Below are 1,117,862 nucleotides of genomic sequence, written 5' to 3'. Positions count from 1 at the left end.
AAATAGACATACAATCATTTATTTCAAACTTAATTGGTGTTAAAGAAAGGAAGGGACTCCTGCACTTAACTTTAGAAACGCCTTCATTTTTAAAGACATCTTGCAGCATAAGTGTAAAACTAAGACAGTCTCTTCAAAATTAATAAAAGTGTACTTAGTTAACATGCAGAACCATTTCACCTTAGTACAATTTATTTAATCAGTGCATTGAGATGTATTCATTTGAAAGTGATCGTTTTCAAACATAAATTTGGAAACATTAATTCTTCCCCTCACCCTGAGAACACCACTACTGGTAAATTAAAGAGGCAAGTCACTGGTATGTGCACTTTATGGGTGGCCTGGGTTACTATCATACATGAACAACATTATAGTTTATTAAATCAAACATAGAAGCAGGTTTTGTGCAACACACACCATGAATCATATATTTCGAGCTCCTCTTAAATGTGATAATGCAGAGAAAGGAGGGAAAGTGAGATTAAACAATTGCCTAGGATCACACAATTTGGAAAAGTGGGTACGCTAGGACTAATTCCAGGTTTTCTAGTTTCCGATTGTTTATTTCAGCCACTAGATATATATCCTTTGCTTCTTCTACACCTACCTTGCCACCATTCCCCCCAGCCACCCCACCCAATTGCCACTGCCCTGGCATCAATGCGGCCTACAGGCACATCACAGACCAAACTTTTTGGCCCCTGGGAAAATGTTTGCGAGTACCTATGGATTAGACATTCACGTGTTACAGTGCAAGTCAACAGGATTAATAGCGGAACAGAGATAGCATCCATCTATATTCAACAGGTGAACAAGATCAATTCTTTGTTAATAACATTTGTCAACACCTTGGACCTACTAACTAACCCTCCAATTAGAATAGCATGTTTGGGCTTCATGAAAAGGCAATTTAGTCAAAAGTTAATTTGGAAAACATCTAACTAGGATTTTATCAAAATAGCGGTTAGTACCTAAAAGAAAGAACAAAATCTACAACAAAATCAATTGCATTTCGTTATACCTCTCCTCAATGGATCAGCAAGCTGCAATTTCTTCGTCAAATGGTCATCCATCTGGTCAGCGTCAGCAATGAGACAGTAAAGGGAAAAGGCTCAGTCACTGTTGGGCTCTAAGTTAACTGAACCAACTTAGAAAACATTAAACTAAGGAATCAGCATCTACCATTAACAGACTAATCAATTAAGCTAAAGTTAGGAAAGAAAGACATCAAAAACTGCTCATCTCCTCGAACAGGACAACTAGAGAGTAGAGAATGGGCTAGAGCAACCGAACTGTCAGAAAAAGTACAGGGAATGGGCTCATGCAGGACTAGAATGAAAAAGCGACTGCCTCTCTTCTGTAAAGTGTATTCTGGATATTCTAAAATCCATGAAGCATTTTCTCACGCCATCATTGGTCAGAAAATCATACGTTCACAGTAGGACCAATAGTCTCTAAATTCTAAATCTAAAATATAACTAGACAGTCCTTCACACGTCGATTTTTGGTTACACTTCTCCCTTTCCCATCATCAGCTTCATCAGGTAACTTTTTAGTTGTGATCCTAGCTCCAGTCAGTGCGTCCATTGTTGGATCCTGGGAACATCATCTTATCACGCATCAAATCTACAAAGTATCAACTTCTAGTGCAGGACATTTCAACAAGCAGTTCACATGAGAAGAGTTTAAAACATTTACAAATCGCTTGGTCAGTGCCATGTGAACAATGGACAATATTAATTTTCTGCTCTCACAAAACATTTACGAACATTTATCAGGCCATGGGACTCAACATGAGGCTCTGTTGACTAGGCCCAAAACTCGTAATTAATTAAAGCTCAATATTATTTAAGCAAATGCATAACATTAATGTATTAGTATACCCATTAATACATTTTATTCTACATGTGCACTTTATTTAAACTATAAATTTAATTATTTATTAATTGTCACACTAGTGATGGTGGCCACTTTCTCCAAGATGCACCATTTTCTCTGTTATCCTAATTCATAATTTCTTAGCTATTAATCAATGCACATTTATTAGTAAATAATTCAGCTTTCACAACCTCTCCTCTGATGACCGTGTCATCACACCTTACATCATACAACACAATTTTTATTGACCTAGAATTTTGATTTGTTATAACCCTTGCCATTTCTTTTCTTTCTCCAATTTTCATCAAAGTATCTTTCTAATTTAATTTCTTCCCTCCTCTGATCATTTTTCAACTTCTGCATTTTAATCACATTATACAATTTATTAAATCCCCTATAATCCAATTATACAAATCACAATAATCAATATTACCTGTATTATTTTCACAATTATACATTTCCCTAGGTTGCCCAGCCAATTTCCCACAGAAGCAAAAACTTTGCCAACCCTTTCCCAAACTCCAGGTTCTTCCAAAACTTTCAAGTCAGATTGTTAATAAAGCTTTTAATCTCTCTACTACTGTTAGGAATAAGTGTGCAACAATGATGCAATTTCAGCATTTTACAAACTGCGCTCTACTTTGCTAAAAGGATGTCTAACGCTAGGAGGTTCTGAAGAGTCATAGATATTACCGCAGCCATTTCTGTGTCCATTAGGATCATGGCTCCTGAGAAACTAGTCAACTACAATGCAATTTCTGCTCAATATTTAAAGCTGAACATAGTATTCTAATTACTTCATTGTTGAAGTGACTTTCTCTGTCTGATTCTAAAGATCAGAAAACCAAAACAAGGTATCAGTTCCCTAAGCATTAGGTTTGCTACAGTAAGGCTATAATTTCTTCATGTGGGTTAAGCTTCAATCTAGTGACTAAAAATGCAAACAATCACCAGCACATATCTGAATCCTCCACACACAGGCATCTCAATAAAGTCCATCTGCTTTCTGCTAAATGGACCTCCTTCTCTTCCTATGTGGCTCATAATAACCACAGTCCTTTTACCCACATTCATTTGCTGGTAAATGATGCAACGGTAGCAACTTGCTTAAGTAATCTGTCGAAACTTTGAATTGAACCAAAATTGCTTAAGAGTGCGAATCTTAACATCCCTCTCAATATGTGCTTGACCATGATAATATCTAGCCATTTGAGCCAACAGGTTATTTGGCAGGACTATTTAGCCTTCCCCTGATACCCACACGTCATCTTTCCTTTGCACACATTTCATATTAACCCACATTTTTTTCATCATTGTCAACATTTTCTTGAAGAGCTTTCAGCTCTTCCCAAGTGTCAATCACAGTTAAAGCATAATTTGTACAAATCTCTTCTTCCGGTAACAGTTCCCATTTGTCTTTGAAGGATATACAATACAATGTGCAAAACCTTGAAACCTGATCCGCATATATATTTCCCATTGATACAAAATCTTGCAGTCTCTGGTGTGCACTGTATTTCACCACAGCAATTTTTTCAGGCATTTGTTAACCTTGTGATAAATCATTTATTCTATCACCGTTTCTAAATGGCGTACCAGAAGAGGTCAGAAACCTCTCTGCGACCATAGCTGACCGAAATCGTGGACTATTCCAAATCCATACTGGCTGCTGTATAAATAGTAACTTAAAGCTGTGCAGAGACATGGCATGTTCTAGTAAGAGCCACTAATTCAGCTACTTGTGCTGAATACATTCTTTGAAGCCAGGAAGCTTCGAGGATATACTAGAAATTGTGCACACAGCATACCCTGCTTTCAGGGTTCCCATGTTATCTCTTAAACAGGAACCATCAACAAAAATAATTTAGTCATTTTTTTCCAGTCGGGTACCTCGAATATCAGGTCTAGGTTTCATGCACAAATCAGTTAGTTCCAGATAGTCATATTCAACATCTTTCACTTTATCAATTTCAACATTTTCTTTTGGAAGCAACGTTGCTGGGTTGAGCACTGTACACCTTTTCAGAGTAATATTTGGAGACCTCAAATTAACAGTTTCATATCGGGCCAATCTCGCATTGGTAAGATATTGGGTCTTTGTTATGGTAAGCAAAACTTCAATAGAGTGCAGGACCAAAACAGTTAAAGGATGTCCCATCACAATGCACTCACTCTGAGTGAGGCTCAATCCAACTGCTGATAAAGTTTGCAAACAGCCAGGTAACCCTGCTGCAACTGGGTCCAAAGTAGCTGAAAAATATGCTACTGGGCGGTTTACACCACCATGAACCTGCGTCAGGACAGACAAAGAACATGCATCACGCTCATGACAAAACAACATAAATGGTTATGTGTAGTCAGGCATTCCCAAAGCCAGAGTTTTGCACAGATTTTCTCTCAACTCAGTAAAGGCTTTCATGCAAGCTTGGTCTAACACTAGGGGATCAGTAACCTCTTTGTGACTCAGCCTCTGCAATGGCTTTGAAATGATTGAAAAATTTGGAATCCACTGTCAACAATAGCTCAATAGTCTCAGAAACATCCTGACATCTCTCTGCATAATGGGGGGATTTAATTGCAATATAGCTGTGACTCTCTCGCTGGAAATATTTCTAGCTCTCTTTTCAATTTGGTTTCCCAAATATTTCTCTTCTTTCTGACAATACAGCAATTTTGCTAGGGACACTTTATGTCCATTCTTTCGCAAATGATTTAACAAGGCAATGATATCATGCCTGCATGCTTCTTTTGTCTTTTAAGCGACTAACAAATCATCAATGTACTCGACCTATGTCGATTGAAAAGGCATTTCCAATGACTCCAAATTCCTTATCAGTATCTGATTGAAAATGGGTGGTGACTCTGAAAATCCTTGAGGAATTCTGCACCAACAGTACACTTGATCACGGAATTTAGAACAGAAAAGAAACTGACTATCCCTGTGAAGAGGAATAGAAAAGAATGCTTGTGATAGGTCCACTACAGTGAACCATTCAGGTGGGATCCGAAACAATATCACTGCTGGATCTGGTACCACTGGACAACATTTTATCACAATATAATTGATCTTCCTCAAATCCTGAACAATCCGAAATTTCAAACAGGGTTTTCATAAGCCCATGATAGGTGAGTTACATGGGCTGCTCAATACTTCTTTTAGAATGCCTTGCCTTACAAATTTCACAATTATAGGTGCAATCCCTTCAATAGTATCCTGTGTCATGTGGTATTGGGGAATCTGGGGAAAAATTGCATTTGGCTTGACCAGGACTTTTACTGGCTCAACTCCTCTGATTAGACCGATGTCCTTTCCTGAAACGTCCCATACTTTCATCTTAACTGTTCCCTGTAAGTCAGAAGGAAGATCTCGTACTGTAAAAACAGGAAAGAAACTGGTCAAGGGGTACCCTTCATTCACTGGGTCACAATCTGTTCCCTCAGGCTGGTCATTTTCATCATCACTATTTGTCTGAATGGCAATCTCATCATGTGAACATGTAATTGAGAATCTCCTTTTGCATAGCAAATCTCTTCCTAGTAAGGAAACCAGACTTGAGTCACAAACTACAAATTAGTGTAAACCTTTGAAGTTTTTAATTTTAACTGAAACTGGTTCTGTAATTGGGGTTGTTAAATAATGGTTTGCGATTTCTACAATCTGTACTGTTTTCCCTGAAAGGGGCAAGTTGGGAACTTCTGCAGTTCTCGCTGTAGAGCGTGTAGCTCCTGTGTCGACTAGGAATGAGACTTTGCAGCCCATCACTTTTCCCTTCACATACGGACCCTTCTGGTCTACATCTAATGAAGCTGCTAACAAACATTCTTCTTCATCTGAACTCTCACTCACCCAGCCATCATTTGATTCATCCTCTCTGTGTAATGGGTATTGATGCAGTGGTTCCCAAACTTTTTTGACCCACGGCTCCGTTGACCAATTGGTTGTTGGCCGTGTCTCCCCAATACATTACATTTATTTGGTGGCTGGGGGGGGGAGGGGGGGGGGGGTGGGGGGGGAGGGGGGGCTACAGTGTGCACTGTAATTCTCATTCATCAGCCTTCTAGCAGAGACGTTGTATAACGATGGATAATGCAGCATCAGTTCACATTGAAGGAAAAGAGAATACATTAACATGCCAAATGCAATCCTGGCAGCTTGTTGTTTCTGTACACCACCAGACACTGAAAGAGGATATGTGTAAATTCCTACAACATACATTCTGGAATCAAAATTATATAAATTTGTTGCAGGGGTAAGCCGGAGAATCTAAAGGCCCAACTGACTGTTACTAACATAGGAATGTAGCAAAACATGTTAACACAAGCATGCTTCACTACTTCAAAAGAGAGTAAAATATCAGCAGTATTCCAGCAAAGCTGAGAGAATGCAGCAATGAAAACAAAACGGAGTCACCTTGAGTGTGTTAGGGCAGGGGTACCATACTTCTGAAAAACTGCACTTTTTGTCTAGATTAAGTGGCTTACAAAAGTGGAAACACGGATAAGTAGAACTAAAGCTGTCCTTCAGCAATAAAAATGATGTAACTAGAGCTGCTGTTCTGAAGTCTGGAAATCTGTGCTCATACTGGCATCTGGTGGCTATTACAGGAACTGCAGTTCATTGAAATGATCTGCAAATGTTCAATGCTGAACAATGCGTGTAGCATTGATAGTTTTGAAGAGACCGTGGCGCCCCTGGCTGAGATTGGCAGCGCCAGTGCTTAATTTGTAAATTAAGAGGTGCCGGTGCTCAAAGCCCTCCTCTTAAACACGAGGCTGCTGTAATTAAATCTGCTAGCACTGAAGACTGAGGCAGCGTAATCCTGAAGCCATTGCAAGCCTCTTCAATCCATTTACAGCCACCCCTGCCCCTTCAGCTCATCCTGCAACTTTCTACTTTCTCCCTTTATGACGCTCTTTAGTTCTTCCTTCTTCTGTCTTTCACATATGTGTCTTTTGTTCGCAGCAAATGCTTGAGGCATAAGAATAAGCCCCGGCCCTCACAAATAAGTGCTGGTGCTATTATTCATATTAAACCTTTGACCTGTACCCTGCTAAGGAAGCATCATCTGTTGCTGTTCCATTGGGGCTTCAGGTATCTGAATTTGTTCCTAGGTACCATTTGGACTTGGGGTTGCATTTGCTGTGACTGGGGCATCTGCAAACGTGCCATTTGCATCTGAGGCATAGGCTGAAGATCTTGAGCCTAGTTCACATTATTTTGGAAATTAAAATTTTGACCTCTCACTCTTAGTCCTCTCATGTTTAGAAAATAATTGATTTCATTTGTCTGTGGAACAACACCTTCCTGTCCTAGCATCGGATATTCCCACTTCCAATGTCCGAGGTCTCCACAAGCGTGACAAGGTAACATCCTTTTCATAGCCGGCATATAATTATGGGCAACTACTGTATTCGAATCAACACCACGATTCACATTTCCAATTGCACCACGACCTCTACCGTTCACCTGATTCGGAAACCATATGTTCCCCTGCTGCATAAACCTCCCTTGCATTCCTGATTGTGCCGCTTTAATCTGCATCACCATTGCCTTCTCTTTCAACTTTCTTTGCTTTAATTCAGTCTCATCACTACAGTACTAGGTGTATTGTAGCACTTCATCAATCAGTTTTGCTTGCCAACAAATCAAATGACTCATAATCATGTGGCTAATTTCAGGTCTCAATTCTTCAACAAACCTGAATACATAATGAATCATGTCTTTCGGCTCAATTGTTTCTGTACCACTGTAATGTTTGAATGCCTGCAATATGGACTTCTTTCCTTCTTGTGCTGTCCTGTCTATCCTCTGCCAATCTATGTTCTTGGGGGAAATTCTGTTTTCAAAAATTCAACCACTTTATAGTAATATTTCATTACATCAGGAGACAGTGCACCTGTAGCTGGATCTCGTGGAGGTTCTTTTGTCAGCCAATCTACACCCCTTTTGCATTCAACCCACAAGTCTGCTGGAACTACTATTTCTAATAGGGTATTCAAATCCTCCCACAGGCATTTTGCAAGTTTTCCGAACCTATCTGTTTGCTGGTGCCATTCCACTGGTTTCTCTCTCAACCTGGGGTAATCATTTGTGAATGAAAATATGTCACTTCTGCTCCAAGAGACATGGACAAGGTCCCTCCCGGAATTTCTCTCATTGGTAATATTTTCACTGGGTTATCGGTCTGCTGCACACTAGCAGTCAAATTAGCAGAATCCCATTTTTTCTTGTCTTGTTTCTTTACCCATCTTCCTTCCCATTTGTGTAATGCTCCCCATGTTTGTATGCTCTGAATTAATTCCCTAAAGTGAACTTTCATTCCCGTATTCTCATGTTCTCATTGTCTGTTGCATCAAATCTGTAACTTCTTTTCAAATGTTTTGTTCTCTCAATTTCTATGTCATATTTCTCTGCTAATTTCTGATGGACCAATCCTGCTTTGTTAGTAATTAGTTTGCACAAAAAACACAACTCCTCTTTACTGTATCTCCTGGTGTGCTATTCAGCCTTTCCAGCCATTCAGTTAATTGTTGGGTGTTAAACCTTGTAGCAAGATATTGTTATTACTCACACTAGGCACTTGTTGTAACATTAAACACTGAATTTCTGGTGTCGACATAATTGGGTTAGGAACTATGGGGGTTATTCCAACTTTGGAGGAAGTGGTAATCCGTCCCAAAAGTGACGGTAAAGTGACGGATATACCACCAGCCGTATTACGAGTCCATTATATCCTATGGAACTCGTAATACGGCTGGTGGTAAATCTGTCACATTTGGGACGGATTACCACCTCCTCCAAAGTTAGAATAACCCCCTATGTCTGATCCAGCCGGATTATTCGGTGAAGTCCTGGAATAACTCAAGTCAATCAACAGACCTGTCATATTAAATGTTGGTTTCACTGGAGTCATCATTCCTGTATATACATTGGACCGCTCCATTTCCACACTTGAATTCAGAACTTTCTGCTCACTGCTCTTATTGTTTCCCTGGGCAAACAATGGTGTAACGGGACCAATAATGACGGGTATTGACACAGCGTCCGGACTCAGTTGGACGTTTTGAACTCTAGGGTACATTACTCCTGTGTCTGTGCTTGCATCAGTGACATTAAATTAGGGGTAGATTCTATCTGGATTAGTGTTGGCTTCTGATAAACCTGTCTCATCTGTGAAACTTGTCCTGTTGGCACCATTAAACCCATTGCAGTATCTACAATAGGTACATCTGGGTGAATTCTTGGTACATCAACCTGCGGCATAGGTGTCTGAACTGTGGCAGTATTCGGGACAATATGGTTAACCTGTATCTGTCTCTGGGTAGTGTCAATAGGTATCGGAGCTATAGGGTCTGCACTAGTACTTTGACATGTTTTGTGTGCTGCATACGGTGGGGGACGACTTCTCAATAATTGCAAAATAAACTCATTATCACACGATTCTTCATCATAAGTCAAAGATTTTCTAGACTCCTTGAAATTCTGCTCTCTCTCCTCAGAAGAATACGAATCCCTCTTCTTGGTACTCTTTATGGTCATGCTCTCGGTCTCTTGTGTGATAGCAGGAAATTAATTCCCTGTAAAGTCTCAGTTCTCCAACATTTCTGCTCACCATCCCATCTGGCCTCAGCTAAAGGTTTCTCAGCTTTTCTCATTCTCCTCTCAAATTTCTGTTGCTTTTGCTGTCTGGCCCCAACTCCCAAATAGCTAATGCTTCAATCTTCTACGGGCAGGAAACGCTAAGCTTTCTTCTTTCTCTGTTACTTTGCACCATTGTTTTAGCCAAAGGCATGGCGCAGCACTTTGTTCTTCGAATACAACATATGTGGGTGTACCATCTGGAGCTGTAATTTCTCCTACTCTAATTGGAATTAACATATCTCCCTTTAGAGCACTCTTTAATGCTTTGAAACATTTCATTTCTGTATTTCACGCTACACTTAAATTGAATCAGGAAGTAAATTTCAATCCCCAAATCCCTTTTGTCTGCCTTCTCAACCCATTACATTTTATGGTTGTTTACCAATCTACTTGTGGCTTTTCTCGCCAACCAACCTATCTCAGTGCGGCTCTACTGACGTCACACTCACGTACAGCGGCTGACAGAGCCCTTCGGCTTGTATTCCTCAATTCAGATCTGCGCCAAACTAAATACAAATAGTGCGAGCACTAAATAAAAATCAACACACAACTTGTCTGTTTACTACAGGTAAGTAACACAATTGCTTCAGAAACCTTACTGAATTTTCAACTGCGTCTTTTAGCTCTAACAGATACTCCTTCTATCTCAGTTTCCCTGACTCGCAAGCAAAATTCGACCAGCAAATTTTACTCTCAATTGATCATTGGATTCTTCTGGTGCTCATAGGACTCACCAAATCGAAAACTATCACTCACTTTAACATGCACTCTGAGGTTGTCAACCATGCCCAATTGACCTATTAAACAGACAAATTACAACAGCAAACCAAATGTCACATACAGTTGTACAATTACCAATACTCTGGTGCCTTACACCACGTAGAGTCTGTATACCAACAACTACGTGGGCAATTTATGAGCACAAAGTGCCACACACATGTGAAGTTCGACAACTTCCCTACACACACTCTTTGGAGTACGCAAACTCCCTAGACAACTTAATTGAAGTACGCAAACTCCTTAAACAACTTAATTTGGAGTACGTAGACTTCCTATTCACTCACAAACATCACAGTTCACCTGCGATTTGCTTAAGCCATGCAAGCACAAAACCTGTTCCAGTCACACTCTCACTAGAAACACTGAGAACATCCTCAAACAAGCATTGGCTTTGGGAAAGTCATGGTAGGCTCTTAGGGGGACATACTCTTTCATTTCTTCTACCAGAATCTGGAATATTATGGCTGTTATATCTGTGAAATCATAGTGGTCTCTTAAGGAGATGCAACACTCTGTTACTGCTACCAAGATCTGAAAACCTTATAGTGGTCTCTTAAGGAGACTAACCCTCCTATTCATCTACCAATAACTGGAATACTGTGGTGGCCCCTTAAGAAGACGTAACCGTTTGAGTGTGCTACCAAAATCTGTGAGTGTCTCTCGCCTTATTTGGTCTTTGGTAATTTATATATAAGGGGACACGTTAGAGGTTCGATGGACCTTTTAACTACGTTTAGAGTGATTCCACCATATACACAAACTTCACTTATAATCTAACCAACAACAGCATAACTGATTCAACAGATTAAATATCATGAACTTTGAGTCAGTAATATTTACACACTATAACCCATGCGGCCATGAATAACCACGGCTTTTAGTAAAATTAGAACGTTTATTTTCCTATATTAACAATGATAATATCCCATAAATTAGTCTCAAAACCAAATGATAAGAATATACAAACAACACAGGCTGACCAAAGCGTCTAAAAATCTCAGTTTAACTAATACATTAATGCAGCGGTTCCCAATCTGTGCGCCATGGCACCCATGTGCGCCACCAAAACTAGCCAGGGGTACCGCGAACAGATGTGCACAATAATATTGCGCTTGTCTCCAATGTGCTGTTTGGTATGCTGTGGGCGCATCGCAGCAGCCTCCAACCTGCTGTTAAGAAATGGTAGCAGTTGGGGACCGTGATTCTGTGAGACTGCTTGATATGGATGGTGGTGAGTGAGGAAAAACGCTGACTGAAATTCAGCAAAGCAGCAGCGACCTTTTCACAACATGCTCAGTTGTGTACCAAGAAAAAGAACAGGTGCTAACCAACACATTTTAAGTGAACCATCTATTTTCTGGTCGCTTGAGCATGTAATGCCCTCTGCTTTCTGTCAAACATAAGAAGCTGTGCTTCTTTAAAGCGACATGCCTTTCTTCTGTATTTGCAAAACTGAATGTTAGATTAATTATTTACAATTTACGTGCTTGGGTTTGTGTGAGCCAGTAAAATGGGAAAAATGTAAATACCACAAAGAGACATCATTCACACTTGCTGTACAGCCACTGGTATATTTCCCCTCGTGAAAACCCAAAGGAAAAACATTAATTATTAACTTGGGACCGACCAGCATTAAATACAGATGATGAAATAGGCTGGCATTATGCTCAGACTGCATTGCAATCACGCTATACTATAAATGGGACAACTACTCACAAAATATCTGAAACAAGTCAGGTACAGACAGAAACAGTGTAAGGAATTAACAGCACCCACAAGTAAAATGCATTTTGCCTGCAGCCGTGCGCCCCCTCCCCCCCAAGCAAAATGGTCATATTTTGAACTACTAGCTGTAGTGAGGCACACGTTGCTGCCTTCTGTTCGTGGCACTATTAGTCATCTGTTTTTGCGTGTTTTCACATTTTCAGAAATAGGTGTTTCTCCATTTCCCAAACTTTTGACGTATGGAATCGACCTTCACTATGATGTGTGAAGACATTTTTTTTTATTGTATTCATTTTATTTGGTACATTTAGGATTACTTCTATGATTATAATACCTTCATCAGTTTCATCCTAATTATTCTCAGGGAGAAAAATTGAAGTATCCCGAGGTCAGGCTTACATCCCTTCTCCTGACAAAAAAATAACATAATGGGGAGCCTCGTCCAACGGCCAATATGTCAAGGGAGCCACCAGTCAAAAAGTTTGGGAACCACTGCATTAATGATTAGACCATGGATACTCAAAGTACGGCCTGCGGGCCTCATGCGGCCCCTCTGACCTTTACATGCGGCCCCTTGGGCAACAGGAGCACTGGGCAGCTGTTTGCTTGACCGCACTACCAATACAAATATTAAATAGACATACAATCATTTATTTCAAACTTAATTGGTGTTAAAGAAAGGAAGGGACTCCTGCACTTAACTTTAGAAACGCCTTCATTTTTAAAGACATCTTGCAGCATAAGTGTAAAACTAAGACAGTCTCTTCAAAATTAAAAAAGTGTACTTAGTTAACATGCAGAACCATTTCGCCTTAGTACAATTTATTTCCTCAGTGCATTGAGATGGATTAATTTGAAAAGGATCGTTTTCAAACATAAATTTGGAAACATTAATTCTTCCCCTTACCCTGAGAACACACTAATGGTAAATTAAAGAGGCAAGTCACTGGTATGTGCACTTTACGGGTGGCCTGGGTTCCTATCATACATGAAAAACATTATAGTTTATTAAATCAAACATAGAAGCAGGTTTTGTGCAACACACACCATGAATCATATATTTTGAGCTCCTCTTAAATGTGATAATGCAGAGAAAGGAGGGAAAGTGAGATTAAACAATTGCCTAGGATCACACAATTTGGAAAAGTGGGTAAGCTAGGACTAATTCTAAGTTTTCTAGTTTCCGATTGTTTATTTCAGCCACTAGATATATATCCTTTGCTTCTTCTACACCTACCTTGCCACCATTCCCCCTAGCCACCCCACCCAATCGCCACTGCCCTGGCATCACTGCGGTCTCCAGGCACATCACACACCAAACTTTTTGGCCCCTGCGAAAATGTTTGCGAGTACCTATGGATTAGACATTCAAGTGTTACAGTGCAAGTCAACAGGATTAATAGCGGAACAACAGAGATAGCATACATCTAGAATAAACAGGTGAACAGGATCAATTATTTGTTAATAACATTTGTCAACACCTTGGACCTACTAACTAACCCTCCAATTAGAATAGCTTGTTTGGGCTTCATGCAAAGGCAATTCAGTCAAAAGTTAATTTGGAAAACATCTAACTAGGATTCTATCAAAATAGCGGATTTTATCTAAAAGAAAGAACAAAATCTACAACAGAAACAATAGCATTTCATTACACCTCTCCTTAGTGGATCGGCAAGCTGCAACTTCTTTGTCAGTTGGACATCCGCCTGGTCAGCGTCAGCAACGAGACAGTAGAGGGAATAGGCTCAGCCATGGTTGGGCCATAAATTAACTAAACCAACTTAGAAAACATTAAACTACGGAATTAGCATCTACCATTAACAGACTAATCAATGAAGCTAAAGTTAGGAAAGAAAGAAATTGGGAACTGCTCAGCTCCTCGAACAGGACAACTAAGGGGTAGAGAATGGGATAGAGCAACCGAACTGTCAGGCAAAGTACAGGGAATGGGCTCATGCAGGACTAGAATGAAAACGCAACTGCCTCTCTTCTGCAAAGTGTAGTCTGGATATACTAAAATCCATAAAACATTTTCCCACGCCATCATTGGTCAGGAAATCGTACGTTCACAGTAGGACCAATAGTCTTTAAATTCTAAATCAAAAATATAACTAGATAGTCTTTCACACGTAGATGATTGGCTCCACTTCTCTCGTTCCCATCACCAGCTTACTCAGGTAACTTTTTAATTGCGATCCTAGCTCCAGTCAGTGCGTCCATTGTTGGATCCTGGGAACATCATCTTCTTACGCATCAAATCTACAAAGTATTAACTTCTAGTGCAAGACATTTCAACAATCAGTTCTCATGAGAAGAGTTTAAGACATTTACAAATTGCTTGGTCAGTGCCATATGAACAATGGACAATATTAATTTTCTGCTCTCACAAAACATTTATGAACATTTGTTAGGCTATGGAACTTAACATGAGGCTCCATCGATTAGGCCCAAACCTCGTAATTAATCAAAGCCCAATATTATTTAAGAACATACATAACATTAATATATTAGAATAACCCATTAATTCATTTTATTCTACATGTGCACCTTATTTAAACTATAAGTGTGAATTCTTAATTAATTGTCACACTCAACATGGCGGCCACTCAAATAGGCACATTCTCCAAGACGCACCATTTCCTCTATGTTATCCTAATTCATGTAATTTCTTAGCTATTTATCAATGCAAATTTATTAGTAATTAATTCAGCTTTCACAAGGGCACTGGGGTGGCACGTTCCTGAGAAGCTGTGGCCTTCCCCAACTTAACACCAGCGTGTCATAATAATGGTTTTGGCACAATATCTCATAGGTGTGCCCAACAAAGTTGCAGATTGGGGTTTCAGATTTCACCAGGCAAGAGTTATTGTCCAGTTTATGTCTCACTCACTTTGGGATCTTTCTAGTGGTTCCCTTTGGGTAACTGCTCAGTTGGAATCTTCTGAGGTTCTGTCACTTGGAGTCCAGAGTCACAGGTGGTAAATGCTGTCTCTATCTCTCTTCTGGGTGAAGTGTTTTACAATGATCCTCAGAACAGTTGTCCACATCAGGAGGTACAGAGTGATTTTAGTGTCGATAACTCTGTTTTGGACACCTCAGAGTTGGAACCCACACCTTTGTAACTCTCAATATATTATCTTACTCCATCCGATTCCCAGTCCAGTATTAACTCTGTCGGATTTGATGATCTTGAACCATCTTTGGTTGTCTGCTCACTGGTCTTTTGCTTGAGACTGTTGATCAGGAGAGACTTGGGATCTGTCTACTCAATCTAGATATAAACGTGCCTGATGATTCTAGCATAGCTGCAGGGGGACCACACGCTGATTCAATTTCTAGTTGTCAAATGTTGTTTCAGCAGACGGAACTATTAAGTCCTATAGATCTGCCACTTTTGCACAGCATATTCCGGCCATATGGTAGCCAGTTGTGAAAATTTCCTTATGGATAGGGTTCTACAGTCCATCCATATCAAGATTCCTCCGCAGCCAAAGCATTCTGCTCTTTGAGATGTCAAGGAGGCTCTGGATTTCCTTTTGGGTTGGCCAAATAATGAGATTATGGTCTTCAACAACTGCATATAAAACAAACTTACTGTGTTTAATTTATTTACAATGGGTTTCTGATTTTAGGGATTTGGATGTAGGCAACAGATCCATTTCTTGAAGGGAATTTGCACTTTATGCCATAACAATGTTATCTATGTCTATTCCCTATCTTAATTTCCCTGATTGTTTTAAAGTATGTGTTGTTACTTGCCTCAGATGTTACGTAACACAGACTTCTGTTTTCGGAATTCTTAAGCTTTACAACTTTTGATTTTTTTTGCTTTCTTTAGCATAATGGGTTCATAACAAGACTTTGAATAGTAAACTTAACGTGTATTTGTAAACGTTCACCCACAGGGGTATCTTGGCCCTGAATAACAGATGTTTATTGTTACCCAACTTAATGGCACTCATTGTATTGACCTCAGAAGGATGAGGCTGAGTGGACCCGCCAGGGTGACCATCAGGTTGAACACACACCCCTACAATGGATACCTTAGTCTACTAAGCCACCCAACCTGACAAACAACTTACGATCCTCTCCAAAGACTACATTATATTAATCAGGAGAAAAAGATCACATCAGTTGCTTGGACAAAGTGTGCAGATAACTGGGAACATAGGTAATCTGTAACAGGTAAGTGAAGAAAAGTATTGATCATTGGTGCTAACCTAAAATGTAATTGAGAGCTCAGTCTTCATAGCTAAGTAAATATATAATTTCTAAACGAGATAAAGAGAACAGTGTAAAAACCAAACTTTGCTGGAGAGTGGAGACAGTAGTGTTAGTGTCTGGAGATAATATCAATAGGCGGAGATAATATCAATAGGCAGGAATAGTGAACAATCCAATTGGGTTGGCCCAACACTAAAAAAAAAAAAAAAGGAGGGACAGAACAGGAGTGGGAACCACATGCTAAGAACTAGAGTGTCAGCGTGCAGGCGCCAAAAAGCATTAAAGTCACGTTGGTCAGGAGAAAACTGGGGGGTGAAAGGGCTCATGGAGGAATTGGATGGGAAAGGAGGGATGAGCCTCTGGAGAAATGGGCTCAGGGAAATTAATCGCTCTTGATGCGTGTTTCTTTCAGTGCTGACACTAGTAAGTCCCACTCTTTGGCTAACAGGCATCACCTTTGGAGGACCGCACTTTCAGGCTTTGCGGAAAATCCCAGAGGTTGGCACCATGTCGCACTGGACGGGGATGGGTACTTTTCCAATTCATGGTGATGGATCTCTTTGCTAGGACTAATGCTAAGTCCAGAAGGTCGGTGGATGTCTTTGTTTCCTTTGATTGTTTGTAAATGCCGAATGCACCAGTCTCCCAAGAGTCTACACTTGACAGTTTACTAATCATTTCTAGTCTTTGTGTCACCTTGGCCTATTACTGTCACAATAAGAGGCAGTCCCAAATCAAGTCAGCCACAAGGTTGTTACACCTGGCACAGGAGTCCGAAGCACCAGGGAAAATTCTCCTAATACACCCAAGAGAGGGGTAGTCTCTTTATACTATAAAGCATTGTATTAACTTCATTCTGGTGTTGCAGGAGATTTTCTGTGAATGTTCTAGAGCTCTAGTCTGCTATTTCTCATGTAAAGCCCTACCAAACTCAGCCTCCCCAATTTCTCACATAGATTTCAGTGAGAACTGTGCATGAGTGACAGAGCTTTGTTTGTTTAACTGATAAGCCTGCAGCTGTTACCCATTGTATGAAAATATTCATGAGCATATTCGTATCTGACTCACCATCCACTACCACCCATGTTACTCGGGGTGTCACAGGAAACCGTAGATTAGGAACTGGCCCTCATAGTGGCTGAATTGCTGTGTGAGGGCCAAGAATGATAGGATCCGGCTATCTAAGAACAAGTCACCTAGGGTAGTGATGCCCGCTTGGTCCCAGAATTGCCTCAGGCCGTAGGCAGGAATTGCCTAAGGACCACTATTCCTCTAGTGGTCCTTAGGAGGGGTATCATCAGGGCGTAGGGGAAGAGGCTTCTGGTGCTAAATGTATATGCTCCTAATAAAGAGATTCTTGTGGAGGTGAGCCTGGGGAACTGACAGTGCCAAGACGTCAGTGTGACCAAGAAGCAGTCTAGTGGTACTAACCTCGTCAAGGGATTGTGCCGATAACCAGGTGGTCAGCCACTTAAGCTGGCCCCCTAGGTATTAGTATTCTAAGTAGGGATGCCCAACCCACCCTGATCTAGGAGCTGCAGATTATACAGAACCACTCGACGGCAAGATTTATACCAGACAAATTCTCCAAGAAGATTGGCAAAGTCTGGCAGAGTGGTAAAAAAGACAGGGCAGCCTTACCATTTTGGAAACCGCAATAGGTCCCATGACTGACAGGGGTAGTTACCTTCAAAAAGTGACTTAGACTCGAAGGGACATCACTGCTGAACCCAGGTTTCCATCTCACAAGTTCTGTTCAGTATGAAAAATACATATATCTACGTATCAAGAAGAAATATCTTCCCATCGTACCAGGCCCTTCTCCAAGCAAAACTCAGTTGGGGCAGCTATAGGATAGAACAGAAAAAGACAGGATTTGTTCCAGCTGATACGAGGCCTGATGCTGCCCCAGACTCATCTAAGAATAGAGCAATGCTTGAGTGGTCCCTTATCAGCTCTTTCCGATAGAATAATATGCTGTCCTCCATAAGTGAAATTGCATGGCTCCTGTCTGGTAGGAGGATTCACCACCATCTCCCATATACTGACGTACAAATCACCAACGGGGCCGTTGCAAACGCAAAAAAGAGGAGGGAGAAGACAGTAACCAGGCCAGGTGCCCCTTCTCACCAAGCTATGGGTGGAAAGCAGTCCTTGAAGTTGGACCAAATGAACTGTATGGAACAGCTGCATTAGCTGAATAGTAGGGGCTCCAAAACCAAATCCACCCAAGATTTGGAAAAATCAACCCCAATCCAGGTTATCAACACCATCTCCAAGTCTAGCACTAAAGCAGCAGCTCGTGGCCATTTTGAGTTTGCAATTTTCATGATTTAGTAGTTGAATATTTAGAGAAGTGTTCCTACCCAGGACAAACACATTTTCGTCTGCATGTTTCAGTTGTAGGAGCACCCGTTATAAGGGGTCAGCTAGGATTTTGGTAAGGATTTTATAACCTACATAATGAATGGCTATAGGACGGTGGAAGGCCAGATCAGTGGAGTCCTGATTTTAATATATAGAAGCTGATGTGCTTTGTGCAGGGTGGAATCCGGTCTCTAATACAACTTCATACTTGCAAGCTGATTTAGACGGTAAGAAGCTCATAAAGGTTTTATAGAAATCCACCAGGAGGCCATCGGTACCCAGTGTCATCTTGACAGCCAATTTAGTAATCGCCCCTTTGATGTCTTGGACTGTGATAGGGGCGTATATTTCTTCACAGTGAAACGAAGACAGTCTAGGGAGAGGGATTGCATCGAGTAAAGTCAATACCGCCTCGTGAACGATCCCAGATGGGGGTTCATAGAAACTTGATAGAAACTTTTTAAAAAAAGTCTCTTGAATGGCCTGCTTGGAGTATTAAGTCCCCTTCTGTACTCCGTAGCACGATCATCGAAGTTTGTTTCAACTCATTGGTAATTAACCACACAGGAAGGTAGGCAGATTTATCCTCCTCTGAGTGTGTTTGGGCCGAACAAGCTGAGTAGTCCAGGCAGAGCTGGCGCTCCACAGGGACAGCCTCTGCCTTACACAGCTGGGATGGGGAATCCTGGACTGTCCAGCCTTCAAACATTTGTCTCGCCTTAGCAATGTATGGTTCCTCAACCCTGTCTAAGTTTCATACTATTACTTTAGGCCCTCCCATGGTAGTCTGTCTGGATACACACACCTTGTATCACTATTTTCAAAACCTCCATTCCACTGTTAGGGAGGAAGCTGTCCCCTCGTTGTGTTCAAAATATTAATAGATTCTATCAGCGAGTGTACCTCAAAATGTCAGATCTTCCAGGGTCATCGATTGTAGTTACCAAGTGGGAACAGAGAGGAAACCTTACCCCAAGTCAGGTACAGTAGCAGTGGGTTATGATGTGACAGTTTTCTGCAAACATAATCCAGGAAGGATATAGATGAATAGAGTGTAGTAGTGCAAACTATTCTGACTAGACGGACTTAGAGATCGTGCACGGGAGGATAGAATGAACAGAGTTTGACATGAGGGTTTTGATGGTGCCAAACATTCTGTATTGACCCCAGTTGCAACCAGAAGTAAGTGCTCACACATTGAAGGTGGTCAGGATTCTAGGGAGTGAGGGGTTCGACCTGTCCAACATGACATCTAAGATGCAATTAAAGTCTCCTCCTAACAGACAAAGGTTGTGTGCCCATGTAGCTAAATTGAGGCATTCAGGCTGGTCCATATTTGGAGCATAAATGCTGTCTACTATTATAGAGGAACCAGCTAGTCTAGTTTAGAGCAAGATGAATCTACTCTGCGAGTCTTTATCTTCAGACAGGATTGGAAGGGGAGGGTTTGTTCTCTGCACTGACCTAGATAAGGGTACTTCTAGCAAAGACTGAGTAGGTAGGAGCATATACCTGTCCTCTCCATTTCTTATGGAGCTTTGCTTGTTTGACCCAGGTGATGTGGGATTCCCAGATTAGCACAATATACACCCCATTTCGTTTGAGGAGGGAATGAGCGTTGTATCTTTTAGTTGGGGCATGCATCCCTCTAATATTCCAGGAAATTACATGATATATCAGCAGTCGTGTCATGATGTCAGCAGTGTGTTGTCTATGGGCTCCCATGTGGGAATACGATCCCACAGCTCGTAAAAGTTCCAAGGTGCACAGAATTATTAGGGCTCAGAAAGGGTCCATTTGTTTTTCATGCAGCCATGAAAAACAAATGATAATGCAAACTAAGATGACTACAAAGTACAGGGGACAAACTAGCTGACTGTCAAAACTGGGCAGCAAGGCTTCTTGTAGGTGTTAGGAGAGTGTGTGACAGCACAGCGAAAAGTGGGACAGTCTTGGCTGTAGCTCTCAAGCTTGAAGGATTTTTGTGAATTGGGGAGCTCAACATGAGCTGAATATATCGGGTAGCCTCTCACCCAGTGAAGGTGCAGCATGGGAAAGTCAAAGAGGCTTGATCAAGTGGGCTAGGGGAGCAGGGCCTCCAGAGCCCAGGTACATCAGTGGAAGACAAACCTCAGGTTAAGGGTAAGAGCCCTCAGAAGTGGGATTTAAGGGTGAAGAGTCAATGGGTAAAGCAGAGGATCTCCCTATCTGCCCTCTCCCACCCCCCCAAGAAGGTTGATTGCCATGCCCCTCTCAGGGGATCAGGGAGGATGGGAGTTACAAGAAGACTCTTAGCACAGAGATGGGTGACTGCATGTTACCGAAGTTCATCTGCAGTTTGTAGAGTGACTTGCAGCGGAGAATCTGTGTGCTGCAAGGGAAGTGAGGAGTCATCCTCTTCCTCCAAGGAGGCACTGGTGGGGCCCCACAGCTAATTCCGGAAGGTGATCTCTGAGTCCAGGGCCAATCATCTGCCACTTTGGACCTGCTCCTGGGATTGGGCCTTGAGAGATGTAGGCACATCTCCAGACTATCTCTGAGGGTGTCGTTTACAGTGTCAGGGTGGGTGGCATAACCCACCACTAATAACATCCACTAGGGAGGATGTGCCTTGACTTTCAATCCAGTTCTGGGCCTCTGTCAGATCCAAGAGGAAGTAGACTTTCTGGTCCAATTATGACATTGAGCTTGGCAGGGAAGAGCATAGCACATTTTACTCCAATCTCCCTCAGCTTTCTTTTGACACCTAAGAAGGAGACCATCTGGCTATGTATAGCCAGCATGTAGTCAGGGAAGATCAATATTCGTTGGTCGTTCTTGAGGAGGGGTCAGTTTGTCTCACCACTTTCAGAATTGCAACCGGATCGCTGTAGTGTAGTGTAGTATTTTGACCAGGAGTGGTCTCTATGGGTGCTCACACTGGGGCAGCGAGCTGGTACCCTATTGGCTCTCCTTGTGGAGAAGTAAGGTGTGAGTTCCTGGGGTGGGAGCATCAACTCTTTCAGCCATATCTCAAGGTATTTCACCATATTGCATCACTCAGAGGCCTTTGAAAGGCCTACCATTTGGATATTACTGAAGCGGGAACCTCCTTCTGTGTCCTTCACCCTGCCCTCGAGGAAGCAGGCTCTTTTCATCCAATCCAATAATTGTCGCTGGAGGTCTGTTAGAATCTTCTCTAAGTTCATGACATGCTCTGCTAAGTTTTTATGGTTGTCGCATAATAAGTTTACATCGATAGCCATTGCATCCATCTTCGCCTCGAGAAGTTCTAGATGTTTCTATAACTTTTAAGCTAGCATCTAATTTGTCAGGTTCTAGGTGCAGACGTGCTGGGCAAGACTGTGTCCTTTGACGATCGTAGGAGCCCACTCTGAGTGTGTTGGTTGGTGGTGTTGGTGGCAGCCTGTGCAAGGATTAACATATGTTAGTAATTATGGGTAGTTGTCACCCCACCAATATAGCTTGGTGGGAGTTCAAGTGATGAAAGCACCGTGGGACTAGGTGTCCAGTTCATAATCACGCTCCAGGCAGGCGATGACTACCTGGGGTATGCCTGCCGCTTGCACCCAAAGCCCAGTCAAGATAACTATGATGAATCGTAAAGGTCTGGTCCAGTGGGGCAGTGGGGGATAAGCAGGGCCCCGGGGTAACAAAGCCATCAGATGAATCCTAGCAGTATAGCGCCTCAGCAATGCCCCCAACACCATAATGAAACTTGAGGGGGGGCTCCCTTGCAAAGTAAATTGAGGGAGGCACCCGTCCCCAACCCTCAACTTTAGCTAAGGGGGCACACTGGAGCTCGGGGGGTCTGCAGGGGCTTATGTTACACCACTGGCCTCCAGGAGTCCAAATGTCTAGCACCCGAGAAGGCAGAGTTCCACAGCTGCCTCCTGGGAGATTCCTGGTGTAGTCTCCAGCTGCAAGGCTGGGGTTTAGGTGGGGAAACTGGGGGGGGGGGGAGTGGGCTTAACTTCGGGCAGCACAGCATGAATGGCATAACTTCCTGCAACATTCAGCTCTTCTCTGCTCAGTACCAGTGCACAAGCCCATGAGGTGGAGGGAACTTAGGTTCCATTGTTGGTCGGTCAAGACAGTCAGAAAAGCAAAAGTACCACCCCACATCCTGCCTCTGGGGAAAGTGCAGCACTGGAGGGGCCTGCTGGCCAAAGTCTAGGGCCCTTAAACTGCCTTAAACCGCCAGACACGGAGGTACCCCACATTTGTCAGGTAACTCCAAGAGGCGGAAGAGGAAGGGAACTCACCAGTGGCGGCCGGCAGCTTTAGGATGGAGGGGGGCGGGCGGAACACACACACACTCATTCTTTCACACACAGACACGCAGGCACATCCATTAACAACACTCATACCATTCAAACATGAACGCACGCACCAAACATTCATTTTAAAAGGTCGCACAGACTCATTCTTTCACACACACATGCACGCACACACACACGCACATCCATTTACAACACTCATAACACTCAAACATGCACGTGCGCACCAAACATTCAATTTAAAACATCACACACATACACACACACACACACACACTTACCTTCAGCCTCCAGGTCCCAGAGTGGGATGGGGTCAGTGAGACTGCTGACCCCACCCCACTCTGTGACGAAGTGTCACTGATTGACACTCGCCCTGGGCACTTCAGGGCTTAAACGGAATCGCCCAGGGAGAGTGTCAATTGGTGTCGCTTTCCTCGTCACCCAGGGGAGGGCCTCAAAGCATCTTTGCTGAGCCGAGGAGGTCACGCCCATAGGAGCTGTGACCTCCTCAGCCCAGCAAAGTTCAGCTCAGGCAGCCAGGAGTGAGCGCAAATCGCGCATGTCTGCTCCTGGCTGCCTGAGCTGAACATGGAGAGTGTCTGCCAGACTGACCTTCGTTCAGCCTGACAGACACTCTTCATGAGGTGCAAAAGGTGGGGGGGCGTGGCCCCTCCGCCCTAAAGGACGGGCCGGGTGGGATGGGTTCAACCCACAAGAAGATCTGGCCACGACCATCTGGCTCAGGTAAGCCTCCGTCAGTGTTGTATCCGCGGCTACTGCCGAGGCACGGCAGAAAGGCCCAACTAGGCCATGCCTCAGCCTCACAGCAGGCTTTTGTGGAGTCAGTGTGTTTCGGCCTCTGTTAAAATAGGCCCCCAGACGCTCAACAGGTGGTCCGTCGAGTCCAGACAACAATGGTAAATCTTTAGGGCAGCGCCCTTGATTCTATCACCTACCTGTACTGGTGCGCTCTCCGGGGGAAGCTGTCGCAGGTCATCAGGGATCCTGCAGCCCATCTCAGGAGAGAAAGCAGGCTACCACTTTCCGGAAGCCACGACACCCACGTGTCAAACAGACTCTGCACAGCAGGGCCTCAGAGCAGTGACAGTATCAGGAGGCCTTCGGCTCCCGAGGTCCAGGGGCCGCACCTGCAGCTCTGATGCAGACTCAGTGATCGCCGGAAGGGACCGTCAAAGGACTAATGCGGGCCAGGAGGACCACCTCGACTCCATGCCAATCATCGCTCCACATGGCTCGGCGGCCCACAGCCAGGCGCATTGCAGTTCAACTCGGACTGTACTGTGGACTGGGAAAGCACAGATTGGAGAGCTCTGAGCCAGAAGCACTCGAGCTACGTGTCTGCTATGTTTGCATTCCAGGTCATGCCCTTCTTATATAAAGCCTTTTAACACAGTTTCCCTTTCACTTTCCGCTAGGTGACTTACGACTGAAGCTGGCATTGATTTATCTCTGGTTGGAGCTCATTCTGCAAGGGAAGCTATAGCATCCAAGGTGTTTATTGTTTATGTTTATGAGAGCGGCATGGACGTCATTTCACTGAGATGGCAGGGGTAACGGCAGTGGCATGCACACGCCATTTGACCTCCACTTTCACTCACACACATACTTACATATACACACAAATTCACACTTGCACACACTCTCTCACACACTTTCACCCACAAGCACGCACACAATATACATTTAAAAACATGTTTTACTTACCTCAGTTGCCATGGAAGGGCAATATTCCAACTAACTGTTATCCATTTTATTACACTAACAGTGAATAATACATTATTATTGTCTATTAGTGTAATATCCAAAATTGACACAAAACAAAGAGAGTGGCATCCCAACTGACGTCCAACAGAACAAGGTGCCCCTGGCACCGAATTAGCCACATCTGAGTTCAGGGGTCGCAAAGGCAAGCCAGAGGTCGCAGCTGCGACCACTAAATGACGTCCATGGAAAGTGGCTGACTGATTCAATGAGTCTACCTTTAGGACCTATTGGGAAAAGCAGGTGGCTCATGTTTCATGTGAAATTAGTGACAGGCTTTACAGTGGGCATAATTCAGCCTTCATTCTTGTAGTAGAATGTAAAATTACCCCTCTAAAGTGACAGGAGGTTTGTTGTCTAAAGGTGCATGGGGTTGAACTCATACACCTTTAATTTCCTATTTGACTTATTTCTATAGTCTGAGTCTGTAAGGGTTCACAGTCTGGGTGGAGTTGTCAGGCTGCCGGTCTGTCTCTCCCCTCCACACCCGCACAACCCTGGAAGTCGGAAGATTTTTATTTGTTCGTCAAGTTTCTGAAATTTCAACCTGGCTACTATTTCTCTATGATATATCCATGGTCATTGTTGCTGTTTCAGTCCTGTAAAGAAGAGGATGCATGAAGCGCAACAAGGATGATTAAAGGGTGCGCTGCTCTTGGTGGGAGCTACAGGAGTTCATGAAGGCCCTGTTATTTAGTTGTTGAGTTATCTGGTTGTTTACGTCTCTAGGTTTAAAGAAGCATCCATGTTGAATTGTTTGTATAATGTAACTCTTTGATGCTAGAGTAAAACAATAACGATGATTAGCCATAATGTTCAGCTCTGTGTACTTTGTAGATCCCAAACCTCTTGTCACGTTAGTGAGGCAGATTACTACACTGGAAAACAGTCCTGCCTCCCACTGAAATGCATTGTAACACTTGTACATCACTTCATTCTAGTGAAGGCTGTAATGTAGATATAGTGCTGCTTGTTACATGCTATGACTTCCTGATGTCCTGTTTGGAACAATTTCTTCCTGTTTATAGGGCATGCCTATCTAAAGGAGCGTAGCAGGGTCAGGATGACAGGAACAGTCAGGTATTTAAAGCTCTTTCGAACGCTAGGTGCGCGTGAAGATTTTTTTTATTTTTTATTTTTTTTATTTTGCTGAGAGAGGGAAAGCTCCAAATTTTGGCCATCTGGACTGTAAAACAGTTCCAACAATCAGGAGCGTTCGGAACCTGGGAATGATCAGAAGCAGAAGAGTCCTCCTTTGGTGATAGGTGTTGTTTGGGTTGTAGGAGCATTGGTCAGCACCACAAATGGCCTGATAGGCAATGCAGACAATGACGAGCTTGAAGGATAAAGTCTTGCGATCATTGATGCCCAAATGTAAAAGTCACCTGACAGCTACATTCATGATTCGAAAGCCAATGGGTCTCGTTTATATAAGATTCATTGGTTTGGCAATTGTTTTTTTCGATGTTGTACACCAGTGTGGCTGCTGTTCAGAATGGCTAAAAGTTAGTGGCGTGGAGTGGGACAATGTAGAGTGAATTTGTTGGAGTAGGGTGGAGTAATGGGAGTAGTGTTGTAGAGTGGTTAAAGTGGAGCAAGGTGGAATAGGTTGGAGTGGATTGGGCTAGTCTGGTGGATTTGATTGGAGTAGTGAGGGGTGGATTGGATTTGGGTAGAGTGGGGTGGACTGGGTGGATTAGAGTGGGTGTATTAAAAAGGGGTGAGGTGGATTGGAGTGGGTTGGATTGGAGTGGGTGGACTGGAGTGATAGGACTGGAGTGGGGTGGATTGGGGTGTGGTGGACTGGATTGGGGTGAGATGGGGTGTATTGGAATAGGGTGGAGTGGATTAGACTGCAGTGGCATGGCTTGGATTGGAATGGGATGGATTGGATTCGAGGGGGTGGACTGGGCTACAATGGGGTGGATTAGAGTGTGGTCGATTGGATTAATTGGATTCAGTTGGAGTAGATTGGACTAGAGTGGGGTGGATTGGATTGAGTGGGGTTGGCTGGATGGATCGGAGTGGGGTGGATTGACGAAGATTACATTGGATTGGGGTGGGGTGGATTGGAGTGTGGTGGATTGCACTGAGGTGAGATGAGTTGCATTGGAGTGGGGTGAATTGGATTGGAGTGGGGTGGATTAGACGGGGAGTGGGTGGAATGGAGTGTTGTTGGGTGGGGTGGATTGGCATTGAATAGATTGGATTGCAGTGGGGAGGATTGGATTGGGGTGGCTTGGGGTGAGGTGGATTGGAGTTTGGAGGGCTGAATTGGATTGAGTGGGGTACATTAGATGGGGTAGACTGGGGTGGAATGGAGTGCGGTCGAGTGGATTGGCGAAGGGTGGATTAGCATCAAATGGATTTGACTGCAGTGGGGCGGTTTGAATAGGAGTGAGGTGCATTGGGCTGAGTGGTATAAATTTGGGTGAGTGGGGTGGACTTGAGTGGGTGAATGGACTGGGGTAGGATGAATTGGAGTGAGGTGGACTGGAGTAAGGTGGACTGGATTGGGGTGGACTGAATTGGGGTGGAGTGGACTGGATTTGAGTGGAGTGGATTTGAGTGGGGTGGGGTGGATTGAGTGGGGTGGATTGGGCTGGAGTGTGGTGTTTGGAGGGGGTGGGCTGGAGTGGGGTGAATTGGATTGGTGTGGGATGGATTGGACTGAAGTGGGGTGGATTGAAGTGGGGTGGATTAAGGTGGTCTGGAGTGGACTACAGTGGGGCGGATTAAGGGGAACTGAATTGGGGTGGGTGTATTGGAATTGGATGGATTCTGTTGCAGTGGATTGGATTGGAGTGGGGTTGATTGGAGTGGGGTTGATTGGAATGGGGTGGAATGGATTGGAGTGGAATGGATTTGAGTGGGTGGATGGGGCTGGACTGGTTTGGAGTGGGTTAAATTAAACCTGTGTGGGGTGGATTGGGCTGGAGTGGGGTGGACTGGGGTTTGGAGGGCTGAATTGGATTGAGGGGGATGGATTAGATCAGGTGGAGTGGACCTGAGTAGGGTGCACTTGAGTGAGGTGGAATGGAGTGTGGTCGATTGGATTGGCATGTGGTGGAATAGCATCACATGGATTTGATTGTAGTGGGGTGGACTAAATTGGAGTGAGGTGGATTGGGCTAAGTGGGGGGATTGGGCTGAGTGGGGGGATTGGGCTGAGTGGGGTGGATTGGGCTGAGTGGGGTGGACTGGAGTGGTTGGGGTGGATTGGGGTGGGATGAACTGGAATGTACAGGAGTGAGGTGGATTTGAATGGGATGGACTGGAGTGAGGTGGAGTGGATTTGAGTGGAGTGAACTGGAGTGTGGTGGATTGAAGTGGGGTGGATTGGAGTGGAGTGGATTTGGTTGGTGTGGGATGGATTGGACTGGAAAATGTGGATTGAACTGGAGTGGGGTGGACTGGAGTGAATTGGACTGGTGTGGGGTGGATTGGAGTGGGGTGGATTAAGGTGAATTGGATTGGGATGGGCGGATTGGGATGGGGTGGATTGGAGTGGGGTTGATTGGAATGGGGTAGAATGGATTTGAGTGGGTGGGTTGGGTTGGACTGGTTTGCAGTGGGTTGGATTGGAATGTTGTCAGTGGATTGGGCTGAAGTGTGGATTGGACTGAAATGGGGTGGATCATCGTGGACTGGATTAGACTGGGGTGGATTGAGGTGAGGTGGGATGTGGTGGATTGGAGTGGGGTAGATTGGATTGGGCTGTATTGGATTAGTGTGGGGTGGATTGGGGTGGGGTGGATTGGATTGGAGATTGGTGAAATAGGTTGGAGTGAGGTGGATTGGATTGGGGATGGTGGACTGGGTTGGAGTGGGGCAGTTTGCAGTGGAGCAGATTGTTTTGGGTTGAAGTGGGCAGATTGGAGTGGGGCAGATTGTTCTGGACTGGAGTGGGGCAGGTTGGAGGGGGTAGATTGTTTTGGATTGGAGTGGGCAGATATTTGTGGTTTGGAGTGGGGCAGATTGTTTTGGATTGGTGTGGGGCAGCATGGAGTAGGGTAGATTGTTTTGGATTGAAGTGAGGCAGATTGTTTTGGATTGGAGTGAGGCAGACTGTTTTGGATTGGAGTGGGCCAGATTGGAGTGGGACAGATTGTTTTGGAATGGAGTGGGGAAGATTGTTTTAGATTGGAGTGGGGCAGATTGGAGTGAGGCACATTGTTTAGGTTTGGAGTGGGGCAGACTGGTGTGGGGCACATTGTTTTGGATTGGAGCGAGGCAGATTGTTTTTGATTGGGGTAGGGCACATTGTTTGGGTTTGGAGTGGGCAGATTGTTTTAGACTGAAGTGGGGCAGATTAGTTTGGATTGGAGTGGGTCAACTTGTTTTGGATTGGAGTGGGACAGATTGTTTGGGATTGGAGTGGGGCAGCTTGTTTGGGATTGGAGTGGTGCAGATTGTTTTGAACTGGAGTGAAGCCGATTAATATAGACCGGAGAGGGGCAGATTGCTTTAGACTGGAGTGGGGCAGATTGTTTTGGATTGGGGCTGGGGCAGATTGGAGTGAGGCACACTGTTTTGGATTGGAGTGGGTCAGATTAGAGTGGGACAGATTGTTTTGGAATGGAGTGGGAAGATTGTTTTAGATTGGAGTGGGGAAGATTGGAGTGAGGCACATTGTTTAGGTTTGGAGTGGGGCAGACTGGTGTGGGGCGCATTGTTGTGGATTGGAGCGAGGCAGATTGATTTTGATTGGAGTAGGGCACATTGTTTGGGTTTGGAGTGGGCAGATTGTTTTAGACTGAAGTGGGGCAGATTGGTTTGGATTGGAGTGGGTTAACTTGTTTTGGATTGGAGTGGGGCAGATTGTTTGGTATTGGAGTGGGGCAGCTTGTTTGGGATTGGAGTGGTGCAGATTGTTTTGAACTGGAGTGAAGCCGATTATTATAGATCGGAGAGGGGCAGATTGCTTTAGACTGGAGTGGGGCAGATTGTTTTGTATCGTCATGGAGTAGATTTGAGTGGGGCAGATCGTTTTGGATTGGGGCTGGGGCAGATTGGAGTGAGGCAGACTGTTTTGGATCGGAGTGGTGCAGGTTGGAGTGGGGTGGGGTGGGTTGGGTTGGGAGGAATGGAGTGTTGTGAACTGAAGTGGATTGAGGTGATTGGTTTGGTTAGGAGTGGGGTGGATTGGAGTGGGGTGTACTGGATTGGTCTGGGGTCAAATTGATTGAGTGGGGTGGATTGGTGTGGGTGATGTGGGGTGGACTGGCATGGATTAGAGTGTGGTGGATTAGATTGCAGTGGGGTGGAATGGGGTGAACTGCACAATTATGTGTTAAAGCATAACTTTGGAAATTACACATAAGAAAGAAACAATGTCGCTTTGCAATACTTAGAACAAGATGATCATCATATTTAGAGAACAGCAGCACCCACAAGTAAAAACAAATCAAAACATGAGTGTAAAGTGAGAAATAAGGACTTGGCAAAAGAAAAGAGTTAACTATAGAAAATACAACCTAGCAATTTTGATTGTCCTGCTGGGCACGTTTTTGCCAGTAACACTCCTTCTGTTTCTGCAGGGCCGTAGAAGTTAAAAATAAGTACCTCAATAACGTTGGGAGCAGCGGACGGGCACTGATTAAGTTGAATCAATCAGTGCTATGTCTCTGTTCCACAGGCAGGAACAGAAATTATGCTAGGCCTGCGGTGACCAACTACAAGGCTGTTAAAAAGAGTGCCAGGCAAACAAACAAATGGTAAACAAGGGGTGGACTCCAAGCTCTTTTTGTTAACAGTCTTGCAAGCAAGATGCATGTCTAGCACATGCTCTTGCAGGCTTGACCTTAAAAATGACGTTGTTGATGATGTCTGGGAGAGAGCAGAGATAAGTGGTGACTAACAGGGGTGCAATAGTTGAGCCTTGTAGAAGCCCTACATTTTACAAACTATGTGAGTTTTCTTGGAGAGAAGATAAAATCAAATGCAAGCCAGTTTCTTGTATTCTGATCTCACTCAGCCTCTTCTAGGGTGGGGCACTGTACTGTTTACAAAAGAAGAGAAGAGGTCAAATAGTAGGAAGAGCTATTGCACTGTGATCCATGTAGGCCTGATGTTGTCCCAGATGGCAGTTTAGGAGGATTCTATGCTAGGGCCATGGCAGGATAGTCACAGGGTATGCCATTTCCTTGAAAAACGCATGTGTAAGCTGGCATTTTATTGTGTTTTGTCAAGAAGGGTTGATTGGACATTGTTCTGAAGCTGGAGCGTCTGCAGAGCAGGGTCTCCGTTTCTTGAGGATGGGTTGAATGTAGGACATCTGGAGGACACTGGGGACGTTTCCAGAAGTGATGGAGTGTGTGATGAGGGTGAAGAGAATATCCTTCAAGATATACAGAGGACAAAGATCCACCAGAGAACACCCACTGTCAATGGCGGCTTTGGTGAGCTGTGTGAGAACATCAGCTGTGGTCATACTGCAGGAAAGAAGTCTGGAGGGTGAGCTGTAGCAAGGAGTCTTGTATAGTAGAGGACATGACCAGGAGGCAGCTGTCTAGAAAAACAGCCTGGGACATTAGGTGGGTTGTCAGAGGGATTCTGAATGAATAATGGCAGGAGAGGAGCTTTCTGGGTTACGGAATCTGGCAATGGTGTTCTATAACTGGACAGGTTGTCGGCGAGATGCATGTGATGTAGTGGTGCCTTTCGTGGTGGCGGGTTTGCATTGGTGTTAGAAAGGAAAACATTTTCATGTTGAACTCTTTGATTTATGTTCATCTGAGGACGGTTTTCCAGTTTAATTTCTCGTTGAAGAAGTAGCTTGTCTTGCATTGGTTTTTAAATTGTGAACTTCTTTTGCCTGGGAATGAGAGCACAGGTTTTGAACTGCATTAAGATCTAGGGGCATATTTATATTCTGTTTGAGGTGAATTAGCGTCAATTTCTTTAATGCTAATTCATTGCAAACCCAGTGGCATATTTATATTTTGACGCAAGACCTGTCTGGCGTGAAAATATTGGTGTTAACGTCATTTTTCAGATGCGTGAAACCTCCTTGCATCAATTAGATGCAAGGTAGGCGTTTCCATCCAAAAAAAGACTCAAACACCTGTAGTATATTTCACAGTTTTAAGTAGAACTAATTAGTTATTTCACTAGGTTCTTCTTGTTTATTTTAAAGTTTATTTAATTGTTATAATGTTACAATGTTTCTTGGTATGCTCCACTCCCCCCATGCTGCTCCTGGCATGAGAGAATCTGGAATGGGGAGAGTAGGCAGTTGAGATCTTGCCGAGCAGCTTGGAGGTGTGGCTGGAGTTTCTTGGATTTCTAACTTGAAGAATAAATACATCACAAGGATTTATTTTTGTTTCCTGAATCTTTTCTTCTACATTTTAATGAGAAGTTACTTCATTTTTGGCGACGAGCTGAACCCCTTCTTATCCAGGAACTCCAACTCATCTTTATTCGTGTCACTATCAGAGGTAATTTCTTTTTCTTCCCCTTTGATTCTTGTGACATTTCATTTTTTTTTCTCAGCTGCTACTACGTTTCTTATTTTTCTATTATTGCTAATGTTTTTTTTGTTACGATCCGTGCCTTCTCCGGCACGGTTTCATTTGTCTCGAGCGCTTTGGTTGCCGTAGCAACACTTTCCTCGAGCAGCGTCAGAACAGAAGCTTTCCTTTCAGACACGCGCGCTATTGATTTATCGGCTCGCTGTCTAATTCAAGCTTCCTGCTGTGAAAGCTTTCGCTCCGGCACACACGCGCTGCGCTGTGCCAGAAAGCTTAAAGATTCTTGGAGTTCCGCTGCACTGTGCCAGAAAGTTTAAAGATTCTTGGAGTTCCAGCCTCATTAAACTCCAGTTCAACATCGTGTAACAGTACAAACTTTTTGTACTCGCCTCGAGTACATTTTGTTTAAAACAACACTTGATTATAACGAATGCATGAAGGTGACAGGAAACAATTTTAAACATTTTCCGATGCATTTATTTATTTATTTTGCTTTTTTGTCTCCAATTTGTTTTAGGGAATTTTAAGCTTTTTGATGTTTTGGACTTACAAATCCCTACAATACATTGTATTTTTTTTTATCTTGGTGACGTAAAGGTACTGGTGCTCAAATTTTTTTTTCTCATCAAAAATGCAGAACATTTCTCCTCCACCATTTTTTCTTTCAATACCTGGTGATCCACCTATTCCCTGGAACAAATGGAAAAAAGTTTTTCTGACTTACATACGAGTTTGTGGAAGTAATTTATCAGCTGAGAGAAAGACATCACTTCTACAACATTGTTTGGGTGCGGAAGGACAGGAAATTTTAGAGACTCTGCCACATATTACCCACCCTGGGGACTCCTCCTTAAATGAATTTGAACTAATGTTACTTAAATTGGACAGACATTACTTACCAAAGATTTCTGTAATCCTTCAACAATATTATTTTGGGAAGTGTAAACAAAATGATTCAGAGTCTATTGAAGACTTTGTTACCAATTTACGGAAATTAGCTGCACAGTGTAAATTCGGAGACAATTTGGATGAACTCATTCGGGATCAGTTCATGCTAGAATGTAAGAGTGACAAAGTAAGAGAAGCCCTGTGGTCTAAAGGAGATCCTACGATGGAAGAAGTCTTGATTGTAGCAAAACAGATTGAACATTCTGAGTCTTGTATCGAAGATCTGAGGAAATCTAAGAAAACAGATTCCACAGTGCATAGTTTGGATGCTAAATCTAAAGTGACGCAAAACACCACTGTGAAAGGAAAATTACTTTGTTTCAGGTGCAATTCACCATCCCATTTAGTAAACAACAAAATGTGTCCAGATCTTAATCCTGTTTGTAACAAGTGTGGGAAAAGGGGACACTTTTCTAAATGTTGTAGGGCCATGGGAAAGAAGAATGTTAAAGTTAATGAAATTGAATGCACCGACCGGGAGGAGGGAGAGCACAGTTTTGTTTTGCAAATAGTTAAAGACATCAATTGCATTTCTGATCATAAATGTGTGTACCCTTCAGATATTGTTTAGGTGGGTGGTGTCGACATATCGATGATGATGAATTCAGGAGCGAAATTGACTCTCGTTTCAGAATCTGATTATGTTAAGTATTTCTTGGGTAAAGTTACATTACATGATCCAGATGTTACACCTTTTGGTTATGGCGGTAAGCCCATTGAACTAAAGGGTTATTTCAATGCAAACATTAACTTCAAAGGAAATAGAATTGTAGGTAAAGTTTATGTTCCAGTTGTAGGTGACACGATTCTAAGCTGGCCACATCAGAAGTTATTGGGAATCATATTGAATCCTAATTCGGACCCTCAGGTACAAGTGCAGGAAATAACAAATGTAGGTGATGATTTGATGAGAGAATTTCCCTGTGTTTTCAACAATGAAGTGGATTGCATCAAAGGGTATAAACACCGTATTGTTTTGAGAGATAATGCCACTCCCAAAACATGTAAGGTTAGGAACATTCCTTTTAGCATTCGAGATAAGGTTAAGATGGAACTACAGAGGTTGTTATCTCAGGGCATAATTGAAAAGGTGGAGGCTACAGAATGGATTGCTCCCATAGTGGTTGCTACTAAGACTTCAGGGGAAATCAGATTGTGCGTGGACTTGAGAAACCTTAACTTGGCTGTAGTTGAAGACAGATTTCCCCTGCCAAATATATCAGAGATGGTTATCTCTCTAGGAAATGCTAAATTCTTCACCAATCTTGATCTCAGTTCGGCTTACCACCAGGTACAGTTGTGTGATGAATCCAAGCCCCTTACCTCCTTCATTACACCATTTGGTGTTTTCATGTTCAACAGAATGCCTTTTGGTCTGTGTTCTGCTGCTTCCGTTTTTTAAAGGCTAATGGATGATATTTTGGGGGGCATTGAGGGCATAACATTTTTCCAAGATGATGTTTTAATTTTTTCAGAAACGTTTGAATTGCATAAAGAATTAGTCAGAAAGGTTCTCAAAAATTTTCAGTCACGTGGTATTACATTGAAAGGTAATAAGTGCAGATTTTTCAAAACAGAAATTTCTTATTTAGGTCACATCATATCAAAGGATGGAGTTAAACATAAACAGGATTTAGGGGGTCATTCCGACCCCGGCGGCCGGCGGGCACAGCCCGCCGGGCGGAAACCGCCCAAACACCGCCCTGCGGTCAAATGACCGCGGGGACCATTCTAACTTTCCTGCTGGGCCGGCGGGCGATCTTCAAAAGATTGCCCGCCGGCCCAGCGGGAAAGCCCCAGCAAAGATCAAGCCGGCTCCGAATGGAGCCGGCGGATTTGCTGGGGTGCGACAGGTGCAGTTGCACCCGTCGCGATTTTCAGTGTCTGCCAAGCAGACACTGAAAATCTGAATGGGGCCCTGTTAGGGGGCTCCTGCACTGCCCATGCCAGTGGCATGGGCAGTGCAGGGGCCCCCAGGGGCCCCACGACACCCGTTCCCGCCAGCCTCTTCCTGGCAGTGTAAACCGCCAGGAACAGGCTGGCGGGAAGGGGGTCGGAATCCCCATGGCGGCGCTGCATGCAGCGCCGCCATGGAGGATTCCCCCAGCCGGGGGAAATCCGGCGGGAAACAGCCGGACCCGGCTGGGCGACCGCGGCTGTAGCACCGCCAGCCTATTGGGGGTGCTACCTCCGGCCTCCACCATGGCGGTCTATAACCGCCAGGGTCGTAATGAGGCCCTTAGTGATGACTATTGTGAATTTTGCTGCTCCGGAATGTAAAAATGAAGTTCAAGCCTTCTTGGGGATGTCAGAGTTTTATGCTAAATTCATTCCTGATTTTGCCAAAAGAAGCTCTTCCATAAGGAATTTGCTCAAGAAGGGTGTTGATTTTGTCTGGGATGCTGATTGTCAAACTGAGTTTGAAGTCTTAAAACAAGCTTTGTCTAGTGCTCAATCTCTCAGCAGTTTCCATCCTGGTTTACCTTGTTATCTTACCACAGACGCTTCCGAGAAAGGTTTAGGATGTGTTCTGAAACAGGTAGACAATGGTAAGGTCAACAATATAGCTTTTGCCTCACGCAGTCTGCGTGGGGTGGAGAGCAAGTATTTCACTATAGAGAAGGAAGCTTTGGCAGTATTCTGGGGCATCAAAAAATTCAGGCAATTTCTTTGGGGAAATCAATTTGAAGTGCATACAGACCATAAACCTTTACGTGAAGTGTTTGAGAAGAAAGGATTGGATAATATTTCTTCTCGAATATGTAGATGGATTGTGAGTCTCCAAGATTTCCATTTCACAGTCAAGTATGTACCTGGGTGTGATAACAGAACTGCTGATTGTTTATCTAGAATGAAGGTGAGGAATTTAGCTGAGGATGATTTTGAGGGGTCTTGGTGGGTAGAGGAGGAGGTGAAAGTTTGTAACATAACTGATGGGTGTGTTTCTGAAGAAGAGTGGAAATTAGAGCTAGACAATGATGAAGAATTGAAAAAAATAAAAATTATGCTGTCTGCTGATAGGACTCTGTGCAATAATGATAGGTTTGGTGAACAGTTTAAAAGAATTTGGCATGAGCTTTCAGTTTCCAATGATATAGTTGTGAGAGGTAGTAGATTGATACCTCCTAAAAATTTGCATGGACGTTTGATGGATCTTGCACACGAGGGTCATCAAGGGATTTGCAAAACAAAGGAAAGAATGAGATGTGTATATTGGTGGCCGGGAATGGATTTAGAGATTGAGAGAAGAGTTTGTGAGTGTGTAGAGTTGCAGATAAGAGTTTAAAACTTAGAACTCAACCAATGTTTTTGAAAGAAATACCAAAAGAAGTGTGGGAGGAAATCTCCATTGATATAATGGGTCCTATAGGTACTGGTACATCTTCAAAGTATGTTGTTGTTGTTATGGATGTATTGTCAAGGTGGCCGGAAGTCTTGATCACACATGAAGTTACCTCATCAATTGTTATCCGTTTTTTATCAGATGTGTTTGGAAGAGAAGGTAACCCAAAATGTATTGTGTCTGACAACGGGGTCCAATTCACGTCTAGGTTAATGTGTGATTTTTTTAATTCAAGAGTGATTGTACATAAGAGGTGTGCACTCTACCATCCAGAAACTAATGGTATGATAGAACGATTCAACAGGACTCTAAAATAAACTGTTTAATTAGCTAAACAATTGGGTGGAGATTGGGTGAGTATGGTTAAACGTAAAGTTGAAGATTATCGTTTCACTCCTCATTCCAGCACTAGACAATCTCCGTTTGTTTTGTTCAAGAAACTTATTCCTCATACTAGATTGGATCCTCCCTGGATAAAAAGATATACGCAAAAAGAACTTGATTATGAGTTGCAAAAGAAGATCGCTGTTGAGAAAGACTTGCACTGTCAAAAGGAGAGAAAACGCATTTATGACTTGCGAAAGTCTGTGAAGAAAGTTCTAGTCGATGTGGGGGATTTTGTTAAGATTAAACTGCCAGGGAAAACAGGAGGTGGACAGTCTCATTATAGTAGAATTTTTAAAGTTGTTAAAGTTTTCCATGGAGCGATTAAAGTTGATGATGGGCGTATTTGGAATTTAAATAGAGTGGTTAAGTTAAGATGAACTATTGTTATATTTTTTTTTGTTTTTGTTTCTCTTGTTGTGAAAAGGGAGGTAGTGTAGTATATTTCACAGTTTTAAGTAGAACTAATTAGTTTTTTCACTAGGTTCTTCTTGTTTATTTTAAAGTTTATTTAATTGTTATAACTTTACAATGTTTCTTGGTATGCTCCACTCCCCCCATGCTGCTACTGGCATGAGAGAATCTGGAATGTGGAGAGTAGGCAGTTGAGATCTTGCCGAGCAGCTTGGAGGTGTGGCTGGAGTTTCTTGGATTTCTAACTTGAAGAATAAATACATCACAAGGATTTATTTTTGTTTCCTGAATCTTTTCTTCTACATTTTAATGAGAAGTTACTTCAACACCCTAGTGCCAAATTTAACCACCAGGACAAAAAAGAAGGACGGGTGGGAGGCGGACCCAAAAATTTACGTTAACACCGATTTGCATAAAAATTTAACACCTGGGTCAGGGCAGGCGTTAAAATGAGACAAGCACACCACTACTTAAGTAAAACACACAGAAGCAACATTACAACCCACAGGAGAAGATGAAGGTGATACTGATACAGCTTGCTAGATGGTGCAGGGTACAGCAACCACATCAGCAATCACAGGCCCGACAACGCGGCCCACAAAGGCAATGCAGAAGGCAGTAGAGGGTCTTCAGAACCAGGACAACCCTCCTTGGCCTCAGGGATCTGGACATTATTAGGACTTATAGACTCAACTGGTAAGCCATAGTACACCTGCTACACCTCATTGAGCCACAAATTGCAGTCAGCCTGCAGACCCCACACAACATATCACCTATAACAAAGCTGCTCGCTGTCCTGCACATGCTGGCAAGTAGCTAATTCTAAACAATGGGTGCACTGGTTGCTGGTGTCTCACAGCCATCGTTCTCTGCATTCCTGCCAAAGGTGTTAGACACCATCATCTCCTTGACACCCCGCCAACACCCAGCAAAAGCAGCAGGAGAACAAACCGAGGTTCTGTCAAATCCATGGCTTCCTGCATGTGCTTAGTGCAATTGACTGCACCCTTGTCTGGCTCGTACCACCTGCAGCAACAGAGCACTCATACCGGAATCGCAAGCACACGCATTCCATTAATGTGCAGGGCATAGTGGACTACCTCTGATTATTCTTAAACATTTTGGCTAAGTATCCTGGGAATGTCCATGACACCTACATATTCCGGCACAGTACGATCAATGAACAATTCCAAGGTGGACAATTTGGAAATGGCCTACTTGTGGGTAAGTCAGATAATCTAGTGATGTACACATAACACCCCAACCCTGTCGGGCACACAAGACATACACCATTACAGTAACATATGGCCAGGGTTACACATATGTGCAGGTGATACATGCTGCAGTACAGCACAATAAGTGCACACAAATACATACACCCACATGTACATAACACACCCACAACTTGACAGGCACACTGCAAGAACAACCGGTTCAGCCATGTACCCTTTGAAAACAGCAGAACTACACAGACCACCACATGTGCCCTCAGGTTGCCCACTATGTACACATCACACACACTACACCAAATAAACAATATCACAGACACATCAAAGGCATACACCATGCCCCTGTTATGTAACTTCCAAATAGGCACAGATGTCTCAAGTCATGACGTGCAAATCACTGCCAGAACAAATATCAAACACCACACAACTTGCGCCTATATCAACTGCATCTCATCAACACAAACCTAACTTACCTCTAGTGTGCACAGACATCTGCCTGATGCATTGGCTCACACACACAGAAATACAAGATCAATCCCCATCACATACCATGTGCCAGATGTGTCAGAAGTGGAACCACAGTCACTGTAGTGCAACCGCACACTGACTCACAACACCATCATGTCTGTACCAGATACAATAAATGGCCTAACAAGGGGCAGAGACACAGTCAGACAGTGCACATCATGGGTGTCGCAGTGGGACCCATTAGGAGACCCAGTGGGACCCATTAGGAGACAACAGGACATTACTGACCTCACATGCACTGTGCCAAGGGACACATTTGCTAAGTAGCTGAGCTACATCCCATAGCCTGCACTGTGCATGTGTCAACAGTAGAAATGCACATTAATGTTTTGGAAGATAGGAGAGACACTGCTAGTTATGTTGATAATCCTGTGGCAATGGGATACACACCCTTGGACACCTAATAGCTGACACAAACATTAGCTGCAACTCAGGAACACAAAGGGAACAATGTAATAGCCCACAGTACCATAGTCATGGCCTGCACTGTATGTACATCTTGGCAAATGACCATTTCTTAATTACTTGAAGCCACATTCTAAATTGGCCACCCTCCCATGCTGTATATAACATGGAAGGGGTGTGCAATTTGTCTCACTGCAGGTCTATCACTACAAGATACATAGCATGAAGGTGCATATTCACATGTAGCTGTCCCCTAAAACCTGAGGTCGTGCCAACAACAAATACAACCCGAGGGGTGCAGTATGCAGGTTGCAAATAGCAAGTAGACTGTGCTATGAACACAGATGAATGTGGCACATATGCATGCTGCACACATAGAAAGAGCCAATTGGACACAAATCATATGTCCAGGTCCGTGTACCGTCCAGCAGAGATACATCCACCTCCACAAGGCAGATTGCCAAGTACCCTGGTGTAGGGTAAGTAGCGCTGCTGCACAGCTACACATGAGCAACTGGCGCAGGGGACAGCAAAGGGTTGCCAAGTAACATGTCACACATGGGGCATTCTTGCATAGTTGAAATGTTGCAGGACACAGCAGCCAATGTAGTAGACTTGTTGTGCATTCACACTAACCTATTTCATAGGCCGTAAGTGTCACACCTCATCTGCAATGACACATGTCAAAAGGGATGGGATTCCCAGGCACTGTAGTGCTACCATGTTGCCACCACATCTGACCCCATTGTGTTGTTAGGATGTATCATGTCCCCTCTAGTAATAGCACACTGATACAAAGGTGCACTACACAACGCATGGGAAATACATAATAACTATCAGTGTGGAATCCAAATCAAGTGTTCTAGGTCCTTGACACAAACACAAGACTGTCATGTCCAACAACCTGATGCTGAGGAAAGATCACACAAGGATAGGAACTGAAACCAAAACACAAATACATACGAGCCACAACCAGATCCTAATATCAACTCCCATGCTACATGACTTACCTGTCGCAAGCCCTTACAACAAATTACTACTGTAATCTTTTGCAGCGGATCTGGGTTAAGACATACAGCCATGGATAATGACCCCATTTCACAACCCAAGCACAGCAGCAGAGCGTGCATATAATGAGGGGCAACGGAGGACACCAACCATTGTGGAGAGGACATTTGTCATCCTGAAGTCCAGATTCTGGTGCCTGGACATCACAGGAGGCAGCCTCCTATATGCAAATGGTCTGCAAGATCATATTGACTTGTGCTACCCTGCACAACATATGTGTACGGATGAATGTACCATTATACGAACAGATTGATGACCTGCTTGAGGAGGGGGAGGAGGATGGTGGAGAAGAAAATGAGGGGGAAGACCACAGCCCAGCTGCTGGGATAGGCCGCAGACTGCACATTGTACAGAACTTCTTCACATAATTATCATGTAACTCATCTTGTTAATTTTGTCAATAAACATCTCACTTCTTCACACAATCTGAGTTTGGTGTCTTCAATCTCTAAAACATATACCTTAGGAGTATGAGTGTAACCTCAGGGAGCATGTCACAAATACAAATCTGAAGTGTACTGTAGTAACATCACATGTGAAGCATAAGAGTGACCTGCTACCATCACACACATCACAGTTAGCCTCTATCACTTGAATGTGACAACTGAAGGACACAGTTTATGGACCACAACATATTAATTACATCCACGTTGCCAACTTGTATAACAATAGATCATTACACACAACAACTACATGTCTAAAAATGACCTAAATAAGGGGCCCACACATGAGGCAGTGGATGTCAAAATATGGAGAGACTGTAATGTTTGAACAGACCACTACCACAACTCAGTGTGAGAGTTGCAATGGCTGCATGGAGCATGTGTAACAAGGTGGGGACATCATTGGTGACAATGCTCAACATGATTAGCCCAGGTATGAATAGCAATGGGAGAAATGGAGCATACACAGTATATCCAAGGAAATCACTCCTGCCACTGTCATGGGGTCCAATCCTATCACAGGGTACACATGACCACACACGTTGCACTGACATGTTTATGGAATGCACATCCGAATTGATGAGAACATCTACAGGTAGGGCATTAGGTCCCCCACAACGTAATTGTAATTACAAAGCAACATGTTATGATTTTCAGTTGTCCATTGTGTTCAATACATGATATGTTTTGAAAGTAGGCAGAGTGTGTCAATCACAGTATGTATCAAAGATGTACACGTCAGATATATGCGTAGTCCACACACGTCATCCATATACTCAAGACCAACATATGAAGACATTTGTTGGGTAACATTTGCCGAATAGCACTCATCAGCCATCATCTACAATCCCTGAGCTGTGAATATTGTATGAAATGTGATGCTCTGTAAGACAACTACACACAGCACATAAGTGAACACATATCACAATCACATTCAATGATGCTTGCATAGTACTGACTGGCATACATATGTGGATATCTGTTGTCACACATACAGACATATGCATGACCTGTATACATTTGCATGCAGCTGATTCTGTAACACACACATTGGTGCTACAGACCACTCACACACAAATCACATTGTATAATGGACTACCACATGTGGCCATACACAAAATGCCACACTGCAGCCCAGCACATACAATTTGTATGTTGATACAGGGTGCATATATTAACAAATGGCAAAATCATGCAATCAGGATTAGAGTAAAAAAAATGACGCAAATGCGTCGAAAATATCCGCAAACGCAAAGTACATGACCCATGGGCCCTTAGCATGTTTTCCACATTTGCACCCATTGCAATGCTTATTTACTGTTAAATTGTAGCATGAGGGTAATGCTTCAATGTAAATAGACACACGTAAGTAATGTGTCAGAAATACTCATGCAAATGTCAGATGCGTAAAAAAGGAAAACACCCATAACAGAAAACATGTCGCAAGGACACAGGAAGTGATATAATAGGATATCCTGTTTACAGGAATGGTACAGTGGATGTGCTTTCTCTTTCTCTTTACAGTCTGTGTCTCTTTTGACTGTGTGGTTGTCTTTTGGAGTTGGTGGTATCTTTTTGCTATTTAGGCCCGTATTTATACTTTTTTTCCGCCGCATTTGCGTCATTGTTTGACACAAAAGCGGCGCAAACGTAGAAAATATCATTGTATTTTGTAAGTTTGCGCCGTTTTTGCATCAAAAAGCGGCACAAACGCAGTGCTAAAAAAGTATAAATATGGGCCTTAGTGTATTTTGTGCCGTCCCTCCTGTTGTGTTTACTGTTGTTTTGGATTGTCATTTGTGCCAATGTCTGTGAATTTGTGCGTGTAGTGTATCTTACCTTGTACTTGTACGCTCATGATGAGTATGCAGGACGCTGTACCGAGGGTAGGTCCAGAATGCAGGACCATTAATCGAAAAAGATTAATTTAAGTCCACAGTACTTGTGTCCCAAGGAGCCTATTCCTACAATAAGGGATGGGCAATCTGACTAGGTGATTATTATGTAAGTGACTGTCTCACCTTTGAGCTCAGGAGTCTTAGATATAGATATTTTTGCTTATCATATTGTTTTTTGGAGAAGATAATTTGTATTTGGTCCTGATGAAGCGTCTATGGATCCGGTGGGACCGTAAGGACGCGAAACATGTTGGCCTTGATATGTAGAGGAGCTATGTAAATGATAGCTCCTCTCTATACTCATATATTTTGTTTGCTTTGGAGAGTCATTCGAGCATTGTACTCTTATTTGACCCTCACCTTTTTAACCTTGGTCTTCATCGATCCTGTACTGATTAAAGTTTTTGATGTTTAGGTATGATGAATAACCAATTTTAACTGTCACTTGCTCTCTCCATTATTCCACTCCTAGCGTAAACTACCTCGCTTACTCTAGTTGAGCAACACGGCATAAGAGCCCCCTTCGGGGAGCCCACCAAGGATTGCAGTGCCGGCTTGGTGAGGAGCACTTCCCGATGATGATGCTTGTCATCCATTGTGATGCATGAGGGCTCTTGCTCCTGATAGTTCAGGTCTCCTATTAAGCCAGTAAAGCCTTGGAACAGTGTACCTTTATTTATTGCTTGTACTAACACTCTGACTTGGGACATGTTGCACACATCACAAAACACTAAGCATAGGAGACGTGTCACAACACACATAAACATGCTGGTTGTGTAGGTGGTGTTTTTTTACAAGTGTGACAGTGCTATGTATATACAATGCCCATGTCTGTGACCCCATTCGTGGAATCCATCCAATTGGGACACAACACATGTCCAGGGTTGAGGGACATGTCATGGCACATGTTTTGGTAAGGTGTCTTTCAGTGCAGGAGAACTTAAATTGCCAAATGGAAAGTTAGGGACAATAGCAGCCCATAGCAGAAAGGTCAACAGTGTGTTGAGGAGGAGTGCATATCTGTCAGAGTGCCAACACAAGCATGATGTCAAGCACAGGACAAAGGAAAACACTGCCCATGTAGCATGGGCTGGTGCTACCGGCAACTCCTACAGGTGAAGATGATCTGTTCCACATCTTCATCCCCCGAAGTGTGTGGTGCCTCCTCTACCCTTGATGATGGTAGCAGGGAGGTAGAGGGGGCCACACACACCTCAGTGGTTGCAGATCTGGAGTCCCAATTCCCAGCAGCTGCCATCTGTGGCACTACATATGGCATCACTGCATCAAGGAGGAGCTGCTAGTTTTTAAGTATAGCTGCAACATCCCTGTGGTAAGCAGCCATGTCTGCCCTGAGGGAGACCAATTCCCTGTGCATGGAGTCTTTATTGTCCTCAGGCACACTGCTGCCAGTTTGGGAGGACAGTTGATATGGCATCTCCCTCATGGCAGCAGCTATGTCCCTCAGACACTCCTGGACTCCATGCATTGGGGAGTGTGTGCGTCAGTTGGTTACAGTCTGTTCTGCTGCAGTGACCATGCACATCCACATCCCCTCAAGGCTGGCTGCCATAGTTTGCATCCCCACCCTCACCTCCTTGGCCTGCTCCCGCTGGAGTCCTACCACTGTCCTCTCAAAGCTGATGCCTGTGTCCTCGGAGTCCTCTACTGTGTAGGTGCTGGCAGGTCGTACTCTTTGGGTGTTAAGTGATGTCTGCTAATTCTATCCTCCTCCTTGCGACTGGAGGTGGTGTCTGCATGTTCACAAGGACTTCTTGGAGGGTTTCTAGGCTGATAGTTGCCAGTTGGTCATACAGGTCAACAGTGTACTCCAGGTACAGGCAGATCCACAGGAGAGCCATCACCCTCTGCAATGAGATGGTGTAAAATTAGTCTATCTGTGGCAGTTGACAAGTCACTTCATTGACTTGATATTTGAGGATCATTGTCATAATAGGCCCATGTTGATGTAAGTGTGGTGCACCACGTGCTGTGCAATAATAATCAGCGCCGCAATACTTCACTTTGGTGACACAAGAATGCACCGTATGTAAGTGAATACTGGGCACACCTGTGTTGTCCCCATGCTGGTGGAAGATTCAGCTGCCAGCGGCATAGCAGGCATCCTTGCACCATTGTGCAAGGATGTATGCGTTGAGGGGTTTGACTGTTAATGTGCGTGAAAGTGTCCCTTCATGCACATAACAATCACAAATGGCGCTTTGGCAGTTCTGTGTGAGCTGTAGAATGCAGCACACTCGGAAGAGCCAAATCGTCATTTACATATTATTGTTTATGTGCATGAAGGAACACCTTCACGCTCATAAACAATAATTTCTGGCATTTTGCTCTTCCTACGCATGCTGTAGAATGCAGCACACCCCTGGTGCTGGTGTAATAGGTTTGGCCCTAACTCAAGTGTTTAATATTCCATATATCTAAGGCAGCATCAAAATTTATTGTGAATTGCTGTGGCACGCCCACAGCAACACCCATTGTACCACTGTCTATGCACAGTCATGATCAGGTGGCTACGTACTTACAAGGTGACATAATGCCAAAAAAGAGTGGCTTAATGCTACCTTGTCAATACAGCCCAGTGCTTAGCGCCACAGGAGCATCACTGAAAGTGACCCTCCAGTGGCGCTATGGGCCTAGGATGCACCCATTAGTTCCAATGGATTGTTCCAGTACATCATAGCTGCAGTCTACAGCACTATGCCCAACCTGCATGTCACATGAGTGGAAGCCCAGTTGCCACTATTGGCTGCGTAATATCTTCTAAGTGTGTTGTCCATCCTTATTGCGTCTTCATGGCCTCTTATCTTGCTCTGCCCTCCCTATGCATCCATTTGCATGGTGTGGCTTTGCAATGTGTATTGCTGTGCTCATACCACAACACCACACATGGCAATTTTCACATGTCCCAGTCTTACATGTTTCACATTTACCCATGCAGTGCTGAGACCTTGCACCACCCCAGGGATGGCATATTTGCAACACTGTGCTCTTGTTGCCATTGATGTCTCCTCATGTTGTCATTTGTGTTTGTGTGTGAGTTTGCATAGCACTCATGGACCTGGCAGAGTACTGTTTCAACTCCTGTTGGTATAGGTTGTTTACCTTACTAAACACCTATGTCCTCCCCCTCAATGCAGCCCTCCTTGCACTATGATACATGAGTTCAGCAAAGTGACAATACAGCTCATGTGACAAAAGCACAGGGTTGAACCTAGGGATGGTCAATATGGGCATGACATTTCTGCTGTGTACATCATTCTGTGTGTGGCAGTGCCTGATGGTAAATGTGTCAATGGACATTGGCAGTTCAGAGGAGTTGTACTTCAGGGCCTGAGGTAGGTTAATATTTCATGTGCATCAGTCCAAGGGGCACCTGACTGCCACTGTATAATTGTTCACCCCCTACAGCACAGGTGGTAGTGGCAACTGTTGTCAATGTGTAATGCCCCATGGGCCAAAGGCCTGGACATGGCAGGTTACCAGCAGCTGACAGACTGGCTATGGCATCTGTCCTGTGACACCAGACCAGTGATACCTTCAACACTACCCTCCATGTATATTACCAAACTTCCTCCAGTTTTCCCTGCCGGTGTAACCCCCATGACATGGTTGTTGGTGAAGTGGTGTGGTGTGGCCTCGGGTGCCCCTGCACAGCCCATGCACTTGGCATGGGCAGTGCATGGTGTCCCATACCTTGGCCCTTTGACCTTTCCCCTGCCTGATTTGCAAGGCTGAATGCAGCGTGTCCTATTACACCCAATGCATGCCACGACTGGCACTGACTCTATTTGAGCCATCTATATTGTCTAGTAAGTGCCCCACAGAGCTACCATGTGCAGACATATTACCAGGCGCCATCCCAACGTGTGACTGATACTGCCAAATGCAATGGGTACACTGCACTGGCAGTCTTACCAACACCGGGCTTGCCCATGCACCATTCCCGCCCGTCATTTTGGAATTAACCGCCATTATGTGACAGCCATACCCCACGTGTTGTATGTGTGTGTTTATTTCCCCATTCCCATGTATCTGACATGGTTGTGTCTAAATAGTTGTTGGCTTAGCCAGTGACTTTTGTGATCTACTGTTTGCTATCTATGGTACATATTTTCTGTAGTGGCACATTTCAGTTCTGCATCAATATGTGTGGTTGAACACAACTTCAGTTTATTTGGTCTGGGTAGTGGCATGTTACCAATGATACCAGTCCAGCCTGCTATTCCCCCAGCACCTGTTGAGTTAATTGTTCCATGCACCCAGGGGACACCCTGACTGCGTGATATAGGGATGGCTGCCTCATGTGGATGTGTTGTCTAAGTGTGGTGGTGCTACTGGCACATGCATGGGTACTGTTGGGACAGTTGCAATGACTGGTGTGCTGTGTGATGCAGCACACATGCGTTTGGGCAATGAGGCAAGGCTGTTGCAAAAGGTTACAGCAAGGGACACCACTACGTAGTTACCCCAGGAATTGTGTTGACTGACAACCTGGTCTCTGAGGTCTTGGCCGTGTTAGTGGTGTTGATGTGACTAAATGCAAGGGATATTGTGATGTCAAAACCAGTGGCACAGTTATTATTCATGCCATCCATCCCATGTGCTGCATTTGTACATGTGGGTATTTAGGCCTGGTGTTCTTGATATGTCCAGGTTGTGTACGTTTCAATGGTACATGGCACTCCCAAGGTGTAGGTACATGGATAAGCTTACGTTGGCATGGTGCAACTTGCTTAATGTGCATTGCATCCCTCTGTGCTCCTTTGACATACATCGTGTGAGTCCTATGTACCTCCCCCTTCTTGCACCTGCCATGTATGCATATATTTTCCCCATGCAACTTACCCTGCATTTGTGGTGTTTCCTGGTTTTCTGCGCTATCCTGTCCTTGTATCCCTGTAACTATTTCTTCCGGGATGACCGCTGCAACCATCTCCTCCATCTCATCTATGTCCTCTTGCGGTGCTGGACTCCCACCTCCTGTTTGCAGTGCTGCCTTCCTGTTCCGTGCCATTTTTTCCTTGGTCCTTCTCTTGCAGTCATGCCAGTGTTTCTCGCACTCAGTCACAGTTCTCCCAACCTCTGCCACACTGTTGATCTTATCCGCAATCTGCTGCCATATTGCCTCTCTCCTTCCAATTGCCAATTTGAAGGTGACAAAGGGTTGATTTTGATGCTCCGTCAGCTCTATCACCAATATTTCATGCTCCTCTGCGCTGAAATGACACTTCCTCTTTTTTTCTTCTCCCTCCCCTGGGTCTTGTTTGCGTCCTGCTGGCTAGTTCCTGGTTGAATGGGGTCTCCTTGGGGTCTCTCCTGGCTTCTGGGATCCATTTTGGGGCTCCTTTGCACTGTTTGCTCTGTTTGCATCTGTTTTTGATGCTATTGCGGGTAAAAATGGTGCATTTCTGTTTTGCGACATGTTTTCATATCGTAAACTGTTAGTGTCATTTTTCTTTACGACAAGGCACAATGGTTAACGTGGGGAAAAATGACTAAACATTTTTTAGCACCACCCAGCGTCAAAGTATAAATTTTACGCCCGAGTGGCGTTAAAAAATAGCGCTAGTCAGCACTAAACTTTTTGACGCAAAACTGCATTAGCGCAGTTTTGCATAAAAAAGTATAAATCAGGGCCCAAGTTTCTTCCAAGGTGTAATATGGATGTTGTTTTTAACTGCTGGTTGGAATTGGCAGGGAGGTGGTAAGATTCAGATGGAACCTGAAGGCCTTGTGGTCAATCCAAGTGAGGTGATGGTTACTTGCAATGGCCATGGATCCTCGAGAGGCTTAACTGATGTCCTGTGTTTCTGGGGACCATTTTTTATATATATATATATTTTTTACTTTTAGAAACAATTATGTGCTTTATCAATAGGACACAAATGTGCTTTCATATTTCAAGCCATTTAGGTTGGTGATCATCATGTTCAATTTCACACAAGAATCAATTAAGGAAACATATGAACATTCATAACTTTGTCGAGTCTACTCCCTAAAGTCATTTTGGGGAGTCTTGTTAAATTACATATATCATATTAGCAGCATCGCATTTGTGTCATAATGGTATTTTTAAGTCATCTTGCTGGGACCAGGTTACTATTATGTGTGTTGAAAGACAATATGAAACCATAAAACAAAATCATACGTTTCAAGCAATGTATCCATTCCCTTGCTATAACCAGTTTGGGAGGGTCTTGCTGGCACATCCTTTTGTTATCTTTCTGTTATTCCGCCCACGTAGTAAAATATGAAGGATTAAATTGACAGGTCATCCGAGTCACTGGTCAATTCTAACAGAATGCTTGCCCACCCTACATACCACTCTGTTCACTTAGATTTCTCCAGTTGTCCATTCTGTTAAGCCCTGTACCCAAGAAGATGAGACAGGGGCCTTGGAAGAGCGCCAATGCATCTTGATCTGTGTTTTCACAACAACGCTGCTAAATCAACGAATCTACAGAGATCTGTCCACTTTGGGCACTGTCATTAGTCCCAGTAAACAGGTCTCTGTCATACTTCGGTTATGCTTACTTATTAGTTTAGTAAGCCCTTATGTTACTTGGCTCCACAATGAATGGAAGACTTCATAGTTCCAGCCCAATTCACTGTTGCTTCCACACCACACCTAGAGCATTTGTGATATACATACCTAAACTGCAAAATTTTGATTTGGGCGTTTCCAGAGACTTTCGTTTTTTCTAAATCCTGTGCCCCATTTTCGATCCAAAAGTTCCCTGTCTATACCCATCTCCTTGCCTGCTTACAGTGGATTCAAATTCACAGTAAATAATCGAGGGCAGTCATTTCACCCTTTTTTTGCTGCTCCTACCCTTTTTCCCACCCTTTTTGCTGCTGCTCTCGCCCATTTCCTGCTTGTTTTTCTTACTTTCCACTTTGGTTTTTTCCCTATTGTTCTCACCGCATTCCTTCATTCTGTTTTTGTTTTGTTTTTGCTTTTTTCTGCCCTCTTTGGGCCCTTTTAGTCTGCGTTTTAACGGCTGCCCTTTTTTTGCCCTTTTCCTGCTCCGTTCTCCTGCTCCCACCTCCTCCTCTCCTTCCTGACTTTTCGCCAGCCCTGCTCATTGCAACCTAGTGCTCTTCCCACCTCCCAGGACCTACTTAATGGCGACCGCAGCGCATCCTACTGAGCAAGTGCCCAGGCCCAGCTCTCCACCTGCCTCTGTTGGCCCCTCAGCCAGCTCCAGGATCTGCGTTCTTCCAGCTCCTCTGCTGCATTCTCCCTCCTTTTCCTGCACCACTCTCTTCTCGAGACTCTTCCTGCTCTTTTTGCTGCTCCTACTCTCTTTCCCGCCCTTTTTGTTGCTGCTCCAGCCCATTTTCCTTACTCTTCACATCAGTCTTTCCCCTATTGTTTCGTTCTCTTTTATTCCTTCATTCTTTTTAGCTCACTTTTTGTCTTTTTTCTGCCCTCTCTTGGCCCTTTTAGTCTGCTTTTGCTGTTGCGTCTTTTTGCCAGCCCCACCCACCATCTTCTAGTGCCCTGCCCACCTCCCAGGGCTAAAATAAGGATGGCTGCAACAAAGACAAGCCTGTCTGCAGCACCAGTATCCCTGGTCCAGCCACCTCCCATAGACACACGTCTACCATCTACGTACCCTCAACCCTGGATGTCACCAGGAACACTGCCACCAAGCTGCACCACACTCTACAGTAGGACCTTTAATCTGCACCCTCTGCCACTTTATCTGCCACAGCATGCATGCCACCACCCCTCGCAGCAATACCCAGTCCACTCGCCGCGCCACACCAGCTACCCACCAACAGCTGGCATGCACCCTCCACAACACTCACTGACACAGCAAACATGCCACTGAGTTAGGGGACCTTATCAAAACTTGCGCCAGACATCATCATCCTCCTAACTGAGACCTGGCTCAACCCTGTGTCAGCCCCCACATCGCCACCACCATACCAGCAGGATGCAGAATCATCTCCAATGACTGCATCAACAAGTCATCCACAGAGACTCCATCAAATGCACCACAGCCACGGGCGACACCATCCCAGCAATAGAACACCTCAACTCCACTATCCAGACCAGTGAGAAACCCACCATCAGGGGATCCCCTGCATACCATCCACTGTAACCTTGAATAACCTTCTGCAACCTCATCACTGATTTCATCACCCCCTCACCACTGTCGTGAAGGACTACATGTTGCAGTGTGACCTCATCTTCCACATCAATGACATAACTGACCCTTAACTGCACCAACCTCCTCGACAGCCTTAACATCAGCCTCACCCAACTCATTGACAACCCCACGCACACTGCAGGACACACGCTTAACCCCATATTCACCTCCAGCGACTGCATCAAATACAGCCACACCACCGAACTCACCTGGACCAAACACTCAATTGTCCACTTCATCAGTATGACCCCCATGCCCTACCCGGCCCTCCAGAGCGCAACCCAACACCGCCCCTTGCAGCTGGAACAAAGCCTCAGATACGGAACGGACTAACACCCTTGCCCTCAACCTGCTGAAACACCGCAACAATGTGAACCAGGATGTCAGAAGCTTCAACACTTGCATCACTGACTGCACTGACATCGTAGCCCCCCATCAAGAATAAGAAACGCAGAAGATCCACCAAGCAAGCCAGCTGGTACATAGAGGACCTCAGGACAGTGCAAGCACCTCGAGAGAAGGTGGCACACCAACAGAGACCCAGCTGAGGGAACCGCCTACTCAATCTTTACCAGCCAACTACGTGAGATGAAAAAAAAGCAGTGGAATCATCCATCAAAGTTAACCCCAACAACAATAATTAGCTCTTCTGAGTAATCAAGGAATTCACCAACCTCGCAAAGGTGACAAGCAACACCTCTCCCTCTCAGGACCTATGTAACAGTCTTGCAGATTTCTTTCACAACAGAAAAAAAATCACCAAAATCTACAGAAACTTCAGCCTCCCCAACGCAAGCCTGAAGATGTTTTCAATGGCCATACCTTCACACACACAACCATCCTACGGCTAACAACCTGGAACCACCACTCCAGTCAGGACATCATCACCATCATAAAATCCATCCACTCGGACCCCATCCGACCCATACCCCAGGGGTGTGGAATTTAATAAAATATCTACTTGTCCATGGGACAGATTGCTTCATAAATCTACTTGTTCTGTAAAAGAATCTACTTGTCCCTTCGATGCCATGTAGTGCAGCAACAAATTATAGCACCAACCTCATTGTGTAAGAGCTCTGATATTAGCCTCTGTGATTATGCCAGGGCTAATACTATAGTAGAATTTGAATACCACCAATTTCAAGCCCTACTATAGAAATTTCCTTTGGGGCTGGAAGAAGCTGTAAGCAATAGTTCCAGGGCTGGAATGCCTTGGAGTCTGTGCAAACTTACTAACATGTATGTTTTAAGGATTTTCACCAGCTCTTCTCTGATCTTTTCCAATTCTGAGAAAGGTTGGAAATTTGGAGGGAAAGTGAACTGGTAAACACTCATAAGATTTTCAAATGAGCAAATCTACACAGGCATATTTGCTCGTGCTGAAATACAGTCCACAAATAATTTCTAGGATAACTTCTGTAAATTCTTGTGAATTCATGAAAGCCACAAATGCAAAAACATACTATGGGTGCACTTTTGTGACTTTCTTTAAGAAAGCAGTGGATGAGGGCTTCTTCCTTGTCCTGGCTACTGGAGTCAGATCCTTCCCTTTCATGGCTGGTGGAGTGGGATCTGTCCCTTTCGTGGCTGGTGAAGTGGGATCCTTTCCTTTCCTGGCTGGTGGAGTGGGATGCTTCCCTTTCCTGGCTAGTGGAGTGGGATCCTTCCCATTCCTGGCTGGTGGAGTGGGATCCTTCCTTTTCCTGGCTGGTGGAGTGGGATCCTTCCCTTTCCTGGCTGGTGGAGTGGGATCCTTCACCTTCTTGCTGCCACGACTAGGAGGTGCCTCCACTGTCCCCATGGACAGTTTGGCTGAGGTGCTGGGCTGGGTCATTGGGACCCTGCTCTTACGGGCAGGACGGGGGAGGGAAGAGGTCAAGCTGGGTAAGGAAAAGCTTCTTAGGGATGGTGGGGCGGGATGAGGGAGGAGGGATTGGAGTGGAGGTTAAGGGAGTGGTTGTTGGAGGAGTACGTCTGCTGGACTTGGGTGCAGGTGCATGGGTAGTGTATTGATGTGAGGTGGATGGCTGTCGGGTGTCTGAGTGCCTGCGTTTGTTTCGTTTGGGGGGACAGACAGGATGGGAGAGGACACAGGGAACGCATGGATGGATGTTGTGGAGGTGTCTGCTAGTGAGGTGGGTGTGCTGGTTGGTGTGGTGATGTGGTGGTGGCTGTTGAAGCAGTGCATGTAGGTGTGAGTATGGTCGTGACTGTGAAGGAGGTGGAGGAGGAGGAGGAGACAGTGGAGGCAGTGGATGTGGATGTGTGTGCAACTGTCTGTTGTTTCTGTGAGTGCTTGTGGACCGAAGTGTAATGCCTGTGGTTGACTGTGTCACTCTTGTGTGATGTCTTGTGTGCATGCTCGTCTGTATGTGTCCATGGGATGAGTTGGGTTTGAGGAGACTGGGACTGGGAAATGGTAGTTGGAGAGAGGACTGTAGGAACAGGGACAATGGCTGCCACCAGAGAGGAGGCCAGAGCCTGAATCAATCTCTGTTGGGTCACCAATCCACTGTGGATGCCCTCCAGGAATTCACTGCATTGCTACATCTGGGGTGCCAGCCCCTGGATGGCATTCACAATGGTTGACTCCCCTACAGAGATGGATCTCAGGAAGTCAATAGCCTCCTCACTCAGGGCTGCAGGGCTCACTGGGGCAGGGCCTGAGGTGCCTGGGGCGAAGGAGATGCCCACCCTCCTGGGTGAGCGGGCAAGGGCAACTCGCTGAGGAGCTACCGGGAGAGCAGTGCTGGTACGGGGGTGACGGCTGTACCTGAGGCTGGGGTGGTCCCAGAGGTGTCCGCTACCACCAGGGAGCTTCCATCGGAGGAGGAATCAGAGTCTGTGTTGTCACTTCCTGTCTCTGCCATGGTGCTCCCCTTGCCTTCCGTCCCACTGGTTCCCTCGCCGTCTGTGAACTCTGCCTCCTGGGTCCCGTGGGATACAGCTCCCTCTGTCGCCGGTGCCCCTGCTCCTCCGCCAGATGATGGTAATGCACACATGGACAGGATGACAGAAGGAGAAAGAGGGGCGGAGGGAGAAAAAGGGAGAACTGGGTCAATTACAGCACCAAGACCACAGTTGGCATACACAGTAATGTCACACACAGGGATTAGAATTGAGCACTATGCATTGTACTGGCATTCAATTGGCTATATGCCAGAGCAAGATGAGGGCCATTTACCACCAACTGCACCCCTCCTGAGACCCACAAAGCCCTGACTGAAATAGAATGCAACCGAGCTAGGTTACCTGCATTTGCCATACACCCATTACCCTTGAGCTGGATAACACTGCAATGTCTGTCCTGGCATTAAGGGGCACCCACTAACTCACACCCACCACCTGGATCCCATGCCACATACCAATTATTGTAGCAATGCCCACTGTACTCACCCCCTTGTGGCTGCTGTGACGCCAGTATGCAGGCCATCAGGGGGGTCAGGTTCCGACGGGCACCCTTCCTTGTTGGGAGGCCATCCCCAGTTGGGCCTCTGCAGTCTTCCGTGCCCAGCGTCTCAGGTCCCCCCACTGTTTCCTGCAGTGGGTGCTCTGCCTGCTGTAGACCCACCAGGGTCCACAAATCCTTGGCGATGGCACACCACAATTCCTTCTTTTGATGGCCGCTGACCTGCAGAGGTGATACAGACAGGAGTACAGCATTACACATACAATCCAGCCTGTCACACATATGGCCCACAAATCCCGTTTCTACATCCACTGGCACACACATCGTCCGGCGCACACTATGTACACTACCACCAGACATCCTCCCCCACAAATGAAGCAATGCCTGCTCACACATCTCCATGCAACCTTACCACATGCATTGTGCCCAAGGTATACTCACCTGTTGGTCTGGAGGCCCATACAGCTATCCGTACTGGGGTAGGACCCCATCCACCAGTCGTTCCAACTCCTCTGAAGTGAAGGCTGGGGCCCTTTCCCCGGTCACACGGGCCATGGTAGGTTCCAGGCACAGGTCACAGCATAACACACAGTATAGGTGTTGTCCTGTGGAAAGTCAGGAATTAAGTGGGGTTATAGACAGAAAATGTACACCGATACCACCCACGCTGATCCCCATTGGCCACTATACTCCGTAGAGCCCCATATTAGCCAATGAGGAGTTGCACGGCAGAGCAAGACCGCCCTCCGCCAAGACACCCAACGTCGGCGGAGTTACCTCACTTCCACCTGTCCCTAGATACAGGACAGGCGGTCCCAATTTCATGGTGGTGGACAACATTCAGATCTTCCATAACTGCGTCATTGCCAAAAATTGAACATACATTGCCATTTCCACTGTCCCATCACATTAATGCTGTATGCACACTGAGGTTGTGGTTCCATTGTTTAAATTGTGACAGCCTACTCACTCTTGTGTCCCTTAGATACCTACCACTGTGGATGAATAGGAGGAGGAGACAAGCCCCTGTGTACAGACCCCATGTGGACTTGGCTACACTGGAGGACAGGCACATAATACTCACCTATAGACTGGACAGGGCCACAATCACAGAGCTGTGCGCCCAAATGGAGCCTGACTTAATATCAGCTATCCGTCAACACACTGGGATTCCCCCCTTTTGTGCAGGTTCTATTACAGCTCCATTTCCTGGCATCTTTTTTTTTCCAAGTGACAGTGGGTGTTATCCCCATAGCATTGTGTAAGGCTAATGTTTGTCCCTCAATACTTGCAGGTGACTCAGGCTACCCAAACGTATTGTGGCTCCTGACCCCTGTGAGGAATGCCAGGTCAGGGACGGAGAACCGTTATAATGATGCACATGGGCGAACCAAGAGAATAATCGAAAGGACCTTTGGCCTCCTGAAGGCCAGGTTCAGATGCCTGCACCTGACAGGTGGATCCCTGTGCTACTCACCCGAGAAGGACTGCCAGATTGTGGTGGAATGCTGCATGTTGCACAACCTGGCCGTCACACGACATGTGCCTTTTCTGCAGGAGGAGGAGACTGGAGATGACCGTGTGGCAGCAGTAGAACCTGAGGACAGTGAGGATGAGGAGGCAGAGGATGAGGATGTGGACAACAGAACATTAGTTATACATCAATACTTCCAATGACACACAGGTGAGACAGTGGAACTGACCATTACTCTGACTATTGATTTATCTGTGTGGCTGTCGCATAAAGGCATTCACTTCCTTTGCATCTCAACTTACCGTCACCTATGGCTCGTCATTTTACAGATGTTGGTGATATGACAACAGTGTCCTGATGTGTTTACTTCAGACTGATACAGGGCATAATTTGTATGCTATCACACTGTCCTGATCATTTGCACTAGATGTGACTGTTCCCATAAATGCACATTTTCAACACATAACAGAGTGTCACTCAAGTTGTGTTCAAGGGTGTTTATTGTAGTGCAAATAATTGAGGGAAAGGTGCAGTGGAATGGGGTGATGGTAGAGGGAAGTCCAGGGTATTGTTCCAGTCTGTTTGTAGCACAGGTCCAGTGTCCAAGGGGCCATAGGAAAGGGAGCAAAGGCTGTTCAAAGTGGACAAGGTGACAGGGTGGGACACAAGTGGGACAATCAGGAGAGTCTCATTTCCTGGCAGTGGTATTGGCAAGTGTCTCTGGCTTCTGTCTGGGTCGCAGGGAATGTTTGCGAGGTGGTTCGTCTTCTGCAGGGGGAGGGGTGCTGGTGGCCTGTGGGTCCTGTGGCGGGGCCTCATGCTCACTAGCTGCAGCGGAAGTGAAGGGCTGGTCAACTTGTACAAGTCCTTTTTATACAGGATACTCTTTTGGAATTATGTACGAGGCAAATGAAAGATGACCTGTAGAACTTTCCAGATGACATGGGAGTCAACTGTTTGATACACTTATTGTGCATGTACTGGTGGCAAGTTGGAAGGTATTTTATTATTATATATATATTTTTCCTTGGAGTTTTTCTTGGGGTGACCATTGGATTACATAGGGGCAACGTATTGTCTGTTTATTTTGTGACAAATAAGGGTATGTTTATATAATGATGACTTTTCTTTCTTTGGTTCTTCAATTAACTTTTTTATACAGGGTTGCACACTGTTTCTTTTGTATTCTGGTGACACCATGATTGGGTATGCATGTTGAGGCAGTCACTCTTCTGTTTAAATTAAATTAACACCTAAATGAGTTGGGGTTTGATTTGGATATTGTTACTTATTCACTAGTCTGAATCACTCTTGGTTATCGGTTCTCACGCTGGTACTAGCAATTGATTCATCCATACATAAACTTATTCAAGTCAAATAGAGTTAAAATAATGTGTCTGTGATGACTCTTGGGTTCCAGATTATCATACTATGAGGAGCAACTATATCCCAGCCCTGAGGAAGTCAAGTGACGAAACACCTGTTGGCTGAGAGATCGTTTTAAGGAACTTGGACAATTTTGATTTCAATTTGGATTTTTATTTAAGTCGGAGGTGAAAATAAGTTTCACAGGAACATCAGTTTTGAATTAAATGGACTTTGGAAACTAATAAGGAATTATATGGACTGGTATAATTTGGACTTGTGAAATATCCTAAGGATTGATTGTTTAATTGGATGATGTAAATAATAGGAAATTTAAACTAAGAATTCACTAAGATGTAAATATTAAATACCTATAGATTCTAGCAAGTGGATGTGTTGATATATTCGAAGAGTCATGTATTTGTGATGTAATTTGATTTTTTATTCTAATTAATTTTACTTTAGAACAACGGGTGCCACAATTATTATTGTGGAGGGCTGGTCAATAGACTGGCTCTTGGTAGGGGCCCACTGGTGTGCAGTCAATTCCCTCATGATGTTGGCCATGTCTGCCAGCACCCCTGCTATGGAGATCATGGTGGTGTTGAGGACCTGCAAGTCCTCCCTGATCTCCTGATGGTGTACCTCCTGCAGCCGCTTGTTCTCCTGTATGTTGGGAAGGATCTGGCCCATCGTGTGCTTGGATTGTTGGTAGGCCCCAAGGATCTTGGTAAGTGCTTCCTGGAGAGTCGGTTTCCTGGGCCTGTCCTCCCCCTCGTGCACAGCGTTCCTCTCAGTGCCCCTGTTGCCCTGTGCCTGTGTCCCCTGAACAGTGTGCCCACTGCCACTGACCCCAAATAAGAGCTCGAACCAAGAGAAGTAAGTACTGCTTTGCTCTTGACATCTTATGGAGAACAAACATTTGCTCCCAGTTTTGTGCTTCGAGATCCATTACTTTTTTTAGGATGGTTTTTAAAAGTAGCATTGTATCGTTCCACCAAGCCATCAGTTTGGGCTTGATAGGCCACTGTACTAATTTGTTTTATCCTTAGTTGTACACAAATCTGCTTCATCAATTTTGAGGTAAATGGGGTCTCATCATCTGTGATTACCTCTCAGGGAAAGCCCACCCGGGAAAAAAAGCTCAATCATTGCTTTAGCAATGTAGGTGGTATAGGAAGCTAGCCTGGTGTGTGGTGGGTACCTGAGGTACTTACACCTTATACCAGGTACATATATCCCTTATTAGTGTAGTGTAGGCAGTGTCTAGAAGCCAGGATCTCTAGAGGTAGCTGTGGATAAGTAGCAAAGGCTTATCTAGGAGACATGCAAAGCTCATGCAGTACCTCTGTAGTCACACAGCACTAACACACATGAAAGAAAACACTCTGTGTTATAAAAATAAAGGTACTTTATTTTAGTGACACAATTACCAAAAAGTACTAGAGAGGCAACCCCCTAATAAGAGGTAAGTAACGCATTAGATATGTACACTAGTAATCAGCAAAAGGCATAGAAAGTGATAGAAAACAGTGTAATTGCAAATAGACAATAGTGACCCTAGGTGGAGCCCAAACCATGTACTAAAACAATGGAATGCGAAAACAGGATCCCCACCTTGGTAAGTGGAATGTGTAGAAGAGAGGTGGGGGTAACCCCAAAGGTAAGTACCACAGTGCCCCCTAGCGACCAGGAAGAAAGGAGTAAGTTACTGGATTTTCCCCAAACCACCCAAAAGGAAGGAAAAGAAGAAAATGCAAGAAACCAGCAGTGGATTCCTGAAGAGGAAGACCTGTGGAAGAAGGGGACCAGGTCTAGAAGTCACAGAAGAGTCCAGGGGGAGCAGGAGCTACGACCCACCCAGCTGTGGTTGCAGGAGTTAGTCGACATAAGGACGAAGACGGTCAGGAATGCAGCCCTGGAGCAGGTGATGAGTTCCTGGAGGATGCAGTCAATGCCCCATGGGGTGGCCTGGGAGTGGACCCTCAGCAAGGCAGAGAGTCCACAGAAGAAGAGGCAGCCCCCACAAGAGACCCACTGGACGAGGAACCAAGCGTCACAGAGGAGCCCATGCAGCACACCTGGAGAAGGATCCCACAGGAGAAGCACACAGAGGGCTGTGCAGCACAGGAAGGAGTGCTGGGGGCTGGGACTACACGGAGCCTGAAGATCACTTGGAGGAGATGCCAGCAAGTCTTGCTACCTGCAAGAGACGCGATGGGGGTACTGTCGTGCGTGGGAAGGCAAAGTCTTACCTCTGCCAAAGTTGGACAGCTGGCCGAGAGGACCAAGAGGACTACTCCGGACCACCAGCCATGATGCAGGATCCACGCAGCTCAGGATGAGAGGGGATCCATGCAGCCATTTGTCATTGCAGTTGGTGTCTGTGGATGCAGGGGAGTGACTCCTTCACTCCAAGGAAGATTCCTTCTTCCTTCACGTGTAGACTGAAGACTTGCCACCCCTCAGAAGATCGACAGCCGGGGAAATGTTGCAGAAGCTGGTAGGAGGCGTGGAAACAATGTTGCAGAGTCTTTGTCATGGATGCAGATTGTCGGTTCCTGCAGGGTCCAGTCGCGGTTCCAGTAGCCAGAAGTTGAAGTAGAGGTTGCAGAGGAGTCCTGTTGGAATCTTGCAAGCCGAATCTGAGGACCCATCCAAGAGAGAGACCCTAAATAGCCTTGAAAGGGGGACTGATCACCTAGCCAGGTGACCACCTATCAGGAGGGGGCTCTGACGTCACCTGTCTGACCTGGCTACTCAGATGCTCCCAAAGGTCCCTGCCAACCTCGGATTCAATATCGCAGAACCCAGGGACCCTCTGGAGAAGCTCAGGGTACCATCCCTGAGGTGGCGTTTGACAGGGGAGTGATCACTCCCCTTTCCATTTCCTGTTTTGTGCCAGAGCAGGAAAGAGGTCCCTGAACCTTTGTAGACTGGTTTATGCATGGAGGGTATCAAATGTGTGCTTCAAAGCATACCAGTGTCATGGGGAGGCTACCCCTCCCAAGCCATGTAATACCTATTTCCAAAGGGAAAGGGTGTTACCCACGCACCCCCAAGGAAATCCTTTGTTCTGCCTTCCTGGGCTTGAGCTGTACAAGCAGCAGGAAGGCAGAAACCTGTCTGAGGGGTGGCAGCAACTTGTGCTGCCCGGAAACCCCAGAAGGCTGGTAGGAGCAATGCTGAGGATCCTTTAAGGAGCCCCCAGAGTAAATGGAATCATACTTACAATACTGGCACAGTATTAGGGTATGATTCCGACATGTTTGATACCAAACATGCCTAGGTTGGGAGTTACCATTATGTAGCTGCACATAGATAGTGATCTATGTCCAGTACATGCATAAAATGGCGACCCCACCCTCACAAAGTCCGGGAAAATGGAACAGGAGTTCATGGGGGCACCTCTGCTAGTGCAGGAGTGCCCTCACACACAGTTACTAGCACCCTGCCCTCTGGGATATGAGGGCCTGCCATAGGGGTGATTTACAGCAACCTGGTGCAGTGACCGTTTCAAACAGGCTGCAATGGTAGGCCTGCAGATACACTTTGCATGGGCTCCCCATGTGTGGCATAATACATGCTGCAGCCCATGGGGATCCCCTGGTACCCAAATACCCTGGGTACCATATACTAGGGACTTACATGGTGGCACCAGTGTGCCAAATGTGGGGTATAGTTACCAAGTTAGAAGGGAGAGAGCATAAATACTGTGGTCCTGGTTAGCAGGATCCCAGTGAACACAGTCAAACACACTGACAACAGGTAGAAAATGGGGGTAACCATGCCAAGAAAAAGGGTACTTGCCTACTCAACCCCCATCCCAAACAAAGGACAATAAGGCTAACGTTGTCCAGTTGTATCTTCTTGTCTAAGTGGAAATATCTGTAAAGGGATATGGACCACCTCAACAGTTTGGGATTTTCACCTTTCATCTGTTTGAGCCAATGAAAGGGCTTGTGGACTGTCTGAACAAGGAAATGAGTGCCAAATAGGTATGGCCTCAGCGTGCCCTAACAAGGTGCCCGAATAGAAGTTTAAAGGCGCTATACCCCACTTCCTTCTGAGGGAACTCCCTGTAGACAAAAAGGAGGCATGGCAGTAGGACATCCCATCTCCTTCTGAGTCTTTCAGAGAGTCCGATGATCATGCATTTGAGAGTCTTATTAAATCTCTCCACCAAACCATTGGCTTGGGGATGGTAAGGGGTGAACTTGTAAGTAACACCACATTCCTTCCACATGGCCGTTAGGTATGCAGACATGAAGTTTGTATCTCTGTCAGATACTATCTCTTTAGGAAAGCCCACTCTACAGAAAATTCTCTGGAGGGCTTTTGCCACTGCAGGAGCTGTAGTGGTCCTTAGAGAAATATCTTCAGGGTACCTGGTGGCATGGTCCACCACCACCAGAATAAATCTGTTCCTAGAGGCTGTGGGTGGGTCTAGGGGGCCAACAATGTCCACCCCAACCCTCTCAAAGGGAACCCCAACCACTGGAAGTGGAATTAAGGGGGAATTGGGGGTGCCACCTGTCTTGCCACTGGCTTGACAGGTGACACAGGAGCAACAAACCTCCTTAGTGTACTCTGGCATGTCTGTCCCAAGTCCTACTTTGCCCCAAATGACCTATCAGGGGACCTGTCAGAGAAATGTCATGTGCCAGGGTCAACAAAAAATCTCCGTATTGAAGAGGTACTACCAATCTCCTGGTGGCACCAGGTTTGGGTTCCCTTGGCTCTGAATACAAGAGTTCGTCTTCCTAATGCACTTTTGTGTGCTACTGACATCCCCTGCTTCCTAAAGGACACCTTGCTGCCTCAAGCCCTCCAGTGTGGAACAAGTCTTTTGTGCAACACTGAATTCCTCCCTGGCAGGCCCACCTGCACCTAAGAGCTCAGTTGTATCTGCTTTCAGCTCCTCAGGTGTAGGTTCTACCAAGAGAGTTGATTTCTCCTCCTCAAAGGGGGAATCTTCACTAGAGAGTGGATTAGTGGGCACCTTTTTGTCCGTTCTACTCTTGGGTTTTGGAAACTCTTGGGCCATTATTCCAGGCTCCAGGTTTCCTTGATCTTTTTGCCTCTTGGCCTGTGCTCTGGTCAGGGCAAATATATGCCATGGGATACCCAGCATTGATTCATTGGGCCTTTAACTCCACTTCAGCCCAAGCTGAAGTCTCCAAGTCGTTCCCTAGTATACACTCTACAGGTAGGCCTGTGGACACAACAACTTTCTTTGGACCAGTAACCCCCTGACCCAACTGAAATCAACAACTGCCATTGGATTGCATACAGTGTTGATATGAGCATCAGCCACTTGGTACTGGTGACCAAGTAGGTGTTGCTCAGGGGACACCAGTTTTTCAGTCATCATAGTGATACTGGCACCTGTGTCCCTGTAGACCTCTGCCTGAACACCATTTATCAAGGGCTGCTGCCTGTACTTATCCATATTAAGGGTACAGGCAACAAGGGTGGCAAGATCCATGCCCTCATCAGAGACTTAAACAGCATCTGTTGTTGCTCTAACTAAACCAGCCCCCACTACACTACCTATTGTGAGCCCAGCTATAACCTTGGATTGGTTATTGCTAACAGCCCAACCACTACTGCTGTTAGTAGGGGCAGTAGGAGTAGAAGTGGGGTTTGTAGTGGTGTGTGGCTTGGTGCCTTTCTTAGGGCAGGAGCTGTCTCCTGGCCTATGGCCTTTGTTTTTACACATACAGCACCAAGGCTTTAAAACACAAGAGGAAGAGGAAGAGGTTTCAGACCCACACTAAGAAGGGTTTTGTGGGCCTGGTGAAGACTCCTTAATTTCTTCTTTGTCCTGAGACTTACCTTCTTCCTTTTTCTTGTCGTCACCCCCTGTATGAGTTTGTCTGTGCACCCTCGTTCTGACCCATTTGTCTGCCTTCTTTCCCAATTCTTGGTGAGAGGTTAGATCTGAGTCTACCAAGTATTGGTGCAACAAATCAAACACATAGTTGTTCAAAATATGCTCTCTCAAGATCAGATTATACAAGCCCTGATAGTCACTGATTTTATTGACATGTAACCAGCCTTCCAAAGCTTTAACAGAACAGTCCACAAAGTCTACCCAATCTTGGGAGGACTCTTTCCGGGTCTCCCTGAACTCGATCCTATACTGTTCAGTCAGGAGACCAAACCTGTCTAAGAGTGCAGATTTCAAAACAGCATAGTTGTCAGCATCTTCCTCCCTTGTCAGAAAAGGAGAGCCACAGGATAGCAGCCTACTGTCTCTGAGGGGCCCTTTGTACCTTACAGGCCTTCTCCAGAGCAGTGAACCATTTGTATATGTCATCCCCCACCTTGTAGGGGGAACAACTTTGTTTCGGCAGGTAGTCTTTGGATGTCTGGGGGCGGTTGCTTCCAGGTAACAGGTAGTGTAATCTACTATAACAAGAACATATCGATACCCACTCCTTGAAGGTACTAACAGGCTGATAATATCCATCCCACCAAGAAAACAGTTAATAGATTATAAGTAGAGGACATAAAGGAGTTCTCCAAGGTAGGGAATGGTTATTTAGTTGACAGACTGAGAATTTATTTTAAAAAAAACTTTATATGGCTGTAAATAACGGGCCAATAGAATCTCTCCACTATTGCTTTCTTTGTCTTTTCTGAACCAAAGTGACCACCCAACAGATGGATCCGTGCTAAAAACAAGACTTTGGCGGTCCTTACAACATTGGCGGTAAAAGCCGCTTACCGCTGTGCAGAAGACCGCCACGGCCTCGGAAATCCGCCACAGCCATTATAACCCACAACACGGAATCCGCCAATATTCAGACACCCACACAAGTCTGCCACACCAAAGGCCAGTGATAAACTGGCGATAACAAAACCTGCACCATCACGCCAACAGAAAGACGCCCACACTATCACGACCCATGAATCCACGCAGCGGTCTTTCAACCGTAGTATTCCATTGGCAGTACACACCGCCACGCTCAAAATACACACACATCTCCAAAACACAGCCACATTGGACAAATCGAAATACACACACCTGATACACATACACACACCACTCCCACACACCCAATACAATATAAAACACACCCCCACATCACCCACAAACCCCTACGACCACAATTACTGAGAGAAGGCCAGAGAGAGACACCACCATCAATAATACCAGCATCCACAGGCACACAACACCATCACCCACATAACTTCTACGCACCTCACACTACACACCACTACATATCAGCACACTTATCACCCCACACATCACCTACACCACCCCATGGCACGGCAAAGACACCCCAGGTTCTCGGAGGAGGAGCTCAGGGTCATGGTGGAGGAAATCGTCCGGGTAGAGCCACAGCTATTCGGAGCACAGGTGCAGCACACCTCCATTGCAAGGAAGACGGAGCTATGGCGAAGAATAGTGGACAGGGTCAACACAGTGGGACAGCACCCAAGAAATCGGGAGGACATCAGGAAGAGGTGGAACGACCTATGGGGGAAGGTGTGTTCTGTGGTCTCAAGACACCGCCTAGCGGTTCAGCGGACTGGCGACGGACCCCCACCTCCTCACCCACAACTAACAACATGGGAGGAGCAGGTCTTGGCGATTCTGCATCCTGAGGGCCTCGCAGGAGTAGGCGGAGGAATGGACTCTGGTAAGTCAAATCTTAACTATTACGTCCCCCACCCTACCTGCATGCCAGCACATACCCCCACCCTCACCCCCATCACTCTAACTCCTCACAAATGTCCCAACATCACAAACCACACATCCTAACACCAAGCCCTGCATGCAACAACAAAGCATGGACACCCATCACTAAAGCATGGCCACTGCACATACCCATACACCCCCCTAAACCATCATCACACAAGGTCCCACACAGGAATACAAGCACTGGGGTACACAGTTACCCACCCATTGCACACCATGGCACACACAGATGTAATAAACATCCTTTTATACCCCTGCATGACCCCTACCCAAAGTCACCGGACAGGAGGGTCCACACATGTCCATACCACCAACAGAAGAGGCCCACAGTGATGACAGCACCTCTGTCCAACTGGATCTAGATGAGCAGCCCGGCCCATCGGGGACCTTAGGACAGTCGGTTCCCCTCACACTGGCACAGTCCACCATAGAGCTTCCCCCCTCTGGAAACACCAGCACAGCACCCACCAGGCGGACCCATACCTCCTTCCCAGGACACGTCAATCAGCAGTGTGTCCCCCACTATAGGGAACCCAGGCTAACCCACCACCCCAACAACAACAGGGGCCTGGGGGCAGTGGTAGTGGGCACACAGTCCAGGGGACGGAGGCCCAGGAACACAGGGGAACTGGGAGGGCTGCTGTGCGACAGGGGGAGGACAGGCCAAGGGAACCCACTCTCCACGAGGCCCTCTCCAACATCATGGGAGCCTACCACCACTTCCAGGAGACGATGGCAACGGTACTGGCCAAGTTTCAGGAGACCCAGCGCCTGCAGGAGGAACAGTATATGGGCTTCAGGGAGGAACTCAGAGCCATCAATTACACCCTGGGCACCATCGTAGGGGTGCTGAGGGAAGTACTCAACCCCAGGAGGGACACTGTGGCACTACAAGGGGCCCCTGACACTAGCCTGGACGATAAACTGCCCACCACCTCCGCCGGTGCTAGTGGACAGGAGGCACCGCCACAGGACACAAGCACCCCACCCCCTGCAGAAGGAGAACCACCTCGCAAACGGTCCCTGAGATCCAGGACAGAGACAGAGACAGAGAACAATGCCAAGACCCCCCGCCAAGAAATGAGACCACCCTGAATGTCATCCTTCTGTCCCACTTTGTCACCCTGTCCATCCTTAAACTGCCCCAGCTCCACTTCCTATGCCCATTTGGGCAATGCACCTGTGAGACTAATAGACTGGACTCTGCCATGGACATTCCTCCGCCATCACCGCTCACCATTTTGCTACCCCCTCCAATATTGAGCACTAAAATAAACACCCTTAAAGCACAAAACAATCTGGAGTCTGTGTGTGATTTTGAAATAGTGTATTAGCAATTACAGTGACAAAATGCTCTTTCAATTGTAATGTCAACATACCTATGTCACACAGCTCTAGTCCATGAGGAAACAAAGCAGATGTCACACAGTGGGACCCACATCTGTGAAATCGTAAGGGAAAGTGACAACTCAGTGACCATACACTGGGTGAAAACGACAGACAGTAGAGAGGTAGTAGTGTTAAAGTACATGTAGTAGGCAGGTTTGTATTCTTACCTGTGTCTCACTGGAAGTATTGCAGGATAACCGAGTTCCTGTTGTCCATGTCTTCTTCTTCTGCTTCCTCGTCTTCACTGTCCATAGGCTCCACAGCTGCAACAACACCACCATCTGGACCATCCTCCTGCAGAAAAGGCACCTGTTGTCGCAAAGCCAAGTTGTGAAGCATACAGCAGGCCACGATGATCTGGCACACCTTCTTTGGTGAGTAGAATAGGGATCCACCTGTCATATGGAGGCACCTGAACCTGGCCTTCAGGAGGCCAAAGGTCCGTTCGATCACCATCCTAGTTCGCCCATGGGCCTCATTGTAGCATTCCTCTGCCCTTGTCCTGGGATTCCTCACTGGGGTCAGAAGCCATGACAGGTTGGGGTAACCAGAGTCACCTGCAAATGGCCATGGTGTCCTAGTTCCTCGTGGGGTGTGTAGAGGTGAGCATTTTCCCTTCGGAATCCTGTTTCCGCTGTGTTTTTATCCGCGGTGAATCCGCCCCGGAAAAGGTGGCGGATTGGCCTGTTGTGATACTATGGGTGGTACTTTGTCTTCCGCCTGTCTGTTGGCGGTGGCCGCCGCGCTGTTTGTTTGTACCACCATGGTAATGACCACCTTTGTCTCTAAAGGGAGTAGGTAAGGACAACTGCTTGGATTGTGATATCCCCCCTTTACTATACAACAGCCGTTTTGTGTGAAAAACTGGGGTCCTACCATATGTGGATCTTCTTCCTCTTTAGCCTTATTTCACGCTTCCTGGAACTGGGGTTCTTCTCTCTGTACCACTTAAATATTTCTATCAGATTCCCAAATAAATTCTTCCCTACAAATGGCCAGCCCTTTTGAGACCTTTTGCTTGTCAGCCCTTCTCTCTTTTCTATTTATTCTCTGTTTGGAGAGAGGCCATTTTGTATCTTCTACTTGGAAAAAGGGAGCATTCTTTCACCTCAATTCTCCTCTCCAGGTTTCCTGCACCAAGGACTCTAGGTTGATGAAGTCGGTACCCACAATGAGTTGTTCAGGGAGCTGTGGTATTAGCCCTACTTGTAAAGGTACCACTGGATCTTGCTCGTGTTATACATTGACGGTGGTGAGGGGATACTTCTTATCTTCATGCACACACTAGATATTGACCACACCCTTAGATCCAGGAACCCCTCCAGGAATGACTTGAGGCCTGATAATGGTGTGATGGCATTCAGGCCCATATTTATACTTTTTTACTGCCGCATTTGCGCCGCTTTTTGACGCAAAAGCGGCACAAACGTACAAAATACAATTGTATTTTGTACGTTTGCACTGCTTTTGCATCAAAAAATGACGCAAATGCGGCACTAAAAAATTATAAATATGGGCCTCAGTGTCTAGAAGGGCCGCAACGAAGTCCCCATTCACTTTCATGGTACCACAATAGATCAGCTTATTTCCTGTACTGATGTAATATGATGATCACACCAGGCCGATGTCCATGGGTTCTTCTTTCTGTGGGCATACTCGGGCTGGGTCCAATGACTATCGGTGTGATTTCTGGTTTTCAGGGACCAAGGGGTTTAATGGGCCTTGCAGGTCCTGATGTCTTATCCTTCCAATTGCTCTCTGTTTTTTTCTTTGGTAAGTTCCTGGGTGCTGTAGGAAAGTAGCACCTTTCTGACATAGTTACCCCCACTTTTTGCCTGGTGTCAGTATGTTTAGACTGTAGTACACTGGGATCCTGCTAACCAGAACCCCAGTGTCCGTGCTCTCGCCCCTAAATTGAGTTGGTAAGTAATTTTTACACCCCACAATTGGCATACTGGTGCACCCAAGTTAGTCCCTGGTAAAAGGTACCCAGGTCATTGGTACAACAGAGGCCTTCCATGGGCTGCAGCATGTACTGTGCCACCAATGGGGGCCCACGCAAACTGTGACTACAGGCCTGCCACTGCAGCCTGTGTGAAATGGTGCATGCTCCTTTTACCCTGATATAAGGTTTCCCTTATATCATGGTCACTGCACTTTGACCCTATAAGTCACCCCTAAGATAGGCCCTTAAGCCCAAGGGCAGGTTGCATGGTTCTCAGTGCGAGGGCACCCCTGCATGAGCAGAGGTGCCCCTACAAACCCCAAACTCAATTTTCTGGGCTTTGTATTTGTGGGGAAGCCATCTTAAGATATGTAGTCGACACTGGTCAACACGAGTTGTCCAACGACATAATTACTTCACCAAACCTAGGCATGTTTGGTAAGAAATATGTTGGAATCATGCAACAACACCATACCATGTACTCTGGGGGTTCCTTAGGGGATCCCAGATATCTCCCTATACAGCCTTGCAGGGACTGCATGCCAGCCCGTGCTGCTCACGAACCCAAACACAGTTCTGCCCTCCTGATGCTGAGCTTAACTCAAGCAGGGGAAGGCAGAACAAAGGATATCATGTACAGGGTGGGCCTCTAGATTCATCTGCAAGACTTCAGGAATCATCTGCAAGTCTCCTCTGCAAGACACTTCTGCAACCTGGACACCAGAACCACTGCTGTTCTTCTCTGGAACTAACAGCAATACTGTAACCAGTAGGAGGACTAATACTGTAATTTTGTTTCCAAGTTCTGCCAGACTTTTGGAACCCCCGTAGCTGTACATCCCCCAGAGTCACACGGACTCTGCCTGCAATTAGGAAAGCAAAAAGAAATCTCCCTTTAAGTGAAGGAGTCACTCCCCTGCATCCGTAGGCACCTTAACGACCAGTTTGTGGATCCTGCCGTCCCACAGACTCTTCTAGGCTCTACAACACAGGTGGTGGTTCTGTGGCTCTCCAGAGGTCTGACCTGTCTTCTATGAAACTGAAAAGTCTGTGGTCCCTCGCTGGAGCTGCTTGTCTTGAAACTCTGAGCACCATGTCTGTTTGTCGTTGCCAAGGCTTGTTGGCTTTTCAGTCTGAAGACCTCCTAGCTCCAAGAACAATGTCCTCTCTGCAACATGGGCATTCCTCTTTGCTGTGCTGCTGAGGCCTCCCTGTGCTTGCTGCCAGATGGTCCTGCTGGGGGCTCCATCGATTCCTGCTGGCTCTCCTGCTTGCTGAGGGCTGGCCCTGACCTACCTGCAAAGGTTGGATCACCTGGACCTTGCTGGTCCCCACAAATCCTGCAATCTTTGTGTAACACTTCCCTGCAATTGCCAAGGCTTCTGGGTGTCCCGCTGACCACTGACCCCTCAGCAATCCAACAACCGGTGTGGGACACCTTGTAGATGACTCCAGGGGTCTTCCTGCATCACCTGGACTCCACAGCTGCACTTCTTCGCTTCCCCGTCCAGAAGGCAAGCATCTCCAAGAAGGGTGGGCATTGTCTTCCCGCACTGCCTGGGCACTTCTGGGTGGTTTGGACTTGGTCCCCTCTTTTCCTGGGTCCGCTTCTTCAGGAATCCATGCCTGTGTTCCACCGACCTGGTCCACGGGTCACGACAGCAGCTAGACAACCGAGGTCCCCATTGACTTCAATGAAAGTTACGATACAACTTCACCCCTATGCAACTGTGTTAACTGGTGTAGGTACTCCACTGTTCTGGGTATCTACGGGTGGGGGCACTATCCAACCTCCCTTGTCGCAACGGGTTTCCTCAGGGTCCTCTTGGTAGGGTCCTAGAACTCGAAAACTCCAACTCCAACTTCCCCATGTTATCCTATAGACACTGACCCGGTGTTATAACTCTGCTTACCGGCGCCTGGGGAATCCTCTCTAGTTACCTTGGGTGTTCCTGTGCTTCCCGTGTCCTAAAGGTCCTTGGGTGGTAGATTGAGTTGGGAGTGATTCTCGCATTCCATTCACTTAGTATATGGTTTGCCCCCCAATAGTGGCACATATTATTATATGCTTGGTCATACATTTTTGTATGATCATATCTCCGGTTAAGAGATATACCAAAGTTAGTTCTAGTGTATGTTACAACAAATATAGAATATTTTTCTAACACTGGTGTTGTTCTTTCCTGTGTGCACATCACTGACTGACCTGTGTGGTATTTGCAGCTGCTTTACACCCTTCTGGATAAGCCTTAGCTGCTCTCCACAGCTACCCCTCTGAGAGCTCTGGTCATCTAGAACCTCCTACATTATCACTAAAGGTGCTTGGACTCAGTACAGTGTGCCTCACATATAGGTGTACACCATATACTGAGACAGCCAGTGCTTTAAATGGGCCGGTACTGTCCGGTACTCAGTACCGGCACTTTTTTGTTTTGAGAGGGAGAGTACCTGCACTTCTCAAGATAAACGTAATACTTTTAATTGGAGAGTACCGGAACTTCTCAGAAAGAAGCAGGTACTCTGATACAGAGTACCTACACTTCTATTTTTCCATTTCAAGCACTGGAGACAGCCTCCTACAGGTGCGACTATAAGCACTTGTGATGTCTACAGCTGTTTCCAGGGTAACATTACTGTGTTGTCTGACACACTTCTGTATGGGTGGAGGTAGGGATGCCAAAAACTGTTCCACATACATTTTCCCCATGATCTCCTTTTTGGTGGTAGCCTCTGGCTGGAGCCACCTGTCGGTCATGTCCCTAACCCTATAGTACAGTGTTCGGGGAGGCTCATGGAGTGCTTCCTTTATTTTGTGTAGACAAATTCGATATATTTCGCTACCCACCCCTATCGACTTCACAATACTATTCTTAATGTCCTTATAGGGCATCATTCATATAGGGTTGGCGGCTTGGTAGACGGTTTGTAGGTCTCTGGTGAGAACGGGATCTAAATACTGGCCATACTTGTCTGTAGGCTGGGCCGCCGCTTGAGCCAACCTCCCCTCCACATACTTTTGCAACACCACCAAAGGAAGGGCGGTATGCCCTCGCTGGTCTAATACATTAACCAGCCTCTCAATTGCTTCATCTTGCGAATGAGCCACCTTGACCATTTTCTCAGCCTGTCTTATCAGGGCTGTCTGGAAGGTCTTTCCTTGCTCTTCGGCAGCCAGCGAAAAGCGTTCCATGACCTTTTTCACCCACCTGTGACCTTCCTCCAATTTGGACATCCAAGCCTCCCTTTCTTCCAATCCCATTTCTGACAGCACTTGTGGGAGGGATGGGCAGAAATATGGGTAGTATGGCAAATTTTGCCTTTTTATTGAATGTTTATACAGTACAAAAAATACAAAGCAATACAAACATGTACATCAACTTACTATCCTGAGGCGGGGGGGTCTGCAAAGGTGCAGACGGACACAGATTTAATTTCTTTCTGTCTTTCCTTTACAGCTTTCTGAAGCGTGGGATTGCCACCAGAGCCCTAAAATAAATACGGATAGTACAGTGAGAATGACAAGATCCTTTCTCTCTCATTTGTCTCCATCGCCAGATCATCCGTGATGTGTGAGTTTTATATTCTCTGTGTTTCTTTTTTTCTAGGGACGTCAATATAAGGACAGAGGAGATGCCCAGCTCATATTTTGTGTATTCAGGTAAGTAAAACAAAAACTTATTGTGAAGAAAATAATAATAAAAATTAAAGAGAAAAAAAAGGAAAGGGAAAAGAAAAGTTACTTTTTCAACTTTGCCTCTCAAATTACCAAGAGGGACTTCCTCAGAATACTTCCTTTGTGGCGACCGACTTTCCTATTGCAGGTCTATCTAGGGTTTCCTCATTATCATTTTGGGCTTTCGGCATTCCTCGCCCAGCTCCTCGCACTCACCGCTCTAGCCACAGCTCTCCTGAGCTGTGGTGGGCTGCTGCAGCGTTTCTGGCAGTATCCCCCAAGCGGCATCAAACCAGTCCTCCTCTCCTTCGGTGTCCCCGTATCTTTCTCCCTCCTCCTCCTCAAGAATGTTCGCATCAGTGTCCCTTCTCTCTCTTTCTCTGACCTCCTCCTGTTGGTGTTGGCGTTCCTCTCTCCTCTTTCTTCATGCTCTGCCGCAGTTCCTGTCTCTTGTCCCGGTCCAATCAGTCGGCCTTTTAGATCTTTCCATTCCGCCCCTCCTTCCCTGTTGCGACAAGTCAGTTGCTAGCTTTGTTGTATTATTAGTTCCTGCCACCCTGCTTGTTTTCATGGTCCTTCTTTTAGTTCTAGGTCTTGCTGCCTTCCCTGCCGGCCATGACAAGGACGATGTTGCGCTTCCGAAACCAGTAAGGAGGATGGTTGGGGGGTTCTGTTACAGTATCCCAAATGAAGATGGTAACTGGGCTCGTCTGGTAGATGAGTCGACGATGTGAGGATCAGTCAGTTTTGATATAATATAAGCAAAAATACATGTGTCAGTTCCTGAGCAAGCTCACATAGGGCAATACAACATTGGCTTATTTTTCCCATACATAACATGCAAGGTAAACCGTGCAGTCATTCAGTACCTGCACGAGGGTCTTTTCTTGTAACACCTTAAAATCCCAATGTTGTTTCACATTATTCTTGGTGCCTGTACTTTTGGTGTGTAAAAGAAAGAAAGTCTTGTTCTTGTCACAATCTCAATGATTAAAACATGATTTCATGAAAGATCTCAAGTAGTTCTAGAAATGGTAAGTATTGTCTTTAAATAGCAAGCTGTCTTTAGAATTATCATGACTTTTACCATTAAATCTTGTGTTTTTTTCTGTTGCGATGATGTGGGCTGGAAACAGTTCTTCACCAGGTGAGTTCTGTAGTGTCCTATCGAAGCGCAGAAAGATAATGTTATTGTTTAGCCCCGTGTGTCATGTTTTTTCCCTTCCCTCTGTTTATCCTTGTGTGTCTGTGTGTGCGGCTTACGCTGTGCGCAGTCTTTAGAATGTTGGAATAAGGAAAAACGGTTGGGGAAGGCACTCGAGGGAAGAAGCAGAATAAAACAGATGTTTTCCTCATCCTTTATCTCCCTGTCATTACACAAGAGAAATATGGAGACAAAGGACGGGATTATAAACGATACATCCTTTTGACAAGGGGCCAGGCTGTGTCCACAGCTCTGGACTGGCTTACCGAGTGCATTCTTTTTGAAGAGTCGGAGGTGTGTCAGCTCAATTTCAGCACCTCCAGTTTCCTATCCACTCAGGCATCTGAAATCCTGCAGCAAGTTATGACCCCTTGACCCTGATTTCACTGGCTTCTGAGAGGACTTTGTGGGCTGAACTGTGAGTGATTAACCTTATACATGCCCTGAGTTAACAAATGTGCTATACTTTAAACCGACACAAGAGGGAGCTAGATTCTAAAAAGTGATATTTAAAGCTAACTAAAGGCACTGTACAATATAAATCTGTGAAGTTAAATAATTTCATAGATCATTATGTATAAATGAAAAGTATATCCCAGCAATTAACAATATCATGGTTGGCATGATGAATGCAGTGGCAATGCAAAGCACTTTTTAGATGTTCCAGGACCACCTGTAGAAAGCTGGACACAATGGATCTACTGTTTTGAAAAACACTTGAAGGCTATTGATGGAACCAAGTATGATCCAGCCAGAAAACAAGCCATGATGTATAACTGTCTGGGGGTAGCAGGAAGAAGGTTGTTTGATCACACAGCCCTGTTGTGAAAGAGGAGGAGGAAGATCAAGAATGCGATGTGTTCACTAAAGCCAAGGCAAGAATGAAAAACTACTTTGATACAACTATGAACTTCATTATGGAAAGATATAATTTATATTACTGTCATCAAGCTCCAGGAGAGTCAATTGAATCGTATGTTGCAACCTTGAGGATGTTAGCAACAACATGCTCATTCAGAGACATGGATGAAATGATCCGAGATCAGGTAGCAATGCGCACCACTTGCATTAAATTGCAAGAAAAACTGTTGTGCCATCGCAACCCTAGCTTGGAGAAGGTGGTATCAACCATTAAAAGTATGGAAACATCTGCAAAGGTAATAAAATTGCTGTGAAAACCTGATAACCGTTCTGCGGATGTCAATCTGATTTGCCAAGAAGGTGAAGCATCTACGAGTCAAATGAAAAAGAAGAATAGAAAAAGCAGTTCAAATTCGAACAGCAACAAGATGGCATGTTACCAATGTGAATCCAGTACCCATTTAGCATCTAGCAGGGGATGTCCTGCCATCGGCAAAACTTGCAAGGGATGTGGAAAGGTTGGACATTTCCTTAAAGTTTGCAAATCTTCTCATGTGAAGAAAGTCTTCAAGGTGGAAGATTCTAAAACAGACGAAGACTCAGATGACAGTAAAATGATGGGGAATTTAGAGTTACTTGTGGCCATCATCAATAAGGATGACTTACATAGTCAACCCAAATTAAACATTCATGTAAATGGGGAAAGTGTGGAAATGTTAGTTGAGACTGGATCCAGAATTACTATTTTGTCAAAGGACACTTACAAGACTTTAGAATGCAAAGCACTAGTACAGGCTAGCAAGATTATTCCAGGAGCCTATGGAGGTCACAAAATAAAGCTAGAAGGAGTATTTAACGCTGATCTGAACTTCAAGGACAAAAATACATCCTCAAAAGTATTTGTTGTAGACTATAATGTCGACATCCTTGGTTGGAGCAAAAGAGTCTGTGAATGTAGATCAACCTGTGCCAACCGCCTGTCAGGATACTTCAATTCGATTTCCTCAGAAGCAGAAGATAACTCCTCAGTCCAGACCCGAGCTACTCACAACGAATATTAATCCTTTGTGCTGAGTACCCCGGAGGGGGAAAGGGGAATGGGATGGTAGAGAGACTGCCACAGAGATGATGAACGCCAGTACTCAGTCTGCCTCTTCACATCTAAGATTGGATACAGCACCTGCAAGAGTCACAGTCGCAATTACTAGGGACATACAACATCAGTTTTTCACTTTCTACTCTCAACACTTAATTCTCTTTAATTCTATTATTTCTTCACTCACCCTGAGTTCTCTGTAGCCTTGCTTCTCTCTATAAATGATAGCTCTTCTTAAAAAAATGCTTATTACTGATTCTGGAAGAACTTCTCAACCTTTGTTAGAGATTGGTTTTATGTTGCTATATATATATATATAGTTGGTGATAATGCGTTCTTCAAATCAGCTGATGTTATTTAATTTCTCCTGTCTTATTGTGACTACTGTCAATACTTGTATTTGTAAATGCTTGTTTATTAAAGTTCGTTTCTCCTTTCTTACTTCGACATTTGTTGATAACTTGTATTTGTAAATGCTTGTTTATTACAGTTAGTTTCTCCTTCCTTACTTCGACATCTGTCGATAACTTGTAGTTGTAAATGCTTGTATATTTAAGGTCGTTTCTCTTTTAAACTCTATTTTGGTTTATTACCATTGAATTTGTAAATGCTTATTTGTTAACAGTTCGTTTCTCCTTTAAACTTGTCCTTTGTTTATAAGCTTGACATTTGTAGATACTTGCTCTTTTAAAGTTTGTTTTTTCTTTGACTTTAATATCTTAAACAAGAACCTTGTAAACATAAGGTTAATTCATACATTAACTCTGTAGCCTTGCCGACTTCCACGGGAACGGTCTACTATCAAACTCTTCGAATAAGCCTTGACAATATTTATCTGTTTTCTGTAATATAATCTTCAAATGTAATTTTACCTCACAGGAGTTTCTGTTCTGAAGCGCGCTCTCTCTCCACACAGCTGATTCCTGTCAGACCTCAGTTGAAGTGCAAGGCTTCCAGCTGGAGAGCTCGTAACCTAGCAACCAACCGATTGCAAGACTAGAACTGTAACTAACCTTCAGGACTCACAGCAGCCATCTTGAATCTTCTCTTCTTGATTCTTCCTTTGAAATAAGCGCAAGATTACTCTGCAAAGCTTCAAGTTTGGGCTTTGCTGTCTCCACTGAGGATATCTCGTTGCTTTTCTCATGCACTTCTTTGATTTGACTTGGCAAGTTTGTGTGGTCATGACACCGCCCTATGTGTTCAGCACCCAAGAAGACAGCTTGAAGTTATTCTTGAAGAATAAAAGGAAGTATTCAGTAGAAAACTTGGGTGCTTAAATATTTTCAAACATAAAATAATTTTGAAGAAAGACGTGCAACCTGTCAAACAATGTGTAAGAAACACATCTTTGTCTGCCCCCTCTGAGGTCAAGGCTATTTTAAAGAGTTGGTGCGACAGCCGAATAATAGAACCCATCAATGCATCCAAGTGGCTTTCGCCCGTGGTCATAGCTAAGAAAAGGAACAGCTCAATCTGTTTATACATTGATCTTCGCCAACTCAACAGCCTAGTAGTAGCTAATTGTCAACCATTGCCTCTAATAAATGATATGGTGATGACTTTGGACCAAGCAAAGTTTTTCACTACCTTGGACTTCAGTGCAGCTTACCATCAAGTTCAGTTGGAAGACGGTTCAAAGAGTTACACAGTGTTCATCACTCGTGAAGGAGCTTACCAGTTCTATAGATTACCTTTCGGGCTGTGTTCGGCATCGACGCTCTTCCAATGAATAATGAATCAACTTTTTTCAGATATGGAAGGTGTAAGGTAAATTCAGGATGACATACTGATTTAAAGCAAAACAGAGAAAGAACACCTGTCTATTTTGAGAAAAAATTACGGAAAATTCAAGACAGTGGTCTTACGCTACAAAAAGACAAATGTAAATTTTTCAAAGTAACAGTAGAGTACCTTGGACACCTGATTGATGAACATGGTGTTCGACCAAAGCCATCCCTGATATCTGCAATTTTGAACTCACCAACCCCAAGTAACAAGGAAGAACTGGCATCATTTTTAGGAATGTGTGAATTTCACTCCAAATTCATACAGAATTATGAAACAAAAGTGGAACCACTTCAAAAGTTAACAAAGAGGGATGCAGAGTTCATATGGGATGAAATATGTGAACAAAGCATGAAAAACATAAAAAAAGAAATTCAGCTAGCACTGTCTTTGCAGTCCTTTAGTGAAAGACTACAAAGCATAGTGACCACCGATGCTAGCCAGGTTGGGTTGGGGGCGGTGCTCAACCAGAGGGCGACTAATGAAGAGAAAAGTATTCATTTTTACTTCCCGAAAACTGAGAGGAGCACAGTCAAAGTATTCAGGGATTGAACGAGAGCTATTAGCCTGTGTTTGGGCTGTTACAAAGTTTAAAAGTTTTGTTTGGGTAAAAGAGTTCATTTTATGAACCGATCACAAGCCATTAGTCAGCATCCTAGAAGGGAAAGGTTCAAGTAAACCTACTCATAGAATAGCCAAGCTTGTATGTAATTTACAAGAGTACCAATTCAGAATAGAACATATTTCTGGCAAAGTGAATGTTACTGGCAACTACTTGTCAAGTGCACCGTGTGCTAGTGAAACTAACTGTGAAGAAGACGAATGTGATGATGATGTGCTGGTTGTATGTTGGTTTACTAGTGAAGAGCCCTATACTGCTATTATCAAACAAGAGTGGAAGGAGGCTACTAGAAAAGGCAACATATTTACAGAAATAACAAAGTACATAATTGAAGGGTGGTCGCGTGAAAATCGATTGAAGGAAACATTGCACCCATATTGGAAAATTAAAGATGATAATACCATTGTTGATGAGGTCCTCCTTCGAGGTGAAACCCTTATTGCACCAATGTCATTGAGTGGAAGGTTGGTGGCCCTAGCACATGAAGGCCACATAGGAATGACAGGAACCAACCAAAAGCTTAGGGAAAGGTACTGGTGGCCAGCCATGAATCGTGATGTTGATATATTTGTCAACCAATGTTCCGTATTTGCTAAAGCAGACAAAACCATGTCTGCTCACCAATGTCCCATGTCATCTGTTGAGTTGGCTGAAGGCCTGTGGTTAAAGATTCGAATCAACTTTATTTGACCGATGAATGTTCTATCCCTAAACATGCGCTATGCAATTGTAATTATTGACTACTTTAGTAAATGGATTGAGGTTAAGTTTGTATCACAGCCCACCACATCTGAGGTGACAACATTCCTGAAGGATGTGTTTTGTAGGGAGGGCTTTCCACATTAGCTGGTCTCAGAAAATGGAGTGCAATTTCTGTTACAAGAAATGACCATGTTCCTGAAAGTAAATAACATAGCGCACATACAGTCATCCTTACACCACCCCCAAAGCAATGGGAAAGTTGAGCTGGCCAATCGCATAGTTAAAGAAACCATTCAGATGGCAATAAGGTGTCACATTCCCATTGAGGCAGCTCATGAAATTAGACTATGGTCGTATCGCACCACTCCACACCATACCACAGGCAGAACACCCCTAGAGTTGCTCAGGGGTAGAGTGGCCATCATGCAATTGCAGCCATACTGGTCGGCAGTGTGGAAGAAATGGGGCAAAAAAGAACTTGGAGGAAAAGGAGATTGAAATGAGAAAGCTAGTTGACAAGCGTCAAAAACGCATGCGTAGCAACTATAATGCTAGAAAGGCAGTCCAGGAAATTAATGTGTGTGCTGGTGATTTGGTGAGAGTGAGATATCGAAAAAAGGGAGTTAATATGAGCAAATACAGTGAACCAAGGTGGGTGGTTAAGACTAATGGCACAGCTGTCTGGTTGGACAATGGTCAATGGTGGAATGGATCAAATGTAGTCAGCGTTAAATTACCAGAACCATGTAGGGTCCATGAAGTTGTTCATAATAGTTTGCCTGAACACAGCCAAATTGCAAACCACAGTGAGCAATGTAAAACAAGCCATGATAATGCCTAAAATGGTAACCCTTCTGTAGGAGGTGGGGTTCTAGCGTGGAGTGATGGTCCAGAGAAACAGATGCTCGGTGACAAAGATACGGTGCTCAGTTGTGATTGCTTTATCTTCCTTATGTGATGTAGCCTTTTCTCCCGTCACTGGGAGTGAGTCTCTGGGATTTCTATCTTTGGGATGCTCTTTGGGTTCTCTTAATTTCTGTACGTTGTTAATCTTCGTAACATCAGTTTAGTCTTCTCTCCTTTCTTCATATGTCTTCTATCTGGCGCTGTTTCATTCGCACTTCACCAGACTCAGCGGAAGCAGCGGTGCAGAACAGTGGAATTACCGGAAAGAAGGGAGAAGAGAAGGTAAGTGTGGGTTCTGGGCTTTATGGGTATAGTTAGTAACGGGTGTAGCGAGGTGGGTGAGGGTACCGGGTTTTCCCTTTCAACCACTCCCAAACAGGCACCCCTTCGTGGAAAGAAAGTTCTGAGGTTATACTTTAGTGAAGTCTACTGGCGTGCTTTGGAAGGCTGCTATTTTCACAGACCTTCGGGTGTTGTACGAATATATTCAGATATTTATAGGCAATGTGAAAATTTACAGCAAAAGAGGCAAAACAACACCAACAAATAAAAATAAAAAAACATATACAACGCCTCCCTCTCCCTTCCTCTCCCTTTCGGGCCTTCTTGATATTGCCCGTAAGGAAGGAGATGTGTGCCCGGGAGGGTCAGGCATCCCGTTCCCCTCCAGCCCCGCTCCCACGTCTCTTCCGAACAAAGCGGGGTAGCGGACACACCTGCGTCCAGGGACGTGGCGGGAAAGTGTGTTTGTCTGTTGTGGCACGGTCCGCAGTGCTGATGTTATGGCTCGGACGTCTTCGGTTCCTTCAGCTACTGCTTCGCGTCTCTCTCCTCTTCCTTCCTCGACTCCTTTGAATTCTCCCTCCTTGCGCGCCGCGCGTGTTAGCCACACCCCCTTTAAGGGCCTACCTTCCCGATTATCCTCTTCCGGGTCGCTGTCAGGTGGATCGCTGCATTCTCCAGTGCCCCAGGGGCACTGGCAGCTAGGGCTGGAGTCTGTCTCTGTAGCCGGGGAACTCCCAACCCGGTTACACACCCCTCCCCTAGACGAGGACAGTGCCAAGTCCTGACCGGTGGGGTGTCATGATAGATAATTAGCGTTACCCAGTAGTTCTCTAGGGAGGTGCAGTACCTGACAGGAAAAGGATTGCAATTCCATAAACCAACGGAGGATGCGAGGGTTGGTGTTTTATGCCTGGACAACCATGTAAGGGGAGCGTGATCGGTATATAGTTGAAACGAATGGACCAGAAGATAATACTGAAGGCTCTCAATAGCCCACTTGATCGCTAAACATCTCCCTTTCAGTTATGGGGTACCGTTGTTCGCGGGCAAGAGTTTGCGACTTATGAATACGATGGGGTGGTTGGTGCGAACCTCGTCTTTTTGGAATAACACAGCACCTCTGCCTACATCAGAAGCATCCATCTGGAGATGAAATGGTTTCTGGAAATCGGGACATTTAAATACTGGTTCAGTAGTGAGACTATTTTGTAAGATGGAATAACTGTTTTGTTGAGTTGGGGTCATGCTTGTTATACTCGTCGGTTGCCCTTTTCGTAAAAGATCGGTCAAAGAGGCGGCTACAGTAGAGTAATGAGGAATAAATCGACGATAGTAGCCCACTAACCCTAGGAAGGAGCATAATTCTTTTTTTGTAGATGGGAGGGTACTCGTAATATAGCTTCTACTTTACTCATCTGGGGTTTAATCCGACCTTCTCCTATTTAATAGCCCAGGTATGAGATTTCATTACATGCTAGGCGACATTTTGTGGGATTCGCGGTAAGCCCTACCTGTTGTATTAGGGTGAAAAAGTCGTCCAGATGAGTTAGGTGTTCAGACCATGTTTCACTGTAAATCACTATGTCATCAAGATACGCGGCAGCATAAGTGTTATGATGCCATAATAAGCCGAGCGCATGACATCTTAGTACTTTTCAGGGAAATCGTGGTCACTCAGGTCACAACTGGTTCTCTCGTACACAGTACGGTCTCATATATAAATGACAAAGGCAGTTTAAGTTTTGAAGATTGGTTTAATAAAACGACTGCATTTTAGATAGCAAAGCGTGAGCTGCAATAACCAGAACTACACAACACAGTAGGATCAAAACAGTAACGATGAGAGTGAAGCACAAGAATAAAGCTATCATAGTGCAACTAGATTAGGTTCTCTCTAAGTTATATTCTGAGCACAGCATGTGAAGCTCTAAGCCTGCCTTTCAGGTTCCCCCGGGAATACATCAACCCTCATACCTGAGCAAAGGCCTATAATCTGCATCAGCGTCTGCAATCGGGCAGTTAGCATCTAATTGTAGGCTCCTGGTCGGAATCTCCCTATAACGTGTACTAGGACTAGAAAGTGTTTTTATAACTAACAAGCAGATGTTCTAAGAAAATGTCCCTACGTAAGGATGCGTATTTTCTACGAACACTATAGACTAAACTTCCACCACGTTTACCGGCAATGTACCAGACTGTAGCCTTGACTGAAGCAGAGGGTGAGCAAGAATGCATTGTTTGAGAACACAGTGCTGAACTAAGCTAAACAGTGGGATAAAAGGAAATAAAAACAAGACCGTAAAACTGGTTATTGTAAAATAACAGTGCGAGGCTGAATAAAATTCATCTAGGACAAAGTGCACAGAGGCCTAATATGTTAACCTAACGTGCATGAAGCTATATTAAAAATGGCTACACTACATCCTCCCCTTGTCGGTAGAAAGTGGTTTAAGCCAAAGCTACAATGCCCTAAGCTAAAATCTGAGTAAAACCCTATTCAATTTCAACAAGTTAAGAGGACACACAAGCATAGTAATTTCCAATTTAAAAAATGAGCATGCTGCCAAATGCCGAATTTAAAGGATAATGTCAATTTAGAATAAGTCCAAATCAAGCATCGGTCATGGAAAGCAGGAGATTCTCCACTTCGGCAGATGACAAAACTGGAAAATCCACGCCAAAGACTATCAAGGAGCAGGTGTGTTCCAAAGCCCCAGTGTCAACCAAGGCGGCATCCCGTGCAGTGCCTATGAACAAGTTAATATCAACCTCCTCCAGGAGGGATATCTCGTAATCAGCTTCTCGAAGCAAACGCAGCCGCAGCGCGCATGTCTGGTAATGAGCCCTCATTGAGAACATCAACAGATCAGCATCAACCACTGGGGGGCGTTGCTGTGAGAGACAAACGTCCAGTGCATGTTCAAAAGAGCACCAACGGCACCGAAACACGGGCTGCACAGAATCCAAAATCGGTCTGAGTGACAGAGACCAGTTGCACTCCATATGTTCCAGGAGTGGTGCTCCAAAGTGCTGCATCATGCGTTCACGACACAGCTGCGCTGATGGGAGCGCCCACATTCGTGCTTGTTGCGGCGGGACAGCCATTGCGGAAAAACAACAGCAACAGCAAAATGCCGGCTAATAAAGCCAAAGTTATCGGAAATCCCCCAAAAATGCTTCCGAAAACTGAATGAATAGCCAAAGATATTAAACCGAATATGGAAGGGAAGGTGTGAACGAAACCAACACCAACGGCTTTGAAAAAATTTGCTAATCCAGCCGTGCTGGAAGCATTAAATATACGTCCCACGAGTTCACCAAAGTGGCTCGGAAAGTTTGTATTTAACAGGGACTGTATTTCCGCCGATGACCTTGCCACCTGAAGTGCGTAGGTCTCACGTGCTTCTGAAACAATAAAGCCTTCAGTCTGCTTAACTTGTCAAAATTCACCTTAGAATCTGCAATGTGAGGCCAAATATCTACTACCTCCCTAATTTTAGTGGGGGGAAACAACAAGTTCCCGCAGCAAGTAACGACCTTAGTGACCGAAACAACATAAACTATTCCGGCCGCATGCCACAACAGTCTTCACTATTGAGGAGGACGTAGCTGCTGTTTGAAAGCACCTGGAACGTGCGTTTAATCAAGGGGACTGGAACTCCCTTCAGATAGCAAGCCAAGTTCGCAACCAAGGCATTACACGCCCCATGCAAGGACAGCTTCTCACAAATCATCGAATGGCTGACTGAAGTCTCACATTCACTGCCGCTAAGAAAGACCTCTTTCATGCCATTGAGGCATTTGTACAAGAAGAGAAGCTCCCACATCTCATGGATGTAACTATCTCCCAACTTTTCAGATCTGCCAACCGGAACATGTTTCAAACAAGAAGTGAATTGTTATGGAGAAATAGGCAGATTAATAACCCTGTGTATCAACCACTCTGCTGAGGGAATCTCGGCCACGGTGAAAGGCAATCTTTCTAACTTTTCAATGTTAAGCATGACATAAGTCGCCTCCTTCTTAGCCATTAGTTGTTGTTGGCAAAGTAACAAGAGGCAGTTCGTGCAAAAGGCGTTGCCGTAGTCAATGTAGGAGTTGGTGTTTCCCGCAGAGGTATACTGTAGACAGCACCATCCGTCACGTTCGTAGTCATGGTGACTTGATCAAATGTTTCTAAGTTGGTTGTTGTTAGTGGAACTAATGCGAGATCATCATCCACCCTCCCCAAGCTCGGAGAGTCAACAGTGTTGGTATAGACAACTTGAAGCAGAACTTCTTCTCCAGTAGTGAGAGGGATTCGGGAAATACTGGACGTTCCTCTTGGTCGGCTGTGTAGAATCGGCCACATGTTGTAACTTGACATTGTCAATAGAAACAAAGTGATTGTGACAGATCGAACAGTATAAAGACAACGGAGAGGCGTTGTTATTATTTTGGTAAGTGGTTTATTCTAAGTTCTATGGTGAAAAGTGTTTTTAACAAAGGTACGATTGGATTTTCCCGTAATTCTGTCCTCGTTCCTTATCTTTTCCCGGATTGGTGATTTCTTATGTTGATCTTGTTGTCTCTTCCAGGTTGAAGTACGGCCTTGCCCACTCAGGTGAATCCAGGAAGATACCGGAAACAGAAGGAAAAAACGCTGAGGTAAGTATTGGGTCTATAACCGGGGTTTTTCTCTCTCGACTATCGCTGACTGGGAAAAAGGTAAACACAAAAAGGAGGGGGTTGGTGCCAGTGAGGAGTTGGGGGAATGACGTGACCACATCTAATTTTAGTGAGGAATAAGTGTCACAGACGTGCTGGTCGTGGTGCCCCTTTTTTAGTCCTCCCTTCCCACCCCTCCTCTATACCCCCTCCCCGGTCCCCTTTGTACTTATGCCTCTTTTCTGTGTCCACAAGGACCGTACCTTGCTTAGCCACGACCCACCAGGGTCGTGGCTGGCGTCGTAGTGATCCTCCTGTTTGTCTCCTTCCTCCAGGTTCTGGTGCTCCTCTCTCCTCCCGTCCTCCTTCTTCCACTCGCGCTCCTCTCTCCTCCCGACCTCCTTCTGCTCCTCGCGCTCCTTTCTCCTCCCGTCCTCCTTCTGCTCCTCGCGCTCCTCTCTCCTCCCGTCCTCTTTCTCCTTCTCCTTCTCCTTCTTCCCTCGTCGTGGCGCGTCTTCCCCTTTTCTTCCGCCGTCCCGGGAAACCGTCCTGGTTTCCCAGGCAAAGGCGTCCTGCCTGCCTCGCTCTCGCCACGTTTCCCCGGTAACTGGGAGACGCGGAAGTGACGTATCGGCACCGTCCGATACGTCACTTGTGGCTCTCTGTGCCGGGAACACCCGGTCACAGTGATTTTCTTTGGCACCTGGCAACGGGGGTAGAATAACAGTTCTGGTTCCGTGTATCCCCAACACAGGGACTGGTGCATGATAAGAAGGGCCAAATTCTTTTTTCACTGCAACCTTTTGACGCACAAGATCCCCAACCCTGGGAATCGAGCCGGTAGGTGTTACTGGCACATCCTTAATTCCAGTGGAGGCAGCACTGTTAGAAGAGTTATCTTCACGGAACTGCTGTAATTCCTGTAGAACATTGACACAATCATTTATGTCAAAAGGTGTCTCCGCCACCTCCACACCAGGACCATCAAGATCCGGAACAAACATTTGTGTTCCGAAGAGGCACTCATATGAAGTACGACCCCCAAGGGACCTTCTAGGCAGGTTATTTAGTGCTCTCTGAACTCCATACAGGTGGGATAGCCAACTACGACCCGTACCTAAGACTCTGGCTGTTAAGGGTTGCTTTAAATAACGGTTTAATCGCTCCACGACAGAATTTCCCTTGGGATGAAATGGAGACGAGTTCTGGAGCTGGACTCCCAACTAAGCCATGGTGTCCCTGAATGCCCTTGAGGCAAAAGCAGGGCCCTGGTCCAAATGGAATGCCGCAACTGCATATGTACCGACAAAGACTCGCAAATCTTTAATAACAGTTCGAGCCTCAGCCGAGCGTGGTGGCCACACCCACACAAATCTGGAGCAGGAATCAACAGCTACTAGTATATATTTGTATGTACTATCCGGTGTTAATGGACCGCAATGATCCAGGTACACACAATGTAAGGGTCTGTTCGATATTAAGAGGGGTGTTTGCGGCGGGTGCTTAGCTGTGGAAACTTCAATTTTTTGACAGATGTCACAACAAAGGACATACTGCTTAGTTTCTTTATAGAGACCAGGCCACCAATAACGGGCCTGTAAGAGTGAGACTGTAGCAGCCACGCCAGCATGTGCAGATGCCAATCCCTCCAGCACTGCTCTGATCGATTGTGGTCTTACATCTTTATTGGGGATGTCACGTACGCCTACGCCTGAAATTTTAACTTCACCGTTCAGCATACTTCCCATCAAATATTGGTATTTATTAGGAAATCCTTTAGGATAAGGCGTGCCATCAACTGTAGCTTTTATGGCAGCCATAATGTCTGTGTCTGGTTTGGAACTCAAACGAGTTACTGCAGCTACAGTGGCAACTGCCACTGCTGACTTTGCGGTTTCATCAGCCAAAGTATTTCCAGCAAAGTGTATTCCAACGCGCTGGTGTCCAAGTGTGTGCACAACATGGACTTTAGGTAGCGTCTCTTTCAGGTCTGCTACCTTCCCCCACAGTTTTATGGTGTTGCCTTTCGAATGTCTGAACCCATTCAAGCACCAGTAATGCAGGTATTCATTAAAAGACTGGACGCAATAATAAGAATCCCAAACAATCAGTGTGAACTGGGTCGGATCTGTGTGTTCTAGAGCCATTAGTAGAGCTTTTAGCTCAGCCAATTGCGCGGTACAATCCCCTAAGGTCTGTGTATAGGTATGTTGGGGACAGAATTTCTCCCCCTCCATATAGCCGCTCACAACCGCACATGCAGCAGAATATTGATGTTTTGTTCCAATCGCTGGTTGCGCAGAGCCATCGGTGTACATGACTACCTGATATTGATCAACAGGCAATGTGTCAGCGGGAACTGGATATTCAACTTCATATTGCAGAAATTCCGGAGTATGTAACTTTGGGTCAAAAATGTAGTCTACATCAGGGGCTGTCAAGGACGTAGCCCATTGTATCCATCTTGGGTGGAGTGCTTTTGCGTTCGGAACCCTAGCTTTTGTAACAGCCTCAAAGGCCGGAATAGGAGAAACAACAATAATGCATTTTCCCTGAGCAAGAGGTCTCTCTTTAATATCAGCCATTTGTACAGCAGTGAGAATTTTCTCTGTAGGTGCAAATCGTTGTTCGGCAGCGGAATACAAGTGTGACTTGTATGCTATTGGGACTGTCTCACCTTCATTAAATTTGACATAAGTAAACCCAATGGCCCCAGCTATCATCCTGATGACCAAATGTGTCTTATTGTCCAGTGTATGTAGATGTTTTGCTGAGAACATATCTGCTTGTAACTCTTGAAGAGTATGTGTATGTTCTATTGTCCAGAATTTGCTTGAAAAATCAGGATGTATTAATTCATATAAAGGTTTTATGTGTGTAGCATAATCATGAATGTATGTTCTACCAAAATTTTGAAAGCCCGACAATGATTGGAGTTTCTTAATCGTATTTGGTGGTTGCAATTGTGCACACTTTTCTAAGAATTGTGGCGCTAGGCTCTTCCCTTCATTCGACAGCTCATATCCCAGGAACAGGACGTTGAGGAAGGCAATTTTTAATTTTTTGAAGTTAAATTTGTAGGCGAGTTCGGCAAACCCTATACCAATGCGGGCTACCCGTCTTAAATGCTGTAGTAAGTCGTCATCTGTAAGATATATATCATCCACATATGACAATGCTTCAGGGTCTAACTCGTGCAAAATAGCAGTCACAAGAGCTGCAAAAAGTCCTGGGCTGTTCTTATACCCTTGAGGCAAACAACTGAATTTTTTCTGGGAGCCTAGCGCACTAAAGCTGGTTAAATCTCTGCTTTCAGGTGCTATATTCTGGCAGTAGAATCCATTCGAGATAGCCAAAGTCGTTTTATATTTTTTCCGTACAATGTTGCTCATTAGTGCAGTGCTATGCAAATTTTGTATAGCATATGTACGTGTATGTCCGTGTAAATGTCTGTGGTCTAAAACTATTCTGTATGAATGGTCCGGTTTAGCTACAGGAAACAAGGGATTATTCGTCGGTGAGACACAGGGTTCAATCACCCCCTGGTATTCTAATTGCGTAAGTATTTCTCCCACCGGTGCCCTCGCTTCATGTTTTATGGGATACTGCGGTTGTGGCTGAGGTTCACCTTTAATGGGAATTACATGATATGGAGAATCCCTGTCCCACCATACGTGATTTCTATATAACGCATGTACCTGTACGAGAGCCCATTTTATAGAATAGGACTCAGCGAGTTCCTCTGGAACAAGGGGCGAGAAGGAAGGTTTAATAACCTCCTCCCCAGCTGGGAAGGTGCGGACAAAATCAGGCGGCCAATCTTGGTTGGCCAGCAAAATGTCATATATCTTAACTACACGATCCCAGAAGATTGCATGTATGGTGCGTTCAATGTCTCCTGCACAGTATAAACAACCCTATAAACAACCCTTTATAAACAACCCTACCACGGGTAACCCCAATTTCCATAGGCTCTGGTTTCTCTTCCTTGTGGGGACACATACGGGCAATGTGCCCCCATTCTCCACAACTGTAGCATTGGGGTTGTTGGGTTGGGTATTTGTCTGTGGTCTGGGTTTTACCCCTTCCTCTGTGGTTTTCCTGGGGATAGGACGGAAGAGGGAGGGTTTGGGTCGACTGACCGAACTGGTCCCTTTGGTGGGTCCAGGTCTGAAATCTGCAGAGCGATGATAGGCACAGGCAAGATCAATTGCAGACGTGGGGCCTGATTCTAACTTTGGAGGACGGTGTTAAACCGTCCCAAAAGTGGCGGATATACCACCTACCGTATTATGAGTCCATTATATCCTATGGAACTCGTAATACGGTAGGTGGTATATCCGCCACTTTTGGGACGGTTTAACACCGTCCTCCAAAGTTAGAATCAGGCCCGTAGTGTCTACATTGGGGTGCTGTTTGATCCAGTTGCGCATAACTGCGGGTAATGCCTCCAAGTATTGATCGAGGAGAATGGTTTGTATAATGTCTTCCCTTTCGTTGCATATAGGGCCCAACCACTTCAGTCCTAAGTCCTTCACCCGGTAATATAACGCCTGAGGGTTTTCGGATGGACTCCACTTTGTTTTCCTAAATTTTAGCTGATAGTATTCGTATCTAAACCGACGCGTTCCAGTATACTCTTCTTGATTTCAGGGTAGGGGGTTGTTCCCCCAGAGTTAAACGCCTGATAGGCTGCTTGGAGGGTACCCGTTAGCAAGGGAGCCACATACTGTCCCCATCGGTCTTCCGGCCAAGTGGCGGATGTTGCCACCCTCTCAAAGTTGGTGAAGAATGCATCCGGATCTTCACCTTCTTGATACTTTTGGAGGACAAAACTCAGTATGTTAGGATGAACTCTTGTTGCGGCGATGGTGTCCGTCAGCTTCTTCAAGGCGGTTTCGTGGACCAATTGGTTATTCGCCATAATGGTTGCCTGGCTCTTTAGCGCGTTTTGGAGGTTCTCCCGGTCCGTCCTCACGTCCCTATGCTGTTCCTCCCATACTATTTGGAAGTGGCGTCCCTCCGCCAGTTGTTGTATCATGTCCTCAATTGTGGGCTTCACCTCCATTTTTGGGTCCGTCTGGTCTCCTGTGTCGCTATCCCACTTCTCCACCACTGTAGGAGGTGAGGTTCTAGCGTAGAGTGATGGTCGAGAGAATAAAATGCTTGGAGACAAAGATACGGTGCTCAGTTGTGATTGATTTATGTGATTTAGCCCTTTCTCCGGTCACTGGGAGTGAGTCTCTGGGTTTTCTATCTTTGGGATGCTCTTTGGGTTCTCTTAATTTCTGTACGTTGTTAATCTTCGTAACATCAGTTTAGTCTTCTCTCCTTTCTTTATAGGTCTTCTATCCGGCGCTGTTTCATTCGCACTTCGGCAGACTCAGCGGACGCAGCAGTTCGGAACGGTGGAATTACCGGAAAGAAGGGAGAAGAGAAGGTAAGTGTGGGTTCTGGGGTTTATGGGTATAGTTAGTAATCGGGTGTAGTGAGGTGGGTGAGGGTACCGGGTTTCCCCTTTCAACCACTCCCAAACAAGCACCCCTTCGTGGAAAGATAGTTCTGAGGTTATCCTTTAGTGAAGTCTACTGGTGTGCTCTGGAAGGCTGCTATTTTCACAGACCTTCCGCTGTTGTTAGTAATATATTCAGATATTTATAAGCGATGTGAAAATTTACTGCAAAAGAGGGAAAACAACACCAACAAATAAAAGAAAAACGTATACAACGCTTCCCTCTTTCTTCCTCTCCCTTTCAGGCCTTCTTGATATTGCCCGTTAGGAAGGAGGTGTGTCCCCGGGAGGGTCAGACGTCCCGTTCCCCTCCAACCCCGCTCCCACGTCTCTCCTGAACAAAGCGGTATAGCGGACATGAAGACAGGAACGTACCTGAGTCAGCCACGTCCATTCAGCGACGTGGCGGGAAAGTGTGTTTGTCTGTTGCGGCACGGTCTGCAGTGCCGGTGTTATTGCTCGGACGTCTTCGGTTCCTTCAGCTACTGCTTTGCGTCTCCCTCCTCTTCCTTCCTCAGCTCCTTCGAATTCTCCCTTCTTGCGCGCTGCGTGTGTTAGCCACACCCCCTTTAAGGGCTAACCTTCCCGATTATCCTCTTCCGGGTCGCTCTCTAGTGGATCGCTGCGTTCCCCAATGCCCCCGAGGCACTGGCAGCTAGGGCTGGAGTCTGTCTCTGTAGCCGGGGAAGTCCCAACCCGGTTACACCTTCTAACATGTCTTCAACTACAGTCATAACCAATCCAAAGGGTGCTGTAACGACCAAAATAACTATTGTACCCATCTGTCAGGTTCAAGGATAATGTATTGAACTAATTGTTGATAAAAGAGTTTCCCCTTCCCTCTGTTTATCCTCGTGTGTCTGTGCACGCGGCTTATGCTATGCGCAGTCTTTAGAATGTTGGAAATAAGGAAAAACAGTTGAGGGACAGTTGGGGGAGGCACTCGAGGGAAGAAGCAGAATAAAAGAGATGTTTTCCTCATCCTCCTTCTCTGCATCATTGCAGTTCCTTAGTAGCGCTAAGGTTGTTCTTCTCTCGGTTGTCTTTGAATAACAACAGGAATTCAGGAATACTGCTTGCTAGATTGCTGCAGGCAAGGAACTACTTGCTAAAGACGTGAACCACTCCTTGAGATGTCTTGAGGCAAACCAAGTATCATTAAGGGAGGCACGGTTTAAATAGGATACTGTGAACCACAGCCAGACTCGGAAAGCCACTTGAGTGTATCTTGTGGCTTGTACGTCACTGCACAGGTTTGACAATTGGCACATGACTTTATATGTCAAAATGCAATGCTGGATAGTATATACAAGTGAAACTAATACAGAATGATAAACTATTCATGACTAATACATTTACAAATGTAACAACACATATGGCACATACAATAGTGGTTAGGAAAAATCTTATACCTGAACCCTGTAACGAAAAACACGCAAGAGCCCAGGGTTGGGCACTGACTGTGCTAGTTTTATCTTCAAGTCTTTGGGCACTTGTCTTCGGCACTACATGTGTTTCATGCCTATGTTTATTGCCACGTGTTGGAGGCGTTAAGGACAGGACCCTGACAGTGTGCCCCACCAAAATGAGCACACACCCCTCAGCACTTGCCTCTGGCCACAACATGTTTCCTGGGCCATGGCGTAGGAACCTCTGGTATTAAGGCCACTCCTCTGGCCACCAGGCATGGTAGCGCTGTATGGCTCCCCTTTGGTCTCCGCCACCTTCTCACTGTTTCCTTCAGCATCGAAGCCAACTGCTTCTCCCTGGCTGCAAAGTCCTCGGATGTCCCTCATCTGCTCCTTGAGGGCAATTGCGCTGTTGGTCATAGACACCTTGGCTCCTCCTCATCCTGCAAAGGCTATTGCAGCTACCCTGCTCTGCATCACATTCTCCACCCCACCTTCGTCTTTTCCTCGAGTCTCCTCCAAGTCGTGCATGGCGCTCACTTCACTCCGGCCCACCAATGATCCACAGGCTTAGTTGTCTCTGATTTGAACATGCAGGGGGCGTGGCATCCTTCCGGCCTCCTCCCCTTTTGAGACTGGTGCACTGAATTCCTTTGTGTACTGTCCTACCTCATCTACCATGCTGTTGGTTGAAGTCATCCTGTGAACATTCTCCTACCTCGCAGCCGAAGCCTGGAACTACCTCCCCCTGCACCTCAGGACCTCCCATACTTTACAAGAGTTCGAAAGGATGCTAAAAACCTGACTGGTTGACTGAGACCCTGCCAGTTCCTGGATACCCTCACAGGTGATTAGTCGAACTCTGCAACTAAACTGATTGTTTGAGTTGCAATTTATGGAGGGAAACTCGGCTCCCGCCTTCTCTTCACAGTAAGTCATGCCATTGACCTCGCCTGTGAAAGGGCATGGGATTATTAGCAAAGAGATGTAATAATCTGAATAATAGTATCCATTTTATCACAGCAACCCTCCCAGTTATGGAGAGTGGTAGGCTTTTCCTAAATATACTAGAACTATGTATCCCACTTAGGGTCTTAATGAACAAGGTATTTACATCCGGTAACGCCTTATTTGGCAGAGACATACTGTAGTTGCAGATTCCTTACCTTAGAATTTGCCCCAGGCATCAGTCCCCCTGCATGCCATCAGGTGGTGCCAGTCAGCTCTGCATCCGTCATCAGCGTCGTGGTGCGCGGACATCAATATCTTTTCACAAGGCGCCAAGCCATTGAGAACACTGACCACTAATGCGTCAAAAGTAGGGCCCTAAACGGGAAGTCCCTGTCCATAGAAATCAGTTTGCAGAACATGGAGGATGGGTGGGTCGGTAAGGAATCTGCAACTAGAATGTCTCTACCACATAAAGCGTTACTGGAGGTTAGTAACTTGTTCATCTGATAAAGACTTCTAGTTGCAGATTCCTCACCTTAGAATAGATATCCAAACAATACCATCCCAGGAGGGGGGTCTGCAAACCAAGATAATACTAGGAAGTCCTTCAGGACTGAATGGGCAAAGTCCCTTTGGACCAGACTGTCCAGGTAGTAGTGTTTAGTGGACGTGTGCAAGGATGCCCACGTTGCTGCCTGACAGATGTCTAGTACTGGAACTCTGCATGCTAACGCAGTGGTTGCAGCTCTTGCTCTGATAGAGTGAGCACACAAAATTCTCCAGAGGTTGCTTTTTAGCCACAGCATAGCACATTTTAATGCAGGGAACTACCCATCAAGAGATGCTTCTCTTTTGCACTGCCTGACCTTTCTTTGCACCCACATATCAAACAAAGAGTTGATTACCCACCTGGAACACTTTAGTTAGATCAAGGTAGACCACCAACGTTCTTTTTGGGTCCAGGCAGTGGAGACTCTCCTCTTTCTTAGAAAGATGTGAGGGTGCATAAAAATTAAGGCAAGATGACGGATTGGCCCATATGAAAGGGTGTGACCACTTTTGACGAAATGGAATCCCTGGTGCAAAGCACCACTTTGTCAGGATAGAAGGAAAGGTATGGTGGCTTAGAAGACAATGCTTGCAGCTCAACCATCCTGCAGGCAGATGTAATGGCCACAAGGAAGACTTTTTTAACATTTTAGAAGCCTGAGAGGACAATTGTGAACAGGCTCAAAAAGAGCACACATGAGAACTGTCAGAGCCCAATTCAAATCCCATTAGGGCATGATGAATGGTGATGGAGGAAACATGTGGGTAAGACCCTTAAGGAACCTACTAACAACAGGAGACGTAAACAAAGAGGGTTGGTCAGGTAATGTCAGAAATGCAGATAGCAGACAAAAAACCTTTGAGGGTGCCTAAAGCAGAACCCTGCTGGACAAAGAAAGTATAAACAAGAGGACCTCAGAAAGAGGGGGTCGGCAGATTTGTCTGTGCACCATGCCACAAATGTATGCCAACAACAGCCATATACTGTTTTGATGGGGGCCCAGGTGCCAAGATAATGTTACAGACTTTGTGCGGAAGGTCAAAAGCGGTCAATTGTCACTGCTCAATTTCACTCAAGACGGTAGAGACTGGACAGGTTCGGGTGACGAACTCTCCCCTGCTGCTGCGACAGAAGATCTGCCCGAAGGGGCAGTCTGATCGGAGAATCAATGGCCATGCTCATTAGCTCGGAATGCCAGACTTATTTTGCCCAGTCTGGAGTCACAAGGATTGCTTGGGCCCAGTTGTTCTTGAACTTCTTGAGAACTCAGGGCAGAAGTGGTATGGACGGAAACGCCTACAGGAGGCCTGAGCTCCACTTGAGATGAAATGTATTGCAGAGCAAGTGCAGCCTTGGAACAAAGAGCAAAACTGTTGACATTGCACATTCTTCTGTGGAGGTGAACAGATCTAACCACAGCTGAAAGAGACCTTGCACCACTCTGATCAGCCAGGTATTGTCTGCTGAGTTTGTCCGCTCTGGCGTTCAGAGAGCCTGCCAAGTGATGAACCACCGGGGAAATGCCCTGATCTTTCAGCCAAGTCCAGAGGAGCAGAGCCTCCTGAACAGGGGATCATGACCCCACCCCTCCCTGATTGTTGCAGTACCACATGGTGGTGGTGTTGTCCGTAAACATCTGCATTACTTTCCCTTTGAGAGAGGGAAGGAATGCTTTCAATGCCAGTCTGCTCGCCCTAGCTCCAAAAGATTGCTGTAGAGCCCAGACTCTGCCGAAGACCGGACACCTTTCAACTCCACCTTTCCCATGTGGCTGCCCCATTCCAGGAGTGATGCATCTGTCACTACTGTCAGAACTGGCTGGGGAAGGGATCTGCATCTGACCAAATCGCAGTTCAAGAGCCACCACTGCAGATCTTGCACAGTTCCCTCCAAGATCTAGACATGTCAGAGAGATTCCCCTGATGCTGCACCCACTGGAACTTCAGGTCCCACTGCAGAGCCTGCATATGCCATCTGGCTTGTCACCAGCAGAATGCAGGCCCAACAGCCTCAGTGTCATTCTCACCAAAATCAAGGATAGAGGCTGAAACATCAGTATCATAGCATGAATATCCTGGACTCGCCACTTGGGAGGATAAGCCCGAAAATTCACCATGTCCAAATCAGCTTGGATGAAAGGAAGCGTCTAAGAGGGAGTCAGGTGTGACTTCGGCACTTATATAGTGAACTTCAGCGAATGCAGGAGGTCTGCCGTAGTCTGGAAGTCAGAGATGACAGCCTGGGGTGAGCCTCCTTCAACAGCCAGTCATTGAGGTAGAGGAAGACTGGAACCCCTGACCTACACGGATGAGCTGCAACCACCGCCATCACCTTGGTAAACACTCGACGGGCGCTGGTAAGGCCAGAGGGGAGCATGGTGAACTGAAAATACTCTTGGCCTACCGTGAACCGCTATTAACGTCTTTGGGCACGCAGGATGAGAATATGGAAATAGGTGTGCTTGCAAGTCCAACACTACCATCCAGTTTCCTGGGTCCAGTGCAGATAGGACCTGAGCCAGAGTGAGCATTTTGAACTTCTCCTCCGTGAGGAAGAGACTGAGGAACCGAAGCATGCACTGTACAGTTGCTTGAGGGGCAAGGACATGGTTAGGCGCCCCTTCCTTAGCCATGAAAGAAGCAAAAAGAAGATCTGGGGGGGCGAGCTGCAGCAGCAAGTCCCGAGGACCTGGCCGTAGCCCAGTAATCCATAAAGCGCTCATGCGCCGAGTCTGCTTAGTCTCTGAAGAGACGGTGCCATCAAATGGTATGTCCATAAGGGTGGATTGAAAATCCCCTGAAAAGCCAGACATCCTCAACCAAGTGTGGCACCTCAAGGCCACCACAGATGCAACCAACCTGCCTAATGAGTCGGTTGTATCCAACTCACATCATATTGTGAACTTCGCTGCATCTCTCTAATCAGCAACAGCTTGGGAGAGAATGGCCTGGGCCTCCTCCGAGACCTGTGGCAGCACCTGTGCAACCGTGTCCCATAAAGTATGGGTGTAATGGCCCAAAGGCATGCAGTGTTCACGGACCACAATACCAGGCTGGAGGAAAAAACATCTGCTTCCCAAGGTAGTCCAGCCTCTTGGATTCCCTATCCAGGGGTGTGGAAGGGAATACACCCAGTGGTATGGAGGCTTGGATAGCCAACCTCTCAGGGGTTGGGTGTTGCATCAGGAACACAGGGCCATTTGGAACAGGTCTATGGTGGTGGGCAATTGACTTGTTCACAGGAGCCCAGGTGCTGGGTTTGGACCAGTTCCCAAGCAGGACATTAGTAATGGCTTCATTAAAGGGCAAAATGGGTTCAGAAGAGGAAGCCCCAGACTGAAGCACCTCTGTCAGGAGGTTAGTTTTGACTGCCACCAAAGGCAGCCTGAGGCCCAGGACCTCGGCTGCTCTTCGCACCACCATTCAGGACACTCTCTCCTCCAAAGCCATGGTAGGGGGAGAAAGCATGCCAGTGTCAAGGGAAGTATCCAGACCACTGGCCTCACTCAGGTCCGTCCACAAATCCCTGGGATATTCGAACTGGTATTTTAAAGGGTCTAGCAACCCTTCCCAATCCTCATTGTACCCCAACCCAAGAGAATAAAGATCTGACCTAGGGAGCAAGGTCCCTGTTGGAATCAGCAACGTGTGATGCCGGTCCGGCTCAGTGTCAGAGTCGGCAATGAGGATGGGGTTGACGCCACCTGGGGGCACGGGTGGCATCAGGAGCGCTGACATTGGAATCTGCATCGGGTAAGGTTGAGGTGCTACGACCAATTCCAGTTTGGATTCAGGAATGGATCCACAGGTGCCACCCTGGAGCCGAGGCCGAAGCCATTGTTGCAGAACCCGAGGGGGCCCTTGCTGACCCCGTGGGGCCCAAGAGCACTCTAGTGGAGTCAGACTGCCCAAATATTAGGCAGATGGCCTCATAAAACTTTTGGAGTTGGGCAGGTGTCGCTCCTGCTCCCTCGTCTTGTCGGCCAACGGACAGGGTGAAGTAAAAAAACAGTTGTTCTTCTTCGGCTTCGTTTTGCGCCTCAACTTACCTGACTGTCCCGGGGACTTGGCGTGGGACGATAAAGAATGGGGGTTCGCGACCATTCTCGAGATCTTCCTCTCTACCGAGAGCAATATGGAGCTGAGCGGAGGGCTGCAATGAGCTTTAGGGACTGCTCCCTGAGAGTTTTTGGGTTCATGGCCTGGCACTCACAGCACGACTTCTGGTCGTGGTCATGCTCCAAGCACCATATGCACACAAGGTGCAGATGTGTCGCGGACATCATTCGATGACAGGATCTGCAGGGCTTGAATCTGGTCTTACGTGACAACATCTCGATCACACCAGGAGTGTAGACACTCAAAAATCTTTGACAAAAAGTCAAAAAAGACTTGTCAAAAAGTGATTGAGGATTAGCTCTTCTTTGGATCTGCACTGCCTGGCGCAGAAAGAAAAGAACTCACATCAGTGCGCCAGGGTGGTGCCTATATATGTCCTGTGACACCATATCCGTGTGACGCCACGCTTTACAGCATCGTCCCTTTTACAAACCGCCGTCAGGCCGCCACTCCGAGTATTGGAGCACTGGCATTACCGCAGCCCTCATTTTTGTGTTTCTTTGGCGGGGTGTTCCTATAAGCACATTTCGTGCTCCCGGTCGCGCCGCCAGAATAGCCTATTTTTCTGAAATTACTTCTTTCCTTACCTGGTGGGGGGGGGGGGAACTCCTCGTCTTTTCTTTTTTTTTCTCCTTTTTCTCTGTTCACCTCGTTTTTTCTTTCTTCTGAGCTCCATGTCGTCTTCTTAGTGTTCTTTTTCCCAGCATGCTCTTTTCTTTTATACTGCTACCTTTTTCCTATTCTTTTCTATTGGACTTTCCCAATCCAAGATGGCGTTGCTCTCTTTTCCTGTTTTGTCACTTCCTGTCTCCTGGTATGTAAATCATTTAGTCCTGGTCTTCTTTGCTTTGCAAACACTTACGCTTGGTGGTGATCCTTGCTCCTGTTTCGTCGTGCCTTTCTCCAGTTCCTGCTGCTTTTGATTGCGATTTTCCAGTTTTTCACCTTTTTTCATTCTTTGTTTTTTTCTCTTTTTTAGGAGTTCCGGTGTAGAGGTTTTTCCCACATCTTTTTTTTTTTTTCCCCTCTGGGACTCCTTCGGTTTAGGCGTTGCCTGTCAAGCAGCATCGTAGCTACTGGAAAGGGTCGCCCTTATCTTGGTCAGTCCAGAACCAGTAGAAGACCAGGTGCTCTTTCAGGTTCTTCAGCCAAAGGCGAGAAGCGTTGTGCAGAGCGTGACAGATTCCAACGCCAAAAGAATCTGCATTGTACAATAACCATGGAAGGACCATAGGAAGACATCGTAGAAAATGCACGAGCCATGCTGCAGACAGTCCAACAACAAGCTCAAGAATTACAGCAATTGCGGGCTGCGAATACCGCACTAAGACAGGTCTTGTCTTCCCGATCAATGGATGTATCACCTGTGTCCACCTTGACACATCAATATTCTGGGGATCCACATTAGATAAAAGAATTTCTGGATGCCTTGACAGTCTTCTTTGCCTTTCGCTCTATACAATTTTCATCTGATAAGGCCAAGGTGGGTTATCTGATCAGTGCTTTGTCTGGCCACGCACTAGCTGGGCGACTCCCTTGGTCTCTGCGGAAGATCCTGTTGTGAATAATTATCCTGCTTTTTTTAAACTCTTCAAGCAGATGTTCGAATGACCTGGGTTTGAGGCAGCTGTGGAGGAGGCATTATGTGATACACAGCAAGGCAATCAGGATGTCTTACAATATATAACCCACTTCAAACAATTGGCAGCCAAAACCACTTGGGTGGAATGCACTTTTGTAACCCTGTTCCACGAGGACTTTGAAAAGAAATTAAGGATGAATTGGTACACTCCACTCCAACTCAATTTTTGAAAGAACTGTTGGACCAAGCAATGAACATAGAATATAGACTACAAGAACGTTAGATGGAAAGACGAAGAACACGCTTACCGTACCAGTCCAGAGCACACCGTACCACAAGCCGACGATCTGACAAAGTCCATTCTGAAGCATCTCAATCTACAGAGGAAGAACCCATGCAGATTGATCTTGTCCGTGGTCTTCTGTCCGATTCTAAAAAGGAGGACAGGAGGCGAAAGGGTCTTTGCCTTTATTGCGGCAAGGCTGGTCATCTGATTCGTAGTTGTCCTGTCCGTCCCTCAGGCCTTCGGGAAACGCCAACTCCCGCCCCCAGTGAGGAGAAGGGGACGGGAGGAGCTGAAGTACCATCAATATGTTCCTCCAGAGAAAAGTTTTCTACCTTGTTTATATTATCTGTTACATTACAATGTTCACAAGGCCAAGAAGAGCAGCTCTTTGCTCTTGTGGACTGTGGAGCCAGTGGTATCTATTTGGACGAGACCTGGGCGAAGGACAGAGGTATTCCATGTGTTCCTAAGGAAACGCCAGAGCAAGTATACACTGTAGATGGCTCCCCCTTAACCTCAGGGCCTGTGGTGGAGTCTACTCCTATTCTCTGTCTGCATTTTGGGAGACACCAAGACCATATCGCTTTTGATCTCATATCCTCGTCTAACCACACAATGATTTTAGGAATACCTTGGTTGACTCGGCACAACCCATATATCAACTGGGAAATGAGAACCATATCCTTGACATCTCAGTTTTGTCAACAAAATTGCTATTCCACCAACTTGTATTGGTCTCCCAAAGGGATCTATCATTCTCCCAAGAATAATGATAACTCTATTAATACGATTCAGGGAGTACTTAGTTGTTATCAGGAATACTCTGACGTTTTCCACAAGCCTTGCAACCCTGTCTTACCTCCTCATCGTATCTATGACTGTGCTATTCTAGTGATTCCGGACGAAGTTTAATTTGGTTTCATTTGGTCGGATGTATTCTTTGACTGATCAAGAAAAGAAGGTACCCAAAGAATACCCAGATGATAATTTAAAGAATGGGTTAATTGCTCCTTCTTCATCTCCTGCTGGGGCTCCTCTTTTCTTCGTTCCTAAGAAGACGAAAGATCTGCGTCCCTGTGTCGACTTTCGCACACTTAATAAGCTAACAATCAAAGACCATTATTCCTCACCCTTAATTAGGGATATACTGGACACCATCCAAGGAGCCAAGATGTTCACTAAGTTATATCTAAGAAGTGCCTATCATCTTTTGCGTATCAAGGAAGGAGATGAAGGGAAAACAGCCTTCCGTACTCCATTTGGTCACTATGAATATTGAGTCATGACCTTTGGCTTAATCAATGCACCTTCTATTTTCCAAGGATTCATGTATTCCGTGTTTTCTGATTTATTGAATCAGAGTGTGGTGATCTATCCGGATGATATCCTAATATATTCCCGTAACCCTGAACAACATACTGACCATGTACTGCAGGTTCTGGAAAGACTCTAACAGAATCAATTATATTGTAAACCAGAGAAGTGTGAATTTCATAAGACTGAAGTACTGCATCTAGGGTTCTGCATCAATCAGACGGGAATAGCCATGGATCAAGACAAAGTAAGAGCCATCCTAGACTGGCCCTCTCCCTCTTCTGTAAAAGAAACTCAGTGTTTCCTTGGGCTTTCGAACTTCTATCGACAATTTATTCAGGACTTTGCCCATCAACAGAGTTATATCACCCAGACTATTAAAAAAGAAAATCTGAAGAAGGGATTTGTCTGGACCGATAGTGCAGAACGGGCCTCTCAAAATCTAAAAAGGTCCATCACTCAAGCACCTATTTTGCGACACCCTGATACTACAAAAAAAATTATAGTAGTAAGTGATGCTTCGGAAAGGGCCATCATAGGGGCAGTTCTACTTCAAAGACCAGATGACCATGGATTGAAACATCCTATCTTCTACCTCTCACACATACTGACAGAAGCAGAACACAATTACTCTGTATTAGAACAAGAGTTACTTGCTCTCAAGGTAGCATTTAAAGAATGGAGACACTTCTTAAAGGGCACTAGAGAACCTTTTGAAGCAAGGACTGACCATCGTAATTTACAATGTCTTCAAAGTATCCAATGCCGTAACAGTCGTCAAGCAAGATGGGCTTTCTTTTTTAGTCAAAATGATTTTTTGATAACCTACATACCCAGATCCCAGAACTTGGTGGCTGATCCATTATCCCGTCGGCATCCTGAATGTACCAATCCCTCCTCTCCACACATCATTGAATCCAGTCGGATTATCAGGGTCACTCAATCCTTTTTGGATCGTGTTAAACCGGAGTACCAGTTTCTTCCACTTGAAGAGTGGGATAAATTGACTCCTCACTTACAAAAGGAGCAAGATTACTTCTATTATCAAGGCACTCTTTTCCTACCTACTAAAAAGGTACAGCCCGAGGCATTACAGATGTGTCATGTTTCTCCTGTAGCAGGACATCGAGGAGTCAAGAAGACCCACGAGCTGCTTTTATGTTCTTTTTGGTGGCCTACTCTTAAGGACGATGCTGAAAGTTATGCATCAGCATGTCCTGTATGCGCTCAAACTAATATACCTCAAACTAAACCTGCAGGATTATTGATGCCCTTTCTTGTTCCTTCAGCACCATGGTGTACCCTGTCCACAGATTTTATATGTTCTCTACCGTCCTCTTCAGGTCATCATGTTATCATGGTAACTCTGGATTCCTTTACCAAGATGGCGCATTTCACAGCCTTAAAGAAACTACCCACAGCCCCTGAAATGAGTCGTATATTCATGCAAGATATTTTTCGCCTCCATGGCCTTCCACAAGAGGTTATTTCTGATAGATGATGTTTCTGTAATGCCACTCAAAGTAACTGGTCAGACTTTCTTTCTCTTGCTGAATTTTTCTACAACAATACAGTACATAGCGCAACTGGAGCAACACCTTTTTATTGCACCTATGGTTTTCATGCTAAGGCTTTTTCCACTATTCCTCGTAAATCTTCGTCTGTTCCTGCAGTCACTTCATTTGCACAACGAATCCGCCATATCCAGGGCCTAATCCATACCACCCTTTTGGCTTCCAAATAAGCAATGAAAAGGAAGGCAGATCGTCAACGTCAGGTGGCACCTTTGATTCAACCAGGACACAAAGTATGGCTTTCATCCAGATTTCTGCCCTCACGTTTCTCTCAAAACAAATTCAAACCTCGCTTTTATGGCCCCTTTCGGATACTACAAGTGTTGAACCCTGTTGCTGTCAGGCTAAAGTTGCCTCATACTTGGAGAGTTCATCCCGTTTTTCATGTGTCCCAGTTAAAGCCTTTCATTCCTGATCCGTACCACCGATGTTTTCAACGTCCTCCTCCCCTCTCTGTGGATGGCCATCCTGAATATGAGGTGCAAGAGATCTGTGATTCTCGATTTTTTCAGAACAGACTGCAGTTTTGATCCACTGGAAAGGTTATCCTCTCATTGACTGCTCTTGGGATGATGATTCATCAGTCCATGCACCCCGTTTGGTTCGTCTTTTTTATTCTCATTTTCCTGATAAACCTGGGGCCTTGTGGAGGGGGCCTACTGTGACGTTGCGCTTTACTGCGGCGTCCCTTTTACAAACCGCGGTCGGGCCGCCACTCCGAGTATCGGAGCGCCGGCATTACTGCGTCCCCCATTTTTGTGTTTCTTTTGCGGCGCGTTCCTATAAGCACATTTCGTGCTCCCAGGCGCACCACCAGTATAGCCTATTTTTCTGAAATTACTTCTTTCCTTACCTGGTGGGAGGGGCTCCTCTTCTTTTTTCTTCTTTTTCTCTGTTCACCTCACTTTTTCTTTTTTCTGGTCTCCATGTTGCCTTCTTAGTGTTATTTTTCCTAGCATGCTCTTTTCTTTTATACCGCTACCTTTTTCCTATTCTTTTCTTATGGACTTTCCCAAACCAAAAGGGTGTCGCTCTCTTTTCCTGTTTTGTCACTTCCTGTCTCCAGGTATACAAGTCATTCAGTCCTGGTCTTCTTTGCGTTACAAACACTTACGCTTGGTGGTGATCCTCGCTCCTGTTTCGTCGTGCCTTTCTCCAGTTCCTGCTGCTTTTGATAATGATTTTCAATTTTTTCCCCTTTTTTCATCCTTTGTTTTTTCCTCTTTTTTAGGAGTTCCTTTGTAGAGGTTTTTCCACGCATTTTTTGTTTTTTTTTATCTCTGGGACTCCTTCTGGAGGGTACGGTCTGCTTAGGCGTTCCCTGTCAAGCAGCATCGTGGCTACTGGAAAGAGTCGCTCTTATCTTGGTCAGTCCAGACCCAGCAGAAGACCGGGTGCTCTTTAAAGTTCTTAAGCCAAAGGTAAGAAGCATTGTGCAGATCGTGACAATCCGGCATGCAAGATGCCTGATGCGGATCGACTGACGCCACCTGACAGTGCGCAGGGATACTGCTCTTGAAAAATCTGCAGACCCAGACTGACTCCTGGGGGAAATTCTCAGGTAAGGAATCTGCAACTAGAATTCTCTATCAAATGATATTACTTTCTATGATGTTCGGCTCACTGCAACAGACATATGCCCCAAGATATATGAATATATTTTAATATCACATATTCCATTTGCAGTTGTTCAAAGATGTCTGAGGAGCACAAGGATTTATCTGTATTAATTCTCAGCCCTGAATTCTCTCCACAATATCCCACCTAACATTGAGACTATTTCAGTTCTCACATTATGTAAGGAGTCCTCTGCATATAGTTAGAATAATGTACACCGTACCATCCTTTTGCAACCCACATATTTTGCTATCCTAGCTCATGTAGGATGATAGTGGCTTCATTAAATTAGGTAACACACTGGTGACAGTCAAGTCTGTTGCATGCCCCTCTTTACTTGTCAGCAATGTGATTATAACCCTGCCTGTCCTAACTCTAATCTAATCTAATGCTGTTCTACAATAAACGAATAAAGGTAAGTATCTCCTTGACAGAACCCATATCCTATGATCCCTGAAAGAGGTAATCCCGTCCAAAGGTGTCAAAAACCATATCCATTTCAGTTGCAGCTGTGTTGGGTCGGGTTGCTTCAGTTGGCCTCCTATCTAGGTTGTAGAACAATCTATGGAGGTGCTTGCAGCAGGTACAAAACCATTTGGGTCTTGGTGGACAATGGTGGGTAGGACCTTCATTGTCTAACTTTGACCAGGATTTTATTGTTGATGTTGAGAATGGGTGAGATGATTTTACATCTATTGGAACATAACAGGGTTTAGGCAGCATTACAACAATGGCATTGCTAGTAGTATGGAGTAAAACCTCTGTTCTCAGTAGTCAAACATTTTGTGCAGCCAAATTATCCATGTTGGCACTGTTAAATTAATTTGGAAGATGTGGGGCCTTACCCAGGGGCAGCAGTTTCATTGCACCCCTTAATTCTTGATTTGAGCATGGTGCATCTAGCACTTCCCTCATATTCATGGGTATAGTATTGAATCTGCCCTTCCTATTAAAACCAAAAAGCAAGTCATGGTCTATGCTGTGTGGTTTTTGAAGACAACAAAGCAGTGTAAGATTCAAAGGAAGCACTGACCTCAAGCCGGTAGCTTTGAAGTGGAACATAGGGCCTTGTGTATATCAGTTTGTGGCAGTCTACCAAATTAATGGCCAGTCTTGTCACCCTCAGACTTTTTTCTGGTGGTATATATTCCCAACAATCGAGCACTTTAAGTCTGTTGAACAGCTGTGCATGTTGGTAATTGTTTGCACACAGTTCAGATCTCTATGCATGGTCTGTCAGTACTCATTTTTCACAGTGTCTCGTCTGTTTTAATGCTTTTAGGCCTCTGTTTAGCAATTATCGAACACTACAGGTGGAATACCATCATGAAGGGGTTATGATGAAAAACATTTTGCTAAAATATTTGATAAGTGAAATGCGTCCCTGTAGCTGTTTAGTGCACACAAACATATTTAATCTAGTGTGTAAATATCATAAGTGTACACATGAAGAGTATTCACTGTCTATAGGGCAATGCTCTAAATACTTTTCTGTGAGATCCCAACTGTCCAGCCAATTATGCAATCTGGTTACCCACATTAGTACCCTAACGTGGGGATCTAGACGTATCTAGGGACTGATCATGGGGAAGTGGATGACCACAGCTATACTTGGCGATTATCATTCTAGGTATTCAGCCTGTGAGTTTGTGTAAATGCAGACAACTGCTAGTGGGTCACCATGTGTTTTTTCTTTTATTAGTACAAACCTGCCATACTCATATATTTGGTTTTTCACAATCACAAAGTGGATATGAGGCCTGATTCAGGTAACAACTTTCCGTAGCAAATGCAGAATAAGTTTTGTGAAACATATTACTATTCCATCTGTTTCAAGTTTTCATCATTTAACTTAGTGAGATGTGTCTCCTGTAGTACAGCTATGAATGATCTTCAAATAGGCAAGTATTCTGTGCCTCTTGGACACATCAGACTCCAATTGATGGCATATGTCTGTCATCATTTTGGTGCCCTGCCATACAACATCGCTAAAGTCAGAATTTCCATTTCATCAGATCTTGACAACTGATGGACCTGGCCCTTTTTGCAGGGTCATCCCCAAACTTTTTGCCTACCTCCTCCTATTTTTTCTGACCTGTTTTTGTAGGCTTTAGGACTCTGGGCACTCTACCACTGCTAACCAGTGCTAAAGTACCTATGCTCTCTGTCTAAATTGAATTGGTGATTGGTTTATATATGATTGGCATATCTGATTTATTAGCAAGTCCCTTATCTAAGTGCACTAGAGGTGCCCAGGGCCTGTAAATCAAATGCTATTAGTGGGCCTGCAGCACTGATCGTGCCATCCACATGAGTAGACCTATAAACATGTCTCAGACCTGCCACTGCAGTGTCTGTGTGTGCAGTCTTGCACTGCCAATTCGACCTGGCAAGTGTACCCACTTACCAGGATAAATCTTCCCTTTTACTACATGTAAGTCACCCCTAAGGCAGACCCAAGGTAGCCCCATGGGCAGGGTGCAGTGTATTTAGGAGGTAGGACATGTACTGGTGTGTTTTTCATGTCCTGATGAACGAGTTACTTACCTTCGGTAACGCCTTTTCTGGTGGATACATTAGCTACCCGTGGATTCCTCACTCATTGAATTTTCCCCCTGCGCCAGCTTTAGATGGAAATCTTCTTCCTAGCTTCCGCACGTCGACGAGGACGTCACAATTGCCCACGCGACGCCATCTGACGTCATACAGGCAATAAGAGGTCCTCGCCGACGTGCCGACGCCAGTACCAACATTTTTTTACGTGCCTCTGAGATGAATAGGCCATCTAAAAATATTTATACAACAATATTTAATTACACCAATAGATAAAAACATCAGCCCAAAAATGTCAATAATATGTATAGCAATCTCACAAACTCTTTGTTTTTTTTTCTCTAATATGTACTTATAGACATAAATATATACATTATATATGGAAGCCATCAACTACCAAGAGGAGCACACCCAAGGATAGCTTGGTAAGACCAGGCAGGCAACGGGGAGGCGGGAGGGACCGTGAGGAATCCACAGGTAGCTAATGTATCCACCAGAAAAGGCGTTATCGAAGGTAAGTAACTCGTTCTTCTGATGGATACAACTACCTGTGGATTCCTCACTCATTGAATAGAGTCCCAAAGTAGTACCGCACTCGGTGGAGGGTGTCTGAATGGTCAAACCAAGAAATCCTGCAGCACCGACCGTGCAAAATGGCCATCCCTCCTAACCTCCGAATCCAAGCAGTAATGCTTTGCAAAAGTGTGGAGGGATGACCAAGTTGCGGCCTTGCAGATGTCAACCACAGGAACACCCCTAGCCAAGGCCGAAGAGGTCGACTTAGCTCTGGTGGAATGAGCTCTTATTCCATCAGGGGGTTCTTTCTTTGCCAGAGAATAACACAACTTAATGAAAAGAATGACCCACCTGGAGAGTGTTCTCTTGTGGACTGCCCTTCCTCTCCTCTTTCCCACGTACCCGATGAAGAATTGATCCTCCAATCTAAACTCCTTTGTTCTGTCTATGAAGAAGCTCAGCGCTCTTCTCGGGTCCAAACGATGTAGTCTTTCTTCCTCTTTAGAAGGATGAGGTGGAGGATAAAAAGAGGAGAGAGTAATAGTCTGACCCATATGGAAGGGTGAAACAACCTTCGGCAAGAAAGCAGCCTTGGTCCTAAGCACCACCTTATCTACATAGAAGGAGGTATAAGGGGGCTTAACAGAAAGAGCCTGCAGCTCACTCACTCTTCTAGCAGAAGTGATCGCAACAAGGAAAACAGTCTTTAACACCAATAACCTTATGGGGCAAGAATGCATGGGCTCAAAAGGTGAACACATAAGAAACGTTAAGACTAGGTTCAAATCCCACTGAGGCATAATGAAAGGAGTGGGAGGAAACTTATTAATGAGGCCTTTTAAAAATCTTAATACTAAAGGAGATTTAAATAAAGATGGTTGGTCTGGAAGACACAAAAAGGCTGACAGGGCCGACAAATAGCCCTTGACTGTAGCCACTGCACAACCCCTCTGTGCCAGGGACAATGCAAAAGACAAGACATCTGATAAGTGGGCACGTAAGGGATCAATTTGCCTTTCTCCACACCAACACACAAACTTAGCCCACCTGATAGCGTAGATAGATTTAGTGGAGTGTCGCCTGGCCGATAAAATAACATCCACTACCTCAGGTGGGAGAGAAAAGGAACTCAGGTTGCTCCGTTCAATCTCCAGGCATAAAGGTGCAGGCTCTGGAGTTGGGGGTGTAAAACCTGCCCCTGCGATTTTGAGATGAGGTCTGCCCTGAGAGGAAGACGGAGCAGGGGAACAGAGAGAGTTGTAGAAGATCCGAATACCATACCCTCCTTGGCCAATCTGGAGCTATTAAGATGACTTGGGCCCGGTCTTGGCGAATTTTCCTCAGAACCCGAGGAATCAAAGGTATGGGGGGAAATGCGTAAAGCAACTGGTCGCACCAGGACATCTGAAACGCGTCCCCCAACGTTCCTTGCACCAGATACTGGAGGCTGCAGAACAACGGGCAGTGCGAGTTCTCCCGAGTGGCAAAAAGATCTACCCGAGGGATTCCCCACATCTGGAAGATTTGCCGGACTAGATCTGGATAAAGACGCCACTCGTGATCGGTCGAGAAGTGCCGAGTGAGACTGTCCGCACGCACGTTCAAGACTCCGGCCAGATGGTTTGCTACCAAGCAAATCTGATGGTCCTTTGCCCAGGACCATAGTCGCAGAGCTTCTCTGCAGAGAAGGTACGACCCTACTCCTCCCTGTTTGTTTATATACCACATTGCGGTAGTGTTGTCCGTCAGGACCTGAACCGACTGACCGCGAAGGGAAGGGAGGAAGGCCTTGAGAGCCAGACGTATTGCCTGCAACTCCAACAGATTTATGTGAAACATCTGTTCCACTGGAGACCAATGACCTTTGACCTTTGACCTCCAGGTCCCCCAGATGAGCTCCCCACCCTAGAGTGGAAGCATCCGTTATTACTGTGGTCACTGGCGGAGGTTGCGAGAACTGCCTTCCTTGGGAAAGATTGCCGTCCGCAACCCACCATGTTAGATCCACTGCAGCGTCCCTGGAGATCTTTACCGATCCCTCGAGATCTCCTTTGTGTTGAGACCACTGCTTTCGGAGGCACCACTGAAGAGCCCTCACGTGCCAGCGAGCGTGAGTGACCAACAGAATGCAAGAAGCAAACAGACCGAGCAGACGTAGGACCTTGAGGACTGGAATGACCACTCCACTTTGAAACATTGGAACCAACGCCTGAATGTCCTGAATCCGCTGAGGCGAAGGAAAGGCGCGATTCAATGTTTTATCCAGTACTGCCCCTATGAACAGGAGGCGCTGAGAGGGCGCCAGGTGAGATTTGGGCACGTTCACAGAAAAACCCAGGTCGAACAACAACTGGGTTGTCGACTGCAGGTGACGCAGCACGAGCTCCGGAGACTTGGCTTTGATCAACCAATCATCCAGGTAAGGAAATACCGCTATCCCCTTCCTTCTGAGCTCTGCTGCAACCACCGCCATCACCTTTGTGAAGACTCAAGGTGCTGAAGTAAGACCAAACGGAAGGACCGCAAACTGATAGTGCTGCGATCCCACCACAAACCGGAGATACGTTCTGTACTACTTGAGTATCGGGATATGAAAGTAAGCATCCTGCAAGTCGACAGACACCATCCAATCTCCTTCGTTCAACGCCAAAAGCACCTGAGCCAGGGTCAGCATCTTGAACTTTTCCTGTTTGAGGAACCAATTCAAGATCCTCAGGTCCAGGATTGGCCTCAACCGACCATCCTTCTTGGGGATCAGGAAGTATCTTGAGTAACAACCCTGACCTCTCTCTGCTCTGGAACCAACTCCACTGCACCCTTTGAAAGGACTAGAACCTAGTAACAGGAGATGCTCTTCTGAACAGTAGGATGGGCGGACGGGGTGGTACAGGAGTGGTATGTGAAGGAATTGGTGGAAGACTAAGGCTGCTTCCCATGCTGCACCCCTCCAGAGGCGGCTCCCCTGGTTCGGACCCTTCCCCTCCCCTGTATGATTTATAGGAGAGAGCAGTGGCGGGCTGTTGTTGAAATCTGCCCCGAAAGGAGGAGGATGAGCCACCACCAAACCCCCTAAACCTTCTGAAGAGTCTTGAAGAAGCAGAAGAGGAGGCCTGCAAGCCTAAAGACTTCTCTGTGGCCCTACTCCCCTTAAATCTCTCAAGGGCAGAGTCCGCCTTGGATCCAATGTCTGAAGGCACTCCCGGAAAAGAACCTGGGGCAGTCCGAGATGAACATGAAGCCTGAACCACCAGGCTCTCTGGGGTCGGGTGCCTGGACAAAAAGCCTGGATCTGCAGGAGCCACGCGATACCTGCGTGCTACTGATCTATTAACTGCTGAAGATGACACCGGCTTCTTCCAGATCTCTAAAATTGGTTCTAACAGAGCCTCATTAAAAGGCAAAAGTGGCTCTGCAACTGTTGAAGCAGGATGTAAAACCTCCGTTAAAATATTGGGCTTAGATTCAGACACCGGCAAAGGGAAGGTCCAAAAAGTCAGCTGCTTTCCTTATTACAGAGTGGAATGAAGCAGCCTCCTCTGTATATTCTCCAGGAGATGTTAAGTCCCATTCTGGAGAGGTGTCCAAGCCACTCGCCGTATCTAAACCCTGGAGATCTCCCAGAGGTTCTTCAATCTCTCCTTCCTCCAAGGCCTGCTTGCGATACTCCTGCTCCTCAAGAAGGCGAAGAGCAAGCCTTCTTGAATGCAGCCTGGCTTCAATTCTTGGCGTTGACAGGGCGTCAGCCGACGTCGAAGCCTGTCGCCGATCCTCTGATCCATCTGACGCCGGATCCATCGGCGCCGTGGACTTCTTCAGCGCCGTATGAGGCAAAGGATGGACAGGAGAACTCTCCGGCGCCAGACCAGCAGATCTACTCGGCGTCACTGGCTGTGAAGTCGACGCCATAGGAACCAGCGCTGAGTCAATACCTCCGATCGGAAGGAGGGGCTTGAAAGGTGCCGGTCGTAAAGGAGCCGGAGCACCCATATTGAAGGCCAATGGACCCGAAGGACCAGCCGGTCCACCACCTGGAGCCATCTGTTGAAAGATAGCAAACATCGCATTTAAAAATGCGGAACTGTCGGCTCCTGGGGCCGGGAAAGCTGGATACTGTGGAGCCTGGGCTCGAGGTGACATCGGCGCCGGCCCCGGCGTCTGAGAAGCCAGTGAGAACTCCTGACGCTGAGGAACCTCAAACACAGATGGTGGATTCAAAGGCGACGTCGGCGAAGCTGGTGAAGCCGGTGATGCAAGAGGCGTCTGCGGAGTGATGGTGGGACTAACTTCCCATGTCTTTCGGCGTCAAGCTGAAGGTGACCTCGAGGGCGATCTCTCCCTACTCGACCGGCGCCGAGATTCGCGACGACGCTGGGAGTCACGATGACGCCGATGGGACTTAGGAGAAGATGTCTTGCGTCAATGCCGCTTCTCCCTCTTCTTGGATTTTGCCAAAAAGAGTTTCGCCTCTCGCTCCTTTAATGCCTTCGAGTTCATCCGTTGACAGGAGTCCCATTTCTCCACGTCGTGGTCGGAGCTGAGACACCACAAACAGTCCATATGTGGGTCCGTCACCGACATTTTGCCTCCGCACTCATCGCAGGGCTTAAAACCCGACTTTCGTTGAGACATGCTTTCTTCTCGAAGAAAGTAACAGTAACTGTAACTACGCAGAGTAGAAACAGTAGCTCCCTCAAAGAATAACCGTCGCTAGAAGGCACGGAAAAAAGGGAACTGACATCGGCACAGCGTCGCGTGGGCAATTGTGACATCCTCGTCGACGTGCAGAAGCTCAGAAGAAAATTTCCGTCGAAAGCTGGCGCAGGGGGAAAATTCAATGAGTGAGGAATCCACAGGTAGTTGTAACCATCAGAAAGTGAAATACTGCCAAGTTTGATTTTCACTATTGCAAGGCCTATCTCTTCCATAGGTTAACATAGGGACTGCCTTTAAATATCTTTTAAGTGCAGTTTCCCATTGGGAGCAGATGGAGATGTGGAGTTTGGGGTCTCTGAACTTACAATTTAAAGATACATCATTTGGTAGAGTTGGTTTTTAGATTGTCTGTATAAAAATGCTACTTTTTGAAAGTGACCATTTTCTTGCTTAACAGTTCTGTGCCTCTATCTGCCTGTGAAATCCATGTCTGGGTCATACTGACAGTTGGGCTGTTTGTGAATTCCCTCTAGACAGTGACACAAAGGGAGCTGAGGTGTGTCCTGCATATCCTGATGAGTCTTCCTGGGCTACAGTGGGGAGGGAGAAGCTGACACCTGCACCTGAAAGGGCTGTGTCTGTCCTCACACAATGGAGTCTCCTACCCCCTGGAGTGTGTCTGGGGCCAGGCCAGGGCAAGGCAGGATCGCGTGGACAACAGAGACTTTCCTTTGAAGTTTGCCTACTTCAAAGGCAGAAAACCGTATAAGTAGTGGACTTCTGGATCACGAGGAACCTCTGCCAGGGAGAAGAGCTTGATGCTTGAGGATGACCTGCCACTCTGCCAGTTGCTTTGCTGTGCTGGTCTGCTGCTTCTGTGTGAAGACAGAAAGAACTGGACATTGCTTTCTGAAAACCTGCTTGTGAAGTTTCTCTAAAGGCTTGGACTGAGCTTGCCCCCTGTTCTGAAGTCAGAGAGACATCAAGACTTCATCTGCCAGCACATGAGCTCTCTTGCTAAGACCTCTACCCTGCCAGGTGGTGCCACATCCAGTACCTGAGCCCTTGAAAGGAGAAGCTGGTGAACCCAAGGTGAAAATCCACGCACCCGAGCCGAGCAGCAGAAAACTGATGCAGCACCTGCACTGAAGCTGATGAATTGAAGCATTGCCAGTATAATTGAAGCATCAATTCATTGCTGCTGTATGTCCAGATTTTCCATGCATCGTCCCTCGACATCAAAACCTGCAACACCACCGCACTGACACAAGGCTGCTTGTCTGGAAATCAACACATCTCTTCCCTGCGAGGAAAGAATTGACACATCGCTTGCCCGGCGGAGAAAGAATTGACGCACGGCCTCACTTGTGAGAAAGGAATCAACGTATTGCTTGCTTTTCCGATGCACCCTCGCAGCTTTATTTTGCACGCATACCAAGTACTTTGTGCTAATACAACGCACCCATTGATTTCTATGGATTAAGACTCTCTTTACTTTAGAAATTCATATCTTTGCTTGTGTATGTTGGATTTTTGTTGTTTTGGTCTTGTCCTGTTAGATTTAGATAAATGTTGGTTATGTTTCTAAACTGGTGTGGAGTCCTTTTTGTGGCGGTTTCACATTGTTACTGTGTGTGTTTGTACAAATACTTTACACAGTGCCTCTGAGGTAAGCCTGACTGCTTGTGTCAAGCTACCAAGGGGGTGAGAGCAGAGGTCTGAGCTGCGTATCTCCCTTACCATGACTAGACTGCGGGTCCCTACTTAGACAGGGTGTAAACAAACTGCCAACTAGAGTCCCCATTTCTAAAAACAACTCATTTCCAGTTCGAATTACATTTTTGCTGGAGCCTCTTCCATGACCTCTAACACTGACACCCCACTATGTTATCTGTGGGCGAGACAAAGAGTTCCAACTAGTTAGAGTTTGAGTCTTTCATGTCTGTATCTGCCTCGGAAGCTATGACATATGAGCCTATCAATAAAGTGTCTAGTCTTTCCACAGCTTGTTTGCATACCTCAGAAACCTCAGCCAGAATGTCCATTTTCATGGTTGTGCCCGTCTTTGGTTGCAACTTTTGCTTAAGCACCCTAGCGCTATTTTTTTCTGAACCATCTTCAGTCGCTAGTGAGCAATCCTAAATCAATGGCTGCTGTATCAGTCACACTTTCTAGCACCTCTCTGGTGTCTGGACTGCCCTCAACATAGGATCCAGCAAGTCAGATGATACTTGACTAGCTTTTGTTTCTTAAGGCTCTGATTGCATATTCATGGCTTGCCTTTGCATGCTGCCGCGATGTAGTAATGGTGTTGACAGGAGGAACTGCACTTTATCTATTGCCATTTGCACAGATTTCTGGTGTATTCGAAGGTCTCAAATGAAGCCTTTGTGGCACAAGTCTGAACTAGTACAAATATTACAGTATCATTTTGATGCGATTTGTCTTCAGTGGAACCCACAACACAATTCTGTCAGAGATAGCACTGGATAACTGAGCCTTTCAGATCATCAGCGTCTCTGAACTCTTCTAAACTGTATACTGTTTACTTAGTAAACTGCCATACACATTTGAACCTGCGGATTTAGGTATTCACCATTTAATGGTGTGCCGAATCATTGCTATCTCCTTGTAGTACAGCTCCATAAATGCCTTTAACAACAGTATGGCCCTTAAGTATCAGACAGACTGGCCATTAGAACAGGTCACCACCCACCTTTTTATCTTGATTGTTGCAATGGCTCCAATTAAGGCCCATGGATGTTCCTTCTAATAAAGAGAATCACATTTTGGGGGTTATCAAATCCAGCAATTTGACATTTCCTCCCTTCTCCCTAGTATTGCAGCACATGAGCTGTACTGCCTGCCTCAAGAGCTCTGCAGTTCAATGTTGGCTCCCACAGCGAGCTAATAGCTGCGTCCTCTCAGCTGCGGCTTTGGTGCAAAAGGCCAGTGATGCTGGCCTCCTTTTCCTGCCGCTCTTCTCTTCCAGGCATGGCACATTCTCAATTCTGCTCAGCCAACTTGGTTGGTATGCCGCAGACCATACCCAGCCCAATTCCAGCCCTCTGGAGGTGCTGGTTCAAATACACCCTTAGGCCTGTGTCCACTTGCCAAGAGGTCAGCAGGTGACATGGTATTATTGACTGAAGGGGGTAGTGAAGGAGCTGAGTTGGAGCATGTTTTAGGCCATCGGCTGCTGGTCATGCCTCCCTGTGCGGTGACCAATTGTTTCAATGCTTCTAGATGTGATCAAAGTATGTAGGATGGACAGGTCAGGTTTGTAAAACAAGATAATGAGGTCACTCCAGATGCACAAGTTAGTGTGGTAGAGGTTGATGAGGCTGGGTTACATGGAGGTAGTATGTAGATGGTGGGAATGACAAGGAGGCTGTACTGGCTAGTGAGTACTGGATGAGTATGGAGTCACCCTTGGCAACAAAGATGTTCAGACAGCAGGTGGCAAGGAGAGGTTTCTTGAAGACTCATACCTTTCTACTGGTTTTCTGTGTTGTTTGGTTTCTGGTCAGGATTTTGTAACCGGGGGATGGCCTTTTGGATTGTTGGGTTTGTCTTTTCTCCTACCCTCAATTCCGTTATCCACAAGTAGTCCCTATTAGAACGTGAATGTTCAGAAGTTTTTGTTTATGATCTAGCATTGATCATTGAGGATGACTTGGGATAGGGCTCAAGGAAAGATTAGAATTAGAGGCAGCGGGGTGACAGCTCTATGTCTGGCTCGAGCCAGCTGAAGTAAGATGAGACAGGGCTTTTCATGTCATGACGGAAAAGGGCAAAAGACCTGTCAGAGGAATTTGAGAGCAGGCTTGAGGGTGGAGATGTAGAATGAGAGCAATGTGGAATGCAAGGTAAGAGGGAGGGAGTGAAGGAGAGGCTACAGGAAAAAGGGATTTGTTTTTTCTGAGAGGGGGAAAGATGGAGGAAGCCTTATCCTTCTGTGCCATGTAAAAGAGAAAGTTACGAGTTTGTGATTTTGGGTGAGGACAGCTTGAGAGGCAATTAGGAGTATAAGAAAAATATTAGGGGTCATGCCAGATGAAGTATTGAGTGGAAAATAATGAGGGGGAAGCGGACGGATACTCAAAGTCGATGTACAATACAAGGAAGTTTAAAGGATGTAAATTTGGGAAAGAAGCAGAAGGTGCACAAGTCGACGGACAGGTAAGGCAACCTAGAACAGGAAGGTTGTGGAGAATGAAGAGGCGAAGGAGGATAGTTGTGAACTCATCTAATATGAGATTCTTTTCTGACATACATTTATAGTGTATATCCACTAAAAACTTTTCTGGAATGCTGCTTTTCTCTTACCTTCCCTGAGCCTTTTGACAAGCTACATTTCAAATGGTACAATTTGTTTCTGCATAACAGTACAGAATAAATGTTTCATAAGAAAGACAATTGAGTAACATGACATATTAGGGTGCAAAGACTGAGGAACTGTGACACAAATTGCTATATAAAATTAAAAAGATTTTCCATTTTCTTTCTATTCTGTCGCAATTAAACAAATTTTATCAACTCTAAAGGAAAACGTGTGATTGTAAATGTAGGAGGCTGGATCAGTTTATAGTGTACACCTATGGTGTTGCACCCTATACTGAGTCCAGGCAATCCTTAGTGATAGTGTTTAGGTGTCCAGATAGCAAAAGCTCTGTAGGGGTAGCTGTGGTGAGCAGCTAAAGCTTATCCAGGAGGAGTGTAAAGCACTTGCAATACCACAGTAGTCAGTCAGTAACTGTTACATCAGAAAGAACCACACCAGGTGTTGCAAAAATAAAGGATTCATTATTACAACACTAAGACTATACTAACATTGAAATATCAACTCACAAAAATATACACTTAGCAACAAGCAGGAAAAGCATAAAAATACATGGGACCGTATGGGGGGTTAAACCATATCGTAAGAAAGTGGTATAAGAATGGAAGTGCCAAACCAAGGTAAGTGTGTTAGGATCCCAGGGGCTGGGGGAGTAGGAAATCACCAGAGGTAAGTACTAGAAATGTCACAGGTGCCCGGGTGAAGGGTTGTTACCGAGCTGGGTGTCCCATAGACTAACACAGGACCATCGCGGTTTGATTTTTATGGACCCAGAGGAAATCAGTTGTCACAAAGAAGGTTTGCGAGTGCCCTCACTCGTGGATACCCAGAAGACCAGAGTACCTACACCAGGGAGCCCAGGTGCACAGAGATGAAGTGGCATTGGAAACCCTCGCTGAAGTTAGTGGACGTCTCGGTTGTCCAGCTGCTATTGTGACCTGTGGACCAGGCCGGTGGGACCAAAAGGTGGCTTCCCGACTTGAAGAACCTAAAAAGAAGGGGACAGTGTCCAGACCACTCGGAGATGTCTAGGCGGTGCAATTAGGCAATGCCCACACTCTTTGAGGTGGAGTTCCTGCAAGACAGTGAAGGTAGGAGTCCGGCTGCGGAGTCCAGGGGGATTCAGGAAATCCTTGGAGTCACCCACAATCTGCCACATGTTGGTCACCGGATTGCAGGAGGGTCAGTGGCCAGCAGGAACACAAAACAAGCCTTGTGAAGTTCAAATAGTTGTTGCAAGGAAGATTGTAGGTTTTTGAGGACCAGCACAGTCCTAGTGACTCGACCTTTTGAAGAGACCCAGGGCTGAAGGAGGAAGGAAAGCCAGCCGGAGCTGGATGAGCCCCCACGACTAACCCACTGGCAGCAGGCACAGGGAGACACAGAGAGGCCTAAGCAGCACAACAAAACAGAAGTCCCATATCACAAGAGCTGCAGAGTAGAAGTTGAATCTGGAGTTGCAGAGCGCTGGAGGCTGGGGATTCTAGGAGTTCGAACATCCGTTGGAGAAAGAGCCAACAAACCTTGGCAAGAGCAACAGTTGCAGTGCACAGGGGTTCCGTTTCAGTGGCTGCAGGAAGGTGGTCAGAAGACAAGTTGGACTCGGAGAGGACCACAGAAGCACCCCTGTGAGAGAGCCTTTACATTGTCTGTGGAACAGCAGGATCCACAAGCTGGTCGTCGCCATTGTCTTGAGGTGCCTGCGGATGTAGGGGAGTGACTCCTTCACTCCAAGGGAGATTCCTTCTTGCATCTTGGATGCAGGCAGAGTCCTTGTGACCCTGGAGGATGCACAGCCACCGATGGTGCAGAAATCTTGCAGGAGCTGGAGAAACAATGTTGCACTGGGAGCCCTCAGAACTGGATACAGTCTTTTTCAGTCCCAAAAGCAGACCATCAGTGGTTCCAGAGGCCAGGAGCAGCAGACAGCTTGCAGAGAGCTCCTTGAAGAGTCTTGCTTGACGAATCTGAGGACCCACCCTCGGGCAGCTCTTAACCCTAAAAGGGGATTGGTCACTGTAGTGACCCATCTATCAGAGGGGGTCAAGGACGTCATCTACCTGGCCTAACCAGTCAAATATTCCATGGTAGAATCAACCGGCCACTTGGCAGAGCTCTGTGCACCTCCCTACAGGAGGAGCTGGGCAGGGGGGTGGTCACTCCCCTGTCCTTTGTGCCAGAGAGAGAACCCGGGGGTTCCTGAAGTGGTGCAAACCTGATTATGCAGGGAGGGCACCAAATGTACCCTTTAAAGCAGGCTGGGGGTGTTAAGAGGCCACTCTACCCCAGCCCAGAGACACCTATTTTAAAGGAAGAGGTGGTCAAACCTCTCCCTCCCTTGCAGGAAATCCTTTGTTCTGCCTTCCACTGCTTGGGTTAGGATCATCAGCAGGACAGAACAGTGTCTGGAGTCAGTAGCACCATGGGCTAGCAGCCAGACCCTGTAAGGCTGCACAAGCAGAACTGGGGGGTCCTCTAAGGAACCCCAAGAGTACTCTGGATCATGCAAATAGCACTTGAATTGGTGTAGTTCTATGACTCCAACATGCCAATATGTAGTTGGACCACTCATGTTGACCAGCCTACACCACATACCTTAAGATGGCTTCCCGCACTTACAAAGCCCAGGAATGGAGTCTGGGGTTTGTAGGGGTAACCTCACACTTAGGGTCATGCACCCTTGCCCTTGGGCTGAGGGGCCTACCAGAGGGGTGATTTACAGGGTCCAAGTGCAGTGACCATGATATTAGGCAAGCCTTATATCTGAAGTGAAAGGTGCATGCACCATTTCACACAGGCTGCACTGGGAGGCCTGCAGACACAGTTTGCATGGGCTCTCAGGGTGGCATAATACATGCTGCAGCCCATGGGAGACCCCTGGTGTACCAATGACCTTGGTATCCAAATACCATATATTAGGGACTTACATGGGTGCACCAGTATGCCAACTGTGGGTGTAAAAAGTTTACCAGCAACCACTTTTAGGGAGAGCACAGACATTGGGCGTCCTGCTTAGCAGAATCCCAGTGCATTACAGTCTAAATCCACTGTAGGAAGCAGGCTCTGCATAAGCTATATCAAAATGAAATATAGTGTGCAGAGTCCAGGGGGTCCCCAGAGGTTTAACAGAGGCTAAAGTAGATAATACTAATACTCTCTTTCGAGGTAGTGTGGTCAAGCAATTAGGCTTATCAGAGGGTAGTACAAAGCATTTGTTGTACACACACAGACAAGAGAAGAAGTACACACTCAATGACAACTCCAGACCAATGTTTTTTATGTGGTAAAATCTATTTTCTTAATTTATTTCTAGAACCACAAGATTCAAGTTGCAGGTAAGTACTTCAACAGATTCATAGTTCACACATATCAACAGTTCTTTGATAAGTTATACAGTTTTTGAAATCTTGGCAATAATCTGTTTTAAAACTTGACACTTTTCAGGAACAGTTCTTGGGGGGGGAGAAAAGTTAGATCGCCTTACAGGTACGTACAACACTTACAGTGCCAGTCAACAGGTCAGGGTTCAAGTTAACCTCAAACACCCACCACCGGGTGCAGAGATCAAAGTGTAGGCAAAAGTAACGTGGGCTGCTATGGAGACTGGGGGCAATGGGTTTCAGATCTGCAGGCAAATAAGTACCTGCGACTTCAGAGGGCAGACCTGGGGAGGTTTAGAGGAATACCGGAGAGGCCACAAGTAGGCACCAAACATACACCCTCAGCGGCACTGGGGCAGCCGGATGCAGGGTGCAAACAAGATGTTGGGTCTCTAATGATTCTCTATAAGGGGATCCCGGGAGTTAATCAGAGGCTGCAGGTGCAGTCCAGTGGATTGTCTCAGGCAAATCACAGGCTGGACAGGGAGGAAGGCCGCCTGCTGAACGTTGCTGCACCAGAAGTCAGGTTCTCCAAGGCCTGGGGGCTGCAAGTGCAGTGTGTCTTTAGGCATCGGATATCTTTGTCCGGAGCTTCGCAGTCAGGGGGGTCCTCGGGATTTCCTCAGCAGGTGTCGTCATGGAGGGGTAGAGAGGTCAACCCAGGGTGGGCACTTGCTCAGAATCACCTAGGGATCCTCTCTAGCTGGTTGGGCCACCTGGACACGGGCCGTGGGCATCGGGTGCAGGGTGGTTAGGACTCATGCTTTCAGAGTGAGGCTAGAGACCTTAGTTGTTGTTGCTTCTTGGACAGGGCCGCTGTCCACTGGACTCTTGGTCCTTTTGAGTGCAGGGCAGTCCTCTGGAGCTTGGCAGAGGTCACTGGTCCCGCTGGATGCGTTTCTGTTCTTTTGCAGTTCTTTGAAGCAAGATACATGTCGGTAGGGCTAGGGCCAAATCAGTTGTCGGCGTCCTTCTTCTCTGCTGGAGGTTTCAGCTATGCAGTCTTCCTTCTTCTTGTCAGGTCGCCAGGAATCTGGTGAGCCAGGTTCCCGGAGGCCCTTAAATCCTAGATTTAAGGGCGTTTTAGGGGTCAGAGGGCAGTAGCCAATGGCTACTGTCTCTGAGGGTGGCTACCCCCTCCTTGTGCCCACTCCCTTTGGGGAGGGAGCCACAATCCTAATCCTATTGGTCCCTGTCCTCCAAACCAAGATAGAGGATTCTGCAGGGAGGGGGTCACCTCAGCTCTGGATACCTTAGGGGTGGTCCTGGCTGGGGTGGTCACTCCTCCCTGTTTTCCCTAATTTTCCTGCTGGACTTGCCGCCAAAAGTGGGGCTTTGTCCTGGGGGGAAGGCAACTTCACTAGCTGGAGTGCCCTGGGGCACTGTAATCCTAGGCTTGAGTCTTTGAGGCTCACCACCTGGTGTTACAGTTCCTGTAGGGGGGAGGTGTGAAGCCCTCTTACCTCTCCCAGAGCAAGGGCTTTCCCCTGCAAATCGGAAGGAATTTTGTTTGCTGCTTACTATATGCTGATATCATAATTTTCGACTTAACCCCCAAAGGCTTAAATAACAGTCTTCAGTTTTTGTCACAGTATACTGACGCCCACTTTTTAAAAGGTTAATGCTTTAAAAAGCAAGGTTATATGCTTCCATGGAAATAAAATAATTAAGCTTCCTAATTTCCAGTGGTCTTTAGGCACTCAAAAGCTTGAAATTGTGAACTCTTATACCTTTGTGGGGAAAATTGTCTGTGGGAATTTCAGCAATAAAGCACACAAAGAAAATAATAAATCCAAAGCTGGCTGTCAAGGAAGAGGTTTAGGGGCCTTGTATATGCCACTAGAAGGAGGCACTTTTCACACCTTCTAGCGGTCTATCAAGCAAAAAATCCAGCATCCCCTCTTAATGGCTTGGAATTGATTGATTTCTCTAAATGGGGGTTTTTGAATCTGTTGGAAGGCAAAACCCTTAGAAAATGTGTCTGTTAATTCAGCTACTTCTGTGGCAGCCGTAAGCCTGGAACTGGGTCTAAGAAGTGTGTTTGTTCAGGGGTCATACACTGGGTCGCTTGCCTTGCAAAGAGTGAGGATAATACTTTAAGGTCCTTGCTGAGGAAAGAAATTCTGGCAAACAATTTCAGGTATGCTATCTGTAAGAATTTTTCCTACGCCTTAGAAAGGCTGGAGTTAGACTGCAATCAGGTCCTGGCTTTTACCCCCTCTCAATTGAAAATTGGCTTAAAAAAGGCTACATGGTCTTTAAGATTTCAATTGGACATAGAAAAATGTGCAAAAAAGTAATCCTTTCTGAACTTAGCAGGCTCCTTAACAGTAAAAAAAAAAAAAAAAAAAAAAAAGAAAGTACAACCTTATATCACATGGAATCTACCACATGGGGTTAGGCGTTTATGGATGCTGCTTCGCCAGGGATTGTTACCATTGAATGTTCTTCTGGCAAAATGGTGTGGCTCGGCTAAGGAGCGTTAATTCTGTTTAAATCAAGACTTAAATCATGTTTTATTCGCCTGCCCATCCCTTGTTTTGTTTCGGTGTAAATGGCGAAGACCCATTGGTCTACTGCTTTCTATATCATCTGTACCAGAGTTTCTTCGAGCCTTGTACAATCCTCCCAATGAATTGTTCTGTTTTAGAATGTTTTATTTTTTTTAATACTTTCATAGTTATATTAAGCATATGGATTTTAATGATTTATGCTGCACTGTCTTTTAAGGTAGTAGGGTGGGGTATGTTCTGGGATTGCTTTTAAAGTAAGGGGTAGGGATTTTTGGGTAAGTTATTTGATCGTTTATATATATATTTAATTCTTATCCCTTTTTTATGTGGACCTTGTTTAGAGTTCCTAATCATACATAAATAAAAATTTGAACTTGTAGAGCACCTCCTCCCAGGACAGGCTTTGTTTCTGACCACAGTGTGAACAAAGGCTCTCACCCCATGTGGCCAGAAAATTGTCTGAAAGTGGCAGGCTGGCACAGACCGGTCGGTCCTACACTAGCGGTTTGGCTAACATACAGGGGGCATCTCTAAGATGCCCTCAGTGTGCATTTTTCAATAAATCCCATACGGGCACCAGTGGGGGGTTTATTTTGCTGAGAAGTTTGATATCAAACTTCCCAGTATTCAGTGAAGCCATTATGGAGCTGTGGAGTTCATAGTGACAAACTCCCAGACCATATACTCAGTATGGCTACACTGTACTTACAATGTCCAAGAATGGACTTAGACACTGTAGGGGCATATTGCTCAAGCAGCTATGCCCTCACCTGTGGTATAGGGAACCCTGCCTTAGGGCTGTAAGGCCTGCTAGAGGGGTGTCTTACCTATGCCGCAGGCAGTGGTTTGTGGGCATGGTACTCTGAGAGGGGTGCCATGTCGACTTTGCCATTTTCTCCTCACCAGCGCACACACAAGCTGCAAAGGCAGTGTACATGTGCTTGGTGAGGGGTTCCCCAGGGTTGCATAATCCATGCTGCTGTCCTTGGGGCCCTTCCCTGGCCACAGGGCCCTTGGTACCATGGGTTCCTTTTACAAGGGACTTAACTGTGTGGTAAGAATGAGCCAATTGTGGAAACAAAGGTACAGATTTTGGGACAGAGCACTAGTGCTGGGGACTTGTTAGCAGGATCCCAGCACACTTTAAAGTTGTCATCAACACTAGGCAAAAAGTGTGGAGGGGAGGTGACCATGTCAACAGTGGCACTTTCCTAAACACACTGACACCAGGCAAAAAGTGGGGGTAACTATGTCAGAAAGATGCCACTTTCTAAACTAGGATTCAACATAGCTGAGTTTTCTTTTGCACATGGACTTCATTCTCAGACAGGTGACTTTGCAGAGTGACGTACCAGCATGAGGAGTGCTAAGTAGTGTTACGCACAGAACCACGTGCCATTCCTACACAAATTCTCACAAGCACTACTCTTTGTGGCCTGGTCCACAGTTTGTCCATGCTGGTCTCACAAAATCTTCTGGTCTGGTATTTGGGACATGAATTCCTGTTGATGAGCCAGCCTCTGCCAGCTCAGCATTTGGGAATTTGTGGACAAAATCCCGTAAGAGTCTTTGACACACCAAGGCACCTCGTGATCTGTTGCTGCCTGAGAGAGACCCTGTTGCATAGGCAGTTTTCACCTCTCCCTGTCCATTTCTTTTGATCAGGGTTGGGCAAATTCCCAAGCCGGATCTTTCTCAGGCTTACTGGAGAACCAACCATCTCTATTCCTATTTTAAATCCACCAAGCTGGTAAAAGTGGAAAGCAGCATAAGAACAAAACTCGCTCAACAACCTGGTTGGGGGATCCTCCAGAAGCAAACCAAATATTTCTTAGATATTCATGTCTAACCCTGAGAAAAGTGGGCAAATGTTGAAGATGGACTTGAAGAAAATGTTTGAGGAGGGGTGTTGAAAGATGCCACAATACAAACAATACTAAAGGTAAGAAATGTAAGGCAAGAATAAATAGAGAATCTACAGATTGAGTCTTAGTTTGGTGTTTTTGCTTCTTCTTTGGTGGAGTTCACATAGATTTTTATTTCATTAGCCATTTGGCAGGCTCATGCAGAAATAACTCCATATGTCCAGTTACACTTAGCTGGAGGTGCCAGTAGGTATTTTGTAGATTCAAAATGTTCCAGGAGGACAAGACTGACTGGGAAACATTGAGTAAGGTCTATGGCAGAACTTCACTCAGTTCTTCTGAAGGAAGTATAACTTTTATTTTTAATTTCTACAGCTGTAATGATCTGTTGTTTCACATGACCACATACAGTGCAAGGAAATATGCTGTTTGGTGGTTACTGATATGTAATATTGCTTGGCATCTACACACAGCTCAACAAGATCTTTATTGACAAATCTTCAGGTAAAGATTATTTTCCTAATGCACTGCCATGCTCAAGGTAGGCAGTGCCTATAGAATGTCCAGTTTCAGAAGTTCCCACTACAGTTTTTGCTCCTTTTTTGGTCTCAAAGATAAACAGTGACATCTGACTATTGGGACACCCAAGTGTCACAAAAGCAAGGCAGTGGTGCTGACAAAACTAAAACAATTGCTCTGACGGATAACCTGGAAAATGCTTGGTCAAAGTTAGGCAGAGAGTATCCATTTCCACAAGGATTTTAGTAAGAAATGCCTACTACTCTTTTGTGGGGTCAGGAAGTCTCTTCAGGTTCCAGTACTGCTTTAACCCTCTGTGGGCAGGAGATAGGGGAATATCAGGGTTCTACTGGTGTGGGTTCTAAGCATGATAAGCTGTCCCTAAACACATTTACATTTACTCCTGCTTTTTCAGCAAAGTGGTCTCAGTATAACCTAGTGAAAGTTGCACCCGGGCTACAGGTTCTATACTTGAGGAATGCTCAACTTGTCTCCTAAGTGTCCCTTCCTCTGCTTCTTTGTCGTAACGTTTCAGTGCTTCAAAGATATCTTGGAGAACACCACCTGTTTGATGTGAATCTAGATTATTGGGCTGCTCTCTGAAACCACAAACATATTCCCAACAGTCTTTCTGGATAAAATCCCAAAGTGTCAAGAATCCTAAGCTTTTCCAGGGAGTAACATTAGTATATTAATGTAACTCATAACTCTGAAGGAAGATTGAGACAGCCTGACCCAGCTGCTTGTTCAGTCATTGAAAGCCGAGTGGATTTTTAAGTTTTATTTTGGATACTTGATATGGCATAAACCTAGAGTAAAGGAGCAATGGAGCACTTTTAAGTAAATATTGTTTTTATCAGGAGCATCTCAAACATGAGGTGAAGGGTGTTTCAGGTACACTTGAGACAAAATTACAGCGACCAAGTTGGCGTTGGAAGAGGGATATGGAAACAATGTAATTATAAGAGTATAGTAGTAGTTTTACATATTTAACATTACACAAATTTACAATTTGATACACATGCAGGATATAGTAATTTTTCATGAGCTGGCCAACTTTACACAAAGTGAAAAAGCCAAAATTGGAATTTAGACCTTTGGGATACAAAGTCAGCCACTACCCCCATCCTATCCATAAATAGCTTTTTCAAACCACTTACAAGTTAAAAATTTAGAAACATCATACCGTGAAATAAACATAAAATTGAAATAGGGGATGTCACTGGAGCTGTATAGCTCCCACCCAAGTGACCTGACATCAGTTCTCATCTGTTTTTTACCAGGTCTTTTGAGGTGGAGACGAGAGAAAGATTCAGTAATGTACTGGGACAATGCAAAAAACTAAGGGCCCGATTTAGATCTTAGCAGCATTACCGATAAGCCGCGTTTACGGGGGGCCCAAAAAGACAATCATATCAGCGGTCTTCGACTGCCGTATTTAGCTGTATTGCGGCTAAGCCAAAGACTGCCAAGATGGAGTGTACTATGTCACGCCAGCTGCATCACACAGCTGACGTTGTGGACTCCAATGTCAATGTTTAGCACTACGTCACCATGTTGACAGCGGCATCCGACCAAGCCTATTTAGATCACACAGTTGTGCTGGTGGTGTGTCAGCGGTGGGTCCATGACAGCGGGAGCCCCTCATTGGACCCTGTCAGTATAGTACCATGGCTGTTGCCATTGGTTGGATGCTAATAGCCCACACCTGTTGTAAATTGGATAATTGTGAACACCTGCAAAACACACTCCAGTTCAGACCATGATCCTTTGCCATCACACTGCAGAAGACCATTTAGATGCAGGAATTGTGATAAAGGAAACAGGTTTTCTTCTGTTTTTTTAAACCATATTTATTGATTCTCCCTCATATTTTTGGACAATAGTTTAATTTTTCCCAATAATTCATTATGGCAGGGAGTAGAAAAACATATTTTTCAGAGGGAGAGTAGAGCCTCAATTGTTTGGCGCACAAGTCCAAAATACTACCATTTCCCAGAAAAGGCAAATGTGGGCCAGAATAGTTGACAGAGTGAATACTGTAGCTAACAACCTGTGCACACAGGAGAAGATAAGGAAAAGGTGGAGTGACCTGCTGGGGAAAGTTTGTTCACTGGTCTCCAAGAGTCACCTGGAGGCCCAGAGGACTGGTGGCGGTTCTCTCAGCCCCCATTAGAAGTCTTTCCTGTGAGGAGGTCTTGCAAATCCTCCTTCCTGAAGGCCTGACTGGAATCCCTGTTTGAGTGCAGACTGGTAAGTCAGACCTATGGATGTCTCCCTAATCAATAACGGAGTCGGCCCTTAAGTTAGACATTTACCAATGCTTCAACAACCTTAGCAAAACAGATGTAGCTAATTTTGACTAAACAAAATATGCTGTCATACAAATTAGTATAAGCATGGTTGTAGCTCTCCTTCTAACATAATGCAATATGTATAGTCCGATTGTGTGGAGTTCCCCATGGATCACCCCTTGCATAGACTCTGTCTATTAGTGTCTATCAATGTATGTTGCTGTGCTTTCAAAAACAGGTCCAAAACTAAATCCATTTTCACAGTAAAGTAGGGTGTTTCTAAGTGGAATTAGTTCCGAGTTACATCATAGCCATATGTGTCTACAAGTTGCAAATGTGTATTTATCTCCACTATAGTCATTGAAAGTGATATGTGTAACTTACTTTTCATGCAAGTATGGTATATAGTGTCAACAGATGACTACAACTACCATGATGCTCTGTTTTTGGATTTGAAAAACAATAGTGCAATGTAATGTTGTTTCACCATCCTTTACTTCCACACGTACACACATTTAAAAAACTACTGCACTTGACAGTCACCATGTCATGGTGTGGATTAAGATATCACTTCTTGTGAATGTCAACCCTGTTGACACCTGCTCATAGCTACATTGAATTGATGAAAATGCTTACATTAATCAATTTTGAATACAAGATATCCAAAAATGTGTTGTGGCATGCTGAATACAATTAGTACCCACATTCAAGTTAAATTTCATAATCCGTATGATCACCAATTACAGTTTCATGTGCATTATGAACCACTTTGTATCCAATATATTGCAGCCTGCTATGCCTTGGAACAGTCCAGTACTCCAATCTACTCACCACTGTGTTGGGTTCAATGTCTGTCACATGTAAGCTACAAATCTGAAATAACACTTTGGCATTTCAGGACATCTCTACAAGGTCAGCACTGGAGTTGTCATCTGTGTAAATCAGGCTGCATTTGTAAAATAATGAAAATAACACAAAGGCCCAATCAATCTATCACTCTCTTTCTAGTTTTTAGGTTGGCCCTTTTGTAAGTAATGACACATGAAATGCACAAACCATATTTTAATTACATATCCTCTGTAACCTTCACAGGTCCAAACACCCGGCCCAGTGCACCACCATCTGCCAGGCAAGACCAACTCTACTCCAGCCCAGGAGCAAGCCTTCAGTGAGGACTCCAATGCTGCACGTCAGGATGACCACAAGGCAGTTGGTCCATCTGGTCTTCTGGCCAGACAGCTCGAGTGAGTCAAACTCAGCCCACCACCTACACCTCCCACCACAGCTGCAACAATATCATAGCATGAGGACACCACCACTTTCTGTGCACAAAGGACATACACACCAATCCTGTATCTCTGTCCCCTTATCCCCAGAGGGGACGGTCATTCGGACCACGAGGAGAGGATGGCAAGACCAAAACCACCACCTCCAGGAGACGCAAAACCGAATTTCCTCCTTGTGTGTCTACCATTCACTCTGTGAACTATTTCATGGACACACTTGTCTTTTCTGAGGAAACGTGTATATTGGATATTGGACTTCAAACTGTTTTTGCCTCCACTACCATGTTTCCATCCACCATGACAGACTCTTTTTTATTTGTTTCATCTCGTTATAAAACTCTTCACTCTTGTTTTTGTGTTATGTTCATAAAAGTAATGGGCACAGAGTCCAAGACTCTTGTTGGATTATTTGTGGCATTTTCTTTGTAATTTCCATCTTCCACCATCATGTTGCCAAATCTTTAGAACATTCAGTTGAAAACAATGTTGCAATTACAAAGAGGTAAAGTGTTAACCAATGTATTCAAAGAAAACAAACTCAACTCAATGTATTTGGAACATACAAATGTTGGCAACAGGTACTTGTAGAAATGGAATCTGGGCTACAAACACCAGTCCTAACCCTAGTAGCCTGTGCCATTCAGGGTTATATGCTCCACGGCCTTGAAACCATGGAGGAAAGAGAATATGCAATGGGAACATATCGACTAGGCAAACTATCACTGATGCATGACCTCGGTTGGAGACATACACTCTATCCTCACAATACAAATCCTAAATCAATAACACCAATTGTCTACATCATGGCAGGGACAACATCTGAGGCCCTAGGGCCAGTACAGGACACCTTGGCAAACAAAATGTTCTAGCACCTATGATAAAACACTAACAGCTACCTCCACTGTCCACAAATTGAAGATTTTGCCAATGTGGAGGAATAACAGTATGCAAGGGCTTTACATACACATGCGGTTTGAGCAACTCAAGTGGCACATATTTGCTTGATGGCAGCATCACACAGAAAACTGGTCTAATACAATCTTCTGAACTTCCAATCTAACAGAGTGTAAGTTGTTTCTGGAAAAGACTTGACCATCTCAAGTGGGTGTCTGTTCCAGGATCAACACATGTTCACTATGTACTTCCAAACAGCAGCATATCACAGCAAATGTCATAACACTGAAATGTCCATATGAAGATGACACAATGAAGGGCCCTGAAACAGAATGACAAGGGAAAATTAATTTTAGCACATATTAATTTGAACTCAACTGACAAGTCATGAGGACACACATACGCAGCACAAGCACATATCCTCTATGTCAACGCCCACATTACCAAATGTAGGGAAACTCTGATCCACTAACATATTTGCCTTGAACTTTCCTGCACTGACCATTCATAAAAATTTACCATAGCAGACAGATATGTTCCCTAGGTCACAAGCTGTACTGACACTGGAGCTTAAGAGTTGTAAAGGTAAGTTTACCTCAAGTGAAGAAGTGGGCAATCACATCTTGACTTAAGTCAACTCCTTCACCACTGTCATCTTCATTGGGCATTTCAACATCCTCACCTGGGGGCTCATCACTGTCTCCCTCCTCTACAATCATAGGGATGTCACTCCTCAGGGCAATGTTATGGATAATGATTGCTTGATTGATTTAGAGATTTATAAATCGCGTGGCTACCGAACAAGTTTTCCTGGTGCTGCTCTCTTTACAGGACCTACCAGGTCTTTAGCACAGGTGAAAGTGTGCAAAAAGGGCAGGAAAGAGCCGGGTTTTAAGAGCTTTGCGGAAAGCTGTAAGGGAATAACAAGTTCATAGAGAATAGAGTAGGGTGTTCCATAGCTTAGGTGGTCCCAGAAAAGCAAATGGCCGACCTCCTTGGCGGGTTCTCTTGATTCTTGGGACCTTCGCTAGGGCCTGACAACTGGAGCGGACCAAACGACTGGCAATATACCATGAAACCACAGAGTGCACATACAAGGGACATGTGTTAAAAGGCCTTTATGAATAACGCAAAGGACTATGAATTGTATTTACTGCTCAACAGGCAGCCGGCAAAGAGTATGACACAAAGTGGCAGAAGTATATCTAGGGGGAAGGAGGAGCAATCTAGCTGCCACATTTTGAACAGTCTGGAGTTGTTTTAATAAATATTTTGAACCGCCCAAGTAAAAGGCATTGCTGTAGTCCAATCTAGAAACTACCAGTGATTGGACTACCATTCTTTGAGCTTGTGCTAGAAGATACATCAGAATCTTCTTTGGTTACTTCAAGATGCCAAAACAAATACTAGCAATTTTATTAATTTGATGGTCCATTTTCAGTTTGTTGTCGATCCACACCCCCAGTTTTTTTTTTGTTTTTTACAACATGTATCGGTGATGGGGTGCAACCCAGGATGTCTTGCCACAGATGAGGACCCCAAAGGGTGGGGATGGTTGGCCACAAGTAGAACCTCTGCCTTCTCTCCATTTAATTTTTAGGAGTTTGCATTCAACCAAGCTGCCTCTTGGCCAAGACAGATGTTTAGAGGTTCTATCTGATGACTGTCCTGAGAAGACAAGGATACCATAATTTGGGTGTCATCTGCATAGGGAAACAGGGTTAGACCACTAGATTCCACAATCTCTACTAGTGGACTCATATAAAGACTGAATAAGAGAAGGCTTACAATGGACCCCTGTGGCACCCCGAAAGGTAAATGGTGTGGTTTGGACCTCTGCTGTTATGAATGGACCAGGAAAGAATATCCGTATAGAAAAAAAGAGCTCAACCAAGCTAGGGCTGTTCCCTGTATAGCTACTTCACTCAATCTAGACCACAAGATAGCATGGTTCACAGTATCGAATGCAGCACTGAGGTCTAAAAGGACCAGTGCCGCTGGGCCTCCTTTGTCTAATTGACAGCGCAAAGATTCTGTTTCACCAAGGAAGGCAGACTCAGTACTTATGTTCTGCCCTAAAGCCTCATGGAGAGGGATGTAGTAGACTATTAAGATTCCACAAAATAATTAAATTGCTGATTCATGTGTTCCTTCAACACCTTATCTAATATAGGCAGGAGACAGATCGGCCTATAGTTGGACCGTATCAAAGTGTCCACATTGGCTTTTTTAACAAACGGGTAACAAAGGCCCGATTCCATCTTATAAGGACAGTACCCTAATTTAGCAAAAAGATAAGTTCTTGTAGGAATAGTTCCATGACTGTTGGTGTAAGCTTACCCATTACTGCAGGAGGACATGGATTGAGGGGTGAGCCTGAGTTAACTGCAGCCAGGAGAGCACTGAATGAAGTCATGTCTAAGGCATAAAAAGAGTCCAGGGTGCAAGAGGTAGCAGTAGAATCCATAACTAGACTAACCCCATTTGAGTCAGTGAGGGAGGACTGAATATCTGCCATAAAAAAAAAAAAGTCAGCTACTTCATTGCAATGAATGCAGCAGGCAATCATGATTTGGGCACACCTTATCGGGTGAGTAGAGGAAGGCTCCACCTGTCTTGTCCAGGCACCTAAACCTAGCCTTCAAGAGCCCAAAACCCCCTCCAATGGCCTCTGTGTTCTTCCATGGGTCTCACTGAAGCGGACTTCCCCTGGCGTTGCGTTGTTGGATTCCTCAGCAGTGCCAATAATCACTGTCGGTTAGAATATGATGTCTCTCCTACATGGAAGAAACACATCAACAGATTACTCACATATTAAGCCATTGTCCCTTCCTAAACTAGGATTCAGGTAAAAGATCAACAAGTTATATTGTACTTACCAACAAGCCAGCCCCTCTCTGGTTCAAGCTGCGACATCTGCATGGGTATATTGCTGTTTGGTAGTATGAATGAATCATGTATTGACCGAGGGAAGAGGGCATACACAATTGAGATGTATAATTCTGGTAAGCAGACAACAATTTGCACATTGATGGAATAGAAGTTCTGCCGATTGCTGTAGATCTGTTTTATGTTGTGTGGTGGCACCAAGGTAATGTGAATGCGATCTATTGCTCCAACCACATGTGGGAGTCCACCCAAAGCATAAAATTGGCCCTTCATGGTGGCCAAATCCTGTGGACGTGGGAATTGGATGTAGCCGTTGATGTTTTTTTTTATCAAGGAAGCAAGGACGTCTTGTTACACACCACTTAAAGTTGGCTGGGACGTGCCCCCAGATACTGCCACAGTGTACCGAAAGGTGCCAGTGGCTACAAAATGCAGCACTGCCATGAGTCTTACTATTGGTGTTATTGCTGTTGTATTCATATTTTGAGGCATGAGATCAGGGTCCAACTGCTGACCCTAATCCAGGACAGTTTGCTTATTTAGACAATATTGCTTGATGATGTTGTTTTCTTCCATGTGGCAAGGTCTCGAAAGGGCTGTTGCATTGTTAGCATTAGACAGGAATGTGTCCACATTGGTGAGAGTTGTGCGTCCCACAGGCAACATTTTGGTGTTCTTAGTCCTGCCCAGGGGAGAAACTGATGATGGAGAGCAATGTAATACTGAAAGGGGCATTTGGATATGGAAGGTAACATCACATAGATGTTATTTTGTCCCATTTTGAGCAGACAATTCTCGTCCAAAAATCTTATCCTTTGGGAGAAGTGAACCAATTTTAGCTGCATACTTGAGTCGTTCAGAAATGTATTTACTCATGCTGTTGAAACCCTTTGTTATAGAGTGCGCAGTGTAACTGACAAAGGCATAGATGATATGGGAGCTGAGATGGGGGAATTATTGGACTCGCTGCAAAAACTGTGTAATGTACATGGGTGTCCAATTGTATTTTCACAGATACACTAGAACTGTTGCATCTGTGCGTTCAGCATCAATTGGACAAGCAAAGGTGACTGTGGCCACATTGGTGGGGATGAAGCTGGCCACAGGAGATTGGGTGTGCACACCACAGACACTGAGGGACCCAGTGGCATGGAGGGTGAGGGGACTGGCATGGAGACCACCAGTAACTCTACATCTTCCTCGGGAGACTCCAAGGAAGACCAGTCCCTAGTGGAGGCAGACCCAGGGGAGACTGACACCTGCTTCTTTATCCATCTCCCCCCTCCCTTTTGCTCCCCCCCACCAGTTAGCGCTAGCTGCCCCCCTAAATGAGGTGGCATCACCTTTGCTGCAGGCACATCTGCCCCTGCCCTGTGTACCAGGCTGTGTCCACTGAGGAGGCTGTTGATCTTTTTAGAATGATCGCCGTTGGCCAGACCGCACTATTGAATGCCATCTAGTAGCTGTCTGGCCAGAACACCCAGATGCTGGCTTACCTGAATGGAATTCACGGTGCCCAGTCTGGCCTACAGCAGTCATTCCAGGGTCTGGGCTCCTAATTGGGTGCAGCCTCCCACCCACCCCAACCTCGTGCAGAGACTCACACCCCTTCCCCAGCACATATCCCTTAACCCAAAGCACACCCAAACATAAAGGCACACTGACAAGAACCACAAGCAGCACATACCATCACAGAAAAAACAGACACCACACACTCCACCACCGCAGTCACACCCCCAGTCAGTGCACCCACCACTAAACAACCACACCCAACAACCACCAGCACACCCAGACCCAACACCCATCACTACAGCAACATCCACACACACACCACAAGAACAGCCCCAGTAAGTGCACCCACCACAACACAACCACACCACACCCACAGACACAACACCCACCACTAACGCAACACTGACAGGCACACCCACAACCACACACACATGCACCAGTACACCCAGACTCCACACAAACCCATACCACATACACTACCCACACACCCAAACACACATACTTGACACAAACACCCACAATCACCCACCCACCCACCCAACAGAAACCCAGTAAGAAACACAAATCTAAAGATACAGTACATACACCAGACTCTCAAGCACCCACACCTTCAACACACGCGCAGAACAGACACAGCCACTCCCTCGACCTTCCAAACCCAACTCCCTCACATACATCCTACCTATTTTCCTAAGGAGAGCCTATTTTTTTTCCTGGCCCTCACCCTTCCACATCCAAACCCACCCCTACCAAACATAAATCCACCCCTTCCAAATCCCGAACCATTCCTACCAAACCTACCCATCCGATACTGTTTAAGTTGATACTTAAGATATTTTTGGGGGACATAATTGCACACACCTTTACAGAAACATTTCTATTTGTGATTGTTGACACTTTTTGTGTAGGTGTCCCATCGCCATGAAGGTAGTCCATCTCAGATAGGTAGGTGTTATTCATATGTCAAGGTCTCTTCTGATACATTTTCAGATGTCCAAATTAGACACTTCAGCATTGCGGAACATTATGGTGGTGTTTACACAAATTAATGAGCTATGCATGAGTCCAGTATTACTGTGAAGCTACAGCTCCAAGGGTAACAGGAATGCCAGTGACTTACCTTCTGTTCCGGCCGAAGATGGGGTTGATTTCCATCTTGGGCCTGGCCCAGGAGCAATGGGAGGACTGGTAGCATCGGGTTAATGGCGACAGGATACGGGGAAATCATTAAAAGGGTGACTTTTGGGTTTATATATCTCCCTAACTGCCAGCTCAGGTGTGGAGCTTTAGCTGCTGCAGTTTCGTCGGCGGGACTGCAAATCGTTGTTGGCTCATCAAAGGGGCTGTGGTACCGCTGCCAGCCGGTTTTGCCTATGGTGCCATCAATGTGGGTGAAGATTCTTGGTGGCGACGGCAGACCATCGGCAGTCTTTTACCTATGCTCCAGCTGCACTGACATCTGAATATGGAGGGCGGACCGTCACAGCGGCGGGCGGGTTTCACATTGAAAAGTCAACACTGGGACCATTACTGCCATCAATTTAATCCGGTCCTAAGTTGGTATCTTATTATCAGACCAGAACTACGGACTTCCTTGAGAACGGGGAGGCGGGTGGGATTGGTGAAGAATCTGCAAGTACAGTAACCAACAGAAAGATCAGTACCGAAGGTAAATTCATTTTTCTTCTGATGGGTTCCTCACCTCTGAATAGATTTTTAATCCATATTCCACAGGTGGCTGTCTGAAGGAATAGTCAAATGAGTAAAGCCCAAAGAACTGAGTGTGTTGAAATGGCCATTCATAACTGAGATCAAGTAATAGTGCTCTCCAAGGGTGTGGCGGAAAGCCATTGTTACCGTTCTATATATGTCAACCATTGGCATGCCCTTGGTCAAGGCTGCAGTGGAAGAATTTGCCCTTGGGGGGAATGGGCTGATTCTCTCATGTGCCTCTTGTTTGTAAGAGCATAGTAGACCTTTGATGCAGAGAAAATTCCAACATGATAGAGTTTTCTTTTGAACTACCTTGCCTATTTTGTTGCCAGTATAGCTTACCAAGAGCAGGTTGTCAGACCTGAACTCCTTTGTGCAGTCAATGATATAACTAACTACATGCCTGGGACCTAAACAATGGAAAAGTTCCCCCTGCTTAATTGTTTGGGCAAGGAATAAAAAGTGGGCAGTGATTGATTGACCTGGATGACAGGAGTTACGACCTTGAGGAGGGAAGCAGCTTTAGTTCAAAGGACAAGCTTGTCTGGGAAGAAGTAAGGGAACAGTGAATAGATGTTCAAAGCCTGGAGTTCACAAACATGACATGCCGAGGTCACAGGAACCTGAAGTACAATACAGAAAGCCAATATCAGTAACTGACCACTATGAAAGGGCTCAAACAAAATACCCATCAAAAAAGTTAAAACTAAATTCCCCAAGTCTGTTTACTGGTGAGGTGGATTAAACTAATTTATCAAATTCTTTAAAAACTGTACAGCCACTGGTGATTTGACAGCTGGTCTGGGAGTCATGTGAAGGCCAATAATGCTGCAATGTATTCCTTGTCTGTGTCCACTGCACAACTATGGCAGGCCACAGAGAGCGCAAACTGGAGGATGTTAGACAAGGGGGCCTTAAAGGGGTCCACTCGCTGTTTGTAAAGGCGTGAACATTTGTGTCTTTCCTACATTTGACTTGTTAGAGATCACATTGACCACCTCTGGTGGCTGCTAAAAAAGAACGCAGATGACAATGCTCAATCTCCACGCATGAAGATGTAATGTCTGGAGAATGGGGTGTTGAATCTGTTAGATTGGGAGAGAAGGTCTACCCTCCGAGGAAGAGGGAGCAGAGGACAAGGTGAAATAGTTCTGTGTACTACACCCTTCTTGGCCAGTCCAGGGCAGGGCCAATGGCTTGGTCCTGGAGAATCTTCCTCAGAACTCAAGGAATCAACTGTAGGGAAGGAAAAGTAGTGAAGCGTAACATCCACTAAAATGAAATGTGTTGATCAGGGATCCTTGTAAAGGATGATGAAGAGCACAGAACGTCGGCCAATGGGCTTTGGTGTGAATAGCAAAAAGGTCCACCTGAAGTGTGGCCTTCCAAATAAGTCCTGATCCACCTCTGGTTAGAGATGCCACTCGTGACTGGCAAGATGGCGCTGGCTGAGCCTGCCGATCCAGATGTTTAGCAAGCTGGCCAGGTGGGTGACAACCAGCCACAGCCAATGTTGGTGCACCCTTGCCCAGAGCCTGAATTTTAATTCACAAAAGGCAAAACCTCACTCCTGCCTACTTGTTGACATAGAGCACTGTGGTTTGAACAAACTGATTGCAAATGGATGTGAGGAAGGACTTGTGCACCAGCTGAATTGACCAGAGTTTGAGCAGATTGATATGCAATTTCTTCTCTTCTGGCAGCCAGAGGCTCTGATCTCCAGTCTCCCCATCCTACACACTCCCACCCCGATGCGCACCCCACCAAAAGGTGGACACGTCCATCACCAAAGTATTCAGTGCTGGAGGGGGACATAAGGACTTCCATTTGATACCGGTTCTTTTCTGTCATACACCAGCTTAGCTCAGCTGCAGCATCCCTGGAGATCACAATCGGATACACCAAATGTCCGTAGAGTTGGAACAACTATCTGCTGGACACCACTAAAGAGCTCTTGTGTTCCAGCATGCATGCATGACCAGAATGATGCAAAAAGCCATTAGACCAGGCACAGGACCATCAAGGCTAGAATTCGAGGATCCCACCCAAAACATCCGAATCATACCCTGAACATCCCAGATCTTCTGTGGAAGAGGGAAAGCTTGTAGCAATGTGGAATCCATTACTGCTCGTACAAACAGGAGTTGCTGAGGGGGCTCCAGGTTATAGTCGGATACGTTGATGGAAAATCCCAAGTCTGCAGAGATACTGTTACCTGTAGGTCATACAACACCATCTGCGACAAACTGGCTTTGAGTGGCCCATCGTCCAGTACGGAAATTCTGAGATTCCCCGACCTTTGGACATGAGAAGAGACCACTGCTATCAACCTTGTGAAGACTAAAAGTGCTGACGTTAAACTGGGTGGGAGGACTGTGAACTGGTAGTGCTAGTGGTTGAGCCAGCTTCCTCCACGTCCTCAACACCAGCTGCCACCACGCATCACCAAGAGACACCCAAGGGCTGCAAGTGCACCTTCTCCTGCCACCACACACCAGCCCCACCAACCACACAGCCCCCGAGAACCAGTCAAGACCACCTAAGCTGCATCCTGCTCATTATATGCTTCCTCAAGAAACACGCCGTGGAGATCTGGGACCTACTCGACCCCACCACCCCGACGTCGCATTCCTCATGGAGACTTGGCTAAAATCCACCATCAAGGTGGATCAAACAAGGTTTGATTGAGATAGAAAGGACGAGGACGCTGTCCTGTGATAAGGATCAGAGATTGGGAACCAATTCGATGGCATAGGGCTCTGCCTAATTATCTAGATGAATTAGAAAAACAAGTGGACTCTATGAAGTTATCAGTTGTTTGGACGATTGTGAAGCAAAAGACAATGTTTGGATAAGGACACGGATTTGTAATGATTGGTGAGCTGGTGTCTGTTTGACTTATGTGGGATGCAGATTAAAAACATATATGTTGGGAGTATATTCAATTGTCCTGAAGACGGTGGTGGAAGGAGTTTGAAAGACCACCAAAACACGGCGACGTAAATTGGACTGCTGGACCTATTGGAAAGGGCTTAAAAATGAATAGGGATTCTGTACTTAAATCAATTAGCCTATGCATACCAAAATCGGGACAGCCTAAATATAATAGACTAGGATGTCTTGTGTTTTTTCTCCTTCATGTTATATTCTGTCTTTTAAATGTATGGTATTTATCAACTTTTTTGTAGCAGTTTTGTGCTTGCCTTTTAAGGGTGGTTTTTATATTGTATTTTATGGGATTATTTTATTAAATAATATTCTAGTACATTCCTTTATTTCAGACTGATCATTGGAGTAAATCAGTGGTTGACATAGTGTGTTGAGTGTTAAGTAGCTTTTTGTTCCTGAAGGGAGGCGTCAGAAAATGGAGGGAGCCGAATGTATTTTTCAACAGGGTTTTATTGTTGGAATATAAGTCAATGGTAGATTGTTGGATAACACAAAACAAACCGTCTTTTATGGTCTTTTGTTTCTTCCTCGTCGCTGTCTGTCTGGATTTTCACCCTTGTATTCTTGTCTTTCTTTCTTTTCCCAGGCTCCACTCAGGAGGAGCATGTAAAGGAAAGAAGAACACAGGCTCTTTCTTTCTTTCTTTTCCCCTTTTCGCTTTCCCTTGACCTTATCTCTTTCTTTCCTTTCGCTATTGTCTCCTGGTTGGTTTTCTTCATACTGTCCCTCTGCCCTTCCTTTATTACTTCTTATTTTCCTTTTGTCTTTTCTCTTCCTTTTCCTAAGGGGTTTTCCGTTTTTTCTCTCTCTATCTCTCTCTCTCTCCCTCTCTTCCTTTATCTCTCTCTCTCTCTCTCTCTGTCTCTCTGTCTGCTTGAATGGCTTTGCTGTCTTCTTTATCTGGATAATCTTGTGTGTTGTAGTTAGCTTCTCTTGAGTTTTGTTTAGATAAAAATAAAGGCATCCTGAAATACTTCTTTAAGTCTTTGAGACCCTACACCATATGAAACATGTACATATACCACATAATAGAACAGGCTTCTACCAAGTCAGGGTATTTTACTAATTTGTATGTACTAAAAAAAAAAAAAAGAAAAAGAAAAAAAAAAACACTGTTGTATTCACAATAAGCAAGCACGGACTATGAGGTTGCTTGCTATGGTCAGGAAATGCTACCCCAGACTCTCGAGACCCCAGACGATTGCAATTCCCCCAACGCGCTACTAGCGCATCAAAAGAATAGGAGGGGGGGGGAAATAATGAAACAGAAAACCCACCCCGTCCCAAACCCTCCTCTTGTCTACCCACTTCCCGTACCTGGTGTGGCCACGCTCTCCAGAGCGTGGCCAGCTTCAGCACGGGCTCCTCCTGGTTCTTGGTATCCCAAGGCTTCTGCTGGCCACAATCCTCCTCTTTGGCGTCAGCAGGTCTCCAGGATACGTCTTCTTGGGGCGGTGGATCCCTCCTGGAATGACGGTGGGGGTTTTTAAGAAACCCCGATGGCGCGACCTCCGCCGCCCTGCCGGTGGTTCCCAGGAGTCCTTCCGGGTCCAGACAGCCGTCAGCAGCAGGCACCCTGGGGTCATCCGCACTCGGATGAGTGCCCCTAGGGGCACTGAGGGGTGGCTTCAGTAGAAGACACCCGTCACAGTACACTTTGGGGATTTTTTCTTTTCACTGTGTTATGTTGCCCTGTCCACTTGGGGTGATACGTTAAGTGGGGCCCTCTCTCCTATTTGTGGAATAAAATCCACATCTGCACCAGACCTCACCACAGCCATCCCTGACAGCTACAAGATCATCCACAAGGACTGTCCCAACCGTCCAGGAGGAGGCATTACTATCATACACAAGAACACCCTCAGCCTCACAACCAGTACCGATGACCATGCACCCGAAATTGAGCACCTCCACTTCCAGACCAACCCGAACACCAACCTATGCAGCAACCTCGTCTACAGACCCCCCCGGACCTGGCCTCCCCTTTAGCAAAACCATAGTTGACTTCATCACACAACATGCCCTCAACTCTACAGACTACTGTACATGCTCCTCTGCGACCTCAATTTCCACCAGAACAACCTCAGTGACCCCAACATCTCATTCCTACCAGAGAACATCGCTAGCATCAGACTCAAACAACTTGCTAGCTCCCCAACGCACTCAGCAGGACACACGCTCGGCCCCATCTTCTCCACCAGCCACAACATCACCGTCAGCCACACCTCTGAACTCCTGTGGCCCGACCACCACTGCATCCACTTCTCCTTCACCAAACCCACCCATCACCACTGCACCCCCAGCCACGCGTGCAGAAGCTGGAACAAGGTTACTGAAGGTTGACTTGCCACCACCCTCTGCAACACGCCACCACCGTCCTCCATGGACGCGACCACATGTGCACGCCTCCTCCACTAATGGTCCAGACCACCTGTAGACGACTGGAGAGAAGATGGAGATGCAGCATCACCCATGCAGTCCTCAAAACAGCCATCATATCACACCACCGCCTCATCAGAGCCACGCGCCAATGCTCACAACAGCAAAGAACTCTTCACAGTGAGCAAATAATTCACCAAACCTAGCATTGGCACCACGGACATCCCCCTGCGACAAACTTGCCACCTTCTTCCACCGCAAGATGTCTGACATCTACGAAAGCTTCGCAACACAGGACCCACCAGCCCCACTGCAACCAATGCACCCAAAGGTTCCGGATCCAAGCAACCCTGACCAACTGGACCACCCTCACCACCGACGAAACCTTTTGGATCATGAAGACCGCCCACTTCGGAGCCCCTTTGTACCCATGCCCCCACATCTTCAACCGAGCCAGTGACACAATCGCCCCGAGCTCAGCTGCACTATCACCACAGTATCAACAAGGGTACCCTCCACCAACAGTAAGAGTTTTCTACTGCATATATATCTACCACATATATACAAGAAACATGGAATCCTTAGAGCTCTGTTAATTTCCTAATGAATAAGAAGTTACTTACCTTCAGTAATGCATTATCTGGTAGAGACTTTAGCTGCAGATTCCTTACTTTTCAATTCCCCGGCGTCAGCTTCAAATCTGGAATTTTTTGCTGTGCAATACCCTGCATGAGCTGTCGGGCATCATAGTTCGGATAGGAGTGCGGCTCCGCATGGTGTTATCAGCGGCGTTGGAGCCATCTGTGACGTCACAGTAATCTATAAAGGCACCACCCCAGCGTGCAAACTTCCACGCCAGAAGCACAAAGTCATGGATTGACCCAACAGTTTGTCTGTGCAATAGTAGGGCCCTAAAAAGGACAAACACTAACCCTAATAGACTGATCCGCAGAGTCGGGAGGCATGGGTGGGTGTAAGGAATCTGAAGCGAGTCTCTCTAATGCGTTACCGAAGGTAACTAATTTGTTCATCTGACAGAGACTTCTAGCTGCAGAGTCCTTACCTTTAAAATAGATACCCAAGCCATAACCTCCTGGCAGTGGGCTGCGGATAAATCTCCCTTACACTAAAAAGTACTGTAGGGGTGAACGGGCAAAGTGTCAGTCCCTCCGGCCTGACTGTCCAGGCAGTAATGTTTTGCAAACATGTTGCTGCCTGACAGATATTTAGGGCTGGTACACCCCAAGCTAGCACAGTGGTAGCAGCTTTGTTCCTTGGAGAATGAACCCTCAAGCCCTCATGAGGCTGCTTCTTGGCCAATGCATAGCAGATCTTAATGCAGAGAACGCCGAAATGGCTCAGTTCTGCACTGCCCGACCCTTCTTTGCTCCCACGTACCCCACAAAGAGTTGGTCATCCACCCAGAACTCTTTTGTGCAGTCAAGGTAGAACGACAATGCTCTTTTTGGATCCAGCCGGTGTAGTCGCTCCTCTTCCTTAGAGGGATGCGGTGGAGCAAAGAAGGTGGGCAGGGTGATGTTCTGACCCAGATGAAAGGGTGTCACCACCTTGGAGGAAAGAGGCACGAGTTCTGAGAGCCACCTTATCTGAAAATATGGTGAGATACGGTGGCTTGGATGAAAGAGCCTGCATCTCACTCACCCTCCTGGCAGAGGTTATTGCCACTAATAAGGCTGTCTTGATGATGAGCAGCCGGAAGGGACAGCTGTGTAAGGGCTTGAAGGGAGCACACATAAGAAATGTGAGGACCAGATTTAAGTCCCACTGGGGCATAACAAAGGGCGTAGGGGGAAACATATGTACAAGCCCTTTGAAGAATCTATGTACAATGGGAGATTTGAAAAGTGAAGGCTGATCAGGCTGCAGAGGGAATGCCGATAAGGCAGAAAGCTAGCCCTTGAGAGTACCCAAGGCAGAACCCTGCTGGGCAAGAGATATATGAAGAGAAGGATATCAGAAAGAGAAGCAGAGAGAGGATCAATAGACCTTTCTGTACAATAATATACAAAGTGTTTCCAACGGCAGGCGTGTACCTGTTTTAGTGGAGGGACGCCTGACTGCCAAAATAACTTCAGGAGGAAGGTCAAAAGCCATCAACTGCTGCCGCTCAATCTCCATGCATGAAGGCACAGAGTTGACAGTTTTGGGTGGAGAACCCTACCCTGCTGCTGTGACAGAAGATCCTTCCGAAGGGACAGCCTGATCGGAGGATCAATGCTCATTTTCAGAAGTTCGGGACACCAGACTCTTCGTGCCTAATCCGGAGCCACTAAGATTACTTGGGCCCGATCGTTCTTGATTTTCTTGAGAACTCTGGGCAGAAGTGGTATGGGTGGAAAAGCATACAGGAGGCCTGAACTCCGCTTGCATCGAAAAGCGTCACCGAACGATTGCCGCCTTGGAAACTCCAACACGCAATACTGCTGACATTGCATGTTATCTGCGGAGGTGAACAGATCTAACCAAGGCTCTCCCCACTGCTAAAAGAGTCCTTGTGTCACCTCCCGATGGAGATACCATTTGTGATCTGCTAGGCATCGACGGCTGAGTTCGTCTGCTCTGGCGGAGAGGGATCCCGCCAGATGTTGAACCATCAGGGTAATGCCCTGATATTCCAGCCATGTCCAGAGACGTAGTTCCTCCTGACAAATGGTCAAGGACCCTACTTCACGCTCTTTGTTGGAGTACCACATGGTGGTTGTATTGTCTGTGAACACCTGCACTACTTTCCCTTTGAGAGAGGGAAGAAATGCTTTCAACGCAAGCCTGATCGCCTGGTGCTCCTGCAGATTTATATGGAGTCCGGGCTCCGCCGGATACCAGAGGCCTCTGATCTCCACCTCTCCCATGTGGCCGCCCCAACCGAGAAGTGACGCATCTGTCACTATAGAGAGATCTGGTTGGGGAAGGGAGCGGGATCTGCCGTGGACCCAATTTGGATTCGAAAGCCACCAATGTAGGTCTTTTGCAGTTTCCTCCAAAATCTGGACCAGGTCGGATAGATTCCCCTGAAGCTGCACCCACTGGAACTTCAGGTCCAACTACAGAGCCCGCATATGCCATCTAGCATGTGTGACTAGCAGGATGCAAGAGGCCCAGCAGCCTCAGAGTCAACTGCACTGAAACCCAAGACCAAGACTGAAAGATCAGAATCATAGAATGAATGTCTTGAACTTGTTTGTCAGGAGGATAAGCCCGATATTGCGCTGTGTCCAGAACTGCCCGATAAAAGGGAGCGACTGAGAGGGAGTCAGGTGTGACTTCGGCACGTTGATAGTGAACCCCAGCATGTGCAGAAGATTCGCCGTAGTCTGAAGGTGGGAGACGACTTTCTGGGGCGAGTCTGCCTTTAACAGCCAGTTGCCGAGGTAGGGGAAGACTGAGACCTCTAACCTGCGCAGATGAGCTGCAACCACCACCATCACTTTGGTGAACACCCAAGGGGCGCTGGTGAGGGGAGCACGGTAATCTGAAAGTGCTCGCTACCGACCATGAATCGTAGGTAACGTCTGTGGGAAGGCAGGATGAGAATATGGAAATAAGCGTCCTGCAAGTCCAACGCTACCATCCAGTCTCCTGGGTCTAAGGCAGACAGAACCTGAGCTAGGGTGAGCATTTTGAATTTCTCCTTCTTGAGAAAGTAGTTCAGGTCCCGAAGGTCTAGGATAGGACATAAGCCCTTGTCCTTCTTTGGTACCAGAAAGTAGCGGGAATAACAACCACAACCTACTTCTGGCACAGGGACCTTTTCTACAGCTCCCTTGGCCAAGAGAGCCGCGACTTCCTTGTGGAGAAGTGCCAAATGATGTAAGGATGGTGGCATGTGTGGTGGAGCAGATTCAAAAGGGAGGGAGTAGCCCTTCCGGATGATCTGCACAACCCACCTGTCTGTGGTGATATGTTCCCAGTGGGGCAGGTGATGGCGAATCCTGCCACCAACTGGGTGGGAGTGAGGGGACGGACTAGGAGGGTTTGGAGGCTGCAGCAGGGGCAGAGGTGGACTTGACAGACCTCTGATTACCTGTCCCACAGCCACGTGGGATTCCGCGTCCTCAGCCACGCATAGGCTGGCCAGCGTGCGTGGCATAGTGGCTGTGTGCAGGACGCGACAGGGCGACCCTTCCGTGTTCAAGAAAGGGGCGAAAAGCAGACTGTGGTAGCGAGAGGCCGGGGAAAGACCGAGGGACCGAGCTATAGTCCGGGAATCCCCGAATCTCTCCAAGGCCGAGTCCGCTTTGTCTCCGAAGAGACTTGTGCCATCAAAGGGCATGTCCATGAGTGACTGTTGGACATCCCAGAGAAACCAGAAGTGCGTAACCAGACGTGGTGCCGTAAGACCACTGTTGTTGCAACCGATCTGCCCAGAGAGTCAGTCGTATCCAGCCCACAACGGATTGTGAACTTTGCCGCGTCTCTCCCATCATTCACTGCTTGGGAGACAATAGCACGGGCCTCCTCCGGTATCTGCGTCAGGACTTGTGCAACCGTATCCCACAGGGAGTGGGTATAACGGCCCAAAAGGCATGCAGTGTTCACAGACCACAGCGCTAGACTGGAGAAGAAAACAACTTCTTGCCAAACTGTTCCAGCCTTTTGGATCCCTAACCGGGGGTGCGGAAGGGAACGCACCTGAAGAAGAGGAAGCCTGGATAACAAGACTCTCAGGCGTGGGGTGTTGGGACAAGAATTTAGGGTAGTTCGGAGTGGGCCAATGGTGGCGTGCGATAGTCCTATTCACAGGAGCCCCTGTGTTGGGTTTGGACCATGTACCCAAAAGGACATCGGTGAGGGCTTCATTGAATGGTAAAAGGGGTTCTGAAGTAGAAGCCCCAGGCTGAAGCACCTCCGTCAGGAGATTAGACCCGACCTCTACAGTAGGAAGCTCAAGGCTGAGGACCTCAGCTGCCCTACTGACCACCATACCATAAGTTGCTCCCTCCGCCGTAGCCACGGTAGGAGGAGACAACATGCCAGCATCAGGAGAAGTATCTAGATCACTGGCTTTGCCCAATTCCTGTGCCCAGTCCATAGCAGGGTCATCCTGGTATTCATAAGGATCCAGGGACCCCTCCAATTCCGTCACATATTTGTACCCATGGAAAAAGGGTCCGAATCCGACCGCTCAGACTCCGTGTTGTCGAGGATAAGAATCGGGTCGACGTCGATAGTGGGCACCACCGACGTCGAGATCGTCGTTAATCGACCTGGCGACGGGGAAGGTCTCGAGGGTGTGACCAGCACAGGTACGGATCTGGAGGTGACCTCAGTGGCTGGGGCCGAAACTGTGGTTTAACTATGCTCTGTATATTATTGATTTATTTTGATCTATCTTGAAGTTGGAGTGTTCAGGGCAGATTTGATGATTAGTTTGATACTCTGGAATTTTGATGTCTGGTCAGATGTAGGCTTGTTCAATCAGTGGCTTACCAGCAGAAGCCAGTGTGCCCTAATTCACTGATATTTGCCTGACACCACCACTGAGTGTTGTAAAGAGTTCATGTATTTAATGGGTTTTTATAAAGCAGCGCTTACACGTTGCCTTATGGCCACTTTAGAGCTCTGTGGAAGGAATATGACTAACAGAAATAGAAGCACAGAGAGAGGAAGTAGGCCCATAATGGAATGGGGTAAACATTTTGAGACGTTAAAGCAGAACCACTGGATGGTACTTCGAACGAACGATCGCACACGCATAATAACTAGGAATGCATCATTGAAATGTTTTAACTGTATTTTCTGAATGGCAGGTATTGTAATTGGTTTCTTAAATAAGGGTCAAAATCATTCCAGTACCCAGATTCCAAGAGCTTCTAGGATATTCCTCGATGATTCAGATGTATGAGCTTGTGATGATTGAGCGGTGGCTGATCTGAATTTTCTTGAGGATTAAGAGAAGGCCAGGTTTTGGAGGGATATGGGCCCTGTACTATGCTGTATTGTTACAAATAACACATATTACTTAGAATCTGATCCTATGTTGTACAGGGAGTTAGTCAAAGTACTTTAAAACAGACAAGGTTGGTTCTTTTTTCCAGAGACAAATTCCTGCTGCTTGACTATGTTCTCTGCAGTTTGTGGATCTGAGATTTTTGCAGGACTGTGTAGCTTAACCTTCAGAGAAAAAGAGAAAGCTTGAAGATGACTATAAAGTAGTCATACAAGAAACGCAGCAGTACAGTACTTTTCTGACAAAACATAGATGCCTTATAAATTCTACATAACTATTGTGCTTTTTGGATTCTTCATCTTCTTGAGGAACCAAAAAGATCTGCAACATATTTAGAGACTGTTAATACTTTGTAATATATACATTTGTGTCTAAGGAAGGGTATCTGCTTAAGGGAGTGATTCATTAGTGTGAAAGAAAACTAAACATTTCTGACAAATGTTTGTTAAAGATTGAGCAACAAACTGAATGCACAGAATAAATCTGGGATAATGTAATTCAAGAACAGAAGGTAGCTGTGTTACATAGAGTTTATTATTACAAACAAGCCATATCAAATTCACAGACTGAACTTGAGTTCAAGGACTAACCAGTGTTTACTGATGCCTAGAGAGCCAGAGGTTCAGAGATATTCTGGAGGTATGTTACATACACTAGGATGTTAGTAATAAATCTGCACATGCAGACTATTTTTTAAATGACCCCCACTACAATACGTGTGGACAAAAGTACCCAGCAGAGTGATATCTCATTTGTTTTTGTCCCATTCCTATTTTTTACTGCTAACCATGGTACTCCATAAATTGCTTTGGAAACAGTGAAGTGGAACTGTTCGTTGCTGCCACTAGATTTTAAATGCAATTTAGCGCACTGCAACAAGATCCTTTACTTATGGTCTGCAGAAGACAAATTCTTTTACAAAAACATGATTGACCTACAGCTTCATTTTTGCTGTCACGAAATGAAGTTTTCCCATATATTAGGAATGCTTCGATAATTGTATGACATTCTAATCTGATCATTTATTTTTGTACTGTATTATACTTTCCATAAACAAGTAGTGTAAATATTTTGCTGTGATATTGATAGTCACTTTCTTTGCAGGGGACTATAGGTGTGCTCTTTCTTGCTGCACATAAATTATCATGGCCGGTATATGAGTTCTGGCATAGTTTGTCTGATAGCCATAATTTCTCCACTATCATAAAGCATTCTCTGTTTTACATTTCACTGGTATGTGATGCGATACAAAAAGTATTCTCCGATAAATCCACTATGTATTCTACGAACAAAACGCTTCTATACATACACACAATTTTCTATTGCAGATTAATAAAGCTGCAGGGAGTTGTGTAGATTTTCAAGCATTAGATTATTTAAAGAAACCCACATTCAGAACTGTCTCTGATAGAGTGGATTTAGCCAAATAATCTTCAAATGTTAACTTTTATTTTCAAAACATTATTGAAACATTTCACAGTTTTTGAGAAGAGAAACACAGTGGTCGCCTTTTATGGGCGTAATTCACTTTTATACATTCTCCAATAATTTCTGGGGTGTACACACAATCGAAAAAGTACGCCTGACATATGCTACTGCGTACAGTACAATTACAGGCAGCACCTGCTAAAGCAATCCCACTCCAAGCAAGGACGTTAAACAGGTTCTTTTGAGCTACTGCTTCTCAGGTAAGTTCCTTCCAATTGCAGGCCCTTCTCATTACAAGACTTGATGATTTTATTTCTTTGAATATTTCTGCTGACATTATAGGATACTTTAGAATCTCGTGCTAAACCGTATTAAATCTTTCTCATTCGAGATCATGACGTAGATGCATCAACTAAGATTGGATGTACTGTATAGCTGGTTTGTTAGCTATTGACTAGGATCAGTACGTACATAGCAGGGCACATGGGAATGATGAGACAGAGCAACCCAACTTAATTAAGTCTGTTCAGTACTCCGGTATTGTGTCTCATAGTTACTTAAAGGAACATACCAAGCAGTCTTCTGTAGTGGCATGTAGCAATTCGCTGAAGTATGCAGACCCTCAATGACCGTATTTCTTACCAGTAAGCCCACAGTATAACCGGGCCTATGTTGAAAGGATCCGCCACAGATTTACATAACAAATAATAGTGCACTGGGTCAATCACTATTCGCTATATGCTATGGGACTGAGCTACTGACTAAACACCCTTGATACTTTTTTGGCATCTACAAGCAGGCATGCCACCACACATTCACTCCCAATTTACAGCGAGTCAAAATACAACCAATGAGTCACAAAAGACACTGACAAGTGCAAAGGAATGTCATACATGGCAAATAATGTTTTCAGGTGCAATATTTTAAAAATATAAGCTGATAATGCAGACTTCACATGGGTATGAGGAACTTGAAAGACTGCCCTAGGCTAAAATATGTTTATATAACAAATAAAAGAATGCACTGATCTCACAGTGATGATCCCGTCTTTTTATTCTAACAGGTATTCATACAAAATTATTGACCAGTGGTAGTGCTTTAATTTACAAGACATTTAACAAGATGTCCAATGCCAGTGAACATAACATGCGTTAGAAACAAGACTTCCCATTCTTCTGAACAATGTCATTCTTAACCCCGTGACACATGACCTGTAAAACAAGAATCCTTTTGAAAGAACAAATTGTTCAACTGGACAGTAAAACACGATTTTACATGTGGATACTCAAAAAGTACTAAACAAAATATGGTATTATTCCTACATATATGTTGTAGAGCACTTTCACATTCATTGTTGTCATGGGATCTGGCTGTCATAGGGAAGAGCTGGTCTAATTCATCTTTTACGGAACGGTATCTTCAGTTAAAAAAATGTAACAGTACAAAACAAGCAATGTGTTGAAATAATTACTGTGAATAAAAAGAATCCGTCCAATGTAGAAGAAAGTGAAAATAACAAACAACTGCGTCACTATGCCTTTGAAGACACTATTTGCCGGTTGAGTTAAAAGACTATCTTTAGATTTCATTTTGCTTCTGCCCCACAATCTGCAAGTTGTTGCTGCTGTGGTGTTAAACAAGAAATCCACTTTGTAGCAGTGATACTTTCTAACCGAACACAGAAAAAAAACACATCCCTCTATTCCAGAGGTCATCGTTGCTGATATGGCAGCTTATGCAAGGCTCTACTGGGCACCCCTCCAAAAAGCAAACCAGTTATAAAAAGGATAAATAAATAGCCAGCTCAATTAGTATTAAAGAACTTTTGAAACCTGGTGTAGAGAAGAATATATAAAAAATATACATTTCTTTGCACAGTCTGACAACTTAAAAATATTCTTCAAATGACAATGGTTGCACCTTATGGATGCAGCTCTACGCGTGACAATGTGTATATGGCACAAACACAAATATCATATTTTACACAGCTTCTAAACAGAGTGAATTCATCAAAAAGGCACAAACTCACAATATTCCAAAAATATAATCTGACAAATCATTTCTCAACAAAGGTCAAAGTGCAAGGGGATACTTCAACATACTGTTAATGGACAAGCTCCAGTGAGAGGTAATTTTAGTACTCTTGGTCCATTGATTCCCTTCCGTTGCCAACTATATTGACTCTTCCATTGCCTAGGAGTGGAATACAAAACGTTGCCATTACTCTTTCAATTGATTACTCACTTCTGTGAGATGAAAATCAATAAGAAAGGTGTTGTGGTGCAAGGCAAGCACACGCAAGACGACCAAGCCCACTTGCATGCTACATGGAAGACAGTGCTGAGGATGTTCCTCTCCTTGGTGCAATGAAGAAAAGAACTGCAGGCAGAAATATTTGCCTCCAGCTGCCATCATACATGATGTGGCTGAGAAGACCAACATGCTTTAATTCAGCGTCTGATTAAACAAAAGTTTCAAGATTAATTTGGCCTTCAGAACATGGCCTGCTTTGGTAAAAAAAAATTCAGCTAAGTTGAGATTAGTCTACAGGTAATGTACACACAAAAATGCATTTGCACCTCTGCTATCTTCTTAGCCGTCAAGGCAATTATGTTGTTAATTATAATCAACATTACAATGTGCTTATTTAATGCAAGCTCAATTTCTCCAGTGGTCTCACTGGTGCCTTTTGAACAGAATCAATTGGAGGATTACCCACCATTATTAACATAGCTTCATGCTAAACAAGAGTTTAGAATGCCTTCCAAGCTTAAATCAATTATGTGCTACTTCGATTGAGTGAATTTGGAATATGACACCCGTGGAAGAGAGAGTGCCAGACACAGTTAATTTTACAAACAGCCTAGTAACAGTTTTCTATTCCTCTGAACATGCTCCTCTCAAATTTGATGCAGGCTTATCTCCACCTATGTAGTAAATAGAAGGGTAATACAAGTTAGGCACTTTAATAAATTCTGTTGTGACAGCTAAATAGAACTCAAAATGTAAAAGGAAATCCTATGCAAAAAGTTGGTCGTAGTGAACAGCAACTATTGGCCATGCAAACCTCCACAGTAGCACCACAATAAAATTACCAGCTGTACGTTGTGATACACATGCGTTAGAAGCTTGGAGGTGGAGAATCCTGAGATGGGTCTGCCATTTTAGCCCAATAGGCATCACCATAGGATAAGGGGAGAAAATGTGAGGTTCCTTCGGCAGTGGCTCATCCTTCTCTACCTCCTATGATTTAATTTCTTCCAAGTGGAGTGGCTTTAGGACCTAACATATGCACAGGACTATTACCGTCACAAAACCCTGGGACCACCATGCTGAATATGGAGTTTGAGTGAGGAGCCATAAACAGGTCTCACTCTGATTTCCCAAAAGCATGAATGTATGTCTCAGCTCCTACACAAGAAAGGGCTATTTTTGCAGCACCAAATCTTAACCTTGTTGATGCTAGGAAAAGGTACAAGTGGATAACCTATGCGGATCTGTCAATTTTTAAGCTGACTGATGGTGGTGCACTAGGACATTTTGAAAGGGATTGTGCAGTAGTGTTACCAGCCTTTGTCAGCAAAGTAACTCAAGAGGATGGAGTTATCTTATGCTTCGCCAATCTCAGAACATGCAAGCACTTTTGAATTAGATGTGGGACATAACTCTGCTCAGTTCCAACAAGTGTTCCAGTACTTACATTGAAAAGCATTAGCAGTTCTTGGTGGATGGGTACCAAGTAATTGGTTGACCACCCAAGAAAAGCCTCTAGTAGCACTGTTGGAAGTTTCCCACTTCCTGGTTATTCCTGAAGCAATGCCCTTCAGCTTTCAAGAATGTCTTTGAATTCCACATGAAAAACTGGCAGGAGATTAAAAGGTGTCAACACTCCCAACAGAAGGCTGACCTTGTGAGGGTAAACTGAAGCTAGGCGTTTGTGACATACTCTTGGTCAAGTGGTATCTTCTGTGAAGAAAACCTGTAGCACAGGCTCCAGTTACCACTGGTTGGTTGGAAAGAAGAAGCAGATAAAGGATATTCTGTCTTGGAGAATGTCAACTTGTTTTTTTTTTACTGTTCTAGTGCAAAGTGGTGCAAGGTCTCACTTATTGGAAACGGAAGGGAATGGTAAGCAAGAGTACAACGTTCTTTTAAGTAGTGCTCATTTAATTTAAAAAAACTGCTTTGTGATGGAAATGTTTTTAAAAAAAAGGTGAAATATTATGTGAAATCATTTTTGATCCAGTTCAAAATGTCTTTTAGTACACTGTATGCAAGTGAATAACCCCACCATGTCAATACACAAACAGTATCTCAAGAAAGGAAGTCTTCAGGCACAAGGAGGTCTAATGTGTCCCAAATAAAAGAACCATAGACTAGAACAAGGTTTACATGAAATGTGGTTTACAATGAGAAAGACACTGCACCTTTACAAGTGCTTCATGATATGTTACAAAACTTGAACAAAGGGACGGACATGCTATACAAGACAAATTAATATATAGTTCATATTGCTTTAACTATTCCTTCTATATACATGACAAACACTTTTTCCCCTTAGTAATTTGTACCAATTGCACATGCTTTGCTAGTGGCAAATTAAATGCTTGGAGTGCAAAGAGCAATCCGCACGCATGGCAACTTTTGAAAAACTATTCCGCATGGATCAATTACTGCATATAAGATAAGACTACAAAGAACATGGCTATTTGTATCTACCTGTAAAAACTAGGAAGAGGCATCCACCTGCCCAACATACGCGATCTGTACAAATACATTTTTATAAGGACGTGCAGACAAAATAGGCGCACAAGATCAAACTGATTATGATTTTGAAAGATGGTTATGATTTGAGAAAAGCAACACAAACCAGCCTGAAGCTGATCTTTGCCTAAACGTGGATGAAATAAGTTTATTTGTTCTAGTAACATACGGCGTATTTACACAGGTAAAAGAAAATATCATCTGTATTATGTTTTAAATGCTTGCTTTTTAGTATATAAATAACAGAAACAGTCATGGCAAGACTTGACGACTCCTTTGAGTCACTGATACGTTCATGCAATAGATTCTTAGCTCACAAATATATGGCTTGGATCTGAATGTGCCTCTTTTAATTTACACTGTTGGTGGCTTAAGAAAGGACAAATCATCTTGAACAACAAACACACACTGAGCTTTACCAAAGGAATGCAGTGTTAGCATCATTGTATTGGTACATTGCTCTGAGGTTGCACATGATCAGAATGCACCCAAACTAGAATATGTCACAGATTGACAGATGTAAAACTGGCCCAAAAATGGAATTAATCTAGAATTATAAGCTTCTTGTAAAGATGCATCTGAGGTCATAACTACTCTGGCACAATTAGATTACTGTAATTAGCTGGTTTCTTTGCTTTGTTCACATGGGTGCAGGGGCCACCAATAATTGACAAGCCACCATACGCCTATTGAAAAACGTGCAAATAAAACACCTTAAAATACTTATTTTCAGCAGTTGAGGGGTAGGATAGCTTCAGGGGACACAATGTGTATGTTTAGCAGGAGAACCTTAAAATTCAGAGATAAGAACGTGTGTACATTTTCATGCGGTGAGTGATCTTTATATTGCAGGAGTTTCCTGTTTAAACTGAAGCTCTCCTTTCAGGTTCAAAGCTCTTGCTCAATATTAAACAGTGATCCCACTTTGACTGACTCATTCTACAGCCAAGAAGGATTGTATTAGCTGTGAACTCAAACACTAAAATTGTAACTATCGAGGACTGGGGGGCAAAACACGGTTACAAAGATTTTGAGAGGTGCCTGGAGCCCTGCATGTTTCGCCAGCATGAATCGGTTTGTACAAATAAATGCCTGGATTCACCAAGCTAGCCATGTTGTATAATAGTCCAATAAAAAACAAAAATTAAAGCCATTGTTAGTCAAGCATCCTGCTCATCAAATACATATCTAAAAAAGCTAAAGGCGTAGGAAAAATATCTCCTCCTTAGTATGTCATGTCAGTGGCCCATTTCAAAACTAATTTTATAAGATGTTTCGAGAAAAGGTAATTACATCAGATTGAAAAGCGCGATTTGACAGGCCTGCGCATCCACTTCCTCAGCAACAAAACTGCTTTTAATTGCACTGTATATGTAACAGATAAAACAGGGATACGTTGACCCCATGTGTGAAAGTGTCAACATGGACTTTGAAAGACTTGCTGCTCTATTTTGCAGGTGATACTAGTTTGAAGTATAGTCCAGCTGTGTAATATATTAAAGCAAACCATTACAACCACTTTGTTCATCATACATATAGTCTTTCATAGAGCAGACCGACTGCATGTTCAAAATCTGCTGAACATAACAAGAATATATATATTTTTTATAAATAAATATATAAATAAAATAAGAATTGAGTTTCAATACTCAGCGAGAGTAAGGACTACAATTTACAATGTGACGAGATAGTGGGTGAATGGCCTATACCGAGCCATGCCAAGGAGTACTGAGAACGGAGGTACATCTCGTATTTACTCACAATCTTGAATGTATGTTTAAAACATAATGTATCTCAAGAATTAAGATGCAATAAGTTTCCCAGGGACTTAACAAGATGTAATTATATGAAAACAGAAAGGTTACGTGGAGCAGAATTCCTCACTTCCTCAAGGGTTTTAGTGGCATGACCATCACGCAATATAAAAAATGTCCAAAAAGTCCCAAAAGCTATGCAAAACGGTGAGAAATGTGAAATTTAAGACACAAATCTTCAATAATATAAAGAAGTAAACATGGGTCATAATGTGGTACGAAATTATTACAGCACTGTGGGGAAACTACTAGATCTTCCACTTATAGTTTTCATGCTTAGGTTACAGCTGAACAACATATGTGAGTATCACATGTTCATTATGAATCCACTGACAAGGGGGTTTCAAAGTCGCACAAAAAGTATAGCCTAGCAGAGTGTGACTATCTAAAATATCTAAACTAAAAAACAAATAGCTTTGGGAATGTAGAAGCATAAGGACAGCCTGTTTCTAGCTCCTCTACTGTGCAGTGTCCATATGGCAGTGATAGTATACTCCCTTTGCTCCATGGGAAGGAGATGGCCTATCTACGCATGTCCTGTTGTCACTGAGATAGGCGCATGTGTTCTTCAAAATACTGAATGTTAAAAATATGATACAGAAATCTTTTTCATTTCATTTCAATCAACTATCTAGCCTCCGGTGAAAAGAGGAAAATAGGAGATGCACTCTTGTCCCTCACCTAATCTGATGGAATCATGCAAACCACACATGCAGAACAAGAGAAGACTGCCCGTGAAATCACCCTACTATTTCTTAATAAAAATGTTGCTGAAACCATGTCTGGAAACTACAATTCAGCCCAGACGCATTCACCATATGTCTTTTGTTCCGTATGACAGACTACCTTGGCTATCTAACGTTCAAGGACTTGGGTAATGGTTTCCTGAACTAACAAAATCTTTTCAGATGGTAACCCACTGCTATTCTTTGCTTACTGGTTTTAAGCAAGCCACGTTTGTGAAATGTTCTCCATAAAGAAAACGCAGGTAAACTTGGCACGATTGTAAACTAATTTCAATTTACCATTTCTTGAATAAGTTGCACAGAAGGAAGCCAAAAAAACGGAGAACAAGACAAAAAAGAGGACCATAATGGTGAAAAGTCTGTAAGAGGGTTTTGAAGATGGAGATATATACCAGAATCAAACAATTGGAAAGTGATGGTATGACAAACAAGAGATCATACCCAGTTTCTCCATAAAAGTCACATAGGTGCAAAGGCAGCATACACAACCAGTGTCTAAAGTTATACAAAAAGATGTGCATGGATTCGTAACAGTCAAAGAAGAGCAAAAGATGACAGACAGGAGCTTGCAGGACTTAGGAACCCTCACTGTGTTCCTGTCTAGTGTACATATTTATAAACAAATGTCATAAACGTGACTGAATTTTCTTAAGTGCATCTGACAGAAGCATGTGGCTGGGATCCATTTAACCTGCGGCACTCGTAAAGCAGGACATGCTTCCATATCCTGGAAACTTACGGTCTCTTCTTGTCCACAACAAAGTGGCCACCAGTAGTTTCAAGGTATGCCCAATTCAGACTGCAGATTTCACAAATGGATCAGGTTACTGGGCAATACGACTGGACCTAAGGTACCTATAAATGTTGCTGCTCTTATTCAATATTGTACATTTTCTGTATTTTTATGTTTTTCAGAGCTTTGTGTTGCTAAATGACTGCTACTTACTGCAAAATGTTGAATTCTACAAAAACTTACCATGCAGTATGGGATTATTTCCACTGAAGGTCATCAGAATAACACAAACAATAAGAGCCAATAGCATATTGTCCGCACAATTGCTCAAGATGTCAATGAAATACATACTTGTGCCATCTTCTTGTTATGAAGCCATCCCAAACGTAATATGTTATTTGGAGTCTAATTGGATCCGTGGCAACACAGATAATGTACTGAGGCTCCAAAGCCTTCCCCCATCTCCCATACCAGACGATCTTCATGTTTCTCAAACTGTGTTCAAGAATTACTATGGCTTCCACCGTCGTCTGTGCGGTTTCATCATCTTGGTAACTTTTATTTTCCTTGAGCTCTTCCTCACATTTTCTTCTTTCAAAATAATAATGGAGATACAAAGCAACTATCACACTGCAATATGTTCGCTTTTGTGTAGCTCACATACCCTTGTCTATAGACATTGCCAATAATGCTGGGTAAAGTGGGCCAACTTACTCTCCATCTGCCTCTGGAACGGTCAAGCCATGCAGGACACAGAGTCAGAATTAGAGCACTACTAATGCCTATGCAATCTCACGACTATTGTTATGCTCCTCTGAACGTCTGATGGTGATGAACAACTAAATTGGCCTGCAGGCCTCTGTGGCACAAAAATGGCAGATCCACCTGGAATTCAGGAGTAAACAGTTGAAGTTTTGCCTTCCTGTGCAGTGACCAATTAATGTTTTTATCCACAAGTTATTTAAATACCCTGAGAAACAAATTGTGTGTGGACACTATTCCCCTGCCACCATACAACTTGCTTAAAACACAAGTGGTTGTCATAGAAAGATTTGTACATGTCCTTTCTGGTATCAATCAGGATCTTCATTCCTTACTCTAGGCCTGTGCAAACCTCTGCTGCTTTACAAAGCTCTCCAACACTTAACATTTGGTCAGGTTCTGCATTCTTTGCAGCTGCAGCCTTTTGCGGCAGCATCTACAACAGGGTATGTTATATGTACAAACTATACATGTATGTTTCTGCAGAGATACATCAGATGTGTTTGTGCTAAAAAAAGGAAAGCTTTAACAGCATATTAAAATAACAGGTATAGGCGCAGAATCAAGGGCTTTTACTTTCCCATGTTAAGCAACAGATGTATCCAAACAGTCTTGAACGGAGTAAGCATTAAATATATCTTTTGAGGCAACAGCATCCCACTGCAGAAGTCTGTTTTGCTTTGAGATATATTGCAACATACGGGATCCAATCCAACTAAAAGTGGTCCAAATGTTCCGCTCATATAATCGAACTTTGTCCATCTATTTCGATAAACTTTCTACTTAAACAAGAAGTTTATGAATATCTGCAGAATAATGAGGAAGAAAATAATATAATAGTCCCTCTGCTGCAGGAAGTTGCTGTCTGTAGATGCTGCATTGACGACCACCCGATTGCGGAGAGCTATGATGTTTCTATTATAAAAGAAAACAATGTGTGAGTACCATATAAATTTACACCCTAGAACTGCATCTTTCCTCAAATTTAGCTATGCAAGTGCATTTCTTAAGGCTTACAAAAATAACATTAGGTCTGGGAATACAACAGAGGCATTGTATACTAACTAGCAATGATAGGTTGCAACCTTGCCTCACACTGCAACAACAAACAATTTGAATCATTGATTATGATTGTGCATACATATAATAGTGAAACAGCAGGTAAACCTATTAAACATTTGGAAAGCAATAAAAACAATGCCAAATCAAAATAACAATGGGAACCCACACTAAAGATGCACTTGGCAGGAACTGTCAAAAGAATGGTTTTGGAATTTATGCGTGCTTTTAAATTTTCGAGGAGGCAGCCAAGCAGCAGGTTCTTCAGATAAGACACATTTAAACCAAGCCATGAAAAAAAATATTTATTTCTTAGTTAGACCCGCGCTAGGTAAGAAATACTTTAATACTTAGATCAGCAAAACGGCAAAATACTCCTGGTCAAACTGAAAAGGGTCTTTTAGCCAAAGACCTAAACTCCTCAGAACTATTGAACTATGGGCCAGATGTAGCATTATTCCAAATTGCAAATCGCAATTTGGAATGCAGAAAGGTGTCTCAGACACCTTCTGCGAGACGCTATGGGGTCGCAAAGACCCACCTCATTAATACTAATTAGGTGGGTCGCAATTTGCGACCCCATAGCGAGTCAGGGCACTCACGGGGATGGTGGCCTGCTGGGAACAGCAGACCACCATATCCGTGACTGCTTTTAAATAAAGCAGTTTTTTTTTTTCCAAAGTGCAACCCGTTTTCCTTAAAGGAAAACGAGCTGCACTTTGAAAAATAAACCGAAACCTTTTGTTTCAGTATTTTTCAGGGCAGGTAGTGGTCCATTGGACCACTGCCTGCTCTGAAAAATTATTTTTAGTGCCAGACACAAAGGGGAAGGGGTCCCATGGGGACCCCTTCCCGTTTGAGCCTGGGTTACCATCCACTTCAAGTGGATGGTAACTGCGCTTTCATTTGCGACCGCAATTGCGGTCGCAAATGAAAATGCATACCATTGCGACTCGCAAATAGGAAGGGAACACCCCTTCCTATTTGAGACTCGGAAATGCCTTTTGCGAGTCGGTTCTGACTCGCAAAATGCATTTCAACATAGCAAAGTGGCTTTACCGACTCGCAAACAGCGTTTTTTGCCGTTTGCGAGTCGCTAAACCTTTGCTACATCTGGCCCTTTGTCGTATATTTGCTTATGAGACCTTGAATGATTAAGAGTACAAAATGTGGCCTTGAATAGGTTTTCAGATACGCTTGTACCATTATTTGGTTTCAGGTGAATCCATTTACTTTTTGATTATTGACCGCTCGATTATGGGGTTGTTCGTGAAACATGGTGACTTAAATAGTACATTTTTCTAGAGAGACTGCACAATAATCAACAGAAAGAAAAACAACCTCATTATGAAATATGACAACAATTAAGAATAAAATAAGTTTCCTGTAACTTCAGTTCTCCAGCACTGAAATCTTTCGTAGATGATTCTCAACTTCATAGACTTCAACTACCAGTATTTCAAGTTTGAGACAGTGTAGGGGCATTGTACAATTAACAACATTTGGGGGTGCTGCATGTGAATCTATGAAGGATACTAATGTTGCCTGAGAACCAAAGAAACAAGTAGGTAACTTGTTTTCTTCTCCGCCATTGGGTCTTTCATAGTTTCACTTGTCTGAATCAAGATTAACAAAGCAGAGGAAGATGGGAACGAGGCTCACCTTAGGAAAACAAGTTCTGGAGCACAGCTCGTCCCACTGACAATTCATTCTGTACCTTGAAATGAAAGTTGCTACCTCACAAATGTCTTTGAGAAACCTCTAGCAAAGAGTGCTGTTCTGGCAGCCACACTCCAAGTCAAGTGCACTATAACAGCACCAAGGACTGGTTTACTCATCGAACTGTGGGCTGAAGTTCGGAGCTTTGCTTTTTGGCTTGAGAACAGGAGTGACCCTAGTCATATCAGTTTTTTGCCAATGTCTGACCATGGAAAATACATCTTTTTGTTAATATTCTGGAACCACGAAATATATATTAGGATGAAGATAAATTTTGAAGATAAATCTTCTTGCTTTGATAGTGAGACCAAGGGTGGGCAGGGTATCAAATAAGATTGTCAGCATGCTTTTAGACTATAGCCCTCATCCAGTCTTTTCCAAAGACTGCTGAAGCCGCCGGTGCCGAAATACAGCCCTAATACGACTGATCTCCAAATTCCGCCAGAAATCGGTTCAAATTCCGAGACCAGTCGTACTGGTGGTCGGCGGTGAAGAGGTGGCACCACCACTAGTACCACCAGGCCAAAAAGAGATCACACACCATATTACAACCTGTAATATAATGTGGCGGAGTCCAGATGGTGAGGCGCTGCCAGCAGTGAAAGCACCAGGACCCATCCCCTCCCGGATGACCCCCTCAACGGGCGAGGTAAGTGGACGGTCCGACAGGGGGGCGGGATGTGTGTGAGTGCATGTATGAATGGGGGCTGAGGGGGTTGATTGAGGGGGGTGTTTGTGGGGTGTGTGTGAGTGATTGTGAATGGGGTGATGGGGCGAGTGAGTGTGGATGGGGTGGGGAGTATGTGAGTGTGAATGGGGTGAGTGCGTGTGTGCAGGTGTGAGCGATGGAGTGCGTGAGTGCGATTGAGCGGATGGAAGGGGTGAGTACGTGTATATGTGTATGTAAGTGAACAGCGAGAGGTGTACGTGTGTGAGTGAACGGGGAGAGCGGGTGCGAGTGTGTCAGTGGATGAGGAGAGCGAGTGAGTATGCGGTGCAGGAGGGTGTGAATGTATGTATGCACATGGCGAGGGGGAGTGAATGTGTGCGTATATGCGGTGCAGGGGTGTCTGTGTGAATGTATGTATGTGCATGAGGGGGGAGTGAATGTGTGCGTGTATACGGTGTTTGTCAGTGTGAATGGGTGTGTATGTTACATTTACGTGGGTGAGTGTTTGTGTGTGTATAGAAGTGTGTGAGTGCATGTGTGCTGGTATGTGGACGTGACTGAGTGTATCCTGGAGCCAGGAATGCTTATTCCTGTCGCCAGGGTGCAAGACTGCCAGCTTTTTCTGGCAGTGCGACCGGCAGAAAAATTCTGGTGGTCTCCCGCCTCATGATACCACTAGTGGTATCACGCCTTCCACCGTGCTGGAAGTTCTCACCTCCAGCCTGGCGGAACACGGTAATGTGGCAGGACGGGTGGTGGCTCAGCGGTTTGGCTTTGCCAAACTCCTAATTTGGCAGTATTCACCGCTGGCCTGTCTGCGGTGACACCGCTACAGCTGTTCTAATGATCTTTGGACTTTCTATTGGAAAAAAAATGATTACCGCTGTACAAACCACTACTATGAAGTACTGACTTTTGGCTCAGGGAAAACATATCATTATTGTTCCTCCTGTACCAGCCCTAGAAGCAGCCATCAAGGCAAGCAGTACCAGCCTTAGAAGATGCCATCAAGGCAAGCATTCCCAATGCCTGCATACTACACTTGGATTTAATGTTTCAGTATGAGTCCACTCTTTGTACGCAAGCTTTTCTCCAATATGAAGAACACGTTGATCCAAATCTAACTAGCTTGCCCACTAAGTCTTACGGATGGTTCAGCCAAACCGGCGGAAGTAACAAAATATAAGACTCCACAGCTTGTGCAGCAGTGTAGGGTTCAGTAATGGATGGTGAATTTATTTCACAGCGCAAACACTAAAATTGTAGGTGACAGCACTGCACAACATGCAGAATTACATGCCCTGTTACTTGCACTATAAAAGGCTGACTCCTCAGTTCCCACATTTACTCTGCCTGACTCTTCCTTTTTTGTGGCGGGTTACAATGTTGATTTGCAGTACTGGCATTTAAACGGATTCAAGGATTCAAAGGGAAAACCTAAAAAAAGAAATAGCTTTGGGCAAATGTAGCTGTCTTTCAAGATAGACTGCCACTGGTCCATATGAGACACCCTCAGGGCTATCAGCGTGATGGCATTAACGCCAAAGGGAACTGTGCGGCCAACCTAGCAGTAAAGCCTGCAATTCAGATTATTACAGTAGCAGTTCTGACCAGATTTTAAACAAAGATTGACACATCTTAACAGCTATAAATGCAACTAAGCAAGGTGGGAACCTCATATAGGCTTTCCTCCAAAATACTCTTACACCCTTAATTGAGACCACACTCCTGTAGTCACACTAACAGGAGCAGGAGACAGGATAATACCTACTAATCAAAGAAGCATCTGCACATGCAGGGGTCAACACAACCATTGCAATGCTACAGCAATACTACTGGTGGTCTGTGTTATATAAATAGAATTTGGATTATGTTAGGAAGTGTGCCATTTGTCAGCAGATTAAACCGTCCACTGTTAAAAGACCCTGTTTTGGGTGATTATTTGGATCACATTTGTCCCCTTCATCCAACCAACCAACGTAAGGACATATTGGTGGCAACCAATTTGTATTCTTGATTCCTATGGATGTGGCCACAGAGAAATTCAAATGCTTCCGCAGTAGTGAAGAAGGATTTACAGTTTCTGGTAGCGATTGGAGTATTTTATTCATTTCACTCAGATAACAGTCCTGCATTTGCCTCCAAGGCTTACTAGGATTCAAAGACTGCACTGGGAGTTTGTCTGCAATTAGACAACCTGTTTAGGACAGTGTAACAGTTTAGTTGAACGGGCATGATTAAACAAGCCTTGATTATTAAGTTGAGATCTCAGTTGGTAAAGTAATTTGTATGGAGTTCAGAGAGCATTGAATAACTTGCCTAGATGACTACTGGAAGGACGCACTCTCTACAAGGTTTTTTTCACTGTTCCGATGTACGTGCCTGGCTTAGATAATCCTGGGAAGGTGATGGAAGAAGAGAAATTGGAGTTGTAGAAACATCAGTGATAAGCTACCTAAGGTGAATCCCTCTGATGCTGCTACCTGTGAAGAGAAGGTTATCACTGCTGCTGACGGGTGGGTTCCCAGAGTTTGGGACCTAGTTTGTGAAAAATCCAAGACAAATAAGGTTTTGAACCATCCTGCAGACCACCCATCACTGTTCTTAGAGGTAAAATGTAAGTGAATTGTTAATTTGTTTCCCTTGCCTGACTCAAGGAGAAACAGACAGGTGTCCAATGATCACACAAAGAAGCACTATGTGACCAGTCCGCGACAGCAGGCCTTTGTAAACACCAAGAAGGATTCAGAGTAGTGCCTCTCAACCTCTCCCTATTCTGGAAATCATACCCCATGAACAAAGTAGTAACATTACTAGCTCACGTTCCCAGCCAGGGATAATTCTACAAACACACCTGATGATGTTAGTCTGACAGTGGCTACTGTCCAACACAATTACATGTTGTACTAAGAAATTCCACCTGATGTTACGTCATTTGGATTGACCCCCTTTGGAGAAGTGACAAACAATATTGAGAATAACTCTGGATATTTTACAGGGGACTTTTCAACCCCTGCTACAGTCACTCATTGCCAAAGACTTCTTCATGCTTATCAATGGCTTTGTGACAGGTACCCAGTTCCTCTGTTGTCCTACAGTGGGTTACTTTGGGAACTTTTCTTTTCATTATATGGTTCTCATTGACAATCGGTGTTCTCGCTGCTACTAAATGGGCATTTCATCCATGCAAGAACAATCACATTACCTGTGGTTCATTAACTACAGCCAGAGTCTTCATCCCACAGAGTCTGAAGAGGTCACTGCACTGCAAACATTGCAGCTTATCCAGTGCCTGAGGGTATAGCATAGGAAAAGGCTCCATATCAGATTAATGGGGCTAAAGCCATTGTACTTGCTTTATGTGATAACGGTTTCAATGAATGATGTTGTAGAGCCATCTTCTATTTCAGAGGATTGGGACATTAAAACTGTTATAAAAAAAAAAGGTGCCTGATTTATAGGCATATGCTACTTTGAATAATTAACCTTATTTAAAATCACCTAGTTACAAAGAAATTTATTATTATCACTATCCAAATTTTTACATACACAGGACTAGCTATCCTAGAGAAATCCACAATTGCACACAGTAGGAACACTGTGAGACGCTCCCTCCTAATATTCATCCTACTTTCTTATAGAAATTCCCTTAGTTCCAAAGTGCTGACAGATCATAACCCTTCATCTATTTCATACAGAAGTCACAACAGCTTCTGAAATATCTGGTGGAAGAAAACTTCTTCCCAAGATGGTTCAACCTCTTGGATTCCCAGCCGGGGGAGCGGAAGGGAATGCGCCATGGGAAGAGGGGTGTTGGCCGAGGAAACTAGTGATGGCGGTGGCGATTGTGGTATTTCCAGGAGCCCTTGTGCTTGGTTTGGACCAAGTTCCCAGTAGGTCGTCTGTAAGTGCTTAGCTGAAGGGCAAGAGGGGCTTGGAAGTAGAAGCTCCAGGCTGAAGCACTTCAGTCAAGATGTTCTCCTTGACAGCCACTGAGGGCAGTTCAAGGTCGAGGACCTCCGTTGCCCTACGCACCACCATTGCATAGGAAGCTCCCTCCTCCATGGCCACAGTGAAGGGAGAGCAAGCCAGTATCTAGAGAGGTTTCCAGTCCACTGGCCTCTCCTAGCTCCTCATACCAGTCCAAAGATCTCTCCAGCTAGTGTTCTAAAGGGTCCAGTGACCTCTCCCAATCTTCTTCAATGCCTATCTGTGAAAAATAAGGCTCAGTCAACGATCTGGCACCTGTGGGTTCCATTGTGGCTCAGGATAATCAGGAATCAGAATGGGGCTGGTGCCTCTGGTGGGCACCGGCAGGGCCGGGAGCATCAGCGTCAGGACCGGCACCAGAGAAAGTCGCCTGGGTACAACCAGTGCCAATCTGGATCCATAGTCGAATCCACGAGATTGCATCGGAGCCAAGGCCAAAGCCGCTGGTGTGGAACCTGATGGGGCCTCCTCCGGGCCTGAAGGAGCACAAAGGGGTCGGCCCACTCAAATACACTGTGCATGACCTTGTAAAATTCCTTTATTTGAACGGGTGTCGATCCGACTACCAGGAACCGGGGGAGATACAGAGTCAAACTGGGCAATGGCTCAGCAGAATTGTGCGGGTATGCTGATGTGTCCCACTTGTCTCATTGGCCGACAGACAAGGTGAAGTCGAAGTCCTCTTGGAATTCTTCTTTTGTCTCTCTTCCTCGACTGTCCTGAGGACCTTGAATGTGATGAAGAGGACTTCTAGAGCAGTCCCGCAACCTCCTTCTTGACCGGAACCAAGACCTCCAAAGAATTGCGTGTGCCTGTGTCTGAGCACAAATTGGAGTGGTGGTCGCGCTCAAGGCAAACAAGATGAGGGTTCGTAACCGACATGGTGTGGAACAGTTGCCACTCGGTTTGAACCCTGCCTTCTTATTTGACATCCTAGACACACGATCAAGAAAAAACGTCAACAAAACATCAAAAAAAGGTCTGTGAAAAATCGAGAGAGGGATAGATCGCCCCGGATCTCCGCAAACTGTTGCCGAAAGAAAATAACTGATTCCTGCATGCCTGGTTGGCACCTGTGTATGTGACCACAACATCACTTCCAGTGCAAATGCCGACGCTATGTGGAGAGCGGATGGAGCCACCTGACAGCGCGCTCAGGGGTATTGCTCGAGCAAAAGTTTCTGGATCCAATCTGACGCCTTGGGAAATTCAAAGGTAAGGCAGCTAGAAGTCTCTATCAGATGTCCCAGCCTACAGGGAAAGAAGTCACAACCTTCGGAATGAAAGAGGCATGTGTCGGAGTACCAGCTTGTTCGGATAAAAGATGGTGTGCCGAGATTGCCTGCAATTCCGATGTAATAGCCACTAGAAAAGAAGTCTTCATGGTCAATACTTCTGAGGGCAATTGTCCATAGGTTCAAAGGGTGCATGTGGGAAACTGGCTCTCTATATAGTGCACTAAAATGAAGTACACTGTGCAGAGAGCCCAGTGGATCCATAATTGGTACTGCAGAGGCCAAAATAGATGAGACTAATGCTCTATTTTGTGGGAGTGTGAGTGAGCAGTTAGGCCTATCAGAGGGTAGTGCTAAGCATTTGTTATACTCCGAGGCAATGAATGAGAGACAGACTCCAAGAATAAATCCGAAACAATTTAGAAAAATAAAAATTATTTTTTATATATGGTTCAAACCCAAGAACTTTGTAATCAGGTAAGTAGACTTTGAAGTATACATACTTTGCAGTTTCAGAAATCAACACTAAGCACAATTTTCAGAGTTCTTCTCAATGTTATCCTATGGAGGAAAACAATGTTCAGCAAAACCAGGAACGAAGCCAATCTCAGGGAGCAAAGATAAGTACTGGGCACTAATAAGAACCACACCAACAGGTCACATCTGGTTCTCTATGGTAATTGGACCTCATGACAAACAGGCTGCAGGTTCTGGCTAGGAAGCCAGTCAGGGATAACAAGCTGGTAAGTAGTAGTGGTCCTCTTCTCCTGTGCCCAGGGGTGACCGATGCAGGGGTGTCTTTAGGCGTCAGGTTTTCTCATCTAGGAGCACTTGCGGGCAGGTGGTCCAGTGTGTTGAGGCTGCAGGCGTCATCGGAGAGTCCGGCAGGGCTGGACCCGGGGTGGACTCGGGCTCTTAGGAGGCTAGGGATATCGTTGGCACCGGTGACCCACCTCAGCTGGGGTCAAGGATCACCTGTGCAGTGGTTGCTGGAGGTGTCGAATTTACTCTCTTCACAAGCCTGTGGGAGAGGGGGGCAGCGTGTAGAGGCTGCAAGCATCTCGAGAGAGTCCAAGATCGGTAAGACCACATTGGACTTAGTCTCCGAGTGGCTGGAGAACCACTTTGGCACCGCTCGCTGACTTCACCTAGGGTTGTGGACGTCAGGTGCAGTGGTTACTTCAGGTGTTGGGTTTATGTGGTTCCAGCAGCTTCATAGTCTTTTCCTTGGAGTTTCTTCTTGCAGGGCAAGTCCGGTGACCACAGGAGATCTGAGTCTTTATTGAAGGCCGGACGAGTTGGCTTCTTATGCAGGATCCTTTGAGTTTAGCAGTCAGTCTGGCGTGTTCAGCTGCTTCTTCTTCTTTTCCTCTTCATCGGGTGCAACTCTTCTTTGTCCGGGTCTTCCTAAATTGTCAAAATCTGAGTTGTAGGGTTCAGGGGTGCCACCTAGCTACTCAAATTAGGGGAGTTATGGGGAGTGCCAGGCGTTAGCAAATGGGCTGACCACCTTCAGGGAGACTACACCCTTATGACCACTTCCATTGAGAATTGGGCATAACCCTAACCCTAGTGGCATAATTCCTTCCAAGCAAGATGGAGGAATTTTAAAAGTAGTGTCCACTTCAGGTCGTCCACCAGGTGGGACTGGTATGAAGTGGGCACTTATCCTAATTTAACTAATTTTCCCACCTATATTGCCGCCTAAAGTGGGGTCAGGATGGGGGGGGGGGGGTTGGTAATCTCCACCAGCTGGAGAGACCTGTGTCGCATTACAAAGGTGGCAAGGCCTTGTAAGCTCCCCGTCCTGGAATGTCCATCCTGCTTGGGAGAGGAGGTCACACCTCCGCCCAGAGCAGGCCTTTTTCTCAGGCACTTGAGAGCTATCACCATGGGAGGGCCAGAAACAAGTCTGTGGTGGCTGAACTGGTCAGGACCTGCCAGTCAGCACACTAGTAGCGGGTAGGTTTTCAGGGGTTACCTCTACAGTGCCCTCTGAGTGAATTGTTTTAGCAAATTATTCACTGGGTCAGTGAGGGTTTGTTATTCTGAGATGTTTGATATCAAACATCCCTGGATTCAGAGAAGCCATCATGTAGCTGAGGAACTTGTAATGACCAATGTCCAGCACATCCATTTAAAATGGACTCCCTGTGCACTTACCATGTCAGAATTGACAGACATAGAAGGGGCACATCTGCTCATGTATGTATGCCCTCACATGTGTCTGGATGCACCCTGCCTTAGGGGTGACTTACATCTGACACATGCAGTGATAGGGGACCTGGCACACATGGGTGTGTGACAGATTGTGTTTTCAATTTAGCCTGCACCAACACACGCAGTCTGCAATGACAGCACTGAATGGGGTTGGTGATGGGTCTCTGGGGGTGGCACAACTGGTGCTGCAGCCATCAGAGACCTTCCTTAGTACCCCAGGCCCAGGGTACCAGGGTTACCATTAAGTAGGGACTTACAGTAGTGGCTAAAGAGTTTGCCAACTGTGCAAAACAACTGTCCAGTTTTGGGAAAGGATCTGGCACTGGGGACCTGGTTAGCGGGGATCCAGTGCACTAACAGCCAAAGCCACATCAGAAATCAGGCAGAAAGTGGGGGCTAAACATGTCAAAAAGGGTGCTTTCCTACAGCATGCACATTAAAAAAGTCAGGACAAGGTTCAAGTCCCACTGGGGCATGCTGAATGGCCTTCGGGGAAACATATATTGCAAACCTTTGAGGAACCTTGCCACAACAGGTGACCTGAACAAAGAAGGTTGGCCCGGCAACCACATAAATGCTGAATGGCTGTATCCAAAACAGTGCCCTGCTGGGCCAAGGAGAGCAAAAAAAGACAAAAGAACCTGAGAAAGGTGTATGGAGAGGGGACTGATGTCCCTAGATGCACACCATGCTGAAAATGTATCCCAGTAGCAGGTATATAACGACTTGGTGGAGGGCTGCCTGCCTGACAGAATAATATCACAGACTTCAAGAGGAAGGCTGAAAACTGTCACCCTTCGCTGTGCAATCGCCAAGCATGAAGGGGTAGGGTGTACAGGTTTGGGTGCTGTACCATTCCCTGGTGCTGTGATCGAAGATCCTCTCCAAGAGGCAGTATGACCTGGGGACTAATGCTCATACTCAACAGATCTGAATACCAGACTCTCCGTGCCCAATCCAGAGCCACAAGAATAACTTGGGCCTGGCTGTTCCTGATCTTGAGAACCTCTGGGCAGGAGCGGTATTGGCAGAAAGGCATACAGGAGGCAAGAGCTCCACTCAAGATGAAAAGTGTCTCTGAGCGAAAGCTGCCTTGGAAACTCCAGCATGCAAAATTGCGGACATTGCACTTTTTCTGATCTTGAGAACCTCTGGGTAGGAGTGGTATTGGTAGAAAGGCATACAGGAGGCAAGGGCTCCACTCAAAACGAAAAGTGTCTCTGAGTGAAAGCTGCCTTGGAAACTCCAGCATGCAAAATTGCAGACATTGCACTTTTTCTGCGGTGGCAATCACATCTAGCCAAGGCTCTACCCACACTTGAAAGAGACCCTGCACCACCTTCGGATGGAGGCACCACTGGTCATCTGCGAGACATTGTCCGTTGAGTTTGTCCACCCTGGCATTCAGAGAGTTTAACCACCAGGGAAATGCCTCCCATTCAAGCCATGTCCAGAGATGCAGAGCCTCCTGACAAAGTGTCCACAACCCTACCCCATCCTGTTTGTTTCAGAACCAAATGCCGGTGGTACTGTTAGTGAACACCTGCACCTGCCTCTCCAGAAGAAAGGCTATCAATGCCAAGTGGGCCTGCCCAAAGCACTAGCAGGTTGATGTGAAGCCTGGACTCTACCATAGACCAGAGTCCTCTGATATTCACCTCTCCCAGATGGCTACACAATCCCAGAAGTAAAGCATCTGTCACTACAGTTAGCTTTGGTTGGGGGAAGGGAGAGGGGTCTACCACTGACCCACTCACCGTTCATCAGCCACCACTGCATATCTTTTGCAGTTCCCACCAAGATCTAGAACATGTTGGAGAGATTCCCCATCTGCTGTGCTCACTGTGATTTCAGTTCCTACTGCAGTTCCCACATACACCAACGTGCATGTGTTACAAGCAGGATGCAGGAGGCCATGAGGCCCAACAGCTTCAGGATTATTCTCACTGAAATCCAGGATAGAGGTTGAAACATCAGTAACATGGCCTAAATATCCTGGCTTGCTTCTCATGAGGATAGGCTTGAAACTGCATTGTGCCTAGAAGAGCTTCCCATGAAAGGAAACATCTGAAAGCAAGTGAGATGTCACTGTGGCACATTCATAGTGAACCCCAGTGAGTGCAGGAGGTTCACCGTGGTCTGGTGGTGGGAGCCGACTGTCTGTGGTGAACCCGCCTTCAAAAAGAAGTTGTTAAGGTAGGTGAAGACTGGAATCCCTGACCTCGGCAGATGAGAAGCAACCCACCTCGATCACCTTGGTGAACGCTCGAGGGGTGCTGGTAAGGCTGAAGGGGTACACGGCAAACTGAAAGTGCTTTTAGCCCATCGTGAACCACAGGTAACACTGTGAGCAGGCAGGACAGGGATATTTAAGTCTAACATTACCATCCAGTCTCTCGTGCAGGTCCAGGGCAGACAGGACTTGGGCGAGCGGAGGATTTTGAATTTCTCATTTTTCAAGAAGAGACTCGGAAGTGTAGGTCTAGGATAGGACGAAGACCTCGGTCCTTTTTGAGCACCAGAAAGTAGCAAGAATAGCACCACAACCTACTTCTGATGCCGGCACCCTCTTGAAGGCTCTCTTGGCCAAGAGAGCCAGCACTTCATGATGGAGCAAGTTGAGGTGGTCCTCCATCAGCTGATTGTAAGCAGTGGCATGGGTAAAAGGGTGGTCAGAAAGGGGATGAAGTATTCAATCTGTAAAACCCAACGGTCTGATGTTACTGACCTCCAGTGGTGCAGGTGATGGGGTATCCTGCCCCCCCACTAAATGCCCATGATGGTCGTAGGGAAACTAAAGGGGTTTGGAGGCTGCGACTGCAAGGGAGGGGGGTGGTGTTGGACTGACCCAACCTTTGGCTACCAGTCCCACAAGGCCTATGGAACTCATGTCCTTGCCAATGAAAAGGCTGGTAAGCATGTTGGCCATGGAGGCGGGGAGGCCATGAACGTGGTTGTAAACCCCTTCTGCCATTCAGAGGCCCAATGACCTTGTCTTAGCTCTGTTATCTTGAAAGAGCTCCAACGCTGAGTCCCCCTTCTCTGACAGAGTCATCAAAGCGCATGTCCATAAGCGAGTCTTGGACATCCCCAGAAAAGCTAGTGATTCTCAGCTAGGTGTGGTGCCAATGTGGCACCGACAAATAAAATCGCTCTACCCAGCGAGTTGGTTGTGCGTTGTGCCTAATCCACATTGCATGGTGAACTTTGCAATGTCTCTCTAGTCAGCATTAGCTTAGGAGAATAGGGCTTGGGCCTCCTACAAGACCATAGGCGATGCATGCACACCCAAATCCCAGACTGTAGTAAAGTACCCTCTTTCTTGTCAGAGTTACCCCCATTTATCTGCCTGTTGTCAGAGTGTTTGACTGTGTTCAATGGAATCCCACTAACCAGGACCCCAGTGATTATGCGTTCTCCCTTCTAACTTGGTAACCTGTACCACTTTCATCCAACATTTGGCATACTGGTGCCCCATGAAAGTCCCTAGTATATGGTACCCAGGGCATTGGGATAGCAGGGGATCCCCATGGGCTGCAGCATGTATTATGCCACTCATGGGGAGCCCATGCAAAGTGTTCTGCAGGCCTGCCATTGCAGTCTGCGTGAAAGGGTACATGCACCCTTTTCACTACAGGTCACTGCACCAGGTTATTGTAAGTCACCCCTATGGCAGGCCCTCCTAGCAGAGAGGGCAGGGTGCAATTACCTGTGTGTGAGAGCACCCCTGCACTAGCAGAGGTGCCCCCACGAACTCCAGTTCCTTTTTCCTGGACATGAGTGCAGGGACGCCATTAATGCGTGTACTGGACATAGGCCACTACCTATGTCCAGCTACATAATGGTAACTCCGAACCTAGGCATGTTTGGTATCAAACATATCGGAATCATACCCCAATACTATTGCCAGTTTTGGAAGCAAGAGTCCATGCTCTCTGGGGGCTCCTTAGAGGAATCCCAGCATTGCTCCTACGAGCCATTTGGGGTTTTCCAGCCAGCCCAAGCTGCTGCTACCACTCAAACAGGTTTTTGCCCTCCTGCTGCTTGACCAGCTCAGGCAGAGGAAGGCAGAACAAAGGATTTCCTTCGGGAGAGGGAGGCAACACCCTCTCCCTTTGGAAATAGGTGTTACATAGCTTGGTCTCCCCAAGCCACTGGTATGCTTTGAAGGGCACATTTGGTGCCCTCTGTGTATAAACCAGACTACACCGGTGCAGGGACCTCCAGTCCCTGCTCTGGGACGAAACCTGACACTGAAGGGGAGTGACCACTCCCCTGTCCATCACCCCAGGGGTAGTGCCCAGAGCTCCTCCAGAGGGTCCCTTGCTTCTGCCATTTTGAATCCAAGGTTGGCAGGGACCTCTAGGAGCATCTGAGTGGCTAGGTCATGCAGGTGACGTCAGAGCCCCCTACTGATAGGTGGCCACCTGGCTAGGTGACCAATCCCCCTTTCAGGGCTATTTAGGGTCTCTCTCTTGGGTGGGTCCTCAGATTCGGCTTGCAAGATTCCAGAAGGACTCCTCTGCAACCTTACTTCAACTTCTAGCCACTGGAACCACAACTGGACCCTCCAGGAACCGAAAATCTGCATCCACGACGAAGACTCTGCATGCAACATTGTTTCCACGGCTTCTTCCAGCTTCTGCAACATATCCCCAGCTCTGTATCCTCTGAGGGTGGCAAGTCCTCAGTCTGCATGAGAAAGAAGAAGGAATCTCCCTTCGAGTGAAGGAGTCACTCCCCTGCATCCGCAGGCACCAAGTGCAACGATGACCGGCTCCGTGGATCTTCTCTCATCTTGATCTGCGTGGTTCCTGCATCACGCGTGGTAGTCCGGAGTAGTCCTCTTGGTCCCTTCTGCCAGCTGTCCCACTTTGGTGGATGTAAGCCCTTGCCTTCCCAAGCAGGACAGTACCCCCATGAACCACATCTCTTGCAGCTGCCAAGGTTTACTTGCATCTCCTCCAAGGGATCTTCAGGCTCTGTGTAGCTCCAGCCCCCAGCACTCCTTCCTGCGATTCACAGCCCTCTGTATGCTTCTCCTGCAGCGTGGGACCATTCTCCGGTGTTTCTGCATGGGCTCCTCTGACTCCTGGGTCTTCGTCCAGTCGGTCTCCTGTGGGGGCTGCCTCTTCTTCTGTGGACTCTCTGCCTTGCTAATTGTCCCCCTAGGGCTCCCTCTAAGGGGTTGAGTCCTCCTGGACCTTGCTGGTCCACGGGCAGCTCCACTTTTGCTTCACTGCGTCTTCCTTGTTAGTGACGTTTTCATACCACTGACTGACTGCAATTCTTCATCCGGCGTGGGACATTGACTGCATCCTCCAGGAACTCTTCACCTGCTCCAGGGATTCATTCCTGACCGTCTTAGTCTCACCGTCGACCAACCCCTGCATTTACTGCTGGGTGGGTAGTAGCTCCTACTCCTCCTGGACTCTTCTGTGACTTTTGGACTTGGTCCCCTTCTGTCACAGGTCTTCCTCTTCAGGAATCCACCGCTGGTTTCTTGCAGTCTTTTCTTGGTGTTGCGTTTTCTTCCTGTTGGGTGGTGTGGGGAAAATCCAGTAACCTCCTCCTTTCTTCCTGGTCGCTAGGAGGCACTGTGGTACTTACCATTGGGGTTTCCTAGTACCTCCAGCTCCCCTCTACACATTCTACTTACCTGGGGGGGGTCCTGTGTTCACATTCCATTTTTTTTTAGTATATGGTTTGGGCTCCCCCAAGAGTCACTATTGTCTAATTGCATTTGCGCTGTTTTATATAACTTCCCATGCCTAGTGCTGATAACTAGTGTATATATAATTGGTGTTACTTACGTCCTATTGGAGGGTTGCCTCTCTAGTACTTTTTGGTATTGTGTCACTAAAATAAAGTACCTTTATTTTTGTAACCATGAGTGTTTTCTTTCATGTGTGTGAGTACTGTGTGACTACAGTGGAATTGCATGAGCTTTGCATGTCTCCTAGATAAGCACTGGCTGCTCATCCACAGCTACCTCTAGAGTGCCTGGCTTCTAGACACTGACTACACTACACTAATAGGGGATACCTGGACCTGATACAAGGCATAAGTAACTCGGGTACCCACAACACACCATGCCTACTACCTACACAGACTGCATGGGACTATCAGCCCAAAAGGCAAGCGGTGTTCACAGACCGCAGTGTAAGGTTGATGGAAGACAATATCCTCTTCCCAAAGGTATCCAGCCTCTTGGATTCCCTATATAGTGGAGTGGTAGAGAATATACCAGGATTAACCCTACAGGTGGATGTCTAGACCATCAAACTCTCGGGGTGGGGTGCTGGGGAAGGGTATTAGGGTACTCAGTAGTGGGGCGACAGAGGCAGGCAACTGTCCAATACACAGGAGCCCCTCTGTGCAGAGCTTCGACCAGGCTTCGAGTGGGACATCTGTAAGGGCTTCATTAAAGGGGAGTGAGAATTCAGATAGGGTGACTCCTGGCTGAAGCGCCGCTGTCCGGCCCATCTCCCTGCTCCCCTTCCATGCAAAAGTCATAGAGAAAATTGTCAACAAACAACTGACCCGGTTCCTCGAGAAGAAAAGCACTCTGGACCCTTCCCAATCCGGATTCCGCAGCAACCACAGAACCATACTGGACAATGGCTAAACTGTGGCCCTCATCCTCTGGGACCTCTCAGCCGAGTTTGACGCCGTCTGCCACCACACCCTACGCACACGCCTCAGCAATGCAGGAATCCGTGACAGAGCCCTGGACTGGATCACCTCCTTTCTCACCGACAGAACTCAGAGAGTCAGCCTCCCTCCATTCCGCTCGGAAGCCACCAAAATCATATGTGGCGTACCCCAGGGTTCATCCCTCAGCCCGACCCTCTTCAACGTCTACATGGTTCCGCTCGCTAACATCGCCCAATCTCACAACCTCAACATCATATCATATCATATCATATCATACACTGACACCCAGCTGATCCTCTCCCTCCACAAGGACTCCACCAAGACCAACCTCCACGAAGGAATGAAGGCCATCGCCGAATGGATGAAGAACAGCTGCCTTAAACTGAATTCAGACAAGACAGAGGTCCTCATCTTCGGCTTCACCCCCTCCACATGGGATGACTCCTGGTGGCCTGCCACACTAGGAACCGCCCTCGTAAGCAGCAAACTGTACTACGGCAAAGCCCTCTGCACAGGAACCACGGCCAAACTCTAGAAAAGGCTGCAACGCATCCAGAACACCTCCGCATGCCTCATCCTAGACATCCCCCACCACTGCCATATCACAGGCCACCCGAGAGACCTGCATTGGCTCCCCGTCAACAAGAGAATCACCTTCAAACTCCTCACCCACGCTCACAAGGCACTGCACAACACCGGACCAGAATACCTCAACAGACGGCTCTCCTTCTACACCCGACAGCTCCACTCCGCCGACCTTGCCCTCGCCACCGTCTCACGCATCTGCAGAACAACCACAGACGGCAGATCATTCTCGCACTCTTCCCACCCACTTGCGTCAGACCAAGGACCTCCTTACCTTCAGGAGACTTCTCAAGACTTGGCTGTTCGAGCAGTAGCAGCCCCCCTCAGCGCCTTGAGACCCTCACGGGTGAGTAGTGTGCTTTACAAATTCCCTGGTTGATTGATTGATTATCAAGACATTCGTCTTGACTGCCATTGAGAGTAACTGAAGGAGCAAGACTTCATCTGCACTGAGCATCACCAAAGCGAACAAGGCACCCTCCTCCATAGCCACAGTAGGGGGAACCGGCGTCAGATGGTGCCCATCCAGCTTGATGTCAGAGTCAGGAATGATTATGGGAACGGTGCCGGAGGGCATTATAAGGGCTGGGGGTATCAACACTAGAGTAGGCACCGAATAAGGCCTCAATCTCCCAGGTGGGTCCGCTCCAGTTCCAACACTGGATCCATAGGGCCCATTTGGCGCCGAGGGCAAACCCGTTGGCAAGAATCCAGTGAGGAACCCTCCCGAGCCTGTGGGGCCTGAAGGCACTCCCGTGGGGCCTGGCTGCCTAAATGAGATGCATGACCTCATAAAATTATTTTACCTGGGGTCGCTCCAGGAAGGTCAGGGAAGCAAGGAGCAGATCCTGAATTAGGCTCTGCTGAAGGATGGGGCCTGGAGTGCAGATGCTCCCAGGCCTCTTGAGAAGAAGTGAAGTCAAAGACCTCTTCGAAGGGCACACTGAAGTAGAAGACCTCTTCGACTACTTGGATTTCTTTCTGCGGGGGACTTACCTGACGACTTCGAACGAGATGATGACTGCCAGTTACGACTCCACAGGTGGACTCGGGACCTTCTGTGCAATTTGCGCAACCTTGATCTTGAATGTCACGGGGTCGTCCATCATCAGGCTTAAGGGAATGCTCCCTCAGCACCTGTGCGTGCAATAGCGCTGCAGTCCTCACAAGTCTTGGAGCTGTGGCCATTTTCCATGCACAACAGACAAACCAAGTGTGGGTCTGTCCCAGACATCTGCCTATGAGAGGCACCACATGGTTTGAAATCAGCAGCTTTGTTTGAGGACATCCTGTCACACCAGGAGAGAATATGTCTCGAAAAAGGGTTGACAAAAAGTTGAGAAAAAGTGTCTAAAAATGACTAGGGGTAGCGGATCAGTGCTATGTGGTGCGGAAAGAAAAGAACCGATGTCAGCGTGCTGGCATAGCACCTATATAGGCACCATGCATGTAATTTCTGGTGTGGACAACACAGAAGATGCAGAGCTGAAGGCCACTATTTTTGCGCAGAGGTACTGCTCGAAAACCTCTGGATCCACACTGATGCCTGAGGAATATTCTCAGGTAAGGAATCTGCAGCTAGAAGTCTCAATCAGACACCTGGATTAAAGATCTGAATAACAATTAAAATTGCTTTTATTTTAACAAACATGGGAATAACTGGGTTTAAGAAATTAAACAGGAAATTACATATCATTTAGAATGGAGTTCATACCATATCCTTCATGGTTTGGAAGAGATGTGTAACATAACGCCACCATCATTTATATCAGCAGTTTTAGAGATTCTTTTCAATCATTTGTCTCAGCAAAGATGTTCACAAAATGTATCTTAATAAAAATTTTAATTGCTCCTATTTTAAAAAAGCATGGGAATAACTGGGTGCCAGAATTAAACAGGAAATGACACATCTACAGTGCACTGAACAGATGTAGCATCATTCAGAAAGGAGTTTGTACTATATCTGTGATGGTTTGTAAGAGATGTGCAACATAATGCCACCATAATTTTCATTTGTTGCCTGGTCGAAATCACATGCCTGGGAACATTCATTATCAGACAATGGATATTCATTTCAAGAAAAAAATGCATTCAGAAAATTATAGCTAGAGAACAGTGGCTGCTCAGAACAGACTTGATTTATTTATCTAAATCCTTTCGTATTAGCACAAAATCAGTCATTACCTGTTAATTTCTTCTTGTGTTTTTTTGATTGAGTCGATTGAGCTCTGTAGTTCCACCAAATCAATAGGTTTCTTTCTCGTTCTGGTGTTGTGCGTTAGTAAATGTGCTACAAATATAATGAGAAAAATACACACATTACAACAGTAATGCATTTCAAATGAATACCTGCAAACGTTTCCAAAGAAATGCTAGAACATGATAGGGGAAAGAAGTGTTTGTTCCGACACACAGCAATAAAATAAGGATATTTAACCTTGTATTTTCAGAAGCAACCTAGCAAAAACATTCAGATAACCAGGTATTTGTGGACAAAACTTAGAATCACGATTATGAATTGAAAACAATCTTTAGGCAGGGAGGTGTGTTTATGTACAAATTTGGTTTCTATCCATACAGGAAGGGTAACATTTAAACAAAGTCATTGGAAATGAGTCAGCTCTCTCTTAATTTCAGACATTCCAAAACACTTTTTGCAAACTCTGATGGCTTCAAAGATGTATTAGCCCCCAAATATGAAGCACAACCAAATAGCAGTAGATGGTGAACTGGCTCAGACAATAACTCGAATCAATGGAAACGGCATATTCAATTTGTAAGGTTTTTTAATTTATTTTTTATTTTAAGTCCCACAAAAATGGTCCAAATTTCCTAAGCAAAGTAATAAAATGCTAGCCGTCCAACTCTATAATGCATATCAAACTCTTCTGCATGTGATCAGTAAACTCAAACCTGGTCACCCCTTTGCAGTTTAAGTACAGTTGTGTAATACGTCCAACCAAAAACAGACTTCCCCAGAACATCTGCATTTAGGCAAATCATCTGATCATTAGAATACAACTGGAATCGCTTCTGTGAGCTGTGAAACTTGTAACCAAGAATGGCATTGAGACAATTCAGTTTCTTGTGCTAAACACAACCTCCTCATCTACTCAATCATCCAGGCAGTGGTCACTTCTACACTCCAATGTGTTTATTCCTGTTTCAATCAGATTCTCAATCTAATAGGTACTGGAAGCCTGAGATACCAGCTCTGGCACAGTTTTTTCACGGTTGAAGATGCAAAGCAACAGAGCTCCATTTTGACCCAGGGTAATAATGCAGCTTGAGCTCATCCAGACACTGCATTGCCTTTACACCTTAGTCAAGTTAAAATAAAATGTAGTCCATTTACCACATTATGTGACCCAAACTGTGGCCACTGTGGTGAAAGGTTTCAAAGCTGAAGGCTGAGCTTCTCAGATTTTCTTCTTCAGTCAAGTTGACAGCAAAGGAATCCTCAGAGCTCTGTTCTGATTTGCAACTTATTTCTTTGTTTTGTTGTTCAGCTCTGTTATTTGAGGTTAATCTCAACACCATTTACAGGAGGAAAGAAGATCTTTCAACCCCTTTTGGGATTAGGTTGGCTGAGCGTTTGAAATAGATCCAGATGACTGCCATTCCTCCCTAGGTTAGAACCTTATTCAAGCCTTGCCAATCCAGGAAGTTATATGATGATGATCACAATGAGAAATGCCTACTTTGCCTCCACTGATCTGAACATGTGGGTAAGGTGATGTGAAATCTGCCATACTTTGCCACAAAACCCTGAATGACGGATACAAGAACCTTGCACATCCAAAGTGATCTCTGACCAGGCGGTGTATAGTAAAAGTGCACCGACCGCTAAGGCCAAGAAGTGCAAGCAGGAACTGGTAAAAGTCTCCTCATATGTTTTCATGATCTGAGCCCCAAAACACTATGAGCCCACCTCCAAGACTTCTGGGATGGGTAGTAGTGTACCAGAAATGCTAAACAATAAATCCAAGGCTGTAGGCATGTGACAGGCATCTCCCTAGACCTCTTTGTCTACGGCTGCAGGCAAGATTTAATTATGAAGAAAAATATGACAATGTCTAATTGTAAGCACATGACCCTCTGACAATTCTCATTATCATCATCTCAAAAAGCTAGGGATCTCATTGTTGGCAATACAGATGATTACTTTTTGTCAATAACCATTGGTCTGTCAAATGACAAATGCTACAACTCCTTTGATGACCACTGCGCTTACAACCGATATCAACAGTTGTAGTAAAATTGGTAATCCAAGGCCATTTTGCCAAAAACAATAACACCAGTGTTGCCACAATAACAGGGGAGCCTCCATCTGATCTAGAAGGAGCAGATGTCAGTGGGTTTGAGACTGAACAGCAAGAATCCATTATGCAACTGATGATCAAGCAATGAATCCTCAATACCGGGACATTAACTTTATCCCTAGTGATTCCAAGGTGAAGCAAACGTATGCATGCCATTCAAATTGTGGTTAAACTGCCTATTTAAAGCCTCTCATGCTCCAGGTGCAGCCATTTTCGAGTCCTTAAAACACCTATTGGATAATTTTTGTGACTGGGTATCATCACCTGGCTATTATGTACAACCATCTGCGTCTCACCATTCACCATCTTGGTCAGTTCCACAGACAATTCCTGAATAGGCTGATGCTATGAGCCATCAAGACCTACATACAACCCAAATGACCCCCCTCCCCCACCCTCAATAAACGGAGCCAAAACAAGCAATTTAGGATTTACTGCCTCTGAGAGTCCAGTAAAACCACTCCATCTCACCCCAGAAAAAAGATGAACCACAACATCTTGAGGATTCTAAATTCAAGACCAATACAACCATGATGATCAAAGACTGCATCCCACCAAGTGAAACAGCTCCTCAATATGATATTTACAATAAACGTATGAACCAATCCCTGAGCCTAAACCTATAGACTATAGACATTCATAGTTTTCAATCTCAGTGAAAAAGAATCTCATAGAAAATCAATCTACCAACCTCTATTGTGAAAAAGACCTATTTGTTCTTTGACTTCAAGGACAAGTCGATAAAGTCCATCAGCGCCATCTCCTTACTCTGCCCGTTATGGGAGGAAGGATTGTCTTGCATTAAAACGTAGTTGATGCAACATTAATTACCAACAGCTTCAGCCTGCCTTCTAAATAGATTAGTTATTTTGGTTCAGCTCAAAGGAGATCCTGGAACTAATCTTCACCCTACGTGGTCCCTCCAAACAGAGAGGGCTGCTGTCTTGATACCATGAGCAATAGAGTTGGAGCTTTCTCTTCAGCAGAAGTCTAAATCTCAGATGCCAGCAATATTTGAGCGTTACAGCAGGCAGCTGTTGCACAATCTGTATGTATTTTTGGATATGTTACCTGCATAATGCAATGATCAACCAAACTGGTTTCTTCTGCCCGACATTTTACCCTGGATGCCTCAAACAATGGTCTGGGGGATTGCTACTGGGTGGTGTTATAATGGGTCTGTTGGTTAAAAAGAACAACTTACTTACCTTCAGTAACAATATTTGCAGTGGATACTCTATCTACTTGCAGATTCCTCACTTGTTGAATATCCCCAAGATGCCAGACTGGGTCCAGAAATATTTCATAGCTCATTGCTGGCTCATCTCCACTCCAGATACGACCTCCCACTGACATCACTGGAGCCATACAGCAACCACTACCAGTGCACCAATGCGTTCTATTATTTTTCTGCACCCTTTGACACAGATCCAGAGCTCTTCTGTGTGATTCTTTTAAAGTTTTCTGACTTTCAAATTCCAATTTACCCCAAGAATAAAAAGTTCCTCCAGTTCATTTTCAACAGCTTCAGTTCAAGGTTTTGCTGTTGAGCTTTCATTTGACACTTCGATTTTTATCAAATATCTTGCCCTGACAACAAGGATGTAATGGCAAGGAGTAAGGGTGTTTACCTAGACGACTGGCTCATCAAAGGCCTGTCATCGGAACGTAAAATCCAAGCAGTGGACTCCAAAACCCACCTCTTAAGTAAGCTGGATCTGACACTAAATAGAAAACCTCAATCCTGAGACTACCGCAACGGATAATTTTTTAAAAAAGATCTTGTATATTGATGGGCACACTCAAATCACAACAGCCAATGCCAAAAGCAGGCACATTTGAGTATGCCACTCATGGACGTTGGACATGAATCAAATGCAGATAATCTACAGTAAATGGGATGTGCCCCCTCTTGACCTTTCCACTACTCCAAACAATGTTAAATGCCCACTTTATGCACGCAGGTGGCGACACCCAAGGATTCAAGAGACAGCTCTTTCAATTTCATGGTCAGTGATTTATCCATATGCCTTCCCTATAGTCCTCCGGTTCTTTGAAAAACAAGGAGCTCTGCAAGCTGAACCCTAAAGTCCAAGCTTGGGGACGGCAGTTTTGGTGTTAGTGGATGTGTTGATTCAACTTTTACCTTCTGGTAAAAACCATAGTCAGGTTCTGCACTATAACCCAAAGTTGCACCACATGGCTGCTACAGATTTAGAATTTGAATCTCTCAAAAATCCACTTGACTGTACAAGCATCCTAATAGCAGCAAAGGTAGCTATGACATCTAAAACCCATTCGAATGGAAAGAAAATAATTGTTCCCATAAAAACAAAATCCAGGGGGTGACCCAGAAGACCTTAAGAATCTGCTCCCAATCACTCTTTTACACACACTAGCAAAAATTCTAGAGAAACACTTAAATCAAGAGCTTACTTCTTACTTGACAACCCATGACTGCCTTGATAGATCCCAAACACGGGTTCCGGAAACATACCGCCCTTGTGGCGACTACTGATTTAATCAGAAAACAGGTGGATGGAGGTGGGGGTGCAAACCTAATCCTGCTGGATCTGTCGGCTGCTTTTGATACCATCTCGCCCCTTAGATTACCTGATTGTCTCTCCCAGGTTAGACTGAGAGGACTAGCCTTAAATATACTCACATCTTTTTTTAGGATAGATCACTATTAATAAAATGTGGTGATTACAGCTCGGCTCCATTTCAGCTCCCCTGTGGAGTTCCACAGGGATCATCTCTAAGCCCGGCCTTGTTTAATTTTTATGTCGCACCTTTGGCAGACTTGGTGCACTCTTTTGGATTTCAGGTGTCCTCCTATGCAGACGGCACAAAAAATATTGTTTCCTTTCAAGACAAGACGCAGGACATAGCTAAACAATTTCAGTCATGTATGATAGAAGTAAAAAACTGGATGGACCAAAACTGGCTTAAGATGAATAGGGACAAAACGGAGGTTATTATCTTTGGGGCCAATTCACCTATTTGAGATGCAAACTGGTGGCCTGAGAGTCATGTGGGACATTACCAGTCTCCTCGACCGCAGTTAAAAATCTTGGAATTGTCTGTGACACTGCTTTAACCTTCGATACTCAGGTTAATAAAATCACCAATTAATGGATTTGGATTATTAAGATGCTTAAGAAAATATTCCCTTTCATACCTCGGGATCTTAGAGCAGCAGTAGTTTTAGCCCTGATTGGATCAAGGCTGGACTACTGTAATGCTCCTTATCTTAACATCAATCAAGTATCACTAAACAATGTACAACTTATTCAGAATGAAAGTGCGCTTCTGGTACTGGGTTCAGACAAGTTTGCATCTGCCAAAGAGAGTTTGAATGAACTTCATTGGCTACCGATTAGGAAGCGCATCACTTTCAAAACATTGTGCTTGGCTCATAAGGCCCTTTAGTTACATGGTCCTTACTCGCCTCTTCCTTCTATTAAGTGGTACATGGCGGGACAAACCCTTAGATCAGCCGATCTTAAGTTAGCCTACACTCCTAGGACTAAGAAAGTGAAATGGGGGGGGGGAGGGGAAACGGGACGATCTCAGCAGCAGCTGTCAAACTATGGAACTCCCTCCCCCTCAAAATTAGGAAGATTCCCTCTCTTTTACCTTTTCGCAAACAACTTAATACTTGGCTATTCCAGTCTTAATTAAGAGTGGCAGTAGAATCCTTGTTTTGCCTTCTTAGCGCTTTGATACCTCCGGTCAAAATGCGCTTTATCAAATACACTTTACATACATACATACATAAAACATACTCCTTGAAATGCAAACAGTTGTACATTTAAGAGGTGTGTCATACCATAGCTCCTTGGAACATACATACTCATTACATTTTTCCCTATGTACTACACCTACAGCTGGCTATACAACACCTACTGAAGACTGGAATAGTATATCTTCATCTGTGTTTATTTGCCCACTTTCTCCAGATATCTACAAACCCCAAACACTTTGTCCCTCTTCTCCATTAGGTGTGATGAGAGTTAAAGAGGGGCCAGTTCAAGCCTTTCCACCAATAATAAAGCCACTGCTTGCTTTGGAGTTGAATACGTTTCTAAGCACACTCATGAAGATCCCCTTTAAGCCCATTCACAGATCCACCCTGCAAAGGCTGGCACAGAAATCAACTATTTTATTAAACATTATTTTGGCCAGGAGTGTGAGTGAGGACCAAGCATTATTCAATCAACTGGTGGTATCCAACGCTTGAGAAATCATTATTTATACTCCCAACAGACAGATGTTTCATGCCAAAGTATTGGCACCTTTCTATCTGAACAAGCAAACTCACCTTCCACCGTTTCCTGCAGGCAACCAGTCCGGGTAGGAGGTTTCAACGTTTGTTGGACTTGAAATAATGTTGAAATTCTACATTGATAAAACAAAGACTTGCACTTCTAACAAAACGTCTGCCTTGTCCAAACAAGGCATAGCACCTTGGATTTCTGCATACACCAATTTCTGGCATAAGTAATCTGGCAGACATCCTGGAAGCAACATCCAAGCCCACTCCCACCGGATGGCCAGGACAGCAGTATTCTCTGGTGGACCCATTGCTGACATTTATAAGGCAGAGACTTAGGATTCAATGCACACCTTTACAAAGTATGACTGCCCGATACCCAGAAGACATCTGAGACAGTAGCGGGTCAAGTAGGAACATGCAACCTGTTTCATTAAGGTAATCCTAATTATCACTTTTTTATCCTGTACGTTATACTATTAATAATACAGTAATCACTATTCAAGCATGTGCACCTATGAATGAATGCTGAATAAATAGTCATGCACCTATACCTACAGTTCCAAATGTAATTTATTTACATCTGCCCTCATATAGTATCTCTTTCTACTCTGCAATATGTTAACTAACTGCAAAACTCTGAGCAGCTCTGTGGAGAGAAGGACCTTTTGAGTCATGGTGACTATTCAAGTCACTACAGAGAGTTCCCAGGCAAACCGTGGTGAATATTCATGAATGTGAATAAATGTATTACAAGTAAATAACTTTTTCTTCAACAAAAAGAAATCTGGTTTGGATACGCCCAAATTCCAGCTTAGGCAATAGTGCAGAAATGAGGCTGTGAAGTTGGCAGTTACATATGGGCTGCTGCCTATCCATGAACAGAATAGACTTATCAGCTGCCTTAGGCAACTCAATCACTTCTCCTTTTTAAAGTCACAAGTGGTACTAGGTTTTCTGCTCTCTTATTACTTCGGTGGTTTGTCTCCATTCTCTTTGACTGTTGTGTCTCTTGGAGTAAGTTGGGTGCTTCCTAGATTCAGCTGATTGTATCTTATAATAGGAACAGTGTGCCTGAGGCACAAAGACGTTTCCAGATGTGAATCTTATACATGAAAAAAGTTGTAACCCAAACAAGCTTGCATAACCGTTGTATATGTAAGTGTCACCTAGCTGGGCAGAACACGGGGTTCCCTGGAAAGCATCAGAAAACGCATTATAACTAGACATGCGCAGTCATACCCTTGACATAGTCATATCCTTTTGGGTATTTGCAAATACTTCTAAGGCATTTCCCAGATTTATCTGCACCTCCTAGTCTACTCCTACTTGATTGAGATGTACATCCTGTAAAAGAAGCCAGAAAGTACATTTATAGTCCGTATTTTCACTGAGTGATCATACGAATGATAAACAATTAACGGAAAAATATATAGCATGAACAAAAAAATGAATTCTGAAATGTCTATACTATCCTAAACATGCAGAATCCACACACACGCATCAGGTTAGGGAAAATCATTTTTACATAGTGTTCATAAAAATAAGCTTAGACCAGGAACTTGCCTAAGTGCTATGCACCTATGTACTTTACTTATTCAATTTAGACATATTCAGCAGGGAACTGATATTTGCGAATGCGCTATTCTTTACTAAAATAAAACCACAAGTAGACCATGCAAAACAACATTAAGTGTCATACTTGCCATGTTTTATTTTTCAGAATAGAGAGCAGCTTAGAACCTGGGTGAGTGAATACACCAAGATGATTTACAACCACACCTAGAGCTTGCTAGATTATTTTTCACGGGGGAATTAAGGAAGAAGTATATAATACATATCAGGTGATAGCCAATACATTCACAACATACCAAGAAGAATCTTATAGAGAGAGCCCACTAGAAGACACACCCCAATAGCGGAATACATAGAGGGAGTGACGGGCCCAACTTTAACACAGGAGGATCGAAGAAATAACTTTTTCTGAAATAATAACAGGAATCTTCAAATTAAAACCGGATAAGACTCCTGGCCCAAAAGGAATTCCTGTGGAATTCTTCAAAAAGAACGCTAGGATACTGGGTCCATACTTTCTCAAAATGTGCATAGAGACTAGAGATTCCTCTCCCTAGATGCCAAGAAGGCCTTAAATACACTTCCTTGACCCTTCCTGACAAAGGCCCTGTGGAGGAATGTGTTTGGTCCCAAGTTCCTGGCCTGGGTAGCCCTGCTAAATAAGAATCCAGTGGCAGCAGTCAAAGTTACTGGGAAGCTATTGCCTGAAGTTCCCATCAGAAGGGGAACGAGACAGGGATACCCACCCCCTCTCCTCCTGTTTGCTATAATGTTTGAGCCGTTGGCCTGCAGAGTCTGGGCACATCCAGACATCAGGGTCTTCCGTTTCAGAGAGGAGTCCGTAGAGGATCTTACTTTATGCAGATGGCATCCTACTCTATGTTACACGCCCACCTAGGACACTGCTGCCGGTAGTGTTTAGGACCTTTGAGTGGTACGGAGCCACGCGGGCTACACAATATATTTGGGACTAATCTAGACTTCACCCTGTGGGTGGGAGATGATCCAGAATTGCTGGACTTGCCAGGAAACCTGCAGGTTTATCGGGAGTGATTTAAATACGTTGGGATATATCTGTCCTCAAATAGAGCGCGCAGCCTCGATCGCAATCTCTGGAAAACTCTGACAGAGTTCCATGGAGATGAAGACTGCTGGAGAACACTGCCATTGACACCGTTAGGAAGGTCAGCTATGTTCAAAATGATAATCTTACCAAAACTCCTATCCTTCAGAACACATATTACAAAGTCCCAGAGGAGATCTTCACTAGAATAGATGGGGAGTTCCGGAAGCTCCTATGGAACAACGGGCATTCAAAAGTAGAACTTCGGACACTGCAGCGCAACCAATATAATGGAGACATAGCCTCCCGGATATAGGGGCATAGTACTAGGCGGCACACTTGATAGCAGTAAATTACTGGAGGTATGTATCCAGAGACCACCCCACGGACACACTGGAGAGAAGCCAATTTCACCCAAATGCCTATCTACACTGCCTGTATGAGGAAGGGGTGCAAAAGTTATTTCTGGCAACCCAGATGACAAATGATGCCTGGACAGTGGCAGGGAAACACATGGGATGGGAGGCGAAGGTCACCTGAGAAACCCCCTTATGGATAAGAACCCACCTAAAAGAAATTGGGAAACTTCAGGAATATAGGGCATGGGACACAATCGGAATCTCAAAGCTGGGAGATCTTCTAGAGGAAGGGGATCTGGCTCCCTCTAGCTAGATTACCAGCTTAATAACACACAATACTTTAAACACTTGCAACATAAACACACCTGGACTGCAGAGAGCCTTGATTTATATGCTATCCCTGAATATGCACCCCTATAGGGAAGACTCCTTCAAGGGGAATAAGGAGAAAAAGCAGTTTCCTATACATATAAGACAATTAATAACATACCTGGCTCATTAAAGAAATTGGGAGAATGCTGGGAAAGCCAAAAAGGAGAAACGGATGACACGGATTGTGTGGCAGCCTTGATGCATTCGAGGGAGGTGGCAATATAATCTAGACTCAGACTGTTCCAACTTAAGGTACTACATAGGGTCTACTACGATAGAGTCTGTCTGCAGAAATTTGGAAGAGCAGGGACCCCAGACTGCCTTAGTTGTGGGGCAGGAGAGGGGTCATATTTACACACACTGGGAATGTCCCAGCATACAAACATATTGGACTGAAATCTTGAGAGAGTTAAATACGATACTGGGGGCTCCTCTCACGCCAGACCCACAATATGTTATCCTGGGTGCACCCACAGACATTGATATCCGACGAGCCAAACTCCTTTACAGTAGCTTGGGCCAAACAATGGCCAAAGGAGATGTGGCCAAATACTGGGGAGCCCCGGAACCAACAACTCTCCAGGAATGGAAAAGAGGGATGGATTCATACATGGCAGCTGAAAGGGTCATGTACAAAGCTAGAGGGTGACGGAGGAAGTTACGGAAGGTATGGGGTCCCTGGAGAGCTCATTATGGCATGGATGCGGAGGAGAGTGAGGAAGGGCTCCGATTATCATGGAGTCAAGACATTATAATGGATAACAGACCTGTGTGTTGTCCGACCTCATAGTCAGACGAAGGCCATGATCAGACTGCATATGTTCTGTATCTTCAAAAGAACTGTAAGATTGTTTTTCCACTCTCATGTACTTGTTGGTGTAGATGCATTGTTACGCATTGTTGATTTGAAAATCAAATAAAACATTTTTTGTTTTGTTTTAGAGTATTTACTAGAGAGATTGGGTCTCATGTATATGCCTGGAATTAGCAGGGTAATTAGGCTTAAATTTGTGTTTTTTTGAGTAAAGGTGTGACCCCAGGCATGTTTGACCTTAATAACGGGGTTTGCCCTTAAAGATAATCAGGGACGCAACCGATCATGAATCAACTTAGATTTCATCAAATAACATTCATAATGATGTGATTCAAACAGCAGTATCAATTTATTTAATCACCAAAGATTAATCGAAGTATCCACATATGTGAACATAAAATGTAACAGAGTTTAAAAACAATTAGAGTAAAACCATACATACTTAACTTTGTATTAGATTTCCCAATACCACTGGGATACACATTATCATATGCATTTGAACCTTGACCACAATGCAATGTGATTAAATGAACTGATACTGCCACTGGAACCAGGCCTTTTATTTTTAATTTATAAAGCGCATGGCTACCCAACAGGCTTCCCAGCGCTGAAGACATGCCCTCCCGTTAGCTAGTAAGATAGGTAAATCACTCAAAGAGATGGGTTTTGAGAAGCTCCTGAATTTTATTTCTTCGATGGTCTGCCTTAAAGATGAAGGGAGAGAAAAACAAAGTTCAGCTGCTAAATAGGCAAAAGAATACCCACCACTTTTGCCTTTCTTAATACAAGGTACCAAAAAAGCTTCTGGTCTTTTGAGCGCCGTCAACTTTTGGGTATGCAATGTGTTAACAATCTCTGAATTAAAGGGGGGCTTTTATTATGCTTCAATTTGTGGGCCAAACAGAGGGACTTAAACTTAACTCTTTTACATATGGGCAGCCAATGGAGGCTAGCAAGGGAGGAAGAAATCAAGTGGTGCTTAGGAATTTTCAATAGAATGCGTGCTGCAGCGTTATGGACTATTTGTAAGCGCTTGATCACATGCTGAGGGCTTCCCAAGTAGACTGAGCTGCCAAAGGCGAGGCAGGATAGGATAAGGCCTTGAACCACGGTTCTTTGAGTGGCAGGGAGAGGGGATCCCACTCAAAATTTTCACTAGGGCCCACAGCAGGCCAAGGCAGGAGGCAGTGAGTTTTCTTACTTGGACATCCATAGTGAGTTGAATATCTACCCAAAAGCCCAAACCTTTAAATTCAGCTTTACGAGGTGGAGGTTCACCTGAACAGCTGGGCCACTGGAGTTCAGACGTAACAGTGGGGGTATTCTCAACTACCATAACCTCAGGTTTGTCTCCATTAAGTCTGAAGTTACTGAAAATCATCCAGTTGGTAATGTCGCTTAGGCAGACATTAAGTTTGGAAGAGAGTATTCCTGAATCAGGTGTTAAAGAGATGATGGTTTCAGTATCATCAGCATATGTGGAGAAACCATACTTCGTTATATTATCTGCCAAGGGCTGCACATAGTGGGGCTTAAAGTGGATCTTTAAGGTACCCCATATTCCAGAGATAATGTATCAGAACTCCAAAAAATCCTCGCTTAATTGGAAACTTTTCACCAGAAAAAAAGTTTGCCATTTAAGGGCTGTGCCATTAATTCCTACTTGCTCCATTCTTTTGATGAGGATTCGGTGAAAGATTATAGACTGCGGCACTTAGGCCTTAAAGGACGATTGCCACTGTTCCTTTGGGGGTCTAAGATTCCGTTAGGCTCTTCAGTCACAGATAGCACAGCTGTTTCCTTGCTGTTTCCTAATCAAAAGCCTGCTTAGGAAGTAAGAGTACCTGCTCCTCTAACAGGTACTGGCAAAGCCAATAGGTTTCGTGTCGTCTTTGTTTTTTTCCTATGTAACTGGCTTACAAACATTAGAGGAATGTTGTAGTAATGTTTGTTTTATTAAATTAAAAACAAACATTATTATAACATTTTTATAACATTTGTAATCCAGTTGCGCAGAAAAAAAGACAGATGATACGTATTGGCATGCGTGTAGGTAGAAAGAAGACAGCAGAAGATGAAAGGCGTGAGAAGACGAAGAAGAGAGAAGGCGTGAGAAGAGAGAATTCAGAAAAGGAGAGAAGACAGAAGAAGCGCGAAGAGGGAAGACGGAAGAAGAGAGAAGACTGCAGACATGAGAAGACAGAAGACGGCGTGCAGTAAAAACAGACAGCAAAGACAGAAAATTGTATGCAGAAAGAAAAAAGAAGACGGATGGCAATGAAGAAAGAAGACAGAGAAGAAGGCTTTGAAGAAAGAAGACGTCAGAGAAGTAAGAAGACATGCTGGAAGAAAAAAAGAAGACTGCAACGAAAAAAGTAGACATCAGAGAAGAAAGAAGACAGCATGCAAGAAGGAAAAAGAAGTACCTTCAGAGTTGCAGCCAGTGGCAAGGACACTGGCCAGTGTCTAATAGGAAGTGACAAGAAGGAGTACTATGTCCACAGGAAACTCAACAGCAAGATTTGAGAAGAAGACAACAACAGGAAGTGACGTGAAGACGATGTGCTGTCCAATCCAAAGCAGGTAAATCAGAGCGACGTTGGAGTGAGCCAATGGTAAATTCAGTTAAGTAAGGGGCTGCTTTCAAGCCCCTTTTAAGCTTTTTCTTTTTTTGACTAACAAAAGATTTCGCGCGCGAGTGCAGGCAAAACCTAAAAACATGGATAGCCTTTTTTATTCATAAAGTTTTCTACCACTTTACCAATACATGGAAGAGGAGAAATTGGCATATAGCTTTCGGGTAGGGAGGAATCCAAAGTAGGTTTTTTGTGAGGAATGGCTTCAACATGGCATGTTTCCCTGCTGGAGGCACTTCACCTCTCTCCAGGGAGTAATTGCGTATTTTAGCCATAATCGGGGAGATGGTATTTCTGCCCTTGAGTAGGATATTAGGTGGGGCTGCATCTAGCGGGGATCCCGATTTGATTGTAGTAAGATGACTTATAATGTCTTCTTATTTGATTTCATGGAAGGATGAACGATTTTCCTTCCTTTGTGACTGACAGGTTGGAGTGGCATTAGTGCTTAAGAGTAGAACCTTAGGCATAGAGGCACAGATATTAATGATCTTTTCCTGAAATTAGCTTGCAAGCATTTTACATCTGGCTTCAGAGGCTGTGTTTCCACTTTTGTTTTGGAGGGGGGAGGTGTTACTTGAGTACAAAAGCATTTCTGTGTTCTCTTACGAATTAACTGGTCTAGAGAATTCTCAATTCAGTTTTAGAATGTAGTATTAATATTAGCTAATTCACCTTTAATTGCAGGAAATTAGCTGGATAAGATAGATTCCTATTTTCAACATCCAATTTCGCCCAGCTTCTGCATAACCTAGTCTTCTGGGTGCAAGCAGAATCGTTTTCTTCCTTTTTAAGATATAAAAGTATCAAGCAGTGGTCAGACCAGCACACGAGGTGGGGTTCTGGTCTAACTTCAAGAATATTTCAGAAAATAGGGTTGAGTAGGTGCCCTTTTTATGAATGGGCAGCAATGCTCTTTAGGTAAGTTGGATGGCCTTGAGGTCCCAAGTTAGATTATTTACCAAAGTGCACTTTGAATTTTAAATGTCCAAGTACTAAAACATTTGCCTTTTGCATACTATATTAAGCCACTATATCAGGCAGTACCTGAAAAAATTGGGTAGATGGTCCAGGTCGACGGTAAATAAATATCCCAGACAGGGAGAATGTATGAGAGAGGTAAATAGTTAATGCAAGACTTTCACATCCCAAAACGGAAGTAGAGAAGAATTTGCCATTCAAATCTTGTTTAAAAATGATGGCGACCCCACCACCTACTGTATTTTATCGGTCACAATGAAATATTGTACAATTCTGTGGTAGGGTGGCCATTACGTAGAATCTTCTTTCAACCAGTTTCAGTCAAAAATAGAAGATCTGGCGGAGACTATCCATGGAAAGCAAAGAAGTTATATTTTATGTTTGGGGATTGACCTACAATTTATTAAGTAAAAGATCTAATTGGGGTTGGTTTCCCCTTCTAGTGTCTTTTTGCCTTTTATAATGTTTTCTCTAAGCTGCCCCAATGTTTGTTGCAAATTGTACAGGTATAGTTGCCAGTAGATGCAACTTCACTGGGGTCTATATTATGTTTGCAACTCGTACCAAGGGACCATTGTAAGCGATGTAGGTCTTCCACCGAACAGGGTATTTGGGTGCAGGGTGGACGGGCAGGGGTTCTGGCCCCCGGCTCCATCTGGGTGCAGAGGGGCTTGCCTTCAGTGCACCAGCAGCATGCCCGCTGTACATGTCCGGGTCATCCACCTCAAATAATCTAAATGCAGAAAAAACAACTAGAATGCTACCTGAACTGGTGTCTAGTCAGCTTCACCCTCACATTGGCGCTAGACATGGCCAGTGAATGTGGAGTGTGCAGAGTAAAACTTACAACAGCTATTTAATTAAACGGAACTTCATTCATGGTCGATTGGTTAAATCTTGTATAAGTTTGTTCAGGCATATTTCCTACACATGAGGACCTTTCTGTAAGTCAATTATGATATCTGCTGTAAACCTTGAGATTGACTGGCTAAGCTTGTTAAATGGGGAAGAGGGGTAAGGTTCATCAAGATTAGAAAGGGAGGAAACAAAATCATAGTAACAATAATTTTTTCAATCTAACTGGCAGAGAAAGTAGGAATCAAATATTCAAACCTATCAGGAACTCTGGATCTGAAGACTAGTCATGCATCACATTTCCACCAGATTCTTCAGCAATCCTCTCTCTACTTTATGCACAAAAACTCCTAGGTATTCTGAGCTCATACTGCACCACTAGCCACTTCAGAATATTAATTCTCAGATCTAAATGACATAATCTCTGTGAATAATAATGGAGCAGTTGCCAACCTGTAAGAACTGGGCACAATACAATTTCTTGGCAGTTTCATTATATTGCCTATAATGTTTTCCTCAGAAAAGTGACCACCTACTTATCTTCCTTAAGTGTGTTTTTCTGCTAGTTATTCATGGTGGCCCGGTATTGGCTGTTTGTCTATATCAATACATCTTTTTTTCCCAATTGTAAGAGGGTCTAGCCTTTTTTTTTGTTTTTAAACGCTTACCTCTTTTACAAGGGTCAGGAGATTGCACAACCCCAGCAAGGGAATTTTTATAAATCTAAACAACCCTCTACTTGTAACAAAGAATGTGGTGTTAGTTGTTCCATTAAATGTGGCTGGAACATTTCCAAGATCGGTTTCCTCTTAGCTCTTCCGAACATGCTGACTCCTCCAGTCGCCTAAGAAGTCCCACACCTCCAAGATAAGAGCATGTTGAACGTAGGTCTATAGTTAGGTGCGAATGTTCAAAGGATGGATATTATCAGCTGGTAAATTCCAATTCAGTGCATGGTGTTTCTTATGACTGGGTTCCCATCTCACTGTCTAGAATCAAGATCCTCAGAGAAGTTTAAAAAAATATTTCAGTCACAGATTATCTTCTTTATCAGCCAAGATATTAAAATCTTTCAGCATAATAATGGGTTGATTAAAAATAACTTAAGATCAACCATTAAGACTTTGGTAATCAAAGGTCTCTGCAAGCTACAGCCTCATATTAGACGTATTTACAAATAGGTAACTGACAGGTGTTCAATTTGTCAACTGCGAAGTCAAAACCACCACCCTATGCACCTGTGTGGCAGAAGGTGTCTGATGAAATGGTGGAAAACTCTACCCTTAAGTGATCTTTAAACCATGTCTTTGAGACTGTCAACAGTCCAAACATTTTCCTAGGATATGGGGAAAAAAGGCTGTAATGATGGTCAACTGCAGACCTTGAATTCATATGGGCTATTCTGTACAGATCATAATCAGTGGGGTAAAAACTATTCCTACCCAGTTTCAATGTGTTCAGGACAGAGCTCGACACTGCCTTCTACAAGCTTAACCTTGTCATGTGCATTTACCATCTCTACCACTACCCCACCAAGGCCCCATTGGCCAATCTGGAAAAGGGAGTCCAAATGCTCTGCTAGAGGTAACCAAAAGTCCTCATAACCTAAAGTCCAATATACACTGGTGATGTTTTGTCTCTTTTCTCCTCCAGGGGAATGTGGTACAAATTCAACCAATCTCTCTTTGGTAGAGTGTGACAAGTAAAAGGCGTTAGTCACTCCTCTATCTCCCACTCTTTGCCTATCTATCAAAGAATCACTGAGTGAAATGACAAACATATCTGCAAGCGAGACAGGTACATGATCAGCTAGACCGTAGTTACTGCTTCCTTCAAGAGTACCTTTGAGACCAAGACTATTCATAGATTGTACTAATCCAAGGGGAGCTAACTATGTTTACTGGAGGCTTTGCTGCATTCTGACAATCCATTAAATTATGTTCTCAAAGTTCACGATGTTTGTCCAGTACTATAATAGAACTGCTGAGCCATGACGTAATTTTTCCAATGTCATGTTGTTTGTATTACACCAAACCTCCGAAACATGATACTGCTTTGATGTCATGCACTACAAAACAAGAGAGAAACGGCAAAGAAATGTAATGGGCAGAGTAACAGGCATCTAAGAGGGTAAAGATGCATGTGGAGGAAGACAGCTATATTTATTTTCTTATGTTGTATTGAAGCTTTCAGGTGACCATGTTACAGATCATAATCATGTAAACTGGGTAGTTCTAGCGGCCAAACAGGGAAAAACAGAGGTAGAATCAGAAAGGTGAAAGTAAAAGATCGAGAGTCTAAATGTTTTAGCCGCTGGTCTTAAAAACACATACACATTCACCACTAAAGTCAAGGCTAGGCAATCAGAAATAGTCACACTGAATGACTTATTCTCCTAATTCTCCTTTACAGATCTACAGATCCGCCTTTGACTTTGATCCTTGTGATATCTCCACCAGAGTTGAAGGAGGAATGGGTGCATGCTCAGCGACAGGGAAGACAGTTATTGTATAGAACTGATGGCCAAGGAAATGAAGGATTAGACTCCACCTTCTGAGTAGAACACACTCTGCCATGTTGGGTTAAGAAACGGATTTCAACCTTTGAGAAATTATGTAGAGTGTGCTGCTAAGTGATGGATTCCTCTGTTTCCATTAATAATTATATTTGTCTTGGATAAATAGTAAGTTAATTATCTCACTACTTGGAAGATCAATACTTTCAGGTTGGAAATGGATTTTGGCATGCTTATGGCTAGATCTTAAGGCACTCTGGGTGGTTTAGGATCAACCCCGAAAACAAAATTCAGTGCTATATTTTCTTCATCACATAAAGGACACCAGAAATAGCCCACCTTCACTCCCAGATGAGTCTTGGTTATCCAGTTCTGGAGAAGAGCATCCACTTTCCCCTTTCTTCTGTTGACTGCTTGGCTTCCTCTTGATTTTCGGAACAGTCACCTGCAAGTGGAATAATGATCACAATTTTACCTGCTGGTGTCTAACCACGGGACACATTTTAAGGAAAATGAACAGTGAATGAGATTATTGACATTAATAATAGTAACACATTTTCTTAAAAGTTAAAATGTTATACCAGTTAATTGCATTTCAAGTTACTGAATGAAAGCAGATATGCTACTGCATTAAAGACATACAACACTAACAAACCATTAACTTATTCATTACTCATACACATGCATCTATGATGTACAAGCAAAATATATTCCAAGATCTATCTGAGATGCTGCAATCTTTACCAATATTTCTGAAAACAAACATTATAAGCATGAAGGTATCACGCCTGTAGCGGCCATCATAACACCAAGCACATTATAGGAAACAAATCTAACTCTCTATGCTCAAGGAATGAAGAGGACATGACCACTTCAAGGGACAAGATTATAGAGTCTGGACATTTGTGTGAGCCCTGCTGGGCATTCACTCTAGGACAAATGGGCTGGTTCTTAAAGTCTCAGAAGACCCTTGATGGAGCAACAGATCTTGCCAACGGAGTCAAGCAGTGGTGCATTCCAAAGACAGCATTAAGCTTATCTCTATCTTATTATAGTCATCACTTGCAAACGTTCTACACAGTTTTTGCCGTACAAACTAAAGAATAAAAAAAGAATCATATTCTAGAATTTCAGTTACTTCTTTTATGACATGAAGAAAATGGAAGCTTTCTATCAGTGGCTAGAACAACTAAACATGCTACAAAAAGTTGATTTAAGCTAAACAGAAAGACCTTTAGAATCACAGAAAGTTGTTAATCCATTATAGAAATATTTATTACACCTGATGTATTCTTCCATTTTTAAGCAGATTTATATTCGGTTATTTCAATTAGATCATACCTGATTTGAAATCAACAGCTAGACTATCTCCTCAACAAGCTTTAGGTGCCAGGCCACTGGATGACGAACATATTTTTTAAGCTTTGCACTGATAGTGAGATTCTGTTTGGATGGAGAGATCTCAGGACGTGCGCCTTCTAGTTCTACCCACCAAAGTTCAAATATTAAGGCACTTAGAAAGGTGTGAACCAAAAAATTTAAAACACTAATCTCATATTTTTCCTTCATAGGAGGGTGACAGTAAAATATTGCGAGTAGTTTTAACATAGATATTAGTAAAAAGGCAATAGTGATGAAGGTAATTTAGCAGCAATATTTATAACAGAAACGTGTATCAGCAAGAGAGCAGTGTGGGTAAGGTTGAGGACGTTTGGGGTCCATTTAGTTGTACATGCAGATTAAATTATTACCTTCAATTTTATCTATCTTAGTTTAGTGTGACTTTTGTCAAATGGATGTCTTTTGCTTAAACATTAATAAATTACCCCTCTTGATTGTTATATTTTGCTTATGTTGTTGTTGGCTGTTCCATAATCATTATTAGGTCTGCCGTTGGCAAAGAAATTTTGATTTTAGAAAACTTGTAAACATAATATAGATACTGTTAGAAATGGGGTCTCTAGTTGGCAGTCAGTTTACACCAGGTCCAAGTAGGGACCCTCACTCTAGTCAGGGTAAGGGAGATACCCAGCTTAGATAGCCCCTGCTCACCCCCTTGGTAGCTTGGCTCGAGCCGTCAGTCTTATCTCAAAAGCAATGTGTAAAGCATTTGCACATAACATAAGGTAATACAGTGAAATCACTACACCAGTTATAGAAAAATAGGCAATAATTATCTGTGTAAAACAAGACCAAAACGAGAAAGACCAACATACAGTGATAAAGATATACATTTTGGAAGAATTAACTTAAAAATACAGGTCCTTGAAGTTGATAGCTCTGCCTGGAGCTATCAGGGCGTCGTGAACAACATATTCAACAGTTCAGGCCGACCGCGGAGTCACGGGCCAACTATGGTGTCGGGAAGACCCGCAAACAGTACCTTTGAAATGTAGGGCGTAATAATCCTCCCAATGAGATCTGGAGTGCGGTGTCGCTGGTGTCAGCAGGAATCAGTCCTAGAGGCCAGTGCAGGGGTCATCGGGTTCTTCAGGTCACATGCGTTGCAACTCCAGGCTGATGACAAAGTCAGGAGCTCTGGCGCTGAAGGAGACTGGGCTGCGATGCGAAGTGGGACGATGCCCACAGGTCACGGTGCAGGCAGCGGCTCAGTGACGGCATCCTGCAGCATCAGTGAGACCTGGGCTGTGGTGTGAAGCGAGGCGGTGCAACCTGCAGGGTTTCCAGGTTGCAGTGGTGGCAGAGGCATTGTGGTTGCTGGGGCGCTGTCATCCGTAGGACTAAGGTGGCAGTATTATGCGGGGCAAACTCTGTGCAGGGCTCACGGAGCAGACAGGGGCATTTGTTGACGATGCAGGAGTCGAAAGTGCTGGCATCAGTGGACTGGGGCTGCGGTGCGGGATGGGAGTGTGCTTTGTGTACCTCATGAGTACACAGGCTACGGTGCAGGTGACGGCAGGGATACCAAGGCTGCGGTCGGAGTGCGGATCCCACAGGTCACGGTGGAAGCAGCAGCTCAGTGATGGCGTCAGGTAGTGGCGTTGGTGAGTCCAGATTTGCGCTGTGAAGAGTGGTGTGGCTCTGTGCTGCGGCGTAAGGTCACGGTGCAGGCAGCAGCGTCAATGACTGCGTTGTGGCGGTTTTATTTCTGTTGCAGCAGAAAACATACAGTTCCCAGTGCTGTAGGCAGATGAAACTGAAGTCTTTGCTATTCCTGAGACTTCCAACAGGAGGTAGCTGTACTTCAAGCCCTTGGACAAACTTCACAAGCAAGATGCACATCAAAGTCCAGTCTTTGTACTCTTTAAGGCAGAAGCAACAACTGCAGGCCAACCCAGCAAAAGCACACACAGCAAAGAGGCAGTACTCCTCCTCCAGCTCTTCCACTCTTCTCCTTGGCTGACGTTCCTCTTGATCCAGAAGTAATCCAAAAGTCTGGGCTTTTGGGTCCATTACTTATACTCATTTCTGCCTTTGAAGTAGGCAAACTTCAAAGGGAAGTCTATGTTGTTCACATGATCATGCCTGGTCCAGGTCTGGCCCCAGACATACTCCAGGGGGTTAGACTGCATTGTGTGACGGCAAGCACAGCCCTTTTAGATGCAGGTACCAGCTCCTTCCTCCCCACTATAGTCCAGGAAGACATCAGGATATGCAGGATACACCTCAGCTCCCTTTGTGTCACTGTCTAGAGGGAATTCACAAACAGCCCAATTGTGAGTCTGCCCAGACAGATTCAACAGGCAGGCAGAGGAACAGAATGGTTAAGCAAAAAAAATTACCACTTTCTAAAACAAAAAAAGCATTTTCAAACCGACAATATAAAAACCAACTATACAAAAATATGTATTTTTAAACTGTGATTTCAGAGACCCCAAACTCCATATCTCTATCTGCTGCCAATGGGAAACTGCACTTAAAAGATATTTAAAGGCAGTCCCCACGTTAACCTATGGGAGAGATAGGACTCGCAATAGTGAAAAACGAATTTGGCAGTATTTCAGGACATGTAAAATACACCAGCATATGTCCTACCTTTTACATACACTGTAACCTGCCCAAGGGGCTACCTAGGGCCCACCTTAGGGGTGCCTTACATGTAGTAAAAGGGAAGATTTGGACCTGGATAGTGGGTGCACTAGTCAGGTTGAACTGGCAGTTTTACACAGCCACTGCAGTGGCAGGTCTGAGACATGTTTACAGGGCTACTCATGTGGGTGGCACAATTAGTGCTGCAGGGCCACTAGTAGCATTTGATCTACAGGCCCTAGGGCACCTCTAGCGCACTTCACTAGGGATTTATTAGTAAATCAAATATGCCAATCATGGAGAAACCAATCACCAATACAATTTACACAGGGAGTACTTGCAACTTAGCACTGATCAGCAGTGGTAAAGTGCGCAGGAACAATAAACCAGCAAAAACAGGGTCCAGCATATCTTAAAAACAAGAGGTCAGAGGGCAAAAAGACAGGGAGAAACACGGCAAAAGATACCAGATCTAACAAATACTTACAAAGGGAGTCAGCCAGCCCTTTTCATCCACTGGTTAGTTGCTCTGTCATTCACATTTACCTCTGCCCACTACAGCATATAGAAAGTGGTAATGGGTCAGCCCACAGAAGCTATTGCCTAATTTCACTTTGAGTGACAGCTTTTTGTTCTAAGGAGGACATCTGCACTTAAAGCAGTTCCCTACAGTGCAGGGACCACTAGTGCCTGCTTCGTGCCCACATAAAATTATTGATTTTTGTTAATTTGCTTTTATTTTGATGAGGGCTGAGCAGCTCCACAAACCATAATGTTTTACAAAACAATATGGCAAAACAAAGATGTGGACCTTGTATGATGTATTCTTGAGCTGTTGGAAGAACAATATAAATAAAATGTACACAGGCTTGACATATACTCCTCCTACCAGCATGACCTAGTAAGTTGAGCGATATGGATTTTCATTATCTATATAATCACTGTTGGCAAGTAGTTATATGATCATTTGCAAAACAATTACAACAAAAATTCTTGCTGAAATCAATACATGTTCAATATTCAAGAGTGGACCAAGCACTTTACTTTGACCTTAATGGGCAGAACATATTTCCCAAGTTATTAAATAATGCAACAGAGAAAACTTCAGCTTGTCTGGCGCTTACAAAAACCTAATCAAGGTATTTCCTTATGTAGAAACATGGTGTTGTAAACCTCTTACAAAGCATTTTAAGTGTTGCGGTTATTAAAATGAAAATATACGGCTGAAAGAAAAAAGTGTGATCTTCAAAACCATGGTGCCCCTAAGGGCAGCACTGCTACACAAAAAATAATGGCAGTTGAAACATATGTATAGCAACATAATGAAAACACCCTGACAACATGAACAATCAAAGGCAGACATCATACCCACAAATTGTAGCAGGACCTTTAAGAGGATGATGTGCCTAGAGATCCTTGGGTGACATAATCCCAATGAAACTAAAAGTCAAAAGAACTAGCTAGTTATGGTTCTCAATAATGTAAGCATACTTCTTTAGTGGTGGTCTTCTGTTGTTGCCAAAGGCACTCGCAAAATACTTTTGAGAAGTGCACAGAGAACCTCCTTTTTGTGCAGAAAGATAATCTGCTAATGATCCAGTTAAAGCTTAAAGAATATGAACAACTCTAGCACTTGGTAAATCATATTTAGTATCATGTACAAAGCAATCAACTGACTGCATAATTTAAAAACGTTTAATTATTACATAACATCACATTATAAAATAAATACTGATAGAGTGTCTTCTGTGTACAAGCTGCTGGGGGCCCTGCCTCTCAAGGGCAGCTATCTTTTCCTTTCTTCATATGGCAGCCACCACATCGCCCTTTTGACTCAACCCCTTCATGATGCATGGTGGGCACAACCATTCAGACATCTCTGATCTGGCCTTGTCATAATAGCTGTTTTTGGATCAACATAAACGGGAAAGGAAAATGTTACTGAGTAAGCTTCTGCTTGTGGCATGCAGCAGTATAGAATCACACGCTTAGCATAATCCTGCCATCTAGTGTTGGGCTTCAATGTGTCCGAGTTGTTTTTTTTTTCCTCAAAGAAAGCCTTTCTAGTCATAAGGTAGTTTGGCTCCTCCTCTTGCTGGCAATGCGCATGGTCATCAACTCCACTGTTTGACTGTTTTCCAGGATGGCGGGTGTGGATGAAATGTGAAGCAGAGCGTAGTATCGTGAGCTGCCCATGCTAAAGGAGTTTGTGATAACCAGTGAAAGTAACTGTAACAAACGTGTTTGGGGAGGAGGGTGGTAGCACAGCACTACATGCCACGAACAGATGCTTACTGGGTATGTGACATTTTCCTTTTGAGGCATGTGTGGCTGTAGTTAGCATAGACTTTAAAGCAGTCCTCCCTCATAGGCAGTGGCTAGCCTGTGGGAGCTACAGTTGTTTGAAATAGTGTACGTATGACTGCTTGGGCCCACATTAGTTTGTTGACTAGTCAGAACATCTACCCAGTAATGTTTGTAAATGTATGCGGTGTGGACCATGTAGCTGCTTTACATATATCTGCTATAGGTATATTATCTAGAAAGGTAATTGAAGCCTTTTTTTTTTTAACAAGTGGACAGGAGGGACAGGTAAACTTCTTTTAGCTTTAGCATAGCATGTTTGGATGCAATACACTGTGCAAAGCCCGACTTAGAAATGGCTAATCGTTTGTGTGGTTTTGAGAAAGCAACAAATAGTTATTGTGTTTTCCTAAATGATTAAGTCCTGTCAATATAATACATGAGAGCCTGTTTTATGTCTAACGTACAGAGAGCCCTTTCTGCAACTGAATCAGGTTGGGGGAAAAAAAGACAGGCAGTTTAATAGATTAAGATGGAATTGTGAAATCACCTTTGGAAGAAATTTACGACTGATTTGAAGTACCACAGTATCTCTATATTATTGAAAGAAGGGTTCTTCTAACGTTAATACCTGAAGTTTACTGACACATCTAAATGAAGTGATAGCTACTATGAATATTACCTTCCGGGATAAAAACTGGAGGGGGCAGGAGTGGAGAGATTTACATGGAGAGCCCATCAATCTTGTTAATGCAATATTCAAATTTCACTTAGGTGCTGGTAGGACTCTAGGTGGAATGACTCTTAAGACCTTCCAAAAAGGCTTTGAGATCTGGAATCCTGAATGCATTGTTTGTTTTGTTGATATGCTGCTACCTCCACTAGGTGTAGCCTTACATATGTAAAGATATACCAGAGGTATACAAATGGAATAAACTGCAGACAATGTCTGGTCACTAATGGATCAAGGTGTTTGAAATGGCAATAGTGAACACATCTTTTCCATTTAGCAGCGTAACAGGCATGAGTAGTAAGCCTGTGTGCCTCTTTAACAATGTCCATGCACTGTTGTGGAAGATTCAGGTAACCAAATTCTAGGACTTGAGGAACCATATCGCAAGGTTGAGGGACCTGGGTGTCTGATTTCTCCATGGTTCTGCATGAGAAGGTCCTGCTTGTTTGGTAGTACTTTGTGGGGGAACTACACACAGTTCTAGGCATGTGGTGAATCACAGTTGCCACGCCAATGTGGGAGCAACTAGGATGAGGGTGAAACATGTCTGCTGAAGTTTACGAACCACAAAGAGAAGCAATGGAAGAGGTGGAAAAGTGTGAGCAAATATCCTGGACCAACTCATCTATAGTGTGTTGCCCTTAGACTGTGGGTGTGAAAACCTGGAGGCAAAGTTTGCACAGTTGGCGTTTTCAGGTGTGGCTAAGGGGTCTATTTGCCCCCAATGCTGTAAGTATTGGAGGAAGACTTGTGGGTGGAGTTCCCACTAGTGGACTTGTTGGTGCCACCTGCTGAGATCTTCAAAGTCCTTGTACGCTCCCGGCAGGTACTCAGGTAACAGGTGAATGTTGTATCAGAGGGCCCACCTCAAATGTTCTTGGCTAAATGAGAAAGCTGATGGGACCTGCTGCCCTCTTGCTTTTGGAGATAATACATGGCTATAATTTTGTCAGTTCAGATCAGGACTACCTTGCCAATCAGGTGAGGAGGGAAGGCTTTCAGCGCTATGTGAACAGCTAGCAATTCCAGGTGACTGAAGTGGAGATGTCTCTGGCTGGGTGTCCAGTGTCCCTGAACAATTAGATCTTGGAAATGTGCACCCCATCCCGTGAGGGAGTCGTCCATTGTTATGGTTCTCTGTGGAACCGGGTCTAGGAAATACCGTCCTTTTAACAAGTTTTTGGTGTTCCGCCGCTACAGAGTGTGTCAAGCTTGACCGCTGTCCAACACTAGATCTTCCCATGGACCCTCTGCATGAGTCCATTGGTGCCATAAGCACTCCTGCAAAGGACACATGTTGAGTCTGGCATGAGGTACTAAAGCTATACGTGAAGCCATCATACTGAGGAGATGCATGACTGTCCTCATCGTTACCTGCTGGCCTAACTGAAACTGAGGAATTATTGTCTGTAAGGATTGTATCCTGGCAATTTTGGGGTAAACTATTCCCAGTTCTGAGTTGATAATTGCTCCTAGGTAAGGTTGGATCTGAAGGAGTTAGAGATGGAATTTTACTGCACTGATTGTAATGCCTATTTGGTGAAGTAGGTTAATGGTGACCAGAGTGTGTCGGAAGCACTTTTGACAAGTTGCGCCTTTAATGAGCCAGTAGTCTAGGTATGAAAAATTTGTCTGTTTTGCCTGTGCAGGTGAGCAGCTACTACTGAGACATTTGATGAAGACCCTGGGACCGTTAGTGACCTTTAAAGAAGGGGGTGGGGTGTAAATTGGAAATGCTGACCGCTAATTACAAACCTGAGATATTGGAGATGCGCCGGGTGAATAGGAATGTGAAAATAAGCACCCTTGGGGTCAAGAGCAGCCATGAAGTCGCTTTGTTGTAATAAAAGAAGGAGATCTTGATGTGTGACCACATGGAAGTGCTCTGAAATAATTTACTCCTTTAGGAGTCTGAGGTCCAAGATTGGTCTCAGGGACCCGTCTTTTTTGGGAATAAGAAAGTAAAATGAATAGACTCCTGTGCCCTGCTGCTGAAGTGGAACAGGGTCTATAGCTCCTTTCTTGAGTAGTGCCTGTAACACATCTCTGAGCAAGTGCTGATGTCGCGAACGTTTGGGTTTGTAAGGTGGAATGTTTGGAGGTTTGGAAGTGAGCTCCAGGCAATAACCATGTTGGATATTATAAAATTCCCACTGGTCGGAGGTGATGTTCCACCATGCAGGAAAGGACCCTTATATTCAACCATGACAGTTGCTGTGTGATCGGGGAAAATAAATGGCAAGTCAGGGCTTGGAGGTTGTGGCAGACAGCTTTATGAATTCACATTTGCCTCTCCTTTTTGAATTGTTAACCCTGAAAGAGCCTCTATAGTATTCAGGAGGTGAGGTGTTTTGCACCTGGAGACATTAGAATGAATTGGAGGTCTCAGGTAAGGGGTCTTTGAGCCTCCACAGTAAGAGGAGCGGCTGAAGAAGCCGTGGTGTGATGGTGTCTGTAATGATCCCATATCCTTAACTGTTTCGTGATCTCTCTTAATCTTCTCAAGAAGGGTGTCAAAAATATGCTTTTAGTCAAAAAGCAAGGCCAACAGGTTCTGTTGGACTTTGGGTTTAAACCCAGAGACAAGCATGTTATCTAAAGAGGGCGCTGGAATTCATCCCTCTACCTGTAGAGTCAGTAGTGTCAAGGGCGCAGCAGATGGTGGTGTTAGAGATGAGCTTACCATCAGAGGTACTTTAGTAAGCTTTTTTATGTTCTTCTGGAAGATGATGGAGTATGTCCTCCACCTCGTCCCAGTGAGATCTCTTGTATCATAAAGGGAGGTCAACTGAATTAGCGATCCACTAGTGGCTGGCAAATTGGGCAGTGGCCCTCTTTTCTGCTGCATCAATTGTCTTGCTCTCTATCTTGCGTATTGTTGCTGCCACCAGGGAATCAGGTGGAAGCTGACCCTTGATGTAGATAGAGTCATTAGGGGACACCTTATAATTGTTTTTGGCCCGTGGTGAAATTACCCTGGACCTAGCTGGGTCACTTAATATGTCAGTGGTGTGTTTTAACATTGCTTTCAGCATAGGCAGGTATTGTGCCAGGTGTTGGGTTGAGGATAGGGTCTCAAACAAGAAGCCGTCTTCCAAAGGATCAGTGTGTAACTGTACCTTAAGAAAGGTGGCTGCTCTGCCTTTCAAGTTGTGTTAAGTTGTGCTTTCGTCGAGGAAAGAGGGTTTTAGGGGATACAGATCAGGATCTGTATCAGTGGTGATTCTGCATCATATGAATCTCATGAATCCTCTTGCTGTGTGAAAGAAATAAGATCCCCTTCATCTCCACCCCTGTGTAAGGATGCAATGAACCTTCTGGTGAATATGGTGCAGGGGCAGCAGATGAAGTCAGTGGTGAGTGGGTATGGGGCACAGTTGTTGTCAGTGGGGATGCTGATATATCACCGGGCATATGGCCTTGTCTGGTTTCTTTCTGTGCTTTGGTGTAGGTGGGACATCCAAAGCCTCTTCAAAGGAAAGCTGTCTCCTGAACGGGTGGGCACCAGTATATGGAAGTCTAGTAATAATGCATTCAGTATCAGAACGGATCATGGTATGTTATTGCCTGGAGTCTATTTCTTCCTAAAGTGATGAAGCACAGGTTCTACAGGCTTGGACCAATGTGCCGCTTTACTGAATGTAAATGATTTTGGCTCCAATGCCAATGGTTTTTGCGGATGGTTTCAGTTCCAAAGCAGATATTTTCTGTGCCAACAAACAGCGTTTCAATGCAGAGGATTTTGGCTCTGATGATCTGCTCGACTCAGAGGCTGGAAGGATCGACTCAGGAGCATGCGGTCTTTGTTGTTTCTTCAGCGCCGAGCCAAAGCTGGGCGTGCCTGAGACAGACGGTCGTTGTCAACCATGGCCTGCACCTCTCCTTGAAGGTCCTCAGTCCGATGTTCCCTCGCTACTGCGGCGGGACATTTTGAGGCGTCAAGCTCGAAAATCATGCAGTGTCTTCTACGAAAAGATCTGCAGGCTTTGCAGCTGGCCTCGTCGTGTTCTGGGGAGAGGCACAGATTACACACCTGGTGGAGGTCTGTGTGCAGTTACTTACCATGACACCGAGGACAGAATCAAAAAGACATCTGTTCCATCACCCAGTGGACATGATGCGGTGGGGAACACCAAGATGTAACGTGCACCCATTGTCAACACAAGTCACCCTGGCAAAGTCGACACTGAACGGGTGAAAGAGAAAAAGGGCTGGTGCTCTAACAATACATATGAAATAGGCGAGAGAAATATGCAACAACAGTGTCAAACCGGAGCACAGAAGCACACATCCGAACCCAATGGCGGAAGAAAACAATGTAACAATGGAATTGATGAACATGCGCATTTCCAACAAGAGGAGTCACACCACCTCATGACTCTAAAGACTTTCTTCAAAGATAAACAACTTGCACACATCAGAGCCCAACACTAGATGCCAGGATTATGCTAAGCATGTGTATCTACAGGCACACATGCCTCGAATACAAATTTTGGGCAATTTTGTTTCATAATCAGCTGTTTACGTTCTAAAAGGTTTTAGAAAAGAAGGTCAGGGTTAATGCAATTATAGAGTATGCTTACATTTGTGGTAACTTCAAAAGTCATTGGGCAAGTAGATATTGGAGATCATAGAGAAACTTATCAAACAATATCAAGGAAGGCAGATGATAATAAGTAAAACATCCACACACATTTATCCTGACATCGATGAGATTCCTCCAGCCATGCCTTTAATGCTGACATTACAATCATCTTGATCAGCTTTTGCAAAGTCTTAAAAGAGTCAGCTCCATTTAAGAATATGGTCTGCAAAAATACAGTCATTTAAAAAAACCTACACTGCTAAAATAAAAAACATTAAAATTTGCCTACAGAAATGTGAATCTTTTTATAAACCTGATGAAGTTAATTCCTACCTGTTGTAGGGCAGCAGTGGACAAATCCTTTTCACTTGGCTGAATAACATGCATGAGTAGTAGGCCTACATGCCTCATTCAGGAGGTGTATATATCCTAGCTAAGACGTATGGCGCCAGATCACTAGGTTGAACCACTTGGGGTCTGGGTGCCTGATTTTGCTGTGTTCCTGAGTGAGAATATCATACCTGACCAAACGTTTCTCGTGTGGAATGAGACATTTCCCGTAGCTTTGAATACTAGGGCTATAAGACCCACTCTGCTGCCACTAAGATGAGGGTCATGGAGGGCTGCCTCATTCTTCTCTCTATGTACGGAACGAGTGGGAGCAGTGGATAAGTGTAGGCAAATATCCCCAACGAGTTTATCCATACTGAATTTCACAGGAATTGTAGGTGTGCCTACTTAGCAGCAAAGCATGGCATTATGAGTTTTGTGGGGGTGGCAAAGAGGTCAATGGCTGGGTTTCCCCACCACTGGAAGTACCTGTGGAGGACAGCTGGGGGGAGTTGGTATCCAGTGGTTCGATATGTAGTACATCAGTCATGTCTATCCGTATAAGGACTATCCTGTCAAGGTCAAGAATGTAGAAGGCTTTTAGGGCTGGGCAAATGGACACCTGCTCTAGGTAGCTGATGTGCTTCACTTGGAATAGTAGCTTGGGTGACAAGGGTGTTGGAGGAAGTGTGTGTGTGTGTGTGTGTGGGGGGGGGGGGGGAGCTGGGGGTGTCCAGGTGCTTTGGACAGGCATGTCACCAAGATGTGCTCCCCATCCAATGTGAGACGCATCAGTGGTAATGGTCATCTATGGAAGAAGGTTCAAGAAAGGTCAACCAAGATAAAGGTTGTTGCTGTTCCACCATTGCAGAAAGCGCCGAGTATTGACCTTTATCAACACTAGATTTCACCATGTCCTTTTGCCTGTGACCACTGACTTGAGAGGCACAGTTGAAAAGTGCTCATATGTAATCTAGGATAGGGGACAATTGCTAAGTTGCTATGTAACAGGCCATCATACTCAAGAGATTCACTACCAGTTATTATAGTCAATGGGCGAGTAGGCTAGAAAAAGAGGTAGCAGCTGTTGAAACGTAATCACCCTCTGCTGGTTGGGTTATGCTTTCTCCAATATTGGGTTTAAGATTAAGCTAGGAAGGTTTGAATCTGATGAGGTGCAACTTCTTCGCATTTACAGTGAACCCTGAGCTGTGGAGCAGGGTTAGATCTGTCTGAGTGAGTGCAAGACATTGCTGTTGGCTGCTCTTGCTCAGCCAGCCAACTGTCACAATACAGGAAGATGTGGATGGCTGCTTTCTGTAGATAAGCGGCAGCCACTTCCAGACACATGGTAAAGACACTTGAGCCATAGTTTCTCAGAAGGGTAGTATTGTGAATTAGAAGTGCTGTCCACTTACCACAAACAGAAGGTACTGGTGATGGACGGAGTGGATGGGTATGTGGAAGGAGGCGTCCTTGATGTCCAACGCAGTCATGAAGAAAAAGTTATTTACCTTTTCTAATGTTCTTTCTGGTGGACACACTGTTTAACAGCGGTTTCACCTTTCAAATATTCCCCAGGCTTTAGACTGGATCTGGAAATTTTCAAGCAGTATCCCTGCCTATCAATAGATGGCATCATACAGCCCTTCGCTGTCGTACTTCCGCTCCGGAAATGACATGCTGAGATGCATTTGCATTGTGCCCATGCGCGTCAGACGTATGTAGATTTTGTGGAGGGACGCCTGGCTGCCAGAATGACATCAACGACTTTGGGAGGGAGGTCAAAAATAAGTCAGCTGTCACTGCTCAATCTCCAAGCAAGAAGATGAAGACTGCATAGGCCCGGATGTAGGACCCAGCCCTGCTACTGAAGATCCTCAATTATACTATGAACAGAATTGAAAACGTGTGCAGTCCACCTGTTAACATTCTGCAAGGTAAAATGGTTGGTGGTTGAGGAGCTCGAGCTGTACAAAGCCATATGCCATCCACCAGTGCATTGAGTTGATCGGTCATGTTTGAGGGAAGAAAAGCAGTGTACCATCTTGAGAAACGGGCCTAGTTATTATTCCCTATCTCGGAGTCAAATGTCTATAGCTGGACCTGAAGCTGCTTTGAGAAAAAGCATCAGTCTCTGAGCCGTAACCACCAAACTGGATGGTAAAAACAAATACAAATTAAAAAAAATATATGTAATGTGCAGTCGTGCCCATAAACATTGTGGACTAAGGGAGGAGTCACAAAATCAAATGGCTCAAAGCTTCTTCGAAGAAGAAACAACTTATAATATGTAAGCGACCCTTGGCTGATCATGTGCAGGCATAGTCAAAGCTGAAGGTGGTCAGTGGCAGCTACGCAGAGGCGTTTTGCAGACACCATGTTGTACTGCTGTTATTAGGTATAGGATTCCTCCAGAAATGTGGTTGTCATCAGTGAGTGCAAGGATTAAGGGCCAGATATACATAGCTTTTTTCTTGTTGCAAATGGCCCGTGATGGACCTACCTCATAAATATTAATGAGGTAGGTCATTTGCAACCCCATTGGGAATCACGAACAGTGTGAGGTACACTGTTGTACATATGGTTTTGTGACTTGCAAATGAGTTGCAAATGGCGAGTCGCAAAACTCTGGGTTGTACATATGGCCGTAAGTTACTTACCCTGTAAGCATCTGTTCGTGGCATATAGTGCTGAAGATTCACATGCTTTACATACTCCTGACATCTCCTGTTGAGTCTGGATGTGTGCAAGCTAGTTTTCTTCGAAGAAGCTCCTCAAGTCACGAGGTAAAGTGACTCCTCCTCTCGGTGATATTGCGCTTGCTAATCGACTCTATTGTTGATTGTTTTCCTGCATTCAGGTAAGAATGGAGTGTGAATAAGTGTTAGTAAAGAGATGTCCATGCATTTAAGATTATAAGAATACTACTGCCATGGCCACAGGTTTCTGGGTAGAGGGTGCATGTGAATCTACAGCACTGCCTGCCACTAACAGATGCTTACAGGGTAAGTATCCTAATCTGTTAGATGGCATGTGTGGTTGTAGATACACATGCTTTGCATTGACTAGAGCAGTTCCCTCCAGACACTGTAGCTAACCTGTGGGTGTTGCAGATGCTTGAAGAAGTTTACGTAGCACTGCCTGCCCTACATTTGCACGCCAGCATGCTAATACATCCACACAGCAATGTTTAGTAAAAAGTGTGTGGAGTTGACCATGCAGCTGTTTTACAAATTTCTGCTATTGGTATATTGCCCAGAAAAGCCATAGATACTCCTATCTTATGGGTTAAGTGTGCTCTAGGAGGTGTGGGTAAAATTATTTTTGCTTTAGCGTAACAAGTTTGAATGCATTTAATTATTCATCTTGAAATATCTGATTTAGAAATGGCTTTCCCTGTGTGAGGGGGCAAAAAATCAACAAAGAGTTGCTTGGTATTGCGAAATTCTTCAGTTCTGTCGATATAATACATTAAGGCTCCTTTTACATCTAGTGTGTGAAAGGCCGTTTCTGCAACTAAGGTGGGTTATGAAAAGAAAACCAGTAATTCAACTGACTGGTTTAGATGTAAAGCAGAAACTACCTTTGGAAGAAACTTTGGGTTAGTTCAAAGGACTACCTTATACATATGTATTTGAAAGAAGCGTTTTTCCAAGGTTAGTGCCTGGAGCTCACTACTCATTTTAGTGAAGTGATTGCTATTAAAAAGGATACTTTCCATGCGAGAAATTGAAAAGGGTAGTTATGCAAAGCCTCAAATGGTGGATCCATAAGTCTAGTAAGTACAATGTTGAGATTCCAAGCAGGTGCAGGGGTACTCTGGGTGGAGTCAGGCTTTTAAGGATTCCTTAAATGCTTTGATAACTAACTTTAATCAGGAATAAATGTTGTCTATTTTGGAGGTACGAAGCGATTGCAGCTAAATGCAGAAGTATTGATGTGTATGCTAAGCCACAAGTTTGTAAATGAAGTAAATAGCAAAAAATATTTTCAACAGTTACATTGAAGGGTTCAACGTGTTTGTCACAGCAGCAGAAAACCAATCTTTTCCATTTAGCAGTGTAACATGCTATGGTTGTGGGTTTACATGCCTCCCTGAGAATATTCACGCATTCTGGAGATTCGAGTGTCCGAATGCTATGACTTCAGGAGCCAAATTGCAAGATTGAGTTACTTCGGATTTGGGTGCCTGACTTCTCCATCGTTCTGAATGAGTAGATCCAGGCTGGGGGGAAGCTTCTTGTGAGGCACTACAGAAAGTTTGAGTAGTGTGGTGAATCATGGTTGTTGAGTCAAGTAGGAGCTACTAGAATGAGTGTGAGGGATGTCTGCCTGAGCCACATACAGAAAAAGAGCTAGAGGTGGAAAAGCACAGGCAAATATCCCTGACCAGTTCATTCATAGAGCATTGCCCTGGGATAGTGGGTGTGGTTGCCTGGAGGCGACGTTTGGGCATTTTGTGTTGTCTACGGTTGTGAATGGGACCCACCTGTGGAAGTATAGGAGGAGGACTTGTGGGTGGAGTTCCTATTCGGGGACTTGTTGCCACATCCTGCTGAGGAGGTTGATAAAGTTGTTGTCTGTCCCTGGTAGATGTTCCATTAACAGGTGAATGCTGTCACATATAGCCCAACGCCAGATCTCCTGAGAGAGGCATGTTAACTGTAGAGAGTGTCCCCCCACCCCTGTTTTTGTAAACAGAACATGGCAGTCATGTAGTCTGTCCAAACTAAGACAACTTTGCCTTTCAGATGTGTTAGAAAAGCTTTCAGTGTCAGGTTAACTGCTTGAAACTCCAAATAAGTGAGGTGGAAAGTCTGTTTGTTGTCCCAGAGACCCTGAGCTGTGAGATTCTGTAAACGTGCTCCCCATCCTATGAGAGATGCATCCACAGTGAGAGTGATCTGGCGAACAGGTTTTAGAAACGGCGGCCCTTTCAATAGGTTTTGTGTGTTCCCACACTGCAGAGAGTGATGTGTGTGGCTGTCTACCAACACTAGACCTAGTAGTAGACCCTGTGACTCTGTCCATTGACTTGCCAGACACTCTTGCAGCAGTCACATATGTAGTCTGGCATGTGGCACTATTGCAATACAAGACGCCATCATGCCTAAAAGCCTCTGAATTTTTCTGTTATGTGTTGGTTGGGATGAAATTGCTGAATCTGTATTGTGATTTGTATCCTGGCTGTATGTAGGCTTTTCCCAGCTGTGCATTGAGGATAGTTCGTAAGTACGGTTAAATTTCTGACAGCTGAAGGTGAAATTTTTGTATGGTGATTGTAAAACCCAGTTGGTGCAGAAGTTGCAGTCTGGATTGAGTATGTTGCAGACACAGCCGACTTGTTCTGGCTTTGATAAGCCAGCCATACAGATATGGGAAGACATGGATATTCTGGCTGCGTAGATGTGCTGCAACCACTGCTAGACATTTGGTGAACACACGGGGAACTGTAGTGACTCTGAATGGGAGCATTCTGAATATCCCTCAGTTAAAGCGTCTGGAAAGGATTTTTGAAGTTGTTCTTTATAGGAAGATGTAGAGGAATCTGATGTTGGTTTGGTGCCCTGTTTGTACGTGGGGGACTGAAAGAAGCCACAAGAAGTGGGAGTTTGAGGTGCCCCCATAGATCTGGTGACTTCATTATCTTTTTTAATTTTTCCTAAACATTGGTCTACCTGTGGCCCAAATAAGTGCTCCTGATCAAAGGGAGTATTCAAAAGTGTGTGTTGCACTACTGGTTTAAAACCAGATATGCGTAACCAGGCATGCCTATACAATAGAATACTAGTGTTAATACCCCTAGCCTCTGTGTTCACTGCCTCAAGGACACATCTAATGGAGTTATTAGAAAATAATTGTCCCTCCTGAATATTTTGCTGTCCTATCATTTTATACTCCTCAGGGAGATGCTGAAAGAGTGAACTCCATTTCATCCCAATGGACTATGTCATATCTTGCTAAGAGCCCTTGGGTGTTGGCTATGCGTCAGTGATTAGCTGCTTGGACCGCAACCCTTTTACCAGAAACGTCAATCAGCTTGCCCTTTTCTGTGCATTTGAAACTACCAAAGAATCTGGAAGGAGTTGATCCTTAATGGATATAGGGTTCAAAGGTGCAGCCTTATATTTTTTGTCTACGCTTGGTGTTATTATGCATGTACGTTCTGGATCTTTGAAGATTTCTTCTACATGACGTGTCATCCCTTTTAACATGGGAAAATACTGGCATGCCCTTGTGGTAGAAGGCAATGTTTCAAAAAGAAAGTTATCCTCAAAAGGATTGTAATGCAATGGGACTTGATGGAATGAAGCGGCCTTAGCTATTAGTTCCTGGAATGATGAAGCTTCATCCGGGGGGGAAAGCTTAGCTGGGTAGAGATATGGATCATTATCTCCAGTGGGGTCTATATCATAAGTGTCCTGTGGATCTGTAGGGGGCTGCTTTATATCATATCTATCCCCCTGATTTTCTATGTATGATCGTAAGGAGCCTAAAGGTGTATCCTCACCTATATCGTCAAGTGGTTGATGTTGTGAATGACCTGTTGGGGGTAGTGGAGGCTGCGGAGAAATAGGCAAAGGTGGGTCTAAAGGACTAGTGGTAATGTCTTTTTTTATTTACTTTTTAGGAGATACTTGCAGTTCAATGCCCTCCGCAGAAGTAAGCTGATGCTTTGATGTGGAAGGCACCTACTGCACAGCCTTTGCCATAATATGTCCAGTAGAAAGCTGGATGTGTATCTTCTTTTGTTTCTGGTCGATCCTCTCTGCCATAGTCTCTAGAATCTGAGGTTTTCAGTACTGAAGCTGGTTTGAGTTTCAGTGCCAAGATGGTCGGAGCCAAAGTGGCTTCTCATGGATTGTTTGGAGCAGAGGAGGAAGATGGTCGGACTGGCACCGGCAATGGACGGGTGGGTGTGGTCGTGTGTTTCGGCTTGGCTTTTGGAGCCGGGCCTGAGGACGGGGCATCCTTAGCTGATGTTCGGTGCCAACCATGGCCTGTTGGCAGTGGTGGCCTGTGAGTTGAAGTTTTGGTTGGAGCCAAACATTTCTTAGTAGGTTGGACAGGAGCATCTGCACCCACTGCGTGCTGTCCCAACGGAACATCTTGGATCTGCATATCAAACACCACTTTAGAGTCTGACTTGGAGTCCAGAATAGAAAGTGCCTCCTCTTCTGCCACTGAGGCCTCATGCAGTTCCTCTTCCTGTTCGGTGTGATGGAGACGGGAGATGTCAGGCGTCTCCTTGAGATCCTTAGGCTGCATCTCCTTTCACCGCTCTCTATGGTCTTGTAGCATCTTTTTCAATCGAACGATCGACAGGTCTTGCAGTTCTCTTCATCGAATGGTTGAATAGAGTCAGTTTCATTAGCAGCTCATTGTAGTTGGAGACCGAGGAGATGAGAAAAGGTGGCTTGGACGTGCAGGGCCCGAAGGCTGCGATTGAAGCACATCGAACCGATGACTGGCTGGTTTCTTTATTATTGATGTGCAGGATAGGAAAACGTGATGGAAAACAATACCAATGGGAATCGAGGTGTAGATGTACCGAATAGAATCTGAAGAAATGGTCTTGAACCAGAGCACCGAGGAACACGCCCGAAACCCTATGGCAGAAAGAAAACAACCTAACAATGGAGTTGATGCCCATGCACACTATCCCTAAGAGCAGGAGGAGTTACTTTACACCTCTTGCCTGGAGAAATTTATTCGAAGAAAAAACAACTTGCACACATCCAGTCCCAATACTAGATCGCAGGAGATTATAAATGTACCACTGACTGCAGATTTGCTATAATACAGTCTTATATCGCTATAACTATCTACCTACAGCTATCCTACTTGATTTACTTTTGTGGGACAAAGGGGTGGTGCCCACATATAGGTTATGACAGTTTGCACTACAGCTAGAGCCATTTAAGGGCAGCATAGCCCCTGGACTTTACTCCTTCCCTTCCACTTTGAGAATCAAGTAGCCAAGTAGCTACTAGTTCTTTTTACACTAACAAGTGTAAGAATACCTGCACAAAGGAGGTCATCAGCTTTCTGGCTTGCATAAGTGAAAATCTTACATCTACATGACATTTTAAATTTTTCAACACTGCCCTCTTTTTAAAGTGAGGTTAGTCACACTGATCGAGCATACCATTGGAGTCCGATGTCTGACTTTCGTCTGGATGGCACCATCATGTTCAAACTGTACTAAATCATTAAGTGGATCCCATGGTCTGGTACTAAGATAAAACAAAAAAGAAAAAGAGCATTAATATCTAATGTAGAACATGCAATATGTACAGTAGCAAGAGCTTACACAAGAGGGCTGAGCATCGGGTTACCTACCAAGCACGATCTCACTTCAGTGTGAATCGTGGCACGGCTGTCATCAGTCCCACACAACAACTTATGGGCCTTGTCACCACTGAAAAAAATTAACTGCAAAACTCATGCCTAAAAAGTCAAGTTCCATTTCTCAGTAGTACGTTGTGTGTGATACAGTCTCATCAATCTGGAAAAACAATGTAGATACCTTACATTTGAGGTGTGGAAGAAACTAGACATAATGAACTGGGTTTAACTGAGTTTTTCCATGGGCTAGTCCATAGAAGTAACTTTAAGGAGGCAGTATATCTTTGAATGGAAAACCTGATTTCTACAGAGAAGGCTTCATTTAGAAACCAAGAAATAATCCAACATTTTATGTATTACCTAAAAACAGATTCAGCGACCTACATATCACCATCAAAACGAGGCCTAGCAGGAAATACTCTGGTAACAATAAGGAAATAGAGCTTCATGTCTGAAGCCCAAAATTTACAAATTCAAAACAAAGAATCAGGGATTTATCTACTATGCTCATACAATCTGGAAGGCATTACTGAATCTTATGATCAACTATTTACTTCTTCGGGACTGGTTTAGGAATCTATGTTGAAACTAATACCCTTAAAATAGGTTTTAACTTCACATTCTTGTTTAATGCGTGCCGCTTCACAAGTTGGCAAAGAGATAAACTGAGATCTGAAAACCTTTTACTTTCTCAGGCTCAGAAAGTAAGTTACGTAGGTATGTGTGAGCTCATTTTGTGTGCAACTCAAGAGCAGGAGCCTTTCCATCGCAGTCTACTTGAAATGCATGCTGTTTGTAACCAACAGAGTCATCGCTTTAGATCCTGGCAAGCCAGGATCAGACCTCTATCCTTCTCAAGTGAGTAACAGTAAAGTATTTTATTTACCGGACTTAGAAATGGTAGATACTCACTAATATGCGCTATATAAAAACAAGTTAATTCACTTCAACATAAATGACCCTACTCCTCAACGTTACCCTTTCTTCCATCAGCCACTATATGTTTTGCACAGGTTCATTCTCTGATTTGTCGGTTCCAAGAGCAACTTTTATCAATTTCCAGCATTGTCCAACGCTCTAACATGGACATGGCATATTAAAGATCATGTGTAGACAGAGGACTAGAAGTATGACAGGGTTAGATTCTCCTCTTAAAGACAAATTCATATTTGTGGTGCTATATCAGCCATGGTTTGTTCTAGTGAATGCTAATGACAGCATGCAATCTTGCCAAATGCAGAAGATGGGAAAGTGGCGATTTCTGAAGGAGTTCCAAGGGTAGATGTGGAGCAGCAGGCCCAAAGTTAGACGTGGATCTAGAGGTTTGTACTGAAAAGCGCCTGACTCCCCTTCCAACAAATCTGGAGGGGTACTTGGAAATGATTAGCAGACTGAGGTGGCAGGCCTGGGAGGAGAACCGGGAAAGTTTATTTGCAGGCCAGGTCACAGGTAAAAGATGTGTATGACACACATGATTATGAATTGGAATCTGGCACACAAGGGAGATGTGCTCATAGGACAGAGTAGACAGGGTTCTTTTCAGATGCACCAGGAGGTGGTCAGATGCATTTTGGACTTTCTGAAGTCACTCTAGCGTTCGTCAATGACCAAAGACAAGGTATGGGTGCAATCCAATTTATAAGGGGATGACTAATGTTCCATTCAGCTCAGACACTTGAATTTCTCAAGAACCAGTATCCTCACCCAATGAGAAGAATTAACTGAAGGTGCCCCCCCCAAGCAGCACAGTGTTTAGAGCTGCACCAAAGTTGAGGACTTTGAACATGACTAATATACATTTTTACGTGTTTAAAGTACTTTGTGTTCCAGGATACTGTTTGGAGAAAGGAAAACATTGTAGAAGTTATAAATCTCAATATGATCCTATGCTGGATATGTAGAGTTTGTAACATCACCTGCATTAATTTTCTCTAAGTTTCCCTTCACTGCTGTATTGATGCACAGACAAAACCAAGGACTCCAAGCCAGAGCTAAAACAGACTTAAGCAAAATCAAGGTGTATGCTGGACCATTAGTGGCTCAATAAGTACCTGCCAACTTTGTTTCATGATCATCAATAAGTCCCTTTACCTATCCTTGGCAGATGAGACTGCCCAAAAACCTCAAGCCAGTTGAAGAGTTCATGCATTCGCTTCAGACCAGATTTTTTCACGTGCGACAAATGTAACTTAAAGGCTGCACCATGAATTCGAGTGAGCAGCCACCAACAAACGTTGCTGTCTTTGAAGTAAACTTTACACCGTAGGCTACTGCGAATGAGGATGTGCAAGGCAACAGCTAGGGAGATAAGTCTAGGAGCACCCAAAAAAAACTCAATTCCTTACAAACTAGAGAAAAAAAAAAGTGAAAAGAGTACAAAAAGAAGTGCGCCCGCAACTAGAACTCACAATTAAAAGATTCCGTTGCTGATCCCACCGCAAGATGGCAGTGTTCAACAAAATGGATATTTGAAGGCCGTAGGCAGTAAAATTTGTGACGAACGAAGTTGGAACATACATCCCATTCACATGCGAGAAAGTACAAATATTTTTGCAATTTCACTGTTTACAACAGATAAACGTTGTATTACTTACTCAGCAAATCTGTATTGCCATTCTCCCGTGATTGGGTCTTGTTCGAATAATTTGCACACCCACACCTCGCCGTTTGCTTTCCTCTCTTTGGCAGCTTTTCTTTGAGCCTCCTCCAGGACAAACTTCTCCTGAGTAGCATCGGTTTGGTCTTTGTTGTTTATGGCTCGAGTCACGTTTTGCCACAGTCTGGTGAAAGGAGGGATGTTGTTTTATTAGAAAGATAGACTGTTTAATACATGCAATGTACAGTTCAGTCGGGGAGGGGAAACACTTGCTTTGAACAGTTAAATGCTAGCAGTCTTAGTTCTACTTGAGAGAGCAGCACTATGGGATTTATAACACACGAGCAGGAACTTTGTTTTAAAAGTATATCATGCTTTAGGTCGGAGCCTAATTAGAATGGTATTCACAAAATTATCACTGCAACTGGAGGTACTACAGTCAAGTGTAATAACATTGAAAAATGTCACCATGGATCAAATCCTTTCATTTAAAATTGATGGACTATTTTTCCCTCCCTTGCTCGAAATGGCCACCTCCTTTAAAAGTTACCCAAGCCTCATCAAAGAAAAGACCGCAATCTCAGTGGTGCCTGCTAACCATTTGACTGTACCGGTTAAAATATTCAACACCTTAAAAACTTAACATTACACACAAGTCTAGCAGTTTGAAAATGGCCCCATATCTTTTTGCTGCATTTTGATAACTGAAAGGCCAAGATTCGTCTTGAAATCATCACTGCATTGATTTCAATGTACAGTCTTGCGAACGATTTACGGATTTGACGTTAACAGCAGGCCTCGACCAATGTTTCTTTATTGTGAATGGCAATTTACAAGCGTGCCAAATTATGATTCAGCGCCTGTCTTAGTGACAGTAGCAACTGAGCCATTCTTATATGGTGTGTTTAGAAAGTGCGTAGGAGAAACAGGAGATAGGAAAAAGAAGGATATGAAAGAGAGAAGGCTGGGATTGACGGAGGTTGAGGCCCCTGAGAGAGAAGAGAGGAATGAGGAAAAGGGTGTATGAGAAAGGTTTATGAGGGACAGTTGGATTTGACAGAAGAGAGGGGGTGTGTGCATGTGTGTGAGAGGGACGTTTTAGTTACAGGTAGGTGAGAGAAAGTAGATGTCAACGTGTGAGACAGGCAGCAGGTTGGTCAGAGGACTGTGCAGGAGACTGAAGAATCTGATAACGGTGTGCCAAAACTATGATAAAACATGGACCAAAGGAAGGGTGGAGAACAAAATATTAGAATAACAGCGAAGAAGAGATTGAGATGAGACAGGGGAAACAATTAAGTCAACATGAGTGAGAGAAAGGGCTAGAGGGAGAGGAAGGGAGTAAGAGAAAGATTCTGTCCTAAACTGGTCCTGCTGGGCACTGGTCTCTTCTCTAGTCTCTTTCACGCACTGAGTAGTGAAGGTTTCTGAAAACGTACAGCATCTACACCATCTTATCAAATGTTAATTTAAAATGTGAATGTGCGGGTATCTCTACCACCAAAGCATTTGAGGCTGATGCATGTCACTTTTGAGGTACTCTAACTTCGTAAATCTCCACATAGGTCCCCGTACTGTCGACTGATGGTGTCACCACAGTTTAAGGCTTAGGTATCTTAGCAAACTATATGGAAAATATGGTACTGACATCCCACACCCGGATCATACTTTAGTCAATATGCATCTATTCTAACCTGCAGAATGAACTGTTATCCATGCAGTGAGACATCCACAGACTTGACCTGCATCCTAGAAGTGTTGTGAGCCTCCTAGTCTAACAACATAGTGGGGGGTGCCACTGGGCCTCAAGGGCTGCTTAGCTGGATCACACTAAAACATCAATTAGTTCTTTATAGCCGTCTTCAGCTTGCATGCTTGGATAAAAGCTTATAAACAACACTGTTCTGTATTAGAGCTGACGGGGCGAAGGAAGAACTGCCATGTATCGTATCAGATAAATGATGACATTGAGTAAAAAAGTCAGAGGGAGAAAGGCGAATGTAAGGGTGGGAAGGAGAAAAAAATAAAACGTATGGAGGGGTGAAAAAAAGAAATGGGGGGAGGGAAAGAAGGAATTGAGGGTGAAAGAAAAAAGGATGGATGGAAGGAGGGAGGAGTGGGAAGAAAACCAAGGAATGAGAAGGGTGAATGGATGGAAGAGTGAAGGATAGATGGATAGAAGAGAGGATGTATTGGTGAAAGGAACTCTTCAAGGATGGATTGTGCTTCACTCACACACTGCCATAACAAGTATGGTTCGAAGTATGGACTGTTTTAATTTTCTGGCTTCTACCGTGATGTACTATGAACTAATATCCTGGTACAAGCACCGGGCTTTTATTTTTTACTGGGAACTTGCATCATATATGAAAAGCTAGCAGCTTATTTAACAAGTATTCTACTGGCATGTTCCTGGGTTTTTGTCAAGCAGGAGCCATTTAAATATACAGTTGTTACTTTGAGTGTCTATGGTGTGAGACATTGTGCAAATTAGAACAATAGCCAGGAGACCTGGGGACACGTGCGTGCACATAGAAACCTGTGAAGCTGGCCAAAGTACCCCCATCTATGGACTCTAACATCTCAGAGTGCATATCTCTTTCGCGTACAACCTGTGTGCATCTGTTACTCTGGTGTAGGAAGACGGAAGGTATTGAGAGAGCGTAGTTTAAATATTATATATACTAGAAGTGAAATGCTTATATCAATGCTTAATGATGCTGCATAGAAAACGACAATAGAGTAATGCTCAAACATGCATCTGAATTACGATTATAATGTGTGTGGTTACCAATATATATATACGTGAATTAATAATGATGATTAAAAAATTATTCATGTTATGATTTATATTAACATTTACGATATCGCATTGTATTAAAATCTCATAAGCCTTAAGTTAGCATAAGTTGTAGATTCAGCTGCCTAGCTTTCATATTAAAGCATTTTAATTTGTTTTTCAGTGTGCTGACTTGCAAAGGGCCATGACCCTGCCTTTGTTCTTTTCCTTCGCTTTACGTAACAAACTCTATTCCATTCTCATCTGCATGCTAGCTGCCTTAGTATGAGTTTTATACAAATTTTGAAACAAAAGTAGATGAAAGAATGTACTAGGACATTTGACCATGGACAAAGGAACTCATGACCCGAGAAACGTGCCAAGCGATGATGAAAAACCCTGTGCCACCTCCGAAGACGACAATTATGAAGACCAATCAAAGTGTTATAAGTTATCGTGGGGTGACAATTGGGATTACCTAATGTATATTTTGATAGGTTAAAGATAGTGGGGTATAGTGGATATACAATAGAATTTGGGGGAAGGTATTACGAAAAAGGGATAAAAACCCATGTCACAGAAGGGACGTTAGAACTAGGTAGGGAATGCTATTGATTTCATCCAGAAACTCTGTCACTCTGTTTGGTGACTTTGAGACTTAATAAACCATCCTTACCCTTATACTGCCCTTTTACGCTTCCCCTCCTTATGAGGGAAGTGTCCCCTGTCCTTAGACGAGGTTAGACTGATGGTGATTCGACTGATGTCCTGAAGACGAAGACTGATCCTGTGTGCTGACCTAATCCTTGGAGGGTAATTATGACAATGCGATTTGTAATTTGTCTGTTTGCTTTTCCTTTCTAGGTACCAACTGCTCATTTTTTTTAGAGGCCCTAGTTAGATGTTTTCTAAATTGGTGTTCTAAATTGTTTTGCATGAAGCCCAACATGCTGATGCTAATTAGTGGTTAGGATAGGAGTCCACTCTGACTGACGCAAAATAGACAAATGACTGACGTTACGCTATGCTGAACTGACACCTATATATTATTCACTGTATGCTGGTCTATGTTTATGCCGTGCTATGTTCTTAAGTTGGTGATTCTTGCATTAATGAAATCTCATCACAGCTGTCATATTGTGACTACGCTTTTATGCTTCCTGGTATTGAGATTATCTCTTCTGCTCGTAGATTGTAATCAATAGGGAATAAAATTCATAAAATTCTAACAAAAGGTGACAATTTGATTAATGTCTATAACCAAGGTAAAGTGTATTGTGGTGGTGAATATTGATGACATTATTGATATACTGTTTGACATACTGATCAGTTATCTCGTCCTACAGTGTCTCTCCACTGGGTCACAAGATTCATTGGCCTAAAACGAGTCCTAATGTGTAATAAATTGACATAGAAGGACGCGTTAACAGTTCCATCAACAATTTAGGTAATATACAGTGCCTTTTGCTGCTTAGACTGCCCATCATCGGAGACCCACCAACAGTCATGTTCTATTGATTGGCATATATATCAACCAAGGCTGCTAAATGAAATAACAGTTTCTGCCTCCTCGAGGCTATGTTGACCTCTTAAGCTTTATGTAGTGCGCTGCCATCCACATACTGGTGTTTGCCCACTCCAACCAAGCCCTTGAAGTAGGACTGACAGTGGAATGACTGCATTGAGTGGTGGAGGCAGAACACTGTAGGACTGGCAGGATTCACATAAAGTGACAGCCGATTTGAAGAGTGACAGCAGCAGTACTGGCTTAATATAATAAATCAAGTGTTACATTATGGGGCATCCCCAGGACCACTAGGATATGCCAAAAGCAGGAGTGACAGGCACTGACAGTAGGTTGGGAGCAACTTAAGTAAGACTTGCAGGATATAATCAAAGCCTCCTTGACAACAGAGTAGGTGAAACCAGAAGTGGAAGAGAATGACAATAAAGTACATTTTCTGTGAACAATGGAAGCTTGCACGCTAGAGTGACCACTGTAGGGAATGATACCGGAGTGAAAGTAGCTGCATCACTCGCACTCACCCATTCATCTACCAACATGTATCAGTGAACTTAAAACCTGCTGCACGCATTAGTGTAATCTAGATGACTGCTGCGTATGCTGTAGATTTTCTATAATCAATGGAAGCTTGTAGTAAAGCTGCTGTGCAAAATCCACTCTGCAGCAAAGTTAACCATGCAACGCGGATGCCTTCTGTGAGAAGGGAATCCTGATTTGCTGCTGGCATGCTGCATCTATTCTGTGAGAGAGCAAAGTTTGTACACCTGCTGCCCGATTTACTGCGGTCTGGTATGATGAAGGAGGGCACCTTGCACTATTGCTATCAAGCTAGAAGGCCCTCATTAAGGGTGGAGGAATTTCACCAAGAGTGATAACTGGTAAAATTCCACCATCCGCCATTCAAGTGCACCTGGAACCTCTTACTTCAGAAAACCGGATCTTTCTTTGATGCTGAGGGTAAAGAGGATCAGGACATCAGACAGTGCTCCTGGGGACACATATAAACATTTCCAGACTCCTGAACCAACCACTGGCACCCCACATAGGAAGTACCACACAAGAGAGGATGGGTGCTCTTCATACTGCAAGTGGGATGCTATAGCAGAGTAATGCTGATCTGAAGTAACACTGTAAAATGTAATGACCAGTCAGAAAGGGGAGAAAATGGTAGGACAAGTAAACTAGTCGAATCCAACAGCTCCGGTTTTTAAAGCACATTAACACTTCCCTGAAAAAAGGGAAATTCTTAAGAATGTAGATTTCTTGGACAAAGAGTGACTACATGGGTGTAAGTGGTGGACATAGCTCCATCTGCAAAGCAAACCACCCTGTGATAAGGCTTTTTAGCACAATTTCTGAAAAGGCATGCAACATGAAAACAAACGTGCGTGTATCAAAGCCACAACTAGTAACAACTTTCACAAATAAAGGTTTCCCTTTAATTCATCTGCAGCCTAAGAGTGGCAGCATCCCCTCTTTAAAATAAATGGGTGGATTCTATCCACCCAGAGTCCACCCCTGACTTGTGCCATGCAAAGGCTGGTGGAAAGGGGGTACCAGCACTGCCAATGCACTTGGCATGGGCATTGCAGGGCCCGTCATGGACAGCCCCGTCGCACATTTCACTGCCCGAATTAGGGCAGTAAAATGTGCGACAGAAATGTGCGACAGGTGCTGTCGCACCCGACGCACCACAAAATTGCTGCCGGCTCGATTCTAAGTCAGCTTCAATGTTGTGGTGAGTTTTCCGCTGGGCCAGCGGGCAGAAACGCTGTATTCGCCCGCTGGCCCATTGGAAAACTCCTAATAGGGCAGGCAAAAGACCTCCATTACTGGCGTTTTTTTGCCTGCAGCCGCTTTGGCGGTCCTTTCATAATAAGGCCCTCAGTCCTGACTGCCATTCAAACCATACATATTCCCGAATGAGAACGGTCAGGTGAGTCTCTGGATTACGGACGCAGAGCACCATATCGTCAGCATACAGGGTTACTGCCAACGGGCATAATCGAAACTTGAGGGACACTGTGGCATGGCGTTGCCTAATAAAACAGGACAGTGGTTCTTTAGCTAGGGCAAATAGACTTTGTGATAGGGGACACTCTTGGCAAGTACACCTACATACCGGAAAGGGGTCCAACATAACGCCGTTTACACCTATCCTGGCTACCGGTTCCGTGTACAGTAGCCGGATCCAATTGTTCAACCCTGTATGAATACCCATCCTCTGTAGGATGGTGAACATGTAGGGCCAAGCAATGGAATTAAATGCCTTAGCAGTGCCGAGAAGGATCGCTGCTGCATTCATAGACTGATCTAAGTGGTGCAGTAGGGCAAATAGTTTACTGAGATTTTGAGTGGTATACCAGGAGGGGATGAACCAGGCCTGATCCAGTGGGACCAAATTGGGCATCAATGGCAGTAAACGTGTAGCTATCAATTTGGCTAAGATTTTAGTATAGGGATAATGGACAATATGATTCACAGTGCTCTCTAAGGAAAGGAGGGAGGTGCAGTGCGTGTAGGTCTCCTTGAACATTCCCTGGAAGGACAGAGCCAGTAAGTCTGCGTACTTATAAAACTTACCCGGTATACCGTTCTGTCCTGGGGCCTTACGATTAGGCAAGCCACTGACAGCTTCTTTAATTTCAACAATGGTTAACTGCTAGCTGAGATAGTCTTTGTCCCAGTGACAGCCACGTCAATGCTATGTTGTCCAGGTAGCACGATATATCGGCAGCTGTCGTCATTACTCTGTGCTCATATAGTGTGGAGTAGAATGCCTAAAGCTGTTTAGAAAGGACCTAGTGTCATAGCACGTCTCACCGTCCAATTTGACTATACTTACTATATGTGTTTGAGCCTTGGTAATCCCGGTCCCCTGATACACATATAAAAAAAAAATTTGGTCCAGAGATTTTAATTTCTGATTTGTGTTTGTGTACGTAGGAGTAATTTTGCTTGGGTAGACCTTGCTGATCTGGGCCAAATTTTTCTGGACAACGTTTTTTTAAAATGGAGGATGTGTTGCAGTGATGATGTAATATTTCAGGAACCATGAGACCTATATACCTCATTTTGGTGTCAAAATATAGGTTTTGGGTAGTCAAGTAGTCTTAAAGAAACAGAAAATAACTCCTCAGAGCAACCCTTTAGCCATTTTCCATGTTTTTAAATTATTATATATTTATATACACCAAACAATGTTGTTGATCTGAATATGAAACAAATAATGTTTATCACTCCTGTTTTAGACACATCTTCACTGTTAACTTTATTTGTTTTTGCAATAGCTCGTGGCACATCTGCAGAATGTTGAACATTTGAGAAGAGCATACTGACAGGAACATGTTTTTGATGCACAGGTTTTGCAAGTACATGTATGTGTAAGTTCTGTGGGTACAGCCTTTAGAAATTTCGTAGGTTTTAGCACCCCATCACCATCTTCCCAACCAAATTCATATGGCTCTTTCTCTACACATGCATGATCCAAAACATTTACACATCTTCTGATCAAGTAGAACGCTCTTTTAATGTGCCCACGCACAGAATATGACATCCGTGGAAGGTCACTTAGCGGGACAGACCTCAAATTCACTGTACCGAAGATAGTCAAATTTGTGACAGTCGGAACTCGTTTTCCTCACATGCACAAGGTATTTTTCTGTGTCTTAAAGTCACATTCTTATTCTGCCTAGGCAAAACCTTTTTAGAAACTTCACAGGTTCAGCAGTTAAAGCTCCAGCTTTGTTCCAATTTTGCTCATTGTTAGAAATGGGGTCTTTGGTTGGCAGTCAGGTTACCTCCTGTCCAAACAAGGACCCTCACTCTAGTCAGGGTAAAGGAGAATAACCCTCAGCTAACCCTCGCTCACCCCCTTGGTAGCCGGGCAGGCTTAACTTCAGAGTTCTAGGTGTAAAGTATTTGTACCAACACACAGAGTAACGTAATGAAAACACTACAAAATGACAACACAGGTTTTGAAAAAACAGGAAATATTTATCTAAACAAAACAAGACCAAAAAGACAAAAATCCAACATACACAAGTCAAGTTATTAATTTTAAAAGCAAAAGAGTCTTAAATCCTTTTGTAAACAGGTAAAACACTGTTAGAGTTGAAAAGTACCTGGGTAGCGTCAAAATAACGCGCACGGGCAAGTGTGCGTAGAAAAAGGTAAGCAGTGTGTTGATTTCTCATCCGCAAGCAAGATCGTGCGCCATTTCTCCTTCTCCGTTCAGGTCGGCGTGCGTCAGTTTTCCTCTCCGCGGGAGAGTGATGCATCGATCCGGGCAGCACTCGGGTCCAGGCTGGCGTTGCGTCGTTTTTCTGCACCCAGCAAGGTAAGCATCGGAAATCCTGCCGCACGGTGATAGCAACACCGCGTTGTGTGGGTTGCGAAGTTATCAGCCTCCATTAGTGATGTGGTGCATCGTTTCTCCAGCTGCGAGCGTCGATCTTCCAGCTGTGCAGCAAGCTCTACATCATTTCTTCAGCCACGTCTCGGAGGTTGCGTCGGTAATTTCCCCGCACGGCGGTCGGTGCGTGGATTTTCAATCTTGCTCTGCCGGGCCCCGGGAACTGGATGGGGCACCACTTGGCAGGGCAGGAGTCTCAGCAGAGAGTCCAGGTGCTGGCAGGGAAAGTTTTTGATGGCCATGACACTTCAACAGAAGGCAAGCTCAGGACAAGCCCTTGGAGATTTCTTCACAAGCAGGAATGCGCAACAAAGTCCAGTCTTTGCCCTCTTTCACAAGGCAGAAGCAGCAACTGCAGGATAGCTCCACAAAGCACAGTCACAGGCAGGGCAGCACTTCTCCTCAGCTCTTCTTCAGGCGGAGGTTCCTCTTGATGTCCAGAAGTGATCTAAAGTCTGTGGTTTTGGGTGCCCTTCTTATACCCATTTTGGCCTTTGAAGTAAGCTTACTTCAAAGGAAAGTCTCTCTTGTTTGTGAAGTCCTGCCTTGCCCAGGCCAGGCCCCAGACACACACCGGGGGGTTGGAGACTGCATTGTGTGAGAGCAGGCACAGCCCTTTCAGGAGTGAGTGACCACTCCTCCCCTCCTAGCACAGATGGCTCATCAGGATTTGCAGGCTACACCCCAGCTCCCTTTGTGTCACTGTCTAGAGAGAGGTGCAAACAGCCCAACTGTCAAATTGACCCAGACAGGGAATCCACAAACAGGCAGAGTGACACAATGGTTTTAGCAAGAAAATGCTCACTTTCTAAAAGTGGCATTTTCAAACATACAATCTTAAAATCAACTTTACTAAAATATGTATTTTTAAATTGTGAGCTCAGAGACCCCAAACTCCACATGTCTATCCGCTCCCAAAGAGAATCTACACTTTAATCATATTTAAAGGCAGCCCCAATGTTAACCTATGAGAGGGATAGGCTTTGCAACAGTAAAAAACAAATTTAGCAGTTCTTCACTGTTAGCACAAATAAAACACATTAGTATATGTCCTACCTTTAACATACACTGCACCCTGCCCAGGGGGCTACCTAAGGCCTACCTTAGGGGCGTCTTACATGTAAGAAAAGGGAAGGTTTAGGCCTGGCAAGTGGGTACACTTGCCAAGTCGAATTGGCAGTTTAAAACTGCACACACAGACACTGCAGTGGCAGGTCTGAGCCATGTTTACAGAGCTACTATTGTGGGTGGCACAACTGGTGCTGCAGGCCCACTAGTAGCATTTGATTTACAGGCCCTGGGCACCTCTAGTGCACTAGGAACTTACCAGTAAATCAAATATGCCCGTCATGGATAAACCAATTACATACACATTTTGTATAGGAGCACTTGCACTTTAGCACTGGATAGCAGTGGTAAAGTGCCCAGAGTAACAAAACAGCAAAAACAGAGTTTAGCACACAACAACCTGGGAAACAGAGGCAAAAAGTTAGGAGAGACTACGCCAAGGATGCCAAGTCTTACACTCAGTGTCATCACCTGTAAAAAAAAATATGTGCCTTGATAAGAATACTAGGCATCTCTGGGTCAAGTTTCTTGTACAGAATATGAATCAGGATTACGTTTTTTTCCTTGCCTGTTCCATAACGTATCCATAACTCTGACAATCCTTTACTTATGAACATTGCAACAAAACTAAGTAGCACAATAATAATATCTGTGTCATTTGACAGTACAATGACTCGACTGGAACCATTTAGAACAGCTCACTCAACATGTGGCTCAACACCAAGTTCAGCTTACTCCAATTTGCTGTTAGGTTCTTGAACAATATGGATTATACCTTCTGAATATATCTGTACAGGCACAAACTCCTCATTGACAATCATTCCAGCTGCAATAATTGGTAATACAGTGTTCACTGAAGCATCAGCAATGTTGTGGCGCGTTAACTTCTCCAAGTTCATCTTGTTCGATGTTGATGACAGAATTTATCAAGTTGTACAGGTATAGGTTTTGAGTTTTTGATGCAGGCAAGGTCAATTGTTCTACTTGTAGACATTTGTCTGATTCTCTCACATTCTTTGACAGATAATTCAAGATAACTGTCAAAGACAATGTGCAGTTCTTGCAAGGTGCACACTGGCTTTGATATCTGTAAAACAGTTTGAACAACCTCTCCGAGGTTTTGCATGGATGGAATCTTGACCATTTGCAATTGTGACATTTAGTTTACAACCGCAGCAGTTTTCAATGAGGACACCTTTTCAAATTTAACTTCTTCAGGTGAAAGTTTATTTTTTAAGCTCATGTACGAGTTTGTGCTTCACTGGTTTGGTTACAGTATCTTCAGCAATGTGTTTGTTGGAAGAAGATCACGTGACAGAATGTCCTTGATAAATTCATCCCTTTCTTCTGCTACACCCGTCTCTCTATGTGCTTCTGAAAGTTTTTTTGTAACCTGTTAAGTAGTGGCTGGTTGGACAAAACTCTTTTTACGGCAATTAAAGTGTGGAAGTTTAGTTTTAGTGAGTATGTCAAACAGCTTTTTCTCTTTCAATACAAATCTCTCCTGCTTCAGTTTTGCGTATAGTTTCAATCCAATCCATGTTCACGGACATCTAGTAGATGTGTCTTTGTATTGTTATCTATATATTGTTTGGTCACAAATTGTGTAGTCACACAGGCTCAGTCGTTTCAAAGGGGTTTCCTTGCTGCTGCATGAAACAAAGTAATCTGTCAACATGTTTATCAAAAAGATCCCCTCTCTTTTCCCACAAGTTTGCAGTGATAAACAGTTGCACGAAGGTCCATTAATTTTTGATTTGTCATCGCTCTGAAAACATTGCAAATAGAAAGGACTTCATGGAAAACTAGCTGCCATTGAGCAACATATTCATTTTTATGTGTCTGACCAACACTTACCTTGGAGCTTTTCTGTGATCTCTGGATCATCTGTTCCAGTTTCAATCAGGAGCCATAGCAATGAACCTACCCTCTCCGTCTTTCTAGCTTCTTCACTCTTTCCAAATACCAGGACCCATATTTCAGGTAGTTTATGCAATTAAATTTGTGAAACACAGTAATTAATGACTCCACAGTCTTCACGTACAGATCCCAATCACCTTTCCGATCAGCATATAGCAAGTTTTTCACTAGAGCTATCATATGTAAACAATCTCCCCAGAACTTGCAAAGTACTGATTTTTCTTCACATTCTTGGACAAACTTTACGAACTTGGTTTTCAGGTTTTCTGATTTTGAACAGAGTATATTGAACATTGCCTGGCTTTGCATTATGTCTTTTGAGATAAGTACACCCTGTGCCTTGTTCACTTCTGAGGTAAGCTATGCAAAGCCTAATGTGCAATTCTTGTTCCAGAAAGCATTCTCATGCAATGTTTCTATAGTCTCGGATATGAAAAGCTTACTTTGTAACAAACTAACATAATGAGTTCCGCTCAATACTGACTGGACAGTTTTGTTTTCAAAGATTTCAGCCTTAATAAGTGCATCGTCTATGCCACATGCACTGAGATAACTTCCTGTACACCACAATGCAACTTTTGTCCTGTGGAAAATGCCCATCATTGGATAAAGATCATCAAATTCTACTTGATTGCTCATAACAATGTCAACTATAATACTGAAAACGCCTTCACCTTTATTGCAGACAATTGGCAGGATAGGCTGGTATTGAAGCGGAGTATGCACATTTTGGAAATTGTTTAGAGCTGTGCATATTGTTGCGTAGTTTGTGACTGCAGATGATAATACTGGTAAAAATCCCACCTTCTTCAGTGGGACGGTATTCTGGGAGATCAGAGCATGAATTCCAGCCAATGGAAGAACTGGCTTTTCTTCATCCTTCAGTCCGCACCGAATAAGTGATATGGTAAATTCAGTTAAATCAGCTTTGCTGACTGCAGCATCAGGAAGAAGATGATCCATGTCCCCAGTCACTATGAAACTTTCTGGTAGACTGGGGGGTGTTGATGGCTTGTAGCGACTTTGCACATGTTGGCAATGGCAGTTGGGTTATAAGTTTGCAGCTTTGTTTGCTTATCCCTACAGCTGAAATAGTTTGTTTTACTGCAGCTACTTCATTGGTACAGACTTGAAAAAGCACCATGGTAGTATTGTGTGCTGGATGTTACAGACAAAGAAGAGCTGTCTTCAAAATCAAAATAAATCATCAATAGCAGCGATTGTGAAGCCTTTCCTCGTAAAGTGGCTTTGAAGTGGTGTGCTGTCAGATTCACAAGATTTTACAGCATGAACTTCTAACAAGTTTCTGCTCAGTACTATGTCATTATAACTTGTGGATTCACCAATCCTAGTTTTTGAAGTGATTAGCTGTCTACTTTTGCACTTGTCATAGATTGCGTGGGCAGTCATCATGTGTAGTGGAGCTTTCTTTTCGCCGTCATATTAATAAAATATGATTTGGAAAAGACGGTACATTTGCACAGCATATGCCTGTCAGTTCATAGGTTTGTCATTCACTTCGCTTATATCTTCAAAGCCATCATCAATATTGTTCGTTCCATTCCAAACTCAAGAACTTTAGTTTGTAACAGTTTTGCTTTTCCGAAACTAAACAGTGATGTAAAACAAAAAACAAAAAAAACGTTAAGACATCATCATGCATTCTTGTTGACTCCCATAATTTGTGGAGCTCTGGGGCATCACAAAATTTGTCATCAAGTCCAAAGCCTACATCTTTCAGGACATTTCTGAAAATGGGTTCCTGTGATTGTACTGCATCATGTGATCTTATTTTGGCAGCAAGAATTTCAAATCAGCTGAGAGCACCACAAGTGCTCATTCTTTTTGTTAGACTGACAAAACGAATTCTGTCATACATTCTCACCAGCAAAATCAAATCTTAATTTAATTATTGTGCATCAATACAGTTTCATCAATGTTGACCATTATTCCTCTGATCTCACGGAGTGTGAACCAGTACCCAGCACTCAAGAATGGCTTTACAACTTCATTTGCATTTTCAAAGAGTGCAAACTTAACTGAAGGCTGGTGGTTACGTTGCTGCTGGGAGCTCATTGTACACTAATTTTCAAATGAATGCTTGCCTGCAGTTAGGGTGGGCATACAAATCAGCTGCAAATACATTCACCTCGCTGGTTAAATCAGCTACTCGGCTGACAATTTCATCTTGGAAGAAACTAGCTACAGATAAAAACATGTTTGCCCTTTGAGACTCACATACTCTGTACTTTGTTCTTTTGTCAATCCCCTTGGCTCCTGTTCTGGCTAAACCGCAGATAAGACATTAAAGATCCTCTGCTTTCTGATCAGTTGTTGGAGGTGATGGGTAGCCATCTATCTTCTAAATAGATGGGCACTGGCTTTAGTTGTCGTCACTTTCTCAGAAGACTCAGATTCTTGTTGTGATTCACCGGTTTCTGCTATTTTTTGACTAATTCTTCACAGTTTTTTTTCCATTGTATACAACTTGTAGCACTTGTTGTCACAATGATAAAATATCTGATCCTCTTCACCAATTAGTTGCAATCTTTTGTAAAATTTGTCTTGACGTATTTTGCAGAATCTCAAACTCTCTTCTGTCCAGCCACAATGTTAGCTTTTCTTTCAGATTAGTTTTGCATATGACACATTTGTCTTTGTTGAAGTAGTTAACAACACTCTGTCAGGAGCTAAAGATCCTCTGCTACCACCTGCTTCACTCATGTTTACAAATTTGGATCAAAGGAAAACCTGAAACAGAAACAATATTAAAATAAATTACCAATACGATGGCTGAAAACACATCATTATAGAGACGCTATTTTGAAAAAACGTGGAAGGGTTGCTCTGAGGAGTTATTTTCTGCCTCAATAAGAATACTTGACCCCCAAAACCTATGTTTGGACACCAAAATGAAGTATATAGGTGTAAGGGTTCCTTCTACCCAGTAATGGAAGACGACTACACTTAATGGTCACTATATAGCAGTTTTATTCTCTATGGATTATCAGGACAGTCAATTGTGCTCCATTTATGTGTGTTTTCTCTTTTCGTCCCCTTTTCTTCTCTTCTGGTTTTCTTCTTCCTTAGGGTCGAGTAATGATCTTCTTGTTTTCTCTATTTTCAGGGTTGTCCATCGAAGAAGGACCTCACCATCATGGGACATAAGGGAAAAATGGGAGAAACAGAAAAGAACGGTACGTGCACTTTTCTTTTCTCTCAATATCTCCTAAAGGGGTAGGGAGTGCGAGGATAAACCACCAAGCGAGTGAAAATAGAGCCCGGTGCCAAAAATAATAATAATGCAAGTGACATTTAAAAATAATTAAACGTTCCGGTGCAAAAGTTAGAGACACTAATAAATAGATTTGACCTTTTTTGCATCAGAACGTTCAACTGTCTTTTGTGGAGCCCAAGTGTCCGTACCGTACGCAAAGAGAAACCAGTCTTCCCCTCCTAGAGGTTGTTCTTCTAAATAGCCCCTCTACCAACAGTATCCCGAGGGATTTATAAAGCAGGCACGAACCTGCGTAAGCCACGTCCCCCCTGGGACGTGGCTGGCTCTGGAGTCCGTCAGGTCCCTCCGCGGTGGTGCTTCCAGAGGTATCGTCGTAGACGGCGATATCTCTGTTCTGTTCCTGTCTGGTGTCCCGCCGTTTACTTTCTTCCCCTCTGCTTCCTGGAACGCGCCATCTTCCTCGTGTTCAGTTCTTTTAACCCTGATATCCAGGTTGACGTCCTGTGACGACACTTCCGGATATTTGAAGGCACCCCCGGGGCACCATTCTACGTGTCCCGGGGTATCGTAGCGCTGACCCTGTTACAAAAGGTTTCATGGTTCTTGAAATTTTACATAATCACTGCAACACGTCTGTCGTTTTAAAAAATGTCTTCCAGAAATAAATCAAACTGGATTAGCAATGTTTACCCAAGCTAAATTACTTCTCTAATGACACAAAAACACAAAACAAAAATGAAAATCTCTGAGCAACAATTTTTTTTTACAGAGATATATCAAGGGAACAGGACTATAGGGTTCTTAAGTTTAATAGCCGGAGCACGCCCAGGCCTGCCCCTTCGCCATATGCACCGGCAACATGTCTCCTCAACAAATGTTGCACCTCATTTTCTGCAGTCTCACTGCATTCTATCACCGTGTCCCAAATATTCGCCAGTATGTCAGCCAAAAGGTGGGAGGCATAGTCCTTCTTCCAAATCCTGGAAAGTTTCTTCAATAATCTGTAACCGAGACCTGATGTCTTTCAATACGTCAGCTTGTGCCCCAATGCTAAGCCCTTAATAGTGGCTTTAAATGTCTCTGAGAAGATGCCTGCTCTCTCCACTAATTTTTGTTTAGAAGAAAGTACTCTACAATGGCCCCACGGACCGTCTCCCAGAACACTTGGTTGAGCAGGGCTGAATGAGGTAAGCGCCAGCACAATTGCAGAAGGCATACTTGGGACACACACTGTCATGTGTAACAGAGCATGATCTGATAGGGTGCGGTGAAGATAGCGTATGTCTCCCACCCAGTTCTGAATCTCCCCTGTGTTCGACTATTATTCAAAACGGGACTATGAGCCATGTACTGAGGAAATGTATGTACCCTAACGAAAGCCGTAGCCACAACACATCCATAACCCCAAACTCTGTCATGAATTCTCAACTTACTTTAGCGGCATGCTTATCCTGTCCACTTGAAGAGGCTGACCTATCCAGCCTGTGTTCCAGGCATAGGTTGAAATACCCTCCCCATAGCATGGATGGTAAATCATGCAAACAACCCCATATATGCAGAAAGAATTCCCGGCCATCAACATTTGGACCATAAGACTTAATCATAGTGACCATGGTACCACATAATTTACCTTGTGCTAAAACATACGACCTTGCGTATCTATCTCTGAATGCACCAGTTCAAACTGAACTCTTTTCTGAATTAGGATGATCACCCCTCCCCTTCTTTCCTTCCAGATGTAGGTGGAGTACAAGGAGACTAATCAAAAACCCGTCCATCTTGCACCCAGCACGTCCGCAGCATGCTTCGACAGATGCATTTCTTGCAGATAAGCAACATGTACATGATGTCGATCCAAGAGCTGTACTTTCCAGGACACGAAGATGAAAGGCCACGCTAGTATTGTCATTAAGGCTCATACTTCCAGAACATCACCAAGTGCATGTAATAATTACCCAGTGTACATCTGTTCGTGGCATGAGACGCTGCAGATTCACATGCTGTGCACATCCCGCCATCTAGTGTTGGGCTCGGAGTGTTACAAGTTGTTTTTCTTCGAAGAAGTCTTTTTCGAGTCACGAGATCGAGGGACTCCTCCCCTTTCGGCTCCACTGCGCATGGGCGTCGACTCCATCTTAGATTGTTTTCACCGCAGAGGGTGAGGTAGGAGTTGTGTATATAGTAATAGTGCCCATGCAATGGAGTAAATATGTATGTACATAATGTGGTTTAAAGTGATATATTTACAAATGTTCAAGATCAACTTAAAACGGCTACAGGCTCCCGGGGAGGTGGGAGGGAGCATGTGAATCTGCAGTGTCTCATGCCACGAACAGATGTACACTGGGTAAGTGGCATTTTCCGTTCGATGGCATGTGTAGCTGCAGATACACATGCTGTGCATAGACTAGTAAAAAGTTATCTCCCCAAAAAGCGGTGGTTCAGCCTGTAGGAGTTGAAGTTGTTTGAAATAAAGTTCGTAGTACTGCTTGTCCTACTGTGGCTTGTTGTGTTGTTAACACATCCACGCAGTAATGCTTGGTAAATGTATGAGACGTAGACCATGTGGTTGCCTTACATATTTCAGTCATTGGTATGTTTCCTAGAAAGGCCATGGTAGCACCTTTCTTTCTAGTTGAGTGTGCCTTTGGTGTTATAGGCAGTTCTCTTTTTGCTTTGATATAACAGATTTGAATGCATTTAACTATCCATCTGGCAATGCCTTGTTTGGATGTTGGATTTCCTGTATGAGGTTTTTGGAAAGCAACAAACAATTGTTTCGTTTTGCGAATCTGCTTTGTTCTATCAATGTAGTACATTAATGCCCTTTTGATGTCTAAAGTATGTAATGCTCTCTCAGCTACAGAATCTGGTTCTGGAAAGAACACTGGTAGTTCCACTGTTTGATTTAGGTGGAACGGTAATATGACTTTTGGTAAGAACTTAGGATTTGTTCGTAGAATTACCTTATGCTTGTGTATCTGAATAAAGGGTTCTTGTATGGTAAATGCTTGTATTTCACTTACTCTTCTTAGAGATGTGATGCCTATTAGAAATGCTACTTTCCATGTTAAGTAGTGTATTTCACATGAATGCATGGGTTCAAAAGGTGGATCCATGAGTCGTGTTAATACAATGTTGAGGTTCCACGAAGGAACTGGTGGTGTTCTTGGTGGGATAATTCTTTTCAAACCCTCCATAAATGCTTTTATGACTGAGATCCTGAATAATGAAGTTGAGTGCGTAATTTGCAGATAAGCTGAAATTGCAGTGAGATGTATTTTAATGGATGAAAAAGCTAACTTTGACTTTTGTAAGTGTAGTAGGTAGCTTACGATGTCTTTAGCAGATGCTTGTAATGGTTGAATTTGATTATTATGGCAGTAATAAACACATCTTTTCCACTTATTTGCATAGCAATGTCTTGTGGTTGGTTTTCTAGCTTGTCTTATGACCTCCATACATTCATGTGTAAGGTCTAGATATCCGAATTCTAAGACTTCAGGAGCCAAATTGCTAGATTCAGCGATGCTGGATTTGAGTGTCTGATCTGTTGTTTGTGTTGAGTTAACAGATCTGGTCTGTTTGGTAGTTTGATATGGGGCACTACTGAGAGGTGTAGTAGTGTTGTGTACCAAGGTTGTCGTGCCCAATTTGGTGCTATTAGTATGAGTTTGAGTTTGTTTTGACTCAATTTGTTTACTAGATATGGAAGGAGAGGGGGAAAAGCGTATGCAAATATCCCTGACCAACTCATCCATAACGCTTTGCCCTGAGAGTGAGCCTGTGGGTACCTGGATGCGAAGTTTTGGCATTTTGCGTTTTCTTTTGTTGTAAATAGGTCTATTTGCGGAGTTCCCCACATTTGGAAGTAAGTCTTTAGTATTTGGGGATGAATTTCCCATTTGTGGATCTGTTGGTGATCCCGAGAGAGATTGTCTGCTAACTGGTTTTGAATTCCAGGTATGAACTGCGCTATTAGGCAAATGTGGTTGTGAATCGCCCAATGCCATATTTTCTGTGCCAAGAGACACAACTGTGTCGAGTGTGTTCCTCCTTGTTTGTTCAGATAATACATTGTTGTCATGTTGTCTGTTTTTACAAGAATGTGTTTGTGGGTTATTATAGGTTGAAATGCTTTCAGCGCTAGAAATACTGCTAGTAGTTCTAAGTGATTTATGTGAAGCTGTCTCTGCTGAGTGTCCCATTGTCCTTGGATGCTGTGTTGGTTGAGGTGTGCTTCCCACCCTATCATGAAGGCATCCATTGTAATTATGTATTGAGGCACTGGTCTTGAAAAGGCCGCCCTCTGTTTAAATTTATAGTGTTCCACCATTGAAGCGAGGTGTATGTTTGGCAGTCTATCAACACTAGATCTTGAAGTTGACCCTGTGCTTGTGACCATTGTGATGCTAGGCACTGTTGTAAGGGCCGCATGTGCAATCTTGCGTTTGGGACAATGGCTATGCATGAGGACATCATGCCTAGTAGCTTCATCACTAATTTTACCTGTAACGTTTGTTTTGGGTGCATGGCTTGTATTACGTTTTGAAATGCCTGTACCCTTTGTGGACGTGGAGTGGCAATCCCTTTTGTTGTGTTGATTGTTGCTTCTAAGTATTGTTGTATTTGACACGGCTGTAGATGTGATTTGTTGTAGTTGATTGAGAAACCTAGCTTGTAAAGGGTTTCTATGACATACTTTGTGTGTTGTGAACACCGTTCTTGCGTATTGGTTTTGATTAACCAATCGTCTAGGTACGGGAACACATGTATTTGCTGCCTTCTGATATGAGCTGCCACTACTGCCAGGCATTTTGTAAAAACTGTTGGCGCTGTTGTTATCCGAAATGGCAACACTTTGAACTGGTAATGTACCCCTTGGATTACAAACCTTAAGTACTTTCTGTGGGAAGGATGTATAGGTATATGGAAATACGCATCCTTGAGGTCTAGTGTTGTCATGTAGTCTTGTTGTTTGAGCAATGGGATCACGTCTTGCAGTGTCACCATGTGAAAGTGATCTGATGTATATGTTTAATGTTCTGAGATCTAGTATAGGTCTTAGAGTTTTGTCTTTTTTGGGTATGAGAAAGTACAGGGAGTAAACTCCTGTTCCTTTCTGATGAATTGGTACTAGCTCTATTGCATCTTTTTGCAACAACGCTTGGACCTCCAGTTGTAAGAGATCCATGTGTTGTTTGGACATGTTGTGTGTTTTAGGTGGGACATTTGGAGGGAATTGTAGAAATTCTATGCAATAACCATGCTGGATAATGGCTAAGACCCACGTGTCTGGTGTTATTTCTTCCCAGTTGTTGTAGAAATTGGTTAGTCTCCCCACCACTGGTGTTATGTGTTGGGGATTTGTGACGTAGAAGTCACTGTTTATTTTGTGGAGTTTTGGGACTCTGGAACTTCCCTCTACTCTTTGGGAACTGTCCTCCTCTGTATTGTCCCCAAAAACTTCCCTGCTGATATTGACTTTGATAAGTGGGTCTTGTTTGTGAGGGTGAGGGTTCTGTGCTCTGTCCCCGAAACCCCCCTCGGAAATGTGATTTCCGAAATGTGCCTCTGCTCTGTGGGGAGTAGAGTGCGCCCATGGCTTTGGCCGTATCTGTGTCCTTTTTAAGTTTTTCGATAGCAGTGTCCACCTCCGGCCCAAACAACTGCTGTCCGTTAAAGGGCATATTCAGGACTGCTTGTTGTATTTCTGGCTTGAATCCTGAGGTGCGTAGCCATGCGTGCCTCCGTATGGTCACTGCTGTATTTACAGTCCTAGCAGCTGTGTCGGCTGCATCCATTGCTGAACGTATCTGATTGTTCGAGATACTCTGGCCTTCCTTCACCACTTGTTGTGCTCTTTTTTTGGAAAACTCTTTGGGTAGGTGTTCTATGAAATGTTGCATTTTGTCCCAATGAGCCCTATCATATCTCGCCAGCAATGCCTGTGAGTTGGCAATGCGCCATTGGTTGGTTACCTGTGCCGCAACCCTTTTCCCCGCAGCGTCGAACTTGCGACTTTCCTTGTCTGGAGGTGGGGCATCTCCTGAGGTGTGTGAGTTCGCCCTTTTGCGAGCTGCCCCAACTACCACGGAGTCTGGTGTTAATTGCTGCGTGATGTACACAGGGTCTGTTGGTGGCGGTTTGTACTTTTTCTCCACCCTTGGAGTAATGGCCCTGCCCTTCACAGGCTCCTGAAACACTTGTTTGGAGTGTTTGAGCATTCCTGGTAACATAGGGAGACACTGGTACTGGCTATGTGTGGACGACAGTGTATTAAAGAGAAAGTCATCCTCTATAGGTTCTGCGTGCAGGGTGACATTATGAAACGCAGCTGCTCTTGGCACCACCTGTGTGTAGGCAGTGCTGTCCTCAGGTGGTGACGGTCTCGCTGGATAAGTCGGGACTGTTATCTGATACAGGCGCATCATAAAGATCCCATGCGTCGGGATCATCCTGACTCATCCCTGTATGAGTTGGGGACTGCATCATTGGTGGAGTGGCTACCGGTGATGGTTGTAGTGAGCGTTGTAGAGATGGTGTCAGAGTTATTTGTCTTGCCACCTTTGCCTGTGGCTGCTTGTCTCTCGCTTGGAAGGCAAGTTTTCTTTTCATTCGGATTGGAGGGAGAGTACTGATCTTCCCTGTGTCTTTTTGAATGTGGAGCCTTCTTTGAGTGTAATCTGGCTCCCCTGCCTCTAGTTCCTGTCCGAATCTGTGTCATTGCATCTGTGAGGACAGGCCCTGTTCCTCGGTGTAGGAACTCGATTTCGGTTCCAAGGCCAGATGTTTCGGTATGGAAACTTTTTCGGCAGTCTTTTTTGTCTCCGAAGACACTTTTTTGATTTTCGGCGTACTGATATCTCGATGCCGACTCATTTCGGTGCCACCCTCTCGGTGTCAAGATTGCTTTGATCCGGTGTCTCGGGGTCGAGTCTGCTCTGTGCCGGTATCTCGACCGGAGTCGGATGACTTCGACACATGCATGCCCTTTTTCGGTGCCGATGGTCGGTCACGTATTTTTCGGGTTAAGCCATGGCCTGCTGGCGGTGGCGTCCCCTGGGCTTCAGTGGTTTTTCCGTGAGTTTGTGTTGTGACGTCTTACTCACGGTTTTCGGCATCTGTTCGGGATCGACCTCATCCGAGTCCGAATCCACGATGGAGAAGGTTTCTTCTTCCAAGTGTTGTTGTCCTGTCGGCGCCGACGCCATTTGTAGTCTTCTTGCTCTTCGGTCTCTTAACGTCTTCCTCGACCGAAACGCTCGACAGGCCTCACAGTTTGTTCTGGAGACAAACACAAATTACAGACCAGATGCTGATCTGTATAAGGATACTTGTTGTGACATTCGGGGCAGAAGCGGAATGGGGTCCGTTCCATTAGCCTTGAAGACGCACCCGGTCGGGCCGACCAGGCCCCGCCGGGGAATCGAAAACCCCAAAGGGCCACCGGAGCTCTTCAAAATTCGGTGTTGATCTGTTGTAACTAACCCGAAACCGAACAATACCGTAGAATTTTCTGAGATTTTAACTAACTTTCCGAACCGAAACGCGGAGCGAAAAGGAACACGTCCGAACCCGATGGCGGAAAGAAAACAATCTAAGATGGAGCCGACGCCCAGGCGCAATGGAGCCGAAAGGGGAGAAGTCCCTCGATCTCGTGACTCAAAAAAGACTTCTTTGAAGAAAAACAACCTGTAACACTCCGAGCCCAACACTAGATGGCAGGAACAGTGCACAGCATGTGTATCTGCAGCTACACATGCCATCGAACATATATCAATCCAAGGCAAGGTACCAAATAAACAGTTTGTATGGACAAAACATATCCCCACAAACATCCCACCTTCCTCCCATTTCAGAAAACCCAACCTGCTACAGGCACTTTTCCACCCACTCAAACACATTAGTGGCAACCACACATTACTCCACTGTTTACAACTCTTCCACACTACAAGTGCCACCAGGGGTACACAGGTCATTCCCTCTAGAGGGCAGGGAAAGAGTCAAGCCTCCAGGTGAGCAGAGGTGACCGAGCCACAGTGCAACTGTTGAACCCTGAGAATATGTATCAGAGCTAGAAAAGCAGTAACCATTATAAGGAAATCAAGGGAACCGCAGGCCCCTTAGGAAGCAGCATAAGTATCCCAACATTTATATTGTACTAATTCCCAACATCAGATGGATAGCCTTCTCTCAGGAGTGCCTGCGACCCAGCCCTACCTTCTTTATAAACTCTAGAATGGCTTGTGGGGTGCCAAAGATTTTCTGACCCTCAGGCAGGTCTACCTGAAGTCTAGCGGGTATAGCATGGCATATCCCAAACCAGTCTCCTGCAATTTCTTCTTCACAGGTGCAAACTCATTTCTTGCTGCCTGGAGAGCTGTGGTGAAATCTGGAAAGAAGGTGATTTAATTTCCCTGGTGCTGGATTGCCTTTCTGTCCCTGGAGAGCCAAAGCACCACATCCCGCTCTCAATAATTTAGCTACCTAGCAATTATGAGTCGCGGCGGCGAACCAGGAGGAGGCCTCACCCCCAGTAAACTATGGGCACGCTCAAAGATCATACTGGAGAAATGTTCAGTGCCAAACACATCTATAAGTAGCTGCTCAACATAGAGATCAATTTTCCTGGTATTGGTAGTCTCCAGGATACCAAGAATTTGCATGTTATTTCTGCGGGACCTGCCCTTAAGGTCTTCGTTCTTTGCTTGAATGAGGGCTATCACTTTCTCCATATTGAGACAAGTTTCCTGTGTGCTCTGCAGAGTATCTTCAGTCACAGATAAGCGCTGTTCCGTCTCTCTTATGCGTATCCCATGATGGTCTAATTTAGCTGCCATTTGATCCATGCGCAATTTTAGAGAGTCAATTTTGCAGCAGTGTGCTTTCCACTGTTAAGCCTCCTCTAGCTTGCTCGGCACCCACAGACTCATCTCGCAGGGGCTTCCAACCCGTTTCGCTTCAAATGTGAGGCCCAATTGCTGCTTATCAGTCTTCCCCATTGTATGCCATAGAAAGAACAAACCCTGCCGGTGAGCTGTATCACTAGTTAGTGACTCCTACTATTATCAGGTCTCAGCTCCCGGCCGTGTGTAGTGGTCAAGACAGCAAATATTTAAGTCGAGGGCACCCCAGCGTACGTGCCCTGTCACGCCAGTGGGAGCTCTCTGACCGCCTCATACCACCACTTCCAGACATTCTCAAAGTACAGTAAAATATTGAAAGGAGCTCACTGCAGCAAGCAGAAGTACCTCCCGTAACCGGTGGCACAAACCACCCGCCAGTTAGTCAGGGCTCAAGCATGCAGGGCAAAATCACTTGAAAGCCTCCTCGTTCCCCTGGCCGAGTCATGGGGCCCACTGCTCCGTATCCCGGTCCACCATGGAGCTCACCTGCTGAGTGTCAAGGGCTTCCCAAGGCCCCAGGTGATGTAGGCCTTCTCAGGGAGGAGGGCATCCGCAGCACTGAAGACGAGGGGAACGCTGTTACCTCTATTGATGTCTCCCTTATCACCGTCCGGGGCCCAACAGATCACATGGTGTTCGCACACCCTCCACAGACGCGCGGGGGAGACCCAGCAGCCTACATCGGGTTGCACCACTGTTACTGCTCCCCACACTGGTAAGCTGCAGCCGGGCCTGGCCGAGCCAGTCTGCAAGTTGAATGCTCCCGCTCAAAGGCCGCACAGTCCCCACAGCTCCAGGTAATTCAGCTATCATACCACGCCCAGTGGCCACTCGCAGACCGACAGCCTCTTGATCCCGTGGAAGCCGCCACTGCCCATCACTTCCCGAGCATGCACTCTAAGCAAACCACTGCCCCCATTTTGTCAAAGTGCCAGGGCCTTCTGGATATATTTTGGGTGTCGGTCTGCCCGAATATCCTGATCTGTCGTCTGTATATGGGCGCCCCAGGCAACACCTCACAGTGCATCACCTTCGTGGTTTGGATGGGCTGCAGGGTAAGGATTAATGCCGGATGACTGGCCACGGTCCGCAGAGCTGTGCTACTGTGCGTCCATCTTGCATCGGGCACTCTTGCTCACCCCCACACCCCGAGAGAAGACCGTCTTACAGGTTTTCAAGTAGGTGTGACCCGTGTCTCTGCCTGCGCACTCCTCGTTAACTCTATAGTGCAGCTGCCCTGGAACTACACTGCATGTGCGAGCCTGGTTGAATGGCTCCGGATGGTCACCAGATGCTCCTGTAGAGTTTCCTCCAGCAGGGATAGACAGACTCCTCCTTTCTCTCAAGCAGGCCAGTTTCTAGACACACAGGCAGACACTCAGATCCTTCAGCACAGGCACAAGACTTACAGTGATGTCTGCTCACCTCTGGGAGACTAACTGTCTAGCAGACACCAGCCCTGGTCACACAGCAGTCTTTCGAGTACTCTGCAGAGCACTCCCTTTCCCGGTCTTGAAGGACATGGAACGGAAAGAAAATGGATTGGTTTGGGTCCCGCCTTATAATGAAAATGTCACTTACCCAGTGTACATCTGTTCGTGGCATTAGTCGCTGCAGATTCACATGCTGTGCATAGTCCGCCGTCTGGTGTTGGGTCGGAGTGTTACAAGTTGTTATTCTTCGAAGAAGTCTTTTCGAGTCACGAGACCGAGGGACTCCTCCTCCTTTGTTTCCATTGCGCATGGGCGTCGACTCCATCTTAGATTGTTTTCCCCGCAGAGGGTGAGGTAGGAGTTGTGTATGTTAGTAATAGTGCCCATGCAATGGAATGAATAAGTATGTACAAAATAAAGTTTAAGCAATATATTTACAAATGTACAAATGTTGAAGATTACTTCCAAACGGCTACAGGCTCCCGGGGAGGCGGGTGGGTGCATGTGAATCTGCAGCGACTAATGCCACGAACAGATGTACACTGGGTAAGTGACATTTTCAGTTCGGTGGCATGTGTAGCTGCAGATACACATGCTGTGCATAGACTAGTAAGCAGTTATCTCCCCAAAAGCGGTGGCTCAGCCTGTAGGAGTGGAAGTAGTTTGAAATAAAGTTCTTAGTACGGCTTGACCTACTGTGGCTTGTTGTGCGGATAGCACGTCTACACAGTAGTGCTTAGTAAATGTGTGAGGCGTAGACCATGTGGCTGCCTTACATATTTCGTTCATTGGAATATTTCCTAGGAAGGCCATGGTAGCGCCTTTCTTTCTGGTTGAGTGTGCCTTTGGTGTAATGGGCAGCTCTCTCTTTGCTTTAAGGTAGCAGGTTTGGATACACTTAACTATCCATCTGGCTATACCCTGTTTTGATATTGGGTTTCCTGTATGAGGTTTTTGAAATGCAATAAACAGTTGTTTTGTTTTCCTAATTAGTTTTGTTCTGTCAATGTAGTATATTAGTGCTCTTCTGATGTCTAATGTATGTAGTGCCCTTTCAGCTACTGAGTCTGGCTGTGGAAAGAACACTGGTAGTTCTACTGTTTGATTTAAGTGGAACGGTGAAATAACTTTTGGTAAAAATTTAGGATTAGTTCTTAGAACTACCTTATTTTTGTGTATTTGAATAAAAGGTTCCTGTATAGTAAACGCTTGAATTTCGCTTACTCTTCTTAGAGATGTAATGGCAACGAGAAACGCAACGTTCCACGTTAAGAATTGCATTTCGCAAGAATGCATGGGTTCGAAAGGTGGACCCATGAGTCTTGTTAAGACGATGTTGAGGTTCCATGAAGGAACAGGTGGTGTTCTTGGTGGTATAATTCTTTTTAGGCCTTCCATAAACGCTTTAATGACAGGTATCCTAAATAGTGAAGTTGAATGGGTAATCTGCAGGTATGCAGAAATTGCCGCGAGGTGTATCTTTATGGAAGAGAAGGCCAGATTTGATTTCTGCAAATGTAGTAAGTATCCTACTACATCCTTTGGAGATGCATGTAATGGTTGAACTTGATTACTATGGCAGTAGCAAACAAACCTCTTCCATTTACTTGCATAGCAGTGTCTAGTGGATGGCCTTCTAGCCTGTTTTATGACCTCCATACGTTCTTGGGTGAGGTTTAAATGTCCGAATTCTAGGATTTCAGGAGCCAGATTGCTAGATTCAGCGATGCTGGGTTTGGATGCCTGATCTGTTGTTTGTGTTGTGTTAGCAGATCTGGCCTGTTGGGTAGCTTGACATGGGGTACTACTGACATGTCTAGTAGTGTTGTGTACCAGGGTTGTCTTGCCCATGTTGGTGCTATTAGTATGAGTTTGAGTTTGTTTTGACTCAATTTGTTTACTAGATATGGAAGGAGAGGGAGAGGGGGAAAAGCGTATGCAAATATCCCTGACCAATTCATCCATAGAGCATTGCCTTGAGACTGCCTGTGTGGGTACCTGGATGCGAAGTTTTGGCATTTTGCGTTCTCCTTTGTTGCAAATAGGTCTATTTGAGGTGTTCCCCAAATGTGGAAGTAAGTGTTTAGAATTTGGGGGTGAATCTCCCATTCGTGGACTTGTTGGTGATCTCGAGAGAGGTTGTCTGCTAGTTGATTCTGGATCCCTGGAATAAACTGTGCTATTAGGCGAATGTGGTTGTGAATTGCCCATTGCCATATCTTTTGTGCCAGGAGGCACAGCTGTGTCGAGTGTGTTCCCCCCTGTTTGTTTAGATAATACATTGTTGTCATGTTGTCTGTTTTGACAAGAATGTATTTGTGGGTTATGATGGGTTGAAATGCTTTCAACGCTAGGAATACTGCTAACAATTCGAGGTGATTTATATGCAGCTTCGTTTGATGTACGTCCCATTGTCCTTGGATGCTGTGTTGATTGAGGTGTGCTCCCCACCCTGTCATGGAAGCATCTGTTGTTATCACGTATTGTGGCACTGGGTCTTGGAAAGGCCGCCCTTTGTTTAAATTTATACTGTTCCACCATAGAAGCGAGATGTATGTTTGGCGGCTTATCAACACCAGATCTAGAAGGTGACCCTGTGCCTGTGACCATTGTGATGCTAGGCACTGTTGTAAGGGCCTCATGTGCAGTCTTGCGTTTGGGACAATGGCTATGCATGAAGACATCATGCCTAGGAGTTTTAATACCATCTTTGCATGTATTTTTTGTGTCGGATACATGGCTTGTATAACCTTGTAAAAATTTTGAACCCTTTGTGGACTTGGAGTGGCTATCCCCTTTGTTGTGTTGATTGTCGCTCCTAAGTATTGCTGTGTTTTGCACGGCAGAATGTGTGATTTTGCATAGTTGATGGAGAAACCGAGTTTGTAGAGGGTTTGTATGACATACTCTGTGTGGTGTGAACACTTTGTTAGGGAGTTGGTCTTGATTAGCCAATCGTCTACGTAGGGGAACACGTGTATTTGCTGCCTTCTGATATGTGCAGCTACTACTGCTAGGCATTTTGTAAATACTCTTGGTGCGATCGTTATACCGAACGGCAACACTTTGAATTGGTAATGTATTCCCTTGAATACGAACCTTAGGTATTTCCTGTGCGAGGGATGTATCGGTATGTGGAAATACGCGTCCTTTAGATCTAAGGTTGTCATATAGTCTTGTTGTTTTAGCAGTGGTAATACGTCTTGTAGCGTGACGATGTGAAAGTGTTCCGATTTGATGTAGATGTTTAGTGTTCTGAGATCTAAGATTGGTCTCAGTATTTTGTCTTTTTTTGGTATTAGAAAGTACAGTGAGTAAACTCTAAGTTCCTTTGTGTACGTGGTACAAGTTCTATTGCGTCCTTTTGCAGTAATGCCTGGACTTCTAATTCGAGAAGGTCTAAATGCTGTTTTGACATGTTTTGTGTTTTTGGTGGGACATTTGGAGGGTTTGGAGAAATTCTATGCAATAACCATGTTGGATAATTGCTAAGACCCAAGTGTCTGTTGTTATCTCCTCCCAAGCTTTGTAAAATTGGCTTAGTCTTCCCCCCCACTGGTGTTGTGTGAAGGGGTTGAGTGACATGTGAGTCACTGTTTGGTTGTAGGGGTTTTGGGACCTTGAAATTTTCCCCGGTTTCTAGGGAATTGTCCCCCTCTGTACTGGCCCCGAAAGCCTCCCCTTTGATACTGTCCCTGGTAGGTAGACGGGGTTGATTGTGAGGTGCTGGCTTGTGTGGCTTGACCCCGAAACCCCCCTCTGAAGGGTGCTCTGCGAAATGTGCCAAAAGTGCCTCTGCCCTGCGGGGAATAGAGTGCGCCCATGGCCTTGGCCGTGTCAGTGTCCTTTTTCAATTTCTCAATTGCCGTGTCCACATCGGGTCCAAACAATTGTTGTTCGTTGAACGGCATATTGAGCACTGCCTGTTGTATCTCGGGTTTAAACCCGGATGTGCGCAACCATGCGTGCCTTCTTATGGTTACCGCGGTATTTATTGTTCTTGCAGCTGTATCCGCTGCATCCATAGAGGAGCGTATTTGGTTATTAGAGATATTTTGTCCCTCCTCAACTACTTGTTTTGCCCGTTTCTGTAATTCTTTGGGTAGATGCTTGATGAGATGCTGCATCTCATCCCAATGGGCTCGGTCATATCGCGCTAGGAGCGCCTGAGAATTTGCGATGCGCCACTGGTTTGCAGCTTGTACAGCAACCCTTTTTCCAGCTGCGTCGAACTTGCGGCTCTCTTTGTCCGGAGGTGGGGCGTCGCCTGATGTGTGCAAGTTGGCTCTCTTGCGAGCTGCCCCTACTACAACTGAATCTGGTGGCAGTTGTGATGTGATAAAAGCAGGGTCCGTGGGCGGTGCTTTATATTTTTTCTCCACCCGTGGAATTATCGCTCTGCTTTTGACAGGTTCTTTAAAGATCTGTTTTGCGTGCCTTAGCATTCCCGGGAGCATAGGCAGGCTTTGATAGGTGCTATGGGTGGAGGAGAGGGTGTTGAATAGGAAGTCATCCTCGACAGGTTCTGAGTGTAACGACACGTTATGGAACTCTGCTGCCCTAGCTACCACCTGTGCATACGCTGTGCTGTCCTCAGGTGGTGAGGGCTTGGTAGGGTACGACTCAGGACTATTGTCTGATACTGGGGCGTCGTATAGGTCCCAAGCGTCCTGGTCATCTTGACTCATGGTGGTATGAGCTGGTGAATGTGACGGAGTTTGTGCCGGTGATGTATGAGTTACAGGTGGAGGAGAGGGTGGTGGAGTTACTTTCTTCACCACTTTTGCTTGTGGTGTTTGTTCTTGTGTTTGGAACTCGAGTCTCCTTTTCCTCCTGATTGGGGGAAGAGTGCTGATCTTCCCTGTCCCACTCTGTATGAAGATCCGCTTCTGGGTGTGGTCTACGTCAGTGGTTTGTAACTCTTCTTCAAATCTGTGTTTGCGCATTTGAGAGGACAGTGATTGTTCCTCTGAATACGAGCTGGCAGTCGGTTCGGTTGCTGGGCGTTTTGGCACCGAAACTGTGTCTTTGCTTGTTTTCGGCTCCGAGGAGAATTTTCTCTTTTTTGTAGTCGAGCCTTATCGGCGTCGATCATCCTCGGTGCCGCTGTCTCTGCGTCGAGCAGCTTCGGTTCCGCTGTCTCGGCGTCGACCCTTTTCGGCAGCACTTTCTCGGTCCCGAGATTGCTGCGTGCCTGTGTCTCGACCCGAGTCGGACGATCTCGGCACCGGTTCGCCCTTTTTCGGTGCCGATGGACGGTCACCTATTTTATGGGTTGAGCCATGTCCTGTTGGCAGTGGCGTACCCTGGACCTTGTCTGTTTTCCCGTGTGGTGCTTGTTTCGACGTCTTACTCACGGTTTCTTCGACGTCAAACTCCTCCGAGTCCGATTCATGGATGGAGAAGGCTTCCTCTTCTTCTCCTTGTTCCTCGAACCCTCGTTGTCCTGTCGGCGTGGACGCCATTTGCAACCTTCTGGCTCTTCGGTCACGGAGCGTCTTTCGGGACCGAAACGCACGACAGGCCTCACACGTTTCTTCCTTGTGCTCGGGCGACAGGCACAAGTTACAGACCAAATGTTGGTCTGTATATGGATATTTACTATGGCATTTAGGACAGAATCGGAACGGGGTCCGTTCCATCGGTGTCGATGTTACACGCGGTCGGGCCGACCAGGCCCCGACGGGGGTCGAAGTTACCCCGAAGGGCTACCGGAGCTCTTCACGATTCGGTGTCGATTCTATCTAACCCGATACCGAACGAAACAATACCGACGTAGTTTTCCGAAGTTCTGACTATCTTTCCGTCCCGAAACCCGGAGCGAAACGGAACACGTCCGAACCCGATGGCGGAAAAAAACAATCTAAGATGGAGTCGACGCCCATGTGCAATGGAAACAAAGGAGGAGGAGTCCCTCGGTCTCGTGACTCGAAAAGACTTCTTCGAAGAATAACAACTTGTAACACTCCGACCCAACACCAGACGGCGGACTATGCACAGCATGTGTATCTGCAGCTACACATGCCACCGAACACATATTTTCTAGACAGAGGATGGGGATCCAGTGTCTCAACCTTTAGAGCCAGCTGCAAATGTTCTTCTCAGTCTGCTCTTTAGACACAACTTTTGTGTGGAGCAATGCTTCACATAGAAAGAAGCACTGTGTCTGTCTCGGATGTGGAGTGCCCACAACACAGATACAATGAAGGGTGGGGTTCCTGCATCTCATTGTCGTCAGCCTCTCTGACGCAGTAATCAGGCATGAACAAAAAGGGAGGCCTGGCCAGAAACTGCACTCCGACCCTTCTTGCCCCTACCATCAACCAAATAACAGTACTCACTCAGAAAGAACTAGTCAGCAACTCCTTATTAACAAACATACTCATGGAATTTCTCAAAGCAGCCCTGTCTTTATTCTCTTTAGTGCCTGGATCTCTACCCTGGCCCCACAAGAACTCAGGCAAATCACTCCAACTGTCTGGAGAAGCTATCCTAATCCTGCATCTTGAGCAATGTGCAGCCAGGGGTCTACAAAATAAAATAAGCTTGCCTCAATACTGAGGCAGGCAGGCAGGTAACACACACACACGATACCAGCACGAGGTTCTGGAAACACACCGAACGGCGAAACTTCACACAAGACAGGCATTATTAACGGAGAAGAAGGAAACATATGTTTAAGACCCTTAAGAAATCTTCCAACAATAGGAGATTTAAACAGAGTGGGTTGGATAGGCAATCAGAGGAAAGCCGAGACAGCAGACAAATAACCCATGAGGGTGCCCAGAGCAGAGCCCCGCTGGGCCTGAGAAAGAACAAACAAATGAACCTCAGAAACCCACCTGTCTGACGTGATGGGTGAGCCAGCGGGGCAGGTGATGGCGAATCCTGCTGCTGACTGGTCCCTGGCAGGGAAGTGACAGACTAGGAAGGTTTGGAGGCTGTAGATGACTGAGGCGGTGGACTGGCTAGACCCTTGGTTCTCTGATCCACATGGGTGCTGGATCCCAGATCCCCAGCTACGCAGAGGTTGGGCGGCATGGTGCTGGGGGGAACGGACACAGCTGGGCGCATCTTTCGTAGCCACAAGAGGGGCGAAAAGCAGACTAAGGGGGGTGAGAGGCAGCTGCAAGGCCTTGGAACCAGGCCATAGCCTGAGACTCCTTAAAGCGCTTGAACGCCGAGTCTGCATTGTCTCTGAAAAGACCGGTGCCATAAAATGGCATGTCCATCAGTGTAGACCGTCCATCCCCTGCCAAGCCAGATGTCCTTAACCAGCCATGACGCCTCAAAGGCCACTGTCAAAGCAACCAATCTGGCTAGAGAGTCGGCCGTATCCAGCCCATATCTGATCGCGAACTGAGCTGCCTCTCTCCCATCAGCAACAGCTTAGGAAAGAACGGCCCAGGCCTCCTCAAGAACCTGTAGTATCACTTGTGCAATTGTGTCCCATAAAGTATGGGTGTAACGGCCCAAAAGACTTGCAGTGTTCACAGACTGCAATGCCAGGCTTAAAGAAGAAAATAGCTTCTTCCCCTCAGGTGATCCAGCCTCTTGGGTTCCCTATCTGGGGGAGCACCGGGGAACGTGTCATGGGATGTTGAGGCTTGGATGACTAAGCTCTTGGGGTAGGGTGTTGGGTCAGGAATGCCAGGTCGTTAGGCACAGGGCTATGGCTGCGGGCTATTGTCCTGTTCACAGGAGCCCCTGTGCTGGGTTTGGACCAGGTCCCCGGCAGGACATCAGTGAGGGCTTTTTTAAAGGGCAAAAGCGGTGCGGACATGGAAGCCCCAGGCTAAAGCACCTCAGTCAGGAGGTTAATCCTGGCAGCTACCGAAGGCAACTTAAGGGCCAAGAACTTAGCTCTCTCTGCATCACCATGGAATAAGATTCCCCCTCCTCTGTAGCCACAGTAGGGAGAGAAAGCCTGCCAGCGTCAGGGGAGGTGTCCAGACTGCTGGCTTCACCCAGTTCCTGAGCCCAGTCCATAGGGTCTTCAAGCTGGTATTTTAGAGGGTCCAGTGATCCCTCTATACTCTCACTGTACTTGTACCTAGGTCAGGATCTGACCTAGGGAGCAAGGTCCCTGCCAAAGCCAGAATTGGTGCTGAGCGATGCCAGACCGGCTCTCAGTTGGACTTGGCAATGAGTATGGGATCAATGCCTCCTTGACACCCGGATCCGTCATCAGGGAACACTGGTATGACCAATGCCAGTTTGGATCTGGAAATAGATCCCTGGGTGCCTCCCCAGAGCCAAGGACGCCTGCCGACCCTGCATGGCATGAAAGCACTCTGACAGGGGCAGACTACCCAAAGCTGAGGCGCATGGCCTCGTAAAATTCCTTCAATTGGGCAGGGTGGCTTCGTCTCCTGGAAACTCAGGGAGGTGCAGAGCCGACCCAGAAGTAGATGGAGCCCTAGTGCGAGGACGCTCCTTCTCCCATGTCGACCGACGGGGTGAAGTCACAGCGCGCTTGTGCTTCTTTGATTTCTTCTTATGCTTACTCGAATGCCCTGACAATTTTGAATTGGACGACGAGTGGTGAGGGCTCCGAGAGCGGTCTTGGGACCTTTCTCTTGCACGTGAACAGGAGTGATGAAGAGCTGGGTTCCTGGCCGCGAGTAGCATTTCAGGACCGCGCCCTCTAAGTCTTCAGGTTAATGGCCCAGCACTCAGAGCACTACTCGTGGTCGTGCTCCAAACACCACAGACAGATGACATGTGGATTCATCACGGACATCATCCTGGAACAGGAGTCGCAGGGCTTGAAGTCAGTCTTCCGCGACGACATCTTCGATGCACCAAAAAGTAAAAAAAACTGCAACAAAAGTTTGAAAGGCCAGTCAAAAAGCGACTGTAGGGGTAGCTCTCGTCGGATACACGCATATGCTGGAGAGGAAAGAAAAGAATGGACATCAGCGTGCCGGGGTAGCGCCTATATACGACCTGCGATGTCATATCCTGCGACCACAGCACCAACGACGGATGCAGAGTCGACTGTTGCCACCTAACGGCGCACAAGGGTACTGCTCAAAGAAAAATCTCTGGATCCAGACTGATGGCTGGGGGAAATTCTAAGGTAAGAAATCTGTAACTTGAAGTCTCTATGATATCTGTCTGTCTCTAGAATGAGAGTGTAGGATTCCAGTCTGACATTCTGCAGGGTCCTTGGGACCAATGAAATTGGTGGAAAGAGAGAGAGGCAAATATCTATTACCATGGCATTTAAAGAGCCTTCCCTTGGTTTCTAGAAACTACAACCTGCTAGCAAAGAGTGGGCATTTTGCATTCTTCAGGGCTGGAAAAAGGTTCAAATCTGGAGTTCCCCATTTTTGCAACACTAGCAGCAGCTGCATACAGTCTATCTCCCATCTATGGTAGTTGGTGTCTTTTCTGTTTAGCGCATATGCCCACACACTGGTATATGTGTTATAGATAACAAGACCCATGCAAAGATTTACACAATGCTATCGACAATGTGCATCATCCAACAATATGAGCTTTTGTTTCTCCTTGCTTGATGATGTAACGTAATCAGTCATCACCAACCCTTCTTGAACCTGGACAAGAGTCAGGAAGGCTCTTAACACCAGTATTGGTGGTCTCAAATGTAATACATTATGTGAAGAGACTGCACTTGTTTGTTTTATAGCGCACTTGTTGCCAGTTTCTGAAAACAAGCTCCCCAACCTTTTAGGTAAACAACCCATTGTCAAATGAAGCTGTGGGTTCTGACACTGTAAGCCCAGCTCTGCAAATATATAGTCTTCCAACACCCACTATGAGAGTGCTTTCTGTATAAGCAGAGTTCTCATTACCGGTTCATCCTAATGAATGTTGACTTGATGCCAGTGAAGGTCTAAATAATCCTGCCAAAGGCGCATTAGCAAATGGTACTGAGACACCCGGGAATGGATAACGATCAGCCCAACAGTACTTACTGTTTTGCAAGCTGTGATTTGGGTTCTTTAATGATTGGCTCATGCTCAAATTAGAAGTCTTTTTTCCCTACTCTCATGAAGGAAACACTTTCAGAGTATCAAAGCACATATATGCATCGAGGAGAACAACCCTACGCAGGCGAGATTGATGTTGTGACATTTAGTGTTAAACCTAACTGGTGGAAAAGGCTGTTCTTTTCCTTTTATATTTCCTGGATTATGGCAGCTTCAACCAGCGTATCCATTCAAGTACGTAAAAATCTCATACCTTGAGGACACGACTGGCGCATGGCATTTTTTAAAGTGGTGCAGTGCAGACTTGAGGCTGAATTGCAGGGCCTCAAGAACCATTGAGCATGAACCTAAAGTATTTACGAAGGAGAGTGCAGATTGGTGTGCACAAGTATGCATTGTCCAGTGTTATGGACATCATATAATCTCCTGCATTGATGGTCTGCAGTATATCTATTAATGTCACCATTCTTAAGTTTTATTTTTTATGAATTTATTGAGAGCTGTCAGGTCTAACAAAGTGAGCCACTCTCCGAACTTTTTATTGATAAATAAAAATCTTGAATAAAAACCCTTGATTTCTTTGGGCTTGTGGAATGCACTAGACAGCATTTTGACAGGAGGAGTTGCAGGATTTTTAGCAGCTCTTATAGATGAAGATACACGTAATGGAAAATGGGCAACTCAAAAAACCAAAGGCTCCTGCCTTGCTTAACATTATCTCAGACTAAAGGGCATTGGGTATAACGTGTTCTCGACATTCAACAGATTTAATTTCAATTCCACCATAACTGGCCTCCAAAGAAAAGGAGACATCTTTATCTGTAGTATGTGCCTGGCTATCTGTAGTATGTGAGGTAAAATTGCTAAAAAGGGGATTATTCCACAGAAAGATTTAGCCAAATGTACTTCAGAAGGACTCAATTCAAACAAAGTTATTCACAGCAACTAATTTAGAAAAAAGTAACAACAAACAAAAAACAGAAAAACAAGAAAAACAGGTGTTCACAGAGGCAAATGCATAAACCATATATTTGGACAGAACACAAACAAAAGATCAAGGTACAGAGAAACAAAGAAAACCCGACACACAATAATCTTCTCGCTCAATTTGTAATGGTTTTTATCCAAAGTAGATAGAATAATGTATGTGATCTTCATTCTCCTGATAGCTGAGGGAAAGTCCACAAGTTCTCTCCAAAAGTTTAAGGATCCATTATTTATCGCAAAATAAGAGTTGGAGCAGTGTTGATATTTCGGTCTCACAAGTCATATGTACACAAGACAGTCCTCTGGGCCAGACATGTTAATAGGGTTTTATTTAAAGACCCAATAAGATAGAAATGCTAATAAAATAATTATAAAAGGGGAAAGAAGAGAAATATACTTTGAAGATAAAAGTACACCTGTTCTAGTTATCGGTAGCCATGTATTTAGGTGAAATATGCACAAGCTATATAACAAACCAAAAATGTGAAGTGTGCCAATCTCAATATGAATTTTAAGAGAGGCTAAAAACATAGATGAACACAAATTGAGACAATGAACCAATGTTATCTCAGGTGAAATCTGGAACTTAAAAAAAAACCTCACAAGGGCAATTGTGTTAGTTAAGGGCCTTGTCTAGACTCACTGGAAGACTTAATAAAAGTGACACTAAAACATACAACAGTATGGAATAATGAAACTTGCATGTAGTGTCAATTACAAGGACTGAAAGAATAAATGCGAGCTTAAACAAAGACGCCTTACCACCACCGAAAGAAATTGGGTACAAGTACGTGTGCTATGCAATTCCAGCTATTCGAATAAGGTTGACTGTGTTTAGCTGTTAAAAGGGGGATGAGGGAAGGCATCAAAGCAGAGGCACACAAAGACTAGACTGCCTAACTCTGGTAGCCATATTGAGAAGGGCGCCCGGAGATGGCATGGAACACAGCCCTCAAGACCTAAATGGTGTTATTAACGAGGTGCTATGAGGAGAGGGAACAATTCACTAAATATGGAGACTGAGTGGAATGTGCAGATAAGTAAATCAATTACTACAGCCCCAGGGGCGCACAAAAACTAGACCGTCTAAAAATGGCAGCCATTTTGGGAGTAGCGTTAGGTGGATGAAGTCCAAATTAAATAATATAAGGCGATCTGCAACATAAGACTAGAAATCTATTAAAGCTTAAACAACATTCATGAAGATAATTATGATAATATCAACCTCCCTATGGGGAAACAAAGGTCAACGATGCTCAATTCAAGCCAGCTACCACAGAGAAAACCTGACATCTGTTTAAGGAGACATAAACAGATACATGAATTGGGGAAAAAAATGAATCACAGCAAGCAACATTGAGGAGCACCACAAACACGGTTAATGCTACAAGCCTGGCTAACAATTAGACAATGCATATCACAATGTTAAAAATAATAAGCCGGCATAAACAGTCTCAATATTACATTTTCTCAGCGGCAATTGGACCTGACACAGTTTTAGTAACCAGTAATTTTAAGGAGCCAGAATGGCAATCTATATGGCAATAGAGACTGAAATTGTTTTAAAATGATTGTTCTGTTGTAAACAACAATAGAAATAGTGTGCGGAAATAGTGTCAGGCATTACAAATCAAGGGTAAGATCTAGCAATGCTTTACCACAAGAGGAATATGTTCAAGCTGAACCAACATTTAAAGCAGTAATTTTTAGTAGTAATTACCTGAAAGGGTGGGGGGGGGTGGAAACACAGGCCAACACATACCTAAATTCCAGCCAGCTAATATGGAGTAAATTTAACAGCCATTAAAGAGACTTAAATGGTTAGTGGTACTAATAGGATTCTAGGCATACTCTCAAAAATGGAGATGAGCAGCATAACCATTGTTAATGTTAAATAACCTGGCTTGCAAGGAAATGTAACGCGAACAGTGATTACATTGCTCATCAATGTTTTTTGAGAGTATACTTATAAAGTGATCTAACCAGCCAGTATTTCACCTGAATACATGGTCACCTATAATTAGAGCAGACATACTTTTATTTTCAACATTTAATTCTCTTCTTTACCCATTTTTTGTTATAATTATTTTATAAGAATTTGTAGCTCATTCTCTCATATCTCATAAATGTACCCAATACTCAGCAGTCTGAGATAATGTTAAGCCAGGCAGGAAGAATGTCAGAATATTTCCTTAAATAGAATAGGTGAAGGGGATTAGGAGTCCAAAGAGGCAGCTTCAGCAAGACTATTCATGGCCCTACGGTCGAAGAGGCCCTTGTTACCTTCTTTTTTTTTCCCACAAGAGGACTGAGACTGTCTGCTGTACTAGAGGTACAACTGTCCTTGATGTTAACAACCTTGTCTGGTGATTGCCTTTTTTTCCACAATATTCCTTCCAGCACTGTCAAGGTTGGCAATGTCGCAGAAGACCCAAAGACCAGGCTGTGTCAGTGTTGGTTTTGATGATTTAGAAAGACTAATTTGTATACATGCCAAACAAGCTTTAAAGGGCTTCCCAAATCCTTACAGTATTAAATGAAACATTGCTGAAAGCACTTATTGTTTGCTAGACCATTTAAGGTGATGAGAAACTTGCTAAGTTTGCTAGATGGGACCTTTCTGAGATACAATTTCGTTGCCGCCAGGACTCACAAAATAAATACCCTTGTTAGCATCTTCGTAAATTTCTGATAAATGAGGCATTGGGGTGAAATGATGGATGGGGTTTGGTGCAGGATACAAGACATTTAGGGCCTCATTCCGAGTTTGGAGGTCTTTTGGGAAGACCGCCACGGTGGCGGCTGCCTAAAGACCTCCATGTTGGTGGTACTCCGACCGCCATATTAAGAGACACATTGTTAAGTCCGCCAAAAAACAGCCAAATTTCCAATACCGCCAGGACACTGGAGGACGGAAAAGAGGCAGGCCCTCCACCAGCCCAACACATTTCCACCCACCAAATTACGATCCACAAATCAGCACAGCAGTTCTTCCATGGTGGAAAACCACTGGTATTCCGAAATATGGCGGCCAAAACTCACTTCTGTTAGAATACACCACCACATTGGATAGTTTGAATACCCCACACCTGACACACATTCACACACAACACATCTACTCACAGCACTACATAACACACCCCTACACAACCCACCATCCTTTGCATCCAGAACACCGTACACAAACACAGAGACGCCAAAAAAAAAGAATAGAAGTCGTACTTGTACAATATAGGAACACACACACACACACTTCACTCAGCACACACCCCACATCAGCACAACTATCACAATACACACATCACTAGCACACACAATCTGCTAAGACCATTTTCAACTCACATTACAGCACACACCCCGCACTAATTACCCAACAATGCACCTTTACGCTCACAACTCTCCAACACACCGTCTACACAATCACAAACATGTCCTTACAAAAACACACGTTTCACTGATGACAGGTTGAGGGTCATGGTGGATGAAATTATAAGGGTAGAGCCGCACCTGTACGGAGCACAGGTCCAACAAACATCTATTGCCAGGAAAATGGAGTTGTGGCAAAGGATAGCTGACAGGGTAAATTGTGTAGGCCGTCATCCACGTACAAGGGAGGACATCAGGAAGAGGTGGAAGGACCTACGGGGGAAGGTACGTTTCATGGCATCCAGGCACCAGCTAGCCGTACAGAACACTGGCATTGGGCCTCCACCTCCTGCCCCTACCTTTACATTTGTGAGGAGAAGGTCTTGGACATACTGCATCCTGAGGGCCTCACGGGCATACCTGGGGAACTGGAGTCTGGTAATTACCCACAACGTTAATGTCACACAATTGTGTTGTCCTGCATGCTTCCTCACCATCCAAACCCACTCTCATATATATTTTAGCCACTACACCTCTCACCAAATAACCTAATACCCCCTCTGGTATGCCACCTCTCCACTGAGCCCAACTGCCCTCACAGCCTTTCGAAATGGCATGTTAACTACAGGATAACCATATCACTGTGACTCCCAGAATGCACAAACCCATCATTGTGAAAACCTGGAATGTGCACAACACATCCTATATAATGCATGTACAGCTCAATTACTAGCTACACCATCTATATTGCACTAATGAGGACCAATACATGGCAATGACAGCAATGCAAAAGCACACTCACAATATCAACCAAAGCAAAACACAGCTACAGCTGACTGACCATTCCTACAGGCCACAGATCAAATATCCCAAGCCAAAAATATACTGGCCTACGTTGGAAAGTAAGATGGATGATTTGATGCACATGCACAACATCTAGATACAGGACAATTACCCCTGCATACCTACATACTGTGTTCCAACTAGGACACCATTGTTCAGGTTTAATGTGTGACATCTAGCAAGCCTGACTATGCACTAGGTAACCGAGGTGAACAGTCATGTCAATAATCAGACAATATCAGATCCCATCTGCAGTGCAATCTGTACCAACCTAGTATAACAACTCTAAACATGAAGTATGGAAATCAAGTTACAGAGTTGTATATACAACAAAGGTATGCTGTGCAGCAGCTGTCAATGTAATTGCAGGGAATCATGTTAAGCCACTGTCTGCATCTCACATATATGCAATCAAACACCCATTTTAACCCGAACTCTGTATCTCACTCCCTCCACAGGTAACCTTGCCATTGCCACCATGGAGAGGATACCTGAGACTGTTAGTCCCCCTCAGGATGAAGACCCCAGTGAAGACAACAGCTTTGGATGTCTGAAAACGGACGAACAACGTGGCCCCATCTGGGACACCTGGTCAGTCAACTACTCTCAGCTTCACCCTACCCACATCAACTCCTACAAACCCTGTAGCATCGACATCTCAGACAACCATTCCCCCCTAAACCTGTGTCCCAAAGACTATCATCCACTGTGTGCCCCACAGTACAGGTACCTGAGTCTAACCTTAATACCCCTGACAGTGATGGACCTGCAACCACTGGAAGTGGAGACACTGTGCCAGGGGCACAGCACATGGGGGTAGGTGGTGTGGGGGGAATGGTGTGGGCAAGAGATTGGGCCCTGAAAGGGACATAACTGAAGAGGAAACTATCTCCCAAGTCTTGGGTGCATACTAAAGTTCCCAAGAAAGGATGAGCCAAATCATCACTATGTTGGGGGAAAATCAAGGGATGCAGAGGGACCACGACCAGGAAGTCATGCAGCAGTGATAGGCTCAAAATGCCCACATGGCTACCATTGCAGGGGTGCTAAAGGAAATAAATACCACCTTGATTACCTTTTCTACAAAACATCTGGCCCCTTCTACTAGCAATTTAACATCTGCCCCTTCAAAATCTGTGGCTGCTTGTGGAATTGAGGCCCTGCCAGGGGAAGGTCATGCCTCAGACACCCCTCCCTCTGTAGCTGAAGAACGCCCCCGCAAATGTGGACGTTCACCCAGACATCCGGCAGAAGCAGATGCCAAGACCAAACCCACTGCTAGAAAGTGACCCTCTTGGGTGCCACATATACATCCTCGACTGCTCTCAAAGATAACTCAATTTTCCCATGGTACAAGGATAATCGACTTGTGTTACCAACTGGTGTAGCAACTACCCTGATGAAATCATCTACAATGACTTCTTACATCGCTGTTATGTACATATATATTAGTATAATGGTTGCAGTTTTCGTTAAACACAGGTACTGTGTATGTGTCCTTTATAATCCATGTACAGTAGTTATGCGAGCCAAATGTGGTGTGGTAACCCCCCTGTGTCGAACAGCCATTGTAATGGATATCAAATGGAGACTCCATAGGCAGGTGACTCATTACAACAGAAATGTTACAGGGCAGATGTAAAAGAGGTTGAAATCCAGGTCTACACAGATTTATAGTCAGTACTGCAATCAGCACAAAGAGCATGACTGGGAGTACCATCTGGACGTATGCAATGATGTCATAGGATGCAAATGCAAAAAGAACAGTAGATGGACAGAATGCTGAACTATGCAAACATTCACCCCCAGTCACAAAGATCTGGGTTTTAATCCATAGTTTTTTTTTTTGCTCACCACGCCACCCCAGTTTGGACCCAACCATATGCAAATCAGTCTTGACCCTGTTCCCCATGGGAATAGTCCAGCCTGAACTGCCAAGACAGGTCCTCTCTGGACCAGAAACAAGCATCCTAGGACCGGTTTCAGGGTATCACCCTTCATCAGACAGGCTAGCTTGAATACAGTGATGCAGTGAGCACGGGACCCATGCCTGGGCATACCCTTCCCACTTAGGGTGACAAATGCAAAAGGAGCAGTTGATGGACGGAATGCTGAACAATGCTAACATTCACCCCCAGTCACAAAGATCTGGGTTTAATCCATCTTTTTTTTGTTCATCATGCCACTCCAGTTTGGATCCAACCCAACCATATGCAAATGAGTCTTGACCATGTTCCCCATGGGAAATGCAAAGACACAGGATAGAGATGTCAGGCTCCTGGTAACCTACCAACAAAGCAGAGGCACACGATAGGTCCTCTGTATCACCTGGTATAGGCCTTTCACATACAGATACCATTGCTTCTAAATCACATCTCCCATGGAACATGTATAAATTATAACAGAGGTACCCAGTACTGAAACCATGCAATAACATTCGTCCCATACCTGCAAGTTTATCACTCACCTATGTCATTCTACAGTGACATGCACCATGGACTGCAAAGCCAGAACAAAATGACAGCTAGGTCCAATGGTGATCACAATATACTCCACTTATTCTGAAGTGAGAGGCTATGATCCAACCTTTACACATGTGCCAGACACTTCTCCAGACACACAATAAACCATTTGATACCCTCCTCTACCCCACAGATGAAAGAAAAGGATAAACCATTTACCACCCCGTATTATGATGGTTAAACTATCAAGTTTACAGCCCACCTAAACTAAACTGATATTACCAGGTATCTGTCATGTACATCTCTTGTGTATGTCAGAAATTCCCATCTGCTTCTGACAGTATTCCTCAAGCTAAGATTGCAGAGCCAAACAGGATCTAGGCAAATCTGTGAGTGATAGGGAAAGAGGATAGGAGATTGCAAAAAACGTATTTCATATCTAAAAAGTCATTACCAAAAGTGTAAGTTAGCATCTGCTGTAACAATACAGGGGAATGCAGAACAATCTGTCCTGTACACAATACAAACTTTCAGTCTGCATTCACACCTCATGCATGGGCATTGGAGCTCATTACACCCCCCACAGATGAAGCTAGTAGGGAGGTGTGATGCCAGCCATCTACATCTGGTTGCGCACTTACATCAGAACAATAGGCTATTTCAAATAGCTGTGTGTCAGTGGAAGTACTGATTGATGAGATCTCCCCTAGAGTCACCTGCCTCATCATCCTCAGGCTCTTCATCACTTGGCACATCAGCATTTCTAGCCAAAGGTTCAGCTGCCTCCCCCTCATCTGCTATCAATGGTATTTGATGTCTCCGGGCTAGATTGTGGAGCATGCAGCAGGCGACTATTCTCTGACATACCTTGAGGGCCGAGTAGAGGAGGGCTCCTCCAGACAAGTCCAGGCACCTCAATCTTGCCTTCAGGAGCTCAAACATCCACTCAACTACACACCTTGTCCTCCTGTGGGCTCATTGTAGAGGATATCCCCTGGTGTGGTTGGTACCTCACTGGTGTCAACAGCCAAGGACAGTTAAAATAGCCACAGTCACCTGTGAACACATTGTGAAAACAACACAAACATGTATGTGTGACATGCTATAATGTGATGGCAGGAGACATAAATCGTGAACAAACAGTTCAATGGTAACTTACCAACCAGCCAAGCCCTCTCTGCATAGAGTTGTATCATTAGCAGTGGGACATAGCTGTTTCTTATGGTGAAGGACTCATGCCCAGATCCGGGATACTTGCCTATGACTTGTGAGATGTACTGGTCTGCCAGACACACCATCTGAAAGTTGATTGAGTGGTAGTTTTTCCTGTTACTATACACCTGATCACTGGCACTGGGAGGACCAAGGCTACATGTGTGCCGTCAATTACTCCTACCACATGTGGAATGTGTCTCATGGCATAAAATTCTGCCTTCACATAGGCCAAATTCGCTTGGTGGGGAAACCTAATGCAGCTGTCCACGTGTTTCAACAATGCACACAGCATAGCCTTCAAAACCAAACTGAGCACCCTGCTGTTAGAACCACTGTATTCTGTAAGGACCTTGTGGCCAGGAAGTGTAGCACTGACAATACTTGTACGATGGGAAGTATGCTACAGGGACTGTGAATGGCAGGCATCAGATCTGGCTCCAACTGATCACAAAGATCCACGATGGTATGACGATTCAGACGATATGTCTGAATGACACGCCTTTCCTCCATGGTTTGCAGGTCTACCAGTAGACGGTACCCTGGTGGTTGTTTTACTTTCCTCATGGCAGGATAACTATGTGAAAAAAGTAAACAAAGTATGAGAAAATGCACATATCAAGTACAGCTATTTACATTCCTCACACCTAAAAGCTGCAGACGACGGCTACAACTTCTGACATATAAAGTATAGCACATAGCCATGTATCCAATTACACCCTCCTTGGTGCACATTGTCAAACATAACAATGGGATATAACTTTTATAACTACTGTAACTGTTAATGTGTGTAGGACTTATCAGTTAAACATATATCTCACATATTGTTGGACTTAATTGAATATTTCCTACAAATAGGAAGCTATGATTAGCTGTACAGTGCTATCAACGCATGTCCTCACACAACACAGCTTGTACAGCACATATGCACAATATGTCACCCAAACATGAGGACAGTAGGTACAGATGTATAGCACAAAAGGGGGTTAAACATATGACGCAGATTAGGAAACACTTCTATGCATGAAATGTGCTCAAAATGGCAGACGTCTGACCTACTGTACTGGACAGGTGGAAGTGACCTAAGTCTGCCGGCGGAAGTCAGCATAGCGGTAAGCAGTCACAACTGCGGTGTAACAAGCCAATGGAAGACATTGCTGCCTTTGGCAGACTAGGGCCAATGGCGATGTCAGCCAGTGGTGACCGCCATCTTCTGCAGTACTGCTCACTTGACTCCTGACACTGCTGCCAGCAAGACCGCCACAACCTGAGCTGCGGTGTACTGCCTCTGGGAGCGATCATATCACGTCCTGCAAGTGATAGGGCCCCTGCCTTCACCCCTGATGAGCTGGAAAAGCTAGTGGAGGAGTTCCTATCCCTGTATAGACAGCTACATGGAGCACCAGAGGAGCAGGTGAGTCCAATGTCACAGCAGTGTGTGATAGGTGTTGTGTTTGATGGTGTACCATGGATGTAATCTTGTGAAGGAGTTGATGCATGCAGATGGTATATTGAAGGCGTGTGAGCAGAGAGGATGGATATGTGTGCCAACTTTCTGTGACTGATTTGTACTGTCCACTCCTATTGGTATGGTGCTTGTGGACGTGACTTTCTCCTTTTGCCTGTGTCATTCATGCAGGTTAACGCCCATTGGAAGAAGGGGATTTGACGTGCCATTGCCAAGCAGGTGCGGACCCAGAGGATCCACAGCCAGCGGAGCACCCATTGTAGAAAGCAATGGGAGGACCTGAGACGCTGGGCCCGGAAGACCGCTGAGGCCCAGCTGGGGATGTCCTCTCAACGAGGGAGGGGTGTCCGTCAGATCCTGACACCCCCCCCCCCCCAATGGTCCCCATTTCGGCAGTGGCCTACCATGAGGTGGATGGGCTTTAAAGGCAGCACAGCATCCACAAGGTGGTAAGTACTGACCGAATCCATGTACTTTCCTCTGATAGTTTGGTGTATGCTGTCTCAGTATAGCAGCTGTGACAATGTAGTAGGTGCTACAAGTATGTTGACAACTGGGAATACACTGTACTCCAGTTGTCATTATAACAACACCTGTATCCAGCAATATGTATGACTGCATGTGGAGATACACATGTGACCGAGCCACACGTGTTACTCTACCCAGCCATATATAGGTATGTAGGCTGCTGTATCTTCCTTCCCATCTAGTGCTCCCAGGTCCAATCATCCAATCAGTGTTTAGTGTAGCTCCAAGGTGTAATGCCACTCCCATTTCAATGGATCTGACCTATGTGCAACATTGGGCCTGACATATTAGTTACAGGGCCTAGTTATCCAGTGTTCAGAAACAGTTGTAGACTTCATGTGGACCTGCCATCCCCTAAAGGCAATTGGTATGACCAATATAGTACTGTCCATGTGAGGTTTGAGGAGGTGTCCCCATTGTAATCTAACAATCATACAATGAGATATGTTAAGTTTGTAACAGATGGACATCCAACAATGGGGGACTCGCGTTGTGTATTAGCCCTTAACATTTCTTGGCGTTACTTTGACATGTGGACAAATAAACTGTATCCCAATGCCTTTGTTGTAGAGGAGGTAAGTGGCTAGGCAGTTTTAGCCTTAGACAATGTGCTTTGGCCATGCTAGATATGCGAAGGCCATACCTATAAGAGTGCTACATATGGTATTACCTGCCTACATCATTTCTAAATGAACACTTGGTGACAGAGCATGTATAGAGGACTAGTCTTTGCTACACCTACTTTAGCTGATGTAGGCAGTATGGACAGGATTTGGTCTTGACTCACCTCATCATAGACAGTTTCATGGTTTAGCTGTACTTGCATTTCACATACACCTGTTGTTGTGGGATATGTTGTCAGTGAAATAGCAGTCACGTAGGAGCATGTATAAATCATGTGTATATTGGTTTTCAGGGGAGTAAGTGTTTTATCAGGACAGCTCGTGGGAATCACACGTCAGGACAGCTGTAAGTTAAGTAGGTGTACTTATGTTGTGGCTCTGAATCAGCATGTCAGGTGGAATGTTATGAGCCCTCCTAGAAAACTGCATCCTGTCCATGGTACTGTTGTAACTATGCGCTCTGTGATTGTTTGTGGATGTATCATGTGTGCTAGGTCACCCACAGTTGCAGTAGATGGAGTTATGGTATATCTGGCAATGTCTGTGAATAGTGACTGCAGATAATCCTGTCAGATTTGGTACATGTATTGATATAGCTGTTCTCCAGACACGGAATATCAAATTGTGATGGCCACTGTATGTAAGGAAGGATCAGCGAGGCATGTCATTGGAAGGCAAGGTGCTGTGTCGTATGTGATGAAAGAGGACTTTCCTTGCATGGAGCATTACTTTTGTTGATGGACTGGGTAGTTGTGTAGTCGGAGGAGCCATGATATGGTGCTATCTGTCAACTGCATTTCCTTAGACTGATAAGATGAAGGGCAGTGACGAGCTGTATGTGGAGGAAATATTAGCTTTAGGGAGGTCATGATGAGTATGTTGCCTAAGAGTTACCGGTGATTTGATGGGACAGTCAGGTAGTGTTCAAATACTTGGCTTATGTTGTCGGTTAGACATATGACAAATGGGGTAGTTTGAAGTATCATATTTTGACATGATGTAGGAGCTCAGGGTTTTAAACTGGGACTTCCCTGGCAGGAAAGGTGAACCTACAGTTGTGCATGTTGTAATGTGTGTATGTGAAGAATGTGATGACCCTCTCTCTCCCTCTTCTCTATGTTTGTGTGCATCAGCAGAAAAAGGAGACGGGGCACAGGCGAGTAGGGATGCTGCCGGCCACGGGACCCGGAGTGCTGTGTCCACCAACAGTGAGAGACCCAGTGGCCCAGAGGGCGAGGGGAGTGCCACAGGGGAGCCAGATTCTACATAGTCATCCTTGGAATCCTCCTTCAGTGGCCACTCCCTAGCGGTGGCAGACCCATCTGGCACAACCCCAGCGCCATCTGTGTCTGCCACCCCCCTTTCTACCACCACCCTCCCTGTAGCTCCCCACCCGGTTGCCCATGCCCAGTCACCCAAAAGGGTGGGCGTTTCCTTTGTCGCAGGCACTTCTACCCCTGCCCCTGTCAGCCCGGCTGCCCTCAGTGAGGAGGCTATTGACCTCCTGTGGTCGATCTCTGTAGGTCAGTCAACCATCGTGAATGCCATCCATGGACTTGCAACTCAAGTGCAACAGAGTAATGCGCTCCTGGAGGGCATTCACGGTGCACTGGCTGGCATACAGAGATCCTTTCAGGCTCTAGCCTGCACATTGATAGCAGCCAGTCACCCTTTGTCTATCACCCCCTTCCTCTTCTCAATCCCAATCCCCTCTTCCCCACCCCAGCCAAAGTACACAGACAGACAAGCATGCATCCATCCAAGGGTAGCTCTGACAAACACAAGCACCACAGGACACCTCACCGGCATGCACACAAGCAACATACACCTGCAGACACATCAACAGTCAAAAACTGCCCTGACACCCCACAACCCCCAGCATCACAGACACAACACCTGACACACCTACAGTCACCACGCCAACATTCACAGATTCAGCCACTACACTTATCTTACCCACAGACAGCACCACAGCACACCCGCAGACAACAGAACCAGACATGCATACATGCACAATATACACCATACATGCAGTAATCGCCCCCAACAAACAGTCACCCATCCACCACACCATCTCCCAGCACCTCCACCCCCTCCTCCCAAGCCACATAAACGCCCACACTCACCCATCCAACAGACACCCACCACCGACAAGCATACCTCACACACACATGCACCCACGACATCCACACCTACACCTCAGACAATCACTCCCTCCACACCCAAACCCTTCTGCCATGACGGTCCCTGAGTGTCAAAGAAAGCTCTCCTCTCAGAGTTATCCCTTTTCTCTACCCCTCTCCCACCCCATGATACCCCTAAATGTTCTGTGTCCCTCCCCAAGTCCAGCCCTTCCACCTCGAAGACCTCCCCTGCCCCCACTGCTAGTATCCAGCCCCTCCCCCGCCAAGAAGTCAACCCCTCCCAAAAGTACCCAACCCTCCCCAAAGCCTGGACCTAAGGCCCCCCCCCCCAAACCCAAAAGTTCCCCGTCCCAATCCAAAGCCCAAGCTCTCCCTACAGCACCCCCAAAACCCTGAGGTGCCTGCCTGCCCCCTTGATGCCTCTACCTGTGGAGGTTACATGGCAGTCAAGAGTCAAGTTGTGGGCACACACACGTGCTTTGTGTGCATGTTGCATTAACAAATGTTGGACTGACCTCTGGCCTTGGACATTGATAATGTTTATTTATATTTATTAGGACCAACCTTTTATTGGTTTTAACGTCAGATCTTCAACCTGCATGTCTTTAATTAGGGCAGTTTTGGTCTTGGCTGACATTATTTATGCGTGAGCATTTGTGTGTCAGTGGTAGTTGTGCTACCTGTTTTGTCTGGGCAGCATGTGTGGTTGTGTGCATAGCATTTGTCCACCAGTGATATCTGTGTTGTGTAATTGCCACGTGTATGTTGAGGACATGTTGTTGTGTTGGTATTGTGTGGTGTTTGTATTGACGTGTTAGTTGCAGTGCTGTGTGCCTTTTATGCTTGGACTGTGTGTGGGAGTGTGTGTGGAGAATGGTATGTCATATACGCTGTGGTGTGTGTTTGCGGGGTGTGTGGTGCGCTGCGTTTTTTGGAACTGTGATTCTGTGTGTTTGTTCCCTGGTATTGGTACGTTGTGTCATATGTATGATTTGTCAAGGGGGCAGTGCCTATTGTGGGTCCTTGACAATGCTTTGATAATGTTGCGATTGTGGTGTAGTTGTGTCGTTTGGTGGTGTTGTGTGTGACTGTGCTGGTACTGTGTATCTGTGGGGTTGGTGTGTGTTTTAGAAGTGTGTGTGAGAGAGAGAGATGGCTATAGTGGGTACTATGTGTGTGCAGGTGTGTATGAGGCTGTGTGTGAGTGTGCTTGTTGGTGTGGGGTTACGCATGTATGTCGCCCTCGCCACCTGCTTCCGATTTATTTGTTGTGTGTACTCACTGTTGCTGTCTTCGTCATCACTGGTTCCAAAGTCGTTGGGCGAGCAGAAGCAGCGGGAAGATGTGTAGTTTTGGTTCCATGGCGGCTCCGGACCAGTATGGCTTCCTGAATGTGAGTGTCTCCTTTTATACAGTTTGTTTCCGCCTGGGTTTCCGTGGTAGTGTGACAGCGGCAGAAACCTTGGTGGTGTGCAGCCTTGTAATATGTCCGACGGGAACAAGGTCTCTGCCGGCCTGCAGGGGGCTACTGTCGTCTTGTGCGGCCTGACTGCACTGGCAGTGCCGGCGATGGTTTGGTTGTATTCTGTTGGAAGTATCACCAAGGTCATAATTTGGCACTCTTCTCCGCCAGCCTGTTGGCGGTTCGACCGCCAACATGGCGGCCCTTAGACCGCCAAACTCGTAATTACCCCCTTAGTCATAAATAACATTTGAAAGTGTATTATTTTGTTTCAACTTAAAAATACCCTTTGCCTGTCAGGTGAGACTTTATAATCATTTTTCTGGAATTCAGAATTTTAAATTGCATACAGCGATTTCTGTGCGATGGATTAAAACTGATCTTTGCTTCTATAGAAACCATATCAACCTGTGAAGCTGAATGACGGCACAAGTTTGAATATTTTCCTGGCCTGATGTCATGTCCATAAGTTGCAATTCTGTGGCACTTCAGAGTAATCAAAGTTCCCTTAGATTGCTGAAGAGTTTACCAGTTTGCATTTTACCAGAGCACAATCCAAATGATGCCTACCCATTTTTACAAAAGGAGCAAACAAATAAGCCATGATAATTTTCCATTCACTGACTTGTAGCAAAGCCTTACAATTTAGAGTTATTTCAGTCAGACTGAAATGAAGGATATATTTTGCTACTTTTAGGCTCCTGAATGATTACATTGTTGGATAATCAATAGGCTTTGTCCCAGCCTGAGGGGATCCCCCTGCAGCCTTTGGGATGGTAGACACAAAGGGTCTTGATCTCTATTTCTTCAAGATGTGATTCCTGGCCAATTATTTCTTGCTTTCTTCTGTCTTCAGTAACATCCCAATTTGTAAAGACTGATCCCCTCAGACCTCCCAATCATTCCCTCTCCTTTGTGATGGCCCAGGATCCATCCTTTCATCTAGGCATTTTAACATTGACACAGAACCACTCGATATCTTATGATGAATCAGAAAAATACCAGAAAATCTGATGTCAGAGTGACATGGGATGAACCGCAGCTTTTATTTGTCAGATTGAAATAGTGAATGCAAGAAGGTGCACATATTCAAGGGAAAGTAGTGAGTGCTTCTTGCTACTGAAGAATTTAGACTACTCGAATCTACTAGTAAGATGCTAAAAGGAATAGGTAAGAACAATGTTTTTATTTCTTTTCTTTATTTTATAGATTTAGCAAAACTGGGATTAACAACATGAGCTAACTAATCCAGAATACATGTTTGGAGAGCTTTAAGAAAATGTGGTAAAGAAAAGATTAGATGCACCACATTTCCTATTTTTGTGGGTTGGACAAACACATATTTAGTGACGTGTATGAGGTAGGAGCACCAGAAAGGCACTTGTGGAGTTGAGAGTTCACAAAGAATTCACTATCAACATGTCATGGAATGTTTGTTAATGTTCTGTTAAAATTACTAGTTGTATCAGGAACAACTAAAAGCAAACGTCTTACCAAATGAATACACAATTCTGTCCTTCACAGATCTGAGATATAAAGAAAATGGCCCCAAAGAGAAACTTTGGCACCGTCTTCCTGTAAACACTGTCTTAACTGATACAGTTGATATTTCAAACCACAATACTACAGGTGCCTCACTACTTCAAGCCTTCACATTGGATTTGGATAGTACAATGAAGGACACATCCAGCTTCAAAATATTTAAACTATTAATAAATGATAATGTGCATCTTCTCTGAAAAAAACAAGAATGATTGGGAAAGAGAACTAGAGAGGACTATCACGGACACCAACTGGTCCAGATTAAAAAAGAATGTATCAATCTACAGACAGTTTTCGGGCAACAAGGAATCCCTGAAAGGTTTATTGAACACCAGTCATAATGTACTTGGTTGGCTTGTTAAGAGTCTTGGAGATCCAAGTGATGTCAAGAAACACAGTCTGACTACTACCGTCACATGTTCTTAAAGAGTGCAAGATCTTCAGACTGGTGGAAAGAATTTAAACTGTATTTAAATACAAATCAGACATTAACAAATGCATAAGATTACCTTTAATGATACAGAAATGTGTGCAGAAGTACGAAAATGATACTGTTCTAAGACACTGGAATTCCACTGAAGAGTCACACTGAGGGCAACTGGATTCGGGACATGGCTAATTTAACACAGTGGAAAAAGTTTAATTCAAACTCAAACGTTGGTTGGATTTATTCAAACTAATTTGAGAACAGTTATTCGACCTCTATGATTTTAAACAGTTAGCTTAATAGAATTAATAGCATTATTGTTGAATATGTTGTGCTTAAGGGTTAAATAGTCTGTAACTTTGCATTCACTTAAGCATAATCAGTTTATTTACTTTCAAGGAGTCATAAAATGTATATACTCCACTTTTCAACACTTAGTAATACCTATTTAACATTTTTATTTTAGGTATTTGTTATCACAAACTAGCAGGATGAAACAAGAAACTTTATAGATATGTCACTTTATTATTCTGTTTTCATTTTTAACGGATGCATTACATGTATTTGTTGCATTAAAATATAGTGTTTGAAAAAAACATTGATTTGGGAAGGACATCATGAGCAGTCAAAGGTAGCTGAGAACCGATGAAATGCGGTGTGAGTACAGAGCCAAAATGGAAGCGAGATAGGTTTGAAGTTAATACTGAAGAACTTTGACTTGAAGTTTAAATGTGCTAGTCAGTCGCTGCTTCATTTATGCACTAAACAGCATAGCAATTCAGGAAGACAAGTAGCTGAAATGCACGTCAATTTGAAGGATGTCAATGTAAACTAGGACAATGGACGGCAGGGCCCCACACTGCCTCATGACCACCGAGTCATTGTTATCTACTAATCTACCCTATCCAGATTAGTTTTCAGTGGACAAGCTGCCTGTCAAGGAAGTTGCGGTCAGAGGGTAATGAGCGTCTAAATTATCTCACTTTTCAGTGCATGAAGACACAACTGAAACCTCTGTTGTCAGATCATTTACCTTACTAAGTATACAACAACTATTACATCATAAAAAATACACTGCCAGGCTGGTGATATATTGTCCACAGTGTAATGTGAATGCCAACATTTAATGACAATAGTAGCTTCAATATGTGAACCAGTTTGAGTAGGAAGTGGATTGTGAAGAGTAACTGAAATGTATATCAGGCTCAGCAGTTGAAGAAGCTGCGACTTCTAAAACCTATAGGTCACTAAATCATAATTTCTACGGGACATCTGGGCAAACAATTATACCAATCCTTCCAGTAATATTCACTAAAAGGGTTTCAATCAAACTTAAAATGTAATACATAGCAATATAGACAGGAAGCTCACTATAGGTCAGTAAAATCATCAACTAAATTACTGTATACTCTTTGACCAACATTATTAGCCTTTCTTATGATTCCAATCCAAGTAACGGCTTTACCTTCTAATCTCAACATGTTTGCCTTCCAGCAAATTTATTCTAGAATTCCCAGCACTTTTTTCATTATTCCCATCCTTAATTCCAACCAAGGTGTTTAATGCTTTGCACCCAATCATTCCCATCTTTTAATCATACTGTAAATCTTCAGTTTCTGTCTGACTGCAAATGCTTTGTGGCAAGAAAAACAAGAACAAGTGAGGGATGCTGGAGACCAATTTTTCCCTTTCTTAACTATAACAACTACTGGCAAATTACAGTATCAAAAACGATTAGGGTTATTCAAAGAGTCAGAGAATGCTGACTTCGTACCATATTCCCCAAACTACAGACCCTTTAAGTACTTTGGTGTATACTTATATTGCCATAAAGACGTAACTTCATTGTTAGGCACCTACTTTTCCGATTCAAAGTCTCCTTGCTCATCAAAATGAACTGTACACCTGTTTAAACGACGTTGTCTTATGTCTGAAGTAGGATTCCAAAATGTCTCTGAAACATCAGTCTTTTTATCATGGATAACAACCTCACTGTCCTGCAAGTAAAGATAAAAATGGTCATGTATTTGATTGCATATATATCTTTTGCTATCTATAGACAGAACATACTTGCAACTTTGTAACCTCGCTAAAGATCCTCAATAGTTAACAAATTTAGAATACTGGTTTCCATATTGTCTGACCAGGTATTACTTTAATGTTACAGCAAGGTTTTCCAAACATAACCCATTCTACATAGATTAATTTTTCACTAACAAATTTTTAAAACATAAATTTATAAGCCCACTGGTGACTATAGAACTCGTAACAGGGTACTTTCTTGAACAAAGAGACAGCGGATCACTGAAAGGTTAAGGGCCTGTATATGTGTAAAATAATTTGTAGCAGAATATACTGCTAAGATATCTTAGCCTGGATAAAACTAAACTATACTTAAGGAGAAGGGATCTATTTGGTAACGAGGAAAGTCAGAAATACTCATTGATCAACGCTGGCACAAAACAGAAAATTACGCTAGCGATAGATGCAACTTCAAGCAATGTGAACCCATGCACACCAAGATACAGGGGGAAAATAACATGAAGCAGAACACTGGCTGCCAGTTGTGTGAGGCTCCCTTCCTCATATGCTTCAGAGCAGGTTCTACAGCTTTCCTCCTGTTTATTAAGGACCATCCTCCCAAGGTTCACTAAGTGCGCTTTACATTCTTCAGGATGCCGCCATGACCTTTAATCACTATATAAAGCTGTTTACAGAGCAAAAACATTATACCCTGTGTGCAAATCTTTAGATGTGTCATGCTTATTAAAAGCCCAACAACTTGCCAAAGTGCTGTAATTGTGCTCTGGCTTGCATTTTCACCTGTAGTTCGGTAAACAACAGACAAATGAAATGAAAACATATTTTTCAACTGTGTTTGTTTTACATTAATGAAGCTACTAATGGTATTTTCGCAAGACTGCTAGTAGGATGCAAATACAATTTGTACTCACCCAGTGGCCTTCCAACGTAGCCAACACTTCCTTGCCGAGTTTTATCTTCCCTGATATTTGATTAACACTATCATCGCTACCTAAAAATGGCTGTGAAAGAAAGCAGGGCCTAGTATGAGAAATGTCAAACATTTCGGACATATTGTAACGGCAGCTACGTTTAAGACATATGAAATAGACATCTACACAAAATTATATAAAAAAGATACCCATGCCTGATGCAAGTCATTTTGGTTAATTTGCACATAAATATAACAAGGACATATTTTTAAGTGACTTCACCTGCTCTTTCATGATGCAACAATCAAAACCCAGGGTACCTATGGATAAGTACATCGGAAGAAAATGTCTGCAGAAATAAGAAACAGGACTTAAGTCTTATCACAGACAGCATTAGCTGTCTAAAGGCACATTACTTTTCTCATTAATCCAATCTTCAATAATGAAATGGAGGGAAAGAGCTAATAGCCATACTGAATACTCTTGCCAGGCAATGGGAACTTGCTTTAATAGGCAGAAACAATTATGGAAAAAAGGACGGGAAGCTGCCTACAATGCCTTAGTAAAATTTTTTACAAAAAGGCAAAAATAAAGCTGTCTTGTAATTTGTGTAAAAAAGCAGAACATAAAATTAACCTGGTATTAATACTTGCAAATTGTGGCTATTTCTAGGCTGCAAACTGGCAGTGAACATTCATCCTTCGTTGCAGGCCTCTTTTTCCCATCAAGCCAAAAATAAGGTCTGAATCTCGAAAAAATAAAACAATAAGACTCAGACTTGAAGTATGTTTCCAAACTATATTATTGCCATAATGTCAATGTGCTATGGCAGAATAATTAAGTGCTGGGCTCAAAAAACTGTTATTAACCAACTCCTCCCCCCCATAATAACAATGGGAGGGTAATTTAAAGGATTTATTACCGTTCAAGTAAGGGCAACAAGGGATGAGGGAGAACTGATCCTCTTGATACTATCAACATAAGCTCTCTCCTGAAACCTGGTGATTACTTTGTGACAACCTCTCCCCTATGTCATGGGTGAGTCTTGCCAGTGGGTGGGGAAGGTGTAGGCGCATAGGGTGCTGCCCACCAGTATCAGCCACACTGGAGTAGCAGGGAAGTAGCAGCCACAGAATGTTCCCTTTGCTGGCCTGTAACTTTACCTGTGGCCAGTAAAGAGTGTGATTTATTGGCTGGTCAATTTTCTTCCTTCCCATAAAGAATGCTATTTTATTTTTGTTCCTGTTCCAAAAGAAGTTTGGTTGCTATAATCTAAGAGAGATGTGGGTAAGAGAGATAAATGCAGTAGTAAGGGAAGCGACCAGAGGCAGTCAGATGAAAGATCACAGCACAGTTTGAAGGTGTGGTTGAGGTCAGGGGGTTGACTGGGGTATGGTATTAATAGAGGCAAGAAGAGGGGAATCAGAGTTTTACAGTCAATGAATGAGGCTTGCAAGCTGAGACACTGACTGTGGGCAGGTTGGTAGTGATAAATGAGATCAAGGGTTACTATTGGGGCAGTTTTCAATTTTCTTAGGGGATGACCAAAAAATGGGGGAAAAGCAGGGATTTCCTAGTGGTCACGTCATATTTATTTAGGAAGCATATGGGGGCTTCCATTTTGCAGTACATCTTTTTAAATAGGTTTTGGTATAGCCTTAAAGACAACTGGGTTACACTTTAATAGAGAGGAAGACCTTAAACAGATTATTTTAAGGCCCTTCTGAAACTGTGGAATGACATGGTCAGTTTTAAATTCTCTGGCAGCACCTTCAAAGCTAAGGGGCATTCAATGTTGGAAAAAAGTTTTTTGATATATTTCGGGTTTTTCACTTTTTAGGGGTTCTAAAATGTCAGAGATGTGACCCTTGAGTTTTGCATGACTTGTTAAAGAGGGCTGCATGCCGACATATCAGTGTGGCAGCAATGTAGATATAGAGCTTCTTATATGACGCATAATGAACTGAATGTGACATTTTTACCCAATAGATGGCAGTGAAGCTTCATCAGCACAGATGTGGTGAAACTTTTTTGGGGGGTTCTGAGAATGTCATTTCTACTTTCTAGATAAGAGAATATCAGAGCCTAAAGCACTTATTTGATGCATTTGTAAGAAGTCAAAGCTTAATTTACTTTATACTGTGAAGTTGTGGTTGTGTCAACTTGACAGACCCCAAACAAATGGGGGAGACAGGAGGTTGTGGGGCTGAGTCTGTCCTCCTTATAGCCTATATAATATTACAAAAAAGGCCCAGCCCAAAGAAATACCACAGGATGGACAAGGAAAAGAAGATTTTCCTGTTAGAAAAACCCTAACCCACCAGGGTTACCCCTTAGTGACATGCTTCATCACTGGGTTTCTTCCCGTTCCGCTACAGAGCGAGGCATGCTACAACCAATGAAATACGTGGGAGCACTGTTGTAGTCTCATCAATGTGAATCATGAGAGGGATAGGAGTTATGGGGTCTTGGCTGAGTTACAAATACCTGCCTCCTAGTGATTCCAATGATTTAATAGATCTCACGGAGACGGTATGATTAAAAAGGGGGCTTCGGAAGCAGGGTATGTTATGTACCCTACTTCCTATTCTACATGTATTGGAACCTTACCTCTGGACTTCTCTTCAGGTCCAAGGTTGACTCCTTGATGTCACTCCTTGTTTGACTACCACTAATGAAAGCATTAACATTACATGCTATGTGGTATGGTGTAATACACCTAACTAAAGTGGTGTCTTAAGATGATACCTAATGTTTACGATGTCCGACTGTAATAGCTGTGGAAATAAAAGAACAATAGTTATCATAGCTCTCATACATGTTGGGCTGCTTTATATATTGCTTGCGGTGCCACCTATTAACAAACTGCACCCCACTCGTGGGAAAATGCGCCTGTGAATATCAATGTACTCTCACATTAGACAAGACATTCCACATTAAAAAAAATATTAAACATGTGAAGCACACCAAAAACGAACACGTGGTGCATGTGTAACCTACTCAATAGTATTTGGACTCTCGTATCATAGATCCTCCGGGAGGCGTGTGTGCATGTAGTCACACTCTAAAGATTAGGCAGAGTTTTAGACTCGTCTTAGTTGTCAGTATCCATGATGTGATATAAAAAAAGGTAAATGGCACTTACTTCCTCAAAGCGAAACTCCTGCTTTGTACCCAATGCTCACCTCCCTGGGGTCTGAAACACTCAGGCTCACACCAGAGACGAGTTTAAGTGAACTGCAGCCTTTGCGTCCTGGCGTGCTGCAGGGTGCAGCACTAGACTAACTCTCGAAGATGGCGGCCTCCCGTGGATCGAAGGAGGCATGCAATGGCCCTTAAAATAGGCGTCCCTTATCAATGCCTGTAATGGCACTGAAGATGAGGGGGCAATAAATGGCTTACAATGGCAAAAAAGGGGGATTCCTTTAAGCTGTAAACATAATTTAAAAGAAGCAGATACTGCTTATCTTTTGTATAATGAAATATTAGTCATTTCAGTGATACTTTTAATTATATTTCTTTTGCAGGCGCTATGGTATAGGAAAGAAAAATGGACAAAAACCTTCAGTGAGTCACCTTTGGTCCTGGAGAGGAGTCTAGGGGTAAGGCTCTGAAACATGTAGACTAGGACGTAGGGTACATAACATACCCCACTTCCGAAGCCCCCTTTTTAATCATACCGTCTCCGTGAGATCTATTAAATCATTGGAATCACCAGGAGGCAGGAATTTTTAACTCACCCAAGACACCATCACTACTACCCTATCCCTCTTATGATTCACATTGATTAGACTACAACAGTACTCCCACGTATTTTGTCGGTAATAGCACGCCCCGCTCCATGGCGGAATGGGAAGAAACTCGATGATGAAACTTGCCACAAAGGTTCAACCCTGGTGGGTGAGGGTTTTTCTAATAGGAAAATCTCCTTTTCCCGGTCAATCCTGTGGTATTTCTTTGGGCTGGACCTTTTTTGTAATGTTAACCTGACAGACCCTCCAAAAAACTAACAAACCAAAACCAAACCAAATATAGCTCTGACCCACCAGGTCCTGGCCCACCCACAGAACTTTTTAAAAGAGTGGAAGTCAACCCTTTTTTTCCTTCTCATCAGCACTGCAGATTCACGGTAGAGATTAAAAAAAAAAAAAAAAAAAAAAAGGTTTTCGGCCCCACTTGGGAATTCATAGTCTGCCCCTTTTAAGAGTTAAAAAAAAATGTTTTCAGGACAGGTGAACCAAGCCCCTGAGTCCTAAAATTCCTGCAGCCACATCTTTGTTGATCTGGTGGCAGCCAATCAGATCATACCTTTAGATCTGTCAGTTCCGTGGATCCTCTGTGGCGTGATATATACATATATTTGTAATCTTTTTCTCAAAAACTACCTAACAGATTTACACCTAATCACAAAAAGCCTGCTTTCTGGACCAAGATCTTGCTTTCTGCTTAACTTGGTGTTATTCCGTTCAGTCATTTTTGTGGAATTGCTGTTCACTGACTTCCCCCCACTTCCTTCTTGGGCAGCATTCGGAGGATCACCCCGAAATTCTCTAGGAAGAAGCAGAAGTGGAAACCTTTTTTTCGCAAAAGTTTTGTGAAGACACACAACATTCCACAAGTACCACCCATCAGCCTTAATGGCATATAAAAGGGGGCATGTAGATACAACTTTCATCAACACACTAGTCATTACAACATTCACAGATGGAGCAAGGTGGTTGCAACTTCCAGATCATCACCCACACCCATGTGGATGCTAAACCTGCTGCTAACACAATAAATGAACGAACCCTTTGAGCCAACACAAAGCATGATTGAAATGTTTAATGCTAAAAACAGTGTTCTTAATACCCATCAGATCTCTATGTAGTCAGTGAGGTACAAGTGCTTAGGATGCTGGAAACCTACTTGCAAACATGCTACAGGGCAAAGTAGATACTACGATTCATTGTGACTCTGACACATACATTCTACATGCTTTGGCCTCTCTACTGTGGGACACAGTGCTCTTTAAGTGGATGCAGGGAACAGCATCTTCTGAACCAATGGGTCAGATAAACATGCTGTGAATTTACTACAGATTCCTGCAACTAGTTTATCAACTGCTTTGTTATATATTAAGTTGTTGGGGGTGTTTACATAACCCATGAATACATTTAGTTTATGCATGCTATACAATGAATTGCATAAATGTTAATTTACAGTACTGAATATATTGCTGTAGTAGGCACACATAGGGGTAACAAGGTGGGCTTTTAAGAATGGATTTCATTGCATTCAGTGGACAGGCAGTGTGCACAGAAGCTAAAAACAAAAATCACATGCCTCAACAATTGTAGACTCTAACTTTCTCAATTATTGGTACTGAGATATGCTTTAATGTCGCTCTGCCTAACCGTCACTCATAAAGGGGCCCAAAACAAGCACTCAGGTCACTTTTTGCAGGGAGGAAGTATCTCCCACATCTTTGAAAGTAAAAGTGTCTCTAGAAAGACTTCTAACAGCGACATTCCTTTAGAGGTGAATTAAAATTGGATACTTTCTACAGGTTTATATACACAGATTGTATGCTATAGCAAAAAAATCTCCACCTGCTATATTCCATAAAGCCCTGCATAAAAAAATGACCCCAACTTAACACTTTTAATTTTTCTCTCCCTTATTTAATTTGAATGCACCTTTCCGTTCATTTACCTTCTACATGCTGCCTGTGTATATAGACTAGTCCAATCTTGTCTTCCTTAATCTCTTTCTTGGAAACCATATCTCTGCAATCAAACAATAAAAAACAAGTTACTTACCTGTAATTGCTGTTCTCCAGTGTTGGTTATCTTTCATAGATTAACATGTGTGAATCATTCCCTGTTGATGTTTGAGTCCCAGTTTAACTTTGAAAGTGCCTTAAACTCCACTTACAGGTGAAAAGGCCATGGGCAGTACCCCTTTTGTTAGCGCAATTTCATTCTTTTTTTTTTTTTTTTTTTAAGAACGTTTTATTGATTTTACAACACAGAAGCACGAAATGCGCGGAATAATATTAGTGATACAACCTTATAGTCACACATCAACCGTCCCTTAGTCAATTGTCATTTCATAACACACCGGCCTCGGCCTCCCCAGTCCTGTGTAACAGTATAGTAATACATTATTCCTTTGTTCATGCTGCCGCGTGTGTGATATCCCTTTCCCACCTATTCAATCTCCCACTGTGTGCCCATGGCTCATCAGTGTAGGACTCCAACTGTATCCTCCTATAGTATGCCCATTCCTTCCAGATCATGAGATGTTTCTGGGGGCAGCCCCTGGATAAGTACACTGGACATTCCAGTCCAAAACAGTGGTCCATACATGCGGCCCAAGCCTTCGCCGACAGGACCTCAGTTGCCTTCCAGGTTCAAGCTTGGCCACCACCAGAATGAAAGCCTTCTGGTATTGTGTGCACTCCAGGTAGTCAGTAATGTGAAGAAGTATGAGTCTGGGGTTGCGGCGAATGGCCCAACCCAGCAACCTCTCAAGTCGACCCAGGATTCCCTCCCAGAAGCGGGCCAGCCCCGGGGAGAGTTAAAATGTGCTAGATCTCCCTTTGGGTCATTACACCTCAGGCAGTTCCCCTCTGTGATCAGCCCCATGCGTAGCAGTTGGGCCCTAGTGAGGTAGGTCCTATAGAGTATCTTTAGCTGTATCAATTAAGGTTGTGAGGCTATAACCGCCTCTCGTGGTGCATCCACTGCCGCCCTCCAATCTTTATCCTCGTGGGTACCCATCTCCACCTCCAATTGAGTACAGTGCAGGTCATACTCCCCTTGCAAGTCCTGGAAGGACTTTATCGTTCCAGTGTAAAGGACATTGCCGAGGTTAGAAATGCCTATGACATCCAAGCAGAAAATCCTCGAAGGGATGCAAACTGTGGGAGGCGACCCTCCTGCCATAGCGGGGTCTCCAGAGTGATACAATCTTTCCAGCCTATTCTCTTCAAGGTCATGTTCCATATCAAGAGCACCACCTGCATAGCCAGCGGAAGCAACACAGGAACCTTCCTGCCACATGGCAAGTGAGGGAGACCCCATATCTCCCAGCATCCCGCCCTCAGTCGCATACGCTGTGTTGCAGAAGCTGCTATACCACCACTCGTTTACGACAAGTAGGTGAGCTGCCCAGTATTAGAAGAGTATGTCTGGTGTGGCAATGCCCCCCATCAATCGCTAGTTTACAACACTTCCCTAACAGAATGCAGGGCTCACCCCCTCTTCCAGAGCAACGATCGAAGCAGTGTATTAACCCTAGTAAAGAAGATTTTGGGAATCAGGTAGGGTGGCAGACAGTGGGAGGGAACACCAGAACTTAATAGCTCGTCCAAGACTTATTAAAAGAGGTGCCAGATTGCAATCAAAAGAACAGGGCACGTCACCCGTAGTGTACACCCCTAGGTACTTAAAGCCAAGCGGAAGTATTGGGATCCCCTCCGCCCATGGCAAGTCAAACAGGCACGGGGGAGTTGGATATACTGCCAATTGGTGAGTGTTTGCCCAAATAGATTCCGAAAATGTCCAAGATCTGGAGCGGTATGGGGCATGAGGTCGCCAGATTGTCCAGGAACAATAGAACATCGTTGGCATATAGTGCAATTCTATCATCAATCTCCTCCGACCATTTGAAGCCCCGGTACAGCGGATCCACCCTTACCCATGCCACCAGCGGTTCAATCACTAAAGCAAAAAAAGCAACGGTGACAACGAACAACCTTGGTGGGTGCCTCCCCTCACTGGAAACCACTCTGACACCTCACACCCGACGCGGACCTTGCCCGTCAGACCTGTATAGAGAAGACGTACATAGCTCAGAAATTTCAGGTCAGATCCCATCCAGGAAAGAAGGGCAAACTTGAACGTCCAATTTACCGAGTGTATTGTCTTTCGAAAATAAATGGACAAACATAGCCCTGTGTCCCTCAAAGGCTCTACTGAGGGCAATCGTGTTGTGGACGGGTTGATCCGGTGGGGCATTAACGCTGACTGATCAGTATGAACTAGATGGGGCATGACTCCCAAGAAATGAGTGGCCAGCTTTTTGGCCCATATTTTGGCCTCCACATTGAGAAGCAATATTTGTATAACGTCTTCGTAATGTGTACCGTTCGTGGCTGGTTTTTGCAAAACTACAATTTTGGCCGTCCAAATGCCGAGAGGCATTTCACCAGTCTTCACAGCCTCACGGAAGGTCTCCAGGATAAGGAGGCCTGCCTGAGGCCATACCAGGTGCCAAAATTCAGCTGGAAAGCCATTTGGGGCTGGTGCTTTGCCTGCATGAACCTGGGCTAGGGCTGTGTGCAGTTCCTCCCGTGACATCAGCCTCCAGGGCCTCACTGTACCCTGGGGTCAGTAGCATCACTGGTAAATCTGCTACATTTTGGGTTAGGTCCTCATGGGGACTCACTAGGTCCACGCTATTTAGTGCCCAGTATAATCTGCAAATACTTCTGCCATGGGGCTGCTCCCTGTCACCCAGGAGCCGTCATCTGCCAACAAATAGGTCACTGGGGCTCCCACCACCCTTGGGGCGTGCAGCTAATGCAAGGTTTTTGCTGGCCTTGTGGCACCATTGATAAATTCTGCTGCGAGTGGCGAGCCATACGTCTCTTGCCTCTTGCATGAGCTCTTTTCGGAGCACTGCTTGGGTATGTAATGAATCTCCTAGGAAGGGTTCCTGTTGTGTGAGCAAGCATTGAGTTTCTAGCATCCAGATCTGGTCTTCTAGGTTCAAAATCTTCTGCCAGGCCCTGTCTCTTTGGCCTATGGCATAGCAAATAAGACGCCCTCTCACTGTGGATTTCTGTTCCTCCCACAAGGTACTGCTCGAGGTTATCGATCCCTCATTGTCTTCTCGGAACTGCTGACAGGCCTGTTGGCACAAATCACGGAGTTCTTCCTCTTTAAGGTGCCAGCAGTCTAGGCATCATCTCCTCCCTCCCCTCTGGACACCCCATGACAATTCCATAGCCACTGGTGAATGGTACAATAGGCCCCTGGCCATCTGATGCACATTAGTGACTCACCTAGTCGGGTATAAAGAAATAATTCAATTGAGAAAAGGCCGATGTGCTCCTGAGTAAAAGGTGTATCCCCTCTCCCTGGGGTGGTAAGCTCTCCACATGTCAGTCAAGTACCAGTTTTGTGCAAAACCTGATAACAATGTCTTCCCCCGATCCATTCCCAGCGATACAGAGGATCGATCCAGGACCATGTTGCAGACCCCATTAAAATCTCCTCCCATCACCCATGGTGTCGTATGCAATTCTCTGCTAAGTTCCCAAAGCTTGGTTAGGAAGTCTGAACTAAGAGAAGGCGGGGCATTTACACTAAACAAAGAGAGAGGGTTGCCCCAAAGGGTGCCTGTTATCGCCACATATGAGCCTCAGTTGCCGTGCCACACCCTAAAGACCACCAAGGAGATCCGGCTCCAAACCAGGATCACCATGCCCATCGAAGCCCCTATGGAAGCCGGAGTGGTATACTTGACCAAATGCCTTACGAGGCAAAAATGGACATTTACTGCAAAGGAGATAAGTCTCCTGAAGCATTACTATATCTGAAGCTGTTTGCAGGGCTGCCTTAATTACCGCTCCCCTCTTACGTTTATCCAGCATCTCATTGACAATCCAAGTGAGGATCTCTTAAGCGTATTCATGGGTGTGTGTTTCAGCTCTGGGTTTAACAAGCTAGCGGTGTGAGCACATAATCCCATTCTTAATAGACCAAACCTCGTCCAATGAAGCGAGAGTGCTCTCGGCCTCACCCTCCCAGGGAGCGTCATACCTCAGATTTCTTAGCACAAGAGTGGAAATATAAAACTTTATTTGCAATGTCTGAGGCGAGCCTTCATTCGGGGAAGAGAGTGGACAGCATGTGAATCTATGAAATATACCAATGCTGGAGAACCACAATTAAAGGTAAGTTTCTTTTTTCTCCAGCATTAGATCTTTCATAGATTCACATGCTTGAATCAGAACAGTAAGCAGTGTTAACATTACAATTTATTATGTACATCAGGTGAGGATGGTGGGATAGAACAGAAAGGCTCACATGATTTGAACTGCCCGCCCCACCACCACCACATCTCTGTATGCAGCTGCTCCCTGGCAATAGTGTCTCATGAAGATGTGTCTACTCCTCCACATAGTTGCTGGTCAAATGTCTATCAGCAGCACAGAGTGTTTACGAAGCAGCCAAGCTCATCGTGGAATGGGCTTTAACGGTGTGTGTTAGATGTCTTTCTGCTCTTATGTGACATCTGGATTTTCCCTATTTTAAAACTGGCAAGCCCTTACATGGTGTAGAGAAGGACACTAGAAGCCAGCTGGATTTTCTAAGTTGCTTAGTTCTCTCTTGATAGAGTCTGAGATATCTTTCAACATTCAATGAGTGCAGAGCTCTTTCAGTTAGACACGCCAGGGTTTGAAAGAATGTTATTAGTATTATCACTTCATTGGGGTGAAATTCAGTTGGTAATTTAGGTACAAACTTGTTGTTAGCCCTTAGTCTTATATTGTCTTTCGAAAATTGTTGGAATGGCTTTGTGATGGTAAAGTCCTAGATCTAACTAATCTTTCTTGCCAAGGTTATGGTTAGAAAGACTTCAGTTTTCCAGGTTACGTACTTTAAGGCTGACTTGTGAATTTGGTCGAATAGGTTTGACATAAAGTCTGAAAGCACTATATTCAATTTGCAGGCTGCTGGTGGTGTTCTAAGAAGGTAGGAACACTGAATAGACCTTTCCGAATCTCCTTCACGCTTCTGTGTGACCAAAGAGATGTTTCACCAGATGTCCTTTTGGAATGTGAGATGGCTGCCAGGGGAACTTTGCTTGAGTCCCAGCTTTGCGTTGCGTGACTATTTGATGGGCCTGTAAATGAAGAGAAAGCACTCCTGTAGTCTGATACTACACAATTTTTTTTTTATATTTTGCAGAGTATGTTTTGCCAGTTGACAGATCGCTGGCTTGTGCCAAGAAATCTTAACAGTCCAGCAGAATATCTATATTTCCAAAAATCATGGCACTCAGGAGCCAGGCTGCTAATTTGAGAGACTGCAGGTTGGGGTGAAGAATCTAACCCTGGCATTTCTTAGAAGATCCGATTTCAACTCAAGCAGAATGGGTGGCTTCTGGGCTAATTGTAGCAAATTTGAGAACCACCACTGTCTCGGCCAACGAGAGGGCTTTGAGAGTCAGCCTGCAATGGTTCTCTTTTTATTTTGGCAATTAGTTTGGGCAAAAGAGGAATTAGAAGAAAGGCAAAGGCAAATATCATGCTCCATCCGATCGAAAGAGCATTTCTCCAGCAATGTAGTTGTTTGTGTCTACTTGCATAAGAATGGCATTTCCTGTTTTTCTTCGCAGTGATCATGCATATCCATGATTTTGCACAGGACTGGAATAATTGATTTAGGGCACTCCTTTAACGACCACTCGTGCTAATCCTGCAGCCTTCTGCTGAGTTAATTTGTCTGATTTTTGCTAGTACTTGGGAGATGCTCTGCTGTAAGGGTTACCCGTCTGTAAAACACAAAATGCCATAGCCTAGGTACTTCTGTGTTCCAACCTTGTTAGTTTTAGAACACTGTGGTGCTGCTGCCCTTTCGAATCAGCACCTTTGAGTTGTAAATGTGTGGGAGAAAGGACTGTAATGCTCTTCAGACCACTCTGAGCTTGAGCATGTTTACGTACAGACATTATCCTGTGGTGCCCACAGTACTCTTGTCGATAGTTTCTGGATGTGAGCATGCCATCCTTCCATTGAGGCATTTGTGGTGACTACGAGGTGACATTGTGGTTGAAGGAATGTAAGTCCTGCATTTATATTGTTTGGTGATATACACAAGGGGAGTGCTTGTTTAATCTTAGCGGTTACTATTTCCTTGTCCTGAAAGGAGCCAGATATTTAGTTCCTCTGTATGCCTAGTTCCTCTTGTATAGGTCTCGTGCAGTCTGCAGATTGGTATTAGCAATATGCAGGAGGATAACATGCCTAGCAGTATTTTAAGGAGACATACTTTTATCTCTTTTCTCAATATCTGTTTTGCTAGTGCTGATAAACCAATTTGTCTCTCTATTGATGGAAATGCCCTTGCTTGTGTACTGTCTATTATTGCCACTACAAAATGAATCTTTGAGGGGATTAGAGATGATTGTTTTTGTTCAACTGAATGGCTGAAAGCTTGAAGAGTCCGATACATGCGTCAATCAAGTAGTTGTTGGTAGACTTTAATGACGAGCCTTTGAGCATCCAGTCATCTAGGTAAGGGTAGACATGATAGCCTAGATGTCGACAGTGAACTGCAACTGGAGCAATACATTTTGTAAAGATTCTCAGTGCAGAACCAAAGACTTCATGAACGTGCCAGCGGCAATGGCTACTTTGAATCTTAGGAGTCTGCAATGTTTCCTATGAATGGGAATATGGAAGTATGCGTCTGAGATACATGATTTTGCTATTCACTATTAGTAGTAATACTTCCTGGGGTATAACCATCCAAAATTACTGTTTTGTCAGATACAGACTGAGCTGCTACAGATCTAGAATGGGTCTCTACCCTTATGCAATTTTCTTTTATCTGTGGAACCCTTTGGAATAGAGTCCTATATTTTGATAATGCTTTGGGGCAGGTTTATACCTTCCTTCCATAGTATGGTTTGAATTTTTGCCTTCAACAAATGCAGGTGTTTGTGTTTTATCCGAGGCAGCTGAGAAGTTGGTGGGCGTTGTGTAAACTCCAAAGTATGACCATACTCATACCGAGGACCCATTTGTCTGTATTAATTGTAAATGTTGAAGAAGCTAGAGATTCTGCCCCCTACAGGGCCACATAGCTGTATTTTGGTATCCGTTGCCTGGAAAGTGTCAGTGACGTCTGGCGTCCACTATTTTGCTGGGTTTTACACATATGTGCTTTTCCTCAAGTAGAGTTGCTGCCCCTTCTATATCAATATGTTTGTTGCTGCTGGGGCGCATCATTTTGACGGCTCATTTTGGGCTGTTAGGCTGGTTGTTATGGTGTGTTTCTAGAGCTTTTTTATAGACCTCTGTATGACTACATTCTCCCTCTTTTTCGAAAGCTTCAAAGCTTTCCTTGTTGTAGGGCACCCAAAGATCTGGCTATCTAAGAGTCAGCTTTGATACTTTGCAGTACACCATTCTCATGGTTATCAAATTGCCTTTCTACGTTGAATGGCATGTCCATGATTTTATTTTGAACCTCTTGGCTGAATGAGGTAGCTCTCAACTATCCTTACCTGTTCAATACATCTGCTCCAACGAGTTGTCTGAGTTCTATAATTGGTACGTCCATTGCTGAGTCTCACAGTGCAGCCAGTGCTCGGTCTCTCATGAAGGATAGGTTTCACTTCCTGTTTTTTACCTTCCAGCAGCAAGTCATCTGTTAGTCATATATGCCTACAATTGTCACGTCATTAACAACTTCTACTGACGTGGCAGCCATAGAGGAAAACCTTTCCCCCTCCATGTTCTTTCAGTGGTCTTCACGATCAGGCAGTGCTGTTCAAGGTACCATTGGGTTCCTGGACCACTGCTGTGCCAATTGCATGTTAAGTGAGTCTGCCTGAGGGTGACCCAGGAATCAAAGAGGTGTGTTCTCAGAGACTTTATATTTCTTATCTATTCACAATCCTACCACAGCACTGCAGCTGGTGTTTGCATCAGTTTTATTCTTTCTTGCCATGCTAGATGTGATCCATTGGTTGAACTGCATTGACTGACTTCTTTGCTTAAACATACAAGAAGGAGTCAGTTTCATTGACCATTAAAGGTATGCTAACCCTTCTTACAGCCCTATCCAGAGAATAAAAACAATATTATCTGGTGACAAATCCACATGTTGAGAAGTTGTACCAGATAAAATAAAATTATCCCATTTGTCTCCTCTAGGTGGGTTTATTAGGCATGTTTTGTCCTCTTCTATATCTTTATATTGATCATCATCAGATGTTTCCAACTCGACTTGTGGCTGAGGTACGTCTAAAAGTTGTGGCACTGGCTGACATGGGGTTTGAGAAGGATGCTTTTTGGCTTCCTGTGATCTTTGCGATACAGGAAATGTGGAGGCTGCTGTGGACCAATTTGGCAAGGTGTGCAACAGTCTGCCTTTACATGGCGTAGATCTTTAACAAGGTCCATCGGCACTCTCATCATAGGCCTCAGTTCACAGTCCTCATACACTGATTCATAAGAATCATAGTGGTGGTCATAGTATTTCCTTTCTCCCCAGTGCTGAGGAGGGTAGTGTAAGTGAAAAGTTTCAGGCTGTTTTTCTGGGGAACATACCTGCTCTTCCTCAGGATCCTGGTATTTGAAGTTCACTTGTCCTGGAGTATAAGCTAAACTGAAAAGATCATCAGTACTGGATTCTTCTTGCATGTATAAATCTTGGCTGGAGGATGATGTGGAAATTTGTTTGGAGAGGTATGTTCCGGGCATAGGGGAGTCATGTGTAGTGGTGGCAGCGGTAAATGTTATGACTGTGTCGTTGACTGAAGTATTGTTGATGGTGTTTGTACCTTTGATGGTTTAGTTGTTGGCAAGTGAGTCTCTGAAAGGTATGCCATCCGCAGATGCTGTCGGCAGGTATCTAAGGCTGGTCTTTTTGTCAACAGTGGCGTTGATGCTGACTTTACTCCATGTGGACTAGCATGCTGTTTCCTCACCTTCAGAGATGTAGATGAACGATTGTCAACAGAGGTCATTGACTACATAGTCAACAGGCTCACAGTTAACACTTTTACACAAATGTTACTAGGTTAAGCTTTAAAAACCTTGTGGCTATCCAATTATGTAGTGTGCTATGAGCACCAACCTGGGAGGTTTGAGTTTTAGGTGGGCTCGACAGAAAGATATGCATTGTTTGAATATAATAGTTTTGTGGTGCTTTACTGTGTTTTGAGAGTCACTGTGGTGATTTAATTCTATTTTGTGGTAGTGGAGTTAGCTTCAGAGGTAAGGCTTATTTAATCCCTTTGTTATGTGTCTATTTAGAATGTGTCTCCATCATCGAACATTTAAGATGTGCGATGATTTGGAGGCAACTTTTGCAAGGATCTAGAACCCTGTGAGAGAACCTAGTGCACTTCAATGGCCGTGGCACTGTGCTCTCAAAAATGCATTATAGAAAGAACAACATTAAGACAAATCTCTTACTCAACCAGGATCTCTACCACCTACTCAAAAAGAGGCTTTGATATGCCTGCCAAGAAAATCTGACTTAGAACCTTTGGCCATAAGGTATATCTCAAATCTATCCCACATTGCAGACCAATTTTACCCAGCAGAATCAGGACAGACCCAATCCCACAATGATAGTAACTCCATCCACAATCTCTTTCAATCAGTTTTGTGCCCGGAAAAATAACTCAATGGGTGCCATGGGTGCCATGGATGACCTGTAGGTGTCGAAAGTGTTAGTGACCTGATCATTCTTTAATTCTAAGCTGCACCAGCCATCACAAGCCACCAGATCCCACAAAATCTTGCCCAGGGTATGTTTTAGAGGTCACAGCACTAACCTGGCTCATTACGTTTGAAAGACGAAAAACAGACCAAGTAGGATTAACCAAATAAATAGGATTAACCAATTCCGCTTCCCTGATCCCACTGGTCTTCATTATTTGCAGCACCCTGAAGGACTTTGTTTAGACCCTGGTGCCCTGTAATCTTCACTAAGTAAATCTTTCCAGATATCATTCAGTTTGCTTAAATATTTTTACATGCACGTCACACCCCACTTTAGAATGGACCTCACTTTCTACTTGGTCATATTCTTAGAATATCTATGCAGGGTGATTCCTTCAGAGCGGAGATCTTAGTATGGGGCTATTACTCCTGCAGCAGAAAACTAAGGCCCTCCTCTAAGGAAATCTGCCCAAGTCCAAGCAAAACAGTAAATAATATGGGCTTCACTATCATTCACAGTCTTTTACATGTCTCTCCGGTAGGAGTGGTGGTAACTGCCTGTTTCTTCCAACTCAAATTGCGTTGAGAATTTTTAACATTCCTGCTTTTTCCAATCCCATGTATAAGATTGCCACTTAATACCAGATTGGCAAGTTCAAACTTTACATCCCATGAAGACTTGTATGAATTACAGGTGTTAACTACTACTCTGTAGAAAACTAGGGTAGGTCTGAAGATTAGGAGACATCTCTGTGCTTGGAGTCACATTTGGAAGTCATTGTGATCAGCAGAACACAACCGCTCAACTGCTATCCATTTATAAAAGGTCTCAGCGGTTTGCTACTTTAAACTAGAAAAGCATCATCTCCCGACGTCCACTGCAGTGTCCCATATCACGTTTTCAGTTATCTGAACGTTTAGGTCATTCACACTGCACAGCATAGGCTATGACATTAAACAAATGGATTAAGTAAACACATATGAGAGAATAGAAGTGGAAAATGGAAGACTCAAAACACAAAGACGAACAAACAAGTGGTTATGGACATACTAACCTTAAGTCTGAATTCAATAACTGCACTGTAACCAGTTTTTTCACAGGTAATGCTCACAGCTCCTCCAAGCTCTAAAGTCATAGTGCCATACAAAATCCCTGCAAAACAATGTGGACTATTTGAAAGCAGACCTTTAAAAGAGTACATTCCCTTGAATTTGTATCAACCCACAGCATGTTGGAAGAAACTCTTGCTTTTTACTAGCTAACTGTTTACACCGGATACAAAATTATGACTTATTTGCAAATGTAACAGGAATACAAAATTTGTCTGTCAATTACACTAACTTATGAACTACCCTAAGTAGGGTTTCTTTATAAGGAACAGAGTTAAAAAGTAGTATCAATGGCCCTGCAATTACTCAAACCCACAAAAAGGTCATACCCCAGCCTTTAAAATTAAGATTTGCCATAGATTTACAACAATTTCTCAATAAAACACAATTAGCAAAACTGCAAAAACACCTATCATCTAAGAGTTCTGAAAAGTAGGCTGGGTGGAACAATCGCTGGCATTGTGTCGTCATCTGTGTTGTGTTTGCAGGATTTTGATAGCATCCGCTCCCAAAACGTCACACTTACTGAAGGTGGGGTAACATGGCAGCTAGCTAAGAAGCCGGGCGCGGGCTCCTGACCCAGTAGCTACGAGCAAGCATGGTGGGAAAGCTGAATGAGGAATAATTTTAACCCGATTTTTTTTTCGCTTACCTGATCAGAACCTCGAGGATCTCTGAATAATACGGCAGCAGGGAGGTTAAGGTGACAGGAGCAATACATGGAGAGGCACCTCTGGTGGGATAGAGCCCTGGGGATGTGAGGCCCAGGGGATTGGCAGAGAGCGGCGTGCTGCAGCGTGGCTGTGCTCCCGGGGCATTACAGGCAGGAGAAGCACAGAGAGAAGAGGTTAGTGGACATGTGAGGAGCACATCGAGCAGGAGTGCTCCGGGCATAATTCTATGTCCCCCAGGAGGCAGACTGGGGAGGGACTTGCGCAGACTGGCCACCCCTCACCTGGGTCATCACATTCTCCAAATAAACTTTAAAAGAATAAGGTAACACAAGCCGTTTTCAGCAATAATGAGGTTAAGCGGAGTGAGAGTGGAAAGGGAACTGGCTATGTTTTGAGGAATAGAAGGGAAAGGAAAGGAGCCCTGATAGACGAGAGGGATTATAAGGAGGGGGGACAGAACACTTCACCTCTGAAAGATTCGACAAACATGTCAGCCACCCCTGACACACCGGTTGCAGGTAGTTCAGTGCTCACACTCATGAATAAATTTTAAGCCTTGAGTCAGGTTTTTCCTGAGCAAGAGAATGAGGGGGTGCCCCGGAGTTTCAAGAGTCCCAAGAGCAGTCACTACTGGATACATGTAATCAGAAGCCAGATACAGGGAATTGTTCCCACAGATTCATTATTAGCGGTACTTACAACAGAAATAAAGCAGAGGTTCGCAATTTCAGAGAAGTACCAGAAAACAAATACAGGGGGCTTGTGAGAATTTGGAGGCTAAAATAGGCAAATCTTCGGAAAGGATGTGTAAGATGGAGGCATATATTAAAGGTTTAAGTAAAGAGACTGACCTCAACCGGAGGGAGATTCAAGCATTAAAATCCAGTGAAAAAGAATTACACCTTAAAATAGAGATACTGGAAAACAAAGCATAGAGGAATAATATTACAATATTGAATGTCCCAGAAGGTATGGAAAGAGGAGATCTAAAAGGATTTGTGGTTGATCTGATAAAGGAATACATCCCTTCAACAGCATCAGTGGACACAGCAGCTGACATTCAGAGGGCTCACCATACCCTTTCGAGAGAAATCTGAACAGGGAAAAAACGAGGAAGATACTGATTGATTTTAAGACTTAGTCTATAAAAGAGCTCTCTGAAGCTTTAAGAGTTAATTATTTTAAGAAGGATGAAATATCCTTTCGGATTAGATCAGACATTTCCAAAGCGACACAGGATCATCAATGGGAATTTTGGTAAATTTATAGAGGAGCTCAGATCACTCGGGCTGCTGTCAGCTTGAAATTTCCAACGATCCTAAGATTATGTGGAATAACAAAATGTACAATATAAGGGAGCAAATGAAAGGAAGCAGAGGGTAGCTACTGTGGAGATGGAGCCCAAGGGTATCGGAGATATCCAATAAAGCAAGTGTGAGGGTTCCCCAGGTAGGGTAAGAGGGAGTTCAGGAGGGGTGCAGGATGGATCATAATTGGTTCAGGGGAAGGTTTGCTGCATGAGGTGGAGAGCATGTGGGATAAAAAGAAAAAAACATTTCCTCATAGGCTATAAAGGCAGGGGATATAGGGTTAACGTGATAAATAAACTGAGGTTAAGGGTCCTGTCCTGGAATGTAAACAGGCTTAGGGGGCCGGGTGAGAAAAATACTAGAATATTTAAAACACTTTGATGACAATGTTATAATACTGCAGGAAACGCACTTACTTTAGGAAGTGTGGAGCGAGATTTTAAAACATCAGATATGGATTAGTCAGTTTGCATGCACAAACCAACGATGCAATGTAAAAGGCATCGCCATTCTTTTTAAGACATCAGAATTAGTTAGGGTAGAGAATTATGCTGCAGATCCAGGGGGAAGGTGGCTTGTGTCAAATACTAAACCGCACAGGGTAGGATATATCCTTGTGGCCCAACCCCTCTTCAGTAATTGAATGGACAACTAATGAAGGCAGAGGTGCGGCAACACCTATTGACTGGTGAGGAACTGGATCCTGTTCGAGATGAATCTATGTCCATAAGACCAGTAGTTGGTTCCCCTAAGATGAGGGAGGGTGTCCACTGTCTGATAAGGGATGTGAGTTTAATAGATATTCGGTCCTAATAATGTGGTCTGAGACACTTACAGAGCTTTTATCAGGGGGAGCATAATCAGCTGTGCAGCCTTTGGTAGGAAAACTCATAAGTCTAAAGTAAAGACATTAGAGGACAGGATAGAAGCATGTCAAAGGGAACTGGAATGTTGTCATTATCAGGCGTGGGTTAACTGTACAAATAATCTTAGAGGGATAAGAGAGGAATTGGCCAATTACTTGGAGGTTTGTGTGAAAAAAAGAGATAATAGGCGAGCAAGTTGGCTCATTATGAGTATGGGGAGGGATGTGGAAGGTCGCTGGCTTAGAAAACGAGGGCAGAAAAGATAAAGAATGTGAGTACAGAGATACTTATAAAGGAGAAGGGGGAGCGCTGCTCAGATGATCAAAGTATAGAACAGGCTTTTGTGAATTTTTTCCAGTCTTTGTTTTCAGATGAGAATTCAATCTCAGGAGCGCAGACAGCTAGTTGGCTGCGAGAACTAAACCTCCCCTCTTTACAGCTAGATCAATAGCAGGGTCTAAATCAAGAGATAAGCCAAGAGGAAGTAAATAAAGTAATTAAGTAGTTCAAAAAGGGGAAGGCTTCAGGACCAGACTCCCTACTGAGTGAACTGTACATGAAACTAAGGGAGGAGTTAGCTCCGGGCATGACTAGGCTGCTGGACACTATAAGAGTAGTTGTGCTCAACCAATTTCATGGGACGGCGCGGTAATTAATATACTTTTAAAGTCCGGGAAAGATCGAGTCATATAGGCCAATCTCTTTGTTAAACAACGAGTATAATATTTACACACAGGTCTTGGCTAGAAGATTGGATAAAGTGTTGGGGGGTTTGATACATGTGGATCACAAAGGGTTCATGAAGGGGAGACAACAGCACAGTTGATGCACAACCTAATATCAGCTATAGATATGGCAACAGAAGGAAACTTACCTTTGACTATAATGGCTTTTGATTCTACGAAAGGTTTTGACAGGGTAAGGTGGCCCTTCCTATGTACAGTAATCAATCATTGCAGGCTGGGTGATCGCTTTCTTAATGCGATCAAGGCAATATATAGACAGCCGGGGGCAAGGTTTTTGATTAATGGTAACCTTACTGATAAAATTCAAATACAGAGAGGGAAGCGGCAGGGTTGCCCTTTATCACCAATACTTTTTAATCTATATAGTGAACCCTTAGCAGTTAGGTTGAGGGAGAAACAACAGATTGTCCCATTTAAGTACTGGGATTGGGTGAAGAAGGTGGCATTATATGCAGATGACCTGATGATCTACACACACAACTGCAGAGGCTAAAAGGGATTATGACGGAGTTTGGAAAGTTATCTGGGTACCAAATAGATCAGCAGAAAATTTAATTAATGTTCTGGAACACCGAATCTTTCAGCACACTGGAGAAAAATGAATTCAGCTATCTAGGTGTGCAAGTGGTTAAGGATCTAAATCAGATGGCACAAGTCAATTTTAGTAAGCTTCTTGTAGAAATAAAGAGGACTTTGAATTCCTGGGCCTGTCTTCCATTGTCATTTGCTAGAGGTGATACACAGTTCAAATGATAACTATCTAAGTTTACATTTATCTTTACAGTTATCCCACTTGAGTTAAAACACAGTGGTTTAATAAGCTTCAAGCAGCACTAAACAGTTTTATATGGGCCCATAAAGGGGTCCACATTGCTTGGAAAAAGCTATGCAAGAAGAAGGTTGATGGGGCGTTACCAGACTTTCAAGTTTACAACTGGGGCTTTCAATTAAAAAATGCAAGGTTATTGTTACAAGATGATTTCCAGCAAATTTCCCCCTTATACCGAGCGTTAACTGAAAGTCACAAGGAAGGCGGTGCATATTTTTTATTTAAATTCGGCCACCCCAAATATTTCAAGAAGTTCAGGCTAAAAATAGAGAGCGGTTTGTAGAATATGGATGCATGCTAGGAGGATCTAAAAAAATCCATATTACAGCCAGTTTGCCCCAGTATGGAACTTCCCTGGCTACATCAGAGTGTTTACAGGATGCTTTAGCACTTCCCTTCAAGGATGTTGGGATTACAACGTGGGGACAGCTACAAAAGAGGCGGTGCTGATAACCTGGGATGACCTTGATCAGCTTATGGGAAAGAGGATGTCGAAGTTCAAATATTACCAACTAGTTAGCTGGGCAGGAGCACAAAGAGACTTCGGAGCTAGGGAAGTTGAAGGAGTAAAGACGCTATTGGGGGAAGAAGGAAGTGTCTAAGTGGTACTGGATGTTGGCGCAAGGGGAGGATGGGACGTTAACAATGCCAGAGGAGAAGTGGAAATCCAACCTGCCAGAGCTAACAAATTTCTGGCAAGTATCCATGTCTACACTTTGGCACGTGGTCAAATCTGCCTGTTAAGGAAAAAACACTTGTTTATAGTCCACAGGGCATACTGGTCTCCAAAGAGACTGATGAAGCTAGGAGGACCAAGGAGAAGGTGCTGTCTTAAGTGTGGGCTAGAAAAGGCTGATGACGTTCAACTATTCTGGCAGTGTCCGAAGGTCCAACTCTTCTGGCAAGAAGTGGGTAAGATCTTATACTTAATATTTGAGAGGGAGATTAAGGTAAGCCTGGCTTTGGTCATATTTGCTGTTCTGAATGGTGAAGGGCCCAGCACTAAATTGGGGAAGTACCAGTCAAGTTTAATTTTTATCTTGGAGTTGGTTGCACGCAGGGAGATTTGCAGGAAATGATTATCCCTTGAGGCACCAAATGCGTTAACGTGGATTTGATCGGCAAGAAGTATTTATAGATTGGACTGTGCAGATGGGACACAGAACAGAATGAGGTTGTGGGACTGTTTTTAAAAATTCTTCCCAGCATAGAGGTCCGAGGATTAAAGATAAAGCAACATGGAGAGGAGTACGGAGTGGAACTCTGGAAACCCTAATATGTTGAAAGAGGTCTGATGGCAGGGTGGGAACCTGTACGGAAAAACAACCCGGTTGTACCATTAATGCTTAGGTGCCTCTTGTCTCTTTTGAGGACTAAAAAAAAAAAAAAGAAAAAAGAAAATTGGAAAAGTAATAAACAGTTACATATTGAATACAATTAAAAGAGGATATGTGGCCTGGTGAGTACAAATTTCCCCTCAACTTGCAGCCCTTAGTGCAGCTATCTGAATTAGTATTCATATAAAGGTAAAACAAGACCAGGAAGTACCAGAAGGCTGCTTTTCATGTATGCAATACACACAGAAGTGAGCACAGAAATGCACCATCATTCTATACATGTAAAATAGACAATTAGTAGAGGAACTAGCGGCAGTGTGTAACAATTAGCAATATGGGATGTCATTGTATTGATGACATTGACCCTCACAGTGGACAGCTATAGCAGTCTGTTACATTAAGTTAAAAAAAAAATCTGCCAACTTCTGCAGCAAGTGCTGGTCTTAAGGGGAGCACTGTAGGTCACAATCAATTTACTGTGATGGAACCACTTTAGTTTCAGCACTTAATGAAGACCACACTTTCTTATGCATTTATCTTGATAATTTGAAAAAGGGCAGACTACAATACATTGAATAAAATGAAATATGCCTCCAAACGTTTGTTGTAAGTTTGGAGCAAACGTCATACCAAAAGGTGTGTCTTTTTACATCAGTCCTCCAACTATTGTCAAAGGACTCCTTCAGACAAAAGGGAGCTGTCATTGGTAGTCTGAGTCAATGGGACAAGCACAACTTGTTTGTTATTTAGCCCCAGCTATCTAGAAGCAACATGTTATGTTGCTATAGAAGGAAAGCTTGCTTGAAGACTGGCAAATATAACAAAATACATATAAATACATTTTGGGTCCAGACTGTGCATGCACTTGACAGAGAATATTTTCAAAATTACTTGTTTGCACTTCGGATGGCTAGAGCAACCATCTTGCCTGGTACCCGCACCCCAGAATAAATGCAAGTAGAAGCCATTTTAAGGTTTAACAAAAACTGATACCACAAAAGATTATAATAGTGAGAATAAGAACATAGAGGAAAACCATGAAATACCGGCTCAAGATGCAGAAAAGTAATGTTTGGCAGGTTACTCAAAGGCTTACTCAGAATTTTTATTTTGCATGTGTAATGACTTTAAAAGCACTTTCTCCAAAGGATAAAAACAATACAAACGAGTGCCTGTCGGAAAGGAGGGAACGGCAATATAATGAACGAAATGTTACATTGAGAGTAAGGAAGTATACCTTAAGCAAGATGCAGAAAGAAGAAGAAAAATAGAGCAAGATGTAAAGCGATAGTGCTTTTATTTGATTGTTTGTGGCAAAAATGGGGAAAAAGCATGGAAAAGGATTACGCAGTGAGGTATGAGGAACATCGAGTGAGAATAGGAAAGTAGTATGAGGAACATTTAGTAATAATAGGAAAGTATAAAATAACTTTATGTAGAGGACAAAAAAGCGTACGAGGGATGAGATGCACTGAAGGAAGTGCAAGAGTCAGCTAACAGGAGAAAAGATTACATACATTTAATCCAAGTGTACTAAGAGACGAGTGGGGGAATCCAAAGCAAATGGACAGGAGTATTAGTAGGAGGAGGCAGAGGAGGAAATAATATAAGCTTGAGAGAACGTTGAAATAGAGAGCACAAGAGAAGAACAGAAGTTAGACCGGAGCAAAATATTGTGTAGGTGTGATAAGATGAGAGGAAAGCAAAATGAGGGCCAGTGCGTAAAACACCACAAGAAAGCAGCAAAGAGATCAAGAAGGATGAAAACCAGCAAAACTTTGACGTGTAGAGATCAGGGGTGGGGGAAGAACTCTGCTCCGCTGGCGGAGTTTGCAGAGTTTTCCCACTCCGCGCGGAGTGCGTGGTATTGAAAAACTCAGCAAAAGTGACGCGGAGCAGAGTTTTTCCTCTCGCTCTCCAGCGTTAAGTTGGTGAGCACAAGGCACAGTAATCTCTAAGTTGCAGAGCGAGATTTCTGAATGTGAGACTTCATGGTAGGCCGCGACCGCCTGCAATGAGAAAGTTGCTGCTTGCGTTGAGGAAGCTACCGCTTGAGTAGAAAATCTAATTGAGCAGCAAAAAATAAGTTAGCGCCCTCTGACGCCTGCTGTGATGCTGTTTGCACTGATTTTACAGCATGGAAGACACTCCAATGGTGAAAATCAGTGCGAATAGAACACCTTACCCAAACTCCACCACTCGCGGAACTCCGCATAGCGCTGTAGAGTTTTTTTGGCACCACATGGAGTTCCGCTTAGCAGAACTCTGCTAACTGCACACAGGCCTAGTAGAGATAAGGTTCACCCCTGTCTACAACAGCTGAAGGCCAATAAATGGTCTGCCTGATGTACTGAGAGTTAAGTAGAACACCAAATCTTGATCTCAATGTAGCTTGAATGGCACTGCCATATAAGGCTATAGTAACTTGGAAACAAAAAGTACCATAACCTGATGTACATGTCCCTTACACAATTTTATTAGTGCGTTTGTAAATCAAACACCATGCTTAGCAAATGAGACTGGACCTCAACAGTACTAACAATACAAAATAAACATACATTATGTCTAACACACTGTTATGAAATGTACCCCATAACGTATAATCCTAATAAAAGTGTTTGAAAATCTTAAATTGTCTTTTTCAGGCAACAGACATGCTTGAATGAGTATATTGAAAGACTAAGGCTGACTAGTTCACCAAAGAAATACAGAAATCATCAGCCCTGTGTTTAAACCATTTCATATGATGCATTGTAATCAGTTCAGTATTAAAGGATTATTCATCTGATCAGATCAGGTTTTGCCTAGATGCCAGATATGTTACTATGCGTTGATTTTGCTTTTTTTAAAGCTCCTGAATAACGAAAACACAGACTGCATCATCAGATAAAAGTAATACTGTATTGTGTATTAGGACTATACTGCTGGCCGCTCTGCAACTCAATTAGCCAACCTTTTGATGAGAGAGCTTAAGAAGGCGCCCACTGCTAAGGCAACAATGACATTGTATTTGAAGGAAATCTGAGTGAGAACTATTACTAAACAGAGTTCTCCATCGACAAAATTATACTATTATTTTTTAATGAAGTTGAAGCAGAATCAGAAAATAAACAAAATACCACACTAAGGGGGTCATTCTGACCCTGGCGGCCGGTGACCGCCAGGGTCACCGACCACGGGAGCACCGCCAACAGGCTGGCGGTGCTCCCAAGGGCATTCTGACCGCGGCGGTTCAGCCGCGGTCAGAAAGGGTAAACCGGCGGTCTCCCGCCGGTTTACCGCTGCCCCATTGAATCCTCCATGGCGGCGGAGCGCCCCTACCGCCATCCTGTTCATGGCGGGAAACCCGCCATGAACAGGATGGTGGTAGGGGGTGCCGCGGGGCCCCTGGGGGCCCCTGCAGTGCCCATGCCAATGGCATGGGCACTGCAGGGGCCCCCGTAAGAGGGCCCCACAAAGTATTTCAGTGTCTGCTTTGCAGACACTGAAATACGCGACGGGTGCAACTGCACCCGTCGCACCCCTGCAACTACGCCGGCTCAATTCTGAGCCGGCGTCCTCGTTGCAGGGGCATTTCCGCTGGGCCGGCGGGCGCTCTTTTGGAGAGCGCCCGCCGGCCCAGCGGAAATGTTTGAATGGCCACCGCGGTCTTTTGACCGCGGTGCGGTCATTTGTCGGCGGTACCTTGGCGGACGGCCTCTGCCGTCCGCCAAGGTCTGAATGACCCCCTAAATAACATCACATTACGTTGACATTGTTTGCAACAGCTGTGGCAGGCACAAGTGTTTGTTGGTGGAAGTCATGTTTGTGTGCCCAGTAAAAAAATAAATGAGAATGGTGTTTACCTACGAGAGTCTGAGAGGTATGCTGCAAAGATTTCTTTCCATGAAACAGAATGAAGCTCAAACATACACACTGATATTTGCTTACCTTTGCAGTGAGCATATGGCATAGTCATGACATAATCTTCTCCTCGATTTAGGAATGTAAGGCGGCCCTCACCTTCCAGAATGGCAGAGAGTGAGTTACCTGAAACAAAGAGGTGCATATAATTATAATTTCACCATTAATTAATGGAAAATCCAGATGGGACCTCTGTGCTGGTAAGTATTCCCATTTGCACTACCAGTAGTCTTGTCATAGCTTGGAGAAGCAGCACAGAAATTAGGTTTAGGGAAGAAACATCCTAATTGGTAGGTAACCATGCCTTAAGTACACATTTGAGAATTTCTACATTTAGAATGTTCCTCATTAAATTATTTGGGCTCTCTGCTTCCATGAAGATGTGCTTCGGACGGCAGGAGTATCCCTCATGGCCTGTCGTTAGTGCTCCACCCGTTGTGACTCCTCCTCCCTTATGTCACACGAAGGTGTTATGGAAGACTACTGTTACTGCCGCAGCTCTGACTCTGGCTCTGGCTTAGCGGACAACCCAAGGCAACTGGCTGTGGCCCCCGCAGTGAAGCTGGAAAGCCTGTTATGCCAGTAGATCCCAGGCTCCACTTTGCTATGGCAACCTGGTGGTTTGGACAAGACACACAGAAGCAAGGATAACAGCGCACCGGGGGAAACGCGCAGAGGCTCATAGGACTCATGAGTTGGTGGAGTAAGCGGCCCAAGGGGAGGCAGAGTTAGGTAATTCTAGCTGCGAGGAGTCGCGGTGGGGGGAGTCTGCTCAAGGGAGCTGGAGTGTCTCTCATTTAGCAGCAGCACGCACCAGCATTGTGCAAAACTTACAGTACCAACCACTCCCAGCGTGAAAGCAAGGAGAAAAATTTGCCAAGCCCGCCCGGCCCCTTGGAGGCGAAGTAACGGCAGCATACAAAATTCGACCAGCCAGCCACACCCCAGTATTCCCACCCAGCCCTGGAGCCCATTAAGGAGGGAGACCCTGTCAGTGCTTATTAATGCTGCCAAAACGCAGCCCCACTTGGTTAACTCGGAGTCCTCGCTATTACATCAGGGTGAGTGTGAACCAGTTAAGTCGACGCTAAACCGTACATCGATGATCACGAGACCAAAGGACTACCGCCAATTTCAAAAGACTCTACCCAAAGGGGGTCTAGTACCGAATTCCAACATGCATACCATCGAGGGCTCTAAGAGCAGGGGTTAAGCAATGGGCATCCACTATTTCTGGGAGAACTCCAGGGGTCAGACAGTGCCAATTCCACATCGCCAGTTGTAAGTGCTATAAGGCAAGTCCTGCAAGCTCTTGCTGCTGTTAAATTCTGAGTGAAGATTAGGGGAACAAGCAAACGGCTGGGAGACCCAGTGATCAGATATCTGTGACATCGGGGTATCTCCAAATGTCTAATAACATTAACACTACAATCCAGTCTTCTACACAGCAACCAGAGGCCTTAAAATTGTTACTGGAAGCTATTTTGGCTGAGTTTAGACACTTAAAAGCACAACCAACTGAAATTGTGATGCTGCTTTAAAGACTGGCCTAAATCAAGGAGAGCTTCAATCTCTTGCCTAAGCAGCTGCAGGAAGAATATCTGATTTAGAGGATAATATGTTGCTATACTACAAGGACATATCATTGGAGCAGAAAAGGATTCGCAAACTGACTAAAAAAGTGGAGGAAATGGAGAACCATTACAGATGCTCTAATCTCCGCTTTATTGGCATTCCAGAGAGTAGTGAGTATCGAGTAGCAAGGCGACATCCAGAGTGTCTCGCAATTAATAGATTAATTATTCAAGAAGCGCATCCTACCAGGTGCACCCCTCGATCTGACAATTATGTGGGCCCATGGAGTCCCAGCACATCGGTCTTATAAAGCAAAATACTCACAGATGATTTTGGCCAACTTCTATGACTTTTGCATCAAGGAACAGATCTTAGCTGCTGCAATTCAGCAGAAATCTTTTGCTATTGTAGATAATGTTCGTATGAGAGTGTTTTCTGATCTATCTGTTGCAACATCACATCGACAAAGGGCTTTTCAAGGGTAAATAAGAGTTGAAAATCCTTTGGGGGCATTCCTCCTTGATACAGCAATCCAAGCTGAAGCTGCTTGTGGATGGCCAATTTCAATTTTTGTCAGCAGCAGAAGTGACACAGGCATTGCTGGCATGGATGTTGAAAGCTTAAGGAAGAGGGCCCGGGGGCTCCACAATGGGGTCATGATGAGAAAAGGGTTCTATTATGATTTCTATGTCTCAGTTTTCTTTATTTTTGATCTAAGCTCTCAGGTATCTGTGTCAGCAGGGGGAGGGTGACACGTGGGGCACCAGATGCTGAACCACAGCACCCGTAGGTTTGGCCATGTGCTAGGGGGTACAGGGGTAGAGGGGCGTTAGTGGGAAATCACCCTCCTCAGGGTTGGGGTGGGGATGGGAAGTGGGAAGGCAGCTGCAGTTAAAATGGGCAAGATGGAAGAAAGTTTGAGGTTTAAAATAAAAAAATAAAAATAAAAAGATTGCTGTTCAAGGGAGTATAAGTGTATTGAATGCCAGGGGCTCAGAGTCAGCTTTTTCCGGTGGAGGCAAAAAGTTACAGCAAGGAGTACGGGGTAGAATTTTGCTCTAATTGGTAGATAATGATGCAACACGTAAAATGTATTATCTGTAATGGAAACAGACTGGGGGATAAGCAAAAGTGTGGTGTCTTGCTAAAATTATTATTTTCATTTGATTTAGAGGTAATCTTCCTTTAGGAGACTCATCTCAAGGACAATATGCCAAAAATTACCATCCTGTTCAATCAATCTGGAGGTTCTTGTAGAATGCGAGCTCGTCACCCTGGGGGGTCTCCAGGCGCCAGTGTGATGCTGCGGGTCTCACCAGGATGGCGGTGGTGGTAGAAGAGACAGGTCTTGAGTTTTTTTCTGAAGTCCTTCAGGGAGGGGGATGTGCAAAGGTGGAGGTGGTTCCTGGATTTGGCGGCGAGGTGGGAGAAGGAGCACCCTCCGAGGCGTTCGTGGTGGATGCGGGGGACATGAGTCTGGGCGAGGGTTGCTGAACGGAGTTCTTTGGTCGGTTAGTGGAATGTAAGGTGGTTGCTGATGTAGGTGGGTCCATCATTGTGGAGGGCTTTGTAGGCATGCATGAAGAGTTTGAAGCAGCATCTTTGCTGTATGGGCAGCCACTGGAGAGCCCTGAGGTGGGGAGTGATGCTGGTTCCTCTGGGGAGGTCAAGGATGAGCCTTGCTGCGGTGTTCTGGATGATATGGAGGTAGTTCAAGAGATGATTTGTGGTTACAGCATAGAGTGTGTTGCAGTAGTTGAGGCGGCTGGAGATGAGGGCCTGGGTAACTGTCTTCCTGGTGGAGATGGGTATTCAATGGAAAATCTTGCAGAGGATGTTGAAGCAGGCGGAGGGGACAATGCTGATCTGCTGCTTCATGTTTATTTGAGTGTACAGGATGCTTCCAAGGTTGCGTACGTGGCTGGAGGGGGCAGGTGGAGGACCGAGGGTGATGGACCACCATGAGTCGTCCCAGGGAATGGCTTGTCTCAGAAGATGAGGAATTCTGTCTTGACTGAGTTTAGTTTGAGGCAGCTGGACCTCATCCAGGCGGCAATGTCGGTCATGGTGTTTTTAAAGTTGGTGCATGTGGTGGTGGCATTGTTAGCGCAGGAGAGGATAAGCTGAGTGTCGTTGCCGTAGGAAACAATGTCGGGTCTGTGGGTGCGTGCGACATTGACTAGAAGAGTCATGTAGGCGTTGAAGACGGTAGGGCTGAGGGAGGAGCCCTGGAGAACGCCACAGAAGATGTGTTTGGGGGCGGAGATGAAGGGTGGGAGGAGGAGCCTCTGCGTTCGGCCAGAGAGGAAGGAGGAGATCCAGCTGAGTGTGTTGCCTTGGATGCCGATGCTGTGGAGTCTGATGACAAGAGTGTGGTGGGAGACGGTGTTGAAAGCTGCTGATAGGTTGAGGAATCATCTGATTCATCGGTTGCTGCGATCAGGGGGTCCCGGTGCTGTTATCTGTCCGGAAGCCGGATTGGGATGGATCAAGCAACTTGTTGTGTTCAAGGTAGTCCGTGAGCTGCCGGTTGATGACCTTTTCCAGGACTTTAAAGGGAAACGGGAGAAGCGAGACATGGGCGATAGTTTTTTAGCACGCTGGGGTCAGGTGAGGGTTTCTTCAGAAGTGGCTCGACCTCCGCATGTTTCCAGGTATTGGGGACAGTGGCTGTGGTGATGGAAGTGTTGGGGATTTCTGTGAGGAATACTATGATCACTTCTTCTCCTAGGTTGTAGAAGTGGTGCGGGCACAGGTCCGCGGGGGACCTGGAGCGGATGGATGTCATGATGGTGATGGTGTCCTCAGTGGAGAGCTACTTACATTCGGTGATCTGGTGGGGGGAGAGTGGTGTGGGTTGGGGTATGGAGGGGTATCTGGGTCGGTGGGCTGGGCCTCGAAGTTGCTGTGGATGTCTGAGATCTTGTGGTGGAAGTAGTCAGATAGCTTGTCATAGAGGGCTTTGGATATGTGAATTTTGTTCTCTCTGGTGGAGGGGCAGGAGAACTCGCTGACAATACTGGAGAGTTCTCCGGCATGGTTGGTGCTGGCTGCGATATGGGTAGTGAGTGCTTTTTTCTTGGTCTCCTTGAGATGGTGGTGATATGTGCTGAGGACGGACTTGAACGAGTAGAAGTTGGTGGGGTGTTGCAGGAGCACCAGTGTCTACTGCATTGGCGTTTGGGAGTTCACAGTTCTGGGGTGAAACATGTGGCTTGCCTGGGGGGTTTGTTGCTGGCGGTGCTTTTTTTTGGGGGGGGGGGGGGGGGGGGAGGGATGAATATGGTGTCAGCAACAGATGAGCCAGCTGGAGAGATTTTGGATGCGGAGTTCAAGGGTGTCTGTGCAGCTGGGTCTAGTGTCCTTGAGGGTGGCGAGCCACGGGGTTTCCGTGACATTGCCCCAGTTGCGGCAGGGAGGGTGGGGGTCCCGTTGGGGCATCATGCAGTTGATCAATGATGAAGTGTACGATGCTTGGTCAGTCCATGTTATCTTAGTGGTGTGAGAGGATTTGCATCTGTTGGTAGTGGAGAAGATGGGGTCCCAGTGTGTGTCCTGTGGGGACCAGCTGACAGAGGCCAATGGTGCTCGTTTTCAAGGAGTGAGGTGGCGTTGGTGTTGTTCGGGTCTTCTAGGTGGGAATTCAGGTCCCCCAGGAAGATGTAGTGATTGGAGTTGATTGCCAGAGGTGCAATGAAGTCTGAGATGGTGTTGCAGATTTGGAGGTGGGGCTCCTCGGGTCTGTAGCAAGGGCTCCTCTTATGGCAGAGTTGGTGTCAGGTTTGATCTAGAAGTTGAAGTCTTCCATGATCGGTGTTTATTTATCACCCAAGGCAGAGCAGTGGAGGGAATCCTTGTGTGGGGAGGGGGACATGGTAGGGGGGGTTATAGGGGTGGTCTAAAGTTTCGGATTAAGGTGCTCACAGGCATACTTTGCCTCTGCTGGAGCAGCTTTGCAGGATGGGGGGATATCTTATTTTTTAACAGGCTGGATTGGGAGATAAAAGAGGTACTGCGGGACAATAAGGGTAGATGGATCTGGATAAAGGCCAAAGAGGCCGGCAATCACATACGTCCCCTGAATTACAATGGGCCCATTCCTCATGAAGTTGAGGCACTGGATTAAATTTGGAACAGAGCAATTCGGATGGAGGGTTCCTTAGCAATGGTGGATGATTTTAATTTTATACAAAACATTGTGCTTGATACATCGAATCAGGCCAAGAGGCAGCAGAAGCCTCAAACTGCTAAAGTCAAATCTGCTTAAAGAGGATCGTGCCTTAGTTGATCCATTGTGCCATAAGTATCCTACTTTTTCACAATTTACTTGCTATTTCCCTATGTTTGGGTCGGCCTCACAGCTAGGTTTATTCTGGTAAGTAAACTCTTGAAGATAGCGAGGTAGAGATGTTGGCCAATCGCTTCTCAGATCACTCAATTGTTCTCTTGGAGATAATTATTAACACCGCACAGAGTAAGATGCCAAGATGGCAATTTGATAAAGCATTGCTCGTAGATCAAAAGTGGTTAAGTGATTTGTAAGGTTTCATTCAGGATTTTTTGTAGCTAAATCTTAATACTGCCTCCATTTTTTCTGGGAAGCATTTAATGTCTCATTCAGGGGACAAGTGATATCTTATAAAGCATGCCTGCCTAGGAACAGCTCAGTTCAAATGCAGCCTCTCCAAATGGTGCTCGATACGGTCCTGTTTGAACTCATGAGATTACCATGAGGCCCTTCTTCAGTCCGGTCACAATTACAAGAGCAGGTTGAGAAGGCAAAAAAAACGAGTTAAGGTACTTTTTCCTACTAGAACAAACTGCAGGCAGTAACGCATTTCAGAAGAAGCTCTCTGAGGAGAGCCAACACTTGTGGAAATATCTGGCATAGTCAACAAATATCCACACGAGTAGACAGTTAATTACTCAAGTGCAGGATCCCGCTACTGGGGTGGTTAAAGATGACGGCGAGAGGGTAGCCGAGGTGTTTTTTCACCACTATTGGCAGATTTATGAGAAGACCCAGATGGTATCGGCATTGGAACTGGAACAGTACTTGCTCCAGTTCAGTTACCCCATCCCTCAAATAGCCAAAAACGTGCTCTGACTTAAAAGATTGAGCTCTCAGAAGTGGCCGGAGCCGTAAAGAGTAAGGCCGGTGTCAAAACCAGTGGGAGGGATGGCATCCATGCTTAAGTCTTGGATTTGGAGGCAGAATTGCTCCTCTTTTTAACAAGTCTGTTTAATCAGATTAGGATGGGGTTCCTGTTGCATATATTTTAGAGAATGGGTATTGGTCAGCTTTCTCAAAAAAGACAAGGACCCTGCAGACCCAAACTTGTAACGCCCTCTAAGCCCTATAAGCTTATTAAATGTTGATTACAAGTTATTGGGCGGATTGGATTGCACCATGTGCTCAAAAGATGATCCATCAAGATCAGAATGGCTTCTTTTCGAAGAGATATATGGCTGCTAACACCTATTTTTTGTTTGAAGCCATTAACTTCTTTACAGTTAATAAAGAAAAGGCTGCAGTACTAATAATGGATGCTGAGAAGGCGTTCAACCTTGTCAACTGTAACACAATGTTTTTTATTCTAGTGAAATTTGTAGTTCCATCCTCAATAATAAACATGCTCATGGTGCTCTAAAGTGGGGCAGAGACCAAAATCATTGTATACACCAAGAAGGAAGGGGTAGTAAAGGCAAAGCGTGGCACTCAACAGGGCTGTCCATTGCCCCAACTTCTGTTCACTTTTTTTATTGAACCCTTAGCGGCCAGGATGCGCTCTAATCCCTTGAATAGCCTACCTATGGAAGGGATGGCGAAAGTTAAATTGTTTGCAGATGATGTGATTCAATATTTAAAGGCTGGGAGATTAAATATTGAGAACACTATTGATAAAATTGCTGGTTTCACAGGTGTTGGGGGCTACAAAGTTAACCATACCAAAAACTAGCTCATCTTTTTAAACACTGGTTGTGCTAAACGTCTTGACTGTGTACAGAATGTCCTACAACGCCTAGCAGATATATTGGAATCTATGTCACAAACAACTTTTCCCAACTATTCCAGCTCAATTATGAGGCCTTGCTTATTAAGGTAAAAAAGTTGCTAGAGTGCTTGTCAGCCGTGTTGCCTTAATTAAAATGTCTACCCATCTACTGTATTTTTTTCTCTTTGTGAATCTCCCCCTGAAAATTCCTAATGCGTATTTCAAGAAGCCAGATACGATTATTAGAGGCTTCGTTTAAGCCAAGAAACAGCCCAGAGTGAACATGTCCACCTTGCAGCTTGAGGTAGCGGTTTACATTTTTTTTAACTTGTTTTTTATCATTACATTGTTTTTTTTCACTCATGCTTGTTATACAATGCCCAGGAAGTGCAGTGGCAGCAGTTTTGATGCAGTCACATACATCAAGAACCTATGAGGATATGTTGGAGCATTTTTGACCTGTTTGACGTTCTTGTTCTCTTGTTGCCATTATTGCAGATATTAGGGTTGCCCATTTTTGAAGAATCGGTGGTTTCCACATGGCATGAATTATCCAGGAGATGACAATCCCCGTTTGATGACAGCCCAATTTGCAGGTACTTCAATATACTGTACTGGGGTTACCCACTCGGGTTGCGGTGCTGGTCCCACATTGTAGTGAATCCTACCTTGTTTTAACGGGAAACAGGGGTTATCTTAGCCTTTGGCTTGCAGACTTGTGCCCCCGTCACCTAGTGACTTTTACCCTACTTAGTGTGCTCTGTTTTAGCACATTTATTTAATAATATCTTTTAAGATGGTTGCCTTGTTTCTAGTTAGGCCAAAGTTTTAGTTTCACGTTATCAGTGCCACTGTGCTAAGGCGTCAATATCAAGCGACAAAGATAAACTGTAGGTGTTCACATTAGGTACTTTCTCTCTTTATGCCTTAGAGGGAATTTTTTACATAAATTGACGTCCCAAGCATGTGTTGTTATCTATGGTTTGGGAACAGACCTACGTCAGGGGTCCGAGCACATCTGTATAAATGCACCTCATTTAGACAGCTAGACAGAGGGATTCCGACCAGATGCCATCACTGCTATCGATGCTGCACGTCGCCTTGACGCTGACCCAGGCTTTGTGTCCCTATAGAGTCTGAGCTAGAGGCCTCATTCCAAGGTAACAAGAGTTGGGGGTGGGGGCTCTTCTCATGGACAAGGCATTGGCAGATTAGGTTTGAATTCTTTTAGGTTAGAGATTAGGTTTACATTATTAGGACATATTTCACATATGTCATTTTATGTTATTGCAAGATGGTGGGGGTCTTTGTATTAATGACTCTTGTCTTTACCATTCTGTTTCTTGCATTATTATTTATTATCCTAATCATTGCAGCCCATGCAACGTATCGTAGATTGCAGTTTTGTTAAATAAAACCTATTGAAAACTTTACTGCATCTCCTTCATTGCCTGTGTTTGATTGAGACATGTTGTTCATGGAAGAAAGAGGTACTCTCAGTTTAACTACAACACTCCCCGAAATGTCCTACTTTTCAGTCCATGCGTAAAGGCTGCCACAAATCACCTTTTACTGTTTGGGTTTTTGGTGAGGTGCTGCTTGTGAGCCGGGAGGGTTGGGACGACAGTTGCGATTTGTTGTAGGACAGGCATAGTAACCTACAAACATAAGTGCTGTCATCCTTAAATCAGCAGTCTTGCCTAGAACAAGAGTCAAACTACGACAACATGAGCCCACATTATATTGGTATGATCCCTATAGATGACAAGCTCCTTTTGATTACAGCCCAACCTGTATTTAATGTGGTTTACTCAAATTACACTGGGCACCACACTTGTGACTAGCAGGGCAATTGGATCATGCAGACTAGCAGGGCAATTGGATCAGACCATTACATTAATTAAGCGGACCATGGGTATTCACTTGTCAACTTTGATTATGTAAACATTACACTATTTACCTTTTTTTTTTTTTTTTACATGTATGTGTAAAGTAACAGCAGTATGCGCTAGTGTTTAACTTTAGATTGGCACAAAACAATTGTACAAAATGGCAGGGACAGTTGTAGCCCGAGCAAGAGGCATTCTATGCATATGCCTTTCTTTTATGTTGGGGTTGTCCTATTTCCCTATGGGCTATGTTTCACTCGCAGGTCCCATGAGAAAGGCTCAACACGGAAACGTGTCAAGCTGTGCGACAAATTTCGCCTTTGAGCATTGTAGGAGTGTTTTGGGGTATCTTTCCTGTAATTTGAGAAGATACTGTGTTGAATATGGAAAATGTTACTTACCAAGTAGAGATTTGTTCGCGGCACGTAGTGCTGTAGATTCACATGCTTTGCGTAAGTTCACCATCTAGTGTGGGGCTCAGAGTGTTACAATTTGTTTTTCTTCAAAGAAGGTTTTCGAGTCACAAGATCAAGTGACTCCTCCTCCTCTCTGTGATAGTGCGCATGGGAAGGAGTATGTTGCAGAAATACAAATTTATGTTGAGAGTACAAATATGTTCACACAGCATATTCCACAACAAAATGTGCAGTGGTTTCATCAATGTCTTTATTAAAAGAAAAACAAAAACCTACAAAGAACCCAAAACCGAATGGCAAGATGCCACATGAATCTGAGAAGAAATCAGCCACCTAGCATTCACCTAAAAACTATAAAAAGTTTCCCAGTGAATAAGATTGAAGTTGAAAACCTTTTGCAACTTACATACAATGTACACCCGGGGAATCTGCCTGTTGTATAACAGTAGAAATTCACACAGCACTTTACCAGCTCCGCCATAAGATCAGATTAAAACAAAGGCCAATCGGCCAGGCCAAGGTCAGGAACAACACAAATCGATCTAAGTCCATTCATGTAGAAAGCTCTAGTCCATGGGCTTCATCTGAACATCACGTCAGGGCCTAGTTACAGCTGACCTGCATTCAGGAACAGGTCTACCCCATTTAGTTAACTTAACTGAGGCCTTCTTACTTTAACATCTTTCAAGTGGGGCCTAAACCCAACTTTCAAATGAGCATTCCCAGTTACCAAAGTTGTCAAAGACTGTCATAGATGAGACCACTGAACTGGGCACTAAGATTTCTTCTGATGAAACTGATGGTGCCAGGAGAGGATGTTTTTCTTTTTGCACTCAGGAGAAAGCACTGGAATTGGAATACTCCTGAATGTGTTCTTGTGGGATTAAATGACTTTTAAGGAAGAGGAGACACCAGAGACTGCACTTTGATGAATAACTTGTTAATAATTATGTTTGCAAAAAGGATCCCAAACTTAACCTTTATCAAAGATTTTAGTGAGATTACACAGTTCTAAACAATTTGGTTTATGGCCTCCATTGTTTGGTGCCACAAACCCTGAAAAATGATTCTGTGTAAATTACAATTCTCTTAATTTGGGTATACACCTACAATCATTTTCACACTAGGTAATAAGAGGGATGGAAAAGTTAAGTTTTTAACACAAAGTGGAGGCTCAGTTTTTTTTTTTTAAGAGACACCACAATCTATCTTCACTGCTGCTAAAGAAATGGCACTGACTTAAGGCCCTCATTTTAGTCAAAGTAATGGGCTGGCTCAATCTGCAGCAACATATGTTGAGCCATGTTTCTTCTTTAGAGTTAATCAATGCTATGAGGACTTTCTAACCTTTGCAACAAAGCATATCAGTTTCTATTCAACTACCACACTGTTAATATTGATAAAACCTATGTCAGTATACAAATAACAACAGACTCGCATCACTGTTGTCGAATCCACCCAATGTGACCTTCTCATCAAACCTGAATCAGAAATACGTGGTCAGGTAAGACCTGGGACCTAGGCCTGAAGCAAATGATTGACAGATCACTGGTGGGGTGACACATAGCCTGCAGGTAAATGTACAAACAGGGAAAACTCAGATTGATTCCTCAGATAGCCAGTAACACCATATTGGCCGTAGGAGATTGGCCCCAATAAAACACATTTGGCCGGAGCGGTACACGTTCCCAAAACACCATAAAAGTTGGATGCCACATGAAGTTGGGAACTCTCAGCCAATCAGAAAACAGCGCACATACACAACACACAGTGATCACACTCTCCTCATACCAGACAACTGGACATGTTACCTTCTGGCCCGCCTTATGTCCACACAAGGTCCAGACCCACCTGCGCACTTTTAACAGATTGTCAGATTTATGACTATGTGATTAGGCCTGGATTCCTTTCTCCAAAGAATGCATAGGATTGTTTTAGGACACTCTGAGAAATGTATATAATGGCACTCAGAACTAACGCACCTTGAGGTAGTCATCAGACCCCCAACTTTGTACTGCTCTCCCAGCTGCTGTGTTTAATTAAACCAACTGTTTCCGTTTCCCAAAACACCGCGTCTCATTTTTTTAAAAGACAAATCGACATTCGAACAACAACACTTTCCAATCCACTTTAAAAGTAAATGATGAGTTTATTGCCTTCTTTAGAGCCTATGTTTTAATAGAAATGTGACAAATAGTCTTTTCTGCAGAGAAAACTCAGTGTGAAAGAGCTTTCAATAAAAGTCTTTCGGAAATATAAAAAGAAATTAAACTGAAAGTTACACAGTACTAGTTATTTAAATCAAAACAGATTTGCAAAAGTGTTCGTCATAGTAAAATTAATCATAAAGGGTGACACATTGATAAAGCTGAAAGCAATGTAACACAAATACAATATTCACCAAGTTAACAAAAAAAGACAAACATATTCCCTTTCATAAGCGATCAGTGATTTAAATTAAAATCAAATCTCGATATGCTGGCTTTGCGTGGTGGTGACTGGGAAAGTCCACAATGTTGTATTTGTTTTCACCTACCATAGAACTTGGATTTGGCGAGGATACTTCCACTAAGGCAAAACCCGTCCTTTCGGTTACTAACAAAAAAGGCAGACACTGGTGGATGGTGGGATACCTGACAAGTGCAAAACCAAACATTAACATTGGCTAAAAAGATACAAAAAATCTTATGTTTTAAAATAATTGCTAATTAAGAAGGTTGGTATCCATTTCATTGCCTTATTAATGGCACCTGAACTGAAGCTGCTACAAAACTCAGTCAAAATAAATGTATTTCCAGTACAGCTCATAAAACTATACAAAACAATAAAACAAGGAGAGATTAATACATATATAAAATAATAATGTCTAAAAACTCTGCATTATACGGAAGCAGCCATAAATGTAAAAAGCTAAAATTATGAAATACAGATGAATATTGCACAGTGAAAAGAGCAATTGTAATTCTTTTTGTTGGCATCTGATCAACCAAGTGGCTAGCAGGTAATGTGTAATGTCAAATCGAAATTTCTCTAGTTATCTGTTTTTCATGTTACCACTGACCTCTCAGCTTCACTTCTGCCTATATCCTTTATGAGACTGCCAAACCACTTGTTACTTGCCTTAGGTTTTAGAGGACTCTGAACTCAAAGGGGACAGTCTGCCTCGAAATGATCTATACAAATATTGAAGTTGTAAGAGGCACTCCTTTCTACATCAAAGTGTTCAAGAGTAAGGTTGTTCAATTTCATTTAAATAATCTTCAAATATAGATTTAGTTATACTTAACAGAAATGCATGGTATAAAGTTCCTTCTGTGTGTGTGTTTTTTTTTCTTGTGGAGTTAGAACAAGGGATGGACCATGAGAATCCTTGCCCTCATATAATCATTATTTGCTTCTTCCATTTTAGGTCTCATAAAAATTTGATCCCCAAGTATCCAGAATCCTAAACTCTCTCAAGGTGTGACCAATTCAACCTGAAAGTATTCTTAAATCCTTTGTGGGGACTTGGAATTCATTATCTTAGTTTTGAAACGTTCATGACAATGCTTTTTAACCATTAGAATTCCTCCAATTCAATTTGGGAGACCTCTGAGCTTCTCAGAGACCAGGAAGGCACCATTCAGAGTATGGAGATTTTTGTGCTACCCAAAGCCAATCCATCATGGACTCCCTCGCTCAGAAACTGCAACACCTGCTCAAGGTATAACAAGAAGAGTAATGGTCCAAGTGAGTAGCGCTGGCTAACCCATTTCATTACAGGGGACGACTTTGGAATTTCACCATGAGCCCCCATCACACAGTGGCATAATTCTCATATGCAGTTTTATGAGATTATTCAGTAAACCTGATGGTATGACTTCTTCTCATACAATTTTCCAAAGAAAATGTCTAGCAATATTATCAAAGATGCACAGAATATCAACAAATGCCACTTATAATGGTGTGCCCCTAGGTGTTAAGTATTTCTCTAGCAAGATGTAGAACCTAAAACGCCTAGTCCACAGAGCTATTTTTCTCAATTCAGAATGAGAATGAGAAATGACATTCATTTGCTTAACCCAAAATTCCAATCAGGAGAGAATGACACCTCCAAATATGTTTTGCATATTATCAAGCAAACTATTTGGGTGGAATTCGCTGTGCTATTCTTGCATTCTTGTTAATGCAGTGACACTATTTCCACAGGTAGTCATTATTTAGACTTGATTTAGATACTGGAGTTCCTTTTTTAGGATAACTTTACTAACAAGTGTTATTTATCATCCAAATAAAATAGTTTCGGATTTATACAAGTCCACCAGGATCTTATCTGGACCTGATGCCTTCCCACTTTTATTTAGCAATTGCTACAAGAAGGTCTTGAAGAGAAAAGACTCCAGGTTTGTATTTCCAAAATGTCATTCTTCTAAGAGTGAAGAAAGAGCGCTCCATTAGGTCTATGACAAACAAGTTATCAGAAGCAAATATGTATTGAGTTAAATACACCTTTTGCAAAAGGGTTCATCTAGAAATGACAGTATTTAATTTAGCTATTTTCATTTGAGAAAAGAAAACATACTAAAGATTTTTTAAATTGTTCTGCTGGAAAAATAGGAGTGAGGTACAGTTTACTAGAATACAGGATGCTTCAAAACAGAACTGCAAAGATCTAAAGCAAAAAGGACATTGATCGTGTAGAATGGAGCACTTTGTAGCAAACCCTACATATGATGTATGAAAGGATGGTGATTCCACACATGACACATTTTCAAATATTTGCTGAAATTTCTGCACACATACTGATTCAACACCAATATTTAAAGTAATCAAATATGAATCAAATTTGACTTCTCTTATGGTGGTCTCTAATTGTTTAAAAGACATACTGCTTGATAAAGAAATAGATTAAAGTGACCACTGTTATAAGTAATTCCCAAGCTAGATGATATTCGAGAAGACTCTATTTGAAGGATGCTGTGCTATTCTATAGAGACCAACAAATAACTGCCAATTTTCTGTACTGCTTACTCATCAGAAATACATTAAAAAATGATTACAAAGTAAAACTGGTTCATCCACCAGGTGAAGAGATCAGAGAAAATTGCTGTGTCAGCTTAGTAACTAGTTATAGGACAGACATCTCCATGGAAAATTTTATCAGAGTTGAAAATGTATTAGATAAAATTTGTGACCAGCTACAGGCACTTCCACCGAAAATCAGAATGAAGACTACAATGCAATGTCAGCATCTCTCTTTGGCAATCACGGAAGGAAAACAAGTCCTCTGCATTCATCACATGACAATACGTTTTAGGTATGCTACTAAGCCTGCTCTTAATGGAATAGGTCTAAAACCATCACCAATAATTACAAAAAATATTAACAATGGAGTCAATGTACTCATATTATGTTATAGTTTTAAACTGTGTGCAACACACTTTGAGAATGTAAGTTATCTAAAAGTAATATAAGATCAACCTCTCTTCTAAATGTATGCATTAAACATGCTTTGCTTGCCGACATTCAGTGCTCGTCCTAACTAATGATGGCTTTGCACAGCAAATTGTCACTGCTCTCCAACTTTCATATTCAGTGATGCCTCTGATACCTGCTCTGCAATGTAGTAGGTCTTGCTGTTTGTCCTTGGGTGAATCCACAAGCAGCGGAAAGTCTCACCAAGTATAGGATTGTATGGTTTCTTCAGTCCCTGTTTTGAAAAAGAGCATATATAAATCAATAAAATAAATATTAAGCCATAAAACAATAGGAGCATCAATTAATTTATTATAAATAGGAAAATGAAGGAAATAAATAATCATCTCATCCTGGGAAAGATAAGTTTTACCCAGGCTCAAATTTAAATAGGGACAGAACAGCAAATTACCTTCTGTGTAAATATAGATTCCTGCCACAAGTACATCCAGCTATGGAAACATGCTATTAAAAGTAGGTGTCATTTAAGAGGAACTGGAAGCCATTTTCAATAACTGACAGAAAGTGAGAAAAATACTGAGCATGTACCAAACTGAAGAATACCGATCCTATGCACAATCTGTGATCCAGTTAAAAAAGAAGGCCCATTCACAATATTCCCCATGACTGAAAACTATCCTTGGGATGCAAACATATTTTTGTTTTTCACTGTAAGGTGCACACCTCTTAATACTGAAACACAGGCCTGAAGAGATAACCCTGACGAGCAAGAGACTGACAATAAGTAACTGAGGTGAGAGGTCACACCAAATGTACACCCCTCCTTTTGAAAGGAACTGCTGTCCTTTTATAGGGCTGCAACAGAATAGCAGTCGTGCCAGCATGTGCTCATAATAATGGGACTGGTCCTTTTTCCTGTAATTTGGAAGACAGAGTAGGCTACAGGCTACTTCTCTTAAAAGATCTGGCAAGCCTTTCTATACTAGATTATTTGCTCCTTCCATGTGGGATAGGAATGATAAACACATGCTTGTTCTAGATAAGTGCAATGTGGGGATGTGTGGTATCAGGGATCATTCTGAACTCAGAACGGCTGACTTATAAAATTAAGAATGGAGGTGAGTAGTTACTGGTCCTCTGAGAATAGAAGGTAGATCCAGTAGTTTACATAGCCTCTATGCGACATGAGTCAGGCCAGAGGAGCTGGAAGGTTTAGGGTGACTGCCCTTAGAATTGCAAACAATTAACTATAGATACCAGGAGCCCCCCCGGAGACCTCCAGTGGAATACAGGGATTTTCATGTATATAAACACAATGACCACAAGAGGTAAAACGCCATAAAAATATAATCAATAAATAACCAATTTATAAAAACAAAAGAATAATTGCCATTTAACCATGTGTGAATTTCAACAAGGGGGCATAGACAGATAACATGAATCAAATGTCACAAAAGGTATTCAGAGTGAAATTTGAGAAAATATGTGTAGTCCAAAACGTGATAAGGGAGAAACAGCAACAGAGTACATCAAAACAGAACAGGAGCATTGCAGAGTATTCAATTCCTTAAATTCACATATTTCACATTCTGCACTATGCATTTATCAACATTCAAAACAGCTTTACTGCCCTATATGCCCATGGTGTATCGAGACAGACATAGTTTAAGGAGTTATCATTAGGACAAGGTCGGGTAAACTCAGCTCTTTGTAGTATGTGCTCTAGTGAGGACAATGGATACGTATAAAAATACCAATAAAGGGAAGGTAAACTAAGAATCCAAAATCTGACCACCATTCTCAGTTCTAGTATGAAAACTAAGCGTACTACTAAAAGAAACCATCAGCCAAAAGAAGGTAGGAGTTAAGGATCCTAAAATATACACCCTACAAAGGACCAACCTAGAGCATAAGAACAGAGGTGGACAGCAAAGTGAGTGCAGGAGGAATTCCCCTCTGTGAAGAAAGAAAAAAAAAGTATCAAGAAAAAAACGTTTTAGAGAGGCGAGGCTTAATCACCCATGGTGCACACTTGTTAGCTAGTCCAGCGCTGTACAGACAATAGTAAAATGCAAAACCAGGCCTCTGGTATCTTCCTGCTTCCACTTACCTAAGAGTGTCACTCAAGACAGAAATGTGTAGTACCTGGCTGAGGTTGCCACTCCTGTTGTGCTGTTGGTCTCAAACCCTGCAAGGGCAAAAATCAACTCCACCCGTTCTTCGTGCTGATTCTGCACACCATAGGCAATGGCTCAGATCTCCTACTGCCAAATACCTTAACGAATAAGGAAGAGACTTGGGAATCTAGAAACTTTGCTAGTAGTGCTGATTAATGCTATCATCAACAGAGGAAACCGGCTGCTGTGAAAAGAAGCACTGAATGCATCCTGCAGGTAGAGAAAGTTGTCCAGATTGATAGGCAGTAGTTCAGAAATCTGCAAACTGATGAAGCTGTTTGGAGCTATTCAAGAAACCAATGTACAATATGTCTCTGCGGCCCAGGGAGAACTTTTAAGAACTGTAGTAAGGAACCCTGCATCCCTGTCAAACTCAGCAAATGGCCCTAGTGCTCCTACTGGACGTTGAGTTTGCTCAGTTTGCCTCCCAGCCTCAGAGCGATCTAGAGGTGCTATTACAACCTAACCATTAATACCTCACAAACCATGTTCACATCCTTGAACCAGCTGCAAAGATAGGCAGACTTTAAGAAATGCGTTGTACAATCCAGACATTAACTGAAGCCTTTGCAAATGCGTGTTCCCTGGATGTGTGAGAAAAATTGGGCATTGTTTGTACTGGCAGAGAGGTGGGCAGACTGAACAACTACGCAAGACTGTGAACCTGGCTTGACATTTGCCCGTGTTGTTCAGCAGCTTTGAGACATTATGCACTGATTGACTGTGGCCCAGTTACAACACTGGGCCTCATTATCTTGTTGAGGGGCAATGGTGACCATCTACATTCCCTCCCTGGGGACTCCTGCCTTCACACTGCCCCTCCTGCTTCCCTTGTGAACAGCAAATGGTATGCTAAAGTAGGCTCGGGCCCAGAATTCAGCAAATGGCACAGGAATCAATCACAGGGGACAAAGAGTGATGGAAGACCTACAGGGAAGACTGTAGCAGGAATGTATTTGCCCTCTTTCACCAGCGAGAATACTGACAGCTCTCAGCTCTCCCAGCTTACTGATCTCTAAGTGTGCATGCCATCAAGTGAAGGCAGTGGGAGAGGGACTTTTACTATATTGACTTTTATTGACACTTTATGTGATTTTCTCCTATGTGTGTATTCTTTTCATGTGTAGTAAGTAGTTGTTTGTTAGAATTAAAGTATTGTCTTTAATTATAATAGACAGGAAGGACATTAAAATGATTGTCTACTACTGTATTGTAGCAAGTTCAGAGTCTGGAACTGGGAATTCCCAGAGTAAGCTTTGGAACACTCTCCCTACCTACCCTGAGCATTATGTGCCCTTTTTACAGGGTCACCCCCAAACTTTTTGCCTTCCTCCTCCTATTTATTTCGGACCCTTTTTGTTGACTTTAGAACTCTGGGCACTTTACCACTGCTGATCAGTGCTAAAGTGCATGTGCTCTCCCTTCTAAACTTGGTATGACTGTCACATTTAATTTACCTGTAAACCCCTTGTCCAGTGGTATCCCAATACCCAGGGCCTGTAAATTAAATGCTACTAGTGGGCCTGCAGCACAGCTTCCGCTACCCATGGACGTAGCCTCTCAAACCTGTCTCAGGCCAGCGACCATAGAGCCTGCATGCGCAGTTTACTGGCACAAGGACCTGGCATTTAAATGTACTTGCCAGGCCTGGAACTCCCCTGTTACTACACATAAGTCACCCCTAAGGTAGGCCCTACCTAGCCCTATGGGCATGGTGCTGTGTATGTAAAAGGTAGGACATATGTGTTTATATACTATATGTCCTGGTACTGACACACAGCCCATCTAGTTTCTAACGACTGAGTGCTGCCTCGCTCATGGGATTGCATTGGAAATGCCGTAACATATGTAAGTGGTATTATCTAATCTAAGAGGGGTAGCGTAAGCATGTTTGGTATGGTTGTAACGGTATGGGAGAAATGATGCCTACTGGTGTAGGTGGGTTTTTTATTACCATTATAGAAATGCCACTTTTAGAAAGTGGGCACTTCTCTGTGCTTATGACTCTAGTGTTTTGCAGCTTGACTCCAATCCACATCTGGGGTACAGTGGCAGCTATGCTTTGTGCTTACTTTTCAGTGGAGGTGGAGGTGTCATAAGAATGCATCTGCATATTGAATGGCCTTCCGGAGCTGGGAGAAGGAGAGGCGGGCACACCTGTATTTGTAAAGGCTGTGCCCTGGCCTCACACAAAGTACTTGTTTATCCCTCACTGATTTCTGGAGCCAGGCTGGAGGAGAGAGGGGACACTCCTGGAAACGGTTAGTAGTGGTAGGAGCCCCTTCTCCCCCTTTTGTGAAGGCTGCACAAAATTAGTATAAGTACAGGGGGTTTCCCCCCACACCTTTAGAGCACTTTTGGAACTGGGACCGAACCTCTGTCAGCAGCTACTGGACTGCACAAAAGACTCATCTGGACTGCCCTTCTGTTTGTTGCCCTGCTGCCTGGCTTCTGCTAGGTGGCACAAAGGACACATCAAGATCGCTTTTCTGTTTGTTGCCCTGCTGACCAGCTGCCCCCCTAGGCTTGGGCTGGACTGGCATTGCTGGAGTTTGAAGACATCATCACTACCTGCCTGTTGGGTGCAGGCCTCCTTGTCCGCTGCTGCCTATCTTTGTGTCCCCTGAGTGTCTCCATGGAGCCCAGCACATGAAGAGTGCTGCTTTTGTGCGCCTTGGTATCCCCTGGGACCAGTGCGTGAGAAGCGCTTTATTGGCCTGGAAGGCGCTTGAAGAGCGCGGAGTACTTTTCCAGCAACCCCCAGGGCACAGTAAGCGCAGCCCCCCTGGGGGAGCTGGAAAAGAGCACAGGGCAAATTGTTTCTCCACGTGAGGAGAAGGAAGTGCGGTAGTGTCCGCTGACATTTCCTATCACGCTGATGAGACGCGCACTACGTGGTGCCCCGGGGGCACAAACCAGCACCAACTAGAGTGCAATCACCGCGAAGGCCCGGACGGCCCTCTGAATTAGTCGCGGGAGGACCGGAGCATTATTTGGACCCCCCCAGGGCCATGGGACCCGCAGGTGTAGCCGCCCCCATCACTGAGACGACAGAGGTGCGTCACCGCACCTAACCAAGCGGCCGGTCACTGGGGAGAGGCCAAGGGAGTACTTCTATGTACATTCATGATGGTGTCTTGGCATTCATGATGATGCGTTTATTACCACAGGTGTGTTTTTGGTGCTAATGACAACCTGACTACTGCTGTTGTTGCCGAGTAATCTATATGTTTACCTGACTACTGCTTATGTTTGCAGAGTACTAGTAACCTGTTTGATGTCCTGACAACTGCTTGTGTAGCAGGGTATTACTGATACATGCAGTGTTTGGTTTAATAATGTTTTATGTAATAGAGTTTTTTGTTGTGTTTCCATTGTGGTGTATCTACGTCCCGTGTTGTGTGTGTTGTGCACACGCTTTACACTTTGCCGCTGGGATAAGCATGACTGCTCGTGCCAAGCTACCAAAGGGGTTAAGCAGGGGTTATCTTTGGTGTGTAACCCCTCTCCCCCGACTAGAGGGGTGGGTTCTGCCTGGCTTAGGTGCATACCTTAGCCAACCAGAAACCCTACTGCTAACAGGGGTGTTCTTAGTTTTTAGTATTTGTGTCCAACAGTAAGGCGACTCCAGGAAAACAGAAGTAAAAGGGACAAGTAGATACAATTGAAGCCCAGTAACCCCTCCTTGAGCTGGGACTCCTAGAAGCAGTTCTCACAATAAGTTGCATTCCGGGCCTGCAGTATTCCATGGCATGCATCTTATATTATCAACTGATCATACCAACTACTTTTCGTTAGTAAAGGAGAATAATTAATCAGTATGTATTCTACAATACACACTGATTTTTGTCCTTGGTCTATACGTGCACCTAATACTGATGGTGGTATTTTAGGAAAAAACTGCAAGTGCTTCCATCTTTCACTGGTTCTTTCATTCTGGCAGAGAGTATGTGATCTGTGATGCACTACTGGATAGCTCATCAACTCCATTCAGAAACTAGAATTGAGTCTGGTTTTTATCCTGCTATATTTTGCACTCATTTCCAGTTCTAAAACACATTCTTCAGTAATAAGATTTGATCATGGCACGTAAACTTTCAGATTCAATTTCATGCAATTAATAAAAGTTTTGATATTCATGTCTTTTGTAATTCACAGGGCCATGTTAATCCTTTATAATATTATCAATAACTAGTAGGGTCGATCTACCTACATTAATTCCTAATAACAGACTTATGCTATCAAATATTTCAATCTAAAATCTAGTCAGTCTACTAGAATTAAGTATGCACTAGTGTTTCTTCACTTAGTCTGCAGACCAGGAAGTTCAAGGAAGCCTGAATATTATTTTCGAGAAATAAGGTAGAGTGTGTGATCAAGTTTCCATATTAGAAGGATCATGCATAGTCAGTCTCATAATTTCTATCTGGATTCTAAGATGTAGACCACACTTTTCTATTTTATTCTGATTTTTAAGATTAAACTCTTCAGGACACAATGCTTCATAACACTTTGGATTTTCCTAAGCTACAGAACATGCAGGATGCACCAAGCAAGGACTTGATAAGATGAATCAAGTGTTTGGCAAACAAACAGGTTAAGATATAAACCAAATGGCAACAATACTAAAATGCAGGATATTAATTTCCCCCAAATATGTTTTACCTTACATTAGGATGGAGACTGCATTACTTGGGTCCAACCTTCAGATCTCTTCACAAATCATCTCTTTTGTGATGAGTGATCTAATCAACAAGATCACCACTTCTCAAAGCAAATTTTCACTAAGGGTTAAATCACAGTATATCATTAAACTAAAGATTCAATCTACAGTTTCCTAAATGTGCCACACATCCATTTGTTTTTCAGGGAAGCACAAATGTTCATCACCAATGTTATATGTGGCGCAAAGAAGACCCGCAGGACATAGTTGTTGCTCCATCGTGCCAATAAATGTCTTAGATTAGGTCTCCCTCATCATATGTAATACTGAGATGCAAAAGGAAGGAGGGTAGCACACATTACGAACAATAAGCCAGCATGAGATCTCATTTCACCAGCAGTTAAATTGAGTTTTGTTTAGCCTTCCAGCTAAAACAATCAGCTATTTCAAACTTGACATGTATATTTCAACAAAAATAATCACATTCAAGAGGGATTGACCCAAAATCATACGTTGTATTATACTGGTGACAACAGCAGCATCTGTAAATTAAAGACTAATATGGAACAACGATAGTCTGTCCACCACTTTAATTAGTTGCTAAATTTTGGGAGTTCTGGCTATTTCCACAGCACTACCGATTTTCAAATGCTCACATTAGTAGTAGAATTGAAATTCATAAACATGATGGTGTGCCATGATTACAGATATTTACAACTCAGGCTTGTTTAATGAAACATATCTGCATAGTGATCTTGATACAGGAACCTGCAATTCTAAACTTCTTTCTTGCTGTTAAATCAATCAGCGATTATTAACCATCCATCCCAAGACACACAGTTAACAATGTGACTCACATAAATGAAAAATTTACTTTAAACCTAGTAGAATCCTGCACTATTATTAGAACCAGTTTATCAGGGCGTGGCCGGACATCAGGGCCACGTGGAGATGATCCACCAGAGCTCTGTGGCATTCACTGTTTAACCTAAGGCGATGAGTGAAAAATACTGGAACAATGTTTTTTTTAATTGTCCCGGTACTAAAAGTGGGGTCACCAACAAAATCACCTGCCCTCCGCTGTGGACGCCGATCAGACTCCCAGCACCATGACACATTGGTTGGACCATGTGGCGGGCGAGATGAGCCCCGCAAGTTTAAGTCGGAAACGTTGACTTCAACTGTCCTGAGGAACCCCTTCCCCATGCCATACTGGATGAGGAGACCCAGCTGATCTACTTTTAGGTGTAAGAGTGCACAATCGGGAGATGATGTAGGCAGACTGCAGTTTCCATCGTAAGCTGATGCCTGACTTATCCATGGCAACATCACGATGAAGCTGGCCTATGATGGAGTGATCTGTGCTTCAACAGGCGGCACCCTGGTGAGTCTCTGGGCCTCCAAACCAATGGGTCACTGATACCGGTTGCTGCAACCCCCAAAGGTAGTAGCGGGCATGTCGAGAAGCAAAGGCGACAGTTTGAGGAAACATTGGCTGCCTGATGCCCCCTTTAATTTGATACCTTACATGATAGGGTTAGGCAGTCTCTGTCAGAAGTTACAAGTATTGGAATGCCAACCATTAACTCGGCAATGACCTTATAAGGTTACCTAAATGCTCTCAGCAAACACCAACACTTTAGGGTTTTCCTGTATAGGCACAAACAAAAATATATGTCTATCTAACAATATACAGCCGCTTTCCCTAGGTCTACATAGGCCTGCCTTAGAGGAGACTTACATAGATAGTATAGTTAAGGGACTTTGACATTAGTGGTAATGGCAAACCTGGGTATGCAGTGCATGCACAGCCCCTTCACTGTGCAATGGCAACTGACAGTCGTTTTTTTTATTTTTCTCACATAGAATGGCACAACAAGTGTTGGAGTTCTTGTGTGGATAGCCAGGCTTACATGCCCTCGGTAGCTGGGTACCATGTAGTAGGGACTTATAAGTCAGCACATACCAATTGGGGGTACCCAATTACATATATCGACTGAAAGGGGGGAAAGAACACTGTCACTAAGGTCTAGTCAGCAGGCCTCAGTGGACTCGAGTCGAAAACCAGCAGATAATAGTCCAGAAAGGGGCAAATAAATGGGGACAACTTGAAAAAAGGCTGTTTTCTTACACAAACCCCTACCCCCCACCAGCTAATAATTCATGGAAACCTCAACCACCTCCTGGCGAGTCTTCGAGCTTTAAGCGAGGAAGTATGTAAAAAACTGTCTCTGAGTATTGCAGTGCCTACTCTGGCTTTCATACTCTTGACAGGGTTATTCCTGTTGGGGAACCTGACCAACTTCAAATCTGACAGGACCCATCCTAAACAGGACTTTAACTGATTCTAGGTTTTCTCTCCCTTTTACCTCTTCCTTGGGATCAGAGGTATCTAGCTCTGTTAACCCTATCTTAGCCAGGGCAACACCTAGCTTTCCCCCATAGGTGACCCACACAGAGTAGCCCCACCATGACCAGCAGGGTCAGGGGGCCTATCCTGCTACTTGACATGGGGTCAGACCAGCATGCCAATGACAGTGCAGCCATAAAGACAAACACCCAGAACCACACCTATAGCTCCCCGCTGGCAGGTGGGTGTACTATACAATAGGTTTCTTACGGTTCAAGTGGTCCATCTGCCTTGTCTGAGTGGGGGCCTGCCACATCTTCCAGCAGACCCCCTCCTTCTACTCTCTGTTCTGTCAGCTGAGGTGTCACAACCTCCTGCTTAACAGCTGCTTGACTAGTCAGGATTTCTTTTGGAGCAAGTGAAGCCTTGCCAGTGCCACCTATGGAGGTCTTCCTTACTGCAGTAGGATTCCCTTAGCCTACTGGTACTTTTTCAACTAAAGACTTACCTTTCCTACACTTTTTCCTGGCTTTCTTCTGGGGCCTACTTTTACTATGTTAACACCTCCAGAATCCTTGGGTGAGCAGGAGCACTGGACAACTACCTCCTTTGGGCACAAAGCAACCTCTGGGAGGTCAAATCCAAGGAGACAATCAGTTCACACTCTTCTGTTTGTTTTCTGGAAAATACTATTTGGGGGACACCAACCTGTCATGCACAATGATGTGACTGGAACAAGTATCCCTCAGGGCAGTGATTGGGATTCCATTCACCTAGATGTGGTGAAGGTGTTTACTACCCTCTGGAATCACCAAATCAACATCCTGCTCTACTTCCCAGTTAAGGAATTCCTCATCTGAAGAACAACCCTTTAAGGCTACACTGACAATCCTGTGTTTACCTTCTTCTTAGGACAAGCTGCGTCCCCTCTGTAGTGCCCAACCTGCTGCCAATCAAAGCAGGGACTACAATCTATGAACTTTTTAAACTTCGGCCCCTATTTACTCTGCTTACTACTAGAGGTGGGTGGGATACATTATCCTCCTTTTTAGTGTTCGGTGGAATTACTTTGTGGTGCTTAGGTCTCCCTCCTTTCCCTTCGGTTGGCCTAACACCCTTTCTTGGAACCTCCCCCTGATGTCTTTTAAGGACTATGATTGTAACCCACTCATCAGCCTTCTTGCCCAACTCTCTAGGACTAGAAAGCTTTGAATCTACCAGACGCTGGTGTAACTTCTCGGAGGAAAACTTTGTCAAAATGCGCTCTTTCACAAGCAAATTGTACAACCCCTCATAGGTATCAACCTGGTTACCCTTTTAACCAACCACCCAGACTTTGCAGATGCATACACAAAGTTTACTCATGTTTGTGTAGCCCCCTTTGCAGCGTTTCTTAACTTCAATCTGTATTCCTCTGTTGTGAGACCAAATAACTCAATGAGTGCCTGTCTCATGTGGAGGTAGGATTCGGCTACCTCATCCTCGTGTGTAAGCAATCTGTCCCTCCTAACTGTAGGTAACCATTACCACAACAAGGCTTCCCAATGTTGTGCACACACTCTTCTCATCCTTACAGCTCTCTCAGGATGCCAGCCATTTGTCTATGGCATCACCCTAAACCAATTGACTAACTATGGCTTTGGGCACCTTGATATTATAAGTACTGCCTGTATGCACCGCTGATCCGGTACTGCTGCTACCATTACCATGGGGTTTTAACTACAGCTTGGCTCTTCTCTAGTCAAGGGTCAAAAAAAATTCCTGGATCTCCAGCTTTTATCTTCAAGCTCCAGAAGCCTCAGCTGGATATTCAAGTCCTAGGTTCTCTCAATTCCAGACAAAGACCCAGGTCTTGACTTTACTCTTGGGACAACACTGTTGTTGTCTCCATCAGTTTCAAAAGGATTGTCACCAACTTCCTCCTCATCGCTACTCTCTGGGTTCCCTTAACCCACCCCTCACCCCCACCCAGGCTTTAAGAGCTTTATCTCACTCCTCCTACTTGGCAGACAGGTTTAAGTAAATTTTTCTCTTGCACATACTTCTCAAATCACTGATTCTAAGGTTGGACAGGTTAGCTAGGTCAACTGCCATGTTTTCCATCTTTACATTTGCAAAAGTTCTTTATATTCCATAAAACGAACTAGTGGTCAACCTCTTTTTGGCCTTGTGAAACATGTGCCTAGTACCTACAGAACATTGGCAATTTCTAGACTCTTAAACAGTACACACTTTCTGTTAGAAACAACTTATTAATTGTCAGGTGCAGCCAAACACAATTATGGATTTCACTGCCTAGGCACCAATGTAAGAATTGAAAATGTCACTTACCCAGTGTACATCTGTTCGTGGCATCAGTCGCAGTAGATTCGCATGTTCTGCAATAGCTCGCCATCTGGTGTTGGGCCGGAGTGTTACAAGTTGTTTTTCTTCGAAGAAGTCTTTCGAGTCACGGGACCGAGTGACTCCTCCTTTTGTCTCCATTGCGCATGGGCGTCGACTCCATCTTCGATTGTTTTTCCCCGCAGAGGGTGAGGTAGGAGTTGAATTGTAGTAATAGTGCCCATGCAATGGAGTGACTAAGTATGCACCTATTTAAGGTTGAGATGATACATATATAAATAATTGAAGGTAACTTCCAAACTGCTACAGGCTCCCGGGGAGGCGGGTGGGCACATGCGAATCTACTGCGACTGATGCCACGAACAGATGTACACTGGGTAAGTGACATTTTCAGTTCGATGGCATCTGTCGCTGTAGATACGCATGTTCTGCAATAGACTAGTAAGCAGTTATTTCCCCAAAAGCGGTGGATCAGCCTGTAGGAGTGGAAGTAGTCTGAAATAATGTCCTTAATACAGCTTGACCTACTGTGGCTTGTTGTGCGGATAACACGTCTACACAGTAGTGCTTGGTGAATGTGTGAGGCGTAGACCATGTGGCTGCCTTACATATTTCTTGCATTGGGATGTTTCCTAGAAAGGCCATGGTAGCACCTTTCTTTCTGGTTGAGTGTGCCCTTGGTGTAATGGGCAGCTGTCGTTTAGCTTTAAGGTAGCAGATTTGGATGCATTTAACTATCCATCTGGCTATACCTTGTTTTGAAATTGGGTTTCCTGCATGAGGTTTTTGAAATGCAATAAAGAGTTGTTTAGTCTTTCTGATGTTCTTTGTTCTGTCAATGTAATACATTAATGCTCTTTTGACATCTAATGTATGTAGTGCCCTTTCAGCTACGGTATCTGGCTGTGGAAAGAACACTGGAAGTTCCACTGTTTGATTTAGATGGAACGGTGAAATAACCTTTGGCAAAAATTTAGGATTGGTCCTTAGGACGACTTTATTTTTGTGTAGTTGTATAAAAGGTTCCTGTATAGTAAACGCCTGAATCTCGCTTACTCTTCTCAGGGAAGTAATGGCGATGAGAAATGCCACCTTCCAGGTTAGGAACTGTATGTCGCAGGAGTGCATGGGTTCAAAAGGTGGACCCATAAGTCTAGTTAGGACAACATTTAGGTTCCATGAAGGAACAGGTGGTGTTCTTGGTGGTATAATTCTCCTAAGGCCCTCCATGAATGCTTTAATGACTGGTATTTTATATAGGGAAGTTGAATAGGTAGTCTGCAGGTATGCAGATATTGCTGCAAGGTGAATCTTAATGGAAGAGAAAGCTAGGTTAGATTTTTGTAAGTGAAGCAAGTAACCCACTACATGTTCTGGAGTTGTGTGTAATGGTTGTATTTGATTAATATGGCAGTAGCAAACAAACCTCTTCCATTTACTTGCATAGCAGTGCCTGGTGGATGGCCTTCTTGCTTGTTTTATGACTTCCATACATTCTTGGGTAAGTTGTAAGTGCCCGAATTCTAGGATTTCAGGAGCCAGATTGCTAGATTCAGCGATGCTGGATCTGGGTGTCTGATATTTTGGTTGTGCTGTGTCAACAGATCTGGCCTGTTGGGCAATTTGATGCAGGGTACCACTGATAGGTCTAGCAGCGTTGTGTACCAGGGTTGCCTTGCCCAAGTTGGTGCTATCAATATGAGTTTGAGTTTGCTTTGACTGAGTTTGTTTACCAGGTAAGGAAGGAGAGGGAGAGGAGGAAAAGCGTAAGCAAATATCCCTGACCAGTTCATCCATAGGGCATTGCCTTGGGATTGTTTGTGTGGGTACCTGGATGCGAAGTTTTGGCATTTTGCGTTCTCCCTTGTCGCAAACAAGTCTATCTGAGGTGTTCCCCAGAGTTTGAAATAAGTGTTCAGAATTTGGGGGTGAATTTCCCATTCGTGGACCTGTTGGTGATCTCGAGAGAGATTGTCTGCGAGTTGATTTTGTATCCCTGGTATAAACTGTGCAATTAGGCGAATTTGGTTGTGAATTGCCCAATGCCAAATTTTTTGTGCTAGCAGGCTTAACTGCGTGGAGTGCGTCCCTCCCTGCTTGTTTAGATAATACATTGTTGTCATGTTGTCTGTTTTGACGAGAATGTATTTGTGAACTATTATTGGTTGGAAAGCTTTTAGTGCTTGAAAAACTGCTAGAAGTTCTAGGTGATTGATATGCAGTTTTGTTTGATGTACGTTCCATTGTCCTTGTATGCTGTGTTGATTGAGGTGTGCTCCCCACCCTGTCATGGAAGCATCTGTTGTTATTACGTATTGTGGCACTGGGTCTTGGAAAGGCCGCCCCTTGTTTAAATTTATGTTGTTCCACCACAGAAGCGAGAGGTAAGTTTGGCGGTCTATTAACACCAGATCTAGAAGGTGACCCTGTGCTTGAGACCACTGTGATGCTAGGCATTGTTGTAAGGGCCTCATGTGCAGTCTTGCGTTTGGGACAATGGCTATGCATGATGACATCATGCCTAGGAGTTGTAATACCATCTTTGCCTGTATCTTTTGTGTTGGATACATGCGTTGTATGATGGTGTTGAAATTTTGAATTCTTTGTGGACTCGGAGTGGCTACTCCTTTTGATGTGTCTATTATGGCTCCCAGGTATTGTTGTACCTTGCGTGGCAGAATTTTGGATTTTGTGAAATTGACGGTGAACCCTAGTTTGAAGAGGGTTTGTATGATATGATTTGTGTGATTTGAGCACTCTATTAACGAATGGGCTTTGATTAGCCAGTCGTCTAGATATGGGAACACATGTATTTGCTGCCTTCTTATGTGTGCTGCGACCACTGCTAGACATTTGGTAAAGACTCTTGGTGCGGTTGTTAATCCGAAAGGCAGTACCTTGAATTGGTAATGTATTCCTTTGAATACAAACCTTAGGTATTTCCTGTGCGATGGGTGTATTGGTATATGGAAATAAGCATCCTTGAGGTCTAAAGTTGCCATGTAGTCGTGCAGTTTTAGCAATGGCAATACTTCTTGTAATGTGACCATGTGGAAGTGGTCTGATTTGATGAAAGTGTTCACTACTCTGAGGTCTAGGATTGGTCTCAGCGTTTTGTCCTTCTTTGGTATCAGAAAGTACAGTGAGTAAACTCCTGTGTTTATTTGTGTGTTTGGCACTAATTCGATTGCATTCTTTTGCAATAGTGCCTGCACTTCTATCTCCAGGAGATTGGAATGGTGTGTTGTTAAATTTTGTGCTTTTGGTGGTATGTTTGGAGGGAATTGTAGAAATTCTATGCAATAACCATGTTGGATAATTGCTAGAACCCAAGTGTCTGTAGTGATTTCCTCCCATGCTTTGTAATGATGACCTATTCTTCCCCCCACTGGTGTTGTGTGGAGGGGGTGAGTGACATGTGAGTCATTGTTTAGTAGTAGGGGTTTTGGGGCTTTGAAATCTCCCTCTATTTCTAGGGAATTGCCCTCCTCTATATTGTCCCCGAAAACCTCCTCTATACTGTCCCTGGTAAGTGGACGGTGTTGCTTGTGAGGTGCTGGCTTGTGTGCTTTGACCCCGAAACCCCCCTCGAAAGGGCGTTTTACGGAATGTGCTGTAATTCCCTCTGCTCTGCGGGGAGTAGAGTGCGCCCATGGCTTTGGCAGTGTCTGTATCTTTTTTGAGTTTCTCAATCGCTGTGTCCACTTCTGGACCGAACAGTTCTTTTTCATTAAAAGGCATATTGAGAACTGCTTGTTGAATCTCTGGTTTAAATCCAGACGTTCGGAGCCATGCATGCCTTCTGATAGTTACAGATGTATTAATTGTCCGTGCAGCTGTATCTGCAGCGTCCATGGAGGAACGGATCTGGTTGTTGGAGATGGTCTGTCCCTCCTCAACCACTTGTTTTGCCCTATTTTGGAAGTCTTTGGGCAGATGTTCAATGAGATGTTGCATCTCGTCCCAGTGGGCTCTGTCATAGCGCGCAAGTAGTGCCTGGGAGTTCGCGATGCGCCACTGGTTTGCAGCTTGTGCTGCGACTCTCTTACCAGCTGCATCGAACTTGCGGCTTTCTTTATCTGGGGGTGGTGCATCTCCAGAAGTGTGAGAGTTGGCCCTTTTCCTAGCTGCTCCTACAACAACAGAGTCTGGTGGCAGCTGTGTTGTGATGAAAGCCGGGTCCGTAGGAGGCGGCTTATACTTTTTTTCCACCCTTGGTGTGATTGCCCTACTTTTGACCGGGTCCTTAAATATGTCTTTTGCGTGCCGGAGCATACCAGGGAGCATAGGCAGGCTTTGGTAGGAGCTGTGGGTGGAGGAGAGTGTGTTGAACAAGAAATCATCCTCGACCTGTTCTGAGTGGAGGCTTACGTTGTGAAATTGTGCTGCTCTAGCCACCACCTGAGAGTACGCGGTGCTGTCTTCTGGTGGAGATGGTTTTGTAGGGTATGCCTCTGGGCTGTTATCTGACACTGGGGCGTCGTATAGGTCCCATGCGTCCTGGTCTTGGTCACCCTGGCTCATGGTGGTGTGAGCTGGGGAGTGTGATGGCGTTTGTGCTGGTGAAACGTTAATCACGGGCGGAGGAGAGGGTGGTGGTGTAACTCTTTTCACCACTTTTGGTTGTGGTGCTTGTTCCGTCTGGAACTCCAACCTTCTCTTTCTCCTAATGGGGGGAAGGGTGCTTATTTTTCCTGTCCCCTGCTGAATGAAGATACGCCTTTGCGTATGGTCCGCATCAGTTGCTTGTAGCTCTTCCTCAAACCTATGCTTTTGCATTTGGGAGGTTAGCGAGTGCTCTTCTGTATAAGAGCCCGAAGCTGGGTCGCTTGCAGTTTGTTTCGGCATCGAAACTTTGTCTGCGTGTTTTTTCGGCTCCGAGGTGACTTTTTTCCTTTTCGGGGCCGAAACCTCTCGGCGTCGATCTGTTTCGGTGCCGCTGTCTCGGCGTCGAGCCGTGTCCACACCGGCATCTCGGTGTCGAGGCTTGTCTCCAGCACTTTCTCGGTCCCGAGAAGGCTGCGTGCCGGTGTCTCGACCGGAGTCGGACGATCTCGGCACTGTTTGGGCCTTTTTCGGTGCCGACGGTCGGTCACCGAATTTATGGGTCGAGCCATGGCCTGGTGGCAGTGGCGTCCCCTGGGCCTTGTAAATGTTTCTTTGTGTGGTTTTCGACGTCTTACTCACGGTTTGTGTATCGTCGAATCCTTCGGAGTCTGAGTCTTGGATCGAGAAGGTACCTTCCTCTTCCTGTTCCTCGAACTCCCGTCGGGCTGTCGGTGCGGACGCCATTTGAAGTCTTCTGGCTCGACGGTCTCGGAGTGTTTTTCGGGACCGGAACGCACGACAGGCCTCGCAGGTGTCTTCGCTGTGCTCAGGTGACAGGCACAGGTTGCAGACCAAGTGTTGGTCTGTGTAGGGGTATTTATTGTGGCATTTGGGGCAGAAACGGAACGGGGTCCGTTCCATCGGCGTTCCTCAGCACGCGGTCGGGCCGACCAGGCCCCAACGGAGGATCGAAAAACTACCCCGAAGGGCACCGGAGCTCTTCGATCTTCGATGCGGTGTTGAATCTAAGTACGCCGATCCCGAACGCAACAATACCGACGAAAATCTTCCGAAATTAACTATTTTTTCCGTTCCGAAACTCGGAGCGACAGGAACACGTCCGAACCCGATGGCGGAAAAAAAACAATCGAAGATGGAGTCGACGCCCATGCGCAATGGAGACAAAAGGAGGAGTCACTCGGTCCCGTGACTCGAAAGACTTCTTCGAAGAAAAACAACTTGTAACACTCCGGCCCAACACCAGATGGCGAGCTATTGCAGAACATGCGTATCTACAGCGACAGATGCCATCGAACATAGTGTTACAAACTTTTACAAAGTTTTCAAAAGCCTGCAAATTTTGAGTTGCCAATCAATGCTTGTTTGTGCTTGATGTTAAAGTTTTTTAATGCTTTAGAAATTAAGCTCTCTGGAACGCTCCGGTGGATTTTAGTCATTAAGGACTCTAAAGATGTATAGAAATATGATCTACCCTCATAAATTGTTGTTGTATCTCTTTCTTGTTTGCAGACTTCCTTATTTAGTTTTTTGGAGGTGTTAAATGCTTCACACAATATTCCTTTGCTAAGTCTTGCTGCTCTGAGCTATAGCTACCAAAGGATTGAGGATATAGTTGACTGGACACAAAAGAGATAAATGAGAGTGTCCTGCATGTAAAGACCCCAACTTTGCCATATAGTATATCCATTTTCTTACAGATGTGATATTGCAAGCCATTCGTAAAAAGGACTCAATCTTGTTCCAAGGTGCTACCTGTACACTCTTCCAAGACGCAGCCCCTGCCACACTGGCCCATAGGTTGCAATTCAGGCCGGTCACAGACAAACTGCTCCAGGACCACATCAAATATAGGTGGACATATCTATTAGGCCTTGCCTCTGATTGTCAAAACAAGTCAAACCACTTCACAGACGTGGCTGGAGCAGCGGCTCTGCTGGGGGTGCCGCCCCTGATCAACAAGGACCTGAATGAGATGTGGTATGAACTTCTACGAGCTCTACAAACAAGATGGACAAGGGGCAATGGCAATCACAGCGTCAAGCCAGGAGATTAGGGAAGCATTGGACCTAGAGCTCTGACAGCTATGCAGAGACTTCACATCACCCACTACAAACTCTGAGAACTGGTCGCACTGCAGGACTGACGCCTCCCCTCTCAGAGTAGGCCTTCAATTAGACGATTCAAAGATGGAAACACTCAACTAGAGTCTCTTTGAAAGTCAAGTCGACCTCTGGGGTCTGATTTATGTGCTGGGGGATGGTAAGCACACATTCCTATAGTCTACTACGTACACCGGATTAAATTACGTAAATACACCTTGTTTTGAGGGGAAGGTGAGGGGTGGCTTTGAGGGAGACTTCACTTTTGAGACTTCCGGGGATGGAGCAGAAAGAAGCTACAAGTACTACAAACAATGGGGCCACTGGTGAGAAAAAGTTTGTAAAGAGGTCTTCAGTACCCTAACATGGAATATTAATGGTTTAAACTCTCTGACTAAATGTCAGACTCTGGAAATATCTCCTAGGCCGGAGACACAATATAGTAGCGCTGCAGGAAACCCACCTCAAACATAGTGACAAACGCAGGGCGCGCCACAAAGCATATCCCCTGATCTATCAATCCTCTGCTCCTATTAAGCATAACAGGGTAGCAATGTTATTTCCCTCTTCTTTGAAGTTCCAACTGGTCAGGTGCACATCCAACAAAGAGGGGAGAATTATGTTAGTCAAAGGGACAACTGCAGGTACGATGTGTACTATAGGAGTGGTATGTGCCAAAAACACCAATCAAGCTACCTTTACACATTCACTCATCTACCTTTTAGGAGGGTTTGCAGAGCGGTAGAATATTAAGATGGGAGACTTCAATCTTACGTGGGACCCTGTGCTGGACATTTCCTATTCCCACAGATCACAGGCATGGAAGTTTTACCAAAGCTTTGAAGCAAACAAACAAGTGGGTCTAATAGATGCTTGGAGGACAACGTAGGGCTAAACATTTTTCTCCCACTCCCATCACTCCTATTCTAGGACTTGACTACACTTTTATTAACCAATCCTTAACATACTCTATTGTAGAGATAAGATTTCAACCTATCACACTCTCTGATCATGCCCCAATAGATCTTACACTACAATGAGAGGCTCCATTCCTGCATTTTGACAATGTTTTTTTCCTGGCCCCTCGTGAGAGACTACCTCTTTTGTGACAAGCTGCAGAAATTGATTAGAGAACTTTTTCAGTTGAATGATCAATTGTACTAATCCTGCTATCGCCTGGGGTGCATTTAAGGCAGTACTCAGGGGGGAATGCATCTCTAATATCTACCCTGAAGAAACAGAAATCGAAGGACAGACTAGCACTACAGACTGAACTCCAGGTGGAGGAAAAAGAACACACAAAGAATCTCTGACCTTGTCTACACAAATGTAAGTCACTGTTCTGCAGGGGAAGTTGCAGGCAATATACACTAACAGAGCTGAATTAACTCTGTTATGACTTAAAAGAAGGGCATATGAATAGGGAAAGTAGGTGGGGTCCTATAAGGCGTGGCAGCTAAGAGCCAAACACGAGAAAAAATACATTGGCTCAATTAATTTAGAAAAAACGGCTTATAGCCACGTCAGAGCTCAGCAAGGCAGGAGTCTTTGGTGATTTTTATGAACAGTTATATTCCGCAGACCTTAGAGGGGAGGAAGACCAGCAGGATTATCTTGCCGAGTTAATCTTTCCCAAATGAAGACCGAACAAAACAAGATCCTTTATGCCCTTAAGCTTCATAAATCACAGATTCTGGACGGTAAAACTGCCCAAATGTATAAGACATTCAGTTCAGGCCTGGTACCACACCTGACGGCTTTGTTTAACAACATAGTGACGCTCGCAGGGTGACACACTCACAAACACACAATGGGAGAAGCTTTGATTTCAGTCATCCTGAAACTTGGAAAAAATCCCCACTTCTGTGCTTCTTACAGGTCCAATGTCTTGCTGAACCTTGATGCTAAACTCTATACTAAGATTTTGGTCACTAGACTGGGAACATCATGCCAGATCTGATCCACCCAGATCAGTCTGCTTTCATAAAGGATGGGAAACACACGAAAATTTACAGAGGGTTATGCACCTGGTCCAAAAAGCCACCAAGAAGGATTTCCTGGTGGTACTTTTGGCACTAGATGCCAAAAGAGCCTTCATCCGGGTGGACTGGTCTTTCCTCTTTCATACTCTTTACTACGTTGGCAAGCAGTTTACTGCTATGGTTCAACCGAATTACGCACAAATGCAATCATGGGTATTAGTGATTGGAATGAGTTACCATCTCTTTAGTTTAGAATGGGGAATACGACAGGGGTGTACCGTATTCCTACTTTTATTCACCCTCAGTACTGTGTGTGCCATGCAAGCTGTTCAAGGCCTCTCCTTTGGGGGCACTGCACATAAAATATCTACGTTTGCTGACAATGTCTTGCTGTCTCTCACATCTCCCGGGTTATCTCTAACTGCCTTACAACGTGAATTAAAAGGATATGAGGAAGTGACAGGTTTTCAAATTAACTTACAGAAGTCTTTCCTCCTCAACCTAACTCTGTCCAAACCAGAGATGGAAGACCTAGTCAATTCAACCCCTTTTCGTTGGGCTAAGAAAAATCTCACTTACCTAGGATTAATCCTGGGGTAATGGATTTCTACTGTACAAATTATCCTCCACTACTCCAGCAACTTAGAACTGACCTCAAGAGGTGAGCACCTATGTACATAACGTGGCTTGATCCCATCAACGCGATTAAAATTACAGTTTTATCACAGCTATTATACCAATTCCAGGGACTCCCTATTGAGTTAGAACAAGATGTCTTTCCTACCCTTCGCTCCCTGCTGACAGGCTTTATATGGCAGGATTGCCGAGCTCCCTTACAAATTACTAAGGCTAACAAAAGATGCTGGGTGGTCTGGCCTTGCCAGACTTTCAGCTTTACTACAGGGCGACACAACTGAGAGCGATTTCAGAATGGTCCTTACCAGAATAAGATAAACATTGGCTCCCTATGGACAGAGAAGTGGTGGGTACATATATCTGGGACATTCTCTGGAAGCCAAAGTAAGATCATTCACCTAATGCTTATTTTAGTACCCAGTCTTTCCGCTGATGCCCTTGACCTTTTGATCTTTGAAGAGAAGGGGGCTGCCTTATCATATCTGACCTATTCCATAACTGGGATATTCTTACCTTTGACAATTGCCAATGAGTCTTTGCTCTACCAAGCTCTGAGAGCTATCAATACATACAACTGAAATATGGGGTACTTCTCCCGGAAATAAGAGCAGTTGCCACTAGCAAACTCTTGCCCATAGAGAAATTTGCACAACAAGCAGGTGGATCCTGAGGCTGCAATTCATTCTTGTACTTATTACGGACACCAACTGCCACTATCACCAGGCCTCGCCACATAGCTTTTTGGGAGTGCATATTGTTGGGAGCCAGTTAGTCCTGAACAATGGCGTAAACTGTGGCAAGATATTCCAAGAATCAATCATTCAACGAGCATGAGACAAGCTCACTACAAAGTACTTTACGAATGGTACCTCTAACCTTCTAAACTTAAAAAAAACATCTACCCTAACACAACTGATCTTTGCTGGAGAAGATGCAGATTACTAGGGAATTTTCTGTATCTGGTGAGTGCCCTATCATTTGGCCGTTTTCGTCAGAATTTCTAGCTCAATTCAAATATATATGGGGATATGTGCTCCAAGACATGCCTGGATTTATCCTACTGGGGTTACAGGAGGGCACCCTTAAACACCAAACCTTTGATCAGTCAATTCTATGGCTCTGCCTTTGCACAACTAAGGTGGCCTCAGTAGCTTCCTGGAAGAAGACAGAGACTCTCTCAATATCCCCAAGGAATACTCTGCTATGGCAAGCCTCAACTATGGAAAGTATGGCTGATATTCGTTTAGACAAGTACATAAACTTTGAATACATCTGGTGACCACTGGTGCGATTCCTTTCTATAGGCCTACCACTTTTTACATGTCGTCCCGTACACGAGCACTCCACCTCTTCCAGATTTAATATTGCAGGAAGCAGGTAGCAGTCCTAGCCCCACTTATTCTACAATGACACAGCCTTCGCAAGTATTATTACACTCGTCTTCTCAAAATGATCCATATTGTTTTAGCTCCTCCAATCTAGTTCTATCATTTAGAGGTCTTTGGGGGAAGGAAGGACTATGTTGGGTAATGGTAATTATGCACTTCATTGTACAATTGGCATAGATTAGTTTCTTTGATTCCACATTGACATTCGGAGCACCTTTTTGATGCAAACTGTGTATATCACTGACATTCATACTTCTAACTTCGATGCTCTGTTTTGATACCACTGTCAACGTCTGAATTTAACCCTGAAAAATTAAATAAAGACAACTTGAGAAAAAAAACAGTTTATCCAGGACTACAACATTTTTAAGCCATTGCTATTAAGTATTAGTTATGTTATTTTTGTCTGATCAGTCTGGTTCAATCTTTTTGAAAAATGTAAGGCCTGATTTAGAGTTTTGTAGGTGGGTCATTCCGTCACAAATGTGATGGATACCCGCCTGCCATATTATGACTCCAATAAGATATACTGGGATCGTAATATGGCAGAAGGGATATTCATCACCTTTGTAATGGAGTAACCCTATCCGTCAAACTTGAATTTGTAACTTAGTATTTTTTGCCAGATTATATCATCTCCATGTCTATTCTCAACAGTTACGTGCTTCAGTTTAGATGATAAACTTAATAGCAGCAATGCCAACATATACTCCTGCAATAACTATTACTAAAACAAGCCTGATAGATGCAGCAACATGGTTAGAGGTTAAAACACCACCGTTGAGCTTTATTATCTGCAGTATTTTATACTTTTAATTTGGCAAATATTTTTTCAATCAAGCTGGATCTATTAGTGAAATGTGGGAATAGTAAATAATTGGATTTGCACAGTTTCTTTTTCTTCTACAGGTATTCCTATAGCTTACCTAGTTATTAATTTATATTTTCACTTTTATTATTTTATTGTATGACAAATATAAAACGTTCCATGCTGTCAATCTGAATAACCAAAATAGAAGAAAGGATTGTAATTGATAATTCGCACAGAGATAAATTGGGATAAGTACAAAGCCTAAAGGTTTGGCTACTAGCATTAATAAAGTTGATTTGGACCGATACTCAGAAGGATATTAACTGGGCACCAGTATAGGAGAATACTGTGATTAATAACAACAAACAATATATAAAAAGCAGAAGAGAACAACAAACACTCAAATCTAGAATTGTAATGACCAGAAATGAAGTGGTAACTGTAGTACTAGATTCTCATAAAAACAATAATACGCAGAAGCTACAAGGGGCAGATACTGCAAGGCTGAAGTAACCATAAAGTGAAGGGAAAATTTCTCTTAGGAACTTACTGGGATGTTAAGGTCAAAGATAAACCAAATGATTAGCTTGTGGCACACAATTACTCTCAATAGAAAGCTAGAGGATCTACAAAGGTGATCTCCTGTAAAACAATCAGAGACTCAAAATGAAGTCAACAGGATGTCTTACTTACTGACAATGATGTTAAGAGCCAAAAAAGATCTTACACCCCAGCCTTCTTCTAGGCAACTCACTAACAATGTCATAAGTGGATTCAGGAAAGCTGGAGTATATAGATTAGCAATCAAAGGTTTAAACTGACCCAGTTTATGGACACATGACGTTCATGAGTCAATATGAGAATGGACAGTCTTGTTTGCAGATAAAGGTTAACTAGTGCCTAACTGAATGTGTTGCTCCTGAGGAGTTCTGGCCTAAAATCCTAAATACACGAGAAAGGACTGTCAGTTGACCAATAGCCCTCTTCGATACTACCTGTATGGGGGATGGTGTCTTCCTAGGGATCCTGAAGGGCAGATTAGGGCTAACACTGCTGTGCTCTAGTAATACCTTAGTTAAGCTCATCCTATTCATTGCAGTACATGCTATTTTATCTAGATCGCAGTTGATTTAATAAAACATATTGAACCGATTTCTGCTTCCGTTTGTCTTTGCATTTGTGAGACAAATGTAATTGAGAGAAAAGGTTGAGAAGTGTTGCACCATGATTTCCCTCAGAAATCAAAATATGCGCACGGCTGCCACAAATCACTGCCACTTTCGGGTGCTGGTGAAGTACTGCTAGCTGGCCAGAAGGGTAAGGCTGACAGTTGTCACACAGTGTGGGGCTGGACTTCGTTCCTACAGCCTGGTCGTGCTGCCGCCCAAATCCATCAGTCTCATTTAGTATAATGAGAGCCAAACACAACATGGGGCCACCAACGTTTGGTCAGGCACTGAAATACGGATCTCCCTGAGTATCCCTGTCTCACTATGTGCTAAGGGTACCCCGATACTATACATGGGGACATCCGTAGTATTGAGGATTTCCTCCTCAGCAAGATAGGTAGCACTTATTTCAGACTGAAGGTTGTTCAAGCTTGAACCTTAAAAGGATTAAATCAGTATATATACCATTGCAAACCCACAATGGATGGTGACTGCAGTAAGCATGAGCCCCCCCTCACTAATCATTTGTTAAATAATGGTCTTACAGCCCAGGGGGGTGCTATTACATTTGTAGGTGAGGCTCATCCAGCTCATAGAAAAGAGATTTTCTACTTGTGGGTCAATTTTCCAGCAGTTGATGGGAACACTAATACGTTTCATCATTATACACATGCTAATTCACCTTCATAATACAGAGCATATGCATACATAGAGAACTTTCTTTTCAAGACCACCAAAACTGGCTTGATGGCCTCCTACAACACTACATGTTAGACTAGGTCCTCTGAGTAATGATGGTCCTACCTGGCCTCAATTGGCCACATATACACCACATTCTGATGCAAGCACCTTGGCAGTAGCTGAGGTTCGCCGCTTATATGTTGAGCTTGCAACAATATATAGGCTCTTAGTACAGTTTGTAATGCAAACATTAAATACTAACCCAGCAGGTGCTGCTCCAGCACACCCGCACAAAGTCACACCAGGCATTAACCCTGCGGCAGTGCATTCAGTTGTGCATAAGGCACCCACCAAATGTGAAGAAATTCAGTTTTGGTTACCTCAAAAAAATAACTGCACTGGAAACTGTGCTTCCCCATATAGGACCTCAAGATGAACACAGAATTCTCACCATGTGCTCACCATTTGGAATGGTTCCCGCAGTGGATAACTGCAACACTTGGGACACTGTATTTGCCACGCTCTACACTTTTGAACACAGCACACCAACACTTGTCAATCTTCTGGAAGTGTTAAAACAAAATCAAGATGAATACGGGGTTGCCCCAACCCTGGATTTGGAGAAGCAATTAATGGGCAGTAGCACCAGCAGTGCGAGTGCGGTTCCAGGATGTTCTTGCACAGGATCTAGAAAGCGAGCTGCCTAAAATTATTGGTGAAACCCATGCAAGATAAGGTCAGGATAGTTTGGGAGTCAGACCTAGTAAACCACAATTACAAGGTAAATCCAATAAGGATTCTATCAAGGAAGCAGCTGAGGGTTCTAAAAAAAACACTGGGATAAACAAAAACGAATATTTAAACAAGCATTTGCAATGCACTGGGTCTCGCGTTTGCTCGAGTTAGAGCTATTAGCGTTTTCAATTCTTAACTGGACTCTTCTTGACACATAAATTGAAAATGAAAAGTAAAACAGATGGCATAAGCTAGTCAATTCAAAGTGCCACGGTTGCCATGAGCGTGAGAGTTACTGACTCCCTGCATGAATGTGTAGAATGGATCGCGGCTCTGATGAGAGGCAAACTGATACTGGATCAGGGGCCATCACACGCTATGAGGACGCATGACGTAGTGTGATGGCCAACAAAAATGTTCACTTAGTGAAATCGCCTGGGAGGGAACTCAGCACACAAAGGAGGGACATTTCACAAAAGGCACCAATAAAAATGAAGCCTTTAAAACCAGCACAACAAAGAATGAATAGCAAGAGTGGGCGTGGTTAAAAGCCCACGGAGAGATTACAACAGGCCAGAGTGCCTGCGCGCTCAACCCTAGAAAGACAAGGGAGAATCTCCGCAATTGGAGACCCCTGAAAAACGTTGCAATTTAAGAAATCTGGACAATATAAAAACTCCTGATAGATATCAATATACTTATACACGTGAATCTTGTTCTTTTCAGGACTCACCAGATAAAGTGAGAGAGGTAGGTGATCAGAACAACAAACAGAGTACGTGAAACCGAAAAAAGATTCACAACACTCAGCAGATGTTTCAGTTAAAAAAGAAGAGAAACTTCCACAACAAAAACCCCAATTCAAAAAGGAGGCAGCTATTTCTGCATGAAATGCCATACAAGATGAGACTTTTACTGAAGAACAGGAATTGGGCACTGGCTCTACTAGACAGCGCAGCAAAGGTGACAATAGTTCGCCGGAATCATCTACAGCATCTGGAGGTAAAAGCAACTGGTGACTTCATATAAGTCGAAACTATGGACACGCACCTCCACCTACCCTCCCCTCCCCCAAATAGGGCAAATAAAATAATAATACAATTAGAGGGAGACATTGAGCGCACAATTGTTAGAATATTTTGGAAACGATTACCTGCCATTTCTGACATTTTGTTAGCCGAAAAGGATTGGCTGCCAGAATTTGTCCGAGAAGTTCCACGGGGGGGAACAGATCATTAAGCCTTCCTTCTCTCCCCTAGTTCCTATGGAATTAGTTGAGTCATACTCATTCGATTAAGCACTGGCACAGGTCCCCGCGCTGTATCGCAACCATGTTGGGTTGGATAAAGATTCTCCTTACCACATAATACCAATAAGGTCCCAACCACTGCCTCAACCTCAATATTCTATTAAGCATGAGGCTAAAGCTCCTGCAAGAGAGATTCTAGTACCAGGGTGTACAGCCCTGTGTCTAACCAATAAACAATCCTTTATTTCCTGTTGTCAAAACGGACCATTCATATAGAATAGTCTTAGATTATAGACATTTAAACAGTCATACAAGCACATTTGCTATTCAAAACTCACACAGCACTCATTAACAATATAGTGCCCAAAAAATACAAAACGACGTTGGATATTTCCAATGGCTTCTTCTGCCAAAATATAGACCCTGAAAGCAGGGATTTAACAGCATTTAGCACCTTAGGCAGGCAGAAAAGAATTCAAGGCATCCACAGGGGTATAGGAAACAGTCCTGGGCTGTTTTCAGCTCGTGTAGTATCTATTTTACATAACACTGACCATGAGGCGTTGTCCTATGTTGATGACATCTACCTAACGGATGATGAGCTCATTCACCACCTGAAACGGGTGGCCCACATTGTTGTGGGATTTGCCAAATGCGGCTATAAGTTTAACTTTAAGAAAACAAAAATTGTCTCTCTCAGTGTCCTATTTTTGGGTTATGAATTGTCAGATGAAGGCAAGAGCCTAAGGCCCCACTTTCTAGAAAAGTGCGTACAAGTGCAAACACCAAATACCATAAAAAAGCTCCAGTCTTTATTGGGTTTTTAAAACTTTGGTAGAATTTATATTCCAGATTATGCACAATGCATTAAACCATTATATGATTTAATACATCCTGACTTTTCAAATAAACATTGGACAGTCAAACACACACACATTCTCAAAGCATTATGACAAGACATGCTTGCAGCAAAACATTTACACACAAGTACCTACAAAACACATATGGTCATCAGAGTAATTGATGGTGCTATCGGTTTCACCTATATAACATTTAATGAGGGTGATACCTTCCCTATTGCATACAAATTACACTTGTACTCCACAGCTTAACAATGCTTTGTACCCACACAAAAGATTCTGACTGCTGTTCAGACGGCTATCAATAAGGAGAAACCTCTGGCTCACGGAAAACACATTATTGTCGTCTCTCCGATCCCAGCCCTCGAGGCTGTCACAAAGGCTAGCATTCTAACGCAAAAGCATTCCATCCACGTTGGATTCAACAGGCAACGTCTCTGACAGCTACCGATGTAGACAACATCTTCGATCCTAAATTACAAACTAAAGAATTCCTTCAACACAAAATGGAATATCCGAAATTGGCAAACACTTTGCCAACTGATCAATTTCAAACAATTATTTAGACAGATGGTTCAGCCCAATCAGACATAAGCAGTAAGCATCAATACTCCGCCGCTTGTGCAGCTGTGAGTGGCTACCTGAAAGATGTTGAATTCCATCCACAAAATACTTACACGCAGACCTTGGGGGACTGTACTGCACAACTAGCAAAAGCTCAAGGCTCTGGAACACAGTGATCCAGAACAGCTAACACTGATAGTCTGCGATTCATATTACTGGGCCCAGTCCTTTAATGAATACCTGCATTACAGGCATCAGAATGGGTACAGAGATTTAAAAGGCAACACAATAAAACACAGGTTACTGTAGGGGAAAGAAGCAGACCTGGAGGAAACGCTACCCAGTGCCCATGTAGTGCACACATTGGGACATCAACATGTAGGAATACACATTGCAGGCAATACCTTGGCTGATGAAGTGGCAAAGTCAGCAGTAGCTACAGCTTCTGCTGCTGCAATAATGAGGTTGGACGAGGTAACACTTGCTGCTGTGAAAGCATCGGCCAATGGCAAGCCATAACCAAAGGCATATCCTGCCAAATATACCTACCGTATAACTAGCCTAAACACTTCCCTAGTAAAGATCCCAGGGGTGGGTGATCATGTGATACAACCAAGATCAAAGATATGTGTTGATAAAAGTGGCACATGAGGGAGTTGCTTCTGCCCATGCAGGTGTGGTGGCTACTGTTTATTTACTGCAGAAATGCAACTGGTGGACAGGTCTATACAAACAGAAAAAACAATTTCCTCTACTGTGACATTTGTCAGCTAATAAAAGGGTCCACTGTTAAACCCCCACTATAGACTCCCCTTCTAATTTCAAACAAACCATTAAATTGTGGTCCCCTGACACCTGAAGGTGCTTACAGATATATTCTAGTCTCTGTCGACTCATGCTCCAGATTTCTATGTTTAACACAATGTGAGGCCCCTCTGGTACAAGTTATACTTTTGTCAGTACAATAAATCAAAAATCAAGTGAGTGATGTTGTAACACAAGTAAGTCAAATTCAAGTGAGTTAAATTCAAAGGAATGCAGTCCAAAGTTTCACATAAATCACTTCACAGTCCAATCTAATCCAGAGATTTATTAGAAATGTCTTCTACTTTACAGCATCGTCCATGGATAAACACTTCGAGCCAACACGTGTTTCGTCATGGGGAAGTTCTCTAGTTCCCAACGACTTCTTCAGGGCTTTTGTTTGTTAGCTAATAGGAAGAATACGATGCCAGAGTCCACAACCGGCGTCCATTGACTTATATAATTCCCAATTATAAGTAATCGTATGTAGCTTCAAGAAGTAGGTCATATATCTACCCACACACGTCCATTTCCTTAATTGCCAAGAATCCAATACTTGAAAACACCGTTTCATTCAATGCTCTTATTTGTCAAAAACGCTCAAGGTTCTGCGATTGCAGATTGACAGAACGCCATGTTGCGAGTACGCATCAGATTTCTATGGGTCTGGCCACAACGATCAGCTGACGCTCAAACTGTTATTAAAGATTTGCAAGTCTTTATCAGTACATATGCAGTTGCAGCTTTTCACTTGAACTAGAGCCCTGCTTTAGCTTCAAGGACATTCAGGGACACCATGGCTTCGTTAGGGGTCCAACTACATTTCTCGTCCCCTACCATCCTGAGAGTAACAGTGTAGTGGAACTGAAGAATCGAGACTTAAAGCAATCCTTGACAGCAAGAGTATTAGGTACAGGTCGTAGTTGGCTTAGTCACCTGTATGGAGTCCAGAGAGTACTTAAAAGTCTGCCCAGAAGGTGCTTGGGAGGGCACACCCCACATGAGGCATTGTTAGGGACACAATGTATGTTCCAGATCTTGATGGCTCTAGGGCAGAGGCAGCAGACACACCTTTTGACATAAATGAATGTGTCACTATCTTGCAGGAATAACAATAGTTCTGTGACAAAAACAAATGTGTCGCCTCCTTTTGACTAAGGGATGCCCCAATAACATCTACAGGCTGGTTCTGAAAGCTGTGAATCTATTTCGAGAAAAGAATGGTGTGAAGGAGTTTGGTGCATCATATTGTGCACCGGTTCCAGTCCTGGGAATACACGGTACAAAAAGTTAATCTATCACCACTGCCTGGATCAAAAGAAGATCACTTGGTCTACACTGGTAATGTCAAGTTACAGCATATGGTAGATCATTCACAGCACCCCTAGTGGACTCCTGGGAACTTCCTGAATCCCTCTCACTACAGACCAGGATGTTCCTCTACAGGTTTTGAGCAGCAATGCTGACACTTCCCCGAGCTTGGGGAGGGTGGAAAATTATCTTTCATTAGTACAACCATCTTCATCTGAAACAAGAAATGACAGAGATAATGAGCACTACAACTCAAATGGATGGCATTGTTTTCTACAAACCACCAAGGAAGACTTCTGTTAGTTCTCCACTTCCTAACACAGCTCCCACTTTTGCACTAACTGCTTCTGGATATTATGCGTATCAACATGATTCCTCCTTTGACTCATCCACTTCTTACGCAAAACTATTGTCAAGAGCACGTAAGCTGATAAATTGCCTTCATTCGTCCATGGAACTATCTGTGGCTTTAACTATCTGTACTTGCCTTTCTTCTTTGGATTGGGTTTGTCATCGTCTTTTTCTTACTGATACACGATCATTATCTTCCTGAACTCTCTGCAGTCGAACTGGTGGATGAGATTCTAAAACCAGATTTTACTTCTCCTAAGGTCTGTCGAGACTTGCCCCTAGTGAACATTTCAGCTATACCAATTCCTGATGGCATTGTTTGGGATAAAGTGTCTTGATATATTTGGTCCGACTGAAGTTACATGAAAAACATGTTTTTAAACTTTCTTTAAATTATGTAATAATACCTGGGGTTGTTTCTGATGACTAGGATGTAGAAACTCTTAATTCTATGCTATGTGAATTAGAGTTCTTTACTGTACTTGAAAGTGAAGACATTACCAAACAAAAGAAAACATTTGGCAATATGTTCTATTACAATTATTATGCACATCATTTCATTCATACAGCAAGTACCAGAAAGACTATTTTTGAATATACACAATGGAAACCTTGTCCTACACCACCAATGGGGAGTTCTAAAACATATATGGATACGTTTACATATTATTGTGGGGCATAATGTTCAAGATGCTACGTCCTATATTACTTTAAATCACTGTCAATGCAAATGCACAATGTATTGTTGACTGATACAAAATTGATTTATTCGGATTCCTATGTTTCCCGGTTGGCTATAGAAGGCTATGAATATTGGATGAAGTCGATTGACTTAAAGAGTGTTTGGGGAACTAAACATTGGCAAATGAAGGGAAGATTCATTTAGAGCATGCCTGATCCCGATACAAATGATATGTTTAAATGACAGTGAAGCAGACAAGTTGTTTAGGCTTTGCAAAAATTAAAGATTTAAATGCGCCCAGTATCCCCACTCCTGCCCAAGTTTTACAAATGGCAAAATACATTAATGCAACAGAAGAAAAACTTAATGAGTGGGTCCAAAATGGAACTTTCAACACTACACTTTTATGTCCTAGTGGATGGTTATTGTGGCCGATAGACACAAATTGTTGTCATTCGCTTTTTGAAAACTCCACTGGGGATTTTAGAGCGAACAGACCAGACCCTCGCTATGCGTTATCAGAACATTCTGGTACTGTGAAAACATACAGTGCGGGAAAACTATCCCAGCAATGGTAAAAAAAAGTTCCTCACTAGATGCTGTAAAAACACTTCAGTCTCCTGCCTAATAACAGACTTACAAGACTTTCTGTTAGGCCCCACAAGAAAACGTAAAAAGTGCTTCTTATAAGCAATTTACAATGAAATTTGGAAACTTTCACAACAAGAAACCACAGCTCGGTTAAGGTAAATAGATCAAGAAAACTTACAGAAAGCATTAGTCGTAGATAATGTGATTAACTCCTTGCCCAACTGCATATACAATCTTAACAACATAATTTCTTCTGCAATTGACATTATGCAAACTGACATGTTAACTCTACAACATGGACAGAGTCAACGTAGGTCTATTATGCAGTCAGGTTGAACACTACAAACATTAACAAATGGTTGCATTATGTGGCATTATGTCAAGCCTAAGAACCTGTTTGCCGCATTTAATTTGAAGCAACAACAAATAATAATGGCTAAGAAAGAGGATACTTAAATTATGCTGAACATTGAGAAATTTTAAACATTGCCTTTTACTGTGGCGGAAATACCATCTGCTGTCTGGCTAATTCATAGGATTATTTATCTGCAAATTTCAACACATCAATTCACACCCTGCTTGAAAGACATTCCTGTAGGCAGATATGAAAGGTTTGGAGATAGTTACATTCATGAGGTGTGGGAGCGGCCCTTTTCATGCAAATGTTTCAATGCCATGAAAGAGGTCTTTCTTTGTGGCAGCAAATGCTAGACTTCTGTGAGCCATTCAATGGTTTGCAAACAGCTTTCCTTGCACAGAGCATGTAATGCTTCAGCAGCGAATTTAGCCTGTAATCTGAAGGGAGTTCCCGTCCCCCCTGATCACTTAGCATTCCAGGTGCTCTCAAATGGAAGTTATGTACTTCTAAACAGTGAGGGCTGTTGTGGAATGCGAGCTCGAACTGCCTACGTAGGTTGGGTTTCCCAAATTGTAACTCGTTGCGGTAACGTCGTTTTTCCCCCTACGCAAAAGACGAAGTAGAAGACATCTGGCCTCATACTGCTACTTCCAACATAAATTTTAACAAGCTGAGCAGACTAGTTCAGAAACATGTAGCCCTGACATCGGCAAGCGAGACCTACGCACTTCACGTGGCAATGTAATCCATGTAAACATAGTACCTTTTAAATACAAACTTTCCAGGACACTTTGGTGAACTCGTGGGATGAATATTTAATGCGTCCAATACTACTGGGATTGTACACTTTTTTAAGGCTGTTGGTTCTGGGTTCATCAGCACCCTTTTCATCTATATTTGGCATAGTACCCTGAGCCATACACTTAATATTTTCAGGCATTTGTGGGGGATTCTCCATTACTTTGGCCCTAATTGGTGGCATTTTGCTTTTGCAGTTTTTCATTCGCAATGATTGCCACATCTGAACAAGAAGGACTGATGGCGCTTCCACTGGTGCAACTGTGTAATGAACGCATGATGCAGTATTTTCAAAGCACCACTCCGTAAGGAACTGGAGTGCAACTGATCTCTGTCATTCAGACCGGTACTGAACTGTGTGCAGCCCATGTTTCGTTGCCTTTGGTGCCTTTCAGAATGTGCACTACAAATGTGCCTTTCTATGCTGAGCTCACTTTCACTGTTGATGTTCTTGATGAGGGCTCATTACCAGACATGCGCGTTGAGAGTGCGCTTGCTATCGGAAGCCTCCTATGAGCCGCCCTTTGTGGATCAAGTGGCTCTGCGCACTACATCTTGCAAGGACTATTGCCGCCTCAGCTGGAGCTGAGGTTTTGGAACAGAAGTGCTCTTTGGTTTTCCTTGGCACAGATTTGATTGCTTTAACACCTGTCAAAGTGGGATTGTTCCTTGATTCGATTGTCCTAGATCTAGTTGGCACTTTTCAAAATGACTTTTAAGGATGAGATTTGGCTTTTAACAATAACATTATTATATTTTAAATTGACTGTTTTAATATGGCCTACTTTGAGTATGCTTACTGGTCAGCTTGGACATTTATATATTTTAATTCAATTTTATTGTAGTTTGGATTGGGTTTTCCTCTAACACTGTGCACCAACAAGGGGAGGGTGCTGCAAGGGTATTTTGGCAGCTTTTATATGGGCACATTATTTTAGCCATAGTCCTGCAGCTTGTGCCTTTTAGCCTAGTAACAATTCATTTTATTTTCTGAGCAGAGGCTCTCTTCTGCGGTGATGTTTTATTTTCCTTTATCTCATTTGCTTTTAGCACAGAAACTGTTTTCGTTCCTTTCACTCTGGTATTCTCCTTCTGTGCTTTGCTCAAGGCTGTCTCCAGTGTGTTGTCAGTACAAAGTGGAACATCTCAATCTTTGTCACTTCATGAGAAACATACGTGTTCTTATGTTAGTGCAGGTTTCTCATAACACCAGCTTTTTTTTATTTTTATTATAAAACATCCCTCTGCCCCCTATACGTTAGAGGGAGACCACTACTACCACATCCAAGTATGGAGGATGGTATCTTATTAGGGATCCTGAAGGGTGGTATAGGGCTAACACTGCTGTGCTCTAATAGTACCTAAGTGGCATAGGTAGGAATCCTGACACTTGGCACTCTGACACTATGGTGGGACTTTTCTTGTGTTTCATTTTCCTTGTCACTTCATTGCTATTATTCTGTTTTTATCATCCTAATCATTGCAGTACAAGCTATTTTATCTAGAACGCAGTTGATTCAAAAAAACATATTGAACCGATTTCTGCTTCCGTTTGTCTTTGTATGTGTGAGACAAATGGAACTTAGAGAAAAGGCTGAGATCTGTTTCACCACGATTTCACAGAAAAATCAGAATGCAATGCGCAATGTACTTTGTCGACTTGGTAGGATTACAAATTGACAGTATGATTCCAGGGTCTGGAACTGTGATCTGCATGTCTCTGGGCAAGTATCAGCCACCTGAGATTTTCTACCAGGTAATATGGAAATCAAAAGAAGAAACACACCATTAATAAAGATGCTCCTTATAAATCAAATGGATGCACAAGATAAATATAAATAATGGTTTATTCAGAAGCAAATGCCTGTACTTCAAAGATGGTTTGAAATCCTAAACTACACCTAAATTTCAAAGTAAACCAGAAGGAGACAAATCGATATTTTGTTTCTAAAACACTTGTGATACTCAAACACACTTTAGTCTATAAATCAACAGCCCTAACTTGGACCTACTTATATTTGTTCTTCAGCACACACTTACACTTTACCAAAAAGGATTTTACAGAAAAGCTATAAAGAACCAAAACCACACAGTTCCAAAAGAGAGGAAAGGTGTGTCTTCAAAGCAACACAACACTTAACTTTTCAATAAATCATATCAATGATGAATTACCAGCTTCAGTTATGAAAGTGTAAAGGGAGTTGACATACTGAATTGTGTTGGGTCTGATTACAGTAGTCTACATTACATCAAAAATTTTGTAACAATAATGCAAGTAAAAGGTGTTACTCACCACTTCAAGGGGTATGAAGTGCGACATAAATGCCATAAAATCCAGAAGTGAAACAAAAATATATTGATGTAATATCAGCAACTGCAGCTTCCTTGGGACCACAGGATCCATCAGCCCAGGGCCCTAGGAGGCAGTCAGTGGTGCTCCCTCACCTGCACTTCATCACTCCATCTAGTGCTATAAAGTGCTCCTGGCAGTCCCGCCGTGCAGGACCTGCCCTGGCCAAGGGTGGGCCCGTTCAGCACCATCAGCAACCAAAAGAGGCCGGGCTGGGCCTCATCTCTTGAATTTACTACTTTGTGGGTGAGTCATTGTGACTTTATGAGCTTCTCCATCGATAGGACTGAAAGGTCTGACTATTCTTTGAGGATTCCTAGACCCAGACTATGTGCCTTATACCTTAACAGTTTAGTTCTTTCCTGGCTTTGACATTTGACTCTGGCACCAGGGGGACAAGACCTGGTTAAGTTCCCATTTTGCTCTGTGGGGTGTTTTGCAGGGATCTGTGGTTTTCAGCATCTACTCTCTCCAGCACTGTTAAACTCTGGTCTGTCGGCCTCTGGCTGAGAAGCATGGGTACAAGGAAAGAGGAATCTACTAATATGAGGGTCAGGTGCACCAGGACAAGTAATACCATCTTATAATTTTCTCTCCAATGTAGTGGGGACGCTATGTGAGGAAATTTTTTATGCAGAGAACAACTTATCCAATCCCAACAAGCCTTGATGCCCCCTGTTCCTCTTCCAAACCATATTCCTATCAATACTGTGGGTCCTTCTCTGGATCAGCCACAACCCCTAGCCACCACCCCCACAAATTATGAATCATGGAGTTCTTCCTCCCAGCTCCTGCACAGCCACTGACTGATAGTATGGGTCCTAGAGCAGCCGCTTCAAGGAGTGTGGTGGGGAATGGAGCAAAACCCAAAGCCATGAGGGGGACACATACGTTCGATCAAAATCTAGCACCCAATAAAGTCACTAGTAAGCAAAGAGATACATCCCCAGCAGATGGAGGGAATTTTTCACCGTCCATCACTTTCTAAACTTGAAAGCAAGATCCTAGGGGCTCTAGACATCCTTAGTCCGAGTGTTGTAGAGTCAAAAGCCAAGGCCACCCGCCTAGGAAAGGGAATGGAGGACATTTCAAAACAGTTGGCTTCCACACCCCAGGAACGCACATCTTTGTCCACCTCTGCTTCACTCTAGGACCCAGGTAGCCCCTAGTACTATGGAAAGTGCCTCACTCTCTCCCACTATAATGGGGGAGGGGCAAAGCCAGGTGCCCAGGTCAGCTCCGACCCTTTTTCACATGAGTCCAACTGTTCCCCCTCCCTAACTTCTGGCCACAAGAAAAGAAATGAGGGCTCAAGGCTACATCCAAACACGTACCCTTGTCAAATCTCTATGGCATTTGACAACCAGAGCAAGCACCATCATCCAGTAGATAAGTGGTCCCTGGGTTCCAAATGCAATGAGGTGGTCACCCAGCTTCCCCCAGCCTGCACACCATATGTGGTTGTCCTTACTAATGTACCCACACGTAATCATCCAGAATCAGATACATATATCCAAGTTAAGAATAAGGTGGTGCATTGGCTGTCCAAAAGGCTCCCTAATAAGAATAGTCAATGGCTATACAATGAAATCGTCATGCTTAGGAGAACTGGTTGGACTGGTACTTCATCAAAGTCCATGGAGCGGAACTGTATCATTGTGAATTTTGCTAATCTATTTACGGCAGGTGCCATCTTAAGATATATGTTAAGTTCATGCTTGCCACCCCTTTTGCCATCTCTGTCTTTCCCCTTGGGTTCTTTTATAAGCCTAAGAGAGTAGGGGGTGCCTTTCTGAGGGAGATCTTTCTGCGTCGATTGATGTCAGCCGCATCCAGATCCTCCTATGGGCAGTACCTCCCCACCCTTTGCACGATCGCTCTGATGTGCTGAGTGGGTTAAATGCTCCAGACTGACTAGCCACAGCTGGCCCAATGTTACTATGTCCTTTCAGTGGCTAAGAATCTTGAGCTGGAATACAGCGTGCGCCCAAGGCAAACTAGGGATACTGACTATCGCTTTTCTCTCAAGTTTTGATATTATGAAACCTACAGGAAACTTGGAACATCATATGTGGATTGTTCTTATTGTAAATGGTATTCCCTACTAAAGTAGGAGAGCAAGAGGGGGCTTGGTCACCTTTGTGAAATTAGACCGAGTATCCAATCCCATATTGATTCGTCCCACTTCTTCCTGCTTTTTGGGAGTTTACTTGCCCCGCAGCCACCACTTATCCATCCGCTGTATTAACATTTACTATCCCATTCATAGGAAGGAGAAAACAGATGTACTCTCTGAAGTGGGCAATTTTCTTGATTCATTCTTTCTTTCTTTCTTTCCCGCTCAACTCAGTTTGTGGTGTTGATTTTATTGAGGACTTCAATCTCTGTCCCTGTAAGGAGTGTCATTTGTATCATACAGATGATCCAGATGTTCCTTCGGAAGACCAGGTCCACGTGAAGCACACTGCCCCACGGACATGTTAAATGACTTGACCACCCAATATAATCTGGTCAACCTCCTCTCCAAAAAAGCCCTGGAACAGCATACTGCTATACCTACATTTATAAAGGCCATGGTGCTGGCTCCACTATTGACTATATTTTTGTCTCAAGGGAGGGTTTCTCTTTTTTGTTATGTTTTGGACTGGTTTGGAATACACATATTGACCACAACCCTCTAGCTGCTGCAGCTTTTATTGGGGGTGGGGGGAGATGGATGGGAACAGGGATTAACTGATTTTTACAAAGTCCTAACCAAGCCAAAGGACCAGGGTCGCAGGATAAAATGTCATCCCTGAGGAATTCAATACTCTTCTGATCCAAACATGGCAGGATGACTGAGATTTGCTTTGAGGAAGATCCCCAGATTCTTACGATGATTGAACATATAAGTACATACAGTAACAATACTTTGACTAAACAGACCCCAGGGGGCCTCCCTAAACCATATAGATGGTTTGACACCCATTATGTCAGGGCCAAATGGGTGTTGGTGATGACATTAAAATGCATACCACGGGACAGGGCCGCTATTAAACTTCCTAGAGCAGCTTTTAAAGCTGCTCTTGACAAATGGAAGCTGGAGCTGATGAAAGAACTGTTGGATCATCTGGTGTTAAAAAGCTCCCTGAATGATAGAGCCAGGTTTTGGGCCGTACTAAATTGTTCCTTTTTTAAAGATGATCAGCTGTCGGATAAGGCAGCTACAGTTCCTGCCCAGGCCTGGGCGAATCATTTTACAGGTCTTTATGACTTGGAGGGCTTACAGCCTTTACCTCTACTCACCGTTACTCCTTTGACAGACATGTTCACGGTCAAGGTGGAGGAGGTAAGACTCCCCCATTCACTCTTTGCCACTAGGTAAGGTCCCTGGAGACAATGGGGTTCTAGGAGACGTTCTGAAATTGCTGGTGAATTTGTGGGCTCCAGTCATTATTAGTTACGCTAAGGCGGCCATCAGCGCCTCCTAACATTTCTAAGACTGAACATTTTTCAGGGTGTTGGGTACTCTCAATCCAATCTGCCTCTTTGTACTTGTGACAATGTTTTTATCTGTACCTCCATGCTCATAGTTCTGCTTTGCCCAAAGTTCTCTGCCCTGCTAAAAAAAATTATAAAAACTATTTTGTCTGCATGAGGAATTAAGCAAATCAGACCGGCCAATCTATACGTGCAGCTCATGACCACACGAAACCTGTGCTTTCTGATTTCCCAATTTTTATCTAGGGCTTTGTACGCAACCCGATAGTACTGTATTCTCCTGTTTTAGGTTTATTTTAATGTATATTTTGATTGTAAAGTTTTAGCTTTAAGTGATTTCTGTTTTATACGTGCTGCTATGTCGGTTCCTTTATCAAAGTTTGTCTATAGTAGCACGGACACATTTTTATTGTACACTTGTATGATCTTCTCTGAAAATCAAAAAAAAGTTTATTGAATTGAACTGTGTTGATGTAATAAAAATGTAATTTAAATCAAGCATTATTTGAGTAAACGTCAAAAACATCTGTTAACACCCATTGCTTCTATAAGCTCACCCTGTAATTATTTGGTGGATTTAAAAATCAGCAATAAGACTCGTCGTAGGCCCAACCAATCAGCATTCTATCAGTTCAGTCATCAAGCCATTTATACATGTGAAAGCCAGGCAATTAGCCTTCTTCCAACCAGGGATACAGGGATTTTCAAGGAAGCACTTCAATAGTTAAGGAGGTAAGGAATATCAAACACCTCTGGAAGAACATTCAACCCTCACCAAGTTGTTCGTGCTACAAAATTAAAACAAACTACAAATGAATGAAAAATTGCATGTGCTGTGCACACTATTATGTAGGAGGTAACTACAACATGTTAGTAGCGAACGTGACATTTTCTAATTGTGGGAATACCTAAAGTGCAAATTTAGAAAAAGAAAAAAAAAAAACTCATGCAACCTGGAAAGCACTAACGGACAACAAGAGGGACTGGAGAAATTCATATGAACTCAATGGAGGGGCAGAAAGAAGAGAATGTTTACAATGGTGTGAGGATCCATGGGTTTGTCAAGTTGTTAATTTATTTTGAATGGTTTGTGCTTGTAACTGGTTATTAGGATGAATTGTGAAACACAACTTTTGGTCAAGTTGAGTGGCTGCACACTTCCTTTGATACTCTGACACCAGAAAACATGAAGCCAGTACTCTACTTTGTTGGAGGAATATTTTCTAGTAAGATACGGAAAGCCTTACATTAACAGATACACAGGTACACAGGTGCACGTTATGGAGAACTACCTTTGGCTTTTTGTAGAACCCAGACAGATACCATTTCACTACTTTCTTTAATCGATTGTACGCATTCTCCTCTACAGCAGCCCTAGGAAACACAATGAAAAGGCATAACATCAGGGAGGTTTGTAAGAAATAATATATGGAAGATAAATGTACTCAGTTGTTCGATGAAAAATATGTATAACATGTTATGGAAAATGATAGACACATCAAGACCTAGGTTTCTAGGCCATCAGGCAATCTGCAATAGTCAAAGTACGGTATACAACCATGGAATCAAAGTGTCCAGAGGAAAAAGATCATGCTAAATAAATCTGAATTATTATGTTTTTCTCAACTAAACACATCTTCACCAGGAAGGATCAGGGACATACAGAAATGTTACTGGGTACGATAGTGAATAATAGTATATAAGTAAAAACAGGTAGCCACCAGCTTTAGAATGGCATTCAATTGTGAATTAAAAACAGAGCCAGAGCATTCTTTGTGTACTAATCACATTGAAAGCTAGAATAGTGTTTTGCCACATTCCAATTCCATCCTCCATAAAAATCTACAGATTAAGATGATACAATCATAGACCAATCCCCCAAAATGGTGAGAGAGAGCCAAATAAATAGCAAGAAGTGATTCTAAGATAAATGTATCCCTCCTGTATAGGTATTTTCTTAGCTTGGTTTCTCTAGGGTACCATGTGCAGCAACATCTTTCCAAGCAGAAAGGTTGCCCAATACAAAAGACAAAGCCCACTCCTGTGGGGGCTCCAGGTGTTTTACAGCATTCACTAGGTTACAAAAGAAGCACATCCTGCATTCTTCATCACACAGATCTTCATCAGATGGAGCGTATTTGCCAGTGAATATATAGTATCAAATTCTCACTTGGGTCGTAAGAGTTTCCTCCTCCATTTCTCCATGGTTTGAGAACCATTAACAAAGGAGTAAATTAGGATTCCTTTCAATTCTATTCTCTCTCTGCATCTAACTCCCTCCAGCACTCGATCGATCGTTAGTGCCCTCAACCATGAGGATCAGTTTGAGAGTGCACCTCTATTTTCTGATAACACGGCAGACAACTTATCTTCAAAACATCTCTGCAGAAATTCCTAACTATTCTGCCATCTAAGGGCTCATGCACTTACCTAGCTCACCATATCTTCATCCTGAGGGACGCCTGTAATCTGAGATTTTTCAGTACCTTTAGTCACATGACTCCTTGAGTTACTCCCAGGCTTCCTGTATGTCTTTAGTACTGTTTTTAGCCCACCTTTTGGTCTGCTTGACTGTTAGGACAGACATCTCTAACTGCAATTCTCTCCCTTTTTACAGAGCATCAAAATCATAAGAGAAAAATATTATATAAGAAACAAAGGGAGAAATGAACATCTGAATACTCCACAACACTGTCCAGGGGCCTAAATTAACTCTTTGGTTTGGAAAAAATACTTGGAATTTGAGAGGAGCAAGAACATCATGTGACAGGAAAAGTTGTAATGTGAGACAAATTGAGGATATGCACAGAATCGGAGCATGCTATCGAAGCATATATTTCTAAGTATCTGGATTGCACAGTACTGAATGATTAAGATAGCTGAACCTACATGCCAGTAATGTATTCAATTGTTTAGGATGTTTCTACCAGTTTTGAACTATGGAACATTCAACATAAGGGTTGAAAACTGATTGCTTCTTTTTCAAGGTTCCAACACTGATAATTGTCTTTAGTTGGAGCTTCTGACACTTTAAAGGAAAACAGTGTATTATATTTATCCTATGTTGCATTGTAAGAATCTTGTCAACACATCTTTCAGTAGGCTGTGCTCATTATTATATACCTGTTATCCTTACAGTAGCCAATAAAAGCACCAGGCTTTCATTTTCTTCCAGTTTTCACTCAGAAGTGAATTGATGAGTTCAGGAGTTTCACTGGGGGCTATCAAAGCTAGTTAAGTGATATTTCCATAGCGCAGGTTTGACAAGAATATCTTTTCTACATATTTGGGTGCTGTTTTGTCACTCTGCTATAAATGACTGGCATGACAGATTTCACAGGAACATCAAGTCTCCCACTGAAGTGTGTTGTTCCTCAACTTGAGATAAAGGTTGAGATACAGTACTTGCTTTACAAACAAGTAAAAGTTACAGTTGTATTGTTTGGCTAGTCTTTTTAAAAAAAACGGTCTTGTTCAATGTACGGTATGTAGCATCTCATCTCCATTTCATTCGTTGGGAGAATAAGATTAGATTCTTATTGCATGCAGGCTAAACTGTTTGTTTGATGTACAGTCAATGAGGAGTTTTAGCAGTTACACTTCAATCTACATGAACCTTCAGTATTTTCATAGATATTTTTGCTTACCTCATATAGAAGATGCAAAGGAATACAATTCTCTACACTGTACTCAAATGGAATTCTTAGGTACCGAACATTATCTTTAGTACAAATTAAATTCCAGGCTTCAAAATATTTGGCTTAATTTCAGCTAATAGTAAAATGCTTTTAACTTTGTACAGTTGATAGTGTAACAAGAAAATGATCAGAAGGTATCACTTTATGTTGGAGGTGGAGAAGCAATAATTTGATTGAGATTAGCGATAACTACATAACGCTGAATAACATAATTGTATAGTTGATATAACCCTCAAAATGTACATGTTCTTATTTTCACTGCCAGCGGTTCTTATGCTATTAAAAAGCTACAAAGGGACAAGGAACAGCCTTGCCACATACCTTTGAACAGCATAATTGATTTATCTCCCGTACATATTTTACAGAAGTGGATCCTCATGCAGAGACTGTGGGTGTTGCAGAACTGAGCCCCAAAATGCATTTAACTTAGGACCCAGAATAAAATGTTTCAGGATATGTCAAATGCATTCTGAAAATGTATTCAAGTATCACTCCCTCTGACCATTTACACTGAACTACTTTAAAATGTTAATTAGGTGTCTTGTTGTTATTGCCATATCCTAAGCATCTGAAACTAGTATGAGCTTTGTGCACAATTTTCTGGATTAAAAAAAAAAGATGCCGTATAACAGGCCATATTTTTGTGAAGATGTAATAGCTTCTGTTTAACAAGGTATCTGATCTGTAAATTACACACTCTAAAGGCTCCTTTTTAATATATTAACATATTTGATGTTTTCATTTATTTGGGAATAGTTTATCCAAAACATTGGTGTCGTAACTTTAACATAAGAGGGGAATAATTTTCATAGTTGTTTAGGAACTCATTCAGGAGGCCATCTGGTCCTAGTGTTCTTTCAGACTGAAAAAACTAAAAGATTTTCTCAACTTCTTTTGTAGTGACATCTCTATTTAGTTAAAACCTATTTTGTTCTGGTACATTTGCTATCTGAACATTGTCAATGAAGGCATCTCTACTGGGTAGAGAGAAGGAGGAGCTTTTAACAAGTTTTGTGACAGTTATAAAGTTGTGTTAATTTCAGTGGTCCACTGCTAATCTTTTATAATTTTCTTTTGTTAGACACTTGTTTCAATTGTGAGATTTTTCCTCCTTTTGTCTGCTCTTTCCTTGTAGTTATGCAATATAATATAGTGCGAGTTCAGCTTTTTTAAATTAAATGTATTAATATTGTAGATAACTTTCTCCAACCCTATCCATGTTTTTTAACACACCCTTCTTGCATTTATACATTAAATTCCAATCCTCTCCACGTTGAATGAGGTGGGGGAACAATTTCACTGAGTTTCATTTTCAGTCATTTTATTTTTTCTGATATTTAAGCATAGCTGATACTGATGTGCAGTGTTGGGCTACAGGCAGCACCAGTTGTCAAGTAAGTAGTCAATTGAGGAAAATGAGTACTGCAACACTGAGCAATGGGTGATTTCTCTAGTTTTTTAATTTAAATGTCTTCCAACTGTCTGTACAACCTTATCCAGTTTTAAAATTGTACAAATCGGTGAGGTCTGTCTGACCTGTTTCTATAGCTGTACCACGTATATCTATTACGTAGTCAGGTTTAATATGCTAATACATGAACGTATTTGAAATAGGATCATTTCTCTAGAAAAACCAGTAAGTGTGGATCTAGTGTTCCTATTTGGTAAACAGATGTTAATAATCAAAACATTTTAAAGGTCTGTTTCCATAAGTATCAGTAGGCAATTTCCTTTTGGCTTGGCTTTTTTTCTGTGCCATTATTCCTTTCACATTCTTTTGAGAAATATACAAACTTGTTTGATTTGTGGTGGGTTTCAACCATGTCTTTCCAGTCTTAATTGGACTTGGTTTCGTTTTATTACCTCCTCTAAGATATGTTTATTGCAGGAGGTACTACATCAGTTTTAACTATCTTCAATGATGTAAGACATTTTTTGAGAGAGGCTGATTTTCTTGTGTAAGTTATCTGTACTACCTCCACTAGGCTAAAGCCAAGGAAGTTATAGTCCTCAAGTGCCTCACATGAAGATCAGCCTACCCTCTCTCTCTCTCTTAGTTTGTCAGGGGTTGTCTTATGCATGAAAAATATCTCTTTTGGAAGGTTTAGGTATCTTGGTGAGCTGATTTTAAGAGTTAATGTATAGAGTTGTAAGTGACCTCAGCTCCATTCCAAGAAGGCTGCTGCCGTTTCAATCACAGTGCAAACTATACAGGGCTAGTTTGGTCTCCACAGGGTTGTGTCTCAGCAACAAAGTATCCTGTCATTGATGGTGCTCAGCTTTTGTGATGTCCAACCTCTTCCAAAACCACACTCCAGAGCGTTACTCAGCCCATTTCAGACCTCTGTCTTCCACAAGGGTTCAGCGAGTCATCTCAGGTTGTCCTCCATAGATCCATGGTGAATGTGGTGGATGGCAGAAAGCGGCAAAAGGCACAAACAGCAAAAGCTCCACATTTGCAATGTTCTATGATTACCATCTAGGCCATGGCCCTCCACTTTGTTTTTCAATTCTAAATCCATTCAATGTCATATGTACGTGGCTGCCCTTATTTTGGGTTACAACAATCTTTTGAACCAGGGACACCACAGCAAATGCAGACTACAGTAGTCATCCTGCAAAATGCTTTTTGCTCAACAAAACCCGGAGTAAACTCAGTGTCAAACTTCTTGTAAAGCTGCCTTGTATACAGCTGTGATGTGCTGGTATCTTTACAACAAATAGAGATCTATTTAGCAGTATGGTGAGAGATATCAGGGCTGGTGGTATGGAGCTGGAAGTTTACTCTTCAGATGGTGTACAGGTCATATGTGATGAACCCAAGTTTAGGAGGTGTCATTGTCATGTTTAAGAAGCAGAGATCAGAAGAGTCAAAATAAAAATGTTTTGGTATAGGCTGGTCTAACCATGGGTAGACAATAAAATCAATTATTTCCTTGCAAGCATATGGTTTGAAAGTAGGAAGCCTGTGGACTGGAAATGCATTTTAAATATGCTTGAAAGGTGCATGAGCAAAGGCATAGTTACAAAGAAGGCAGGGTCTCTATAGTTAAGGGAGATATATCAAAGTGCACAAAATCAATTTTTGAAACAACTACTCGTGAAAGACATGTATCTGTAAACCTTGTATCAAAAGGTACAATTTGGAAACATAAGAGACAAAAGTGTTTAGTCAACAATACAGGGTCTTTGCAAACTTGAAAGTAAATGGCAAGCGAGGGGAGCGGGCCAAATGAAAAAGCGGAATGAACTTACTCGGACAGAAAGTCTGCGTGGTAGTAGTAATCCGAGAGTTTGTCCAGGAATGAGCGGGGTTCCAAGATAAATGTAGGCAGGACCACCTTTGACAGATCCATTCCGGGACGGACTTGTTTCAGAAGAGTCCAAATAAGACTTTTGTGCTCCTCCGACACAGTTTCTGTTTGGCTAGCCTCACCTGCCTTCAGAAACATTTTAATTAATTTTGCAAACAGAAAATAAAAATTATCACAAATGTCCAGCACTACAACAGAAGAAGACATTTCCACACAAATGATCAGTCTGCATTAACATCTCATGGGGATTATGTTTGTAGATAATGGTGGGGATCTCAGAGCTCAGATCAAATCTTACATGCCGAGATTGCTTGTCCTCCCAAGTTACATCTCACACAAACCAATCACATAGGTTAAATTCCTTATGCTTTCTGGAATCTACAAGCTATCCATACTAATGCATTTGCCAGTTAAATGAAGGACAAAAGGTTACACCACATTAATGCTTGTTCCTTTCACACATTTGAATTCATTGTTATTTATGGCTTCCATACGAAGCCTTTATGGTTTACACCACATTCTTAATCTAGTAACGGATTGCTATGAAGTAGCAACAGTTAACAATAAAATCGATTGCCCACTGTTGCTACATCATAATGGCCTTCCAGGCCCAGCTGGCAGAACTCAGAGCCTGTCAGTGCACCACTGCTTTTCTTCTTCGACTGACAGCACAAATGCAGGAGGATAGAAGACAGAAAAGGTGGCTGGGGTTGGTTAAGGATGGCAGGTATGGTCTTTTTTTCACTTTTCGGTCAGGGAGATGCCATATTATGTATGGCTGCAGGAGTGAATGTTTTGGGGGCCTTAAATAATGAAATTATAGATGAGTAAAAAGTAAATCACAGGGATGTTTTCCATCTCAGGGTTGAGTTACTTCATAGAGAATTCGAGTTTTATTCACGTTTTCTAGTTGATGCCATTCAAAGCCCCTTGGTGAAAAACATCCATGTAATTTACTGATACTCATCTAATTCCATATATTGAACTCCATTGTTATTAAGTCACCTAAATCAATTGAAGAAGTCAATGACAAGATGCACAATAACAGAATAGATGTAGAAAGAGCCCAGCGGGGTCGAATTAAAACAATACATTAATTTCCTCAACAGGAGACACAGGCACAGCGTGAGAAACTGTTCAGTTTCAGAGAACATCTAACCTCCTAGGTCGCAGTCCTTACCTCTCCTAGCTCCTCATTCATTTCTTCTAAATACAACGTCTCCTTAATTATGTCAATAGGCTCAGGGTCAATGAAGGAATCATCCTGTCTCTCTGATGTGTCGCTGTCACTTTCCTCACTTTTTCCAAGGCCATCGTTGTCTGACTCATCGTGCTCATGATCGTTTTCTCGGTCGGATTTATCAGAGTACATGTCTGTGTCTTTAAAATGGTGTCTCTCAATTTCACTGTCATTTAACCTTTAATAAAAACACAAGAAAAGGTGAACTAATCACAAATTAGAAGTCTGGGTATAAAAATACTATTACTACGACTAGGCCTGAAAGGCCAACTGGATCTTTTTGACATCTGCAAGTTGAATGTAGCAGATAACCCAATGACTGGCTTTGCAATCTCTACTAACAACAGTCAAACACACTACTCACTCTTGTAAAGCACAGCACGCAAGCATTGATTTAACTGGGGAATCCATCACCAATATTTACATTTATGTTTTAACCATGACAATTAAATGGACATTGTCCATAAATTAGCATTAGGTATATAACAGTGAGATTAGCTGAACCGATCAGAAGTCTTAGAATGCTGGGATTTATTGCTGCTGTATGACAGTATTTTAAGATCAGTGGGGGAGAGAAGCAGACTCTTACAATGAATGGGTTTTGCTGTCTTTATTGGGTGAGACTAGGGAGGGTGGGTGCCAATAACATTCATGTAGGCCTACAATTATCACTTGCTCTTGCCTTTGATCTCTAACTGCATGACTGGAAGTTAACGTTTCAGTACAAATCCTGAGAAGAGAAGGCACTGTCAGACTGACAACTGGTAAAAGAGGATAAAACACAGATTCATGAGACAAAGGCCTGGTTTGTTGGCCCTCTGTAGAAAGCTGACATTAGGAAACCAGCTCAGAGCATTATAGGCTCAGAATAAATTGACAGCTTCACAAATAAAAAGTATATTTTAAATCAGAGTATACATTTGCTCATTGATGATAAGCTAAGATGCTCCAGAGACTAAAAGCTTAAGATGAAGTTGAAAAAACGAATTTTGTTCAAACACAACTGTGATGCATTTCTCTCTGATGTGCCATTTGTTGCATGTCCTTGTGCACAGATGGGTGACAGTGGTAAGTTTACACATTTACGTTTTATTGTATCTGGACAACTGCACTTTGGATGAGGTGAAAATGGGAATATATGCAAAGCAGGGGTGTGTGCTGGTGTGTCCATCTTCCAATGTACCAACGGAAAACTAGGTGTGTTGGACGCAGACACTCCAAATATTTCAATCTATTCTGCTTTTAACATTTACAGAGTTTATTTATGACAAGACCTGGGTGCACTATCTGGTGGCAGTCGCTACTAAGAAACAATGGAAACCTCTGCCCTCCCAGGATCAAGCACCATTAAAAACTAAACAGAGAATTATTCCACCCTTAAAGCAGCCCACCTTATTCAGAAGTAAAGAGAGGTCTATTTTTGCCACACACTTCCATGCACTTGCAGATTTTGTAGGGCAATTTGTTTATGCATTTGGAGGGATGCTACCTGATGCTACATGACCCCTGGCCTGCTGACATCCTCAACTATACTTTCCTAGCATTGTAAAATGTCTATTGATAATTTTCGATTCTGCATCATGGTTATATGCAATAATCTTTATAAACTTAAATAGTCTGATTTCTGTAAACAAGCCCGTTGGAATAATTGATTGTTGTGTATCAAACTGCCCAGCCTCCGGTGAAATACTGCCAAGCTGTTTGGATATATATTCATGTTAAAGAACATAATGAAAAGCTTTATGCAGAATGGAGAGGCTTCTGCGGTTGATTAAGGACCCCAACACTGAATGACACAGAACAACACTAAACTTGCGTGCTATAAAAAAATATCAGTCAGATGTGGACATGCACTACACATCTGCTATCATTACTTGCAACTCTCTTGGAAACCGGGGTCAAATGTATAACTACCATCTCCAAACTGATGCTTTACTGCTCCAGATGGGGATCAATACTACATGATTACATGTTCTGGCAATACATACACATGCTTAAAGTTCTTGCCTTATGAAATGCCAACTTGTTTATTTATTTTAGGTATTTAATGTATACAAGCCTTCTTACAAGGAGGAGCAGACTGATTTACGCACAATATTTTTTTTTGCAGAAAGAGTATTCCAACCACAGGATGCTGCCCATAGTAGAGCACTGCTTGTAGGATCTGGTTGAAACCAGGCTACAGTGACCTGGAAATAATTGGGGGAAGGAGAGGAACAAGTAACTTACCTTTGTTGATTCTCTTTCTTGTGGATATTCCATCTAACCGCAGGTTCCTCACCTTGTCAAAGTCTCCAGGGGCCAGACTGGACCCAGAAATTCGAAAAGCAGTGTTCCTGTGATTAGGAATGTGGTGCCATGTGGCTCCACGCAGTGTCACTCCACTCCGGAAGTGATGAACCGAGCCGCATATAAGCACCACCCAGGCGAGCTGACGTCTGTTTCTTTATATCCATGTTCCCAAACCAAGACGCAGAGCCAACAGCAGATGGAAAAAACAGTGTGCAGATTCCTAAACTGGGAACTTTTTAAAAAGAAAAGGAGACTGTTCCACACAGTGGGGTGGTGGGAAGATGATGAAGAATCTGTAATTATGTTCAGTATCCAGCAGAGTTACAAAAGGTAGGTAACTTCTAACGGTTACTTCAAACCGCAGGTTCCTCACTTTGTGAATAGACACCTAAAGAGGTGGCTTGCTGGAATGGTTCAGATCAAAAAGACATACAGGACCAAATAAGTGAAATGCCCTTCCCATTAGACCAGATCGTTGAGGCATTAGAACTTTGTGAACGTGTGCACTGAGGCTCACATAGCAGCCTGACAGATGTCTGGGAGAGACACTCCGCATACTAACACAATGGTAGCGGATCCTGCTCTGGGGGAATGTGCCTTCTGGAGGCTGTTCCATAGTCAATGCATAGAATAGCCTAATACAAAGAACAATCCAAGAGAAGATGGTCCGTTTCTGTATCACCTTGACCTCCTTTGCATCAGAGAACCTCACAAAAAGCTGATCATTCACCTGATGTTCCTTGGTACAATAGATGTAAAAGCTAACAGCTGTATTGGGGTCAAAGTGATGGAGTTTCAATTGCTCTTTTGAGAGATGAGGCAAAAGGCCAGAAGAGTGATGACTTCGCCAATGAGAAAAGGCATCATCAAAATCGACAGGAATGCTGCTCTAGCACACAGCACAACCAACAAGGTCGTGAAAGGAGGCTAGACCGAGAGGACCGAAAGCTCACACGGCGTGCTTTTTTTATGGCAACCAGAAAAACTGTTTCCAATGTGAAAAAGTGCAATGGACAACTGGGCATTGGCTCAACAGGGGTACAGATGAGGAAAGTGAGGACCAAGTCCCACTTTGCCATCACAAAGGATTTGGCACATTACATGTTGCAAACGTTTTAAACATTCATCATAACATGCAATGCAAACAAGGACAGTTGGTCCAGCAAATTTAAAAAAAGGTCAAAAGGGCTGACAAATAACTGGCAGAGGACCCAAGACCCCACCCTGCTCTGCTTGTTGCAGTACCACATGGTGATGTTTGTGAGAATCTGAACCAGCTTGCCCTTGATAGTCAGAAGGAAGGCATTCAACGCCAAGCAAATCGCCTGCAGGTCCAACAGATTGCTTTGGAAGAGGATTCCGCCGGGGACCCAAGTCCTCTGATCTTCAACTCTCCCTGATGGCCTCCCCAATCCAACCCATCAGTGATGTGTCTGTCATCACTTTCAAGTCTGGGTGGGGCAGGGGGAGGGTTTTTCCACTGGTTCAACTGCAGTAAAGCAGCCACCAATTCAGGCTGCAGGTATGTTGCTGCATCCTCCGACACATGGATGAAATCCAACAAGTTCCTCTGGTGATGGGCACGATCAGAAAGCACACTAAGAAGATGTGCAACCTTCTTCTATGAGACAGAGGACAGAGGCTGAAACATCAGGATCATGGTCCAAATTACCTGTACTTGTTGGTTCAGAAGAAAGGCCCAGCAGCGCACCACATCCAAAATGGATGAGTAAATAAACGTCATGCAGGTGGAACAACGCTAACATCTAGTCTCCAGGATCCAGGGCTGAAAGAACGTGGGCAAGCATGAGCATCATGAACTTGTCCTTGTGCGGGAATGCACTGAGAGGGCAAAGATAAAGTGAGAACGAAGATGGCGTGAAAGCCTCTGTCCTGCAGCATGAGGATGTAGCAGGAATAATATCCAATCACCACATTGAAGCTGAAAGTGTCTCCATGGCTCCTTTTGTTAAAACAGCTTGCATCACCTGACGCAAGATGGACAGATGGTCCTCAGAAAGCTGATCTGATGCATGTGGCAGGGCAAAAAGGAATGGTAGGGTGCATCCCTGCTGGACAATTTGGAGAACTCAGGTGTTGAATGTAATGCTCTGACAGTATGAGAAGAAATGGCTTACCCTGCCTCCTACCAGGTGGTTGTGTCACTAAGAGGGTACTAAAGAAGTTTGGAAGTTTTAGCCTCTGATTGCCTGGTCGTGGTCTGCCGGGCTAACAATCCTAACCTCAAAAGGGTTGGGAAGCCTGTTGAGTGGGCAGCAGGGCCCGATACCTTTGATAATCCAGGCCACTGGCACTTCCCCAAAAAGGGAGAAATTGTCTGGGGGATTGCCAGTATGAGAGTGAAAGGCTTAATAAGCATACTGTAGCTCTGCTCTCCTTAAAACGTTCCTGGGCAGAGTCTGCCTTTCCCCCCAAACAAGCAGGTATCATTGAAGGGCATTTCCATCAAGGATGTCTCAACGTTCCCTGAAAAACTTGTGAATCTCACCCATTAGTGGTGCCGGAGCACCACTTTTGTCCAAGCTGCCTTTCAATGAACAATATCTAGGCCCACACGGATAACAATCTTGGCCACATCTCGGCCAACCTGAATGGTGGGGAAGATAAATGAGAAACAACAGTGCCTATGATGAGATGATAAACATAAAATGTGTGTGCGTGCAGGTGACCTTCTGACCAGTACTCCTTTCTTCAAGACCAAGAATATCTGTGCAGGGAACGTTTCATGCCTATCGACCCTGGAAGAATGTGAAATGGCAGTCTGCTATCCCCACACTGTCGGAATTGACCCATGTCTTGTCTCCTGTTGCTACTCATACTATCAGTCATGGAACATTACAAGAGGATATTCTCCAGGCTCCACTAAGGGTATTACCCAGTGCCAATGTTGCCTTAGTGATGGCCCATGTACCTTGGACACCAGGCGATCTCAGTCACTTATTTTAAAAGGTTACCAATATTAGGGAAGAACCCCAAAGTTTCAGAGAGGAACTAGTGACCACTGTTAACTGTTCAGAAGTGTCTGGCCTCCAAACCCCCACATTTATCTGGCACCCAACTCACCGAATATGAGATCCTATTGTTATCTGTAGGTCTGGTAACATTTTGATGACTTTAAGCCTCTATTGAAAATTATGGAATGGAACTTCAGTTCCAGGGAAGGCAATAAAAAATGGCCCCTACAGCCAGTTCGATGCTCTTCAATTCCCCTTTGAAACTGCTTTCATGAGAGGTGCAGCCCACCAGTCTTCCCTTTTTTGAAGTTTCTCATGGAAATGCTCTGGCTGTTTCAGCAGCTACGGCTGCAACATTTTCACTTGCTCACGCTACTCTGATGCTTCCTATCTGCCCCCATTGTGAATCTCAAATGGTCATCTTGCAAGCAGCAGAAGGGATGTAGGTTACTTCTGGACCACTTACGGCATTCCCATGATGATTGCTTGGTAGCGGCAAGGGTCCTACTACCATTACTTGCTTGTGGGCGTCATGCACTAGCAGATGTCAGCAAAGGGGATGATTGCTGCTGTGGAGAAAGAATGGTTCACCGCAAATTTCCACAAAGTGGCATGGGAGTATTGTTACATCTGTGCCATTTGTCAAGCCCACAATGTAGGGAAAGCGGCCAGAAAAACACAGGCTGCCACCCACTACCATGGGGCCCATTTGTAAATATTAAAGTAGAGTTCCTAAACATGCCTAAATGTCACAATTATGAGTATGTACTTGTTATTATTTGTATTTTTGCAGAGTGGGTAGAAGCCTAACCCCCCTATTAAAGCTGAAGCAAGTACAGTACCAAAAATACTGCTAAAAGCATTATCCGTCAGTTTGGCATTGTACTATAAGTGATAATGGAACTAACTTCACTGCCCAAATAATGTGTGACATTTGCACGGCCCTCCAAATACAACAGAACTTTCACTGTGCTTATCACTCCAGACAGCTGGGAAGATTAACTAGAATAATGGAGTGCTTAAAAATAAACTTACAAAGACCTGTGCAGAGACTGACCTCAAGATGCCTGATGTATTGCCCTAAGCTCTCATGAGCATGCGAGCTACTACAAACAATAAAACAGACGTTAGACCAGAAAAGGATTTAATGAGCAGACTGATGAGACTGCCTGCATCACCACTAGTACCACTAGCTGCGTTAGATATACATTTGGCTGATGACATCGTCTTGGATTATTGCAATGCTTTAATAAGTTTTGTGAAGACCTTCCATTCACAGGTATCAAGGCCTTTGCCCAAGGAAGGCAGTCAACGCCTTCGTTAACATCAGCCAGGAGATTGGGTGCATGTGAAAGTGCACAAGCAAAAAACAGCTTTGCAGCTTCAGAATAAGGGTCCTTCTTGGTACTGCCCACCACCAAAACTGTGGCTTCTTATCAAGGCCTCCATTTATGGACGCACACGTCCAACTGTAAAGAGACTTGTGCTCTGGCTGAAAGGTAGAGGAAATCTCAGGATGCAAGTGCATGAAACATCTCATTAAGAATATTTTTTGCCACTACATGCCGAAGTGGAGGTGCCCTTACAACATGTGTTGTGCAGCTCCACCAATACCACCTCTGAATGAGCACAGTAATTGCTAGAGTTAGGGCCAGCATGGGTCTGAGTAGTATGGCTGTTCTTTGCAACAACAGGAACACCCAGCGTATACTATGGTGCAACCCTGAAAGACTCCTTATCAGCCTAGACAAAGAGAATTGCTTTTGGAAGTGTTATGGACGGCTGAAAATAAGGCTGAAATAAGAGCTCGCTGTAATTTTCACACTTGAGATGCTGCGAGTTTTGTATTAAATATCTTCAACTTTGCCCAGAATACAAATTTGCTTGTAGCATGGAATGTTTTTGTAATAAGGAAAGAATATTGCATTGTGAATAAATAGCTGAAGAAAAGTTGGCAAGTGCATTTGCCGTTGGTGCAGTGCACTTAACGACAAAAGCTTCACCCAAGGATCCAGAGTGGGGCAGAACAGAAGGTTCCCTGGTCAGTGGGTATCTGATTATCATTAACTGTCCTACCCCAGAGCATCAAAGCAAAAAACATACCTGCACCTCCGGCAGAGATCAACTCTCCTTTGACATTCTACCCATCACCAAGCCATGCACAATATTTTTCTCTGAAACAAAAACAGCCATGCACCAGCTGGTCTACATTGATATGCAAAGATATTTTGTATTGTGTCTATCATGCTGATTAAATAACCTGGGTAAAAAAAGAAAATGGAGGGGGATCTAGATGAGGTGGACACTACTAGCCCCCACAGAGTGCAAATAAGTGTATTGGTAGATGGAGAGGAGCTTCTGGCAGTACTAATTCATGTGTAAACACTATTGCAGTGGATGAGGAAGTTAATAGGTGGCAAGGGAATGAGGACAGGCTGGCTGAGGGAGAAATTCAGGGAGGGAAAGGTGGAAGGGAGTTAGCGAAATAGGGCAAGCTGAATAGAATGTTGCTACGTTTGTTCAAATGTACTTACAGTTCACCTCAAATTGCAGACATCATCATAGGGAGCATAAGAACATCTAACAGAACAAGATGACTATTAAGTTGCATTTTGGCTTTTAAAACAGCCTTTGCTATTTTGTAGAGGACAATGTGAATTTGCCAGTGGCCATGTGCCTTATGACCTGGTAAAAAGTGCACATGCTGCTGTAATAAAAAGGTTATCTGTGCTCCAAGTATGCACTTGGCTTGATTCATTCCTCTGACACCCTGTCACCATCAATGACCTTCACAGAAACTGGAAAGAGAAGAGGAAGAACTGATGGCCATCTGAAGTGGTCAGTGGAGTTAGCTGACCACGATGCCTATGAAGGAGTTTCAGCTGATGTCCCCATTATGCTTTGCAAATGGTTCTCATGTGGTCACCTCCACCTGTGCTACAACTTTGTCATTATCTACTGCGCCCTGGAAAATACGGACGTCGTGGATGTGAAGTTACTGCTGGAACAAGCTTTCTGAATATGGAAGCCAAAAATAACTTCCCACCGAGCAATGGAAATGGCACATTTTGTGGGAATTCACCTGAAAGGATACTGTGTTCTAAGCAGGGTGAGTGTGAGGTCCCAGAGGATTTCTGCCTGGAGCCCTAGGTCCCTAACATACAGGGACACTTTTGGCCCTAGTCTCCACGTAAATGCCATGACCACCTGGCATATTCCCAGGCCCCATCCTTTACAGTGACGGTGAAATAATGAACACAAGGAATGCAGTTAGGAAAGAGGTGGAAAGGATGAGGACAATACTAGGTGCCAATATGAAAGCCATGACCCTTATCCACTAGTGCATGAATCACTATTGAAAGATATCTAAGGAACACTTTTCTGAGCCGTATAGAGCAGGTCAGATGGTCATTAACACAAGTCAGAAGGAAAGGTGGTGGGATTTCTTCTTCGCCAAAGATATGGCGGGTCTGTGTTTGCCATAAAATTATGTTTCTTCATTACGTGCTATACAATCCCTGTACTTTGGGTTTTAACAGGATATATGTGCTGTATGACAAAAAAAAGCATTGAAGAGGAAAGGTCAGGGTTTTGTAAAGGAAATAGTAGATGGGTAGTGAAGGTAAAACGAAGGATGTATTAAAGATCTAGACAGACTAGAGGTCATCAAAGAGTTCTTTATTAGTGTTTGAGGAAGGACAAAAGAATGGAATTGTGGAACATAAATAAAAAACACTACAGTCCCCATGATGAGAAAGGAAAAATAAAATGTGTTTGTGAGCAGATGACCTCCTGACCAGTGCTCCTCTCTTCAACATTAAGAATGTTTGTGCAGGCCATCTTTCAACACCAACTGCCCTAAAGTGAAATATCAGTTTCTGCTCTGAGATATTTGCTGTCCCTGCACATTGCTTACCATGTCACTGTACAAGGCTGAACTTTTAAGCATTTTACTTACTATTGCGTTTTGGCAAGCTGGAACAGATTCTAATTACAGGAAGCCTTACTTAAGTTGTGTGGATCACCTCTTTTACTGTTAAACATTTAGCTTGTACAGGCCTCCTCTTACAGGGAACCAGATGACTTTGGACCATGTAGATCTGTATATATACTGCCTGTGTTCAGTGTCAGGAGCAGAATGGTGGCTGATGTTCTGCATTGGTTAACACACTTTGTTGACGCATCTTTTTAAATGTGTTTTCTGTTATTAACGTAGTAAAGTGTTTTTTTTTTCTTCCACAATGGCAAGGCTGGCGGAAGAGAACATACCTTTGCAAAAAATGTCCATGCAGTTGGACTGTCCAGAGTCATCATGTGAAAGGCATTTGGGATGACCTTCTGGTGGACACCTGCACCAACAAACTTTCTTGGGTTGGATATTGAGTTAAAAAGTCTGGGTCACCTGAATCTGGTCTACAGCAAAATGCTGACTGACTGGTGGGCCAGAGCAGGGTTATGCTTTATTGTCCAGTAGCGTGTCCACGGGGGCCTCATTAACGGGGATGAAGAGGTTTGGTCAGTGCCCAACCAGCCTGAAGGACCTCTGTGATGCCATTTTTATTACGTTCCACAGAGGGGAGGTAGAGGCCAAGGACCTCAGCAGCACTTCAAATCAAAGTGGTAAAAGATGTACGCTCTTCCATAGCTGGTCCAGGGCAGGGAACACCAACCAATTATCGAGTGAGGTATTCAACCCACTGGCATCCTGTGGGTCCATGTACCAATTATCACCCTAGAAGGTAGGGGGGATCAAACACTTTGCATCTCCTCCATTGTAATCTCATCATGGCTGGCTCTTGTTGTTGTCCATCACTTGTTGTTTTTGCTTTGTCGCCCTAATTGGGAAGGGTATGCCCAGACGTGGGTCCTGTGCTTCCCATGCCACTGGATTCAAGCTAGCCTGGCTGATGAGGGGTGAAACCCCGAAACCGGTCCTAGGATGCTTGTTTCCGGTCCAGTGAGGACCTGGCTTGGCAGTTCGGTCTGGACTGTTCCCATGAGGAACATGGTCAAGACTGATTTGCTCATGGCTGGGTCCAAACTGGGGTGGCATGGTGAGCAAAAGAACGATGGATTAAACCCAGATCTATGACTGGGGTGAGTGTTTGACAATGTTCAGCATTCCGTCCATCACTTGTTGTTTTTGCTTTGTCGCCCTAAGTGGGAAGGGTATGCCCAGACGTGGGTCCCGTGCTTCCCATGCCACTGGATTCAAGCTAGCCTGGCTGATGAGGGGTGAAACCCCGAAACCGGTCCTAGGATGCTTGTTTCCGGTCCAGTGAGGACCTGGCTTGGCAGTTCGGTCTGGACTGCTCCCATGAGGAACAAGGTCAAGACTGATTTGCTCATGGCTGGGTCCAAACTGCGGTGGCATGGTGAGCAAAAGAACGATGGATTAAACCCAGATCTATGACTGGGGGGGTGAGTGTTTGACAATGTTCAGCATTCCGTCCATCACTTGTTGTTTTTGCTTTGTCACCCTAAGTGGGAAGGGTATGCCCAGACGTGGGTCCCGTGCTTCCCATGCCACTGCATTCAAGCTAGCCTGGCTGATGAGGGGTGAAACCCCGAAACCGGTCCTAGGATGCTTGTTTCCGGTCCAGTGAGGACCTGGCTTGGCAGTTCGGTCTGGACTGTTCCCATGAGGAACAGGGTCAAGACTGATTTGCTCGTGGCTGGGTCCAAACTGGGGTGGCATGGTGAGCAAAAGAACAATGGATTAAACCCAGATCTATGACTGGGGGGTGAGTGTTTGAAAATGTTCAGCATTCCGTCCATCACTTGTTGTTTTTGCCTTGTTGCTGTCCCGCAGTCCAAGCCAAAAACTGGTGTACTGTTGTACACAACTGCACAGTAGAGGATTAGTGTGTGATGGGTTGAGTACAGGCTGCATCACATTACAGCCTTGGTTGGAATGATTTTGGCTCCTATTTGGAGACCACAGTGGGTTGCAGCTCATTTTCAAGAGCTGGCGGTGGTGTCTATGTCCCTAGGACCGCCGTACAGTTCAATGCCAACCACCAGAAGCGGGTTAAAAGTGCACAGCCAGCTGAAGGGGTGAACCTGATGGTGGTAAACCCCCTTGGTCTTTTCTTGAGGACCGAATGTGCACCAGAAGGAGCATGTAGTGTGCCAAAGATGCAAAGCATGGCCTCACAAAAGGCTTTGACCTGTTCAGACATCGCCAATGGACCTGAAAAACCAGGGTGCATCACAATCAGGGACAGAATCGGCACCTCCGCAGATCAAGACCAACATCTGGAAGCATGGTGATGCCCTCGAGCCTTCTCTGGAGAGTGGGGGGGCTAAGTCCCCCTGGGGCCTAATCCCGCTTGAGATTCTTATGTTTTTCCTTTCACTAACCTGAAGACTTCGACCGTGAGGGTGTGCTGGAATGACTTTGGGAGCAGGAGCAGGGGGTCTGTACTCTCGACTTGCAGAGGAACCTGCATTGAGTCTTGCGGTGCTTCACCACACAGAGCTTTGCCTCACATTCATGAATGGTTTGTGTGGATATGGGCACAGTCGCCGCAGGCCTTCAAGTCCTAAGAATAACATAAGCTTGCTAGGTATACATCGTGATCTGTCACAAAAATCTGTTTACAACAGCACCTACAAGAATTACATTCTGTACTCTTAGAGGGGGGGCATGCTCCCTTGCAAACGGACAAAAAAATGATTTTGAGGGATAAATTACTTCACAGAGAAACAAAGAAGTGAAGAGCTGAGCTCCAGGTCTGAGTCTGAAGGCAGGGAAAGAAAGGAATTGACGTAGTCTGTGTCCATGGATGGCGCATATACAACTCTGGTCATCACCTCCGGAGAGGTGCATTATTGGTGCGGAGCTGCAGAGTGCCGCCTGCCACTGATCCGGAGAACTGCTTTTTGGGTTTCTGTATCCAGTGTGGAGTATGGTGTTATTCACTCAGTGAGGAATCTGCTGCATCAATCACAATTCATAATTTAGACATTTTACATTTCATATGTCCATGAAAGAGCCCAAACACAGAGCAAATGGTTTAATCTGAAGTACAGATGCACACTGCTAATAGTATTTAAGATAGTCCAATAAGTCCAATTGTTTCAAAAGTACACTTCATCAATGTGGTGATTTTAGTTTTTCTACAGAGGAGTATAGGAGACTATGACAACATTCTTACAATGCAGCAGCCGACACGTTTTACGTCTCCTGGACTTTTTTAAGGCTGCAAACAACTTAAAGATAAACCTCAAGGTTCACCTATCTTTGTGGCTACTCACTTGCAGTTCCTATATTGCTATAATTTCAACCTTTTGACTATAGACCTTAATTTACGTATATTCAACTTTTTTGATTGCTTTGATTCTCCCGCTGTGATGGTTTAGGATTCACTAAGAAATGGCCGCCACTTATGGCCATTCTTTATTGGGACTACGAGTCCCTGTTTAGTTTCTATTGTTGGCATAGTTTGTCCACTCTGGGGTCACTTCACTCTACATCGTGTATCGTTTCATATCCTTGTTGACACCCACCTGCCGGTTCAGATATTGCAATGTATATACAGCCTTTTGACGATGGTGCTTAACTTAAGTACATTCAAACCTTTTCGATATTTTGATTATACCACTGTGGTGGTTCAGGTCTCACTCAGAAATGGCTGCCATTTCTTACTGGGACTGTGTATCCCTTGTTAGTTTTCATGCGTGTAGGTGGGGTTAATGTTTAAATAGACATGCTATTGTTGGTCTCTCTCTGACCTTTGACGGTACACATACACAGAACTAAGAAAAGAGAGGCCATTCCATTCCTCCTCTCTCCATGAATCAATCTGGAACTTGCCCCGGGGATCCGCCAGTTTGTTTTGAATAACATGTATTCTTTAATGTTTTCCTTGTAGACTTATCAAGGCCATGCTATTTTATAAAAACTCTGTGCTATAAACTGATCTCAAAACAACGGATGCAGCACTCGCTCATACTTCTTCCGTCGCTGGCCACATGCTTTATAGAGATTTCAAGTTTGGGTGCATGCCTTTTCATTGACCCATTTGGAAAAGCCTTACTACATGGCCAACCTTTACTTTGGTTAAGAGCTGTCTTACTATTATTCGGATAATGACGGCTCTATATTTTGTCATGTCTCTAAGTTTATCTGTTACTTGTTCAACCCTCCACAGACTGTGTTTACTCAATTACATAGCCTATGGACACACCTGGGAGAGGACCTCATTTATATACAGGTATTCTTTAGTTCTTCGATTTCAGCTCTTTTATCAGCCTTCTTAGCTGACGACTTCTCATTGTTTTTTTTTATTTTCATTTTTCACATGGTCACAGTTTACCAGTGCATATTGAGGCATCTTTCTGTTATGTTCAGGTACATGTCCACTGTCGTTACCACTACTATTGGGCACGTCATTTTTTTTACATTGTGCTCTGTGGCCTTTATTATCTTTTTTTCGTGGTGTTTTGCATTGGCTCACATTGACTATATTTATATTTCTCTTGTTATCGGTGCACTGGTATGTTCACAGATTTTGGTGACCTCTTCTTTACTTCCTTCTGTTTTTTGCACACAAGTCCTCAAATATCTAGTACTTTTGAAGTGTTCACTAGGGTTGGTTTCACAGGTGTTTCCATCCAGTAGTAACATGAAGCACACTGTAGGCTCAGCTGGGAATAGGGTCTTTTGCTATAGTCATTTAAGTATAGCTTTTACTGTAATATGATAAGTATGACATGGCTATTTTACCTGTATGTTGTTTCAAGCCTTGAAAAAGTCCAGGGGACGAAACACGTGTTGGCTGCTGCATTATAATAATGTTGTTATACTCGCCTATACTCGTCTGAATAATAATTAAAATCACTGCAATGATGAAATTTACTTTTGAGACTTTTGAACTATTTTAAATACTATTAGCAATGTGCACTGGTACTTCAGATTACATTGAGTTTCCGACGTGGTTCTCCAGATCGGATATTCCTTTCACCTGAGGTGACAGGGTGATTCCAAACCAGGCCTGCACGTGCACCACATGCTTTGAGGGCATAAAGTTTGTTTTCATATATTCTTAACCCCACTACTATTAGCTAACTGTGAATGTGCAGGACCTTGGCACTGTCACCACTCAGAGCAATTGGTCTTTACCTCAGTTGAGAAGTATGAGATTTCAGAATCCATGGTGCCCAACGTTGCTCCCACAATTTCTCACAGATGGCACAGTCTGGCAGGGGGTTTCACTAGCACTGTAGGCTTGCACCCTCCCACCACTTCTGTATAGAGTAGCTGTTGCATGGCCTTTACGGAGGCCATCACCCAGTGTGGCTGGGGGAGTGAGTGAGGTGCCTGGATAAAGGGGAGGGGGGGGGAACCAAATTGGTGCGGAGCTGTACAGTGCCATCTGCCTATCAGTCCGAGGAGTTCCAAGGATAACACCCACGGCTCAGGCACTGTACCCACCGGTCGTCAGCCTCCTTCCTACTCGTTAAGACATACAGGGGGTGCAAAGGCACCAGCTGAGAAGTGAGTACAAGGAGCGGAGTCGCCCTCTGGTTGCTGATGGGAGAGTGTCCTCGGGGGTGAAGCCCGTGAAAAGGAGACGGGAAAACGATTACAAGAAGTCCAAGGACCCTAGGACCTGGGCACAGGAGAACAATGCGGGCCCCGGGTGAAGTTGGGAGATGGGTGCAGCACTACAGGAGCCAGTAAGACTGCAGGCATGCAATATGACACAGGGAAAGGCTAGTGCCCAAAAGAGTAGCATAACACCCCAGCAATGTAGACTCAGTGTCCCTGCTTCCTCCTCATGGGACTCATGGTCTGGCCCGTCACTTCTGCAAAACACTGTTGCAACACAGTTAGGCACTGATGGGGCGAAGCAGACAATATTTCTGGAGTTGCAGCGGACCGCTGGGAGTGCCAATGGCACCACTCTGCAAAGGGCAGAGAGAAGTAGTTCAGCAAGGGCTGCCCCAGGCTGGACGCAGATATACTGTCGCTCAGTGTAGTTCTTTGCTACATTCGCGGGGTGTGGTCGCTTACAAGAGGGCCCAGTTGGGGAAGGGGCATGTATGCATAAGAGAAGCCTGTGCCCCTCCCCCAGGCTCCTAGGAGCCTGATGTGACATCTGCCAACAAGGTCATCTGGCGCAGGATCGGCAGTCTCACTCTCTGGATGATCGGGCGAGGGATCTGGCACTGTCAGGCTCTGCAGCTGCATGGGCAATCAGCGTAGCTTGTTGCGGCAGCCCCAGGTCATTGACGTACGGGCTTTAATCCCGGTCCGCATGTTCAAATGTGGGACTCGTCGCCTTCCATCACATAATTCGTTTTCCTCACCCCCTTCTCCGGTTGGGACAAAATTGAACAGATAAAGTCAGCAGCAAGGAGGCAGGGAACAGAGGGGCACCTCCCGAAGATCTCCATTCCTGCAGCTCTTACATGGAGTGGTCATCTCAGTAGGTGGCCAGACCACACCCGACATTCTACATTTCATTTTACAATATATTTAAATTTATTTGCATTATGTTTCAACTTTATCATTTTAATGACACTAATATAAATAGGTTTGTCCAGAGTCAAGTTATTTTTTGAGGTAAACACAATTAGCTCATTATTACTGCTAATGTTGTGGGTGTAATTTGCATGTCACATTTAATACATATAAAGTTGTGTGATTTACAGTGAACCCCAACTGCACCACAACAAAGAAATCCAATGAACTAGGGGATGGTATAAAAAGAAATTAACCATAGTCTGTACAGTGGCACTATGCTGCAATGGGACTGTGGCAGTAACAGATAAACTATTTCAAAACCATGGAGGTGAGGGGGGTTAGTATGACCTCTGGCTATGTCTAGTCTAATGAATCACACCTCGCTACTGTACTAAGACTCACCATTTAGGGCTGAAGTATAAGATTTTAACTAAAAGTGAATGTAGAATTGTATATTGAGTTTTATGACGCTGTTATACTATCTAAAATGTTTACGTGATTTAGCAAAATTTAAATAAAATCTATTTAATTGTTAAAAGCATGTTCCTGGGTGCACATTATGAACTACCAATGTACTTGTGCAGCTGCGTATAATCCACATATCATATATGCATTTCCAAGATTCCGATACCCAACACACTATTTTTTAAATAAATACCTCTTCTGCAGCACTTAAAGGTATGTGTGATTCACTCTTAATAAGAAACAGGAACATACGGTACAGTAGTTAGTGTCTATAAAAACAGGACAAGACCACCAGATGTGTGCAAAAGATAAGAGTGGAGCTGAAAAAAAACACTGGAAAATCCTACAATTTTTATCCATGAAATGATGAAGGCGAAAAAATGTTTATTATTGGTATGTCTAGAATCGTAGGGTAGTCTGGTACTTTAAAACAGGACAGCAGCCAAAGGACATAACACATGGTTGTCAAGCATAGGCCAATAAGGACTGCATCCATGGTAGACTTCCACATACAAAACATAAAATAAATCTAAATTTATTGTATGAATGTACAATACGTATGTACGATGTATGTACAATAAATCTAAATTTAAGTCATTCAGTAAATGGATATTCTGTAAATAAGGCTCTACATCCTTGTCATTAAGTGAAGGTTTAAGAAGTTCTAGCAGCAGACATTGTGTACACAGATTAAACCTGGGGAAGGAGGAATATTAAGCAACCACTAGCACAGGGAAATAGTGCTTAAAGATAGGACATGGAACTAGCTATCTGTGTATGTGAGACAATGAAAACAAGATCAAATTACAGTACAGAGGTTAGAACTAAAGAACGGAAAGGTTTTTTTTCAGGTAATCTATGCTCAGATCTACTACAGAAATATTCTCCGTCTCTGTACACATTTCTGTTGAATGTGAAAACAAAATGATTATAAACATGTCCCTATTCAGACATGTATGCGTCAAAAAGGAGCTACCGGGATAGCATTTGTGCTGTCGAGAGGAAGGCCCACGTATTATGAAAAGCTCCAATATCTGTGACGGGTTTCACATGAAAAGATTAAGGTCAAGCTGGTTTACGGACTTTATTCATAAGCAACTGATCAAGCCAGATGTCTGTTTGCCAAATGAGGACTGTAGGGAGTCTCCATTACAATATTAAAAAGCAAGAGAGTGCATTAACCTATAAATAACTAGGTGCTATATGAATCAATACCAAGGGAAAAATTGGGGAGACCTATTAAATGGGGCTTCTCCAGTGCTTTAACAATGAGCGCAGTAAGCGATTTGAATTTGTGGCAATCGATAATTTTAAAGTTGCCTTTTGCTTAAGCAGTGAACAGCAACTAGTTATTTTAATATCATTTGTTTCACTAAAAGAGGTGGTTTTACAACTAGTGTGAAACTAAACGGATTCAAAACAAACAACAGAGCCTAAATCCACATTAAGCCTTTACCTTTGAATTTAAGTACACCGAACTACAGGGAGATCAACCAGCATTGCTGTAAAAAGTACTTATTAGAACAAAAGAGGACAGACAACCTGGCACGCTCTTCGGAAATTAAACTGCCTGTCAAGGTGTCCGTCTCTGGCACATAGATATTCTGTTTAATGCTCCTTAAAGCAAACGACTGAGTAAAGAAAACCCTTGATCAAAAAGGTTTCACAAAAAAAAAAATTAAAAAAAATTGTGAAAAACATATTTGAGTATTTTCGCACAAGTAGGACACATTTTCTTCAAACAGTATCAGACCTGGAAACCAGTAAAACTATGGGTTGGAATTAAGAAAAGATCAGACATTAACAAAATGCTGAAGTTTAAAAGAACTCTTGCATGCACTGATGTACGTACTGGAAATGTTCACCGCTGTGCAGGTTGTTAGCGCGAAGAAGGCCATAAAAGTTCACTTGTGTGTTCTCTCCTGAAGAGTTCAGATCCTGCTCTTTACCTTCCCTGATCATGGTGCGTTTGAGCAGACTGGAACATTTCAAGGCCAGCTCAAGGGCATCCATCCAGCACCTGCCTGAATACAAAGACAACCTCTTTACATATGAAATACAAACACTATTCCTGCCAAGAGATATGCTCGCGCTATCATCAGTCACAGTTTTAAGAACGGTAAATGCCATCAACTCATTTTGCTAATACATATAAAACATTTTGAAACACAAGTAACAGTGTGTTAAGAGAAACACCCACTTTCACCTACAGGTTTCTCAATAGTGCTATGGTAATCTCAAAATAAAATGATGCTATAATATCTCGTTAAATTAAGACAATTTTAGACCAATGAGACATTTTCATTTACTAATAGCTGGCAACCTTTCAACAGCCTGCGGCGGGACCGTAATCTGTGCAACAGCATAAAACTTGACACTTTCTGAGCAGCTCCCCTCTCGTTTCTGAATTAAACCCGATGGCGAGATGCAATATCATAGTCCTAGTGACCCAGGGTTATGGTTGAGAGTTGATCAGTGATGACAACGTAGGAGCACTATGAGGCGGGAGTAAATATAGGTTAACATTCAATTATTTTTATGCCTACCCCTCTTCCATTTACTACAGAATCAAAAAAGAAAAACAATTAAAGACCTGATGTAAAAGCATGGAGATGGTAAAAGCTGTTGCAAACTCCACACCGACTTCTACCAAATCCACTGTTTTTTTCGAGTTGACCTATTATACTAAATTAGTTTGCAAAATCCAGATTCGTGGTGGGTCTCAATTCGACCTACCTCATGAATATTACTAGTCGCAAATTAAACCCTACTATGAATCACTACCCTGCTAGGGTACATAGACCACCTCGTCTGCGATTGCTTTTAAATAAAAAAAATCATTTTTTAATTTAATGTAGCATGTTTTCCTTAAGGGAAAACAGATGAGTTAAAAAAATGAAATATTTGACATCTTTTAGAATAGGTAGTAATCCATGGCGTTTCTGCCCTGCCTACTCTTAAAAATGTTTTTTCAACATGCACAAAGAGTAGTGGGTCCCAATGAGACCTTTTCCCATTTGCACATGCCTGATCACTACCTTTTAGTACTTGGTCAAAGATTCATGTTTTACAACCAGAATTTGACTGCAAAATATTAACACATACCAATGCAATTCCAAATACCAATGCAAGTCCAAATTCCAATGCAAGTCCAAATTCCAATGCAAGTCCAAATTCCAATGTGGACTCTGGCTGCAAGCCCAAATTGCGATTTGGTAACAAGTTACTGAATCACTATTTGAGGACTGTACATAATAAAATACTTTTGTTGCAGTAAAACACGGACAGATTTTGCAAATCAAGTCATTTGCAACCAAAAAAGTTTTTGTAGTTCTGGCTGTAAATGTGTACGCGATGAGATTACCTGTTGACAGCATTTCACTATCTCTGACCTCATCTGTGCCATTACAGAAGGGGACCGTTATATGAAAATAGCAGTCCATTCAAGTGAAAACAAAAGATGTCTGTCCCTAACATGTAGGCCATGCACCCTCTGAATGAGACAGTAAGCAAAAACTGGCAGTTTGTTTTTTCTTTGCACTAGTCTGCCTCGTGAGTAACTTATACCTTAAGATTGAGGCAGGACAGTGAGGAAGTCATGAATGGTCTGAACTTCAGCTGATTTGTATGATGTTTGTCTCCAGTAGAGGAACACAAGGTAAAAAATGATAGAAAATGCTGACAACTGTCAGCGTTTTAGAAGCACTAGCAATAAACGTTTCTATAATCTTTATTATTTTGCTGAAACTCTTAATGTGCTGTGGAATGTCACCTTCTGAGTCAGAATCCCCTTAGGCACAGGGTCACCTAACTAAGATTGGAAGAGAGAATACTGACTTTATATAAAGATCTTACAGGCCACAATTGACAACTCTTAGATTTCATTACTAATCTTTGAACAAGTTCCTCCATTAAACAGCTTGTTAGTGATCTTCCTCTGCCAATAACTGTTTATTACTGGAGCTGTCAGGAAGCTTCTTCCTATGTGACCTCTTGCGTAGGCCACTATAGCAGCTAAGTCTACTTTCCACAATGCATATCTTAACTTGCAGTCTAGTAGGTATGTGAAATATTTTAACACTGTTGTGTCCTTAGTGTTTTCCCTTATTATCCCCCTCTTACAACACCATAAGTAGTAACGTTTCCATTTCGCAATGTAGCCCTTCCTTGTTGTTGGCCTTCTTGCTTCTCTAACAACAGCCATTATGTTTTCTGGTGGTTTTAGATGACCGAATTCTGACTCTTCAGGAGTCAGGCTACCACACTCAAAGACTCTGGTTTTGGGTGTAGCACTGTAAGGAAATGCCTCCTTGGCATGGTTGCCCCCTGACTTTTTGCCTTTGCTGATGCTATGTTTACAATTGAAAGTGTGCTGAGGCCTGCTAACCAGGCCCCAGCACCAGTGTTCTTTCCCTAACCTGTACTTTTGTATCCACAATTGGCAGACCCTGGCATCCAGATAAGTCCCTTGTAACTGGTACTTCTAGTACCAAGGGCCCTGATGCCAAGGAAGGTCTCTAAGGGCTGCAGCATGTCTTATGCCACCCTGGAGACCTCTCACTCAGCACAGACACACTGCTTGCCAGCTTGTGTGTGCTAGTGAGGACAAAACGAGTAAGTCGACATGGCACTCCCCTCAGGGTGCCATGCCAGCCTCTCACTGCCTATGCAGTATAGGTAAGACACCCCTCTAGCAGGCCTTACAGCCCTAAGGCAGGGTGCACTATACCATAGGTGAGGGTACCAGTGCATGAGCATGGTACCCCTACAGTGTCTAAACAAAACCTTAGACATTGTAAGTGCAGGGTAGCCATAAGAGTATATGGTCTGGGAGTCTGTCAAACACGAACTCCACAGCACCATAATGGCTACACTGAAAACTGGGAAGTTTGGTATCAAACTTCTCAGCACAATAAATGCACACTGATGCCAGTGTACATTTTATTGTAAAATACACCACAGAGGGCACCTTAGAGGTGCCCCCCTGAAACTTAACCGACTGTCTGTGTAGGCTGACTAGTTCCAGCAGCCTGCCACACCAGAGACATGTTGCTGGCCCCATGGGGAGAGTGCCTTTGTCACTCTGAGGCCAGTAACAAAGCCTGTACTGGGTGGAGATGCTAACACCTCCCCCAGGCAGGAGCTGTGACACCTGGCGGTGAGCCTCAAAGGCTCACCCCTTTGTCACAGCCCAGCAGGGCACTCCAGCTTAGTGGAGTTGCCCGCCCCCTCCGGCCACGGCCCCCACTTTTGGCGGCAAGGCTGGAGGGAACAAAGAAAGCAACAAGGAGGAGTCACTGGCCAGTCAGGACAGCCCCTAAGGTGTCCTGAGCTGAGGTGACTCTGACTTTTAGAAATCCTCCATCTTGCAGATGGAGGATTCCCCCAATAGGGTTAGGATTGTGACCCCCTCCCCTTGGGAGGAGGCACAAAGAGGGTGTACCCACCCTCAGGGCTAGTAGCCATTGGCTACTAACCCCCCAGACCTAAACACGCCCTTAAATTTAGTATTTAAGGGCTACCCTGAACCCTAGAAAATGAGATTCCTGCAACTACAAGAAGAAGGACTGCCTAGCTGAAAACCCCTGCAGAGGAAGACCAGAAGACGACAACTGCCTTGGCTCCAGAAACTCACCGGCCTGTCTCCTGCCTTCCAAAGATCCTGCTCCAGCGACGCCTTCCAAAGGGACCAGCGACCTCGACATCCTCTGAGGACTGCCCCTGCTTCGAAAAGACAAGAAACTCCCGAGGACAGCGGACCTGCTCCAAGAAAGACTGCAACTTTGTTTCCAGCAGCCTTGAAAGAACCCTGCAAGCTCCCCGCAAGAAGCGTGAGACTTGCAACACTGCACCCGGCGACCCCGACTCGGCTGGTGGAGATCCAACACCTCAGGAGGGACCCCAGGACTACTCTGATACTGTGAGTACCAAAACCTGTCCCCCCTGAGCCCCCACAGCGCCGCCTGCAGAGGGAATCCCGAGGCTTCCCCTGACCGCGACTCTTTGAATCCAAAGTCCCGACGCCCGGGAGAGACCCTGCACCCGCAGCCCCCAGGACCTGAAGGACCGGACTTTCACTGGAGAAGTGACCCCCAGGAGTCCCTCTCCCTTGCCCAAGTGGAGGTTTCCCCGAGGAACCCCCCCCTTGCCTGCCTGCAGCGCTGAAGAGATCCCGAGATCTCTCATAGACTAACATTGCGAACCCGACGCCTGTTTCTACACTGCACCCGGCCGCCCCCGCGCTGCTGAGGGTGAAATTTCTGTGTGGACTTGTGTCCCCCCCGGTGCCCTACAAAACCCCCCTGGTCTGCCCTCCGAAGACGCGGGTACTTACCTGCAAGCAGACCGGAACCGGGGCACCCCCTTCTCTCCATTCTAGCCTATGTGTTTTGGGCACCACTCTGAACTCTGCACCTGACCGGCCCTGAGCTGCTGGTGTGGTGACTTTGGGGTTGCTCTGAACCCCCAACGGTGGGCTACCTTGGACCAAGAACTGAACCCTGTAAGTGTCTTACTTACCTGGTAAAACTAACCAAAACTTACCTCCCCTAGGAACTGTGAAAATTGCACTAAGTGTCCACTTTTAAAACAGCTATTTGTGAATAACTTGAAAAGTATACATGCAATTTTGATGATTTGAAGTTCCTAAAGTACTTACCTGCAATACCTTTCGAATGAGATATTACATGTAGAATTTGAACCTGTGGTTCTTAAAATAAACTAAGAAAAGATATTTTTCTATACAAAAACCTATTGGCTGGATTTGTCTCTGAGTGTGTGTACCTCATTTATTGTCTAGGTGTATGTACAACAAATGCTTAACACTACTCCTTGGATAAGCCTACTGCTCGACCACACTACCACAAAATAGAGCATTAGTATTATCTATTTTTACCACTATTTTACCTCTAAGGGGAACCCTTGGACTCTGTGCATGCTATTCCTTACTTTGAAATAGCACATACAGAGCCAACTTCCGACATTGGTGGATCAGCGGTGGGGTACAAGACTTTGCATTTGCTGGACTACTCAGCCAATACCTGATCACACGACAAATTCCAAAATTGTCATTAGAAATTCATTTTTGCAATTTGAAATTTTTCTAAATTCTTAAAAGTCCTGCTAGGGCCTTGTGTGTTAAGTCCCTGTTTAGCATTGTCTTTTAGAGTTTAAAAGTTTGTTAAAAGTTTGAAATTAGATTCTAGAAACAGTTTTAGATTCTTTAAAAAGTCTTCCAACTCTTAGCAAAATAATGTCTGATACAGAGATGAATGTGGTGGAACTCGACACCACACCTTACCTCCATCTTAAGATGAGGGAGCTAAGGTCTCTCTGTAATATCAAAAAAATAACCATTGGCTCCAGACCTACCAAAATTCAGCTCCAGGAGCTGTTGGCAGAGTTTGAAAAAGCCAACCCCTCTGATGATGACCTCACAGAGGAAGAAATTAGTGACTTGGAGGCCAATGTCCCTCCTCCAGTCCTAAATAGGGAGAACAGGACCCCTCAAGTCCTGTCTCCAACTGTGTTAGTCAGAAATAGTGAGTCCCTCACAGGAGGGTCCCACATTTCTGAAATCACTGAGGATGCTCTCAGTGAAGATGACCTCCTGTTAGCCAGGATGGCCAAAAGATTGGCTTTAGAGAGACAGCTCCTAGCCATAGAAAGGGAAAGACAAGAGATGGGCCTAGGACCCATCAATGGTGGCAGCAATATAAATAGGGTCAGAGATTCTCCTGACATGTTAAAAATCCCCAAAGGGATTGTGACAAAATATGAAGATGGTGATGACATCACCAAATGGTTCACAGCTTTTGAGAGGGCTTGTGTAACCAGAAAAGTGAACAGGTCTCACTGGGGTGCTCTCCTTTGGGAAATGTTCACTGGAAAGTGTAGGGATAGACTCCTCACACTCTCTGGAAAAGATCAGAATATTATGACCTCATGAAGGGCACCCTGATTGAGGGCTTTGGATTCTCCACTGAGGAGTACAGGATTAGGTTCAGGGGGGCTCAAAAATCCTCGAGCCAGACCTGGGTTGACTTTGTTGACTACTCAGTGAAAACACTAGATGGTTGGATTCAAGGCAGTGGTGTAAGTAATTATGATGGGCTGTACAATTTATTTGTGAAAGAACACCTATTGAGTAATTGTTTCAATGATAAACTGCATCAGCATCTGGTAGACCTAGGACCAATTTCTCCCCAAGAATTGGGAAAGAAGGCGGACCATTGGGTCAAGACAAGGGTGTCCAAGACTTCAACAGGGGGTGACCAAAAGAAAGGGGTCACAAAGACTCCCCAGGGGAAGGGTGATGAGACAACCAAAACTAAAAATAGTAAAGAATCTTCTACAGGCCCCCAAAAACCTGCACAGGAGGGTGGGCCCAGAGCCTCTTCACAAAACAATGGGTACAAGGGTAAAAACTTTGATCCCAAAAAGGCCTGGTGTCATAGCTGTAAACAGCATGGACACCAAACTGGAGACAAGGCCTGTCCCAAGAAAGGTTCCACTCCAAACTCCCATCCAGGTAACACTGGTATGGCTAGTCTCCAAGTGGGATCAACAGTGTGCCCAGAGCAAATCAGGGTCCACACTGAAGCTACTCTAGTTTCTGAGGGTGGGGTGGATTTAGCCACACTAGCTGTCTGGCCGCCTAACATGCAAAAATACAGACAGCAACTCTTAATTAATGGGACTAGAATAGAGGGCCTGAGGGATACAGGTGCCAGTGTCACCATGGTGACAGAGAAACAGGTTTCCCCTGGCCAATACCAGACTGGAAAAACTTACACAGTCACCAACGCTGACAATCAGAGAAAAGTACATCCCATGGCAATGGTTACTTTAGAATGGGGAGGGGTCAATGGCCTGAAACAGGTGGTGGTCTCCTCAAATATCCCAGTGGACTGTCTGCTTGGAAATGACCTGGAGTCCTCAGCATGGGCTGAGGTAGAACTAAAAACCCATGCAGCAATGCTGGGTATCCCTGAACTGGTATGTGTGAAAACAAGAGCACAATGCAAGGCACAGGGTGAAAAAGTAGAGCTGGAGTCTGGAAAAATGGCCCAGCCTACCAAGAGAACAGGAAAGTCAGTTGGGAAACCAACTGCAACACAGCAAAAGAAAGGGAACCTCTCTTCTCAGGAAGAAGTTCTGCCCTCTGAGGGAACTGAGCCTTTGGAGCTTGAACCTTATCAGGTTGAGCTCTTAGGCCCAGGGGGACCCTCAAGGGAGGAGCTGTGTAAGGGACAAGAAACCTGTCCCTCTCTTGAAGGCCTTAGGCAGCAAGCTGCTGAAGAGTCCAAAGGCAAGAAAAATGGAACGCATAGGGTCTATTGGGAAGATGGACTCCTGTACACTGAGGCCAGAGACCCCAAACCTGGTGCCACTAGGAGAGTGGTAGTGCCTCAGCTGTTCAGGAAGTTCATCCTAACATTGGCCCATGACATTCCCCTTGCTGGACATTTGGGACAAACCAAGACGTGGGAGAGGTTAGTCAACCACTTCTACTGGCCCAATATGTCCAACATGGTTAAGGAGTTTTGCCTCTCCTGCCCCACCTGTCAAGCCAGTGGTAAGACAGGTGGGCATCCAAAGGCCCCCCTCATTCCACTTCCAGTGGTGGGGGTTCCCTTTGAAAGAGTGGGTGTGGACATAGTTGGTCCACTAGAACCTCCCACAGCCTCAGGAAATATGTATATCCTGGTAGTAGTGGATCATGCTACCAGGTATCCTGAAGCTATTCCCCTTAGGTCGACTACTGCCCCTGCAGTAGCCAAGGCCCTCATTGGTATCTTTACCAGAGTGGGTTTCCCTAAGGAGGTGGTGTCTGACAGAGGTACCAACTTCATGTCAGCATACCTAAAGCACATGTGGAATGAGTGTGGAGTGACTTATAAATTCACTACACCATACCATCCACAAACTAATGGCTTGGTTGAGAGATTCAACAAGACATTAAAAGGCATGATCATGGGGCTCCCAGAAAAACTCAAAAGGAGATGGGATGTCCTCTTGCCATGTCTGCTTTTCGCTTACAGAGAGGTGCCACAGAAGGGAGTAGGATTCTCACCCTTTGAACTTCTGTTTGGTCATCCTGTAAGGGGACCACTTGCCCTTGTTAAAGAAGGCTGGGAGAGACCTCTCCATGAGCCTAAACAGGACATAGTGGACTATGTACTTGGCCTTCGCTCTAGAATGGCAGAGTACATGGAAAAGGCAACCAAAAACCTTGAGGCCAGCCAACAGCTCCAGAAGTTTTGGTATGACCAAAAGGCTGCACTGGTTGAGTTCCAACCAGGGCAGAAAGTCTGGGTTCTGGAGCCTGTGGCTCCCAGGGCACTCCAGGACAAATGGAGTGGCCCTTACCCAGTACTAGAGAGGAAGAGTCAGGTCACCTACTTGGTGGACCTGGGCACAAGCAGGAGCCCCAAGAGGGTGATCCATGTGAACCGCCTTAAGCTCTTCCATGACAGGGCTGATGTGAATCTGTTGATGGTAACAGATGAGGATCAGGAGGCAGAGAGTGAACCTCTCCCTGATCTTCTGTCATCAGACCCAAAAGATGGCACAGTAGATGGAGTGATCTACTCAGACACCCTCTCTGGCCAACAGCAAGCTGATTGTAGGAGAGTCCTACAACAGTTTCCTGAACTCTTCTCCTTAACCCCTGGTCAGACACACCTGTGTACCCATGATGTGGACACAGGAGACAGCATGCCTGTCAAAAACAAAATCTTTAGACAGTCTGACCATGTTAAGGAAAGCATCAAGGTGGAAGTCCACAAGATGCTGGAATTGGGAGTAATTGAGCGCTCTGACAGCCCCTGGGCTAGCCCAGTGGTCTTAGTCCCCAAACCTCACACCAAAGATGGAAAGAAAGAGATGAGGTTTTGTGTGGACTACAGAGGGCTCAATTCTGTCACCAAGACAGATGCTCATCCAATTCCAAGAGCTGATGAGCTCATAGATAAATTAGGTGCTGCCAAATTCTTAAGTACCTTTGACTTGACAGCAGGGTACTGGCAAATAAAAATGGCACCTGGAGCAAAAGAGAAAACAGCATTCTCCACACCTGATGGGCATTATCAGTTTACTGTTATGCCCTTTGGTTTAAAGAATGCCCCTACCACCTTCCAAAGGTTGGTGAATCAAGTCCTTGCTGGCTTGGAGTCCTTTAGCACAGCTTATCTTGATGATATTGCTGTCTTTAGCTCCACCTGGCAGGATCACCTGGTCCACCTGAAGAAGGTTTTGAAGGCTCTGCAATCTGCAGGCCTCTCTATCAAGGCATCCAAATGCCAGATAGGGCAGGGAACTGTGGTTTACTTGGGACACCTTGTAGGTGGAGGCCAAGTTCAGCCACTCCAACCCAAGATCCAGACTATTCTGGACTGGGTAGCTCCAAAAACCCAGACTCAAGTCAGGGCATTCCTTGGCTTGACTGGGTATTACAGGAGGTTTGTGAAGGGATATGGATCCATTGTGACAGCCCTCACTGAACTCACCTCCAAGAAAATGCCCAAGAAAGTGAACTGGACTGTGGAATGCCAACAGGCCTTTGACACCCTGAAACAGGCAATGTGCTCAGCACCAGTTCTAAAAGCTCCAGATTATTCTAAGCAGTTCATTGTGCAGACTGATGCCTCTGAACATGGGATAGGGGCAGTTTTGTCCCAAACAAATGATGATGGCCTTGACCAGCCTGTTGCTTTCATTAGCAGGAGGTTACTCCCCAGGGAGAAGCGTTGGAGTGCCATTGAGAGGGAGGCCTTTGCTGTGGTTTGGTCCCTGAAGAAGCTGAGACCATACCTCTTTGGGACTCACTTCCTAGTTCAAACTGACCACAGACCTCTCAAATGGCTGATGCAAATGAAAGGTGAAAATCCTAAACTGTTGAGGTGGTCCATCTCCCTACAGGGAATGGACTTTATAGTGGAACACAGACCTGGGACTGCCCATGCCAATGCAGATGGCCTTTCCAGGTTCTTCCACTTAGAAAATGAAGACTCTCTTGGGAAAGGGTAGTCTCATCCTCTTTCGTTTGGGGGGGGGGGGGTTGTGTAAGGAAATGCCTCCTTGGCATGGTTGCCCCCTGACTTTTTGCCTTTGCTGATGCTATGTTTACAATTGAAAGTGTGCTGAGGCCTGCTAACCAGGCCCCAGCACCAGTGTTCTTTCCCTAACCTGTACTTTTGTATCCACAATTGGCAGACCCTGGCATCCAGATAAGTCCCTTGTAACTGGTACTTCTAGTACCAAGGGCCCTGATGCCAAGGAAGGTCTCTAAGGGCTGCAGCATGTCTTATGCCACCCTGGAGACCTCTCACTCAGCACAGACACACTGCTTGCCAGCTTGTGTGTGCTAGTGAGGACAAAACGAGTAAGTCGACATGGCACTCCCCTCAGGGTGCCATGCCAGCCTCTCACTGCCTATGCAGTATAGGTAAGACACCCCTCTAGCAGGCCTTACAGCCCTAAGGCAGGGTGCACTATACCATAGGTGAGGGTACCAGTGCATGAGCATGGTACCCCTACAGTGTCTAAACAAAACCTTAGACATTGTAAGTGCAGGGTAGCCATAAGAGTATATGGTCTGGGAGTCTGTCAAACACGAACTCCACAGCACCATAATGGCTACACTGAAAACTGGGAAGTTTGGTATCAAACTTCTCAGCACAATAAATGCACACTGATGCCAGTGTACATTTTATTGTAAAATACACCACAGAGGGCACCTTAGAGGTGCCCCCTGAAACTTAACCGACTGTCTGTGTAGGCTGACTAGTTCCAGCAGCCTGCCACACCAGAGACATGTTGCTGGCCCCATGGGGAGAGTGCCTTTGTCACTCTGAGGCCAGTAACAAAGCCTGCACTGGGTGGAGATGCTAACACCTCCCCCAGGCAGGAGCTGTGACACCTGGCGGTGAGCCTCAAAGGCTCACCCCTTTGTCACAGCCCAGCAGGGCACTCCAGCTTAGTGGAGTTGCCCGCCCCCTCCGGCCACGGCCCCCACTTTTGGCGGCAAGGCTGGAGGGAACAAAGAAAGCAACAAAGAGGAGTCACTGGCCAGTCAGGACAGCCCCTAAGGTGTCCTGAGCTGAGGTGACTCTGACTTTTAGAAATCCTCCATCTTGCAGATGGAGGATTCCCCCAATAGGGTTAGGATTGTGACCCCCTCCCCTTGGGAGGAGGCACAAAGAGGGTGTACCCACCCTCAGGGCTAGTAGCCATTGGCTACTAACCCCCCAGACCTAAACACGCCCTTAAATTTAGTATTTAAGGGCTACCCTGAACCCTAGAAAATGAGATTCCTGCAACTACAAGAAGAAGGACTGCCTAGCTGAAAACCCCTGCAGAGGAAGACCAGAAGACGACAACTGCCTTGGCTCCAGAAACTCACCGGCCTGTCTCCTGCCTTCCAAAGATCCTGCTCCAGCGACGCCTTCCAAAGGGACCAGCGACCTCGACATCCTCTGAGGACTGCCCCTGCTTCGAAAAGACAAGAAACTCCCGAGGACAGCGGACCTGCTCCAAGAAAGACTGCAACTTTGTTTCCAGCAGCCTTGAAAGAACCCTGCAAGCTCCCCGCAAGAAGCGTGAGACTTGCAACACTGCACCCGGCGACCCCGACTCGGCTGGTGGAGATCCAACACCTCAGGAGGGACCCCAGGACTACTCTGATACTGTGAGTACCAAAACCTGTCCCCCCTGAGCCCCCACAGCGCCGCCTGCAGAGGGAATCCCGAGGCTTCCCCTGACCGCGACTCTTTGAACCTAAAGTCCCGACGCCTGGGAGAGACCCTGCACCCGCAGCCCCCAGGACCTGAAGGACCGGACTTTCACTGGAGAAGTGACCCCCAGGAGTCCCTCTCCCTTGCCCAAGTGGAGGTTTCCCCGAGGAACCCCCCCCTTGCCTGCCTGCAGCGCTGAAGAGATCCCGAGATCTCTCATAGACTAACATTGCGAACCCGACGCCTGTTTCTACACTGCACCCGGCCGCCCCCGCGCTGCTGAGGGTGAAATTTCTGTGTGGACTTGTGTCCCCCCCGGTGCCCTACAAAACCCCCCTGGTCTGCCCTCCGAAGACGCGGGTACTTACCTGCAAGCAGACCGGAACCGGGGCACCCCCTTCTCTCCATTCTAGCCTATGTGTTTTGGGCACCACTCTGAACTCTGCACCTGACCGGCCCTGAGCTGCTGGTGTGGTGACTTTGGGGTTGCTCTGAACCCCCAACGGTGGGCTACCTTGGACCAAGAACTGAACCCTGTAAGTGTCTTACTTACCTGGTAAAACTAACCAAAACTTACCTCCCCTAGGAACTGTGAAAATTGCACTGTGTCCACTTTTAAAACAGCTATTTGTGAATAACTTGAAAAGTATACATGCAATTTTGATGATTTGAAGTTCCTAAAGTACTTACCTGCAATACCTTTCGAATGAGATATTACATGTAGAATTTGAACCTGTGGTTCTTAAAATAAACTAAGAAAAGATATTTTTCTATACAAAAACCTATTGGCTGGATTTGTCTCTGAGTGTGTGTACCTCATTTATTGTCTAGGTGTATGTACAACAAATGCTTAACACTACTCCTTGGATAAGCCTACTGCTCTACCACACTACCACAAAATAGAGCATTAGTATTATCTATTTTTACCACTATTTTACCTCTAAGGGGAACCCTTGGACTCTGTGCATGCTATTCCTTACTTTGAAATAGCACATACAGAGCCAACTTCCTACAAGCACCCTTTCTTCTTTCATTGACAACAGGTCAGATTGTATTGGTAGTTTTAGGATGTTCCCTTGTGCCATTTGTATCCACTCTGAAAACCATGTTTGCCTCACCCACTGATGGGCAATTAATATTAAGAGTCATCTTGCTTCTCTTGCATTTGTTGATCACTCTGTGTAACAAGAGTATTTGGGGAAAAGCGTATGCCAATATCCATGGTCAGTCTATCGAAAGGCCATTGCCTAGGGTTTGGTGGTATAGTTGTATGGTTGTCTGGACACAAAGTTTCCTCATTCTGCGTTCCTTGGGTTGTGAATGGATCGATTTTTGGAGTTCCCCCAACTCCTAAAGATCTTTTTGAGTATTGTGTGACTGAGTTCCCATTCGTGAGAGCATGATGCTTGCCTGCTCGGCCTGTCCACTTTCACATTACCCTTGCCTGGTAGATGAACTGCTGTTATCTCCATTTTCCTCTGTATTGCCCACTTCCAGATTTCTTGAGCTAGCCTTGACAAAGCAAGGGATTGAGTTCCTCCTCAGTTGTTGATGTAAAACATTGTAGTTGAATTGTCTGTTTGAATCAATATTGTCTTTCCTAATTGCTCTTCCTGAAAGGCTTTTAAGGCTGGGACACTGTCCTTAGTTCCAGGATACTGATATGTTGTACTGCATCCTGTTCCTTTAAGACCCTTTGACCCGAGTGAGCCCATGAGATCTCCCCAATCGATATGAGAGGCAACTGTTGAAACTGTCACTGTTGGAGTTGGTTGAGCAAAGTTTCTCCCTTGTGTTATATGTGATACATTTCACCACACCATCTCTTCCTGTAACTCCTGTGTGACAACCACAAGATCTTCCAAACTTCCTGTTTCATGTGATCATTGGTTTTTAAACCATTCCTAGATTCGTCTCATGTGTAATCTTGCATATGGAATCAAGGAGATACAGGATTCTATTTTCCTAATAATTTCCCCACTGTCCTCACCGCCAGAGTGTGCCCTTCTGGTACAGAGTGAGTTTCCCACAACACGCACTGTATCCTCTTTTCACTGGGATATATTTTCACCTGGATTGAGTTGCTCCTTACTCCAAGAAACACTTTTTCTTGCTCTGGTGTGAGGGATGACTTCTCTATATTTATTGAGAATCCTAAAGTTAATAGTGTTTTTATTGTCTGCTGTATATAATTTCTGCACTTGTTGTGGGAGTTTGCTCTTACTAATCAGTCGTCCTGGAAAGGATAGACATCTATTTCCTATCTTCTTAAGTGAGCTGCAACTGCCACCACCTTGTAAAGACTCTTGGCACTGATTTGATCCCAAAGGCCAGAAATGTGAACAGATATTGAGTCTTGTTTACCACAAACCTCAGGTATTTCCTGTGTCTTGCTTTCACTGGGATGTGTAGATAGGCATTTTTTAGTTCTGCAGTTGCCAACTAATCCCCTGTTCGCAATTGCGGGATGACTTCCTGTAAGGTTGTCATTTTGAATGTTTGTGTTTTTATAAACTTGTTTATGAATCTGAGGTCTAGAACTGGGCGCAGAGATCCGTCTACTTTCAGTATTAGGAAATATGTATAAGAAATTTCCTTTGCTGATCTGTGGTCTGGGCAACTTAGCTATTGCTTTTTTTTCTCTAGCAGTTACTCTACCTCTGAGTAGAAGAGATGTTTATTCTTTTGAGTGGGCCTTCTTTTTGGGCCCTTTGCAGGAGGCATTTTTTTTACCAATTCTATGCAAAATCCATAATGGACTGCGTTCAAAATCCATCTGTCTGTTATCTTCCTTTGCTCCTGAAGGAACCCTTTTATTCTGCCTCTCACTGGTGTTGTGTACGAATGGCTGTGATATTTTTTGAAGTCACTTGCTGATGGGGGTTTGTCCTCCCCTGTGATGTTGTCTACCTCCCTTTGTTCATATTCGAAAGGACTGCTGTTCATGTTGCTAGTGCTGCCAGTTCTGCTGGGGTGCCGATGTTTGATGGATTCCCTGGAAGGTCTGGTGTGATGTTCCAGAATGAAAACTGCCTCTCCCAGTAGGCCTGCGTGATAGTACTAACACTCTTTGCATACCTCTTCTAAACTGAAACACCCCCATGGCCCCTCTGCTGTTTAGTTATCCATCTTTAGTTGGTTTAGGGTGGTTCGACAGTGCTCCTGTACAACTGATCCTCAATGAACTGTGTATTAAGGATACTGGCCTGTACTTCTGGCTTGAATCCCAATATTCTCAGCCATGAGTGACAGTGCAGTATGAGCCCCATTATCATTTGGCAGCTATATGTGTTGGCTGCGTCCAATGCCCACTTCAGGCAAGTGTTGGGTATTCTTACCCTCTTCTGCCAGGTGTGCCAATCTTTTTCTGTATTGTTCTGGCAAGTGTCTCATGAGTTCAGCCATCTCCTCCCAGTGTTAGCAGGCATGTCTGTTTAGGAGGACATTAGAATTGGACAAGTACCAGTGACTGGCAGCACTGCGTTCACATTTTTAACCCATGAGGTCCATCCTCTTGCTCTCCTTGTCAGGAGGTGGCCCTAATGTTGAGGGGGTGTCGGCCCTCTTCTGTGATGTTGATGTAATGATCAAATCCGCCGCCACTGGACCCTTGATGTATGCTGGGTCTCTGGATGAATATGTATACTTTTTCTCTGCCCTTGGAGTTACAGCTCTACAGGTTGCAGATTCCTTGAAAGCCTCATTTCCTTGATGATGGACGTTAGGTAGCATTGGTTGGAATAGGTTCCTGTCTTGGGATGGCAAGAGGGTTTCCAAAAGGAAACAAGACTGTGGTCTCTCTTCCTCCAGCTGCGCTACATACTTGTCCGCAGCCTTCTTGATCACCTGGATACATATACTCATGTCATCCAGAGGCGAACGCCTCAATGGGAAGCAATCTACTCCCTTCACCGGTGAGTCAGTCTCCAGGTCCTGCCACTGAGACTCCCTGTACTCTGACCACTCTGAGCCCTGGAACATGCCTCGTACTTGCTGCTCTTCTTCGTATAAGAGATCTTCCTCCTCCTCTTGTGGCTCCAGTGTCAAAGGAGGTTCGATTTCTTCAACATCCTTTTCACCTTGATCTTTTCGTGTTGAAGTTCTAGGTGGAATTCTAAATATCCTTAAGGATTAGTCATTCTTTTTGCAGCAATGCTGCCATTTCGGCCTCGAGGCGCCTCTTCTTCTTGATTTCCACTGAACGTTATTCAGCATCAAGGCTAGCCATCAATTTTATCTTTGACATCAAAGATTCCTTTGAGGCGGTATCGGGCACCGAGCTTTGGTGTTCGTCTCCAGACCTCTCCTTTTTCAACCAAGTGCCTTTCCCTTGACCGTCTTTCAACAATTGGGTCTTTTCTGAAGATTTACCTCCTGCGGTTCATTTTTAAGGGATCGGAGGGGTTCACCTTCTCAGAACTTGCCTTTGGTCGGTGAGAGTTTCGACTATGAGGCTCCCTTTGACGCCTTTGAGTCCAATCTTCGAGACTCTGACACTTTTTTCAGAATTGATGTTTCTCTTACCTCCAAGTTCCTGTTCTTCTTGGTTGCCTGGGCTCTAGCATTGAAAGATCCTTGGGTCGGCATCCAATGTTTCACCCTTGGCACCTTCAGCAATGTTTTCCTCCTCTTCGCTTGGCAGACCCAGATCTCTCAGGGATGGAGTCTTCTTCTGTCGCTGCATGTTGTAGTGCTTCCTTCTCTGCTTCTCGCACATCCTCAATGTCTTCGACGTAAACACAGTGTAGGCGGTGCAGTCTTTCATTTGTTCTTTGTTGTACTTGTCTTAAATGCTTCCTTATCATTGGTCAATTTTTCAAAATGTCCCTCCCTTTTGTGCTTTAGTTCCCTTAAAGGGGATTTTACTAAGAGAACATTTTTGTTGGCCATCACACTAGATCACGCTTCCTCCTGTTACTGTGTGTGATGGCCCTTCCTCCTGTCTGGTTTTGCCTTTAATCCCAGCCTTTCTCATCACGGCTCGGCACCATGCTTCATGTTATTGCATCGATGTTGTGATATTGTTTTACTTTGCTATTTTCCTCTAAAACTAGCAAGCAGGAGTCTAGCTTAGAAAAGGACTGATTCCCTTTGATGCATTGATTTATGACGGACTAGCCAAAGCTTGAACCTTTAATGAATATCTTTGCTGTCCTCTGTGCCTCAGCCTTGTGGACAAATAACCTTGCATCAGCGCAATGCTGAGGATGGCCCAAGTCAGTGTGTTTTGTGGTCACCAAGGCACTTCCTGTTCGTCCTGTACTCTGTGATTCTCTTAGCCGGCTCTTTAAGTTCTCAGCAGTTCAGTATGATGTACAGGCCACTCCATTATGCACCCCTGCACTCCCCTACACTCAAAGGTGGCCCTGAACATAGTAAGCTGGTTAGCTTATAATGAGTCTAACCTTCCACTAGAGAAAAGTATGTTATCTCTTCAGAAAGAGCATTAATCACCAGAGTTACATTTGACATTGTTACATTAGATGCACTCTAAACAGAAAAACGTCACAAATGGAAAAAGCTGTAACAGTGAGGTGAAGGGGCCAGGAGTGGCTGGACATGGAATATGTAGAACCAATATGGCTTTAAAATTACATTGCCTCACTATTTAGTGCTTTAATCTTTATATTCAGCACCCGTATTACTGCATAGTGCTTTAAAGCTATTTTCTGCTTTGAAGATGTTTGTTTTTATGGGTCTCCAGGAATAATGAGTTGTTTGTTTGAGCGCCATATTACAACTTTACTGAACTCCTTAATAAATACCTTTGAAATATGTGCACTGCAGCCGCTTCCAAACCCTGTGCAGGCAGCCAACCCCAGCTCATTAGCTGTAGATGCAGTCTGTGATGAAAACAGTCAGGTAAGGTGCTGAAATCCTGGCTTTGCCATGTTTTCAATGTGATACACTACTATTCAAGAGGGCATTCCAAAAAAATATCGTAAAGTTGGAAGTCAGCCCTTGGGGTAGTATTTGTAGAGTTATCAACCTTCCTAGTTCAAAACATGATTTGCTCATTTAGTTTATGTTTCTGCTTTGTATTCTGGGACTTGTAGCTTTATTTTTATAACATGATACAAGCTGCGAACACAAAGCAGTAAAGTGACTAGATGAACTATACGTGTTAGAGTCTGTGAAACTGGAGCTATGTGTGTGTATTTATAAAACTAACCTTGAGGCGAGTTTACAGTTGATTATGCTGTACAATGGTCAATATTTTATAACTAGTATTTCTGTTCAAAACTGACGATCATTAATATCATGTAAGATGGTTCTCGTCAAGTGTGTGAAAAATCATGGGCGTTTTGTTGGACTTCCCAGACTGCAGAAAAGGAACAGTGATCCAGTAAGCATGATTTCTTGAAGTACAGTTATTTATTCTTTGTCCAGCAGGCAATGTCACCTGTTCCAACTGCCAAGTAAATATGTTGTGCAGCTGGGAGTAGTTTGTTTTTTAAGGCCCTTGTTTGAAAAAATATTCCAGTAGGCCTACTAGCCCTTTAGTTTTATGCAGGGCCACTGGAATTATGAGGCTGAAAGGACCAAAATATGCGGCAAGGTTGACCAATTTATGTGGCAAAAAAAGTCCAGTTATAAATTTACAATGCCAATAGCTCCAACTCAAGTAAATGTGAGACCTACTGCATTGCAAATGCTTGTTAAACATTGCCCTCTAGGCTAATATTACCTGCAAGAAAGATCACCTCTTCATCTCACAGGCAAAAAATGCTTAAACGTTCTCTCCTTAAGCTTTTGTTCTTAACGTTATCACCAGTTTTCTGGTTAGCATTCTCAAGCTGGAAAAAGGGACACGGTGTGGTGCATCAGACAGGTTTAGGTGTTGCTAATGGCCACCATGTTGCAAATGGTCAATTTCTTGTATTAATCTCTCAAGCACTTTATCAGTTTCCACCCTAAACGTACAGTGCCATGTGTGAGTAAACACAGCAGCTGGAACTACAGAAATGATCAGGCATTCACGCATGTAATTTAACTGCAAAGAAATCTGCAGCTGGCCTAGCAATCACTAGGTCGTCAGTGCACATTGCCCGCTGCAGCTTAACAGCCTGCCTGAAGCCCAGCTTAAAAAAAAAAAAAAAGAGCTGGGCATTCATGACTGGGAAGAACATTCTGCCTCACTGCGCATCCATAATCAGCTTTATGTTGACACGTGAGCATTAGAACCAAGCAGACATGCTAAGAACGAGTAATGTGGGAAGTGAGGGAGAAACAAACACAATACTGCAAAACAGCTTTAAAATATATGCTCCAGGCACAGCATGGACAGTCCTCCCCATGATCAACGCTCTCTGCTGATTATCACTACTCAGCACAATCATACTAGCTCTTGGCTGGACTGGAGTATGTTCTTTTATGTAGAAAAGCCTCAGATAAGTGTGACTGTTTCTTACACCCAAAGAGGTTGAGGTCCTTTCTCCTGAAACGGACTAAATTAACGAGTGTGAATCCATGCAGAGGGGCTATTGTGGGGAGCGTTCATTTGTTGGTAGGTGACCTCTTCCTTGCTACTGAAGCCATAATGAAAAGGTATAGCATTGCTAGTTGCCAGTAAGGTGTAAACTGAAAACGTTTGTAATAAGACAGAGCCTTGGACTGACTGTCTAAAGGGCGTCAGTCTTGAGGTGTGCAATCTGAGAGACTATGTTCATTTTTTACTCTCACAGCCTGTGAGGTGAGATTTGCTGAAATATCTTATAGAATCAGTTGGAGAATGGATGCATAAACGAACAAATTATGTGTCTTAAAGCCTAAAACAAACTTCCACGATAAGGAGACACATTTTAAGTGCAAATTCATATTACATAATACAGTTTGCTTAGGCCTTTCATGGGAATGAAAGCATCATTGCCAAGAACACAGGTTTCATAAACCTTGTCCCGCTCTGTACCTGGTTCAAACTCAAACCTCTGTTGACAAAGGCCCAAACTAACTTGTTTTGGTACAGTTCAGGGATCTTTATGAAAGAAGCACGTCCTCTAGGCCTCACTACTAAGTTGTTTAAATGCCTGAAAAGAACATCACTGATTGGTACCACTGTTTGTCAAATGTTAGCAGAGGCAAATGACTGTAAAGATGAAAAATCAGAGTCCCTCAAACGACCGACTTTAGTACACAACGGGGCACCATACCACGATCTGGGGTTCAGAGAGGAGGACTGTATTTGAGAGGAACCAGAAAATCCTAATTAGGAAATAAGGATTAAAAAACTGCTGCCTGAAGTGAAAGAGTTTGCATTATTTTAATAGTATAATACAGTCTGTGGTATTCTGGCAAGAGAAACGTGACGCTGAAGAGGTACAGGGAAGAGGCAATGACATGGTAAGTAGTTGCAAGAGGGGGGAAAAACTGCTGCTTTCGGTTACCTCCCTTTCTGTGCATCAACATTATACCAACAGTGTGTTCGTAGTAGCCATAAACGCATTCCAAACTTTCAAACGGTGCAAGCATCCATACAAAAAACACGGCTAGGTCCTGAGACCGGATTTGGTTGGACAGGACATGGGTGCCACTATATAAACTAGGCTTTAGAACGCTTCAAAAAAAAAAAAAATCACCAAATAAATGCTTAAACATAAGCGACAACGGAAAAGTCATAACCTGCTCAGCTGGTCAGTACCCTGGTCCTTAATGGAAAAGGCGGTACCCTTATGAGAACTGCACCACCATCATCACAGACAGACAGGTTATGCAGCACTCTTCTAGCCCCCATTAATCAAGAGCTCTTATGAGAAAAACAGAAAACAATTGCAGAGTGTTTACCATCTGATTCAGAAGCAGCTCGGATGATCAAGTAACTGCTCGGTAAAGGCTGAGTGATGGAGCCGACCGCCTCCCCTTTAGGGCCCTTAAAATACAGAAAAAAAACACTACTGTAAAAGACAAAGAAATAGCCATTGTTCACAACATTCTTTGATGTAAGAGCGGCCACTCAATGTGAGCCAATTACATATTGTCCCTTGGTTCCTTCTTGTACTGACGAACTACAAAGCAAAACAAAGAAAAGGCTACTTACTGTGCATAATGATAATTAAGCTCTCTCCATAGCAGTTTCATTTAAATCGTTTGAACACATACAAATGATAGCCTAGCTTTCACGAGGCACTCCCTATACTTTGGCTCTTCACTTGAAGCTGTGCGTGCACCACTCATTTGTTAGCATCACTGCCTTGGGAAGAGGTCCTTTTAAATTAAAATGAGGTTCTGTAATATTTAGACTGATAGTTTTTCTGTCATGTTAATATCTTCCAATCTGGCACGTTTAATAACACTCAACCTTATCCTAACGCAGCTCGTGCAAAGACGACAGTCTGTACCGGAAGCAGAGCAGCGTCAGTTCCCTCAGGCCTTTCTATACTTTTGCGGGTTTACAACCAACGAACAAGCAGTCTTCTGTGCTGGGTAGCACGCAAAATATCTTACTATAGTGGACCACCAACAGCAAATAGCGTGAGGTCGCTGCTTGTGACTCAGTGTAATACGGACTGGGCTAATCCTAAAGAGATAGTGTATTGTACGTTTAACTCTGGTGATTTCCGGTCTGGTACACCACCTTGCAGATAGTAACACTAATCACCAAGGGAACGTTCCCAAATATTGCTGCATGTCAATGAGAAAACACTACTAAATGCCCTGGTTCACTGTTCACTGTACATAGGAATGATTATTGGCAGGTCTTCATTTCAATGAACTTAGCCTGTTCTTGGCTCGTCAGAATTTAAGACAGTCAGTCTCAGATGTTATCTACTAGTTAGGTCTGGCTTGACACCGAAGTTGTAGTGAGACCTCGTGTGAGCACAAAAACGCTTTCAGAAGTACTACTGCGAGAGGGGCTTAGGCTTACCCTACATGTTGGTTTCCCTGAGTAGAACATTTCATTGTGCCGATGATGTGTGTGTCTACTGAGAGTGCCTGTACAGCACTTTTTGCCTTGTGGGAAAGCTTATGCTCAAGACAACAGGGCTGTGTTGATGAGGGTGGCAAGCAAATAATCAAGGTTTTAGGTCTAGCATTTTTTTGTGAAAAGTATATGTTAAAGTCGATAGGCACTGATGGTACATTGTTATTACTATATATAAAAACAGGGGTGGCTCCACCGCTATGGTGGAGAGGCGTCGCCCCCGGCAGCAGCAGGAGCTGTAAACTTTAAAAAATAAAACGATAAACTATGTTTATTATCGTTTTATTTTTAAAGGCGGTGGGGCTATGTGGGTGATGACCAGTGAGGGTAGTGCACAGAGCACTCCCCTCAGTGCGTGTGTATGAAACACACATGTGCAGAAGGGCTCTCCCCAACTCAGCACTGTGTTGCCGAGTTGGAGAGAGCCTTCCCAGGCTCCCAGTGGGCACTGAAGCACCCAGCTAGGGCACTCCAGCCAATCAGAGCGCTGCTTTGAGCAGCGTCATGATTGGCCGCATGGCAGGCTGGGAGCCTGCTGTGTAGCGGAGAGCAGCGGTGACGTTCAGGTAAGTTTTTTTAAAATTTATTTTTGTTTTATTCCAACCGCCCGTCTTTTTTCCAAGTAGCCAGCCATGATAATGCTTGTAAGGCCCTCTCCTGGGAGATAGTATTTTGCTCTGTACTTTATCATACACTGTCCTTTTGACTTTTTTTTTTTTTTTTAGTAAGTGGCATTGCTATTACTTCAAAGAGTATGTATTTACCTTCACAGCCCAGATGGATTGCTCTAGTGGATGAAAGAGTTTAAAGCAAAACCCATCCTTCTTGGAAGGCCTCTCGATGATCTCACAGGCGTTCAATAGCACTGTTCCAACCCATTGGCCATTCTTTGGGGTTTTATAGATCAGCAACACACCAGGCTTCAATACACACCATAATTTCGTCCAACTTTTCAACGTTCCACGAATCTGTGAAATAAGTAGATTACAACTGTTTTTATGAAAGCAAAATGATCATTTGATTAAGGTCCGTATGCTAAATTAATGAACAAAGAAAGGCTAGCACTTACTCCACTTAGTAAAGGGGCAAAATCGAACACATTGAAAAAGTATTAAACAAGAAATTACGAGTGAGATAAAAGGAACCTTTTAAATCATTTGACATCCTAAAAGAAGGTGTCCAACATTGAGTCGGGATAAGTGTCACACTTTAAGGACAGCCATACGGAATACACTAATATGCAATGCTATCTATGGGAGTCACCTATACAGAGAGGGGTTATCTGCAAACTGTGGCATTTCCGGTGCTATGCAAAGGGCATATGATGTTGACAGGTTTTGTCGAGAGGGAGAGATTATTCTTATGCAGTACTGGAAGATGCCTTAAGATAAACACTCTGCATCCATAAAAGCCCAACAGTGGCCTATTTATTTAGATGCAACTCTTTTGAAAGGAAAATCATGGCCCACAAGAACCATACAGTTAGCAACAGCCCAGTATCCCCACTGACATATACCACATGTCAAGAACAATAAAATACCCACCTCCAGGCCGATTCTTTTCATGAGCACAAATTCTCAGGCCAGAGGGGTTCTACTACCACATAGTTTTTATACAGCCCTGCAAAAATGTAGACTCCTAAATACTAACACTATATTTTCAAGTTAAGTATAGAAAGGTGAGAACTGATTTACTTTTCTTAAGATATAACTATATACATTTATTGTCAGAGCACGTACATGTGGAGTTAAGAAAAGTAATTCTACACTTACCTATATATACTTAACTTTATGATATACTGGTAATTGAATTTCTTGTCAGTCAGTATTTTTGACCTCAGTACTCTGGCATATAACAAGCACAAGTCATACAAATTCCTGTGAGGACCAACACTGAATAAGGTTATAATAGAGACAGAAAAGAAATGAGAGACATCAATAGAACCCCATGAAATGAAATATGACATTAGGAATCCCATCTTCAACTTTTTGGCTAACACCACCCCAGAGATCTTTCTCAGGTTCCTTAGAAAGCTCTGGCTCGAAACCCTACTATGAACAAATATTTCTCCATTTTCAAACATTTAACTCCTTGTGATAATCTTTGAGATCTGAGCTATGTCACAGTTCTTAAGATGATGAAAGACCATTGGCTTCTATGATTTATCAGTTACACAATCCCAAAGTAAATCTGTAGGCACACATTATGTTTATTATTTAGGAGACTCAGCTTAAAAGGTTTGCATTTAAATGCTTTAAATGGTTACTTCTTCTACTCTACACAGTTTTAAACTATTAGGACTACACAAGAACTCAGAGTACAAGTTGCAGTAAAAAAGGTCGGAAAGCACAGATGGAGCGCCAAGCCTAACACAACAGACTTAGATGGAAGCATTTTAAGATATGGCCTGAATTTCAACCTCTTGTATTGATGTAAAATACAAATGAAAAGGAATCCATTCTGGAAAACAAGGATCCTAAACTTTGGGATCATCAGAAATCAAGGCTGGTTACATGAGGGTACTTGATCGGTAACATGAAGCTGGAACAATTCAAAAATACTGAGATCTAAGCAATCATTAAAATATAAACGTTAGTTGTAAATGAATCACAAGACTTCATTGAATTAGGGTGAAATGTGTGCATTAAGGCTGTTAGAACCTTCAGAGGATAATTTAGTGCACATTCTATGGACCAGTAGAAACTCCAGGAGAAACTGAGGAACAGGCAGTTTGATGAATATCAGAAACTAAACAAGCACTGAACAAAGGCAAGGAGTGGGTGCAATGCAGCATCAGAGACATACAAGTAACCTCCAACATGATTCCTAGGACATCCACTCAAAAGTGACAAAAATAGCATGACATCCCTGAGACACCATTCCTCTGGGTGACATAGTTCATGCACTCCATCTCTAACTAATTTATACTCATTGGTAAGTCTCACAAGGAAGGGTAATTTTTGGATTTCAATTTCCTAACAGAAAAGTGAAGGCTTCCAAGACTTAGGAACTTATACTAAGAGGTCGACTATGAGAAACATATAGAAACATGGATAGGTCATGAAAACGCCAGCAGCCTGGTTAAACCTGGTTAAACATATGTGCTGTTTGCAAGTGATTAGTAGTCACACCCCCACAACCCCAACACTCCCACCAACAAATACCACAACACCAACGCAAAAGATTCTCACACAGTCCTCACCCACCCCAACAGACCCTACACTCCAACACCAACAAGCCCCACAACCTTAACACACTCCACAACACCACCAAAACCCCCACAACAACACACCCCACAACACCACTAACACCCCCAACACCATCACGCACCACAACAACAACAGCCCCCACAACCACCTTAACTGCATACTCCTAAACACCTGCTCCATACACAAGCATGCCATCAAACTCTGGGATCTTATCACATCACACTCACCAGACATTGTCTTTCTCACGGAAACTTGGATGAACCCCTAATCTGAGACAGACATAGCCACAGCCACCCCAGATAGATACAAACTCCATCGTAGAGACCGCTTAAACAAACCAGGAGGTGGCATCACCATTATACACAAAAACACCATTAAGGTCACCAACAACACACACAACACCCTAGACAGCGCAGAACACATGCATTTCCTAATTCACATAAACGATAACACCACCCTCAGAGGAACCCTCATCTACAGACCACCAGGTCCTAACCACCCCCTTCTGTGACACCATCGCTGACACCATCAGCCCTCACCTCCACAGACCATCCTCCTTGGTGACTAACTTTCACCTAGAGAACCCCCCACGACCACAACTCCTCATCCCTTCTAGATAACCTCACAAACCTCGGACTCAAACAACTGGTCACAGCACCCACCCACTCAGCAGGACACACAGACGCTATCTTCACCTCGAGCAACCACATAACCTACACTCACACCACTGAACTCCACTGGACTGACCACCACTGCGTCCACTTCTTCTCCAACCCCCCCCCCCCCAGCCCCAACACGCCACACCCTACCGCATGTGGGACAAGATCCCCACAGAACACCTGAACGCCCAACTCGCTCAGAACCCCCCCAACACCAACGACCCCAACATTGATGCCCATAACCTCACACAATGGATCACAACCTGCACAGACTCACTCACCCCTCTTAGAAGAAACATCACCACCCGCAACATCAAGAACGCCCCTTGGTTTACCACTGAACTCCAAGCCTCCAAGCGTTAATGCCGCAAAACAGAGAAAGCTTGGTGACAGGAACCCTCAACCACCAACTTCTCCACCCTCAAAACCACCATACGCAAACATCACCAACTCATACGCACCACCAAAAGAGCATACTACAAGGAACGCATAAACGGTAACTCACACAACAGCAAGGAACTCTTTACCATCATCAAAGAGCTCTCCAAACCCAAAGCCAGCAACATCGATCCCACGCACACACACATCTCCTCTGCGACTCCCTCTCCAACCACTTCCACCTCAAAATCTTAGACATACACCACAGCCTCACACCACACGCACCGCCACCCACACCACGGACATGATCAGCAAAGACTCACCCCCCCAACCTACTACTCACCTGGGCCCCTACCAATTCCATCCACTCAGGCTCCCCCACGGACCCCTGCCCCCAGTGCGTTTTCAACAAAGCCAGCCCAACCATCGCTTCCAAGCTTCGTGCCATAATCAACAGCTCTTTCTACGCGGCCACCTTTCCAGACTCCTGGAAGCACGCAGGAGTCACCGCACTCCTGAAAAAGCCCAAAGCAGACCCTGATGTACTCACCAACTACCACCCAATTTCGCTTCTCCCCTTCCCCGCCAAGGCCGCTGAAAAACTAGTGAACATCCGCCTGTCTCACTTCCTAGAGGAAAGCAAAGCACTCGACACCTCCCAGTCTGGAGTCCGCAAGAACCACAGCACTGAGACCACCCTCATCGTATGTACTGACATCAGAACCAGAGTCGACAAGGGCGAGACCGCCACACTCATCCTCCTGGACCTCTCCGCTGCCTTCAACACTGTCTGCCACCAAATACTCCGCACACGCCTCCACAACGCAGGTATTCGACACAAGGCCCTAGACTGGCTGACCTCCTTCCTCACTGAAAGAACCCAGAAAGTCTGCCTCCCTCCCTTCCACTCCACAGCCACCAAAATCATCTGCGGAGTCCCCCAAGGGTCGTCCCTCAGCCCCACCCTTTTCAACATTTACATGGCCCCGCTCGCCAACATCCTCCGACCACACGGAATCACCATCATATCCCTCACCCGAAACCCTACCACCGCCAAAACCAACCTCCACGCTGGACTCCTTGACACCACCAAACGGATGACAGCAAACCACCTCAAACTAAACTCCAACAAAACCGAAATCATCATCTTCAGCCCAAACAAAAATATATATGGGACTCCTGGTGGCATCATCCTGGACCCTTCCCTCTCCATGACCCAGCAGATCAACGCCATCACCTCCTCCTGTTTCAACACCCTCCGCATACTGCGAAAAACCTTCAAATGGGTTCCCATAGAGACCAGAAAGACCGTCACCCATGCACTCATCAGCAGCAGGCTAGACTACAGAAACGCCCTTTACGCCGGCACCACACTCAAGCTCAAACTAAAACTCCAGAGGATCCAGAACGCAACTGCCCGCGTCATCCTGGATCACCCACGTCATGAACACGTCTCCTCACACCTCAGATCCCTTTACTGGCTCCCGATCAACAAGAGGATCACCTTCAAAATCCTCATCCACGCACACAAATCCCTCCACAACACTGGACCAACCTACCTCAACGAAAGAGTGAACTTCCACACTCCCACTCGCCACCTCCGCTCCACTGACCTCGCACTCGTCACAGTCCCCCGCATCCAACGCGCCACCACCGGAGGCAGATCCTTCTCCTACCTCGCCCCCAAGGTCTGGAATTCCCTTCCCCACCAACCTTCGCAAGACTCAGAACCTCCTGCTCTTCAGAAAAAACCCCAAGACATGGCTTTTCGAACAGTAATCAGCCTCTTCCCCCTCCCTCTCCCAGCGCCTTGAGACCCTTACGGGTGAGTAGCGCGCTCTATCAATTTTTTGATTGATTGACACGCTCTTGTATGGTGCCCTCTCTGGCTTACAAATACTTGAGGAAAACGACACTGAAGCTATAAGACCAGATGGCATACACTTAAGTATGCAAGTTCTACCACGTTCATGGGCTTTAAGCTGCCATAAACGCTTCCACATTGCTGTTGTTCATTCTTGGGCTGGGCCGAAATAACATATTATGATACAACACTACAAATAAGTGACTTAATACTTTTATTTACGCCCAAAAATGGTTAAGTGTACATTCTATATATTTGAGTGCATACAGTTTACGTGGTATACGTGGGAAAACATGCGCCTCGGTTACAGCAGCCTTTTTTGGCTTTTAACACTCAATCTGCTCCGTCGTCTTGTGAGTGCAGTTTGGCGACGTGCAGACACAAGGCAGGAGTCACAGATCTCTACAGGAGGGGTGCATCTGGTTAACAGCTGGCACCAGCAGATGCAAGGATGGCAGCTCAGAAGTTCTTCTGTGTGCGCAATTGTGGAATTCTGCCAGTGCCTGACAGTGAGTCAGCCAGTGCCTGCTAACTGCTTGGACTAAGCAGCAATCCCAGCTGCCAAGAAAAAGGGGCATGATCTGCCGCCTGGCCTGGGTCAACCATAAGGTCTTCTGCTGTGTCCAAGGCCTGAATGAGTGGGAGGTGGTAGTGCACCGTGGGAAGAGTATGACTGCTGTGCACCAGCCTGCTTACTGCCACGCAGCAAGAGCTCTGGCCAAGAGCTGCAAATCAGTGCAGAGCCGCCTGGGACTGCCTACAACCGCCATTTTAGTGGTGGGTGAGTAAATGGACTTTGCTGTCAAGGCAAATAAGTCCCGGAAGTAAAAATGTTTCATTCCGATAGGGCAATTCACAAATTGTAAACTGGGAGGCGGCAACAGCAGACACAGGCACAATCATGACGAGTGAGACCAGCAGACCCCATTTTAAAATAATCTAGGACGTTATGGCAAATACTTGGGAGATCGTTAATATTCCAGAAAGTCTGGGGTTGTAGCACCTCTAAGACAATTGGGCTGGTGATGCGCCTACTAAAGAGACAGGAATGTAATTTGTTTCTGGTTTACACTGCGATGCAGAAGCTTATGTGTTTAATCTGCCTGCTGGAGAATGCAATCTTGCGATTCCAGGTTAATATCTTAGAAAGACTTCTCAGGATAATAAATGCGTCTATTGCACAATAACTAAAACAGCCTGGGAACTGAAGCACCAGCTGCAAATATTGTTAAATTTGAAATCTTGCAGATTTTAACTCATGTGATAATTTGACTGAAACTGGTATGTCAAATGTGCATATCTAAAACAGTCAATAAAATACATATATGATCAATTACTTGTTGTTTGGTAAGTGTTATAGTACCTCGGCCAAGGAGAAGGAAGCGATACAGAAATGCTGCAATACAATTGTATATTCTTACGCAGTTTCTAACACACATCCACCCGCTAAATTTCACCTAATTTGTACTGTTTTCAAATTGCATTAACTCGCCACTTTTAAATATAAGGAATTCAAATATTCGCACCTCAACATCTTATCTGGAGCAACATCTTCTATTACTTGTTACCGGTTTGTTTTAAAGTATAAGTGTAGCCTCTACTGCCCCTTTGTGGGGAACTGAAGCTATTGTCCATGGGGAGGTAACACTACACTGTGTAGGTACGTGGTAGGGAGGGTGCTGTCTTTGCTTTGAGACTTTGTGGGAAGTCTTTCCATGTCAAGTATGATGATCACAAAGGTGTGGTTACCGTATTATCTAACACAGAACTTAGTAGTGTGGTGTATACGGAAGTGTGAGACCCTCACGGGTGAGTAGTGCGCTTTACAAATTCCTGATTGATTGTGAGAGGTAGCTGCACATTTTAAAAGTATAGCTTGTGCTGGAAGCTTTGACTATCTCTGCAGGTCGTTTGTTGTGTTGTTAGTTCTCTTTTATGCTCTCGATCCACTTTATGTTGGCTGTAGCAAGAGACTGCCCCCTTTGTGATCTTACGTATCCCGAAGTGGTAACAAGCACTGACAAAGAGTGAAGGGTACTCGTGGGGTTTTAACAGGCATTACTAGTAGTTCAATGGTATGCTTACGCCTCTTAGGGGTTGCCTGCTCAGTTCTTTCAATGGGTTATTTCTGTTGGTCTATTCATGAATTTATGTGCTGCCCGTCATGTTAGCCATTTAGTTCCTTTGATCTAACACTGAATCTTTTGCTTGACTGTGTATTCATTTGGAACATGTTTGCTGGTTGGACAAAGACTTGAACAATAAATGATAACCCTGCCAGACACAAGAGAGCCACAACGGCAAATGGTGCATGGTTTGGTAGTGGTAATTCAGAACCAAAAAAACAAATGCCTCCTGCTGGCCGTAGCTGGACAAGTGGCGTAAACCTGAGAAACTGCTTTATACAGTGACGAACTAGAGTTTGAAATATCTCACAGATATTCTTTAGCATTGGGCTAAATGCAGCAGCCAGAATGGTGGGCACCCTGTGAGCTACGGGGGCTGAAGTGGTAAGCGTTATACCCCTGAACTGGGATCATAGGTAAGATGTAATGAAAATGTCACTTACCCAGTGTACATCTGTTCGTGGCATCAGTCGCTGAGATTCACATGGTATGCATGAGCTCGCCATCTGGTGTTGGGTCGGAGTGTTACAAGTTGTTTTTCTTCGAAGAAGTGTTTTCGAGTCACGGGACCGAGTGACTCCACCTTCTGTGCTCATTGCGCATGGGCGTCGACTCCATCTTCGATTGTTTTCCCCGCAGAGGGTGAGGTAGGAGTTGTACTATAGTAATAGTGCCCGCGCAATGAAAAATGTAAGTATGTACCTATTAAAGGATTAAGTAATATATATACAAATGTACAAAATTGAAGGTAACTTCTGAACTGCTACAGGCTTCCGGGGAGGTGGGTGGGTCCATGTGAATCTCAGCGACTGATGCCACGAACAGATGTACACTGGGTAAGTGACATTTTCAGTTCGATGGCATCTGTCGCTGTAGATACACATGGTATGCATAGACTAGTAAGCAGTTAGTTCCCCATAAGCGGTGGTTTAGCCTGTAGGAGTAGAAGTTGTCTGAAATAGAGTTCTTAATACAGCTTGACCTACTGTAGCTTGTTGTGCGGATAGCACATCTATACAGTAGTGTTTGGTGAATGTGTGAGGCGTAGACCAAGTGGCTGCCTTACATATTTCTTGCATTGGGATGTTTCCTAAAAAGGCCATTGAAGCACCTTTTTTCCTTGTTGAATGTGCCCTGGGAGTAATGGGCAGTTGTCTTTTTGCTTTAAGGTAGCAGATTTGGATGCATTTAACTATCCATCTGGCTATACCTTGTTTTGATATTGGGTTACCTGCATGAGGTTTTTGGAATGCAATAAATAGCTGTTTAGTTTTTCTGATGTTCTTCGTTCTGTCAATGTAGTACATTAATGCTCTTTTGACATCTAATGTATGTAGTGCTCTTTCAGCCACAGAATCTGGCTGTGGGAAGAATACTGGTAATTCTACCGTTTGATTTAGATGGAATGGAGAAATAACTTTTGGTAAAAATTTTGGATTAGGTCGTAGGACGACCTTATTTTTATGTATTTGTATAAAAGGCTCTTGTGTTGTGAACGCTTGAATTTCACTTACTCTTCTTAGAGATGTAATGGCGATGAGAAAGGCAACTTTCCAGGTGAGGAATTGTATTCCGCAAGAGTGCATGGGTTCGAAGGGTGGGCCCATGAGTCTTGTTAGAACCACGTTTAGGTTCCATGAAGGAACAGGTGGTGTTCTTGGTGGTATAATTCTTTTAAGCCCTTCTATGAATGCTTTGATAACTGGTATCCTATACAAGGAAGTTGAATATGTAGTTTGCAGGTATGCAGATATTGCTGCAAGGTGTATTTTAATAGAAGAGAAGGCTAGCTTTGCTTTTTGTAAATGGAGCAAGTAATTTACTATATGTTTTGGAGTTGCCTCTAGTGGTTGTATCTGATTATGATGGCAGTACCAAACAAATCTTTTCCACTTACTTGCGTAGCAGTGTCTAGTGGATGGCCTTCTGGCCTGCTTTATGACTTCCATACACTCTTGGCTAAGTTGTAAGTGTCCGAATTCTAGGATTTCAGGAGCCAGATTGCTAGATTCAGCGATGCTGGGTCCGGGTGTCTGATCTGTTGGTTGTGTTGCGTTAACAGATCTGGTTTGTTGGGCAGTTTGATGTGTGGTACTACAGACAGATCTAGCAGTGTTGTGTACCAGGGTTGTCTTGCCCACGTTGGTGCTATTAAAATGAGTTTGAGTTTGTTTTGACTCAATTTGTTTACTAGGTAAGGAAGGAGAGGGAGAGGAGGAAAAGCGTAAGCAAATATTCCTGACCAGTTCATCCATAGGGCATTGCCTTGGGATTGCTTGTGTGGGTATCTGGACGCGAAGTTTTGGCATTTTGCGTTCTCTTTTGTTGCAAATAAGTCTATTTGTGGTGTTCCCCAGAGTGTGAAGTAGGTGTTCAGAATTTGTGGGTGGATTTCCCATTCGTGGACTTGCTGGTGATCTCGAGAGAGATTGTCTGCCAGCTGATTCTGGATCCCCGGAATAAACTGTGCTATTAGACCAATTTGATGGTGGATTGCCCACTTCCATATTTTTTGAGCTAACAAGCTTAACTGCGTTGAATGTGTTCCTCCTTGTTTGTTTAGATAATACATCGTTGTCATGTTGTCTGTTTTGACAAGGATGTATTTGTGGGTTATGATTGGTTGGAAAGCTTTTAGTGCTTGAAAAACTGCTAATAATTCTAGATGATTTATATGCAGTTTTGTTTGATGTATGTTCCATTGTCCTCTTATGTTGTGTTGATTGAGATGTGCTCCCCACCCTGTCATGGAAGCATCTGTTGTTATTACGTACTGTGGCACTGGGTCTTGGAAAGGCCGCCCTATGTTTAAATTTATACTGTTCCACCATAGAAGCGATAGGTAAGTTTGGCGGTCTAGCAACACCAGATCTAGAAGGTGACCCTGTGCTTGAGACCACTGTGAGGCTAGGCACTGTTGTAAGGGCCTCATGTGCAGTCTTGCGTTTGGGACAATGGCTATGCATGAGGACATCATGCCTAGGAGCTGTAGTATTGTTCTTGCTTGTATTGTTTGGTTTGGAGACATGTGTTGAATGACCCTGTTGAAATTGTGGATCCTTTGTGGAGTTGGCGTTGCTACTCCTTTTGTCGTGTCTATTATGGCTCCTAGATATTGCTGTACTTTGCTTGGCAGAATGTTTGATTTTGCAAAGTTGACGGTGAACCGTAAATTGTAGAGGGTTTGTATGACTTGATTTGTGTGGTTTGAGCATTGTGTGAGCGAACTGGTTTTGATTAGCCAGTCGTCTAGATACGGGAACACATGTATTTGCTGCCTTCTGATGTGTGCAGCGACTACTGCTAGGCACTTTGTGAATACTCTTGGAGCGGTTGTTAAACCAAAAGGCAATACTTTGAATTGGTAATGTATTCCTTTGAATACAAACCTTAGATATTTCCTGTGTGATTGATGGATTGGTATATGGAAATATGCGTCCTTGAGGTCTAGGGTTGTCATGTAGTCGTGTTTTCTGAGCAATGGTAACACTTCTTGTAGTGTGACCATGTGAAAGTGGTCTGATTTGATGAATGTGTTTACTACCCTGAGGTCTAGAATTGGTCTCAGTGTTTCGTCCTTTTTTGGTATCAAGAAGTACAGTGAATAAACTCCTGTGTTTATTTGTGTGCTTGGTACTAATTCTATTGCATTTTTTTGCAGTAGTGCTTGAACTTCTATCTCTAGAAGTTGTGAATGGTATTTTGATAAATTTTGTGATTTTGGTGGTATGTCTGGAGGGAATTGCATGAATTCTATGCAATAACCATGTTGGATAATTGCTAGGACCCATGTATCTGTAGTTATTTTGTCCCATGCTTCGTAATATTGATGTATCCTCCCCCCCACTGGTGTTGTGTGGGAGGGGTGAGTGACGTGTGAGTCACTGCTTGTTGGTAGTGGTTTTGGGGCTTTGAAATCTTCCTCTATTCCTAGGAAATTGCCCCCCTCTATACTGGCCCCGAAAACCTCCCCTGTACTGTCCCTGGTAGGTGGGCGGTGCGGACTGTGAGGTGCTAGCTTGTGTGGCCTGACCCCGAAACCCTCCTCTAAAAGGTGTTTTGCGGAAGGTGTTATAAGATCCTCTGCTCTGCGGGGAGTAGAGTGCGCCCATGGCCTTGGCAGTGTCAGTGTCCTTCTTGAGCTTTTCTATAGCTGTGTCGACCTCCGGACCGAACAGAAGTTTCTCGTTTACTGGCATGTTAAGCACTGCCTGCTGAATTTCTGGCTTGAATCCAGACGTTCTGAGCCATGCGTGCCTACGGATGGTAACCGACGTATTAATGGTTCTTGCGGCCGTGTCTGCTGCATCCATGGAGGAGCGTATTTGATTGTTGGAAATGTTTTGACCCTCCTTAACAACCTGTTTTGCTCTTTTTTGCAGATCTTTTGGGAGATGTTCAATGAGATGCTGCATCTCATCCCAGTGGGCTCTGTCGTATCGCGCTAGCAGCGCTTGTGAATTTGCGATGCGCCACTGGTTTGCTGCTTGGACAGCAACCCTCTTCCCGGCTGCATCGAACTTCCTACTTTCTTTATCTGGGGGAGGTGCATCCCCAGAAGTGTGTGAGTTTGCCCGTTTTCTGGCAGCCCCTACCACCACAGAGTCTGGTGGCAGCTGAGAGGTGATGAAGACAGGGTCCGTAGGAGGCGCCTTATACTTTTTGTCCACCCTAGGCGTCACTGCCCTACTTTTAACTGGCTCCTTGAAAATGTCCTTTGCATGGCGTAGCATGCCTGGGAGCATCGGCAGGCTTTGGTAGGAGCTGTGGGTTGAGGAGAGGGTGTTAAATAAAAAATCATCCTCTACTTGTTCCGAGTGTAGTTCCACATTATGGAATAGAGCTGCTCTAGCCACCACTTGTGAGTAGGCTGTGCTGTCTTCCGGTGGTGATGGCCTAGTTGGGTATGTGTCTGGGCTGTTATCAGACACTGGTGCGTCGTACAAGTCCCACGCATCCTGATCTTGGTCGTCGTGGCTCATGGCGGTGTGAGCTGGCGAATGTGACGGGGTGTAAGTTGGCGAAGCCGGAGTTACAGGTGGAGGCGAGGGAGGAGGTGTTACCTTTTGTGTTGTTTGTTGCTGAGGAGTAAACTGAAGCGTTCTCTTTCGTTTGACAGGTGGAAGGGTACTGATCTTCCCAGTCCCCTGCTGAATAAAGATACGCTTTTGCGTGTGATCCACGTCAGTGGATTGCAGTTCTTGTTCAAATCTATGTTTCTTCATTTGAGAAGACATAGAATGCTCTTCGGTATAGGAGCCAGAAACAGGGTCTGATGTCGCTTTTTTCGGCTCCGAAAGCCCTGTCGATTGTTTTTTCGGCTCCGAGGTAACCTTCCTCTTTTTCTGTGCCGAAAATTCTTGGCCTCTATGGTCTTCGGCGCCACTGTCTCGGCGTCGATCGGTGTCGACACCGAACTCTCGGTGTCGATGCTTCTGTTTAGCACTCTCTCGGTCCCGAGGAGGCTGCGTGCCGGTGTCTCGACCGAAGTCGGACGATCTCGACACTGAATGGGCCTTTTTCGGTGCCGATTGTTGGTCACCGAGAATTTGGGTGGAGCCATGGCCGGTTGGCAGTGGCGTCCCCTGGGCCTTCTTTCCTTTTTTAAGGTTTGATCTCGACGTCTTACTCACAGTTCTTGTAGAGTGTAGCTCGTCGGAGTCTGAATCCTGGATGGAAAAGGATTCCTCCTGTTCTTCTTCTGTCTCGAACTGTCGACGCTCTTTTGGCGTGGACGCCATCTGCAGTCTTCTCGCTCGACGGTCGCGCAGAGTTTTTCGGGACCGGAACGCCCGACAGGCCTCGCAGGATTCTTCACTGTGCTCGGGTGACAGGCACAGATTACAGACCGAGTGCAGGTCCGTATAAGGATATTTGTTGTGGCATTCGGGGCAGAATCGAAACGGGGTCCGATCCATCGGCGTTGTCCTCCACGCGGTCGGGCCGACTAGGCCCCGACGGGGTGCCGAAATCTACCCCGAAGGGCACCGAAGCGCTTCGATGTTCAACGCGTCGTCGTATGTGTCTATCTCTAACCGGATCGCAACGATACCGTCGAAAATCTTCCGTCTTCAGCTATCTTTCCGTTCCGAAACTCGGAGCGACATGAACACGTCCGAACCCGATGGCGGAAAGAAAACAATCGAAGATGGAGTCGACGCCCATGCGCAATGAGCACAGAAGGTGGAGTCACTCGGTCCCGTGACTCGAAAACACTTCTTCGAAGAAAAACAACTTGTAACACTCCGACCCAACACCAGATGGCGAGCTCATGCATACCATGTGTATCTACAGCGACAGATGCCATCGAACATTGTATTTCACTTTTTGAAACATGTGACGAATACTGTGATCCATCCAAGACAAGGGTCGTATGTCCATGATGGATAAATCTCAGACTAGGGACTCACAGACTGTGGCGAAAAGTTAGGGGACAGGCATCATTAGCAAACATCGCACCAAAGCAAATGGATATTCTGAAGCCTCAAACAGGAGAAACAACAATGGTTTGTAGTTGACAATGGATCGGGTGTAAGGATCAGAATTACTGCTGCACACATGGAGCTCTCTTACACAGAAAAACAGCTTATCTTTGGATATTCCATCCCATCTCTGCACACCACGCTCTGATAACCAGAAGTGAAAGCAGGGAACAACAGTCAGAAATATAGTAAAGAGCTAGCACACCTTATTGCACCATGACAGGACCAATTTCACAAAAAGCACCGAGGGACCTGCACAAGGACAGAGGCAAACCATGCAGAGCTGCCAGAAATGAGAATGGAGCAGTGCCAGTACACAAGAAAATCTCTGCTCTGTTTAGGATTACATAGTATGCGTCACTCCCCTGATCCATGTACAGATCCGCATTATAGTGCTTTACTTCGAACATATGGCAGTAACGTCTATAACTGCCTTTTAGGCTGCGTATAAAATACTACTGTTTATCAATATCATTTATAAATATGACAAACGAAAGAAGCATGCAGGCAGGACTTGCCTGACATACAGGTTACTTACCTTCGGTAACGAAATATCTATTAGAGGCATATTCTAGTTGCAGATTTCTTACCTTAAAATTTCCTCCCAGTTGTCAGGCTGGATCTGGAGATTTTTCCTCGAGCAATACCCTTATCGGTAAGTGGCGTCGGTCGACTCGGCGGGCGTCGTTGGCGCTGTAGTCGCCGTGATGACGTTGCGCGTAGTACATACCTTTGTACAGTGACGTCAGTTTCTTTTAACGACTTTCCACGCCAAAGCGCAGAGCCCCTAAGAACACTGAAGGGGGGGAATCCCTGTCCCTAGGAATCAGTTTGCAAGCGGGGAGGATGGGTGAGCGGTAAGGAATCTGCAACTAGAATATGTCTCTACCAGATATTTTGTTACAGAAGGTAAGTAACTTATACATCTGATAGAGACTTCTAGATGCAGATTCCTTACCTTAGAATAGATACCCAAGCAATGCCATCCTCGGAGGTGGGCTGCGAACCAAGATCATATTAGGAAGTCCTGCAGGACCGAACAACCAAAGTAGCCATCCCGACGCACCTGACTGTGCAGGCAGTAGTGTTTAGCAAACGTGTGCAGGGACACCCACGTAGCTGCCTAGCAGATGTCCAGGACAGGAACTCCGCGAGCTAACGCAGAGGAAACGGCAGTTGCTCTGGTGGAATGAGCACGCAAGCCCTCAGGGGGTTGCTTATTGGCCAAAGCATAGCACATTTTGATGCAAAGAAATACCCATTGAGAGATGGTACGTTTTTGCACCGCCTTCCCTTTTTTCACACCCACATACCCGACAAAGAGTTGATTGTCCCCCCCGGAAATCTTTAGTACAATTAAGATAAAACGCCAACTCTCTTTTTGGGTCCAGGTGGTGGAGTCTCTCCTCTTCATGAGAAGGATGTGAGGATGCATACAAAGTAGGCAGGGTGATGGACTGGTCTACATGAAAAGGCGTAACCACCTTTGTAAGGAAGGGAACCTTAGTACGCAACACCACTTTGTCAGGGTGCATAGACAAGTATGGAGGTTTAGATGAAAGGGCTTGAAGCTCACTCACCCTGCGAGCAGAGGTGATGGCAACAAGAAAGACAGTTTTGAAGGTGAGGAGCTGTAAGGGACAATTGTGCATCGGCTCAAAGGGAGTACACATTAAATAAGTAAGGACAAGATTGAGGACACACTGAGGCATGATAAATGGAGTGGGAGGAAATAAATGGATGAGGCTTTTTAGGAATCCACTCACAATAGGAGATTTAAAAAGTGAGGGCTGATCAGGTAACCTAAGGAAGGCCGAAATGGCAGACAAATGCCCTTTAAAGGTGCCCAAAGCAGAGCCCTGCTGAGCCAAAGAAAGAATGAACAGAACCTCGGATAGAGGGGCAGAGAGGGGGATCAACAGACTTGTTGGTGCACCATGCCACAAATGTATTCCAACGACAGGTGTGTACAGTTCTGGTGGAGGGACGCCTGGCTGCCACAATAACCTTGCAGACTTTGGGTGGAAGATCAAAGGTCGTCAACTGTCGCCACTCAATCTCCACGCATGAAGGTGGAAGTTGGACAGGTTCGGGTGAAGTAACGTCCCCTGTCGCTGCGACAGGAGATCCGCCCCAAGAGGCAGTCTGAGTGGAGGATCGATGGACATGCTCAAGAGCTCTGGATACCAGACTCTCCGTACCCAGTCCGGAGCCACCAACATGACTTGGGCCCGGTCATTCCTGATCTTCTTGAGAACTCTGGGCAGAAGTGTTATAGGCGTAAAGGAGGCCGGAGTTCCACTAGAGACGAAAGGCGTCTCTGAGCGCGTGCTGCCTTGGACACTCCAACGCGCAAAACAGCTGACATTGTGCATTCTCTGTGGAGTAGAACAGATCTAATCATGGCTCTCCCCACTGCTGAAAGAGACCTTGTACCACCTCCGGATGGAGACACCATTCGAAATCGGCTGTGCATCGACAGCTGAATTTGTCCGCTCTTGCGCTGAGAGAACCCGCCAGATGTTGAAACACAAGGGTAATGCCCTGATGTTCCAGCCATGTCCAAAGGGGTAATATCTCCTGACAAAGGGTCCAGGACCCTACTCCGCCCTGTTTGTTGCAGCACCACATGGCGGTAGTATTGTCCGTGAACACCTGCATTACTTTCCCTTTAAGAGGGGGAAGAAATGCTTTCAACGCAAGCCTGATTGACCGGAGCTCCAGAAGACTGATATGGAGCCCAGACTCCGCCGGAGATCAGACACCTCTGATCTCCGCCTCTCCCATGTGGCTGCCCCAACCCAGAAGTGATGCATCTGTCACTATGGATAGATCTGGTTGGGGAAGGGAAAGGGATCTGCTGTGGACCCAATGGGGATTCAAAAGCCACCACTGCAGGTCTTTCACAGTCCCCTCCGAGATCTGGACCATGTCGGAGAAATTTCCCTGATGCTGCGCCCACTGGAACTTTAAGCCCCACTCCAAAGCCTGCATATGCCATCTGGCATGTGTTACTAGCAGGATGCAGGAGGCCATGAGGCCCAGTAGCCTCAGAGTCAGTCTCACTGAAACCCAAGACAGATGCTGAAAGATCAGAATAATAGCCCGAATGTCTTGGACTTGTTTTTCGGGAGGATAAGCCCGAAACTGCACTGTGTCCAGAAGAGCTCCAATGAAGGGGAACTTCTGAGAGGGAGTCAGGTGTGACTTTAGCACGTTTACAGTGAACCCCAGCATGTGCAGGAGGTTCCCCGTAGTCTGAAGGTGGGAGACGACTTTCTGGGGCGAGTCCGCCTTCAACAGTAAGTCGTTGAGGGAGGGGGAGACTGATACCCCTAGCCTGTGCAGATTAGCTGCAACCACCGCCATCACTTTTGTGAACACCCGAGGGGCGCTGGTAAGGTCGAAGGGGAGCATGGTAAACTGAAAGTGCTCGTGACCTACCACGAATAGTAGGTAACGTCTGTGGGCAGGCAGGATGGGGATGTAGAAATAAGCGTCCTGCAAGCCCAAAGCTACCATCCAGTCTCTTGGGTCCAAGGCAGACACAACCTGAGCCAGGGTGAGCATTCTGAATTTCTCCTTCTTGAGGAAGTTGTTTAGGTCCTGAAGGTCTAGGATAGGACGTAAGCCCTTGTCCTTTTTTGGCACCAGAAAGTAGCCGGAATAACAACCACAGCCTACTTTGGGCACAGGGACCTTCTCTATAGCTCCCTTGGCCAAGAGAGCTGCAACTTCCTGGCGAAAATTATCCTCTGGAAGGTGACTGAAGGATGGAGGCATGGCTGGTGGAGCAGATTCGAAAAGAAGGGAGTAGCCCTTTCGAATAATCCGCAAAACCCACCTGTCTGTAGTGATGGCGAATCCAACTGGATGGGAGTGAGGGGACGGACTAGGAGGGTTTGGAGGTTGCAGCAGGGGCAGAGGTGGACTGGGCAGACCTCTGGTTCCCTGTCCCACGCCCATGTGGGATTCCGTGTCCCCAGCCACGCAGAGGCTGGACAGAATGGGTGGCAGGGTGGCTTGGCAGAGGATGCAACAAGGAGCCCCTTCTGGGGCCAGGAAAGGGACGAAAAGCGGACTGCAGGGGGCGAGGGGCAGAGGAAAGACCAAGGAACAGAGCCCTAGTCTGGGAATCCTTGAAACTCTCCAAGGCCGAGTCCGCTTTGTCTCCAAAGAGACGGGAGCCATCAAAGGGCATGTCCATGGGTGACTGTTGGACATCCCCAGAAAAAACAGAAGTACGCAACCAGGAGTGGCGTCTCAAGGCCACCGTCTTAGCAACCGACCGTCCAGAAAGTTGGTTGTCTCCAACCTACAACGGATTGTGAACTTTGCTGCATCTCTCCCATCTTTCACAGCTTGGGAGACGATAGCACGGGCCTCCTCCGGTATCTGCGGCAGGACTTGTGCAACTGTATCCCACAAAGAGTGGGTATAGCGGCCCAAATAGGCATGCAGTGCTCACAGACAGCAGCGCAAGACTGGAGGAAGAAACAACTTCTTACAAAATTGTTCCAGCCTTTTTGATTCCCTATCCGGGGGTGCGGAAGGGAATGCATCTGAAGAAGAGGAAGTCTGGATGACAAGACTCTCAGTCGTGGGGTGTTGGGACAGGAATTTAGGGTCGTTTGGAGCGGGCAGATGGGGGGATGTGATAGTCCTATTCACAGGAGCCTCTGAGTTGGGTTTGGACCAAGTACCCAAAAGGACATCAGTGAGGGCTTCACTGAATGGCAAAAGGGATTCGGGTGTGGAAGCCCCTGGCTGAAGCACCTCCGTCAGGAGACTGGACCTGACGTCTCATAAAGGTCTAGGGACCCCTCATATCCTTCTCCGAATTTGTACCCATAGGAAAATGGGGCCGAATCCGACCTGGGGCGAATAGGTCCCACTGAAGACAAAGGTGGTGTCGGCCGACGTCGCTCAGACTCTGAGTCGTCGTGTTAAGGATCGGGTCGACGTCGATAGTGGGCACTACCGACGTTGTGAGCATCGACAATCGACCCGGCGCCGGGCAAGGTCTCAATAGTGCAACCGGCGCGGATCCGGAGGGGACCTCGGTGACTGGAGCCGAAGCCCCCTCAACAGAACCCCTTAGGACCAACTGCGCCGTATCGGGGTCGGTCCTCCCAAAAGATGAGGTGCATGGCCTCATAGAATTCTTTAACTTGGGCGGGGGTTGCTCCGGCGCCAGGAAACTTGGGGAAGTGCGGAGCAGGCCCAGACACAGGCTCTGAGGACGGAGGCCTTAAGCGTCGAGGTTCCTCCCGCGTTGCGTCAGCCAAGCTAAAGGGCGAAGTCGGAGAGCAAGGGACCTCTTCAACGACTTCTTTTTCTTACCTGCACCCAAAGACTTTGAAAATGATGAGTGGTGATGGCTCCGCGAATGGTCTTGAGACCTTCCTCTCGATCGAGACTGGGACTTACGCAGAGTCGAGTGCCGTGCCGCCATAGGCTTCAGGGACCGCTCCCTGAAGGCCTTCGGATGCATGGCCCAGCACTCGGAGCACGACTTCGGGCCCTGCTCAAGACACCACAAACAAACCCGATGCAGCTCCGTTACCCACATCATGCGGTGACAGTCCTCTCACAACTTGAAACCTGTCTTTGGGGACATCCTCGACGGACCAAATATCTCACGAAAACTCAACAAAACGGTCAAAGTTGGTCAAAGAAAGACCAGGGTAGCTCTCTCCAGATCAGCGCGTGGCCGAAAAGAAAAGAACTGATGTCACTGCGCGAAGGCAACGTCTATGTACAACTCCCGACGGCATCACAGCCACTATGACGCCAACGCCGCCCGCGGAGTCGACCAACGCCTCCTACCGACACGCAAGGGTATTGCTCGATGAAAAATCTCCAGATCCAGTAGGACGCCTGGGGGAAATTCTGAGGTAAGGAATCTGCAACTAGAAGTCTCTATCAGATATGAAATTTTCTGACTAACCTACATCTCATCAAGTAACGAAAGCTCTCAATTTAGGTTAAGGAGCTCTAGGTGGATGATATGGCTCAGGTAGGGAACACACCTTGAACTCGGTCGCAATACAGTCTTTTTTAGTGCATAGGAATGTTGAAACGTAATTAGTTTAAATAATGTTTCAATCTGACAGGACAAAGCCGCAGGGATGTTCTGCAACAGGAGCAAAGCGGGCAATTATTGTTTAACTTCATGTGGTCTTAAATTAGGAGAAAATGGATAATAACATTAAACCGTGTTCTGAAGAGTAACCCCCAAAATATGCCCCTTCCAGGTCCCCCAAAATCAAAAGATTACATTGCCAAGCACAAGTATATGTAATAACGGTGTACAGAGATAGTACGCTAAAAGAAATTCTGCAAGACAGCAACTGCCTGTAAGTGCGACAGTGTGTGAGAGAGTGCATGGGATCCACAGCTTAAGAGATCGTTTGTACGAAGATTGTGTGAAAAATGTGTCTAAGGACACGGTTGTGTAAGAGGCTGACAGACTCACAAAATAATTAATGAAGAGATACTAAGATTGAGGGACAGAAAGACTGATACATAAAGTGAGACTGAGGCTGAAACCTGCTGACCACTTGCTTGAAATCGAGAAAGGTTCTCTCAACTTGTTTCGATACAATTAGTACAATGAAGTTTGATAATACACACATTGGCACAGCCTATAGATCTGAGTTTAATGTGCTATTACATGCTAGGTAAGCACATTAAAGACAAACAAGAAATAAACGATAGACTTTAAGGCTCAGGGAGATGTGAGACAGTGGCTGGTGGAGGGAAAGAGGGGTAGAACAGGAGGGTCCCCCCTGGGACCTTCTGGCCAGATTTTTAAGGGCTCTCTGAACTCAAGCAGGTGTGTAAGCCAACTACGACCCGTGCCTAATACTCTAGCTGTTAAGGATTACTTTAAATCTTGGTTTTGTAGCTTCACAACACTATTTCCCTTGGGATGAAATGGAGACGAGTAATGCAGTTGGACCCCTAACAAAGCCATGGCGTCCCTGTAAGCCCTGGAGGCAAAAGCAGGGCCCCAGTCCAAGCGAAAAGTCGCAACAGCATATGTACTGATAAAGATTTGCAAATCTTTAATAACAGTTTGTTATGTTTTTTGTTGTTAACAGTTGTTTGTTGTGACCAAACCCATAGAAATCTGTAGCACGAGTCAATTACGACTAAAATTTATCTGTATGCACTGCCTGGTGTCAGGGGACCGAAATGGTCCAAGTACACACATTGTAAAGGTTTGCTGGAAATCAGGAGGGGTGTCTGCGGTGGGCACTTAACGCTGGAGCCTTTAATTTGATGGCAGATGTCACAACATACTGCTTGGTCTGTTTGTATAAACCTGGCCACCAAAGGTGTGATTGTAATATTGAAATTGTAGCTGCCACGCAAGCATGTGCAGAAGCAACTCCCTCATGTGCTTCTTTCACTAGCTTTGGTCTTAGGTCTTTATTGGGAATCAGTTGAACTCTCACGCCTGGAAGTTTTACTTCTACGTCAAACATGCCTGCTATCCGGTAGGAGTATTTAGCAGGATAGGCTTTAGGCAAAGGTGTGCCATCAAGTGAAGCTTTCACAGCTGCTAGTGTTTCATCATCCATTATTGAACTAGAATGAGTTACTGCTGCGACAGAAGCCATAGCGACTGCCAACTTTGCTGCTTCATCAGCCAAAGTGTTGCCTTCCACGTGTACTTCAACACGTAGGTGTCCTAGTGTATGTACAACATGGACGTTAGGTAGTGTTTCTATCAGGTTCACTCCTTTCCCCCACAGAAGTCTGTGTTTAATGGTATTTCCTTTTGAATCTCTGAACCCAATTTGTCGCAAATAATGCAGGTATACATTGAAGGACTGGCCACAGTAGTACGAATCACAGACAATCAACGTCGTCTGTTCAGGATCTGTATGTTCAAGTACCATCACCAGAGCCTTGAGCTCTTCAAGTTGTGCAGTACAGTCCCCTAGAGTCTGTGTGTAAGTATTTTGTGGATGGAATCGGCCATTCTTCGGGAGCCCACTCACGACTGCACAAGCAGCTGAGTATTGATGTTTGGTGCCGATAGCTGGTTGAGCTGAACCATCGGTGTACAAGATAGTCTGATATTTTTCCAATAGGTAGTATATTTGCTGGGGCTGGATACTCAAGTTCATATTGTAAGAATTCTTGGATCTGCAATTTGGAGTCAAAGACATAATCAACACCAGTGGTTGTCAGAGACGTTGCCCACTGAACCCAACGTGGATGTAATGCTTTAGTGCTAGGAACGCTTGCTTGGGTAACAGCCTCAAGGGCTGGAATGGGGGATACGACAATGATGCGTTTCCCTTGGGCCAGAGGTCTGTCTTTAAGGACTGACATCTGAACAGTAGTAAGAATTTTATCAGTGGGAGCAAAGCGTTGTTCAGCTGTGGAGTATAAGTGTGATTTATATGCAATTGGGACTGTCTCTCCCACACTGAAAGTCACAAAGGTGAAACCAATGGCACCAGCAATTACTCTGATGACCAAATGTGTTTTGTTGTCCCTTGTATGAAGGTGTTTTGCTTCAAGCATGTCTTTTTGTAATGCTCTGAGAATGCCTGTGTGTTCGACTGTCCAGAATTTGCTGGTAAAGTCAGGACGTATTAAGTCAACTAAGGGTTTAATGCATTGTGCATAGTCTGGAATTTAAGTTCTGCCAAAATTTTAAAAGCCCAATACTGATTGGAGCATTTTTATTGTATTTGGTGGTTGTAGTTATGTACATTTTTCTAAGAATAAGGGCTTTCTTGGTTTGTATTCAATGTTTGCATAACAAATTTTACCAACAGTCTGTATATTGTTGTAAGCTCTGTATATAAGCAGCAGACCTCAGCTATCGCCAAGGTTGCTGCGTCAGGATGAGGTGTATATGTGACCAATAATGGCCAGGTTGGGCCATCATTACTCAAAGGACCTGACCTAACAGGTAGTATTGTATAAGGTAGGGCACCACCAAGCCAATTATTATGGTTTTGATAAGATAAAGGTATTTCCAAATATGCATAAGCTCTGTACTGTGCAGGTATATTTGCAGGTGTGTAATAATGGAATAGTGAAAGGAGGGAGTAGGAGAACACTGCCTCATGTCCATGCGCCATTACCCCTTAGCATGCTGATTATCGTAGTGCAAATATTTAGCAGTCATTACTGTATCTTTTAAGCACACTGGTTTCAAAGTTCTTCAAAATATTCACCTCATTTGGTGCAGTCATTGCTTTATAGCTAGACACGTGTTTCTGGATTATTCCGTCATCAGTAGAGAAAATTCTGGGATTGATTGGACATGCTGCCATTAATTTCTCTGGTTTCAATACCGCTACCGGAGTGCAGGCGCTCCCAAGCTCATCAGCTTGTCGGCTCGCAGGAGCCTTTTAACAGTGAAAGGAGCAGGTAGAAGCACACTTTAAGCTGACGAGCTTGGAAGTGCCTTGCACTACGATAACCAGCATGCTAAGGGATAATGGCGCACGGATATGAGGCAGTGTCCTCCTACTCCGTCGTTTCAGTGTAATAATGGAATGTTTGTGTGTTCCCATCAGCTGCTGGAAAGGTGACCCAATAATAAAAGACTTCTGTTCTGTAGGCTGCATGAGCCTCAACAACAAATTTAACTGGGCCTCCTGGGCCGTGTGCCAATAAATGTGCAGTACCGGTGGTCTCATTTACTGCAATTGCTACCAGTTGACGGTTCGCTATATTACTGGTATTTTGTTCAAAGGTAAGGAACCCAACTGGGGATTGTCCTTTCAAATATGAACAACCTACAGCTCAAAATAGGTCCTACCTACATAGCTGAGGAGGACATCCTCAATACCACGGACGTCTCTGTAACTGGTATCAAGGTGTCTTTAGCCTTTAGAGAGACAGAGATACTTAGGAGGATCAGGATATTAGCGCCTAACCAAACATTGGTGTGCTGTGTTGCATAGGTTCTCATAATGCTAATGAGGTTACTGGGTTTGGGCGGTAGGATCACATGGATTGCAGGTACTGAGTACACTTCCACACCAGGTGACACCTGTCAGCCTAATCCAGGTTTTCCGGCTAACTAGCAGTGCCTCATCTCTGGCCGAGATGATTGTGGCAACCAAGCACATGGCAATGTAGACTCCTCAGGGAATCGTGGTTAATCAAATCACATCCCTTTTTCTGAATTACCAGAAGTCTCACTCAGGCAAAGACAACAGGGGCAGAATATAGTTCAATAAGCGTTTATTGTAATAACTGCATCATAGATAGAAGAGTATGTATAGCAATAACTAAGATGATAAAACACAATAAAAGCAAGCATGCAACTAGAAGTGTAAAAAACAAAAACAGTCCTACAGGGGATGGACCTATAATCAAAAGGGGATGGACCTATAATCCTTATGCCTATGCTAAGTATGAGCAAAGCATACTAAGCCTAATCTGCCCTTCGGGTTTCCCCCTGGGAGAACATCCTCCCTCATTACTGGAGAAGAAGCTTGTAGTCTAGAAAGACACCGTCCCCATGTGGATCAGGGGTTCGGCCATCTAAGCAGGTAGCTGTAGCGAAGCAATCAGCATACAGTCGTGGTCATCTGGCTTCAATCTATCTATAACGTGTTTGGGACAAAAGAGTTTTTTTTATAATAAAACAGCTGAAATTCTATGAAATAGTCACCGCGTATAGGAATGCATGTTTTCTGTGAATGTTGGAGACACAGCATACTACATTTGTCGGCAATCCTATCTGACTGTAGCCTTGGAAAGAGCACAGTCTCTACTAAGAACGCAACTTTTTCCTAGGCGAAAGGACAATTCAATACAAATAATAAAAATAACACAGTAAAAGCGTCTCTTGCTAGAAAATAAGAAAATGTGTCTAGGTGAAAGTGCACAGCTGCAGGCCTAGGTGGCTAAAATAACGTGTATAAAATATGGCTTAAATAGCTATACAATAACAGCACTGTTGTGACAGAATGAAAACATGGCTCTAAGTCTGCCAATGCAGCCTAGTCGAGCAGCTTTTAAACCGCCAATTCGACATGGGAAAATAAACCTTTTGCCATTTCCAGACTTTACTTTTTAATATTTAGAAGTCCCCCCTAAGGAAGGCGTTGGTAGCCTATAATGCAGGCCTTAGGAGCCCATAAGCCATGGTGCCAGTTATGAAATAGAAGGGCATGCGGAATTTCAACTACATGCCCTGTTAGTGAAAACTAGATTTTTTTATGGTAACAAGCCGGTAGGCCCCATTGGCTAACATGGCGTTTCACTAGCCCTTGTGCTAACTGTTAACTTTCATTTGGGACCACCACATCGAATAGTCCAAGGTATTAAGTTAATCATTGCATCCAACCAGACTTAATGCTGAAGTCAGATTTAATACAAGGTGACTTTATAAAGTGCCCCGAAACATCTAGTAGCCACTTCTATTTAACTGCAGCAGTTGACACCTGAGACAGCCTGCTGCCCTCCTGCTAAAATGTGTGAAGTGCTCCCAGGATTGAAAATAAAGGGTCTGCTGGAAGAAGGAAATGTGATCCCTTCTGCCAGGGTGGCCCCGGGGCGGTGGTCACAGACGCCTCAGCTTTAAAAGGGGCAAGCACCTCTGAGAGGGCAAATGCGAGCTTGTCTGCTCCTTTGTGCAGACAGACAGCTGGCATCTTCTTTAGAGGGGAAAACCCGTTGCAAAACCGATTTTCCAGGAAGGGTGACTCATACCGGATTCACCTCAGTGGAGTGCTCATGGCTCTGTCCCAGGGAAGAACGATCCTGTATCTTGGATTTGGGCAGAGAAGTGCACTGTGGGACTGTTTAGTGCCAAGCCCACAGCAAGTGATGTAAAAGTGGGTAGGGATTCCCCATGGGAATTGTAGCCCAATTAGCTAGTGAGTCATTCCCACTCACTAACTTGAAACACTGCTGGACTTGGAAAGGACAGAAAAGGAACTGCACCTGTTGAAACTGTGGACCTCAGAAATAAAAGCGGCACTAGGAAGCATTGTATTTGCTGCACCTACTGAGCCAAGAGAGAATTTAGGAACAGAAGAACTCCAGTTGTTGAACCTGTGGCGAGAGTCAGCAATGGCTGGATCTGCTTTCACTCATGGTAATGACCAGTCAGTGACCGCCAAAGGCTAGTTGGCTAGCCTCCAGTTAAGCCTTAGGGACACAAGAGCTAAAGAAGTCCTACACCTGCAAAGTGCCCAACTGACCAGTTTTCCCTGGACTTTGCTGGTGTAGCCTGAGAGATCAAGTTCTAGCCCCAAGAGGTCCCTCTAAGGTCCAGGACCCTTGGATATTGCTACAAAGTACACTTTCTTGCCCCAAGACAGCTAACTGTGAGCCAAACAGTTTCTGAGCACAAAGTCTGAGACTATAGACTGCTGCTACTTGCCGGTTTGTGAGTAGCCCTGAACGCTGTTCAAAACTAAGGCTTCCACTGGACCCCTGGACTTCACAGATCCGTCTATGTTGAACCCAAGTCTGGACTCCAACCGCAGAGGACCATGCAACCTCACCGTCAATTAAAAAAAAAAAAAAAAAAAAGAGAAGTTTCCAATTGCATAGGTAAAATTTGGCCCGGGACCAACCCAGCCCCATATCCAACCCAGACTTTAACGTCGGGTCGCCTGAAACTTTAACTTTAGATTACTGCTAAGGCTGCAAACAGTGATTTACAAACTTTTTACAACTTTTCCAAACCTTCTGGAGTTAAAAGCAGAGACTTATGATAACCCTAACTTAAGTTCCCTTCATCTGATGTTTGTCGTTTTGGTGTCTAATAAAGAACAAAAATATATACTATTGTTGTAAATTGGGGTGGGATTTTTATTTTGAGGTAGGATTTACTTATTGACTATTGAGGTACTGATAATAGCTTTACACCCGTTTCTGTTGACTTGTGCTTGTCTGATTTTTGCCACAGCTACCCAAGGTTCAGCCAAGGGTTTACCTGAAGTAACATAACTGGACCTGATACAACACAGTGACATTAGCAATTGGTGAGATCTCACAACCACCCCAACTAATAACTCACTTTTCTCACCTTGATTAACAGAACAAAACAACAGCTGACTAGTCATACTCGTAGAAGTACAGTGGGCGTACTTACACCCAACATAAGGTAACCTCGGGAAAAGGAGTATTGGGAATCAACACAACAACTATCCCTAGTAAGTATATGCAATCAAACTCCACATGAAGAAAAGTCCTAAAATTTAACCTAAACCATAATCTTTGAAAGGCTCTGGTTTATGTCTTGTGAGAACACTAAGTGAAACGTTCTCCTGATGTCTAATGGAAGAAACATTAGCAACTGACCTATCAACTGCAGTATTTCTGCCCACACAAACTCCTAACCTACTTAGCTTCCAATGTGACTTTGTCACTGGGAACCACTGAAATATTATTTGTGTTCCAGACTTTACCACCTTCCACAACAAGGGAATCTTCATTCTTTAACTAGCAGTGGTGCAGCACAACAAAGCCACAATTTTTTCACATAAATCGGTTTCTTGATCCTACCTCAAACCCTAATTGTCACCATTAAACTTATAAAACATCACCTGCTTAGGACATCCCAACAAAGCATTGCACACATAGAACACATTCTCAATCCTGGCCCAATTCATCAGATTCAGATTCATTTACAGCTGATTCAAATTTGAAACAGCAACTTTGCCTCTCATAATCATAAAAGGTGACACATTTGTACTCATACGCGTTTTTAACCACAGACTTCCAACTGATACCACTGACCAAACACATTTGCAATTGATCCTTTAAAACCTGGTTGACCTTAACACATTACTTCAAGGCTGGTAAATAAAGCTCTTGTATGATGAATTTCAGTTTACTCCAGGAAGTTCCTCATCTCAGATGACAACTATTGAGTACTATTATCCATCACATGCTTGTCCCGAACAAATCCCAGGAAAAACATCTTGAAAAAAATCCACTAATAATAAAATAAAGAATAATTGAGTGCACACATTCTTGACAAATTAAATCTCAGGCTGCATGGACAAATAATTTAGCAAAACAAGATACAATTTGAGAGTACCACCCCAAAAACCAAAAGGCCCTCAAATATCTGTGGTTCTGTCAGTCTCCAAAGTTGTAACAGGAGTAGGCAGTCACTTGCATTTTATCACTTATGATACACATGATACAATCTTTTACATGACTTTCCACTGCCTTATCTATCCCTAGCCACCAATAGTCTTCTCTTACCCTATGCTTCAAAGCTACCATGATCTTCATGTGAAAAGTAAAACACTTTGCTTTGCATCCCTCTGGGCACCACTAGTAACCCACATCATCCCAAAAGGGCATCAACTATAGTTACCTATTCAGGAACCCATCACATAGGATTAATATTTTGCTTAAATACTTTATACAAGGCCATCCCTTCACCACAATTTCTTACACACTATGTAAGACTTCATCACCTTCCACACTTTCTAACCACTCCCTTTTATTTTATGACTCCAGTCAACAATGCACTCATTGTGATCACCATACAAACCATTTCAATATTGTTCAACTCCTCAGCTACTCCACTATCATCCAGCTCCACCTGCAACCTAGGAATACACTCAGCGAAGTTCTTTGCAGCCGACACAAGGGGATACAGACACTTGACAATAGGAGGACTTGCACTTCCTCACCCATGGGTGACGAATAAATCAAAAGTCTATGATCTCTTCATAAAACAAATTTGCTACCCAAAGTTTTCAAAATATTGAACAAACCATCACAATGCCAAAGCACATCTGTTTTGAAACTGAACTGAGGAACAAAGGTGGCACAGTATTCAACTGGCCCCAAGAAAGATTTAAGCTGATCTGTATCCTTGGCTGATGGTGCATCTTCAAGCGTTTCTAAGATTTTTATTTTAGATTCAATTAATTTAGCAGAAAACTAGTGATCTAAGTAGTCCGTCGTGAGAAAATTTACACTTGTCCTTTCTTAGCGCCAACCTACTTGCTTCGTATTCTAGAGTCATGCTCAGTGACATCCTTCCCATACTAGTATGTCATCTTGGAAACAAACACTTTTGACCTCCTTGAACAGATCATTAATTTTCCCTTATAATAGAATAAGGAAGATGCATATGCCAAATCAAATATAATGGGAAGCACCCTCCAGCGTCACAAACAATGTGAGGTTTCTTGAGTCCTCTTGCAACTCAATATGGTGATATAATGATGACTTATCAAGCAGCATGAAGACAACAGCTCCCCTAAAACATCTCAATGATATTTGGTAGTGGTTGCAGATCAACTGAAATGTCAAGATAAGTCAGTAATCTTTATTTTGGCCATACGCCATAAAAGAAGCATACAAGTAAAAACAATGTAAACACAAAATCAGTGTAACTATATAATGTGTACACAGAAACTAAAAAAGCCTACAAGCATTAAATAAATAGATTAAAATTAGGTGAGAACAGTCAATAAAACCTTATTCATTATCATTTAAACACAAATAATGATCCTAACTAGTAAGGCCTTCGGCTTAAATACAAGGCACCAATGTTCTCAACAAACGATTACATTTATAGAGTACAATACAGTTGTGGCATCTGCCCGGTCACCACTACAGACTGTACGGTACCCTTTACAGCCTCATACGCTGTTTATATTTGCAGTCAGACAATTTTAAAACATGTTTCCCCCTGAATCACCACATAAATAAATACCTGGAGACTGCAAATACAATGTGCTTGCTGGTATCAAATTGTACAATTCAGCAGGCGTCCACATCCTGTCTAGTTCCAAGGTTCCTGCAGATTGGAATTATCCACTTAGTCCTGGCCCTACTATACTCTGGACCAAAAAACAGGACGCGAGACACTGTTTCTTTGTCATGACCACATGATGGGCAAGTCATCTCATTCTGTCTGAACTCACCCATTTCGACATATTTACTCAAATTGGTAATGTTCCATGCCTAAACTGGACGCAGTTTCTGGCCAAACTAGGTTCAACTTCATCTGAGAACTGTTGAGTTTTGTAGGAGTCCTTTACCCCTTAAAATGGAATCAGTCAGTGAACCCGTGGCCAGGCTTGACATACGCATGCCAAATTTGAGGTTTCTGAAACACCTCTTGAGCTCCGATTTGCTGATTAATCAAGCAGTCCCCTCCGGGTCGTCCAACAGCATAACTAGCCCCATGCTTAGCAGTGTCTTTCTAACATATTTAATCCAGGGAAGATTGCCAGCCACAGGAAGGCTAAGAATCTCTTCCAAGCCCTGGCGGTAATGGAGCAGTTCAGGGGTAACCCAAAGTTTTCTCCAGTACATTAGTGGTCATAGTGCAATTCTTTCAGTAATTGGCCTGAGCCCAAGATCTAACGTTAGAGGATCTAGAAGTACTGACTGGAAGACTCAGCACTTGCCTCAGGAACCTATTCTCAACTATTTCTAGTGTTTTTGTGGCCTTGTTTCCCCAAAGTTCTGTACCACAGAGAGCCACACCTAGCGCTTGAGTTTAAATCTGCATCACTGGTAAGAATGGTTTAAAAAAGCAACCCTGATGAACTTTCAGTAACCCACTATGTTTCGCACTGTGTGGCGGCCAGTCTAAGTTCTCGCTAAAGAGTAATGCCTAAGTACTCGGACAAATGGACCTGCTCTAACAGGCCTCATTCAAAGCAGGTTTGGCAGGTGATTAGCGGCACGGATTGAGAACCATATACTTTGTTTTTTAAATATTTATTTCCAACCCTCTCTGCAAGCAGAAGTAACTGAATTCATCCAGAGTTATTTGTATGCTCATCAGCAATTTAGATAGTAATGTATCATCTGCAAACATTAACGCCGGTAACCTTATGTTGGCTAGTCTTGGGGGTGGTGGGGGGGCCGGTTCGGAGTCACTGTCACAGGTGTTCAGGCAGGCGACCAAATAATTAACAAATAAAGTAAAAGGCATTGAAGCAAGAAACCAGCCCTGCCTGGTGCTCCTGTTGACAGGAAAGGGTTCTGTCTCTTCTCCTAACCGGCCACAGACCACTGGGCAAACTTCTGTTCATGCAGCCTCAATAATGCGACATAGGTAAGCTAGGACACCCATCACAACCAGCACATGCTATAATACATTTACGGGGACCATATCAAATGTGGATCTTAAATCTAAAAATACCATATAGAGTCTGCCACTTTCAAGCACAATGGATTTCTAATATATTAGATGAAGTCTAAACACTTGGTCTATTGTTGAAGTGCATTTGTGGAAATCTACTTGCACAGGGCTTAAATTGTTGTTTGCTTCTAGCTATTCTTGTAATCTTGCTGCAACAACTCTACTAAAAAGCTTCTGAGTGGTATCAATAAGGCTAACAGGCCTATAATTTGCTGATACCAAATGGGAGACCTTTTAGTATAAAGGAATTATTTCTGCCCCGCCCAAGAATGGGAAATTTGTAACCCACGCATGATGGTATTAAATACAACAGCGGGATAGCTACCCCAGACATCAATCTCAGAGAGGAACTGGTAACCTGGGATTTTGTCAAAGCCAGGGGGTTTATGTGGGACAACCTTCCTGATGGCCAAGACCACTTCCTTGCATGTAATGATCGGATGCTCATTAATGACAGGGGGGCCCTCCATAGCTATCAGTAGGGGCCTTCTTGCAGGAACTACAAGTGTGCAGTCTCCTGGAGCAGAAGAATACAGATTTGTAAAGTGTGTAATCCAATCATCAGCCACAATATTGCTTTCAATGCTAGCAATCCCCTCAGTATTCCCAGTGGCAACTACATTCCGGAATGCAGTTTGATCTTTATCCTTGGTAGCAACCAGGAGTGCCTCCCGTTTCAATTCCCACTTGGCACTGTTAGTAAGCCTTTTGAAAGCTGCTCCATGCCCTGGATTGCACATCTATCCTGGAACTTAACTGCACTAATCAGCACATGCTTAGCAGACCTGCAGTGGCTATAACCCATGATGTTGGGTTCCTCCTCAATCCCACAAGCCTAGCTTCAGCATACAAATGCTTTTTTAGACCTAAAAAAAAGTTTACTATGTACAGCCCCAATCCCTGTTAAGGGAATCATTTTGTCCAAATAGGTCTTCAAAGCTCTTCGTCGCTAGTTTGTAAATAGACGTTACTGAGTCCTGCGAGCGCACCACTACACAGCAATTTATCCTGCGCCTGTTTGTTGCTAGTTGGCATCTACCACCAAAGGTTTGTGAATGCGTGGCTGTGAGCCAGCTGGAAGGGAGGGCCAGGTCTAGCGCAAGCGCATTGTGGTCACCATAGTGCCTTGTGATTACTGTCACGTCATTAACGAATAGCAATAATCTGACATCAACTAATATATAGTCTATTAAGCTGGTGCTTGGCAGTCTGTTAAATGTGTGCCTCCCTTTCCCGTCTGAGCACGTTCTCCCATTGCAGGTGTGCACACTGTGGTTTAAAGTCAGGGCATTAAGTTGGAGAGCCAGCGGTGACCATTTCTTTATAGGACATATTGTTAGCTTCAAGATAGCCCAAACTCAATCCACCTCCAGCATAAGCTCTCTACTGGAAATGTCTGGGGCTCAGACTGGCAACTACAGTCACTGCCTACAATTTTTAAAAGTCCTACCGAAAGGCCTGCCATGCAGGATGAAAGCCGGTCAAATTTTGCAGATTCCTGTCTGTTGCTCATGGGTATGAAATAGATATTATGAATACAGCCAGCTGGGCCTGAAGGGAATGAGAGAGACACACACAAGAAGTCTCCTGATATTGCCTCCACTTTTTCATCTTTACAACCCAGATGAGTTCCCACCCATGTCAGCAGGCCCCCAAATGGTCTACCCCTGCCCCCGGCTATAAATTGTACGCTGTTGGTTACAAAGCCTGGTGAGCCTTTGTGGTTCGCCACATTTCTTGAAGACAGACAGACATCGAACTGGTCAATAAAAAGAGCCCAGTCTGCACTATCTAATGTAGTACTCATGTCTGCAAGTCAAATGTGATTAAGGTTGTGCAGGTTCACACACAACTTCAAAGATTTATCCCCATTGCGTTCCAACACCACAGGCTACAACAATTCAGAACTTTTGATGGGTTCAACTATGTACCATATGCAGCACTTATCCAACTCAGCCCTTAGCTACACTCTTCAAATATTTTCACACCCACTCATTTCTTCCATCTTTCAAGATACACATACTAACTCTAAGTAGTTTTTCTCTTGAAATAACTTGTTCAAGATGATTGACATGTATGACTGTTAAGCTCTCCTTGCTCAGCCCACCCCAATAGATTCCCTCCATTTATTGTGCTGTAAATACCAGCTATAAATACCAGACAATGAGTGTGCTACTAATTTTACTAACATCTCAACTGTCTTTCCCTCACATGCAAATATTTTAATGGTGGATTCTTTCAGTTTTACCTGACCAAAATCCTCCACCTGAGTCTGTCATAATTCTGATTTTGTAACCATGAATTAGTAAATTTCAAAAAGGATGTTTTCTTTTCCTAACACTCCTATTTCCTCTTCTCCAATTTCAGTTGCATTGCTTGTATCATCATTAACATCAACACAACTCTCACCATTCTCAGTAGAATCGCTCTACAGTACTTTCATGGTTTGATACAGATTAGCTTTGCTACTTGTACTCGCCATGCTTGCACACACCTAAGGACCCTTTTTATTGGTGTGGGTCATGGAAGACCCATTCTCACTACATGCACGCCCATTCTTTGCATTGGATATATCTGGTCACTGCATTAAATATAACCTACTAGTTTTTGCAGCAGGTTTTTCACTGTTACTTTTGTGAAAAGGTTTTAGTCCTCTAACATCCATTCCAGAGCCCAACATTAATAATTCTTTCATATATAAATCTCAGAATATTCTATGCACATAGCCAAATTCAGAGTATTTAGCAGTTTTAGGGCCAGATGTATCAATTTTCCCAATAATGGTTACCTAATTGCGATTTTTTGCAAATCGCTATTTGAATGTATGAAACACCAGGAGTTTTATTTAGAGATTCACAACGGCTCACAAATCGACCTACCTCATTAATATTCATGAAGTAGGTCGCAATTTGCAACCCAATGTGAATGGCTACAATCACAGGGATGGTGGCCTGCTGGGCAAAGCAGACCACCATGTCTGTGATTCCTTTTAAATAAAGCATTTTTTTTTTTAAATGCAGCCCGTTTTCTTTAAAGGAAACCGGGATGCGGTTAAAAAAGACAAATGAACATTTTTCTTTTCATTTTTTGAGAGCAGGCACTGCCTGCTCTTAAAAAATGTTTTTGCATGTATTCACAAAGGGGGAAGTGGTCCCTTGGGGACCCCCTTACTGTTAGCGAAAGGGTTACCACCTACTTAAAGTAGGTGGTAAAATTCTAATGTTTTGCGACCGCATTTCGGTCACAAAACATTCCTACATACCACTGCGATTCGGTATTAGGAACGGACACCCTTGACACTCCCCTCCCTAATACTGTATCGGTGTGTAGACGCAATTCCAATTTGCGATTCAGTAACAAGTTACTTAATTGCAAATTGGGGTTCATACATAACAAAATGCATTTTTATGATTGCAAATAGCCGGTTGGGCCATTTGCGATTGCAAAAATGCATTTGGCCCTCAATTCCCAATGTTTAGAATTTGCTGCTAGTGTTTGTGATGCAGCAACAAAATCATCAATGGATTCACCAGTAATTAACCTCCTTGTAGAAAACTGTATTTTTGGAACACAACATTCTTTTATGGACTTAACCTTTGATCAGTCGTTTTCAACACAGGAGCATATTCATAAATTACCTCAGAAGTATCACCCTCTTTGCCAGCGTATACTTTCCCCAAGTAGAGAGAAGGTTTATAAGAATGGTCTACCTTTAAATCCAAGATTCAGCACAAGGAGTGCTTTTCTCTTTTTTGATGTAAGATAGCCACATCTGCAGCATCTAGACTGGACTCAAATACTGTGCCTCATTGTTGCCAATTTAATAGTTGGGTCGCTAATACTGTTAAAAAGCAAGAGGTGTTGAAACAACTTCCATGGGACTAAAACTCAGATAACTTCATATGCAGTGGGTGCAGTTTCTGCTAATCATCCCACAATAATATATCCAACTTGTCTTAATGCCGCTAATAAAACTAGGCTCCCCACACATGCAGTTTATGACAGCAACAGACTTCCAGGCTGAAAATGTGATGACAGTCATGCGTCACACTTCATAGAAAATCTGGTCGATAGTAACAAGATAATGCTGGTGTCAGTGCGTATGCAGAGTGCTTGACACAATAGCACCTTGCCTGGTTTGACTAACCTCAGCAGAAGATTGCACAAAGACATGCGGACAATAATACTGCCCGACCTTCTTCCTTTTTGGGTTGAGCACAGCAGCGCACAAACACTGCTTTTCTGACATGTTGTACTCTATACTTGGCTTTAACCACGCCCATTTCACACCCTTCACTTTCATTCATCCCTGGGCTTGCCTTTAAAAAATCCATTGGTGTCATTGGTAAATGCTTTATGTTTGCCTCACCTTGGGGCGGTTTTTTTAAGCCTGGCAGACTCACCGTATTACTTGGATTATTGCACCATTGGCCATATACTTTACCATGGGCAAACTTCTATTTTTCTTTGTCTCTCCACTTCGCGCTCCATAGCGCTATGAAGTTTCATAGAGCACGAACTTGGGCGGTGGTATTGGAGCGTTTTCATAACTACCAGTTACTACACATTGTTCAGACTGTTACCGAATCAAAGTCATTTCAATTTTGCTTTTGTCTCTCCCCTTCACGCTTTACATGATCCCACTTAAACTTTTGGGTTATATTAGGCACTAGTAAATGGAATGATTCGCCCGGAGTCGGATGTTCAGTCAATCATGAGACTCAAACTCTTTTTCTTAGATCCATAGCCGGCAGTCCTGGCCGTTAAGCCACATGCTTTTCCCTGCGTTGTGTTGCTGCTTTTCGGAGATGATGGGATTTTAAGTTCATGACGGCATCACCAAAGTCCTGAACTGCCTGTCTCATTTCCTCACAGGGGACAGTTTTGCAGTGAACACTAGAAGGGACGTGAGAGAGGTAGTGTGACAAAGGACAGGGGTGAGGAATGGCGTTGCCTTCTACAGGTGTGTGAGATCTGCCTCAGCATGTAAACTGAACTGTTTACATTGCTTAGGTGTGGGAGGGCGTAGTGTTGCTTAGGTCTAAGCAAGGAGTATTTTATAACTAAGTGCAGTAATAGTAAGAGGAATGCGATACTTTCTAGGTGTGTGTGTATACATACATGATCAGTTTGTCACTGCCTGCATGTTCAAGCAGTGTGTGGTGTGCCTTGGTGTGTGCAAGTACAATTGGGCGATGATCTAGCTGTGAAAGTGGGTAGTGTGCACGTGACAGGGTGTATGACAAGCAGTGTGTCACTAATTGTGTGTGAGAGAGTTTTGACCTTGAGTTGGGCTGAGCAGTGGTCTTATGACAATAGGAGCATGAAAAAGGTGACTGTTGTCTTTGCTAGTGTCGCATCTGTCAAAAACTGGAAGCCACATAAACGGTGCACTGACTGAATTCTCAGTCCAGCCCAGGCATTTAAGAACTGTGGTGGGATGAGGGGGAATACCGGTATAATTTAAGTGCAGTCACCTTGTACGTGTGCAGAACGGGCTCCTTTTATGTGGTGGGCACGCGTTTTTGTACTGATACTAGATGCTTAATAACTATCCAGGATTCTGGGTCAATCAGCTCTGTGTTATTTTACCTAGCTAATTCTAATTTTCATTAATGTCTGCTATCACCATTCTGATACTGTTTCTTTGCACGTTTCATGTAATAATAACTTGACTTTGAAGGAAGCCCTACAAATAATCCTTTTCCCGTGGGCAGTTGTCTACTGAAAAACGTCTGCCCTGGGAGGCACAGCTTGCTGTCCTCTCGCCTACCATGCACATGGTTAGTTTATGGCATGCAGAGCTCCAGTGCTCTCGAGCAAAGAACATGGGTAATTTATTCACAGTACCCTACCTCTGGAGATGGGGACGCTTTGGAGGTACTGAATGGCAGCAGTATGTATGATATAGAGCGTTGTGTGCATCAGTGTATTGTACATTCAGTATATTAATCTATACAGAGAAACAACTGAATACGCCTCTAAAGTGGAAAAAAAAACCAATACAGCTGGATATTTGATAGGACAATTTTGCTTTAACCAAGAAGTAAATCAAAAGCTCAACCGCCTGTAAATTAATTCACACAACAATGTAACCCTGTGCTAGGTCTTCGGCCTTTCAAAAGGCATTTGCATCACTGGATGAAAGCTGGAAACCATTTCCAGTCGCCAAAGTGTCTTCAAACAGTCTACAATAGAACTGGTGTGTTGAATTTATGTGGCAAAAAAAGTCCGATTAGACATTTATAACGCCAGTAACTCTAACTCTTGCAAATGCGAGATCTATTGCATTGCAAATGCTTGTTTCAGAAGCCGTGGTAAAAAAAAGCCAAGAAGCTCCAACTGCGGAACATGCAGATACCACAGCCTAATAGTTTCAATCCACAATCTTTGCACACTCTTTAACTTGCACTTTCTCTTGTTTCAGTCTGAAGCTAGACGATTATCCAATAAGCCACAAACAGCAGCTGGACGCCGGAGGGGGCCTGGATCCGCTGGTGGCAACTCATTGCTACTGAAAAGACAACACTAACAATGGCTAAGAATTACATTTAATGCATACCACCAGCTATCTGCCCGGAGCTGCAACTGTTTGCTCAATAACGTTCACCAATGTAGTGAGTCCATTTGTAGTTCCGTGCTGGGTACTGTGATGGCTTAGTTTAGGCTTGCGGCATGTGTCCCTTTACCCACATAACATGCTCTTTATTCATTTTAGTTCAGCTTCTTTTAGGGGCAATGTTTTTATTTTCATAATCAGTCGCTATTCTGCGAGAGCGTCACTATCAGTATTATGGATGACATAAATCATGTTCTTTTCCTCTGGTTCACAAGAACGGAATGCAAGGCACACAGGATAATATTTTGTATTACCATCATAAGACTATGTAAACAGTCCGTACATACCAGTGTGAGGCTTCTGTGAAAGAACATAAACATATCCCCTATAAAAAAATATCTTGTAGGACAAAGGGCGCTAAAGGGGGTCCCAGACAGGATTTTCCATCCATACTTCACGCTGGTTTGCAGCCGACCTCAGCCTTTGTGTCTCTGCGGAGCCTGATCTAGAGACTAAAGGCCTGACCTTGTACCAAGGTAACAGGGGTGGGGTGTGTTTCTCATGGACAGTGAACGGACAGATTTGGCTTACACTGCCATGATCTCACTAAGGGGCTAGGTATTTAGGCTTTTAGGCAGGAACTGTATATTATATCACTGCAATATGTTGGGGTTGTTCATATTTACACCTCTGATTTTCACAATCCTGAGTTATTCCCCGTTATCCTAATCAATACAGCTGATGCATTTTATCCTAGACTGCAGTCTTTTAAATAAATGTATTGAAAACTTGCATGCGCAAGGCTGCCACAAATTACCTTTACCGGTTGGGTTTGGGTGAGATGCTGCTAGAGAGCCGGGATGGTTGGGATGACAGCTGCCAAATGGTGTGGGAGTGACTCAGCCACCTACAATGCAGAGGTGCTGCTCCCCCAAATCCAGCAGTCTCGTTGTAATCCAAGAGTCCTTATGACACCAGCATTCTTCTCTACCACTTCAGAACATGGAATTCTCATGTGGAAAACTCCACAAAACGTTACTACCATTATGTAATTGTTAACCCTTGCAAATTAAAGATACTGCAACAACGACTTTGTAGTTAAGACTAAGTTAGTTAACCCACAGGAAAAAAGCATTGTGACTTTTAATAAAGTTGACACTATTTGACAAATCTACAGTACACTGCAGTTCCCATTCAAAATGCTATATGGAGTCTTGCTGCAACAACTGCTCGACAGAATTACATCAAATCTGAGAAGAAGATAGTGTTTATATTAAGGTAGTGCACTTTCCTTGGTTTGCTGTCAATCAGCTTGGTTAAGTGTACCCAACCCCCATCAGGCAGACAAAGTAGCCATCAGGCATGGCCAAATCAAGCCCTCCTGCTTAGCGATTGCAGGGGGCCGTGGGATTGGGCAAAAGGTGTATTGTTAAGAGAGGGGCAAAAGGTGTATTGTTAAGAGAGGGGCAAAAGGTGTATTGTTAGGAGAGGGGCATTAGATCAATAATTAACAATAAAAAAGTATACAGTTCCTGTGGAAAGGATGTGATGGTTATTATCCAAGAGCTGAGGAAGAGTTGTGAACAGATTCCTAGACTTGGCTCCCTCCTAGCCAGACATTCAATTACAATGAAATGGAAGGAGTATTCCTTACCTTGATGGCTTAATACAGTAGTTCTTCAGCAGAAGCACAGTTGTTGCGTAGAGAAGAGGCGAGGGGACTGCACAAGTGCCCAATTACCAGTTCAATAGACAAGCTGATAATTTATTTTAAATAAGATGAGGAACGACACAAGACCCCCTTGAGGGGAATGCCCCCAAACCTCCGCACATTTAAGGAACACGCCCTGTTACACTTGATGCATTGGGCTATTCTTCAGCTTATGCACCTGAGTGAAGTCCGTATGAGGATCACTGCACTTACTGGAAGAGCCCAGATCCCCCCTAGTGACCAGTCCTCATCCGTTGCAACTCATTTAATCTAACCAGGATTGTCGTGGTTTATACAGTTAAAAATGTTTTTTCTTGCTTTTTAATTTGTCCACATTACACTCATTTGCAAGCAAAGCCGTACAGTTTGCAATTGTAGGATTAAAGTATGGATGCATCTATCCTGTGCTCTTACTATAAATATATGCTGTCCACTGTTTTGCGCTCTTCAAAAATAAAATCAGAATGAAATTTTTTTTTTTTAAATGATCAAAAAGCTGACAACCACTTAATTGGCCCAATGGTGGTGAGCTACGCATTCACAGTGTTATTATTGATTAATTAACTTGCGGCCCCAGATAACATAATCTAGGAAAATAATGAGAACAAAAGGAATTGCACTTTTTCAATAATGTATGCTGGCAAGGAAATGCAGCCTTGCTGTAGTATATAATCTCTGGAGAGAAATCAAGATATTGCCTGTGGGTACTGCATTTAGTGCCTTCGGAGACCCTTTACCTGAACGTGTAATTAAAACATTCTTTCTTCTCTGTTTTTTCTCAGTGAGGGCATTTAATTATGACAGTGCAGCTGCAGCCTTACAACTAGATTAAATCTCGTATTTATAAACAGATCAGTTACAGCCTGTGCTCTCTATATACTCTCTATGGTGACATCTAATTGCCGACAGTGTACTCGGGTATTTAGGTCCAAACTCATCTCTATAAGGACATCTATTAAGTCAAACAGCAGCCTTTCACCGCTTTCATTTCTGTGAAGACGTCTAGTTGCTGACTGTGGCTGCTCTTACATGTAATGTCATCAGCATTGCCAGTTGTGAAACCATCTATGAAGTCAAGTCTGATGTCATGAGAAGTACACTGAATACCTTCATGTTATGGAAGCTACCCTTGAATGTGGCACTACAATGTTTTTACATCCCTTCCACGTTCGTTCACCTGAAGGTTTTTTCTGGGAAAATATATAGGAATATGAGCGGGTTTAAACCTTATATTAAACAGGCATAATCACATTACCTATCAATTTTTATCAGATTTGCAAATTGCATCATCCCAGTGAACCATGGATTTCATGCAAAGGGAAGCACAGAACATTAACTTGCAACTGCAAGAGCAGGCAGCACAGACAATGACGGTGTAGATGATGAAAGCATCATAACACACTGTCCGGACAAATCAATGCCTTCAAAAATTAAACACTGCTTTGCAATCGGTGGCCACTGTAGAGGGCAGCTGCAAATCGTACTTTTCAATAGTGAAATGCGTTTCTTGAGCATCAATCAACTTCTTCTCTAAAGCCCCACCCAAATGTATTTGATGGCAACCATACCAAAATAAACTTTCAATATAAAAAGCATACATGACTTGTAACACGGATAATGACCAAAAAATCCATCTCCGATTTCTGGTGACATTTATAAATAACAATGCCTTTGGATTAATACACACATCGCCACGATTTCGAAATGTATAATTAACATAAATTACATCACGAGTTGTGTCAGCATCTTTATAGTTTAATGCACGTGCATACCAAGCAGGAATTAAATGTTACCTATTATTATCATAACTAGTAACAACGCTACCTTTAAATAAATCATAAAGAGAAAACACTTCAAAAGAAAAGCCCGTCCGCCTGATTAACACATTATGTAAAAAGTAAATAAATGTAAATTGTTTATTTTATTGCACAAACTCCAAGATAGTAAACGACAGCTTTCAATAAACATTCGCCTATCTTACACAAAACCATTTCTACGCTGTGCTACACGAACAAATTTGGGCTATAAAAAATAAAAGGAAAGATTCTGATTAATTAAAACCCTATTAGCCGATCTGGGGGTTCTGAGTACATTAACACTTTAATCGATCCTCGGTCTTGTGCTTAGCATTAAACCTTTCAATGGTCTTTCACGTCTGTATTTCAAGCAACATTTTTTTTATATAAACCGGTTTAATTATTATTTGGCACATAATTGGAACAAACACCATATATTTACCTTCTATAAATAGAAAACAGATGAGGCCTAGCCTACTGCTGAGCAAAACAAGCACCATTTCTCAGAGGACTCAAACCTTGAGCACTGGGATGCAACTAATAAGCGACCTGCCTTTAGGAAAGCACACAGGCACCCGCCAGAACCCCAAGCATTGCACTCTAACGAGTAAACAGAAAGCAGGAGAGCAAGCCTCCACTCAGACCTCACCTTCAGCCAATCGGCCATAACAATAACGGATGGATCTGTGATTGTACTGAGCAATTCCTTTGTGGCTCTCTTTTTCTCTTCCCTGTAGTTTTTCTTTTGAACCTACAACAACAGAATCCAGACAAGCAGTGAAAGTCAATTCCGAGGGACAAGGGTAAATCTGCACAGAAGACATTTCAATGAATTAGAGCCACACATTTATTAAGGAGAAGTACACCAAATTAGTGGAAATGGAAGCGTGAGGGGAGAAAGGTTTGGGGAAATGTTTGTTACTAATAGTAAAATACAAATTGAATTCAAACAATAATAGCATATTTTCAATGACAGTAGGCCTAGATGTGTAAATTGGCCCTTGCTAGCAATAACTATAACAGGCAGGATTAAAGGCAGGGAAAGCTGCATTCTTAAGAAGAAGCCATTCTCTTTCAGTCGTTTTTTTTTTTTGCTGAATTGGGCGGGCTACTATTTTAGGCACACTACTGCTTTTGTCTTCAAACCGTGTGCGTAAAATAGCGATTGCCAATTAAAACCATTTTAGTATGAAAAACATTTAGGATATGAGCCAGGATTCACTGATCGGCATGAATATACAAGAAGCTATAGACAAGAGTGAAAAAGTTTGTGGCAATCTAATGTCTTTATTTACTGTCGCTCCCCATCTCTGCAAGCTTTTTTATTTAATGTATTTAATAGAATGTATATCCTTTTCTTCACTGTTTTTGCTATACTTCCCCCCATGGACAGTGGTGTTTTCTCCATGCAATTACTAGTATTTCTGGGATACTTTGGTAATGTTACCCCGAAGCATCTACCCCACCCATGATCTCATAAGGTACTTCTGAAGGTTCTCTTTCTGAACATAGTACTCTGTTTAGTGCTCCAAGAAGAGATAATTTCTCTATATTATATCCCTTCACCTTTCTTTAATCCTACATTATCCAGGGGGCACACTTAGACTTCTGTATTAACTATGTTTCACTATGGGAGGCGTGGCCAAACCTACAATGGAGACAGACACGCAGTCCTGAGCTCCCAGCCCAGCTGGAGGCCCCTCAGGCAAAAATCCTGACTGTGAGCTTTATAGTGACCTCCACTTCAGCGGGATCCCGTCGGAGTGACTACGGAGGCTGGGGAACCCTGAGGGATCATTCGGAGAGGGTGCGCTGCAGGCGAATCGGTCCGGGGAGTTGCTGGCAATAATAAATAAAATGGTGCCGCCTGGTGTTGGGGACGCGGCTGCCACCTACATCGCAGGACTGCGCCTCAGGCAGCGGCAGTGCTTAATTTGTGCTTGTTGTTTCTGGTGCTGAGCACCGGCACTTATTCTTCTGCATCAAGCATTTGCTGAGAGCAAAAGACACATATGGGAAAGACGGAAGAAGGGAAAAACGAAAAAGCGTCACAAAGGGAGAAAGTAGAAAGCTGCAAGAGTGAGCTGAAGGGGCAGGGAGTGGCTTTACATGGATTAAAGATGCCCACGACGGCTTCAGGATTACGCCACCTCAGTATTCCATGTTCCCTCTTTTAATTGCAGCAGCCGCGTGTGTAAGAGGAGGGCTTTGGGCACCGGCATGTTTTTACTCACACATTAAGCACTGGGCAGCGGCATCCCCTGACAACATGCAGTATTACCTAGAGACCTGTGGAGAGGCCTCTAGGTGTCTGCTGCTGTTCCTGCCCCAGATGCAGCCTCCGGAGAACGGCATTGAGGGCGAGACAACCGCATGAATGGTGCAGTGGACAGGGTGCTGAGGAGCTGAGAGGGACGTCCAAAGTGCTGTGGACCCACCTGAAGGTGCGGAAGGGTTAGGGCCTCCCCCCTCTGTTCTGCATCCCAGTGAACACTTCAGATCTCTGTGGCAGTGCCGGGACGCAAGTGGAATATGATTATCCTGCATAGTCGCAGTGGCTGCCGCCTCCAATGTTGAGCATGTGAGCTGTGCGAGCGCAATCTTCCACCCACAACAGCACTGCTGAAACTGAAGTGTGGCTGCACAGCTGTTGCCCTCCCCGCTTGCTGACAGAGATACTGGGCCTGCCCGTTTTTATGAGTACAGTGGAGCTTGTGCGGGAATTGCACCCCCTGGCCTGGGAGACCATTAACTTTTTTGAAGACAGAATGATGCCTCCACCCTCTCTTCTGCAGGCACACACTCCTTATCACCAGTGAAGTGACAAACTGATCCATGACCTAGTTCTTATGCGATGGTGCCTACTAGAACACTGTGTTGGAGTACAGGCCTTTACTGTGGTGATACATGACTGAGGGAACAGCATCTGCAGTTCCACGAGTGGTGCTGTGGGTAGGGGGCTGACCAAAAACACAATAAGGTGGCAGACTCAAGCTCGGCTATGGTAGCATTACTGGGGTGGTGTTGAAACACTGGTGATACACTGCAGACCCTGGGCCTCTCCTCTTTCTGGGGCTACTGTGACTGTTCGAAATTGAGTGCATGCTGAAATCTGTAAGCGATCCCGGAATGAAAATGGTCAAGCAACGGGCGACCAAGGGGGGCTCCATAGAGGCGTCAGCGGGTGATGAGTCTCCAGATAAGGGGGCCGACTCGGCGGCTCTGGTGACACATACAGCCATGATTCTGGAAGCGATAAAGGAAACAAAAATATCCATGGAAACACAGATTGCACTGTTGCGGACAAAGTGGGACTCTTTTCTGTGGTCCTCTCGCAACTTACTGAGCAAGTCAAGAAAACAGAGGGCGCTCTGGAGAAGACACTGCCACAGGTAAAGGATCTCAGCTGATAGGTCTTGGTAATGGAGAAAGCAATGAGACAATTAACTACTAGAGTCAAGGAAGCCAAGGGTAGATCCCGTTGTTACAATGTGCACTTGGTTGGCTTGCAACAAAGAGCGGAGGACCCATCGTTGGAATTCTATGTGGAGGAATGTTTGGCGAACACGGTCCTATGAGGCACGCACACGAAATTCTTTTTGGCGGAGCGTGCCCACAGGATCTCAGCAAGCCATCCACCACCACCGCCACCAAAGGCAAATCCGCATCCTGTATTAATTCACCTGATGAAATTTCAGGACAGGGATGTCATCTTTCAGGCGGTGAGAAAGCATGGACCTTGAACAATTGATGGACAAGTGGCCAACTTACACCCGGTCGACACCACTCTGGTCCAAAAGCAGAGAGGGGGTCTTATGTTCCGGTTAAGAGAATGCTGTGCCAGCTTATTCTGAAATATGCACTCCTCTTTCCAGTGAAATTAAGGATGGAACGAGATAGGAAGGCACACTTTATGACTATACCGCAGGAGGCATGGGAATGTCCTGTGACGGGGCCGCCCGACAGATGCATAGGTAGGAGCTGACTGGGAAAGGCAAGCTAGTAAACGAAAAATCAGCAAGAAAAGAAACGCGACCACTTTGACCCCAGAACAGATGAACCCTGCACAGGTCAGAACGGAGCTGAAAATTAAACACAATAGAGATATTATGAGTAACAACAAGTGGAGAGCAATGACAAAGGAGGGGGTAGCAGTGGTTCTGATCAATCAGACTGATAGTGGCTTCAATGAGAAACCCTTGCTGGTTGTGATCCCTATGACAGCAGATCAATTGGGCTAGGGGAGATCCTGTAAATTGCTATGCCTGACACTAGGACTCATGTACCAGAGATAGAGGCTCCTACCACTGAGGCTGTGTCTCTAACTCTAGAGCCAGGAACCTGAACCTTTTGATGACTGGTTCATCGTCAGAGGCTGATTGCCATAGCTCGAAGATAGACTCACGCACTGTTGGTTTGCTTTCCAGGTTTGGGGACAATACATATTGTGTGTTTGTGGTTGGGGGGGAGGGGCCGGGGTAGTTAATTCTACGATCACAACGCGGTAAAGTCGGGAGGGGTGTTTTTTCTGGATTATTGTCACTATTAGTATTAATGTCCTCACATATGTTCATGCATCACGGTACATGGATGTGCTCCGATCAGTTGCTCGCTGGGTCCACCGGGTGGGGGCGGGTAGTGTCAAACGTATGCAAGGGCACCACCCACACAGGTGTCACTGGTGATGTGGAACATTAACAGGTTAGGGAACAAGGTTAAAAGGGGACTGGTGCACAAAACTATTTCTAGATATCAACCTGTTACTGTATTCCTACAAGACTAACCTGGTAGATGCGCAACATTGAAGTCTGAGAAGGGACAAAGATAAATTGATTGGTGAATCACAATACACATTGGGATCCAGGGATGTATTGATCCTCACGCGAAAGACACTCCTGTTTCACAAACTTTGTTCCTGGGCTGACCCGCAGGGTAGCTATTTGGCAATTCAGGGAGGAATATAACGGTCTGCCTATAATGTTGTGCAAAGTGTACGCACCCCCATGGCTACAGAGAGCCACACTTCAATATGTGGGGGCTATACTAGCGAAGGAACCATGTGCACACACTATAGTGGGAGGGGATTTCAATTTCGTCCTAGATACAAACCTGGACAGGACGAGCATAAAAGAGGAAGGGGGGACCACAAAAGGCAGGCTGGAGGAGTCTGTACAGGTGTATGGATTGTGCGACGTATGGAGGACTCTGCATGGACAGGAACTATCTACTCTTTCTATTCTGGGGTAAATGGGGTCCACCCTCACCTTGACTACTTATTTACTATAGCTGACGTATTAGCCAGCTTTAAGGTGGCAGAATATCTGTCTCCGGCATCACCGGCCACTCTCCTATGAGAGTGGGACCGACTACTGGGGTGTCCACATCTCAAGTCGGTGACATGGTGCCTGACCAATGAGGGGGTCGTTAGTAGCCTGGAACGTGATTCAAAGCAAAGATTAACAGAAAATACAAAGCTGTGTGATCTTATGGGAGTCCTACAAGGTTACTATTAGAGAGGTTATTGTAGCCGGGGAAGTCGGGAGACCGCAGGAAAAGTCAACAATGGTAGTCCACGCTTGAAAGTGAACTGTTAACCCTAGAGAGGGATTACGCAGCCTCACCGACTCCTGAGGGGAAAAAAACACACTCACCCTTAAAAAGGCTGAATATAAATTAGTGGCCAACGATAAGGTTAAGACAACGTTTCTTGCCAAACAAAAATGACTGTATGAAGCCGGAAATAGGGCAGGCAAGCTTCTTGCATGGATAAGCAGTAAAGAAAATGAAAGTATGCTTATTAGAGAACTATGTACGTCTAAGGGGGAGGTGGTACGGAACAGTATAGAGATAGTTGAGGAGCTGGCAACGCAACTTGCCTCCTTCTATGAATCAAGACTAGGTTAAGATTCATAGCAGACTGCCCCATGAACAGGCTAACTCTGCAGTAAAGGTCAGAGAGAGGCAAACATATTGGCAGAGGTGGCATCTTTGGCAATGGGTCAACTATAAGCAGGAAATTCCTGGTGGAGTTATTCCATAAATCCGTAATTAAACCCTTCTCTGTGCGCCGCCTTTGTGGAGGAGTTTAAGGTGGGAGAACGTTCGACGGACGGCAACAGTGATCCTTGTTCCCTAGACAGGCAAGCCTAGAGATAAATACAAATTCTACTGCTTTTTCTCCCTATTGAACACGGATATCAACATTCTGGATAAAGTCCTGGCTAATAGGCTCAGGAGGGTAGTGGCTGACCTGTACACCAGGATCAGAACGTGTTTAAGATGGGCCGCTCGATTGCGCTGAACGTGTGCAGACTTCATAATAACTTGGCAGTGGTGGAGTCTTTTCCTGTGGGGAGAGCGATAGTCTCGCTAGACTCTAATAAAGCCTTTGAAACCATGGAATGACTATATCTTTAAGGAGTCTTGGAAAAAAAATGAGATCTGGCCTTAAGTTCTGGAAGTGAGTCTGGCTGCTTTACAATGGGGCCTGTGCAAGAGTGAGGGTCAACGAATGTACCGCCAAGAGAGTTTTGCTTATATAAAGGGAGAAGACAGGTCTGCCCTCTGTCGCCGATGCTGTTTGCCCTGGCGATAAGAGGGTCTGGAGGAATGGATCAGGGTAGATGCGCAGATCTGGAGTTGGCTGGGACGAAAGCTTATCTTTATATGCGGACGATATTCTGTATACTTGACCTGTGTGCCCAAACACTTGATAGACTGAAGGACATCTTTTGCGTCTTTGGGGAGGTTTCTGGGTTTGCCATTAACTGGGACAAATCCCTGATGTTTCCTCTAGGGAATTGGGACTGGGAACAAGAAATAGCCCTGCCACTTCGATTAGAAATTCGTACATTTAAATATCTGGAGTTATGGATTACCAAGAACCCTCATTCGTTTCTTGAAACAAATTGTTAGTACATATCGACCAAGATGTTAAACATTGGCAGTTACTGCTGATTTCCTTACTTGGCTCTTCCCCACTTCTTTTACATCCTTCAGAACTCACCATATACAATCCCTGATGCTTTCTTTACACAGGCTGATGCGTTGGTCCGCACACTGTTGTGGGCAGGAGGGCAGTTTCCTCGAGCACCCTTCTGAGGTCTAAATACAAGGGAGGGATTGCTCTCCCGAACATCCGGAAATACTATGAGGCGGGCTCATGTCTGTGTGGTTAATCACTGGGCCTATGCGCCCATTTGGTTGATCCAGCATTTCAATTGGACTGAAAGGCCCTGGGAAACAGACACTACATCAACTGGTTATACAGTGGTAAACTGAACCGGGCAATGTGTCCAGCTACAGAAACGGGGGTTAGGATTTGGAGGAAACTAACTAAGGAGATGGGGTGGGGCGATAGACTGACATAAAAGACCACCACTGTGGGAAAGAGCTAGGCTCCCAAGAGTTGCAGCCCTGACGGGTTTTCAGGGGTGGGATAAAATAGGCAGATTCCTTACCTTAGAATTTCCCCAAAGCATCAAACTGGATCCGGAGATTTTCCTTCGAGCAGCACCCCTGCGTGCCATCAGTAGGCATAGGTCGACTTCACGGGCATCGTTGGGGCTGTGGTTGCCGGGATGACATTGTGGTTGTAAATAGGCGCCAACCCAACGTGCTGACGTCAGTTTATTTTCACGACTTTCCATGGCAGTAACGCGGAGCCATGAAAAACACTGAGAACGCTGCACCTAAACTAGGGCCCTTAAAGGGAAGTTACTGTCCCTAGAAATCATTTCACAGAGGGGGGAGGATGGGCGGGTCAGTGAGAAATCTGCAACTAGAATATGTCTCAACCAGATCACACCAAAAAGTCCTGCAGGACCAAACAGCCAAAGTAGTTGTCTCTGTGGACCTGACTATCCAGGCAGTAATGTTTAGTGAACATGTGCAGGGATGCCCACGTCGCTGCCTGGCAGATATCCAGGACTGGAACTCCATGTGCTAACGCTGTGGTAGCAGCAGTTGTTCTGGAGGAATGCGTACACAAACCCTCAGGGGGGTTGCTTTTTCACCAAAGCGTAGCACATCTTGATGCAGAGGACTACCCATCGCGAGATGGTCCTCTTCTGCACCGCCCTTCCTTTTAAAAAAAAACAACAAAAAGTTGATCATCTACCAAGGTATATTTGCTTTGAGACAGACGCCAACGCTCTTTTTGGATCTAGGCGGTGGAGTCTCTCCTTCTCACGAGAGGGATGTGCATAAATAGTAGGCAAGGTGACTGATTGGCCTACATGAAAAGGTGTCACCACTTTGGGGAGGAAGGAAGCCCTGGTACAAAGCACCACTATGTCAGGATGGACAGCTAGAAATGGTGGCTTTGAAGAGAGAGCCTGGAAATCACACACACTGTTAGCAGAGGTGATGGCAATCAGGAAGGCAGTTTTGAGTCAAGAGCCGCAGGAAACAGTTGTGGAGCAGATCAAAGGGAGCACACATGAGATATGTGAGGACCAAGTTCAAATCCCACTGGGGCATTTTGAACAGGATAATGGGAGATTTGAACAGACAAGGTTGGTCTACAACCTTAAGAAGGCAGAGATGGCAGACAAATAACCCTGCTGGGCAAGAGAAAGAATGAAAAGGAGAACCTCCGAGAGAGGTGCACAAAGGAGCTCAACAGACTTGTGGATACACCATGCCACAAATGTATTCCAACGACAGGCGTCTACTGTTTTGGTGGAGGGATGCCTGGCTGCCAAGATAACATTTCAGACTTCAGGCGGAAGGTCAAAAGCTGTCAATTGCTGCTGCTTAATCTCCACACAAGGAGGCGGAGACTGGACAGGTTCGGGTAAAGGACCGTCCCCTGCTGCTGTGACAGGAGATCCTCCCGAAGTGGCAGTCGGATAGGCGTATCGATGGCCATGCTCAATAGCTCGGGATACCTGGCTCTTCGTGCCCAGTCCAGAGCCATCAGGATTACATGGGCCTGGTCGTGCCTGATCCTTTTCAGTATTCTGTGCAGAAGTGGTATTGGCGGGAAGGCGTAAAGGAAGCCTGAGCCTCCCTCGTGATGAAAAGCGTCGCCAAGTGAGTGCCGCCTTGGAAACTCACAAAACAGCTGACACTGCGTGTTCTCTGTGGAGGCGAACAGATCTAACCATCTTCCCACTGCTGAAGGAGACCATGCACCACCTCTGGAAGGAGACGCCATTCGTGAGCGACTATGCATTGACGGCTGAGTTTGTCTGCTCTGGCATTCAAAGAGCCCTCCAGATGTTGAACAACCAGTGAAATGCCCTGGCATTCCAGCCATGTCCAGAGGCGAAGAGCCTCTTGACAGTGGGTCCACGACCCTACTCCACCTTGCTTGTTGCAGTACCACATGGCGGTGTTATCAGTGAACACCTGCACCACTTTCTCTTTCAGAGAAGGAAGGAATGTTTTCAGTGCAAGTTGGATCGCCCGGCGCTCCAAAATGTTGATGTGGAGCCATCCACCGGAGACCAGAGGCCTCTGATCTCCGCCTCTCCCATATGGCTGCCCCATCCCAGGAGTGACGCATTGGTCACTACTGTGAGATATGGTTGGAGAAGGGAAAGAGATCTGCTGCTGACCCAATCTGGATTTGAATGCCACCTCTGCAGATCTAGTGCAGTTCCCTCCAAGATCTGGACCATGTCAGAGAGATTCCCCAGATGCTGCACCCTCTGGAACTTCAGGTCCCACTGCAAAGCCCGCATATGCTATCTGGCATGTTGGACCAGCAGGATGCAGGAGGCCATGAGACCCAGCAGCCTCAGAGTCATTCTCAGAGAAATCCAGAACAGAGGATGAAACATTGTGATCATAGCCCGAATATCCTGGACTCGCTTTTGGGAGGATAAGCCCGAAAATGCACTGTATCCAGAACAGCTCCGATGAAAGGGAGCGTCTGAGAGGGGGTCAGGTGTGACTTTGGCACATTTATAATGAACCCCAGAGAATGCAGGAGGTTCGCCATAGGCTGGAGGTTGGAGACGACAACCTGTGGCGAGTTTGCCTTCAACAGCTAGTCATCCAGGTAGGGGAAGACTAAAACCTCTAACCTACGCAGATGAGCTGCAACCACTACAATCACTTTCGTGAACACCAGAGGGAAACTGGTAAGGCCGAAGGGGAGCACGGTGAACTGAAAGTGCTTGTGACCTACCACAAATCGCAAGTAACATCTGTGGGACGGCAGGAAGGGAATGTGGAAATAGGCATCCTGCAAGTCCAACGCTACCATCCAGTCTCCAGGACAGACAGGACCTGAGCTAGAGTTAGCATTTTGAACTCGTCCTTACTGAGGAAGACATTGAGGGACTGGAGATCTAAAATAGGTGAAGACCCTTGTCGGGCACAATCAAGCAGCAGGAATAACAACCACAACCTACTTCTGGCGCAGGGACCCACTCTATGGCTCCCATGGCCAAGAGAGTCTTGACTTCCTCGCGGAGAAGTGCCAAACAGAAGATCGAATGATAGTGGCATGGCTGGAGGGGAAGTCTCGAAAGAGAGGGAGTAGCCCCTTTGGACCATTTGCAACACCCACATGTCCGTGGTGATGGATTCCCAGTGGGGAGGTGATGGTGGATCCTGCCGCCATCTGGCCCCGAATGTTCCAACGGACTAGGAAGGCTTGGAGGCAGAGGAAGGGGTGGGGATGGACTGGGTGGACTGCTGGCTCCCTGATCCACGGGCATGTGGAATCCCACAGCCACGCAGAAGCTATGAAGCATGCACAGGTCGGTGGCTGGGCGGAAATGAAAGCAATTGGGTTCCCCTTCCGTAGCCACAAAAGGGGTGAAAAGTGCACTGTGGGGGGCGAGGAGCAGCTACGAGGCCAAGAGACAGAGCAGTAGCCTGGGAATCCTTAAAGCACTCCAGCGCTGTGTCTGCTTTGCCTCAAAAGAGATAGGTGCCATGAAATGGCATGTCCATTAAAGATTGCTGGACAACCCCTGAAAAGCCAGACATCCTCAACCAGGCGTGGCACCTCATGGCCTGAGTTGGTCGTATCCCGTCCACAATGAATCATTAACTTTGCTGCATATCTCCCGTCTGTAACAGCTTGGAAGAGAACCTCCCCGGCCTTCTCCAGGACTCGAGGCAGCACTTGTGTAACCGTGTCCCAGAGAGTATGGGAGTATCGGCCCAAAAGGCATGCTGTGTTCACGGACTTTATACTCAAGGGCGCTCTCACCAACTCTCCTGTGCCCAAAGGCACCAAGGATGGGTCGCTTTGCCCAAAGATAAGGCGCATGGCCTCCTGGAAGTCTTTCAACTGAGAAGAGGTGGCACCAGCTCCCAGAAAGTCAGGGAGGCGTGGAGCCGACCCAGATGCAGGCTCCAAAGGCAGAGGCTCAGAGTGTCAACGCTCTTTCCATGTTGCGTCATCCAAGCGACGAGGTGAAGTCAAAGAACGTTTGGCCTTCTTCGACTTCCATACAAGTTATTGTAGGGAGCACATGTCAGAGATATGATTTGAAAAAAAGTTACTTACCTATGATAACGCTCTTTCTGGTGGATACTTAAAGCAGATTCTTCAATTTTAGAATATTTCCAGGTGCTATTAGATGGTGCATTAAGGCTATGTGCTGAGTTTCTATGGTTTTGTATGTAATGAAGCAGAGCTGCATAAAAGTGCTGTCTCTACACACTAACTTTCATATTAGGACATCTTGTAGGACAGAACATGCTACATGGTTCTCCTATATAGCGCCATTTGACAAATCTTCACAAAATTCTCAGAAAAAAAAAATCTCATCCACTTCAAGTCCTTTGAAAGTTTCAGGGTGATCTGTCAAGTGGGGGCTGAGAAAAAAGGGTAAATGTAATTTAACTGCTTATTTTTTCCAGAAAGCATGCTTTTTGTAATTTTGAAGTAATTAAGGTTAAAATTATATATATATATATATATATATATATATATATATCCAGTTGAAGGCGTTTGCCGAAACGCGTTGACATTTGGCCGGGACAGCGTGTTCTGGAATTACTACTATTACTATTTTTGATCTTCATATATTCACACATGTTTTTCTAATATATTTTTCAATAAAAGAGTCGGCGAATTTAGGATGATCATCCAATATGATACAGTGAACAATGGTTTGAATCAGGATCACGAATGGCACTATTGGCTACTGTAAATGTCGTATTGTATTGTTGAAGCTGTTCTGATGGACTGCAGTCAAGCCTTGAGAAAGCCCCCGCCTACCCGCTAAAGGGGCGAAACACGTGTTGGCTGTTCCTCCACTCAATATTGCTATTTGTTCCAAACTGTGGTATTAGCAGATTGGACTGATATTTTGCTGAGCTTTGGATCTGAACTTCAGCTCCTAGACTGTCACAAATCTACTGGACTAAAAACTATTGGAACTGACTTCTTTTTTCTCATATAATAAATAACTACGGAAGCATTATGCTGATTACTAGTAATTTTTGAAGTGGAAACTCACCTCCAATTGATCTAGCAATAAAATTTGTTGGGAGGCTTAGGGTCCAGGCCTTCCGGTTTAGAGTTCCCACAACCATTTTATAAATTCGGCATTCTAAGGAAGTCTACTGGCTGGACTCCCCCTTTCATTTATATATATATATATATATATATATAGGTCTGATTGGCTGGCACCATATCAAGAAACATGAGCTACATCCCACCTTGACGGATAGCGATGAAACGGTCAAGGAAGGAGCTCAGGTTGATCAACTTGTTGGAAAGTTTTGTGAAGATATGTCGAACGTCGCCAAAGTTACAAGCAAAATGGAAACATGGTCCCAACTATAACTGGTGACGGCCACCGGGAGTTTTATATATATATATATATATATATATATATATATTGAAAATGTCACTTACCCAGTGTACATCTGTTCGTGGCATCAGTCGCTGAGATTCACATGGTCTGCATAGCTCGCCATCTGGTGTTGGGTCGGAGTGTTACAAGTTGTTTTTCTTCGAAGAAGTGTTTTCGAGTCACTGGACCGAGTGGCTCCTCCTTCTGTGCTCATTGCGCATGGGCGTCGACTCCATCTTCGATTGTTTTCCCCGCAGAGGGTGAGGTAGGAGTTGTACTATAGTAATAGTGCCCGCGCAATGAAATGTGTAAGTATGTACCTATTAAAGGTTTAAATAATATATATACAAATGTACAAAATTGAAGGTAACTTCTGAACTGCTACAGGCTTCCGGGGAGGTGGGTGGGCCCATGTGAATCTCAGCGACTGATGCCACGAACAGATGTACACTGGGTAAGTGACATTTTCAGTTCGATGGCATCTGTCGCTGTAGATACACATGGTCTGCATAGACTAGTAAGCAGTTATTTCCCCATAAGCGGTGGTTTAGCCTGTAGGAGTAGAAGTTGTCTGAAATAGAGTTCTTAATACAGCTTGACCTACTGCAGCTTGTTGTGCGGATAGCACATCTATACAGTAGTGTTTGGTGAATGTGTGAGGCGTAGACCATGTGGCTGCCTTACATATTTCATGCATTGGGATGTTTCCTAAAAAGGCCATTGAAGCACCTTTTTTCCTTGTTGAATGTGCCCTGGGAGTAATGGGCAGTTGTCTTTTTGCTTTAAGGTAGCAGATTTGGATGCATTTAACAATCCATCTGGCTATACCTTGTTTTGATATTGGGTTACCTGCATGAGGTTTTTGGAATGCAATAAATAGCTGTTTAGTCTTTCTGATGTTCTTTGTTCTGTCAATGTAGTACATTAATGCTCTTTTGACATCTAGTGTATGTAGTGCTCTTTCAGCCACAGAATCTGGCTGTGGGAAAAAAACTGGTAGTTCTACCGTTTGATTTAGATGGAACGGTGAAATAACTTTTGGTAAAAATTTTGGATTAGGTCGTAGGACGACCTTATTTTTATGTATTTGTATAAAAGGTTCCTGTGTTGTGAACGCTTGAATTTCACTTACTCTTCTCAGAGATGTAATGGCGATGAGAAAGGCAACTTTCCAGGTTAGGAATTGTATTCCGCAAGAGTGCATGGGTTCGAAAGGTGGGCCCATGAGTCTTGTTAGGACCACGTTTAGGTTCCATGAAGGAACAGGTGGTGTTCTTGGTGGTATAATTCTTTTAAGACCTTCTATGAATGCTTTGATGACTGGTATCCTATACAAGGAAGTTGAATAGGTAGTCTGCAAGTATGCAGATATTGCTGCAAGGTGTATTTTAATAGAAGAGAAGGCTAGCTTTGCTTTTTATAAATGGAGCAAGTAATTTACTATATGTTTTGGAGTTGCGTCTAGTGGTTGTATCCGATTATGATGGCAGTAACAAACAAATCTTTTCCACTTACTTGCGTAGCAGTGTCTAGTGGATGGCCTTCTGGCCTGCTTTATGACCTCCATACACTCTTGGCTAAGTTGTAAGTGTCCGAATTCTAGGATTTCAGGAGCCAGATTGCTAGATTCAGCGATGCTGGATCTGGGTGTGTGATCTGTTGGTTGTGTTGCGTTAACAGATCTGGTTTGTTCGGCAGTTTGATGTGGGGTACTACAGAAAGATCTAGCAGTGTTGTGTACCAGGGTTGTCTTGCCCACGTTGGTGCTATTAAAATGAGTTTGAGTTTGTTTTGACTCAATTTGTTTACTAGATAAGGGAGGAGAGGGAGAGGAGGAAAAGCGTAAGGAAATATTCCTGACCAGTTCATCCATAGGGCATTGCCTTGGGATTGCTTGTGTGGGTATCTGGACGTGAAGTTTTGGCATTTTGCGTTCTCTTTTGTTGCAAACAAGTCTATTTGAGGTGTTCCCCAGAGTGTGAAGTAGGTGTTCAGAATTTGTGGGTGGATTTCCCATTCGTGGACTTGCTGGTGATCTCGAGAGAGATTGTCTGCCAGTTGATTCTGGATCCCTGGAATAAATTGTGCTATGAGGCGAATTTGATGGTGGATTGCCCACTTCCATATGTCTTGAGCTAATAAGCTTAACTGCGTTGAATGTGTTCCTCCTTGTTTGTTTAGATAATACATCGTTGTCATGTTGTCTGTTTTGACAAGGATGTATTTGTGGGTTATGATTGGTTGGAAAGCTTTTAGTGCTTGAAAAACTGCTAATAATTCTAGATGATTTATATGCAGTTTTGTTTGATGTATGTTCCATTGTCCTCTTATGTTGTGTTGATTGAGATGTGCTCCCCACCCTGTCATGGAAGCATCTGTTGTTATTACGTACTGTGGCACTGGGTCTTGGAAAGGCCGCCCTTTGTTTAAATTTATACTGTTCCACCATAGAAGCGAGAGGTAAGTTTGGCGGTCTATTAACACCAGATCTAGAAGGTGACCCTGTGCTTGAGACCGCTGTGAGGCTAGGCACTGTTGTAAGGGCCTCATGTGCAGTCTTGCGTTTGGGACAATGGCTATGCATGAGGACATCATGCCTAGGAGCTGTAGTATTGTTCTTGCTTGTATTGTTTGATTTGGAGACATGTGTTGAATGACTCTGTTGAAATTGTGAATTCTTTGCTACTCCTTTTGTCGTGTCTATTATGGCTCCTAGATATTGCTGTACTTTGCTTGGCTGAACGTTGGATTTTGCAAAGTTGACGGTGAACCCTAGTTTGTAGAGGGTTTGTATGACTTGATTTGTGTGGTTTGAGCATTGTGTGAGCGAACTGGTTTTGATTAGCGAGTCGTCTAGATACGGGAATACATGTATTTGCTGCCTTCGGATGTGTGCAGCGACTACTGCTAGGCATTTTGTGAATACCCTTGGAGCGGTTGTTAAACCGAAAGGCAATACTTTGAATTGGTAATGTATTCCTTTGAATACAAACCTTAGATATTTTCTGTGTGATTGATGTATTGGTATATGGAAATATGCGTCTTTGAGGTCTAGGGTTGTCATGTAGTTGTGTTTTTTGAGCAATGGTAACACTTCTTGTAGTGTGACCATGTGAAAGTGGTCTGATTTGATGAATGTGTTTACTACTCTGAGGTCTAGAATTGGTCTCAGTGTTTTGTCCTTTTTTGGTATCAAGAAGTACAGTGAATAAACTCCTGTGTTTATTTGTGTACTTGGTACTAATTCTATTGCATTTTTTTGCAGTAGTGCTTGAACTTCTATCTCTAGAAGCTGTGAATGGTGTTTTGATAAATTTTGTGATTTTGGTGGTATGTCTGGAGGGAATTGCAGGAATTCTATGCAATAACCATGTTGGATAATTGCTAGAACCCATGTGTCTGTAGTTATTTCCTCCCATGCTTCCTAATATTGACCTATCCTTCCCCCCACTGGTGTTGTGTGGGGGGGGTGAGTGACGTGTGAGTCACTGCTTGTTGGTAGTGGTTTTGGGGCTTTGAAATCTTCCTCTATTCCTAGGGAATTGCCCTCCTCTATACTGGCCCCGAAAACCTCCCCTGTACTGTCCCTGGTAGGTGGACGGTGCGGACTGTGAGGTACTGGCTTGTGTGGCCTGACCCAGAAACCCTCCTCTAAAAGGTGTTTTGCGGAAGGTGGTATAAGATCCTCTGCTCTGCGGGGAGTAGAGGGCGCCCATGGCCTTGGCAGTGTCAGTGTCCTTTTTGAGCTTTTCTATGGCTGTGTCGACCTCCGGACCGAACAGAAGTTTTTCGTTTACTGGCATGTTAAGTACTGCCTGCTGAATTTCTGGCTTGAATCCAGACGTTCTGAGCCATGCGTGCCTACGGATGGTAACCGACGTATTAATGGTCCTTGCGGCTGTGTCTGCTGCATCCATAGAGGAGCGTATTTGATTGTTGGAAATGTTTTGACCCTCTTCAACAACCTGTTTTGCTCTTTTTTGTAGATCTTTTGGGAGATGTTCAATGAGATGCTGCATCTCATCCCAGTGGGCTCTGTCGTATCGCGCTAGCAGCGCTTGTGAGTTTGCGATGCGCCACTGGTTTGCTGCCTGGACAGCGACCCTCTTCCCGGCTGCATCGAACTTTCTGCTTTCTTTATCTGGGGGAGGTGCATCCCCAGAAGTGTGTGAATTTGCTCGTATTCTGGCAGCCCCTACCACCACAGAATCTGGTGGCAGCTGAGAGGTGATGAATACAGGGTCCGTAGGAGGCGCCTTATACTTTTTGTCCACTCTAGGCGTTACTGCCCTACTTTTAACTGGCTCCTTGAAGATCTCTTTTGCATGGCGTAGCATGCCTGGGAGCATAGGCAGGCTTTGGTAGGAGCTGTGGGTGGAGGAGAGGGTGTTAAATAAAAAGTCATCCTCTACTTGTTCAGAGTGTAGTTCCACATTATGGAACTGAGCTGCTCTAGCCACCACTTGTGAATAGGCTGTGCTGTCCTCAGGTGGTGATGGCCTAGTTGGGTATGTGTCTGGGCTGTTATCAGACACTGGTGCATCGTACAAGTCCCACGCGTCATGATCTTGGTCGTCGTGGCTCATGGCGGTGTGAGCTGGCGAAGGTGACGGGGTGTAAGTTGGCGAAGCCGGAGTTACAGGTGGAGGCGAGGGAGGAGGTGTTACAGTCTTTGCTGTTTGTTGCTGAGGAGCCTCTCGTGCTACAAACTTAAGTGTTCTCTTTCTTTTGACAGGTGGAAGGGTACTGATCTTCCCTGTCCCCTGCTGAATAAAGATACGCTTTTGCGTGTGATCCACTTCAGTGGATTGCAGTTCCTGTTCGAATCTGTGTCTTTTCATTTGTGAAGACATAGAAAGTTCTTCAGTATAGGAGCCTGAAACTGGGTCTGTTGGTGCTTTTTTCGGCTCCGAAAACCCTGTTGTTTGTTTTTTCGGCTCCGAGGTAACCTTCCTCTTCTTTTGTGCCGAAAAATCTTGGCCTCTATGGTCTTCGGCGCCACTGTCTCGGCGTCGATCCGTGTCGACACCGAACTCTCTGTGTCGATGCTTCTGTTTAGCACTCTCTCGGTCCCGAGGAGGCTGCGTGCCGGTGTCTCGACCGGAGTCGGACGATCTCGACACTGAATGGGCCTTTTTCGGTGCCGATTGTTGGTCACCGTGAAGTTGGGTGGAGCCATGGCCGGTTGGCAGTGGCGTCCCCTGGGCCTTTTTGCCTTTTTTAATTTCTGATCTCGACGTCTTACTCACAGTTTTTGTAGTGTCGAGTTCGTCGGAGTCTGAATCCTGGATGGAAAAGGATTCTTCCTGTTCCTCTTCTGTCTCGAACTGTCGATGCTCCTTTGGCGTGGACGCCATCTGCAGTCTTCTCGCTCGACGGTCGCGCAGAGTTTTTCGGGACCGGAACGCCCGACAGGCCTCACAGGATTCTTCGCTGTGCTCGGGTGACAGGCACAGGTTACAGACCGAGTGTTGGTCCGTATAGGGATATTTGTTGTGGCATTCAGGGCAGAATCGAAACGGGGTCCGTTCCATCGGCGTTGTTCTCCACGCGGTCGGGCCGACTAGGCCCCGACGGTGTGCCGAAATCTACCCCGAAGGGCACCGAAGCGCTTCGATGTTCAATGCGTTGTCGTCTGTGTTTATCTCGAACCGGATCGCAACGATACCGTCGAAAATCTTCCGTTTTCAGCTATCTCTCCGTTCTGAAACTCGGAGCGACAGGAACACGTCCGAACACGATGGCGGAAAGAAAACAATCGAAGATGGAGTCGACGCCCATGCGCAATGAGCACAGAAGGAGGAGCCACTCGGTCCAGTGACTCGAAAACACTTCTTCGAAGAAAAACAACTTGTAACACTCCGACCCAACACCAGATGGCGAGCTATGCAGACCATGTGTATCTACAGCGACAGATGCCATCGAACATATATATATATATATATATATATATATATATAGAGAGAGAGAGAGAGAGTGCGAGAGAGAGAGAGTGCGAGAGAGAGAGAGCGTGCAAGAGAGAGAGAGAGAGAGAGAGAGCAAGGGAGACAGATATTTGGGGGTAAAAACGTCCTCCGAACCACTTCCATTTCAATATCAATATATATATTTTTTATTTTTTTTAATGATCCCACACCGAAAACATTAAATCCTTAGCACTACCCCTCCCCGAACCCTAAAAACCCCTTACTGGCCTTAACATTACCCATCCTTGAACCCTAAAAATCCCATAATAACCCTATTTAGGTGACATAACTTAAATATATATATATATATATATATATATATATATATATATATATATATATATATATATACACACACACACACGCCTAGCCACCATCAAGGTTATATCACAAAAAAACACATTTAAAAACCTACCTGTGAAGTAAACTATGATGATGTAGAGGTAGGGAACCCCCGCCTGAAGTACTTTCCTTCATTGTAAATACTTTGAGGTTTGACAGCACGCACTGCTTAATTTGTTTTTTTTTTAAATTCAAAAATAGTGCCAGGGCTCTAGTCAGGAAGCCAATGCAGCTTGCACCACACATTGCCTCTGCCTTACTGCCAATGATACTAACAAAACTACTAACCATCACACTATTGAAGGCCCTCAAAGCTATAAGACTGGCTTGGACAGCAGGTTAAAGTCATTTTAAATTATGCTGAATTAATAATTAATTGTTGTTGTGATCATCTGTAAATTACCTACACAGTGCCACCTTATGGCAGACGGTAAAATGCGCCGGAGTTGACAATTAACAGCAGGTGCCGAGCACCGGAAACCACAGGCTCAAATTAAACACCAGTAGGGCATCCACAGAAAATTACAATGGGAAGTTGACTACAGCCCACGGAAGACAAAGAGGAATCTAGAGATCAAGTAGCAACTAATTATTTTTACATGAAAGGAAAATTGGTACAGTTGGGCCACAAAGTCATTCAACAACAGATCACTTAAAAGTTGCTTTCGAGACTCAAGAAGAATCTGCAAGGATCAATTCTGGCTGGATAAAACAGCAAGCATTTACCGCTGTGTTAGCAGTGGACTGACTACGATGACCAAAACTTATATCTGTTTCTCTTGTGGAATGCTCACATTTTTACTGTTCATTAAGGGGATGCATACAATGTGCTATGCCTTTCAAGGAATCCATAGTATTGACGACTTCTGCAGTAAATTATGTTTTATTTTTATCTGGCAATTATTGTTTTTACAAGTATCCTAAATATGGTGCAAACCGACTTACCTTGAGAGATTCTTTTTTTGCGAGCTTGCTTGAGGCAGATGATATATCCTTATCAGAGCCATTGTAAAGTTTTGATTCAGACTGAAATACGACAAAGAAACAAAAGATTTGAGCGAAAGAATTGTTCACATTGGACATTTACAAAAAGGAGTTACAATGATTTGGCCCTTACCCTAGTTTAGGGGAAGTCTGCAAACACAATCTAATAAGACATCAACTACAAGTACTTTGGAGTCTTGTCTACAAATTGAGCATGAACACCAACTTGTTAAAGTACAGAACATTTAACCATTCATGACAAGTCAAGAGCACCTATGCATCTTGACCATTGTCTGGGTTCTCCCACAATGAGTTTCCTGTGTCTCTCTTCTATATGATCCACTCACTAGGACATGGCTGTGCTTCAGCACGGTTTGCAGATTAGTCAGATGGTGGCACATTCATCACAGTGAAATAAATGGTAAGTCAGGCAAATATAGATTGACTTGGGTGGGGCCAACACCCCCAGGTTCAAGGTAAACAATTCAAGTACAAGCCTTCTTTCCTTTTCACATAAGCACATTAGATGTGTGGGCTTAAAATTCCACTAAGTTTAGAGCAGTTGTCTAAAACACAGGGTGACTTTACAATGGACCAGCCAACAGCTTTGTGTCGACCATTTGGCAGGCTGGGTGTTGATGAAAAAACCTTGGTCTTTGTTTTCAGTTTTTACTCCTTAAGACAAAATGTACTATATCAAAAAGATTCATTATTAAGTATGGTAAAACCAAGGAAGGAATGCCCTGTGGACAGATGTGATGTTTTGTTAAGACTTGTGCAAACCACATTCTAAAAGGAATACACAATAGATTAGCCAATGCAAAGTTCTTATTATACCATCTTTTGCAGACTATGTATTAAGAACATCAGAATAACTGGCAAACAAAACTGGAACCGCTGAATTATTTGCACCCTTCTTCTGCCCTCTGCACTTAACTATTCATCTCTATTACCAGAGCAGCAGGAGAGCAGACACTGTAAATACGAAAGGAAAACACAAGAAGATCCATTTATGATCAAAGAACATATTTCATAATGAGACCTGTTCAGGATATTGGCATGTGTCCTCATTTCTGCTGGTTTTCTAGCAACATCTCACAAACCTTCATCTCTGTGCTCCTGTGTTTGACCATGGTTCAGGTTGCTCTCTGTCATTTGAATGGCTAGGATTTGCACCTCTTGGGACTGTGAAACGGTGTGCTTTATACTACTATTCAAAAGTAATGCCAAATGGGTGAGTCCAAATGCCAGATGGTAACTCCAGTCAACATTATTCAGTGATAGCCCAGAACTGCTGACATCTCATGAGTAGCTGGTGCAAAGTATTGATACAATGTACACTGATAGTTCTGAAAGGATCATATATATTCATTTTGGGGACTGCGGAGTACTTTCTCTTTGAAACTGTGGCACTTGGCAAGAGTGTCTTTAGTTTTCTTCATTTCATCTATTGGTTTGGGACCTACTCTGCAGCTTCATTCTATCATGATCTCCAAGAGCTGTATGCCTAAAACAGTTAAGAAGATGCTGACAAGAAAGTCTTTCAGGTCGATTCTTCCAACTACTTCTTGCAGTCCTCAGATTTCCGTGGCTATTTTCCAGATCTTCACATTTGAGTGCTGTAAATTCCACTTTACTTTTAAAATAATATTTTTTTCTGTATTCAGGGTAATTTCATATTTTTCCAGCTGACCAATCGGCTTCCGCTTCTAGTGCTCTCATACCTACAGTGACAAAGACCTGCCTTTATCAAATTCAGATTTGAGAGCAGATAATGAATCTGATATTGAAGGCATTTATATCATCAACACTGGATTATTATAATGTGCTGTATCTAGACCTCCCACCTAAAACAACAAGGAAGCTTGTCTCAAACTCAGCAACTAGACTCATCTGTAACATCAAAAAGTACAAATCTATCTATATATGTTATAGAAAAACTGAATTGGCTGCCGGAAGTGCAGGGAGATTACATTTAAGGCACTTTCTGATTAAAGTGAAACCCCACTATCTAAAAAATACTTGGTTTACAAACCTGGCCGAAGCAGACGATCACGGGGAGTTTCCCTTCCTAATTTTCCTAGATGAACATATACAACTCTGGGAGGCTAAACGTTCTCCATAGCAGCAGCCAGATTAAGGAACAGTATGGGTGTCAACTTTTGAAAACTTCTAAAGATATGGCTGTACCACTTCGTGTAGCATTTGTTACTGCCCTTTTGCTACATTATTTATAGGTCAGCTTGTAGAACCCCATTTGGTTTTACTCTGTGCTAAACAAGTACAATTACATTACAGAGTATATCTACTTAAATCTACGATCTATATTCCGGTACGCCTGAATTTCTAACATATCTGTTTTAATTTCTTCTCTTAATTCAATTATGTCAAATGTCTTTTTGCTTAGATCTTTGAATTAGCAAGTCATTATGCAATGATTACAGGCTATGATCTGGGCTAAGAAAAAGGCTCTACCATCAAACCACGTCCACAGGTCAGGCCAGATTCATCATCTAATGGATTGAGAAAAAGTACATAAAACTGAGTTGAAAAAAGAAGGAATCCTCTCATTCCCGTATCATCCCATAATCTCCCTCCTGGAGACCTTCTGCACTTGTACCCTGATGTTGAAATGCCAAATCCCTGCTTGTTTTGTGGCAGACCATCATACAAACCTGCATCTTTAAAGAGAGAAAAAGCTTTCTTCCGCCTGCGACAACCTTGCACAACTTAGTCAAAGAAAACCCTAGATAAAACAAAGTGGGAGCATTGTATCAGAAATCGTTTAATGCATGCCTCTGCACACTGGTTACCCCATAATCTTGAAAACGTGTGGTTATTAAAATTACTGTTAATTTGTTACATTGGCAATACATTCCAAAGTCTAAGGTACAGCTGACAGATTACCGGGGTGTTCCCCCTCCTTCCAGTTGAAGATGATGGTAGGTTTGGCTGCTCCCTCGCACCAAGAATTGGGAAGGCATTACACACATTGCAAGAGCATATGTCAATCCAGTTAAGATATGTATTTGAGTCCCAATATCATTATCTCAGGGAGGATTATGATGGGATATTCTATGATTTCCCTAAACAAATTCAAAATCCACCTTGCAAAATGTCTTACGCTTTGAGCATACACACAACATACTGATTGCATCCCTGATGGCCCCACAGTCCCTCCAGTGCATCTATTATCTGATAAAGTTTAGTAATACTACGTTGAAATGCCTATCAGCTTGGGAAACTGTGTTTCAAACTTTTCTATTGTGACTGCTTGTCTAATTTGGGGATTTTTGATCCTGTGATCATAAAAGAGGTGTTTCCTTTCACTTATTTGGAAATCTTTTCTACATTGCTCAAACGATTTGTGTCCGACACTGAGGTAAATATCTGACAACATTCAATATTCCCACCTCTGACCATGAGCATAAAGGATGCTCCCCCACAGACGGAGTAAGTTCCTTATTGTAGTGGTTGGGAGTGTAGGACGAGCATAAGACCAGAGTCCTCATTTTTATATCAGCTCACACCAAACCGTAAGCATAGTGCCAACCAGAATGTTTAAGTAGGTGGCCTGAACTTCCTTTCCACCCAGACCAAGCCCCATAGAGGTCTATGTACTATTGTGCAATCCATATTGATTCAGTTTTATCAGATTCTGCCTCGGACCAATCCACTACCATATACTGCTGAGCTACAGCATAATAATGGAGGCGGTGGGGAGGCCAATCCCTCCATCAGCTCTTGACTGATACACAAGTCTCTGGTACAACAAATGTATTTTGTTCTTACAAATGCATCAGGAAATCAATTTCTGGGTGTGCTCTAGTAGGGATTTTTTAACCACTATCAATATGGCCTGGAACACGTACAAAAGTAGAGGGAGTATGTTCATTTTAACATTATTGACCTTTGTCATCCATGGGATGAATAGCTTGTCCCAGTCCTCCAGGTCCTTCCCTTTGCTAGATAGCAGCGGCAGGTAGTTGGAGTCAAAGAGATTTCTTGGGCTCTTAGGGACTTTTATTTCTAAGTACTTAAGATTTCTTTAGTGAAAGAGGAGGTTACCCGCTAGGTCATCAGCGACCTCTTCCTTCAGAGTTAACTTAACTGTCTCGGATTTATCATTGTTAATTTTATAGCCCAATACTTGTTTGAGAAGATTCAGGAGACTAATTACTACAGGAAGTAACATATTTGGGTGAGCTCAACGTCATCTGCATAAATGGTTATCCTACATTCGAGCAGTGAAATTTAAATCCTGTGACTGTCAGTCTGTCGGTTGTGCCAGGTGAATGGTGCAATAAAAAGGGCAAATATGTCCAGAGTAAAAACCGCAGGTATGGCTTTGCAGATGGAATTTTCAACCATGCGGATCGTGGTTCCGACATAGTCATGTGTTTGTCTATTTTGCACAAACCCACTTTGATCAGGGTGAACTAGAGAAGACAGGACCTCACTCAAACGTGTTGCAAGAATGTTTGTGTATAATTGTGCATCTAAACTGAGCAGCCTTGCAAAGGAGTCCTTGCAGCCTTTTCCGGTTTAGGAATCATTGAGACTACTGCTTCACCCCCTAGTGCTCGTGGAGTATTTAGTGTCTGCAAAATGACTAAATAGGTCTACTAGTATCGGGGAAGCTTAGCCGCATTGATTTTTATAAAAGAAGGTAGTGAAACTGTCTGGACCTTTGATTTTGATTTTTAAGGCTTTTTCGCAGCGCTTATCTTCTATATTTGCACAGGATTATCTAATTTTTATTTTTGTAGTTGTGTTAGCCATTTGAGTTTAACGCCTTCTAAGTACTTCCCTAGACTGTCGACATCTCCTGGACCCCATTCTCGAGTACAGTTCATGGAAAAGTTGTCTTAATTAGTTATTTTTAATAGTATTTTATATAGTCATCAATAATTATTTTTTCAGTTAGGACCTTATGCCCTTAACATACTCTTTCACACGTTTGTGCACAGGACCTTCCCCAATTGCGTACCCACTTTTTCCCCTCTAATCAGGCCAATTCTTTGAAAGTGTAGCACACGCACAGCTGACCTCTAGCGACTAATAAGCCTTCAAGTGATGTATGAGGATGGGTGGGAGGTCTTTTATTTCTTCTAATTTACACGCCATGTTTGTGAAGGCGTGAGAGAAGAGCAGCTATTGCTATGTTGCTATGTATTTACCTCACACCAAAACATTGAAGGCATCCTTGACTACTCCATTTGATACCTTCTAGTCCAAGTTCAGCTGAAAGTAGTCATTTATCTGTTGAGAAACTGGTTTCTTTGCAATGGGGTCTCTTGGTAGACAGGGAATAAACTTCTAATCTGCTCCACTCGTTCAATAAGTGTTGTCTCTATATGGACAGGAGCATGGTAAGAGACTATTACAGAGGCAATACCGGCTGACAGGACATAGGGCGGCACCGCTGACCAAAACACAGTGTGATTTATGTGTATGTGAGTAGCATGTGGAGGTTACCTCTACATAACTGAACTCCTGCAACGGGTCAAACAATCCCACCCTGGCAATCGGCTACCACTCTTCCAGGAGACAAGGAGAGCCCCCAATATGGCCCCCTCCGCAGCCTAACCACACCCTTCCCCCGAAACGTTGCCTTACCAACCACTAATCTCTATCTTTGTCTAGGGCCATCCTTCCTATGTTGTGTATCAATGCAGTTCTTGATTTCCTGAAATGAGTATGGGATTACTACAGTGCCAGGTGCCTGGGTCTCTCCTCTGGATGGATGGGAACAGGCCTGACTGTCAAGTATCCAGGCATTCAACGTTTGGTTCTGATTCTCCCTTATCTGTGACTTTATGCTGTTTACCCTTCTTTTAAAAAAACACATTAAAGGGTGAGTTCATCTGTATTTGACATTAACGTTCCTCAACGTTTCAATTATACACTGACATTCCATGCATGGATGTAATACAACCTGAAAGATATATCCTGTAAAATGGTGGAGGTATATTCACAAAAAGAGACTTCTGCTTATGCAGCGTCGCTTTAAGAACCTGTTCCTTTTCAGAATAGTAATAGAATGTCAACAAGATATCCCATGGCTGAACCATAGTAAGTCTTTTGGGGCCCATGAGGTGCACACTGTTGAGGCTCACCTTGGGACTTCCATCGCCCAAAAGAGAAGACTATGAGGTCACAATGGCTCGAGATCCAGCCATTTGCAGTCTCACTCAGTATTTCATACACACATTTTCTCAACTGGAGCGATTCCTCAAGCTTCATGAGGACATTTGGTAAGTGTCTCTCCAAGTCTTGTGGGTGTCATTCTGGGCTCTGGACCCCTCCAGAACCTCAACCTTGGAATGGTCATATACGTTTTTCTGGATGTCTTCTTTAAGCTCATCTGAGTTCTTGTTTGAAAATGCAAAGGCGTTCTAGAAGATTGGGCTTTGTAAGCATCATGGTCAGGGACTGGGGCCCCGAGGACCCAGGGCAGGACGTGAGCACTTCTCCTATCCCCAGAACTCACTACCTCCAAGCATGTTCATGAAGACGAGGAGATCTCTCTGCACTGGTCCCTTCTTCGGGGCATATGATTTGGCTCCGGGAAAACCGGCAAATCAGGCTTTTCCTACTTTCCCGTTCTTTAAAAAGTTTGCTCTCCCCTCTACCACTCCACCACTTAGGACCCCACCTACTAGTCCAGTGTGTGGCCACTGGTTCTTGCCATGCTGCCACCATCTGTCTGTGCACTGTAGCCAATGGGATTCGGGGGGGGGGGGGGGGGGGGGGGGGGGGAGGAATAACACATCCATGCCACTTTACTCCACCAGCCCCATCTGTTAATCGGCTCGGAGGAACTCTGGACAAATGGTTGAGCCTCAAACCGCAAGCGCCCATCAGGGCTACCTGTCTCACGCCACTGTCCAGTCTCCACCATGCTGTTACTCTCACTGTCTGTCTCCTTTTCTGCTGGGAGGTTGAGGGGTGGGGCAGGCGTTGTTTGTCCTTCAGCAACCCCCTTCATTCCACCCCCACAACAACCTCAGCACAACAAGACCCTGCTGGGTCCCATCATGAATTGCAACCAGACGGCGCAGATCTGCCCTGTCCACTGTCAGTTTCCGGCTGGCACCCCGTGGCTTCCAGTTTCAGGATCTGGGTCAGTCAAGACTTTCCGTGTTCAGTAGAGTCTGTTGCAGTTTCCACACCAGTGAATTATTGAGGATTCCACCTGCACGTCAAGAAGCAAAGGCAGAGTGCAACCAGACACTCTGCCAGTTTGGCCGCGCCACCCTCTTAGTTTAATTTTAAGGGCTCACTAAATGTTTAGGAGATTTTCTTTAGTAAAGGCGATGATAGTTTTGCATTTGAGGTCATTTCCTTTGTTTGTGGTACTGCAGCAGTAAGGCCTTTCCATTGTGCAGCTGCGGCAGTAAAAAAGGTGGTCACACTTTTTTGGGATTGATTCTTGGTTGGCATTTTTTGAAAGACTTTGCAACGCCTTCGGTACTTTGCCTAGTTCCGTTGCGTGCCACCTCTCCAAGCCTTTAACCTCAACGTAGTCTGATGCACTTAAAAATCAGTGCCTTTCCTTTAGAGGCACTTCTTTTTAGCGGGGGTCCTTTGTCACTTGTGTGTCAACTGTATGCACAATCTGGACAAACTCCAGCTTAACTATGGTTGTTCAACCTACACATCTCTAGATTTCCTACTGCCATGTCCTCGGTGACATAATGCAGAGGGTAATTCGTATATCGCGGTCATTTATTATGCCAGAATTAACTTTACTTAGTGCTTTGCAGTTCTTCCAATGACAGAAGCGCTATTAACTGCAAGATTTTAAGGGCTGCACAGATGGAGTCGGTCAGTTAATAATTTTCATTTATCTCAGCTTTTCAAGTGTTAACCTTGAGTTTCCAAATAGAAAGTCCAGAGTTGAACATCCAACGATGACATCTAAATGTGTTACATTTATGGAACTGCCTTCTAGTGTAACATAAGAGTTGTAAAATGAAGAAGCGTTTCGGACTCAAATCATGCCTCTACAATACACACATTCATAAGAAAATAAGCAGCACTCTTCGCTGGGGCCACGTAAAGCCAATAAGACACCCAATCTACCTCATCTGAGAGGGATACAATGAAAGTATAGTTGGATGAGGGAGCTGGCAGACACTTAAGTAAACAGACCAACCCCAAGTAAACGAGAAAAGAAGCCTGCTCCCTTGTCCACTGGCAGGAGCGCATTACACGGCGGCCGTCTGGACAATGTGCTGTTTCAAAGGCAGTTTCCAGGATTTCAAAAGGCCAGTATACATCAGGACTAAAACAGCTCAAACACGGAAAGCAGGTGAGAGGATCCACATGACAATCAGTTATCCCGACGTTAAGAATTAGTTTGGACCTGACCACAGTGAAGCAGGTAAGAGGCGGCCCCTGCAACTCCGGAGGATGAGGTGGGGGGGAAAAGCCGATGAAAACCAACCCTGTAATTGTGGCATTGCTGTATAATAGCCTACAACCCTTTGATCTGCCTTAATTTGTGTGAAACACTACTATGGTTCAGTATTACTGCAAGCCATGCATGATTCAGAAATGGTAGATTGCTACTCAGTGAATGCAGAGAGCCATCATAGATTTCAAACAGGAGGCAGGACCGGTACTCCCACAGCTGCCAATACAAAGTTTGCAGTAGCAGAATCATGCGTAGTCCTATAAATGTACAGCCACAGCATAAAGCAGTACAGCAATGTTGTAATGCGTGATTCCCCGTGATTCTGCATCCTACACATACTCATTCAAATGTGTTACAATAACGGCCCGTTTCACAGTCGCAACGCACTTCTGTCCCTTCCTGTTTGCCTCCTGCTCTGCAAGGGAGCGAGAAGTGGCTGGAGGCAGGGGTGTTAATACAAAACATGTGAGCCTACTAGTCCAGCACGACTGCTTACTTTATCAGAAAGAGTACCGCGACAGAAAACAGGCCACAGTTACAAGACACACCCACAAAAGCTGCAGGTAAATAATAAAGTAATTAAGATGTGGTATCCTAATTTATTCTCTTACTTGTTTTCTACAGAGAATAATGTTGTTCGAAAACAGGAGTCGAAAACCTCCAGTTCACTCTTCGGTGAGATGTAGATCGTCTTCAGTGGGATGTAAGGTAAGAAGTGTCTAGTGTCAAACTTCGAGAGAAGGCCTAAGTTTGAGAAAATGACTATCAGGCTAGGCTGCAAAGTTGCAGCGGGTGGCCGACTCGCGGTCCCTGGAGGCCCTCCACCTGCAGCAGTGGCGGAGCGTGGGGGGTGCAGGGGGGGCCGGCCGCACCGGGCGCAACATCTTGGAAGAGACTCGAGTGCTAAAATCCACGGGTTAGGGGGCTCAAATTACTTGCCTTGCCCCGGGTTAGGGGGCGCAAATTACTTGCCTTGCCCCGGGTGCTGACAACCCACGCTACGCCACTGACCTGCAGGCATGTATGATAACCCACTAGTAGTCGCAGTACTTTCGAGCCCAGCTAGTGAAAATTCTCAAAACATACTTCAGACAGCTGCCGACCTCAGCTGGCAAAAAGTGCTACAAAAGGCCACCACGAAAACGGAGGGCGCGGCCTTGCTGCCTTCGTGATGTCTCACCAGAATCTAGGAACTTACACAAGAGGCAAATCAAGTAGCCTGGGTAAATGCAGGGATCGTTAAAGTAAGGGTCGCATGATCGAACGGTCCTCCTACACACATTTCCCTCATTACAAAATTACCCCATAATGACAGGTCAATGTATAATGTTTTACTCATTAACCAAAAACATGGCGTGAACCACAGAAGTCCCACCAACTCATTACAGTACAAGACATAACTCGGGAAAGGGCAACGCTAAAAGAGTGGAGGCGAGATTATGTATGGTATTGCTACAAATGACCAGAATGAGCCCATAAAGAATAAATGAGGACGTCTGTCGTAGCGGAAAACGTAACAGGCCAGGAATGGAAACAAACAGTAGTCACGTAATGCAAAGTGTAAATTCATGACAACATTCTTCACTGGACGTACCCAACACCGAACCGATCTTACAGAATGTACCATGCAAGTCTTGACGTGTCTGAGATGCGGACATGCGACACATGTTCTGGGAGTCCACAGAAAAAATACACCAAGACTGTGATAAGGTCATCCACACAATAGAAGTACTAACAAAAGCATAAGAACAGAACCCACTCCCCCTTCCCAAATAGGCCTGCTTAGTGGACTTTAGAACACGCACGAGGAAGAATAAGACAAAATGCACATTCGGGGATTCAGCACTCAACCTTGTAGATGGTAAAATACATTGCTTATTAAAAGCTAACACTTCACCACACTTTGAGCGGTGGGGAAAAACACTGGTGACACGGGCAGAAGCAGAGAGCTTGGTAATGGCCAGCCAGCATGCAGAGTAAAAGAACCCTTCTTAAATCAATAATTGGGATGTACACACAAAGTAGAACATGACCGCTGAATAGACTGGTTCCTTCCATGTAAAGATGTGAGCCCTCACTGTAAAAAACACCAAAAAATAATGTTCAGGTTTTTGTTCTTTAAAGGCAATGGGTTTAATGACCATCCACGATTTCACCCATGCTAATACAGTGGAAAATGTACTGATATCTAGGAAGAATTCCTACTTCGAAGTCAATACATTTGTAGGATACCCTGTGTAGTTTGGGAAGAAAGGCCCAGAAAAAAGTATAAGCTTAATGCAGTTCAAGCAAAGAGGTACCATAAACATAACAGAGAACCAAAAACAACCCAAATCAAAAAACAAATGAATACAATGTAAATCACACCGACAAGACGACTGCGTAATAAAATAAAAAGGAAGCCAGACAACATGCATAAATTCTGACATAATGACAGGACACTCTTAAGGAATGGCAATAGGGGGAATTTATTTTAACTGTCTCACCAATGTGGGACTAAAGAAAATCTTCATAAAGAGAGTGCTGCTTGGTAGACAGCTACAGTGGGTTTACGACCTGGTTATGGTGCACAGGTCGGAGACAGTCTGTGCTAAGTGGATTGGAAGGGCGCTCCTCACCATTGTGCAGGGAAATTACAGAATGAGAAAGCTGGGGAGACCCCAGGAGTTTAGCAAGCAAATGTAGAGCTCTGAAAATCGAGGAGCTCACTCATTTGAGCTAAGTTTCGATTACCTAAATTACTAAATGGATGTCTAGGTTAAATAAAATTCAAAACATGTACAAGACAAAGGCTAATTGAAATCGACAGGAGATAAGATGATATCAGTTACGCCTTTGCACATTTAAGAGCCAATATACCCAGTACAAAAGGTGGGTCCTGTAAATAATTTGTGTCCAGGCAGTTGTATGACAATATCGCTACTCTCCCCCCAAAAAATTTGTTACTTTTGGTTTTAAAAGGGAATAATCCATCTTTTGTGATGGCATGATAATTATTAGAGAGCCATGTCTGCTGCAGAATGCCTTTGTCCGTCTACGAGTTTCTTAAATCTGGTACTTGAAAGAAAAGCAGAACGTGTTGGTGGTTTGGACAAAACAGTTGGTTCACTGCTCACATTGAAATAAGAAAAACATGAAAGAACACCAGCTAGCAGGTGATATTGATAATTGACTTAGATGTTCAATATTGAAATGCATGTATAACCACAAGGCCCAGATTTGAAGTACAGCAGTGGCAACTCGTTCTGTTCACTTTAAATACTGCTAAACAACTATCATTTGGGCCTGTTACTTACAGCACTTCCAAAGGCAAATATTTCAGTAGTGTGGAACTATATAAAACATTTATTTTTACCACCATTCACAATAATGATAATTTGAAAACAGGGGTATACAACCTTTAACTAGCTTTCTCTATTGCCATATATCAGAAACTGGTGCACAAGTGTTATCAGAGTTCAGCAACCAGTTGAAAAAAATTCTACTTGGGTGGGATCATATCTCAGAACCCACACTTACACCCTAACTGGACACTTTTGTGTCTACTTGTGTATGCTAACAGGCATCAAAGCCCTATCTATTAATGATTACAGTGCTCATCAATTTTGCCCTAGGCTAGGGTAAAGCATGCATTACAAACATATGTTCAGTGAGCATGTTTAGACAATCTTATTGCAATTCCAAAAGAAAATGGTGTTCTAGGCCTAGGATTAAGTACAGGACTCATGAAGCCCAATTTAGGAGAGCAACAACTGACAAAAGGTGCAGTTATTTAAGAATACTTCAAACAGCACCAACAGAGCAAGGGCACTCACAGTAGAATGTACAAAATAAACACTCGTGCAATTCTGTGCTGACCATCCTTCTAGCAAATACATTTGCCAACAAAATGAGAAGGCCAAAAAAGCAGAATTCTAACAAATGCACTAATAAACTCTGTAATTCACCGACTAACCAAGCCTGCGTTTTTCAAATGTAGACAACCGAAACAACATTTACATTACATAAATTCTTTATTTGTCTTAAAGCCTTAAAAGTATAAAATATGGGTAACTATACAATAATTCATAGTTAGTCTGTTACATAATGTATCCCCAAACAATGTTCTTAATTCATAACATTTCATATTTATAATGCCCTCCTAACATGGATCAATACATTTTCTTAACCCTGCATACTAATTTCATTTCCATGCTGATTTTACAAGGTATAATATGCATACCCGCTTAACCCGATTATGTTTCTAATAAAACCATAGTTCTTATGATTTACATATGGTGCAACTCTAAATAAAGTGGCAGTGCTTTTAATTTAAACCTACATATTATACAAGACCGATATCCTTTATTACAATCATTCAATGTAATTTAAAAACAATCAATTTATAAAAAATACCATCTTCTGTACAAAGCTTCACATACTATATTATACAGCAGCCCTGTAAGCCCAACTAAAACCCCTCGTATTTCAATTAAAAATCGACCCAGCGCACATGTTACATTAAAAAATCTCATATCTACTACTAGCTTAAGCGCTTGATCCCGATTTATGATATTATATTCTTTAAAAAATGTTTTTAAAAACTTCTTACGCACATCTTAAAAACAAAAACAGTCCAATAAAATATGTTGGGCACTGCATTTTTGTTGTAGGCCACATGTAGATAAACCCTGGTCATCCTTAAGTATAGTTTTTGCTTTGGGGACCATATAGCTGGAGTTTAGCCCAACTCTAAATTTTAACACTGCATCTCTTAGTCTTGGATTGTGAAGGGCCGTTATGTAAGAGAAATTTTCGGTATTCCTCCACCCACCCAGAGTTTTTTCTCTCCAGGTACTCTAAATCTGCTTCTCTTGCCCTTTCATGTACTGTACGCAGCGCCTGCTTAGGAATTTGTTCTCTGCACCACTGGTTTCCAGGTAAGCCTAAGAGGACACCATTTGTTTCTAACCGCCCTATCGCTTGTAATGCCCAGTGTAACTCACTTTTCTTTATTTCAGTATTACACAGTCTTGCGATCTTAGAAATACCCTCTTCTCTCAGGCTCCACCAAAAGTTCAACGCAGCCTGCATTCCCTGGTAGGTCCATGCCATCATTTGACATTCTACCCTTATAGCCTGTATCACACTTGAGGGTGGCAGTGATAGCATGCATTTTACGCATTTACTTTCTTCTGCCTCCCAGCTCTGCTTCCTAGAGAGTGTGTTAGGACTTCTACCCCACACTGGAATTGAAGGTGTACCATAGCATTAAAAGCAGACACCACAGGACGGAGAGACAGCCCCCCATATTTACGGCTTAATTGTTTTAACCCCCATTCCGATGTTGAAGCTTTATTCTTTAGAGCTTCTATATGTTCTTGCCATCTTAATTCAGAGTCAAACCACATGCCTAAATATTTATATTTTTTAACCTTTTCTACTTTTTCGTATCCCAAAAAGTAGGTAAATACACTCTTTTTTCCCCTATTACCATTATTTCCGTTTTATCCATATTTACTACCGATTTTTCCTTTTACAGTAACAGTTAAACACATCTAATTTTCTTTGAAGTCCTAGCTCCGTCATATCAACTATCACCAGGTCATCCGCTTATAATAAACATGAGATATGAACCTGTCCATTTTTGGAGATAGGCCTTTAGCAAGCCTGGTAAGTCTGATAAAAATATAGCAAATAATAATGGGGCTAGGACACAACCTTGGCGCAAACCATTCCTTATAAGGATCTAAGGATCTTCTTTGAAAGTGAACCACTCGTATCTAAAATTACTTGGGCCCAGTTATGTGAATGCAGACCCTGAATAAGAAATAATAGGTCTGAATCAACCCCCAACCATTTTAACATATCCCCTAACAGTTTTCTATCCACCAAATCAAACGCTGCACAAAAATCGGCAAAACAGCAGAATACATTTCCTCGCATTTCTATTGACTTGTTTGCTAATGACCAAAGATTGAAACAATGGTCTATTGTCGAATGACCTGCCTTGAAACCGCCTTGCTCTACTGGTATCAAATCGTTTATCTCTGCCCAGGATTAAATTTCCCTCAACAATAACCTTGTGAAACTGTTTTTGCCTACATCTAATAAACTAATTAGGCGATAGTTTTTTGGTTGTGTTCGGTCAGCCTTTTTCTAGATCGGCCTAATAATGGCACCCTTCCAATTCTCAAGGAAACAACTGTGATAAAAAAATGTTTGAAACGTAGCGTAAAAGAATTTGGCCCACTAGTGGATTATATTTTTTATTATCATTGATGGAAGATTATCTGGGCCCGCTGCTTTAGTTATTTTAAGCGCTGCAATTGTTTCTTTTATCTTTTGCAGGGAAAAAGCTGATCTTACATCCCTACCTATCTTCCTATTAACTCCACATTCTCTCTCAACGTCCATTCCTCTATATACATTGTACAAGTTTTTATTCCAGTCATCTTCACCAATGAAACACCGCAAAGTTCCTGAAGCTTTTCCCTCCCTTATCAACTGCTAGGGTCCCCTAATACTTTGTGTTTTTATCACAGCTACCATTACCTCCCAATTCCTATTTATATTTTCCCTTTTCCTTAAGATTGTTTTATAACCTTGTTTTGCTAGATGGAGCTTCTGTTCTACTTCCGTAGTGCGTCTTTTCTTAAATTCCCTTTCTAATTTCCGCACCTTCCTCTTCTGGCTCCTACACTCCTGGTTATACCATGTATTTTCATTGGCTCTGCATACTTCTCCCTTCATCTTTTTCTCCTGTGTTGTTTTTAGCTTTACTTTTAAACAATTAACTATGAACTCAATTCCCCTATTGTATCCCTTAAAAGTATCATTTAGGTCTTCCTCCATACTGATACCTCTATAATTTACTATCAATTCATTAAGCACTTTTAAACTATTTTCTGTAATTCTGGTAGTTATCCTAGGTGGGTATTCGATCTACAACGGCAAAACTTTTTCTCTTTCTCTTTGGGCACCGTTTACTGGCCCGATTGTTAGCCGAAGAGGCCAATGATCACTGCCCTCTAGGTGCTCAATTTCCGAAGTATAGTACTTGCCCAAAGTCCCAAGTATTTATGAAGTCATAATCAATAGGGCACACCTGATTGCCTATTCGGAAGGTTTGCATTGCTGGACGATCCGTCTTCATACATCCATTTATGCAGAACAGATCCTAGGGATCCTAGGATCTTACTAAAGACAAGTCCCGGGTGGTACATTCTGCAGTTGGAAAAATACTATGCGGAATTTGTGCCGCAGCTAGAAGCTCCTTATAAAATTTATAGCTACTATTGGGGTCAAGTTTATGGTTAAAATCTCCCAACATTAGGATCAAGTGTTTCACTTTATCTGTACATATTGCTTCCAAATCTTACTCAAACAATCCCCGATGGCTATCGTAATCATGTGTCATTCCTGGTTGTATATATACATTAATTATCACAAGCTGTCTGGACCCTTCAATATTACTGTAGAGGTCTACTTGTCCTGCCAGTAACCAGCGACATTTAGTTTTTACCTCTGTGAGTCTACTCGCTATTCTTGATGCAGTCCAAGTTATTAGGCCCCCTGAGGGACGGCCTTAACCTTGCCGAGATGCACCCCTAAATAGTCTCATAAAACCACATACTGGTTCAGGTTCTTCGCACAACAAAGTTTCCTGGAAACACATTACATCACTCTTTTCCAGCCTTCCTTTAAATAGATCTGGTTTTAAGTGTTTTTATAACCTCCTAAGTTCCAGGAAAAAAATCAAATGGCTGTGCGAAGTGCTTAATTCCTAGTCCACATCACTCAGCTCCCACCCGCTGTGATTATCGAGGAGGTTTACAAGGGGCTCAAAGCGGTTCCTCAACTTTGGGTCATTGTACTCTGTGGCAATAGTTACACTTAATCTGCCCTTATTACCATCCACACACGTTCTTTGATTTTTCAACCTACCAAGTTGTACTGCACTTTGTTGGGGAGCAGATCTGCCTGGCAGTTAAGGGCTCTACTATTTCGAGCTCTGGTTTGCTTAATTGATCCAATCTTATACCCTCCTTCATTAACTCCAGCTCTGCTCGAAATACCAACTGTCTGACATATTCAGAGTAAAAGAGAGCCTTTGTCACCTCTGCCCCTTCTGAGTTTAAGGTAAACCCTATTTGCTTTATGTTCTCTGACACAAACTCGCATAAACTTGAGCACAAGGTCATAACTTCTAGAAGGTGCATGCGGTTCAGGGGCTTTAGCTTTCTCCGCCGTTTTCACGCAATCTCCCTTCACCAGGGTTCCAACTATATCCATCTACTCTTACTTCCTTTTGGACTGTACATCTTCCTCTTAGTTCAAGAGACTTTTCTATTGTGATAAAGTCCTATCCTTCTCCTGCCAAACTGAATTATCTACTCCTCCACTTTTCCTGCCTTTTAGCCAATCGTCTAATGGTATTTTCTTCCCTTTTTCCTCTACTTTCCCTTCCTGCTTTCATTACCACTCTTTCGGAATACTTATTCCCTTCTACTAGCTGAATGTCTTCTATGTATGGTACACTAGGTGCCTTGCCCGACACAGAATGTATGGCAGGTTGATGGAACTCACAACTGTAATTGTCCATTTTTCCACATTAAAAAACACAGGTCAATCACTAAATGAAATAGGCAATTGCTACATGATACAAAAGCCACGTTTGGGAGCAAGTATGAGGTAATCAATAAGAACAATTACTAGGTTAGCCTGTCCCCTTCAATTAATCCTACATTTAAAACAAAATTGTAATTAGTTTTACAAAACATTGCCCGTTGGAGTATGAAATACAGCAACTAATCGAGACAAACAACCATCTGAAAACAATTATGTTTATGCGATGAACAGAAGGTGCACCACTTGTTGCCATCATTTTCCCAGGAGATATATGGCATGATGATTTCAAACGCAAAGTAAATCTGTGCTCTTCTAGGCGATAAAGCATGGAAGACACTGGGGAATGGGGAAACGAGCAAATGGAATACTAGATTTACGGATTTGATAGACGATGCAGCAATCAGGAGAATACATGTGAAGGAGAAAATCAAGAGGGCTGCATTTTTTAGAGGCACTTCTTACAATTTACATAAATATTTCTATTTTTAAACGGACAAAAGTACCCTGAAAACGCTGCAGTTAAACTTCTCCACATTAAGGTGCTTACCTGTGAAATAAAAAAAAGTTGTTACATTTCTACAATAAGAACTGATACTGGCAGATGGATGCACAAATTACCTACATCTATCTTACAATGTAGGCAAGATAGAACTATTTGGAATACAGATTAGAGGCCGGGATTATACTAATAAAACAGAAATGTTTCCCTGTATTTTCACTAGCATTTTGCCGGACCTAGCTGAGAGTCCCAAATGGCCTTTCCAACAATTGCTCCAGTTTGTTACCTTGTTGACAATTTCTACAGCTGGGGGCATTCAAGCACACTAAATCACGTACACACGTATTAGTATTCCACCTTGTGTAAATCTTTAACATTTCAGTCACACAATAGGCAGGCCAATGCAATAATCAACCCTTAGTAACCATGCATCTAGTAAAATAACACTGTTGTATACAATAAAAATCCTGATTATTAGTGACTGCATGGTACTGTTTAAACATAACCTCTAACTACACCACAATAATTTGTTCCAACCTATACCAAATAATTACCATCTCAGAAGTTATTTTAAGTTTGAATCCAAAAGGACAGTTTTCAGTAGGCAGTTCACTACGGACAGTTTCAAGTAAGTACTGTAATTGTTCTCTTGTTCTGGAGCCAATCAACTGAGTATACAAATGACTGACTACAATGCCGTGGATGCAAAGTTTTCATGCGGCATACAAAAATACACATACTGGTGGAATCCTCTGCAAAGGACCCAACTGGGTTGTCTATTTGTTAGCTCAACCCTTATCAGTGAGTGTTTAAAGAAACTAGAAGTAAATCCCCACTTTGGGCTTTGACAATCCAATCATCCTGGCATGTTAAACTACCGATTTCATCTCCTGGCTGGTGCTTCACTACCACAAATAACAGGAAATTGGTATATTCTATTTTTTGTTCTGGGCAACCTTTCAAGTTCCAAACTGGACTCATGATGGGATATGGAAAGAAGTATATTTTAAGTCCGGAGAACACATCAGAGAATGGGATTTACTGGAGAAAAGGTTCAAATCTCTCCTTCGACAGTCTCTTGAGGACGCCACTGTGCTTTGATCTTTTATGTAAAGGAAATAACTGGAAGGCACCTATTTGCCTCTCCTGTCCAACAGAAAAACCTTCTTTACGACTCCAGTGTTATAAATCGTGTCGAGCTATTGTTGCAAAAGATACATATCCTTTGATTGTGAGAAGGAAAGGAAAGCTTACCTCCCCTGTAAAAAATGGTTTACATCCAGACATCTTCAGCGATTTATCTCCAAAGTCAAGGGGAAGGTGGTTCCTGGCCACTGGAGTAGGTCAGGAGTAAATATAGATGGTGTAGTTCCATTGAAGACCATTACTGCTGCTTGGACGTGACTATGCATGTTGCAATGCTACGTCAAATGTCAGTAAGGCTCTCTAATGTAGAATTTAGGCGGTATCCAGTGATGCTAGCTGACAGTATGTACAATGATTGTGCAGCACTCCTAAACGTGGCCGAGTTTATCCAAACAAACTGCAAAAATTAATAGTACACCCACCTTAACATTCACTGTGAGATACAAGTTTTGGGATAGCTTAAACAGAGATTAACAAAGGACATTCTATTAGCCATGACTGGAGGCACATTAATAAGAACCTGTACCGTATAGCCATTCTTTGGGAAGTCCTAGTCATGCTTTGTTCCTGGCCTTTGTATCGAGTACAATCTGCCACGTGGTATGACACTTTTACACCTTCTGTAATTCAGGATCATTTTCGAAATAGAAGGGTCTTCATGGGTTTTCAATGGAAATATCTGGGGCACACAAGACTTTTGGGAGATCGAAAATCTCTGCACATAAGAGGTTTTCCGAATATGAATTACACGTAAAGCATCATATAATAAAATCCTGAAATTATACTATGTGTTCTGTGAAAGCACTGCATTCATGTCCTAGGCTTGTTACCAAGACATAAAAGCAATCCCAGCTGTGGGTCAATCGTTCCTTGTCATTGTAAAGCACTGTGTCAGACTGGGTGACTACTTGTTGTCGTCCATCCTGCTGATCGTCAGAAATACCAGTGTTTGCTCTTATTTTTAAGATCAACATCAAATTACAAAGGTACATTGCTCTATCTTTTTTGTCATACTTCTACATAAAGCACACTGATGTCACATTACGCATGCTACAAATTTTGACAGCCATGGTACAGCTGCAAATAGGGTGATGGCCACACAAATCCAGAGAGCTTACAATAGGTGTTTTTCAAGAATGGACTGACTGACCATGCGAAGATACGTGGGTCTGTGCAGTCACATAAAGAAGGATTATTAACAGTTTCTGGGACAGGAGGGAACGCATCTGCTTTATCTTTGGCCAAATAAACAGGAGGAAATGTACCCGTCTCTCTGGATGGGGTCAAGGTGCAAGGATTTCCGTTTGTTATTGTAAAACACTCACATAAAAAGAGAGGGACAAACTGGTATTCATGCTTCTGACTTTTCCAGAGATGATGGCTTAGAGGATTGTTATGGAGAAAATATTGATGAACTAAAGTGACAAACAATCTTGAAATGCAACACACCCTAATAGCAAAGCAGAACTATTGCTCCACCCGTATAGCTCCAGTTCCTAATAATGTAAAAGAGTGCTTTAAAATAACTAACAACAGTAACACAAGAAAACAAAGTTGAGCCCACACACGCCCTGTGCAATAAACCTTCACAATTCTTTGTCAGTAGGATTATCAAGATCGGGCTAGAGAACAAAAAAAAAATGCTAAAATCTAGGCAACTAATGTTTTACAATACAAAGACATAATCAAAAAAGATCATTTTTTTAACAAGTCTACAACCAAGGAAACTGAAAGCTAATTAAGTCAAACACCAAACTTTCAGGTTCTCAGGCTGTTGCAGGCCCGACATGCAAATTAAACAACTCCTTATGAATCATAAAGTTAACCTGACTTAACAAGTCCCTGAATTAAGGTAGTGTAGAGTGCAATAAGGATGGAAAACAATGATCAAACCTCTCCTAAAAAAAAAAAAAAAAAACGTTCTTGTCAGCAGAAGAGCCCAGCATTTCGGACCAACATCCCAGCTTCCATAACTACAGAAAATACTAAAAAATGTATAGCATTTACAACTATGACTTAACTTTAATCAAGACTAACAATATATTACATCACCTACGAGTAGGTTTCAGATAGAACATAGCGATGAACTAGTAGTAACATCCTTACTGGATGCTCTACAGCTTTAGCCAGACCGGAGTATGGATGAAGAGTTCGACCACATGGTCCTCCGAAGTGAACTCGGCTATCCCACCTAATGTGATGCCGCAGACATCTGAACACGTTATTGAATGTGGTGCATATTCAGTACTGATTGATATTTTCCACTGCATTTAATTGTCTTACTATGACATGCTATCCCCACCTTTCTCTATTGTCCTGGCAACACATTTGCATTATTCAACATTGTCTTGACCGCCACTTGGTCACTCTTAATCACACTACAATGCCACACCTCCATGATATAATAACCATATGGGCCATCGCACATCCTTATAGATGTGGGGCACCTCTCCATTGGCTGACTTGGCCTCCCCCACCAGTTCTCCAGCAGGTCTGTTAATCGGCTGTTTGGGCAGAAACATGTTGTCTTTCAGCTCCACTGGCATTTACGGTTCTATGTTAATGGTTTATTTTATAGTTATAAGATGTCTTGTGACCCGGCCCCTCCACCTCTCACCTCGCTTTGCCAACTATACACTGCACTGCTCATACTAACACACATGTACTGCCCAGCTGTTGGGCACCTTTTTCGTAGATACATGAGCCTTTTTAACCTACTCACTTTGGACGTGCGGGCATGCATAACTCATCATGCGGTTACGCAGTCTACTTGAAACATCGCACTATTGCAGGAGACACACTTAACACAGTCGGAAGCCATTAAACTACAGAGGTGGTGCTGTGGTCAAATGTTTGGTCGACATCTGGTATTTCCATCAGAAATATATACTCTTTCTCCCCTCAGCACCATTTACACATCTGCAATAGATAGACTAGTTGGAACATCATCATTGATATCTTCCATCTCCCACAGATTATGAAGGCCGCATACATTCTGACCGCAACCCCGAGTTCCTACTGCTTACATGGGACAACAGCCCCTCCCTCCCTTCCCCCAATACCCACCTGGTGACTCCAAATGACATTAGAAGACCATGAAATTACAATCAACCATGCAGCAACTGCTCATTCGAGACATCTCAAGAATCAAGTGCGGGCTCTTGAACCACAAGAGCCTAGTAGCGCATAGTCCAGATAGTGTAGGACACCTAGCAGACGCACGGTGCGAGCACTATGCGTTAAGAGACCGGCTGCGGTGTCTTAACTATGCTGCTCACTCAGCCCGCACACACACCACAACAGATAGATCTGGTTGGCTCCTGGCGTGGCTCATTTGTTAAGACCAGCCTAGACATCCCAAAATGGTGCTACGGTCCGGCACAGGCACACACTTTTACACCCAACATGCTATAAATGATGAGCCACCGCACCGTTACACAGGATTAGATCAGACAATTTCTGATGCGCGCCCAACTGATTTTAACTTTCTTCTAAAATTATAAGCTACTATGCATCACTTTAGATCAGTAAAACAAGCTTGACAGCCTTATCTCGCTATTTGAAATCCTGGATGAAATCAGAGCGCTAGCCACAGGCAAATTCCAAGATCTAGATGGTTTACCCATGGAGTTTTATAAACCATACGCACCTCTTCTAGCTCCCCATTTGTTTGCAATGTATTAGGATGGCCTCTCCATCGTCAGCCTTTCTGCCGCACAGTGAGAATAATGATTGTAAGGTATTAGCCAAAATCCTTGTGGACATTCTGGAACCCTTTACCCTAGCACTGGTCCACCTGGATCAAATGGGTTTATCCCAGCTTGCAACACCTCTCTGAACTTGCACCGTTTCTTTTTAGTTATGACCTACGCACAACAGGATGCATGGTCTTAGACCTAGAAAAGGCCTTTGACTCATTAGAATGGATTTCTCTTTTATGCGCTGCCCACTATAACGTTGGCCATAATTTCATCTGATTGGTGAAGCTATTGTATACTCAACCGTAAGGGTTAAAACGCACTCCTTTATTTTGGAACCAATCGCCATACATAGGGGTATGCAGCAGGGCTACCCGCTCTCCCCCTTACTGTCTTCACTGACATTTGAGTGATTGGTGCTTGCACTGCGTGATCAAGGTAGACCCTAGGGCATACAACTAAGGGATTGGACACACACAGGATCCTTATATGCCAATGTTTCGCTGCTATACCTTAGAGACACATCCATCATTCCTGATACGATCACTGTTACCCTTGAACATTTAGCATTCCTCTCTCTGTTGAGGGCGTACTGGGCGAAATCCTGCCTGTTCCCTTTTTTCTCAGACGTTCCTAATCCGCATTTTCTTCTAACTGATGCGCAGATGGATTGGCAGCCACACACTTTTCGCTTCGTTGGAGTGTAAATCTAGCACTCTCCAGCAGATCTTTTCAACAGCAATGTTAAATCTGATTGGAAGACCCAGGGTATGAACAATGCAATGCCTGTTTTATGCTCATACGCCATACCTCACCCCTGCCATCTAAATCACTATTACCACCGAACTGATGTCCCTTGTCACCGATGCCCTGGAAGATGCTGATTTGCTGCACATGTTATGGGCCTGCCCAAGTTTACATAGTTACTGGCTTAACCACATGCATTGAGCGCCCATTCCCATACAAATGGGTAATCTGCCTCCTGGGGTTGCACCGCAGGCACAGTTAATAGATCCACCTCCTGTTTTCTAGATCTAGGATAAATTGTAGCCAAGCGACTCATTATCTGCTGATGGAAGTCTACCTAACCCCCACCTTTACCTGCCTGGATGCGCTTGATGCTCAACTGGGCACAGGTGGAAGTCGCTGCCCTGCACAGGGAAGGTAACTTACGCCTAAGGAAATACCCTATTGCCATTCATTGAGACACAATCTTATCCAAGCTTCTATCTACACTCTACACAGGAGGTATAGAACGGTGCGGATGACACATCATGACTGACACCTGCCACTTATCACAATAGAAACTGAAACAGCACGCATACACAAGTCCCCACTAGTTCTCCTAGATGTACAATTCTCTGGCAGGGCCATGTGTCCTTTAGTTGTCTGTGTTGAATGTGGGAGGTGGGCGGGGTCCCTAGCCACGTGGATTGTTTTTATTTCCTTATTTCAGTTATGTTATTGTTTTTATATTTCTATAGCAATTGTACAAGTTACTTACCTTTGGTAACAAAATATCTGGTAGAGACATTTTCTAGTTGCAGATTCCTTACCTTAGAATTTTCCCCCAGGGTTCACACTGGATCCGGAGATTTTTCTTCAAGCAATATCCTTGCGCATCGGTAGGTGGCGTTGGTCGACTCCCCAGGTGTTGTGGTCGCCGTGATGACGTCAGGAGTAGTACATAGATGCCGTCCTCGTGCAGTGACGTCAGTTTCTTTTAACGACTTTCCACACCAGAGCGCAGAGCCGCTAAGAACACTGAGATTGGTGCGCCAGAGCGAAGGACCTGAAAGAGGGAATCCCTGTCCCTAGAAATCAGTTTGCAAGCGGGGAGGATGGGTGGGCGGTAAGGAATCTGCAACTAGAAAATGTCTCTACCAGATATTTCGTTACCGAAGGTAAGTAACTTGTACAGCTGATAGAAACTTCTAGTTGCAGATTCCTTACCTTAGAATAGATACCCAAGCAATGCCATCCTCGGTGGTGGACTGCGAACCAAGATCATACTAGAAAGTCCTGCAGCACCGAATGACCAAAGTAGCCGTCTCAACGTGTTGCGTGGGCTCTCATTATCCTAAATGAGACTACTGGATTTTTAGGTAGTAGGGCTGTTCCTGGTGTGGGGGACTAAGTCTTACCCACTTGGAAGGACCACTGTCACCTCAAATCCGTTTTTGCTCCGGCTAACTAGCAGTGTCTCGTCTCTCCCAAGGGGAAGAGATGATTGGGCAGCCGAGCGCATGACATCTTTGGAACTTCTCAGGGAAGTCGTGGTCACTCAGATCCAAACCAGCTCTCTCATTTACAGTATGATCTCATATACAAATGACAAAGGCAGTTTGAGTTTTATAGATTGTTTTAATAAAACGACTGCATTTTAGATATTAAGGCGTGAGCCGCAATAACCAGAACCATACAACACAGTAGGATTGAAATAGTCATGAGGAGAGTGAAACATAAGAATAACGCTATCATGGTGTTAATAGATCCTATTCTCTCTCTCAGCTAGTTCTATTTCGAGCACAGCATGTTAAGCTTCTAACTTGCCTTTTAGATTCCCCGGGAAGCCATCAACCTCCATACCTGAGCAAAGGCCTGTGATCTGGTTCAGCATCTGCAACGAGGCAGTCAGCGTCTAGTTGTGGTTCCCTGGTCGGAATCTCCCTCCTTCCTGTATTAGGACAAGGAAGTGTTTTTATAACTAACATGTCAGTGTGATCACAAAATGTCCCTACGCAAGAATGCCAAAGACTAAACTCCTACCACGTCTATCGGCAATGTACCAGACTGTATCCTTGACTGAAGCACAGAGTGAACAAGAATGTGTTATTGAAAACTCCAGTGCTGAAGTAGGCTAAACAGTGTGATATAAAAAATAAAACAAGACCGTAGAACTGGCTATTTGAAAAATAACAGTACGAAGCTGAATAAAAAGCATTTAGAGCAAAGTGCACAGAGACTCTATGCTGCGAGCAATGGAATTAAATACATCCAGGGCAAAGTGCACAAAGGCCTAATGCCTGAAGCTAACGCGAAAACGATACATAAAACTGACCACACTACAAACGGACCTGACTATCCAGGCAGTAATGCTTAGCAAACGTGTGCAGGGGTGCCCACGTAGCTGCCTGACAGATATCCAGGACAGGAACTCCGCATGCTAACGCAGTGGATGCAGCAGTTGCTCTGGTAGAATGAGCCCATAAGCCTTCAGGAGGTTGCTTTTTAGCCAAATCGCAGCACATTTTGAAGCAAAGAAGCACCCATCGAGAGATGGTACGCTTTTGCACCGCCTTCCCTTTTTTTCGCACCCACATAGCCAACAAAGAGTTGATCGCCCACCCGGAAATCTTTAGTACGATTGCGGTAGAACGCCAACGCTCTTTTTGGGTCCAGACGGTGGAGTCTCTCCTCCTCATGGGAAGGATGTGGGAGTGCGTAGAAGTTAGGCAAAGTGATGGACTGGCCTACATGAAATGGTGTAACCACCTTAGGAAGGAATGAAGCTCTAGTGCGTAGCACCACTTTGTCAGGGTGTACAGACAAGTATGGAGGCTTGCATATTTATGTGGAGTCCCGACTCCGCCGGAGACCAGAGGCCTCTGATCTCCGCCTCTCCCATGTGGCCACCCCACCCCAGAAGCGACACATCTGTCACTATAGAGAGATCTGGTTGGGGAAGGGAGAGGCATCTGCCGTTGACCCAACCGGGATTCGAAAGCCACCACTGCAGGTCTTTCGCAGTCCCCTCCGAGATCTGGACAATGTTGGAGAGATTTCCCTGATGCTGCACCCACTGGAACTTCAGGTCCCACTGCAGAGCCCGCATATGCCACCTGGCATGTGTTACTAGCAGGATGCAGGAGGCCATGAGGCCCAGCAGCCTCAGCCAGTCTCGCCGAAACCCAAGACCAAGGCTGAAAGATCGGAATCATAGCCTGAATGTCTTGGCCTCGCTTTTCGGGAGGATAAGCCCGAAAGTGCACTGTGTCCAGAACAGCTCTGATGAAAGGGAGCGTCTGAGAGGGAGTCAGGTGTGACTTCAGCACGTTTATAGTGAACCCCAGTTGGTGCAGGAGGTTTGCCGTAGTCTGAAGGCGGGAGACAACTGTAAGGGGCGAAGGCGCCTTCAACAGCCAGTCGTCTAGGTAGGGGAAGACTGAGACCCCTAACCTGTGCAGATGAGCTGCAACCACCGCCATCACTTTTGTGAACACCCGAGGGGCACTGGTAAGGCCAAAAGAGAGCACGGTAAACAAAGCACTCGTGACCTACCACAAATCGTAGGTAAAGTCTGTGGGCAGGCAGGATGGGGATGTGGAAATAGGCGTCATGCAAGTCCAACGCTACCATCCAGTCTCCTGGGTCCAAGGCAGACAGAACCTAAGTCAGGGTGAGCATTTTGAACTTCTCCTTCTTGGGGAAGTAGTTCAGGTCTCGAAGATCTAGGATAGGATGTAAGCCCTTGTCCTTCTTTGGTATCAGAAAGTAGCGGGAATAACAACCACAACCTACTTCTGGCATAGGGACCCTTTCTATAGCTCCCTTGGCCAAGAGAGCCGCGACTTCCTGGCAAAGCACCAAATGATCCTCCAGAAGATGATGGAAGGATGGTGCCATTTGTGGTGGTGCAGATTCGAAAGGGAGGGAATAACCCTTCCGAATGATCTGCAAAACCCACCCGTCCGTGGTGATATGTTCCCAGTGGGGCAGGTGATGGCGGATCCTGCCACCAACTGGGCGGGATTGAGAGGACGGACTAGGAGGGTTTGGAGGCTGCAGCGGGGGCAGACCTCTGGTTCCCTGTCCCACGGCCATGTGGGATTCCACGTCCATGGCCATGCATAGGCTGTCCAGCGTGCATGGCACGGTGGCTGGGTTGAGGACCCAACAGGGTGCCCCTTCCGTGTCCATGAAAGGGATGAAAAGCGGACTGTGGTGGGTGTGTGGCAGAGGAAAGACCAAGGGACCGGGCCATAGCCCGGGAATCCTTGAATCTTTCCAAGGCCAAGTCCACTTTGTCTCCGAAGAGACGAATGACATCAAAAGGGCATGTCCATGAGTGACTGTTGGACATCCCCCCGAGAAGCCAGAAGTACGTAACCAGTTGTGGCGCCCTAAGGCCACTGTCATCGCAACCGATCTGCCCAGAGAGTCGGTCGTATCCAGCCCACAACGGATAGTCAACTTTGCCGCGTCTCTCCCATCTTTCACTGCTTGGGAGACGATAGCACAGGCCTCCTCTGGTATCTGTGGCAGGACTTGGGCAACCGTATCCCACAGTGAGTGGGAATAACTGCCCAAAAGACATGCGGTGTTCACAGACCGTAATGCTAGGCTGGAGGAAGAAAACAACTTCTTACCAAATTGTTCCAGCCTTTTGGATTCCCTATTTGGGGGTGCAGAAGGGAACGCACCAGAAGAGGAACCCTGGATTACAAGACTCTCAGGCGTAGGATGTTGGGAAATTAACTTTGGGTCGTTCGGCACGGGCCGATGGCAGCAAGTCCTGTTCATAGGAGCCCCTGTGTTGGGTTTGGACCACGTACCCAAAAGGACATCAGTGAGGGCCTTCTTGAATGGGAGAAGGGGTTCCGAAGTAGAAGCCCCAGACAGAAGCACCTCCGTCAGGAGATTAGACCTGACTTCCACAGTAGGTAGCTCAAGGCCAAGGACCTCAGCCACCCTACTAACCACCATACTATAAGTAGCTCCCTCCACCGTAGCCATGGTAGGAGGAGACAGCATGCCAGCGTCAGGAGAAGTATCCAGACCACTGGCTTCTCCCAAGTCCTGTGCCCAATCCACAGTAGGGTTATCCTGGTATTCAAAAGGGACCAGGGACCCCTTCAATTCTTCCCTGTATTCGTACCCATAGGAAAATGGGTCTGAATCCGACCTCGGGCGAATAGGGTCCACCTAAGCCGATGGCGGCGTCAGCTGACGCCACTCCGACTCCGAGTCGTCGGGGATAAGAATTGGTTTGACGTCAATAGTGGGCACTACCGACATCAGGAGCGTCGATAATCGACCCGGCGCCGGTGAAGGTCTTGATGGTGCGACCGGCGTCAGTGCAGATCCGCCCACGGATCCGGAGGCGACCTCGGTAGCCGGGCTGAAGCTGTCGGCGCAGAATTCGAAGGCCCATTGGGCCCGAAGGTGCCGTATTGGGGTCGGCCTTCCCAAAGATGAGGCGCATGGCCTCGTAAAACTCTAAGTTGGGTGGGGGTCGCTCTGGCTCCGGGAAACTCGGGGAAGCGCAGAGTCGACCCAGACGTAGGCTCCGAGGACGGAGGCCTAGTGCGTGGACGCTCGTCCCGCGTCGCTTCGACGAGGTGAAGTCGGAGAGCGATGGGACTTCTTCGACTTCTTCTTCTTACCTTGACCCGAGGACTTAGAAGAAGAGGAGTGGTGATGACTCTGCGACCGATCTCCAGACCTTCCTCTTCAGCGAGACCAAGACCTACGCGGAGTCGATTGCCGGGCCGCCATTAGCTTTGGGGACCGCTCCCTCAAAGCTTTCTGGTGCATGGCACGACACTCTGAGCACGACTTCGGGTCGTGGTCACGCTCAAGGCACTACAGACAAACGCGATGAGGATCCGTCACCGACATAGTCTGATGGCAGTCCTCACAAGGCTTGAACCCGGTCTTCGGGGACATCCCGACGCACCAAAGTCATACCAAAAACCTCGAGAAAACGATCTAATTCGGCCCAAAAATAGTCTAGGGTAGCTCTCTCCGGATAAGCATGTGGCGCAGAAAGAAAAGAACTGACGTCGCTGCGCGAGGGCGACGCCTATGTACTACTCCCGTTATCACGCGACCATGACGCCTGCAGAGTCGACCGACGCCACCTACAGACGCACAAGGGTATTGCTCGAAGAAAAATCTCCGGATCCAGTCTGACGCCTGGGGGAAAATTCTAAGGTAAGGAATTTGCAACTAGAAGTCTCTATCAGATGAATCTGTTGCTAAGATTCTCAACGATGATCTTGTCCATTCCTCTTGTTACAGAGATTAATGTCCTGACTTCCTATTGTATGCACAGAAACAAACTGTCAGGGCTTAAATTATTTTATAGGGCTAGACTCCAGTAAGCTTCTTTAAGATTGCTCACCACCTACACCCAACTAAACAGCTGATAAATTACATGTATGCAAACACTCGATGATAATACCGCTGTATTGTATAATGAAAAAAACCTCAAACGGTTCAAACAAAAATAAAATAAAAAGAGTTCTGTTTGAATCACAATGGATGAGGGTCTGCTGTAAAAGAAGCTTGAGGAGGAATGACCAGGCTTAGTTGCTGACTGTACTTCAGTGCTTGTTTTTTTCCTGTATGATGAAGTCACAGATGGTGACAAGCTTGCCATAGGAGTGTGTGACAAATGAGTAGGTGAGACAGGAAAGGGCACCACAGAATGAGATTGATAGTTGCCCACTTGAATCCACTGTGATAGCGGATGAATCCTCTGGATGTTGATGATTTTGAAGCAATGGTGTATGAGGCAAAGGTTTTGCTGATGTTGAGTGATGTTTGACTGAGTCGATGATGCTGCTCCACGAATAATCTTGTCTCTGTCATTGTTTTCCATGTCACTGAAGTGGCATGTTGTGTAGACTGATGATTCTGGTCTTTATGTCTATGGTGGAAAGGTGCTGAACCCACCTTATATGACAAACACAAAAGTGCTGAGGCTAGAATTAGACTTGACGTCTAATTCAAATTAAGTCTAGCGTGCTGACTTCAATGGAGTTCACCTCGCCTTTTCTCTGAGCATCTCCCTTTTGAGGATGTATTTTTAGCCAGAGATGCCTTTTTCTCTTCTTTCTGTCATCTTCAGCCTTCATAGTTTGCTGCATTCCTTTATGTCTGATGTGCTCCCTGTCCTTAGAAGAGTTATTTTGGCATATATTGCAATCTTTAACAGTAAGGGGTGGAGGAAGGAATACCACACAGACCATGTGAGGGCCACAGCCTGCTTTCTTTCTACCACAGTAATAACACTTAAAAAAAAAAAAAGAATAAGCATTTTGAGAAGGAAAAAAATGCCCAAATGTGTTAATGTTTTTTTTAAAAACAAGAAAAAAAACTATCACAATAAATACAGAAAATTCTTAAAAATGACGAGTAAAAGTCAACTGTTTAAAAGACTACATTTTGCCAGGATCTGGAAAAATTACTGAGTAGGTCAGGCAAACTAACAGTAAAATGCATCAGGGGTAGAGGAATCGCCAGGTGCTATTAAAGTGACAGAAGTCCTTTTCACTCTCTTTGGAAAATTAGCCTTTAAGTTAACTATTTTTCTTGCTCCCTTCACATTTTAACCTGCCTTTACCCCTAAAATGTTGCAATGTACTTAATAAAATGTTGGCAAGATGAAACTATATGGCTATTCCAGAAAATATTCCACTACTACAGGGTGCTGCTATTCATTCAATGAACAAAGGGTATTTGGCAACCCTACGCTTCATACTAGGAACAGCATTATCTATGGTACAGAAATTTGGGTCAATGCAAACAGCAGAAGGTCGTTTATGACCATCAATGACGATCCTATAGTACCAAAGTATATATTATTCAGAATGCATGACATTTTATCTTAAAGCAGGCCGCTACTGAGTTCTGCCTCTTTACCATACCTTTTCTCTCCCACCGAACATTAGTGACAAAACATTTTTTTGTTTATAGCTATTTGTGTCACAGATTGACAATTGTAAAATAAAAAGTGTCACTTTTGCTTTTGCCTAGGAGACACGTAGATTGTTTTAAATTTTAATTTACACACACCCTTCTGACAAAGAAGTACATACCTGAACACAGCATGGACTATTATTGCATCATCCCAGAAGAGTAAGCCCTCCAACACCACAAATTTGTATGCTCCTTTATGTACTAACTTGCAGCTTAAGGAGACTACCAGACTGTGGCTGGTACAACTGACTCAATAAAAGCAATGATTCATCTTGTGTTGAGATGTAGCCTAGTGTACTGAATGCCAATGATCTAAAAAGATTAGCTGAATTTTGTGTGACTGGTTGGCGGGTGGTGTGTTCTCCAGGGGCTCTGTTTGGTCCACACCTCTGCTAGTGGCCATTCATAAGCATAAACAAGCATTTGCAATGTAATCAGTTTCGCATTTGCTAGAGTTAGAGCTACTGGCATTGTAAATGACAATCATTTTTAACCATGTGTTTTGGTTTGGAATGAAGTGGATGTATGTGCTGTGGCGTGAAATTTTGTGGTTATGTTATGCTATGTTGTGTTGAGTTATGCCATGCTGTTATATTATGCCATGTTGTCTTGTGTTGTGTTATGCTATGATATATGTTCTATTATGCTAGGCTATGTTGTGGTATGTTATGTTGTGTTATGCTACACTTATGTTATGCTATGGTGCGTTAGGTTGTGTCATGTTATGGTATGATATATTTTGTTATGTTGTGTTATGCTATGTTGGGCTATGTTATGCTATGATGTGTCATGCTATGCTATGATGTGTTATGCTATGCTATGTTGTGTTATGCTATGCAATGTTGTGTTATGCTATATTCTGTTATAATATGCTGTTTCTGGTTGTTTTATGTATGCTATGTTGTGTTATGCTGTGTTATGTTATGCTATGCTGTGTTATGCTATATTGTGTTATGTTGTGTTATATGTTGTCTTATGCTATAAACTATGTTGTGTTATGCTATGCTCTGTTATGTTATGCTATGCTACGCTGTGTTAGGTTATGCTGTTATATTATGCAATGTTGTGCTGTTATGTTAAGTTCTGCTATGGTGTGTTATGTTATGCTATCTTGTGTTAGGATATTCTATATTGTTATGCTATGTTGTGTTATGCTGTTTTATACTATGCTTTGTTTATGTTATGCTATGCTGTGTTGTGTTATGTTATGCTATATTATGTTACGCTGTGCTATGTTGTGTTATGTTGTGCTATGCCATGTTGTGTTATGCCATGTTATGCTATGTTGTGTTAGGTTGTGTTGTGTTATGTTATGCTATGTTATGTTGTGTTATGTTATACAATACTATGCTGTGTTATATGTTACACTATGTTGTTTTATGCTGTGTTATGTTGAATTATGTTATGCTGTTGTGTTGTTATGCTATGCTGTGTTATGTTATGCTATATTGTGTTATGTTGTGTTATATGTTGTGTTATGCTATAAACTATGTTGTGTTATGCTATGCTCTGTTATGTTATGCTACGCTGTGTTAGGTTATGCTGTTATATTATGCAATGTTGTGCTGTTATGTTAAGTTCTGCTATGGTGTGTTATGTTATGCTATCTTGTGTTAGGATATTCTATATTGTTATGCTATGTTGTGTTATGCTGTTTTATACTATGCTTTGTTTATGTTATGCTATGCTATGTTGTGTTATGTTATGCTATGCTATATTATGTTACGCTGTGCTATGTTGTGTTATGTTGTGCTATGCCATGTTGTGTTATGCCATGTTATGCTATGTTGTGTTAGGTTGTGTTGTGTTATGTTATGTTGTGTTATGTTATACAATACTATGCTGTGTTACATGTTACACTATGTTGTGTTATGTTATGCTGTGTTATGTTGAATTATGTTATGCTGTTGTGTTGTTATGCTATGTTGTCTTATGCTATACGCTATGTTGTGTTATGGTACGTTGTGTTATGTTATGCTATGTTGTGTTAGGTTATGCTATGTTATGTTATGTTGTGCTATGCTATGTTGTGCTATGTTATGCTATGTTGTGTTATATTATGCCATGTTGTGCTATGCTATGTTATGTTGTGTTATGCTATGTTGTGTTATGCTGTGTTATGCTATATTGTGTTATGCTATGCCATGTTGTGTTATGCTATCCTATGCTTTGTGGAGTTATTCTATGTTGTGTTATGCTATGTTATGTTATGTTATGCTATGCTGTTATGTTACAATATGTTGTCTTATGTTATGCTGTGTTATGTTGAGTTATGTTATGCTGTTATGCTGTCCTGTTATGTTGTTTTATGCTGTGCTATGCTCTGTTACGTTATCTTATGTTATGCTATGCTGATATGTTATGCTGTGTTATGTAATGCTGTGTTATGTTATATTACACTATACTAGGCTATGTTATGTTGTGTTATGTTATGCTATAGTCTGTTATGTTATGTTGTGTTACGCTGTCTCATGCTATGCTATGTTGCTTTATGTATGCTGTATTATGTCATATTATGTTATAATGCTGTGTTATGTTATGCAGTGTTTTGTTGTGTTATGTTATGCTACATTAAGTGGTGTTGTGTTATGTTAAACCTCAGTGAGTTGAGTCGACTAAAACCTTCAGTAACCACACTACACTAACCACTCCCGAACCTACCATGTTGGAGGTGGCAGGAGAAAGGGCTATAAAGAATCTCGCGACAACTATACTATGAGAAACCAAAAAGAAACACTACCGGGGTCAGAACACTTGTCTCCCAGCACCAGAAATAAAAAATAACATTACATTGGGATGTCAGGATTCTTGTCTTTGCCCAGTGGATGAATCCGATCTTTAAATCTCCTTGACCAGCAACGTTAGCTGAGTATAAGAGACAATGATTTATTTTTTATCCACTACCACTTGTAATGTTTCTGGACACCCTAAGTCAAATTAAGTGTGTTTTATTAATTTTTTTGCTAACCTAATAGGGATTAAATGACGAACTGCCCTGCTTATTATTAAAGTTAATGGACATAATTCCAAAATCTTTCTGTAGTTCAACCCCTTCATGACAGTACTAATTTGAATTTACCAAAAAGATTGTTATTCAAAGATGCCCACCACGTTAGTCCTGATTTTTGCCCAGTCTTTGTATTTACGACTTGCCCCAGTGGTCGAGATCACGTAGCCACTGGTTCTGCTGAACTCATCATTTCGTCCGACTGGTTGATGTCTCTCTTGCCCCCTACCATCCCTCCCCGGGTAGGTATCTACCGGACCAATGTTTTATAAATAAAAATGGCTTTACAAAAACTAACAGGAACAAAGTATTTTTTTCTTGAAGACCAGAAAAGCGACATTTGAACATCATAGTGTAATTCGGCAAAACCACTAAGCCTAAAACATATGTGTGTGTATATATATATATATATTGAAAAACAAAGTGGTCACATAGTTGCTGGGTGGCGCACTCTACTGCCGGTGCCCGGTGACAGAGAAGACCAATCTCGAAATGATATTATAGCGAAGAATTTCACTGCACTCCACGAGGTATAATATATAAATGTATATATGTATATCTTTCTCCAAATGGCCCCTGTGTGGGCGCGCCCCATTATGTCGGTGCTCGTGCCAGGGACGGGCCAGCCCTGTAATCAATTCTCCACCAAATGACACAAAGTCGTACACGGCACTCACACGAATCCTTATTTATGTTTGGCTTTTATTCTTTCACAGGAAACGAGTAACCCAAACACCACCGTGTTTCAACCAACAAAAGAATATATATATCTGTTTAGTAGTAAAATACTGCAATATGTGGTGTTTAGAGGAGTTATGACTACTTTTGGCCCCCGGTGACACTGCACCTGCTGCACCATTCAAATCATGACCCTAGTGCTTGCAAGATAACCACACTTGTGACTTCCAGTTCAGCTGTAGAATACAGCAATAATGGGGGTTTTAGTGGGGTGCCTAGAGCTTTTGTTCCCTCTGCCACTGCACCGACTGAATCACTGAAATCATGACCCTAGTGACTTCTAGATAACTGCACTTGTGACATACTCTTTAGTAGTAACGGTTAGCAATAATCTGTATTTAGAGGGGTTCTGACACCCTGTGGCCCTGGTGCCACTGCACCTGCTTCACCATTCAAATCATGATCCCAGTGCCTACAAGATAACTGCACTTGTGACTACCTGTTAATAAGTCACTGAGAGAATAATAGTTTGAAATAAAACGTCACCCAATTATACAAATTTATTTTCTTTAAAAATGAGTCGTGATGTAAGAAACAAACACACAAATGATTTTAATATTTACAACTGCTTTTATCTGAAATGTAATTATTAAGTAATAAAAAACACAACATAATAAGCCCACTATTTGCTTTTTTCCATCTGCACTTGATACTCCATTGCAAGATGGCCAACATGTGTACACACATTTCAAAGCAAATTGACTTGAGTTCAGTTCATTTTTTCACGTACAAACACTACCAAGTAGCCAATCAACAAAAAACGGAAGATGTTCTTTGGCCACACTACACACGACGGCAAAAGCAGAACCTTCTGCCCAATAAAAAAAGAAGTAGATTCAAGCGACATTGGAGCGACATTTGAATGAACAAACGGGAAGTTCAGGTAAAGGGAGAAGTTGGGACAGGTTTTAAGTCCCGTTAAGGATTTTGTTTGTAACATAAAACTGCCCAAGCGCTGTGCAGGCAAAATTTTAAAACAACTACCCTTTGAAGGATAACTATGAGAATTTAACAAAGCTACAAAAATTAAACAACAAAGTTTATAAACCCTCTAGCCTCAATGATTGATATAGATCACCCACATGCACAACAAACCATAAATATTCGTAAAGCAGATATGTAGGGGAAATATACACTGTAGAAGACTTTCTCTTGAGACATGTCACCTAGTCTTTAGAATTACACATTTTAGAACACACAGTAACATAAAATGAGTGTTTAGTGTTATTAACACACATTAGAAAAAAAGTAGCAATTACCTTGCTTTTGGACATTGATTGCGCTGAATCATCTTTACATTGTAAAACGTCATCTTTTCCTCTGTCAAAACCTTATAAAAAAATAAAGTTTATTTTGTGAGCTGATGCAATATGCTTGGCAGATAACACACATTTAATTACACATTAATAATGTAATTACAGAGTAATACTTTTTTTTTTTAAATCACATACCAGAAACTCCTGAGCCCGAGGGCAAAATGAAAGCAAACAAGTTATGATCCAACCCAAAATATTTTGTAAGTCAAATTAACACATGGGTAATGCTAACATAAAATAGTCTTAAGCATATTTGACGAATAGCACATCGAAGTAGTTTAACAGTGCTGTTTATAATATTGTTGTGTTAAAAAGTAGCACAGGCAATTTACGAAAAAAACAGTTTTTACATTTCCTTTTTGGAGTTCAATAATATTTCTTGTTCCGTAGAGAGTGAAGACTTCACATTTGCCTATTTCACATGTTATTTTTCGTGTTTAATTTTCAGTAGCCTGCTCGTCTGAGTACTTTACCCACATTTGATACTTACCCACCCCTTGACAGTTTTCTTCATTTTTAATTACCTTTTTTTAGGTTTCTCCTACGAGACTGCGTTTAGCTGGCTGTTAACTAAAGCCTCGTAGACCCCATATGAACAAGCAATGGCAGTCCTAATAGGTCTGTCTCGCTAATGAATTAAAGTTGCTTTTGTGTCCGTGATGGGTTTAGGTGCTCAATAATTCATCATACATGTACTCTGTCACTCATCTTTGCATTCCTGCATCCATTTATCTATCCACCAGTCCCATTTTCCCATTCACCATCTGACACAACCAGAATAAAACACAAAACCACAACATACAAGGTAAGTTATAAGAATGCAATTAGAAAAAACATATGCTTGTAATAACAAAACTAAACATAGCAGCGGGTGTCCGCCTTGCAGAGGTATTGTAAATAGTCTATCATAATTTTAAAGCTCCAGCATGGCTGCTATATTTATAACCAATGTGATGGTCACCTTGGAATGATTAAACAACACTATGGACAATAGCATTACTCAGTGGTCTCCTGGTTTAGAGGAAGTGATCATGTCGGATGCAGTGCACTGCAGATCAAGAGCATCAAGCATACAACCCGTAAGCAGTGCCTCAAAAGCTATAGTGTCCTTTTAAGAAACACAACAATAATAAGAGGAGAAGCAAATAAATGAAAAGGGAACTACATAAATAGAAAATTAAAAACTAAAAAACTGGCTAGCCATCCTAGACACTGAAGCACACTTATTTTCGGGTGGATGTACATATGATTAGAAAATGTGTCATTCACAAGGCGAGAGGACCAATGACTGACGTGGACTGAACCATTACCCCATGCAATAAACTGTCATAGTTGGAAGCAGAATGTAAAAGTCAATGAGAACAATGGCAGAACAGGGCTGACACAAAGGTCCTCTACATGTCTATATGGATATTTATTTATTTATATATAATTTCAAGTTTTTTTATTACAAGATCCCGGCAGACTGTAAGAAAGAGATTCCATTAAGAACTATTTCAGTGCAAATAATACCCATAGGCTTAGTCAGAGGCTGTAACCAACAAAATAATGATTCATGTACCAAAATACCCATGTGTAGGTTTTAATACACAGAAATAACAATAAATCCCTTAAATGTCAGTTGACTACAACTTATTATTTTCACAATCCATGTCGGGCCTGTTATGTTTATCATATGTTTTCATAATAGACAGATCAGAACTATGGCACTGGAAATATTTTTTTCCAGTAAACCAATCAAACCTCTAGCTGCAATCATTGGTTTGACACCATCACTAACTGAGGCCTCTTGCACTCTGCTATACCCACAGTTTGACAGAGGGGGGTACCCAGCACCAACACCCCTGGCCTACTATGGTAATCTGTGAGATTCCATATATCAAAATACTTGTGGATATTAATACAAAGTGATAACTTACTCTTAAATGCTTTCTGATTTTAACATATGCTTTTCATGATAAGTCAGGCCTACTACTTTTATCATAACTTTTCATTATAAACAATCATTGGCTTCTCACAAAGCCAACTCAGACTTACTGGTTGGTCATAAGGCTTCCCACAAAGCAGCCATCAGGTTGGAAGTAATAACATTACAAATATGCAGAAAATACAGTTAACAAAACAATACAAAATCAATCTTCATTAATACAGTCTAATAAGGATTACCATAGTGCAAATTGTCTATTCTGATGGTTTGTTCTTGTGGGTCTCCAACACCGAAGACCTTTCCTACTATGGTCATCTGCGAAATTCCATGTAACAAAATACCAGCCTAAAGTGTAAAAACAATTCACCCTTTGAAACCTATTGCCATTAACACATGTTTTTCAAAATATTTAAGGCATACTTGCTTTATTATAACTTTTCATTAAAAATAAATAACATCTAACAAATCCGATATAACATTTCCCAGTGAACAGATGAGGCCTGTAGCCTTTACCAATGGCTTGACACTATGGTCCTCATTACAACCTTGGCGGTCTTCTATGAAGACCGCAGAGGCAGCGGGTGCCAGAATACCACCAGTGCTGGCAGTATTTCTGGCTCCCTATTTCAACTTTTCCGCTGCCCCAGCAGAAAAGTCACATCAACATTGCTGCCGGCTCTTAATAGAGCCAGCGGCAATGCTGATGAGCAGCGGGTGCAGTAGCACTGGTCGCGCATTTCACTGCCCAAAAGTCGAGCAGTGAAATGCACGATGGGGCTATGCCTGGGGGCCCCTGCACTGCCCATGCCAAGTGCATGGACAGTGCAGGGGCCCCCAGGGGCAACCCAAGTCCCCCTTACCGCCAGCCTTTCCATGGCAGTGTTTACCACCGTGGCCAGGCTGGCGGTCGGGGACTCATAATCCCCAGGGCAGCGGTGCTTGCAGATTATGACCACCAGGCGAAAGCCTGGCGGTATAGTGGAGGGGCCGACGGTATGGCCGTGGCTATTGCGCCACTGTCATGATGGTGTTACCGCCAGCTTACCGCCGGCCGCCAGGGTCGTAATGAGGCCCTATATGCCATGCATACCTACTGACTTGCACATAAGCTGAAATCCATTAGGCAAATGTTCATAAAATTACAAATATGTATAAAATTACGCTTGGTAATACATGACCCCTCTCAACAGTGTCTAAGAAGTATCATCACAGTGAAACTCTTTTCCTAGGGTCTGTCAGGGTGGGTGACCAACACCAAAACTTGCCTACTGTGATCATCTGAGACCGCATATAGCCAGATACCTTTAAACGGCCTGTAATATAACAATCCGCTCTTGGAGGCCTAGTTACCATATGCTTTGCACAATATATAAATCCGGCCTATTACCTTTGTAATAACTTTTCATAGTAAACAGAGGAGACCTGCGTCACCTGCCATAACATTTCCCTGCACAACAATCAAGCCTATAGTGGTTATCGTTGGCTTGTCACCATAACCAACTCAGACCTACTGTAACTGAGAGTAAGCTTTCTCACAAGACAACTATCAGGCATACAGTTGTAAATGTATACAAAACTACAGCTGGCAAAGAAAAATACCCTCTTCTAACAGAGATTAAGAAAGATTCTCATTGTGTCAATAGTCTACACCCATGGTTTGTCACGGGGAGTAAGGTAATCTGCGAGAGTTCATATAAACAGACCTGTAGGATTTAATTCAGAGTAATACCAACCCACCCTTACATACATATTGACTTTAAAATATGCTTTTCACGCAATATGCCTGGCACACTGCCTTTAGCATAACTTTTCACATTAAACAATCAGCACTATAGTATTCATCATTAACGTGTTACCATAACCAACTCATGCCTGCCTTGAGAAAAAAGTATGTTTAGTACAGTAATCATCCAGCAGAGAGTCATAGAAGTACACAAATGTATACAAATTTACAGCCGACAAAGCAAAATACTGTATCTACCAAGAGTGCCTAACAATTTTAATTGAAGAGCATATAATTTATCCCCACAATGTGTTTGGTTGGATCAACAACACTAAAACCCTTGCCTACTACAGTAATCTGTGAAAGTCCATGCAACAAAATACCTGCCTATAGACTTGAGCACAGCATAACAACAACCTTAATATCCTTAAAAGCGTATTGCCTTTAACACATGCATTTCACAATAGGTAGGTTAAGCCTCCTGGCTCTGTCACATTTCCTAATAAACAGAAAAAAACTATTAAATCTGCCATGACTTTTCCCAATGAAAAGAAAAAGACATTAGCCTTGGCTTTATACCTTACCTAACACTTTTCTACTCAAGTGCACAAACTGGCAACAATCAGGCACAGTTATAAAATGACAAGCGTGTAGAAAAATACAGCTTGCAAAACTATATTCAACCTCTCTCAACAGGGCCTAACAAGAATCATCACAGTGAAAACCCACAGGGCTTGTCTGACTGGGTAGCCAATGCAAAAAACCTTGCCTATTACAGTAATCTGCAAGATTGCATGTAACAAAATACCTGTCTATGGCCTGTAACACAATGTGATAACTAAGTCTTACTGGCTCTAAGAAATCCTTTTCACAGTTAATAAGCTCGGCCAACTGCCTCAGTTTTAAGGTTTCATAATAGGCAGACCAGAACTATGACATCAGACAATGTTTCCCCGTTCACACTACATACGTCAGATCTGCTGCCTTCATCAGAACATTTCCTAATAAACAGATCAGGTCTATAAGCCACAATCACTGGCATGCCCCATAACCAACTCGGTCCTCCTGTATCGAGTATACATTTTGCTGCAAGCCAAAACATGCAATACAAGTAGCCCTTTCAGTTGAAACAATTAAGGCCCAATCAAACCCTATACTCAGGGGAACCCACATGTGGGTGGAGCCTAAACTCTTCTCTCATTAGTACTCTGAAAGCCCTTTTGTCAAACACATAAGGTCAGAGGTAAGCTGTAATGATCAGGCTCACGACAGAACGTGCTGAGAGCGGTTATCAAGCTGGCATAAAATATAGTGAAAGTTACTGATTAACTTGCACATTGGATTTCTAAACTAATTGAGCATTATAGTAATTGTATTTATAAAGCACTTACTACCCCTGACGAGGCATCAAATCGCCTTTCGATGAGTGGCACCCACTCCGGAATCCAAGAAGGATCAGTGATCAAAGTACTGGGAAATATGACTTAATTTGAGCAGCAGACACACAAGTCTGTTAGTTGGATTGAATAAGATAATGGAGGAATATAAGAGGGAAGAGTCTAGAAAGTGTTATTTGGGAGATCATAGTAGTAAGATGAGGTTTGGGGTGAGTAAAAGGAGAGATGGAGGAGGGAAGAGTTTATAAATGGATTAAGGGGATCACAGTAGTAAAATGATTTACACACACACACACAAATATATGTAACCATATTTAATGTATGCATTTGGTAAGCAGAACTCAAGAATATCTATTTTTATTTTTAAAAAAACATTATTATGCATATTTGTACTTATTGTATGTACTGTTGCTGTCAGGTACACCTGCATACTTTTGATGGATTCGATGCAAATTATGAACTAGACTAAAGATTAAACTTGAAGTAGTGACTTTAATCCCATAAACACATGTTGGACATTTTGGGAAACTGAGTCGACCAGCTGAAAGGCTCATTTTCTGTTCTGGTAATAAATCTGAGATAATCTGCCAATATTTGCCTCCAAGGAACTGTTGGACATTATTTTCCAGTCTGCCTGTCATAAGGTCATGGACAGCTACACTGTCAAACTATATTTAAAAATCCAAGTAGATCTGTGCAGCCCTGGGTATCCCATACAGCTCTCTAAAAAAACAAAACTGCACTCTGAAGTCTAATGCTAATTATGGATGGTGAGGGTGCTTGGACTGCAATACATTGCTCATGACAGCCCTCCTCCCATTTTTTCTGCTGCCATAGAAAAACAAACACCGTAATGTATCTAGTTATCCAAGACAGTTTAACAGCATTGCAATATCATGTGCGTACCCCTAGAGTTAACCTCAAAAGCCAAACTGCTGCTGGCTAATGCAACTGGATGAATAAATAAATATAATCAGAGCTGTGTGGTGGGGAAAGACGTTTCTCTGTGGAAGTCCATAACTTCTGCCCATTCAAAACATGTACTCCTAAGTACCAAAATATGGACGGCGCCAAAGGCCCTCTCTGTAGTCTTGAAAGCTCTTTTTTATGTTACTTACATTATGTCTGGCGACAGCTGTGCAGTCATGACAGACCTCAAAACCTACTGTGGGAGTAGAGCCCGCCCACTGCTTGCCATTGGTTGGCTTGTCACTCATTTGCTTACTTATTCAAAAGCTTTCCCTTCTCTTACTGTGAATGCACCTCCCCTGAAGCATAGCCTCTTTACTATCCTTTTGACTTGTTGATTGTATCTTTTTATGGCCCACATTCAGGGAACTACCTTTTTTTTATTTATTTTTAAACAGCATTCCTCAAGAGTGCATGTGTTTACTGGCTCTCCCTCATCTGCTGCCCCCTCTTCAAATACGCCTCCCCTCGTGCTCTCATTGCTCCTTCCCATCCCTTCCAGCTTTAGTCCTGCCAAGTGACATGCATCACAGGTCAGACTAATGTAGAATGTTAATCAATCCAACACTGGAACATTTTGCTATGCAAATTTGAAAGCTGCCCTGAACTCAGCAGCAGTCATCCTTTGTGTGGTACCCAGTACAAAACATTAATTGTCAGTGCACTGAGGAATACAGTCAACATTAAGCTGCTACAAGTGTCTACAGCCCGGCCAGAATATAAAGGGTCAAGGAAACACAGACATCTGTCACAATTGCACCTTTGAACAGTATGCACCGAGGCAAACAATGGGCAGTCCCCACTCTCTGCAGAAGATAGTACCTTTAAATTCAATAACTATCTGCCAGTGAGCAGCCCTGTGTCCATGCAATTAAGTAAACTTGAACAAAAATTAAGTGTCACTTAATTCTAGGGCTTCGTGTTTCACCAAAGTGGTATTTTTCTGATATTAATCTTATTACAAGGATTTTTCTGTTTGGTTTTAATAGCAATTACGTTTCACTTAGAGTGTCACAAATAAGGAACAGAGTGACATAAATAAGGGATAGAATGTCACACAAAAGCAAACTTAAAATATGGTAATGTCACACCAAAACAATTTGAAAACTTGCCAGCTATGCAGCTTGTCTGGAAGAACACAGCAACAGGTATATTTTTGCTGTGGTATGACTAAAGATAAGACTGTAAGGATTGTTTTTGTTTTATCTTCTGCATTTCACAAATTGCTTGAATACACAGGCCTTGGCATACAAAGACTTTTATGGTGCGGATGAGAGGGGTGCTGCACTCACTCTGGAGGAGGTTGAGGCAGAAGTTGTGCTTAGCATGAAAAGGAGGGTTTTTTTCTCCAGGAGGCCCACAAATCTGCTCCCAGGGCTATTGCAGAGGACCAAACAGCAGGAGCACGTTACAGTCCTGTGGGAACTACATTAGGCCTTTGCAAAATAATTTCCTTTTTCTTCTCAAATTGCGTTCAGAGTATCCGGAGTACAAAGCATTTGAAAAATAAAGTGTGTCATTTTTAAAGATTAAAAGTACTGAATTTAATGTATAGACTTAAGATATGGTTTACTTTTCCTCTGGTATTTTGAAATGTTTTCCTTTTTTCTAGTTTTAAACAATACTTTACTATGTCTGTTAGGTCAGTATCTGTGCTCTACAATTTGGTCTGGTGTACTCCCACAGTCGGGCACCACATCAGAAAATCTTCAACTGGGTACACCCTGAGGCTTAGTTTTGTATGTAACAATTACTCAGGTCTGACTAAAGACTGCTTTGGTGGTATGCCAAAGCTCATGGTATCATAAAAGAAATAATAAAAAGCAGCATTTAATAAGCTAACACCGTATAAAGTTGTCCCATTGTTCATACATAAGTGAAACATTTAATGTGCCCTCACATCAAATACATTGGCAAAGGCTCCACATTATATAGCCCTGTGACTAATACAGCAGGAAATATTTTAAATTGTGAAAAATACAACAGGAGGAGGCTACACACTGAACTCTGACAAATCCAATAAGAAGAGGCTTTGCATATTTTTACACAAGACCTTTTCTTACTCATTTCACTAGAACACCTTTCACATAATTAATTGTGAAAGGTCTTGTTTTCCTTGAGAGGGTTTAAAAATGTATGTGTAGTGTTCAGTTGTGTGACAATTCTTTAGTAAACTAAGGACACTGGCAGGACCTTGATTTATTAAAACGTATTGAATCTTTTGCAGAGTTCTCAGTTTCTAACCCACACTACCTCGAATGCCCTGCCTCCCTAACCAGAGGGCCAAGTACTAAGGTGGTGTGCTTTAGTAATTGACCCATAGGGGCGGGGTAGGCTTGGGCAGCTGCCTCGCACTCACTGGGCAAGGTTTCTTAAAAGTAGGTAAATGGGAAGGATTGAACAAGGATTGAAAATGTATTTCAACCATATCACTGAGCAGCCTCATTAGGGAAAGGACATGTTAAATGTACACATTGTTTACAGTAATTGTAACTATACTTGGAGAATGTAATAAGCCAATGCACAGTGCCTAAAATAAAATTCAAGGTAAGTGAACATTTAAAAAAAACTAACATTTTACAATAAAGATTCTATTAACAACTGAGTATTCTATAAAATAGTAGTTCTGATCTCATGTTACATACAGTGAGAGAAACAAGTCTTACAGGGCCCACTTATAATGGAATTTACTACTAGATATACCTGGGTGTAGGATGTGAGCTTTTAAAATTCCAACCTGAGGTGAAAAAAAGGTGGCGTGGGGGGTGGAGGTGGGGGGGCAGGGGAAGTATCTAAGGAGGCTGCCCTTGACATGTGTGCGCAGATGCTGGCATAAAGTGTCCTCACAAGAAGGTATACAAATGGAACAAAATATTCATGCCATGACCCAGAGAATCATCCTCAGTCAATCGTGAACAGAATTTCAATCTAGACAGCTGCTCCAAGGATAGATGAAAGATAAACTAAGGGCTGCCTTAATTTATTAACACTGTCATACAATCATTACAGAGTAATGAATTACTTATTCTATCGTACTAGAGCATCCGTACAGCATTTCATATCCCTTGATGAGACAGTGAAGTGCTACAATTTCCCTAAGGTTCTGGTGTGCGCTTTCACACTGCAAGATGGAAAATGGTGCTGTTTTTATAGCCTACATGTGAAATCTTGAGTAGGATGTGTGAGATTTGCCCATAACCCCAAATGATCCAACTACGAAGTGAAAAAACAGGGAAAGAAAAGGAAGTACATGCTTTGATTACGAACGCACACTCGAGGTGTCCAGTTACAACAAATTATGACAGCTTGGCACCATTTAGATGAGCTTCACCTTCCCATTTCTGCAATGCCTCTATGAGTTAATCCCCTCGGTTTAATGGACGCCTGCCATTTCTGCACCTGAAGTCTCACACAGAAATACTACACCACATATAGAAGAACCTTAAGAGCTAGCCGTATCCTGGATTCCACTAATGTGGCCAACACAATACTTACAGCACATGTATCTACCAAGCATACAACCAGAGTAAAATCAAGCAGAACATTTAAGTACAGGCAGTCATTTTAGTTCACAAATAATTTAAAAAACATGAAACCAGAGAATGATTGTTATATTATAAGTGGAAACAATTCAGTACATACAATGGCAGAGATATCAACAAATCAACCATTACTTCTTTACATAAGACATACCATACTATTACCACACCATGAAGTTCCAGCCCACTGACGTTTGTGTGTATAAGCATAAACAATCCATAGTAAGTCAAAATCACTGTCATCAAAAAGTTTTCAATTATATTATCAGGAGAGATCATTAACTGTATATTTGTTAGAAATTGGCTTATTGCTGGACAGGAGTGTGAGCCCTGGTCAAGCAGCAACCACAGTTCCTGTTAAGGTACGGTAAAAGCAAACCACAAATTAACCTGTGTTCACACTCTGGTAGCTTGGCACAGAGCAGTCGGGCTTAACGTGACGGCAATGTGAAAAGTATTTGTGTGATACTTCAAACAAGTGATGTGTCCATGTTGTCTTTCCTGTCGCGAGCATTTAGGACCACCCACGCAAGAGTGGTACCATTTTTAGCGGTGGACTTTGGGGAGCACAGAATAGCAAAACAAGTGTTATTGCTCCTTGTCTCTCTACATTTTGTCCTTCCCAGTGTAAGACAGTATGTAAAAAGAACGTCTGTTTGAGAAATGCCTTGTAATTCACATGCTAGTATGGACACCCCGGAATTCAGAGATGTGCAAATAACCACCGCTTCTCAACACCTTATCTTGTGCCCATTTTGGAAATACAAAGGTTTTCTGGATACCTATTTTTCACTCTTTATATTTTACCAAATGAATTGCTGTATACTCAGTATACAATGAAAACCCATTGCAAGGTGCAGCTCATTTATTGGCTCTGGGTACCTAGGGTTCTTGATGAACCTATAAGCCCTACATATCCCCCCCAACCAGAAGAGTCCAGCAGATGTAACGGTATATTGCTTTTAAAAAATCTGACATTGCAGGAAAAAGTTACAGAGTAAAACGTTGAGAAAAATTGCTGATTTTTTTTTACCTCAATTTCAATATTTTTTATTTCAGCAGTTATTTTCCGTAGAAAAACCTTGTAGGATCTACACAAATTACCCCTTCCTGAATTCAGAATTCTGTCTACTTTTCAGAAATGTTTAGTTATCTGGGATCCAGCATTGGTTTCACACCCAAATAGTAAAAATGGGGTATATCCCAGTAAAATGCCAACAGTTTGCTGAAAAATTGGGTTTTCTGATTCAAGTCTGCCTGTTCCTGAAAGCTGGTGATTTTAGCACCGCAAACCCTATGTTGATGCCATTTTCAGGGGAAAAAACGCAAGCCTTCTTCTGCAGCCCTTTTCCCCCATTTTCTTGAAAAAATCGAAATGTTCACTGTATTTTGGCTAATTTCTTGGCGTCCTTCAGGGGAACCCACAAAGGCTGGGTACCTATAGAATCCCTAGGATGTTGGGAAAAAAGGACACTAAATTGGCATGGGTAGCTTATGTGGACAAAACGTTATGAGGGCCTAAGCGCAAACTAACCCAAATAGCCAAAAAAAAAGGCCTGGCACCTGAGGGGAAAAGGCCTGGCGGCGAAGGGGTTAAACACCACTGCAAACTACTTGAGTGGGGCTGGTGGAGCTCACATAACATTCTTGATAAATGCACCTTGAAGTCAGCACTCTGTAATTATCACCAACACCTGAGACAGACCAGGTGCCTCTCTAGGACTTTCCAGATCCAGGAAAGCACCAAATCAACTAAAGAAATGTTCACCACTGCAAAGAAGTGTACTACTCCTGCCTTCTTCCTGCTCCATCACCTGATGTCTCAGGAGCTTTGCTCTGACCATTCTAGTTACTACTATATCAAGTGCATTCGTCTTAAGTTCTCTCTAAAACCTGTTCTAAAATGAGACTCTCCGGACCTCATTAGTATGCCTTCCGGGAAGCCATGGCACATCGTAAGCAGAGTCAGGCAGAAAAGATAATGCACTTTTCTCACAGTCATGAACTCATGGGCCCCACACTTACCACCCTTTTCAACTTGTGGCTGCTGACTGCTGTTTACCCCCACTAAATGGAAACATGCTTTGGTCTTCCTCTTGCTTTAAAATGTGTCTGCTGAGCCTATGATCGTTTCCAACTATAAGGGTTTGTCCCTTCTCCCTTACCCAACCAAAGTTCTGGAAAAACTAGTCAAACACTAACGTAACATCTATCTTGAGTCATCTTCTGCTCGATCCTTCACAATTAGGCTTTAGAGTAAATCATAACACAGAAACTGCTTTCATTGCCACAACAGATGACAGATAAGGGTGCTAGCAATGCTCTTATACTTTCCGATGTTTCAGTGGCATTGATCACGGTATCACAAGCCATCTTCCCTAGATACCTGCATCAAAAAGTTACCAGTTAGTCTGCTTTTCATTAGTTTAGTTCTTTCTTCTCGCCCCGAATCAGTATGTATCCCGCTGTTTCAAGTTAGTGTTCCAATGTTTTCTGCAGAGTGCCCTCAGGAACCTTCAATGAGCCCAACATTGTTTAATGTTTATAAGACACCGCTGGCATTAATTGTTAGAGCTTTTTGATTTAATATTATCTCTTACACCAAGAACATTCAGATGTTCCTTTCGCTCTCTTGGAAGGCTTAGCAGTTACCCAGACTAATTTCATGCACTGTATCTGTGGCCGCTGACTAGAGCAGCTGTAATTGCTTAAAAATAAACCGAGAGAAAACAGAACCTGACCTATTTGGTAGAGATACTGAGATAACTCTCCCGGGACCACCATCTAGTCCCCCTCTGTGCCCCCTCACCACCCCCACCCGTGACCCTCCCATATCAGTTCTCACAAGCAGCCATAACATTGCGGATGATCAGCTTTCTATGACTAACTAGTTCACAGTGGTGTCTGCCTACTATTTTACCATCCTCCAAATGGTCAGAAAATGTTTTGAAGGGTTGCCCCTGGATGCACAGAAACCAAGCTTTATGTTGGGGTTTTGACACGCCTATCGAGAAACATAAAGTGGTCGAGTGGTCTACCGCCTCCTACCATCACCACCCATTTACGTAATCTTCATTGGCTGCCTATCCATAAGCGTTCCCACTACAAGCTTCCTACTCATGCGTACAAAGCACCTTACAGCCTAGGCCCTTCTTACTTAACAGTCACATACACTTCTATGCTCCTTCCAGACAACTCTGTCCTGCATGTGATATGCTCAGTCACCAGCCTCACATGCAGCATGGCAGAGCAGGAGGACACTACTTTTCATACCTGACTCCCAATACCTGAAATAAGCTTCCTCTCGCTAGACATTTTGCTGGATCTCTCAATTTTGTATCAAAATCTGTTCTATCTCGTTCTGCTTTGAACCACAAGGCAATAACTTTATGTTCTGAGTCAGCATTCCTTTACTTGTGAGATGTGTGCAACACAATACAAATAACATAATGTAACATAATATAAAGAGCTTTAAAGCGGGCGTACCAGAATTTGATAGCAGGTTAAAGTAGTTAAATCTTTCTTTTTTTAATTGAAATATCTTTATTGAACTTTAATTAAACAAAGGTCACACGGATAATCACCAATCTTGTACGTAAAAAATGACGGCAGATGGGAACAGATACATGCTACCTAAACCTCAACTCATGATAAATAGTATGTTGTTTATAAAAATAATTTTATTTCAGTGGAGGTTTCTACTGGTAATCAGATCTTAGTGACTTAGTGCGATATTGTCAGCACTGCACGTATTGCATGATGTAACAGAATAATAAGATGTGGTCATCAGTTTTCAAGGTTGGCTTATTTTGATGATGATTGTTAAAAATAAATCGGGGAACAACATCCTTTTGTGTGTTTAAGGAGAACAACATCTCCTTACTCCAGTTATAATGAGCCATGGATAGCATGTGCCCCTATGCAAACAATAGTAGAGTTCAAAGTTAAATCAGCCTTATTTTCTTATTTCTTTTGGGAGCTTGGATAACCCTGTCTAAATGGGGTGAATTTTGTTTTAAACTTAAAGGTCATGTGTGGCAGATACCCTTTCACCTCCAGGAATGCCATCAGGAAAAAGCCTTAGTGTATGTAATCTGTACAGTGTCAGGAATGAACAATGAACAGTTTTAAACCTAATTTCGATAGGGCCAGAAAGGAGTTTCATTACAGGAGATTGTTAAATAGTTCCATATTGAGAGGGTGGAAAGGGAAGAAACCGAGACAGCCAGTATAATGACTGAAACATGTCTAGAATGAGAATGAACAGTTGAACCGGAAGATAAAGCCAGAAGAACAGCTTTGGAGTGAATGGCAAAGGACACAGAGAAAAACCAGTGAAGCTTAGAAAAGTCTAGAGAAGTGAGAGAAAAGAGGGTGGAAGGTACAGAGGGTGATCAAATGAAAGAAAGATTGCATTAGAGAGAGGCAAGCCGACAGTGAAGCAGCCTAAGGGGGGACACAATGGGGCAGAATTACAATAATCTGAAGGAAAAGTGCCAGAAAACAAACAGCTTGAAACAAAAGACATCCAGCAATCCACAGAGGTTTGAGAAGCTAGCCTGTTCCCCACATTTTAGCTCATTTTAGAGGTGGGCATGATGCATGTATGATGGCTACGCCATATCTGGAATGGTTGCAGGCAACCACATGTGTGCTTTTGTCCAATCACAGAACAAAATCCTCCACATATACAAAATCATAAGTTACTTTGGATGCATAGATGGGAAGTTAGAGTAAGTACTGGCCTGTTATTGGCACTTGTAAATCCAGCTGCCGTGGGTACTCCATTCTAATCAAATTTTCAATAATTCTCTCTTTCAAGCTTGTGACAAAGGTTTACTACCAGACAGAACATCAAAAATGCCTTCCAGCGCACCACGCTGTTTTCAACGTGTGTTAAGAATTTGCTTTGTCTTCCAATTTGCTCGTGATCACTAGGGGCAACTCTAAACAACCAATAAGTGAAGGAAAGAACTGGGGAACACACAATTACTTACAGCAACATGAGGCTGTCAGTACTAATGTTGAGGAAGCTAGGGAAAGACATAAAAAGTTAACATGCATGAACAACAGTTATAGCGAGTTCCCTTGTGGTATGATTATTTTTCAGAATCTTGTAAAAACTAAATAAAAAAGAGGTTAAAGAAATTCTTCACCACTGCCATGTGGTAGAAAAGATATGTAAAGAATGGTCTTCAGATATCTCCTGAACTTAAGTAGGGAATCAACTGTTCTGCTGGGGGCCAGAAAAGAGAAGCCTCTGTTTCAAGTTTTAATTTCCTTTCATTTTGGGATTTAAACCATCAGACAAGATTTGCTGCTGGTGTTTACTTCTCCTACAGTGAACAACTGTTTGTCTTAGTGGGACAGACAAAGAGCTTTATTGGTTAAATATCTAATTCGACAATGCATTTTGGTCTGCAGATGGAGCCAGTGGAGATCTCCCAGGATAAACTTGATGTATTCTGATTTGTCTGCCCTGATGACACTCCATGCATCTACATTTAGGATGGCTCTTAGTTGCACTAGATGGCTTTTGGTCCCTGCAAGTATGGAATAACCGCCCATGTAGGCGTAGAAGGAATAGGGCTTGTATGGTAATGATGCGGACTGGATGGTTTCTGATTCTTCAGAAGATGTATCTGGAATGGAGTGGTTTTGGCAATTTTAGAAAATTGTGAGAATGGTGATGTTTGGGCCCTGGGTTGGATTGAAGCCTGGATCTTTTAGATTTAGAAGCCAATTTAGCACCTGGTGAGGAGTTGAGATCGAGTTGAGAAAGAGGAATTCAGTCTTGTTAGAGCTCACTTCCAGAAAGAATGCACAACCAAGTGGAGTTTTTCTTCTGGAAAATTTCAGTGTCTCCATGTTTGATGGGTTAGACATTATTGTACAAAGGGGGATGTAATCTTATTTCTTTGGTTTCTGATATTCATATTACAGAAATCAGTGAAAGTGCCACATTCCAACTGTAGCTAATTAGCAACATGAAACACCCCATTTAATAATAATAAATAAAAAAAAAAAAGATTTCAAAACACCCTAAATACACTGGTTGTAGCCTGCACTGGATATAAGAATGTTCTACTAACTGGTTCTGCAGTATCTAAATTTCACCTCACCCTTCTCAAAGCGGTCCTGCACTCCTCAGCCAGGTTAATCTCACATGCATGAAAACTTGACACACATACACCCATACTCAAGTCTAAAATTGCTTCCTCTTGATGTTTCCTTTACTTAAACGACTCCATGGCTCAAATATAAGGCCTTACATCTTAACCCCTCCCTTCTCTTTAACGTCGGGAAAAACAGGACCTTTAATAGCTCAACAGGACTTTTAGAAGCAACAGTACACTCCCATCCTAAAACACCGCATTTCACCCTTTAAAGCACCTTCTCAGGGAATGTCTCTTGGGTATGAATCCACTGATTTGATGCACACTCCTTCAATCCAAATCCAGTATAAAAGATTGTATACTAAACCGAAGCAGTCCACATAATAAAGTGGCTAGAAATCAAACTAAACAATATATAAAACTTATGACTGCTACATTCTGTACACTGCCAGATCATTGCATATAGTCTACACTTCCACTAATAATGTACCTGTGTTGGTTACCACAATACCCTAGTCTCAATACTACTCCTGTGTATAGTTTCTAAGCTATAGGTTTCCTCGCCCTATTTACATTGCATTACAGTTAACTATTCTATCTTCCAGGTATGCACAGACAGAAACGTGACCGATGCCCACTTTTGTGCATGCATCTTTTCCACTTTGCTGCTGTTCAATGTTACGTCTACTGAATCTCTATTTTACATGCCTACGACAATCCTGAGGAGCGCTAGCAGCACTACTGCATGAAGTACAAATTAAAACAAGTTTTCAAAAAGTGGCAAGTGTGAGAGCACATTGTAGAGTAGAAATGTCGGTTTCTCTGTCGCCTTTCAGAATGCATTTTAGAACAGAAATATAACTATTTACACTGGATATTACATCTCACTTGCATGCTCCTGTTTATGATGAGGTGGAAGACTGAATGGACAGGCGTCTGCTAGACAAGAGTCGATGGAAACACACAGATTGGCCACCTGAGATATTTCAAGCTTTTATTTCAGTGCTTGCTTTTATCCTGATTATAGCAAGTAGTGACTTAGCCAGCTAAATTAGCAGGAATGTGCTGACATGGGGCTTATATTTAAGAGGACTGAAACCCTTGTAAGAAAGAGGAGCTCAACGCTTACGCAAAGAGCTGGCTTTAAGAACCTTGTTGACAAGATTATAATTCCTTTATTCCCCTGCACAACACTGGGATGAAGCGATCGTAACAGGTACAGCAGAAAGAACCCCTAACAAATCTTCCAAGAATAGTCTTTTGCTGTTCTATAGTAAGCCTTTCGAGCCACTGCTGCTGTGTATCAGAGAAAGAAAGCATATGCTACTACCAAACAAAGATTGTTTATTGAAACCACTTGTAGAGAAAAGTATGGCACTACTTTAAGCAGATGTCACCTTCAGACCCATCTCGAGGACGTGAACCACGACTACACCCGTCCGTCACCTCCAACTGGTGTTCTCTTGCTGTTCCATGGATTAAAATATGTTTTATGTGTTGCCTCAAGCAGGTCCACAGGGGCAGAGGCAGCATGCATTTCCAGGCAAATCCGTGCTCGTGGCACCCTTATTCCCTCTGTGACCTTCGGTTAAAATCAACACAGGGATTTTTGCCAGATTGTGCAATGGTTATGTTCTAAAATTACGGAAGTAGAAAACAAAACTTCGCCCTAGGGACAGAAAAAGTGTTCATCACACTTTAAACCACAAAATTAAATGTACTGCCTTCCACCTAGGACCTTCAGGAAACCTAGGGATTAGGATCGACGACTCCACAACATCAGCCTGGAAAGGAGAATTGCTCCTGCAAACTGAAAATTATTTTTGTTCTGAGCGTATAGAGATGCTTTAGGAGCTTTAAAAGGAGCTTTAATTAGAGAATGACTTTAATAGCTCTACACCCAGTAGCCGCACACATGAAAGCTCAGAAAGGATTGGGAATTGTGGCACCTAATCCCATTTCTTCTTGGCTGATTTTTTTTTGTCCTCATTCACCTCGCATTGCAACCCCAAACTCCCTGGTACGACGACCCTCTTTCCTGCTCTTTGAGTATGATGTCTTTGGATTAACTAAACCAGGGTCAATTAGGGGATCAGGAGTCAGGGTAATCATTAGAGAGATTATTTTTTTTTCGTTCACAGATCCTCGGAAAGTAAATTTGTGTAATCAACTTAATATGGAGCAATAGTTATTCTAAATAAGAATCTTTAACTTGGCTTGGCTAAGTTATCACTGGTTGCCACATTTTTAGTCTCTTATTAGATAAATCTTTAGGATCCATTTCAAATGCCTACCTTACCGAAGCAGTCCATTGTGCCCGGGTGAGGGATAGCTTGGACAGCCACTTTAACTTATTTTCTCACCTTGCCAAGAGGACCAAATCGAGAAATAACTTGCTTTTATCATTACTTAACAGAGCTGGCTCGCCCATACAGCCAAAAATGATTAGTATAAGATGTACCTTCATTTCTCTTTGCAGAATACTTGTTTTGGTCTCACCCACATTTTCCCAATAGGCTCAAATCAAGGGGGAGTCCAGAAACACTTGGATGTCATCTGCTCTCATTGAGTTACACTTCATGTATTCTGCCGAGTTTTTCTTCACCATTGTTACAATCCTGTAGGATGTCCATTACACTCTATGCAGAGTAGACAAATGGGTCCTTCTTAAACAAGCATTTGCAATATAATAGGTCTTGCATTTGCTTGAGCTAGAGTTACGTCTGTTGTAAATGCATAACTGTGCTTTTCTTGCCACATAAATTGGTCAAACCTGCAGTGTAATTTGGTCCTCTCTGCCACAGAATTCCAGTGGCCCAGCATATAATTAAAGCACTTCCATTTACCTTCTTCCTCTATCTGCAATAAAATCTGAAAGTATTCCATTATTTATTACATTTATTTATATTATTATTTTGCCCCCCAACCTAGTGTGGGGACACAGAGATGACCTAGACAGAAAGAGCACATCATGCTGATCGTTTTGATAGCGGCCCCATTGTCCTAGGATCACCACAACATGCTCAGTTATGGGCAAAAATGTTTTGTAAAAAGAGTGTCCTGCAAAGCATTCTAAAGCAAATTTCCTAGAGCGGCAAACATTGTAGTATCTTGACTACAATGCTCAGAACAGCCCCTAGAGGGCACCAAAATGAAAATAGCATATGTAAGAAACATGTCACGTAACTATATAGTCAGCCCCTAGATAGCATAACCACATTAAAACAGAATGGTAGAACATAATGCAGTGCAACCATATACTTAGCCCTTAGAGGGAGTAGTGCCTTATACATTTTCAGGCCTAGCCCCCCCTCTGGCAGGCCTTCCAGCCCTATGGCAGGGTGCACCATATTTTATGTGAGGGCATAGCTGCATGAGCAATATGCCCCCCTGATTCCGTGCCAAACCTGGGACACAGTAAGTGAACACAGCAGCCATTGTGGTGGACACTGGTCAATATGAGTTTCCCAGCTACATAATGGCCACTCTGAACCCTAGGTAGTTTGGTATCAAACAACTCAGAATGATAAATCCAAACTAATAACAGTATTGGATTTATCCCTAAATGTACCCAGTGTTAACCTTAGAGATGTTCCCTGCAAAAGCCAACTACCACGGCATGGTTGCTGACTGGTTCTATTCAGCCTGCCACCTCCAGACACCCAATCTACAAACCTTGGGGGAGAGATCTCTCTCGCTGGTTTTGTGGAACAAAGCCCTTCCTGGGTGGAGGTGCCAACACCCCCTTCCTTCAAAAATGTGCACTGCCATGGCAGTGATCTTCAAAGGAAACTCAACCTCCACGACAACTGTGGACCTGCTGCAACAAAGAAAAGGCACCAAAATCCTGCCTGCTGCACAGAGGATCAGACAATCGCCAATGAGGAGCTGCTGGACAACTGGAAAACAATCTAAAGAACCCCAGATGACCTCTAGGCTTTGAAAATCGACATAGAACTCCCTCCAGAATTAAGGTAACACTCTACAACAGCAATTAACCAGCAAGCCAGGGAGGGTCTCTCCACTGACCAGCTGCTAAGTTCCAAACTGGAAGCCACAGCTGGACCAAACAACACACCGACGACCACAAGGACAAACCTTTCAAGTGAGCCAAGTTTGGTGGCACTGCGCCCTCCAGTGGCCTAACCGTACCAATACCCTGGGTATTGGTCAGCTAACTGCGGACACTGAGAAAATCAAACTGCCCGGGGCTGAAAAAGTACTAGGAGGAAGCCCCAGTCGAGGGACTTAAGGAACATCCTGGACCTCCTGCCAGAGTGACCCCGTTGTCCTGCAAACAACCCTTGAACCAACTTACCTTCTGCTCCAAAGGGCATCCTTGCGCACAGCTCCTGGCTCACCAATTCGCTCTGCACCTGTCCGCCCTGTGCCCTGCAACAAAGAACCTGCTGTTACCTAAGGGTCCCCCACCCCTTCCGACCTTGACACTGCCAGGGGACCCAAGGAACAATCTTGAAACTTACCAGTGCAGTGCTTTTCTAAGTGGTCCCCCACAGTGGCCTTCCAAGTGGTCCCCTGCAGTGGCCCTGCACAAGCTCCAGAGACCTTTCATCGCTGCTCCCGCCGGAACTGGGAGCTGCCCGAACATCTCCAGCTTGCACAGTGTGCCCAACAACGACCTCAATCAACCTGCAAAAGAAGAACTTGGTAAACCAACTGCACGATTTTATATGTATTTTTAAAGATGATCTTCAATTCATTCCTATGGTGCGTAATTATGCACAGAAATACTATTTTTACTAAACTTAAAAAAATTCACATCTCAAAAAAGTATTAAACCAATTTTGATAATCTTGGTCTTAAAAATTACATAAAAATCAGAAGTATTTTTATAAAATGGTCTTGAGGTATTCCTTTGAGTGTGTGATTTGCAAGATTGATGCTGTGAGCACAACAAATGCTTTGCACTTCTCCAAGATTGGCCTACTGCTTGACCATGCTACCTTAAAATTAGAGCATTAGGTGATCTAGTTTTTACTTCTGCAAACCAACATGTGGTTGCTTGGATCCCCTGCACAGTGTGCCTAGCGTTGCACACTGCATAGAGAGCCAGCCACCTACATGAGTGCCGTGAATATTGTAGTGTCAGCTCTCCCCGTAGTGCCAAGAGAGCTGCGTAGAGGATTTATGTCGTTTTTTTCTCTTTAAAATGCGCTAGTTTATATAGTTTTCAACTGCTAAACTTGTACTTTAGCGATACTCATGTAAATCATTCCTCCGATTAAGTTTGCGATATATGAAACTTCAAAAGCACTTAAAGCCCAATTCCCTTCATGCACTTCTGGGGTACAGTAGAGATTTCCCACAGCTGTCCCTCCATCTTGTGTTAGTGGCCTTCCTGCTTGCCAAACAAGAGGTCATCCTACATTTAGGAGGCAGTAGAGCTCCATCCACTACCGAGTGGCTTGAAAGTATGACATTCTGAGACAGCGTCAGTGGGGTTTACTCACTCTTCCAATCCCCTTCGTCCAGACCTATGGACAAATGGCAGCCTTTTCATGATTATTTACATAGCCTTGAAGCTGCCTCTTCGGATTAGATGCACCCACCATATATTGCCTTCTACTAACTGGTCCCCTTCAAAATGTTATACTTTTACAATACGTATATGTATGAACCTAGCCTATCTACACTTTAAACTGAAATAATGCTGTGTGGCTTTCTCAATGTTGTGATGTATTCAGTGAGGTGCCTCATGTTAAATCCATGATCGTTACTTGTCTGTTTTTTATTTGAAAATCCAATAAAAACACATTATTAAACAAAAAAAGAAAGGAAAAAAAGAACCCTCCTCCAGCCTGCAGCCTTTGAGCGCAGGCGCCACAAAGAAACAGTGGCAGGCTCAAAAACAAGAAATAGGCAGAAACAACACAGGGTCATCGAGTGAGAAGCAGAGAGGCAAAAGAAAAAAAGTAGTGTGCTGCAACACGGTATATGGCCAATCATGCAATAATCCATGTAACAGGGTCAATCAATCAATCAATCAATCACAATATTTATAGAGTGCACTACGTACCCGTTAGGGTTTCAAGGCGCTGAGGGGGGAGGGGAGGCTGCTGCTACTGGTAAAAGAGCCAGGTCTTGAGGAGTCTCCTGAAGGTGAGAAGGTCCTGGGTCTGTCGCAGGGGGGTCGGGAGGGTGTTCCAGGTCTTGGCGGCGAGGTAGGAGAAGGATCTGCCGCCGGAGGTCTTGCGTTGGAAGCGGGGAACGATGGCGAGGGCGAGGTTAGCGGGAGGGGGCGTAGAAGTTGAGTCTTTGTTTGTTTGTCTTTGAGGCGGTAACAAGACAGCTTCAAGGCAGGACAAATGTAAAGCATTTATGTACGAAATCAAGGGAATTTTGAAAGGCAGGACAAGGAACAAATGAAAGTGATGGGCATGACATGGCCGTGGTGAAAACCCACAGAAGTAGATTACAACATATCAAGAGACTGCGCGTGCGCGTTGCCCAAGCTTGACCTAAAAAGCAGGTCAGACTTTACCATGAAGTGAAACTTGCCATTTTTCTTGTAACTGTCATGGGCAAGTCTCCTCCCCTTAACTCCCCCAGAAATTAGAAATGACAATCCACAGAGTTCAGTATAAACCAATACAGAGTAGCAACTTCTTTTTTTCTTGGGACTGTTTTAGATAATTGTTCTTCTAAGGCATTCAAGGTGGATCATATGCCATACGTTGCTTGAAACAAACTTCTCAGTTGATAGCATTTATACCCTGCAAGTTTTCCACCATTAGCCTTGTCCAGAACATCCCAAAGTCAAAGCTTCTCCTGTTGCACCAGCTGTTCTCATCTATATTTCTGCTATTTTCATGGGGCTAGCCAGTTTATCTTCCATATGCGCTCTGTAGTGCCTGGCAAATCCTAGATAGAAATTTAATCTCCACAATAGTGAAGGTCTATAGCTTACCTTATCTGAGCAAATAATGAGGCAGATTCTCGCAATACTTTTCAGTCTTACATTTTTAGAAGAACCTTTTACTGAACCTATGTTGAAAATGTGGATTCCCCAAGTTATTATCTTTCAACAATGCTGAAAACAATTATCCACTTTCAGAATAATCCAATGTATCAAACACAATTCTAAATTTGTTAGGTGAAAAGCCCATGCATAATATTGAAGTTCATGTAGAGATGAACCTACCCTACCCCTCTTCCTGCATGTTTTATTCCACGTTATTCCAGGACACTTTGAGGCCCAAATAAAGATGGTAATTTTCCGCTGGAGTTGACTTATCCTATACTTTTTAAAGGTTAGGGGGGCAAATCTTAAGAGAAAGGTGAGCATTAGCAAGACAGGCATAGTTATCAAGTTTGTTCTGTCTAGAAGAGTTAGTGACAAATGTGCCCTGCTCTTTAGCAACCTATCAAACACTATTAAAGCTATTTTAAAATTCCCTTTTGCCTTTTTGACTAGGTTTTGTGTAATCCTAACCCCAAGATCTCATCTCCTTTCCGATTTGCTTATTCTCACTGCAACAGCCCCACATCATAATCTTTGTTTTTTCAGAATTTACGGAATAACTTGATCTGCTCCCAAAGTCTTGCATCACTTACATCATTTCTAAGTCAGTTGTGTATGTCATAATATCATCTGCGTAAACAGCCACCTTTTTCTCTCAACTTTCATACATAAATGGGTTGTTTACTCACTCCTTCCTTAATTTGCTAGCTGGAAGTTCTAATTAGAGATTAAACGGGGCAAGTGGACAGCCTTCCATTGTTTCTCTCGTAATTCTTAACTCCAATGTTAAACAACCATTCAGTAGAATTTAAACAGTTGGATCCTTAAATATTTTCTGGATTGTCCTATAAACATTCTGCTTCAAGTTATTTGATGCAACACTGTACTCAAATATTTCAAGTTCACCTGATCAAATGCTTTAGTAGCATTCAGTGTTAGTGATGCTAACGGAAGATTAAACGTAGAAGCTATACTGATCGCACCAATCAATCAATGGGTTAGTTCATGGAGGTATCTCTCAGTCAAAAATCCCTTTTGATTCTTGTGTATTAAACAATTTACTACCTTATTTAGCCTCTTAGCTAATATATTAGCAAAGATGTATAGTTATTATTCAACAAGGAGAGTGGTCTATATTACTCATTGCTTGGCAGATTCTTATCTGGCTTGAGAACTAGAGAAATTATTGTTTCCTTCCAAGAAGTAGGCAGCTCTAATCCATTATTAAAAATATCCCACCTAATCTGGTTAAGACAGGTGTAACCTCCACATCTTTGCTGTTGGGTACTATCTCGCCAGAGCCCTGATTTTCGTTATTTCCCTTATAAAATGTATTGTTAAATCTGTTTTTGTCTTCCTTGCTGATAAATTGCCACAGTCTCTCCTTATTGAAAATGCCCAATTTACCAGCTTTCCAGATCTTTCTTATTCTCAATTCCCACATCTTCCTTATTCTCTCTTCCATTAATCTTGCAAGCTTTTTTGCCTCCTGAAGATCAGCAGGTAACACTTTCTTCTTGTAATTTGTAATATTCTGGACCATCAACTGTTATTATAGTTTTTTCATACCCTCCTCCAATTGCCCACACTCTTTGCTATATACTCTGTTTCCAAACCACCCATTACTATTTAATCCTCCACTTATAATACAGGAATTCTAAGACAGCTTCAAAAGTGTTGATCTTTGGTTAAATGTAAAAATCTCTACAATACCTGCTCTTATAGTCTCCACTACCTCTTTCGCTAGAAGCAGTCTATGATCTAGGGTCCATCTTTTCAACCTTGGCTTATGAATAGATTTTAGTTCTAACAATATAGCTAACTGATTAGACAGGTGCACTTACAGACTACCTCTAGGAGCAGTTGATCAACTAAAAAGTATTAAATTCTGGAAGACTGTCAGTAATTTTTATTCTGAAAGATATAATCTCTCTTTTTCCACACCTTCATTCTCCAGCTATCACACAATCCTAGCTCTGATATCATTTTTAATGTATGATTGCCTTTTGTGTACTGTAAGTCCCTTCATTCTCTATTTAATGTGCATCCCACTACTCTTTTTCAGTGACATGAAAAATAACATTACAATTTCTTAACTTATCTGTCAAAAGCATTAAGAAAATCTCTTGGAAAGATTGGGCTTGTCGTTTTTTTATGCAAAGGTAAACACTGGCCTACAATATACAATTGGGTGCATCGCATCACAATTTCCTTTTAGGCCCCACCTTGTTGCATAAACTGAGAGCTAAGAGGACGGGGATGGTGCAGAGGTCTGTCAGTCTGCACTGTAGCTGCCTTCTGCTGCATGAAGCCAGGCCATCACCATGAACTTGTTAGGTAACAGATCTGCCGTAGTTCTACTCAAACAGCACATAAATCTTACATTCTCTTTCCCAAGAGTCAAGTGTTTTACACACTGTCTAGAGAAACACAGATTACCCCATAGATGCCTAGCAGATGCAGCAATATCTGAATCTGGGACAGGAGAAGACAGCTGAAAAGCACAACATGGGAAAGGATACTACATTTTCTGTATGCCCTTACTAGTCATAAGCACTAGACTTTTACGTAAATGTACTGCTAGGTGAACTGCTACCAGGAATAATCCCTTCCCCCCCATCATGCTTGTTTCACTTTTGCCTTGTCACTGTTCCAGTTTCCCTCTCGGGTCTTCAGTTCTGCCCCTTTATCTTCCCTTCTCTAACTCTGTCTTATTTGGCACACACTCAATGTACGCAATCCAATCTGTTTAACTCCTTACGAACAAGGTATCAAAACAAACTTCTTGTGACATGAAGTAGTGTTTATTTAGCACACCTCAACCAGCAATGCGATAACATCCTCCAAAAGGCACTGAAGCGATAATCATGTTTTAAATTCAGTCATTTTGCAAAAAAACCTACATCACTAGATTTGATTCTGTGAAACCCAGGAAGAAGACAAAGGAATTGCCAAGTTAGCTAGTGACATTCAGGCATTGATAGACTGGTAGTTTACAAAGAATGGAAATGCAGGTACCCTAGACCCCTGTATTGTCAATAAAGGACTTGTGAGCCCTACACCATGTGGGATATTGGAGACGTTTGCAGAGATGGGTACAGAATGGTATAGGTGCAACAAGAGTTTTATGAGGGGAAGGCGACACAGTTATTTTCCAGACCTAACCTGGTATTATGAGATAACCGAAGGCCCTCCTGTAAGGAGTAGGTCAGCACTTGGAGAGAATGACAAGGTAGGAGAAACGAACCACCAATACACAAGGAACTAGAATGCTATGCCCAGTAAATGGGTGTTTCAAGGTAAAACCTTACTGTACACCAAGACTTTTTAGACCAGATCAAGAGTGATCAGAAAAAACTGAAGGTTAAATGGGAGGCGGATATAGGCAAACATTTAAGGGACAAAGACTGGGCATGAATACTATCAAAAGCACCAAGCATGTCCAGAAACACTAGATTTAAACGGGCACATTTTAATTGCATACCCCGAGTGTACCTCACAACCAAATGGATAAACAGATATTTTGTACTTTGAAGGTATCTGGACCATCTGTCCTAGTTGCAGAATGGAAGATGCAGTTTACTTACCCTTGTTTTGGGACTATAGTGGGCTGACATATTACTGGGAACTTTTTTTTAAAGACTTAACTGAATAGCATCCAGACACTTAAAGCGCACCTCTACCACACACCTCCTTGGCCTCATCACATAACCAAGGAGTCAAGGTCACCAGTAAACAGGTGAACCTAGCGCTGGTAACAGTAAAGCACAAATTAGTGATGAACAGGAAAAGTGCAAATAGCCCTAGATTGACTGTATGAAACGAAATCTCCAAACTGTCTGAGCATCAGAGCAGATGGTTACAAATGGAGTTGGGGGGGGGGGGGAGAGAAGGAAACCAGAGTATACTAAGGCATAGGACCAGAGGCAGCTCCTCCGCAGCGCCCCTTGCCCCCCCGCAACCACTGCAAACCCTTTCCCAAGGGCTTATTATCCTTTCCTTGTGAAAGAGACGGGGCCTTATGGGGTAACCTGAACAAGTGGTGTGCACTGTGCACTCCCCTAAGAGCACATGTGTGTTTGGCTGGCCGTCAATGCCCGGCCAAACACACATGCACATTAGGCTGTCACCAGCCAGAGAGCCTGCACAGGTTCCCAGTCTGCCTGGGAGCGCCCTGGCTGGGCACTCCCAGCCAATCCTGACGCTGCACTGAGCTGCGCCAGGATTGGCACAGGGCAGGCTGGGAGCCTGTGCCTGGATCCTACAGGAGAAGAGCAGTGTCATGGCGGCGGGGCGCATGGGAAGGTAATTGTTTTTTGGGGTTTTTTTTTAAACATTTTTATTAATTCCCCCCAAGACCATACGCGCCGCCCCGCCTGCTTTATAACACACGAGCCGCAACTGCATAGGACACAATACAAAATGTATTTGCAGGGGAAAAACACAAAGGAACTTGAGCAGCCACTGCTTTGAGACTGAGGAAGTAAACAAAGGTCAATACAAACCGCAAGTAAAAACCAACAGAAAGAGAAAGGATAAATACATTACAGGAGAGATGAATCGTTGCCCTCAGAAAAAGCTCTATACATGTTGGACTGAAGAGGCAGGAACATTATACTGAGAATGAAAACGCCTGTTTTTCTCAATGAGACCTTGAAAGCTGCACAGTTAAATTGTAGGGACAGATAGTGAACACAAATGGAGCAATTGAAGTCCATCCTTACTGCCATAGAGAGGAGATACTAAATAGAACAAGACAACAAAGAGAATTAGAGTTCTTGAACCAGTTGCTTGAATGCAAAACACTATTGCATTGTTTTTTTCTTTAAAAGACGTTTTCTTTTCATTCCTCCATCTAAATAGAGTGATATCAGAAAACACTAGAAAAATGCGATGGTTTAGTGCAGTCATGTTTAAGCAATAAAACAAACTCCAGGTTCAACGGGCAGATGTTTGGATCCAAAGAAAATTCACCAACAGAACAGTGACTCAAGGGACCAGTAAGGAGTAACCGGCATGTAATCACAAATAAGAGCATTTTTTTAAAAGTAAATCAAGATCTCAAGAGTCATCTACTTCAGTTAATGTTACAATGGGTTTCAATCCAAACCCAGCCAGACATCCTCTTACATTTGAACATTCTGTGATTCAAGCTCTTGGTAATTATGCAACATTATCAGAGAGTCAGAGTGTTCCGGGCCTGGTTTAACCAGTAGACGGAGATAAAGGTTGCAACTAGTGTTTTACACCATCCACAGGCACAACTTATGTGAGAGTGCCTTTACCAACACTGGAATGCAAACGAGCTCCTTCCAGTGCACTAGCAAGAGGAAGAAGGTAGTAAGCAACACGGACAGGGAAAGAAACAGGCGGTTCCCCAAGTATCTCTAGGGGAACAAAAGGCTTTCTCGTAATGCGAAGAGGAGAAAAGACCTCACTACGAAATGAGGTGTAACACTACATCCCACCAAGTCTTGTGTTTATTTGTTTAACTTTCACCCATCTGAATAGCCAGCAGAGCTATATACATCTTTCAGGCCCATGCAGCAATGCTTCTGTTACTGGGTCATTCGGTAGATCGGTTACAACAGTCTTGGGTGCTAATCCCTCAGACAGGTTAAGCTGTAGCACACAAGCTTTATCACTAGATGCGATGAAAGGCCACCACACAAGTCATGAAATAACATACATAATAGTATGTGCCCTCCAGTACCAACGCACCACAATCATCAATAGATTTCGTGAACGCAGCAAAAATTATTGATAAGAAATAAGCTTTAAAGATTTTTCATAAATAAAATCATGTTGTCTGTTTGCCACTTTCTGAAAATGCTGACATTCACCATGACAATGTTGCACACATCAGCTCAACTCCACAAATCTGAAGCTTGCATTTTTGATGAGCAAATAACACACCTTATTCGTGACAAAATAACACATGTTCATTGTTAGCAAATATATTTGGTCCACTAAATCAGCTTATTGTTGTGCATCTTTCACCAATGAAGTGTAATTTTTATGACAGTCACACAATACTAGCAATGCTCATCATACTGAAAGGATTTTTACCACCTCTATATCCAGAACAATCGAAAGGTAATTTGCACAAGTTTAAAATAACCAGGGGCCAAGATTATGCAACAGATGGCACAATTCTGGCAAGAATATCAACAGTATCTCATGTATATACACTATTACTCTAGGGATATATGCAGTGCTGGAAGGATGGGCCTTTATTATGCAAGGGACTGCCAGAATGTCACCAGGAATGCCCAAAATATGGCAAGGTTGGGTCTCTCTCTCACACACACACACACACACACACGCGTGCGTGCACGCTTATAAACATCCATGCACTCAATTCAATCAAGCAGTAATGCCCACAATATTATATATATTCACTCATACATACACACACACATATATATATATATATATACACACACACACACACACACACACAGATATACATACATACAACGCCTTCACGGTTTTATGAGGAGAAAACGCACTTCCAAGACTAAGGGCAGTACATTTATAACGTGAAGATCAGCATCAGACACTCCCTGTTCACAATTGGACCAGCCGTGCTATAGTCAGCTCTGCTCCAGCTCTCTTAAGGGAGGCCTGTGGGGAGTTCACAGCAGTATAGATAGTCATACAATGTCATGACTGTCAACTTTTGCTTGTCTCCTCCTAGTTTTCGTGTCGGTCTCTCTCCCAGGCTGTAGACCAGCAGCGTCAGAGGCCGGAACAGGGCTGGAGAATGATCGGACTTCCCTCCTTGATTTAGACCCTTGCTTTAACCAGGCTTGCGAAGTGTCAGAGTTGCAAGCGGCACAAGGCACACTAAAGTCTGGTCACAAGCCAGGGAGGAGAAATTAAGAGATGAGAAAAATCGAAAGCCTGAAAGGCAGCAAAATGTAACGATAAATAGCAGGAAAATATCGGACATTGACCCGGAACCATTTCGTAGTCCTACAAGACGTAAGCATACGTCAGCTACTGCATTTGTAAGCTCCATCCAGTACTGAGTTATGCAGTGAGAAAGACGACGTTAGCTATACAATTACAAGCCTACGTGTCTAGAAGCTGTAAACATAATTGACAGGTAAACAGCCTAGGATTACCCACAAGGACAACTAAAAAATAAAAAAACAACCAAACACCTCTTATTGGGTGATACTACACATTACTTTTAATCAGTGGAACCATGAACTATCAGTGCACCTAGACATTTTGCAAATCCATTCTATTATCTGCGTGTGCATGAAGAAAAGTAGTACTCACCCAATGTTCTCCACTGGCAAAATTCCACGTCATTCAAAGACTGAAATGCTTTTCAAGGGAAAACAGAGTTGGGGATGCAAATGAGGACGCGGGTGGCAAGTAATTAAGATTAAGAAACACAACGGACCCCCTCTGAAGGGGTGTAATCGCCATCAGACAACAGTGCGTGTGGTTTGCCTTATTTCCATACTAGAAAGCATTTACAAGTAATGTACACTGCAAATTTATACTAAAAGCGCTACGCATAAAAACATAAAATGACTAAAAGGAAACAGGACTGCTAAAAGGAAACGTCACGAACGGGCAAAATGCTTTCGGTAGAGATGCTAAACTCTGGTTTGCAAGTGAAAATGCTAATTAGCAAACGCTAGCTACCCAGACAGAGAACATGACTGCAGAACCACAGTACCTGGAGATAGCAATGCAAGACCTGGAAGATGAAAAGAAAAAAACTATTCTGCTGTGAGTTGACGAGATGAGGAAGGCGAGCAAGTGACATAAACGTTTTATTTGCATCCGGAATAATCGATTCACAGCGCTCAATTGCCCGAGCTTAGTTAGTATACCCACTATCTGTGGATGGAGGCCTTCATTAGCGTGCATGCTCAATCCCTCGGACCTGAAAGCAAGCAGTATCTGTCTCCTACAACACCTGACGCTATCCCATCATCAGCCAGGGAATCCTGGCATTCCTGCTTCAGCTGATGCAGGCTAGTCCAGTGGCTCCAAACATTTTGAGCCATTACTGGAACCCGGGGACCACCACCGAATCATTAATGGAACCCCCACTGAGTCATTACTGGAAGCCAGGCCTAAACATAACTTGAACCGCAAAACAATACACAGAAATTAGAGAAACATTCCATCAAACACCTACACAAAAGATAGAACATTTTATTTAATCTGCAAACAAATAAAATAAAAAAATAACATTTTAATAGGAATGTTTGCGCTTTTCTAAAATCAATTGAAGCCACACATACTAAATTAGGTTTGCTGCACCTCCAATTCTCCCACAAATTAATCTAATTTAATTTTTAGCCTCCAATTTAAAATTCCCTGACATTGACAGTACTTTTTAAAATGTTCAATTACACATTTAGCTACTTTATTTATATACACTTTATTAATCTGTTAATAATAGTTAATTTTCTAGGCAGTCACAGACTTCCTAAGGAGGCTTTGTGAACCCCAAGAGTCACTGAACTATAGGTTGGGAACCACTGAGCTAGGCTATACTTTAAGCAAGCGCAGGCGCACTAAGCATTGTTTAATTTAATGACAACTCCTGTAATCTCAATACAGTAAGGGGGTTATCCAGCTCTATTTCAAACCCAGCCCAACCGCAGATTACAACTGAAGTTGACAATGAACCGGGGAACTCAATGCTCACAACATTCTCACGCATGTCCTGGACACAGTTCGGCTTCATTCAGACAGCAGGACAAACCTATTACATCTGTTAGCTGAGAAGTGGACAAATGCACCTGAAACTCACACTCAACATGGGGAGTTTGCACTCTGCCACTTCCACAATGTCTGCATGTTCTACATGGGATCCCCATCTCTTTTGAGAGAAATGAGTTCTCCTATTAGCACATACCAAGACTGATTTGACAATGATCCAAGATGCAGTAAACCCTACATGTTTTCCATCTCCAGCTCCTGAAAATGCCTTCATTTCTCTTTTTGATGGTGTGCAAAGTTGACCCACCTACTGCCCACTATTGGATGGCTTTGTTGTCACTCACTTGCTTCCTATTTGATGGCTTTCCTTCCTCTTCTTGTGTTTGTCCCGCTCCTAGAGGATAGCCTCTTTACCATCCTTTGACTGAATGACTTGTATTTTTCCACTGCTTAAGTTTAGGGTGCTACTTTTTTCTTTTTGGTTAAGCACACCATGAGCGTGCATGTGCTTTCAGGATCTCTCCCTCAATGTGCTGCTTCCTCCCCACCCCAAAATTCCTGCACCCCGTGCAATCTGTATTGCTGCCATCTCTCTCCACTTGTCCTCTCCCTCATGCACTGCTTTTTGTTCAACTTTAACACAGCGTGCAGTCCCAATTATTCCACCCCTACCATGTCCCTTGCGTCCTTCTCCTTGGTGTTTTTTTATCGTTTGAATTATTCTTTCATTCTGACAACCATTGCTCGCCGTCCAGTTTCTTTTGCTTCACTCACACCCACTCCTTTATTACTTCCATATCCCTCGAGGTCATTAAAACAAAAAATATGGCCCAGTAGCTGTCAGTTGTACTGCTTATAAAAAAAAACACTTTCACATAAGTAATATTTTTTTTTTACCCCTGCAAGTGCCACCTACCACCCAGGATTGGGAATAGTTTTTTTTTTTTTTTAACATCCAGAAAATCGCACCCATCTATTTAGTAGAACTGTGCAAGAATAGTGACTCATGTGCCTGCATGTCATCATGCATGCATGCACCATTTAAATGACATGTATGCACTATGCTTGTGCTTTCATTTTTTTTCTTGTTTTTTTTGTTCTCCAATGTTGCATAGCATTGCCAAACAGCATTGACAAAGCCAGAGGGGCCACAAGGGCAAAAGGCATCGGTTTGTCAATGCTTGCTCCTCATCTGATTCAACTAGAAACTGCATTTTACTGCATTACTAGTGCAAAACTCACTTAGTTTGAGAAATTAATGTCCTTTTATCTCAAACTCAACACCACGCGCGGTCACCGAATCCTCATCTGAACAATGTAAAACTTCTCCGAGTTTCAGTGCCCTGCTGCAGAGCTTGTTATCTAATAGGTACAAATGTTTGAGAATGTTCTGTTCTCCACTATGTACATTTTGCTGCTGAATAGCCCTTTATTCCATTGGCGCATTGTAGTTTCATGAATGTTTGACTTTCGGTGCTTCGTGGTTTTTGGCAGTGGAAAATCCTATTTTTAGTTCAAAGACATTTTGCAAACAGCCAGGGAAGTATTCATCTATTTAAATCTTACTGTTATACTAGAGCCAGTAGTTTATTCACAGTAATCGTTTTATACATTCTACTAATGCATTTTTTAGTAAGCGTTTGCCTTAAAGCTTTATATTAGTAGATTTTAAACTGTTCCTACTCTATATCAATTGTTATATAATTATACGGAAGGCAACAAATCTGGCATCCTTGCTTTACACAGGAGTGTGATATATGGGCAAAAGTCTGGTATTTAGGCAAGACTGTACTTCGTAGAGGGCACTCCCAAGTAAACTAGTCGAATATACTATTAATCACTCTTAAACGATGTGTACATAGAAGTTCCCAGTCATGTGCACAGTACTACTACAGGGAGTGCAGAATTATTAGGCAAGTTGTATTTTTGAGGATTAATTTTATTATTGAACAACAACCATGTTCTCAATGAACCCAAAAAACTCATTAATATCAAAACTGAATATTTTTGGAAGTAGTTTTTAGTTTGTTTTTAGTTTTAGCTATGTTAGCGGGATATCTGTGTGTGCAGGTGACTATCACTGTGCATAATTATTAGGCAACTTAACAAAAAAAAATATATACCCATTTCAATTATTTATCATTACCAGTGAAACCAATATAACATCTCAACATTCACAAATATACATTTCTGACATTCAAAAACAAAACAAAAACAAATCAGTGACCAATATAGCCACCTTTCTTTGCAAAGACACTCAAAAGCCTGCCATCCATGGATTCTGTCAGTGTTTTGATCTGTTCACCATCAACATTGCGTGCAGCAGCAACCACAGCCTCCCAGACACTGTTCAGAGAGGTGTACTGTTTTCCCTCCTTGTAAATCTCACATTTGATGATGGACCACAGGTTCTCAATGGGGTTCAGATCAGGTGAACAAGGAGGCCATGTCATTAGATTTCCTTCTTTTATACCCTTTCTTGCCAGCCACGCTGTGGAGTACTTGGACGCGTGTGATGGAGCATTGTCCTGCATGAAAATCATGTTTTTCTTGAAGGATGCAGACTTCTTCCTGTACCACTGCTTGAAGAAGGTGTCTTCCAGGAACTGGCAATAGGACTGGGAGTTGAGCTTGACTCCATCCTCAACCCGAAAAGGCCCCACAAGCTCATCTTTGATGATACCAGCCCAAACCAGTACTCCACCTCCACCTTGCTGGCGTCTGAGTCGGACTGGAGCTCTCTGCCCTTTACCAATCCAGCCACGGGCCCATCCATCTGGCTCATCAAGACTCACTCTCATTTCATCAGTCCATAAAACCTTAGAAAAATCAGTCTTGAGATATTTCTTGGCCCAGTCTTGATGTTTCAGCTTGTGTGTCTTGTTCAGTGGTGGTCGTCTTTCAGCCTTTCTTACCTTGGCCATGTCTCTGAGTATTGCACACCTTGTGCTTTTGGGCACTCCAGTGATGTTGCAGCTCTGAAATATGGCCAAACTGGTGGCAAGTGGCATCGTGGCAGCTGCACGCTTGACTTTTCTCAGTTCATGGGCAGTTATTTTGCGCCTTGGTTTTTCCACACGCTTCTTGCGACCCTGTTGACTATTTTGAATGAAACGCTTGATTGTTCGATGATCACGCTTCAGAAGCTTTGCAATTTTAAGAGTGCTGCATCCCTCTGCAAGATATCTCACTATTTTTGACTTTTCTGAGCCTGTCAAGTCCTTCTTTTGACCCATTTTGCCAAAGGAAAGGAAGTTGCCTAATAATTATGCACACCTGATATAGGGTGTTGATGTCATTAGACCACACCCCTTCTCATTACAGAGATGCACATCACCTAATATGCTTAATTGGTAGTGGGCTTTCGAGCCTATACAGCTTGGAGTAAGACAACATGCATAAAGAGGATGATGTGGTCAAAATACTAATTTGCCTAATAATTCTGCACTCCCTGTATTGTAAAAGACTCAATTTTATAAAAAACCTCCTCTAAAACGTGCTGCGAAGATCACTTTTCCAAAACATCTTTTCCAAGAACATCATACTTCTATGTGGTTTATTATATCAAAATATATTTTTTATAACATATATTCTCTCAACATTTTTTATTTCTGAATTGTATTTGTATTCACTATGACACTCTCAAAGAAAACACGTACTTGTTTATGTGTGTGGGGATTATTTTGTTTTTTCTAAGTATATTTCTTCTTTTTATATTACATGTATGTAGCCTATTTCATACACCATTTTACCATTATACAGTGGCGGTTGCCCCTGTGTAGTTATAGTCAGGTCAGAGATTCAATAGGAAGAGGGTTTTTTTTCGCTAATAACTTGGCACCATTTAACAAATCTTCACAAAACTATCATAGTTTATCCACCTGCGCTCCTGCCAGGAATGATTTTTACGCATCTGTCAAGTGGGAGCCAAGAAAAGGGGGATGAGGATTGCAAAATACTGATTTCCCATTTTAAATCCCTTTGGAAATTATGGGAAGCGGTGCAGAAAAAATACTGAGTGGAATCCAACAAATATTAACCGACAAAACTCAGAAAGCATGCTTTTGTTATTTGGTGTAAAACTGCTGTTCACGTTTGAGAAATTCACATTTATTGAGGTGCCCATAAAGAGGTTAAAAAGTTAGGTATAGCTGGACAGTTGGTGTCAAGATAAACTCTGATAGGCCACTTCAAATGGGACTACTCAATCCTGATTAGGCTGGCAACAATCTGAACAATACTTATGGTCGCCATTACAAGTCTCAGGGACGACATGGTCTCTGTGCCTTGAAAGGAAAAAAAAAAAAGACCCGCTAAACATGCAATATCAATACATGCCCGAAACCCCTGCAGATAAATTTTCGCATTTTGAGATAAACGGTATGTCAAATATTTATTGAAACTGCTGACGCGTTTAGACTGTGAGGTGTTTAACAAAGGTGTAAAAAATTTTTTTTACAAATGGGCAAAAAAATTGAATATATATATATATATACACACACACACACACACATACATACATATACACACACAGGCTCCAAAAGGAGGGAGGGAGTTGGGGGGAGGCAGGAGAGAAATACTCTACTTTTGAATGGTTGGCACAACATGGTACTGAGATATTTGAAGTGTTGTGTCCAGATAAGCTCTGACTGGCCACTTTAAAGGGGACTAGTCAATCCTGATTGGGCTGGTAATTAACTGAACAATATTTGTGCCAGCCATTACAAGACTCGCAGATTTTATAAGTTATATGGTGAACTATTCACAAAATCATTAAAATTTGGGGTGAAAGAAATACTCCATTTCAAACGAAGTAAAGGCTGAGCACATTGATGTGGTTTACAGAGGTGTAGAAGGTTGTGCTTTAAGCCTTTTCTAAAAATAATTTGTGAGAAAGGCTAAATTTGATATTGATAATACACTAACCATCAATGCATATCTAGGCACGTGCCCATGGTAAATAGTTGTAATACAGTGATGTAGACAAATTTGATAAGCTGGATATGTTTATCTCCAGAATTTCACTAAAGATTTTGAGGCACTGCAGATGGGTGAACAATGTAGAAAGTAGGTGGTGCACATGGCTCTAAAGTAGTGTATCTGACTGAACTATGTGGCAATGTCCCATAGGGCCTGAGAGATGGTGTCTTTACAGTGGCAAATATATACCCGCCAACCTCTTAACTTAAAAACACAGGTCATGTTGTCTTTAGGAAGGTAATCCCTGTAAGGTAAATAGAAAATGTTCCACAGGTGTAGCATGTTGAAATAATTCAAGTCCACAAACCCAGTAGGTTAGTGTACCAAGATTGTACTTTTTTTTTATCAGAAATATCAACAATTATGTCATTTGAGATGTCACTACTGATGTCAGCAATTATATCATGTAACATCATTTGTAAAGTAGTATAGGATGTCATATGCAGTGCATGACGGGGTGCAAGTTTAGTTTTTGGTGTTTTAAACATTTTTACCTTATTTTAACGCCTAACTATAACATCACTTTAACCTTTGTTTTTTCAGTGACCATGTATCTATGTATATATATTTCAGTTTTTGAAAAAAATCTTCAACCCAGGTGACTAACAGAGGGCTCTACAAGGGGTAAGCCTCAATATGGATATATGTGCCAAAGCAGTCAAAATAAATGTGATCCAATAACATGTTCCCCTCTCCTTTCGACCACCTAATTGTTCTAATGGGACTGTCCCTCTCTCTTCCGCAACAGTTTGAGACTGCAGAACATGCCCTGATACAGGGTGCGGGGCTTCCGGTAGTGAGTATCACTGATATCCTTATCGCTACCTTCACCTATAGTGTATTGACGAGCTTACATCCTTTTACACTTAAGGACTTGACCCAGCTGTGACCATGTATACGTGCAAACGTCCATGATCTCAATATCCACAGTACTCCTCGTCTTTTAATCACAATACATGCATGTTCATGGTGTTCCATGTGGATAGCATAACTTTAATATTAATAAAGGAGCACCTCAAGATGTTCTAAACCCTTTGACAGCCTATGGACAAGCAAGTCCTCCTTTTACCTTTCTCCTTTTTCCCTCTACATACTAACTCATGATATTGTTAGTAGACACAGAGGTTTCTTGTAGTTGGCCTCACCATATTGGGTATACCAGCCAGAAGGGTTTTGCACTACATAGCATAACCAAGCATGCACGTCTCAAGCAACCAAATAAGCCGATTTTCTTTTGTTTGTGCTTTACAAATTACCATTTGCCATCTTCCCTTATTTGTTTCTCACCGCATTTATCGCATATGGACCTTTTGATGCTCCACGGACTTCCTCTTGGATTACGCTCATGATTTTGAAGCTGTATGGATAATACATACATTATTTCACTTGGAACCGTGGTTGCTTATATATGTATCCTTGTATCTCACATCTGGGGGTTGTTGCTGACAGCGTTTAACATTTCCCTGTGTAACTGACACTTTTATATTTTATTACATTGTTATATTTCATCTGCATATGAATAACTTCCGTTCATCTCTTGGTTACGACACCCATCTTATTTGTATTAGTATTTCCTTGTTCTTTCATGGCTCTCAAATACAGTACAACTGGTGCACTGTTGTCTACTGGCTGCTTCACACTAATGGAGACTTTTGCTCTTTCCCTTCCTATATATTGGTGACATGCTGCTCCCCCCTTTTTTTCACTTGCATGTTGTCTTTTTCTTTGGTCACTGACCTTACTATTCATTTATGCACTACTGAGAAAGCCCCAGGCCTGCATGCCACTAAGGGGTGAAACACATGTTGGCTGCACTTACGTGTGTTCCCTCTGGATCAGCAGAATAACTTGAAATGACTACAAATAAAAATATTTTGAAGCTTAAATCAATTATGAACACTTATTATCTTCTGGTATATCCACTCACTGGGGTAGAGGGTTCACAATTATATTTAAATACCAGCTATGTCCTTCATCCTTAAGTGAGACACATCCTACAGGCATAAGAACGTTTACATAGCCATAACATTAAGGAATTGGTAGGACTGGATGGCCGATAATTATCACTCTTGTATTGAGGATGTAATATAAAGTTGGTTAAGGATGCCAGATTTTTGGTTTCTCTACATATGGTGGCTATGAAGGCCTTAATCACCTGGTGCCTCCCTCACATTCCCCCAGCAGGAATACTTATCGGAGGGTTAACAGAAGAGAGGTGTCAGGGTAGCTATGGAAGCAAGCGCAGTCACAGAAAATTAAAGTTAGATGAAGGGTATTGCAAGAGATAGTAAGAGTTACTGATTACAGAAAGATAAATGGTTGAAGAACCTGCAATATGATTCAAGGGTTTAGACCGCAAAACTGGAAAATGATGGTGTTAAAATAAATTATACAATAGATCTGAAGGAGAGAAATGTCAAGGTATTTCATTAATGCAAGTCTGTATTTGAAATCATGTTGAGAATTTGGAAAAAAGGAAAGCTGTATAATTTGTATCACTGATTTTTCATCTTGAGAAATAAACTATTTTAATAAAGATTTTTTATAAGTTCATTGAATAGGTAAACATTGTAAGGCAAAGTGCTATAAAAAGAGTCATGCAATAGTGCAAGATTGAGAGGAAATGAAAACAATAATTTTGGTTGCATAAAGTATTTGTATAAAAGCGAAAGAACAAACATGTCTGAGAAGATTGCATCACACCTCAGAAAGTGTCAAATTATTACTGGGTAATAAGTGCATTGTAAAGATTTACAAACAGACCACAAATGCTACCAACGTTTATTAGTATCCAGCTTGTGACAAAAATCCCAAGCTAAAACATCATGTCTGTCGTTGATGAATACACCCTAGTAAGCATGAATTAAAAATCTCTAACCTTGACAGATCAAGGAAGATGGGGTCAATGGATGGTAGACGTGAGGTGAGGAGCACAGGCTGTCTTATGCCACACAAACAAGACAGTGATTTGGGGATGAAAATGTTATTTTAGATTGACAGCATAGCAGCTCTGTGGGGGATATCTACTTTTAAGACCACAGTAAGCAGTCGGGCGGACGCAATACTGCACTAAGTGCACAATCATTTCCATATTTTGCAGTGGTTACTATGAGGGTTGCTAAGGGTTTGTTTAATGTCATTCAAATTTAAACGGGCACATTTCTCCCATGCTTGCTCGAACAGTGCCAACAACAAACAGAAGATGTACTTGAAACCAGCAGATTATAAAATATTTTGCTATAACCAAAAAAAGGGAATTTGTTCTACTCTTTTATCCATTTACAGTTCCAAAAGTTTTCACATGGATTGAATATAAGGACATCTCACGCAGATTTATCATTTATTTATCTGATATTCATGGTTTTCATTCAGATGTTCTCCATACAGAAGGATCACGATGTATAAACATCTCCTCACAAGAAACTTTCACAATATGATTACCTCCTCTTGAAATGAAAGCTAGTGAGCGAGACCATGAAGAACTTCTAAGGTGGAATTTTAAATAAAAACAGATTACATGCCATGGGAAAATGCTTATTTTTTCAATATTGTTGGAGAAAAACGATAGCTCTAAACAACTAGAAAATATCTCCGTACCACACACTTCCATTGGCATTTTTAGAACACAAGTGTACGCATGAGAATTTTCAATTGACAATCTGAAATAGTAGGCATCTTGTAGCATTTCAGTTACAAATTGGAAGGGGAAAAAAATAAGTGGAAAACAAACCTGGCACAGGAGGCGAAAGCTCGTTGTATCCTCCAAAAGAAGCGTTGCGCACAAGTTTTCGGCCATCAGCTCGAGGCGGAAACACAACGGTTGTAACGCCAGCACACGAGGAGAACCTGCGGCGAAGGGGGCCCTCTTCCTTCATGGCCCAGGTGGGTCTAGAGTGGTTGGTTGATTAAGTCAAAAGGCTGGTTAAAATAAGACAGATGGGGCGGAAGCCTTCTCTCTCACAAGCAGTGTGACCCCCAACACCAGCCACACCTAGAAGTGAAGGGACACACCTGACTAAGCAGGCTACTCTGCCCTGAGGGTACATGCTGTCACGTGACAGACGAGGGAGGACAGGAAGGTGGAGGCTGTGCTGCACCTGGGCTCCCTAATGAACAGCTCACCTGAAATGGCTTGTTTACCTCAGCATCTTTAGCTCAGTCAGTTGGCACATCATTGACTTTTCACTTCTTGTCTGCTCTAAAGTGGATATCTGGCACCAGCATTGACTCACTTGAGATTTACAGTAAACTATTCTAAATGTTCTCCCAGAGTCCATTGTTTCTAATACGGGATCAGCGCCGTCTAAAGAGGTGACTTTTCAGAGTTAACCGATTCATAAACATTTTTTTTTTAAATCATAGACATAGGGCCTTTATAACAAAGTGCATTTAAGTTAAGCATCAAGACGGAATGAACTATTTTATAAATGCCAATGTTCAACGCGCTGCTTAAGAGGACTACAGTCTGCCTCAGCAACTATTAGCAGCTGCCAAGTACACAAACAAATGCCACATATAAATTCATCAGCGTTGCCAACTCACTTTGTGTTAGAAATCCTATCATTGTAAACAAAAGATGTTGGCAATAGGAAGAATGTTCCACTTCCCGTTGAGAGAATATGGCCATGGTGGCGTGTCTGATCTGTGCTCACTTCCGCAGTACTGTTTCTTAATTTCAACCGTTGCAGCAGAGTTTGCAATGCTGTGTTTTATGTGTATAAGTCTGTGGGGTAGGACGTCCTGGCTGAGCTCCATAAAGCACCATAAAGCATGCTGTCCGGTGCAAGAGAGCTGAGAAGGCTATAGACAGCAAGACTTCCACAAACCTTGAGGCTGCACAGTGATTTCTTAGGAGTTTGGGTATCTTGCGCACGCTCCTAATTTGTACTGATTGTGTACGCAGCTAGACCCAGGTGTCTCCGTTCAGGTCGCTGTCCCTCAATAACAGAATCCCTCGGGACTTGCAGGACCAGGATAGCAATATCATGATGCGGTGTTACAGTATATCTTGATCATTTGAATCAACCCGGACTCAATTATATATGTTGAGCAAATTCGCCTCTCTGTTGGGCACTTGTCCCAATCAACTTCCATATTTCACAAGGGGGGCTCAAACTGCTTTGATACACAATGCGAGGGCGCAGCTTTCTACAAATCTATTGTTATCATTTCTTTAAAATATGCAGAGAGTGGGCTTTAAGTCTGGTTTGACACTGCAGCGGTCTGCCAAACGTTTTAAATATGTAAATTAGTGTGGACATAAAGCTAGCCCTGGCTCGGCTTTGTCAATGTTTGTTTCATTCGGTGTACAAAACAAAAGACACCCAGGTCAGACACTGGTGATGAGTCTACCGCAGCGCTTAAGGATGGCTGGCAAAACAGAGTTCAACTACCAGGGCCAATAAAACAGCTCAGTGGGTTGAGCTTCCATTGCAGAACAGACTGGGTGGATCGGTTAGAAGCCCAGAACGACCTAATCAGTCTTCCCATCGTCCATCTTTAAGAAAACGAGTACACCTGAGCAGGTTAATTTCTCTATTATGTAGATTTTGTGGTGGAGACGGTTTAAGTGGAGAATTTAATTAACTACCCGTATACGGCCACTAAAGAAACAACTCGGGCTTGAATAGCAGTCGCAGTAAAATAAGTATTTCCCTGAAGGACAGTCCTCTGAATACTGTGCCTACCGCCTCACATAAAAAGGGCAAAACACTGTAAATGCCAGTTGGAACAAGGCACACACTGAGTCACGCTCCCACGCAGGAATAAGTACGTTTCTGTAAAAAGCTTTTCCAAACCTCGGCTGGCGAGATAAATACGACTTGGCGCACTCCTCGCAAGCTCCTGCTGACGTGGACATCAAAACACGCAGGAAGCACGAGTGTGTCGGGGAAAAAAGACCAATGCAGCCAAAAAATATATACTGGAAGCCCCGCTCTTCCGCCCTCTCATCCTGTGTCACGCGGAGTCCTAGAGGGGAGCTGCAGACTCATACTGACAGCCTTAATGGCTCTGAAAGACGTCAAAGGCGCAAGCTGCAGTCCCACTGGAATACCAAAGTCAGGTGCGTCGGCAAAACTGAAAATACACAGCACTGCAGCCCTTTGACTCACTTATCTGTGTCGAGTCCAGGTTTACGGATGGGCAAAACCCCACACAAAAATGTACACAAGATGTAATAGACCTTGTGCGCTAACTAATATAAAACAATAGGCAAGCTGGCTCAGATAGTTTAATGATCGCGGCTGACATCTACAATGATCTGAAGCACATAGAGTGAACACCACTGAATTTAGCAAAAGTAACATCTGCCATTTACAGAGCTTGGAAACGCAAATATGCTAAAGTAAGTGTTTTATGAAACAAGATGTTTTATTCCTGCATAACTCATTTATCTGTAGTCCTTCATTATATTTTCCTTGAATTAGTCTGTGTTCAACTTTAACACGGAATTATTCATAACACTGAATTAGGACACATTTTACAGTCTCACGTTCCTAACAGTTTTCGAAAAGGGTACGCAGCCCAGGTACCATACTCATGGCTGTACGTTAGCCTCAAATTATCCTCCCAAGGCCATCTTGAAATATGTAGAATACTTCACTAAAATCTGAAACCGGTGCCAGGTACTTTGAAATAGCCAACAAGAAGTGAGAGCAATTGCCGTGCTCAATACACTGACACACGGCACCCACCCGCTAAGCAAGTAGAATACCACTGCACGTCTAAACCCCCAGTGTCGTAAGCAAATTCCCCCGCCGAGTGATTAACATAAACAAGGAAACGAATGTCTTAATTTTGAAAAGTACACAAAATGGGGAAAAGCTTGAAATTTGACGGTCTATATCACTCATCCTGATGCCAATTAAGTGTATCTGCTTAAGTATCACCAATTAAAAGCAGCCAGGCTAATGCCTCTTAGTGCGGACGCTGTCCGCCGGAATCGGCAACGATGAGGTGCCCTACACAACAATGTCACCATTTAGGGAATTCGCTAAACACAACTCCTCGTTAAACACCACACATGCTCACCCCATCAGCATGCAGATCACCAACGAAACAAACTTTAGCGTCCCATAAACACGCCGGCAGCTGCCGCGAGCAGTGCACACACTCAAAATCCAGCCTCGCCTTTCAAGGATGCCAAGCTCTGCCAGCCTCACGCCGTGCCCGAGAATCAACAAGCTGTCGGCGGAACGTACTTGCCTCCAGCGCTCGCTGCCTGGAATCACAAACGCACCATCCACAGCGCCTGGAAGTTCAGGCTGCTCTCCTGTGTTCTGGTGGGGAGAGCAACACCCTCAGCCATGCGTTCGCCAGCAGTGTAGCAGCCAGACGTGGGGTGGGGGGGCACAATTTACACTAAGACAATACGCTCGAAAGGGAAAACAAACCGAGCAGGTTCGCCTAACTGGAGCTTTCACCCCGTCGAGGCGTCTCAGTCTCTCCTCCCTGCGCCCCTCCCACTGAACACGTCGACCCGTCGCCTGCTCGGGTTTCACTGGCAGAGGCTGCAGCCTGAACTCTACCACTGGCAGCTCGAGGCACGGAGGTCAGGCCGGACCAGATTGACTTGCAGGGCGCGCTAATCCTCTACGCTGCTGCTTAAACCCACTCCAGGATTTAAAACGGGGCGCACACTGCGTGCAAAACAGCGACAAACATGAAGAAAAAAGGGCAAATGGGCGCGCCCTCGCACTGACTGCTAACCCTCGGAAAAAGTTCACTCAGAGATGCACCTGCTATAATTACCTGGTGCTTGAAGGTTTGGCACTGGCGTACACGTCATGAAGAGGGGCCCAAACAGGGAAGCGGAATCACAGGACCCGAGGCATACCGGGGCTTTGGTTCTGCCCAACCTCCTTTCTTACCTATGGGGGTGCTGGCTGGCTGTGGGGAATGGGGTGAACAGAACCGTCCAAAGTCGAAAAGGGGGCGGCTGGAAGGTAAAACCAAAGGCTGTGGCCGGTGGAAATCAGGCCAACAGGCCCCGACTCCATTAGCTGCACCCTGACTCACCCACCTACACCTGAGCCTTGGCAGGCTGCTGGCATATGTCGCAGGCGACACACAACAGCAAGGTGGGCGATAATAACGACAGTCAGCTCCCCCCCCCCCCCACACAAGACCAAGGGCGCACAACCGACACCGAAGATTGTCCCTACCGGAGAGTCATTGGAGGCCGGAAGTTAGCCTGGGGTTGGTAGAGACCCAAATTCGGCCGACATAAGTCCTGTTGCAAAGGTAGTAGTAAATTAAGCCTAGATCACTGCAAACTGCCGCCCCCACCACCACCAAAAGAGAAATCGAGCAGAATCAACGATTATTGTGGGGACAGTCGTTATTAATGATTTTGTAAATTGATTCGAGTTCATGTTTGCATAATAACTACATGCGAGTGAAAAAATGGAAAATAAACTGCGGCCTACTAACTCCAGCGAAGCATCTTCTCCTAACTAACTTCAGCAAAGCATCTTCACCAATTTTTTGAGTAAATAGGAAAGAGTGACCCCGACTGCCGGAGTTACATCTCACATCATCACTGATACCCAAACGAAAATAACTTCTGGATTTGGTCAGATAAACAATTTATGTCTGGGCCAAAGTGTCAGGCCAGGATCTTCACATTATTTATTCTGGATCGACCAGTAGACATGTTTGTGTCAAAGTCAGGTTTTAAATATAACCACTAAACATATTTAAAGGGAATGCGGCGAGCGACATACAGGCATCAATAGCAAGCCATCTCTTATCAGATTCCTTGCAGCATAACATTATATGAGAAACCTTTTCAAATGTACTAAGCAAGCTAACACCACTTTATCTTAAGATGATGCCATTTTAAGTAATGTATAAGCCTAACTACACCATAAAATGTGGAAATATGCATGTGATTTATAATAGGTGACATAACTTTTCTTTCGACATTTCAATTTGTAATAATGTCTAATTTCTTGTTGTTTTTGTGCACCATTCACATCATAAGCAGTCCAATTCGCAGCACTAATAAAAACATAACTGATGACAAACCGCTGAGCCCTGTGGATGCAAAGCTGGGCTAAGGTCTCATGGCACACTTAATACATACTATCAGAAATATCTAACTTTGACATAATATGCTACCAATTAATTGAACTTTTAGTTTCAAATATAAAAGATAACAGATGTGCATAGCTTAAGCAACGTGTATTCAATAGCTTGTGCTTTATTGCACATCTGACACGACTTCATGTTAATAGACACTTATAGGTCTCCAAAAAAATACACTTGTTAATTAAGTCAATATTGAGAGCTCATCTGTAGGCTCTGCTAAATACTGCTTTCTAATCAATGCAACCCCTTGCTCTGCCAAATGTACACTTAAGGGTGATAGCGAAATGTGTTTCTTAGATGTTCTACCTAAAATGAAGATGTTAACTGGCACTAACATTCAGCTGCAACCTACATTGTGGGAAAACCCAGTGTCCCCGGTGGGGTGGGGGGGTGGAAAAAGGCATTGGGAGTCCCAGAGAGACAGTGTAAGAGGAAATGGGGTTTCACTGAAAGCAGTGATAACTGTGTAGACATCAATACCACAATATATGTCTAGTTTGTTTAATAGCACCTAAATGATTCATGTCAACTTGTGAGCTGAGACATGCCCTGGATTGGTCAATGACATCAGTTGTTACTAATGTTTCACCAACTTTTCCGGTTTTCTTTAAAAATGGTTCGGACACTGCTATGGACTTTTCTCTTTTCCCTTAGCAATAGCAGAAGTTGAGAAACCTGTGCAAAGACCAATATTTTCCCAAACCTTACATACTTTGAGAACACGTTATTAATTAGGAATGATAAGATCCTCTATCCCATATCATGGGTCAGGGAATATAGGATTTCGGTTCATGCAATAATCTCTGAGTGGAGGGACCCAAAGTAATGAGCCACATGTAGAATCTGGGGCAAATATTTTTTTGTGACACTATTAAAGCCTTATACCTCGCCCTAGCAGGCTATACTGGCCATTAAAGGTCCGCTCCAGCGTTAAAGGCCAGAGCCAAAGGCGAGGGCCTTTAACAAGGCTAATAAAATATAAAAGGCTATTAAAAACATTCCGCCACTATAGGGCAGAATGATCTTATTACGAAAACAAAGGCCCCACGCATCCCGAGTGGGTTAAAATCCTCTCAGGCTCTGTGAGGCCTTTGTTCACAGCAACAGCTGTGAAGAAAAACATTGGAATGTTGGTGCTCCGGTCTTCTACTGGCCACTAGAAGACCAGAGCACTGCAGTGTCTTAAAGGGAGCTCCCAAATTCCAATGTTCCAATAAAGAGGACACAACCAGATCCTGTAAGTAGACTAAAGGAAAGATACTAGGGATTAGTATATACAACAATCTCCATATTTTCTTTAAATTACAGACCTCCAAAACAACCATCAGTCTCACAGTAGGAGGATCCTGGTATACAATTTACTAAGGCCACATAGCAGAGGGGGTTGGTACTCCTTTTCAAGCAGGAGTATCAGCATCAAAACACCTCTTCTAGGGGTGTAAACAGAGAAAAAACTGTGATAAATAAGACACATGATTTTTTAACAGATTTACTAACCTATCTACTTCCGTCAAGAAAAGTAATGAGGTATGCCCAGAACTAGCTAGAACTAACCCCACCACTGCTGGGAAGTGGGCTGCTCTTGAGATCCATGTCACATACTACTAGGAAAACATAATTTCAATAAAGCAACCATCTTATGTTTTCATTATCATGGACTGAAAGTTTTTATCTATCATTACTTATTCAATGGTGCTCTATGGTGGCTCATATCCCATAAGTTAATTGGTCCAAAAAAATATATGTATTTTATAGGCCTCAGTATAGAGCACAAATTGCACGTCCCAAGAGGTTTAATTTGTAAAAAGACAAACAAGGAATGACATCACCCTAGAAAGAATAAAGGGTCACTGAGCCTTTATCGATTATGCAGCAGAAACACAACTGCATGCACTAGTTGCGACTATCACCAGAACCTGCACTTAGTGTTTTGCACCTCGTATGGATGACGTATGAATCTACAGAGCTGCTCACTTTGTACGCTGGTGAAAGCTACTTGCATGTGGGGAAAAAAACAACACTGACTGTACTGAAAAACTAAACAGGCTAACGTGAATGCAGTACAAGCAGTTCACAGAAATCTACAGAGCACTCGTTGGCCACGGCCACACAATATTCCCATGAAGCTCATATTTGCAATAGATTGCTTCTGACTCAGGGTAGCCTAGTAACACCCACGCATCAATACACGACCAGGAGCGCAAATCACATTGAAGTGAATAATTCATCAAAGACCTGGCGTTTGGAATGCAAAAACTGTGTACTCAGCTACACACGGCTGAGCTCTAATCTCTCTGTTTAGGGTATGAGTGCGAGCGCAATGTATTCTGTGGAATCCCTCACAAATACTTGAGTGGTTGACATGGTATTGCCAAAAATGGTTGAACGATTGTTCAACAATAGTAGAAAATGTTAAGTGTTCAAATGTAACAGATGCAATGTACATGCAGGAGATAAACACAGGGACTGATGATACAAACTATTCCAGCCACTTCTGGTCTTAGACCAGCAGGTCACCACCACCAAAGCTAATTTTAATGACTGTCGTACTCTTAGGCATCACAAAAGCAGGGACCTAGTTATAACTAGTGCTGCAGATGCAGTGGCACTGGGGTCCAGGACGTGAGCCCCCCCCTCACCCCCCCCCCATTTCCCTCTTAGCTTTAGGGGCTATATGGCACATTCACTAGGCCAGTGATCGCAAAAAAAGTAAATTCACCCCCCCTCAAAAAGCCAAAGTGAGTCTTTTGGCAAAATAAACTCCATCATGCATTCTGAAAAATACACTAATAGCCCGTTCAAATCAAAACAAGTTCCAGAATCCCCTTTAAGCAATGTAACATCTACAAAATATTAATTGTTAAAGCCCCATGGCAGCTAAAAGCATAATAAAGCACAATCAGGCCAGAACTGCATAATAATCAGCATTTGACATGACCCTTACATGCAGCTTTCAACACGAACACAGTGGGTGGCAATCATCCTCAGCATTAAGTATTCAAAACCGACCCAATAATGACCCACATATTAAGAGTGAAAAATACACCCAGGTTCAGAAAATAATTTCTTCCAAGTCAATGACCACAGTATACTTTTGATCACATCACAACATAAGCATTTGTGCTGGGATACCACAGGGAACGAACGCCCTATGTATGTAAAAAAATGTATTTCTGTACACGCACCTTCAAAATCAAGCAGGCTCGCAAAGAACATTAAAAAAAGCAATTTGAAAGAGAACTTAGTCACACAAGTCGTGGGTGGGGAACTGTTGTCTTATAGCATAAATGAGTATTTTTTTGTCAGATGTAATTTCGTAGAAAGCAAGGATCACTTTATAAAGTAAACAGGGGAATCCTGTAAAATAAAGGCCTGCAAACAGCTTTCCGCCCACAATTGAACCAGGGAAGAACAAATAAATGCATGCAGGCAACCATGCTGCACAATGAGCCAGTGAAAAGGAACAACACAGAAAGCCATACTGTTTGCTAAACAAATTCAAGGGGGATATAGAAACCCCGCTAGGTGGTTAATCTAGGGAAATAAAGGAATCCAGGGAACTAGAGAAATTCAGACAATCAAAGCATGCAGAATGAGGGTAAGGAGGACATGCAGACAACCACAAATCACATGGAAAGAGGGCATTCAAATCATCCTGGACCGAGGAGAAGCAGTGGTGGCCTTCACCACTGTCTACCACAACACCCTCATCAGATGATTCCACAAGACTGTCATATAAGGATCCACTCTCAAATGGATATGTTCCTTACTGAAGAACTCAAAGGGTCAAGCTGCCTTCTTTCACATCAGAGAGCAAGAGATTGATATGCTGAGTACCACAGGGATTGTCCCTCAGCCCCACCCTTTTCAACATATACATGACTGCTCAATAAAATAATCCACTCACAAGACATCACAGTAGTTTTCTACTCCGATGACACCAAATTAATTCTCTCCCTGATGGACAAGACAAACACCACCAGAATCAACTACACCAATAGCATGACCATGGTAGCAGGTTGGATGCAAACCAACTGCCTGCCCATTAATTCTGACAAGCGAAAGTACTGGTCTTCGGCAACAAGACCTCCCCATAGGACTCCACCTGGTGGCAATCTGAGCTAGGACCAACACCCACAATCCATGCGAGAAATCAAAGGATCATCCTAGAGACAAGCGACGGCTCAAGTCAACGCAGTGTGCATCTCCTGCGTCCACATCCTTCACATGCTGTGAAAGATCTTCAAATGATTGCCTCAGAACACCAGACTGATTGTCACACTAGTACTCATCACCAGCAAGCTGGACTACGGCAAAACTCTTTATGCTGGAATCTCCAAACAACTCCTATACAGACCATCCAGAACGCCGCTGCATGACTCATACTTAACCTTCCACACCGCACTCACACCACGCAGTAACTCTGGAAGCTTAACTGGGTCTACATTCACAAGCACAGCCAATTCAAACTTCTCACGCACACATACAGCCATAAACAACACATGACTATAATACCCAACAGCCACATTCACTTTTACCAACCCACAAGACACCTATGCTCTGCCTCACTCGCACACATTAAGTGCATCCTAAAATGCAAAACTGGAGGTTGCTCATTCTCTTACATCGCACCAAAGACATGGAACAATTTCCCTCAACAAATCAGAGCCTCTTCCTCACTACTTGAGTTCCACAAGAAGATGAAGACCTGGCTCATCGTATAAGCACTTTGGGCACCACACACCTGCCCAAGCACCTAAATACCCTCTTGGGTAATCAGTGCGCTATACAAATCAATATAACATAACACTCCTCAAGCAGTGGACAGTGAACATTGCAGCAAGTTGGATTCAGCGAACAAATGGAATGCAGACAACAACAGAGCACAAGCAACCAGTACAGAAACCACAGAGCATGCTGACCCACAAAAAGCATGGACAATTAAGGCATGCAGATGCAAAACCATGCAGCACACCGAACATGGGGATGTAAGGCTTCCAGACAACCATTTAGCAAGCTGAACCAGGGAAATTAAGTTATTTAGACGACCACACAGCACACTAACCTATGGAAAGGTAGGCACAGAGACAATCATACAACACTTTGCACCCCTTAACAGAAGGTATGCAGATAACCAAACATCGTGTTGAGACAGCTATTTGCTTTCTCAATCTACCTATCCTAAAATCAGGAGTTAAACATACTTTGTTACATAGTCAGTTGGTGGCTCAGATTCTGCAAGTGATCTATGAAATATCCATATGCTTTGTGAATTGGAAAGAACAAGGTCAGCATCAGAGAACACAGATGTTCAACATTAACTTGAGGGCAAAGCAAAGTACAAAAAGCTATTTTTCAGCTAAGTAGAAAATTGAATAGACCACCCCTTAAACACATGAATGGTGCAATACCTCATTTTTAATATGACGTTTACGAATAGTTGCTAAAGGATACTGCACATTAGGAACATCATTTTGCTTTCATTAGCGACAAACTCTGTGGTATTGACATCCTACTGTAGAAGCACTATAAACTTGAAAAAAAATAATCAGAAAAAAGCCTGTAAGCTAATGAGACACATGCTTATCTCGTGCTGGGATTTAGCCATGCGTTCATAATATCTAAAGGCGAAGCAGTGTCTTCCTTAGTCAGGGGCATCCTATTACAAAAGATTTGCCACAGTATAGCCCACCATCCTATATGCTTAAAAAGTTGCACTGATATTATCCGTGAAACACTAACAAGATAAGGGCTGCAAGAAGAGCCACTTGTCTAGTGGCCTGTGATGGACGCCTTTACATTGTGTCAGGGTAACCTTTGAAGTTATGTGGCACTGTGTTATAGTAGGAGCTATCATGCTTACATACCAGGCTCTGACTAACATACACCGTATGAGTGGAGAGCCTCTTTAGACATATTTTAACTTTACACTTAGAATCAAATTAGAGGCCCTAGCTTCCGTACCCCCATCTGAATAGGTAAACATACATCTCTGCACGATCACTAATATAGTTTCAAATGCAAACAAATGGCCAGCTGACTGACTGTAGACCTCCGAAGCGTCCATGTATCCGGCACTGTATCTGTCCTTGAGAGGGTCGCCTGATGTGCTCCTTTCAGCCAGTCATTAAAAGACACGTCACCGTTCTTGAAACCTTAAAACAAGTGCTAGCAGGTGGTAAAACAAAAAACAAAACAAAAAACACACACACACACGACATTTAGAAACGTAAACGTAAAGCACGCAATAACCGATTTCAAGATCAGTTAGGTGCAACACAGTTTTCCGGCCTGATTGTTCTGCACCCTAGACAGTCCTGGTGAACCGCTGAACGGGGTGTCTTGCTGGCAAAGTATAAAGAGCGCTAAAACAATGTCAGGTTAAAATGATCAGAAAAAACTCTCCTGTTAGGGGTGAGGTCAAACTTAAGACAAGAGAGCAGAACTGATCCTCGTTTAATCATTTTTTTGCTGTGCTAGTGACGTCATGGGGCTTCAAGAATATAAGTCAGTGACATTTTAAAAGCTCTTATTCATGCATTGGAAATCAATTAGGAAAGTCTCAAATGAAACCTTGCCTGAGGATACGATTTCATTAGTTGAACCAGAACATCCGTACACCGACTAGAATATAATGAGCAATGGGCTCATATTATCCGTCTCATCTGTAACGAGTTGTGAGGACGTCATGACAAATACATGTCTAGTTTTGGAAACGGGGTCGCTATTTGTTAAATCCCTTTGACCCCATCTCTTTTCTGTTTTCCCATAAACTGATCAGCGTTTTCTTTTTACCAGCTAACACAATAAGTGAAAAGAGCATCCGACTGAAATGAGTTTACATTCAGATGTGCGTATCTCATACAAGTGTATGATGCAAAATGTTTTAAAGGTCTAGGTTCGCTATTGGCCTCAATGCGCTGAGGAGAACACATGTCCAACGTATTAAGTGGCATAATATCCACAATCTGACTGGGAAGAGGAACATTAGCGAGGACCATAGAAGTGATAAGTTGGTTTATCCTGGGCAACTCCGGAGGGTAGTTTTAGAGGCATGCTACTTACACAGGAAAAAAAAAAGCTTTGTGTAACAATTGCATGTCTTCACTTCAGGAATCATTTCTACCCGTTTGCCCGCTAAGTACAGATACTCATTTGTGAGGAAAAATGTACACTTTTTTTTTTTTTTTTTTTTTAAAGATGGGCCAAGGTTTGGACCACTCAAGCAACCTTTAAGAACACCTTCCCCTTTACTGGCAAACGGGAGAGTACGAAGGGTTGGTAAATACATGGTAACTATTCACATCATTGACAAACGGCTGTCACATTGTGTAAACTTTGCAGCTTGGTAAGTAGATATCTGGGGCAAGCAAAATGGACACTGTTTGAAAGTCGACCCTGGAAAGGAGTACCACCTGGGAAATTATAACTCGATGTCTAAAAGTGAGAATGCTAACAATTATCCACAGAACATGATCAGAAAAATTCTGAAATGACCATTCCAGAGATTTGATAGATGAATGTCAGCTAGGCATCAATCACAAAAACTATTTTGAGTGAATTAACCAGTTTTAGGGTAAGCTCTTTTAGGAGGATTCCAGTAGTCCAGAAAGTGGCTCAACTCCACCACCATTAAACAAAGCTCTATTTCAGTTCAACCATACAAAACTAGCCCCCTCAAATTTAAGGTAAAATAGATTATGACCTATCGGCTGACAAACAAATCTTAAATAAGGGTTACCTGTCAAGCATGGACTTAGAAGAGAGGATACTCCTTCTTAACAGGGACGCTTTATACATAAAAACATGCATGTGACAAAAATGTGGTTAAGACCAAAGACCCCTGAAGTACTCCACAAGACAGCAATTGATACGAGGATGAAAAAAGCGAAAATATTTCAACTATTTCTTGAATTAAGGACTTGATCGAGGACAGCATCTGTGCCTTAATGGTTCTTCTCTAGTTTTTCCAATCTAGGCTTCAAGGCTTTGTTAAAAGCTACTGACAAATCGAGAACAATCAATGGTGCAAAAATACCTATTGCAACTTCTGATGAAAAATCATTGTGAACTGCTGTCATCATGGATTATGTACCATGGGCTGATTTGATATCATTGTGTGCTCTACCAAGCAGGTTATTTTACAGTAAGGTCTGGAGAGAAGGTTGATCGCCTCTCTATAAGCCTTGCTGGATATGGTAAGTTGGAAATAGGTCTACATTTGAACAAATTTGTGTACAGTCATAAGTCCTACCTTTATCTTTCTGAACTGCATTTCGACTTGACCATGAGGCTGGACTTCGAATCTTAAATTTAAGATCAGGAAGGATATTAACTCAAGTAAATCTACTTAAACCTTGCTGCAGGTTATGAATTACAATGAGACACTATCCATAGTTTTTGCTGAATTAAATTCAAAGCAAAGAAAAATTGGCAGAACTATTTAGAAAAGATATTACGCAGACAAGTCAAGATCCTACTACTTAAGAGCATTACATTCATTAAATGAATACAGAGACATATATGCATTTAGGACTTGGGCATCTGAAAAGGGTTTCAATTTGAGTTTACCTGGACTTGGCTCCAATGCACATATCTGCATTTTGCATTCTCTTTACAATAAAGCTAATACTTAATTGGATGAAGGGCCTACACTAGTAACCAGAAAACATAAAAGAAATCTGGCTGCATGGGTGTGATAAGACAATGTAATAAGTATAGATTTGTGGCTACTGACTGCCCTAGGATGAAATGTTTAAGGTGAACAGACTTATGTATTATTTTTAATTATTTTAGTTGCACTTGGGGTAAAACCAATATGTTTTGGGAATTTCAAGTGCAAAACCTTTTTATTTTTCTTTATTTTTTCACAGGTTATTTATAGATTAATGTTCACATGGACTGTAGTATTTACAACGAAATATTTTAGAATACGGATACGTTTACTTTCAGGAACCTCCTTCAACAAATCTATACTAGTGGGATAATTCATATATGTGGAATTTTTGTACAATTGATGGCAGTCAAAGTTGCAATTTGTATTGTCTTAACAGGGTGTAGTGGCCTCAGTTTATCTGGTGCAAAACACATATAAAAAAACTTCAACTGAATCCAACGAAACACCAGAGCTGGGTGCTCAAAGCTGTAGAAGAAGAACAGCATTTTTTTAAATCCTGTTCTCAGCTGGTATACTATCACACAATACAAATTAAGCATACCGTCCACATGCGTATTGGTGTGGGGCCCTAAAGGTTTTCAGCATTTTAAGAATTTATGCTTTGGAATAGAGAACTTCTCTGTCTTTGTTCTGACACAATCTTGTCTGACATGCACAATAGTTCTATAGCCTTTTGTCTACAGTAACAGAAATTTATTTTTGGCATCTGAGTTAGAATCAAGGACATTCATTTCATATCCGACCCACTCCAAAGATTATTTTCCTCGCCCATGACTCACAAAATATAATTGTCATCTTTCATAATATATGTATTTTGCCAGAGTGAACACCCAATGTTATAGCATTGTACGATGACTGAAGGAGCAAAAGGTTTAACCTTTACACTTTCAATAGATATTGCATTTCATTTTCTTCTATAAAGAAACAGTGTTGGCAGTTTCATAATTATACTTAGCACATGGGCACAATTTGCTAGTCTCAATTCCATGAATACTCAGCACTTCTTATTTGGTCAGATACATGTGATGAGATATTTTCTATAATTGGTGAACATAATGCTTGCTTTGTAATTGGCAACTGTAGTGTAGGCATCAAGATTTTATAAGTTATTCAATGATTTTTTTCAAAGCAAATGATCGCATTGCTTTAGGTGAAAAAGGTTTTGTAGAGTAATTGTATTTATATTACATTCAGCCCTACCAAAAGCCTCTTTGTCTCTAAACCACAGTTGAATGTTATGTTCTCTAACCATTATCAAGTGAAGGCTAAGACTTATTAGAAAAAAACAAAAAACAATATTATATTGCTTTGAAATTTGAATCTCCAACATGCCATGCATTCATTTACTAATTTTAGGTTCCAGCACGCATAATAGCACCAACATGACATGTCAAAATATGCCAGGACTGTTTAATATTTTGAAATAAATGTCATTATTTTTGTGCGGTGCTAATACTGGTGTGATTTTCTTGTAGAAGTTCCCAAATTTGGTAGAAAAGGACAATGAATTACAGTGATGCAAAGATGTTTGTGCAAGATCAGAATTTAGCTTGGCATGGAAGTCGGATTTCAACACAGTTTTCTGGTGTCATGGTCTGCAATTCAGGCCAAGGAGCTACCTCCTGTGTCTAGATTTACATTAAAGGACAATGATTTGTGCATAATTGCTTTTCAAGTGCTGATGCATGACATACAGTTTAATGAGTTCAATAAAATTAGCTTAGAAAGTACACAAATGAGATAACATCCCGCCTGGCACTAAATGAGAAATCTCTTTAAAATTTGAGTAAGCCAAGTGTGAGTTAATCATAAAGGAGTATCTTTCAATTTACCTGTTATTAGAACTGACTTTCATCACATTTCAGAAACACTACAGAGGCAGAAACCTAGATTAAAAATACATTTTATGTTAACTGAACGTGGTATACAACCTGCTCTGCCATAGAATGCCAATGCAAAGTGCAACTGACTGCAATCCGATTGACAAACTTTCATTTTCTTTTATTGCCTTTAATTGAAGGTTCGAGGTCTGTGAAACATATTTCAGGTGTTACTGAGGTTCAATCCGGTTTACAGCAACTCACATTTTATAGGAAGCTGCCTGAGAGGGGTAAGGCAGCACCCTGGGATTGCCTTTGGCTCATCCTTCAAATGGGCTGAAGAGCCAGACCTTCACCGCGAGCCACGCTCAAGCCTGCTTGGTTTGCCTACCTCTTCATATTAGTGAATCAAGCTCTTTGCATCAAGCGTGACTTATGAAAGCTCATTTCAAATCTGTTTTCAGGATCACATTTTGTCTTCCTTAACTGAGAGATGTATTCTGAGGTAGCAGTCTACCAATTAAACAATAGTGGCCCATCCCCAGTGTTTTCATAGTGGTTAAAGCCTTCTGTAGTGGGTGCTGAGCACGGTTAAATGCCCTTCCTCCAATTATGACCCAAAATGAGGAAAAAAGCAATTAACAGCAGTAAAGTCACAGCAGCACATGGGTCAAAAGTGCTACAGATCTGTTCTAAGCAGTAGTTCGTGCCAGCAATAAAAGCACTTTGATTGACTCAATCTAAACATTCCAAACAAGGTCCCTGTAGATCATATACACATTGTAGTTCACTATTGTCTTCACATCCCCTCTTTTGAATCTCCAATTCATTTTGCCACAAGATAATTCCTTTCAGCAGGAGCTGAACGGCGTATTTAACATTGCCTGGCCCCAACATCCTGGCACGTTTTTATACGGCTTCGCCTAAGTTAGATATCAGAGATGTTTGCTCTCACAGAATGTAGTTGCCTCAATCTCGGTTGCACAGCTGTAACTTCCCTAAAGACTGCTAAATGTACTGCCTTATAGCGTCAAAACAGCTTTGACAGCATCAAGAAAGACTCTGCACTGCTGTGATATATGCAATGTTTTTGACCCCAACAAGTTGAGGTTTGCTCTGGAGCCACACATTTCCTGCTTTCCTGACCCTTTGAATTCTACACCATTTTTTCTTTTTTGGATTGGATTATAATGAAAACAAGCTAAACTCCTACGTATTTTATTACATTTTTTTCACAGTAGAACAGCACCAGTGTTCTGACTGAGCATTGCCTAAAACTAATAATCATAACAACCAAAAGGATGTATACATTTAAGAAGAAATACCATGACTCCAATAGGTTTGGAAACTTTGAATGGAATTTTAGATGAATCGCTTATTTAGGGAAAAAAGTTGTATCTACGGCAAATCTTGGAGGATGGAATGGTAGGCTGAATTCAAAGCAATGATAATTGCTCGAGCAAAGTGTGGTCCATAACAAAACATGCTTTTGTAGTTCCTAAACATGGGAGGGTGGGTTCTCAGTTGAGAGGGAAATGAGTCCCATAAACTGGTTATTGTTCCATTGAAAGGTCATTTCATGGCTTGATGAATCCTGAATTTTGGTCTTTCAAGTTGAAGTGGATCTTTGCTGCTCAAACTCGTTAGTCCATTTGAGGAGACATATTTTTCAGATGGATGGCACTCTAAGCTAGCCAGCTAATGTTGAATTCCATGTTAGCTTTAAAGGGTAGCCAATGTAAGCCTTTAAAGATAGGCAATAGGTGGCAACATTTCCTCTTGGATGTAGTAAGTCTAATTGTGGAACGAAAGACTATTTTACATTTAGAGCAAGAAAGGACAGGGGGATGCTGAGCACAATATTGTTTTTAAAGACCAGTGGACAAAATTAGGTCACAAACTGCAATCAATGTTCAGTGGAGTGGAGGACAGAAGGTTCCTTACTATCTTTAAAAAGTGGGGGGAGAAAATTAAATTTTGGGTTATTTTATTGGGGCGGGAGAAGTAAGAGGGTTTTGTTAAGGCTGAAGCACAGTGCTTTTACCTCAATGTACAATGAAGTGGAGAAACAATGCATGTGAATGTTTTCAGAAAGTGTCAAGTCAAACTTGATTTAAAGTTTGATGAAAGGAAATTCATAGCTTTTTGTAGGTTTAGTGCCAGAAGTGATCAGGCATCAACTGATGTAATCTTATGAGACAGGGTACAGTAGAGCGAAGATGCCATGAACTAACGACATCTTTAGGCAGAGTTGGATGTTGTCCAAACATGGATGTGCAGTAACACCTTCTCTTTCAAGCATAAACTTAAAGATTCTCAATAAAAGTTAAACCTGAGGCAGGGAATGGATCCCAAAGCACAACATATCTCTGGTGCTTTTCGTGAGGTGTGTTTCCTGAACTTTGCTATGTGAATGCAGTGGCAGATAGGGGAGAACCAGTGTAAGTATTGGTTTTGGAAGTTATTCTGTTCCAGAATGTGGACCAATATATGGCGATTACCAGTTTTACACAGATGTTATCCAGAACTTTCAGGGTGACTGTCTTAGTACTGAAGATCATTCCCCGTCAGAGCCAAGATTATTTAAATACGATTCTGGAACAGGATAGAATGCTTGGGTACAGATTTGATTTCTTCAGAATTAGATTGATCTCAACAATTTTTAAGAAGTTGGGGCACCCTCCTTGCTTGAGTGTAGTGTTGATAGTTAGGCACAATATAGGTCTGACAAGATGGATATGAGTCTAATATTAGCTGGGAGAGTATCTCAATAGCAGTATGTTGTTTTGTTATAGAAGACTGAGAAAAGATTCCCACTGTTTTGGGAGACGTTGTTTGACCAGAAAATAGTTACATAAATGTTTACCTCTGACAGCACTTTTACCAAAAAAAAAATAGCGGACGTCTTTGCATCTGGCAGGCAATGCTGAAGGTGGTGATTTATATGGTGGTGAAATATTCTTATGGACATATTTCAACAGCATTCTTGCGGGTTTGAGGATGAGGTGATCTGTGTTTGGGTGTGGTTAGCATTGGTAGTAAAAAGTGTTGCGCATATTCCTTTGGTTTCAGACTTCATGTTTCTGAAGCTGACCAGGTCCTTTTAAAGTTTTGCACAGCTCTTTTAAGCTTGAAGAGAGAGTCACTGAACCATTGCTGACTATTAGGTTTGTAGGGGTTTTAATTTGAGAGAATATATGGCACTGCCATATGTGTAAAAATGACAATGTATTCCATTAGGTAGTGTCAATGCAATTAGATGAATCAAGATGGGTGATTTCAGGAAGGCGAAGATCTATTTCGATATATTTTCAGGGCAACAATCAATTTTTTCTCAGTCTGATTGACGTGGGGAGGTTCAAGGGGTGATTAGAATGGAGAAAGGGAAGGGATAGTAGTTGTACCAGTCAATTATGATACAAGGTATTGGCATGGGAGGTGCCAGAGTTAGATAAAAAAAAAATGCAGCCCTTATTGTGAGTTGTCTATGAAAAGTGTTAAAAGCCAATGTGACGTGTGAAGAGTTTGTTGAGGCTACAATACAGTTGTGATAGGTTACTGTCCAAAATTATTTTAGTCACCCAAATATATGGTTACAGAGGAAAGCATTTGGTTGTGCATGCTATACTCATTGATCTAACTGATTAAGTCAGCTTAGAGTTTTGAAACGTGATAGATGATGTGGAAATAGGTGGTGTTTGATGACAATAGCGATTATAGCCACTTTGAAACTTTTAAAGATGATGTAAGGTGTGGTTGGTATTGATTTGCATTCAGAAGCTACGATGCTGACAAACTCGCCTCTCTATTTCAGTCATCATTCTTTCTGATTCCTGTGGACCTAGCTACACTCTCACAGACTGATAGTGCGCATTTAGTATTATTTGATGATTATTAATTCAAGTTCAAGCGAGTCAATGAAACTGGAAATGTTAGTTGATGCAAGTTTGTGTATCATGCATAGAAAAGCACGCTCATCATATTAAATCTTGCTGTTTCTTCTTTTCTAAGAGGGTGAGTGAACAAGTTTGCTTGGCATGTGTATTTTGAGCATGCTCAGTTACAGATGAGTGGAATTGGAAATTGTAGAGTTTGAAGGCACACCATGTTAGTAGAGACTCCCATTAGTGAGGCAAGTAAGATGAAGGATATGTGTAAACTGCTTGAAGAGATGCATGAGACAGCTGAGTGTTTAGCTCTTGGCAGGTTTATATAGCACACTAAGAACCAGATGGACAGAGAAAGGCAGATCAATGGTGGAGTCTATCTTTAACTATTTGCTAATTTCCAGAAGGAGGAAGCATTTTGGGAGCGAGGAGATTTGATTGCTTCTAGGGACTGTGCTTCCAAGTGTATTGAAAGGCTGGCCTAGTAATTGCTTTGCCACAAGTTGCAAAATGCAGGAAGTAAGCACTGTCTGCATTAGACTGTCTTGTCCAGAGGTGGCGTCAGTGAGAATGCACAATTCATTAGATCAGCAGGGGTTAGGCCACCAACTGAAGTTATGTAGAGGAACCTCAAAACCTGAACTTCATTTGGTGCACCTCAGAATATGCAACAAATGTTAATGACCAAGTCTGACTGCTGGGCACTCCACTGCTATTTCCCCTACATGAGACAAAAACAAAGTGCAAAAATTAAGAGGAACAGAATTAGAAGGCTTTCTGTGGAAGAATGGAGAAGGAGTGTTTTCAGTACGTTGGCTACCTAACTACAGGCTCATATGTAGATGGTCCAAGCTTAAGCAAACACAGCAGTCTCAAAGCACAAAACCCTCTAATTATAAAGACATACAAAACATAACATACCTCACCCTCAGGACAAATCAACAAAGTCATTTAATCTTACCAAACAACTGAAAACAAAGTGTCACAAGGAGAGCCTGTTGAATTCAGGGGTTGATCAGAAAGATGAGGTTGATGAGGGTACCAATGGAATCATGCACCACTCCCCTAACAGGAAGCAGAGAGAAAATTATGACAAAAGCTAAACAGCAGATCACAGATACGGTGTGGCCAAAATGATGAACAATTGCAGAAGAGGTCAGCTGCCTCCTTCTAACAGAAATCAAATTCCTTGAACTGGAAGTTGCCATGAATGTTGAAGGTGGTAGGCCAGGACTGCATCCTCGTTAACCCATCTCAGTGACTCCAATCACACCAAACACACAGTGTGTAGGGTATCTTCCAGAAGAAAAAGCATACTGGAGTTTAAACATGAGCTGCAACACTACCCACTGGAGACCAGCAGAGTCTAGATGTGTGACCAGTCTAGTGAAAACTAGTGTGGCTTTGACCCATCCAGAGTTACATGCCACAGCAATCTGTAACTAGGTACTGCTAGTCTAACTCACAGAATATCGAAGTAAATAAAACGTCTTACTGTGCGTGATCGACGTATGCAGCAAGGAAGAGAAAAAGGATAACAGAAAGAATTACTAAAATCCAAACAGAAAGTAAGATTCCATGTCAAGGTGTAACAGCAAACAAATATGGTAGCAAACTAACCCTTGATTCTCATACTCCTGGTTGGGGTGGTTAGCAACAATGAAGTAACACTGAACGAGGGCGAAAGTTGAATCCTAATGCAGGGCAAACCACTGTACTACCAGCCAGAACACCACACAACAATTCGATTTGTACACAAAGAAAACCAGCACTCAAAGAGGTCAATAAGAAAGCTTTCACAAAGATGGTAAGACTCAATACAACTGTACAGTGACCTGCCTAGTAGTGCCACAATTACATGCCCCATACACACTTTAACTTCATCTCGTCAACCTCATGGTTTCGGTAATCCTGCCTCTTATAAACACCATTAACCACACCAGTCTGTGTATATATAGTCCATAATGGTGCCAATATCCGGGGCAATGGCGCTAAATTGAATGAGTAGATAATATTAAGACTTGATTCCTTTGTTTAATGTATTTATATCTGAGAACAATAGCTTCTAATTATTGCTTTTTGACAAGCCTAATTGTTTTGTATACAGTAAGAGTACAATGGTCATAGGTATATAGGCTAACATGCCGCTACAGTACCTTATAAAAATATTACAAGTCACTGAGACACTTCGTTACTAAGGTCGAGTACTAATTTAAGGTTGCAGAAGACTTGTGTGCGAGAAAGGGTGAGAGTCTAAGTGACGGTATGAGTCAGACAGTATGAGTAGGTGTGAGTCACTGTGTGTTTGAGAGTGGTAAAGTGTGAGCTTATACATCCTATCAGTCCAACCACCTGGACTCATGCTCATTATAAAGGTGAAAATAACTAGATTTAATAGTCATAAAGAAGGCATTGACTAAGGGTTATCGCGATTAACTGTTGGACAAAAACCACAAAGTATATGGGCACAACAAAAAGCCAATCTGCCCACCTTTAGTGGGCGTCCATGAGGATGTTGAGTGGCTAGTATTTAAACTCCTGGTGATGCCAGAGGAAAAAAATACAACTAATGTTCATAGGGAGGAGCTAATCTTTCTCTGAAATACTGTCTCATCCTCACCAAGATCTCAGATGATAATAACAAATAAAGTGGCAACGAACCGATTTCCTTTAATCAGCGTTAATGACACAGAATGGAACCCCTACACTCTTCTCACTGCCATTAATCCAATCCAGTCAATGAGGGTTGCATCTTCAAGACATGTATGTCTCTCTCTAGCCATAGCTGGGGAAGTCGCTCCTCTTTCTTAGAAGGATGTGGAGGTGGATAAGAAGTAGGCAGGGTAACCGATTGGCCTACATGAAAAGGTGTGACCACTTTTGGCAGAAGAGAGGCACTTATATGAAGCACCACTTTGTCAGGATGTATAGAGAGGTAGGGCGGCTTAGATGAAGCTCATTCACCTTGCAGGCAGATGTAATTGCCACAAGGGAGGCTATTTTCAAAGAGAGAAGCCTGAGGGGACAAATGTGGAGGGGCTCGAAAAGAACACTCATCAAGAATGTCAGAACCTGACTAAGATACCAATGGGTCACAAAGAATGGAGAGGGCAGGAACATAGGAGAAATAGTCAGGAGGAACCTATGTACAATAGGAGTCTTAAACAAGAATGGTTTATCAGGCAACCTCAAGAAAGCAGGAATGGCAGATAAATAGCCCTTAGGAAGGCTCAAGGAAGAGCCCTGTGGGCTAAGTGAAAAAATTAAAAGTAAAACCTCAGAGAGACAGGGGCACAAAGGGATCAACAAATGTTTCTGCACACCAAGTCACAAATTTCTTCCAAAGACATGCATATAATACCATCTTGGTGGAGGGACGCCTGACTGCAAAGATGATGTTACAGACTTCGGGAGGAAGGTCAAAAGCTGTCAAATGCAACTGCTCAATCTCCACGTAAGAAGGCGGAGAGTGGACAGTTTGGGATGAAGAACCCTTCCCTGCTCCTGCGACACAAGATCCTCTCAAAGAGACAGTCAGACCACAGGCAGAGATTCATATAACTTTCGAGCACTCATAAGTGCACCATTCTGGCGCCACATTATGAAAAGTGCCCCAGGAGTGCAACGGGTGCGTGCGCTCACTTTGTGCGCTCCCGAGGTACTTTTGTATTACAGAAAGGGCCACAGACACTTGAGTTGCCTCTTCTATAATACTGACGGAGATCACGCACACACAGCACCAGCGCTATTGTGAGAGGGCGCTCCCTCATTTGCATGCAAATGAGGCAATCACTTTGCCCTGTGTCGTAATATAGACATGGGCACAGAGGCAAACATGTCTTTAGGAGGGGAATTAAGGGCAGCCCTCCTGCAAGCCCCCTTGCGGGTGTGTGCAGACACCCACTGCTCCAGCCTGCAAGGAGATCTGGGTGATTCAATATGATGTTTAGCCAACAATTTATAAGAGTTTAGGGCATTTTAGCTGACCATGAATCACACTTAAAACATAACTGTATGGAGTACGTTGACTACAAAGCAATATTTATCAAGGTAAGTGTCTAAGAACCATGACCAGCATGACGTGTATATCTTAAAACCCTTATGTTCCCAGCTACAAAAATATAATTAGGGCAAAGACTAAAGTAAAAAGAGGAAGCAGGGATCTATGTGCAGTGTAATTCATGTTTGGCCATCAGAAGTGGGGTGAGCTATATTGATTTTGCTCAGAATGACAACCCAGAGGGAAAGCAATCCAATATCCAAGTGTAGGGTCATCAGTCCCTCACCCAGTACTCCTGTGCTGTCCAGCTCAAGACAACGTCATTCTGACAGACCTGGAGCCACATTATACTTAGGGCATAATGTTCCTGTTTGTGAAGCAGGGTAAACAGGGACAGGGAGCCTTATTACAAATAATCAGGTGCCCTGAGGGCAGCCTATTAGTGAAAGGCAGAGTGGCTGCTTGAAACAGCTGCTTAGTATTTCACAAATCAGGCAGCTTTTGTCCCATGGAACATCTGGGGGGTCCATGGGACACACACCCCTTCTTTCAGGATGGCACCTTCCTGAGCACCACTTCTTTGCCTCCGCACCCCGTCCACAATACGGTGTGATCACAGAGACAAAGTGTTAATGAGGAAATGCCCCCCTTAAGACAATTCCTGTGTTATATGTGCATCAGTGCTATGCCCGGTCTGTGAAACTACAGTGCCCCGGGGAGCAGAAAATTGGAACACATGCCTGATGAGCCCCCGAGGCGCTGTTTGTTATATAGCCCCAGATATCTTTTCCTACTCAGGAAACCCATGTGAGAAGTCTGCGAAGATATGGTTCATAGTACAGAAAGTCAGTCACCAAATATACCCACACTTCTAGAGGAAAGGGGGTAACCCTGGTGGGGAGGCTCTGACTGATCCTCCCCATGTACATCACAGTCCCTCATTACTGGGATCCCCTCACTCCTCATGGTGATTGCTATTCATTTTTGTATGCACACTTATGTGCACACAAAGGGCCAGATGTATCAAAGGGTTTTACCCATTCTATGTCTATGGGAAAATGTGTTCGTACATTTGGCCCAAAGTGAATTGGATACCCATTTCTACGGACAGACTTGTTTAAGTCCAAACCTTTGGATGACTACTGAGAACAGTCACCGACCTTGCCAGGTGACAATGTTTTCTCTGTTCCTACCTCTGCATTTTGCAGATATGAAGTAGGAGACTTGCAGCTTTACCAGGCGCCTGAAACGAACATAGGAGTTCATCTTTGTCTTCTTTAGGCTCTCTGCACCTAGACAAAGGGAAGACTGAACCAGAGGCATGACATGCATAGCTTTCTTCCATAAAAACCAGGACTAGGCTAGCTCTAGGGTCCTGGAGAAGGCTAGTGTTGCTGTGCTTAAATAGCCAAACGTTCAAGCACCGAGAGCCAGCCCAAAACCATTGTACATAACGGAGGACAAGCTCCCATGGCTGCCTGCTGCCTTCTGGGATGGGCCAAGACCGAAGACCAAAGTGCCATTGATAAACCCAGCCAAGATAAACCTGTGACTCTAGAAATTACACTATGCAGATTACACGTTTCACATGCAAGAGTGCCTCCTGCACCCCGCACCAAAGGTGGAAATACAGCAAATGAGAGAAATGTTAAGAAACCACTAGCATGTACCGCTGTCTTTACTGCAGGCTGACTGAGGTGCTATTCTTTCACAGTGTCTGGTGCATTGGCCAAATGCTTACATCTATCAGGGGAGGGCCACTTGCATCCTCCCATCGAAGACATCATGGGAAGCCCAACAGCAGATGCTGCAAACTGGACTTAACACCGGCACCTTCACCACAAACCAACTTGAAAGCGTATGGTCAAATTAGTCTACCTGGAGCCTAAGCCAGCAAGCTCCCACCACCCACTCATCTTTCTCCTTGTACCCAGTCCCGTCAGCCAATATATGGTACGAAAGAGTGCCAGTGGCCAACACATCTGAATCCCTTACAAAACTAATTTCTTACAGCTGTATTCTGGCACTCATTTGCATTTTCCAGACACACAGAGAAATGTGTGTAAGTTATTTTAATGTACAACATGTGCAGGCCGCATTATGAGGAACGAGGGACCAAAAGGTTCCCATATTTAGGGAACGTACAGGACTCTGCTCAGCAATGTATTTTACTACATTATTTTGTCGTATGTAAATCAAGTATTTTTCTTTTTCTAATAGGTATATAACTGACTCTACCTTCCAAATACTGAGCATTGTTTTTCCTCGTTTCTACACCTCTAACAGCTAGACATATTATCCTTTCCAAACCCTTAGATATAAGTCCCTAAAGCGAAGTTATTGGCATTTCAGCAACATGCAAAGCAAGAGCCAGCCCTTGGGACACAGAAATATCAGGCAATGTTTGTCTCAATGAATGCCAAAGAGCTCATCGTCTCGCGGGATCTGGAGAAATGCCCTGACAGCAATCGCAGGCACCGACTGCTGTGAAATGTCCTCCCTATTTTAAACGTGCGCAGGTTTATGTATAAAAGCGTTTACGCTCCTTTTTGTTCCCCATTACACCAAATGTTGTATCAGGAGGGGCTATCCGAATATTCGATTCCCATAAGTAAAACATCATTAAAAACAAACGAACTGCCATTTGTGCCCTTGAAACTCCCATTCATCATTTCATAAAATATAAGGGCATACCATTGATTATAGACCAAAAACTAGAGTCAGCTGAGCACCGCTGACTAAATCCCACATCCTAATGGTTTTTTTTTACTCAGTGGTTTAGTCTTCTAGAGAGAATTTGTTAACTTCCTCCTCCGAAAAAAACATAACTGAAGGAGTTGCTTCAAATACCAATAAACAAAGCACAGCTGAAAAACAGCCATTACAAATATATACTGTCTAACGGTTGGCAAACTATGCATTTGGCTTGTGTGTCGTCATGAAAAGAGCAAAAAAAAATGTTTACATCTTTTTATAATTAATTTTGCGTGAATGTATTTATTTTTTCTTTTATGGTATGAAGTTAAAAGAAAAGCTTGACCCCTTGGTGGGATGGGAGAGAGAAGAACGTATGAGATGATAGCCGGGGTGAACTTGCCACAATTGTCTTGAGACTGAAACCCAGGAAGAGAGTAGATCATATTCGAAGACATCAGTAAGGGGTGCAGTATGGAACCAGATGGGAAACATCAAAAGAGAACAGAAGATAGCATCGGGCAAAGCAAGGTAAAAGTTGGAAAGTCAACAAAACTATTCGATTTTTGTAAAGTATTCTTATCGAGTTTACAAAAACAAACAACCCTACCAATCACACACTATATCTTCTATGTGGTGGTTCTTCCTAGTTGCAGTACTGATACAATCCCCACCATACACGTAATACCAGAACGACTTAGCACATCATATTCCAGTGCAAGCATGCTGTCCACATTCTTGTCACTTATGTGGAGCACTAGTCTGAGGGTACCCCATTTGAATACACATTTTTTTCCATGGTACCCTGTTTATACTACATTGTCTCCGCTAGTTTACATGTCAGTCCCACCTAAGTAAGTCAGAAGGCATCATATCCATCAAGCCAACAGCATTCAGCTCAGAGCTTCTGTGCACGCTCACATCAACTGAGTGAGAAGCCACTACACCTCCCAACTAACACCACCCTAGATGTTCCATCACTTGACATCTAGTGAGACTAGCCGTCATTGGATCGCTCCACTGTGCACCGTGCCAACCAAATATCCAAAGACTCAACTTTGCACACTTCTAACTTTGCAATTAGTGATTGCAGTCAGATCATTCAGCTTTGAATACAACAGATTTTCGTAGCTAGCCAGGCCTTTTTTCTCTAATGAACTTAGTGAAGAGGTTTATAGTCAAACTACATATTTAGTGATCACTGTTTGAACAGCATTAGTCTCCCACTGATATAAATAACCCGATGTCGTTAACGGTGACAGAGGTTTAAAGTGGTCATTTAAAGAAATGGTAATGCAACAATGAACGTTTTTGCTTAAGTTAACAACAATGTGGCAAATATAGTTGTGTTTCAAAACTCTATCGTAAGCTAAACGGTCCAACAAAATTTGCGTTGGATGAGATAATCCATATTCCCAGGGGTGATATTCCACAGTCTCAGTGGTGATAACTGGTGCTTCATAGAAATAAGCCCAAACGTTAGTATCCACATAGCTCTCTCAGGTCAGAGCTTTAAAAAGCAATACTGGGTTTTCATACAAACGTGTTCAGAACATCTCAAATCTGAGATTGATGCATTCCATACAGCAGAAGCTGATTAAATAATATATATGTTTTATATTAATGAAGCTGTAGCTTCATGTTGCGAAAAATCACAATTATTCAAAAAAGAACAAAGGATTCATTCTCATTGCAAACGTCGACGAATAATAACGTACTAAAGTTTCAGGTTTTTACCTGCATTAGGCTACCGGACCTTTGCATGCACAATTAAAATACAAAACAAAACCAAAACGAGAAAAAAAGATTGTTGTTTTTAAATACCTGGTAGCACAGCCATGTTTTATCGCAAATTCTTTATTTTTTAGCCTATGTGGACCCTCTCAGAATTACTTTCTTTTCTGAGCCTTCAGGGACTTCATTTCTGGCCACCTCAAACATCATTTATGATGGCATCTATCAAGTCTGAGGTTCTCTTATTTCAACTGGCTCAATTTAAAGAAGGACACTAAACAATTCAAAAATTAGGTAAACCTTCACATTTGAGGACAGGGCTTTTTTTTTTTTGTAAATAAAGATTGCCACACCCTTCGATTCTGGATGTTTATCAGTCAAAAGAAAGTAAACCAAAACAGCAATGTGCAATTCCGCTGCTTTTAGGATCCTTCACAATAATCCTTTTGTCTAAAAATTCTATATTTGGTAAGTCACCTGTAGGTTTAAGTTCTTTTTGATTTGCTGCGTGCTACAAAGAAATGTGGGAAATGTGTCCTCTTGCTCTGGTCTCCGGTTGAAGGTTCACCGTACTGAGGGTATTGCCTCTTTATTGCTACCTATTGTGGCTACCGAGTATTTCAATTTCGCTGTATGATCTAGCATCTAATTGCAATGTAATAGTTTTTCCTCATTTTCCTGGTCTCTCCTTAAATCTGAGAGTTGTATGCAGAAGGTTGATCCTCAGTACTCAGACAGCCCTTCTGGTAAAGGAGAGCTAGGGAGAGGGTGTGGAATAACGTCCAGAGCTGCCAACTTTGGAACTGGGAAACCAGGTTCTAGTCTTGGCATCACCTAAACAACCTGTGATTCTAGGCAAATCACTTACTCTCCTCGGGTCAAAAAAAAAAAAAAGGTGTGTCCTTGTCCAGTGTAACTGGTGCTCACGTAAAATGATCCACCACCTTTGGGTCGAATCTGCGCTATATAAAACTGCAACAAAAAAAACTCGGTTTCAAAGCTTCCTGCTCAATCTATTTCACATGAAGACATCATGTCCAGCATAAAGGAAAGATCTTTGCTTCTGGGAGTGTTTGTTGTAATGTACTTTTTTGCTGCCATTCTTGGACTTAATTGTACTAGAAATTAGTTGCACCAGACTTTCAACAGCCCTCAAGGGTTTGAGTGTGGTGGCAGTGCTAAGGCTCAGTTCCACAAATGTCTGCTTAACTTCTACATTACTAAAAAGACCCCAGATTTAAATGACATATGCTACAATGTCACATGGTTTGGCCCAATAGATGTTTTGGAAATACTTAAGCATTCAATTACTTCACACCACCACAAATCTCAGTTTGCTATGTGCGGCAGCATATAAGGTTTTTGTAGCACTGGGAATGTGTGGCTTCCACTGTTGCAAAGAGGGCGGTGTGAACTTCACATTCTGAATCGGATTAACTTTTCCTAGAGCAGCTGCCCACATGTATATATATTTGTTTTCAAATCTGGTCTTGATAGAGGGTCTCCAGGACATGAGACTTGTTCTTATTGATTTTTATCCCAAGATTGTTGCAGTATTCAACCATCAGATTCAGAAGCATTGGCATGTGGCAATAGCTGTATTTAAATGTCATGACATCATGAAAGTGTAGATGTATACACTAGACAGGAATGATGCCAAAAGGCAGCCCCTGTTTTATACCTGCATAAACCTGAAATTCTGTTGCCATTTCACCGGATGTGCTGTATAGAACCTGAGTAGTTCTGTAGAGAAGCAGTAGAGTTCGCAGATTAAATGCACTAGGACCATATTTAGTATGGACTTCTTCAGCTTTGACAATAGTTGCCCTCTTTGGACTAAGCTAAAGGCTTGAAAAAAAGTCCATGAAGATCACATACAGATAGGCCCGTTTACTGGCAGCATATTTGCCAATTAAAAAACAAAAACAAATATAGAGTCAGTGGTAAAAAGGCCACTTTAAAACCTACTTGGATTAGTGCAAAGATGTTCCGATCCTCTAGCCATGCGTGGATTACGACCAGCAGACCCTGGGTGCATGTTCTGGCGAGGGGTCATTTATCCAAGGACACTCACTATAACAAAAAGTGAACCAAGCCTGTCACCAGAACCCTGCCCTTGTGAAATCGCACTGCCCTGGACCATGTAATCCAATCACGAAGTTCAAGACATCTAGCTGTACTGACTTTTACAAGTGATTACTTTCCCTTACCCTTCCCCACTTCTCAGCTGCCAGCCTCTTCGCCATGGCCAGCTTGGTAAAATGATGCCATGTTTACAAATACGAGTCCTCTGGAGATGCTTTACAGTCTCAAATGAGCTACTGAATAGGGTTCTTAGCTGGGTCGTCACCCCCACATGTTTTTGTTTTTTCCATCAAGGCTTTCTTTTGTAAAGAGACTAGTTTCAGCGAAATGGGGACTGAGCAACACGGCCGGAGAGAGGGAGGGGGCTGGGGGTTAATAAGCAGCGTGGCAGAGCGGGTTGGGGGATTAAGCAACATGGCCTGGGGTGGGAGAGGAATAAGCAGCCCAGCCGAGTGGCGAGGGAGAGGGGAAGAAGCAACACGGACGGGAGGGAGAGGGGAAGAAGCAACACGGACGGGAGGGAGAGGGGAAGAAGCAACACGGACGGGGGTGAGAGGGGAAGAAGAAATACGGTTCCGGGGAGGTAAAGAAAAAGGAACACAGACAGGGAGGGGAAGAGGCAACACGTAATGGAGAGGAAGGGGGAAGAAGTAACATGCAACACGGATTGGGGTGGGAGTGTCTGAAGCAACACGGAGGCAGGGGAAGGAGAAAGAAAATATGTAATAATTAGTACCTCACTAACAGCAGCAGAAGGACCCTAATCCAGATGAAGCAACCAGTACCTATTCCATGCTCCAGCCGAAAGAAGAGAAAGTGAAGCCGGCTCACTCTGCCCTGCTACAAGGGAGCAAATGTGTGGCAGTGAAGCCCACGGCACTCACTTGCCAAGCAATAGGCAAGCTCCAAATCCCTTGTACAACAATCTCTCTCGCGCGAGCACACACCAGAGCTCACGCAGGTGAGACCTAAAAACGTGACCAACATATGGTTACACATTTTCATGTAAGGCACTTCCACTGCATAAACAAGATGTCATTCGTCAACAGTGAACGCTATCTATGCCCATTAACGACTACTTCCCCGTGACACTTTATGGTGCAGCTCGATTTCACCTCAAAATAGGTTTGAAAAATGTGCACCTTAGGGCGAAGGAAAGGAACAACTGAATGTGATACGTATAGTAATTCTGAAATAACATGGAAAGATGCTGATGATAAATGATGGCAAATGGCATTTGTGTAAGTTTTATGGATTCCAAAACTACACTGGCTATTAGCTAACAAGACAATCCTCCCATCATGTCTCTTCCGAGCGACTGAGTACATTTATTTCCTGAATATTAGTACAATTACCATTCAGTGCGCCTCCGTCATTTGAAATGAGGTATACATTTGGGATAGCTCGGTGTCAGCTCGCAGATGAGTCAACCCTGCCATGAGGCACAGAGAAAAGCCATTACTTGAAGTAAATTGGAAAACACGGGGCACGGCGTCTCAATTCCAGCAGTCAGTGCTGCAGAACGGCGGGCGCAATGGTCATGCAAGCGATTGCTATGCTTTTTACGAGCCAGGAGGGTCACAAGCTAAGGGGAGTTCGACTGACGTCGCATGAAATGATCGATAAGCACAAGAAATTACACGTCTGTAACTGTTGCAAGCCGACATCACTTCAAGACCGTCAGAACGGAGAAAGCCTATTACACAGGCGCAATTGCTCTAATTCACACTAGTTATCCCTTGCAGAAATGAATTCAGCCCGACAAGGACAATTTTATTTTTAATAATGGAATGTGCATGACAAAGCCAATTAAACGATAGGGAGGCCTGCGTACGGGGAAGAAAAACGGCCTCTGGAAACAGGGGGTCCGTGGCGAGTCGTGGTTATTGGGAAATAGTCGATTTTAAAATACATGTGGATCCTTTTTTGTAATGGGTGGCCAGAGAAACACCTCCAGATGTTTTTATCACATCACTGTCTCAGGTGACCTGCACGCAATAAATAACTTTGCTTCTCATTTGTTTAACATTTTCAGTCAGATGAATTTCAATGTGAAAGAATACGGAAAAAGATTTTAAAAAAAGCCTAGTCAAACCTGAATAATTCATTGTCCTCCCCAAAGCTATTGCCAGAACATAAAAAGTGATAGAGTTTTCATATAAAACAGCACAATAATTTCAACGTTATGTCAAGTCAGATTAAATGCAGTTTTAAAGCATAGACGCTCAGGTGAGGTACAGAATGTCCTTTCCCACAGCCTTCCACCAATATATGCGCGGGACGGTGATGTTGATATGAAGTAATTCGCAAAGAGAAACATGCACTTGTTAATGCTTTTCTTATTATGATTGTAAAGGCAAAAAAGGCCATCTTTATTCAAGCCACAGAGTTACATAGTTGAGCACCGCAGAGTTCAGTGACCAGAAGCTAGCGCGCGCGGCACGCACGCACTCAGTATCATACAGGGTGGCAAGCAAATGTAGCTTTAGCCATGCTCGTATGAAGTTTATCTAATCCACTTGGTCACTGACAACTTATATTAAGAAGTAGAGAAACTCTTAGGAAACCTCCTGGAAGTCTGACTTTCCGTCCACGAAGACAGAGTCTGAGACCCTGTAGCTCTTGGGAAGGCAGCTACACCTTTTTGGTGGCACACGAACCAGAACCCCTCTCTGGGGGAAGGGAATGGGTTCTATCCGAAGTCCCCGAAAACTGGGAATCCTATGGTAGCGAAGGTATTCCAGCACGGCCTAAAGGAAAGAAGAGACAAAGTCAGTCAAGTGGACATGTTTGAAAGGCTTGGCAATGCCATTCTGAAGAATGCCTATAGTCCATGCTCTCTAGCATCCAGTCAGGAGACTGATAAGGGCCCTGCCCAGGCCTCAGAAGAGGGAGATGAAAACAAAAGCATGGATGACTGAGGTGCTTTGGAGGGGGAATCTAATCTCAGTGGCTTCAAGCCTTCACCCAAATTTTGGACCCAACACATACTTTGGATATTCTGGAGTCAGAGAACCTCTACCATTCCAGGCATGCCTAGTGGGCACCGGCAGACTAGGTAGATTAACATGTGGGTGGCAGGATTCAAAAGCCTTCCGATAAGGAGGTCTGAGGTGATTTGAGTGGTGGGTATTGCCCGTTTTGGAAGCACAGTTGCAGTGATACTCAGGAAAGATGAACAAAGGCATCAAAAAGTCTGAGCGAGCATGCCAAGATTAACTTTTAAATATCATGGGCCCCTCACAAAGATTTGCAGCGGAAACAGCCATGCCTTCAAGCAATCTGGTCTTGTCAGATATCCTGCGACGGTGGACCAAGCAAACAATTTGCTCTGTAGTCAACAACAAATGTACTCCGGGCAGACATTTCTTCATTTAATAAAGTCAACTCTAAGCTCAAGGAGCTTGCCAGGTCTGAAGATGCTTTAGTGGTAGAAGGGGGACCATTTTGGCAAACCTCTTCTCAAAGAGCTCAGTAAGTAAGTTCCAGTCGTTACATCATTGGATAAGGCAGGGGACTGTATGAGTAAAGTCTTTGGACCCAGGGGTTGTTCAAGTGCTAACGGAGACAAGGGGAGCTTTACATTGTGTTTGAACTTTCAAGGCTACAAAAAGAAACAGACATTCTGGAGAGGTGGCCAATTTCAGGATCAGTACAGGTATGGGGATTCTTTACCGACTAGAGGTGGCTGTGGCAAAGGAGAGCACAGAGGACTGAGAGGAGTGGCTGAGGGCCCCTTGTGTATTTACTTTTGCTTATTCCTTACTCTTTCTGTTTTAGCTGCGGTGACAGGTTTTAAAAAAAAAAATTTTTTTTTTTTAATCAAGTCCCACTGCCCCTGTGTGCTTCACCAATTTCTTCCAGCCAGTCCTGGAGTTTCTCACAGCCAAGATACGGAGGCTGATAGTGTACCCAGACTACCTCCTCTTGACCAACCAGTCCCAGGATCGCCTCAGGTCACCTACTGTAAATACAGTGAACCAATTGCAGAACCTCAGGTTTGTCACCAATGGGGACAAATTATAGTTGGTACTCTGATGGTCCCTTACCTTCCTCGGGTGTGTGATAGAATCGCCTGAGACAAAACCACGGCTACAAGTAACTATTTCCTTTACATTTTAAACTCTTCATTGATGGTCCCAAACTTCATAATAGACTAGGAAGCCTATTCCACTAAAACCGGCTCGGCTCCTGGTCATAAAAGGATAAATAACAGACCGTTTAAGACATTTATATTCAGCATAAGTAAACAGATTTTTGACATTAACTGAGCTACTATAGTAAACCCCTGTGTCGGAATCAAGGCAACAGTGTTTTGTATATGTGTGGACTCATTTCCAGGTGGCTGCCTCACAAATCTCAGCCAATGTGGTGTTTTAAACCATGCTGTAGTGGCAGCTTCGTCTTTGGTGCAAAGTGAAGGGAAGGGTGGAAGAGAAAATCCACCTCACCATGGATTATTTCAATGTAACCAAACAGGTCTTTATTGGGAAGTGGTTGAGCAATCATTGGTTAGACTTTCTTACTGATTTAGTCTTGCCTAAATAAAACTGTAAAATCTTCCACACATCTAAAAAGTGTAAGGAGCATTAAGCCAGATTAGCCAGTTTACTGACAAAGGGAAGTGTGATAGTTTGATTGTTATGACATTCTGAAACTATCTGGAGCAGAGACGAAGGGCGAGTTCTCATTATTACTCTGTTGGAACAGTAAACTGTAGTTGTACGGTTCAACAGCTAAGAGGGCCTGTAATTCCTTGAACCTACAAGACAAAGACATGGCAACTACGAAGGCAGACTGCATAAATATATAGTGCAAGATGTCCGTGTTACTGGGTTCTGATTTTGGACAAATTAATCTAGAGCGTACTGAATTGGCTTTGATGGAGGTGAAGGGGCTTTCTTGGAGTGTAAACTTTCTTTAAACACCTGAATACATCTTCCACCATAGGAAGTTTGAAAAAGGAGACTTGCATTGGACTTACTTTGTATGCTGTTGCTGATGTTACATGTACTTTGATAAACACACTGCAATTTTGTTTTTGGCCACATGTAGAAGGTATGGCAAATGTATTTCATACTGATAATTAAAAGGGTCAGTACCTTGACGTTGACACCAAATACAAAATCTCCTCCATTTGCATGGTAGTAAGATTTCCTGGTTTATGGTTTTTTCGCACCCCAGTAGCAAGGCATCTATTACCATTGTGTGGGTAGGCAGATCTTACTGAAATGGAACACCTATTATCAGACTGCTCTTTTTATACCACGGGTCTAAAGACTGCCATGTTGAGCTTTGCAAAGTTTTGGAACAATGGACATGTACAACAACATTGTTGCCAAGAAGGATATCATTTGACAGACGTCTGGACTTGGAGACTTCTTGAACACATGACATTTATCCCAGATGGAAGATACTATCCACTGAAGGAAAAATCATTCCTCATTTTGTTTCTAATGTGACTGCTAAATAAGTCAGTGATTGAAACTGCACTCAAGTTGACTTCTGGAAATTGATATGGTGGTCTAATGGATAACGGTCTGGAGCTTACGTAGTTTCAAAGTGTTTCCAGATAGGAAAAGAAAGATGTTTTGGAGGCATAAGTGAGCAGTTACCACTGCCATGCATTTGGAGAAGATCTGAAGAGTGGATTCTAGACCGAATGGGAGAACAGCTTATTGGAAATGTATCTTTCCTAAGACAAAACAAAGGAACTTCCTGGGCTTCATTACAATTGGGATGTGGAAACACGCACTGTGAAGGTCGATCACATTATTCCAAGATTATTTCTTTTGGCAGCAGACTAGAACAAATGGAGGCACAGCCTCTATTCACAGACTACTTTTAAGATGTTTTATTTTAAGTCAGTATTGCGAATGGCTTCTCTGATGGCAAGAAAGCCTTAATCAAACACAATTCTTGCCTTTGGCACCGAAATAGAATGACCATTTCCTAGCTTTCATAACAGTGTCTCAACTCAATTAAGGACATGTAGGCAAGGTACAGCTACAGTTTACACTGATGAAATCCCACCTAGTGGAAACGTTGAGATTAGTAAGGAATAAGTACTTTAGTTTGACTAATTATCATAAGAGTTAACTCTATGCTTTGTTGATGAATGCTTGTTGCTGCAAATACAGGATTTGGTGTTAGTGGTGATTTAAATACTGCCTCCTTTTTAACTCTGAAAGGGACTGACCAAAACGAGGAGTGATCAGGACCGTGACAATTTTATGTCTGAAGGCTGACCACATTAGCAGCACATGTGAAAATGCTGTGAGGAACATTAACCACCAATTACAGGGCTCAGTTTATAATATATTATGCTGCTGATGACCTAATATCCTTTCTTTGAGAAATGTAGTTTGGCTAAGCCATTGCTTATTTCTGTGTGTGAGATTGAGTTGTTAAGGCTGTTGAGTTAAAATAATGGAGAGGCAGATGCGTAATCCTGGTCTCCCTGCCCCTAATCAAATAAAAACTTTACTAAGAAACTTAGGCAATTGCATGCTCTATCGTGGGTTGATTTCAGTGCCAACAGACCTGCTTTCGTCTTCATTTTACATTTAGTTCTGAAAACTTTAGTTATGAGTAGACAGACTTTGGGAGACTTCGTTATGTGCAAGTTTGTTATCTCAGCATACCTGTTTATTATGTGCTGACTCTATGGCGCCATTCTGGGGCATTCCTACATTAAATCAAAGAAAGTTACTGCAGGTGCCCTGCACCTATGGCAATTATCTTTTCCGGTGCACGTATGTATGATGCATTAAAATGAAAATGTCACTTACCCAGTGTACATCTGTTCGTGGCATTAGTCGCTGCAGATTCACATGTTGTGCATAGCCCGCCATCTGGTGTTGGGTCGGAGTGTTACAAGTTGTTTTTCTTCGAAGAAGTCTTTCGAGTCACGAGACCGAGGGACTCCTCCTCTTTTGCTTCCATTGCGCAGGGGCGTCGACTCCATCTTCGATTGTTTTCCCCGCAGAGGGTGAGGTAGGAGTTGTGTGTGTTAGTAATAGTGCCCATGCAATGGAGTGAATAAGTATGTACCAATTAAGGTTTAAATAATATATTTACAAATGTACAAAGTTGAAGATAACTTCCAAACGGCTACAGGCTCCCGGGGAGGCGGGTGGGCACATGTGAATCTGCAGCGACTAATGTCACAAACAGATGTACACTGGGTAAGTGACATTTTCAGTTCGATGGCATGTGTAGCTGCTGATACACATGTTGTGCATAGACTAGTAAGCAGTTATCTCCCCAAAAGCGGTGGCTCAGCCTGTAGGAGTGGAAGTAGTCTGAAATAAAGTTCTTAGGACGGCTTGTTGTGCGGACAGCACGTCTACACAGTAGTGCTTAGTAAATGTGTGAGGCGTAGACCATGTGGCTGCCTTACATATCTCGTGCATTGGAATATTCCCTAGGAAGGCCATGCTAGCGCCTTTCTTTCGGGTTGAGTGTGCCCTTGGTGTAATGGGCAGCTCCCTTTTTGCTTTAAGGTAGCAGATTTGGATGCACTTAACTATCCATCTGGCTATACCCTGTTTTGATATTGGGTTTCCTGTATGAGGTTTTTGGAATGCAATAAACAGTTGTTTTGTTTTTCTGATTTCTTTTGTTCTGTCAATGTAGTACATTAGTGCTCTTCTGATGTCTAATGTATGTAGTGCCCTTTCAGCTACCGAGTCTGGCTGTGGGAAGAACACTGGTAGTTCTACCGTTTGATTTAAGTGGAACGGTGAAATAACCTTTGGTAGAAATTTAGGATTGGTTCTTAGGACTACCTTATTTTTGTGTATTTGGATAAAAGGTTCTTGTATTGTAAACGCCTGAATTTCACTTACTCTTCTTAGAGATGTGATGGCGATGAGAAATGCAACTTTCCAGGTTAGGAATTGTATTTCGCAAGAATGCATGGGTTCAAAAGGTGGACCCATGAGTCTTGTTAAGATGATGTTGAGGTTCCATGAAGGAACGGGTGGTGTCCTTGGTGGTATAATTCTTTTGAGGCCTTCCATAAACGCTTTAATGACAGGTATCCTAAATAGTGAAGTTGAATGGGTAATCTGCAGGTATGCAGATATTGCTGCGAGGTGTATTTTAATGGAAGAGAAGGCCAGGTTCGATTTTTGTAAGTGTAGTAAGTAACCCACTACATCCTTTGGAGATGCGTGTAATGGTTGAATTTGATTATGATGGCAGTAGCAAACAAACCTTTTCCATTTGCTTGCATAGCAGTGTCTAGTGGATGGTCTTCTAGCTTGCTTTATGACTTCCATACATTCTTGGGTGAGGTTTAAGTGTCCGAATTCTAGGATTTCAGGAGCCAGATTGCTAGATTCAGCGATGCTGGGTTTGGATGCCTGATCTGTTGTTTGTGTTGTGTTAACAGATCTGGCTTGTTGGGTAACTTGACGTGGGGTACTACTGATAGGTCTAGCAGTGTTGTGTACCAAGGTTGCCTTGCCCATGTTGGTGCTATCAGTATGAGTTTGAGTTTGTTTTGACTCAATTTGTTTACTAGATATGGAAGGAGAGGGAGAGGGGGAAAAGCGTACGCAAATATCCCTGACCAGTTCAGCCATAGGGCATTGCCTTGAGACTGCCTGTGTGGGTATCTGGATGCGAAGTTTTGGCATTTTGCGTTCTCCTTTGTTGCAAATAAGTCTATTTGAGGTGTTCCCCAAAGTTTGAAGTAAGTGTTTAGAATTTGGGGGTGAATTTCCCATTCGTGGACCTGTTGGTGATCTCGAGAGAGATTGTCTGCAAGTTGATTCTGGATCCCTGGAATAAACTGTGCTATTAGGCGAATGTGGTTGTGAATTGCCCATTGCCATATTTTTTGTGCCAGAAGGCACAGCTGTGTCGAGTGTGTCCCCCCCTGTTTGTTTAGATAATACATTGTTGTCATGTTGTCTGTTTTGACAAGAATGTACTTGTGGGTTATGATGGGTTGGAATGCTTTTAACGCTAGGAAAACTGCTAGCAGTTCGAGGTGATTTATATGCAGCTTTGTTTGATGTACGTCCCATTGTCCTTGGATGCTGTGTTGATTGAGGTGTGCTCCCCACCCTGTCATGGAAGCATCTGTTGTTATCACGTATTGTGGCACTGGGTCTTGGAAAGGCCGCCCTTTGTTTAAATTTATACTGTTCCACCATAGAAGCGAGATGTATGTTTGGCGGTCTATCAACACCAGATCTAGAAGGTGACCCTGTGCTTGTGACCATTGTGATGCTAGGCACTGTTGTAAGGGCCTCATGTGCAGTCTTGCGTTCGGGACAATGGCTATGCATGAGGACATCATGCCTAGGAGTTGTAATACCATCTTTGCCTGTATTTTTTGTGTTGGATACATGGTTTGTATAACTTTTAGGAAATTTTTAACCCTTTGTGGACTTGGAGTGGCTATTCCCCTTGTTGTGTCTATTGTTGCTCCTAGGTATTGCTGTACTTTGCACGGCAGAATGTGTGATTTTGCATAGTTGACGGAGAAACCGAGTTTGTAGAGGGTTTGTATGACCTGATCTGTGTGGTGTGAACACTTTGTCAGTGAGTTGGTCTTGATTAGCCAATCGTCTAGATACGGGAATACGTGTATTTGCTGCCTTCTGATGTGTGCAGCTACTACTGCTAGGCATTTTGTAAAGACTCTTGGTGCGGTTGTTATACCGAACGGCAATACTTTGAATTGGTAATGTATTCCTTTGAATACGAACCTTAGGTATTTCCTGTGCGAGGGATCTACCGGTATGTGGAAATACGCGTCTTTGAGATCTAAGGTTGTCATGTAGTCTTGTTGCTTTAGCAATGGTAACACTTCTTGTAGCGTGACCATGTGAAAGTGTTCTGATTTGATGTAGGTGTTTAGTGTTCTGAGATCTAGGATTGGTCTCAGTGTTTTGTCCTTTTTTGGTATTAGAAAGTACAGTGAGTAAACTCCTGTGTTTATTTGTGTACCTGGTACCAGTTCTATTGCGTTGTTTTGCAGTAATGCTTGAACTTCTATTTCCAGAAGGTCTGAATGCTGTTTTGATATATTCTGTGCTTTTGGTGGTATGTTTGGAGGGATTTGGAGAAATTCTATGCAATAACCATGTTGGATAATTGCTAAGACCCAAGTGTCTGTTGTTATTTCCTCCCAAGATTGGTAATACTGACTTATTCTTCCCCCTACTGGTGTTGTGTGGAGGGGATGAGTGACGTGTGAGTCACTGTTTGGTTGCAGGTGTTTTTGGGCTTTGAAATTTTCCCCTGTTTCTAGGGAATTGTCCTCCTCTGTACTGGCCCCGAAAGCCTCCCCTTTGGTACTGTCCCTGGTAGGTAGACGGTGTTGAATGTGAGGTACTGGCTTGTGTGGCCTGACCCCGAAACCCCCCTCTGAAGGTTGTTTTGCGGAAGGTGCCGAAAGTGCCTCTGCCCTGCGGGGAATAGAGTGCGCCCATGGCCTTGGCAGTGTCAGTGTCCTTTTTTAGCTTCTCAATTGCCGTGTCCACTTCAGGTCCGAACAATTGTTGCTCATTGAATGGCATATTGAGCACCGCTTGCTGTATCTCCGGTTTAAAGCCAGATGTTCGTAGCCACGCGTGCCTTCTTATGGTTACTGCTGTGTTAATTGTTCTTGCAGCTGTGTCCGCTGTATCCATAGAGGAGCGTATTTGGTTATTGGAGATGTTTTGTCCCTACTCAACCACCTGTTTCGCCCTTTTTTGTAAATCTTTGGGTAGATGCTCGATGAGGTGCTGCATCTCGTCCCAATGGGCTCTGTCATATCGCGCTAGGAGCGCTTGAGAGTTAGCGATGCGCCACTGGTTTGCAGCTTGTACTGCAACCCTTTTTCCGGCTGCGTCGAACTTGCGGCTTTCTTTATCCGGGGGTGGTGCATCGCCTGATGTGTGAGAGTTGGCTCTCTTGCGAGCTGCCCCTACTACAACTGAATCTGGTGGCAGTTGTGAGGTGATGAAAGCAGGGTCTGTGGGCGGTGCTTTATATTTCTTTTCCACCCTTGGTGTTATTGCTCTACTCTTGACAGGCTCTTTGAAGATTTGCTTTGCGTGCCTTAGCATTCCTGGGAGCATAGGCAGGCTCTGGTAGGTGCTATGGGTGGAGGAGAGGGTGTTGAAAAGGAAGTCATCCTCGACAGGTTCAGAGTGTAGCGACACGTTATGGAACTCTGCTGCCCTAGCTACCACCTGTGAATACGCTGTGCTGTCCTCTGGTGGTGAGGGCTTGGTAGGATACGCCTCCGGACTGTTGTCTGACACTGGGGCGTCGTATAGGTCCCAAGCGTCCTGGTCATCTTGGCTCATGGTGGTGTGAGCCGGTGAGTGTGACGGAGTCTGTGCCGGTGATATGCGAGTTACAGGTGGAGGAGAGGGTGGCGGAGTTACCTTCTTCACCACTTTTGTTTGTGGTGCTTGTTCCTGTGTTTGGAACTCAAGTCTCCTTTTTCTCCTAATAGGGGGAAGGGTGCTGATCTTCCCTGTTCCACTCTGTATGAAGATCCGCTTTTGAGTGTGGTCCACTTCAGTGGATTGTAACTCTTCCTCGAATCTATGTTTGCGCAATTGAGAGGACAGTGATTGCTCCTCTGAATAGGAGCTGGTAGTTGGCTCGGTTGCCGGTCGTTTCGGCACCGAAACTATGTCCTTACTCGTTTTCGGCTCCGAGGCGACTTTTCTCTTTTTTGGAGTCGAAACTTCTCGGCGTCGATCCTCCTCGGTGCCGCTGTCTCTGCGTCGAGCAGCTTCGGCTCCGCTGTCTCGGCGTCGATCTTTGTCGCAGCACTTTCTCGGTCCCGAGATTGCTGCGTGCCTGTGTCTCGACCCGAGTCGGTCGATCTCGGCACTAGTTCGGCCTTTTTCGGTGCCGAGGGGCGGTCACCGACTTTATGGGTTGAGCCATGGCCTGTTGGCAGTGGCGTCCCCTGGGCCTTGTCTGTTTTCTTGTGTGCTGGCTTCGACGTCTTACTCACTGTTTCGTGGACGTCGAATTCCTCCGAGTCCGATTCATGGATAGAGAAGGCTTCCTCTTCTTCTCCTTGTTCCTCGAACTCTCGGTGTCCTGTCGGCGTGGACGCCATCTGTAATCTTCTGGCTCGCCGGTCACGGAGCGTTTTTCGGGATCGAAACGCACGACAGGCCTCACAAGTTTCTTCCTTGTGCTCGGGCGACAGGCACAGGTTACAGACCAAATGTTGGTCTGTATATGGGTATTTGTTGTGGCATTTAGGACAGAATCGGAACGGGGTCCGTTCCATCAGCTTCGATGTTACACGCGGTCGGGCCGACCAGGCCCGACGGGGGATCGAAATTACCCCGAAGGGCTACCGGAGTTCTTCACGATTCGATTCGGTGTCGATTCTATCTAACCCGATCCCGAACGCAACAATACCGACGTAATTTTCCGAATTTTTAACTATCTTTCCGTTCCGAAACCCGGAGCGAAAAGGAACACGTCCGAACCCGATGGCGGAAAGAAAACAATCGAAGATGGAATCGACGCCCATGCGCAATGGAAGCAAAAGAGGAGGAGTCCCTCGGTCTTGTGACTCGAAAGACTTCTTCGAAGAAAAACAACTTGTAACACTCCGACCCAACACCAGATGGCGGGCTATGCACAACATGTGTATCTGCAGCTACACATGCCATCGAACTAAATAGGGTAACTTTACGCATGACATTATTAGATATTTCTGATGTCAGTTTGCATGCCATAAAACAGTCATCACCAGTTATTTCAGTGCCAGCTGTCAGCTTCCTATTTCACCCTGTCTACCAGTGGTGCTTATGAGATTTAGAGGTCAGGGAGGATTGTCTCACCAATTTCTACACCTTACAATGAAGTAAATGTGCCAGTCTAAGGTAAATCATAGAAAATGTACCATGTATTCCCAGCTGTCATAAGTAATACTGCAAATATTGAGTGCCGTCAATTTCATACATCTCTTATGTCTCTTGGAATGCCATGACACTGGAATTGACCAATAGGTCTCCCATGAGAACCAAATACAAAACATCCACTTTTTAACTTAGACTATTCACAATTAAATCTGCTTAACACTGGTAAACATACGCACTTCAACATACACTTTAAATACTGGACACAACCAAGCATGGATAGATGCTAAATCTAGAGGGTATTTGGCCAAATTCTATTAAAGTGAAGTACCCAAGTGACAGGAGATAATGCATTATTTCTTAGCTGTTTGCTAATGTTGCCTTTCTGGTGACACCTAATGAACACAGGGCATGGAGCCCTGACAACCATTTGTGTTCCACACCTACAAAATTAATCTATCTTGAAAATTAACATGATAACCGAGAACATCATGTGAACAACAATCACTTAAAGACAAACACCACATATTTGCATGGTTTAATTTTGTGGTATGTCTAATTTGGATAGTTTTATTTAGTTCCTTTAGTGGATTTCCTGCACATCTACAGCACTCTTACCTTTGGTACTGCAATTTGTTTTTTTCAGATACTTCTTACACGTGCAACAAAAGAAGAAACATTTTTAAACATTTCTAAGTGTTCTTGTACCTGAAGGACAGCACGGGGGCCTTTACTCAATGCATCTGGTGTCAGGCCGTTAACACAGAAGACTGAATTTAAACAGTATGTGAATCTCAAAACCAGTTCCAGCAAGCACACTATAATGGAAAGATCCTCCAATTGGTTATGTTAGGTTACAGAGATCTACATTGCACAGTACTGCTATTACTAGAGCCTTGGAGAACTGTTAGGGATTATTACGTTTGTGCTTAGGAATGCAAGATGCTGTTGCCTGTTTAGTGCTTGACAACGGCTTACTGAGCCAGAGCTAATGACTTACTTGGGTATAACCTTTGACCATGCTGTATGTAAAATATTTTTAGGTCTAAGGACAGCGCTTGAGCTGTATGTAGCAAGACATTGTTATCTTACAGAGGGGTTGGAGCCCACCCATTGCTTAGCATTGGTTGGCTTTACTGTCACTCTTAACTTGCTTCTTATTCATCAGCTTCTGTCGTCTTGCTCTTCTATTGCTTGTCCCTCCCTTGAGGCATAGACACATTACTTGTGTCCTTCTGCTCCATTTTCAAGAGCTCCTTTTTTTGGCTCTATGAGTGCATGTGCTTTCCAGCTGTATCCCTTGTGTACTTTCGTGTTCCTCTTTTTTGCCTGCACTGCTCTGTTCTCTGTTGGCTTCCACATCCACAACCAGCAATGTTGGGCTATTCCTTTGCATCCCTATCCTTGTTAGCCCACCCGCCACTACCTGTGTACTTCCCCTCCAGCCACCGTAGTCCGTGTGCTTCCCCATTGCAGGCTCCCACTTGTTGATCTCTCCCCCACTTACATTCTTCTTTCCTCCCCTACCGTGTTGCCTCGTCCCACACCCGCTCCACAACCCACTTGCCTGTTTGTGTTTTTCCTTTTTTGATAACAATAAAAGGGCACTTTAGTGCTATATCAAAAAAGCTTTTTAGTTACTAAATCATGCCGCATTGGTAAAGAAAAGTTTTAAAAAATGCTTGCCTCATTTTGTAGTAATGCGCATCCATGCATGTTTCTTGACATTATTTTCAGTCACATTGCTGTACAGCATAGCTGAAAATCATATCCAAAGCTAATAGGTCTCATAGGTGAGACCTGCAGGCAGGCTATGTGCCCAACCCCAGGCTGGCAGGCGAAGGAAGTGCGCGGCAGGGTATTGGATGCCCCTGGGGGGATTGGGTGCAGGTCCTGGCTGTGCACCCAACCTAATGCCATACAAAATCAAAGACCGTGATGTGGTCATGAGCAGGGCTTGCCCACAAGGGGATGAACGCAGGGCCAGTGCCCACCCCGGTTGTGGTCGAAGGCTGTGAGTCATGAGGGACTGGGCACCCGCAGGGTATGGTGCTTGGTCTGGCCACAGGCTAGGACCTGCGCTCAACTCCACACCACGCATAGCCAAAGGCTGTGCACGGCAGGAGGGTGGGTTCCAAAGCCAACACCACACTCAGTAATGGACATATTATTACACTGAAAAAACACAAGTATTTTAATAGGGCATTATAGTTAGGTGAAAATGTGAGTTAAAACATACCACTTCAAGCTGACAAAGCTACTGAAATTCACCAGTTACAGTTATCTTAAGTAACTATAACTCGTGCCCTAAAGTAACTATATCTTGCGCCCTTGTAATGCTCTGCTAATTACCTCACACATTACATGTTGTATGAAATCATTGATAGCATCACTGCCCCATCTGAAATGCATCACTGCTAACACTGTGTGTGGCGCTGTGTGAGCTATTGTTATTTTAGGACGTAAGATATAGTTACTTCAAATAAACATAACTGGTGAAGTTCAGTGGTTGTCTGTCGCCTTGGGATCTGGCCTCCAGCTACAGTACTGTCTAGCAAGGATCTGAATACTTCTAGATCCAGCCTCCATACACTGGAGTCCTGAAGATACTTTGAATACCAGTCCACCACTAGATTGTCCTGTCAGAAGGTACATCGCGGTCACCATGATATGATTGTTTAAACACTCATGCCAAAAGTTTTTGACCATTTTATTCAATCTTTTCAACTCTGCTGCTCCCAGCTGTCCTGTTGTCCATCTTCAACAGAACACATCAACTCACATCCATCTTTGTCCAACAATTTACCGCAAAAGGTCCTGCAAGAATTCTGAGGCAACTTCTGTGAAGCTAGAGCTCCTCTTCAGATCACTGTCCACCTGTAAACACGTCACCGTCTGCTGTCCCATCCAGATCTATACGCTTGTAACTCAATCAGGTCTGGCGATATTCTGAAAATAGCTGTTCCATTCTAGGTTAACATTACCTAGTCACTAGCCCAGTTCTTCTATGTGTGGAAGAGGAGAGTGTTAGAGGAAACAAGGTCCTGTGGTGAGCCCTACCGAGAGGACTCCCTGAGCGTGGTGTGTATGAGCAACGGTGCACCAATTGAGTCATTGCACATGTGCAGTAGTGATCAGGCAACCCTCGCATGCCAGGGGAGGGCCGCCGTGACCTGAGCCATGTTGCAAGAGCCCTGTGGGAAGCATTAGGCCCACACAGACTTACTGCAGTGACCTCGTATGCCAGCATGAGCCACTGTTCAACTATTTGTTGCCAGGAACACCAAGACTTGTTACTTCCTTAACTCAGCAATCTCGTATTCCAGCAGGGGCTGCTGTGGTGAAGGTGAGTGTAGCAAAGAAGTCTGAGCATCAGAGGAGAGTATTGCAGCAATTCTGCATGCCAGAAGTGGCTGCTGGTAATCCCATTCCCAGAAGTTCGGGTCATTACCCAGGATGAGGACTGAGGCTATGACCGCAGAGTCGAGTCCGCACACCAAGGCTTGCACCTAACTCAACTCCCATGGACCACGAAGGACGCTGCCTGAGATGTGGCACCTTTGCTGAGCTGCAGTCTGGAGCCGGAGATTGACTTACCTCGTCTTTGAGGAGCACGCCCCCCTCCAAATCCTTTGACAAGCCGGTAGCGCAACAAGGGGAGGGCGGGGGGGTTGCTGTAGCATGTACAACGGACAGCCTGACTTCACCAAATAGGATCTGACTTGTGAGAGCCCGCGGAGAGGGCACTAGCTGCACCAATCAACATTTCCATACCACTGGAGCTGGTAAGGCTAGAATTGGGCCTTTTGGACCGCGGGGAACTTGCTGCTTATGGTGCTGCAGCACCATAGATACTTTTCATTAATTCCTAATGAATACAGCCTATTAGTGAGCATTCCCTGGATGTGGCCACCAGTGAATGGGGAATAACCCCGACCACAATAAAAGGATGAGGGTGGGTTAGGGACTTGTCTGAAAATTACTAGAGCCCCAACCACAAGAGAATCAAGTGCAGAAGGAGTACTTGGACCTGTTCAGAATCCACAGCAGGTCGGGCCCCTGGGCACTAGGAGTAAAAGGCCTTAACCGCCATGGTTGGGCATGCCTCTTGGCCCTTCTGAAAGGGGTTCTGACGTGTAAGGCTTGAATTTTTGATCTGCGCTGGTGTTCCAAGTATGAGCCTACAGGTCGGTAAATTCCCTTCACAATTTCAGCAGTTAATTTGCAGATACATTTTTTTATAGTCAGATGAACACAGTAAGGTTTTTAGGTTGCGGAGACGCATCAGTCTGTTTAATCCTCCCTGGACCCATGACACTAGGTCTATGGGATTTGAACAGTGTTTTGAATTTCTTCCTCTTCGAATGATAACCTGTTCTTCTCCTCTCTCTTTATCAATGCATGAATGAAGAGTTCCATCCTCCAGGGACTAAACAGATAGTGATTTCCATTAGGAACTCCTAAGCACAGGTGTCTTCCCCTAGCACTGTTGGGTGAGATGGGCGACGTAAGAGATGGGGATAGATACATGCATGTGTGAGGCTAGAAGACTATGAATGTGGCACACTGGTAATCAGAATCTACTTTTAATAGGTTCTATTTTAAGGCTGTGAATTTCATCGTCGGTTTAGTGATTAGTAAATTTTGAACCAGCATAATCCTAGCCTCTGGTCCTTACAGAGAATATGAACTTTTCCAAGCTATCAAAGTACAATTTACATTCCATTAAGGAAACGGAGGTGAGGATTATCCACCTGCAAAACAAGCTAAATAAATAACCTGTTTTTTTGGCCAAGGTACCCACACGGAATAGTTCAGAGTAGGTAATTTTCCAGAAGTGTTAAATGTCACTTGAACTACTGCTGTAGCATCAGTAAACACATTTTTGTTATGTTTGTTAAGAAAAACTGAATACGCCTTTGTAGGCAATGTGGTTTTTTTCTGCACTTTTGTTTGGGAAATAATTGTGTCATATTTACAGTCTTTTGTTGGCAGGGACCGAGCAAAAACAAGAATGAACTTTGTGGATAAGCACTGGGGGCAATGCTATCATCTGATTAGTTGTTGTTGAACTACTGTTTTCCCCAAGTGCTCGCTGGAAATGCAATTTTATATGGTTTCTTGTTATGTCTACTATGGAAAATAAAGTGGAGAAGAAAGCATAAACCTCGCCTCCATGTCCTTAATGGAATTTAAACTTTCCTTTACAATACCAAGGAAAGATTCACATTACTGACAAGGGAGAAACATTTAACCTAAAATTGAAGTAATATTTAGATCTACACAACTGTAAAATATTAGTGTGCTTGCTGTGATTTCTCAATCATTCGTTGTCTTGTTTGCACCCACGTTCCGTACATCTGATTTTCTGTCTAATCTGCTTGTCATGCATCACACATTTAAACTTGTTTCAATATAACATGCTCATATTTTGCCTGCTTAACACACATTTAAGTTTAGATAAAATGTTGACTAATGTTCGCTACAGTTGATCAATTGGTGGCTTATATGTTTTCTTTTCATTCTACAGTTACAAAATAAATATTTACAATCCCTTCCCAAGGCAGAACCTGTAAATTCTCCACTGTATCTAGAGAGATGTTTAAATTGCTATCAAATTGTCCAATCCTGACTGCAAACCGGCAACTATCCCCAGACCTGAAGCTTATGTGAAGAGCAGTCTTTCCACAGTAAAACCGAGAAGATTTCTTTTGAAACCTCGTTAAGATCTGAATATTTCCAGAGCACTGGCACTCCACCAGGACTATCATTCTTCAAGAATTGTATTCTTCTACCACAGAAATTAACTTGTTTAAAATGTCAGCAAGAAAGTCTGGGTTGTCCTAGGAACCTTGCTCAATGCAAGTTACTGCACTATCATTGATCTCCATCGCTCTTCTAACAACCGAACATGAACACAATCAATTATTTTCACCATGACACTGAAATACTAATAAAACTATATCTTTCAATCCACAAGGACATTACTAGACACCACATATCCTACAACCATTTCAACTGTCACAGTCAACTGGAAAGAAGCCAGGCCTCTAACTTCTTCCTAGTGGAATCTCTCTGCACATAACACAAAAAGCAGTGAAATATTATATGCAATGTCCAAACTGACCAAATGTCAATAATATGGGACAGAGGCACACTTTCCTCTCACTCACAGGTTATTAGTAACTCTACCGTTAAAGCAACAGAACATTGTTTTCATACGGCTGATTATTAAACTTTTAATTTTGAATACACGCGCTTGGTAGCCCAGATCTTTTCAGCTGTCACATTTCTGCAAATACGCTTATTCACACATCTACGATTAACTATGAATCATGACATTTCAGAAAATGTCAAAATAACTCTTTCTGCTCAAATCATTCCCTAAGAATGTCCCCTGTGCTTAGCAACCACTTAAATAACGCAGTTTGATACAACTATAAAAAAAAGTCACTCAGCTACTTATATTGTTAATAATAAAATATAAATAAAATGGAGTGACAAACATTTCCACATTATCTCTTACTTCAACTTCCTTGTAGATAGTTAGCTGCAAATATTTTGGTTAAGAAAATGTAAAAATATGTTTTAAAAATTAAGAATATGCAATTCCTGACCTTTCCTTATGAAACCTGCAGCTTGCTCGTAGGGGGATGATGCTAAGGAGTGTAATCCAACCAAGTGGTAGACCATGAATCAGAGAAGACACTCAGGAATTCAAACAATGAAACTCCATTCAGCGTTCCCAGTTCAGCTTGGGTGGCCCACCTCTTCAAGGTTTTCAAACAAAAGAGAGGGGTGGCAGACAGAGCTGAACATGAGGAGCCGCTGTGTGGGAACCCCACTTATCTAAATATCACCACTGAGGAGGTTCTCCTGACCACTTCAGCTAGCGCTGGGGGTAGAGCCACCGACATTGATGGGGTATTGGTGGATGTTTTTAAATCCCATGTTAACCTTTTGGGCCCAATCCTCACTAGGGTGTTTAACACAGTAGCGACTGGAGACATCCTGTTATCCTGGACTTCTTCCATCATTGTACCCATATACAAAAAAGGAGATAAATCAGACCCTAAAAACTACCGGCCAATACGGCTGCTCGACTCATCTATGAAAGTCCTAAGTAAGGCCTTATGGGCAAGACTTGACAAGTCGGTATCGGACAATAACATCCCTATTCCTGTTCAATTTGGTTTTAGAAAAGGATTGGGAACTATTAAGCAATGTGTAAATTTAGATCTGCTGATAGGGGAAAATATGAGGGCTAAACCAGGGGCTTTATATCTCTGTTTTGTGGAGCTCAGTAGTGTCTTTGATTTAGTAGAGCATGCCCTCTTGTGGTCTACACTACCTGAACTGGGTGCCCGAGGTAAATCATTGGTTTTTTGGCCTGCCTATGTAAAAACTTAACATGTAAAGTCTGCTTTGGTCTAAAAGGAGAATGCACCCCCCTTTTTAAGGTCGGGAGAGGTATCCGCCAAGGCTGTGTTCTTGCCCCGTTACTATTTTCTTTATTTATTAATGGGGTGGATAATGTTCTGCAGAGCACTCAGGCGGCTCCACCTTGTGCGGCAGGGAGCACTGTACCTGTGCTATTATATGCAGATGATGCTGTTTTGATCTCTAGGACTCCACTGGGACTCGAGGAAACAAATGAATGGCTTTGAGGAATCATAACACAGGGTATGATGAACCTAAAACTTTCACTATAGTCTGTGGACAAAAGGCCCAGAAACGTAGAAGTTTTTTCATCCAGAACACACCAGTTACCACCGTTAACTCCTTTAACTATCTGGAGGTCCTATTTTCAAGCAAGAGGTTTATATATGGCAGGTTATGGGGCAGGGGTTTGGGGATATACTAAGAGCACTCCCCTGTAAACAGAGGAAAACTATTTCCTTAAAAGGTTGCTATGCTTATCTACCTCAGCATTTAACTGGATTGGACATCAGGAGGTAGGCCTCCAGTATCTGGAGGATGTGTTGCAGATGAGACCTTTTTTTTTTTTTTTAAATGGTACAGTATTTGTGCCAAAGGTGAAACTGTTTTTACTAAACAACTTGACTTAGATTGTTTAAAATTGGGCAATGCTTTATGTATCCTCTGGCTTCTTACATTGATTCCTCTCTTAAATCCCTGTTTAACATAACTATAAAATCGGACCCAGAAAGAGTCTCGACAGTTTCAAAGAAATTAATTAAGGATACGTTCCTGCAATATAGGTCGGACAGCAGGAAAGCCATCGAAATGATGAAATCTATAGTTGGTGTATATATGTCCTTTGCCTTTGAGGAAAGTAGTAAAGGATATTTATCCAGCGTTACTAACATGCAGCATCATTTCGTTCTGACAAGATTTAGACTGGGAGTGGTGCATCATTTAGTAGCATTCCATAAAATGAGGAATTGCCCCAATGAAATGGTCTGCTGCCCTTATGATGGGTATACCAAACAGAGCACCTTGCACTTTATGCTATTTTAAACATTTTATGCACAGCTCAGCATTTTTTATCTTAAACCTTTTTTTATTGCCCAGAATATAAGAACTCACATGGCCGCATTGGAATTTTTATGTGTCTTATATAATCCCCACTTGTGTTACAAGGTGGTGTAATACATTTTGAATGCCATTTATGTAAGGACAAGTCTTTCTTTTTAGATTCTGTATAGTCTGGATATGGGTAACTGTATGTGCTGTGTTTTGTTTTAATTGTTTTTAACTATTTATGAAAGATTATATTCTGACTGGAATTGCACATTGAGACTTATTTATGTACTTTAATGGCTGTTTTGCATTTGCCGAATAAAGTTTATAACCTGAAATCAAAACTCCATTCTGAGTGTCTGGGCTTTCTGAAAACATTAATGTTTGATTTTCTATGAGTTTAAAACAATCTATCCTTGATTGTAGAAAGGTTTGTTGTGCAACTGGGGACCCATACATTAACTTAAATGAAGCTGTTTTAGATTTCTACATCGTAATGACATTTTCACGTTTCTTAGAACTTTAAAAAAAAACTTTGTTTCGTACAGCCCAAAAATATTTTTTGTCTATGTTGAAAAGTATATTGGACTACTATCAAAGAGAAGTACATGGCATATCCACAAGGCTTCATTACATAAAACAAAACATGTATGCATAGGAAACTTGTAAAGTGTGCATAACACATTAATGGATGAAAGGTGAACTGACAGCTGCTATCAACCAAGCATTATGAAAACCGGTTTTCCACCATAAAATACTTAAAATAGTTTTGGCTGATTGAACTGCAGGACTCCATGCAACTAGATATGCATAACTATAGGAGTTCAAAAGAAAAAAAGACGGACGAATATCCATTTTATTACCCACTTGCACAAAATGTCCCTGACTGCAACAAAAATCAAGTAAAGATTATATGCCTACAACAGAAAGACTGCAAAAATTATTAAAGAGATGAGAGGGTTACAAGAAATTGCACATTCATTATGTCTTGTAAAAAAAAAACCAAATAATTAAATTCTCAATGCCAGATTAAGAAATTAATGGTTAATTGGATCAATGTTAAAACATAATATTTTCATTTTATAAAATATGTAGAATTCATCTAACCTTCATAATACATTTTAAATAATATTTCTGCCTGTGGCGGTGACATCCTGACATACTCATCGTTATAGCAGACCCTTGTTATATGTGTTTCTATTTAAGGGGAACTCTCCATGTTAATGTTTTAACATGTGAATTTTAAAGTAAGATTTATCAAAGTCATGTTAACAATTTTGTTTTTAAATGGAGTTTAATCTATGCAATCCTTAACCACTAAATGTTTGAGGGGGGTCCCCTTAAATAATAAGTCTGTCAATCCCAACAAGGTGGCTCCCATTACAACAGTGGTAGAAAGTATACCCTTGAAACCCCAGTTACAGTACAGACATGGTTACAAACTAAAATAAAAAAATAAAAAAAAACACTGAAATGTGACAGTTGTGGTTGGCTACACAACTGATTACTCGCAAAATAGCCATGCAAACCATAGCTCACACACCAAATGGAAATGCTAACATCTCCTTCGTTATTGATATAAATAGATCTCCTCTCTTCTTGGTATAAGTATCATGAGGTCATAAATATTCTTTGCATGCATATGCGTTTCATACATCAATAAATACATGATGTTTGTAGAAAGGATCACTTCTGTTACATGCTATGCTGGCTGGACGCCTGAGAACTAGGGACCGAGGTTCTGGATAAACAAAACAAAAAACCAGTCCAGCCGAATGATCAAATACCCTTCCTAGTCAGAACATGGACTGAAAGTCACCCTTAACTGTGCCTTCTCCCAATTTATAGATATAATTAAAAAAAAAAAAAACCTTTTAAAGTAATACTTTAAAGTATAAAGAGTGAAGTCTTCTTAATGGCCAAGCAAACAGAGGAAATGCTATGAGGATTTAGGTTACACACACTGTAGCCAATTGCAGGATTCCTCACAGGTCAGCACTCTTCAGCATCCTAAAGCGGCATGTACCTTCAGATTGCACGGATACCAGCTTTAAACCGAAGGTTGGCTACAAAAGTGTGAAAGCTAGTGACTGCAGAAGGATTAAAGCGTGTGCAGATCATGTGTATACAATGTGTGCAGAGTAAAACACTAACATTTATATTTCAGTAAAAAGTTGAATGAGAAAAAACATCTCAGAGCTTCATTAAGGGGAACTTTAGGAGAAAAATCTACATGTAGAGGAATTACGAGGATAACTGGAGTTTACCTGAGCTTTTGAGATGGCTTTTAAAAAAGTGTATTTTTGTGTACAGTCAATTCTACAGGAATGCGGCACTCACAGATCGTCATCCCATAAATGTTGCGCACATCCCCTCACTTGTCTTGGTCTGTTGATTTTCAATATTTGTTGCAAACATTTCTCATGGGCAAATATACATATTAACTTTTAAATGTATGCATCGTGTCTTATTATAAATGCAATAAAGAAACTAATACAAAGAACCTAGGCATCAGCATGAGGTAGATTCATATTTTTATTGTTGTTGTAAGTGTAGGGCAATTATCCTATCTTTTATGCGTTCAGATGGTGGCATGACTTCTATGCAGTACCACACCAGTCTTATAGATATTAGTTTGGTAAAAAAACACCCCGAGTCCCTCGCTGTTAATAGTTAGGAGGGTGGCAAAGGTGTTGATGGTAATATGCCTACAATTACTCATCTACAGTAAATGTGGCTTGTTTGTGTCACCGTGCCACATAATAACTCTAGCCTGGCCAACAGATAGTTTCCTATTTTCTATGCAGCCTGCAATGTGTAAGATATGCTAAGTGGAGTATATGAAACTGAAGCAACATAAACCTAGCAGTTCATTATATTTGTGAGGGATGATAAAGCCCTACATGATAGGGGCCCCTTTTTTCTCACACACTCCTTTTCCATCTACACTCCTCCTAGACTTCTGCGCTCATCTACCTCCCACCAAGTACTTATAGCACGAACCAATGAATCTTGGGGAGGGATCTCCTTCACTGTGAAAGCCGCTCAGCTATGGAACTCCCTTCCTCCTGAGCTTCGACACAAGGCTTCCGAGATCCTATTTAGGAAGAAATTAAAAACTATTCTTTTTTCTGGCAACTCCTTGACCTAATCCTTTCCTTTCTGTTCTTCCTGGACTCTTCACATACTTCAGCGCTGGGATGTCCTAGGGTAGCTATGCGCTTTACAAACTTATAAACTCAAAATCATGTTCTACAACTATTGCCGATTCCTTAGCTGTCAATTGTCTGTTCAAGTCTTTCTCCATAACTCTTCAAAAAGGGAAAGAGATGTATTTTAGACTATTGTAGGATGCGGTTATATAGAACTGTGACTGCTTTCCTGGCCCTGCAATGAATTGCTAAAGTTGGTAAAAGCTTGTGCAGGGGCAGTTCAGTTTCTAATTTCTTCCATATATTTATCTGTCTAGTGAGTGTACCACGTTATGAATAGGCCTACTGGCAGTTGACTGTTTTGTCACAGTCCTTCACACGTTAGTAGGTTATGGTGGTCAAAGAGATTCCCCATTTTAGTTTGAAATCGGTGGAGGAATTTCTTCCAAACTTATTTGGGTACCTCTAGTAAACTTGGTAGTGCCTTTGACCAAGTGCTTAACTCTAAAATACCTCACAGGCTACTTAATCCCCATTTTTGGGACCTTCAAAATATTAATTTCCTCCACTTGCTGATTTCCCAACCACTTTTCTACCCAGTGGAACTGCTATACTAAGAAACAATTTTCATACTTGGGTGTCTGCAAACAACTGAAGTCCTGCCTTATTTCTGCCTCTGACCCCATGCTAGGTCAAGGAGAATCTTATTCAAATGACTAAAGACCCTCTTGAGCAGCATAATTGGTACACTGGCAAACAAAATATCTGAGGCCAGGTAAAATGATCATTTTACAGAGGGCCGGTCTACCCATCATGGACAAAGGCATTTTAATCCATAATCAAATGGATTCTTTTGTTGCCATCATCATTCTGTTTAAATTCCCCTAGCTGGTGCCCAGGTTTTCATGGTAAATTTGAAAATCAAAATATCTAAAAGAACAAGTGTTAAATTGCAATTGGAACCTACATAAGTCCTCATTCAATATTCAACTGAGATTAAGGGGAACATACCTGACTTATTTGTATTTGATTTTAAACTGGAGTGTGTTCCAAATTTTTCTGGTAGGTCGAAATATGCCTTCTGATCTCCATTGGCATTCCTGAGACACAGAAGTACGTCATCAGCATATAATGAAATGATGTCCATGTAGTCATGCAGAGTAACTCCTATGGCTGTTAAATCCCCACTGACCATAGTGGCCATGGGTTTAAATGCAAATAGCAGAGGTGGCAGGGAGCTGCCGTGTCTAGTTCCCCTCTGTATCTACCAAGAAAATGGAGTTAAACTTACTATTACAAAATTGTGCTTTTGTTTTAGTATACAGTAATTTAACCCATCCCTTGAATTATTCCCTAAACTCCATCTCCACCATTCGCACCTGCTAAAAAATCCCAACTCAAGACGTCCAGCGGCTTTCAATGTCCATAGCCCCACTACAGGATTGGAGGATCCTTCTAGGGGGTTAGCAATGAAACAGGGATATATCCCTATCTGTGAGAAATCCAGATTGGTCTAGGTGGATTCATTCTGACAATATAAGTCTCTCTGGCTAGAAGTCTAACCAGGATCTTAATATCTATATTTAGCATGGACTGAGGACAGTATGAAGTAGTTTCTTAGGGATCCCTCCTCGGCTTAATTAATGCAATTTGAATCATATTTTGGTGGTGGGTGGCAATTTCTCTTCGTCTTTAGATATCTGATGCATTTCTATTAATCGAGGTGCCAGCTCATTCTTATTGGTGGAATAAAATTATTGAGGCAGGCAGTCACTTCTTCTGATCTTGTTTCTGATATCTATGGCTTTTTGTTACTTACTTAATCGATCAGGGTAAATCCAACATTGTTTTTATTTCTGGAGTTAATTTCTTTATTTGCACCTTACACACATTGCCCTTGTCCTCTACATCCAGTCTGCACAGTGCAGTACAGTAGCCGAATAGGGCTGTGTTAATGTCAGTTTGAGTTTGCTATATCATCTGCTTTATGTCTCTGCTATTTATGTTTGTCCTTTGTCTGTCCTAACCAGCCACTCTAGCATCTAAGCACTCCTAGCTCTTTTGTTATATTTGTCGGGTAATTATACCTTGTAATGATGCAGACAGAGTCTCTCCTACAAGTCACTGTATTCTTTCCAGTATGTGTTAATTGAGCCTACTTGTCTGTCATACAGCTTTTTGTCCAAGAACCATTAATGTGTTCTCCATGGTTACAACTTCCCTCTCCAAAACCTTTCTGACACTATACTTTATTTCTGAGCATTTGCCCCTTAAGGTCACTCTAAATGCTTCCAATTCAGTAAGTTGGATGTTGGTTGAGTGAGCATTCTCCCTGAAGAAATGAGTGACTATTTCTAAGAATTTCTCTTCAAGGAGCGTCCAGGAGGTAGCAGGTTCTAGCCACCACACACAAACTATATCAACTCATAAGCGCAGCATGTGTGCCTAGCAATAGTATGCTCTCTGTTCTGGGAGGATTGTACGTTAACCATCTATTAAACCTCAATCAGTAAACCACTGAGAAAAATTAGTAGACAGTACACTAGCTTGAGTGTGTGGTAGGGAAGTTAACAATCTATCCAATCTTTGCATAAAACACAGTTAAAGTTTCCTACCCGGATCGGTGTGCATTCCACTTCAAATATAGGCAGACAAGCCAACCTTTTGAAAGACTCGGGCTGCCCTATGCTTGGTTCATATATGTTCAAAGACCTTATAAAAACTTACCTTCAAGCTTATCTTCCAGTTTAGCATACCTATTCTCTCAATCATGTATGAGTGCATTTGTTTCCGACAGGATCTATGGCTCTAGCCAGATCAAGGTATCTCTTGCAAAGGAGGAAATCAGTGGTGGGTAAATCAGTTCTTGTTACCTTTATTTTCTCCACTTTCTCTCTCTCTTGAAGTGTTTCCTGGTGATACCTGTATACTGCATCGTTCCTGTGTCTTTTAGTCAAGTTCCCCAAGCCCAACACATTCTGTGTCAGCAGGTTGTGCTTACTTACATTTACCATTAATGGATGTTTGTGACTGTATCCAATTTAGCCTCTGATGAGGTACACAGAGACCAAGAAGTGACTCATATTGCTCACCTTTCCTTTTGGCTGTCTTGAAGACTCAGGGTACCTTTCCTTCTTGCCTCCCGCTAGTGATCAACTGTCATTCTATGACTTTTAAAGCCTTAAGAAAAACACCCACAACTAGTTCCCTCTCTAGGCATAGTAGTAAACTAACTAGTCCCATTTCTTTGGGTTTAAAAATATGTTTTTATTATTTTATGATGTGACAAACAGACCCAACAAAAAAGAGCACAGAAAGAGGTACATTGAGTACTATCAGTGTAACAATGATATAATAATTGTATCTACATAATAGCACTGGTTGAATAATAATAACTAAACTTGAAAATAAATAGTAGGATCGATAAAAGCTATCTTAGAAATATATCATACTAGAGCTACTACATTAATCATGGAATTGTAGTATTATATAACATAAAATTAATATTGCTTGTTTATAAACACATTGCTATATAATTATCAGTCTGTTTCCAAAATGACTGATAAACATCTGTATTATGAACACACCCATCATAGCAGAATATCTTTCAATTTGCAGCTGCAGGTGACAGCCTTTTCATTTATTTAGTTTTCAACAGTCTATATTCGTTTTTTGGCACTCTTTTACTATTTGGGGGAGGGTAATTGATTTTACAAACCATGGTCCGTGTTCAGAGGCCGGTGGTGTTTTAAATTTAAGGAATAGTGTTTTTATTTGTTTTTACTCTGTTGGGATTACAACTTTCACAACTAGACTTATCAGTATTTTAAACAAGGCCCTTTTACACTCTGAAGAAGGATTGTGCCTGCCGGTCTCGGTGTACTGAGATGGCAGCTATTTTCCAACCTCTTCAGAAGCACACTTACGGACGGCATCTTGAGGAGGTCAGCGGTCTAGCCCTCTGAGCCTCCTGTTATCTGAGGACTTAAAAACCTTCAATGCTGCGGCCACGCCGCAGGCGCGCCAAAGGCAAGCCCGTCTGTGCCAGACTGGGCCCAGAGGCCAACAACTATGGTCATCTTAACATAGGTGGGCTTACATATGATGCTGAATTTATCCATTCACTTAGATTTAATATAGGAGCCAAAGGTAATGAGCAAACGGTTGCCAGGGAAGTTACCTGGCCCTATAGTAGAGGGGATGGACCCCCCCCAACCTCTGATACAGAACAGACCTGTATCACATAAAGTGCCACATAGCTGTTTTTCTTTGCAAATTGTAGATCTTTAGCTGCCCACAAACTGGATATCAATCTTTTACTTAATGAATTAACACCTACAGCCCTGTTCCTAATGGCAACATTGCTCCATGAGGGCTCAGCTCCTTATATTTCCCTGGCTTTACCTGATAAGTACTCAATCATAAGGCATGAACAGAGTATCTGGGAAAGGAGGGGGTATTGTCATTATTGTCAAGGATTCAGTGAAGGTCACCACCCGTCCACTTAAGTTATAAGATTGTGAGAGTATGTATTTTTCCATCTCTTTAAATCCTCAAAATAGTTTCTCTGGTGCCTTATTGTATCCCCCCCCCCACCCCAACGGCTCTTCATTGCATTTTCTTCAAGCCTTTCCAGAGCAAGTAGCAGACTTAATTTGTAACCAGCCAAATTTCACAATTCTTGGAGATGTTAATATTCACACAGTGAATTTTGAGAATGCAGCTGCTAAGAGACTTCTGTTAGGAATGGAGGCCTTAGATCTCACACAACTGATCAGGGGCCCTACACACATCAAGGGTCATACCATTGGCTTAGTTTTCAGCAATACAGAAGACTTAACTGCCCTGCCCCGCACCCCTCTAGCTTGGTCCGATCATTATCTAATCCTTCTCTCCCTTTCCCTTTCAGTATTTGAAACACCCTCCCAAAGCATTATCAAACTTTATAGGCGCTGGCATATGCTTAAGACTAAAGAATGGATTGACATCTTAGAGAGTTCAAAACCCACATTGAATTGGAAAATGGCTACATCTTTAGACTCATTTAATAATTGTATTAGCAAAAGCTTAGACACAATCCTTCCATACACGTTAAGGCCGAGTGGACATAAGAAAAAGGTGCCCCCTGGTTCTCCATACATCTTAGCCTAATAAAGAGGGAATGTAGGCGACTGGAGCAAAAATACAGAAAATCCTATGATAGTTCCTCTAAAGATGAGTATAGGAAGGCTATCAGAATGTTTCATGCTGAAATTAAAGCAGCCCAAAGCGCATATTATGCAGATAAAACTGAACAGAGCTCTAACTCCCCGAAGGAAATCTTTCTCCTGTTAAAAGAATTTACGTCTCCTCAGGCACACACAGAAACTGTGGAAGCCTCGCATAAACATAGTAATGACTTAGCTGGGGTTTTTCAAGAAAAAATGGCAAAGATTTATTCATCCTTTCAAATAGATATCCATAGTCCCCTAATTGGTAGATGAGGAGTGTTCCAAGGGTGCAGCAAGGTTTACATATATTCCTCCCCTCTCTCCTGAAGCGGTCTCTCTTCTATTAACCACCCTTAAATCAGGGTCTCCCCAGGATCCGGACCCACCTTCAATCTTAGGACAAGGGGCTTCAATAATAGTCCCTGTGGTAACTAAGCTGCTGAACATGTCACTATCAGTTGGCACCGGTCCTCCACAATGGAAACATGCAATTGTGAAGCCGTGCTTAAGAAGCCCAGCCTGGATCCACTCATCCCTGGCAACTATAGACCAATCTCTATGCTGCCAGCCCTTGCCAAAGTACTTGAAAAACCTGTCAATATTAATCTTTCAAGTTTTTTGAAGGAAAATAACATTCTCCATCCATCTCAGATGTGCTTTAGACCATTACATAGTATGGAATCTGCATTAATCACAGTCACTGAAGAAGTTAGGAAACGTGTAGATCAGGGCTTGGTCTCAGCAATCGTGCTTCTCGATCTTAGTGCCACCTTTGACACGGTGGAGCGCAATATTTTACTCCAGAGAATGAGGGAAAGTGGAGTCTCAGGCAATGCCCTGAGTTGGTTTGCCTCAATCTTGGAAGCAAGATCATTTCAAGTTTTGGACCGTTCCTTTTAATCGAGCTGTTTTAAGAGTAAGTGAGGGGTGCCGCAGGGCTCTCATTTGAGCCCTACATTATTTAATATCTATATGGCCCCTCTGGCAAATGTAGTGGAGCCCTATGGACTCTCTCTAGTGTCATATGCAGATGACAACCAACTTGTGGCTCCTTTTCTGCCGATCAGAACTCAACCAATTCTCGGCTCATTCTTTGGCCACAGGCAACCTCCAAATGGATGTCCAGCTGTAGACTTAAGTTGAACGGAGACAAGACAGAGGTTATGTTTCGGGGTCACCAGGCAAAACCAAACTTAATCTCCCCAGTATTACAACCATTAGAAGATCTTCCATTGCCCAAAGAAAGCATTAAGAGTCTGGGAGTATGGTTTGATCCATGGCTGACCATGGATCATCAAGCGAAAAAAATATCCTCCTCCTGTTTTGGCATACTCAGACTTCTTAGAACAATTTTCATAATACGTCTGTTAATTGCAAAGAGGCTCATCATACAGGCCTTGATAATCTCTGGCTGGATTATGGGAACGCCCTATTTCTTGGTGCACCAAAATATGTTATGAAGAAATTGCAGGTGGTGCAGAACACTGCTGCCCGCCTTCTCTTCAATCTACCAAGGCATGAATCGGCAAGATCAGCTTTATCAGCGTTGCACTAGCTTCCTTTGGAGCAATGGATAAAATGTAAATCTTTATGTTACATTCATAGGGCGCTATATGACAAAGGCCCACCAATATTGCGAACCCTGGCTTCTTTTTACAAACCTACCACACATCTTAGATCATCCTCCACGGCCCTAGCTGTCATTCCCCAATAAAAAAGGCTAAATGGGGAGGAAGATCAATATCGTATCTTGAAGCTAGACTGTGGAATTCATTACCACTGAATCTACGTCAAACCAGCCTTGAACTGTCGTTCTGGGGGCTATTAAAAACTTGGTCATTTTAGTTTGTGTCCCAAAGCTGTATATTCAAAGGTTGTTCTGATTAGCGCTGGGAGGCCTTCAGGTAGCTATGCGCTCTATAAATTTTCATAACATAACATAGTCAAATCAGCTCCTTTTCTGGTAAAAATTATCCACGACTACCATGAATGAATTGATAATAATGAAGCATTTTTCCAATTGGCTGTTATTAATTTTAAGGCAGCAGAAATTAAGAAGTTGAAAAGTTTGTTATTCGAACGTGACATCTTTGCTGATAATAAACTTGAGTCACAAATCAGAAAGCTATATGGGAGCTTTTCTGAGAAATTATACATTTTTTAAATAAAAACCCATACCTCCTTCCAAAATTGCTTTAAAGAGCCTGAAGTAGAACTACAATGCCAAATATTGTGAGACTTTAGTAAATTTGCTGTCAATTTTACTGGGGTCCATAAACAACTAAATACTATGAATGAATTTGTTTGATATAAAGATACCGGTAACCATCCGGAAATATTATTCAGCCAAATTCTTCTCCACGAGTCTTGTGAAAGAGATATTACTAATTCATTCTTTCAAAAAGAGGATAGAAAATCAATATTATTTCTTTAAAATTCTAAATCAGAAATATTATTTTCCAGAAATTCAGTTAACGGACCAAGGACAGAATTACATAAAAGGTCATACTTAATCACATCTACAGTGGAAAGGGGATATTTGTGTTGAAGTTCTTTGAAAAGGAAAAAAAGGTATTATTATGACATATATATTTTAAGTAAAAAATACCAGAGTTCATCCAAGACTTCCAGAATTTTATATTATGACTAAGTTTCAATAAAGGGTTATGCCATAAAAACATATTCAAGGTATTAGAAATAGGTACTTGGAAAACAGAATCCAAATCTTGTAATATTAATATTGTAGGTTTTAGTATTGAGGATCCTTTTAGTAAAGAGTTAGAAGAGAACATTGTCAGTCATGTCAATAATGAGAACTGTGACACCAAACTTCTTTCAAAGCGGAGCCATGTGGGTACATTATCAAAATCTGTATTAGTAAATCAAAACACGATTTGTTTTAATATAAATGCTTTATGATAAAGAAATCTGGCAAACCCAAACCATTACATTTTGGGGATTCTAGTTTTTTTTTATAGCTTAAATATGGCGTCCTATGATTCCAGATAAATTTAGATATAGATTTATCAAACGTTTTGTAAAACTTGAGAGGGAGTGGAGTTGGGATCATGGAGAGGAGATAAAGTGTTTTTAGAACAATTATTCTTTTAATAGCACCAACCCTGCCCCACCAGGATAAGTGTAAAGGAGACCATTTCTGAAATTTGTGAATGATTAAGAATATGATTGCAGTTCAATGTAATAGATTGTTTAATAGTACTAGAATATAATATACCTAAATACTTAAGATTTTCTCTTCGCCATATGATTTCATTAGGTAGCATATCATGGGTACAGTATACATTTAAAGGAAAAAATTCTGTCCTTTTCGTGTTTAAATAACCTGAAATTTGGGACTATATATGAATGAAATTTAATAAACAGGGAATGGATGATTCAGGGTTTGCAATATATAATAAAACATCAGTATATGCTGAAGTCTTAATAGTAATATCATTAAATGGGACACCTTCTATTTCCTTACAATTTCTAATAGCAATAAGTAATGGTTCAATAGCAAGGATAAAAAGTAAAGGTGATAAGGGGCAACCTTGGTGAGTACCTCTAAATAACGAAAATATTTTAGATGACTTGATAAAAAAGTCTTGCAGACGGACCACAATATAGCGCAGAAAACATGTGACTAAAGGAATTACCAAAATTAAACATAGATTGGGTATGAAATAGATATTGCCAATGCACTTTGTCAAATGCTTTTTCAGCATCTAATGCGAGAACTCCAGATGGCAAAAATAAAGATGAAGCATTTTCAATTACATGGAATAACAGACTAGTATTCATTGCAGAGTGTCTAAGTTTCATTAAACTAGTTTGATCAATATGTACAATGGCATCTAGTACAGAAGCTAGTCTGGTTGCCAGGATTTGTGCATAAAGTTTACAATCCTGGTTTATTAATAGTATAGGACGATAATTTGAGACAACAGTGTAATCTTTATTAGATTTTGGAAGAACTATAATTGAGGCTTCGGTGAAAGAACCTAGGGCCAGATGTAGCAAAGGTTTTTAACCATTCTGCATCTATGGGAAAAAGTGTTCGTACATACGGCCCCTAATGTCTTTCCTGAAATACTAAAATGTGTAAACTGTTTGAGTGAGGTAATAAATGAGGAGAAACTTCTTTATAAAATTCAGCAGGCATACCATCTGGACCAGGTTATTTACCCAATTTTAGAGTTTTAATAGCTAAATTAATTTCTTCCAATAAAATTGGTACATCTAATTTTTCTCTAGTGAAGTGAGTAATTTTAGGTACCCCGTAAGATAGCAAAAACGTAATAATGATTGAATCAGTAGGAGGTTTATTATATACATTTGAATATGTCAAAAATCATGAAATATTTCTTCCTGAGATAATGCCACTTTACCATTTGCGCCCTGAATTGCATTAATCTGAATTTTGTCTTTTTTAATACTAAGATAGTTTGCCAATAGTCTGACGGACCTATTAGCTTTGAAATAAAATGTAGCCTTATTATTTGAAATTTGTATACCCGCTCTTTTGCTTAACAAGAAATTTAATTCATATCAAAGTTTTTGTAATTGCAATTTGCATTTGTTATCATGAGATGTGATAGAGACGCTCATGTTTTGCTATTTTTTTATCTAATTCTTTAAGTTTACCTTTAAAAGTTTTATTATCACGAGCTATGATCAAAATTGTAGCACGTCTAATATATTCATTAAATGCATCCCAAATATTCCCAAGTGAAGTGGGACCTTCTGGATTAAAACAAAAATAGTCTTGTATTGCTGACAAAAGTTTTGATTTACTTTTATCAATAAGAACAACACTCCTATTCATACGTCATCTACAATGAGATTGATGACTAGTTTTAAGATGTAACAATCCAGAAATAAGTGCATGTTCAGAAATATCTATATTGTGAATTTTAGGATAAAAAAATGACTTGATTAGATGACAGGAAATTAATAACTAGTCAATCCGAGACTGCCCTCGTTATCGAAGATCATATTATACATTAAAGGCATTTAACCCCTTCGCTGCCAGGCCTTTCCCCCCCTCGGGTGGCAGGCCTTTTTTTGGCTATTTGGGGCAGGGCGTGCTTAGGCCCTCATAGCTTTTTGTCCACATAAGCTACCCATGATAATTTGCGTCCTTTTTTTCCAACATCCTAGGGATTCTATAGGTACCCAGACTTTGTGGGTTCCCCTGAAGGAGACCAATAAATTAGCCAAAATACAGTGAAAAATTAGTTTCTTTAAAAAAAATGGGAAAAAAGGGCTGCAGAAGAAGGTTTGTGTTTTTTTCCCTGAAACCAATGCTGGATCCCAGAAACCTAAACATGTCTGAAAAGTAGACAAAATTCTGAATTCAGCAATGGGTAATTTGTGTATATCCTACAAGGGAATCCTACAGAAAATAACAACTGAAATAAAAAAAATATTGAAATTGAGGGGGAAAAAAATGCCATTTTTCTCTACGTTTTACTCTGTAACTTTTCCCTGCAATATCAGATTTTTTAAAGCAATGTATTGTTACGTCTGATGGACTCTTCTGATTGCGGGGATTTATATGGCTTATAGGTTCAGCAAGAACCCTAGGTACCCAGAGCCAAAAAATGAGCTGCACCTTGCAGTGGGTTTTCATTCTATACCGGGTATACAGCAATTCATTTGCTGAAATATAAAGAATGAAAAATAGGTATCAAGAAAACCTTTGTATTTCCAGAATGGGCACAAGATAAGGTGTTGAGGAGCAGTGGTTATTTGCACATCTCTGAATTCTGGGGTGCCCATACTAGCATGTGAATTACAGGGCATTTCTCAAATAGACGTCTTTTTAAAAAAACTGTCTTATATTTGGAAGGAAAAATGTGGAGAAAGACAAGGGGCAATAGCACTTGTTTTGCTATTCTATGTTCCCTCAAGACTCCGAATAAAAATGGTACCTCACTTGTGTGGGTAGGCCTAGCGCCCGCGACAGGAAATGCCCCAAAACACAATGTGGACACATCACATTTTCCCAAAGAAAACAGAGGTGTTTTTTGCAAAGTGCCTACCTGTGGATTTTGGCCTCTAGCTCAGCCTGCACCTAGGGAAACCTTCCAAACCTGTGCATTTTTTAAAACAAGAGACCTAGGGGAATCTAAGATGGGGTGACTTGTGGGGCTCTCATCAGGTTCTGTTAGCCAGAATCCTTTGCAAACCTCAAAATTTGGCAAAAAAATAAAACACACTTTTTCCTCACATTTCAGTGACAGAAAGTTATGGAATCTGAGAGGAGCCACAAATTTCCTTCCACCCAGTGTTCCCCCAAGTCTCCCGATAAAAATGGTACCTCACTTGTGTGGGTAGGCCTTGTGCTCGCAACAGGGAATGCCCCAAAACACTATCTGGACACATCAAAATTATCAAATACAAAACTACCTATTTTTGCGGGGGGCACGTGCGTTTTTGGTCCTGGGCTCAGCAGCCATCTAGGGAAACCCACCAAACCCAGACATTTCTGAAAACTAGACACCCGAGGGAATCTAGGGAGGTCTGACTTGTGTGGATCCCCCAATGTTTCCTTACCCAGAATCCTAAGCAAACCTCAAAAGTATCTAAAAAAATCACATTTCTATGTGGGACCACCGCACCGGGACACATTTCCACATTTCCTCCCACCCAACATTCCCCTTAGTCTCCCGGTAAAAATGATACCTCACTTGTGTAGGTGGGCCAATCTGCCCCCAAGGGGGGGGCATTTATGGCCAACAGTAATGTGCCCCCATGAGGAGCGACCCTTGCCCAAGGGGCTGCCCCCCAACAAAACACACACAAACACCAATCCATGGTGTCTAGAGGTGCCAAGGGGGGCGGAAATGGCCTAAATACAATTTGCCCCCCCAGGAGGGGCGACCCTTGCCTAAGGGGTCGCTCCCCATACATAAAAAATAAACAAAAACAAAAATGTATCCCCTGTGTCTAGTGGTTTTCTGCCCCCCTGGGGGCAGATCGGCCTAATTATATGAGGCCGATCAGCCCCTGGGGGGGCAGAAATGGCCTAAAAATAATTTGGCCCCCTGGGGAGCAGCCCTTGCCCAAGGGGTCGCTCCCCTTATGTGCAAGTATGAAAAAAGGAATAATCCCTGGTGTCTAGTGGTTTCTGCACCGTGGGGAGGTGGGGGAGGCAGAAATGGCCTAAAAATAATTTGCCCCCCCTGGGGAGCGGCCCTTGCCCAAGGGGCCGCTCCCCTTATTGAAATAGAAATAAACAAAAAATTCCCTGGTGTCTAGTGGGCATTTCTGCTGCCCGATCACATCGCGATCAGGCAGCAGAAATGCTAAGAGACATGAAAGGAGAGGAAAAGCCTTTCCTCTCCTTTGATGCCTCTCTGCCCCCTCCACGTGATCGTTGGAGAAATGCTTTTGCATTTCTCCCTCGGTCGCGCGCTGATGTCATCAGACGCCATGGGGGGTTGGGGGCAGGCAGGGGTGGAAGGGGAAGCGATTCCCCTTCCATCCCTGCCCAGGGGAGGGGGGTGCTTGGCCATCGGGGGAGCGCTAGCACTTCCCCTGGGGGCCCATAGCAGGACGAGTTGGTCTTGTCCTCGGCACCGGGCAACCGTTGCTGGGGGCGAGACCAGCTCGTCCTGGGGACCCACGGGGTTAATTTACCTTGTTTTGAGGCATCAGTGCTATAAGAGGACCAGCGCTTCGCGGGGAGGTACATTTTTGGTCTTTTGAGGAGAGCGAAGGGATTTCTTCGAAGGAGTATTTCATCCGAGCTCTCCAGTGAAGTGAAGCTGGAAGTTCCGGTCAGGAAGGCAGAGACTACTAGAGGAAAGGGCGAGGCTGAGGCATAACAACTCCCACAGCTGGTTCTAGCTGCTACACAGCTTGCTTTACTGGTGATATTTTTATAAATTTTATTCTTCCTAATTTTATGGAGTGAAGTTGATGTATTTCATATTATTTATTAATACTGTATTAAGATGGAAGGAAAAATGTGCATATGATGAATAACAAATATAAACAAACAACTTCACCACCAGTAAAATCAAAAATAGAAGATTCCACTGAACCTTCTCTTGCTAATATATTAGAAGAACTACAAGCAGTGCGCGCAAATACAGATAACATTGTGTCATAAACTAAAAATATACGCAAGGATACGGCTACCCCCTCAAATTTTCTGACTACTCAATTAAAATTCAAAATAACAAGACAAAACTTGACAGTACATCTATCGCCTCTTACTGCAAAAATGTAATCTATGAATAGACTGTTACTTGCTTTAGAAAATCGCAATAGACAAAATATAACCTGCACATTTTTAATTTGGCAGAAGATGCTGAAGAGAAAGACTGTAGGAAATACTTGGAAGCCTTGTTACCTAGTCTCTTGAACTTAAAACATCCAGAAAAATTTGAAAATGACCAAGCACATACAAAGCCTTCTCATCGTAATCCAAGTAATATGAAACCACATCATGTGATCTTTAAAGTTTTATGCTACCATCACCTTGTGATGATCCAAAAAGCAGCAAGACTGATTCCAACATTAATAGTCAACGGAAATAAAATCTTTATACATCAAGATTTTGCTAAGGAAACTGTTGCCTATCTGTGACCACGACTAAGAAGCAGGGGTTTTAAATATGGCCTTTTTGATACATCTCTTATGAGAATTTGGAAAGATGGTATTTCAAAAGGTTTTCAGCGCCCTGAGGACTTACATGCCTTTTTAGATTATCACTCTTCGCTTTCCATGGAAATCAATGGTGCCTCTTCATAGTACCAATGTCTGGTTTTTATTTTCATTACAATAAGCCGTTTTGTCTACCTTTATATATGAGGGCATTTATTTCACAGGTAAATCTTGTATATGCGTGTGCATGATTCTAAAACACTTTTTATGTTTAAATGTTGTCCTTTCTCTTTATTTGTATGTCTTGTCCTCTTTTCTCCTTGCTTCTGTCTTTAGAGCTACTCCTCAATCCTAAACAGTATAATTTATCTTTCTTTTCATTCTATATTTTTTTTTACTTTTCTATATATGGATAGAGTTAGCAAAATAAAAATAATTTTAATGGAAAAGGTTTATGACATCCTGTTAAAAGGACTAAAAGATTTAATTATTTAGCAAAGCATAAAGCATACATTTGTTTAATTCAAGAAACTCACATTGATGATACAGTTTTGTCACATATGAATAAAAAATGGGTTGGCAATATTATTTCTTCCCCTGCAGTTAACAAGAAAAATAGTGTTGGAATTCTATTTGCAAAAAAGTTAAATATACAAATATTTAAATGTACTGATACAGAGGGTCGATATATTACAATAAAAATTACATTTGATAATTTTATTAGTCATTTAATTACTCTTTATGGTCCTACAAAAGATGATCCTAAGTTTTGGTCAGTATTTACATCAGAAGTGATTAAATTAGATAATGTATCGCTAATCATTGGTGGTGACTTTAATTTGATAACTGACCCCATATTAGATAGATGCTCTCATACTAAATCTCGCCCTCCTAAAGCTTTTTTTTCATGTTTCGATCTTTATTATTATTTTTTTTTTAATTCGACCAAATTGGTTGATATCTGGCGTTTACATCACCGAAATGAGAAACAATTTTCTCTTTCCTCTAACTACATCCATTTCTAACTGGCAAATAATACTATACTTCTTGGGTCAAAGACGCAGATTAGGTTTCAAGAAGGCGTGTAGCCCTTTTTCTTATATCTAGATACTACTCAAGAGGACAGATCGAATGGCTGCTGCCCAGCCCTTACAAGCTATTTGGTTCCCTTTATTCTGCTCGTATTTAACCCTTAGGCACCAGTTTGACCACAAGACTTCAAACATGTATCTGCTCACATTAAATATGCTTGAAATTACCATATATTAAAATGTCAAATTTTAAGACAGTGGTCACCTTGGAAGATACCTTGTTAACTCCCCGATGCATTGTTTATGTAGTGAGCTCAGGATATACTGTCAAACATCACTTGTTTCACTAGCAGAGCTTCAAGACAATTTTTCTCATCTTCTTCCTCTGCGTGCTCTGATTCAAGTTGGGTGTCAGTTTCTGTCAGTGTAGATTTTATTATTCCTATTGACCCGTTTCTGTTCCTATTTCTGGTTCTCTTTATTCTCTCTGGCCACAGATCAATATGTTTTTACCACTGTCCATTGTCAAAACAGTGTCCCATTCCCATGTTTCATTGGGCTCTGAGGAAAAAAAATACATGTTTTCACTCATGATGATCTTTAAGTCTGCTGGGAACAATAACATACATTTATTTTTGAGTTGTAGAAGTCTTTGCTTCTCACCTACACCGTCTCCTAACCTTAACTACTGCAGTATAATCACATAAAAGGAATATTTTGTGGCTTCCCGTCATCAACAGACCTTTTCCTTGAAGATTGCAAAAGCAAATAATTGTCCCTATAATTAAGTAGTTGGGCCACAATAGGCCATGGAGACACTCCTGGGGCAGGGGGTTAAGGGGGAGCTGCTCCAGGTGCTACTTTGTCCAACAGACACACTGAAAAAGCCACATTGTTTCATCTTTCATTCCCTCTGGCATCCCCATAGTCATAATATTGTCAACTCCAAAGTCTTCAGTGTATCAGCACGACAGGAAAATTAGGCAGGCCTGAAGCTGGTTCTTGATTATACTATCTTGGTGTTCCTATTCTTCACAGACCAGGTCTGCAAGGCTTCTTCATGGGATGCATATTTTTCTGGAGCAGTTCTGAACAGGAATAGCTCAGATAGCCAGTCTGCCATCACAGCAAAAGCTCTATATCTACAGGCACCATTACAGTGGGTCAGGGGCTCGCTCAACCATGTATGAACAGGTATACTGACGTTAGTCAAGTGTTCCGGGGTTCAATTCCCAGCTAATCCTAGAAGAGTTCTTGGGACCACTTTTTACGGTATAGATTCCAGTATAATGAAAACTGCATATGATGGGCTCAAACCTAGTTCATCCACACTACTGAAGTTGTCTCCAATATTAATTCTCGTTTTCAATATTAAAAAGCATGACGTTGAAAATGAGGATATGAGTAAATGAAAGTAAACTCTGACATATGTAGCAGCATTGATGAAAGAGATAAGGACAAGGTTATAAAAACTATAATAAACGTTAGAGGCAATGGGAATGTTTCAGGGTTTTTGAATAGTTGTGCCAGCATTGTGCACATGATAAAATCTGCAAAAAGCCACCTTGTACAACTAAACTCAAGTCCCGATTAGGTCCCTGGATTCCATCCTGGTGTTTCTATTCTAAAGCATCCGGAGGATCCATTTTTGACATTTTATGGTGTGTGCTGCGTCCTCGGTAAAATGATGAAAAATGCTTTTCAACCCAAATACAACTTGAATGCAGGAAAAACTAAAGAAAACTGTTGAGACAAATATCCAGCAAAACACATCATGGCATACAAAATCACGAATTATACTGAAATGGAGCCAGTTTTAAAACGAAAAAGTGGAAAATATACCGTAATGTATGTCTGAGTTTCTGAAAAGCCTCAACCAAGTGAAGGATCAGCTTCTCTACCGCTGCAGCCTGTGCGTCACACACTCAGCACATGTGGAAAGTGAACAGGACACTACAGAGATACAATTTCACTGTGGTTTGCCAAGTGAGATATATTAGACAAAGGTGCACGAACTCATCATAACCCGGAGAGCAAAGATTAATGAATTATTCGAATGACCTTCCAAGTGATTTTTCCTTTCCACCTTAACGCTCGGCAGAAGTAGCAGCGATAAGGAGCTCTGCCAGGGCTGCGCTGTCTCCACAGCAAGTCAAGTCTCGTATTTATGCCGGAAGCGGGTGGCACAAATGGATGGTGCCCTTACCTTGGCTGGGGATGATGCCGGGACTGAGAGTCGCCTGGACTAGGTCTTTGGTCGGGGTGAGATATGCTTCTTTCCCCTGGCGCTGGCTCATCTTTCCTGGAGTCACCGGGTGAGAGTCATCGCTGCTCTGTATCAACGCTGTGAAGACAAAAAACAAGGCTCATACCAAATCCACTGTGGAAACAGGCCTCTTGGTATTCAAGATAACCCTCCTATCAGCATTTCCATTCATACATAGCGAGGCCTCTGGGTAAACAAGCACAGTACACGTTCTTCGCTCAAGTGTCCGCACTTGAGACAGTCATACGAATGGCATGAAGGAAGCTGGCATGGACAGTGAAGGAAAACTTTTCTTAACCCTGTAGAAACCTGAGCTGTCATATCATGTCCATTAGCAGCTCACATCAGCCAAGCTCCTAGCTGCTATCGTCCAGGTAATGTTATCCGGGTCTGTCCTCCTTTCCCCTCATCATAATCCGTCTTTGACTAACTAGAAGATTTTGTTAGGCACGAATATATTTAACACATTAAACAAACAAAACAACGAACGACACTGCCAAGAATAAGGGGTACGGCTGTAAAACACACCTCAGCAATAGATGGCGAACAGCACTGAACCATAAATAATAGCACGACGTCCTTGCAGCACAGTGAACCAAAGTCTGCCTGCAGGAGGCCGGATGTGCCCCGTGTAGTCCTGAATGGGACGCCAGTGGCCTGCCACCGACTAGTTCCAGCCTCACACTGGCAAGAGTAAAGCCGCCAACTCTAGTTTGAACTTATTTCGATGCGTGCTGCATGCCTTGTGAGAGCACAGCATATCTTTCCAAAAGGAAACTCTAGCTCAAAACGGGGCTCTCTATGCCAAGAGGTGCTGAGAAAGATTTATACTTCTGAAGTAAGGTCTAGATACTGTTAGCCAACTAACTGTGGTTAACGTTCTATTGTTATTACTTTCATGTGGTATTTGTGCAGTGTGTTAGTACCCCTGTGGCTAGATCCTTCAAAATAAATACTGCTAATACATAAAAGCAGTAAGTATTAAAATATCTACAACAATAACATGCAGACAGATACTGTTGATTCTGCCCATGCTCCTCCTGACTTTGGTCTCCCTGTAAACGTGCATACATCTTGCACAGATTGTTGACAAAGTAGACCATAAAAGTGAGCTGGGTTCAATGTCTTGGCCTCATGCTCTGAGTAGTTTACCATGTAAATATTTTCATATCTACCTCCTCGTGCCCGATTTGAACACAAAGGGGAGTAGGAACATACCTGTCCAGGATCAACTAGGATGTCTATCTGCAAAGTATAAATGTGAAACACAAGGCACAGTGCCAGGTGACAACGTTTTTTCAGGAAGGTCAAATGTAAGGAGGTTACCAGAGGAACAGATGTTGATATTAATGGCTAAATAACTTAAGGTGATATGGGTGGGGTGTGAGACGCTCAAATTATCCGTCAACAAGTGGCTTTCACCCATGACAAAGCAGTTGATCTGTGTCCACTAACATACGGTCATAGAAACAAGGCGAAGGCTATGGCACAGCAAAGAAAGGTGGAGAGAGGAAGGGACCGAAAACTGTCCATGGTCAAAGGAAGTGAGGGGTTTACATGGTGTATAGCTCATTGCTACTGTTCGATAAATGTCAGTAGTACTGGAAAACGTAAGCAAGCACTCCATTCATGTAGCTGTAACAGGAACAACCCCCGCCCCTTTCTAGTGCTCGTACCCTTCTCTAGTCAATTCTCAACCTTGGATATTTTTATGGGTAACTCAGAGCTCAGTGTTCCCAGTACATGGATACTTAGGGTGTGTCCCTTTAGTGATAGGAGCACACAGCTAGCTCATGTTCCACGTGCTGATAGGGACTCACTACTGTTCTAATCTTCTACACAAAAAACAACTTTGGCACATATACATTTCAAGCTCATTCACCAAAAGCACACATTTCAGTAGATTATGTTCTTGGTTTCTGAAATTTTGCACCTGACTGTCTTTGTGCCTTCCAGCTGAAAATAATAAATATGTGGACGTTTGAAGGAACAGATGTGTCATCCATTCAGGGCCTTGTTAGAAGAGTGGGAGAAACAGAGGCTGATTAGGAAATTATAACACTTTGGAGTGAATCGAATGGAAACCTGCCAAACAAAAAAGAAGCAGATTGTGAATGGTGATGGAAGATATAAGTGGAAAAGATATATTCCTAACGAGTGGGGACAGAACTGCTCCACCTAAAGGGATGAGAAGGAATCATTTAGTTTGGTGCATTAGAAGCACTTGCAAATTATTAGAACCAAGCTCAATAAAGCTGAATTCTCAGGCAAACAGGGAGATGTGTGTGTTGGTGTCATGCACCGGTCTGGTGCATGCACTCGGGTCATTCTGCAAACAACTCTGCTGAAGATTTACTATTGCCAGGGACTGGTGGATTAAAAGGTCTTCAAACGGCCAGTCGGTGGTCAACAAAACCTGAAGAACAAATCTTTGGCTCTTTCTTTTTAAAGTTCAGAGTATTTTATTCATATTAGCTGCAGACAAAACATATAAATCTAGTGTCTATTTAAAAGAATGCATATGAATTTCTAACATAACCGCATTCTGTATTGCTATTTCAAATAAACGAATGTAGTAGTTCTAATTTTAGTGTTATGTATCATCGAATAAGGGACCATACTCGATTCTACATTTGCACATTTTACACCACAAAATAAAAAGGGAAGACAAGAACAAGAATTGGTAAAGCCAATAGGTTTTCATTTTAAAGGCAAGTGCCAACCTACTGGCTTTACCAATGGTTGGTTGATTGCCATGTGGAAGAGCACATGCATGTGCATATGTTGCAATGCAAAGTCGCACACGAGTACAGGGCAGCCATTTGTTTAAAGATGGCAAATTTGAGCAGACCTCTATGTGCCTGCTTAGCAGTGTAAGCTGTAATGATGTGACAGACGCACAGCTCGTGTTTCCTGCCCTGAACTGTGCCGCCATAGCAGCAGTGGGCATGGTGGACAGTGGTAGGTCAAACATACTATTCTAACTCCAGTCCTGGAATATTTAGGAAAGAACAACCGCCCAAATATTGAGAGAGGCTTATTTAGTAACCTAATTCCAGTCCTGGAATATTTTGAGGAAAGTTATAAATTCCCCAAGTATTTTAGGAAGGATTAAAAAGCAGTAATTCGGGACAGGAGAAAGTGCTGGCCTGAGGGCACAATTTAGAGAAAAAAACTATGAATACCGTATGCACAGGCCAAGCATCATGACAATACGAGGCCATTTTACTTTACCGCTGTAAAAGTAGAGTGTTAAAAAAAACATGGGAGCACGTAAACAAATAGTGAGCTGTTCAGTAGTATTTTGCAGCAGCTACCAGGCCAATATGTTAAGAATAATAATAATAATAAATATAAAAAAACAAGCAGTTTGGGGAAGGATATGGGGGTGTCGTCCAATAATTCTGGAACACAATTCGTCTGTTAGAACAGTACACCTATTACATTCCAGTGGTTGGAATTATAGGTAGCTAACGTGCTGCACAAGTACACTTTCCCACTTCTTCCAGGTTGAAGCAAGCTGAAGTCAGTCATGATAGTCCAATGTGCATAGGGATATATTTTTGTCAGATACCAAAAATATGGGATTCCAACACAATGGCTGACTTAGGCGATCTGCAAAACATCTCCATCATATATAAAGCTATTGTCAATACACCTGATATGTTCCGAAAACTGCAAGAGGCTTGGGAGGCGGATGTTGGCCCTGTGGAGAAGATGGAATACAGAGAGGCCTTGGCCTCTCCCAGGACCATTACATAAAGACACAGAGGCTTGTACAGTTTAAATACTTACATTGTGTATACTTCACAAAAAAAAAAATCTGTGACTGGCTCAGGGGCGGGATACTTCACTTCATTTGGCATTGTCCCATCATCCATAGTTACTGGGTTAGCGTTTAGAGTATATGTGGAGAGGTGCTGGGGGTTGGTGTCTCCTTGGACCCAGATACAGTAATCCTTAATATCATTGTGGACAGTGGCCTAACACAATATTCGAGGATATTCTTAAACACTGTCCTAATCATTGCCAAATGTGATGTAGCACCAAACTGGCATCTCTCAACTGCCCTAAGTATAGGGAAAGTGAAATGAGGCTTAGAGGAGTCCTGGCTATTTGAAAAAAATGATACACAAAGCCAGCGGTTGCCCTTCAAAAACATGGAGGGATATGAGATTACTGGGCCCAATATTGTGGCCTATTATTATGGCCTTCTTAAATAATATGCCATTATGCAGTTTAATCTCCTTGACAATACATACTTTATAAAAGCCATGACTATAAAGCATTTTATGTGAGGAAGGGGAGGAGGGAAGATAACTGTTTTTTATAATTTGTTACTTTTTGTTTAAGGCTAACTGGACCACAACTATGTTGTGTGACACAAATTACCACTTATAGCCTGTAATGCTTACACCCTGTGTCAGTTGTCTTACAAAAAAACTCCAATAAAAGCAGTTTTATAAAAAAGAATATATGATTTCCAGACTCCTCCTTAGAGACAGGAGATCAACTGTGATAAGTTTTATCTGATAGCTAACACGCTCTGCTCCTCAGATCTGAAACTTAAGACATATCATGGATTATCACTGATTATTTGCATGTCGCCCTACTGTGATCATTGCAGTCGATTTCTTGTCAGAAAGAAGGAAATTCTTGGCCAGATTTCTGGAAGCACACTACCAACAATATATGTTTTCCTTTTGAAAAATTATTCGAGATGCACCAGAATACGTCTCCTCATCGTTCAGAGGTAGACACAACCAAGCTGACTTCCACTCCTTTGTCACGTTTTGCAGGTTCACAGAAATGCGCTATCCGAAGCTGGCATTCTACAAACTGGTGTTAGGAATCCCTCCTCAGAGACATCAGCAGATGAAGAGAACTGAGATCCATTAAACTTGTAAGTAAATAGGTAACTTTGCCGCAAAAAGGCTACCTATGCATTATGCTGCAGCTCAGGTTCCCACTCCAGGTGAAAAAATCGATATGGGTAGTTAATCATGCTTCTCCTTTCAGATCCTTCCCATATCCATAATAGGCCACCACTGACATGAATGATAAACTGTTAATCCCAATGACTTCTATAGAAACCGTAAACCTAATTTCTTATATTTTATTTTTACAGATGGGTTGTAGGTTTTACAAATAAAATTCCTTTATTTATCAATCAGTTTTGCCTGAGATCTTCTGTACTTTAGCTTTTACGTTGATTGTGATTGTACTGGATATATTCTGCCTCCCCCAGTAATGCTAGGTGTTTGCAGTCTGCGCTAATATTGGAGATAAAAAAGGTATTCACTGAGGCCTTGTGACTCATCTACATTAATATCTACATTTCGTGTCCTGGCTGCTAAACGCTCACAATGAGCAAGAGATTACAACAGGCAATATACGCATTATGACAATGCAATGATTTATTACCTGATTAGTCTTCAATTTATCCCCATCTCCCATCAAAATAAACATCAAAGATCTACTCCGAGCTGCTATCATGACACAGACTAATACAGGAGAGGAAAACAAAAGAAAAAAAGGGAACCACAAAGTACTGGCTCCTCACTGATATTATAAGACATTACAAAATGCAATGACCTCACTAAGAACCATCAATTAGCAATTTAAGAATTTATTAAGGTGCTTTAGATCCACACACAACTGCCACGTCAGAAAGGAATTAAATCCAACTTTGTCAAAATCTGTGCATTAATTACGAAAGGTGGGACCTTGTGGACAAAAAAAACGAAAACACACACACGTATCAAGTGAGTTTTAGATCGGAAGCAGGAAAAAGGCAACCTAACAATACCCAAATGAAGATGTGGAAAAACAAGTGACTGTGGCTGGGTTCTAGATAAGGAAGAAAGGCTTGCATCTGTTACTTGCCAAAGCATAACATTCTTTCTATGAGAGTTCATCCCCGAGCACTGCAACAAAAATAAGTCCCAATCATGTGTACTTTATTTGTGAACCACAGAAATCAAATCCTTAACATAAACTTGGTCATAAACTAGCCAACAGATGTTTCGTCTCTGGCTATTTATTCTCCAACGGACTTCCTCAAAGCTGTCAGTAATACCACTATTCAAGTCTCTAGCCTCTGATTAGAATAGCAGTACGTTCTTAGTACGCTTGTATTTTCACAAACATTGGTAATTCCATAAATATAAGAATGGTGTGTCAAGCAGGAGAGTACTCTGCACCGTGCAACGCAAATATCTTTCCCTAGTTACTTATATTTAAGGAATTACCAATTATTAATGCTGGAGTTACACTCTTTCCACAACAGACAAACAGGAACCATTTTAATGTCATCTGCGGAGAATCCAATTCCTTTGTGGATCTTCTGTTATGTTTAATAGCAAGACTAAGGACCATCTTTCTCCCCTATCTAATAATACAGTTTCTTTCATATACCAGTTTTCTTAACCATACACACCCCTTAGATCACAAATTGTGGATTTGATTCCTGTAAACTCTTTGCAACAATAGCTTTTTACGCACAAGCACCCTTTCCTAAAAGCATCCTGACTCACACATGGCCCGGCCCCACACACACTATGGCCTTACATGTGCTACATGCACCTGGATGGCCGTTAGGTAATCTGTAAAATTGCAATTTCAAAAAGAAAAACTGCCACAGAATGCCTGCATGAGCAGCCATGCTAAAGTATTGCTGAGCTAGAGTAACTATACCATTAGCAAGAACAGCAACAATCAACTGCAACAGGCTAAAAAGTAGGCACCAGGAACGGAGACCTAACATGCCTACACCCCCGAATCAGATTCACGTGGAAATGGGTACACAAAGTGGGGAACTCCAGGCTTAATCTCCAGACCTAATCATGATGCACACAGCTGCTCCACTTCCCATGAACAATGCTGAAGTGGTCACCTCAATATCAGACAACGCTTCTTGATACTGCTGAAAGATTTTCAATGTGTTACTTCAATATTATTTATCAGTTTTACTTGGGAAAGGCACACTGATTTTTAAACAGAAACATCTCTGAATGTGCATGCGCCTCAAGTTCAGAAAGGCACATCTGCGTCTTTGTAAGCAGTCACTGATACTACAGGTGAGACTGTAGATACAATTTAATAAGATCAGACTACAAATATATTTTCCTTTTGCTTGGCGCAGTCTGATTACTCTTATCTATGCTGTCAAAGACCTCTACACAACCTTGCAATGAAGCAATGAAACTCGACTCTATGCAAGGACAAAACAAGGTCTCCCACAGTGGCAGAAGTACATATTTGCGTACGCTTTTGATACGTCCTTCATTGTATTCCCAAAATAGCTTTGGTTCCTGCAGCAACGCACTGTGTTGTTGATGTTAATTTACTAGCAGCAATAATGAGTGCTTCCGTTTTCCCAACTCAGTCGACTATTAAGAAGTAATCCAAGGTGCTGCAATGTTTCTGCTTTACCCGGGATGACTCATTTTGTTTGTTGGAACCTAGAGCCATCTATTACAGCTTCACAAGCCAGGCTTAATCTCCCTCGGTTACAAAATCCTTCCCTCTGCTTTCATGCAATGTGGCTCCAAATATACTTTCACCTCAACATTTAACCTCTGCAGACACATTCTTATAGGCTTACGTGTGCATAATGTGTAAGCACATCAAGTTCTCAATATTCAGATCTAAAGCATACCATATTTAAAGAAGAGAAACATTGACTAAACCCGCTTTTCGGCACGGACTTTCTAGCAAGGTAAAAAAGTATAAAAAACAACAAAAAACACGCATTGGCAGAGGCTTACTACTTTTTCTTTCTTTTTTTTCAAAAACATGCAATAGACATTAAAAGTGTCAAAATAATAAAAATAAAATGCCTCATTCTACATTTGATGCCCATGGGTATGAAAAAACGTAAAATGACCCATTTAAAAAAGTTAAAAAAAACAAAAACAAAAACAAAAAAACAATTGAAATTAAAGGAGAAATGAAAGAAGAGATTGGCCTACCAGCTCCGACACTGAAGTGCATTTCATTTTAGACAGATGTGCACATGTCCAAGAATAAAATGCTGTGACTCACAGGGAAGAAAGACATCTGCTGAAACAGATTGACCTATTGTCGCATCCTGTAGACTGTGGTGGGTAGAAGCAAATTGTGAATGACATTTTAACAGACCAATGGCTGCGGACGGTCAGTGATTAATTTGTAAAACAGCTAGTGCCAGTGCCCAAACCTTTTGCTCAGAAGCTGCCAATCATGCTGCAGAAGGTTGTGATGGTGAATACCTAAACTGCGTAGTCTTGATTCCCACTCATGCATTTTTACTCCACTACCAGCCACTCCCTGTCGCTCAAATTCACTCCTGCATTTTCTTTTCCGGCTCCCTTTTTTACTCTTATTCCGTCTTTCTTCTTTCTCCTTTGTTCCCTCTTTTGCATTTTTCTCTTTCCTGTTCTGGGTCAAAGTCAGATCAGATAAAATAAGTGCTGGTGCCCAAAAATAAGGGCGCATGGGCCCCATCTGCAACCACCAGCTCCAATTAAGCACTGTAGAGGGATGGCTTAAAGCCCTCTAAGCAAGTACATTTTTATACATTTATATTATTGTTTTAGAAAACACAAGACTTACAAAAAAGCATAAGCAGACCCTAAGGCAGACTTAAAAACTGACACCTGCATATAAGCATGTGCACAATGGATGCCAAAGAAATCAGTTCCATAGACTAAGGGTCATATGAAGTACAGAACAAAAAAAGCCCAGCTTTTCGTGAGCCTAGTTTTCATGTGTGGCACATACAGGTTATGCTAGTTTCCTTCGTTTAGAAACGGAATTCGGGCACTTAACTCAGTTTGGTCTATTGGGTGGGCCTACTTCACCAGGTCACCATTTATTTGTTCTGTAGCAAGCACTGAGGTCCAAATTTATTTGAATATATGGTAACTTCTAATCCCAAGGTATGAAATATACATTCCGTAACACAACTGGAGAGTAAGGGAGAGTGGAGGATATAGAAATATATGGAAAATGTCATTTACCCAGTGTACATCTATTCGTGGCATTAGTCGCTGCAGATTAACATGCTGTGCGCATCCCGCCATCTGGTGTTGGGCTCGGAGTGTTACAAGTTGTTTTTCTTCGAAGAAGTCTTTTCGAGTCACGAGATCGAGGGACTCCTCCCATTTCGGCTCCATTGCGCATGGGCGTCGACTCCATCTGCTAGTAATAGTGCCCATGCAATGGAGTGAATACGTATGTACATAATGAAGTTTAAAGTAATATATTTACAAATTTACAAATGTTCAAGATCAACTTCTAAACAGCTACAGGCTCCCGGGGAGGCGGGTGGGCGCATGTGAATCTGCAGCGACTAATGCCACGAACAGATGTACACTGGGTAAGTGACATTTTCCGTTCGATGGCATGTGTAGCTGCAGATACACATGCTGTGCATAGACTAGTAAGCAGTTATCTCCCCAAAAGCGGTGGTTCAGCCTGTAGGAGTTGAAGTTGTTTGAAACAATGTTCGTAGTACTGCTTGGCCTACTGTGGCTTGTTGTGCCGTTAGCACATCTACACAGTAGTGTTTGGTAAATGTATGAGGCGTAGACCATGTAGCTGCCTTACATATTTCGGTCATTGGAATATTTCCTAGAAAGGCCATGGTAGCACCTTTCTTTCTAGTTGAATGTGCCTTTGGTGTAATAGGCAGTTCTCTGTTTGCTTTAAGATAACAGGTTTGAATGCACTTAACTATCCATCTAGCAATGCCTTGTTTAGAAATTGGATTTCCTGTATGAGGTTTTTGGAAAGCAATAAATAATTGTTTTGTTTTTCGAATTATCTTTGTTCTGTCAATGTAGTACATTAACGCTCTTTTGATGTCTAATGTATGTAGTGCTCTTTCAGCTACAGAGTCTGGCTGTGGGAAGAACACTGGTAATTCTACAGTTTGATTTAAGTGGAACGGTGATATGACTTTTGGTAAAAATTTAGGATTTGTCCATAGAACTACTTTATGCTTGTGTATTTGAATAAATGGTTCTTGTATGGTAAATGCTTGAATCTCACTTACTCTTCTTAAAGATGTGATGGCAATTAAAAATGCAACTTTCCACGTTAAGTATTGCATTTCACAAGAGTGCATGGGCTCAAAAGGTGGACCCATGAGTCATGTTAAGACAATGTTGAGGTTCCATGAAGGAACTGGTGGTGTTCTTGGTGGTATAATTCTCTTTAGACCTTCCATAAATGCTTTTATGACTGGTATCCTAAATAGAGAAGTTGAGTGCGTAATTTGCAGGTAAGCTGAAATTGCTGTAACATGTATCTTAATGGAAGAAAAAGCTAGCTTTGACTTTTGCAGATGTAGTAAGTATCCTACGATGTCTTTGGCAGATGCGTGTAAGGGTTGAATTTGATTATTATGGCAGTAATAAACAAATCTTTTCCACTTATTTGCATAGCAATGTCTAGTGGTAGGTTTCCTAGCTTGTTTTATGACCTCCATACATTCATGTGTAAGGTCTAAGTGTCCGAACTCTAGGACTTCAGGAGCCAGATTGCTAGATTCAGCGATGCTGGATTTGGGTGTCTGATCTGTTGTTTGTGTTGCGTTAACAGATCTGGTATGTTTGGTAGTTTGACATGAGGCACTACTGAGAGGTCTAGTAGTGTTGTGTACCAAGGTTGTCTTGCCCATGTTGGCGCTATTAGTATGAGTTTGAGTTTGTTTTGACTCAACTTGTTTACTAGATATGGAAGGAGTGGGAGAGGGGGAAAAGCGTAAGCAAATATCCCTGACCAACTCATCCATAACGCATTGTCCTGAGACTGATCTTGTGGGTACCTGGATGCAAGGTTTTGGCATTTTGCGTTTTCCTTTGTTGCAAATAGATCTATTTGTGGTGTTCCCCAACTCTGGAAGTAAGTATTCAGTATTTGGGGGTGAATCTCCCATTTGTGGATCTGTTGGTGATCCCGAGAGAGATTGTCTGCTAACTGATTCTGAATTCCTGGAATAAATTGTGCTATTAGGCGAATGTGGTTGTGAATCGCCCAATGCCATATTTTCTGTGCCAGGAGACACAACTGTGTTGAGTGTGTCCCTCCCTGTTTGTTTAGGTAATAGATCATTGTCATGTTGTCTGTTTTGACAAGAATGTGTTTGTGGCTTATTATGGGTTGAAATGCTTTCAGCGCTAGAAATACTGCCAATAGTTCTAAGTGATTTATGTGAAACTGTTTTTGGTGAGTGTTGCATTGTCCTTGGATGCTGTATAGATTGAGGTGTGCTCCCCAACCTATCATGGAGGCATCTGTTGTCATTACATATTGTGGCACTGGGTCTTGGAAAGGCCGCCCTTGGTTTAAATTTATACTGTTCCACCATTGAAGCGAGGTGTATGTTTGGCGGTCTACCAACACCAGATCTAGAATTTGACCCTGTGCCTGTGACCACTGTGATCACTGTGATGCTAGGCACTGTTGTAAGGGCCGCATGTGCAACTTTGCGTTTGGGACAATGGCTATGCATGAGGACATCATGCCTAGGAGTTTCATCACCATTTTGACTTGTATTTTTTGATTTGGATACATGGCCTGTATTACATTGTGAAATGCCTGAACCCTTTGTGGACTTGGAGTGGCAATCCCTTTTGCTGTGTTGATTGTCGCCCCTAAGTATTGCTGTGTTTGACACGGCAGAAGGTGTGACTTTGCGTAGTTGATTGAGAAACCTAGTTTGTGGAGGGTTTCTATGACATACTTTGTGTGTTGTGAACACCTTTCTAGTGTGTTGGTTTTGATTAACCAATCGTCTAGGTACGGGAACACATGTATTTGCTGCCTTCTGATATGTGCAGCTACGACTGCTAGGCACTTTGTAAAAACTCTTGGCGCAGTTGTTATTCCGAATGGCAACACCTTGAATTGGTAATGTATCCCTTGGAATACAAACCTTAAGTACTTTCTGTGTGAAGGGTGTATCGGTATATGGAAATATGCATCCTTTAGGTCTAGTGTTGTCATGTAGTCTTGTTGTTTGAGTAGTGGGATTACGTCTTGTAATGTCACCATGTGAAAGTGATCTGATTTGATGTAGGTATTTAATGTTCGGAGATCTAATATAGGTCTCAGACTCTTGTCTTTTTTGGGTATGAGAAAGTACAGAGAGTAAACTCCTGTTCCTTTCTGGTGTTTTGGTACTAAGTCTATTGCTTCTTTTAGTAGTAATGCCTGAACTTCTAGTCCTAGAAGATCTATATGTTGTTTTGACATATTGTGTGTTTTCGGTGGGACGTTTGGAGGGAATTTGTGAAATTCTATGCAATAACCATGCTGGATAATTGCCAGTATCCAAGTGTCTGTTGTTATCTCCTCCCAATGTTTGTAAAATTGGCTTAGTCTCCCCCCCACAGGTGTTGTGTTGGGGATGTGTGACTTGGAAGTCACTGCTTGTTTTGAGGGGTTTTGGGTCTTTGGAACTTCCCTCTATTTTTTTGGAATTGTCCCCCTCTATATTGCCCCCGAAAACTTCCCCGCTGATATTGGCTTTGATAAGTGGGCCTTGTTTGTGAGGTTGCGGCCTCTGTAGGTTGACCTCGAAATCCTCCCCTAAATTGTGTTTTGCGAAATGTGCCTCTGCTTTGTGGGGAGTAGAGTGCGTCCATGGCTTTTGCGGTATCAGTATCTTTTTTGAGTTTTTCAATAGCAGTGTCGACTTCCGGCCCAAACAACTGCTGTTCATTAAAGGGCATATTCAGCACGGCTTGTTGTATTTCCGGCTTGAATCCTGACGTACGCAACCATGCGTGTCTCCTTATCGTTATTGCAGTATTTACTGTCCTTGCAGCCGTATCTGCTGCGTCCATTAAAGACCGTATCTGACTATTGGAGATACTTTGTCCTTCTTCTACCACTTGTTGTGCCCTTTTCTGGAACTCTTTGGGTAAGTGTTCTATGAAATGCTGCATTTCGTCCCAATGAGCTCTGTCGTATCTTGCCAAAAGTGCTTGTGAATTGGCAATACGCCATTGGTTTGCTGCTTGTGCTGCAACTCTTTTACCCGCAGCATCGAATTTGCGACTCTCCTTGTCTGGAGGTGGTGCATCTCCCGAGGTATGAGAGTTTGCTCTCTTGCGAGCTGCCCCAACAACCACAGAATCTGGTGTTAATTGCTGCGTAATATAAACAGGGTCTGTTGGTGGTGGCTTGTACTTCTTCTCCACCCTTGGAGTTATGGCTCTGCCTTTTACAGGATCCTGAAATATTTGTTTGGAATGTTTTATCATTCCCGGGAGCATACGTAAGCTTTGGTATTGGCTATGAGTGGAGGAGAGTGTATTAAACAAAAAGTCATCCTCAATTGGTTCTGAATGCAAGGTGACGTTATGAAACGTAGCTGCCCTTGAGACCACCTGCGTGTAGGATGTACTGTCTTCAGGTGGCGACGGCCTCGCAGGGTAACAGTCTGGGCTGTTATCTGATGCGGGAGCATCATAAAGGTCCCATGCATCAGGATCATCTTGACTCATTGCAGTATGAGTCGGGGATTGCATCAGTGGTGGAGTGGCTACCGGTGATGTGTGCATTGATGGTGGTGGAGATGGTGGTGGAGTTGTTTGTCTTGCCACCTTTGCCTGTGGCTGCTTGTGCTTTTCTTGAAAGGCAAGTCTTCTTTTCATTTTAATTGGGGGAAGAGTGCTTATCTTCCCTGTGTCTTTTTGAATGTGGAGCCTTCTTTGAGTGTAGTCTGGCTCAACAAATTCAAGTTCCTCTCTGAACTTATGTCCTTGCATTTGGGAGGACAATCCCTGTTCCTCTGTGTAGGAACCTGTTTTCGGTTCCGAGGCTGGATGTTTCGGAATCGAAATCTTTTCGGTCGCCTTTTTGGGCTCTGAGGAAACCTTCTTTATTTTCGGCATCGTGGTGTCTCGGTGCCGAACCATTTCGGTGCCACTGTCTCGGTGCCGAATCTGCTCGGAGCCGCTGTCTCGGGCCCGAGATTGTTGTGTGGTGGTATCTCGACCGGAGTCGGATGACTTCGTCACATGCATGCCCTTTTTCGGTGCCAATGATCGGTCACCTATTTTTTGGGTTAAGCCATGGCCTGTTGGCGGTGGCGTCCCCTGGGCTTTTGCTGTCTTCTCGTGAGTCTTATGTTTCGACATCTTACTCACGGTTTTCGGCGTTTCTTCTGGATCGAGCTCGTCCGAGTCCGATTCCTGGATGGGGAAGGTTTCTTCTTCCTCCTCGAAACGCCCTTGTCCTGTCGGCGCCAACGCCATCTGCAGTCTTCTCGCTCTTCGGTCTCTTAATGTCTTCCTCGACCAGGCTTCACAGGTATCCTCCTTGTGCTCTGGAGACAGACACAAGTTACAGACCAGATGCTGATCTGTATATGGATACTTATTATGACATTTTGGGCAGAAGCGGAATGGGGTCCGTTCCATCAGCCTTGAAGAGACACGTGGCCGGGCCGACCAGGCCCCGACGGGGGGGATCGAAAAAAACCCAAAGGGCCACCGGAGCTCTTCAAAAGTCGGTGTTGATCTGCTGTTACTAACCCGATACCGAACACAAACAATACCGACGATTTTTCCGAGATTCTAACTAACACGTCCGAACCCGATGGCGGAAAAACAAAAATCTAAGATGGAGTCGACGCCCATGCGCAATGGAGCCGAAATGGGAGGAGTCCCTCGATCTCGTGACTCGAAAAGACTTCTTCGAAGAAAAACAACTTGTAACACTCCGAGCCCAACACCAGATGGCGGGATGTGCACAGCATGTGTATCTGCAGCTACACATGCCATCAAACATATATATATATCCAAAGGGAAGAACACCGTACTGATCTCCCTAAACACAAAACCAAAATTACACAAGAAAGTACGGTGTTCAAGAGCTCTAAGCTGTGGCAAGTTTCCTAGTAGCTCTAAGACCATATTAGGTAAGTTGATGTTGGTGAATACCGTGGAGAGTCGAGGTTCGGAGGTGGAGGGAAAGTTTCCTTTACGGACTAGGTGGTCTCACACACTATACAGTGTCATTCTTCATCATATGACCACCTAGCCCCACCCAGGTAGGACAATGCCACCTGGGCTGACTCAACCTCACTGTTAAAGGAACAGCAGTGAGTGCGTAAATTATCACTTTTCTGGAAAAGTGTGGCGTCCAGCTAACCTAAGGGTATACTTAAAAACACCTTGTGTAAATTTGGTTTTATGGAATATACATTTTCAATTTCACTGTTCATTTTTTATTGTTTTCTTGCTGCTTCTAAAGTCCCTGTTGCTATTCAAACAGCTTAACATTGATTAAGACATTTGAATGGTGCATACAAATGTCATAAAAAAAATCTAAAGCCATCAAAAAGAATATATAATAAAACAATACATTTAAACCTAATACAAAAGGTGTTTTGTGTTCAAACCATCGAAGTGGAGTGTGAATTTTTTCCTCATCTCAGATTTGAAGTTTTTGAATTTTCCCCGCGTCTTAATGCTCATTTGCATGGGTGGATGATCGCTTGGACAAGATGGTATTAGACCATACTGCTGTCTTTTGAGTTGCTCTAGACGTGCAAGGAGGAGTCTCTGTGCAGTGCTTCTTATCCCTTGGAAATGTGCTATACATGGGGTGGTGGGTGGAGCATGGCTGAAGTATTCGGGTAGGTCAGTTGACAGTGAGGGACTGAGCTTGTCATGGGGTATTTATATTTACCTACAGTAGACTTTCACTATAACACACAGCCAAATATTTTAACAAGAGTTTTACCAGCATTTTCGTGGCCTAACCATAAATAGGGTTATATGCCCTATTCCATATTTTCATAGATTATTGGACAACTGACACGAGTTACTGATGAGGGAGACTCCCCTCCTGTAAGATTGAAGAATAACAGAGGAAATAATGCAAGACAGCACAGCACAGCCTGGGATTTCAATGAAACTGAGTTATCTGAACATGGACCAAGGCAATATATCAAAGATGATTAATGAGACATCTCTTTAACCTTCAGAAAATACTACAATGTTGAGCCAGAAGAAAGAAAACTTGTGATCTGGATTTGGAACTGGTTGAAAGGCAGGGAACAGATCGAAGTTAAGATGTGTATCAGTTAATGATAAAAAGCAGTGCCAGTGGCATAGTCAGTTACTCGTCTTGTAATCTCTAGTGCCTTCACAAATATCACAGGCAAGTTATGCCAGGATTTTCTAGGCCTGGCAACTCGTTCAGTGAGAACAAATGCAGTGCAATTTAGAAAGACAGAGAAGAGATGCTGGTGGGAACGACTGCATTTTAAAAGCTAACACTACTGCAATCCTCAAAATACTCAATATGTTAATTTTGTCAGAAAACAATGAATACTTTTGTAATTTTTCTTCTGTTGTAAGTGAACCACTAGGATTCACTACTGATGCTGAAACAGGATATTTCTAAATATGAAAGTATTTTTAGAACACTGGCTATTGAATACTAAACTACTGACCTCCCAAAGCAGCAGACTGATCAGAGGACAGGCTCTTATTCCCATAGGTCCTGGGAACCACACTCTCCTGGCCCAATCCAGAGATACTAGAATGACTTGGGTCCCGTCGCTCCTGATCTTCTTCAGAACTCTGGCCAGGAGAAGCAGAAGTGTGAAGGCATATACGAGTCCCATGTTTCACACTAGCCAAAATGAGCCTCCGAGACAGAGCCGTCTTGGAACTTCAACACACAAAAGTCTCAGACCTATCCTCACTGAGACCCAGTGTCTGCCATATCCCCATCCCCGATAGGACTGGGCACCTGTTGGGGTGGTGGGCCTTGACATGGTCTGAAAACGAAGCCCTTAAAGATGCCTTAAAAGGAAACAAAATGTTGAGTATACTGCCTTGAGGGTGTGGGAAGACCAGAAGCATGCAGTAGCTATATTCTCCTGAAAGCATGCAATGGCAGAATCTGCCTTCTCGCCAAGGAGGCGAGACCCATCAGAAGGCATATCCATGAGTAACGCCAGAAAGTCACCAGAGAGGCCCATAAATCTCCATGTGTGGTGCCTGAGCACAATGCTAGTTCCAGTTGTTCTGCTTAAACAGTCAGTGGTGTCCCGGCTTGACTGATTGACATAACGGACACTGCAATTCTCAGTGACAGCAAACAGATCAAGCCATGAATTCTTATTCCTGAGAGGTGGCCTGCGCCACCTCCGGATGTTATTGGCATTTGTGATCCACTAGAGGTTGCCGCAAAATTTGTCCACTTTGCCATTTCAATACCTCGCCAGGCAGTATATGAGCTGGGAAAAGCCCTGACAGTTTATCCATGTCCAGAACCACAGGACTTCGAGACAGAGCCCACGACACAACTCCACCCTGCTCGTCACAATACCACATGGCAGTAGTGGTGTTGGTGAGGATTTGAACCAGCCTTTTCCTGATGGACAGCAGGAAGGCTTTCAATACCACATGAATGACCTGCAACTTCAGCAAGTTGATGTGGAGGCAGATCTCTTCCAGAGACCAGAGTCCTTTGACCTTCACCTCTCCTAGATGATCTCCCTATCTAAGCAGTGATGCATCTGTCACCACCATCAGCTCTAGGTGAGGTAGAATGAGGGGCCCGATGCCGGCCCAATTCCAGTTGAGAAGCCACCACTGCAAACCTTTTGCAGTCTCCACCAAAACCTAGATGGAGACCAATAGATTTCCTTGGTGTTGGGCCACTGAAACTTCAAACCCCACTGCATTGACTGCATGTGCCACATGGCAAGCAGAATGCAATAAGGCAAAAAGGCCAATAAGGCTCAGACCTATCCTCACTGAGACCCAGGACTGAGGCTGAAACATTGATCATAGCCCGAACGTCCTGGTGTTGCTAGCCTGGAAGGAAGCCCGAACATGCACAGGATCCAAGATGGCCCGCAATGAAAGGGTGCCTCTGAGAATGAGTCAGTTGTGACTATGGCACAGTCATCGTGAATCCCAGTGATGTTTGGAGGTTGGGTGTCATCTGGAGATGCTCTTCAACTAACTGTGGCGAGCACGCCTTTAGCAGCCAATCATCAAGATATCAAAAGAGTAGTATACCCAACCTCCAAACAAATGCTGCGACCATCATCTTCGTGGGCACCCAAGGAGCACTGGTATGGCCCAAAGTGAGCGCTGCAAAATTAAAATGCTTGTAGATCATCTTGAACTGAAGGTTGCGCCTGTGGGCTTCCAGGACTAGAAAATGGAAATAGGTGTCTTGCAGGTTCCACACCAGCATCCAGTGTCCAGGGAAGATAGGACCTTGGCTAATGTAAGCATCTTCCATTTGTCCTTTGGCAGGAAGAAACGGAGGGGTTAAATTTCTACAATCCAGGATAGGCCTCTGTCCTTTTTTGGCACTAGGAAATACAGGGAATAACACTCAGACCCACTCTAGGCCCCCCCTTCTCCAAAAGAGCCTGAACGTCCTACTAAAAGAGAACAAGTAGTCATTCAAAAGCCACTCTGATGTAGGCAGAACAGGCGTTGGGGCAGAAAGGAATGACGGGGCTTAGCCCTGTTTTACTATCTCTAAGATCTATCGGTCAGATGTTTCAGCTTGACACAGGTGGAAAAAACATGAGTGATCCTGCGCCCCACAGGGTAGTTGTGTGCTGCCAAGGACAAACCAAAGGCTCTGGGAGGCTACTGGAGGAGGGGTTGGGAACTAGGATGTTAGTTGCCTCAGTGAGTTGGACGCTGTCTGCTGTATCCCCTACCCTGAAAGGACTGGGCACCTGTTGGGGTGGTGGGCCTTGACATGGTCTGAAAACGAAGCCCTTGAAGATGCCTTAAAAGGAAAAAATAAAATTGAGGATACTGCCTTGAGGGTGTGAAAAGGCCAGAAGCATGCAGTAGCTATACTCTCATCATACATCAGCATTAGCTGAGGAATTGGCTTCTCAGGTGGAGACTGGGGGTTGAGACCATGGGGCACCTTGGTGTCCTTGTGACTTCTGAGGAAGATAGCTGCAGGTCAGTGTACAAAGGCACAGAAAAAAAGAACTAACACCAGCGTGCCTGGGTGAAGCACCAGTCATTACATTTAGGATGGAATGGAGTCGACAAGGAGCCGCACAAAGGCACCTTCTGGAATGCAGTGTCTTTGCCGAAAAGTCTTCCTTATCCAGTATGGTGGTTAGCAATAGTAATATTATAAAGGGGAAGAATCAGCACTTAACAAGTATCCATCAGACATGAATACAAAAATTTGTTGTGCAATTTACGACCTATTATGTGCTGTAAATCGGTGAGACAGTTGATCAGCAAGGTGCCTACTCTTTTCTCTCACTGAGAAAGGAAAGCAAGGGACATTGGTTGGTAAAGGCAGGGGAGATCCCTAGAATGGTAGAAGAGTGGCACAGCTGCAGCACATTCATAATGAACATTAGGCCACACCTTACTATTCATAATCAAATATAAGCAGCCACTTGCAAAAACAAAATCATCTTGCTTCTTAAGCATGGAAGAACATTAAGCAATCAGGGTAATGTTGTGCTCTTTCCTTAAGATGCACCAGCCAACAAAGTCTTCTGCTGTGGCTGCATATCAGGGCTGCATTGATCTCACCCATAAAACTGAGGAGCATAACCTGTCAAGCTTTACTGGAAATGATGAGGGGAGGAAGCCACTGTACACTGAGGCTCAGTGGGCAATGCAGTTCTCAGTGCCTAATCTACGTCTGCCATTACCTGCTGTCAGCATGCAAAGAGGTGGTCTTGCACTGAACAGAAGAGCAGGTGGGAGTAAGTTGAAATTTTAGCTTAGGTTTGGGATAGAGCTAGAATGAGGTAAAATGCAGGTTAGATTTTTGAGAACAGGTCCATAAAAGCCCATTCTGTTGTTTACTTCATATTAACTTTTACGTTTTGCTTACTCTCATCCAATGTCCCCAGGTGTGTCTCTTTTGACTGTATGCAGACAGGCGCCACATTGCTACTTTTGTGCTGTACTTAAACGTATACTGTACATTATTCACAAAGCGCTCCACACTCTTAACTTACTGCACTGTTAATCAAGTGCTGGCAAAGGCAATAGGGCAGGCTCATTTTCTAACTGAAAGTGTTTACCAAAGGGTGAGTTTATGTTAAAGCCTGAGTAGACTGGCAGGTGGATGGATAAGAGTGAGTTGTCGAATTGATGATGACTACATAAGAAAGATAGCTGGATGGGGGTGCATGGATACGAGTGGATGTCTGTGAGGGTGGCGAATGAGTGGATGACAACTTGGATCCTAAGTGGGGGTGACGGTAGAAAGGGGAGTTGGCAGATGCCTATGTGGGTGGATAGTTTGAAGGAAAGACTGATGAGAGGATGGATGCCTCATTGGATAGATAGGTGAATGGGTGAGTGAACACATTAATGCCAGAGTGAGCAACTTATGTGTGATGGGTTCATGGCAGGAAGGGTAAATACTTTACCGCCCCCAACTTCCATTCTCCCTCCCACATACCCAGACAGAGCGTTTTACCAATTGGGTAATGCACTGGGCGTTGGCTGACGTGTGGAGAGCCCTCCATCCTTCCATCTGGGTTTACTCCTTCCACTTGGCTCCCCACGACCTATTTGTACACCTCGACAATGTTCTTATGCTCCTACACTCTACTGCTGTCGTACCATGCTGTGGACTACCTAGGCCGTGTGGTGTCCGACCACAATGACCATATTTTGGATGTACAGTGGGGTATCCCCTACCCCGACCTCCACATGGTGTCTTCCCACAGACTGTATGAAGGACTCAGTTTTCCGAGATACCCAAGAATCACATATTTGCAATTACTTCAATGATAACGAAGGTAGGGCCTCTAACAAACGAATGGGACACTTTTAAAGTGGTCACCCGCGGTATCTGTATTGAGGAAATAGTGGGTACTCTGAGAACACTTGAGAGGTAATCACAGAGGCAGAGCAGGGTCTGCCATCCTTAGAACGACAAGCCGAACAAAATGCTCCCCGTTGACCTGCATTGGCTGAGGCCAACCGGCAACATGCAGCCCTCTTGGAGCGCTAATAGCTCTTTAACTTTACCGCATATGCAGCTAAAACTCATATGGAAGGCAATAAAGCTGGTAGCCTTCTCACCTGGCTGATTTGCCAGGAACAGAGGGAGGCTTGCATCCTCGACTTAGCCTCTTCGCACAACATCCTCCTGGAATTCTATAGGTATTATTACCATAATTATAAAGCACAGCTCTTTCTGAACTTGACAGGGCCGGAGACTCATTCTCACTCGCCTTTCCCTGTCACATATCGCCACATCCCTTCCACACACATTAGCTGCTGTAATAACACCATCAATGTAAAATAGGTGATCCAGGACCTGATCTAGAACAAGACGCCCAGCCCTGACAGTCTCCACATGTAATCCTACAACACCTATGCTAGTAGTCTGGTATCCCGACTGGCTGACATGTACAATGAGGCCTTGAAACTGGGAGAGTTACCGGCCTCCCTTCGAGAGTCCCTACTGGTCTCTTCCGAAACCAAAATCGGGATCCTACCTACCCTCAAATCCTTCTGGAACGTATTCACCCGGATTAAAACAAGGTTGTCCCAGGGCGCAGGACCTCTCAATCTTCAGCGTCTGTTTCATGTGCAGGTTCAAGTCTAGGGTACCTTTTGCAGTGTACCTGGTTTTGGACTTGGAGAAGGCGTTTGATTCCCTAGACTAGAGCTACCAGTTCCAGGTTCTGACTTGGATGGGCATCAGTGGACTGCTCCTCACATACACACGGCTCCTGTACACAAAACCTCTCTCGTGGGTCCAGCTGGGACACCACATATCCGCCATATTCTTAGTCATGTGTGGCACACAGCAGGGATGCACCCTCTCGCCCTTACTTTTCACAATGGCAATGGAACCCCTGGCTATCTGCCTCCGCCAAGAGGGTGGGCACTCGGGTATCCCCTTCGCAGACCGGAAGCACTTAGGGTCTCTAACTGTTTATCTGCAACACCAGAGAAGGCCTCACCCTTATTCAGGAGGCATTTCAGGCATTCAACCAATCACTTAGCCTCACAGTCAAGTAGGGCAGATACTCTGTTTACCCGCTCCACTCAGACCTGGCACCGCTGGGCATCAGCCTGGGAGGGACACCTCTTGCCTGGCAGAACTTCACGGTCAAATACTTGGGAATCCACCTCTACCAATTGCCATCTGACCTCTTTGACAGCAATCAACGACCTGTCTTGGCAGCACTGAAATCCCTGGTATCCTTCTGAAAAAGAGACTACCGCTAGCTACAACAGCTCTGTCAAAGATGGCGATCTTACCACATCTTTTGCATCATTTCACTAACCTCCCAGTAGTACCCAAAACCCCTTAGTTTCTATCAAGAATTTGCTGCACCACTCACTAAACTCGTATCCGGAAACGCTGACAGATAGCGCTGAAGAAAATCCAATTACCTACTGGAGAAGGTGGACTGGGAGCCCCTTGATTTGATTTGAAGCCTACTTACTGGCGGCCCAACTCCAATGGGTAGCTAGGTGGATAGCCAACTGGAATCTCCAGGAAATATGTCAACACACCTCACCCATTACCACCACTGTCATCCACAACTTCCTACCTCCACAGGTGGTGCCAGCCCATCCACACTTGTTATAGGTCCAAGCTGCTCACAAATGTAACACCCAAACTCGCTTTCTCACCCAACATGTCTTTCCAACACCCGCCCCGCTCTGAGGTGTAGTTGGACATTTTTACACGCCTGGAAAGAAGAACCAAAACTGTACTCTACCCTTGCAGAGCTTTCATTACATGCTTGGAACTGTGTTGAGACTGCCAGTCCCTCATATAAAGTTTGTGCTGAATGCTCAGTGATGGCACAACACGTCCTAGCGATCTAAAATGTCAACAAAAACAAGGCACCAGCATGCAAGTATAGGTTGTAGTAACTGGGACACACCATGCCTAGCACATTAAAGTCTGGTCACAGAACGTCGGCCAACACAAGATATGCCCACAGAATTGCGTGGGACACTGCGAGGAAATAACTATGAAAAGATCTAGGGGTAAATGAGAAGCTAAGAGAAAAAAAAAACTGTTGGAAGAAAACTCTGTCCGAAATAAGGAAGGAACCAACAGATCTAGGAAATACAAAGAAGAAAAGAAATGGTGTATAGTCTGCCATCGACTGATCCCAACGTGATCAACGTGAAACAGTTCTTCCTTGATATTTAAGCCGAGATTGGCCTCATTGGAAAGAAACTGAAACAAAATATGCAAGAAATTAAAGAGAAGTAAGAAACATCAGAAACAGGGCCCACTCATTAGAAGAAACAAAGGTCAAGAGGATAGGGGCCTGCATTCTAATATGAAAAGAGCATAACTTATGCTAGTAAGAAAGACAGGATGACGTTCAAAATAGGGTATGCAGAACTAATATCCAAATAAGAGGCGCACCAAAGGGAATAGTGGATATCACTAGGTGAAGGACTTGTTTGATGTAATACTTACGGCAGGTGATGGGCCAATAAAGACCAAACACATTGAGTGGCAGCTTGGGCCAGCAGTAGTCTTGATTTCACTGACATTCTTGCACGTTTGCCGTTTGACAAAGAGCGGATCATTTAGAAAGCACAAGGACGTGCTGTCATATCCTTTAACTGAGTATGGCTGGTGCTGTTTAAAGACCTCTCAAAAATCGCACTGCAAAAGAGAAAAGCCTTCTAACCGGTCCCAACCTTCCTCAAGTTTGAAAAAGTAAAATAATAATGGAGACACCCTTCAGAATCATCTTCACATGAAAAAAACATCAACGCACTCTAGGCCTAGATGAGCAGAAGAACAAGCCATCAGATGATAATGAAGTCAAAGATCTGCCACATAGATCTCCGATTTTGTATAAGGGATCAAACCCTAAATTGGGAAGCAATCTTGGCAGCACAGAAGTGGGCCATTTAAAAGATCCTGAGGGTCAGTCCGTTTGCCTACAGCAAGGCAGTGGTACCTGGAGACAGCATGCTGCAGTGAAAAGAGAGCAGAGTGTCTATGGAGGCACGGCTCCACCTGAGATATCAATGGGGACTAAAAAGTGGGCTTGCAGGGCAGGTGGGGAGATAAAGTGTGACAGCTATGGCAGGGAGGAAGGCAGTTAGGCTGGGGGAAGAACAGTTACAAGACTGATATCACACTAAATATTACATTTTGTACAATGTCTAGTCATTTGGATAGATCCTTAAGTCTAAAAGTTAGGGAACACAGTTTAGAAAAATCCAACTTGGTGAAAATATTATGTATAAGGAGCAAAAGAGGAATAATGAACAGCAGTAGTTGCAGTAGGCTTGCAACTTGAGGTTTTACTTCCATGGTTTCCATCATGAATTCAGTTTATAGTTTCTGGTTGGAGGCTTGGGGAAGGAAAGGAGTTGGAGGGGTAACAGGTGGTCAGAAAAACACATGGTATAACCTTGCAAGGATACAGTTGACAGCGGGCAGAGATGAAGATACAGGGGTGTGGAATTCCTACAGCCTGACAGCCAGGACATACTGTTTGGAGTCTCAGCCAACTGGTTTTAATATTAATTTTTGTCCTTGGGAGAAGTAGGTCGAACCCATCGTAGCACAAACCCTTTGGCTGCCAGTTTACAGTACCACATTAAGGATCTAGGAAAGGCCTTAACTGCAATTAATTTAATATTTGTACTCATATGTTAACAATGCTCAAACTTCTATCTATGGTTCATTAATGTAAAGCCTTTATTATTAGAGTGAGGGGTCTAGGCAGACACCCCCAAGCTGTTCGCTAATTTTGAGCAAAAACTGCACAATTGTGCAATGCCCACTGTCTCTAATATCTCTGCCACAAAAAGAGCCTCTGTTTTGTAGGGATTTTTATTTCTGCCTTCCTACTGGATGTCACGCTGCACGTTACCACGTGCATGCTGCCACTGTTAGACGCAGTGCAGACAAGAAAGCGGAGAAGAGAGTGGTGTAGTTTTCCTGTTGTGCACACATAAATGAGTGAAAGCTTGGGGACCACACCTTACAAGCCGGAAATGTTTTTAATAGTATACCCGTATTAATTTACTTATTTAAAACCGGTTTGAAACGTTTGAGAAATTATTTCTTGTCCTTTACTATTTATGGACCGGTTAAGTTAATAATGTACAAAATAAAGGAAGACGAGGTAGTTGAGACCACACAGACACGTGTCTCCCGGAAAAGGACGGTAAAGAATTATGTTAAAAAGGGCCAACAACTTGTAAGGGGTGGCGAGGAAACAGGTGCCATTTGCGATAAGATAGTTGCTTCTTCTGTTTCTGATGATTCCCCTGAAATGGTGTTTCAGTTACCGAACACACTTCATTTTACTAAAACTGTACCATGAATGCGCTTTTTAGTTAAACTCTACTTGCGTGCAAATGTATTGGTTACATTCTATAGTTTCATTTCTATAGTGGTTTGTACCCGTGATGAGGCAATGCACTTACGTTCACAGTAAAGTATAGCAAGGATGTAACCAACGATGGCCGGTGGTAGGGAGATATATATATATATATATATATATAATATTGAATAGCTGAGAAAGAGTATAAAAGATTTGGTGAACAAGATCCAATTGTTAGATCAGGAAGAGGAGAAAGAGAAGTGTAAGAAAGCAATGAACACATTTCTGGACAAATATGAGAATCAAGTAGAGGAACGCAAAAAAAAATCAGGTTTATAAGGGATGCACAGGATTATGAGGCAGGACGCATTCTAACCTTCGCTAAAAGATTTGACATCTTTTAACAACAACTCTATTCTGGGAAAATAGATTTAGAACAGGTACAAAATATAGAAACCAGTGGGTCTGAGACGGACCTCAGCGAAGGAGAAGGAACCAGTAATAATGTAAGGAAAACCACTTTTTTAGACAAGATGAAGTTAGTATTCCTGGACCAAGCGACACCAAGAAAGAGTAAGGGGAGGAAGGGGCAGAGGCCGAGGCTGGGAAAAATCCAAAGGAGCAGGAAGACGAGAAGAGGAAAAGACTACATGTTACGCAGTCGGAAGAAACAACAGCTACCAATATACAATCGGCTAAAACAGATAACTTGATTGTGAACTTATCAAAATATCAGTTAACGAAGGTGGAAGAAAGTGTTTTGCAGAAAGGCCTCAGCTTCTGCACAGAGAAACATCAGGATTTTGCGCAAACAAGGATTGACATATACAAGTTTGTACAGAAATTGAAATTAGCTAAGTACTTTTCAAAAATGGTATCTGCAGGAACATCAAAAGAGGTGTCCAATACGTGTGATTCGAAACTGACTATAGAACAAAGTACTGATTTGAAAACATTGTATGACCTGACTCATGATTTAGAAGATGACGGAAACACAAATACTAACTACTTTAGGTACTGACATAAGGCAAAAAAATAAATAACGAAATTTAGATCTAAATCGAAGTTTTGCCCAGTGTTGTCTCCAGGTAATAAAATAGATGTGTTCCATGATCTTGTCATCAATTACTTATAAAAAATACAGGCGTATAGCAAGGGAAGCAAGGAGAACTTAACCAAAAGTCAACGAGATGCATTAAAAGGTTTGATGGAAAATCAATCAATAATAATCAAACTGGCGGACAAAGGAGGAAATATAGTGATTTGGGACAGAGACGACTATATGGTTGAAGCATATAGTCAATTAAATGTAGAGTCGAACTACTGCAAACTAACCAAGAATCCTATGAATGAGTTAGTGTTGGATTTGAATGAGAGATTGGAAAAATGGTACTCAGAAGGATTAATAAGTTGTGATGAGAGAACATTTATGATGAATGAAAATCCGACTATGCCAACCAAATATTTTTTACGGAATATTCATAAGACCTTAAAAAAAAACCCGGGTAGACCGATTATCTCAAGTTGTGGATCATTGTATGAGGGAGTGTCGAAATATGTGGATCACTTCTGGGCACCTATGGTCAAAGACTTGAATTCAGATATTCAAGATTCAGGGGACTTTTTAAGATTATTGGATGGAGTGGCATGGCAATCTGATTATCTTCTAGTTACTAGAGATGTTGCTTCCCTATATACCTCAATCTCACATGAATTGGATATGAATGCAGTGAAACTTTTCTTGAGACAAAGAAGTACTCATTATTTAAGACAATCTGAGATGTAATTGGAAATGACAGAGTTGTGTTTAAGAAATAATGTATTAATGTTCAATCATCAGATATATAAACAGACTTGTGGGACAGCAATGGAGTTACCTTTTCTCCAAGCTATGCAAACCTTATGATGGGTTGGCTATGAGAAATGCATAGCTTGGGGTCAGGTGAATGAGAGATACATGGAAAAAGTGGTGATGTGGTTACGGTATACAGATGACCTATTTTTGATCTGGAATGGAACTGAGGAATTGTTCAAAGAATTTGTCATTGGCTTAAATAAGAATAATGTTGGATTACAATTTACATGCAAGACAAGTAAGGTTTCTATTGAGTTCCTAGATGTATTGGTGTACATTGAAAAGAACGTATTACAGACTACATTACATAGAAAGCCTACTGCAACTAATAGTATCCTACATGGATCAAGTTTTCATCCGAGGTCACTTATAAAAAGTATTCCATATGGGGAACTTGTCCAAATCAAAAGAAATTGCTTAAATGAACAAGATATGAACATGAAATTTAGGGAAACTAAACAAAGATTCTTAAAGAGGGGATAAAAATTGAGAGAGGTGAACCAAGGAGAGGAAAAAGCAAGAGCTAAAACACGAGCACAGGTATTGGTGAAAAACAAAAAAGTGTCAGATGAGACAGTGATAGAAACTGATGAGTTAAGATTTATCTTGGATTATAGTAAAGAGAATCAACAGATATTGAATATTCTAAATAGGCATTGGCACATGATTAAAAGGGATGGTGATTTTGGACAGAAAGTTGGTATTCGTCCATCAGTCACATATAGAAAAGTGCCAGCATTGAAGGCCATATTGGTAAGAAGTCATTTTGAGACCCCAATGATTTCTAATTGGTTAGTAGATGGGAATAAGGGTTTCCATTGTTGCAATAAGTGCAAAGCATGCAAAATTGGTTGTAACAAAAAGGCAGTGACAGACTTTCGGGGTAAGGATTAGAGATAGAATCACATGTGAAACAACTTTTGTTGTATATGTCATAGAATGCCTGTCTGGTCTAAGATACTTTGGCAGTACTATCTGCCCTTTGAAGAAGCGTATCTTGGAGCACATTAGGGCAGTACAAAATGATGATAACAACTATGGAATGACCAAACATCTAACAAATTCATTTCGAATCAGATTGGCTACATATGAGGTATTATGGCATTGCAACAATAAAAAAACATAAACGTGGAGGGGACAGAGTTCAGAAATTGAGACGATTAGAATCTAGGTACATCATTAGATTAAAAACTAAGGCTCCATTTGGGTTGAATGGCGATGAGGAATTATATTGTCACCTGTAAATATGAATAGTACATAGGAATATGATAACAGATATTCTCACATAAAGAATTGCATCATTGGTTGTGAATAGGGTTGTTATTATCCATAATACTGGAGAAATCCAATTGTTGTATGTTGAGGGGGTACTAGACCCATGAATTGAAATCTGTTTAAGAAGAGTAATAGCAACATAAGTGGCATGTAAAAATAATGATGTGATGAAATAAGATAATATTACTGTGGATATATATCGGTTGTCAATAGATGTAGTGACATAAGAATAGCAGTTGTGGCTAGAACAAGTAATGAGTAGGGTTTGTTTATTTCCTTATTTCATATTTTTTTTTTTTAGAAACATGTATATAAGTATGATGTAGTTGCACATAAGTTTCTGTTATAACTTGGGGTTTTTCCTTGTGTTCACTAATTTATTGTTATCAACTACATATCCCAGAATGCCACATAAAGGCATGTTTAGATAAACAGTATATATAGCTCAAATTGGATTGGTGTGTCACCGTAATCAAGACCTTGTACGTTGAAACGCATTGGTGTTTGTTGGAGGTATCACTTTTGCACATTAAAAAGAAGAATTGACAATTTTGTGAGTGCTGCGTCATTGACCGAGAGTCAAAGTTGTGTGGTGATATACATATATATATAGATATATATACACACACACACACACACACACACACACACACACACACACACACACACACACACACATGTATCAGTGTTCGACGTTACAAGCAACACACAAACTCATGGGCAAGCATCAAGAAGCACAGAAATGGCCCCAAGGAACAATGTGAAATATTTATTTTTGCAATTAGAACGCCTTATGAAAAAGGAAATTTTGAAAAGTTGGGAAATAATGACACTGAAAAAATACATACAAGTGGGGAGAGTTCCAAGAGGGCTGAGGATTTTTATTTTTCCAAATAATTCAGACATAAGTCCTGAAATGCTTGAAGAATGGGGCAAGAATACCATGGAATGCTCAAAACATATGATGGAGATCTTGATTAAATATGCTGAAAACGATGTTGAAAAATTGAGACAGAACATTAAAGAATTGGAAGAACAGATTGGATCATTAGATCAGGAAGAAGAAAAGGAGAAATGTAAAAAAAAACTATGAATATTTTCCTAGACAAATATGACAATCAAATAGAAGAACGGAAAAAGAGTAAGTTCTTAAATGATGTCCAAGATTATGAATCAGGACGCATCCTGACATTTGCAAAAAGATTTGATATATTGAAGCAACAGTTTTATTTAGGACATATTGATTTGGATCAAACAAAGAATACAGAAACTAGTGGATCAGAAACAGATCTGAGTGAAGGTGAAGGAACAAGTAAGAATATAAGAAAAATGACTTTTTTTTCGACGAAAAGAAATTGGTGTATCTGAATCAAACAACACCAAAAAACAGAGGGAGGGGAGCAAGAGGCAGAAGCTGGGGGTGGCGAGATCCTATATGAAGAGGAAGACGAGGAGGGGAAAAATGACAAGACTACATGTTGCGCAGTCGGAAGGAACAATGATCTCCAAGAGACTAGTGGAGCAATCAGAAAACTTGATTGTAATTTTATCAAATTATGAATTGAGTAAGGTAGAAATATCAGTACTACAGAAGGGATTGAGTTTTTGTCCGGAGCAACATCATGCCTTTGTTCAAACAAGAATTGACTTATACAAGTTTGTAAGAAAATTGAATGAGGCCCAAAGTGACATCGGGAGCAAGCTCTGTCACAGATAATTTAGATCTGCTCATCGAACAAAGCATTGATCTGAAAACAATGTATGACTTGACTCACAATCTGAAAGACAAAGAGTTAACTGAAGCACAAGTACTGACTACCTTGGGTATTGAGATAGATCATAAGGTTAGAACAAAATTCAAACCGAAATCCAAGTTCTGCCAATCCTTGTCCCCAGGAAATAAAATTGATATATTTCATTATTTCGTCGTGAGTGATTTAGAAAAAGTACAGTCCTCTCAAAAACGACAAAGAGAATTTGACAAAAGACCAGCGAATAGCATTGAAGGGCCTGATGGACAATCAATCAATAGTGATCAAGCCTGCGGACAAAGGAGGAAATATTGTGATTTGGAATAAGGATGACTACTTAGAAGAAGAATATAGACAATTAAATATGAAAATTATTGTAAATTGACGGAGAATCCCATCAATGATTTGATTTGGGACTTGAATGAAAGATTAGAGAAGTGGTACCTAGAAGGGTTGATTAGCTGTGACGAGAAATTATTTATGATGAATGACAATCCAATTATGCCAACAATATACTTCTTGCCCAAAATTCATAAAACTTTAGACAAACCTCCAGGCAGGCCGATAATATCAAGTTGTGGCTCATTATATGAAGGTGTCTCAAACTATGTAGATTATTATTTGGCCCCCATGGTAAGAGATTTGAACTCGTATATACAAGATGCAGGAGACTTTTTGAGATCTTTGAATGGTATATGGCAGCCTGATTATTTACTAATAACGATAGATGTGGTCTCATTATATACTTCAATTTCACATCAAGTAGGGATTAATGCAGTGAAATTCTTTCTATGGCAAAAAAGCATCCATTTCCTAAAACACTATGAGATGCTATTAGAAATGATATAATTATGCCTCAATAACAACATTTTTCTGTTTAACCATCAGATTTATAAACAAGTCTGTGGGACAGCGATGGGAGTGTCCTTTTCTCCTAGCTATGCCAACCTCACGATGGGATGGTGGGAGAAATGCATAGCTTGGAGTCAAGAGAACGACAAATATATGGATAAAGTGATCATGTGGTTACAATATATAGATGACCTGTTCCTGATTTGGCAGGGAACTGTGGAAGAATTTGAGGAATTCTTTGATATTTTGAGTAAAAATGATGTTAGATTACAATTTACATACAGGATAAGTGAGAGTACCATTGAATTCCTAGATGTATCGGTGTATATTGTAGATGGAGAATTACAGACCACATTATATAGGAAACCCACAGCAACCAATAGTATCTTGCATGGAACTCGCTTCCTCCCCAGATCATTGATCAAAAGTATTCCCTATGGGGAGTTTATTCGCATTAAGAGAAATTGTTCAAATGAACAAGATATGAATGATAAATTTGATGAGACCAGACAAAGATTCCTGAATAGGGGATACATATCAAAATGGGTTAAACAGGGAGAGATGAAGGCAAGAAATAAGACCTGTGAACAGGTATTGATGAAGAACAGAAATGCATCAGATGAGTCTGTGTGGGAAAAGAATGAGATTAGATTAATTCTTGACTATAGTAAGGAAAACCTACAAATTGTGAAAATATTGAAGCAATATTGGCACTTGATTAAAAAAGATAGTGAAATTGGACAAAGAGTGGGCATCTGCCCCTCAATCACATATCGGAAAGCACCGTCTTTGAAAGATATGTAAGTGAGAAGTCACCTACAGATACCAAAATCTCCCAATTGTTTATCAGAGGGCAGTAAGGGCTTCTTTTGATGCAGAAAATATAAAGCATGTAGAATTGGATGCAATAAAAAAGCTGTAATAGATTATAGAGGAAGAGAAATTGAAATCAGAGCAAGAATCACATGTGAAACATCTTTTGTGGTATATGTGTTGGAATGTCAATGTGGTCTGAGGTATGTAGGGAGTACTGTATGCCCTTTAATAAAGTGCATTTTGGAACATATAAGGGCGGTTCTTAATGAGAATATCACATTTGCAATGACCAAACATTTAAAAACTCATTCACAACTCGACTGGTTGTCCAGGAAGTACTATGGTGTTGCAACAATACAAAAACATGAACGCGGTGGCAATAGGGTTAAAAGATTAAGACGGTTGGAATCCAGATACATTATTAGGTTAAAGACCAAGATGCCATTTGGGATAAATTACGATGAGGAACTCTATTGTCATCTTTAAAACTTGGTTGTATAACATGAATTAATTCCCATTGTTAATGGAAAATTGAATGAGGTATATTAATTGAAATAAGTGATATGGTGTAAGGAAATGCCTCCTTGGCATGGTTGCCCCCTGACTTTTTGCCTTTGCTGATGCTATGTTTACAATTGAAAGTGTGCTGAGGCCTGCTAACCAGGCCCCAGCACCAGTGTTCTTTCCCTAACCTGTACTTTTGTATCCACAATTGGCAGACCCTGGCATCCAGATAAGTCCCTTGTAACTGGTACTTCTAGTACCAAGGGCCCTGATGCCAAGGAAGGTCTCTAAGGGCTGCAGCATGTCTTATGCCACCCTGGAGACCTCTCACTCAGCACAGACACACTGCTTGCCAGCTTGTGTGTGCTAGTGAGGACAAAACGAGTAAGTCGACATGGCACTCCCCTCAGGGTGCCATGCCAGCCTCTCACTGCCTATGCAGTATAGGTAAGACACCCCTCTAGCAGGCCTTACAGCCCTAAGGCAGGGTGCACTATACCATAGGTGAGGGTACCAGTGCATGAGCATGGTACCCCTACAGTGTCTAAACAAAACCTTAGACATTGTAAGTGCAGGGTAGCCATAAGAGTATATGGTCTGGGAGTCTGTCAAACACGAACTCCACAGCACCATAATGGCTACACTGAAAACTGGGAAGTTTGGTATCAAACTTCTCAGCACAATAAATGCACACTGATGCCAGAGTACATTTTATTGTAAAATACACCCCAGAGGGCACCTTAGAGGTGCCCCCTGAAACTTAACCGACTATCTGTGTAGGCTGACTAGTTTTAGCAGCCTGCCACAAACCGAGACATATTGCTGGCCCCATGGGGAGAGTGCCTTTGTCACTCTGAGGCCAGTAACAAAGCCTGCACTGGGTGGAGATGCTAACACCTCCCCCAGGCAGGAATTGTCACACCTGGCGGTGAGCCTCAAAGGCTCACCTCCTTTGTGCCAACCCAGCAGGACACTCCAGCTAGTGGAGTTGCCCGCCCCCTCCGGCCAGGCCCCACTTTTGGCGGCAAGGCCGGAGAAAATAATGAGAATAACAAGGAGGAGTCACTGGCCGGTCAGGACAGCCCCTAAGGTGTCCTGAGCTGAGGTGACTCTAACTTTTAGAAATCCTCCATCTTGCAGATGGAGGATTCCCCCAATAGGGTTAGGATTGTGACCCCCTCCCCTTGGGAGGAGGCACAAAGAGGGTGTACCCACCCTCAGGGCTAGTAGCCATTGGCTACTAACCCCCCAGACCTAAACACGCCCTTAAATTTAGTATTTAAGGGCTACCCTGAACCCTAGAAAATTAGATTCCTGCAACTACAAGAAGAAGGACTGCCTAGCTGAAAACCCCTGCAGAGGAAGACCAGAAGACGACAACTGCCTTGGCTCCAGAAACTCACCGGCCTGTCTCCTGCCTTCCAAAGATCCTGCTCCAGCGACGCCTTCCAAAGGGACCAGCGACCTCGACATCCTCTGAGGACTGCCCCTGCTTCGAAAAGACAAGAAACTCCCGAGGACAGCGGACCTGCTCCAAGAAAAGCTGCAACTTTGTTTCCAGCAGCTTTAAAGAACCCTGCAAGCTCCCCGCAAGAAGCGTGAGACTTGCAACACTGCACCCGGCGACCCCGACTCGGCTGGTGGCGATCCAACACCGCAGGAGGGACCCCAGGACTACTCTAAGACTGTGAGTACAAAAACCTGTCCCCCCCTGAGCCCCCACAGCGCCGCCTGCAGAGGGAATCCCGAGGCTTCCCCTGACCGCGACTCTTTGAACCTAAAGTCCCGACGCCCGGGAGAGACCCTGCACCCGCAGCCCCCAGGACCTGAAGGACCGGACTTTCACTGGAGAAGTGACCCCCAGGAGTCCCTCTCCCTTGCCCAAGTGGAGGTTTCCCCGAGGAACCCCCCCCTTGCCTGCCTGCAGCGCTGAAGAGATCCCTAGATCTCCCATTGACTTCCATTACAAACCTGACGCTTGTTTCTACACTGCACCCGGCCGCCCCCGCGCCGCTGAGGGTGGAATTTCTGTGTGGACTTGTGTCCCCCCCGGTGCCCTACAAAACCCCCCTGGTCTGACCTCCGAAGACGCGGGTACTTACCTGCAAGCAGACCGGAACCGGGGCACCCCCTTCTCTCCATTCTAGCCTATGCGTTTTGGGCACCACTTTGAACTCTGCACCTGACCGGCCCTGAGCTGCTGGTGTGGTGACTTTGGGGTTGCTCTGAACCCCCAACGGTGGGCTACCTTGGACCAAGAACTAAGCCCTGTAAGTGTCTTACTTACCTGGTTAACCTAACAAATACTTACCTCCCCTAGGAACTGTGAAAATTGCACTGTGTCCACTTTTAAAACAGCTATTTGTGAATAACTTGAAAAGTATACATGCAATTTTGATGATTTGAAGTTCCTAAAGTACTTACCTGCAATACCGTTCGACTGAGATATTACATGCAGAATTTGAACCTGTGGTTCTTAAAATAAACTAAGAAAATATATTTTTCTATATAAAAACCTATTGGCTGGATTTGTCTCTGAGTGTGTGTACCTCATTTATTGTCTATGTGTATGTACAACAAATGCTTAACACTACTCCTTGGATAAGCCTATTGCTCGACCACACTACCACAAAATAGAGCATTAGTATTATCTCTTTTTACCACTATTTTACCTCTAAGGGGAACCCTTGGACTCTGTGCATGCTATTCCTTACTTTGAAATAGCACATACAGAGCCAACTTCCTACATATGGTAATTTGGAATTTAATCCCTATAGAGCAGTGGGGTAAGAGAAATTGTTTGGAATAAAAATTGTTAACAGTTATGGACATTGTTGACGGGGGATTGCAAGCAAAGTGTTAAGTGGTACAAAATAATAGTCTGGAATGACGACTAGAGTAGCTGTTGTTATGTTCGTTGTATTTTGTTTTAATAGTATTGTTTATGTGAACTAAGTTTTTCTTTTTATTTATTTCTGAGTTTTGTTTGTATATGAAACACACAATAGGATGTAATAGGTTTTGTGTTTGGCTTTAGAAGTAGCACACATTGTATAGACTACATATCCCAGAATGCCACTTAAGGGCATGGCTTAGAGGATTAGCATAAATAGTGCTTGTAATGGGTTGGTTAATTACCGTGATCAAGACCTTGAGGGTCGAAACACGTTGGTGTTAGTTTGTTTGGGGTCCTGTAATGAAATAAAAGTAATCTGCTGTAATCCTGTGAGTGCCGCAATTTTGACTCAATTGTCAAACTGGTGAGGAGATTATTGATGGGAATAGGTCTTTCCCATATGCAGGCACTGACATGAGAAGAGCGCGCCTCTTTGGATCTGCTGGAATTGTTTAATGTTACTCACCCAGTAGACATCTGTTTGTGGCATGTAGTGCTGTAGATTCACATGCTTTGCATAAGTCTGCCATCTAGGGTTGGGCTCGGAGTGTTACAAGTTGTATTTCTTTGAAGAATCTTTGAGTCACGAGATCAAGTGACTCCTCCTCTCAGTTAGATTGTTTTCCAGCAGGAGGGTAAAGTAAAGAGTGAATATAGCTAATAAATAAAAGAGATGTCCATGTTATGTATGTACATATAAACAATATGTTGTACTACAACAACCACAGGCTTCCAGAGAGGGTGCATGTGAATCTACAGCACTACATGCCACGAACAGTTGTCTACTGAGCAAGTAACATTTTCCGTTCGATGGCATGTGTAGCTGTAGATATACACATGCTTTGCATAGGCTGTAAAGCAGTCCCCTCTCAAATAAGCAGTGGCTAGCCTGTAGAAGTTGAAGTAGCTTGAAATAATGTTCCAAGGATTGCCTGGCAAACATTTGCTTGTTGACGAACTAGAACATGTACACAGTAATGTTTAGTAAATGTGTGTGGTGTAGACCAAGTAGCAGCTTTACATACGTCTGCCATTGGTATGTTGCCTAAGAATGCCATTGAAGCTCCTTTTTTCCTAGTGGAATGTGCTTTACTGTCTTTTAGCCTTAAGATTGCAAGTTTAAATACACTTCATTATCCATCTGGCTAACCCATGTTTTGAGATAGGACTGCCTTTGTGAAGTTCTGAAAATGCTACAAAGAGTTGTTTTGATTTCCTAAAATCTTTTGTTCTGTCTATATAATACGAGAGCCCTTTTAACATCAAGGGTGTGTAGAGTTCTTTGAGCAACTGAGTCTGGCTGTGGAAAGAAGACTGGCAAGTCCACTGACTTATTGATATGAAAAGGTGAAACTACCTTTGGTAGGAATTTTAGATTTGCTCTATTTGTCTTTATGAATTTGAAAGAAAGGTTCTTCTAAGTTGAGCACCTGTATTTGCTAACTCTTCTTAAATAAGTGATTGCTACTCAGAAAGCCACCTTCCATGATAAGAACTGTAGAGTACAAGAATGCATGGGTTCAAATGATGGCCCTATAAGTCTTGTGAGTATGAATTTAAGATTCCATGCAGGAGCTGGAGGAATTCTAGGTGGAATAACTCTTTTAAGACCCTCCATAAAGGCTTTTATACCTGGAATCCTAAATAAGGAAATATGTTGTCTGTTTTGCAGATAAGCAGCTATAGCTGTTAAATGTAGCCTAATTGGAGAATATGCCAGATTTGCTTTTTGTAAATGTAACAAATAGCAGACAATATCTTGTACTGAGGCTTTAAGTGGATCAATATATTTGGGTTGACCGTAGTAGACAAAACGTTTCCATTTAGCAGAATAACATTGTCTAGTTTTAGGTTTGTGCACTTCCTTTAGAATATCCATACATTCAGATGGAAGTTGTATGTATCCAAACTCTGACTCCAGGAGCCAAATCACCAGGTTGAGTGTGCCGGGATTTGGGTGTCTCATTTAGCCTCTGTTTTGAGTTAAGAGATCCAGTCTGTTTGGGAGCTTGTGATGTGGCACCATAGACAAGTCCAATAGTGTTGTGTACCAATGTTTGACGTTTCCATGTGGGAGCTATGAGGATCATGGTGAGTGAGGTTTGTTTCATTTTTATTATCAGAGATGGAATAAGTGGGAGAGGTGGAAAAGCAGAAGCAAATATCCTTGACCAGTTCACCCACAAGCATGGCCCTTGGATTAAGGGTGTGGGTACCTGGATGCAAAGCTTTGGCATTTTTAGTTTTCTTTTGCGGCGAAAAGGTCTATGTCTGGAGTTCCCCACATTTGAAAGTATTGTTGAATCACTTGTGGGTGAATTTCCCATTCGTGGACTTGTTGCGTCCTGCTTAAGAGGTCCGCTAGTTGATTGTGCATCCCTGGGAGATATTCTGCCACTAATTGAATGTGATTGTGAAATGCCCATTTCCAGATTGTCTGTGCTAAAAGGGTCAATTGAGATGAGTGCCCCCCCCCCGTTTTTGCAGATAATACATTGTGGTCATATTGTCTGTCTATGTTAACACTACCCTGAGTGTGATTTGTGTCAGAAAATGTTTAAGTGTTAGGAATACTGCTAGTAATTCCAGGTAGTTTATATGGTTGGAATCCCATTCCCCTTGTATAGTGAGGTTGTTGAGATGAGCTCCCCAACCTCTTAGTGCTGCATCTGTTGTGATAGTGGTCTGAGGCACAGGGTTCTGAAAGGGCCGCCCCTTTGATAGGTTGGTGTAATTCCACCACTGCAGAGAGCAGTGAGTCTGGCAGTCAAACAACACTATATCCTGAAGTTGACCCTGTGACTGAGACCACTGCTGTGAAACACTGCTGTAGTGGTCGCATGTGCAGCCTTGCATGGGGAACTATGGCTATACACAAAGCCATGATTCTTAACAGTTTCGTCACTAGCTTCACTGTGCAAGTAGGATTCTCCTGCATTTGAGAGATGAGATTTTTAAAAGCCTGAATCCTTTGTTGGGTTTGAATATGCTAATGCTGACTGGTGTTTAAAATTGCTCCTAATTAAGGCTGTATTTGTGATGGTTGGATATAAGATTTGAGGTAATTTATTGTAAATCCCAAATTGTGCAGAAGATTGACAGTGTACTGAGTGTGTTTCTGACAAGTTTGAAATGTGTTGGCTTTTATGAGCCAATTGTCTAGATATGGAAAAACAGGTATGTGTTGTCTTCAGGGAAATGCTGCAACCACTGTCAAGCATTTTGTGAATACTCTTGGAGTTGTTGTTAACCCGAATGGTAGTACCTTGAATTGGTAGTGTTTTCCTGCAATGACAAATCTTAGATATTTGCGATGTGTTGGATTTATGGGAATGTGGAAATAAGCATCTTTGAGGTCTAATGCTGTCATGTAATCTCCTTGTTGTAATAGCGGAATAACATCTTGGAGAGTGACCATATGATAATGCTCTAAGGGGTTGTACAGATTGAGAGGTCTGAGAGCTAAAATTGGTCTTAATGAACCGTCCTTTTTGGGTATGTGAAAATAAAGTGAAAATACTCCTTACCCTTGTTGGGATGTAGGTATTAGTTCTATAGCCCCTTTGAGAAGAAGGGACTGTACTTCCTTCTTTAGCATAATGATATGGTTTTGGGAGAGTTTGTGGGAACGAGGAGGAATGTGTGGTGGAGTGGAGATGAGTTCTAGACAATAGCCATGTTGGATAATTGATGGATCCCACTGATCTGTGGTGATGTTGTACCATTGTGGGTACAAATTTACCAATCTTCCTCCCACAGGAGACGTATGCGATGTGGGGATTTGTAAGAAGTCACTGTTTTGTTGAGGTAGAGGAACCTCTGGGAGCAGATGATTTACCTCTTCCTCTATAACTAGCTCCTCTGTAAGAGCCTCTGTTATAGAGGTGTGGTCCTTGTTTTGATTGTGAGGTGGATGGCTCTGTGGTTGATGGTTTGAAACCACCCCTGAACTGTGGCCTACGAAAAGTGCCTCTAGTGGGTGTGGTGTATAGGGCAACCATAGCTTTAGCTGTCCTTTTTAAGCTTGTCTATAGTGGTATCCACCTCTGGTCCGAATAAATGCTTCTTATCGAAGGGCATGGTTAATACAGCTTGCTGTATCCCTGGCTTAAATCCTGAAGATCTTAGCCATGCATATCTCCTGATGATTATGCTGGTGTTGACTCCCCTTGCTGCATTAGTAGTGCATCTAATTGTGTTGTTAGAAATAGCATGTCCCTCTGCTACTATTTGTTGTCCCCTTTTTTGATGTTCCAGTGGAAAATACTGCAGCATGTCTTCAATTTGGTCCCAATGGGCCCTATCATATCTTGCTGGGAGAACATGGGAATTTGCAATCCTCCAGTGGTTGGCAGCTTGAGTAGCCACTCTCACCTGCTGCATCAAATCTTTTACTTTATTTGTCTGGAGGAGGAGCATCTCCGGTGACTGACTATTGGCCCATTTTCTTGCTGCACTTACCACCATAGAATCAGGTGGTAATTGTGCATTAATAAAAACTGGATCAGAGGGTGCAGGTTCATATATATATATTTTTTTAAATCAACCCTGAGTCTAATGATCCGTGCTTTTACAGGTTCTTTAAAAATGTCTTCAGCATGTCTAAGTATGCCTGGAAGCATAGGGAGACATTGGTACTCTTTGTGTGTAGATGTTAAAGTATTAAATAGAAAATCGCCCTCAATGAGATCTGTATGTAAGTGTACCTCATGATACACAGCTGCCCTGGCTATTACTTGATTATAAGCAGTGGCATCTACAGGGGGAGATGGTCGAGCTGGGCATAGATCTGGGTCATTAGGGAGAATGGGATCGGGGTCATATATATCACATGGGTCTACCTTTTCTTGAGGATCACTTAAATCATCCCTATGTGGTGATGCGGATGATGTCTGTTGAAAGAACTGTGTTGAACATGTAGCTGAAGGTGGTGGTGGTGGTAGGGTAGAAGGAAGGGAAAGAGAATGTGGTGGTGAAGGTTGAAGTTGTTGCATAGCCTTTTTTTTCCTCCTTCTGTCTGAAGAATTTGATTGGTGGTGGTCCAGTGTCCAAAGTCTCTTGAAATGTAAGCTTTCTTGTAATTGTTGGAGGAGGAGAGGCTAGGATCCTTCTTGCTTCCTTCTGTATGTGAAGTTTGTGCTGTTTAGCATCCATAACCTCTAACATAGGATATACTTCAGATGACTCCTCAGTAGTTGCAGAATGTTTACTACTGGCAGATTTCGATTCCGAATGTTTTGATACTGAATGCTTGACTAGATCGAAAATGTAGACTCAAAGTGCTGTTATTTTTTTCAGCTCCGAGGTGGAAAAGTCAGATTTTCGGCTCGGTACTGAAACAGATGTAGCAGGCAGTTTAGGAGATGGCAAACGCACTGTGGTCTTTTGTTTTGGTGCTGAACCCAAAGGTTGGCCAGCCAAAGGTATTTTTTGGGTCCGACCATGGCCCAAAGGCAGTTGAGGACCGAAGACCAATGCAGGAGTCTTTTTAATTGTCTTTGTTTGCTGTGACAGGGCTGACATACTGACATGCTGCACCAGTGGGGTTGATTGACTGTCGACATCAGAATCTCGATCCAAGTCTAAATCTGCAATGGAGACAGCTACGCGCTGTCCTACTTCTTCTTGCGCATGTTCTTCTCCAAAGATGTCAGGTGTGTGTTCTAATGACTTCGATGCCACCTCAAGGTGATGCGTTCTTTGGTCCCTGAGAGTCTTTTTAAATCGAAATGATCTACAAGTGTCGCAGGTCTCTTCTTGGTGTTCTGGAGACAGGCACAGATTACACACCAAATGCTGATTGGTGTATGGAAATTTGGCGTGACACAGAGGACAGAACCAAAACAGTGTCCGTTCCATCAGCCTAACATCGTTCGACTACAATGTGTCGAAGTAGGCCCAAGAAGGGCGAGGTCGCCCCTAAGGGTGTGAAATCAACCCAGACGATCGAAATCAGATTGAATATAAAGAGTGGAAAACATGATTGAAACTATACCAATGTTTGTAGAAAGTTATAACAAAGTTCAGAAGATACCGAACCGAGATCTACCGGAGCAAAAGGAAACAGGGCTCAACCAGACGGCGGAAAGAAAACACTAACGAAGGACAGGAATTCCCATGCGCACTATCACTGAGAGGAGGAGTCACTCAATCTTGTGACTTGAAAAGATTCTTCGAAGAAAAACAACTTGTAACACTCTGAGCTCAACACTAGATCATTGACTTATGCAAAGCATGTGTTTATACAGCTACACATGGCATCAACCATATATATATACATATATATACATGCATACATACATAGACCAAATTTTATATATATATATGTATGACGTATTATGGATCACTGAGAGACCTCTGTAACATGCCAGGATGTGCTAAGCGGGAAAACACCCATCTAGTTTGTGTTCCATATCTAGTACCATTCTGTACATAGATAATGAACCAGGGGGGTGGAATTCCTATAGCTCGACGTCCAGGACATATTGTTTGGGGTTAAGGACAACACGTTTTCATGTTTATCTTGTCGTTGGGAAAGGCAGGCTCAACCCACTGCACCACCAACTCTTTAGCGGCAGGTTTACAGTACAACATTATGGATCAAGGAAGGGCATTTTCTGCAATTAAGGTAACAGTTGTGTCTATATGTTAATGTTGTTCGAACCTGTATTTATGGTTTATTACTGCAAAGCCCTTATTATTAGGGGAGCACTAAACAAATGTTGTAATCTCGGACTGCACTACTGACAGTGGTCCAAGCATAAAAATGTGTAGATGCAAATATCTGCATAAGCTTGAAAATCTCTGCTTTCAAAATAAAATGCTCATTAAAAATGCAACTAGGAAACAAAAATTGCTAAACTACAGTTACATTTTAGGTACCATTTCTTAGAAGCATCATTTACTAAAATGCGTTGATCCATGCTAGTATTTCCCAAAAATATTCTCAGTGTAACCAATTTCAACAAAATTATGGGAAACATGAAAATAAACAACCATTGGAAAAGCCAATAGGTCTGGCATTGGCGGTCAGCCTTTTGGTTTTGACAATGTGTATTTTGTTTTGATATGGTTTTTGTAAAACATTTTTGTTGTGGGAGTTGCAAGGCCGTCACCATCATAACAAACATCGGTAAAAAGCAAAAATATTTTTTGATCTCAAAAAGCATTCATTGCCTCAGTAGTTTTTGAAACCGAATAAATTATTTTATGTGCCAATAGACTCCTTCGGAAAGAGGAGAATGCTGTCATCCACAGCAAAGCAAGCTGATAGACAGAGAGAGATATAGAATTTTATTAAAAACAAAAGGTCTTGTGTAACCAATTAGGTGCCCAATTCTTAAAGACTTTCATGAATTACCAAGAATTTGCACACGTAGGCTAGGATATCGTACTTCTAGAAAATATTTGTGAACTACATTTTATCATGAGCAAATACACATGTGTAGATTTGCTCATGCGAAAATCTATTGAGCGTTTATAGGTTCACTTTCCCTCCAAACACTTTTTCCCAACCCTTGATGTTTTACTTCTGCTCACATCCGGAGTAAATTTCCAACCTTTCTCAGTATGGGAAAAGATTAGAGAACAGCTGGTGAAAAACCAGTAAACATGCAAGTTAGTAGGTTTTTACAGACTTGAAAAGGCATTCCAACCCTGGAACTATTGCTTAACCCTATCTCCAGCCCCAGTATGTAGATCAGCTGAAAGGCGCAAAATAAGGAAACTGCTAGTATTGAAACTCTACAATGGTATGAGCACTGGCATGATCAAAGAGGCTATTATCCGTGCTTTTATATAAAGAGATTACTGCTATAATGTGTCGCCACACTACATTGCACCAAAATGACAAGTGGATTTTTTTTTTTACAGGACAAGTAGATATATGAAGTAACTGGTCCCATGGACAAGTAGATATTTTATCAAATTGCACCCCCCTGATGAACATTAAACATAATAGCTATTTGCATTTTGTCACTGGCCCGTTCACAAAAAATCATACAAATACGCATAACACAGAACACACAGTAAAGCTATTTTGGCTGTTACTGCTTTTAAAAGCATTTCTAAAGCAGAAAGGTGCAAGGCATTACTAAATAACTATTTTTGGTAACATTATTGTAAGGATTTAAACACAAGGTAGCCCACTGGCATGTGAGGGAAAGGGAGAAGGTTTCAGATGATGAAATACATTTATTTATTTATCATCCATGTGGTAGAAAGCAGCCCATGCAACAGAATAAGAAAGCTTTTGCACCGGCAGAATTTACTTTAAAAGCATTGCTAATGTGTTAATTGGAAATTTTAATTTGTTTCTAGGTAATAATAAGCTTACTGATATATAATTGACAGCATTAAAAATGAAAGCCATTTTACCAAATTAAGTGCTGCAAAAAATGCAGCTGCGGGCCACAACATTTTAACTTGGTGCTACAAAATTTGCTAAGCCATCCAGCAAAATCCGGGGGCGGGGGGGTTGCCAGGGAAATGTTCTAAGCTCAGATTGCACTACTGACTGTTGCTCCAATATAAGAAAGTGTACACATTTGAAAGGTTTAACAATATAAGGCTATGCCTAATGCTCCCAGGATGCTCTCTGAGTAGATGCAAATATCTGCAGAAGCTTGAAAGTAGGATTGATGATTCTTTGCTTTCAAAATAAAATTTTCACAAAAAATGCAACTAATAAAATGTTTTGGTAAACTACTGTATGTACCATTTATTTGAAGCATCATTTAGTAAAATGTGCTGATACATGGTAGCATTTCCAAAAAATATTCATAATGGAAAATCAACGTAATCAGTTTCAACAAGATTATGGGAAACATGAAAATCAACAAGCAATTGATATACGCCCAATAGGTCTCACATTGGTGGTCAGCCTGTTGGTTTTGTCACAGCATGTCTCATCTTAACATGATTTTTGTAAAACTTTATTGTTGTTGGAGCTGCTATGCTCTCTCCATTGTAACAAACATAGGCAAAAAGCTGAAATATTTTTTCTGTCTCAAAACGCACGTTGCCACAATAGCCCATGGCACTGAAAAAACTTTGTATGCCGATATGCTCCTTATGAAAGGGCAGAATGCGGTCACTCACAGTGAAGCCATCCGGTAAATAGAGAAAGCAATAGAAATTCAATAAATGCAAAAGGACTTGGTTAAAGCCAGACTTAATTAGGAGTCCAATTCTTGAAGAAAGCAACAAAAAAGCACACATTGTAGGTGTCCATGCATTAGTGCTAACTTATGTCTTTCATGAATTCACAAGAATTTAAAGAAGTAGGCCCAGAAATCACCACAGTCCTAGAAAATATCTATGAAGTGCACTTTTAGGATGAGTAAATATGATTGTGAAGATTTGCTCATGTGAAAATCTGCTGAGTTTTTATAAGTTCGCCTTCCGTCCAACCACATTTTTCCCAAGCCTTGAAGAAGTTTTACTTCTGCCCTTGTCAGGAGTAAATTTCCAACTTTTCTGAGTATGGGAAAAGATTGGAGGTGAGTTGGTGAAAACTCCTAAAATATGCAAATTAGTAGGTTTGCTGAGGTTCAAAAGGGTAGTCCAACCCAAAAAGTCTGGAAATACTGCTTACCACTACCTCCAGCTTCAGTATGTAGATCTGCAGAAAGATGGCAAAATAAGGGAATTGCCAGTATTCATACCCTACTATAGCATGAGCACTGGCCTAATCAGAGAGGCTATTGTCATAACTCTTTCTAATGACATTGCTGCCATAATTTATCGCAGCACTACATGGCACCCGAGGGACAAGTAGATTCTTTAGAGGACAAGTAGATTTATGAAGCAAACTGTCCCACAGACAAGTGGAAATTCTATTAACTTCCACACCCCTGAGATACATGAGTAAGAGCAACCCTAAAAGGAAAAGTAGGTAGAGATGACTACCAGGGAGAGTTAGAACATAATGTCAATTAAAAACCATACAATATACCATTTAAGCATATTAGCATTATTAAATTAGACAATACACATTTGGACATCTTTTTCAGAATACTCCTCTTCTGGGAGGGATAAAGGCAGTCTTAGGTCCAGGTACTTGTCGGTGCTGCACGGCCCATTTGAAAAAAATTTATTGGCAAGGGTAGGCACCCTGCTAGGATACAAAATCCAGAACAGCCACACCAATGGAAAAAAGAGGTGGGTGTTGTTCATTTGCATCATCAAAGGAAATGCACTCTCCATAGTTACTCAATACATTCCAAACAAGAGGCAAGAGCAGTATTTCAGAGAGGCTGTGTAGGGAACACTAAAAAAAAAAAAAAGAAAAAAAAAAAGAGCTAATCAATCTCAAATAGGTGGCAATTTAAATTTGTTTACTTTGCCTACACTTGATAAATGTAAGGCAGATTGCACTGGAGAAGTTATCTGGCCAGGGTAAGAAATGACAAAGCAGGAGAAGGCTGCTAGAAACCAGGGGTAAGGACTAGTGAAGGCAGAGGAGAAAACACAAAACCACACTGTCACAAAAAGCCTGGAGAAGGGTCTTGGTCCTACAAAAACAGATAATACCTATTATATGAAAAATTGCCTAAATGCTACATTTAATTTTGCTCGGAAAACAGTGGGTTGTCTACTGGCTGTACAATTCTGTGCCAAACAGACAGTGACATTTATAGAAGAGATACCTAGTGAGACCTCCCAGATTGCAACCACAGAAGGAAACAAAAGAAAATGCATCAATTGCTTCTTTACAGACTTACACATAGCAAAAACATGTGGAGAGGGTGACGGAAACAGCTACCTTAAGGACATTCCTCTGTCAGCCATATCTGGCAAAGACAGGGAAGAACTGGAGATGCTCATCTCCAAGAAGGAGGTCTCAACAGGTGACAGAAAACAACTAGGCTTGCAAAGGTCAGTAAGCCAAATGGCCTTTCATCAGGCTTTTTTAAAACCATAGTGCCATTACTTTTTGACATTCACACAAATCTGATGAATGGCACGATTTTAAGGGTGCCACCAATAACAGCTATGATGGAGGAATATATAAGCCTGATCTGCAACCAGACAATGAAACAACCCTATGTCAATCATATAGGCTCACCTCTCTCGTGAACGTTTATGCAAAGCTATATGTAGCAACATTAGCATCTAGACTAAATAAGCTAGTGCCGGAACTGATACATCCCAACGAAACAGGCTTTATCATGGGTAGAGAAACGTGCTAAAAAGAAATTGCATATCAAATGTGGCTAGAAGGGGAAGCTCAGGAATAGTCTTATTATCATTAGATGTCAAAAAGGTGTTTGACCTGCTGGATTGGTCCCTTTTGAACAGTGACCTTACAAGAGATGGTCTGAGGACCCAATTAATACAACAGATCATGGCACATTACAAAAACCCTGACACACAGGCAACTGTAAATGAAGGGGTTATAGATAGACCTAATATACAAAGGGGTACAAGGCAGAGATGTCACGTATTCCCCCAGCTCTTTGTGCTCATTCTAAACCCATTCTTACAGTGCACTCAAGACAACCCAGATATTAAGGAGGTAAAATAAGGACAGATGTTTTTCAAGACTACGCCAGTTGCAGGTGACATCCTGCTCGCCTTAAATAGACATGAAATCTCAATCCTAGGACTCCTACTGGAAATAAATACATTTCGTAAGGTTTCAGGTCTCAAAAATGAACCTAATCTAATCAGACGACCTGAACCTCAATGCTCCTGAAACAACTTTAAAAGCCCTTGCAGGCCTCTTCACCTTTCAGATGGGTGAAAAGGAAATTGGAATACCAGTGAAGCCATAACTAGAACCATAAATGAGATAAGGATAAATAACATAATGAAGGTAACACAAGGTGATGTCAGTGATGTCTAGTTGGCAAAATCATCAAAATGCATGGGTGGAGCAAACAGCAGTGGTGAGGATGGTGGTCTTGCCTAAAAAAAATAGTACCTTTTTTAGGCACTGCTTCTAACTGTTCCTCAGACTGATGCACATAATCTAGAGACTATAGATGGCTTGAATTATATATGATGGAGAAACATGAGAAGGAGATGGGATGGTTGCATACAGAAACACAGAAGAAATGGTGCTATGTCGATCACACACTTTTTGGATATATCACTTTGGTAGACACAATGGCTGCCTAAAAGCCAGAGTGGCTCTTGCCTTTATATCTCACTGGTGGTGTGGGCTACCCTAAAAATCTGGGACACAGTAGGTTTAAAGGCGGGCCTAACCTACCCTTCACCTTTTAATTATTCATAAACAACATCAAGTTTTCCACAGAGATAGATGCAGGGGAAGTTTCAGTTTTGGAGACAGAGCAGGTGTATCACACAGAGAGAGATACTTCATGAGGACCTAATCAAGACATGTCAACAACTTAGGGAGAACTCTGAGTTTAGGGAAGACAGACAAGAGGTTGGTGTATATGCAGGTAAGACACTGGGTTGTGCAACACCAAATTAGGAAAGGAGGCAATAGACCATTAGGATGTAATGACTAACTAGTTAAGTCATAACTCTCATTGCCGAGCGATATTGCTGATCTATAAGAGCTTACTGACATCAAAGGAACAGCAGCAATAATCTTTCCAGAAGCAATGAGGAAAAGGAACTGTAGAGAACATTAGACAAAGACAAGTGGGAGCAGAACCTTATAAGACAATTTTTCTAAACACGGACACGAAAATTAAATATTCTATAAAATAATATTATATATGACACCTTACACAACATGGATGGCACCAGGTAGACAATCCATGCTTTTATGTCAGCTGGGGTAACAGCTGGGGACAGGGAACACTTGTGTGCTTGCTTAGATGCTTAAAGATTACTGAAATAAGATATTGGAGAGAATACATCTGATCACATGCTCTGACCTGGCTAGATGCCTATCAGTGATAGTCCTGGGGGCACCCTCGGAAATGGAAAGGTTGCCTACCTGTAATCATAGTCCTCATCATAGTCATGATAACTGAATAGTCCAGCTTGCACATGGGGATCCCAGACTGCTTTAAAAAAATACATACATTCATTCATATACGCAAATATTTGCAGCCTATAAAAAAGCTCAAGAAGGACAAATTTCATATTTTCATTTTAAAAAGGACAATTATTATTAACCTGTCACTGAAAAAATAAATGACCATAGATAATGTTTCACAAACTTTTTTTTTTAAAGGAAAAAATGAAAAGGGAATGGAGGACAGAATTAGCCAACAAGCTGCAAAGGAAAGCTTAAGGAACAAAACTGGCACTGTATCTTTAAGAACCTCACAGCACACCCAGCATCCCATCACGCCCCACAGGTGACAGCAAGATCATGTAATTTTTACAGAAGATTGGAGGATACTGGGTGAAAAATTGATGTAAACTGCAATATTTCTTGTCCAGTGAGGGTGGGGTTGATTATGTCTATGATGAGGATTCGCCTGGAAATCAACTACGGTTACAGGTAAACAACATTTTCTTCTCTTCCAGGTGATCCTCATCAATAAGAACTGAAAAGAAAAGCAAAGTCGATCCCACAAAAGAGCGAACAAGAAATAGGAAAAGTTCCAACAACCACCCAAAAGGTTCCACAAATGTGTCTGTCTAGTGAGTATCTCCCTGGAGTGTGAATCAAGACACTAATGTTTGGTGAAACTGTGGACAGATCTCCAGGTAGCAGCCTTGCCCATTTCTGAAATGGAAACATTCCTAAGAAGGGCTATCATAGCAGCTTCTCCTCAAATAGAGTGAGCTTTATGTAGCTTTTTCACCGATTGGTATGGAAAAAGTACTCAAAAAGCCATACATCTAGAAATGGACTGCTTCACAGAGGGTGAAAATCTGTTCTCACTGGTCTATAATTTAGGAACAGCTGATCAAATTGCCTTATATCTTTAGTTTAATGTGATGAGAATTTCAAAACTCTTGTTGCATCAAGGAAATGCAGAGATCTATCTGCCGGAGATACTATATTAGGAAGAAATATACATAAGGAAATCATTTGATTAATGTGAAAATCCGAAACCACCTTAGGAGGAAAATTATAATAAATTCTCATTACCACTCAATTACTAAAATACTGTGTATGGTTCAGTGGCGCAGGATTTTTCAGTTCAGTTTTTCAAATGTACTTTATTCAGCCATAGGCCATAAAGGCATACAATGTACAAACAAAGATAAAAAACAGTTATAAATCATTTCATAAAAACACAAATACACAATCTTAAAACAATATTCCAAGGCAAGAAAACCTATAAAGATACTTGTAAAGAGTCACGCGCACAGGACAAAAAAAATCATGATGTCACAAAGTTCTGATTAAGAACCAACTAAAGAAGCATCCTAAACTGTGAATCACTAGGTATTGTGAGGAGCATAATCAATACTTGACAAGCCAAGTCTCCTATGCTTAACAACTTGCTGGATTTAACTTACAGTGGTGCTAACTAATATAAAAACAGACGGTGCAGCTCATATACAGGAATCTTAAAAGTGAATCTGGCAGCCCGTTTCGGGACTCCCGTGTTGCATTTAAAAATGTCCCAATAGCACATACAACATTTACAAATCTGATATTTATCAACAGGCTGAGGGCTTGACCCAGATTAGTAATCTTATAAGCAAAACTGGCTTTAAATACTCCTAGGAACAACAAACAATCGAATAAAATATGTAGCCCACTATATTTTTCTTTTAGCCCACATGTACTCTCATTACTGCTTTTATTTTCATGTCTGCATAACATGGATTTAAACCGATCCTAAATTTTAGCACAGCATTCCCAAGCTTCGGACTTGGCAGGGCCTCAATATAAGGAAACATATCCTCATTCCTCCAGCTTTCACCAGAAACTGAGTGGATATTTTGACCTCCAAATAGCAAAGGTCCTCCTTTCTAGCACTTTTGCTTACAATGGTGCGTAACTCCTACCTAGGGATCTGCTGCCCTGTCTTCAGCCGCTAATGACAATTTAACACAGAGTTTCCCTAACATGCATCTAACTTGGAAGGAGCAATTTATGCTATTTTACAGTAACCCATTCCATTCAGTCTCTGCCAAAAATTCAACATTGCTTGCAGCCCCTGGTAACTCCATTTGGTATGTTGGTATTCTGCACTTAATCATGGTTGAGGGTGGGAGTTCAAGCAACCGTTTCACACATTTACCATCTTCGATATTCCAATTTTAACTTCTCAGCCAAAGTTAACACTTCCCACCTGTATTTAAATTATAGATGTACCACGGGATTAAAGGCAGACAATATGGGGTGTATGGACGGGCCCTCCAACTAAACTGTTTTAGGCCCCATACAGACAATAATGCAATTGATTTTAGCGACTTAGTACGTTCTCTCCAACTTAATTTGGAATCAAACCACATACCCAGGTATTTATATTTATCAACCACATCCACTTTAAGGAGAACTAAATTTCACTCAGTCTGAGCTAAAGTAATAGCAACTAAAAAAAGCTGTATTCTATGTAAAGTGTTGTAATGAGGCTTATAAATGGGTTCAAATTTGGGTCCCCATAAATTAGTTAGAATTATATAAAAGAATATTATGTTCCCAAGGTGGCGAAGCAGACTTAATAGGAGGTAAACTTTCGGAATGCGTTCTAAAAAATCCTTAACTATAGGTATTTTAAAGAAGGAGGTTTGTGAAGGAGATTTTGTATAGGCTGTTATACCTTCAAGGAGTACCTTAATAGATGAAAATTATACATTAGATCTTTCCAGATGAAGGTAATATCACATCTTCTTGGCACGTGGATAGGTCCTAGTTGTTCAGTATGCAACAAATGTAAAATCTCTTCCACTTAAATGCATATGATTTTCTAGCAGAAGGACAATATTTTGAAATGTCCATGCAGTCTAGTAAGGTTAGATGACCATATTGAAAGAACTCAGGAGCAAGGCTATCAAGCTCGTTTATGGAAGGTTGAGATAGAAGATTTGGCCCCTGTACATGCAAAGAGAACCTGTTTGCACAGCAACCTCCTGTGTGAGCTCAGACAGATGAACATCCATGAAACACTGAGAAGACCATTACTGTGTTATTATCATTTTGGTTTTGGATTTGTACAGCTTGATCAAGGCTGCTGTAATAATTTGATCGGAGGAAATATGTAGGGAGAGTTCTTTGACCACCATTCTATCAAAAGATAGACCCTGTCTGGTAGAATCTGAAGGTGCAATATTGGCATTTTGCGTTCCTTGCATCTGAAATAAATCTATTGAGGGTAGCCCTATTCTTGGAAAATTGCTTCTGTGACATTTTCATTTAAAACACAGTCATGGTTCTCTTGAATAATACAACTAAGGGAGTCTGATGAGTGTACCTCCTGGTTTGCTCGGATAATACCTTGTTGTATTGTTTGTCTGAATCAATAGGGAGTTTGTTCTGATCGCAGGTAGGAATGACTTCAGCGCCAAATAAACCACTTGAGAGGTTGATAGGGTATGTTTTTTTCCATGTCTGACCATAAACATGGAGTCCTTAAATGATCCATGTGAGGTCCCTGGAGAGAGGCATCGGAGACTAGCATCTGACCTGGGAGATTTTGATATAATGCTATCTTCTCCATTATACTTTTTGACCCGGTCCACCATGAAAGAGACTGAACACTGATTGTTAAAGAGTTAGTCTCTGTTCCCAGCTACCTGAGAACTGGCTACACTGATCTTCCAGACATTGCTGCCACAGCCTTGTGTTTAGATTGGCATGAGAAACTAGGACGGTACAAGATGCAACTGTCCTAGCAGAGATGAGATCTGTTAAGCAATAGGATGATGGATTTCAACAGACTAAATTATTTCAGACAGACAGAAGACAGTCTCTCCTCTGAAGGACCTTTATGGATTTAGTATCCAGGACCACTCCTAAAGAGTGTATTTTCTGTAGCAAGAATGTTGCAGTTTTTTTGACGGACTTGAAGACCTAGACCTGAAAAGATGTTGAGACATGTCTGAAAATGTTTCTAGAGTTTCTTTTGTGCATGGACTCTTTATTGACCAGTAGTCCAGGTAAAGGTAGGCAAAAATATTTTGCCTCCTTAGAAGTGCTGTGATGACAGCCATACATCCTGAAAAAGCTATTGGTGCTGACTTTAGACTACAAGGCAGGACATTTTATTTGGAGATGCTTAAAATCTACTATAAAACATAGACATTTTCTATGTCTTTTTAGAATTGGTATACAGAAGTAGGCATAATGAAGATCTACATTACACATCCAGTCCCCTTGATGGAGCTGAGAGTAGATCTGGTGTAGAACAAGCATTCTGAACTTGTCTTTTCTTATGTATTTATTCAATATTTATAAACATAGAAAGAATCTAAACTCTTATTTTTTTCGAACCAGAATGAATTCCCAATCCTTTTTGGTGGAAAGGAACCTCCTCCACTGCATTTTTCTGTAGTAATATGATGACTTCCTTTTGCAAAAGAGCTAGCTGACTTTCTGACTGGTAAATTCGAGGATTGGACATGAAACCAAGAGAGTATCCATTCTGAACAACATCCATGACCCATCTGATATAGGTTATTTTCAGCTGCTCTTGAAAATAAGAGGCTATGCTTCTTCCCACCAGAGAGACCTACAGAGAAAGAGGAAGAAGGAAGTCATTATTTGGCAGGTGGTTTTGCTGTGGGGATAGAGGTTGGAACTGCTGTAGGCCTCCTCTACCTCTGGATGAGGTTTGAGGATATTGTCTCTGTTGCTGCTGCTGATGCAACCAATGAGGAGTTTGAACTCTGAGTAAAACGGTTCCTATTGCTAGGTCTGTAACTTCTCCTTAATTATTTCCCCTTTTCTAGGCCAACCTCGTTTAGAGTTTCCATCTCCTTTTTCATACAATATATTTTGCCATCCACATGCAAACCAAATAGTATTGATGAAAAAGGGTAGATTTAGAATTCTCTGCTGCACTTCTGGCTTTAGATCAGACAGCCTCAGCCATGAGCTGTGTCTAATGCCATGACAATATCAGTGTGCCGCTAAGTTCACAGTATATGTTGCTGCTTCTATGACTTGGTTAGAAACCTGCATATGCTATTTCAGGACTTCCTGAAAATCCTGCCTATCTTTTGTGGGAACTTTGTCACAATACCTTAGGGGAGAATCCCAGATGGATTGATTGCATCTTCCCAAAAGAGCTATAACGTTTTCTGCTTTCACAATGGATGCAGATGTTGCGCATATTTCTCTACCTGTAAAATCAATCAATCAATCAGGACATTTATAAAGCGCACTACATACCCGCTAGGGTTTCAAGGCGCGGGGTGGGGGTTGCTGCTACTGGTCGAAGAGCCAGGTCTTGAGGAGTCTTCTGAAGGTGAGTAGGTCTTGGGTCTGTCGTAGGTTGGTAGGGAGAGTGTTCCAGGTCTTGGCGGCGAGGTAGGAGAAGGATCTGCCACCGGATGTCTTTCGATGGATGCGGGGGACGATGGCGAGGACGAGGCATGTGGAGCGGAGCTGTCGGGTGGGGGTGTAGCAGCTGAGTCTGTTGTTCAGGTAGGCAGGTCCGGTGTTGTGGAGTGCTTTGTGTGCGTGGGTGAGGAGCTTGAATGTGATCCTCTTGTCTACGGGGAGCCAGTGAATGTCTCTCAAGTGGGGTGTGATGTGGCTGTGGAGGGGTACGTTGAGGATCAGTCGGGCGGAGGCGTTTTGGAAGCATTGGAGGTGTCACAGGTGTTTGGCCAGGATGCCTGTTTAGAGTGCGTTGCCGTAGTCTAGCCTGCTGCTGACGAGGGCCTGTGTCACTGTTTTTCTTGTTTCTGTCGGGATCCACTTTGCGGAGGGTGTTGTAGCAGGAGGAGGAGACTGCGTTGACCTGTATTGACAAGGAGAGGGAGGAGTCGAGGACGAAGCCCAGATTGCGTGCGTGGTCGGTCGGTGTTGGTGGGGTTCCTAGAGATGTTGGCCACCAAGAGTCGATCTAGGGAGAGGGGTTGGGTTCGAGGATGAGGACCTCCGTCTTGTCCGAGTTCAGTTTCAGACGGCTGCTTCTCATCCATTCGGCGACGGCCTTCATTCCCTCGTGGAGGTTGGTTTTGGCGGTGCGCGGGTCCTTGGTGAGGGAGAGGATGAGCTGGGTGTCGTCGGCGTAGAAGATGATGTTGAGGTCTTGTTGGCGGGCCACTTGTGCGAGGGGGGCCATGTAGATGTTGAATAATGTTGGGCTGAGGGATGAGCCCTGGGGTACGCCGCAGATGATGTTGGTGGCTTTGGAATGGAAGGGAGGGAGGCGGACTCTCTGGGTTCTGCCGGAGAGGAAGGATGTGGTCCATTCAAGGGCTTTCTCTTGTATTCCGGCTTCGAGGAGGCGTGTTCTTAGAGTGTGATGGCATACCGTGTCGAAGGCGGCTGACAGGTCCAGGAGGATGAGGGCTGATGTTTTGCCGTTGTCCATTTGGCATGTCGTCTGTGGCGGTGAGGAGGGCGGTCTCGGTGCTGTGGTTTCGTCGGAAGCCAGACTGGGAGGGGTCCAGGATGTCGTTGTCTTCGAGGTGGCGGGTCAGTTGTGTGTTGACGATTTTCTCGATGACCTTCGCCGGGAACGGGAGTAAGGAGATGGGTCGGAAGTTCTTGAGGTCCTGGGGGTCTGCCTTGGGATTCTTAAGGAGAGCGTTGATTTTGGCGTATTTCCAGCTTTCTGGGAATGTTGCTGTTTCGAAGGAGATGTTGATGACCTTCCGTAGTTGGGGAGCGATGGCTGCGTCGGCTTTGTTGTACACGTGGTGAGGGCATGGGTCTGACGGTGATCCTGAGTGGATGGAGTTCATGAACTTGCGTGTCTCGGTGTCGCTGACGTTGGGCCAGGAGGTCAGGCGGTTGGTGTTTACGGGGGTGGTGTCTGGCGTGGTGGGGGCGGCTGTGGTTTTGAAGCTGTCGTGTATGTCGGTGATCTTTCGGTGGAAGAAGGTGGCCAGTGAGTCGCAGAGTTCTTGAGAGGGTGGAATGTCATTTACGTTGGCGCTGGGGTTGGAGAGTTCTTTCACGATGCTGAAGAGCTCTTTGCTGTTGTGTGCGCGGTTATCTAGGCGGTCTTTGAAGGAGGATCTCTTGGCTAGTCTGATGAGTTGGTGGTGTCTGCGGGTGGTGTCCTTGTGGGCCGCGAGGCTGTCAGGTGTGTGTTCGGTGAGCCATTTATTCTTAAGTTTCCGGCAGTTGCGCTTGGAGTTCTTCGGTGAACCAGGTGGCTTTCTTGGTGGCTTGGTTGTTGGTGGTCTTCTTGAGTGGTGCAAGGGAGTTGGCGCAGTCGTTGATCCACTGTCTGAGGTTGTGGGCGGCAGTGTCTGGATCGGTGGGGTCGGTAGGCGGGTTCTAGGCAAGGGCGCTGGTCAGCTGGTCTTTGGTGACTTTGCTCCAGTGGCGGCGGGGTGGTTGTAGGGTGCGGTGGTGCTTGACCTGTTTCTGGAAGGTGAAATGGATGCAGTGGTGGTCGGTCCAGTGGAGTTCGGTGGTGTGGTTGAAGGTGACGTGGGCTCTTGTGGAGAAGATGGGGTCAAGCGTATGGCCGGCTGCGTGGGTGGGTGCGGTGATGAGTTGTCTGAGCCCGAGGTTGTCGATCAGGGTGGTGGAGTTGGTGTCGTTCTCGAGGTGGAAGTTAGGGTCCCCGAGGAGGATGTAGTCCATAGAGGCGAGTGTGTGGGTGCTGGCAAGGTCAGAGTTGAAGTCGCTGAAAGGTGCCCGTGGTCCAGGGGGTCTGTAGACGAGCGTTCCTCTGAGGGTGGTGTTGGGGTCAGTGTGTATTCGGAAGTGCAGATGTTCGGCGGTCTTGAGGGTGGACTTGTGGGCGATGGCTATTCCTCCTCCGATTCCGTTGGTGCGATCCCTGCAGGTGATCTTGTAGCCCTCCGGGATGGCTAGGGCGATGCCGGGCACCTGGTTTCGGTAAGGAAGGCTACGGTCGGGGCGGCGGTGTCTAGCAAGTCCCAGAGCTCGATGGTGTGCTTGCGTGCAGAGCGGGTGTTAAGGAGTATGCAGTGGAGGTGATTGGTCCTGGTCTTTGCAGGTTTGGCGGTTCTGTCGCAGGTGAATCTGCAGGTGTGGCAGGAGAAGGGTCCGTGGGTGTTCCTCTGTGAGGACTGGAAGCATGTTGCGGTGCGGCCAGGGTTGAGGGTGTTGAGGTCGCTGGCAGTGTAGCGGTGTCTGGAGGTGTGGAGATTCCGTGGACCGGGAGGTGGGGGGAGGGAGGGGTGGCACTGGGCGCGGTCCAGGCGCGGACGGCTTGCCTCTGGCGCAGCAACCGCCATTAAGAAGGGGAGGAGGGAGGGAGGAGCAGCTGGGAGGCGTGAATGAATGGGGGCTCGAGGGGGGCGGGGCTGCAGGGACGCAGCGGCGGGAAAAGGAGACGGCTCGGGGGAGCCGAGGCGCTGGGGGGGCAAGGGGTCTCACAGAGCGGCAGAAAAGAGAAAAAAAACAGGCGCAACTAGAACGAGGCAAAAGACAAAGTAAACACAGCAATTACAGTCCTACAAAAGTTAGGCGCTTAGCACTAGACACCAGGGATGACCAGCAGGAAGCAGCGAGGGCGGGGAGGGGTGACACCTGGGTGTCGCTGTACGTGTGGGGAGTGATCTAGTGGCCACACAGGTCAAAGGTCACTCTCCGTAGCGCGCAGCGACCGCCATTAAGAAGGGGAGGGAGGAGCAGCTGGGAGGCGGAGGCGTGAACGTATGGGTGCTCGAGGGGGGCGGGGCCGCAGGGACGCAGCGGCAGGAAAAGGAGACGGCCCGGGGGAGGCGAGGCACTGGGGGGAGGGGGGGGGGCAAGGGGTCACACAGAGCGGCAGAAAAGAGAAAAAAACAGTGACAACAAGAACGAGGCAAAAGACAAGGTAAACACAGCAATTACAGTCCTTCAAAAGTTAGGCGCTTACCACTAGACACCAGGGATGACCAGCAGGAAGCAGCGAGGGCAGGGAGGGGGGGGACACACCGGGACAGCTGGGTGTCGCTGTACACGTGGGGAGTGATCTAGTGGCCACAAAGGTCAAAGGTCACATTTTTCTACCAGTAAAATCAATTTGCTTGCTCTCTTTGACTGGTGGTACAGAAGATGAAGGAGCTACTGTGTAAGGTTTACTTGCCGCTGCCACAATAACAGAATATGGAGTAGTATCCTATCTAAGGAACAAAGGGTGATCAAGTTCCTTGTTATTTTTTTCAAATGCTGAGAGGGAGTAGATCGTATGGATTCAAGTCCAAGAACCAAATGAAAAGCCAGTACTAGTAGACCTGGTAACCAATGGAAGTAAGGGCATTGAAGATGTTTTATGATGCAAAGTTTCAAATAAGACCGATGCTAAGGTCATGGTGGTGGCACTGAAATATTTAACTTAGCAGCACCTCTTACTAGAACGTCATTAAAGGTAGTTAGATCATCTACCGGTGAGACTCTTGCTGGAGACCTATCTGTTAGAAATTTGAGAATAATCTCAGACAGATGAAACTGCAGTAGTTGTCCAGGATGGAGTATGCCCCCATGGCGAGATCAAGATCTCCCCATACAGTTTCTGCTAGACCTTCCGGACTGAGAAGTGAAAGACATTGTTCTAGAAGTTCTATTAGAACTGGCTCTATATCTACAGCATGTCTGGTGTTGTCTCCTAGGATATCTTGATTTTGCTGGAGATTAACTCTTGCCTGCTTAATTTCTTCATGGAGGAGCTGAAGATGAAGCCGAGGCCCTTGATGATCAAGGAAATGCCAAGGAAACTGAAGGAAATGTGGGTGTAATGGAATGTACCATCTCAGGAGTATACATAGATAGTGAGTAGGTATGCGAGTACTCAGACCCTGCAGTTACTGCTATTTCTTTATGAAAGCCTTGAAGCCTTCTAGGTGATGTGTGCAATGATGTGACTGAGACCTTGAAGATGGTTTCAATGTTGAATGTGGTCGATTCGAGGTAGACGGTGAATGCTTTGACGGTGACTGAGTATATATCTAAGTCAACAAAGGTGTCTGTAACATCAACTGAGGTTTTTATCAACGTTGATAACTGTTTCAATGTCGATCCTTGAGTATGATTCAATCTGGAATGTTGTCCCAATGTCGAAAAAAGTTTTGATGGTGAACAAGTGGGCAACTTGGCTGTTTTCAACATAACTCCTGGACCTAGAACAGGAGTGACGTCTCTTCCTCTGATTACTCCTCTCCTTAGATCTGCCTCTAAGGGAGTGCTTGGAGCCGGAGCAGGGCGCTCTGGAGGAAGAAGGACCTTCACCATGGCATCATAATGATCCAGAGCTCAGTGCCCCACCATTCTGATTCCAGGAGCTGGAAAAATGAACTACCAACTGTTATCTGTCGGGCATGATGGGATGGTGAGTTTACTCTGAGCTTCTTAAAGGCACTGTGTCAGTTTTGTTCCCCAAGCTCTCTATTGCAGCATATTGGCCAATTCTGTCCTTCATTAACTTTTCATTTTTCCTTTTAAAAAACTTTTGTGAAAGATTTTCTATGGTCATTTATCTTTATCATTGACATACCAAAAAAATGGCTTCATTTTAAAAATGAAAATGTAATGTGCTCTTCTTTTTGTTTTTAGAGGCTGCAAATATTTGCTTATATGGATGTAAATATTTTGTAAAGTGCTCCAGGATCCCCACACGTGGCTTGGGACTATTTAGTGCTTATGACTATTGATGAAGGATCCCTTGGAAGAGAACTACCTACTACATAGCAGTAAATCAAAAACAATCTTTTACCTGTTACTAGCAGCAACATGCACCATCTTAACAGTCTAGGGAAAAGGGGATGCAACTCGGCACACTTTACATCAAAATATTTTTCTCTACTAAAAATACAGAAACTAGCATACACATTGGCAGATAAAGCTATGGGGGCTGGTGTGCATTATCTAGCTAGGAACAGTGTCAGTGTAACTTGTCTCAGGAACCTGATAGTGTTACGGCTCCTAAATAGAAGATAACAGGCCTACTGACTGCATTAGCAAATAAAGAATGATTTTGTGGAACTTTAACCATATAGCTCAAAAGCTATATGAATGAGAAAAAAACTATTAGAAACACCAAAGCAGAATGGGAGGAGTGTAAAGGCCTAAAGGGATTGGTCTGAAACATGACAGAAATGCTTCCCCAGCTTCAATTTACTCTATAACAATCCTACAAACCTAGAATCTCTTCTTTAGTTCATCTCTCTTCACTGTCATTTTGGTGGACTCTGTGACTGTTCAGTGCCCTGCTCTCTCCAGAGCCCCTTACCTGTGACTTCGTGCTACATCCTCTGCAACTCCTTAGCGACCAATGTCTCCAAAGACCAATCAATCATGTACTTGTAAGGCGCAGCTATTCACACATTAGGGTCTCCAGGCGCTTGGGGGGGGTGGGGGGGGGGCATATCAGTAAGTGAAGGTCAGAGGGGATCAGGTGAAGAGCCAAGTTTTGAGGTCCTTTCTGAATTGTGAAAGCGTGGGAGATCTTCTGAGGTGAATGGCGAGGGAGTTCCAGGTCTTGGTGGTGTGGTGGGAGAAGGATCTTCCTCCGACTGAGGCCTTCCTGACACGTGGGACGCGAGAGCGAGGTCGGCAGAGCAGAGGTGCCTGGTGAGCGTGTAGAAGTGGAGTCTTTGGTTGAGGTATTCTGGTCTGGCGTTGTGGAGGGCTTTGTATGTGTGCATGAGAAGACCCTGCATTCCTTCACTGGCCTCTCCATCCCCATCACAACCATTTCTCCAAGTACCATAATTTCTCTTTCTCATGTGCATGTCATAATTGTCACAACTTACTATGCCCTCTCCATCTCTTCATTCTCACATAATTCCACAGCCCCAGCATAATTTCATTGTTGCATTCATTCAAAGTCTTAGCATCTGTTCAATGCCTCAGCTTTCCACAGAGTGTGCATCTCATCACTGTTACCTCTGCCTACAGCTCACGTTGTCAGATTAATTTACAATGGCACAGGGAGAGTACGATTTAACAAAGTTAAAACAGTTTGTTAAAATAGGAGAAACATCACTACTTGCACCAAAGGTGTATACATTTACGATCATATTACAGTTTGGTTAAAAGCAAACCATTTGGTTGATCGAGAGTCTAGGCACTGAGGCCTAACTAGGTAATATTAAGCTCACATTTAATTTTTAACCACCCACGTACTAGCAGCTTTTAGACTCGTAAATATTTCCAATTTTGCCAATACCAAAGCAGAGACATACATTTAAAAAGGTGTTTGCTCAACAGCATACATCTGACTAAATGGGAAGAGTGGCAATTAAGAATCATACTGCCAGGTTCCACAGTTTCCAACTAATGTTTTAGGCTTCTATTCACAGGAAACAGCCATTAAAGTGAGGTAGGAATCCTGCAACAGATTTGGGGTTTTACTCTATGCCCCTCTCTTCAAAATCCGGTCACCAAAAAAGATATACCGGGCCAGATATTCGGATTATTTAGTGTGATTACTATTTATCCTGTACTGGAGTTCCAAACTCTTTACTACCGCCTGGCGTAAGCTATGGCTGTTCACTATTTAGTTAGTAAGTTTACAAAATTAATATTTTAGTTTTCCAAACAGAATAATATAGACTTAAGTTCTGAAACTAATTGGTGAATATCAGTATTGACAACGGAAACTGTCCAGTGACAACCTACTGCCACGCACCACCCTCCCCCACCCTCAAAAAAATCTTGCAGGCTTTTTATCTCTTTCCCATTATATGAACATATTCGGGAACTTAGAAACGGGGTTAATGCAGGTAGAGTGAGATATAAAAAAAAAGTCACAACAGGAAACTTTACAAGGTGTGCAAGTCACTGATGTGAGCTGACAACAAAATTAGGTGTGGTCCAGTGGGTAGGTTTTAGCCAAAGAACTAGGATACTTGACAACTAACCTCTACTTTATCACTTCAACTAAATATGCTTGAAATAAACAATGTATTTTACAGCTGGGCTGGAGACATTTCCCTGGGAAGAGTAATCCCCTTGGCCTTGCCTTGTAAATTACTGACCTCAGTTGTAGTTTACTAAGTGAGTTGGATACTGTGTGTTAGACCTGACAGCCTTAGGGTGGTCACCCCCAACTTTTTGCCTGCCTCCCTCCACTTTTTGACACTGTTTTTGATGGTTTTAGGACTCTGCTCAATTTAACAATGCCAACCAGTGCTAAAGTGCATATGCTCTCCCCCTTACAACATGGTGACTCTGGCTCAAACCCAATTGGCATATTTGATTTACTTGTAAGTCCCTAGTAAAGTGTGCTGCATGTGTTGAGGGCCTGTAAATTAAATGCTGCTAGTGGGCCTGCAGCACTGAGTGTGCCACCCACACAAGTAGCCCCTTAACCATGGCTCAGGCCTGTCATTGCAAGGCCTGTGTGCAGTATCACTGCCACTTCGACGTGGCATTTAAAAGTACTTACCAAGCCTGAAACTCCCCTTTTTCTACACATAAGTCACCCCTAGTGTAGGGCCTGGATTTCCCTAAGGGCAGGGTAATGTGTAGGTAAATGGTAGGACGTATACCTGTGTGTTTTATATGCCCTGGTAGTGGAAAACCCCTACATTCGTTTTCCACTGCTGTGAGGCCTGCTCCTTTCATAGGTTAACATTAGGGCTACACCCATATACTGTTTCAGTGGTAGGTTCGGATCAGAAAAGGGTAGACAGGTCATATTTAGTATGGCCAGAATGGTAATACAAAATCCTGCTGAGATTGGATTTTATATTACTATTTTAGAAATTATACTTTTAGAAAGTGAGCATTTCACTGCATTTAAAATCCTTTTATGCCTTACAGCCTGTCTCCAATCCACGTCTGGGCTGGGCTGATTGACAGCTCCCTTGTGCATTTCACCCAGACAACCACAAACACAGGATGCTCAGTCACACCTGCACACATCTGCATACTGAATGGGTCTTCCTGGGCTGGAAGGGTGGAGGGCCGGACACTTATATTTCAAAGGACAGTGGCCTGCCCTCACACAATGGACTGCCAAACCCCCTACTAGGACCCTGGCAGACAGGATGGAACTGAAAGGGGACCTTGTGCACTTAAAAACTACTCTTTGAAGTCTCCTGCACTTGAAAGGCACGTTTGAGTATTTAAACCGGGTACATAACCCTATCAACTTAGACACTTCCTGGGACAGATACTCTGAACTAGATCCTGCAACCTGCCAAGAGGAGCTGCCTGGCTGCATAAAGGACTCATCTGGACAGCTTTGCTGTGAAGGACTACTGCCTTGCTGTTGCCCTGCTGCCTTGCTGGCCTCTGGCTCTGCTGAGAAGTGCTCTCAAAGGCTTGGAATGAGCTTACCTCCTGTTTCCTGAAGTCTCCGGGCCACAAAGACTTCATCTCTGCAAAGGAACTCCTTGTGAGGCAAAAATCAACGCACAGCCTGCCTAATGGTGAAAGAATCACTGCATCGCTGAACTGGAATGACACAGACCAGCTCCCCAAGTAGGGATCGACACAGTGTCAGAGTTGCAACCAGAACTTCGACGCACTGCAGAGCCAGAACGACGCAGCCCGACTTCCTGCGGGAGGAATCGACACATCTGCCATGCAACAGAAACTCCGATGCATCGCCCACCAGATCGATGCAGCACCTGTGACTTCTTCCTGCATGCACAGGATTCCGACGCATCGCCCCTGGGCATCAAAAGACCTTGCATCGCAAAGAGGATTCAAGCCTGCATGCCGGAATTCGACGCAAAGTCCTTACCACATGGGAAATAATCGACGCATGGTATGTGTGTGCCAGGAAATCTGATGCTCACCTTTTGTTTCCAATGCATCTCCTCCTCTGCAGTCTCAGTGCGTGTAATTTTGACGCATACCAGGTACTTTGTGCTTGCAAGAGACAATTGTTGCTTTTAAGAACTAAAGACTCTTATTATTAGTACCAAAGTGAGATTTCAACTTGTGACTATCACATTTTTATTGTTTTTGATCTTAATTTATTCAGATACATTTTTCTAAAACTGTATGGTGTATTTTTTTGGGTGTTTTCGTTGTGTTACTGCGTGATTTATTGCAAAAATATTTTACACACTGCCTTTTAAGTTAAGCCTTACTGCTCATGCCAAGCTACCAGACGATGGGCACAGGATAATTTGGATTGTGTGTTACTTACCCTGACTAGGATTGTGGTTCCTACTTGGACAAGGGTGTACACCTCTGCCAAATAGAGACCTCATTTCTAACACTGTGGAACAAGAAGACATGGTTTTACTCTTGGCCTCCCCATTTGGCCAAATCATGTGCTTGTCACTTTTGGAAGTTAATCCTATGTTCCCTCTTTGGCAGAGATTATGAGTACTTAGAATCAGTGTTAAAAGATGCTAAGCATGTAAAAAAAAAAACAAGTGAACTGGGTGTTACTTAGGGGTCAAGGAACAATGCCTAGTCTCTATATATTCACCAAAATGCTATACTGTCGGAAATGTATAGTCTCAATGGTACAAAAAGAGCATCGCTGGCAAGCTACACACAAAAGGAATGTTACAAGAAGGACTAAACTATCACTGACATTTATTCATAATCTTTCAAATAACAGGGTCTCCTAGAAGTTCTTTAGCAGCAGGATTACCAGAAGGACTTCCAACTCCAATACAAAGGTTAACAACCCTGTCATAGTGACGTGATCAATCATTGACTCCAGAACTAGATTAATTCATTTCCAAACTGTATCCTTTCAACACTAACGCTGTACCCCGGGTTCCAGATTCTGCCATCAAAAGTCCTGACAGCATTTGAAAAGATCTTAATGACTTTCCTTGATTTAGAGAACTTTGACCAAGTTTTGAACCAATCGGAGCATGAACTTTAACCACCTGAGCAACTTCAACATTTACTCTTCCAACTGCATGTCAACCAAACTAGCTTGGAATTCTTTCTTCCTATCTAATCTACAGGATTTGGCAATTTTGGTATTTCCCCCTGCCCCTCCCCCACACACACTTCAATGGTTTTATTACATCTTTCTACTATTCTATTCGTTTATAAGTGCTAAAAGACTTAGGAGTAATGCCATATGCATCTAAGAATATCTTCACTTCGTAGGGGAAACATTGGACTTGATTATCTGTCAATATGCTACTTGTGACACCTTATCCTCAATTCCAAGAGCAATGCTGGATTGACTAATCCATAGAATGACACTCATTTATTGAGGATTATTAAGGAATGAAGATGCTTTGAAATGTGAAATATCCCACAAAAGGAAAATGTTACTTACCAGTAGACATCTGTTCGCGGCATGTAGTGCTGTAGATTGAGTTCAGAGTGGTCCAAGTTGTTTTTCTTTGAAGAAGCTTTCGGAGTCACGGGATCAAGTGATTCCTCCTCTCGGGAATACTGCACATGGGCATAGAGTCCTTTGTTAGATTGTTTCTCTGCAGACGGGAGAGTGAAGTAGTGAAAAGAAAGTAGGATAGAAAAGATGCCCATGCAATGTATTTACATATGTACAATATTTACATGTTGATAAATTGCAACAGCCACACGCATCCGGGGAGGGGGGAGAGTTAATGTGAATCTACAGCACTATATGCCAGGAACAGATGTCTACTTGTAAGTAACATTTTCCGTTCTACAGCATGTGTGGCTGTAGATCCACATGCTATATATAGGCTGCAAAGCAGTCGCTCCATGAAAATGTTTGAAGGAGTGTTTTTAGTACTGCTTGTCCAACATTTGCCAGTTGATATGCAAATGGATCTACACAATAATGTTTTGTAAAGGTATGTGGTATAGACCATGTAGCTGCTTTACAAATATCTTCTATAGGTATGTTACCTAAAAATGCCATAGATGCACCTTTCTTCCTGGTGGAGTGTGCTCTAGGTGGTGTCGGTAAATTTTGTTTGGCTTTATCATAGCAAGTTTGAACACACCGTCTATCCATTTAGCAGTACTTGCTTTAGCTAGGCTCTCCTTTTTGGGGCTTGGAAAAAGCCACAAAAAGTTTTTTGTTTTCCTAAGGTCTTTGGTTCGGTCTATATAATACATAAGAACTCTTTTTAACATCAAGAGTGTGTAGAGCCCTTTCCGCTACAGAATGTGGTTGGGGAAACAAAACTGGTAATTCTATTGATTGATTGATATGAAATTGTGGAACTACTTTTAGAAGAAATTTTGGATCAGTTCTTAATACAAGTTTTTCCTTGTGAATTTGGAAGAAAGGTTCTTCCAAAGTTAAAGCCTGGAGCGCACTCACACGTCTATGAGAAGTGATAGCGACTAAAACAGCTACTTTCCATGACAGGAATTGTTAAGAACAGGAGTGTAGTGGCTCAAGAGGGGGACCCATAAGCCTTGTGAAAACAATGTTAAGATTCCATGATGGGGCTGGAGGGGCCGTTGGTGGAATGACTAAGTCCTTCCATAAATGCCGTAATAACGGAAACTTTAAACAAAGAGGTATGCTGTCTGTTTTGAAGATATGCATCTATAGCTTCTAAATGAAGACGACAAATGGATAAATAAGCAAGATTAGCCTTGTGTAAATACAGTAAGTAACCGCCAATCTCGTGATCCATTGGCTTGAGAGAGTCAATCTTTTTTGATTGGCAATAGCAAACAAAACATTTCCATGTTGCCGCGTAACATTGTCTAGTTGTAGGTTTACGTGTCTCCTTAAGAATATTCATACATTCTTGTGGTAGATGTAAATACCTAAATTCTATGACCTCAGGAGCCCAAATTCTATGACCTCAGGAGCCATGTAACTAGGTTGAGCGATTAGGGGTCTGAATGTCTTATTTGTCCTTGATTCTGTGTAAGAAGGTCTGGCCTGTTGGGGAGCTTCTAATGTGGAGCTACTGAGAGATCCAGAAGTGTTGTGAACCATGGTTGACGTGTCCATGAAGGAGCTACCAAGATGTTTGTGAGGGAAGATGGTCTGAGCTTCCGAACCAGAAAAGGAATGAGTAGGAGAGGGGAGAAAGTGTAAGCAAATATTCCTGACCAACTCATTCATAGAGCATTGCCTTTGGACTGAGGGTGAGGATAATTGGAGGCGAAGTTTGGGCATTTTGCGATTTGTGGTGGGGCAAATAGGTCTATTTGAGGTTTTCCCCACTTTAAAAAGTATTGGTGAAGGACTTGTGGGTGGAGTTCCCATTCTTGGACTTGTTGCTGCATCCTGCTGAGCAGGTCTGCAAATTGATTGACTGTCCCTGGGAGATATTATGCCACTATGTGAATGTGGTGATGAATTGCCTCTTTCCATATTGATTGTGCAAGATTGGATAGTTGAGGTGATTGTGTCCTCCCCCCCCCCCTGTTTTTTTGAAGATAGTACATGGCAGTCATGTTATCTGTACATACCAACACCACCTTGTGTTGCAAATGTGCTAGGAAGACTGCTTGCAATTCCAGATGATTAATGTTGAGTGGTGTTCCATAGGCACTGTACTGTGAGGGTGTGGAGATAAGCTCCCCAACCTGTAAGGAAGGCATTTGGAGTGAGAGTGATCTGAGAGATCACAGGGTCTCAGGGTCTAAAAAAGGGCCGCTGTTTCATAAGGTTTTTGGTGTTCCACCAATGCAGACAGTGATGAGTCTGGCAGTTCAACAACACTAGATCTTCCAGTTGACCCTGAGTGCTTGAGACCATTGACAAGAGAGGCACTGTTGAAGAGGACGCATATAAAGTCTGGAATGAGGTACGATGGCAATGCAGAATGCCATCTTCCCTACTAGGTGCATAAGAGTCCTTACTGTGAATGACTGGTTCTTTGTTAATAGAGCAATAATAGTTTGAAAGGCGTGAACTAGGGCTGAGCAGGGAATCACTAGTTTTAATTGTGTATTGAGAATTGCTTCTAGATAGGGTTGTATCTGGGGTGGTGTGTGGTGGTGGGAGGTTTAGGCAGTCATTGTTTGGTGGTGGATGAGGACCCTTCAGATGTAGATAGTTCTCCTCGGCCTTTGTTATTGTTCCCTCTATAGGAACCTCTATACAGGGAGTGCAGAATTATTAGGCAAATGAGTATTTTGACCACATCATCCTCTTTATGCATGTTGTCTTACTCCAAGCTGTATAGGCTCGAAAGCCTACTACCAATTAAGCATATTAGGTGATGTGCATCTCTGTAATGAGAAGGGGTGTGGTCTAATGACATCAACACCCTATATCAGGTGTGCATAATTATTAGGCAACTTCCTTTCCTTTGGCAAAATGGGTCAAAAGAAGGACTTGACAGGCTCAGAAAAGTCAAAAATAGTGAGATATCTTGCAGAGGGATGCAGCACTCTTAAAATTGCAAAGCTTCTGAAGCGGGATCATCGAACAATCAAGCGTTTCATTCAAAATAGTCAACAGGGTCGCAAGAAGCGTGTGGAAAAACCAAGGCGCAAAATAACTGCCCATGAACTGAGAAAAGTCAAGCGTGCAGCTGCCACGATGCCACTTGCCACCAGTTTGGCCATATTTCAGAGCTGCAACATCACTGGAGTGCCCAAAAGCACAAGGTGTGCAATACTCAGAGACATGGCCAAGGTAAGAAAGGCTGAAAGACGACCACCACTGAACAAGACACACAAGCTGAAACGTCAAGACTGGGCCAAGAAATATCTCAAGACTGATTTTTCTAAGGTTTTATGGACTGATGAAATGAGAGTGAGTCTTGATGGGCCAGATGGATGGGCCCGTGGCTGGATTGGTAAAGGGCAGAGAGCTCCAGTCCGACTCAGACGCCAGCAAGGTGGAGGTGGAGTACTGGTTTGGGCTGGTATCATCAAAGATGAGCTTGTGGGGCCTTTTCGGGTTGAGGATGGAGTCAAGCTCAACTCCCAGTCCTACTGCCAGTTCCTGGAAGACACCTTCTTCAAGCAGTGGCACAGGAAGAAGTCTGCATCCTTCAAGAAAAACATGATTTTCATGCAGGACAATGCTCCATCACACGCGTCCAAGTACTCCACAGCGTGGCTGGCAAGAAAGGGTATAAAAGAAGGAAATCTAATGACATGGCCTCCTTGTTCACCTGATCATAACCCCATTGAGAACCTGTGGTCCATCATCAAATGTGAGATTTACAAGGAGGGAAAACAGTACACCTCTCTGAACAGTGTCTGGGAGGCTGTGGTTGCTGCTGCACGCAATGTTGATGGTGAACAGATCAAAACACTGACAGAATCCATGGATGGCAGGCTTTTGAGTGTCCTTGCAAAGAAAGGTGGCTATATTGGTCACTGATTTGTTTTTGTTTTGTTTTTGAATGTCAGAAATTTATATTTGTGAATGTTGAGATGTTATATTGGTTTCACTGGTAATAATAAATAATTGAAATGGGTATATATTTGTTTTTGTTAAGTTGCCTAATAATTATGCACAGTAATAGTCACCTGCACACACAGATATCCCCCTAACATAGCTAAAACTAAAAACAAACTAGAAACTACTTCCAAAATATTCAGCTTTGATATTAATGAGCTTTTTGGGTTCATTGAGAACATGGTTGTTGTTCAATAATAACATTAATCCTCAAAAATACAACTTGCCTAATAATTCTGCACTCCCTGTAATAACCTCTGGAGTATGTTTGAGAGGTGGGCTTTGTTTCTGTACAAGACTGGTCAGTAAAGGATGACGAAACCCTCTTGAGAATCCTGGGCAACAGAAATTACCTCTGGTTTAAAGCATGAGCACCTGAGCCAGGCATGATGACTCTGATATTAATACTGCATGCAGCTGTATCAGCAGCATCCAGCGCACATCTAATAGAATTATCAGTAATAATTTACCTTTCAGGTACAATTTCTGCACTCCTCTTACGATCCCCCTCGGGAAGATACTGTAGAAGTTCTTCCATGGCATCGCAGTGTGCTCTGTCATAGTGGGATAATAACACCTTTGTTTGGCTGCTTGAGCTGCCACTCTTGCCTGCTGCATATAGCTTTTTACCTTCCTTCTCAGAAGGAGGTGGGTCTCCTGTTGACTGACTTCTCTTTTGTGAGCAGTTGAGGCAACAGTGGAGTCAGGAGGAATCTGAGCCTTCATAAACAAAGGATCAGTGGGTGCAGCTTTATATTTTTTTGTCTACTGTGGGAGTGATAAACCGTGCTCTTGCCGGTTCTTTAAAGGTGTCACCTGCATGTCTTAGCATGCCTGGGAGCATAGGAAGAAACTGACTTTCCTTGTGCGTTATGCCCAGAGTATCAAATAGAAAGTCTTCTTCTATGGGATCAGTATACATGCGCACGTTGTGAAATACAGCTGCTCTATCTATGACCTGCTGATATGAGGTGGAATCCTCAGGTGGCGATGGTCTAGCTGGATACAGATCCAGATCATTAGGTGTAATAGGATCCGGATCATATGTATCCCATGGATCCGTGTCGTCTAATGTGTCTTGTATGTCATAAGCCCCGCTGGGGGTGAATGAGGTAGTGTAAACCCCCAAGGAGGGGGAGATGATGGTGGAGAAGGAGCTGGAGGTGGAGAGGAATGAGGAGAAGGTTGTGTAAGAAATGGAGCCTTGTCCTTGGTAGGCTTTTTTGGAGGCGAAGAGGAGTCAAGCGGCTCTTGAAAGGTCAATTTCCTCTTTAAAGTGTCAGGGGTTGATGATATAATACGTCCTGTTCCCTCTTGAATCTGAAGTCTGAGCTGTCGAGCGTCCATAACTTTCAGAATTGGTTCCACCGGTGGAGGGGTGGTCGAAGACTGTCCTGAATCTAATGTCTGCTTTAACATTTTCAATTCTGAATATTTTACTATGTGTGATTTTTTTTCTGCACCGAAACAGAGGATGGCTTAGTTTTGGTCAGTGCAGAAGTGATCGGTACTGAAGCACTGTGTGTAACTGGTCGAGTTGGTGCCGCAGTTGAGGTACAGTCACCTAAGGTCAATGCCTAATAGTTGTCTTTGGCTTTTTTTGGTGTCAAGCTGACAGGCGGGGCATACAAAGGGGTTTCTCGGCTCCGACCATGGCCGGAAGTCAGTGTTGGACCGGTGACCTCTTTAGGTGTAGTCTTTACCAGGGCTGAAGGTTTTTTTTTTTGACTCACGATCTGCGAATACTGCAACGGTTGACTTTTGTTGTCAGATTGAACATCAGAGTCTGAGTCTTCAACAGAAAAGGCCTGTTCTTGCTGTGGTTCCTCCTGCACATGCTTGTCACCGAAGATATCGGTGTGTCGGCAGGAGTCTGAGACACCATTTCCATCTGAGCTCTTCGGTCTCGGAGTGTTTTCTTTGACCAAAAGGATCGGCATGCATCACAGCCCTGCTCGTTATGGTCGGGGGAAGAGACACAAATAACACACCTGGTAGTAGTCGGTGTGTGGAAATTTGGAGTCACAGAGTGGTCAACAATTAAATGGAGGCTGTTCCATTAGGTTTGCATAGTTGGATTCCACATAAAGGAGGTAGGCCCGAAGAGGGCCTAAAGGGGCTGCATATACCCGAAGAGCAGAGAGTCTATTTCGGCCCTAAGTTGGGAACCCAAGGCATAGAGAGGGGAAAAAATGGGATCGAACAATACCAACGGTGATAGAAAGATGGAGAGAAAAACGTTTTGGTTTGGATCGAGCTGAGAACTTGGAGCAAGAGGAACACACGTCCAAACCCAACAGTGGAGAGAAAGAATCTAACAAAGAACTCGATGCCCGTGGGCAGTATTACCGAGAGGAGGAGTCACTCAATCTTGTGAATCTGAAAGCTTCTTTGAAGAAAAACAACTTGTACCACTCTGAACCCAACACTAGTTGGCGAGCTTATGCATAGCATGGGTATCTACAGCCACACGCCATCAAACATATTTTTTTCTTAAATGTTTCCATGATTGTCAGCTAAACTTTTATAATTCTTGTCTCCAAAACAAAATAAAATAACTCAGAATAAGTCAACATTAACACCCGGGCTATTCACAAGAAAAAAGCTGTGTGATTAATCCACAGTCCATGCGAAAGGGAACAAATATAAACCCATGATGGTTGCAGGATCTCTGAACCTGTGGTTGACAAAGATTTGAGCAGGAAATAACTGGTGTGAATACATCAAAAATAGCCGCCACACCCACAGTGAGCATGCATTTTTAAAGTTAGTGCCACTTTTCCTCTAAACCGCTACAAACATTCTACAATGAAGAGCCCTGTCGAAGTCAACGCTTCAGCAAACCGCTTCAAACCCACGAACAACTTAACCTAGACCGCAGTAAGATTACTTTATTCTGATGTTAAGAACAATCCTGATTTAAGCCACATAACTTTTGAGTAGCTTCTGGATATTTATTTTCCAGCGATTTACAGGCACCAGCGTATTCCCCTTTTGAAGACGGGAACGTTTACTAACCTCTACCAGGACAGGTATAGTGGACGTGTGGAGATGTGTGTGGATGTGTGTGTGGATGTGTGTGTGGATGTGTGTGTGGATGTGTGTGTGGATGTGTGTGTGGATGTGTGTGTGGATGTGTGTGTGGATGTGTGTGTGGATGTGTGTGTGGATGTGTGTGTGGATGTGTGGATGTGTGGATGTGTGGATGTGTGGATGTGTGGGTGTGTGGGTGTGTGTGGGTGTGTGGGTGTGTGTGTGTGTGTGTGTGTGTGTGTGTGGGGGTGTGTGGGGGTGTGTGTGTGTGTGTGTGTGTGTGTGGGGGTGTGTGTGTGTGTGTGTGTGTGTGTGGGGGTGTGTGTGGGTGTGTGTGTGTGTGTGTGTGTGGGGGTGTGTGGGGGTGTGTGGGGGTGTGTGGGGGTGTGTGGGGGTGTGTGGGGGTGTGTGTGTGTGGGGGTGTGTGGGGGTGTGTGGGGGTGTGTGTGTGTGTGTGTGTGTGTGTGTGTGTGTGTGTGTGTGTGTGTGTGTGTGTGTGTGTGTGTGTGTGTGTGTGTGTGTGTGTGTGTGTGGCCTGCCAGTACGTGCAAATGTAAAGTTAGCATTCATGTGGGAGGATTCCTGGATTCCAAGACCTCTGTGCGTGAGGACTCTCAACTGCGCAACGCAGATCGATCGCCTGCAGAAAGCAACTTCAACTACGCTGATCACGCATCAGTGACAAGCCTTAAATCCTAAAGATATCGACTTAGGTAAATGGTGATGCGCACACCTCAATGCACAGCCTATTTCAGCGGGTGGTATCTCTCAACAACGCACATTTCATACTCAACGGTGATGTGCACACGTAGAATTCAGAATTTGAGCGCACACCTTAAAGAGTGTAGGAATATTTATCAACAGAAATGCGCACACCAATAGGACTTCACGTGTGTCATGGCAGCTAATTTAAAGGCAACATGCACACCACAACCTGAGAACTACTTTAGAGTATTACTGATTACGGTGATACGCACACCTATGTAAGAAAGAAAGTGACTACTGTGTAAACTTGTGTTCCAGTGGGAGTTGAAATACACTACGTGCAATCATTTTAAGTGGCAAGCTTAATTTGTGTCTGTCTACGGTGACACACACACACACCTGACTCAATTAGGGTGATAGCTCCTTGATTTTTAAGGCACTTTACTTGAGGTAGATATTTATTATGGCAACAATGAATCTCCTATCACCACAACTGTTCATGATTGTAGAGGGTGAGTCGAATTTAAAATGGGAAGAATGGACAAAATACTTTGTTAACTATATAGACACATTTGTAACTGAAGATTTAACTCCAGAAAAAAACAAGATTTTTTTTTTTTGCATTGCTTAGGTCGGGGAGGATTGAGATTTCATCTCCATTCGGTTTTACACTTTCATTCAGGGCCTTAAGGGAACGTATTTACACATGCGTTGGCTGATTTAGATTCCTACTTTTCACCTACAGTATATAAAGCTATTTGACTGTTACAACTTTTATCACAGAAAACAAGGGGTGAATGAGACAATAGAAGATTATGTAGCAGCTTTACGGAAATTGGCCTGTTCGTGCAGATTTGGAGGTTTGGAAGAAGAACTGATAAGAGACCAAGTAATTATGTATTGTAATAACCCTAATTTGCAAGATAGGTTATGGGTCCATGGAGAGGTTACTGCCATAATTAGCAAAGCAGAACGTACTTCCAGCTGTGTGAAGGCAGTAGTGTCTATGAACAAAAAAGGGGGTGGTGAAAATATAGTTAAAATAGTCACACAAAAAAAAGTTAATATGAAAAATGACCAAGAACGTAACAAAAAGGAGGTCAAGAACACAGGAAAATAGAAGTGTAATAAAGGGATGGATAATTTAAAAGGAAAATGCTACAGTTGTGGTAGCTCAACTAACCAAGCCAACGACAGACAGTGTCGGCAATGGGGCAAAAAATGTGCAAAATGTGTATTAAGGGGCACTATGCACGTGTGTGTCGCCAGACTAGAGTAATTAGGTGTGTGGTTGATGAAGAGGATCAGGATGATGACCAGTCCAGTTCTGATAAAGAAGGGTGTTGTGCATGGATGAATGTGTAATGGATGTAAAAGGACAAGGTAAAAGGAAACCTGTGTGTGAGATAACGGCTGGAGGAGTTCAAGTAAAATTGGTTTAACTGATTCTGGGTCAGAGTATAAATAAATAACAAAGAAACATGGATGAACCTATTTTGTCCGAAGATAGGAACCAAATTGGAGAAACCGGATATTAAACCTTAATTTTTTATAGGAAACCCCATCAATGTGTTAGGTTTCCGTAAACCATTATTTAAATTTAAAGGCAGGGAGGCTGATTGTAAAATGTATGTAGCAGAAACCAGACTATTTGTCAGGGTGGTGCGATCAAGGAGGGCTAGATATTTGACTTGATCCTAATAGTGCTGACCCAGTTTTAATCATTAATGATGGCAAACAAGTTTGTGAGGACATAAGTAAAACATTTCCAAACATATTTACAGGAACAGTAGGTGAATTGAAAAGGTTCATGCATAAAATTGTTTTAATGAAGATGCCCAAACTTGTGTGCATAAAGTGAGAAACATTCCTAGGAGCGTGAAAGAGGAAGTGGTGAAAGAACTTAAACTGGTAGATACGGGTGTAACTGAGCATGTAGAGTCCTCTGATTGGGTGGCTCCCTTAGTGGTTGCAAGGGAGGCCATTGGGTGCATCCGCCTTTGTGAGGATTTGAGAGAGTTAAATAAAAACATTCTGGTGGATATGTCTCCTTTGCCCAGCATAAATGAACTATTGTCAGTAACAAAAGGAATGAAGTGGTTTTCCACCATAGATTTAACATCTGCATACCGCCATGTCCCATTACATCATAGGAGGAAACATCTCATTGCATATATTACACCTGTAGGATGTTTCCAATTTAAACAGGTACCATTTGAACTGGCATATGCTGCTGCCATGTTTCAGTCTCTCATGCACAAAATATTCAAAGGTAGAGATGGGATTATTTTTTCCCACGATTATATATTGATTATGGGGAAAAATGAACAATAAAATGATGAGGAGTTAGAGGAGGTCTTTAAGGTGTTGTTGGAACGGTTTGGTTTAGCTGCTGAAGAATCTAAATGCAGGTCTGCAAAAAAATATGGTGACATATTTAGGGCATTAAATTAGCTCTAGAGGTATTACACCTAAAAGGAGCTAGTGGAAGCAATAAAGAAGGCACCATAACACGAAACAAAGATGAAGTAAGAACCTCTCTGAAAAGATGTTTCCTATCAGGCAGCTACGCAAAGAAGGAAGTAAATTCTTGTGGACAGATGGCTTTCAGAAAACAGTTGATAGTATCAAGAAAGACAGTTGCACGGCTCCTGCGCTGAAGGGTTTTGCTCATGAGCATAAAAGCTTTATTACTACTGATGCAAGTGGAAAGGGTGGTAGGGCAGTTTTATCCCAGTTACAGAAGGATAGCACAGAAAGAGTAACGGCTTTTGCTTCTAGAGCGTTAACACTTACGGAGGAAAAGGGCTCTGCCATAGAAAGGGAAGCCCTCGGATGGGGTTGGGGTTTAAAGCATTTTAGACAATTTATTTGGGGAACCAAAGTAGTTCTTAGGAGTGACCACAAGTCACTTACCAAGGTCTTCACATCACAAGGACTCAACAGTGTGTTACCAGGAATATCCAGATTGTCGAGGCAATTGTTAGATTGTGTTTATGAAGTACAGTATGTCCCAGGTGCCCGAAACCAAACTGTAGATTTCTTAGGTAGATTACTTTTATCTGTAAACGAAAATACTAATAATGCATGGGATGAATACCAAGTAGCTATGGTGTTTTCAGAAGAATGGCATAGTATTTAAATTAATGTATGGTTATCTTCTTTTACACACAATTGCATATTACCTATAGTCATGAAGTGTGTCAGAGAGGGATGGCCAAAAAAGAAGTTACTGGGGAAAGAGTTGATTCCATTTTGGGAAGTGAAGAATGAATTATCCGCAGAGGATGTTTTTTTGTTGAGGGGCGGAAGATTAATTCCACTCTGGATTTTGCAGGAGGGAGTTGTGAAATAATGCCATGAAGGTCACTTAGGCAGTCAAGTCTAAGAACAGTATTAAACAGTCATACTGGCAGCCCAGTATAGACAGAGAAAGTAATGCAATTGTGAGAGAAAGTTTTTAATGCATGCATTCAAACAAAGCTATGGTTACATTCAGACCACAATTACATTCATTTGAATGTCCGCAAATGCCTTGGGAAAGGATTGGGGTGTGTAGTAATGATCCTCCAGCCGCAATAGTTTCTTACGATGTTAATTGGTAATTACAGGAAAATACAGCCCCAACATCTCTGACCATCCTTCTCTGCCCGCATCTCATCCAAACAACCGTTCCACATTCGTAAATACACATTCTTTCATTCCTAAGCGCGAGGACACTCGCACAATACAACACATCTCCCCCCTTATAGCAATGAAAACGAAACAATAACAAGCAATTGTATTATACCTTAACCATTTCAACAAAAAACAAAGAAGAGAAGAAAAGAGATAAAAATATTACATACTAAAATATAACATACTAATTATGCAAATACGCAGACATAACCAAAAATAATCCAGGATTTTTTTTTTAATGTTACATTTGACAATCATTCAACATTTTAGATAATCCTGAAAATATCTAAACGTCACATTGATAATCATTCAATATTTTAGACCTCACTCTCACTATACCATATTTACTAACATCATTAACAGACTTTGCATTTCTATCTGGTTCCTCGCCCTGAACTCGGCCAGTGGCCACTTGTAACTTTTTGTTCTCTTGCGGTATCCCCCTTTCACTCAACCCTTGAGTATCTTGTGCACTCTGGTTTTCCATAAGATCGTTTAACCAAAACTTCTGCTTTTTTTCCCATATTAAAATTTTCCCTCTTTTCCATGTCAATACCACCCTTATAAGGCGCAATTCTGCTAATATGCCAAACATTTCCATCACTAAGTAGAACTGAAGGCACAAAACCTTTTCTACACGTAATGGTGGATAAAATTTCCCTGCTCCCTTTCTCTTAAACCCAGGTATTTTTACTCTAACCCAGTCACCTACGTGTATTTCTACAGTTTTGCATTTGTGTTTCCTGTCATACACAGCTTTAGCATTTTCCTGTTTTGCACTTATATTTCTTTTAACCACTTCCAAAGACCAATCACTTCTTCTTGATTTTGCCATCCAGCCAACATTATCCTTACCTAAAGGAATCCTTCCCCTCATAATTTCAAATGGACTACTACCTGTGATGTTACTAGGCGTTATTCTATAAGACCACATTGTCTTCCATACCTCTCTTTCCCATGATAACTTTGCATTGTTGGCTAATTGTATAGCATTCTTTAACACCCTGTTAAAACGTTCCACTCCACCATTTCCTGCAGGGTGATATACTGAAGTAGTTTTGTGCACAATGCCATTCCTTTTCAAATAGTCCTTAAATTTGCCAGAAAGGAATTGAGGACCATTATCAGTTAAAATAATCTTTGGCAATTCTTCTCTGATAAACACCTTATCCAAAAATTCCACAATGCCTGAAGCATCCATTTTTGTAGAAATCATTATCTCTGGCCATTTTGAGAAATGATCCATCAACACTAAAATGAATTTTGCTTCACCATCATCATAAATTGGTCCAGTAACATCTAAACCAATCCTGTCCCATGGCATATCCGGACAAGATAATGGACATAAAGGAGGATTAAAGGTTAACAAATTCTTCTCCGATTCATTACATAAAGCACACACTCACTTTCCTCTCAACAGCAACATCTATACCGGACCACCAGTATAACTGTTTTACTCTGCTCTTCATTTTAGAAATACCTAAATGTCCTTCATGACGACAAATGTCTAACAATTTGTCTCTAAGACATTCCGGTGGCACCAGTCTACCATTGCGTAATACCACATTGTCCTCCACAGACAATTCCTGTCTTAATTCCCAAAATATACGTAAACTACCATCCAAAATGTTTTTATTAGGCCAACCTTCTACAATCATTGAAAGTACCCTAGACAAAACACTATCCTCCTTTGTTGCAGTTATCCATTCTTCATTTGAAATACCCTGAATTCCTTCTAAAATTTCTGCGACACAATCCTCCATCAACTCATCATCTTCTGCATTGCAGTGTTTCTAGGTTTTGCAAAGGAAAACGGCTTAAAAAATCTGCAGTTACATTCTTTATCCCTGGAACATATCGCACATCATATTTATAATCTAAAAGTTTTATAGACAATCTTGCTATCCGTGGGGATGCTTTAAACAATCCACTTGTTGTAAGTACCTTAATAAGCGGTGTGAGATCACTACGCAAAATGACTTTCATGCCCCAGATAAACAGCCTGAAGTGTTCCAAACCCCAGACGCACGCTAAGGTTTCCCGCTCAATAACTGAATATCTAATTTCAGTTTCTGTTAATGAGCGTGATGCAAATGCAATCACATTTTCATTACCACATGCATCCACTTGCGTAAGTACAGCTCCAAGCCCCTTATTGCTTGCATCTGTCGTAACAACAGTCTGTAAGTTATGATCAAAACCCTGTAACGCTGGTGCCTTTATAATATTCTGCTTGATCATATCAAACGCAGCTTGGCACTCATTGGACCATTCAAACGTCACCTTGTTTTTTAACAATTGTCTAATGGGGTACGTCTTACTGGAAAAGTTTTTTACATACTTTGCGTAAAATTCTGCCAAACCTAAAAATGCTCTCACCTCATCTTTGTTGGTAGGAATTGGTGCTTTTTTTATTGCTTCAACCAATTCAGATTTTGGTTCTATCCCCTTCACACTTATTTCATGTCCTAAATATGTAACCTTATTTTTTGCAACATTACACTTAGCCATATCGGCCGTAAGCCCCTTAACCGCAATTATATCTAACACTTTCTCCAATGGAGAATCATGTTCCTTTCTCGTTTTCCCCATGACCAAAATGTCATCCTGGAAAAACATAACGTCTTGTAATCCTTGAAATTATTTGAACATAAGTCTCTGGAACATGGCCGCTGCAGACGCCAATCCAAACGGTACCCTAGTAAACTGGTAGCAACCAAACGGTGTGACAAATGCAGTAAGTCTCCGGCTTTCTGGATGTAGCACAACCTGATGGTAAGCTGAGGTTGGATCAATCGTCGTGAACCAATTCATTCCTTTCGTACGTGCAATCATTTCATTAATTCTTGGTAGCGGAAATTGATCTACCATAATGTTCTTATTTAAATCTCTCAGATCAACACATAACCTCAACTTACCATTAGCTTTCCTTACTACAACCAAAGGCGAAATCCAATCTGAAGATTCCACTTGTTCAATAACACCTGTCTGCATTAATTTATCCAACTCTTTGTACACTTCATCTCTGATACTCAAAGGTATGTTCCTAGCCTTGTGTGTAACTGGTAAGGCATCATGTTTCAAAACAATCTTGTGTTGGAAATCCGTGAGTTTACCGACACCTCCTGCAAACACCAAGGGATATTTATTTTTGATAGTATTTGCATCCAAACATTCCTCTTGCACAACAGACACTGGTTCAGAACTAGACGGATTAAGAATAATACCAAGTTTGCCTTGGTCCCACCATCGTAATACCGATGGCCCAGACTTTGACACATACAATTTACATTCAGCCTCTCTGTTTTTAAACATACAACACACAGTTCTATACCCTACTATGTCTATACGTTCTCCAGTAAAACTTCTTGGAGAAATATCCAAAGGTACTAGCTTATTCCCTAACCTCGGTTCTAATTTATCTTTCCACACTGCTAAGTTGATGATAGTGTATGGAGAACCGGAATCAGCAACCACACTAACAATAATTCCCTCTATGGATAAATTACATTTTGTTTTTTTCCTTGACAATGGATTTTGTTTCTCATCGCATTGATCTCTCACATTAAATACACACATTTAAATTTTCATCACCAGACGTAGATGAATCTGAATTTGAGTCATTCTCCAACAACTTAATGAATTTATTTTTCTTCTTCCTACATACTCTTCCGAAATGTCCAAGTAAGCCACATTCTGAGCATTTCTGGTTCCGCGCTGGACATTTCTTGTCATTAGCATAGTGACCTATAAAACCACATCTATAACATTTAATCATGGACTTGTCACTTTTAGCCTCAGTTTTCTTTAATTGTCCCTTGACCATGTTATCTCTTGACTTGGGAGTTTCCCGCTTAAAATGTGATGTTTTCCTTCCACTTTGAATTTTATTAATTTGTTCAATAACTTCCTTTTCTCCTTCCTTTTCAGAAAGCACTGTTTTAGCACACCTCCCAGTAAGTTCTGCTTTCCTTACAATTTCCACCACTTCAGATAATGGTGCTTCTCCCTTCGCCCATAAACAGTCCTGTATAGAAGAATTGGCTGCGTGCATGACAATTTGATCTCTGATCATTTCATCGTGCAGTGTACCGAATCTACAGGTCAAAGCTAAATTTTTTAAAGCTGAAACATATTCCTCGATGGATTCTTCTTTCAGTTGTTTTCTATGATAGAATTTATATCTGTCAATACCAACACATACTGTGGGCGTATAATATCTGTCCAAATCTTCCATAGCATTAGAAAAGACATCACCTTGGCCATCTGGACGGGGTTTTTTCTCAATCCGATTATAAATTTGTAAACCTTGTGGACCCAAGCAATGTAAGAGAATTTTCTTTTTCTTAGAAGGTGTGAACTCATTCTCTTCATCACAAGTAGCCAGGTAATTTAAGAAATATTCTTTCCATTCTTGCCACTTGCTTGTATTGTCACCTAAAAGGGGTTGAAATGGCTGAGGTGGAGGTAGGTTTAATGAACCATTTAAAGCCATGTTAGGAAAACAAAAAATTAGAAGTGCAGAATAATCCACAAAAGCACACAGTATCACTTTATAGAGCCGTTGAATATGGAATTGACTTCTCAATATGGCCACCAAATTAGCCAAATATGTCCAAGGTTAACGCTCTAGCAGTGCGGTGGAAAACGCGCCTGTAGCGCTAAACAGTGTACACTAGTAATTAAACAATAGCAGCTGCCATTGTACGCGCTCCCAAACAACTCCAAAGCTCTGGTAACCAAGTAACGCGCTCCAAAATGGCATCGGTGACCATGGAAACAGGATACAAAAAAAGAAGAAAAAAAACGGAAGTTTTAACCTCGTAGAGGAAAGAAAACAATTAAAAATAATGCTCAGTAGCTTCCTGCAGGCAGCTGGAAATGAAGAAGGTTGCACGTTGAAGGTAAATCCCTTCTCCTGAAATGTGAATCGCAGGTTGAAATACTGCTGCTAAAGGTCGTAAATGACGTTGGGGCTGATTGGAATAGTTTCCCGCTTGTCGCAAAAATTGTAGTAATGATCCTCCAGCCGCAATAGTTTCTTACGATGTTTATTGGTAATTACAGGAAAATACAGCCCCAACATCTCTGACCATCCTTCTCTGCCCGCATCTCATCCAAACAACCGTTCCACATTCGTAAATACACACATTCTTTCATTCCTAAGCGCGAGGCCGCTCTCGCTATAAGCGCGAGGACACTCGCACAATACAACAGGGTGGATGTATCTGGCCTAGTGCAGGTTGGGCTTGAAGTGTCCAAATTCAGCCTAGTAACTATTGACCATTTCTCCAAATGGCCTGAGAAAAACTGTACAAAAAGCGGATGCATGGGCTGTTGTGAATTTTCTAGAAGTATTATATAGGGAAGGTCTCCCAAGAGCAGCAATATCTAACAATGGGGGACAGTTTGTTTCTGATGTTTTTACAACATTCATGGAAAAAATTGGTATTGTGCACAAAACTACAGCTTTCTACTATCCCGAATGGAATGGGAATATTGAGCGCTTTAATAGAGTAATGAAATGTACTACTGAATTATCCAAAAGCAATAACATGAATTGGGAAAATTAACTACTGAAAACGGTTGATGCTTACAGAGTAACTCGATATGAGGCAACACAACATAGTCCTTTTCAGTTAATGAGAGGAAGAATACCTCACTTTAAGGATAACATGGGGTGGGGCTGTGCAGTACCCAAAGAGTAGACTAGTCACCAGAGAAAGTGAAGCGGCATTTGTAATAGGGCAAAGTGAAATATAGGCAAAGATACGACTCAAAGCATGGTGTGAAGAAAGTGAATCTCAAGGTGGGAGATTTAGTGAAAGTTAAAAAAGGAAGACTGGTCAGGAAAGGAGAGAGTAGATTTTCCGAACCTTTAAAAGGTAGCCAAGGTTATTTGTAATTCTGCATTACTTAGGAATGGTAAGGTCTGGCTTGCAAAGAGGTTATTATTTAGAGGAAACAAATGGGAAGGTACAGCAGAAAAAAGGAAGTATGACTAGGGTGAAGATGCAGTTATAAGTTAGGAAATTTCTCGCCCAGGAAGTAGCATTACACAGGAAGTATAGTTAAGAGAGAATAGAAGATGCAGTGAGAACACTAATAGAGAAATTAGAGTTACTAGAGTAGGGAGAATGAGTATTAAACCTAAAAGGTATGAAAATGTTGTAATGTAGTGTTTGATGGTTACTACCACGTTTTCTATTTGCATTTTGTACACATTTGTGGGATTAATGTATTCCTTCAAGAGTTACTAGTTTAAAATAAGAAGTTTAAAAATTTTGAATTTGAATTGTATAATATCAAAATTTTAGAATATGAATTGTGAAATTTTATTCATGGAACTTTGTTCTGTAATTATATATAGGTATTGTTTGGTTCCAATTTAACCACAAGATTTTTTTCAAATTTAAGAAAGGGGGGTGTTATTCTACATATGAAGATGAAGGAATGCACCACCACTCTAGAAGGTGATGATGCATCAGAATGGCAGAACGCAAGGGGGGAATGTTGGAACGTCACTGCTGGGAAGACGATTGTGGAGAAAGCTGGGGGAACAGTTGCGCGGGTGTAAAGGGTTTGAGTCATGAGGAATACATCTTCTAAACTAGACATGCTCTCCGAGTGCTTCATCGAACTTAACAAATATCCCACTTTTCTGCAGAGTAGTTATATTGCCTGACTAATTAGTAGAAATACCAGAACCCACATTTCAGAAAAAAAAAAGTTTCATTCATTTTATAGAATACACACTTACAACTAAAACAGTCGAAGGATTCATTTCATAAACTTTTCGACTGCCTTTGTGGAAACTGTTTTTTTCCATAACCTTGCGATACAAATACTAATAATTATTTTATGCAAACATGCTGCTACGAAATGCATTTAGATTCATGTAGACACTGGGATAACACATTTCTTCTCACGCAGACGTAGAGTTACACTGACATCTAGGGGCCTTTTAGTAGTACAGAACTAGCAGTACTGCCCTTATACATACACATAAAACATTGGTTGTAGAAAACACCTGCTTGCTATCTTGTGCGGTGTTTCTTTGCTTCGTTTCGAAATTGCTGTGTTTTAAAGACTAGAGTTTACATACCACTAAAAATGTCGTTTTCCAGTGTCAGGACAGCTGTACCCTTATACCACAACAAATAAAGATTCTCGAATGAAACTCAAACTGTCCCTACCTTTCACGTTTATATTTACCTTGCCCCCCAGCCTCTGCCGCAATGCACGCGCGCATTTTCTCCGGAACTAGCAAACGCAGCCGCCGCTGGTCAAACCTTTAGGTTACTAATCACGATAAATTCTGAACGGGTCGGACTGGAACCGCACAGCTTTGTGACGTCTGTGCCACCTATCTTCGCAATTCTATGACATCACAACATTCGGCGTCATACATGCCTATCGCAATCTGGCAGCCCCTGAAGTCCTGGTCATAGAGGTCAGTGTTCGAAGGTATTTTTTTTGTTCTCGTTTGTGGGCCTGTATATGGTCTGCCAGACCGGTTGTACTGTACTGTGTTTACATTGCCTGCAGCAAGCTCAATACATGCAGTTCTCCATAGGTCACAAAACACGCACACAGCGTGCCTTTAAAAGTTCAAAACTGACGCAGTTTCCAAACAAGGGTTACCTTATTAGCTATCAAATTAAATGATGGGGCCCACACTTATTTTAGTGCCCGGGTCCATTTTCGACTTGACAACTTTCAAATGAAAGCCCATAACAACACCCCCGCGTATGTCCTCTTCATACCCAGCTCACCTACAGAAACTGATATAGCATGCTTGGCAAGTTTCCAAGAAGTCAGAATAAGCAGGAGAGGCCATAAGCGAAAATTAAAGAAATATTTGAGTCATTTATACTACCTTATGCAAAGAAATCGATACAAAGATTATAGAGCTGCCTTCTTAATAAATTGCATTCACACGTTCCAAATTTTCTTTTTGAACAGCATTGGCTACTCCACGACATGTCACGAGGTAGTTATACACTTAAGGTATGCCATGAGTCAGACAAAGTGGCCTGTACCACTTCGGATTTCCTCGCGACAATCTCTGGTAAATGACAAAATGTGGAGAATGAACTCAACGTAAAAGGGTGCACTGAGAATTTGGTATCTGAAATAGACGAGCCACAATGTGAACAAGCTCGAGGCCCCCGAGTAGAAGCCATAAGCCGCCTCGGTGGTCGCAACAATACATCTGCATAAGCGTTAACGAAATACAAAAAAAAATGACGCAGACCTTTACTGATGTGAGTGCTTAGTAGTCAAATGTACGTGGCGCCAGACACAGTAAGACAGAAGAAGTTACGGTCAGTCAAGAAAGAAGCAGACTCCTCCTCCCAACTCTACCCTGTAAAGAGAGTCCACAAGGCCTCTCATGCTCATTAGGAAGGAGAGTCGGGCCCAAAGAATAAGGATAAATGGTAGAGACCTGGGATGTCTCTTTGTGCTGTTCTAGGTCAGGTTAAGTCTGAATGTTGGGGAAATGCAGCAGATGAAACAAAGGTTTGTCCAATATGTCGGTACTGGTCAATTTTACCTCTACAGTAAGAGTCTTCCAAATTGCTGCTGGGGCCCCATGCAGTACATAAAATGGCTCAGCAGCATTACATTTTGCTAGGACCAATATCTGCTTTCTGGAACCATCAAAATGTCCAGCTAACATGAAATCATTACAACAGGCACAGGATTTGCAAACTTTGACTCTTCCAATGTGAAACTTGAAGAAAAACTCGATGTTCAGCCCAAGACCAGAAAAAACATTTTAAAAGTACAAGGTATTTACCAAGGGTAACTTTCTTTCTGATGAGTACAACAGCTCCCGCATATTTCTTCCATGGACTTTCTTCCACGGTGTTAGGCTAAAATCAAAGTTGTTTTCCAGCAATAACTGATCATTAGGACCAGGTGATGCTGTCTGCTAGCTTTTGAAGAGTTGCATGACTTCTCTGGAAGTGACAGGGCAGGTCTAAGTAAGGCACCGGTGAAGTCAATTCCACACATTTTTCCGAGGCTCCCAGAAGGGCCCAAGAAGGCTCTGAAAACAGCGCCAAAACAAGCAAATACAAAAAATGAAACTGATAAATCCTCAGGGGGGTGAAAGATTATTAGCAAGAGTTACTGAATCCATCAGAAAGAATATAATAGAAGACCAACTCAATTTTTCTAATTGACACAAACTCCAGCAGATTCCTTATACATACCACTTCCAAAGCATCTCAGGTGGCAGAGAACATGGGATCACCTCACAAATGCTTAAATAAAAAAGCACTGGCAGCTGCAAGCTAGGGAATGCACTCACACATCTGCATCTCATAAGACCCTATCTTGCATGGACATCATGGTCTTACGTGCAACCAACATCCACCACACCACAACTGCTACATCTGATCACTCCTTGTCAAAATTCAGATGGGAACCCCCAGTACCAGCCATGGTATCTCACAGATGCGAAGTGTGTTGCGTTATTAGCGTCAGATAGTCATACTTCAATATCAACCAGGGTTCCGTAGCCTCAGATGGTACCCTCTTGGCAGCCAGAAAGTCTATTAGAGGACAGGCCAAACACTATATCAGACGTCAGGACAGGACAAAATATCAAACAGTAGATCTTGAATCCTTGATCATAGAATTGGAGCATAGCTGCATGAAAAAAAACACACATTCTCTTTGTTGCCACCTCAGACTTAACCAGGTCTCTCTTCAACAGCTCGCGTTGAAGGAGTCCTGCCAAATACTACTAGGCCTCTATAAGATGGATTTATGAGTGGGGGCCAAAAATGGGAAGCTACTTCATTGGCTGGCTAGGAGGGAAATGACTAGAATGATCCAGAATATCCATATCCATTACCACTCAGGCCAAATGTGATACACATCAACCGAGGTTTGAGGAAGTGTTTGCAGATCATTACTGAGTACTCTAAACCCAGCGGGATAAATCTCTGCAAGAGCAAACGACTCCCCTGATTACACAAGTCCCAATACCAAGAATAGCTGTCTCTCACAAATGGAAATGGATCAGTCCCTCACCCTGGAGATCGGAGAGAGCCTGCAAGCTGTGCATTTTGGCAAAACACCTGGTCCAGATTGATTCCCCCTGGAGTACTATTCTACATTTCCGAGAGATCCTGCTGCCCTGGTTCTTAGATCTCAACAACAAGACCAAATCAAAAGTTACTTTACCCCCAAAACTAGACAGGGCTAGTGGTGCTTCAAAAGGCTGGTTGTTCCCCGGAGCATTGTGTGTGCTTTATACCTACCAATATCCTGAACAAATATCAAAGTCAAAATGTTCAAAGTTCTGGCTGACAGGCTCATACAAGTTATCTCATCTCTGATCTATCCATATCAATGTGGATTTATTCCCAATCATAGCACTCTGCAGGGAGTATGTTGGGTCCACACGTGCTTGCTCATCTCCATCATATTGTGGACACATGTGCCTTGTTACTTATCACCTTACATTCTATTGATTGGTCCTTTCTTGATAAGACTGTGACCAGCCTGTGATTTGGGTCTCGGTTACAAGAACACACCAAACTCCTTTACTCAGAACCCTCTACGCAGGTGTAAATGAACTGAGTGATATCCGACCCATTTCAGATTAGGAGGCAGGAATGACCACTGTCCCCTCTTCTTTTTGCCCTCACAATAGAGCCATTAATTTGCTTCATAAGGTGCAATGTCCAGATGCAGGGATGCCAGTCGGAGGGAAGAACAGATGTCAGAATTGCTCTATATGCGGATGACATATAACTCCTCCTCGCTACACCTCGGTTGTCTGCTCCCTGTCCCATACAAGGCTTTATATAAGGAAGCATCAAGGCCTCGGGTCAACCAGGCCAAATCTCTACTTGTCTATCTAAAGTTGGGCAATAGTAATGTAAATTGGCAACATGCTAGCCTTATAAAACGCCTGAGCTTCCAGTACCTGGGAATCAACATTGCTCTGGAACCTAGTCTAACATGGAGCATTAACCTCACTTCTCCGGTTTCCAGAAACGGGGTAAACTCCCACTTCATTTCCTAGGAAGAGTGGCTCTTTAAAATGAAAATCCACAACTGCTTCCATTACATCCTGCAAAATTGTCCCCTAGGGATCCTTAACCAATGGTTCACAAACCACCTCACTATAGTTTGGCCTTCTTGTGGGCAGGCAGTCATCCCCACATTGCATTTGTAAAGTGTCCCCAATCGAAGTATGATGAAGGATGGGTATGACCGATCAATGCTTATAGGTCTGTGCAGCACAAATCATGATAATTAAGTTTTGGTGGAATGGGGGTTGAGCAACCCTACCTTCCACACATGATTTATCTGGGAAACAGCCTTAATCACGACTCCGTAACAATGAAGTAGTGGACAATGAAAGCAGAACAACGCTTTCGTTAACCACGACTTTGTTGTTTCGTGCCTTAACCACGCATGTGCTGAACCACGCACATGCGTGGTTAAGGCACAGAAGAAGGGAGTCGGCTGAGGAGGACGACGCGATCAGTCAGGTAAGTGGGGCTGTTTTAGGGGCTGGGGGATCTTTAGTTTTAGGGGAGGGGGTTTGGGGTATTTTTAGTTTTGGGGTCAGGGTGGTTTAGGGGAGGGGGGTCGGGTTATTTTTTGTTTTAGGGGCGGTTTAGGGGCAGGGTAAGGGGGGTCGGGGTATTTTTAGTTTTAGGGGCGAGGGTGGGGGGGTCGAAGTATTTTTAGGGGAGGGGAGTAGTATTTTTAGGGGCAGGGGAGGGAGGGAGCGGTACTTTTAGTTTTAGGGGTGGGGGTAAGGCGGTTAAGGTTTGGGGAGGGATATTTTTAGTTTTAGGGGCGAGGGTGGGGGGTTCGTGGTATTTTTAGTTTTAGGGGTTGGGTTTGGGCGGTTTAGGTTTGGGGACGGGTATTTTTAGTATTAGGGGCGAGGGTGGGGGGTTGGGGTATTTTTAGTTTTGGGGCTCAGGGTGGTTTAGGGGAGGGGGTCGGGTTATTTTTTGTTTTAGGGGCGGGGGAAGGGGGTCAGGTATTTGTAGTTTTAGGGGCAGGGTGGGGGGGTCGAAGTATTTTTAGTTTTAGGGGAGGGGGCGTAGGGGCGGTTTAGGTTTAGGGGCGGGGAGGGAGGGGAGGGGCATTTTTAGTTTTAGGGGTGGGTTGGGGGGTTTGGGGAGGGGTATTTTTAGTTTTAGGGGTGGGGAGTCGGGGTGGTTTAGGTTTTGGGGAGGGGGGCGGGGCATTTTTAGTTTTAGGGGCGGGGTGGGGGGTCAGGTATTTTTAGTATCTGGGGGTGGGGGAGGTTTAGGTTATAGGGGTGGGGAGTTGGGGTGGTTTTAGGGGTGGGGAGTTGGGGTGGTTTTAGGGGTGGGTTGGGGTTGTTTTAGGGGTGGAGGTTGGGGTGGTTTTAGGGGTGGAGGTTGGGGTGGTTTTAGGGGTGGGTTGGGGGGTCGGGTAATTTTAGGGGCGGGGTTTAGGTTTTAGGGACGGGGGAGCTCGGGGTAGTTTTAGGGGTGGGGTAGTTTAGGTTTTAGGGATGGGGTGAGGTTCGGGTTGTTTTAGGGGCGGGGTGGGGGGTTGGGGTGGTTTTAGGGGCAGGATGGGGGTCGCAGTAATTTTAGGGACGAGGTGGAGGTTGGGGTAGTTTTAGGGGCAAGGGTGGAGGGTTGACGTGGTTTTAGGGGCGGGGTGGGGGGTCCGGTATTTTTAGTATCTGGGGTGGGGGAGGTTTAGGTTATAGGGGTGGGGAGTTGGGGTGGTTTTAGGGGTGGGGAGTTGGGGTGGTTTTAGGGGTGGGTTGGGGTGGTTTTAGGGGTGGGTTGGGGTTGTTTTAGGGGTGGAGGTTGGGGTGGTTTTAGGGGTGGAGGTTGGGGTGGTTTTAGGGGTGGGTTGGGGGGTCGGGTAATTTTAGGGGCGGGGTTTAGGTTTTAGGGACGGGGGGAGCTCGGGGTAGTTTTAGGGGTGGGGTAGTTTAGGTTTTAGGGATGGGGTGAGGTTCGGGTTGTTTTAGGGGCGGGGTGGGGGGTTGGGGTGGTTTTAGGGGCAGGATGGGGTCGCAGTAATTTTAGGGACGAGGTGGAGGTTGGGGTAGTTTTAGGGGCAAGGGTGGGGGGTTGGCGTGGTTTTAGGGGCGGGGTGGGGGGTCGCGGTAATTTTTAGCGGTGGGGTAGGGGGGACGCATGCTGCAACCATGCATGCCTATCACTAATGACTTTACCAGTAATGCCTTTACAACGAAAAATCGTTGTTCAGGCATTTGTGGTAAAGGCATTAGTGGTAACAACGCGGTAGTTGTTCCGACCTCCTTGTTCAGGCATGCGTTGTTCCAGCATGCGTTGTTCTGACATACATTCGATTTATCTTCCTGGGAGTGGATAACTTAATGGCATTGCTCTGGCTCTCCTATACCCCAGCATCTCCCAGACTTCACCAAAGCTGTATTCTCCTGATGATGAGACTTACTGGATGGGACCAAAAACTGATGCAACAAACTCCACTTTGGAAAAGGACCTGATTGAAGAATACCACCAAATTTCAAGGCTTCACCAAGTGGGATGTAATAGACAAAACAAACTTTGGGGACGTCTGGCAGAGATCGTATATGAAATCGTTCCTAGACCTACAAGTGCATTTTGACGTACACAAAACTCGGTTCTTTGAATACTTGCAGCTTCACCATGCTCTTACTAGCCATCTCAAGGAACTATGGGAAATTCCCAAGTAGAATCCCCTAGAGGCCAAAACCTTGACGGGACTACTAGGCAAGGGAGTATCTCACAGACATACCGACCCCTAGCTATTACCGCCGCAGGCAGGTTTTCTACATTACAGGGAAATGGGAGAACTGGGTTGACAAATTAGATGGCGCTCACTGGAGGGAAGCATTTATGGCCCTAAGGGAAATAGCTATCTCATCCCGTTTAAGGTTGATATAGTTGAAATACCAACACAACACTTACTACAATCCCAGACAACTATGGTGCACTAAGACTCCTTCTTGCTTCTGATGCACCAGTCAACACCCTGATATCTTTCATATGGTCTGGGTGTACCCCAAGATTAAACACTACTGGCTGGGTATTTCGACTGTAGTCCCTAAGGTGCTGTGGAAACCGACTGATGTGATGTTAATGAGAACTCTTGGGGATCCTGGATGATCTTGGTGACACCAGAGGAGAGCAAGCCCTGACAGGCATAGCTACAGTAATTGCAAAGAGACGCATTGCATGGGGATTGAAGTTCCAAAAACCACCCACAATAGTGCAATGGGGCATGGTGTTAGATTGGTGTGCTAAACAGGAGGTTCCTAAACATGCTGCTAGGGTTATCCGTGTAAAAAGAATCTGAGAATTTGGGGCAAATGGTGGGAATACAGTGGGGTGGTGGGTATTTGAGATGATGTGTTTTACTGAGAAGTGTGGGTGATCAAGGATGGTAGTGTACATAAGATCGGTAACAGGTGCTTAGTTTTGTTACTACCAGGTGCTTGGTTCTGTTACTACTTGAACTTGGTTTCTACAAAAATCAATAAAGTTTCTTAAACAAAAACAAAAAAAACAATGAAGGACATCACTTCCAAATTGAGACTGAACTGTTGTATCCTCGTCTCCTGATAGAGCGGAGCAAAAGAGGAGAAACAGCCCTAAATTGCAGCTGGAGAGATACACTTCATTAGGACTTTTTGGGGGTATGTATTGCCTATGAAGACAACTCTAGTGCCTGCAAAGGAGTAACTTTAAAGTAGAACGCTGGCACCACAGTTGGTGTTAGCATCATCTGCAGCTAATACTGCCCCAGTGTTTTTTTTGTTGTTTTTTTTTTAGAATAGGAGCTGCATGTCTAATAGTACTGTACCTGTTCTTTGTTTCAGTTGAATGTACTGTAAAAGTCTTTTGCGCAGAAGCTTCTGGAGTTAGCCAAAGATGAAGAACATGTGATGTCATGAACACAATCGTGATGGTGAGAAGAGAGAAAAGGTTGGTAGTAGTTGGTGGAGAAGTCATGAACTGAAGCAGGTAAAGGGCTGAGTCCTGGAGCAACAGATCTTACAGGTAACCCACAATTTAAGCCTTCATAACAATGGAAAATGGAATTTACTCTGTAAGGATATTTTCATAGTGTGTAGTATAGGTGCGCATGCGTTGTATACTCTTGCCATCTGGTGTTGAGGTCAGACATTTGAAGTAGCTTTTCCTTAAAGATGTTATGAGCCATAGGATGTTCTGTGACTACTCCCTAAGTTCACAATGCATATGGGCATTCACTCCGCCTAAGATTGTGTTTTGTTCAGTGGGTGACAGTAAAGTATAGAGAAAGATTTATATGTTGCATCCTGCGCATTGTAAATTGGTAAATGGTCTAAGATTATTAAAAGGTGATATCACTGCCAGCTTTCCACTGAGAAGGGTGGGCACATGCAAATCTACAGCATCACACTCTCTGAATAGATGCTTAGAGAATAAGTAATATTTTCAGTTTGTAACGTATGGCTGTAGATACACATTCTTTGCATAGATTGTTTCGTCCCAGCAGGGGCTACTGGGTCGATGATGCAGATGTTTGAAATAATGCCCTGAACACAGTATTTCCAACCATAACTTGCTGACAAGCTAGTATGTCCACACAGTAATATTTTGTAAGTGTGTCCGGTGTTGACCAGGTAGCTGTTTTGCAGATATCAGCTAATGGGCGGTTAGCCAGGAGCGTCATAGTAGCTCCCCTTTTACATATAGAGTGTGGCCTTGGAGGGTACAGTGTCTACACGTTAAGATTTGGCATAGCAGTTTTTATGTACTCGATAACCCAGCCTGCAATGGCTGCCTTACAAATTGGTGACCTCAGTAGTATTTAGCAAAAGCCACAAAGAGCTGGCTAGTCTTGAGGAAAACTTAGTCTGATCAATATAATACATGTGTCCACTTTGTAAACGCTCTTTTTGCTATGGAAGCAGGTTCTAGTAGGAGAAAGGGCAGCTCAATAGCTTTTGTGGAAAGGAAAGAACTTTGGATTGGTTTTAAGGACTGCCTGTACCCTGATGAACCTGAACAAGTGGTTCTTCCTCCTTCCTCCTATTTTTTCTGACCTGTTGTTGTTGGCCTTTGACCTCTGGGCACTTTACCACTGCTAACCAGTGCTAAAGTGCATATGCTCTCTGTGTAAATTGTACTATTGATTGGTTTATCCATGATTGGCTATTTAATTTACTTATAAGTCCCTAGTAGAGTGCACTGTATGTGCCTAGGGCCTATAGGTTAAATGCTACTAGTGGGCCTGCAGCACTGGTTGTGCCACCCACTTCAGTAGCCCCTTAACCTTGTCTCAAATCAAATCAAATCATTAACATTTATAGAGCGCGCTACTCACCCGTGCGGGTCTCAAGGCGCTAGGGGGAAGGGGGGTTACTGCTGCTCGAAAAGCCAGGTCTTGAGGAGTCTCCGGAATGCGGAGTGGTCCTGGGTGGTCCTGAGGCTGGTGGGGAGGGTGTTCCAGGTCTTGGCTGCCAGGTAGGAGAAAGACCTCCCACCCGCCGTGGAGTGGCAGATGCGAGGGACGGCAGCGAGCGCGAAGCCGGTGGAACGGAGGAGACGGGTGGGGGCGTAGAAGCTGAGGCGTCGGTTGAGGTATTCAGGTCCCTTGTCGTGGAGGGCTTTGTGTGCGTGGGTGAGAAGTCGGAAGGTGATCTTTTTGCTGACTGGGAGCCAATGCAGATGTCTCAGGTGTGCGGAGATGTGGCTGTTGCGGGGTACGTCGAGGATGAGGCGGGCGGAGGCGTTTTGAATACGTTGCAGACGTTTTTGGAGTTGTCACAAGCATGCCATTGCAAGGCCTGTGTGTGCAGTTTCACTGCCACTTCGACTTGGCATTTAAAAGTACTTGCCAAGCCTAGAACTCCCCTTTTTCTACATATAAGTCACCCCTAATGTGCGCCCTAGGTAACCCCTAGAGCAGGGTGCTGTGTGGGTAAAAGGCAGGACATGTACCTGTGTAGTTATATGTCCTGGTAGTGTAAAACTCCTAAATTTGTTTTTACACAACTGTGATGCCTGCTCCCTTCATAGGCTAACATTGGGGCTGCCCTCGTACATTGTTGAAGTGGCAGCTGCTGATCTGAAAGGAGCAAGAAGGTCATATTTAGTATGGCCAGAATGGTAATACAAAATCCTGCTGACTGGTGAAGTCGGATTTAATATTACTATTCTAGAAATGCCACTTTTAGAAAGTGAGCATTTCTTTGCACTTAAATCTTTCTGTGCCCTTCAATCCACGTCTGGCTAGGTTTAGTTGACAGCTCCTTGTGCATTCACTCAGACACACCAATACATCTGCATTTTGAATGGGTCTTCCTGGGCTGGGAGGGTGGAGGGCCTGCCCTCACGCAAAGGACTGCCACACCCCCTACTGGGACCCTGGCAGACAGGATTGAACTGAAAGGGGGCCTGGTGCATTTCTTAGACACTCTTTGAAGTCACCCCCACTTCAAAGGCACAATTTAGTATAAAACAGGGCCTCTGCCCTACCTCATCAGACACTTGCTGGAGAAGAAACCTGAACCGGAAACTACATCCTGCCAAGAAGAACTGCCTGGCTGCTCAAAGGACTCACCTGTCTGCTTTCTCCAAAGGACTGCTTCCTTGCTGTTGGCCTGCTGCCTTGCTGAACTCTTGTCTGGCTGTAAAAGTGCTCTCCAAGGGCTTGGATAGAGCTTGCCTCCTCTTCCCTGAAGTCTCAGGACCAAAAAGACTTCTCTTTTTCACTTGGACGCTTCGTGCGCCGAAATTTTCGACACACATCTTGTTCCGCAGCAAGAAAAACGCCGTAAAACCGACGCTGATCGACGCGACGCCTTCGGGACGCCCGGAACTTCGACGCACGGCCTCGCAAGGACAACGCCGCCCGACTTCCAGAGGAGAAATCGACGCGACGCCTGTCGTGAGAGCGAAACTTCGACGCACAGCCCCGCGGAACAACGCGCAGCCAGAAAAAACAAGCAGGAGAATCCACGCACAGACCTGGGACATCTGGTAATCCCCGCGACCCATAGAAAGAGACTGTCCGCACGCCGGAAAACGACACACGACTTCCCCTCGTGGAAAATAACGACGCAAGTCTGTGTGTGCTGCGGAGAAATCGACGCACACACTATTTTTCCACGTATCTCTTCTTCTGCTGTCCTTTGCGGAGATTTTCTACTCCAAACCAGGTACTGTGTGCTTGAAAGAGACTTTGTTTGCTTTTTAAAGACTTAAGACACTTTATATCACTTTTCAGTGATATCTTTACAAATTCATATTGCATCTTTGATCGTTTTGACCTACAAATACCCAGATAAATATTATATATTTTTCTAAACACTGTGTGGTGTATTTTTGTGGTGCTATATGGTGTTATTGTATGATTTATTGCACAAATACTTTACACATTGCCTTCTAAGTTAAGCCTGACTGCTTGTGCCAAGCTACCAGAGGGTGGGCACAGGATAATCTTGGATTGTGTGTGACTTACCCTGACTAGAGTGAGGGTTCTTGCTTGGACAGAGGGTAACCTGACTGCCAACCAAAAACCCCATTTCTAACACACCTGAGTAAATTTATGGCTATGAGAGAAGCCACCTTCTAGGAGAGGAATTTTAAGTTGCAGGCGAGGAGAGGTTTAAAAATGAAGTACCATGAGCCCTGTAAAAAACACGTTAAGGTTCCAAGCAGGGACTAGAGGTGTTCTGGGACGTATCACTCTTGAGTCCCTCCTTGAATGCTTTGACCACCTGAGTCCTGAAGAGGGATGAGTGTTCCATGTTCTGCATGTATGCAGCTACAGAGATCCAAGCTAGAACTACCCTTTGAAGGTGTTAAAGATAGCAGATGATATCCTGAACCTTGACACAAAGGAGTCTAACTGTTTAGCGATACAGTAGCTGACAAATCTTTATAACTTCGCTGCATAGCATGTGCATGTGCATATAGTGGACCCAGTTGCCTTCTGCAATACTGTCATACACCCTTAGGAGATGTTTAGGTAACCAAAAGCTAAGACCTCAGGTGACAGATTGCTAGACTGAGCTACTTTATCTGTGTGTCTGATTTGGCCCTTCTGTTGTGTGAAGAGGTCAGTCTCACCCGTAGCTAATGGACATCTCAAGGAGAACTGAGGACCAAGGCTGCCTGGCCAAAGTTGGGGATACAAGGATGAGAGTCACAGACACCAGCCTCATCTTCTTCGCCACATCCGGGATGAGTATGAAAAGCGCAGGCTAATATTGTGACCAGATCACCCACAGTGTGCTGGTTGTGGGTACCTGGAGGCGAAACCTGGGCATTTTGCGTTTTCTGAGGTGGCGAAGAGGTGACTGTTAGGGATCTTACTGCTAGAAGTACCTTAGAAGGGCCTGCAGGTGGAGTTCCCACTCATGTATTTGCTGGTGTGTCCTGTTTAACAGGCCTGCAATGTCACTGTACACTCCCAGGAAGGAGTTTCATCAGGATATGGATCATGTATGGATTGCTCAGTGTCAGATCTCTCATGTAGTGCCAACAGCTGGATTGCATGTGTACCCCTGAGTCTGTATGTAGTATTTCACTGTCTTGTTGCCTGCCCATACAAGAACCGCTTTATCGCAGACAAGAGTATAAGGCTTTTAGGGCTGGGCAAATGGCTATCAGCTGTAAGTAGTGGAAGTGTCGCCCATATTGATGGAAATGGTCCAGTTGCCTTCTATAGTCATCTAACCTAGATGTGCGCCCCCACCCAAGGAGCGATGAATGGGTGGTATTGGTCACCTGTGGAAGAGGATCTAATAAAGGTCTGTAAGTCAAAGGTGGTTGTTTTTGTCACAGAGAGCATGCAGGCCTTTATCAACATTAGAACCTCTCACTGACCCTCAGCTTGTGATCATGGTCTTGTAAGGTACTGTTGTAGCCCGCATATACAATCTGTTGTGCTGCACAACAGCTATGCAAGATGCCATCATATCCAAGAGCTTCATTATAGTTCTTACAGTCAAGGTACACGTGGACTGAAAAAGCAGCAGCACCTGTGGAAAGGTCATCACCCTCTTCTAGGGTACACTTTTCCTGTGACAGCCTTTAAGGCAGAGTCCAGGAAGGGCTCGATCTTTTGTGGTTGGAAGTGGAACTTCGAGTTTATAGTGAATTCCAAGATGTCGAGTAGGCTTCAAGTTCTTGTGTGGTAGGCACTGTTGTCTGCTGCTGCTCCTGACCAACCAGTTATTGAGATATGGAAAGATGTGAATGTCCATTCTGCAGTGATCAGTCGCTACCACTGCCAGACATATGGTAAAGACCTTTGGAGCAATAGTGACTTCAAAGGGTGGTACTGAGAACTGGCAGTGTTGTTCACTTGCCACAAACCGAAGACACATGTGATGAGCGGAGTGGATAAGGATGTGAAAGTATGGATGCTTGAGATCTAATGCCATCATGAAGTTTTCCTGACCGAGCTGCAGAATGACATCCTGAAGGCTTGTTATATGAAAGTGCTGAGACAAGATGTACTGATTGAGAAACCTCAGGTGTAAGATGGGTCGGAGCGAGCCAACTTTGTTTGGAATGATAAAGTACAGTCAGTAGATGCCGTTGCCTCATTGGTCTTAGGGCACTGGCTGTATTGCACCCCTTTGAAGGAGAGACCCGATCTGAGTGAGGTGGTAATGGTTGAGGGTGTGTCAGCATGGTGTTATGTTGGGCAGGGTAGTGTATAATTTTAAGTAACAGCCCTGCTGAGTCACTCCTAGCACATACTGATCTGAGGTGATTTCCTCGCAGCAAGAGGGGCATCCCTTAACCACCCCCCCTAAGCAGCTGCTGTATGGTCAGGGGAAGGGAGTGTGGGCGAGTCAGTGCAGAGCCACCTCTACTCCTGCCCTTACTGCTGTTGCCATGCTACCTGCCCTCAAGTATCCTCTGCCTGCCCTATCTCATAAAAAGGCAGCTGGTGGGACTGGTATGGTCTTGCTTCTAACCCTGGATTGCTGTCTATGAAAAGTGCCCCTTGCTGATCCAAGCTGCAAGGCATCCATGGACTTCGCAATCTCTGCGCCCTTGATTTTTTCAAACATCTCAATCCACTTGGGGACCAAACAGAGGTTCCTTAATTGAATGGGATCTTGAAGAGGTGTTGTTGGACCTTCAGCTTGAAACCCGAAACACTAAGCCAATGCATGGCAGTGATGCAAGTTGCTAGTATTTACAATGAAAGAAGCATTATCCATAGGTCAAGATTAGTCCGAATGGATAAGACAGACTCAGACAGCAGCGTGAGAGGTTGTCAGCGGAGGTTCCCTTCTTCATACGGTATGGGAAAGTCTGTTCCTCTGGAACTTCTGAAGGGTAGGGTGGAGAGGCAACTCTCAAAGGTAATGGGAGTGCCCGACTGTCCTGACTCCCCACTTAAACACCCTTGGCATATGTAGCGACCAGTCTTTAAACAAATATGCTCTTCTCCTTTGCAATACAGCTCTAATGGAAGCCAAACGTGACACTGTTCAATTGTGGGGGAGAAGTGAATTTCCGAAACAGAGACACTGGGAGGCCAAAGTAGATTGGTGCATGAGATGGATGACATGCTTGTATTGGGAGGGATGGTGGCCAGGGAATGATGGGGTGCCTAAGATGCAATGAGGAGACAAAGTTATTGCTAAGCTTTCAACTCTGGGAGGTAGTCCAGTTCATGCCCAAGGGTTTATTGTGACTGAAGTGGTTTTATGTGGGTGAGAAAAATATGTTGTAGAGTAAACATGCATCTATATTTAAAAGCTGTATTTGATGAGTAGGATGACTGCTCTCCACCCTTCTTTTCTAACATCAATAAAGAGATATTTAAAAATAAAAAGCAGTATCCAGTGTCCAATGCACAAAAGAAATTCATGCTGGAAATTACTTTTCCCTCCACAACTAGCTCCTCGCACCTCTTTCAGTATGTCTTAGAGAGGTGATACAGCAGACCCACGAAATTGGTGATTTGCCACTGAATGGATGCACCAACTGCTACAGGTTTACCTGCAGCGTTGAGCTGCTTTGCCCTCCTTATCTCAGGGAGGGGTCTCCCGTTAACTGGGGGAGGCCCGCTTTCTTGCTATACAGACCACTAGGGTCAGTGGTGGACCTGGATTCGGATGTAAAGGGGATCATTTGGAGAAGCTATGAATTTATGTTTGACTTGAGGCATGACTATCATGGCCTTACCTAGTTCCTAAAATTTCTCAGGGGCTGACCTAAGCATGCCTTGAGCAGGGGTAGGAACTGGGCAGTGTGTTATGTTTTAGAGAGGATCACCAGCAGGAAGTCGTTCTCGTCCTGTAGGACATGAATGTCAACTGATGGTGGTGGATAGCTCTCTGAATGATGGCTTGATATGTGTTGCTATCAGTCAGTGGAGATCATTTGGCTGGGTAAGGCTATAGGATAGGATTGCCAGCAGGGTAAATGCACAGGGTCATGTCCGTACCCTGACCATTAGTCATAAGGGTCTCCTCTTCCTCAAATGGGCTGTCAGAATAAAAAGTAAATGGACTGGCCTTTCACTAGATTCTGGTGGAAGTGGAGGGAGATGGTAAATGTAGCTGTGCTGCTGAATTAGCAGGTGGTGAATGCCTGGGTGTGGGAGGCTCTGGAGGAGGGCTTGCAACCTTGTATCCATATGCCTCTTGGATACCAGGTGCGGTAGCACATCGGAGAAACGTTCCTCCTTGAGAATCAGTCTTTGTTTCATGGCATTCAAGGGTACCATGGTAGATGGTTTCCAAGGAGGTGGCTTAGCAGAAATCTTGCCAGCGTCTGGGTCTTCGAATAGCTGTTTTTGCTTAGTGTCAAGTTCCTCATCCAGTCACTTTAAAATGGGTGCCTTAAACTCCTCTTACCTTGGCGTCGAAGAGGCCCTCTATGTTGACTTGGCACTCAGTTTTGGAGCCGTTTTCAGTATTTATTAGAGATCCAAAGGCTCAGTGAGAGGGTGTTGAGGAGTGTTTTGGCTCAAAGCCCTCTGTTGGTAGCTTGCATGGCACCTGATCATTTCAGTGAAACACCACCTAACCATACACCAATGATGCTCTGTTTTCCAATGATTACCAGAAACCTCAAAATGTAGATTGCCTCTATGAGTAACATTTTCTTGCTATACAAAACTTCCACAACAGAACAGTTAAGTCTACCATCTTTCTTTTGTTGCTACTGTCTCCTTTATTTTACTTTCAACAAGCAATTAGCCACCACACTGTCACTGGTACTAAACTTAACTATCTATTCATTCCTCCCTTTCTCAATTGTACCTGCACCCATTTAGTCCACATCAGGGGTAAACCGCCCCTTCACAGTGCCACTAAAATGGAATTCTGAAAATGTGCTTGCTTCCTGCTGATAGTAGGGTCCAACACTCGGTATGCAATGCCACAGTGAGGTGAGGATTTGACTCTACATATCACATGCAGCGTCATCAGGAGCACATGGCCTCTCAGGAAAAGCCTCGGAGGCTCCACGACGTGTTCTGAAACTAAGCGCTACCTTGGAAGGCATTCTTAGCAAATCTGTTAAAACCATGAGTGTGGCCTATCAGGTGATGTGACTGAAGAATATTCATTTTCTACAACTACACAGTTAAATATTATTCTGAACGACATTCTCAAGCCTAGTAAAATAAGAATGACACTGGGCCACATACACAGGTCTTGACTCTACCAAGCAAATCCCATATGCACCTGTTACTATTTGGAGTGCAAATTTCATGGTGGGTCACATATGGTTTTCAACTCTAGGAAGTTGGCGCATAGCTGATTTTATGGCATGACAAGGAGGCTAACATTATGCAAATCGTTTACTGCCCACTCACAGCAGCAACAATAGAAATAACTTAGAACTTTTAAAACATTCCAATAGATTATATAGTTCAGCACCAAGCAGGCATCCTCCTTCTTTTGTTGCTGCTGCACAAGATAAGTACTTCCTTGTTCATTTCCCCTTAGCAATCTTGTTTTTCCTGTTTTACTACAAATGTTAGTTAGAATGTTTGTATGCCTGCGCTACACTTTAACTTAACCTTCAAAACTCACTCTTTGTTTTTGTCTCTGTGTGCCTTTGATCCCCTATGCCTTTATACTTATCCCCCACCCCTTCAAACTTTATCTCCCTTGGTGGTCTTTGTTCTGTTAACAAATGGTCACACTTGTTTAGCTTATTGTTTCCTTTGAACACTATTGCCGGGAAGTGGACGCACGCTCTGCTTTTGAAGCAGCTGCGCGTCCTCCGCCTCTCACCATCAGCCCAGACGCTGCACTCCGCTTTCCTGCTTTTGAAGCAGTTGCACATCCTCGGCCTCTCACCTTCAGCCAGACGCTATGGGAATCCGCACTCAGCCCTGCAGCAGAAATATAAAAGTATTGGGCGGAGGACACGCTGCTTTTCACAGCAACGCCACATCCTCAATTTCATCTCCCTTTATATTCACATGCTGAATTTTCAAGCCGGATCGTGTCATTACAGTCGTAGGTGGGAGGTTTAAGATTTTAACTGAAGCACTTAGCAACAACCGCATACGTGGAACATCAGGTGGTCCCCGCATTGGTCAGCCGCCATTTTATCAGATTGGGATCTCTCTTAAGTGCACAATGATTACGGCCATTTTCTTTGTTTGAGTGACCTTATTACCACACTAGAAGTTTTGGGCAAAATGGACACCATCTCAGCACGTGGCTGAATATCTCTTTCGGCTGTGAAGGGAAATACCAAAGGAAGTTAGGTCTTGCATGAGATCCTAATGCCCTCGCTCACCTCTCTCACATGAAATAAATATGCCTCCAATTCTGGGGTCAAAGGTTGTGGCATTTTTTAATAGGAATGGTAAGGACCCAATAAAAGGGTTAAACAGGGGCTTATTATCTTGTCAAGATCACCTCCTGAATGTATTCGGGCCTCTTACTAAGATTTTTTAGATGGCCAAAGAGGCCCGTCTTAATGAGAATTCAGTCGATTCTAAAGATTTACGCTAGTAGGTGCAGAGGGCCAACTGCCTTTTGGGCAATGCCAATACAGCACTCTTCAACGAAAGAAGAAGAGTATTTAACTGAAAATCAATTCTAAATTAATTGAATTAAACCTCTTCTCAGGGCCAAATATTTGGTGAGCGTTTTTCAAAAGAGATGGTAAAAAAAGGTTGTGATCTTCAACTCTATTCAAAAGTCCCAGAAAGACATAAAAAAAAGTCTTTGCAGACAGGGTTTGTGGTAGGGCCTGGAGAATGGGGAGTCTGTTCCCAGGCCAAGGACAATATGGATCAAGACCCTTTTAGCTCATGGTGCGAGATATTCACAGTCAGGTTTTCGATCCCATTAAAAATTTTATCCTCCAAAAAAAAGGTTTTGCAGCAGATCCTCCAGCGGTGATAGGAAGCAGAAAGGAATGTCATTAGGTAAGATTTTCCAGATTCCCTAATAAAAGTGGGTGGCAGAGGAGGCTATAAAGACGGTTACCCAAGATGGGGAAGACTTGCTGGCAAAAGCAGCCATAGAGGAAGTCACAAATGGTGTGAAAGGGTTCACCAGCAACACATTTTTGTTTGAAAAAAAGACAAAGGTATGCGACCAGTAGTAAACTTAAGGAATTGAACGAGTGGTTGGTACACTGCCATTTCAAGATGAAGGGGACCTACCTGTTACAGGATGTATTAAGGAAAGTAGACTGGTTAACAAGGATAGATCTCAAGGATGCATATTCAACTCTCCCAATCTGGGAACCCCACTGAAAATGTCTCCAGCTCGGATGGACAGGGAAATTATGGCAGTTCAAAAGTCTCCCTTTCGGTCTATCCTCAGCACCCTGCTGCTTTACAGAGGTACATCACCCAGTAGCAGTTTGGCTACCGACAAGGGGTGTAAGATTAATTATTTACCTGGACAATATCCTAACTATGGGTCAGTGGAAGGAGGTGGTGTTGAATAAAACAGAGAGGCCATAGATTTACTAGAATTCTAAGGTTTTGTGCTAACTGGAAAAAAATCTTCTTTAATCCCAAAGTCAGGAAATTCAGTTCCTAGGTTTTATTGTGAACACAGCCCAGGCAGAATTGAAACTTCCAAAGGAGAAGTTGTAAAAACTGCAGAAAAATTGGGGAAAGCTTTGGGGATGAAAACAATACCTCTGAGGGTTATACCAAGGATTTTAGGCCTGTTATCCCGTACAATTCATGCAATTTTCCCAGGGCCACTATACAACTGAGCCCTTCAGAGACTGAAAATGAAGAGTTTGGGAATGAGTTGGTCTTACTCTCAGATGATTTCTTTGGATAGAAGGAGATAAGGTGGTGGCTCAGGAATGCAGAAGCATGGAATGGCAGGGCTATTTTTGGGCAGGACCCGAAAATTGTGATAGAATTGTATGCCAGCTGGGGTGTGGAGATCTGTCCACAGCCTAGGGCTGGACAACTCAAGAAAAGAGGTTGCATATCAATTGCTTGGAGTTGTTATCTGGTTCTTCTGCAGTTTGCTGTTTTACCCAGGGAATGATGAAATGTTGCCTGATGCTCCGCCTGGACAATGTCTCAACAGTGAGATACATCAACAGGATGGGTGGCCCTTGATCAAATGTTTTGGCACACTTAGCATAATGCTTTTGGGAATACTGCTTAGAGAAAGTTATTTCAGTTGTGGCAGAACACACCCCTGGTCTATCCAATGGAGTTGCAGGTTGGTTCCAGGAACCTTTAAGACTCAAGCAACTGGAGATTGAACGGACAGCTATTTCTGGAGATTCAGGTGAAATGGGGTCCTTCTGGGGTGGACCTTTTTACAGACAGATCAAACACTCAGTTGCAAAGGTTTTTCAGTTGGAGACTGGACCAGGATTCTTGGGGAGTGGATGCCTTCCTGCAAGATTGGAGGGATTTAGCACCTTATGCTTTCCCTCCGTTTGCAATGCTACTGAGATCCCTTGTGCAGGTATGTAGGTGCAAAGAGGTGGTGGTGATGGTTGTAATTTTTGATTTGGAGGTCAAAAGCGTGGTTTCCGATACTGGAGGAAATGTCCATAGAGTTACCAGTCCTGAGCCCAACTTTCAGAGAAGTAATCCTGGGACCAGCAGGAGAATCCTACTCCTTGGGAGAACAATGTCTTCTAGATCTGATGGCTTGGAGGATTTCAGGAGACAGTGGGAAACGGCAGGACTTTCAGCAGAAGCTTTTAGAGTCATATCACAGTCATGGGCATCAGGAACTAGAAAGGCATATAGATTTGCTTGGCAGAAGTGGTTTTGTAAGTGTTTACAAAGGGATTATGATCCAATTTCAAAAGATACAGTTAATGTAGTAAATTATTTAGAATTGTTTGGATCTGGTCTTTTTTACAGAACAGTGGATGTATATCGATCACCTATAGCAGCGGGTCACTGTTTAGTAGGTGGTGTCTCTGTCGGTCAGAATGTACAAAGAAAGTTATGCATGGTATGCGAGTTTTGAATCCGCCTGCAGCGAAATATACTTCTTTGTGGATGTTAAACAGGTTTTGCAAGTCTTAGTAAGATGGAGCAATAATTAAACCTGGTCATTGAAACAGATCTCTTATAAGTTAACACTTTTACTTTGCCTGGTGTTATTTAGACAATCCTCAGATGTAAGAGCTATAGATGTTACAGGTATGGCCCTAACAACCTGAGGGAGTTTGCTTTTACATTAAAAGGAGAACAAGACTTTATTGAAAACTATTTCCTACCTATATTTTGAACCAAACAAAAGGCTGTGTGATTAAATGTCTGAAAGAATACGAGAAAAGAACGGCAAGCTTGAGAACTAACATTGCTCAATTACTACTTTCTTACGGATGGCCTCATAAGGTGGTTTCACATCCAAATTTGGCAAGGTGGGTAAAGGAGGTGATGATAGAAGCTCATGTGGCTGTATCTAGATTTGGTGCTCATTCACTTAGAGGTGCATCTGCATCAAAAGCCTTTGTAATGGTGGGGTGGCTTGCAGGATATTTTAAAAGCTGCAGATTGGTCGAATGAAATCATGTTTAAAAAATTGCTATTTTAAACCTATTCAGAATGCAACTGATATTGTACTATCAGCACTTTAAACCTGCATAATGTTAGCCTCTGTGTCATGCCATAAAATGTAGATCTTCCACAGTTTGGTGGGCAGAAAATCTGGATTTTATTAAAGACACGGATATGTTGAAGTACATTATGTTTTCTTTTAGATTAAGAAAGTCTTTAGAGGTGGAGATTTGAAGAGATGGAGTTTTAATTATGGATTGGAAAATTTGTTCTTCCATACTTCGAATTTATCTTATTTGCAGCTTTGAAAAAGGAAGATGGCTGTGTGATGCTGAACTATGTAATCTATTGGAAAGCTTTGAAAAATTCTATGTTCTTTCTATTCTTGCTGCTGTGAGTGGGCAATAAAAGTAGATTTGCATAATCTTAGCCTCTGTGTCATGCCATAAAATCAGCTATGCACAAACTTCCTAGAGTTGCCCACCAACTCTGAAACATCTACATTTTCCTCTGGAGGCCATGAGGCATTTATTTCTTAGTTGTCTAGCTCAACCACTCAGCCTCAAACCGAGGCACCTGTGACTAATGCTGCATGATTCGTTGGAGGGCAAAACCGTTTTCCATTGAAAAAAGTGGAAAAGGGGCACACACCTATTATAAGTCGGACCTTGAGTGAGAAGCACTTTCTCTTCGAGATGACCATCAGGTTTCATCCAATACTGGTGGAGAACCCATTTCAAACGTCTCATTTGCAACCTTGCATTAGGTTTGCCACGATCAGGCGCAGGAGACTGAGTACTGACCTGGCCTTCTGCACCTCTTTGACGCACAAAACGGCCCAGCCTCTCTGCCTGGGGAAAAGCGCAAATGTGCTGTTGTCCTCTTCTGCCCCAATGAAGGGTCGAGATTGGGAGGGAATGAGATCTCAGGTTCTTCAACATCACACTCTGAGAGGAGTCTTTGTTCCTACCTAGATGATTGGTTGGTAGAGATGTATACTGTCCTGGTGAAAGTGGACAACTGCCACCACCTATGTGAAGACCCCGGTAGCTGATGACAGGCCAATTGGTAGGAAAGTAAACTTATGACAGCACTTGTTCCCAACAACAAGTATGAGGAGATTCCAAGGTTTCTTTGAAAGCGGCATCTGAAAATATATGTGGCCTGCAGAGTCAGAGAGACTGTCTGCTTAAAGAGCTTGGAAGGTTAGCAACAAAGCAGACATCTTAAGTTTCACATTTTGACAAGGTCTCGATTTGGGCACAAACCACCCCTTTTCTTTGAGACCCAGAAAAATATGTAGGAGCAATCCAAGTAACTGCTCTTAATAGTTTACTTTGTTCATCAAGGCAGAGGTAGAAATAATTTGAATCCTACCACAAGATAAATGGCATCCAGGAGGATGGACTAAGATGCTGCTATGATTGTTTACGAACAGTGAAACCAGTTCTGGATTGGTGAATTAACAAAAAAGGATGATTTTATAACTGACAGAAAAGTCCTTACAGGTATTTTGGTGAAAAATATTCAATATTTAGTTTTTTTAGAATTATATATTCTCTTAATGAAAGGATATAGGTTCATAATATGAAAGAAATAATCTGTAAGAAAAGCATTCTGCTTTTGGAAATGCACTTTTTGGATAGAATGGATATATACATAGGACTATGAAACATTGATCCTCATTGCATCTGATTTTTCTGTTCCTGGAATGCAATCATAGGTGACAAGATTGGGTTCAGCTTAATATTGTTTTAGAATAAAAATAAGGGGCAACCCAGTAACCATAGGGCCCCCAAGTAAGGAAATTAATAATGTGCAAATGGTCCTACAGGGGAGGGGAAGAGTATAAATCTAGACTCCCACAGCAATTACTTTGTACTACACATTCAATAGATAGTGTAGCCTATATAACAATTTTATTTTTGTATAAAGAAACCTTTATTCATATATAATGGACCTTACTCAAAATGTATATAAAGCTATACAAAATAAACCTAATATGAGATTTGAAATTCAAGAATTAAATTGTCGATATAGGAGCTTCAAACAGAGCTACAGCACTGTACAAGTGAGTTAGTGAGACAAAGTGCACATAAAATGGGCTATATATATATATATACACACAAATGTATGTTGAAAAACTATCAAATGAGGACAAACTCCACAGAAAAAGCATTATTGAAGTCCCTTGTACAACTCTTTTTAAACCCAGTCCATTATAAAACAACTGACGATGTTTCGACCCCTGGGAACAATCTGATAAAGGGTCATGATAAGGACTATGGACTTCAATCAGGAGTCACTTATGAAATAGAAAATACCTATCATTGAATTATATCTCAATCAATAACGTACAAATTATGTAATATTTAATTACAACAACTTACCCAAGGAAAGTACATGAATTAGAAACAAAATGGATATAACACCAACAGGTAAATGGAGAGCACAACTGAACTGTTATTGCCAAAAATGTATACATAGTGTGAGGGTGTGCTCTTACGCACCATCCATCTGGAATCGAAACTGAGAAAGAAGAAAATAAAAGGGAGAAACGCTGTACACAAATGTTAGAAAACAGATGCAAGCTTAAACATTTTTTAACCAAACAGCTTGCTCACCCACCTGACCAACAAGTTATACTCAAGGAAGGAGGATGTGCTTCAGGTCATCAACTTCCATATATTGTGGTATTCGAAACCCCATTATTAGGGTATGGCAATAATCAAGCTGGAAAAATAATAAAAAACTAAATACCACCTGTCATATATGTGCATATACGGATTTGTAAGGTGAGTTATCTGTCTAAGGCTAATGAGTTACACGGCAAAAAGTTAAAAGCTCCCCTCAACCGCATTTACTCAACAGTAAGACCGAACAGCGTGTGCCTGCAAGGATCAAGATGGCTAAAAGCACCAAATCACAAGAACTATTTTGTCATTATAAAAAGCAGGCCGAATGCTAAATTCAAAATTACTGTACAGTTTTGCTCCAAGCATATCACTTTGCAGTGACATGCTAAGGCAATGTACTGCGGGTAGTCTTAGTACACCAGGAGACAGGGCATACAAAGGAACCTTTTTAAATAGGTGTAACATCGTCCTGATGATTGTCACAATTAACGTGATACACTAAAGTCTAAGGAGTGGTATCAAACCTTGAGCGAAAACTTGTAGAAGGGGCCAAAAAAACGTGTCTGTTGAAGTCATGGATAAACTGCGGTATCATTATAGAAGACAAGCTGCATGCATACCTAATGCGATTAACATGCTGTAGTTCAGATATAGAAAATGTCAAGAACCAGCTGCATATCCATGCAGACAGCCACGTGAGCGTGCTTAAAATAACCGACAGGAAACAATGTATCACTAGTCAATAGTAACCACATGAAAACAGGGCACCTTACAACCAACCGTGTAAGCCGGCTGGCGTTGTACGAAAAGAAACAAGCTTATCCATTTGGATTCTGATAGTAAGCCCCTGAGGAAATGTTCCCATGTAGGCAAAAGCAGTCCACAAGATACAGCGATGAGGAAGAACAAAACCTCTGGCGTTATCAACATCCCCAAGGTGAATGAAAAATGGTGAGCGCCTGGGACAGTCTATTTTACCCCATGGCCGCGCAATGACTTATTCCATCAAAAAAACGAGAGGAGAGTTGAGGAGTGGACATCGATCAAGCAAGAAAGTCACAGTGTACCCCTACTTTATAACAAAAATGAATTGATTACACACATAAACGCCATTTGTAACATCCCTCAATATTTTGGCCAATACTGCAAAAGCAACAACTAATAGTGCAAAGTGAATGGAGCCAATTGTATGAAAGAGGATATCATAACGGTCATACACCTTGTATCAAATATCCCAAGGCACAAAAACAGGCCCCAGATACCTGGAGAAACATTTCAGTTGTAGTCTCCAGGAATAACTTAATTTTATCAGATGTGGTTTTTTCACCAATGAAAAAGAGGAAAGGGTATTGAAAGCCCATGGCGTACCACTAGTTTGGGTTAGCAATAATCAAAATTCAAAATGATTTCATACATAAAATGGGAGGAGAAAATGTGCGCTCGTCAGACAACAGATGCCATGATCAACAGTTTTGGTCGAATCCAGGAGTAATCTATTTGCTCCGGATACAATCAACTCATTGAAGGTCATAGTATTACAAATGCAAATGATGCGATTTCCATCACAACTCACTGGCATCGGAGGGTTGGAATCCACCCCAAGCCCTCACCTATATATTCTAAGAGAATAAACCAATGAATTAAACAAAATTAAACATAGTACCAAAGCATAACAAACTTTCTACAGCTTCTTAAATGTTTACACAGGCTCAAAATAACCCTAGTAAGGAATTACACCAAAAACCTGTTTCAATGAAGTTCAAATCACAAAAATCCTGCTTGTCCCCTGTCCTCAACTGTGTTCAGACCTTTATCAGTCAAGTCTAATTTGTTTATTCGGTACAGTTCCCGCTTTGATAGTATGCTGGATTTGTCACCACCACGTAAGAAGTGAGAAACCTGTTAATTCACTTGCCATTTAATATCTTCATGGGTACGACTCAGTCTCTGGAAGTGTTCGACCAATGGCGCACCAGCCGTTCTATGCTTGATCTGGCTTCTGTGCTGGAGAATTCTACATTTGACCTTTTGATTTACTTGCCCCACATACATGAGGTCACATGGGCACCAAATCACATGCACTACATCCTCTCTGTTACAGTTTGTAAGACTAGACAGCATAATCTTCAGGTTTCTGTAGATAAAGGTGTTAGTGTTGAAACTGTTTGATTGTTTATTTATTACCAGTGTTCGGTTAATTAAACCCATTACACAATCAATAAACAAATAAAATAGTCATAAAATACCAAAAGGCCGATTTTAAGTTAAAATATACAACTAGATCACAGAGTATTACAGAATTGCTTGCTAATTGTGCACGCGTTCAATTGGCTCTCAATCACCAGGAGCTGGCTCCCTAGTGTTGAAGCTATTTACACAGAACACAATTAGCTCATTTATAATGTCCAATTTCTGGCAGGAGTCCCCAGAAGGCATTTATAGTCCTACGAGGAGCTTGGGGTAATGCTGCTCGCACTGAGGTATCTTTAAGGTGGTTCCTATCTCTCTTGAAGGAAAACAAGGGGTTGTGTGCTTGTGGCTAGATGTCCTTTTACAAGACCTAATGTTACTCTATTATTTTTTTTAACCTCATTACTCACAGCATTGAAGGTAGTAACACAAACTGATCTATCAAAATTGTCCTCCTTCACTTTAGGTTCCAAAAGGCATTCCCTTTGGTTGTACCAGGCTTGTTTCACTAGGCGACGTGGGTAGTCACGTTCAATAAATCTTTTTATAAGAGTGTCTGATTCCCTGAAGTAGTAATCTCTTTTGGTACAATTCCTCCGTATCCACAGACATTGTCCAAAGGGCAAATTTTCTTTGAGACTTCTAGGGTGGCTACTAGTGTAATGTAATGTTTCTCTCTGTGGGTTTTCTAAATAAAGAAACAAAACATTTTCCTTCTTCATTTAATACCCTTGGATCTAAAAAATGGAATGCTATCGGGACTATGTAATCTTGTGAAGTGGATATCTGGTGATTATGTATTAACCCAAGCATGGAAGGGGAGGAGGTTCTCTAGTGTAACCCTCTGTATAAAAAACACATTGTCTATATACTATAGCCATTTGATTATGCTGCTATTATATGGATTGTTGGATGTAAAAATCTTCAGTGTCTCAAAGTTAGCCATGTATACATTCGCCAGATCTGGTGCAAAGTTTGGTTTGAAAATAAAAATCATTACCAAACTGGAAACAATTCTTTGTCATTGCAATCCCCATCAAGGAAACTATGAACCAGGTTGGAACCTTCCCAGGCTGTTTACATGTGTCCATGATTTGCCGGACTACTACCAATGCTTCTTGCTGAGGAATATTAGTGTAAAGCGATTGTACGTCTATAGCGACTAAAAGTCTGTCACTTTATTATACAGAATGTTCTCAATCATACCGAGGAAATGCATGCTGTCACAAATGTAAGATGCAGATAAGGGATCCCATGGTTTCAAGAAAAAGTCTTAATTCAGGCAAAGGGGTTCAAGAATCGACCTACAGCCTGATATAATGGGTCGGCATGGCGGATTGTCTAATCTCTTATGAACTTTTGGTAAGGTGTAAATTTCTGGTATCCTAAGATTGTCTCTGTTAAGGAATAGCATTGTGGCTAAAAACACCAAGATCTAATCCTTGTTGGGTTATTTCAGCTATCTGAACTCTTAGTTCCTCAGTGGGGTCCTTTCCAATCTTGATGTAACAGGCAATATCATTCAACTGATTCAGTATCTCCGTCTTGTAGGCTGAGGTATCTTGTATGACTATTCCTCCATCTTTATCAGCTGCTTTGATCACTATATCAACATTAATCCTGGGGCTTTTGATAGCCATAGTTTTGTCGTAAGTATGATTGTATTTGATATATCTTCTCTCCTTGCTTAACTTATCTAAATCTTTCATAATCATTTTTTCAAAGGTAATGACCTCGGGTGGCATAAAATTGGTTGGGGGCATTTTCTATATCTGAACTACAGCCTGTTAATCACATTAGGTATGCATACGACTTGCCTTCTATAATGATACTACGGTGTATCCATGTACCATGACTTTAGCAGACACACTTTTGGCCCCTTCTACTGGTGTTCACTCAAGGTTTGATACCACACCTTAGTCTTTAGTGTATCAGGTTAATCCTGATGAGAGGCAGAGGGATGATGTCACACCTATTTAAAAACCTTCCTTTGCATGCTATATGTCTTGACGTACGATGACTATGCGCAGTGCATCACCTTAGCTTGTCACCCCAAAGTAATATGCTTGGGGGATAACTTTACAGTAATTTTGAATTTCAGCAGCGTATAACCATGAGACACACACAGATGCTGCTCTTTATGAAAACAAAGTTGAGGTAAGCTTTTCACTTTTTGCCTTGTATCTCATTAGCCTTAGACACACAATAACTCACCTTGCAAATCCATACATACACGACAGGTTGTATTTAGTTTTTTTATTATTTTTACGGTTCGATTATTGCCTTACCCTAATAACGGGGTTTTAAATACCACATTATCTGGGAGTTGACAACTTGAAGCGCATCCTCCTTCCTTGAATTTAACTTTTTGTTTTTGTGTGGGTGTGTGGGGGGGTGTACGAGTAAGCTGTTTGTTTGGTTAAAACATTTTAAGCTTGCATCTGCTTTTTTTTTTTTTTTAACATGTTTGTACAGCGTTTCTCCATTTTCTTTTCTTCTTTCTCAGTTGGTTTCGATCCCCGGAGGGTAATGCATAACAGTACACCCTCACAATATGTACAAATTTGGGGAGATAACAGTTCAGTTGTGCTCTCCATTTACCTGTTGGTGTTACATCCATTTTGTTTCTACTTTGCTTAACTTCTCTACTTAAGTTGTTGTAATTAACATTACATAATTCTTACATTATTGACTAAGATATAATTAAATGCTGGGCATTTTCTATTTCATAGGTGTCTCCTGATTTAAGTCCGTAGTCCTGATGATGACTCCATATCAAATTGCCCGCAGTCGAAACGCCAATTGTTTTTAAATGGACTGGTTCTATAAAGAGTTTTACAAATGACTTCAAAAATGCTTATTCTATGGTGTTTATTTCCCTCATTTGATAGTATTTCACCATACGTTTGTATATATTCCACTTTATGTGCACCTCATGTATCACTAACTCACTTGCACTGCGCCGTATCTCTGTTTGGAGAATCCAAATCTACAATTTAATTCTTGAATTCCAAATCTCAAATTAGGTTTATTTTGTATTGTTTTATATACATTTTTTGAGTAAGGTCCATTATACAAGAATAAAGGTTTCTTTTTACAATAATAAGATTGTTATATAGGCTACCCTATCTATTGAAGGTGAGGTACATAGTTAAGGCGGTGGGAGTCTAGGCTTATATTACCCTTGCACATTATTAATATTGTATTATAAGCAGTAATCAACACGATCCGTGTGATGCATTCTTCATCGTTATAGTACTTCTCCTGTAGCGCAAAGCTACACTCACGAAACAAGAGCTCTGTACAACATGTAGTGTTGGTACACTCGTCCAAGAGAAGACAGACCTCAAATACATCTGCTGTTGTACCTGGCTTTCCAAATGGTGCAGCAGGTTTCACCTGTTCTTTAGAGTATCTTTCCTTCTGGAGACATTTCATGTCCAAAGAGACACTTTGCAAACACCACATAACCCTCCAACAGTTCGGACTCCTCTGCCAGTGAAGAGGTGGTAACAGCAGTCAGAGAGCTCTTTCACACAAAGGACACGAGGCTATACATGTTTATGTTGTGCAGTGCAACAATATATCCTTAAGAGTGAAGTTAAGAGAAGAGTCTTCCCGACCACTTATAAATCACCAAGTTTTGAAATAAAATACAAATCAATCGGGTTTCCACGCACTTAAAATGAGAGAAATATAAGAGCATTTTACAAAACTGTCACCTTCAAGCACCCTGCTCCACAAACTAAAAATTACATCTAGTGATCACAGTGGCAGAACTTTCAATCAACCAACTTTAACTTTCCCTGTATTCCAAGGTCCGTCAAATGAGAACTGTAAACTGAGGAGCAGTAACACCTGTTACTTACAGTGCAGAGAAATGGGAATAATACGGTTTAAGTGCTGTCTAAAATAAGCCACGTCTTCAGGCTTCCCATATCCTAGATCCAATACAGGCATCAATACCTAATCATGTTCTGTATCTATTATGTTAAAAGGTACCTAAATCTTTAGAAAGGACCTTTTGCTTTGTAGGCTAGTAGCTAAGCTTGCTTAATAATCATTAGAGTCAAATAGGAAGGTGGTCTTTACATCTCCTGCAGTCGAAGGCTAACTGCATGCAGAATGCTGTTGCATTTTCAATGTCCTATATATGCTCCCTGATGCTCTGCCACTCTTAGGCTTCTTATAGTATGCATCATTGTTCCCAAAGCAGTGCTCCAGGTAACACAGAGGAGCCTTTGCAGCCCAAAACGTCTACATACTGGAAATGTCTCTTAACTACCACCAGTCACATACTTTTAATTCATAGTCACCGTCCACCTGGATTATTAATACATTTAAAAACAGTAAAATGAGCAACTCAGTTAGATGATATTCCGATTATAATTGCAATACAAACGTTTCATCTGGGTGTTAAAGAAAGTATATTTAAAAATCATATCAAAACAACTGATACAATGTAATATATAATAATAATAGATTGCAAAATTAAAAAGATTTTCCACTGTGCCAATCTATTCCTTAGCATCATTTTCATACCTGTTCCCTATTCAACATGACAGACACACACATTATATCCATATACCTATATTTATATCTATACATTTAACTATTAACCTCTTTACTTATGCACGTTTTCAAAATGAAAACATGTAAAAGTGAAAAAGAAGAGCATAAACTCAATCTCTTGGCCAAACAATGACATACATGAGGAGGATGAGACAGGCTTAAGCCAAACACATCTTAAATTTAAATCAAAACTTCCGTAAGTGGGGACAGATGACTGGGCTCCAAAATCCTATCCTTATCTCCTTAAATGTACCTCAACCATTGAGCTGATAAAATACGGATTCAAGAAGACTCATGACTGCATTACTGGTTTTTTTTTTTTTAATGAAAAACCTTCATCAGCTAAAGAAGTCCAAAGGAAGACAGAAGTGACATGAAGTATGACTTGGCGCTTACCTCATGTCAGAGCAGAATGAAGACTGCTTGTGTCACATTTGAAAATGTATAGTTTTTATTGTTCGGAATACTACTCTGCCTGATGACAACTCCCAATGAGGAGCTATGGATGGAAAACTGAGACATCTGATACATCAGGTGAGAATGAAAAAAAGCATGGGTGGGTTGACTTTCAAATGGAGGACTGCAGGTAACCAGGTCAAAGTACGCAAGATGCGTGTGATGGCTGAAGCAAGAGAATCAATATTGGTATCTGCGCTGCATCATTTTAAGCAAGCAGCTACTCCTGGTTAGCCACTCGAAGCTTTCCATCCAACAGGTTCCAGTAATCAGGAAAGGCATTTAGGCCTACTGTTTCGGTATCTAGGGATAACCTGAATACCCACAGATCTAAAAACTCAGTACTAACTAGTGCAGCTACTTGAGCATGCATGTTCGGATGCTAAAGAGGCCACCACGGAAGCCGCACAGCACTCACAGCAACAGGAAACAAACACTCTCACCTTTCCCAAGACTCTCATTCACCCAATCTTAGGCATTTTTCACTACTTACTGTCATTTATTCAGAGTAGTTCTAATCAGACAAGGAATGAAGCGGCTTTCCTTCAAGACGTTTATTTCAGCTATTTAATACTCAGCCTACTACATCTCCTAACAACATTACAGAGCACACTGTTACACTTTCAGGTCAGTGTTTATGTGGTGGTGTAGCAGGTGTCTTGCAAGTATGTAAAGTTCTGACTTCAGGACGTAATAAACTAACAGCATTTCATGCACCTTCTTTATAACTGCTTAACAGACTTCTCTCAAATTAGGATACCAATTACATTTCTGAGTTTAAGAACAAAGTGAAAGCAACCACATTCCTGATAAAGTCTGTGATATCTGAAAACAGTTGGAAACTCGCCACCGGGTACTTTATGCACTTCCTTTGAAAGCTTAGGATGTGTGTGTGAAAAGTATGCATCCTTGTCCGGCCGCGGCCTGCCGAGCCAAATACAGAAAAAAACATAAGCCCAAGAATATCATCCTATATGCTGGACATGGTTCACAGAACGTTCTGTAATTCTTGGACTCTAGTAATTTACATCGTCAAAGGTTCAGAATTAAGAAATCATGAAATCTGAATGGCAGTACAAGCAAGAAAACACAGCTAGTTTATCCCTCCAGACAATTGTCCTGCAAAGGACACAGATGTGCAAAGTGTTTTCAGTTTGAAAATATTAGTTTCCCACACAAATTAATAATAAGAACATTTTTACAATGCTGATAGAAAGTTAAGTGCTGGTTCGCTTACATGTATGTTTATTTAACACAATCCTTTCCAGGTAGTGCACTGCTTTTCTCTTAGCTGTGGAAGCCAAGCTTTTCCAGGCTAATCAGCTAGAGTAACAGTTGCTGATGAGACCTATAGGCCTAAACCACTTGTTTACAAATCCTCGAACAAAAGAAAGGACATTCAAATATGGAGTAACTTAAAGGAAAAAAAAGGTTTAGTACCGATAAGCGTACTTCCTGCAGTTACTCAACGCTCTTCTAAAACTCAAGGTTACCTAATCATGCAGGAACCTACTATCAATTTGAAAACTTAGACGGCAAAGTGAATATTGTTTTCAAAGATAGAGTGAGTCTTTAAAGTACTCTCTAGTTCTTATTTTTTTAATTTATTTTTTTACTTTGAGATATGTGTGCCTGCATAAACATCACCAAATGTACATTAGAATAACATGAAAGGTTAGGAACATGGCAATTACAATACATAGGTTCCTCAGTGTTATTGCAATGCTATCAGTCTTAATTTCAAAGACCAACACAAAAGCTTTAGCAATAGTTCTGTTAGTTGCTGATTTAAACAAATACTTGCTGGTTTTCACGCTTTATGAAAAATGGATGCTCTTCATTGCTATTTTTACTGTACCATTGTTGATGTGCTAAATGCATACATTTACCTGAAATTCTAGTACAGCTAAAATGTATTCATAATTGGCGTGTGGTCCTTCGTTGAGCGTCCTTATTGACTTATACCGAACAGGTGTCAACCAGTCACCTGGATAAGACAGCTGCTGACAAAAACCTTTGTTTAAACAACAAAAAAGAAACTTGACACTGGTTTAGAGCTCATCTATTTCTTACCAATACTTACCATTGGATGGCTTCCATGACAATCTCTTTCCTTGCTTCTTATTGGTCACACCTCCAACTTCCTTCAGGCTGCTCACCTTCTCCTACTTTCTCTCAGGGCTTCTGTCCCTGCCTGTGGCCAGTGTCTCTTTAAGAGTGCATGGCACTGTACAGCCCCTCCTTCCTGCTCTCCTCCCTCGCTCCATTGTTGTTTCTTCCTCCTCCACAGCTCCCACATTTTGCTTTCCCCTCCCACTTCCTCCTCTTACTGTCCATAGCTGCTCCCTCTACCCTTACTCACCTCCCTGTTATTGCTTCCTCCCACCTGCTGTCTGTTGTTTCTTTTATGTCCCTCCTCCCCCACACGTCCCTCGTGTTGCTTGCCCCCAGCGATTTTTTAGACATTTTGCACAGCAACAAGGGATACTGTGTAACATGGCTTAAAGAAAAAAACGAACTATGATGCTGTCAACACTAGCCATGTCATGGCTCATATTTCTTTATTTTAAGCCATGTTGCAAAGAAGCCCAAGCTGCTATGCATTATGTGTTCAAAAAAAAACTAAGCCAATCGATCTTGCGTAGAGGAAATCATTTGGCTTACCCAATGCATGTTTATCTCAAGCAGTCTTATCAGCTGTCAAAGCCACATTAAACAGAAACCTTTGCTTGATTACTGGGCACAGACCCGTAACTAAATAACATGCTGTGTCCTATGTGTGGCTAGATGTTGAAAGTATGATTGGACAAAATGTAAGCTTCAGCAGCAGAAAATGAAGTGACCAGAGTTGCCCTTTAAATCTATATTCTAATGGTGCAAATGTTTACCTTTAATATTTTCTTCATCAATTAAGTTATATTGTATTTTCGAAAGAAATTCTGCCATTTTTCAGAGTTTAAATATAACGCACAAACACAAAGTTGTCGGATTACTATTGAGCACACAACAAATATTATTCCCTGCACTTCTGTTTCAAATTTTGAGGCTCTAAGACCTAGCCCCAACGTTAAAAGTTTATCTACTAATGCTGCTGGCATGGCAAAAAGCTCTTTAGTGATTTAATTTAAAAATCTTTGTACTGCATCCCAGTTTCAGCCATCAGAAAAACTGCACCATAAACTACAATCTGAGCTGCCTTTTCAATGTAAACAATTATTACAGAGTGACAGCCCTCCAAATCAACAATTAAAGTGACGAAGCCTAATAGTAGCCATGACAGCACTCTAAACGCTACATTTTCGGCGCCCTCCCATCTCACTCTCTATAAATATTAACCCTAGATTCGAAGAACGTTTTACTTAAATCAACTGATCATTTCCAAACTTTCAAGGGCGGCTCTTTTTCTTTCTTCCTAACTGCATAACTTGTGTTTTGCTCTTGATAATTGCTAGCTGGTTGTGGTTACAATTGGTTTTAAGATCATCAGTCTATGAAGGCGAATTGTTGGGCAATCAGTCAAAACTAAAATATCTGCATATAATAACAAGCTGGCACAGTGCCATCATACAACGGAGAGTTAACATTAGCATTTTTCCGTGATATTTGGGGAAGGTTATCTAGGAATAAAACAAAGACACAACCTTGCTTATGGAAAGTTCTGTTTTATTATTCTACCAGAGTGTTAAACTGTGGATCCAGTTGAACTCTATCCCATGTACTTTCATGCAGACTTTGTAAGATAAACGATCTACTGGGATGCGAAACATATTCAGCTTTTTTGCCTCACAGTAAACATTTATCTACTGAATTGAAGACTGCACGAAAGTCCACCAAATAAAGAGGTTACCCTCAGTTGAAGAAATCCACGCAATATAACTCGAGGAGAAGATCCAATGATTAGTACCATGGTGAGGCCTAAAAGCTGGTTCTGATTTCCTGTATAGATGTAAGTTTACTGCACAATTAAAATCATTGCAATCAATTTATATATAGACTTGGGCTTTAAATGAAAATATAGAAGTGTTGGTACTCACTATCCACAGTATCTATTTGCTCCTGAGACGTACCGGTACTCCACCATTAAATGTATTGAAGCAATGTTGAGAAGTGCGGGTACTCTCCCTTTCAAAGCAAAGTAGTGCAGGTACTCAATACTAAACAGTATGTGCACATTTAAAGCACAGACATAGACCGTAAAATACATTAATTACATGTGAGATCCTTTAATGAAAAATTCCGAGAGGCTTGTGTTAAATAACGAGAGTCTGGACTACTTACATCATCCTAGCAGAAGCAGACCAAATTTAAATACAATCAACTGACAAATTTGAGAGAAGTGTCACCATTCGAGGATCTGAACCTGAGAAACAGGCCCTCACCGCATCATGACATGCCCCAATGTTTCAAGAATGGAACCTTGACCTTACCTGCGATCTTTTAGCAACCAAGCACTTCCATACACAGAAAGTACGAATCCGAGACTTTCTTCTGACTGCAGAAATGTCATAGGGACAGTGATGTTCGTGTTGCCATTTAACTGACAGTGTCGAGGTCTTTAAAGTGAATGAGCAAGAATCTGAATCTAATTATCATGCATGTTTGGTTGAAGCGAATGGATGATTTTAAAATGGTTGTCTTTTATTGCATGTGTATGTACTGTTCACCATCCATAAGTGTTTTCTTGCCTTCCGTATGGACTAAATATCCATGAAGAGAGAAAAGTTTGACTAGTTTCATTACCAGCTGTCACAAGGATGTTCTCCAAGTCCCTTCTTGAAGCTTTGCTGCAAGCCTGCAGCAAAAGACACCGCCTATGGGGAAGAATACACTATAAACCATTTACTACCGAATCCAACACGAAGAACAATCTTCACTGTGTCCCTACTTTGAAAGTCCACTGTCAGTGACCTTCGATTACAGCTGAACTTTATGACAGGCTTTGGTGAGATGAAGATAAAGAATGCTAGTCTACAGCTGGCCAGCAGATGGCAGCAAATAACTATTAAACCTCAGTGCAACCGTCCTGGTGTGTGTCCATAAATACTGGCGACAGAAATGAAAACTTTCCCACTATACAAGCAGGACTCCTCCATGATCGCCGAAGGATGCTCAATATTTTTGCATGGTGCACAGTACACCCTCACATAGGGACTTGTGGTAAAACTAAAGGTCATCAACGAGGTCAGTTGAGCTGTCACCAGTGGTCATAAATGGATGTCATAGAACATGTCATGAATGATATAATATGTGAGGTCACAAGCATTGCATGGCGGGAGCACAAGTTATAGTTAGCTTTGCTTTAACTATAGCTTTGTAACTATAACTGGTGCATTTTTGTGCTTTTTGGAGTTCAAAACGTTAATGATGCCACTGACGTATTTACCTAATGAGAGAACAACTTTAACTTTAGTTTTTTTCAGTGAATATATGTACATATTCACTGAAGAAAAACATTATTACAGGAATGTTGTAGTTAGGAAATAGAATTTAAAAAGCCTTAGAAATTCACTAAAAAAACGAAAGGTTACAGGTACATTATAATTAGGTCCAGATTTTACACACACAAAACCATACAAATTCGGCAGTTATAGATACACTTATCTAAAGAAATATAACTCATGCCGTAAGTTAATTATAGCTCATGTCCCCTCCATGCACCGTTTTCTCATTAATAATTTTATTGCAAATATTGTAGTGATATTTTCATTGATGTCATAGAAGATGAGTGATGTAATATGTGAGGTAATTAGTGAATGGCAAGGGTGCAAATAATAGTTACCTTAGGGCACAAGTTACATTTAGCTGAGATAACTAACTATAACTGCTGAATTCCTACGGTTTTGTGTGTGTAAAATCTGAACCTAACTATAAGGTCCTTGTAACCTTTGGTGCTTTAGTGAATTTCTAAGGCTTTTAATTTCTATTTCTGAACTATAACCTCTCTGTAACCTTTGTTTTTTCCAGTGAAGTAAAAAAAAAATATATATATGTGTATCAGGTTGAGAAAGGCGGTGACACTGAAACGCGTTCCTGTGTGTAAATAAACTACTATGCTTTCAACGCTCGTGGAGTGCTGTCCTTCCGTATTGTGGGAAAGGAGTGTGGAATAATAGATGCGGTGGCGCATGTCATATGATTGGCATCGCTGGCGCTTTGGTGCAGGAAGGATACGACGTTCTCAAGTGCTTATATAGATATATATATATACACACACACACATACGTATATATATATATATATACATACATATATACACCAGCATCTTCGGGCAGGCTGCCTAACCCACACCATGTACACCCTTCAGCAATGTGCAACGTGGGTTGGCCATGTGCCAAGCCCTGAGCCCGACACCCGCTGATGCTCAACCTCTTTCCACTGATTATGAAGGGTGTCATTTTAAGTCAAGCAGAACTACTGACTTTTTCAATGGGCCACAACACTAAAACATAAAAAGTGGGCCTATTGGCTTTATGAAGGTGTCACCATATCAACACATGAAAACATATAAACCACATCTATTTTTCAATGAAAAAATCACCAATAAAAATAAATGTATATTTCAATAATTCACACAGTGCAATGTTTGATAAACGTGAATGTCTAACAAAGTTAAATAAAAGTTTTCTTTAAAAAAATAATCAACATGTCTGATTTTTAAAAAATAGTTTTCAGGCTACGAATTACAGTCATAGAACCATCTTCAAAGGGCTCTGTACTTTAGCAGAAGACCATAGACCTCCCGCTAGGAATGCTTTAAAAAAAATGTGGTAAGCTTTCCTGTAGTCGTTGATTTAATGACCCAGGAGACTTACTGTTTTTGTTTGGTTTTTAATGATGCTGGGTGCATGCTGCAATGCCTCCTGCCTCAAATTTAAATAAAGGCCTGGTGATGATTCTTCCTGATCGAGGGATACTAACAAGCTCAAATAAATATAAACAAAAAGCACTCGCAGGCCATTATGAGGCGCTCCTTCAAAGAGCAGTGAATAATAAATAAGCAGCTCCTGACACTTGTTTATTAGTAAGCTTTGTAATATGTGGGACACCAACATTTTACATTTTGTTTGAGGCTGCAGGAAAGCCCCATGGCCCCCGCCGACTCCTCATCTGGCAACCATTCAAGCCCACCATAGACATCCACAGCTCAATTTTGGTTGGGGGTTCAAGGGGGAGCCTCAGAGCCCCCGCCGGCTCCCCAGCCAGCACCATATTGTGTGCTTAACATGACCAGTAATAGAAAAGTAATCTATATTTAGAATTAATATAATATTGGGGTGGGGACAAGGAAAATGGAGACATGCTACATCAGATAAATAGCATATGGAAGCCACAAATCGAAGACAAATTAATGGAAGATTTGGCAGATTGAGCAGAGATGCTTACAAAACTGACAGAACCCACCTCCCCACCCCAAACTATAGACTGCCTTGAACCACATAGTATGCAATATGAAGCTATGTAAACACAAGCTCAATTGGAAAATATGTACTTAAAGGTTTGCTTAATACGTGAATTGAAAAAGGCAACAAGTATGTAATAAAAATCTTTATGTAGCATTAATTCTATGTTACTGTATAGGGTTAATCAAAATTAAAGATTTTTTTAAAAATTAATTCAAATTAGAGTTATGTTGTGGTTTCTAAAAGTAATGATGATGCTGTGTTTCAAAAGCTGCAAATGTTATAGTCCTGCAGTTATTTGTTAAAACATTCGGTTTAACGAACTAAGCCAAATGTTGTCTATTTAGCACACCGTTTGCTTTGCCCGAGGAGTTTCTCGTTTATTCGATTTGACCTCATACCTTGCTCATAATTAAGATTACTAGGCATCCGGGCGCACTCTTTGATGTTATCAGAGCCCTCTGATTCTTTGGAAGTGCTGAGGACAAAATGCCCAAGCATAAAACAATAAAGCCTCTTCCTTCTTCCCACATAAAATAGGAGGTAGGTTTACAGTTCCTAAACAACTGGCAACACCGGACGTCTGATGCCCGGGTGCTAAACATGATCCAGGGTTTCCAGACAGAGTTTTATGGCTCTCCATTACAACCCAGCAGTTCTTGGCCCATCGCATTTTCGCAACTTGATGCTTCTATGATAGACAAAGAGGCATAGAACTTCTGAGAAAAGGGCAATTTCTCCTTCCACCCTGCACCCAGCCGGCTTGCTCAGCAACTTATTTCTGGTGGAAACAGGAGATGGAGGCTGCCACCCGTTCATCACCAACCAAAGTTCAACGAGTGACTGGTATTCGGCCACTTCAAGATTGAGGGAATCCATCTACTCAGGGATATTCTGCAAATGCAGGATTGCGTGGCATACTCGTCATATGGAGTCCAGGAACGGGAGAGTCATCTTTCGTGCAGAGGTTTCCCCAGTGTTAAACTTTCTATCTGAATTGGCATTAACAGGGATGGTAAATTCCTTCAGGTCAGCTATATCAGCTGATCATGTCCCCATCAAAGGTCTCTGTAGGTGACCATTCCTTTGTATGAACATTAATGAGAGGTATCCTATTGAAGGTTCCTCCGCAGCCACGATATTCAGCCCTGTGGGATGTAAATAAAGTCTTAAATCAATTCTTATCACAGCAAAGCAATACGTTTCTGGTGAGAAAGGCGATGTCCAGAAAGTAGGCAATGTTACTTTGTTTGGCATCCTGCAGAAAAGTCTTGGATGTTAGGGGTCTCAACGTTACAGGTTGGGTTTTCACCCTTGAAGGAGGTCACATTCCATATATCCAGATGAACAAAGACTAATACTAAGGTGGTTTATCCTATCCTTCTTTTAATGATAATCGCAAATTATGCGTGACACGGTGCATTAAAGCATAGGCGGCTATGACGGAAGAGCTCAGGCCCACAGGAGAAAAGCAATTTCATATTTTTTTAAAGAGACCATTTAAAACACTCTCCTTCCACATTGCCCGCTGTGTCAGGTGGGTGAGGCAGGAAGTGGATACAGATACCAATATATTAGAGGCACATTCAGTGAGAGGTGCCATGCCATCAAAAGCTTTTATGCTGGGTGCACCCCTGAAGAACATAGTCAATGAAGCAAATTGGTAATCCGATTACACATTCCAGAGGTTTTACTTTAAACCAGTAAACTTTAAACTAGTGTAATCCTAGCCACTGGTCCTTACACAGAACAAATATTTCCCTATCTTAAATGTCAGAGAACTTTCAATTCTATTAAGGACACAGAGGAGAGGATTATCAGTCCCAAAGTTCGGAGATCTGTTTTCCCCACCCAGTGTTCAGGGTTCCACATTTTAGGGGAGGTACCTTGTTTTGATTAAGTAATTTTGATACTGTTACTGCCACATTTTGACAGAAGATGTTGTGGTAGTTCTGATTTGTATGAAAGTATAACAAAGAGGTACATAATTATGGTTCCATTGTAGGGAAAAGGAATTACAGTGGATACTTATTTTCTCAGTTAATACATCTTTTGCTTTCCTAGGTAACAAATCTTCCAAAATGGAGTAACAGAATGTGCTTAGATGATTTTATCGCATGAAGAAAAAAGGATAGAAAACAGACAGGAGGGACTCTATGCTAGTATTGGGACTTCCTATTGACTGGCCATGGTTAATGCTTTCCTTTTGAACTTTTTCTGGAGTTATGGAAAAGGTAGTTTGTTGAATGTTTATGCAATCCTGTACGGCTGCTATCTGAAATGAAGCAACTCCTTCCTTCAGTGTCCTTAATAGAATTGAACGTTCTTTGTCATGTAAACTAGGGAAGTTTTTAGCCTGCAGTAAATGTATCACCCAATAACATCAAATTGTTTCTTTTGGAGGTCTAAAGTATCACAATTTGTCCTTGAAGACAAGCAGAAAAGCAAGACTTGTTGATTTTACAATCCATTATTTACACTGTCAAGAACGAAACATGTTTAGCTAAAAGGTTAGTCTGATTACAAACGTAGCTATTATCTGGGAAGCTACATTGTGACAGTGAACAGACTGAATAAGAAATTTTGTCGCTAGGTAAAAACCCAATGATTAACATCTGCTTGAAATCAAAGTGTACATAGATCTACCCATAGGCACGAACAGTAGGTCCAGCTACACCATGTTAATGTGTGTAAATGCAAATATGCAGAAATTGCGTTTGCATGCTGTAGCATCTGACTTGCTGGCGTTGATAATGCTTTTTTATGCTGCTCAACATTTTAGGTCTTTCATATTAGAGGCTGCAAGCTGTGTGGTTGCAAAATAATAATTGGGGGGAGGGGTGGCTGTAACAACTTTCAGTGAGGGTGCTGCCATCAATGTTACAGCATAACATGCACACAGGGATTCTGAAATCCAAGAATCACTCATACAGCAAGTGTCAGAAATGAGCCACACCCATTCAGAAAGAGCGATGAGGGTGCTAAGGGTTTTAATACGTAGTTAGTGTCGCTGTACCAGGTCACAAAAGTATTACATGGTGGGGTAGTGCACGGTCATTAACAGACACTACATTTATCATCAAATGACCCCTGAATTTGCACAGACATACAGTTTTACGGAAAAAACTATATAGCGTACTAATGTTATTGTGTAGAAATAGCGTTTCAGTGAATATTTATCATTGCGCATCACCAAGTAGAGTGTCTTGATTTGTTTGATCCTATTAAAATCTTTATTTCCTCATAATTCCAAATTACAAACAAAACCTCCATTTATGCTTTCCTAACTGCTTATTTTGAAAAGTGTACAGTTCAGTTATATGCATTTCACTTGTGTTGACTTTCCTTTCACACTAACAAGACTGGCATATATTTCACCTCACAAAATCCTCCCACTTTGCAGTCAGAGAAAGAAAAGTAAACACAGATCTCCATATTAAAAGAACGAGCAGCATGTCAGAAGATTAGCCTGACATCTGATCTCTGTCTTTGAGCACAGAGCAAATGTGAGAAGATTTAAAAAAAAAATGTAAAACCATCTTTAACGGTGATTCACCTTTGGAACACCAGCATGGATATTTTAGGGATGCAGCAGCACCGTCGCACCCTTAATTTCAGTGCCTATAGAAGCCCCTAACGGGGCTTACAGCCCACCCCACTGCTCACTACGAGCTGGCTTTATTGTCACTCTTGCTTTCTTGCTTCCCATTTCAATGGCTTTCCTCATTTCGGTTTGTCCATTTTGTTATGTCCCTCCCTGGAGCATAGCCCCTTTTCAATCCTCTTGACGGACTGAATAGTGTCCTTCCACTGCCTACTTTTAGGAAACTACTCTTGTTCTGGCTAGGCACTCCTTCAGAATATATTTGTTTTCCTGTTCTTTCCATTTTGTGTTTCAATCCCTCTCTCTCCTGCCAAATTCCCCTTTTCCTCCCTTCCTCCCCTCCTCTCGGTGCGCTGTCTTTTCACTCTCCCTTGCGGCTGCTCACTCTCTTCTGTTTACTTCTTCCTCTGACACCACCTGATGCCCCTTTTTGTCATCTTCCTCGTGTGCTTCTTCCCCCATCCTGTGTCTCTCCCTCCTATGCTCCTCCCCCACCTGTGTTGCTCTCTACCTTGTATTCCCATGCATTCCTCATTTCCTTCCCCAATCTGCGTCCCCCAATGCTCCCACTGCAGTTATTTCTTCAAGTACAAATATTTCTTCGTTTTTGGACGGCCAGGGGGCAAATTGCTGCCAGGCATCCTTCTGAAGCGCTTCTGCACACACATGATTATTATTATTTTTTTCCATTGGCCCAGCACCAGCCCACCACCTTAGATCGATCAATAACAAAATAAATAAAAATGGTGCCTGTAACATCCTGCGGGGGCTTGCATGCATGGGGGCAAATGCATGAACCCAGAGAGGCGCTTGCCTATGAAAATACTTGTTTTTCTTTTTGACAATGTGGAATAGAATCTGCATAAAGCATTGGCAAAGCCAATAGGTCTGCAGTAGCACAGCCAAAAGGCAGGGTGTAGTGGCTTTGCAGGTGATTTTTTTTTTTTTATTCAATGGAGCAAATGACAAGCTTTACGAACATACTGCATGGACTCGCAGCTGTTTCCAAAAGTAAGCATCCTGTTAACCACAGTGACAGAGAACATGGACAATAAAGAGACAGAGGACACTGTGTTGGAAATAATGCATGGAATGTCAATTGTAAATCTATGGGTGAGACTGCTTTGACAACAAAATCAACTCCATCCCTCCTCGTTGTACCTGTATTAAGGAGCAATTAGGAGCCAGATATGTACTGTTACTTGGGCAATCCTTTACAGAAAAAAAAATACGTTTTTGTAAAGGGTTCCACCCCCACAACCCGTATGCATAAGGGCTGAGCCAGGCCTAGATGTGGATGAAGTGAATGGGAAAAGGGAAGTACAGAAGACAGATTTAGCATAACATAAAATGAATGGGAGTGACAGTGCTTAATTTGAGTGGGTGGTTGCAGGCTGGTGCCACCGGCAATTATTTTTGGGAACCTGTATTTATTTTTCTGCATCCAACATTTAATAAAAGCAAGAGAGGAAAAATGCACAAAGCAGAAAGACAGAAGAAGAGAAAGACAGCAAAACCTGTCACAAAGGGAGAAAGGCAAAACCTTCAATGAAACAGAAGGGTTGTCTGGTAGTGGATTTAAGAAGTCTGAGTTGAATTTAAGACAACACAGGTTTGGTATTCAGGCCACAGACATTTTATTGCCTCAACAGTGGACTTCTAGACACCAGCACTCACTAATTTACACATTAAGCACTGGGGAGTGAGGACATTCTTATTGACTACATTAAGATCACAGAAGCAATGACACGAGTGATACAGAAGGTGATAAAATGTATTTGATCAATGAGGGTAGCAAGGAAGCAGTTGAAGATACTTTTCTACAGACTACGGTAGAGGAAGTTTATTTTTTCCAACCCTCTCCAGATCCCAAGAATTTTTTGATGGAGGCATACACAAAGGGTAAAACTACTGTAGAATAACAGCAAACGCAGTCAGCAAACGCAGTGACCAGGTTCTGAATAGTACATAAAAAAATGCACCTCGAAAGGATGAAAAAAATAGTTTAATTCAATGGAAATCTAACAACAGATCGTCTGAGAGTATGGTGAATTCTGGATTGAAATAAATATGATGGAACTGATCACACCAGATAATGGCAAACAATTAAGGGCGGTGATTTAGGTGGCATGTGCTTCTTTATAATCAGACTGATGAATTTAGGAGGTATTCTGGAGTGAATCCTCTCCTTCCAGCAGGATTGAGTAGTCTTTCTTCAAGCAGAGTCTTCTTCGAGCGCAGTACTTCAAGGAATGTTCCGAAGAGGTGCTGGTTGAGGTTTCAAATGTATTATGTGCCTATCTTGTGACTTGACAAATTCTGTCACCAACTCCTTACTATTTTCTTGCAGTTCTGCGCCCTCCTTTTGCCGCACTTTCTCATTTCCTCGCTTTAAAATTACAAAGGAGTCCCCTTTTTCAACATGACAGCCCATTTGCCACCAAGCAGACCCGTCTGTCCTCAACCTCTTTGGCCATTACCCTATTTATTTAGATACACAGATGTGCTCACCACCCAACAGACAGGATTCAAAGTGGGTCACTTGCCTACTGTGACTGGATCTAGGTTGTCTGAGAGGGTCTTAGCAATGACAAGAAGAAGCCCTCCCTGGTACTTCCAAGTGAAAAGAGGTAGCCGAAGTCTGTTCTTGTTTAGCTAACTGTTCCTGTCCATTCCCAGATAGTTAAACCCTACTGCGTTATGGTCAGCAGTTAAAACCCAGCTTTTCTTCATGGGGTCAGAGGCAGGCAATCGTCCTCTGAGGCAGAGTTGTTAACTCTTCCCTGTTCAAGGATGTGTATGTGAGCTCTGGACATGTGTGTTGAGCGACAGAGGTGGATTTAAACCAGGACAGAATTAAAAAGTCTGAAGTACGTTTTTATTAAGTTACTTTTTCACTCAAGTTTTCAAAATTGATACCACCATTAAATTTGAGTTAGAAAATGAAGTAGGAAGTAAGGTTGTATGACCCAACCACTCATGCCTAAACAACACATTCTGAACCACGACCGTCTCTTTACCACACATGCCTTTCCTATGCATGCCTTTACAACGAACTTCATTGTAAAAGCATGATTGGTACAGGAATATGGGTAAATTCTCCTGTGCACTAGCACCTGATGCCCCAGCCCTGCAATCCACCCCACCTTGCCCTTAAAACTACACCTTCCCCCGCCCTGAGCCCTAAAAGGACGCCACCCTGCAGCCTAACACCCTGCTTCCTGCTAAAAACTACCCTGGGCCCTAAAACTGGTCCCCCACCCCTGAAAATTGCCAGTTCCCCCTTCCCCCTTCCCTGAGCCCTAAAACCCAGTCCCTGCACTTAAAACTACACCTTCCCCTCCATCCGTCCTGAGGCCTAAACCCTATCCCCTGCTAAAAAGTACCCCTACCACCCCACCCTGCACACTAAAACTGTCCTGCACACCACTTAAAACTGCCCCTTAGCCCCCCACCACCCTGAGGCCTAAAACTCTGCCCCCTGCTAAAAAAGTAGCCCAACCCCCCCGCCCTGAGCCCTAAAACTGAACCCCACCCCTTAAAACTGCCCCTTACTACCGCACCCTGAGCCCTAAAACCCAGCCTCTACCCTTAAAACTACTGTGACCCACCCGCCCTGAGCCCTAAAACTGACCCTGCTCTTAAAACTACCCCGAACCCCCACCCAGAGCCCTAAAACCGACCCCGCCCTCCCCCTATAACTACCCAGACCCCCCCCACCCTGTGCCCTAAAACAGACTCCCCCCCCATTAAAAAACTACCCCCTCCCAAACATGGTCCCAGCCCCACTTACCTCTGCCGATCCTTCCTGTTTCTGATCTACACAGCTAGACCACTCTCTGCCTTAACTACAAATATGTGTGCTTAAGGCCAGACAGAGTCGTGGTTCAGGAAAGTGTTATTCTGCTTGCCGGGAAATGGCACTCATGACTCAGCCTTCGTTGTAAAGATAGTTTCCCGTATATAACTATGAATTTTTATTTTATTTTAGCATTTTGCCAAGTGGAGATAGGAAATAAAGACCTGTACAGGGAAATGTCTAGCAAGGTTTACACAGTGAAATAGCTTTGGGTTTTATTTCACTGTAAGAGAACACTAACCCCAACATCTAGTGTGAGCTATTTGTATGATATGCTTTATATTTTTTTATATATTAGCACCCTGTCCTGTGGGCTTAGAAGACACCCTTTAAGAGTCATGTATGTAAAAAATAGGCATTTTCTACATGGTAGAGGAACTTTTCCTTGCATTGTGTCAATACAGTGCATTTAAACAGCACAACTGTACCCTGACATATTTTTGTTGTATATGTGGGGCCTGCCTTGCCACAATGCATTTTCTGCACTACGTACAACAATCTTAAAGGAACAGATAGACCAAATGGTTGAAACGAATTTGACCAATACTATATTAGAACTAGAGCTCACACACTGGGGCAGTTAAAAGACGTGTCACTATGCACAGAATCCTAATATAGGCAAAAACAGGGTGAAGAAAAGGGTGACAAATCTAGGGTGGCCACGCACACAAGGCGATTTTGCTACAAATCAAACACTTTCCTTAATACTTGTAAAACTAAAATAGAAGTATTTTTATATGTGGCTTATAATGTATGGCAAATATTTAGAAGGTAAGATTTGCGTTGGGTCCAAATCTGTAAGCTTTGTTATTGGTAGTTGGAGGGGAACGCAAATTTCATTCACTGTAGAGTTTATTTACTGCACGATTATAATGTGGCTTTTTTGTATCAGTGGAGTGTGATGTCCTCAAAGAAACAGATTGGGATCAATCTGTGGTATAACCCTTTATATGCAAAATCTGGAAGTGTCTGCCTCAAAACAAGAGTGATGTCCGTATGTTTCTTTGACTCATCATTTATGTCGGGAACCAAAATGTATACTGTCAGGAGATGTAAAAAAGTACAACAGATTAATGTGTCATGCTTGTGCCCTAGCCAGCAAAAGCGAGATGCATCCACCCTTCGCCCACTGCAAGAACATGAATAGGATGGGGAAACTTAAGCTGTCAATCCTTCTCACAAAGAACATGTGCATGTTATTACCTACAGGCATGAGAAGTATGTATTTGACATTCAATGCTAGGGTGCTGTTGAGATCGATAGTCAAACAGTTATAGCTCCTACAAAATAATTCACTGCTAATCCCTATGGATATTACGGGGGAAAGATGCCGCTCTGTATGTATATATGCTGCGTTTCCCAGTGCAAGGCAAAAGACTGGCGATGTTTATTTAGCGCCTAAGTGTAGTCTGTGGGCTGATGTCATTCACTGTAGTCATACTTGGTCTGGCATACTGCAGCTGCAAGAAACGTTAGTGCCAACTAGGAAAAAGGTGCTAACTAAAGACCTAAAATGCGCATGTTCCCTTTAAACATTACATGTAACGTGGACCGTAGTCACATCAGTATGCTAACCCAAAACACACTGCAGCAACAAGAGCTGCAAAGCTGCAGCGTTTAGTCCTATCACGAGGCGCCTCAGCTACTAAAAATAAATAGTTCTGCAGTTCATAAAGCGGGCTTTCCACACAAACAAGAAACAAAGGTTCATACTTTATTAGAAAAACCCTAAGATGTGTGCCAATTTATTCTACCTCATAGGAAAGAAAGGGTTCTTGGAAATCGCTTCTAGGATTAAATGGTCAATGTTGAGAGAAAAACACCAATGGACTACACTTGGGAATCTCGATGATACAAAAGCACGCCCTGTGCATTTGCAAATGCTTGGTCAATACTGCAGACAAGGGAGGAACTACTCTTCTGGTGCGGTGTGTGTGCTGCAAGCAAACTGCCCCAAGAAATAACAGCAGATTCTACAAAAATATGCACACACACACCTTTTACAACCTCTGTGCTGTTTCGTTATTCTCAAGAAAACCTTTATTATCCAATTATTTTCTAGGAAGGCCTGGACGAAAACGTAGCACTCTTTCTGGTCGACACAAATTCCTCACCCTCGGATGTCCCAGCTGCCAGACTGGAATCGGAAGCCTTCCCAGCAATGGCTCACAAGCACTGAGAGATGGCGCCATTGGACTCTGCGGCAGCTTCGTCCCACCGATGGAAGTGATGGCATGAAGGGATGTGGAAGCATCCCCCCGAAGCATTTACATCAGTTAACAATAAAGCATTCAGTGCCATTGGACGTGGAGATTCAACAAAAGAATGAGAATCTAACCTGGAACCTTAACTCCTAAAAATCCACATCACATAACGGGGATGTGGGTGGGGAGTGAGAAAACAGAGACCACCAGAAAAGGTGTTACAGAAGAAAATTCGTTTGTTCAGATAAATACTTGTAAACTGCAAAGTCCTCGCCTATTGAATAAATACCATGGCAGTATCTCCCAAAGATAGAGGGATTGAGGAGAGGACTTCATGCCAGGATAGCCAGAAAGACTGCAAAGCAAAATGGCCCTCTTTGCAAACCAGTGAATCAAGGAAGCAGGGCCTGGTGAAGGTGTATACAGACATTCATGGAGCAGCAATGGCAGATGTCCCGCACCACAACACTACTGGCAAAAGCTAAAGTGGCGGCGTTAGCACTGGTAAAACAAGCCCTAAGGCCCTCAGGAGGTTTTCTTCTTGGCCAAAGCATATCACATTTTAATGCAAAAAACAATCATCGGGATAGGGGCTGTTTCTGGACCACCTATTCTTTATTCGCACCAGAGAACCCCACAGTTTTTCATACACTCCATGCTTTTTAGTTTGGTTAATTGAAAAGCTGAGGGTTCTTTTGGGGTCCAACTGATGAAGCCTCTCCTCCTCTTTAGAGAGATGTGAGGAAGAAAGCAGGAAGCGTGATTGATTGGTCCACATGGGAGAGCAACACCACCTTCAGTAAAAGGATGCTTGGATTCTTAGTACTAGCTTGTCTGGAAAGGTTGTATATGGTGGTTGTACGAAGAGCACCTGGAGCTCAATCACATGGCTCAAAGACAGGTTTAAGGGTCAGTAGCCTCAAAGAACCGTTGTGAATAGGCTTGAAAGCATTCACATTAGAGAGGAAAGGACCAAATTTAGATTTCACTGTGGCATAACAAAAGGTGCAGGGGCAACACATGCAAGTCCTTTCAAAAACACATCAAAACTGGTGTTTCCAACAAGGAGAAATGATCCGACACACGTGGAAAAGCTGCAAGGGCTACAAAATAAACTTTGCCAGTGCCCACTGCAAAAGCAATACCTTGGTCTGCCAAACTGCAGTATAACCTGCAACTGAGTGACCTGATGGTCCTAGCACCAGGCCACAAACCTCACCCATTGCTCAGAGTTCAAATACTTCACAGATGGGTGGGGTGCCAAGACGATAACCTCTACAGGTAGATCAACATCACTCAACAAGCTGCACTCAATCAACAAACAGGTGTAGGTGGAGGAGATCTGGATGAAGGATGCTGCCCAGTTCCTGGGATAGCAGATCCTCGAGCAGGGGTCACATGCTTAGGTCAATAGTGAGGGTGCTCAGAAGTAACAAGCAGATCTTTCTAAAGGCATGTCCCACTGGGTGAAGACAACTTGAATTACCTCAAAGTGCAGATGCCACTTGTGGACACCTTGATGCCATCTGCTCAGTTCGCCTCTCTCTGTCATTCAAGGATCCTGCCAGATGGTTGACAGTCTTCAAGATCCACTGACGATCCAGATTGTGCCTCAGTCGCAGCACCTCCTAGCACTGCACCCACAACCCCACACCACTCTGCTAGCTCCAGTACAACATGGCAGCTCGGTCATCAATCAGAACTTGCACAACTATGTCCTTCACAGAAGTCAGAAACACCTTGAGAGCTAACTAGAGGATATGGATCTCCAAAAGGTCGATATGATGCCTCTTACTAGGGAAACCATAAAACTATGACCTTCACCTTATCCAGATGGCCTCTTCAGCCCAGAGACAATGCATCCATCACCACTGTGATCTCCGACTGTATCAATGAGAAAGGGCTGCCACGTCAGGTGGCCTCTTCAACCACCAGTGAATGTTCCATTCCTCCTCATCCGACATGTGGATGTCTTTTGAGAGTACCTCATTGCTGGACCCATTAAAAGTGAAGGTTGCCACATGGGTCAAAGCAGCAGATTAATTCAGGCAATCCATCCATCACTGTTTTGTATAGTAGTTGTGTCACCCTAAGTAGGCTGGGTTGGCCTAGATGTGGGTCCCGTGCAGAGTCACTGGAACCAAGCTACACCAGACTGAGGAGCCCATGGCTATGGCAAAACTGGTCCTGGGTTCCTTGTGTTCAATTTCAGGGAAGACCTGGTTTGGCGATTCGGGCTGGACTGCTCCGATTGGTGCATGGTCAAGACTGATTTGCATATAGCTGGGTCCAAACTGATGTGGCATGGTGTGCAGAATACCAATGGATTGGGATGCTGCCTGAGTGATTACCAGTGGCTGAGATTAAGTCAAGCATTCCAGCCATCACAGTTTTGCACATGTGTCAAGTGGCATGATGCACCGGCAGGAAGTTCAAGAAGGACCTGGCTCTTCCACTGATCAGCACCCCTACGACAGCGCCTTGAGACCCAATGGGTGATCAGCAGCACTATAAAAATTGTTGACTGATTGACAAGGGCAGACCAAAAAGTCTCATAACAGAACCATAAAGATCGGAATCTAGGATCAAGTCTGGATCATATCTTGATGTCCCAGACTCACTACAGGCATGGGAAGCATTTCAATCCCACTAAGTCCGGGACTGCCACAATAAAGGGAATTCTCTGCAATGACCATTGGTTGGATTTTAGATCACTGGTAGAGCTCCACTACGAGATGAAAACAGCAAGACGGCCATTCACAGGTGGTCAGAGCCATCCAGTGAAGATGGACTGCAACCACCACTATCACCTTTGTGAATACCTGAGAGGCGCAGTGAGCCCAAACAGCAGAACTGCAAACTGAAAACGTGTGTCCCTCATGACAAATCAGAGGAAAAGCCTGCAGGACTGTATGTTGGGCACATGAAAATACACGTTTCTTACAAATTGTCCCTTTAACCATTAATGACTGAATCTCTATAACAAGAGGAACTGGGGAGGGGGCCAGAGATTACATGGTGACAAAAAGGGAAGGTGGATGCCTTGATTGAGCCTGCAGGGTCCATTGGTCCATTGGTCCAAGGTAATCAGTTTGATAGGTAAAAACATTCTGCCCCAACTGGCTGCAAAAGGCTCTTTAAGAGGAAATAAGAGCAGTATGGCAGCAATGGGCACAGGGAATGCTGAAAATGAGAACTGGCCATGTCACTAAAGGCGCAGTATTTTATCAACATGAAACCGCCTAGAATCCCAAAAAGGCTTAACATGCTGCTGGACAGGCTGGGACGGCTCTTTCGGGTACAATCTAGCCTCAGGAAGAATCCCTTAAGCTTCTGGAATTGCAGGTGAAATTGAGAGGTTGGAACTAGTAAACCCAAGGAGGGAATTGTACCAATGTGATATTTGATCTGCTCCAAAGCTGAATCCGCCCAGGCCCGAAGGAGCGTGGCGACATTAAAGCACACGTTCTATACGTCCCTGAAAAAACCTGTGTCCTGCATCCAGGCATGATGGCGAATAACCAACTAGGGCCAGTAGTGCAGTTTACAAAGTTTATGGTGTCTAGAGCAGTCTTCAATTAGTATTTGGACCAGTGTTCTGAAACTCCTCAGGGAGAGTGGGCATGATCTAACTTGTCATACCCCAAAGGACTTGGGTGTATCTGTCAAGCAGACAGACTTCATTCAAAGACCTTAAGGATAAGTTGGGAGACCCCAATTGCATCAACACATTTAAATTATTTAAAAAGCAGAGCAGTAGGAAAGGCATTTATGTTTACTATCCTGGCTGAAGCATGCACCTCAAGGTTTTCCAGAGAGGGATTCAGAGTCAAACAGGCATCACCACCACAAGAAGATCTATAGTGCCTCATCATGGGACCAGGAAGCAAATTTAGGTCATAGCTTATATAGTAAACATTTGTGGCTCTAGAACCTCTTCTTCTGTGCGAACCGCAGCAAAAAAAAAAAGCATCTTCTTCGTTAGGCCCCTCAATAGGGAATCTAATTCAGTTTCCCAAGGTATCCTCACCACTTGCATCAGAATAGCTTGTTCAAGTCAATCATTAGCTAGGTGGGGTGTGGGGGGACAAGTTGTCAGCCCCTTTCTCATCATATCAATGAGTTTCAGGAATTTCCTATGCATCTGTTCCGGAGCAGAGAAAGGCCTTGAGGTGCTGAAGCAAAGGTGCTGCCAGAGGATCTTAAAGCAACACTGGCTGAGCTTTGATGATCTCATAGCAAGATACTAGTTGAGATCTGCTTTATTTTGCCCCAGATCTAAGATCGGTGTCAGAGTCTGACCCAGGACAGCCGGGGATGGCACATGGGGTCCGGCACGGCCTTCCACAAGGGGAATGGGAGCTTGGTCTGGTGGAGAAGAGGCTGGTTAGGGGCTGAAAGGGGTCAGCTGGTGCAGTGGAAGTGCCCACTGGGAGGAGTCTGACTGGGAACCTTGTGGATCTGTGGAACTCAAAGCCACCCCAGAAGGTCCCAGGAATCATCAAAAAGAAGATTTTCAACATTGCTTTCGAGTAGGCCTGTACATGCTGCAGCGTTAGATGACCTGGAAAACTCTGGGAGCATTGAATCCAACTTTAGCATAGGTCGGAACCTGACAATCTGAGTTGATTTGGACCCTAAGAGTGTGGACTTCTTGTGTTTCTTTCGGGACCTGTCCTTAGAATTCACCTCAGACTTACTCATTGATGCAGATGTGGATTGGCCTTGGAACAGGCCTGTGACTGAGTGTGACTGGCTATGCCTTGTCGCTCAGAGATGGAAAGCTTTGCTTCCTACTACGTGAAGACCTTTGGATGCATCTGGGAACGCTTGTAGCAAAACTGCAAATTGTGCTTGGACTCAAGACACCAAAGACAGACTTTTTGTGGGTCCATGATTAACATATGCTTCTGCCAGTTCCTGGATAGAATGACACCAGTAGGTTTCTGGAGAACCAAACCTAGCACAATGTCTTTCTGAGAAAAGTTGGAGGTAAGCAAAACACCAACAAAGCTCGGGACGTGTAGAACAGCAGCAAAAAATGATTGACCCAAAGAGCTGTCCCATTTCAAAAGGGATAATTCCATGCAAAAAAATCCGATGTTTGGTGCTATTTACAAATATTCACACACCTTTTAATCGACCTAACAAACCTGCAAATTTCACTGCTACTAAATTTGAGCACACACTGAATAGAGTGTGAGGCCACAGCTAATTTTACACTTTCATTATCACGTATATTACGACCTAGATCGGAGACATATTTGCCTTAGTTTCCCAAGTTCACCATGCAACTTAATGCCCTAAGATCAGCAATGTTTCTTAAAGTACATGAAGCTCTGTATGTGGCTTCTATGTAGCAAAACGTGAACTGTAAATACCATGAATTTATTGAGCCTTCTTGCAAAATACCTCTAATTTATGCTTCCAGTCTTATTTTACAAGCGATCGGCTCAAAGGCATTGGTGTACTGGGAAGAGGGACATACCTACCTGGTATCTCTTTTAATGTGAACTGGGCAATATTATCAATTCTTGTTGCTATCCAGGGACCCAGAAAGGCTTGTATTTAATGTTACCGCAATGCAATACTTTCCACTGGAAAGCAAAAAACTAAGGAAGTCCTTCAAGGACTGTGCTACTCAATCCTATAAAAAGGCTTTGGCTGCATTCACAGTGGGAAAGGATGAAGACTTATTTTTTTATCGTACTCCTTTGATCGTTCTTATAGTACAGTTTATAAACTTTCTGAAAGAAACCCTGTAAATAAGTGATCTTTATCCGTCATCAAGATATTGCCTTTGCACATGGATTCAGGTAGGCCTCCCTCTGTATTAGATAATTATACAGGTGGGGAACAGGTATGAGGGTCATAGGGCATGCAGGGCTTACTGTACACCAATTGGAACATTACCTTTGCTGTCCCAAGGCTTACATTGCTAATGGGCTGCAAACAGAGAACTAAGCGTACACTTTTAATGCCTAAAACTCAAAGTACCAAAGCAGAGAGAGACCCAATACTTACTTGGGGAGCTGGATTGGGGTTAGGTACTCAGCACAACAATAGCCCACAACAAATCAATGTCTAACCAGTGCTTCACCTTTTAAGAAGACAAGTAATATATATTAAGGTACAAAGAAATACTGTATATTTAAAAATGAGATTGAGATATCTATAATACCTTCTGAGGCTATCAAAGTCTATGGTTAACAGCAGTTATTCCTCAGGAAAAAAGGGTTCTGCCTCCACTAGAATCTGTGCTGGGTCAGTAAGCTGGCACAGAGTACCATTGGGTTTGCAGTCAATGGAACACACTCTTTTTTAGGGATAATATACGGAGACAAACAAGAGCTACCCATAGACCCCAAGTAGAAGATGGCTAAGTATTTATTTAAAGCGTCAATGTCCGCATGAGGTATTGGTTTGCTCTATATATAGTCAAGTGATAAAATAAATGATAACTCCCCCTTGCTACCCAATCAAATGACAAAAGAGTAAGGGAGCTATGAATAATCAGGGTCATGTCGACTGTTTTATCAAATAAAAAAGAAAGAACAGATAGTCAATTAACTTTCATAAATGTGCTCAGATTGGACATGTAGTGCTGCAGACGACATTAACAGCCCAGAGTGTGGACAAAAGTATTTAAAATACAAAAAAAGTGATAAACAAAATGACTTAAGAAAATAACAATTAGAGCCCAATAATCAAGTACATGTAAGTTTAGTCTTTAACTGATCTATCAAATATAACTTTAGTACTTTGCAGGCCATCAACAGCATTTCAAACTGGACACAACTTGTAGGTTCTTCATCAAGCCAAAGAAAAGTGAATTAAGCACTGGCTGAGGGAACTAAATGGTTGGAAAGAACACCTTTCTACAAGAAGTTTCATTCATTCCCAAAGATGTATCAAGTTACCAAAACCTACCACAGCCACAACAGATTTTTACCAAATGAGCATATTTATGAAAGTGTTTTGAATATATGCATTTGTTGTTTTTTCCAATACTTATATAAAATTGTTACAATATTAGTCCGTCTACATGCTCATGATTATTCACTGGTCCTTTATTTCTTAGTCACTAATCAGTGAACATTATTTTTTACATCACTTGACTACCTACATGTATCACAAATTAATAGCTCTTGTAGATACTGTTGTATGAGATATCTACATAGGGATAAGCCTCCCACCCTCTGTATTAATCTTCCCTCTTACTAGAATCTCTCAACGCCCAGGTGACTTCTAGCTGTAAAGGTTCACAGGTCTAGCCAAGTATGTGGATCTTGGTTCAGTGCCACAAGTTTTGCACTGGGCTGCTCTATGCCAGGTACACCTGTTAATTTTCTGGAGCTGGCTCCACCGCTTAGGAGCCCACTCTTAGCAGGCACGTGCTGAGACTAGAGAGCCAGCGTGGCTCTTGGTGGCTCTGGACAAATGCTGGCTGTGGTGTTCTTGCTTCCTATTGCTCCGGTTGCAGAATCCTCCCTGTGTAATACCACTTTCGATATTTGTCAATCTGGTGAGAGGACATTAGTCACTTTCAACAAAGGAGGGGTGGATTTGGTGTGCTCTTCCAGGACTCAGAGCCCCATTCTGAGCATAAATCCATGCCACAGCCTCTCATCGCACATGCCTGATTCTTGCCAAGGGGAACTTGGGGCAGGGGTGCATTCAAACTGAGCCATACAGGGGACATTCCAATCTTATCATCAGGTTCACAATAATTGGGAGTCAGTGAACCTGAATAGTTTCCAATAATTGATATGGAATCTATGACCAGATACAGGGCAGGAATGGTGTAGTCATTTTCACCTTTTCTATCAAATATGATAGGGGTAAAGAGGAAACAAGTAAACCCTTAACCATTGGTATGTGTTAATATGCAAATTAGAGACTGCAGATTGTTTTACACAAACAGTAATATTGTAAACAGACTCTGAAAACCCTGTTATTTGTTGCAAATCTTGCATACACCAAACGTATCTATTGTAGTCTGTTCCGAGATTGCAATTTGTGTCATCTTAGTGAGCCAGGACTTCCTTGGATGTGGCTGTATATTCTTAAAATTGTGCCCAGAACTTTGAGCTACAGAAGTTTGTTTTATATTATTTCATTTTTCTTAAAAGAAAACACGCACAGGCAAGAAGGATTCTTTCTCGTTTACCAGACAGTGCTCAATTGGTATATACACATACATCTTCTTTTAGTCGTGCAGAGACCAGTGGCACAAATGAATAGCCCCACCACTGAAGGAATTAACTTTTTCTGACGAGTCCAACTTTGGATGCTCTTGGTGGACACTGAGCCAGAAAGCAAAGAGTTAACTGTGCCCCTCTTATAAATGGCTGAGTCGAGTCCCAAAATGTCTGAACACTTCCTGGTTGAAGTGTTGGCAGCCAATCTGCTACCACCATGGGAATGTTTAATCCGTGGAGGATCTGAGTCCCTAGACATCTATATTTTTTTTCTTTAAATATCTCAAAAAAACTAGTGACCGGATTTACACCAAACAAAAGAAGAAAAAAAAAATGCTCTGTCTGGGCCAAGACCTACTTTTCTGTCAAATGCGGTGTAATTTCGTTTAGTGGTTCAGGCTGTCTCATTTAAGATGATCCTGCCAGAAAGCAAATTTTTGTCCTAATCTCCCTCCAGAGCAGCATGTATGGTGACCGATAGAAACTGTACCATGATTGTGGTTACTTTCTTGCATTTTGGAATCAATTTTCACATTTGCATGCTTCTTGGGGTAGGGCCTCAAGTAGGGTCTAAGTTTACACTAACTTGACCTCTGAGATGAGCCAAACACAACAGATCAGTCACAGAAATGGACAGAATATCTGCACAGTTCAAGGTGCCTTCCTGAGAAATCCCCTAATATGTCAACGTTATTCAAACTCCCCCGAATACTAGTCCTACTTCGCTTATGTCATGTCTCTGCCTTTAGTCACACACACTTAGATGCACCCTAAAGATGTTCTGCTGAACATATACGGACATAATGTTACTCAGCAAGCAACATTCCCTCATATAATTTTCTACACTCTTGTGGTTGAGAGCCATTCTTCCCCTCAAACAATCATTGAATGATTTAAGACTGACTCCAGAATGCCTCATCACATCCCCCCATCTACGCACACTGAAATCTTTGACTCTCTTCTGTCCTTGTGGGGCATCTTTATTCTACCTTCATTCTCCTGGACAAGTGACTTAGACCTGGGCACAATACTACAAGCCAATCAAGCCCTCAAAATGACAAGCATAATTAAAAAAACTTTTTATCTATATTCAAGTTCAGTGCACTCTAACGTTCCCTTGCTTTCAAAATGGCTTTTGTCACGTAATTCTCGAATTGTGAGGTCATTAGAAAAAACGCACGCAACATACAATGTTCAAAGACTTTAAATGGCCTATTTCCCATGTGTTACTGCTTCTCTGCAGTTTTCAGATACAATCATTAGTAGTTAGGTTTATTTGTGTACGGGTTGTCAATAACCCTCTTCCTTTCTTTGTTGAGTCTCGTGAGATGTTCTAAGGTGCAGGGCGAACTATCTAAACATATCCTGCATAGCAACAACGTTTGAGGCGTTGCTCTGCATCCATATGCTCACCAAAATCTATTTTCTGTTCGTTTTAAAGAGGACAGCACAGGCGAAAGAGTGTGTGTGGAGGCGAATGACTAACACTGGCTGGTATCCAGGCCGCATCCTTCAGTTGACATTCAGTTAAGGGGCAGGCTAACTAATTAACTACTAAAGTCACAGTCTTTAACCGAGCCTGACCGAACTGAGCATCAACTCATGAGCTGTCACAGTGTAATGCATAAACAATGCACACATGACTAACTTTCAGAGGACTTCCTTCCAAGTAGATGAGACGGTGAAAAGCAATACATGCTTCCTTGACTCCCACTGCTTATGCTAGAGTTTCTCCAGAGGAAGGAAGCCAGCAAATCTGAAGCATTTAGAAATGTGGGAGACCACCCCAGGAGCAACTGAGACCTTTTGGGTCCGTTTCCGAGAAGAGTCCACTAGGTAACAAACAACCTGTCATAAGATGCAGTGATTATTGTCCTCTGCAGAGAAACATTAAGGCAATGGTTTGTATTGAGAGCATAAGCAGTCTTCTCACCATCAGTCGACGAACTAGGGGGAGAACAGGGCACACTTAGAAAACTTTAAAAAACCTGAGAAGTTTGAAGGTCATTCTTGTCGTTATGGTAGTGCAGAGCTCAGAAGGGACCCAAGATCGGAGACCCTGACAGCAGAAGTAACTACAATCAAAAAAGCACCGTTTTAAGAAAACAGTCATAGTACTGAGAGCCCATGGTCCAAATGGCTTATGTATCAAAATTAAAAGAAGCAAAATAAGCTCCCATAAAGGAATGCCACCCTCCCCAATCTCCACTTTAGGGAACAAAATTATCAGAACTTGAAGGCAACACTTTACCATAACTTTAGTGGTGGGAATCTTAAATTCCGTAGGTCTCACAAGTAACAGAAAACCTGCAGAACTGTGAACCAGTCTCCGACCAGCTGAAAGTCTAACAATAGCATGGCCTCTAACACACCTGTCAGCTAAACCGAGTAATTAAGGGCACTGATGCAGCACTATGCTTTCTGCAGAAAAAGCACATCCACCCTATCAAATCGGACAACCAAACCTGGTTCTGCAACAGCAGGGCGACCGGAAAGATTTAGTGACTGCATGACTGTCTTAATTTGACAATTCCGTTGGGTATCAGAAAAAGAAGTTCAAGATATCCCAGAGTGAGTGACGAAATCCACTTAATCGGGAACCAAAACAATTACACTTGCAGCTGTGCTTGGACACAAAATATTAGAGTCCTACATCACCTATTTAGAAAGGAGATGACTCTGTTTAGCTCCTACCCATATTAAGTATATAGGGTTCTATTCGGGAAAGGTCTATAATTGAAGGATTCCCATGCTACAAGTGGTAGGATCCCACATAACTTACCATAAAAGAGGTCTTTTGGTCGTAATTATGTAGTCCTCTAAAACTGTGAATAAATACTTAACCACCTTGTGCAAGAAAACACCCACAGTGGTATAAGAAGATTCCAAAAATAAGGGTCACTGCGAGAACTCACATCATATCCGTTGAGTACACATTTCTACTTCTGCATTTCAAGAATCATGACATGTGTGGCAGAATTTGAATAGTAAATGTGCTGAAAATCTCCTTCTCTTTAATCAGGGAATGTTTACTAGTCAAGACAAGGAAAACCTAAACTTCATAATAGATAGTCAAATTACTTTGTGCCTAAATTAAAACTGCGGAATTCATCTGCCACCTCTAACAAACTACTCTACACCACTGCGCCTGATTCCTTCAACTCCCTAACCACCTTATGGTCATCAAATCCCTCCTCCGCCATCGCCATAAAGACCCAGTTTTAGGTATCCAGTTTTAACCCAGAAGTCATTCTGTTTAATGAAGATGGAGGGATTACACAGCTTGTCCAAATGCAATACCTCTTACCTTTGGTCGGACTGGGAAGGAAGACAGTCGATCACTGGGCAATGGGCCAGTATCTAAATTTCACATGTAGGCAGTCTTTTTAGGGACTCGGAAAACCGACCCCGCAGAGCCTTACTGTCTTCCCTGGTACATGACAGCCCACTTTATGGTTTATAACTTTTTATTATTATTTTGCGGTGTGAAAGAGCATCAGCCACCTAATAACATAAGCAGTGAAGGACTTAAACATGGAAATGTAACATACAAAGAACTATAAACCCACCCCACCCTCCCTATCCCAACTCCTTGGTGGGCACTCAAGCATAATCACAGAAGTAGGATAAGTTTTCAAAGGCATGGCAATTTCCTAGATTCGTAGATGGATTTATAGATGGGCTTCAGAGGTCGCTATTGAGTACTCCTTGGGACACCAGCATCAGGAAGAGTTTGCATTCCCTAGACCCAGTACCCCACCCGACCCCACTCTTTTGACGGGGGCTCAAGCAAAGTTACTGAAGGAGGGCGAGATGACAGGGAGTGCGTTACATTCTTTGAAGTACGACACGCTACGAGCATTCTAAAAGTCGCAACAACTTTACGTATCTAGGGCATGTCAGTTCTCTGAATTCGAGGGGACTTAATAAATGGTCTCCAGAGGTCGCTATAGGATTCTCCTTGGGACACCAATGTTAGGGAGAGTTTCTCCAGTCCCATGGTATAACGGAGTTTATGAAGCCAATAGCAATGGATGGGAAGCATAGTGGTACCTCTTATCACCAAGCCTATCTGTCGCTCCCTATGTGATATGAGTGGGAATGTATGTGGGCTGGGGAGGCCAAGTATAGTATAGTATACACCGGGAACCCAGGTAGCTGGTTGTTGAGGTGAGTGTCTACGTCCTGTGGGACCTGACTGCAGACCGGAGAGATCCCGGGGCAGTCCCACAGAATGTGGAGTAGTGTACCATGTTCCCCACACAATCTTCAACATTCAGCTGATCGAGAAGGGTAGTATTGTTGAAGTAGTGGGGGTATTTGATGCCAGTACGTAGTGATTTTGACAACAGTTTCTATGCTTTTCGAGTTGCGGGCCGTGTGATGCACTCTATAGTAAATCTACCCCCACTCGAGGGGAGGGGTCAGGTTTCTGCCCAGCTCCTGTTACCAGCGACGCTGTCCTGAGAGTCTCTGGAACGGGGGAGCCTGAAGGAGGATAGTGTATAAGACTGATACCATTTCCTTTGTCTGTGAGCTTCCAAAGAAGCCACGGTTCAAAGGGTGTCAATGGTCTCTGGGCCACAGATCGGAGGGCAGGGTGTGTGACCCAGTGGCGAACCTGGAAGTATCTATGTCCCTCTCATTCTGTCAGACTGAACTCCTCTTTTAGTTGCTCAAAGGATCAAACCTTATCCGCATCATACAGATGACCGATGGACCTACATCCGCTAGTCTGCCACCAATGAAACAACCGGCAATTTTGTCCTGGTGTAAAGTCTGAATTGTCCAATATAAGAGTCAGAGGGGACGAAAAGGTGGTCAGGCCCCCCGCTAGGGCCACCCTGTCCCAAGCTCTAAGTGTGGGCTCAGTGAACGTGGAAGAATAGAGACCCCAGGGGCACTGTGGTTTTCAGAGGAAAAGCACCTTCCATAAATGTAGACCCGCAATTGTCCGGGCCATGAAGATCCATGGTTTCTCTGATTCTGCCCTCGGCCAATCAACTAGGTAGAGGAGCTGTGCCACCTGATAACATGTGTGGCGATTCGGAATACCCAACCTGCCTTCCTTTGTGGGTTGGTGACTCAAAGTCCGGGTCATCCAGGGACGCTTATATGCCCAGATGAAGCATATTATCTTTTTCTGTAGCTTTTCAATTGTACCGGGTGGGGGAGCAGCGGGCAGGGTCAGGAATAGGAAAAGGATTTTTGTAAGTGTGTTCATTTTGACTGCCGCAATGCAGCCGAGCCAGGAGAGGGAGTACTGAGGCAACCTAGTAAAGTCAAACTTGACTTGCTGCGTGAGGGCTCGGTAGTTCATCTACGTGGTGGTAGGCACTGTTGTGGCCAGTTGTATACTTAAGTAGGAAATAGTACAGGTGGTCCATTGAGATATTCAGTACCTGCGATTTCTGGATGTTCATGATATTGTTAAATACACCCCCAGTAGGACCAGCTGCTCTTTAGAGATCAATGTGTCAGTGACTACTTTACAAATGAAGGTTTCTTGGCATTCGGAATGTATATCGAGCCAAGGGCCAGGACTTGATCACCCACCCGCACATAATATACTAGGACCCTTCCCCTAATCTCCACTATCTTGACTTCCACCTTCCCTTTGAATGATTTCGAAAGTAGCATTGCTACCCCGCTGACTTGCCAGCTTCCAAAGAGTGCAGTTGTTGTAGGAAAGCTCGAGACTTCAGGCGTTGCCAATCTTTAGCCTGAAGGTGAATCTCCTGTAAGAGGCATATGTCTTCTTTTGTTTGTTCTAGGTATGAGAGAATGGGCTTTTTTGACAGGGATATTCAGACCTTTCACATTAAGTGTGAGTATGTGCAGTGTATTCACAGGTGTGAATGGTGGACAAGTGTATGATTTTGAAAAAATGGGGCAAACCAGTACCCTGGGACCTGGGTAAGTGAATAATATAACAGAAAGATTTTTGGTCCCTCTGGGGGAAGGATATGAATCAACTTACCCAACAGTGGTTGTACCATAAAGAACTTTCTGTACTGATAAAGTTTGTGTATATAATGTATCACATTTATTGGAAACTTAAATTCCACAAATTCCACAACTTAAAGCAAAGTAATCAAGGTACTCCTGAATAACGGCACAGTGTGAGTGAATTATGTGTTAGCATAGGTGTCGCAATGCTATTTACATGAAAACTAAAACCAAACTGTGGTTAAAAGCATGAGGTCTCAGATAAGTACCGATAACAATAGGTGCTGTGAGCCTGCTGAATTTTTCAAAAGCCAATCCACATTTTCAAATTCAGTGTTGACGTTTCGACCCCCAAAAAAACTTTGGCTCAAGGAAGGTCATAGATTGTTCCAGGAAAATAAGGCAATTGTTTAAGGTCCTTTGTAAAACATGTTGGCTGGGTCCTGTATTAGAGTTATGGATCTGCAGATCCTTAACTCTAATATAGGACCCAGTCAATAGGTTTTAAAAATAATTTAATGGAACGATCTATGACCTCCTTGGAGCCATTAGATAACTATGGAGCAATTTTCACGTTTATTTTCAAACCCTATAGAGTAGACTCGCGCTTGGAAATAACAATAAGACAATTAACTAAGTATATATAATTTTTCTCTAGATAGTAAAGTAGAAGAGTGGTATTATAGATAACACACCAGGGCTACATGAAATGGAAGGCCGATTGGCAAAGTTTTATCGTGAACACGACTAGGATGTGTCTGATTGCTATCAAATAGGGGTGAGTCCCTCTTCAAATTGGTCTAGAGTCCAAATTAAGTAGGGAACTTTTTGTTTCCATCTCTTGATTAAACTATCACATAAAGAAGTAGTGCCCTCATGTAAAATATGGATTTGATAATATAACCATATAGTATATTGTTGTACTGCTGAATTAATAGGTGCTGACCAGAAGGTGGGCAAAGTACTGACACATGGTTTCTGTATTGTATTTGAGGTGCTTCCGATTTCAATATTCTGTCCTGGCAATGACCTGCCTGTATTCATTTATTTTTTGGGGTCAAAACGTCAACATTGAATTTGAAAATGTTGGTTGCCTTTTGAAAAATTCAGCAGGCTCTCGCCACCTATTAATATAGGTGCTTATCTGAGACCTCATGCTTTTAGCCACAGTTTGGTTTTAGTTTTCATGTAAATAGCATAATTCACTCACACTGCGCCGTTATACAGGAGCATCTAGATTAGTTTACTTTAAATTGTCGAATTGGTGGAATTTAACTTTACAATAAATGTGATGTGCTATTCACAAACTTCATCAGTACAGAAAGTTATTTATGGTACAACCACCGTCGTGGAAGTTAATTACTATCCTTCCCCCGGGAGGACCAAAAATCTTTGTTATATTATGGACAAGTGAATGATGGCTGCTCCTGTTTGTGGTGTCCCCACATAGCCCTTTACTATAACCCTTCCTTCTCTGTTTTCATATCTAGGTTAGATAACTCATGTGTAGCCCAGTCTGTGTTGTTGAGTGTCCCTACTATGAAACACCCGAAGTAAACAAGAACTTTGAACATAATGTCCCACGGTGGGGGTTTTTGAATCCCTCCCCTCCACCCTTCAGTGGAGATGAAAAAACTGGGGTCGTGTGCCAACGTGTCCCTCCATTCCGAGGCTAATAAAGTGCTTATCAATAAATGACCAAATTGTAAAATTGAAAATGTTCTGTAAATGTGAAAATTTGAACTTCCAGACTAAAAATTAACTTGGCATCCTCGGATTGATCCATGGGGGCAGTGCAAGTGCATCAAACAAAATAAAGTACAGACGATGAATGGATTCAATTTAATTTAAAAAAAAGCTCCAGCTTTCACATGAAATTAACTTTTAGATTTGTTTGCATTTGCTTTTGAATTAAGTAAGATGTTTAATCATTTGTGCATTTGTTTGATGAATGCATGTTCCTTTATTTTTGCATATCGCTTTGCACTTAAAATCATCAAAACTGCTTTGGTCAGGGTCCCCTGGATTCCAATAAGGACTCACAGAGGGTCCGCAGATCCCAATGATTGATTTGGGGTCACCGGATTTCAGTAAAAATTACATGGATCCATATAAGTCAAAAGGTAAAGATCCATTGCTCTACTGTTCTAAGCTAGGTTTGTGCTTTTTATGTTCCTATCTAACATACATACGTATATAGATGGACCACCCAGAACCACAGGCCCGGACCTGCCTAGGTTCAATTACAAGGCAAACGGCTGGTAGGGGGTGGGGTGCTTACAGCTAAAGAATAACATGGCTATGGTGTTGCCAAAGGAACTCTTGCCAAGCTGGGAGAGCAGGAAGGCTCTTAAAGTACCATAGAGTCTCATTCATTTGGGAAGGCTGATGTCCAACGGGGATCATAATGTGTGAATCTGAAATTGGTGACTAGCAGTAAAACCGGTATATCCAATGAATCAGTGTCCAACATCAGAGGGGAATGAAGACTGAAGCAGATACCCAATGAGATGTTGCCCTTCAGAACCTGCCAGAACTGTATAAGACTTCTAGATAATAGGGGTGGGGGGAGGCGAGAGACAAGAACAATGGATGGCCACAAATGGGACACAGGTAAAGAGCAAGGGAGACAGACGGCACAAAAGGGAGAGGAATCGAAAAGGATACAAGCACGCAGTGCACAAAGGAGTGATAGTGTATGGATTGTGAGCCTTCTTGACGGAGGACTGAAGGCGTTAGTGGAAGGCATACAGGAGAAAGAGAGACAACATCAAGGTTAAATGTGGGTTTCTCTCTTCTTATAGCCCCCCACCACAAAAAATGCGCCTTCTGGGATTCCTGACTAAATGCAAGCATTCTACTTTATTTAAATGGCCCATGAGGTATACCTCATGGGCCAAAGCATAATCCCCATGAAAAGGACAGCAGGCAAAATGAATGTCACTGTGACAGGAGAGGAGGGGGTGGAGCACCAGAGATGAAAAGGAGTGAACAAGAAACTAGAACAATGTGGGGAGGAAGCACCATGGATGACAGTGAATGGTCTCTGACTGAAGCATCATAAGGGTGCAGTAAATGAGGCAGAATTGGTGAAGAGCTGAAAAAGGACAAACTGTAAACTTGGGAAAGTGAATGGGACCGTGACAAGGCAAACGTGAAAGAAGGATTATGGAGGGGGTGCAGGAAGAGCATGACTGACAGCACCACACCTGGCAGTACCTTTGAGTAAAAAGCCTATCCCACGCTCCTACACAATGTACTGCAATTCCAGCACCAGAACTCTAGCAGGAGGCGGAGTTGGCGGAATCAGGGATGTGACTGTTGCCTTGTGACTCCTGCATCCTCTTCTTCCAAAATTATGGCAACACCTGAACTTTTTCAGTTGCACTAATAGGTGGCATATTGCAAAACAATGTTCTGGTTGTTGTCACTGCATCTGTCGCACACTTACAGGCAGCGCAAGAAATGTAGTAATGTAACAACAACACGCGTGCACAGAAAACAGTATAATATTTAGGGCCATCTTGCAGAATACATATGTGCCATACTTATTTACAAATAAACAGTTGAACACCCGACATTATAAATTACCTTCAAAACAATGTTCATAAGTAGGCTTAAGATAGACACTGAAAACGTCGAGTGAGCAAAAGGTTTCCTGGGTAATATTAGTGTAAATCATCATAAAGGTGAAGTGTTAGCCGTGCTCCTGCACATCTTTGTCATCAAATATGCGTATAATATATTTACGAACTTGAAATAAGAGAATACAAAAGACAAACAGAGGACTGAATCATCACAAGAGGAGGGTAACCAGCAGGTCACTTGGGTATCACACAAAGAGCACGTGTCAACTGAAAGCCCGGCAGCACTGACGCGCCCATACGTTTATTCAGCACTCAAACGGCCTCTAGTCGGTATCAAGCACCAATTACAGACTGCAGCGAAGAAGCTTTCAATGCAGAGCCCCCAGGTCTGGGCTACAGAGGGACGGGGTGGGGGAGCAGGACCATCATAGGGTGCAGACCCCGCAATCATCAGATCTTTCTCAGGCTGCTCTCCTCTGTGCGACCCAAGGCCTGCAAAGGAGCTAAGGAAAGCCAAACACGGGTAGGAGGAGCCAAACTGCTCGCGCCTACCTTCTGAGTGCTGCTGCATGTAGCCCTACTGCTTGGGAAATAATACATGTGACAGGTTTTAACGGGCACAGCGCCACGTGCACCAAGCTGCCCACAGCCTCCTGCGCTTCTCATTGGAAAGGCCCCTCGCCGGCCCCGCAGGCTCGCACCGGCGCAGCCTGCGGGGCTGACCCCTCTCAGCCACGGGGGCAAGGCACCCTGAGCAGCATTCGCTGCTCGCCGGCCCCCGCATTACTCCCAGAAGCCTTCTCTGCTCCGGGCAACCTTTTCAGAGAACTTCACCGACCTAGCTAGTTTCGACCTCAAAATAGCTAACAACAAAACAGTAAGCACAGGACAACTGTTCAACACATCAGCTGGGCGGGTTTGATTTGTTCTTTACTGGTGCTGTGCAGTGCTTAATGCTTAATTGAGCTGGCCGCTTCCACCGGAACTTATGTTGGCGACCGGAACTTGTTTTTTCGCCATCAGCTATTTACAGAGTGCAGGCAGGGAAAACATCAAATCGTTAAGACGGCAGGAGAGAAAGTGGGAGGAAGGGAAAGGCGGAAATAAATGCCACAAAGAGAAAACGCAGAACCTACAAGAGTGAGACAAAGGGGCAGGGGATGTCTTGTAGTATTTATAAGGCGTAACGTGGATTTAAGTCTTTCAGCTTTGCTATTAGGTACGCCGACGTTTAACTGCGCGGGCGGCAGGTTCTGCGCAGAGCTTTGGTCATCGGTACTCTTCTTTTACAAATGAAACATTGAGATTATAAAACTCCTACCCTTCCACTTCCCCAGTGCTGTCCCTTCTCCCAGTACTACATAACCGCCCCACAATATCTGAGCCATTGGACAAACTGCTAGATGCAAACGACAATCTCAATTTTACATTGCTCCAGTGACCTTCCAGGTGGTTTCCATGTGGATTTTAATCCACTGGAAAGAGGTGAAGTTTGCGCCCTAAAAACCAATGTGTGAGTGCAGTCCTGTGCACTGGACCGCTTGCAAGGCTCCATTACCATTACAATGAAGCAATGGCATGGTGTTCCCAAGCAGCTAAACACCTCGCCTTCCCTCGAAATCTACAACCGGCAGATCCGTACCCCTCTACAAATGCCCCGGTGCCCCTCGGCCAGCCATGGCAATCCCAGGAAGTTCAGTTATCCGTTCCATTCGGGTTATATTCACTTAAGATCTGAGCTCTATAGTAGTACGTATCTTTCCGTTCACAGGTTCTGCCTACTCTGGGACCCACAAATACCACCTACCCCTTCATCCCCACCCCATGACACAAACCTGCAGGCCGACTGCCTCAGTCATAAAGGGAGACAGCATCTCACAACGGGGGTCGAAGAGGGCACCCTGAATTATTATTTTTGTATTTAGAGGGTGGGGGTCTGGGGTGTAAGAGACGCTTTCCTGACCTGCAGATGCATTTCTGAACCGAGATGAAAGGAATACAACAAATATAGCACCATCACTGACAAGAAAACTTAGCGACTGCGATACAGATGGCCCCTATTAATATCCCTAATGCACTTAGCATTCCTAAACTGCAGTGCCAAGTATGTTTTCTCATTTAAAGAGAGTGTTTACTCAAAAATGGGATTAGGCTACACGCTGTGACTAAATCGGTCTAGCTGATTTTAGGCGCATATTAGAACATAATACACAGACACCCACACACCCTCTTATAAACTGATAAAAGATTTGGTAGTACTTGCTGAGACTGAAATAAAATACTGCGGGTCTGCGCGCTAAGACAAAGGGCCCAGGCCCTGGGACCAGTGCAGAGTTTCCGTTTCAGGACACAATATTTGAACTTCTAAGATGACACTTGAACATTTCTTAGTTCACATCATTATTCAGTGGCACCGCTCGCGAACGCAGTGTACTTGCTGAAGGAAATGCAAAAATAACATTCCACCAGTACTTCTAAATAAACACCCGACAGGGAGTACATCGGAGACATTTCTTCACTTGCGTGAGAACACAAGAGATGGAAAAGGCTACACTCGGACGCGCATAAGACATTTCATAAAGTCATGAGGCATCTCGCAGATGTAATGTGCTCTTAGCAACACGAACTCACTCGCTTTACGTTACTGCTGAGTTCTAAATGTATCTATCTAACCGTCCAATCTCATTTCCTCCAGGATGTTTTATTGCTGCTGAGTGATTCTGCACGTGACATCCGCTTGGTCTGCCTCCAATTTCCCATTACTCCCAAAAATAACAAGTAAACATATACAGATGCTCTCACCTACAACCCCTGTCTGTCATCTCCAAATGCTACGAGCAAATTAAATGGTTCTGAGGCCATAATCCGCAGATCGTCCAAATCCAAATGTGTCACGAGTACAACACTGTTGTGCAAACATAAACAACACCTTCTCTAAGCGTCTTTGACTAGTCGCGTGGCGGTGTTTTTGTAGTGCTTTTTAAACAAGACTTTTAGTACTGCCAAGCACCGCGATTTTATTATTGGCAAAGGAGTTAAGAATTAACATCTAAACAATTACTCAAATAGGAGGCAACTGCAACGCTGAACACTTTATAAGAAACTGTAAACTGGAGACAAAATAAATATAACAAATGGACAATGCGTGCGTGATTTGTGCAGTCAAACATAAGAGAGTCAAATGTGTCAAATAGACCGGCCCATTGCCTCATACTGTATGCTGTGGTGGGAGGAAGGAACATGGAGGTGAAAAAATATCAGACTAATGAAAGGAGCACGCTTACCAAAAATCCCCTTTGTATACGTACATTATGGATGATTCTTATTTTTTTAAAAGGCTAACACAGCACAAATCCGATTTCAAAGGCCAGGCCTGAAAAGAAAGTGCAAGCGACTCCTCTGGTCCGGTTCTGCACAGAAGACTGGAATGGATTATCCTGTACTGTCAATCAATTAACCCTTTCAAATGATGTATTTATTAGCAAATAAACCATCGAGAGTGGCTGGTCGCTGCAAGAGAAAGCAAATGTTCTAGGTAGTCAAGTGCAAAGTCCACACATGCCTTCAGTTGCGGCAGCTTCAGCCCAAAATGCACACACCAAAGCAATAGAATCAATGTATGCATACAGTAGCTGCAGCGCCTAGAACTCGCATCGTACAGCAGAGGGCTATACAGAGAAACTGTACCTGGCTCTGATATTACTTGTATAAACATATGACAAGCATGGCCGACTCCACCATTATAACAATCACGGTTATGCTCCTTGGGTATCAAGCTATATAGTCCAGGAGAACCTTTTTAAAAAAATGAAAAGTAAATAAATTTGTTTAAAACAATCCTTATTACACATGCTATGAGCCGTGCCTTCTCCTGTTACTATTTTGAAGAGGAGCATGAAGGAAGAACAAAGACACTGCACACTCGAACTAGCCTCCCGATTTCTCAAGCGGACACTGTTCTCCGTCAATTTTTGTTAAAACAAATGAATTGAAGGATAGTGGGTATCCTGAGATTTCACGTCACAAAAGTTAAAAATACTCATATAAAAATACGAACTGGATTTGCAGAATATTTCTTTAGCAAGCCATCGAGAGCAGAGAGATGGTATTTGCACAAAGGCAGCCCCGCTATGGCGGATGAGGGTCGCTCCTCTGCTGGAAGGCAGAAAAATAAAATAATAATAAAAATATTTAAATATCATTTTATTGTTCTGTGGACTTTAGGGCGGGTGGGGCCAGCATCCTCCACGTCACCAGGAAAGAGGAGGAGTGCTAGGTGCGCTCTAAATGCACATGTAAGTTTGGCCAGCCTTCTGAGACCGGACAAACTGACATCTGCACTTAGAACTCGCCACCAGAGCTGTATTTCACAGAGGGGTGGAGCCAAGCACAGGGTCCCACTCCCTCACTGAGCGGCATTTCAGCCCGCTCAGGCCAATCCCGGCGCTTCTCTCATGCTGTGTGACAGCATGAGACAAGCGTTTGGATTGGGTAGGGAGGGGAGCTGAGAAGCACCGAGGCTGCCTGAGCAGAGGAGCACCGAGGCGGCATCTGGCAGCTGCAGATAAGTGTTTTTCCCCCCTTTTATTCTCACCCTCCCCGCTCCGCCCCTCTGCCAATTCCTGCAGCAGTCACCACAGTATTTGCACAACGTTTTCTACAATGTGCTAAAAATATTCTCATAATCCAATAAAAATCAATGAGGTCCAGGGTCTGACCAACCAGTTCACATGCTTTATAAAAATGAATACAAGATTTTAAGCAAAATTAACTATGTGCTCCAAACAACCATGGCATGAAATTTGTTTTGTGAATCCATATATTACCCTGCCAAGTCAGTGATAAGAACCACAAAACACCTAGCCACGTCTCTTTAGAAACTGACTTTTCAATCTCTTTCATAAAGCTTTTTGTGTAGTCTGATCAGTACTCATGGCTGCTCTAGGGGGTTCGGAACAACGGCATGAAGAAACAAGCACTGGCAAAGCTAATAGGTTTGATACTGGTTGCTGTTCTTTGGCTTTGTCAATGCTCGTTTTGGGATTTTTTTTGTAAAACTTTATTGATGGGGGAAACTGTCAGGCCCTCACCAATAAGGAAAAAAAATGACTAAAAGCAATACATTTTTTGGGTGTCAAAAAGTACGCACTGCCACAATAGCCCCTGCACTTAATGGAACTGTTTTGTGCGTGGATATGCTCCGTGTGAAAGGACAGAATGCGGTCTCTCTCACTGAGGTTAGCAAACTACTGAAGACTGCTGCCCCACTGCATGCTGCAGTAGTAAGAAAAACGTGAAGGGCAATAGCAGACGAATGGATGAAGATGGCTGGCTGAAATCCTGTGTAAGTATGTTACACATTTAACTTTATTAAAATCAAACGGTCATGGCTAATTCTAGGTCCAATAAAGAGGATGGTGCCTAAAGATGCCAGAGAAAATCATGAGTCTGGGTGTCTTACTGCGAAAGTAGCACAGAGACTAAGGCCCTGATTATGACCTTGGCGGAGGGGATTAATCCGTCCCAAATGTGACGGATATCCCGCCCGCCGTATTACAAGTTCCATAGGACATAATGGAACTTGTAATACGGCGGGCGGGATATCAGTCACATTTGGGACAGAGTAATCCCCTCCGCCAAGGTCGTAATCAGGCCCTATGTGATTAGGAGAAGGGGTGCTGAATAAAGTGCTCTCTCTAATTAAGAAATAGTTAGATGAACAGAAAAAGATAGGGAGCTTAAAAAAACGTATCTTTTGGCTTTGTCCGTGAGAAAGAACTGCACTTGGGCCACTCTTGACACATCCCACCATGATACTGTAAGGTCTTCGCAGGACAGGTAACAAGATTATACTTGCACAGATGAGAAGTGCAACTGTCATGCTTACTCTACGGTAATTGTCATTGTCATCTAGTAGGAAACTACATGCCAGATGAGAGGGCCTTATACCTGTCTAGACGGCAATAAAAATGAGAGGCAGTATGCAAAGCACCTTGGCTAACTGTGGCTCTTTCGTCTAAGCCCTCTGAATGCCTTGAAAGTTCTTCAGGCTATTTTTGAGCTCAACAAATGAACAAACTTGTCAGGGTACAGTTAGCGATTTAGAAAGGAAAGCCAGATAGTGAATCAACGAGGGAGTTGAGAGTGTTTAGTATAATTTGCCTCCTGAAGCATGACAATAACAATTTAAAATTCTAGGGAGGAGAAAATGAAAATCTTTCAGTTTACGAGCCTCAAAAAATAACCAACCAGGGTTCAAAGAAAAGCTTTCTACTGACACCTTGGGACAAGCTTGAGAAACAAAATACAATTAGATTACCTTTGTTTGGAAACTTATGCCCAATCAAAGGGTCACTTTTGGAGATCATAAATCTGTGAACAGGTGAGTGCCTTAGCAAAGACAGCCATTCACAAATCCTGGTAGATAGAGCAACCAAGTTAAACATAGCCTGAAAGCTGGCAACCTGTTGCCCTTGTGATCTTCCATCCATCAGTTGAAAACACTGCACACTGTTAGCCAGAATCAACCAGTCAAAAAGACGGCATGCTTCAAGTATGTGAAGTGACATCCTCGTAGAAGTGAGCCTTGGCAGCACTGTATACACATGACTCTAGAAGTTACGGTTGTCTATGTCCATCTCATGCTTTGTGGAGATGTTTTTTTTTTTTTTTTTTTTTTAAATCAACCTACGTTTTTCTAGTCCCCCCACCTCCCAACTGCCTACAGTTCTTTCTGGTTCAGTCTAAAAGACAGGAAGGATGCTGCAGCTTCCTTTGTACATAACACGAGGGGGAGAATATAAACTTACATATCCCATTCAATCTCCATGAGGAAAGTTGATAACATTTTTCCTGAGTACAGTCAAGCAGGTGATAATGGAAGCGTGGGGGTCGAGCAAGTTACTGCTTTGAAACAATAGCGTTTCAAAATGTGGGACACAATGAGCATAAACAAGTTAACAGTAATAGAAAACAAAGAGGGATGGACTCCCAGAAGCACTGGGTAACCTTTCTGAAGCTTTTGGCAAACAAGTTAATTGAACTGACATGCCCCAAATATCTTAAACTGCTGAGGCTGACATCCCCAAAAGCGGCAGGAATGCAGACATGAATGTATATCTCAGAGCAGGCAAAAGGGACCTGAAAGTCTGAGTTGCGTGTAGGAATATGTTACCCTGTAAGCATCTGTTTGTGGCAAGCAGTGCTGTAGATTCACATTCTCTGCATACTCCTGCTATTGCATGTTGGGTCCAGATGTGTGCAGGTTGTTTTTCTTCAAAGAAAGTCTTTGGAGTCATGAGGTATAGTGGCTCCCCCCCTTCTCGGTGATAATGCCCATGGGCATCAACTCCATTGTTAGACTGTTTTCCAGCAGGTGGTTGAGAATGAAGTGTAGAGTAAAGTTAAGTAATGAGATTTTCATGTGCAATAAAGTGGGAAAACTGCAACAGCCACATGTGTCCAGGGAGGAGGGTAGGCACATGTGAATCTACAGCACTACATGCCACAAACAGATGCCTACAGGGCAAGTAACATATTCCGTTCGAGGTATGTGTTGATGTAGGTACACATGCTCTGCATAGACTGTAAAGCAGCCCTCCTCAAAAGCAATGGCTAACCAGTGGGTGTTGCAGTTGTTTGTAATAGAACACATAGCACTGCCTGAACTACTTTGGCTGTTGGCATGCTAAAGGAACTTTTTCATCGACAAACTGGACAAAAACAGCCACAACAGCAGAGAACTCTTCAGCATCGTCAAGGAGTTCTCCAACCCAAACGCCAACACCGTCACGCCCTCACAGGATTTGTGCGAATCCCTCGCCACCTTCTTCCACCGCAAGATCAGCGACCTCCACGACAGCTTCGGACACCAGACCCAACCAAACACCACCGAACCCGCACCCCCGACCATCACCCTCAACAACTGGACCCACATCAACACTGAAGAAACCAAATCCACCATGAACTCTATCCACTCCGGCGCCCCTTCGGACCCCTGCCCTCACTTCATCTTTAACAAAGCAGACAACATCATCGCCCCGCACCTCCAGGCCGTCATCAACTCTTCTTTTTCTTCTGCTACCTTCCCCGAATGCTGGAAACACGCCGAAGTCAACGCCCTACTAAAGAAACCTACGGCTGACCCGAGCGACCTGAAAAACTTCCGCCCCATCTCTCTCCTGCCTTTCCCAGCCAAGGTAATAGAGAAGACCGTCAACAAACAGCTGACCACCTTCCTGGAAAACAACAACCTGCTCGACCCTTCACAAACTGGATTCCGAACCAACCACAGCACGGAAACCGCCCTCATCTCAGTCACAGACGACATCAGAACCCTGATGGACAACAGTGAAACAGTCGCCCTCATTCTCCTCGACCTTTCGGCTGCCTTCGACACCGTCTGTCACCGCACCCTAATCACCCGCCTCCGCTCCACCGGGATCCAAGGCCAGCCCCTGGACTGGATCGCCTCCTTCCTCTCAAACCGTTCCCAAAGAGTTTACCTCCCTCCGTTTCGCTCAGTATCCACCGAGATCATCTGCGGCGTACCCCAAGGCTCATCACTCAGCCCGACACTCTTCAATGTCTACATGAGCCCCCTCGCCAACATCGTACGCAAGCACAACATCATCATCACCTCCTACGCCGACACCCAACTTATACTCTCCCTCACTAAGGACCCCGCCAGCGCCAAGACCAACCTACAAGAGGGTATGAAGGACGTCGCAGATTGGATGAGGCTCAGCCGCCTAAAGCTGAACTCTGAAAAAACGGGTCCTCATCCTCGGCAACACCCCGTCCGCCTGGGACGACTCCTGGTGGCCCACGGCCCTCGGCACCGCACTGGCCCCCGCAGACCACGCCCGCAACCTCAGCTTCATCTTGGACCCTCTTCTCACCATGACCAAGCAAGTCAACGCCGTGTCCTCCGCCTGCTTCCTCACCCTCCGCATGCTCCGCAAGATCTTCCGCTGGATCCCCGCCGACACTAGAAAAACCGTGACCCACGCCCTCGTCACGAGCCGCCTGGACTACGGCAACACCCTCTACGCTGGGACCACAGCCAAACTCCAAAATCGCCTGCAACGCATTCAAAACGCCTCGGCCCGCCTCATCCTCGACGTACCCCGCAACAGCCACATCTATTTTTTCACATCTAGTGTATGAAGAGCTCTTTCCGCAATATAATCTGGTTGTGGGAAACAACTGGTAAATTAATTGATTGTTTGAGGTGAAAATGAGAAACCATTTTAGGGAGAAACTTAGGGATGGTGTGAAGAACCACTCCGTCTCTGTGTAATAGGAAGAAAGGTTCTTTTAAGGTTAAAGCTTGGAGCTCACTAACACGCCTAACTGAAGCGATAGAGACTAGAAATTCCACATTTCAAGAAAGGAACTGAAGGAGGCATAAGTCTAGGGCTTCAGCCCACAAGTCGTGTGAGAAGAACATTGAGATTCCATGAAGGAGCAGGTGGAACCCATGGTGGAATAACTCTTTTGGGCCCCGATGAACACTTTAATGACTGGTATTTTGAATAAAGAAAGATGTTGCCTATTTTGTAGATTGGCAGCCACTGCAGCAAGATGTAATCTTATGGATGTGAACTCTAACCCAGCCTTTTGTAAATGAAGTAACCAACAAACAATATTTTCTACACTAGCTTTGAATGGGTCAATGTGTTTTGTATGACAGTAGCAGAAAAAACGTTTCCGTTTTGCTGCATAGCAAGCTCTAGTTGTAGGTCTAAGGGCTTCTTTAAAAATGTCCATACATTCTGGTGGCAAATTATGGTAACCAAACTATGGGAAGGTCCAGCCTGTTGGGGAGCTTCTTATGAGGAACTACAGAGAGGTTTAATAGTGTTGTGAAACAGTGTTGACTAGCCAAATTGTGAGCTACTAGGATCGTGAGAGGCGTCTGTCTGAGCTTCAGAACCAGAAATAGAAGGAGAGGGAGAGGAGGAAAAGTGCAAGCAAATATCCCTGACCAACCCATTCATAGTGCATTGCCCTTGGATAGTGGCTGCAGGCTGTCACGCATACCTAGAGTAGGACAACCATGTGAATGAGGTGAAGATGGAAGGCACTCAAGGCTAGGGGAACAGCTTGAAGCTTGAGAAAGATGATATGGTGACCTCGGTGATTAAAGTCCCATATACCCTGTATGGTGACATCGTTCAGATGTGCCCCCATCCCTTGAGTGAGGTGCCTGTTGTGAGAGTTATGTGGGGAACAAGGTCCAAAAAGGCTGCCCCTTCAACATGTTGTTGGTATTCCACCACTGCAAAGAGTGATTAGTTTGGCAATCTATCAACACTAGATCTTGAAATTGACCCTGTGACAGAGACCACTGACGAGCTAGACAATCCTGTGACGGTCGCATATGCAGTCTGCCATGGGGTACTATAGTGATACAGAAGGCCATTATCCCTAAGCGAAGCATGACTGTCTGCACCATTATTGAGGAAATAATGTATGAAAATTGTGAACTCTTACAGAATTTAGGTATGCTAGCCCAATTTGTGTGTTTAAAGTGGCCCTAGATATGGTTGTATCTGTAGGGGTTGTAGGTGGGATTTGGGAACATTGAATGTGAGGCACGTCTAATGTCATCTGAGTGGACTGTTAACGGAATATGGCTTTGATAAGCCAGTCGTTCAGATAGGGAAACATGTATTTTTTGTCTGCGTAGACGGGCCGCTACCACTGCCAGACACTTGGCAAATACACGCGGTGGAGTTGTGACCCCGAATGGAAGGACTTTGAACTGCTAGTGTTTCCCCGCCCACCACAAAACTGAGATATTTACAACGAGCTGGGTGCATTGGCATGTGAAAATATGCGTCTTTTAGATTTAGTATAGTCAGAAAGTCACCCTGTTGAAGAAGTGGAATGACGTCTTGCAAAGTGACCATGTGAAAATGGTCTGGCAGAATGCATTGGTTCAGAGGTCTTAGATCTAGGACTGGCCATAGAGAATCGTCCTTTTTGGGTACAAGGGAGCATAGAGAGTAAACACCTCAACCTTGGTATTGGAGAGGTACGGGTTCTATTGCTCCTTTGAGGAAGAGAGCCCGGACTTCCTGTTTGAGTAACATTTGATGATCTAGTGAGAGCCGATGAGTGCGAGGTGGAATGTTGGGAGGGATGGTAATGAGCTCTATACAATAACCATGTTGAATACTATCTAACACCCACTCGTCTTATGTTATTGTGTGCCAGGTGGGCAAAAAAATTATGAATATATCCCCGACAGGTGTGGTATTATCAGGGGAAAGTGAAGGAAGTCATTGCTTGGTGTTAGTGGTGCTACCCCGTGGGGAAGCACTTTGGCCTCTGCCCTTTGTATTATTTCTTCTATAGAAGCCTCTGTAGTAGGCTATGGTGGGGGAGTATTGGCTCTGACCACAATGGTATGAAGTGGATGCTTCTGAAGTGGTGGTCTTAGAACCTCTCCAATAGCTGGAACTGCGAAAGGAACCGTTAGGTGTAGAAGTTAGTAGGGCTCCCATGGACTTTGCAGTTTCAGCATACTTTTTTCTTTTTTCTAGGGCCTTGTTCTCTTGGGGACAGAAAAGATGCTCTTCATCAAAAGGAACATTTAAAATATTCTGCTGCACGTCAGGCTTGAAGCCTGAAAAACGCAGCCATGCGCGTCATCCGAGCACAATGCTAGTATTAATACTCCTGGCTGCAGTGTTTGCAGAATTAAGGGCATAGCATAGAGATTTATTAGAGATAAGCTTGCCCTCTGTGACATGTTCCTGTCCAATTTTCGTATGGTCATCTGGGAGATGTTGGAGGAGTTCTTCCATCTCATCCCAGTGGGCACAGTCTTACCTGGCTAACAGATCCACAGAATTGGCGATGCGCCATTGGTTTGCAGATTGGGCTACAACCCTTTTCCCTGCAGCGTCAATCCACTTGTTTTCTTTGTTAGGCGGCAGGGTATCGCCAGACACCTGAGAACAAGCCCTTGTCCTGCGACTACAAGTAAGGTACCTGGCCTGTGAGATATATATATACATATATTTACATATATGTACACACAGGTGTAGGAGGTTGGCTCAGTTTATGATGTACACCTATGGTGTGGCACCCGATACCGAGTGCAGACAACACTTATTGATAGTGTTTTAGTGCCTAGATAACCGAAGCTCTCTAGGGGTAGCTGTGGAGAGCAGCTCAGGCCCATCAAGAAGAAGTGTAAAGCACTTACAATACCAAGGAAACCAGTTAGTACAAGGAAGGTTCACTAGTGCCTCCACTCGTGGATACCCAGGAAAGAGGAGCACCTACACCAGGGAGCCCAGGTGCATAAGGGTAAAGTGACATCAGAAACCTTCATTGGAAGTCAAAGGGAGCCTTGCTTATCCAGCTGCTGTCGTGACCTGTTGACCAGAACGGTGGACCCAAGGGCAGATTCTGGACAAGAAGAACCTGAAAAAGAAGGGGACAGTATCCAGACCACTCGAAGATGTCCTGGCGGTTCAGGTCAGCAATGCTCACCCTTCTTGCAGAGAAGTTCCTGCAGGTTGGTGAAAGAAGAAGTCCAGCTGCGGAGTCCAGGTGATGCAAGAAGATCCTTAGAGTCGCCCACAAGCTGTCCCACGTGGGTCGCCGGATTGTTGATTGGTCAGCAGAACCAGCAACAAGCATTGGCAAAAGCAGGAAAACGCTGCAGGGAAGTTTGCAGGATTTTGAGGACTGACTAGCAAGGTCTTACCGACTCCACACTTGGAGGGGAGTCAGGGCTGGCGCTCAGCAAGCAGGGGAGCTAGCAGGAATCATTGAGCCCCCATGAGAACCCACTGGCAGCAGACACAGGGAGGCCTCAGCAGCACAATACAGAAGGAAGCCCATGCCGCAGGAGTTGCAAGCTGGATGCTGTTCTTGGAGTTGCAGAGTGAGAGAGATTCATTCCTGCTTTCTTGTGCAAACAGAGTCCTTGTGACCCTGGAGAATGCACAGCCACGGATATTGCAGTATTCTTGCAGGAGCTGGAGAAACAATGTTGTAGTGGGAGCACTCCCAACTGGATACGGTCTTGTTTCAGTTCTCAAGGCAGACCATCAGCGGTTCCAAGGCCAGGTTTGCAGAAGAGTCTTGCAGAGAGTTCCTTGTAGAGTCCTGCTTGACAAAGCTAGGGACCCACCCTCAGGGGAACTGGAAACTGTCTGCGGTGACCCACCTATCAGAGGGGGTCAGGGACGTCACCCACCTGGCCTTACCAGTCAGATGCTCCCAGGAGCCTCTAGACATCTTTTTTCCAAGACGGCAGAATCAAATGGCCACCTGGCAAAGCTCTGTGGACCTCCCTAGGGGAGGTGCTGGACAAGGGGGTGGTCACTCCCTTGTCCTCTGTGTGGTTTTGCACCAGATCGGGAACCGGGGGTTCCTGCACTGGTGTAAACCGATTTATGCATGGCGGTGCCCTTCAAAGCAATCTGGTGGCTCTGGGAGGCCACCCCAGCCCAGAGACACCCATTGCAAAGGGAGATGTGGTCACACATCTTCCCTACAGGAAATCCTTTCTACTGCCTTCCCATGCTAGAGTTAGGCTCATGAACAGGAAGGGAGAACAGTGTCTGGGGTCGGGAGCAGCGAAGGCTGGCATGCAGAATCTGCAAGGCTGTACAGGCAGATCTCTGGGATCCTCTAAAGAACCCCAAGAGTACAAGGCATCATGCAACTAACACTGGAATCGGTGTAGTTGCATGAGCCCAACATATTTGATACAAAACATGCCCATGTTCGGTGAAGTCATTATGTAGTTGGACTACTTGTGTTGATCAGTGTCCACTACGTACCTTAAAATTGCTTACCCACACTTACAAAGCTCAGGGAATGGAGTCTGGGGTTTTGTAAGAGCACCTCTGCTCATGCAGGGGTGACCACATACTTGGGACCATGCACCCTACCCTTGGGCTGAAGGGCCTACCATAGGGGTGACTTAGTGTCCAAGAGCAGTGACCGCAAAATAAGGCATGCCTTATATCTAAAGTGAAAGGTGCATGCACCATTTCAAGGAGGCTGCAATGGCAAGCCTGGAGACAAGGTATTCATGGGCTTCCTTAGGTGGCAGAATACATGGTGCAGCCCATGGGAGACCCCTGATGTTCCACTGCCCTGAGTACCTAAGTACTATATACTAGGGACTTACATGGGTGCACCAGTATGCCAACTGTGGGGTGTGAAGGTTACCATATAACTAAATTTAGAGGAGAGAGCACAGACACCGGGGTCGTGGTTACAAGGGTTCCAGTGTACTACAGTCTAAACACACTGACACCAAGCAAAACGTGGGGATAACTATGCTAGAAAGATGCTACTTTCCTACAACAGGGCCTGAGGGAGAGGGTTTATCATTTTTAATAAACCTCAGGAGTGATTTTACAAGCCCTAAATGGGTCTTTGAAGAGGTCTTCTTTATGGCGTTACATCCTTTTAAGCATGGGCAGGTACTGGGTACCCCTGTGTGTTTATGATAGAGTTTCAAATTGGAAATCCTATTCCAGAGGTTCCCTATGAAGCAGTACGCCATGAAATGTGGCTGCCATAGCTATGAGCTCCTGGTATGTGGTGGAATCATCAAGGCGTGTGGGTCTGTATCCCCTAGAGGATCAACATCGTAAGAATCCCAGGGGGCCAGTGTCTGGTGGTATATGAAAAGAGTCAACCCTAGCATCAGGGAGACAGTTACCATCTCCATGGGATCCCTGAGGAAAGTGTCCAAGGGATCTGCACCAGACTGTGATGAAGATTGCAAGTCTGGTGGTGGAAGCGGAGGTGGCAGTGGAGGTGGTGAGGGTGGTGGAACAGGCAAAGTCTGGTGGCTTTGTTCATCTTCTTGAGCTTTGGTGGAGCTGGGGTATCCAAAGCCTCTTGAAAAGATAATTATCTTTTGGAAGACTGTGGCAATGTAGGTGGAGGCTTGGCTAGGATCCATCCTGTTTCGGGCTGGATCTGTATTTTTTGCTGCCTAGAGTCCAATTTTGCCTAAAATGTATGGAGAATAGGCTCCACTGATGCCTCAATGGACTTCTTCAAAGTTTCAGTGCAAAAGACCCACTTGGCGCCCAGGCCGTGGATGACATTGATTGGCTCGCACTGATGGTTGTGTAGGACTCGAGGTTATTGCCGGCAAAGTTTTTGGCTTTGGTTGTTTCGGCATCAAGCCGGAGGGTGGGGGTCCGAACTTGTCTCTCGGTGCCAACCATGGCCTACAAGCAGTGGTGGTCTGAAGGCCTCGATCTGGAGGCGTTTGCCTTTTGTAATGTTCAAGTCAAGGCTGAGGGGCAGAGGGTACAGTGGGCACTGTGCAAGTCTCCAGAGTGATGTCAGTGATTTCAAGCTTGAACTCTGGGTCAGATTCCCAACTGGCCTCAACAGGAAAAAAACTCTTCTTCAGCAACCGAAGCCTGTTGATGCTGTTCCTCACAAACATCCAGATGCCCAAAGAGGTTAGGAGAGTCTTCAGCAGTTTTCTGCTACATTTTGAGCTTGCATGCTCGATGGCCTTTGAGCATCTTCTTCGAGTGGAATGCGCAACATGCTTCGTAATCTGTCTCCCCGAGGTCTGCCAAAAGACACATGTTCGCATGACAAGGCAGGCAGAAACAAACAGCGTCTGTTTCATTACCAGGAGGGCATTTTATGTACATCCTGCTGGAGACTGACTGAAAAGGTGAGGCCCTCTGCAGGCTGCGACGGAGTCTTGCAGACTGGATGGTTGGTTGTACCCCAACACGCAGGTTGGATATAAGCGATCAATAACAATACAGACGTGAAGTAAACTGGGAACCGTAAGAGAGATCCGGTGACGGTCCCGAACCGGAGTGCCCGCTCACACATCTGAACCCTCAAGTGGAGAGAAAAAAATCTAGCAATGGAGTCAATGCCCATATGTGCAGTATCACCAAGAAGGAGTCATTCTAGTTTGTTACCAGAAAGAAGTTTAAACAAAAACAACCTGCACACGTCTGGACCCAACACTAGACAGCAGGAGTATGCAGAACATGTGTATCTACAGCCACACAAGCCTCAAACTTATTTTTTTTTTATCAAGGGGGTTAACTAAAGTAGCTTTGAGAGTGGCCGGGTGGTTGTGGGGGAGAGATTGGGGAGAGATTGGGGCGGGTTGTGGCTTGGTATTTTTGCATTTCATTTGTTTCCCCTACCGACCAGCAGGAAGCAGGCAGTTGTAAGTGTTAAAAACTCTTACTAACTTAAATAAAAAGAACTGAGCCATGAAAGACGGGAATGGTGTAGTGTAAGGCCTGATCATCCTGAGACAAAAAATAAAGAAGGGATAACTCGTTCTTTCCTGGTCTCCGAAGTATGTGCTCGCTTGTTTATTTTAGTACGCTAAAGTGCAGCCCCTTCCATGCATAAACAACAAATGGCGTTGCATTTGATCCTTACAGTCTGAAACCGTTGTAAAGTAAGATAACTGAAAACAGCTTAAAAAACATATTGAGCTCCTTAAGAAGAGTTCAGTAGCAGCAATAAAAATTAAACATTTGGGATCATGTTCTTTAGAAAAACATCTATTTACAAACTTTAATTTCACATCTGAAATCACCCTGCCATGGCATCTAAAAATGAAAATAAAATCGTGCTTTATCTATGTAATTCACAAAGCCACAAAATAAGACATTTTAATCCAAACCAGCTATTTTCAGTCCTACATAATTATCTCGAGTGCCTGCCTTTTATTTCTGGCTACCCATAGACTTCACAAACATCTCTTGAAAATGTAAATGTTTAATTTTCCACTGAACCGTAACTCTTAAATCACTTTACTTCAAAATCCACAGAAAATGGCACAAAAGGTCACCACTTACGTGCTAGCGTGTGGGAGTCTTTGATCTCACCATGATGCTGTATTTTCAGTGTAATGGAAGGTTAAACCACAGTAGAAAAGTCCATGCCAGGCAGTGGCACACGGCAGAAGCAACAGCAGCAAACATTGGGAGCAAAGGGAATAAAGAAAAGACAATGAGTTAAGTTTGTCCTAGCAAGTACCGCATGCATTATCATTATTCTCAAGTAGGTATCTGAAAGATTAGCGTTTTGAAACATAAGAATTTTTTTTTGTTTTTTTTTATAGATGAGGCTGTAAGCAATAATATGGCCAAATAAATTGTACAAAGGGTTGCTGAGAACGAAACTAGATCTTGTAAATACACAACTAATTTTGTGATTGTTTGGAAAAGGTACATTCACTCACCAATGAATCCCTTGCTCACGTCAAAGAGCTTTAAGAGCAAAGACCATGTTCCAATTTCCGAGAGACTTGCCACTCCTCCCAAGTAAGTGGCTCGAGGCTCCTTCCATACCTCCCATCACACTCCATACTTTACTCCTATGTATTTGCATCACAACTGTACTTCGGGCCCGTAGTGAGGATAGGAGCAGGTCACTACAGACCTGGCGGAGTACCAACATAGTACTAAGCCGAGGATGTGCTGTCACAATGGACTTTGCAAAGCCAGGCTTTCAGGGAGCAGTGCCAAACAGGCTCTTAATACTGAGGAGCATGCAAATATCAAGCCGTCTTTTGAATGTCTTAAGACTGTCCTTTAGTTTAGTGGAACATACTGGTACCTTGTGATGGAAGTGGGGTTCTTGAATCAAGGTAAAAGACGCAGCAAACCTCTACTCTGTGTACATCACAAATATAGAACTGGAACCTCTGATGAGGTCTTAAAGTGCATTCATTTGCATGAGGATCCTAGGAACACATTAGAATACATGGTTGAAGGATAGTTGGTTGCGGTTTATCCTTTATAGGACTTGTTGGATGAGAAGCAAGGTTTTAGAAAATGGTTTTATCATGTTGCACAGAAACGTAACTGTTCATTAGCCTGGGGCTTTCCAGAGTTTTTAAGAATACGGCACATATAACGATTTATCAAATTTTAGGGAGATTTGTAGAAATGAGCATTAGATTTGTAGGAACAGGCATTGGGTCCAACAGGGTATATTAATCCTTTTTGTTAGGGCGCAACAAATTTACAGGGATTTATGGAGCACTGGAACCCGCATGTTATGGTCCCACTGATTTGATGTATCCCGGATCAACTAGGAGTAGGTGTTGCACCAAATCGTTTATAGAGAATAAGAAATACATTGTATCATAAGATTGAGCAGAATCGAACTGATAAATTATTTTGAAATAACAACCATTTTGGTGTACTGTGTGTTTAACCACCTGGTCAGAACAAAGGAACCATTTGGTACTATGTGAGAGATAATCAACAGCATAAAAATAGATGCCAGTTATACAGTATGATATATGAATAAAAATCATACATGTTGCAAGCTGCACACGTCAAGCAACAGAATAAATCTTTTTAACATCTACGGGTCTTAAAAAGGTACTACAAATAAATAAACCCACTGAAATGTGTATTAAGCATTTGTAGCGCGACTCAAGAATTACGACTCCGTCAAGTAGAATATATATATATATATATATAATATATATTACCTAGTGGCAGTCACCACTATGTAGTTATAGTTAAGATCATTTTTTCCATAGACAGAAAATTTTTTGTTTTGCCAAAACGTTTGGCACTGCTTGATGAATTTTCATGAAAATTTCAAAACTTGTACTTTAGTCAGTTCTGCTGATGTCTTGAAAGTTTCATGGTGATCCGTGAAACGGATGCTGAAATAAAGTGGGGGGGGTCCCAAAACACTTTTTCTCCATTCTGTGTCTATGGGGATTTTCATTTCTTTAGGTACGCCTGCAGCCCGAACCACTGAATGGAATTACAACAAATTTGGCACAAAGCTAGATTACGTTCCGCAGAACACTTTTTTGGCTTTGTGTAAATCCGTTCAGTAGTTCTGGAGCAATTTAATAAAATATAGATATCTAGCACCATGGATTTTCGCAGATCGATTCGCGGATTCACGCATCACAGGGAGGATTAGACTGGCTGGCTGCAACCTCACAGGAATGTTGCGGCTGCCATTTTATTTAATCAAGAAACGGTCCCCGGGGCTGAAATCTTGGCCGAATGTAGAGCATGGGTTAAGGTAGAGGTTCCCTGACCCCCTCTATGTTATATACTTGTGGTAAATAAGTAGAAAATGGTCTTCAAGTGCCTCAAAACATTTTTTTTTTTTACGGTTTCAGAAATCTGCGGGGCTCAGTGCTGCCTCCAGTGTAAATCCCTGGGTGGATCCAGGGATTCCGCGAAACATATAAAAAAATATATATATATCTAAATTCATACACCTATTCAAACACCCAGAAAAACACCCTAACAACCACTCTCACACCCAGATAGACACTACCACATCCACCCTCACAGACACTGTCACACCCACGCTGGCACTCTCACATTCTGATTTAGAGAGAGATACTCTCAAACCCACTCTCAGATTGAGGCACACACTGTCACACTCCCTTTCACCCCAATACAGAGACTCTCACACTTACTCTCACACACCAGTCAGGCATGGTCACACACAGTCTCACACTCAGACACACACTGACACTCACTCTCTCACCCAACCAGACAGTCTCATGGTGAGAGAGGCACTCTTACACCTATTTTCACATCCAGGTACACACTGTCACACACTATTTCAATCAAGAAAGAGACTCTCACACTCAGTGTCACACCCAGTGAAACATTGTAACACGTAGTCTCACACTCAGCAACACACTTGACACCCACAGAGATGTTATTATGCTTTTTCTCACACCCACGAACACAGTAACACCCAGTAACGACATCCCGTACAGAGAGTCTCAAATGCACTCTCACAGCAAGATGGCCACCGTCACATCCATTCTCACACTCACAGAGACAGTCTTAGACTGCACACCCAGAGAGACACTGTCACACCCATGGAGTTACTCTCAAACTCACTCTCACACGAGAGAGAGATACTCTTACACCTACTCTCTAATTGAGGTAGACACTGTTACACTTCGTCTCACACCAAGACCAAGACACTCACATCCATGCAGAACCAAAGGTTACAGAGATGTTATAGTTAGGAAATAGAATTTAAAAAAATAGAAATTAACTGAAAAAACAAAAGGTTACGGGGACATTATAGTTAGGTTCTGAATTTACTCTTACAAAACCATAAGAATTCAGCAGTTACAGTTAGAGTTAACTTAAGTAACTACAACCTGTGCCCTAAGGTAACTATAACTTACGCCCTCATCATGCACAGTTTTTCTTGAATAATTTGACTGCTAATGTTTCATTTATATTTTTAATGACATTATGGAAGTTGTCATGAGTGCTATAATATATGGAGGGGGGATTAGCAGTGCATGGCAAGGGCGGAGGTTATAGTTACCTTAGGGCATTTTTTATATATATCATTGGTGGATGTATTGCCAGTTAGAAGAAATAGGGTGGGAAATTTTGTGATATTTTTATACACAATATGGGATTTTCTCTCATAGTGACAGAAGCCCAGTCAACTGAAGACACTTTAAAACTACCAAGGGAGTAGGACATTGAATTTGGCCCTCACACCTTGAGATTTGACACCCCTCTCTTCTTAACTAATCAATCAATTTGATTTATTGTTTCAGCTGTCAGCCTTACAATACTCTACAACGACAATTTAAAAACACTAATCAAGGTAAAACTTGCAACAAATACAACATATACAAAGCAATCCGCTAAATTGTGGAATAATTTTAAAAAACTACATTCCCATCTTAAGTAGAATAAACAAATTCATTAAATATGTAAAGGTGCAAATGGAATAAGATAATGTAAATATATAATCAGATCAGAGGATTATGGCAGAAAAGTATATCACCAGCAGTTCAATAACATGAAAACAACCAGGAGCTGTATTCCTCTCAGGTATGGCAAGTGTGCCACACGCCTAATATTAAAGGTGCAAGTGCATGCGGTATTTAGATTAAAGCGGGAGGCCAACGGGATCCGTTGTGGAATGGCTCCGCGGCCACGCCGTAATATCCTTCATAATCCTCTGGCTACGGCGGGCACAAACAGCTTGCCAGCACACCATAGTTCCCATGCTTGTCAGCTGCGGAGGAGTGGGCTGCCTAAAGAGAGCTGGCAGGGACTGAGGAGCAGTGATTGCTCCTGTAGTGGCTGCATGGAATGCCGGATCTGTGGGCCAGCACAAAGCGGAGCCCTCCTGCCCAGAGGAGGATCACAGATGAAAGAATATGGCCGGCACAGATATCGCATTTATTTTACAGGGGTATCGGGTCTGAAAAAACCCACCCGTCTCTCTCCTCTGTCGCAGGGTGAAGTGAACCAGTTTTGCCGCACAGTGGTCCGTCTTGCTGCGTGGCCTACTGCAGAGTTGGCCAACTTCTTGGGCCCGACCGGAAGGACCTGGTGGGGAAGAGACTAACGCCAGCCAGAGTGGTGGATTGCCATGGCCTCCACATGCCAGAGTTGTGGTGGCCCATACTGTTGTTGCTGAGAGGGGGCCCCCTGACAAGGAGGGCTGACTGCAGTGAGCAGAGCGATGGCCAGGTCTCACTGAGGCCTAGACACAGGTGAGGAGGAGGGGAGGTCCCTGCTGGGGGGGGGGGGGGAACAATGAGAGAAGATACCCACAGGTGCTACAGTGGGAAAAAGCCAGAGGAGACTCCTCTTGAGAGTCAGCATCCTGTGGAGTTAGGGGAAGCACCATACTACAAAACTGAAGAGTCACCGGGGGCGTCCATCACACCTGGTCACATCAGACAACTAGAAAGACCCAGTGGACCTTTTTCCTTTGACTGTCCAGTGAGTGGTCACTTCGGAGGGGGGTACTGTGGTGATGCTGCGCGCCTCTGACCAGGGTTCCACACTGTGATATTCACTATCAAGGGAGATCCAGGGCCCGAAGAGGGGGTGGGGGTACACAATCGTTGCTCTGGCTGTGGCCAGTGAGAGAGAGGACCGCCCTTCACACCCCCTGGTGGGAAACATGGAGTTGGTTGGTGAGGCAACGAAGGGGTGGTCGACAGGTCTTCCCAATGGGCAAGAATAAACAGCCAAGGGCCCCACAGGTGAATACAGTGAAACACTATACAACAACCCCTGCATAGGGCCCAACATGGCAGGGGGATTTCCGAGGGGATGCAGCAGTGGCCCCCCAGTGGAAACGCCATCAATGGTGGAACTAATGCTAGCAATACTGGGATCCTGTGTGGTATTGAAAGAAAAGGTCGAGACGGTGGCCCTGGAGGTAAGTCTTCTCCACAATGACCTCTGGTAAGTGTCAGACAGGGTCCAGGTGGCAGAGAGGTCCATAACAGAACTTCAGTCGGAGGGAGGAGTACTAAAAAAAGCAGTTGAATACAGTCATGGCTAAGACTGAGATCAAGGAGGCTCATGCAGAGGATGTAGAGGGAAGGTCATAACATAATAACTTGCGCCTGTTGGGGTTCCCTGGTTCTCCATCCTACAGGACTCCTGCTGTTTTTTGCCACTGAGCGGACACATCGAGTGCTGGTGGCCCCTCCCCGGCTGCCATCTCCCCCAAGGGCCATTATAGCACTATGCTAAACTACAGAGATAGAGACTGTATTCTTTGTGCGGCCGGGGAACCAGACAGCACTTGTTTTATGAATCATGAGATATCTATTTTCCCGGACTATATACACAAGGTGCAAGGCAACCGGAAAAGCTTCCAAGAAGTCAAGAATAAACTGCACATGATGGGGCTCCGATACATGTTGTTATAGCCCACCTGAATGATTTTGGGGGACAAATCCCACTTCTTTAAATCTCCAGAAAAGGTGTGGCAATGGTTGGATATGTGGGACAATGTCCCTCGGGACAGCAGGGGTACATGAAAATTGAAAGCCTGCTCCGGTCAGGGGGCTCGTGGTCCAAACTGGAGGTCCCCTGAAAGACCAACTGAGCATGACAGAAGGAAGCCCAGCAATCGGGATGGTGAGGAGCCCTGCCCACATTACTGGTAGGAGCTTATTAGTGGAGGTAGGGTTAGGCTGTTTGTCCTGACAGCATTCAGATTTATGGACAGATGGTAGTGCTGGTTGTTATCGTTATGCTGTTCATCAGAGTTGGGGGGTTGGTTCCTATACCTTTTTTAGTTTATGTTTAATTCTGAGGTTTGTCACGGTGCGTGGATGGGGGTAGATATAGCAGACTCCTTTGATGGGGTACGACTTTAACCAATCTGCTTCGGGGTTGGTTGCAGGCATGAACACTGTTTGCAGATAACCATGGCTGAGGGAGTACATTTCATTACCTAGAATGTCTGAGGCCTGCAGGACTACATGAAACATTATAGAGTCCACTCGTATCTTAGACATCACAGAATCCAAATAGCCTGTCTACAGGAGACTCACCTTGTGAGCACAGAGGTGCAAAAGCTAGCAAAGCAACTATTTTCCACAAATTATTCCTCATATGTCAGAGGAGTGGCAAAATGGGTGGCCCCGGGGGTACCTTTCTGCCACATCTATAGTGAAGCAGATATAGAAGGGCATTACGTCCTCCTCCAAGGCAAATTAGATGGTAAGGCCCTTACTAGATTGAACACTTATGGTACTACTATAGATGATGGGAAGGTCTACTTCACAATGCAAGCGATATTGGAAGATAGTATAGAAGCACCCACTGTGTGGGCAGGCGACGTCAACTGTATATTAGATGGGGATTGGGACAGGCACCCACCCCACATACAGTCACCTCAACAGACTCCTTGTTGCGGGACTCGATCCTGGGTCATTATGAGAGTTTGAACACTTAGGCAGATACATGCTGGATCATGCCCAATGTTGCTCTCCCTGGGTTGGGGGGAAACCCACGTGCTGCATGATGCTGGCTCATGTCTCCCAACATGTTAACTGATACGGCCTGTTGAGAAACACTGAGAGAAGTGCTCCAGGCAGATATACAGTAACTGGGGATCAACAGAGACTTGGGGAGGAATGGTGCCGACTCTGCGCCGTGACACACTGACGGCCCTGGTGTTCCACTTCTGTACTGTGTATGGGGAGCACAGGGAGGTCAGTCCCACAGTGAGAGATTTTTCACGGAAGTGGCACTGCCCTGTATTGCACCAGACAATCCGTGAGACCTAGAAGCAAATAATACCCTGGAGGAGCTGCAGGTTGCACTCTGAGACTTGAATAGAACGAAGTCCTCTGGGGCGTTGGCTTTCCAGACAATTTTTATCATGCATACTCAGATGTCCTTGGCGGAAAATTGATACAGGTTTTTGCAGAGGCACATGACCTCGGAATTTTGGCCCTGATGACGCACAAGTGCTTTATTAACCTTTCACTGAAGCCAGGGGGAGACCGTCCTACAGACCAATCACTATGATTAATACCGATGTAAAAATTATCTGTAAATTATTGGCAACACGGCTGTAGGGAGTTGTCCGCACTCTGGTCCATGAGGACCAATGTGGTTTTATGCCCTCAAGCAGCACAACACTGAATCTGTGATGTTTAACACACATTCTGCAAAAGACAGAGGGGTCAGAACAGGACCCTGCCCTCATATTGTTAATAGAGAAGGAATATGACACGGTGAGATGGAGCGGATGATAGTGCTCCGGGAGATCGGCTTTTGCCCAGTCTTCCAGAAATGCGCATGTTTATTATATAAAAAGTAAGCCTCTTGTTTCAAGGTTGGAGAAGAAATTTCAGAGGCTTGGTCAATTGAGCACGACACCCAACAGGGGTGGCTCGCTATTATTTGCCCTGGCGCTCAAACCTATGGCTATCCTATTACGCAGCGAATTGGAGGTACGTGGTTTTATGCCCTCACGCAGCACAAAATTGAATCTGTGATACTTAACACACATTCTGCATGAGACAGAGGGGTCAGAACTGGACCCTGCCCTCGTATTGTTAATAGAGAAGGAATTTGACACGGTGAGATGGAGCTATCTGATGATAGTGCTCCGGGAGATCAGCTTTTTGCCCAGTCTTCCAGAAATGCGCATGTTTATTACACAAAAGGTAAGTCTCTTGTGTCAAGGTTGGAGGAGAAATTTCAGAGACTTGGTCAGTTGAGAGGGACACCCAACAGGGGTGACTCGCTCGCCATTACTATTTGCCCTGGCGCTCAAACCTATGGCTATCCTATAACACAGCGAATTGGAGGTATGAGGCATAAGAGTGCGCGGGACCACTCACGTCATCTCTTTGTATGCAGACTATGCACTGGTGTATATCCATTCCCTTATGGAGGCAGTACCAATACTAATTCAACTTCTAGAGACTTTCAGCCTTGTGTCGGACCTCTTCACAAATCTTAGAAAAACAGTAATGTCCCTTTGGGGGAAACTGGAGCAGATACCTCAGGACCAATGACCAGACATGGGAACCAGAGAGATTCTGAAACCTGGGTATTTTGGTCACCAGGACACCAATGAAACACCAGCGTCTTAATGTTGAGAGGGCACTACAAGGGCTCACTAAAATCGATAGACTTCTGGAATACCTCCCCATATCACTTATGGGGAGGGCAGCAGTCGCAAAAATAGTCTTATTCCGAGATGTTTTTAACCCATACAAAATGCAATCTTCCTGTTACAAGAAAAATTATTTCGGACCCTAGACAGTCTACTCATTTCACTGGTGTGGGCAGGGAAACGTAGCAGGGTCACCCAGACAGTATTAAAAGGGACTTGATGGAGGGGGGGGGGGGGGGGTTAGCGGTCCCAGATATACAGCTGTACTATTATGCAGCACACCTTCAGCATGCCTCAAGGTGGCTTACAGAGGTACAGAGGGTAATAACGGGGGGAAACCCATTGCCACGCCTGTTGATGTGGGGGTGGGGGGCAGACACCCAGATTCCCTTTCTGATCAAACGGACAGCACACTTATGGGAGACTGTGGTGAGAAAGGTACTGAGTAGAGCTCCCTTTGATAGGGAGTTACCCCTTTGGGAACTGGAGGCCTTCCGATCCATGGAAAATAACATGTTCATGGAGAGGTGGAGGGAAGGTGAATGTCTTTTAGCGGGGATCTCTAGCCCAGGGAAACTCATCACATTCCAGGAAGCACAGGTTACCTTGGAGGTAGGACAGGGGCATTTTCTACACTATGCCAAACTGGACAATACTGCAAAAGAACTGCGAAGCACACACCCAATAGCCCCTATACTCTCACAAACGCGAGGGGAGTTCTACTAGGGAGAAGGCATACACCACATATCCCTGTTCTACAGAGCGCTCCGGGCTGACCAAACAAACCAGGAATACAAAGCCAGAACCAGCATGGGAGGCAGATCTAGGAGAACCAATTGCTGATTCAGACTGGTAACAGGCAGGTAGCCTTGTAAAATCTGTCTCCTGCAATAACCAATTCAAATTACTCCACTTTAACTTCATGCATCATACATATCTAACACCAGCCATACTCAATCATACTGATCCTAATAGGAGTGCAGGATGTGACCGCTGTGGGGTAGAGGGAGCCACTTTCCTTCATTTGGTATGGAATTGTTTGGGGGTACATGCAAACTGGGAAATGGTAATACCCCGCATATCTGAAGCAGCGGGGATGGATATCCCTATGACACCTGGTCTATGTTTGTTGAAGGGGGGGGGGGGGGAGGGGGGGGTTAGGTACGATGGCCCAAGGGACACAAGATCTCTTAAAAGCTCCTGCAGCTGACATTACTTCTGGTGAAGCATAGAAAAGCAACAGGGTGGATGGTACCCCGGCCTCCTAGTGAGACACTGTGGGTAAAGGATGTATTGGAGTGGGGAGGGGGGGCTGAGGAACAGCACGAGGCTCTCTCGTACAGATACGGTTAAAGGGTATCTGGCAGCCTGGGATGTGATGCAGGACTCATTCAATGAACATAGAAACAATGACACTGATTCGGATTCTGGGAATTCAGAGCTTTGAGGAAACATTGCCTCACGCTATGTAAGAGGAATCTCATTACCGAGTGCAAACTATTTGGATTTAAGGCTTGTATAACCTGCTTACTGTCTCGACAAATGTACTGATTATGTGTGCCTGGGATGCCAATGACTGTGCCCCCATTTTACTCCCTACTTTATCATTCTGAAGTCTATTACCAGGCACCTTTTGTTTTGTTGATTAATACTAAATGCATAAATAACGTTTTTTTTTTATTTTGTTTTTTTTAAAAGCAGGAATTAGTAGCATGTTACAACCTAGAATATGTGCAAATCCCCAAAGGCTATCTGGGTAAGCTAATGCCTAACATTGTATGCAGCTCTCTCAGGCAAGGCCACATAATCCATAGAAAAGACGCTACATAAATGACCACGTACACGTCATCTGATTTACTGCACAGCGCCATGCTGGCTTAACAGGTCTAACCCAAAAGTGCTTAAAAAGGGGGAAGAGCCATCGCTGCAGTGCAAAATCGTATTTGTTGCAAAACAGACAAAAAGGGCTAACTTGTCTAATCCTCTAAAAGTGCAATCACATTGGTCAAATGTAACATCACGCATATCGGTTTGAATAGGATAATCCCTGGCCGGTAAAACACCTAACAGAACTTTTATGTACAATGTTCGCTTCACTTCCAGGTACAGCGTGTCCATGTACTCCGAGCAGGAGGGGCCATAGATTTTACTACACTAATTACTTGTAATGGAACCTGGCTTCAGAGACAGGCCTGTTTTTATAGCTGCACATATTCGTAAAACCACGCTTTAATCAAATCTGCGGTGTCCTGCCTGACGCTGCCTTGGGCTTCCCAAAGAGACAACATCTGCAGCTCGTTTTAAATTTCCTGACATGAGACGACCATGTGGGGCCCCAGCCGATACCACTGGCTGCAACTTCTTTTTTGGGTATGCAGATAAACTGCAGCCTGAGGGTTTCTTGCAAATCTAAGCCTGTAAAGAATTGGCCTGAGAGCTACTATTTCTAATATTGGTGTAAAATGTAACTCTGCAAAGAGCGCCACTAGAAGGGTGCCCGGTCTGAGTCCAAGCAGGGCTCTTAAAAAATTATTTTCGGCTACTTGGTGTTCAGACGGTCATGTTCTCCCATAGCTCCGTCCCGTTCAGTGTAGCTGCCACTGCTTATATATTTGCAAGATGACACTAATATTTCTAGCTCCGGCCTTATGCCTAAACACTAAGACTGTGCTTGCATTTGTTTCAATACTAATGTTGCCTACTGTATATGGTAGCCCCAACACGGAGTCTCTGAAAACTGACATACCAAATAATCTAACTGCTTCACGGTTTCCGGGGGTGGACTTTCGACCGAAGGCTTCCAGCTGGGAGAGGGCCTTAAGACCATAAACTTTGTTTTACTTCCATTAATGGTCAATGACTTCTTATAGCAATATTCCTCAAATTGTTTTAATAACCTAAGGGCGGAATTTCCTGTTTGTGCCATCAGAACAGTGTCATCTGCATGCTGTAATATCGGCAACCTTCTTCCCATCTATAGTGGGAATATCTAAAGAATCTCCCATCAGAAAATCCGCAACATCGTTTAGGAAAAGGCAGAAGTGCAAGCAACACACACCCTTGCCAAACACCTTTTCCGACGGGCAAGGGATCTGTGCACTTCCTGCCCAGCCCATACCATACTTTATCTGTAATACTGGAGTGCATGGCCCTAATGGCCATTACTAGGGAGGTATCCACTCCTAGGTCTATCGGGGATCTCCACAACTTTTCTGTTGACTAAACTGAAAGCTGCTTTCAAGTCGACAAATATCAAGCACAGTGATGACTTCCTCACCACCGTGAATTTGTCATATCATGAACAAAGGGAGAGCCTGGTCGATAATCCCTATACACGGCCTAAAACCGGCAAGCGCTTCAGTCAATGTTATGGCATCAACCCATCCCTGAAAGTGATTAAGCAAGACTTTCCCTAAGATTTTACCTGGGCCATCCAGGAGAGAGAGTTCGGGCAACAGTTAGACAGGCTAGCTCGATCGTCCTTCTTATGGACTGGTACAGTAATAGCTGAATGGCATGTAGGGGGCACATCATTCCCAGCGAGAGCTGCACTGAACACTTTGGTGAGAATCCTGGCTTCTAGGGTGGGGTTTCCTCACAATATATATCAATAGACACCAAATCTGGGCCTGGGGCCTTATGTTTCTCATATCAAGAAGAGCTCTTTGCACCTCAGGTGCTACAATAGTAATTGCACAAACCTCAATACAACCATTCTCTCGGGTTAGCCTCGGGACAATGGAGGTAATACTGTATAGTGCACTAAAGTGACTGATCCATACAGAAGGCCTAATATAAGTTTCTATAATATTTACTGACCTCTTTTCCATCCGAGATAACAGTTCACAGAACGATTTGGAATATATGTATATTTTTTTCCCTACACGAGGCCTCAACTTCTCCCAGAGTGCCAATCGAAGCAGCAATTTCTGGGTTCTCAAAAGGCGTTTGCATTCGCCCCAATACTCTCTAAATAATGATTCGCTTTGTGGGTTACGAAGTTGTTCTACTAGGGCAGATGGAACACCTCTCTTCATTCTATGGCATTCATCATCATACCAGTTTGCCCTTGCGCTCTGTTTCCCTCCAATCAGCCTAGCAGGATCGGTACCACTGGACCTAGACCATAAAGATTTCAGCTTGTTAACCATCCCATTACAGGCTGTTAAAATTACACTGCTATCAGAGGAGGAGTTCTAGATAATAGATCAATACTTTATCATTATACACTCTAGCAGTGGGAGTTTGAGTGAGTATTTCTCACTACTCTAGCTTATTCTCTTTCCGCTATCATAACGGGCAACCACATGCCCGTAGCTCAGCTCCCTTGAGTTGTTTGCAAGGCTTCCCTTCTCGGGGATGTTTTCAGGCAGAGTATGACAGGATCATGGTCACTCTTCACTCTCCTGACGACAGACATATCATACACTTGGTTCCATTTGTCTATATTGACTAAGATAAAATTAATTAATGACAAACGTTTTTATTAGGGTCTTAAAATCAAGTATTATCTAGCTGCCTCACAGCAAAATTGATACTTAGTTTGTATGCTTCCTTCTGTGTTGGCTGACGAGCATTTGGTTGTTGTCAAGTGGGATACTGACAGGGTTTTATCGATTTAGACTAAAGTCCTTGATGAAAGCGAGCAGCAAAGGTAAAGCCTAGGATGTAAAAATGAGCACTTTTGGGACGCAGACCCATCTGGTAACTAATGTTATGGCAATGAGTATTGCTACAGAAAATGGGGCCACAATATTTTAAAAGTGACACAAAGTCTTCAGGAAGAGCAGGTTTTCACAAAGCACATTTCAACTATCATGATTTGTGTATCACAAAATCACCAAAGTTGCTCAAGAATCTGCTTAAATGAGCGACAAAGCATCAGATAAATGAAGTATAGCCAGAAGACCTGAAAAAGGGATCAGTTCAACAATTCTATTGCTAGACTACAGACCTGAAGAGAGCGAGTGCTTTTCGGTATGATTACATGGAACAAGGATATTGTGTTCTTGGGGATCAGCACTCATGTGCAGGGAGAAAGAGTCAGAGTTCAAGAGAGAGACTTCAATTCCACTATGTGCAGAAGGAAATCTACAGGCGCTCCACATTATTTATCTATGGAGCACCTAGCAAAATGCCTAAACTACACTCCAACAAATCGAAGGTGCAAATATCTGTGGAGTGCAGGAGAAACCTATTAAAAGGATGGTCTGTGACATCCACTATCTCATGGAAGGAGCAAGACTGACTGTCCATCCAATTTTGTATTAAAGTGAATGATGAAATTTAACCATATTGCTCTACGACTCAAAAAAGAGCAAGTTGATTGCCTGGTCATTAGGAACTATGTGATCTACAGCTTTCTTGAAACACCATGCAGTGACTGTGAGGTTGATTTAGGAAGAGTCATCAGGAACCCCGGTAAAGGAGAAAAGGCAAAGCCCAACTGGATATTCTGTACTGTTCCAATGACAGAGAATGACAAAGCAAAGCACAAACACTCTCCCACTTTGCAGTGGAAAATTAGGGAGTCCAATGGTGTCTCAGTAGAGGTGGCTGTCACCAACCAATCATTCAAAGTGAGGTCCAAATGCTTGTTGATTTAAGTGGTCAATCAGTGTTGCCATCACCATTCTGAATTCAAGGTGGGCCACACCCAACTTTCAGAGGAGCACATTGTACTTCTAAGGAACACCACATCTTACTTCTAGGGAGCAACACACCTCCCATGAAGCGGAGACATGTCTTGAATGGAGGCCGCAAACAATCATGAAGTTTGCAATCCTTTTGTCAATCATGCACAGTCAATCATTCTTCTAGTGTGCAAGAAGAGTCTACTGAAGTCCACATCAAAACACTCATGAAGTAGAACTGGTAAATATTTAAGATTATTCTCTGACATGGCACACTCTGAATTGCTTCTTGTCCAATAGTTTCTGCATTACCACCGAAAATGCAGAACAAACTCGCTGAAAGTGAGAAAGAGATGTAGGATGATGGGGAAACTGGGAAGCAGAAGCCGTGACCACGGCTGAGAAAGTCCTTGGATCTTGGGTCATGGTGTCCTCAGACAAAGGGATGCAGAGATTAATTACCAGAGAATAATACAAATGTTCCCAGATTTAGCAATTGCAGTTAACTCTGCAAACAGCTTCTGCCTGTTGAGTGGGAGGTGCAACAACAGTCTCATGGACCTTCTGGGAGAGACAGGATGATTTCAGCTAGGTGTGTCACCTCACATCTGCCCTGACTTTCATACCCTGAGAAATAGTGTTAATGTACCTCAGGGCAGAGCCATGCAGTTTAAAGGTAGGCTACATCTGCATTCCAGGCCGCCTGAAAAACCTCTATCAATTTTCAGAGAAAGCATGTGGGACTCTGGTGAAAGACTTGATCATCATCTTCTTGCATCGTGCCAGCATATCATTCACATACCTTGGTGAACTGCACTAAAGAGTTCTGGTACACCTTACGCCCGAAGACACAGAAGATGAGGTGAAGATGAGAGGGTCCGGTACAGGTTTGGCTAAGTGACCCCTTGCCCCGGATGGGCCTGGAGGCCTTGGTGAGGAGTGCTGTTGGTGGCAGGCGCTCCTCCCCTTCGGCCAGATGGTGAGAGGAGGCCGGGTCAGGGGGAGTGGGCAGGGCACTGGCACCCCTACGCCAGAGGAGACCGCTGGGATAGGTGCCTCAACCCCCAGGGACACACGAGAGGGGGCACAGAGTGGCTGGGCTGGCACAGACCTGTCCCCTTGGCTCCGTGGGGAGATGGAGGAAATTCGGCCTATGTGTGAAATTTGCCAGCAGGGCGCTACAGCGCTTTGCGGGAGGGGTAGGGGGGTAGAGTCATCGAGTGCTGCCCCCCCCATGGGAAAATAGATGGATGCCTAGGGGATACCCAGTTTCCTGGGGAACCCCTGGACAGTGAACAAAAACGCAGGCGAGAGAGACAACCTTGAGCGGTGAGCGCGGTGCCCCCGCGGCCCTGCTGGGACCTGGGACAGAAGGAACTACTCGGCAGGTGTGCATCGACCATCTGCATACAAGCCTGGCAGGTAGGAGGTGACAAGGGGCTGTCGGCTGGGGACGTCTACAAGAAAAACGGACGGAGACCCAGGGGTTTTGAAGCTACAAGCGGCTGGTGGACCACCGGATCGCCTGGAGACCCCCGCAGCCAGGGGAGGACTAACGGTGGTGGCAAGAAGTCCCCCCTCAGGCACATCCATCTCCGTACTGCCAAGTGGTAATGGGACCCTGCACATGTGCTGCAAGCGCTCAGTCCTGAAAATGAGCAAGGTACGGAAGCACAGACTTCATACCTGACAGCACAACCCTCCCCCCCCCCTTGAAATGCATGCCACCTTACAAAAGATTCTAGAGGCAAATGGATTTGAAGAACACCCTTCTGCAAGAGATCGGGAAGGTATCGGCTGACCTGACCCACTTTCGGGCTGATAAGCTGACTGACAGGGTGAAAGCCACCGCTGGGGACTTGACAGACCTTGGAACACTGCAAAAAGCGCACAAAATGCAGCTGGCACCTCACGGAAGTTAAAGTACCAGGAGGAGGATACGGACGGCCAAAGTCAGAGCAACAATGTACGCATCATAGGGCTCACCGGAGGGGGCTGAGGGCGCAGACATGGTGACTTTCCTGGAACCCTGGATAAAATCACTCCTAGGTGAGCAGCAGTTTACACTATTTTTTTTGCACTGGAAAGAGCACGCAGAGTACCAGTTAAAGCCCCTGCACCAGGACGACTCCCCAGGCCGTTTGTGGCCAAGTTACTACATTACAAGGACAGAGATATATTATTGCAGAGAGCACAAGAGGCAAGTCTCTTTAAGGTAGAGAATAGTAGAGTTAACATGTTTCCCGACTACACGGCGATGGTGCAGGCTAAGCGGGCTTCGTATTTGGAAGTGAAGAAGTCGCTACGTGAGGAGGGGATCTGTTACGCTTTGCTATTTCCCTTGAAACTGAAGATAATCTGGGAGGGCCGTACAAACTTTTGCCAAAACCCTGAGAAAGCATAGGCCTGGCTTGAACTTATAAAAGTGGTAGAACTGAACTTGGAGTGAATGAGCCCACTGCACCTAGACGCCTCAGGAAAAGATACCATTCAAAGGACCAACAAGGTACAGACCGTGCAATGAGGCCAACACAACTACAAGCAAACCAGGAAAAATGTGCGGCGATCCAGGCTGTGGCATCACTGACGGAGTCGCCCACCTCAGATAAGGAAAGAAACGATCTCACAGATGCCAACGGAACGGAGGACACCTCCGATCTCAAATCGGTCACCAGCGTGCTGGAAGAACTCCATCACGTGACAACCCAAACAGCAGAAGAAATTATTTGCCATTTGATAGATGACACCTCTTAATCCTGAGAAACAAAGATTCCTATCGGGAGCAGCAGCTCGAAAACGGGGCGGGCTGGTCCTGACAAACCTGATGGTTTATTGTAAGAAGCCCGCGGCTATCTTACCCCCTACTTGCTCTTGGATTGCTCCAGAAGGGTGATAATGAGAGAATGCCAAATTTTGAATTTACTGGTTTGGGTGGTCGGCCGTTGCTTGACTGCTCTAGGGTCAGGGAGTTGAGGGGGGTTGACTATTTTTGTTCTTGTTACAGCCCAGATTTTCATTTGGCGAGGGGGCCAACGGTGTGGGGTACTTGGGGGTGATACAGGGAGGGGGACTGGAATGCAAGTCAAAGGAGAATGTAAAAGTTTGTTGAACAATGCTACTATCATTAAACTGATGTCCTGGAATATACCGGGGATGGGCACCACATCAAAACAACACACCTTATTGATATACATGAAGAGGAGAGGGGTCCACATCGCTCTGTTGCAAGAGTCCCACCTCATTGAGGCCAATCACCTCAAACGCTGGCGGGAGCAACTGTTTGCCACCGCTTGTTCAACGTATACACGAGGAGCAATGATATGGGTGTGGGCGGGAGTGCCCTTTGAAACCATTTCAGTAGATGTTGATAAAGAGGGTCACTACATATTGGTGGAGGGACGCCTCTGTGGCCAGCCGATAGTATTGGGGAGCATATATGTCACCAACCAGGATCAGATCCCCGTCCTATATGCACTTTCAGGCCCAACTGGTGAGATACCCAGACGTTCCCTATCTCCTGGGAGGGGGGGAGGGTTAACAGTATCAGAAATCCAGACTGTGACCGTTCCACTCCCCCAATGCAGAGAGCTGCAACACTCAGGGTGGCAAAGGGACTGGCGCAATGGATGGATAGGTGGGATATGGAGGATGCATGGCAGACTCAACACCTCCACAGTAAAGAATTCTCATACTATTCTCCCCTCTATCAAGTACACACTAAGATAGATCATATGCACTGCTCTGTCAGCCCCAGTGGCGCTGTCCTACATACAGAGTATATGGGAGGTACAGTCTCTGATCACAGCCCGCTGATACTGACAATGCAGACATTAGAAAAGCACCACTGATCCAGGCGTGGCGCCTGCACCCTAAAGGCATGGAGGAAGAGGTCTTTCAGAATGCATTAGCAACAAAATTGAAGGCATACCTCACCCTGAACTCGGGGACCGCCTCTTCCAGTAGAGTGGAGTGTGAAACCTTAAAGGTGGTAGTTAGGGGTCACTGCCTAGGTCAAACGGTGGGATCAAGAAAGACCTAGAAACCTACCTAACTTGTGTAGAGACAGACTTGTGTAGCTGGGTATTATTGCTATGTAATGACCCGGAAGCTCCATGACAGCTCTTAGAAATGCGAGAAGCATTAGAATGCCTTAGGTGCCGCAACTATAAAGCTGGATACACAAAGAGGATGGGAGGACGGGGAGACTACTGGCTGGCCAGAGAGCAGGGGCACGTCAATCACCCACCTGACGTCTAGAGAAGGGCCCCCACTCTACTCCCCGACATATATTAATAATGAGTTTGGAGCTTACTATACATCCTTAAATAGCCCATTGACGGAGGTGGATTTGGACTCCCTCCAAAGTTATCTGGAGGGCCTGCAATTGAGGACACTTGATGAGCAGGTTGGCACGAAGCTGGGGGTGCCGGTGGACACCCAGTAGGTGGCAACTGCCATAAAAGCCCTCGCATTGGGGAAGGCCCCGGGCACAGACAGCCTTCCGCCAGAATTTTACATGAGATTTACGGGAGTCCAGTAGCCACGGCTGGTGAAGATGTTTATGGAAGCTTATAGGAAAGGTGAGTTGCCGCCCTCCACCAGAGAGGCCTTGGTAATCCACCTTGCCAAGGGTAAGCAGGTTGAAACGACGGTCGTTGACTTTTGTCCACGCTCAATGCTCAACACTGACATTAAGGTGCTCAGCAACGCCATTTCTAATAGATTGCTACCACATATGCATACCCTCATTCATAAAGACAGAACGGGTTTATACATGCACGTAGTACGTCACATAACCTATGGCACCTCTACTCCTTACTATGATGACTCACACCAGCCAGATATGACAGAAACAACAGTATCGGTGGACCTGGAAAAGGCCTTCGATACTGTCAGATGGGACTACCTTGAGGCAGTGATGATGTGAATGGGGCTGGAGCCTTATTAGGCGAAATGGGTCAACCTGCTCTACATGCGTTCTACAGCAAGAGTAAAGACTGGGCGTACGAGTTCAAGTAGTTATGAGGTCTGCAGGGGAACCAGACAGGGTTGCCCCCTCTCACCCTTATTGTTTGCCATAGCTATAGAGCCACTGGCAGAGAGTTTTGGGGCCATAGCTAGAGAGTGGGAAGTAATCAGACAAAGAACGCCACACATCATTTCCCTTTAAGCAGATGACTTCCTTATTTATTTACGGGATGGGAAAGCCGTACTGCTTTAGGTGCTTCAGATGTTGGAAGCCTGACGATTGAAGGGATGCCGTGACCGCTCTCCTGCCTAGAAGATTTTCTCTGGGCCCCCCCCATACTTTTCGATATCTGGGTATCCAGATTTATCACAACCTGAGAGATCTCCGAGAGGGCAATCTGGGCGGTGCATACCGGGTATTGAGGGCTACAGTAGCTTTCTGCCACTTGTTAAGGCTCCCCATCATGGCATGGATCACCCTTTCCAAGATGGTGATGCTCCCAGACTCCTCTACTACTTTGCCAGTTTACCGCTGACCATCCCAGCGTCCTGGTTCTGAAGCCTGGACGTACGCCTACGGGAGATAGTGTGGGGCAGGGCACGTCAGTGGGTGACTCTGGCGACACTCTGCCTGCCCCCTGCGGAGGGGGACTCAGTGTACCCGACATTGCGTTGTACCATTCAACTCCAGTGGCCAGCGCGATGGCTCACTGGACTGGATTTATCGGTCGTCGCTCCGGACGATGTGACTGCACGAGGGGAAGGGTTCCTGGCCTGTCTACTCCGTGAGAGGAAGGCCCTTCCCAGACCAAGTATACTGGTGGGTGCGGCCTTGGCCGTCTGGCGCAGGGCCCTTAAGAGAATGCGCACAACTGTCCTCTGTGCACAGGCCCTTCCCGTAATCGGATTACAGCATGGCGAACCCTGCTCCTCCTTTACCTCTGGACATCTAAAACCCTGGACAGAAGTGGTGATAACGACTTTGGGAGACCTACATCAAGGAGGAATGCTGATTCCTTTGGGAGACTTGAGGGAACAGACAGGCTTATCTACTGGTCAATTCTTAACATACGAGGCCATCACAAGAGCCCTAGAAGATATGTGGGAAGATGGAAATGACAAGCCTCCTACGGCTGCAGTCCTACAGACCATGTTGGCTCTTAGGGGCGAATCCCACCAGGTCACGTGGATGTACAGAGCACTGAATAGGATGACTGAACGACCGCTGGTGGGGGTGGGTTGGGGTCTGCAATATAAATGGGAAGCAGATATAGGCAGAAACATGACAGACACCAAACAGACCCGGACCCTAGCATAGGCACGCAAAATTTCACTAAACACATGTCTGAAGTATATTTAATACAACTACGTCCATTAACCTACCTCACTCTACATAGAATTTACCTGGATATACAGAGTAACGTCAGGGACATGCCCACGATACCAGTTGAGTGACTCTGACTTTTGCCACATGACCTGGGAATGCCCGGTGCTAAGAATTTTTTTGGGGGGGAAAGGGGGGGGGGGGGGGGCGGGGGAGTCTTTGCAAGGCTCAACACCACACTGGACAGGCAATTGGATAATGGGCCATCTGTCTGCTTAATGGGACTCTTCAACAGGCCTTCTCCAAAAAATATTGGGAGCAAGTTCGCCGACTTGGCATAGGGGTTAGCACGCAGGAGGGTGGCGATGGCCTGGAAAAATAAAAACGGGCTTAGATTGGGCACATGGGTAGCGGATGTCACATGCTGGGCAAGGGCAGAGGAAAGGGCACTACAGAGGAAAGAGACGAGAGGAATGAGACACAGACCGGTATCCCCCCTCTGGGCAGAGGTGGCAGACGCTTGGGAAACCCTAGACACGGCTACAGACGAGGATCCCAATGGACCACATATCCTATGGGGTTAGAGGTATCACAACCACACCCTCTCAACCCCCGTGTAGATTCACACACCTGATGCAGACCTACTGAACTCCCCCCTCTGCGCCGCACCCCCCATCCTTGACCCTGATGAGTCCCACGCTGTTACAGACGGGCGTGGGGCTACACTAGGGATCGCTCGGTGCCACGGCTGGCAACTGCACTCACACGTCACACAGCTACTTTGGCTTCCTGGGCAAGTTGTATGGTTTGTTTGTTACTTGTTATATTAGGGGAGGGTTGGGATATGGGTTCAAAGAGCTAGAATTGGTGGAAGCAGACTCCCTGCTTCGTGAGCATCACATGCTGAATCGGAGGCTCATGAGCCACCCACCAAGGACTTCTGTGTTAGGCTTTAAAATTCTAATTTCAAACGCCACTCAGGGGTGGTGGTATTATTATAATATAAGAAACAGTCATTCACTTTAATGTTGACATTTAATGGTGTATAATATGGCTGTGTAATCTGTTATGGCACTGTGAATAATGATATGTACCATTTAAAATACCAATAAATAAAAGTGTTAAAAAAATAAAATAAAAAGAGTTCTGGTACACCTTCTTCTCTGTAATGTCCAGGACTATGGCATCCTTATCCCAATATGATTAAATTAGGTTATCGCTGCATAGGTAGATGAAAGCAAAAAAGGATAATGACCTGAGGGGCTGAACAATCTAAAAGGGGTCCCACAGATCTTAACGAAAGTCAAAAGAACTGGGTTATACCTATATGTTGCTGTATCCAGCCAAGTTGAAGGTTCTCCATGCGGGCCGCTTCCATTTCTTACAGTCTCACAATACAGTGTGGGACTGTCTGGAAATGAGTGATGGGACAGGAACACTGGAATTCCTGCACGGGGAAAGTAGCAGGAGACCTTGAGCGGCAGCGTAGGTGCAGACCACTGCACGCAGAAGTAACAGATGCCACTGTACCGACCGTGGAGGCAGAGTGATTGTACGCCTGGATGGTACCCTGACTCTTGACCGTAGGAGACAAGAGCGTGAGGAGGCTAAACTGCTAGTTCAATATGTCACGTCGGAGGCGTCCTAACGCTCCAGGTCCCCGTGTGGCACGGGCAGACTGTCTCCAGAAACAGACAATGCAGACACCTGAGGGATTTGATGAACATTCAGAATTGGTTGGAGAGTCTTGTTTCAGGATTGGAGCTTAGGTTCTCCTCTCTTTTGGCTCTCCTTCCTCTCTCTGACCCCCCCCTCTCCTTTATGTCCTGCTGCCTTTTGGTGTTGGGGTGGCGGGGGACTGGGACCGCAACTAGACTGGGGGCTGAGGCGGTGTGGTGAGTCTGCGATACCCCCTGTTATTGTTCAACATTTTAAGTATAGTGTATGCGTGGTTCGGATGGTTTGCGTGTGGTGGGAGTGTTGGTCCGCAGTCCAGACCAGAACCTGGCTATCGAGCAGGGACTGTGCTTGTTTTCCCTTCTTCTGGGCACTAGAAGAGATAGTGGGGTACACACACATTTGGGCAGACACTAGTTGCGGGAGGTGTTTACCCGGGGTGGGATGGGGGAAATTGTATGAGTTCTAGTTGGAGTTCTGTTTTGACACTGTGAAAACTGTAGGCATTATACTGAGGAGGAGGCATGGACTTATCTTGTTGCAAGTACACCAAGCCGGGGGACTGCGGTGGGGGGCTGCCTCTGTGGGAGAGGGCGGTCGGTAGCTGATGAGTGGTGTGTGGATTGGCACAGATTATGGCAGGTATCCTAACAGGTATAGTTACATAGAATGTTAGAGGGCTGAAATCCTTTGTGAAGCGCTACAGAGTACATACATATCTTAAGACGGCTTGGTGTGCATATTGCTCTCCTACAGGAGACTCACTTGGTGGAGAATGAAGTGCAAAAAGTACAGAAAAAGTGGTGGGGTCAGCTTTACTCGGCGACATATTAATCCTACGCCAGAGCGGTCTTTATTTGGGTTGCCCTTGGAACTCCCTTTAAATCAAAAAGTCTAACTGCCGATGTGCAAGGTCAATACATATTCTTACACGGAGTACTGGATAGCCGACAGCTCTGCATTTTAAATATTTATTCCCTTAACACAGATGATGCGAGGTTCTATCAACAGCTCCAACAAGAATTAATACCTTACACAGGGATGCCTATCAGATTTTAATTGCGTCTTAGACGGTACTCTAGGTAGAGACCGCCGAAAATGAACACTAAGGGCCAGATGTAGCAAACTTTTGCGAGTCGCAAACGGCCCGAATCGCAATTTGCGACCCTGCAAAATCGGAGATGGGATGCAAAAACCCCATTTCCGAATCGCAAATTGCAACGCGAGCCATTACCGACTCGCAAAAATTGCGACCCGCAAATATGAAGTTGCAATTTGCGAGTCGCAAACCATATGAAATAGCCACTCGCAAATTGCGACTAGTCGCAAAAAGCCCATTTTGCACTTCCAATTTACCACTAACTCAGAGCAGGTGGTAACCATAACCAAAGTATAAAAGGGGACCCAGAAGGCACCTGGGTCACTCAAGATGGCGGAGATATATGTGATAGCAAGGAGGAGGAGAGCCCAGGAGGAGCCAGAGATCGGAGAAGATATACAGAACCAGACAGACACTTTTCCAACAAACAGAGGAGGAGATATATGATAAATACAGACTCAGCAGTGCAGCAATATTAAAATTAATAGATCTACTCAATCCGCAGCTTCAACGTCAGACTGTGTGCGGCAGCGCCATCCCCACACATGTGCAAGTGCTATGCTCACTGCACCTCTTGGCCTCGGGTAGCTATCAGGGGGTCATTGCAGTGGCAGGTGGGGTATCTCAAAGTGCACTCTCACGGTTCTTCAGAGCATTCCTAGATACCATACTCACACACATGTCCAGATACATATACCTACCCAGGAATGAGGCAGAAATCAACAGCACCAAGTTGGAATTCTACAGGATTGCAACTTCCCGCATGTAATAGGGTGTGTAGACGGGACACATATACAAATATGCCCTCCTGCAAATCTGGAATATCTGTTTCGCAATCGGAAGTGTACCCACTTACTGAACATCCAGGTGGTATGTGACGCCCATTATGTTATAACTGACATGGTTGCCAAATTTCCAGGGAGTACACATGACTCCTACATTTTCAGGCACAGTGGGATACACCAACGCCTAGAACGTGGGAAGTTTCGAGACGGATACCTCCTAGGTATAGCTGAATACACCTTGCAGACATACACACAGGTCAATGTGGAACCCATCTATGCCCAGCTAACATTGTTCATTTTGTGCCAAACAGGTGACAGTGCATATGCACTACAACCATGGATACTTACCCCGTACTTAACACCCAGCAATGAGACAGAGGCGATACAACAGTGCACATAGGAGGACCCGAAATATTATAGAGAGGACCTCTGGACTGTTGAAGGCAAGATTCAGATGCCTCCACAGAAGTGGAGGTGCCCTCCAGTATGCCACAATAACAGCATTCAAGATTGTTGGCGCATGTGCTATACTGCACAACATTGCCACCAGACGTGGGCTACATCTCACCCCTGCAGACCCAGATTCGGAGGATGACGAGCAAGAGCTACCACATCGCCATCATGGGGATAGAAGCATTGTAAATCAAGGCAGACAAAGACGGGACCACATTGCAAACCAATACTTTGGAAGGTACGTGGTAACTGTCACCACACACACAAATGTCACACACAAAGAGCCCAGGTGTGAAGTGGAACAAACAAGAACTTTAATGATGTGAACCAATAAACTATTTAAATGAACTATTGATCAGGGGCTGTAAAAGTCCACCTGCTATGAGGACACATTAACCTCATGTGCCTCCATTGTATGTCAGTGCGTAGCTCACACCCTATGCCTGGGACGCCCAGCATGGCTGGTTCCTGGAGCGTCTGCAGTTCCCTGCCATGCACTTTCACTACGCAACACCCTGGTGTCTGTGGCAGATGCACTACTTATAGTAGAGCCCTCCTCACTGTCTTGCGGCGTGTCTGCCGCGCCCCTAGCCACCTGTTGTGCCTCCATCATGTCCACTACGTGGCTTATGCGTCCCAGCCCAAGAGCCACATCGCTGGCAAAGTGGCCCATGTGGGACATAGGGAACACACTGTCAGTATCTACCATCTGTTGTATGCTTCCTAATAAACAGCTGCCTACTTGACTACATTGCCCATAATGCACCATTCTAGTGGTTGCTACTCTGAAATGTAGCTATTTTGGTTGTGCATGCTGCTGTGTACTAGGTGGGTGGGGGTATGGCAGATATGGGTGTACATCCATGTTTCATGGTCCTGGCGCTGACGTGTCCAGCTCTCCTATTCCAGACAATGCCTCTGGCTCCAGGGTCTCTTCCACTCTTTCCTCCAAGGGTGTGGGTGGTGGTATGGTAGATGGTCCTCCTCCAGTGCCCCTCATCTCCCAGAGGCGCTCTGCCACCCTCTCCTTGGTCCGGGAGCACAGGTCATACCACCTTTTTTTAAGTTCATCAATGCTCCTGTGGCTCACACCTATTGAATTCACTTTGTCTTGGATTTCAGTCCAAATCCTCCTTTTCTCCAGCTCTGGCACACTGAGGGCTGCTCTCCCAAAGAGTTGATCATGGTGCTGGCAGCATTCATCCGTCAGCACCTCCAGTTCTTTTTCAGAAAATTTTATCTTTCTCTTTCTGGCTGATTCCTCCATTTTTGCTGCTGTTCCTCCTGTTGGCCGACACCAGTTGGAAATGGGTGTGGTCCTCCCTCCTCCCAGGTGTATTAGTCAACTTTCTGGCTGTGATGTCATCATCAAGAGCCAGGAAGTGTTTCCAGAGTGTTCTGCTGCACCTGCATGCAATTTGCGGCACAGTCGCAATTTGCGACACCCACTCGCAATTTCCATGTTCGTTTTTAGCGAGGTCGCAAAAAGCGACCTCGCAAACAGCGGACTCGCAATCTGCGGTGCGACTTCATTTGCGAGTTGCAAAATGAAGTCGCTTTTTCTTGTTGGATACCATTTTGCGAGTCGGAAATTGTGAGTCGCAACGACTCGCAATTTCCGACTCGCAATTTTTTAGCTACCTACATCTGGCCCCAAAACACATATGACTGCCAAATCTACACTTCATAGATGTGTGGAGAGAAATGCACCCCACATCCCAAAAAAATTCTTGTTACACACCTACACATGGGGAATACAGAAGACTAGATAGATTTCTCCTTGCCAAAAATGGCACACTTGACGTCCGCTGAGTTGTCTATCAGGTCACGCTCCTATCGGACCACGCCTCCCTGCTATTGGAATGTGAGAGACACGTACCCAAACCAGCGATCCCCCTATGGCGTTTGAGACCTGAATTACTTGGCGATACTGAATATACAAAACATCTTCAGGATGTGCTGAATGGATATTTTAGTGCGAATTAGGGCACGGCTTCGAAATGTGGCATAGAATGGGAGCCTCCAAAGGTAGACATCAGAGCGAAAGCCTTAGTAAATCATATGGTTACAGGAAACAGTTAGACTGAGAGCTCACGCAACAGGAAGACGCATTGGCGGCCCTGCACCGCCAAGTAGATAAAGGTGACGCATCGGAGCCTGACTGCCTTGTGGTGCGTGGTAGAATAGAGGACCTTTGGGGTAGACTGGATAATTATGTCCGCCGGGATTTTACACAGCGGCTCTTTCTGGAGGATGACCATTCGGGCGTATGTTGGCTTGGCTCCTCCGGCGGGAACATCCCATCCCCATCATCCTGACGCTCTGCGAATTGTCTGGGGAAAAGATTTTAGGACAGTTACGAGTGAATTCACATCTGCGAGAGCACTTGAGGAATATCTATGCCTCACCATGGAGCGCAGGTGGTACTCAGATACTTGAGTACCTAGATGGACTCCGGATGCCCCGTCTTACTGATGCTCAGGTTGGGGAGCTGGAAGAGGCGGTGTCGTTGGAGGACCTATAGGATGCATTGGGAGGCATGGTGCCCAGGAAAGCGCCTGGCCCCGACGGGATACCAGTTGAATTTTACCGAACATATTCCGCAGTGGTTCTTCCCCGCTTGTTGGACATACTTCATAAGGCACGGAGTGAGGGTTTTTTGCCAGAGCATATGATAGAAGCATTGATAGTTATGTTACCGAAACCAGGGAAGGAAGTTCCGGGCTCCTATAGACCTTTGTCCATGCTTAACGTTGATACTAAAATGCTATCTGAAGTTCTGCTGACTCATTTAAGTCGAGTGGTGGCACATTTAGTGCACGGAGATCAATGCGGATTTATACCAGGGAGGGGGACTTGTATGAACATACAGCGCTTATCACATATAATGCAGAAGACTTGTGACTCTGTGCTTCAAGCAGCACTGGTGGCCTTAGATATAGAGAAGGCATTTGATACTTTATCCTGGGAATACCTATGGGAGGTGATGCGCAGGAAGGGCATAGGTCCGACTTCCTATCATTGGCGTGTCTCTTGAATGCAGTGCCTCGGGTGGGAGTGCATACGGGGGGCGATAGTGTCAGACTCCTTTACTATCGAACGGGGCACGAGGCAGGGATGCCCCCTGTTGCCACTGCTGTTCGCGTTGGCCATGGAGCCTCTGGCCATACAGCTGTGGACTAGCCTGGATAGGCGGAGCATCTGTGCAGGGACGAGAACACATATTATATCACTGTATGCAGATGATGCTCCAGTGTACATTACAGACCCGGAACAGTCGGTCCCCCTCTTGTTAAATATGATGGATGTTTTGGTCAGATATCGGGCCTCTGAGTTAACGGACGAAAAACGGTGTTATTCCTGATGGCAGGTCGCTTGACGGTGATGGCATCAGAATTACCTCGATTGGGTCTGACCTGGGAGACTGAGTCCTTTCCATATTTGGGCATCCAGATAACACACTCCCCGCAACTGCAATTTACTTTAAATATGGGGAGAGTGCTGGAGGGCCTCCGTGCCGCTATTCAATTTTGGACCTCCCTCCCATTATCGGTTATGGGTAGAATAACACTTAGTAAAATTATCTTACTCCCACGGTGCCTGTATGTTATGCAGAATTCACTCTGTGAACTTCCCCCTTCGCTGTTCCGACAATTTGATAAATTGCTATTGTCCATAGTCTGGGCGGGCAAGAGATGTAGAGTCCGCATGGAGGTATTGAAGCTAGACCTAGTCAGTGGAGGCCTGGGGCTGCCAGACCTATATTTATACTACTTAGCTGGGTTACTACAGTATGCAGTCCGGTGGTGCGATGATGCCCCTAATTGGGAAAAAGGTTTGTTAAGTGGCTCTGTACGTGTGGCACGTCTCCCGCTTATTCTTATGGGTGATTCTGAGTTTCCGCAGGGTACCACCTACCTGGTGGAGCAAGTGTTGAGGGCCTGGGAGCGAGCGGTTGTGCGGATTATGCGCAAGGCTCCATACACGCGCCTGCTTCCGCTATGGTGGATCCAGCCCTTTGCCAAAGCTGCTGAGGTGATGGGTTTTGCGCAGTGGCGTGCAGGGGGCTGTAACAATGCAGGTGATTTATATGAAAATGGCACGTTTATCACGAGGGAGGAGGACGAATCCCTTTTTGGAATAGCTCAGAGGCAGTTCCTGCAATATGCAAACATATCGCACACGGTCAGAGATTCGGACACCCTTTCCCGAGGAACCTGCCGAATCCCACCTCCTGGTGACACTTCTTGATCCTGGCGGTGACCACTGTCTCCTATCCCGAACATATAAGGCTATAAAAGGAGATAGACTGATAGGCATACAGGGGACTAGGGACCGTTGGGATGCTGGCCTGGGAATGACACTCACGGATGGGGAATGGAATAGAACTTGTTGCCTGGTACGGGATGCGACTAGCAACGCTAGATTTAAGTTGACACACTTTTATTATTTGCATAGAGCATAGCTGACACCTCAACACTTGCATAGAATATTCCCATTAAGGCCTGAAAGCTGTGCTCGCTGTGGCGTGCCGTCGGCTTCATTTGACCACATAACGTGGATCTGTGGCTCTATTCAACCCTTTTGGCGACGAGTGGTGAAGACACTGAGGGAGTGAAGGCCACAATGAAGCACTGCCTTCTGGGTCTGCTCCCCATTCCCAAAAAGGGACACAAAATGGCATATAGATTTGTGCAGTTGGGGCTTATTTTGGCGAAGAGGCGCGTTGCGATCCGGTGGGCCAGCCCTAACCCCATGATCCATGTTACTTGGCTAGGTGATTTAATTGAATGGGTGACCGCAGAGGAATGCCGGCTATGAAAGGTTCGAGTGGATGAACATGCTGAACGTGATCTGAAGATCTGGTGAAGTATGACTGATGAGTTACCCGGTGTGCAGGAGAGTGAGGGGAAGGATTCCTTAACAGATGCCTCCGCTAGTTGAGCTCTAGCCCTGGTTAGAGAGCTCGAGAAATGCGTATGGTAGTTATGGGGGTATGGTTGTGAGCTTTTGAGTTTTTGAGAGAAAGGGTGCTTCCATCTCTCCCTCTTGGTGTAGGTGTTTTCATTAGTTGGCCCTCCTCTTTTCTTAACTAGTGAGGGATCCCTGCTCGACCACGTGCGGATGTCCTGCTGACCACCCATTTGCAACAACACAGACTTGTTTTTTGGGGATATATTTCTTATAATGATCTTGGAGGTTTTGGGGCAGAGGGTACACAAAACATTTCTGTGGTATGAACGGGTTGAAGCGATGATATTTTACTTGCTTGCTTAAAAAAGAAATGTTTAATACCTTACAGGTATGATGACAAAAGGCTGCATCTGGTGCCGCTGAGAGATTTTGAAAACTCTTCATATTTGGAAATTGTTTTCAAGAAATTTGGTTTCCAAACTTTTTGGGGAAGTTATACATCACTGTATATCAAGGCGCTTTGGATTATCTTAGAAAAAAAATTACGCAGAAAGGGTGAGATTTAGTACATTTTCAGTACAATATGGTGAAAAACCGTAGCCTTGAGAAAGAGGCACACCAGCAAAACACGTTGCCTGTATCATAAAGGAATGGCACTTGTGTAAAGAATAATAAATTGCTACTATGATGCTGGGTGAACAATGAACTGCTGCTGGCATATTAAAAGGAATAAATCTTACAACTTCAAGAAAAGATTCCTCTAATTTGATTGTCTAATGGGCAATTACCTCCTGAATTATTCTGCGTTTTGTTCATTTAAATAAAGCATATATGAGATAAGGTAAGGTCTTCAAAACTACACTATGTATTAAACATAACGTTTCCTCAAAGGCTTTGTTAAATTTCTTCACCTGGCTCATTCCTGCATAACTATATTCTGACAGTGACTAAAACAGTTCAAGTTTAGATATGCCCAGCTTCAAATTTTGCAACATTAAGTTAACAGTTTCATTTTCAGTGTCCCGTCTGTTAGCTAACACTTCCCAGTTACTGGGAGTATTTCATGTAGGAAATATATCAAACTCGTATTTAAATCTATCAAGATCTCCAAAACAAGCATAAAAGTGAAAAAGGCACAAAGCAGCTCTTTCTATGCACCCTCTATATATGTAACGATAATGTGCTGATCCTGCCTTTTCCCATCTTACCCTGTTCCTAGCTCATCTGCCCTCCACTTTTTGTGGGACCTAACTGCCAAACCCAAACTTGGGAAGAAGCACACAGCAGTCTTCTGAACCTTAATCTCATGTATTTTTCCTGCACTTCGCTGCTGTACTGTATGTCTTCATCTGGTTTCCATTAAGGACAACAGAGTACCTGCTTTCTACTGACTGCCTGATTCCTCCTGAGAAGGCACTGTCCCATTCCAATTTTGTCTGAAAACCAACATCAGACGCAGTTTCATCATTACATCCTTCAAACAACACCGACATCATACTGTAGCTTGAAGCACACGTTTGCTATGAACCATTCAGGGCAGACCAACCAGGAACTCCTTTATGCTACACACACACAACTCACAGCACTCACATCAGCCTGTAGCGATGAGGAGCATTTCATTGACGTGAGCCATGTGGCCTGAACATGCCGATATGAGGCCATTTTGTTTTGTATCTGATTTAAGAATAGTGTTCACTAGATCGCTCTTACTAAATTGAAGATGCTGCAAGCAATGTGCACTCCAGTATCACGAACAGAGGTGGTTTATTCAGTGCTCACACCAAAAAGTCTAGGAACAAATGTTGCACCTTCAAAATCAGTTTAAGCAGCCTATTTAAATAGAAAACCGTGTTGAATGAGCAATTGCATCCTTTAAAACTAATAATTGAAACTCTTCGCTCTGAAGTGTCTGCAGTGTCTAGCAAATATCACAGCAGAGGGGAAAAGCCATCAAACCCAAAGATTTTACCTCATAATCCGCACAAAATAGTTAGTCTAAGCTTACATGTAACCACTATGGTTACATGGATTACTTCAGACAATTTAAAGTTTGCCCATAGAGAGGAAAAGTATGTTTTAAAGGTGGCGAGTTGGAACATTTTTCAAGTGTATGCCAGGGAAGATTCAGCAGGAGAATTTCACTAGTTCATGAGGCTGGTAACATTGAAGAAGCAACAAAAGAAAAATTGGTGTTGTACATAGGTGTGAGTGTGTGAGAGAGATAGATGACACTAGGTGTATAAAAATATACATTTTGTGAAGGCGATTTTCTTGAAACACGTTCACCACAGCTTTAATTGTGTTGTGTTGGTAATTTACATCATGGCACAGGCGCAGTTGGGGTGGTTGAGGTGTGTGTATATATAAATATATATAAAGAGATCAAACATTTAGGTGCGGGTATTGATAAGGAACCTTATGTTCCTCCTGTTTGTGAGATTATGGTGGATGGTAGAAGAGTAAAAGTCATAGTCTAATCTGGACCTCCATTTTCCATTCTGTCCTACTGCCAAGAATATTTTCACTGTTAATGCAAGTTCTGATCAGTTATGTCCATTTAAAGGCATTATAAATGGAAAGCCATGTATTCTTGACTATTACATCTGACATTGGTGTTCAAGTTACGTCATTCAAATTCCAGAATCTTTCAAAGAATCTTGATATAAAACAGATGGACTTCCTGCTTTGTAGGCATTTAATGAGTGGCTTAGTTGAATGCTTCAATAAAATGTGGCCGAGGGGTCACTACTTATCTCAAGAAGGGTATGGGTGTTAACCCCTTCTGTGCCGCGGATGTAATGGTTACGTCCTGCGGCACAGTGCCGCCTCTGTGGGGTTCCTAGCGCTCCCTCTGTGGGGTTCCCCCCAACCCCCCAAGTCAGGGATGGAAGGGGAAGCCCTTCCCATTCCACCCCCGACCCCCCCCACCCCTGCTATGACGTCAGAGCGCTTTGCATTTCTCTTCCGATCATGTGGGGGAGGCCGAGAGAGGCTTCAAAGGGAAGGAAAGTTGTTTCCTTCCCTTTGAAGTCTCTCTCTGCGTTTTGGCAGCCGGATTGAAAGCAATCCGGCTGTCAAAACGCCCACTAGACACCAGTGATGTCTTTTTAAAAATGAAATTGACATAAGGGAGCGACCCCTTGGCCAAGGGTCGCTCCCAGGGGGGGAATTTATTATTTAAGGCCTTTTCTGCCCCCCCCCGGGGCAGATCGGCCTATTATTATTTTTTTTTTTTTTTTAAGAGGTGGGGAGCGACCCCTTAGGCAAGGGTCGTTCCCATAGGGGGCAAATTATATTTAGGCCATTTCTGCCCCCCCCTTGGGGGCAGATTGGCCTATTTTTATGGGGCCAATCTGCCTCCAAGGGGGACAGAAACCACTAGACACCAGGGAGTTTTTTTTTTTTGTTCGTGAATTTCACGTAAGGGGAGCGACCCCTTAGGCAAGGGTCGTTCCCCTGGGGGGCAAATTTATTTTAGGCCATTTCTGCCCCCCAGGGGGGCAGATTAGCTTATTTTAATTAGGCCAATCTGCCCCCAAGGGGGGCAGAAACCACTAGGCACCGGGGATTTTTGTTGTTGTTTTACAGATGGGGAGCGTCCCCTTAGGCAAGGGTCGCTCCCCTGCAGGGGCAAATTGTATTTAGGCCATTTCTGCCCGCTTTGGGGGCAGATCGGCCGAAACCACAAGGCACCGGGGATCTTTTTTTTTGCGCCGTCACGCAAGGGGAGAGACCCCGTAGGCAAGTGTCACTCCCCCAGGGGGGGTTGGGGGGGGGAGCAAATTTATTTTAGGCCATTTCTGACCCCCCTGGGGCCGGCTGAGCTAGAGGCCAAAATCCACAGGTAGGCGCTTTGCAAAAAACACCTCTGTTTTCTGTGAAAAAATTTGATATGTCCACGTTGTGTTTTGGGCCATTTCCTTTTGTGGGCGCTAGGCCCACCCACACAAGTGAGGTACCATTTTTATCGGGAGACTTGGGGGAACGCTGGGTGGAAGGACATTTGTGGCTCCTCTCAGATTCCAGAACTTTCTGTCACCAAAATTAGAGGAAAAAGTGTTTTTTTGGCCAAGTTTTGATGTTTGCAAAGGATTCTGGGTAACAGAACCTGGTCAGAGGCCCACAAGTCACCCCATCTTGGATTGCCCTAGGTATCTAGTTTTCAGAAATGTGCTGGTGTGCTAGGTTTCCCCAGGTGCCGGCTGAGCTAGAGACCAAAATCCACAGGTAGGCACTGTTTTCTGTCAAAAAATGTGATGTGTCCATGTTGTGTTTTGGGCCATTTCCTTTCGTGGGCGCTAGGCCTACCCACACAAGTGAGGTACCATTTTTATCGGGAGGCTTGGGGGAACGCTGGGTGGAAGGACATTTTTGGCTCCTCTCAGATTCCAGAACTTTCTGTCACCGAAACATGAGGAAAATGTGTTTTTTTAGCCAAATTTTGAGGTTTGCAAAGGATTCTGGGCAACAGAACCTGGTCAGAGCCCCACAAGGTACCCCATCCTGGATTCCCCTAGGTCTCTAGTTTTCAAAAATGCACAGGTTTGGTAGGTTACCCTAGGTGCCGGCTGAGCTATGGGCCAAAATCTACAGGTAGGCACTTTGCAGAAAACACCTCTATTTTCTGTAAAAAAAAAATTGATGTGTCCACCTTGTGTTTTGGGCGATTTCCTTTCGTGGGCGCTAGGCCTACCCACACAAGTGAGGTACCGTTTTTATCGGGAGACTTGGGGGAACGCTGGGTGGCCGGAAATTTGTGGCTCCTCTCAGATTCCAGAACTTTCTGTCACCGAAATGTGAGGAAAATGTGTTTTCTTAGCCAAATTTTGAGGTTTGCAAAGGATTCTGGGTAACAGAACCTGGTCAGAGCCCCACAAGTCACCCCATTTTGGATTCCCCTAGGTCTCTAGTTTTCAAAAATGCACAGATTTGGTAGGCTTCCCTAGGTGCCGGCTGAGCTAGAGGCCAAAATCTACAGGTAGGCACTGTGCAAAAAACACCTCTGTTTTCTGTCAAAAAATGGGATGTGTCCACGTTGTGTTTTGGGGCATTTCCTGTCGCGGGCGCTAGGCCTACCCACACAAGTAAGGTATCATTTTTATCGGGAGACTTGGGGGAACATAGAATAGCAAAACAAGTGTTATTGCCCCTTGTCTTTCTCTACATTTTTTCCTTCCAAATATAAGAGAGTGTGTAAAAAAGATGTCTATTTGAGAAATGCCCTGTAATTCACATGCTAGTATGGGCACCCTGGAATTCAGAGATGTGCAAATAACCACTGCTCCTCAACACCTTATCTTGTGCCCATTTTGGAAATACAAAGGTTTTCTTGATAGCTATTTTTTACTCTTTATATTTTAGCAAATGAATTGCTGTATACCCGGTATAGAATGAAAACCCAAGGCAGGGTGCAGGTCATTTATTGGCTCTGGGTACCTAGAGTTCTAGATGAACCTACAAGCCCTATATATCCCCGCAACCAGAAGAGTCCAGCAGACGTAACGGTATATTGCTTTAAAAAAAATCTGACATTGCATGAAAAAGTTACAGAGTAAAACGTAGAGAAAAATTGCAGATTTTTTCACCTCAATTTCAATATTATTTCTTTTCAGTTGTTATTTTCTTTAGGAAACCCTTGTAGGATCTACACAAATTACCCCTTGCTGAATTCAGAATTTCGTCTACTTTTCAGAAATGTTTCGGTTTCTGGGATCCAGCATTGGTTTCATGCCCATTTCTGTCACTGACTGGAAGGGGGCTGAAAGCACACAAACATCGTAAAAATGGGTATCTCCCAGTACAATGGCAAAATTGCGTTGAAAAATTGGGTTTTCTGATTCAAGTCTGCCTGTTCCTGAAAGCTGGGAAGCTGGTGATTTTAGCACCACAAACCCTTTGTTGATGCCATTTTCGGGGGAAAAAAACACAAGCCTTCTTCTGCAGCCCCCTTTTCCCATATTTTTTTAAAAAAACGAAATTTTCACTGTATTTTGGCTAATTTCTTGGCCTCCTTCTGGAGAACCCACAACGTCTGGGTACCTCTAGAATCCCTAGGATGTTGGAAAAAAAGGACGCAAATTTGGCGTGGGTAGCTTATGTGAACAAAAAGTTATGAGGGCCTAAGCGCGAACTGCCCCAAATAGCCAAAAAAAGGCTCGGCACAGGAGGGGGAAAAGGCCTGGCAGAGAAGGGGTTAAACTGCATGCTTTAGATTTAATTTCATCCTATTACTGTGCCCCTTCTAACACAGGTTTTTTTCTTCTTTTATTTTGGCGAAAGTGAGAAAACCTAGAAATAGTTTAAATCCCAGATGGTTAAACAGACCTTCTGCAGTAAGCCCGTGGAAAGGAGCCATTTGAAAGCTAAACAGAACGTGTTGCATAAACAAAACAAATCTGCTAACCTTAATAAGGCGTATTGCAAACCTCTGTACCAGCTGTCTGATATAATTATGTATTAAACTGAATAATGCTGGTGATAGTGTTTTACTTTTTGATTGTCCTTTGTAAATGAGCAGACCTATGATAAGATGCTAATCGATGTGTGAATACCATATCTGTCGTATCATATGCTGCTTTGTTCATTTTGAAAGTCAAAATAAAAGTTTTTAAAAAACCAATTCTTCTTAGTGAGTTACTACGTATGTTAAGTCTAACATGAAAACTGAGTGTTAGAGATTATGTAAAAGTAAAACTACCCTGGCATTTTGCAAAAGGCAATTCAAAGGTTTCTAATGTTTTTAGTGTTACATGTTAGTAAAACTAACTTTATTTAACAATGATTGTAGGTCGAGCTGCACAAGACTTGCTGAAGTCAACAAGGGTGTGTTTAGGTCTCAGGAGTGTGTTAATTTACCTGATTTTTCATCTGCTGTTTTTCACAACACAGAAAACTCTAGGGCTCTAGTGTTTCCAAGGGGTGCTGCACGATCCTCGGGCCATGATATACTATGACACGTTACCCTAATTTGCCAGGTGAAACGCCTATACACTTCAGTTGCAGTGCTCAGATCCCTTCATAACCAGGGCGAAACACATTTTATCATCTGCTCAACAGAATATCTTACTTCACCCTTCTGGACTAAACTTAGTTCAGGAAGTGTGATGATTGTGTTTTGTACTGAAATGCCTTGAGCTTATTTTTGTTCCTAAAGAAAGGATGAGTTTGTTGGCTCCCTTTACCCAGCTCACCCTGTTCCCAGCTTATATCCCCTACGCATGTGTAAATTCCCAACTCTTCTTATCGTCCTATGTGCAAAGCTGATTCAGTGGTGCTCCATTCTTTCATATTGGTCAAGCTGGTTAGTGTTTATCTTGTCTTCTAAACTCCTGGCAGTTGGGCTCCTACTGTTCCTGTAAAAGTTTCTGTGTGAGGGTGCGCCAATAAGTAAACACTATGTCCTATTTATTGTGTTAGACATCCCGGTACCAATGAGGTTCGGCACAACCCTGCTCCAATGTAGTGAAGAGCTGAAGACACAACCCTTTAAAAAAAAAAACACAATCAAAAATAGCAACAGGCCACCTCCATCTCAGGTGCCAGTTACTCTTCCGATCACTCGATGACTGTTTCTGGGACGCTGTACAGTATTCTGCTTTCCAGTCAGGCATGCACTATACAAATAGAGTTACATACAAGCATAACCATTTTCAGAGTTTTAATAGAGCAAGCACTGTGTTGCTTCTTTGAAAGGTGACCATCTACTTCAGAACAATAGTTTCTGACTCTACAAAGAATACTATACTAGTATGTCTAAACAATACATTAAGAGGCAACCTTTCTTTAGCTATGCTAAGTCAATACATAGCTATGTTCCGTGAGCGATACAATCATGATTAAAGTACGACCAGATTAAATACTGGAACAAAATTAAATGATTTGCTAATCGTATTAAGAAAACCAATACCATAAACGTTTGTGACTTCTAATGATATAAAATCGGCACCTGCAACTTAGACAAGTTCGTAGGTTTTGTGATGTCTGCCATAAACGAACTGATTATTTTGAGTTATGTTTTTCTTGCTTTTATCAAGACTAATGATATGAACTGCATCACTTTGCCAATGTATTTTATCTCTATACCTTTGCATCTTATGTTAGTGGGAGGACTGATCACATTATTCATTTGTTAATATGGTTACATTAAAAAAAAAAACATATTTGCACATTTTCTTCTTTGCGTGAACTCTAAAATCTACTTCTGCATTTAGAGAGTGTTCGATAACAATACTTATAAAAGCGATTAGGTATATTTACTTAACCTTTCAGCAGTCACACATGCAGCAGACCTACATAATACTGAAGGCGTAAAAACTGTTATAGCCTATGGAGATATAGGGAAAGGGTAAGAATGTTGCAAGGGAAACAACAAACTGTAAAAATAACAGCATGAAAAATTGTGATAGGTCTTTTACATGACCGAGGCTTCAGGAAATTGAAAACAAGGCTATCAAAACATGGAAAACATTACCGCCCAGTAGCTACAGGTCCTGGAAAACAGATAGCAACTTTCTCTTGCAGGATCTTCATTATTTAAAAAAGGCCCTAAGGAAATGGGACATGTGTGTCCTCCTGGTGAGCATGTGGGGGGAAAGAGGTAAGGTATTGTACACCAGCAAACATTTGTTTATGCCCTATTGTTTACAGTAGTAGGAAAGGTAGGGCTTTGATGGACTGGATACAGTTATGAGGACAGTATCATTGGGCTTGGTCAAAAAGGATTGCCCACGCTTGGCTATAAGTTAAGAGCCTAAATTGTCCACTTGAGGATGCTTCATCTGGATTGACTATTAAGCTGTATTTCCAACAATCAATGTCCTTCCAGCAGTACAATATCGGGAGGGAATTCGAATATTATGCAAAAAGCTATCAGCTATCTTTGGAGAACTTCATTCGTACCTTGCACTGCCACGGTATCTGCCGGTCTAAACTGCAACCATTTCCCTCTTCTCTAAAGTTGTGTTCTTTCTCCTAACTCTGCTCTCTGCTGTCCTCTGGGCCTAATGGAATTACCAGGTGTCAGCAGCCGGAGATGTGGGTTGAGTCACTGCTTGCCTGATCTATAGACGTGTTTTGTGGTATCACAGAACGTCTTCACATTCAAGAGCTTCTTCCAGTTCTCACAGTATTACGATTGACCCCCTTGTCTCAGCAATGCCTGAATTCTGTGGCACTGTGGATCCCTAATATGATTTGATTTTTTACCTCTGTTTAAATAATAACAAGGACTCAGAAAATCTCAGAAAATGTACTATTAGTGGACAAATGTTTATAAATTGGCTATTGATATTCAAAATATTAATAGAGTTTATACTTCAACTTAATTTAGGTACTTCCTTTACAACTGGCAACAAAGGCTGGCCTGGTTTCCAGTGATCTCTCAGCTACATCAGCATTAGTATATTCTAGCTGAGATGTTAAATAGGGTTCATCTTCAGTTTTATGTTGCAAGTTAGTAATTGGGATGAAGTTCAAGGTGTAATTTGGGGATGTTCCAGTGGAGTATTTTAAATGGGATTCTGATTTGGGCATAAGGTGGTCTATTATAGGAAAATAGGTCAGTGACTCACATTATCCTCTTGATGGTCTAGGAGAAAAATTGAAAGTGTGACCGAGTTAGGTCACTTAGTTACTCTGAATAAGGAAGTCGATACAGCTATATCTATTTCAGGAGGCAGGAGTCGACAAGAAAATACAGGCTGAACTTCAAGGAAATGCGGATGGGGTGAATAAGAATGCAAATGTGTTGACAACTTCGGGGTGGCGATACCACAGAGCAGGAATGGTTAGCTGAGTGTAAAATCAGGTTGCGTTCATTGGGAGACAAGGGTGAAGAATGTTAAGAGGAAGTTGACCATTGCTACCATTTTCTTGATATAAATGTAAACTGAGTCATCAGATGCAAGTAGAAATTAAGTGATTGGTACGACTCCAATCTAGATGTGGATTTGGTGGTAAACAGTTCTAGGCACATAAGCAGAACCACGTTTCAGAAAAAGTATGGGTTTGTTGGTACCTTGTACACAGAGTGACTGTGGAAACCTAGATTTATTGTATACACACCTTAGTATATCAGAGTCAGGAAAAATTGTAAAATCTTTTTCAGCTGCTATTCAATATCCGCTTTGATGCAATATGGGATTAAGTGAACATATTAGAGCCAACTGATTCCAGACAACACAAGCATTTTGAAGCTCCCAAAACAAAACCAACGGCTCAAACAATGAAGGGGATCTGTGACATCTCTTCGGGCTTGGAAATGTCTAAACCATGGGACAAACCAACCAAATAACCTGCATAAAACCTCACTCTCGGGTTCTTTCAGCATGGGCCTGGAATGTACCACACAAGCACCTATACTAGACTGTATTAGTACATAAGCATGGATGCTATCGTCTTACTATAACATACAAGAAAGATTTTACCAGGTTATAACAGAAACACGGCCAATGTCTTTTCAAGCACCACAGCACTGTAACTTGTAATTACGAGTTCCTATAGGCGACAAGAAAATAGTAACTTTCTGAGGACATTGTGACAACTGATGGCAAGCCCACCAGGTCGTAAAACGTTTACAAAGATACCGCTCTTACAAGTTAGTTAAAAATACACATTTAAAATAGAATCCGGAAAGAGCAATTATACCTCATACGGTTGCGTGAATGCAGTTCTGCCAGGTTTCCATTTTTGCACTGCTGGAGTTGCAACCTAACTTTCCCTAATCAGACAAAATAGAAACCGTTCCAGTGGAAAGCTGAGTAGGCTTCCTTTAATTTGTTATCTTTTAATGGCACAGCTACAGTCGACAAGTGATTTAACAGTAGGGCGAGAAAGAATTTCTCTTCAAACACATTGGTGAAATTAGAGAAGTCGCATTATTAGATTTGATGAGATTTTGCTTCAAATCTCATTAGGCAAATGTGAACTAAACACGCCCATCAAAGTATATTTCTGTAAGTGAATGCAGAGACGTTAAAAAAAGTACAGACTATGTTTTTTCCACGTTATTCATAAACGTCCAACATCAGTGCGATTCCAATTAACGTCAATACACCATTTTACACTGCATCTACGTTTTTCAATTATTCTGAACTATAAGGACACAAAGAACACACAAGATGTAATGGTGAAAAACGTTGTATCCCATGCACTTAATTCATACAACGCTCGTAGATTACAATGAAGCAAAGACAATAAATATCAATAAATAAGTTAATCAAGAAACTATGTTAAAACTGAATGAAAACTATTAGGAAAAAAAATAGAGAACATCAAAAACTTTTTCACATCTAGAAACTTAACATGGCGCTGCTACTATTCATTACACTCTGGAAGGCCCATTACCCCAGTGTTGGGTGTAATGTTTATGAATGATTTGTTACCTCATCTCTGCCTGACAAATGTAAGGCATCTCGTACAGCAGTCTGTCGCACACACAGACAGCAAAATTCACACCCCTGCAGCTAAGACCGAAGCATACCTGCAAGACTGATCGCAGAAAAGCCCAAGAGACTGCAGGTCTCCTCTAATTGTGCGCACCAATGTCCCATCCTCATGCCGGAATTTCGACAAACCAAGTGCAAATACGCACCTATGACTAATGTAGGACCTGCTCTCCAAAGTTTGCCTCATCACAAGGGTTTATAATGGGCATGCATAGTATTTACCTATACAGAGAACTTCAAGAACACTAGGTACCTCAGACTGGGAATTTTGAGAGAGAAGCTGGAAAGGAAGCTTTGTACCAACCAAGCTAGCCACTGAGGTTTTTGTTTTTTTGTTTTTAAACTTGCTTATTTTGAGCAGCTACCCACACTCTTTGGGATATCTGGGAGGACAGTTACCATTTCACAGAATGACTTGCACCTTAGAAATGCTCCACACAGCAAAAGAGTTGTGCTACAAGTCTGCTGTCCTGTTTCAGTACTTATGCCCATTAAGCAATCCAGCCTCTCTCAACCCTTTTAAATCCTGGTGTGACAGGAGTGGGGGAGAGGTGGGGAGGACGGGGGGCAGGGGCTCCCTTTACCTTGATTTTGGAGTTAATACATCTAACAGTGTATGAAGCCAGGCCACAGCACTTGCAAGTGTCATACTGATGGTGCTTGTCAGCCTGTTCTGTATGCAGTCTAACCTTTGCCTCTGTTTTTCTCTTCCTTACTGCAGTTCCTGAGCTTCTGAGGTACTGCCTGGTCTGCTGTTTTCTGCACAGTGCCTCCTTCATCTAAGCTTCTGCAAAGAAGCAGAGCAAGAGAAATAAACTGCTGTGCATGCCAACCCCTACCACCATTGGTTGGTTGAGTTGCAGTCCAGATCCCACAGCGGCTAGAGCAGCAGTGAAATCAACTTATTCAGAGGTTCCGAACAAGGACGCCCAGGACAAACTGTTTGAGGTCAAGAGCAACAGGTTTCCAGGTTTAATTAGTCCTTGCGACAATAAGGCCCTACACTCCCCTTTCCCCAGCACAAACCATTTAGCTGACACTTTACAGTACCACATTACAGATCGGGAAGGGCACTGTCCGCAGTTGAGGTAATATTTGTATCCATTTGTTAAAGCTGTTTGAACTTGCATTTATGGTTCATTAACGCAAAGCCTTTATTATTAGAAAAAGTGCTCCAAGGAAATGTTGCAAGCTCAGAGCGCACTACTAAGTTCCGGGATAAAAATGTGTACACCAAGTTTGCAAAGTTCAACCACTGAGGCTTTGTAAAATGCTCCCAGAATGCTATTTGGTAATATGCAAATATTTCCAAAGGCTTAAAAGCAAGGTTGATGATTCTCTGCTTTTAAAATAAAATGTTCACAAAAAACGCAGCTGGGAAAAACAATGTTTTCCAAAACAAATGCCTATGAAATTTTACATACGATTTCTAGTAAAATGTGTTGAGGCATTGTAGTATTTCCAAAAAATATTCATAATGAAAAATCAGTAAAACCACTTTCAACAAGATTATGTGAAACATGAAAGTAAATAAGCAGTGGCAAAGCCAATAGGTTGGATAGTGCCGGTCAGCCTTTTGGTTTTGTCAGTTTGTGTCTTGTTTTAACAAGGTTTTTTCAAAACTTTGTTGTGGGAGCTGTTGGGTTCTTACCATTATAACAAACCCATTGGAAAAAAGCAAAATTATCTTTTAGTCTTAAAAAGCACACATTACCACAGTAGTCCCTGCAACTAAGCAAAACTAGTTTGTGTGCTCATATGCTCCATGTGAAAGAGCAGAATGCTGCCACTCACAGTGAAGCCAGCCAACAGACACAGACAGACAATATAATTAAAACAAAAGGTCTTGGTTAACGCCAGAATTAATTAAGGACCCACTTCTTAAAGAAAGTCACAAAAGTGTACCTACGGTATATGTTTTGCATTAGTGCAGATTTATGGCTTCTCTGAATTCACAAGACTTTTGTCAGAATTGGAAAAAAATGCGAGAAAAACTAATCAAAACCCTAAAACATGAAAGTTAATACGTTTGCACAGACTCGAAAGTGGATTCCAACCATGGAACTATTGCTTACCATTACATCCTGCCCTAGTATGTAGATCTGCAGAAAGGTGGCAAAATAAGGAAACTGGTAGTATTGAAACCCTGCTTTAATATGAGCCCTGTCATAATCAGAGAGGCTCTTATCAGAGCTCCTATGAGGCTGCTGCCATAATTTGTCATTATACTATGTGGTGACAAAGGAATAAGTGGATTTTTTTTATGGGACAAGCAGATTTGTAAAGCAACCTGTTCCATGGACAAGTAGATATTTTATTAAATTCCACACCCCTGGGTTCCTGTATCTGAGTGCTAACTGGAGAAATTAAACACTTGTTAACTCTCTAAATAAATATCCATAGGCGTGCTACTAGACGTTGAGCTACGATGACTTTGAAAGTGCTTAACTATGTTTACCTAAGAGACCTAGGGACCCCAAAAATGATGTCGAAAAGAGCAACTGAGAGGTAACTTCTATGTAGCAGTATATCAAAGAAGTCTCTGTAAAAAAAAAAAAAAAACGTAAACGTTCATTCTCTGTCGGCTATTATTAACAGAAGTGCATTGCCTGACCGACTACTATAATGTTGAGAGCAGCAACTCCTTCTGATCCACTCAAAGGGACCATATAATACATCAGCTGCAAGCACATCTACTGAAAAAAGCTAAATCCCACACTGCAACTTAAGACAGTCATATGTAATAGGAATAAGAAAAGTAATGGTACGAGGATTATTAATAATTGATGGAAAAGCTTTCTGAATTCAAGCACACCATCATTATGCCTAATTATCTACGTTTTACCAAAGACAGACAAGAATCGTCAAGCACATAAAAGGAGACCATTTACAATCACCATCGGCGCCAATTAACAGAATCATCAAGTGTGTGTGTTGGAGTGATTTTTTGCATCACTTGCACCTTCTTAAATTAACAATATAATATTACTAACTGTGAGGAACACTAGCAGTATTTTTATTTCGACTTTGCACGGTCCTCACCAGAAAGCAATACAATGGTATATATTATTATTATTTTTGTTTTTTTACAAATGTAAGAAGGCTTAAAATAGCATATGCAATCGGTAAAATGTATAAACCAAGCCAGGAACACACTAATCTAAATGCCTCATCGCCTTCCTTCCTCTAGCCAAAAAAATGTTCTTTGGAAAAAAATAAAAACTTCTGTTTAATTAGCCGAGGTGCACTTATGAAAACTGCCATCAGTATATACTGAACAGTGGAATTTATTACATATCAGGTTATCTTGTTAGAGTGCTTGTCATGTACCTTGAATCCAAACAGTGTGATGTTTCCAGTTTATGACTTCCACTTAATATGAAGACCAGAAGCTCTAACAGTACATAAACATTCTCATCTGCTTGTGTTTCTTGATCAGACTCGCTATAAAACACCAGAGATATTTCAGGATTAATTTTCAGTCTGCATGGTTAATTAAGTCGAAAGGTGAATTTGGCACAGCCACACCCACAACATTAATTTATCAGTGTTCAAGGTTGTGCGTTGGTGCACAACCTCAGTGGCATAGAGGTGTATCAGTTATGTGCAAAATTTCCTCTTGGAGACTTGGACCAAAGGTCCGCAAAAGCAGAGAAGAGCCTACACCTCATTTAAAGGATAGCGCAGATGTGTGCTGGCCTCTAGCTCCACCTTCCCTGTATGACGAGACTGTGCGAGGCAGAGCGGGCACAAAGACACCCCCTGCCTGCACTGTTAGGCTCTTGTACATCAACTCTCAGGCAGGATATGAGTGTTGGTGTGCAGGATTTCATGACTAATCTTACGTTACGGGAAGGATTGAAGCTGCACACATTTCTCTACACAGTCCCTTTAAGGCTTGGCCAATGAAATACTATCTTGTCCTGCTTCGGTACAAGGCTGGTGGCCTGCTGAGAAGAAAAAGCACAAGCAACATTCCTTCCCCACGTGGCTCAGTGAGCACAAACCACATGAATACTAACGCAGTGTGTTCGCTACTTTAGCACTAACCTAGGGCAGGACTACAACAAGAAGCAGAGTATTAACACTGCTCCCCTGGCTTTTCTCCCATACTCAGACCTCATTGGTGAGTTGGAACCTACGTGCAGAGGATCAGCCCTCAATACATCCAGAGAGGGAACCTACTGCTAGCAAATGTGCTGGTTCTGTTTAGTGAATTTGTCCCTGTGGCTCTGTGTGCTCCTTTGTGTGGACCTTATATATTTTCACAGAGTATAATACAGTCCTTAAAGACAATGGAAAATGAACAAACTATGACCCCACTGCCTATGATGCAGAACTGCAACAGGACCAAACATTCACAATATATGGAAATGTCCATCAACGAGTTGGCATCACTAGGGATTTAAGCACAATATTAATTAACCAGCATATGGTTATTGTGAATGCACCTGTGATATGAGATAATAATGCAGTTCCTCTATATTAACACAAGTTTGACCCTGGTATTGTGTAAAAGTCTCAAGTAAAACCGCTGCAACAGTAGAAAGAAAAACAAAGCAAGACCACGCATGCCCATATTGCCACAAGCACCAGACTGTTGAAATATTTCCACAGTGTCCCCCCTTCCTGCCTTAGATCACACCTCAATTTTAAGCTGTTCTCAAAAATAGAGTAGCATTTATCTATAACCTCTGGGAGATTAATCAGGTGGTAGTCATCCATGAAGAGCGCAGAGGAATATGGAAATGCATTGCTATTGACCGAGGAGTTTTTCTTTTTTAAATTTCTATTCTTCGCTTACTATCATGATCAGAACAAGAAGCTATATGCTACATAAAACGGACGAGTTAAAAAAAGAAAATAGCAAGGTTCTGCAATCCTGTATGATCATGCAGCGCGTCAACCCTACATGTATGAATGGTCATTTATACATCTCAAATCTAGAGGATGGCTTGCATGCAACAGAGCTCTGAACAGGGGATGGTGCCCAGGATTACAATTTGGGATTGTTTCCAACAATAATCATGTATGAGGAGTTCTGATGTTTAGGGATGTAAGTCCTCTGAAGAGCGGGTTTTCAGATTTGATTTGCAGGAGAGTTGGGGCCATTTTAATATTGAATGAATTGGATGTTGTTTCTTTTGGAAGACCAAAGGAGGTGGGGTCTATATTCTGTTTTTTCTTAAGGGCAGTTTTTAGTTTACAGTTTGGGTATGTCCTAGATCTGTGTGACATTGTGGGTGGCAGCTCCAGCATACTCTGCAAGAAAAAAACATTAATTTAAAATGTGGCATAGGCGGAGTAGACCAGGTTACCGTTCTACACAACTCCACTGTGCTAAGCTCTCAAATTCCTTTCCATAAATAAAAAAGTCCAGTAACACATTTATTGGTGGGCCCACTTCAGGAGTTAAACCGCAAAGCAATAGACAAATTAACTAATGGTTTACAGCGAGAGGCTTCGGAGTTGGTCTCCAGCCTATCCTATAAATCAAAAACTGCAAAGACCTTCTTGGAGTCAGAGAGAAGTGCAATAAGGATATTTCTGAACCTTAATCTATTGATGCAAAGAATATTCTGACAATACAGGGATAAAGGAGGAATGTATGGGAAAGACCAGTGGCTTGTTTTGTAAATAGAAATCTTTAAGAAAAAAATTTAAATGAATTTATTCTGTTTCTTGTAAAGTATTATAATGTGCTTTTAATAAGAACATCGTGCCCACAACGCGCAATGACATCAAGTGGCCTTAACTAAACCTGGAGGGAATCAGGTTTATTTCCAAGCGAAGGGTTGGCTTAGCTTTATAAAGAAGATATTTGTGTGAAATGGGCCTTTAATCCTTAAACAAGCGAGTAAAAATGAATCCGTTGAAAAGTTTACACATGGTGGAACTGGATACAGTAGTTTATTTCAGAAACGCAGGTCACGCACAGGGCATATCGCTGTATTTGTCAAAATCGATCAGCTGTTGTCAACAGGTTTGCAAAGTAACATTCTGTGGAAAGGACACAATAAGCATGCACCAGAAACATACCGCTCTTTCCATATTTTTAAAAACAAATAAAAATGTATTGGAAAATGCTTTATTAAGGAGAGAAAATAAATCAAGAGGTTAGGCATCTAAAGAATAATCTTGCAGTTCGCGTGCTGCCTACTTACTGCCTTAAAGGACGGGATGAAGGTCACTCTTTAAAGGCATGAACAGGGAAATTTTACCTAATAGGTTTATGGCGCTACGTTTGACAACAGCATGTTAGAACAGTAAACCATTGTGCATAAGACGTGTAAAGAACTATTTCTAGCCGAGGATTTTGCGGCAGTGGATATAAAACATTGAGAGAGAGCCTAGGTGAAAAGGTGCATTAAAGTTCCTATGTATCCCCCAGACAGCCCAGTGTGTGAAGAATGTCCGTGAATGAATTAAAGAGGCAGAAAGGATGAATAGGGAGGACATCGGGTGAAAGCACGGACGTCAGGAGCTACAAAGGTCTAATATAGGGGGCGTGCATTGGTTTAAACGAAGTCAGCGTGGTGCGTCTCTATAGAGCTGTTCTTGTATTATGCTGGGAGGAGAGTGGCCCTGAAGTTTAGAATCAGAAAACCCTAGCTGGAAATTACTTCGCGGCGTTTTTATTTGTTGCAGGTGTAGGTTATTCAGTCTCAGATTTTGGGAGGAAATGGGACACTTTACATATATGCATAACCCATCGACAACAGCTATGAATACTCCAACAGCATTTTGCCAATTAGCGACAATGATTTTGGGAGCAAAAGCTATCAGTAAATTAGGTAGAAGCAAATTCTCGATATTTTTCAGGACTGCAGGCAGCTGGACTTGGAGTCCTAAACAAGCCCAGGAAAGAAGTGTCGCCAATTTGCAGTTAAAAATGTTTTGTTTTTTGTGTACTTCCTCCCAGGAAGGTTTTATACTCAGAAAGTTAAATAACATGTGCATTAAGGAGCTTTTGGCTGACGGTAAATGGCAGCAAGTATCCACTAAACTAAGACTTTATATCTTTAGGGGAGTCCAGGGGTGCAAAGAATAAACATATCTTGATTGGACAAGCAAGGTAGCCATCTCTGTCTGAAAGATGAATTTGAAGACTTTCATCCACCTACACCTTTTATCGTGGGTGTCTGCGATCATTTAGATCTTCCTGGTGACACTAGCATGTGGATTGCCACTGTATTATTATACTGCAGAGGATATTTGGCCTTTGGTACCCAGAGCAGTTAGGACCTTTAGTAGATGTGGTGGTAGGCGTGGCAACGTCATGTCAACCAAAATAAAAACAAAATATAAATACAAAAATTAGAATATACTCATGTGAAGATGGACGCCGTGTGAGACAAATGGTCAGAAGTCCACGCTAGGGGCGTCTGTACCTTTCTACAGACAGAATTGCTTAGGAACCACAGTGAAAAACTGTTCCAGAAAGGTTTTTGTTTTTTAATATTTTTTAATGTGGTATTAGACATTCTGAGGAGATGTGGAAACGACACCAGCTCTTCACTGACTCCTTGAGACACACGTGCTTTGTTTACTGCTTCTTCTGGATGCTAGGTACGGAGACTCTGCAGAAGCATTGGCGTAGGCTTAAAGTACAGGGGCTTAGGCTTAACAGAGCAATGCGGTTACCATGCAGGTCCTGACAAAATGCCCTCAGCCCTCCAAAGTTAGCACTGCAGGAATGAGAAAAGATGGCAATGTGAAGCACTTCAAGTCGCAGGTCTTTGTCTTTGTCTTTTCTGAAGAGATGGCAGCACATAGTTCTATGGATATTAGACATCACTACAGCCTCAGCATTACAGAGAGAAACTGCACTCAGAAAGGAAGAACTGATTTAGGCACCCAGATCTGAAAAGTTACACATGGGCAGTGCTAGCAAACCCTGCAATTAATGCAAACAAGTCAAAGATGGTAATGAGTTATTTGGTGTGAAAACACTTGTTTGGTAGACTCTCACTCATATAAACAGGCAGTTCTCACAGTGCATTTTTTCATGTTAGCACAAACTGAAAAACCTGCAGCAAAATATGGCTTAATTGATACCGGAGGCTTAGCCTCTGGGCTCTGGGGAAAATACAGAGAGCTACCCAACAAAGTAAGCATATTATCTGCACTTATTGGGACATGACTGGCGCTTTGGAAGTGGGAAAGGGATAATTAGACAGTTACCAATAAGGAAGCGCTGGTAAGAACACCACTATTATTCTAGGGTCAGGAGCAATACCCTAATCCCTCTTAACGGCATTGACAATTCTACAAGGGTGGATTTGGGAGAGGGCCTATTAAAAAGGAGTTATGAACATTTCTCTCAAAATCCATTCTTGTTGCTTAACTTAGTTTTGGATCTTTTGAACTCAAAAGCAGAGACATTCATTGCGGTGGTCAACTACAGAAAATGTTCTGATGCCTCCAACACTACAAACTGCCTCGGCAAATATTTCTAATTGGGCAGCTCTTGTCTCTTCTAAAACCATACTGTGATGAAATATATGCTCATCTCAGTTAAGACCTACAAACAAAATCAAGGAAGTAGCACTGAAAACAACTATTATCACAACTACAAGTAAGGCAATATTGAATTACCAAAATATATGGGAGAGAACTTCTAAAAATCCCTGAAGGAGCTCGAGGCATAACATGCCAAGAAAGCAAGCAAGAATGTATTTGATAATGATACAAGGATGAGATAAAGGGCAAGGTAACCCTTCTAAACCAAGATTACATTAATCGAATCAGACAAACTGCCATGAGCTCGTCAACGTCTGTCCGTCACGCTAGGTAGGGAATGCCTCTTAAAGGCATGAGAGCCAATACATTTATGGCACTTGTAATATGAATTTCAAAACTCTCCTATCTCAGATGTAGTCAAACAGGGTTCAACTACCACCAATAGAATGTTATTCAGAGGTTCTTCTTCAGTCGATGTTTAATGAGCTGCAATCTTGGGGCTTTTGTTGAGAAGTACAACGTGTGCCCTGTTTGCTCCTTTGTGCAAAGCCTGATGCTTCATTTCTTTTACAACTGAAATCTGGTCAGGATAATGGGGCAGACAGCGGAGGGCCAATGGATTCTTGAAAAACACAAATCAATCTTTGCTTGTCAGCTGGAGAGCTACGTGTACTCAATATTAGGCTTTCAGTCTCTACAGTATTGCATGTTTCAATTAAAGTCCACTGCCATCCGTGTACATTAATATGGAATGGAGCCGTATGCCTTCAAGTTGCCCAAAAGTGATGTTCACTACATTACAAAAACCCTCAAATAAATACAAGAAATCCTCTTTTTCACAGAGAATGCAATCTTGTAAATAGAAGCTTGCTTTCATACTCAGATATGCCTAGATAATGGCGGCAAAATGAAATTGCACAGTTACAGAGCTAGGTCCACTGTCAGTGGTTATCCATTAAGTAATACGTACAGATTGATACTTGTGTTTCATGCAGCATTTATTTTACAACTCCAAAAAGGTTACATTGCTTTAGATTAAACATCCGTTTTTTAGGTCAAAATATACAGATGCACCCTTCCATGACAGTTGGCTCTAAATCATTGCTAGATCTGCGTCTTAGTTGCTTACTCCCAACAACCCTAGATTGAATAGGTCAAGCCTTGTTATTCCGCACTTGCCTGCAACAATTCTTCATTGGTATTTGAATGGTATTTCAATGGCGCCAAGCGCTTGTACATTTTACATTGAACAGTATCAATAAAGCAAAAATTATAGCAGACGTATATTGCCAAGCATCAGACACTCGATCCAAAGAGCTACAAGCAGAACCAAGATTACAATAACACAATGTAGGGCAATCCAACTGGGCGAGAACAAGTTATTCACCAACATTTATACTCCAACGTAAAATGTTTCAGTGAGGGTTGACAGAAGGTGGATAGTGATAAACACTTTCTTCAAGCACCTAACACTGCAATAATGCATTCCTGAGGATGGTAATCTCTCTCCCTGCATGCCACTGTCTTTCCAAGGTCAAAGGGAACTCTATCCTTGTGAGGACACTATGCTCCACTTAACCACGGTAGTGGCTTGAATAATATTCACCTCTGCTGCCTCCCAAAGGTGGGCACAACAGTTCATGTCATTCTTTGTGGGCTGGTGTATTTTCTCACACTTTCTGCTGCACTAGCAGCCCTCCCTCCATTCGCTACAGCATCCAATCATCTCAAGAGAAGCATCAGTGTAACTGGGGGAAATGGGGATGGTAGCTGTGCTATCTTGGAAGATCCAGCGGCAATGATAGTCCCCTCCATATTACTGTCATGTCTCCCCAACAAAGATTCAAAGATGCCATTTCCTACTTATAGGACCATCGCCTCTTAGCTCACTTGGGTCACCTAACTGTGGCTATCCCTGCTTATGCCAGACAATAGGGTATCCGTAAGTTCTTAATAAGAACATACATGTGGTGCGATCAGCTCTGAGCAGCCATCTAGAAATAAGTAAACAAAAATAAATTAAATAGTCTTTGAGGCCTTGGTCAGAATAAGGTGAGCTTTCTACTACACTACAGCCAAGAAACATTCAAAACCAAGATCTAGGCAGCAACTGCAAACCATCCCAGGGGATCCCTTCTTGCTTATGTACTTCTTAGGGAAGTTAGAGTACACTAGTGATCCTTGCATCAAATTGCCAGCTGTCGGCCTTATGGATAGGAACTTCCTGACTTTGTGAGATAAATATAATATTATGTCACACCTCGGTCATAACTGTGATAGGTAATCTGCCGCACAGGTCTCACCTGTAGAAAAGCATGTGGCGTTGCTTTGACTCAACAGGTCATAGACTCTCTAAAACCACCATGTTCCCATTTTGTATGCCTTTCTAGAATAGAGACTATTGTTGGAGAAATGTTTGAAATGTCACTCACCAACTCTGCATAAATACTATACATTAGAGTCATCGCTCAAACCACAACCTTTATCAATCATATAGGGGTAAAAATAGTCTGCGGAGGACTGTCAGGCTATTTCACCACAAGAAAGCCAACTAGCGTGGGTGAGGAGCTTGAACGTGATTCTCTCGTTGACTGGGAGCCAGTGCAGGTCTCTCAGGTGGGTTGTGATGTGGCTCCGGCGGGGGATGTCCAGGATGAGGCGTGCAGACGGTGTTGACTTGCTGGGTCCCCGAAAGCGATGAGTCCAGGATGAACCCCAGGTTGCGTGTGTGGTCAGTGGGAGTCGGTGCTGTTCCCAGTGTGGCAGGCCACCAGGAGTCATCCCAGGCAGAGAGGGTGGAGCAGAGGATGAGGACTTCAGTCTATTAAGAATTCAGTGTCAGGCAGCTGTTCTTCATCCGTTTGGTGATGGCCTTCATTCCTTCGTGTAGGTTGGTTTTGGCAGTGGTGGGGTCCTTGGTGAGGGAGAGAATCAGCTGAGGGTCATCGGCGTATGAGACGATGTTAAGGGCATGTGATCGGGCAATGTTTGCGAGCGGTGACATGTAGACGTTAAAGAGGATCGGGCTGAGGGATGACCCTTGGGGTATGGCGCAGATGATCTTGGTGGCTGCAGCGCGGAATGGAGGGAGGCGCACTCTCTGGGTTCTGCCGGTGAGGAAGGAGGTGATCCAGGCGAGGGCTCTGTCGCAGATCCCTGTATCGTTGAGACGTGTGTGTAGGGAGTGGTGGCAGACAATATAGGAGGCGGCTGAGAGGTCCAGGAGGATGAGGGCTGCGGTTTCGCTATTGTCAAGTAGGGTCCTGATGTCGTCGGTGGCGGCGATTAGGGCGGTTTCTGTGCTGTGGTTGCTGCGGAATCCAGATTGGGACAAGTCCAGAATGTTGTTCTCCTCAAGAAAGCGGGTCAGTTGTCTGTTGACAATCTTCTCGATGACTTTTGCTGGGAAGGGGAGCAGAGAGATGGGCCGGAATTTCTTCAGGTCCTTTGGGTCCGCCTTGGGTTTCTTGAGGAGGGCGTTGATCTCGGAGTGTTTCCAGCTCTCCAGGAAGGTGGCGGTCTCGAAGGAGCTGTTGATGATCTTCCAGAGTTGGGGTTCGTGACGGAGCTCGCTTTGTTGAAGATGTGGTGAGGGCAGGGGTCGGATGGTGAGCCGGAGTGGATGGTGTTCATTATTTTGATGGTGTTGTCGTCGTTGACGTGGGTCCAGGAGAGCAGGAGGTTGATGTGGCTGGGGGTCTGTGAGTAAGTGGTGTCTGTGGTTGATGGGGGAGGGGGGTCTGGGTAGTGAAGCAAATAAAAAGTGTAGCTCATGAAGCATGGAAAGAAAGGCAAGAATAATGTTAAGAGGTCACAGAGTGGTAATAAAAGTAACACAGAGAATGAGGGACAAGGGTGAAGAAAATCTCTAGAGAGGTGGGCATAAAAAAACTAACAAAACAAAAATAACTGGCAAAGGCAATAGGCATTGCTAATGCCTGAAGTTGATGCACTACAGAATTAGTAAGCTGTTGTGCAGCATAACCAAAAGAAAGAAAGAAAAAAGTTTTTAAAAAAACAAAAAACATGAGCAGATGTGTCATTTTGTAGGAACATGCATGCATAACTATGTGCATACACATGCAGTAGTATGGTCTCCCACGCCAAAAACAATAAAATATACAAAAAACAAGACAATGGGTGTGGGTGAAATGGAGGGGGGGATAGGGAAAAGCAACGGGAGGGAAAGGCAGCACATAAGCGAGAGGAACAGGGGTGGCAGTGGAGAAGCACAAGCGGAAAAAAACAGAGTGAAGGGCAGGCAGGATGTTTGATGGGGAAGAAGCACACAAGAGAGCTACTCACACGAGGGAATTTGGCAGAGGTGAGGCATACGAGGGAGAGAGCTGGAAAACATGCACGTATGAAAAAAGTACTTCCCTAAAAGTGAGGAGTGGAAAGATAGAAGCCAGCCCATCATAGAGATTGCAAAGAGGTTATGCTTCAGGGGAGGCACAAACAAAATGGACAAGCTGGGGCAAGGAAAGTCACTAAATAAGAAGCAAGCAAATACATGACAAGAACACCAACCAGTTATAAGCAATGGGCAGGCTGTAAGCCCCTGTATGCCCCTGGTAAGCGCACAACTGGTGTTTTGCAACCAGACAGTTTGTGCTTCCTCAGTCAAAACCAAAAAAAAAAAAAAGGGAGCAAGGGGCCCCAGTATCAAAAACATAGAATAATGGAGCTAGGGAGGAAAAGGTGTCTAATGTGATGAAGGTACTGGGGTAAGAAAAGAACTTGGGTGATCTTGTCATGACCAAACAAAAAACTGTGAGACAGTTGATAGGAGGAGGAGCAGAATATCGTGGAAAATGACGTGAGAGGGTAAGGACATGTGAGAGTAAAACAGTTATGTGGTCCATAGGCAAAAAAAACATTTTGAAAAAGAAAGCAAACAAGACAACGTCCACTTATTCAGTTACATTTCAAAACTTGGTAAATGCCATTGATCCTCAAAACTTTGAGGAATTCAGTTAGAGGAAAATGCTCTTTCAAAGCCAGTTTTAACAGTATGATCTTTCACCAAGATCAGAGACAACAATTATTAGTAGCTACACCTTCATACGTATGTGACAAAAGTCTAACAAGTAACTTGTCTTGCATGTTGTTTTAGGAGATCACTTTACTGAATAGATTTCCATCGCCATTGTACCATGTCAGAATAACAACAGATGCATTTGGTGTACCGGTACAAAGACGTGGCTCTACAAGTGCATGCAGTAGAGCGGGTGGTAGCTTGGACACTGTGCTGACCTGTAAGCCTGCTCTGGAACACTTACAATGTTCTTCACTTCGAGCTCCAGATGTGACGGTTACTGAGGAAAGAAAAAAGTAACGACGATGTTGGCTTGCTACTTACTCTGTGGTGTACAGTGGACTGGGTGCTTTGCACTGGCAATAAAGATGGGAAGCTGGTGCCAAGTCCAGACCTCAACAAAACCTTCACTCCGGATTTAATTTCCAAATTTTCCTATCACAGGTTCTCACTGCAATAGGAAAAGTTTGAGTAACACTGTGTCTATCTGGTCTGTTTCAGTCAACTCTGCCTTGATGTCAACAATATTTTGACCATCATCTCTGCAGTGATCGATTCCAAAGAAATTCTGACCATCATCGTGGCTAGTTAAAAATCTATCCTCCTCTCGTCATATTAATTGCGACCATTTCTTCAACATAAGGTGGAACCCATTAAATCTCCTGCGTTCAAACAACACCACCCACTTGTTTCTCCAATATCACTGCAGTGGAATATACTTAGTAATTTGCATTGCCACAGAGTCTAAGCTCTTCCACCTGATGTTTCCCACCATCTAGCATCAATTTTCTCAAGATGAAATACACGGATCTCAAAACCGTCCTTGCATGTACGAGATCACCAACTCTTCATTCCCACAGTTTGTGTGACAATTAAAGCAATACAAACTTTACCATGCAGGCAACTAATTTACTTTTTGGCACAAACTGGTGACCTGCTCATATTTTCTTCATCTATTTTACTTTGAGTATGAACAGGATTGTTGAAGCTATGTGACAAACTGTGTACTTTACTGATAACTTGTTTGTGGAGAGAAAACCTGTCAATTTAATCTACAGTTTTCTTGGTCAACTGAAAGGGAATACCTGATTTTGCCTTATATGGACTATTCCAAATTTTCTCAGAAAACAATGGATTTCTCCTACTGATTTGTTTTTTCTTCGTTTTCTATAATAGAGCAAGGAAATCTGGAAACCAATGCAAACTATTATTCTGCTCCCGTTTTGTCTCTCATCTTGGTGAGAACACATTAAAATGAGCCAAATGGAAAAACGTATTCCAAAATTACGCACTACGCACTACGCTTACGGTGCTAACTTAGGAGAAGAAAGAAAATTAGTTATTTTACCTCGGTGTCTGGGTGCAGAGGGCAGGTGGAATTGGAAAATCTAGATAAAGTCCTACCAAAGATCGAAATTAAGTGAGAGGCAAAGATAAGAACATTTCCTGCTGAAGACCGGGGTCAGCCTTTTCCGTTCACACATGACAGAGAGAATTCCACCAGAAGCTCCCTATGCATGTTTTTTTAGGGTGAGTACACACCAAACGCTGGGCGGACGCTTGAGATTGAAATGCTGGAGAGGATGTCACGAGGATGAGAAACATGCACATTTTGTGGACATGCCCAATCATAGTGCCATTTCATTTTTCCTAGAAAACGCTCTGGAATTAAACTTAACCATTTATTTGCAGAACCTTATTTACTGCACGCCTTCATAATAAAGAGAAATACTTACTCCACATAATGGTAGCTAATGATACGCACATATGGCTGTCTAACTCCAAAGCACCCTCAAGCAAGCATTAAGGAGTAACATTAAAGACCCCAGAGAGCTGGACAGAAGATCACCAACATCTGTGGCATCCATGCTTTTTCTAGAAAGAGGAGTCCCGTACAAATCTTCTATACTCAAATGAAGTCAATAAGACTGCACTACCAATCCTTTAGCAGCCCTACCCTTACCATGAGAGGTAACCGGGAGCCTAAACACACTCCACCTAGGACCCCCATCACCACTCAACATACCAAAGTACAGAATTAATTAAATTACAAGGTGGTAAATATTTGAAAGAGATAGAACTAAAGACCTGTGTGGTGGTGGGAGATCGTGAAAGTCCTCGACAGAAATAGAGTCTTGCCCCACATTAAACTGTATTGGAGATTTCACTCGTATTTCACTTCCCTAGACTTAAGAAGTACCTGTTGCTACACCCAATACGTTGTTAATTAATTTTACCCTGTTGACAGTTCACTATTTAAACCCAATTTTTATCCTTGTTTGTTCTGTACCTATTTCCCCTTCCCACACCCTAAAAACAAGGAGAAGACAGTTAGGACCATGCCAACAACTGCGTTTGGCAAACACATTACAGAAATATGCAACTAAGACTCACTATTCCAGGGCATACCTTACCACTCAATGTTTTAGCTTTAGTTTAATCAGCAAACAATACAATTAAAATTAAGAAAACCATAAATATATTTTAGTTTCAGTTTAATATTTCACTTTAGGTGAGAGGTAAAAACACCCACACATATGCAACCCATGCAAATTAAACAGGTAATGCCCTGCATCCACTATGTATTTTAAAAAGCCAAATGAAATCCCATCATAAGGTTAAAAGTGAGAGGTTACTCTAATTACATCCGACTTTGTTCTTTATTTGTGTGTACCTGTTAAGGTTAGGGAGTGTTCCCTTTGTGGGTCAAAAAATCATATCAGTGAGGATTTTTTTTAAAAGAGTTTACATATGTTTAAAAGGTAGAAATGTGTCACGGTGCAATCCGCCTTTATTAAAGTAAATAAATGTAAATGTTTGAAGGGCAGTACAGATAAAACTAGGTATTTTTCTGTTTGTATGGTTACTCGATCTTGATGGCCCTAGGTGAACATTCTGTAGATACTTCTGTAGATTCCTTAGTGTCCAATATACAGGTGGGGGACCGCATCGATACCCACAAACAAAAAACAGTTCACACTGGTTTTCCCTCTATGATCCACTGCTTAGAGCAACATACTTTATGTTCACAGTAAACAAAGCAGACTGAAACCTTCCTGCGATAGAGAATATAACAATTCTCAGGCCGTATTTATTCACAACCATATAAACACGACATAAAAAACATCATCATATGTACAGTATTTCTTTTCATCCTTAAATTTCCATAATTATTTACAATATGCATCTTCCTCCAGTCCTCTGGAGGAGTGCGTCGATCGTCAGGGGCAGCCCAGGGTCAAGAAAACAACCTGACCCTAGAGGGACTTGAGTCCCCCTTTTAACTAACTCGGGCTGCCCCTGCTGATTACCTGGGAGCCCCCACCACACCCCCTCCAGCCAATCGGCTCACCCCTCGGGGTGAGCACGATTTTACAAAAATTTCGCGGCAGCCACAGTTGGGCTGCCGGCCGAAACCGGTCCGATCTGGCCCGCACCTGTATTGGGGGCGCGCTATGCCGTGGTGCGCGCCCCCTGCCCAAGAGGCAAGCAAACACTGGCCAAGCTAAAAAGTCCGATGTTGGCAGCCAGGTATTCTAAATTTTTTTTAAACTTTTTATTATTTTTTTGCAAAACCATTTTGTTGAAGCCATATCACGGTCGAATGGATCAAAAAAGCTGGCTGAAAGCAGCTACATATATTATAATTTTAGCTAAATCAAACAATATTGGCTGATGCCAGACCTAAAAACAGTGGATAAAGCTCAAAACCATAAAAAGAAAGACCATTTAATTTCAGAAGTGTTTTTCTGCTAACATTTTATGATGCAATGTAGGACAGTACTGACTTTTTCACTGTCTTTTTGTACTCTACTTTTTTGTAGCGTTGTTTTAATACATCAGATTCATTCTAAACAATTTGAATCCATGTGACAGCACTGAGCAATACATTTATTAAATGCTTGATTGTTGCCTGTACAACGTTTTAGTCCATCTTGCGTGAAATCTTATTTTCCAGAAAATGGTGGTGTTATACTACAGCATTTTCCATATGCAGTATTACAACACAACACAAAAGTGGCAAAAGTATAAATAAGCAACGGAACAAAAATGAAGATTGTTTAAAAAGACGAACGAAAGCATCATGCAGCTACACCATCCAAGTATAATGCGGGAATTACTTTCAGCTACTTTTTCATAGCGCTTCTCTCTTCATCTACATACGGCCTTCCAACTTTCAATGACAAATACATCATTTGCCAGATTTATGGATAGGGTAATTGAAATTCTTTCACTCTCCCTCTCTGTTAGGATGACTTTCTAGGTCCGCAATACAATACATCGTCCCCAGAAGACCACAAGCTAAACAATAGGGAGAACCTACACAAAGTTGGATTAACGTACTATCTTTTGACTATCCGTGAATCGTTTGTGTAGGCTCACTCTAGTCTTACACTTGTGGTAACAGAGAGTTGTCTGATGTCTAGAGATAATGCTACTGCTCCATCCTGTTGGGATTTTCCCCAAAAAAGGCAATTCTATTGATTAATTCTCCTCCAGATGTAGCACTTCATCAGGAACTTGCAATTTTCAGTTACCATCCAACTTTAACCCAAGTCCTTGCTCTCTTTTAGTCTGGGAAAGACAACGAACAACTAGCAGAAATACGAGTAAACCGAAATAGAGCTAGAAGGGATTAAGATTTTGCCAGATATTCCAGGTTTCCGTGCCACAGTGAGAGGACGGTATCCGGAATTAAACCAAGTTTGGAATAAAAGTCTAGATGGCCAATGTGAACAAAACAATGCAGTGGTGTGCAACTGCATAACCTACCGTGTGTTACATACTTACGACGCTATCAAGGGTTTGTAGCAGCATGATAAATAAGAGAGAGGTTGAAGTGCTTTAAAAATACATTAAGATCTGAGAATATGCACTACAGAACACGATGCTGAACCAGTGTATTTACATTTTACATTACAAGGAATTTGTGTTTTTTCCCTAAGGTTCCAAAATTCATAGAGTTAATTCATAGAGCTGACATCAGCACAAAGTCAATCCATTACCGCAAGTGAACCATGGTACACAATCACGCTCTTGGACTTTACAGAGTGATGAAGATGCACAAAGATACTCTATGGATGTACATCACGGTTTCTTTTTTTGGAGTTTACACACAGCGGTGCTCGTTAGTGTACAATGCATTGTTCACCTTAAAACCACCAACAAAAAAACTAAAATACAGGACAAAATACTGGGAAACAAAAATCGGAAACTCACATTTGCTATTCTGCAGGTACCAGTTCGTAAACTAGTCAAAAAAGTTATCACATAGGTTAAAAAAAAAAAAAAAAAAAAAACACTTTGGTTAACGCAGATAATCAAAGCAAACCTTACACAAATACTCAGTTTGTGCAAAATGTTCTCGCTAAGAACCGGCGTATTAAAAAGTCCAGCCTGCATTAGTGTAGCAGCGTGGAGATTATGTGCCTGCGCCATGTTCCACGACTGCTGCGAAGATTGAGCGGAAGAACATTCAGCGAGCTGACAGTGTGAGTTCTGCCTGCTGACAGGACTGAGCCAACCTACCGAATACTGTATACTTCGGCATTTCACTCGGAGAAGTTAATGAGCTGACTTACACTTGCTGGCTTTTAGTGGTTGTTGAGAACTCACAATAGTGCTGAAGGAACTCGCCTCCTGCGGGTTAATTCGCTTTCTTTCTGAAAACGTGAAATAATGTAAATGGCGCCTAGCAGTGCACTTTTTGACAGCACGCTCCTTAAAGAAAGGGATCTGCTCGCGCGGTGAAAGCGCACAGAGCACTCTCTGCAGACTGAGGGTTCCCTTCCTGGACATGTTCAAGAGCCGAGCTAAAGAACCCGCTGCTTACCCGGGGGATCGGGGGCGCTGAAGCGAGGGGGACAGGCAAGCGAACATTTAATTAGGGGCATTGTTGAGGGAAACTTATTACCAACAGCGAGCTTCCGAAAAGCTTACCGGCGTATTTATACTGAAAAAGACCACTTCTGCACAAATATTAATAAGCAAATAAATCCACAGTTAAGAGCGAAGTTCATAGCTACCTTGGAATAAGCGGCCAGTGGCAGGAGGTAAAATCTTCTCATATCAACTCTCATCAGGGTAACAGGACAACCACAGGATGTAACTGCTCAAAATTAATATGTAACCCACAAACTGTCCAAACTCTTAACGGCAAAATAGATGAAGATTAACTACAATGATTAGAAAGGGGCACGCGCGCTCGTAGTCTGTGTAACAAGCATTGGCAAATCTAACTGGTCTCGTGTAGGTGAGAGGTATTGGCTTTACCAATGTCTTTTCAGCCATGTTTTAGAGCAGTGTGGTTGCTGTGCAGCATGGCTAAAAGTTCTATATATAAAAAAAGCAATGATGTGGGAAGGTAAGGAAAGAAAAACGTTATTACGCACCAAGTGCTGGCCACGCATAGCACTTTTCAGGTTGAGCATAGTAGCGCGCAACTGCTGCTTTTCTGACGTGCTGTAATCTGTATGTGGGCTTCGACCACACCCATCTCACGCCCATCACTTTCATCCATTTCTTGGCCTGCCTTTCAAAATGCACACGCTTTCATTGGTAAATGCTTCATGTTTGTCCCGCCTTCAGGCTGCTTTGCTCCCACCCTGGAGACTGATCCTGTTACATGGATAATTGCACGATTGGCCACATAGCTTCGTCTGGTGCATTATTTTTTTCTTCTTCCAAATGCCCGCTTCATACTGCATGGCCGTATGTTGTTTCTTTGCTGTTTGAGGCATATCGCTATCGCATGCTTTGTACTGCGTAGCCGTAATTTGCTTCTTCATTGTTTGGGGCATACCGCTATCGCGCTGGTGGCCTAATAGGGTTTCTTCATTTTTGGGGGCATGCCACTATCACGCCGATTTGCGCTGGTGGCCGTATGTTGTTTCTTCATTGTTGGGGGCATGCGGCTATCGCGCCATTTCGCACTGGTGGCCATATGTTGTTTCTTTGTTGTTGGGGGCATGCCGCTATTGCGCCGTTTCGCGCTGGTGGCCATATGGTGTTTCTTTATAGTTTTGGGCATTCCACTATCGCTCCAGTTCATGCTGGTGGCCGTATGTTGTTTCCTTGTTGTTTACGGCATGCTGCTATCAGGCCGGTTCACACTGGTGGCAGTATGGTGTTTCTTCATTTTTGGGGGCATGCCACAAAGGCACTGGTTTGTGCTGGTGGCTGTATGGCGTTTCTTCATTGTTTGGGGCACGTCACTATCACGCTGCTTCATTCCTTGTTTTGGGCTTGTAACCATATTGTTACTGTTTACATTTCACATGGTTTACTTAATCTTGCATTCTCTGAGTGTTTGCTTTTCTTCCCAAGAATGTTGTTAATTATTTCACACCAGCATATTACTCTTGTCTGCCCTCTCTCATAACTGATTTATTTCATTTGATCTTCCCAATAAATTTTCAAAATACTTACAGCTTAGGGATTTCTTGATTTCTTCTTCTGGCCGCCAGCTTTGATTGATCTTGTTAGAACAGTATTAACAACATTCTTTTTTAAGGTAAACTATTTTCCTTCAATTAGTACACTTTATTGAGCTTTTTCTCAGTATGCTGTTGATGACAGTTTCTCACTGGCAGCTAAGTGAAGCAGGCTCTTGTCTTCAGAGATCTGTGTCTGAGATTCAGAGAGTGCTGGACATTCTTAATTTGTCAGTACATTCTGTCAACTTAAAATTACAGTGTGGTTGGTCAGCGGCAGATAGTGTGCATATGTTTTCTACTGGCACTGCACACCACATTTTTTGGGATGGAGTGTCAAAGTTAATCTCATCTGGTCTAGGCTTTGTGGTCCAATTTTCCTCTAAAAAGATTCTGATGGGAGTCAAGCCGGAGCAGGATTAGGGTCTGAAACGTCTGCTCGCAATACTAATTGTGTCTGCCTGGCTTATGATTGCCAGGACATGGGTTTGCCTCTCTGCTGAAATCCGCTGAGTGGTGGGCTCGTTCCGGCAGATTTTTTAATTAGAACTCGCATTAGCTGCAGCTAGAGGAATCCCCTCTCATTTAACATTTTATCAAATTTGGGCGGTTTTTAGATGGCACCCCCTAATCTAAGGTTAATTTTAGAAACCAGGCTTTTTGACTGATTCATGCTCCATTGAACTATTTTTTCTTATATCTTCTATTGTATATTTGGCGTTACTATGCTAATCATATTTTTTTCTTTTGTTTTTGCATTATATTCACTTCATTGTTTATGGTATTTTCTTTTATGTTCCCAGCCAAACCCTATTCCCATTGTTTTATCAATTATTGGTATGTACCAATATTTTGTGTGATCTTTTTGATTTTGTTTTGAATCTAACTTTTTTTTTTTTACATTTGTGACCACAATAATATATTTTTTAAAAAGCACTTTGAATAATTGCTATATTATGAATTTTGTGAACGTGAATGCTGTTTCCACTGCTCACGAAAATTAAGCTGGTTGAAGAAAACTTCGTTTTGCCTTCTTCTGATCATATTAACTCCATCATCGCAGACAGAGCTGCATATCACTCAACACAATTTCTTGACCCAAACACCTCTGAAAAAAATATTCTTAAAAATGTAAAAAAAAAAAAAAAAAAAAAAAAAAACACACAACAGGAGGGGGGATGAGAGGGAAGAGGCAACATGACAGGAAGAAGAAATAAAAAAAGAAAAGAAAACTAGCACATCAATCACAGCACCAGCAGTGAAAGAACCAAAACAAGATTAAACTATCTGCAACTGGTTCATGCTCCAGATGAAAGAAGAGGCAGTGAAGCTGGCATGTTCTGCCCAATTAGGAACCAGCAAATGCATGACATTGAAGCTCCCGAACTGTAGGCAATGGTCGGGCTCCAACCTTCTTGTAGAAGACAGTATCTCTCGCAATCTAGACCACATGCACTGTCATAGGTGAGACCTAAAAAGGTCTACACTTCAAAAGGCGAACCTCTGACGTGAGGTGGTGCAGAAAGATTTTCAAAAGACCCCAAGATCTCAGAGTGTTTCTTCCATGGATGTTCATCCCATAGAATACAAACATTCAATATGTGCATTAACTATCTCCAGTAATTTTGTATCCATAACAATGAGGAAAAAATAATAAGAGCACCTCAAGATGTCAGATTATGGAGCATGGAATTCTTTAGAGGTCATAGGGCCATTTGTACAAACACATTTTCCCATTGACACAGAATGGGAAAAACCCTTTGCTACATCTGGCCCATAGTCTCTGGAGTCTGGACTCTACCTTCTATTCAAATGTACAAATAAGCAACTGCAAGTTCTCCATAAGATAGTGCACCCTATTACACCCACTAGACACTTTTTAAACCTCACAACATTAGCCTGTGCCAGTAAGCAACCCAGATTCTCACACTGCTTTTTGCTCAGGGGGGAGGAATCTCCTCACCAGATCAGAAAATTGATGGCATATGCCCAGTACACACATTTCTGGCATCGCCCTACACTATTCCAACTGCATGCTGCCATGGAGGTGGAAGATATGGCCCATCAGTATCTCCTAAATAAAACCATCTACTTGCCTGTTAAGTGGCCATGGGACAAAATAGACACAATTGGCTGTACTGTTGGTTAAGGGATTGCCTCAAAGCTCCGCTTGTGTCTGGTTGCCGTAGTGGGACTGTTTCCCGGAGCATGGACAGTTGTAGGCTCATACTTGTTTGGACTATAATCCCATGACTGATTAAATGATAACTCTTCACCTTCTTTTGCAACTAAACACTGTTCACTTGTCACTGGTAAGGAGCTCTGATACCCAGCGTCCAGGCCCACGCTTTCTAAACACAGTCAATTAATAAAATAAAATAAAATACTTTTGACCGCTGCATTGATTTGTGGTCGGAGCCACAGAGTGATGTTGAAAATAATCCTCACATTTCTAACTCGTTATACATCAATGCACTTACTCCATAATTTCCTACTACCAAATAGGATTCCTACTGAGAGGATACACAGACACTGCCCTCATCACCATCTGAGATGACCTTAAAAACACAGTAGACTGACACAGGGTCGCTGCAGTACTTTTCGTAGACTTCTCAGCTGCCTTCAAAACAGTTGACCTTGACACTCTAATACAAAGGCTCTACGAACCTGGCATAGAGGGGACTGCTCTTGACAGAATCACATCCTCCTGTCAAAACAGATCAAATGTCATCCATACACCCCTTTTCTCATCCAAACCATACTTCACAAAAGGAAGTGTCCCTCAAAGCTCCATCATTGCACCTATGTTTTTCAACATGTACATTAAGTCATTATCGGCAATAATCAACAAATTTCAGCTCCCATGCTATAACTATGCAGATGAAACACAGAAACATCTTAAACTGGAAACCCACAAAGACATTGGAAACTCAAACTTATTCAGTTGCATCCAAGCCATTTATCAGTGGATGACATGTAGCCACATCAAATTGAATGCTTCCAAACCTGAAATACTCACTAGTGGCAAATGGAATAACTATGATTCACTCTGTGCCTAGCCGGACGATCTAGGACCACCTCCTGAAGTGGCTAAGGAAGTAAGAAACCTTGGAATTACCAGAGACTCCAAGTTACCAATAAATGCCTGAGTGGATAAAATAGCAAGATTAAGCTTCATTACTATGAAAACTCTGACTCATCTTTCTGCATGTAAAGTCTTAAGCCCCTATCTTCCCTGCCTCAAGGGCCCTACATTGGTTACTGGTTGCCAGAAGATCCACCTTCAAGCTGCTTTGTACCACTCACAAAGCAATAATATGGGATATTACCAGTTTTCATCAGGCATAATCACCAAATACATTTAACAAAGAAACTTCCATTCCAAATTGGCACCTTGCCATAAAATCCCACCATAAAAGAAAAAAACTATAGGTGGTAGAAAGATTCTCTGTTTAAGCAGCCAAACTATGGAATTCATTACCCCCCAAACGTAAGATCCACAGATAACTATCTTATCTTTATAAGACTACTCAAGAGTTAGCTCTTTCCTGCATAACCACTATCCTCAAACACTAATGTACAGGATATCCTTGTGTATGTTAACATTTGTACTTTAACTATATGCATGTATTTAAATAAAAAATTAAATATGTGTATTTCTTTGTACAAATACATATACTAACAATGTTTTAAAAAAATATATAGATATTATTTAGGTCTGCTTAACAATTGTATATATTACTTATGGTTAAATATATCTTATTTTATGCTTAATATGTATATTGTTAACTGCATGGTATTCATATGTTATTTGTTTAGATGCTTCTGGGTCTCAATTTTATTTATCGGTCACAATATGTAAATATTATCATAACTAAAGTGTTTCACTATTGAAATACTGGAGGAATGTATACAATTAAAAGAAAATATAAAAACAACAAATCATTTATAAAATACACAAATAAATTAGCTTCATTTACAGCAATAGTTGAAAGTCTGAGTCTATACAATTCAACTTTATATCTCAAAATATTATCTTCCTTATACATGTATACCCTTTCTTTGTAGCTATGTTGGTATATTTCCATATATTTATTGCTTTACTCCTACTGTAGAATAAAAAACGTTCTACTTTCTTCAAAGCACTACTCTATGTCTCATCCTATACCTCTACTCTGACTCGTCCCCAAAGCTCATTCTACTATTATGATCTCCCAAACAACACTTTCCAGACTCTTCCCTCCGTTATCTTATTAAATCCAGATAGTAGACTCGCATGTCCACCATTCAACTTAACTCATACTTTTGTATACTGATCCACCACTAATCCTTTTTGTCTTCCAGAGTAGCGTGCTACTCGCCGAAAGGCACTCAGGCACCTCGTAACAGGTAGTAAGAGCTACATAAATACTATTACAACAGATTGCCTTCTTTCACAGAACATTGCACTGGCTAGAAACCCCATGATCAAGGGGTGCGCCTTCAGTTAAAATGTTTGCAACTTCATATATTAGGTTAGTTATAATGGGATGGGTAATTTCTACAACTTCAAACTATCACCGACTACCCTAAATATACAGCCCTCTTGACAATCTCTGATATTATAGGCTAAGGGGTATTTGAAGAGGGATACATACCACCATGCAAGCTGCTCTCCCACCCTCCATGCTTCAGACAGACTTCTAGTAACACTGTCCTCCAAAAATGTTGATCATTCAGTTGTATACCTGCATTAAAGATAAGGCCTCTGTATGCACCCGGAAGGTAAGGACTGTATGGCAGACAGATTAATCCCTTTCTCCCCCACCGAAAAGCAGGGGTGATATGGCAGCACCCAGACTGGTGCACTCTCACCAAATTATAGATTAAGACTTATTCATGTAAAATTCCTTTACAGAATGTACTGTATGCCTGTCCAACTTTACAACATGAGGTTTCAACATAACACACACTGGCTGTGTGACAAATGAAGTATATTTTATTCACCTTGCGTAAAACTGTCCCCATTTGGCCACATTCTGGTCTAGTGCATTCAACGCTTCTGAACAAATCACGGACTACGGCCCCAGAGGACATCCTTAGTAACCACCCTAGGAAATGGGAAAGACGTTCCCAACTGGCATCTGGCACTTAACTATGTTGCACCTATTAGCAAAACAGAGTAGCCACGCACTGATGGAGCTTCTCCCCTCAAATAAAATGCTGGTTACAGGACGCCACCACATTACTGCCAGGAACAGCTTGAGGTGTACTGGGAGCTGATGCTTGTAGAGTCACAGTCCAAAAACATCTGGGCTCTTCTCATTAACTAGATAGAACCTGGGAGGGAGGTGCTGACCCATGATTCCTTGTGTAATACAATATGATATAGGATATCATGTATTGTCTTGATGCTGCTTCATGAGCAGATTGCTATGGGCAGCTTGTCTATTGTGAGATAAGTTGTACATTAATGTTTACTACCTCCTACAATTGCTCTAAGATGATGAACTTAACATCACATACTGGTGTGCGTAAACTGCATAGGATTGGTTGGTTAATATAATATCTATGTAAATGTCCTCACATGTATATGCCTGTATCGCATTTAATCTTACATTGCAATTTCTTTATATTGCCTCGGTGTGTACTTCAAATCACATGTTGACTTGTTAATTTTAATAAAAAGGAACAAAACAAAAAAAAGTACTTTAGAACAAAACAAATGGAACAAAGTTCTTTCAAAAGGGAACAAACTGGTGGGAGGAAGGATGTACTTTCGGACATGTAGGCAAACATTCAAGGGCCAATGCCAACTGTCTCACACCAACAAACCTCCTATAACAAGGGTAGACAAAACCCCAAAGGCCTCGCTTTACACTAAAAACAGGTGCATGCCCCACGCCAAATGGTTTAAAAGTCATCAAGATTGTCCACAGCCAGGAATCTCCATGAAAGATAAGTATTTATTGTAAATAAGTATTCTAAGGCGGCCAAACCTCTCTGGTAGCTGTGGGCAGTGGTGAGAGGTGGATAGGCACCTACAAATCTTCACTTGAAAAGACGTTCACTTACCCCTTTACCCAACCCACGTATTGTCTGGCTGTCATTTATTAGGCTTCGCGTAATTTAATTTAAGCCTTACTCTTATTTTTTTATTTTTTTTAAATCTCAGAATTTGTAGCACTTATTTCATACTAACTATGAATTAATATTTTCTTTTTTGAAGTAGTGGGAGAGACTCTTGTACCCCCAACAACAAAAAATACCTTTACTCTCTCCTTTCTCCACTAAAACCAACTGTAAACCTTGCATTCACTACTCACTCTACTTGCCATCCTAGGACTAGCTCTAACGATACCCTAAACACAACACTCATGAAACCCTTACTTTAATCCAAACCGTTAACTGATCCTTTAACCTCAATTGAATTTTGTGCAAAGAACATACCTCACTCCTCACAGACTTAGGGTAATATACGGAGGCAAACCCAGGCCTTGCCCCAGATGCAGTGCAGTATACTCCGACTTAGACCACATGCAATGGGAATGCCCTGAGATACAGGGGTGATGGCAGGGTGCCCTAGACGATCTTTGGGGAACTCAGGGCACGCGGCTGGACTTGGACCCCTCCTTCTGTCTGCTGGGTCTACATTCTAGAACTGTCTCCAAGAAGGTTGGCAGCAGGTTTCTAGACCTGGCCCTGGTGCTGTTCAAGAGCCAGATTCCGATGGCCTGGAAGTCCCCCAGGGGCCCCTCCCTGGTACACTGGAGACGGGATGTCTCGACCTGGGGCCAGGCTGAACTACACACACTGGGCAGAGAGGAGGCTCGGGGAGTCAGAGCGTGTCCCATTGCCCCATTGTGGACCGAGATCCTAGAGGCCTGGGAAATGCAGATATGTGAGACAGCTGAGACCCGGGCGCCCGGAGAGGATGAACAGTGCACGAGCCAGGCCGCTGTCTGACTTCTTGGGGAGTGGAGATATGATGAGATACAGGTTGGGCGACGGAGAGGGGACCTGATACTAACACCAAGACGAGTAGGAGACTGGAGCCACAGTGCTGACGCCAATGTATATGTACTGCCCCCGCTGATTGATGGAGGATTATGACAGAGACTGACTGGTGTGATCACAACCTCCCAGCAAAATACAAGGAAAAATTGCTGCAATGACACCGACATCCCTAATCTGGTAGCAGTAATCCTGACCACCCTAACCACATCACAACACAGAAATGCTCCCCCAGCACACTGTTACACATTTTAGTTAGTTGTGTTCTTAGAATAAATGGTACAAGCATTGATGTCAGCGTACTCCTACGGACTGAAGAGGGACAAGGGCCACTAAACCCCGCAATGAACAGTAGGCATGCTGTATATACGCCAGTCACCAGCACTGTACCTGGCAGAATCACGATTACTGTTTATTACTGTTTGTAATCCAACTGCCTTGTTTGCACATGCATCTGTATTATACATTTAGAAATCCTGCACTCTGCAGAATAATGTGATTTCATGAAAATACCAATAAAGCTTAAAAAAAAATGATCCTTTAACCGGACACAAATCTAAAAATAATCCTAAATATTAATCTTCCTGTCCCTATATGATATCATCCCAAATTATTTTCCTATCTCTATACCTTTGCTAAACACTATCCATTAACTTTACCTGGACCATTCCTGGGGAGTTACTTCAATGTTTTTTAGAGCTCTGATATTCTTAGATATGGATTTGTGGCATCTGACGTTTTAAAGCTGAGAAATTGATATATCACTCTGTTTCACACCTTCAGCTGAAACCATAACATGGGAAATGCTCCCCGACAGTGACTGGTCAGAGGCATCCTAAACACTGGAGTTCTTCACATATTCTTAAAATGAGGTACTCCTCTCAAAGACCACAACCAACACAACCATGTGTGACCACAACCACCACCACTGCATCATCCCTTTACTAGTGGCATACCGATCTTTAGGTACCACAAGATAGAAGGCATAAGATGATCAGCAGTCAATTAAAAAAGTGGATTTAGAGGGGGTCACACATAAAGCAAGGGGGAGAGTGTTCTAGTTTGTATGTAAGATATTAAAAAGAGATGCCCTATTCTGACTCTGCAGATGTTAGGAACTTGCAACAACACTGAGGTTGTTGCATCTGAAGACTCTAGAATCCGGAGTCCTATCTTCAAGGAAGGTTTTTAGCCTGGCCAAAGCTTGTCCTTGGATCCCAATTTTCCTTACCCTATTCTAGTAGAATCAGATGTGTTACTGTATCAGAAGCAGATGGTAGATCGGGTAGAACGACCATAGCTGAGAAGTCCTGATCCAAGTGAATTCCATTATTTCTATCATGGCAGATTCAGTGCTAATGCCTGGATGAAATCCAGACACAGGTATGAGCAAGATTATTGGATTCTAAGAAGGGATTTAGTTGCCTATTAACTAATTCCTCCAGAATCTTAGAGACAACACGATCTGAAAAATGTCACCAAGAAACAAGTTAACTGGATGAGCTTGTTCATTCTCAAAACTTACAGCTGCAAACACTTAATTTTTCTGTTGCACTTTACAGAATTACCAATACAGCCCCCAAAATATGACTTGGACAACTTACAATGGTAGGTCTTCAAACTGTCAGTATAACTAATGTTTCACCTTTTCACTTGCCCTCTGTATCCCCAACTTTGCTGTTTACTCCTTAATCGTTACATATTACAGATGCACATTTGCACCTTTGCTGTCATATTTGATACCTCACTCCTTCAGTCAGCTATCAAAATTAAACCTTTCAGCGTGCTAACATTAGTGCAGCTTGATCAGAGAAGTGAACAGTTATAGGGGGAAGGACTCCAAATCCACCAGCTTTTGCAAATGAAAAAATAAAAGATAAATAACAGCAAAGGAGACTTTCTGCACAAAGAACCCAAACTGAAAGTTCGCGAAATGGTGCAAGTAGTTAGTGCTTGGCTTTATTTAGTGAGTCCCTCGCTCTGTCAGGGTAGGTCGTGAATTTTCGTGTAGCTGCTTTTGAGAAATAAAGCAAAATCCTTGTGTTCAGTGTGCAAGCATCAGTGCTGTCCAAGTTCAGAAATGTTTCATAACACAGAGAAACCTTTGAGAACTATCAAAGTACATTACATTGTACATTTTATTTACCCTATATGTTCCTAACGGGACCAGTGGGCAACAATCGAAACTATGCAGTGTGGGTGAGGCACATGCTCTACCAGTCCCATGTGCGCACAGGCCCTAATTTATATAGGATGCCAAAAGTAGACATTAATTTACATTCACAATGAACAAAAACATAAAAAGAAGATGGTGTAGTTGAAGAACTTGACTTGGTTGGCACACCTATCACATCAAACACACAAAGGTGATGGGGAAATGCTTGCAGTCAAACAATCATTTGGTTAATCATTCAAAGCCATTGCGCTTTGGCCCACCATGCCACCTCACCGGCCATATGGAAATCAACCTCTGTCCTGCTCCAAAAGGAGCAGTCCAGCGCATGCTGGCATGCCAGATAGTTTCCTAATTGTAACACAGGCAACCCAAGACCGGTTTCAGCCTATTTGGACCTCTTCAGTGGGGTGCCCTTGGCTCAAGTGGCAAAGTAGGCCACACGTACATTTAGGCCACAAATTATTTTGGGTTAAAAATAATCAAACACTCTAACATCAACCAAAACACATCAACTAGCCAAAAACAAAGAATTTGTGAACTTTCATAAAAACATTACAACAGTGCGTCCTCGTTTCTAAACGGTACACCCCATTAGTTTGCTGAGGGCCAAAATAACTAATAAAGCAAAGAAGGATAAAGATATATATAACCTTATAATTAGGACCATGTTTCCATACAAAAAGCACTTTTTGACTTGCCTATATCTTGGGCATCGTTTGACGAATCTTCACAAACATTTCCCCAAAATAGTGCCCCGGTGATCTTGTAACTCACGGAAAGTTTCGGGGTGATCCGTCAAGCAATGGCTGAGAAGTTAGGGGGGAGGAGTGGTTTAAAAAAGTTGTGTTTCCCATAGAAACTTTTAACAGGGCTATAGCCCGAACAACTGGATGGAATTACACCAAATTTGGCAGAAAGCTAGCTGTCCGAGTCCAGATTAAGCTTTTTGGAGTTTGGTGTAAATCCGTTCAGCAGTTTTTGAGATATTAAATGGAAAATACATTTGTATATCTGAAGTCGCAAAAAATTTCACACATTTAGGCGCTGTAATTGCCTGGCCACAACCTGAACAGAAAGCTGCGGCCACTATTTTAAGGTCTCAGGACATGGTCCCTGGGGCTGAAAAACAAAATGAAAATTTGCATAAGGGGTCAGGGTGGAGGTACCCTGACCCCATGAGTGTGCTATAGGTGTGCTTGAGGGTCAAATTATGGGTTAAAAAGTAGTTTTCTTCACCATGCACAATATTTGCGATTAATCGAAATTATTCACAAATAAGAAAAACAAAAATGAAAAAAATTCACCCTCATTCATACACTAATTCGTTCACTTAAACATGCACTGAGACTCATGGGCCCACTCAGACTCACTTGTACTCCCACACCCACTTATGCACACACTCACGGACCCACTCAGACAATCACGGACCCACTCAATCATGCACCCACTCACAGACCCACTCAGACCCTCATGTATCCACTCACAAACCACTCAGACCCTCATGCACCCACTTTCACACCCAGACATACATATACAGACACCGTCTCAAAACTATTCTTTCAGGAAGAGAGACAGACTGTTTGCCTGTGCATGTTGTGGGGTTGGGTGGTTATGGGAGTTGGCCAACGGGCGTAAGGTTATTCACACGTTGCTGTAGCAGGCACTCGCCAGACAGATACCTTTCAGTGATAGCTTCAACCTTAATTACTAAGCACATGCGGTTTGGAGACATATTGCTGAGATGAAGGGTGGAGAAGAGGGGGGCTGCTAAAGATCACATGGCATTGAGTGGATAAACTCCGGTATGTACAGCTATTGAGCGGGCAAACATTTTCATCTCACTGTGTCAACAAGGCCTTTTATCCTTTGGTGGGACGGTAAAATTGGGAAGCAAAATGAGCTGATAAGCTTAGCCATGCCTGTGCCCCACTCTGCCTAGAAGTGGTTTCAGGCTCAGGTCAGTGAGGCAAGAGAGAGGAGATGACAGTCTCTGCCTTACTGAACGGTAGGCTCAGCATGCCAATGACTATCAAGTGGGCACCCCACCCCGTCTTGGCAGGCAATGTCAGGTATCCAGGAGTGACAGGGCACTGGGATAAAGGTAATGGTAATGTCTGTCTGCGGGTTTTACAATGTACAAATCAGCTGCGCTACTGAACCTACAGCCCAGGGTCCCACATCTCTTGTCAAAGCTCCCCATTACTCTAGGTGCTCAAGCCAATTGTCAGCTGGCTGTAGATTTTTTCAACCATCTTTTGGTTCTTGAGAGACTGGCCAGAGAAATATCACAAGTAATGCAGTCCTGATTTTTAAAAACAACATTCTGAATCCTACACCACATAACAGACAGATTACATTAAACTTTGTTCTCTGGTGGTGGGAGATCTGCTGGGATTTGACACTTGCTCCCCATAGTGCTTGATGCATATTGCCTCCCATGAAAGCCTGGCTCAGTTTGATCTTGAGATTGCAGGACAACCTCAAAGTGAGCCAAGAACCAGACTTCTGCCTCGAGCTTTTAGTGGCTCATCCACCTCTCCGTCAGACATAATTCTGCTGATGCCCCAGTCCAGCAGTTATGCCCTTCTTTTGTGCTGTCTATACACAGACAACTGAAATTAAAGTAGATATTTCATTTTGTCAATCTTCATTTATGCCGCTGCAGATGCGAACAGCAACTTATTATTAATGAGCATTTGGGCGGAGTTCCAGCACCCACTATGCACCAGCAGCCAGTAGCCAGTAGCAGAAAGCAAACAAAGTAAAGATGTGTTCGCCCCTCTGAGTCCCCTATGCAGTGATCACCTAATACACAAATCTGGCTGGCCCTCATCTCGTTGTGAGTAAAATCTCAGGGCTTTCAGTTACCAGTTTCCTCTTGATGCCAAAATGTTTGAAAGAGTATACTACATATAGAGGGGGAAGTGAGGGACTTGTCTCAGCATATAAATACCCTTAGACTATAAACAAAAATATATGAACAACTTCATGAGCGTCAATAAATAAACAAGCCATCTGCAACTGTGCCCAACATGTACAGACTATCACAATACAGTTATTAAACATGCTAATTTATAGAATACACACGGAGGAGACCTACCTAGAGATCCAAGGTTTTAACATCTGAACGTCAATTTATTGAGAACCCCTAAGCAATAACAAAGGGTTCTTGGAAAGAATAATAATTTTCAATCATTTCGTATCATCGTCATTCTGCACTACTGAGCTCCATTAAATAAAAGATCTTACATTGGGGCACATATCTTAGCTTTCATCCTTTTATGCAAATTATCCTAAAAACGCAATATGAAGCTGCCCAGTTAATTCTCGCCATTGGTCCTTAGTGAGAGGAAGCGCAAGAGAGCAGAAGGGGAAAATATAGCTGAAATTGTGTGATGGTTACATGCACCAGGTTCACCGAGCTAAGACCTGCTTCAACTACACAAGATTAAAAATTCCTAACATTTCAGCCGCCCTAGCGAGGAGTATATCACAGGATCTTAGCACAGTAAATTGGTCATTACGAGTCTTTGCTTTATCCAGCATACATTTATTTTCTAAATAATGTATTTCTATGTTACTTCATGGTTTTTCCAACTCTCTCATTACTACCAGTCTAACGTAGGACAAACGATATCAGTAGTAAGCTGAAGCAATTTGCAATCATCCTATCCAGTTTTCCTAGTTGTAGGCTAATTGATACAAAACCTTACACTTTTTTCCCCGAAGGAAAACTTGCGGGCATTTGGATCAGCAGTTCTTAACCTGGGGTTCAGAAACCACTAGGGGACCCTCAACTGTTTAGAAAAATAAATAATATTAACAGACTACTAAAGAATATATACATAAAGTATTCAAATGTAAAACTATTTTTTTAATGCGCTGAAAATTTGAAGGATATTGAAATTGGAGCCTAAAATTGCATGGGCATCCTCAGCTTTGTTCGTGGGAGCAACACTATTAAAGCAAACAATCTGGAATGGATGGCTTCAATGGAAGCACGGGTATGCACCAATTAGAAGCAGAAAATAAAAAGTGATATGCTAGAGACTAGCATTTTGCTTTTCCCTTTAGAAATAAAAATAAATGTATGTTATGTTGGATTTGTCCCTAGATTTGGGGATATTACAACAGATATCAATATTCATTATTTATTAATAAAATAAAAATTGAAAATCTTACTTCCCACTGAAATTTAAATTTCTATCTTTGTAATTTGTTTTTGTTTGTGAACTAGATAAAGTATGTTATAATTTGTGTATTTGGTTGACACTAATGGTTTGAATTTTGTGTATTGTTATGCAGTTTGAATTATGGAAATTTGGCTTGGGGTCTTGGGCTTCCAGTATCGACTCAACGGTGGTCCACAGAAGTCAAACGTTTAAGGAGCAGGGGCATATTAATCAGGTCACATGCTCTTGCACCTTCAACACTGTACATGCCTTTGCTTTGAAAATTAAATAAGAAACCTATCAGCGAGGCGTGCTTCCTGACCCAGAGAGCAGTATCATGAGCGCGTGCACAGCTTACAGCAATGCCTTTTAATATCTGCTTGGGTTTCCAATTATTTTAAGATCTCACTTAGGCAAGCAATGTTTGCTCTGCTGATTTAGACTTTCAGCTGTCATACAACTTTGTTTGTATGTTCTCTGTAACATGCACTGTTAGTGCTTAGTGATTATGTTAATATAAATGATCCAATAACTGGCTTAGGAACTCTTTTAAGCATAAACATTCTAGGAGGCAGCGTGTGAAATTATGCCCCCCCCCCCCCCCCCCCCCCCGGGATGCAGATTTCAACCAAAGGCAGCATCTTTAATGGTAGGTTTACCTGTGTTTTTAAAGTCTGTACCACATAGAGGCACTCGGTCAGTTGGCCTTTCTCTTTGTGCCAGCCTTCAGGTGCATCCCGCATCTTCTAGTGTTTCTTCAGTTGTCGAGGACACTAGTAGCCATCCCGTTTTACTCTTCACAGGTTCTCTCATCCCCTACTGAATACCTACAACTACACCGCAGCAGGAGTGAGTTCCGAGATAAATCCTGTGTGCAGTAGCGGAGGTTAGAGAGAGATTTTAACCTGGATTCAGTAGCAACTAAAATCATTGGTACTCGTGCAAGTTAGACAAGCCATGCCTTTGTTGAAAGCAACTGGACAAAATCAGTCATAGTTCTGGAGCGCAACACGCACTTCCTTGATTTAAATATGTTAATGCAATAAAATGGTCTTAGTTTTCTTAAAATAAAGAACGGCACACTAAAATGTAACATGCTAGAAATCACAGCCCTTGAAGGGTGGTTGTTATATTCTACCTCCACCAAATGCCGATTACTTGGGAGACGCTAGGACCGTCAGTAAACTGCTCGACATGGAGACTCGCCGACCATTCAAATAAATCGCTCCCACTTGCGCCACTTCCACACCCGTGTCTGTGCAAACGTGCAACAGCAAGTGACGGGCAAATTCTTATTGTTATTAGATAAATACCACATTATCCAATTTTGCAAATGGCTAATACTTGCATTTGTTTGTTTTCGGTCATTTGTGTAGATGCCAACATTTTAGAGCAGGCAAGTTGGAGGTTTAAAAAACAGTCTGGAGAATGTATTTCCCCTTGACTTGCACTAAAGTAGAGGCAATCTGTCTAAAACGAGTCTATTGGCATTTATGGTGACAGGCAATCAGCATTTCATTTTTGGCAGTTTAACAGCGCAAACAAAAACAGAGTTCTAAACTCTTTTTTGGATGCGCTATGTAAAACTGCTCAAAATCAAATGTCCAGGCCTGTCACACCTTCTAATGCACCCCTCCAATAATTAAGGCAAAGCGTTCTGGCTCAGGATATGTATTTCTCAGGTCAAGCTGCCTGGTTTCCAGAAGATCTGGAGTCAGCGTTCCACATCAGGTTTTCGTATGCAGGAATCGGGAGGCAGGAGACTAGTCGGGAAATCGGTAGTCTGCCTCCTGACCAGGGAGGGTTGGCGTGTAGGATTTAGACGCCTCAAAAAGGAATATGCGCATTCACAAATTCCCTTAAGGGCTTACAACTCTGTCACTGGCTGAGGCATTTCTGGTTTGGGAGCATGCAACATATTACAATTCACAGTGTCCTAAAGGGCACGTTTTTACAATTACCTTATCTCAAAGAAAGCTGAACATAATTGTTTAAAATGTGGTTAGAAATCCAGATTGACAACGAGGCCATGCAATATTTTAGGGGTTGGGGCACGGTGTATAACGTTTCTGGGTTTTACTGGTAAAGAGCGAACTGGAACGGAAATATCAATATGATCTAAATAGGACATTCAGCGGGGAGGTTTCTTTCTTACTGTTAAAAGGTTTTTGATGCAGTGATGAGAGAACCCAAGAATTAATCCGCAATAGTCTGTCTGTTACCATTATAAGCAGCTATGTCCTATCTGGTGATAATTGCTAGGATGCTGAATCATCCATAAAGATAGCAAATGAAAACAAAAAGTGACAACGGTGGTTCTCTTGACTGCACGCTTGCATGCCCTTCATTTCTTTATTTTTGAATCAAAGTAGGTTTTTGATTGTGAATCGGTGCAAGCTAAGCCACTCTGTTCACTGCCAGTGCCAGATACTGAACCAGCAAAGTTAGTCAATTTCTAAATAGTGGGTCAGGACATTGACAGCTACCAACAATTACCCAAATAAAGAAACCCACGCACTGGGGCCACTTGTTCTTTATAGGTCATCCAACTCTTGCCGACATCACCCAGTGACGGATAAACGAAAATATTAAAACCAAACAAGAAGTAAAATCACAACCCTGCGTAATGTACCTTCTTGCTCTAGGTAGACCTGTCAGGCATCATTTCATCAAATATCTGCTGAATGACTGCTGCATGCTCAGGAACATCGTACAGCACATTTCATTATTCCCACTAGTGCACGCAGTCCATCTCATTCCAGTCATACAAACAGCAATTAAAGAGGAATTCTTATCCATATAAACAACACCTTTTTTATTTCAGGGTTCTTGCGTTAATACAATGAATTTGCAAGTATGGGACAGTTAAGAAATGAGAAATGTTCCAATTGGGTTATTCTTATACACTGTCGTCTCTCACTACGCCAGATGTTGAGCAAAAATGCCACAATTTCTGGAGTCTGGCAGATTACTTTATTTCAACAGACAGAAACAACAAATCACAGTTTGAACAGCTGTAAACACAAAAGCTAACAGCTGCCTCCCACATCAGTCACCGTCTAAAAGGCATGAAGTAAATCAACTGCAACTCTGGCTCAAATGTGCATAAGAGCTGAAATTAATCAGTTATGGATACTCACGAACACAACACATCATAACTTGGGCTGCCAACATGTTGTTATTTGCTCTCCTAATAACTGCTGTTCAGATGCTGTGCTACTGCAGAATGTGTGTTTTGAGCATGGTGGAAGTTGCGGGTTATGGTGTGTGTGTTGAGTACCTTGATAATCACAACTGTAAGATCTCAGTGCGGAGGGTAGAGTGTGCGGACTCCCTCGGCCAAGGCCTCCGTCCAACCCTCCACAGCTGTCCAACCTCATGTGCACAGCTTTTGATAAAATGCACAAAGGGTTGGTTGCAGGCCCTGACCTGCTGCTTGGGCCTTAAACATACCTGCAGTGGGTGCTAAAATCCACCACCCATGACCTCGCCTGTTGTCAATTATCAAGGATTTGCCTATGGTACTTTCCCTCCTGTCACATTCTTTTTTTTTTTTTTTTTTTTAAATATTTTTTCCACATTCACGCAAACCCTGAAGCTTGCATAAGGATTGCAATTTGATTCCTTACTCGTGATTACTCAACATTTAAACTGGTGGGTGGGCACAGCAGTCTCAGACTGCCATTTTAGGTGTTCGGATTTGTGATTCAGAAATAAGACTCACAAACGCCACAACTTTTCTTTGTCAAAGTTTTTTGCTTCTTAAATCCAACTGAGGGGAGACCTTTTGAGCATTCCTCTCCAAACCGCCCACTGTGGCCCGGGGGCTTGGATGTGCCTACTCTAGCCCCTTATAAACCATTTTCTTCAGAAAATATAGGATATCATCTGGCTGACAAAAGGATCAGCAAGACAGTTAAGTCAGCAAAAAGAGAAAAGATGGGAGGGGAGGCAAATAGATAATGGTTCATAACAGAGGAAATGGTGCACAGGTAATTGATAACATAGATGAAAAGTCAGATTAATAACTTTGTAGCTTGGTTTTTGTTGCATCACTAGCCTCTGGATAGATATTTATTTTCCTGTCAAAGCAGCTTTTGAGGTCTCTGCCCCAGAGTAGAGCCTGGTTCTTACCAGACTATAGATAATTTACAATCATGAACGATCTAGCATAAAATAACCCTAAACTGTCACATATAATAAAATGTAATACAGAAATAAATAAAAAAATCAAAATATTTTTTTTTTTAAACTGTAACCAATAGACTGATTTTGTGGAAGTGATATAAAGGTCTGTGCTTTATTAGCCAAGAATATTCCAAGTTAGATAATCAGTGGTTCTAACAAAGGTCTCTCCTGAGAAGATAATGATGGCAAACAAAAAAAATGAATAACATCTTTAATTCCATTGTTACATAAACTTTCGGTGCGTTTCTTGTATGCCAACCTCTCCCAAAGAGGGCATTTAGGGATAGGTCATTTTCTCTTAGTGGTACAAAACACGCTGCAGCTAATGATCAAGAAACAGATCTAAGTATTGTTGCAACATTTTCACCCTTGCAGAGTCAACAATAGTTTTATATTTACTAAACCAAGAACAGTAATATTATCAATTTTCATGCAGACATGGGGAAGAAAGAGTTTCAAAGCGGATTTTACATTTACTTGGAGAAAAACGTCCGAGGTAGCAGACGAGAACTCAAAAAGTCGCCAGCTATAGATGAAATTGTTGCAGTAGAAAGGGTACATCCCTCCCCGCTCAAATCTCAGTATGAAGTAGTTTCCTTGAGGAGTCCTCTAGATGTAAGATAAGCGGAGAACTGCAGCAAATAACAGCTAAACCTGCAACATAGGCACTATATGTACCTTAAATTTCAGTCTCCTAGGTTGAATCTTGACTAACAATTTCTTCTGGACTAACAATTTCATGGAACAAAGTTTAAAAAAGATTTTGCACTCTGATCAAAAACTGACGAAAAAGTAAACTGAGTGGTTTCAATTGCACAGGTAAGGGTGGGATATATTTTCATATTATAAACAGAGGTCAAATGTTTGAAGTGCCTAGGGCCGACAAAGTTATTACAAGTCCAAAGCCCCATTCCAAAGGCCAGGTTATTACTTCTTGAGAAATGAAATGCTTGTCACTTAGGTTTGAGTAAAATACTTTTTGCTCATAATGTCCAAGCAAATGTGGTGTAACTTTTAATCTTCCACTTAAACACCACTACCCTACTCTTTGAAATATTTACGTTCAAGAAATGGACACGTAGGTTTTCAAGACACTTTTGAAGGTCTTTACAGGTTAAAGCGAAGACAACCACATCATTAGCATACAAAAAGGCATGCGGTGAACAGGTGCTAAGCTTAAGAGGGTCACCTGTTATCTAACTGTGCCAGGGAAAACAAGAGGAGGACTAGTAGGCAAACGTTTTAAAAACAATTGTTTGTGAGTATCCTTGGGGAAAGGCTCCCAGGAGCACCGGCATCAAGTAGAGATAAGGAATGCAATAATTAATTTCAACATCCCTGTGGCAGGGATCTCCAAACAATACATTTTTTGCACAGAATCAGTCTATCAACTCTGTCAAGGCCTTAGGGAAGTAGATGAAAGCCACAATGGTTGAACCCTTACACCTACATATGTATCTACTACAGATTGTACAGAAGATGAGTTATTGAGAGTTGAGTAGCTTGCTTTGCAGTCGGACTGCTCAATTGGGATTATTCTTTAATCTAAGACCCAAGATTATCATTATTCAAGGCTTTTTACAACGATTTTCCCCACAAAATCAAAGAGAGCCATTGGATGTAATTACTCAGCAATTTAGGATAGTTCTTGTACAGATTGGGTGGAATTATAAGACTGGTCCTTGAGTGTAGAAAAATCCCAGATTCATTACACTACAAGCCCTACAGAAAGTCTATCCAAGATGCAGGTTCCTTTTCAAATCTTGCGTGTGACCAAGCGTGAGTTCTGGTCTGCAAGAGATATTGTATACCACAAGGTGCTTGTAGCCCGCCCATCGCCTAGCATTAGTTGATTTGGCTTCATTGTCACTCTTATTTGCTGCCTCAAAATTGTCCCACGTCTGCTGGCTTCACTTCCTCTTGTTTCAGCTGGAGCATGGACCAAGTACTGATTGCTTCATCTTGACTACTGTCCTTCGAATGATCACGCTGTTATTCAGTTACCACTTTTATTTTTAATTCTTTATGGGTGTCCTTGTTGAACCCCTTGCCATTTGTGGCTATGTTTTACTATGCCACACACATTGCAAAGACGCCCTTTTCTCCTCTGAAGTGATGGTGTATTGCAACAAGAAATGTTATCTGCTTTTATTGTGACCAAAGTTGTTACCTGCTTCCGAATGTATTTTCACTAAAACCTGGAGGCAATTGCAGTCTTTATAAACAGGGGAAAACATAAAATTATCATACTCTGAGAGACCTGGCTGATCAACCCAGTCCAGCTGGGCGGTTACATCCTCCTTCAAGTTGCATTTTCTGGAGATTATGGAGACCAAAATGGGGCCTCGCAGTTTATGTGTCAACAGCACTAAAAGTCACTTCTGAGCAATTATCCAACTTGGCTCCTAATTTACATGTAGCCAACTTTAGCATGCAACACAATCATCTTACAAGAACTGTAATTTTATTCAATGTGTATGCGCATCCCAATGTGCAGAAAAAGTCTGCACTTTTCAAGAAACTAATTTTTGACATAACGGAATTAAGGTTTGTGAATCCTACCTGGGAAACCCTAGCGACAGATGATTTCAACACCAATCTACTATACACCCCAGATGAAGACAAGCACCCTGCAGCTGAAAACGCAATTTAGGTGGTTATGTCACAGGCAGGCCACCCTGGAAAACACCCAGACCATAACCGGAAAAAGTCAGTCACTGCCCTGGAACATCTTGGCTTGAGAGTCATCAATGATCGAACCCAGGATGACAATCCCCACCATGTTTACGCACAATGGTGCAAATTCAAGATCAATTTTAGACTACACAATCCTCTCTCTGCCACTATTAAAATATCTGAAGAAATATGTAGTTAAATACACAATGTAAAGTGATCACTCATACCATCACCTCAAGTTGAATCTGAACCCTCCGCACCAGTGGAAGTAGGAAACTTAAACTCAACCAATCTGAAGCACTTAAGATGGACACATCATTCTCTACCGAGGCTGGCTAACAATGTAAAAGAAATTCTGGAGTCTAGCAGTGCTTCTGACAGTAACTTAATGGAAGCTTGGACACCCTTTTCAACAAGGCTGTTAATATGTAGTCCTGTCCTAAACTGGGGGAACGCGGTCAAGCATATGGATTGCCTGAGGGGAAAGACCGTAACCCTAAGAACAGAGCTAAGAGGGTTGGTACGGGAGGCAGGAAAACTCAGTGTTCCAAATCATGCTTGGGAGAGAAAAAAAAACCTGAGGAATCGATGCAAAAAACAACTTGAGGAAGATTGGAAAATAATCCCTGATGAGTTTTGGACAAAATTACTTTTCAACACTAAACAAACCAACGCCAGAGCTTTCTGAGAAACAGTAAACGGCATCAATAGAGACCCAAGAGTAATAAACTGCTCAAGCATGCCAGAGAAAGCCTGGGTAGTCCACCTGACAAAGACATTCATCAAGGGCCCGCAATCTGGAAACCCAGAACATACCATTTATCTGCTGGATACAGCCAACCTACATAACATTCCAGATTGCTCATTTGCTCCAACCAAACGCTACAGAATAGCAAAGGTGGTGAAAGGGAGAAGGGCAGGACGAATGAGCAGTGCTCCAGGACCAAATGGCATCTCACACACAAATTACAAGCTTGACCCTGAAAACTGGGCAAGCCCTCTATCGGCATTATACAGTGAGGTGGAAGGAACTGGGACAATCCCAAGTAGCTGGAGAGACTCAATAATAAATCGGACCTTCATGGGCAGGGATCGGTCCAATCTAGCCAACTGCACACTCATCGATCAAAGGGCGAGTATTATGCAAAGCTATTTCTGGAGGACATACTAGAGTGATCTAACACCAATAAACCTAACCCCATTAATCGAACAGGACTCCGGAGAGGATTTAGTACTACTGCGAATATCTTAGCTGTTACAGTGTATGCAGATAAATGTAAACACCTAAAGAAAATCTCCATGTATTCTTTGTAGACTTTACGGCAGAGTTTGATCATATGGATCGTGGGCTTCTGTGGGGAAAACGTAGGCAGTGGGGGCTCTTTAATAGAATTCTGCGTGCCACAGAGCAGTTATATTCTTGTACTTGGATTCAAGTTAAGCTGGGGGACAGTTCAAGACTTTCCAGGAGAATTCCTATGGAAGTGGGCCTCAAACAAGGGCGTGTCTTAGCCCCAAATTTGTTCAACTTGTTTATGGCTGACTTGTCCCCAAGGCTTGACCAGATAAACTCCCGTCCACCACAACTGGGTCCGTTAACTCAGAAGCATCTCTCCTACGCGGAAGAAATGGTCTTACTAACCCAAACAAGAATGAGTCTGTAGCGATAACTTACTGAATTAGAAGAATAAGGCAAGGAGGATAAATTAGAAATAAACACGTTTAAAACCAAAATAACATCCATCCGGATTCAACCTGGCCCTCCACTCAAGATCAAGCTGGGAGACGAGATCCTAGAGGAAGTCAGCAGTTATAAATATTTGGGACTGTACATAGACACCAAACTAACTTTCCAACTACACAAGCAGTACCTTGTGAAGAAAGGGAATGCTCTAATTCACACCTTCGTCTCCCTTGCTGAGAATCTGGACGGTTCTTCTTTTAAGTCCCTACTGGCAATTATTGCGGCTAAACTTATATGAACGGTGGCTTTTGCCAGTGCCGTCATGCAGTGCAAACATTTCCTGACCCTGGACAAACTGCAAACAAACACGTTCAAGCAAGATTTTTGTCTTCCGCAGAATGCCTCACCAGCACAAATTTGTTTGGAATTTGGATTAATGCAACAAATCATTGGGAGAAGCTACGTCACCATTAAAACATGGCATAAAATTTGGTAAAATCAAAGTAGTTTGTTCTTTATGCCCTCATGGCAGTAACTGGTAAAGGGTCCTTGCTCGGTCAACAGGAAAAATCTCTGGTCAGCACTTGACGATACAAATACAATGGACCTTTAGAACACGAATCTATCTTATTCTGCTTTTTGTCATGCAAACAACAAAGTTGCAAAAATGCACTCACTTATAAATGACAAACATACATTGACTAGACACATGTATGCCTGGATGTAATTCGGTCAGACAGTAACCTCAAGCCGGGAGCATATCTAAGTATGACATTTTCTGTCCAGTTAAAGAAAAAGCTGAAAACTATCCAATTTGGTGTGCCACCATCTTTGGCCAAACAACCATCATGGAAGCATACAGGCCCAAAGTCATGCAGGTTATGTGGCGCCCTAAAGGGGGACATCATCCATGTGGTCTGTGTATGTCCAGTTTTAAAGAATGTTTGTATTTTATGATTGAAAAATATTTTTCACGAAAGGGGCAAAAGAACCTGCAGAACCACCATACTAAAATGCCTCAATCCCTCAGATCAATTGTAAGCGGATAAAATTCCTAGTATTATTTAAAAACATATTGAAATGAAGCTCCTAACACTAGAAATAATTTCGTCTGGGGTCCACGAACTTATTTTAAGTTTAAATGTTCACAGATTCACTAGAGCCATGGTACCAAAAATCAGATAATATTTGTTGGTGGACTAGATGTCATTAATTCCTTAGTGGACAATTTTATCTGGCTCTTACAAATTTCTTATTATTGTTGCAGACTAATGCTGATTTTAATACACACTGTGTAGGAGGAACCGGTCAAAGTCGTATATACAATTTTATGAAATTACTAGCAAGTCTGTGCAATATTTTATTAAGATATTATGTGCTTTATGTATGGCGAACACTGATTTTGTGATGGTTTTTATTAACTTATAATAAATTTGATATGTTTGCTTCTTAGGTATGATCGGATTTTTGGCCAAATGTCATTTTTTTTTTTTTGCAAGGGAGATTAATTGATTTGCTCAGAATGAATCAAAAGGGTGTAGTGGTGAGAAGTAAACACTGGCAAAGCCAACAGGTCTCGCCTTTGAGAATATTAGCTCTGCCATTTGCCTTGTTTACATGCTGTCAGGGTATATGTGGCAGGAGGGGGGTTATGTGTTAAAGCATGCCAGAAAGAAGAGATAGGAAATGTTGCTCAACGAAAATTTACAGCCAGCAGAAAGCAATCTGCATACATAAGACAAGCAGACAATGACACATACCAAACAACTAAAACTGAACACATGCACAAAGAGGTAAGTGGAAGGTTTCAACACTGGTTCCTCCCCCTCTTCCTCAGAGCCTCCAGCACTGAACAGACTAACAATCATTAGGGAAGAATCTGCAAACTGCACCCCCGGGGCCAGGAAGCCGGGTAAATGGATAACGGGGCATTAAAAACAACTGTTTACAAAACTCTAGAAGGGCAGATCATTCTTAAGCGACGAACGAGGTTCCACAACCTCGGAGTCACAACAGAGAAGGCAAAGTTCCCGATATTTATGCGTTTGATAAAGAGAAGCGGCGTAGATTATTGGTTTGAGTTCTGTTAATATAAGTGCAAAATTAGGTGAGAGATACATGAGTGATACACTGGGCGAAAGAGAGGAAATGTGCGTGGAAACAATACCAGGAGTGTCTCCTTGAGAGAGTGTGTGCCTGCTGTGTTCGTTATAGTAGGGCGTAAAGGCCAGCGCTTGCAGGTATGAAGTACAAACACCGCATATGAGGCTGTGGCTCTGCCTTGAATGGTTGGAGCATTTCAAAAGATTTCAGCAGGTTCCCTAGCACACAATCTTCTCAATGTTGATAGGAACAAAAGATGAGTCCTCGTATGGTGTGTGCCAGACTCTATTTCTGTGGACAACACTTTCAATATAGCTCCATCGGCAGGGCCATGCGAGCAAGAAGTTAGTGCTGGCTTGTCTCGAAGACCACAGTGGTCTTTAATGGTGTTCTCTTCAAGGCTAACCACCCAGAAGCAGGCATTACTATACAAGCACTGGCAAAGCTAAATACTCTTAGCCATGCTGCACAGAATCCTTGATGACGTGCAGCATGGCTAAAGTAAAACAAAAAAATACACACCTGTCCGCATCATTTAGCGAGAGAGTGCACTTACAAGCGAACTCTGTTTTTTATCTTTTGCTTTTTTTGTTCTTACCTACAGATCCGAGTCAAATCAGTAACTAAAGCCAAAACATGCAGTGTGTGGCTTTTTTATGTATTATTTTTTTTTTTATGTGAAGGGGAGCAGTAGCACTGAGAGAGCAAAGAAACGGTGAATCAGGACAAACACAGGGAAGGGTAGACGGGACAAGGCAGCAAAATGGGGAACGGTGTGTGTGTGTGTGTGGGGGGGGGGGGGGGAGGCGAGGCACTGAAGCAACAAGGGAGGGCTGCAGGTGGTGAAGCAACACAGGTGAGGGCAGGGGGTGAATAAAATACGAAGAAACACAGCCGAGTGCAACAGGGAGGGATGGGAGGGGAAAAGTACACAAGGACAGACAGAAGTACAAGGGGACTAGAACTACATGAAGGAGATAGCTCGAAACACAAACTCTGCAAATTCTTACACAAAATGAAAAAAGTAGAACACTAACATCGAGCACAGACACCACACAACCACACACATAGTAAATAGGTAATGCTCCATGGCAGGGACAAGCAAAATGTTGATAATTTGGGACACAAATAAGAAACAGGCAAATGACAGTGACAAGGAAAGGCAACCAATGAAAAGCAATGGACAGACTCGAACCCCCTCTATGTCATGGTAAGCCCCAATCCGCCTCGCAACAGACAGCAAATGTGCTGTCTAGTAGGCTTGACCTAAAAAGATATGGGATATGCCCTGAAGTGGCATGCACACATTCATTGCTACAATGAAGTAAGTACACCAGCTCCAGATTAGACCCTGGACCTGGATATCTCCATTCTTTAAAGGCTACTCAGGCAATGGATCTCAGTGGCCACGCCTGTGCTGCACCGAAAGACACCTCCTCAGGCAGAAGAATCTGTGTATGAAGCTCCGCTGCTTTCACAGCACAGTTAGTGGTTCTTGCTATTTTATGTTCAACTGAAAATGAAACTTAATTCTCTTCTCTTAAGAGTTATTTGGTAGATGTCGCAATCATATGAGAGTACGCGCAGCACAGTTATTTTCCCGCTAAAAGGTACCCCTTTTACTTCCTTGAAACAGTAAAATCAGTTTTAAGGCTTGAAACAAATTAAGCCACTCACTGACAACTCAATCTCTTTTCTAAGAAAGAGCACATAACTTAAATGCAACAGATGCACCTCTCCTTCATTATAATACAGTGTGCTGTCCGAGACGAAAACTAACTGTAAACAAACATGTAGAAACTTCATAAACTGGTGTGTTGTCTATGGCTTCAACAGGAAATCCGACCTGAAATAGGTTATTCACTGCTCTGATCTTACAACAGTGGAGAACAACATTATTACTCCACAATTGTGGCATCATATCTGTACTATGCCCTCTTACGCACTTTCAACATCCTCTTTAGGGACTCTCATGCTGGTGCAAGGTGGGACAATACATGTGACATTTCCAAGCGTCATCTGCCCTCATAGCTGTTGCTCTGCGCAAACCCACTACTAACACCGGCTTCATTCAGCATGTGCTGACGAGCAGCACTGACAGAATGTCAGCATGCAGTCACTTCTCAGTGTCCCGTTTTGGTGGGAAAGAGGTGGGATGGTGTAGTGGGTGGTGGGCTGCATGACAGAACTGCAAGTATTTAAATTTCATATTTGGGTGGAGGAGAGGCAGGAAATGGCTGAGTCAGACGCGAGTGACCAGACACCACTAAATATATTTTTTATATTTTGGGCGGGGTAGGGCTGGGGGCTTCCAGACTGTGGCTGATGGTGGGGAGGCCATGTTGTGGTAGACTCTTATGATTCCCCACCTCTGCACTGCTCATCTGATCATGGGAAGATAGTGTTGGAAGGAGGCTGAGGGGAGGAAAACATACATAATCTAAAGTTGAAGATAAGTAACTGTCAATAAAAGATTTTTTTAAATACAAAAACTCAGTCAAAGTACAGGACAAGAAATGTTCCAGAGGGATCCTGCAGAAGAAATAATTATAAGGTCGAACCCTAGCGGTCAAATTGGTAGAAAGTGGCATCAATGGATAACCCAGCTGACACAACAGCACCATACTCAGAGCAAGGGCACTCTGTTTTCAGTCCAGGTTGTCAGCAAGGGCAAAAATCATCAACTACAATGTACCCCTGATGTGGCACTCCCAGTTGGTCTTGAAATATGCTTGAATTATCAATATCTCAGCATTCATCATGTTTAAAATCTTCCATAACATTGAGACCCCACCCAGTTTTCCAACTACTCATGTCTTCCCCTTAACAAATGAGTAATAATTTGATAACTTAGTTCCAAGCCACGGCTAAGGTCAAGTATCAACCATTGACCTACCCTCGATCCACAAATCTATTAGTCAAATCCATGTATTGCTGCTCTGCGTAACTGTCAATAAAGGAATGTTTTTTAACTCAAAGTTGACAGTGATATCAAAGACAACCTGAGCTTACCTCTCTTTGCCTAATTCATGTCCTCAAGAACACCACGGTGAAAAGCACCCATTAACTCACAGATACCAATGTGTAAATCTATATGTGATTTATTTATTTTATTTGAAAAATAAGCCACAATCTTTCTTTTGAACTGGTGTCCCAAACTTCAAATCCAAAAAGATCATGCTAGGCATCATCATTTCTTTCTACTTCAGTGTTGTACTTCAAATATTCCACACGTTTAGGAAAGAGGCCTACATTCACTCTTTCTACAAAGAGTTCTGTGTTTATGCTTGGATGCATTAGTTAAGTTAAACATGGTTTCCTTCAGGAAAGGTTCAACCGATCATGTGAAACATCAAATTCTGTCTTCATGAATAAATGACATTTGTCCATTCTCTGGCATGTTACTGAGGCAATATGCATTGTTAATGTTCCACTTCGAATATTACAATCAGTAGGCCGGCAGCAAATCAGATGATGACAACTACTCAAATATTGCTGTAGAAGCTCATCCTAAAGGGAGGTGTAGAAAAAGACGAGACAAAAAAAAAAAATGTTGCCATATATGGTGGAATAAGGACAATCATAGGCGATGCTGCAGAACAAGGTACCATGAAACGAACTATGAATTTACATTTTCAACAGCTCCATGTCTCCACAAGATGTTCTTTAAATTAACAGATGTTTCAGAATAATCAGAATTTGGGACAGAATGTTCCAAGTAGTGACAAATGCATAATGTAGTTCAGAAATCTTGGAATAAATATAGAATAATCATAGTGTGGGTGTAAAGGCAGCTGAAAACAGACAGCACTTTCCTAAATCAGGAATGAGGATACCTAAAGAATCCATCGGCCCTTACCTATAAAGAACAACTGTGTGTTGATGCAGATAGATGGCTAAGATGAGGAGATACACGTTATTGCTTGTTCAGTGTAAATGATATGAACAAAAACAGGTAGAATGAGTTTCTTTTTCCCCTCTCCAGTAGGGCAACAGCGATACCGAATTTTGTATTGACCATTACATAAAGTCAACTGTTGCCCTGTTAGGAAAGAGGGACCGAGAATGGTTGCTAACTGGCTGACATGCGGCATCCGAAAAAAAAAAAAAACATTTTCAATTGTGCATTTAAAAAAAAACAAAAAAAACAGAAGGTTCAATTGTTGAAGCTTCAGCATCAGCTTCACATCATACTTGGCAAGGTGGACTAAATTCACATTGCATAGCACATTGAGTTAGTCTACAAATTACCAGCTGGCCAGTAGTGACTTGCATTAAATATTTCTAATACTTTAACTGATACATATAATTATTCAACACACAAGTAGATGACTCATTTTCTATAATTGCTTTACTTCTAGGCCATTCTAAAAAAGCGATCATCCATGGCCTCATTATGGATGAGCCCAGTTCACCCTCAGCACATGGCCTTTAGGGAGGCCCGGCTATCATCTAGAAGACCCTACAGTAGAAACAACGTTTAGGGGGTGGGAGGGCTTATGGGGGATCACTTCCAGACCCCTCAGCGTTGTGAAACATGTAGACAATGGAATATTAGCTCAGGCAAAGTATAGGCTAAGAAACGGTCCATAGAAATCCTCCACTACAAGGTCAGACCCAGGGGATTAAATTGATGGAAAAGCGGCATCAATGAATAGAAGAGCTTACAGAACAGCTACACGCACACTGCACTACAAGCAAGGACACGCTGATAAATTGTAAGCAGCCTGGACTGAAAAACAATGTCTCAGCATTCAACATCCAGCCTCCAACTACTCGTGCCCTCCCCCAACAAATGAGTAATAAGCTATTACTGTACTTCCAGGCCACAACACACCAACTAAGAATCAAGAATCAACTTCCCCTTGATTCACAGATCTCATTCGCAATCCTCCACAGGTTAACACCGGTCCTTTAACCAAAGACAGATTCATTCTAAAATACAGGAAAGCTCCACTGAAGCAACTGATATCTGTATCAAGAGTGTGGTCAACGTTGCTCTCATCGTTCTCTTCAATATAAAATGTTTATGAGTCTCTTAATTAGAATTACGGTTAATAAAAGATAAACATACAAATAAATACCTCAAAACGTGTGTGCTTTGGTGCTTTCCTTCTGGAGCGTTATTCTCCTACAGGTAACATCACCAGGGAACACTCAAACGCCTCGTTTGAAACGCAGTGGTATGCCTCATCGTTTATCACAACGTGCTGGTTTACCCACATCCATGTGAATAACCTTGTCAATGGACTGCTCTCTTATCATTCATAGGTTCTCTACTAAGCCACAGTCCTTATCTTTCAGCAGCATGAGCCAACATATTTCGGTATTTTGGGTGTACATTATTTATCCTGATTGCTACTACCCGGTCTGGCAATATGGCTGACAAATAGCTAATTTAGGCACCATGTGGCCTCATCTTGTCATTGTCATTAGCCGTCAGTCAAAGGTTAAGCTGTCCTAATTCTCATAGCTGGTTCTGTTTTGAAAGAGATATTACTTTCGTATTTAAGGTGCGTACAACAGGGTCCCTTGCAGATTCAGTGGTGAGCGCATGTGGATGCTCAACTATAGAGCATTAAAATAGGGCCTGAGGGAGTGCATGGGTCTGACATAAAAGTGATGTAAAGGGTAAGGAAGGGCCTCCTTGTGTCTCCTGGAGAGGACAGTTTAGAAATTGTTACGAGTCTCAAGCAACAGTAGCTTTACTACATGCAAGGTCGTAAGAATAACCAAAATAGACAGTGGGTTGCAGAGTCATAATGAAGAGTCTGTGCGAACATCCTTATGTAGGAGTGTGATATCTTCCATAGCACATTAGGAATTTATAACAATATTGTTGATTATGCGTAACAACCCATATTGTACTTTTCCAATGATTTTCCTCTAAAGGAGGATGCATTACAAAAACTACTTTTTTATAAAAAAAACATGATAAAAATGTCTAAAGCTTTGCTTGAAGTTATCAAACTTTTTTTTGGAGTATTATACAGTACAGGGAAAACCCAGTAGTGAGTGCAAACCATTAAAATACTATTTTTATGTATATAATAATTAAAGCTGGGTGTCCAAGTTACAACAGTTAATATTATACATAGAATAATCACCAGATAAACGGAATATCAAAACAGCCTCTTAATGGCCAAGGAAGGCAATGGGTCAAACTGCTTTTTTCATTAGAAGGACATTCACATGCTGCTTTCGTACAGAATGGCTGCTGGTGTCTGTGGCAGCTTGTTATTTGGAAGGCAAGTCTCTAAAGTTTGCTCTTTCATAGATAGAATTCATTCTGCAAGGAAGTTACAATCATTCCTGTATATTCTGCTCACCAGGCCAAATTATCGTTTACTCTGCTAAGGAGGAAGAACACATGTAAACTGCGTTTCCAGTGTATTCTAGAATATTCATGTAGTCCTTCCTCATGAAATCAAGTAAATGGCATCTCTACTTCCTACATGGATGGTAAAAGTTGGGTGGAGGGAGGTTCGCAACGGAAGAATTTTCCAGAGGAAGTTAGAAGCAGTGTTTTTCTTACTCCGAAAAAAGTGTGTTGTTCTGGGGAGTTTGAGAGTCTTTATTCAAACATAGAAAGTCACGTGAAAGCAAATGATTTTGTTTGATTAAAAAAAATCACATTTCATTAATGCGATTGCTCTCGGAGGAGGTTCACAGCTCAGGATTCTGCAATCATTTTCACATATTTAGTTTAGCAGGGACAAACTTTACATTTTCGCTCAGTACTCAATTTGCTTACCAAAGTTTCTGTTCATGAACAATTTAGTGAGTTACCTGGAAAGTATGTCTGTGTTGAGATGCAGGGTGTTCTACGTCCTGCGGGTCCCATACCCACGCAGGGAATGAAAGAAACCTGCAGCAGGTGAATAATATAACACTAATAATAAGGAATATGGCAGTGGCCCTTAAATCCCATTGAGCTACTTCTGATGTAGGGCTAAAACTCTTGATTCTTCACTATCCTGTGGTCTCCAAGCCCCTTGAAATAAAACAGCATTCAAAGGTAGAGTTATTACCATCTGAAGCTTAGATGTTCCCACCACTCAACATGGGGTGAGGCAAAGACAGCTGGGCAGCAAAGACATCCATCAAGAAGTGAGGGACCGATGAAAAAGTCTATCTCAGCAACAGTTACCAGACCATGTACCATTAAAAAAAGTGTAGGCAGAAAATGGCTAAATCGTGGAGGGTTAAGGTGGAAAGTAGCAAAGCACCCAGATAGAGTTATTAACATGTATTGGCAACTAAGCACCCACAACATTAAGACTGCAGAACCACACAGCTGGAGCTAAACAGTGCAACCCAAGAGATGCACTCACTGGTGATAACATTCACTCTAACAGTGATGACAGGGGTCCCACGTTGCCGTAAGGGCAGAACGCATTTTAAAGTCCCTGTGAGAGATCTTCAACAGGAATTTGGTGCATGTGAAAGAAACGTAAAGTGGCGTCAGCCTTGAAGAATCCTAGTTAGCATATTGATTCCATAACACTGCAGCCAAAACCACAAGTGTCCCACCTTCACACGTTTCTTGAAAAAGCTCATGTAGACAATCCCTGCAAAACATATCTATTTCTTGCTTCAATGTACGGCCCAGGTCCCTGAATCTGCAGTTATTTACCGGTTATGCTCCGCTCTGAGAAAAGCAGTCCCCTCCTCAAGTTACCGCGGCGGTCATTAAATATACCGAATCTCAAAATTCAGCACATGATTAGTATTAAAAATGATTTTAGTTGCTTTCGATTCCAAAGCTCTTGAATGAGAAAAATTAAATTGAAGTCAAATTAAAAGATGATCATTTTTTCAAAAATAAAAAGTTATAAGCAAAGTCACAAAATTGTCTCTGTTGCAAACACCATAACTACCTTCACAGTGGTCAGATGGATGAAAAATAAGGTTGTTGTCCATTGGAATAGTTGCTGCATCCTCAGACACCGTTTTAATGGTTTCAGTGGCAGTGTGATTCTTGGGCCAGACATCTTACATGCCACACTAGAGAAAAATATATTGTTTATCCTCAATAATCATATTTCCAAGTGTAGGAATTAAATTCAATTAACACCCCTACGCTGAAATTGCAGCAACGATTAGTGTTCTGCAAAATCTGAGAGAAATGATACCTGCAGGCAGCCATGAGATGTCAGATGACAAGCCATATTAAAAAAGTGATCTTCTGAATGACGTTAAATAACAGAATCAAAGACTGGAGGAAGAGCCGTCCTTGGAGGTGACGAAGTGTCTTCAAGCCTTTCTGAGCCCTTTGCTTAACATTAACTTGTCTGAGCTCTTACAGACCTATAATGATAGCTTTATAAGCTAAAGGCTGCGATCCAATCGATTATATGTTGCAATATTAGCAGAAAGGAGGAGTACAAACCAAATATCCACACAACAGCCAGGTCATTTAATTTTTATCCTAAGGAATATGAGCTGTAGTCAGCAGATATAGACACGAGTCACGAGCAGCGCTCGCCACCAGACTGAATAGTAAAGTGAACTTTGGGGTGTCTCCCAGAACGTAAAACTTCGAGGGTCAGCCATTTTTCAGTGATGCAAAGCAGCAAGGCTTCTGTTCTTGGCCAAATGAACTATACTAGGAGGCTAAAGACCACAGCTGCATTCAGGCTGGTTTTTCAGCCGCCTGTGCACAGCTATGGAAGGCAAACAAATATTCCCTAGGAAAAGCTCAAATATGAGAAAAACTATTTTGTCTTCACGACCACAGGCGATAGGCTAGCTGGCAGAACAACAGAATAGAAAGAACCACTAAAACATCATTTACCAGTTGTTGTAGGATATTTCATTCAGGTGTAGTAATGGTAAGCGAATGGAGACACCAAGCACAGACAGATATTCCTTTGCATAGATCCAAGAGTACAAGACCTTAGACAGACGGTAACATTATTTTCATAAATTCTGGAGAACCACTGCATGCAATGGAAAATCCAATATCTCCTGCATTATTCAAAATAATGTTAATCGGGTAGCTAAGAGCATGGGATTAAGTGGTCACTGGGAAGGGCCTGGCTACTATAACCTTGTAAATCACATCACTTCTCAATAATCCTGATTTCACCCCTCTAAGGGGATTCTTACATTAGGTGGCAAAAGGTTAGGCGACGTCTATGACCATACCGCCCTAAAATCATTTGAAACAAACAAAACAGGAAACAGTGTCACAGAAAGAGAGGCTGCAATACAGGCAAATAAAACACCATGTCAGAAGCAGGTGCGTTAATCCATATGCATGTAGAAAGTGGGAACCATTTCTTTTCCAACCAAGATTTATTTGGTTATATGTTATTTTTTTTTTATACAAAGGAGTGCAATAGTAGACACTGTCACATTGGACCAAGTATTGAATAAGCATTCGTAGGACTACAAATAACAGAAAGAAGAACACTAAGGTGGAAGTCATGAAAATCATGCACAATGTGCTTTGGCACTAATGGTATAAATCCACATGGACGCTTGTAATTAAGTAGCACCCGTCAATCCATTTAGATCATTTGCAAGATGAGAATGGCAAACTGGGATTACATGAGCGGTGAAGAGTGAAGGGAAAAGAATGTGGGAGAAGAGGTGGTAAAGGTCTACATTAGATCCGGTCGGAGGACTTGCGGATAAGGGAAGGGGGATTGAGATGTAGTGCCTAGGAAGCAGCGTGGCGGTCATTAACGACCAAGTAGAAAGTTGACAACATCTTAAGATGGGGAATAAGTCCCTCTTATCAGATATAAACAAATTCTTACGCACCCAGTTCCCTGACTGAGTTCCAGTCAGAAAAGCAGGGAATGGAGGCTGGCCGCACAGTTAGTGGAAAAGAATGGAATATCTACTACAGAACACGCACTACAGCGCCCAACACCACATGTAGGGCAGACTCTGACAAAGATACTGTTATACTGGCATGTTTATGTACCATCAAGAACAGACAGCTGTGAGCTCTCTAAATCTGAGGGCTGCTGGCAAGAGTGTGGATGCGTAGGACTGCTTCGCTAAACGCTTTGGCACTGCCCTAAACTACAGCGGTACTGGAACGTAGACCTAAGAGTCACAGATGGAATGTTCCAGACAGAATTTCAGAGGCTTCCAACCCATGTCATTTTGGGCCTGCTTAACAGACAAACCCTGCACTAATCTAATGTCAGATTAATATCACTAGCCATCTGAGCAGTCAGACAAACTACTCCAACGCTGTGTGGCTTAGCTAAAATAACTGATCACAGAGGTTGGCTATATCGACTTTAGTACTTGATGGCAATGGAGAAAATTTCAATCATTCTGAATCAAAGAGTAGTTGACGTTTTGGACATATGGGCCCCCATGGTTGAATGTTGTCCTAGATACCTTAGACTTCCCAGACACCTCACAGACTAGGAGCACTTGACGAGCTGGCACAAGAAAAACTAGGGGGGGGGGGGGGGGGGGTGGAGGGAACACACAGGCTTAAAGTGAAGAGAAATAGGACATTCTTACTGTACAAGTACTCTCACCTTAAGCAGCCTTTAAATACATGATACAGTGCAAGATATTTGGGGGCGGGTGGGTAAAGTTACAATGTTTAGCATGTTCATAATTGGGCCCGGCTAGCTGGAGGATTGTAGGTGTATGTGCTTTGTAAAATCTCTCTAATAAAACAATACTGATCCAAATTCAAAGCAAAAGCCAGGGAATCCGTTGTAAATAAATCATGCAGAACCCAAGGTGAGCATTAGACTGAATAAGAGTGATCGTACACTCAACAGCAGCTGATTAAATCAGCCTAAACTAAAATAATTAACACGATATTTATAGCATGAATCATATAATTGCTCTTTTGCTGAAAATAATTCCTTCCAAGCCAGTGAGCACAGCAGACAAACTCAGCCAGCAATAAAGCAGGTAACCATCACATTTGGCAAATCTTGGACTATAACTATCTACAAGCTCCGAAAACAAAAATTGGAAAGCATGAAAATAGGGGGACACTGGGTCAGGGGAAGAAACATGCAATATGCACCATGGTTAAGGTGTTCAATTAGCAATTTTTGGTCAAAGCCTATCCGACAGCACAGCTGTTTGGTTTGCTAACAACATCTTGGGGCATTCTGAAAGCTTCTCTGGGAATGCACTTCGCCCACTGTTTACACCTGGCTTTGTGGTTTGTAACTCACATTTGCTTGCTTTCTATTTGCTGGCTTGAAGTGTTTTAGGCTGTCCAGGTTGAGCTTGTCCATTCAATTGCACGAACCTTGTTTACTGTATTCTTCCACCAGTACTAGATTTATGTAAACAGGCCTTTAAATCTTGTTCTTAAGCTATCATATTTGCGGTGAATTCAAATACAGAGGACAAATGTCAGGCTCTGACTTCCATGGAGCTTAGTGTTTACTTTTCTTTCTCTGAATTCAAAGTGAGGATTTCTAAGTGCAACCATGCTGACTACTCAGGAAGTGCTCGAGGAAGGCTGTAAGATGTAATTTGTTTTCTAGCACACAACAAAATTTAAATGTCTGTAAATGAACCGTGAGATGGCTCAGAATATCAGCACAAGTGAAGCACATTTGTGGTAATTCTGAAGTGTAGTGGAAACAAATATTTTAATACAATCAAAACAAATCAATACAATAGGTGATTACATTTCCACACACTATAATTTGTGCGCTTTATACTTTTATCAGTAAAGCTGTATATCTGTGCAAATGTAATGGTCACTTCAATTGAAGATGTGTTGTCTGTAATGGCAGTGCACTACCACAACGTGTATACTCCTCTTTCCCCCACTCCACACTGCGTCACTGTACTTTATGATGCACCACTCTACTCTACACCACTCAATGCCAATGTATGCTACCCCAAACGACTCTACCATGCAACACTGCACTCTTTACTGTTGCACTCTACACCACTCTATTCCACTCTACTCTGCAAAACTGCACCCTGTGCCACTGCAGTCTGCCAATGCACTCTACTGTGTGCCACTCCACTCTGTGTTAGTGCACAAAATGCCAAGCCAAGACATGGGTCCTGTTCTCGTTATGCCACAAAGATTCAAGCTAGCCTGGCAGATGAGGGGCAATACTCTGAAACCGATCCCAGGATGCTTGTTTCTGGTCAAGGGTGGATCTGGTCTGGCAGTTCAGGCTACTCTGTTCCCATGGGGAAAAGGGTCAAGACTGATTTGCATATGACTGGGTCCAAGCTGGGGTGGTGAGGTGAGCAAAATAATTCATGGATTAAACCCAGATCAGTGACTGCGGTTAATGATTGATTTGTTCTGCATTCAGTCCATCATTTGGTTCGTTTGCTTAGGACGCTCTACTCCACTCTATGGCACTCTACTACACCTTATGCCAATCTACAACACTACTCCACTCTACAAAATTCTCTCTATGCATCTTTACTCCACTCTATTCTACAACACACTACTCCACTCTATGTTACTTCACTCAACAACACTCTGCTCCACTCTATGCAACACACTCTATGTCACACCACTCTGCTCTGCACTAAACCCCTCCAGGACACGATGCCACTCCACAACACTCTACTCCACTCTGCACCACTTAACTCTAGTCCAATGTATGCCTTTTCATGCCACTCCACATCACTCCAACCTATGCCTCTCAACTCTACTGCAAACCACTCCACTTTATGACACTCTACACCACTCTCCGTTACCCCACTAACTTTAAGCCGTGCTGAACAGCAGCCATGCTTGTATACAACATGGCTAAAACATACTGGCAAAGCCAATAGCTCTTGCATAGGAGAGACGTATTGGCTTTGCCATTTCTTATTTTTATTCAACAGACAAGCTTCAAATGAGTGAAAAAATATCTTACCTAACTGAATTATAATAGACAAAAGAGAACAGAGACTGAATATTCACTTCAACAACCGGTACCCCTATTATAGTAGAAAATGTTAACGAAATGTTTAATGCCATGATATACCTTGCTACTGAACGTGATTAAGAAAATCAATAGTTAAAAACGTTTTTAAAAGACGAATACAAATATTTATTTTAAAAAAGTGAATATTTTCTAGAAGCAATGGCCACATTTTAGGAGAAAGTGTAACAAGCACAAGAGATGATGGCATAGCGAAGTCTCTTATACTTTCATGGCATTTAAATGAGAAATATTTTTAACACACTCGTATACTTTAAAAAGTCAGATTGGACATAATAGAGCCATTTTCAAAACAAATGTGCTCCTTTGTGCCCGTTTGGTACAAGAGAAGTTTGGAGTACAGGCATACTGGAGTAATTTATGGAAATTACAATGGCTAGCTTCCTTCGAGGATTTTTGCATCACTTGCTTTAACTATGTTTGGTAATTCCTACTTTTACTTATTTCCATTTTCTGTTCCTTTATCTGGTAATTTTTCCAGAACCATTTGCTATTTGCATTAAGTACCACTTAGGTATGTGCTATATTTACTGGGCACATATTCAAGAAAACGCACGGCTGCAAGTTACTCAGATATGCAACTCAAGAAAACTATACATTTTCCTTATACCGAATCTGTTCAGGATCAAATTATCCTTTTCTGAATCAAGATCAAGGTCTCTCACAAAAACTAAATACTTGCTTGCAGTGAGAGCCACTGTATGAAATCATCATGTAGTTAAAAAAAAACCTCCGTAGTTGAGTAAGAACTTCACTTTTTATAGAACACAAAAACTGCACATGGCATCAGAGCCGTAGTTAAACAAGCATTGGTAAAATCAATAGAAACCCCTCTGGGACATATTGGCTTTGCAAATTGTTTTGGCGGTGCTGTACGGTGGTCAGACGCTCATCAAGGGGCGATGCAGTTGAATCATTCAACTGACATACGCATTCATCCGAATGCACATGCACCATACGAATAACACAGCGTCATTTGCTGTAATTTTTTTAAAATTTACTTATCCAAGATGAGGACGACATTTAGTTAAGGAAATAATTGAAAAAAACAAATATACATATATATGCACACACACACACACACACACACACACATATATATATATATATATATATACATATACACACACATATATATACATACACACACGCACATATATATATTTCTTTGTGCAAAAAGCACACTTTTTTTTTTAAATAACCGTAGAGTTTGGCGGTAACATTGGCAGGTGGGGGGGGGGGTGAATGAGGAAAAGCAGCACACAGAGGGTCAGAGATAGAACCACGAGAGGAAGAAAATACCACCACACCAAGCGTGGAGTGAGGGGAAAGAAGTATGTGGACTTAAGAGAACTACATTTGCGGGAGTGGAGGCGTATGCACGAAAGAGAGCAACGTGGAGCTTAACTGAGGAAAGAAGCACACAAGTCAAACATCATAAAAAAATGCACTCTTGGGGTTCTTACACAAAAAGCAAAAAGTAGTACCCTAAAAAGGTGTGGAAGGACAGAAGTAAAGAGGCATTTGTAATTGCAATGGCATTTATAAAGTGTTTACTAACCCTGACTGGGCATTGAAGTGTTTTAAGCCAGGTAGCCTGCTGCTCCGTAATCCGAGGTTAGTGATTAGTCCAGTATTATTGCTGGCTACTGGGATCGGTCTTGTGTGCCCAAGGAACCCATTCCACGTATACACCCCGAGTTTCTTTGTGGTGGATACAATTAACAGGAGTTAGTTGTAATCATTACTTGGAGTGTGAACTTGCACATGTTTAGTGGGATTGAGCTAAAGAAGATTAGGTATTGTTAAATTGCAGGTGTACGACTTTCAGAGGAAGGAAAAGTTGTTGTGATGTTGTAAATTAAGTCATAGGCAATTTGCAAAACTACAACAACAGAGTGTAAGGCCAATGTGACAGAGTAGGTTGAGCTCAGAGTGGGCAGGCATGCAGAGGGTGGAAGCGAAGCAGAGAGTCATTTGAAACAGAAAAGGAGAGGCGATGATCAAAAGCTTTAATTAAAGGTCAGTTTTTCATTTCGGAGTTTAGGGTTATAGAGGTCATATTTGAGATAGCATGTAGTTTGAGGATGCAGGACTGTAGACAGAACCATTATCTGCATATGAAAAATTGCACTGTATTGGGTATTTTGATAGGTCCTAGAAAAAGGCAAACAATCTGTCCACTCACAGGCTATTGCTAGTCCACTGCTTTCAGCTAGGTCAGCTGCTCAGCTCAAGGGTTGGAAGCGAAAAGTACCAGCTTGACACATATGTCGAGAAATAGAGTATTAGGCGGCACTCAGAAGAAGCAGTAACCTCAAGCTAATAGCAGTGTGAGAAAATATATGGCTAAATAATGTACACACTGAAAAGATTCTGCAAATGGTGGAGCAGAAGATCCTCTAATGTTAATCCCAGGTTTGGCTCTCACTATTAATTACAAAGCAGAGTGGGGCCCATTTGGACTTGTACAAGCACACGATGAAGGGTGAGCCACAGGTTCCCACACAGTGGGAGCGCACTGCCTGCACTCCGGTAGCTGCACTGTGGAGATGCAGAAACGTGTGCAGATGGTGAAAGGGCTGCCTTTACAAATCAAACTTAATGAAGACTTTGTAAGCAAAGGGCTGCTGATTATGCTACCTGAAGCACCACTCTTTGGTAAATTGTGGAGATGAGAGGTGAAACTGCAGATTCTGTTGTGCAGGTTGAAGGGGGCCCTTCAAATGAAGCCAAGTTTTATCTTCCTTGATAACACTTTCAGTGCTGAAACCTCACACTTCTTTGTGCATCTGTTGTAGGTGCTCCAGACTGGAGACTACCCTGCTGTGAGGGGCATCACTACAAAGCCAGTGCCTGGAGAGCAGTGTGGAAAGGACATTTCAAAGGAACACCGCACCAAACTAGCTCTGAAGCACGAGTGTGTGGATACGCTGGGAGTGTGAGTCAAGTAGAAATTCTGATGTTCTACCATAAAGCAGGATGTTTAATCTACAATGGGACAGAAAACGTTAGAGACAGAAATTATTTACAAAGCCATTTCTCTTCCCACAAAGGAGAAAGCATCCAATCGCTGCACTGTATATGCCATTTAAGATCAGCCTACATACTCCAGTATGCAAAGGTAGTGTGTATGCAATTATGACTACATAATGGTATTTCTTAAATTAATCATATTTATTTTAAGTTAAAGAAGATAGAAATTTGATTTTTTTCATGCAGAGGCTGTGTTATGGGTAGCATATATATATATAAGCTGCCACATTTTAATAAGAGGAGACTATGGGAATACATGAAAAAAGTTTCTTGTTTTTGAAAGTTCAAAGTAGTTTTCAACACAATACGTCAGAACATTGCCTTCAGCAACTCATGACAAAATGTTTTCTCAGAAACGTCCTTGTGATAAGTATTTCATGTAGTGCCAGCATGCCTCCTGAATAGAGAGCTTCAAAAGCAGTCTGAAGTTTTAGTGTATGCCAGTGGTTCCCAAACTGGGTGCCGCAGCTCCCTGGTGCACCATCAAAACTAGCCAGGGGCGCCGCACACAGTTTGGGAACCACTGAGCTATTTTCAGTTCGGTCAAAAAAATAATAATAATACACCAGTGGTTCCCAAACTGTGTGCGGTGCCCGTGGCTAGTTTTGATGGCGCACCAGGGAGCCGCGGCGCCCAGTTTGGGAACCACTGTTTAAACCGCTTCAATAAGCCCAGTGTGCAACCCAGGGTTGAAAATTAAACTCACTTCCAGTTCTGCCCATTATGCAGCAAAGCCTCATACTACTGGTAACAATACCTCAATATAGTGTCACACAAACGAAAAACCCTGTTCAACGAGATAGGGTAACATTAGAGGAGAGGGCATGAACCAAGAGCATAACAGGATTTTAAATTAGTATAATGGACATGAAAGTAGCCCTCATGTATTGAATATAAAATAGTTGGCGATAACGATCCCAGGTATTTTACTGTATTGCAATATTTATATAGTGCTTACCACTCCTATGTGGGGCGCTGAAGCACTTGTCTATATGGATAACATGCTACACCGTGTAGGGTGTGCGGTTAAGCGTGTAATCTTTATTTTGATCCTATGTGGAAGTGTCTCCATGTCTGACCACAGAGGTGCGGTTTTCTAGCTGGAGGACAATGCATTTAGCAGTGTGACGGAGGGAGTGAGAGACAGGTGCACAATTTATGGTCTTCAGTAACCTAGCAACTTTGATCAGCTCTGAAGGTCCCGTTATGATATTTACTTGTTTACTGCAATAGGTTGTAAATTCTGAGAGATTTTTTTTTAAGTGTTAGGTGCTGAACATGGTGGAGAAATCTGCTGGGCTAGACTTTGTTGATATCACCCAATATCAGACGGTCATTGTGAGATGTCAAGAAGCGGTCCTATTACATAACTTATTATGGTGGCCTAAATTAACACACTCCATTGGCCAGCAGCATGTGGCAGATCTTTTCAGTCATTCTATGCCTGGTCAGTTTGTGTTGAGTGGTTTATTTGCTGATGACTAATACAGTGCTGGGTAATGGACATGGCCCTTTGCAGATTTTTCTTACATGAGTGTAATACTACCAAGTAGTAGAAGGGAATTAATATGCAACTTATATGAACTTTTTGACTGCCCAACTGCTGAGTATTATGGTATTAAAGCGGTCTATATGTACTATAGTGTGATGGCATTTCTATGGGACTTACAAACCCTGCCAAGGTGTTGGAGCACTTTATGCCTGTCAGCACTCCGAAAGCCATGGTTACTAGTTTCTTTTTTTGCTTTTTAGTTTATGCTTCAGGCACAAATACAGGATGGATAAAGCAAGTCCTCAAATAAGAACTAATCAAATGAAATTGGCAAAGCCAATGGGTGGACTAAGGGCCAGATGTAGCAAAGGTTTTTACCCATTCTGTCTCTATGGGAAAAAGTGTTCGTACATATGGCCCTAAGTCTATAGTAAGATCTTAGTAAGCTGATAACACACCTTTTGCAACTTGACAGCCTATGCAGTCTGGTCGGGTCGAGTTGACCTAAAAGTGAAAGAACATGGGAACAGCACATCAAAAATTTGGAAAACTGATTCTGATGCAAGTGTGTGGATCAGAGGAGGAAAAAGGAGAAGACAGAGGGTTATGCTTGCTGGTTGTTCTACCATATTCTCTCAGCAGTAGAGGGGAAGGCCTTCAATAGAAAACAGAAGCGCCTGCCACTTAACCAGAGGTTCAATGGATAACCTAAAAGAGTTCAGTATTTTAAATTAAAAGATCAAATAAAGGACACAGCAAATAAGCAAGGCAAGTTTATCTTCAAGCAGAGCACAGTGCTCTTTTTTCAGGATCTCTAGATTGTGGGGCCACAGTAAAAATGTGTCTTTCATCCCATACCAGATTTCCTACAATGCTCAGGAAGTGGCTTTCAGGTGGGAACACCCATTTCACAGAGTGAGATGTGCAAATGCACAAGCTTTGATCGTTGTCAGAGGCAAAGTTTCTTAGGCTTGAAGAAAGGCTAGGCGAAGATGATTACCAACTCTGCAACTATGGAGCTTCCAAATTTCTCAAGATAAAAAGGGGGGGGGGGGGGGAGAGAGAGCAAGCAAGCACCCAACAGTGGCTATCTGCATTTGGAGAGCCCTGAATTGCCCCCGTCTTATAAGGCATCGAAAAAAACTACTTGGTTTTAGGCTGAAGGGGTTGGTGGGAGTTTGTGCGCGACTGAGGAAAGAACATTTGGAGAATCTGTTGTTTTTAAATCTATGATTGACTTGCCAACAATGGAGTTTCGAAAGCCCCCAGGATCAGAGATATGGAGAAGAGCTCCAAGCAGACAGAAAGGACTGGCGCTATCCAAATGCAGAGTGACCGAGGGCGAGACAGACAAAAGACTTACTCTGTTTTAATCTGAAGGGATTAATGGAGCAGGTGTGAGCTGAGGCAGGTAAGGGATAAATGCAGAACTGGTTGCAATTACATCTTTAACTGACAAGGTCCTTCATTAAGTTCATCTGCAAAGTTCCTTCAGTTCAAATGTTCTGGAAGTGGGTGGAACGAGGGAGGAATGGAGTTCTACACAGTTGAGTTGTGGGACCTTCTAGGCTAGGAGGTTAAAGGGTAGTCTGCTAGCACAGAGAGCTGTATGTAGGGAGGAGCGTCAGAGAAGCCAAGAAGGAATAGACAGGATAAAGTGGGAGTTAAAGGCGATGCACTGTATAGCATTGTGGGATAGACACATAGCAAAGTTTGTCATTTTTAATGCACAAGGAATTAACTCCACAGCCAAAATGACTGGCAGGCCTGAGCACTCTCCATACCCAAGGTGGTATTAAGCCTAGTTCAGGAGACCCGCCTACTTAAGATTGGTTCGGCATGAAAACAAAAGTGTTCTGGGGTGGCTATTGTTTTCTCACCAGCCTTCATAAGTGATATTCTGAAAGTAGTAGCAGAACAAGTAGGCAAAGGATTACAGGTGTGTGGAATTTAATAAAATATCTACTTGTCCATGGGACAGGTTGCTTCATAAATCTACTTGTCCTGTTGAAAACAAACAACAACAAAAAACGACATGCCCTTTTGATGCTATGTAGTGTGACAACAAGTTATGGCAGCAGTCTCACTATATAAAAGCTCTGATAATAGCTTCAGATTGTGCCAGGGGTAATACTATAGTACGGCTTCAATACTAGCTGTTTCCTTATTGTGACACTTTTCCGCAGATTTACGTACTGGGGCTGGAGGAAGCAGTAAGCACTAGGTTCCAGGGGTGGAATGCTATTGAGTCTTGTGCAAACCTACTAACTTGCATGTATTAAGGATTTTTTCCACCAGCTTTTCTCTAATCTTTTCCCATACTGAGAACGGCTGAAAATTTACTCCTGACCAGGGCAGAAGTAGAAGTTCTACCAGGAATGGGAAAAAAGTGATTGTGGGGAAAATGAACTTTTAAACGATCAATAGATTTTTGCATGTGCAAATCTACACACACACATTTGCTCATGCTAAAATACAGTTCACAAATATTTTCTAGGAGTACAATTTCCCGCTCTTCTGTAAATTCAGGAAAGCCATAATTCTGCACTGATGCAAAGACATATACCATGCGTGCACTTTTGTGACTTTCTTTAAGAATTGGGCCCCTAATTAGGTCCTGCGTTAACCAAGACCTTTTGTTATTATTAAACATCTATTTCTCTGTTCATCTACCGCAGAGGTCTTCAAACTTTCTGACGCCGAGACCCCCCTGTCAAAGATTTTTAGGCATAAGTACCCCCTCCTGACAAAAATTTCTAGAACATGATACTCCTCATCATCGACAACCACAAATGCCCCAAATTCCCACAGCAAATCATTTTTACGGTAGAGAAATCATATTAGCCAGTGTTTAGCAAAACAAAGTTTTGTGGGTGACTCCTAGAAATGTTAGTTTGCTGCTGCTGCTGTTGGCTTCAGTCATGTTGGGGGGGTGGTGGGGCTGGAGGGTCTAGAACCATGTGATAGCGCTTCCTGGCCCAGTGGTATATCATCCTGTACTGTGCCTCCAAGCACCATAGGGCTTAATTAATGTGTGCACCTGCAACACACTGCTTTCTTTTTCTGCTGCTACCTGGGAGTGAGAGCTCGCCTAGATGCAGGGGTGCAGCCACATGCTGAGGCAGGCACTGTCTGGGCAGGAGAGCAGCTGTGGCAGCAGCTAGCACAGTACTGTAGGACAGTGCATGTCTCTACGACTTAAAGGTGAAGTGCCCCTCACATTAAAATACCTATACAGGGTTCAATTTAGCCCAAAATTAAGTCAATGTGCACACTGTCAATGAGGCTTGCACCAAACTTGAGGCACAAGTATCAGCGCGAAAAAGAAACATAACTTCTGCTTGCCGCCCGGGCTGACAGAGTCTCAGCTGTGGTCAGATTGCTGCAGCCAGTGCGACCAGTGCCAACTATATTGTGATGAGTGAACTATACTCACTAAGGTGTCAGTGCTGTGTGCAGTGCAGTGCTCCAATTCTTGTCAACCAACCATACAGGAATGAGCAGCCAGGGCAACCAGCTGTTGAAATGCATTAAAAAAAGTATTGGAACTGAGATGCTGCATGCAATTAGGGTGATGTCAGTAAGTGTGGGGGCCGGATCAAAGGTGTGGCCAAAAACATCATATTCTGTGCGGTTTTTAGGCCTCTTACCGTTTGGTAGCTACATATAAAATAACACACAGCTTAAAAGAAAATTAAATTTAAAAAAGTTGTTACTCATTGGGAATTGCACTACACTATGTTCCGAAACCGCATTGCAGTGGTCTGGGTGTAACCAGAGAGCCACACAATTAAACCTTGGGTGGTGCAGTGGAAAATAGTGACTTTTCTATTTTTAGCGCTTCGAGGTCACAACCTGTGACAGAAAGCACCATGAATATGCAAGTAATTATTTTAAACTTACATTACATGTAGTATGACATATACTGCTTACAAAATGCATTAAAAGTTTTATGATAAAATGGTGCTTCCGAAATATAGGGGCAGATTTAAGAAAATTGGTGCTGTATCCAATGCAGGAGCACCACTTTTCTTGTGCGCCCCCCCTAACGCCACCATATGTGTGCCATATTTAAGATACTGCACACCATGGCGGTAGTTAAGGAACTAGCGTAAAAATGTTTGACGCTAGTTTGGTGCTTTTCAGGATCAGCGTCAAACATTTTGACGCTAATCCTGCAAAGCACATTGAGGCCCATTGAGGCCATGCTCTGCGCAGGCATTAAAAATGGCGCAAAAAATGGCACAAAGAAATCCTTTAGATTTCTTTGCACCATTTTTCAGCCCCCCTTGCATATACTATGCCTGGCGCAGGCATAATGTTGTGCAAGGGGTTACAAAGTGGGGCAAAGCATGCATTGCGCCATTTTCTAAATATGGCGCAGCAATTTTGGCCTCGTTGGGCCACATTAACGTAAATAAAATTATGTTCATATGGCGCAAGGAGGCGCTAGGCCCTCTTAAATGTGGGCCATAGATTTGAGCAATACCCAGACTGTGATTGTTTTTTCTTTTATTTTTTTTACATACCTGCACCTTCAACATCTGGTAATAAGCGCTGTGTAATTACAATTCACATCACAGCTCAGCTGTTAACTGCACTACCACTCAAAAAGAACAAATCATTGTTATCACAACAATTCGATCAATTAAAGCCAGTACTGACTTCCAAGCAGTCTTTACAATTGCAGCTTACCTTTTACATTTGTAGACTAACTCTTTGCACACATTTGCATTTCTTTCAGGCACCAGGCATCCTGGCAGGAAGCTGTTTATCTTTCTGCCTAGCTTCGGTTTCACAGCGCAGGACACTCCCTGAATGACACTTCAGCGGAAGCATTTACAATATTGGAATTAACCATCACCTGACAGTTGTTTTACAAAAATTAGGAGAACAGTTTTTCATAAATCCTTTTTGTGCTGACAGTAAGCCTGGGGAATGTGGGACTCCCTTTCCATGACTCCGCACACCCCGAGGGTCACGTTCCACAGAATGACGACCCCTCATCTATCGTCTGGCTTTACTGTGAGTGGTAGATAATATTCTGCTCTTTCACAAAGAGCATACTGGCACACAAATAAATTTTGTTCAGTGCCTGCAAATAATGTGGTAAAGTATGCTTTTTGAGAAAAAGCTAAACTTTTTTTGCTTTTGTGAATGCTTGTTACAATGGTCAGGGCCTGGCAGCTCCCACAAAGTTTACAAAAGCCATGTCAAAACAAGACACACATTGACAAAACCAAAAGACTGACCACCAATTTTGCATAGGTTGACTTTGCCAATGCTTGTTTATTTGCATGTTTCCCATAATCTTGTTGAAACTGGTTACACTGGTTTTCCATTATGAATATCTTTTGAAATACTAGCATGCATCAACATGTTTTACTAAATGCTTCAAAAAATTGGTACCTAAAATTTTGCAGTAATTTAGAAAAACATTTTTTTCCTAGTAGCATACGTTTTCTGAACATTTTATTTTGAAAGCAAATCATCAATCTTGATTACAAGCTTCTGCAAACATTTGTATCTAATCAGAGAGCATTCTGGGAGCATTATACGTAGCCTCATATTGTTAAACTTTTCAAACCGTGTGTGCAAATTTATTTTACTGGGGCCACTGTCAGTTGTGCAGTCCGAGCTTGCCACATTTATTTAAAGTGGTCGCCCTAATAATAAATGTTTTTCATTAATGAACCATAAGGACAAAATAAATATGAAAACGTGTTGTCCTTGACCTTGAACAATATGTCCTGGGCGTACACCCCTGCCATTAGCACTCCAGATTATTCAACGTGAACCTGCCCCGTTACAGTGTCCTTAATCAAGCCAAAGAGCACTAGACCTTGAAGATTAAGGGACGAGTTAGTCCAGGAATAAATCTCAATGAATAAGTGCAGGGAAATCTTTCCCAATACTTGAAGTCGAATGATGAAGATGATTGGTCACATATTGTAGGAAGCAGTGGTTTGGGGAATCTTAATATCAGCTTCGGCCAAGAACAAGGACAAAAGGGAGAAGAATTGGAAAATCAGCTGGAAGAGCTAAAAACAATCCACACAAAGACAAAACTGATCAAAACTTAGCATACACTTGTACCTATCAGCGCACAAATAAAGATGCTTGTCACAGATAAGGCAAAATAGACCCTCCCTGCACAAGGCAGTGATTCTTTACTGAGGAAAAAAGGCTGTCAAACACATAAGCCTGCAAGCTGCAATCCTTAGTAACCAAAAAAGAGAATCATTCCATTAAAGAACTGGGCTGGACCAGCGGAGCGGGAGGATGCAGAAATAGCTAAAGCCTTGGAGATTATTACATCCAACTATGCAAACTGAATACAATTACTGCAACATAAGCAAAGGACCAGCTACCGTTTTAAAAAACAAGCTTGAAGAGGCGATTTAGCATAGCCAGTCTTGAAGCGAACAAGACACCGTGCCCGGGCAGCTTCATATCATACTTTTACAAAACTTTCTGCCATAATCTAGCTCTGATCCAGACATGCCTGTTTAATTCTTTTGTGGAAGCATAAGCAATGTCTGCCTCCATGCTAGAAAGGGTAATAAGTCATCCCAAAACAGGGGATTGACAACTTCTCATGCATGTTGTACAGACCTATATTCCTGATAAACGAAGCTATTCTCTAGTATTCTGCAGGCCAAGTACAGGACATGTATAGCCAGGTTGATTGATGTGTATCTACACTGTTTTATCCCATGAAAGAAATGCGAGGACAATAAGAGACTCAAAAGGGGTGCTGGCGTTCATGCTTGACATGGAAAAAGTGTTGAACTGTGTGCACTGGCATCTCTTAAGCAAAGGATAAGAGCTCCTTGACTTTGTCCCTAGACTGCATAGCTGGGGCTTCTGCAGCTATAAGAACCTAACAGTTACAGTTAGAGATGTCAGTTACCATTAGCCATTCAGAGAGGCGTGAGGCAGGGATGTTGCGCTAATGATGGAATCTGTGGCAACTGGGTACAGTTCTAGGAGTTGGAACGCAGGAGAATCAGGCACATTTACTATGTACGTTGATAAAATGCTGCTTACACTAAATTAGCAAGCCTGCTGTGTCCCTGCCCTGGTTGGAGAACTGAAGATCGCTGGGAATGTCTTGGAATTTAATATTAACTTGGGAAGGTCCCAGATTCAAAACATCTTGGTTCCACAAGATCAAAATTTACTACTGCACCTTATCGCCCTATAAACCTACTCAAGAACACAATTAGCTCCCTCTTTAAATTGTATACTCCAACTTACATGACTGAAACAAAGACCTAACGCCGTGGCACAAGGCAGGGCGTTTGTGGCTTGGAAGATTAGCAACCATCAAAATGACAATCTCACCTAGGATGCTATATGTTTTTCCCTTCTATCGCTGGTTCCAAGCTCAGTTATGAGCTACAGAGAGCAATAGAAAACTTAATCTGGGTGGGTAAGAAATCAAGGCAGGCCAGACGCACTGCACAAGGCAGTCTGGGGGAAGGATGACTGAGCATTTCCAACAGAATAAAATACTACCAAGCAGTCCAATTTCTGGTGGAACGGGGATGGGTAAAGTCCAACAAGCAATTGTGCCTTGTGGACCAGATAACTGCAGGAACAAATACAGTGCATGTGAGCTATATTCATCCCCAGTCACTCACACTACTCTGGCAGTTTTGGACAGAGTGGCGGTAAAATCAAAAATCTGGCCTCTCTACATTCCCATCCCCACTCATCCAAACTTTTAGCAGCCAGACTGCATCCTATGGGTGAATGCAGAGGGTTCATTAGAGATGCGGATGATTAGGGAGTGTGCTAAACAATGTGGATTTATTTAACTGGGCTGTCGTCAAATCATCCTAACAACTCAAAAAAAGACAGAGATTAAAGAAAGAACTGACAAGATTGCTCTGAGAGGAAATCAGAAAATATATACCATAGGGCCAATATTATAGCCAGGAATTCAAAGGTCTGGGATGCCGTGGTGAAGGTGGCTACCTACCTAATTGCATCAAAGGGAAAACTGTTGGCAAATGCATTGGGAACCAGGAAGGCTACTGCCCCTTCTTTGGTACTGTTCAAAATTCCCTTTGTTGCATGCATTGATATTCTGCTGTTTTACATCTACTAAACTGAAGGTTAGCTGATGGACTCTGGTACGAGAAAGAGTTTATGCTATGTTGATTTGTATAACACACTTATCACCTGAGAGTGTATCTAGGCACTTGGGCATGTGTGTAAGTGTGTGGTCCCTACTGTGCTTATACGAAGAGCCAGGTCTTCAGCTTCTTGAACTCAAGGAGTGAGGAGGAGGCTTTAATGTGCTGAGGGAGGTTGTTCCATGTCTTGGGTCTTCAATGTACCCCCAAAAATACCAAGGACTCACTCTCCTTGTACGAAGCCATTTTCCTGATTTTTGCACTTGTCCACAACCAAACCTTAAAAAAAATTCCAGAAAGAACCCCAGAGATTAAAACGTTGTTCACTCCAAAACAGAGGTTATAATGGAGGTGTAGGAGAAACGTTTTATGTTGATCTTTTTCCAAACAAATGACAAAGGTTTGTGCATATTTAAAAAAAACAAAAACAGAAAGTTTTTTTTTCTTAGCAAATGTCACCAATCATCACTTTAGGAGCTGGTAGTGAAGTTCCAATTTTCAGAGTCCTGATGTTTTGAATTAGATGAGGAACATGAGAAGCTAGAAAGTTGTGAGCTCTAAATAGTATGAAAGATCTAAGATCAGTAAGTGCGTAAGTTATCAAGTTAACAATCTTAGCTATGCACAACAATAAAATTCTGCCTGCTTTACATGGAAGGGACTTCTTTGCAGGACACTACAACAGAAAAAGACAAAATCACACTCATTGACTAAACTCACCTCTGCATTTTTACGGGAGATCCATTACTTCGGTAGATGGGCTCTCCAAAGTATGCCTTAACATAAAACGTTGTCTTCGTCTCGCTAAGAGATGTCCGGTTATACCAAAGTTCACGTAAAGGTAACACTGAGAAGGTAGCAAAAGCTTGAGGCGTTTGTCATGAATCTGCAGTTTCCACCACTGTCCTAGAAACTTCAACTGTTCAAATTAGGTTTCACTACATTCCAGGTACCAATCCCTCATTCATGACTATATCCCTGCAAAAGGTATTTTTTCAGATAACAAACACAACCTCACCAACCCCCACTACATCCTAAAACTGTCCTATTACAAATTATACTGTCACCACAACAAGCATTTGGTGAATAAAGTGAGAGAGAGAAAATCCTTGAAAAGTATATAAGTTGTGACGGGTACATAAAGGATCACCCACTTGTTTATACTGTTGGATTTAGCTCACTAAATCGATTAATTGATTAATCATTTGACCAGACAAACTATCATGATGTAATGGTTTCCCTAAATTAAATTTCAAGAATAAAGTGTAATGGTGAATTACAGTGGAATCGTATCCCACAGATGACAGGTAAATAACCACATCTATGTCATCAAACAGCTTAAAGTGGATTTAAACTTCTGAACATTCATGTCTCCTTACTGTGATGACAAGCAGGTGACGTGTGAAATAGGGTAAATATATCTCAGACACTGATAATCACTCAGGCCGCATCCCAGTGCTTCACTCTTTGCCCACTAAATCATTCTAATCACTCTAAACACAGACCAGCAATATACAAATCAACCTTGCTCCTGGTCAAAGAAAAAAAGTCCATTGCAAACTGCCATGCCACGTCCCCTACAGAAGGGACTACAAGCAACTCTACACAATTTCAGCCTGTATAGGCCTCCTCATGCTGGAATATGGCCCCAAAGAATTTCCAGTGTCTGAGACTAATTTAATACGACATCCAGCACCTTTTGATTAACCTTAGTATGATTCCTAAGTGCGGAGAGTTCTCCCTGATATGGGTTCAGTGCTCACTGTGCTACAGGAATAAACAATACCTTAATGATGGGGGCTAAATAGCCTGTGTTCCCTAATGTATGTATAAACAATGATTACCCAAAATGCCAAAGGTAATGGAAGTGACGTGACAAATCCGGCCTACGAACCAACGACATCACAGGAAGTGAAGTCATATGATATTTGAGACTGAATCATTCCAGGAAGTGAGGTCACACAATCTTGATCCTGATGACATCATAATAATAACTGACACTGCTGAAGTCAAGGTCTGCTTAAGTGAACAACTATATAACACTACATTTATTAATAGATTACAGTACATTCTAAATCCCATCTATATTTTAAGTACGGTGCTGATATTATAGAAATATTATACCTTTTTTATTGCACTAAAAAACGTCTAGTTGAAGAAGAGAATATAGTGGCACAGAAATTTAGAACACTGGGAACTCAAATTATTTATACCACAAAAAGGTCAGGATCTAATTGTTTCCCTAGTGTGTATCCCAATAATAATATATACTGGTAAATTACAAGAGACACACAAAAGGAGATTAAATTTTTTTATGGCTGTGTCCACCTGTGTTTATTCATGAATACCATTGATTAAATATGACCTGTATTATTTACTTAACTTATCAATTCAATTTTATTAGGGTGCATAATTACACCGTCTGAACAAAGAATTCAATTAAAATAAATCTATTAAAAAAATGTTTCCAATTTAAAACCCATAAAATAACCTAAAAGCCAATAGCAACAAAATAGAGTTTTAACATACTCCAATGTTTAAGCTTAAAAAATTCATATACAGTTCAGTTGCAAAAGTTTTTGTTTTTAAAGGAATAAAAGTAAGCATATAAAAAGACTCAGTCAACTGCCTCTTAAATTCATCTTATTTTGCACTTTCAGTTTTTTTATATGCAAGGCGCAAGAATTTTATTAATCTCACATTCAATATAGAGTCAGATGATTTAAAATAACGATCGCCGCTTGTCTGCACGTTCGTATAGCTCTCTGATTAAAGCCAACCTTCAGGAGTTTTCTGCGCTCATTCAGTGAACCCCTACAGAGAAAGACCAAATGGGTAAGGTTCTCCACTACACAACCGGATACTTAACTTATCCCTATCATTGTTAATAGATTTCAATTATGATCGCGTGTAAGGCATTAAAGCATAAAGTGAAGTTTTAATTCAAACATTATTTTCCATATTTTCACAATGATGAGCGTCTACAACATATTTGAAAATGTGTTCTATTTAATTCATTTCATTTGTTTTTCATGGGAACGGAAAGATAGGATTTATTTTACAAAAATAAACGTTTACTGTCAAGTCACTGAGGGAGCTGCATAGGGTTAATAGTACTCATCAGGATACTATTTAACTTCTGTTCTTGGCACTGCCTTTGCCACAATTTAAGGCAAGGGTTGCAAGGGCAGTGCCAGAGAGCTTAAGAGGGAAAGTCAAAGCAATTATGACACCTAAATGACAACCATGATATGGAAGGGACCTGGCGAGGCCATTTGGGGTGAACTGTACTTACTGGAACAAGACCAAGATTGATTTGTGCATGGCTGGTCTCTACCTCTTGTGGCAAAAATGGTCGATGGAATGTGGCCCAACCAATTACAAAGCACTCAGATTAGAGTATTCCAACCACCATCTTTTTATTTTGGTCAGATTTTTAATACTACAGCTGTATGTTAATTAATGATACATTGGTGTAACTCTACAAGGACTTATTTAACAACCACAAAGAGGACATTCATCCATGCTTACTAACATGGGGCTCTCCTGGCTACCTCCTAGCCCCATGTCACAGTAGATATCTCACTTCACTGATGCTCATCTGGCCCTATTTATCTGCTTATGATGAACCTGCTTTGGCAGCGGACAGTACACCCAAGCAGGTTCACTATACATTATCATTATCAGTTTGATGTCATTTCAAATGTCAACATCCTTGCACTCCAGGGCCTGGACTATGTACTGCGGAGAGGGCAGAGATCAGGGCAGACAAGGAGGACCACCACCTTAGAAACAAAGGTTTGGCTGCAGTAGTAAGGACACCAGCAAAGGCACAGCTTTCTGGTGCATTAAACAGAAGTAAAAGCAGAGCAACTTTTTCCAATGCAGAGCAAGGTGCATGTACTATTTTACTGTACATTTCTGAACTGCCCATGTTCTTTAAGGAACATTATACAATGATCCAAGTAGGGGGAAAGGCATGACATAAAATAAAAGGAAAGAATCTATAATCTGGATTTTACAACTTTTAGATGCTTAAATATCACAAGACTGGTATAGTGATTCTTGGGGTGTGTGTGTTGTGTCCACTTGTCCCTTTTAAAAGTAATATGGATGCCACAATCTTTTGTACACTGAAGCATCTACTCTAGATCTACAAAAAATGCTGCTACCAACAATCTGCAATTACCCGTAGCACTTCCAAGTGGGAAGAGCCAAGGTTGAGCATCTACTTCGGAACCCCAACCAAGAAGAAAATTAATACATGTAGAGAATCATTCCTAAACTATATGGTACTTTACAGACAAAAGTATCACATTATTAAGCAATAATTCGAACCTGTGTATGTAGAAGAATGCATGGAACCTTAAGCGTGGCTCTCTTAAACTAAGCACGATTTCTAACAATCAAGACTGATACAAATGTTTTCAATATCAGAACAATCCAGTTAACTACACCTGGATTGCTAATGAGTTTTCCAAGCTTTTTCATGAAGTTGTAGTTTCATGCTTGATGGTTCCACCCAATTAACATCACCTAATAAAAGTTGTTTTAATTCCCATGTACTGTGAACGGCACCAAACAACAATAGGTATTTAAAGGTGTCAGAGTTTAAGTTGAGGTTTACGTTGGGTAACATACAGGGCTTCTAACTACGCTACATTTCCCTAACTAAACATATTGAGCATAATCCAAGAACTTGTGCAGACTTGCTATAAGTGATCCACTGTTCTGAGAAATGTGTCCAATGTACCCAACACAACTCAGCCGTACTGCAAATATTGACTAGCAAAGGAGCTTTAAGGTAGAGAACAGAACAAACTACGCTGCCTGCCTTTAGGTTGGAAGTTAAGTGAACGTAAAGGGTTCAAGTTACTGGTATTCCAGATCAGCTCAGGGCAGCTGCTCTTTCTCTTCAAGGACAGCCACAAGCTGATTGCATGACGACGACTCACTGTGTTTCATCTGCATGGGTAGCTGCAGCGCAAGCCAGAACAACGCAACTGGAAGCCTATTCTCTCACTGCACAACAACCCCTTCTAACACAACAAACCAAACAGTGAGTTTGGCATGTTAGATGGGATTTGACAAACCCTTTCCTAAATTTTCAAGTATAAGGTAATTAACAGAATGTGACGTATGGTGTAATAATCAATAAGCCCTACTCTCTTCTGCATTTCTAACACATCTGCTAAGGCTATTCGCTGAAGTTTTCAAGAAGAGTATCTTGGCAGCCTTGGAAGAATGGCTTGTCGGACACAAAATAATATTTCAGCCACCACCTTCTCGCTGGACATTATCACATACACTTTGATAATGCTGTGCCTCATCATAAACACTGCACAGCATCTCCAGAACCAAAAAAACTAGACAACATAGATCGGCACCCAATAATCAATAGAGCAACGGCAGAATGATACCCAAGATGTCATCCAAAGAATGCAGTGCCCAGAAACAGAAACTGTTTCACCATAGCAAGGCTGTTTGTGACTTCCTTTTTCTACTAACAAATTATTTCTATTAAATTGAACAGCATTCATGATTGACATTTGCGATACACGGTAACCGGGTATCAACACCTTCAGCACTACTCTCAAAACCATACATAACCTACACTTAAACAGGAAGCCACACCCTTTCCCTCTGGAGAGTCTGCCGGCAGCATTAATTCGTAATTAACTCAACAACAGTTATGTCAAAACAAGTACTCTATGCTCCAATCAAAGACACAAGTCTCCCAATCCTTTAAGAAGGAAAACAAATTCAAAGCCCTCAGTCTAGATTGGCAGGCCATTTACGGGAGGCAACATTACAAATAATGCAATAATGGGCTCATATCCATCTGATAATGTACGGGGCAGTGTCTACTTGGCTATGATGTTTCAGCACCACTAATTCTAATTCCTACCAAAGGCCATAAAAGCCAGAGTTAATTTTGCAGCTCCAGGCATTACACATCAACGTCTTATCTGGCAGTGTCTATCATTCTAATAGATGGAAGTATAAACCCATTACAACTGAGCTCATATTATTTGGCAAGGGGTATCCAAGAATATCCTTTATGGCTGCAAATATTTCTTACCAACATTGTATAACAGATGGACAATCACACAGCAGATGTTGAAAGTCATCCAAAAGCCTGCATCTCCTCCGGCATTATGGACCGATTTCAGGGTAAAATCAATTAAGTCTTGCCGAGGATAGGTAACGGACAAACATGACTTTGCAATGGGCTTCCCCATTGTAGAGGTACTCCTTAATAGGTCTTGCCATACTGGACCTCAAGAGGTGTCCCTTATTATTTTTCCCAGGATCTGCAACCATTTTTTCACATAAAGGCAGAGGCAAGTGGTTGTTTCCATTAGAATATTGTAAACACCAGATGAGGAGCTCTTCAAACCCACTGCTTAAGTTATAAATTTAACAAAAGATAAACGCTCTATAATAACCACCACTCTAATACAGTGTGAATCATTCAATGTCTCACTCCTAAGTAGTGAAACCTTTCTACTTCCTTTACCTTAAAATTGGATTTACAGTTTACAAAATATTTAATTTTACCCGCCCTAAAAATGCCAGGAAATACAGTACAACCCAACTCGCACCAACTGATGAAGGGCCCTGGTGAGGGTACCAGAGAGAAGAGTTTGCTTAAGTAAATTTGAGTGTATCGATAGGGAAAAACAGTCATTCCATTTACACCGACAGCTTAGTGGAGGTGATTAAATCACAGAGAAATCTCACCCTCAAAAGAAATGTAATGGTCGACATTATTTCCTCAGAAGAGTGTGAAAGAGGGTAATTTGCTATGCATCAGTGGCTTGCCCTCTCAGAAAAAAGGGGCTGGCTAAGTGAAATGAGCAACTGTTGAACTAACAAGTGTTTCAGGTCATGTGAAAAAAAGGGCTGAAGGCTTGCAGTATGTGTCACATATTTTTTATTTTATTTTAACAATTAGCTGATATGTTCCACAATGAAAAATGCAACTTTTTATCAAAATTCTTGCATTTCAGTATAAGGTCTCCGTGGTTTTAAAACCTTTAGGATGGCAATAAGTGGGTGGGGGGTGTGTTCTCACCATAGAGAGAATCCAAAGAAGGGTGAAACGGGCAAAAACTGGTTATTTTTGCTCCCAATGGCAGTTGAGAGATGCAGCCAGCCCAGTTAGGGCATGTGTTGTATTGTAGAGGCATATGAACAGCTCCTGGAAAGAGTAGTAATCAATAAAATCATGTCATTACAAGACACAATGCTTTTGTTGCATAGCAGACTGTGGGTTCGAGTGGGGAAGGTCATCAGTATTCAACCCTTCAATAGGGATATTAAGCCAAAAAAAGAGGTTCCTATCACGCTTTCTGGTGTTATCTGAAGAGCAGCCAAGATGTTTAACAAAAAAAGCAATAACAAAAAAAGAAGGAAAAAATACAATGCCTATGACACTTTGGAACACAGCCAATAGGAAGCAAATTGTAGCACGCCAAGTAGACCAACAATACCTATAATCATCTTACCTGCAAGCAACAAGTTCTCTTTTCTTGCTGCTCTCAATAAAGATAAGTATTCTTCTGTCACATTTATCATAATGGTGAGTACTATGGTAATCCTTCACAGTTCTATTGATGTTGGTTGATTATATTAAACTTTTTCTTTGCAGGCTTACCCTCACACCTTTTTTATTTGCCACTGCTCTCTTGGGCTTAGCTGTTGACCACTCACTCCCCAGAGAAAGCATCCTTGCCCCCAGGCACTGGGTGTATAGTATCAACCGCTCTAGCTTGAAGGCCTTGTACACACTGTGGGATGCTCTCTGCTTCAAAGGCCTCATCAGCCAGGATGAGTCCTCTGTGTCTATACCGGACATCTTCAGTGCTCCTCTTTCATCGTTAGACTACAGCTGCTCGAGGAAATGGGAAGGTCCTTTCAAGGCCTGCCCACGACATTATCTCATCAAAGCGCTTGAAATATTGAGGTGTGTTCAGTTGCCACCTATCTTCCAAAAAGAATTTAACTCCTTATTGGCAAAATAAAATTAAATATGTTTTCACATATTCTGATATTTTCATAAGTTGGATCGAAGTTGTAACATGGCCGTTCCTTACTAAAGGTATGCCCCACTGGAGTCTTCTAATGCGCAAAGGTACGTGCTAAGGCCTTGAGGACCATGCAATATTTATGCTGAACAAATTACATCATTAGGTATGACCTAATAAAAATTTAATTTATCTAGATCATGATTAGAAAAATAAATTCATTAAAGGGAACAAATTAGGTAATTGTGCTACTCACAAACAAAGAACTTCCTAGGATTAGGCATAAATTAATCAACTGTCTTGATGTAAAATATCATCAATATTAGTGTTTTAAAAATTAATTCGAACTACTCTTAATAACACAGTTGGCAAATATCACCCATAGGTTCAATTACTTTGATGCTGCCAACATCACTGAGCGAATGGCCACCAATATATACGTTTTAAGTATTTAATTATTAAACAAAACTGTACTCAAGGTTACAAACTGCTACTGTTGCAACCAGCAATGCTACTGCTGCCACCCAACATTTAGCAGCTTGGTAGATCACTGAATGTACAATTCACATAAGCTACCCATCCTGCAATCACCACAACCACTGACATTTGGCAGAACCAGAACTTCAATATATTAGCCTCGACTTTCCAGAGGCCTTCCAAGCTGGAAGGTTCCATCAGCTGCTGCCACTACAGTATGTATTCACACTTGTCCCTCCTGAGAAATCTTCCCTAAAGATCTGCAGAACTGACCTTGCCAACACTAGGTCATCCTTCTTTTCTTGTAGTACAAACAGGTTCAGTCCAGTTCCAAGGCGTTTTTGCAGGGCTCAGCTGCAATAATAAGGTGCGACAGTGTTTGTGTCTTTCTAGCATTGAAACGTGAAGTACCAGCCTGGACTTTAAAACATGCTAAAAAAATGAATAGCACATATAAAAATAATACCAAATTCTTTACATAAAAACGTCAGTATGATCGTTGCACCCAGTTCTTATTTCTAAAAATGGAAAAAAATACAACGGTACAACAACTGTCATTAAAACAAAAAATAAATCACAGAATTGCTCGCAGAATAGCAATCCTCCAACATTTTGATCTATATCCTAAGGGGATAACAAAATATTTTAGCTTAAAATAAATGAAAAACGTTGAAAACTTTAGTTGGTTATTTTATCATGAAAGTTTCCGAAATATGTTTAATAAAAACTTTGTTCACTTTTGAGTATATTGCTGTTTTAAGTATTTCTTTACTTTTTGCTCCGTATTCTGGGGGGTGTCGTGAGCATTGCTTCATTGGTTGGGGACCCAGTAGCTGTCCGGTTATACAACAGCAGGCTTCTATATTGACGGACATTACTTTAAAATTCCAATTCTTTACCCAGATGTTTAACTTACTCGAAAATGTAACCTTGCTGTGAGGATTGCAGAGTATTTTTGCAAACTGCAAAAAAAGAGCAATGATTTCAAAAGATAGGCTTATTCACTCTCCCATAGTCTGAACGTATCGGGAAAAAAGACAAACGGAGGTGGAACAAACCTTTAAGAAGTGGCACTGTTTAACGAAAAAGATGGGGGCATGGAACAAAATCAGAGGTTGAGGGTGGGGTCTACCTTTCAAAAGCATGCTATACACATTGAATACAATTGGGTATATTGTTATCATTCAGTGGGCCTTAAAAAATGTAGGCAAAGACCACCTTTGAAACCAAAAGTATACTTATCAGTGAGCTGCCCAGAATTTGAACAATTACTGGGGTTCAGTGCCCTTGTGAAGTAGGCCCGGTTCCCGGAATTTATATCTGGAGGGGCCAAGGGTGCATTTGGGTGGGCCAATGTGTGCCGCATTTTCCTCAATTCTGGAGGTAGCCTACAATCTGGACTCTGGTGCCACTGCACCTGCTGCATCATAGGCAGGTAAACCCCTGCCTTCTCTTCCCCAACACACACCTACCCATTGCAGCTTGCCTCAGACATGAGCTAAGCTCGCTGTCGGGCTGTGTTCTTTTTAGGGGCATGCGTGCCCAGAGTTTTGTCTCAGAGTAGAAAAAATGGGAAAATCATCTAAAGGCGATATTTTTCTCCCTATCAGTACACAATTAAATCAGCTATTATAAAATGTGTTCTTCTAGGGATTTCTCATTGAACCCTGAATGATAATTAAAGTAAAAAAAAGTGAAACAAAAAAAAAAATATATATATATATATATATATATATATATATATATATATATATATATATATATATATATATCACATTTGCCGACATGGAGGGAGGAAGCACTTAACATGTACTTTCTCTGTGGCTTCTTTTGCGGTTACTGGAAAGGCCAAAGGGCATGCTTGGGTGGGCCTGGCCCACCCGCTAGAACCGGGCCTCTTGTGAAAACAGCTCCGTGGAGTCTATACCCACTGACAGACCTTAAAGTATCAGCTCCTTAAACGTCAAACCCTCAAGTACTAACCCTCCTCGGCCTGTGAACATTCACGTTTGTCATACAGGATACCTTTCTAAGACAAAGTGCATCTGATGCACAACTCGTGTGCAGCTTCTGGGAACAGATACCATCCCTGGTAAGGCTGCCAATACAACATCCAGAGGGTCCAGGGAATAACCACCATCGCGCTCGTAAGATACAAGCACCTTTTATATACAGTGCCATCCAAAGTGTGCCCCGAGTGAGGAGCAAAAAGAAGTCATTATTATTAGTATTGGGTTTTGAAGTCCTGCGCATCTGGTCATGTGATAAGCCGGAGAGAGTATAAGTCTCCCAGGGTAAATAATGTTGAAATGGGTAATTACTTTTTTGTCAAACTACTATGGTGACCACTTTAGCAGAAAAGTATGCATGAGAAATGCAGATGACAACTTACATTTTATCCATCCACGCCGATCAACAACCGCGTTCCTTTCCTCAAATGTGTGTTTTACTTTGATACGATTCACCAGTGCGGAAAATTAAAAGGAATAAAATAACACTCCCGGCCTCTTCTTGTTGCATAATGGTGGCCTTCATACTACTGACGTATTTCCGTTTCACTTTAGTGAAATGGGTGCATCAGTCACAAGTGGATAAAAAACATCAATTGATATGGTCCAAGGGTCCATATAAGCGAATGCTAAGAAATGTGATTTGCGTTCATCAGCATTCGGTTTTGCCCTTCCTGGAGGGGAAAGGGCGGGTATGTGTGTGTATGTACACATTGAGCACGTGCCGGTGTACGTTTGGGTGTTTACGTGTGCCTCGCTTCCGTTTTCAGCTGGTATATATCGTTCGGTTTCCTTTGTTTTAAACCTATGTGAGTGTTCCTCTACTGTCCCAAGACACCGCGAGTAAACTGGCTGGTCTCCTTTGGATCATTCCCTATAGTTAAATGTCATGCTGCCACGACGCACGCATTAAATGAACAATACTATGAGTTTAATAACTGGGCCTGTGACACAGAAGCACAAAGCTACAAACTAACTGGCACATCTAAACTCATCTCGACACCATAATGTCACAGGCTTGGTTGGCAGGCGGGACATTAAAACTATAGATTTTTAATGTATTTTTATTTGTTGTCCCTGCCAAAATAATTTCCTCTCAGTGACTTTCAGAAGCGTGCACAAGACCGTCTCCCTTTAACCCATAACACCTCTGTGGAGAAGCTCGGGAGGCATGTTTAACTCAAGCAGACACTGGCAGAGAAGCGATGAACGCACAACGTCAGCTCAAGGCACATGTGGCGTCCACTTGTGACAACAGGGGCCTGACTGTTTTGGACCAGTTGAGTGCACGCGCCCCTGTCCCCACAGCATCTGCTACCACGGGATTACAGAACAGGCTGACAGCTATAAAAATAGAACGTTTGATCAGGCACAGCTGTATGCGGTTTTATAGAGTGACTCTGAAATCACTGCACTGGTACCCACCACACACAGCACCGCCTCGCCTGAACACACCGGTCGATACCGCAACATGGAACTGCACGGTGTCCAACACCAAGAGCTTGTCGCGGCACTTTCCCCGGATGCACACAACACACAATGCAATGCGTCAGTCGACCAGCAGACTTTGGCAGTAACTCACCGAAGTTCTGTCCGCCTCGGCGTCCGCGGCGGCCGTCTCCATGTCCTCGGTGCTGTGCTCGCCGGCTAGAGCCCTGCCATGGTACCAGCGCGGAGCCCTAGGAGAGAGAGAGGCACGGGTGTCAGGAAGCCCAAGATGCGCCGTGCAGCAGGCAGCGCGCACACTCAGACTGGAAATAACCTCCCAGCAGGCCAGCCTGCCTCAGACGGCCTCGTCACAGGAAGCGCCAGGGCCTCCCCTCTCCGCTCGCGGCAAGCGCGCCTGCTGCTGCTGCCGGCAGATAAAACATCTGCTGCCCCCAAACTCCCCCATCAAACATCATCGTGGCTGAGATTTATTTGGGAAGCAATCCTTTACGTGCACTGGGAGATTAATGCAGCTCTCTGCGGCTAGGCCAAAGTTAAATACTGAAACATCCCGCATTTCAAATGGCAATTAACACTACCCACTTACGCCGTTTCTAGGCGCTTACATTCCTATGGAAGGGAAGGAAGGCGCCAAGAGTCAGTGAGTTCCTCAGGATCACATAATTCGGTCTTTGGGGTGTGGGAGTCTCAGAGTAAGAACTCCAGTTTCCGAGGAATTTCACAATAAAAAAACCCATAGCATCTCAAACACAAAAGGTATCTTCTTAGTTTATCATGTCCAAAAAGGTTTGGAATACTGATTTTATGCTGGAAGTGAAGGACTCAATGTTCGGAAATTGTTCCCACCCCTTTACTCACGAAAACATTTTCCTTTGATGCAGTCATGGGATGTAGCAGAATCGTATGGCACATTTTGTGATAGTATGACTTAATTATTTTGTAATTTTTATCCAGTGTTAACATTGCCCTAGCAAAGATTTCGGCTCGTTAGTGCCAATTTAATATCCAAACAGCAATAAACTACGGAAGGGTGCAGGAGTGGCTCCTCCACTACCCCCCACCCCCAGAAGCAGGAGCTGCAAAACTTTTATAGAAACAACATAATAAACTCAGTTTATTATGTTGTTTCTGTAAAAGTGGGCGGGCCACAAGCATGACATGGACGGAGGGGGGAGTGCTCCATGCGCAATGTTTGGCCGGCCAAACACACATGCGCACAGTTCTCACTCCAGCCCAGCAACCCGGTTGCTGGGCTGGAGAGAGCCTGCACAGCCTTCCATTCCAGTCTGCCTGTGTGCGCCCAGGCTGGTTGCTCCTAGCCAATCCTGACGCTGCTTTGAGCAGCGTCTGGATTGGCCGCAGGGCAGGCTGGGAGCCTGTGCCTGCCTGCAGCCTGCGACTGAGGAATAGAGCGCCGCAGAGAGGGAAAAAAGGAAAGTTAATTATTATTATTATTTTTTTGTTCCCCCCCCCCCCGTCCTACTGGCGTCCACTTTCCATCCCGCGAGCCGCGACTGGAAGGGTGACCAGTAAGCCTTTGTAAAGGACCTTCCACTGCATGACAACACATGTTGATGCTTCTTTATTTAGTAAGTTTTGGCCCGTCTGAGATAGGTACATTTTTTTAGTTAAAATGTGCAAATTATGCAGCAAATTATGGAATATGTGGCAAATACAGCAAATTCATAACAAAGAAGAAAGCGCCACTACAGCAGAGTTGCATATTTCCAGTGGCCCTGGCATAATTAAGAATTCAGCTGCAAAAAGAATACTTAGAGCTACTGTCGAATACCACAATACAGATGTAAGTAAAAAGACATTAAAAAAATAGATAAACTCACATTATACCGTATGACAAAAACTCTCATTTTGCTGTGTGTCCCATCTAGGGCTAAATGGATACTATAATTTTATAACTTCAACAAACCATATTTCATGAGATCATTTACATATTTCGTCAATATTTTATTATAAAGCATCAATACAATCAACCAAAATACTATACAATAATAACTGGAAAACATCTGCACACTTTTTTTTTTTTTAAATAGAACCACCCACAAAGAAGATAAGCAAAGACAACCACTCAATCCTCAATCATACAAAAGCCATAAATAGATCAACATACTTTAATATAATCAATATATATATATATGATATAATAACATAATATTAGTATATTTATATACAAAAAGCTATAAAACCCAAAGCCTAATTTCACATTGTTGGTATAAATAAATAAATAAATACAAGAAACTGTAGGAACCCAAAGCCTACGCGCGTTTCGGTTTTCCTCTCATTAGAGGCCACCTTCATCACGGCGGTTCCAGACCACAGGTTCACATGTGGGTACAACGACCGTAGATGCGACAGACGTACAGAGTAATACGCCAATTTCCTGAAATATCACCACATCGATAGAAGATATCTTCCAGATATGTATAAATAGATTCCTTCAAAGGGAGAGAAACAATTCTCAAATATGATAGAACCAAATTCCTCAAGTTGTGTAGAAAACGCCATAGATTGTGATATCAGATTATCTCCAGATGCAATGGCTATTCTGAGGGTAGGAATACACCGGACGATAATATGAAATGCATCTCAGTGTAGCGGACGCGCTCACCATCATGTCGGTTAAGAACTGCAAAGTAATGGAGCCATCCTTTTGAAGAAGTTATACCCTCAGAATGGCCATTACATCTGAAGATAATCTGATATCGCAATCTATGGCTGGCTGTTTTTCCACATGTAGAAGTTTTAATCAAAGATATTTAACCACAAGCAGAGATCAGTTGATTAAATCCATCCCCTACATAACAGATTAGTAATTGCATCTTGCATGTATAAGAATAGGTATTTTGCCTTGCAATGTGATGGTAACAAATATATAAGTAAATGAATAAATACGTAACATCTCTGAGGTATGTCAGCAAAGGTTATATATACACATATATATCCACCTGACCCCCCCCAAAAAAAACTAAGTTTGAAAGGGAGTTACAGTTGCCTAATCTTAACAGGGGTTCCCCATAAAAACTAAAGTCACAAAATTCAAGTTTAGGTGCAACCATTAACCAGGTTATTATCCGGCCATACACTGTCAATCTCCATTCCTACCCATTATCACTTCAGAAAGCTTGAAATAAGATGTGTTTGAGTCATTGATTATTGTTCTAAGTTTGTAAAAGGACGCATGATCACGTGACTGAGTTCTTGAGAGGTCAGGTTTAAGCACGGATAAAATTGGCAAAACTATAATGAGTTCTTTGTATATGGTGATGGCTGTAGGGCTATATGATTTTTGTGCACATGTACAATGGTGGGTGTGCGGATGTCCAATGGTAAGTGTGTTGGCTTACAATGGTAGGTGCATGTACATGTCAGACATGGGGTAATTAATAAGGGAGAGGGAACCACTACTAACTCAATGAACTCACTCTTGTTAGGTCAAAACACTTGTGAGCAAATCTCTGTTCCACCCCAGATAGCTATAGCACAATCAGTAGGCAATCCCCAGAGAAGCGCATGCTATGTTTAAGCAGTATGAACAAGTCCAAAGTAAAGTACACAACACAATAAAATTCCCAAACCAAGTTATAAAAAGAGAGAAGCATTTAATAGGCAACCAGAGTCATGAATTTTTAAAGTTTAAGGCACAAAGCCCCTAGAAGAAGTAAAGCACCATGGAAAAATAACAGTTCGTAGTGGATTGGAACCTATGTACAATTTCAGGCCAAATGCAGTAGAGTAGAGGACAGATGCACCAAGTGGGTCATCGCAGTCAAACATTTTATCATCCAATTTAGTTTCCAGCAACCAGTCCTCCAGCACCTAGCTCCTCAGGACAGGTTACTTGGCACCAAGTCTCTCACCAGACAGGTCTCCTGCAGAGTCTAGTCATCTGGACTATCTAGTAGTCAGGATTCCTTCGGTTTTGCATGTTCCTGAATCAGGTAATCAGGAGGCCAACCACTTGACCATTGAAGTGCAGTTCCAGTCCCTAGGAGCCAGCAGGATTCAGTAATCCTCCAGTCCTTGTGCAAGCCATTTTCTTCCAGCAGAGCCTTCTTTAAATGGAGACTTCCCAGTTCCAGGAATATTCTGAGGAGGTGGTATTTGGGGTGTCAGATGTATACTGTGTACTAGCATGTGAATGGAGAAAATGAACTACCCAATCCCAACTATTTTCTCACAGTCCCTTATGGACCTTATGGACAGTGAGCTTCAGAAACTCAAAACCAAATGGCAAAGACAGATAAATGGCACATCCTCATCAGCGTTTGCCCAAGGAGTGCTGATATGAATAGCACTAGGTGTACCTTGATGAACCCATTTGGCTCGAGGAACTGCAAACAGCCATTTCTCAGACAGCCTGGAACAAAATACCTGGCACAGAGGGCCTGCCGAAAGAGTACCAGGTGACATATTCCACACTCCTTAACCAACGCATTTTGGAAGGGTTTAACAAGGTGTGGAAGCATGGGGAGGTCCCTCAATCGCAGCATGAGGCATTACTTGTAGTGCTACCTAAATCGGGATGCGATCCAATGGATGTGCGCTCATGTAGACCGCTATCCCTCCACAACCTAGACTATAAGATACTGGGTAATATCATTGCGAGTACACTAGAGCATGAAGACCAGTCCGGATTCATTCCGGTTCGCAGCACATTTTTTAATGTTAGGCGGCTTCTGCGTATCATACATGATACCCCACCAGCGGCGTGTGACCAGGTTGTGGTATCACTAGATATCTAAAAAACATTTGATACCCTCAGATGGGGATTCCGGTTTGCAACCCTACGTCATATGGGCTTTGGCCCAAGATTCTTGATATGGATTCACACTTTATATTCTAATCCAACGGCCAGAGTAAAAACAGGTCCACTGATATCCAACAGTTTTCTGATCTCCAAGAGTACTAGGCAGGGGTGTCCGCTCTCACCATCAGTCTTCGTGATTGCTAGAGAGCCTCTAACCTAGCACCTGCGCTTGCACACTCAGCAATGGGGTATCCAAGAACTGGACACATCATATTTTATCACTTTATGCTGACGATGCACTGATATACTTAAGAAACAGCAAGACCTCTTCTCCACGACTTGATGGCTCTCTTGGACACTTTTGGGAAAATCTCAGGCGCTCTTCAGTCTATTTGTGGGTTTCTCCACTTCTGGTGTCCCCACTAGGAACAGTGGTGGTAGCTAAGTTGCTGATACTTCCTACGCTGATGTATTTCTTCGCAGCATTGCCAACAGTAATTCCCAAGAGCTTCTTTCAGGAACTGAATGGCTTACTGCTAGAACTAATTTGTGTGTGTGTGTGGGGGGGGGGGGGGGGGGGGAGGAAAATGGACCGACGTCGAGTTACACTGGCTACCACACAACACGCTCCTAGAAGGGGGCCTGGGAGCACCCAACTTCGAACTCCATTATGCTGCAACACATCTATAATGGCCTCTACGCGGGCTCAGTTAATACCCCAATGCGGAAAAAAAGAGATGGTGCGTTGGTGGGCATGACCAATGAAAACCCCAGGCTGACCGGCCGCACACGTCCTCCACTTAAAGGAACAAACTTGATGTGGACAGCCTAGATATGCTGGGACCGATTTGTACAAAGCAAGTCTTGCATTTCCCCATATTCTCCCATGATTCCCATAACCCAAATACTGGGGAAACCTGCCTTGGCTGCAAGTCAAAACTTGGCCCCTTGGACAGAACCATGGACGGTGACGACAGGGGACTTCTTTGATGATGGATCCTTTATGTCCTACAAAGACATTCTGGACATTTCTTCCTTGGGCCCAGTTAATTTCCTAACCTATCATGCCATTCGTCATTTGCTGCGGGACACTTGGGGCACCAGCAATGCAGAACCACCACAATCGCCCATCCTCCACATACTATTATTGTCCAGAAGAGGACTATCTCACTATTATATGAAGACCTTCCCGTGAGCACCAATGCGACTATAGAGGTAGCACTTACCAGGTGGAATGCTGTCCTCCCACAACCATTAACCTGAAAATATGGACAGGTGCTCCCCAACAGGTGAAGGTGGCTTCCCATAATCCTGGATTCCGCTTTACTCAGTTCAACTACATACATCAAGCATATTGATCCCCTCAGCACATTAAAAGTTTGTTTCCTACATCTGTGCCTGAGTGCCCAAGACTAGGTGAGGCCAGGTTTTACCACATGGTGTGGAATACCCCCTGCTGCAGCGCACATGGCACACAATTACTGCTCAGACATCTGAAATGACAGAACATCCACAGACCCCTACCCCTGAAACATGCTTTTAGGAGTCCAGCCAAGGGGGACAAATATCTTCACAGGTTTGTTCACTTAGCGCTTATTTTGTTTAGAAGGCAAATAGCTATGCAGTGGAAGGCACTCATGGTGCCGTATACCTCCAAATGGTACTACACTGGGCAATGAAGGAAGCAAGTGTATTGAGATCCCTGCGTGACAGGGACCGGTTGTGCCAGGAAGCAAGTGTTGGGATATTTTTGTAGTGAATGCTGAGGCTAAAAATGACTTTTGTCCACGTGAGGAAGGGGGCTGCTTAATACTACAGAGATATACCATCTCAAAACGACACAATCTCATATAACAGAGACAAGGTGCTGTCCCCACCACCGATATCGAACTAGCACTGTCTGCAACCAGTGGTGTGCGGTGTTATGTGGGGTGGATCCTCCCCTATTCGAGTCCAAAACTGTTCATCTTTAACCAAGATACACATTACTCCTGCTCCCAAATAACTCACTCAACCATACTCCCGCAATCCAACACGCCTGGTGCTCCTCCCTCAATGTTCCTCCATATAATACCCACTAAACTTAAGTGTATTTATAGGAATATGAACACTGCAATATCTGCTGTGAAACATACTTGTACGAATATACTGTTTTTGTAATAAGATTGTGTAATTCATGAACAAACGGGGGTCTCTTTCTTGGTCTCCCCCAGTCCCCCTCATGGCTGCATCCCTGAATCTGACATTGTTACTGTTGTAAAATAAAATAATCAAAATGGATTTTAAAAAAACTAAGCAGATAAGAAGCAAAATCCACGGAAAAAAATAGGCATGTATAAAATTACTTAAATGATCATGAGGAATTACTTTCTTGGATGTGAAGTAATGGAACAATATGGGTGTCTTTAAATTACCTTCTTATGAGGCTACACATCTTTTACTTCTGACCAGCATCTTATATGGAGAGAACATGCAGTGTAAATATGTATATAAAATGTACATTTGGGTAAAAAATGACCATTGTCCCTTGAAAAGGAGATGTTTAGAAAATAAACCAAGTACTAAAAGAAGACACAAAATACAAGGGAATGCATGAGCCAAACAACCTAAAAAACACACAAATTATCTTAAAAAATGAAATACAAGGACTCCTGAGCATGATGAATCTATTTTGATGCACAATATGGTGAACTTGTGTGAATAAAAAAAGAAAAATGATTTATCAACAAGTACTGCTTATGGTTCTAAGGCTAATTAAAAGAGTAAAGGTAATATTGTGTGTTGCCTTTCTTGAGTATGTCTCAATGATAAATTATAACTCAATAGCGACTGGTACTAAAATGCACAGAGTCATAAAGCTAGCAAAAAATGACCCAGGAAAAGACAAAAAATCTGGGGTGGCCAGGCAGAGTTGCTACAGGATACACGTTAGTGAGTGTGGGTGTATGAACACCTTGTGTGGTTGACCGATTGGCAGTGGGTGCGCATGTACTGGCGGTTGACATATTAATGGTGTTTGTGCAATGGTTGTGGTTGGTGTGGACATTTGAGGGTGAGTGTATAAAGTATATCAATGACTATTGTGGCCTTCACACAGTTATCACAAATAACACACCTGCTACAAGCTCAAAATATAATACTCACCCTTCTCCTAAACAAAACAACACCACCACCACTAACACACTTTTTCTAAATTAGCAGCTTATAAATGCTCAATCACTCTAAAAAAACAAGCACCACATCTACGACCTGCTCACGGACACACAACCTGACTTACTATTCATAACAGAATCATGGTTGGGAGATGAAATGGCCCCAGTGTTGCATAAAGCCGTTCCTCTGGGCTATCAAACCATCACACAAAACTGTATAGGCAAAAGAGGAGGTGGACTAGCAATAATATTCAAACAAGAAATAAGTCTCAGTAAAATAGACAACTTTTCCATATAAGGTTGTGAAGCCCTCCTCACCAGATGCCACCCTGCTCCAACTTCCTCCTGTAACTTTCTCCTCCTTTACAGACCTCCACCTAACAACGCAACATTCCCAGATGCTTTTCTAGATACAGTCTCAAACCTATGCATTCTTGGGGACCTAAATATTTGGTTTGACAAACCCAATATGCCCCATCCGAAAGTTATCACCACTGGCCTTGTCACATTGAACCTACATCAGATTGTACACGATCCCACACACATCGCTGGACACATCCTAGATGTCATTTTTGTTAAGCCTGAACTGGTTACCGTTCATAACATCACACCAATCACATGGTCAGACCACAATTTGATAACTTTCCGACATAAAACACCACAAATCAACACACCCCACAACTACTTACAAACATGCACCTATAGACCATTGAGCAAACTCAATTTTGATGAGTTAGAAACCCAACTAACAACCAACAAAAATCCAGATATAATTAATTCTGTTCCAAAACTTTATGAGTGGCTACAGGAAGCTTTCGATATCCTAATACCACTCAGAAAAACTAAACAGGACAAAAGAAAACCAACACCTTGGAGAAACCCAGAACTTAGAAAGATAAAGCAACAAATCAGAAGGTTGCAGTGGACCTGGCTCAAAACAAACAACATTCAAGACAAACTTCAGCTACACAAACTTAACAGACTATACAAATCATCAATCAAAAAATCTAAAAAAGCTACTATTCAGACAGAATACAAAATACAAAATCTGAAACCAAATTTTATAAAATTCTCAATGAATTTCAAAAACCTAAATGCATGGAAGGAAATCATCCCACTACTCAAGATTTCACAAACAACTGGCAACTCATTTCACAACCAAGGCAGACACATTGGACTCCTATTTAAAGCAGAAGAAAACTACCAGCGCCAACCCCTTTCCTAAAACCCCCTCTGAGAATAAACCAACCCAGCTTCTACAGTCCTTCAAACAAATATCACAAGGTGAATTTATGAATTTGGTCAAAGCAAGCATGCCTTCTGGTTGCCCTTCTGACCCTTGTCCACCACACACCTTCAAGAACATTCTTTTATCTACTTCTGCCAACACACCTGTAAGAAGAATCATCAACAACTCCTTAACTACAGGAACTTTCCCTGAAGACCTGAAAAAGGCATACATACGTCCGTTATTAAAGAAAACAAACCTAGACCTACAGGACCCCAACAACTACAGACCAATCACAAATGGACCTTTCCTGGGCAAACTGATAGAAACAGCAGCGTTCGCCCAGATGTCACAATTCATTGAAGACAATTCCAAACTTTCAGACTACCAAACTGGATTCTGCCCAGGAAGAGGCACTGAATCAGCACGCATAGCAATCTAGGATGATCTTAAAAACACAATCGACCGCAATTGAGTTGCTGCACTACTTCTCTTGGACCTCTCGGCTGCCTTTGATACGGTTGACCATGACACCCTAATTCAAAGACTCCACGCAGATGGACAAATTAGCACGAACAAGCTTCATCACCTTGAAGACTTTGCGACACAAACTTCCCCCTTCTCGGATTTCCACACAAGTTGCAGGCTACTATCTCTCTTGTACTATCGAAACTGGATTATGCCAATGCCCTCTACCATGGATCATCTCTATCTAATAGAGAAAAAATGACGTGTTCAAAACTCCTCTGCCAGGCTACTATTACATGTAAAGCCACAAGCCCACATCTCCCCTGCTTTGAGAGCACTACACTGGTTACCTGTTGCCAGAAGATCCATCTTCAAGCTGCTCTGTATCACCCACAAAGCTATACACGAAACAGGACTGCTTTTTAATCCGAAACAAAATAACCAACTACATTCAGCAAAGAAACCTCCGCTCAAGACTGGCACCCCGCCTTAGAAAACCACCATACAAGAAAAAGACTATAGGTGGTACTTCCTTCTCTGTTCAAGCAGCCAAACTATGGAATTCATTACCCCCAAATATAAAATCCACAGATAACTATCTTGTCTTCAGAAGACTACTCAAGAGTTGGCTCTTTCCTTCATAACCACCATATACAAACCGAAATGGACTGCGTATGCCTGTCTTGATAAATATTTTTAATCTGAGTATGTGTATATTCTAGCTATGTATAGTTGTTTAGGAAATATGTACCGCTACTATGTCATAATAATAAATTACACACATAATCTTTAAACCTGTTTAACAAATGTATATTTACTCAGGATTGAATATGTATATGAATATATATATACATATATATATATATATATAGGTGTATAAATAAAATCTAGAAATAAAACTCAAATTATAAAATCAGTAAATTAAAGTAAAAAAAAAAAAAAAATGGTTAAAAAAAAAAATTACAAAAAATATATATATATATATATATATATAAAAAATATAAATAAACATAATATGAAATTACTCTCTTGTAAACTTTACTGTCTACCCATCACCATATGTCATGTCTCTATCAATCATCCTCCATCCCCACTCCGACTCATCCCAAACCCATTCTACTACTTTCATCTCCAAAATAACCCTGCCTATGCTCTTCCCTCTTCTTCCACATCTAGCTCACCCAAACCTCACTTTACTACCATGATCTCCCAAACAACCCTAATAAATTCTCCCTTATTTATCTCACCTTGACTCATCCAAAACCCCTCCTGCTACTATGGTCTCCCTAACCCTTTCCACAGACTCTTCCCTCCTCCATCTCTCCTTTACTCATCCCAAACCTCATCCTATTACTATAAACTCCCAATTAACACTTCTGGATTCTTTCCTCCTCTATCCCTCCATTACTCTAGTCAATCCAACTAATAAACTCACATATCCTCTGCTCAAATTAACTCACAAAAATACTGAAACTGAACTCATATTTCCCTATACTACTCCACCACTAATTCCTCTTGGGTTCCAGAGTAGCGTGCTACTCGCCGAAAGGGGGTAGTAAGCTCTATATAAATACTATTACAATACAATACAATGGGCATAAAAAGGATGGCTTTAAGATTGTCTGATTGATACACCATGTAGGCATATACTAGTTGTTATGTAGACACCTAATAATGCATGTGTCTCATATAAGATAGTTGGTGTGTTGCTATAAGATAGTGGGGTGGAATCCTGTGAAGGTCAGTGTTGGCATACTGCAGTTGGCTTGTTGGCATATGATGTTGGTTGTGTAGAAATATGTGAAGGGTGTGTTTGCTCATGAAAGTGCGTGTGCTGGTGGATGACAAATGGGCATTCTGGCATAGGATAGTGGGTGTTGCAGAATGAAGGCCGATGTGTTGCCACACAATGTGCACTGTCTGACATAACATGGTGGCTACGTTGGTACAGTATGTTGGGTGGTTGTACTTATATATGATGTTGGATGTATAATGTGGGTATGTGGACATATTATGTTGCTTGTGTTGTATGATGTGGTTACGTGTCAGTATGATGGAGAGCGTGCAGCCATATAATGGTGGTTGTGTGGACGTATGAGGATGAATAATCGTGTATGAAAGTGGCTGTTATAGAATAATGGTATGCGTGCTAGCCATTTGTGTGAGCTGTGTGTGAACATATGATGTTGAGTATGTGACTTGTGCTGCAGCACGGTGGGTGTGTTGGTGCGTGATGATGGTTGCATGTATATAAGAGGAGGGTGAGTGGGGATGTATGATGTTGCTGACCTGCTCCAAACATTAGTAGGAATATCCTTTTTGAGTGATCAGTGAACATACATGCTTCATTACTATTGTCTGAAATCCGCGAGATTATGAGTAATCGTGAAAATATACATTCTTTTATATGTGCACCGAACTCTCAAATTGTCACGAAAGCGGCAGAATAGATTTTCACCAAACCAAGGAAATGTGTGAAGGACGGAAAGGCTGCTGTTCAATATAGCCTGGTGACTATTTGTTCAGCGGTTGCTTAACTATGAGCACATAAAAAAATCTCCTGTGGGAAATGACATCTTTTCCTAGGGTGAGAAAAATGAAGGGAGGCCTATCTTTACAACTTTTAAACCGTTTGACTCATCTGTGCCAAACTATTGCACACACTTAGGTCTTCTATGGAAAATTCTAACTGCCAAGTTTAGTGTACATTTGTCAAGGGTGCAAAATCCAGTTTCCTAAATTACCAACCTAAATTACCAAAGCATGAATACATCTCTGTAATATATTTAATTTCGATCGGCATGTAAAGTAGGATGGGATAAAAATCCTACCGTATTGTTCTTTTTCAACATAAACTGTGCTCATGTGAGAAAACATACGATGAAGCACAGAAAAGAACAGTCTTTTGTACACTGTTGAAGGGTTTGTGTGACTTTCTTGGAGTCAAGCTGCACGCAAGAACCTAATAGGCTTTTTGGCACTATTTCCTCAATTTCTGCTGGTTTAACAAAGTTTATACCAAATTTTTCGGCAGAAAAGAAAGGAACACCTTTGTAGCTAAAAGCAAAGGTAACCCAAGTAGGTCATTATAAGGCATAAAGCCATGTGCCAATACAGCCGCTCTCGGTTTCAAGATACAAAATATTTCATCGACCCAGCACAGAGGAGCCCCCTGATGTGAAGAAACTGATGAATGTTCTTTCAAATAAATGAAAGCGTCTCTAAGGGCGACGACGAGGATCTAAACTCAGATTATACCTACTCCAGCAGGCACGTTACTGTGACCCATACTATTACCTCTAAGAGCACAAATGGGCATTAACTGTGCTGCTGGTGCAGTTTAAAAAATCCTCTCAAAGTGAGAGGATAAAAAGGTTCAGGAGGACGTCTATGCTCAGAGGATTAACATACCACTGACACAGCTGATGCAACGCATGAGGGCCACGTGAAACACAAACTGTTCATTATTCCAGGCCTTCCACCCGTACCTCATATTGGTGCACTGAAGTTGTAGGGATAAGACAGAAGCTGTTGCTTGGACGGGATCTTAGCCACACACATGATTAATACATATAGAGAGGAACGACACAAGAACATAGGTAACAAAGACCAAAGTGACAGGATTTTTTTAGATGGAATTGTACGTCACTTTGACAGAGTAAATCAGTATCTAAGCAGCATTTTCCAAGTTACCCTGGAAAAAGCACCAAAAGCTGCAACGGTTAGCACAATGAGCTTTAGGAGCAGCCACTCATTTCAACAAGGTGTAAAGTAGGTTAGAAAATTTAAGTTACGATCTTTGGAATGAAGCTCCAATTAACTGTGCAGTCAACAGTTCATAAAGCATGATAACTTGAGCCCTAAGCAGCACTTCAGAGTGGGGCACCTTTTTCATCTTATTTTTTAATGTCTCCATCATTTGTATCATAAAGCACATTGCTTAGTGAGTACACTTCTTTAGAACACACAAAAAATATATCTGCAGAATAAATGTGTTGATTTGGTTTTAATCAATGTGTTGATTTGGTTTTTTTTCAAAGTCGTAGCACTTAGAATCTTGGAGGCTGGAGTACCTTCAAGGACTTCAAGTATTTTACAGAGCACAGACGCTCACATTATATCTGCTCAAGACTGGGTGTTGAGACTGCCTATCCATTCAATCTTTGGCCTCTCCACTAGTCAATAGTGAAAGTAGGCTTAACTGTAGTGGGAGTTACAGAAATAAGTAACTAGATTGTAGGAGATACCGTGCAAGTCAGTCAGTCATAAGCTTTATTTCGGCAAAGTGCCATAAATGAGCAAGTATCATAAATACAACCATCATAAATACAATATATACTACATATAAGACAATGCTAAAAACAATAAGTATGAAATTACATTAAAATTATAAATAAAACCAAGTAAAAGCATTCCAAAGAACATTGGAACAAAACCATAGCCAAATTGTGAACAATTAAAATCAAGGGCAGCGCAAAAATAAATTACAGTATAAAATGAAGTGATATGCCAATCCATCCCCATGGGCATAAAGTGCAAATGGCAGGTAGAAAAGGAAAATATATAGCAGCAGTGTGCCAAGTATGCAGTGGATTAACAATTAGTTGGTTCTGCTTAGGTTACACTTGGTTAAATATGGGCAGACTGAGTTTCTGCCTGATACACCACATAAAATATAAGAACCTACTGACGGCAAAAGCTATGAGTTGGCAGATATCAGTCTGCAAGATACTAAGTGCTTCCTTAAGTGCCTAGGTTGTGGTATACTGAGATTAGCCATTTGGCCCTAGACTTTGAATTCACAGTACAAAAGAAAAAATATATGGACCACTGTTTCAGGGGAGGAACCACAGAATGGGTGATCCCCCTCACCAGCGAAGCGAGGGTGAATGAGTGCAGTGGCAGAGACACAAATCTGAACTGAATAAAAAGCTTCCTAGCTAACATAGGTTAGATCTCGTCAGGATACTGCTCTACCATAAATACTTCCTTCATCAGGAAGAATGTATCCATCAGAGAACCAAGAGAAAACCTATTTAAAAGGGAGTTCAGTTGCTACCATTTGAAGTTACTCTTAAGGGCTGCTTTGGGAATGAGATGATTGCCCCCTGCCCCCAGAGTCCTCCCATAAACTTCAATACCCCATCATCCCGTAAGAATTTCTCCTACATATTAAATCCATGGAAACTCTGGACCCTGGACTTCCAAGGATTTCCTCCAGACCTTCACAGTTGGATCGTAGCTATGGGGTGGCCCAGATTCTTCTCCAATATTGGATTGGTCTAATGCAGAACTCCATAGAGATACGTCTGAGCCCCACATCCAACCTAAGTGGTAGCAAAGGGGTGCTGACCAGGAGAGCCAACAACTGCTGCAAAAAACAATTCTCAGAAATCATCAGGTTATTTGCATCCTTGTGCCCCCATAACAACTCCATGAAGAGCGGCACCAAAGCCTGGAAATTGTATATTTGAATTATAGGAGAAATTGGTCTTGCGTGAGAACCCTGATAAGCGTTTAGCAACTCCCTATAAGATGATCCAATTTAAGTCTATGCCTTGAAACAGGAGTAGCCCACTCCATCTGCTCAGTGAGGGCGATCCCTAAATGCTCAAAAGTGTGCACCTGCTCAAGGCAGGTCCCCATCAGGGTAGGATTGGGTCTTGTAATCTGGCAGGGATTAAAAAACATATTCTTGGTTTTAGCCATGTTAATTTCAAGACCCCTCCGTCTGCAAAAGCTATTAAAAGGTGTCAAGGATTTTCTGAAGCCCCATGGGATATTTGAACAATAGGAACGTATCGTTGGCAAACATTAGTGCGGGAACCTTCATATTAGCTAATTTAATGCATCACCCTCACAAAGAATTAGGTGGGCAATCAAATTGCTGACATACAAGGTAAAAAGAGTGGGGGCGAGGACACAACCCTGTCTTAGCCCTCTTTTGACAGGAAAAGGTTTGGTCACCTCACCCAACCAACACCACTTCACCTGTGCAAACTTTTGATTGTGAAGCCTGATGTCGATACCGAGCAAGTTATTTGGGATCCACATATCAGCGAATGCGTACCAGATCATGGGCCTGGAGACCAAATCAAGGGCAGAGCGTAGGTCCACAAACACCATGTACAGGCGTCCACTCTCGAGAATCACTGTTTTCTAATAAAGCAGCTGGAGCCCAAATACAAAGTCAACAAGTGGAGATGCACGGAAGCCCACCTGGAAAGGATAGAGAATGTCCTTAGCCTCCATCCATTTCTGGAGTCTGTCTAAGATGATTCTGCCAAACCGCTTTTGAGAGCTGTTTATAAGCTAATGGGCCATGGTTTGCAGGAGAGAGAGGAGAGCCCTTCTTATAGAGTGGCATAATTTCCAATCCTGCCGAATAACGGGTGTCCCACTCATTACTGCATTACAGAATAGAGTGAAAAGCGCACCACAAGCCTTTAGCTCAGCAAGGAACAGATCACCCGGGATCTTGCCCAACCCAGGTGCTTTGTTGGGAACGATCATCTTAATTGCTGGATCATGATAGGGTACTCCACACAACTAAATTCATCACTACACCCTAGCACAAGGGTACCACTTTCAGCTGGGGTGGAAACACTCTTGCCTTCCAACTGCATATACAGACTTCAGAAGTGAGCAACCAGTCAGCTGCGGCAATATTGGTCTCAACTGAGCTGAAGCCCTTTTTATTCCCGAGGCTACGATGTTCCAGAAAGTATGTTAGTCTCTCTCTTTAGCAGCAACCAACAAACCATCCTTTGGTTCCATTCTTTTTTTGCTTCAAAGACTGCTTTTTTTTTTTTATAAGCTGCCCTCTTAAGAGGAATCACCCCTCTATCCGGTTGCTTAATAGAAGAGATTAGGGCACCCTTATCAATTCTGCAGGTTCACCTGAACCAGAATGGGTGGCTTCTCTTACTGTCGTAGTTTGGACTCTTGCTCTGGGCAAGACTGCTGGTTTAAGGACAACAGTACTTTTGTTTGTAGGCGACTGCGTCTTTCCTACAACAAGTCGCAACTGTTATCCCAACCTTACCGGCTCACTAGCAGCACCTCATCAGAAACGCAATAGTAAAAGGTGATTTATGGCAGCCGTTTACGCATGGACTCGAAAATAAGACATCTCAGGGAGTGTCGTGGTTAAACGGAGATGACCCTTTTCTCACAGATATATTATGTCTCATACAAACACAGGCAATGACACAGATGCAGTAAAGTTATAATAGTTTTTTATTTAACATAACTGCAATTTGCGATAAGTTGCATGGACTGCAATGATTAGGATAATGAATATAGCAAGTAACAGTATTGTGAAGACAAGAGTCATTTTTACGAAGACCCCTACCATTTTGCAATACATAGAAAAGATATATGAGATGTAAGATACCCTACTATCCTAAGAAAATGGCCTAACCTCCTACCTAAAGGAGAGCTGGGTTCGTTAAACCTAATCTGCCAATGGCGTGTCCATTAGAGGAGCCCCCAACCCTCGTTACCTTGGAATGAGGTCTCTAACTCAGACTCCGCAGGGACATGAAGGCTGGGTCAGCGTCAAGATGACTGCAGCATCGGTATCAGCGATGGCGGAGATGCCCTTTGGTCGGAATCCCTCTGATTATCTTTCTAAAATGCGATGTATTTATACAGATCTACAAGGTCCCCTGACGTAGGTGTATTCCTAAACAATAGATAACAGGCATGCTTGGGACGGCAATTAATATCAACAATCCCTCGAAAGTATAGAGAGGGAAAATCCCTAAGTGTGAACACCTTCTGTTTGTTTGTTTTTGGTGCTTGATCCTGACGCCTTGGCACGGTGACACTGATAATGTAACTCATAACAAGTGGCCTAACTATAAACAAGGCAGCCATCTTAGCCCATTTAATAATTTATTTCTTCTAAGACAGAGCAAGCTAAGTAGGTTAAAAGTCACTAGGTGACGGGGGCACGAGTCTACAAGCCAGAGGCTAAGCTAACTCCTGCTATCCCATTAAAACGAACTAGGATTCACTACATTACCTGCCGCCGACTTAGAAACCACATAAAAACATTTCTTACGGTCGTCAAAAATTGATTTGTGAATGTCCCCGATTTTTAAGAGGGATGCAGCATGTTTCAATCCCAGGTCCACACAAAGCAGTTTCCCCAGGGATCCCTCCACCAGTCTATATATTGACCCAATCTGCTACTCTAAATTGGCCATGGTCAGCCATTTGACTCTACACCTGATGGTAGCTAATCTGATCCTACTGTTAAAGGAATAGAGGAGATTAGCGGGCCCTCCCTAATCAGGCAGATTCAATGCAAGAACTAGGGCATTATGATCACTATCATATCTAGGTTTGACTACCATGTCAATAATAAAAGATCAAAGCCTAACATCTACCAGGATGTAATCTATAAGGCTAGTGCTTCTAACGCAGTTCAAGGAATGCTTCCCTTCCCTGTCCGAGGAGGTTCTACCATTACAAGCACTAATACGCTGTTTAAGGACTAGTGAGTTTAATTGTAGGGCCAGTGGGACCATTTTCTGATGGAAGACATTTTTAAATCAGGGATGGACCATACTCTGCTTACCTCATTCGATAGATCAGTAATGGTACTGTCCAAGGGCTCAAACTAACAGTTAAAGTCCTCGCCCACAACTTTAAAAGCACTGTGTGCAAAGACTCTAGGTGCGAGGACAGTAACTCAATGGTGGGAGATTCCAATTTATTCCCCATGGGTCTCAAATAAACACTATATATATAGATAGATAGATAGATAGATAGATAGATAGATAGATAGATAGATAGATAGATAGATAGATAGATAGATAGATAGATAGATAGATGTTTTGGGGGGAAATGTTAGATAGACACTTAAGATATCATCTGAAGCAACTGTGATCTCTTTGACAGCGCACCCAGGGAAGCAGTGACCTAAATAATAAGTCCTTCAGATAGTCTACCTTTTCTCATTTTAGTAGCTTCCTTACTAAAATTAGCAAATCCCAAATGGTGGGCCTGTGTTGTTAGCCAAGCCTCTTGAAACAAGCAAAGGTCATGCAGATCTAAAAAAAGATAAAAGTGAGCACAATGTAGTTTAGAGGCCAACCCTGCAATATTCCACAAGAGGACTTTAATAGGAGGAGGTAGGCACCAGGTGGCTCCAGACACATCCACGTTACCTTCGCAACACACATGGCACAGTGCGGATCCGATTCTCAGGACGATGCCCCACCAAGACTCTCCCCCTCTCTACAGCAGCACAGTGGCTGGGCTCACCGGGCACCTAGGATAGATAGTCACCCAATCGTACTGGAACCAAACCCCCAAAACGAAGAGAACTGGGTGTGGAACAAGCCTCCTCCCATAGGGGGTGCTGGCGGTCTACTGGATAGTTACAAGCCCCAGTGCACTGTTCAATGTTGGTTTGGGGATCAAAATAATGGTAGCCCTGTGGCCCGTCTCCATCAACCTGTGATGCTCAACAGCTCACCATCCCCCCCAGCCTCCTGACACTGCCGAACCAGAGGACACCCATCACTGGCAACTGCAGACAGGGTAATACTGTCAACAGCCCCAGTATCAACGAGTCAGTCTACTCCATCAAAGGAGGAGGGAGGAGGTGGGTCAAACTGGTGAGGAATGGGAACGTTGAAAACCACTCTATTATGCTATAAGCCCTCAGGGACTGGGACTATTCGGAAGGGGATAGGAACTGTGATTCCTCTGAGATTGGTTGTGCCTGGTGAAATGGCTGGGTTTGTAAAAGTAGCCCAGAGGCATTAAAGCAATGCCTGACCCACCTTCCTTGTGACACACTGGACCAAAGACCAACCTGTGTACAGATTGAGGATTTCTAAAATGATGCCACAGTCCCCTTGTCAATCCACTGGGCCCAGCCCAATCCAGCCCACCCTGCGAGTGAAAAAAATGTTATTGGCCAAAGAAAGAGAAAAGTCTCTATTCTGTGCAAGCCAGTCCAAAGTTTTGTTTAACAGCTCATCAGGAGATTATCTCTGGTCCTCATGCAGCTGTGGGACACCATTCAAAATTGCCACATAGGGGCAGGATGTGGGAGGTAGATCGAACATTGTCAGTTTCCTACTGCAAGATGGGCTGTAGGACCCAGAGGAACCAGTGATGCCTTCTTTCCGGAGCAGAAGTCTCCATTGACAGTACTTGTTGGTCAAGGGTCCACATGACAGGGGCTTTCCTAATGCTGAATCAGTGCTACTGAGGTCAGGGATACCAGGACACAACAGGTCTCTAAGACCGTGTAGCAATCAAAGGTGCAGTGGACTGGCTCAAGGAAAGTCCTGTGCTACTTGTGGCGACAAGCCCAGGGGTCTTCTAGATGGGAGGCACAATGTTACAAATATCATGAGCCCAAGTTACACAGCCGAAAGGTGCTCCAGAATTGGGGCAAGTGCCACGCACATAATATCCTTGTCTTGAGAGGCTAGGTCCACCACTATAGGGGCCATCCATAGCAGTCAGCAATCACTGCCCTCTCCTACCAAGGTGCTGGATACGGAGGGGGGGGAGCACAGTTAATATCTGCTTGAGAACCGATCTTAGTGAGCTTCTTCAGAGTCACCCTTCTCGTCCTCTCAGAGGCAGTCAGAGATCAACAACACTCCTCATCGGGCACCTCCTGGAGAATGACGACAGATGATGAGCAATGAAGTACGGCACGCTCCTTACCCCTGGCTCTACATATCCCATTAGGTGAGAGAGCGCTAGAACCCAAAGTCAATCTTCTCTCTGCCAGTTCTATATCCGTGGATATAACCCCCACTGCCCTCCGCAGCATCCGATCTAACAAGGTGACTTTGTGAGGAGGGGAGACAGCCTTGGTCCCTGCCCCTTGTCGTTTCACCATGCTATCTGAGGGACCTGGGCGGCTAAGAAGGCACCAAAAATACTACATGCTAGGGCCCAAGGTGTGCAAGAAGACCAATGAGGCTACTTTGTTTCGCCACCGCACAGTGGCCTCACTAGGAAACAGTGGTAAGAAGCTTTGCATGGTGCCAGAGAGTCACAGTGTTTGGCTTCAAGCAGGCCTAGGGAAAAAAGATGGGGAACCCAGGGGCTGTAAGTGTCAGGAACGAAGGAAAGAAAATAAATGTCTCTCACCCAGAAAGTAAAAGCATGTGTAAAGGGAGTGGCCCAACCAAGCCACATCCGGCCACTTCCCCCAGGCATGTCCCCCTCCCCAGCCTTTGAGTGCTTTAAGAGTGATGTCCAATTGGGGTGCAGCCTCCTCAGCCCCAAAGAACCCAGGAGGACGAAGTTGCACTTAGGGTGCACCCAGAGAGATAATAAGGCAAGTAACAAGCCGTGCAACTGAAACTGACACAAATAAGTAATCCAATTGTAAGAAAAGTTTCTCTATTGAGAAGCATACACACTGAACAAAATGACTTTATTAAGAGGCAGCTCTGGACCAGAAATTGATCTAGCAAATTGGTATGGTTATGGTCCCGACCAAAATCCCAAGTCACTTTATCTCACTTCTGCATGGGACTACCATTGTTCAGTAACCAAGAGGTTTGAACCTCTCGCAATTTTTTTTTTTTTTAACTCTTTTTATTGAACAAAGAGGGTTCATACAGTAGAAATACAATAGATCACAGGCGTTACAGTACAACCAACAGTTGGTCCATTGCAACGCAGCATACATTTTACCAATCAAGTACGAATGGCGCTTGTATGACCTACATACAGTTATTATGGTCTCACTTGGGTCCTTCATGCCCCCGCCGCCCTCCCCAATACCTCTCGTAAACCACTTCTTAAACACTGGCCCCTATGGGTCACCCATGCCCCACAACCCACCAATACCTCCTCCCATTTTTTGGGGCATCTCCTTCCCTTGTAGCTCACACTCTCAGCCCTCTGACACCAGTCCACGTCTGACTGCTAGCCTGCCATCTCTGGGGTAGCTGGCCTGCCCCAAGCTCTTGCTATGTTACGTTTCGCCATACCGGAGGCCAGCCTCAGCCAAACCCCCTAACATTTGGCCATGTGTTATAACTGGAGACCCCCAATAATAGATTCCTGCGTTTAGGGGAATCTCTAACACTGAAACCTGGGACATCTCCCGGGTTATTATGGACCAGTATTCTTTTATTAGGGGAGCATTCCCAGAGTATGTGGAAGGACGAGTCCTCCTTCCAACAGCCTCTCAGGCACACTGGAGTATTTGCTTTACCTAACTCATGCAATAACGTCCTTGGTTAGTGTGACCTGTGCAATATTTTAAGCTGAACGAGCCGGAAGCAGGCACGTATGGCTATCTCCCAGGGCCCTCCAAAGGCCTCCTCCCACTCCTCGTCCCACTCTCACAATCTTAGACACTTTTGAAAATCTGGATTCACATTTCTTTGCAAAGTTAGGTTTACACACCTGAACCAAACCCATAAAAATGTTTACGCACAACCTCAACATTTCTTTTCTTTGTTTTGCGATAACATTTCTTTTAGCACATTTGTCCAAGATATTCAAAGAAACTCTTTACAGTTTAACCTGTGAGCCACTTGGGATTGAGCTTAGTAGGCCTCCTACATTTAAGAAGTTCAAAATGGATAAACCCAGTGGTGCTGTGTGAAGCACAAAACGTACGCACAAATCAGATTATAAATGTGTTCCTTAACATTGTACCCAGCCTTAACAGCAAGTCGAACTCCTTCTGTCACCACCCAGTTAAATCTCTCCTCTAAACCATTTATATTAGATATTTGAATGCAGTCTGCTTATGCAAAATTCCTAAATCTTTAATAAACTTGTGCAAGGTAAATTGTACCTCATTATCTGACAAAATAGAGGAAGGACTATATCTTCTCTTAAAACACCTCTCCAAAAACTCAAGAACAGAATCAGTGTTGAGACTAGTCGACTATTTCACTTCAACCCATTTAGAAAAATAGCCCATCACACTAACAGCATAGACCTAACAGGAGGTCCAACCTTCACAAGGCCCAAGCAAACCCATTGCTAACCCCTTCCAAGAAGCAAATGGAAAATGATGAACTTTTACCTCTGAAGTGGATTTTTTCAAATCTGTATCCAACTCCGGTCACTGCCTTCAGATCTTTTTCAAAAATGGAAACCTGATCATCCATGTAAGTGCCCCAATACTGTTTATCAGTTTCTACAGTATGGCCCCTGTGTGCCTATGAAATGATCTAAGGTCAAACTAAGTTAGGAGGCACACAACAAGAACCCCTCATTACCAAATATCTCAAGAAGGTTATGTGATTCCTGACTTTCCAAAATACTTGAAACTGTGGTTCTAATCCAGAGAGAATAAACATACATACCTTTTCTAAAGTTTCAGCCTCCCGTGATGCATTAACCCAAGCCTCCGCACAATAACATGTTGTGCACAAACCAAAATCACAGCAAACTGAAGTCATCACACATTCTTCCTTATTACTGAACAAGTCTTCCTGCCTACTTTGTACCGTAATATTGACAGACAATCTGCTCTTACATTGAAGGAACCAGGTATACATGTTACAGTGAAACTGTATTCATACAATTTGGCTAATACTTTACCCAAACTAAAAGAGGCTTTAAGAGTTCCATTGTTATTTAAAAGTGATATGAGAGGTTTATGGTCTGTTTAGATGATGAGAGATTTACCCCAATCATACGATCTAAAATACTCAACATCAAAGCACAAGCATGTGCCCCCCTCTGTGGTGGAGTAATTACCTTTTGCCTGGGACAATACCCTGGAGGCAAAAGCAACTGTTACTTCTTTGTCCCTGTGAACTAGGTAAGTACACCAACCAGAATTAATATGACTTTTGTGGAGTCAGAAAAAGGAGAAAGGATAGAGGCATAAACAATGGCATCCTCTATATTTTGAAACTCATGGGGGATTTCCTAAAAAAGGTACATTTGATTGCATGATCATAAGAGCTGCAACACAGGAAACATTCCCAACAAAACAAGAATAAAACTAACAAAGACACAAAAAAGATACAAGCTGGTTCTGCTCAATGTGTTTGGACACTTCCTTAATTGCGCTTAACAAATCATCTTTGGAAGAAATACCATTAGCAGAGATCTTGAGTCCTAAATGTGCTACATTCTTAAACACAATTTTACATTTTTTAGATTGAAGAGTCTTTCCTTTATCACGCAAAATAGCCAAATCACTGTCAAAAATAGAATTATGCTTCACGATGTAATCAGCATACACCAGGGTATCATCCTAGAAATCCACCACAAACTCAATGCCCCAAAACAAAACATACATTAGATTGTGGAACACTGAGGCTGCAGAAACCAAACAAATGGCATACTGGTATACCTGAAAACTCCTTCCAGTGTCCTGAAAGTGATAAGTTGTGACAACTCTTTGGTGAACTCTATCTCATAATAGGCCAATTTTAAATCCACTGAAGAAAAAAAAACAGAACTATCAATTTCAGTCAACAAACCTTGACTGCATGACAGTCCACCACAATTTGCTTCTTGACAGACCTATGGTTTACACAAAACCTAAAAAACACCAATTTTTTTAACCAAGGGAGAACAGTGACATCCACTGGGACATGAACTAATTCAATCATATTTGACTCACACGTCTCATGTAACATGTTGGATAGCTCTGCTCCTGGACTCATGGGAACATTTATCAGTTTGGTTTTGCTGGGTTAGCGTTTTGCTTCAGAACACTATTGTGTGTGAAACCCTTTACTTTCCCAAGTTCTTTGTAAAACTTCCTTATGATTATTCAACAAAAAAATTATGAACCTCATTTCACATAACAGGTATCCTGCAGATCCTGCATATCCACACTGTTAAGTGAAAATCCTCGACACCAAAAGCGTACATACTGTTCATCAATGGTCGCAAAGATTTTACCCAAAAACTGTCTCTCTTGAATCCTAACAGGGGTAATAAAATGCCCCAACATGTCAAATTTCTTCTTCCTGTATTCATACACTTTGATATCATCAGGTTCTAGTTCTGTACCACCAAACTGTTCATTAAAATACTTGTTACACAATAGTAATAGGAGAGCCAGCCATTACCTCCAAACTATTATTGTCAATGGTAATGATGCAATTATGGGGCTTAAATAATTCTTAATCAGCACTCAATGCCACTATTAAATGGGTTCAAAAAATGGGCGCTGTTGGAAACAGACCATCTAGGAGATGTATGGAAGGAGCTGGCATATGTGTTTGAAGATCTTAGGCAATGGTATGACTTGGCGGAGGGTGAACAGTTGCCGGACGCAACTCCGCTAGAGGATCGCCTTCTCTCAGAACCGCTGGAGGTCAAAGTGATTCCGATGATCTGTAGCAAGCTGATTAATAATTACCTTAACCCGTTGATTTCCATTCAGGTGGCTTGGGAGGGAAATCTGGGAGGGCTTGAAGTTGACGCCTTGGAGAAGGCGCTACAATGCCCTAGGGAGGTGGCCATACAAGCTTGTTTCAGATTGATTCAACTGAGAATTCTACACAGGCCATACTACTCCACAGTGCTTCTTCATCGGATGGGCCAGGGGGAATCTCCGCTGTGTCTGAGACAATGTAGGCAAGAAGGCAACTTCTATCATATTCTATGGACCTGTTCTGAGATCAGATGCTTTAGGGGAGGGGAGTGTGACCGGGATCATGACAAGGGTGCTTGGCGGGAAATCCCTCTAGACCCTAAATTACTCCTCTTAAACATCATTGGTGAAGAAAGTTGGCCGAAGTACCTTCGACAGTGGTTAGCCATTACAGCAATAGTAGCTGAACGCAACACAGCTAGAGCTTGGGAGCGGGATGGGCTCCCGATGTCGGAGAGTGGAAGTTTAACCTGGATTGGTGTAGGGGGGCCGAAGAGTAGTCTACTAGAGTTGGGGATGCCCCAAGAAATGGGACAAGATATGGGGCAGATGGAGCATGTACAGAGGGGATGAGTGAGAGGATGGCTGAATGGAAAGGGGTTGGCAAACAAACAGGGGCAAGATATACCTTCGACTCTTCTTTGACTCTGTTTTTCGAACCGTTGCTGTAAGCTTACTACATACCTGTTCATGTTGTTAAAACGTTCTCTGCAGGACTAAGAAATGCTTAGTCAATTGTGTGCAACAATTGTTTTGTGTTTACCAATAAAACGATTTTTTAAAACACTCAAAGCCACTAACCACAATCCAAATTCTGATAGACATCAACCTACAAAAATGCCCAAAACCACATTTTCAATGTAATCGTTCTTTTTGGTACAATGTTGTAGCATAAAATTCTCCTTGACTTACCCTTCATACACATATTTTCAACATTTAAAACATTCCCTCCTAATAGCAGGGCAATTGTTACAATATGCTACACATGTGGAATAAGATGTGACCCACAACAGGTGCATTTGGCTTTGTTTTCTCTAGATAAACCAAAAGAAAAGAATTCTCTAGATCAACCTCAAGAAACCTTTTCAGAGTCTTTAAACTTGCTTTGTTTAAATATTTGTTTGTTTGTATCAAAACTTTTTTGCTGTAACAGCAGCTTCCTCAGCATCAACTAATCAATTCAAATCATTAAATGAAGAGGTCTGCAGTGCCAGAAGTCTCTAGGAGAGTTGTTTTGGGATGTCAGAGTAGCAGCTCTTTGATTTTGTTACTAGAGCATTTAGCAATAATTGGACTCCTAATGTATGTATCAATAATGCTGCCAAACCACAATTAGCTACTACAACCCTCACAGTAGAAACACACCCGTCAATTATTAAAATTAGGGGCAAGATGTACATATATGCAATTTTGCACTTCCTAAATAGAGATTCTATAGAAATCGCTATTTAGGAAATGCAAAACCAAGGATGGCTATAGGCAAAATCCCCCCCGTGATGCACTCAAAAAAATAGTGGTGCACATGTAGAGCACACACACATTAGGGCATGTGTGAGCATGGTTGCACTGTTAAAACAAGCACTTTCGATGCAACAGGTCTCGCATTTGCTCAAGTTAGGGCTATTAGCGTTGTAAACTCCTAACCGGACTTTTCTTGCCACACAAATGAAAAGAAAAGAAAAAGTAAAATGCAGCGCGATCGTGCTAAAAATTGAAAACTGAGTGCGATCGCGCTATGTAAACCCCAGTGCGATCGCGCTGCGTGCAAAATAAAGTAGTCCGGAAACTATGTTGAAAACATCGAGCCTCGTATGCTTTTAGCAGTTTACCGGTGCTGTGAAGGTGGGCTCAACACAGGAAAAGGCATGACGTATGCATGCTTTTCACAAATGAAAGCAAGAGGATTTTAAAGGGCAAGCCCACAAACCAATGTAAGGGACTGACGTGACATGGGTGTGGTTGGAAGCCCAAAGAGAGATTACTATAGGGGACGGAGCGCTTTGCGCTCTCCCCTAAAAAGCATCTTTGTGTGTTTTATTTTTAAATTGCACATGGTTACCATGGATTTGGAGTCCATGGTAAGTGGATTTCCTAAATGCCCAATTCACATTCAGGAAACGCTTTGTACATCTGAATAGGAATTGAAATTTAGTAATCCCTAGCTGAGATTTCCTATTTAGAGGATTGCAAGTTGTGGTGTCCACTGGGTACAAATCGCAATTTGTGATTTCCCAAAGAGCTTTGTACATCTGAAAAGCCCATTTAGCATTCCTTAACGCCCCAAAATAGCAATTTAGTCCATTAAGAAAAGCTAAATGACTTTGTACATCTGGCCCAATACCTCTCCATAATAAAGTGAGACTTCTCCGTAAAGTAGGTTTTTGACCTGTCTAAAGCCTCAGTGCACCAATCATAATTCGCAGCATTCACTCTCAGGCAGCCGTAATTGCGGTAGATAGGAGAAAATTTGCTCCCCTTCAGAACCCAAAAGATTCAGTGAAAACCATTTAAAAAAAAAATTCAGGCCAAAAGAAATTTCTATCTATAGCCAGCATATAATTAAAGTTTATGTTACGTGGAAGACACATGCAAACTCTGGTCAAACAAACTCCTGGTTTTAGGAGTGAATAATAATTAAAAAAATGTTTAGAGTACTCCACCAAAAAGAGTGTTAGGAGGAATGATAAATCATTAATGTGACCCCCAGCACAGTGACACTAGATCCTTAAATGTGCACAGCAAAGTTGCAGGTTGAACATGGTAAAGATGGCCCTGAAAGAAAGCAAGGGCGCTGCCAGGCAATAAGGAAACGCGCTGAGCGTAGTCCAATAAGTTATCCCGAAAAACGTAGAATAATAGACCGAGCGCGCTCCAATAACTGGACAGCACATATAATGCGTTCCAATGATGTAGAGTTCTAAAAGCCAGTCAGTCTGCTGCCAACCGTATGTACAAATTGTACAATGTGTTACATGGACATCATTGAGAGTGTACTGAGTAAACTATACTTTCCAATAAAGCACTGAAATCCACACTGATTACGATGTGACCTGAAGTTGAAAGTCACAGCATATGGTGCGTTTCAATGATGCCGTAAAGGAAATACTGGATATAATCCTGTCCAAAGTCAGAAGAGAACAATGTATGTTCTGTTCCAAGCAACAGAAGTCGAGCCCTCAAAAGAGAAACTCAAGGCTGAAGTGCACATCCTTTCAAATGTTTCATTCAGTTCTCACGAGCAGGCCCAGACTTTTCCCCAAATAAGCTTTACTGCAGCATGCAACCAAAGGTAATCTTGTTGGAGACAGCAGCGTAATAAAACGAGGCAAAATGCTGACCCGTAAAGTGGGTTTGAGGTAGGTGACAGGAAGAGCGAGATGGCTGAAAGCAGCATCTGACAAAGTGTACCAACAGGGTGTCAGCTGTGGGATCGAGTCCACTTGTGTAGAATATGAAGTAAGTGGAAGCAATTCAGTTTTAAGAAATATCTCTTTATTAAGTCCAATCACGGGGTGCAGGTGCTAACGTGTCCCTTTATGATAAATTATTACACATTGGGACTCGTTTTAGGCCAATTAATCTTTTGACCCTGTTGAGAGACACCTTAGGACGAGATAGCTAATCAATATGTCAATTAATACATCAATAATGTCATCAATATGTATCACAACAATGCATTTCACTTTAATCAAAGACATTAATCAAACTCAAGACACCACCATGACCTAGTAGTCATGAATAACCACACCAGTTTAGTATGAATGTTAGTGATATTTATTCCCTATTGATTACAATACTACTAGCAAGTTTATTAATCTCAAAACCAAGAAACACAATAGCATATTCACAATATGGCAACTCTGATAAGATTTCATCAAAGCAAGAACCACAAACATTAGAATATAACACGGCGCAAACCTAGGTTATTCCCAAGCAGAGTATATTAGCGCATTGTTCAACAAAACATAGATTCAGTCATTTGTCTATTTGCGTCAATTCAGTGAACCCCTCACCTAACCTCAAATTAGCATTGGCATGTTGGGCTTCATGCAAAACAATATAGTAACACCAATTTGGAAAACATCTAACTATGGTCTCTGTCAAAAGAAAAGCAGTTGGTACCTAGAAAGGAAAAGCAAACAGACAATTACAATTTCATTGTCATATAGTTAACCTCCAAGTTTGGTCAGCACTCAGGTTCTGTCTTCGTCTTCAGGACATCAGTTGATTCACCATCAAAAGAGATTCAGCTCCAGCAAAAGGCAAAAAGGGGGACACTTCCCTCATAAGGAGGTAAAGTGTAAATGGGCAATCTAAGGACAAGGATTATTCTAAGTAAAATCAGCAAGTCACCAAACAGAGTGACAAAGTTTCTGGATCATATCATCAGCATTTCCCTAACCAAATCTCTGTAACTCCCCGTGTCATAGGTTTCTATCCCTTTTTCGTTGTACATTCCCTAAAATCTAATTGGACAAGGGGTTGCACCCACTATCTTTAGCCAATTAAAATCACATTACTTAATCGAATTTGTTACCCCATAACAGTTCTCAAGTATTCTATTGGTGCTTATGATTGATGTCTTTGGCGGGTGGAATGTCTGGTATGATTTCATCGTCTTGTGGTCCTTCGGGCAGTGGCTCCATTGTCCGTACCGGTTTAGGCGACCTTGTGCATAATGTTAATCTACACTGTTGCATTTAGCTAAAAATGTTACTACTTTAGCGAGTCAGCACATTACACGTTAGGAAAAATACATTTAATATGAGAGTCAGGCAGCTAGGCCTCGACTCATGCTAACTAAGGCCTAAAAGATTTATTAGCAAAAGTCTACAACATATACATATTATTATTAGTGTAAATCACATTTAATATAAAAATGTCTTCAACATTAGTCATTTTCATTAGTCCCCGTATACATTGGCAGCCACTCCCCGTGGGTACATTTCAGACGAATGTTATGGCAAAATACATTAGTACATTTTCTAAGCGGCATTATCACACGTTAGTTCATAAAAATGTCATGTTAATATAGATTATATAAGCTACGCTCTCTCACGGGTATGTCAAAGTTCCTGCCAAACTGACATGTCAGACAGAATACCACAACAGAAGCCATAAAAACAAAAACATAGAATGCAGAACCCAGAGAAGGATCCTGGGACAAAACTAGTTAATAACTAGCAAAGGGGTAGAGTGGCATGTAACACAATAGAGCGATACGGTGCAAATGTGCAGTGCACAAGATACAGAAAAGCGATGAAAAACTGATGTAGAAGAAAAGAAAGGGAGATTCAAAATGAACACTAGATAAAGAGTAGGAAATTAAGGGGAAAACTGTGTGTGAGGTAAATGGAGTGTGAGGGAAAATAGTAAAGGGGATAATGCACAATAAAGTTAAAGACATTTGACGCAAAACGTTAACGTAATTACTATTCATTTTCAGGCATTACTTTAATATGGTGTTACAACCATGTGTGTCTATTAAACCTACTAGGTGATATGTTCACTTTAACACATCACAGTTAATTACACATTTACCTGTCAAGCATTATTGTGCGTGAAAGGTATTTTGGAAACAGACGTTTAGTAATCAACTCAGATAAAAAATGCAATGGTTGAGAACAAGGTTCTTTTTAAAGTTTGGATTTTATGGTGTTTCAGAAGCATAAGTATCAACAATGTTGGGTTAGGAAGGGAATGCACAGAGTCGTCCTTGGCTAGGATAGTGCCTTGGGTGGAAAGAAATCTGGCGCCCTTGCTGCTGCTAGTAAATAAAATTAGGCAATAGGGAGCCCTTCTCAGGTAACAGGTCAGTCTCTAGCTGAGCAGTGACTAGCCTCTGAACACAAGACTCTCCAGACATCCCTTAACTCACCTGAATCAGCCAGAGTTTAGATCCATCACTCAGCTGAGGGCACTAGCAGCAGGAGTGAGAGGAAAAAGAAAGGGTGAGGAAGGGGGCTGATGGGTTGATAAAAACATTACCTATGGCATGTTAATAAAGGACTACAACCACTGTAAACTGAATGACTGGAGTCAGGTGAGAGGCGTGCTGCTTTCTGCATAGCCTTGATGCACACACCTCCATGCACCACTAGGAAAGCTGCCACCCTGGGCCCTAGGCCCAGCTCGCCATGCCTAAAGCTGGCCCTGGGACCTCACACAACTGATGCTCATTTGAACGGTGCTCAGCAAAAAAGTAACACACGACGAATAGAGTTGAGATTCTGCACCATTACTAAGGTAGTTTCCTACTTTACTTGTACGTAATGTTAAAGATATAATGTCCTGACAGTGGTCACATAGAAAGCAGGCATTTGCTTTAATGGCGGTGTGCATTTCACAACACAACGGACTGAAACAGGGTGGTGTAAGTTCTGCTTTTCCTAAATTATAAGAAATGTTTTGGGTCACATGCCTGTTTTGTTTCACAATTTTGTTCACATATTCGTCCACATTAAACGGATCTGAGTTTTTGTCTTAAGAGCGATGTTATGCAAGATTATTAGAAACCTGATTATGAGACACAAAGTGAATGCGCAAACGCATTTTAAAAATGAATTAGTTGAAAGTCTTTGAAAGATTTGTCTCTTTAGCAGACAACATCAGGTTTAGACTGGAAGTGCTGCTACACTACGGCACTATTCTTAACTTTTGCCTAGCAACACAAAGAAATAAGCATTGACATACACAATAGGTCCGACTTTTATAAGGCACCCGCTGGGCTGATGGCTTTTCCAATGTTTGTCTGTAAAGAAAACGTTACTTGTCCCTGTTAACTCTATTTCTGGTGGTTAATCTATATACCTGCAGATTCCTCACCTCTTGAATATCCTTTTGGTGGCTAGGTTGGGCTGGAAATACTTGCTTCACAGCTCTCCTCCTGAAGACAGGGACACCGGTTTCATATCTGCACTGGAAGTGACGTCATGAGACATCACAGGAGCGACAAGTACCGTCGAGGCGTTAGTTTCCCATATACTTTTTCCATGCCACCAAAGTAGCAGGGAAGGAGTGAAAAGGGATTGTGAAATGTAGTGCAACAGCAAAAGAAAGTGAAATTTTGTGATAGTGGACCGTAACCACCCACCAGAAAAAGGGTGGGAATGTTGTGGACTGGTGTGGAATCTGGAGGTTGGTAGGGAATCCACCAAAATATTGTTAAAGGTAACATTTTCTTCTGAGATTCCCGAACAATACGAACCAACTAATGGAGGGTCTAATGGATGGGTATGCTAGTAAGTCATGAAGCACAGATCAGGCAATCTGTCCATCCCTCCTCACCTTCGAATACAGGCACTAGTACTTGGCGAAGGTGTGAATACATGACCTAGTGTCAGCTCTAAACATCATCTACAGGGAACACGCAGCCAAGCCAAATGTTGAGGACTTGGCTCTCGTGGAGTGAGCCCTTTTGTCATCAGGGGGCTCGTTCAGAGCCATTGCATTGGAAATCTTGACACGAAAGATACTCCATCTGCACCCTTTTTTACTTTCTGTTGCCAACGTACCCAACAAAGAGTTAATCATCCACCAAGAAGGAAGCATCCCTAGTTCCGAGCACAAACCTATCAGGGAAAACAGAAGTGAAAAGGGGTCCTGATGCTTAGTACTTGTTACTCTATGACCTGCCTGGCAGAAGGGATGGCAACAAAAAAGCAACCTTAAGAGTCTAGAGATGCAAGGATCGAATTACAATCCATTAAGCGCTACGGTAGTTTAAAACTTCCCCATGGCATACATATAGACACTCCTTCTGTGAACAAGTTGTCCTTATCCTGTTGGTACAAATCCTTTTATGGCAGGAGATACTGACAGCAGAAACTCCAATATGGAAGGGCAATTGGCTCAAACATACAACATATTTAGAAAACTTATCTGCATGTGATATTATCAGGATATTAAAACTGGTGTTGACTCAGGGCGCTATACTAACATGCATAAATCCGTTTTTTTCGGGGGAAAGCCCTAGAGACATATCAATAAGAATTGCACTGTCTTCCTGAACCTAACCCAATGAAAACACAGATTGTGACAGAAGAGCTGGGAAAGATAGGGATCTAAAAAATGCAACCTACCATAGTAAAGAACACCTCAGACCCCATGAGATTATTGTGGGAAAGGTAAGGGACTGATGTGGGCTCCTTGGAGAGGGAGGAGGAACGGGCTGAGGCAAAGATGGCCCCAAGGGTTTTGCTAATCTTTCTGAGATTCAGACTAATTTAGCTTAATTATCTGCACAGGGTAAATTATAGTCCCACGAGGTTGAGTTAGATGAAGAGGGGCCTGGACCCCTACTGTCTGGGAAGTAATGTGGGCTTAGGAATTATATATCACACAATATGGAAGTTCAGTGTAATAAAGAGCTATTGGTGGTATGTGCTGTGTAATAAAGAAATACTGGTGCCATATTTGTGACATTCTCACCCAGGTTAGGGGAAGATTGGTTCAGAAGAACCCAAAATAGTGCTTTTAGGCTTGATGGATGAATGGAAAGCTAAACACACTCCTAGACAGTTGGTGGCCACAGGACTTATTGCCAAGACAGATACGGCACGGCACTGTAAAATGGAATCTGCCTCAGACAGCGGGATGGTCCCAGGGGATAGACAATCATGCAAAAGCACCGCAATATGTGTGCAAGTCTAGGGATGTTAACTAGTGCATTGTGAGGTGTCAGAACTCATCCAGATTGTGTACTTGCTATGACAGTTAGGATTATTATATAACCGGTTTGACTGACAAATGCTGCCCTAAGAAAAACAAATAAAAAATGTTATGGGGAAAAAAAGACACATAATTATCAACTATGTAAGGAGTAGTAGGAAACATGTTGGTTAGACCTTTCACAAAACTTCACAACACAAAAGGAGATTTGAAAAGGCACAGAGTTCAGGAGTCAGAGGAAGACGACCATACCGCCAGATATACCTTTAATGTATGTACAGCACACATCCTTCTTGGGCCAATGAAAGCGCAAACTTTAGGATTTCCAACAACGACACATAAAAAGAGTCTGGTGGTCCACATAACAAGTGACAAACCTATGTCACCTACCGGAGAAGGCAGACTTGATGACAGATAAGATCACATCCACCACATTTTTAGACAGCTCGAAAAACAGTTCCGCTCAATCTCCACCCATGAAGTTGTATGCTTTCTTGATTCGGTGGGGGACCTGGCCTTCAGACTGGAAAGGAAGGTTCACACTGACAGGAAGACTGAGTGGGGGGAGAAGGGGAAGGTCTGCATGACACACCTTTCTAGGCCAAATCCACAGCCACCAAGATAACTTTAGCCCGGTCCTGATTGAACTTTTTATGAACCAGATGAGTCAAGAGTACAGGATGGAGAACAAAACGAAGAAGACAATCTCTTTTTAACTGAAACAAATTCCACAAAGGCCCTTTTGTCTGATACTGAAGGGCATAGAACTTCCGGCAATGAGAAATAGAATTAGTGGCAAAGAGATCCACGTATGGCAGCCCCCAAAGATTGAAGATGCTCTTCACCACCTCCAGATGGAGATGCCAATGACAGTCGGCTAGATGACAGGTTCAGATCATTAGGTAGGTATTCATAGAGCCGCTGAGATGATCCGCCACCATCCAGATTCCTTGTTGGTGTGCCCAAGACCAGAGCCTCAGAGCCTTCCAACAGAGAGGCTGAGACCCTACGTCCTCCTGTTGATATACTGCTTCACGGTCATATTGTCTGTCAGGGGCTGGACTGATTGACCATAAAAGGAAAGGAGGAATGCCTTGAGTGCCAGGTGAATTTCCCTACATTTGAGCAGACTGATGTATAATTTCTGCTCTGCCATAAACCAGAGGCCACTGCTCTCCAGTTCCTCCAGATGAGCTACACGTCCTAAAGTGGAGACATTCATCACTATCATTGTCCCGGCTGCAGAGGATTTGAAGGCCAGCCTACTGGACAGGATCTCCTCTACACCACACCAGGCAATCTCTGCTACAGGGTCCAGGGCAAAAGGCAGACAAAATCTAACCTGGGTGAACATCTTGAACTGGTATTTCTGCAGAAAGGCACTGACAGGGAAAAAGTCTAGTATGGAGGGAAGGCCTTGGTCCTTCAGCACCAAAGAGTAGCTGGAGTATCAGTCAGTTACCACTTCTGACACCAGCAACCTCTCCATGGCTCCTTTGGCCTGAATACCCTGCGCTTCCTGCTGCAAGAAGGACAGATGATTTTCCAGCAGCTATCCTGGGATAGCAGCTTCTTCTCAGAGACCTGGGTGGCCTTTGGATTCATCAAGGCACAGATGCTACAGGCCTGAGAGTCATTGTCCAACTTCGAGCACCAAAGACAAAACTGGTGCGGGTTGGGCACACACAATTGCTTGCAACAATCTCTAAAAGGCTTGAAGCTGTTGTTTTTAGGAGGTGATATTTTTCCATGCACACTAGTATTTAGTAGGTCTAAATTTTTGCAAAAGTAGTCTCATGAAGAGACAAAGGTTAACACCAGATCCGCGTCTGGTGGGGTTAAAAGAAAGGAACTGATGCAGCACACATGTGGTACCTATGTGACTTGGAGCATCACTTCTGGTGCAGAATGATGTCAGCATGGAGCCGCATGATGCCACTTACTATGGAGCAGAAGTATTGCTAAAGATTTTCCTCATCAAGTCTGATGGCTGGGGAATATTCAAAAGGTAAGGAATCTGTGGTTAGAAGTTGGCCATCAATATAACCAAGCTTTCAGTTAAAGGGAGTTATGAAAGAAACTGGGGATTGCCGTGCTGGTCTGTACCTCCTGGTTCTGCCAAAGGGGTTGTAGGCTGCAGCATCTCTCTTAAAAATGTGTCCTTGGTTTCTACATTAGGCTGGGATAGGCCCAAAATGTCAGCTGCCATCCTAATAGTGGTATGAGAAGGGGCCTGAAGGGTACAAAAAAAATTCCAGCTAGGTTAAGGTGTAAATCCCACAGGCCTCCTGAAGTTCTAGAAAAACTCTTAGGCACTTTACTCTGTTCTTGACCTCTGTACCACCTCTGAAGGCTGTGAAGCCAATGGGGCCTGCTTTGGTATCAATGTCTATTGCGTTGAAGCTATGACAGGGATGGCCGTCATTGTGGCAAGGGCAACCAAGGTCTGGCTGGAATTGAGGTCAGCACCACGGAAGTTATCAATGGAGCCACTGACTGGGGCATGAAGGGTGTGACCAGAGCCATTGGAGGGCTTGCTGACGGAAGTCCATACAGCAACCCAAAAGGACCCGTAGAGCCCAGAGGCCCTACAGAGCAGACACCAGCCCACCTGCATACTTCTTATAAGGCCAGCTCCAATCAGGTGTCGGAAAGTTGGGCTAGGGTTGTGCACTGGTTGATGGAGACCGCGGTGGAGAAGGGAACTACGCTGGTGCTGTCAACCAAGGGGCCTGAATTTTCACCAGTTTTGGACCCAAAAACAAACCTAATAGGAGAGGAGAACCCCTCAGAGACGTACCTCTCTTTCTGCTGTGTCTCCTCTTCATGTTTTTGTGGTGGGAAGATCTAAGAGTAGATGCTCCTGGTGACGTAGATATAGCTTCATGTGTGCCACTTCTGTCATCCTTGACTCGGCCCATAAAGAGTTTGTTTCTCGTCTCCTTAATGGCTTTAAGGTGCATTGTTTGTCATGACTCACAAGCCTGTGAGTCATAACCGCAAATGAGACACCAGAGGCAAACGTCATGGCCCTGGTAACTGACCCTCTCTGTCCTTACCCAGTTTGAATCCTGACCATTTTAGGGATGCTATGCCTCATTTGCACTGTCTTAAAAGAAGAATTGTTTCTTAAGAGATAAACTCTCTGAAGAATTCTCTGTACCGCCTCGAAGGTGCTGAAAAAGTAAACTGATATTGTCTCAACTGTAGGGGCATGTCCTGAGTCGGCATAGTGGTGCCATAGTCTTTTCAGGGCAGACAATGGCAAACTTTGCGGGACCTAGTGCCTAGAAGGATATTAAAGATGTGAGGAATCTGCAGGTAGAAGTAGCTATCAGAGTTATCGTTTACAAAACGTAAAAGAATCAAACATTTCTAAATACGGGAGGAAACGCAAAGACAGATTTTATGTACCTTTGTATTAAACCTGGACATTGAATTCATTGTTTCAACCTTTACAAATAGCATGGTTTACTTTTCAACAATACTTCACCCAGGAAACGACGAAAAGATTCGAAAAAACGGTGTTAGAATGTAAAGAGAAGGCCTAACACACTTTTCACACGATTAAGCCATTTGGTCCTCTGTTCTAACCCAGTAAGTAAATTAATGGGCCTTCGGTCACTCTAAGCACACCTTCTGTCTCAAGCGGCAGTTAAGTGAAGGAGATTGTCTTCTCACCCCCACATGTGCCAAAAACGCCTTTGTGTGACAAAGCTTGTGATTTCAAGCAAAATGAGAAATGCGGGAAATAAAGCTAAAACAACTCAAAGTCTGCTCTTCAATCATACCCCTGAAAAAATCACTGCTGCTGTCTTTTGCAACCACACAGCTCTTGCTGTCTGGTAGACCTAGAAAAGGCAATTGTTACCCATTGTTAACCGTAAAAAATAAGATGTGGAAGCTTCTACTGTTAATGCGGAGTCCCAGCAGCACTTAAAATGCTTGAAAAGCTCAGGGACTGTGCTTCTGTTTGCCGTTGCATGGGAAGGATTTACTTACCACATCTGGCCATCAGATGACTACCATTAACAAACCTTAATGACCACTTTAATGACAACAGGATACATGACCAGCAGGTTGACAGGCTGCATAGGAAAGGCTTGCAGGCTACATCTGCGTTTGAGGAAGACAGACAAGACAGTTAACAATGTCCTACTGTAAACTAATATGTGCTGAAAACATATGAAAGGTGAACAAATTAGGGACAGGTCTAGGACCGGCACTGCAATTGTACACCATACTTTTGCGTGGCACAGGGGAAATGTCCGCAGTTGTAGGTACAACTTTTTCCAAACTGTGGTTTAATGATGCACATACACCCCATGTAGTGTGTTTGGTGGTTTCAACATCTAGGAGAGATTGAAAACTGTCTGTGGTACTCAGCCAGTAAACTCCTATGCTGCTGTCTGTGAAAGATGAACCCTAATGTCTCCTGATTGTTCTAGTGACATTAACGCTTCTGCAGCACATTCTCTCCTCACATGTAAACTGCTTAGCGGATCAGAGAGTTATAGATTTTTGGGGGGGGTATACAGACATCCCCTTCTAAGATCCAACAACGCTCCCAAAACCTTTGACCCTTCCTGCAGGGACCCTCATTGTATGGGAAGAATGTGTGTTTTTGGGTGATGATGCCCTTTACACAAGGGATACATGTCGGATGTGCCAGAACCGAGACTAGGGCTATCCCCATTTTCCATCCTCCATCCTATGGCTCCTGTCTTCCCTTCTCCACATTCTGAGGCATTCACATCCCGTCTTGTCAAGGTAGCATTTCTAAAAGGTGTGAGAAGCTATTTACAAATATTCTGTGTCACACTAGGAAGGAAATCCATAAATGAGGTTGTTTCTCAAAGCATATGCATCTATCCCTAGTCCTAACTTGATTCCCAGACACAATCAGAGGCAAAAGGCCAGATTTTTGCGCCACATTGGCTGACACCTTAAATTATGAACCAGACACAAATGTTGCCTGTAGTTGCATTGTGGTCCAACTCTTGAATCCATACTAGTCCTTTTGAGCTAGTGCCATGAAGATTCTAACTGGCCTGGCTTGTGATGCTTTCTGGGCAGCAATCTAACCTGCATCTCCACAATAATGAGACCAAGAATGGCAAGGATCCGTTAATCTGCCTGATTATGAGAGCAGAAGATAGGGGAGCTTTAGGTAAACTCACTACTATTTTTAGAGGAGACAAATCTTCCCCTTAGTTCAAGGGAGGAGAGGCTGTTTTGTCACAAAACGTTCTAGTCTACCCATTATGTTAATACTGGTTTCCTGCAGATGACTATGTAAAGCAGACATCCAGAGAAAGGGGGAGCACACAAAACGACCTAGACCTCTGTTCAGATAATCAGTGACCGTCTCACCTTAGACAGATGACAGCAGGCCAATAAAAGCAAAGTGCAGGTGAGCCAACTATGCAACTGTAAATGTGCCCAGCAAGCATACTCCCTTGATCAACACAATTTTGTTAAAGGAAATCTGTCAAATGCTTTCTACCACAAACACACCATAACACCACCTACTGTGGCATTGAGCACAAGTGGCCACACCATCTTAGATTTGAATGCCATAAGACCTATCCCTAGAGACACAACTGCATCATTTAGACCCCGCTGGCTCCTCAGCTTCTTACAAGAACTGCAAGATACATCTGTGAATTTATTTCCCGCAATCGGATAGGGTAAATTTGGGGCAGGAAAGACTCATAACTACTTCTATCAATAAGGAGTCCCAAGCCATCCAGCACTGATACACTTGTGCTTCTACTGCCTTCTGCTATAAAGTTTAAAAAAAATCCTAATGTTTAGGAAGCTTCTACAAGGGGGCAGCCAAGTCCCTCTACAGCAAAAACAGCTGTAACGTTTTGACTGTGAAAATCAGTTCAAAAGATATCGTTATTTTAATTTTGGGGGTCACCTCCACCTCATGGGAGGCTAAGCTAGTGTACCTGTACCCGACAGGACAATGGATTTTCTCTACCACAACTAGTAGATGTAATCTTTTCAGGCACCCAGCAACAATCCCGATTCCAAGTGTGAGGGACTAGGAGATCCTACGAGTCCTGTATTTTGGAGAGAGGGGAACCTAAAGATTTTTAGCCACAACCACTATGAACTGCACAGACTTTTTGAATTTAGTTTATTTTACTTTGGGTTAATTACATTAGGGTAAAAAGATGCCTGAAAGGCAAAGCTATCCCAAAGGTACAGCACATTCCTGTGCAGCTAAGCTCTACAACTTGTGACTTTTGACTACTGTATCCGTCAGGGCATTTCCATGAGCATAAAAACTGTTTTGCAGTCTGGGAAGTTCATCTCCATCCATGGTCTTAAACACACGCATAAAATAACTTTTGCCAATTATAACTTGTGAAGGATAATTTTCCAAAACAGTGGGCAGACCCTAAATCAGTCCACAAATCATAGAGCAGTCCCCTAACTTTAAATGTATTATCTGGCCAATCTCTTGAACAATTAGTTCTAAAGACTTCACCAATCTTTCCAATTTTTACAACACTGTATTGTCAGAATATTTATTAAAGAATTGTTCAACTTGAAGTTAACACTGACCAGAACTTAATATTCATTGTACATGAGAGATGCAAATGGTTATTAGAGTGACAACCAAAGGATGGAAAGGAATACAAATAATATCTCAACACACATGGGAACAAAACAGCACCTTAATAAGATGAAAAAGTTATCTGTATCGCTTCTGAAGAAGTACTCTTTAGTTTCAAAGGACACATTACAAAATCAATGCTATATGTTCCCATCAACAGAGTTTGACCAAGAACTTTCAAACCGAACCAGAATGTATAATATTATGAAACTAGTATCAAAGGATCCAAGTTAGAATCTAAATAAGATTACAGTCTGCTGGAAATGTGTTATACTTGTAATGAAAAGTCTTATATTTAGTTAGTGCGCCCATATCGCATTCATAAGATAGTAATTTCTTATTTTTTTTAATTAAGAGCTTCCTAATTGTCTTAGGAAGTTATGTGAGAGTAGATAGTGACGGCAGGTGGTGATTTTCAAATAAGAGTCTTAGCTAAGTCTCGGTGGCCACAACTCCTGTAATTTTAAGTCCTTTCTAATGAGGTCCATCTATTTAGAAAAAAGCTTCAATAATTTAATACACTGATTTGATTTATAACACCTAAGTGACTGACACCAAATTCTAATCTAATTAGAGCACATGGTGTTGAAGGTCTTAAACTGAAAGTTTACTGAACAATTTTAATGAAGATAGTGTTGTTTAAGGCCTCAATAATTAAAAAACTACCGTCCTGTATAAAAGAACTGGACACATTTCCATAGTTAGAATGATGACTGTAGGACCAAATGCACCTCTCCCATATAAACGTGCAACTGCATGAGCAGTCATTAATCTATTTGTATATCATTCTTTATGTAAAGATCAATTTAATTTTGAATCAAAGGTAAATGCCATCACTTTCTCCATTTCCATATTCATTTGCCATAGGAATCTTGATTCTGACTTTCCAAATTACATTTTTGCTTCACTATAATTTATATATAATCCATGTAATAAGGTATATTCCCCCAGGTATATTCCCCCAGGCGTGTTCATTGTTTTAGAAGACCGATTTGTGGAACGGATATTAAGACTAGGCCATCTGCATATACTAGATGGGAGATTCTTCTTTTGCCAAATGTGGATTGATCTCCACCATCCTGATTGAGCATTGGGGTTAAGTTGGCAATGTGAGGAGCAAACACAAGAGGTGCCAGGAAACAACCCTGTTTAATGCCACTATAATCATTGATTTTTGGTGTCAGTCCTTGACCCTTGGTTAATTTAACGTGTATCCTCTGTTTGTATGAAGTTATACCAGTAAATGTAAAAGTGCACAATCGATGCCCCAAAGTTTATATCTGATGACCTTGTCAAATACCTTGGAAAAATTAATAAAACAAAGAAACTGATTTTTTCCTTTTGATTCCAGTGAGCGAGGTGTCAAAAGAAGTTTAAAAAAATATATATTATCTACGGTTGAGCATTTCGATCTGTGACCGGTCTGATTAATTGTAATCAGTTCGCCTGTATTAGTCCATGTTAACAACTGTGACAGGAGATGTGTGGCAAATATGTTACCACCTGCATCTAGCAAGGCAATTATACCATTGGTGCTTGGCTCAGTTTTTGGACCCTTTTTTCATAATGGCTGGCTATAGGAGACTTTCCAGGTGGTAAAAACGTGACCTTCGAAGACTGCGTGACTGAATAGTAAGAAAATAATATAACTCCAATTTCCAGGTGCTGCTTTAATGACAGTAATTGGAACATTAGGCCTGGCAGCCCAAGAGTCTTGACTACGCTTTTTTAAAAGTTCAGCACCCTTAGATGGAATTATGTATTTTTCAAAATCCTTTTCTTAAGCTGATGTATTTTTCAGGTACCTGGTTTAAGCTGTAACTGTTTCCCAATGAAAGGCTGTGTTTTATAACTTCCTAAAAAAACATCTAGATTGAAAAATATAATGATTGGTTGCTAATAAAAATATTTTTAGTTTTTAGAAGGGTTTGAAGATTATTTGAAAGTAATATGATAAATGTGTGCTCACCATCATCTCCAGTAGATATTAGCACTTGAAGACAACAAATATGGTTCATGTATGTCACGGACAGATTTTTGGTGGGTCGCAAAAGTCCTAGTATGCGTCACATTAAAACTTGTGCTCAATTTTTTGTTCACTCCTTTCAGGCCCTAAAGTTCAAAATATTTTGTTTAGAAAGTAAATACAGAATACCACAAGTGGATAGGTGCACTCATGTTCTCAGTGATATGTGTTTTCTCGGCAATGTGTGATTTAAATCATTTTACAGCAGATTAATCCTGTTCTAGACGAAGATGAGATGTGAAGACGTAGAAATAGGTCAGTGGTTAATTTACTGTATTTTTACCGTTAGGACTGGGAAAGAGTGAGTTACAAATCACGCACAAGCTTTAAATGTGAATGCCCATCTCAGGTCTACTCCACTTTCAGCAGGACTGGCCCGCAAATAATTTCATTAAAATGTTTAGGTAGCCTTGTTCCCCTCTGGTCCTGAAGAGAGGCACTTGCAGCTGACAAAACTAAGACATTGGAGGCTGCAGCCCAAAACGCAGGTTGAGGCAACTGATCTGCAAACACAACAGAACAGCAGATGCTGCACAATTGCCTTGGTCAGGAATATCTGTGTATCATCTTCTGAAGGAGCTTGGTCCGCTTTTCAGGGAGCAGAGGCATACTATATCCATATTTTATGATCTGTAATACAACCCAAAGTCACTCCGTGGGGCTTGAAAAATCGGATTATATTCTACCAGACTGGCTTAATTGTGCCAGGCCATAGCAAAAACTCTTGAAAAGGCACATAGATGCCCCGGGTGCTAGCCAACAGATTTCTTTCTTTACAGTTTAAAAAAAAATACCCGCCTTATGTCCATGAAATATAGGTAAGATGCAAAAGTTTGACCTTCTAAAAATTAGGTTGTGGTTTCAAAAATTTAGAAAACAATGGTCTTGTAGGCTCTGACAATCAACTGCCCCAAATGTAAAAATTTGCAACTGCATTTTCTACCTAACAGTAAACAATAATTAACGAATTGCATGTGCCTAGCAAACTTAGTCATGTTCTGCATGATAATTACTTCAATGATCAGTATGATAGATCCTGCATGTGAATACACAGTGCCTCTAAGTTCAATCTATTTTCACGTCTAAATATACATTTCTACACTATCAAATACATCCAAAGTTCTGAAAGCTCTAAAGTTGTATGCTCTCTGCAGCCACCATTGATATTTTTTTTAATACACTTTTTTTTTCGCCACCCCTTTTGGTTTAGTACAAAAACACTTCTTCAGCTTGTATTTTGTTTCAGGTTGTTATTTTGTGTGGTCTTAGGCGGGTTTTGTACTACTTCATGGATAACTCTGGGAGGCTAGCCTTTTTCAGTCTGTCTGTCAAAGGAAATAGATTTGATATCACTTTTACTACTGAATTAAGTGGGTTTTCTCACTTTGTGTACATATAAACAGTTCAGTAGCTTACCAGTTACTACCATTGCTCTTATTCATCATAGCAGTCCTCACTTAGGATTTTCTGTGAGCCTATTTAAAGCATGAAGGGCACGGCAAGTAACCCTCTACTTAAAAAGTTGGCCTTTCCCAGCGGAAGCCACTAAGTGAAATCTCAGCTAAAAGTCTATTTACATTTTCCTTTTGTAACCAAATGGATTCGCCCAATGAGTATTCCTCTATTTTGTTGCAACATTATTGGGACTACACTACATGTGAAAATTCCGGGGAGCAAAGAATTGTTTAAGGCATATGACTTAAAATAAAGCACACTGGTTTCGAACACTGTCTGTATTTCACCAATTACCTTCGAATTCCCTTCCCGTCAGTTGGCAATTTTGTATTCTTTGAACAGGGACAAGGTCTCTCGTGCAGCATGATGGTGGAATATAAAAAAAACTGTGAAATGTGCCAAAGCCTTCGTTACCATTCCTCCAAGGTATCTTTCATTTATGATGACCAAAGTAAACAAGCAAAACAGGTCTTAGAATTATGGTTGTATTCCAGAAAGTGATTTTATGAATCCCCTGTGTGATCAAGTGGGGAATGTTGACTCAATGTTCAATTAAAGCAGAGCTCCTTAGGCCTATTATAAACTGCAAATAAGCATTTTGAGATCAACAGAAATGTAGTAAAACATGAACTGTCTGAAACCCCGTCAAGAGAATAAGATGTCCGTTCTTTTCCAGAGCTGTTAATCAACTGGGCAATTAACAGCTTTCTCATCCACATTTTGATGAAGATAAATAGTTTGTTGCTACTCGTGGCAAATATTGTCCTTTTATTGGTTTGGTTTTAATCACAAAAATATTCAACAAAATGTGTATGAAGATGATTTACGTTTGAATTGATGGGTGGATGAAGACAGAATAAGAATATTTATCAGTGCTGGAATGAAAATACCCATATATAATCCACTCATCCTAGGGGTCTGTTTAGATCAGTGGTCTCCAAACTTTGTAATGCCGCGCCCTCCTACTTGAAAAATAAAAATTATTGTTTTATAAAGATGGCAATATTTAAATATGTCTAGACCTATTTAAACATTGCAGTTAAGTACAGTTACATTTTTAAAAATGCAATAACATGCTTCTGCTTAAAACAAAGGCCTGTTATCTGTATAATGCTTCTTTTGGCCAGTGTCTGGTCCCCCCCGGGATCACTTTAGGCCCCCTTAGGAGGGCCTGCCCCCCCAGTTTGAAGACATCTGGTTTAGATATATCACCCCTGGCCACGAACATTGGAGATGAGCAGTGTAAGCCCTGTAATTTATACAGTAGACTATTCATTTTATCTTTAGAAATAAGACAGCAACACAGCAGATTAAACATGTGAGTTGGTTTTATGCAATTATTTCACCTGTGTAAGTAGGACTATGAGAATCAAAGGCAGTCATGTGTTTTCTAACCAACTATGAATAGACATCTGTCAACTTAAATATCTTTCTAGTGTCACAATTGTTGTCATAACAAATACAAGAAGGTGTGTGACCTTCATAAACACTGCTATCAACTAATGGCATTGTCTAATGAATTTACAAATGTATTTAAATGAGGATTCTGCTTCTCTTGATGACATTTGTGCAACATAATGCAATTAAGTCATTTTAAGAAACTAGATCCACTTTGCATATTAAGAAGCAAACTATGCGCATTAACAATTGTCATTGGGATGAAATGGTTCAGGATTTGGAGCAACCCTCACTTGATCTGGCTTTTATTTCTTCTATTTTTGATTTTTTCCTTCAAATATATCTTTTAATTGAAAAGTTCACAACATTTATAATTTTTAGAAGTAAAGTATGCTTACTCAGCTGCCATTTTGGATGCGTCTTACCTAATCTACAGATAGGCTCTGAGCCACTTCTCCGTCTTTTTGTGGTTCAAAATACATATTTCATGAGCAATGCCAGTAGCCCCCAACCTCTCAAGTTCAAAGATCTTTTCTTGTACAGGGGTGTGGAATTCTATAGCCAGACCTCCAGGACATATTGTTTGGGGTCAAGAACAACAAGTTTTCATATTCAGTTTGTCCTTGGGACAAGTAAGCCCAACCCTTTGGCTGCCAGTTTACAGTACCACATTATGGATCTGGGAAGGCCAATGTCTGTAGTTAAGGTAATATTTATATCCATACGCTAATGCTGTTCAAACGTGTATTTATGGTTCATTAATGCAAACCCTTTATTATTAGGGTGAGCAGTACAAAGACATTTTGTAAGCTCGGACTGCACTACTGACAGTGGTTACAGTATAAAAATGTATACACACTTTTGCAAAGGTTCACAATATTAGGATATGTACAATGCTCCCAGAATGCTCTGTTTATATGTAAATATTTGCAAAACCTTGAAAGCAAGATTGATGATTCTTTACTTTCAAAATAAAACGTTCACAAAAAAATGCAACTAGTAAAAAATGTTTCACACAAGTACTGTGAAATTTGCGTACCATTTCTTTGAAGCACCATTTAGTAAAATATTTTGATACATGCTAGTAAGTCCAAATATTCTCTTAGTGGAAAATCAGTGCAATCGGTTGCAACAAGATTATGGGAAACATAAAACTATAAAGAAGCACAGCAAACCCAATAAATCTGACATTGGTGGTCAGCCTTTTGGTTTTGTCAATGTCTGCCTTGTTTTGACTTGTATTTTGAAAAACGTTATTGTTGTGGGAGCTGCGGGGCCCTCGTCAGTATAAAAAACATTGGTAAAAAAACAAAAATATTCTTTTGTCTCATAAAGTACACATTGCCCTTAGTCCCTGTCACTGAACAAAACTATTTAGCGTGCTGATATGCTACTTTGTTCAAGAGTACAATGCTGTCACTTATAGTGAAGGCAGATGATGCTGATAGAAAGATAGAATTTTAATAAGAACAAAAAGTTTTGGTTAACGCAAGACTTAATTAGGGGCTCAATTTTTACATAAAGTCACAAAAGTTCACCCATGGAATATGTGCTTCCGTCAGTGCATATCTATGGCATTCATAAATTTAAAAGAATTTACTGATATAGGCTAGGAAATTATTCTTCTGGAAAATATTTGTGATCTGCATTTTTGCATCAGCAAACATGCATGTGTACATTTGCTCATGCAAAAATCTGTTGAGCGTTTACAAGTTCACTTTTCCTCCAGCCCCTTTTTTTCAACCCTGGACAACGTTTTACTTCGGCACTTGTCAGAGGTGAATTTCCAACCTTTCTTAGTCTGGGGAAAGATTACAGAAGAGCTGGGGAAAATCCCTAAACATGCAAGTTAGTAGCTTTGCACAGATGCAAAAGTGCATTCCAAACCGCAAACTATTGCTTACGGCTACCTCCAGCCCCAGCATGTAAATCTGTGGAAACTAGGCAAAATGAGTGAATTGCTAGTACTTTAGAATGATCTCCGGCATAATCAGAGAGGATATTGTCAGAGCTCTTATATAATAGATAGCTGCATAATTTGTTGCTGCATTATGTGGCACCAAAGGGACAAGAGGATTTTTTTTACAGGACATTTAGATTTTTTTTTTACAGGGCAAGTAGATTTATGAGTCAGCCTGTCCCATTGACAAGTAGATATTTTATTAAATTCCACACCCCATGCTGGTATGTTTCACACTGCATCCTGTGAGACTTAAAATCGTCTTCAATTGTATTTCAACATTTACAGCCTTACTGCTGCGGTATTTATATGTTCATTGGAGCCAGTGTTTGTTTTCCATGAGCCTGTCCAAAATTACGCTACAATTTTCTACACATTTTTAATGCCTTTTAGAAGTTTCACGCTGTCATCCTGTGATACACAGATCTGACGAGACGAGCTTCTTTTTGGCGTCACTCACAGTTTTAGGAAATATTTTCCTATTGCCTCAGATATTAAGTGTTTTTTTTTAGAATTGCGGGCTAACTAACGTTTAGATGCAACGGTGGTACATTTCAACAAGGGACACGTAATCCTTTTTATAAAATGAACCCATTTGTTTCATCTTCATTGACTGCACAAATTCTGTACAGGTAGATTCATCTTGAGCTGTTACTGAATACTTCTAGCTTGTACAATGGCTTTTCCATTAATTAACTTTTTGTAATAAAGTTGGGCTTGTGATTATCTTTTGCCCTTATAATGATGGCCCTTGGAAGTAGCCTTAATAACACGTACTAATGTATTGTTCAATAACTATTTGGCAACATCTGAACCACACATTGATCATTGCACTTTTTTGCACCGTTTTATTTTATGTATATACTGATTGTCACCATTCTACCTCTTCCGAATTGATTTTTTAATTAATACATGAACAAATTTGAAAAAACTACCGAACACGTTGTATGAATGTAATCTCCCCCTTCCGCCTGATTCAGTGATTGGTCCAAATAGTGACTGCTTTTCCAGTACCTTAGTTACTTAAGATGATTAAATGACTTCTGTGGGAACACAGTCTTACTCTTGGGAAATAAAATAACCGGATCAACGGAATTAATAAAATATAGCAACTGGTGAAAAAGATGTCAGCTCAATTCAAGCAAGAATCATGTTGCTTTATAAATAAGTACAGCAATTATGGTGCAGATACTGTCTATCCTCAGGCTAGTAGCGTGAGAACATGACTCTATTAAAGGATGACAGCTACCGCACACTTTTAGTTTATAAAATAAATTGTGCTAATGGCCTTAAGTATGAATTTACTTAGTGATTAAAGTAAATGCTCACATCATATAATAAAGGTGCTTTGAGTCATTGAAATATATTTAAAGATTATGATGATATAGTTATCACTGTGTAGAAAAAAAGACTACATTGTGTTGGCCCAGAAAAGCGCAACTTGGTATCTTGTGCTCGTTCCGTCCTAACAGTAACGAAATATGCCTGTCTGATGATCAGTTAGGAGTGAATGCCATTCAAAAGATACATTTGGTGCGTTCTCATCTGGCACAGCTTTAAAGAACTAATTAGTGCATCACAAGGATTTTCTGCTTCAACACTCTTCAGAAAATGCGAACAATTGACTTTAAACATAGCTGCATGGAATAGATTTCAAAGAAACTACTAACTTTGCAAACTCCTAGTAGGCGTCTGTTCCAAACTAATTAAAGAAGCATAAGGACCAAACCGAGTGGGTAGGGTGTTGGGGGAGGGGGGGGGGTTTCAAAGCCCTCTACACACTCACTCACTCACTGAGGCAGAAGGTGACGGACTCACCAACACCGTTGTAGGTAACACTAATGGAATCAAACACAGCAGTCTATCAGTAGATCCTCATCTAGAACCCTTCATTAGTAGAGAACTAGAGTTGACCCAGTGACCTGAAACTACAAAAAGATATCTTTGCTAGAGGCAGCAACTGAAGAATCCTCACAGGGAACCTTGGAAAAATAGGATGCACTACCTGCTGTGCAAAGCAACCTCATGTGTGAGCAGGTTTTGATTGCACCTTCACATTTGAGGTCCTTTTGGTGTGTCTCCCTGAGATAAGACCAATCCTGTGGAATATGGCAAGGCCCTTGGAGTACTCCAATGGTACCAACTTCAAGAAAGAAGTCCCTAAATCTACATTTTTACATGGCTTATTCCATGGGGGGGAAAACCCAGACTTGCAGCTCAGTTCTTCCCATATGAGAACTGCAACGTTCACGCCCAGAGTGACATACCTCCACGGAGTTATTAAAAAATAACTTGCATATCTAAAAATCATAAGGTCTGATTCATGGTACAAACCAAATCAAGCATCTTTGCTATCTACGGTGCTTGCATGTGAAGACAAGTCATTGTTATTTTCACTTGGCATTTTGCTGAATATCAAATAAATTCCCACAAAGCAAAGTATTAAATTAATTGAATAAAAGAAAGCCCTTTTCACGGCAAAATGTATATCTATTGCCACTTACAGTGCAGGAGTCAAGGCGTATGCTAATTTTACCACACTCCAAACCATAGAAAATATTTTTTTACGCAGACTCTTAAGGGTTCCTCAGGGAACCTCATCCTTTTTTTGACACTCTGAGGTGGGTATAAAGTATTTGGAGGACTTTGTAGGCCTGGCACCCTTGCTTCTGTGGTTGAAAATATGGCTAACCCTTGAGCTAGAATTTTCCAGACTTATCCTTCAGGATTGTGTAGCCCTAGATAAAGCTTAAAGCATCCCATGGCTTAGAAATGTACATAATGGCCTGAATGAGTTGGCACTTCTGGAGTTCTATAAGGAACTAGCTCAAATCCAGGTACTCAGCCAAAGCGTTAATCAGGTCTGCCTATTACAAACACTTCCAAATCAAGCGTGGATGCAAATTCCTTTAGTCTTCCTCCCTGGCTAATGTGGAATTCGCTGTATTTAACCAGGAGATGCAACCTTACCTCACTTTTATAGAAAACTCACAAGAAAGATTTTACCTGACCAGGACTAGATTGAGTGTGGTTTATTTCCTGGGTGCATTCTCAGGGCAAGGAAGATGGTCAGATAATCTTCATCCAAGTCCGTGTGGTAACCTTTCTAGACAAAGCACCTCGCACTTTTTGCTTTTCTGTGTACTTTATAGAGTCACTAGAGCAAGGTTTTTAGTCCCTCCTCGGCACACGCACAGTTTAAACTCATTTCAAGAAGGTATCAGATTTTTAACTAATCTCAATACCTCGGAAATCAGCTATGCACTTTGTATCAGGAAGTCGTATGGCTAGACTGTTTTTCTTAGAATCTGTGGGTTGAGAGTAACGCATTTTATTTTATTGTATTTTAATGGTTGGTAAGGTGCCGATCTGTTTGTTGTATTAACTGAAAAAGTTGATATACTGTATTTATGCTGCATGAAATATTCTTTTATGGCTGCATCTGCTGAATAAAGATGTTCTGATCTGAATAAAAGAAAGATTAAATTATGAACAACTTGTGTACAATTGGTCAAAGGAACTTATGGAGATGTGGCCTAAAGCTAGTTCAAGGGTTATATTGATAAACAAGGATCAAATGCAGATTTCATTTTTTTTTTTTTTCTTAAACATACACCCCATTAGATTATTCATGTTCAGATAAACAAAGATGAGTTGTCTACACCTGAACTGTCATATTTCATTTGTCAAGTGCAGAAATTCTAATCTTTCATAATGATGTTTGTGGTGAATACTATATAATCTTACCCCCCAATCCGTCAACATATGAATATCCTCCATGTGCCATTCTGAATACGGAAAACCTTCCCCATGCACCACCAGATGGTGCCACACGACCGCAACTGTAGCTCTGTTTAGCCTGAATGTGACGATGTGTGATGAGATGTATATATATATATATATATATATATATATATATATATATATATGTGTGTGTTCGGCTCAATTCTTTCTGTGGTTTCCATACCCCCATTGATGCATGCAGAAAAGGACGAAAATATATTTTTAAGAAGTGAAAACACATTTTTCATACCCTAGAATATTACCATCATATCCCCAGCACCAATTCATCAAAGGAGAAGTGAGGGTGGGGAGGAACCTCCCGGAAGATAAAGTACCCTCCAGAAATCTTGTTACACAAGGTAAGCAACTTTTTCATCTGATAGATACTTCTTCCTGCAGATGCCTCACCTTACAGTGATCCCAAAAGTATTGACCTCATTGAAGGTAGGACTGAGTAGTGTTAGTTAATAATGCAAACGTTTTGCCTTTGTATACCCTGGTGCTTGCCGGAGCTGTGAATGTATGCAATGAGCACCAAGTTACAAATCCTTGCAGGGTGAGGAGGAAAGAAGCATAAAAGACTAATGAGTGGCCTATGTGGAAGACAGTATCAACCTTCAGTAAGAAGGAAAGACTTGCAAAGTACCATCTTGTTTGGATAGAAAACACTGAAGGGTGGCTGGGCCGAAAGGGCCTGCAAAACACCAACGAAGAATGCAGAAGTTATTTAAAGCAAGAAAACAGTCTTCAGGTAAACCCATGAGGATGGTTAACATCAGAGTAAAATCTCACTATAGAACAATTAAAGGTGTGGGTGAAAACATATTTTGGATATATATATATATATATATATATATATATATATATATATATATATATATATATATATATATATATCTTGACACTGGTGACAGCTACAGGAATCCCAAAACGTCAAAGAGATAACACTGAAAGTGGTTCACACCCCTAGAATTGCAACAGGCAACACATTTTAGCCATTGGTTAGCACATACTGCTTCTGCAGCAGGATTTCAGGCCACCAGGATGACATTTGCCACCTCCAATAGTAAACAAAAGGTCTCCAGAGCTGTGTGATTTGTCTGTGGGCTACTGAGCCCAAAAATGTTTCCCCGAGGTAGCCAGGAGAACTTTGTTGAATGTCAGCAAGTGTTCTCCAATCACAGAGGATGGCTGCAGGATTTCAGTCAAGGTGCTGGACCTTGTTTCAGCAGAGGGCATGGACAATTTCAGTGCTTATGCTGCTTTCTGTACCACAGAAGAAAAGGAATAACCCTATACTGAAGCGGATTCCTGACAACCTGTCTGGCCCTTTCCATTGTGTGGGCCTAAGTAAAGGCCGGCATCTCTATTACAAGGGAGGAGGTTTGTAGCCGTCAAATTTATTTAGTCCACGCACCCATAATCTGCATGAGGCATATCTAGGGAATCGGACTCTGGAGTCTCCATCTTGGCAAACCTCAAGGCTCTAGAGAGGTACTGTCAAAGAGGTTCTTCATTAAAGCAGGCACAAACTTTTACCAAGCAAAACAGAAAATATTTTCCAACTGCAGAGGTGCTGTGGTGTCAGCTCAAAGGCTGGCGCCAGACATGGCATCTGTTGGTGTGGCTGACAACTTACTAGGTAGAGGTGACAAGGCCGGATCCTAGGAGCCATGGAGTCCTGGGATGTTAGAGACTGAATCACTAAATAGGAAATATATAGTCCACCATTTGGAGTAAGTGGTACTGAGGGTTGAAGAGCTGCCCTGGGAATAAGGCCTTGAAAGGGTCAGTGCAGCTGAGTTTTCAAAGGGTTTAGAATGTGGGACCATTTCCATGAAGAGAACAAAAGGGCTCCTCATTCCTATGTTGTTTTATTCTTTGTTCTGGGGGAATTCCTTGGGAGGGTGGAGAGGGGGAGGGGGGGAGGGGGGGGAACACCCTCCTTCCCTGGGCACTTACCTGAAGGAAAAAAGAAGACCTTTTTGGAATGTCCTTATAGGCCGTTGCCAAAAATATGTAAGCTTCCCACATCAATTGTTTTTGGCTGCCTGGAAGAACAGATGCAGGACGAGGGGTCATGACTGTTTCAGAGACAACATCAACAGATGTCACCGGGGATCTGATATGGACATCATCAAGAGGCTTACTTTTACAAACCTCAGGAGGTGACATTTTACCTATTCACTCTTGAATTCATTGAGGAATTTAGTAGGGTAGACCCTGAGACACCAGCACCTCTTAGCACCATACACAGACTTTTATTGTCACATTCGACGTGAACAGAGCCATGACTGAGGTCACTGGAGAGAGGGCTGTGGAAAGCATTTCCAGATTCAATCTGGCACCTGGAGAATGTTCATAAAATTTGGAATCTCTGGGAAGAAGTATCCATGAAAAAAAGCACATTTGATTGCATACTGAGTAACTGCAATATCATGTGAACAGACATGTTAAGGTTATTTATTGTTTTATACAATGTATACTCCGTGTTCATCAAATATTTGATTTAAACCACGATTTACTCACTACTCCTTATTTTAACCAACGTGGATATATGCAATGGAACTTTTTTTTCTGAAAGTGAACAATATAGAGTTGTGTTTAATTTAAGATTAATAAAGGTATGTTACGTTAAAGTGCCCTAGTAAAGTGCAAACAGCCACCCAACTAATGGGCATACCGGCACAGTAGAAAAGCAAAGAAACAACCATTATCTTATAATGTTATGCTGGCCCTCCATGAACAGGTGAGTTTTTAATTGCTTTCTAAAGTTCAGCAGGTAATTGTTGGACTGTGTATAGTTTTGAATCGAATGGTGTGGTATGTTTCTGATGATGACGACTTTGTTTTAATATTGCCAAAAAAAAGTCCACCAATTAAAAAAGTTAAAACAAATACATTGGTGTGCTGGGAAATCAGATATACTGTACCACGTTTCATTCTCATCAACCTGCAACAAGATACAGATGAGATGGAAGTACTGCTAGAAATTCACGTAAAGCGACAATTTCCTCAGTTGTTCTTTGCGTGATATAAGTGCATTTTTTGTTTTTACTAAAGCTTATAAACAAATGTTTGTGAAAGTAATTTGCGAAGAGGACAAGCACCCGGGAATTCTATGATGACTGCAGAAGAATTTGCCCCTACGTACACTTTATAAAAGCAGCTAGCAGGCACTAACCATTTGCCTTTGAATTAACTTGACATACAGAAATACACCCACCTTCCCCCCACAGAGATGCCAGAACCATACAATTAAAAATAAAATTACAGATTTTTATTTTTGTACCAAGGGATCTGGTAAAGGGCTGCTGCCGTAAATACAAGAAGGCTGCTGATTCACTATGTGGCCAATTATTTGTGAGTGGATTTCATTTCTGCAGGGAGGCTAATACATGTCCTCTGTACTCCTATGTTTTGCCCTTTCTAAGATCTCTAAATGTGACCTATTCAGTGTTCTTGGACCAGCAGGCTTTCCCTTATGCCTGGGAGCACCCAGGAAGCACAGGATGTAGAGACTTTTGGTCATCTTCAACATCCCATAAAGTCATCTGATATTTTTTACCTGCAAGTTCAACCTTTTCTCTGGCTAGCTCAGCTCCAATCCAAATACATGGCTGAACACAGCATTCTAGTGACAGTTGTCCATGACTTTTCCACCCGCCTCATACTTAAATGAATCCGTAAAATATAAGTTTATTCTAAAAGGGTAACTGAGATTTCCTGAAGGCTATGCGCAACTCAGAGGGAAATAAATAGTTGACTTTGCCTGCCCAAATGAGCTGACCAATCCCGTTGTATTTATCGCACACACCATCACCTGGAGTACTTAACTCCTTTGTCCAAACTTTCCTTTCAAACAAAGAGTTAGAAACGCCTTCAGAAATCTTTCGATTTTGTCTGTCCTTGAGCAACCATGTGCTGGTGCTGAGGGACCTCAGGTGTAGCCCTTAGGGCTTTCACACTCTACCACGCCAGTGTCTTCCTTGAAGATTACCCAACCTGGGATCATTGTCAAACTGTGGGTTGCAAATATTAGTATACAAATAACAAGCGAAAAGTTACTCGCCCGCCACCGATGTGACAAAACACCAAGCAACGTTACTGCAACACCTTTTATTTTATAGCACGATTCTGAAGTCGGAGGCACCAGAAAAATGTAAATTAGGTTTCAGCACTTGCCAATAAAAGCCAAAAATACTAAATTAAGATCGAAATTATAACAAAACAACGCGTGAGTCTTCACTACAAAGGAGTTAAACGTTCCATGTGAAATCGTTTCCTGTGCGCTGTATCTTTTTCCTCACAGCTTTGGAAAACTAATCATGTTTATGCCATTATTTACCAGTGGAGCAAAAATAGCACCGCTCACATTTTTAAGACCACAATAAAGCCTGATTAAGCGTGCTGAAAACGCCATTTTGCACGAGAGTTGAAACAGTAGTCATATTTATACATGCCGCAGGCCTGTTTTTCAGAAAGCACTAAGCACTCTCCGACAGCAAGATAAACAAACCCCTGATTAGACAACGTATGCACTGCAGAAGGCTGGCTGCAAAAAAAGGCGCCAAACACTCTGACAGAATGATAAATATACTGCGATTAGCAGGTTTGGCTGAAAGCGGCAGCTGTCCATCAAACAAAAGCACAGCGCGACAAAATGAACATGAGTCACAGATAAACAACGGGGGCGAGGCTGAAAGCTGCTGTCACAGTGCGACTTATCAGAAGGCCTTGTTACACATGAAGGTGCTCGTTACAGGTGATGACGCAGAAACAAAGGTTTTACATTTATTAGCGCATAAACGTAGTGCCGCGATAATCAAGTGTGACTTTAACCGAACTAATAAAGATTGTACGGGGACAAATGTGCCCTCAGAGTAGTTCGCCAACATTTATAAGCGTGCTTTATATAACGTGATGTATTAGAATTGTACTAATCTGACATAACCGTAAACGTGTGCCGTGATTTGCTTGTTTGAAATGTTTTAACTTAGCAGAACTTTAGTGGAGGCTTCGGCCTAGTTGCCTTGTCTCACGGTTTAGATGCTCGTGTTTTTCTAATGTGCTAATAAAACGTGTATTCTTGCTTGAAGCTGTACTTTTCCAGTGAGATCGGTTCACATGCTTATCTTTAAGGTTTCGTGCCAGCCTGGCATCTTCTTCTTTGCTCCAAGGTCAATCTGCAGGTGCAGACAATGGAAGCTCTGAAAGTGAGTTAATTGGTAAAATATGTTGCAACTTACGTTCCCGACTCCAAGGATAATGTATGCCTAGGTAGAAGCTTGTGAATTGTTGTTTTTGATTGGACAATTTGAAGCCAACCTATGAACCCTCCAATGGAAGACCTTACTGGATTTGAACTGTTGTTTATTTAAACCTGGTGCACAAGAAGAAAGCAGCCATTAGCCAGCAGCCATTAGCCATTATGGCCCATCTTGCCGACCTCGTAATTTTTCCATCTTCTACGATGCCAATTGATGTTCGAAGCCATTTTGAATGAGACTTTGATGCTTTCTCTAATCGACAGAAAGAGACTTTAAGAAATTCTCGCCCTAGAGACTTTAACTTCGATTTGCCCCTTTGCATAAAGTAGTAGTTTTGTCCTTTTATCTTGCCGCTGTGAGGCAATTGCCCCGTCCACCCTGCCCCTTTGCCCCCGTCCCATGCTGATCGAAACCGGTACCTGCGAGACGAAGACTTCCTTGAATGCTGATTGAATTTGGTAAATATGAAAGGAAAATGTACAATTGCATTGTGTTTCTTTTTAGGTAACCAACTGCTGATTTTTGATAAGAGCCCTAGTTAGGAGTTTTCCAAATTAATGTTTCTAAATTGTTTTTGCATGAAATCCCACATGCAGATGTTAATTTGAGGTTAGATGAGGATTCATTTGTTGCACAATGCAATTTGAGACCTTGTTATGCTGACTAATGTATGCAATTAGCCCATTACAGATTATAGTTTTAGTGGTTTGCGTTGCTATCATCGAATGCATTGTTATTCAAATGCTGCATAGATTGCATCTTTTTCGCCGTTATGGACAGCTATTAATGTTCATTTACATATATCATTTGGTGTTGAGACACATTTATATTGTGCTAGCTTTGTTAATATAGGGAAATAAATTCATTAACTTTGAATAAACTGGTGTGGTTATTCATGGCCGGAAGGTCATGGTTTGCCGAAATGTTTTCTGGATTAATTTTGAAGTGTTATGTTGATCAGGGCATTGCTTATGTTCATTATTGATTATTGATTTGATTAAATTGACTAATCTCGGGTGAAGAGAGCCCCACTTCGTCAAAAGATTCATCGACCCAAGAGCGTCCAAATACAGGCAATTTATTAGGACGGAACGCTCTATCAGTAGATGGTAGCAGAGGACGGTTTCGCCCTTTGGGACCCCACTCGAGAGGTATATGGTGTTGAATTGACGGTTTCGCCCTTTGGAACTCTCACTCGAGAGGTATATGGTGTTGAACTGACGGTTACGCCCTTTGGGACCCCACTCGAGAGGTATATGGTGTTGAATTAGATTTTTCTTGGGTAAAACAGATTGAGAGAATGATGATGCCCTAAGTCCCCCGCGACTTTCCCGGGATCTCGGAGCTTGCGAATGGAGAGAATGGAGGTGTGAAATCGGCGTTGGCGGTACTAGTGACGGTATGAGTGAAGTCAGGGTTTTGCACTTGCACAGCTTATTGCCGCAGATTGTTTGAAAAGGTTGCGAGGATTTAGAGAATAGCAGAGGTGCGACTCCGAGTGTGAGAGTAGGGAAGTCGTCGAACTTCATGTGTATGTGGCGCTTTGTGCAGAAAAAGGTCCACGTGGTTGTTGTTGTTGAGACGGGCCCTGCGAGGTCAAGAGACTCCGGAGTATGTTGAAAAGTGTATGAGACACTTGTTTTATGTTGTGGTCTGGTCGGTTTAATAGGTTGACCGGGCGTGGTCAACGAGTCGGTACGTGTGTTAAGGGAGTGAAAGAAAACTTCGACTTCGGGCTTTGACAAATTCTAACTGCACTAGAATAGATCACTGACAAGTTGAGAGCAGAGTCTGCGGATCAGGATTTGCTTGCGAAAGTGGGGACCGAGAAAGATGGAATAACTGCCGAGGCTAGTGAAAAATCCCTAAGGTCCTGAAGCGATTGTGTTACCCTTCCTGTAGTAAACCGACAGATCTGTTTTATTATTATTTGGTTGCTCGCGATACATGCCAGAAGTTGTTACGAGAGGAGCTGAGTGAAGGAGGACTAGCCGCAAGGCTTTGTCAGCCGCAGAGTGTGTGAGTGTGACGTCACTAGGAGCCGCGCTGGGATAGGTTGGTTGCAGAGAAGGGTCGCGCACGGATTGGACGCAGTCCGTGGGGCTCGATTGGAAGGGGAAAGGCAAGCGAAGAGTATTCCGGGAATTAAAGTCACTTATTGATTACAAATTTTGTGAAATAAAAGACGAGAAAATGACATTTTTGAAAGCATTAAAGAGTGCGATGAAGGGGGAGTCTTACATTAAAGCGAGTGTAGGAGAGGAGACGCCACCCGAAGGTACACCAGCTTACATTGTAATGGAGGAAAGGGGGGTAGCGCCGTGCCTTTGGCTAAAGCAATGGCACAAGCTGACAGAGAGACATGGGAGCGTAGCGTTCCCGATCCATGGGACATTCGATATAAGGATCCTAGAGAATTTGAGATTCGCGATGTACGACATGAAGGTACCTCCAAGGCCAGCACAGTTTGAGGCTCTAGCGATTTGGGAACTAATGGCTAGACAGCAACAGCGAAAGAAGTTCGAGACCAGGATAAGAAAGGTAGAAAAGACACTAGCGGACGCTAGGTGGGATAATGCACAGAAGGTGTGGAGGTCAGATATACTGCAGGGGATAAAATTGTTTCCCGCAATTGCTAAGGAAGAAGAGGCGACAGGCAAGAAAGCTACCTGTAAGACAAACAGGAGGTGTTCCAAAGATAGAGAGGACGAGGAAAAGTTAAGGAGAGAAGAAGAGTCAGAGGATGAGGAGTTGATCATGCAATTGCTGAACAACCGTCCACCACCTTATGTAGAGAGTGAACAAGGTCCAAGTACCAGTTCTGCCCCTCCGGCACCGGTACAGAATAATGAAACTCCGAATTCAGAAACGCCATCGGGATCTAAGGACCCGAGTTTACTGTTCACCCCGCAGATACCGCAGGTTAGGAGAATATATCCAGATGTGCCTATATTGAAAACAGCAGAAAATTATCAGCCGCAGGTCCCAAGGTACTACAGCAGTGACAACAGTACGGGAATGATTCTAGATCCAACCGTAATGGGAGTACAGAATGGTCGCAACCCAACATTGGCACAAGCTGAATCAACCCAGTTTTTGATGCCTCAAAAGCAGATGCAGGGGCGAACCGCACATGCTCAGATGACGGGGAGTCAGACGGGCATGCCGGCAATGATGACCCATAGTGTGGGAATGAACATGCCTCAGAACCTGGGGAATGGACAGAACCCAGATGCGATATCCCTACCCATTACTGTAGGTCCACCGGTACCTTTGTACATTCAGCCTAACTCCGGTATGGGCGGTCAAGGATCAATGGTACAGAATGGGACGGAAAGGAGGTGCATAGAAAACACTCCAGAGACAACTCCGATAGCGGCTCAGCCAACTGGATCTGGGTCCTTGATGGAGTTTAGTCCCATATGTGCTCAGTCAACAGTGGTGAGGTCGAGTCCCCCACTGATGATACCGCTATCATCGAACACTGAAAAGTTGCCGCAACCATCAATCGCAGTCGATGTGAATGCTACACTGATGGGGTTGAATGCGCAACAGCTAACACAGTGGTTCAACAGTCTGAATTCCACACAAAGCACAGCCGGTGGGAAGGGAGAAGACTATCTGAATAGGGTAAGGTTGAACATGGAAGCAGAAGAATTGGTGGAAGGGACTATGGGTTTGAATAGGTTAGAGTCCTACTCGGAAGAAGAGCTGAGGTATCTATGTCCCAGGATTACGAGAGAAGTGAACAAGGTACATAGAAGGTTGCAAGAAATAGCTGACAAAAAACGGGGTTGAGATAGACAAGACAAAACACTTGAGCAGGAGCTATAGATTGGATTTCGGGACCACAGACTCTGAACACATGAGGTCAGCAGGCATGAAAACACACCTTAGAGAATTGCTGCAGAGTGCACAAGTGTGGGGGTGCTTAGACAAATGGGAAAGCAGATGGGCAAAGAAAAAGGAAAAGAGGAAAGACAGTGTCCCAGAGCACAACGAGAAAAGATCACAGAGTAGTGATGCAATAACCATGTTACCAATGAGGGAGACAGCAGGGGGAAAATTAATACATGTACCGTGGCACAGAAGCGACATTCAGTCTTTTACGGATGATTTTCCCAAACTGAGAGAGAAACCGATTGAATGGTATCAACAGACTGATAGGTTTGTGAAGCTTGCAAAATGTCTTTGGGAAGACCTGAACACCCTCTTTGAGATTGTGGTTCCGGCAGATTTGTGGGAAGACTGCAAAAGGGCTGTAGGTTGGCCGACAAGTGAACCAGAGAGAGACAGGGATACGGGTGCACCATCACCTATGGTAATGAGCTTGTACTATAAGGTGATTGAGCATTTGAAGACGAAGGTTGCCGCGAAAAATGTGGATTGGCAGAAGATTGATCGAACTGCCCAAGAGGCTAAAGAGTCGATTCATGGTTACTATGAGAGGTTGTTGAAGGCGTTCAAGAACTACAGTGGCACGGAAACAATAGAGGCGAAGGACATGCTTCATTTTGTGTTTAGATTCGTGGAAGGGCTGAGACCAGAGATAAGTCAGATGATAAAGACGCATTTGATTTGTTGGCAGTCGAAACCTATTGATGAGGTGTTGAATTATGCGAAATACTGTAGCGACGAAATTGAAGTGAAACAGAAAAGGTTGAAAGAGAAAGTGATGGTGATGCAACTTAAAGCAGCTCAGACAGGTTTGCAAGGGTTGCAAGGGTTGCAAGGGTTCCAACAGCAGATGCCGCAGCCGCAGGGAAATATGATGTTTCAGCCACAGGCGAGAGGCAGAGGCAGAGGAGGCTTTGGGAGTAATGGTCCGGATTTGAACACTGTTGCGATTCCGAATGGTGTGCAGGCAATGAAAAGGGTGATGCCGTGTCACGTGTGCGGAATCGTAGGGCATTGGAAACGCGAGTGCCCGATGGTGGTGCAGGAAGGTGCAGGTGTTGGTCAGCAAAACAATGATGTCAATGCATTCCAGACAATGAGGGGACCGAAAATGAGAGGTCCAAACCCAAATTTTCAGACCATAAATCAGCTGCAGGGATTACAGCCCATGCAGCCGCAGCAGATGCAGATGCCCCGTATGCAGATGACGCAAATGCAGCCAATGCAACAGCAGTTTCCTATGGTACCTAATCAGCAAATGCAAATACCCTTGGCACCAGTGAGTCAGCAGCAAGTGATGGTTCCTCCACAGGTCTCGGGTCAGGTGATGAGTACAAATGGCACAATACAACAGTTCCCGCTACACAGTGAGAATGGAATAAACAATGTATGGGAGAGTGAAAGTTCAGATGAGGAGGGAAATTGTGTGCTTGCAGCATCCTTGGAAGTTGATCAAAAGGGTCCATATGTGGAGGGAAGAGTTATGGGTCATCGTGTTTCATTCTTGGTTGACACAGGAGCCACACGTTCAACTGTTAGGAGCATTGAAGTACCAAATTTGCCACTCTCAGGGAGAACAGTTCAAGTAGTGGGAGTAGCAAACAGGCACCTGACAAACCCAATCACAGATCCAGTACAAGTCAGAATTGGTAACTATCAAGGGTTACATAATTTTGTGGTATGTGACTCAAGCCCGATAGCACTGTTAGGGAGAGACCTATTGTGCAAATTGGGATGTTCGATTATGTGTTCGGACGATGGAATTAGGATTCAGACGAGCAGTGATGGGGAAGAAGAGGACAGTGTAGAAGGGGATGAGATGGAAACTGTCGATGAAGAATATCCTCTGATTAACCTTTTTCCGATGATAACTGAAGCAGATATTCCAGCTGAATTACGGGAAACAGTCGGAAAGGAAGTGTGGGATATGACAGGAAAAGAGGTGGGATTGGTGAAAGGAGTAGAACCAGTGAAAGTGACCGTAAAACCCAATGTAACCTTTCCCCAGACCCCACAATACCACATGGCACAAGACACCCTCATGAAAGTCGCCCAACTCATTGACGAGTTTGTAAAACAGGGAGTATTGAAAGAAGTGTTAAGCAGTCCATGTAATTCACCAATCATGGGACTAATAAAGCCGAGTGGAAAGGTCCGAATTGTGCAGGACTTGAGGAAAATAAATGACATCATAATTAAATGCTGCCCTGTAGTACCGAATCCAGCTGTAATAATGTTTCAAGTCCCTTGCGATGCCGAGTGGTTCTCAGTCATCGACTTGTCACAAGCATTCTTTTCGGTGCCTCTTCATGAGGACAGCCAATTTCTCTTTTGTTTCAAATTCTTAGACAGAGTTTACAGTTGGTGTCGAATTCCTCAAGGGCTTTCTGAGTCACCGTCAATTTTCAATCAGATTCTAAAGAAAGACTTGGAAGCGTTAGAATTGCCATTCGAGTCAACCCTAGTACAGTACATTGATGACTTACTGATTGCATCTAAGACAGAAAGTGGCTGCATAGCCGACACCATTGCTCTGCTGAACCATTTGGGAAGGAATGGACACAAGGTGTCTCCTTCAAAGTTGCAGTTCTGTCAGAAGAAAGTGAAATATTTGGGTCATCAAATAGAGAAAGGGTCACGGAGAATAATGAAGGAAAGAATAACAAGTGTACTTCAAATGAGTCCACCAAAGACGAGGAGGGAGGTGAGGAAGTTTTTGGGGATGGTGAGCTACTGTCGCCAGTGGATTCCCAACTTCTCAACTCTAGAAAAGCCTTTACTGAAACTGACCCAGAAGGATGCCATGGATGAAATTGAGCTGAAAGGAGATGAGATGGATGCTTTTATTGAATTGAAAGAATGCATGTGCAGGGCTCCAGCTTTAGGTATGCCTGATTACACAAAGCCTTTCACATTGTTTTGTCATGAACGTGATGCATGTTCTTTGTCTGTCTTGACCCAAGCCCATGGTGGCATAAACAGACCAGTAGCGTATTTTTCAGCTACTTTGGATCCGGTCGCAGCAGCACTGCCAGGGTGTTTGCGCGCCGTAGCAGCAGTTGGTATCAGCCTCACTCAGAGTGAAGGAATAGTGATGGGACACCCATTAACAGTCATGGTCCCTCACTCAGTTGAGATACTTTTGACCCGCTCCCGAACGCAACACATGACTGGAGCAAGACTCACAAGGTATGAAACAATAATTCTGGGCTCACCGAATGTGCAGCTGAAAAGGTGCACTACGTTGAATCCAGCAACCTTGCTTCCCAGTGAAAATGCTGAAATTGAGAACGCTGAAGACGTCGAGCATGACTGCCTTCAGGTGACTGAATTTTGCACAAAACCCCGACCTGACATTAAGGATACTAAGCTTGATGAAAATGATCAAATTGTTTTTGTTGATGGGTCATGTTTAAGAGATGCATTGGGAATATTGAAAGCAGGATATGCTGTATGTACTGTAACAGGTGTCTTGGAAGCGTCCTGGCTTCAAGGAGTCTATTCCGCACAAGTAGCAGAGCTTGTAGCCCTTACAAGAGCATGCCAACTGTCTACATTGATGAAGGTTACCATTTACACTGATAGTCAGTACGGGTTTGGAATTGTGCACGACTTTGGGCAACTATGGTCACAGAGAGGTTTCCTGACCTCTTCAGGGTCCCCAGTGAAAAACGGGGAGAGAATAAAGGAATTGTTACACGCCATTCAGATGCCAGCCGAAATTGCAGTGGTAAAGTGTAGTGCTCATACAAAAGGACAGGACTATGTTTCCCTGGGAAATGCATATGCGGATCAGGTCGCAAGATTTTGTGCCTTGAACTGTATATTGCTCAGGGATGAATGGAATTTGATAAATGAGCCAGAGCTCGAACCAGCTGAAGCATTTGCCTTGAAGGTCGTGGATACAATGGATGAACTAAAAGCATTACAGAATAGCGTCAGGGAGGATGAAAGAGCTTCCTGGATTAAGTCACAATGTACAAGGAGACCAGATGAGTTATGGGTTTCAAATGAAGGAAAATTTGTTTTACCAAATAGTCTCTTATCGCAGCTAGCGCGGTTCTATCATGGGCAGGCTCACCTAGGGAGAGATGCCATGATAAGATTGTTCAAAACTGATTGGTTTAACCCCAGATTCCGTCAAGTTGCAGAAGCAGTTTGCCATCGTTGTGTCATTTGTCAACAGATGAACCCAGGAAAGGGAACGGTTGTGAACGTGAGCCACATTGGCAGGGCGGGTGGCCCGTTCAGCAGAATGCAGATGGACTTTATTGAGATGCCTGTGCATGGAGGTCTGAAGTATGTGTTGGTGATTGTGTGCATTTTTAGTCACTGGATTGAAGCATACCCTACACGTAGAAATGACAGCCTTACAGTTGCAAAACTATTGTTGATGGAGTTGATACCACGTTTCGGATTCCCGATCTCTTTAGAATCAGATAGAGGAAGTCACTTCAATAACGAGGTGATAAAGTTACTTTGCGCAGCGCTGAACATTGAGCAAAAACTGCATTGTAGCTATCGCCCTGAAGCCACAGGACTGGTGGAACAAATGAATGGTACACTGAAATCAAGAATGGCGAAAATATGTGCATCGACAAATTTGAAATGGCCTGACGCATTGCCTTTGGTGTTAATGTCAATGAGAAACACCCCTGACAGAAAGACTGGATTGTCCCCGCACGAAATTCTCATGGGCAGGGCCATGAAACTTCCTGCAGTTCCCGCGAACGCGCTTTTGAATATTACAGATGATATGGTGTTAGACTACTGCAAAGGTCTGGCTGACGTGGTTCGCTCTTTCTCTCACCAGGTGGAAGCAACCACCTTGTCACCGATCCAAGGACCAGGACACACACTGAAAGCAGGTGACTGGGTCGTGATAAAGAAGCACGTGAGGAAGTCGTGTCTGTAACCCCGTTGGAAAGGCCCTTTCCAAGTGATCCTGACGACCACTACCGCTGTGAAGTGTGCGGGAGTTCCCAACTGGATCCACGCCAGTCATACAAAGAAAGTGTTGTGTCCCACAGATGAGGAAGTTGAAGCGCTGAAACTGCCAGTACCTGATAACAAAGTGCCAAGCGCTGAGAAAGAGCAAAACAGAACTAGAAGCGAACAGGCAGAAATAGAGGAGAGAGAAATATTCTCTGAGGACGAAACAATCGATTCACTTGGGGAAGACCAAGGAGAAACCTCAGACAGCGACGAAGCAGCTGAAAGTGACAAAGAGCCTGAAGAAAGTAACGGTGACAAAGGGCTCGAAAGAGGTGAAGAAGCAGGAGAGCCTGATCAGAGGAGGGCTTTCCCAGAAGCAGACGGTACAGAAAAAGAAAAGGAAAACCTGATTGACTCCCCAGAAGGAGGGGACAAGGCAGAACAGAACGAAACTGTTCAAACTTCTTCAGAAGAGATCGCAGGTCCATCAAGTGGACGCAGTGCAAAGAGAAAACCAAGTATATCACCAGTAAAAGTAAGGACTAGAGAAACGTTGAATGACGGTGAAGGGCCAAGAGTGAAAGAAAAGAGAAAGGAAGTGTCTGTCGTGATACCAACATCAAGTGAAGAAAAAGACTTGGCCAAAGAGGAAAGTACCAGTGAGGCAGAATCAAAGAGAGATGCAAAATTGAAAAGGAAAAGGATACCAAACAGGAGATATTCCGGTCCAGAATGGGCATTTGTAGTCAATGACGATTGGACCGACGAATTTGTATCTCTTAGCCTCGAGAACGAAGAAGAAGAGATACCAATAGAAAAGAAAAGTTTTATGGACACTATTGACTGAAAAACTGATAAATGACATTGCTTGCTATAATCTAACTTGATACAACCAGCTGAGACATTGCTAAACCGAATGAGACATTTGCTAACTTGATAAGACTTTGATAACCTGATTGACTCTTAAACCCGATTTGAGACAACGTTGCTAACTGATAAAAGACTGAGTTAATGCCGAATTGAGACAAATGCTGCTAACCGATAAGTGACTGGGCTCCTGAAGAAAACTGTGTGAACATTGCGCTCGTTCAGCTTCGTAACAATTTGCTAAATCGTTTCTTTTATAAGTGCTTCTAGCTCTCTGATTCTATACAGATCATGACTAAGTACGCTACACAGAACAGTAGAGTGAAATATTGTAAATATGCGTGTATAGGCTTGATAACTGCATGTGTACTAATAATAATGGCAATAGTGCTTGCAACGCGTGGTAAGGGTGAGGATGCGAAAATTGATGCTTCTACTTCTGCTCCTGTTACTGTCACTGAACTAACCGCATTGAAAAGACTAGAATTAGATGAGAGACACTTGCATGATAAGAAGGAACTTTCGTATAATGTTTTCTATCGCCTGCTAACAGAATATGTTGAGACTATGGATGCGAAAGATTGTTATGTGTGTACACAGATACCGACATCGGTAACGGAAGGGGTGACTTATCACCACATGCCTCTTACATATGGGATTACATGTAGTTTAGTAACTTCTAGATTTTATGGTCAAACTAACATACAGTATTTTTACTCAAATTATGATGTTACCTTTGCATATGTTCCTATAATAACGCAACTAAGCCAGATTGCTAAAGATTGGGATGCTAAAATAATGAGGGAATTTTTCGAGCCAATGCAACCTTTTGAAACAGCTCACGCTCATAGGGAAAACCTTACCTGCTCGCTCTCTGCAGTAGAAATAAGCTTCTTAGATCGCACAGATGATAGAAGGGCACAAATGAATGCAAAATTAGAAAAAGAGCTAAGTAAGAGGACTTCAGTAGATAATTATGCTTTTGCCGCAATAAAAACACAAGGGAAAATAGCTTTAGACGCTTGGCATGTAGGGAAATTTTGTATATATCGTGGTGAATCTTATTATGATAACATTTTCGTGGGAGCGAGTGAATGTAAACATACGTTTATCTTTAAGGCCAAATGGACATTCATGCTGAACGGACTTGACCCTGTCATACCTGGTGTATATTACATTTGTGGGCATAATGCCTATTATCGTCTTCCAAAGGGATGGTGGGGGAGATGTTATTTGGGTATAGTGTTCCCAAAGGTTTATCAACTGGATGACCTATCGGTGATTCCAAAGACGCCTGGATCTCATCGTATCCAGAAAAGAGAGACCGCAGCTGCTGTGGTAGGAGATATATTTGGAGCCATGATTCCTTCATTGGGAGTTGTGTTGAATTCCATCAAAATAAGAAAGTTGTCTACTATAGTGGATAACATGTTGACAAAGTTTTCAGGTGCTATAATCCTGATGGATGCTGAACTTGCAGCAGAAAGAGCTAGGACTCTTCAAAACAGGCTTGCCCTAGACATTCTTTTAGCAAAGGATGGCGGCGTTTGCAAAATGCTTGGTGCGCGTCACTGTTGCACGTATATACCAGACAACAGTGTGAAAATTAAAACAATGCATGCAAATCTAACAAAAGAGAGTGCAGACTTGAAGGAATTGAAAGAACCAGGAGTTTGGGAGAAGGTTGGAAAGGGAGTTGCTTCAGTGGGAAATTGGCTTGGTGGCATTTGGAATGGAATATTACTAAAAATAATACAGGGAATACTAATAGTACTAATTTGCATCTTTGGGATTTGGGGAATAAAGAGGGGAATACTAATGATCATGGCAAGGATTAAAAGAAGGAAGGAGGAGAAAATAATGAAAAGAATGGCAGAAGAATACAAGGCAAGAACAAGGGGAACTAAAAGGCAAAGAGAACTGACAGAATTTTAATGGAATAACATTTGTGGGAATGGTTTTGTGTGATGACAAATAGTCATCAGAGGAGGGATTGATGACGCAGAAACGAAGGTTTTACATTTATTAGCGCATAAACGTAGTGCCGCGATAATCAAGTGTGACTTTAACCGAACTAATAAAGATTGTACGGGGACAAATGTGCCTTCAGAGTAGTTCGCCAACATTTATAAGCGTGCTTTATATAACGTGATGTATTAGAATTGTACTAATCTGACATAACCGTAAACGTGTGCCGTGATTTGCTTGTTTGAAATGTTTTAACTTAGCAGAACTTTAGTGGAGGCTTCGGCCTAGTTGCCTTGTCTCACGGTTTAGATGCTCGTGTTTTTCTAATGTGCTAATAAAACGTGTATTCTTGCTTGAAGCTGTACTTTTCCAGTGAGATCGGTTCACATGCTTATCTTTAAGGTTTCGTGCCAGCCTGGCATCTTCTTCTTTGCTCCAAGGTCAATCTGCAGGTGCAAACAATGGAAGCTCTGAAAGTGAGTTAATTGGTAAAATATGTTGCAACTTACGTTCCCGACTCCAAGGATAATGTATGCCTAGGTAGAAGCTTGTGAATTGTTGTTTTTGATTGGACAATTTGAAGCCAACCTATGAACCCTCCAATGGAAGACCTTACTGGATTTGAACTGTTGTTTATTTAAACCTGGTGCACAAGAAGAAAGCAGCCATTAGCCAGCAGCCATTAGCCATTATGGCCCATCTTGCCGACCTCGTCATTTTTCCATCTTCTACGATGCCAATTGATGTTCGACGCCATTTTGAATGAGACTTTGATGCTTTCTCTAATCGAGAGAAAGAGACTAAGAAATTCTCGCCCTAGAGACTTTAACTTCGATTTGCCCCTTTGCATAAAGTAGTAGTTTTGTCCTTTTATCTTGCCGCTGTGAGGCAATTGCCCCGTCCACCCTGCCCCTTTGCCCCCGTCCCATGCTGATCGAAACCGGTACCTGTGAGACGAAGACTTCCTTGAATGCTGATTGAATTTGGTAAATATGAAAGGAAAATGTACAATTGCATTGTGTTTCTTTTTAGGTAACCAACTGCTGATTTTTGATAAGAGCCCTAGTTAGGAGTTTTCCAAATTAATGTTGCTAAATTGTTTTTGCATGAAATCCCACATGCAGATGTTAATTTGAGGTTAGATGAGGATTCATTTGTTGCACGATGCAATTTGAGACCTTGTTATGCTGACTAATGTATGCAATTAGCCCATTACAGATTATAGTTTTAGTGGTTTGCGTTGCTATCATCGAATGCATTGTTATTCAAATGCTGCATAGATTGCATCTTTTTCGCCGTTATGGACAGCTATTAATGTTCATTTACATATATCATTTGGTGTTGAGACACATTTATATTGTGCTAGCTTTGATAATATAGGGAAATAAATTCATTAACTTTGAATAAACTGGTGTGGTTATTCATGGCCGGAAGGTCATGGTTCGCCAAAATGTTTTCTGGATTAATTGTGAAGTGTTATGTTGATCAGGGCATTGCTTATGTTCGTTATTGATTATTGATTTGATTAAATTGACTAATCTCGGGTGAAGAGAGCCCCACTTGGTCAAAAGATTCATCGACCCAAGAGCGTCCAAATACAGGCAATTTATTAGGACGGAACGCTCTATCACAGGTAGGGCGTGGAAACCTACAGGTTGATTTCACATGCAGAATTACCGTTATCACGGGGCAATGACCGATGAAGGTCTACTGTATCATTAGGAGGTTTCACCCATGAAACAGAGAATTACTACAGAGACTTGAGCTCCTGCACAGATTCTACTAACCAACCCCGCCCCCTCAAATTCAAATCACTTCTCTCCCCATGTAGTCTACCAATAAATTTGTCCCAATAAAAATTTAAAGGTACGTTTTTTCCAGCAAGACTAGCTTTTAGGAGTCGAATCTGGACTTATGAGAAGCAGGTATCGCACGCCTAAGTAAACAAGGTTCGCTGGGCTAGGAAAATAATTTAACATACTCTGAACTGAAGGGCTTGAGAAGTAAATATTTGGCAGAGTGTGATCTAAAAATTTCCTAAATGAAAAAGCAGTGGGCCTCAGGGTGAAGGTGTGAAGTAGCCAAAGCTCGGGACAGACTGTTTCCATGAGAAGCCCGATCAGTACAGATCTGCATTATGTGGACCTCTGGGGCTGACAGAGTAGGTGTTATCAGAAGTAAGCAACCCAACTGCCCACCCTATTTAGAGTGGTCAGATGGGATTTTTCTTTTCCTGTCCATCACCGGCAGAAATATACTGGAGGGGAAGGTCAGTAAAAAAAAAGAAAAAAAAAAAAAGGAAAAAAGAAAATAAAATAAAGAAAAAGAAAAATTAACCCCACACCATGGGAGAGAACTGGTGTGGGGATATTGTCTTTTTTTTTGTTATTACTATCACTCTAAGAATTGTTTTCAGGGTGGGGGAAGAAGAATTAATGTTTTCTAAATTCAATTTGAAAACTAGCACTTAATTTAATACTTCTCAATGCACTGATATAATCTGATGTACTAAGAAAAGGTTCTGCATGTTAAATACTCTGCTCGAATTTTGAACAGACTATTTTTTTTTTTTTTTTTAACAGTTTTGCTACAAGGTGTCTTTAAAATGAACGTGTTCCTAAAGTTAAGTGTGCAGGACAAGCTACTTACTTCCTTTCTTTCATATCAATTAACATTTTTAACCAATTTAGCCTGTTTAACATATTTTTATTGTTAGTGCTGAGTGGAGTAAACAGCAGCGCACTGCTGCTGTTGTACAGGAGGCTGCATGCGGCCCCAGTGCTGTACTTTGCGTATCAATGTTCGACAATGAGAGGAACTGCCAAGACATGGGTTCCTGTCATAGTATGGAGATGTCTAAGAGGCTGGAAGACTTCTCTTAATTTGAAAACAGATTAAAGACAGTAAAGTCCTCCACCACGCTGTCAGCTTTTACTCCGTCTGATAAATCCTAAATCTGGACCTGTGTGTAGTGGTACAGTGGACAAAAAGCAATGGTTTGGAATGCTACTCAGAGGGATTGCCACTGGTTAGCAGCAAATATTCTTCCCATCACCTTTTGGGTGTCTGATTGCCAGTAGGATGTCTGGAAATGTGACTGGAATGGCTTTCCAACTCTACTACTGCCAAAGTTTGTGGATTCTAAAAAGTAGTACATTTGATACCATTCAAGGAGTACTTCTATGGAAGGGGTATATTTACAAAGAAGTGGTGCAACACAGTGCAGCAAGCAAAGAAGCTATGCAACGTAACATGAAGAGAGTAGAACCACACCATCTCCTTAAAGTAATGGTGTAGTTCTGCTCCTTCCATGCACTGGTGCACTTTGGGCTTACTGCACAAAAACTATCCCTTGAGGCTTATTCCTCCTCTGTGTAGGTGTGCCTCATGAAGCACACATGCAAAGAGGAAGTACCAAGGAGAAATAAAGAAACTTCTCCTCATTAGGCATCTTCAGGCAGGCACACCATTTTGGTGTAAACCCACATCTACAATTCTTTGTAAATATGGTTTTGTGTGAAAAATCAATGGGTGGATGCATGGGGATGCATATGAACCACCTATGGAACACCCACCTGACACAAAATAACACAAACAGCTCAACGCGCTGCATTAATTTTTCTTACAAAGCCATGGAAATCAACATTTGTGTGGCTTGGTAAATACCAAAATGGATTTTGCTTCAGGGCTCCATTAAAAAAGTGATGCAACCCAGATGCAAAATCTTTGTAAGTCTATGCATATGTTAATTTGGGTTTGCGTCAAAATCCATGGGTGGATGCACAGGAACGCCCAGGCACCAGGCACCACCCATGGAACGCCTACCCGATGCAAAGTCATGCAGGGCAGCTCAGTGCGTTGCATTACTTTTTCTTACAAAGCCATTCGAATCAACATTTGACATGGCTTTGTAAATACCAAAAAGGACTTTACATCGGGCTGCGTTAACAAAGTGACAGAGCCCTGATGAAAAATCTTTGTAGATCTATGCCTATATACATAATGAAGTTCCTGATCCAGAAATGAACAAGTTAAAAACTCTTAGTGAAATTAGGTTGGCAGGATAAACAGACCGACTTAGCAGACCCACTCAGGGCCCCAAGACCCTCCTACCAAGCCAATAATGCATTTACGTGGAAGGTGTCACACCCCAAACACCCCCTGAAGCTGTGCCCCTGAGCTGGCTTGTCTGTCAAATTCAGGCTTTCATTGATCAAGGTCTTTCTCCCATTGGTCAGTTCCTGAACACTTTTCCTCGATGGAAGGAGGTTAAGAGTAGGACAGCAGGGTGGTTCACTGTAATAAATGCTGGCCTTTGGAAACTGTGGTGATATGTGGGTCATGCAGAACTACTGGAATTAAGTGATTGTGCGGATGCAGTGTTTTTCGAATAATAAAAGATTTGCCACATTTGCCATATAATCCTTCATCTGCTGCATAACTGACAGATTTGAACAAAATGTAGTTTCTATCTCTAACGGATCAAAACTTACTAAAAACTCAGCAATGTGTTGCTGCACAGTGGAAGACTCTTTGCAAAGATTGACAGGTCATCATTCTGTTGCTCATTGCTAAAACTGGTACCTTTGGAGGTTTAACCAATGCCCAGACAGTGTTAAAGTGTAAAAACTGCAAATCAATCAAGTAATACTATCACAGTATAGACCACATAATTTACTCAACCCTAACACATAATTTGCCCTTTCCTGCAGCATAATTTCAGTGGCCCTGCTCATGTGTCGGGAAAAGCACCCGCACCGAAGTGCGGCCCGTTAGGGGTCGGTGCCTCCAAGGCCCTGGGGCACTCCCCCTCTTTTTTCTCACGTGCTCGCCAGGTGTCCATGGTGTCGGCCGGGTTTCCGCCCTCGCTCCTCGCGAGGCGTTGGGGGCAGAAGTTTAGCAGGGGGCATGTCGTGGGGCTGACGTTCGCTGTTGGGGCCGGATCCACCCGCCGCAAACCGGTGGGGGGCTATTTAAGAGCCCCCCCCCAAGAAAGCTAGTCCTTCTTTACCTGTGTGCGGCAGCCGGGACCTGCGCAGCGGCCCGCGATTGTGGATCTGGAGCAAATTATTGTTGTCCTGGTCTTGGAGTTGGTCGTACTTCGTGAGGAATTGGGTTCCTTTTCCTTTGTTTTTTAATCATCTTGGAACCATCTGGTGATTGGGCTGAATTAATCGCGCAGGGAGCGGAGAATACCTTTTTACCAACTCGGCGTCTAGTGAGGTGAGTGGCAACCTAGACTGCTGAGTGCGCTTTGGAGCACGAGCGCGGGAGAATTTTGGTAATGGTGGGCCATCGAGTATCTGCGAGCGCTGTTAATTCACTGGGTATTTCAAGCACGTCGCAAAAAAATTAGCTTGGCTTAGTTACGTGCGTCGCAAAGAAAAGAAGAATAGCTCGGTAAGGCGAGCGTCGTTTGTTTGAGCGCCGAGGACACACAGCGCGTGTCTGCCCCCCACCCCCACCTCCCACGTCCTTCCCACTGTTAGCGTATAAAAGCAGCTGGGTCCCGGGGGTCGGTGGAGCAGAAACCTCGCGCCATTTAACATAAGGTGGTTGTTTATTTATACAGCAGGGTTTTTGTTGAACTGATTTATTGACTTAAGTCAAGGTTTATTGCCAACTTTAGGGGCCATTTCTGGGGGCAGGTATTGGCACACGTGTTTTAATTTGTTCAATTTGTTTAAATTTTAAACAGTCACCCGGGTGCTTGTAAGCCCAGGGGTCGCGGTGATTGGCACAGTTCACCGGACTCTGGGGCAAGCTTTCGTAAGGGCTGAGCAGCTGCCTAGCTGCGTAATCTTGTTGCAGTGTTCTCCACTAGGCTCGCTCAGACTTAGCCACAGGCCTTGGGGAGCTGCATGGTGGCAAAACATTGTAAAATGGTTGTCTAAAGTTAAGAATTCTCCTATTATTATTCCTTGTTTTGACTGTTTTGTATTTTGCTTAATTTTACCCTCCCTTCAAAAATATACATTATAGGTAAATCTTTTCATTTGTACCTCAGAATAATTGTCATCCTTACAGGCCAGCATGCCACCAAAGAGAGCTGGCACACAAAAAGGGACAGGTCGAGACCCCGAGTTATCCCAGCTTCTAGGATTGGTCTTACAGAAATTGGGGAGTGAGGACTCAAGTGAGGTCACTGGGTCCCCTGAGGAGGAGGTGGGTAGTGTTAGGGGTACGCGCCCAAAACTATCCCATGTGGCCCCCAGTGCTGCCTTCCCCCCAGTTAAGCGCAGAAGGAATGGGAAAGTGCTGATGCCGGCATCCATCAACCTGACGCCTCCCACATAAGTTAGTATGCCTGCACAGATTATCTTACCTGATACTCCGGCCCCGCCTGCTGTGCCACCCCCCTGCGCCTCCCGCATCTATCACGGACATCGCAGCTCCACCGGGCATGGGTGTGGAGGGGGTCCTAGCGGATATCTGTAAATCCTTGGCGGCCTTGGCGCCCACAGCTCAGTCCAGGGCATCACCCCCTCCTTTCCCAGGGTTAGTTGCTTCCGTGCCATTAGGTTCCCCGCCAGTGCGCTTGCCCGAACAACAGGCGCAGGACCAGAATCCTTCCAGGTTGGCGCTATTAGAGGTATCTAAGTTTTTGGCTGGTATTAATGCTCCTACTATCACCGTACCACCACTTGCAGCACCGTGGGGGTTAAGTGACTTTTGGCAGAATGCTGTATCAGACCTAAAGCGTCAAGTGGATTCACTGGTGGCAGCTCATACTTCAAACCCTTTGCAGGCTTCAAACAGTAGATCGAGCGCCGCCCCGGCTCTGAGCACTGGTCTCACCTCTCCCCCTGGGGTTCAAAACGTCTTGCCCAGCGCCAGCAAGGCTCCGGATCAGGTCAACCCTACTAAGGAAGGGACTACAGACTCGTTACTATCCAGACCAGGTAAGCTGGCAGCTCACATTAGTGCTGAAGTTAAGGAGAAGATATGGAAGGGGGAATTTGTGGAAATTTTTTCATTGATGAGGGCAAAAAGAAGGGAGGTAGAAGTAAAGGAGAAAGAAACTAAGTCATCCTCCTATGGGGAAAGGAAGCCCAAAGTTGAGGAGAACATCACAAATTGGCTGTTTGGTTTTAACGTTTTTATGTCCGTCCTGCTGGAGAAAAAAAACGGAGTTGGGCACATCTTTGATTTATTACGCTAATAAAATTTTGAAAGCCCAACACACATATGGGGGAATGGCCTGGTAGAATACGCTAGAGATTTTCGTTGGGCAAAGGTTGAGGATCCATCCATTGGGTGGGATCAGACTGAGGTTAATGTCTGGCTCGAATGCGTTAACAACAAGGTCCCATGGAGGCTGCCCTTTCGGCCGCAGTTGTCAGGTGAGAAGAAAGGGTCGTGCTGGGCTTTCAACAGAAAGATGTGTACACGTCCTGCAGGAACCTGCAAATTCAGAAATAATTGTTCCTTTTGCGGACACCCCTCCCACCCTGAATCAAAGTGTATCAAGAAATCAAAAGAGCGGGGAAAAGACCCTAGTAAACCATCAAATTGAACACCCACTGCCCTCCCCGATTAGGTTAGAGGCGTTACGCCCTTGGTTGCAGGCTTACCCTTCATTGGACTCGGCACTGGTACTTCTTCACGGTTTTTCCTTCAGTTTCCGGATACCCGCCCCCAACGTTTCTCCTGTAAATCACTGTAAGAACCTAATATCTGCTTCCCAGAACACTGCAGTGGTAGCCAAAAAATTAGAGAAGGAGAGGGCCCTGGGCAGGCTTGCCGGCCCTTTCAAACGCCCACCGCTAACTGGTTTTGTGTGTTCCCCGTTGGGAGTGGTTCCTAAAAAAGATCCAGGACAGTTCAGACTGATTAACAATTTGTCGGCCCCTCGGGGGTCGTCGGTCAACGATGCCATTGATCCCCAGCTTTGCTCGGTCCGCTATGCATCAGTGGACAACGCAGTAGATAAAGTGAGGGCGTTGGGCCGAGGGGCGTTGTTGGCAAAAACCGACATTGAGTCAGCCTTCCGTCTGCTTCCCGTCCACCCCGACGACTACCACCTATTGGGTTTCCAATTCCGGGGTGAATATTTTCATGACCAATGCATGCCCATGGGTTGTAGTATATCATGCAGTTATTTTGAACAATTCAGCTCCTTTCTTCAGTGTTTTTTTTCTATGCGTACTGGACACCGCAAGATCATCCATTACTTCCTGATTCTGGGCCCCCCAGGTTCTGACAGGTGCAGGTGGGCCCTGCGGGCATTGATCACTTTGTTTGAAGAATTCGGGGTACCTTTGGCACCAGAGAAAACGGTCGGCCCTTCTACCTGCATCACTTTCCTGGGGATTGAAATTGACTCAATGGCAGGGGAGTGTTGCTTGCCTTTGGATAAGAGTCCATTTGTGCTGTGTTGTCCCAAGAGAAGGTGACCCTGCACCAGTTACAGGTTTTAGTGGGCCAGCTGAATTTTGCTCTGAGAATCATCCCCATGGGCCGCCCCTTTTCCAGGTCAATAGCTCGCTCAATGGCGGGGCTGAGGGAAAAACATAAACACACTTGTTTATCTAGGGAAGTTAGGGACGACCTACGGTTATGGGACCTGTTTCTAAGGACGTTCAATGGGTCTGTCATCTGGCCACAAAAAGCGATACCCAGCCCCACGCTGGGCGTATACACTGACTCCGCAGGTAGCATAGGTTTCAGCGCAATTCTGGGCACATTATGGTGTAGGGCAGATTGGCCTGAAGAGTGGGTCGGATGGGGGTGGTCCAAGAATATAGCCTTCCTGGAATTATTTCCAATTCTGGTCGCTGTAAACATCTGGGCAGAGGAATTAAAGAACAGGGTTGTAATTTTCTGGTCCGACAACATGGCGGTAGTAGAAGTTATTAACCGCCAAGGGGCTTCATGCCCTTTGTTCTTGCATCTGTTGAAACACCTGATTCTGGATGTCTTCAGCACAACATTAGGTTCAAGGCAAAACATGTGCCTGGGGTCCATAACAATGCAGCTGACGCACTGTCCCTCTCATTAATGCAGGATTTTATGCGGTATCACCCTCAGGCGATGGAGAAGATGACGGAGTTCCCAGAATCTCTGTGGAAGATTGGTGCCCCACCCTCCCAGACTTAGTAGCGACGTCTCTGGCTCCACGCACAAAAGTAGCTTATGAGAACATTTTTTTCCTTTACAGGCGGTTTTTGCAGTCACATCATATTGCGGATACATTCTCTGAGTCAGCAGTTGGGGTGTTTCTGCAACACTTACAAAATACAGTGTCATGTGTCATGCGCAAAGGCCTACTTGGCGGCTATACGCTTCTTTGCAAAAATACGCAATTTAGAGAGGCCGCTGAATACATTTATTATAAGACAGGCTCTAGTGGGTTGGGCCAGGGGATCCTCAGGTAGCACAGATGCCAGGCGTCCCGTCACTACCCCTTTGTTGGAAAGAGTTTTAAGGGCACTCCACGTCATCTGCTCTTCTCCGGGCCGAGGCGCCACTATTCGCCGCGGCATTCGCTTTGTCCTTTTACGGGGCTTTTCGCATCAGCGAGTTGGTGGGCTCTTCCAGGGGGGACCATTCAGGGGGTTTACAGCAGAGAGACGTGCTGGTATGCGCCGGGTCACTATCCATAACGTTGCGCAAATCAAAGACGGACCAGCTTAAAAAAGGGACACCCATCACGCTCTATGCTGCGCCTGGTTCCCCTTTATGCCCTGTGTCACTTACAAACAGTTATCTTGCGGTCCGTCCTGCAGCAGGCTCTCCGGCCTTGTTCATTCACCCCGGCGGAGACTGCCTTTCACGCTACCAGTTCTCGGAAGTCTTTAAGTTGTCCCTGAAAGCAATCGGGTGGATCACAAAGGGCACTCATCCCATTCAATAGGGGCAGCCACGGTAGCGGCGGCAGCAGGCCTTCCAGCGACCGCGGTGAAAAGCATAGGTCATTGGTCTTCAGAATGTTACAAGCGGTACATCAGGCCAGATTTGGTGTAATGGTAGCTCAGATGCTTGGTGGTGATGTCTCACGCTCCTGTTTCTTTTCTTTTAGTCAAATGTCTCAACGTGTGGTCTGGGTTTTGGGTCATTCATTTGTTCGTCGGGTGGCGTACCGGGTGCAACAGCTCCGTGGGTCGAAGCCGGCAGACATGCAGGGCGTGGCATTCCGCTGGTGCGGCATTATTGGAGGAGGCATCACGCAACTACAGCATCTGGTCAATGTGGCGAAAGGATGTGGGGGACTGCAGTCTCCGGATCTAATCATTATTCACTTGGGGGGCAACGATTTAGTGCGTTTAGGTCGAAAGGCCCTGAGGGAGACAGTATTCCTAGAAATCACAAGCGTGTCAAAGCAATTCCCAGGGGCAGCATTTGCCTGGTCACATATGGTACCGCGTCAGAAGTGGGGGCCAAGGATAAGATCTAGGACCATCAATGTGTCAGTTCGCCGGCTTAACGCTGAGATGGCAAAACTCTGCCCAGGCCCGGGGCACCTATGAAACATCCCCCACAAACTGTTGAAGGGCGCCCACATGTTTCACAAGGACCAGGTACATTTATCTGACGAGGGAACCGATCAATTTATCCGTGACATGTGGGGTTGTGCCCGCAGCCTCTTTTTTGGGGGGGGGGGGGGGGGGGCCGAAGGACCTTTTGGGCCCTGGTCGCCCTTGTGGTGGAAATTGAGATATAAATGTGACTAGAAACAATAGGAGGGGGTCCCCAAGGTGGGGCCCCAGGGAGGACATCTGGGATGGGATCCTGAAGTTCTGATCCAACCAGCGGATGTATACACCAGATCAGGGGGTAAGAGACCTCAGATCGCTGGGGGGAACATGGGGCTCCAGCTCTTGGCTCCCCCCATTACACCCCAGGGCTGATTGGTGTTTGGAGGGGGAACAGAACCCGAAACATGAGGACAAGGTACGGTGTAGTCAGGGTAACCGCCCCTCCTATGGATACAGGTGAGACATGAGTCACCTGTGTGGTCCAATGGTGGTTCAGGACAGGAAGGGATCCTGTCAGATTGATTTATGGTCACAAGAAATTCTCGTTAACATGTACATAAAAATGTTTTCTTAAATGATTAACCTTTGCTATACTTGCTATTAACATTTTGGCTTGTTGAGTTATGAGATGTTTTGAAATATGTCTTTAAAAATAAAATAACCTCTTCCAACGATAAGAACTTGTCGCTCTGTGTGTTCCTGGCAGGGGGGAGTGTGGGCCGTTTTGGAGGCCTCCGGATCCTAGGGAAAAGCACCTGCACCGAAGTGGGGGGGGTGCAGCCCGTTAGGGGTCGGGCCTCCAAGTCCCTGGGGCACTCCCCCTCTTTTATCTCACGTGCTCGCCAGGTGTCCATGGTGTCGGCTGGGTTTCCTCCCTCGCGAGGCATTGGGGGCGGATGTTTAGCAGGGGGCATGTCGTGGGGCCGACGTTCGCTGTTAGGGCCAGATTTGGCCGCCGCAAACCGGTGGGGGGCTATTTAAGAGCCCCCCAAGAAGGCTAGTCCTTCTTTACCTGTGTGCGGCGGCCGGGACCTGCGCAGCGGCCCGCGATTGTCCCACCCACCCTCTCCTTTGTGTTAGCAGTTTTGGAAGTAAGGTTTGGGAAATTGAGATATAAATGTGACTAGAAACAATAGGAGGGGGTCCCCAAGGTGGGGCCCCCGGGAGGACATCTGGGATGGGATCCTGAAATTCTGAGCCAACCAGCGGATGTATACACCAGATCAGGGGGTAAGAGACCTCAGATCACTGGGGGGAACATGGGGCTCCAGCTCTTGGCTCCCCCCATTACACCCCAGGGCTGATTGGTGTTTGGAGGGGGAACAGAACCCGAAACATGAGGACAAGGTACGGTGTAGTCAGGGTAACCGCCCCTCCTATGGATACAGGTGAGACATGAGTCACCTGTGTGGTCCAATGGTGGTTCAGGACAGGAAGGGATCCTGTCAGATTGATTTATGGTCACAAGAAATTCTCGTTAACATGTACATAAAAATGTTTTCTTAAATGATTAACCTTTGCTATACTTGCTATTAACATTTTGGCTTGTTGAGTTATGAGATGTTTTGAAATATGTCTTTAAAAATAAAATAACCTCTTCCAACGATAAGAACTTGTCGCTCTGTGTATTCCTGGCGGGGAGAGTGTGGGTCGTTTTGGAGGCCTCCGGATCCTATCGATCCCAGCATCTCCAACAAAGCTTTCTGAGTAAGACCTGCAATTTACAGCGAATATGTAGAAGTGATCTGTGAACTACAATATGAAAAACAACTGATTACAAGCACTGCAGTAAATAAATTTATGAACAATCCCACTTCACATCTATTCAAAATGCCATTCCAGTAGGATAATATATACACATTTCTCAGTCCACTCTGCACAATACAAATCTAAAAACTACAAGGCTTCAGGATGTTTTGTGTCCAAAGTGGGCACTGACAATTTTTGATTGGGTTGAAACAAGAGAAGGTCTAATTGACAAAAAAAAAGAATCATGTTTCGATTGCAGAGTAAAAGACTCCCTTTAAGGAGCCTGTAGAGACTAGTTGAGGTTTGTGAAGCAAAATGTGCTTGAACCTCATACTCACGGTACAACTGCTGTGCTTCACTCGGGAAGGACCTGGGTGTGCAACTGCAGCCTGACCAGTTTATTTGTGGGGGATTTTGCAAGTGGTGGGTACGGGCACTAAATACTGGAGACAGGAACGTATCCTTTAATCATCGCAATGAACAAGACAGAGAAACACAGGAAAAAAAGAGAAAGGACATAGACGGGAAAGATAGGAAAATAAAGACAAAGCTAGAAACCTGGGATCATTAGAACCAGCAAGAGTGAGATAAAGAGACAGGAAGTGTGGGACAGTGGAAAGGAATAAGATGGAATCAAGGCTCAACTGGCTTGGTACTTGCCATTCGCCAGTGCCGTTTGTGGGCTTTTAAGAAACATTTTGGGCTCATGCACACGTGTTTCTTTACTAACTAAACAGTAAGAAAAAGGGTCTTGCAAGTTTACAAATTAATAAGTTTAACAAGAAAAAGAGTTTGTGTAAAATAGACAGAGGACGCTATAACGTCGATCAGAAAACACGAATGGTAGAAAGTACACAATATCAAGGTACGTAATCCCCATCTACCAGAACAGCATAGTGATGTACTAAACAACATCACTGAAGAGCTTCACTGAAAATTCCAAACCAACAACAGCCTCCCCTCTGAGAATAGATTAATCAGACAGACTAGCCCTGTTGCTGCCCATTCTTGTCATGAAAACAACTGTAAAATTATGGCTGCCCTCAACCCAAGGCTGAAAACAGCACCCACTTCTGGAAACTACAAAAATCTGAGACACTACCCACATTGCACCACTGAAATATGAATAAAATGATACAATACAAAAGCCAACTTGGTGATAAAAGGAAAGTTATGAACAACGTATCTCTAAAATCACATTTTTAATTACGTTTTCCTTTTTTTAGAGGCTCAAGATAATGCACTTTTCCGGGTTAGTATTACCTTTTCTGTGTCATCTGTATGTGGTCACCTATTTCAACCTTAAAAATGTCAGAATAAATTGTTTTTTTAGAGCCAGGCTGACACTTTGGCAGTTTTTAACATTGGCAATTTTCTACTGCCAATTATGTTATATTCTGCATATACAAGCAAAAAGAGGTTCACTGAAGGCGTTGCACCAACGTGGCAAACCCTTCAAAACAAACTTCAAAAAATAGAAAAATAAAACTATCAAATTCTATCTTCAGTATTTTTTTTCTCCAGTAAATGTATTTTAGAAACACAGTAACCTCTTTTGTGACTGATGGAAGCGTCAAATGATGATCCCTGATAATCTGATATTGAAATGTTACTGCTTTATCACAGCTACATGTTTTTTAAACCATAGAATTGAAGAGACCCGCCAAAAAGGAAATAGAAGAGACAATCTTTTAGTTTAAGGAAAAAAAAAGGCAATTGCCGCTATGTGTGTTTTTTTTTTTTTTCCAGAGTCACAATATCATGAATGGAACCTGAACACTTTGCTATCTTCAGGGCCAAATGCAGAACAAAATAGATTGTGTGCAAACTAAAAACTAACATGAACAAACTGCAACGTTTTGTATACTTTAACTCCTTTGCTGCCAGGCCTTTTCCCCCTCAGGTGCCAGGACTTTTTTTGGGCTATTTGGAGCAGTTCACGCTTAGGCCCTCATAACATTTTGTCCACATAAGCTACCCATGCGAAATTTGCTTCCCTTTTTTCCAACATCCTAGGGATTCTAGTAGTACCCAGAGTTTGTGGGTTTTTGGAAAGTGCCTAACTGTGGATTTTGGTCTGTAGCTCAGCCGGGACATAGGAAAACCTACCAAACCAGTGCATTTTTTAAAACTAGACACCTAGGGAAACCCAAGATAGGGTGACTTGTGGCGCTCTCACAAGGTTCTGTTACCCAGAACCCTTTGCAAACCTCAAAATGTGGCAAAAAACACTTTCTCACATTTTGGTGACAGAAAGTTCTGAACTCTGAGAGGAGCCACAAATTTCCTTCCACCCAGCATTTCCTCAAGTCTCCCGATAAAAATGGTACCTCACTCATGTGGGTAGGCCTAGTGCCCACGTCGGGGAATGACCCAAAACACAACGTGACACATCACATTCTCCCAAAGAAAAAAGACCTGTTGTGGATTTTGGCTCATCCGGCACCTAGGAAAAGCTAGCAAACCTGGACATTTCTGAAAACTAGACACCTAGGCGAACCCAGGATGGGGTGACTTGTAGTGCTCACACCAGGTTCTGTTACCCAGAATCCTTTGCAAACCTCCAAATTTGGCAAAAAGAAACACTTTTTCCTCACATTTCGATGCTGCAAAGTTCTGGAATCTGAGGGGAGCCGCAAACTTCCTTCTACCCAGCATTCCCCCAGGTCTCCAGATAAAAATGGTACCTCACTTGTGTGTGTAGGCCGATGACCCGTGACAGGAAATGCCCCAAAACACTAAACCTAAAATTTAGCTTTAAAAAAAATAAATAAAAAATAAATCACACCTTTCCCACATTTCTGTGTGGGATCACTGCACTGAGACAAATTTCTTGCCACCCAACGTTCCTCTCAGTCTCCTGGTAAAAATGATACCTCACTTGTGTGGGCCAAGTGCCTGTGACAGGGAAGAGATAAAAACATGTCGAAAATGAGGGGGAACCAAAACGGGTCCAAAAGGGCAATTAAAAAAAAAAAGTTTTTAGGCTGACAAGTGGGGTAGAATTTTTATCAGTATAAATGCGACAGTGTTGGGTGGTAGGAATTATGTGGATTCCTGCAGATTCCGGAAGGTTCCAGCACAAAAATGTGGGGAAAATGTGTGATTTCAAGCAAAGTTGGAGGTTTTCAGGGCATTGTGGACTCACCCAGATGTTTACTTTTCAGATGTGTCTAGGTCCTGTAGATTTTTCTAGATGGCAGCGCCCCAAAGCCCAAAAAGTGCAGCCCTCACCATTCCAAGTGGGACGATTTTGAGAGTTAGACAAGCTCTCATGGCCCAAATGAGAAACCAGAACCCATAATAATCAAATGTCCTCTTGTTTGGGGGCGGAGCTAGCCTGCCAGCAAGATGGCCGGCACCTCGTGAGGCTCTGCTGGGCACTGGGTCTCATTTCTGCATTTATCCTGTTGGGGTGGCACTTACTTGGATCTTCTTGACGGGCGGCCCGTTGGAGGTGTTGGTGCTGCCGGCTGTTGTGACGGGGGTGCGAGGGAGCCCTTGCCGTGCTGATCTTTTGCCAGAGGAGGAGGACCTGGCCTGCGTCGGGCAGGGCGGGCGGAGATGTGCCGCCGCGGCCTTTCCTGCCGGGGCTGGGCAGACTCGCGCTGAGTGCGCCATCGCCGGTTGAGGCGCCAACGCCTGCTGGAGGAGGAGAGAGCTCTCTGCACAGGCCGGATCAGTGGTCGTGTTAGACCGCGGCCTCCGAGGCCCCCGCTACCCCCGGAGACTTGGGGCAGATCGGCCCGCCGTTCCGGGGAGGTGGGCAGGTCGCCGCTTTTTGCGGCCTGCTGGGGTTTCGCCTGGCTTGCGGCTGGTGGCAGTTGTCTGAGCCCTGGGCGGGGCGCTGGCCCGGGGATTTGCAGGGGAAGTCGCTAGGCCTCCTTTCCTGTGCCCTGGGGGTACCAGCTACGGCTCTGTTGGCCGGGCTGGTGGCCGCTCTGTCACCTCTGGGCAGGGCAGGCTCTTTGGCGGGCCTGATGGGTGGCGGATACACCTGCAGGAGCGGGCAGGTGGCACCACTGAGAGAGCTACTTTGGGTGTCATTTTTGGAATTGTTCTGCCGCTCTGCGAGTGGCGTGGCACATTGCGGGGCCCGGCTTCTGTCTGCAGGCTGTCCGGATGCGGACTGTTTGTCCAGGTGGCGCTCCGGACCTGGTGGAGCTGTAAGGTAGAGTTTTGCTGCTTCAGAGAGATAGGCTGTCCTGGGAGACCCGTGACCAGGGAGGGCCGCTGCTGGGGAACCTCTGCACGCCAGCTGCGAACTGTGATAAATTGGCGTGGTGCCCTTTTGAGGGGACTCGGCTGCTGCAAGAATGGGGAAAGCAGAACAGCGGCAGGCGAAAATTTCCTTCGATGGAGGCCGGAGGAAAGGTGGGGTCTCTTCCTCCCAGTTGGGAGAGGCGCTGCCGGCAGAAGGGTCATCGGACATGTCGGTAAAAGACATGTTTCTAGATTTGAAGAACAGTTTGACAGGTATTGACGCTAAGCTCGATCACTTATCTGAGCAACTGGATCGCACCAAGGCTAGGGTGGATGATCACGATTCTCGATTTGAACAGCTGGAGGGACGAACTTCGGAACTGGAAGATCAGCGGCGTGGTGAGTGCGAGCAACTGTTGCTAATGGAGAGGGTGCATGAGGTAATACGCAATAAAAATGAAGATTTGGAGGCACGCTCGCGTCGCAACAACATTAGATTGATTGGCCTTCCGGAGTCCACAGACATGAGTAGGATGGAGGACTTTGTTGAAGGTACGCTCTCTGAACTTTTTCCCGGTGACCTTTCGCACCTGTTGGTGGTGGAGAGGGCGCACAGATCGCTGGGACCTCGGCCTCCGCCTGCGACACCGCCCCATCATCATCCATCTGCTGAATTACTGCGACAGGGATGCGGTGCTTCGACTGGCTAGAGAACGCCGACCTGTGATATATATTTTTTCCGGACTACACTCCCAGGGTGCAGGCGGTGCGCAGGGCCTTTCTACCGATTAAGCGCTCCCTTGGACAGACGGATGCCAGGTTTTCTCTTATATATCCTGCAAAACTGAAGGTGCAGTATGGGGGTAAACTGCATTTCTTCACTGATCCAAAGGTGGCGGCTAAATTTGTTAAGACGATTCCTCGTAGCTCTGCGGCCACGGATTAGAATGGGCCTGGAGCAGAGCGTGCGTCTCTCAGTGATAATGACTGAATGGCCATGGACATTGGTGGATCAATTGGCCGTTTAGATACAGTGCTTACAGTATTAATTGCTGTCTGACATTCTTGTTCTTTTTTGGACCTTATGCCCGCCCTTCCCAGTCCTGGCCGGGACGACGGGTTGGGTGGTTAGCTCTTTGCCTCTTGGATGAGTCCTGTTACTATGACACCGGTTAAGTGGTGGGCTTTCGTGGTTAAAGTGGGGTGGCTGCTTGCTATGACCCGTTTGGGGGGTCTGTGTGGGTGGGGGTTGGGTTTGGTCACATGTTTGTTTCTTCTTGTCTTTTTACTCCCTTTTCTCTGCTTTCTCTGTTTGAGTGTGAGTGGTGGGCGTGGGGCGGTGGGGCAGCACGGTGCTTCGGTAGGAGTGCAGGGATGACACAGGCGAGGGTGACATTGATTTGTTGCCTTACCTGGAATGTGCGAGGTTTGAACGATGAGCGTAAGCTGCGACTCATGTCTGCGCACGTTAAACGCCAGCATATAGACATATGCATGTTGCAGGAGACTCATTTAGTGGCGGCTAAGATGCGCCGATTGAAGGCTGGCTGGATTGGTGAATGTCACGGCGTGGTGTATTTGCGGTATGCCAGGGGTGTCGCAAATATGCTGCGCAAGAGACTGCAATAGCGTACCCACAGGGTGATAGTGGACCCTAATGGCTGATATGTGTTTCTGTGTGGATTGCTGTTGGATAGTCTTTGCAGACTCGTGTCTGTGTAGGGTCCCAATACGGACGATGTGGAGTTTTTTAGCGAGGTCTGGCGGCTGGTTGAATCGTTGGGGGCAGGTGCAGTGATCTGGGGGGGAGGAACTTTAACATGATCTTGGATTCGAAGCTGGATCGGGAGAGTGTGGCCAGGGTGCAACATGTGGCTGCAGCTAGGGCTCTGTCGGCTGTTATGGCAGATGGGGCCTTGGTGGATCTATGGCGAGCGAAGCATGGAGCTGAGAGAGAGGGAACATGCGTTAGCTATGTCCATAAGAGCTAGTCTCGAATAGATCGCTGGCTGGGCTCGCAGGATGTGGCGCCTTGGACGCAATCGGTGGAGCACTAGGCGCGTACGCTATCGTACCACTCCCTGGTTGTGCTGGAGCTGGCGGTGCCTGGTGGGCCGGGATGCACTTTTGCGTGGCGTTTGCCTCGGGGGGCACTCCGGGACAGGGTATTCCACGGGGAGATCCGCGAGGCCATTGCCCACTATTTTGAAGAGAATGGTGGGTCCGTGAGCTCGGCTGGAACGTTGTGGAAGGCCTTCAAAGTGGTCATCCGTGGGATATGTATTTCGAAACAGCATGGAGTGGTGCGAGCGTTATGCCGCGATTTAGCTGATCTGGAGGCGCGGATAGTGGACTTGGAGGCGCGTTTGGTGATGGATTGGTCTGGTGACATGCTGGCGGCTCTGCGGAGCGCAGTTTCTCTTTATAAGGAAGCCTCTATACGGGAAATTTGCTTCTTGGGGAGGTTTTGCCAGGGTGAGGCGCTACGGTGAGGTGGAGAGAGCCGGGCACGTGCTGGTGAGCATGCTCTGTAAACCTTGGGCCAGCAGCTATGTCACTGAAATAGACAGCTCTGAGGGAGAGCATGTGGTGGGAACGGACAGAGTCATGAAGGTGTTCACTAAGTTTTTTGCAGACCTGTATTCTGAACCGGCTGAGCTGAATGCCGAGACCATTCAGGACTACTTTGCTGGTATCAGCTTGCTTTGGTTTGAAGATGTGCACAGAGCTTACTTTGACAAACCCTTCTCGGTGGAGGAGGTAAAGGCTGCGATTCGTGCCCTACCTGGGGATAAGTCCCCCGGCCTGGACAGCCGGACTCCTGCATTTTAAAAGGAGTACTCCGATATACTTGCTCCTCAACTACTGGAGGTCTATGCTGAGGCAATGGAGACTGGAATTCTGCCCTCTTCCCTCCGGGAGGCGCTGATTGTCACGATCCTTAAGCCTGGTAAGGATCCGTATAGCTGCGATTCACATCGCCCGCTTTCTATGATTAACATAGACAAAAAGATCTTGGTTAAAATGATAGCGGCACGGTTGCAGCCGTTGATGACGAAGCTGGTGCCCCCGGATCAGTCGGGGTTCGTGTCGGGGTGGTCCACGGCGCATAATTTGCAGACTTTTTTGCGGTCGTCAGTAGGATTACTGGGGAAGAGGATGCAGCGGCGGTGTTTTTGGATGCAACAAAGGCCTTCGACTTGTTGGCGTGGAAATATCTATTTGCGCTTCTTGGCAGAGTGGGTATAAGCAAGCGCTTCGTCAATTTGATACGTCTGCTGTATACAGAACCCGTCGCTCATCTGCGGTTGAATGGTAGCATATCGCCCCCCTTCCGTGTAGCCCGGGGAATTCGACAGGGTTGCCCTTTGTCACCGTTACTATTTGCGGTAGCGATGGAGCCACTGGCGGCTTTTTTGCGACAACACCATAAGTACAAAGGGTTGCCGTTCCGGCAGCGGCCTATCTTGATATCTATGTATGCCGACGGCATTGCACTGTACGTGCGTGAGCCGGCATAATCTAGATACGTTGCAGGATGAGCTAGTTCGATTTGGCGTGATTTCTGGCATAGTGATCAACTGGTCTAAGTCTGTTGTGCTGCCTCGCTCTTCCGGGATGGCGTTTTTTTCATCCCGTTATCCTATCGAGTGGGCGAGCAGTCCGGTACAGTATCTGGGAGTCTGGTTGAGCTGTGATGTTGAAACGCTCTGGATGGCTCACTATGGCAAGGTCATGTCTTGGCTGGAGGACAGGATTGAGGTGTGGCGCTTGCCTCCACTGTCCTTGATAGGGCGCATCGCTATCGCTAAAATGGTAGTGCTACTGACATTTTTGTATTTGTTTGTACATCTACCTCTCATCCTCACAGCGGGTTTTATTAAACGCCTTCGCTCTGCTATGATTCGACTGGTTTGGGCAGGTGGCCAACCTAGAATTGCATGGGAGACATTGACGTTGCAGTTTGAATTGGGTGGCCTTGCTGCTCCGGACCTGGAGCTCTATTATCATTGTGCGCAAGCTCATGTCGCGTATTACTGGATTCATCCTGTTCGATACATGCCGCACCTTGCTCCTGAGAGCGATGCGGTCTGGCCGGAAGGATTGATGCGTGTTTTGGGGAGTCTGTCTCGGCCCAGGTCTAGGGGAGTGGATACGGTGGAGTGCACTATAATGGCATGGATGGCTTTATTGAAGAGATCAAGCATATGCAAGCCCTTTATGCCATTGATGTCGGTGCTTGCTGTTGCAGATGAAAGGATGTTCCGAGATTCACAGTTGCTGAGCAACCGTTGTGGCTCGGACCTGTCTCTATTAGGGGACTGGTTTGTGGAGGGGCAGCTCATTTCTCCGGAGGTGGCACTTGGAGACGCGACCGATTTTGCGCTGCATCTGTTGTATGTCTTGCGTGTACGTGCAATGCTTCACATGCGCTATTCTGGTCCCCCGGAGACCCTGCAGATATGCCGGGCGCTGGAGGTACTATGGAGTGCACAGTCGCTGAGGAAGCTCATTACCAAGTTGTATGGCTGCTTGCAGGAGCAGCGGGGTGAGAGAGCAATGTCTGCTAAAGCAAAGTGGGAAGCGGATGTCAGTGAGGCCATCTCTGATGAGGTATGGAAGAAGTGCTGTGCGCATATGAGGGAACTGTCGCCGAACTATAGGCTGCGACTCATTCATTTCATTTTTGCACAGCCTTTATCACACTCCGAGGTTTATGCGCTATGGGGTTGCGTGCGGATGCTACCTGTGAGCGAGGTCATTCCCCGGACGCTGATTTTCTCCATCTGACGTGGCACTGCAGAGAGGTACGCAGGTTTTGGCTGGAGGTAATGCATGTAATTGAGAAGATAACCGGCCTGACGTTGGCTCCCTCTCAGGTGTTGGTGTTGCTTGGATGGAGTGCCGGTAGCTATGCGGAGACTAGTGGGCATGTTGCTGCTGTTGGCCAAGCGTAGAGTTGCGATATGTTGGGGAAGGGGCTGACCTCCTCGTGCTTCTGAGTGGCTGCGCGATGCTGCGTTCTGTCAGGAACAACTGACGACTTACTGGGAACTAATGCCTGAGGGCTCTAGACCTCGAGATATTTGGGCGTCGCTGCGCTCCTTTTTGGAGACTACTTACTAAGAAACGGGTGCTCATTCAGACTGCTCATGCATTTGGGAATTAGCTTTGAGTTGCCGATCCTGTGTGATGTTGCTGATTGTGGTGACAGAGTGCTGCGCTGCCTATGCCCCTTGTCTGCTTTCCTCTCTATGTCTTTGCTAGTTTCAGATCTGTTCTTCTCCCTTCGGTCGTACGCATTTACTGTTAGCAGTTGGACTTGCGCCCTACGGCCTAATATTCTGGCACTACGGACGGATTCTGATGTACTTGAACTGAGAGGGGGACACTCCTCCTGATACCATCCTTTTGTGAACTGCTGGAGCGGCCACGGTTGTTGCACGCTGTGGGGCTATGCATGTGCTGATATTGCTTCGCCCGAAGGACTTTCTTGTATGTTCATTTAAAACTGAATAAATAAAATTACAACAAAAAAAACGTCCTCTTGCTTGCCGTCGGATAAGATCTTTTAATGTGCAGGGGGAAAGCTGAAAGACTGCTACCCACCCCCGTCAGGTGGGGTGGGGGCATAACCATGCCGATACTGGTTGGTAGCCACTAGTCCACTATTTCTTTTTAATTTCTAGGCATCTAGTAAGCTTTCTGCCCCTCCATCCCCGGGGAGTGGATCGGGGATAATTGCTTCACCTGCCTCCCGGTGGGCAGAACAACTTTGTCCCCATTTATTTGGGGTGGGGTTATGGCCATACACCACACTTTTTTTGAAAATAAAAATCTTCCCTGGTCTCTGGTGGGCTTTCTGCCCTCCCTCTTTGGGGGCAGATGGGCCTTACAAAAATAGGGGGGGGGGGCAGAAATGGCCAACAGTGATGTGCCCCCATGGGGGCATGACCCTTGCCCAAGGGGCTGCCCCCACCACCCCCTAAAAAAAATAAAAAAAAAGGAAGAACACACAAGTACAAAAAAAAAAAAAAAAAAGCACTGGTGCGTAAGTGGTTTCTTCCCCCTCCGGGGGCAGATTGGCCCAATTGTAAACTGCTCCCCTGGAGAGCGGCCCTTGCCAAACGGGCCACTCCGCTTATGCATTAATATAAAAATAAAAAAAGATCCCTGGTGTATAGTGGGCATTTCTGCAGCTCGATCACTTCAAGATGCTTACAGAGACAAAGGCCTTTCCTTTCCTGCCTCTGCCTGCTCTCCACCTCACGGTCGGAAGAGAAATGCTTTGCATTTCTCTTCCGGATTGCACTGGAAGCTCAGCTTCCAGCGCGATGGGAGTTGACCTCTGATGATGTCAGCACGCGATGTGCGCTGACGTCATCAGACATCACTTGGGGGGTGGGAGGGGGCGATTCTCCTTCCATCCTTGACGAGGGCTGTGGGTGGGAGGCCCACGAGGAAGCGCTAGCGTGCCCCCCCCCCCGCCTGTGGGCCGGGTGCAGGACGAGCTGGTCTCGTCCCTGGCACATGGGAACCATGGCCAAGGATGAGACCACCTCGTCCCAGGTACCCTTGGGGTTAAATACAGGTTAAACAACAGCACCAAATATTCTTCTGAACTGTCAACTAGAAGGCAGTAGATACCTCTGGAACAATGGTGACGATCAGCGGCACTTGAGGGCTGATTTTCAGGGTTACTAGGATTCTCATCAAGATACAATGAATGTCAATTTACTGCCTGCAGAGATCCCGAAAGCCTGGCACAGCTGCAGCCTCAGCCACACAATTGGACATTCAAAGCAACAGATTTTCATATGGTCACTGACAACAGGAAAAATAAAAAAAACAAAGGCAATAACTTTGGGATTTCCTAGATTTTGGAGCATTAAGTTTTACAATGAAGCAGATTCCCAGACCCCTGGAACACTTAGAAATCCTCTTAACCTGAAGCAGACAGCCTTGTCCAGTCTTAGAGGTATTGGTGGTAACCAAACTGGGACTGTGAACAAAAGTGTTTCATATATGCTCTCCTCTTCATGTGGTGAATGTGACCATTTACACTTCCCCTGCTAAGGTGAAAAGAAAGCATCCTTGTCGCACTGAAAAGAAAACTGACGCTCTTTCGTGCAAGAATCACATTTAAGACAGTTTCCCCAAAAGTTGAACAGGTGTGTGAATTATAACATTCTGCACATATTCGCAGAAATAGTGATCTCCTTTAGTGTTTGCCTGTGATACTTAAAGAAATCTGGGATTGTTCCACATTTGTTATAACAAGCACATAAAAAGTGTATCCTCCTTCTAAAGGAAAAAGGAGGCCTACTGTTGGACTGTCTTAATGTCTTTACTGTAAGTTGCACTGCATGGAACTCAAATGTAGGTGGTTGAAAGGGCACTGGATCCAGGAGGGTTGAAAGGTGAAGTACAGGTTATTGGGATGGCGCACAGAATGCAGGGCCACTCTGTCACAAGGCCAGTGCTGTAAGAGCAGAATGGTCCTCAACATCTTCTTCATGTCAGGATAGTCTTGAATTGCCATAGACAACCAGGAAAAGAGTTTCAGGCGTCTGGTCAAACACACTGATTTTCCTTCCACCTGACTTAATTTTTCTGGTAGAGGAAATGAGGAAATTGCGGGATTGGATTTGAGGGTTCTGGATCTCAGGAAGTAAAACCCGAGATAAATTAATCCTTTTTTCATGGTGTTTCTGAATTGGATGCATGCTACAGAATGAAGCCAGTGCAATTTGAATGAGGTTTTAGAGTAAGGGTGCGGATTTTCCTGCCATCAAGATTTTAGATGCCTTAACGATGGACCATGATCGGAGCCCAGTGAGAGTGCACTGCATTAGTCATGGCAAGCTTTGGTTTAGAGTAAATATTCAGGCTGTCTTTATGAGTAGCCTATTACTTGATGCTGAGTTATAGAGAAGAGTGTTTAGTGGGGGAAGATACAACTCCAGCTAGTATTCCTGTATCAAAAACATGCATTACAAGTTAGTGATCCTGAAAAATAGAAGAACACACAGAACAAGGAATATTGGGTCATTTATTACACGTTAAGACTGATTCCTGTTCGAATAATAGGCCCACCATCACTGCTATTTACCACCCACTTTGACAAAGGCGAGTATTTATCTAAACCAAGGAGCTCTACCGGTATGAAAGGCCAGCGAATTAAGGGTGCCACAGTAAACCATAATCTGAACAAACTAAGCTATAGTTTGTTCTCACCAAGTATTTTACAAGTGTGTACTACTTAAAATGCTTTAGGAGCATAGGGTGGCTATTTGGTGTAAGTTTTATTGGTCTGAGTTAAAGTATAGATAGTAGCTGTTTAAGTCTTCAGGGTCAGTTTCTCGTCCATTTTTTTTTTTTTTTTTTAACACTGTGGTGTGGCCTGTCCTATCTTTAGGGAGTATGGGACAGCTCTTAGTGCCAGATGCAGGTTTATGATTCTCATACAAACTAAGTTAAGAGCATTTAAAAGTGCAAGTAAAGAGTTACAAGTTGGCATTGGAGGCTTGGATCACGAGTTTGCCATTGATATAAATTGAGCTGGACATTTCAGCACTGAAATTTGTTTTGGAGTTTGTTGTTGTCCTTAGTGAGTGTAGCAAGACTTTACCATAAAAAGGTGTTTTTTCGTTGTCACAATTTTTTTGTGAATTGGTATCAGAGATTAATACTTTGCAGTACTTCTTTAGGAGTTTCAACTTTTATTTTTTTAATACGATTCTTCCAGAGATCTCAGAGTTAAATATTTTAAATGAGTTTGCTCCTTTTTTCTTGAGGATATTTGCTGTGTGCATAATTACCTATGATTCTGTTCACTGTGATCCAATTCAGAAACATTTAACACAAGTAGAGAGTGAGAGACTTTGTATTTCCATGTCACTTCTTCTATGAATATCTTATGTGGGTGTTGGCTACAGGTGGAATCATAATTTAACTTAGATGATGGCTGGGAATTTGTGTGTGTTAATTATGTCAATGCTAAGACTGGTTAATAGCACTGAGAAGCAGGAAGCACTTCTTGTTCTTAGTGTGGTGTAGAAGGCTACTGGATTCACAGGGTCCCTAATACATTCAGTCTCAGTGCCAGACTGAGTGTCTTTCTACAATTTCAGTAAAGAAGGTACCAGGACTATTCTTTTAGTCTTGCTTGCTATAATGCTGCACGACTTTCTACCCAGGAAAGGCTGCTGGTAGACAGTCTTTATTCAATTTCCATATATCAGGCAGAAGAGGTCTTCCTGAGTTCTTATTTGGTTTTATCAATGACTAGGCTCCTAAAGCATTTTAAGTAGTACAATCTTGTAAAAGAATTGGTGAGAACAAACTCTATAGCTTAGTTTGCTCAGATTATAATTCACCGTAGCACCCTTAATTCACTGACCTTTCTTACCGGTAGAGCTCCTTGTTTTGGATAAACACTGGCCACCTTAAGCCAGAATGTCTACTGCACCAGCATAGAAGTATGTGACAGGAAGAGGACTCTGGAAGCTCATGTATTCCCCAAAGGTTGGGTACAGGTGGAGGTCTTTGGAGGCAGCCACAAACAAGGACCATGTGGCACAGTAGCCCCAAAAAAAACAAAAAAACTAAAAACAACTGATTTACACGAGAGTCAGACATGCAAGAGACCTGAAGGGTCATGAATATAGCAATACTGCAATACCCTGACCGATTACACTTCCAGGATCTTTATGTGCCTGTGTCATCTTTTTTACAGGCAGAAAGGGTTAGCAGGGCTTTCCCCTAACCCCCTACATCTTTGGGCATCGTCCCACTGATTTGGCCTCTATGTCCTCATTCAGTATATAACTTAATTTATGTTCTAGCCCTTACAGTTAAAAAACTAACAGGGTTCATAGGTGCTGGAAGAAGGGGTGCTAGGATGGGTAGAGGTACTGTTGCACCTCTGAAGAAGACATGCTGGAGTTCAGAACGTGAATGAGCAATATAGGTGCCATTAAATTTGCCTTATCGTGTCACCTTTGGAGTGTTCAAAGACAGAAGTTAAATGTCAGGTAATGTCTTAACAAATTGTTGGCTATTCTTTTTGCCATGTAGATTGGTGGTTATTTTTCTTTCTCTGAGAGCAAAGTTAGAGGAGTTTGTGAATGAACTATCTGACAATCTTGCTGGAAAGGATAGGGTGTAGAATGTAATTTTTTCTAACACACAACAAAATATAAATACCAGTAAATGAACTGAATAAATATTACAAAACATATGAGCAGTTAGAAAAGCACAAAGTATGCCATCTTTGGAATTCTGAAGTGTGATGGAAACAAAGATTTGAATAGGATCAAAACAAACCAAACAATTTACTTGGTGATGTGCAAATGATAAATATGTGCTGAAGTCTGATCACCTCACTTTATTGTTTTTGCACTATATAGTTTTATCAGTAAAACTACATGTCAGTGTGATGTTTTCACCATTTCAATTGAAAGTGTGGTGCCTGTAAATGACACTGTGCCACCACAGTATGTGTTACTGATATATCTGACATTTTGCTCCAAAATGTGCCACTGGCTACATACCACACCATAACCACTATCCTGCTAGAAGGGCGTGGCTCATTTGGTATACTTGTTCATGAAACACTTGAGTGTTCACAGTCCCTACAGTTTCAATTATGTAACATTCATGGCAGCACGCCCGTCGGGAAATTTTTCAGTGTCAACAATCAGAAGTGACAAGTAAATAGGTGTGATTCGGATTTCTAAATTTCGGCATTAGAACCGAGTGTACAATCATAAAATATTACTAATTTGGTTGTAGAAACACAGTTAATTCACCAGAAAAATGAATTTATACTAGGAACAAATAATTGTGAAAAGTCCGCTAGGATTGCTTCGTCAGAACACTTGCACCATATACAGGTCTGACTGATGTTGATACGGCGAATAGGCAATCATCCGTTTAAAACCATTTGAAAAACTATTGAATCAAAAACGCAGTTGCATGGTCTCTATTACCGTTTACTGAATGACAAACACACACCACACCCATTCCAAACCGAACCATCTTAATGTGTGTTTATTGCTATGAGTCAACATTTCCTTTTGTCTGTGCACTGGACACGGGTTGTATTAAAAAAAATAAAAAGAACGGCTCTGCACGCAGCCGACGACTGATTATTGGTAAAATACTAATGCATCAGCACCGAGCGGCGGCTTCATCTCTCAGGAAACAACCACTTGGTCTTGAATGCAGAACACATCAAACGGGAAAAAACAGCAGTGAGTGGTTTGCGTAAAAGGAAAGAACCACATCATCACTCAAGAGGAGGATTATGTGCTCAAACGCCATTTTGTGAAAGTCATGAGTCATTCTTTAAATACTGGTATTACCCAGAATGCAATACAGTAAAAGCCACTAAATTCAATGTCAGTCAGGCACAAAAACATCTGTACCTTTTAGAATAAATAAAAATGTTCCTACTTGAATATTAAGGTTTGAGAGCCTGCTGCAATTTAAAATCGAACTGTTTACATGTATCTTAGGTTAGTCTGCTAGGATAACATCTAACTGCCTCAGATGACCCTCCTTAGACTGCTTTTTACCCACGGCAGAGGAAGTGATATGAAAGTGTGAAGGGAGTTTAGTTTGAATATCCATTAAAGCAGCAGAGGAGCAAGTAAAAAAATGTTCTTACTTATTTGAGGGGAGAAGGAAAATATAGGGATTTATTTTCATCCTATGTTGGATTAGAAAACCACACTCTTTGTCCTCCTGATAGCAGCTGACAAAATGGAGGAAAGCCTCAGTGAGAAAAAAAAATACATAAATATAATATAAATGGAAGTGCATGCCTTCCCTCTTGGTGCAGAGCCACCATTTCAATCTCCATTTAGAACAGAGGAGTTACACACTGGCCCACATGCACATATCCAGGCCAGCTTTTCAGGATACCGCCCGAATTATTAAATCAAATTCCAGTTGAATTCAATGTATCTAATTAAATTCAATGTGCATATTCTGAAATCAATGCTTTTTTTTCCTGTTATGTGTTCTTTTATTTTTAGCTATCGTTGTGATTAAATACATTCAGGTTACAGTAATTCAACCTCAATAGTACCCTTTTTTTGAGCAAAGAAGAATCATATTTTTCAGCTATGTTCATTAATATAAAATGAGTTTATGCATCTGACTCAAGTACCCCAGCCTGCCAGGAAGCACATACTATTGTAAGAAAAGTATATGGAAAGGTTAATGTAGTTTTAAGGCCTCCAAGTTTGAGCAGCAGCATATTTTCTTTTTTTCCACTTTGTATTTTGTGGCATATGCGTGCCAAAAAATAAAAATTAACTACTGCACCTAGGTGGGACCGAATGGCTTTGTCAGTATTTGAGTTTACAGTGGGATGGACGACCACAGTAGGCCAAAGTATTTTCTGTGCCCTTTTAGGTCTCGGCTAAACAGCATGTGCCCTGTTTCTTTGAGAGATGTTGTTTAGTGGGCTTCGAGGACACCCATTACAACCCACTGGATAGCTTCAAAGGAACTCTCAATTGGTTACTTCCCTGCTGGTCGGCTCTGCAGTGGCCATTTCTCTCTTTTTGCTCGTGACCCCTCTTCTTGCATGTGTAGCATGGCCTTAGTACTTGTGTCCTTAAACTGGTCATGGTTTTGGGAGCTATTTTTTTCTTTTTGTTGAGCCACTCTATAGAGTGCATCTCTCGTAGCTGGCTGTGTTGTCTACGTTGTCTGTGCTTGCTTATTCCCCCTTGCTCCTATTGCCGTGCCCCCACTCAGCACAACAGATGACCCAGTTGCCTTTGTCCTGTCCTCGGACCTTTTTTTTTGTTGCAGCTTTTATACAGCACAGACTCAACCTGAAGGTGTTGGAGTGCTTTACATACGGAAACAATCATTGTGTGAAGGCACAGGAAGATTAAGTGATTTGCCCAGAGTCACAGGATGTTGAGTTGGCACAGAGACTCTACCCTGGTGCCCCAGCCCCAAAGTCGGTAGCTTTGGCCATTACACCATATCCTCTCCCCTGGCTTAGTTGCAGATATCAGACGGCAGATTTTGCTTCTCTGTTTGAAGTCTTCGAAGTCAGAGCTTCCCAGTACAAACACAGACATTATTTGTTTTTGTACTGGCATATTTATCTGTAAAACAATTGGCATTTCACATCTGCCTGAAAGTTTTGTGGAGAAATAGGCCAACAAATAAACGCATGGCATGTTTACTTTACTTGTATAATCCTAAGGTTTTTCTATAGAACTAGATAAAAAATACGACAAAAGCAGCTTTGATATTGGACAAACCAGCTCTGCTCCGTGGGAGAAGAAGAAAGAGTAAATTGTTTGATAACTTTATTTGTGTAGACACAGAAAGGTCAAGTAATATGCCCAGCTACAGGATGTTGGCTTTCTGCTAGTCAGCTCTGCCGTGGCCACTTCCCTCTTCTTCTAGGTCTCGCCTTAGCAGTGCATGTACTGCCTTTTCTAGGCATGTGCTCTCAAATTATAGTGTAGCGCTATTAAAGAGTAGGACTATGACGCGGCCAGTGCTGGCTGTGTCATAGCGCTTTTTTCCATGACTTTCAGCCATGCAGAACAACAGCTGTGCTGCTATTCAAAATGGCTAAAAGACACTGACAACGGCAACAGCTCTCAGATTGCTGAGACCTACTGGCTTTGGCAACTCTTGCTTTTTATTAATACTGTAGGGACAATACGGCTGACACTTGCTCGCAGTGCCCAATTCCATTCATCCAGCTGCAGATCTAGAATGATCTTATGTCTTGTTTACACAGATCACCAGCACCTTTCAGGACAAATACAACAAAGGCTATACAAATAAGTGAAGGAGAAAGCATTCCATTGTCAGTGCAAGTTGAGAAGACAGATCTCGAGCTGACATCAGAACTGCTTATATATGTCACTCTGGAACTGGTCCAAAACAGTGAAAAACATACATGGAACACAGTGAAAAACATACATGGAACAAACAGGAACAAACCATAAGATCTTAACTCCCACGCTTTAGACCTCAATGGCCTTGAACCATTTCTATCCCACTCTAGTTTCACCACTGTGTGTAACAACACATTTTGAAGTGTGGGGGCCCAAACGTTGCAATCCTCTGCAGCCAACATAGAGGAGAAGAAAGCTGGAGGATTGAGACTTCTCCGGGATGGCAAGGAGGGGTTGGATAAATCACTGTGGACTGCACACAGTAAAGGTTCAGTAAGTGTGTGTGCCTGGAGCGTGGAGACTGTGGGGTGTGGACTGTATTGTAAACGTAGGTGTGATGTGAGCTGGGTCCATCTATAATGTGGGGTAGATGTGAGAGGGGGAGGATACAGTGGATGTTTTATGTCGTGCAGTAAAGTGTGTGTAGGAGTGTGTGTAGGCGTGTAATATCAGTTTGTGCAGGTAGATAAGTGAATAGATTTGTTTGGTGGGTGAGTATCTATGTTGGGTGATTCTGGTAAAAGATTGGTAATTCTTGCATTTAATGAATGCTCTCCAGGCTGCTTACATTATTCTCTAGTTGGGTGTATCTTATAATAAATTAATTTCACTCTCCCATTAAACTTATGACACGTGGTCACATTCCCGGACACACTCATCATTATCAGCTCTATTGATCTTTGCCATGTGCACTCTAGTGTAGTACACTCTAAGAGGGACATTTAATTGAATGAAGTGAAACCCCAGTTAGATCGCAATCTCTCTGGGCCCCAGGAGTGCCTCCATCCGTTCTTCATCTAAAAATTCCCAGAGGACCTGCTCCTGCAATCCTCTCAAGGCCTCCAAGGCATAACATATATCATGAGTTTTCTATTTATAGAGGGAGATCGCTTTGTGCCTCAGGGGTTCATCAAGCACTCTAAACGCCAGTGAGTTAGTATCTGGTAACACAGTTCCCTTCTGGACGTCTTTATAAAGACCATGCATAAGGCATAGGTAGCAGAAGACCTTCCCCTCAAATATTCATCTTTGATTGCCTGATAACTGCTTAATGCCTGGACTCACCCATATATTTCGCTATTGCATCCCAGCATTCAAAGACAGGCAGGCGTTGCACCTCAGTTAGCCTCCAGGAGTCCAACAGTGGGGTGCCTGAGTCAGAATCGCATACCACCCCATCTATTGAAGCACCCTGTTCCACACCTTTAGCACCACTTTAATGAATGCTGGCCAGTTAGTCCTGCTTCTCTTACCATATTTGGCTGCAAGGTAGCCTTTCAGTCACATTAACTCCCTCTCGTGTAGTACAAACAGGTCACATTGATCTGCAAAGACCTAGCTGTGCCGGCCCAACAGTATCATCTGAGGTTTGGAAGGGTTATACCGTCATCATAAACTCCCCAAACTAATTTACACAAAGCGATTCTTGGGGTGCAACAGCAACTGCCTCAGTTTCCAGTCTACACTCTGGAAGAAGCCCTCCGGCACAGCATAGGGCACAGAGGCATTTGGTATCTTATATAAATCTGACCTACTAAGCAGTGAAACTGGTAGTCTACTCCAGTGCACAGCATCATGTCAAAAGTTCTCCAGTACGCTACAGATGATTCCTCTAAGAAATTTGTCAAGAGAGCAAACAATGCGGAATCCCAAATATCGACATCTCTGCCAAAAGATCTCTATATTTCCTCTTACCAGTATAGATGGCTCCCAGATCATCAGAGGACCGATTTGGACCATCTAATGAGAAACCCACTATACTTCTTGAAGATATGCATCACCTGCCTTATCCTGTCAATGAAGATGAATACTTGAATACTTAGTCGCAAGCCCCTTGTCTGGTACCCCTATAGTAGGCAGTCGTCCAGAATTTCTAATGCATGTCCAGTTTACATGTGGGTATTTCGGAGCAGTTTTAAACCAATTTTGTTAGAGGGTGTCATCCAAGGAAGTTCCAAATGGGTGCTTTTTAAGCTCTTTAAAGTGACACAGAAACAGTTGTTTCCAAAACATAAATATATATACTTTTAGAGATGATTAAGCGATGGGGCAAGTTTTGTGCTAGTGACATTACTAATCAAAAACAGAGAATGGAGGCCAGGCTCTAACACTAATATTTTAAGGGTCTCCTCAGAAATCTAGGTTACCAAAAAAAAGGTGAATTTATGGAAGGGAAGAAATTACTAAAATGAATAGCAAGAAATCAACTACAAGAAAACTTATTTGAGATGAGCTAGAGTGAAACAAACACATTAGGAGTTAATCAACCAAGGGCCCTGTGTCAAGTATTATGCCAAAGGGAGCTTCTGTTACAACCAATATGGACTGATGCACTAAGAGGCGATGTCTGGAGAACATACGACCCCCAAAGGGACTGATATGTTGGCCAGCGGCAAATCATCAGCATCCCAACATTCTGAGCAGAGGTGTGTGAAATAAGCTTAATAGCCCTTAAAAAAGAGAACCTTTTATAGATTAGATTAAGGCTCGCTAGACCGGAGTGGTTTGAAACTTCAGATGACTTCTGTTAAATCTGTTATTTTTCAATGCAGCAGACAAAGATGGCAAGCCAGGAAACAAAGGGTCTCCATCTTATCCCGGCTGCATAGAAATTAGAAAATACAGGCCTGGAAACATACTGGAAGACTAGGAATTATTATCAGATAAAAAGGATGTCATGCACTGACCACCTGAACAAAAGATAGGTTGAAAAACTAAGAACTCTTCCATGATTAGTACACCAAACAAGGTGGAAGGAAGGTGCCGCAAAAATACTCTGTTCGGAGGGCATGACTTGAGGATGGCAACATTTAATTCGACTGCAGAGGTGTGTTACATTCATAACTTTATAATGGTTCATCGTTTGTTGACTTCAAAGCCTTGACTGTGGAAGATAGTCCTTCTAAAAACTTGATTTGCTCTGTTTATCTCCTTCAAAAACTTACTTTTTACGTTTCTTTTCACCTGCTGTTTTTAACGCAGCTACCTTAGCCAAGTTGGAAAAGTTTGGAAAAAAAAATCCTCAAGAGAGTGGAAGTGATTACGCGGTTTCCCATATCACCTTGGAGTAAGCTGTAAACTAGAGAGAAAGGAGAGTTTTCTACTTAAACAAAGTGCCAGTGGGGTCGGTAAACAAAGTGGCACAGGATACCACCAGTGGGCTCATGCAGACATTTTTGCTTAATACATTTCATATTCTTCACAAGCTGGACTTACATTTCCCGAAATGATCCCTTTGTAAAGGTGACATATTACATATTACAAATTAATATTTTGTGGCAATATGTATAGTAATTTCCTATGCAACTGAAGCTTAAATGAACACCAGATTAGCCAGAGTACTAATTTCTACTCGAAGCTTGACATTTCTAAACAGAAGTGAATATCTATAATTCAGAAATAATGGGGGATCTCGACTACTCCTTCAACTAAGGCTATAGCAATTACATTACTGACTGCAGAGGGTCTTGCAGTTAGATTTTGGTTGTCAGAATCACCTAGAGTATAACTGTAGGATAAATACTTTCATCTGAATCATATTTTTATCTTTTTCATCAACAATGAATTTTACGGAAATTATCACATCCCCTAACCCCCAACTTTTTGCCACCTCCTCTGTTTTTCCAACTTCGTTTTCGCTGGCAATAGAACTCTGTTCACGCTCTCTCCACCACACATGGTAATATTGGCTTATCCCCAATTGGCATATTTAATTTACTTATAGGTCGCTAGTAACATGCATTACTTGTGCCCAAGGCCTGTAAATTAAATGCTATTTGTGGGCCTGCAGCACTGACTGTGACATCCATTTAAGTAGCCCTTTTAACTATGTCACAGGCCTGCCATCGAAAGGCCTGTGTGTGCAGTTTTAAAGTGCTATGTCAACCTGGCAAAATAACCTTCTGCGAGGCACAAACCTTCCCTTTATATTGATAAGTCACTGCTAACGTAGGCCATGGACAACCTAGAGGGCAGTGTGCAATACATTTATAAGGCAGGACATGTACCTTTAAGTTTTACATGTCCATGTACTGAAAAACTCCCAGTCGTTTTTCACTACAGCAAGGCCTATCCCGCTCATGGGATAAAATTGCGATTACATTACATATTGTACATGTAATTCACGACCTGGAAGAGATAAACGATAAGAGTTTGGTGTCTCTGAAATCACTATTTAAAATAACAACTTGTGAAGTTGGCTCTTAATTTGCCATTCTGGAAATGCCAGCTTTAGAAAGTTGCAATTTTCTGACTTTAGTCATATTATCTCTGATCGTTTGCCAGTGTTCTGGGTGACAGCTGGATTTTGTGCATTTGCTCGAGTCAGCCACATACAATGAGAGCTTAGGTCTGACTTGATGGGCCATCCTTGGAGGGAGGGAGGGAGGGAGGGAGAGGAGCTGTACACAGCCTCATTTACACCTGAATAGGTTGTGTCCTGTCCCTACATAAAGGGCTGCATAACCCCCTGTAGTGAGTATGGAGCAAGGGCAGGAAGGACAGGACCCCTGTGCACTTCAAAGGCCTGTCTTTGAAGTCTCCCCTTCTTCAGAGAAACAACTCGGTATAAGTACTGGACCTCTGACACCCCCAACTCAGTACTCTTCTGGAGCTGTGAAGATTGTCAGGAAGGACTGCTGTGCTACTGAAGGATTGCCACGCTGCTGTTTTGATGGACTTTACTGTGCTGCCCTGCTGCCGTCTATTCCCCTGCCTGGGTGAGAAGGACTTGACCTACATCACTTGAACCCAGAGTGACTCCAAGGGATAGTTGGCAGGCTCCTTGATCTGAAGTCTCAGGGACATAAAATACTTCCAACCACCATGCTCCTGCAGTTGGACTCTGCCATCTGTGAATCTGCCCTGCCATGTAGTGCCAACCCAGTTCTGGACTCTTGGAAGTGGGCCTACAGTGTTTGCACTAGTAAAACCAATGCATCGTTGCTGGTGGGGGGAACAAAACTGGTGCATCGCTGATATTGCATGTATCGGAACCGACACAACAGAATCGCATTGCTGCTTCTTGGGACCAGCACATAGTCTCTGGAACCGCCACTGTGCGGCACCATCCTTGGCGCCAGCTCCTCACATCACTCATCAACGGTAGCCTCAACTACAATGCTACAAGCTCTGCATCTCAGCCTCTGCACTCAGCGGAACTGACGCATCACCTCAGCTGCGCACCACATTCCTGACATTGGCCTTGGCATGGCAAGCCTTGTTGACAGAATCCTCAATGACGCAACAGGATCTCACATTGCAGCCTTGATGCATCTCAAAACAGACGCATCATCTCAGCTGCACAATGTAGCTGTGTTTTGGATCCACACCATGCTCGACAACCAGGATTTACGTTTTGTTGACCATGCCCGATAGGACATCGATGTTCCTATATAGGAGCCACACCAGCAGTCTGTCAGTTTCTTTTCACGACTTTGCACAAAAGAAGAGTAGAGACATAAAAAAGCTGACTACTGTTGTGTCAAAACTAAGGCCCTGAAATGGGAGTCCCTGCCACTAGAAATCAATTCAGAGTGGGGAGGGTGGGTAGGTCACTAAGGAACCTCAATTAGATATTGGCTCTAACAGATAAGGCGTTACCAAAGGCGAGTAACCTGTTCATCTGATAGAGAGAGACTTTCAGTTGAAGATTCCTTACCTTTGAATAGATACCCAAGCAATACCATCCCCAGAGGTGGGTCTGCGATCTAAGTTCATACTAGAAAGTCCTGCAGGACCTAACAGGCAAAGTGTCCATACCAACAGACATGATTGTCTAGGCCGTAGTGTTTTGTAAACGTGTGCAAAGATGCCCCCGATGCTGCCTGACCGATGTCAAGGACTGGAGCTTCGAGTGCTAATGCAGTGATCGCAGCTTTACTGCTGGTAGAATGAGCACGCAAACCCTTGGGGTGTTGCTTTTTGGCCAGTGAGTAGCAGATCGTAATGCAGAATATTACCCATCTGATGATGGCCCACTTCTACACTGCCTGACCTTTGTTCGCACACAAACAACCTACAAAGAGTTGATCATCCACCTGGAATTCTTTTGTACGATCAAGATAGAGTGCCGACAATCTTTTTGGGTCCAGGCAGTAGAGCCTCTCAACTTCCTTAGAAGGATGTGGGGGTGCGTAAAAAGTGGGCAAGGTGATGGATTGGCCTACATGAAAGGGCATAACCTCTTTTGGAAGAAAATAGGCCCTAGTGTGAAGCACCACTTTGTCAGGATCAATGGAAATGTAGGGTGACTTAGATTACAATGCCTGCAGCTCACTCACCCTGCGGGCAGAAGTAACAGCTACAAGAAAGGCTGTTTTCAAAGTGAGAAGCCTGAGTGGACAATTGTGGAGAGGCGTGAAAGGAGCGCACATCAGAAATGTCAAAACCAAATTCAGATCCCATCGGGAATGAATGGGAATGGAGGAAAAAGGTGTATCAGACCTTTGAAGAACCTAAGTACACTCAAACAAAGAAGGTTTGTCAGACAACCTAAAAAAGGCAGAAATAGCAGACAAATAACCTTTAAGAGTGCCCACAGCAGAGCCCTGTGGGCCAGGAAAAGTAGAAACAAACAGGACCTCAGAGAGAGGAGCAGAAAGGGGGACAACGGACTTGTCTGTGCACCATGTCACAAATTTCTTCCAACGACAGGCGTATACCATTTTGGAGGAGGAACATCTGGCTGGCAAGATTACATTACAGACTTCAGGAGGAAGGTCCAAAGCGTTCAACTGTTGCCACTCAATCTCCACAACAGAAGGTGAAGTGGACAGGTTTGGGTGCAGAGCCCTTAGCTGCTGCTGCTGTGGTAGAAGATCCTCCAAAGGGGCAGTCTGATCGAATCAGAGGATCAGTGGACATTCTCAACAGCTTGGGAAAACAGACTCGCCATGCCCAGTCCAGAGCCACAAGGATTACTTGGGCCCGATCATTCTCGATCTGTTTGAGAACTCTGGGCAGAAGTGGTAGGGCGGAAAGTTGTATATGAGGCCAGAGTTCCACTCAAGATGAAAAACGTCTCATAGCGATTGCCACCTTGAAAATGCCAATGCACAAAACTGCCATCACTGCGCAATCTCTACCGAAGTCTGGAGGTGGGAGACGACTCCCTGGGGTGAGCCGCCTTCAACAGTCAGTCATCGAGATAGGAGAAGACTTAAGCCCCTGATCTGTGCAGATGAGGTGCAACCATCACCTTGGTGAACACCCGAGGAACGTTGGAAAGGTCAAAGGGGAGCACGATGAACTGTAAGTGGTCATGGGTTACTGTGAAGGCAACATCTGTGGGCCAGTAGGACGGGAATATGGAGGTAAGCATCCTGCAAGTCCAACACTACCATCCAGTCTCCTGGGCCCAGGACAGATAGAACCTGAGCCAGAGTGAGCATCTTGAATTTCTCCTTCTTGAGGAAGAGATTGAGGGACCAGAGGTCTAAGATAGAGTGAAGGCTCTTGTCCTTTTTTGATACCATAAAGTAACAAGAATAACAACCAAAACCTGCTTCTGGCTTGGAAACACTCTATTGCTCCGCTGGCCAAGACAGCCATAACTTTCTCGCAGAGAAGGGACAAGTGATCCTCCATCATATGACTGTAGAATGGTGGCATGGATGGAAGGGTAGTTTCAAGGGGGAGGGAGTAGCCCCTTCAGACTATCTGCAAAACCCACCTGTCTGACGTGATAAATTGCCAGTGGAGCAGGTGATGGCGCATCTTGACTCCAACTGCCCCTAGTTGGAGAAGAGTCAGACTAGAAAGGCTTCGAGACTGCTGCAGAGGCGTGAATAGGGAGGGGTATGGGGCAAAAGACTGTCCAGACCACAGGGCACCTCACACAAGGTTGGTGGATCCTGCAGCCTCAGTCACAGAGGCTGGGCAGCATATGCAGCACCAGCAATGGACGCAATTGGAGGCCACTTCGGTAGCCACAAAAGGGGCGAAAAGCAGACTAGTGAAGACAAGGGGCTGCCGTGAGGCCCAAGGACCTGGCTGTAGCCTGAGAATCCTTGAAGCGCTGGAGTGCAGAGTCTCAGAAGAGAAGGGTGCCATCAAAGAGCATGTCTATCAAGGTAGCTTGGACATCCCCTAAAAGGCCAGATGTTCAGTCAGACGTGGCATCTCAGTGCCACTATCAATGAAACCACTCTGTCTAGCGAGTCAGTTGTGTCCAGTCCGCAACGGATTGTGAACTTCGTTGCGTTTTGCCCATCAGCAACAGTCAGAGTACAGCCTGGGCCTCCTCCAAGACAAGTGGCAGGACTTACACAACCTTATCCCTGGGTGTGTGGGGATAACAGCCCAAAAGGTATGTGGTGGTCATGGAGCAATGGTGGGCAATGCAAGGCTGGTGGAAGAAAACATCTTCTTCCCAAGTGTGTCCAACCTTTTGGATTACCTATCCAGGGGTGCGGAAGGGAACGAGTCCTGGGAGGTAGAGGCTTGGATAACTAAGCCCTCAGGGGTTGCGTGTGGTATTAGAAACTTGGGTCTCCTGGAACAGGGCGATGGTGGTGCGCAATTGTCCTGTTCACAGGAGCCCATGTGCTGGGTTTGGTTCAGGTACCCAGTAGAACATTGGTGAGGGCCTCATTAAACAAGAGCATGGTTTTGAGGTGGAAGCTCCTGGTTAGTCCTGACGGCCACCAAGGGCAACGCAAGGTCCATGACCTCAGCTGCCCTCCTCACCATCATAGAGTAGGAAACTCCCTTCTCTGTAGTCATGGTACGGGGGAGAAAGCATGCAAGTCAGGAGAAGTATCCAAACTGCTGGATTCACCCAAGTCTGTATGCCAGGCAGTAGGTTGTTCTTCATGGAGCTGGAATTCTAAAGGATCCAGCGACCTCTCCCATGCGTACCCGAAACCTAAACCACAAGATAGGGGCTCAGGATCCAAACTAGAAGGCAAGGCTCTTGCCGGCATTGGAATATGTGTCGTACAACACCCACCTGGCTCCATGTCAGCCTCAGGGATTACAATGGGGGTGGTGCCGCCCATGGGCACAGACGGCACCGGGAGCATCGGTGAAGGTCAGAGTGGTACGACCAATGCTGGTCCGGATCCAGGAATGGATCCTTGGGTGCTCTTCACAACAAGGACAAAGCCGCCTGCTTGGAACCCAAAGGGATCCTTTCTGACTCCAAGGGCCCCACAGGAGCTCAAACGGTGTCAGACTGCCCAACAAAGAGACGCATGGCCTCATAAAACTCCGAGTTGGGCGGGATCGCTAGGCTCCTGGAAACTCAGGGAGTCAGTCCAGGTGCAGGCTCCACAGAGCGAAGCCTAGAACATAGACGCTCCCTCGTCTAGTCAGCAAGCAGACGAAGAAAGCTGAAGAATGCTTAGACTTCTTAGATTTCTTCTTGAGTCTCGACGTACCTTTTCATCCCGAGGACTTTGAGTCGTACGACGACGGAGGACTCCGTGACCGATCACGGGACCTTCCAACTGAGATCACGACTTGTGCAGAGCTGAGCACCGGGCCGCCATCAGCTTTAGGGACAGCTGCCTCAAAGCCTTTGGATGCATGGCCTGACACTCTGAGCACAGCTTCTTGTCATGGACGCGCTCCAGACACCAAAGACACATGATGTGTGGATCCATCACCGACATTGCCCAATGACAAGATCCACAGGGCTTGAAGCCGGTCTTCCTTGTTGACATCCTCAATGCATCAGGAGTGGAAAAGTCGAAAAAAACCTTTGATAGAAAGTTGAAGACAGTCAAAAATAAATTCAAATTTTTGCATAAATCAGATATTTTCTCCCAATTGCATAAAGTGTGTATTTATATATGTATTTTCTGAACCGACAACGAAAGCAAGACTTGGTTAATTCAGGAGAACATTTCACAAGTGAAGAGCGCTCAAAGAGGCATCAAACAAACCCCAGCACTTTGTTCACCTACAAAATTAATTATTCTATGTATAAGAGAATTTTGACTGACACTGTATGGAAGAGGGTTAGCATTGACCCCTCCAAAAAAAAAAAAAGTGTCCTAGTATAGTAATCAAATGCTGGGCAAACACTAAGAACGGGAAATACTGATCCCCTGTTCATTCATTGAGCCAGAAATTGTTTTTGTGAACAGTTTCTTGTCACTATGGCCACAATAGGGCTGGTAACCCGGTTTTAGGTGCAAAATGTATCCCCTCAACTGGAATTACTTTGAGTATGACAATCGCTGGTGCAAGCAGAACACATATACAGTTAGTGGACAGTGGAACGGGGAATACCATGTACAACTTAAAAACATTATTTCCCATTTCTAGGGTTAAAACACAACTATGTGTAAATTGCGCAGCTGCTAATTTGAGTGCTCCATGGAATCAGGGCACAATTTGCACTTGTTTTTAGGCAATCAGTCCATACGCAGTAATAAACACACATTTTATTTGTAAGTACTGTTAGACTGTTCTGTCTTTTGCTAATGCCTTTGACCAGGGGACTTTGTGTTCCTTTTTGTAGAGCGCCTCGGGATTAACAAAACTAAATCTCATTCACCGTGTAAGGCTACGAGTTGGATGGATCAAATGCCAACTGCATTTATTATAGTGTTCTGTAAAGTAACTGGACAAAAAAATTGGAAAACCATAGCCAAATGGCCACCAGGTCAGAAAGTGCTTTGTTGTATCCTGTTTGCAGGGCTACATTACACCAGAAACTGAAAAGAGATTGAAATAATTCATCAAGAACACACATTCGAAAGAGAAGGCACAAGAGTACAAGCCAGTGACCATTAAATCTACTATAAAGTTAAGCCAGTTTGGGGAAATAACTCTGATTCTAGTTTCCTTCAGATTATAATAAAAAAGCGCTAATATTGAAATGAAGTGTCAGAAGAAACCGTCTGCGTTTCTTCACTGGCAAAGAACAATATGTAAAAAAAATGCAATGAATAACTATGCCAATACAGTGAGTCAGCAGACAGAAATAAGGCCAAACGAAAATATCTTCTAACCAACAGATGTTCCAGTCAAACACATTTATTCTACAATCAAGCATATTGTAAAGGCACAGACGTGAATACTCATAAAAAAGGAAGTTATCAGCCCAAGCGATCGGAATGAAAACTCTGCAAGCAAGAGCGTAAATAAGAGTGTGAGGTGAAAGGCCTTTTTCAACCTGTAAACCAGGTGGAAATCCGCCAAAAGTGATGCACTAGATCAACGTAGGAGCTGAACTCTGGCTTCCTTTCACAGTAATGGAATTTGCTAGCACTGCTTATGGAGCAGCGTGCTTATATCAGCAATAGTCCATCGAGAGAGGTGACATGATGCAAGAGGAATATCAGCCAACTCCTGCGAGGATGCAGAGGTGTACCCTAGGACTAGGAGAGTATGTATGTACATGGTAGTTCTATAGCGCAAACCCAGCCAAAAGACTAAACTTTGCACTTGTATAGTGCACTACTCACCCGTTAGGGTCTCAAGGCGCTGTACTCATACCGCTATGGAACCCCTCCTGGCTTTTCCCTGTGAGGTGCCCACTCCTGGGCACCCCCAGGGTGAAGCCAGGCATCCAAGCGCTGGTGGGGCCGTTGTGGAGATTAAACCAGCTATTGCCCAGAGTTGCAGAGTGGGACTCATTAATTAGATTAGGCACCGAGGCGAGAATTATCTGGTCCAAGGGAATTGAGCCCAAGACCTGCCGAAGCGGGACTTGAACCCTGGTCTTGAGCCAGATCTCTGCTTCAGGGTCTGCCGCTCTAACCATTGTGCCACACTTCTCCACTGAAAGACTGAAAGACTGCGAAGTGCTATACAGGGTCTACGTTAAGCATAATGTCAAGAAGTAATAGGAGAGAGTGCTGGTTATGCATGGCTAATGCCTTGTGGAATAGTGTTCTTTAAAGAGGTACAGCTTTAACTTTTCTTAAACTGGAACGGCTTTTGAGCCCTCATGATAAATACAGGATTTTTTCCAGATCCTGGGTGCATACAAGGTAAAGGTCTGCGCCCTTTTTTTCTTTTTTTGTTTACACTTAGTCTGTAGTCTGATTGTATCATGGCTGTAGGTGTCCAAGGAACCACCAGAGAGGGTTTCTTGTCTGAAAGATAAGCAGGGGGTACTGATCATGATGTAAACAATGCAGTTTTGTTTTAAAGATGGTGCGGCTGGCAAGGGAGAGCCAATAGAAATCATATTTGTTCAGGCCCTGGATGAGATATTCTAGAGCATGTAGAATGCACGTAAGGAGTCTCAGTGTGCAGTCTGGAAGGCCACTGAGCAGGGTGTTACTAACATGCAGATGGGATGATAAACGTTCTTGAGCAGTAGTTTTGAAGTTGTTTTATTTTTAAAGAAAGAGAAGCTGCTTCTTCGAGAAAAAGCCTGAGACTGGTGTCAAGGGTGAACCCAAGTGATTTGGCATTTGGTGGAAGTTAGAGTTCAAAGGGGTTAGGAATGGTCACTCCAATCGCTGGAATATTAAATGAGTAGCTAACTAAAAGGTCATCAACATAGGCAAGACATGTAGGAACCGTTTAACTAGCAAGGCTAAGCGGTAGGAAAAGTAAACATGGAATTGGCAGGCTGTTGAAAACAGTAGTTGATGATTTAACACAGCAGATGAGGAAGGCCACCCCACTGCCAGCAGACAAGGAGGTACAGATACTCATTCCACTTGAGAAATAAACGTAGGGGACAAATGATCTATGGCAGCGCAGGAGGTGGGCAGAAAAGGATGGGTTGGATGTTGCTTACATCGTAAATCAGTTAACACTAGAGACTTGTCTGAAGCTAAAATAAGGGCAACCAGATTGGATGCGATTATTAATGAACATGTCTCCTGGCTCTCAGAGGATGATACCAGAGTTTTGAAAGAGTCATTCAAAAACAAAAAACCAACTAAGTTACTGAAATGAAAAAAAACACTAGAATTACGAAACAAGAATTACACAAGAATTTTGAATCTGAAGAAAAATATCTGTCAACAAAATAAAACTGTCTGGAGACACAAAATTGCCACTTAAGCTTCACAGAAGTAGTACAATGTGCCTGATCCCTTGTCATCCAACTGCAGATCTTCCAAGGGCAATCACAGTTAAAGAAATGAGAAATTAGATAATACAGGAGTACAGTAAATGGGGCAGCTTACATAGAATTCTACTAACTGTATGTGAAATATGATGGTCTTGAACTACAAATCTAACAGACCAGACTTAATTAAGTTGACACTGCCTGCATTTATTTGAATTTTTGTTGATCAGTTTAACCTTTAACCTATAACATGTGCAAATGGTGACTGGCCAATGGACCCCCTTATTTGAGACTGCAATGACCCATACTTTCAGAGGTTGGCAAACTTTGACAGGTTTTTTTTTTTTTTTTTTTTTTTTTAAATGTAACCACCTAGTTAGAAAACGGGCAATTGTATTTGTGTTAAACACTCTTATAAAACAAAAAAAATACTTGCGCTTATATTGAAAATCCAACCTCACCACCTATCTTTCACTAAAAGGTGCACTGAGAAGCGAAGTGTTCTAAAGAGGAATCAAAGTACTGCACAATATTATCTACACCAATTAAAACACTATCTAAAAGGAGAAGGAACAATTAGGAAAAAGCCAGATGGATAGAAGAAGAAAACCTTCCAACTGCTACCAACATACTGCAAGTTGCTATCTTGCCAGCCACCGCAGGAAGTGAATTTTTAGCTTCTGGTGCAAGTTTTAAGAATGCGCGGTCCCTATGATCCGATGGATCTTTTCTGGTTGCAATGGGTGTGCCAATAATGACTGTCTGAGCAAATACACAGCAACAAGTTCAATGGCGAACTAGCACATAAACTGGGAGGTTTAAATGATTACAAAGATTTCTAAGCATTAATGCAATGCTGTAGTTCAGAGTAAGTTAGAGCAGATAACAGACAGTAGGCGTTGTGTGTCCAACATGACAACATTCCTCAGCCTTCAAACTGTTGTATCCTACAATGGTCGTAGCATCTCAGATCTTTTCCACAGAGGGTCATCTAGTAATAAAAATGCACTCATAAAATGACATGGACTAATATTTATAAATCAAAGACGCATCAATTAAGGTGGAATTCCACAGCAACCTAGTTATCACACGTATCAGAGTAGTCGCATACTAGTATAATAGTTCAAGGCAACTGTCAAACAAAACGCAGAGCTTGTGTACCTACAAAGTAAAGATTGACCAAGTTGCATTAATCAACGGAATTCAGAAGATCCCACCACAATTTGAGCTAATCATCTACTGCAGAAGTCATCTCTTCCAAATAGGAGCTTAGTCGTCTCAGGCTTTCGCTTCAGACATTTCTGTTCTTATCCACAGATGTATCGAGTAGGCACTCAAACAGGCTACAGACGGTAGCACATATATCTACAGTGAAGGGGGCTGTGGAGAGTTGCACTGACTGTACTGCATACTATGTCTCTCAGGCAACATCACCTAAATGCCTCATACAAATGCACTGAACAATAATGGGCAACAGTGAATATTAAGGGCTCCATAGTGTACCAGCTAGGATGTGAAAAGGAGCGCAACACTGGAAAAATCAAAAACGTCTGTGTCTTATTCCGCCAGAAATAAAGAAAACAACTCAAAAAAGGTTCTCACAAAAACTATCAAAAACAGTTGGTACTGCAAAGGTACATAATGATGAACCATGCTGAAGGCCACTACAAAGGAAACATCCTAACTGTAGGAAACTGGGTTATTGCTTTCGGAGGGGTTGGAAAACGTTCTCAAGCAACACCCACAATCCCTGTCAGGGTGAACCACAGTCACCAAATTAACCAGTGCTTAACCCTCTGGTAGCATGGTAGAAAAACAGTCAGGCCTAACTTAGAGGCACTGTGTTAAGTATTTATGCAGCACACAAACAGTAACAAAGTAAATACACCACCCAACAAAAGTACCATGCCATTTTAGCAAAATACAATACACCTTAATATATAAAATAAAACTAAAATGAAAAACAACCAATCGTTAGAACTGGAGATATACAATATTCAATTTTTAGGTAGGTACAGTGCCTAAAAGCGTAAAGTGATTCTTGCAGTCATCTGGTGGTGCTAGACCAGAGGAAAGCCAAATGTTCAGGCCCACCATGAAGGACCACAGGCCAGGATAAAAGGACCAGGTTAATCCTGCTGAAAAAGATTCCCTTATCAAAGCCCTCTGGAAAGGGTCCAGTACTCCAGGAGTTCTCCCTTTCTTGTAGATGAGTGAACTCAGATAGCAGCAGATGGTCCAAGACTTTGGAACTTGTATGGGGGCAGGCACCTCTTGGGGTTTAGGAACTCCGGGAGCCTGTTGTGTCCCTGTAGCTCAGAACAGGAGGTCAGCCAATTGACATTTAGAGTCACTCATGTAGCCTTGGATGAAAGAATCAGGACTAGTCTTCCTTTGTAGAGAGCAGGGCAGGTTCAAGCAGCAGGGCAGTCCTATGGGGAGGAAGGTTGGCCTCAAGCAGCAGGGCAGTCCTTTAAGGAGCAGGGCAGTCCTCTGGGAAACAAGGCAGGCTGTAAGCAACAAGGCAGTATTCTAGGGAACAAGGTAGTCTTTCTGTAATGTCCGCATGTTCTGGAGTGTACTGAAGAATGGTTCAGGAGGTCCAATATTTATCACTGGTGCCACCTTTTGAAGTGGGGACATTTTCTAGGCTAACTCCACATGTGGTCTAGAAAGGTCTTCTCCTTCCCTGCCATGGCTCAAAGACATCTATGGTCACAAAAGAGTAGTGCTAGGTTTGTGTGTCCTGGAGGGCAGCCCTTTGAAATCTACGTGGGGCAGGGAAATTCTCTGCACCCAACCACCCAAGCAGGATGGCCAGTCTTGACCATATCTAGTCCCTTATTGTTCACTGCATGGTGCCAATACACATTTTTAATGGGGGGGAGCCATAAACAGGCACAGGGAGCTAGAAACCCCTGTAAAGGCTTAGTTGCTTTTTAGGTGGGGAAGTGCCAACTTTCTAAAAGTGTCATGTTCAAAACTGTAATCTAAAATCTGACTCTACCTTTAAAGAGGATTTTAAATTACAATAATTTGAGTCCAAACATGAGATTTCTAACTGCTACCAAACAGAACCTAGCACTTATTAAATGTAATAAGGTAACCCAATGTTATCCAATGGGAGCAACAGGCCTTACAGTAGTGAAAAACATGATGTTTTCACTGCCTGGCTCTATGTAACTCAGAAGTGTATGTCTTACTTTTCACATGCAATGCACCCTGACCTTTGGGCTTTTTAGGGCCTGCCTTAGGGGTGACATATATATTAAAACGCAAGGTTTAGGCCTGGTATTTTACCAGGATGAAAGGGCAATTTAAAACTACACTAAAGGATGCAATGGCAGGCCTGAGACTTGTTTTAAAGTGCTCATTTAGTGGGTGATGCAATGAGGACAGCATGTCCCACTAGTAGCATTTAATTTATAGGCCCTGGGTACATGCATTGCCAGTTTACCAGAGACATACAAGTAAATTACATGTACCAATCAGGTGTAGGCCACTTTTACCATATTTAAGGGTGAGAGCACAATCACTTTGTGCATTTTACAACTGTTAACCAGTTCTATAGTCCGAACGCCAGCAAAAAGAATTCAGCAAAGCAGGAGGGGAGAAGGCAAAGAGTTTGCGCATTACCCTGCAGAGAGGGCCAAGTCCAAAAATTACATATCAGGAAACACCACCTGTCAGTAAGTAGGTGATCATTTACCATGCATGTCAGAGTAATAAAAAAAACCCTAGCTGAGCGCTAGACACCAAATATACCATATCTAATTTGCAAGCTAATCTACGGAAGGGCTATCTGGATTGTCTTTTTTTATTTATTTATAGGAGGTACTTGACAGAGGGGGAACTTGGCTCCAAGGAGCAAGGGACTGCCTTTGAAAGAACATTTTTATTGCAAGAGAAATATCTCAAACGTGAGATACTATAAATGGAACGGTGTTGTGCATGTAGATTCCAAATGAAAGCCTATTACAGAAACCAGCATATGATGGGTAGGGGGACGGCACAAATAATTGGAAGAATACAAGACAGCACCGGTATTTCTATCCCACATATTATTGTTACATACATTTATATTTTGAGGCACAGGGAAATAAAGTGATTTTCACTAGATCACAAGATTTATGGTCAAATTTGAGAACTAGAGTTAAAGCGCATTACTTTTGGATGGAAGATAAGTAACTGAGCTGCTTAAACAGTGACAACAACCTTTTCCAAAGCAACCATTAGTATGAACGTCTGAGGAGACACAGTAAGATGGCTCACACCACCTCTTCCGCCTTCACTTAAATTCAAGGGAGAATACATTCATAAGGGGTAGGCAACTAGCACAGTCATCCCTGAAATAAATGGTCCAAAGTTGTAAGCTAAGCATTAACAAATCAATCACTAGCATTTTGTTACAAATTGATTTCAAAGGTTAAAGTGTTCCACATCTAGAAAATTACAAAGTAAGTACAGATATTATGATCAAGATTGTTTTCTTGTTGTATATGGTTCTTCATTGTGAATTATGTAAATTAAATGAATTAGCAACAGCTAGATGTGACATACTCCTTCTGTACACCGATTTTCCAAAGAGACCACCTCCCACACAAAATCAAATGAGGTGTTGGCATATATAGAAAATGAATTCATGCCTCCAGTTCAATGAAATGCACTTAAATGACCTGCACTGAAATTGTTATCAGACAATAGGATGGCAATGCAGTGCAAGCAGCAGATCAACAAGGCAGTGGATAAGAAAGTGTTTGGTCAGTGTGTACTCAAGTGAGGTCAGACAGTTCTTTTCTACAACTGAATGAACATTGTCCCTTTGTAATGGGTCTTTGGCACAAATGGGAACTTGTTTCAAATCTTGGCAAAGCATGTTGAGATCTCTCAAAGAAAAACAAGTGGGAAGCAGACTACAAATGTTATGGAGCAGTGTCCACCACCCAGGTGGAAAACAAAAAGGGTGATCAAAAGCCAGAGTTCTGCAGTGATGGATTGACCTGTTGGACATTCTGGCACTGCCAGATAAGCTACACTGAAAGGGCTAGTTGGTGGGCCTTTTTTGTTGTTCCTGTGGGCCATGCCAGGAACACAAAGCCAGTCCACAACCTTGTACTTTTAGCTGGCCCATCTAGCACTGCCAAACAACCTGAAAAGCCAGTCCAACACAGGGGTTGTAATACAAAGTACATCTTTCTCTGTCGCTATGAGTCTCTTTCTCTTTGAAGTCCACATCTTCTATTTCCTTTGTCCTTGTGACCAAAGCAGCATCCTCCAATCGTCCAAGAGGCTAACTTTGCTCCGCCAAGGTTGCCTGACTTCCTGGGTTCATTCCAAAGATCAGACTTCCGCACAAATGGTAAGGCGGGACTGACCACAGTCCTTTCCATTATTGGAAAGGAAGACAGCATCTATGAGGCCTCTTCTATGCAAGGGACCGGTCGGTAGTTCTCTGTTACAGAGGGGATGTGTATAGCCAGTTGGGTTAGTTGTAAAACACAGCTAGCATCTAAAACTTCACTGTAGCTCAAGCATGCTTTTGATGCATTTGTGGCAAACACTGAAGCACAATTCTCACACAACCTCCTTTGCAAGTCTAATTGCAAAGTAAGTGCCATGTCAGAAAATCAAGTATTGTAAATAGTAATTTAAGCAGTGACCCCACAAAATCAAGTACTGTAATAGTCATTTAAGGAGTGACCCCACTTCATAGGAATGGGATGTAGATTAATCACGCGGCTCTATAAATCACTACTATTGCTCCTCATCCCCACCCCGACAACCCCGAACCCCAGCTAAGTTTAGGCTTTGCTCTGAGAAAGACTTAGAGCACCCACTCTCAGATTAGTTATGGGTCAAGCTGCTCAAGTATGTAATACTGTATCCTTTTCCCAAAATGTTCCTAACAAGAGTCCAGTAAACTACAGGACTAACAGACAGTCACGCCATATGGACAGTGTATGGTTGAGAGACCATCAGCATTAACACCTCAACATTTATTTTGAGGTGTCAATTAATGCGAAGAGTATAAGAAAGGGCAAATCATTTAAGTCAGCAAAGCGTGAACTGAAGAATCTTTTACATGTTCATTCAAAACTTATTCTTCACCAGCCAGCCCTTGATGCTCTAGAAGCATGGTGTTAAATAAGTTCACAACAAGGTCTGCTCAGGGTACAAATGGTCATCACTCATAGCAAAGCCCACAGCTTGCAATGCAGCATTGTGTACATTATCAAATGCTCATACTTTAGAGCGACACAACTTTTTACAATAAGCAAGAGAGGGGTTAATTAACTAAGTCAATGTGCAATGACATTACAAGTGAGGTTACAGGAAATGACCGCACAGGAAGTAACAGGTCAGCCATGTCGTACCCTCCACTATATCGGTAACAGGCATATTTTACCGTAAAGGCTACATCAAATATATAACTATGATAAGAGTGTGAAAAAGATTCAAGTCAGTATTTTATCTGCAGGAGATGATGGTCAGTACACTCTGGTACAAAGCCCGTCTAACGTACTTTACTGGTAACAATACATTCACATTAACAGGACTACAGGGACTTCTCCAACAGCGTGTTCCTGAAGAAATTGTGCAACGTTAATACAGGATTAGCTTTTTAACTCAGTGAAAAGGAATTACAACTCCAAATTATTAAGAAAATCAAATCAAATTAGCATGAAGTTGTCCTCCACGTAAATAATGAAATGTACACTAGGGAGCCACAAAATGTTCATATATTGGGTCTGATTCATGCAGTGCAACGCTTTGCATGGAAAAATATTTTGAAATTCATTTTACAATGGGACACAAGCCAATGCTCTATTCATATTAATGAGCGAGAAGGCATGGAAAGCCAGCTTAAATGGTGGCTGCAATTCAAGGTAGCTCTGCTTGTATCCAGGAAATCCTAAACAATCCCGTCCTAATTCGTAATCCAGCTGATCAATGGTACTGACTTAAACAGCGGGGAAAGGGGAGTCTGCTCTGCACTTTTGATGTGGTCTCATGTATGTGGTAATCAGTGAAGTGGGTGTGTAAAGGATAAGCGCTACTGACTGATCCAAGAGCACTCACGCTTGTGGACAGGGGTGCCCCTACACAGTAGTGACTGTAATGAGGACGACTGCAGCCAAGAAAATCTGCACCCCACCACTTGTGTGCATGCAAGATGTCTTGTGTTGACTAGTGCCCACAGTGCAGTGGAGATCCCCGAGGTAGGCAGGTATGGCAGCGGACATCTTGCACCCGAGGATCTCCTGTGGACTGTGGCGTGCAAAGGCAGAGATTGTGGGCGCGGTGTTTGACACAGAGTTATGGCAGCAGAAGAGGTCCAAGTTGACGGTCTCTGAAGAATCATGAGTAGCCATGATAAGCTGTACCCTCTTGGCCAAGTAAGAGCCCACATTCACAGTGGTAATGCCAAAAGAGTGGATGACACCGAGGGGTGGCTGTGACATACTGTGAGCCCTGGACCTGATCCACTGTGCCCCAGAATGAGAGACCCTGTAGCCGTCTCCAAAGTGATGGTACAGATACTGGGAACAAAATAATACACACTCCAGACTATGAGCGGTGTGGCCTGGCACAGCAGGCATTATGGGCAATTAGAGCTAAGAACTGGTGAACTGCTCTTTTTCCCGAACCCTTGCAAAATGTGAATGAGTATGCGACTGAGCAGTGGGGCGTGGCAAGTCTGTCTCTGATAGACAGAGGATTAGTGGAGCCACTAGGTGAAGTACTTTATCTGCCCATTTATTCACTACAGATGGGCCGTGCTGCCTGAATCTCCTCTGCCTCTTTCCTACACAGAAATTTAGAGAATCAGGGCAAGGTGGTAGGAAAACCTCTAAAAATAAAACTGAATTCCACCCATTGATTTTATTCTTGGCTGCAAGGGGAGTAGGTCAGCACTGGAAACAACGAGAAGGGTGTATTAGAAGGTCTTGCTTCAAAGTTCCCACAGGTGTGGAATGACCCTGGGGCCCCTTCATAGGCAAGTTCCAATCCCTCAATTTGAGCTCACTCGCCCTTGCTCCACTTACCCTCCAAAGGAGAAATTGACAATTAAAAGGGGTTGTGACCCCAAACAAAAAGATTGAAAAGAGTGAACCCTGACATACTACAGAGCTGCGCCTACCAGGTCTGGTCCCGGGGGAAGGACTGAGTCAACCGGTGACCCACACCTATCCCCTTGATGAACAACATTATCATAAGACAGATGACCCACCTACTGCCCCAGCAGTTAAAGACTGACAAATCTGCCAAACACACATCCACAGCGGAGCCGCAGTAAAATCGGACGAGTGCAGGAGGCACGATCAGAGGTCTGATAGGACAACAATCCTTGAGAGTCGCAGGGGAGGATCAGTGAATTTTAGGACAATGTAAGGGAGATGCAGACTGGTTTGCGTAAAACACTTCGTGTGAGCAAAACTCTTATGGCAAGAGTGGAAGATGCTGAAGGGCTGGCCCATTGGAATAATCTCTGTATGGAGGGAATGGCTAGTCTGAAGCTTACCTACATAGATGGCTGTGCTCCTGGAAGCCTATAATGTTGAGTTGCTTCATCATTGATAAGAGTTCACCAAACCTTCACACAGCAGCCACCGCTTTTGGTCCCTTTTGTTCGAATATTGCTCGGGTATTACATTTTAAGAATAGAGATTCCATCCTCCTCCTGACTCACACAAGGGGAACTGTCAATCACAAATCATATCAGACTGTCATCCTCCTTGAATGTATGAGAAATGTGCAACAGCAAAGGAAGTTGTTCATGGAAGTAAAGCAGACACTTCAAGGAATTCACTTGGGAGTGCAAGCTAAGAAATACAGCAAAACTAAAGCCATTGTTTCAAGGCCCACTTTTTTTTAATTTTTTTTATTACACACTCCCTGAGGCAGAATAGCATTGGGCAGTGTTGACAAATAAATAAATAGGATAAACTAAACATAAAAAAATATCTAAAGTTGCTATCTGTAAAGGATATCATGAGCTGTGGTGGTGCCTTCAAGTCAGCACCAACTGGTGGAGGATCTGCATAAAGGGGTTGGGCGTCCCTAAAATTGCATTCACTACTCCATCATAGTGACTAAATCACTGATGATATCTGGCTGACTAAAGGACCCTTGAAATCATACCCGCAATAATAGCCAACTGGCACTTCAAAGCCACTGCGGAGCATACAAGCCTAGAGTCAATGAAGTAAAAATAATCCACTACTCTCGTCTGGTCTCAGAAACGTCCTGTCCCTCAAGAGAACTACAAAAAATGATTTATGAATACCAAAAGTCTAAATGCTTAAACTCAAAATAGACACACTGCCAGACATTATTGCTCCTCTCTGTCTGACCACCACTTCATTACGGTGAGGACACCCAATCTGTATTCAAGCTTTCTGAAAAGACTGAATAACAGATAGTCTTGAAATGAAATCAGAAAAAAAAAAAAAACTGAAATTCTTTTAGTATCAAATATAATTTCCAAATGGAATGACTACTACTGGACCACTACCTTGGCTAACTGCCGCACACCAGCAATAGCAATATTCTTCTGAACAATAACTTCTGAAAAACCCCGATTTCCAACTCAATGTGGATAATTAGATAACATATATATCTAAATCTTGTATGTTGCATCCGAAAACCCTAAAGAGAATTCCCTTTTGCTACCATTTCCACACACAGTGGCAACTGCTAACAACTATACTCAAGCAAACCTTGATTACAGAAATGTAAATTATTTCAGTTCATTTAAAAATTCTAGTGACCGAAATGCAATAATTAGACTGGTGTTTAATCTACAAATACAGCCAACTATCAATATACTGTCAGCATCTACATTGGCTACCTATCGTCAAACAAACCCAATTCAAAACAGCCTGTACCTAGCAAGAAATGTATGCTACCCGGAGTCCACACTTCTTGGCACACAAATTGATGAAGTACAACCCAAGTAGATCCCTAACATGTAAACCTCCATGTTTCAATAATATACATATGAAAAAAGGGGATCTCACTCCCTCCTGAACCTGGTTGGGTTCAGAAAACAATTAAATACCTTGCTCTTAGCATAATAAAGTTAATAATGTCTGTTTCTTTTTGGCATATGTTCCAGCAACTAGAGGCTCTGAGAAGAGTGGCACTTCACACTATAAAAATGCCCAAAAATAACAAAAAATATATTTGAAAAAAAAAAAATGCATAAGTCCAAGACCTGTAAATATATTTTTGGACGAAAAGGAAGAACATAAATCCCCCATCCAAAGCTCCTTTAAGTCACAAAACACATCAACGACAAAAAACATTTTTTGTAAAAACATTATTATTATTTTTAATAGAAGCACAATAATACTGGAGTTCGACCAGGCACGGTGGTGCTCCAAACCTACATACCTGTGACACTGATGCAAAGGTGCCATAGATTAATTCTAGATGCTTTATTTCAGAACGTATGCCCAGAAAAACATACAATAAAGTGTATTGGGAAGAATTATTGCAAAACATCTAAACCATTGGCCATCACTCTTGGTAACATTCAAACCCATAACTTTTATCAAGTACACCACTCTAGATAAATGCCTACTTTATGCAAATCAGTAATGACTCTGTTCTTCATGGGAACAGTCCATTCCGAATAGCTAGCCAACGCCCCCTCCAGAAGGGAACACAAGCAACCCTAAACTAGTTTCAGCCTTATTAAGCCTCATAAGTGAGGAATGGCTCGGATCCTGTGGCACCGAATGGAAAAGACTCATGTTTGGGCATAACTTGTCCATCATAACTCTTAACCAAATCATTCTGAACTTTTTTGTTTGAAACAGTTAAAGTTCCTTCATCAACTCCTGTATCCACTGAGGCATAAGAGGCACTGCTAGAGCACACATGAAATACTGCAAAGGTGGGCAGTGTCACCCCAGGGAACTTTAACGCCATGGGTTAGGGAGTGGCCAGGAGCATTCCACCACCCACAGGCTTGTGCCAGTACATTCCTTAGAACAATTTCTGGACCTGTGGAAGAAGAGAAGAGTACTGTCTCTGACCGAAGAAGAGCACAGAATACTAGACCTCCTCTTCCTCTTGTACCCAGGAAAAAGAAGTGGACTCTAAGCGCAGGCTTTATCAAGTGGATATAGTTGTTGTATACGGACCCTACGGCCCGGGTATAGACCTGTGGGGTGATCTCAGCTGTCTATAGGGTGGCGAGGGGCACCAAACAGGGCTGTCCACTCTCCTCACTGTTATTTGTACTGGCAGTAGAGACATGGGCAAGTGCAGCTTGAACTTGTAACTATTATGATGGGGTGCTCAGCCACAGCAGCATACATCATATCACAATATATGCAGATGACATGTTGCTCTTTCTTAGGGATAAGGAGTCTGACCCAGCCACTGTTATAAGATGGGTCCTATCTACAGATGTACATGCATTATTGTAATTGTTCTGGAGATTACAATTGCGATATACATGGATGTTGCTTACCATCCTGGATGTTTCCGACCTATTTAGTTTGAAAATTGCACACTAAATGACCATTACAGTATACTGTATAACTTGTAATTGTAAGTGCTGTTCCACTAAAATGTAATAAAATCTGTTTAAAAAAAAATGTGAGCGACCCATGCAAGGCTGTTCAGTTTATGGGCTGGTTTAGGAATATTTCAGGCCTCAGGGATAACCGGAGGAAGACCTGCCAGTTTTCGATCCAGTCGAGCGGGGACGAGGCTCCTCTAATACAGGATGTCATCTGGGAGCCTACCTCATTTAAACACCAGTTGGTTGAGGACAACATCAGTATGACCCTAACCTCCCTGCGAACGGCAATTTACATGTGCAAGACCCTTCCACTGTCAGTGCAGGGAGAGTGGCGGCAGTTAAAATGGTGGCACTCTATAGACTCCTCTATTCTTTGGTACCCTGTCTGTGGTGGCTGTGAAGGCTACTTTATAGGAACTGGATTACTTGCTGGTTGCCTTTCTTTGGAGGACGGGGAGTCAGTGGGTTGCACTTGCCAAACTTCAGGGACCAGTAATCGAAGGAGGCTTGACAGCTCCAAACTTTGAAGCATACTATCTAGTGGCTCAACTGCAGTGGGAGCTGCACTGGGTGCGGGTGGGTGAAGAAGAATTTGCTCTATATGACCTTGAGGGGCCCCAGAGGTAATGGCTGACACAATTGCTGCTAAAGCCCCGCCGTGCGGAGGTGAACACACAGGAATTGCGGGAACTGGCTAAATATTGCTTGACTCTGCTTGCCGAAAACTAAAGTGAAACACCCATACTCGCCAAGTATTCCACTGTGTTAACTGGTCGACCGTCTCACAGAGGACCACCGGGGTTGGTTCCAGACTTGGGGAGAGCAGGACATAGGAGCTATTGAGGCTCGTTATGGAGTGAGGGAGCGAATGCCGTTTGAGGACCTGCAGACCGAATATGACATGCCTTCCGGTTACTTTCTTGTGCATGGGGCAGTAGTGGTGGTGCTTTGGGGGACCTGGTCGGGACACCTCGAATGCATCACAGCTGCCACTTTCTCTGTGCCTCTGCTGGAGACACTAGGATTGTTCATTGCTCTTAGAAAGGACATAGATGCCTCATTAGAAGCTCTGAAAGAAAAATAGGAGGTGGATCCTAAGGTGTCTAGGAACACGTGGTTTAAACTGATTAATTTATCTTTTTCTGTGTAGGGTGTAACTGACCGCTTGCAGAATTAATAAGATTTCACTGTGGACCAATGTTGCTTGCCCTTGTGGTGGTTTGCTAGGTGCAGAATTCTTGCATATGGTTTGGGACTGTTTTGCGCTCACAACTTATGGGGGTGATATCCCTGCGCTGTTCAATGCTGTTACAGGTCACGCTATAGCTATGTCGCCAACAGTGAGGCTGCTGGGATACTACCCATACCCTGCTAAACACAAGGTTATGTACACATTATTGGACTTATCCCTTATCCTGGCCAAATGGCAAATTATGTTCAACTGGAAGTCAGTGGTGGGCCCTATGATAGATGGGTGGAAACAAGAGATGCTCCGATGTGCAGATTATGAAAGTGTTGTCCTCCTGAGAGACGCAAAGAGGGGCGTGGTCCATAGATGTTGCAAGAGCTTGGGAGGCCTTGGAGGAAAAGCTGAAAAAGGCAGATGAAGGCTCTGAGGAGGATGCAGCCTTGGAAGAGCCTGGGGTTGAGCAGTTGAACTGAATCAGCAGTAGGGGGGCTAACATGGGGGCAAGAAATTAGCGAGAGGGGGATGTTGAGTGACCACCTGGACAGGTCCCATGATGTGCAGCAATGCTCCCCCTCCTGGAACTCATTGTATTGTATTGTAATAGTATTTATATGGCACTTACTACCCCTGACGAGGCGTCAAAGCACTTTTCGGCGAGTAGCACGCTACTCCGGAAGCCAACAAGAATTAGTGATGGATTAGTATCGGGAAATATGAGTACAGTTTTAGTATTATTATGAGTTAATTTGAGCCGCGAATATGCAAATTTGTTAGTTAGATTGACTGGAGTAATGGAGGGGTGAAGGAGGAAAGAAATCCAGATGTGTTAATTGGGAGTATATGGTACTTGGTAATAGGATTTAGGCTTGGGATGAGTTTTAGGAGGATGGAGGAGGGAAGAGTCTGTGGAAGGGGTTAGGGAGATCATAGTAGTGGGTTGAGATAAATTAGGGCGAATTTAGTAGGGTTGTTTGGGAGGTCATGGTAGTAAAGTGAGGTTTGGTGAGTTAGATGTGGAAGCGGAGGGAAGAGCTTAGGCAGAGTTATTTAGGAGATGAAAGTAGTAGAATGGATTTGGGATGAGTCAGAGTGGGAATGGAGGATAGATTGATAGAGACATGACATATGATGATGGGTAGATAAGTGTGATAAGATGAGAGCAGGGATTCATAGATATCTAGTATAACAACCCACCCAGGAGCCATGCAATGACCACGAACATGCCAAGCACAGAACAACATATATATATATATACACACACACACACACACACACACACATATGTACATACAATACATATTTAGAACCATGGGTAAATATACTTACTTAAACAGGTTTAAAGAGTGTGTGTGTATTTTATTGCTATGACATAGTAGCGATACATAACTAGAAATATACACAATCAGAAAAAATATTTATCAACATAGACATAGGCAGTCCATAGTTGTTTGAATATGGTGGTTATGAAGGAAAGGGCCAACTCTTGAGTAGTTTACTGAAGACAAGAAAGTTATATGTGGCTCTTATAGTTGGGGGTAATGAATTCCATAGTTTGGCTGCTTGAACGGAGAAGTATGTACCACCTATAGTCCTTTTCTTGTATGGTGGTGTTCTAAGGCGGGGTGCCAATCTTGAGCGGAGGTTTCTTTGTTGGATGTATTTGGCTATTTTCATGTGATACTCTGTGTCCTGCAGGGCTCTGGCTTGCCTTGCTTGTGAGGGTGTGCAATAACATGCAAAGTGTGTTGGGGACATGGTGATTGTTGGGATACGGCGAAACCGATTATGGTTGCTGTCTTTGTTTAGGATCTGCGTCTTGGTTTTTACTGATCATACAAATGCCAATAAACTTTGTTTAGGGAAAAAAGGTGGACTCCAAGCCTCCTCCTGTTCAAGCTATAAGAGGCCTTTTCTACACCTGCCCAGTTCCAACTGGACTTGCCCTGAATCCAGCTGCTGGCATTTGCTGGAGTGAATCTTGATCCGCAAGGGGTGTCACGAAGGTGCTGGACCTTCGGCTGGTGTCTACATGTATTCTTCCTCATTTTTCCTGAAACCTGGGACACAGAAAACTTTTGGCTCCATACACCTCCACAGGACCGGGAACAAACTGTCAAGCCGATCTAACGTAGAGGTGTGTTGCTGCTGGGCCAAAGATTCAGATTGCTCCTGCTTGGAGCTTTTCGAAGCAGAACTTCTGAGTCAGCTGAACCTCTGAGAAGTATCTGGACTTGTGAAGCCCTCTTCGGCTGCACTCTGCAGACTTGCCCCACTGGAAGAATACAAGCTCCAAAAAAGTTACTAAGTATGAAGCAAGACATTTTCACCAGGTGAAAGCTCCAAAGGTATCCAGTCATGAAGGGACCTTCTCTGGGTGCACAATTCAAATTTCTCCTACTCTGTGCTTCCCTGCCAAAAGTCAACAGCTTCACTGAAATGCCATCCAGCAGCTATAAGATAATGTGGAACCCTGTTTGGCCACATCCTGTTGTCTTGCCCCGCTGAGGATTTATTTACTTTAATTTCAGACTAAGTCCGAAGGTAAGACTTATGACCGGGTCAAACCCAATTTCTGTATTCGGCACACACTCCATTGCAGTTGGCCTTAGCTTGCACCTAGGTACCAATGAAGTGCAACCATATGACTAAAACTGGAGCTTAACACTTTGTGGTGCTATTTTGACATTTCAACTTTACAAATTCACAACTCAGGTTTCGCTTATTGGATTTGTCATTTTCAGCATCATTCTATTTAATAAAATATTCCTTTTCCTAAATTGGTTTGGGATTTTTCTTGTGTTGTATTTTGACTTTATTATGCTTTTGATACTGCATACGTATCTTTCACATTGCCTCCAACTTAAGCCGGTCTTCTCTGTGCTGTAATTACAAAGGGGTTAAGCTCTGTTTGATTTAGTAATGTTAATAGGTCACACTGACAACGGTTGTGGGGATTACTTAAGGTGGGTATTCACTCCACTCAACTAATACCCCAATTTCTTACATCATTCTTCACTAGGCCTTGAATATCACCCCAGCAGGCTCTAGTACAGGGCATCCAATTTATTGGGCCTTTCCACAATCACAGCTGCAACTCTCCAGATGCTCATTCCCTTTTTCATCTACTTCATCTCTTCCTACAATCCACTGGATCTTGGCCCGGGCACCTTTGGAAAATGGATACAAGCAATGGACTATTCAACGATAGCAACTTCAAGCTAAATATCGCAAAATCCGAGTTACCAATGTCCGGCAAATGGATTGTTACAGTCAATCATCTGGCCTCAAGAGCTCGGCCTCTCGCCATTGAGTGCAGCTGAGTTGTAAACCTAAGGGTGATGACTCACTTATATCACAAGGACATCTGGACGCCAAAACGTCTACATGATGAGCTACCTTCAGCAAATATTCCAAAACCATGGCTCCCTCCAAAAACTCAGGTTCCATTTCCTTAGTAGTGTTTTTTTACTATGCCACTTGACTGTACCTTGGCGCATCTCTGTTAATACTACAGAAATTACAGAGACCTGAGAATACAGCTGCAAGACAGCCACTCAAAATATCAATGTGGACTTGCATCGCAAATACCATGTACATACTTTAGCTACCTGCGGCTAAACACAAACAACACTTTCAAAGTAAAAAGCATTGTTCATCCTGCAATCATTGGAACTGAACTGCACTTACATCAAAAGAAACTCCACTCATTTAGTCAAACCAGATACCCCTTCTTTTGATTGTTGCTTCGAAACGTTGCAAGCTGGTGGGACCTCCTTCTCTAGCCAGCCTTGGAACTTGGGGCCAGATGTACGAAAAATCCAAATGGCGACTTGCAATTTGCGAGTCCCTGCGATTCGCAAATTGCAAGTCGCAATTTGGAATGCAGAAAGGTGTCTCAGACACCTTCTGCAACTCGCAATGGGGTCGCAAAGACCCACCTCATTAATATTAATGAGGTGGGTCGCAGTTTGCGACCCCATTGCGAGTAGGGGCACTCACGGGGATGGTGGCCTGCTGGAGACAGCAGACCACCATGTCCGTGACTGCTTTTTAATATAGCAGTTTTTTTTTTCTAAGTGCAGCCCGTTTTCCTTAAAGGAAAACGAGCTGCACTTTGAAAAAAAAAAAAAAAAAAAATCGAAAACTTTAGTTTCGGATTTTTTCAGGGCCACTGCCTGCTCTGAAAAAATATTTTCTATTCCAGTCACAAAGGAGAAGGGGTCCCATGGGGACCTCTTCCCGTTTGCGACTGGGTTACCATCCACTTCAAGTGGATGGTAACTGCGCTTCCATTTGCGACCGCTTTTGCAGTCGCAAATGGAATTAAATCGCATTGCGAGTCGCAAATACATTTGCGAGTCGGAAATGCATTTTGTGAGTCGGATCCGACTCGCAAAATGCATTTCTGCATAGCAAAGAGGCATTTGCTCCTCGCAAACGGCGATTTTCGCTATTTGCGAGGCACAATCTCTTTGCTACATCTGGCCCTTGATCCCTTGGCAGCGTTAAAAACTTGGTTCTTTCCTGCCACAGAATTAAAATACAAAGACAACAAACTAAGACTATTTCAACATTCTCTAAGACACCAGACTCGAGGGCAGCAATGATTGCTGCAACATATATGAAGCAAGTCTTTGAAGCTCAACCTACAGCTCCAATAAGGACATACTATATCCAATATACTTTTAACCACAAGCTCAAAAGGACGTTCATGAAGACACATAATACATAACACTCTCTAGGCAAGGGTCTGGAAATATGAACACAGACTACAGATTTACATCCGCTTTATTGGCGTTCCATTTACAGATACAAACAGCTAAGCTTAGAGTCATTTGCAGCACAAAAAATCACTTATCTCCCACAGGGAAAGTGACTCACTAAGCTATATTAGAGTCGGCTCTAAAGCTTTAATGCAAATAATTAAGCACGTTTTAACACAGCATGTTTTTACCAAGGTAGATCAACTGATCTTAGGAAAAAAAACATAAAATGTAAAATATCAATGTCAAATTAGAATTGAAAATGTGATTTACCAAGGCCAGATCCACTGCAGGAAAGCATGTGTTAAGCGAATCTCTTTTAGTTGTAGGTAGATATGCTGCATTTAAGATCTATAAATGTGATTAGGTTCAAAACTAAAAGTACATTGAAATATATGGCTACGTATATTGCTGACTAGATTAATAAGATATAAAACTCTGAAATAGGGTTCAGCAGAGCCCATTTGCAAATGCAATGTGAGAAAAGTCTTCCCAATGTGCTTTAACGAAATAAACAACTGCCCTGGGAGCCATGTTCGTTTTTTTTGCCGAACATTCACACCTTGGCTGGTAGTTTTGGTCACTCCTTTGTGTCATTAATAACAGAGATGAAGCACGATTCTTAGAACAATGGTTCAGCAACACGAAAAGAGACTACATTCTTTCTTATTAAATCTCTTCTCAACTATCCCCATACCTCGAAAACAACGGTGTTCCCAAAGGCTAGCAGTCTGACACCCGCCCTTCCCAGTTAACACAGTCTTCTAAAGAAGAGAGCTCCTGGACGTATTAATTGTGGACATGATTGCACATTCATACTATTGGATCGATCTGCAGCCTTTAATACCATTGATAATTGTATTTTGATCAGTCATTTAGCTAGGTAATATTATACAAAGCCCTAACTCGGTGTACTGTTGTAATGTAAAAACAGAACAAACAAGTTGATAGGCTTCTTTAGTTCTGCATGCCTGCATTTTCGACGCCCATTATACTCTATCACATGTATTCCTGTAACACCCAAATTCAGACACACAGTGCAAAACAGCAGACTAGCACCCAGTAGCAATTTGCATTTCCAAAACTGGATGTACCAATGGTGCCTCTGACTATATAAAGTAAATACAGATGGGCTGAAACTAGGGGCAACCGACTGGCAAAACCTCTCCTTCATACCACAAGGAGATTAAAAAAACAAAAATAGGCTGTATCCTCCGTCGTCTACCAGGTGGTTTTCATGCCCTTAAAAAGCACCTATAAAATCCCTGTGATGCAAACAGAGATAATCCCCATCCTCGATTACTAAAGAGCCAATCATACTTACCAAACTCTCAAGAGTCCAAATTTACACAGCTGTCTCAGGTCCAGTTGTCAGTGGTATGGATGCATTACACTTGTCAAGAAAACCCTCCAGTAATGGCTGATCAAACAACAACAAAATTCAGAGTAAGATTATGTGCAGTACTACAAGTATCTTAGCAGTTGTTCTCTAGGCAATTAAATCCTGCCCTATCCCCTTAACCACTTCTTTAGCTAGGGAGCAGGATACACGATTTGGATTACACAGCATGCCCAAGGTTCAATGTTAAGACTACCAAAGACTCTGTAAAGAAGTAAGGATTTGTTTATTCTTCGCTGTTAACTGAAGACGAAGCTCTCTAGCAGCACCCATGGTCTCTACCTTGTCAGAGACCTGAGATCGGTATTCTTGATGACTGGAGATATTTCAGCCACATAGGTTTAGGGCACCATTCTTTTTTCACTCTCCTGCTTAAAAACGTTACAGAATACTATTACTGATACACAAGAGGACTTCTTGAAATATGAACGAGACCATGGAGTTTCAAAGTAGACAAGTGGTAGAGTCCTATCTTTATTGCACGCGACCCCCTCCCTGTATGAAACTGCATAAAGGCTGAATAAAGGGATCACCAAAAACTTTAAATAAACTTACACCTTTTGAGCAATCCTAAATAAGACTTTACCAACATTCTCTGCAAATAATACTTTTATCGGTCATCTAGGGTTTAACTATAACGAGTCAACTGGCCATGTCTTGCCCGGTTTCGCTTGATAATGTCGTCCAAATGTCTTCTCTAGTCTATTGTGGCTGCCCTATATTAATCCTTAATCCTTCAAGGATATATAGAGACCTTTCATCAGAACAGTCAAAATCATATAGTCCTCCCCAGCACGTGGACTGCATTGTCAGCACTGCATTGTTCTTATGCTCTTCAGCACTTATTACACAATCTTACATCTGGGAATTTTTTTCCAAATGGCACTCTTCAAAATAATGACGTAGGAGGATGGGCGACAACATCTATATTTTTCAACTCCAACTTCTTCAGCTCCTATAAATGTGCTCTGTAAACGTGAAGGAATTTGAAATTGGAGGCTAAAAATGAAGACTGTGCCCTTAGATTGATTCCCAGGGGCAGTGAAACAGAGCTTGGCAAACAATTGTGTGCTAGCAAGATCCAGTTCACTGCTTGCACCAATTTCTTCACCGTCAGACAGTGAAAAAACATCCAACTTATTTTAGTACTACATGACCAAGCTCCACCAGAAACAGGAGGGACCATGGCCTAAGGAAGTCAATGTGATTCTATAAATCTGGAACCTGGGGGCCACACAACAATCTGATGCACTGACCAACTAGTGACACATGCTTTGTAGACAACTCAGCACAGACAGTAAAGGACATGTTTCCCTTTAGTGCATCGGTCTGTCTGGTACTTAGATTGCTGACAGCAACACTTACAACAATTAGCAGTTCAGACATGATCGAGGCCCGTGACTGGTAACTACAAAAGACCATCATTACATTCATTCTACATTTGTTTCTCTCACCTAAAAAATACTTTGTGCTAGCAGGGCAACCAGCGCAAACAAATCTGGTTGTCGGTGGTAATTCAGTAATAGTGTAAGCCAGTAGTAAAGAACAGTCAAAAAATCCAGAATGTGACCAATTATAAAAATAAAATAATGTTAAACATTACACAAGAATGCAGCGCTTAATGGTAGAGAAAGAAATAAAAAATGAAAGAAACAGCCATCAGGTCAAAGTATTTAAGCAACAGGATGAACAGGGGACGGGTGAAAAAAAAAAAAAAACTGCTCTTCTGCAAAGTGTTTGCATAATTTGGAAGCAAAGAGAAACAGTGAATATCACAAATATTGGTAATGCTGAGCGTTTCCACATCACAACAAGCACGGGCAAAGCCAATAGGGTTCATATTGGCGAGATCTATTGGTTTGGTCAATGTTCTTAGACATGTTGCAAAGCAGAACGAGCTGCTGTGCAACATGCCTTAAATAAATATATATATATATATATATATATATATATATTTTTTTTTTTTTTAAACTCACAGTGACTCAGCCAGCACTCACCTGATAACAGCGTTTTTTTCCCATTTCAGACCTGTTGCACAGAAGCTCATGCTGGTGTGCAATATGTGTAAAAATAGTGCTGGGCGCCCTTGTTAAGCACTATGGAGGTGGAGGGTGTGTGGAAATAAAATGGGCAGCAGTGGGGGAAGAGGCGGTCAAACAGACAGACAAGGTGGTGGTGGTACAAAAGTGATGGACGTGGTGGGAAATGGACATACCGTCTGCCGAATTACAATCTCATTATATGCTGTGGAAAACGCAATAAGGCGGACGGGATATCCATCATGTTTGTGAGAGTAACCTGTCCGCCAAACTCTAAATCAGGTACCCCAAGTTGCTCATTTACACTCACATTACGGTTGTATAAAGGAAAAACACATGTTGCACTGTTTTCTGGGTAGTTTCACATTCAGATGTCTGACTTATTTAAATATTTGGAACCTCTAAACAAATGCAATTTGGTGTTAATCTTCAAAGTACAGCACCATACACTGACGTCCGATAATTGAAATGGCAAATAATCCATCACCAATGAAGAAGGCATATTTAAATAAGAAACACTACAGCTTTAACCAGAAGATATTCTGCAAAGTGACACTGAATCACCCCAATAAGCAACCAGGTTGTTGGAAATTGCCCCTTTTTGCAGGGTTATCTCCAAACGCTTTGCCTCGGACTTCCTACTTTTGCCTGTGTGCTGCATTTCGTTTTTTTCTGGCATTGGTACTCTGGGCTCTTTAACACTGCTGACCAGTGCTAAAGTGCAAGTGCTCCCTGCCTAAATTGTATTGGTGATTGGTTTATTCATGATTGGCATATTTGATTTACTAGTAAGTCCCTAGCAAAGTGCACCGTGGTCCCGACAAATGCTACTAGTGGGCCTGCAGCACCGTTTGTGCCAAACACATGAGTAGCCCTGTAAACATGTTTCAAACCTGCCATTGCAGTGTCTATGTGGGCAGTTTTAAACTGCCACTTTGACCTGGCAAGTGCAACCACTTGTCAGGGTTAAACCTTCCCTTTAGCTACATATAAGTCACCCATAAAGTAGACCTAAGGCCTCCCATTGGCAGAGTGCAGTGTATTTAAAAGGTAGGATATGTAGTGGTGTGTTTTACAAGTCCTGATAGTGAAATACTGCTAAACTCGTTTTTCACTATTGCAAGGAGTATCTTTCCCTCAGGATTACATGGGGATTGCCTTGAAATATCTTTCCAGTGTAATTTCCCATTAAGAGCAGCTAGAGATATGGAGTTTCTGAACTCACAACTTAAAATAAAACTTTTGGTGAGGTCGGTTTCTGAAGTATAAGTTTGAAAATGCCACTTATAGGTAGTGGGCATTTTCTCGCTTAACCATTCTGTGCCTCTGCCTGGCTGTGGAATACACATCTGGGAGAGGATTAAAGTTGGGCTGTTTGTGACTTCACTCTAGAGAGTCATACAAAGGGAGCTGAGGTGTGCCCTGCATTTCCTGATGGGTCTTCCGGAGCTAGAGAGATGGGAGGAGCCGATACTTGCATCTGAATAGGGCTGTGCCTGTCCCCACACAAAGCAGCCTCCAACCCCCAGGGTGTGGCCAGAGCCGGGGCAGGGAAAGGCAGGGTCTTGTGCACACCAAAAGACTTCTTTGAATTTTGCCTACTTCAAAGACAGAAATGAGTATAAGTACTGGACCTATGACATAAGGTTACAACAATTCAGGACTAAGGATATTTTGCCAGTAAGAAGAGCTACATGCTGTAGGAGGGCCTGCCACTCCGCCTGTTGCTTTGTTGTGCTAGTGTGCTGCTTCTGTCCTGAGAGTGAAAGGACTGGACTTTGCTTTCTACATCCTGCTTCCCAAGGTTCTCCAAGGGTTTGAACTGAGCTTGCCTCATGTTTAGAAGTCTCAGGGACATCACAAACTTCATCTGCCAGTGTTGAAAGAAAAAAAATTAAAAATTGACGCAGCACCTGCAGATTTGACCCAGCGCCTGTTTCACCATGGTTCCATCATCAGTGAGTCTGGTCCCTGGGGGTCAATTTCTAATCACCTCCACACCGCAGTAAGGAACCTAGGCTAAGTTTCTGGAAATCAACGCATCGCCTTTCCTACGAGGAAAGAATTGATGCATAACCTCCCCTGAGCAGTAAGGAACCAACTCATCGCTTTGATTTTTCGGGACCTCACCTCCCCTGCGGCCCGACTCAGCTTGTTTTTGACGTATCCCAGGTATTTTGTGCTAAAAACATGCAACCATTGATTCCTATGGAATAAGACTCATTTAAACCATTAAAAGTGATATCTTTACTTGTGTGTGTTGGGTTTTTGTCGTTTTGGTCTTGTTTTACTCAGATAAATATTGGCTATTTTTCTAAATTGATCTGAAGTACCTTTGTGGTGTTTTCACTGTGTTACTGTGTGTGTGTGTATGTGTGTGTAAATACTTTACACATTGCCTATGAGATAAGCTAGACTTATCGTGCCAAACTACCAAGAGGGTTTATCTTAGCTGTGTAACTCCCTGACCTGGACTAGAGCAAGGGTCTCTACTTGGACAGGGGGCAAACCACTGCCAACTAGAGACACCATTTCTAACACAAGTGAACGCAATGCTGATGAGAACAAAACATTAAAAGTGGACTGCATTATATACTTACAGTTCACATACTCCTATACACTGGATTCTGATCTTCTGATTAAGTGCAGATCAGTTCAGACAGTGAACATATACATAATCCTTTTGTTTCCACGTTCTGTGAACTCCAAAATGTCCTCGGTGCATAAAAATCTGAAAAGGGAATAAAATTAATAGGAGACACATTAAAAACAAACTATTGACTTGCCCTAAATATCTACATGCAAACAGCTATAGTAATATTAGTAAGTGGTCTTCAGAGTTTCAGCATCCAGAGCCCCATGTTCCCAACTTTCTCAGGCCAGCTTGAAAGGTCATTCAGTAGAAGGTCTTGTGAATACCCCCAGACCATTGAACAGGATATTAAAGCAGACATGCTGCTCACAGAGTTTATTACAGTACTGTTCATTCACAAGCTTCTCCACACTACAATCCGCTAGATTTAAAGGCTGGGAGACTGGGAATGCTGGTCAGATAACAAATTCTAAAGGCATGGCTATAACAATAATCATTAATAAGTATAACTGTTGCCCATATAAAACAAGCATTGACAATGGCAGAAGGTACAGCCGAAAAGTGCCTTCTCAGTATCACTGCCGATCCAAAATGGCAGATATCCTGCTTCTAAATTTGGTTGTCATCTTGGAACAGTAAAACAATGACACACCATGGATAATACTATTTCAAAGGGGCCACCTGGCTCAAAACTAGAGGCCATGTGTAACGCAAAGCATTATAGGTGAAATAAGTGACAAGCAAGCTTTTGGGTAGCACTGTCTGTTGAAACTGCCAGGCACTCAAAAATAAAAAATAAATGAGGACCTATAAAAACACAACAAGGAAAACTAGAGGGTTGGTCCACTAGGCTCAGTACCAGAGCACTTTCATTTTTAAGGGGATGTGTACATGCATTTAAGTGAAATGCAGTCACTCACAAGGTAAGAGAACCAATGGCCAAAGTGGGCTGCCCAACTGCCCTCAATCTATTTTCTGTCATGACAGAAGCAATATTTGAATGGATGAAGAGGGGTGGTCCAAAACCCCTCTACATATGTGTAAGCATGGAAGTATTTTTATGATATTTTTAATTAGAGGAGCCAAGCACACAACCAGGACAGACCTAACAAAGTACATTGAATAACACAAAGGTAAATGTTAGACTTGAAATTATAAATATGTACCATAATACTGTAACAAAATATAACCCCCCTCCTAAAAGGTTATAGAGCAAGAATTATTGCAGTGTAACTCTTCTACTTGCAGGGCTTGTCTAGGGGCTAACCAGCACCAAACCCTTCTCTCTACAAGTTTAATCCAGCATTAAAAACTACTGGCTTTAACATAGGCTTTTAACAATGAAGAAGTCTGGCCTACAGCCTTTAATGTAACGTTCCATACCTATGTCATCTGATAGCTTCCACTAGAACCCCTTAGGCCTATGGCCTTGATCACTGGCTTGTCAGCACAACAAACCCAGTCCCAGTGTATTGAGCATAATCAGTGCTATATAAGCACTCTTTCAGCAGAAGAGAAGATAATCATGTAGGAAGAGCATACGCCACTCTTTCGGTATGTCTTCTTGAAGCTCCTTTTCCTAGCCATCACATAAGATCATACAAGAGATGTCCTGATATACCTGAACTTAATAATTGAACAGGTTTGTGTTCTGGTGCTGTGCTCCATAAACAGATAGACCAGGCTCCTCTTTCTTAGGCTTGACCTTGGTATGAAGCAGAGTGAATTCGATCATACATTTTAGACAATTCTCATAAGAAGGATGGTTGGCCAACAACTAGCAACTTTCTACAGTTCTTACAAAGGCTGCATATTCTAAAATGTAAATTAAAAAGAAAAGTGAAATATCTGAAACTGAAATACTATAAATTAATTGATTGGTTATTGACAATTAACTGTGGTATCATGGGTGCTCCCCTCCACACACCCCCAAACCAAAAAAGATGAAGGTGAATGGGAAACTAAGGTAACACATCATAAATATTGAGGGCTGCTGCATGTTCAGCTTAGCCTTCACAACCATAACTCATGTAAACCCATGACAAGAGAACAACAGTGCATCCGTTAAGTCTGCACGTTTTGATTTTGTAGACACACATCGTATAATTCAAAGTGAGGCAATGTAATCTATGATCATTTCTCTCTCAATTTTCTTAGAAGTATAAAAACTCAAAATGTTTTCTCAAAGTGTGCGGAAACCCCATTGTTTACTTAGAGCTGAGTAACACATTTGGAATTGGGAATTGTTGGATAAGTCAAGGGAAAAAAGCCACCAAATCCACAAACAAAGCCATCTGCCTCCTTCACCCTGACAGTCTATCAAAAGTGAGGTCTTTGGATCAAGAAGAACACCAATTCCTGGTTGGCTGTGCATTTGTTTATAACAATGGACAACAAATATACAGCCATGAGACCTCGTTGGTGGAAGTGTGCTTTGTAAATAATTAATTACATACCAAGAGACATTTTCACATTCTTCTTTCTGGAAAACGCTACCTAACTTCCACATAACATTCATCCAAACAGTGGAGCACACAAAGGCAGACAAGGCCAACCAATGTTTTGAATGGGATTCACTGGTCGTCCTCCTATCTATCCAAACGTCATAAGCCTCATTACATGAACACTTCCATATTCTAGAAGTTCCTTTTCCTAGAAACTCCTGATCACCTCCTGGCCTTCAGAGTTCTATCTTCACAACCATCCTCTGCAGCCACTATGTGAAGCCTCTTGGGACCTTATTCATGGTAAAATGGCATCAAAGTGCACCAATGGACAGATAATGTCCAATACTACTTGAAGGTCTCATCTGTTCCAGACCTACAATGCCTCAAGCAATGCCTGCACTTCTTTCAGAAATGGATTTCCAGTACCTACATGAAGCCCAATCACACCAAAACAGAAACCTTGCGATTTCTCAATAACCAGCTTGTCCAAACACAGACCAACAAACTGAACCTCAAAAGATTGGAACACCAACTTTCATTTAACTCCAAGTTACCCGGATTTACCCTGGATACAGACTCCACCCCCAAGGAGCATATTACCAAGAAAACCAAAGTGACCTTGTACGGACTTGCTCTAATAAAGAAACTAAAAATGTTGCACCCAGAATGCATCTTTAGAACTGTTGTGAAAGCCCTGTTGCTATTCCACCTAAATAGTGACAATGCCTTTCGCCACGCTCTCCAAAGGGTCACTCTGCCTACTTTAGGGCATCCGACATGAAGCACTATGCCTCGTCAAGAGCCTTAAGAAATAGAAGAACATGCCTCCCCCTCCTTGATGGCCCCCCCACTGATTCCCCTTGCCGGCATTCACCTTTTTTTTTTTTTTAAACCAGCTGCATCATCTACAAAGTTATCCCAACAGCACCCTACCTACCTAGCTGACCAGCTCGCCACCCTTGGTGGCTCTCAGCACAACCACAGGCAGGACACCATCAGGCTGGAGACAATGTAGTGTAAAAAAAAGAGACATAGTAACAGGCCTTCTTAATCTAGTCACTCAGGACCATTTTAGTATAAGTTCAGTTTCAGAGCTAGTGGCTTTGTCAATGCTTGTTCTCAACTCCTATCAATAAATATTACTCCACCTGTCCAAGAAAGCAAAATGGTGGGCATCTTCGAATGGTAAAGTAATGCTAAAGGGTAATCAAAAGCATTCTAAGATGGCTGCCTATTTGGGCTCATGCATACAGATGCATGGGGGATTCTTGTAACAGCTTTTGATAAAAACTTTATTCAAAACCATAATAGAAGGCCATCCATGCAGCCACATCTATACGCAGCAATCTTGGAATTATTTTATTTTTAAATAGCCGCCCATGCATCCGCATACTTGCATGCAGGAGGAGAATATCTTGTAATGTTTTTTCTATAAAGTATGACAAAGGCATTAAAAATGTCTGGCCATTTAAGGATGGGAGAAGCTTGCTGGGCCCACGCAACATGCAGCACACTGGAAGGAGCAGCAAGGGCCCAGGCAGCAGTGTGTGGGAAGCTGCAAGGCTCTTGAAAAAGAAAACATCTTTATTTACAGACAGAAGTTTTTATTTCGTTTTGTGCTAAAGGACACATTTGCCCAACTGTCCCTGGCACTTAAGAAGCTCTTTTTGTCGCAGATATGCAAGCAGTTACTCGAAGTGAGGGGACCAAAAGGCTGAAGTGGCACTAAACTGTAGTGGGTGGAAGTGAAACGTGAACCAATGGATGGAGAGGTCTGACTAAATGTCCCTCTCGATACATATATCTGTATGTATTAAAAGAAGAAAAACAAAAGTTATTCGCTAAGGTCACCTGAAAGGAGCTGAAGAGACACCACTTTAAAGAATGCTGCATCAAGATGGAGCAACATTCTGCATCTGCTATTTGAATTCAGCTACTCTTTTAATAAGCTTGTTGACTGGCTATTTGCTTTTGACCCTTTACAGCACTCTGCTGCCATTCGCTAACTTTGGTGCTCTGCAAATACCACATACATATATACCAACTAAGACTTTCTAGGCATTAAAGCTACACCACAAAACCAGAACACCTAAGATACAGCTACGACAAAAACAGAAAAAAAACATAGAACAATTGAAAGAGGAAACAAGACCAACAACCCTCTTAAAAGCGGAGAACAACTAGCTGCCCAAATCTTAAACAGTAGCTCGTAATTATATGACCATATCACTAAGAGGTAATTGACAGTTTTTTACTAAGTTGCCATTATACCTTGTAAATACCAGTATTTGTTGGTACTATTCGTAAAACTGACTCAAACACAAAAATTTATATTTTCTACATGGACTCCATTCTTCAAGACAACTCGATGCAATCAGAGTTTAAATAAATTACAGAAAATTAAGTTTTTTCTAGTTAAAATTGATAATCAAGTCGCAGTTGTAACAAGTTCCAAAGTTTAGGCCCCAGGATTTAAAATTCTGCTTTTTTCAGTTTGTTTTTTTGTGTTATTAATTTTGGCAACTTTAAATTTAAAAATAAAAAAATAAAAACACTAATAAAGCACTTGGATAAGAAATATATTTAATACCATACACAAAGGATATGAATGACGCTCATGCCTCATACTGAAAAAACGCAATTGAAAATAAAAGCAATACTTTCTAACCACTTCAAGTGAGAGAACTCAAATAATAGGCTTACTGTTTTTACACTCTTTCCTTTCAGCACCGTGTGGTGGTGACTGGTGCCTTAATTCAGGAAAGTAATACAGAATCCGCTTCTGTTTATCAAACAATGTTGTCAGAACGTAACAGGAAGGAAAAGAAAGGCATTCATATCAGGAAAGTGTAAACCAGCTTATCCAGTTTAATTTTATCTTGCTGTTCAATTCTCTGCCTTTTTTTATAACAGACGTAGGAAAAACACAAATCAACGTACGCCAATACTGACCAAAATTAATTAAATCCAACCAACTTAAAAGGGCAGACAAAACTAGACAGACTAAAGCTAGTGACATGATAGCTTCTGTGTTCCTTTGGAAAGTATTTTCAGTGCTATTTGTGCTCTTTTCAGCACAGCCCTGTCACCCTGATAAAACATTGGGATTTCAAGAACACGATATGAACTCATAAGTGCAGATGCATGCCTAGCGTACAGCTAAAAACAAAACAACATAAATCCATTTCAACCTGGTCAGTATTTCATGGGCGTTTGCAGCCCATCAAATTCTGAGTAGAAGCTGTACAGGCCTACTACATATGTACACAGTGTACTAAAATACAATCAAGTACAACAATTTTTACTTAACTTCGATTTGCTAGGGGTGAACCAGATGAAATAGAAATAAAAGTCATTCATGACCCCAAATACCCCTGTCAAAACAATTACTGGATCGCCCACTAATGTTACTAGCGAAAACCAAGTATCTGTCTATCCATGGCTATTGCTGGAAAAACTTGGATTTTTGCAGAACTTCCCATTTTTCCTTCCCCTTTTGAGTGGGGAATTACTACTGACAATCCTAAGTCTAGACCACCAATGCGTACCCCAAAGCCCCTGCCAGAGCCGTTCCTCCTCACTCCACTTATATGACAACCTCAGAATTTGTGAATCTTTATGCTTTTTCACAGTTACAAATTCTTAACTTTGCTGTAAACCATATGAATAGCCGCACCTCAAGTAAAACTATTCCTTATTAAAAACCGAAGCTCCTTCCGAAAGCTCACAATTCCTAGAGTGAGGTAGTGAAACGCATGCTTTTTGGTACGCTTCACAAAAATGTAATAGACTTAGTTACTGACAGACTTGGTTACACATTCGCACTGGCCAGCATTATCAGTTCACCAACACAGTGTCAAAGGTTGGTCTCTTGTTAGCTGGACTCCCAATGGGCAACTGTTCAGGCCGCCAAACCACCACATATGTTCCATTTCACCTTTCAAAACTATCTCTTGCAGAAAGCGCTGTCTCTCCATTGGCTGATAATCCCAAATTATTAATATTGGTGAATTTTATCTCGTTCTCCAAGTGTTCCACCTTGAACTCCACATTGGCGATTAAGGTAACTGCATAACTCTAGAACTTTCAGTACCTCCTTATATTGTCACCTTGCATGGATTTTGACCCATGTCATTTAGAATATTCATGTCACAATTTGTGCAGTGGTCCTACCCATTACCTCTCACAATGTTTTCTCCAAGGAGATTTCATTCTCGATTCAGTGTGCGCTGTGCTGCTGGACTTTCAGCAATGACATTATGATAGATTTTCCCTGGATCTGACCCAAGTCTGCGCCTCCGCGGCCTAAGAACTACTCTCCCAAGAAACATCTTGTACCTGACCTTTAGGGGAGAAAAGAATATCTATGCTCCTCCACGCACGCTGGTTATTCTCTCGGGAGCCACTGACACTGTCCGGACAACCCCGGCACTCTGTGATGCACATAATGGAGGACACTCTTCATTCTGTGCAGGGGCCGGGCACCCAGTCAAGTATACGCTCTGCTCCTTCTTTCTGTGAATGCTCTTCTGCACGGGTCTGTTTGTCATACAGTTCAAGTCCCCTGAGAGATTGCTCCACAATCAGGTTCCCCCCAAGGTATACGGATCACCAGGCCCTAGAGTAATTCACCCAGGTCATTAGCACACTAAAACTCCGGAGTCACCATCCCTCTCAGACCATGTATTTGTTTGTCAAACAGACAACGGAACATGGAACTCCAGCAAGCACCGGAGTGGCAAGATACCCCTATAAAAGGAACAGCACCATCCCTCCCCTAGCTGCGGATGCTAAAGAACAGCCTCAAGGCCAGAGCTGTGCAGCACGTAAAGACTGCAGCGCTCTTGGAGCCCAGTAAAATCTACCCCTTACACGGAGATTGTTTTTCTATAACAGCAAGCACCTACCGCACTGCATAACTACTTAGCTTAAAAAAACTGACATAGCTTTGCACTCTACACAATTCAAAGGTTTGACCTTCTGCAAAACAACAACTTCAAGGTTCTCCAAGCTTAACAGGAAAAGCAATGGTATGGTGTAATAGTCCTAAAATAAGCAGTTTTATATTTTTTTTATGTTGAAAACACTGTACACATTTATAAGAATATAAAGACCCTGCCAATTAAAAACGCATGTTTAGTGGCATTTTTTGCCTTGCAGGTATAGTACAGCCACAGATTGATATACTTTGACTTAGGAACACCATAGAAATATTTAGGTGAGTGGTTGTTTTTCATATTGTGTTTATTTTATTTTTGTCCAAGCACAGAATTTGCCACTCTCCTGCCTTCTAGTAACAGTGGAGAGTATGTGGGTAACGTGTTATCTGCATGGTGTAAGTTTTCCCATGGCAATTCGTTAGTGGGTGGTGGGCAGGTGGATGGGTCTCTGGATACCCTCTAGTGCAGCTTCTCCAATGAGTAGCTGGTGCGCTACTGGAAGTAACCCTCCGATGTGCAGCCCAGCCCACTAAATTAGAAGCCTGTGCTTGGTCGAATTACTATATGAATACCAAAAAAAAGAGTGTATTTGTGACAATGTGTGTATTTTCAGAACTTCTAAACTGCCATTTGGAGAAAAACAGGTAGATGCCCAAAATATATTTCAAACAGATATCGGAGTGATTAATCAAGTGGCTTTGGGAGTCCTTTTACTAATATTAGGACCTTGGTGCAGAGACAATGGAGCTATGGCTGTCCTATATGACCCATGCAAATGCATTGCAATCTGACAAAGCCTTTTTTACATTACTGCTGGCAATCCTGCCTGATGCACTGGGGTAATCATGGCTAGTAATCTTGCATAGGTTGGCCACTAATGTAACCGTATGTGGTCACTATTACAGCAATAAATATTAGCAGCTAAAGATTATTTTCTTTGAACATAAGTAGCTCTTATTATGCAAAAGGTTGAGGACCCATGTTCTCGAGAAATTCTAAGCGGTACGTCTGCGAATCGAGGACTATCACAGTGGCAGGATCTCCATGCGAGGAAGCCATTCATCCTAATTAATGAAAGTTTAATCAATCAGTATTGTGATTCAGTTACAAAGTGCGACTCAGTATCTTTCAGTTTTCATGTAGGTTGTCTGTTAGTTGTAGGATTTTTCCATGGTGGGTGCCACATATGTGGAAGAGTCTTTAAACTTAACAGGAAGTATCAAGCGTTGTTCTCGGCATCAATGAATCACTGGCCCAGTGCATCCTCTGGCTCAAAGTCACTGTCGTTCTTCCCCCATATTTTCACAGTTTCCCTTTGCTGGTGTTTTCCTTGTTTCACTGCACCTGTTCTTCCTATCTCGATTTTGGTGTCTAACACAGTTCACTTATTTTTAGTCATTATATATGCCAACCTCCACACGTGCATACTTTCTTGTCCCAAAAGCAGTAGGTGCTCCACAGCCAGTGCCCATCCTAATGCGCAAGTATTACTGGACACGGTTTCTCACTATCTCAGTGCGTTGCAAGATGTTTTTTTCATAGGGTATCTTTGCCCACTTGGAATGTCTCCTGGTCATTTCTGTCCCAGATTATCAGGAAGGTGGAATATGTTCCAGATTAATGCGTGTTTACGCATGTTATCTGTCCGTGTATTTATTTATTTATCAATATCAATTATCTTCCACCTCCGGTGTAAGTGTACTTAATATCCTTGAGACAATGTTTGTTCACCACCACTTTGTGGGTGTGTTTCAGTCTCAAGAACATGGAGCCACAACTCGAAAAAAACAATGTTCTTGTTTCTGTGTGTTTCCAGTCTAAAAAACAAATTGATTTAATTTGCTGTGCAAGAAAGACTGTATTTAACCTTTAAAGACGAACACGGACTTGGGGGTAAAATACAGCTCTTGCGCATTCAACTTTGCTTCAGACTAATGTTACAGGGGGAAAAAAAAAAACTTTTTTTTTTTTTTTGCGCAGACACCCCATCCCTCGCTTGTTTCTCACACCCCTCACATCCATATACAATGTGCATAACTGCATTTCCCTTGTCTACATTCACGTTTTTGTTGCTGCACATCTCAGGATGCATAAATATAGTCTTTCAACGCCCTTCAACCCAAGTTGCTCTTCGCCACTCCACACTCTTCGCCCTCATGGTCTCTACCTACCAACCTGCTCATCGTATTCATTCAATTTTCTGTGGCTAAATAAGAACACCAAAGAGAGACTGTAACACGTCTTACCGGCCGGTGTCAGGCAGAGGCGCTTGTAAAAAGGTAATTATGGATACCAAATTGGATAAGAGCACAATACTGTAAAAGACAAACATTACATTACACACTGTGTTATGCTTAAAGAAAAACTAAAAACAGAGAAAATACTTTCTAAATGGTACAGCAGCTCCCAGGACAAGAAGCAAAGTTGTCTTTACGGAGTTGTGTTTTTCAGTTGGTTTGTACAATATCACGTAGTGTACAGAGTTTCCAAAGGGCAGTGACACTCATTCGCCACTCCCTCCAAGTTGTGCTTAAAGACCGACAATGCCAGAAGGCTGCTTGGAAGTTGCATCCATCTCGCACACTGGGCCGGTTATATACTCCACAATAGGAGAGAAATACGGGAGAGAAGGCCCGCACGCTATCTTCTGAGAAGTGTGACTCAGTCAATGAAGAATACAGTGCACGGTCCTACTCTAGCCACATACAAAGGAGAATAGGAGGAGCCCTGTCCTCACCAACTTTACCCACACTATCCAGTGATATATTAACATTAAAAAATACTTCTGATTGATATTTCTCACCTCAGATTCCTCACATTTAGCATATCCCTAGGTGCTAAACTGGATCTGGAAGATTTTAACAGCGTTGTTCATGGAAGTGATGAACAGAGTCCCATATAAGCAGACCGCTACATTCTATCATCAGTTCCTTTCTTTATACACCTTCGTACAGGGATATAGCTCTTTTGCACAAACCTTTCCCAGTCTACCAGTTTTTACTACAAATTATTATTTTCCAGTGTGCAATGGCTAGATCCCCTGACACAAAACTATGGGGTGTAAGCCTTGTAGAGCCTGTTTTAGTTGCAAATAGATGTCTGTGACACATCCAAATGAGGACTGCCTCTGGTGTTTTGGTTCAGTGTATGACTCCAAGTCCTGCAGGGAGTATACACTTATGATCCCAAAGACGATCCAGGACCGCAAAGTGAAGCAGTAATTCGCAAAACCCCAAAAAGAAGTATATGAAGTCCAGATTGAAGGAGAGGGCACGGACCCGTTCCTGTTCTAAAGGACATTCTTGCAGCAGGTTGTCGTTGAAGTCTAAGTAGTTCGATAAATCTAAGGCTCAGGGAAAGCATATAAAAAGACCCAGCATGGTCTGTCCCAGTCCTCCAGACCTCCACTCGCAATATGAAAAGTTGTGAGGATGTTCGGATAACTCACGGTCCTGCTCTTGATCCCCCGATGAAGAGGTGGTTCCACAACTGATCCCAATGCACCATGCATTTTCAGGTCTGTCAGTAACATAGCAACAGGATGAGGCCATCTGAGTTGTGAGTTGTCAGCACCCTTCGGATTCCTCCTGTGGAAGTTTGAGCCCAAAGGATCTGCAAAGGCCTCTCACCAGGATGCCACCAGAGTTCCACCCTCTGCACTATATGTGACTCCATAACCCACCTCGGGTTCCTCTCTGGCACCTGAGCCAACTTGCAAACCAGCACCAAACCTGGTCAAAGCCCTGTTGCTGCCCTCCAGCAAACAGGTAGACTGACAGATGCCACAGGCCGGCGCCAGGTGACCCTAATTTTTTTTTTTTTTTATACAGTACACCAGAAAGTTTGTGGTTCAAGCTTCAATCAATAGGGTGAACCCCAGGTCTTTACACACAACTCCTCCTGACAGTCAAAGCACCTTCAGACCTTTAGGAAGTGAGTGTTTTCCTTTGCCAGTCTTGCCCTCCAGTCAGTCGATGCCCGCTGCTTGTTAATGAGATCTTGACAGAATGCCAAGGAATTTCAGGCTAACTTGGCTCAAACCATTCAGGATGGTCAAGGCACAGCAAAGGATATTATCTGCTCTTGGTTGGACACTACAGACAGCCATGGCAGAGCAGCTAGTACTAGAGTGGTGCTTTGGCAGCATACTTAGATGATATCCACATGCTTCTCCTGGAGTTGTGCAAGCCTTTTTAATATGCCATTTGATGAGTGTTGCCTGTTTGATAAGAAGGCAGATTCGGCATTGGATCGCTTTGAAGGAAGAGGGCCACACCGCGTTCCCTAGGAGTTTTTAAGGCTCTCCTTCATTGGAGCTGTCCTGGATAAGTTGCTTCAGGCCTTCTCTCTACCACAGGTAATCCAAGACATTCGGGGCTTGATCCTGATGTTTCCGGCTCTGTGCACCCTGGTACAAGACTGACGGGTGGCATATGCAGGTTCTGCATTGGAACTGGAATACTTAGTGGGTCTAGCGTGAGAGTAACCTAATGGATTTCATCCGGGTTTTGCATTAGATTGCAAAACACCTGCAGTGGTGGCCAACCGAAACAAGTCAAATAGCTTACCCCTCTACTTGCCGTACCCAGAGCAGACAGATGCATCATTGCCTGGAGGTCATCTGGAAGAGGTGGAGATTGGAGGACTTCAGTATCTGGCAGATACCAGTCTCACATCAAACTGCTGGAGTTATAGACCATTCACATGCCATTGAAGATCTTCCTAATATTCAACAAAAGGTGGCAGGGACAAGATCTCACAGACAACACTACTGTCATGTGGTACTGCAACAAGCAGGGCAGGTGTGGTCCTGTGCCAGGAGGCACTTTACCTTTGGAGCACACTGGAGCCAAAGGGCATTTCCCTGGTCATGAACCACCTAGAAGGATCTTTGAACACCAGGGTGGATGAGCTCAGCTGGTGGATCTTGAATTGCAATTGAACTCTGAGATAGTGCAGGGCATCTTCAGGAAATGGAGACAAGGGCAGGGAACTCCTATTGCCCGATGCCGGAGACATATTAGATTTTTTTTTTGGGGGGGGGGGGGGGACATTAAGTTATAATGTATATTTTGTCTGACGGGAAAGTACACATTATATTATGGCCTAATTTATATATCATCCCAAAGAATTCAGCACTGCTGGTGGGAGACTAGCTTCAACTAAATTAAGTTAATTCCCAAACTGTTGTTGCAGTGTAAGACCGCAGAAAGTCTGTGTGGAACACGACCCCTACCACTTTCCCAGACTTAATTTTATTGTATTTGCTTATATACCATTTTATACCACTAATGAGGGTTTAAAGCACTATAAAAATATTCTAGAATTTGCCAAGCTAGTCCATCCTCAGCCTGACTGGTAGTCTTAGTGGCTACCGCCTGTCACCGCTCCCTGCGGAGGGTGAGCTTCCTCAAAGTAAGATTTTCCACCAGGAAGTGTGCATACTATAGTATAGGTCAGTCTTTATAGTGTTTGTATCTATAACGTCTTTGTGTGCATTTAAAAAACATATCTGTAGTGGGGGGTCTTTCTGCATAGTGCGGCTGCATTGTGCGGAATTGTTTGCATGCATGAGTCTGCAGGATGTGTGTCTGTGCAGTTTGTCAGTTGAGACGTTTGTTTAACTCTCCAGGATGTAAGTGTGTATGCTTTTGTGAGACTGATTGTAAGTCTCAAGACTATATATGCGCAAAGTGGTGTGTGTTTGTGCATTCTGTGTGTGTATCTGCAATACGTCCCTGATGCATGTGTTTTTCATGCAGTATGTGTCTAAAGTGTGGTCACTGCGTGTGTGCCTGTAAGTATCTGTTTAGCTTGCAGATAGTATACTAGCACAATTCTCAGGGTATTGTACTGTCTACAAAAAAAAAAAAAAAGTTACGATTCAATTGCACCCGAAATACATGTCCTAATAGATTTCTGCCTCCTAAAAGCCAAAAGGATTGAAAATATAAACACATCTACATTCTAAAAGTATTTAAATATTTTCTATTTGGAGCCAGGCTTACGGGTTGTTTACTATCTCAGCACCCCAGTAAGATAGATGGTGGAAATAACTAGTCTCATCTAACAAATATGCATGCAGAGAATACATTTAAAAAAAATTAAAACATTTAAGCTTCACAACCATATGTCTCTCTAGAGCAGAGGTCTTCAAACTGGGGGGCCTCAAGTGATCCCTGGGGGGGCGCCAAACTCTGGCCAAAAGAAATATTATGCAGATAACATGCCTTTGTTTTAAGCAGAAGCATGTTATTGCAGTTTTAAAAAGGTAACAGTACTTAACTGCAATGTTTAAATAGGTTTATGCCTATTTAAACATTACCATCTTTCTAAAATAATTGGGAAAAATTCTGAGGGGGGCCCAGTGATTTGAATTTTTCAACTGGGGTGGAGCGTCATTAAAAAGTTTGAAGACCACTGCTCTAGAGTGTGGGTGCTTTTTGCCTCTAACCGCAAGACTAGCTTGGAAACCCCAAGTAAGCCTAATGTTATTAAAAATGTAAAAGTATTCAACCCATTGCCTATGGAAACGTGACTACGGAATGATTCCTATCACTCTCCCTTAATAGGAGGTAGGCGCAGACATGCCATGCCCCACAAAACGAGTGCCATTCCATGATACTGTGGAAGTAACCAGGATTCCTATGCATGCAGGAGATATATTCAGTAAATATCAACATTTTAGCTGGACAGAAGGGTCACTTGTTAAATTACACCCAGAAAAAAAAAAACATAACAAGCATACGAGGGAGTTTTTTGGCTAGCTATAAACACCGTGCCTCTAGCAGGAAAGCATCAAATTTCACTTATTACAGAAGTATACATGTAGGAAGAAAAGAAGTCAACGAGCATATGACATCAGGAAGAACATAAACCAAACTGCTGATATGCATACGGATGGTTCCTGAATGAGGCGTCATAGTGATGAAAAACAGAATGGACTGGATTGCGGTCCAGAATAATTACCAGAGGTTGAGATTAATCAAGCAATAAACTCCTTGCTTTTTTCATTTCCTTTTTTACTTTCCTCAATGGCACATTAAGTGCAGTGTAATACTCACTGACCTATAGCATTCAAATGACACACTCCCGACAAGGCATACATAGCCTGAAACCTGCCTGGGGTTTGATGTGTTCCTGTGAAGAAAGGAATTAGTAGTCTGCACTATACTGTTCATGGGGCAAGTGTGTGGCGGCATGTTGGGCAAACAGCAACGGACTAGATTGCAGCTAAACACACAAACTTACAAAAGTTTTTGGCCAGAATTCGAACTCCAGGTGTCCGTACGGGTGTGACTTTTCATTACTTCAGTTTTATATGGATTCAGCTTCAGCAAATGGGTGCCACTTCAAATCCCGCCTTCATCATAAATTGTCTAACAAGAGATGCTGCAAAATCAATTTAGGAGGTCCCAAAACATAAGAGAAATAACAGGACTAATCAGAGTGCAAGTGAGCCAGGCATGGTGTGAGCAGTCAATCTAAATTTTAGACTAAAAGAGTAGTCCTGGCCCATTAAAAATCGACTGAGGAAAAAAATAAAGATAGTTTGTGGTAGTGAAATATCATTTAGAGGTACGAGAGGATGAGTTTTCCTTAGAATAGTATTTCTAATTTACATCTGAAAAGGCTCTTTATTTTACCAACTGTTAAAATCCTTTACATTTGTGATAGCAACTGAGTTTATCTCAAAGAAAATGTAATCTTGAATGTTTACCTCCCACAAATAAGTGATCTGCTTGATGCTCAGGACAACAATACTTCCTTACCTATTTTTAACATTTTACCGCCACATGACCATGTGAGTGGCTTAAATGGTCCCATTGTCATTACTGACCGACAGTCATTGTCAGTATGATTATTTTTACAGAAACACCTGCCCATACAAATGGGCTATAACCTTCTTCATGAAATGACCAAACTGCAGTATTTTAAGTTAATTATTTAAAAAATATTAATGTTGTGTAGTGGGTTTGGGTGAATAATAATAATGACACTTTCCTCAATAAAAACACTTTTTTTTTAGCACTGTTGCAAAACTATTATTGTCAGCTTCATGGAAATGAAATACAAATGTAAGAATGTTAACATTTCTGTGCAGGTACATATATTTTAGAAAGCAGGTGGGACAAACAGTTTTCACTTCAGACATGTAGAATTTTGACCCTTTGCGAAGTAGAATATTAAAAAAAATTCCATATCCCTATGGAAAAAACCTTGGTTAGATCTTTCCACCACCACAGAGAATGCATAATGTCAACATTTTTTGCACAGAAGATTCCAAGGAATGTTCTCTCTGAGACATATTCCAAATAGCACAGGGCTCCTGTCAAGCTTCTCTGCTACCTCTCCTTCCCAGAGTTCTGAAGATGATTAGGAACGACCAGGTCAGTGTCATCCTGGTGACTTGAGATTTGGCAAGTAGTGTGGTACCAAGACCTTTTCGGCATAAGCATGGGTCCTTCAATTAGGCTACCGCTTTGGGAGGACCTCCCGTCACAGAAGCAGGGTGGTGTTCTGTACCAGAGCCTGTACAATGTGCACCTCCATGTGTGGCGATGGGAATGCTATTTTAGGTAGAAACCAGTGGAGCTACCCAAAGGCAAAATATGCCGACTACTGCAGAAGGGCACATCAGGGACCATGAATGCGCCTTGGGCTCACGTGGGTAAAGAAGGGCTAAGGACCAAATTGCCACTATTGTTCGATGTGACAGGAAACAGATCTCATCTTTTGAGAAAAACAGAGTGGGAATAAACCTAGCCAAAGGTAGTGTTAATGGTCAGCTAAGCAGTCTTATCGGAAAGCATACTAAAGCAGTGTTCGCCAGATTGCACATCCCAGCAATCACGCTGACAAACACCAAGCATGACGGGCCCACATTCAATTCTTACGGGCACCAAATATTGATGGTCCAGAGTGAAATGTTCCCTGACCACCCAGATGTAGGAGGGTTAATGGCAGAAACTATGAAACCCAGGGGCACGATAAACGATTTTCTGGATAGGATGATGGAACGATGAGGCCAAAAGACTGAACAGCCACGGTCCAATACGATTCCCCCCCAGGTTGCTTTCTTTTACAATGTCCTCAAAAATGGGCTGCCTGCCAAAAATACCAAGTGGATTGGACAGCGTAGTAGGGTGTAATGCTATCTGTATTTAACCACAAGCTCCATCTTGACCACTGACTCCATTTTGTACTTAACAGCTTTACAAACCATCACATTGGTGGCGTAGGACTTTTTCCGTGAATAGCTTGTGCAACGTGTTTTCACTCTTTTCCACTGAGGATGGGTAAATAACATGGGGAAATATCAGAGATAACATGTACCAGTCTGAGAATGTTTAAGGTAAGGCAGGGAACAGCTCGACCTTGAAAAAAACACTGAGTTGGCCAGTCTCAAGAGTGTTCCTTTCCAACACTGACCTGGTGTGGTCAGCGTTTGAACAACAACAACTTACTGTATGGGAGGGGAGTTTCTAGAATTCTACACTCCAGATTGTTTAAAGAATATAAGGGGAGGAAGTTTGAACACTGAGACTAGAAGGAACTCATCTGGAGAGGGAACATCTTGCTCAGAATCCCATGCGGTTGGAAAAACTCCCTCTTGTTTTGGCTGCGAGGGTTCCTCAGCCTGAAGTTGGCAGAAGAAGGGATGGCGTCGATGTCAAGCCCCATGGTGATGCATTTTTAATTCTTGTTTTTAGCTTTGTGTTGTGCATGTGTGAATACGTAATCAATATATATTTATATATATATTATGACCATTGTTGAATTCTGTAAATCAGTATTATTTCACTGCTGTGATATTTTTCATTGTTGAATTCTGTGATCAGTATTATTTCACTGCTGTGATATTTTTCAGAATTGCACAAGTGTTTTTGAATCTGAAATAAAAGCTCATGTTATTCTTTTCGTTTATGAAACTTTGGAATTGCCTTATTAAATTCATTAATCAGACTAAGTATGCTGCATTCTTGGCATTCCTTTCATTTCGTCCCCTCTCAGTCAGAAATAGAGCAGAACATAGGGCTAGACACAAAACCCTGGTGGGAGATGCATGCTCACATATTACACTATCACAAAGAGAAACAAGAAGAGGACAGGGAAAGACCGGATGAAGCCCAGAGAGACACCGCTAAGTTGGTCCAACACAAATTGATAAGGACTGCCCTCAAGGGGGCCGTGTTGGCAGCAAGCGTGCAAATGACACCAGTTATGAAGGGACCTCTGCCGCAGAACCCCAGCGGGTTTCAACCTAGCTATAACAGCAGAAACCAGGGAGGTTGGCAGTAGCCAGAACTTAGGGAATGTTACTATTACCACAGAATGGGACACATGGCTGACAGATGCCTACCGAGTCATTATTGAAAGCCGGGGACCCTCAGCCTAAGCAATTTATATGATTTGAACTTCAAACCAATAGACACAAATACAAAAACAAGTATACACCAAACAAACGTCACATATTGAAATATTCTGTTTAACTCACAATCAAATATGGAAAATGTCTTTAAATTTTGTTTTTTATGCTGCTTCCATTTGCTTGTGCCTTATTATTTTTAACTTATTAGTGGTAATCTTATTTAATTTTGTAAAACTGTTACAGACCACCAAGTAGGCCTTGCCCACACCCAGGGGTCCTCAGACCACAGGTTACGAACCACAGGTTTAAGGTAAGAGACTGTTCAAACACAATTGCTCCCTCATACACCTCAGAAGTCCTTCCAGTCCATAAACTTTAAAAGGGTATCCACTGTACACTTTAAATATACTTTTTATTTGAAATTGCCAGCACATTCAGTACTTGAAGTCCCCAGAACCTGCATTATTTATATCTTGCTTTTGCTTATATTGGCAAAACAGGTCTATTTTTCCTTGGAAGCAATCTGAAATATTGGGTTTGGTGTGAATTTATGTGATTAGGCCATGAGTTTATTACCAGATTAGTAAGTGGAGTACATAAACTGGGTAATAGTAACATCTGTTATTTAACACTTAGAAGCAGCAGAAGTATGGTATGAAGTACTAATAATAACAGGTCACTATAAGAGCCCATAACACGGTCAAGGAGTGATGTATTAAACACGTTATCCCTACCCATCCATATATAGTTGCAAAATTATCTGCCTAGGAGTCATAAGAGGTGCAAAAGCTTAGTCTTCTTGGAGAAGGCTTTGGCCCTACAAGACAATTTTAAAAATGAAGAGCTCCATCATCCCTGGAAACAACTCCATCTTCTGCACATCATTGGTATGTGCTGTGGTGTCACACCCATAACACCCCTAAAGAGATTTCTTTGATCAGGACACAATTTGTTAAATTATCTTTATATCATAACTCATGTTATACAGTACAGTGGTTTACAAATTACCTGTAATTACCTCTAAGGGCAAAAGCCTTTTGGGTCTAATGAAACTTGGTTGTGTGCATGTTACAATATTGCTATGACAGAACAGTATTTTCTTAAGAGAACATAAGATGCAAGTTGGATTCTCCAAATAATAGTTGGAGCAATTTGATATTTTTAGTCTGGGCTACTGACCGCTCTAGGATGGTGGATACCACACTACCTATTGCAGCAAAAAGTCACTGAGCAAATGGGCCTAGTAACTGGTTGATAAAGACTCTTACCGAGCAGCATTTCCCATGCACCTTCACCTAGCAACGGGTTGCCATGCCATCACCACCAGGCAATTGCTGTATCCAGGTACAACACAGACTTTATAAACCAGTCTCCCTTAATGAGAGCTGAAAGGACATTCTACAGGCATTGGAGCCGACCCTATTCCAAGGACAGTTCTGCCAACAAACCAGATCATGCCAGGCAAATATAACCAGGTGTGCCTCAAGAAAAGGGGGTTGCTAGAAGTAGGGGGAAAATGCAGTCTTCAATAACTTAATTAGATCTCCTCTGCATGAACAAATTTCATCTAAAAGCTTCAGATGACCATTCAATTTACCTGAAGTATTTTAGAGTCTGAATTTTCACTGGACACTTCTCTCTTCTAGCAGAAATATGAACATTAGTGGACAGATTTTGTATGGAGCAACAGGCAGGGTTCTAGAGCCAAGACCTCATACTAGTGCTTCAATGATCTCTTCCTACAGGTGAGGGGGCAATGGAAAACATCCCCAAACTAGATCAATCAACTTTCGGTTACACCAGCTCAAGGTAGTTGATAAAGAGAAGCAAACATAAAGAACCAATTAAGCACCAAGAGCCACCTTTTTTTCAGTAAGGGTCCGTCAGAGGGTAAGACACTCCAAATGAACTTTTGGAGAGCTAGAGTGCTTCACAATAAAGGTCCATTACCAAAGCTGCAGGGCATGCCCAAAATGTAATCTCCATTAGACCACCACGTTCTCAAAAGGGGGTGGGAAACCAGCAAAGAAGGAAATTGCATTTTTCCTGGTAAAAAACATGTGAATTATACATCTCAAGCCCACACAAGAGGAAGTATGTATAGCACAAGAACAAGCTTCTCTCATACACAAAGTTACAGCACAGACAGCAGCAGTGCTAAAGTGAACAGCAGCAATGTGAAGGTGCGAGTACCTTTTTGCATTCATTGTACTCGTAGCAGCTCCTGCAGGCAGCTAATGCCCAAGGTGGAGGCTGCAGAAACAGGAAAGGGGGCTGTCCATGGAACAAGTTATGGAGATTGACCCAAGCGCTACAATGGCAGTGGCACAGGGTGGGTCCAATAACTTGGCGAGAGCCTCCGTACTCTGGCTCACATCCTGCTGTAATTTGTATAGTAAGATTAGCACACCAGCAGAAAAGGGGGATACCTTTAAAAAAAAATAAAAAACTCAAAACGGGCAATATCGAAAGAGTAGGTAGCTCAAAAGATCATTATACCGAAGCTTTGGAAGATGGGAGTTAAAAGGAAGGTATAGGAGGGCATGATGGAATCAGTCTAAAAAACCAACAATCGTCTCACACCGTGGAAATAAGGACCTACAAAATGGCATTAAGCAAAAGTAAGCATATACAAACTGCAATGTAGAAAGAATGTGCTAGGTCTTCTTGGAACTATTCAAGGTAAAATATCTAGTGTCTAGTAACCATAAATTGTGTAAGGAGTCTTCGTCTCAGAACAGCACGATCGATCTGTTCAAGATTGCAGGTGAATTTCAGAGAGTCTTACCCAGGAGACAGCTCAAAAGCAATGAGAATGTAAAATGTTATTACTTATGATTAACTATTCAAGTGTTGAGGGTTGGCAATAAATCTGGGAAGATTCCATGAAACATTAGGAAGAGGAGGCAGGAGAAAGGAAGGCAGAGTGGGATCATCTACACTAGAGCGCTGAATCGCCTACTTTTCCCTCCTATAGCCCACAACTAGCCATGATCCGCTTCTTCTCTAAATAATGTACATAGACATGCAACAAGAGATTAAGCCTTTCTGAAGGGTGATGTCGAAAACAGGAAAGACAGAAAAAGCTTGTTTTTCAGGCTCTCATGTGCTCTTTGCCAAGCCCTGAGCAGCTTCTCTGTGGCCACTCAAGCAGCTTATAAACCACTCCTCTATAGCAACCTTTTTTTGTGCATATGCCAAGGGGATGGTTAAGTGGCTGTATTGGACATTAAAAAGTATTTATTTTTTATATCATTTAGCTCATATACTTGTTGAAGTACATTTTAATTATAACCGAGAAAGTGAAATTAATCAATTTCAACCATGAATAACAAACACTGCCGGAAAATAACTTATCAAAATGTTACAACCAATAATGAAAACACGGATAAAGCAGATAAAAAACAGGCTTTCCACTAGGGAGCTACAATGGTGAATAAGTGACAACACAGTGCTCAAGTTACAAACGTGCAGAAAGTGGATACATAAAGTGCATTGGGAAATAATAAAACAGGGGCTGCCAATATCTCAAATCATTGACTTTCCTACACAATCACTCTATTTTAAGATGGGATGTCAAGAGTCCAAAACCCGACAAAAGTTGAAGGTTTGACACCAAAGACATAAGTTCAAGGATAATCATCGGAACCAAAAAAATGTAAGTGGGTGGTAACAAAACCTGTTAACAATAGAAATGACAGGGATAAGACTTTAGTGGTGCCATGGTAAGTGAGTGTCTGTAGTCAAATATCCAGCCACATGGCCACTATTCTTACTTAACTTGTAAGAATGTAGAGCAAAAACTTTGGAAAGTTAAAGGAAAGTAGTCCCAAGCACTAAAGGGCTTAAGAAAAGAGGCTGGAGTGTCTCAGCCAAAACGCGATTCATCAAGTGCTTCATCCAACTCACCTCCGAGTTATCATGGCTCTTTCAGAAGAGGGAGTTTGGAGGGGGTGGAACAATAGATGCAGCAGCAGCAGCAAAGGCAGAGGAGAAGGGAAAGCCATAACAGAGAAACCCTTACATCACAAGTGGCATACATCCAGCACTCAGTTTCAAGCAACAAAGCCTCAACTTTAGAACCGAAGTCTTACAAACCTTTTCACTACCAACATTTGCCCAGTTCAATTCTCGGACTCATTTAGATGGCTCCAAAGGGGCTTCCTTTAAAGCAAATGGCCCCTCCCCCACTTATGAGTTTTGAAAACCATCTCATTGCCAAAAAGGGATACATTTGTACAACGGTAGGATTCCAAAGGTAGTTACTGGTTAAAACTATATATGTATTACTTCCTGTATGCATAAAACATGCTTTGGGGAAAGTTCTGCGCGTTTCTCCTGAAAGGTAAAGGTTATCTTCCCTCTTTCCTGCAGTTTGTCACCATAGACCATCTTGCGCATTTGTGCACCTGCCCACCAGTCTATTATAACTACTCTAAAAGAAGATGGGAAACCACACAATAGTGGATTCTTTTTCACTAGGGAAGCATTTTTCCACACTTAATATCATTACCGGCTACAGTTTGATGTAGATTATGTTGGTCTCTTGAAAGCTGCAAATGATGCTGCTGATACTTTCTTCGAATGGGCACCCCTCACTCTCCAACCTCCACCTGCCCCAATAAAGGAAGCATCTCACCTGCCCTTGATCACAGATGAAATAGTAAGCGGAAAAACAGGGCAGATTAGCTCTGCCTCCTGGAAGCTGCAACATTGCCATCACCCAAATGGGGTTTACTCTTGGATCCGGATAACCATCTGATCAATAAAGTGCATGTATGTGAGATTTCAATGGTAACGTCACTTTCAGGTGCCTGGACCTGTTCCCATCCAAAAATTACATCTTATTAAGGGAGCCTATAATCAAACTAACCATATGTTCAATGAATTCAGCATCTTCATACACCCAAGCACCAGCAATAGTCCTGAACAAAGTATCCTCTCCACAAAAGAAAGGCGATTTTTATTGCAAGGTTGACTGCAGCTCTAGGGCACCAGAGCCTCTATTAATGCGTCTCCAACTAACAAACCTTGGAGAGCTGAAGAAGGAAATTCTCCAGACGTATCAACTGTAACAGGAGGCTTCCAAATTTTGACTGTTTGGTAACTTAAGTCCCCAAACTCCTTGCAGCCCTTTTGACACGCCCATGCCAAATCACACCTAGTATATCTTGTGTGCAAATGAGTATCACAAATGAGGACCAAAGGGATTTGACATCATTTGCAAAACTGATTTTATTTATGTGATAGAAAGTTATTTTTGTCAAAGTTAAACCTCAAGGTATGCAACAATCTGTGCTATACACGGTTTCCAATGTTTAAATATCTGCAACTTGACCCTACCTCTGGTCTATTAGAGCTCCAACGCTTTGCCCGGTGTAATGCAAGTAAGGTGTACTTTAGATTAGCTAAAAAGCAAACCTGTTTTCACACAGAAGCAGCCTTCCCCAAGTTTGAGCTACGATTAAATAAGGCGCGCGTATATTCATTCACCTTATCAAGGCTTTTCTTTTTGCGATAAGGACCATTATTCCAACACCTGCTTTATCTTATCTTTCATGTGCTTCCTGCTTTCCCATAAACCTTCCTCCACATAATTATCACTTTGTTCTCTCCACCTGTATGGACAATCAAACACGTCGTATTAGGAGAAGTCATTGGGGGAATGGCTTGCACATATAAAAGTGCATGGTGTTATTTCATAAATACCAGCTAATTTTTCATGCTGGCTGACTTAAAGAAATCTGCCCCGCTAACATACAGTTGAAAAATGCTCACTTACTTTGTTATAGCATGGTCAGTAGTGTTTACGCTGCATATTAATGATCACAGTGCAATAAAACAAATTATTTGATGAATGAGGTACTTGCAGAGGGCAACAGCTGGCATACAACAGGGCATCCTGGCACTAGAGACTGCAGAGGATGAAGTAATGCTCTCGTTTGATGCAAAAGCTAGGGTTTGAGTTGCTCTCAGAAAAAAAAGTTTAGTTGGTGCACTTCAAAAGTCAAATGGGAGAGAATTCCAGAGTTCGACTACAAAGCTCTTCATTATGAATTCAGGGCTAATGCGATCCCCGAGCAAACTGATGTTTACACAGGGAACAGGAATTATGAGTTTGTATGATACTTAGCCCATCCTCAGAGTTTTCCCTTAATAAATTCCAGCAGGTCAAAAGTGCCGACATTTATCTGGGAGGGGGAAGGTCCGGTAAAAGGCAAAACTTGGAGCATTTGGGTGTTAAAACCGGACTCTGAGCAGCCGCACGTTTTCCAATCCGAGTGCCCTAATAGGTGTTCATTGCTTCCCCAGCTTCTGGAAAAACCTGGAGCGGTTCTTAGCTAGGGACAGATCAGCGGTTGCTTTGAACAGGATTCTGGTGTGGACATGGGAGCTAGCTCGCTGTTTAAGATATGAAAAGACCGACACATGTCCAAGGCTTTTTCTCACTACTCGAGTTCGCCTCTTGCTCTGCTCCACTTACATAATATTTTCAAATAATGATTTGCGAGCATCCCCAGTATAAACACAGCAGGATGGAGTTTAAATAGGGCCACTGGAAATATGCAGCAGAGAGGACTAAATTATGTGGCAGGGTTGACCAAATTAGGCAGCAAGAAAAGCGAAATTATTAAATTATACAGCATAGTGTATCACACTTTGCAGCAACATTTATGCATTATTCTGTAACTTTTACAAGTTATCACTGCCTGGGATAAGCTTCCCTTCAGTAGTATTAGTTTAACTCCTCCCTATGGTAATCAGCAACTGAAAGGTGACCTTGCAAAGGGCTTGCAATAGTGTGGTATCGTGTGGCGGCTTTTTTTTAATTATTATTATCAGCTTTTAATCTGTTTGAGATAGAAACATTTTTGGAGCTACAATCAGCAGATTATGCAGCAGACAACTGATTTGGCAAATGAGGCCAATCTATAATTTTGTGGATAACGGCGTGGTCAAAGGATTGCATATTTCGCTGGCAGTACACATGATGGCAACAGTTCTTTAAAATACTCAACCTGACCAGGCAATCTTTTTGATGCTCAGCAGTAGGCACGAACGTTTGCACCAAAGTTTTATCTTCAAGAGCAACATAAGTCATTTGCCAGCGGATCTTGGACAGGTAGTAATTGTTCGGTGCTCTGCTCCGTAGACAACAACCACAGATAAGGCTGTGGCTTTCTTGAATAACAACCACCAAGTGAAAAGTGGAAGGTGATGGATTATATATTTTGATTATGGAAACTAGCATTAGGAACTTAACACTCATTCGCTGGTGCGGAGCATGCTAAACATATAATATGGTTATGCCACCTGGCAGAAATAAATATATCCAGACAAATTATGCTGCGCACATCTACAGAGCTAGTATCTATGATGGTAGCGTGGTATTCCAATAATATTAGTTTAGAGTGCCATGGCGATCTAACATGCTAAGTAAGCCAAGACTACCTGCCCTAGCACATCTCTCCGATCATTCTGTAGCTCCCAGTCCACTTCAACCCGCCTCACATGCCATCGCCCCTTTAGTAGGTATGAATGATTCACAGTTGAGGAAGCCGATCCTCACACTGTGATCCTTGGCAGCAGGTTCTGTCTACCATTGAGCCAAGTGCTTAATTTGAGCCGGTGGGGCTTCTGAAGACAGGCACGCATGTTTTCCTTATTGCACATTTCCCGATAGCACAAGAAGCAAAAACTAAGGGGAGAAAGAGGGAAACCCGTTCCAAAGGTAGAAAGCAGGACCCTGCAAAATTGAGATAAAGAGGGAGGAAATGTGCAGTAGTAAATTAAAGAAGCATGAAGTGGACTGCAGACTATGCAGTCTTGGTATCGGAGACGCCGTTACTGCCGGCTTCAGAACAGAGCTTTGGGCACTGGCACTCACTCTTGTACAAATTAAGAACTGACCGTGACTCTCCTGTTAACATGAACCATAGAAGCGCTCAGGTCTTTCCCATTTATGCGCTACCATTAGCTGATTATTTAAAGGTTTAAAAAAAAAAAAAGAAATATAACTACGAACACGGAGTTACATTGAATACCATTTGTCTGAGGCAAAACAGCTGCTTTAAACTTTGAAAACCAGGATAAACCAAAACAAGCAGAAACCACAAGTGGCGGAAACAAATTGACCGCCTACCTAGAGTTGGACTTGGACTGTTTTTCACTGAGACAATCTGTGATAAATTTACACAGGTATTCTATCTGCTCACTGCATTTATGCTTATCTGAAAGCAGGCCCCGTCAGGAAGTCTGGTACATAAATGTACATCTATACTGATTAACATCTATGGAGCCTGAGTCTCTTTTAGTCACATCTCCTTGACTCAAAATACTGTGAGCTCCGGAAATGGTGACCCAGCTGCTACATACTAGCGTTTAACAAATTCAACCTAGGCGTGGGTTCCATCGCCAGCTTTGGAAGCTGGAACCCCACAGTTTGTGGATGGTCTCGAAACTTTCAAACAGGAAGTGACACTTTCATTCCGAGGCTGAAGAAGCTAATGATATAGTTGCTTGTGAAGCCCAGAGCCTTACTGTTAGAAATGGGGTCTCTAGTTGGCAGTCAGTTTGCACCCTGTCCAAGTAGGGACCCTCACTCTAGTCAGGATGAGGGAGATACCCGCTCAGATAACCCCTGCTCACCTCCTTGGTAGCTTGGCACGAGCAGTCAGGCTTATCTCAGAAGCAATGTGTAAAGCATTTTCACATAACACACAGTAATAGGTGAAAACACTACAAACGGACACCACACCAGTTTTAGAAAAATAGCCAATATGTATCTATATAAAACAAGACCAAATACGATAAAAATCCAACATAGAGCAATAGAAATATGAATTCTGCAAAATTTACTCAAAAATATAGTTCCTTGAAGTCGATAACTCCACCTGGGGCTATCACAGCATCATGATCAACAAAACCAACAGTTCAGGCTGGCTGTGGCGTTGCAGGCCAGCTACGGTGTCAGGAAGATCCACAAGCAGTACCTTGGATTTGCAGGGCGTTGTGAACCTCGCGGTGAGCTCCAGAGAGCGGCGTCGCTGATGTTGCAGTGTCGGTGCAGGAGTCGTCAGGCCCTTGAGGTCACACGCGTTGCGGATCGAATTCCGGGCTGATGAAGTCAGGTGCGCCGGCATGGATGGCGTCAGGGCTGCGGTGCGAAGCAGGACGATGCGACGTGCAGTGCCCACAGGTCACGGTGCAGGCAGCGGCTCGGTTATGGTGTCCTGCGGAGTCGGTGAGACCAGGGCTGCAGTGTGAAGTGGGGCAGTGCGACGTGCGGTGTCAGCAGGCGGCGTCATTGCTGAAACGCTATCGTCAGTAGGCCCAAGCTAGTGGTGCGGGATGGAACGGTGCTTCGTGACCTTCATGAGCGGTGTCCACAGACCACGGTGCAGGGAGGATGCCTGGTGATGACACAGGATTTAATGGTTCTAGTGTCGGTGGACCGGGGCTGTGGTGAAGGACGGGACGGTGCTTCGTGTACCTCACAAGCGGTGTCTACAGGCCATGGTGCAGCAGCAGCGCTGGTGTCAGCAGGAGCGGCGTCATCGGGGATGCCTAGGCAGCGGTGTGAGCAGACGATGCGGGAGCGCGGGGCCCAGAGGTCGCGGTTCGAGCAGCGGTTCGGTGAAGTCATCTGATAACGCCGTCAGTGAGACCAGGGTCACGGTACGAAGCGGGGCAATGCTACTCCGTGCGGCATCGGCAGGTCACGGTGCAGGCCAGCGGCATCGTTTGCGGCGGCCCAGTGGTTTCTACTCTTGTACAGCACACAAACACACAGTTCCCAGTGCTGCAGGTCGAGGAAACTAAAGTCTTTGGTGTCCCTGAGACTTCCAACAGGAGTCAAGCTCTACTCCAAGCCCTTGGAGAACTTTCTCAAGCAGGACACACAGCAAAGTTCACCCTTTGCACTCTTTTCAGGCAGAAGCAGCAACTGCAGGCCAGTACAGCAAAGCAACACAGCAAAGGGACAGTACTCCTTCAGCTCTTCTCCTGGGCAGTGGTTCCTCTTGATTCCAGAAAGATTCTGAAAGTCTGGGGTTTTGGGTCTTCTTCTTATACCCAGTTATGCTTTTGAAGTTGGCAAACTTCAAAGCAAAGTCTCAAGTGTTTGCAAGATCCTTCCTTGTCCAGGCCAGGCCCCAGACACTCACCAGGGGGTAGGGGACGGCATTGTGTGAGGGCAGGCACAGCCCTTTCAGGTGTGAGGGACCACTCCTCCCCTCTGCCTCAGCACAGATGGCTAATCAAGATATGCAGGCTACACCCCAGCCCCCTTTGTATCACTGTTTAGAGGAGAGGTGTGAACAGCCCAACTGTCAAGCTGACCCAGACGGGGAATCCACAAACAGGCAGAGTCACAGAATGGATTAAGCAAGAAAATACCTACTTTCTAAAAGTGGCATTTTCAAACTAACAATCTAAAAACCAACTTCACTAAAAGATGTATTTTTAAATTGTGAGCTCAGAGCCCCTAAACTCCACATTTTAATCTCCTCTCAAAGAGAATCTGTGCTTTAAGGATATTTAAAGGCAGCCCCCATGTTAACCTATTCGAGAGATAGGCTTTGCACAGTGAAAACCAAATTTGGCAGTATTTCACTGTTAGGAAATATCAAAAAACACACTAGTATATATCCTACCTTAAACATGCACTGCACCCTGCCCCTGGGGCTACCAAGGGCCTACCTTAGGGGTGCATGACATGTAGTAGAAGGGAAGGTTTAGGCCTGGCAACTGGGTACACTGGCCAAGTCGAATTGGCAGTTTAAAACTGCACTGGCAGGTCTGAGCCGTGTTTACATGGCTACTAATGTTGATGGCACAGCCAGTGCTGTAGGCCCACTAGTAGCATTTGATTTATAGGCCCTGGGCACCCCTAGTGCACTTTACTAGGGACTTACCAGTAAATCAAATATGCCAATCATGGTCAAACCAATCAACAGTACACTTTAAACAGAGATCATATGCACTTTAGCACTGGTTAGCAGTGATAACGTGTCCAGAGTCCTAAAGCCAACAAAAACAGGTCAGAAAAATAGGAGGAAGGAGGCAAAAAGACTGGGGATGACCCTGCAAAAAGGGCCATTTCCAACACTTACTTTGCAGAAGATCTACAAGGTATATATTCCCAGGCAGTGTAACCACATCCCAAATTCTCTTCCTTACGCAATCTTGCAATTACACTGAATATCGTTATTCCAGCTGAGGAATGTATACAGTGACAATATTTGCTCCTGTACAATGTGCATTTTCTTGTTTGTTAAAATCCAAAATGAAGTTGATTAAAAAAAAACAAATTTAAAAAAAAGTAGCACAGAAGGACAACATGTTCAGACTATCTTTGGCCCATTTCTTTAGTGGCAGATCCTGCCACTGAAGTTAATTTGAGATCTACCTTGACCACACATTTTCAGTGCAATCTCAAATAAAAATTTCACCTCTACCAATTATTTTCAACGAAGAAGAATCCAGAAAGCAAGTTTTTGTTTTGCCCTCTGAGACCTTCAGGCTGTTTAAGACTGCCTAAATTGCGCAGCAGATTGTTGCAGCTTTATTTTTCTAGGCTTACCCAACTCTTCTTTGAGTCAGCTGCACAAAATCAAAATATAGCTGAGAAATTGGCCTGTGGGCTAAAGAACACTGACCAGGTCTCACAGGCACAAGTGGACTCTGCTGGTTACTGGTAAGACAAAAATAAATTGAAAGCTCTAGCTTTAGGTTTAGTTTTCTTCTGTCTAAAAAAAAAGTGTTCACTAGCTCAGCTTTTTTTATCTAGGTCGAACGTAAGCGTTCGACCTCATGTATACTTTTAGTATACTTCTTATGGCTTAAAGCAATTTCATTTGTTGTTTGCAGTGTCCTTTAAAAATTCTTGCTCGCTTGAGTTTAGTTCTTTCTTTTTCTCCCTCCTTTTTCTGTTTCGGAGCAGAGACCAACTACTGTATTATTCCACTTAGGTTTCTTTATCTGGTGCTGTGACTGACTATTTTTGTCATTTCTTTGGTGCTCCCATTTTCACTGGGGGTGTTTTAGGCTGGTAGCTGCCTGTGTTTTATTGCAGCTTTCCGTTTCTCCCATGTTGCTGATATTTGTTTTGGCTTTATTCGAGTGCTGTCCTCGTTTAGCTCTGGCTCCTAAAATAAGCTTATTTTACAAAAGAAACACCTGGTCGTTTAGCTCACTGCTCAGGAAAGCAACAATTTGCCCGTTCTGGTAACATGCAGCTAAACCTAGAAGCAACACCTCACATTGCATCTCAATTTTCTATCTCCAGGGTCCCTCTCTGCCAGCACCAATGACAACTCACACAGGGCATTGCTTCTCTCCTTTATTGGGGCCATAAATCTCCTCCGGCTGCTCTGCTCGTTGAAATGGAGGCAAGAATGCTTGCAAAACTTTTCATTCTGTTAAAATAAAAATTAAATACTTTTTCTTTCCAATTTCTGTTCAGACATTTTCACAACGTGAGGTAGCGCAATCATCTTCTTGTCTCTGTTCAAGGGCTTGTGATTTCTGATGACCGTAACAGTCAGTGACCACCAAAACATGGCAGAAAAAGACAAAATTATGAGACAGGGTTGACCAATTTATGTGGCAAGAAAAGTCCAGTTCTGAATTTACCATGCCAATAGCTCTAACTCAAGAAAATGAAAGAACAATTGCATTGTAAATGCTTGTTTTTACATTTCCACGCATGAAGAGAGTTGGGTGGTAAGGTCTTTGGCTTGTGGATAGGCCACTCCGTCTCATTTCTTAGCATCCAAATATGGAACTATCGCTTGGAGGGTGGTGGCGAGGTTGGGGGAGAGGGGGAATCTATCTATGATGAGACTTTTCTATATTGTTTGAGGTTTCCTTTATTCTCCCTCTCATCCCAAATCTGTGTCTTAGAGTACACTCATTTCAGACCTGTTAGAGATCCCTCTCAAACCTGCCTCGCTGAGTTGGAGATTAAGAGATGAGGTCTGAAAGAGGACTTTGAGAAACAATGACTTGGTTACACTAGTCCCATTCCTCCCCCTTCAGGCCTTGCCTCTCCATCTTACTCTTGTGGTTGAGAAGGGTTGACAGTGAAACGGATAGTGTTTCCATCCTATACTCGACAGGGCCATGGAATTCCCATCGCCCGATGCCCAGGGCATATTGTTTGTCTAGAACAACAAGTTTTCATGTTTATGTTGGAACTGGACAAGTAGGCCCAACCCAGACAGTACAAACTGTTTGGCTGCCAGCTTACAGTGAAACTATATGGATTTGTGAAAGTGACCAGCATTTTCACCATCCACAAACTTTACGTTCTCAGTGAACAGCAGTTCTAAGCCTGAATTCTTAAGTATCACTGGAGGCACTCCTAAGGGTATGTTGTCTCCATAGCGTCTTTGACTTCAATGAATAGCTACTCTACAACAGCACATTTGTTCTGTTAAATCTCCCAGCAGTGTTAAAAATAATAGAATTCAGCACTGCTGGAGAGGTTATTTTTTGTTAATTTGAGGCTCTTTAACTATAAATAAAAAAGCAAGGAAGCCCAAGAATATATCCTCATTGTACTTCCCTAAAGACATGTCACTTTTCTACACAGCATAGACAGTTATGTAGAGTGTTATTTGACACTGTAACAGGTGCTCATGAAACTTGCAATATAATTTGAAGATCATAGTCAGATATATACTTTTGTACACCTAGGCCCTCATTCCGATTTCGGCAGAACCTGAACCAGCACGCCAGCGGTGGTGCAGACCGCCTAATAACAAGAATGGCGGTTTGGCCTGTTCCAAACTGCCATATTCCTGTTGCTACCGCCAGGGAAGCTGGACCCGCTGGGCCCGAGACGAGCATCTCCGACCCGGCAGGCCACTCAATACTGCCGGTAGTATTCAGAGTTCCTGTTCCGCACGGGATTCCGTGGCAGGAGCACCGCCGCAAAATCCCTGGCGGAAAGGCTACCGGCAACAGGAATAGATGACTCCTCCCCCCCCCCCCCCACAGGATTGACCCTCCCACCCCCTCAGTAGAGACCCTCGATCCCCATACTGCACCCCACCCATAAATACACACACCCTGACACACACACACAAACATCCTTACACACACGCATCACCACAATTACACAGACATATGTGCACACAGACTCCCCCTCCACCCCCCCCAAGCATTACACGCACACAAACACTCATTGACACCCCACCCTCCTTGCAGCCGAAGAGGTGCTCCTCCCTGAAGGGATGGGACCCGGCTCTCCCACCGCCAGCCCCGCAACGCCATCACAACACCGTCAGGCCATATTACAGATCGAAATACGGCTGGCGGAGTCCTTTTGGTGGGGCGGGGCAGGCAGTCGGCCCGCCTCTGCATCGCTGACCGCCAGCAAGAATACTGGAGAATTTCCACCCAAATTGATTTGGACGTCCTTCAGTACTCGGAATATGGCAGTCAGAGGACTCACAACACTGGTGGTCCTCTGGCGGACGCAACTTCGGCGGTCTTACTAGAAGACTGCCGAAGTCGGAATGAGGGCCGTAGTTTCTTTTGATAAAAAATTACACAAGGTTATTCCTAAAATAGGTAGCTAAAAAACTATTAAGCAGGTTTTGTAGGGGAGGCGTGGCCTGCGGCCAATGAAGCTGCACGCTTAGCGAGGCGCTCCGGTGCTGTGAACGGGGCCCGGCCGAAATAATAGCACTTCCAAACCCCGAAAATGATCGGCAAGATAGGCCCCGGTGAGCGGAGTCCTGACCGATAAATGCGGAGTAAACTCCGGCGAGAAAAGAATAGCGGCTGAGGAGGTGAACGGGGTCTCGCCCCGACGACATCGAAGAACCAAGATGGCGGCAGCCTCTGGACCCTGGCCCGGCTGAGCTCAGACCCCAGAGCGGAAAGACCAAAAACCCAACTGAAGCGAGGCGAGATCGCCCGCACCCCGGGAGCGACCCAGCGGCTACCCCACTCCCGCAGAACAGGGCACTTGGTGAGCACGCGATTGTAGGCGAGCAGTATAGCAGCGGCCCGACGGAGCATCGGCCCGAAGTGAATCATCTTGGTCCGTGACACTGGAGAAACCGGCCGAGATCCACGAATGAGTTACCTACAGCGGAAAGCAGAGCTGTGAGGTTAAATCTTCCATTGAGAGACACCGGAGGAACCCCTACAGTGAAAGGTACAGATACCAGGGACGGGAGAGGGGGGATTACGCAGGAGTGTGAGCCAATGGGCCTACGCTCCGACCTCATGGACGGCCCGGAGCGTTCCCTTTTGACCGAGGCTTCGCCATACTGAATAGGGGGAAAATACTCTGAATAGACAACTACGCTGAAGAAGCAGACGGCGAGAATAACACGCCTGATCCCGGGGTCTGTGTCTTCCCCCCCTGGAACCCCCCCGGTCTGTGAACAATCTGGGAGTCGCGGCCGTGAATCGAAGAGGGAGTGGCCTTAAAATTCAGCACGCGCTGATACAGCTGCCCGCCTGAGCGGGCACTGAGTAACAAGGATGGAGAAGCCCAGGAAACGCGAGGGGCAGGCCCCGGAAGACACCGATGGCACTCAAACTACAGGACGGCCCCAGAGAATAGACCCCCGTGATGGCACGGCTGACCAGGAAACAACTTTGGATACGGTGCTCCAGGCCAGCAGAGAATCTCGAGAAGCACTAGAGCAAAAAATTGATAACCTGACTGTAGACCTATCCCTACTGCGTGATGATCATCGTAGGCTAACGGAGAGAGTGGGAACAAATGAAAAAGAGATCAAGCTCATGGCCACAACCCAGAAGTCTTCTTCTAAAGAACTTTTGGAAATCACCTCTCGTGTAACAGCGTTAGAAGCAAGAGCGGAGGACGCTGAAAACCGTGCCCGCAGGAGCAACATCAGGCTGATTGGCATACTGGAAGGAGCGGAGACAGCGGCAGTAAATATGGAATCTTTCCTGGAACACTGGATCAAAGAAACAATACCTCCTGAAGGTCTATCAACGTTTTTTGCCATAGAAAGAGCCCATAGGGTGCCTAGCAGGCCTCCTCCCCCAGGAGCAAGAGCTCGACCAATAGTGGCAAAACTCCTGCACTTTAAAGACAGGGATTACATTCTGTCACAAACGCGCCTGAAAGGTGAAATAGCACTAAACAACCAGCGTGTTATGCTCTTTCCAGATTTCACCAAAATAACTCAGGAATCCTCAGTGAAAATGGGATAAAATACGCCATGCTCTTCCCGGCCAAACTCAGAGTGGAATATGAAGGGAAAGTACATTTCTTTACATCCCCGCAGGTAATCGACAAATGGCTGGAAGCCAAGAACATCATAGCCAGGGACCCCCACCGCGGAACTAGTAGCAAAACCCCCAGAAAGCGCAGCAGATCCTCCAAACAAAATAAAGAGATTGCTCCTCCAAGGCACCAAGCTCTCCAAGAAATGCGCAAGGCGGTGGACGCGGCTGCAGCACTGGGTCGGGGCTCTTTCCCCTCCTCCCAGAATTCTGGACACACCTCGGACCACGACTCGTGCAGTGGAGACTCATTGAGCTCGTCGCGGGATACCCTCACCAGCCTACCAAAAGTGACCCTGAGATCCTCGGAAGAAATCATTGGACTCTCCATTGTTAGAATGGTTACAAAAGGAACACTGAGAAGTATCAAATAAGTAGGGCCTAGATAGCAGAGGAACAACTCTCCAGAACATCCACACGCAACACGCCTTGGGCAATACCTTACTGGGTAGCTAAATATAATCTCGCTGGGTCCCGGAACCGGCCTGGAGTGTAGGCTCTCGGTCGCTAACACACCACCCTCCTATAGGATTCTTAGACAAGTTATAATGGTTTGGACAGGAATAGTTCTGACCACCGGTCCTGGGGAGTGGGAGTTGGGAGTTGAGTTTACCAAGTTAGCATTAAGGGATAATCTAGCACTTACCATTTATGAAGCTGACAGCTCACGCATTGAAATCACGCCGCCACAATATAATCCTACACACAGTAATTCCTTCATCCTTTCTAGTCTCTTCAAGGTTAGTAACCAAAATGGAAACTACAAAGTATAAGATAATAACCTGGAACGTTAGAGGTCTAAACAATATGTCCAAACGTTATAAAGTATACAATTACTTAAAGCGCAGGGGGATACACATTGCTCTACTACAGGAAACGCACCTGGTAGAGCAGGAAGTTAACTCCCTCAAGAAACGGTGGTGAGGTCAAATAATCGCAACTAGTTACTCAGCTTTTGCAAGGGGAGTACTGATCTGGATCCGCCCAGGGGTGCCCTTTCAGCTTCTTCACAAGCGCATAGACAGGGAAGAGAGATATGTAGTGGCCTCCGGGAGACTGGGAGGTAGAGACGTAACATTAATGGGGATATATGCACCCAACCAGGACTAGGGGAAATTCCTCGATAAATAGGACCTGTTAAGAGTGGGCCTATTTCAAGGGACAAACATAATCGGAGGGGATTTCAACTGCATAGCTAACGTTGGCCTTGACAGATCACCCCCCCCCACCCATTTCACAGTCCCCTACTCTAAAAATTGCTAAATCATTTGCAGAGTGGCAAAAACACCTGCATCTGGGAGACTGTTGGAGACAGCTTAACCCTCATACTCACTCCTTTTCATATTACTCGGCGGTACACGACCTACATGTCAGACTAGACACTTTTTTAGCCTCCCCTGAAATTCAAATGGACGCAATCTCCGCTGAATATCTGTGCCGTACAATATCTGACCATAATCCTCTGATTCTATTGCTATCCTGGGGAAGGGAGAGAACGACTATTCCAACATGGCGTCTGAGAGCTGAGATGCTTGAGGACGAGGCACTCCAACATCTATTGCATTCAACCATAGTTGATTTCTTTAAACACAGCGCGCAGACTGCGTCCTCCAGATCCATTGAATGGGAAGCATTCAAAATAGTTATAAGAGGCACCTGTATTAGTGAGAACGTAGGGGCCCGGAAATCTATGGAAAACGAGCTCCGTAGCCTGGAGGATTCCCTCAGAAACCTTGAGCGCAGACGCCCTACACAACATGATCTGGCCCCCCTCCTGAAAGACACCAAAAATAAAATAATAGAAGTAAACAATAGGCTGTCACGATATGATTACAAGCAGTACATAATCAAACAACACTCAGAGGGGGATAAGCCTGGTGCCCTACTGGCGTGGCTGGCTAACCCACCTAAACAACAAACTGTCATAGTGGAAATAGAAGACACCCCAGGTACCAGTGTTTATAGCCAAAAAGAGATTAACTCTAGCAACTACTACTCAACACTATATGCGCCCCCCACTGAGACACTAACTAACCTCCAACTACAAGACCTAGAAGACCTCGCCCTCCCCAAACTTGGGGAAGAAGAGAGCTCAGCTTTAGCAGCCCCAATATCGATCACAGAGATTAAAACAGCAATCCAAGGCATGGCCAAAGGTAAGGTCCCAGGATCCGATGGACTTCCACTGGAGTTCTACCTCCTGTACCAGGACCTGTTAGCCCCTCATCTCAGCATAATTTATGCTGAGGCTTGGAGCGGGGGCAACCTACCACAATCTACTAATGAAGCCATCATGATTCCCATACTAAAACCTGATAGGCCCCCAACGGATGTCCGTTCTTACCGTCCATTATCCATGCTTAATATAGACTATAAAATATTAAGTAGGATTCTTGTGAACAGACTACTGCCCCACATGACCTCGTTAATCCACCAGGATCAGTCTGGCTTTATCCCGCAACGTAGCACCGCACAAAATATTAGACGCCTGGTGTCTGTTCTTTGTTCCATGCCTCCGGAAATGGCTCAGGCAGCGATTATCTCGGTCGACATAGAAAAGGCATTCGACTGCCTGAGATGGGACTACCTGGAACAGACCATGCTGAGAATGGGGATGGGAGAGGGATTCACATGTTGGACTAGGCTGCTATATTCAAATCCCACTGCTAGGGTGAAAACAGGTAACATATCTGATTCATTTTTGATTGGCAGAGGAACTAGACAGGGTTGCCCACTATCCCCTCTCCTATTCGCAGTAGCAGTGGAGCCCCTGGCCCAAATGGCTAGAACCGGGCAGCACTTCCAAGGCATTTCAATTAACGACTGGACACACTATGTCACCCTTTATGCCGACGATATGGTGCTTTTTTTCCGTAACCAAGGAGATGATCTACCAGGTGGAATAACCATGCTTGAGAAATATGGAATGGCCTCCGGACTTCGGATCAACTGGAGGAAGTCCACTATATTCCCCATGTCATGTAGCACACCAGAACCGAATGAGACAAGAGGGCTACCCTGGTCTCCTAACACTTTTAAATATCTAGGTGTAAACATATACCATACTGCAGAAGACCTGCTAGAAGGAAATATTCATAGAGCAATCAGAGGAGTCAGAACTAGCATGCGCTTCTGGGAGACTCTACCATTAACAGTGCCCGGCAGAATTGCCCTACTTAAAATGATAGTGCTACCCCGAATGCTATACTACTTCTCTACCATCCCATTGGTGATCCCGAAGGCAGTATTCAGAAGCACTGAATCCATGATCGCGAGCTTTATATGGGGTCCGAGCAGGCATAGAATTGCACTAAATTCATTGCAGAGACCCACTGCAGAAGGGGGCCTTGCTGCCCCAGACCTAGACATCTATTACTGGGCAGGTCAACTACAATGGCTAGCAAACCTTATCAGCGAACCCCCAGGTGCGACAGAGGTCTCAATAAGTTAGAAGAACACAACATAACAAAACTAGGTGACATTTACAATAACGGGAGACTCCGCACTTACTCGGAGCTCCAAGACCAATTTAATCTCCCATCAGGTTTGTTCCTTACATATCACGCAGTCACCAGAACCGCACAAAAAATTTGGGGGTCGGCAGCTTTCGAACCTCCAACTCATAAGGGCTGTAACATCCTCTGCACAATAGGAGAAAGGAAAGGAATGATTTCAGAAATATATATATATTATTACAAAGCAGTTCACACACACCCCTAAATAAAGTTAGAGACAAATAGCAGACTGATTTAAACACAACTATTGAAGATGAGCAATGGACAAAGATCACCTCCCCATACTTACTCCGTATATGGAAACGCCAGATTCAAATTAATAAATCTTTACATTTATCATAGGGCCTACTTAACCCCGCAAATGATAACTAAAATATACAATACAAACACAGCGAGATGCCCTAGATGCACGGAAACAGCTGCAGGGCTAGTTCACATGCTGTGGAGCTGTTCACAACTCAAATCATTTGGTCAGAGATATTTAGGAGAATCTCCGACAGCACTAGCAGGAAGATCACCCTGTCCCCACTAGTTGCCCTGCTAGGAGTTTTCCCCCGTCCTACTGCCCACAAAATGTCCAACAAATTTATTGACTTGGCTCTAGTCTTGGCCAAAAGGGAAATCACCTCACACTGGAAAGACTCAGTAGGCCCGCAAGTTAAGAGGTGGCAAGAAGAACTAGAAAAATGGGCAGAAGTAGAGGGATCTGTGCTGCTGAGAGAAGCGCTACAGGGCCGGAGGCCGAGAGAGGGTGCTACACAATGGGACTCAATACTGGAAAGTCTGAAAAACCTAGATTCCCCGACACCCGAAAACGATCAGACGACTTCAGACTCCGATCCAGAAGAACCCCCCACACCCACGACATAGAACTTTTTTTTATTTTTTTATTATTTTTTATTTTTGTTTATTGAATTTTTACACATAGTAACATAAACAGGTCCCCTCTTCTTAGTAATAACAAAATAGTATAGTAATCCCACTCATCTCATCGCTGCCCCAGCCAGCAAGGAGAAAAAATCAATAATATGTCTCACAGTGAGCGTCAATATCGAGGGTCACGTCTTTAAACTTTCTCACTGGTCACCAAACAACAAGGTCACCAGTGCCGACTTAAAGGAGATACATGAGCAATGGAAAAACTTAGTGAAACATAGCTGAGGGGAGAGAACGATAGAAAAACATAACACTCAAACAGGCAGGTGGAGCTCTGAACTGACCATGCAAGTCCATCTCAACAGCATGAGATCACACCAATTCCAATGGGAGGGGGAATGAGTCTCTCACGTGGGCATCTCCAACCGCATCACTTACACACTGCATGCAGCCAAGTATTTATTTAAGGGGGCCCAGATATCCCTAGGGCGAGACCCCCCAGGCATGAGATCCAAAAAGACCACCAGCTGGTCATGGCAAAAAGCAGCATCTCGTAGCCATTCAGACTTACGCGGAGCCCTCTTCCTACCCCAGCACACGGCAACTCTTCTCTTAGCCAGCAGCAAGAGCAGACCAACCAAACGCCTGTGCGGCCCCTGAATTTCATCCACCCATCCAAGCAACCCAACCCTGGGGGAAAGAGGTAGCTCCAAATCAACCATTGTAGTGATCGCTTGCCAGACTTCTACCCAGAAATCATGTACTTCCGCACACTCCCATGCCAGATGCAAAAAGCCCGCATCTGGCGCCCGACAGCGAGCACAGCACGCGTCCGAACGCAGGCCCATAGAATAAAGCTCCCTGGGTGTATAACACAGGCGATGCAGGAACTTAAAGTGCAGCAGACGCAGCCTATAGTTCGGGCACAACGCTCTCATATGTGCACAGCACCCGCGCCACACAGCCTCAGTGATGGGCTCGCCCAATTCTTCCTCCCAAGCAATCCTGGAGGACTCCCCAGGGCCATCTCTCTTATACAGCTTAGTCACCATCCTGCCGGGGGACCGCGCACTGCAGAGCACCTCCAGAGCTCAAAACTCCGAGGGGGCTTCAGGCAAGTTAAGAAATCGCTCACGCAACATAGCTCGGACTCGAAGAGCACACAGGCGCTGCAGCGCCGTACCCTCGCAGCCAGCCAGAGCATCGGCGACGTCAAGAAGACATCCGTCCACCAGCCAGTCTCCTAGTTCATTCAAGCCAGCAGCGCGGAGAAAGCGGCGCACCCCGCCATCCTGGAACATCCTAGTGTCTGCAATTGCCATGACGGGCAGCGAAGGGGGAAATGGAGCAGTAACCCCAGAGCGCCGCATCAACGCCCCCCACGCTCTCATTGTACATGCCACCGTATCCATTCCTGTGACCCGGGACTGCACCCGACTTCCAAGCACACGCACCAAGCCATCCGGCCACACGGAGTCACTCTCAGGCTCCAAATGCGGCATATAGCGAATCGGATTCAACCAATAGTACGCGAAGTGCGCCTGCGCACAGTAGTAATAAAGCTCCAGATCCGGAGCAGCAAGCCCACCTAGTTCAAACGGCAGTGTCAGTCTCTCCCAGGAAATGCGCGGCTGACGTCCTGCCCACGCCAAACAGATTAACGCAGATCGCAGCTTCCGTAAATAGCCCCTTGCGAGTGGAAGTGGAAGATTCACAAACAAATACAAGAACTTAGGTAGCACTACTATCTTAGCAATGGCAATACGTCCAATTAGCGAGAGAGGCAGGAGCGCGCCAGATCTCAACTCTTTCTTCCAACCATGCCAGTGCAGCGCCGTAATTATCCTGTCGCAATGTGTCAACATCTCGACACAACTGGATGCCCAAATAACGCACCGGCCCCTCTGCCCATACCAGAGAGTATCGAGAATCAAATCGCATCTCACTGGGGGTTAAAGGCAATACCATCGATTTCAACCAGTTAATAGTGATACCGGAGAAGCTGCCAAAGCGCACAACTTCATCTAATAAGATATCCAGGTTCTGACCAGGGTTCCGCACATACTGCGCGATGTCATCAGCGTACAACGATATCAAAACAGGCCGTTGTCGAAACTGCAAGCCTCTATCATTGTACTTCTGTCGCAACCTCGCCGCCAAAGGCTCCATAGCTACCGCAAAAAGGAGGGGAGACAGCGGGCACCCCTGACGCGTACCACGCTCAACCGAGAATGCAGCCGACACACTTCCGTTGAGACGCAACCTGGCGGTAGGGAGAGTGTACAGCAGGCGGATCCACTTCACAAAACGAGCGCCGAGTCCCACCCGGCCCAGAAGCGTCAACATATAATCCCAGGCCAGGGAGTCGAAGGCCTTGGCAGCATCAAGAAATACCGCAGCTACATTGTCTCCAGCCCCCAAAGACCCCGCCACCGCAAAAAAAGTGCGCAAATTGTGACTCATAGACCTTCCAGGAACAAAGCCGGACTGGTCCGGTAACACCAACCGAGAAAGAAGGGGCTGCAGGCGTGCCGCAATCATCTTTGCTAGGATTTTATTGTCAATGTTTATCATAGAAAGGGGGCGATACGAGTCTCAGCGAGTCGGGTCTTTCCCAGGTTTCAGAATTGTTACCAACAAAGCCTCCCGGAGGGAGGCCGGAAGCGACCCAGCCTCCAGGGACTCCATGTACACCTCCAACAGGCACGGGGCGAGAATATCCACATATTCTTTATAAAACGCCGGGGTCAGGCCATCCACCCCGGTGATTTATCACCAGGCAACCCACGGATCGCCGCCGATACCTCCTCCACAGTGAACGGTTCATCTAAATACGCCCTGTGCGCCTCCTCAAACCATACAAGAGCAATGTCCTCAAAGTAGGTCCGCGCAGCCTCCACACTTAGGCCCACCGGGGCAGCATAGAGCCGCGCAAAGTATTCAGTAAACACCTGCATAATACCATTTGAACCAGTCACTCTTCCACCACCATCGTCAACAACCTCTGTGACCTAATTTCTGGCCCAAGGCCTACGGAGCATGCCCGCGAGAGTTCGCCCCGCTCTCTCACCTTCTCCATACCGGCGAGCTTGGAGCATGTTTCCCAGCAACGCAGATTTCTCTCAGAGGCTTCCTCATACAGGGACACCTCTCGCCGAATCTCAGCTAGCACCTCACTCGACCAACTGGCAGCCAATTGCCTCTCCAATTCTACAAGCCTTCCCTCAATATCTGCCATCTCCCGTCGCATGGCCTTCACGATGCCATGTTGCTTTGAAAGACACACTCCGCGAATAACAACCTTGAATGTCTCCCATAAGGTGCCCACAGAGTTCACAGACCCGCGGTTTTCAGTAAAAAATAACTGTATCGCCTGCCTGACCCCCCACCGAAAAATCTCATCTCGTAGCGCGCCACTAGGTAACCGCCACAGAGTCATCTGACGCAGCTCACTGGGTATCGATAGCTCCAACCTTACCGGCGAATGGTTAGACAATATGCGGGGAGATGATCTACTGCTCTCGTCCAGACCTCCACGTCTCTAGTGCTCAGTCAACGATCTATACGAGACCAGCTGCTATGAACGTAATTCAGACACGTTCCTTCTCTCACATCTACGTGCTTCCGTCTCCACAAGTCCACCAGCTCACCACTCCGCATTACTGCCGTCAAAGACCTTGCCGCTGAGACGTGCTGCACCCTGGCCTCACTCTCGCGATCCATCCGAGCATCCAGGATCACATTAAAATCACCACCCCAGATCACTGCACCAGCCCCTAGAGACTCCACGAGTCGCCACAGCTCCAGGAAGAACTCTGGGTCATCAACATTCGGTCCACACACTGCCACAAGCCTGCAGGCTCTGTCGAGTAACGTACCGCTCAGCAAGACGTATCTACCATTTGGATCTGCAATAACTTCTCGCGTGCGCCACTGTAACCCCTTTCGGATTAAGATTGCGACTCCTCGAGCATACCCAGAATACGTGGAGCAGTGTACCTCGCCAACCCACCCAGCTTTCAGTCTACCCAACATGGTCGCCACCAGGTGCATCTCCTGCAGCATACAAATGTCAATGTTATGTCGCTTAACATATGCAGCCACCAATCGAGCCTTCCTCCAATCATTAAGCCCACGTACATTCCACGTCAGGCATCGAACCAACATCGCATCATCACCCCTCATCCCATGCCACAGTTACCCATCGTATCACAAGCAAGCTCACCTCCACCTGCCAGAACCAGAAATAGAGGCCAACCTTGGCAACTGTAAAACCAAACATGTTACGATCAAAAAAAAAAACAAGCCCCCCCCACCCACACAGGCCCCCCAATCGGACCCTTACAGTAACCCGCTCATTCAACCCCAAGACCCACCCCCCACATTGAAAGCAGAAAGTAATAGGACTCATCCCAGGGGCTGTAGTCGGCCATCAGCTCTCCGCCCAGAGTACACCAGGGGGAGAGGGGCCCATGGGCCAAGTAGCAGATCACACGGCGGACATAACCGCGCAAGAAGTGGCCCGCGCACCCTCCGGTAGCCCCAATCAGTGCTCTTAAATTAATCACAGCCGGTTAGTCATTGTCACTTAAATCGGCATCCTCGGCTCCCGGACCTCCCGACCCCGCAGCCCCGCGCTCTCTGGGTATACGTCTTGCAAACTTCATCGCCTGCTTTGGGTCCATGAAGTACAGCACCTTTCCCTCGTGCCGCACCCGCAATCTGGCTGGATATAGTAGAGCAAACCCGACTCCAGCCTGGCTCAGCAGCCGTTTGGTCGGCAGAAATGCACCCCTCTGAGTCTGCACACCAGGGGTGTAGTCCAGAAAAAAGTTAAGCTCGGAATTCTTGTAGACTAGCCGCCTTCTCTCCCTCGCCAGATGAAGGACAACATCTCGGTCTCTATAGTTCAACAGGCGTGCGATAATTGGCCGTGGAGGCGTTCCCGGCGGGGGCCGGGGCCCCAAGGATCGATGCGCCCTCTCCACCACCAGCATCCGGGAGAGTTCGCCAGCAAACAATTCCAACAACATGCTCTCCACGAAATCTTCCATACGACCCATATCAGTTGCCACCGGGAGTCCCACAATACGGATGTTATTACGCAGAGATCGCGCCTCCAAGTCTTCGTTCTTATTCCGTATCACCTCCAGGATGCGCTCCAATTGCGCGATTTGGTCTCTATCTCCCCAGTGCGCCTCCTCCACCTCTGACGTGCGTGACTCCAGTGCCTAAAACCGGGAATCATGATTGTCAATCCGGGCTCTTATGCGGTCAAGCAGTTCCGTCACATGGTCCAGCTTGGCATCTATGCCAGCCAGACTGGTCTTGAGCTCTAGAAACATGGCCCGCACAGAGACCTCCGGGCTCTCTTCTGCAACATCCACTTCACTAGACTGGGAAGCAGAGGCAGCACTCCTCTTTTTCCCCCCCTTCAAAGGTGAGTTTTGCCTGTCGGTGATCAGACTTGCCCATAGTTCAGCACAGCGTACGCGGCCTCCCGACTGCACCAAAGCGTCAAGAATTGACCAGGACAGCGGGCGCTTAACTCAAAAAACATTTTCCCAGCTGCCCCGCTCACCTCACCGGGTCCACAGTTGGAGTCTAACTCACCAGGCCCACAGCGAGCCACACCGCAGATCAGATCACGTTGGCACCCTCGAGCGGCTCACCGGCCCTTAATTCAGCATAGAGACTGCACCACAGAAAGTATCCAGATCTCCCATCAAGCCCAGATTCTGCGACAGAAGGGCCCAGTGCAGCTCCAAGCCCTCAATGAGTCTCCACACATGAGAGCGGCATGCCTCCGCTAGGCCGCCCTGCACGTTATCCAGTAGGCAGCCCAAAGAAACTCCAAACATGCCCTTCAAGTATAATAGCGCAGGGTCTCCCGCGTAGCCAGGCAATCCCTCCCGGGAATCCAAGGGGAGCGCCGCAAAGCCAGGCTGCAGCTATCCCAGCCGTTCGCTCTCCTGCGCCAAAGGCTCCCAGGCGCCGCAGTCCTCAGGTCTGTCCCGCTTCCTAGGACAGACCAGCATTCACGGCAGGCCCGCTCCAAGCACTCCCCCGGCCTATCTCAGGCCAGGCGCCATCATCCTCAGCAGGCAGCCAGGTAATCCAAAAGGCTGCAGGGCCTAGAAAAAAAAAAAGCCTTCACTGCTGCGGGGCTGCGGAAGCCCCGAAAGGTACACTCTCGCTCCCGGCCGTAGTCCTCCTCCTCCCCTCACCACAAAAAGTGCGCGAGGGGCAGAGGACAGCACCAGGCCCGCCCGCGCTGAGCCCGACTGCGGTGCCGAACTCGGCCGCCCCGCGGTGTTCTGATCGTCTCCGGGGCCCCTGGGGAGGCACCGCCAGGCCCGCCCCCACAGCAGCCATCCACAGGATCAACGATAAACTGAGTTTTAGCCCGAGGCCCGGCGGAGCCTCACTTGGTGTCGGCCATCTTGCCCGGCGGCCAGGCCAAGCCCCTCACCCACGACATAGAACTTTGGTAGCGATTAATACTCTACTTAAACCATCAAGAACTGTCAGCTCAGGAATATAATGTGTTGATTTAAGTGCAATATGGGGGGACTAACAGTGCAAAATTGGGGATTTATTGTTCATGGTTAAAAATCAATAAAAGATATTTAAAAAAATAAAAAAAACAGGTTTTGTAAATATAAAAATTGTGCATTCGTTCATGTTCCTTCCAATGTAGTCATCTTAGATTTCAGTTCTGATTAACAGTCAATGTAGTCCTTCAGGCACCCCAGATCATTAAGTGACTTTCTTTGTAAGCAGGAGACTTTTGCTCAAGCCATGGCCTAATGCAACATTTGTGATTAAGAAACACTAGAATTGTGAGTGGGCTATAATCAGAATTACATAGCAAAGCTAACTCTGGTTACCTATCCTTCTCCATAACTTCCAATATATTTGCTCAAAAAGGATATTTTCCTTGTTCACTGTTGTGCTTCTAGCTTTGACCTCTTGAGGAAGAGATTAACTTATCCATGAACTCAGGGCTTAAGAAGTCAGTCTCCCCTATCTCCCCCCTACCCCACACTTTCTGATCTCCATGTCTGATGGACCATTCACAGATACAGGCCTTTAAAGGGCCTCACCACGCTGTCTCAATCTGAGATTTCTTTCAAATTCCAGTCCTCTCTTCATGCCGTAACACTCAATAAGGTTTCCATCCTTCACTAGTAAAAGGGGTGTGGAATTCCCATCATCTCACGCCCAAGACATATCGATTGGTGTCTACTGCAGTAGGTTTCGTGTTTATTTTGGCATTGGACAAGTAGGCCCAAGCCCTGCAGCACAACGTCTTTGGTTGCCAGTTACATTGCCATATTATGTATTTGCGAAAAAGGACTATCAGCAAATAAGGCAACAATCGTATCCATACTTATAAGTTGCTTAAACTTGTATATATGGTTCATTAATGGTAACCCATCACTATCACAGTGAGGGCTAAAAATAAGTGCAGTACACTGAGCTTGAGTTGCAGACAGAGGTTCCAATAAAATTTTTGAAAAAGTGTATATTTTTCAAATTTTAACAATTTGATGCTACTGCACATCTGCAACGTGAATATAAACTATATGCCATTTCTCTAAGGTATCATTTAGTAATACAGGTTTGATTCATGCCAATATATATATTTTTTTAAGGATTAAGGAGAACAGGCATAAAACCTTTTTGGACAGCATGAAAATCCAAATAGAAGGGTCACAAAAGTGCACCCACAGGTTACACGTCCTTGCACTAGTGAAGATTTACAACTTTCAGTAATCCACAGGAGTTTACAACCATAATTCTAGCAAACCTCTGAATTCCTTTTTGGCATGAGCAAGTCAATACCCATATTTACGCATGTGAAAATTTGCTTACCGCTGGCAAATATTCTCTGTCTACAACCCAGTTTCCCCCACCCTAGAAAAAAGGGTTACTCTTGCCCAGTGATGAATTTATGAAAAGGTAAGTGCCAGAGCCCTTCTCAGGAGGCAACTGCTGCTTTCACCACCCACTTACAATGCTGACAAAAAAAGTACCAACACAACTACTAATCAAAACACTTCTACCAGTGTGATAATTCAATCTATTCAATGCCACCCAAAGGTATAAGAATGGTGTGGGTGGCAGGTATTATTAATGAATATTGACTGATTAAACAGCTTTTGTTGTGCTCATCTCAAAATCTGACAAACTGTCATGAGAGCCAGTGCTGAGAGTTAAGTGCTGGTGCTGAGTACCGGAAACTACTGGCTCAAATTAAGCACTACTCTTGCCCTTGGTCAGGAATATATTTCCAAATGAATGGGGAATACCCTTAAACATGTATATTTGAGGGTATGCATTCTCAGCATTCCAACCTTGGAAGTACTGTTTCTGGACTAAATCCTTCCCCTGTATGTAGATCTGCAAAAATTCGGCAATAGTTTTACCTTGCTAGAATCCAAATATGAGCCCTGACATAATCAGATCTCTGACATACTGAGGACGATGCTAATATTTGTCATTTCACCAAGAAGGATATTAACATTTCTGAAACATTCCATATTTGTACAAGTAGTTATAGAAAAAAATGCAACACCCTTCAAAGGGGAGATAGGAGCTGGATAGCAAAAATCTGCAATCAGAGATCCCCAAGTTTACTTCGGACGGCTCATCACTGTAGTGACCTCACACTCCTTCCATCAAGGCGTAAGAGGTAAGGTTTTACATCAGCATAGAGATTCCTTCAAACTACCTCAGCAAAAGGTTTGTTTTGCATTCCTTAGCTGCGTATAGAGCATTAAGTAGAGAAACTTTTCAAAGCTACATTATTTGCAATTTCTTAGTTGGTATTAAATTGACATGCAGATGTAAAGCAACTGACTCATCAAATATTAACAGATCAACCTATACACTTAATCAAATATCTGGACTGTCTATAAAACGTCATTGAATTGAGTTGCAAATCTATAGTCATTTAAATGTTCAATACAATTTTGTTTTCAGCTGTAAGTGCACAGTCATTTGGACAAATGCGTGCAATCTGGGAAATTCAAGTCACTGTATTGCTACAATAATGTAATGTATAGAGCATAATACATTTTGAAATGCACATGACATGGGATTTACTGGAGCTCCAATTAATTACTGGATTTGGATTTTACTGCAGTGTTAGGGAATGAAGGCAGGGGCAGTAAGAGTGTGCCACAAAAACACATTCAGAAATAAATCAGTTGAGGGATAACAGGAGGGAAGATTGCTTACAGGTAAGAATATTTATGCAATAAATCGGAACGATAATCAGGGAAAAGACAGCACTTGGCATAATCAGAATCACCTGACAAAGAGCTAATCAAACACCTCAAATTACACCCAAATATGTCTAATCGCATCAGCTTACAGATCTCAAATCATGGGGGGCCAGCTCCCTTGGCATCTTCAGGTGCACTGAACAGCACGTGAAGACCCGTTACGCATCTTTAGTTCTCCTCCATGCAAAGTGCATCCCGACAAAGCACTGCCCATCCCCCACAGCCACTCTAACGTCTGCTTGGCACGGTGCTGTATGCAAGTGGGGGGCAGCAGAAAAAGAGGCCATTCGATACGAGGAGTTAGGCCGGCAGAGTAAATGCACAATTCCCCCCCCCCCCCCCACTGGGCCACAATGCTTGCGCGCTTCCATCACGCAACAACAAATGCTGTTCCGCCCTGTCAACAACAAGCTCATCAGCCTAGCTCACCCCCAACACCGCACTGCTAGGATGCTTGCGCCGCTGTCTTTCATCACAGGCTTGTACAACGCCCATACTAACTGCTCACGCTATTAGCTGTGCCTTCCTGTTGCCCTAATACGCACGACTGCTCACCGCCCACCACCTTACCACCCTGAGTTCAATCTCTCCTCTCCCTATTCTGTTTATTGTTGGTTTCACTGAGGAGCACAGTACCGCTGCCCAATTTGGAGCATCGCAAATACTTTGTGCAACCCTCCATGAACTGCTGTAATCCTTATCCATTGTACTCTGAACTCTTCTCAGAATCCATTTGGGTTCTCGAGCTATGTCAGATGGGACTACGACTATGTCAAGTGCTATTTTTGTGTCCTTACTTTCTTTATTTATAATTGGGAATTCAAAATTCAATAAAAATATTTAATTTAAAACAAATTATACAAAAACCTCCAAAGCTAATTAAAAAAAATAGACCTTATTTCTGTGAATTTGTAGACACCAAAATGAGGGTTTCGGAGATATGAATTATTAAGCAAATCGTAAATCGCAAACAAGCACTGGCAACTACTGCAGTTAGCGGTCACTTTGAAAACCTTCAGTTACGTTGCCCCACTTTGGGCGACCAACTCTAGCACAGAGCACGTGTCAGGGGACAAGGCACAGCTTGACAGTTACCTACAGTCAAAGCACTCTCCAGTTCAGTTCTAGGCTCTATTGGGCGAACCGCCATAACCATCAAAGGAGTAGTCTTGATGGCAAGGGATACAAGATGCTGACCTGGTGAACAAGGGTTTTTCCTGGGGCCATCTCTTGGTCCCCGAACGCAGTGGGATGACTTTTGCCACAGAGGTCGATGTCCCTCGAAGTCATGGTGAAGTCCAGCTAAAAACCAGTTGTCATTGGTTTATCGGTCTCCTGATGCAGCAAAATCAGCAGTTTCCATTTAACTGAGGCAAGTGTTTGTCATAGATGACCAAATCAACTCTGTCAACTCTCCAGAGTACAGGAGAATAGGATACACCTTTTGAGCACCAAGACTTGGTCTCCCAGGCTGCGCTTCAGTGGTCAGTGGCAATCAAGTGATTGTGGCTACAAATTTGCCAAGACAGGCTTCTTCAGCTCTCTGGCCCAGGAGCTGTAACAGAAAGTCAGCCAACTGACCCTTGGTGCTCAACGGTCTGTCTGGGACTACTTTCATAAAGCAAGGCACCACAAGCATAGTCTCTTTCTTTGCTAGTCCGTGGATCAGCAGGTGTAGTCTAGTCTTTGGTGCAGCTTCTCTTTGCAGGATCCAGGGAACAACAGAGCAGTCTTTCTACGTTCCTCACTCCAGTGCAGATGTGATCTGAGGTCAGGGCATTAGGGGTGCCACTTTTATGCCCACAACTTGCCCTCGGGATGCAGCTACTACTAGCTGATGGGCTACCAGCTCTCCTCCCATCTAATGAGGACTTCCTGCAAAGCATGACATCTCTGGCTATCACAGAGTGCAATATTCTGCCCACTCCAAAGATCGCAGAAACCTTCTCTCGGTGTGTGGAGCTTGGCAGCCCACAATAGAGGTATGGCTACCAAAGGGCTACATGCCCACAGGAAAACCAGTTTTGCAACTGATCCCCCAACGCTAACCTATCTACCAGAACAAAAGGGCAGCCCCTCCTGTGTGCAACTTCCTCTTTGAAGCTTGACTTTTGGGCCCACACCCTGTTTTGGCTTCCCTCCAGGGAGAGGTAGCAAATCTTTTTATGGCAGGCCGCTAGTGTCGCTTTCCTGGGAGTCGTTCACACATCTTCCCAGGAGGGCAGAAGGCTGTTTCTTCGCCAGCAACAGTCAAAGGACTCTGCAAAACTTGAACAATAGAGTGGTACCTTTCTAAACTACCACCGTTAATTGACCACTCAGCTGTGCTAACTTCTGAATGGGACTGAGTGTAACACTGTACTTGCCAGTGGGGCTACTGGCCCTTCTACAGTAAAAGTGACAACTTGAGGTTTTTACAGTTAGGGCATTTAATCACATCTCCTACTTTTCAAATATTCAGAATCCTGCCTTAGGGCTCGACAGGCATACCATTTTTTATACATATATACACACATGATATGCATACAAACTCATTGGTGCTCATTATAGTGAACATTGAGGACAGACAAAAAAATAAAACAGTACTAAAGGAAGTGCCATCTTTGAATGTGGCTAGATACATACCACCATCATCTGATTAATCATGGCTAGATCCATTTAAAAGGGCAAATATACCAACAAATTATCTTTATTTATAATATTACATATTGACTGATGGGACAATCAGTCATGTTTCAAAAACCATGCCTTTTATTACCAAAATTAACAAACAAAATAGCAAACAAAATGACATGTGTCATAATTCTTAGCAGAATAATCCCCTAGTGGGTATTCCCTCAACTCATACATAGCCCTAGTGGGCACTGTTCAGCACTCGCTTCATACTCAGTATTTTGAAAACGCATAAATCTTTTATGCAACCAGGCCTCCAACAATAACTGTAAAACACCAAAAACATTTACCACCTTTAGATGGTGCATTAAGATTTTTTTCTATGTATCCTGCCTGATAGTTCTGTCCCTGTAAAAACATACCAACAAAATCCTAAAAACATATTCATTAAATGCATTTTAACACTACAGATAATACCTGGACGGTCACTTTCAAGGAAAAATATAATCAGAGGTGGACATATAATTCCTCGTGTCAAAACCGAACGGTTCTTTGGTATCTATCTCAAGAAAATATTTCAATTCCAACCTGCAAAACTCTTTTTACCCATCTCCCCCTCTGAGTTTCTTGGGTACATAATCTATTGCACTACAAGACAACAGAGTACGATTTCCACCATGCATCTTGTAAAAATGTCAGGCAGCTGGATAAGTCTTTTTTTATTGCTCGTAAATGCTGGAGTATACGCTTGTGTATCGGGGAGAATCATACTCCCTACATACACCTTCGAGCAGAGGCAAAATATTATGTAAACTGAACTCTCTTTTACAGTTCAAAGGTGTTCTTATCCTAATTGTTCTTCTGAAAGGTGTCTGAATCTCTATCGTATATTTCTACCATTTTCACATGCCCTACATTTAAGCCATTTGTGAAATCCGCGTGCTGGTTTGAGCCATGTGTGTTTCTTAGTAGTCACTTCGCTCTTACCAAGTAATCTCTCATAAACCTGGCTTTCTGATGTTTCTTTCAATTACCGAGTCATTTTTAAGTCGAGCGTTACCATTCGACCTGATGTATACTTAACTATACCTATACTGCAGGTTAAAGTGATTTCATTTGTTGGTTGCAGTGCCCTTTAAAAATTCTTGCACGCTAGTGGTCAGTTCTGCCTTTTTCTCCCTCCTTTTTCTGTTTCAGAACTGTGACCAACTACTTTATTGTTCCACTTTGGTTTCTAGATGTTTTGGCCTTGGTGTGGCCTGAAAGACAACTGCTCTGGTCACCAGCGCACTCCACTTTTTATACTTAAACCATCCCCAGCTATGTTCCTCAAACTAAATTGTTAAGTGCACATGCATCACTGATCTGGCAACAACATGTAATAAGTTAATTCCCATGAGGACTCTGAAAAAACATCCATTCATGCCCACTTCCACCTCAGATGTTGCAAATAGCTCGGAGAATAAAACTCTGGGTTCTCTGCTCCAATGCTGTTAACAAATGTGTGTGTTTCCTAATTCTAAGTCAATAACTATACAGACAAATACATAACACTAGTGTTAATCAAAAAGTATGCATATTGCTAGTTCAATGCAACAACTCGGTATAAAATACAAAACAGTTCCTACTGGTATTCACGGGACTTCCGCCTCATATGTCATTTACAGGTGAAACTGCAGACAGAGTTGCCAAGTTTTCCCTTCCAAGAATAACTTAATGAACTTAGGTGATTAATAAAAGGATATCTCTTCAACATTTGGCAAACATGAAAATCATCTTAGCAAACCTGGTATGCCTCATGCAACCATAAGAGGGGCAGCTCCACATGGCGGAGCTCAGGTCTAACCTGCTATTCTGTTCAGAAGATTTGTCAACTAGCAGTGCTCACAATGCCCAGTTTGACTAGCAACTCAAACAGAAACCCATTTTTTTAAGATACCCTGTTCCTCCTACGTATCATTAAGATGTTCCAAAATAGATGAGCAAGTGATCATGGAAACCTTCTGTTAAGGAACTCTTGAATACAATCATACACCTGAATCTCTAATTGGAATATAACCCACAAACATCTGGATCAGCTAGCAGGCAGCTGGATTACACAAAAAAAACCTTGCAGCAACACAAAGCCATTGCAGCAGGAAAATACATGAAACTATTTATGTTAAAACAATTTAACAAAAAGTAAATAAGCACTTGACAGAAATTATCAGGCTACTTAAAATGCAGCACAAAAAAAGTAACCTTTCAGAAGTATCTGTGATTATAAAAAAAAAAAAAAAAAAAGAAAGGGGGAAAAGAAAAGAAAAAAGCAATACACTCAAGCCATTTTTCCTCCGGAGCACATTATAAAACTTGCTCCAAATAAAGGAAGTAAAAGGAATCTCGAAAATACTCCGAATTTTGATTTCCACCAAATCCAAATTAAAGAGGTCCAAAAGTCTCAACATCTCTGTGTCTTTGATCAAAAGAATATATTTTAACATACATCAGTAAATCCAGATTGAAATTAACGCTGCAAACAATACCACAGCGCCCAAGGTACAGTCAGTCAATTATTCTATCAGAACTCCGAAACCTGTTTCACTTTAGCCAATTTCCTTGTCTTAAAACAAAGTACCTGTGCTCTCCCAAAGATGTGTGTCTGACATATTTCAGTGGTCTTGTCCAACTTTAGAGATGACATTTGAGTGACTGAATTAACTAACCTATTATTGATTGCAGGTTTCCCAGGACCTCAAGCAGACTGTCTCGTCCCCTTCTCATGAAGGAATCTATTGCCCACCAAGGATATTTGTTTAACTAAAGGCCAATATCAAATCTGCTTTAGTTATACAAGCTTCAGGATCAAGTAGAGCCATTCATTGCTGAAATTCTATCTAACTTGAGAATGGATCTCAATGAACATTGTGGCATGGTCATGATCTTGCTCGATCCATCAGTGGGCTTTAACAATATTGACTACTGAACTATTAGTGATACACTGCATGAAGCGGGGCTTAATGACTCAGCAGTGGTATTGACAAGGCCATCAAGCAAAAAGATCTCAGGTTGTGATGATCTCATTCCTTCAAGCTCCACTTCAGATGATCATCTTCAACTTACCCAACGGTTTGGGCTTCTGGACTCTTAACATATACATGGTTCCATTGATCACATTAAACCATGCCTTTCGCGTCCATTGTATCAGTTACAAATGATATGCAGCTGCTTCTCAGACTTGAAACTGGGTAATAAGAACCCAGTGTGTGCTCTCAATTTCCCTTCTAGAAGTCAATGACTTGATGTGACACAACAAACAGCCCTTCTACATTTAAGACAAGTCCCAATGACCTTGCCGGCGCGTAAGAATGTGAAGGCTCTCGAGCTACTTGTACAGTCAGAAGTTACAATGACCAGATATTGAATGTGCATTCAGGGGTCACAATTATCAGATCATGAATGTGCGTAATGTAGATCTTTCATTTCGCAAACAACTTCCAGTTTCTCAGATTTTCTTAAAATGTTTACCAGTACTGGCAAACGTAGATTACACAAATACCCATGGAAGGATTTTTCCCATAAGCTGTTGCTTTATTTGAAGTGACAATACATCTCTGCAGCACAGGTGTTTTGCCTTAAACACTATGATTATGTTTAATAGGCTTTTAGAAGTAGTCAAATAAAAAAAATAAAAAATAAAAACATTGTCATTAAAATCTCTTTTCATAGTGCACCAGAAAATTCATGGCCATTTATGTTCTTTGCTGATTTGTTTTTCTTCCCTATTGTAAAGAATGGATATCACACTGCTCGGACCACTTCTGATAGACTAGCATCCCCAAAGTTAAGAAGACTTTCACTAGTACCTGGGGTTTGCCAGTACAGGACAATAGGTAATGAAGCACACTGTGTGGTTGGATACCTGAAAAGATTGCCAAGCACATTCAAGGCACACAATTTCCCAAAACACATCCATTTCATTTACAGTTTAGAAGCAGTTCTTGGTTGCGGTTTCGCTATCAATTGACCAAGAGGATACATGGTGGAAGAAAGTGCACATCCAAGAAATCTCTAGTATATTACACTTCAATGTGCCTTCCTTTAAAACTCTCACTAGAGCCTGGGCTCTTCAAAAGATCCGGAACCTTATTTAGCTCGAACATTTACATATATACTTCTTTTAGCTTCCCTATTCACACAACGATTCCTTCTCTTGCTGCACGCTTATTTCTCTGGGGGTGAAGAAACGCTGTTCTTTTTAATAGGATAGTTAATGAGATCTCTCAGGACTTCCAGCCTGAAAGTTTGAAATTAAATCAAGATCTAAGAACACTATGAATGCTGGATAATTTACACAGTAGGGAATCAGTAACAAATCCCCAATTGGAGATCAATTAGGAGGATGGGGAATCTTAAACGAGAAATCAGAAACCACTATTTAAAAAGTATACGTTTAGAAACACTTCACGTTTCCAAAGAGGTGCTTTTCAGACTGCACAAGGAATCTATGCGTCTGATCCACCGTTACATGACTATGCTATGTAATGGTTGAAGAGGAGCTGTTTTCACTAATTGTATCAGAAAATACAGTAAACAATGGGTGTGGGAAAAGGCAGGCTTTTAAACCATGAATTGGATGTTTTGTTAAAAACAGCCCGGAAATGGGTTTCATCGATCTAATATATTAGTCAGGCTGAGGTCAGCAGGTCTCAGGCTTAACCTCGAATACACTGAAAGCAGAACTTTGAAATGACTGAGCACCATCAAATGGAATAAAGCCGTTGGTGAGAAAGAGGACAATTTAGAATAGATATGGATGCAGTGCTAGTCAAGAATCGTGTTTCAATTATCTGCTCACGTGCATCTCTGTTGCTAGTTGAAGCATTGACAGGATCGATGCACACTTGTCACAGAAAGTCTTTCCTTAAAGCAGGCCAAAGACAGATAGTTGCAAGGAGTTGCTGACAGAGACTTTAGCACTGGCATAAATCCTGCAAACGTCAAAGTCCCCTGTCTATCTTTCACAACAAGAAAAAGCCAACTGCCACCTAAAATATCACTATCTCTGAACTCAGGCAAAAGTACATCCAAAATGTTTCTAATGAAAGTACTTCGACTTTGCATACACCCCAGGCCGACCTACAACTCACAACAGTTTGTAACCAAGTCCATATGCCAAAAAAAATTCTAAACCATTCAACCAATAAAAGGACACATATCTGGGACATTATTTATTTTCAGTGTTTGGCTTAGCACCGACATGTCATTGGTCAGTCACTCTACAACGATTTGGGGCTCTGGAGAGTGAGAGAAAGAATAGAATTAGAGGCGGCAGTAAATGTCTGTAGAGATGTGAGTGAAGCTACCTAAGGGGAGTCGAAGTGGAGATGAGGTGCAATTAACTTATTTTCATTCATTGATTCATTCATTGAGGTCCTATATGAACACTGAAACAAATGGCAATACCTTCTTCTGGTTTTACAATGCTGAAAGCCTTCAATTCGTGCCAGTTACGGACTAGAAAGGAACTGGAAAATCGTTTTGCAGTGAAAGCAACGAATCTGCTCCTAGGCTGTTTGCAAAATAGAGCAATACCAAACAAGCACTTACTGGCAAAGCCAATTGGTCCCGCCTTGGGACTTATTGGCTTTGCCAATTGTTTTAGCCATGCTGCACAGCACCCCCGATGCTGTGCAACAATTAATGAATAAAATCAATAAATAAATGCACACATTTGATGCGATCCACTTTGTCATTTTGTAGGTGTAGTATCGCTCATTAGCACACCTACAAAACAACACAGCTGTTTTCTTCGTAGTTACCGATCCGAGCCGGATCGGTAACTTTAAAAAAAATAATAAACCTGCAAAATATTTTTAAGACCGGTGTCGGAAGACACAACAACGGGGGCAGAAACAAAGCGGGGATGCAGGGGAGAAAGCAACACAGGGAGGCACGGTTGAGGTAACAGCACAGGGGACGCAGGTGGGGGAGCAACAAAGGGCGCCGGTAGAGAAAGCAAACTACAAAAAGCAAAGTGCTGAAGGGGAGCAAAGTACAAAAAAAAGAGCAATGTGAAATGAAGGGGTGGAGAAGAGGAGACCACATGGACGAGAAACCAATGCAGGAGTACATAAAGGGGAGCATAACATGGAGGGGGCTGGGAGAAGCAGACACTGTGTGTGTTAGGGGGAGGGAAGTACAGAGGAAGACAGCTGGAAAACACATGGAGTGTACTTTACACTGGATATGACTTGATGATTAATTATATATGATTTTTTGATGGATTGCTAAAACATTTTAGCCTATTGATATTTTCCCTCTGTAACACAGCATTTATTTTAATGTGCTTGATCTAAATGTTCCCTGTCCTGATGATAACCCTCTAATGAGATATGGGTCAAAACGCCACCAATAGCTAACTGGCTGAGAGATACTTTCACTGAATGACCCATATGTGCAAAATCCCTTGCTTTCCTTCGGTGTTTAGTTTCTTCAATATTTTGAAATCTGCACATATATTTAGATTGTTTTTGCTTTGTCTCGTGTTTGTGATTCCCCTCTTTTTCTTGCGCCATCAATACAATTGTTGACCACTATGTTCACACTGCACTGAGCACTTATTGCACTGGTTTTAATGAATGTGTATGCGGCATATAGTTACTCAGGGGTAAGAAAAATCTTGTTGTATATATTGCATTATTATGGTTATATTTTATTTGACGACTCCTTTTTGCAGTGTACAATACATTATTTGCTATTGCATAAATGTTGACTTTTGACCTATATTAAATTACGAGATCATACAATAAATTTTTTAGTATTGCATAAATGATGATTTTTGACTCGTAATGATATCAGTTAGGACACTGTTGCACATTAATGTTCGATACCCTTATCCTTTTGGGTCTATAGGCAGCTACTGTGGTCCATATTGATCTTTCCAAAGATAGGCTCTCAGTCTCACAGGTTGTTTTCTTCTTTCATATGGCCCGGTGCTCACCTGCAACTGCTGCCATGAACCACAGAGGTCCACACCTTGAGCTTGATGCACGGCTGTCACTGCCTTCTCACCAAGCCAAAGGTCTGCAGGAAACCCGGTGTTCAAGTGAGTGGTCTTCTTTACCCAAAGCCTAACAGGCTAGCACGAGCACTCCAGCAGCAGGCTCTTAGTTATTCTCAGCATATCATTTAGTGCCCAGGCCTAGCGCTTTTCAACGGCCACTGCTGTTCGCTGCTGCGCCCAGCTGGGCCATGGCTAATCACACTGCCTTTAGCAGCACTGTCTCACCCACACCCTGCCTAGAGCATGTAGCTCATGCGCCGTTACACTCTGGGTGACGTACATGGCAAGTAAGCCTGATCAAGTTCTAAGAGTTTTAATGGCAGAAAGTATGCAGCTCCCATCCTTTCCTCTGAGTCTACTTCGGTGAGTAATGAGTACCTAATTGTGGCTGTCCATTTTCTTTGTTCCAACTGCATTATTTTGTTGGTTTTGGGCTCCTTAACTACCCAGCCATCTTGGGCTGCGACTTTAGTACCTTCTTTATGTTGGTTAAAGACAACAGAACGTCACTTCTAAAAGACATCCCTTACTTTGTTTATTTGTCTAAAATATCTCCACGCTGTAAAGGTCTGTTGACAATTGCCCATCTGTGCTTCTTGTCTCCAGTACCTTTTTTCCAGAATCGGCACAAGGAGTTTGCCCTCTGCACCTTTCCTAAGCATTACCAGCCACTAAAATCATAGGTTCTCACCCAGGAGGCACTTTTATACTTTGTTAAAATATATGCACATGGACCAACAATGTATTCCGGGGGGTTACCTCCAGCACCAAAACCTAACTTAACTTAAGAAGAACATGGTTTGGGCACAGTTTATTGTCAGAAATGTAATTCTAGTCACTCAAAAATGCAAGGATGCATCCACCTTGCTCATCAAATCCAAAATGGTTGCACTCAGAGATACAACCAGAATTGTGTGGAGAAAATTAATCAGCAGCAATGGTAGATATGTCACCCACCCAGGTATCCATTTCTCGTAGCACTGCTAGCTCCAACTCATGTCAAAAGCTTTTATTTCATGGACAAACGCATGAACTGATTTACTTGCCCAAAGCAGTGTTTAAAAGTACTTATTTACAGTACAAATCTGAAAGAAACTCAAAACACCCACCTACCAGTCACGATAAGGCAGTCAAGTCCACAGACTCTCCCACTAATTCCAGTTAACCGAACTCATGAAAACCCACCAAGCTATATACAACCAAAATTGTCTGTTTAGCACATAATATTCGTATTTAGACTTCAGGGCTCCCCTAACTCCTAACACATCTTAAATATCGACAATGAAACATCAAATATCATCACACTACCAGTTACCAACCTCAGCTTGTGACCACTGGACACCAATGTGCAAAGGCATCCAAATGCAAGAAACTACTTAAACCAACCACAGCTCTGGCGGCAAAATGTGCACCTTATAAATATATAATAAGTAACCTAACTTGCATTCATTCCGAATTTTTTTTCATTCCCCTGCCTGATTAGTCACACCTTGACCAGTTCAGCTCTACCATGTTCCCCAAGTCATTTTTGCTATAGGCAGTGTAATGCTGGATGAAGTATTGCACAATTGTGATAGACGGCCACAAGTTACTCAAAAACGCCTCAGCCTACCAAGAAATACTTTCACAATTTCATTAAAAGTCCAGTGACACATCTGATGACTCTCAGGGGGCACCTTTTTTATAAATTACATTTGTGAGACTTCAGATGCAAACCCCAAAATAATAAAGTTTGTCAAATGTGAGAGCACATAATATTCAGCTACTTAATCATACAAGACAGACTCTTATTAACATGTGGAGTTAAGCTAGATCTGCTGCTGGCGTTCAAACACATTGATCTTATCAGTTAATTGTCCAGAGCAGTGATTCTTAACCTTTTGACTTCTGGGTATCCCACAGAAATCATTACTAGAAAACAGGAAACCACAGTGAAACACTATTGGAAGTAGAGATCCCCGACCTAAACATTTTATGATGTTAAGTACAAAATTATGTACCAAAAATATAGAAACGAGCATTCACTATAATAAATAAACACAAATTAGGAAATATTTTATTTAATTCACAAATATAAAAAATCAAAACTTTAGTTGTAATGGAAAGTTTGGACCATTTCTAAATTCAATTGAGGCCACTCATTGTCCATACTAAATTCTGTTTGATGCACTTGCACTCCTCCCACGAATCAATACGAGAATACCAATTAGATGTTAGGCTTCTAATTCCCTACCATTTACTGAACATTAAACATTTCCAATTTTACATTTTCTTTATTTATACACAAGTTATTGATCACTTAATATTACCTAATTTTCTAAGCAGTAGCAAACCCCTTGAGTAGGATTCGTGGCCCCCGTATCACAGGTTAAGAGCCACTAGTCTAGAGTGAATTCCAATAGTAAAAATCAACTTTAAAAATAGCACTACTTATTCATTTGATCACTTGCAACTTGAGGCACTGCTTTTTGTGTGCTACTTAGGTTAGTAAAATTATTACAGTGAACTGGTGCCCGTCGCTCTCTGGAACTTCACAGTTATCAGAGGCATGTGGTGGAATGTATGGCTGTGGAGTGCACAGATGCAATGTGCCCTACTTAGGAAGAGTCTGTGTAATGTGTCCTAGTTAGGAAGAGTCTATGTTATATGTCAACTGTCCCTGAGAAACAATGCAGCAGATGAGCATCTTAAAGTCAAACAAGTGTTAGCAATTCCAATAGTTCTGGCTTTACTGTGCAGCGCTCTTCACTCACTTTGACAGTTTTTTACATCTGGTGTATCGGGAAGAAAAGCGAGAACCAAGAAAGATTATGCCTCCTCTGGTTTGAGGGAACATGAGCACAACCAAGAGTGTACGAGAAGAGGAACAAAGGATGCGAGACAGCATTTAGGGCTGGAAATGAGAGCAGAGATACTCCGGCAAAGCGCAGCAAGAGCTCTGTGCACCAAATCTTAAAACAATACCTGTTTATTCACTGGTAACCTTTAGAAGATGCCTAGCTGGGATTTAACAAAACAGCACGGAGGTAAATTATGTCTTCTGTGTTTCACTCTCATCTGTGTATGATAATGCACATGTCCAAGGGTTTTGATGAGTTCTGAAACCAACATAAATGTGGTTTTGTTGTTGGTACCAGCGTAACCTTATTGAAGTTTACACTCTTGAGAACGGTCTGCACAGAAAGGAACTGTTCTGTACTATGTAGCGGCTTTTTGTTTGAAATATCGTGCAGAATAAAAGTGTGCACAGAATACAACAGGTTCATAACATTCAGGGGAAATGGGGAAGGGAGAGGCTGGGCACGAGGTACATGATAGTAACCCACTCCCTTCTTGGAATTTAATCCATTAACGGTGGAACAAGTTCTGAGTCAAATTCAAGCAGCCAAATCTGGGTCTCCTTTAGACCCAGGTACACCATGCGTGATCAAACTTGCTTCTCATATTATCGCAGGAAACCTAACTAAATATTTAATAAGATATTAAAATCAGGTCAATTCTATAAAGCATGGACAGTGGGGTTCATCCTTCCCTTGATAAAAAAAAAATCTAATCCGAGTAACAGCGATCCAAACAACTTTTACCCTATTTCACATCTTCCATTACCAGCTAAATTTATAGAAAAAGCTGTAAGCACTCAACTATCCAATATTATTCAGGATAATCAGCTTCTTGATTTAACCCAACATTGCTTTGGAAGCAGACACAGTACTGAAAAGATTTGATTAAAGCCTCAGAAAAAAAATCTGAGCCGCTGTAGATACTGAAGGAAATGCTGACTTGGTGCTGTTGGACCTATCAGCAGCTTTTGACACGGTCAATCAGTCTTTTGATTGACAGTTTTAACAGCTTTAGCCTTGATCCGTTCCTTTCTTTCTGAGCGCACTCAATCTTTTGCCCTTGATTCCTTTGTATCAGAACCTTTTTCCCTGCCTTTCAGAGTTCCCCCATTGGTCTTTGCTGAGCCCCACACTGTTTAATGTTTATGTATCTTCATTGGTTTCATTGATAAAATCTTATGGTCTTTCACTTACTTCCTAAGCGGATGACAGGCACGTTTTTGTTTCATTAACAAATCAGGTTGAAAGTATAGGATCTAGATTTCACTATTGTACACTTGCCATCAGTAGCTGGATAGGAAAGAATAGTTTAAACCTTAGTTTTAACAAGATTAAAGTCATCCTGTTTGGAAATCATTTTGGTCGGCTGCTTGGTGGCTGGAGGATTTGGGTACCCTTCCGACTCTGGTGTCCAAGGACAGAAATATAGGCAGTCAAATGGACAACAAGCTTACTTTCGGGGCCAAGTAAACGCAGTTCCTTCAGCTACCTTTGTGCTTTGAGAATGATTAAAAAAGATAAATAAATAAATTCTCAAATCTATCCCCTCGAACTTGCAAAAAACAGTAGTCACCTCTAGGGTGCTTTCCTGCAAGGGGTTACATCTCAATATGCATCAACAACATCTCAATAAATTAAAACGCTACAAACTTCTGCATTAAGACTATTAACCGAGATCCCATAGTTTAACTCAGCAACCGCTGCAATAAGGAAGCTATACTGGTTACCTATCAGACAGTGCATCATGTTTAAAGCACTTTGGACTGATTACAAAGAATTACATGATCAAGGCCCCCTTTATCTAACACAAAATTTACACTGGTACAAGCCCAAAGAAATATGCGGTCTGAGGGCACCAAAACTTTGGTGGTATCCAGATTTAAACAGTTAACTGGGGAGGAAGAAGCTTTTTCATTAGCGCTGCTAAAATTTGTAATCAAGTACCTTTCCATATTAGATCCACCTCAAGTCTGTTATCATCCAGGAAAGAGTTTAAGACACAACTTTTCAGGAATTAGACGTCAGCCTTCTCAGTTTACTTAGAGCTAGCACCAGGACACCTTTGGGTAACCGTGCGCTCTATAAATATGTATAACAATGAGGAGCAGTAGGGTTGGCATCATATCACAACCTCCCTGACCTTTAATGGGAGGCTGGAGCAGGTGTGTGACCTGGGTGAGTAGGCCCCATATCCACAGTGACTGTTGTGTACAAAGGACATCAGGCCCCCAAAGTGCCCAAGCACATAGCAGGCTGAGAGTGAGAGTCAGCTTGCACTGCTTGACACTATAACTAAGAAAAAGCAATAGCAAACTACTGCCTTTGTCACAGTTGATGTTTCTCACACCAGGAAGAAGTGGGGCTACCTCCAAGTAGAAGTACACATAATACAGTCAAAATTATGCATGAGAGCTCTGCACCTGGCTGTTACTAACCTTTCTGGTGCAGCTAGTGGGAACATGTCTGACCTAGAAACTTCGTCACCTTGTATAACAAACTCCAATCTCGCCTTTCATTCCTATTGTCTACCAAATGGCAGTGCTCAGGAAGAACTAATAAACACCCCTGCCTAATAAGGCTTATGGAATTTACTAAAACTAGCCCGGTCTATATCCTCCTCACTCCAAAGTATGGGTCTCCACCCTCCAGAAACAGAAATATAAGCAATACACTTCCATTGCCCGGGGAAGATATTGTCAATCCACTGTTGTGCCATACAGATCAAGGGGTATCTGAAATGGATCCCTCGTCTCTTTCACAATTAACAATGCAAGACAAACTTAAAAAGTAAACATTAAGTGACATCCGCTCCAGTATTTGCAAAATCTATAATTTGATGTCTGCGTTATTTACGCTGTATACTCTCATATATTGCTAAGATCACAAGGTTAGTGCAGCTTTTTCAGTGCAACCTAGAGTTCATGGTATTTCCAAATATATGCTTCCGAACATGACTTTACCCTTTCAGCCCATGAGCTGATTAACTGTTCTAGCAAAAGTGGCTGTCTACTAAGTGGTGGTCTTTTCGGGGGGATAGCCTCGTTGCCTGATTCTAGAAATTATCAGAAGTACCCAATATAGCGCCATCTCACATGCAAATAGTGTTTTTTTTCTAATTTATTTCATTCTCAGATTGCTGCATGCACTCTTAAATATAAAAAACATCTATGTATTTTGATGAAAATTGACCTCAACTTAAAACCTTGAATCACTGCCTTTCCTTTTCTTCCTAAAGAACCTCCCCTTACTATGCATCGTCTGCATGCATCCAATCTCTGAGCACAAGCTTTGTTAAGTCACATACATGTTTTTTCCTAATTCCTATTTAGTTTTGAGAATTACACACACTTCTTTTGACACATCAAATCCTCCCCTTTAAAAGTCATACCTCTGAAACCTAACAATATCTAATCTCCTGTAGCTCATCTGCCAGTACTGCCACCCACTTGTATGAATTCACATACCCTCCTCCTACTGAAGATCGCAGCTCTAACGCCTATTAATTTTATCCACCACAGAAGCTGGAGCAAATGCAACGGAATGATTTTCTTAAGAATGAAAGACTACTCCCAATACCTAACAATTACCACTAAAACACTACCCTTGGGTTCCGAAGCAGTGTGCTACCTGGCATAAAGTGATTCAATGGCTAGACAGTGGTAGAACCATCGTACACATGCAAGTACGAAAGAGTACAATGTATTACCCTCGTGGCCCAGACTGAAACCATAACAGCAGTTGGCTGTAGTTTTTGCAGGCTGCATTATAATTATCTTCTACTCCTTGACGCACCTACACTCACTTAAGAAAAGACTGCTACGGATCATGTCCACTTCACAGCAGTTTAAAAACCTTTCACCAACTGAACAGGCATAGAATAAATGAAGGCATTTCCACGTGCTGCGGGCAAAACAAACATAAAACAAATGGCTCTGGGGAATTTATTTTGTTGAACCATTATTATAATTTTTTTTCTTTAAGGATGGCTTTCACCAGGTTTTAAAAAATCAAATTGCAGAAAGACATTATTGAAGAAACACTGGTCGCTTTGTATATTTTAAAGGGGATGAGACCCTCCCCCCATGCCCTGCTTCCTGCCTAGCACTTCAATTACTCCTTTTATAAACCCTTACTCACCGCTTCAGGTTCACACCCTTTTTTGACAACCCCCTTTATCTGCCCTACGGCTATACTCCCTTTGTCAAAACTCTTACTCCTTATCCCACTTTACTCCTTTTCACAAACTCCTTGTAGTCCCCTTCTCCTTTACTCTATTTTGAAACCCTTTATTCCATTTCCTTCCTCCAATTTTCCTTTATACAAGTACCTTTTACTCCTTTTTTGAAAATCTCGACTACCTCTCCCCTTTTTCTTTTTTTTTTTTTTAAACAAACCACTTACTACCAGTCCCATTTTTTTACAATCCCTTAATTTCCCTCCCTCTTTACTCCTTTTTAAGCAAACCCCTTACTGTTCCCATTCCCTAACCTGTAGATTCACCCCCTTCTTTTCTTACCTCTTTACCATGGTGTTGTTTAAAACAAATATTTGCCTTTTCCACTAAAACATATTCTGCAGACAAGGTACTTCATCAATTTAAATTCTCTCTAAAATGAAGCTTTCTCAGTTGTTTTCATTAGGAGGACTGTCTTCTCTTTACAAAATTATCAAAATGACGGATTATCCTGGCCAGTGAAAGACTTCAATTCGTCCACTACAGCAGGTCCCAATAACCTACATATTATGACTGTTTTTAACATCTCAAAATAATAATGAGATTTGGGGTGATGTTTAAGTCCATCCCAGCAGATCTCTCTACCATGTCTCACTCCATTAAAGTTAAGGGTCCTGCCTACTAAGGACCTTAAAATGTAAACAAATATTCTTGGAATTGACAACTTAGTGCATTAACCACTTAAGTGGACTATTATCGTAAGCAGCACCATAAAATGACCTGTTGAGCTTTTACAAATGTTGACAGTTTACAATCGGACTGCGTACCTCGGTCATCATCAATCGAACAAAGCTCGGCTTCCCATAACATAATGGCTGCACCTCAGTGGTCATCATGCACGACATAGACCGTTTCTTATACAATGACAACACATCCAGCCATGCACGTTACACTGTGTAACTTAATAGTACAAAATAGCCGAAATCGTCATGGTACACGTTAGGTTTATTTTACAAGCTCTTCAACCACACAGGTGCCCATCCACTCCAGCGCTTGCCTTCTAAAGATGCCTTCATTACATTCTGTTACCTCATTAAGTTGTGGAGAGGAAGAAGATATATATGCATCTTTATTAAAACAAAAGAATAACCTCATAGCTAAATACTACACTATCACCTAGTAAACAAGTGCTTCAGCGCCCCCACACAGGGTTTGAAAAAGATGCGACTGCTGACAAAAACGGGTTGAGTGCTGAGAATGTCTAAGACTAATGAAATGCATACTACGATGACTACCTGCCAACTACTTACACAGATAGTCCACGAATTCAACCTCACGTCCATAGCCCAAATTCCGATTTATTTAACGAATATAATTTGTCCGTAATTTTACCACTTCCGGGTCGCATAACAACCAATCGCCATCCTGAACACCTTCTGGGCGTGGCCTGTGAGTGGGCGGTGCTGCTGAAGCGCAAGACGACAGCGTTGACGTATGGGGCACCGCAGCCGTTCGTAGTGCGCCGTACAGAATTCTGAAGTGCGATTGGCTGTGGAGTCCGAACTTGCATTTTCCGCTACTTCTGACAGTAGGCGGGTTGACCTGCTTGGCGAGCATGGGTAGTAAGTTAGACAGGGACCAGTCTGTCTCGGTAAGATAAGTCGAACAGGGCCCCTGCTGCCTGCCGTTCTGAACAGGAGGGTGGGGCGTGAAAATGTGAGGAGTAGCCCTGTTATCGTCTGTTTACAACCAATAGCTCCTGGTTGGATACTGGGTGCTGTTGTCTGCGGCATGGGTGCCATTTCTTACACGTATTGATTAGAGGCGGTAAAGCAATGAGGTGAGTAAAAGGTACACGATATTTGTCCCGACCTGGCGCGCAACGCCCGTTGGGGTAAAGGGGCTTAAGCCTCCCCCGCTGTAGTCACAGTCCGAACTGAAGCCTGGTCGGTGCTTGTCTCTGCCTGGACACGGTACGGCCTGGGAAGCCGGAGGACTCCAGAAAAGATTCTCTGTTTTTTTGAGAGACATGTTTAGCATTTTCTGTTGCTGGAAAGTCCATTTAAACCATTGGTAGAGGCGACCAGTAATAATAAAAGATTCACAGACCCCCAGGGTGGGCCCTATCACTGTGGATAGCAGGTACTTTAGAATTCCTTCTTTAGACAATGATTGGCCATTATCGTTGTGATGAGGGAGGCAGCATTTGTACTTGAAAAGAGATCTCTACCAAGGTGGGACCTGGCCCTACTCGACATAGGGCAAACTAGAGGCTGGAATGGGGGGGGGGGGGGCGCATTTCTTCTTCTTCTCCTTCTTTTTGTTTTTTTGTTTTTTTTTTGTTAAAATTTTGCAGCAGTTTTCAAAGCACTGCAGAGTTCCTTGTGTCTCCAACAGTTTTCAGGCAACAATAATAGTGCAAAATAGCTATTGATGAATATACCTGCTGGACAGATACCAGAGTTTTGTCTAGTGGCAGTTTTGAGTCATTTAAGGTAATGCAGAGGGTTAATGCCCCTGCTACATAGAGCGTGTACTATGCTGATTACTGAACAGTATTTCATGTGCGTAAATTAGTGGGATGCTGATTTTGTCATAGAGATCATTTTGTTAATGTGCCGCAGTATAAACCAATAGCAACAGCAACTGAGCAATAGAAACAACATACATCTAGATTTAACAGATGAACAAAATCAATTTGTGGTTAATAACAATTGTCAACAGTGCACTTACTAACTTACCCTCCAATTAGCATAGCATGTTTGGGCTTCATGCCAAAGCAATTTAGTAAAAAGTTAATTTGGAAAACATCTAACTAGGGCTCTATCAAAATAGCGTTTGGTACTATAGAACAAAAATCTACAGCAAAGACAATATCATTTTGTTATACTTCTCCTCAATGGAATGGCGAGCTGCGATTCTCTTCGTCAGTTAGACATCCGCCTGGTCAGCTTCAGCAGTGGGTCAGTGAAAGGGAATGGCTCAGCCATGGTAGGCTCTAAGCTATCTGAACCATTTAGGAAGCAGTTACTAAGGGATAAACATCCACTGTTAGCAACGTAAGCAATAAAGTTAAAGTTTGAAATAAAAGTCATCAGGAAACAGTTTTTAGCTCCTCAACAGAACCACTGCAGAGAAAATCAGAATAAGAAAGTGAGCCCTCTCCTCTGTGAAGTAAAGCTAAGTTAAAACTCCATAAAGAATCTTCCCACACTGTCATTGGTCAGGAAATCGTACATTTACAGAAGGCAACATTTTTGCAAATATTTACAGCGTTTAGTCTCTTTTCCAGAGCTTTTTGAAAAATAAATAGCCAATTTTGACAAGTTACCTATCGTCGTAAATCGGTTTAGCTGTTTGTCAAATCAGTTTATTCAAATGTCTCTTCCGGTTATTTTCAACTGTTTCTTTTCACATTTCTTAGTTCAACAACTTTACAAAGTTCAGTTTAATAATCTCCTTCACTTACCAAAATATTGATCTGGAATTTCGCGATCAAAACAAAAAGACAAAAATTCACTCTGCCAATCACTAGTTGCTGCGTGCCTTCTGCTTGCAATCCGCTTTCTTTTCTGTCTTCGATCTCCATCACTCAAATCTTCTCCTCTTGTTGTCTATTTCTTCTTCTATTGTCAACACTGTAATTGATTCTTTTTTTTCTTGGCTTGTGATTTCGGCCACTTATCTCCTTTCAGTGGACCCTTGGTCAATATTCTTTTCAGCATTGGACTTTCAGATTCTTCTAGTTCTGCAGGATTTTGACTTGACGTACCTGGGAATTCTGTCCGAGGAGTCAGATCGTTTTGATTTATATCCACCTCAACTCCTTCAACCTCGGGGCCTGTGGCTTGCTCCGCTTCTCCTTCCAGACCGTCTGCTTCTGGGAGAGGCCTCCTCTGAGTAGACTCTCCTGCCACCTCAGTTGAGGATTGTTCGCCATCACCCTTCTGTATGCCTTCCACTTCATCTCATTGGAGTGCCTGAGTTGTCTTCGATCTGCTCAGAATCAGTCTCTAATTCTCCAGTTTCCTACTCCTTTTCTGGAGATCATCCAGAAGTTGTTTGTACTCTCAGCAACTTGTCTTCATTGTCCAGAGGACAGGGTACTTTCTGAGTATGGCTGGCATGAATCCAGTTCGGAACTCCTGTTCACAGCTGTAGTAGTAGCCAGTACCTCTTGATACAGGCCTTTCCACTCAGGCTCCAAACAAGCCTTCCTTACGTGTTTTATGATCACAACCCAGTCGCCAGCTTTCAGGTTGTGGCTTTGTTCTTGAGATGGTTCAACAGTGGTGGCTTCCACCCGATTAGAGAAAGAGCAAACCACATCAGCCAGACCCTTGTAGTATTCCAAAACCATATCATCTGTTATGCTCTCAAGAGCATTCGCAGGAACCGCCGGCAACCTCATTGCCCTGCCCATGAGGATCTCATGTAGCGACAGTCCAGTCTTCCTATCAGATGTGTTTCTCATACTCATCGGAACTGGCAGTGCACTACTGGCCATTTCATATTCGTTGATGCACACATTTTAGCAAGTCTTGACTTCAAGGTACCGTTCATTTGCTCAGCAGGTTCTGATGGTTCGGGGTGATAACTACAATGCAACTTCTGCTCGATGTTTAAAGCTGAACACAGCAATTTATTTACTTCATTGTTGGAGTGACTTCTTCTATTTGATTCTAAATAGACTGGAAGCGCAAAACAAGGTATCCGTTATCTAAGCAGTAGCCTTGCTACAGCACGACTATCATTTCTTCATGTGGGGTAAGCCTCAATCCAGTGACTAAAAATGCACACAATCACCAGCACATATCTCAATCATCCACACACAGGCATCTCAATAAAATCCATCTTCAAATCAAATCATTAACATTTATAAAGCGCGCTACTCACCCGTGCGGGTCTCAAGGCGCTAGGGGGGAAAAAGGGGGGGTTATCGCTGCTCGAACAGCCAAGTCTTTAGGAGTCTCCGGAAAGCGGAGTGGTCCTGGGTGGTCCTGAGGCTGGTGGGGAGGGAGTTCCAGGTCTTGGCCGCCAGGAAGGAGAAAGATCTCCCACCCGCCGTGGAGCGGCGGGTGCGAGGGACGGCAGCAAGTGCGAGGCCAGCGGAGCGGAGGGGGCGGGTGGGGACGTAGAAGCTGAGGCGTCTGTTGAGGTATTCCGGTCCCTTGTTGTGGAGGGCTTTGTGTGCGTGGGTGAGAAGACGGAAGGTGATCCTTTTGCTGACTGGGAGCCAATGCAGGTGTCTCAGGTGTGCGGAGATGTGGCTGTTGCGGGGTACGTCGAGGATGAGGCGGGCCGAGGCGTTTTGGATGCGTTGCAGGCGGTTTTGGAATTTGGCGGTGGTCCCGGCGTAGAGGGTGTTGCCGTAGTCCAGGCGACTCGTGACAAGGGCGTGGGTCACAGTTTTTCTGGTGTCGGCGGGGATCCAGCGGAAGATCTTGCGGAGCATGCGGAGAGTGAGGAAGCAGGCGGAGGACACGGCGTTGACTTGCTTGGTCATGGTGAGAAGAGGGTCCAAGATGAAGCCGAGGTTGCGGGCGTGGTCTGCGGGGGTCGGTGCGGTGCCGAGGGCCGTGGGCCACCAGGAGTCCTCCCAGGCGGACGGGGTGTTGCCGAGGATGAGGACTTCCGTTTTTTCAGAGTTCAGCTTTAGGCGGCTGAGCCTCATCCAATCTGCGACGTCCTTCATACCCTCTTGTAGGTTGGTCTTGGCGCTGGCGGGGTCCTTGGTGAGGGAGAGTACAAGTTGGGTGTCGTCGGCATAGGAGGTGATGATGATGTCGTGCTTGCGTACGATGTCGGCGAGGGGGCTCATGTAGACATTGAAGAGTGTCGGGCTGAGCGATGAGCCTTGAGGTACGCCGCAGATGATCTTGGTTGGTTCTGAGCGATACGGAGGGAGGTAAACTCTTTGGGAGCGGTTAGCGAGGAAGGAGGCGATCCAGTCCAGGGCCTGGCCTTGGATCCCGGTGGAGCGTAGGCGGGTGATTAGGGTGCGGTGACAGACGGTGTCAAAGGCAGCCGAGAGGTCGAGGAGAATGAGGGCGACTGTTTCACCGTTGTCCATCAGGGTTCTGATGTCGTCTGTGACTGAGATGAGGGCGGTTTCCGTGCTGTGGTTGGTTCGGAATCCGGTTTGTGAAGGGTCGAGCAGGTTGTTGTCTTCCAGGAAGGTGGTCAGCTGTTTGTTGACGGTCTTTTCTATTACCTTGGCTGGGAAAGGTAGAAGAGAGATGGGGCGGAAGTTTTTCAGGTCGCTTGGGTCAGCCGTAGGTTTCTTTAGTAGGGCGTTGACTTCAGCGTGCTTCCAGCATTCGGGGAAGGTAGCAGAAGAAAAAGAAGAGTTGATGACGGTCTGGAGGTGCGGGGCGATGATGTCGTCGGCTTTGTTAAAGATGAAGTGCGGGCAGGGGTCCGAAGGGGCGCCGGAGTGGATAGAGTTCATGATGGATTTGGTTTCTTCCGTGTTGATGTGGGTCCAGTTGTTGAGGGTGATGTCCGGGGAAGCGGGTTCAGTGGTGTATGGTTGGGTCTGGTGTCCGAAGCTGTCGTGGAGGTCGCTGATCTTGCGATGGAAGAAAGTGGCGAGGGATTTGCACAAATCCTGTGAGGGCGTGACGGCGTTGGCGCTGGCGCTGGGGTTGGAGAACTCTTTGACGATGCTGAAGAGTTCTCTGCTGTTGTGGCTGTTTTTGTCTAGTCTGTCGGTGAAAAAGTTCCTTTTGGCAGTGCGGATCAGGTGGTGGTGTTCGCGTGTAGCGTTCTTGAGGGCGGTCATGTTGTCCGCGGTGTGGTCCTTGCGCCAGGCCTTCTCAAGGGCACGACAAGTTTTCTTTGATTCTTTGAGGGTGTCAGAGAACCAGAGAGGTTTTTTGGTGTTGGTCTGTCGATGCGTGCGTTTGAGGGGAGCAAGGTTGTCAGCGCAGTTGGAGATCCAGTTTGTGAGGTTGAGAGCTGCGTCGTTGGGGTCGGTGGTGAGGGTGGGTTGGTTGGCGGCGAGAGCGGAGAAGAGTTGCTCTTCAGGGATCTTGTTCCACTGTCGACGAGGGGTGGGTTGAGTGCGGAGGTGGGAGGTCTCGCGTCGGAATGTGAAGTGGACGCAGCTGTGGTCGGTCCAGTGTAGGGCAGAGGTGTGGCTGAAGAAGACGTGTTTGCTGGCGGAGAAGATAGGGTCGAGTGTGTGTCCGGCGATGTGGGTGGCGGTGTTCACCAGTTGTTTGAGGCCGAGGTTGGCGAGGTTGTCGAGCAGGGTGGTGGTGTTGGGGTCGTTGTTTTGTTCCAGATGGAAGTTGAGGTCGCCTAGGAGGATGTAGTCCGGTGAGGCGAGGGCGTGCGGGGAGATGAAGTCGGCGATGGCGTCGCTGAAAGAGGCGCGAGGTCCGGGAGGACGGTAGACGAGGGATCCTCTGAGGGTGGTCCTTGGGTCGGTGCGAATCTGAAAATGCAGGTGTTCAGCGGCGAGGGGGGGGTCTTCGGTGGAGGTGGTGACGCTGATGGAGTCTTTGAAGATGATGGCGACACCTCCTCCTACTTGGTTGGTGCGGTCTTTTCTGGAGATCTTGTAGCCTTCGGGGATGGCGGGTAGCGATGTCTGGAGCAGAGGAGGCGTTCATCCATGTCTCCGTGATGAAGGCGACGTCCGGGGCTGTGGAGTCCAGGAGGTCCCAAAGTTCAACGGCGTGCTTGTGGACGGAACGAGCGTTGATCAGGATGCACTTGAGGTGGTTGATGGCGCGTGGGCTTGTGGTCGTGGTAGTTGCGTGGTGGAAGATGCGTTTGCAGGAGTTGCAGGCGAAGGGTCCATGGGTGCGTTTGGGGTGAGCTAGGAAGCAGGTTTTGGAGCGCCCTGGGTTGAGGGCGTGGAGGGTGGTGGGGTCGTAGCGGATCAGCGGGGCTTGGGGGAGCTGGGGACCAGGGGTCGTGGCGCTGGGCGCGGGCCAGGCGCGGACGGGCGCAGACGGGCTTGCTTCTGGCGCGCCTCCGGCGCGCCAGCGGCGTGCCCGCTGCGCAGTCGTGCAGCGGCCGCCATAAGAGGTAGGAGGGGGGGGGAGGGGTCAGCTGGGGGCGAATGGGAGCTGGGGGGCGGGGGCGTGCAGGAGGTTGCGGCGGGAAAGCGCGAGGGAGGGGGGGGGACAGGTAGAGTGAGAGGAGCTGGGGGAGGGGGTTTAGGGTGGAGGGGGGTGAGTGTTAGGAGGTTTGGAGATTAGGGAGAGAGATAGGAGTAGGGTTGTGAAGATAGGGGAGGGGGGGTTGTAGAGGTGGGTGAGGGAGAGAGGTAGAGTGAGAGGATAGGGAGATAGGTAGTAGAGGGGGTGGCGGGAGAGATAGAGAAATAGATAGAGAAAATAGATAGAGAAGTCGATAGATAGGGAAATAGATAGATAGACAGATAGGTAGGTAGGAGGAGGTGGAGAGTGGGGGAGTTAGATAGTGAGATAGGAAGATAGGAGGAGTGAGGGAGGTAGATAGCGAACGGGTTAGCTAGGGGTGAGAGAGGGGGAGGCGAGTGAGGGAGGGGGATGAGGAAGGAGCAGGAGGGCAGGCTCGGGGGAAGAAGACGGAGGAGGTAGAAGAGCCGAAGACAGGAGAACAGAAGACAGGAGAACAGAAGACAGAAGAACAGAAGACCGGAAGAGCAGAAGACCGGAAGAGCAGAAGACCGGAAGAGCAGAAGACCGGAAGAGCAGAAGACCGGAAGAGCAGAAGACCGGAAGAGCAGAAGACCGGAAGAGCAGAAGACCGGAAGAGCAGAAGACCGGAAGAGCAGAAGACCGGAAGAGCAGAAGACCGGAAGAGCAGAAGACCAGAAGAACAGAAGATCGGAAGAACAGAGACGAACAGAGACGAACAGAGAAGAACAGAGAAGAAGAACACAGAAGCACCGAGAAGAACAGAGAAGAAGAACACAGAAGACCGGAAGAACACAGAAGAACAGAAGGGAAGAACAGAAGAGAAGAACAGAGGAACACAGAAGAAGATTGCAGAGGGGGAGCGAGGAGGAAGAGACAGAGAGGAGGAAAAGAAGCAGGTGCAGGAGAGAAGGTGAGTGGCGCGGGGCAGGGCGAGGGGCTGGGAGGAGGGGGGTACTTACAGTTAGGTGGGTCTCAGGAACACAGGAACTCGGGAACTTGGAGGAGCTGCAGCGGCAGGGGGAGCGACCTACCCTTGGGTCAAGGGTCGCTACCACTGTCGCGCAGCGGCCGCCATAAGAGGTAGGGGGGGGGGGGGAGGGGTCAGCTGGGGGCGAATGGGAGCTGGGGGGCGTGCAGGAGGTCGCGGCGGGAAAGCGCGAGGGAGGGGGGGGGACAGGTAGAGTGAGAGGAGCTGGGGGAGGGGGTTTAGGGTGGAGGGGGGTGAGTGTTAGGAGGTTTGGAGATTAGGGAGAGAGATAGGAGTAGGGTTGTGAAGATAGGGGAGGGGGGGTTGTAGAGGTGGGTGAGGGAGAGAGGTAGAGTGAGAGGATAGGGAGATAGGTAGTAGAGGGGGTGGCGGGAGAGATAGAGAAATAGATAGAGAAGTCGATAGATAGGGAAATAGATAGATAGACAGATAGGTAGGTAGGAGGAGGTGGAGAGTGGGGGAGTTAGTGAGATAGGAAGATAGGAGGAGTGAGGGAGGTAGATAGCGAACGGGTTAGCTAGGGGTGAGAGAGGGGGAGGCGAGTGAGGGAGGGGGATGAGGAAGGAGCAGGAGGGCAGGCTCGGGGGAAGAAGACGGAGGAGGTAGAAGAGCCGAAGACAGGAGAACAGAAGACAGAAGACCGGAAGAACAGAAGACCGGAAGAACAGAAGACCGGAAGAGCAGAAGACCGGAAGAGCAGAAGACCGGAAGAGCAGAAGACCGGAAGAGCAGAAGACCGGAAGAGCAGAAGACCGGAAGAGCAGAAGACCGGAAGAGCAGAAGAACAGAGACGAACAGAGACGAACAGAGAAGAAGAACACAGAAGCACCGAGAAGAACAGAGAAGAAGAACACAGAAGACCGGAAGAACACAGAAGAACAGAAGGGAAGAACAGAAGAACAGAAGAGAAGAACAGAAGAACACAGAAGAAGATTGCAGAGGGGGAGCGAGGAGGAAGAGACAGAGAGGAGGAAAAGAAGCAGGTGCAGGAGAGAAGGTGAGTGGCGCGGGGCAGGGCGAGGGGCTGGGAGGAGGGGGGTACTTACAGTTAGGTGGGTCTCAGGAACACAGGAACTCGGGAACTTGGAGGAGCTGCAGCGGCAGGGGGAGCGATCTACCATCTTCATGCTGCTAAATGGACCTCCCGCTCTTCCAATATGGCTCATATTGACCACAGTCCTCTTTCCCACGTTCATTTGCTGGCAAATTATGCAATGGTGGAAAACTGCTTCAGCAACCTGTCTAAACTTTGGATTGAACCAGAGCTGTTTGAAGGTGCGAATCATGGCATCCCTCCCAACATGTGCTTGACCATGATAATATCTGGCCATTTGAGTCAACAGGTGATTTGGTAAAACCACTTGTCCCACCTGGAAACGCAGACGTCGTCTTCTCGCTGGACACATTTCAATTTAACTCATGTTTACTTTTCCTCCTTATTAACATTTTCCACAAGCACTTTCAGTTCTTCCCAAGTGTCAATCACATTTAGGGCTTAATTTGTACATCTCTCTTCCTCCGGTAACAATTCCCATTTGTCCTTTAAGGATATACAATTAAAGGCGCAAAACCTTACTACTTGATCTGCATATTTATTTCCCATTAATACAAAATCTTCTGATTTCAGGTGTGCACTGCATTTCACCACAGCAATCTCTTCGGGCATTTGTAAAGCTTGTAAAAAGTCATGTATTCTTTCCCCATTTCTAACTGGAGAACTGGAAGAGGTCAGGAAACCGCTCTGTGACTATAGCTAACCAAAGTCATGAACTATTCCAAATCCATACTGACTATCAGTATAAATGGTAACTTTAAGCTATGCAGTAACATGGCATGCTCCAGTAAAAGCGACTAATTCCGCCACCTGTGCGGAATACACTCTTAGAAGCCAGGACACTTCGAGTATACCAGGAATTGTACACAAAGCAAATCCCGCTCTCAAAGTTCCCATGTTATCTCTTAAACAGGAGCCATCAACAAAAATGATTTGGTCATTTTCTTCCAGCCAAGTATCCCTAATATCAGGTCTCGGTTTTGTGCACAAGTCAGTCACTTCCAGGCAGTCATGTTCAACCTCCTTCAATTAATCAGTTTCAACATTTTTCTTTTGGAAGCAAAGTTGCTGGATTAAGCACTGTACACCTTTTCAGAGTAACATTTGGAGAACCCCACATTATAGTTTCATGCCTAGTCAACCTAGCATTGGTGAGATATTGGGTCTTGGTTCGGGTAAGCAAAACATCAGTGGAGTGAGGGACCATAACAGTTAAAGGATGTCCCATCACAATGCTCTCACTGAGTGAGGCTCAGTCCAACCGTTTCTACTGTGCGCAAACAGCCAGGTAATGCTGCTGCGACTGGGTCCAAAGTAGCTGAAAAATAAGCTACTGGGCAGTTTACACTACCATGGACTTGAGTCAAAACAGACCATAAACATGCATCACGCTCATGACAAAACAACATGAATTGTTTCGTGTTGTCAGGCATTCCCAAGGCTGGAGCCTTGCACAGACTCTCTCTCAGTTCAGGAAAAGGCTTTCATACAGGCTTGGTTTCACACTAAGGTATCAGTAACTTCTTTGCATGTCAGCTTCTGCTATGGCTTTGAAATGATTGAAAAGTTGGGAATCCACTGACGACTGTAGCTCACCATTCCTAGAAACATTCTGACATCTCTCTTTGTGACAGGGGGGATTTATCTGTAATATAGCTGTAGGCCTCTTCCTGGAAATTTTCTTAGCTCCCTTTTCAATTTGGTGTCCCAAATACTTCACTTCTTTCTGACAGTACTGTAATTTAACCGGGGACACTTTGTCCATTCTTTCCCAAGTGATTTAACAAAGCAATAGTATCATACTTGCATGCTTCTCTTGTCTTTGAAGCAATCTATAAATCATCAATGTACTGTACCAAAGTCAATCGGAAAGGCATTTCCAATGACTCCAGATTCTTCTTCAATATCTGATTAAAAATGGACGGAGGAATTCTGCACCAACAGTAGACTCTGTCCAAGAATTTAAAGCAAAACATAAATTGGCTATCCTCATGAAGAGGTATAGAAAAGAATGCTTGTGACAGGTCCACTACGGTTAACCATTTAGCATCGCATGGGTTCTGAAATAATCTCACTGCTGGATTTGGCACCACCGGACAACATGTAATCACAATATACTAACTTTATTCAAATCCTGAACAATTCGAAATTTCCCACATGGCTTTCGCAATCCCATCATTGGTGAGTTACATGGGCTGCTCAGTACTTCTTTTAGAACACCTTGATTTACAAATTCTGCATTTATAGGTGGAATCTGTAGGAAAATCGCATTTGGCTTGATTGGGACTTTAACTGGCTCAACTCCTTTCATTGAACCAATGTCTTTCCCTATAAAATCCCCCACTTTTATCGTAACTGTTACCTGCAAGTCAGAGGGACGATCTTGTATTGTAAAAAAACGGATAGAAACTGATCAAAGGGCGGTACTCATTCGCTGAGTCACAATCAGTCCCTGCAGGCAAATCATCTTCATCATCACTGTTTGTTTGGATGGCAATGCCATCGTTCGAATAGGTAATTGAACATCTTGTTTTGCATAGCGAGTCTCTTCCTAGTAAGGAAACCGGACTCGAATAACAAACTACGAATTTGTGTAATCCTCTAAAGTTTAAATTTTAACTGAAACTGGCTTGGTACTCGGGTTTGTCAAATACTGATTTGAAACTGGCAAACTGTACTGTTTTTTTTCTGAAAGGGGCTAGTTTGGAACATCTTCACTTCTCACAGCAGAGCGTGCAGCTCTTGTGTCAACTAAAAATGAGTATGACCCATCACTTAACCCTTCACGTTTCGACCCTTCTGATCTACTTCTAATGAAGTTGCTGACACACATTCCTCCTCATCCGAACTCTCTCTCACCCAATCATCATTCGCTTCATCCTCACTGTTTAATGGGTATTGATGTATGGTGTTATTATTGTTTTACATCTGTAACTTGTGACTTTTTGAGGAAGCATCACCTGCTGCTGATCCATCTGAGCTTGAGGTATCTGAATTTGTTGCCTAGGTACCATTTGAACTTGGGTTGCATTTGCTGCAACTGGGGAATCTGCAAACGTGGTATTTGCACCTATTGCAGAGGCTTAAAACCTTGTATATGGTTCACATTATTGTGGAAATTTGGATTTTGACCCCTCATTCTTGATCCTTTCATATTTTGAAAATAACTGATTTAATTTGGCTGCTGAACAACACCTTCCTGACCTAACATCGGACACTCCCGTTTCCAATGTCCAAGGCCTCTGCAAGCGTGACCATGTAACAACTTTTTCACCTCTTGCACGTCATTCTGAATAACCACAGTATTCAAATCGGGACCCTGGTTCACATTTCCAATTCCACCACGACCTCTACATTTCGCCTGGTTCTGTAACTACACTTTTCCTTGCTGCTGCGGAAAGCTTCCCTACATTCCTGATTGTGCCGCTTTAATCTGCATCACCATTGTTTTCTTTTTCAACTTTCTCTGGTTCAACTCAATCTCGTCACTACAGTACTTGGCATACTGCAGCACTTCATCAGTCGGCTTTGCTTGCCAACAAATCAAATGACTTAATCATCTGACTTATATTATAGGCCTCAATCCTTCAACAAACCTGAACACAAAATGAATCATGCCTTTCAGCTCAGTTGTTTCTGTCCCACTGTAATACTTAAAGGCCTGCAACAATCTCTCAGAGTATGCATGTATCGACTCTTTCCCTTCTTGAACTGTCCTGTCTATCCTCTGCCAATCAGTATTCTTGGGCGAAATTCTCGTTTTCAAAAATTCAATCACCTTATAGTAATATTTCATTGCATTAGGAGATGGTGCATCTGTAGCTGTATCTCTCTAAGGTTCTCTTGCTGGCCAGCTTACACTACTCTTGCATTTGACCCCCAAATCTGCTGAAACTACTATTTCTAGTAGGGTGTTCAAATCCTCCCACAAGCATTTCACGAGTTTCACAAAACTATCTGTTTGCTGGTACCATTCCACTGGCTTCTCTCTCAACCTGGGATAATCATTGGTGAACGACAATATGTCACTTCTGCTCCAAGGGACATGAACAAAATTCCCTCCTGGAATCTCTCTCATTGGTAATATTTTCACTGGGTCCTCAACCTGCTGTACATTTGCAGTAAGATTCGCAGAATCCCTTTTCTTCTTGTCTCTTCTCTTCACCCATCTGCCTTCCCACTTATCCAATGCTCCCAATGTCTGAATGTTCTGGATTAATTCCCTAATCTGAATTTTCATTCCCAGTATTCTCATGTTCTCAAAGTCCTGAAGAGTCAAACTCTCATCTGTAACTATTCTGTAAATGCTTAGTTTTCTTAATTTCTGTGTCCTATTTCTCTTCCTCATCTGCTAATTTCTGAAGTATAATTCCTGCTTTCTTGGTAATCAGTTTGCACAAATAACACAACTACTCTTCACTGTATGAGCCAGTTCGGTCTAACCCTATTGTTCCCTCACTTAATTCATCTGCTTCTAGTCTAAGCTTAGTCAAAATCACTGCACTTCCACTGGAATCTCCTTGTGTGCTACTCAGCTTCTCCAACCATTCAGTTAACAGCTGAGCTGTCAAACCTTGTAATGAAATGTTGGTATTATTTGCACCGCGCACTTGCTGTAACGTTACGCTCGGGGTCTCTGGTGTTATCAGGCTTGGGTAGGGACCCATGTCTAATCTCCCCTGATTATTTGGAAGTTTCCTAAAGGAGCTCAAATCCATTAATGGCCCTTGCCCATCGAATGTCGGTCTCTTCATTCCTTCATTTTCATTGAACCTCTCCCTTTCTACGCTTGGATTAAGGCTTTTGTGTTCACTGCTCTTATTGTTTCCCTAGGCAAACAATGGTATAACTGGACCTATAGTGACCGGTACTGACACGGCATCTGGACCTGGTCGGACGTTTTGATCTCTAGGGTACATTACTCCTGTATTCTGACTTGTCAATGCAGACATCTCTGTCCGTGACCCTGTTACGGGGTATTTCTCGGGATCGTATGTGTTTGTATTGGAGACATTAAATGTGGGGTAAACTCTATCTGGATCAGCGTCGGATTCTGATAAACCTGTCCCGTGTGCAGCCTGTCCTGTCGGCACCAATACGTTTGTTGCAGTATCTATGATAGGTACATCTTGATAAATTCTGGGTATGTCAACCTGTGGCATAGGCATCTGCAATGTAGAAGCAGTAGGATTATTATGGCTAACCTGTATCTGCCTCTGCGCAGTTTCAGTAGGCACCGGAGCTGTAGATTCCACACTAGTACTTGGACCTGACTCGTGCTGCATATGGTGGGGGATGGTTTCTTAATAACTGCAAAATAAACTCATCATCATCTGAGCCCTCATCAGAAGTCCAAGTCTCTCTAGACTCGGTCGGTCTCTGCTCTTTGCCATCCAAAGGATAAGAATCCCTTTCCTTGATACTTTTTCTGGCCTTGCTCTTGTTCTCTTGTGAAATTGCAGGAAACAACTTAATTCCCTGCAAAGTCTAAGTTCTCCAAAAATTCTGCTCATTATTCCATCGCGCCTCAGCCAAAGTTTCTCAACCTTTCTCATTCTCCTCTCAAATTTCTGCTGCTATTGCTGTCTGGCCACTAATTCCCAAATAGCTAATGCTTCAAATTGTGTAGGTCTCAGAGGAGGTTTCAAATCATACAGCACTCTCCTCAAATTCTCTAAAAATCCTCAAATTAAAAGTTCCATGGACAGGGAATGCTAAGTTCCCGTCTCTCTCTATTTCTTTGCACCATTGTTTCAGCCAAAGACATGGTGCAGCACCTTGTTCTTCGAATACAATAAAGTTGGATGTACCTTCTGGTGGTGTAGTTTCTCTTATTCTAGCTGGAATGAACGTATCTCCCCTTAGGGCACTCTTTAACCACTTTGCTGTCAGGCCTTTTCCCCTCCTGTGCCGAGCCTTTTTTTGGCTATTTGGGGCAGTTCGCGCTTAGGGCCTCATAACTTATTCTCCACATAAACTACTCATGCCAAATTTGCGTCCTTTTTTTTCCAACATCCTAGGGATTCCAGAGGTACCCAGACTTTGTGGGTTCCCCTGAAGGAGACCAAGAAATTAGCCAAAATACAGTGAAAATTTCACTTAAAAAAAAAAAAAACGGGAAAAAGGCTTGTGGTTTCTCCCTGAAAATGGCATCAACAAAGGGTTTGCAGTGCTAAAATCACCAGCTTTCAGGAACTGGCAGACTTGAATTAGAAAATCCAATTTTTCAACACAATTTTGGCATTTTACTGGGACATACCCCATTTGTACTATTTTTGTGTGCTTTCAGCCTCCTTTCAGTTAGTGACAGAAATGGGTGTGAAACCAATGCTAGATTCCAGAAAGCTAAACATTTCTGAAAAGTAGACACAATTCTGAATTCAGCAAGGGGTAATTTGTGTAGATCCTACAAGTGTTTCCTACAGAAAATAACAGCTGAAATAAAAGAATATTGAAATTGAGGTGAAAAGCCCAGCCATTTTTCTCCACGTTTTACTCTGTAACTTTTACCTGCGATCTCAGATTTTTGAAAGCAATATACCATTACGTCTGCTGGACTCTTCTGGCTGCAAGGATATGTAGGGCTTGTGGGTTCATCAAGAACTCTAGGTACCCAGAGCCAATAAAGGAGATGCACCTTGCAATGGGTTTTCATTGTATACCGGGCATACAGCAATTAGTTTGGTGAAATATATAAAAGTGAGAAATAGGTATCAAGAAAACCTTTCTATTTCCAAACGTGCGTGGGTAGGCCTAATGCTTGCGACAGGAAACACAACATGGACTCATCACATTTTTACATTGAAATCTGACATGTTTTTTGCAAAGTGCCTAGCTGTAGATTTTGGCCTCTAGCTCAGCCGGCACCTATGGAAACCTACCAAACCTGTGCATGTTTGAAAACAAGACACCTAGAGGAATCCAAGATTGCGTGACTTGTGGGGATCTGACCAGGTTCTGTTACCCAGAATCCTTTCCAAACCTCAAAATTTGGCTAAAAAACCCACTTTTTCCTCACATTTCAGTGACCGAAAGTTCTGGAATCTGAGAGGAGCCACAAATTTCCTTCCACCCAGCGTTCCCCCAAATCTCCCGATAAAAATGGTGCCTCACTTTTGTGGGTAGGCCTACTGCCCGCGAAAGGAAATGCCCCAAAACACTATCTGGACACATCAAAATGATCAAATATAAAACTACCTGTTTTTGCGGGGGGAGGTACCTGCATTTTTGGTCCTCGGCTCAGCAGCAATCTAGGGAAACCTACCATACCAAGACATTTGTTTAAACTAGACACCCGAGGGAGTCCAGGGAGGTGTGACTTGCTTGGATCCCCCAATGTTTTCTTACCCAGAATCCTCAGCAAACCTAAAAGTTTGCTTTAAAAAATCAGATTTTTCCCACATTTCTGTGTGGGATCACCGCACCGGAACAAATTTCCTACCACCCAACATTCCCCTCAGTCTCCTAGTAAAAATGATACCTCACTTGTTTAGGTGGGCCAAGGGCTTGTGACAGGGAAGAGCCAAAAACATGTTGAAATTGAGGTGGAACCAAAGCGGGTCCAAAAGGGCAGTTTGGAAAAAAATAAATATATATTTTTAGGCTGACAAGTGCAGCAGAATTTTTGTCGGTATAGAAGAGACAATGCTGAATGGTAGGAATTTTGTAGATTCCTGCAGATTCCGGAAGATTCCATCACAAAAATGTGGGAAAAATGTGTGACTTCCACCAAAGTTGGAGGTTTGCAGGGCATTATGGGTAAGAAAATGGTGCAGGGTGCATGTGAAGCACACCACCCTGGAATCCCCCAGAAGTTTAGTTTTCAGATGTGTCTAGGTCTTGTGGATTTTTCTATATGGCAGCGCCCCAAAGGCCAAAAAGTACAGCCCACAGCAGACCACCTGGGACGATTTTGAGAGTTAGCCAAGCTCTCATGGCCCAAATGTAAAACCAAAACCCCAAAAAATTAAATGTCCTCTTGCTTGCCATGGGGTAAGATGTTTTAGTGTGCAGGGGAGAGCTGAAAGACTGTTACCCCCTTCAGTTGGGGTGGGGGCATACCCAGGCACATACTGGTTAGTAGCCACCACCCCACTATTTTTTTTAATATATATTCCCTGGCATCTAGTAGACTTTCTGCCCCCCCGGGTGTGGATCAGGGGTAATTGCCCCATCTGCCCATTGGCAGGCAGAACAACTTTGGCCCCATTTATTTGGGGTGGGGATATGGCCATACTCCCACCCTCTTATTTTGTAAAAAAAAAAAAAAACTTCCTTGGTCTCTGGTGGGCTTTCTGACCCCCTTTGGGGCAGATGGGCTTTCTAAAAATAGGCCTATCTGCCCCCATGAGGGGCAGATATGGCCAACAGTAATGTCTGCCTTCTCAACCAATTATGATTCACGGTTGTCCACCGATCCGTTTGAGACCTTCCGGGTATAGTGACATCACGCTCACGCTTACAGCTACTGACAAAGCCTTTTTGGCTTGTCCTCCTGAATTCAAATCCAAACAAAACTAAGTGCAAAAATTGCTAGCACTAAATAAAAATCAACACACAACTTGTCTGTGTACTACAGGTAAGTAACACAATCGCTTCAGAAACCTTACTGAATTTTCAAATGCAGTATTTTGCTCTAACAGATACTTCTCGATCTCAGTTTCCCTGATTCGCAAGCAAAATTCGACCATCAAATTTTACTCTGAACTGTTCATTGGATCCTCCTGCTGCACATAGGACTCACCAAATCTCTGTTAAAAACCTTTCACTCACTTTTAACACGCACTCTGAGTTTGTCAACCAAGCCAGATTGGCCTATTAAACAAATAAATTACAACTTAAACCAACTGTCTCATACACTTATACAATATTCCGGAGCAGGAGACCATGCAGGGCCAATATACCAACAACTATGTGGGCAATTTGTGAGTACAAAACACCACACACATGTGAAGTTCGACGACTTCCCTACTCACACACTTTGGAGTACGCAAACTCCCTATCCACTCACAAACATCACAGTTCACCTGCGATCTGCTTAAGTTGTGCAAGCTCAAATCCTGTTTCCTTCACATTCTCACAAGAACGCCAAGAACATCTTCAAACAGGCATTGGCAAACTCCAAGGTTTCGGTAAAATCATGGTAGACATAGGGCCTCATTATGACCCTGGCGGGCGGCGGAGGCCGACCGCCAGGATCCCGCCCTCCAAATTACCGCGCCGCGGTCAAAAGACCGCGGCGGGTATTACGAGTTTTCCCCTGGGCTGGCGGGCGGTTCCAGTTAAACCGCCCGCCAGCCCAGGGGAAAACGACCTTCCCACGAGGATGCCGGCTCGTAATCGAGCCGGCGGAGTGGGAAGGTGCGACGGGTGCTACTGCACCCGTCGCGTATTTCACTGTCTGCAAGGCAGACAGTGAAATACATTTTGGGGCCCTCTTACGGGGGCCCCTGCCGTGCCCGTGCCCATGCCATTGGCATGGGCATGGCAGGGGCCCCCAGGGGCCCCGCGACCCCCCCTACCGCCATCCTGTTCATGGCGGCTTTCCCGCCATGAACTGGATGGCGGTAGGGGGGGTCAGAATCCTCATGGCTGCGGAGCGCGCTCCGCAGCCATGGAGGATTCCAATGAGCAGCGGAAAGTCAGCGGGAGACTGCTGACTTTCCGCTT

General features: G+C 43.5%; 1 protein-coding gene across 3 annotated transcripts; it reads right to left on the bottom strand.

Moving 5' to 3' along the window:
* Window positions 1-156,015: 156,015 nt before the first annotated feature.
* On the bottom strand, window positions 156,016-1,099,389 carry OSBPL8 (oxysterol binding protein like 8). 3 transcript variants are annotated; one of them, XM_069229570.1, is made up of 25 exons: window positions 1,099,324-1,099,389; window positions 1,033,628-1,033,758; window positions 899,046-899,142; window positions 775,576-775,612; window positions 610,132-610,269; window positions 498,211-498,281; window positions 462,087-462,167; window positions 442,713-442,814; window positions 400,916-401,119; window positions 399,014-399,098; window positions 378,349-378,520; window positions 360,231-360,468; window positions 358,992-359,176; window positions 353,331-353,412; window positions 313,213-313,311; window positions 310,159-310,255; window positions 297,774-297,872; window positions 288,027-288,124; window positions 271,515-271,604; window positions 270,421-270,557; window positions 216,250-216,435; window positions 213,456-213,543; window positions 193,701-193,806; window positions 175,778-175,883; window positions 156,016-156,373 (listed from the first exon to the last, which is right to left on the bottom strand). In XM_069229570.1, the coding sequence occupies exons 3-25, from the start codon at window positions 899,085-899,087 to the stop codon at window positions 156,238-156,240; spliced, it is 2,679 nt and encodes an 892-aa protein (XP_069085671.1). In that variant the 5' UTR covers window positions 899,088-899,142; window positions 1,033,628-1,033,758; window positions 1,099,324-1,099,389; the 3' UTR covers window positions 156,016-156,237. The 3 variants fall into 3 exon arrangements, with proteins under 3 accessions (XP_069085671.1, XP_069085672.1, XP_069085673.1); XM_069229571.1 differs by lacking the exons at window positions 610,132-610,269; window positions 775,576-775,612; window positions 899,046-899,142; window positions 1,033,628-1,033,758; window positions 1,099,324-1,099,389 and adding exons at window positions 538,328-538,485; window positions 541,804-542,043; XM_069229572.1 differs by lacking the exons at window positions 610,132-610,269; window positions 775,576-775,612; window positions 899,046-899,142; window positions 1,033,628-1,033,758; window positions 1,099,324-1,099,389 and adding exons at window positions 538,328-538,485; window positions 541,800-541,929.
* Window positions 1,099,390-1,117,862: the final 18,473 nt, after the last annotated feature.

This window comes from Pleurodeles waltl, chromosome 4_1, assembly GCF_031143425.1.
Source record: "Pleurodeles waltl isolate 20211129_DDA chromosome 4_1, aPleWal1.hap1.20221129, whole genome shotgun sequence".
Taxonomy (NCBI): Eukaryota; Metazoa; Chordata; class Amphibia; order Caudata; family Salamandridae; genus Pleurodeles; species Pleurodeles waltl.
Note: the sequence above shows the minus strand (reverse complement) of the source record. Positions and strands in the feature narration are given on the sequence as shown.

Bases quoted from the DNA above. Each gene is read 5' to 3' on its own strand.
- OSBPL8 (XM_069229570.1), bottom strand. From the start codon at position 899,087: ATGGAGACGGCCGCCGCGGACGCCGAGGCGGACAGAACTTCG. The intron at 775,613-899,045 runs GTGAGTTACTGC...CTGAAAATACAG, and splicing joins CCGAGGCGGACAGAACTTCG to CATCATGGTGAGATCAAAGA. The intron at 462,168-498,210 runs GTAATTGCTACT...GTCGTATTTCAG, and splicing joins AATCAATGTCCAAAAGCAAG to TCTGAATCAAAACTTTACAA.